A 1153433-nucleotide genomic window follows, 5' to 3' on the forward strand; every position below is an offset into this window, starting at 1 on the left:
TATGAAATAAGATGATGAAACACCTAGATGAATTCATTTCTTCTATGTCTTGTTTGTTCTAATTTTTGATATATTATCACGAGTGCATATTTGTTTCATATTTTGGTCACTAATTCTATCGTTGCTATTTATGAAGTTATCATAAATAGTGAAAGGACTAACCAAATAGAAACACTTTGAGAGTCCTAGTGCAATTTAGTGTTTGACTTTCAAACTGAATTAGGTGTAAGCAGATTGATTCATAGATTCTGCTAATTATATATATATAATTATATATATATATTCATGCATAACATATATATGTTATGCATGAATATATCATGCAATGATGTCTGAATAAACATGCTGCACTATTTTACTTTTAAAAGTTGTCTCAACAACCTGCTTTTGGAGCAAGCAAGCAATCATCAGATGCTGTTTTGTTGGAATTTTGGGGCTTCTTGGACCTTTGTTGCATAGAGAATAAGGTGAAGTATTTATAATGTTTTACTCTTAGATTTAAACTTCAGCCAAAGTCACATGTTGAGAAAAGTATGTGTATACCACGGTATTCTCGTACCTCAGACAGCATCAGATATTACAAAGGATGAGAAGGAAGAGCAGATGATTCTACTGCAAAGAACCCACAATGCACTTGAGAAGTCACGCATCATGACTCTGCATAAGCCTCGAGGCTGCCTACTGTCTCCGAGGGGGAGATTATGGAGCAATATGCATCCATTTCTTCTCCCTTCTCACTAATTTAATTCTTGCTTGTCTTTCAACCCTCTTCATACCGCTGAAGCTCACGGAGATCTTACAAGAATCCTCAAGATACTGTCTACATTCGGAATTCACCAAGCACTCAAAGAGGAGAAAAGGAAGTCCACACCACTGTATTTTAGTTGCTCATCTAACTTTCCAACCAACGCATGTAAATTCCAGTAAAAGCAGAACTAATTGCGCATCCCGAGAGCAGACACCTGGGTCCCCGTCCTTGGCATCCTCTTCCATGTCCCTGTCTGGCCAGCACCTATCATGTTCTGTGAGAAACACAAGTTAGGACTTCTGCTGTGCACAAGACCATTCTCCCTTCTCATGTTTTATTATTTGTGTTTTCCAGTAAAACCCAACAGTTCTTAGGGGCTGAAACGGTGTTTTATTTTCTGTTTCATACCAAAGTGCTGAAGGCAGTTACTGCTTTTCGACTATTTGTTAAGTTAACAACTAGAACACATGTCACACTGTTGAGAAGATTCATTTGCAATGGTTGTCAGGAGAATGCCGATCAACTACTTCCTAGGAGTCTTTGGCTTTCTTCTTTTTCTCATGCTCCATGTTTGAGCTTTCCCAAATCCTCATGGTTCTGCACTTTATCAAGAATCCAGCGTGTTCTTTTTGGTTTGGTAGGTGCTGTGGCCGTTCATTGGTAAAACAAGACAAAGCAACAAGCCTCACTAGTAAGGAAAGGCACTCACGTGAAGGAGACTTCAACCTCAAGCTTGGCTGGAAAACACCTCGCACATCTGTTTGTCGTCCCAGCTGGCCTTATAATAATTCAGGACATGTGATTTATAAAGCCATTTAACATTCAAATTTCTGGTTTTCGTCTCACAAGGTGTCCTTAGAATAGGCATTTCTATGCTTCAAAATGGTTGCAGAAAAAAATTTCAAAAAGTTGATAGATATGCCCAGTGTGACACATAATTAAGTGAATAGAATTGGGAACAGAAACAAGGCCTTGCCACCCCTGGTTCAACACTGATTCCACAATAATTACAAATTTACATATTGCGGTATAATATTAATATCACCAAAACCTTCATGTTCCTAAACAAATTAATACTATTTGGCCAAGCATGTGAATTAGAAATAAGTTAGAGGTTCCAAGAGGTGAGTGAAGTACTTTTCCCCCAAGTAAGCGTGGTGGGGGAGAGATAGAAAATGTGCACACATGCAATATCAGAGTGTGCATGGGCAGAAAACAGGACCTATGAAATAGCCAGGCTTCTCTCTGAAACCAGATGAATATAACAGAAAAATAACCTTACAGGTCATGTAAAATGAGGTCTCAGGTTAGTTTTGTTGTTGAGATCACTTATTTCTCCGAGTTAACACTGTACTATGAAGGTCACTGGTCTTAACCTTATTTATACTGTGACACTATGAACTTCAATGTACATGAAGTATGCAGTGTAAACATTTGATCGGTTTCTATTAGTCTCATATAGGCAAGTGACCTGTTTTCCAAATGGATTTTTTTCTGTCACTCTAATGAAATTACACCGAAGTTTAGTGCACACGAGTGTATGGGGCTGGTAGTGCAGGACTCCTTGCATTCCCAGAGTCGCCGCTCACTTACGTGCCTGGCCCGAGTGCATCCGCTGATGAATTCTGCCCCTGCTTGCAAGCTCCTTGGAGAAAGCTATGAGTCTACTACTCCTTCACCTGCAAACACAGATTTCCCTTAAAGCAACTAAAGTGTGAGGCAGAAGAGGGGCTAATTTTAAAGACAGAAGGTGACACATAGCAGCCCAGCCAGATTTCAAGGTGCTACCAAGTGTCCCAGAGTTGCTCTACGCATCTCTTTCTCTAGAGTTGGGTTGCTTGTTCCTCTGCTTTCCGCTCATCTGCATCACTACTGTCTGCGAATCATTGCTTCCTGCAAGGATTTTGGCTTCTGCTTATACAACTTACCTGACTCTGGCTGCAGTGATCCGTTTGTGACCTCAGCTCTCTGTCTATATTTGTTGGAGAGTGGAAGGGAACAGGGAAACCAACTGCAAAGCCTTACTGGCTCAGTCCTCCAAGAGTGGGTCTCTTTAGTTGCCCTGTACCCTTCATGCATGATTGATGACAAATCTTAGGGAGACGAAAGAGAGATGGAGACTTTCTATCCTCCCACCCTATATATACACAAATAACCCCAATAATAAACTTAAAACAACCTTCATCTGTCTCTTTTTTCTATTTTCAATAGGTTTCACCTTGCCTTAACAAATGTAATTCCATATACTTCCAGTTTCACAGCAATGATGAGGAAAGGCAGACAAGAAGTCTCGCTGTCTTCATAACTGAACTCTGGGAAGCTAGGGGGCAAGTCACCTGTGACATTCATTCGTTCACTGGGTACCACTCAGATCTTCAGTATGGGGTTTCCTCCATGCACATTCTTGTACAGGGTTCGGGGGTGGACATATTAAAGTAGGCATTCAATGATGTGTTACACTTTGCATTGTCTGATAAAGTATTTTGTAGACATGTTTTAAAACCTAAGCTTTTCTTCTCTGGCTGGAGCTTATATTAGGAACTTGTTCTTATGCCATAAAAAACAACCAAATACTGTAAAAGAAATAGTATTTTATCACAACCCTCCTGGAGGAGTCAGCAGAGGGAAAAAAGTTTGAGTTTAAGGAGTAAAACATGAGATGTGAAGGGTAGAGCAGAGCTAGCTCTGAGCTCCAGAGGGTGGAGCAGGAAGCCAGGGATCAGGATGGAGCCTAGGCTCTGGAACTAGGATGCAAAGCTGAGACTAGAGGACAATGTGCAGCAGACTTGGCGACCCAGCCAAAGAGAGAGAGAAGAGAGGCGGCCCAAGCAAAAAGGCTGGCTGGCCGGGGGTGTGGCTCCGTGGTGGGGCGCTCACCTAGCATGGCAGAGGCCCTGGGTTCAATTCCCAGCATCTCACATACAAGCCCAAAAAGACAAAAGGCTGTCTAGCAGGTGCAGGGCTCTCCTGCAAAGCAAACAGATCCTGACCAAGTTTCAGAGCAGTAGGCGACGGGACCCTTGGCAGGAGGCATGGGAAATCCCAGGAGGCAGAGGCACCTGGCAGGATGGGCAGAGCCAGAGGGTAAACACACACCTCTGTGTGAGGAAATCGGACTCCTGCTTGTGTCCTTACGTGTGCTCTGTGGAGACAGCTAAGAGTCAACCCGCTTCCCGACTGCGACAGAATACTGCAAGCAGCACAAACACAGAGCTACCCAGGAGGCCACGGGTACAGCAGTGCCTTTGGGACATAGCTATAGCACTCACTTTGGCAACCATCTGGTGCACTGGAGCTCGGTGGAGCATCCTTTCTTCTTCCTCCTTCGCATATCCAGAGGTTTCACCCTCTTCCTCTCTTAGTAAGGTGCACCTCCTGCCCTCAGCAAGGTTGGAAAATAATTAACTCTCCTGAGTTTAAGGTTAAGCATAATTACTATTACACAGTTTTCATTTGATGGTGAAAATAAATTGAAATTTTCAGTTTGGGAGGAAAATATTCTCTGAAGAAGAGAAGTTGCTAATATTCACATAGCAATTTACTAAAGCATTTCATCAAGTCAAATAAATGTCCATATATTAAATTGTTTGAGCATCATGTTATATAATATGAACTATAACCATCTATATTAATATAAAATATGTTAATATAAATTATAGCAATGATACATCATTTTAAAGTATTCTCAATGCAGTGTTATATTATTGCACTCCTAACAAAGATAGTTTATCAGGCCAAAGCTTCTTGTATTAAAAGAATTAGCTACTTTATGACTATAGTATACATGCATTCTCATTACCAAAAGCCACCAGCCACCTGTTTATATTTTTTTATGTTTAGGACCATTTGGATTTCAAACACTCCAAACACCTTAATGGGTGATAAAATATCTTTGTTTTATAGAAACATGATTAATTTCCTTCCTCCAACTGCTAGATGCTTATAATCATATCTTGCAGTGGAATTTCATTTCATTAAAAAGTTCTAAAGAAAGAGAATCTAGGATGTGGAATAAAAAAATATCACAATACAATATGTTGTTTACTGAATGGCATACATAAAATATGCTATTTTTTTCAGCAGCACACTCCAAGTGAATAAGATTGTTATACAGAACAGATCTGAAAGGAATAAAACCTAAAGGAAGCTCAATCATCGTGCAGGTTATAAAGTTCTTTTCAAACACGGTTGCGTCGAGAATTATACTGTTAGCATTAACTACTCTGCTAAACGCAATTTCAGAGCAGCTTGGCTATGCTGGGACCAATAATGTTTCAGCAGATGTTAACAGTGAGGGAATTTAAAGATTACAGAGTTTCACGGGGGCAGTAAAGCTGCGGTGGGAGTGAAGATACTGCGGGAGCTGTTCTGTTCTCAGCGCACTGTGCTCTCTGACAAGTAGCACCTGAGTGATGAGGGCCTGGGGACGGAACTTTATACTTACTGGTCAGCAGCATATCAGTTCCATAAATTAAACAAAGTTTTACGTGTTCTTCATTTCTGTGCAGACTGAACCTCCTCCGAGGGCCTTTGTTTCACGTTCATTCCATCGTTAAGAGCTCTGTTCACCCCTCGTCTTCTAAGAAATGTGCATTCTGATTGCCGATTTCCTGCCACAAATGCATCCCCATCATTTCTTAATCTTGGAGTGACCTCCATGTGGAGCTTCAGAGAACCTCAATTTTTTTTTTATTATGGGCTCCGCAAGGCTGCCATTCCTGATACAAACCCCATGCTACGCAGCTTCTCTCTCCCCTTAAGACCTAACACGAACAATTCTGTAATCTCTGGAGACGTGAGCAGGAAAAAACTTGGATGACGGAATCGTCCCTTTTATGTATAAACTGGAAGGGAGGCAGTAGCTGAGAAGGGGAGGGTTCACTCTCCCCCAGGAGGTGTTAGTAGACACAGTCAAAGTCCCAGCTTCTTTAGTTCAACAGGACAGACAATCAGTCATGGCGAAAATAAGAAAGTTTGTCATGGACAGAACACACCGTGCCCTGATCTCCCGCAGATCTCAGCACAGAGCCAAAGCTAGAGGATGAGATTCCTCGTTTGTGAAGTTGAGGAAGCAAGGGTAAAGAAACAATTTTAGAGTACTGCCAGGTCCACAATAGCTAAAATAATTTAGATAAATATATGTCTCTCTTTTAGAAATAGTCAACTAGATTGAGATAACAGAGTGACTTTTCCACTTATGCTTTTCTAGGGCTTTGTTGTACTTTGGAGAGAGAGACATGACAGAGACAGAGACAGAGACAGAGACAGAGACAGAGACAGAGACAGAGACAGAGACAGAGAGAAGACAGATAGACAGGACAGAGAGAGAGAGAGAGAGAGAGAGAGAGAGAGAGAGAGAAGCGTCTGTCCTAAATATTAATCCTACCCACCTAGGTGGTGAATAAATTTCAGGAAATCCTGTTTAAAAGGATTTTTAAACTATATGTTAGTATAAACGCACAGTGTAGTTTTCACCCTTCCTGTGCTGAGGACTGATCCCAGGGCTTTCCTGCAGAGCTACATCTGCAGGGCTTTTTATCGTGCCTCATTTTTATTTTGAGACAAGGTCTCGCTGCATTATTTCAGCTGGGTTCCAGTCTATGATCCTTCTGCCTCAGCCTATGGAGTGGTCTGTTGGCATTTCTGTTACCGTAAATACTTCATATTTAAAGACTGTTTTTAGAGCAGTTTCCAGTTCATCGAAACTGGAAACAAGTTTAGCGTTCACTTACCAGGCCCCGTTCACACACGCAGCTTCCTGTGCTATCACCAGCCCCACCTCGGCCGTGTCATCGTCCCAGCTGATGACCTTACATGGACACAGGACAGTTATTCACGTCCATGGCTCACGGGCTCACTCTTCGTTTTGCGCATTCAGTGGATTTGAATGAACGTGTAATGACACATATCCATCACGGGATTTGCAGAGTATCTTCACTGCGCTGAAAAGCTCTGGACTTCTGTTTCTTCCCCGTCCAGCTGTTGGTATCTAGTGATCATTTTACTGTCTCTGTACTTTCACTTCTTCCAGAATGACACACAGCTAGAATCACACGGTGCATAACCTTTTTGCCTGGCTTTTTCATCGAGTAATATGCATTGAAGTTGCTCTCGCATTTTTTCATGACTTGGTAACCCCTTTCTTTTTATTACTGAGTAATAAATTGTCTGGATGGATCACAGTTTATTCACCCATTCATCTGCAGAGAGGTGTTTTGTTGTCCAGGTTTGGTAATTACTGATGAGGCGACTGCAGACACTCACAGATAGGGTTCATGAGAACTTCGCCTTCTCCTCCTTGGGGTAAATGCAGGGCAGCTCCATTGCTGGGCAGCACGACGAAGGTACATTTGGTTTATGAGAAACTGTGGAGTCCCTTCCCCAAGTGGATGCACATTTTGCATTTCCACCAGCAGTAAGTCAGAGTTCCCGATGCTCCGAGTCCCTGTCTGGTATCATCTGGGCTCTGTGTTTTGTCCGTTCTCCTAAGCACGCGGTGGAATCCCAGCATCTCCGGTTGCGAGATCACGAAGACCCAATTTTTCATATGCTTATTTGCTGTTTGCCTTGTTTGATGAGATAGCTGTTAAAATTGTTCATTCTCTAACCTGGTTATTTGTCATAAATATTTCTTAATATTTAAGTAAACTTACAAAGTGAAGAGGTGAAAAGGACATTAATTTGTCACCTTGTCATTGAGTTTGTCTTGGTTCTTCTCAGAAAGGATTTCTTCAATAACTGCCCTTACCTGCTATTAGTATTACATTGCCTTCCTGTTGGTTACAGCCAAAGGTGAACTATGCTCATTTAGACGTGGAGAGTTTGGGCATTAGAGATACACTGTGATTTCAGCTAGGGAAAAGCCTTCTCATTTTAAACATTCAGAGCACTGTATAAGACCACACTGAGGGTGACTGATGAACAACATGTGTAAGCCTTGCTGCTCATGAATTCTGGTAGAAGATATGAGACACCTGGATCAGAAGAAAATACTCTATTACTCACAGCAAAAGGAGAAGCCAGGGAATCAGCATTTGCTGATTCTTCAAGCCCCAGTTCCCACAAGGCACCACAGAGAAGGCCAGGCCGGCCTGCCATACAGTGTCACAGAGAGGGCTTTGGGATTTAAAGCTAGCCTTGCACCCAAGGGAGACTCGTCTTTCTCTCTATGGCCTGTTTCCTGCATATTTAAATGCAAATTTAAAAATCATTACAGTAAAAGACAAATTCCCAGGAACCCCCCTCAAAATTCTTCCTCTAGCTTCAAACAAAGTTCTCGGGCAACTTTCTGAAGCAGTCCTGGAGGTCGCCCTTCTTGGGTTTATCTTCCTCCTTTCATGGGTGCCTGGAGGTCCTGAATCGATTTGAAATGCTTACAGCTATTTCTGTCAAATAAAAATATTACTCTGTATCTTTGCTCACTTTACTCACTAGATCTGGCATTTTGGGACTTCTGGCTTGTCCCCCAAATCAAAATGATCATGAGAGGTAAACATTTTGAATCAGTTCAGAGCATCCAAGCAGGCAGAACAGTATAACTAAGAACACACAAAAGGGGACTTCGGGGCTCCCTGAGAAGGTGGCGAGGGTGGCGGGAGGGGTGTGCATAGGAGAGTCCCGTGAGGGGGAACGAATGGCAGTGCATCTACTACTGCAATGATCTTAAAGAGTTCAACATTTTTCATATATTTTGATCATACTTTGCAGCAAACCAGGGTAAGCTAATGATGGAGCAAGGATAGAAATCCCTGTCTTCAACAGATACCCAGGCATGAAATAGACATGTCAATTGTCCCCAGTGGTGGTGATCTAGAAGTGGGAAGCTGGTAAGGTCTGGGAAGCAAGCGGTGTCCCTGGCATCTCCTTTAGGTCCCGTGAGCAGGAACCCTGCAGTCCTGTTAAGACGGAGCACGGTTGGCTGTGGTAAATCGTTCTTCCATGGTCCCTAAGCCCAATCTTCCTTCAGACAAATCCCATGCCCCTGTAGCTTGTACAGAGGGAAGAAGGCATGCATCATTGAAATATAAGTGAGGAAAGCTGTTTTAATTTTCTTCCTGGTGTTATTATCTTTTAAGTCCTAATAATCTCTCTCATACTCAGGCCAGGCGCCTATAAATCTGTGTAAGTTCAATTAGCAGTGGAGGAGAAGTTTCCCTGAACAGTTCTGGGCACTGACAAAAGCAAACAATGTGGCTCTAGCACGCTGCTTATTAAGCGGGGAGACGCCCACACAGCCCACGGCAGGACTGAAAGCCTTTTTATTTTGATGGTACTATTTCACTGTCTATCATAAACTTAGCGAAGCAGGCTTTCTCTATCCTGCTCTCCTTTTATTGGATATAAATCACCCCCGACAGGAAGTTTTATGCCTAAATCCGTTTACTGCCCTTGTTGGTAGTCTTTAAATTAATATTTATAAGCTGAAAGTGGCCTAAAAGGATGCAGCAGTAAAATAACTAAATGCTCCAGTTGGGCCTGACCAGATTTCCACCTCCTTGACCATTGACATTCTTTAATTACAGCTGACCCAAGTGGCCACTGCCAATGCCATCACTATGCCCACAAATCACAGGCTTTGGTGGAATCGTGATGGACAAATGGGAGTTCAGAAGGCTTTGGCTTGCACGCCACATGTGATGTTTGAAAAGCCTTAGTAGCAAGGAGATAAAGCAAAGCAGAAGCTACGGAGAAACTAAGCAGCAGCAGAAAACCGGGCCTGGGAATTGCTCAAAGCAAAATGGGGGGAAGGTGGATCTTTTAAAATTCCATAACAATACATAAATCCCAAAACTACCTCCAAGTAAGAAATTGAGCTAAATGAATTAGTAGGGTTTAATGTGCAGCATCGGCCTCCCAGCAAGTAGGAGACCAGACGGGTCTAGAACCCCATTCTCCATGGCCCCCTTCTGTTAGCAATGCCTGGTATTTGGCCCCCGGAGACCTTGTAAGGAGTTTAGCACTGACATTCAAAACAAAGCACAGAAGCGAGACTGCGTCTATCTGTTTAGGTTCTCTGAGACCTTATTTTTCCATCCCACAATAAATCTTCTGTGGGCTCCACATCTGGGGATTCAACTGTGGATATCAGCAGCTCAAAAATACTTACTGCATCAGCACTAAGCATGTACAGACTGGTTTCTCATCCTTATCCTCTAAATGCAATATGCAACTACTTACACTAAAGACCAATGTTACACAATATAGCTTCTATTTTATGAGGTGTTATAAGTCATTGAGAGATGACTTAAGCTATACAGGAGGATGTGGGTATGCCATATCATTTTACAGAAGATACGTGAGCGTTTGTGGATTTCGGTTCCAAGGAAAGGTCCTGGAGTCAGTCCCCATGGATGTCAAGAGATGACCACATCCTTGTATACGGTGCATGTCTCTTGGAAGGCTTGCATCTTAGGGTTCTCTGCTTCCTCTGTAATCTTCACAGGATTACATTGGTTCTCTTGAATGTTCTTACCTGTGTTTATGGCTTCCAAGCATGCTGGTCACCTCTGCAATTTGTTATTCTGCAGGTCTCTTTCTCCAGCTATTCCAAGAGTATACAACTTAGGCCTGAAACATAACAGGTATGGGGACGGGAACTTAACGAACTTGTCTTTCTCTATAGAATTCCACTTGCTATTATTTTTCCACCTCTTCTTATGGCAATCATCTTGCGTTTCATACTTGTAGTATGTAGGAATGCTTTCTTCCATCCAGTACCTACTTTTTCCTACCAATTCTTCTTCTAGATGTTTCCTGCTTTGAAAGACACCCTACATTCAGTGGTTTGGGATGAATGTGAGAGTAAAGAAATCTTGTAGTTTTTTGGAAATGAAATCGATTGGTATTTTTTTAGAGTAAATGGGTGACTTGCAAGAAAGAAAGAGGTAAAGCAGCTAACCCAGGCAGAGGAAGTTATTTATCTTTCACCTTGCTGCCCTGTCATAGAAGTAATTGCGCTGACATCTGATTCCACTTTTATCAACTATTCAACAATAAAATTCCAGGAGATAATGTCCCGTTTGTCAACTGAAGTATCATATTCTATCTCCCCTTCCCATTCCAGTGGAGAAATGTAGACTCTGGATGATCTGATTCCATAGATGGAGACACGGTCACTGAACCACCGAGAACACATCTTCCTTGAGAGAACAATGACCATCTCATTGACAAGATGTGCATAAAGAATTGGATGTGCGACAGCTAGATCAACTAATGTTCCTTATTCTGAAATTTTATTTTTCTGTCAGTGTCACCAACACGGCTCTAAGCTAGGTTCCTCCCACTTTGTGCCGTTTGCTGCTGCGTCAGCCGTGGACCTGACCCCTCTGTGTCTATGGAATTGACCACCCTCCACACCCACTTTAATCATCTCCAGCTTCTAAAATTAGAGCATTCATTACCAGGTGTGGTGGTGCACAAATCCAAAAACTAGGGAGGCTGAGCTGGGAGGATTGCCATGAGTTTGAGGCCAGCCTGCGCTACATACTCGAGACCCTGTGTGAAATACAAACAAACAAACAAACAGGTAAATAAATAAAATTAATGGCATCAGATATTGTCTCAAATTTAGAGGATTTTCTGCTCTAGGGCTTTTCTATTTAAACCTGGGCAGTCCATTATGACCTCCCAACTTCTCTTTTTTTATTATTGTCCTTTGACTTCCGGCCCTGACCTGTGCTTCCAGCTCTCTCTAGGCTACCACCAGATGGTACTTTGAACTGACTTTTACCATCATCCTGGAGATTCTCATTTCCCACATGTTTGATTCATTCTCCTATAGACTTTATCCTTTCTTGCTTTAGTCTCTTATTCTTAGAAAGCACCTACTTTAATAGTTTCCTGAAAACATGGTACCTGGGAAATGAATCTTTCAAACCCTGTGTATCTACAGTGGCTACCTTTATTTAAAATCTTCTAGTGATAGTTCAGCTAGGGAGGAAGAAATTCCAGGTTGGAGATCATCCTAGAACTCTGAAGACATCCGCTCCTGTGTTCTAGTTTCTGGTATTACAGTTGAAGAATTGTGACATCTTAACTTCCAGTATTCTGTATTTACCAGTTTTCTGTTTCAGTTGTCTGTTTGCTTTTCTGCAAGGTCTCAAGGTCTCTTTACCCCAAGGGAACTGGAAAGCAGGATGACATTTCTAACGCAGATCTTTCCTTTTCACTCTGTAATGCAGAACAAGCCAACCAGACTCACATCATTATGCTCGGTTCCTAAGCCTTATCTTACTGCTTTATCAGCTGTGTCTCACACTGTTGGCCATGACTCCTCCCCTCGGCTTCTAAGACAGTCTTTGGCCTCCCACACTACTGCTCACTCCTTTGCAATCTTCCCAGAGCTGTGAAATTGGTACGCTCTGTAACTCAGTTTGTGGACCTCTTCCCTACCACTTCATCACTCTCTGGGTGACATCTCTGTGCCACCTGTCTATCTATGGCACTATATGCCCAAGACAAATGTCTTCAGCATCTTCCAAAATGTACCCATTAGGTAGTACACAGACACTTTCAATACTATCTGCGCTTCATCCTCTGGGTTTGCAATCCTAATTTGTTTTTATTTGGTCAATTTGTTTTGTTCCTGTAATATTTAGAAGAGCTCTTTTGCCTTTCTTTTGATATATCCATGTTTTTCTTGTGGTGTCAATATCTTCTTTTATCTCTCAGAGGATATTAAGTAGAGCATTTAAAAAATATTTTAACCTGTCGTAGTTTTATTAATTCCTTGCGTGCTTCTGTTCTTTGTACTTTTGCTACTTGTCTGTGCCTTTTTTAGGAGAAACTGTCCTCACATGTCTGCTGATCCTTAGATGTCTGTTCACCCTACAGAGTGAGCCACTGGAACAATTGTTGGGAACCTTTGTGTATTTCTGTGGGGTTTGTGGACCAATGAGCCTAACCACAGGGCCATGAAAGGTTGACTAGTGAAGACCACATCATTTGCTGGGTTTCTTACTGATTCTTTTACTTTTTTTAAAAAAATCACTTTTTTGGTCTTTTCACTGGGATGTCTCAGTGCTCAGTTCCTTTTCTGGTGCTATTGTAAGCCCTCAATCTAGCCATCAAGCAGAAGGGACCTGAAGTCCTGGCATTCAGGAATCCTTCACTGAAAGGTCTGCTTTTTAGTATAGACTTCCATCCAGGCTGGTGTTCTAGAGTGCAGTCTCTGTGTGTGGGAGTGAGTATCGCTGGCTGTGAGTAGCCCTCACCTGTTCTGCTGGGTTTGGGGAAGGATTGTGGCATGGCTCAGGACAGAGACCTGTGTCCAGTCCTTTTTATGGAACATTTCAAGTGTTCTTTTTTTTTCACATGTGCCCTGCACTCCTGTCTCCCAGGATGGCTTGCTCCCAGGGTGATACCCACCCACTTCTTAGCTTTCCCTATGACAGACTCTGATGTCAGCTTTGGTTTCGGCTCTGCTGAGTCCCCCTCACTTCCCTGTTCATCTCCCAGTTTCCAAAATACTGTTTCTGCACCCTCCCGAGCTTTCTCTCACTTTCTTTGTCTTTGCAGATTTGTGACTTTTTTCCTTTCTTTTCCTTGTCATTTTAGTATAGTTTCAGAAGGATGCTGAAATGCACAGGTGTGTTTATGTAATAGATCTTCTTTTATTACATATTTGACATGGAAAACTTGGAAACCTAAATCTACTAAGTAATATTCATCATCCTTCTGGGTGATGCAGTTTTCTGTCAAACGCAAAGTGTGATGTGGATTCATGAGATTGGCTTTCTGATATGGCTCATAATCTATCTCCAAAGGCAATTAAAAACTATCAAAATGTTTGGAACAGTGTGAGCAGTAGCTGCTAGCTTAGGATAAGTTCCTAACCTCCAAGGGAATGGTATTACAGGAGATAATAGTTCTCAACTGTCTTAGTTAATTTTCTCACTGCTGAGACAAAAATACCTGATGCCCAAAGTTAAGGGAGAAAAGTTTGCTTAGCTCATCATTTGACAAAAGTAGCAAGGAAAAGGGGAGACAAGACTCTTTCTGTCCCTTATACTGTATGCAGGCTGCTGCCCTCGGGTGGGTGTGGCCCTCTCACTCTTGATCCTAGACTGTGCCAAACCAATCAGTGACTGATATATGATCACACACTCTTAATTCCAGCATTGCCCACTGCAGATCCAGCCACCTCTGAAAATGACCTATCACCTATGACCACATGAGGCTTTGGGGGGACATCAACACACAAACCATAACATGAACCCATTTTAATTATGGCTTTCTATAAAAGTTGATAATTTTCTTTGTGAGATGACACTTCAAAATTGCCTTTCCACAGCCTCCCCTGGTTAGTGAAGTTATTAACACCACCAGGGAGCTGCGCTTCTCCGAGAGAGTGGCCTGGGAAATTAGTGAAAGAGCATGTTCCTATTTCCTAACCCAGGCCATGAGAATTGGACTATTTTTAAAGCTGAGGCCTGGAATCAGCTCTTTACCAAGCATCCAGGTAACTTTCATGCATCTTAAAGTCTGAGAACTCTTGTTTTAACTTCTTTATGGGATTTATAATAAGCCACATCCTTTTGTGGCATCTCAACCTGGAGCACAAAGGAAGCTCACATACCACACGTCTAACTACGTAGAGGTCAAACAGTCAACCTAAGCTTTCTTAAGAGCAGTGCATTCCATTCTCCCACCGTCACAGGTCATCCTTCCCATCAGCAACTGAAGGACAGGTTGGACCAGCTTTCTCAGGCTTGGGCTCCTTGGAGATGGGACCACACCTCAGAGGGAGCTGGCCTCGGCCCTGGCCCCTGCCCTGGCCCCTGCCCGCAGCTTGACCTTCTTCCTCCCCCTCACAGCTCTGCTGCTCCCTGTGGCCAAGGGGTTCCTCACACATGGCACTTGCAGCAAGCCTGGGCCCAGAGTGTGAACCTCATGCAACAGTTTGCCTCAGACAATGGGAGCCTAGGAGGAGGCCTGGGTGCATTCTGAAGATGGACTTAGAACAACTGTGGCAGAGATGCTTGGACTTTTAGTCTGAACTGTGGTCTGCAGGGAAAGCCAGGGGTTCCACTTGGCCCTGGAACTCTGTGCCGGGCCAAGGTTCAGCAGTATAAAGGCAGGAGAAATACATCTGCATGCCTGGTGCATACACCTTCGGTGGTACTAAGCATTTCAATGGATATGACAGAAATGAGATAGAGTCTGAGCTGTCTTTGTCTGCTGAATGATTTTTAAAGCACCACTGTTTTGGTCCTTGCTGAGGATGTTTTTATTTGTATCTCTATAGAGTGCAAAGCACCAAAGGACTCAGGCAGGTTCGCAAGAATACTAGCCAGCTTTTATGCCCTTTATTTGATGATGCCAAGACAGCCAGATGCTTGTGGCATGCAGAGAAATGGTACAGATCCAGGTTCCTGGGAAAAGGCCTGCACTTCTCACCCTGTGAACCCCATTAGGGCTCTTGATGGCTGGAGATTGCTTTCAAAACACTCAGCTTCCTTGAGAACTTGGCTGATTTCTTAGACTCCATTCAACTTATTTACATTTCTGCAACCTGAGGAAACATTGAGCAAGTCATGCCTCCTGAGGTTAAAGGAGGATTAGAAAGGTCCATCCTGCCCAGGGATTCTAGCCAGAGGAGGGCTGCATAGCTTCCGAATGACAGATAGATCATATCTGGCCTTGGTGATAGCATGGCCTGGGTGGTGGCATGGAAGTGACCTGTTCCATAGGCTGTGCTGGGGTCTCTGGTTCTTAAAGACTCTCTAGTAAGTAGCACAGCCCAAGATAAAGGAAAAGCCTTCTATTCCTCTCCAAATCCTGGAACGGGATCTGCTCACTGACATCTGCTCACTTCCAATTGCTGTAATCTTACCCCACACATTTCTCCACTAGGGAAAAAATATAAACAAAATTGTTGCATAGCAACGTGGAAGCAGGACAAGGTGGACACCAGCCACTCTCCCCGGCAATCAGCACACTGTGTTCTAACAATCAAGCATTCACCCTAGGGCAAGGGAAAAAAGTTTGGGCTTTAGGATGGATGGAAGCAACACAAGAATACTATTCACTGCTTTGGGTTCTGAGAGACGAGGATTCAAGTCCTGAGCCTTCTCACTAGCTGGTGATTTTGAGAGAAAAAAATATGAATTTACAAAGCTTCCATTTTCTGTTTCCTAAAGTGCCAGGCATAGCCCTATGTGGTAGGTTTGCCAAAAACCAAACAGCATAATAAATTAGCTGCACAGGACAGGGAGCCTTTCTATTGGTTAACTACTTAAATCCAACACCAAGAACAGTAACTGGTACTTGGCAAATGCTCAGCAAATATTTGTTAGGTACCTGAGTATAAAATAGTAACTACTACTCATTGATATGTGAAAGATTTTTTTTCCAAAAATCTTAATTTGAATTTTATTTAAAGCTTTTACCTGCAGAATTATGGGTCTTTGTGTAACCCTCATGGATGAGTACCTTGAAGATTTGAAAAGCTCAGTCATTCTTGTCCATTTAATGATAGGAAGTTTCAAGGTAGTTGGAAGTCCAAGTCAGTTATACAAATCACACAGTTTTCACTTGGACTCTGTCTTAGTTACCTTTCTCTTATCGATGGGACAAAATATCCAACACCCAAAATGAAGGAAGGAATGATTTATTTAGCTCACTGTTTGTGGAGGTTTCAGTCCATAATCAGCTGGCTCCCAGGGAGGGTGGCTTGACACAGGGGCAATACTTTAAGGCAGCAGAAGACAGCAAAAGCAATCAAAGCAAAAGAAGTTGAGAACAAGCCTCTTCTCCTCCCTTATATTGTAATCAGCCCACCACCCCTTGCAGGGTGGACACAGCACTCACAAAATCTCTGTGCCCTCCTCTTGCCCAGGCTGAAGATATTTACAAAGTAAGAACCCTGGCTCCCTGCTCAGTCTCATAGTTAAACTTCTAAACTTCTCAAGTAGACACAATGTATCAACACCAACAGACTGTGATTCCTGTCCACTTAGGTGTCATATATGACTTTTTAAACAGTTTCATCTATATTGCCTCTTACTTGTGATGGTTAATCTTGATTATCAACTTGATTGGCTCAAGATATGCCTAAGTGATTAGGAGAAACCCACTTCCGAGCATGTGTGTATATGGGTCATGGCATAGGACCTTGGGACTTTCGTCTGATCCCTGCCCCTTCCACTCTTGCTCTTTCCCTGGTCTTTTCTTTTGGCTGCTGTGAACTGAACAACTTCCCTCCACCACATGCTTCTGCCATGATGCTTCTTCTGCCTTGTAGACGGATGACCATGGACTTGTACCTCTGAAACCAAGAGCCAAAATAAACATCTCCTTTTAAAGTCATGTGTATCCAGTTTCTTGCCCCAGCAGTGGAAAAGCAGTGTTGACCGATACACTGTGTGTTGAACACGAGACACTGAATCAGATGCTAATTTGCTTCACTGACACAAAGAACATTTGGTTTCTGGTGAGTGGGTCCCACAAGATCAACTCATGCCTCTCTGCAGTTTCAGAACTCTGATTCTTTTTATTTTTAATATATAAAATGGGAATGGCAAGGAGGAAGTATGTGAGCTGTAAACTCACACACTTGCTGCCTGTTCTGCTGGGAGGACCTGCAGCGGGGTGTAGGGTGTATCTTCATGCTCTGCAGTGGAGACATGTCGGGGTTCAGGGAGACCACACAAAAGTCCCTCTTCACAGGGAAGCTTGGCAATGTGTTGATAAGTAGCTTTGGTATACAGCCATTTGGGCCACTATCAAAAAGAGAAGCTGCCCAGAAGCAAAAAGAAAACAGAAAGCAAGTGGGAAGTTTTGGGGACAACTGTATGAGGAGCACAGCCAGTGCTGCGTGGCAGCTGGGATGCCACGGTCATCTCAGTCCCTACACACTGGCCTTATTCAGTCCCTTCTCCACGTCCACAAGGCTGCCTCTCCTCCCCACCTCACTTCCCAAAGCCGTCCTCCAGTACCAGGGTCAGGCACTACGAGTTGCTTCTCCTGGTGCCCCAGGATCACTATCCTTTTTCTTAAGATCCCTGGAACCTGAGGAATACAAAGGATGAATGACAGCTTTCTAAAGGTCACAAGGTTTCTAAATGTTCAAGTTAAATTCAGGCCACTGGACTCTACCACTTCTGCAGGAGCTGAGGAAGGCCTTCCTGCACCCCAGGCACCGGCCAGGTAGAGTGGAGGTCAGTCAGTGTGCATGAAGACGTCTTGGCCTTCTTGCAAGTGTTTTGCACCAGTACTCTGGTCTCTAGCCCCAAGCTGAGCAGGATTAGACCCCTGTTGCCGATCCCACTGCCTTCACCTCTTGGTCTGTCTCACTTGCTGAACTGGAATTTCCCAGTGTCTTAGCAAAAACACCTCGACATTCCTTTATGGTGAGTGTTTTTGAGGAATGTACTCCTTTCCTCTTTCGCACAAATTCATTTCTATTTCTGTTCTTCCTTTCTTTTAAATGACATGGAGCCTACATTACTAAAAACATTTTGTCTACTGGAGTTAATGTGTTTGTCTACTTGGTGAATGTGTTTAATTATCATTTATACCTTATACTTCGAGGGACCAAGGCCAGACTTACAGTAGCCTTTACACTAACACCGGGCAGCCAAGGGAAGCAGTCAATGAATGTCAGTGAGCTATAAAATACATAATGGTGAAACAGTTCTCCAGCTACCTTTATAGACAGAAGCTGGCCACCGAAGATGTATAGGCCTAATAAATCAATGAGAAGGAATTCCAAAATGGATAAATCAATACCCAAGCAGTCAGAGAATCCTACAGGTCTATGACAATGACCCACTGGGGCCTTTAAACCCTGGCCAGTGGGTTTAGTCAAGAGTCTATCGTGATAGATGAACTGAAATGCTAGATATACCCGTGAGGCGGTCCATGTTGTTTGCACTTTTTCTGTTTCCCTGCACACAGCACAGTGCAAACCAACTCTTCACAGGAAAGAGACGTTCTCTAAGGGTCCCCAGTTGTCATCCATACACCTGGGGAGCCACTCCAAGGAATGAGCATTTGCATAAATTGCTTCAGGTGAGACTGGTCCGCATAATTAACAGGCTTACAGTGGCATCCCACAGATGCGTATCTTGCATGCGCTGTTCATACGGATGTGTGTTAGGGACCCTGCCTTCTGAAAGAGAATGGAGCCACATATGCACGAACACTCCTGGCCTTTCCTGCATTATTTTCCTTGTGGGAAGCTAGCCTCAGGAACTACTGTGATGTTGATAAAGATGTTCATTTCAGTGTTATTTAAAATAAGGGTATAGGGGCGGGAGATTTAGCTCAGAGGTGTAAACACCTACCTGGCAAGCGCAAAGTTGTGAGTTTGACCTCTGTTCCAAAAATAAAATAAAATAAAGATATAGAAATAATCATTTAAATGTCCATTGCAGGGAGAAAGTTTAAATACTATCCTCATAAAAAATATAAATATGTATACAGTAAGAGACATTGTCTAGTAGATTTAATGACTTGAGAAAATGCTTGGAATCTAAAGTTAAGCTTCAAATCAGGTTACAATACAATATAATAATAAGTGCTGCATATTTTCAGTAATAAAAGCTAAAGGGAGATATGTAAAATACAAATATCCCTAGGTTGTATTCAATCATATTTTTCCAAATTTTCTATAGAGATAAGAAAAAAATTTAATTGTAAAACCTGGTACTTTAGAAAAATCTTTTTCTAATGATTTTGGGATCTCACTTCAGAGAATCTCTCTAAAATATGATAATAAAATGTGATAATAAAATTGATTATCACATTGTCTGCTAATGTAACAAAATAAAAACTTCCTAAGTGTGTGACATTAAACTAAGCTGACTAAAGGAATTGTAACTTATCTGCATGATAAAATAGTAGAAACTTAAAATCACTATTTTTGTGAACTTCTGGCAATAGGAAAGACGTATACCAACGTTAAGTGAGAAACTGTTTCTGTGGTGTAAATGTCCGTAGCTATAAGGACATGCTTTGAAATGGCTGTGGTTTCATCTTAGGATAAAGCAATCACTCTTCATCTCTTTGGGGTTCCTGCCTTTGTGTGGCTGAGGCCCCAACTTAGGCTCTCCTCTGTATCCCCATCTTTTCATCTCGTCCTTCCTTCTTTCCATGATACATTTCCTCAGGAGGAATTTGCCTCCTTCGTTTTCCTGGTAATCGCTCCCACTTTCTCTTTACTGGCATTTGGTGGGCACACATCCTGATTCCTATACAGCTGCAAGTATCAGTTTTATAGCCCAGCTTTGAGCGGACACAGCTGCCTTTTTCTAAGTGGTCAAAGTCAGACGGAGACCAGCCATGCTCAGTCCCGTGGGAGAGCAGGTCCTGTTCATTTGGTCTCCGAGCCGGGGCACTCATGTCGCAGCCCCTGCAGGATGCTAGGGACACAGAGAACGGACCCTGCACTTTGAAACTGGCCCACACAAGGTGACACCCTGGGCCAAGCCTCAGTCCCTTCCTTCCTTCTCTCCTGGAGTTAGGTGTGTATGTATATTCGAGTCTCTGGGATATTTGGAATTTAAGAATGAATTTAGAGACGCATGAAGGGATGGATGCTTAGCCTCACCAGTCACTAAAGCAATGCAAATTAAAACCCAGTAAGATCCCCCACCGGCCAATGAAGATGATCACAATTGCAGAAAAAGTGTCCGATGATGCAGAGGGCTGGTGAAGCTGTGCCACCGCGGGTCTTCTTCTACCTTGTGCCAGGTGGCACCGCCCTGCAGAAAACGAGGTGGCCGTGTTGATTTTACACTGAGCAAGGCTCGCTCTCCGGATGTAACACTGGGCAATGGCGCACCCAGAGTAGCAGGAAGTCTGCCTGAAAACCCGCATCTCTGCCTCTGCAGTGACTTTATTCTGAGCAGGCGCTGCTGAGTGGATGAACAAACTGTGGGTGTTACGCACTACGGTGGTATTATGTTAGGACAGAAAGAGCTACTTAGAAGGGATTGCCTGTGAATTACACAGGCTAATTACAAGAAGGCTATGCTCAGAGCTAGTAAGTATAATAGTAGTCAGGCATAGGGTATTCTGGGGAAGACAAAACTACAGTATGAGAGATCAGGTTACACAGGGCAAAGACGACTGGGGGGGGCGGTCAGGGAATTGGGGGAGATTATCCCAGTCAGTCTGCACAGCACACATCAGCCCTGCTGCCTCACCTGTGCCTTTGAATACAGTGGCTCTTCATACTCCACTCTGCCGTGTGGAAAGCACACTAGTTTATAATCTGGGTGCCGAGTTAACTTTTAGCCAAGAAGCTACACCTGGTGTGGTACAGTTTTATTCTTTTCTTTAAAGATGAAAAGAGCGGTTTCAGATATTAGAGAATAGCTAAGAAGGTTTTGAATTTGGGAGGCTCTTTGGAGGTCTGGGTCTGATTAGTTAAACATTGACCAAATAGAGACCCCCCAAAAAACCCTAGTTACTAGGAGGCTGGTTGAAAAGCTATAGCTTTATAAAATATTTAATTTTGCCAGGAGGCTTTTAGACAAACTATTTCAGGGTTTGGTGAGTGCTGAGCTACATCCCTTTTGATTTGTAAGCAAGGTTTCACTACCTTGACCAGGCTGGACTGAATTTATGATCCTCTTGCCTCTGCAGTCAGAGTAGCTGGGGCTGTAGACATGCCTGGCCTGGCTACAAATATACTAGACAAAAATTTAACATTTTAAATTAAAAAGTGAATTATGAAGACAATCTTTAAGGATAATTTTATTCTAAAACATTCAAAACCACGAAGCTCAGCTCTCTGTCCCTTTAGTCTCTTTGTGCGAGCTCGGCCCCATGAGCCAGTTACTCTGTGCCATCCCGCCTTAGCCCTGTGCGCTGTCAGCCGTATGATGTGACTGTGGAGTGTGCACTAATACATATGCATGTTTTAACTTTACTCAGATATGTACACTTGTGCCAGCATGCCCTTGTAAGTCTCCAGCTTGTTTAACGTCAATGGTATTGCACTTAAGATTTTGTTACCGACAATTCAGAACCACTGACCGTATGTCGTGGGTACTTTTCCTGTCACTGCCCACAGATTTCTCTCCTTCTTTTAAATTATGTATAGCTTTCTTATAATGTGGATGACACAGTGTGGGTTTTTTGTAGGTTGCTAGTTATATTTTAAAAACTCACGTATAAACACAAGCAAAATGTAACAGGGTGAAACAGCATCCAGTCCAAGTCCAAGTCCTCACTTCAGAGCTCCAGGTGCCCATGTCCGTCTACATCAGCTCCGTGTGTGGAGCTGCAGTGACATTCTGTGACTACACAGTCACATACACACGCATGTTCATGTGTACCTCTACAGACATGTGTGTGCTTTACATGAGTTTTGGTTATAATCCATTTCCTTTCATGATAAAATGACTTCTGGGTATATGTGTGTAAGTGTACCAGCGAAATATAGACATAGACTCTATAATCTTTTTGATAATGAGGAGAGGCAAAATCCCGCTGAACTTCGATTTGTTCATTAAGAATATACCTCTTCCAGATTAGCACATAAGACAGCATCACATGCTTCCACACGGATGCGTATTTTCCCATGATTCACGAACATTTATTCCACAATCTCCCACTGAAAAGACACAAATGATGCTTTCAGTTTTTTTTCTATAGCAGGTGACATTTCAATAAATTTTTGAAATGACAATATTGTATATGTTAGTAAAAATTTCTACAGAGCTGTAATTTATGTACCCATTCTCTATTAACATTGTTATTTCCAATGCCTTAATAAGAACTACACTAAAACAAGATACTTTCATATGTAGTTCTCCGTGTCATAAATAATATTGTCCTAGAGCAAATAAGAAGTAAAAGTGTAGGTTTATTAAAATTTAGTTTTAATAGGTACTGTCAATCTGCCCATTAACTATAGGTAATTTGGACTACACATACCTGTATACATATCATCATGTAAATTTGGGGGACAATTTAATGAGTACAGGAAATATTTCATAATTTAAAAAAATTATTTCTCTCATTTCTGTTGAAGTCACAGCTATTTTCACATGGTTCTATTAGTTTCAATTTTCTGTAAGTTGCTTCTTTCCTTTAAGTTTCATTAAGTTTGTTTTTATATCTTCATAGAAGGTATTTTCATATTTTGAAAATAATTACTCTTTAGCTTGTACTCATTGCAAATGATTTTCCAACTTTGAATTTTTGCCGTAATTTATTTTGACACAGAGGTTAAAAATTGTGAGTTAGGTAACCTTGCCCGTTTTGGCCTTCATAGCTTTTACACTTTAGGTATCAGAAAGCCTTTACACTCTCCCCTCTCACACTTGTTAATACTTTTCTTTTTTCAACTTTTAACTCTCTAATGTGTTACTTTAGGGGATTTTGAGGTAGTGATCTAAGTCTTTATTTTGAAAATGGTTAATCTTCAAACACAGTTTGCTGGTGCATTCTTTCCACACTGACCTAAAATTCTGCCAGGATCTCATAAGAAATACCCACCCCACACAGAAATTCGTTTATGCCTTCTTTCTACTACTTCATTGATCTGTTTTTTCCTAAAGCAAAATCATCATGTTTTCATTACTAAATTCTTTAAAAATATTTTGAAATCTGGTAAGTGAAACTACTGACCTCATCCCCAAAGTAATATACTTCAAGAAATTTTTTTGGCTTTTTTTCATATTTTCTTCCTTTCACATAAATTTTAGACTTGTCAGATGCCATTTTATAAAACCTATTCATATTTCTTGAGATTGCCTTGGCTTTATGAGTGATTTGGAGAGTTCCATGAGCATTTAAATAACAATCACGTAACTATTATTTTTAACAGTATAGATAAATAATTTCCACACTAGTTGAAGAAAATAGGACCAGGATCGATCAAGACTGGATTTTTCAATTTGTACCTAATTTTTGAATAAACTTTTCATCATAGTCCTACAGGCTTGTCACCTAGGATATTCCTTTATGAGGAATTAATTATAACAGAACTTTAGATTCAATTACAAATGAGTCTAGGAAAAGTCATTTTAAACAAAGGCAATGTCAGATCATATTCAGAATTTATCTACTCTTCCTTTTTGCCCTAATAATTAACAAAACATCTGCATTATCAGTTTGCTTAAAGTTAACTTTATAAATATTTGAGCATGCTTGTATGGAGAAAACATATTAATCTAAATTTTTCTTATTTTAGGATTTTGCAGTATTTCAACTTGAGCTGGACTGATGACTCACTGCTGCCCTAGTTAAAGTGAGAAGCTTACTTACCAAATTAATAGTATCAATAGGCAGTGAGCTTCTTTAAGCCCCTTTGAACACTATGTTTAAAGGCTTTCGCAAATTAATTTTATGCAAATGGCATTGCTAATGCAAATGCTACTAATCTGTTCATTAAAGTCAGAGGGAGCAAACTTTATTTTGGCAATTAGTTGAAGATAATATATATATTTTAAAAAGTCACTAAGCTGCGTTTCTCCTCAAGTATTGCACAAACTTAGATGTCTCGCTAATTCAGATTTTCCTGCAGGACACAGTGTAAGACCAGGAGCTTCAATCTTAGCCTTTGGTGGTTGCACAGCTACAGTGATAAAATGTCAGAGGCCCTTGGGCTTCGGGGAAGATGTACCTGGTGAGCTCTCGCCTGGAACTGGGAGAGTGTGTCCTGGGCTAGAGAGGCCTGGCCCCTGTGCCGAGGGACGCGGCACCCTGCACTGGTCCACCTTGCAAAGGCAGATGAGAATGGTCCTTCTCTGCCTGGACAATGATGTGGCCTGATCTGTTATGAAATGTCAGGCCCCTGTGCACTCAGCATCTCCCAGGAATGCCGTGCTGTCTGATAGTGTTCAGAGCGAGAGCTGAAGCAGTTGGCAACTATCGACGTGACCTTTGAGGTTATCTCCTGAACACTGAGTGCATTTAAAGGGATGAGGTTGACGTTTGTGGTTATGATCATTCATAGTCTTGTCATCTGTCCATTGATCTAAGACATTGGTCACATCAACGTCTAGGAGCCTGGTGACAAGTGTGACATCTGACAGATAGGCAAAGGCTCAAGTGAATTTGGCCATTTATTATTATAATTATTTTTGATTCAATTTTTCTTTCCCCAATTATGGGGCAAAAAGGGTGCTGGGCTGTCAGAAGGGAAGAGAGGCTGCCCAATGTCACAGCAGCCTTCGGGAGATACTCAGGGCAGACAAGGGCGCCTTTCGTGCCATGTCTCCTTCACCATTTCCTCCACTAAGTCATTTTTAATATAACGAGAACTATGAGTTTTGAGGGTTGGATTTTTCCAGGTGTTTTATGAGCAGTATTTCTTTTTACTCCCACAAGTTAATTTCTATTGCTGCGTGATTGATCAGCCCCCAATGCAACAGCTTTAAACAGCAATCTTTCTCGTCAGCCAGTTTCTGCAGCCAGGAATCCTGGGGCAGCTTACTGGACATCTCTCTGGCATAGGGCTCCCAAAAGGCAACATCATCAGCACAGAGCTTCTCACAAGGCTGGACTCATGGTGACAGTGGGGCTGCCACCTTCCCAAGGCACAACCATCCCAGGACCCACTCCACACTCACTCACGGGAACATGGCAGCCATCGATGCTGTCCTGTCTGTGCTCTTCCTGCACAGAAAGAACCTCTCACTGCAATGCTGCCAACGCTGCCACCTCATGAGGCTCAGCACAGCCCACCGGCTAAGTCCTGCTCCAAAACGGAAGGGCTCAGGTGCTCAGGGTCGTCCTTTGGGGTCTGAAACAGCTGGCCAACAAACTTGGGCTTTGTCATGAACCAGCTCCGTGATCTTGTCACCTTTTCCAGGGTTTCTGATCTTTACTTCTTGTCAGACTGTAATAAAACTGTCTGCATCACAGGACTCATCTAAGATCAAAACATATTCAGTTAAAGATCCTAATACAGAATGTCAGGTCATAAACACATATGACTGTTTACCTGTTATGTGACATACTACACTGCATGGGTGCAAATGGTACATCACATTATATGACAGCTTAGACAGATGCACAGATAGAGAGAGTCCTACTGTGTGAATGCTGATCAGTTGGTTTCCTTTCTTCCCATATCTCAGAGAATTGGGGGAATTCAGCAGGCAGAAATGTTAGTATCTTCTTAAGCAAAGGAGCTTTGCTTGAGTTTCACAAGTCAGTTTGGCAGCTATCACGGCTCTACATAAGGTCAAGAAGAAATTCCATAGTTCCTTAGTGGGCACTGTGACTTTGTTTGAAACTTTTTCTTGCAAAGAGAGAGAGAGACAGAGACAGAGACAGAGACAGACAAACAGAGAGAGAGAGAGAGAGAGAGAGAGAGAGAGAGAGAGAGAGAGAGAGAATCACATGGCACCAGGAAAGGAGACCATGCTACGGTTAGCAGGGTCCTGCAGGACGGCTCGTGGCCTGAGAGTGAGAAAGTGCCCTGCATGGGAGATGGATCTTGACACAGTTCTTGTCTCCGTCCTCTGTGTCTGCCTCTTAAACAGCATGCATTGAATAAGAGACAGAAACAGATATTTGACCCCATCCCATGCTGTTCCCTATTTACTCCAGTCTCTGGTCACCCTAGATTTGATTCTTCTGATTCTTCCCTAGCCCATAAATCCCACCCTTGGGGGTGTCCTTTTGCTTCCTCAGCTGTCACAAACCATTCCAAAGGCCAGACCCACACACATCCACAGGGGAGGGCCTGTGTGGCTGGAGAGGGCAGTCTCTGCCCCTCCTCTGCAGTTCATGTCAGCCTGGCAGTTGCTTGGAGATACTTCACTGCAGAGAATTCCGAAGCAAACTTAGTGAAACTCTTGGTGAGACGTGTTCTGCAGCTTATCTAAAAATGAGCATGTCGTTGGTGTTGGATGATGTCACACACTGTTAAGATTAAGTTGCAATGTATCCTTGGGCAATTTATGATCATCAATTTTTTTCATAAGTTGGTTTTTTGAGAAAAATATTGCCCAACAGTTTTACAGACAAATGATGCCATATACATTTTAAAATGGGAGTTGAGTTTTTCTGCAGATTGTCAGGAATGTAACATTAAAGAGACTAAACAAACTGATATTTATAAAGTACTATGTGAAAAGCATTGGACTAAATATTTTTTATCTCTAGTATTTCAGTTTATCTCATCTATAAATTATTATCACTGCCATTTTATTAGATTCAGCCTATCAGCTTATGAGGATTAACTGGTTTACTGGAGGGGATATAGATACACTTTTCAGAACCAATAATAGAACTCATTCTCCTCAATCCAAGTAAAGAGTTCTTCCTATTGCTCACCAAACATTGATAGGCGTGTCCAATCATATTTTTAAGTTTGTCACTAATTATAATAGAATACAGATATTTCTGATGACATTGATTCTTCATTCAGATTCGAGGGAAGTACTTTTAAGAGTCTTAAGTGTTTTGCAGGAGGGCAATAGAGACCTCTACTTTAAATTTCAAATGCCCTGCCAATTTCCTTACCCAAATTGCCTTCCATTAGGACCACAAGATTAGCATTCAAGGATGAGGTTTTCTCTAGGATTGAAAGTGGTCCTGGCTGAGAAAAGAGAACATCGCGGACTCTGAGATAAGAGTGGACAGGAATTGCGTGGCTAACTGAAGTCTGTAGGGAATTCTGCGTCTGTGCTCCGGCCAGCCACTTCAAACTTCTCCCCAAATCAGTCTCTTTCTGAGCTTCTCTGAGATACAAAATTCAATACTACAATGTCTAAATTAGGTTCAACAGTGGCACATGATCCCTTCCTAAACATTGGACTGAACACTTAGTTTCCCGTATCAAAAACGTGGATACTGTCAGCTTGAGGAATGGCAGCTGCAAGCCACCACATGCACCTTAATCTCGCTGTGACAATTCAGCGTCCTCAGAGTGTGGCCTTTGTGTTCTAGCCAGTGTAGACAATTTCAAACAGCAGAGTGGAGGGAAGGAACCTGACTTCCTCCTGAAAGTCCCCCGGGACTGCTGCTTGTATTACAGTCAGCAGAATTAATCACTTGGGATGCTGGGAAATGTAGTTTTAAGGGAAGATGCCAACCTGTCTGACTGAGGCTAGAAGTTTTACTAATTTGAGAGAGAAGTTGACACAGTATCTTCTCAAGCAAGGGAGCCTTCACAAGTCAGTTTGGCAGCTATCACGGCTCTACACATGTCACTGGTGGCAATGAGGAATATCTGCCTCAGACTTGCAGCTACTTTCAATTTTTAAGGGTACACAAAAATAGCATCTGATAAAGTTATAAAAAGTTTGTGACTAGAGGGTAGGTCAACGACAAAGTGCATCAATCCTTAGGTAAATAAAATTAGAAACTGTGCATGTTTAATAATGGTTGTTATTGACAAGTGTGGATTTAAATATTTTCACAGAACTAGGACAGTAGCGTGTGACTAGATCCATGTTCAGTAGATTGTGAATGAAGAACTAAGGGATATTGAAAAAGAGAAGGAGCAGTTCTCTGAGAAAAACCTGGGAAGGCCACTTCCCCATCCTGTATAACCTCAGCCCATAGCAATTTTTTGAAGCTAGGTTTGAACCATTCACAATAAAAATGGAGGCCACAGCTAAAAGGAAGCCCAAGGCCGGACACACAGCCATGTAACCAAGACTTACCCCGTCTTGATCCTAAACACAAAACACAATCTCTAATCCTAAACACAAATGTAATCTTCATGGCCTTGTTAGCTGAATTCAGCAAGATGAAACCAATCAGCTAGACAAATCAGCTTAAATGGCCTTAAAAAGGATGAGCACACACGACAGCCAATCGTGAGAAAGGCCAAAGTACTTGCTCCTTTATGCTTCATAAAGTGTGCCGTAAATGCTTGTGATAGTCTACTTTCCCTTACTGTTATGCAATAACTGAGATAATCAGCTTTAAAAAAGGAAAGTTTATTGGGGATCATCATTAAACAAAATAAGCCAGTCTCAAAAAATTAAAATGGCATGTACTCTCTTACAAAAGAAACCTAAATATAAGTACAAAAACAAAGAAGACAAGACAGGAAACTAGAAGGTAGTCTCCAGACTGTTAAGGGAATTGAGGGGGAGGGGATGAGAAAGGCGGTGAAATATTGGGGATGAATATTATCAAAATGTACCAATGTACATTCAACCCATGTACCAACATACTGGCATGACTCTCACTGTTCTGTACCACTAATAGGCACCAGCGTAAACAAATGAAGTGGTATTTTGGCTCACAGTTTTGAAGCTGTCAGTCCATGGTCAGCTGGTCCAGTTCTTTTTTGGTCAGTAGTGAAGTAGCACATCCTGGTGAAAGAGGATGGTGGAAGAAGCTTTACTCACCGTGGCATCAGGAAGCAAAGAGAAACAGGAAGGGCCAGGGTCCAAATATCTGTATCAAGGCCACACCCTAAAAACCTAACTTCCTCCCTCTAGAGCTGAGGCTGTCACCACCTTCCAGGACTGCCACAGCAAGGGACACAGCTTTCAACACAGGGGCCTCTGGAGGACTTGTGAGATCTGAACTGCAGCACTACCATAAACAAAGCCCCTCTCCACTTCATTTGGGGTCTCCCAGGTTGCAATCTGCAGGTTCTAGTAGAGACAGTGAGCACTAATACTAGATCGACCTGGTTTTTCTTTTGATAGGGCCTTTTCAATCTTGCATCTCCATCTTGGTTTAATGAAAACTTTATTACATGCTATGTAAATTCATACTTGTTTCATTTGACAAAATTTATCTCTGCTAAGTTTTCGCAGTGTCTCCTTATGCTACTTTGGGTTTCAGGCTGTGGTCTGTAAGGTTTGGCTCTTCTATTTATTTTGTGAGGAAAAAGTTGTGCAGAGCCCCACCCTGATAGTCTTCATGTTCCTACCTGATCCTTGCATTTTCCGTGAAAAATGAACAAAGTATGTATTTCCTCTATTTTCCCCACCAATTTCTCTGGGATTCTTGAGCAGTTTCTCTCCTGGCCTGGTCACATTTTTTTTTCCCACTGACTGTCCTGACTGCCACAGAAACTAGCAGTAATAGAATAACTGGTTGAACATAAACATTGAAGACTTAACACTTACTAATTTTTCTTGTCTTGGCTCAGCAGTATGTGACATTTTATCTCCCTGGGCTTCAGTTAACTCAATTGTAAAATGAATGAGCTTGAGTTCCACGGTTTCTGAGAGCCCTTCCAGTCCAGAAAAAGTCAATGATCCTGTGACTGTGCGGGCATCTGATCTGATAAAAATGTTTTGGGAAATTCCATTCTTCTCACCACACAGTCCTGGATAGATAGGCCTGTTCCTGAACATGACACGAAGGCTCTGCTGGCCCCTGCTAACGGCAAATGGCAAGCCATTAGTCTTGTCCCCTGGTGGCCCTAAGGGTGCTGTGCTCTCTCTGCTACTCAAGTGGGAAGAGAAACCATCCCATGAATGAACATACGTGGAGCTAGTTCTCACTAGCCAGACCAGGGAGGTGTAATGGCATAGGGAACCACAGATTACAATTCTTTAAAAGCCACCCCATATTTGGTTTTGACTCTGTTACACATCTTATGGAGCCCAGATTTCTGATTATATATTCCTCTACCTAAAAAGTTACATTTCTATCTTATCAGATCATTCTCATTGCAGCCTATTGCCCCGCAGCTCAAACTGGAGGAAACTAGCCAAGAAAGGGTTGTGGGTAACCCACAGGCAAATAAATGAAAATGTAATCTTGTCTCCCATCTTTTGTCCAGAAGTCCTGAAGTCCTTTGCACCACTTTACACACCATGCCATGAAGATTTATCATATTGGGTTAAATCACAATGTCATGCTGGGGCAATTTAAACATTCAATTAGCTGCATTTTTCTTTGGGAAGTTTGCAACTCAATGAGAGAGACTCCTAGTATGCGTACAAGTTTTACAAATAAGGGTAATAACAGCTCCCTGCTGTACCAACATATCACCACAGTTCCTGTGTGAGACCCTGGCAGCAGCTGCCGGAACCCAGTCGCTCTGCAGTGCTGTATAAATACCATCTACGGAGCCAGATTGCTCTTTAACAGCCTTGTTATCCTAATGAAATCACTCTGCTTCCTAATCTTTGCTCCAGACACCCCCAAGGTTGGTCAAAGGAAGCCCCATCTCCCCAAATGACTCTAAACACCAAGTTCTGATGACAGATTAATGATTGGATCTGCCTCCCGGTTAATTTATTTGCAGGAGACACCTGTGCCAATAACCTGGTTAGGGTTCGGAGCTTGTCCCTAGAAAGGTATGCCTCCCTCTCCCCAATCTGCTCCCCATAATTCTTAATTACTTTCTATTGCCTGGTGGGGAACAGGCACATGACACGGAAAATTTTATAGGCTCTAATCATTAACCAACTCCATCCTTGAGTGGAGTTCGAGTATCAGAGAAAATGGTCTACCTCAATCCCCCCAGCGACTTTCACAACCACCGGCCAAAGGAATTTTCCACACACACTCTCTGCCTGAGAGCCATTCTCTCCAAGATAAGAGCCCAAGCTTCCAGAATGCTTGCTTTGTGTCAGGTGCTGCTCAAAACCCTTCACACAGAACCATTTAATCTCCCCGCAGCTCCACGGGGAACGTATTGTTATACTCACTTTACCAATGACAGTGATGCGCAGGGAAGCGTCACAGGATGGGAGAGTGGAGTCCCACATCCAAGCCCGGTCATCTGGTAGCAGAGTTCTGGTACTTCTTCCTTTGGAAAAGAGAACTGGTGAAAGAAGAAAACTGCTTTTGGCCTCAGCCTTCTTTGTTTTGGGTAATTTATCAAAACTGTAGTGAGGTCATGAGGGCTCTGAGCTACCCTTTCAATAATCACAAACTGGTTAAAAGAAGTCAAGGCCATCTGAGCGGGAGAAAGTCTGCTCACGGATTTAGCTCTCACCTTTGTGTCCCATGATTCCCAACCTTAGCTGCATACCGGAATCACCAGGAGACCTTCAAGATGTGCTCACGTCCAGGGGCTCGCAGACTCGCTCTCTGTCCCTCTCTGTCTCTCTGTATCTCTGTCTCTCCCTCCCTCTCTCTCTGCCTGTCTCTCTTTCACCCTTCTCATGGCTCTCTCTCCTTCCATCGTATCTAACTATCTGTCCATCTGTCGTGACATCATATTAGATAATGACAGTTCTGTGAAGAAAATTCAAGACAGGAGCAACAACAGGAGTTGAAAAGAGGTGTTATTTTAAAGAGGCTGTCATCTAAAAAGTAACCTAGGAGGAGAAAGTGAAGGGAGCATGTTAACCTCACCAACATATGAAAGTGTTTCAGGCACACGGAACGGAAAGTGCCAAGGCCCTCCCAGGGCTCACACTTGCTTAGCTTGAAGAGCGCAAGGTGAACAGGCTCTTGGATGCAGCCTTGCTGAGCAGGGAGGAGCTGGATTCTCTTGGGAGATGGTCTGTAGATGAGCTCTGGGAGCTCACTTGTCAAAAGGACAGTAGATGACCTCACATGTACTTTAGAAGGTTCACACTGTATGAGTACGTAAAATGAAGAAAACAAACACACCCTCAAGGGGAGGAGGCAGGAAGGAGGCCCCTGCAGCTGCTCCTAAGGAAGAGATTGTCGAGTTAAATGTTGAGATGAGCCACAGGGAAGGGGAAGGGGTATGAGACTTGTCGATGGAAAACTGACATGAAAGAGAAAATGAAGACCCAGGGTGACTCATAGGCTTTCTATCTGAACACCAGAGGTTCAAAACAGAAAAAAAAAAAAAAAAATGGAGAGTAGAATCATGCAGTGCAATGGGCCGTCATGAGTTCTTTTTGGGTGGAATAAGTTGGATCTGACTTGGACATCCAAGTGGGAAGTTCACTAATCCAATCTGAAAATATGAAAGAAGACTGAGAAATTCTGTATCATCATTTTTATTCTTTTTGTTGATGTTGTTATTGTTTTGTTTTCAAAATTAAAAAAAAAATAGAAAAAAACAAACTCAGCGATATAAACTAGAATCCATCAGTGGACAAATAGGTGTTTTCCGAATGATTCATAAGTTCCCAAGTTACATCTTAAAAATAGTTACTGTTGGTCCATTTTGCCAATGTGTGTTTCTAGGTGCTTTAGTCAAACTTAAATGTGACTAAAACATTATGAGTCCAATGTAGGCACCTGCGTCCTTTTGTTCTGTTACAACTGTAGATTTCTTTCCAGTTCACCTTCTGGTCCATAGTTCTCCATTTGGATCCTGAATGATTTTCCATGTCACCCCTTATCTTCACTGGACCATGTCCACTCTTTTTAAGATCCTTTGGCTTGGGTCAAGCTATACACACCTGGGGTTGGATTGTTCCAGAGTCCTCATGGCAGCTTCTCACCTCTGGGATCCACCTTCCAGCAGGCCATTGGTGAAAGTCCCTCTGAATCACCCTCATCATAACTGCTCATACTACAGAGAGTGCCTCACTCTAACCGATGCTGAGGTGGGGAACAAGTTTCTACTGTTCATGTAGCTGCTTACCCACACTGCTCTCATCAGATTCTCCCTGTCACGTCTTCTACCTTTGAGGACCCATGTGTCACATGGCTTGATTAGGAATAAAGGCTTGGTGACCATTTCTTTTAACATGAGTCCTACAGGTAGAAATTCACCCATCTCCCACAGCATGCAGGCCCCTTTTCTATATCTCTACATGACTACCTGCTCCTCCTCTTCCTCCTTTCTGTTTCTGTATTAGGGATATTGCTAGTTCATCCTTTATTGGTAAAGGGAGCTCAGGCTGACAATCATTCACAATTCAAATTTATGTCTAGCTTACATGTTTTCATATTTGACCCAAGCCTTGGTTAGGAATTAAGATAGATGCTCACTGGAATTAAAATTTACAGGTAGAAAGGTAAGACTGGAAGATCAGTGGCATAAATACAGTGAATGGAGGAAGGAGGTTGAAGGGCCCAAGTCCCATGAGCGTTAATCACCTTGGAAAGCAGCTAAAAGGCCCTCAGAACCAGCTCCCTTGATGGCAGCTCAGTGTCCAGATCGAGGGAGGAAAGTGTCCCGTGGGCCAAACCACATCTACATTTTAAGTGCATGTTGGAAGCACAAACTATGGACAGAGCAGAAGCCATGCAGAGGAAGACACAATAGCAGTGAGGAGCACAGTAAATCACATCCTGCAAGGGGCAGAGGGACCTGCTTGCAGTGGAAGAGTTACCAATCAGGGCAGTAAGAATGATAGTTAGGGTTCTGTTACTGTAACAAATACCTAGGTAATCAACACAACTAATGGACAGAGAGGAAAGGTCTGTCCTCGCTCAACTTTGGATGCTTCAACCCGCGATTGTAGGGGCCACTGATACTTCATGGCATGGTTGCTTGTTGGAACTTAGCTAATTCCCTCATCACTGGAGCATGAGAGAGAGGGAGGATGAGTTCAGGTTCCACAGTGCCTTTCGAGGCAGTGGTGTCACTGTTCCTTCTAGGCTTCTCCTCTTAAAATTTCTACCATCGGGGCTGGGGATTTAGCTCAGCAGCATAAGTGCCTTCTTTGCAAGCAGGCAGTCGTGAGGTCAATCCCCAGTTCCGATAAAAAGGAAAAAGACAAAAAAAAAAAAAAATTCTACCATCTCTCTCCAGTGGATGCACCTTCAAGGTGTGGGCTTTTGAGATATTCCAGATCTGCACTATAGTATGGAAGTTGAGCAAGTTAGAATCTGAGAATTGTCTTTACATACTTGAAAAACAGTTGAATAAAAGAGGAAATTATTGTCTATTTAATATCACTGTAGAGAACAGACGTAGGAACAATGAAAATAAGACATGTGCCAGTGATCCTGAATCCCGCTGCCCCTCAGAATCATCTGTGGTGTTTTTAGGATTAAATATCTTGGGTCCCATTGCTATGGGTTCTGATTCAGTGAGCCTTTGGTGGAGCCTGATAATCTGCAGTTATGAAAATGTTTTATGGAGAGTGGTGCTGAGTGCGATTTGTGGGTCACTGCAAGGAAACCAATGTCACTTTAGAGAAGAACTAATTTTCTGGCAGTGACAACTACCCCAAAACAAAAGATGAAACGAACCAGCTCAGGGGGAGAAATAAGCCCTGCGATGTCCAACTTGGTCACTACTAAATATGGAAGAGAGGATTTGTGCTTTCAAAGCAAATTGTATTTGGTGGCTTTGGAGGTGGTCAGGTACCCTTAGGACCCCTGAGCCCTGTGAGGCTGGGAACAGAATCTGCTTGTTTTCCCCTGTGGCAGAGATTTAGGGACTCAAATATCTGCTAACTCTGACGTGGCTGAATGTCCACACAGGTAACAGGAACGTGGGGGCTGGCACCATCTCCACACCTGTGCCATCTCATGAAAACACTTCACTTCCTCTGCAGCACAGATACCCCCTTCTGCTAACTTTGGTGCCATGGAGAGTCCCAGCCCAATGTCACTGAGAGCCAAGATCAGTTAGGATAGACTACAAATACCAGTATGTGAGGTGTGGGTCAAAAGACAATGTGAACATTCAATTTTTAAAAATGTATTACAGTCAAATTACATTATATTACCTCTAATACCCCTGTAAAGTGTTCTCAATTTTTGTCAAATAAAAATATGACAGCATGTCCTCATCTACTCTATTCACTGCGTGTGGTGCCATGTGACTTTTGGCTCTTTCCTAAGTCAAAATGACCATGAAAGTAAAGGTAAACATTTTGAACCGATTCAGGACAACCAGGTAGCCATGAGGGCATAATGAAAGACACTCATGAAAAGGACTTCCAGAACTGCTTCAGAAAGCAGCAAGCAAGATGGGGTGTTTTCAAAGCCAAGGGGAGGTACCCTGAGGGCGGTTAAAGACAACATGTCCTTTACTGTAACACAATCCTAGGATTTAAACATTTGCTATTTCCAACCACACCACATGCAACATAAAATGCCCTGGCGAGAAAGGAAATAAACCAAAAGAAATATAGTTGGTGTCATTCTGTCACCATACTACAACGCTGTCCCATCCTTGACTCCCAAGCCTCACACAGGTGCTCCCCACCCACCTTCCAAGCACCGGAATAAACCCCAGCTTTAGATTCATCAACTGCCTGCTTTTTGGAGCTACCAGTGTTCCCAAGATTTGCCCCTGTCAAATTATGTAAGGCTTTTAAATCCTTGAACTTCAAAGTTCTTTCAGTCTAACAGGAGGAAATCACAATCCTCTCAGTGTGCTTTTCTATCAAAGTCAGGAAGATGTCTTCACCACCCAGCACACCCACCATCTTCACATTCCTGTTTCTGTTCCCGCCCCTTTCCGCAAACCCAGCTCAACCCAACCTTTAAGGTTCCACTCATAATACCCTTTCCCCATCTCTGGATTACTCCAGAATTTGCTAAACTCACTGTGATCTTTTAACTACAGTGTTTATTTTCCCATCCTACCAAGTTATAGCCCCACCAGCTCCTCTCTTGAAATATTGTCCCACAAACTGAGCTTGAGAGGACACAGAATATAATATTTACTGCTATCTTCCACTGTTTGGATCTGGAATATATACATATTTCATGTAGCATCTTTCTTCAGAAAATGCATGCCTAGGCATTTCATGTAAAATTAAGCGTTGCAATCTAGTTATTTTTGAGAATGCAAGCCACATGGAAATATGTGTGATAAATCCATGTGTAGAGATCCAAAATCCAACTTTCCAGGCTGTGCATAGCCTCCGAAAGCTCTCTAAGCTTGTGTATTTACATGTGTGCTGTGGCTATAGCCAGTCTCTCCTGCCTTCCAGAACATTCCATCCCCGATTCTGCCTCATCTCCATTCTCATCACAGGCCTCTCATTCACCCAAGGCAGCACAGGATGATGAAGTCCAACTTGTCACAGTTAGTTACTTGCTAGCAAAATATCTACACCTTTGACAGAGCTGTCAGATTTTTGTCCCCAAACCAAATGAGCACGCATACTGCGTTTCCCTGCCACCAGCCTGGAGTGCAGTTCTTTAAATTTATACTCAGAAATAGTTCATCAGTGGCTCTGCACCAGCAAAGAGCCAAGGGAGGTTAACTCTTCATCCATAGCTCATCAGACTCCTAACAAAGGCGTCTTCGCATGGTAGAAAACCATTAAACCTCCTTCCCTCTGCAGGGGCTGGTGAAGAGAGCCCAGCTCAGGACCCCTGACCTTGCAGCACCCAGTAATCAGGCCTGTGTTTCCACCACAAACAAGGGTGGAAACACAGGCCTGATGTGGTGCATTTGTGGGTACAGTGAACAATGGCCCTTAAAGGTACATAGAGACCCCCCTCTCCAAGGACAAATGAGAGAATACTAGCAGTAGCTAATAACTGATAAAAGCAACATATACTCCAGCAAAAACAAGAGCCCAAAATGATAAGTAGCAAAAGGTGCATGACATAAGTAGCCCTGAGGTAGAAGGAGCAGGTTCCCAGCACACAGGGGCTCAGATTCAGGCTTCTGCCGCGCTAAGCACCATATAAAGCATGACTTGTGTTCTTACTAATAGGCACGGGGTAAACCAGGGCTGAAAAACCTCACTTGATTTTCCTAGCAAAGAGTTTACACAGGTGACTCTGACAATGCTCGGTGTGACCCCTCCTCATCAGCTCTAGTCCAAAATCACTCCGGACAGTCACGAGTGGGGCAAGAGGAGCTGATGTCCATTTCTCCTGGTCAGTGTTTGTGGTCTGTGGGAGCCATGGAGCACAGGAAGGAGGTGCTGGGCTCTAGCAGGGACCCGGAGGGGTGCTGGCCAGGCAGCCTGAGTGCTACCACCTTCGAGGCACAATGGAGCACATGCATTTCTATGCTGTTTCCTGAAAACAAAACACCCACAAAGGTTCCTTGAATTTTACCTAATAAAATAGGACCTAAGAAGATAGGACCACAGAAGGTTTTCTCTTACCTGGCCCACAGAGCACAGGATACCACTGTCAACACAATATTTGCTATGTTTTGATTTCCCGGTCTTCCTCTCCACCAGCTTCTATTTTGCTGCTTAATTTTTTTGGTTTTATGTTAGTATTGTGGTTTCCCTTGTAAAATACCACTTCTATTTTCAGAATCTTTCTTTAACAGCTATTTCACAAATTGCTAGCTACTCCGTCGCTGCTTGGATCTAGCCATCTAGATTACAGTGTTCAGTGTTGGTTTGCTTTCCCCCACCTTTTGGTGTGGGGTGGGGCAGAAGAGTTCTGTCTTCAGGTTCTGTTCCGATTCTTTGCTAGATGACCCACGGCTTCTTGGGAGTGCTCTGCAAATAGGATTTGTGCCGCTGGAGAGACAGGTGCCCTGGGTCAAGCAGGATGGGCTGCCCGCTGGCTGCTCTGTCATAGACTCGCCAGGTAGGCCACGCTGCTGCATCCACCTGCGTGAAATTGTGAATCAGCTAGATCAACACCGGCCACGAGAGAGAGCTGGGCCTCAGGGACCAAAGGGAAATGCAATTTACTGCATATCCATAGCCAGCGGGAGGGAAAATAAGCAGAACCTGCAACTAGAGCTTTTGGGGGGACCAGGTGACAGCTGGGATGGCTACAAAAAGTATCCCAAAACATAGAAAAAGTATCATCAGAGCATTAAAATGCTTCCTGGAAAAAAAAAATCTTACCAAATTTACATCATTTAGTAGTACCAGGTTCCCTAAAATAGACATAACAAGAGAAGAAAACAGTACAGATGGAGAAGAGACAGTAATTACACACAGAATAGAAGGACAAACAGACACCAGTCGGCAGACGGGAGGTATTCTTGAAGGTCTGGGTAGATTATCATTATCAAGCACAGTTTTAAAGTTCGGTAAAATTCCTGAAATTCAAAAGAAGAGCAAGTTGTAGATATGCTAAGCCTTCTTTTTTTTACTTATTGAGAAAAGTGGAAGAGACTGATAATACAGTTCATGTCAAATTGTCAATTAGTGACGACCATATTCCCACCATGGATGATTTCATTTTCAGTGTCATAACCTGATTTCTACAATTCTGTTCTGTACATGAGTGCAAGGACCTGGAGCTAGGTGACAGGCACTGCACACTTACTGGATGGCAGATCTTGTGCACAGGTCACAACTGTTTTTATTTTTCACTCTTCTCTTACCCTCTCAGTAAGAAAAATTGTCCCCACTTTTGACAAGAGAAAATTAACGTAAAACTAGGGAATGAATTAGTAACTGAGCCGGCATTCCAATCCAACCCTAACTTCAGAGCTTGTGTCATTTACCATGAAGCACTCTAAGTTTACAAAAATAAATAGGTCATGTATCTTTGTCCTTCTGTGCCTGAAGTATGTCTATTTGTCTGCAAGGGAAGCTCATAAGTAGCTCACTTACTCCTCACACCAACCCCAGGAGCGGGAAGCGTCTGTGTTTAGAGATGAGCCCATTCAAGCCCAGAGAGAAGTGAGCTCTCTCAACACATCACAGAGTGTAGACACAAAAGGTACAGTTAAGAAAGTGATTCCTTCCCAGTACCCCCAAAAAACAAAACAGAACAGAACAGAATGGAAGAGAAAGTCATTCCTAAACTCAACTGCACCATTTTATTCCCTCCTGGACCTTGTAAAGTCTTATTATATTTTTGATTGCACATAAAGACTGTGCCTATTTATTTTGGATCCAACATAATGCTTCAATATATGAATATATTATATAATGGTCAACTCAGGGTAATTAACAGCCTGGAACTTTTGTGTTGTAGATTGCTCACTGATTTCTACTTGACACAACCTGTCTGGGGTCTGCACCTCTGGAGAAGTTCTAGAATCATCCCACACTAAAAAGGAACAATTAAGCTGGGGAAGTTATCAATGCCACGCTAGACGTGATAAGCCATCTTTTCCTGCAGACACAGAGGGTTTTTTCGTTGTCGTTAGACTCAATAGAAACATGATTTTTTCCTCTTGTGCAGACAGAAAGAGAGGTTTAAGAGCACCGAGCCACCAAGAAAGATAATGTCCTTTACTATTCAAGTGTAATTCAAATTTCCCTATCCAGCCTCAAGCATGTGCTCAGAGATAATTGACTGTACACGAACCTCGCCCGCTGCCAATTGACATACCTCGGGTCACAGATGTCCTACCCATTTGCATGGTGTGGCCTAATTTTGTTTTTCCTCTCAAGGAAAATAAATACGCTGCAGACAGAGAGAAAGCAAAGGGATTGAAGTGGGTTGTATAACATTTGTGTTTCTAAAGACTTCAGTCTGTGCTGTGGATTACAAGAGTGCAGGCACCCTCCTGTCTATAGGGGCTTTCTCCAGCCTGCCTGACCGACCCCCGTTTCTGGCCCAGCCCCCTCCCTGGATCCAGAATTCTGTTTGTCACCTGGAGTGAAAGCTGACAGCACTGAGCGGGGCAGGGAGCAGCGCGACACGCGCATTGTCATGCATGACTGGCCAGCAGCCATCAACGGCAATTAAACACGGAGAGCACGGGATCTTTTTGGACAGGTTCAAGTTCCCTGGCGCTGCTGTGATTAGATGTTTTGCACGGTTCCCCTGTAGTCAGGATGTGACATATTCCCTTTCCCTTGCTCTTTGCTCATCTCCTTTGTGCTGCTGTCCTGGTGCTGCCTGCTCACCCAGCACAGACTCGGAGATGACTTCATTTCCACAGAGCTGGGAAGAAGCAGATGCCAAAGGAACCAAGTCAGAACCGGCCCCAGTTCAAGAGAAATCATTTTTTAAAATCTCACAGTCTTTTCCAGATGTGTGGATTTTAGCTTAGTAGGTTTGACATGCCAGGGAGGCTTCTTACACCATTTCCTTTCCTTTGTGATAATTTACTGAAGTGTGTGCTTTGCCTTCTTAAGAGAACTGAAATAATAAATACTAAGCTGTGCTTTGGAAGGAGGTGTCACTGGTGCAAATGACAATCATGAAGTTTGAGATCGTTCAGGTTTCTATGATTCTTAAAATGGCTGCTAAGCAAGTCTGCAGAATTACGTTTTTGGAACCAGCCTTGCAGGGGAAAGAAGCTGACTCATGTGAACAGATTCATTAGATACCTAGCTTGAGGGGTGGGTGACAGAAATTGGTGCAACAAAGGTATCGTCTCTAAAGATGAACAAAATAGAGGGAGGAAAAGATCATTGATCTTCTGCCTTTGCGATCTGTTTACAATCAAGATGAACTCCCTTCGGTCTGGTCATATCAATCGTTCCTCCATTAGGGGCTCACAAATATTTAAAGAATGCCTTCTATGTGTGACGGGGTAGTGGGCACACCGGGACACAGAAACATACAATTCAATATGGCAAACACTTGTTAAATCCCTGCATGTGTCAGGGACACAGGCATTGAAAGACTCTGAGGGTTAAGGCCAAGAGCCAGGTAACAAGGATAGGATGTGAACCTGTCCAAACCTAAGCGCGAATCAGGCTCCTGGTGACACTGCTAAACTCACAGAACGAACAAGGCAGTGAGATGTGGAACAGATAGAAGACAAATGCCCCTACGATGCCACAAAGGAAGCTGTTTTTTTTTTTTTTTTTTAATTTAAGAGGAAAAAGAGAAAAACACAAAACAAACCAAAGCGGCGTAAGGGTACACGCAATACAGAACTACAAAACAAAACAAAACAAAACAAAACAAAAAACCATAACAGTAAGAAATTACCTGCTAGTAGATTACACACTATTTTCTTGAAAATAGTTCCTCAAATCACAGTATCAAAGAACACAAGGTGGACATTCAAACAGGGAGACTGCAAACAGCTGTGTTCAATGTTCCAAAAACATTGATAAAGTCAGCTATTTAACACCCCCAAACACACTTGCTGTTATATCCGTTAGAGCTCTTTTTCTTTTTTTTTTTTCCCTCTCTTTTTTACAACAAAATTTACACATCTTGGATTTTATTACTCCTTAGTGCTTATTACTTTCTTTGGGGGGGGAAGAATACAGTCAAATATGGCAAAACAAAGCTGTCAGTCAATACCAAGGATAGACATAGCACATGGTGTAGAACAGAGTACAAGTTTATCAACAATGGTTATCAACGTTGTCCCTTGTTTCCTTAAAAAGAATTGTCTATCTTATTAGATATTATAAAGTTGGACAAAACAGTAGAGAACAAGACCAATAAAACTTAGGCATTGTAAACATTACAGGACTTCCAAAGAAGACAATAGTCAAACCAGAATGGGTATCTTAGTGAATCTTATTGTCTTCAAAGTAGTTGCCTATGTCTTCAAACTTGATACTATCATATAGAATGGAACAGAGTCTAATCAGTCAAAACAAGATCGTGGGAGTACTACAGGTCTTCAAAACAAGTTAATAGGAAATCGAAAAGAGTTACTATTTATATATCCTAATTTTTTTGAATTTTTTCTTTAATTAAGACAAACATAAGAAATGACTAAATAATTTTTTTTGAAACAATAAGGGGGAGATTGAGATAAAACAGGACATAACAATATAACAATAGAGGTCACAGCATGACTGTTTCAATAACCTAGTACTTCACCACCTTATAACCTGACTTAATAGTAGTTACCATAGTGTCTTTTTCCTTGAAATATTTGGGTAAAACTTCATATACTCTAGCTTCAAATATTTTCATATCAAGAAGCCCAGAATAAAGCCTTTCTAATTAATGAGTGAAAACTTTATAAGGCTTCAAGGCCACCTAATGGGGAATCATGATTACCACATATTTTTATATATTTGAATCATTACTTACATTAGGGAAACTATTCGGTATTAACACATGCGAGATTGATTTATTTCACTTATGAGTATGGTCTCAAGCTGCGCCCATTTATTGATAAATATCTCAATGTGATCCTTCTTTATAGCTGAATAATACTCCATTGTATAGAAATACCACAACTTTTTTATCCATTCCTCAGTTGATGGGCACTTGGGTTGTTTCCAAGATCTGGCGATTACAAATTGTGCTGCTATAAACATAGGTGCACATAAATCACTGTGGTATGATGCTTTCAGTTCTTCTGGGAATATGCCTAGAAGTGGAATAGCTGGAATAAATGGGATTTCCAGTCCCAACTTTTTGAGAAATCTCCAGACAGATCTCCACAAAGGCTGTACCAGTCTACACTCCCACCAGCAGTGCAGGAGAGTTCCTTTTTCCCCACAGCCTCTCCAGCATTTGTTGTCGGTTTTCTTGATCCTGGCCATTCTTTCAGGAGTGAGATGGTATCTCAGTGTGGTTTTAATTTGCATTTCTCTAATGACCAATGATGATGAGCATTTTTTCATGTATTTATTTGCCATTTGCATTTCTTCATCTGAGAATTGCATATTCATCTCAGATGCCCATTTTTGGATTGGATCTTTGAATTTCGGAGGTCTGAGTTTCTTTAATTCTTTGTATGTTTTAGACAAGAGGCCCTTGTCTGAGAGAGAGTTCACTAAAATCTTTTCCCAGTTTGTGGGTTTTCTTTTCACTATGCTGGAGATTTCTTTTGACATGCAGAAACTTTTTAATAAGAAGTGGTCCCAGTTATTGATTCTGGGAAGTATTTCCCGTGCGGTTTGAGTCCTGTTCATGAATTCTTTACCTACTCCTATGTCTCCAAGGTTTCTACCTATTTTGTCTTCCAATAGATTTAGTGTTTCTGTTTTAATATTCAGATCTTTGACCCATTTAGATTTTAATTTAGTACATGGTGATAGACATGGGTCTAGCTTTAGTTTTCGGCAAATGGAGAGCCAGTTTTTCCAGCACCATTTATTAAAGAGACTGTCGTTCTTCCAGTGAACCTGCTTGGCTCCTTTATCAAAAATAAGGTGGTTGAGTGTGTTCGTAGTTGTGCTTGTATCTTCTAATCTATTCCACTGATCTTCAGCTCTGTTTTGATTCCAATACCATGTTGATTTTACTACTGTTGCTTTGTAGTATAACTTCAAGTCAGGGATTGTGATGCCTCCTGTTTTGTCTTTGCTGCTTAGAATTGCCTTTGCGATTCTAGGTCTCTTCTGGTTCCAGATGAAATTTAGGAGTGATTTCTCTAGATCTATAAGGTATGTTGATGGTATTTCTATTGGGATTGCATTGAATCTGTATAACAGTTTTGGGAGAATGGCCATTTTCACAATGTTTGTTCTTCCTATCCATGAGCAAGGGATGTCTTTCCATTTTCTGAGATCATCTTCAATTTCCTTTTTCAGTGTATTATAATTTTCACTGTATAAGTCTTTCACTTCTTTCGTAAGAGTAATTCCTAAATATTTCATTTTTTGCTTGCTAATGTGAATAGTCCAGTTTCTCTTATTTCCCTCTCTGTAATTTTGTTGTTCGTGTATAGGAATGCTATTGATTTCTGAGTATTGATTTTGTATCCAGCCACATTACTGAATTTATTTATTGTATCTAAGAGTATTTCAATGGAGTTTAGGGGGTCTTCTATGTAGAGTATCATGTCATCTGCAAACAATGATAATTTAACTTCTTCTTTTCCTATCTTTACCCCTTTTATTTCTCTTTCTTGCCTAATTGCTCTGGCTAGTACTTCCAGTACTATATTAAATAGGAGTGGTGATAAAGGACATCCTTGTCTTGTACCCGACTTTAAAGTAAAGGCTTTCAATTTTTGGCCATTTAGTATGATGCTGGCTGTTGGTTTGTCATAAATGGCCTTTATTATATTGAGGTAAAGACCATTTATTCCAATTTTCTGTAAAGTTCTTATCATGAATAAGTGTTGGACCTTATCGAAGGCTTTTTCTGCATCTATAGAGATGATCATGTGATTCTTACTTTTGGCTTTATTGATATGGTGGATTACATTTATTGATTTGCATATGTTGAACCATCTTTGCATTCCTGGGATGAATCCCACCTGGTCATGGTGTATAATCTTCTTGATGATTTGCTGGATCCTATTTGCCAATATTTTATTGAGGATTTTTGCATCTGTGTTCATTAGGGAGATCGGTCTATAGTTCTCTTTTATAGTTGGGTCTTTCTCAGGTTTCGGTACTAGAGTAATATTTGCTTCCAGGAATGACTTAGGAAGGATTGCTTCCCTTTCAATTTCATTGAATAGTTTGAGGAGTGTCGGCATTAGGTCTTCTTTATATTTCTTGTAGAATTCTGCAGTGAATCCATCTGGGCCTGGGCTCTTCTTGGTGGGCAAGGACCCAATTACATTCTCAATTTCATTAGCAGAGATTGGGTTATTCAACAGTTTTATATCCTCTTGATCTAGCTTTGGTACTTCATATGCTTCTAAGAATCTGTCTATTTCTTCTGTGTTATCAAACTTTTGAGAGTAGAGGTTTTTGAAATAGGTGTTGATGATCCTCTGTATTTCTATTGGGTCTGTAGTGATTTCTCCTTTTTCATTTCTTATTGCATGAATTTGAGCTTTTTCTTTCCTTTTTTTTTAATAAGGTTGGCTAGGGGCTTATCGATTTTATTTATTCTTTCAAAGAACCAACTCTTTGATTCGTTGATTCTTTGGATTGTTTTCTTAGTCTCTATTGCATTGATTTCTGCTCTGATTTTTATAATTTCCTCTCTTCTTTTGGCTTTGGGCTTGACTTGCTCTTCTTTTTCTAGCTGTTTGAGGTGTAGCATCAAGTTATTTATTTGTATTCGTTCTGTTTTCCTGATGTGGGAACTCAGTGCAATAAATTTTCCTCTCAGAACGGCTTTCATTGCATCCCACAGATTCCGGTAAGTTGTATCTGCATTTTCATTTTCTTTTAGGTATTGTTTAATTTCTTCTTTAATTTCTTCTGTGACCCACTGATTACTCAAGAGTGTGTTATTTAGTTTCCATGTGTTTGCGGAATTTTTGCAGTATCCTTTGTCATTAATTTCTAATTTCAGAGCACTATGATCCGATAATATGCAAGGGATGATTTCAACTCTTTTGCATTTGCTTAAATATGTTCTGTGAGCTAATATATGGTCTATTTTAGAAAATGATCCATGTACTGCTGAGAAGAATGTGTATTCTGATGTTGTTGGGTGGAACATTCTGTATATGTCTATCAAACCCTTTTGTTCACAGGTGTGATTCAGTTCTGTTATTTCTTTGCTCATTTTCTGTCTGGTTGATCTGTCCCTTGGTGTCAGTGGTGTATTAAGGTCTCCTGTTACAATTGTGTTACTGATAATTTGAGTTTTCATTTCTGTTAATAATTGTTTTATATAACTGGGTGCTCTGGAGTTTGGTGCGTATATATTTAAGATAGTTATCTCTTCCTCTTGGAGTTTTCCCCTTACGAGTATGTAGTGACCTTCTTTGTCCTTTATGGTCATTGTTGGTTTAAAGTTCACGTTGTCTGCAAACAGAATGGCTACTCCTGCCTTTTTTTGGATTCCTGCTACATGAAGAATTGTTTTCCATCCTTTGACTTTCAGTCTGTGAGTATCTTTCTGGGTTAGATGGGTTTCCTGTAAACAGCATATGGTTGGATTTTGTTTCTTGATCCATTCTGCTAGTCTGTTTCTTTTGATTGGTGCATTGAGACCATTTACATTAATGGTTATTACTGTTAAATGCTGGTTAATTGTAGGAATGTTATCTCTCTGCTGTTGCATCTTCATCTTTCGGTTCTGTTTAATTATTTGCTTTGCTTAGTGGTTTTTTCCTTTGTGTATCTAAACTGTCTTTCAATATTTTTTGCAGGGTTGGTTTGGTGTTCATGAAGTTCTTCAGCTGTTCTTTGTCATGGAAGTATCGTATTGCACCATCTATTTTGAATGATAGTTTTGCAGGATATATCAGTCTTGGTTGGAAATCATTTTGCTTTAGGATCTGGAATACTTCACTCCATGCTCTTCTTGACTATATCGTTTGTGCTGAGAAGTCTGCTGTGATTCTGATAGGTTTTCCTTTATAAGTGATTTGTCTTTTCTCTCTGACAGCTTTTAATAATCTATTCTTGTGTTGGATTTCTGGGATGGTGACTATTATATGTCTGGGTGTAGTTTTATTTTGGTTATGACTGTTTGGAGTTCTATATGCTTCACTGATCCTGATGTCAGTTTCTGATCTCATGCTTGGGAAATTTTCAGCTATTACTTCTCTTAATATCCTCCTGACATCCTTCATGTTGTCTCCCTCTCTTTCATTAATCCCTATCATTCTTATGTTATTCTTCTTTGCATCGTCTTGCAGTTGTTGAATTGTTGTTTCCTGGTTCCTTGTTATTTTCAAAAGATCTTTCCTTTCCTGTTCACTAGCTGCAATCCTGTCTTCAAGGTCTGAAATTCTATCTTCACTTTCATTAAGGCGGTTTTTACAACTTTCAGTGGAGTTTTTTATTTCCTGTATATCTCTGTGCATCTGCATTATGTATTCTGTTTGTTTCTTATATTGCTCGTCTAGGGATTCTATCTTTTTGTTTAGTTCCTCCAATTTTTTATCTGTGTTTTCTTTAGATATATTTAGAATCTCTTTCATTTCTTTTATCATTTCTTCTTTTATCTGGGAGATTATTTCGAGTTTGAATTTCTTTAAAGCTTCCTGGAGTTGCTTGTCAATTTCAGTGGCTATTGTGTCCGATATATGAGGTGAATGGGATATATTTTCTTCTATATACATCGCTCCTAGGGTTTCTTGAGATTGGCTGGAGGTTTGAGGTTGTAATTTGGTCTTTCGTTTTGTCATTTTCCTATATTTCTGTGTTTCAAGTGTTATTTGAAAGCTTCCTCAGGATCTGTTGAAAATCCCCTTCTATGTTTGGAGCTACTGGGACTCTGGTGCCGCGCTACTCCAAGCCATTAGGCCTACAGAACCAGTGGCCCTCCTCTGCCTGCTCAGAACTCCGCAGTTCCAGACAAGCTGGGCCTCAGGGACACTGTGCGCCCACCTGCCCCTTGGAAGCTCCACAGTTCTTCAATCGCAGCCGGGTTAGGGTACTCACCACAGGCCGCAGTGCTTCAGGAACCTGTGGACCCTCCCTGGTTGCAGAGATATCCACAGTCCTCCAGACACGCAGAGAGGCCGGTGAGGGCACCCCAGATCTGCCCAGCTCCTCCTCTGCAGACCTATGGCCAGGCGCGGCAGCTAAACAGGCTGGGCTAGGCTGGTAGTGTGGGCCAGCCCACCTATCAGGAGCTCAGCAGGTCTCCAAATGAAGCCGGGAATGGGGAGGCTGATGTGGAAGCCTCAAACCCACCTCTCTCCTTCACTGCACCTGGAAGCCTGAGGGAACTCCAGCAGTCTGGGCGCAGAAATCCAGAGTCCTCCAGACACGCAGAGAGGCCAGTGAGGGCACCCCAGATCTGCCCAGCTCCTCCTCTGCAGACCTATGGCCAGGCGCGGCAGCTAAACAGGCTGGGCTAGGCTGGTAGTGTGGGCCAGCCCACCTATCGGGAGCTCAGCAGGTCTCCAAATGAAGCCGGGAATGGGGAGGCTGATGTGGAAGCCTCAAACCCACCTCTCTCTTTCACTGCACCTGGAAGCCTGAGGGAACTCCAGCAGTCTGGGCGCAGAAATCCAGAGTCCTCCAGACATGCAGAGAGGCCAGTGAGGGCACCCCAGATCTGCCCAGCTCCTCCTCTGCAGACCTATGGCCAGGCGCGGCAGCTAAACAGGCTGGGCTAGGCTGGTAGTCAGGAAGCTGGTTTTATGAACCTGTAATGGAGGTGGAGGAGAGATGCTAAAAAGTAAGCAGCTGATACGAGATCATCACTTAAATGAAGAGCATAGCGCCCAGTTTACTACTCAACGAGACATGGTGCACACCATTAAGGTAGGTGGGTATGTTGCGGGTTGTTTTCTTATCGAGAATATAAAAATAGGCTGATCATTGCTTGAGCGTTGCCCTCTGTTAACTGTTTTAAGACTGAGGTCTCCTTCATAGGGTTCTGGGGAATGGGAGCCAGGGCTTTGGGGAGGTAGGTACTGCTGTACTCTGTATCGCTCTGAGACAGGGGAAAATGCACTAAGTTTGTGACCTGAAGTTCTCCCCATTGCCTGCTCAAAACTTGAGTCAAAAAGTAAATACTGGGACTAGAGAAGCAATCCAGTAGTAAAACACTGAGCCCAGCAAGTGTGAGGCCATGGGTTCAATCCCCAGCACTTCAAAAATGTGAAACAAAAAGCAGAAATGCTGAGGACCAAGGGAGGCTTTTCTAGGAAGGTACCAAAGAGAAGCACTCAGGCTACTTAAAAATGAGCCAGTTAATGTTGATACGTGAAAGAGTTTCCTTATTGCCAGAGAGCAGTCTCTGGAGGTACCCTCCAGTGTGGGGCTCGTGACCTGTATCCTTAACGTAGGAAACAAAACATGGCTGGCTTGTAGCAGATCCAAAGGAGACAGGAGATAGAAAAATGAGCCCACACAGGCGAGTCCCGGGCTGAATTTCAGTGTGGGTTAGGGCTCGTGTCCTGATTTCTGCAGGCCTTAATTTCCTCTTCTTGTACAGGGAAATTATGCCTATTATTTATGCTTAGAGGTGACTAGAGGTGTTCAGCGTGATTCTCGTGAGAAGTCTCTAACATGATGATCCATAAATATTAAAACAAGCTACTATGATTATTACTCAGTGTACTTTAATGGTTATAGCCTTGAGATGCCCAGGTGTTTTAAAACCATTGGTACCTCTGAGTAGAAGTAAATTAACCCAATTGAACTCCTGCTTTATTAATTGTACACACTCTGCTTAAACTCACACTTATTTATAGTTTCATTGTCCAGCCTTATGCAATTCAGCATGTCCCTAACACCTTAATTCCTTTCTAAACATTTCTGGTGCTACTCCCTTGAACAGTGTCTGAGGAGGATTTATCTCTAATGCATGGGATTGGAAGAATTAAATATGTCGGGTCATCAATACCAGACAAGCTCATGGTATTGATTTTTCCTCCCTGTGAAATGGGGATAAATGCATCATTCACTAGGGAAGGGCATCAAAGTAGCAGCATATAATAAGATGACTGGAAAGCAATGTAAGGCACATAGCAAGTGCACAGGTCAGTGTTTGCTGTGTAACAAAGCGTGCCAAAATTTACTGGATGGAAACAACAATCATTGTTAGCTCACATGGGTTGGCAATTCAGATTGGGCTCATTAAGGCAATTCTTTTGATGGTCTCCTTGGATTTACTCAAGGTCTGTGGTCAGCTGGCAGATTGTTTCCAGGGCCAGGTGGCTTACAATGGACCCACACACACATCTAGCAGTTGGGTGGCATCCAGTTGAAGCACATAGACCTTCTTTTATGTGGCCTTTTCAGGAGATTAACTTTTGCCTCTTTTAAGAGTCCAAGTGCAGCAAGAGAGGGCAAACCCCAATGCCACAAGTACTCTTTGAACCTATGTTTGCATAATGTTTGTTGATGTTACATTGGCCAAAGCAAGTTACATGGCTAAGATTTAATACTACAAATTGAAAAAGTAGACGCAACACCATTATAGGGAAGGGGATTGTAAAATAGTGCTCTTTGTTTTTCAACCTGCCAGTGTAAAATGCCAATGACTAGTCTCTGATTTACCATCTAGGAAGAAAAGGGATATAAAGAACTAAACAACTTACAGAGCAGTCGACCAGGCTAGATTTCATTGGGATTACTCAAGCAAAACTTGAGAAAGATAGGATCATTTGTGCGGGACTTCTGTGGGTGGGGCTGAATGAGGCCATGTGCTTCCTGCATTAGGAATAGCTGAGATTCACTCCTGCTGTGGGTAAGAATGAGCTGTATGCCTTTGACTCAGCTGACTGTAGTGGAGAGCTCAGGATGTCCACTCACGGGGAATTTGGACAGCCAAGCTGGTTAGCAACAAAGGGAAGAGAACCTTTGCCCACTGTGGAGTCAAAAGCTTTAAATTCTGCTACAATTCATTGTTGGGAGCTGCAGCCCCGAGCCCGGTCGCCTCACTTGGCGGACGTGAGGCCTGTAGTAAAGAGTAAAGCCTGAGGTAGATTACCCCTCCCATCGAGCACGTTAGTTTCCTGCTTACCGCGTAAGCAACCCGCTCAACAATATAGTCTGCCTGGCAACTGATGATGTTAGCCAATCAGCTTGCCTTGCTTACTTTAACATGATTGGACACTGTATCCGTATATATACTGGTGCCACCCCTGGGGGGGAAGAAGAAGCCCGGAAGTAGAAGCCCAGAAGGAGCCGCGGGGAGCGGACCAAAGGAGGCTTCGGCTGGGAGCGATCCCAGGGCAGGCTGTACGGAGAAGGAAAATAAAAGAAAAGGTTGTCCACTGCCAGACTTTGTCGTGTGTCCTTCCTGCCGGCCGGGAACGACATCGACATTTGGAGGCCCGCACGGGGACTGATCACCCCCGAGACGTGACAGCGGACAACGCTCCAGTACAGAGCTGCGAGACAGGTGAGTTGGGGATAAGCCTGGGCTCTGGGTGGCGCGCACCTACAGGGCTTTTAGACTCCCCTCAGGCTCACGCGTAAGTGGCGGATTCCTTGGGCCTCACGCGGTGAGTAACATATTAAAAGATGGGAAACATGCTAGGTAGCAACACTAAGAGCGAGGGTGGTTGTGGAGAAAGCTCTCAAGAGCTTACAAAAGTACGCAGGGTATTTGAGCAGGCCCAGTCGGGGAGCTCCCGAGAGGGGCCCGTCAAGGGGAACAAAGATGCTAAGGAGAAGGACGGGGCTCTAGCCTCGGAGTCGTCTGACTCCGAGGACGAGGGAAAGTTGAATGGCAAGGAGGCCAAAGAGACCAGCTGTCAGGAGCCTAAGTCGCTCGATAAGGAGTCGCAGGGTTCTTTCCCAGCGTTGCGCCGTGAATTGCGCTCCGCTCAACTTGGTCTGCGGAGGAGTGGAGAGCTCCTGAGCGCTCCCCGGCGCGAGAGGGAGGCGAAGCCTTCCGCCCCACCTTGGGGGCTGTTCCCGGAGGCAATCCCTCGCCGCGAGGCGGCCGCCCGGGAGCTCCCTTCCCCTTCGCCAGAACAGGAAGTGATGCACGGGCCCCCATTTTCCGCCCAATCACGGCCGCCGTCTTATGCTCCGCCGCCGGCGGGTCGGTATTTTTACAGGCGGCTTTGGCAGGGGGGACGTTTGTCTCATGAGGTACATCCACCACCTGGGATAGATAGTGGCCCCTACGGGATATTTCCTGTACAAGTAGCTATGGGCCAGGGACGTAATGCATGGGAGCCTTTTGAGATAAAGCAGATTAGAGAACTTAAAAATGCAGTTACAACCTTTGGGCCGACTGCGCCTTACACCATTGCCATGCTGGAGAACCTGTCTTCTGGGCCCCTCACCCCCGCGGACTGGATTCAGCTGGCAAAGGCGTGTCTGCCCTCGGGTAGTTACCTGGATTGGCGAGCCTGGTACGCAGAGTTCTCTGCGGAGCAGGCTGAGAGAAACGCCAGTCGGGGAAACCGGGGGTGGAACAAGGAAATGCTTATGGGAGAAGGTCGGCACGCTGATGATCAGACTCAGTTCCCCGGCGCTGTCTATGAACAAATCAATGCCATAGGGCTCCGCGCCTGGAAGCAGGTAAGTGGTGCCGGAACAGCCTCCTTGTGTCTTTCAAAAATAATTCAGGGTACCACAGAGCCATTTGTTGACTTTGTGGCCCGAATGCAAGATGCTGCCGATAAGATATTTTCTGATCCGGGAGTGGCTTGACCGCTGGTAAGGCAGCTGATTTTTGAGCAATGTACAAAGGAGTGCAAGGCAGCAATAGCTCCTCATAAGAACAAGGACCTCAACGCCTGGATTAGGATATGTAGAGAGATAGGGGGGCCGCTCTCCAACTCGGGAGTGGCTGCTCTCCTGGCCGCGGCTGTACAGCAGAGGGGACCTTGCGGGTTAGAAGGGGAATGTAAGGCTAAAGGGTGTTTTGCCTGCGGGGAGCCAGGACACATTAAACGTCATTGCCCAAACAATGCAGATGCTAGGCCTCGCCCTAGGAATGAAGAACCATATGTTTGTGGGCGATGCAAGAGGGGATCACACAAAGCTGAGGAGTGTAAGTCGGTCTTTGATGCTCAGGGCAACCGTATTTGTGGACGAGATGTTAGAGGGCCAAAAAACGGCCAGAGGGGGCCCCCTTCACAGGCGGGCCCCCGCCCCAGAGACAGGACAGCTCAGGATGGCAGCCTTCAACAAGGGCCACCCCTGGGTCAGCAGGTGTGGACCTCAGTGTCGCCTCCAGACTTATATTAGTGCCTGATATGGGTGTTCAAGTGGTTGAAACCACCTTTAAGGGACCGTTACCCGAAAATTCCGTGGGTCTGGTGATCGGGAGATCCTCCACGGCCCTTCGGGGTCTCATAGTAGTCCCGGGGGTCATAGACTCAGACTACACAGGACACATTAAAATTATGGTTCAATCTCTTGTGGGTACTATGGTAATCAATAAAGGAGACAAGATAGCGCAGCTCTTGCTGCTCCCCAGTCTCCACAGGAGATTTCCCTCAAAGCAGAAAATTAGAGAAAGTCAAGGTTTCGGTTCCTCAGGGGAAGTCTTCGAGGGACTCCATATAATACTTGATAAAAGGCCCATGCTCTCACTTGTCACTCAGCACCCTATAATTTTTCCAAAGGTTACTGCCTCTGAGCCATTAGTCCCAGCAACTACAATATACACAGATGGCTCCAAGACGGGGATAGGCGCCTATGTGATCCTAGGCAAGCCCCCGGTTACCATACAATTTGAACCTGATCAGCCTCAGGTGGTGGAACTGCAGATCGTTAAAATGATTCTTGAACGGTTCTCAGAAGCCATTAATATTGTCTCCGATTCTAGGTATGTGGTCAATGCTATGCAAGTGCTTGAGACTGCCGGTTTAATTAGATCCACTTCCACAGTGGCTGGGCTGTTCCTGTCTATCCAGACATTGCTTCAGAACAGACACCATAAGTTCTTCACCACCCACATAAGAACACATACATCCCTGCCAGGGCCTATGGCACAGGGGAATGCGGCTGCTGATACTGCCACTCGCCCGTTATGGATTTTTACCTTACTAACACCAATCGAGCGAGCCCGTGCCTTCCATGATAAGTTTCATGTCAATGCCAGGACACTAGCAAACCATTTCCATGTTTCCAGAGCAGATGCACGAGATATCGTGCGACTATGTGACTCCTGTGCCACATACAAACCTGCCATACCGATGGGAGTAAACCCTCGAGGTTTGATCCCTGGTGATGTTTGGCAGATGGACATCACACATATACAGGAGTTTGGGACTCTTAAATATGTTCATGTTTCCACAGACACCTGTTCTCACATCATATTCGCAACAGCAGAAACAGGTGAAAAAGTGTCTAATGTGATCAATCATTGCCTGGCGGCTTGGGCCGCATGGGGCAAACCAAAAATATTAAAAACTGATAATGGACCAGCCTATATAGGCAAAGCCTTCAATGAGTTCTGCAAAATGATGGAGGTTCAATTAAAACATGGTATCCCATACAATCCCCAAGGTCAAGGAATCATTGAGAGGGCTCATAGAAGCCTCAAAGAAATTTTACAAAAACAAAAAGGGGGAGTAGGCCAAGGCCTGGCCCCAAAGGCACGATTATCCATGGCACTATTCACACACAATTTTTTAAATTTAAATAATGATAATTGCTCCCCAGCCGTGGAGCACTGCAACCCTTCCCCCAACCATAAAGGGTGGGTGAAGTGGAAAGATGTCCTGACAGGACAATGGATGGGCCCGGATCCAGTGGTCAGCTGGAACCGAGGCGCGGTTTGTGTTTTCCCACAGGAATCGGGACGAGAACCACTGTGGGTACCGGAGAGACTGACACGGGCGACAAAGCCCTCGACTGAAGATCAGACCTGCCCTACCGGAGATCCATCACAGACCAACCAACAAGATGAATAGAAATAGCGGTAGCCCGAAATGGACAAGAAGATCCTCAGGCATATGCATGGCTCGCTCGCCTAGCCTACGACCGAGTCTAGGGGTGGTGAGCTTCCCACACTCCTCCTCTAAAAAATTATGACATAGCTGGGTAGGAGAGTCAATGACGGGTAAGAGCGTACTCCCCCGGTGCGACTCAACCTAAGCCAGGCCCTACCCCATCCTGCACGTAAGCCGCTGGACTGTTAGATGCTGCCCAGGTCTAAATTTCTCTCCGAGGGCATTTCTTTACGGAGAGGAAATGAGTGCAAGCTTGTGTGCATCCAGGTTCCGTCCAGTTTGTGCCTGGCCCTAGAAAAAGGACGAGGGCCTCAGGGCCTTGGCAGACCATGGGACGGCCGACCAGGGTCTAAGCCAAGGACCTACGGTGGGCCTACGCATAGGGCATAAGCCTCTGCACCCAGTCCAGAAAGGGCTACGATGCGCACATTCATAAAAAATAAAAAAGGGGGAGATGTTGGGAGCCGCAGCCCCGAGCCCGGTCGCCTCACTTGGCGGACGTGAGGCCTGTAGTAAAGAGTAAAGCCTGAGGTAGATTACCCCTCCTATCGAGCACGTTAGTTTCCTGCTTACCGCGTAAGCAACCCGCTCAACAATATAGTCTGCCTGGCAACTGATGATGTTAGCCAATCAGCTTGCCTTGCTTACTTTAACATGATTGGACACTGTATCCGTATATATACTGGTGCCACCCCTGGGGGGGAAGAAGAAGCCCGGAAGTAGAAGCCCAGAAGGAGCCGCGGGGAGCGGACCAAAGGAGGCTTCGGCTGGGAGCGATCCCAGGGCAGGCTGTACGGAGAAGAAAAATAAAAGAAAAGGTTGTCCACTGCCAGACTTTGTCGTGTGTCCTTCCTGCCGGCCGGGAACGACATCGACAATTCATCACTCACTAAAATAGAGGATTGCTCAAATTATTTTGCTTCCTTTCCTGAAAATTTACCTATAAAGTAGAAGTTGTGGAATAAACAACTTTGTTTCTATTCATGCTGTAAATATTGTCTCACTCTGACTACTCTTTCACTTGATTAATGCAGCTAGACCCTACCTGATTAGAGCTTAGAGAACACTGTAGAAATATACCATTCCTTCCTCCAACACAAACCTATTGTGTGACCGAGCCAGGAGTGAGAGAACAAGATTGACAGGGTCTAACTCAGAGCTGATGGTTAGGATGAGGTGGGGGAGAGATAACACACGGAGAGCAAATCAGCCCACATGATAGTTATCAGTCAAGGCAAGTGTCATGAAAGTAATAAAGAGGCTGACGAGATGTGTGTGTGTGTGTGTGTGTGTGTGTGTGTGTGTGTGTGTGTGTGTGTACTGAGGGCTACTTTAATTATTATAATTATGGAAAGAGTCTCAGACAAGATAACATTTAAGCTGAGAGGGAGGTTTTCATGTGAAGAATAGACATAGAAGAATGTTTCAGCAAAAAGGAATAGAAAATTTAAAAGTAATGAAAACAGCATATCATGGAAGCAAAGGTACTGGGCTTTAATTACCATCACATTCAGTAAATCCAGAGAGGAAAGCCTGCAGCAGAGACTAGGGTCCTCCATAAGCCAAATTCTTAAAGCACCAAATGACCTTTTGAGCAAAGACATGAAATGAAATCTTAAAAGACATTCATGACAATTGTAAGACATTAAAAATAAAATTCTAGCTTAAAAATCAGAAGCAATGTGAATACCAAAAGAAAGGAAAAAGGATAAAAAGGGGGGGCGGAGAGAGAGAGACAGAGAGACAAAGACAATATTGGAGGATAAAGCTAAAGAACCAGGAAACCTGACTATTGAAAGAACATTCTAAGCTCAGATACAAAATTATAACCATGTAAAAAATGACCTAAGAAACTCAACACTGGGTAAGCTCATGCAATTCAAAATAACAATAATAGGGAAACCTATGGACCTGTATTTGGATGCAGAATTGCAGAGATGAAGGCTAGGCACATATTTAGGGGAGATTCTCAGCACTGCTTAGCAGTTGGGTTAGAGGGAGAAACCTGTGTTGTTCAGCCTCCAATTAGCCTCAGACTTTTTTGAGAAGTAAAAATCTTGACATGCAGGGCTAGACAGTGGAAAACACATTGAACTCTGTCCAGGAGACTCATTGGCATCCAGGAGCCCAGTGCAGAGGAAGCTGGGGTGCAGGGATGTGCTGGGGATGCCTGCCCAGCTCCGACTCACTAAACAGATGCCTGTGTGTGTGATGAGCCCAAATTATTGTACTTTGGGCTTTTCTAGAAATCAAGGATAAGTAAGTCTATTTTTATTACTGGTATTTAATAACCCTATTGAATTATTCCTGTTACAATAAATGTTTACATTCTTATGGAAATTCCGTCTTAAGGAACAATCTTTTCATTTTTACTGTCATTTATCACAAAATTTAGCCACTGTCTTTTAAGGCAGACTAAGGTAACTTTGTGTGTATGTGTGTGTGTGTGTGTGTGTGTGTGTGTGTGTGTATATATATATATATATATATATATATATAATTTTTTTTTTTTGGTACTGGGGATCGAATCCATGATCTCGTGCTTGCCAGGCAGGAGCTTACAGACTAAGGTAACTTTGTGTGTGTGTGTATATATATATATATATATATATATATATATATATATAATTTTTTTTTTTTTTTTTTGGTACTGGGGATCGAATTCACGACCTCGTGCTTGCCAGGGAGGAGCTTACAGACTAAGGTAACTTTGTTGAGCTGGTAATTCATCATCACCCTCCTCCTCCTGCTGTCCCCTCCCTCTTCCTTCTGATCCTTCTCCTCCTCCTTCCCCCCTTCCTCCTCCAACATCTCCCCCATCTTCAGTTGCTCTGGGAGGCGCCAGGCGCAGAGGGTGTGGGTGAAACTTCAAGATGACAAAGCTTCAGAGCGGTTGACGCAAAACGGAGTGTGTGCGTCCCATGTTCTGTGCTCTTTACACCTAATCACCTTGTGTTGATTAATTCAAAGGCATCTCCTTCTTTTCCCTCCAAAGTGTGGCATAAATAATTCTCAAGTTTTAGCTTTCAATGTGCCTTTGTGAGCAGAGGTTAGATTCAAATTCCAAAGTAAAGAAGCAAAGATCTTTGTTTTCTTTCTTTTTTCATTTCCTTGCTCCCAGCACTTTTACTCTTCCTCAGGCGAAGCTGTTTCTCAGGTCTGGCTTTGCCTCACCAGAGAGCAGCTCAGTGTATGATTGGGGTCCCATCACGAAGTGCCCCGGGCTAAGCTATGTTTGGCAGGATGCTTTAGCAAGCTCATCTGTGGCTCCTCCCAGGAGCCTTTAAACGCTGCTGAAGAGAAGCATCTTAACAGGACACAATTCTAGGATGCCCTTCCCTACCCGGAGGAACCAGATTCTAGATCATCCTCATCTCGAGAAATTCTACTCTAAAGCACGGTGTTCTAACCTGATGAACTAATCTGTGGGTGGGGTGGGGGGACTTATAATTTAAGAAAGGAAATAAAGGGAGAGCCTGGCATTTCTCCTTAATTTGATAGTTATTTCTTAAACAACTCACAGGCATTTGAAACGAGTTATTCATTTTGCTTCTGAAACCCCTGTCTCAGAACAAAAGCAAATGTACTATTAATTCTCATTTGCAACACTAGTTTGATTTCGATTTCCATCTCAATTTACTTTTATGTCTTGTGGTGGTGTGGGCATGTGTTTAGGGTCTAGAGATGCTGTATAGAAAGATTGGATTGTGCTAAGGCAAATGCTTATCAGGTTTTTTGTTTTTAATTTTACCTGTATTTCAGTAAGTTTCCCCCCAATCTTTAATATCACTAATTTGATGATACCTATCTTTTCAGAAGTGACCCCCTCTTTTTTTTCAGGACCTGTGAGTATTCCATTAACTGCTAGATTGGTTCCACAATGTCTCTGTAATGGCTTTTTGTCTCCTGGGAGATTTCTCTCTATCTTATAACCTTAATTAATAAGTTCTTTACCAATTGCCACACAATAATAGAGTATTCTTTTAAGTTTAGCAGATGCATTGGTGCTTGTTAACTCATTCTAGGTCCCTGGAAAATCTGAGCTGGTGTTGCTGATGGAATTTCTGTGCCAGCCCTAAGTAAAGAGAGTGGCACATCCAGTTCCCTGTCCCCAGTTGAGCTTAGGCAGGGAACCGGATGGGGAAGCTGAATAGCACAGAAGAGCAGTAGCTGCAGGAGAACAGAGGTTAAGAAAATCACCTAGGTTTTCAAGAGTCTAGAGGGAAGATAAAACAAAAGGCGGGGCTTCCAGGCTCCAGTAAGAATGCATCTGACCAAAACTTTGCAATGCGCAGTAAGATAGACTCCAGGGATGTCACCACCTCCCCGCAGCACTTTCTCACCACCCAGTCATTCGTGCTTCTTATATTTCAACAGCTCTTATACTGCAGCCTTGGGTTAACAGTGGTGAGGCAAACGCAATCCTTACGCACAAGAGAAGGGTCTCTGTCAGGTTGCTCTCTTGAGAACCAAATGAATTGGAGAATACAGACCAAGGAAGTTCCCTCTTGAAGTTTCTCCTGATGCAATAGGGCAAGGCCACTCCATCTTGTTCCCTAAGGCCTTGTGGACTGGACCTTAGTAGAACATCGACTCAAATTTTTCAAATAATGAAGGAGGTCCAAGGTAAGAAGGCAAAATGCCACCACACAGAAAGACAGAAGAGGGCTGGGGCCGAGGCTTTGCTCACACGTCAGGTGTTTGATAAATCTGAGAAGATTCTGAAATATTAGAAATGAATGGGGCTGAAGAAATGGCTCAACTATATCAACCTGTAGGTCTAGAAACAGGCAGAAAAGGCTTACAAGTGTTTTTATGCTGTCAACTCCATAGGATTACAACCTTCCCAGGGCCTTATGGGAGCACACTTCCGGGTGTGTCTGGGTGGGTCCTGGAGGTTGAGGTTGGGTAATATATACATTGCCTGGCCCCTTCTCTCTGGTAGTTTTCCTTCTCTGCTTGCTGGCTGCCATGAACTATTCAGTTTTGCCCTGCACACTCTGCTGCCATGATGGTTCTGTCTAGGAGGCTGCTGACCATGGACTGAATCTCCTTAAAATGTGAGTCAATTATACTTCTCTTCTAAATTGTAGGTGCTGGGCATTGCTCATCATTCCCTATTTGCTTAGAATAGTCAAGGGCTGTACTAGGTGTAAGGGATGCATAGTTGACCAAGACCAACATCCTTAATCTCTTCAGGGTTAGGGTAGAGCTTCCAAATGGAAAAATGAAAATAGATTATCTCCATGCCCAAAACATTGATTCTTTCAGTCTTCAAAACAGCCAAAACTAGGGGTGAGGGATAATTTGGCTCAGTGGCTCAAGCGCTTGCCTGGTAAGTGTGAGGTTGTTTATTTGATCCTTCTTCCAAAAATAAAAAACGCAAAAATAATCAAAACAGCCCAATTTGTTCAGTAGTGGCTAAAATCTCTACTTAATTGCTTTGGCTGGCATCCTATTTAAATACTATCATTTTCTTCAGGTACTGTGACCCTGAAAAGGTTAGGAAACACAGTTCTGAAGCTTGTTTAAGTATCTTCCACCTCCTTTGCTGTCTATGGAAACCCTACCTATTTTTTGGGACCAAAATTAAATGCAGAATTCTCTGGGGAGCTGCCCTCACTGCCCCCCTGGATAGTTTTCCTTTCACATACTCATATTTAAATCCAAAGACTCAGTTGACAGTGTTTGTTGGCTGCCCGCTCTCCTTCCGAGGCCTGGATTTAGCTGTTGAGATTACAGCGATGAAGAGGGATACACAATTCCTTCACTGGTCCAAAAGCACACTGAGGACAGCTGCCTTGCCCCGCCATCTTGGTAGCTTGATCTTCTTTAGATTTTTTGAGTACTTGGTCATCCTCTAGATAAATGCCACTACGTGCTGGCTCTGTAAATGGATCACACTAATAATAATGATGACTTTCAGTGCACTCACATATAACCACAGTGTCCCAGGACATGGCCATTTCTATCGTCCTCTATTTATGAGGAGGAGGCTGACTTCTCCAGGGTCTTGTGACTGGAAGATGGCACAGGTTTTTATCAAACCTCTGGAAGGCAGGTGATACTTACAGCATAACTACTGATCCATTTCTGGCTTATTGTAGTAAATTTTGAATCTAAATAATTTTTAAAGTCACTGACATCTCTTAAAGTGAAGCATAGATCTTAACACTTAGCAACTGAACAATGTCACCTATGGGATCCAATGCAATGGGTGAACGGTACGGGAGCAGGAAGGGGCCATGTCAGGAGAAGTGAGAATCGCTTGACAGAGAGGAATAAAAGCAAGGGTCTAACTCCAGAGGGGTACCGCAGCTTAAACCAAGAAGGCAATGAATAGCATAAGTTTAATTATGCACCTACTTCAGGAAGGCGACTGCACATCATAAAGTCTACTCTTCTCCAAGGTCTTGTTTGGGACAAAGTACCCTACCATTCCCACCTTCTATAATTCTCCTGCAGATAATATGTGGGGTCAGAGCCTGCTCCTCCTGCCCCCTCGCTCAAAGGAAAAATCTCAGGAAAATGTGGTGTCAAGAGCAAAATGTCACAAAAACTAGAGACTTTAAGAAAGCACACCACAGGATAAATCTGCTGGGGGATTTGGGTAAGGGAGAATGTAATTACCCAGGCTGGAACTAGGCCAGCAAAGCAGAATTAACACAGAAACAGAAGCTTCTGCCCTGTGGGAGGTTCCAGGCAAGGCTTTGGGACCAGAAGTGATCAAGGCCTGAGGTTTCTGTTTCATGTGGTTTCTGTCATCCGGGAAACACAGTGGCCCCTCGCTGAAACATTAACTCCAAACAGATCTGAAGAACGGCCTCGCTTGTCCAGCATGGTCAAGGGTACTGCACACTCTGGGAAGCAGAAGGAATTTAAGCTTTGGCAAGATTATGCAATGCAGCCCAGCATGTGCCCAGATTGAGGAGAGGGAAGTGCCCTGTGGAGGCCTGGACAGCTGCCCTGCATTTCTCACAGGCTGTGTCCCTCTTGCCTTGGCCTTCTTGATCATCCTTTGAATGTCTTGCTTGGTGAGTTTTGCCCAGATTGTTCCAATGGATCCCTAAACCAGATTGAACTGATCTGGTGGGTTCTATGCTCCAGGTTTGCGGAAGAAACCCAAACCAGATCCCAGGTGTGCAGTGCAGCAAGAATCCCAGGCTGACAGCTGTCCCTGGACAGGAGCACCCCTTCTTGATGGTTCTACTCTGTCAGAGTGGCCCATCTGTCTCTTGCTGCTGCAAAGCACTTGGGACTTCTTGTAGGACAGCCAGAGGAATGCAGTGATCATGAAAATGGGGCTGGGGGGTGGGAACGAGGCCTTACTGCTCAGTACGTCAGAGTTTCAGTTTGGGGTTAAGGAAAATTCTAGAAGTGGATAATGGTGATGGTTGTACAAGATAAGTTCACTGAATGCCACTAAGTGTACACTTAAAAATGACCCAAAGGGTACAGTTATGTTTTGTATATTTTACCACAATTATTAGAAAAACTCATCATGGGTTTGGACAGATTCAAAGGTCTGATTTTTTGTTGTTGTATTCAAACACTGGAGTCACTGAGATGGGATTTCACACTGGAAATGCAAGCAGACTAACTTCAGTGGAGACAGACAGCTTAGGTGCAATCCTTCTGGCTAATCACCCTCCAGCTTCACCGTCTGTGGAGAAGACAAAGACTGAAGTCTGTTCTCTTGCGGAGATGACTCTACCCATCCCTGTTACCAGAGTCCTGGAATCTTCAGCTGCTCCAAGTTGCTGCTGTTCACTCCCCGATTTGTTCCTGCTATTGTTTGAGCCTCCCCATCCATCCCCAACCCTGGGTAGCTTATCCCCGTGTGGCATCATGGGCCAGATCCGTCTCGGCTGTGCTCCTCTGTGCCTGTTGTCTTTGTGACTGTACCAGGCAGTGAATTTTTAGGTCGTTCAGACTGTTTAAACCCTCAGTCACAGGACAGCACCCTACGCAGTAGGTGCTTCACAAATTCCCTCACTCTACCCAGGTCCCCAACTGCCACAAGGACGCCAGAATGACCAAGCTTAGAAACTGACCCACTCACTACAAAGAACTAAATTTCTTGGGCGGAGAGGTCAGTGGAGAAATACGTAGGCAACAGCAAAGGGGCACAGGACAAAAACAAACCCAGATTACAAATACAACTCTGTAAATAAGAACACTCCTCCTGCATGGAGCCCGACATGGGCGTTGTGTTCACTCCTCCCTCCACTGGATGTCGCACTCACTGCCCAGGAGAGCCTGCGTCCAAGGCCTTTAGTCACAGATCTCTGATGTAACAGCTTTGCAGAAGTACCTCTAAGTCAGGCTTGGGGTGCTGGGAGCTCTTTGCCCCAGGATCAAGATCCCCACCTCTGCTCCATTCCTGGCTCTGTGCGCTGCAATCCCCAGCAAGGTGGCTAGTGCCCCTGCGGGACACTGTGACAGCCGGAAAGGGTAGTGTGGGCTGAGGTTTAAAGTCAGGCGTAGACTTTCCTGTTCTCTACAGGGACTGTTTAGCCCTGCTCTGAATTCCTCAGTTGACAGATTGACCAATTTATATTTCCCCTACAAAACAGAAGTCTGCTGTAGGCTAATTGGAAGTTCCAGAAAGCACAAAACTAGGGTTAAAAAACAGCCGAATTGTGACACAAGGTGGAAAATTGGAACGCCCGGTGCTTGCTTGCAAGTTGACCTTAAACAGGTCACTGAACAGAGTTGTCTTTTAAATGCAGTTTTTAAACCAGATAACCTATTTGGGTAATTTTTAGGGTCACAATAATGAAAAATGGTGACAATCTTTCTGGAGAACTTTTGAGGAAAATGCCCAGTGGAAGCCTGACCACTACTATTCTCTGTCCTGAAAGCAGTCCTTGTCATAACTTTGGGAGTCACCACCTCTAACTACATGGAGGCCAAAGTCCCATGTGGCCTGTTCCCCTCCCTGTCTCACCCCACAACCATCTTAGCCAAGTGCTATGTGACTGAGCACAAAGTGCTGAGTGTCCTTAAGCCTGGATATAAACAACTGCTCATGGTACAGCCAGCCCTCCCTCAGGAGCCGAGCTCAGGAGAAAATGCCAGGGGGACAACAGGGCATCCGAGACTCTGCAGACCTGTGAGCTGCTCCTCGCCACTGTGAGTGGGTGCTTTAAATCAGCCCTGTTTTGGGGGGACACGGTCCCCATTTCCTCTGACCCTGCTGCACAACTGTGGCTCTTTCTCTTCCCCAGGTCCCAGGCATGGGCCTTGATCGTTCCTTGCAGCACCTTTCTGAGCAGCCAGGTGTCATGACCTCCATGGGCTCTGAAGGGGCCCCAGGGAAGCACTCTGACAATGTGTGATGACCCAGCAGCTCCCAACATTTTCCTGGGGGCCTGTCCGGGGTGCAGGCCTGATGACATGCAGACAAAGGTCACTCAGAAGGTGTTAAATCCAAAGGACACAGTGTCGCCAACCAAACATAGGAGCTATCAGCTGGGATGCGAAGAAGCCCCAGACAAGCTCAAACGGCAAGAAAAGGAAAGGGCTTTTCCCAAGGGCTTGCTTCCGGCCACTCGCCATTGATGATGTAGTTGGGAATTTTGCAGGTTTTGTGCTGCATGCCACACGGTGGGTGAGTTCCACAAGAGCAGGGACCATGCAGACTCTGTGTCAAGTGAAACCCAGAGCTTAAGGGGGTGGAAATAGTGCAGGCCACAGTGTTTGGGGACAACAACCAAACTCTCCAGAAATTGACTTTACAAAGTCTTAAAGCATTAAAGCTGGCAAAGGAGCTGTATCAGTTTCTTTCTTTAGCTTCCCTCTCCCGCAGATAGAGAAACTCAGTCTACAAGACTCACTGGATCTTACATCATACCGGCAGCCCATGACTTCACCTCTGTGTATGATTCGCATCAATCCTGCCCCCTTCTGTATCCCCGGGACAGATGTGGTTCCAGATAATGGCAGGTGTCAAGATGCAGTTCTGGGACCTGCAGTGCGAGATTAGCAGAGACCTCATATCCTCCACCAAAGCTTTGGGAACTCGCTTTGCCTTCCTCTGCCAGTGCCTTACCCTCAGCCTCTGTTTGGCTTGAACCATTGCAGTAGGAACCCTGCTCTGTGTTCTCATCTTTCTCACCTGGCCTCAAGCTCTTTGAGGAAAGGCATCAAATCCCTCACTGGGGCTCAGTCAGCTGAAAACAGTGCCTAAGAGATCACAGGAGTTCCGTTATGTTGGCGAAAGAGAACAAAGGCCACTATGACCCTTCCCTGTATCTCCTTCAGACATATGTGCCACATAGATGGCTGCTTCCTTCCCCAGTTGTTTTGGATTAAAAATTGTTGGTCACTTTAACACCAGCTGAATTGAATCAACATGGTGCTGGGTGTGGATGGCCCAGCATTGAAAGGAGACATGGAGAGGAAGAGTAGCATTGTGGGTTCTCCTGTGTTGTTTGGAGCTGTTGGCTCTCTCAGAGGAGCTCGTCATGTTGGCTCCCCTTATATGAACTCAGCTGTTGTTATCGGAGGAGCACAGGACCTTGTCACTGAGAGTGGCTGTGGTTCACTTTGGGGAAGCTCTGGTCCTTACTTTGAGCACTGCGTCCTGGCTCCCAAAGGTAAGATGTTGAGCTGTTTAATCTCCAGGAGATGTTTGTCGCGCTGTCTTCCTGATATGAACTTAGCTGTTGTCCTCGTTGTAAGAGCTCAGGACCTCATTGTCACTGAGGATGGTTGTGGTACCTTTCAGGGGCTCCCTGGTCCTTGTTTTGAGCATTGCTTCTTGGCTTCAGTGGAGAACCCTCAACCTATTGACATAGCTCCTTCATGCTGAGGGCATAGGCTTTTTAGCTTCCACTGCTGACCATTGGGCCTTCCCAGTGCAGATCCATGGGGTAGACTTGCATGGGTCATTGTCGTGGACTCTAAGCCTCCAGCTGGACTTGCAGGAGGCATTGTCATGGGCTCTAGGTCTTCCATGGCCTCATACATGGCATTGCTGTGGGATCCAGGCCCTCAGCTGGATTTTCTAGGTCTTTAGGTCTTTAGTGTTGTAGACAGATTTCCTACACTTTTTGGTATTTAGCTCTAGGTGAGCATCATAAAAAAATATTATAAATTCTGTGTCCTACACACCAGTCTTCCAAACTCAGCAGACACCAGAGAAGAGCTAGGAAACCAAACCACCAGCAACATCTGCAGGGGCACTGATTCCATTAGCCCTAATCACACAGGCTCAGGGCAGGGAAGGAACAGAGGAGAAGATGCCAAAGCGACACAGAGAGGGGTGCACAGAGCAGGAGGGAATGAAGATGAACGAGGCTGTTTCCCGGTGTGCAGGGTCTACTCTCTAAATATTACTATTAGAGTCCACTGCATTATCCGACTTTCAAAATGAATAATTTACCGCCCTGCTTCTGCACAGGGTTAAAACGCAGCAGTGCTAACTGGCAGAAAGGCCTGCAGAGTGGTCCTCGGCCATCCTGCTGGTGTTGGTGAGCGCCTTACCTCTGGGAAACCCCTGAGTGAGGCACCGACTCCAGACCCTGGCTTCAAAGAGTCTAGATGCGCATGCGCCTTGAAGCTGCCCCCCCCCCCCCCCCCCCCGCATCAAGTTCATGCTTCTACACTTTCTATGGGAGCACAGCGAGTGTCCCAGCCTGTCTGAGCTCAGCTCCTCTATCTGTCAAGGGCGCTTAAAGTCCTGGATAACCTGAAGATGATGATCTGGGCTGATGTAAAGTGCCCAGAGAGGGCAGGGCTTGGGGTGGCTATTATTATTCCACGAGAACTCCAGTGTGATCAGAGATTTAGATCACGGGCTGAGCGAGTTGTCTTAATAACTTTAATAAAAATTTGGAAGGACCATGCTCATATGATCAAACTGTAATTCAGCAGGGTGAGAACAATGACATCAATATTCAAGGAATACTGCAATATTTTTTGCATTTTGTCAACATGAGAGTAAAAATTGTCACTCAAATGCAAAGTAGTAGGTGAAGATATTATTAATAGCTGTCACTTAATGAAGACCTACTATATGCCAGAAACTCTGCCAAGAGCTGTAAGACAGGAGTCCCATGCCATCCTCCCTGGGACTGCAAGGGGCATACATGGGCAGACATACTCTTTCTGAGAGGAAGGTCTTTGCAGTAGATGCTGTGATAAACTCACAGGGCAGGGACTGGACTCGTGCAGGTGGATGGAGTGGGCCTGAGGGCCAGAAAGGAAAAAGCACCCAGCTATCCAAAAACCACAGACAGTGCCTGGTTCTGACAGCCAGGCCACAGCTGGGAAAGACAAGAGGACTCCCATGATGTGGGTTTGTGGGGGGCCCGCAATCAGCTCTCTAGAAAACACGAAGAGCACCCACTTGTAGTGATTAAGCTACACTTGGGGGACACATGCAGTATAGAATATCTCAAGCAACCGAAACTGACCTCAGCTCAATTATAATTAGTTTATAATTAATCTAATTTTGTTGGTGCGTGTTTGCCACACATGTTTACATCCCTTGTGTGGCACTAATACGTGTGCATAGCACATCTTAATTCCTTTCTTCACCCCTTTCTCTCCCTTCCCTCTCCATCTCTTGATCACTTTCTATTTGAGAAACGGCTTCCTACTTTCTGTTCACTGTCAATTACAATTAATTATAATGTCATTTACATTGTGGTTTTGACTTCTCCCTTACATGGGCTTTGGGCACCATGACAGTTCCTCAGAAGTTCATATAGGGGTAAAACCACCCTCCCCAACAGATAGGGGGAACACACGGTGGAGTGAATTGCCATTACCCTTCCACGACCTCCCTTCTCCTAGAATCCACATGGAGGTCCTGCCACCCAGCTTCTCAGGGCCCGTTTCACAGCCCGCTCCCACCCTGCAAAGCAGATCCTGACTGATACAACTGTGCTTTCACTTCCAGTTCTGTGGCCTGCTCAGTTCTTTGCTCTGGGTACCAAGAACCCAGGACCGTCACAACACCCTTTAGCATTTTGGTCCCAATTGCCAAGAAGAGGTAGTTAAGATTTGGAGACAGGCAGCTCGGTATAAGCCTGGAAATTTACTCGTGGACAAAACCAGCTTGCCTCACAACTTGGAGAAGAGAGGCTGGGCAGAGCCTTACACCGAGAGCAGCCTGACTTTAAAGCCGTGGCCTTTTCAACAACACCAGATGCTCTCCCTATGTATATAATGCAGAAGAGCTCCGCCACCCCCCTAGTAAAAGCCTGAGCTCTATTTTCCCGTCTCCCCAGGCATCACTTATTTTACTGACCAACTTTGAAAACATTTAATAAAAATGGCACTATGTGCAAAATTCTGCACCAGCTGTGGAGGGATTTAATAGCAGGCCAGCCCTGATTTTGTCTTCAAAGCAGTTTACAAATTATGAAATGTATAAAAAGCGATCAAAAGTGGGTACAAAGTTAGACGTGGGCACGGGGCTAAAGTGCTGAGTGAGAACCAAGCAACCTCCAGTTTCCAAATCTGGACATTTTGGCTCTAGGGAGGGTCGATTTTACCTCCTGTCTGAATGCATAGTTCGAGACAGACTTTTACCCAAGTCTGGGGCAGACAGGCGGATGGGATTGCTTCTAAATTCACAAACCTCTTCGTCTGGCCCATCAATCCAGGAAGTTGTTTCTTCCCAAGATATCGCAGACACAGCTATCTTGGCAACTGAGGTGCATATCTGAGTTAGAATCGTAGGTTCAGCTCGACTGCTAACTTCGTGGCAGGCTGGCTCCTCACCTTTCCCCCTCTCTGTCTTTGAAAAATGTCAGCTCTCATCTCAGCTGTGAACTGAGTTGCTTAGGAAGCTCGATCTCTGAACTTTTAGTGCCTCAGAGTTTTCTGATTTCAGGGCTGGGTGGAGGCTGACTGGGGCCGAGTCAGGGTGGACTGGACTGAGTTCCAGATGTTGGTGCTGCCTGCTCAGCAGGCGGAGGCCAAACTCACTGCTTTTACGTTGTTTTCCTAACAGCTGTTGCCAGAAATTACTGTAGCATTGATCACCTTGTGTTTGACTTTTTCTTCATTCAACACTGATTCCAGTTAGAAATAAAGGTGAAATTTCATTTAAGTAAAATGAATGAATACTTTGGTCCCAAACCACCTGGCTAGAAATACTCACAGCTCTTTGGCCCAGAAATGGTGCCCCCTGTACACAAAAGAGTATAAGATTCAACAAACCTATGGGGATAGGAAGTACACAGCTTTCACCATTGTTGAGGAAACCAGGACGCTATCAAGAGGAAATGGCAGTGAATATTTCTGGGGCTGTGGGTGGATCCCACTAAAAGCAAGACTGAAACGGTGAAAGAGAACCACCCACATGACCCGGGAGAGTGGAGTAATGCTTGGGGAAAAAAGGGCTGGAGACAAATTCCTGTTCCACCATTTGCTGAGGCTTAGAGATAATAAAGTCATGACAACTAGCACACCCAATGAGACTAGCAGCTGGAGTAGCTGTGGCTGATTAAAGTGTTCATTCTGGTGCCAAGAACCGCGCTAGGTGCTCTCACCTACTTCTCTCACGACAACTTTGAAGTGTCGGAGTCAATGACATTCCCAGGAAGAGATGAGACTCAGCGAGATGGAATGACTTGTCCAAGGTTGGATTATTAAGTGACAGAAACAAAATTCAAAGCCACATCTTTGTGGTATTAACGTGTTCAAGGGCCCGTCTTCCCTAAACCTCACAAAATGCCTTCCCAGGTGGCAGGGACACAGAAGCTCCTACTCTGTGCTCAACACACTCAACACACAACTTCAAACAGGAAATGCTTAGGCTGCCTTATGGTTCGGGAGGTGTCAGCCCACCCCCAGCTGGCTCCAGCACTGTGCTGGAGGTGCAGTAGATCATGACGGTGGGTGGGCATAGTGGAACCAACCTGCTTGTTTTGCTCTGGCTGAGAAGCAGAGAGCAGAGTAAGAGTTTGGAGAAGAAGGGGCCAGAGATAGAGTTCCGAAGGCCTCACCGTCTTGAGCCACCCACATGCACCCACCAGAAATCTTTTCTCCTCCTCTGGAGGGGTCTCCAGCCAATCAAGGTACGCCATCACAATTTTATTTCACCGAACAAATGAATGTGTAAGTGATACCATTAACCATGTTCCTACCCACGCCTAGGAAACTTAGGACTTGAGGTAGCTTACTTCGTTGGATGCTTAAAGTCATCAGAATCATAAAAATTTTCTTGCCACTGGAACAAAATATTTGACACCAGCAACTTGAAGGAAGCAAGATTTATTTTAACTCATATTTCAGTCCAAAGTTGGCTTAGACTAAGAAAGAAACAGCACGGCAAGGAACACGATGCCGTGTAAGGACTGCCTGAAGCTCTGGATGTTTGGGGGAAGGACAGTGAGAAGGTAAGAGCAAAGAAAAGAGACTAAAGCGGAGTCGGGGGAGCCCTCGCTCTCTTGATGGGAGACACAGAACTGCTGGACTCCAGTTTATTTACTTACTGAGGGCAAGATGTCAGTTTCAACCCTGCTGACGAGCAACTTGCTTGCCTGGTTCACTGGGACCCTTGGCTTCTTGGAGCTTCTTGGAACAGCTTGTTTATGTGGCTTGTTTGGGGCTCCCTGTGTTTTTAGGGCTGGCTTTGTTTTAGCCCCACACATGTGATCAATTGCCAGCTTCAGTGGCTCCGTACAGTGCAGGAAAGCTGCTCACCGCATGGTGGACAGGAACCAGAGTGGGTCAGAAGAGGCGCAGTCACCACAGTGACCAGACCCCAACTCCCAAAGCAAGTGAGCTATAATGCTCTAATAATCTAATCACCATAATCTAAACACCAGAGGCTTGGGGTCTATTTTAGATCTAAATCACAACGTAAACACATTAATAATACTGTCTATGTCTAATATCTTCAGAATCCTTCAGCCCCTTCCTACCACACTCAGGTCTTATTGTTTATAACCATCTTTGGCCCTGAGGCCTCTTGTGTTTTGTGTTAGGTCCCTGATGTGTTTTGTAAATGTTACACTTGTATTTCACTTAGAAAAATGAACTTGAATTCACTATTCAATTATAAACTCCCTTAGCCTACCCAAAATCATCATTTGCAAAAGTCATGTATATAGTACGTGTTTCGTCAACATTTCAATTCAACATTTCTTTTGAAATACTATGTATTAGGCACAAAGCTTGGCACCTTACAGACAGTACTACATAGTACTCATAATTCTCATTATAATTCTGTAAGATAGGTAGTACTTGCTCATCTGATAACTGAAGAAATCAAGGTTAAAGTTGGTTACATAGCCAGCCAAAGCTTGTTTGATTGACAATCAAACCTCACAAAACAGAAAACTGGTAATGAAACCCATAATAAAATCAAAAAGTATAAAATAAGACAGGGACCCTCTGGCCATCTGTCATTTTAACATTCACTTTAAGTCAATCAGATATTTTAATTAACTATGGAAATGGACATCCTTTTTCAGTGTAAGACAGTGATCAAAATGTGATGCCATAGTAATCAATGATCCAGGTCCTGTCTAGACAAGAGACCTTAGTGTAAGCTTATGTACATTCTCAGGCCAAGCCATTGTGACCAGGCCTACGTATTAGCGATGGTCATTAAGTTTATCCTATTTTCAGTTGTATGGTTGCTGTTTCCTTCCCAGTACATCTTAATTGAGATCAGTATTATTCCATGCATATCTGAGGAGGGAGCGTAGGTAAGAGAACATGGTCAAGGTTATAGATCTATCCCCATACTGTTGTTCAGAGCTGGGACATAACTTAGCAGCACAGTACCTGCCTGCAAACACAAGGTTGTGTTTGACTCCAAGTACCAAAAAAAAAAAAAAAAAAAAAAAAAAAAGAAAGAAAGAAAGAAAGAAAGAAACCCATGTTGTGGTTCTAACTTTCAAAGAAGAGCCTACACATAGATACAGCCATAAGCAATTTTCTTACAAATGAATACATTGATCTCAGAGGAGGTTTTGAGGGTCACACTAACATTGGTGCCCCACCATTTTGACTAAGGAAAGTTCTTGGCAACAATTCACTAGTCAGCACTTTTGATTTATACACATGCAAAGGAAATACAAGCAGCCAAGCTTCGTTCATTTTATTTCGTCTATTGTTCTAACCAAAGGTCCCAGCCAGAGCGAAAGAATGAACAGGCAGCACCCTAGGCTTAAAGTGGTTCACGGTCCAGTTGGGAATGACTATTGAGTGTCGGCAAAAAGTGTGAAGTTTGGATCAGCTCCGAGTTGTGACTTTTTAAAATTTAAAAAGTAGCCGGTGTGGATGGAGAGATGTTCACAGTCTTGGGCCCCCTCTGACTCAGAGTCTCTGTGCAGTTCCAGCAGCCTGTTCTAACAAACCGAGAGACTGGAGGCGCTAATGTCTGAGGAGTGTGTCAGCGGTGGACACCAAGGTTGGGAAGGTGTTGGGAAGGTTGAGGTGTTGTGGGCTGGGACAAGGCGAAAGTACTCATGACGTGCGAGGAGGCCAGACAAAGGGATGCCACTGCACAGTCTTCAAAGGAGGGAGCAGCACCCTCTCACTGCACTTCAGAAAAAGCAAGGAGGAAAAACTCAGTGAAACTTTCCTAATTTACAAAAGCAAACAAGTAGAGGCACCTACCTGCAGGTCTGTACAGAAGCGCAGAAAGAGCTTAGTCAAACTGGCGGGCCACATTGGTTCTGCAGGATAACCCACACCCAATGGCGATTTACAGCTTCAGTCTATGGTTGTTTCACTAATTCCGTAGGCTTCTCAGAGTTTTGATCAAGTGGTGACCTGACTGTTTCAATCTGTCTGCAAGATTCTTCTACACACACTGCTTTGTAAGAACTTTTATATATTAAACTTCCCTTTATTACCATCTTTTTAACACAGGGAAACTAAAGTACAGAGATGTTAAATAAATTGTTCAGCCACATAACTGACAAAAGGCAGAGCTGGGCTTTGAATCCAGACCAGAGCCTAACTGGGCATCGCTGTGCCAGGCGTCCTGCTTCTGTTCCCATTGCTAAGGTTGTGAAAATCCCTATATATTTGGGTTAGGAGGTGGGGATAGCAGGAGACATTATTTTTCCTCTGCTAAGTGCATTTCATTTAGACTGGTTTGTTGTTTTGCTGAAGACTACAGGGAGAAGCTGAAGGTAATGATTCAAAGAAACTGTTGCATCACTCCAACATGTCTACCTTCATGGCAATCCCTACCAAACCCATGACAAATCCCCGTGGTAAATGGAAACAGATATGGGTGCCTCACTACAGATGCCACTGAGAACTGAATTCTTCATATCTCTATTTTACCTAAGAAACTGAAGTTAACTGAGTTACCCAAGACACTAACTAACAGGACTAGGATGTGAAACTCAGTCCCTTCTATAATACATTTCTTACGCTTTCCATTTGGACAAATTCTTTCTTTGCCTACCCAGAACATTTCCATCCTCATCCTTGCTGACAGAATTCAGTTTTGTTCAGGGTAGCAAAGATCCAGGTGGTAGAACAGAGCCACCCAGGTCCAGCCTCTGCTGTATTTCCAGCCTCTCTTGCAGCTAGAGTAGGTCAGGTGATGCAATCAAGACTCATCTTGAGGAAGATTTCTGGGTAAGATATTTTTTTTTCCCTACAAAAGGAGACAGAGGTGACTGGCATCAGTTCCTTTCATCCTACCTTTAATGCTGATGAATGGATGGGACTAAAGAAGCTACCTTGGAACAATGAGAGAAAAAATTCAAAGACCCTGTGGAGGCATGAGGCCCAATGCTGGAGTCTACTGAACCCAGCATCACAGAACACTTGCCTCTTAGGTAAGAAAAATAAGTTCCTGTAGCTCAGAATTCCCATACCTGCAGCGAAGCACACTGTAGCACACTGTCTTCTGCCTCCAAGCTTTTGTCTCCTGGTATCCAGCTACATTTCCTGTGAACCACGGTTAGATGTGCTCTCTTCTGACCCACAGCATAAGAATGATTGATGGTGGGTTAAACTGCTGCATTGATGCTGAAGAGGTTTGATCTGATTCTTTCATCCCTAAAGTCTGGCTCTAGAAAGAAATCATTGCCCATTGAAAGGAAGCTTGAGTTTTCTTTCTGAAAATGTGGGTAAACTCTTTTTCTTTTATTGAAAAAATGGAATGAGGGGAAAAAAACAGAATTCTTAAAATTACATGCACATGGTTACTTAAAACTACATGGCACTTATTTCCTTTCTTCTGTATTCAAGATGGAACGGTCCAGATAAGAATGTTACTAGAATGCTCCCACTCTCCATCTTCCAATTTCCTTCTCTCAGAATCAGCCCCGCAGTGTGGTTAACCTTGGATGTGGCAGCCACATGGGCCTCCAGCTGTCCTCTGGTCACATCCTTCTCTGCACCCTTCCCTTCTGCTGCTTCTCTCCCCGTCTCCTCCCAGGAACACAGAGCACTGTCATCCCCAGCAGCTCTTGCATCCAACAGAGAGTGGCAGCTTCCCTGAGACCCTCCATGCATTCCACTGGGGTTGCTGGACACCCTCCTAAGCCTTCTCCTAGGTGTGGCTCTTAGTTCTTTGACACGTCTTTGCTGTTCTACTCACTGCCCTGCGACTTCTGAATATTTTTTATGTGAAGTAATCCGACCTAAACCTGGGGTAAAACTCTCCTGAGAGTGTGAGCACAGTGATCTGTTGCCTTTTCCTGTTTGCATGTTGGGGTTCAACACCCTGTTTTCAGAGCATGAACAAGGCAGCTTCTTCCCCGTGAAAGAGCACACAAGGCCATAGTACTCCTGTCCACTGGGCTGGGTGTGGCCAGGGCAGAACAGGCTCCACAAGTGGGGTTTCTTGGAGAGTTCCTGCAGGGCAGCCAGCAGCACTGACAGCAGCCCTTTCCTGCAAAATGATCTGCTGATGCACTCAGAGACTTGGGCGGTCTCAGGCTTTGAAGAGGAGCCAGGAGGAGATGCCTGGCCCAGGCCTCACAGGGCGAGGCTGTCCACACGACAGCATGCAGACTCCGTGTCCCCAACCATGCTCCTTCTGTCCCCTCCCCAGGGACAAGGCCAGGGCCAAAAGGAAGGACGCTGCGAGCTCCATAGGAAATGGATTCACTCTTGGGTCCCAGAAGGGCTCTTGCTAAGAGAGGGTGGACTAATTTTCTTTGCATCTTATAACACAAGATGAAAGCCTACTGCCTGTTTGTCTGTGAAGAATACTACTTTTTAATTTTATACACTGTAAGTCTGTCTTTCCTCTGTGAGTTTTAGATCACTTTTTGGTTGGATTTTCTCCAAAATAGAGAACATACACTGCACTGTGGTAAAGACCACTGTGGATATACCTCATTTTATTGTCTCTTTTTTCATTTTTCTGGAGCTACCTTATGACAGTATCCATGAGGATCTCCAGAATCTTATTAATATTTAACATTTATTGCTAGTCTGTTGAGCCACACAGAGACATATATTATATATGTGGAAGAGTTAATGTCACCCGTAGTGATTCATATTCTCAATGGTAGGCTTTCTACTTAGGGGAAAAACAAAAAGCAAAACAAAACAAAACCAACCGGCATTCTGGAGCCAGCAGGAGCTGTGCTGTTCGGCAGAAGGAGCACATAACAGACAATGAGGTTGTCTCTAATTTTTCCACCCAGGATCAGAAATTTTTCACAGGAAATTTTGGAATTATTCAACTCATGGCCTGTATTTATATACTATTTTGAAGTTGCTTAAAATATAGACTCTAATTAATTTAAAAACTTCATGGGGCCAAGCATTTAGCCACACAGTCTTATAAGCGAAGTTTGTTGTGCAAGCAAGCATTATAAATAACATTATGGGGTTGATTTACTCACCAATGGGAACAAATTATTTCTGAATATTTTAACAGTGCCTGCCTAATGCAATAATTAATGTGCTAAGTGAAAATGATTCTTATGTATTCAAAAAGGCAACTGGCAGGTCTTGCTTAGAAATATTTTGTTGGCCTCCTCTGAGTAACGTGAACACCAAAGATAGATGCTGATTCAAATATTCTCCAGTGCTGATCTATAGTTGACAGTCGTTAATCACCCCATTAGTGCTATTGGTCCTAGCACTATAGGAAGAACTTAGACTTGTCCTGTAATATATGTAGATCAAACGTCTAGGTATCAGAGACAGAAAGGAGTCATTTCAACACCAGCACCTCGCTTCCTGATATGTGAACAAATGTTTTACCTCCTTCCAAACACTAACTATGATAATACCAAGAATAAGAACTGTACTTAGTCGGGCCACAACTGCAGATTATTTCTGAGGAAGGGAAAGCTCACACTGGAGTCAGGTGATCTTGACCATTGACAAAACCACATTTTTCTCACCACGTGGAGGCTAGAGAGAAAGCTGGATGAGCACTTACAATAACCTGGTGTTGGTGGTAGCCCAGAGTAAGGAAAGCCATACAACTGCTTATTAGAGTTTATTAAGTGCTTTTGAGTATTGGAAATTAAGGCCTAAAAGGAAGAATATCCTGGTCAATTTTTAAATCTATAAATAAATATATCTACATATATATCTATTGATTCAGGTGCATATTTATAGATTTAAATATAAGCTGTGTATGTATATATCTTAAAAGAAAATTATAATCTACATATATTTTTATGACCTGATTTTTAACTTCACATATCTTATAATTTCTCTGCAACACTAGTTTGTCTTCCATAAATAATGCTCAGCATCTGAGTAATATCACATCATGTGTAGATTGTACGTAACATCCTTTGATAAGTAAGTCTCCGCATTATCTACCATTGTCGGACTGCATGGTTGTTTGTAAGGTTTGTCTACATAATCTTGTAACGAGCACCTGCCATATTTTGATAAATCTTTGCATAATTTTATAAAGTAATATTGCAATATTACAAAAATATTTGCAATATTTTATAAAGTAACAACTCTGAAAGTAAACTTTCCACATCACTATGCACTGGCACCTCAGTTAATGAATTTCATTTGTTCACCTAATCTTGGGATTCGACTGTGTCTATCACCTGATATGGAGTTTGTGAAAGGAAGCAAAATTTTTCCAAACCAAATTGTTCTCGAACGGAAGCATTTCTGAACTGAGGCCTCACATTCGTTTTTTGTCTTCCAAAGCATACCGTCAAACTATATTACTGCAACTTTGAGTGGATTAATCCACCCAACTTTTTAACTTACCACCTGTAGAAACCTTTTATAATTACGTGTATCATGTATGGACCATGGACACAATTATTCACTTAAATCATTGCAGAAGAATAACTGAATTAAACAGGACTCTAAAGTTAAAACACAGCTGAGAATATGAATATTATGCTGTGTACAAAGCTATGCTTTTTTCCAACTTTCTAGACTTTGCAGAGGAATTGAGAGTGCTCCTTTGGATAAAATACTCTTATGGGGAAACTCCTTAAGCTCTGAAATACCTTTTTACCTACATCCTGATAGACAGCAAAAATCTGTGGTGTGACAAATGGCATCTGACATCCAGGAAGGTACATATCCTGAAAAATAGATCCATATCTCTCCTCCATCTGTAATTTCAGGGAACAGGCTCTTGTGCGAGATCCTTATCTGCCTCTGCCATCCACAAACATCAGCTCTGAGGTTTTGGCTCTGTAATCAACTTGGCTGAAACACAGCTACCAACCAATTTGAGTTAAACTTTGCTTCCATAAAAAAACCCTGACGTGCTGCTTGTCTCAAATTGATTTCTTATGAGAAAAATAAAGGTAAGTAAGCTGTCATTCAAAAGAAGAGACATTTTGCTGGTTTCAAAAATGTGTTTAAAGAATCCATATTTTTGCATGCATATCTATCTATGTATCAATGTGTTTGGATTACTTAAGAAGAATATTTATAACCCACATTAGCTACTGAAGACCTTTCATACAGAGAGTTGAAAACATAGTGCTGTTAAAAAATGACATACAGAGTCTATCTTTTTTACCAATATTATTGAGTCCTTACTTACGCCAGTTTATATTTGGTTTTACAGACCATAAAATTAGTACTTAAAATCCCATCAAGAAATCTCCTGTATACATGAAAAACTGCTGGCTATTTGTCATAATGAGGAATTTGTTGTTTGTTAGAGAAATCAAATTGAAACCACAATGGTAGGTCACTCCATGGTGACAATAATTAGACTGAGGGACACTAACAAGTGTCACCAAAGCTGTCGCGAAGTCACGAGCATGATGCATTGCTGGTGGTACCCTAACATGGCAGCTCCTTTGAACAGCTGGGAAGCCCCACCATGCTCAACCCAGAGTGACCATAAGGCCGAGCAATTCCATTCCTATGTATCCATGCAAGAGATGAGACCATAAATCCATAATAGCCAGAGAGTGGTGACAAACCCAGTGACGCACCAGTGATGAGTGGAGAAGCGCAGTCCAGTGCATCTGTGCAATGAGAGGTTTTGACCGGAGAAAAAGTGAATGTTATGCTGTTGCATGGGCAGCCTTCAAAGCGTTATACTGAGGAAAATAAGCTGGATCCAAACACCCCTGATGGGGTTCTGTTATCGGTCATGTACAGATAGGCAGCTCGGGTAGCCACAAGGAAATCAGTGGGGACCAGAGGCAGCCACGGAAGAGGAGAGGGAGGTGCGTGACAGTGGGGTGGGTTTCTCTTAGGAAGTAACCAAGGCAGCCTAGAATTAGATTGTGGCAAGCAACTGCATGTCACAAACAGATAGATATCACTGGATCGTACTCTGTAAAAGAGTGAGGTTCACGATACGTGAATTGTATCGCCACCAAGATGTTATTAAGAAAGGAAAGAAAGCTCCAAGGTTATGTGAGTCATTCCACCTGTAATGAGAGCTAAAAAAGAAAGATCCATGAAGGCGCTGGTACCTGCCCTAAATGTATAAAAATGCACAGGCCTGAAGCTTGTGCAGGTGGCAGAAGAGAGCGTCTGGATCCAGGAAACAGCACAGGCACGTAGTAGAAACTGAATAAATACTGCTGAAGCAAGTTAACGGCATTAAAAAGTACTTCACCTGACAATGTCATGGGTGCTCCACCTCTGGTGCCGAGACGATTCCGAACATGCAGAAACGACGTGGGGAAACTGAGCTGGGGACCACTGTGCTTTGGCAAATTTCCTGATGACAAAGCTATGATCTTATGAATTTCCTCAAACTAAAACACCTGTACATTTCTTTCTTTAACTCTCCACCTGATTTCTTGATAAGCTTTTTGATGGAATCCTTTCATTCTAACAATCTACAAAGTACAGACACAGCTTGGTAAAATATTTAACTAGGGCCAGTCATCTCTCGCATCATATAAAAGACTCAATTAAATATTTTCTTTGTAAAATTTCAACACAATTCCTTAGGATAAAGGGCTCTAGAGGCTCGTGTCTATAAATTCAATACACTTTGTAAACTATCAGTGATGTTTATAAAGTTCACAACCAGCATTTTTCCTCCTCTAGATTTCAAGAACATTTAAACAGGCTTAGTGTTCTAAATACATTAAAACTAATCCAAAAGACACATTTGGAAGCTGAAGGCATAACCTAGTGCTAGAGCACTTGCATAGCATGCCTGAGGCTCTGGATCAGTCCCTAGCACCATACACATGTGCACACACACATCACACACACACACACACACATGTACACAAACACACATGCACACACACAAAGCATTTAAAAAAAGAACTCCAACAAGGTTTTAACTATGAAAAGTTTAGTTAAATCAGTGAAGGCAGAAAGTGACAATTAAATGGAGTTTGGTATGGAATAATCCAACTTCAAGAGAAACATAATAAACCTACACATGATTTGGACAATTGATTCTTTTTAATATTAAGATTTGGGGCTAGGACAGTAACAAGAACTGATCTGGATTTAAAAAGAAAACATCTTGCCCAGACAAACTGCCAGGGTTTACAAATACACAGAGAAGAAGAGAGGTATCTGAGAGGTGGGTTAGGATGCAGTGGAATTTTCCCCGCTGTACTAACTTGGACTGCAGAGGGAAAGGCTTTTATGTCATCTCACCTGAGTGACAGCTGCCGATAAGAGCCCAGCAGCGGCCAGGTCAGGATGGGTTCCCCAGGCCTCCCTGCTGCTGCCTCCTGTCATGAGAGCTGTCATTTTCCAATCACTTGCTCATATTCAGTGATTTTACTGCATCAGTACGTAGCAAAAACAGTGGGGTTAGCAATAATTACTTAACGTTTTTCTTTTAATGCATGTGAGACTGGGAAAAGCTCTGAACACTGTTTAAGGCTTTTCACTTTAAAACTAGGTTAATAACCTACAAGTAATTTTTCCCAAAGACTTGGATAATCCAGTCTTATAGTATATTTTATGTTTCCTTTAATGAACATAAAATTACTTCTGCATAAAAGATTTTCATTTACTCTATTGTACATTTTTCATCTGATATGGAGAAAAATCAATTATTTTAAGAGTTAAGTTCTTTCTATGCATTCATTTAAGTAAACCTCACTAAGTTAGATAACCATCAGTATTTTTTTCTTATTTATCAACTCTAAGAAAAGTTCTATAATCTGCAAGAGCAGAATATGATTTGCTCCTGAGGAAATAGCATTGATTTTCCTGCCCATGAAAGACTGCCAGTTGGAAAACAAGAATATGATCACTTCCACTTGACAAAATCTACTTGGTAACAAGTACTTTAGGATCAGAAGAGTAGGGAGTTATTCCTTAGTCTTCCTAACCATCTTATTTATGTTTGATGTATTAAATGCTCAGGTAGGATTAGAAAAAGGGTGTTCAATTTGGAATAGCAACCAAAGTTAAGATCTCTTAACTTATATGTATACACTATTTTGCAATATGTAAAACACTTTTGCATACATGACATAATTCAACTATGACCACATGAATGTGTGTAGTTTGACCCTTGGGTGGTGAAAAGGAATGATAGCTTTAATATCGAAAATTATATTGCATAACATATCAGGTTTTTCCTGCCGTGGATCAAAACACACAATGTATCCGCATCTGTGTACCGTCCTGAAGAACTAATATTTGATTAGGCATCCACAAAGCTGCGAAAATAGATACATTTGTCAGAGGTAAACGGGTATCTGCTTTCTGCTGCTTCTGCATCAATCCAAGTATGAGTGTGACATGATCAGGAGCTACTTTGTGTGCTATTTCTTCCCAAAGATATTAAGTGCTTACAGATGTACTTGGTAGGAGTTTCGGGGTCTCCCAAAGGGCTCCCCTTGTCCCTAGCTAGTCGGAGAACTGAGAGAGGAAGCAGGTGGAGCTCTGGAGGAAGTGGCTCCCGGTGCAGCGGCAGTGGGGCCCCTGACACGCTCTCCAGCGCTGGGATGCCTGCCTCCTTGGGTCCCCTTCTCGGGAACAGAGAAGAAAAGATGACAGCTGTGCGTGAAAAGCAGGGATGATGGGGAACAGCAAGTGGGAAGAGGCAGACCAGCATCAAGCCGGTGTCCTCTACCAGCTCACCAGCCCGGCAGTGTGGAGATGCCAGTGACGTGGTGCGGGGACACATACTCATTGATTGTCCTGTGCATCAAAATCTTCTCCAGATCCTTGACCCTTGCCCCTCTCCTCGTTGCCCCTCACAGCGCTGGGGACAGTGCACTTGCTGATGTCTGTCTGTCTCATTGCTATGCACCCAGTGCCCAGCACAGAACCAGGCAATTGGTAGGGAGCCAGTAAACAACGGCCAGACAAACACAGCCTGCAGTAGTTTCTCATAGCAGCTATGACAAATTCCCCCACATCTGGAGGCCTCAAACAACAGAAAACTATTATCTCAGCTTTCTGAGGACAGATGTGCCAAACTAAGATGTCAGCAGAACCATGTTATCTTGAAGGCTGGAGAGGAGGATTTTCTTGTCTCTGTCTCCTCCTCGAGGGGGCCTGCACATTTCTTGGCCACGGGCAATGTGATTTCAGGGTCTGCCTTTTCTTCTACATGGCCTTCTCTGAAACTGTGTCCCCTCTTTCTATGTCATTGGGTCCATGCTCCATGCTAAGGCAAGAACCATTTCGCTGAGGGCCTTAACTGGTTACATCTCCACATAGCTGAGTTCCCAAAGCCGAGTTGCCTTCTGGGGTTCCTGATGAGTGCCGACTTGGGGTGCTGCTCTTTATCTCACTGTGTCTTCCTCCCAGGCCTCTGGCTGAGCCTCTAGCTCTCCTCCTGCACCCTCATCAGCTGGAGTTCATTAGAAAAGCTGGTTTCATCCTTAACATTTATAGAAGGCTCTTTCTCAGCTGCTCAATTACAGCTTAATTCCCAAGATCAAAATAACACGTCAGGGGGGAAAGTCCTCTGTGATTATTTGTATTGCTGGAACAGGGAACATCTTTAGAAAATAGTGATACTCTGAAGAAGGCAGGGGATTACTGAGCTTTCCAAGGGGCTGGGCCTAAGAGTGATGCATGGTAGTCCTGTGTTATGCAACTTGCTTCCAAATGTGAAGCAAATTTAAATGTAGCATTGACTTCAACTATATGTGTGGATACACAAAAAGGAAATTATGATTTTTGAAATTCATAATCAAGTAATCATCTGTAAATAATGAAGAGGAGAAAACTCTGACTTGGCCCAAAACAAGCATTCACACAACTGACTTCCCACTTTGCAATTGTGTCTTTGGGGACACCAATCCAGGATGCGAGGTTTCTTATCTACAGAGAGATCAGAAACACTCAGAGTGCCCACGTAGTCACTCCAACTCTCTGTCTCCAACTATGCTGAGATGTAGAAGGCAGCGACTCTCGTGACACTCGGCTGTGGGTACATTTTCCAGCGCACTTGGTGGCCCGGTGCTGCTCGGCCTTGCCACCTGGTGAGACACCATCACTCCCTCCGTGGCTCTCGTGGCAACGTGAACCAATGCAAATGAGCTACAAAGGGATTTCTGATACATTCTGCAATATATAAATTTAATAGCTCATGCCTTCCAGATGAAGAGGTTTACACTTACTGAGCATGGCCAGGCCGGGAGAGGAGACATTAGCAAGGAAACCAATGTCCCTGATGGCAAGGAGCTCGAGTTTCACAGGGGAGACAGACATGTAAATAAATAATTAAGACAGAGAGAAAGGTTTAATAATCACACTCTGCTCTTGGTTCAGAAATAAGGCAACCCACTCCTAGCAAAAAAGAACCACAGCAAAAAAGCAGTATGTTTATTTGTGTGCAAAGCAGAGAAAGCTTCCCAGAAGAGGTATCTGGACAGTTTTAAAGGACCAATGGGGATTTTTTTTAGACAGGCAATTTTGAGGAGGGCACTGGGCCAAGGTTGAGGAAGAAGAGGAGCAGTGGTATTGGGAAAGGAAATTAGAGGTCCAGGAGACAGGAACAGCAGGATTGCCTTGGGAACTACAAATTGTCCGACAATACTGGGCCAGGGATAAAGCCAGTCTGATGGCCAGAGAACCAACTGAAGAAGGAGGCAGGGCTGGACATTAAGGCCACATGCACTGTGTCAAGAGCCATGGACTTGGGCCTGTCCTGGCTGGCCATGCATATTCCCCACAGTCTCTGTGTTGAAGGTTTTGCCCGCAGCCCATGATGCTGTGGGAGGAGAGCAAAATCTCTGGGAGGCTATGCCTAGGGAGGGCTTATGGTCATGTGGTTTGTTCTTGAAGGAGACTATGAGGTTTTAGTCTCTTCCTTTTCCTTCCTGGCCATGTGCTGAGCAGATCTGCCCACTTCAGCATCCCACTGTAGACCCCAATAAACAGGGCCAATGGATGAAACACTAAAACCTCCAAAACTGAAAACAAGCCTTTTCCCTGTATACGATGCCTACCTCAGATGTTTGTTATAGTAACAGTAAGCTGACTGACACAACTCTTGAGGATTTATCAGAGATTTAAGTTGAAGGATGGTGGTGGTGGCTGAGAGGAGATATGATCATAGGCCGGTAAATGCTCATTAATCTCAATCCTAGAGTACTGAAGTAATCCTAAAAAGATAAGAATAATTGGAGGCCCCAAAACACAAAGTAGTTTAGTATATTCACATCAAATGAAAGTAATCGTATGTCACACTTAAAGTGTGGTTTATAACCACAGGGATAAGCTATGTAGTCTTAAGTATACCTTAACATAAATAAAATGGGGCATATTTATAAACTGGAAAGTTGTTCTTTTATTCCAATCTTAGATTTTGTATTGAATTTCTAATGGTTATAAAAATTATAGCAAATATAAACTGCTTACTACAATTAAAATAACTAATGTTCATGGGTGACATTTATTACTAGCATTCATTTTGAAAATAAAACATAAAATTCACCTTTTTAAATTGTTGATTTTTACTACATTCTTATGCAACAAAATATATTTGAATTTGTCCCTTGCTGTTTGTACCAAAGAGTGATAATATTCCTCTAAATGGGTGATAAGAACCAGAGAAAATAAGTGGATATAAATCACAGTGTGCTGTTCCTTTCTATTGTGAACTGCTTTGAAATCCGGAAAGGACTCACATGCATTATTAAAGCTCATGTCTTATGCACATGTATTAGTACATGAGTGTACTGCTTATTAAATATGCTTGCTTCTCGCCTGGGTCTTCAGGTGCATCTGGCTATTCAAAAGCAGGATTTAGTGTGTCTGAGTTCAACCATCAAACCGCACAGAAGAACTGAAGCTTCTGGCTTTCCAGCTCTTCTCAGCATCTGAGTCCTCTGGGTAGAGCTAAGGACACATCATACCCTTCCACATGGCTTAGAGGTACCACAGGAAGAGTCGCACACCATAACACGTTCTGGTTTTGAGTAACAGTTCAGGTGGATTGAGTATGGGAAGTCTAACTGAGGTAACTGAGTATCTATAGTTGACAAATCATTCAGTAAGGGTTTACTGGCTGCCTACTTGGGTCTGGTACTGTGTTTAGAGCTAGTGGGGCAGGGATCAAAAAGAAGGTTAGAAATTCTGTAAGTTTATCAAACAATGTTGAGTGCATTAGAATGGGCCACTTTTGTGGTATGTAAATTGTACTTGCTGGAGCTTCCGAGTAAGGAAGAAGAGAGGGAAAAGGAGAAAAGTGTAGAGAGAGGGATGGAGGGAGGGAGGTCACTGTAGGAGTGGATTCCCAAGGGAAGAAGGAAGGACAGAGCGGTCACTCCTCCCAGACTGTAAGCATTCATTGCCAACTTTCCAGTGCTGGTCTCATCAAATGACACAAACATCTTAAGCTATCAAAAGTTTCCCTATTTGGGGGTTATTTTTAAAAATGATAAGCCTTATTTTCTCTTTAAGCTTATTCATCTTTATTTAGATATCTAGATAAATTACTTCGAATAGACAAAAAAAATCATGCTCAGGGATGTCTTTGTCTGCCCCCCAGAAGCTGACAGTGTAGTTAGAGGAGATATGTAAATACTCATCCAGGTAAAACAAATCTTACAGCAAATCAGATTTTATGTTTAAACACTGTGGTCAATGAGCGGAAAACAAACACAGAAATTGTAAGAAAAGTGAGATTAAATCAAATTAAATTTGTAAGGGGAAAAAGTCAAAGAGAAAGTAGGACTTGGCCTCTATAATACAGAATGGATAAGAAGCAGGAGGAAACTATCCAACATCTACCATTTATAATGCCCCCGTCACATGCTCAATTTGCAAACAACAAGCATTTATCATTTTATTTAAATATTAGGCTGGTTATTAAAACAGGCATTACCACCCATAGTTTACAGTGAGTGAATTAGGAACCATGGAAGTTAGTGCACATAACGAAGGTGCCACAGCACATCAGTGCACTAACTAGATTGCAAATCTCTGACACTCTGATGGCAAAGCCAACGTTCCTTCAGAAGGGAAGGGCATTTGAGGTAGGAGAAAATAGTAAAGGCGTGGCACCCTGTGTAAGGCATGTGAGGAGACTGTCCTGATGGGAACAGAAAGTTTTGGGGACATAACTCTCCATCTGTCTCTACAGAATTATGGCGCACTCTGAATAGCATGTTTTTCCACAGGGGAAAAGGGTGTTTACAGTTAGCAGTAACAGGAGACTTGGAGTCCAGAGATTATTGTCAGGCAAGGGAGGATGAAGACCACGTGGCTCTCTTTAGCAGCTCTGTAATCCTTAGCCTAGCTGCATTTTTCTCTCCCTCTACACGGACTGTCTTAAGAATGGTGGCTGTACCAGCCAACTGTGGCTTGAGCAGATGCAACCAGAAAACAGGTGAAAACTCTTTACACACACACACACACACACACACACACACACACACACACACACAGCCATTTGAGAGCATGTAAAATAAGACCAGAACATCGTCTTTTGTTTCTCTGAAGTGAAAATTTGCATAACTTATTGTGTTAGCAAATTAAATTCAGTTCTGCCATCAGGGCCAACCAGTTCTCATTATCCAGTCACCAAGGTAATACAGAGAAACGGATTCTTCTTAGTTTAACTTTTAAATTTTGGATGCAATTTTTAAATTGTTTTTACACTTAGCTTTGAGTTTAAAATGGTACATTCTGCATTACAAAGTTTAAAAGTAGGGGAAAGCGTTAAGAAGAAAATAGTAATCATTCTAAATTTTGTTACTCATAGATAACTACTATGAACTTTTGTGTAACACATCCATTTTCTTAAGGCCAGATTCTGCCAATCTGCAAACAGTGGACCAAAACCTCAGTAGCCCAGATGACCCAGAGCTAGAATGGTTCTTGCATTTTACATAAACAGAGAGGAATCTGCAACACCAACTATTTTGCCCAGTAAAGCCTAGAACATTTACTACCTGGTATGGTGCAGAAAGCTGGCCAATCCCTGATTTAAGATGATTGTAGCCAAGCATTATTTTTTTAAAATTTTATTTAAAAGGAAAAAGAGAAAAACACAAAACAAAACAAAGCGGTGTTCGGGTACAAGTAATACAGAACTAAAAAAAAAAACAGTAAGAAATCACCAGTTAATAGATTACATATTATCATCTTAGAGATAGTTGCTCAAGTCACAGTATCAAAGCATACAAAGTGGACATTCAACCAGTGGGACTGCAAACAGTTGTGTTCAATGATCCAACCAAAAACATTAATATGGTCAGCTATTTAACACCCCTAAACACACTTGCTGTTATATCCTTTAGAACTCTTTTTTTCCCTCCTTTTTTACAACAAAATTTACACATTTCGGGTTTTATTACTCCTTAGTTCTTATTACTTTTTTGGGGGGGGACAGAATAAAGTCAAATATGGCAAAACAAAGCTGTCAGTCAAAACCAAGGATAGACATAGCACATAATGTAAAACAGAGTACAAGGTTATCAACAATGGTTATCAACAATGTCTCGTTTCCTTAAAAAGAATTGTCTATCTCGTTAGATATTATAAAGTTGAACAAAACAGTAGAGAACAAGACCAATAAAACTTAAGCATTGTAAACATTACAGGACTTCCAAAGGAGACAATAGTCAAACCAGAATGGGCATCTTAGTGAATCTTATTGCCTTCAAAGTAGTTGCCTATACCTTCAAACTTGATACTATCATACAGAATGGAACAGAGTCTAATCAGTCAAAACAAGATTGTGGGAGTATTACAGGACTTCAAAACAAGTTAATAGGAAATCAAAAAAAGTTATATATCCTGCTAATTTTTTCCCTTAATTAAAACAAACATAAAAAATAACTAAGTAATTTTTTTAAAGAATAAGGGAGAGATTGAGATAAAACAGGACATAACAATATAACAATACAGGTCAAAGCGTGACTGTTTCAGCAACCTAGTGCTTCACCACCAAATAACCAGACTTAATAGTAGTTACCATAGTGTCTGTCTTTTTCCTTGAAATATTTGAATAAAACTTCATATACTATAGCTTCAAATATTTCCATATCAAGAAGCCCAGAATAAAGCCTTTCCAATTAATAGGTGAAAACTTTATAAGGCTTCAAGGCCACATAATGGGGAATCATGATTACCACATATTTTTATATATTTGAATCATTACTTACATTAGGGAAACTATTCGGTATTCACACATACGAGATTGATTTATTTCAATTATGAATATGGTCTCAAGCTGTGCCCATTTATTGATAAATATCTCAATGTGATCCTTCTTTATAGCTGAATAATACTCCATTGTATAGAAATACCACAACTTTTTTATCCATTCCTCAGTTGATGGACACTTCGGTTGTTTCCAAGATCTGGCGATTACAAATTGTGCTGCTATAAACATAGGTGCACATATATCACTGTGGTAGGATGCTTTCAGTTCTTCTGGGAATATGCCTAGAAGTGGAATAGCTGGAATAAATGGGACTTCCAATCCCAGCTTTTTGAGAAATCTCCAGACTGACCTCCACAAAGGTTGTACCAGTCTACACTCCCACCAACAGTGCAGGAGAGTTCCTTTTTCCCCAAAGCTTCTCCAGCATTTGTTGTTGATGGTTTTCTTGATCCTGGCCATTCTTTCAGGAGTGAGATGGTATCTCAGTGTGGTTTTAATTTGCATTTCTCTAATGACCAATGATGATGAGCATTTTTCATGTATTTATTTTCCATTTGCATTTCTTCATCTGAGAAGTGCGTATTCATCTCAGATGCCTATTTTTGGATTGGATCTTTGAATTTTGGGAGTCTGAGTTTTTTTTAATTATTTATATGTTTTAGACAAGAGTCCCTTGTCTGACAGAGAGTTCACTAAAATCTTTTCCCAGTTTGTGGGTTTTCTTTTCACTATGCTGGAGATGCCAAGCATTATTTTTAAAGAAAATTAAGGCCATTCTGAATATTCCATCCTAATACACTGGAGCTCAAAAAATATATAATCATTTCCCCTGTTTTCTAAAACCACTTTTTACTGGCTACAGAGTTCCTGTATGGGAGTCACTGAGATTTTTTAGCCAGTTCTTCACTATTAATATTTATGTCATGTCTGACTCAGGTGTAATTCTGAGATAAACATTTTTGTACTAAAATAAATCTGCACATCTTTGTTTTTTTTAGGAAAACACCCTGAATATGTAAAGGAAAATGGGAATGAAAAGGGAATGAAATATTTCTAGGTCTTTTCATTCACATTTCAAAATTACTCTGTAGAAATCTTGTGCACCTCAAACTCCACTGAATGATTTTTGAGAGCTCAACACCCACACATCATCACCAACCTGATTCCCCGCAATCTGTGGATAGTGTCGTGAAATTATGCACACACACTTGTTAATTTCTTCTGTTAAAAATGGTATTTCCTTAATTTTACTATAATCCAACTAATATTTTATGTTTGTTGATTATTTTTAATTCTTCTTTGGTCAGGTACTTTAAAAATAATTCTTGAATAATTTCTATTGAGATGCTAGCTGACTTTCTGATCAATTTATAGAAAGCATTTCTTTGTATTACAAATTCTGTCTTATGTGTTGTAAATGTTTCTCTTAATTTTCCTGAGTTCTTTTATACCATGTTTCAAGATTTGGTATGAAATATCAACCTTTTTCCCCTTTGGCATCATCCTGTATTTCCTTACTAGAAATACTCTACAAAACAGATGGTTTCATTATTATTTCTATTATTATTCTATTTTACTAGTGTGAGATAAAGATTCTCTTTCATTATTTTATCCATATAAGTAACCAACTTGCCCAGAGTTATTAAATTAGTTAAAGAATAATTTCCAAATGACTAATATTCAAGTATGTTACTGGAGTTTCTTCTGTGTGTCAGTTCTGTTTATCTTAAGGCCATATGTTTATAAATAGTTAATTTTTATTATCATTAATTTTTTCTGTCACCATTTCAAAAATACACTTTTCTAGAACAACTTTAAAAATTATTAAACAAGTTCTCCCTCTTCCCTCATTATAAAAGCAGAACAACTATGACATTTTTCAATATTCACTCTTCCAAGAATATCTCTTCAGAGTCACAAAATGACACCTTGGTTCACAAACTCAAAGCAAACAAACAAACAAAAACTACCAACTAAGAAAACCCCAGGATCTGATGTGTTAACAAGTAAATTTTATAAGAACTTTAGCGAAGATCTAGCACCAATATGCCTTAAACTTGTTAAGGAATTTGGGAAGAAATCAGTACTTCCAAAATCATTCTCATAATCTAATGTTATCCTGATCCCCAAACCAGACAAGGGTTCAACCAAAAAAGAGAATTCTAGGCCAGTTTCTCTAATGAACATAGATGCAAAAAGTATTTACAAGATATTGGCCAAAAAATGAGATGAATTATCCAAAAGATAATTTATCACAACCAAGTAGGCTTCATCCCAGGAATGCAAAGATGGTTCCGCACATGCAGATCAATACAAGTAATTCATTACATAAACAGAAGCAAGGCCAAAAGTCACATGATCATCTCAGTACATTCACAAAGAGTCTCTGATGGAACCTAACATCCATTCATAATAAAAATGCTAAAGAAAATAGATATAAAAGGACCTTATCTCAACATCATAAAGACATTTATGACCAACCTACTGCCAGCATCATATTAAATGGGGAAAAGCTGAAACTTTTTCCTCTAAAATCAGGAACAAGACACTCCTGTTCAATGTAGTCCTTGAAACATTAGCCAGATCAGGCAAGAGAAGGAAATAAAAGGACTAGATAGCAAAGAATAAAGTCAGAATAACACTATTTACAAATGACACGATCCTTTATGATGACCCCCAAAGCTCCATCAAAGATTCCAAGAACTGATAATCAAATCCAGAAGTATAGCAGGATACAAAATAAAAATCTATAGCATTCCTATATACTAATAAGGAAGTCACAGAAAAAAAATAGGAGAACAATACCACTCATAGTGGCATCGAAAAAATTAAGCACTTAGGTATTAACCTACCTAAGGAAATGAAAGTCAGCTACAATGAATGAAACGCACACCAGACTAAGAAAGGAAAGGAAGGAGGTCATAAAAGGGAAAGCAAAACCTGTACCTGGCGAGGCAAAACCAACATCCTCAAAGTGGCTATACTTCTAAAACAAATGTGCAGATTTAATGCAATCCCAAACAAAATGCCAATGTCATTTCTCAAAGAGCTGGAGAAGACAATCCTAGCATTTATATGAAAGCAGGAGAGGCCCAGAATAGCAAAAGCAATGCTGGGTAATGAAAGCAAAGTTAGAGGCATCCCAATTCCAGAGTTATACTATAAAACTACAATGATTAAAACAGCATGGTACCAACACAAAAATAAGTTTGCAGATCAATGGACAGAATAGAAGTAGAAATAGCCCCCGGCACATATTTGATCTTTGACAAAGAAGCCAAAACATACACTGAAGGAGAGGCAGCCTCTTTAATAAATGCTGCTGGGGAAACTAGATATCCACATGCAGAAGATTGAGTGTAGAACCATGTACCTCACCATCTCCTAAATTAAAATCAAAATGGGTCAAAAACCTAAATGTCAAAATAAAAAGATCACCTTCTGGAAGATAAAACAGGTACAACTTTTGGAGACATAGGCGAAGGCAAGGACTTTCTCAATAGAATCCAAACGGCACAGAAATAATACCAATAATCAATGAAGGGGTGATACCAAATTAAAAATCTCTGCACTGCAAAAGAAGCAACCAATGCAGTGAAGAGATAAGCTAGAAAACAGGAAAAACTCTTGCCAATTATTCCATGGACAGAGAATTGACATCAAGAATATACATATAAGACTCAAGAGAAAAAATAAACCTCCCCAAATAAAGGACCCAGTGAAAAAACTGGGCAACTGAAATGAATAAACCCTTTAGAAGCATAAATGGCCAATAAGTATATGGAAAAATGCTCACCATTGCTGGTCACCAGGTAAATGCAAATTAAAGCTACACTGAGTTGCCATCTAACCCAGAAACAGTATTATGAAAAACGATATGGAGATTGTTCAGAAAAATAAAAGTAGAAATTCCATTGGATTCAGATATTTCCTTTGTAGTTGTTATGGATTAAAAAATGGTGGTCAACTTAACACCAGCTGAATTAAATCAGCAGGATGCTGAGCATAGATGTTCCACCTGAGGAAAGTTGCCAGCATAAATAGAGACGTGGAGAAGGAGAAGTAAGGCACTGAGGCATTGAGGCATTGTGGCTTCTGCTATGACTTGCTCTTTGAGCTGTTGGTTCTCTTGGAGAAGCTCTGGTCCTCACATCGAGCATTGCTTCCTGGCTCCAGAGGGGAAGACATGTGCCGCTTGGTCTCCAGGATGAATGCATCACACTGGCTTCTTGTGCCTATCATCGAAGGAGCTCAGGGCCTCTATGTCACTGAACATGGCTGTGGTGCCTTTCAGGACAGTCCTGGTCTTTGTTTTGAGTGTGACTTCTTGGCTCCAGTGTAGAACCCTCAACCTACCAGCACAGCTCCTTCACCCTGCTGGCATGGAAATTCTGGTTTCCACCACTGACCTTTGGGCCTTCCCAGCACAAATCCATAAAAGAGACTGGCATGAGTCTTTCTTGTGGGCTCTAGACTTCCAGTTGAACTCATGGAGGCATTATCATGAGCTCTGGGTCTTCATCTGGACTCATGCAGGACACTGCTATGAGATTCAGGCCCTTGGCTGAATATTCTCTGTCTTTGGTGTTGTGGACAGATTTCCTGCACTTTGTGTTAACTTTGAGTACCATCATAAAATACTATTATAAATTTCATGTCCTGATTCTAATTGTTCTCCTCACAACCCCTGACTACAACAGTAGTAATCTTCCCAAAAGAGTTAAAATTATCATATTATAGGGATACACTCATACCCATGTATATAGAGGCATAATTTATAGATCTTGGAAGCCATATATATGTGTATATATATATACACATATATCCATCAACAGCTAAATACGTAAGGAAAATGGGGTATTTATACATATGGAGTATAGTGCTACATTGTCATAAAGAAAGATACATTTGAGAAATTCATAGGTAAATGGATGCAAATTGAGAACATAATGTTAAGTGAAGTAAGTCAAACACACAAGTTCAAAAAATAAAGCATGGTTTCTCTTATATGAGAAATTATGCACACACACATATAGCAAAATAGAAAAGAGATAAATAGGGAGAAGGAAAAGTTCAAAGACTTCCAGGAATTACAATTCCATTTCTTTAAAAATATTTTAATATATATGCTAATTGGTTTCATTTATACTACTAGTTTATCTTATTTGGTTGAAATGAAATTCTATGTTATTATCTCTTTATTTCTTTGTCGTAAGAATCTTTTTGGTTTATGTCTTGTATTCTGAGTAACTGGTTTATAGATAATGATGTATAGCAATGCTACAATTGTTATTCTCATTATTAAATGAAATTTTATTTTTTTCATAAAGTAAGAAAAAGAAATATGTACCTGTTATTGTTGAGTCTGAATGTCCCCCCAACGCTTCATGTAGACAGGGAGGCAGGCTTCTAGAGTTTGTGAATGACTCATGGTCCAATGCTGGGATTATGGGTATGCTACACCCAAGTGGGTGTGGCCTGCATACAATATAAGGAACAGTCTTCTCTCTGTGCTCTTTTGCTCTTGTTGCTTTTTGTACTGTTTTCCACCACCATGAACTCTTACCCTCTGCCATGTGCTACCCTGCCTTGGAGTGAACTGATAATGCACTGAAACCTCCACAAAGTGTTATCAAAATAAACTCTTCCTTCCTTCATTTTGGGCATCAGGTATTTTGTCTCAGCAATGAGAGAAAGGAGCCAATGCAATACCTAAGAACGAATTTCACAAGAAATAGACAGGATCTGCATATCTTGCCCTGCACAGACAACATGTAAAACTACATTGAGAGACATGAAAAAACACATTGGTACCTTGGTTCATGAACTTGATTCTTTCCACAATTCTGTCACAAACTGAGTTAGGTGAGAACTGAATCCAATTCAGTGATGAGGTTCATTGTGGACCTTATGGGAGATTTGATTTGGTTCCTATCCAGCTCAGTTTTAGAACAGAATCATAGAGAGTGCAGAATCAACTCTTTGTAGTTCAGGCTGGCCTATTAGCTCAGGTTGGTCTTGAGCTCATGGTTGTCCTCCTGACTCAGTTTCCCAAGTGCTGCCACCATGCCTGACAGTTGGTAGATTTTTATTACAGCTTCAACTTCATTACCTGTTATTGGATTAAGATTTTTAAGTCCTTTTCCTTTGGTTTTGGCAGATTATATGTATCTAGAAATCTGTCCATTTCTACTGAGCTCTCCAATTGTTGGTCATTTATGTCTCTGAAGTAGTTGCTAATAATTTTTCTGGATTTGGGTAGTCTCTGTTGTGATTTCACCTTTTTAGTTTCTGATTGCATTAATTTATGCCTGTTATTTCCTTATTTCTGTGATATTGGCAAAGGATTTGTCTATTTTATTTATTCTTTCAATGAAAGAATCTAAGGTCTAAGTATATGTTCCTAATTAATATTTTGAATGATGACTTTTTGCCTTTTTTCTAAGTATATATATGTGTATATATAATACTAGTAATCATTTAAATTAATTTATCAAGTCTTATTTAGTTCTAATTGTCTGTGGGTTTTCTGATTTTTCTAGAAGATAACTATATGGTCTACAAAAGTTGTTTTTCAGTAGTTTTGCACCTGTTTTTCTTCATTTTCCTTATACTTGCTTATCTTGTATGGATTAAAATTCCACAGACAATGTCAAATAATAGTAATCATGATACATATTCTCATCTTTGTACTAACTTGTGTGGGAAAACCTCAAGTAATAACAATGACTATCCCTTGCTGAGCTCATATTTTTTTCTAGAATAGATTGTGTAATGTGTTACAGTTTCAGTCTACGGTGTCCTCCAAAGGCCATGCTGGGGACTTTGCTTCTCCCTGAAGGGCTTTTGGGAGGTGACCAGGTCAGGAGGGCTCTAGCTACATAAGGGGGTTCCTCCATCCCTGAGTTCACAGCTCACTGGCTTTATAGAGCTGGGACCTGACTGGATGGAACAAGTCATGGTGCCCAGTTTGGAGGGTACATTTTGTTTCTGGTCGCTTTGCATCCTCTTCCTCTGGTTCCTCTTCCTCTCCTCAGCCTCCAGCTTTCAGCTTCCTGGACCTTGTGCAGTAGCTCCTTGCCCCTTGTTCCCTTTGGATGGGACATCTTGTCTCACCATGGGCCCAGAGGCAATGGTGTGAGCAGAGCATCGAGTGAGGTCTCCTAGACCATGAACAATTCACACTTCCTCCTCCCAACTGTCGTTCTTGGGTGTTTTCTCATAGTAGTGGAAAGCCGACTAATAAAGAATGCGCTAACCTAAAGAACGCTTTGAGGTAGGTTCAATCATCATGCTCAGTGCATGGCAGAATAAACCTGGTAAGTTAACTTGCGTGTGATTAAAGAGTTAAAGACACAGGTATTTATTCTGCAGGACACAGACCACAGAGCAGTCTCTCAGCCACATTTCGGGTTTCATCATGAAGCATCACTGGGACTGATGACTTGAAAAAGACAGCCCTGTGTAAGGAAATATCTGTATTTCTAATAGAAGTCACTTTTAAGGATACATTGCCAGTCAATTTTATCAAATCCTTTCACCAGTTATTGAGCCATCTTATGTTATTTATCGAGTCACGCTAGCAGTCCTAGATAAGCCCATCTGGCCACCACGTGTCACGTGTGTAATACACAGAGAAGTGAAGTTGTCTTACTAAGAGTCTACAGTGCCATTCTGCTTTGTGCCTGTACTCTCGATCTTGAGAAAAAATGATGAACCCCTCACTGTAAGGAGAGTCCCTCAGGTTCCCCAGTTTTTATTATATACATTTTAATGCCAGTTTAATAAAAGCATTAACTTTAAAGCTGTTATGTTTCCCTGAGGAGCTGAAGCTTTTATAATTAAGTAGCCAATCCTACATAATACCTCTGTCTCTATTTTGTGGGGCAATGATTTGGGTTTTCAATGATAAATTTGTCCTTCCTTTATTGTTTTGTTATTTACCTTTCCCCTGCTCCTTGTAAACAGTATACAGTAGTTATAGTACATAGGTTAGCAAATAAATTTAGTCTATTTAGATTTACTAAAATAAATCACATGTAGATGCGGAAGAACCTTAGAACACTTGGTTCTGACCGCTTCCTTTTGAGTTACAGCTGTCAGCATCACATTTCAGTTCTGCCTTCACATCACCAGCACAGACCAAACACTGTTGTCATGATACAGGCGATGCTTACCCTACACGGGCACCTCCTGGTTGTTATTCTATGTGCTTGCTGCTTCTCTCTGTACGTCAGGAATCTTTTTAGAAGTCATTGTCGTCCTTCCCAAAGAGGAGTCTTTAAAAGTTCCGTTGGCGTGAGCCCATTAATAGAAAATATAGTCCTCGTAAAGTTAAAGAATAAAATGCTTTTGGTATAAAGTAAAACGACTTTATTTTGTCCTCACTTCTGGCTGGTAGTTTTGCCAGGAACTCAGTCCAAGGCCGGTCATCACTTTCCAGTGATGGAAACTTACTAACCCCCTGGCTCTTGGCTTCTGGCTTCTTTTGTTGCCACCGAAAGTCTGGGTTCGGTGTGGTTTCTGTGTTTTGTGGGTCCTCTTCTTTCCTTCCCTGCTACTTCTAAGGAGCTCACTTTGTCTCCGGGGGCTGCAGTGTCACCTGAACTGTGTAAGCACCGATGACATTTTTACCCCTTCTACTTGAGAAACGTTAAACTTCCTGAGGGTGAGTTTGTACTTTCTTTCATTTATGAAAAATTCTCAACCATTACGACTTGCAGCCTCCTTTTACAGTCTCCTCTCAGGGCTCTTATTACTTGCATATCAGACCCTTTGTTTCTCTTAATTTTCTATTTCACATTCCACAACCTTATTTCTCAGTCATGTTCTTTAGAGACAGATTTATGTATCTCTGTATTCAACCTGCTGCTTCACCTAGTCATTGTAGGCTTTGTACGACTGTTGTATATTCACCCCCCAGAGCTTTATTTTCTCTTGTTCAGATCTACACAGTCATGCTTGAGGGTTAACTTCCTGTTTTCCTGGGGTTCTCGCCTCTCACTCAGTACGTATTTCTTTTTTTTTTTTTTTTTTTTTTTTTAAATTTTTATTTAAGGAGAAAAGAAAAGAAAAAAAAAAAACAGTGAAGGGTACAAGTTATACAGATTTACAGAAGAAAAAAATGCGCAGTAGGAAATCACTAGTTAATAGATTACATATTGCCATCTTAGAAATAATTGTTCAAGTCACAGAATTAAAGTTTGTAGAGTGGACATTCCAGCAATGATACTGCAAACAGTTCTGTTCAATGATCCATTAGAACTCTGTGATATCATTTTCTGTCTTATACATTTAAATATACATGCAGTTATATAGTTTAGAGCATTTTCTTTTCCTCTCTTTTGTACAGTGACTATTACACATTTTGGGTTTCATTGCTCCCACTGTTCTTATTGCTTTTTTGGAAGAGAGTAAAACCAAATGTGACATAACAGAACAGAATCGGTCAAGTCAAAAGGGTGGATATAATAGATAATATAAAAACATAATACAAGGTGATCAACAATGGTTACCCTAATGCCTCCCGCTATTTCTAATAGAATTGCCTATATCATTAGTTGTAATACTATTGAACAAAACCGTAAAGGATAAAACCGACAAAACCAAAATCAGTACGTATTTCATGTGTGACTATGTAATAGCTTATTCACCACGAGTTGAATATGCAAAGCCCAGGGGGTCTAAAGCAGCCTGTCTTCTTTCTTTGTTTCTTTCTTTCTTTGTTGCTTGCTTTTCTTTCTTTCTGTCTTTCTTTTCTTTCATTCTTTCTTCTTTCCTTCCTGCCTGCCTTCTTTCCTTCCTTCCTTCTTTTTCTTCTTTCTTTCTTTTTAAGCTGTTAAACTCTCCCCCAGTAGAAATTGGCTCAGTTTGGAACTTGCTGAACTCCGTGAACTCCAAATTGCTCAATATTTTTTTTTAGAGGAAAAAAAGTGAAATAGAAATAATACAGAATTTCAAAAAAAACAGTGAGAAAGCATTAGTTGATAAATTACTAAATTGCTCAATCCTTATCTGTGGAGATTCTGCAGGAATAAGTTACAGGTGCTTTCCTCAGGCCCAACTTACATTTGCCCCTGCTAGGAGCAGAGGGTGCCTCCAACCTAGGGCCCTTGGCCCATTTCAGGCATTATGTCTTAGTGGGGAAGCTTCCAGATCAGCTCCTGCCCTTGGCCTTCAGCCAAAGTGCAAGCTGAAGGAAGGCTGCTGGCCTGGCCGTCACATGCTGTGGGTCCCTGGCCGGTGCATGCCGTACTGCTGCCCACGGTTCCTCCTGAGGGTTTATCCTCATGGTCGTTCCTAATGTTGTTTGGATTTCAAATGTCATCAGAAGCCCATATGTTGAAAGCTTGGTTTCCGGTGCAATGGTGTTCAGAGGTAGCGCCTCTGGGAGGAGACTGGATCAGGAGGTTTCTGATGTCATGTATGACTTAATCCATTGGTGATTTATGGGCACTTGGGGAATGGGGAAGGTTTGGGTAGGAGGTAAGTTCTACTTAGAGGAAATATGTTACCACAGAAAGTATACGTCCTCCAAAGAGAATTTCTCTCTCTCTCTCTCTCTCTCTCTCTCTCTCTCTCTCTCTCTCTCTCTCTCTTTCTCTCTCACACAATGCACACACCCAGATACAAAGGGCCCAAGTGACTATCTCATGAAAACTGTAGCCAGAATGAACCTTTCCTCTTTTAGCTTGCATTTCTCAGATATCGTGTCACAGCACTAGAAAATGGACTAGCTCACTCCCTCGTGTTTCAGAGTTTAGTGGGCAAAAGCAGGAAGGTTTTCCCTTCTGAAGCCCACAGTGTGCTAACAAGTACATCTGGCACAGCAGGTCACCTGGTTTATCTGGTGGCCAAACCACTGGGAGGGAAGAATCCCTGTGTGATTTCTATCAGGGAAGTTCTATGCACCGAACGTAAGATTTAGAGTAAAATTTCTAGTTGTTATGGTGTGGAATATCATCAGTAAGTTCCAGTTCTGCCAGACATGACATATGCTAAAACACAGTGATTAATAATTTAACTCTGTCTAAAAGACAGCATAAAACTTACCTGACATGACACAGAGGCAGGTCTGTTTAACAATGGCTTAGATTTTGCATGGTTTTCCTGACGCCATTTGCTAGAAAATCTGATGTGACATATTTCAGCTGATTAGGACATAGCAGCTAGGTAGATCTGAGGTTTCACATCTATTTTTTAATGTTTATCTCTTCCAATCATTTCAATGCGATCGTAATTTTTACTCTTCTGTTACAGTGAATTACCTCAAAGATGCAGGAGGCATCCTCTAGAAGTAAAATGCTGATATGAAAGTAAAATGATTTACCAACATTGTTTGCATTGATAACAAGGGTAGTGTTTTCTTGCCCTGGGCAGAGCTGTGTTCAAGCTATCAGGCTCTGTGTGTTGTAGCCTCCATGTTAGACTTTTAAATTGTTCATATATGAATAGATGGGGAAATCGTTAAAATCTAAATACATGGAGAAGTGATAGCTACTGGAGAAGGAAGGCGGGAACAGGGACAGCAGAGTATTAATCAGGGCGTGTACATTCAACATCTAATTGCATGTGGTTGTATGCTACATATCAAACTAGTTAATATACAGGCAAGCTCCCGGAAGCTAAACGGATACAATATAAATGAGAATACATGAATGTGTGAAAGGAGGACAGAGAGCAACATCAAAATCTTAACCCATGCCAGAGAAAGAGACTCACATCACATATACATTAAATGTAGGTATGTTTTCGGGCCAGGAAATAGTCATCGTGGGAAGAGATTAAAGTGAGCTGTTGGTTATTTAAGCCAAACTGAGTTGATGCTAAATTATCGTTAATTTGTACTCTTCTGTCTTAAGAAGGGGATGATTTTCTTACTCTTGACGTTGCATTTATTGTCAGTGACAGACGAAATGCTGCAATTTCCGGTTCTTTCCCATACTCCCAGTCACTGTAGGAACAGCTACTGGTGACACTGCAAGGCTTGATCACCCTCTCCTGTCTGGGACCCGCTGCTCACAGGGAACAGGCCCTCTGCACTGCTCCACCAGGGAAAGCTCTCTCCACCTCATGAGGGTCGGAGATGGAGGGAGGGAGAGATGGGAGCCTGCCATCCTTCAGCCCTGCTGCAGAGTGAGCATGCCGGTCTGCCCGGTTCTTTGACTCAGCTGGTAGGTTGATTTGACTTAAACTACTGCCCATGTTACACTTTCCAATTACCTTTATCAACACTAAAATGATACTCTAGGGATGTCTTACTCCTTCTCTGGATCAAAATTCTTGGGGGCAAAAAGAATGCTATGTGTTATTATTTTGTTTTTCATCAGAAGCAGAATTGCAATTAGCTATAGAACAAGTACGCTGCATAACAGAATCATTGAACTGTTTGCTTTTGATTAGTCTTCCTCTTGTAGAGCTAAAAGCAAAAATTCCACTTGTAAAACACTCTAAGAATGTGCTATGCGAAACATATCCTGTTGGTTGCTTTACATCTACTGAGCCCAATTCCTAGAGTGAAACCAAGTTCCACATTTTGTTCAGGGTGGTAAACACGCACTTCTTAATTCACTTCCCCAGCATCACTGGCAGTCTCGCTTCAGGAAGTCACATTTGATGTCTTTTATTCTTCTGGGGCAGGGTTGAAGTTCATTACTCATATTCAGCTTGTGGAAATACTTCTTGTTGTATAATAGTTGTGATTGCCCTGGAGAATGTGCAGAACAAGGCTCCATTTACCTGTCATATCACCAGTAACCTGAGATAGCTTGATTATTTACTTGCTAAGATAAAGCATAGAGAAGCAAAGAGAAAAAAACATTATTTTTCATAATGAGTAAAGAAAATGATGTTGGTAGTCAGACTAAGGCACATTTAGTTCCCTGCTCTAGGTACTTTGTCCCATGGTGCATCAGCAAAGATCTACTTGCAGTGGCAGGAATATTTTTACCGCTGGCTGAAAATCTCAACTTTATTTTGAAAGACCGTGTGGGTGTTCCTTGAGTCAGTCTTGTGGGATGTTTCCATGCATGAGGATGTCACCTTCAGCTCGTCCTTACTCTCCACGTCCGGTCCTAATGCAATACTATGCTCTGTCAATTATAACTGCTAAGCTCCCTTTGCCTTGTTAACGATCATGAATAGGTTTTAATGACTGCTTTATACAGGATACTGATTCAAGCCAGTTGCTGTTTAAATGCCAGTTGTGAGTGGGATTACAGTTCAGGTGAACCTCTCCGTTCATAGAGATGACCGGGTAACCACTATTACCAATGCTGACACTGGCGCCCGGACCTGCGGTGCGCTGTGAAGTTTGATTAGCCTTCAGGGAGCACTTATTCTGTGCCACGGACAGTGCAGGACCAGGAACCAATGCACATTTCCCTTTTGGTCATGCAAGCAATTAGTTATTTGTAAGTCGATTTGATTTGCTGAGGTTCTAAAAATAATATCATCTTTTTAAGGTTTTGTTTTCTAGCTCATGCAAACTACATGGATTATGGATTTAATTAAACCAAAATCTATTTGAATTGTACATAATTATAAAAATGCAAGTATGGGGGGCCCCCTCGCTACATATCTTTGTAGTAACTCATTGTTTTATTGAAATACACGTTAATTTCCAGCCAACAAATCAAGTCAGACTGGCATTTCCTCTCTACTTCTTGGCAATATCTTGGTTTGAGGATGCGGACTTTAAAATAATGATGGTTCAGAGTGAGGAAGCTGATGTACAAACCACTTCTCCGAAACAGATGGTTTCTTGTAATACCCATGACAGGGTACAGGATGCACTCAGAGCTCTGCTCTGAGACCTAAGAAGGAATCTGGCTGGTGGGCCTATTTATACAGTAAAGCTCTTGATAAAAATGTATCTTGCAGCACATCTGGTTTGATTCAGCAAAGTCCACAGAAACAGTGTATTTGCCTTAGAAGCCGCCTCTCTGGGGGTTTGGGCATACTGAATTATCCATGAATATTATCCAGACATGAATAATACAATGTTCTGCCTTTTATTAGCTCCCTGAATCACTTGTCATGAGTGTTTATTTCTGATGCGTCATGCTTCTTTTCTGATGAGTCATGTCACATTGCCTACTCTTTGGCAGGGAAGAGGCATGTCATTCTGCTAAAATGAGTTGCAGCCGGACATTACAACAACTCATAAAATAAAGTACCAAGTCAGAAAAACCACCCAGTCAATCAATCAATAGGCCTAAAATACTGAGCTGCTACAGGGAAGCTTCAGAATGTTCACCCTGGAACGCAGCGTGCGCGCTCACACACACACACACACACACACACACACACACACACACACACACACAGCGCATGCTCCTCCCTCTGCTGCTCCTCGGGGAGCTGAGAAGGAGCGCCCGAGTTCCAGCTCTGCACAAGCTCTTCCACCAATACGCTCTGTTGTACCCCAAGTCACCTCCCTTTTTGCAAATGCTAAACAGCTTGTTAGACCCAGTGTGGAGTAAGGAACCTGGGCTGAAAGGCTGACAAACCGTGGACTAGTTCTGTGTTTTCCCAGCTTGCGTGTTACCCTGAGTACCGCAAGGGGTGAAGGTTAAGAGGCCGAGAGGGAGCCAGTGAAATGGAGGCCACTTATAGATTTATAAGCAAGTCATCTGTCTCCATCCATTGTACGTATTCCATTCAATCCAGGTTTTATGTCTCTTTTCAGAGTATCAGCCATGAAACAGTGTGAGAGCAGCCCGGGCCATAGCGTGTGAGTCAGAACCACTCATCTCTGCGAGCGGAGCGGCAGTGACTCACCAGGCTCCCCGCATCCCGAATCCTCTGCACTGTGTGGGCCCCGGGATCGTCCTGGAGATTTCCGGTGGCTCTCCTGGGCCAGGGGATTCTGATTCCAACTTCCGGAACAGGCAAAACTGGAGCGAGGAAACTGCAGGTCGCTGGCTACTTTCAGATGTTCTCACAAGCTGGCCAGTGTCCAGATTGTGAGCCAGGCCTGCTTGATGGGAGGGCAGTCGAGTCGGAGAAAAGACTTCGCAGAGAGCAGAAGTGAAGATAGAAACCAGCAGCCCTAGGGAGAGAAATCGTTACCAATTTATAATTTCCTGTCGGTACAGACTCATGGACATGCTGGAAAGGAAGCAGAGTCCTTTTATAGAAGAGTGAAATCATCCCTAATGATGAAAATTGATATGTGCATCAAAAGCTTGATATAAATGATATGAAACACTAAACATTAAGACAAACAAGAGGCCTCTGTTCTTCTCCCATAATAAAAAGCAGTCATCATAGATGCTTGGTAAGCATCGCGGTGGTCTACACTGACAATAATCTGTGACCAGTACACGCACAAAGCCAGAGTGTTTTTATTTTTAAGCTGAAATTTTTCTACCATGTATTTCACAAAACACTTTCAACAATTTCTTTCCTCCCCCTTCTCAGCCCAGTGAGCTGTACAGACAGTGTATTGTTCCGAGGTGGTTTAAACATTCTATTTGTAAACGTAGCATTTTCTATTAGTTTATAAAATCTGTTTACAAAGTGTTATTCTACTTCTACTTTTAATGGATCAAACACTTCTACATATCTAGAATAGATTTTTCATAGAAGAATTTGTCTGCTATCATTTAACACTGACAAATAAAATCACACATATAGCATTGGTTGCAACCTGAGATATCTTCTAAGTGTGATCATTTTGGCCTCTTTGGCTTCTCTCTGCTTCAACTCATTGGACAAGTACAGGCATACATAAAGTTACAGTTGGCTGAATCCAAAATTCCTTTACAGAGGACAAGCTTCTCTGTGTATTTCTACCCAGCGTACAAAATGTGCTACTTTGCCATATACTGGAACTCCTACTTATAGGAACTAGGTGTTGCAAAATTTGAATTTGCCCACTATATACATAACAAAACAAAACCCACAAAACACAGGAAAAAAGACGTCTCAAAATGTCCAAGTAGAAATGCACTAACACAATATGTTTGCAATTGCTTCCCTCTCACCCCCTCCATACTACTGGACAGGTACGGGCAGTATCGTACTGTCCATTCCCAAAAGACAGTGTATCACAGGAACTTTACAAAAAGATATTTACAACGTGATATTTTACCACCTCTACATTTAGCATATGTTGGGCACTTTTAGACATCTAGGTAAGACTAGATATTTCAAAAGAACTCAGTTTGTCCATGGTATATACCCAGCAGTCTTGATTAAACTACACACATGTAACAATAGTTGAAAGTATCTTGAATATATGCATCTATTCCTTTCTCCACTAACCCAGTGGGCTAAAATGCTTTGAGAAGACAATATTTCCTGTGAATTTTAGTACAAAATTTGTCAGTTTAATAACTGTACTTTTATCAAACTGTCAACCTCTTTATCATAGAAGGAGACTACCTGTTGTAAAAGGTTTCCTTTGTCCTTTACATGCCCTACATACACAGCTAAGTAAGACAAAACCCCTGGACCTAGGGGACAGTGGTAGCTTGCCTTGTCATGCGTGCACCTCCTTCTCTTCTAGGAACCGGAGCATGAACCATGTGTACCACTCAAGAGGGGTTTGCCTGCATCTTCCCCACCCTCACACACTCCCCCCCCCACAATTGTACTTTATTTCAGTACTAACAAGAAAATTAAAGAATGTCTTATTTCACTACTAGTTAACAGGCACTCGAGAATATCTCCAATGACCAGATATTTCAATAAAATACTTAGCATTGTCTGACAATGCTGTGTGTGTGTGTGTGTGTGTGTGTGTGTGTGTGTATGCATATGGACTGAAATGCACACACAAAACACTGGTTACAATAGGAACATCCCCACATATGACCAGTCTGGTACTGGTCTTCTCCCCCTGTTTTCTGCTCCATGTCCTCCAACCTACAGAACACCCTTGGAAAGTCATCACCTAGTGTTGCTTCTCCAGATGGTCCAACGAAGTCACTGCTAGAAGGTGTTTCTTTTCTGTCATTTTTTTAAACAAATGAGCATTTCCCGGAGGTGGTTTTCAACCTACCTTATCATATGTCAGCAGCCTCTTTAGATCTGTGTTGTCCACATACAGCAAGTTTTCTTTTAAAAGGCTGAGGGGAATGTTCAGAGCAGGTTTTTCACCTTATAGACACCAGCCGGTAAACCTACTCAAAGGGCAATGGGCATTTTCAGCTAGCCAAATGTTACTTTATCTTTCCCTCTTTGGCAACAGCCCATGGCCTGCCAACCCTTTGGCTCATCCTCAGCCTGGGCTTCCTCACCTCCCAGGGCAGGTGACGCCTTTATTTGTCTTTGTCACCAGAAGGTGTGGTCTCCTCCTCCCATCAGGATGCAGAGGTCAGCCCAAGACACAGATCTGCACAGTTCTGAGGCATAGCTCTCAGTCCTGCCTTCTCGGTGGTCATTCTTCCCCCAACTCTGTGCTGCAGCCCCTGGAAGGTGCCGGGTCCTCAGTGGCTGGTGAGGTTTGGCCTAGGCTTGCAGGGCTGGGCCGGAGACCCTGAAGCCCAAGAGCACAAGGCCACTGCCACCATCAGGTCATCGAGGTGGGGTGAGGGAGAGGCTTCCCTTGCTCCAAAGTCTGGGTCCTACCAGGGGGCAGTCTCAGCGAGGGGTCCAAAGGCCTACAGGGCAGAGGCAGGGCCATCCTCGGACCCCAGATCACCCACGGCCATCTCTGGAAGGGCCGAGGACCCTGGGGAAGCAGATCATACTCCACTCATTGCTGCACTCTCCCAGAGAGGTGGTTTTTATGGTGAAGCATTTCACACAGCCGGTGAACACTGATTTTCACTAGCTAAAGGCATTGTCTTCAATAGAAGTCACATTTCCTAAAGCCCCAGATGATTTAGGTATTAAGAACCGTGAGGGAAAGTGCAGTGCTATTTGAAAGCTGGGTGGGTGGCAGAGCTCAGCCCTGTGTGAAGCCCTGGAGGGCCAGGTCCAGCTTCAGCACTGGAGGCCTGATGACTTGCTAATGGGCACCTATGGGTCTCAGAACCATGCTCTTATTAGCACTCTGGAATTCTGCTTTTATCTATAAAATAAGGGCTGTAAGAGTATCTACACCATCGCTGTGAGGATTAAATAGGATACGGCTTTGCACAAAGTAGCTACTCAGTAAGTACAAGCTGGTGTTAGCGATCAGGATAACATGCTGCCAAGGCACACACAGAGACATCCCAGAGGTCAGCACTGACCAGAGAGCTCATCCACAGGAGCCTAAATCAGATATTCATCCTTGTCAACCATAACAGAGAGCTTTTTTTGGTAGTAGTAAACTAAAGATCTAAAGCCATCTGCTCCTTGGGAAACTTCCATATGACTCTACTATTCAAAAACCAAAACTAGAAATTCCATTTGACCCAATCATTCTCCTGCTAGGTATCTTCCCCCCAAAAGTTAAAAACATACTGCAGTGATACATGCACACCCATGTTGATAGCAGCACGGTTCATAGTAGCTAAGTCTTGGAAGTAGCCTACATGCCCATCAACAGATGAACAGGTAAAGAAAATGTGTTTAACATACAATGGAATACTACTCTGCCATAAAAATAAACTCAAGTCACTCTTAGGAAAACGGATGCACCCTGCAGCCGAATGTTAAGTGAAATAAATCAGGCACACAAGCTTAACTATCATATGATTTCTCTTATATGAGAAACGCAAATTATAAATAAAGAGCAAAATGAAAGACAGATAATAGAAAGTAGGGAAAAAGAGCTTTTTCTAATGAGAAAGGAACAAGAGAAGGAGGAAGGAGAGGAAGAAAAGGGGATGAAAAACAAGATGCGTTATGTACACGTACTGAACGAAATGGAAGCTCTGGTGGTTCTTAAAATTCCTAGATAAGAAAGGAATGGGACACAGGCACATTACAATACTTGGAACTGTCAGAGGAACAATTAACAGGCACCATTGTTGAGGGCCCATTGCCTGGCATGTGATAGAATATTCTGGAAAGAATATTCCTGAATCCAGATCGGGCTTCTGGGGTTTAGAACACACAGCAGAACTGAACCAGAATGAGGGAATCAACTGAAGAAGAAAAGAGATTTTTCTATCTACTCCTGCAACACAAACAAGGAACCAGTTCAGTAAAGAAGTAGACACCCTGCGTGTTACAGGTAGCGCTGCTGATCTGGGGCGGGAAGCATCTCCTCCCATGCATAAACTACCTGGACAGCTCATTCGCCATACAGGATTTGCTTCTGGAGATTCAGGTAGCACTAATACCCTGTTAGGAAATTTCAAGCTTTAGAATATTTGATTAACACTTGCCTTGAGAGTTGCAAACATGTAGGATGTTTGCATCTTGAACAACTAATTAAGAAATCTCATGTCTCTTTGCTGGCAGCAGGGAGAAAGCCCGCATTCACAGTGCGAATCAGGGTTCAGATAGCCGAAATGCAGCCGTGCAGTCTCAGGTGAGTGGACTCGCACGGTGGTGACAGAGAGAGTTACTGAATTTGAATCAACTCAGACTGCGTTTGAAGCAAAGAGAGCTGCTTTTGAAGTTACTTTTTAAAAATTAATTGCCTGTTTCCCTCAGGTGCTAATTTGGTTTCTTTCGACATTCTTTCTTTCCGACTTTCCTTCAGGATTGAACTAGAGATCTGTTTAAGGGCACCCACAAACACTGCATTGTTTTGTTTTCTTAAGTTTGAATATTCCAGGACCACATCCTGTTTCTGCCCCTGGCTGCTCCGGGCATAGCTTGTCCTGGAGAGGAGGAGACAGCTTCCCCACTGTCCTTGCTGAGAGAAGTCAAACCTTCTCCTTCAAAATCTGTAGGGCTTCCCTTTGAACCTGCAAAACACCATCTGCCCTACAAGCTGCCTGGAGGGACCTTGCAGTCGCCGACCTTAACAGCTGCATGCTCTTAAACCCTGGGTGGATTGGATGTTACCTTTCCTAAATTTTAAATCTCCAGACATGTCCTGTCTTTGTGGAGCCTGAGTTGGTGCCTGCTGAAGGAGTTTCTTCACACTCGGTCACTTTCATTATTTTGAAACGATTCAATGGTTTCCTGGGATCAGAGACTGTAAACCAGGGCCTGTTGCTTTCCTGATAAGATCCCACAGCAGAAGAAAAGTTGTTACATGCGTCCCAACCTTGTCTAGATTTCCAGAATTGCTGGAGTTTTCTTACCAGCTGTCTGTAGGTTTCCGCTCACAGCTTCAGAGAAGAGACAGAATTGGCCTCTTGCAAAGAAACTCAGCTCTGACTTCTGAAGTCAAATTTCTTGGAATCCTTAACAGAGATAATGACCTGAAAGCCCAGAGAACTTCAAGTATGGTAAAGGTTATTAGAGAGACACATTTTGCGAGAAGGTAAAATTGTGGCTCGTCCTGATACATCTTGAAAGGAAGGAGGGTCTTTCACCTATAGGTTCCGTGTTTTACAGTGTTTTCTGTTGAAGCCCAGCTCAGTAAAGGGTCTGCGGGATGCCAGTGCAGAGGAGCAGAGGAATGGTTTTCAGCTCCTCTAAGCTCAAAGCAATGGGCTGTAAAGACGGGTGAATGGAAGGCTTTAGAGTGGAGGAATCCAGTGAAGAGGCAGGGGGCGGACAATGAAGATTCCTGCGTCCACTCTGTGGGACTGGACTTGATTCCAAAGTGTGATAAGCACCCAGTGAAAGACGACCAGTGGACTGTAGTATCGGCAGGCTTCCCTTGAGCAGAGCTCCCTGGCAGCAGAGAGGAGAATTTAAGAGAGATGGGTGATGGTTGCGTCTGGCACTAGCTCCCACATACAATAATCCCGAGAAGGCTTTAATAAAGAGCATCCAAACTAAGCCCTGGAGGAGGAAGTGATAAAGAGATTTTTTAAGCGTAAAATATTTTAGAGCCCATAGCTGAAAATGTAGGGAAAGATGCAAAGACAGTTCAGATAAGGGTGCATGCTGCCCTTCTCAAACACTGCTGTGACGTCCATGGAGCTGTAGGACTCAGGCAGAAAAGGAATTGGCAGGCTGGGGAGAGGACTCTTGTGCGTGCTTTGGACATCTTATGTTTGACTGAGCAGACAGGAGTGGAGAATTTAGCAGTGAAAGCAGTGATTTCAAACTCCTGCATGATACTTTTGGCCTGGATACCTTCTCCTACTATGAGTTAATATTCTTTTTTGCTTTTTGTAGGCATGAATGGACCTTAATAGGTTAATGTAGTATAGAATAGCATATATTTGGTAAGGTGAATTTGAATTTTTTCAGGTCACAGGAACCACGTAAATTTGCCCATTATTTTACAAAACAGTTTCACTAGATACATGTATCTGTGATTGGTGGTAAGCACTCCTAAGTTAGGGAAAGTGGAGATGGTATCTTGCAAGCAGGCAATCCATCTTTCTTGGTAAAATTATTAGCATAGAGCTGTCATTTCTCATGTATCAGATTAGCAAAACTTTTCAAGTTATCATTAAACTTGATATCTTACTTTATGTTTTTATGTTGAGGTTTATATATTTCTAAGGTAAGAAATCCTTTGTTCTCAGGGTGTTGAGTATCCAGTTACTTTTTTCCTTGGTGTTTGCACCTTTTTAAATATTGAATGACTGGATTCATTCAGCCAAATTCATTTATAAGATATGTGATCTCCTAAAAGTATTAAACTTGTATTCTCCACATAAAAAATAATCATTATTATACCAAATGAAGATTGGATTAAGCTTGGAACTGGACTCAAGATCCATTCCAGTCTTCTCTCAGGTGAGGAAATTGGGCCTGACCTCAGTGTCTACTTAAAGGTCACCCTCCCTGGAGGCCACGATGTTTGGCTCCTTTCTTCACTAGTATCCTGAGTGGCTATTCCCGCCTCCACGTCTTCCGAATTGCTTACCTTCCACGTGCTTTTCTCCTTCCTCGCCTTCGATACTCCTTCAAGCCTTCTCTGCATGGCTTCCACCCAATGAAAAGTCAGGTGATAAAAACACATGTCGGTAACACTGGATAGCTTCACACTGAAAGCTGTACCCTCTAGGGTGACAATCAGGGAACACCATCCCCACACTTGATACCCTTTGACGTGTACAAAAGGAGCACTTTCTACTCCTTCTTTGATACTGTGTAGCTCCATATATGTGTTCCTTGGCACAGGAAGAGTCCAGTGAGTGTTTTGCTATCTACAAGATGGTGTTGAAGTCGGGCCTCGGTGATGTATGGGGGTACTGATATATTTTTTATGCTTCATGTACTAAATTTTTAAAAAGTTACACCTGCAGATTTTTATCTGTGTTCCATCAGCATAAATGCTCTAGGATCAGCACTTTTCCGTTCGCCCATGAAAAGTGATGAGGTCTTGCAAGGGCTGAGGTCATATGATCTGTCTCAGTGCTGTCTTAAATGGTTGCCAGAAGCTGGGGCATAAAGCGAGTGCTATTTTGGCCACACTTTATGAATCCCCTCTCCAGATGCTCCACATATTTCACAGCGGAATTAGCAATAGCCATCATCGTGGAAGATCATAAACAGCCCAACTCCTTTCTCAACCCCCGCACCAGTCCACAGCTACCAGCGGCTGAAGATGATGACAAGCATGGCCCATGCACCTGACAGTACGAAAATCTCCTGTGCTTGAGGGTGTGGGGGGTCCAGGTGGGCTACGAGGAGGCTTAAGGGGAGCACCATGGGAGTGACGGAGACTTCTCCTTGCTCGACATTCTGCTATTTTATGGGGCCTAACAGGGCAGCCAATAACCCTCAACCATGTTTTGTACCCCAGCCCCAAGCAGGGGTTGTCATTTTTCTTCCAAATTCACAGGATTCACAGGATCCAAAGCCATTTTAGCAGGTAATTTGCATAGCCAAACATTTCTTGAAAATTCTCTCTGGGGTGAGCTTACCTGGGAATCTCCACGGTGTCATCCGAAATAAAGTGACCAGGATTTTAGTTTTCATTTAGAATTGCAATCTAGCTCAGCAGTCCCATCAAAGTAATGTTAATGCATAATAATATTCATAAAAGCCCGTGCCCCATGGGAAGGTATACTTGAAGTTTTTCCTTCCATGCAGCTCTTTAAGGTATGTAGATCACTCTCTTGGTGTGGCATCTCCTCAAATATAGTTAATGACTGTCAGCAAATAAGGGCCCAGTCAAAGTGATCTTTGTTTTTATGCTACGGAGAAGGCGTAAGCATAAATCTGAAACTTGGGACCCTGTAGGGTGCCTCATACTTGGTTCTTTACATGGTCAACATAATCTGACGATAATATTCAGATATATTTCTTAAATAGTTATCTTCCTGACATGAAAACTGAGTTTCATGAAAATTGAGTATATCTACTCTCCATCTTTACAACTTTTAAAAATTTTGTACCTCTAAAACATGACTTATCTTTCTAATATCTGCCTCTGAAGAATTAGAAATGCTAAAAGGTTTGCATATCTGAATCGTACATGAGTTCTATGAAATTGTGCTTTTTTAAATCCTATATCTCTTCATTTTAATTACGAATGTCCCAGTGTTTAGACTTTTGGGAATAATCTGTAATGTTTGGCCATAAAATGTCAGCTATCATAATTATCGAGAGTAACGTATACTGATTTCCCCTGTTTTTATTTGTGAGACCAGCGAATCTTGGGCTTCAATCCTACTGAAAATGATTGCATAAAAAAATCGTTTTGAGAATGTTATACAACCCGTTCAGTTCACTGCATGCTTGATCCAGCCGATTAAACTATTTAAGGTGCTGATAGAACTGAATTGATGGAAGAGAAGCCAATTTGGTGGCTTCAAGCTCATTTGCTGTGTCGCCTTTCATCTTATTTTGGTTTATTTGTTGAAAAGTTTGACTTCGAGTACTTACAGAAGAAACAAGTTCTGCCTCCTTTAAACCTCTGAAAAGTCATACCTTCTTCATCCTGGAAGTCATCTTGACAAATTACCTAGCACACAAAATATCTTAGGTTAAAAAAAAATGTGCCTAGATTCACTCTACATGATTTTATTGTAAACCTCAAGAAAAACTAAAATGTCGCAGGTGCCTCTGATGCCCATTTCACATTCGCTGTTCCACATCCAGGAGGTGGCTTTTGCCCACAGATATGCACGCATGTGCACACTCACACACACGTGCTTACCCACACATGCACCTGCAGGACTGAATTCCACGGCCCACAGCTGCAGGCCATTTCTTGTGGGTTCATCCTGTGCACAAACCTCTTGTACACAACACTGACTGGGCAGCAGCTGTGAACACGACCGGGCTCCTTCCCCAGCTCCCGAGTTTCGAGGGTGTTGGTGGTGAGTGTGGGTGCAGGGAGGTCCCTGTTATCATGCAAGCAATTGCTAACTGTGGACCTCTGACTTTGTAATTTGTTCTTTATGGACTCGCCTGCAGCCAATAAGCAAAATCAATAGTCTTTGCTGAAAAGTAAGCAAGTGCCAGCATGTTGTGTGACAGGTGAAGACACACGTGCTTACCAGAGGTCAGGGGGCCACATCAAATTTCTCTCTGGCTTCTTTTCACAAAGCTCAATCCATTTAGGGCACATTCGTCATTGGAGAACGTTTCAGCGGGGACTGAGAGGCTGCCGCTCTTCTTTTCCCATTTAACAGTGTTTGTTTTCAACAGCCTGTTCAATAATGTCACCGGGAAGAAATTATGTGAGAAGAATAAAGTGCTTTCAGTCCATTTATTCATTCATTCATTCCTTTCTGCAGAGTAGCACTCGCTGTTGCTTTCTTGTGCATATTAATACTGCTGTGGCATCCAAATACTTGTTTGCTCTATTCCTTTCCGAGAAATAGGTAAGTCTCTTTCTGTTGGCCCCAAATTGATTACCTGTACTTTAAGGAAGAAGGGGAGACACACATATCCCTAAGCCAACATTAGAACAGGATGCAAATCTCAATAATTCGGCTTCTGATAAGATGCCAAGGACCTTTTTCTATTTTCTCCTCCTAACCATCAGGCACCAGGCAATTTTGAGAAGAATATAAAATAAAAGGCAATGAGCAGAAGTGGATTCAAAAGACCTAAACTAAAACGGGCTTTTAATCTTTGATGTTATACTGCTGCTGTGGCTCGGTTTGGCTTCTCAAACACCAATTCGTTTTAACCTTCAGCTCAGAAAACAAGATTTTGATCACAAGGAGGGCCTCGTAATGTGATATTCAGTCCAAACAAGTAAGTGAACAGGGGATTTGCCTTTCTTTTTCTTATTCAGGGGATTTTGAGGCACCTGTGAACCCACATCCAGCAGTCACCAGTCAGGGGACACAAAGGAAGATAAATCAGGAAGCAGCCCAGTGGCTGATGCTGGCCATATAGGGGAGCAGGGTTGCATGGGGCATGGAGCTGCCACTTTGACTTGGAAATTGCTCCAAAGGAACAGTTAAATTCAGGAGCTGTTTATGAAATCCACAGCTTGACGTAAATGGTCCCTCTGGTTCCTAGTAGTAAACTTGACTTTTTTTTTTATTGGTTTGTTATCCCCCAACACTAGTATGAATTTTATTTTTCAACTTTTTTTAATTTAAAAAAGAACAAAACAAAACAAAACAAAACAGCAAAACAGATCAGAGTAAAATAATACAAATAACAAGACAACAAGACATCAGTAGTGGCTACCATAATGTCTCTTGTTGTCTTCAAAATAGCTGGCCATACCTTCACATATATTGAAATCAAATAATTTGAAACAGACTAAAACCAATCAAAGCCAAGAATAAAAGCATTATTAGGCTTCAAAACAAAATGATAGGAAATCAGCAATGGCTACCATGATGTCTCATTTTCTTTAATGTAGCTGTTCATACCATCACACATACTAAAATTAATTCTTGTAAACTCTTTAGGTGAAGTTCTAGGCATATATAAGCCTATACACACACGTCTATCCTTTCTGTATTAAAGGGAAAAACAAAACAAAACACAACAAAGCATAAAAAAAATAAAAAGCAAGAGTCAAATAACTATAACAAAGAGCTCAAAACAATAACAATATAGGTCTCATCTGAATTTTTGCACCTGTGTTATCCTGAGGGAAAATATAGCTCCTTTGTTAGGAATCACTACAAAAACTAGGATGACCTCAGACAGAGCTGTTTCAGTAGCACTGTGGCCGCTGTGGGTTTCACTGAGGATTCAGAACTGTGTGGCATCACAGCTGATGCTCAGTAAGATTGAGGGTCGTTTTACTACGTGAACTTTAGATTATAGTGCAGTGAAAATTCCTGGCCACCCAAAGAGTATGTGAGATCAAGTGTATCCCTGTTATTTTTGACATCACAGGATTGCAGCAGAGAAAAGTCATTTGAGCAGTATCTTAGAGCACATGGGGTTCAGGCATTTCTCCCTAACTAGAATCTAAATTCCTCAAGAGCAGGGGCCAGGCCTCACATGACTATATACTCCCCATATTTTGGATACTAATCCTGAGTCTTACTTGAGAAAAATCTGAACCTGAGCTTGAGACTAACATACATACACAATTGTTTCTGGCATGGCTGTATGTCAAATATGTATATGAGATTTATAAATCTATCCCTGATTTTGTGTGTATGTGTGGTTTTTTGGTGTTTTTGTTTTTTTTGTACCGGGGATCAAACTCACAACTGCGTGCTTGCAAGGCAGGTGCTTATGCCACTGAGCTAAGTCCCCAGCCCCTCTATCCCTGTTTTTTAATTAAAGTAAAGTGCACATTAGCACATCAGTGTGTTTCTTTTATATTTGTGTTTTTATATAACTATAACAGCAGAAGATGGGATACAAGTCCCTCCTTCTAGGGAGATCAATACCCATTCCTGTACAGTTTGCTACTACACAGATATGAAGTAATTATCATGGGACAAGTATGCTTCTAATTTATAGACACATAAACTGCTAGAGAGAGCATAAACCTTCTTTGTCTACCCACTACACGTGACTGTGAACACTCGAGGAGTGGCTAGTCAGAATTTTATGTCATGAAACTGTAAAACAAACAACCAAATTTAAAGACTCAATGTGAAAAACACAATGAAAAAGTACTTCATTCATAATTATGACTTTGATTTATTACTGAAATGATTATATTTTATATGTGTTGCATTAAATAAGATATACCATAGATTATTAAATGAATTTTATGTGTTTCTTTTAAGCTCTTGACATATGACTACTAGAAAAATTTATAGTTTTACTCAAGGCCCCCCTTTGTATTTCTGTTGGAAAAGTTGGTAAAAAGTGACATGTCCAGACTAGGACAAGGTGTCAGAACCACACGGACACCTCAGATCTACTCAACGACTTATATCAATGCCACTTGCTTTTCCCATTGGCTATAATATAAGGTTGTCACATTTTTATTCGATTTTCTTTTCAATATAAACAAATAACTTCATTTTCTTTATGCTTCTTATGAAAATGAATTTACGTACAAACCAAAACCATTGTTGGAGCTGATACTCAGTTTACACTAGGGATGTATAATCTTACTTATTGGTTCATAGACAGATGCAGAATTTTCTCAGATTAATGGTGTCTGTTGGCCTGTTCCTCCTCCTCCTCCTCCTCCTCTAGTCTTCACGTTGCTGCTTCCCGCCCATCTCTACCATCTCTACATCCTAACATTCACTCTAAATGTCCTAAATCACAGTTGTGTTTTAAAAACTCTAAAATCTGGTTGCAACTTACAATCAATGACATAATAAGTATCATGGAATGGTTTAATCAACATCTTTCTTTTTTCTTAGTCATAGGAAAAATAATTCTCCCACTATAGTGGATAACACTTTAGATTCGAGGAAATGTGATAAATCATGTTGTCTTGGTCCGCACTCCCATTGCTGGGACAAAATACCTGATAATCACAGTTTAAAGAGAAGTTGATTTAGATCACAGTTTCAGGGAGTTCAGTCCATAGTCAGCTGGTTCCAAGTCAGAAAGGCCAGCAGAAGGGCACGGTAGAGGAACATTGCTCAATCCACGGCCACCAGGAAGCAGAGGGACCAGAAGAGCCAGCGAATAGACAGCTTCCAAATGCCCACCACCAGTGATGTACCCACTCTGCCAGGCCTACCTCCTGACTGCATATTTAACTGTGAACTCATCTGTGGATTAATCTATTGATGAGTGTAGGGCTTCCATGATCCAAACGCTTTCTGAAAACCCCACCTCTGAACACACAAAACTTTTGGGGACACTGTATCTAAACCATAATGCATAGAGAGAACCACATAAAATGCAGCTTTCAGAGCTTCCTTCTGTTTCCAGTGAGCCATAATCTTTGGCCTGCGGTTTGCTCTTTTTGAACAGGGCCTGGGTGATCCTGATCTAGTGCCGAGGCCAACATCTCACACACCACTGGTCCCAGCCTTAGCATCATCAGTATCTTGACCAATAGTGCTAATTCAGTTCATCCAGAAAACAACTGGTTAACCAGCCAACAATTATTACTTATTACTAGCAACTGCTACTCATCAAGAAATGAGTGTAACAGTACTTCATTCCTTTTCCCAAAGAATTGACCATTTTCTACCCTTAAGTTCCAGCACTTTCCTGAAAATCAAATATTACATTCCTTCTCTCTAGACAATCAGAAGGCAAGCATCATTTAGTAAGCTGACTAATCCTTTTGGCAAAGAACAGATTGTATGATGACCACGTTAGAGGCAAAGAGCTGTTTGCTTAGAAGCAAAGGCTACAGGTCAGACCTATGGCAGTGACACAATTTGAAACCCAAATCACAAACCGCACAGGAGGTAATGAGTTCCCAATTTTGACTTAATTAAGACTTTAATGGTTGTAAGGACCAAAGTCTCCCCTTAATTTCATACCAACTAAGGACAGCAACTTCAACCACCTTTATAATGTTCACCTTAAGGTAGACAAAGAAAGGGGAAAACTTCTAAACTAGTTCTATCCAGGTCACTTGATGCCCTGGGCAGGAGAAGATTACCATCCACTGCTTAAGTTATCACCTAGCTCTCATCTGGCTGCGGGATGAGGCCCCGAGGGGTCATTTGAGTGGAAAATAGAAGGAAGAGGAGATGTGAAGCACTTTGAGGATGTGAGCTCCCCATTTCTTTCCCCCCCACCAGGAGGCCCCTCCCTTAGCAGACATTGAAGAGCGTGGAACTGGTACCCCCACTCCCTTTCCAGAAGAGTTTTCTGTGTCCAGTTCCAGGCCATGGAGATTTTGCATTGCAGATGCCTTGGGTTAAAATATTTTTATCTCTACCCAGAAGATGCACTTAGCAGATATGACATACTAAGCTATCACTGGTTACTCACAGCTTGTGGGTGGATACTTAGTAATTCATTTGTCAATTGCTTATTGAGCCATAAGATAGATCCGCCCTATGTGAAGCACTGAGACTGTGAAACCCAAGTAGTTAGAAGCTGTAATCTCATGGAGTTTCCAGTGTAGATGGGGAAATAGATACTGATAGAGTAACATTATAATAAAAGCTTGATCACTGATTGAGGTACACAAAAGAACTTCAGAGCATGTGCTCATTAGTAACTAGTAACAAAACAACATGCAACCAGATGATAGGCCAAGACAAGTAAGTGTCTTTGAGGAAGTGATCCTGAAATAGGAATAAAGATGAATAAGAATTGACCAGATTAAAAAAGAAAACAATTCTTAAGCCTCATGAGGATAAATTTCCCTCTCTTCAGAACAGGTTTTGTTTGATGGGTTTTACTATTGACAAGCCAAGGAGGACGTGATAGATGCTGGAAAATAAGGATATCTTTGATGGGGAGATTATCAGGAGGTTTGGGAAATGAATTTGTATACATTTACTGAATGATAATTGGAAGTAGTGACTAGAATATATTGAAGACGTCAGAGAGTAACCAAAGCCCAGACAACTGAAATCTACAGGAAATAGATTTCTCTAACTCTCTCTCTTTCTCTGTCATCTCTTCATCTCCATCTCACCTATCTATGAAAATATGTTATTTTCTTATCTGGACCAGAGATTATCTATAGCATATGTGGTGGGATAGGGAGGAATTTATCAACGGCTGACTGGATTGGGGATCCACTCTAAGGGTGGGTAGAACACACTTCTGGGTGTGTCTGGGCAGGTCACGTGGGTGTGCTTCTCTGGTCTACTTCTTGTCCCTAACCCCTCTTCTTCCCCTGTCCCCTGCTCTGCTTCCCAGTCACCATGGACCGAGGAGCTTTGCTTCACTGTGCTGTTCCATCATGAGGCTCGTGCTTTGGATCCAGCTGACCCTGGATGGAGGACTCTGAAGCTGTGCGCTAAATTAAATCTCCCTGTGTTTGCACTGTAATGTCAGGCCTTGTGCTCAGGCGATGGAACACACAGAGCATAAAATAATGTGTGTGCACACATACACCTGTTCATGTACTCGCGTGTGTGTTCCATTTCTAGTAAGTGGAATTCCATTCTCCACTAGGTGGAGAGCATGCATTCGCCATGGTGATTGAGAAGTGGTCAGTTTCAGAGAGAAGGGAGAACCCAAGTCCAAGTGGGTGGTAGAGAGCTGTCCACACTCGTCAAGTGGTGGGGGCTAAGGCCCCTGGGTCACAAAGGCTGACACACTTCTTCGTGCAGAGAAGTGTGCAGTGGCACACTGCAATGTTCTTTGACATATGAATGCGATTGATCCAAATCAGATAAAGTCAGTTTTCTCTCACGAGGCAACTCTCCAACAGGGATCCCCCCAGTTAAGAGTGCAGAAGGTAAGATGCGCAAGCCACACCTGGACTGAGCAGCCTAGAGTCCCTAAGTGGTTACAGAAGCCTATCACGGATGAAGGAGTAGCTTTGTCACTCTTTTGCTGTCCCAGCATTAATTACTCTCCTTCATTTGCGATTTTCACATTATTCTCCTTTTCTTTGGTCACCTAGAGCTATTATTCGAAGAGATAAGGAGAAGGAAACCATGGGGGGGGGGTCCTATAATAATTCTCATTAGTACAGAAGCAATATTAGCTCATCAAAAAATTTTTAATGATTTTAGAGAAGAAATAAAATTAGCAAACAAGAAAGGCAATTTCCTGAACATAAAATTGAAAGTTCTAAAGAAATTTGCATTTTCAGTGCTGGGAAATGTCAGGTTGTTTTTACACTCAAATTCCCTTATCTCCCACCAGGGCAGGAAGGGTAATGTTTATAACATCTGAATCTCTGAACCAGTGAATAAAACATATCAGTGTTACTTAGCTGAGACACGAATAAATATTCATAACAATGGCACATGCATAGCTAATTGAATGACTTTTGTTAATATTAAACTAGATATTCATGGACATGTGCCTTTTTCTATAATGAAAATACTGCCTTGGGCTAGTTTTGTTTTTCTTGTCTAGAACAATTTATTTGCTTTCACCGAAATGAATATAAACTCCTATCCTCATGACAAAAGAATTCACCATTAATTTGAATAAAGAATTTCTTTATTCCCTTTGTGATATGCTTTACTGAGAAAGCAAATCCTAAAAGTATCTTGAAATTTTTGTTCGTGCATTATATTTAATTTCAACAACACATTCAATGTCTACAAATAGAGATTCTGGGATTATTAGGACCAGATATATTGTTATCAAATCCATAAGGGATTTTCTTTCGATTAGTTTAAAAAGTAATAAACACAAAGCAAAGCAAAGCAAAGCAAAGTTCCTGTGGAACTGATTGTGTGAAGTTTGAAACTATTACCTTCTTTATTTCCGCAACCTTTTTTCTCCCTTTCTTTCCTTCTCGTCTTCCATTTTCCTTATGTGCACCACGGTGGCTGTTCGTTTTCTTTATTTTTTGCTTAGCATTTCTTCTCTCTTCTTCACAGCACCTGACTGCCTTTCGAAAAAATGAGCTCCTTTTCACCGTGAGTCGTCCTGTCTCCCACAACACGGCCTGGGGGCTGTATCCACCCTCTGCCCTGCATAATCCAGTGGGCTGGCAATGACCCGACCTTGACGGATCACATGGGTGCTCTGAGAACCTGGAGCATGAAGCCAGGCAGGCAGGACCACAGCAGGCTCTTGGAGTCCTCCCGGCCCATTCCTGCTGATGACCGCATGGTTCTGCTTCCTGCTTCCTAGACCTCTGTCCTTCCGTGGGATTTGCACACTGGCTAAATAGTTCTTCTGCCTCCAACTACTTGGTGACTCCCAACACCCTTCTAAAAAAATTCTGTTTGTTATAAAAGAGCCAGAATCACTTGTGAAACATTCACAGTTCAATAACAGATTATTACCATAGTTCCTCTTAGATCCCAGCTTGCCAAAAATTAATTCCGTCAGATTTTAGACCTGGTGGAACATTTCTGAGACCTGAACAATACACTGAGCCCAGGGATGTATGAAGCTCACAGTGTGACGCGGGGTTCCCCAGGTCACCGTCACCCTGGCGTGAAGGTAACTGAACTGAACTTGAAGCTCTTGAAGTAACCAGATGCTTGGTACCAGAGCCCAGCACCTTGCAGGGCTTAGAATCCCAAGGGATGATCTACAACGCACTGAAAACTATGCAGGAATTGGTGGTAGTTAACCTGCTGTTTGGAGCTCACTCACATGGCTTATTTTAGAGAAGAAATCTCCAACGTGGTTGGTAATCAAAGTTCCCCAGGATCAGAAGACACATTAGATTCCCAGACCTTAGCAGTGTCTTTGATAATTAGGTCTTGGTTGGGACCCAAACCACCAAACATGAAAACTAAACAGAGGAGGACTTGGCCAGATGACTCCAAATAAAGCAGTTTCAGAAATGGTGAGGAGATATTTTAGCTCTAAATTAAGGTAGTAACAGTAGACTATGAGCAGGGATAAATGGATTTGAAATATGGAGGTCAAATAAGCTAGATGTGTTTGTGATCTATTTAATGAGGTTCAAATAAATTGGATCAACACATACTTTGAAATTTCAGCTTGTGCAACCAGGTTTCATTGCTGCAGAAGGAAATTTTGGAGGAAGAGAAAATTTAGAAAGAGGTATGTATGGACTTAATGATATAAAAAGCTTTAAGTGATGTCCAAGGAAAATGTGTGGTATGGCCATCTGGTCTAATGACACCAGTGTGATCACTGACAGAATACAAGCAGCAGTTCTAATCCTCCCAGAGATATTCCTCTTCAGGGAATGGGTAGAAAAGTACTAACTCAGAATGAGACCTTAAGGATCACAAACATTCAAGGAACACTGAGAGAAGGGGCTTAAAATCCAATCTGACAGGAAATAATCCAGAAGACAAAGAAGAGACGATTATAAAAGGAAGCTATCACCATCGTCAACGACAGTGGAGACCCATGAAGATAGAGCTGCACAATACAGACGGGGATTATATAAAAGAAAAAAATTACATTTTTGACCTAGACTGTCACGTGAAAATTTTAAAGCTAACTTTTAGATATTGATGAGAAGTAGACTGCACATGTAGAAAATTCTTTTTCAAAAAACGAGAGAGATTTTATTCAGTTTGAATCTCCCATCCCAAGGAAGGCCAATCCTGGGTTCCCAAGTTCCAAGCACCCAAATACTGCGTAATTACACAGCCACAGTCTGCTGCATCTCACCAAGTCAAAGGCAGCCTACTGGCTTACTCAACAGAAACTCACACTCCCCTCTTTGTGGTGTAGGCTCATTTCTGTTTGATAATGGTGTAGCCATGGGCATTTTTAGAAGTGGACCATGGAAGTAGTTTTCACCAATGGAGCAAAAGAAGTCATACTTGGCACCTGAGACTCATAAGAGACAGGAGTCTCCATCTCTTTTTTCTTCATCTTTGGCTACGTGTCTTTTCTATATGAGGAGAGAACACCAAAGCTAGGGTCACAACAATGCACAAGGTGAAAGCACTCTGAGCAGTGACCTCATTGAAGAAGAAAGCCACCAGCCCCCTGGGTTGGCATTTGTTCCACATGCTCCAGAAATGCTGACTTTTATTCTAACAGCTGTAATACAAACCATATCTGAGCACTCTTTGGACTAAAACTTTTAGGTAACTAATTTATGATTTCAAAAAATTTAATACATAAATACACTGACACCCTAGATACAAGAGTTATAATGTTTACTTGAATCATATTTGAGAGAATGTGGCCCAACTCCCAACTCATTGTTTACAAACTTTACTAATTTAAAGTTTAGTGATGCTATTCAGAGGTAACAAGTGATGTTAAACACTAAATTAGCTAATCTATTAATTCAATTCAGAAAGCAAATTAAGATTGGTAAATAAAATACAACTCTTGCCACTGACGATTAAACCTTAATGATCTGGTACTTTTTTTCCTTTAGGGTTACATTAAGATATCTTCAATCCATTATTTCTGCTCAGAAATAGACCATGATTTGATAATAGTCCTACATGCCAAAACAATAAATGACCTTTCTCCTTTCTCATTTGAAAATGTAACATTTGTGTTGGCTTTGGAGCCACAGAGGGTACCTACAGCCCTACCCTCCATAAGGGACAGGACTGAGTGTGTAGGTGGCATTTCAGTGCCTCGGGGTCTTCTCGTAAACAACAGGGCCCCAGCAAGGATGACAAGGACATACAATGGTCTTCAAAGAGGAGGTGGCTTGTTCTAATTTGTCCCATAGCACCATGTGGGCCAGCAATTTGAGGGTTTGTTTCATATAAATAGAGCTCCATATTTATTCTTCGTAGTGTCATGTATTTGATTAAGGGTATACTGAATTAATTTCCAGTGTTTCCTCCAATAGGCAGTACTCCATTAGATATCCTTGTGCACGTGTATGTATTGTCCTGGGATAAATTCCTTGAACCAAGATTACTGCATTCAAGAGCAGACATATACATAATTTTGCTATGTGATGTCAGTTACAACCTGCCATGGTTCATGTTTTAGATGTCCTTCCAGAGCCTCATGTGCTTACAGATGGGGCTTTAGGGAGATGACAGGATCACAAAATGTGATCCTCATCAGTGGATTGGCCCACTAACATACTAATAGCTAAATGTGAGTCAGGAGTCGAAGCCTGGTTAGAGGAGGTGGCTCACTGGGGGCATGGTCTCTATCCTCCTGCAATCTTCCTCGGCATCCCACGACCCTGCCATGGACTGTTTCTCCTCCACATGCTCTTCTGCCTTGCCTCTTTGGCTTAGAGACAGCCGACTAAGAACTGAAACCTCTGCAACCTGTGAGACTAAATAGAACTTTCCTCCTTGGAGTTTTGAGTGCCAAGTATTTTGTCCAAGAAACCAAGAAAGTAACTAAGACACACTCCATAAATATTGGTCAGTTTGTAGCTCACCAGCAATACATGAGAAGTTTACTCTCACCTCTGTCAGCCAGGGTGTATCAGACATTTTCCATCTTTGCTAATTTGATAGGAGAATTGCTCCCTCTAAAGTAGTGTTAGGTTGAGAATGGTGGTTCATGCCTGTAATCCTAGCACTTTGGAGGTCAAAGTAAGTGGATCCCAGGTTCAAGATCAGTCTGGGTAACTTAGCAATTTAGCGAGACCTTGTCTCTCTCTCTCAAAAAAAGTGAGGGAAGCATCTTTTTGCATATTTGCAAGCCACTTGATATCCTCGTTAAAGTGTTGTCTTTTATATTTCTGAGCTTAGTCTTTGCATGTCATATCATTTTTAATCTGTCTTTGTTGATGTCTTTTAATTATGTGTTTATTGTATGTACCATATGGATGAACTTTATATTTTCATACAATCGCAGTCTTTATCTTTTAAAAGGATAGTATGTCACATTTCTTTTGTTTATATGAAATATACCTTTCAATACAGTAATATTACCTGTTATGTCATTTTGGTGCTTTTTAAAATCTTTTACTCTCTGTTTCACATTTTCTTTGCACTTATTTACTTTTTTTTTTTTTTCAGTGCTGAGGTTGAACCCAGGATTTTGTTCACGCTGGGCAAATGCCGTAACACTGCACTACGTTTTCAGCCCAGTTTCACTGTACTTTCTAAATACAGTTTTGTTTTCCTGAAAGTTTATCTATTTCTGTTGCTACTCTTCTAGTGGTATAATTTTAGAAATTACAAATTTTGCACTAGACTTTTTAAAGTATACTGTTTCTTTAGGCAATATCTAGAGTCTTCCCATTTCAAGCAATGGTAAATTGTGTGTATTTTTTCCAATTACTATTCTCTCTAAATTGATCTTATCTAATCATACTGTTGCTATCAGTTTTACTAGAGCTTTCCTGTTTAAGTGTTCTGATATGTACTATTTAATTTGTCAGATTTATATTTTTACTTTGATTTCACAACTTTATTTAATTAGTACATATTTGCAGAGCATGATGTTTACATTAATGTTAGGGTAGGTACATGTACACAATGTATGGTGATTCTTTTTTGTAGAGATCTTATTTTTAATTAGTACGTGTTATCAGGACACAACAATTACATTTATCAGGGGGGGCTGGTCCACGTGTGCAATGCATCTTAACCCTTCTTTTCTTTTCAATTCCCTTCCCTTCCACTCCCTTCTTGTTCCATCCAACTCTTGGCCCCTTCCCATTGGCAAAAGCTCTATTTTCATCATCATTTTTCCCTTCCATTATTTCCCATTCTTTTTTCCTCTCCTTTATCTCCTTTCCTCCATCTCTTGTCCTTCCATCCATTTGAAGATCTTGCTACTTCCTGTTAGCTGCCTTCTGTTTGGCTCCCTGTCTCCCCCCACACACACACAAACACACACACACACACACACACACACACACGCACGCACGCACGCACGCGCACGCAGGAAAACCCCTCCCTACCAAGCTCCTCACTCTGACTTTAAATCCCTTTCCGCATTCACATTATTATTATTTATTTTACTTGGTCTTTGTGACAGATGTTCACGTACCTCTCTGGTATTTGGTACATTTACGTGACACATCTTAAATATTTTTACCTCCCAGTCCTCATCCTACCTCCCCTCGACCTTGGTCTCCTGGACCCTTTACCATTTGAAAAAGCCCATCCCCCTATTTCCTTCCACAACTCTTTATTTTGCTCTTTATTTGTGCATTGCTTTACTCAAATGAGAGATACCACACGGTACTGTGTACGATTTATATTTTCCAGGTGTATTGAAGCCGTTGAAGTTGAAAACACATGCAGGGCTGTGGTGTGGCCCAGGCATGGCTAAACTGAGAAGGAGGAGATATCCCAGGGGGGCAAGACAGGCCACACCTGAGGACACTGGGGGACTTTTTGATATATTTTCCTTAATGAGCATCATCTATTTTTCTGAGGGGTGCTTGAATCCCTCCCAAAGTCCTGCTCAGGTTTCCTCCATTGTCCACTCAGCTCCTTGCTTGTTCTGATTAAATACAGGCTGCCCAGGGTCACTCGGCCAGCCCGCTAGCAAAGTTCTGAAATCTGCCGAAGATATCACTCCCCCTCAGCCCTAAAGACCAAGCCGTGTGTCTCACACCTTTGAGCCTTTGCTGTGCTCGCATTTGGGGATCTAGGGATCTAAGAATAGACCCCAACAGAGGTGCACCTATTTTCTTATAAATATCTCAAGTGTACCCTTCTCTATAACTGTTGACTCACCTTTCCCTGTTCCTCTCCACCAAAATGCAGAAATAGAGCTACATATATCACTTCTCCCTTTCATTCCTTTCATACCTTATTATTATTTATTGTATTCTATCATTTCTATGGGAGTGATGTCAGGAGCAGAGAGGAAAGACACCTTTACTGTGCTGTCTTATAATTGGGCATCTCATCTGTGCTCCACAGCACCAAGTATGATATTCTGCACGTGGTCATTCTTCAGTATGTGTATCTCACACTCAACACTTGCCCTGTGCTTGTCTGAGCTGGCCTAGAAAGCGATTCCATCCATTGGAGCACACCCTCTCCGCTCTAAGGCAGCATTGGATGGTGACAGGCATTCCCCTGCAGAGACGGGATGTTGAACCCAAGCTTAGAATGTAGCCACAAACAGATTCGTGCTATCTGCAGACAGGCAGATCTCAAACATGATCCGCAAAAAAAGATGGAAACTTGCAGTCAGCCCCAGTTCTTCCTCCCAAATCCACAACATAAGTAAGAGGAAATATAGAGAGGCCAGGAGTATTTGGCTAGGTGATCTCTCTCCCGATGGAAGGGAAAGTCAGGAAGGGACTTGCACCTAGTGTCTCCCTGTTTCATCCATTCCCATAACACTTCCTGCAAAAGCCAGGAAGAGCTAAGAGTTAATCATGATGCACACTTGCAGAAGGGAGGTAATTACACGAGGGCACGATGCCATCATCACCCAGCTTTCGGCACCTGGGATTGTGGTACACAGCATAAAGGCTCCCAGTCCTGGACCTGGGAATATAGTGCTACCAACCCAAAAGGTCTAGCCAATGTGATGGAGTCACAGGTGTCTGAAGAGGGAGATAACCCTAGATTGTCTGGTGGACCCTGTCTAATCACCTGCACTTTTCAAGGAGGAAGGCAGAGGTGGCTCTGAGATGCTGCAGCAGTGGAGAAGGCAGCTGAGATGCAGCAGTGTGAGAGGGGCTCGGGAAGCATTGCTGGGGACTGCGGCTGGCACTGCAGAGTACCTTGCTGCTGGGAGGAAGGGCTGTCCCTGCGGGCAGCCGCCAAGGACACAGGACCTATGGCCTCTAGCTACACTGGGCTGAGTTATGTCACAGCTGGCTGGAGCCTGGAAGGGGAGGCTTAGGGATTCAAGAAAGAAGTACAGCCTTTCTATTTCTAACACCCCCTTCTACCTTGTGATTCTCTAAGCAGAGGGTCACCCCTAGACTGGGCACCCACTAAATTCCCAGACAATATAGTTGGTCCTACTTTAAGCCACTTAGCCTGTGGCAGTTTGTTCCAGCAACAGTAGTAAACAAAGACAGGGCTTACTCAGAGGAAAATGATAGCCATTTTGGAATGGGGCAGTCTATACTGGTGGTGCCACACCGGCCATCTACAATGTGCAGTGACTCAGTGGATAGTTGCCTATCCACTGGAGGGTCCCTACTGATATGAGCAGACTCAAAGCCTGGCTACACTAAGTGTTTATAGACAGCATTTGCAAGAGATTAGGTTTAATAAAGGACACATAATTTCTAGGATTATTTTATAACACCCATCCAAGAAGTCAAATGCAGAAGAGTACCAGAGATCTATCTATGTGCTAAAGATCCAAAGAATCCAGCTGAGGGCCTGGATCCCATGGCAGTGTCCTCCACAAGTCCAGCTGAAACCTGGAGTTCATGACAACATCTCATGCAAGTCTATATCACTGATCTGCTCTTGGAAAGTCCAAAGGTCAGTGGCGGAAGCTAGAGAGTCTGCACCAGCAGGATGAAAGATCTGTGCCAGCAGGCTGAGGGATCTTCACAGGACTAGGAAACAACTCTCAAAGTAAAAACCAGAGCTTCCCCAAAGGGAACCACAGCCATCCTCAGTGACAGCGAGGACCCGAGCTCCTCTGACCGTGGGAACAGTTGAGTTCATATCAGGAAAACCAGCTTCCCCAGGAGAATCAACAGCACACCAGCTTCTCCCCCAGTTCTGCTTTTCTGCTGGTGGCAAAAATCCTCGGGCGGGTCTTTGACACCCAGCTCCACACAGACTCAGTCCAGCTGAGTGTGATGCACTGACCATTAACCAAGCACATTAACTTAACCTGTTGCCAACAGGGGACAAAACAAATAAAAGCAATTGATTTCCTCCTTTGAATATCCAAGTCAGTCATATGCTTGGTTTTCCCAGCTTGTGTGTGAAATTTAAATTCAGTCTATAGTTTTTAATCGCCTTTCTCTACCAATGTGGATAACCACGATGGGAAAACTCAGGAGTGAACCATAAATTTTAAGTCTTGGGCTCAGACAAAAAACAACAACAACACAACTAAAGTGCTAGAAAGCACAGACAAGTGACCTTGCTCCTTATTATCAAGAATGATGTCATTGCACACCAGAGCAGTCAAGTGCTCGTCTCTGGAGACACTGATTCCATTTTGTCCGCAGAATTCCCTAGGTGTGGTTACAGGTGACCCTGAAGACACAGACAGGGCAGGTGGCTTGACCAGTGTTACACAGAAAGTTCCTGGGAGAATTCGACTGTACACAGCTGGGTTTTGTTTGTTTGGTTGCTGAATTCCTAACTACTGTTCCCTCACTGTCACGCTTTGAATTTTTCCAAATGAGTAAAACCCTCCTTGTCTCCTTGTCCTCCTGCCCAGTCAGATGGGTGGCCCGGGACCCACCCACGGCCTCTCATTGGGTTCCAGATCTTACAATCCACCATATTGGGAGCACTCATAAACTGTTTTTCTCACCATTTTGAGAAATGAATAAAAGATTTTTTTAATTACAGAGACTTTTTTTCCTTAAACTTGTCACCACTTCCTTCTAGAACTGTGATGGCTTTTGCCAGTTAATATACTGGGAATTAGGTCTCTTTCCCACCCTCTTCTTTTGCATATTATGTTCTTTTGCATAGCTCGATTACTTTCAGTCTGTTTCTCTTTTGCTTAAGAAATGCTACCCTTGTTCTGTGTTCCCATACAGAAAAGAATCAATCCTTCTGAATGAGAAGGCAGAATTACAAGAAGGAATTTTATGCATGTGAAATAAAAGAGGTGGTGATTTTTGTACCATGCAAAATCTGTTCTCAGTGAATTTCTGACATGATAGGAAGGAGATTTTTCACTGTGTACACCTTTTGAAATTCTGCATCACACATGGGATGCCAGTGATGCCCATTCCAAGCAAATCACACTTGAATTCTAAAAAGAAGTCAAAAGTGAGTTGGGATTCATAGAAACAGGACATAACAGAGAAGCGAGAGAGCGGAGAGGAGACAGCTACAGCACATGGCCCCACGCTCTGGCCAGATGTGTAGGTCCCTGTTTCCCTTCTCGAAGCATCTGACCCCACTCTTGCCCTTCTGTGGATGGTGCTTCTTCTGCTTCTCTCTGCAGAACAAGCTCTTGGGCCCCTGGAGCCATGTGGCCCCTGCTGTCCAACGGGATGGAAAGACTAGGAGTTCTGAGCCCACTGGGTGACCACTGTCACAAGAACAGTGACGGTGACACAGCTCTCTCACTTCAGTTTGGGTCAGCTGTGTCAGTCATCCTGCAGGGGTCCCTTTGTAGTCAGGCTGAGCTCTTCCTTCTCAGGGACTTGGCCTGAGACCCCACCTATGATGTTTCTTCTACCCTCCTGACACCTTGTTTTATCGGTCTTCCCAGAATTCCCTGAATTTTTTTCTGAAATTATTTACATGGAAGTCCTGTCTCAGCGGGTGCATCTCCAGAACTCCCCTAACATAGCTTGGGTCAGAGTGGTCCAGGGAAGCAGATGTGGCAGACTGGGTTTCTGGAGTTAATATTTGATGCCCATCCAAAGAAAAGGGCCTGGTACTGGTGCTAAGTGGGCCAGTGATCACCTCCGGAACACACATGATGGCCCTGCCTTAGGGTCTATGAGGCTGGGCTGGGATACATGTGGGATGGAGGTGCTGCCTTGTGTCAAATGGCTTGCATGTGTGGGAAACAGAAGGGGCATAATTACAAGGACAGTGAAGTCATTCTATAGTTGCTGAGGGCCTGGATGTGGCAGCAAAGATAAAAAGACATTTAGAGCATTCATTGCCTACTTAGGGCACAGTAAGAACCCAGTAGGACTTTGAAACCACTGAAAGGCTCTGAGACCCATCTTTCAGGCAGAGGAAAGGAAATGCTAAAGACCAGGCATGGGATAGAATAACGTAATTTTCAGGGAAAAGAAGAACTATGCCGAGTGTCCTAACAAGCAAAGAGGGGACCCAGGGACCCAAGACAGGACATCTGAATGGACCCACCATAGCATCTGGATCCCTGGCCTCCATGGAATACTATTGTTGGTTTGTTTTGTTTTGTTTTCTATCTTAGAATGTGTATTTGCAGTAGGTAATGGTGAGGCTCCTCATGGGGTGCTGGTCCATGGACATCACACAGTTCATTTCTTTCCACTCCCTACTCATGTAGGGGATTCCCCCCTCCATCTCTTGGTCCCCTTCTCCTTTGCAAAACATGTCTCCCTATTTCCTATTATCTATCTTTTACTTGCTGTTTATTTATATTTTATGTGTCTCATATAAGACAAACCATGGGATGGTTAAGCTTGTGTGTCTGATTTAGTTCATTGACATTATTATGGTCTCGGGGGTACTTGAGAGGACTCTGGAATGGCCGGAAGGATGGACAGTGAATACCATCCCTTCAGGACCTGGGGTGGCTGCAGCAGCAGCAGAGAGAATCGCTTGTTGACTAACCCTCCCCTTACAGCCTTTTTCCTGAAATATTGAGCAAATATTGCATTAAAAAACTGAGATGCAAAAGGGATTAATCACAAGAAAGGGTGAACTATAGCAGAAAATGCTAGTTCTTTGCACAGATACTTTCTGGTTTCTTATATGCTCTGTGCATATTCTGCACTGCCCTCCACCACTGACTTCTGTATGTTTTTAACAATGGCTACATCTTGAAACTTCTCAGAATTTCTTCTTGAGGGTCGCCCCTCAAGCTAGGGCAGCTGCTTCCCCATACACCGGAGGACTAACCCTACATGCTTGAGGTTTACCTGTCCAGCAGGATGTTCCTGGGCATATGACTGCTGGGAAGCAGAGTGTTCAAGCCCAGCTCCAGGGGCTCCCAGAGCACTATGCCCTACGGAAGACTCCATTTCACATGGCTTCCTTCCTGGCCCAGTCCTGTGGTTCTTACTTTCTTACTGGTCTTCCCTTGAAGCACTTTTTCTGGACAAATCCCATGCATAAGGGTCCTTATAACAGAACATAATCTTTGACCTCAACTTTTAGGCTTGTGTCTTTTTGTTGAAGTCAATGTTAGTAAATTTTTTGGGTAACACTGTGGCAATATGCCAAGGACGATCAACAATTTTAAGGTTTGTACAACTGCTGAGTGATCCAACATTTTCCATCCCACAAAGAAATGTTTATGCACAGTTAGCTTGAATTCAGTACAGTTTATAACGGCAGTGAAACAGAATGAAAACAATGCACACAGACTGTGATAAGAGATTTTAAAACAGGATACACCCACACATGGAAGATTAGTGAGTGAAAGCGAAATTATTTAAGAAACAAGAAACTGATGGAACATTAAAAATTACTTCCATCTTTCACAGTAGTCTTCACTATCAAACTGTCTCTCCACTGCCTTTCTGGTGGGAAATGAGTTCATTCTTAATTCCTCCAGTGATTTAGAGGGTACTTTTAAATCATGTGATACTTAAGTGAAAACAAAGTTGTGATTGGAACACAAGAATCCCAAGTCTCATTGGAGCTAATCTGTTTGCTACCTAAGGAGACTTAAGCAAATCATTTTATTTCTCTGATCATAAGAAAAATTTGTGTCCTTTCTGTTATGATGGGAAAAATCAAGTAGGGCTAATCAACCAAAGGAGGGGTAAGAGTCACCTCAATAGATGTCAGTAACTAAAAAGAATGATCCAAGGCTGTACAGAGAATGAGTCCCAAAAGTTGGGAACACTGTCCATGGTCTAACCAGAGAATCCACAGGAACATGGAACAGAAACACTGTAAATATTACATATTAGACTTTTGAATCCCCAAGTCCATTTTAGTTTGCAGATGTTGGAAGGCCTGGCTATCATCCTTCGGTACACATTCTTGTATTCTTTGGTAATGATGAAAGCTCTTTAAACAATGACAGTAACCACAGATGTTCTCAGCTCCCTGTGTGGCCATGTGGCTGTGTCCAGCAAAGAGCAAGCAATCAGGGTGGAGCCCTTTGGGAAAGGAGGTCCCTACTTCTTTCTTGCCTTCTTGTCCCAAGGATGTGGACACTGCTGCAAGCCACCTCAGGCCACACCAAAGGTGCTTCTCTAGGGATCCGTTCCTTTGCTGATGTTCAGTGAAGATGGTCTATGTTTAGATGGACAGATTCTGGCAGACAATAACTAATTTTTTTCTATTAGCTTGTTCAAGTTGCTGTAATAAAATAACACAGACTGAGTGACTTAACAGAAAGTTATAGTCTCATGCTGCTGGAAGCTAGAGCTCAGGGTCAGGGTCCCAGTGCATTTAGTTCTTGGTGGGCTGGGGATTTAGATCAGCACCTCAAGTGCTCTCCGGGTAAGCACAAGATCATGTGTTCAATCCCTAGTACCAAACAAAACAAAAAAAATTTAGTTCTATGAGGGCTTTCCCACTGGTTTGCAGGTAGTGCCTGGTAGGTGCCTTCATGTCTCTTTTTTTCTGTGCATGTGTGTGGCGCTGAGGGGCATGAGCTTCATGCCTTCTTCTTCCTCTAAGGCCACCAGGGCCACCAGATTAGAGTTCCTCTCTTACACCTCATTTAACCTGCATCATCTTCTTGAAGACCCATCTCCAAATACAGAGATGCGCTGGTGCTTAGAGCTTCAACACAGGCCTGGGGGAGGAGGAAGACACAACTCAGGTCCCAACAATTTTGTAATCCATCGCCCAGTCTCTTTTATGGAGCTACTTAATGGACAGACACAAAATGAATGAGAATATTCTTGGAAGCATAGCACCTATATTTCCTCAACATGGTCTGTCATTTGCATCTGATATTCAGAAAATCTTGGCCTGGTTACACAATTATAGCTAATGCTTGCAGCACAGGCTATGAACAATTAGATATTAAATAGATTAATCGGTGATTTGTCTACATAGTGGTAAAATTAGAATACTACCATTTTTTTCTGCAAGAATAAAAAGTACTCAAGTTGGCTGCTGGTAGATTTGAAAAATAATGTATTTTTCTTTAGCTTTGGTTAGATTCGAATCCCATAAATATTATGAATACAGGAGCCTAGGTTTTCCTTCTTTACCTGAGCCCATAAACCTTCCAGCAGGCCGTGTGCTAGCTTATGAGCTTCTAATACTGATCTTTCTTACCTCATTCAATACCCAGTATATTGGTTCCAATTTAGAAGCCTCTTTACTAGGCTGAGTATGGGTGGATGACAAGCTGTCTAATGGGAAGTTTCTTCAGATCAGTTGAGAAGACTCTATCTTTAGTGAAAGGAGCTTTTGTAAACAGTATGTATAATTTACAAAATCAATTGTGTATTTTGACCATAAGAATACTGACCAATGATTCTATCTGGGCTCTTTCTCAAAAAGCTAAATGCACACACACAAAAAAGTACATAGCCAAATTATTGATGTTTTTTGCAAGGAATTTCTTTTCCAAGAGATAGTTTGTCTTCTAATGGAACTTTGGTTCAATTTTTAGTCCTTTGTGAACGTGACAGTTCATTTTCAGTAGGAAAGCCCAGAATAATCTAGAAGGCAGGAGCTGGGGACCCGGAAGTACAGACACAGCCGTGGGGCTCATCATGTGAATGGGGAGTCAGTCCCAGGAATCTGGGTGCCGAGCCAACCAATGAGCAGAGCCAGGAAGAGCAGCAAGGTGGGCTGGGCCTGGGACCTCAGTGCCTGAGCTCAGCACTGGCGCGGTCACTGAAGCAGGCGGGGAGTTATTCCCACCCACCGCATCCTCCTCCACAGAAAGCGAAGTATCAACTCTGCGTGCAAAGAAAGAGGCAACCCGAGAAGGTGACGCTCGACTCACAACTGCATGAAGTCTAAGGCCACTCTCTGTTGGATTCAAGCCTCTTCCCTGAAATAAAGCCCACACACATGCACACCCAGGTACACACCCAACACGTTTCCTAGTCGCCAACCTCTGTTTGCAGGGATATCTTTGTCTCCACAGTTGTCAGAGCTCCTTAGTAAGTCTCCCGTACCCTCCTGACTTCTCTGTTTAATTCTAGGAACAGTGATGATTTCATGTAGGACAGTAGACTCTGTAACTCCATTAGAGGGCAAGAACAGTCTCGCCCATTGTTATCATGGCCATTTCTATTTCTACTGCCCATCTTTCTTACGATTAGCTGGGGCATGTTGAACTATGCTGACTTAAGATGGTACAAGTCCCTGAGCCACTCCCATGTGCCAAAAGACAGGCAGATTTTCAATAATTAAGTTTTTAAGAGCCTGATGTCCTCTGGCACCTTATTTTGGGGGACAGAGGGATTGAACTCAAAGCTTTTGCACTGAGCTATGTCCCAGGCCCTTCAAAATGTTTGTTTTCAGACAGGATCTCATTGAGTTGCCCAGGCTGGACGTAACTGACAATTCCCCTGCCTCAGCCTCCCAGGGTGCTGGGATCTTGGCCCACCACATCCAGCTCTGTGGCACTCAGGGAACAACGTGATTGTCACTTTCTCTTATCACCCAGCTCTCGGATTCGCCAAGTGCCTGAGCAGCCAGGAGCAGTTCCTTCCAGGCTGGCTCTGGATTAACCAATTGCTCTGGTGCCCAGGTGAGCCAAGGTCTCCATGGACAGATCTCAGTGTTCCTAGCTTCTGGCCACAGAAGCTGTTTCTGGTGTGACAGGACTGCTTGCCTTTCCAGGGGGGAAAGAAGGCACTGTCTGCCTCTGTTAGGGCTGGGCCTGTGCTTCATTTCTAGTCCTGCCAGGGCCTGCTCAGCTGGACCCATTGTGAGCTTCTAGGCTCCTTACAAAGCAAGCTGCCAACCAGGCCAAACTGTCTGCTGGGGAATTGAGAATAAAGCTCGCTGGGGCTAGTGCAAGGTTGGCAGGTTCTCAGCACACCCTGACATTTAGGGGGACCCTGGGCACACTTAGTTCAGGTCCTCAGCTCCCCCCTGCTGTACTCAATGTGACAATTTCTTCCTCATATGCAGGGTGGAGTTCACTGAACCAAAGTGCATGCTCATGGCCCACATCAGGCCAGGGGACAGATTGCCCCACGCAATCTTTACAGAAGCTGGACCATGGGTCTCTGGGGAACCGAGGTCTTCGGGAGTTCAGATGCCTGCATGTTTGGTGCAAGTGTCTTTGGCTGTTATCAATCCTCTCATCAGAGGAATGCAGGGCATTTTGGAGTCTGACATTAGGTCGAAGCAGCTCCGGCCTCCTGTGTGGCTCGGTGCATATATAACCTGTAGTGAGAACAGTTTAAATGCACCATTAATTCCTGGGTGGTCACGAGTTGTTGCACCCTCCGGGGTTTCGGGGCAGAGCAACCAGCACTACTTTCTCGTGATTTAGCAATGAAACCAGTGATATTTGGCTCTGTACCTTGGGCCTTTTCCACAGTTTTATTCCTGGTTGGATTTGTTAATGTTTTCTTCATGAGGGCTTTCTTCGGCTGCACCCATGTGAAGGCCAGAGCTTGGGCATGGGCGTAAGGACGTTGGCTTCTTTAGCCAACCATGAACCCTTGAACCGAATTATTTTCAAGTTTCCTGAGAGTAAACTGCATTTCTCTCTGTATTATTTCTGTGCTTCAGCAGAATATTAGATACTAATGGTTACTGTTATGATATGATTGTTTTACACACTGTGCTGGCCATTGTGGGAAAGGAAATTTCCTGCACAGGTGTAATGAAAAATACACCGTGTGTTTGAATTTTAAAATTTATTACAGCAAAAGACCAATGGCCATTAATGCACCCTCAATCCCCTGTTTGATCCCAGCACACTCATTTCATTGTTCTTGGCGCTTTCTGAAACAGCCCTCTTTCTTGGGCATCATTAGTGGTGCTAAGAGGCCTTGAGATCCCAAATCAATTCAGAGCGTTTACCACTCTTGTTCACTTTGATTTGGAGACTGAGGACAAAATCACACAGTGCCAAATCCAGTGAACAATGTGGGCGAGGACCCGGCAGTGTTTCTGGAGTCCGCCTTTGTGCTGGAGGGCACTTTGCAGCAGCATAGCAGAACTTTTTACCACACCTTGGAAAGACACTTGTCCCCTTGGAAAGGGGACATCCAGAACCGCTTCAGGAAGGGCCAAGAACAAGGAGACAAGGGTGAAGTAAAGAAGGGCACTCAGGGCAGAGGGGTGACAAGGTGACCTTCCCTGTAGTAACTTAAAACTTTTAAGCATTCACCATATATTTAAATTTCACTTGTACTTTGTTTGGTTTCCCATCGTGGTTGGAACGTTTATGTCCCCTTCCAGATTTGCGATGAATCTGGATCCTCAGTGTGGCAGTATGAGAAGGAGGGGATTTGGGGAGTGACCACCAAGGGCCCCACTCTGGGGAATGGGATTAAGGCCTTGTGCACCCCACCCCTCCCCCATGGGATGACACAGCAGCGAAGAAGCAGAGACTTGGCCCTCACCAGGTGCCCAACCTGACGGTGCCTTGATCCCATACTTCCCAGGCTCCCTCAGTGTGAGAAATAGATTTCTATTGTTTATAAATGGCCCAGGTATATTTTGTTACAGCGGCACAGAGGGTTTGAGACATTGGTCTAGAAATCAAGTCTAAGACTGGCAGTGGGGCCCTCCTGCATGTTGCCAAAGTACAGAGAATATAAATGCTAAACCATGGTACAAAGAGTCAGGTCCCCTGGGGTGGTACTGGGGACACATTTGAGGAGGGACTCAGGCCCCACCCACATTCAGGGGGGAGTCAGGACAGAAGTGGCTCTGGGTGCCTCTGCCCGGCAAGCGTCACACAGAAGGAAGAGACCGGCAGCCCTGCAGGAGGCCCCAGGGAGCATGGTTGGCTGTGAGGTAGCTTCTGCTTCTCAGCCTGACTCTGCCCTGGCTGGAATCACTGAAAGTGAAAGCTTGAAAGATGCAGGAGGTGATGTTTAACCTGGCCCTTTCATTTTGCAAGCAAAGAAAGCGTGACTCAAACACGGGACATGACTTGTCCAAGAGAACACAGCTGGCTGGCGGCAGGACTGTGCTTAGGACACGGATTTCTGAAATTCAAAGTTTAAAAAAGAGCTCTACAATACCTGGGTGAAAACCTGACACACGGACTTCATGATTCCCCCTTCTCTGCCCCCAACCAAAGTCAACTCCAGTCCCCATGCCTGGAATCTGGAAATGGTACCTGCTGTGAATAAGTGCTTATGCAGATGCAGTGATGCGAGGTATGTTGAGATGAGATCTCTGTCTACCCGAGGGGCTCTAAATTCAGTGACCAATGTCCTTATGTGAGGCAGAAAAGGAGGTGATACAGACAGAAAGAGAAACAGCAAACAGAGCACACGGAATATGCAGCCACAGGGGGCTGTGACAAGTTCCAGAAGGTGGAAAAGCCAAAGAAAGGTTCTTCCCCTGAGCCTCCTGCGGACTGCTGGACCCCAAAAGCATCAGAGGGTAGCCTTGTTGCTCTAAGCCACAAAGTTCCTAGTGACACACCATGGTTACCTAGGAAGCTCGCACAGTGGGTACTTTACAAGCCCCAGGATTGAACCCAGAGCCTTCACACTGAGCTAAGCCTCAGCCCTTTTCCTTTTCCTTTTCTTTTTAATTTTGAGACAGTGTTTATAGTAAGTGGCCAGGCTGGGTTGAACCTGTGATCTTTCTGTCTCAGCCTCCCGAGTAAATCCTGCTCTTTAATTCAGCTTCCCACTTCTTGCCTCTTCCTGAATGAGAATGTTCACAGATCACTTGTTATTTTAAGTAAATGGCAGCTAAAGCTTCCAAGACTCCGCTCAGCACCACGGCCTCTCTGGGATCCAGGGTAATGTAGTGAAGAGAGAGATCAGTTTGGCTCATTGAATCTTAGGAAATTTTATTGATCTCGTGATGCCTACTGGCATCTTGGGAGCAGGCAATAAAATATCGCAAGTCTAGTTATTGGGAAGAAATTTTCCTAATGATTTATACAGGTTCTATTTCTACTCATGTTTTATGATTTCCCCGAACTCATTCCACCTGCCAATTACCATAACCACCCATACCCACAATATGCTCCCAGTGATTTACCAGGAGATCTGGAAGAAAGCCTGCAAGTGTGATCTTAGCTTGCGATGGAGAGGAGATGGCAATTTGAGATCCCAAGGGCCTGCCGTGCTGCTGTGGCTGCTTGTGAGTGTGGGGGATAAATATGAAAATCACTCCAACTTGCAAAGGCTGGCATCTCCGGGTGGATCTGGGCACCCCCAAATCTTCACACTTTGTGGCACTTATAACCTCCTCCCAGTGCCCTGCCTCATTAATAGAGATGTTGTCATCTCTATTATACAGAAATATAGAAATTATCTGTGCCAAATAAGGGGGAAAGAAGGTAACCTAGTCCACCCCTGGAAGTCCTAAGACCAGAGGGGAGGCCAACTACCCACAGATAATGTTATGGAAAATGAGGTCCAAATGGTGGAGAACAGTAAAAGCCACATCCAGGGAGCACAAGGTCCGAGGATGGCCCAAGGCAGGTACCACATAGTGCACATCTCGCAGAATGCATCCCTACCCTCACTGACACCCCTGTGCTGGCCAGGGAAAGGACTGCAGAAGGAGCAATGTGCCGAGAAGCCCAGAGAGCGCTGTGAGCAGCGACACACAGCTGCATGCAGGCTCCTGACTCAGACCTGCTCCACGAGCCTCATAGCTGCCATTGCTGTGCAAAACACGGTATTCCAGGACGTGCATGGGGTTTTCTTGGTTTTTCTTGGTGGAATGCAAGTCTCTGTCAAAGGAGCTCTCTGCAAGAACTTCCAATCAACAGTGCCCAGCACCTCAGGCAGACGCTATAGCAGCAATTTCTTCTCATAGTTCTACATTCAGAGCACCAGTGTAACCTCAGTCTCACGGTGGAGTCGCATAAGGGAGTCCCTGGGGCACCCAGATGGCATGAGGGGTAACAACAGCAAGTGATAGGAGGTGGACAGACAGGTGGATGAGTGGATGGATGGATGGATCTAACGTTATTCCTTTTTCTATTGGGCACAAGAGATTTTTCCTTGGACTAAGTACATCTTGAGACGTTCTTAAAGTACAAAGATTCAGCAACTTGCTTGGGAGCAGGATAAGTGTCTCAAATACGTACATGGCTATTTCTTCTCCCCTCAACCTCTCAGGGATAATGTTGGATAGCAGACTCAATTTTGACAGAACCTTTGAATCTTTGGGCCAAGTATTCCTGACACTTCAATTTCACCCTAAATGAAAAAGCTGCCTAATAAATTGGTGCAGTTCATTTTCAGGCTTTCCCTAAAGACTCTTTCATTCCCCTGATGGACTCAGCAAACTGAGGATGTTCATTAAATTAAGATTACTATTTGGCTTTGACAGATAAATGTGTTTCCTGGAGCAATGTTGCTTGTACATTTAGAGTGTTGTATTGCTTTGTTTTAAGACACGAGACTGTTTCTTGGTATATTACCAAGAAAGCAACATCAATCCTGCTGGCCTCAAGTAGGCATGTTTCTTTCATCAAATATAAGAGTAGGATTACATCATTCAGGAATATAGATCTACAAATCTTGCTGCTGTAAATCCAGGCTTTCACAAACGTTTGTACTTTAACCAGTGAGTGACAAAATTCTTTCTAAGATTTTCTGTATCATTCATATATTTTTGTGTTGAATCCTCTCTTGTGTCCAGTAGAAAACGGAGCTATGTTAGATCCATCCATCCATTCATCCACTTGTCTGTCTACCTTTCATCACTTGCTGGTGTTACCCATCATGCCATCTGGGTGCCCCAGAAACAGATACTTATGCAGCTCCACAGTGAGACTGAGGTTACACTGATGCTCTGAACATAGGACAACGAGAAGAAATTGCTGCTGTAGCAATGTCTATTTTTTTCAAAGGCTATTCTTTCCTGCTTTGTGCAAATTGCTTAAAATCATTAATAGTGCTAATATTACTGGCTTCTAGTATTATGATTTGCCTATTTGCCTGTTTGGCTCCTCATTTTTCTTGGAACTGCTTGGTTCTTGACAAATTTCTGGGAACTGCTTGTTCCATATCTAGGAAACAGTTCCATAAACTAGCAGAGGAAGTTGGTGTTTTCCCCTTAGAACACCTCATCTCTGAATGGTTTTCAGAGGGGCATCAGTAAGTATTAGCAAGAGTTGAAATTGTCACCCTCTCATAAGAGACTAATATGAATACTTCCTGTTGGAGTCCACATTGATCTAATGTCAGAGTTACTGATCTTTCAGATGTTTATGGGCTAAAGAGGGAAATTTAGGGAAAAAAAGGACTTTTCTAGCTCTTTCTATTCAAAGATGACAGAGGACAACTGTACCACAGATGCTTCTGACAAAGACAGGATCCCACCATTGACACTGGAAAAGAAAGACTCCTGCTCTTGCCCAAAGACAGCGGATCAGGTCAGGGGACAAACCTGTGCTGTGTGGAACCCCATCTCTGAGGTGGTTCTTGCTTAGACTGCAGGAGCTGGTAACCCAAGTTTTACAGTGAAGGAGTTGGATGTTTTTACAGTTATTAGTTTTAAAAATCAAGAAACCATACTGGAATATCACTTCATGGTGTTAAGCAAGGTTGTTACCAAAAAGATAAAACATAGCAAATGCAAGTGAGGATATGGTGAGCAGAGAGCTCTTGCACACTGCTGGCGGGAACAAGATTAGTACAACCACTATGGAAAACAGCATGGGGGCTCCTCAAATAATTACAAATAGAAGTGCCATATGACCTAGCACTTCCATCCCTGGCTGTATGTCCAAAGATGATAAAATCAGGGGATCTGAGAGACACCTGTGCTCCCGTGGTTACTAGAGCACTGTGCACAGTGGCCAAGACATGCAGTCCACCAAGATGTCCATCAACAGGTGATCAGAGAGGAAGAATGGTACAAATGCAAGTTGGAATACTATTCAGTCATAAAGGATGAAATCCTGCCATCTGTGGCTTGGAAATGAAAAACAGAATTTTACATGATTTAAACCAGACAAAGAAAGACAAATACTGCATGATCTCACTCATTCATGGGAGCTAAAGAAGCAGATCCCGTAGAAGTAGGGCATGGAATGGAAATCTCTAAAGGCCAGGAGGGAGGATAAAGAATGGGTCCCAAAACACAGTGAAGGGGAAGTTAGCTTCTTTGTAAAATAGTACAGAAGAAAAGCTATAGCCTACAAGAAATGAATTATACACTTCCAAATAGCTAGGTTTCCAAATAGTGCATTTCTCAACACATTGAGATAATCAGATTTGACATAGAAATGCTACTTACCCTGATAAGATCATTCCACATTGTACACATGATTGAAGTAAAGTACTACACCTTATAAATAAGTGCAACAGGTACATCCATTAAAAATAAATGCAAAAAAATGAATAAAGTGGATGAATTTGTTGGTTTAAAAAAATTACTTGGAAAACGTAAACTACTGTTGAGAAGACAGCAAAATAAGAACCACAAGCAGGGCAAAAGAATACAATTGATGAAGATGATGTAAAAGGGTTTTGTCAGAGTGAAAAAGCACTGAAGTAAATCAAGCAGACTCATCTTTATCAGAGCGGGGCACCAATGAGGCAACAACGTGGACATCAGTCATTGCTGACACGCGGAATCCGTCCCCTCCTTCCTCACTAAAGTGCTGTGCGGAGTTCTGCGCTTGAATCTCTGTCCTTACTTCACTTAAACCAATCGATATTTATTCATCTCATTGCAACAGAGCTCAAAATACAACACACCACTGCTGAAGCATTAAACTTAAACTCACATGGAATCTCCTAGATGATAGTGATCATGGTGATGGTGATGTGTGTGGAGGTGTGTTTGCACGTTTTGCGCACAAAGTAATGGGACAAGTTGCTATTTTGGCATTTTAATGGGCTGCTTGTTTGGATATCAACATATTCAGCACTTGTAAGGTCATGGGAAAGATTCCAAAACAACACACCTTTCAATGTTTTTCCTTGCCGTGTCAAACCAATACTCATGTTCTGATTAAATTACTTCATCCAAAAATCTCTCTGGCCATTTCAACATGTTCCTCCCTCTTCTGAAATCATGTAAGAGTAAAGAGGTAGGGTGACTTGTCAGCTGGAGATTGGTTTACACAATGTGCATCACAGTGACCAGCCACTGCTAAGGGACAGATGCAATTGGAAGTCGAACAGGAACTGTTACCTGGGCAACTGAGAAGCTGAAGGACACTGGCTGCGGGAGGGGCATTTTCTGCGCATTATCCGTGTGTGTGAGATTTCTCAAGTTGAGCAGACTGCAAGCGACTCCAAAAACTAAGGCTTCAGCTTCACCACCTCCCCTCCGTGGAAGAGCTAGTACACACAGGATCTTTGATTAATTAGGGCTAATTGCTTTGCACATTTAATAAATTATTAAATGAATTAGCACTTAGTAATTTATAAATATTATACCATATTATACTACCGTACTAATATTATATAAAGTTATAATACTATAATATTGTAGTGATCAGTACTATTATGAATGATACAGATTCAAACTGATGATATCTTTGCCCTGGTTGGATCTGTATTCTGCTCATGGAGACAGGGCAATAAACAAACAGTGAAATAAGTCTATAGAACAGTGCTAGACTGTGACCAGGACCATGAAGAAAAGTAAAGCTGGATGAGGAAGTGGAAAGAATTGGGTTATCCTAGTGGAGACCTGGAGGTGATGTCTGAGCTATGATCTGATAGATCCAGTGGGAACTCACAAATATTGAGATCTATGACTTCCAAGTCTGTTAAGTTGGCTTATTTAAGGACCAGCAAAAGCCTCCAGTGTCCAGCGTAAATGAATATGGAATGTTAATGTCAAGTATTAGTTTTGATATCTTTTGGAGAAAAATGCAGAACACTTATTTTCCAAAAATGTTCCTGCTTTATTATGTGAATATTTCCAGGATGCTTTGTTTTTGATATCCTAACCTTCTGGCTTTAGTATTTATCTCCTAAAGTACCCTTATGGCCACACTAACCCTCTCAACTAAAGAAACACCAACAGTCTAGAGTCTCCACATTGGGCCATCTCTCACATATTCAGGTCTGAGTAAGCCTCCATTTTCCTCATTCTTGCCATCAGCGTGGCATTTGGGTAGGAGAGAAAGCCCCCATCAGATCCACGAAGGTTCCCAGTGTCCTGAGGTCCCCAGATGCAGCAAAGATCGGAAACTCATAGAATGCTTGTCTTAGTCTGGGTTTCCTAGTCATTCAGGCTGAAAGAGAGAAGAAGGATTAATGATTTATTCGAAAAGTGATATAAAATGGCAGGGAGAGGAAGCTAAAAGGAAACTGAGGTAGAGAAGAGTAAATAGCAATGCAGTGTAAGGCATTACAGTGGCGGCATGAGGAGATTCAGCCAGTCTTCAGTGCATGTGTCCTTAGGTTCAATAGCACACAGACCTCATTTGACAATGCGCTGGATGGGATGGTGCACGCCTCCAATTCCAGCACTCGGGAGGCTCAGGAAGGAGGGTCACTGCAGGTTCAAGGCCAGCCTGGACTTCATAGCAAGACTCCACCTCAAAAAAAAAAAAAAAAAAAAAAGAGTTCTCTGGAAGATATAGTGTTGGCCAATTTCCACGGGGTAAATACTGGTCCCATTACTGACTTAGATTTACCAGTGCAACATCGGTGGATGCAGGGTTGAGAAGAGATGTACTCCACTGGCTCTCAGAGAACCCCTGGGAGTCAGCTCCGTTGTGCCATTGATAGGCTGGCTGCACAAACTCCCAAAGCTATTAGAATTTCTCACTTTGACTTCTTTTTCCTTCTCCCATTCATTGAATTTCACCCCATATGATTTAAGTGCTTACACTTCTGGACATATCACCAGGCTTTGATGGCTGTTGAGAAGCTGGATCCCTCACTCTGTTGCACAGCCATGGATGGAGGGCAAAGTGATAGCTTAGGCCAAGCCAGGAGCTGAGGTTCCAGGAGATACACAAGGCTGGGAGCATCTGAGGAAATCAGATTAGGCTTAGGGCTACACAGCTACACTCAGCCCCTGTCTGTCTAGGTCCAGTCCCCCTGCTTCAGTGAAGGCTCTCCAGTGTGTGTACGTGGCGGAGGGGCAGCACCTGCAAATAAGAGGCCCTTACGTTTCCTGAGAGGATGGCAGCGATTTGAGTTAGGTGCGTAGGGCTTCAAGTCCGTAACCCATGTCAAACTCCTGAGACCCAAGGCCTGATGGGGCAACTGAGATGCATTTCTCTTCCGCGGTGGGTTGTAATTGCTGTGATTGTCCAGTGGCACCATTATTGGGCCCAGGAATTATAAAAGTGAGTCCCCTGGGATCAAGATCTACTCCTGCTCCTGCAGAGCTCCTCAGAGCAATCAGGGTCAATTGCTCTTCATGACAATCAGCTGCAATTACTCCAGCAACTCTTGCTGGTGAGCTGCCAAGAGAAGCCCAAAGTGGCCAAGTATTAGTCAGAGCTTCCGGTTCAGTGTTTTTACTCTTTGTGGAAAGAAAGTTCCATCTCTGATGACCGCCACTCCATCCTGGTAGCTCTCAGGCTGTAGGAATGTGAGAGTCCTCAATGGCGTGGCAAGAGGGGCCATTCCAACCTCATCCTGTGGCTCACAAATCCACATGTTGTGATTGTGGAGATGCAATTTCATCTATCATGTTTTGGTCCCAGGACTACACTGCCCAACAAGAGAATGCCAGACCCACAAGATGTCCTGCAAATGCACCTTAAATCCAGGCTCCACAGCTGGCTGCTGGAGATTATGGGATGCATAATAAAACTATCGGACCTCAAGGTCATGAGCCCTGATCACCATCTTTGTTTCAAACGTTGTCCTTTAGAATGAGGGAGGCCATGGTGCACAGTTTATCATGTTAACGCTAAGGCTGAGGTGTATTCTGCAAGTCCTTGATTCTTTAAGTGCCTGGATAGCAGAAGACTAAGAGAAAGGAAGAAAATGTAGAGTCCCTATAAATTAATTTGTAGATGATATCAACCTTTGAGAGATAGCAGGTCTCTTGGAACTGACCCAACGCCAGATGGCTGGTTAGTCAGTGGTTCTGTATATCAGAGCTTAGCCCCATGCTCTGCCACTAGCAGGATAGGCACTTACCAGGGCCAGCAGCTGGATCAGCCTTGGTGTGGGAGAGGCCCTGCTGAGCCCAGATTAGTCTCTCCACTTGCCATCATGATCATTCTATTCACTGGCCCACAGCACTGAGGCATCTGTAGAAGGCTATTCCGTCCATCTGGCAGGACAGTGAGCATCTGTACTGGTGTGTGATGCTCTTAGGTGGACGTTAACCTCATACACAGATGCGTTTATGATTGAATCTACTCCAAGGTGTGCAACCTCACACATCTCTAGGCTGCCTTGTCCCTGATCCGGGGTTATTCCTTCCAGACTCCTGGTCAGCCAGACACACCATTTGCTTCTGCCTAGGAAGTGAAGCAGGCGTTTCTCTCCATACAGAGTACATGCCCAAGTGTACCTCTCAAAGCTCTGTCTACTAGGAGGGTTCCACTGCCTAGGACCCCAGGTGGGGCTGGAGTGCACAGCAATCCACATCCTATGAGAACCAGGGTTTTCCCATTTGTCTACGAACTTGGCCTCTGTCCTGTTCTGTTTTGCTGCTTGGTCCCAGGGAAATCGCCACCCCCAGTGTATGTACACACACTTGCCTCCAGTGAAGTTGCGGTACAATCAAGGAAAATGCCATTGAGAAGGGCTCAGATGGGCAGCAGGCAGCAGGGGCAGCTTCTCCATATCACTTGCTTTTGAGATCTGCTTGAGTTTTGCCCTGATTCTAATAAGAAAGAGCGACTGTGTCTACCTGACTGTAACAACCAGGCAAACCCTATGGTGCCGACTGTCTCAGGGGTCACTCATGCTGAAGAATCACTTGGGCCCTATGATGAGATGCTCAGGGTCCATTGTGGTCAGTTAAGGGCTTTTCCACAAATGCGCAATGATGCTCTGCCCTGCACATCTCAGCCTGGGCCCTGTACTCTGATGTGTGCTCAGCCTCTTCCTCAGCTCAGTCTTGTTCGTGTGGAAACTGAACAAGGTTCTGGATGACTTATTGCCCTCCTACTACCTTCACAGTCCCTGCAACTCAGGCACACTGATGGTCAGCCTGGCCTGGGCACTCTTAGGAGAACTGCATGTGGTCTTTGATGATGAATAGGTGCCACGTGGCCTTATTCCTTCGAGGGTCTCACTAACACTTGACATTGGTGGGTTCGGTTTTATGGTGCATGCTGTAAGCACCACCAAACTTGGCCTGCAGAGGGTAGATACAGCTGCAGCTTTCCAAAACACTGCCCTCCACCCTACACGATTAGTACATTCTTTATTCTCTCTCAGAGCATATAGGAGGTAAGGCTGCCAGCCACGCATCACTACCCCACAAACCTTCCTTCCATAAAAGCCAGGGAAGTCCTGGCATCTGCAGTTCGTGTAACACAGGCCAAACATGACTTGAGCACTTGAGGGCTGTCTTGATAGCCATTGCTTTTACTGCCAGTGCCTTCAAAGACTGAACCCTGAAGCACGGTTGGATGCCCCCATGGGAATGAATTCTTTTCCACTGATCCCTACATCCTTCCCTCTCTCTCTCTAGTCTGACACCCTCCAGGTAATTTCCTCCACTTCTCATGAGCATTCCTTCAATTCTCATAATTCCTTTGGTATGAAAACTGCATCTCAGGAAAAGGCCTGGGCTTTCTCACTTGAAGATGCTCAGAAAGGATTGCTTATCTGCCTAGTACAATATGGGTTAATATTGAATGGAACAACCATCATCTTGCAAGGAACTGAGTCTACCTAAGACCACTGTAAGGTCTCCATGAAAGAAGAAGCTGTTTTCTTCCAGCACAAAGGGACAGACCCCTTTTTCTGGTCAGGACGGTTGGTCAGGATGGAATCTGGAGCTTGGGTTTACCAGCCTTGTCTAAATGTTCTCAGGAAGGTCCCAGGTGCATTTTGTCCCTATCAGAGGCACAACTTTGCCACAGATCACTTGCATTTAGTCTTTGACAGTCCTGCAACCTTAGAATTCAAATCAGAGGTCTGATTTTAGCATAGCTGCCCTATAGCTTCATGAGATGGGTCTCTTTTCAATTTTCCATACAAATATCTCTGAGGCTTTTAGGGTGAGCCTTAACTACCTTGAGCTTATTATGCACACACGTAGTTTTTGCAAGTTTCCAGCTCCCGTCAAAATTGTGCCCTTCCAAATCTTTGTGTTCTTATCACTTCCATCTCAATAAGGACTTCAGCCAGTTGACTTTCCAGTACCTTCGCCTCTACACGTAGCTCATCTTAGCCTCAGTTGTGTTCGCTGTGACCTGGTGCTGCCCAAGGATTAATCCTACTCATCACCCCCAGCTGCCACCTACCGCTCTCACGTACATTGGGCACCTCACTCCCAATGCCAGTCTGGTAGGGAAGCTTTTAGAAATCTAGTAGTAGTTACCTGGTTACTTTTGATGTGGTCTCTTATAAAGCAATGACAAAGAGAAATGAGATTTTACTGCTGTGCTGTAGAGGTGACATCCCAGGGCACTGAGCAAGGGAAAGGGACAGGGACGGGGTGGGGGGTAAACCAAATGCAGTAGCAGGTGTCTACAGCCAGCACTGCAGAAGAGCTGCATGGAAACAGCTGGTTTGGTGAAAACCTAAGTGCTCAGCAGGACAGTATTAATAGCTCGTGGTCTAATCCTGCCATCCAGCGAGTTCAGGTCAGGTCAGGTTTTGCTATCAATGAAATTATGGAAAAAAAAATCCTTCCTTTTAGTCTTGGACCTTGAAGATAAAGGACTGTGAGCCTGGTCTGCACTAATGGCACTTCATTTTGTTTTTTAAGCGAGCTATTTTGTATTTTATGTTTTAGACTGTCTTACCCTCCTGTGGCATAGCCACTGTGTTGACATCCCATTGTATCCTCACAATACATCACAGAATCTGAAACAGAATAGATGCTCCATAAATTCTGGGAGAATTAACTGAAAATATTGCTGAACTAACAGTAATGTCACAACATGAGCACTCACTGTGATCATAGTGAAGCATATTGCATGCTCACCGTATGCATGGTATCTATGCTAGTTTTCTGGAGTTGCCATAATAAAATATCATAGACTGTTGGCCCAAGAAACCTAAACTAAGATTTCTCATGGTTCTGGAAGCTGGATATCCACGCCCAAGGTGCCAGCAGTGTTGGGGTCCTCTCTCCTGGGTTATGTGTCCTCACCTGGTCTTCTGGGTGTGCACACATGTGTGTCTGAGTCTCTTCTCCTGGTAAGGGCACTAGTGTTAGATGAGTGCTGATCCTGAACACACCATCTCCAAACACATTCTGAAGGCCTGGGGTTCGGGCTTTGTCTCAGTCCATGCTTACTAGAGTCAGTGGTTTGCAGGAGAGCAGATTTAATGCAGGATACATAAATCCGCAAGAGTATCCCACTGTGTTTGCCCAGGCAGTCAAATGTAGAAGAGCACAAAGGTCTGTCTGTGCACTGTAGACTCAAAGGATCCAGTCAGAGGCTCGGAGTCCATGGCACCGTTCCCGAGAAAGCAGAAGGATCTGTGTCATAAGGCTAAGGGATCTATACTATAGCCGGGAAGCACTACTCAAGCTGGATGTGAAGACCAGAGCTCCTGGAAGAGGATGGCAGCCACTCCTGGTGACAATGAGGATCTGCACCCCTGTAACCAGGACAGCCCCGTTCATTCCAGGAAAACAGATGCAACAAAGCTTCTCCAGGAAAATCCTCCCTTCCTCTTCCCCTTCCATACCTGTGCTGTGGACAGGCCTAAGCTGGGTCTTCCTAGGTCTCGCTGACTGCTTCTCTGGGTGTTCCCACTCGTGTTGACCGCTAATCAACCCAGCCCAGATCTCCACATATGAATCTGAGGGAGGAGGGACACAAATCAGCCCAGAACAATGTCTTAGGTTGTAGTCTACGATCGCATTGCTGTGAAATTCAAGTTAAGAGACAATTCTGAAACGATTTGTTTATTTCGGGGGCAGGCTTCTCCTGCTTCTTTCAAAACAAGCCCCATTCATGAACAGTATAAACGCAGTTCTTAACTGGGCTTACCGTGTCTGGTGTGTGTGCCTAGCTCTTGCTCACAGTCCTGAAATTCTTCAGGCACAGACTTGTTAAAATGCAGCGAGCCTGGGTCAGTGTGTGCAAATGGTTTTGCTAACATCTGAGTACTAGGAGATCATTACTGCAGGATCCCACAAAACCGTGGTCCCCAGGTGTTCCCAAGGCATTGATTCCCCACACAGTTTTCCCAGGAGAGCCAGGTTTCTCTGCTGATGCTCATGCAAGGAAAGCAAAGAGAAGAATTGTGTCGATCACCTGAATAACTATAGCTTACACGGCTCTTCTTTGCTTATCTATTTCAGGAGTATACTTGAGGCGAGGACTTCATATAAGACGACTGGAAAATGCTTCTGTCTTCCGGTCTACTTGGGGTATGGCATGCACTGTCCATGAGCAGTTTTGTTCGCATCCCCACCCCAGGACATGTGGCAGTGTCTGGAGGTATTGCTGACTGTCACAGCTTAGAAGTGTGCTGGCATCCAACACATAGAAGCTTGGAATGCTGCTATCTGCCCACAATGCACAGAGTGAGCTCAACTCCAGCAAAAAGCATTTCCAATCTGCAGTATCAATACAATCAAGGTTAAGAAAGCCGATCCCAGGCTCTCCATATCTACCTCAATGGTATGATTTGTGTGAGAGAATCAGGGCTGATTAATAGGCCTAGTTTTTCTCTTTGATCATGTTTATTGAAATTGCAAAACATAATTAGTGATGCAAAATGAAAACGAGAGGCAATCTTAGAGCGCTGGAGAGCTCAGTAAATCAGAGTGGGATGAGGACTTAGTGTGCTTTAGGAAAGCCTGTGGGAAAATTGCTATCATAGTTTCCTTATAAACGGTTAGTCCACATGTTTGCCACCCCACCAAGAGCGCAGCACTGTAGATATCAGCCCTTTTTGGTCAGACTTTGTCAGGTGTGTTTCTGCCCCACACATTGTGTCGTGATATATATCTGACTTTTAGGTTTCCAAAATCTTAATCTTAAACCAGGCACAATGATCCACATCTGTTTTTGTCGGGTTTTTTTGTTTTGTTGCGTTGTGTTTTTTTGGTACCGGGAATCAAACTTACAACCTTGCACTTGCCAAGCAGGCATTTGTGCGGCTGAACTAAACCCCCGGCCCACTGGTCCACATCTGTGATTCCAGCACTGTGGGAGGCAGGGGCAGGAGGACTGTCCATTTGGTGTCTGGCCTGAGCAATTTAGTGACTGAGAAAGAGACCATCTGAAAATAAGCATCAAAACCAAAGAAGAGCCAGAGATGTGGCTCAGTGTGAAGACTCTAGGTTCAATTCCCAGTCCTAACCATGGGAAAATGTCTTAGTATTGCAAAGAAAATACCTTTTTAAGAAAATCCCACATTGTGCAGAAAAGTAACTTAGGTGAGAGATGCCTTCAAATTGGCAGAGCCAGGTGCAAAATCCACAAGGTTTTCTTGTGTCATTTATTTTTCATCCACAAAACGGGGAAGTGATTGCTTAACTCACGGTCTAGCTCCCCTGCGACGTGAAATGAAGCTGCGTATTCTGGGGGACCTCATAGTGTTCAGACCAGGACCCTGCAGCCTCACAGCAGTCCCCATCATCAAGAATCAAGTGATTCTTGATTTCTGAATTGGGAAGAAGAAAAACAGCAAATAAGATTCTCTGCCCCAGTTTTCCAAATTTCTCAGCATAAATGGATTGTCAGATGTGTTTTTTCAGACCTGATTGTGGGGCAGGTGTCTTTATTTTAAATCAAGTTCTCTAGATTCTTCTGTTGATGTGGGAATGCTGGGAAATGTTACCCTAGATCAGCAATCCACAAACTAGAGCCCATGAGCCAAAATTAGCTTGTTTCAGTAAATAAAATCTACTGGCACAGTCATCTCCATTATTTGACTTATTTATTACCTATTTTGCTCTATGATAGCAAAGCTGAATAGTTACATATGACTACCAAAACCAAAATATGTGTCCTCTCCCCTTCTCTCCCTCCCTGTTTTCCTCCTTCCCTCCCTTCCTCCCTCCACCTCTCAGTCAAACTTTATTGTATCAACTTGATCGAGTTGGGAGTCATTTAGGGAATTTGAAGTTGGCAATAGTTCTGGATGTGTGGGCTACCGAAGTGTGACATGAGGTACTGGATCTTGTGCTGGCCCCTTTCTCTCTTGCACTGTTCCTGCTCTGGCACTGTGCTCTGCTTCTCCATGAACTAAGAACATCCATGCTACTCCAGGCTTTCCACCATGCTGTGCCTGCCTGGGCACCAACTAACCACGTACTGAATCCCTAAACTGTGAGCCAATGTTAAACCTCTCTAAGCTGTAGCTGTCAAGTGTTATGTGTTAGCAACAGAAAAGCTAACTAATGCACTGTTCTTCTGCAGCAAAACAGACTGTTGAGTCCTGTTTTAGGCAGGGGTAAAACTGGATGGTAAACATAAGTAAAACAGATTGCTGGTTACCTAAAACTATAGCCTAGTGCTGGTCCAGAACAAAGAACCATGTGTTTAGTTTCTCTAACGATCAAGCAACTTCAAAGAAATGATTTGCTCCTTCAATTAACTAAGACCTATTGAATCTGAAAATGCATATAGAAATATTTTAAAATATGAAGCCCTGTGTTCTTTGGGAAGAGTGCCAAATATAACGTATGTGAACCAATTGAAGCAAAATGATGTGCTAAATTGTATGTTACTGACTAGAAAATCAGAAATTTGAAAGAGAGATGAGTTCAGAGAGAATTAGTCTTCACGACAGGAGGTAAGAAATGTGCTGAGCTTAGGTGTGAGATTACACTGGATAAGAAAGGCCTCAACATTAACTGCACACTCAATTGAATGAACAATTGAATAAACAATTGATTCAGTAATTTATTGGGCTATCCATGTGCAGAGTTCACACATACTGAATTTATTTTCTATTGCTGAATAACAAATCTCTTCCGGTCTTAGTAGTTCAAAACAACAATTATTTCCTATCTTACATTTTCTGAGGGTCCTAAATATGGGAACAGTTTAGCTGGGTGGTTCCCATTCATGATTTCTCAGAAGGATAAGATTTAAGATTAAGATACAGGCTGAGATCACAATCAAATGAAATACTGATGGAGGCTGGAGGATTTCTTCCAAGATGGTGCAGTCCCATGGCAGGAGGCTGGAGGCCTCAGTCTTTTGCTGGTTATAGGCAAGAGGACTTTTTTCCTTTACACAGAGACCCTGTCCCAGGGCTGCCAAAGTGTCCCTGAGACATTTAGCTTCCTGCAGGGTGAGAGTGAGAGAGAGTAAGGTGGAGATGCCATGCCTTCTATGCCCTAAAACAGATCCCCCATTATTTCTCGCATATTCCATTTGCTGAAAATGAGTCAGGAATCTGGCCAGCCTATTGTCCCGGGAATCGGGCCCTAATATTTAAACACAGGGATTGTGGAATGTAAAAATCATTGATACCAAGAGTAGATGTTAGTGAAAGGAAGACTCTGGGACTCTGAAAAAGACCTGGTGTTTCCTTCAGGCTCAAGCAGACAAATGGTGGGCTCCACTTCCAAGCCTTGAAGACCCCACCCATCGCTGCTCACCTACATTTTCTCTTTCAACTGGCCTGGACACAAACCAACAGAACGGTGTTTTCTCTCGCTTCCCACAGGGTAAAGATAAGAAAGCCTGACAGCCTCCTCTATTTTCACGGCCCTTCTTGGGCAGGGGGTTGAAAGGGAAAAGCATACCTGGTACATTTTCATTCTCAGTATTCCACTGTGTATATTTCTAAACCATTCAGAAAATTCAGAAAATACTATGCAAGAAAATCTAAGGCTCTGGAGTCCTTTGCAACTAGATGTGTGAAATTCTATTTTTCACAGGTATTTAGTAATAGATCTTGTTTGTCAGTAGTCACTTTAGTTTCATTGGTGATCTTTGCTTAGTGTCAAGACAGTCATGTCTTTATTCTTCTCTGTTGTATTTTAAGATTTTATCATTCACTACTGCATGTGTAATGTAGGCTTGTGGTGATGAGTTACGGAACCCATGCATTGCCACATTTTAAGATGTGATTCTAACATCAGCAGTATCTCATTAACTCAATAATTCCCCCCCCACACACACCTGCCTGCAACTCTGGTTTCATCCCGCAGTACTCTCTCGCCACCCTTTTGTAAAACAGGACCTCAGATGTGCATTGAGAGATCAGTGTTGACAGACACCGCAAGTCCTGCCTGGGGTTGACACCCTCCTTCATGTCAGAGCAAGATCTCTGTGGCCAAAAGTCACTCAGCATTCCCTGTCCCGCTGGCCACAGACAGGAAATGACAGGTGATCCTGTTCAGGCCTCCATGCAGGGCGAAGACCTGGGCTTCTTCAACTATTGTGGGGGGAAAATGCTGCACTTCTTTCCTTGGCAGCTAGATAACTTCTTCATAGGGAACAGGGACAAAGTTGCTGTTGGGGGATGAGGAAGGAACAAACTTAGTAAAATCCAAGAGCCTCTGCTCCCAGCACTACCCAAAGCCAGGGTTGTGTTTTCCATCACTTGAAATGCACATATCCTAATCGAGAAACTACTCAGTGTTTAATGGAATTAAGCTGCTGTGCTATTCGTTTTGTCTATTTGCTTGCTCTCAAAATTCTTTTGTACAGACAGACAGGACAAATGATATCACAGCAGTCACTGGAATATTTCTCAAGACTCCGGTTCAACCAACTGTTACCAGAGTTGAGTTGTCTCATTTTTTGCAGGCCTGGGCTGGGAGAGGGTGACTTTTTTTTAAACATTAAGTCTCCCTGGGGGGCATGTCATTTGAAGTTTCTGTTTGTCATGCTTGTGGCCGAGGCAAAAACACTCACTAAATTCAATCTCTGAATTAAGCTGTAACCAAGCTTGTATATTCATTAGAGGAGAAAAATTCCCTTCGAAGAAGTTCAAATTGTTTATTGATTTTCATTTCTGTGTTCAAAGGAAGCCTGAGTAAGTCTGTCTCAGCACCGTCCCCACGGGGCTAAATGGCCACAAGTACATCGTACTGAAACCCAACCGAACAGCTGCCCACCGAAATGGGAGGATTCTCTTAAAATTATATTAATAAATAGTAAGAAGGTGAGATTTCCAGTTCGATAAAGTTGGTTCTTAACAAGGAATAACAAATTTGCCACTGCTGGTGATAAATGGTACCATAGGGGAACAGATGAGAAAAAAATTTAGAATTTTTTTAAAAAGGGACACACAGTGTCCATTGGAGTGCTCACCTTTCGCCCATACCTTCAACTAGAGAAGGAGCTTGTGAAAAACTACTTCTTCCTTAAGGCTGGGAGTTTGTGACGCATATGATCACTCATGTGGAGTCAGCGAGTATGAGTGCCCAATGGTTCATGGACACCAGAACGTGGGCTTCCATTGGTGATGACCATGGATGCCTCCACGAATCCCTTCCAAGAGAGTTCTGAAAAGAGAGGTCCCAGTGTATAAAAAAGATGAGTATATGGATGAATGTTGTATGTGTCCTTCTATGGTCTTCCTTTTTGTTTTTAACAACTTTCATTTTGGAAATAAATTTAGTCATGTTTTATTCTTTGAAGAACAAAAATAAACCTACTTTTGATCTTGATATTAATCCCCTTCTTATTACCCTCCCTTGCTTTGAGTAGACTTACCCACTTTGAGGATACTTATGCCACTTTCTGAAGCAGTCCTGGAGGTTATTTTTCATGAGTATTTTTATAAGATGTGATAAAAAATACAATGGCTATTGCTACCAAGTGCCATCCAACAGACAGGCAGGCTCATAAAAATATTACAGTGTGTCGTTACCCACAGTGTGCACCAGACCTGGCACTGTGTGACTTCCGACTCTTGTCTAAAGTCAAAACGATAAGGAAAGGTAAATGTTTTGAATTTAAGCAGAACAGCAAAGCAGCCACAACAGCATAACTGAAGACACTCGTGAAAGAGACTTCCAGGACTGCTTTAGAAATGGCCAGAATGATGGGGTAAGTGTAGGAGTATTTTGAGGGGCATTAATGGCAATATGTCTTTTACTGCAATAAATATTTTTAAGACCCTTTACTGTATTTTTTGATGACTCCTTATACTTCATCTTGGTGTATGTTTCCTCATCAGTCAGTTGAGGATAAAAGCATTTGTTCTGCCTCAGCCAGAGGTTTGAGGATGAGACAAGATGGTATTGGCAGTAATACTTGTGCAAAAGAATAAGCACATGAAACTAACTGTAAGCTTAATAGCCAGATGGTTATTGTATGTAGGTCACATTGCTAGAAGCACAACAGCTTAGAAGTGATAGGAGTATCATCTGACACAGACGGAGTCAGCTGCTGTAGCCCGTCAGCACCTTCTATGAAAACAACATTCTTAGACGGCAAATCTCAGCTAAGTAGCTGCGCCCCCTTCTAACCACTCGGCAAGCACAGGGAGTTCTGGTAAAGCTGCCGGAGAGGTCTCAGCCAACACAGCTCTCAGAAACTTAGCACTGTGTGGGACCAGAAGGTTAAGTGAAGAGAATATGCAACTACATAACATAAAAATATTTAAAGTGAATAATCAATCATCCAGATGCTCCATCTATACAAACATTACACAAAGGCTTTATCTCCACGCTGGCACTCAATGCCCAGACACTTGCAGTAAGCTGCATGTTTAGTTTGCTTTTAACCAAGATATTTATTAGAGAAGAGTTTGTCCTGGACCAGAGCTCAGTTCTGCACTAAGCAAAATGTCTGTCTTGGTGCATCAAACCTCTATTACTTAGAAAGTAAAAATCTTCAAACTGCATCTAAAATGGAAGTTAGAGTAGACTGGTTCCCAGGACCAGTCACATCATTCAGGGCTGTGGAACAGCTCAGCTTTATGACATTATCGAGAGAAGCCTAGGAAATGCCTGTGCCAAGATGGCTCTTGTTGTTCATCAGCAAGGCTTTGAGAAGCTGCATAACTAATTCTAAGAAGATCAATTTTTTTTTTCAAAAACAGTTTTAGGTGAAATCTAACATGACTAACTTCAAGCAAAAAAACTGTTTTTCATTTTGGTCTGAGATCAAGCTCTGGCTTATTGGTTATAACAGTCACCTTTCCTTTGCTAGAATAAAGTGGCTGATGCACCTGAGGTAAAGGAAAAAATGTTTATTTGGGTTTCTGAGGTTTAGTCCGTGGTTAGCTGGCTCCAAGGCAGAAATGTCATGGCAGAGGAGTGTTGCTGAGGAAAGATGTTCAATTCACTGAACCTGGGAAGCAAGAGAAACAGCCAGAGTAAAGACACCCTCTGTGAGAGCTCCCCACGAGTTACCCACTTCCTCCAACCAGGGCCCACCACCTGTTTAGCTATGAGCCCATCAATGGATTGACCCACTGATAAGGTTTGTGCCTTGGTGATCCTCCCATAGCCCCCCCTCTGAACACATGAGACTTTGGGGGACATGTTAGACCTACTGCATTTCTCTTAGTAACTGGGAAGATTCACCACACAACCAGATAGACTAAAGAGTATGGAGGCCTTCCCCTTGTGCCCTCCATCTGCATATTTGGGGATGTCGTTTCTCTGGAGAACAGAGGCCCCCAAGGAAATCCCAAGGATCTTGAGATTCTCTGCAATCTTGTGCTCTGCACAGAAACCCACAGCAAGTCCTTTGCTTTCAAAGCTGAGCTCTTCCGTGTAACTGTGACCGAAAGCTTCCCAGGTTATCACCTCATGTTCATTGGCCGGCTCGGTAGTCAGCTCTGATTTTTCTCTGTGTTCCCCCTCTTGATGGCATTCTGGGAAATCACAGTGGATGAGCCAGAGAATACACAGGCTGCTGGCTCTGTTGGTTTCAGTGATTTTCATTTCCAGCCCTTTCACACTCTTTGGACACACAGATTCTTCTCCTCCTGTAGAGCAGTGTCACCCCGGATGTCCCAGGCTCAGGCCATCTAGTACTCTCCTTGGACTCTCTCATTGCTTCTTCTGGCACACCCCAGAGAGACTTTTGTTCCCATGAACATTTCCAGTCCATCGAAGCTATTCTGGTTCAGGTCCTTTACCACTCAGCATGGATCCTATTTTTGGTCCCATTTTCTTACCAGGGCCCCATCACCCAGGTGGCCTATGTTGTCCTCAGTGTCTCTCCAGCCTCACGCCCAGGTCCTGCTCACCTCACCTCCTTTGCAGGAGAGCGTCAACTCAGGCTCTGCAAACCTCACACATGCTGCTCTCTGAAGTCTCCTACAGTTGCTTCCCTGACACTTTCCCAAGGCCTCTCCCAGACTGAGCAAAAGGCCTCTGTCCCCGCATACTCTTCCCTCTGGGCCATCATGATACTGACCACAGCCTGCTGACAAAGATCCTCCAACTTCCCTCCTTTTTTCGATGACCGCGAGCTTGCCTGGAAGAAGGACTTTGTTTCTTCAATCCTTGACTCCTGTCAAAGTAGCTGGACTATTAAGATGCTCAATACACAGTTCTTGGAATCAAATACACTCGACACCTGATCCTCTTCCATAATTCCTTAAGTTTTCCAGTATGGAGTAATTAAACAGCCAGGGTTTTTTATTCTAATAACACAGAAAAATCTCACAGCCATTATCCCTCCAGATAGCAGCTACACGAGAACTGGCCATAGCCCAAGCCTCCTGTTTCTACAATAGAGCACATGAATATTTAAATATTTATAGAATTGCCACTCTCTGTATACTGATCCTGGAAGAATACCGAGAATTGAACCCAGAGCCTTCAGTCTGGGCTACATCTCCAGCCCCTTTTAATTTTTGTTTTGAGACAGAATTTCACCGAGTTCCCAAATGGAACTTGGAACTTGTGATCCTCCTGTCTCATCCTCTCCCAGTGCTGGGATTGCTGGTGTGTACCAACTTGCCTGGCTTCCATATTCCATCTAATTGTATACTTCTGCAGTGTTAGGTTGGCTCAAAACACGTTGGCTTTTTTGTCATACTTGAACATAACTTTCCCTTATCTGCATCGGAGATCACTCCCAAACTCTCTCAATTCATGTTCGACCCAGAGTCCCACTTCCTCGCATGAACCAATCTCCCTCCCCAGAGTGCATTAATGGCCCTGTGTCTGCATTAGACACGGCGGATTTTCTCATAACTCAGAAATACAAGCATTTCCATCAACTTAGTTATTGACTAATGCCAGGACTGTAACTTTCAAATAAACATAGCTAGCAAAACTAGGTCTATCAAAAGTTATTTTGCACCATGTTTTATCAAATCATCTTGTAATAATCAATGATCATGGTTAACAATAAGTGATTCAACAGACTTATATGTGAATATTGGATCATATGCCCCATTGTAGAAAAGCCTGTAAGAGAAGAAGCATAAAGATTTTTAATCATTCAGCAGTATACTGCTCTTCTCATATGGATACACAGCAATTTCCATTAGAGCTCGGGCACAGGCAATGCTGGACAGTAGTTCAGCACCATTACATACCTCACAGCCAGTAACCCAGCTAAACATTTTGAGCATGCCTCCTTTCCAGGGAAACATTCAGATACAAGCAGAAAGATTAGATATGCTTTTGATCTTTTACCTACAGGTAGTTTATGTAACTCACAAGTCCACGTGTTTTATAGTTCTCAGAAACTTAATTTTAGTTTATTCCACCCTTCTTACCCAAAGCCCCATGCTTTTAGCTCAACAACCGCTGATCCCATAGAAAAACAGGAAATAAATTCAGATAAACCACTTTGACAAAATCCTCAAGGGATCAGTCACTTTCTCATATTTGGATTTCATTGCACCAAGTATTACTAGAATGGGGGAAAATAAGAGTTTAAAAACCCAAAGTCTGGCTCTAAAGAGAGATTTCGTTGCAACAGAGGTTTTCATGATGCAATTTAACCTGTGCATAAGCTGTAATCAAAAGGCAGAAAACAGCTCATCTGCAAATTAAGAGACAGGACCTAGCAAACTACAGAACCTTTATTTATTGCTTAAAATTGCAGAAGATTTATTTATGACTTTAAAATTCTGCAGCTAATTTTTTAAAATATTGAGTTCAGAAATAATGGGTTTAGAACAGATTAAATTAATATCATTGATTGGAAACTAAATAAAAGCTTTATTTATTGTCATTATTTTTGAACCCACTATATCAGCTCAGGATGTTTGTTAATTAAGTTAATTACTTTTACTGAAGAGAAATAGACTTTTACATTAATGTCATCATTTATTTCAATCCCAGAATCAGATTTCCTGCCATGCTTGGAAGGTATTTTATTGGTTTGTGAACTATTTGTCCCATTTTCGAACAAACTGATTTTGTCACAAGGTCCACTGTAATATACTCAAGGTCTAGAAGACTCTCAGAATAAATGGAAAGACTGGAAAGATCAAATGTAATTTTGGACGACAAATATGCTCTCCATAGACTAGATTATTCCTACCACCACAAGTGAATATTGAGCTTGAAAAGAAAGAAAATCTATCTGGCAACGTTTTTCTAAAAGGACAAATAATGTGAATAAAAGCATAGGAAGAAGAAAGCAAAAAATGACTAGAGAAGATGTTTTGCATGACACACCTTGCATAATGTTTCAGCAAAAAAGCAAATTTTTATTAAGAAAATTTAAGGTTGAAAATCCACATATTTTACATTGTAATCCTTGCAAAAATATCACTTCCTATCAGAAAAATCAACTCAGAGGCCTGGTGGTTGAAACATTTTTATTTCAACATGGATTTATGGATGTTGCTGGAGAAAATATCTCTGCATACATCTGTACACTGTTTGTTCCTTGCTTGATATATAGTGAGAGTTTATTTATTGATAGAAGTCTGAGAATTCACCAGATTTGGGATTGCAACGTCATTTATTTGTAACACAGTGGATAGATTTGGTTTCTGGGCCTCTGTAATCCAAAGCACTAAGGTAAGGAAGATTCACACGGGAGGAGGGTACAGCAGAGTTCCAGGTAACAGATCTGGCCATGCGATCTAAGAAAAGAAAAACAGATTTTGGAGGAGAGCTGTTGGGCTGTATCCCAGTGAATAAGCACATGGTCTCTAAGCACAAAGCTAGTTTTTCCAGGAGGTCACAGTCTAGCTAGGAGATAAACACAGAGACGGATTATAAAACTCTGTAAAGATGTATTCAGTGGGAGAGATGTAGTTTGATAACCATGTAGTACTGGGTCACCAACTGCAGTCTTCCGTGTACAGAACATTATATTTTGGAAAGTGTGATGGAAAAAGTAGTCTGTAAACCAAACAAGTTTACGAATTTTTGTGGACTTGACTTAGTCATCTTGGCCATGATATTTATGGCAATGTTAGGGTATCGTTTTCTATCTGTGGGACAAGTTGGATCTCAGCCAACCCAAAAGTTGATGGTTTAAAACTGACTTGATTTTTAGATGACTAAGAAAATGACTTCATTCCAATTCAATATGCTGTGCTGTTCAGAAACTGTCCACTGCCTTCCTTGGTATGCACACTGGTAACAGATCACTCGCTGCAAAGTAATTTGAACGTAAATTCCATTTGGGTGCAATCTTAGAGCTTATGAGAAAAAGGTTTTCTTGCCAGAGGCGTTATTACAATAGTTCTCACAAAATAAACTCCTGTTGGTCCTTTTTTGGGAGACTTCTAGTGGACCCTGGCCTTTGGAATAGTATCCAGTGTGCTCAGTATGAGCCCCAGGGCGTCCACAAGCCAATAAAACTGAAGCTTCCACTGTCAGCCTTTGCCACATGGGTCTAGGGCATTGCACGATACTCTACAACAGTCACGTTGGAGGGGGATTGTATTCCAAATTCTGAAGGTCCCCACCTAGAATTCTAGCACATTTGTCTGGAGACTTGCTCTTGGGCTCAGTTCCTGCTTAACTCATCTGTCTCAGGAAGTAGATCCAACTTCTTCCTGGGGATCTATTCCAATCTAATGCGAGGTCCTAAAATAATAACTCTGGAGGCACACTCTGTGGAGTGTCCCAATGCCAAACTGTCTGCCACACTGGACCCTAAAAAGGACCTGTGTTTGCACTGGAGATGATGACCGTAGCACTAACCTCCTTACTCTGGGCTCCCCAGCCTGAATCCCCTATCCCCATAATAATGTTCCCTTCCTGTTGACTTACTTTAGTTTTTTGGATACCCTTGGGAAAAGTCTCACAGAAAGCCTTCACACCAAAACTGGAGTCAAATGTTGTAAATATCATTCCTTCATTTCTAAGATTGACACAGAAAACAAGGGTAGGAAAGAAATGTAGTTTAGATGTTCAGCATGGCAAAAGTTGTTCAGACATATTTGATGCCCTCTTACCTTGTAAAAATGGTGCTAGGCAAAAGAACATTAATGATAAACCAGATATAAAAATGCCCATAGAAAAGGTTCATTCTCCTATTTGAGGTCTGGGCAAGTAAACAGCTAGCAAACTTACAACACACAGTGTTCTCTTAGACACGAGATTAGAATGTCATGAAAACCTCTGTAAACCTTATTTATAGATGGATACCAGGCCACTTACAGCTTCTTCCTCAAGCATAAACTATTCGATTCCTTCACCTGCAAGTTAGTCTTGTCTCCAGCTCTCAGGACAGTCTTTTTTTGTTTTGATTTGTTATTTTAAAAACAAAGAAAGAATAAAAATGACACAGAATTTTGAAACAAAATAATAGGAAATTAATGCTAGTTAATGTACTGTATATTGTTATCTTCAAAGCAGTTGTTCAGATTACAAGATTTAGGCCTAAAAATAGATTAGACAATCATCTTAAGGTATCAGTGATCCGTCCCTAAAAGCAGAAATGGGTTCATGGCAGAAATACCTACTGTGTCAAGAACTAAGTGTTATGGAGAAAAATATTTCCAACCTGATGGATGTCAGATATCCTGAAATCAAAGAATGAACTCTAAGGAGCAGTGGAGGTTAAGTGTAGGAAAAATTTCCTGAAGGACAGGAGGGAGCCCAAAAGTGAGTTGCCACAAAGCCCACTGTTCTGAGAATGTTTTAGAGAGCAAAATCATGAGGTAGGTACAATGTGGGTCAAAACTTTGATCAACCGATAAGATTATAAGTGCAGCTCCTCAGATAATATGGATCCAGTAGAGAAGCATGTCATGAAACAGGGATACACAGAATGAGCAAAGACATTTTTTAAGAAAAGATGGGTCCAGATGCTCTGGTCTCCACCTACGTGACTGACATCTATCTGGACTTTATTTGGTCAGGTGGTTCTAATCACACACTTCAAGTTTTTGCTTATGCCACAGGAGGGAAGTAAGCCTGGTCATTCCATCTTTATCTTGAGGTATGAGTGTCAACAAATGTACCTGCAGCCTCAGTGGTGATACATTCTCATACTCTGCACTGACTCCTTCGAGGGCCTCGCCCTGTCTGACCGCCTATAGCATTTCTACCTAATTTAACTCTCTATAATTTAAGGAGAACCGTGTATAACATACGTATGGTGCTGGTCTGCCCTTCTGCACTTCACTCTCCTCTCTCAGACTGGGACTCCCCATTGGCTACCTTTACCCCTTGATCATCTTGAATATGTCTGCCATGATCAGTCCATTGTAAGTCAACTCCCAATATTCCCAATCCAGTCGTAGGAGCTGAAGGAAATTCCTTCATTAGAAATAACAACTGTGGCTTGATATTGCGTATTAATTATAATTTGATGGGTAAAGTAAGAAGGAGCAGAGTAAGAAGGTGAAAGTGTTAGGAGCAGGGAGCAACAAAGAACAATACAAGCAAGAGAGTGGAGAGAAGAGATAACACGTGTCTGGAGAGCTAAACTGCTTCTTGCTCACAGAATTCTAATTGTTAGTAATGTAGATGTATTAAAAACTAGATGTAGGCTTTACAATAAACCTAAAATACCCTCCCTAAACTTCACATTTCCTAACCTTGGTAGAATTGCTCAGAATATTTAAACTATCTGGCAAATGCAGCTAGACATCATTTTTCTTAATTGTCTGCTTATCCTTAGTCCCTTTGATTTCTAGGTCTTTGAATGGAAAGAGGGAAATCCAGAATGAAACACTGTCTGTAAGCATAGCTTGAGTTGTCCCAGCACAATAGCAGCAGACAGTCCTGTGACATAGCCAAGTAATAAATGAGCTAAGGGGGTGGGGCACAGTGGTCAGGGATAGCAGCAGGGTTGGCAGACTGGGAAACACCTTCAACAAAGATTTCAGAACAAGCATCTCACAGAGAATAAAGGTTGACGTTATTATCTTGAGCACTGTATAAGATTATGCATGCAAAATATAGGCCTCTGTGCTCTTTCCAGTTGCTTGATTTTCCACTGTCAAATTCTATGGTTATCTAGAACATTCAAAATCAGTCTCAGGCAAAGTAGTAAAATCTGCTTCTAGGATTTTTTTTTTAATTCACATACAACATTGATGTTAGGTAACCAGTATAATTTGTTCCTTTCTCTTTTTCCTTTACAAAAAATTCTCAGATCTCTCATTCTAAGCAAAGAGCAAAGGCTTGATAATAACAGATCTTTTCTGAGAATTTATGTGTTGGTGGATAAAGGCTTGACTCCAGAATTTCTGAACATCAGTTATCAATTAGGTAAGAAGAATTACAGGTAGGCACTATCTTTGCCTTCAGAATCAGTATGCATCTACACTGCCCTCATTCTATGCCTCTGAGAGAACTTCCCAAATTGTTTCCTTCAGGCAGGAATGCTACTGTGCCTGAAAAGTGTGAATATATATGACAAGCTCTGGTCCTGGAAGTGCAGACAGAGGAAAGAGATCAGGTAGGACTAAGGAAGATCCAGTGGCAGATGGTATTGGGCAGTTTCTAACAACAGATTCTCAGGTACCAGAATGAATCTGATGAGCAGAATTGGAATCAGGAAGAAGACAGACACCTCATGATCTGTGTAGGAATATCAGAGATCTGAACAACAAAACTGACAAAGGAAATCTCAGATACTATCTTTCTTGACCTACAAGCCAGCCAATACATCCATTCACGTATACCCAATAAAGTAATGAGAAAGCAAACACTTCCTGCTCTTCTGTGGTTTGAAGCCCCCATGTCTGTCCCTTGTGTATACACTTGGCTATGATCCTGTCCTGTTTCTCTGCATTTCAATCCCCTGTTCCAGTCTGGGGCTCCTCTTTGACTCTCCTCACTCCTTGATCACTATGGGTTTTCTGCCATGGACATCCTATTGTGAGCCAACCTCCAAGTTCTACAACCCTTTCTGACTTTTCTCCTCTTAGAGAAGGAACACAGATGTCAAGATTGTCTCAAGAGCCAGAGACAGGACTAAGCTACATACAGAGGAATCAAGTATTTCATGCTTGAGGGAAAAGCCATGAAGAGGCTGACAATGCCTTTAAATGCATATCACTTCTCAGGCAACACCTAGCATGGAACACACAGGGGTAACGTTGTGAGTTGACTTCCAAACTTGAATTTATTCTCTTTCTATCACAACAGAAAGGAAGTCCTCACAGCTGTGTTAGCTTGGTAGTGAAAGTGACTGTGATCTTTTATCTTGTGCCCTCTGTGGATATTCGTTTCTCTGGATCATGATACTGCCATCATTTTCTGTCTTACCCTTTCTGAGTTCGTGTTCACTCTTCCTGCCCATACCACTCACTAACACACACACACACACACACACACAACATTCAGGTCTTATTCAGAACAAATTCAATTAAACTGAACTCGGGCACTAACTCAGCAATCTATTGAGATACAAAGCAGCATTTTTTAAAACTTTGATTTTCAAGTTGTTATTTTCCCACTGTATACTAAAGACACTGTAATTTGAATTTTCACTGATTTTTTTCCCCGTAACAGCCAGGAGTGTGCTCCCTGCTGCCTCTGATGATGACACGTTAAATAAGAAGCAATGGACCTGCGAGCAAGGCCTGAAGGAGACCTCATATCTCTTACTCAGGGAGTCCTCCCATTCTTGCATCTCTCCATGAGCAGGAAATATTTCCACCGCCATGATGATTCTTGTCTAAAAGGCTGTTTTTATAGTCTACCATTGACGAGCTGACCTGCTGAAAAACGTTCTAATCAAGAAGGTGGAAAGCGTTCCCTAAATAAGATGTCTGTCATCAGCAGTCTTTTTTCTTGTCCAAGGTGGTAATAAAAAGAACAAATAAAAACACAAAACTGTAATTGTTCTGGTGACTGAGCCATGAAAACACACTGTAGGAAAATGGGAACCTGAAGAAAAGCCGTGGCTGGCATGGTGGCATTCCGAGCAGCTGCATGGATATTCCGAGAAGGCAGCCTTGTGTCTTGTCTCCCTCATTCTGCACATCCAAAAACAGGTTGCTTTGTTGTGAGGGATTTTTTTGTCTTGTTTTCTGTTTTTACGTGGAAAGAATGTCAGCCACACTGTGCGAAGCAATGTGAGATTCGCACTAGGACTTCCTCCCTTCTCCAGCAGAGTGTGGGAAGAGTTCTGAACAGACGCATTGTAGCCAGAACGCAGCTAATCTGATCCTTTGTCCACACGTCAGGAGAATAAAGAAAACTTTAATTACAGATGTCTGAGAATACAATAATTGACATTTTCTTTGCCTTCCCTTCCTCATGAGGTTTTTTGTTTTTACCTAACCCACTATTAAAAGAAATTTATTAATATTTGTATTTTTCTATCTTTTTGAAATTATCAAAAGGCCTACCATGAAAGACAGCACCACTCTGCTATAATTGCAAAAAACCGCCATGCTAGATCATGGTTGCCCTCTGGATTGAGCAAAAGACCAGAATGGCTGGCAAAAAGAAGTAAAATGGATCGATTTTCCAAGACTTAAAAACAAAAAAGAGGTTAAAAATTGATTCATTAAATAACTTATTAATAAACCTTTAAAAAACAGAAAAAAAGGAAAGCAAAAATCCCAGTATCAGAAGCAAAAGAAATTATTTTTCCACAGATCCTACAGATAGTAAAATAATAACAGGGAAATAATTATTATAAATAAATTAGTTATTAGTTATAAATAATTTAGTGCCAATAAATTCTACCATTTAAATGAAATAAGTAAACTTCTGAGACAAAAAAAAAAGCACCTCACAAGAACAACAAATAAACCAACTTTTATCAAGGAAACTTAAGTGATGAGCCCTTATGCAAGGAAAACTTGAAACCCAGTGTACTTCAGTTGTGAATTCTATCAAACTTACAAGGAGAAAATAATATATTCTTATATAACACCTTGAAGAAAATAGCGAAAGGAATACTTTCCAACACATTTTATCTTGTCAGCATCACCTGACCTCAAATTTGGCAAAGTTCTAACAGAATGACAGGCTTGCATCCATCATAACATAGACATAAAAATCCATCAAGTATGCTTAGTTAGTTGAATCTCATAAAAAGTATAGGCAGCATAACCAGTTGGAATTTTGCTATAGTAATGCAAAGCTGGATTAATATTTAAAAACTGATGTAATTTGGTTACATTAACAGGTAATTTGTGATGCATGTGGTCATCTCAATAGGTGCATTAAAGTATGTATTCATGATTTTTAAAAAGCAAAAGCGAAATGAATCTTTAAAGGGAGTTTTTCTGTCCAATAAAAGTCAACTATAAAAGTCTTTTGGCAAAGAATATATCATGATAATATACAGAAATAAAGCAAGAAAAAGCAACACAGAAGCAAAAGGGAAAAAGCAAAACAGCTTTTATCTCCATAAAATATTACCCTTTATGTGAAAGTCCTAATAATCCGCCCTAGATCCCACTTGATTAAACTAATAAGTTCAGAAATGCTTTACATACAAGATTAATAAATAAAAGTCAAATTTTTGAACACTAACAATAAACTAGTTTCTACTTATAATAGCATCAGAAGATATAAAGTACATAGAAGTAAACCACTAAAGGATGTGTAATACTTCTCCAAGTGACGCTACAAAATATAAGGAACAGAAATTAAGGAAGCATTACCTAAAGGATATCAAATTTCTATCATTTAGAAAGGTGATATTGTTATCGCATCATTTCTTTGCAAATTCACCGCAAGACTCAACACAATACCATTCAAAATCGAAGCACAGTTTTTAGTAAAAACAGGTAAGTTGCTTCTTAAAGCTGTATGGTGATTCAAAGGACTTGAAGTGTCCAAAATAATCCTGAGAAAGAACTATTTTAGAAAACTCATTCTACATAACTTCAAAATTTTCTGAAAATAGTAATTAAGGCAGTGTAGAATTATTATAAGTAACAATAAATGCATCATTGGAACACAGTCACTTTCAAAAATATACCCACACGTATTTCAAATGATTTTCAGTAAGCATGTTAGAACTTCCCCGTGTGGAAAGGAAAATGTTTTTCAACATTGGTGATAGAACAATTGTAAAAGAATGAGGAAATAAATGACCCTTATTTACTCCTACCTACTATATGCTGACATTAATTTGCAATGAATTGTGAACCCAAAATTAGAAACTATAGTTGTGAACCTTCGGGGGGGAATAGGAAAAATTTTAATGTTGGACTAGGCAATACTTCTTTGTATTTCATTCTGTGAGAATGAAAATGTATTAACTATAAAAAGTTACCACAGTGTTTTTCATCAACATTAGAAGTTTGACTCATAAAGAAACACCTTGGAAAAAAGAGCAAACCATAGATAGAAAGAAAATATGTACATTACACACATGTCAAAAGTCGTATCTAGAAGATAAAAATCCTACAAATTAGTTAGAAAAACTGGTTATCCAATAAAAATGTATACCAAAATCTTCAACAAATGTGCCACCAAAAGGTTTATTTTGACAGTCAATAAGTACACAAAAAGTTATTAGGGAAATCCAAAGTAAAAACCAAAATGGCCCGATACTTTTCAGTTGCAGAATTAGTTCAAATTAAAAACATTGAAAGCATCATATACCGTATTGGCCAGGATGTGGAAAACCAGAACTACTGGTCTAATTACCTCAGAAAACTTATAATTAAATGTTTGCCCATCTTATTACCCAAAATTTCTACTCATTAATAGATGATAAGGATATATGAAAAGTCCATATAAAGACTTCTATGAGAATGTACTTACTGACTCTCTTGGCAATAGAATAACACTGTAAAAAAAAAAAAACCAAAAGCCTTTTAATAGGAAAATAAATAAATTGTATTATATGTGTATAATGTAATAGTACTGCACTATAAAAATTATGAACTACTGGTAGACTCGTTAGTGTAGATAAATCTCTAAAACATTGAATTTTAAAAACCCAGATGAGAGAAAAGCATTGTTTGATTACATTTACCTGAAGTTCAAGATCAGGCAAAAGTAACCTGTGCTGTAGACATTGAAGCCATGTGTTGGAGGTGGGTAGGAGATTGAAAGGAATCATAAGGGAACTTCTAGAGTTGATAAAAATGCTCTGTATTTTGTTATACAAGTGCACACATTTGTTTTATGTCATTGAGTTAAGATTTTGTATATAAGCAATTTACCTCGATTGTAGAAAAATGTTTTAAAAGATAAGTACATTCATGGATAAATCTTCAACCCAAATCACTTTGGATGTTACTGATAGTTCTAAAAAAAACCATGAACACAGGGTTAGATGGCCAGGTTCAAGGTGTTTTCCAATATATTATAACAGAGAGATTTTAGGCTTAGATGGTGAGGATATGATGGATGATCAAGGAGTAGAGAGAGACCCTTCTACGTTTCCCTGGAAACAGGCCTTCTTAGGAAACGGCAGCACTCACTGGGGCCCAGGACTGACCTCTATCCCTATTTCCCCTCTCCCTTTCTTTGAAGGCAGAAGTGGGTCTTGGTTTCTCTGGCATTCGCCAAGGCTGCCAATAGAAGGCTGAGTAGTCAGATCCTGGCTTTTTGAGACACAAAATGCATACTCAGGTTGTTCCCCAAATGAGGCTGATGATGTTGTTCTGAACATGAATACTTGAAGGGGAATACTCCCAAACCACTTTGTCAGCCGTAACCATGATGGCGATTTTCATTCTCTGACCCCTCCTGCCCAACATCCCAAGTGACTAGTGAGGAACTGTATGCGGTGTGACTGAGGAATGTCCACTATGTGTACTCCTTGCCCCACTCCCTGGCTGCCCCTCTGTAGTCATGGAGGTCTGTGGCAGAGGGAACTGGGGTTGCTGGAGTCATTGTGTTAATACACTTTTCCATTTTCACTCTAAGAATGCAGTAAAAATTTCAACCTCCAATGTCCAATATTACACTAGATTCCAGAGAATCTTAAAGGGTAACTCCCTGACAAACAAGATTCAAAAGTACCTGAATTTTATTTTAATTATGAATCAAGACACATCTGAGCAAAATTGTCTTGTACCGTATAAACAACTGTTCTTGATAGTTGTCAGAAAATACTATTGGCTGTGTCTACATATTAGTCAGCTTACCATTCCTGGGACAAAATGGCTAACACACACACACACACACACACACAATTTAAATGAGAAAAGGTTTTCTTGGTTTACAGTTTCAGAGGGTTTGGTCCATAGTTAGTTGGTTCCAAGACAGAAACATTACGAGAGAAGGATGATGGACAGAAGCTGCTCACCTCATCTCAACCGGGAAGCAGACAGTAGGGTAAGACCCAGGATAAAGAAACCAGGGACCAGATATAGGTCCAAGGTCATATTCCCATGACCCATGCAGATGCCCAGACTCAAGCTTTACTGATGTCCTAGACCTTTCTCAAGCCAATCAAGTGGACCACGGAGATTAACCATCACAATCTACAACCATAATACTTCCAAAAATCCATGATCTGAGCATTCATTTGTCTGAATCTCACAACCTACACTGCTTTTATTAGCTATCCGTTGGAAGATGATCAGTTAAAACTCTGACTGCTAGCAGTAGTTATATTTCAGTGACGTCAATAGGTGGTCAGTGGAGAAATCTTTTGCAAACACTGGTGCATAAAATATTCCATTTTTATTTACTTTGTAAATCTATTTCTTTCTCTTAGTCCATTTCTAATTCCAAAACAAACTATCAAAACCTAGTGTCTGGCTTTTTTTAAAAAGGCTCTATGGTGACAGCTCACTGAAAGGGAATTCCCAAAGGAAGAGCACAAACACATATATACACAAGCACCCAACAAGACCCTCCATCATTTCTTCATGATCCTATAAAAGAGACAAAGGGGAAGACAAACATTTATGGAGAGGGAGATTTTTCTCATAATGGCCCCAATAAATATGTTTGTTGTAGAGAAATAAATGTGCAGGAAAGACATGCAAGCTCGGTGTTGAGGAAAGCCTTGTTCATGCTTAATACATTGGAGAAAATTTCAAGAGCTGTTCACCCATGTTAAAAAATATTACCCCTGTAATGCTGCCAAGGACAGGGAGACCTATGGTAGCCCGCTGAGTAAGTGCTGGCCGCTCAAGTTAAAGTGCCTGGGGGCAGAAATAATTTACGTACCCAATTTTTCCAGCATGTCAACAACTGAAGTTTCAAGGAGGAATACATGTATCATGGGCATGTGGAGTACTTGTTTATATACACACAGGTGCCGCACACACTTAGCAGTGACACAGTGACACAACAGAGAGTCCCTGAACTTTATTTTCAGGAAAAATAATTAGAGGAAAGAAAAATGTGCTGTTCACTTCCATGGACAAAAGCTCTGTCACCTCTCTTATATCCCAGGATTATCTATGGGCATGAAAACAACCTCGGAAACTACCCAAAGATACAGAGCAACTCCTAAACATGGGGTCAAAGAAAGTGGTACGTATCAGTGGTGAACAATAAAAGAAAGTACTTATACGCTATTTCAAAGGTCATCCTCCAGTGTAAATTAGGGCAACTATGAAAGCTGGAAGAAAAGCCAGCACTAAATGCACAACACTATTCTGTTTGTATTTTCAATCAGCTATTAGCAATGCTTTTTTTGAGGAACACATATACTTTGATCATTGTCTTTGGTTTGGGGACAGTGCTTAAGAATTGCTCATGGTAAGCCACAGCTTAAGATGGTGTATTAAGCACATTCTAAATATAAATACAATGTTATGTTACTGGATAGTTGGTAAAAATGTTCATTGTCAAGGTCTCCCCCTCAAAAAATAAACTTTTGACAATTATACATTGGCTGTGGTTCTTTATTCCAAATGAGACTACTCACCAGTAATAAGATAGTTAAAAATTCAGATTTCACAGTGGAATTGGGGTGGTACAAAATCCCTCTCTGCCTGTCACAGAATTTATTGCAGCTCTGAAAGCTCTCTGCCAATCACAATTAGAATCACGAAACTGAACTCATATTGCAGGTCATATAAGCGAGGCTTCAAGGAGAGGATGACAAGATGGATAGGAGTTTAATGGATTTATGGTATTAGACAATGAAGAAAAATACCTGTCTGCACTAATCATAAACTTTTCTTTAGTTGCAATTAACCTCGTGTTGAAATACTGTGTGAAGGCTATGTAACGGACAGCACTTAAGGGAAGCCATGAATGTGTAATTGTCTGGAGCTTTTGTGCAGGGAAAAAGTTCTTGAAAATGAAAATTTCCACCTAGTGATATAACATTGTGCTTATATTTAGAATGTGCTTAAAATACCATTTTAGTGCTTCAGCTTACAATGAGAGATTCTCAAGCATCAGTGCCACAACCAACGACAGCGACTGAAACATTTTGGTTTCCAAAAATATACTGCTAGATAATTAACTGGATGTGTAAATTATAAGAGTGTATTCAAGCAACATATTTGAAATATGAATATAAGAACAGAGTGAAACTTAAGATTAGTGGGGTGGGCTATAAACTGCTTAAGAACAATGATCTTACCCTTTTGTTGTAGGAGTTATTCCCTCCCTGTTTTAAAATCAACCCTTAGCATAGTACCTAAAACATAATAAGTAACCCACTATTTGTTGAAATATATTTAATAGATAAAGTCATTCCACTCCCCATCACTGTCGCTGATAGAAACAGGGTCTGGCCCTGACCCTACATGTCAAAACTTGTCATCTGCAATTGTCTTGCCCAGTAAATATCAGCCCTATAAGCAATCTGGAATTTTCTTCTCCCTAGAGGAGAAGGGAAATAATTGGTAAAATTGAAGACTGTTTTAACTATTAAATTTTACTTGATTTCCATGATATTATACTTTTGATTCCAGCTTCTTCAGCCCATTTCTTATTTCAGCGGTGTGAGACCTTTTCCTGCAGACAGATTTAAAAATGCCATTTCTTACTTATTGATGACCCATAGTTTATGTTCACCTGGGTCCTCTACTTGGACTCCGCTGCTCAGTATTTCTCGACCTTATTAGAGTCCCCAGCTGTCCTTGGAATCCCAGATCATGCCACAGAACTTCTGGTCCCATAACATGCAAGGAACTTGAAACAGAGTCTCCGTTAGTATGTATAATTCATGTATTCCTTGGGTTCAGATATGTTTCTTGGTTATCTTAGTCTGAATTTACAGAAATACTTGTTGGTAAACTCAATTTTTGAATTAACAAAAATCCTAATAATAATTTGTGAATAAATCCACAGAATGGAATATACCAAGCCCAAAGTTGAATCTCAAAAACTGAGTTTTTGCCTACATCCTGGAGTGCAACTTAATAAATTTCTCTCTGTGCACATGCATGTGCATGTGTGTGTGTGTGTGTGTGTGTGTGTGTGTGTGTGTGTGTGGTTCTGTTCTAATTTGGAACATGTGCTACAGGGCATCATAGGATGACTACATAGTGTATTTTCCAAGCAGGAAAACTTTTGAGAGTGGAAGGTGGGTGCTGAATATTTACAGCAGGACAAGGATAAACTCAAAACATTCCAAGATGCCTGGGAGACATGGTCACCCCCAAAGAATGGCTGGGGTGATATCCACAGAGCTGCTGGACACGGAGGGTAGCCTGCATGAAGACCAGCTCTCAGGGACTCTGGTCAGCAGCTGCCCACCCTGGGAAGATGGTGAGAAATTGGTGTGGAAAGCCCTGGATGTGACTTGTGTTCTGTAATCTGTCTCCTAGAAATCTGCCAGGCTCTGTGTTGAACTCATGGACCCTCAGCTATTATCCATTTTGAATCATTTGGAATAGACGCCTCAGAGCACGTATTGCAAGATTTCTATGAAACCAACATAAGGAACAGAATTGCACATATCGATAAAGAGTAGAACAAGGAAGCAAATAGACATTAGAAATAGTGGCAAAGAGGGACAAAATACTGCAGAAGTAGCTGAGGACTTTTTGGATGCAAATATATTAATTAAACTGGATAAATTAAGTGTAAAGATTTTCCTGCTCCTGTCTTGGTGTTTAAATTTTTGGTTATTTTTGAAATTTGTAGTTGAACTAGGTTCTTGGTTACCTGGCTGCCACTAAGACTTTCACCACCTTTAATTTTCTGGCATGAGCCTGCTCCCTCTGAGACACCAGAGCCTTCCTGGGTGCCTTTTCATTCTGGGAACAAGCAGCTCCTCAGCCTGGTGGGACAGTGCTAGATACTGGGGCAGCAGAACTGGAATACGGCCCTAGGATTCCCATTTCTGGTCCTTAAAGTGTGGCTAAGTCCTGTAATGATGACAGGAGATTCAGGCCCTTGACTGGGTACCATTACATAACTCTGAGGGGCTAATCACCCAACAGCGACTTTACTGGAAAAGCTGACAGTGCAAGTGCTGGGAGCTGCTGAAAACTGAACCCACGGGCAGGGCTGCTGCATGGCCAGGGCAAGATAAGATCACAGCTGAGGACACCTGGCTCCAGCTCCAATTAACTAAATAAAGGCCAGCCGCAGGCATTTCACTCCCATAGTGAAATGCAACATGGAGATCTTCTCCTAAGATGCTTCTCCTAACTTAGATGTAATTTGTTACTTGGCAAAGTCCTTGAACCACTCACAAGTTCTGTCCAATTTCCTGCATTTTCCACTCTAACCCCTTCCTTGAATACTAAATAAATATGAGCCTACCAGACCAGAACTGTTCCCTGTCTTAGCCCTCAGGGTCCTGAACTCTGCAGAGGGCTTTGATCCTCCTGGAGCCCTAACATCATACCATCTATCTCATTTGTTTTAAGCCTTCTACATACACTCGTTTGGGAGGTTGGGGATCTAGGCCAGCTCCCCGATATGCAAGGATCAATGGGTTAGGAAGAACCTTTGAAATGAACAAAGGCTGTCAGACAAGCAGAATTTTAGGGTTTTCCTACAGTGAGGGGGGCAGGGAAAGCCTGTGTACTGATCAGGATCACGTGATGGGGACACAGTGATTTCGCTGAGCTTGCTCACCCTCTGCCCCGAGGCCACCTCCACCCTTTCCCCAGGGAGGAATGAAGAACTGGGTATAAGGTTACTCTGGGAGAGATGCCTCTCCATGGAATAAAATGGGGAAAGAGAAAACACTTTTCCCACCCAAAGAGAACTAGCGAATTCCGTCAGCTTTCTCTGTTCCTTCGCCTTGGGACCAACCAGTTTACATATTCATCTGTCACATCTAGTGAAGAAGATACTGTGGAAATACATAAAGAATCTTTCGGGCAACCTGATTTTTAACTGGCCAAGAGATTTGAACAGACAACTCACTAAAGAAGATATAGAACTATTCAATAAGCCGCTAAAATATGCTAACATTGTTAATTATGAGGAATGATTTTCTTAGGCAACTACAGTGAGATTCCAACCCACACTCTCTAGAATGGCCAAAACTTAAAATCTGATAACACTAAATCTCAGCGAAGATATGTAGCAAGTGTCTTATATGTCACTGATAGGATGTAGAGTGGGACAAATATATTGAGAAAAGAGCTTGACAGTTTCTCTCACCTCATCCGGACAAGGGCTGAGCCCATCCAAACCTGAGCTGAGATTCAGTTCCTCCCAAAGCTTCAGTTAGGAAATCCTATCCACAAAGTCCAGGGATCTCAACAAAGTACCAGCCTCTATCACTTTTATAACAGAATGGGGAGGGGATGAGTGTTAGTAATTGCTCTGGTGAGTTAGTCATAAACAAGGTGGGTTGGTGTGGACCTTTTTCTCCTCCAGGTTTCAGCAGTGGCCCATTGCCCGGACCTGGCCAGCGTATCTCATAGCCTTTAGTTACAATATTTCATTCACCAGAAACATCATATGACCCAAGCAGGCCATCGGGAGACACATTCCTTAGAAGTGTCAGGCACGGGGCTGGGGATTTAGCTCAGCGGCATAAGTACCTCCCTTGAAAGCAGGCAGTCGTGAGTTCGATCCCTGGTACCAATAAAAATGAAAAAAAGCCAAAAAACAAAACAAAAAAAAAAGAAGTGTCAGGCACAAAGCTCTAGGACTGAGCTCTTCGTACTTCTCTTTACGTCTCATAGAAAGAGTCTGCCTTGGAACAGACAAAAGCAGAAACTGAGACAAACACAGACAATACTTCCCATGCACTGGATTCCTGCTGTGTGCGGACTTCTCAGGTACCAAAGCCAACAGGTTTAAGCAAGTCTGAGTGGAGTTCCTGTCACAACAGAAACAAAAATGTAGAAGACTTACTCAAAATTATAGACAGTTGAGCACTGAGTACTCAATGGAAATCTAAGTCTTACCCTCAGTATAAATTTACCATTGACACATTTGGTCACTCTGCATGAGTATCTCAGCCTTTCCAGAAGCATCTGTCTTCTATTTGAAATAAGAGGATTGAACTAACCCACTTGAAACTCTCTGATAGCCACAGAGACCTCGTGGCTGGCAGAGTTAGAGCCCTGGAGCTGTGAGTCCTACCAGCCTGTTCCAAGGCTTCCTAGTATATGCTACCCCTCGGCAATAAGCAGAGATCTGATGCCACAACTGGTGGAGGGGTTTCAGGTCGGGTGCAGCAGGAGAGCATGGCAGTGGTGGTGCTGAGAGCTCCCGGTAGGATTTCACAGGCGTGCCTGAGAGAGCAGCCACAGGTAAGAGTAGCGGGTGGGACCTCCTGGGTGTGTGTGGAGCCCCTTCTGACGGGGACTCCCAGGAATAACTGAGATGTGCCTCAACAAGTGTGAGGTGGAGCGGTAGGTATAGCAATCAATTGTGCTGGCTCAGGTATTTAGTAGATGCTCATTAAAAACAACCAAAATACAAAAATGTTCAGTTCTATACATAATAAAATATAAATGTATAAACCCAATTATTTTGGTGAATACAGGAAAAATAACCTTTGGAGAGTGTACCAAAAATAGTAACATTAGTTATGTCCATGGAGAGAACCATGCAACTAGTTAAAAAGCATTGGAGGTCAAATACACTTTTACAAGTTTTGAATTTTGTATTATATTATATGATTTCTTTTTTAAAAAGATTATTCAACAAATTTCAAATCTAAACACCAACACAGAAATTCAGTATTTAATATGGTTTCCACACATACAAGTGGCAAGCCCAAAGACATTATCACAGCAGGACTGTTTTGGGCAGCGTAAAAATGTAGCCAGGAGTACATTCCTGTAACCCTCCTACTCAGGAGACTGAGGCAGGATCATTGCAGGTTTGAGGCCAGCTAGAGTGGCTTAGTGAGATCCTTTCTCAAGGCAAAGCTTTAAGAATCTGAGGATGTAGTCAGTTGCCGAGCATCTGTGGGCTCATTCTCTGGCAACACAAAAAGTGGGGAGAAAACAAAATTCTACTAGGCATATTATGATTAATCAACTACCAAAGAGCCCCACTATGGGCTTCCACAGAAAAGTTTAACAACTAAGACATAGGTATACTAGCACAAAATATTGCCCAAGATATATTATTGAGTTTTAAATTTGCCACTCTGCAAAAGAATTATGACTTTAGTGTTTGCAGTGTCTCTTTCTATGTATATCTGCATATATGGCTATATGTACATCTATATCATACTTGCATGGGAAAGGGTCAGTGGTCTAGGGGCTTCCTTCTCTCTGTGTTCCTTCTCTTCCCACAATGTCTACCTCTGTCTCCAAATGGATACCCTGGCACTCTGACAGTGGCTACTGTGATTGCAGGGGCTTCACCCCTTTCTCCCCACCTCACCCCACCTGGTTGAACTTAATTAAACTTGATGAAAGAGACAGTGACGGCTAAACCAACACTTGGTACTGAGCAGAATATAAAACGGAGATTTGAGGAATGCACTAAATATGAGCCAAGCAACACCACCCCTTCCAGTACCGATACTGCAGTTTCCTTTCCTAAAACTTGCTCTAAACGTCACAACTTTACGTGTGCTATGTAAATCAGTGAAATCTGCCTCCTCAGCTGTCCTTTGCATATTCTAGGGGGAAAAAATTCAAGCCCACTTTCCAGTGAAAGTGACATTGATAAGATGCTATATACTGGCATAAGGAACTCTTCCTGAGTTGAAATGGGAGTGAAAAAACCTACCTTATTTTATGTTTACAGGAGCAGCAGCAAGTTGTCAGTTCCTCACTAATTCACATGAAGACTGGACCTGAATCTTCTACGTGAAATACACAGGCCGCACAGTGGCGGAGAGACCAGTGCTCACAGGGAGCGCGTGTCTGGGGGCGCGGATGGTACACCACTCACCTGGACATGGGGAGATATGGGGGGACACGGAGGGTCCATGGGAACACTACCCACAGCATCGCACCACTCCATATGTTGAGTCGCTACTAAGCCCCAGGCATCACATTCTGAACTGCACACGTGGTCACCCATTAATTCCCTTGTCAGCCCTTTGACAAAGCCTCATCAGCCTGTTCTTCCTGGGAGGAGTCTGAAGGTGAGAAGCTTCAGCATTTTGAGGTCCGCTCTTTCCAGTCCGTAAGGGAGCCTGGATTCCAGGCCACAGCATGCCCTGGCTTTTAGTCGCATCACTGGACCCCCGGGTGAGATGTCAGTGCACCTTGACGGACTGGCACCTGTGCACGACTCCAGGGAGAGGACACATGCAAGAAGCCAGACAAGTGGCTTAACTCAGCTGGAACTCTGGGAGTCAGAGGAAAAGTGTCAGGACCTGCGTCTGAACAAATAGCCATGGTTTGAACCCTAAATGAACAACATACCGATAAAGGAATCTGGAGTGCTTCACAGAGCGCTATTATAAGGAGCCATTGAAGAGTCTGCCCAAGTCGGGGGCTAGTTCCCACAGCACAGCCCACAGGGCATTCTAGGAAACTAAGAGACCAGGGAGGGAAGTGTCAGAGCGCCAACCAAGACATCAAAGGGGCTTGGACCAGCAAGAGTGGAAAGCAGGCCAGTGTGAAATCTGTCCTCTGGGATTACTTGTTGCAGGAAAAATAACAGAATCGCACTGAATGTCTCGTGCTGCTGACATTCGTGTCCCTAACAGGGGGCGAGGCAGTTTACTGTGGTTTCCAATCCAGTTTCAATTCTTGAGGTGTTGACCCCAGGCCACGAACAATTCCCTGGCTAGTGCAGAACTGAGAGTGTCGGTCTTCGTTCTATTTCTACAAATGTTTAAAAGTGAATTTAGAGATCCCTTCTCTACTTCTTTTCTTCCCTGTCCCATTTTTGGCAGTCAAGATTCTGTGCCCCGGATCATCTAACAGTGGTACAGCCAATCCTTCGGAGAGCAAGGGTTACACGAAGTGAAGCAAAAGCTGGGATGAGGTCCTTGGCAGAACGTCAGCCCACAGAAGGAGATCAGAAAGTGACAGGCCAGGTCTCTCCCAAGCCCAGCTACCTTTCCATACTAGTCCACTGCCTTCCTGCAGGAGATTTTTCAGCCGCTTTCTTGGCCTCTTTTGTCTGTTGGGCAGATATAGCTACAGATCATAGCTCTGAATGTGTGTTTGGACACTTTTTAAAGCGTTGCTTCCTGCTGAAGGCATGCCATTAAAAATGTTAACTCACAAAGACCAGAAACACCCCAGTGAGGGTGTAGCGTTTTCCTGTTACATTTAATTAAAAGATCATTTTTATGACAACATCATATGAGGGGTGATAAAAAGATCATAAATTGCTTCAGGAGGTCACCAAGAAAGTTCCAATGCCCCATTAGTTTTCATGGTCCTGTCCCCAGATATCAACACTCACTTTTATCACAAAGTACATAAAACATGTTGACCTTTCTGGCTGCAGCACACAAGCATCCCCCAAAATCATACTGAGCCCCTCTCCCCATCTTAACCCTATCACTGCCAAGGGCAGATGTAAAATGTGACTAATATTTTATGTGCTGTAGGATGATGAAGTTCTAAAAAATTACAGATGTAGGTGCTCCGGTCTCTGAATTGTAGCATGTCATTGGATAACTATCACAATTTCAGCTTTTGGTTTTGACTATAGATTGACAATCTCAAACATGATGATAGATATCTCACTGAAGCATATCAGCTTATTGTTTAGAATCAAAAAGGAAATTATTTTAACTTTGCTATTTACAGAGATATAGGTATGATTCTGCAAATATGCATTTTATCATAGTCATTGGGAAATGGTTTTATCCTGTGTCCAAAAAAAAAAGTCTGAACTATCAGTAATGATTTTACAAAGAAATAACAATTTCTACCCAAGTGCCCGACACTTCTCTCTCTCCCGTTTTGGTTTGGACACCCCTACTTATTATTCAGAAAATCCCAGTGCAGAGGAATTTCCAGGGATCGTGTTCTCCAAACTGTCTTTCCAAAGCACTAATTTCTTAAACCCTCATAAAATGATTTTCCGAAGACCTTCACAGAAACCTTGATGCTTTTAATCACCTGGCTTGCTCCTCTTTCCAAAGGAAGTCACCAGCCAAAACTGTCTGTATGCAACAAAAAGATAAAAATTTCAATAGAGCTCAGTGCTGTCGTGAGCAGACCGCATGAGAAAGCTCGAGATAATCCACATTACATATTGATGTCTATCGGCGCCGAGTCCACGGCTGTGATTCATTCCCGGCTCCTTTTGTAGGTTTGGCAGCTACTGCACCCAATAAAGCCCTAATCATATTAATTTATGCCCCTATCAATTATACATTCAGATTCCTCAGATAGCTTGTCAGTTTTTATTCACTATTTTCCAAAATATACGCCTATTACAGCTACTGTGCAAATAGTAGGACTGTCAGGAACGGAGATTTAAAGAATCTCACTTAAAAGAGGCAGGCTCCCTTCATTTATAAATGTTGTATCATATGTCACACAGGTGCGAGTTTGAAAGTCAGGGGCAGTGGGAGGATGGATGTCAAATGAAGGACCTTCAAGGAAAGGGTAGGGTTTCCCCATGCTTTTGTCACGTTTTAGTGGTTCTTTAAACTACCAGGTAATCTCGGTTCTATCTCTAAGATGTCCTCTGGGACATCTCACCCAAGAAACCTCAGTTAAACAGGACCCTACAGGCTCTCTTCTGCTGCTTTAATTTTACCACGTGGCTGAAGCCTTTGGGGAGCTCATCCCACAGGCCTGTGAATGGAGAATGGTGTCCAAATCCCGTCTCCAGGGAGGCATAAGGTGCACGGCCAGGGGGAAGAATCCTTCTCCGTGAGCACTGGAGCACCAGCACCCCAAGGACCAGGGACTTGGGCAATTCTACCTTCATGGGAAATTCAACAAAAGGACACCGGAGTGAACGTATCTGAGCACAGAGCAGAATGAACAGAGGCTGGCTCGGTGCTCTGGCTTTCTCTTTTGTGGTCCCCAGTCCCTAAGGCAGCTCGTGCGTGTGCTTGCCCCCGAGAACTGGTCCTTCATAACAGAATTCTGAATCAGCTCAAAGCTGAGTCTTTCCAAGAAGAGAGCACAGAAATGAGTACACGAGTAACCCTCGTCACTCTGTGTGAAGCAACGGCTTGGATCTGCTCAGGCCACACTGCACCGGGCTGGCCCATTTGTCAGTCCCTCCATTCACCAGAAACCCAAAGCATTGGAGCCACTGAAACTTGGCCATTGTAGAGATGGAAGCGGATTCACTCAGTGGAGAAAGCCAGCCAGGAGAGGAAGCTCCTGCACAGAGGGTAAGTGGTGCCCAGCAGGGTCTCAGGTCCCGTGCGGTATCTGAGGAATCACACGGAACCAGCTCAGTGCAATCTGCACATCTTCTCCAGCCCGCTCCGTGGACACAAAGGGGAGCCTCCAGGTTGTTGAAGTTTTGTGTTTGCTGTCAAGCAAGCGCTTTAGGCCAAACCCTGGGACAGCAAAACAGCAAGAAGCTGAGGAAATGTTGGACATGGGGGGCAGCCAATGACTTCCTTGCAAGGAAGGGTTTGGGGCACACAGTGAACCACGAGTGGCTGGAACCCAGCTCTGTCTGCAGGGGTGACAGCAACGAGAGCAAAGCTGGCTCCCATCGCCAACCCCACTGACTCTGAAGGCAGGGATGGGAGGAGGAGGCAACACCGAGAGAGACTTCAAAGCCTGTGCGTGGGGCATCTGCTAATCCAAGCACCTCCGTCCAGCCTCAACCACCACAGGGTTTCTCCTGGCCTGGAGAGGAGAGGACTCCCCGATGGGGACCACTGTTTAAAAAGCCACGAGCCACGAGTGACAGTCATCGCTCCTCCTCCCTCCCTCACTCCCTCCCTTTTCTGTCTTGCCTTTGGCGTGTCACTGAGCAGCTCCGGACCTTTCCACTGTTCCCCTCAGGTAGGGCAGGTGGCCCAGCCAGTCTCTAAGGAGGATTTTTCTATACAAATTCACGTGTGTGTTGATGTCTCCAGGCTGCTGTGCTGCACAGAAACACATCCTGAGTCCCACTCAACACTAGAAGGTCACCATTTGGCTGTCACCATTTTGGCTGCCTGAGTCTGAATGGCCGATGCGCAGAGAGTTTTGCTCTTGGGTTGTGTCAAGCTCCTCCCTTTTTTGTTGTCCCCATCGTGGCACCAGAATGAAAGGTGATGGAGATGACTTCCTCAAATTTATCACTGGACAGAACTAACCATATAACCCCATGTAGATGTAAGAGAGACTGAGAGGTGAGTTTCCTATGCTCTGACAGCAAACAAAAACAGGAAGTAAGCAAATAGCATTGTCTCTGCCTGGTGACTGTGGTGCAAGGCTGATTCAGGATTCCAGACTCCCAGGGCTACTACTCTGCACCACCTCTCTCACGCTCCTTCTCTCTGTGAGCTGATCTCTATACGTACATTGGTTTTCAGGAACCAGACTGAAGATACCCAAAGCAGTGCCTGGGTAGTTTCCTGCCTATTACCAAGAGAATGGAATTTCCCTGGGGTGTAAGAGAAGCTAATGAATGTAGAGTAGCTTAGAGAAGGCAGCAGTGTTTTGTTTCAGAACATTCAACAGTGCTGCAGCTGGCAAATGAATCTAATGCAAGAATTAATCAGCACCAGCAAAGCAGAAATCTTGAAAATGAGACCTTGAAGCGGCTGATCCAGAGATGGACTCAATGGGAAAAAGTAGGAGGAGGAAGAGAAGGAGGAGAAGGAGGAGGAGGAGGAGGAGGAAGAGGAGGAGGAGGAGGAGGAGGAGGAGGAGGAAAAGGAGACAAAGGTGCCAGCTGCCATCATAAAGTACCATACACAAGGTAATTGAAGCAAGCAGTCTGTTTCTCAGCTCTGAAAGTCTGAAACTCAGGTGCCATCTCTGTGGGATGCTGGTGGGGACCCTTGTCCTGTGCTGTGGATGCTCAGCTCCTTGCTGTGTCCTCACATGGAAGAGAGCAAGTTCTGGCATTTCCTTCCTTTTGCTGCAAAGGCACTAATCCCATAACCAGGGCTCCACCCTTTAGCCCTGTGTAATCCCAAGCACCCAACCTCTTCTCACTATTGTTGTGGGGTTGGGTCCTCAACACATGTGTCTTGGAGAATGCAGACATTCAACTCATAACAGTGGGTTGCCTGAGAAATGAAATGTATTCACGAATGGCAAACACATCAGAGAAGATAGGAAGTAAACAGGACTGACTTTCCTTTTCCTGATTGAACATTTGACTTCCTGGTTTTACTCAGGAATAAAGAAGTTCAAAATCAGCAGCTCACATGCTCCTAACCCAAAGACCTGGGCACTGTTGGTTACATCTGGGTCAGACTCTCTCCCTCCAGCAAGGAAATCCCTTGAAAAGAAATTTGGATTGTAAATCTCTTTGAAAGACTAATTTTTATCTGGATATGTAAAGCATAAGTTTTCCTATTTTTAAAAAATAGTTTCCAAGTGTTTTATCATCTTTATTTAGTAAGATTCCTGATAAATTTTAACTGGATTGTTAAACTTCATTGGATCATGGCCAACTTTCAAGTTTCTGTAACAGGAACATACTCTTCACCTGGTATTTGAGAGATTTATTTCACAGTTGTTATTTTAATAACCACTGTCTGCAAGGCTCCATCCTAGCAGTGAATAAAATCAAGTTTCAATGCTAGAGGACTTATATTTTTTCAAAAGGAGATCTACACATGGGCAAGAAAATAAAATAGAAAAGGATCGGGTAGTACTGAGTGATATAAAGACTCAACCCGAGAGTACGAAAGTGGTCAGAAGTGGGGAGGACTCTTCCAGAAGAAACTATTTAATATGAGCCCTCTATTAAAGAGAAGTCTGCCATGCCAAGATCAAGGAAGAGCATTCCAGAAAAGGATCTGGGAGCTAGGATACAGCATGGTGGCTACAGTTGATAACACGCTGTACACTGAAATATGCTAAGAGAATAGATTTTCGGTATTGTGAACACACACTCAGACACAGATCTGAGTTGCCGCATGTGTTAATTAGGTTGGTGCAGTAATCATTCACAATATGATTTATACATCAAGTCATGACATGGCATCAGCGTACACCTTAAATGTATGCAAATTTGTCACCTTTACCTCAACAAATCCGGGGGGTGAGGCCTTCCAGATGACAGAGTAGCGGAGTCTTTGAACCAAGAATAAGTTGTTAAATTAAATTACAGAAAGAACATTTTGGTTCAAAAGTTGGGTCTAAAAAAGGGCGTGGTGTTTATAATGTGGGAAGCTATGAGCATGGAAGGAAGACAGAAGGGAAATTTCTGGACCTTCTTTCATTTTCTCTGTGCACTTGAAACTGCTCTAGAAAAATAAAGTCTATTGAAAGGGAAAGAGAAAGAAAGGAGACTAAACCGACATTGAAGAAATAGTTAGCTGGGGCTGGGGATTAAGCTCAGCGGCATAAGCGCCTGCCTTGCAAGCAGGCAGTTGTGAGTTCGATCCCTGGTACCGATGAAAATGAAAAAGACAAAAAAAAAAAAAAGAAAGAAAGAAAGAAAGAAAGAAAGAAAGAAAGAAAGAAAGAAAGAAAGAAAGAAATAGGTAGCTGGCATACTGAAGTCTGAAAGTCTGAAGACTCAGGATTGTCTTTGGGGTATCACTGGAATGCCCCCTCCTCTTTGCAGTAGGCCTCTGGTAGATGCAGTCCACGAAGCACACCCCCGCTATCAGGATCTGGAAACATTAGCATCACCTGGGGTGTGCATGTGGCAGCAGAGTCACCAGGGTCCTCGGCAGCGCCTGTCCCATAGCTGCCATCCCCAGGCATCTGGGATCCAGTCACTCACATAGCTGGTGCTGTTTGCAGTGTTTATATGTACCAGAGATCATTGCCACTTCCCTATTTAAAATGTCCATTTTGACTCTCAAAGCTCCATGAGGGAAGATATTCTCTTGACCTCTGTTTTATGAATGCGGAAAACAAGATACAGAATATTCAGGCAGTTGGGCAAACAGCAGGGGCAGGGCTCCAGCCCAGGCAGCCAGCCTAGCCCCTGGAGTTCCAGCTCCTCGGAGGCCAAGGTCGAAGATCACTGGAGCCCACAGATTCCAGGTCAAACTGGGCAGCACAGCAAGACCCCATCTCAAAATTAAGTAAAACAGCAGTGCTCGCCTGTGATCCCAGCACGCTGCAGGGATAAGAGAGGAAAATTCAAAGTTCAAGCTCAACCCGGGCAACATAGTGACCTAGCAAGAACCTGGCTCACAATAAACAATAAAATGATCTGACGGTATAGCTCAGCACGAAGGTCCTGTGTTCAACCGCTCCATACCACACAAAATAAATAAATAACCCAAGGAGCTTGACTCTGGAGCCGGGGCGCCTAACCTCTGCTCCACGCTCTTCCCCAGAGACAATAAATGCATTTCAACTCGAGTCGATAGAAGTGGAATCGATAGACTTACTAAAAATCTTGAAAAGAAAAATAAAACAAAGAGTGTTCCTGGCTATTTTTCTTGAGCAATTTAGTATGGTGTTGCTAAGCTGTGGGTGTGAGGTTTCTTCTGTCTTTTTCAGGGTTTGAGGAACATTGTTTCAGCCAAGGTAATTTCGAAGAATGTGTTCAACATCTATGAAGTCATAATGCTTCTGAATACCCAGATGATATACCCAGGAAACTGCAGATACAGACTTGGAAATTATTAGCACTGATATTTAAAACTATATACCAGAAAATAATCCATGAAAATAAAGAAGGGAAGGGGAATAGCCATTATTAAAACATAAATTAATAAATTAAGCAAAAAGTTAAAAACAAAATTATCATAAATGCAGCAGCTGCTCTTCTGGGTACGTACCAAAGTGAAATTCCATCTTGAAAGATGTGTCCTATCTTAGTACCGCGTACTATCCACGATAGCCAACAGACGCATACAACATAGGGGTTCAGTGGATAGGTGGGCAAAGAATCTGTGTGAGAGAGAGAGTGGGGGGATGTGATGCAGTATTATTCAGCCTAAAAAAGGGAAATCTTGCCATTTTCACCTATATGGATGAGTATAAAGGACATTATCCTAAGTGAAATATGCCAGATATAGAAAGAAAAGTACTGCGTAATCTCATTGTGGAATCTTGCAGCCCCAAACAAGCCTGGAACACACAGAGATAGTGAGTAGAGCAGCGGCCGGGGGAGGGAGAGAAAGGTGGAAGCCAAAGGTTGCAGAGCTTCGAGGAGGAGTAAGTTCCAGAGCCAATGCACTGCACAAGGACTGCAGGGAACACCAGTGTGTGTGCATCCTGGAAATTGTTTTTAAAAACATAAATTTTAGGCAGTTTTACTGCACAGACAAGAGGTACACTATGCGAGATGGATGGATATTAATCTGCTCAACTGTAGTGAAACTGTAGTTTCACTTGTGCATGTAAATCAGAGCATACCTTAAATATATGCAAAAAATCATAAAATTAAGAAAAGCTTCCTAGAATACAAAAAGGAAGAGGAAGAAGATGAAGGAAGAGGAGAATAGAAAGAGGAGGAGGAAAAGAATAAAAAGAGGAGGAAGAAGTGGAAGAGAAGATGAGGAAGAGGAGGGAGAGGGGAGGAGGAGGAGGAGCGGGAGGAGAGAGAGGTTTTCCACAGCTCAAAGAGTCCTGTGCAGATCTCAAGGGAAAACAAAGCCAGCCCTGTTCCTCTAAGCTTCCCAAAGTGATGATCCTGTAACGGACAGCTTGAAATTTGCCAGAAGCTGACATGGAAGGGGGAGATGAGTGACAAGGAGAGTCTCTTTGCGATGGCAGGTCTGTATTCTGATTATAGTGATGCCTGAGTGCACCAAACTACACCTTGGGTAATATTTCTTAGAGCTATAAACAAAATACAGTTCTCATAAAATCTGATGAATCCCAAAAAACTCCAGGACAGACCACATCTTCTGTGTGGCTTATACTGTAGCAAAGTCAGTTTCAGGCTTTGGACAGCGCATCTTGTCGGGTGCTGTCTATGCAGTTGTGAAGTATGCAAGACCACGCTCTGTAAGTCACATTTTTGTGCCAGACAAAATATCTAGGGCCCATAGTTTAAAGGAAAGATTTATTTTGGATCGCAGTTTCAGAGATCACGCCAAGGCAGGTGCACCATGGTGGACGGGTGTGCTACAGCAGAGACCAGGTCGGAGGGGACGGGCCAAGATGGGACACAGCCCCATGCACCAGGTTCCCCGGCCCCCTGGGTGGCTCCCAAGACAGCCAGGGTGAGACTCAGTTTCCTGTCTCGCTCCCTGGGCCCTCCTGGCATCTTCTTGTGAGTATTCCGTTATTTCATAATAAAAGCTGTTTTAAAATGTATCTGCTGCTTTACTAGCTATACATTTATTTTGATATTTTCAATAGAATTTTATAATTTTCCGCAGCCAAAAACATACAGTCTAAGTTCCTTTTGTGACTACATTGGAATATTTTAATTTAAAAAGTGACTGCAACAAAAGGTAATCTATAATACTGGAAACATTTAATCCTTTCTTTCTTTCTTTCTTTCTTTCTTTCTTTCTTTCTTTCTTTCTTTCTTTCTTTCTTCTTTAGTACTAAGGATGGGACCCAGGGCCTTTGTCCTGAGTTACATTTCCAGCTCTATTTTAAGACAGGGTTTTGCGAGGTCACCAGGTTGCCCAGGATGGGCTTGAACCTGTGACCCTCCTACCCCAGCCTCCCAGCAATTCCTTTCTTTTAGTCAGTCAGTCTGAACACCCAATATGTGTGGTGCCATGTGCTACACGAGAGAGTCCCGCAAGCCCGTAACGCTATGCAGTTCTGGGCTCAGAGAGGTCCGACTCGAGGTTGAAATGAGCAAAGTCCCACAACTCTGTTCCAGTATTACACGGGTGACTTAAAGACCTCACTGTGACTGTCATAGGATGGGAGCTCAGGCAAGGAAAGTGAGTTCTATGGGTTTAAAATTCTATGAATACTCACATATTTTTTTAAAGGCAGAGACATTAACCTTGTATTAGTCTTCAAGGTCTGAGGACAAGATGATTTTGGCTCCAATCTTACCAGACTTCGGCTCCTAATACTATTAAATCGTTTCCTAAGCAAGAAAAATGACTTGGGTCAATAATAATTAGGCCAGCCTTCCACCGCTCAGGCCTCAGAAGTAAATCCGCCTGGAGAGACCTGCCGATGAGAGGCACAGTGAGAGCGGCTGAAATGGACGGGGAGGGATGGTTGCCTCTGGTGACCGGAGCACAGCAGAATTGCAAAAGGATCAAGACCTGATCCCAAGGACGGCTGCTGGGATACTTTTGTGCTTTCCAATGAGACTTAGATCAGTTGCTTCCTCGGCTCCTGCAAGGAGCTTCACCAGGACCCCATAGAGACAAACGATGACCACAAGAAGACCAGCCACCAGGACAGGGTGGCAACCATTGAGAGATCAGGAGGGCAGGGCATTATGGTCCTTTCCAATTTTACCACTTTTGGAAAAGAGAAATGATACTCTTAGCAAGAAATGACCTGCATTTGATGGAGGACATAGCTCAGAGTGTCCACATTTGCATAGTCTTCCACAAATCATTTACAAAGCGAAATAGTAAAGTTTATAATCTAGAAACCTGGCAGACATCCTTGTCAATGATCAGAGTTTCATCGGCAGTGTCACAGCAGACAACGTATGACTCCTGACAGGACACAGTGTCATTCCCAGGGCCCCTACCAGACACGGAGGAGCTCAGACTGATCACAGGGATGCACTTGGCAAACTGCGGCACAGGACGCTGGACAGAATCCATGTCCCTCTCATCCAGGCTGTGAAGGTCGAGGCGTGGAAAGGCAGGTGGGGCTCACAGAGAAAGGGAATCGGAGCGGTTTCATGACTCACAGCAAAGCAAGGTCCAGTCCTGGATTCTGGGCTGAGAGAGAGGAGCAGGGGAGGCTGTGAAGGACATTATTGGCGCAAATAATTTGAAGATGGACTGTGGGCTAGATAATGGTATTACAGCCCACCACATTATTAAATTTCCTGATCTTAGGTGTCACATTCTATTGTACATCCTATCGTATCATCTTGTGTAAGTAGATCAGAGAATACCTGTGTTCTCAGGGAATACACAGTGAAATATTTAGGACAGAAATGATACAATGGCTCCAGCTTTCAAATAACAAAGAGGAAAATGCATGTGTTCATGGCTGCCTTGATGTCTTGAATTGATTTGAAATATTTATGTCAATTTCTGTGAAATAAAATATTGTGGTACCAGATCTGGGACTGGGCAGCTTCTGACTCTGTCCCAAAGCCAAATGACCATGACATGACCATGTCAGTGATTTGCTTTGACTCTGGGCATGGAGGCAACAGCACAGGTAGACACTCACGAAAGAGGCCGTCCAGAACTGCCACAGGAAGAGGCAAGCATGGTGAGATAAGCAAGTTTGAAGTGAGAGGGGGGATTTTGAGGGGAATTAGTGGCACTGTCTCTTTCACTGTGCTACAATTAAAAAATGGGAATATTCCTTATATTTTGGGATCATACCTTATTTGTGTGTGGGGGGGGGGAGACTATCCAGGTGAGAAAAATTATTGGTGAATCTGGAAAAGAGAAACATGAAATTTCCTTGTGGCTTTCTTGTGACTTTTCTTCTAAAATTAAATCCAAATTTAAAATTTAGAAACCAGCAGCTTGGCCTGTAGACCTGTTTGCTCCACTGACTTGTGAAATAGGTGGAAATAAGGTAGCAGGGTTCCTTGGGTAGCCTCTCCGGGTGGCCTCCAGCAGCAGGTGAGGGACCATACAGGATGGTGCAGAGCCTGGGCGGCCAGAGGAGCGACTCCCACCTGGCTGTGCTGACAGCTGAACTCTCCCGGGAGGAGGCTGAGGAGTCCACCAAGCAGCAGCTTCTGGGCAATAGCAGGTTTGCAGAGGTGGGGACTTGCCCCTCTTTTTGCCTGTCATATCGCTGCTGTCTTTCCTGTGGTTGGAGGCTGAGCTTCAGGGTCGCGCCCACCAGCGTCCCTGCCTGCGTCCCCCAAAGGCTCGGCCCATGGGAGCAGGAGTGCAGCCGCAGGCTGGAGCTGATTCTCCTTGTGGTTTGGACAGCGCCCCCATCTGTCCCCTGTCCCCCTGGCACAATTCCATTCTCCAGGCTCTGTGTCACTATTTCCTCCTCTTCTCTCTTCTGCCCTAAGAAACAATGGCCCTGGGGGTCTCTCCAGCCCTCCCTGGCTCCCCAAACTGCTCCCTTTCTCAAAATAATTTCCCCATTAAATTATTTGGAGCTGCACTCTATAAAGACCTAATATACAAGCTGCAGCTGAAGCAGGGACAGTGGGTGCTTGGGACCCCTGAAGGCCAGCTTGGACCGCATCCTGCACCTGCCACGAGCCAGACACAGCAGAGAAACTCCAGCCGGACCCCACTGTGCAACCCTCGGTAAGAGACTTGATCTGCTCGAGCTCTGCTCCCACTTATGAAAACAATGACCTCGCAGGGTGAATGCGAGGGACAGATGGGGCGGGAGCGAGCTCATCTCCCCTCATCCCTGTCCACGCCGCAGCCTACAGCCCAGCTCCAGCACCATGAACTCCGTGGACCTCCCACGACCTGAGGCTGTCCTCCTCTGGGGCTCAGGACAGGCAGGTGTGAGGCCTGGGTTCGGCCCCAAAATAATTTTTTTAATTTAAAAATTAAAAACTAGAATTTATGTTTCCTCACCTGCTGCCTGGCTGGCTGCACACACTTGTTTGCTGTGATTCTTCAGATAAATTTTATTAGGGACCGTGTCATACAGGTCTCTGAATCTCTTAGTGTGGGGCGCTCCTTAGGATTTATACATTGATAAATTGGCAGGAATGATTTTTTAGTATCATAGTATTTCATTTTTTATGTTGTTTAAAACTTTTTCGTTCTTTTTTCAGTATTGGGGATTGAACTTATGACCTTGAAACTGAACTACATCCAGCACTTTACTGATTTTATTTATTTATTTTTTTGAGGCAGGCTCTTGCTGAGAAGCTAAGATTCTCAGCTGGATTCAAAGTTGCTGTCCTCCAGCCTTCAGAACGCAAGAATGGGAGAGCCACAGCTCTTAAGACTATGCACTTACCCCACTTACGCCAAAAATTGCAATTTTTAGAATTTTTGCATGAAATTCATATATGCTACCTAGAAAAATTCAAGGAACAGGAATTTAAAGAGACAATAATTATTGTGTTCCATTGTTCTGTTCATTCCAAAAGCAGAGCACAAGGAAAAGGTGGTGTAATCCTCTCCTGACCTGTCTGCCTCTACATAATATTAATTTAAAATTTGATCCAGTGAAGAGTCTTTCATTTCTTCCTTCTACCCATTCATTCAAGCATATCTTTTAATGCCCCTGGAAGTAAATGTCTGTGGGCATTTTAGATCTGTTTCATTAACTGCAGTCATTTAGAAGTGGGGACTTTGGAGTGGAAATATAGTCCCAAATTTCAGCCAAGGTAAGGTTTTCTAAAAACATGCTGATGAAATGATAAAGAGAAGATGCTACTTCAGATGTGGGGCTAAAGGGGTTTCTATATGATCAGGTACTACATAGTTGCTAAAGTTATTTCCCCATGATTGTTCTGGTTCTTCCCCCTCCAGTTCCTGTTGTAGGACTAGGTCTTTCCATTTAACAAATTTTTCCCTAAAGAGAAACGAGAAGCTTATTCTAAAATAAACAGGATTAGGACCAACAGTACCACAGCACCTGATTATTTTCTCAGATTGTTGCATCTGTGCAGGGGGAGGGCATCTCCGAATACAATGATTGTGAATTTTGAACAAATTAAATACCAAGGAGCAAAGTGATATAACAAAGTTACTGTGGACTCTAGGAGTTCATTCCAAGATTCAGCCAGGTTCTCATGGTTTCTTACACCGCCCTGAATGTTTTCTCCAGTAAAGGAGAAGATGAGAGAACAGCTGGAAAGCTCTAGAGTCAGAGCGCATCCACCTCTTCATTGTGTTCAGGAATCAGCCTGTCAGTGCTCAGGCTGGACAGTGGACAGAAGCCTGTGAGCCGGAGCCCCTGCAAACCTTCGCTGGTTTCCTGGGAGCTTTGAATCCCAGGGATGAGCAGGGCCTCCAGGAATCCATGAAGGTGTGTATGGGGAGGGGAGAAGGGGGTGCAGGGCCAGTCCACAGAGAGGCGTGGAGCCCTGCACTAGCAGGCTGCCCTGGGTGGATGCGGGCCAGTGAAGAAACAGAGGCCAAAGTTTTATTTTAAGAGAAGCAGAAAATCTGGGTCTCTGGGGGAATATACCTTATGATATTACTTATGTTTTGTTAAAAATATTGTCAAAAAATTAAAAATTGAAATTCCATTTGACCCAGCTATTTCCCTTTTTGGAATCTTCTCGAAAGAGTTAGACACATCATATTACAGTGATCCACGGATACTATGCTTACAGCAGAAAAATTCATACCAGCAAAATCTAGAAGCAGCCTACATGTCCATCAGCAGATGAATGGCTAGGGAAAGAGTGGAGTTTACACACAGTGAAGAAGTACTCACCCTCCTCTGCCACACAGCGTAAACTTGAGTCATCCGTAGGAAAACGAATGCATCATAATGAAATAAACCAGACACCCTCTTCTACAAGAAATCCAAAGTATAAATAAAGAGCAAAACAAAAGATAATAGGAAACAGAGTGATAGATCTTTCTTGAATGGTAAAGGGACCCAGAGACGGAGGGGTAAAGGGAGGCAAAGGGGTCCACCATGAACTGAGATGTGCTATGTACAGGAATGCAGTTTTTACACACTGCCAACATACACTAATAAAAAAAATACTTTGCAAAGCAAACACTCCATGAGTAACCTCTCATGGCCACTCTGCAGGCAGCTTTCTCCCCTCATGCATGGAAAGGGGCCTGGTGACAGTCTGCATGATGCAAGTGCAGAGAGAGGATGAGCTCAGGGTCACACAGGGATTCCGGCTGCTCCCGCCCAGAAAGAAGGCGGTGATGTGCGGATGCTCTGGAAGAGGTTAGATTTAAAGGAAGGGGGCCCTGGAGAAGGGTGCTAGTGAAGCAGAATTAAGAGCAGCAGTTCCACAGCAGGCATGGGTTAAACTTACCCACAGCCCAGCGCGTCACTGGAAACTGAAAGTCACGCTCTGGTGGGGCAGGAGTGTTTTGCAGGGATGAGTGATTTCAAAGAGAGGCACGGGGAAGTCTGATTCAGTTCACCACGTTCCTAGTGAGCGCCAAGGCCAGCAAGTGCCCTCCCTGTATCCCGTGGCACCGGAGAGCTGCAGTCCCCGCGGAAAACGTGGCGTGGAGCTTCAGTAACAAAGCCAGAGCCAGCTGAAGCAGTGCAGATCGGTCTGGGTCTGCATTTTACCAGAACTTGACAGAACACTTTCAACAACTGTCCCCTCCTGCCTCTGCCTCCTGTTCTCAGTGATGGGGCACACCCTGGCTGGGTTTACTGTCACAAAGCAGCAATTTCATCAGTGTTTGACCATTTTATATGAGTATTGACTATTGTGGAGAAATTTGCACATTTTTACTATGAAGCTTTCAAACTAACGACACCTTTTTAAACATCCTGTGCTTTGTGAGGCAAACTCAGCTGGCATGTGTGTGTGCACGTGATAGGTGTGATAGGTGGGGAGACCAGTGTCAAATACAGGCAAATATTTCACTTTTGTTACCTTGAAAACCCTATCCAATGAGTGCAAGAGTAGTTCCTATGCAGTTTGGGGGAAACTAGTTCTGTAAAGTTTTGGGGTGGATTTGTCCCCTGGATTTCCTTCAGGACGTATCTTCTGAGACTGCTGAAAACTGGGGCAGAACGACACAATGCACAGAAAAGCTAAGTCATTCAATAAGCAGTGCCACGGAAGTTCAGAGCACATGAACCCCCAGGACCCCCTCAACTCACAGACACCCTCTGTCCACGGAGGGCAGAATTATGAAATGGAAAGGACCAATCAGGCTTATATCCATCCTGCACTTCAGAAGCTGACACATACCAAAGCTATAGATATCCAGAATCTATCATACTTCCATTAGTAAAATTCATGGGAGCATATCAAGAGCTGGTATGTGATTTACAAACATGCTTTGCAAAAACTCCTATCCAGCCTGTAGCATCCTTGAGCTGAGCGTCCATGCCTAATAACTTTCCTAGCAAAAAAAAAGAAAGAAAGAAAGAGTTTCAAATCCTATAAAGAGAAGTTGTCCCTGGCCTCTTAGAAAACGAAATGTTCTCTTGTTCAGAGGGCTCCTAAGTGCTTGCTGTGGAGCCGCTGAGGCTGAAAGGCACATCTAAGCAGGAAGAAGAAGTAAAACCCTGCCGCCCTGGAAAAGACCTCAGTCACTGGCCCCCTCTGCCTATGTTAAAGACTGTGGAAAGAAATCAGGCAAAGTAAGGAATGTTACAGAAAAGAAAGAGCATAACAGCAATTTTTACTGTATTTGCCTGCTCAAAATTCCACAACAAAATGCCCCAGATTGATGACTTCCACATGGTTCTGGAGGCCGCAAGTTCAAGGTCTAGGTTTCTTCTGGGAGTTCCCTTCCTGGCTTGGAGATGGCCACCTCCTGGCCGCGGTGTCCTCCCTAGTCTCTGCTCTGTGCATGCGTGGCAAGAGGGACCTCTGGGGTCTCCTCCCCTCTTACAAGCACACCAGGAGGTCAAGTTAGTGCCCTTCTGGCCTCATTTACATCCCTTACCCCCCAAGGACCCTATTTCATTGGGTGCTGGTCCTTCGCCATGCAAATTTTACAGACTTTGTAGGAGTTACTATGAGAATTTAAATTGCTAAATATTAATTAAAACAATTTTACATAGAAAAATAGTTTCTCTGCCAATCTTTTATATTATATAACTGACTCTTATTTTTCTTCTATGGCAATCCAGTCACCTCCTCTAAAAACTTCTATTGTTAGATTTCATAGATAGATACAGCTATATATGAATGTAATTTATGTAATTTATATAGCTCTGTTTCTGCCTATCTATAGCACATCTCTATATATAAAGTAGAATAAAAACAAATACATGTATTTATATTTATCTATCAAAACTTATCTATCCAAATATGTAATCTGTGTATATTATATGTGACATATACTTATGTATCTACAATACAATGTGTATATCTATCCATCAATAAATAACATAGATATCTATGTAGTTATGTACTTATACACTGAAACTTCAAGTTACCTTTCCTAGTAGTCATCAAATAAAATATAAATGTTTCAGTATATACCTGAAGACTCCCATCTGCAAATGATCCAATTGGAGTCCTTTTCCTGGAACTTAGCTCTGCTATAACCAACCCTCCCGGCTTGCCCTTTGCATGCATTTGCTTCTGGCTGGTGGACCTAACACGCCTCCCCACGAAGTCCCCCAAGCCTTGCCCTTGGGTTCCTGCTGCAGTCTAACCCAAAGGCGCTTCGTGTGAGGGAAAGAGGAAGAGAGGTGAGGAAAGGTGCCCTGGGAAGTCACCTTCCAGTCAGCACCTTGCCAGCACCACTAGTTGCATGTCTTAAAATTTTTCTTTTTGTATGTTTTCAAATATTTATTTGTGCCTCCTCAAAATACAGTATGCAGACTGAAGTTAGAAGATGCACGCGTGCACACTCGCGTGCACACACATACATACACACACACACACATGCTACCTGCTTGACAGAATGGCTTCTCCTTGGCCACGTTGCTTAGGTCTCTAAACACTGCATGCTCTCAATCAAGGGCCACAGAGCCCCTGACTGTGTCATAGGAAACAGGTTTGATGAATGTGAAACTATAGCTCAATGAAAGCATCAACAGGATGATCTGGATCCTCAGGCTTATTTAAAGTCTGTATATAGAATGCTCAGCGGAGTTGGGGGAGAGGATACAGAGATAACAGTTATTGTATTCATTGCACTCCACATATATAGCATCTATTCCACTTGAAAGAAATATTTGGACATTTATATTCCTTCTTTACATGAGATTTTATATTGGCCTTATAAGACAAGTTAGAATTTTTTCTGCACAAAGTACAATATCTTCTATAATAAGTATATCTCTGCTGATATTATTACCAGGGGTTAATTCATATACATAGAACAAAACCTTATATATTCACCCACTGAAAGCAAGCAGATTACAAAAGATAAAGGTACAGTACACATTTGTTATGTGAAAATTTCATCATTGCTCTTTTCTATAATCCCTGAAGAAGGGCCCACTGCCTGTTTTGAATCGTCAGAGTCACGTTTCCCTGATGAGTGCGCAGTTTTGTTCAAAGTGACTGTACCATCCGCTGTAACCAATCAGAACAACTGGTAAACCTTGCCTTCCATTGTGAGAGCTAAAAGGTCAAAGTGACATTCAAGGTGATCCTTGCACCAGTCACCTAGGGCCAGCTGCAAGAGGCAGCAACAAGGGCTCCCAGCTTTAATGATGCTTTTGTTGCAACCATTTGAAGTGGAGATGGATTGAGGGGTGTGTGGCAAAACACCTGTCAGATGAGGAACTCCACACGACCAGGATTCTATGGCCGAAGAAATTGGGAGACATTGACCATCATGTCTTCCTCCAAGGTGTCTTCATGCACCGTCACCTATAACAGGTCCTGTAAAGCCCCAGAGGAAAGCAACATATTTAACTATGTTTCAGGTGGGATTCCTAGACAGGGGCTCTGGGATTGCTTATAATTTAATATCACTGTAGAAAACAGTACATAGACATTCGGTTTCATCTTGGACTGTGAAAACTAATCTAACTTTTCCAGAATAAGAAAATACCTGAGCACTTTGGTTTTCATGGTTAATTAATGTAAGAGAAACCACAATGCTCTTCCAAAATTCCAAGGGAAAAAAAGCAGTTAACCACAGAGAGCCCAGACTAGCCCTTAAGAAAAGAAAGGTGCTGCCAGGTATCTAGCCCGTCTTGTCTTTTTCCTCCCCTGCCACCAAGCTGGGTTCCCAAGAGTTTCAACCCCTGCACTACACAGGTTTGCTCTGGCTTCTTTCCTGTGAGCTACTAGGATAAAGACTGGAGACTTTATTATTTGTAGGCCTGGGTGCTATACTGCAGGGAAAGGCACACTTTACTACAACTAAGCAAGGGCCTTTTGGGAGCTCTTACTCTGTGTCTTTTTAGATTGTACTCCCATCATGCATCTTAGAGATGACATTTTACAGCGAGAACAGGGCATCCATGGGCACGTGAGAGCGTGTGTATAAATCTCTGATTTCCCGTCTGAGACACGTAAGAAAAGCTACTACATCAAACAAACGGTTCTCCCCGTCCTGCATTTCACTGTCCTTTGTTGCATCCAGGAGGAGGGGGCTGAATGAATGCTGGTCCTGTCCTCCACTTTCTTCTAGGTAGTATCCTTTCTTGGCTTTACTGGCATCTTGAGCCTTGTTTTGGAGGGCAGAAGAATGCTTAGGTCATGTTTAGTTTTTACAGCCTCATTTAGTGGAAATGGATCCTTTGGGCCCAGTCTATGCCCACTGCCTAAATTTAAAGTTCCTTTTCTTGCAGGTGGCTTAATTTATATTTGTTGATGGCACAGTGAATGCAAATAACCACACAGGTGACCTTTAGGAGGCTGTAAGAGCCAAAGCACTGATGTGAGTGACTTGAATTCAAAAAGGGATTTGGGCATGCTTTTAGCATTGTGCAGTTTCATTTTCTTGAGTAGGAAAAGTGTTTGATTGCCCTATAGGTGTTTTTAAAGGATATAGACAGCTAATCTGTGAGAAATGGTCAAGTGTTTCAGTACCATAACCCCAGAGGCGTGAGATGGTAAAGGGAATCTGAAAGGAATTGTAGAACCGCTAGAATGAATCAGACTTGGGCCAAATATTTGTTCAGTCCCCTTTATCTGGCTCCTTTCTCTCCTGATGGGTCTGTACCTACACCTCAGGGAAGGGGCTCAAGAGATGGAGAAAGGGGAAAGGGACAAGAAAGGGGTTTACAAAAGGTATGAAAATGTGTTATGTACATCTCCCCAGAAGGAATGCAATCACTACGTACTACACACATACCACACACATATAGCAATAAAATAAAAGACACTTTGGTTGTGGCTAATAATGAGATCAAATAAAGGAAATACCTAATCATTTATCCCAGATAAATTGTCTATATGTTTCTAAACCTCCTACTCTGTGAATAAACAATTTCCTTCCCTGGGAAAAGGGTATTTGTAGAAATGCTAATAATGAAAATATCCCGGGGGCTGGGGATTTAGCTCAGCGGCATAAGCGCCTACCTTGCAAGCAGGCAGTCGTGAGTTCAATGCCCGGTATCGATAAAAAGGAAAAAGACAAAAAAAAAAAAAAAAAGAAAGAAAGAAAGAAATGCTAATAATGAAAATATCCCTTTGCCTGAAAGCAGTTATTCAAGCCTCAAATCTCAGGTCAATTTGCAATAAATCTGATTCCATAAATCTTTATATTTGAAACTCATAAGACTCATTTTAAATATTAATATCTGCATTTAAAATCAGTTTGGAAGACAAGAAAAACATCCCTCTATACTGTCAGGAGGATAAAAACATGAAGAGGACCGACGCTATTTCGTCCCCTGGGATAGTCCTATTGAAATCCTGTAGATCACAGCCCTGGCCTCTTCCTGTATGCTCCAGGCATTAAAAGGAAGTACTCCAGCTCAGAGCCTGGGAATCCATGCTTGACCCGGAAGTGGTCCTCATTGGTGGCCAATTCAGGACTGAAGAGTCACCTTCTGACTTCTCCCACTGTACATGCTCTCTTCAAGAGCACCCTAGTTTTACTTAAGGCTCAAGCAGTGGGTGCTTTGAGATTTTTTGAGAGATTAGAGGCTAAAATTAGATCACAGAAGTGTATCTACTTGTGTCACTATTGACCCATGGACTTCTTGTGCTTTCTGACCTCTGCCAACTTGGAGCTCTGAAAACCCTCTGGTGACACTTTCCCCTATGACTTTACTTACAGCTAACTGTCTAGCTGCATTCTGCAGCAGAGCAAATGGCTCAACCATAGAAACGTTGTAAAAATGATAATACCTTAGCCTTCTTAGAAGATACAGTAACTTCTTTTTTTTACAAAATTACTAAATTCATGGAGATCTTAAAGTCTCTGTTGATTTATTAGGGCCGTTTGTATTTATCAAAAGGATTTTTATTGTGTTTCAGAATTTTGGAAAATAAAGGCAAATTGTTTAAAATTAATACAAAATCAAGACATTGACAGAGTCTCCCTCAGTGACATAACTAGTTGAAACAAGAACAAGGAGGAGAAAAAGAAAGAGAAAAAAACCCTACTGTATAAGAACCATGGTAAATATCCTACAGTGATATTTATAAGAAATAGGTTTGAAATCTATGAGATCAGAAAGTACACATTATATCGGTCCAAAAACATAAACACTAAAACTTAGTGAAGGCTATTAGGAACCTTACTTGTGTAACAAATCTTGAAAAAGAAAGAAAATATATACAGGTTGGAAAGGCAGAAATAAAATAATTTGCAAATGAAAGGATCATATGTGTAAAAAGAACCACAAGAAATATATTTCAAAAATCTAAAACTTAACAGTGAACCTAACAGAGTGACAAGATAAAAAGTTAATGAGCAAAAAAAAGTTAACAAGCAAAAATGATATTTCTATAGTCACAATAAAATTCACTAGAATTCACTAGAAGCTGAAATTCACTAGAAACTGAAATTTAAAATAATATTTACAAAATATTGCACCAAAAATTTGAAGTATCCAAGTATTAATATGATAACCAAAAAACATGAAATAGCGTCTTCTGTCAAAAAAAAACACAAAAAGTTGATTAAATGAGAACCTAAAGAAAATCTGAATGGAAACAATTCCATGTCTACATTCTGGAAGATGCTAATTCCCCCCAAAGTTATCTATTAGTTAAACATAATTCCTATAATAAATATTAGCCAGAATTTTATAGATGTAGATATAAAAATATTATTTCTAAATAATATGGAAGAGGATGACAACAGTATAGCTTAACGCACTTGAAAAATAAGAATAAAGGTTAGCACACATCTCTAATCCCAGCACTCTGGAAGCCCAGGACAAGAGGCTGGAAATTTAACTCTGCCTGGGCGACTTACCAAGACTGTCTCAAAAACATTTATAAGGGACTGAGGAAATGGCTCAGTGTTAAGGCCCTAATTCCACCCCCAATATCTAAAAACAAAAACAAAGATGAATAAACAGCAACAACAACCTCGCAGAAGCACATCGCCTAATTATTACCTGCACCTTGTAACTACAGTCATCAAGAGAGCCGTCTTCTCCCAGAAGGGCAGCTACGCAGATCAACAGAAGAGTGTAGAGAATCCATGTATAGATCCACATAAAGAGAAGCAATTGATTTTTGACAAAGATGCAAACCCAGTTCAATGGCAAAAAAAAAAAAAAAAAAAAAAATTCGTTTCAACAAATTACATTAGAAAAAAATGGACATCTGGAAGGCAGAAAAATGAACCTCAATTTAAATGTCATACATTATACAGACATGAATGTAATCTGCGTCATAGGTATAAATGTAACTGTAATTTTAATGTCTCTGGTGAAAATGTACAGCTACTCTGAAGGATAGTTTTGCAATTTCTTACGAAGTATACACTATTCATACCAGTACTTTAATTCTATTTCTATTATCTACTTTAGAGGAACAAAAACATTTGTACACAAAAGTCTGTACACAAATGATTATAGCATCTCTATCTTTAACTGCGCACACACACGTACTGGAAACAACCCAAGCATCCCTCATTAAGAGAATGAGTACATGAATGCCAGTGTATCCTCACACCACCACCAAAGAGAGCAAGCTATTAACACTGCTGAACCCTGGGTGACTTTCAAAGACACTATGCTGAGTGAAAGAACTAGTCTCCCCAAACCAAAACACCATAAATACCATATGATGCCACTTTAAGTCAGCAAAAAGTAATGCACATTTTTAAAGGCTCCTCTCAAGCGAATGATCAAACCTGAAAATTTAAAAATAGTGCAGTACATGTAAAAAGCTGACCTTTAAGGGGCAAGGAAAAACGGAAGTTGTGAGTTCATAATTTTAATATAAGATTTCAATAGTTCTAGCGCTGAAAATTGAACCCAGGGTCTTACACATGCCAGGGAAGTGCTCTACCACTGACCTACATCTTAGCCCTTCTTATTTGATTGTGAGAAGGGTCTTGCTGAGTTGCCTACGCCAGGCTTGAATGGAATCATGATTCTCCTGTTTCCCAAGAAGCTGGGGCTGTAGGAGTGAACCACCTGGCTATCAGTCTTAATACCCAAAATGAACTCTCTAGGGACGAGGACTGTGATTGTCCGGGAAAGTTGAATGGCCACTCAAGAATTTTTAAAAACCAAACGCACATATAAAGGCTACTTAGGGAAAAAATAAAATATAACATATTACTTTAGCTTAAAAAATGAAAAATTGAAAAATGTTTTCCAGATTCGCTAAGGTAAGAAGTGTTACTAAAGTCTTTTGAATGATTATAGCAAATACAAAAACTATTCTTGGGCCAGGTATGGTAGTGGATACTTGTAATTCCAGTAACCTGGAAGGCTTAGGGAAAAACGGAGAAATTTAGTGACCCTGGTGAGACTCTGTCTCACAACAAAAAATAGAAAAAAGGGTGGAGATATTGCTCAGTGAAAGCCTGGATTCAATGCCAGTGCAAAAACTAATTAAATTAGTTATTAGTTCTTAATTTGTTTATGTTTTTGTATTGAGACAGGGTGGCCTTGACCTCACTATGCAACCCAGTGTAGCCTTGGACTCATGGCAATCCTCCTGCCTCAGCCTCTTAAGAACTGGGGCTACAAGTATGCACACCATACCCAACGTACTGGTTCCTAATGTAACCCACGGTGAGAATGCCTGAAATAACTGTCATCAAGAGCCGGGAAGTGAACCTCAAAGTTCCCCTCAGAAAGACACAAAGTGACACATTAAATAAAAGCAGTTTATTAGCTCACATTTGCAGCTTGTGAGTTTTTCAGGATATTGTTATTACTAAAAGCAAGTTTGTTTTCCAAGCAAAGTTAGCAACACTAGTGATTGTTGGTCCTTAAGGCAAATAAAAATAAATTTCCAATCCCCACATTCTAATAATATATAGTAAATTAGAATAATACCTGACTGGGAGATAGAAGATACCAGCTCGGGTCTTAGCTCCTCCTGAGAAAGGACACTCTTTGTGTCTGATCTGTAATTTTCTCAGATGTAAATGGAAATAATAATCACTGCTTTGCCTGTGTCATGGAATTTTTATGGAGATCAAAGAGATAATAAATAGGAATTTTGAAAACTGTAAATCACTACATACATAAGGTGTTATTATCATATTTAATGGATGCAAATTAAAAACTCTAAAGAAATATTAATTTTATTTGAATATATTTTATCACGTGAAAGACAGGACTTAATTTTGTGTGAACATTAGAAGTATTTGTGCTTTTCATTACCTCTTTCCAATCGAACCAAATAGTAATCATTTATGTGTGTGTGTGTGCTTTAATCTATTTCTCCTCCTGCACTCTCAAACCCTCTATAGCCCGTCTCCAAAAGTAATTAGAACTCCAAGATAAGAATAATTCCTGCAATAATAAAAAGATAATCTCTCCTCCCTAACACCTGGCCTCAATAGTAATTGTGAGTCACTGGATTATGTCCAAGGTGCAAAATCATTTATATTACACATAAATAGATACAATAGGTGAGGGTAGCTTTCAGTGCATTCCGACTTTTTACAATCTTTTCTATATAGAAAGGATTATATATTCTAAACAAACTATAAAACAAGATTCCCCAGGTACCAACATCTAGTAACTTCTTACACATTGTTAGTATACTAGTATGGTGGTTGTGTTTGATTATGTCAACTTGATTGGCTCAGGATCCCACCTACAGAATTAGTAAACCACACTTCTGGGTGTGCCAAGACCCAGTGCTACTCCTAAGGTTCTTGGGGTTAAGGACCATGAGAGGATGAGAAAAATAAAGACAAGACAAAGCTGGGGTCAGGTGGAGCCCTTATCCTCCTGATGGGAGGAAAGGAACTGCTCGACCACTGTAGCACCTTTATTTATACACTCAGGAGGATGATGTCTATTTCAGCCCTCTGCCTAGCAACCCATTGCTTGGCAGGCCTGGACCCTTTGCCTTCTTGGTGCTGGAACAACTTGTTTACATAGCTTGTTTTGGTCTCTCTTGTTTTTTCTGGGCTGGTCTTGCTTTAGTCCTACACATGTGATCAATCTTCAGCTTCAACAGCTCCCTACATGGGTGTGTGTGGATGGGTCATGGAGGTGCAATCACTGGGTCTATATCTGGTTCTGGTCCTCTTTTTTTCTGGCACTGTTCTCCTTGTCTGCTTCCTCGCCATCATGAATTAAGCATCTCTATGGTGCCAGGCTGTTTCTGCAGTGCAGCTAGCCGACCATGAACTGAATCTCCTGAAACCACAAACTATATTAAATCTTCCCTCCATTAAGCTGCCAGTCAGGTATTGTGTCCTGGCAAAATTATCAAAACCCAGGAGTTTCTGGGTGTGGTAGTGCAGACCTGCAGTCAGCTAGCTACTCAGGAGGTGAAGGCTGAAGGATCATTTGAGTCCATGAAGTTGAGACCAGGTAGGGCAATTAGCAAGACCTTGAAACAACACAAAATGAAACAAAACACAATATCTGACTTTGGCACAACTAGCCAGACTACAGTAGTAAAGCTAAAGACTTAAGTCTGAGAAGTGCTGGAGAATTAAAGGGAACTTAGAGAAGAAAGACACAAGAACCCAGGAGGCAGATCCCAGAATACCCTTATTCAAGGGGAAGAAGTGGGGTATGGTTTATTTGAAAAGGCAGAGCTCAAGGTAATAAGACTAATGAAGAAAGGTGTGATGGGGTCCAGAGAAATATGTTTCCTTCCAGTTCCCAGTGGTTAGAGGTTTGCATGAAGAGGGAAGAGAAATTAATATACATGATGTACTTGAGAGTAGTGAACTGAACCGATCTATGTTGAGGTTTTCCTATCTATAACTTACCTAACATTCCCAGAGTGTGTACCCCCACTGGAATGTCTCCAACCAGTGGAATTCTGTGGCTCACTGGACTCTCTGCATCATGAAGGGTGTCCTGGTGGGCTACAAAAGGAGAAAGTGTATGGGAGAGGGGGTGAATATTTTCATACCAAAAGCCTGGCCTTGAGAGGAAACAATCCAAGAGGTGCCAGAGGTAGAAGTAAAGTCTGTGTTCCCAACACAGCCTTTCCTGTTTGCTAATCACCGAGGCCAGTCATGGCTCCTAAGGCAGCCCAGACCAATTCCTTTTAACAAAACACAACCAAGATGAGTGAAAAGCAAAATATTTTCCATCGTCTGATGCAATAGGATGTTGCAAGGAGGGGAGAGGAGAAGGTGAAAGAATTAAAACAATGTTCTATACATGCAACTCCTCAAGATGAATGCAATCATTATGGACTGTAAGCAGGTTCTGACAAAAATTTTAAAATAACATAATTGGAGCTTACTTCTGATATGATTTTCTTTAGACTGAATCACTTACTCAACTGTTAGAAAATTTCAAAAGTCTTCTGGCCTTCTTAGAACCATTCTCCAGCAGAGCCAGCCAAAGGGTCGTAGAAAGACTTAACTCGTGTCTCTGAAACACTTTGTGTGATCTTTACATTTTGACCTTGTGTATGTTTTCAGAAGCCATGTGTGGAACCATGGTGTTAGTCAATAACATAATCCAGGCATCAATAAGATACAAACTTCTTGTTTATTAATACATGATTAAAAATGTATATAATAAAGAGATATCGACTGTAGCCGAGTGTGTGGATGACAAGAACAATTACAGTGCAGACTCCTAATCACTGTGTGAGCCGTGCACCCCAGAAAGTCGATAGTCAGTTTAAAAGGCACAAGGCAGCCTTCTTCTTCTTTTTTTGTTGTCTTCTTCCTTGTTTATTTTTTAATTTAAAGTCAAGCACTGAGACTGGTAACCTTCTATTCTAAATGTGTGTTTAGTCCACTGAAGAAACCTTTACCACACAGCCCCAACCTGGGGCCCATGAGTTTCTGTGACAAGGAGCACAGTTCTGCTGTCACCCAGCGGTGCTGACTGCTTTCCATCTACTCTCCAAACTGGAGCCAAGCAGATCAGAACCTCCCCCTCTGAAGACCAGTCTTCAGGAAGCGGAGCTACAAGGGGAAGCAGCCAGGTGGTTCTAGCTCATCCCCTCTCCTGTCTTCTCCTCTCACAAACACATTTTGCAGAGGTTTTAGAGGTGGGATCTGCTCCATGAGCAGGGTCCTCACATGGCAGTGCCTTTGCAAGAGCTAAGCAGAGAATCCAAGTGGTTGTAACCAAAAAGCACAGTTACCATATGGACCAGGCATAAGAGGAAAATATGAAGCGAGGGAGGGGGAAGTACTTTTAATTTTATGCTAGAAACCATTATTCCCCCTGACTGTGTGACTCCCCACTTTCCAGTCTCTGCTTCTCCCAAAATAGAGACCAAGAATAGGAAAGACTCAAACCTGAACTGTTCCCCAGCAATGAACAGCTCATGAGACCCATTTTGCAGAGGACTTTGAAAGAAAGAATTCTCTTAGGTAAGGCTTTGTGCAAATCTGGATGGCAGCAAGGGCTTAGCTATATGGTTGATACAGATGACGATGAGGTAGGAACCTTGGAGAACTAATGCTATGATTTGAGCCCAGGAGTTCTTTGCAATTATTACTGAAAGTTCTCACACAATTTTGGTGTATCCTGACCTGGAGTCTGTGTGCACAGAAAGAAAGAATGAAACATTATAAAGGCATTTTTCTAAATTCAACCATGGATAAGTTTCACATTTGTGTAATAATTAAGATACGTATGAGGAAGTTAATCCCCTTGCTTTACACCAGGCATAATTACTTGCATTATTTTTTTGTTAATATTAAATCAGTCCTGTGCATGGAATAAATTCATTCATTCCTAAACAATCCTTTTGTAGCCATAAAAAATTCCTGCTTCAGTTTGAATAGGAGCAGAAAGACAGACCAACCTGGCTAGAGGTATTCAAGCCAGTAAAATCCCTGGAGATTTTACTAGGTCTAGAATGGAGTTGTTCCAAAACTTGGTTTCAGTGTTACATCACGAGGATGTCCAGATCCGAGGGTCAGACTCACGTCACCACAGCCCAGGTAAGACCGATGCACAAAACTAGGAGAGTACTTTGCCGCTGGGTGAATCTTGCTCTCCCAGATACCTGGCTGGGTGACCACAGCCTGTTTTTCTTGAGGTTGACCTGGGTTTTATACTATGGGGGACAGAGGTTAGCCAGTGGGAAGGTACGCCTCCTGGGAATCCTGGTTTCCAAAGTGAAATTAGAACAAACTTCTTTTCCCTCCTTCTGCCTGGTGGTAACATGAATGTCTGCAAAGTGATAACTTGCTTTAAAGAACTTCATTTGGAAAATGCAATATAAGACTATATTGTACAATACAAGGTATGTTTCCTAGTCAGAGACTGTTTTGCTGTTCCACGTAATACAATGCTAAAATCCTCCAAAATATTTGTCTTAGAAGCATTTCTCAGAGTTGATGCTCTTGTACGAATTTATGCTATTCATGATGGTGCTTTAACAGACAGTGCTGTACTCACACTTCCTCATCATTAAGCTACAGAAATGAAACATATTCACGGAAAGATTTTGCTAAGCAGCAAGACCGAGAGCTTAAGAGCTTCAAGATGCTACCAAGACCTTTTAACATCATGGCAAATCACTGGCTTTTAGAAATTGTTAATTAACATACTATTTTGTATTGCAGTTTCAAATTCTCAGTAGAAACTGTAGTTCCATATGCCAACACATCCCCACCATCAGCATCCTCCACCCAATTGTCCATGTAGTGTGATCCATGAACCTAAATCAACACATAATCTTACAAAGTCTGCATTCTAGAGTAAGACTCACTCTTGTGTTGTATGCTAGGGTTCGGCATATGTATAATGACGTACACTCACTACCATGGTGTTACACAGGATGCTTCCACTTCCCTGAAAACCATCTCTGTTCGGCCCATCACCTGTCCCTCTCTAACTCCTGACAACCACTGATCATCTGAAAGTAGTCTCCGCTTTCAGAATACCCTACCTTACCTTAAGAGTATGAAAGCCTTTCAGATTGACCTCTTTCACTTAGTAATACACAGTTAAGTCTCCTCCATCCTTTTTCATGGCTTGATAGTTCATTTTTCTTGTAGCACTCTAATAATTTCATTGTCTAGATGTACCATATTTTATTTGTTTACCCACTGAAAGATCTCTTGGTTGCTTCCAGTTGGTGCTAATCAAGAACAAAGCTACTTGGCTATTGTGAATTGCACTGCGATAGACAGGAGGACGCATGTGTCACCAGCATGCAGTTCTTGATCATTTCGTGACCACACTCAGGAGTGGTACAGCTGGGCCAGCTGGTGTCTCAGTGTTTAGCCTTTTGAAAGCTCTCCATGTGGATTTCCACAGGGATTGCATGTGTTCGCCCCATTTGTGGACTTTTCTAGTTTTGGTTTTCTGAGGCATCTCCACAATGATTGTACTAGTTTATACTCCTACCATCAACATAAAGGGTTTACTTCTTCCCACAGCCGCACCAGCATTCGGTGTTATTTGATTTCTCGGTGATCATCATTCTTTCTGGAGTAAAATGGAACCTCAGAGTTGTTTTAATTTGTACATCTCTAATGACGAAGGATGTTGAGCATTTTTTCATGTATTTATTGGCCATTTCAATTGCCCATTTTTTGGACCAAGTCTTTTATTCCGATGGGGATCTAACTTTCTGACTGCTTTGTGCATGCTAGATACTAATGTTCTGTGAGGCAGAATCTCAAGGTCGTTTAATCTGCATTTCTCTGATGACAAAACATGTAGAACATTTTTTCATATATTTTTTGATCACTTGAGCTTCAGCTTCTGGGAAACATCCATTCCATTCATTTGCTCCCTTTACATTGCATTCTTTGTTTTATGGGGTTAATTTTTTAAAGTTCATTACACAATGACACCTTAGTTGGCAAAGTCAGTTCATTCCAAATTCATGTTTAAACACCAAGAGTTTTGAGAAACAAACATATCTTTCCCATAAGAAATAATGGGAAACCAAATAATTAATTCTAAGGCCCAAAATGTACACATAAATGTACTTTTCCAGGACATGATTAACAAATTTCTGTTTTGTTTTGTTTTTTTAACTCTACCCTGATTCTGTTTTCTTCTTAGCTTTACTGCTGGTATCACCAACTCTCTTTGGAGCCATGATGATGATATTTTATGAAAATAAAGTGCAAGAAAACCACAATGACAAGTATTTTAACTCACTATCACAAGCACTGTCTGGGTTAGAGGGGCGTTTAGAATGAAGTGAGGTCCCTTTGTAAACAAGGACACAATGCACAACTCTCTGGACCTGTCCAGATTTGTTAAAGTAGATTTCTGCTTCACCTATTGAGCAGAGTTACAAACACCAAGCAGATGTTTTTCTAACTTTGCTTTTTGTATAGTGGGAAGTTCAAGCAAAGAGCCATTCAACAACTGAGGTATTACTGTGTTCTCTAGATAGTAAACCTCTCTATCTGAAGAGCAGCTAGCAAATATTCTCCGCTGTTTGCCCCGTTTTGTCTTCACTCTGCTTAGATGCCCATCAAGAGATGAATGAAAACAGAAAGTGGAGCCTACAGACATAATAGAATGTCACTTAGACACAGAGAGAAAATCATGTCACTTGCGGGAAACCATCACGTGGATGAAATTAGCCAGATTCAGAATGCTAACTATCAAGTGTTTTCTCACATATGAGAGGCTTAGTCCTTTTCTTCTTGCGGGAACTCACTACCCACACCAACAAATTAAAGAAGGACAAAGTTTATTTTGACTCAAGTTTTAGAAGCTTCCTGAAGGGCTGGCTCCAGGCAGAAGCAGCAGGTAGAAAGGTCCAGTGGAGGAAAGAGCCTCCCCTCACTGCAGCCAGGAAACAGAAAACAACGGGCGGGCGGAGCCAGGGAGAAGATAAACTCTTCAGGCCAGACCCCTCTCCAGACAGGAAGGCAGCTGCAGCACCCGGGTAATGGAACTGCCTTCCACGGATCCCACCAATGAGCGCGTGAGGCTCTGGGGAGACACCCAAATACAAACCTACCCATGAGAAACCTAAAGTATACAAGATTACATACATGCATGCAGCAGGGACAGGAGACCAGGGGGTAGATTTCTGGAGACGGGAAAGGACAGTGAAAGAAGGGGTGAGCTGGGGACTTCCCCAAATGCCCATCAGCATCACATGATACCAACACGCACTAATAAAGAGCTTAAAAAAAGAACAAAGCTACTATAAATACCCATGTGCAGATGCTGATGTGGACATAAATGTTCAGTTTATTTCAGTAAATATCAAAGGCAAGACTGTTGGATTGTTTAGTCAGGGAGAATAATGTGAATTTTGTAAGGAACTCAGATTCTGTCTTCCAAAATAACTGCACGGGATTTCACGTTCACCACCAGTGAATGAGAATTCCTTCTGTTCTCATCTTCACCTGAATTCGCTGTTACCAGTGTTTGGAGTTTGGCCATTCTTATAGCATACCTAAGATAAGTGCCCCTTTTTTTGTGGTATATTTTTATATACTGTTGGATTCTATTTGCTATTTGCTAATATTTTTTTCAAGGATTTTTGCATCTGTGTTCATAAGCTATTGGTCTAATTTTTCATATAGTTCCTTTAATATAGTGTAATGTTAGCTTCATAAAATGAATCAGGAAGTATTCTATTTCTACCTTTTGACAGGGATTTGGATAATTGGTATAAATGTCATTTATATCCTTCCTTAAACCTGTGAACTCATATGGGAATGGTGTTTTCTATTTTGGAAGGTTAATAACTGATTGAATTTCTGTCATAGCTATAAGCATATTCAGATTGTGTATTTCTTTTTGTGTCCTGTCACATTTTGTCACTAAGGAATTGATACATTTAATCTAAGTTATCAGATTTGTTGCAATAGAGTTCCTAATATTCTAATATTTTAATGTACAGGAGCAGTGTTGTGACTGCTCCTTTTTCTTTATCAGAATTAATAATCTGTATCTTTTCTTCTGCTTAGCACACTAGGTGCAATCAACATTATAGACCTTTCCAAAGAACAAGCTTTTGGTTCTGCTGATTTTCTTTATTGATTTTCTATTTTCAATTCTGTTGGTTTCTGCTCTAATGCCTATTATCTTTGTTTGTTTGTTTGTTTGTTTTCTGATTATTTTGAATTTAATTTGTTTTTCATATCCTAGTTTTTAAAATTAGATGCTTAGATCATTGACTTCCGACATCTCTTTTTTTCTTAATATATGCATCGATGCTTTGTTTTCCTCTAATCATGTTTTCACTGCATTCCACAAATATATAGTATTTTTTTATTATTTAGTTCAAAATGTTTTTAAGTATCCTTGACATTTCTCATGACACCCATGTTTAATTTAGAGGTGTGTTATTTTATCTACAAATACTTTTGGGTTTCCAGTTAGCTTTGTTATTGACTGGTAACTCAAATGCAATGCAATCAGAGTTCGGGCATTGTGCAGTCTCTATTCTTTTTAATTTTTGAAACATCTCTGTTTTGCAGAATATTCCAGGGGAAGCTGGAGGAGCAGCCTGTGGATGTCAGTTGTGTCCAGCTGACTGATGTTGCCTTTGGGTTCTGCTGAGTTCTCACTGTTGCTCTGCCTTCTATAGAACCGAGTTCTGCTGTATCAGTGTCGAAATTTCCAAATATAATAGTAGGCTGATAAATTCCTCCTTGCAGTTCTATCCGTTTTTGCTTCAATTATTTTGATACTCTGTTGTTATGTGCGTACACATTGCAGATCGTTGTGCCATTCTTGGATTATTACCTTTTATCATTATGGGATGCTTCTCTTCCTCTGGTATCTTTCCTTGCTTTGAGGTCAGTGCTGTCTGAAGTTTATAGAGCCATTCCCGCTTCCTTTTGATTAGCGTCCACACAATGAGTCTTTTTCTACCTCTCCACTTATTTATCTAGCTGTGCCTTTTATGTAAAGTGAGTTTCAATGTCCATCAACATGCAGTTGGCTCTTGTTTTTTGATTCACTCTGACTCTATCTAAGGGTACATTTACGCCATCAATGTCCTGTTGATTGTTGATATACTTTGACTTGTACCTATTATATTTGTCACAGTTCTCTATTTTGTTCCCTAATCTTTGCTTCTGTCTTTTCCTTCCACTCCATTTTGCCTTTTATAGGTTCATTTGTGTCACTTTATTTTTGCAATGCTGGGGGTCACACTCCAGCCTACTGCATGCTAGGAAAGTGTTCTACCACTGAGCTTACACCCCTAGTCCTTCCTTTTGTGATCTGAGAATATTGAGCAGTATCATTTTCTCTCCTTTTCTAGCATATCTGTTATACTGTTTTTAAAAATTTTAGTAATTGTTCTAGATTTGGCAATATGCATTTACAACTAGTTCAAGCCTACTTCTTTTTTTTTTTTTTTTTTTTTTTTTTTTTTTGTCTTTTTCATTTTTATCGGTACCAGGGATCGAACTCAACGACCGCCTGCTAGCAAGGCAGGTGCTTATGCCCCTGAGCTAAATCCCCAGCCCCAAGCCTACTTCTAAGTAACAACATTTCACACTTAATGTGACTTCTTTATAGCAACAAAATATTCCTAATCCCTGCCTTCTATTCCTAGAATGATTGTTGTCATTCATTCTCACATTCGTAAGTACATAAGAGCATAAGAATATGTATATACACGGTAATCAAATGTTGTTGCTATTATTTGAGCAAAACATTGGCTGGTTAAGAATAAGAAACAAGGTTCCTGAGGCACCTCGGCCTGTGCCCAGCCGCGCCTAGCCATCGGTGTGCAGAGGAGGAGCTGCGCGGATCCGGAGCGCCTGCAGAGGCCCCTTCCTTTGTCTGGAGGAGGAGGGATCCCGGGTTCCTGAGGCACCTCGGCCTGTGCCCAGCTGCGCCTAGCCATCGGTGTGCAGAGGAGGAGCTGCGCGGATCCGGAGTGCCTGCGGAAGCCCCTTCCTTTGTCTGGAGGAGGAGGGATCCCGGGTTCCTGGGGCACCTCGGCCTGTGCCCAGCCGCGCCTAGCCATCGGTGTGCAGAGGAGGAGCTGCGCGGATCCGGAGTGCCTGCGGAAGCCCCTTCCTTTGTCTGGAGGAGGAGGGATCCCAGGTTCCTGAGGCACCTCGGCCTGTGCCCAGCCGCGCATAGCCATCTGCGTGCAGAGGAGGAGCTGGGTGGATCCGGAGTGCCCGCAGGAGGCCCTTCCTTTGTCTGGAGGACTGTGGATATCTCTGCAAGCCGGGAGGGATCACAGGCTCCTGAGGCACTGCGGTCTGTGGTGAGTACCCTAACCCGGCTGCGATCCAAGAGCTGTGGATCTACCAAGGGGCAGGTGGGCGCACAGTGTCCCTGAGGCCCAGCTTGTCTGGAACCGCGGAGTTCTGAACAAGCAGAGAAGGGCCATTGGTTCTGCAGGCCCAATGGCCTGGGGTAGAGTGGTGCCAGAGTCTCAGTAGCTGCAAACATAGAAGGGGATTTTCAACAGATCCTGAGGAGGCTTTCAAATAACACTTGAAACACAGAAATATAGGAAAATGACAAAACGAAAGACCAAATTACAACCTCAAACCTCCAGCCCATCTCAAGAAACCCTAGGAGCGATGTATATAGAAGAAAATATATCCCATTCACCTCATATATCGGACACAATAGCCACTGAAATTGACAAGCAACTCCAGGAAGCTTTAAAGAAATTCAAACTCGAAATAATCTCCCAGATAAAAGAAGAAATGATAAAAGAAATGAAAGAGATTCTAAATATATCTAAAGAAAACACAGATAAAAAATTGGAGGAACTAAACAAAAAGATAGAATCCCTAGACGAGCAATATAAGAAACAAACAGAATACATAATGCAGATGCACAGAGATATACAGGAAATAAAAAACTCCACTGAAAGTTGTAAAAACCGCCTTAATGAAAGTGAAGATAGAATTTCAGACCTTGAAGACAGGATTGCAGCTAGTGAACAGGAAAGGAAAGATCTTTTGAAAATAACAAGGAACCAGGAAACAACAATTCAACAACTGCGAGACGATGCAAAGAAGAATAACATAAGAATGATAGGGATTAATGAAAGAGAGGGAGACAACATGAAGGATGTCAGGAGGATATTTAGAGAAGTAATAGGTGAAAATTTCCCAAGCATGAGATCAGAAACTGACATCAGGATCAGTGAAGCATATAGAACTCCAAACAGTCATAACCAAAATAAAACTACACCCAGACATATAATAGTCACCATCCCAGAAATCCAACACAAGAATAGATTATTAAAAGCTGTCAGAGAGAAAAGACAAATCACTTATAAAGGAAAACCTATCAGAATCACAGCAGACTTCTCAGCACAAACGATATAGTCAAGAAGAGCATGGAGTGAAGTATTCCAGATCCTAAAGCAAAATGATTTCCAACCAAGACTGATATATCCTGCAAAACTATCATTCAAAATAGATGGTGCAATACGATACTTCCATGACAAAGAACAGCTGAAGAACTTCATGAACACCAAGCCAACCCTGCAAAAAATATTGAAAGACAGTTTAGATACACAAAGGAAAAAACCACTAAGCAAAGCAAATAATTAAACAGAACAGAAAGATAAAGATGCAACAGCAGAGAGATAAGAATCCTACAATTAACCAACATTTAACAGTAATAACCATTAATGTAAATGGTCTCAATGCACCAATCAAAAGAAACAGACTAGCAGAATGGATCAAGAAACAAAATCCAACCATATGCTGTTTACAGGAAACCCATCTAACCCAGAAAGATACTCACAGACTGAAAGTCAAAGGATGGAAAACAATGCTTCATGCAGCAGGAATCCAAAAAAAGGCAGGAGTAGCCATTCTGTTTGCAGACAACGTGAACTTTAAACCAACAATGACCATAAAGGATAAAGAAGGTCACTACATACTCGTAAGGGGAAAACTCCAAGAGGAAGAGATAACTATCTTAAATATATACGCACCAAACTCCAGAGCACCCAGTTATATAAAACAATTATTAACAGAAATGAAAACTCAAATTATCAGTAACACAATTGTAACAGGAGACCTTAATACGCCATTGACACCAAGGGACAGATCGACCAGACAGAAAATGAGTAAAGAAATAACAGAACTGAATCATACCTGTGAACAAATGGGTTTGATAGACATATACAGAATGTTCCACCCAACAACATCAGAATACACATTCTTCTCAGCAGTACATGGATCATTTTCTAAAATAGACCATATATTAGCTCATAGAACATATTTAAACAAGTGTAAAAGAGCTGAAATCATCCCTTGCATGTTATCGGATCACAGCGCTCTGAAATTAGAAATTAACGATCAAAGATACTGCAAAAATCCCACAAACACATGGAAACTGAATAACACACTCTTGAGTAATCAGTGGGTCACAGAAGAAATTAAAGAAGAAATCAAACAATACCTAAAAGAAAATGAAAATGCAGATACAACTTACCGGAATCTGTGGGATGCAATGAAAGCCGTCCTGAGAGGAAAATTTATTGCACTGAGTTCCCACATCAGGAAAACAGAACGAATACAAATAAATAACTTGATGCTACACCTCAAACAGCTAGAAAAAGAAGAGCAAGTCAAGCCAAAAGCCAAAGCCAAAAGAAGAGAGGAAATTATAAAAATCAGAGCAGAAATCAATGCAATAGAGACTAAGAAAACAATCCAAAGGATCAACAAATCAAAGAGTTGGTTCTTTGAAAGAATAAATAAAATCGATAAGCCCCTAGCCAACCTTATTTAAAAAAGGGAAGAAAAAGCTCAAATTCATGCAATAAGAAATGAAAAAGGAGAAGTCACTACAGACCCAATAGAAATACAGAAGATCATCAACACCTATTTCGAAAACCTCTACTCTCAAAAGTTTGATAACACAGAAGAAATAGACAGTTTCTTAGAAGCATATGAAGTGCCAAAGCTAGATCAAGAGGATGTAAAATTGTTGAATAACCCAATCTCGGTTACTGAAATTGAAAATGTAATTAAGTCCTTACCCACCAAGAAGAGCCCAGGCCCAGATGGATTCACTGCAGAATTCTACAAGAAATACAAAGAAGACCTAATGCCAACACTCCTCAAACTATTCAATGAAATTGAAAGGGAAGCAATCCTTCCTAAGTCATTCCTGGAAGCAAATATCACTCTAGTACCAAAACCTGAGAAAGACCCAACTAAAAAAGAGAACTATAGACCGATCTCCCTAATGAACACAGATGCAAAAATCCTCAATAAAATATTGGCAAATAGGATCCAGCAAATCATCAAGAAGATTATACACCATGACCAAGTGGGATTCATCCCAGGAATGCAAGGATGGTTCAACATACGCAAATCAATAAATGTAATCCACCATATCAATAAAGCCAAAAATAAGAATCACATAATCATTTCTATAGATGCAGAAAAAGCCTTCGATAAGGTCCAACATTTATTCATGATAAAAACTCTACAGAAAATTGGAATAGATGGTCTTTACCTCAATATAATAAAGGCCATTTATGACAAACCAACAGCCAGCATCATACTAAACGGCCAAAAATTGAAAGCCTTTACTTTAAAATCAGGCACAAGACAAGGATGTCCTTTATCACCACTCCTATTTAATATAGTACTGGAAGTACTAGCCAGAGCAATTAGGCAAGAATGAGAAATAAAAGGGGTAAAGATAGGAAAAGAAGAAGTTAAGTTGTCATTGTTTGCAGATGACATGATACTCTACATAGAAGACCCCCTAAACTCCATTGAAATACTCTTAGATACAATAAATAAATTCAGTAATGTGGCTGGATACAAAATCAATACTCAGAAATCAATAGCATTCCTATACACAAACAGCAAAACCACAGAGAGGGAAATAAGGGAAACTGGACTATTCACATTAGCAAGCAAAAAAATGAAATATTTAGGAATTACTCTTACGAAAGAAGTGAAAGACTTATACAGTGAAAACTATATTACACTGAAAAAGGAAATTGAAGATGATCTCAGAAAATGGAAAGACATCCCTTGCTCATGGATAGGAAGAACAAACATTGTGAAGATGGCCATTCTCCCAAAACTCTTATACAGATTCAATGCAATCCCAATAGAAATACCATCAACATACCTTATAGATCTAGAGAAATCACTCCTAAATTTCATCTGGAACCAGAAGAGACCTAGAATCGCAAAAGCAATTCTAAGCAGCAAAGACAAAGCAGGAGGCATCACAATCCCTGACTTGAAATTATACTACAAAGCAACAGTAGTAAAATCAACATGGTATTGGAATCAAAACAGAGCTGAAGATCAATGGAATAGATTAGAAGATACAAGCACAACTATAAACACACTCAACCACCTTATCTTTGATAAAGGAGCCAAGCAGGTTCACTGGAAGAACGACAGTCTCTTTAATAAATGGTGCTGGAAAAACTGGCTCTCCATTTGCCGAAAACTAAAGCTAGACCCATGTCTATCACCATGTACTAAATTAAAATCTAAATGGGTCAAAGATCTGAATATTAAAACAGAAACGCTAAATCTATTGGAAGACAAATTGGGTAGAAACCTTGGAGACATAGGAGTAGGTAGAGAATTCATGAATAGGACTCAAACTGCACGGGAAATACTTCCCAGAATCAATAACTGGGACCACTTCTTATTAAAAAGTTTTTGCATGTCAAAAGAAATCTCCAGCATAGTGAAAAGAAAACCCACAAACTGGGAAAAGATTTTAGTGAACTCTCTCTCAGACAAGGGACTCTTGCCTAAAACATATAAAGAATTAAAAAAACTCAGACCTCCAAAATTCAAAGATCCAATCCAAAAATGGGCATCTGAGATGAATACGCAATTCTCAGATGAAGAAATGCAAATGGCAAATAAATACATGAAAAAATGCTCATCATCATTGGTCATTAGAGAAATGCAAATTAAAACCACACTGAGATACCATCTCACTCCTGAAAGAATGGCCAGGATCAAGAAAACCAACAACAACAAATGCTGGAGAGGCTGTGGGGAAAAAGGAACTCTCCTGCACTGTTGGTGGGAGTGTAGACTGGTACAGCCTTTGTGGAGGTCTGTCTGGAGGTTTCTCAAAAAGTTGGGATTGGAAATCCCATTTATTCCAGCTATTCCACTTCTAGGCATATTCCCAGAAGAACTGAAAGCATCATACCACAGGGATATATGTGCACCTATGTTTATAGCAGCACAATTTGTAATCGCCAGATCTTGGAAACAACCCATGTCCATCAACTGAGGAATGGATAAAAAAGTTGTGGTATTTCTATACAATGGAGTATTATTCAGCTATAAAGAAGGATCGCGTTGAGATATTTATCAATAAATGGGCGCAGCTTGAGACCATACTCATAAGTGAAATAAATCAATCTCGCATGTATGAATACCGAATAGTTTCCCTAATGTAAGTAATGATTCAAATATATAAAAATATGTGATAATCATGATTCCCCATTATGTGGCCTTGAAGCCTTATAAAATTTTCACTTATTAATTAGAAAGAAGGCTTTATTCTGGGCTTTTTGATATGGAAATATTTGAAGCTATAGCATATGAAGTTTTATCCAAATATTTTAAGGAAAAAGACACTATGGTAACTACTATTCTTTAAAAAAATTATTTAGCTATTTCTTATGTTTATTTTAATTAAGGGAAAAATTTAAAAAATTAGGATATATAGTAGTAACTCTTTTTGATCTCCTATTAACTTGTTTTGAAGTCCTGTAATACTCCCAAGATCTTGTTTTGACTGATTAGACTCTGTTCCATTCTGTGCGATAGTAGCAAGTCTGAAGGTATAGGCAACTAATTTGAAGGCAATAAGATTCACAAAGATGCCCATTCTGGTTTGACTATTGTCTCCTTTGGAAGTCCTGTAATGTTCACAATGCCTAAGTTTTATTGGTCTTGTTCTCCACTGTTTTGTCCGGCTTTATAATATCTAATGAGATGGACAATTCCTTTTAAGGAAACAAGAGACAATGTTGATAACCATTGTTGATGACCTTGTACTCTGTTCTACATCATGTGCTATGTCTATCCTTGGTTTTGACTTACAGCTTTGTTTTGCCATATTTGACTTTATTCTCTCCCCCCCAAAAAAGTAATAAGAACTAAGGAGTAATAAAATCCAAAATGTGTAAATTTTGTTGTAAAAAAGAGAGGGAGGGAAAAAGAAAAGAGCTCTAACGGATATAACAGCAAGTGTGTTTAGGGATGTTAAATAGCTGACTATATTAATGTTTTTGGATCATTGAACACAGCTGTTTGCAGTCTCTGTTTGAATGTCTACTTTGTATTCTTTGATACTGTGATTTGAGCAACTATTTCCAAGATGATAATATGTAATCTATTAACAGGTGATTTCTTACTGTTATTTTTTTTTTTGTAGTTCTGTATTATGTGTAACCTTACACTGTTTTGTTTTGTTTTGTGTTTTTCTCTTTTTCCTCTTAAATAAAAAAAAAAGAATAAGAAACAAAAGGTTTTTATTTTACTCTTATATATTTCTTCTTGGATAGTTTTTCTTCCTTTAGGGAGATCCAAGATTTTTACCTATAGCATATTCCTTCTTTTTGAAGAAGTTTAAAAAACATGTCTTGTGTGACAATTCTGCTGATATTGCATTCCTTCAATTGTTGTCTGCTCGAGAAAACATTTCTCCTTCGTTTTTGGAGGATAATTTTATCGGGTACAGAATTATAGGATGGTGGGTATTTTTCTCTCAACAGTAAATATTTTACCCGCTTTTCTTGCTGCATGGATACTGAGGACGATGGGTGGAATTCTTATCCTTGGTCCACTGTAGCTAAGATTTGTTTCCCCTCCAACTTCTTTCAATATTCTTTTCCGTGCCTTTGATTTTCTTACAGTTTGAACACCAGATACCGAGGCATAGTTTGGTGGGTGTTTATCTTGTTCCTCCAAGCTTCCTGAATCTGTACTTTGGTGTCTGATATAACATGAAAATATTTTCCATCTCTGATTTCCAAATAGGGTTTCTGCTGCTCTTCTTTGTCTCTCCCCCTCCTCCTCCTCCTTCTTTTGTTTCCATAGTGTGTGCTTACAATCCCTGCAGTTATCTCACTGTTCTTGGCTCTTCTGTTTCATACTCTTTCTGGTCTTTTTCTCTTTTCATTTAAACTTCAGAAGGCCCCTCTGAGATACCCTCTAGTTCAGAGAGTATTTCCTTGGCCTGGCCGAGTGTGCTGATGGACTTGTTGAAGGCAGGTCTCCACTCCTGCTGCAGTACTGTTAATCATTAGCATTCCACTTCTTTCTTGCAGTTTTCATGTCTCTATTTGCATCATCATGTCTCTTCTTGCATACTGTCTAATTTTTCCACTGAAGCCCGTAGTGCATTGATCTCATTGGTCTGAGAAGTCCAACATTCCTGGCCTACCTGCCTTTCTGTTTCTGATGTTTGTTCAAACATTTCTGTCTTTTAGTACAGTCTGGAATATTTTATTGAAAGGTAGACAGCATACACTGGGTAAAGGGAATGGAAGCAGATGGACATTTAGTAATTGGTGGTCATGTGGCAGGGGAGGGTGGTGATCTGTGGTCATTTCCTCCCGGCTGGGCTCAGTCTTGGAGAACCTATGTCCCTGGCTGTGAAGAGCACACATGCTTCTCAGTCATATGTCCCCCTTCAGGTGAGACAGGGCAGCTACAGAGGGTTGGAGCTGAGACTTCCCCTCCCTCCTTTAGAAGGCTACAGCATTCAGAGTTGGGGTTTTCCTTTCCTTGGGTAGATTAGGCTCTGATAAAAATCCAATAAGACACAGAAAGCATCATTTCTTCTGAGCATCAGCCTGTGAAGAAAGAATAGAATGCTCTGGCCTGTTTCAAAGCCATGTCTTTCCCCTTCTCCATAAACACTTGGGTTTTGTGGGACACACACTGTGAGAACCTGGTTGAGCTCGTGGAGAAGTAGGCCCAGCCTGTGAGTGGGTTCCCCCTTAGCTAGCCCATACTTGCTGGACATGACTATGAATGAATGGCCGTAGCCTCAAGTACTTGCTTAGCAGAGCTTCTTTCTGGTTTGTTTGTTTGTTTGTTTGTTTTGTTTTGTTTTTTTTGATTCGGAAAAGGAAGCTTTACCCCCTGCGGTAATTCACAGTTTAAGTTTGTTTGCTATTATATTTCAAAGAGCCTATGGTACTGTGACCTATGACAAAGACAGTCTTTGAGGGAGAAACAAAATAATTCTGTAACTATAACAAGAGATAAGTGGATAAGCAAATAAGTAATCTTCTCAGCTTTCCCCCACATCCTCAGTCTATGGATATACCATTAAGACAACCAGAAATGTTCACAACCAAAATGCTATCACAAAGCAAGCAAATTCTTTATCTGAAAGAGAAAGTGGACACATGCTGGAGCTGGAGCGTCCTGGATGGTAGAGCTTAACTGATGCACAAGGTGAGCAAGTCCAGTTCCTCATCGTCCTGAGCTCTCCTGCAGCCTCTACTGATAATTCCTTGCTTCTTGTCCTGCTCTCTGAAAACTCTCGCCAGAGAGGTTTCATTCGGTGGCAGGCATGAGCTGTCTTCCTCTGTCTCTTCTATATTAAATGCTGTAACATATTATACTAAAAACATAAAGATTTTCTTTCATTTGTGTAGTTGTGTCCACACTCTTGGTCCTCCTGTCATTTCTGGTACAAAATCACACCAGCTGGTCAGGGTTTGGGGGATGTCATAACAGTATGAATTCTAGGTCATGTTCCACTCTACACAACTAAGCTAAGCAGCCTTAATAATGGGGGTTTCTGGTTATCATTGATATCATTGAACAGAATATTGAAGCTGGTAAATTTTCCTATTACACAATACCAAGCAACTGTTTTCACTTATCTTTATATTATACTGAGTTGTTATTTTTAAAGCTGAAGGGTTTTTTTTTTTAAAGTCAAATAACTGGCTCAATGGAGGGCAAGAGAAAGTCATTCAATTATGTGATACACACAATGGCTAGGACACTGCTGAATGGCAGAGATCTTAGCAAATTCTTGGTAAGGTCAGATCACTGCACTGGAAGTATTTGCAAACATCTGGAAACAGGACATAAAAATAGATTATACTTTAGACTCATGCATATTTATGTGTCATTGTGCATGTACATTTATACAATAGTGCTTATTAATGCCATACATGTTAGAAAATAGATGGTACCAGTTTACTAATTACTGTCATTTCATTGTTTTCTTAAATAATTCCCTTGTTACCTTAAAAAATGGAAGCAAAAAGCCTAAGATTGTTAGGAGATATCTTCACTGGTCATCATCACAATTTCTAATGAGGATTGTTGCTTTTGCTTTATTTGTGTGTATTTGGTGGATTCACTGTTTCATTCTGAAATTTTGACTCTGTCAAAAGTCTGTGCATAATTCAAATCACCCTCAAATGATTCTATAAAACACTTGACTTTGCCCCAAAATGAGGTGATCTGCAAAAATGCTCTTAGCTTTAGTCTCTCAGCGTGAGGTTCTTACACTTCTCATCACTCCAACATTAAAGCCTGCATGACCAAACAGAATCAGACAAAATAAGAAGCCAGTCTCCTTCTGACTTCAGCGTGACAGTGTAGATTCTTCCCCTGGGACCCAGGGGAGACAGACACCTGAAATGCCCCTGAGTTCAGATTCAGTGCACACAATAGCTTAGGAAATTCGACAGTGGCTCTTGTATGGAGCTGATGGAAAGAAACACCTTGTACCTCTGTTGCTTTGCTCTCAGACACCATCAGTCCTTTAGCTGCTTTAACTCTTAAACTTTTAACTCTTAAACTTTTATCTTATTAAGTAGTAGTAAATGAAGAACAATGCCTTACAGAAAAATCTCTAATGAAATTGTCTCTGAGAACTACTAAGCAAATCAGCACATGGGAACATCTTTTTCCCCGTGTACAGTTGAACCACCAAGGCCCTTTCTCTGGGGAATTATACACTGTTAATTCATTATTTTAATTTTTTAACAGGTAACCAGGGAGGTTAACTACTTCAAATACTCCAAAGTTATCCAAAGAAACAGGCTGTTCCAGGCAGGTGAGGGGCTGAGGACCTGAAGGATGCAGGACCTTTTATGTATCCTTCAATAGATGGTTCCCTCTAAACCACTTACCTACTTCCTCTGAGAAAGACAAAGGGGAAGAAAAGATAAATGCACCCAGGAATTGATGATAGAACACCGTGCAGCTGCTAATGCATATGGATGTGCCATGCAAATGTCCCTAGCAGAAACACGCTCTTTAGTTTAAACCTGCAACCACATTTAGCAATAAAAGAGTTTCCAAATCAAACTGCTGACTCCTTTTTTTCTCCCTTATCAAAACACCCTAGCATACATCTTCCCAGGCAGAGTAAATCAAAGACCAGCAGCTGGAGTTACCAACCCTTGTTTTCCCTGGATATCAGGTGTATGGCTTCAATTCTACAGATCAATTTGTGAGCTGAAATAAGGCGCTGAGGTCCACTAAAACCCCACAGAAAGCTGCCGGGCCAGTGCCCGTGCTGACTTTCCAAAGGCCTTATCTTTCAGAGGGTCATTGTAATTTACTGATGGGTTTCTCCTGGACTAAAGATGTGCTTTGATTACATCTTTTCCTGAATATAAAGAAGACCTCGATCAAAGGAGAGGAATACCACACCAAATAATAGAACTTTGTTTTCTTGTCTTTATCTTTTCTCTTCCTTTAGTTTCAAATTTTCCCGACTTGTTTGTTAAGTGGATAAGAAAGGAGAGAGAGGAGCAATAATTTGGGGATAAATCTTGTCTCCTTAAATTTTGCAAAGCAGCGCCTCAGAGTCTATAGGTGTATAGAAGTGTTGTGGCATGTCCTTCTCGTCGGGACGCCTTTGCGAATTTATTGAAAAGTTCTGTGTTGGAGATGAAAAGTCAAACAAGAAACGTCAGCAGTTACCTGGAGGGGACGTTAAACGGTAACTGGGGAGTGATTCGCTCCGGCGTCTTTATGACTGCGAGAAGGCGCGGCGCGCTGACATTTTTTTATAGGCTTGAAGCACTTACATGAGCAGGTCGGCTGAGATTAGGCTTGGAAAGAGAAAATGAGTGCGTGTCTGGGGATTAACCCGCATTTGTGCTCAACAGGGAGGCAGGCTCGGCACTCGTTTTGAAGGCACCACTCAGGGAAACACCATCAATTCTGAATGGAATTACTTAGGGTGAAATTGCATATCTGCAGGTGGTATCTTCTAAGCTGCGCTCCGGGTTCCTTTCTGCCCCTCAGGGGTTTGACTGGCCTTCGCCTGGAGGGCTCCGCTAAATGGCCTGCACCCCTGGAAAGGGCCTGGCATCCTAAAAATAGCCGCTCATTTCCTTTGCCAAGAGCTGCCTGAGGCCGCGACGAGTGCCAAAAGACGCCTATCCCGCCCTCCCTGGGATCGGCCTTGGGGTGCGTGGCTTGACCCGGGGTGGGAAAGAAGGAAGCTCCAGGATCCCCGAGTTTGCAAATTTTCAAGATCCAGGAACTTGGGCTCCAGAGCTCAGTTCAGGCCCAAATCAGGCTACTTAGCGAGGCTTTTGCGGGTCTTGCCTCTTCCCAGGATCCGAGAAGCCTGCGGCAGGGGCCGGTCCTTTACTCTGTCTTTGTTTTCCAGGAGGTGAGAGGAGGAAATCGCTCCCAGGCCGAGGGGAGCGGTGCAATTAGCACCCTCCGCCCTGGGCACCGGCAGCTCCTCGCGCATCTGCCTGCGCGGGCCCGCTCCGCTCATCTCCGCCTCGCGCTGGGGAGGCTGCGCGTCTGCGGCTCTGCCAGGTCACTGTGTTAATTAAAAGTTGGTCCGAGGTGGTCAGCACGCAGTCCCAGATGTGCGTAACAGCATGCAATTAACACATAAGGCGACGCTTTTTGAAGATCCTTGAATGGAACGCCCCTCCCCAAAAACCTCCACCCCACCGCGCCCTGGGCGCGATATAGCTATGGCAAACGGGGGAAAGTCATTAAAGCCATAATTCAGTGTGGGCTCGCCATTCTGAAAGGGGGTCCGGCCTGGAAAATTTTTTTCCTCAAATCTATATATTTCAAAAATAAATAGCAAATTGATTTTTTTTCCCTCTCTCTCTCTCCAGGACGGACGGGCGCGGAGATGCGCTTCCCCGCGTTCCCACCCCATGTATATTAAGCAGCGGCCGCGCGGCGCGGTGACCTAGCGCGCGCGGGGAGTCCCCGGCCAGGCGCCAGCCACCGCGCAGGGGGCTCTCCCGGGCAGATTGGTTTCCACTGCCAGGCTCATTACCGTGGCTCAGCGGCCCAGCGTCCTTTGCATTTGGAAAAAAAAAAAAAAAAGTGTAGGGGAAGTGAGTGTGGGGGCGGCGAGAGCGAGGTGGTACGCCGACACGATTTTTAGATAAAATATTTGTCCAGGGAAGGCCACCCCCTCAGAGGCTCCCGAGGCTGCGTCATCAGCTGCCCCTTGCCCCCCGGTGCTTGGCCTCAGGCCGCCCTTGAGCTCCGTGACACTTTGCGTCTATCTGCTTTCACTTAAGTGGGTGCCTTTAAGGATGTATTTTTGCCATCTTTTAGAATTAGACAAAGACCCCCGCGCAGGACTCTGAGTCTTCTCTCCGGCGGTCCTGGTCCATAGGCACCCATGCTGCTGCCACTTCCCAGCTTGAAGGAACCGGGTCGGACTTGTACATCTGAGCGCCACCCCGGGCTGCTAGTCTACTTTGGGAGGTGTCCCTGAGGCTCCTGTCCTAACGCGGTTTGGTTTCAGGATGACAAGCAGCGACCTCATCACCAACACCACCCAAAAAGGGGCCAGGGACTGCAGTTCGAAGCAATTAATTCCGTGCGTCCTATCGAAAGGCCGTGCCTTATCCAGGAAACCTAAGGCAGCAAATAATGGACCTGCAGTATCCTCCCATCCATCTGGTCTGTGGAGAGGCCAAAGCGTCGAAAGGAGAAGACAGGAATGGATGGAGAGGGAGAGAAACGGGAGGAAGAAGGAGAGTCACAGGGGATCCGGCTGCAAAACCTTAGAAAAGGACCCGATTTGGCACTTGAAGAAGGCGGCATGGGCCACGATTTGAACGCGGCACCTTTGTTAACTGGTGTCCGACTGCCCCCCTCCCCCCGGCCTGTCGTCTCTCCCTTTCCTAGGATACAGAGGTGAATAATGAAACCATTTTGCTAATAGTTTATGAGCCATGAGATTGGAAATGTATATGGATAGACCGAAGCACCGGACTAAAATCATTTGAAAGAAGCGTGAGGCTCGGCAGAGAGAGACAGAGAAACCCTCGGTGTCCTCGCTCCCTAGCCTGAGCCGCGAGGGGTGCTCAGGTGGCCTCGCGCCTGGCCGGCTTCGCTCCCTCAGAGGGCAGCGGTTCAGTCCGTCCTCCTGCGAGCGCCTCACCCTCCTCGTTGTCCCGAGGGGCTGGAGCAAGAGCGAGATAAATGGGGGTGATGGCAAGATAACTCGAGCAGCAGATAACCCTTATCACCAGAAGTTTTCTCCCAGTGATGGGATCTAAATACATCTATCATGCCAGGCAGCTTCACGCCCTAGGCGTAAAACAATAGACGTGAACCTGGCATGGGAGACAACCGCAGGGACTCTGTGTCCCTCGTCTTTGTCCCTACAGGGTCTGTTCCCCTAGTACAAACACCTAGAAGCTTCTAGATCGCCCACCTGACCTCCAGCTCCCCCTCTAGGAGCCTTGCCCGGCTTGCTTGGTGGAGTTCTATAGTCTCTAAGCTGGGGAATGTGGTCAGATTGTGGCGGACCTTTGGGTACACAGAGGCGGCAGAGGGCACAGGTGAGGCGCTGGCCTGCACCCACAAAGCACCGCGCGGCCTAGGGAAAGTGTGGAGGCTGGCTGGGAGACGCCTGCCCAGGACTAGGGCCTGGAATAAACCGCCTGCTTCCTGGCTGAGCGTCCCCGGCAGTTTGGGGCATGAGGCAGGGCGAGGAGGTGGCAGGGTCCAAAACCAGAGCAGAAGGACAGCTGGGACAGGTCCACAGCTCTCTGCGCGCACCGGACCAGGGTGCTCCGGGATCCCCGGGTTCCATCCACCAAGCCTCAGCTGCTGCGCCCTTACGATCGGCTAAGCCAAGCGGCCACAACGCATTGCCCAGGATCTGGACAAGACTGGCCAGCGTGGCCAGGGCTTCCCGAGCTCGGGTTGGAAGGAAGGCGCCTTACCGCGCCTTACCTCTTTCGTGCTCCTCCCAAACTCGTCTGGGGTCTGGGACAAACACATTCACTTTTGCAGGGATGAAGAGGTGACTGGCGGCCGCACTGGCGTGCCTGGTAGTATTTGCCCTGAGCATGGAGGCCAGGTTGGATCTTGCTGCGTCCATGCGCCTAGCGGAGGTGGCAGGAAAGCGCGAGCCTCTCCCTTCTCTGCTGGAGGCTTCGGCAGCCTCGGGCACGCCTGGCCACTACCCTCAGGCCTGGCAAGCGACCTAGGGTGGGTGCTGCCTGCGGACTCTGGCCTGCCGCTGCTCACAGGCATCAGCCTGTACTGCGGCGCCCTGGTTTTTTAGGCTCCCACCCACCCTACTGGAGGTCCATGCTCCTGCAGACCCTGGGTTTGCTGCGTATTTGGGGGCACATCCACGATAAATACAGCAACACTGCCTCTTCCAGTGGGGACGTTTGGAGCGGACACCAAGTGTCTGTTGTCCTGAGGCAGCTCTACAGAGAAAATGAGACTCAAAACAATCGTTCACCACCCTCGACTCGGCCTGGCCAGGCTCTGCAAGGCAGGTGTAGCACCCGAGCGCGCTGTGCTCCTGGTTCCCCCGGCCGGACCATCGAGACAGAGGGCTCAGGCGCTGCGGCCAGCGGGCGCTGTTGTTGCTCTGAGGAAGGATCCTGCGCTGAGCTCCCTGCTGGGCCTCTCAGCTCCCCTTTTCGCACTTTTCTCCAGATTTCAGCATTACCTAAATTCCTGTCCTCTCACCTCCGGAAAACCCTAGGTCCCCGCAGTATTTCCTTACCCCTATCCCTCCCCAGCCGCCGCAGCGCGGGCTCGGATCCTCCTCCCTCGCCGCCTCCGCGCCAGCCCGCGCGCGTCCCTGGGGGCGGGGAGGGCAGAGCCGGCGGAGGCCCCCGGCTTGCCAAAGTAACAAAACTGGAAATTCTAAGAAAATGAAACACCGCCCTCCTCTCCCCAGCAGGGCGAGTGGCGCGGGAGGGGGCGATGGCACCGGGTCGTCCCCAGCAAGGGAACGATCCCGGGCGATGTGCGCACGCTCCCCGGGTTTGTTAGTTGATTCCGTCGAAAAGTTTGCTATTTATAGGTCACACGCGGCCGCCGGGCGAAGGGAGAGCGGCCTGTCTCAGTGGCGTCCCGTGATCGTTTTGTTTTGTTTCTGCCCTCGCGCGCGAGAAGACAGGGGGAGCCCCGAAACCAGCCCTCGCCGGAGCGGGAAGAGCGCCGCGCGCCGAGACCCCGTGAGTCCGCGCCGGCCGCTGGGAGCGGGGAGGGTCCCCGGTGCTCCCAGGCGCGCTCGCAGGCGCCCCCTTAACGAGCCCCTCTTTCTGGGTTTCAGAGCGTCGTTCCCCTCCCCCCTCTCTGGGGCCCTGCTCTCAACCTCCAGGTGACTTTGTTCCCAGGCAGTGAAAGAGACCCAAGTGGCGGGACGCAGGAGGCGGGGTGGGCTCGCGGCTTTCCCACGGGGAAGCGCGCTGGGCGGGGCGGGGAGCGAGGCTTGCTCGGGGAGGGAACGGAGCGCGTCCGGATGGTGACCCCTGTGTGCCTGGGCTCTGGCGTGGGGTTGAGGAGGCCAGGACCGCTTGCGGTGTGGGGCCTCCGGGCTGCGACAGGAGAGCAGATCTGACCTTAACGTCTCAAAAGCGCGCTAAGCAGGAAAGAGGGAAAGGGGAGGAAGTAGGTGGACACCGACTGGGGCTGGCCGGAAATAGGGTCAGGGCTTTAAGTGCCAGGTGTGGTGGGTGCTATGCTCTCCTTGTTCAGCCGTGGTGCGCAGGACTCGCTGGAGGGCGGAGATGCGAGGGATCGCAGAGGTCAACCTTAAGGCCTTGACCTTGTCCTCTTTTCCTCCAAGCCTGGCACGAAGCTGTGTGTTTTAGAGGTCAAATGGCCCTGCGGAAGGGAGCCCTGGATGAGGGAGAGGTTTCCCAGGTTGGGCAAGGAGCACAGGGGAAGGGGAGGGCTCCTGGCCGGAGCTTTGCTGCGGAGCCGCTGCTGGCTTGATGCCTGCACAGTGCACCAGAGTGCACTTTTCCGGGGTACCACATAGAGGGCAGTGAGGTGGGCAAGGTTGGGCCTAGGAAATAATTCTGGACTGGATCTGTTTAGCCGAAAATAAGAGCTCCTGGAAGGTGAGGAGGAGTCAGGCAGCCGTGAACACGTCACATGTCCAATGTCCTGTCCAGTCACCTGTCCCTGTGCCCTTGCTGGGCGCTGCCTCTGGGTTAATTTCTTAAGTGCTTAAACAACACAGTGGGTATCACAAAATATATGATACACTACCAAGCCTAGCTGCACCTCCAAAAAACTGCCCAGGGGACCTCTGCAGATAGTCTGGAGACCTAGCAGTCTGTGAGGGCACCACATGTTGAGGCCCTCCTCTGTAGGGTGCACCCAGAGTCCCTCCTGGGGGCTGGCATGTGTGAGTTCACACTGCTGGAGCAGGCTGGTCTGGACAGGACTGGGAGCGTCCACACCTGGCCTGAAGGCTTGGATCCGCGCCCAGACTGCCCAGCATAGCTGGCCGTGTACCTGGCATGGTCCAAACCGAGCACAGTCTGCTGCTGCGCTGGGGATTACAGGCAGTGTGACTGATAGGGCCACCTCTGGGTGGTCTAAATGGAGAGCTGAAGGTTGGCAGTTTGGAAGCTTGGCACTGACTGTCACTGTTAGAATTTGGGAACTGGAAGGTTGACTTTGGGAGCTGTGTCTTAAAATATTTGCCAACCCCATTCCCCAGAGTGCAGGCCCTTAAGTCTTCAGAGCAGGGGTTTGTGGAGCTGTGAGTCCTTTTCCTTAGCCCTGAGGGGAAGGCAAGGGATGAAGGAGAGGAGGTCAGAGCAAGAACCAAGAGGGAGAAGGACTAAGGCTTTGTAAGAGAAAGGCCACCGTAAAGGCTAGCTATTTACCTCCTTGTCTCCTTGGAAAGATGCAGGATCTTCGACAGCAGAGAAGTTAGCCCAAGAACAGCCCAGCCCAGCCCAGGTTCCCTGGCCGCAGCTGGCCAGGAGTGGGCCTCCCATTGCCTGGAGCCACCACAGGCATTCAGACACCGTTCTCCAGAGTGGCTTTAGATGGGGTAGACCAGGTGTCCACTCCCAGCTCTCCTGGCCCTACCTCTTTGGTGTGGACTCAGAAGTCAGGGGAAAACTTGTCCGACCTTGCTGAGATCTGAGAAGGGAGAAGTGAAGTTAGTTTGCACAGGATCTGAGCTCTGCCTCAGAGCCCCATGCCTGGTGCCACCCAATCCTGGTTTTCTGGTCTTCTGCAGGATTCCTTTCTGACCTGTCCTTCCACTCTCCTTCCATGAACACCCTCCAGACCTGGGGATTTGGCCACAGGTGTCTGTGCTTTCTCACTGGCAGTAAAGATGGTATTTGTAGCATCAAGACACATGTAGGAAACAAGTGTGTGTGTGTGTGTGTGTGTGTGTGTGTGTGTGTGCATAACGAGAGGCTTGTTTCCAGATCCTTTAGTGAGGGAAGAATGAATTCTATTTTTTCCAAAATAATTGATTTCCAGGGACCCCTGAAAAGCAGCAACAAGGATTGTTCTTTCCCAAATTCTTAGAGGTGACCTTTATGCCCCTAGTAGAGGAAATGTGCCCTGTGACAGCGACAGCCACCTGTGCCCTGGCCTTGCCTTCTGACCCAGCCTTGGATTTGGTTGTAAGAAGTGCCCGCAGGGTCACAAACAGGCAGAGCACAGACACCTGACAGTGCCTAAGTGGTGGTGCTGTTTGTGGCTGATGAATCACTGTGTGTGAGGTGACCAGCTTGACCTGTCCCGGCCCAAGGGAATTTTATGGGCCTAAAATTTCCTGCTGAACAGGCCCTCCTGTCCCCAGCCCCTCAAGTCCTTCAATCTGTACCCCGCCCACCTGCTCTCCCACTGTGGCAGGCTCACCTGGAACTAAAATGGCCTTGGAGCCAACGCTAGCTGCCCCACGCCTGTAACAGAGGAGGATGGTGCTTGAAAGGAGGCCATGAGCACATCTTTCCTCAAAGGCAGAGCAGCATTTTTGCTCTTTCTGCTCTTCCATTCCCACCCCAGCGTCACCCTTCCTGGGATGAGGAACCCCAAGGAGCCAGCGGTGGGGTGATCCTACTCCATGTGATCCTCCTTCCTTCTGGACTTCTGTTCCCCAGAGGAAGGGAGCCCGGAGAGTGGTATCACTAGATCTTTACATGGTCGCAGTGCTGGGCTGGGACCTGAGGCTGGAGGAGGGGACCAGGGACAACCCAGAGCGGGCCTGAGGGGCCCTCTGCTCCACCTCTGACTTCATTCCTCTCCCTCTTGGGCTGTGGGGCTGCTTTAGCTGCACAGCTGTCAGCTCTGTGTCCTGGGGAGGCACTTTTAGAATGCAGCCACCATGCAGTCCTGGGCCATGGGACTCTTCCTGTCCTCCTCCACCGCACTCATTTGGATGGAAAGTGATACTCATTAGTTCATCAAGTCCCCTTCAGCCTCAGCAGGTTGGTTTCGGTTTCTTTATTTCTCAAATTTCCTTACAAAAACAGCCCAAGAACCAGATCTGTTTAGCTTCTCTGGATCTGAATTACTTGTGCCACAATCCTCCGGGTGGTTCCGGCTGAAAGTTCTTCCCTTGGCCTTCCTGAGTTCCACACCCTTGGCATGAAATGGAGGGAGTTTGTTTTTCTTTTCTGTTTAACCTAAATTATTCCAAACCCCTACTTTTTCTTCTGCCTGTTTGGAATATATCTATTAATATCAGCGTTGAAATAGACATGCTTTAAAAGATAAACATGAATTTTTCGTAGCCCTGGGAATTGAACTTGATAATCTACATCCCCAGCCCCTGTATTATTTTATATTTTGAGACAGACGAAGGGTCAGACGAATTTAGTTGCTCAATCCGGGCTCAGACTTATGATCCTCCTGCCTCAGCCTCCCAAAATGCTGGAATTGTAGGTGTCCTGTACCATGGCCAGCTAAGCATAACTTTCTATATAGAAAATTTCTTTGAGGTTATTTGTGAACTACATATGAGGTCTGTAACATAATTTCAGGAAAACACTTTTGAAATTGCTTGACAACAGCTCTGACTGTCAGAACCCCCAGTCTTACTTTTCCACGCTTTTTTATAACTATGTTCTCTGATCCAGCTGAAGCTGCTTTAACAAATAATGCTCTTAAATTTAATTTCTTCCCAGCTTTTTAATCTGTGCAGCTTTTCCACTTGTATGGTCCACTCAACAGAAGTTTGCTATTCAAAAAATTAAATTTGGAGTACATAGTATATTCTGTAGTCTTGATTACTTAAGCAACATCTTATATTCAGCATCCTAATAGTAAAAAAAATTTTTTCTTTTGTTGTTGGGAGAAAAATCGTCTTTTGTAAGCAGCTTGCTGAGCAGTTCGTGTTAACATTCTTTGTTTTTTCCAGGAGATCAGTTGCTTCTGATTTATTTATCTCATGTCAAAGAGTCAGCTTACTGATCTCTGGAAAATCACATCCTTCCTCTTACTGGGGCAACCAACGTGCTGGTATTTTGATTTTACATTTTAATGTAATTTAGAAGGGAGAGGGTTCCACACGTCTGCCTCAGTCAGTGATGACCAAAACAGCTCAGCGATTCAGGGAACCTTTGAGCGTGGAGTGTACTGGAGAAGCCAAAGCTTCCACTGGCAAAAGGGCAAACCAAAAATGCCATAGGAGAGCCCCAGACTGGTGACTGAGGAAAGGAAATAAGTACAGGCCATCAGCTGTGCGGGACATTGTGTATCACTCCTAAAATCCCTCGGGCTGGGGGGAGTGCTTAACCTGGTGCCTGCCTGGTATGTGTGTGTCCCTGACTGTGAACTCTGGTACTAAACACAAACGCACACACATGTGTGTGCACATGCACACAGGAAAGGAGATCGGTTACATGAAAGTATTTTGTACAGGGATGTTTTCACTTCTTTAACTGGAGATTCAAGCCAGTATTACTTTAAACACATAGTAAAACTTACATAATATAAAATTACTATTTCAACCATTTTGAAGCACACAGTCTGGTAGCTTTCACTGTGTTTACAGTGATGTGCAAACATTCTTCTCTAAATCTGAAATATTTATTACCCCCCAGAGAAGCCCGTATTCACTCAACAATCACTCTTCTTTCATCCCCCTCTGCCTTCCTGTCTACCGATTTTCTCATTCTGGATGTTTCATGGGGAGAGAGTGAGACAGTGTGTGGTCTTTCCTCTCTCTGCCTTCTTTCCTCCTCCGTGCAGAGTTTCAAGGTTCCTCCTCCGTGTGACATCTGTCAGCACCTCATTCCTTTTCCGGGCTGAACCATATGCGATGGCATGGATAACCCGGCTCTGTTTGCGCCTGCATTAGCTGACTGACATTATGTTTCTTCGTGCTGACTGTTAGGAGCCAGCTGCCATGGAAATCAGTGCATGGTTTCAGTTCTTCTGTGAGTAACTGTTTAGGGACCACCGTACTCCTTTGCCTAGCAAATGAGCAGCCTACATTCATGCCAGCAGGGTAGGAGGGGTGCAGTTTCTTCGCATCCACTTACACTGACTTCATGTTTTCTGAAAAGCCCTACTATGGAGGATAAGTGATGTCTCACTGTTGCTTTAATCTACATTTACTTAATAACGAAGAATGCTGAGTAGCTTTTCAGGTGCCATTCATATAGTGTCTTTGGAAAAATGTCTATTCAGGACCTTTATTGTCGAATTGTAAGATTTCTTTCTGGATTTTGAATAATAGACCCTTGTAGGATGATTTACAGGTACTTATTATATTTTTCACTTAATGGACTGCTTTTTTTTCTTTCTTGATAATTCCCTGTAATTCATTAATGTTTTTAATAAGTTCCAATTTATCAGTAGTGATTTTTAACAGTAGGCGCATTTCAGATTCACGAGAAGACTCAGACGGGACCCAACACACAAAGAATTTAAAACTCTAAATTTGAAATAAAAGACTTGTTCGCGGCATACAGCTATATCTAATGCAGATGCTCAGAGACTGCATAGAATGACTGCTGTTGCTTAAGAAAAAGAAGAAGCTAGGGCTACACTGACCTTTTTATTTGAAGAAGTCTTGACTTATTCAGCTAAGGTGTCAGCCACAGTGAAGGAGCCCTTTTATCACAAGATGACGGTCGTTGTTTTCTTTTTTAATTATCACGATCAAATTCATCTACCAAGAAATTTCAAATGGTCTCCTCTGTTTAAATAACATTCAGGATCTGCCTTAAACCAACAAGTACCAGGAAAATCACAGTAAAGAGTGACGGGGTGTTTGCGCCTGCAGTTGCTAGGACACAGCTGGGAGTGTCAGGTTAGAAGTTCCCCGGAGAAGGGAGAAAGGTCTCAGAGTCAGAGGGAAGCAAGACCAGAAGAAGTAAATGGTTGCCAAACATCATTAAAACAAGAGTTCATAGAAGAATAAGAATATGGATGAACGTGATTGAACCCAAAGGCTGGATACTGAGCCCAGGCAGTCTGGCCCTGAAATTCATTTCCTAACCTACTATACTGTGCTGCTGGAAATTTCAAATGTGCAAATCTCAGGTGTAAATCTGATTCATCCTTTCTACATTACCTGGCTCAAAAATTACTGAGTATTTACTAAGTACTAGGTTTCTCTTGGACCCTCGAAAGGCCTGGGGGGGGGGTCACTTTCTTTCATTCTCTAGGCACTAATCAGGGAGGGTTTGTCAATGTCGTCTTTTGACAGTCACCCGACTTGGCTTGATTATTCACTTGCTTACCTGTGTAAGTCCTCCAATCAATCACTTTGTTAGTCCTGACCTAGGATGCAGGCAGGGAAAATAGATCGTAATCAAAACACTAAGCAGAAAGGCAATATTAACCAGAAACTAAGCATTGCGGCACAAAGTTAGTTCTGTGAAGTTCGCTGGCTACCGCTCCTAGAATTAACCATAGATCAGTGATAGTTGAGTCTCAGGGCACGCACTGTGTGTTGGAACCATGAGACAAGCACTTCAAATCTAATTGTTTGAGAATCAAAAAAGGGTAAAGAACCAAGACATTATAAATGATTAAGAATTCATGTACAGGAAACATAAGAGAGATTCTACTGCCTGGAATCCCCAATAGTTTCTCTTTGGGGAGAAGTCTTTCAATAGAGTGTGTTTTTCTATTTTATGCGTAAGGATCTGGTCCGAAAGACAGGCTTCAGAATGTGCCACGAAGTTGGAAGACGGTGAATCCAGTCTCAGTGCTATAAAGGTGTCTGTGCCTCATGGTGAGAAGGTACCCCACCATTTACCCAGAGTATTGTAGACCCCAGAAGTGTCTCTTGAACAGAGGGAGAATCAAATATGCAGGGTATCCGACTATCCAAGGTGTGTTCCAGTGCATTCCAATTTTTGAGCCATAGTTAATTATTATTAATGAGGATACTTTATTAGCAAGAAGCTGCCTTTTGTAAATGTGTCAATGTCTGCCTAAGCTTTTGCTCTCACTATTTTCCTACTTAAGGTCAAAGAGTCTGCTTTTGGAAGGTTTGGCGTTAAGCTCTGTATACTGTGGCCAGTATCATGTTGCTCACCAGGATTTGGCCAAAATTGGGTCCGTAAGGACAGCCCTACGTGCTCTGGAATAGGTTGCCGGGTCGACGGACATTGATTTGTATAGCACTTTTGGCCCAGCTCTGCTTTACCTGTGTTTAAATGGCCAGCAGAAACCTTTTTAGCACTGGGATACAGTCCATTGAATAACACAGAATGCTTCCATAACTGCAGATTTACAGATTTATTGAATAGTAGGTGTTTGCTACCTGCCAGGTTTCAAGACAGAATTTTTAAAGCCTGCTTCTAGGAGCCATGAGCCAGGTGGAAGGGGAGCCAGGCAGTCTAAGCAGTTTGTTATGAGTCCTATGGAAAGGAAGGTGGGGCTCAAGGGTGGCTGCCTGTGACCACAGACAGACTGAGGCCACACCCCAGCCTTTGGGAGAGAGTGCAGCCTTTCTACCCTGCTGTCTCTCAAGCATTTTGAAGAGGGCTCTTCCTGAGTGCCCAGGGCAGGGGGCTGCATTATTTGTATGACATGGAGAGTTCTGCTCAGTGCTCTGGAAATGCTGCATCCTCTGAACTCAAAAAGTTTTACCCTTGTCTTCTCCTTCTCCTCCTTTTTCTTTTTTTGTAGTATGGAGGATTAAATCCAGGGCCCTGGCACTGAGCTGTATACCTAACCCTCTGCTTTAGAGACCAGGTCTCAGTAAGTTGCCCAGGCTGGGCTTGACTTGCTAACCTTCTGCATCAGCCTCCCAGAGTGTTAGATCACAGACATGCACCATCATGCCCAGTTTAAAAGCACAGGAGAGCATAAGCATTGAAAGTCTGTCAGGCTACAAAGCATTTTGAAATATTTGGGTGGATTAATTCAGCACTAGAAAAGATACTTTGAGGGCAAAGGAGAAATTTGTGATTACACGTAATAAATACTCATAAATACTCCTGTGTGTTTAGTAGTTATCTCACAAGCTTGTATTAATTCATTGATCTTCCTGCAGTGTGGGGATGGAACCTAGGATCTCACACATGCGAGGCAAGTGCTGTATCATCAAGCTATTGCACAGCCTCAATTTGAAATTTTAATTGAGAGACACATGATCTTCCATCCAGGTAGGTTGCCCTTACGTGAGTTATTCTGTACAAGTGTGATGTTTTTAGTCACATAGTTGTACAAGGTAGTTCTATGGGACTGTACTTCCATAGAACATCAATTTGTCAACTATTTATTAATGTTAGATACTAGGTTAAGAAGTGAGGAACAGCAATGAATGAAACATCTGTGTCCCTGACCTTATGGAACCAACCTACTACTCAGGGAGAAAAGTGCTGATAAGTATTTTGCTCCAAAAGTTCTCCTGTACTGAAATAAGTTTGTAAAATAGTGGGTTTGGCAGAGTTGTTTTTCAGAGGCCGTGACTGGGACTATCAGAGAGGATTGTGGTATGTGGTATTTTCCACACCTAACAGAGCTTCCTTTGTACAAAGAACAACTCCTGGGGCTGGTGGCATCCAGAACCCTGCAGTGAAATCCTGTGAGCCCTGGAAAGCCCGGACCAAGGAACTTGACAGATAGGTAGAGCGCTGTAAACACGGAACCCAGCCTGCTGCCTTCTCCATGGCCGTGATTCCTGGCACTCTTGGGAGTCCTGGCCTCTGGGATGAGTGATTAGCAGACTTTGGCATCCAGGTGTGCAGACCAGCTCCAGGCGGCCTTTGGAGGACCTGGCTTGTGTGAGTTAGATTGTGGGGTGGGTTGCTAGGCGTTCCTTCGGTCTCTCCAGCTGGAGACTGGGTAATGGCAGAAGGGTTTGTGTGCATTCTGCAACCACCTTGGAGCAGCTGGTCTGAAAAAGGAAGAGCTGACTGGCTTTCATCGTGCACCCCTACATAGAAGGCTGTGTCTTATCTGAGGGCCCCCCAACTTCTCTGGGGACACAGAATGAGGTTATCTCAGGAGACTGAGGCATGCTGCCTCTCTGTGTGTTGCCTGCTTTTACCAAGATGACTGGGACAAAAGGAAAATGTAGGGATGGTTAGCATGTTACTTGAAGCCAGCTGCTGCATCTCATTCTTTGTGCTGCTTTTCCTCAGGCAGTGGCTGTACCTAACAGAATAGTGACCTGGCCACTGCTTTGATAACTTGAGTGGTGTGTTTGCCTGCTGGAGAGAGGCACACAGTTTGATTGGTGACATTTATCAGATTGCCAGAGCATCCCACGTCTCCACCTTGACTCATACACGTGGAGAGTTCTTACAAAGCCTCTTCAGAATGGTTGATTTTTAAGATTCATATTTATTTAAACAAAATGTGGCTGATTATCAAAGTATATGCTTTATCTCTAGCCAGGTCTTATCAGCAGTCATCGCCTGGATATTTAAATATTCGACACGAACTACTTACTGTCTCCTTCCAGAGCTGCCCGAAAAAATGTTCAACTCTTCCTTCTTTGTAAGAGATCTCAGATATCCAAGTGTTGGTCTCTAAGCTTGAAGTCTAAGGTCAGTGTGTGTCTTTAGTCATGGTGAACAAAGAGGACTTACAGATCGCTTAGCCAAACTGTTGGGCTCAGCCAGGGTGGAGGGGGACACATTGTTGTGTTACCAGATGGGCATCTGACAACGCTTGGTGAGAGGTTACGTGCACTGGGGTGGTGCTCACAGGAACTTAATCTGCCACGACAAATGAGAAAGTTTCTCCAGGAGGTTACTCTGAGGCTGGTGTTCACACATAGGTAAAGGGGGAGTTGATGAGGCAGAAAGGAAAACGTGTGTAGGATGCTGTATAATCAAGGCAAGAGTGGGAATAAAGACACCGGGGTGGAAAATCCAAGTCTGTCAGGGATACCAACACGTATTTAGGATGGAGGAACATGTGGCACTAATGGGGAAGAAGGTGGGAGTGGACACTGAGGGCCCCCTGGACACTCTACAGTGCTGGGCATATTGACCACCCATCTGCATGTTCACCCTCGCACACGCAGGGTGGATTCTTACGGACAGCTGTGGACTTTAGTCATTGTGTACCCTTCCGCTGGAAGTGGCTGCTAAGAAGGACATTTCCCAGGCTCCTTCACATTCAGCTGATTGTTCTCAGTCGTGGAAGAAGGATGTTGTTTCTAGCTCATGGAGTTAAGAATTGTGTGTCCCGTTCCTACTGTGGACTCTGGATGGTAAATGGCTGTGAATGAAGATCCCAAGGAGGGAAGAGCCACCAAAGGCCAGGTCTTGCTGAGTCGTCACATGGGCTTTATGCGAATGAAAATTAATATTGTTCGTGTTAAGCTACTCAGATGTGGAGATTTGTCTTCTACAGTAGCTAGGGTTACAGGTATTGTATTATGACAGACCTATAAGACAGAAGCTCACGGAGTAACTTTATCACAATTAATAAAAGGTAGAGCTGGGATGTAAATATAGGATTTGTCTTTGGAGTTTTTCCTTTGTTCTCCTGCTATCTCCTGAAGTATTTTCGTTTGTACATAAACCCATCTCCTGGTAGTCTATTAAATCTAGGACAAAGAATTTGCTTTTGAGCAAATAACACAAAGGATGTACTTGTCACCTATGATACTGTCAAAAGTTTAACCATATGGACCCAGCTAGCTGCAAGGGAGGCTGAAAGATGTGGTTACTCCTATGTGGTTTGGGGCTCAGCTGAAAAGACTTCATGAAGAAGAGGGAAAAGGACCTTGGAGAACTGCCATTGTTCTTGCATAAGAATTTCGCTCTTAGATATCAAACTTCAATGGGTTTACAACCATGCTCAGTCACCTACCCCAAATTAATCTTATCTTGTTCTCTGGAACCTGGTTAATGGCCGTACTATTCTACCTGCTGCCCAGAGAACAGGGTGGTGTACCTTGACTTTTTATTTTACCTTATTTATATTTTCATCTCCTTTGAAACGTCTCATCCCACTTAATCCCCAGTCTTCCTAAGCAGTAGGATGGCCTCCTAACTGGTCACCCTGTCCCCACTCTCAGCCTATCAAGGACATCCTTCACACTACCAGGAGAGTGATTTTTCTAAAATGCAAATCTGATCATCGTTTTACTTCCTTTTTATAACCCTTCAGTGATTTCCCATGGCAAACATCCAAATTGCTTCACAGAGCACAAAAGGCCCTCTGTGGTTTAGTCCCTGAATCTCTCCAGCCTTGTTTCTGACACTTTACTGTTCCCCTCCCCAAAATAGATCACACCCACAGCTCCAGCCCTATTGAGAAATGTCAGGCAATTTTCTCCCCATCTCTTCTCATGTGTTTTGTGTGTCTGATAAATGCTTGCATATCCTTCAAGACTCAAACCTGCTGACCCTTTCCTGTGAAGCTAATCCTACTCTCCCCCAGGAAAAACTCACCACTCTTTCCTTGTTATGTGCTATTTATTCTAAAGACTCTAGTGGGTACTTGTCCCTTAAGCATAATGATTATCAGTGTATATAATAGCAGAAATAGATATGGTCCCTGGCCTTAAGGAGCTTACAGAACTCATGGTGTAGGTGGACATGAATTGGATTTTCCCATTGTAAATGTAAAATTGAAACTGTGATAAGCACCTCAATGAAAAGGGCGTCATGATTATCCCCAAAGAGGAGGGTTTGAACTCTGGAGGGGACACAGGGGGCACTTTCACCAAGTGTGCCTGAGATGAAATGGGAAAAGCAAATTGACCACTGTAAGGTAAATGAGTTTCCAGCAGTGTGAAGAGTGTGTGCAAAGCCCTTGTGTTAGGAGATAATTTAGGACACAGAGATTGAATAAAAACTGGATTCTGTAGGTATGTGTGTGTATGTGCAAGAGTGCCTCAGGAGATGGCAGGAGCAGTGGTGCCCTGATATGGTCTTTACACTTCTGGATGGAAGCAAAGCTGGTCATAAAGAAGCCCTGGAAGAAATCTTGTTTAGAGAGAGTTTGTATGTGGAGGGCTGTGTGAGTGGGCTTTCCATCACTGTAGTGAAGTATCTGGGACAATCAACTTAAAAAAAGAAAGGTTTATTTTAGCCACAGTTTTAGAGGTTTCAGTCCCTGTTGCTTCCAGGTTGCGGTGAGGCAGAGCATCATGGTGAGAGTGTTTGGCAGAGGAAGTGGCTCACCTCATGGCTGAGGTTCCATTGTCGCCTTTACCAGGGCACAACCTCAGTGACCTAACCTCCTTCCACAAGGCTCCGCCCCTTAAACTCCCAGTGTACCACAGGCTTTCACCAAGCTACTAACACACAGGCTCTTTGAGATTCGAACTGCAGCAGTTGCCTTGGAGAAATTCAGTAGAAACCATCTTCCTGTACGTTTTGCATGTTTCTATCATTCATATTCTCTGCACTGTAATTACATTCTTATGTGCTTTTTATTAGACTGTGAGCTTCTCAGAGGAATGGAGCACCACTGACTATTACTGTTAATCTTTTTCATTTTTGGATTCCCAGTTCCTAGTCCTGTAACTGTATATACAGTTTTCCCAGGAACTGTTTGTGAATGAATGATCCAGGTGACCCAAAGGCCCAAACAGTTTCAACCAAAGGAGTCCTAGAGAGGAAAAACCCAAGAAGACAAAACTGGAAAGACGAGTTGGGGCTCCATTGTGAAGGGTTTGAAATCCCTGGCTAAGAAGTTACATTATGACATAGAATGTAATGAAACCTCAAGTTTACATTTGCTTTCCAGTCCAACCTTTGTTTCGCATAATGCTTCTGTTATGTTTAAAATCATATAATATTTACCCAAGAGACAGTCTTTCCTAAGTAAACCAAAGCCAGCCAAGCTACAAAAAAACCCCACAGCGATCATGTTATAAAACCCAGCTCTGCTTCTGTGCCCCAGAACCAAATGAAATTAGGATAAATTCACAGGAATATGGTTGACAGGTACAAAAGAAATGTGACTGGGGCTATGTGTTTTTTAGTTCACTGCCTATTTTTCAGCCTATTCTCTTTCTTTCTTTTGTAGTAGAGCTTAGGCTTCAGTCTTGACGGCGGATGGAGAGAAAGACGCAGACATTTACATGGTCGTGGCTGCCTTATTTTCACAGCATGTCTCTGAAGAGATTAACGTTGAAGGGCGACCACTATTTCTTGGAGTCACAGAGATAGAACTGTATTTTGAGTGTGCTGAATTGAGTCATAACCACGCCAACAGCTTCTATCTGTGGGGAAACAAAGCTAAGTCTCTAAATGCCCCGTGAAGTGTTTGGGATTAAGACTGACTTGTGGAAGATCTGGTTTGAACCGTTTGTGTACAATAACGAATAGGACTGTGTTAGTTCCATCTTCCCAGGCTGAGATGAGAATCTCTTCTGTAATCCTGAAATTGGACGCATTGTCTTTTACTGTTTTATTACAAATCTTTTTTAGGGCGCCACACCTATCCCCCACACAAAATATGTAGATGGTCAAGGTCAGAGAGCACATTTCCTCCCTCTGTATGCATTGTTTTGTACAGTTTATTTTGTTCCGTCATAAAGTTGTATTATCCCTATCTGAGCAGAAAGGATGGCGGTTGAATAGAATGACCTGGTAGTTCCTTCTGGTTGATCTTAAAAATGAGAATTAGAGTTGATCATCATGTGGCTTGTAGCTCAGTCATGTTGATTTTAATGACTGTCTGTAAGTAGGACCGCATCCAGCTAGAGACACTAAGGTTAAGTGTAGATCTGACAGTCTTCTAGTACCTGCGGTCCTAAGATAGCTAAGCAGGATACAGGTTTTGCAAGTGCTCATGTTTGTGCAGGAATCAGACTGCTCAGATGCATCTCTTTCCTTAGCTACTTATTCATAGTATAACCCTGGGTGGTTCTGTGGCGTCTGTTTCTCAGTTTGTCCTGATGGAGAGTGGGATTGGTGAATATGTTACTTACTGCATAGGGTTCTTGGAAGTATTAAAATTATTATCAGTAAATGCTTGAAACGTGAGCTGGCGCACAGTACTAAATGATTTCAAGTTACTATTATTAGTTTAGGGAGAGGCTTGAAAGACGGCTTCACAAAGACAAAGATAGATTTGTAGAGACAAGGTCAGTGCAACTTTTGGTCAAATGCAAAGAGTTTTAGACTTTTTAGTGAAGCATTAAATACACATCATCTGCTTGACCTTTAGACCGAATTATTTTAGAAACTGCTTTCTATAAATATTCTCTAAGAGTTTTGAAAGTATCAAAAAAAATCTTAGAGAAGCTGAAGATATAAGTATCATTTAGTACAGATGAGAGACCTCCAATGATGCAATCCAGGGAAAAAGGAAAAACTCACCATGTTGGACTTGAAAATAGGTTTGCTAACATACTGAATAATATCAAGTACTTACTGTTTACATAGCAATGACTTCATTTACCTTCAGTTATTTGATTTTGTGTACCAGATTTTTGTTTGTTTGTTTGGCTTTTTTTGGCACCAGGGATTGAACTCACAAACTTGCTCTTGCAAAGCAGAGCGTCTGCAGCTTGATTTTAAGTAATTCTTTAACACTCAACTTGATGTAGTCTTTTAAAAAAAAAACTCCACTAAATTATCTCCATCTTCTGTATTATTGAACTGTGGCTCAAAAAAGTGATACAGCTGTTCAAGGCACCACTGTTGATACCTGAATTAGTGTTTCAGCCCAGCTGTGATGAACTAGAAAGCCAGCATTTCCAACTACTGTGATATGTTTCCCTCTCTATGCTGTTATTTACATCAATAATCAGCATCAGGATGGCACGTTTGGTTTTATGAAGCACTTAAACAGTCCTACAAATTAAATATTCTTTAAGTTTCAGTTTTATTGATAAGGAAATTGCATTTTCATGGGGCTGCCTGATTTGCTAGGATTATTGTTATTGCCATTCTTAAAGCTCCAAATTTTCTCACGTAGCCTCAGTGCTCTGAGAGTAGAGATTCTCACCAGCTTCATACCTACCGTTAACCTACTGGCCAGTGAACAAAGAGTGGCAGCAGAACTACTGATGGAGAGAAGATTCAAAAGGAAGAATAAGAATCCAGGATGTAGGGGGAATGCAGAGCTCTAACTCTGCACGGTCTGCCCTCACGTGTGGACAGTCTGTCTCAGCTGCTACCATCTCAGGAGCATGACTGAACTGTGTTGTGTTCTTTACCAGTGGTGTCAAAATCATAACAGAAAATACCCAAGTTTGACCTAAGTCAAAACATTGTTTTATTTCAAGTCAGCATCATTACAATCAAAACATTCATTGTTTGGGTAAAACATTGCCCATAAGTCCAAGACATGCTGTGGAAACTCACTCCTTAAAATGTAAGAGGAGACTCATAGGTTGATATTATTTTGGCTTGAATTATTAGCAAATCATTATAGTCTGTCTGGGAAATTGCCAATGAAATGACATCCAGAGTTAGGACCTGCCAGCAATCACTGTTACCCATAGTGATGGCTTTATATATTCCTCTCAAGATAATTAAGATATTTATATCTATAAAATGGAAAAGTGTCTATCTTCATCTATTTTATCTATAATGTCTACACCGAATCCAGACATTTTAACAGGCCAAGTGTGAGATCAGGATCTTGGGAAAAAAAATTGCACATTAATAAATCTTTCAGGCCATCTTCTATCCCTTCTGCATCCACTTACAATAAAAATCACCATTAAGAAATATCTTCAAAACTACTAGTTTATGGATTGGAAGTCAGCCTGCTATAAATTCATTCATTCACCCATTCATTCATCAATTTTATACTGGGCAAGCTCAGTTTCGAGTGTCAGGTAGTAAATGAAACAGAAAAAGCTTGCAGAGTTAGTACATGGAGCTTGTGTTGTATTTGAGTGATAATAAGCACTATGGACAGATCAACATAGAGAATATAAGAAAACAGAAAGGCCCATGGAGAAAAGAAGAGAGGGGTTATAGTTTAGTCTGGTTCTGAGCCTCATGAGCTCATAGGTGGGCTTTGAGGTGTTTGGGTGATGGATGAAGCCACTGATGAGTAGCTAAATGTGATGTGGGAAGGGGGAGGATTATTGGGGCGTGGCCTGGAAAGTCTGCGTCCCTCAACCATGCCCTGAGTGCTTCTCCTCTGCCAGAACAAGGTTCACGCTTCATTCTCTAGAAATGGTGAGTCTTGGTTATTTTCTTCTACCTCGTACCTATTTACAATTTCATACCAAACCTATGGGAAACTTCAATTTTTAGCAATTTTTCCTTATTTCTGAAATAGTGTAAGAAAATACACTTGATCTGTGTCATGAATTTTATAGGGCATGCTCAAAATATATAGTGAATAATTAAGTTCAAAACAAAGCAAAGCAAAAATATGTATGACACTGAGAGGACATTGCCAAGAACAATAGGATGTGCGTGCTGAAAAGAAGGGAAGGGTTTTGAGGAAGGGAAGGGGATTCGTTGCAGTGGATCTTTTACTGTAATCAGTTCTTAAATTTAAACATTCACTGGGGTTTTTCATCAGCCTTCACTGATCAGTTACAGCAATTTCCATCACATGAAAACATTGCAGAACATCCTCATCTACTTTATTCACCAAATTGCCACTTTGGCAATTTCTGGCTCTTTCCCAAAGTCAAAATGACCAGAAATGATAACTTTTCGAACTGATTTAGCACATATTGAGGAGGCCACAACAGCACAGCTGAAGACACCAATGAAAGAGAACTTCCAGAACTGATTCAGAAAGTGGCCAGAGGATGAGATGAGCGTGTTTGATGTGAGGAGGCGGATTTTGAAGGGAATTCGTGACATTGTGTGTCTTACATGTAAATATTCACTGTATATTGTGATCTTGCCTTATTTCTATCATTCTAGAGATGTATTATAGTTTGGGGATGGCATGGGTGGGTTCCTCAGGGGAACAGGTATGGGTGCTTGACCCTCTGACTGCAGGGTGGAGAGTGGATGGACCTTTGAGAGTTGGAGCCTTACGGGGAGGTCAGGAGTGGCTCCGCCCGGTCACTCTGGCTTCCTGTCTGACCATGTGACCTCAACTTTTGCACACTCTCCTGCCCTGGTGAAGTCATCTGCTTCCCATGTGCTTCACCAGCATGTGGCTGAGATAAACCATATGTTTGAGCTCCTACAAGTGTGAGCTACATGAACTTCTCTTCCAGACGTCCCAAGCTCAGGTATTTGGTCACAGAAACCGTACTGAGACAGGGCCTTGCTTCTCTCCAGTTTAAACAGTTGGCAGATACTTGTAACCAGCCAGTTTGTCTTCTGCTAACAAATTATTTATATTCTTCCAAAATGAAAAATATTCCTTCACAAAACAACCAAAGGTTTTTTTCCCTCCCTCATTGTGTCATTTGTTTAAAGTTCAGGGTTTTAGTCTAAATAACACCGGATTGTGGCCAGAGGGCCAGGGGACAGTGCCTTGGAGACAAGTACTCTGCACCATCTGCCCTCCCTCCTAGCCCGCAGGCCTGGTGGAGCAGGGATAACTTCCATCCTGAAGCTCTCCTTCCAGAACCGGAGAAGTGGGGGGAGGCTGGGACAGTGATTCTGAGACCCAGCTGTTCCCCTGTTGCCAGTTCCTTGGGTACAACAGCATCTTACTGCCCTGAAGTGATTCTCTGAGGCTTTTGGGTCTGCTTTCAGCACTGCTGAATCAGTGTTTGTTAAGGAAGAAAAGACTCCACATCTGCCACTGAGTGGCTTTCTCAACCTGGGTCCTTCTTGGAGCAGACTGGGCTCTAAATTGTCGTTTTCACTTCCTATGGCCTCTGTTTCTTTTAGTCCCTTTTGGTAGCTCTTTCAATGCATTCTTTCAATGCAATTCTCTTAAATTTTTTTAAGGGGGATACCAGGAATCGAACTCAGAACCTTATGCTTGCCAGACAGACACTGCATCATTGAGCTAAATCCCTGGCCCCTCTCTAAAATGTTTATGGGTTCCCCATGACTTACTGTAATTTGCTGGCCAAAACCTCACCAACGTATCTCTTACAATCTTCTTTATCTTTAGCCCTGTGAAGACTGTTATAGAAAAACACACTTCAGATACAGAGAATTTCCCTGATTGACTGAGTGCCCAGGAAAGCTGATGAGCTTAGACACTTGGAATTCCTTTTATGCAGCTTAAAGCTCCAGGGGGGCACCCCTCAGATATCTCTGAGGTCTTAACAAAGACTTTGGATTTCAGCTTTCATCTTGAATTAACCATTTTTGTGTTTTTGGAATCTTTTTTGAGAAACTAGAGATAAGAAAATTTACTTTGAAATACATTAAATCTTGGATCCTTCATAATTCCCCTAAATTCTGCTGAAATTTTTGAGCAGTCTTTTATTTCACACCTTTCTTCCTGCAGAGAGCTTTGTCATATGCTTAAAATCATTAGGTACCCTCTCTGTTCTGGTGCCCATGTTACTCTTGGCAAGAGTTTTGCTGTCTTGTAAGAGTTTCATTCAGGTGTCTTTCTTAAGTAGCCCCACATACGAAGTGTGATAACAAAGAAAGAACCTACAGTACAGGTAGAATTTTTCAGGAGAAATTAATGTAAGACACACTGACATTACTTCCCCTCACAATAATGCTTTTCTTTGAGCAACGCGATCCCTTGTTATTGCTGCTTTGTGCAGCAGTTCTGCAAGGTTGCTTTTATGAGGTCTTCAGTTGCGTTCTTGTGGCTGCCTCAGTGCCCTGAACTGATTTGAAATGTTTATCTTTTTTGGCCACTGTGACTTTGGTAAAGAGCCACAAGGCTCGTGGTGCCAGATCCGGTGAGTAAGCTGGATAAGGCTGCAGTCATTGCCATCCTTCTGCTGGACAGCACTGGGCAGCAACGGTCTCCTCATGTTCATCACCACAGTAAAGACACTCAGGAAAGAGGACTCCAGAACTGCTGCAGAAGTGGCAAGAACGGGGGGAAAAGTGCATTCAAAGCAAAGGGGAGAATTTTGAGGAGGATTAATGGTAATGTGTCTTTTTACTGTAATTTAGAAGAGTCCAAGCACACATTGTCCATTGGGATCAGCTCTTGTGTTTTTCACTTCTCCTTTCCTGAGAGCTTTCCCACCATCTCCTAGTGGCCCTAAGAGCTAGTGTCTGCCACTTGGGCTCACAGCCAGTGCCACGTGTCCTAAATGCTCGTGACAAAATCTCCTTCTGTGAACACGTTCTGCCTCATTGTTTGGCCATGGAAAACCATCCACCCACACAATCTCAAAATATGGTGGCTTAAAACAGCCATTTTGTTTTGCTCCTTGTTCTGTAGGGCAGGAATTAGATCAAACTAGAAGAGTTCTTCCTTGGTGTTTCTGCAGTTGGATGCAGATTTAGTGCTGAGGTCCGATGATTTCTATGGGCTGGAAGTCCCCGTGGATCATGTACGCGTTGGGCTGTTTTTGTGGGCTGTGGGCTAAGAATCCAAGCTGGGTTGTTACCCTAGATCCCTGTGGCATAGACTTCTCATACCATGGGGCTGGAATCCAGGCACAATGTCTGGAGAGAGAGTTTCAATTCACTTGAATAGAGTCGCAGAATATCTCAGGAGTTCACATCAGAATTCCTTTGAGTACCCCTTTTACTCAATTCTGATTTGGAAAAACACTGAAAGGAAGGGAAGGAGCAAATAGTTTGCTTTCCACAGTGAGTCTAAGATCCCTCCCAGGTCACCTCACTTTTCCTGGCAAGTTTGGTGACCTTGGAGCCAAAAGGTAAACATTCAGGAGCTGCTGCAGGGGATTCTTTGGTTCCAGGGGAGCAACACGAAGAAATCCAGAGAAATCTTGTAAAAAGATTTTGCTCTGGAATGTTTCTGCAGTTGTGAAACCCTGTGTGCATTTGGAAGACAGTTCTCTTCTTTGGCTCCTTCTTCCTAAGGCTCCTGCGTTTTGAACACCCTGGACTCACCTGTGCGTGAGTTTTGAGACTGCGTGGCTGTCAGAATGATTCGTCTGTTTAGCTCCAGCACTCGGTCCCATGTTCCAACAGGACTTAGTGACCTTTCAGTAGGGGCACAGGGATATCCTGACTTGTTTTGGTGAGCTGGATGCTAAGAGCAGTGGATGGTGACACAGAGTGTCGCACTCCATCAATGTGTGAGTGGCTCTGGATCTGATAGCTCCTGAGCTTACATCAGCTCTGCAGACACAGTGACCCTCAAGCTGTGGGTTGCAAAAAGCAGTAGAAAGAAGGGTGGATTTTAGTCTACTTCTGATGGCGCTGGTCTCCTGGTGTCTGGATTCCAGGCCCCTGCTGGACACCTCCATTCTTAAATGCAGACCTATCTCTAGGATGGTCTCATGACTGTGCACTTGGAACAAACCACAAAAAATGAGGTCTCCCCTCAAACTTCTGGACACTTGGCCTCTGAATCTGAATGGCATTCATGAAAAGAATGGAGTGGACTCTAATCGTGCAAAACAAAGGCCAGGAGTCACTTTAGTGAAGACCTGAGATCAGCAGCCTGCAGTGGCTTAGGAGGTGAGCAATCACAGCAAGAACTCGGTAGCAATCCTCAAGATAGTGAGGTGGGTCTGGAGGATGAGATCTAGGAAAAGGCAGACAGGTGACCTGAAGGCGTTTCCCAGCTTCCGGGATGGTGTCACCGTTTCAGCTCACTCTGGTCAGTTGGGGGTTGGTTTGGAGGGTGCTGAAGAAAATTCTGAGACCGTCAGGTGCATGCAGGAGAGGATCCTGTTCTCGATCACTAGCATCTGTTGTGTATTCCTGGTGGTGCGGGGCTGATGGCCTATGTGACCATGTCATCTCTGGCCACACTGCTGAGGAGAAACCTAGTATATGGACTTCACATGGGACCCTGAGGTGCAGTCTAGTGAGCACAAAGAGAGCTAATGATGTAGCTTCAAGTCAGAAATGACCGCATAGGGTGACTCGCACAGGTTAGGCCCTGCCTGCCACGAAGGGAGGGACAGAGTGGTCCCGGAGTCCAGGTGCTGAAACTCAGAATTCACTAACAGTGAGGCTGGTTGTGAACCGTGTCCATTTCAGCCCTACCCATTTGGCGATTTTGGTTTTTTTCTGAGTTTTTGACTTTGCCAATGTCGCCTGTCTTAGTCCCAGACTTAGTCTTGAATTTCGGATGACTTCTGCTTTCCTTCCATGTGCGGTGCTTGGTTCCCTTAGCTGTGGGAGCCTTTGAGGTTGATGGAGGCAGCCTTGCCCAAGCCCTGACCACCTGGGGCAGGAGTGTTTGGTGATGTATGGTATAAAGTATTTCGCTTTCTCACCAGGAGAATTGTATCTTTTTTTGGTACTGAGGATCCAACTCACAACTTCACGCTTGCCAGGCAGGCCCTTATGGTGCTGAGCTAAATCTCCAGCCTGTGTGTATTTAAGTTAACTTAAGGAGATAATGATATCGGTAAGATGTCCCTCTCCACTGCCATTTTTTTTTTTAATCGGTACCGGGGATTGAACTCATGATCATGTGCTTGCAAGTCAGGCACTTATGCCGCTGAGCTAAATCCCCAGCCCCTCCACTGCCATTTTAAGAGGTGGTCATTTATTTCTCAGGCTCCTTGGACCATCTATGTGGAGCTGCAGGGTGCCTCTTCTATTTGAGTCCAGAATGCAGGCAGACGCACACATCTGAACATACTTAATTATAAGGAGACGAGAGTTTGGCCTGAGCTCTCTTATTAGGCATAAGGTGATCTCTCAGTCTGGATCTGTGACTAGTAAAAAAAAAAAAAAAAAAAAAAAACATGAAACAGTGTAGAGTTTCTAACGTGCAGAATAGTCGATTTCTTTGTTCTTTCTCAGTGCTTCTGTAAGATGGTCTTGTGTATATCTAAATGGAAGCAAACTTCTATTCCCGTTGGATACCATGAACTCCTCCAAGAATCCTCTTTCCAGTGGTTTTCACAGATATATAGTGGAGCACTTCGGTGAAAAAGTCATCTGTTGCTTTCCTCTGGTACCTTTGATGTCCCCAATCTATCATACAGGTAAAGCCTCAGTTTTCTAGATGATCCCACTATGTTTTTGTGCATGGGACATCAGATGTTATGATTTAATATAGCTACTCATGCAACCTTTTGTAAATCTATTATTATAGTGATTTGATCTGATTCAACAGTTATTATTTTTGTAAATCTATTATTGTAGTGATTTGATCTGATCCAACAGTTATTGTTTTTTAATTCGAGAATAACTGTTTCATGCGAGTTTGGGTTAAGTGCTTGAGTCTACGAAAGATCCAGATACATTGCTCCCCTCAAGGATCCCAGCCAGGCATGAGAAGAGAAGACACACAGCAAAGCAAGGTCACGTAGAAGTTCCATGAGCGAGCTGGAAAGCGCTCTGAAAGCCCAGCCTCAGGGAAATGATACTTATAACAGACTTGGAGAATGACCACACAGAGGCCATGCTTAGGAAGATACTTGGATTCTGCCATACGGGAATAGTAGGATCTGAATAAAAACCAAAGCTTTGAACCCAGCAGTAACTACATGAGGTCTCTTTTTACTAGGTTAGGAATCTGGTCAAAAATTAGAAGAAAAGATAGGAAGAAGTTAAAAATAAACCACACCACATAGATTCCAAGACCAGTTTAGGGGATTTGCTTTTAATGTGGTAAATTATGAAGAGAACTGGATTTTTAATACATTGCAGGAGTATCATCAGAGTCAGAACGACATGCTTTAAATAAAGTTCATCTCAAATGGGCCACTCTGTTTATGAAGATTTTTATCTATATATGCACATAAATATGTACATATAAATTTTCACAGCCAAAGGAAAAGGTTGTATGTTATGGCATAAAATTATATTTTTTGGCTCTGACTCAGCAGTCATAAAGTCGAAGTATTTCCAAGCATAAGAAAGATGGAAAACACTCTTTATAACATCTTAAATAATTGTATGGAAGCCAATTCTATGGCCCTTGTGCATAAGTAGCTCAGATTGAATTTTAGGAGAGTTTTTCATACATTTCAGCATTAACTTTGGGCACAGAAAGAGACCATATATCTAACAGGTAACTTCCTTGTGAACTTTCAGTCCCAACTACCGACAATGAAATGTTCATATCTGCATTTAAATGCAACTATTAAGAAGAACTAGAACCTTCACCCATGTCTGTTGCCTAATAAAACAAACTTTCTAAACTCGCCCTGGAGGAGGGGGAGAGTGCAATATGTATATATAAGTTTTAGATTCCAAGCAAGAGGACATAACTAGAAATCACACTGGAGTCTACCAAGGAAGCACTGACATTTGGTTCGTCCATGAATAAATTACGATTGTACTTTGAATGCTGGGTAATGTCACTACTAATAAAAATTAATGTGAGCCAAGCAGAAGGGTAGGTGTCACACAGAATCCAGTGAACATTAGAAAGGAGGATGTTATCAAGCGGTTGAAGGGTGAGAACACATGTTATTTGTTAACCTTTAGTGTTTTGCATATAGCATAGCAGTCAAATTTCACTTGTTTATTTTTTCCTTCCCAGAGTAGAGAGTGACCGGGCTACTACCGTCACTCAAAAGACACTGAGATGAGTCTATTTAAGTTGTACCGTGATGACTCTGCTTAGCTTGAAAAATAAATTAAAATACTGAAAGAGATCAGTCTAATCAGTACATCTAAGTCTATTCTAAGTGTCTTCACCCCAGTTTAAATCTGTTTCTCTGTCATCAAGGAAGTTAGGCGGAAAGGGTGGAAATTAGACCACGTGTTCAGGATGCAGGGATCACATTCTTCTCTGGGATCGGTCAGGGAGGGGAATTGATAAGGGACAGGGATCGGTCAGGGACATCACACAGCGCTCTCTCCTCCCTTTCCTCTTCCTCTGCTCCGCCCCTCCATTTCTTGAAATCCTCTCCATTTGCAGAAGATCTGTCTGTTTCCTATTACCTGTCTTTTATTTTGCTCTTTATTTATAATTTGGGTTTCTCAAACAGGAGAAGCCTTGTGATAGTTAAACCATGTGTCTGATTTATGTATTTACTTATTTTTTAATTTTATGGAAAAAAAAGGTAAAACAAAATTTCATGGCGAGATACTAGGAGAATTATAATTTTAATACATTGCATGTTGTCATCTTTAAAGTAGTTGCTCAGGGCAATAAGACATGGGCATAAAATTTTTTTCAATCGATATCAGCACAAACCCTCCTTTTTAATGAACTAAGAGACACTGATAGTACGACTGCCTTGCAATTTTTTACTGTTCCCTACTGTTCTTTCATCTTTTACCCATCCTGGTTCCTTTTTCCTTTTGTATGATTTCTCCCCATTCACAATATCTGTTGTACATTTTAGAATGTATTTACTCTTTCAGTTTCTCACACCAGGGAACTACTACAGTGTTTCCATATATGAGTCTGATTTATTTGTCAGTATGGTCTCAAGATGCATCCATTTACCTATAAAAGTCTCCAGCTGACCCTTCTTTATGACTGAGTAGTACTCTATTGTAAAAAAGACCACATTTTTTTTATCCATTCCCCAGTTGATGGGCATTTGGTTGTTTGCAAGATCTAGCTATTACAAATTGTGCCACTATAAACATGGGTGCACATATATTGCTGTGGTAGGGTGTTTTTAATTCTTCTGGGAAGATACCCAGAAGGGGAATAGCTGGGTGGAATGGGACCTCTAGTCCTAGCTTTAAGAAATCTCCACACTGATTTCCACAGTGGTTGTAACAATCTACACTTCCACCAACAGTGCAGAAGGGTTCTTTTTTCCCCACAGTCCCTCCAGCATTTGTGATTGGTTGATTTCTTGATGGCCACCATCCTTTCTGGGGTGAGATGGAATCTCAGTGTTGTTATAATTTGCATCTCTCAAATGTGTGTGTCTGGTTTATTTCACTTAATACGATGATCCCAAGGTGCATCTGTGTTCCTACAGATGACTACAATTTTTCCTTATGGCAGAGAAGTACTCCATTGTGTATACCAAAGATAGCGCATCTTTTTTATCCATTCAACTGTTGATGGGCATGTGGGCTGCTCCCAAGATTTAGCTAACACGAACTGTGTGACTATCAGCCTTCCAGTCACTGACACACGTGAAGGCGTTAGTAGAAGCACACGATTAGGCAACCTCTGCACGGCCGTGAAGAATCTGTACAGCGTCGCCCACTGTAGAGCCCGAGCATGGCACGTTTCAGGGTCTCCCAAGAGCTTTGCCAGGTCGTGGGTGGTGAGGCCGCGTTGGTTCCAGGCAGTGAGGGCAAACTCAAGGCGAAGTCACCCCCACTTCAGGCTGCTCAGGCGGCTGGAACAGGAGAGCGGATGTGAGCAGGAGGCTGCGAAGGGGGCTTTTGTTTCTGCAAACCCCTCCTGATCAATGAGATCTTTAAAATTCTGTACAACCCAGAGCTTTGCTTCTGCTTTAATATCCAGTTCCTAAAGTAAATCCATCAAGGTCTTTTACAACCCTGTCATCTCAGTTTGCCCTGAAATAAATAATGGCAGGAATTAGTTATAGGATCACTTTAAAAAAAATACTGAGACAAGTGGTGTGTGTGTGTGTGTGTGTGTGTGTGTGTGTGTGTGTGTGTGTGTGGTGCCGCAAGGACTCCCTGACCTGAGCTCTGCTTAGAGCTGATGTAGGTGTTAAGTTGCCATTGGGTGAGACTCTTCCTTTAATCTGAATTCTTGACTGAGGTTCCAATACCAATATCACACTGATTCTGTAAAGACCAGTGTTCTCTTGTTTAAACACTGTTGGAAATGTTTTGCATTTAAAGGCATTGCTATTTTCAGGATTGCATTATTATCTTTCATTTTTGGAAGAAAGAATATCTTTGGTGTCTTATTCATGGCAAATTTAGTCCATCACCTGGTTGCTAATTTGGGAGTGTCGTGTTGACCTTTAACTTCCCCACCGACAACCGAGTCCATCGGCTCCCTCGGTCCCTCTGACTTAGTCCTTAAAATGCCAGTTACACAGTTTCAAGGTCTATTTTGCTTAACTGGAGGTGTAGCAAGGTGAAAGAACATTTCTTGGTATCAATGTCACGACCTCTAAATTTTCCCCTGAGAGACTCCAAGGTCACACAGCCAATAGCTTGCTGTGCCTGGAAATTGCTGGCTGAAAAAACAGACTTGAAACTAGAGGTGAAATTCAAGGTGGGCTGGGTGCTAGACTGATGGTCCACGTGCATGCCGGAGAAGAGATGCTAAGCAGGACAGCAGGCATGGGGGTCACCATGGAGACAGGCAGGCTCCTCAGGACTCAGCAGCAGCTATCTGGGCAGTGGTAGATAGGGATTATTCTCAGCTGTGGAGTCCAGGTGAGACCAGTTGGCGGTGGCCAGTAGGCTTTAGAGAAGACTCCTGTCCAGGGTCAGCACTCCAGAGCCTGGTTTGAGTATCCAGAGCATTCTGCCTAAGGCTGGGGATTGAGCAGCTCGGTTCAGTGCTGGATGAATGGCCTTGATCAAGCCATTTAATATCCCTGACGCTGGTGTAAAATTGGACCATTCCTACCTCAGTGGGATTATTATGGTGTTCATAAGGCTTAGCACATGCCTGAGCTATGCTTAGTGTGACACGGGATCATCTTTTGTTTTAGTGATTGCTAGGGTTATGTTTAGATCAAGCTCATGATCTGAGTGCAGAAACAGGACTTTAATTACTAGAGTTAGGAGACCTAGTCCCTGGAAGCCTAGGAGAATGATGATGTGACATTGACATTAGCCTTCTTGGCCAGTGGATACCATGCTGGGAATGGAGCTGAATTTGTATGTGGATCTCGTGGGGTCCTCTTGGGATGCAAAGGTCCCAGGGAGCAGAAACTGGGTGGAACATCGCACTGACTCTAATTCTCCAACTGAATTCACACGGAACATGCTTAACTCCTGACTATGCGAAAGCCCTTTCCTGAAGACTAACCCATCCTGTGAAGCCCCTCCAGGATTCTCTGTGCTCCTTGGAAGCCTTATACCTAAGGGAGAATTTTGTGAACTGGAAATCGTAGTTCACAAAATTTGGAAATTGCAAAATTCAAAGTACTAGATCAGAAATACACGATGAAGAGTAAAACTGGTTTCTCGTCACGGTTTTCTTCTGCCTCTCCTTACGTTCAAGTGCAGTGGCCAGTGTTGCCCAGTGCTTGCTGGTCCAGGCCCTTTGAGACTTTGCTGGACCGACAGTCAACTGATGCTAAAGTGGCAGCGTCACTATTTGCAAAGTGCTTCCAACCCTGGACCTCATTCGTCTCCTCCGCTCTTCCTCATCTCTGGGATGAGATCCTGTTCCCTAGGGGGCTGAAAACGTGAGCCCCCTGCAGAGGAATTACCCACGGCCACATACCTGTGGAGAGGCCCAGGCAGCCAGGTTTCCCAGATCCGCTTTTCCATATTGCCCAGAAGCTGCTGGTGGCTCCCATGTGCTGGATCCTGTTTCCTTGGGTTTTAGAGATGGCGGCTGGGTCTTCCCTGCTGATTAAGCACACAGTGGTGCTCACATAATGCAGGAGGCTGTCAGCCGTGAGTGTCCCCACCAGGACACTGCTGCCCCAACATGCCTCAGAACCCTCCGCTGTGTTCCTCTACCCAGCCCACATCACAGCTGGTAGAAATGAGCTGTTTATGCACCATTGTCCCCAAGAGGAAGAGCATCTTGTAGGCTAGGCCATGCCACATTCACCGTGGATATTTGAGAGATGAACTAGGAAAATGCTGCTTGGAGTACAGTTGGAATTTGGTAAATGCATGTTAAATGAATAACAGACTTAGCTTTGGGCAGATTGGTCTGAAATCTGAGTGTGAAACCATAGATGTTTGTAAAATAATTATTTTTTGCACATGGGAAGGGGACACTGGAAGAACAGAAAATTAAGATGCGTTCACACACGTGCCAACTCCACACAGGGAAGGTACAAATGGGACTAATAAAAGTGAAAATGAAAGTGGATCTGAAGAGAAGGTTAGCAGTAGTGTGCTGCCAGGGTACCGGCTCCGCTCCTGACTTACACGTGCAGACTTAACCCTGGCGAGTTTCCTCACCTCTTCCTACTGCAGGGCTTCCATGTTAGGTGGAAATAGCAAGAACACTTGGTCCACATGGTTGTAAGAGTCATGTGAATTCATGCGTGGGTAGTGCTTTAACCCACACACAGAGCAGTGTCTTAATGAATGCCGGCTTACAACACAGACCCAGGAAGGGAGAGAAAAGCAGCTACTGTAGGAGCAACGTGACTATAATTTAATGCCTGGGCTTGGTTTGTGTATTTGCTGGAGATCCAGTAAGGTAGGAGAGAGAGGCTGAGATAATTTGCTTTGGGGCCAGAATGACCCTATAGGTATTGATGTTTCTAACCCAGATGCAAGCAGCTAGGATAATTCGATAATTAGTTAGGTCAGAAGCTAATTCAGTTTTGCTGGGTGTTTTGCATGTTGCAGTTTCGCATGGTGGCACATGCCTGTAATTCCAGCTCCCTGGAGGCTGAGGCAGGAGGACTGTGGTGAGTCTGAAGCCAGCCTGGGCTACGTAAGCAAGTTCAAGGCCAGCCTGGACTACCTAGCAGGACCTGGTTTTAACCTGCCCTGCCCCGACACGGCCACCGAAAGAAACTGATTTAATTTTGTGTCTCGTCAGTTTGAGATACTTCTGGGCGTCTATGTCTGGATTAATGTTAAGTTACCTAATAAGCAAGGAGGTCAGGACTGCAGAGGCAGAGTTATGACTGAAGAATCATTGGCAGAGAGGGCCTGAGTGCTAACAGCGGGGATTACTGAAGCCTCATCAGTCCTGTGCTAGATGTAGCTAGGATAACTTCATCATCTTTGTATTTATCTCCGCCTCCCTAGAGGACAGGAAGGGCACATTTAGATACATTTCACCAATGGGGGAGCAGGGACAACTACCCTATGACAGGGCGCAGACCCCCAACCCTGCCTGGCCGCAGACCACTCCAACCATGATTTGCAGTGAATGCTGGGTGCAGCCCGGCCCTCAGAAACATCCTGGTCCCCTGTCCTGGCCCTGCCGAGTGCACGGGGGTCAGCCAGGTGCAGTGTCTGTCATGAGTCCCCTGGAGAATACTGGGCAGCTGGCGTGTGACCAGCAGCACTGACCACCCACGTTTGTCGGGGATTGAAAACGTGGTATTTCTGTTCTATAAAGCAGGGCCGTAAAAGCATGATAATGGGTTTCTCTATGAGTCCTATACCAGCCATGAAGGTGATTTTAAAAGAAGAATTCCCAAAATGTTTAGAGCAATCTCAGAATCGCTGAAGTCATTACGTGGCCTCCCCGAGTGGCTATTTTGAAGGGAAATGCTAGTTTGGATTTGTAGTTTCTGCTGTATTTAATAAATACCACTTTCATTACTGAAAGAGCTCACTTCATAAATGTGAGGGTTTCGGATAGAAGCGGAGGGTAGAGGAGCAAAGCGCCCATCTGACATCATTACTGTGCATCCTGCACTTCACTGTTACTCCCGAGTTTGGAGTGGAATCGGTCAACTGGGTCATTTTCGGAACTCGATGGCCCATCACGGGCCTCCTTAGATCTGAGTTGTTCCGGCACTCTGACCTTTCCCAAGACAAGCTCTCCGCGGCTCTCAGCATTGTTAGTACATAGCAGAGACCTTGTCAAGTGGCGGGGAGCCTCTCTCACACAGGGCTGAGTCCCCTTAGGGTTCCGGAGAATGTGTTCAGAGTGCGGTCTGACCTATGCAGAATCTGAATCCGGTTGGTGATTAACACTTTTATAGCAGGGATCTATGGAATTTTTATATCTCAGCCTGGTCTGCTTTGGTAGATAGAAAATAGTTCTCAGGGTCTCTGTATAATCTGGCTGTCCCTATTTTGTCAGGGTTTTTTGCCACTGTTGGAAATATCTACTCTCCGTCCTTTCTCTCATAACAATTACACAGGGAGTTAAAAAGATCAGTTCCAATTTAGCAGTCTTTTGCTTCAACGGTTGTTTACTCTGCTACAGATCTGATCACAGTTGTTTTTTTAACCCTCTCTGCAGTACTGGGTATTGAACCCAGGGCCTTTGCACTGATCGATATTCCCAGCCCCTCTCTGTATTTCTTTATTTTGAAAGTGAGAGTCTCACTGACTTGCTAAATTTCCCAGGCTGGTTTCAAACTTGGGATCCTCCTGCCTCAGCTTCCCAGAGTGCCACCACACCAAGGTCAATGCAACCACTTTGATCCTTGCTTTATTTTTGTGTTTACTTTGCTGGATCATTGTGAGGGGTGAGTAGAATGGGAAAGGAAAGAGACTTTAAAGGGACCTTGATTGGAGACAGTAGCTTCATTTAAATTTCTCCCAGGGCGCATTTCTCTGTGGCCAATCATTGCTTCACTCACTGCAGGTTTACTGAGCATCTACTCTATACCAGTTGTTTTTAAAGCTGCTAGAGATGCGCTTGTGAAAAAAATAGGCAGAAAACGTCCTTGCTTCGGAGAAGGCATGGGCTGGGAATCAGCTTATCAAGACAACAGAAAAGGAGGCTGACTGGGAACAGAATGGATGCACTTCCAGCGGAGCAGCCCAGGTTAAGAGTTGGAAAAAGGGAAGAGGAGAACGTGGGAGGTGGGCTGGGCTGCGGACAGGGTGATTTGGTTTCCGGTAGGGTGGTGGGGCGGGGATGTGGGAAGGACCGGAAGTCATGGAGCACAGTGTGGAGCGCTTCTCAAATGGGGTGCCTTGGGATACCAGTCCCGGAAATGCGGGGCTCAAAGGGTTTCGCAATTGGCAAGCAATAAACCTGAGACTCACTAGCACAGCAAAGCATCTGCAAAGGCCACCAGAAGGAGCTCTGTTTAGTCCACGTGCCCGTGACTGTGGCTGGCCCCTCTCCTGTCTTCCATCCTCCCCATCTTGCCTTGCTGTAGGTTGAGCCCAGGCCTAAGTCACCTTCTCCACTGACCTGGGGCTGCCAGGCAGATCAGTCAGGAAGACAGCGTGGTACCAGAGTACTGGCCTCCCTGTGACACTGCACTCTGCCACTTTGTCCCTGAGCAAGGTGAACTTTTATCTTAGGTTTGATCCCCTGTAAATTGGGTGTATTGAGAATGCCAAGTATGCGGCTTGTTGAGTCAAGTAGGTGTTGGAGCATGTTTAAAATTGTAAGTGCTACAAATACATGTGCTTTCTCATTTGCTTCTGGGTACTGGGGTGGAATGGATCCGATGTTCTTACATATCTAGGCATTGGCACTTCCAGCAGAGTGGTGCTGGAGCTAGGATATATCTTCTGGGCCAGGGATGGAACTCCCTGTTCTAGACCAGCCTCCGGGACCTAGGCCATGTCAGTATAGGGGTCCCATCAGCCAAATTACCCAACCCTAGAACTGTTTCTCAGAGGGGTCAGTGGTTCCCAAATTATTCTGCACTTTGGGGTCTCTTGAGGCTTTTTAAAAATTACTGTCATTGGGCTCCTGGCCTCAGACACTCTGATTTCATTGGTATGGGGGTGACTTGAGCATCAGGACTTTTAAAAGCTTCCCAAGTCAGGTTTGGGAACCACTAATAGCAGCCAGTTCCTGTGAGACTCATTTTTAGTTTTTAGGAAGGTGGCTGTGATAGCTTTCTGTTACTGTACAAAACACCTGGGCTCCTCAGCTTATCAAAAGGAAAACTTGATTTTGGCTCATGGTTTGGGGAGGTTCAGTCCATGGTCAGTTGGCTTGCTGGGGCCAGTAAGTGAAGGAGAGACGAGGGGACAGGGACACCACCTTTTCCTCAGAGCACCCTGACCTGGGGAACATGTCTTTGTCTGGGAGCCTTTGGGAGCGTTCAGAATCCAAAAGACCAAAAGAACAGCTTCTAAGCTGGTCATGGATGCAAACTGATGGGCTTGGTCCTCTCCTTTCCTGGGAAGGTAAACACACAAAGGGGAGAGGAAGGAGAGAATTTGCCTTCTGCAGCCACCATCAATGCGTTTTCATTTGAATTCCTAGCGACTTTGATCATTCCCGCAGCAGAGTTTCCATTCAGAAGGTGAAATGTGCTACTGACAGTTTGTGGCAGCCTGAGTCCTTCCCACCACTGGGTGATAGCCTCTAATGCTCCTTTAGGTTACAGCTACCTTTCACCTTCATTTTCCTTGGCTTTTGTGCTAACCTGATATTGAGTGTTTGTGTATCAGCATTGAACAAAGTCAGCGTTGACATTTTTTGGAGGGAGGGATGGTACTTGCATTGAAGCTTAAATATGTTTGGGAAATACAAGACTAACGGTACCCACAGGATAACAATGTGCAGTGTGATAGCAACACACGCATTTTGTGGTGAAGTCCCCTGAGCCCAGGCCTATGTTGGGCTGGCCCCACTCTCCATTTTGTAGCTTGTCTAAAGCATTTTCATAAATAAGGAAGTATGAAGGCAAAGATTCTCCCATGGTAATTGTTTATTCAGTTAGCAATTATAGAGCACTTATTGTGTAACAGATACCCCAAAAGACAAATAAAACATCTGTTACATTAGAGGCAGCAAAGACCTGGAGCAGCAGATAGACGGGAACAATAAAAAGCAGAAGAAGAGATAAGGAGCCGGGTATGATGGTGCTCACCTGTAATCTTAGCCCTTTGGAAGGCTGAGGCAGGAGGATCACAAGTTGGAGCTCAGCCTGGGCAACTTTGAGAACTCAGGGATTTAGCAAAATGCAGTCTCAAGACTGAAAACCAAAACCAACTTTTAAAAATGGGCTGGGAGTGTTACTCAGGTCAGACAAACAAAAACAAGCCCAGACACGGAGGGTGCTGAGAAAGGAGAGACCCGCCACTGGAGGCTTTCCATGGGGAAGAGCTCGGAGCGGAGACAACCTCGGAAGCTCACTAGTGCTCTCCAGAAGCCTCCTGCTCCCAGGACTGTGAGCGGAGATGAGGCAGTTACTGAAGAGGAAACCCAGTTTGGGGGAGGTGAATGAGTTGCCTAAAGTCCCCACAGTAGAAAGGGACAGGCATGCCACTCCCCCTCCACGGTCCTGACTCTAAGTTTAGCCATCTTTCCGTGACGCTGAGTCTCTGCTGCTCCGGCGACTGGCAGGTCCACACAGATGACAACACCATCGGGAGCTTGCGGCATCGGGTGACACCTTGATTATTTTTTCCAGTGGAGCCTGGTTGCCAAGGAAAACTCTGCTCCTGTCTCTACCCAGGCACTAAATGTGCTATCTCAAATGGAAAATTGGGTCCTGACATGAAAGGACTCCAGAAAACCCTCGGTGTAAAATAAACTTCTGAGACCAGTCATTCTTTCGGATATTTATGGTACAAATTACAGGGGTGTCTACACATATTTAAAATGGTCGGCACTGCTGTGCTTTGGGTGCTAGATAATTTCATACAGTGCACATCAGCCCTTGTTCAAGGAAGTGCAGCTTTATTTCTGGCTCTCCTGAAAGCTTTACATTCTTAATTTGTCCCCCTTTATTACCAGTTTAAGGCATTACCAATTCACTGATGATTTCTCTAGCCGCAGACCTTTTTCTAAAACATTTCCTAAGGCCAGTGGAGTTGGGCTATTCCAAAGGACTCTTAACTCAGAGCTTCTCACACCAGTTCATTACCTTCTGCTCTGTGTTATTATTTCCCCATCCTTTGTTTGTAACTCTTTTGCTACCCAACCTTTACTCCAGTTTTGGAAGGGGAACCCTTGGGCCTGTTGATTCCGACACCCCGCCCATGCCTTCCACTGACCTGTCCCTCCCTGCCCTGCTGTGAGCTGGCTTCTGTCCCCTTTTCTTTGCATCCCTTTGCACCAAAGGCTCCTGATAGTCCTGTCTGAAACAATGAGTACTTTCGTCCTATAGCTCACCTTGCTTGGCACAGAGAACTGCCCAGGCAGCTCAAGCAAAAGCAGGAACACTCCACCACCTCCACCACCCAAAGCAATGGAAGAGCCCCAGTCTCCCCCCCGCCCCGTTGCATCTCAGATCTCTGAGCTCTGCTGTCTGCTCTGCAGTGTGTCCTATGTCTACCGCTAACAAAACCTAAACTTGGTTCTAACTCAATATTCAAACCTTTCTAATAGGCTGCTATATTCTCCTATATCCGTTAAGTAAAATACTTTGAAAATAAATTTCTTTGATGATTGAGAGTTGTACTGTGTTTTAAAACCATCTTTTGGAATAGTGGTGATTGCTGAACACGATCCATGTTGTAGGCAGCGTGACGTTTGGCTGAAGGAAATGTGTGTTCATGTTCAATGCTGCAAAGAGCGATCCTTATTTCGGTGGCTCTTCACCTTTCTGGAAACGTGAATGTGAGGAAAGTATGCGTCTTCTCTTGAGAACCAACATGCATGTGTGCGCGCATCCCCCCACCACCTTCCCTACGTCTTCAAGACTTCCAAAGCTCATCCATACACTCCCAGAGCTGTCGTGGACCTTGTCCTTGCAGGAAACTGATTTTGTTTTCATGTTAGGGGCATGGTAGACGCCCCTATTTTAAGTAAACCATCCACTTAATCTATTCCTAGTTGAGATGCGACGAGCCATGTCTTTTTCAAGAGCCTTTACCGCATCTGTTGAAAATGAACTGCAGACAGGGCCAGAGAGAGACTCCAGGAAAGCAAGTGATAACCAGGAAATATGCAAGCAGTCGTCTTCCCATTCTCTCCCAAGATCTCTGTTTTTGCCTGTCATGGTTTAATTCCAGGGATGTGTGTGTTGAAGTCATCGGCACACGGATTGGACCCATCCTTGTGGAATTATGTTTATACGACAAGCAGGTAATGTCAGTGGGGTTAGACAGGGAACAAGTTACAGGAAGGTTGAGGGTGATTAGTATCCAGCTGGCTGATGTGATGGGCTTATTAATAATTTTATCTTACTTAAAAAGCACACTTTTGGGAAATACGCTTGAATATGGTTTTGTATATGGATTCTTCTAAGGTGTACTCAGGAAATAGAGGCACAACCTTGGCTAGCTTCGCCTAAGCTCTTTAACATCTTTTTGCTAATCTCCAAAAACTAGGTCTTGGTATAGACCAATAGTCCTACTCCCTTCTGTTCATCCTGCTGACCAATAAAAGATCCCATGTGAGCTCACTATCTTTGGACCACTGGTCCCTTCTTGTTTTCTTATTCTTTTAGTTAAAAAAAGGTAAATGCCTCTGAGAATGTAAACTGGAGAGGGGAAAGGCTTCCAGCAGCTAAAGAACTATGATTAAAGCTACCATTGCCTTCCAAATGCTATGTTAGAAACCTGCTGGCCCTTCCCACCCTGCGGCCTGTCATGCAGAAGCTGCATGCGTCTCTCTGGTTAAATAATTTCACCCTTGTTGTGACTTGATTGTTTTCTAGGGCTGCAAGAAGCAAGTTGATAACGTCTTCTGTTAAAAGGATCAAGCTTTGGTTACCTGAAACGTTCAGATTCTATCAGATGGAGATGTGGCTCCCCAGCTTTCCCACGGGCGAGTTGGTTAATGAGACCTGCATTGTATCTGGCAGAAAACTGGGAAAGACGGACGAGAAAACACATAAATCTGTCAGAAAGGAATTGGGAGGCAAAGACAAGCTCACAAAACAAACCTAAAGACAAGCAGAGGACGGTTGTGTTCTACGGAGTCATGAACACTGCAGAGCGGCAGAGAAGGCTCGATACTCCCAGGGAAAGGGAGATGTCAACTTGCCCTTAACCAGCGGGTAGAATTGTAAGAACAAATAGAGGTTAGGGAAGGACAGGAGGACGTGGTGTGCTTGGGTGGCGATGTTGGGACAGGAGTGGACAGAGGCTGTGAGGTGAGCAGGGCGTCACCAGCCCTACCAGTCCTGGGCAGAGGCAGGCAGATCGGGTGGGTTTGTAAGAAAGCTCTGTAGGGAAACAGCTTATGCTTTGGGATTTGAATTTAAATCCTGGCTCATCTCCTCCAGGCCTCAGTGGCCTTATGCAAAATGGGAGTGATAATAATAGCCTTCCTCTCCCAGGGTTGGGGAGATTTGGAGATTTATATTTACAAGATTTTTGTTTGTTTGTTTTGATGGTATTGGAGATTGAACCCAGGGCCTTCACATTGAGCTACACTCCCAGTTCTTTTTAAAAATTTTCAGTTTTGAAACAGGGTTGCTAAGTCTCTCTGTTGCCCAGGCTGGGTTCAGTGATAAGATTCTCCTGCTTCAGGCTCCCCCAGTGCTGGGATCACAGGTGTGTGCGCCACGCTGTGCTTAGATTTACAAATCAAAACACAAGGCAAGTTTCAACTATTATGTTCTACGTTTCGTATGCATCCTAGTAAGCACTGATTCTTCTTGTTAGGCTGCAGAGTTAAACTGAGCACCTACAACATTAACTATTATAGTTAGGCTGGAACTAGGAATAAAGACTTGAAATAGGCTGAGGAATTGGAATTTGAAAAAGCAACAGACAGCCATTTTTGGACAGAGTAGGATTTGGAGAGTCTCAGCTCAGAAGGCCTCTCCAAAGCTAGGCATGGTGGCACACACATGTAATCCCAGGCCTCTGGGAGGCTGAGGCAGAAGGATCACAGATCAAAGCCTGGCCGGGCACAGTTTAGTCACTTAGCAAGACTTGGTCTCAAAATAAAACAAGGCTGGGCTGCTGATGGGGCTCAGGGTGCAGGCTCTACATTCAATGCCCAGTAATGAAAGTAAGAAGCAGCAGCTGTGTTTCCTCTCTGCTAGCCAGGGAAGGATGCAGCATGGGGCAGACGGCTGCTTAGGCCCCTGCACTCGCCTGTGGACCTGGGACAAACAGCACAGGAGGCGTTTGTCTGGAAAGAAAAAATAAAATCGAATTTCAGGGCACTAATGTTAGTCAAATTTTTATGGTTCTTTCCCTTTGCCACGGGCCTTTCAGGATCTGGTTCCAAGGTTAATAAGTGAGAAGCTGGATAACGAGATTGAATATTACAGCAGCACCTCTTGGTTTGGTAATGGGACCTTATGATCGCATCTATGGATGTCACCGCTAGGGTTCTCATCAGGCCTTGCCCCATTCCGCGTCCTTGATCCTCGGAAGCTTTGGGCACCGCTTGAATGCACCAGCAAATCCTTCTGCCTTCCAAGGAGGCTGAGGAGCTGGCCCCCTTGTCCAGGGAGGAGCAGACTTGGGACGCAGCCATGGTCAATAGTCCTCTGACCCTCTTAGTCTACTTCAGCCAGGCTCTCCTCCAATTCTGAATGTCTGGCCTTTGCGTAATTACAGTACCTTCCTCCTGGGATTCGCTAGAGGTTCTTCGACTGTGACTCTGAAGGGAAAGACCCAACAAGGCAACCTATGGATCTTGGATGAGTTAAGAGTCTTTCTCTTTGATCTCCTCTGGTTTTCTGATTCAATTCTTCTTGCCACTGATCTATTTTTGCAAGCTCAGCTTGTGCTGTCATTGTAGGAATTTGGAATCAGTGGGGGACAGTGACTTTACCAATACATGAGAGTGGCTGAGCCAAGGGCAAATGTAGTCTTGGGGAAAAATTCCTTAGCCCATTCTGCTACTGCAGATGGGCAATCAGTGATAAAGAAGGGCAAAGAATGGGCCGAAGCTGGGACTGGATACTGCTTCACCAGGAACATCGAAGAATATTCACAGTACTATGATGACCAGCAGTTGCATAAATACACCTGACAATGCACAAATAGCCCAAAGTAAACTGTAGAAAGAAGTTATCTGTGCTTTATCTGTCATGGGGCCATCCCCTCTAAAATAGCTTGTTTGCAGAAACGACCACAAGGATTTGCCTTGAGTTCTTTCCTACAGATCGTGGGCAGCATGGTTATAAGAATGACCAGTACAGTGACTGGTCGCCACTAACAGATTTGTATTTTTAAAAAAAGACAGAAAGTTTTCCTGGATTGTAGAATAAATCAAATAAAGCCGGTGACTCTTTGTGTCCTTCCGAATTTCCCCGGTGGGTCGGGTGCCAGGCCCCCCTCCCCCAATTTAATGGTGTGCCCTTAGAGTCTCGGAAATGGGGCCTGGGACTCTTCTGTTTCACTCTTCTTCCCTGCCCCCTCCCCATTTTTAAAAGGCTTTAAAGAACATCTCCGGGAGACGAAAATAGCTCCGGTGGTGGCAGTGAGGCCTACACACCACCCCGGGTGCAGCCGCCACGCAGGTCAGCACGCACGGCCACGGACACGAGTGTGTGGCGGGCGGAGGCTCCGGCCGGCCGTGTCTGCCCATCGCGGCCTGGGCCTGGTGGGTAGCGGGAAGCGGCGGTGGGTGCGCAGATGGGGCTCGGCTCCTCCGGAGGCATGGAAACCCCAAGCTCCCGGCCCTTCCCCCTACGCTTCACAAATGTGTTTTGCCCAGGCTGGGATTGGCGCCGGTCAAAAGGGAGCAGTTGGCACTGAATGTCACCCTGAAGGTAAAATGAAAGACAAAAGATGAACGCATGCTTGCTTTCCTTTTTGCAGAGGCTGCGGCGGTGGCGGCGGCGGCGGCGGCTGGAGCAGCAGGATTTAAAGGGGAAAAAATTACACACACACACACACATACACGCATACGCACACGCACACACGCACACCCAGAAGCGCCAGCGATGCAAACGCAATCCTAATGCAATCAAAGCATGACAGTGCCGCGAAAAATATATATATATATTAGCAGATATTTATTTATTTATTTATTTAAAAAGACCCACGCATGCAAACATAAAGCTGCACATACCACGTAGCCGCCCGAGGGGAGCCCAGCAGCCGCTCTCCTCCTCCGCGGCCAAGTTGTCATTGAGAAAGCAGACAGCATCGCGGCGCCCCGGTCACCGGGAGCGCGGACGACGCTGCCCGGCGCGCAGGGAGGCGGCGCGGCGCTGGGGCGAGCGGAGCCCGGCCCGGCCCGGCCCGGCCCGGTGAGTGAGTGCAGCGCCCGGCGCCCGCGGGACGACCCCGGCCCGGCCCGGCCCGACCCAGCCCGCCCGCGCCCCGCCCGCCTGCCCGCCGTGCCCTTGCCGCGGGTGGGCGCAGCACCTGCCCGCGAGGTCGGGCGCGGGCTGTGCCATGCTCCTGCGCGGGGGCTCGGTTCGCTTTGCTCGCCAAAGCCACCGGCGTGGGGGAGCTGCTCGCAGACCCCCGACGACTCACCCGATTAACCCGCCGCAGTTGTGACCCTGCCAAGGTAACCTCTGCAGACCCCTCCGCTGCACCTCCGAGACAGGCGTGGGCGTGGGGACGCCCTGCGCCGCAGTCCGGGTGGAGAGCTGCGTGGCGACCCCTTCCCTCCCCCTGCACGCGCTTGGAGTCTGGCGGAGAGGGAGCGAGGGGGGAGGAGGGAGAGCAGAGCCCCTCCCTCTGAGACCCTAACACGACCCCAAGTGCCGCCTGGCGCCCCAGACTTGCCTGACCAGGACTGCGAAACTGGCGTGAGTGCCCCGACACAGAGATCCAAATTGCAATGAGAAGGTCCGCGAGCACCCCTCCCTCCCCTCCCCCTCCCGGCGAGTGCAGACTCCCGCTCGGGAAAGTGGCAAAGTCAGGGCAGAGTTAGGGCGCCGGGACTGCGGGGTGCCGGGTCGCGAGGTGAGGACGGTGCCAGAAGCTGGGGAGTGCTGTGGCCCGCGGAACCCCTCTGGGCATCCCTGGGGCCCTCGGGGTCTCCCTCCAGCCCTCCTAGTCCCTGGCTCCCCGACCCTTTCACCTTCCCGCTGGAGTCCCTGAAGTTGTGCTGAGGTCACCGGGCCACCCTTCAAGTCGGCCTGGCCCTTGCCCCCTGGTGCCCGGTGGCCCTCAGGGCTGTCCTAGAGGCTGCAGGAGACAGTGCCCCCTCCCCCAGGTTTGGAAGGAAGACGGAGAGCATTGCGCCCCTCCTCCTCCTCCCCGCAGCCCCTTCCCCCTCTCAGAGTCTTAGGGAGCAATGCTAGAGGGGTCTGGAGGACCCAGGGGACCCACACCCCATTTCTCAGGGCTGTGGCTTGGCTATGGAATTGCTTCTTTATTGCACTTGCCTTGGTCACTTTTGAGTTGCCACATGGGCGGCTTCAGGGGGACGCCTGTTTGCTTGGCTGTGTTGTGGAGACTGCCTGAACCCCCTGGCCTGCAGTAGGGCAGGCGCCCAGGAAGAGCAGGTGTCGTGTGTTGACACTGGGGAGCCCCCTTCTCCAAAGAAAGGAAAAATTTTTCAGCCTCTGGGTTCAGAGAAGTCCTTAAAGCAGCCTGGGGGACCCTTTACCCCCCACATTAGAAATAAAAAGTGCTCCTGTTAATCCTCCAAGTGGAGATCAAGAGCCGGGATGCTGTGAAGTGTCTAGTGACTTGGTCTAGTTTTGTTTCCCATGCTGCCCAGAGACCAAACAGGGTCATGGGTTTGCAAAACGGCCCAATGGAGAAGCCACAGCAAGAGAAAGAGGGGAAACGTCCCCCAGGAGGAGGAGGAGGCCGCGGCAGGGGACAGCTTGGGGCAGCAGTGTCAGGGTTCTCTCCCAGTCTTCAGGAGACCTGATGTGATCAGCATGAGTTCACCAAGTCATGGTGAGAGTGAGAGGGAAATTTGAACAGTTCCTGAATCAGAGTTGAGAAATGGCCGCGTGAAAATGCTCATGGATGTAACATGACATTGATGGGTTTTTAATTTTTTCCCCCTTCAAATAAGGAAAGAATCAACTATGTAATGAAACAGGCCTAGATGATCATTTAAGCATAGATTTGTCTGCTATGCATGGCTTTATTATTTTTTCCTACAGCCGTGCTTCTAACCCTCAAGCTTGCATTGCTAGAATTAAATGTCTGTCTATTGAGAATGCTATCATATTGTACATCAAAGTGTCCACCGCCGGGGTGATGAATGTAGGTAAGAGATGGTTCCTTTTCTTTAATAAATCAAAACAGCCTTTAAGTCTTCCGAGTACCAAAGCTGCTGGTCTTCTTCAGCAGGGCTTGCCTTGGGGTGCTGGAGGAGTTTGTGGTGGGCCAGAGCGTTAACAAAACATAGCAGATCAACTGATTAGGTTTCCATGTGTGCTGCTCAATTTATTTTTCCAGAAATTAAAAGGTTACCGAGACAGTCCACATTCCCCTCTCCAACTGAGCAGCTCTTATTACTGCAATAGTATTTCAATATTAAGTGATCTTCAGGATATTCCAGCTTTCATTCGGAGCTCTGAATGTGGATCAGCCTGCAGCAGGGTGAGGTCTAACTAAGCAGGCTCCTTGGGGAGCGTCTTTGAGATCTATTGTGGCTGTTCTTGGTAACCTTGTTTACAGGGATGTAGGTCTCAGTGGCAGGTAGAATTTTAGCAAGAGCCAGCCAGAGGTAACAGGCTTAGCTTTGAAATGGATCCTAAGTCTCTTTTGCCTTCTTTCCAGGCATGCTGTGTGCACCTTAGCTGAATATTCAATGCAAAAAAAAAAAAAAAAAAAAAAAAACTTTTCTGATGCCTCTTGACAGATTCTGATACAGACAAGTGCCTGGATCACTGTGTGGCAGGAGAGGAGGGGACTTAGGGGACTGCCCTTTTGATAGCAGATACTGCAGTACAAGTAGCTTTGGTTGTTTTGTTGTGGTTTGTTTGTTTGTTTTAATGTGCTGTGCACATGATTTTGTTACACGCAAAACAAATCATATCCAGACAGGTTAGAGGGTGCCTTGCATATTGACCTGTGAAATCGGTTTCAATTAGACATTGAAGATACTATCAGTGTAGTAAAGGAGATTGGGCAGTAATACAGAAATTTCGTATTTATTTCAAAATTGTTGGAAAACTGTTGGGATAGAAAGATTTTTGAGGAAAATGCCAAAAGCCACATTAATGAAGAAAAACACTGTGGAGATACTTTTGAATAATAGATAGGCTATGTAATGGTCAACCACAAGATAAAATTTTTACACAGTATTTTTATGGCTTTAAATTGGCTGCATTGTAAACTAAGCTTACTACTCTATTAAGTCATTATACTTTTCAATTATTTAACATTTCTGGCCAAGCTCTCTTCTGTGGCCTTTTTTTTTCCTGTACACATCAGAAATGATATGTACAGTCGTAGTAATTGCTTGTTGTTACTGAGAGGACTTTGCCATAGAGCAGGGTTTAATTTGAACTTCTTGGGACAAACATGAGGAATCCACAGAGGAAAAAGAATGTTATGGAAATAACCAGAGCCCTATAAAATGGAGGAGAAGGAAATGTACCTAACACAATTTGAGTTACTCTCACGAAGAAACCTTGACAGTATATGCCTTCTAGGTACTGTGCATTTGGAAATACTATATCTCCATTTAAATGTAGATCTGCGGTTTTCCTCGGGGAGCAGCTGGTGAATTTTTCAATTGAACCTCTGGTAAGAGAAAACCAACTGAAAATTTCTCCATGAACAATAGAATCTGTCGTTTTGAAATAATGATTACCAACTATCATAATATTATGATTTTATATTCATTTAAAATCTCTTTGTAAAGTCAAAATAAGATACAAGGGCTTCTTTGTGCAAACAAAGAAGTTTTCTCCTGTCAGTTGGTTAGAGCTGTGAAGGATATGGCTTCTTCCTTCAGGTTAGCTAACTGCCTAAATGGTCCCTGGGAACCACAGCAGTGAACTATGAATAAATTCTGGTCTTCCACCTTCTCATCTAGCAGACTGGGGGGTGTGACTGAAGGAAGGTACGCGAGTCTTCTTCTAGAACAACCTTCTTTGCATTATTGGTACCTGCTTTATAGTACTAGTTTGCAAAGGCGTTGGTAGTAACAGTGATGGAGAGGGCAGTTAGAAGGAAAGTCAGAATGAGGGCTTTCCTTTGTTCTGGGAATTTAGCTCAGCAGCATAAGCGCCTGCCTTGCAAGTTCACGGTCCTGAGTTCGATCCCTGGTATAAAAAAAAATCACACACTGTTGAAATAAGATGTTGATACCTGCAGCTGCATGCTTCTGGGCCCCTGGATTTGGGCAACAGGAAGAATCCTTGTGAATCTTTACACAAAAATTCCTGATTGTACCTTTCGATAAAGGTTCCTATGGTCACGTCCCTGGTCACCCTGCCTGTGGCATAGATAGTAGAGGAGGAGAGTTTTCCTGCTCTTGGAGATTAGATTCTCTTCCTTTGCTCAACCCTGATGGTTTCCAGTGGGAAAGGCCACCTCCTCCTGGTGCCCTGAGCTGGACAGCGTCTCAGGTTCCCCTTCGCGCAGCTTCACAGAACGCAGACGACCCAGAGAACACTTCCAGTGTTGTGCTATGGAATAGCTGCAGTCCTGGAAAAGTGTCACCCAGGGTTCTGACTCAGGATGCTGTTTCTGTTTCTGTTTTGAAGGCTGCTTGTTCCCTTAAGCCAGGTTGTGATCATAGTTGCCACAAAAAGGGGGGGGGGGGCGGTTGGTTGGATGTGTTTGGAATCCCTGTGATAAAATGCAGGATACCAGAGATGTCAGAGGGATTTCTTTTACTTATATGAACACATCTGGCCCATTCAGATGAGCACATCTGAAAAAAAAAAAAAAAAAAAAAGAGAGAGAGAGAGAGAGAGAAATAAGGAGAAAAAGAAAACCCGGAAAGAATTCTAAGATGTTAATGAATGAGTTCACTTATTTTACTTCCCTTACTTGACATAAATTACTTGACATGAAAAATATGCATACGTGACAATTATTATTTGTTGTTTTGAAGATTCAAATTCAAGAAACTAGTGCTATCTGAAGCAGAGCGGAGCTGTAGGGTTTGTATTCTAATAGGTACTCGCATGGCAGGATAAACAGTATTTCCAAATATCTGTGTTACTAAAGTGACCCATTTAAACTTGGTTTCCCTCGAAGATTTATTAGATTAATAAGACCAATTTTATGACCAATATAATTTATATCCCAAAATACCTATTTTTATTAGCACAGTTACAGATTGTGAAGCACATTTCCATATATGTTAAATACTAACAATGAGAATAACTAACGCTTGTATAGTGAGTTACAGTTTATAACCATACATTATCTATAAGCTGTTTTGGGGAAGAATAATTGTTGTTCTAAGAAAGCAATCACTTTTTACAGAGTAAGTATTGGATGAAAATAGATTCTTCTATTGGAGTTCCCACTCTATTTTCCTCCCTTTCTTCCTTTTATCTTCTTTCTTCTCTTAATGAGAAAAATAACCTAATGACACTTTGGGGGCTTGAGCAAGTGTAATTGTTCATCATCCATATTGAAACAGGAGATGTAACAAGCAACGCTCGTGAGTTTTTGGAATATATCTCTGCTCACCAGTGTTCTTGAGAAAATGTAAGGTTGCAGAAATCATTTCATGCCCTGTATGTTTTCAAACATAAATCAGGGAAATTGTTAGCGAGTTATAGCTCTTCTTAGAGACTGTATCTCTAGTGCTATAGTAAACACAGGCTATATATTTTTCCAAGTTATTATGTGGGGAGAGAAATCCAAAGTTGGCTGTTTAGATGAACACTTTCAATTCAATTATTAGAAATTCATTTACTGTTTAGTAGGAATGTTTATTTTCTGAAGGTTGTAGAATTGGGATGTAAGACCCAATGATCTCTTCTACCAGTCACTATCAGGGCTACAAATCTGCCCTTTACAGCTAATGTGTGTTCCAGCTAACGCTGGTCCTCAGGTAAAGGTCAGTCGTGGTGGCGATGCTGTCTGGGGTGGTATTGTGAGCTGATTACCCACTGCATCTAAGAACAGAAGTACAGCTTTGTGCTCCAGGCCTACAAGGAAGCACGTTGACTAGATGGCCTCTGACTTACTTTGCTCCTGTGATTCTAAGTTAAATGATTGATCAATAATGAATTAACCAATTAATCATAGTCCTCTCTCTTCCCCTCTATAAGCTAATTATTTACTTAACTATGGCCTTATGCCATGACTAGCGATATTAAGATATACAGCAGTAAATGAGCTCAGATTCAGTGGCTCGGAATGAAAACTTCATGAAATCTCGACAGTTGGGTTTGCATTCAAAGTTTTCTTTGTAGATCAATTATCAGATATTTCAAACACACTTAGCGAAACAATCTTAAATGCTGATTGCTTTCCCAAGCTAGAGCATAAAAGCCCATTGTTACTCATTGGAGTGAAATATTGTATTATCAGTGATGAGCGAAATATAGAGGAGGAGGCCAGGAATAGAGCTCAGCTGCACAAGCAGTGCCTGTCAAGCACAGGGTACTGAGTTCAATTCCTGGTGCCTGAAAAATAAAGTAAAATAAAAATGAAAGCACAGTTCTGTTGTGAAATAAGCAATACACGGACTATCAAGCAGTAAAACCAAATGATGGCTCATCACTTGTCTGACCTCTGAGGCTGAGGTGTGAAAGCATGTACATGTAACCTGGAATTGGAAAGGCAGATGGAAACTGGTGAGCACATTATTAGGTGCATGCAAGAGGTTTACAGACTGGGTGCAAAGCATGCGCATTTCTTGCTCTTGAGACAGAGACATTACTGCTAGGTAAAGTTGACCAAATGATGGGATTGGTTTTTGTCACCCAAACGCATGAAAATACAGGGTGACGGGAGACAGGGGTAGACTCAATTCTCTGGCAAAGTCATTGGTCAGGACATGGGAGAATAAAAGCAATTGAAAGTGGGAAAGGGTTGAGTGTGTGCATGCGTGTGAATGCACACGTGTATTGGGGCCTGGTCTGTATTTAACTGAGCCCAGGACTGTAAAGGAAACAGAGGAGAACTAATGTCATGGATTCCCCCTGCAGGGCAGGCATGGTGGGTTACGTGGAAAAGCTTTGGAATTAGGTTTGGAGCTCACATTTCAAAATACCTAGTGGACCGTTGATTGCCTCTGTGGCTTTGGAAAATCGGTTAGTTCTATGAACCTTTCCCGTCTGTAGAAGTGTGAGTAATGAACGCATCTGCCCTTCAAGATGGTTGTGAGTAGAGTGAGGCTGGTGGGTAGGAAGTCTCCGCAAACTGTGGTTACGTAGCTCCACGTGGTGAGCTGTTTCAACCATCTGCCTGTGCTGCCTGACCTCACCATTTACAGGCCAACTGGTCTGGTTCTTCAGTGATCTGCAGTGGGCATGTTTCTTGCCCACAGGGCAATGGGTGCCCTGGAAGGTACTTTTCCTGCCACTGCCTTTAGGGGGTAGCAGGAAGTGGCACGCAGCTGGCAGTTGCACGGGGAAGACATCCCTTTGGCATGGTACTTCTAACACAGGCAATGCTGTTATTCGAAGGGCATTATGTATTTTCCCTTACAGAAGGCACCGCTTGTCCCAATAAACATCGGGTGGCTTTGGAGACAGAACCATGTATTCACATTGTTTCCTTTGTCTCAAGCATTGCCTGTCTCTTGCACTACTGCCACGATTTTGATATTAATCTACATTTCCTGCATTTTCATGAAGACTAAATGGAGCACTGTTTGGGAGTAAATGCTTATAAATAATGATATCAATTTCAAGTAGAGAAAGATGTCCAGGGTAGAATGTTAGAAATAGTGAATGGAAGATATCAGCTGAACTCCAAGTTCTAGATCCCATAAAGAGCTCTTTTAGGAATGTTTTTGTCTATGATTCATTGATAAATAGCTAAGCATTTTCCCCCCATTGGAAATGAACGATGTTTCAAAGCATAACATAGAAGAATATATTGGCAATTAATTAAGAAATCTGGGCTCTTTCTACAGGCAATATTTCAAAAGTAGATTTAAAATTTTGGTGCATGAGACTGATATGTGCTTAGATAATGACTAACAGAAATCTATGCTTTGTGATCTGTTAAACCTAAAAACTAGGTGATCGAGCAATCAGAAGATGTCGTGGGACCAAATTTGAGTTTAAAAGTCAATATTTCATCACTCGTACTAAAAATCACTAAGCCCTCAGTGGACTGCGTTCATGCTAAACAAAATTCAGGTAGTTTCATCATGAGCCGGCCTGAAGGATTCGGGGTAGGATTATTTGGAAGGAGTTCAGCACATTGGTAGTACAGGTGCTAGAATGCCACCAGTAAAGAGCAGCGTTCTAGGGGGTTGATCACAGGTAGCAAAATCAACCCAGCTTGTGTTTTTCTCAATTTGGAGAAATTGATTGAACAGGTAATATGTTGAACGCTGTGCCAGGTCTGTTATTGAATGCAGTATAATTCGGCAGTATGCTCTCTCCTCTTTGGAGAGGCATGCTCCTTGAGGTAACTGTGAAAGGATTAATCGTACAGAGGCCTGGACCTACAGCATGGTGACAGAACATTTGCTGAGCATGCATGAGGCTCTGGGCTCTGTCGCCCTCTCTACGAATTAGACTAAGTCTGATGCACCCTGAGCGATTCCTGCAGCTCCTTGGAAGGGTACTCTGCCAAACAGCGAGTGTGGCTTGCCATTCCAGCTGCAGCTGACTAGCTGTGGGACTTTTTTTCTTTCAGAGGTGGCCCTCCCATTTACACATGGGGTGTAGCTACATCTGTCTCAGGAAACGCAGGCATCAGATGAGACGGAGCACGTTTTCTCTTCCTGTGGTGCTGGAACCCAGAGCCTTGCACCTGCTAGGCAAATGCTCTACCCCTGAGAGACACCCCCTCCTGGAGACAGGTTTTGAATGCATCTTTTTGAGCATGAGAGAGCGTGCCCAGCAGTGGAGGGAAGCAGAGCATAAGTGCCAGCCCTTGTGTCTGGCACTGTGTGTTTTGTGAACGTGTGCATGCTGGGAACTCATTGGTCCTCCACATACTGTGTGTTAAATCTTCACCAGAAGTCCTAGGTGAGTTGGTGATTGAAAAAAAATATATGGTATGTGTAAATTTAAAAAAATATCATTGCAGACTAGGTCTGGTGATATACACCTCTAATCCCAGCATTTGGGAGGCTGAGGCAGGAGGATTGCTGTGAGTTTGAGGTCAATCAGGGCTCCGTAGTGAGTTCAAGGTCAGCCTGACCTGCACAGCAGAACCCTGCCTCAAAAACACACACACACAAAATTATTACAGTAAAAAGCACATTTCCATGTGTTCCCCACAAAATCTACCCCCTCACTTCAAACACACAGATCCCATAGTCGTTCAGCTTTCTTTTCTCTTTTCTTTCTTTCTTTCTTTTTTTTTTTTTTTTTTTTTTGGTACCAGGAATCAAACTCATGACCTCGCACTTGCCAGGCAGGTATTGTGCCACTGAGCGACATCCCTGACCCCATCCCATCCCCTTTTAGAAGCAGTTCTGAAATTCTCTTTCCTGAGTGTCCTGTGCTGTTCTGTCTGCCTTGACGTCCTGAATGGACACAAAACATTCACTTCTCAGAGTCATTTGACTTTGGAGAAGAACCAGAAATTGCACAGGCAGTCCAAATCTGGTGACGGAGGTGGAGGAGGGCGCGCGTCATGTGAAGAGGCTGCCTTTCTGTTGGACGGCACTTGGCGTCAGCGTTCAGTATATTTTTGATCACACTCTGGAAAGACGCTCATGAAAGAGGACTTCCAGAACAGTTTCAGAAAGTGGCAAGAACAAAGGGAGAAGTGTATGTGAAGTGAGGAGGAATATTTTGAAGGGTTTTGGGGGCAATGTGTCATTTACTGCTATGCATTTTTACATTTAAGCAATATTTCTTGATCACTCCTTGTATGATAGATGGTCTCTGTTTCCCAGATGAGGAAACTGAAATTGGGCAATCTTAAACGATTCTCGACCCCGTGTAGTTAGAGTCAGGATGGAAGTTAAATCTGGAGCCAGAGGCCCGGCTTCTCCTGGCACAATATGGGCTCTCTAGTGGAAGGGAATTATCATTATTCCTGAACAATAGCATGGCCAGCTGCTGAGCAAGGGCCGTGGTGCAGACTTTGCAGTCACCTGAAGTCCTCCAGGCCAGCTTCCGGAGGGGCCGGGGACAGATGCCTGATGTGCCCCACACTTTTACCTGGCCTTGCTAAGCCTCAGAAGCTGATTCTACCCTTCAAAGTTAAGTGTGGGCCAATGAGAAAGTGCAGCACCCTCAACCAGCTTGGAGCTCACAGGTGACGAAGGAGGCATCAGGGTTTGTGACCGAGTAGTTGTTTGCCACCAGTACTATTAGGTGCACTCTTCTGTCCATCTTGTTTTTAGTGGCCTGCATTGCCTGATAGTGACTTGCATAGGAATTCAGTTTTGTAGTCGCCCCTGGTTTATAAGGAGCAATAAGAAACAACCCAGAGAGTGCAGTGTTTTAGACCTGCTGTCTCTTCACTGAGAGACATGGTAAGGATCCTGGTGCTGGAGGACCTGAACTTGTATCACTTTCTCCCTGGCTCCCTTTCGAGGAATATCAGAGGAGCCTTAAATGCAAAGGTTTATATGAGACACAGAGGGAAATAGATTTTCAGAGTTCAGATTCATTTGTAAAGTTCTGTTACAGTGGAGTCCCTGGCAGGTCAGGTCAGTGGGGAGGAAAAAGTCCCAGAGTCCCAGGAACACCTCACCTCCAGCCCAGGGCAGAGCTCGGTTTCCGGGGACACACTGGTCCCTGGCAGGTGGCAGGGCACACCGCCCACATCTTCTCGAGCTGACCTGTGACAGGGAGGCTGCCGGCTTGAACCGTGTGAAGTTGTTGGAGGTGGCTCTGTTCTCAGGCACTTGGCTGAAATGTGATGCCATTGGTTCTCAGTCAAGGTTCCTTTCTGCAGGGCTGCGAACACAGATCAGCTGCTACCGGGTGTCCACAACCAGGGAGCTGATCCCCAGCACGCTGTGAGCTGCCTTTTTAACCCTGAGACTTTTCAAAGCTGTGCATGCAGGAAGTTTCCTTCCCGGGTGTCTGCCTGAGCACTGAGCTTTGGTCTTCAGATCCGAGCCCGGCTGCCTGCTGCACACTGGAGCGGCTTCCTCGAGACGTTTGTCCTTGAAACTGCACCAAACTCTTGGAAGAGCCCAGAACGCGTGAGTATGGGTGATCCAGGCAGCATAGTCCAGGGGAGCTGGAACCGACCATATACCAGGTCCAATTAGCAGGGCAGGAGGGGGTTTTCCGACGTTGTGTTACCTTCATTTTCAATTCGTTCCGAGGAAACAAATCAATTCGAGCTTCTGATACAGTGACTTTGCAGTAGATGGGCTTGGAATATGTTAGCTTTAACTGTTTGCTGTTCTCATTTAGCATGCAGACATGGCTCGTGGGACGATGATTGAGGGCATTAGAGTCTAAAACTTCTCAATTTTTATTAGGAATTATAATTGTTGGTCAGGTCCATTTTGAGAAGCAAGTTAGCTTTGGGGAATGTTTTGAAAGAATTAACTACGGCAATTCACAGAGGCTGGAATGAGTCGGTCCCATTCTTGTTCTTCATGCAACATATTAGTTTGCAGTTTTAATTTACTCATAAAGAGCATTCCTCTGAGGTTTGGTCTTAATTGAATCCTGTTCAGTGCTGTCTGTCTGCTGTGTTAGTGGCTTGTACGTATCTGGTTTAAGTTACTCGCCGGGCTTGCAGTGTGGTTAAGCCGTGTTGGGGGTTATTTAGATTCTGAGAACATTCAGGTGAAGGGAATGCCCCCAGAATTTGGGGGGTGAAAGGCTCGGTGGTGGGGTCACCCTTGAAAGCTTTTCAGAGGTGCAACCCGAAGGGCTGTCAGATGGAGACCACTCTCAGAGGCCGGGAGTCAATCTCAGCCTGTTCACTTTGGTAACTTCCACCAGTAAAAGCCCCGTGCCCCTGCCTATCAATTTTTAATATGCAACAATACTTACGCTTCCAAGATTAATTTCTCTCAGATTAGGCTGATTGATAGCTGGATGGCGGTTTCTGAAGAGCTCGCTCCCTGAAACCCACAGCCGAGCTGCATTCCATTTAACTAGTGAATGTAAAAACGGGTAACCATGGATTCAGCCTCCGCTAACTGCCAGGGCAATGACTTGTTGTAAACAATACAAATGAGCCGGGAGAGCAGAGTCAACCAGACATGAAATGATTTTAATAGAAATTACGGTAAAAGGTCATGTGATGTGGTATCCGCTCCTGTGCAGTTTTAAAGGGAAAGTCTTTCTTTTCTGCCCCCCTCCTCCCTACTGCTAAGCAGCCCAAGTGGGTATCTCCCCAAAGTTGGCAGGTGCTGCTCGAGACTTCCCGGAGGAGGGGGGCCGCCGTGGTTCTGGCCCGGTGCGGTGACTCGTAGCTGTTCACCGGTAAGTCCCTTTCTTCGACAAACAGAGAGGAAGGCTGTGCGTTTCAGGGCTGGCTTTGTGGAAGGTCATGCTAATTACACCGCAGAAGTTCTCAACTCCAGACAGAGGAGGATCATAGGGCATTTGCTGCTTTACTTGTAAATGGTACGGCTGCCTGTGCTCCCTGCCTGCGTCTCCAGATTAATGTGTAACCTTGGTCTTTCTGAAAATTGTTACTTGCTTCAGAAACAACTTTTGCAATATGGGATAGGCACGGGTAGAGGCTGTGGGAAGTACTGGGCCTGATCTCAGGGTTTCACCCACTCGGGCCTTTTTCAAGTTCTGCAAGGACCAGGTCTTACAACAGATAATATTTTCACTGCTCTGGGAGGGATGCTGTCTGTATATGAACGTGATTGTATTCATCAGTTTGCTCCCAACCAAAAAGCACCAGCCAGAACCTCATGGTTTGATTCCTGTGCTGTTTTCAGCTATGTTTATTAAAATGAAATGCAAAAGGAAAGTCTGGTTGCCAAAGCTGTGGTCTTGGACAGCACCTAGAAGCACAGCTGTGTGAGTCCAGATGTGGAGGGTAGCTTCCCCAGTGCACAGCTGGCGGGAGTGGACCCTTTTGGTCACTGTCTCAAGCTGGCTCTGGAAGCAGGGAACTCTGGCTAGGCCTATGTATCTGACGGCTCAGCAGACCTGGGTTTTCATGCTGCAGTTCTTCCCACAGGCAGATGGGAAGGTATCAGCCTCGTCTTGGCCAAAAAGATAATGATGTGTTTAATTTTACTTCCTTTTAACATAGAGATTTGCCTGAATAGAGAGCACAGTGCACAGGTAGAGACGTCATACTGCATGAAAGACTGGCAGGTGTGTGTTTTTGTGTTAGGACTTCCTCTGTGATAGAGCCATGGAAAAACATTAAGGAACTCAATAGGATGCAAAAACATCAAAGCCTTTAAATGCACTCAAGATTTTATCGAGCAAACCCTTTGTTTAGACTTGTGTCAGGCATTAGCATAGAACTCATATTTATACGGTTTTTAAAAAATACATCTTTTTGAGCGTGAGGGGGTGTGATTCAGTAAAGCACTTGCCTAGAATTCATGAGACCTTGGATTTGATCCCAGACTCTGCCAAAACAAAACAGAACCTACCAGAACTGGACCCAACAGAATAGAACTTCTTTAAGGTGTCAGGGGACTGAAAAGTTCCTCAGGATGGCAAGGTGAAGCCTATGGTCTCATCATCTCTTTGCTATTCTAATACCAGCTATGTTCCTGAAAAAGAAATGAAACTCTAGAGATTAATGTTGGACAGTAAAGGAGCAATTACAAGCACATGGGAGCGAGCACCAGGCCCTAGAAGCTAAACTATAATACAGATGCAGTTTTAAATGTTTCTTTGCCTTGATTCTCCAAGCAAGTGTCAGCCACAGGGTGGTAAAGGGCACAGTCTTTGCAGTCAGACATGTGTTGCAGTCTTTGCTTTTCACTGAGCTGTGAGATTTTAGGCAGGCTGCGTATGGTGGTACTCACTTGTTACCCAGAGCTCTGGGAAGCTGAGGCAGGAGGATCATAGTTTCAAGTCCAGCCTGGGAAACTTAGCAACTTAGCAATTTAGGGAGACCTTCATCTCAAAATTAAAAAAAAAAAAAAAACAAAAAAAAAACAAAAAAAAAACTGGTGATGTAGCTCAATGGTAGAGCAGCCCCAGGGTTCAATTTTAGGCCAGGTGGTGCCCTGTCTCAGATCCCCACCCTCCTTGTAGACAGAGGTAAAACCTGCCACCAGGAGGGAGGGCACGACGTATGCTAATGTATAGAAATACTTAGCACACACCTGGCACAGTATGTGCTCACTACAGTGCTGCTAGTTCCATGACTCATTTGGACTGAAGCAAGACTGAACCCAAAGAGCAAGGTTCCCGCCCTCATTTAGACCCCACTGCTGTGCACCCCAACGACAAGTTGGCTTGACAGATGCTGGTCCGGTTTACAGCAGAGCATGGTGTTTTATAGAACATTTGCATTTTGTTAAAGGCCCAAAGCAATACTTTATTTTCTATATATATTATTTATTCAAATTATGTAAGAGAACTAATTTTAAAAATTTTACCCCTTTGCACTTAGATTTCTGACTCTGTGGGGTCGCGGATATTTGCACTCTGTCTGCATGATCTTGTTCCTAGGGTTGCGGGCACAATGGTACTCAAAGGTGCAAGATAAACTCCTGACTATGCTAATTGCAAAGGCATCAAGCTTCGTGGCCTCTAGTTAACCGCAGAGATCATCACGCTGAAGAGCAGAGGTCACAGTGAGTTAGGGTGGGTGGTGGCACCGGGAGAGCTCCCTTGGGATGCTGTCCCCACGTTCTCTGCCTGCTGACCCCCTTGACCTCAAACCTACAGGTCTCATTCAGTCAGCCTTCACTCTTTCCCTGCCTCCCTCCCTTTCTCTCTCTCTTCTCTGGCTGTGTTGCATTTTCTTTGTCTTTGTGAATCAGAGGGCTCAGGGAAGGGAAAGAGAGGGACTGGAGACCCACAGTCTTTTGATGCCAGCTCTGGGTTTATAAATGGAAACGTTTAAGAAAAGTCACCAAAAAAAAAAAAAATCCGTTTTTCTTTCTGCTGCTATTGAACTGAGAGCTACATCTGAGGTGGCCCCAGGCCCCAGGGAAGCCTTGCCCAGGAACTATTTGTTGATTCATTGATTAGGCGGCATGGAGGGAAGGGGCATCCAGTGCGGAGATTCCCTCAGTAGTGGAAGCTTTGAACGCTGGGCTGCCGTGTGCGGTGCATGGCTTCGCGGTGACCTTCCAGCCACTAATCTCCTCTAAGAACTGAATCAAAGCAGTTCAGGGATTTTGTCAGATGGGTTCTGTCTACAGTTGGGCTTCTGGCAGTTGCCGGAGAAGGTAATACATTCTTCGCAAGGATGTGAATTTCCCCTTTCTTTCTTTCTTGAAAGGAATGAAGAGAAGGTGCCAGCGGAGATCTCTAGAGAGGGACCCTGTTTATCCACGGTGCTGTGCAGGCAGGGACAGCTGTGAGGGGGAGCGGTTCTCACACTCACCCGTCAGCCCCTCCAGCGCTCTCTTCCCAGGGCGGGAAGGAAGCCTGTGCGTGGAGCTCGTGCCACCCGAATGACAGTGCTGCCCATCGCCTGTCTGGGTGGCGATGGTAGAGTGTGAAAGGCTACGCTGGCTACTCCTTGTCACAATAGGTGAATGAGTTATCCAGAGTCACACCCGCTTGGGACTTGTAAAGTCAGGACTAGAGTTTGGCATGTCTCATTCCCAAGCTAGCACTTTTTTGAGAGCGCCTGGGTTCCAGTGGAATAGACTATAAAACAAAGAGCTTACTTGTATATCATAGAAGGAAGAAAAAATTCCACTTTACCAACTAAGGCTGAGGCAGAAGGATTCCTGGGAGTTCAAGGCCAGCCTGAGCTATGTAGTGAGACCCTGTCTTAAAAAGCCAAACAGAACAAAGAATCCGATTTAGGACACAGTGAGACAATCCCAGAAGGATTGGCAGGATTGTGTAGGTCTGGTATAAATCCTAGAGTATAACAGCGCTGTGAAACCATTCTGGGCTATGGGGTTTTTGGTCATAAAATTGGACAAAAGGATCTATAAAACCTACATTTCAGGTGTGCTGTGTGAATTAAAGAAGATTACGTATGCAAAGGGTCCTGTCCAGTGCATGACCCAAAATGCACAGTAAACACCATCGTCAAGCCTTTTCCTTTTGTAAGATTGGTGGAGGAGTTGTATTCAGTCACATTATCCACAGAAGGCTCCAGGTGTGCCTGCGGAATGGGCTAGCTCATGGTTTTCAGCACCTGCTCTCACAGTGATACATGTGGAAAATGCACACAAAGAATTACTGCTCGCAGTCGGTGGATGGTAGAGGGAGCAGTGGTGATAGCACAAGAGGACCCTGGCTCACTGTAACAGTTCCTGCCAGCGTATCAGCCCATCCAGAAGAGGCCACCCTTCCTGGAGGAAGATGACCTGAGAAGTGTCCCCACACTGCAGCTCTGGACCTGGACTCCAGGCCTGGACTCCTTCCTGTGATGAGGTCGGAGTGGATCTGCTTTGAGACCCCCCTTTGTCACCCTGGGCCAGGGTAACAATGGCAGCCACTCTGGGCTTGCAGTGAGCACTGAGTTAACCCACAGGTGGGTCACTGGGAGAAGCTCGGGTGCGCTGACACCCAGCAGTGACAGAACCAACTCTGTCCCTTCTCACACATAGGCACAGCAGACTTTCTGAAGTCCCCTGTGCTTTTTAACTATAGGTGTAAGTTAGTCTACAGGGAGGAGACTAGGTGTTTGACACCGTGTAATCCTCTTTTTTGATCCACAGCTTGAACTCTACCTAAGTAACTGTTAGAGAACCTTCAGGCACTCAGTGTGCCTTGCTTTCTCTCCAAGGGCACGGATAAGAAAGAGTTGCGCAGTTTCCCAGAAGTCTCTCCTTAGGGTCCTGGTGCGGTGGCCATGTATAGCGGCTCCCAAAGCTGTTGTCTGGATTTTGACCTCCACCCTGCTAAAGATTTCTCTCTTTATTTTAGTGAGTTTTTCTTCTAGTTGATAAGACTGCCAGCATCTAAGATCTGGGGGACACACGGGGAGAAGAGAGCCCTCCTGATCCTCGGTATGGGCCTTGCTTGGGGAGAGACGTGGGATGACCCTCCTCCACTCATCTGCTGTGGCCTTGGAGTCTGGTGACCACCATCCGGTCTTTAGAGGATGATGGAAGGGCTCTGGTTTGCAGCAGGCTTTGCAGCAGATCACACGCTGGGCACTGGAGAGAATCCCAAGCCTCTCTGCCGTGGCCTCCTGGGGCCCAGCAGACGCGATGGCATCTTCCCCAGACAGTCGCCTGCCGCTCCTGTGACATGGCCGGCTGGTGCTCTGTGGTTAAGCAGATGGCACTCTCTCCTGAGAGGCACTTCCTGTGTGCTGGGCTTCTTTTGGAGATGTGGGTTTTGGTGAGTAGAGGGGACCTGGTAAAGAGAAGATGGACCAAACCCGAGTGTGAAAAATGAGATCCAGGACCAGGCAGTATGGAAAGAAGGAAACGGCCAATCTTCCTAATTCTCAAGGTTACCGTCAAGGTCACGCCACCTCCTTAAGTCAGTTTAAACTCGAGTCCTGACAGTGGCCTCCTAGACGAAGATGCCAAGGTCCTTCATGGAGAAAAATCTAGAAGTGGCCCAATTGCCATTTTTCAGTGTTTAAATTCTGGAGGGGAAGAAGAGAGACTTAAAAAGGTGGCTTCTCACCCTCTCCTTTGGGAGCTATGGAGCCGTCCTCAGCTTGAGTCCAGCTGCCTGAGCATATAGCTTGTTTATTAATTGAAGAATGATTTTCGTACAGTTTCCCCTGAACTAACATGCAAAGCAAGTCCCTTCTGTTTTTCTAAATGTATTTCTTCTAATAATACATGATATTTGCATTGTGAAAGTTTATGAAGTCACAAATTATCATTTTCCTTTTTATAGCTGAGTTAACTTAGCAAGATTAAGTGGCTTGTTCAGAGCAACACAGCTTGTTACCAAAAAAAAAAAAAAAAAAAAAAAAAGGAAAGAAAGAAAGAAAGAAAAAATGCAGCAGAGCAGTAGAAATCAAGTCTGCTGCCACTTCCATCCAGTCCCTTTGATCCTGCCTGTCTGGGATGCTGATCTTGGAAGAGGGTTGTTGCAGGGTAGGACTGGAGACGGGACGTGAGGCAAGTTGGGGAAGGGGTCGCAGGCCTGGGTATGTCGGAAGAAGAGACCTGAAGGGTCCATTGGGTATGAATGTGATCTCCATGGTTACAAGATGACACTAAGGCCATCAGATCAGAGCCTGAGGGCTCCCAGGTGGTGGAAGAGACCCCGGCCACACCAAGTCCTCAGCTCCCCTCCCTTTCTGAGGTCACCCGGTAGAATGTAATCTCTGCTTCTCAGAAGACAGAACCGAGAGCGAGGGAGAAGTGACCTTGTGCTTGCAGAAGCTCTGGTCCCACCCTACCCGTGTAACTGGAGAGTAATCCCTGTCGGTAACATCATCTCTGAGACAGAAGAGTGAGATCGCATGCAAGGCCAGATGGTGCAACATTCCTCCACTAAAGCAGCTCGTACCAGTAAGGGGAAAAGCACGTGGCTGACACTCTTTCAGGTATGAGTGCTTCTTCCGCCTGCCTGCGTGAAGTCAGGTGGAGATCAGAAGGTGGGATGAATGCGCATTCTCTCGACCGGGCTTTATTTTATGAGTACCAGGTAAAATAAGATCTGGGATAGCTACCTGTATTGAGGTGAATGTCCTAGCCTCACTTAATTCTAAGACTGTGACCAAGAAATATCTTTTGATAATGGCTCTGAATCTTCAATTTGATCGGGCATAGTCAGCGTCTTGAGTATAGATTCCCAGTAGAAAGACAGGGCACACTATCACTACTGACTCAAAAGTACTGTGTGTCACGTGCAGGCCGAAGGCACCAGTGCCAATAAGTGTCAACTGTATCCCAAGCCATCACATGCCTGCAGGAGCAGCCTCCTGATATTCTCGCAGGACTTTGAGGGTCTCCAGCTCCTGGTTCTCACAGGGACCATGCAAATGTTCAGTGAACAGGTGATGCTTATTAGCAAAAGGGTCCTTGCGCCACCTCGGTGTTGGTACGCTAGAGGTTTTCTCTCTGTTTCCTGTGTCATTTAATAATCAGCTTCATTTCAGTCAAGTTTCACTTTACTACTCCTAGAAATTGGAGGAGAAATATTGCCTCTGTTCACTTGCTGTGTCACACAGACGTAGCACCCAGCAAAGGTAAAAGATAAAGGATCAATTCTTATGGATCTCATAGTTCCAAGCTTTTAAGGCTGTATTACAGAAACTTTGTAATTATTGTGGGTAATCTTGCAGAAAATTAAATGTTGAGTTTGCATATATGAAGAAGTTGGGACCGTTTGCTCCCCACAGCTCCCTAGTGTTGAGCCGCATGCTGTCCCAGCCAGGCAGGAGGTCACGTCTCGCTTTACTGCAGACAAGACGCTGTTTGGGGCGGAAGTGAAAGCCAGGAAGCGGCATGCGGTCTTCTACTGGAGGCGCATTTTCAGAAACATATATCTGTAGTTCACTTACTTATTTGGACCAGTAGTTCTCAGTGAACACCAGGCAACATCTGGACCCACTTGGGAGTGTGCTGATTGGGAAGAGGGTAGTACTGGTGACCAGGGAGCAGAGCCCAGGGGGCTTCTGGCCATGCACAGAAAATACCCCCTGACACCCGGCTGGGAACCATCCCCCACCAAACCTTCCCCAGGTCAAGGTGGAGAAGCCCTGCCTGCCACCTGAAAGCTGATAAGGTAAGAGAGAGCAAGCAGCTTAACTGCTTTCAGACTTTTAAAAGGGCTTCATGGGTTGATTTTTTCCCCCACGGGACATAGACTTGACCAGGAAACTACACACAAGCCACACATTCGCTATAAAAATATTGAAAATGTAGCATCTCCATGGTGGCTAATCAAGCCACCTATAAGGAGCGCCGTCAGTACAGCAGGCTCAGCTACGGCTTTAAGACAGATTACTGAGGGTGCCAGACACTGTTGGAAGCGTCTGTCCCTGTCTCAGCATCCAGAAACCTCCAAGCAGCTTCCATGGCAGGCCCAGGACTGCTCTTCTGGTCCTGGAGCCCGCAGAGACCTGGCCAGGTCTGGGGAGGAAGTGTGAATGCCAGGGCACCAGCCTCAGGTTATCTGGGCCTTATTTCTTTAAATGGCCCTAGCTGCTCCAGGGTTTACTCTGTGGCACCATTATTGCAAAGTGCTTCTCTGGGAAAGCAGGATTGCTCTTGTAAAGCAGGTTTATATTTGCTTCTACGGGGAGGAAGAAAAGAGAAACGATTGTGTAACCACCTGCCTGGCCCCGCGCCTGCTGGGCTGTTCCTCTCCAGGGCCACTCTGGCCTGAACTGGTCTCTGTGTTTTGTGTACATGACAGGGAGTAAGTATCCATAGCAGACAGCTCATAATACCAAGTCACTGTCCTCACTTGTGGCCACCACCATCTGCTTGGACTCATTCTGAATTCACAGAGGGGAGAGGAGGGTTCCTTTTTAAAACAGCGTCTTCTGGGTAGTTTTGACCCTTGATAGCCTCATCTTTGAAAAATAGGTAAAATTCTCATAAGCAAGCCTCAGGAGAGATATTCCAAAATGCATGTAGCCCTGGAATTTTCCCTGAGAATGCCACACGGGAGTCAGAGCCCCAGAGGGGATTTCTGTGGGAACTGGAAAGTTAGCTCCATCTGCTGTTCCCACACCTACTGAGGATCTGGGATCTGGGGAGTCGGGTCCCTCACAGCTATGCATTCTACCTTTGCCAAACTGGTCTTTTGTATTAAACCTAAGCTGCCATCAAAAAACCAGAAAGGATAACATCACAAATCACTAGAAATATATCAGCATTATGAGCAGCAGGATTTATGGGGCACTAATGGATATTCTAGGCTATTTATCTTCTCAGAAGCTGTGAAACACCTCTGCTTTTTTCTTAATATATAAAAGGGCGTCTGGTCGAGGAGGAGAAGGGTCCCAAGCCCAGCACTTGAGTTGGGGCCCACTGGCTTTCTAGGCTTGTTTGCTTGAGGAGCAGTGGGGGTTTGGGGCCCACTGGCTTTCTAGGCTTGTTTGCTTGAGGAGCAGTGGGGGTCAGATGCATTCATGTTCTCTTCTCCCTTTCTGTCTCTTTCTCTTCCCCAGCACAGATTCAGAGTAGAATGTGGTACAGGTATGTTGGGGTTGGGGGACTTTACAGAGTCTGGCAAATGCATTGAGTTGAAATCCAAATGCGTAAGAACTGCCCATGCCTTAGTGAGGGCCTCCTTCAATTTTGTCCACATTAGTGCCATCCTTTTTCAGTCTCCTGGACTCCCTCTGTCTTGTCTGCTATGCTGGAAAGCAGGGGAGTGATTCCCCCAACAGACTGGAGGGACCTTGGCTCCTCCCCAGCGGCTTCTCCCCAGGAGGGTCTTTTAGGCTGGAAGAGACCCAAATTCTGTGCATCAGCCTGGGGGGCTTGGCCCAGGTGATTGCCCATTGTTCGCTTTTCTTGGCTGTAGGATCATTCAGGTTGCCATCTGTGGGATTGGTGTGCCGTGGAGATGAAGCTGCAGTCTGTGGTGGTCTGGGGACCGGGGACCCCTGCTGCAGGCCTGAGAAACATGACTCAGCCCTGCCCTTTCTGCAGAGCAGCAGTTGAGGATGCCACACTTTGCGGATTCTGTTCCTCGGCCCTGGAGCTCTGGAGGATGTCTTGGAAACACCCGCACAGATAGCTGGCACTCTCAATGTTCCCCTCTTGCTCAGGAGAGCTGAATCCGGAGGCTGCAAGCTCCTTCTCTGGAAAGCTCTTCCTGGCCGGTGCAGATCATGCATGGGCCTGGTCACTCCCACCCCGGTTTATAAGGAGTGTTTTATAGTGGGCCCCACAAGGTTGGGTAACCAAAGGGATGTGATAATGAGGACAGACTAAAGGTCACAGGATTGTTGACATGTGTGAGGAGATTGCAGGCTTAGCCTATCAGGTGAGGGAAAGGTTAAGGCACCAACTGTATCCACACTTCAAAGCATGGAGCGGGTTGCTGCGCTAACTTAATTATCTGTGCTATTGATATCTTTGAGGAACATATCTATACCCCAGATACGGTTACCGCGCAGGAGTAGATAGCAGGAGGAGGCTGGTTCAGTTGCCAACTTCCTAAAATGCTTTTTAGAGTCAGCTGGGTTGCTCAGTCCTCTCCTGCTCTCGGATTAAATATAAAAATAACTGTGTAAAGCACACAACCCTCTTTTCCCTGTCTGCTGAAGTGGCAATCTCCTTTTTCTAGAACCCATTAGAGAGGGAGGAGGGAGGGAGGGGTAACAATATCCCCAAACCCCAAAGCCCCAGCCCAGATGTTCTCCCCGCACTGCACCCAGCTCAGCCCAGGAAGAAATAGCTGCTCACAAGGGGACGGCCGCGGCTCCTCTCCGGTTATTTAAGGGTTGACCGGGTAGCATGAACCGTGTCCTTCTCCTTGCTCCTCCTCTCCGTAGCCATGGTAGTGTTATTGACGTCTCCACCAGCACCTTGCAAGGGGAAGAAATACCACCCAAACCAGGTGATGTTTTCGTTTCGAAACCATAAAAGTGTTTGATGTTAAGAGATGCTGGAAACTGTAGACTGGAGGGAGCTGTTTGTCTCTACCTGGTTTTGCTGATCCAAACCAGCCTGGTTCCGGTTTCCACAGAAACAGTGGCACAGTGGCACAACCCTTCCAAAGGAGCCTCCCCCACCCTGCCCCTGACATTTGCCTGCCCTACTAGTCTCCAGGACGGGTTTTCTCTGCCAAGTGCCGCCTCCCTGTTTTAACTCCTTGAAAAGAGGCGTGTGTGTTCCTGCACCTGAGTACCGGGACCCATTTTAGAGCAGGTGATTCCGTGGACCTCCCAGGCAGTGAGATGATTTGAAATGTCAAGAGACAGAATCACCCAGCGCCCTAACAGTGTTGGCGGCCCCAACACTGAACATGGTGCCTTGCTCTTTGACACTGACACGTGGCCCGCTCTTGCAAAGCTGGGACCTTTTGTAAGCTGAGACCAGGGAGAGATCTTCAGCTTTTCCTATTCTCTTGCAGTCTCCCATGCAGTCAGTTTCCCCTCGCCTTCAAAACATGGTCATTTCTATGATAAAAGTATGGTGGAGAGAGTCAGAGGAGCATCACACCAAACCAGCTGCGGTGTCTTGTGTGACATTCCAAATATTAATACAAATAGAATTAATTCGCACGCCAGGGTGGCTCAGGGATCCATCTGAAGTTGGCACTTCACTTTAATTCGAGATTTCTCCGTGACTGCCCATGTTGAAAAATGCTTGCTAAACAAGGCAGTGCTGGGCCGCCCTCCGTCTGTAAATTCACTCCGATTCAGTAACTAGCACTTGATCTCCAGTAGGAGCACATGGAGGTGACAGGCCCATGGCTACTGTATGCCCTTGGTGGGCAGGGAGGTTTCTGGCAGATGTCATAGCTGCTATGTGACTCTGTGATCACCTCATTTGTTTTACTTGGGGGAAAGAGCAAACGTGGTGCATGGGTCCTGCGTGGATTCTTTAAGTGCGCAATTCTCAGTTCCTTAGAAAACGCTGGGCTTTAGCATGCAGCCAGGCTGCAGGCGGACAGTCTCCTTGTAGCCTGCCTTAAATTTAGACTGTGGGCTAGGTGAGACAAAAGGGAGACTTTTGCCTTCTGGTCTGGTCTGCCCCCCCCCCTCCCCCGAGTTTTTCTATTTCTGCTCAGTGAATTTAATAAAGAAACTATCTTGGAGTAATAATTCCTACAAGCCCTGGACATTCCTTTGGGCGAAGAGGACTGACCTTTCCCTGTTTTTAATAAAATCTCTGCGGATTTGGGCTCGAGTCTCCTGGAGTCCAGTGTAACCGGCTCTCTATTCCATATTTAAGGGTGGGGCAAGCACTTCCTGCCTGTCATTTGGAAGGAACCAGACGGTCCTGGCAACAGCAGGTTTGGGGAGGTTTCCTCCTCAGGCTTGTTCTGCTGATGCTCCTGTACATGCATTTAGCTTCTTGGATTCGTATTAGCGCCTGCTTTTTGGAGGGGGTTTGGATTTGGTTATTTATTTTTGTTTTCTAAAAGCACTGAGAGGCATGACTTTTACAACCTGGCGCTGAATTAAGCTCTGGTGATTGGCAGGCTATTTTACCCTAACTGTGACACTGGCAATTTTAAAAGCTTCTTTTTGCCTTTGTCTTGAGCGAGGAGCATTTTACACATTATTAACTCTTGAAAATCTCAGTGGATGGATAATTTGGAATGGAAGAACTTAAGAAACAAAGAACAAACCCTATAGATCCCTTAGGATTGTTCTTTATGGTTACTCAAAGTATTCAGTATACTAAATTTTAAGAGTCCATGTATGAATGTGAGATACATCTTGAAACAGAATAGCAGGTATAATATGAGAATGTCGCAGGACTGTCTTTGTCAAGGTGCAGGAGGATGCCTGTCACTTTGTTCTAGCTGTATGGGCACCAGGCATCCTCAGAGGTCTGTCTGTCTCTCTGGTCTTCAATGTCCTTTTGACTTCTAACTCAAAGTACACTTACCCCTTAGGCCCTAGCATATTCCCTGAGAAATGCAGTAATTTAGAGGCTTGAGGAGATAAACTTAATTAGCAAACATAGTATGGCAAGCGAATTCCTACTGACCCTAACAAACAAGGTTGGGGGCATCTTCCATGGAAAGGGCCCCTCACTCTCCACCTGCTTCCGGTGCGGAGCTCCAGCCAGGGCTTAGCTTCTGTCCTTTCTCCTTAGTTTGCTCAGTTTAATTATACAAATGTGAGAATCCAGTGAATGGTGAAGGTGTAAAGAAGTTCAGAGGAAAGAGGAAAAAAAGTCACTGGACTCATAAAACCCTCTAAGTGAATCCACATTATTTTCCAAATTAAATATAGCTTTGCAAGGACATTTGCCAGCCTTCCGGATACCACTCCAACTGGCATTTGCTAGCATTCTCCTCCACTTCATCTGTGGGCTTTGTTTTGAGTTCTCAGCTGGAGACTGGATGGCAGGGAGCAACTCAGTGGGTTTTTAAAAGAGTTTTAAATTATAAATACAACATAAAGAAAACTATATGAGTAAAATGCATGGCCTGGTATATCGCGTGTCTATTGCACTGTTTTAAATATCAAACGTGTTATGTGCCAGCCGGGATGAGACAGAATTTTGGTGTTCAAACCTCCTTCACTTCCCTACCCAACAACAGCTTTTTGCTCCCCACATAAATAACCACTATCCGGTTGTAGGGATCACTTCCTTTCAACTTAAAAAATATGTTTATTGTCCACTCTGCATTCTCAAACATCATAGTGAGGCCCTGCCCACTTAAAAATTAAACTGCCTTTCACCCCGTAAATTCCTCCTTCCTCCCATTTATTTGTTTGTAACTTCGTGTTGCAGAACCAGGGCCGCCAACCCGTAGGGTTTCTCGGAGCCTGAGTTGGGGACAGCACTCAGGCCAGAGTCGCCCGTGTGCCTGTGTGTTGCAGTAGGCTGGCCCTGGGTAGCGAGGGCTGGTTCCGACTTGGGTTTGTTTAACTGCCCTGGAAAGACTCTTCTTGGTGCTTGGCAAGGTGCAGAAGGGGGCATCATCGAAGCCCAGCTTGTCCCGCAGCAGCCAGCGGGAACCTCAGCGAGTGGCTCCCAGAGTCCTGTTGTTCTCATCACTTTAAAGCCCTCCTGACTGCCGGGCTATCTGGTGATCGAGATGTCCCTGGCGACTTCCTGACCCAGGCCCGGAATCAGCCATTGTTCCAGAGGGCTCTGGTTTTTTTAGGTGAGAAATATGACTTGAAGACTGCAGTCAGGGAGTGCAGGACTGTCCATTGTCTCTCAGTTTTTTGTAGATGACAAGATTGGGAACATACACATGAAATAATGGAGCTTCTCCATTCACAATGATAGCTCAGTTTAAACGTGCAGTTTTATTTAACTTCTTATGCGTTGTGTTTGTGTCGTTTTCTTTCCTCAAGAATCTTGACCCTCAAGGATGCAGGGGAAGATAGACTGTCTCAATATTACTCATTTATTTTATCACATATGCACAATAGTCTTACGAGAATAACCCTAATACCTAATACTAGTTATTGGAAATCTTAATGCTTTTAAAGAACAGATGCCCTCTCCTATGTTTTCCCATTTAAAAATAATTATGCTACCCATGCTCTATCAGAGCACATCGCCCAACATTAGATACTTTGCTCGTTTAGCCCCTTTTCATCTGAAATCTACAGTCTTCATGTATCTAGTATTTGCCCCTAGTCCTTATGGGGACAGTCTCCAGAGCGGTTTGTTCATCTCAATTATACTTCTTGGAAAGAGCTCAGAACAACAGCAGCAGTTCTTATGCATACTGTAACAGTTAGTTTGAACTCTCTCCACTTGCAAGGTAGTTTTGCTGGAAACAAAATCTTTTTCTTCCCTCTATCTGTAGAACAGACTATGCTATCTCTTTCTAGCTGAAAAGATTTGCTTTAGAAAGTCTGCTAATTTAACTTCCTTCCGTTACAAGCCATGCATTTTTCTTGTCTGGAAGCCAGGATCTTACTAGGCTGTCTTACTGTTGGTCTTTTGGGGTCAGTAATCTCAGGTCATGGTGTAATTTTTCAACATGTCATTTCAGAATTTCTTTGTACCTCAGAAAATTTTCTTGAATTTTAGTTCAGTGATTGCTGTGTTCCTTGTTGGGGTTTTTTCATTTCTTCTTCAGCAGTTCCTGTTAGCCTTGTGTTCGGTTTTCTTTGTGTCTATTTGTCTCTTTTTCTCAAATCCTTTTCCTCTCTTTCTTTCTTCTTAATGTTTTCATTTTCTTCCTTTGTGCACTCAAGAGATTGTCTAAGTTAGCTGGCGTTTCTGAATGGATTTTTCTGTTATTGTTAATTACTTTAAAACGACTGTCCCTGCACTGACGAACCTTTGTAATCTTTTATATATTAATTCGTTTCTTGTCTTTGGAAGTGATGGGCTCCAGTCCTGTTTTGTGGGAACATCTTTCCGCTGTGCTCGTGTTGCCTCTAGGGGCGCTGCTCTGCCCCTTCCTCTAGGTTGTAATCATAGAGACTTTGTCTGGCATTTGACCTTGATCTTGACACTTTCCTACGGTTCATTTTTATGTGAGATTAATTTTCCTGACACTTTGAACCACGCAGTGGTAGAGGAAATCTTACTGACTTTATAGGATTTCTCTCTCCCTTTGTTCTTTTTCTCTGTCTCTGTGTTTCTCTTTCAAATCTCTCTCTGTGCATGTGCAGGGTTCCAGAACCTGGTAGATAAGTACGTTTCCTTCCAGGATTCCCTGGCCATTTCCCTTCCTGCTTTGGTCTAGACCTTCTCTTCCTCTCATCATTTGAGTTCCTTGGGGCTTAAACTGGACGCCTCCCCTCAGCAGGCCTGGGCTCACACTGGGAAAGGTGCTGGTGGCTACGGGCTCCTGGGTGCTGCCCGCTGCCCGCTGCAGGTCCTGACTCCTGCCCTTGCACGCTGATGTGGAAGAGAACAAGATCTTCCCTGTTGGAGCCCTGTCTATGCTTAGCCCCTGGACCTCCATCAAGCACTGCTGGCTGTCAGATCTCTCGAGTCCTCAGGTCCTTGGAAGCCACCTCTCTCCTCTGTGTCTCCCCTGTGGACTTCCACATGCTGATCCCCCCGCTCAAGCTCTCTGGCTGTTAATGGTTTGCCCCATGAGCTTGTTTGGGGGCACTTAATGCAGCACTCTGTTTCCAAGCCGTTTTTTTGAACGTTGTGTATAGATACTGAGTTTTGTTACTGAGTTGTTAACTTCCACAAGGAGTGATCAAACTAACTGTTGAATGTTTATGTTAAAAAATCATTGCAGTTAAAGATGCATTGTCATGAATTCCCCCGAGATACTCTTCTCACCTCACGTGCACTTGCCTATTGTCCTTGTCGCTTTCCAAAGTGGTTCTGGAAGTCCTCTTTCATGGGTGTCTTTAAAATGCATGATCAGAAGTGGGACAAAGGCTGCTGCTGAGTTCCAGCCCATGGGAAGCAAGGCTACATCACCCACCTTAGGGGTCTGGGGCTGTGCATCTTCTGGTTCTTCCCCAAAGCCAAAAGGACCATGAAAGGAGAGAACATGCTGAATTAATCTAGGGTATCACAACAGCCCCCACAGCACAACTAAAGACACTCACGAAAGAGCACTTGCAGAACTGCTTCGGAAAGTGACAAAAATGATGGGATCAGTGTTCAAAGCACGGGGTGAGGGGTAGATCTTGAGAATCAAAGGCAGTGGATCTTTTACTGTAATTATCTTTTAAATTTAAGCATTCACCATTAACATAATCATACTGCGGAGCCAGTCAAGTTGGGGGGCGGGGGGACTGTGCTGTTGCTGCCAGCGTCTTTCAGGATTCTCCGCCACCAGAACCTCGTAGGCAGTGCCCTGCACCATGTATGGCACGGTCAGAGCTGCAGGACCCAGAATAGGCAGCAACCTGCGCCTGCAGGAGAGCTTTCTCCTGGCCCCACAAGCACAGTCTCTGAGACGCTGTGTCCTCGACTGCTCCACCAGTCAGGCCAAAAAAAGGGAAAATATCTCATGTCGATTTTTGGTTTCATTTTGCTATAAATTCCCCTTCTTTCCTTTGATAAATGAGTTACTGTTTATACCCAGACGTCTTCCAAAAATAAATATATGGTGGCATAAAAATAACCACAGTAACCAAAGATAACATGTACTTAACTATATCTGGTTGAGTGCATTAGTCCAAGTGGACAGGCCACACACAGTGATGTCCCTAGGTGTTGTCACACCCAGCTGTTCAGGGCTGGTGCCCCATAGGTCGGTGTGTCGGGACTTAGGCTCTCCTCAAGGGCCCTAGTGAGACACTCTGGGGGAGACTATGGAGACTCCCGAGGGACGGGCTAATGATGTAATCCATTTCTGTCCACATACTAGTGCCAGAGTCCAGCCATGCACCCCTGTGACAGTGAGGCTGGCTAAACGTATGTGTCACTGTGTGAAGGCATTAGAGCCCTGGATCTGCTATGATAAGGAAATGGCCCAAAGAAGAGCAGGACTGGTTTCCCAGGTCAGATCAGAGAGGGCTGTGGAGCCCAAAGTGAAGCACATGAAGGCCAAGTGTGGGGGCAAGAGAGTGTTTGCATTTGGAGAGTGGAAGGAGTTTGGGTTTGATCAGAGCTCCTGGGAGGCCGAGGTGGCCTGCTCAAAAGAGCCTGGGTGTGAGGAAGGGTGACACTGCGGGCAGCAAAGCACATAAAAAGTCAGGGGGTAGCTGGCAGCATCAGGGGCGAGACTTGGGAAGGTCATTCTGGCCCTCAGCAAGGACTAGCAATGTCTGCAAAATGTGAGACGTAGCCATTCCAAAGCCTTCCAGATCAGACTTTTTCCCAAAGGGGTGACCTCCCCTCTGCTGGGCCCACCTTGAAGGCACCCCAGATGGGGGCTCCAGGGACATGTGCCATTGCCCGGGGCCACCGTGAGTTCCATAAATTCAGCCTGGAAGTGTAATTTGAGATCTCTCGCAGGGCCTGTGTTGTTCTGTGATGTTATAATCAATGACTGTAGCACCCTTCAAAGCTCGTAACATGACCTTTTTTGACATTGATTTCTTATGTGTCCTCTCCCCCAGCCCTCTGTCACCTTGTGTGTCTCTGTGTTTGCTAAGCCATGGTATTTTAGTGCCAGACACCCTTATAATAACCACAGTTGCCACACATTCAGCCTTATTCAGCTCATGACCACCTGAGTGGACCCTGTTGTGGCAAGAACTAGTCCTGAGACCAGCATGGCAGCCGTCTTGGAGAGGACTGTTTTCTTCCATTAGAGAACACCCACGTGGGCTGTGGAGCATTGTTGGCTTAGCCTAGTGACTAGGGAGGTCACGGTCATTTTGTCCTTCCTTTTGAGTAGATTCCTCTTTGGAGAAAACCTCAGAAAATGATTACAAGCATGGTGCCAAAAGTCATGTGGACATTTCCAAGACTTTCCTTGTGTCTGCATAAAAGGCTGCATGAGGCTAAAAGGGAAGGCAAATGAAATGTGTGTCTTCCATAGAGAACCGTGTGGTTTGTCTGGCATTTATATCTCACCAATATGACCTTTAGAAGAGAATCTGATCGATCGCCTATTGGATCATCTCAAGTCTGGCTGTCAAGGTCCAGGACAGGGGATAGTGAGAGATTTTGATGAAAAGGATTCAAAGTAGCTCTGTCTAAACTTCATAGAAAAACTATGCAATATTTCAGTGATGTCTAGAGGGTTCTAAGTACCTGATGTATAGTGGGCTTTTTTATTTTGAGCGTCTGCTCTCTCTGCTTAACTCAGCGTTGCAGGTGGAGTATTTTTTTTCCTCACAGGTCAAAACTGAACATGTATGCAGTGAGCAGCTGCTCAGCTTTGGGAGCACTGCCCATGCCCACAGCTTCTAGCTGCTGAGGACCAACCCAAGCCAGTCTGGTAGAGCTGTGGCAACTCAAGGGCCTCTGTGCTAGGGCTTCACAAGTCCTGGCTCCTGGAGAGATGTACGCCCCTCCCTGCTGTGTGGCCCAGGATGTGGGGATAATGGCTGAGACCCTAGCTGGCTTTTGAATGACTCTCAAAACAATATGCAGGTACTATTTTTTTTAACAAAACAAAACAGAAGCCTCCATTATTTAGGAACAAGACCAGTGATTTGTTTCCCATGTCCTTGATATGATTTTGGTAACATATAAAAGTGTTGTGGAAATATGTATTCCTGAGTAATATACAGGTGTCTAATGCCTCACACAGGAATCCCACACAGTTTTCTGCAGCACTTAGAGTTCATTGTTGGGAACCATGTTAAGACAGGGAATTTCCTATGATGAAAGAAGAAGGGATGAAGGATGATGAAAGAAAGAAGGCTGCCTCTTGATCTCCACCTTCTTCTTTAGATAGGCTCTGTATTTTAATCAGAGCTCCTGTAATATGTGCAAGCTCTTTTAGTGATAATGGATGTCTAGTCCATGAGCACCAACTGGAAGGCACAAGAGTACTTAGCCAAACACCCCAGGTGGCCACTGAGAAATCATGTTAATTATCACCATGAATCAGATCGTATTCCTCATTAGCTTTCACCCAGTCAGAAGACAGACATAGAGTACTTCAAAAAAATGCCTGTTTGCCCTTTGGTGAGTCTGGAAATGTTCCATCAGGTGCAGGAGTACTATGGTTTGGTTGAAGATTTCTGGGTATTTTGCTAGAGATCCCAGTAATTTCCCGCTTCTGAATATGGAAGTCTCTTTTGCATCATTTTGGAAAGATCAGGAGCAAGACACCGTGCTGCCACTCACAGAGAGTGTAACGCATGATTATTACTCAGGTTGCACCCGATGATTCACCCGGATTGATTTAGACAGGGACAGTCCTTTGATGCTAATGTGCTCAGTCACTGGGGTGCTTGCCCCAGCCATCGCTCCAGGGTTGCCCAAATGTGCCTCTAGATATATGTGGAAATCATTTTTAGAATCAAATCTTGAAGCTGGTCTTCATGGAATCACCCTGATTTATTCTGTAGCACTTCAAAAGTTGCATAAGTGACTTTCTTCATAGTTTTAAATTTTAAACTCAAAACCTGAGAAATACCTGTTTTACATTCTTGGCACAGCTTCCTCTATACCTTAAACCCACCGGGAGCAAGGGCTGTGTTCAGAGTCTTGGCCTGCTCTTCCACCTTCGTTGTCGCGTCTGTTATAAATGAGAAATAGGACCCGAGCTGGGTCGTGTGGTTTGGTGGAAGGCGCCTTGGCTGCGTGAGAGTGGGGTCAACACATAGGCCGGCTGCCGAGTCTCTCGGGTCACCTCTTGTTCCCATGGATCAGCTCAGGTGCAGGGAGAGACCGCCATTGCTCTTAGGTGTGGCAGGACCAGCGAAAACATTGTTGGTGTCCTCCCAGCTTTCGCCTGGAGAAGCCCAGGAACTGGTTTCTTATAATTAGAAGGTGCGTGTGAGTCTGAGCAGCAGCCCAGAGCCAGCCACTGTGAGCATTAACTGATTCACCTTTCAGAAGTGACAAGCGAAGCAGCAGCCTGAGGCTGCCTGGAGCTTTCTTCAGGACAATACCTGAGGGGAAGCCCTTCCCAGTTCAAGCCAGGAATCATCAAATGACCTGGGCTGCCCCAGCCCTCACCCCCATCCCCGCCCTTCCTCCCTCCTCTGGGAGGCACCGAGCACCGGGAACTGCTGACCTCAGCTTCCTGGCCAGTGCAGAGCCTTAGGTCCTGAACACGGACTAAGATGGGCCAAAATGCCCTCACAAAATCTTTCCTCCGGGATTCCCTCTTGCCCTTTGTCAGCTGATGTGCACACCTCTGCCTCGCTGTCTCTTCTGTTTGCTGATTTCTGCCCGCACCTGGCTCGCCCGGATGGCCAAAGCAACGTTCTTTGACCCAGGGGTCTTTGTAAGGGGCGCTGTTTGCACCCTCAAGATGCCTTGAAGGGGCTTCTGTAAAGAAGTGTGAAGCCGTCAAGACCAAGCGGCACATGGGGTTAGGCCATGCCTCTCCACAGATTTCCGGGTTATTCATCTGGTGATTCACTCATTTCTGCAGGAGTCCCTCTGCTGTAACCATTCATAAATAAACACATTGAGGAAAAGGAGGTGACTAATAGGACGGAGGAGGAGGCCGTGCCTAGAGTCCACGTCTCAGTTAGGTATAGATGCCTGGGACACTTCCTTTTCCACTGAGCAGTCTGCTCTTAAGGGCCACGCATTCCTTCCAAGAGCACTGGCCATGGGTCACTGGCATTTCCTCGACATCCATCACCGGCCTCTCTGTGGAGCTGCTTCCAGACAGGGGGAGCTGTGGCTTCTCCACCAGCAGCCTCCCACTGGGGACCACATGTGGGCTCCTCTGCTCTTCCAACCCAAGTTGCCACCCAGGGACCTGAGACCTCAGATGATACAGCTACACAGGAGATGTGGTCCACCCCATCTAATGGGAAATAATGCTGCTTTCCAGAGAAGGGCTGTGTTGTGTCGAGTTCCTTCTCATGCGTAACCTAATTTTTGTTGGACCACATCACTTTTCACTACTTCAGCAACTTCCCTGGGCCAAGGAATCCATTTATTAAACCATGTTGCCAGGAGCTCTTTCTCAGCCCCTGGCTCGGATACTTTGGCACATCGCAGACTTGAAGGTCCAGGTCAGTGTGGATGACATAGGTAAGATTGCCTTCAAATAAGATGCTTTGACATCTCAGTTATCACATTCCTTGAACAAAGTTCAAAGGCATCCAATTTGCCTCACAGTTGCCTTTGTGCGGATAATACCACCCATCCTGTCTTTCACTGTGAAATGTCCTCACGCCTCTGCGCTTCGGTAGAGATGTACTTACTACCCCAGGGGATGTCACCTCCATCCAGGAGTAAGCCCTTTCTGTGCAGTCTTCTCAAGGGGAACACAGAAGACCAGCTTTCGCTTTGTTCCTGCCCCATCTTTTCTTAGAGTCGCTGCTTCTCATGGCTGCCAGGAAAGCTATTGCTGGCTTCCCTAGTGGTCCTGGCTGTCTCCCTGGGTTGAAGAAGATGCTGGAACTCAGGCTGCAGCCCCAACGTGGAGCTGGGTGCAAAGCACTTTCCTGAGTGGAGACTGTGAATGCCCAGCACAGTGAGCTGCAAATACCCCTCACATCTTCAGCTTCCTTTCCTGTTTCTCCTCTGCCTTGTCACCTGCTGCGGAGGGATTCAGCAGTTTCTGTGCAGCATGGAAATAGCATTTCTTCTCTTGTTTTCCATGAAACCTTACTGTTTTTCATTATCAATTAGTCGAGAGAGATGTGGTTCTTCACTCTGTAACTCTCATATCATATGTCAGTGTTTATCCAATGCTTTCTTGAAGATTCCAATTCTGCACGATGGAGAAAAGTACACCCAGATGCTGGGATGGGTGTAAGTGTTCCCCAAAAGCCATGCATTACAGGCTTGGTCCGTAGCCCGTGGGTACTGGTAGAGGGTGGTGGAACTTGTAGGGGGTGGGGCCTAATGGGAGAAATGGAGACCCTTGGGTGAACTGGTGAGAGACACAGGAGGACCCCAGCTCCTTCTGATGTCTGTGTTTGCTTCCCATCTGCCACGAGGTATCATCCTCCACCAAATGCTCCTGCCACATTGCCAAGGACCACAGGCAGCTGCCTATGGGCTGTGACCTCTGAAGCCATGAGTGAAAGAACTGTTTTCTGTTTATAAGTTATCACAGGTATTTTGCTACATAACAGACCAGGTAGATAAGTTTCGGGAACTGTGCCTAGCTCATTAAACTTCTCAGAGATTTGCTATAGGATTGTACTTTGGAGAATTCCTGCAGTCAGGAAATTAATGTGTTTGTGTAACCTAGAATTTCCCAGGGTTGAAGGTCCTAATTGGGAAGCGATTGCCTCAGGAGGACATGGTTAAATTCTGATGGATAGAATCTGGAGTTGGAGAGAACCTTGCAGGTAGCATTGTGGGCTGAGGGAATGCAAGTTCAGAAATCCCTGAGTAGACTGTGGTGGGTGCAGAACTGTGCAGTGAAAAGCTAGAGAAGCTGCACGTGACACCCATATGATATAATTCTATCTGTGTTGTTAAAGAACCACTCTGGTCACCAAATGAAAGCAGTTAAGGGGGTAGGCAGGCGAGGTATGTTGCATGTTTACTCACACTATCCTCAGATGTGTAAGAAAAGTGTAAGCATCTTCATTTTCTCTGGCTAGTTTTTCTTATTAGTTCCGGTCATCACAGGTAGCAGAGAAATATATTATATCCCAGTCTCTTCCAGTCTCTTCCCAAGTCTCCTTTCATTTGAAAGGGCCACTTTCAGGTAACTTGTCTACCTGAGTTATTCATGCAGGGGGCATGGGTACAAGGAGCCTGGCCTGTGCAGGCCAGTGCTTGGGTGGCTCTCGGTCCTCACCGTGCCCTCTGCAGGAAGGCTAACTTGTGGACAGCTTGGCCATGCTTGTGCTCACTCCATTGACTATGAACTCAATAGCTGATGAGCTCAATACCTATTTAGTTATCAGCTTCTTTGGAGCCTGGAGTCCCCTTTGCTGTTTCATTGTCCCTGTCTCCCTGGCATGACATTTCTTTCTGAAGGTGGGCTCTGTGCCTCACCTGGAATATACTCCTACTTCTTACCTCCCACTCCTGCTGAGATCCTTAGTCAGCACCAACAGTGACTGCTTATGTCTCCCCACAAAGCTTGGGGAACCTTGTAGATCCTCCTCTGCCACACTGATGCCAAGGGAGGAACTGAGAAACTAGCCATGGGCTTTTTCTTTGCTTCCCCATGCTTCCCCGACCTTGACTGTGCTAGGTTGGTCCAGTGTAAGAGATGCAACCTTCCAAGCTGATCTCAAGCAGGAAGTAAAGGAAGACTGTCCACGTATCTGTCCGCTCCAGTGAAGAGGGTTCACACATGCGTGTGCTGTGCTGTCCTACCTCTGCCCATCTCCTTCCCTTGACACCCTGCCCTAGAAATGTGGGATAGCTGGTATCTCTTGAAAAACTTCCCTACAACCAAATTCTGTGCTTTTACAGAAAAGCTGAAGCCTATAATTATGGGATTTAGAATTTCTTTTGTCTCTCCAAAGCTGAGCTTCTGAGGCTTCTGTTTAGCTACATAAGACAAGCAAGTCAGCTTTGAGACTCATGGTCATTCCTATCTCCTCTCATGCTGGATCATAATCCTCATGGCTCAGCTGTGGAAATGGACAGCTGTAGGGGAATATGATTTAATGCACCAGTTTATTAATTCTAAAATAGTCTTTCTGCTAACAGTAAGAACAAAGTCCTCTGAGATATTTGTAGCTTGGACTTGGGTGATGACAGTGGAGAGAATTTAATGAATTAGAAGCACACCTGGTTAGTAGGATTCACATTGTTTGGTGCTTGATTTATATGGGATGAAATGAAAAGTTTTTCGGGTTTCTGGTTGGCATGGTTGGATGGCAGTGCCATGTTCAAAGATACAGAACGCTGGATAAAGAACTGACCCAGAGAATTTGTCCACTTTTGGACATGCTAATTTCAAAGTTCCTCTGAGACATCCAAGTAAAACTGTTTATCAATCAGTAATACACATGGGCTTACAGCTCTAAAAGTGGACATTTCTGTGGAAAATTACACCATAATTATAAAAATGGTTGGTGAATATTAAATTAGAGAAGCAATAACTACAAACTCCAGTTGTGATTACTTTGATTCCACAATTTTACTGTAGGCATAGACTTAGCATTGAGACCAGATGATAAGTATTTCTGTCAGCTGGCATTTAATTAATGTGGCATGTGCCATGACTGGCCTATCTGCTGCTGCTTCTCGTGGGCACATCCTTCTTTTACATATATTAATACAGTCACCCAGGTTGCTGCAAATCTTATCCACCAGGGAATAACTCTGTCTCTTTCTGGAGATGTTGTGTACCTTGATTCTTATCCCATATGTTACTCTTAAGGTTTTTTTCTCTCAAGTCAACTTTCTGTTTTTACTGTATTCCTGAAGTATTTGCAAACATATTGGTGAGAGGTAAAACTAGACATGTTGGTAGGAGCTCCTGCCTAATAACTTGAAGATATTTGAATTTGACCTTAAGTTAGGCCTTGGAAAAATCACAGAAGAGTTTGAAGCGAATGAAGTGAGCGTCTTAGTGTCAATGTGCATGGCTTACATAACTTTCCTGATTTCATGCTGAATCATCCATTTATTGAGCATCTTTCTTCAGATAATACTATAGGGATAACATATTAAAAGTTTACAAATTCTCCCGTTGTTATGCTAACATCCATTTGGGGTGTAAGTGGGCAAAACTGCTCTCATTTTAGGCTTTCTTTGTACAGAATCACATATCACAGGATCTCAGTGGTTCTGATGTAATTCCTGTCAGTGGAGAGATGCCTTTATGTGTCCGGTCACAGCCGGCTCTAAGACACTGCCTTTCTCTCCTCTGCTAGAAAAGCCATCCTACTGCTCCGGGGTTTGTCTTGTCATTTAGCAGAATTATTTTACCTTTCTTCAGAAACTGGCAATGTATACACTATTAAATCTAGTTTTCAAATACAAGAACAAAAAACACATGCAAAAACAAAACTAAAGCAATAAATAAGTCAAAGCCTTTTGTGTAATCTAGCAGTGCAGAGCAGTGTACCTTAGGTGCTTCCCTAAGTGGCAAAAGGGGTTTTGTTTTGGTTTTTGCTTCTAGGTGTTGGACTTTACCATCTGCGACCAGTTGGGTAAAAATTGTTTTGAAGATGTATTACATTCCCTGATCAAATGGAAAACGTGGCACCTGCCAACGTAACTAAGAAACACCCGAGTAACATGGCCAGGAGCCACGCACGCTTCCCCACATGGCTCGGCTCGGAATCTTCCAAGGGCCTGCGTTGGTGGCCGGGTCCACCTCGTGCCTTCTCACAGGGCCTGGTCATCTCAAAAGACCAGGGAAAGCTGTGGACATCTGGAAATTCCCAAGTGGAGTTAATGGGTGATTTTTTCTTTCTAATGTTTAACCTAGAAGGTCTACTGCTTTTAGTAACACAGTTAATTCTCTAGATTCTTATACTTTACATATATGAGGGAGGCAGTTTTGTGGGAGCCGGGCTGGTTAGAAATTCCTGTCTGATGTACTTCTGGGGGGAACCAGTGACTTCCTGTGTGTTGAACCTCCTCTGACCTTGTGATACAGATTTTTGTTTGTTTGTTGGCTTTTCCAAATCTTGCAAGAGTTAATTTTCTTTCCTGCTTGTAGGGCTCCATGTGAATCCTCCTACATTAATGTGGTTTTTGAAATGAAAAATCCCTCCGTGCACAGAGTGCCTTGGATAGTTTTGCATTTGCAAATAAAGCCCTAACAAATGCTCATTTAAAAAATTATATTTCCCCAGCTGAGCACATTAAGGCTATATGCCGCATCTTTGTATTCACTTCAATAAACCAGGTGTGCTTCGGGAGATTAGCTATTTTTTATAAAGAATGATTTTGAAATAAATGACAATGGGCTCATTTCTCTTTATGCTGAGGATAACATTAAAGGAAAAGTGCCGTGATTAGTTTTAATAACTCAGATAGCTTAATGAGTACTTACTAAAAATGTGAGTGTGTGTGTGTGAGCCTGCACCACCGAGTGTAGATATATGTGTACACATGTGCCAGCATAATTTCCCAGCATCTTAAGTAATACCTGTCACGGATTTTAATAACCCAGCACCAGGGAATTATTCTGGTGGCTGTTTCTGTGGTGGCTTTCGGTAGGAAGTCCATTTTCCTGTGGAGCTCTTTTTTTTTTTTTTTAAGTGCCAATCAGCAAATACGAAGATAGACTGGGATTTTGTGTGTCCCTGGTAGTGACTGTGCACCTCTTTTTAAATTCTCTGAAGCGTCTTTTGCACCCTATTTCTTGTCTGAAACACAAATTGGGGGTTGGCTGAGAGATTGGGATGTATGGGTTAGGTCTGAGGTAGTTAGTGTTAGGGAACCAATGAGAGACGTGTTAAAGATTTCTAGGAAGGTGCCGCAGTGGTTAATTTGCCATATAATGGCCTTGGTATGGGACAGAATGGTGTCATTCATGAATCTATCCAGGACAGGCCCGTGGAATGTGAACCGAGGTGGCGGTAAGAGCTGCTGGTGGGGAAGACCAAGTGGGCAAGTGAGAAGCATTCGTGAGGTTGACACTCCCGAGGCTCATCGCAGAGGTCACCCAGGGCAGGATTTCTGTGTCAGCGAGACGAGGGTAGCTGGTGACATGGAGATTTCAGAGAGCACTCAGGCTTCTGTACTTCATGGTTGGCTACATAGTCTAGTAAACTGGAGAAGTCATTACTGCTTCATTTAAGAGACGGGGACCTGATGATGGGAGACACATTGTCCTGCGTACAACAGGCAAAGGAGCCAATGGGCTGGGGTTTTTGTCTTTCTGCACTGGCGATTTGACTGCTATTGGTATCTTGTCTAGCATTCGGAAGGAGAAATGTAACGTTAAAATCTAGCAGGTTTTTCTTCGAAGCGCCGGGTAGTGGTTTTCTAAAGGGGTGGGACTGTGGCTAGGGCTAATGTGTGGTAGGTGGAATCTTTTCTGCATTGACTTCTGGCTGTCTATTTGGGATTCTCAGGGTTTTTTCCTTGTATGGGTTCAATCTCTATTAAAGAATTTTAACATTTTGTGTTTAGAAATATGAAATGATTGTGTATAGGCCTTTAAAAGCCAGGAGATGGGTAAAAAAACAAAACATTGTTCTTCTGGGCTTTATTTTTTCTGAGATGCTGGCTTAATATGAGTGTAATGAGAATAAAGTAAAAATGGCCCATCGGGCTAAGGGAATGGTCTTTAATAAAAGGTTTAATAATGCTCTTTAATAATACTGAGGAATGATCTCGTCACAAGTTTCTTTTTAGGCTCATGTCAGTTTACCCAGGGTCAACAAGGATGTCTGCCCTTCTAGAAAGTCGGACTGAGAATTTGGGTTCATTCAAGATAAACTTGAAGTCTGCATTTATTATTGATGGGCTTTGAAAATGACACTTTTGAGTCCAACCTGACCACCTTATTCTGCTTTTGTAGACGGCAGAGAGAAGTTTCCTCCATGTAATCCACCCTGGTTTCCCGCTTTTCTACTTTGAGTGCAGTTCAGCTGCAGGGTTGAGGGTGCGGGCAGCTCCTTCCATGGCTGGTGTGGGGCTGCCACGGGCACCGGCAAGCAATGCATGTATGGAATTTGCCTTCTTTGCTGAGTTTCCTGACGGCTGTCGGAGGTTGAACATCTCTACAGGGTCACTGTGCAGAGGTGTGTGTGTGTATGAGTGTGGCCAAAATACCTCCATGTTTTGTGTTGCATTTGAATTGGAGCTGGGAACTCGAGGAGGAATAGAAACTGACCAGAGAGCTGTAGACACGACATTGAGGCGGGGGCCACAACAGTGGATCCTGGGCTAGAGGAGTGGGGCAGGCACCCCTGAGGGATGGCACTGTGGAGACGGCACCATCGCACCATGACCCTGGGTGCCCATCCTGGCTTTCTGTGCCAGCAACCGGGAAGTGTTGCCCACCGTGCTGTGGGCAAGATGATGACCAGCAGGTGCCTGGCTGTGTCTCCAGAGTCCCTCGCACCTGGCCAGATCAGAGCTTCCTGCTGCTTCCATTCAGATGAGCCCCTTTTTGTTAAATGAACAGATCGGTTTCTATTTTTAGCTCTGACAGCTTATAATTAGAAACACAGGCGAACTTACTTGTTTACAAACACCTGCATCGACGCTGCTTGCTGCTTTAGGGCCGGCCGTGGGGTAAGGCGAAAGGGAGGCGTGTGTTTTGGGGGGCCCTCTGGGTGTTCTGCTGCTGGGTGCCAGGGCACATGCAGGGATGTGGGCTGCATGCGTGTGTGCGTGGTGCATGCAGATGAGCATGTGTGCGTGAATGTGCACATATGTTCTCTCCCTTCCCTCCAAGATCAGTGCCTCAAGTTCACAGAGCAAGTGCTTTCTGCCAAGTCACACTGCAGATCTCTTGCTTGAAAACCAAAGCAATTGGTGGTCAGTTGTTATTTGGGACGGGGTTAGATTTTAAAGGACACCCTGACCAGACATTTTAGTGATTCATTTTAGCAACCCAGGATCTGCATTGGATAAAATGCTTTCTATATGTCCATAATTTCTATATTTATGTATCATTCAGCATAATGTAGAGCTGAGTGATTAAAAAAAAACAAATCAAGAGAGCTATCCATAATATAAACAGTTCCACATTTTATCACACGGAAATACGTACCCGTGGTTGGAGTGAGCCCACCTTGTGAATGGATGGTTCTCTCAATCCCAGGTGGAATCTGTCAGGGAGCACAGGAAGAGGCACGACCAGCCCACCAGCCCTCATGTGTCACCTGGGAGCCAACTGGGTGCCTGCCCTTGAATATGACCTTGATGACTGCTCAAGACAAGCATAGCTGCTCCCTTCAAAAGACGCAAAAAGAGACTGCATGCCATCGCAGGCTTTAGAATAAAAAGTAAAATTAGAACATACACTCACAGGCCGCTGTCTAATTCTGATCAAAGAGGAGATTCTGCAGGAAACCGAGCAGGTGTTGGCTTTAGCTGTGATCCGCAAACCTGCCAGCTGGTAGGGTGACGGTCAGATCCCTGTTTACTCCAACACCCTAGACCACTTAACGTCACGGGGAGAAAATAAAGTGGAAAGAGTAAACAGGCCTGTGTATCCAGGGCCTGTGGCAGAGACTGATTTTCCAGAGAAGTAACGGCTGGAAAATTTACTCCTCAGCCTTAACCTGGCCACAGCAGTGTCACCATGCTGTGTGGAATCAGTTAGATTCCATGATTACTTTAGGACTCCTGGGAGCCTTTGCTGTCATGGGCTGTGTTCTTTGTGGATGAACCCGAGCTGGTGCATGAATGTCGCTGTATGGAATTCTTTCCCCTGCTGAAGCGCACCACCCTTGTGTCAACTTGCGGTGCATGGTTAAAGGATCTAATGCGTTCCCTGTTTCGTATCAGAAGGATGAGGGGGATCAGATGAAGGAATAGGCTTCTGGCGCAGCTTGCGGGCTGTCATTTTCACCAACTGTGGTGTCAGCTATGATCTTTTTACAGTGCTTCTGACTATAGGACCTCTTAGCAAGAGATCCCTGCATCTTTCTGATTTCGTTTTTTTCTTTTTTATATAAAAAAATGAGGATGCTGGTTTTTTTCGTGGTTTTTTCTGAGCACTCTGTAGAGACAAAACTAAACTAAAATCAAGGAGGGGAAGTGCCCAACAGTACATAAACTACACACAGAAGAGATTCTCTCAGTCCTTGAAGTTGCCTGGTGTGGAACGTCCTGTAGGATGATGGGGTGGGTGGCCAGCAACTCCAAGCACAACTCAGAATGCTCCGGGTGGACCACTGGAGCTGGGATGCAGTTGCTTTAAGCTCAGGACATTTCTCAGCCTTCATTTAGGTTAAATGGAGTAGGCCAAAAGTATTCATTGGGTGCCACAGGGCACCCACGATTGGTGCAGGGAATGGCACTTGGAGTCAAATTGGTTTGGTTTGAATTTCAACCCAAACACCTCCTGGCCTGTTATGACCTTGGGCCAACCGGCAGCCTCCCTGATTCGTGGTTTTTGCATGATCAAGACAAACCGCTTCCAACAGTCTTGTTGGAGGATAAATGTGTACCAGCACTCTGAGTACAAATCACAGAAGGGGCAAGAGTAAACTGTTGATAAAGAAATCCTGAAATATCCCAGCACTAATGACTCTCATCAGAAAAAAAGTTTTTGATCCCTGAATCACTGCTATAAAATCTTTCTTAACTAAGGCAAGAGTTTTTCTTATTGAATCCCGAAGAAGCAAACTGAGAAATTGGGGAAGGATTATAAAACTCCAGCTCCAGGGCAATGCCATGGACAGGAAGGAGAGGGGTCATTTCCTGTCTGTGGGAAGCGGGGGCCGTGATGCCAGGCACCCTCACTTCTTTAGTCCTAGGGCCCCCAGAGCGCGTAGGACTGGGGACATGGAGAAGGCATTAGAATGCGACTCAGCAGCTGAGGGACTTTCTACCTTCTGTGACCGACTGCACATCTGTCCTTTGCCACTTATAAAACCCGTTTTCAGTCCCTCAGCCTGAAGCAGAAGATGAAGAACGCAAGAGAGCTGCGTACACTGTGGGCGAGATCCCTGCGCTGCAGCTAAGCTTAGCAAGCCTGGCCTGCCCTTCTCTGCTCTGTTTCTGCTCCTCTGTGGATGTGGGGCATGTGGGGTGTTTATCTGTATTTCCCCCTGTTCCCATGGAGCCAGCCTACAAAGCTTAAGACACAGTGAGTGTAGTTATGTTGATTACTCTGTGACCAGGATAGGGTTAGGAGCTCAAGTTCAGGACGAAAGGACAGAATATAGGAGAACACACCCACGGTGCGTAAAAATAAGCAAAGATAGGTCGGATGAAGCTTGTGTGCATAAGTGCTTTAAAGGGAAACCTAAAGTGGATTTAGTTAAATCAGGAAAAAAATGAGCATATGTAGTCTTTTTTAAAAAGTATGTGTGTGTATGTGTCCCACAAATATCTACCCTATGTGCAACTTGAGGAGAAGGCCAGAAGGGAAAAGGAAAGGTTGGTCACAGGGCAGCCCCAGCTTCCAGACACCTCTTCCAGAACCTTCCATCTCTGCAGACCCCTGAGTTCAGACTTGGGGTCTGGAACCGAGAGCCTAGAAGTAGCACCTTGGTGGTGACAGGTTGGGTTTTTTCTGGTGGTTGGTGTTTGCCAGCTGGATTCAAGGCAGGGCATTGTTCAACTCCATGCCCTGGCATCGCTGCATGCCAGGGAAGGTCCAGCTCTGCCGAACAACCATCATGGGCTGCCCAGCTCCTGACCCGCTGACAGGCCCCATCACGTGGGTGCCCTGATGGCTGGGGACAGATACGGGTAGGACTCAGGCTGTGCAGGAGTCCCAGCTCTCTGTGGAACTCTGCCAAACCTTTCAGGATTCCTTTCAAAGAGCCCTGTCTGTATTCCTGATGATTTTCCCTGGATTGCTTTTTCCCCCAATTCAAATTTTTGATTTGTGGATAAAACCTAAACATCCTGTGGAACATTGCAGGGCACAGGAGATTTTCGCTGTGGTCTTTCCTCTGTGCTCCTCACTTCTGTGGCTGGAATGAGCATTGGGAAGGGGCTGGCATTATGGAGGAGACTGTTTGGGGAGAATACTGGATCAGGGGTAACATGGGTGGAACTGAGAAACAGGGACCTCGCTCACCACCTTTGATCTCAGCTCCTGCGCGGAGCAGGTGACAGCTGCTGTCCGGGCAGCATCTGCACCAGCATATTGCTGGGCCCTTCTTATACCTTGTCCCTGTAATGTCCCCAGCCAACCCAGTGGGGTCACAGTCAGGAATTCCACGTCCAGGGATGGAGCTGAGCCCAGGCCATCACATGGCTGAGCCACTGCTAGGGGAGCTCGGGACCAGCCTGCTGTGTCCTGGGCCCATGCACATGGAGGTCTTGACGTTTCTTTAGGAGACTTCTGAATGGTCAGCATGAGGCAGCCGCCATGTGTCAGCAAGTCACAGAAGAGAGAAGGCTGTGCCTCTCTCGGTGTTTCCCATGCAGCACAGGAAATCTGACTTTGCGCCCTTCTAAGGGGAGGTGCGCCATTCCCTCTGGACATCGCTTGTCCCCTCCACCCCATCCTCCTGCTGTTGAACATACTGTTGTCCCCCCATGCAGTGTGGACCGTCCCCATCCTGTCCCTGGAGAGACGGCCCATGGATGGGGAATGCACAGAATTTCTGGGCCTGAGGTTTCATTTAGATGCTCTTTTCCACGGAAACTGGCTCATCTAGGGTTCTTTTTTTTTTAAATCTCCAGTCCAAGTAATCACAGTGTCGAACAGTTTAAAACACTTTCCAGAATCCGTCCTGAGCTGGGTGTGCTGGTGCAGGCCTTTATAATCCTTGTGCTCTGGGAGGCTGGGGCAGGAGGGTCACAAGTTCTGGGCCAGCCTGGATAACTTAGTGAGACCCTCTCTCAAAATAAGACAAGTGTATTTAAAAAGGTTGGGGCTGTAGATTAGCACGAAGGCCCTAGGTTCAATCCTTAGTGTCACCAGACACTTGCTTGGGATGCATGAGGCTCAAGGTTCCATAGAAAGAAGGAAGGAAGGAAGGAAGGAAAGAAAGAAAGAAAGAAAGAAAGAAAGAAAGAAAGAAAGAAAGAAAGAGGAAGAGAGGAAGGGAGAAAGGCAAAGTAAAGAAGAAAGCAGGCTGCGCCCTGTGACCTCTGTGGTTCAGCCCAGACTCCTGGCTTGAGAATCTCCGCGCCCCACCGCATCCTGCAGGTCTGAGGTTTTGTCCCCCTCCAGGTTACCGAAGTTACCAGGGAGACCTTGACGTTTACACAGTGTGGTTTGTAGGGGAGGGAGAAGCCCAGGAAAGTTTTGGAATCTGATCCAAGACAATAAAATACTAGAACTGAGTGGTCACTGAGGAACTTACTGAAAGTTTAGTTTTCTTTCTTTAAATTTTATTTTAAAGAGAAAAAAATTATGGCAAGGTAATAGAAGAGTAACAATGGGGAGTACATTGCATAGCTTCAAAGTGTAAGACAGAGGCATGAAAAATACATGGAGATTCCTTTAAAACTAGGTTAGAAGTTCCATTTGATCCAGCTGTGCCGCTACTGGGTGTCTTCCCAGAAGAATTAAAAACACTGTGTCACGGTGATACTGGCCACTCATGTTTACAGCAGGATGGTTTGTCTTGGAAACAACCCAAATGCCCATCAACGGGGCAATGGATAAAGATGAGGTGTTTTATACAATGGAGCACTACTCAGTCATGAAGGATAAACTGATAGGCAAAGGGAGACCATACTCATATGTGAAATAAACCACACTCACATGTGCAAATGTCATACTGTCTTCCTAGTGTAAGACGTTAAAGGAGTAAATAAGATCCAGAAAGTACAATAGATATCGTGAAATGGGAAGAGACTATTCAAAAGGAAAGAGAACGTGGGATGGGGGAAAGAGGAAAAGGAGGAAGGGAAGAGGAAAATTATTTGTATGTGTGTCCTCCATCTGGGGCAACGAGGGGGATGTGGAGCTTGTGGGCCATTATCCCCCAGTAGGTTTTCAGGTACCACATTCATGGCTTGGGCTTGCTTACAATCCCAGTGGGCTGAGGCAGGAGGATCACTGAGAGTTCAAGGCCAGCCTGAGCCAGGACAGTGTGAGTTCTGGGCAGCCTGAACTGCAGAGCAAGACCCCATCTCTAAACAAAAACCATAAAGAAAACCTGGGTATTACAGTAGCACCAGAATCCTGACATTGCGTATGGCGATGCATATCTGAAATTCCATCCATCTGGGAAGCTGAGGCAGGAAGATGCAAGTTCAAGCCTAGCCTGGGGAACTTAATGACTCCAATGAGATCTGTCTCAAAATTCAAAATTAAAACGAGTCTGGGTTGCAGCCTGTGTGAAGGCCTTGAACTCGAACCCAAAGCCCTCTGGGAAGGAGAGGGATGAGCACAGTGCCAGCCCTTTTCTCTGAGGACAAGACACCAATCAGTTTAATCTTTGCTCATGATACATAGTTTCTGTGACTGTTTTTTTTTTTTTTTTTCAATATGGGGATTAAAACCAGGGCCTTCCCATGCCAGGCAGGTGCCTACCCAGTGAGCTACAGCCTATTTTAAATTTTGATTTGAGACAAGATCGCATTAAGATGCCAGGGCTGGTCTTGAATCTGCGGTCCTCCTGCCTCAGCCTCCTGAATAGCTGAGTTTGTTGTTGTTTTAAAAATTCGCCTTTGACATTCTAAAGCGATTTTCAGTTATCTGGGTACACAGACGGGTCATGGGCCGGGTTTGAGGTGCCGGCGCCCCTTTGCCACGCTTCCTCTCCCTGGTGGTGGTGAAACTGAGGCCCCCACATCAGTGGTTTTTCTTTGGAATGAAAGATGTTACAAGCGGTTGTTTTCCTGTGAACGTGAACCTCGGTGTTTGGGCTGAGCAGCGATGTTGGCGATCAGCGATAGCTGAGTGGTGTGGGGCTGTGGTTTGGGCGCCCGGTCTCTGAAAGCTTCTCCCTGGTGTTTCTGGGTGTCACCCTGGGGCAGCTGTCTCGCAGGAGCTGCTCCTTAGCTCACAGTGTTCCAGCAGCCATGTTCAAGGTACAAGGGGACAGGTGGCTTTTTCTGCTAGCCTGGCTCAGCCTCATCGGTGCCGCTTCTGAAACTCAGATTAGCTGTAGTCAGGGAGGTCCCTGTGTGGCTGCTGATCCTCGCCCTCCTCCTCTCCAGGCGGGGCCAGAAACCGAGAGTGTAGAGCTGGGAGAGGGAGGGTGTACACCTCCACCTGTGTGATTCTTTACCTCATAAATGACAGTGCTGAGGATCAGAGAGGCTTACCGCTTTATCCAAAGTCACACAGCTAGACGAGCAGCAGACTTCTTAGCCTGCCAGTGGCTTTCCATCCTTCCTCCTCAGCGGTAATGACCTTGGACCCAAGGTCATGGGAGAGTGCTGGCTTTTCGGGTAACCCTGAGTCTCAGCAGCCCCTACTGATCACCGGACAAGCAAGAGGCCTGGGCGGGCGTAGGGGTGCTGTTCGGGCTGCAGGGCAGAGAGTGGGGCCGCCTGGGCTTTTGATCCCTGGCTCTCGGGCAGGCAGATGAGATGTGTGTGCAGTGCGTGCGTGATTGTGTGTGTGTGTGTGTGTTTGTGCATGTGCGTGGCCACTGCTTCTTCATCGTCTCCTTCTCTCTGAACTGGGTGACCGCCTAATGTGCGGCAGTGACCCTGGGTCATGCTGCTTCTCCTATCTTGGTAAGACCCCTGTCCTCCATGGAAGAGAGGGCAGAGCAGCGTCCATGCGAGTCGCACAATCAGGGTGAATCCAAGTGAGTCGCTCCTGCCGGGCTCCTCCTGGGTCTTCGCTTTGCTTCTGGTCAACGTGCATTTTTGTCTTTTGGACCCAACCCCGTTTCTCCCCACTTACAGGCCCAGGGTGTTATGAATAGCCCAGCCCTGTAGTGCATTTAGTTCGGGAAATTGTCCCCCAAAATAGATCGTTTCTGAGTCAAGTGTATAAATACCCTGGCTCTAGACAGTACTCTTTTTCCTTAATGAATTGGTCTGGCGGTAGTTAAAGCCAAGTGTGGTCTCGCAGAGTGCTGCAGGGAGAAAACTGGACGGACTTGAAGCCCAGGGATACTTTTCCACTTTAGGTAACGCGTTTCGCAATTAGAAAATTAACTTTATGACAGCCGGCAGGACCTGTTGTGTCGGGCGGGAAGTGGCTGGGTGTCTTTGCTTCCTGCACCGAGCCTCCCTGCTTGGGGAATTTGAAAAACACAGTCAGCTGCTGCGGGCAGCCCAGCTTCCCGGTGAGAAGTTCAAGTTCATCTTCCCCCTCACAGCCAAGGCTTTTTTCCTTGAACTCCTTTACCAAATTGCTGCTAAGCAATGTTTCTTCTTGTTTTATGCCCTCTGCTTTTAAACTCCCCACCCACCAGCTGGTTAATCATGCAAAAGCCGAACACTCCATTAGCCAGGACATGTTCGCCCATGGGCATTCCTGTAGCGAATTAGTTCTTTCTATTTATGCAGGTAAGTCAGGGCCGAAAGTCTTGAAAGCTGCCAACAGTAAGGGCTGGCATTAATGCTGATTCCTTCTTCGTGTTCTTCTGGAGTTTTGTAGAGAACTCTGAGCTGTCCTGGTGCAGGAGGACTTTTGATTTCAAGATGGAGGGGAGGAGAGACAGTCTTCCGGTGGGGAACATGCCTCTTGGTGAAAACTTGCTTTTCTGAGAGCAGAGGCACCCTTAGGGCTTTTCCAGGGGGAGCCGAGAAAACTGTTGTGAAGAGGTTCATGGGTGCAGAAAGAACCCAGGCTAGGCAGAGTCATCACTAATTCTGCTGGAGAGTTGCTGGCCACGCTCACACCCATGTAATGAGGTATGTGTGTGGGCACAGCTCCGGGACCTGTATGTGTGTATTTGCAGTAGTGCACACTTCCAGGGGTTGGCAAATACTTTTGGCCCATCCAGTTCTGTCTGGCAAAACCATGCGTTTCTTTAGTGACGGTGGACTCTTGAAATTTATTCTTCCTAAATATGCAGCATGCCCCCATCCCACTTCTGTCCCCTGCATCGCAGGATGGGTTACAGGCCAGAGTTCTTCAGGTCTGTGTGTTTGGCCACCGGGCGTAGTGCTGGCCCTGCTGGACTTGGCATCTGACAGTTTGGTGGTGGTTTTCTGAGGGACGCTGGGTGGGCGCAACCACCAGCCCCAGGCCTCCGAGGGTCTGAGTGTGGGTTCCCTCCCAGGGCAGCTTCTTTTTGCTTTCTGTGGAGCCTGAGCAGCAGGTGGGGTCCTGCAGCACAGCCTGCACCCCGTTTCCTGCATGGACCTTTCAGGTCCCTCCCGGTGTGTGGGGTGGAATTGAAGATGGGGCCAGGGGGCCCGACTCCCTCCCCACAGCAGAAGTGGGGTGCTGCTGTGTCAGGTTCCAGTCTCCCCTCAGGGCACCTTGGGAGGAGGTGTGGTGCGGGAGACACTGCAGACTGGGTCCCCACAGACGCCATGGATGGATCTGCTCAACATTTGACTTTCTGAGGCTGTTGTCCCCGTGTCTCGAACATGGGGATAAATATCCGCTTCTCGTGGGGGGGTTTTCTTTCGTGATCCTGAAAATAAAGCATTTAGTTCAGGGAGCCTTGATAGACTTGAAGATTAAAACCAGGCTAAATTGACACCATGATTATGCACAAATGACATTTTTCGGAGACAAGCCTTTTTGGGTTCGTTCAGCCACTAAGGTAAGGCTTCTCTGTGCTGTTATTTGCCTGCTTGATTTTGTCTTTATTATGTTTGCTGTTTTGAGACAGGATCTCACTATGTAGCCAGGCTGACCTTGAATCTGACCCTCCTGCCTCAGCCTCCTGAGGGCTGGAGTGACAGCTGTGAACTACTTACCTCAGCCGTTCCGTTTATGCCTGGGGTTTTCACAAAAATCTCAGTCTCACCGGGAACCCCAGTTTGGCCTCACTTTCTCTGCCTGCCTTCTGAGCTGGGACAGCTTCTCTCTGCATGTGGGCTGATGATTGCTGGAAGTGAAACTTTTTCTTTTCACATTTAGTTCGAATTTAGTGGTGTGGTTTTTGGCTCTTTGCAGTTTCAGTTCCTGTTTAGAAACTAAAATCTATTGTTTGTCTCCATTTCTAGAAAACATAATTGCGTCACTCACTGGCAGAAGCAAGTAAGTGTACAAAGAAGTAAAGTCTCCAAATCCTCAGATTTAACTCCATTTCTGATTCCGAGGAGTCCCTTCTGTGAGGGTGGTTTGCCAGAGCTGAAGAAGGCTTGTTGCAAAGGGGCAGCTTATGAGGGGAGACAATGGACGTGAGTGGGAATTTGGGGATCAGATTGTCTGAAAGGGGTGCTTGTCATCGGGTGAAGATCCATGACTGTTTCTTCTATTTATAAAGCGCGCCAAACTGTGTTTATTCTTTTTTTTTTTTTTTGTGACTGGTGATGGTGAAAAATTATTCTCTATAGTTTTTCCAGACTTTTGATTGTCATTAGGAAGTTGTTCTTGGGAACTGCATGTTTGAACAGGTGGCCTTGGTGACAGGAGCTATGTTTTAAAACTTCCCTAGAACAGGTAAGATTCTTATCTTTACTGACGCATCCTCTGGGCTGATCTTGGGGGAATTACTTGGGCAACAGCTGGACGTAGAAAGAAAAAAGATGTTGCATGGCCTGAGGAAACCTGGCCATTGAGTAAACCACCAATACCCCAGTCTGGCCTCGGGTTTGGGGTGCAGGAGGAGTCTTGGTGGTGACAGGCAGGGAGAGCATCCCTTTTGAGGGAACATTTCCTCCAGCAGCAGGGCTCTGCGTGGGATTTTTGTTGAGCAGGTTACCCTGTGAGGCACTGTGGGCTGCTTGAGTTACAGTAGGTTGCAGGCTTCAAAGTTAATATGGTTAATATTCACCACAACTTTGGGGTTACTGATCCCTTAGGCAGCTGTGTCAGAAAAGCCTGCACATTAATAGCACTCCAAATTAGGCACCCCAAATGGCTATGCATGTGATCAGATGCAAAGGCATCATCGCCCTTCAGCTACTCTCAGGCCAGAGTGACGTGGGATTGCTCAGAGCCTAGCGGGCCCCGTCCGGGCCTCCGAAGGAGGAAGTGAAGTCCTGTGCCCTCTCTAATTAACACTGAGTGGTGTCATTAAAACGCTGGCCATGTGGAGGTTCTTCCCGTATGTGCGGCTGAGTTAGTTCTGGGTCTCTGCTGATTTCATCGAAATAGAGCATTTCTTGGCCCACCTCCCCAAGCCTTAACGGGAGAGATGTTCTGTGCCCCATTTGGCCAATGGGCCAGGGCTGGGAGAGAATCTGGCCACAGCTGGAGTGGCCGCTGTCATGGGTCAAGTTCATTTCATGCCACCAAGTCAGACCGGAATTGAATCAGGAGTTGCAGGAAGTTCTGTGGGATCCCGGGACCCCCGGAGAGGTCCGGAAGCAGAAGGGATGGGGTGAAGTCTTCATGTACCGCCCACCTCAGTGGGGAGCAGCAGACAAAGGTTGGGTCTCTGCGGGGCTGACTGGCTTAGCTTTCTTTGTTCAGTAGCCAGACACAATCTACCTAGGCAAAGCTTCCCTGGGACGTGGGCATGGCCATCTTTCTTTTAAAGACTGTGTTGGTGTAGCAAGCATTTGACCAATATTTTTTCAAGACACTTGACTCTGCCTATGTTCTGATCTTATGTTTCTAGAATGCAGACATGGCCTCTACACAAGAGTTTGGTCAAGGATAAGAGATCAAGTTTGGTTAGACTGGGTTTCACTGATATTCGGTTCAAATAGAATTTTCTCTTACCTGTGGACATGCTTGACTTTCCCTACTGTCCTTGACCAAAAACAGTTAATTTTCTTGTGCATATGCTTTTTGTGTAATCCATATGGATTTACCCCAAATGTTAGAGCCAAAAGCCCTAGACTGATTTTATTTAGATTTTTTAAAAGAGTTTTATTTTTGGCTGCAATTATTTGGAATAGACGTCACCCTACTGAGCTTTTATTTTTAATGACTGAAAACTGGCAAAATCATTCTCTAGGACATATGCTAAATAAGTCTCGCCTTATTTTCATAAAACAAAGGCACTGTTTGGACATGGTTCCCTGTTGTCAAGAGTTTTAAAGAAATCTTTGAACATACACAGACTCCAGAACTGGTGAAGGAGGGCTCTTTGCCCTGTGTTCCTCCTGTCCCTTGGCCTTGTGGCCTTGAGTCTCAAGCAGGACGGTGAGGAAGGTCAGAGACAGTGGACTTAGGCATGTTCCTGAAATGCAGCTCCTCACACTCAGGTTCCTCCTAGGGAAAATGAGGAGGGTGTTTTAAATCCCCTCTCATTTTGCTAATTGACTGGGGCATCTCCAATCAGTCAATTTCTCTATGCCTCAGTTTGTCCACTGATAATAAAGTGGGGCTCATTCTAGTGAAGACTCAATGAGGTGGTGAACATCAAACACGAGAAGAGTTTTGGGCACAGGAAGTACTGTGGCCATGTTTGATGCTGTTATTCCTACAGGTGCTGGGAAGGAAGCCCTCCGGTGTGTCCAAGCTATGGCCTACCATTCCCCGCCTTAATAACAAAAAGTTCAAAAAAGAAGTGTTATTACATATATGTGTGTGTATATATATATATATGTAATATAGTAACTATAAGATATATTTTATATGCAGCCCCAGACAATTCCTCTTGAGTAGCACATATAGTAAAAAAAAAAAAAAAGATGGCGGCCTGTGGGTTGACCTGCCAGCAGGCCTCGTGAGGGAGAAGGAAGGGAAGGTAATGACCCATGTGGGCAAGAAATGGAGAGGAAAAAGGGCAAGATGGGCAGAGAGAGAAACAGGGTAAGAATCAAGAGAAGAACATTCCGTGTGATGGCGTGTGGTTGGATGGCACCCATGTTTCCTCTCTCTGTCTCTCTGTCTCTCTGTCTCTCTGTCTCTGTCTCTCTCTCTCTCTCTCTCTCTTTCCCATGGGGATTGGATTAGGTGTGGGTATTTGGGTAGGCGGTGAGTCAGTCTGAAGGTCCCATGTGACTCTTACCCCTCGTGGTGTCATCTGAAGCCACCATGACTAAGACCACCCACCTGTCCCAGCCTGAAATATATACAATTCCAGCATTTCTTTGGAAACCATATACCATATATCTGACCACTAATTAGAGAACCATTCTTGTTTTCCAAATGCAATGTTAGACCTCTGCCGTCTTTTTGATTTCTTGCTCTATCCTTAGTGTGTCTTTTAATAATTGTCTCACCCTTCCCCACACTTGGGGGCCTTCCCCAAACCAGGCTGGAGCTCTGTTGTCCATCCTCATGGGCAGTCATGGAGAGCTGGTGTTTGACCAGTGCTGACAGCAGTGGTATTCACCACTCTGGATCGCATGGGGCAATATTTCCCTTCCCCTTTTCTATTGGAAATAGATCTTGGCCAAAGCAGAACAACGTAATGGCTTCATAAATGTAAGTGATTTGGCAATTTTCTGTGCCTCCACCATAGCTTTTGGAAATGTGTGCATCTTAGCACACGAGAGGGGATTTGTTTGGAAGACAGAAAACACTGCATGCCCAGATCTCGTGGGCTAGTAGTCTCTCAGCCTTCTCTGCTTCTCCGGTCCTTGCCACACAGCCTGACACTGACTACAGGAGCAGATCTTGCCCTGGACGCTGGAGGAGCCACACTGAATAAGCAGCACACAGTGCTTCCTAAAGCCCTGGAAGGGTCCTTTTAGTGGGTCATGAGACCCTCCAGTCACCAGACGCACCTGGGCAGTGCCAGGCAGCGCAGGGTCAGTGCCCCCATTAGGCCAGCCGGGGACTGCAGTTGCTTCAGCCTGCCAGCCCCAGGGCCCATCAAGAAGAGCTCATTTCATCTGCTGTGAGCTACAATCAGCATTAAAAGAAATGACTGCCAGTAAATTTAGGAAGTCTTCCTTTTAATTCTCTGGCCTCTGTATGCATATGAGTGGCCTGCCATTTGCATATGGGATTCCTGTCCTAACAGTTGCAGGAAGTGGTTTGTTAATAATCAAGTTCTCTGAATGGCCCTAAATCGGTAATTGATGTGGGTCTGGATAAAGCAACTCTTCCACCCTCCCGTTTTGGGAACCTTTTTTTTTTGGCAGAATCAGAGCCAGAATGAAAACTAGCCATCAGAACAAAATTCAGGACAGCTGGGCTGCTTCGCAGCAAAGACTTTTGGCTCCACAGTTCAAATAATCACAATAGCAGCTCAATTTAGCCTTTGGCTGAATGGCTTTGGCAGGGCACAATGAAAAATAATTATTTCATGGCCTGCTTATTTTTCCCTTAACCAATAAACTCTCAGGCCTCTCCAGGCTTATGTAAATCTTCTGCTATGGACAAGGCAAGCGTACCATAATATCCTATTTAGGAAGTGGTTGTATTTCACCCTTGAGGGGCGGAAGTAAAACTTGACAACTTTTTTGTGTTATCTGTTTAGAATGGAGAAAGGAAATAAAGATGGGAGGAAACTGAAGACCGGAAGGAGAGTTCATAGTCGCAGCTGCAGAGGGAGAGGTCCCAGGCCCTCCCTTCCAAGCCAGGACCAAAGGCACAGCCTCACAGCAGTGCAGGGACATATCCCCTTCTGCTGCTTCCTGGCTCTAATGGATCTCAGGCCTCGGGGTAAAATGCTTACCTCAGTTGTCCTCGTGACACTGTATGTGCTATGACCTTCTGTCCCCGTGTCCTGAGTGCTTGCCTTTGCCCTCGGTGATCCGAGTGGGGTCCCCACAGAGGGGCATGGCATAACCTGGACATAGCCACAAACCAGACAGCCACCCCAGGCCGGAAGCCCTGCCAAGTGTGTGCTGAAACCCCACCCATCACCTCTAATCTGTGTCAGGACACTGGCCACCAGTCCTCATTCAAAGGGAGTCCCTGGCTTTGTAGCTCTGGTGGTCAAATCAGAGAGGAAACCAGATCAGCTGTGAGTTTGATCCCCGCAGGAGTCAACTAATGCCATTCTGTTCCGTGAACCCCTGCTGGCTTCTGTGGGGCAGAGGTGGTGTGAGGTGAGAGAAACCACAAAGCATCCCCACTCCCAGGTGCCTGGCTCACAGTGGCTCTGGAGGGTTTGCTCGGATTGGGGTAAGAGGCAGATGGGTCATTAGAAAGAGAGAAACATGCGCCTACCGCTCCCTCCTACCTGCCTTGTGAGTGTGGTAGTGGGGGAGTTCGTCTCTCTCCTGCGAGGAAAGAAAAGGTTTTTCTTCTTCTGAAAAACGTGCACTAGATCAGGCTCACACTATGATCCTCATGATCTGGATTTAATGAGTGGCGTTTCTTCTCAAAGTCTCTTCAAAAAAATCGGCAGTCATGTCATGCGTCAGGATGAATTTCTAAATGTAAATGAGATCCGCGCAGTAATTTATTTACATTTGTTTTCAGCACAACAAATGAGACATCACGTAGCTTCATAATTTTCCATGACCGAGTCACCAGCATGCAGTGTGTAATTTACCACGATTTAGGATGCTTATCTGTAGATTTTTCAACAGTGCCATAGAAGACTCAAACAAGAGAAAGATACCCTCTGACCCACTTCAATTTTTGCCTCTGCTTGTCCTTGCCTGCCCCCAACAAGACTGTTCCGGGGTGCAGCATCATCGTCAGTCTGGCCTGAATGACTGGAGGTTCTTAGGTGGACTGAAAGAGACATCCGTCATCTTTCTATTTCAAGTAGGGCTCTTGAGGCCAACAGAGCTCGGATGCGAAGGGGACAGTCCACATGTTCTTTGGGATAGTGAAAGGCGTGAATCACATGTGCTACTGCTCAGGGCTTGATTTCCGCATTGGGAAATATTGGAGTCGATCATTTCTACTGTCGAGTGAAATCATTCTGGGTCAGCATGGAAGGCCAAGACTATGTCTGATGGATTGGTGGATATAGGCTTCACCCAGAGTTATTGCAAAGCTGTTACAGCTTCCAGAAATTTTATAGCATTTGAAAAAAAATAAAGACACCAAAACATGAGCTTTTCTTGATGGCTAGCACCCAGCTGAAAAACCAGAGAGCAAGGTTCCTGAAAGTTCAGGATGATTTGCATATTGTGCATCACAATTCCTTGGGGTATTTTTGGTGCTTCTTTGTTGATTTGACCAAATCAGTGTGAACACATCCTAGAGCCCTTAGGATTTAGTGGGAAGGAAGAAAAAGAGGTATTATTTATTCTGTGGTCTGGTCTGAACCTCTACCTGCATGTCCATGGTGATAGTAGGGACATTAGAGTTCTGGTCACTTTATCTGGGTCTGTGACCAGGAGTTATCACAGTAACTCCTAGCCTTGCCCTCGTCCACTGGAAGTGGTAGATCTAAAATATTTTCAAGCAGAGCTAAGATGTAGGAAGGTGTTTTTCAAGTGTGTTTTCTAAGTGAATTTCTCTAGTTTATCCAATGCACAAATATTAAGGGATTTCTTTGGGACTGTATTGTGCCAGGTATTGAAAATGAGAAAGACCCAGGCATTCCCACTGGAGCGGAGCCTGCAATGGAAATTTCACTTCAAGAAAGAAAACAAAGTGAGAAAAAGAACCAACATGACAGGCTCAGTGTTAATAGTGCATCTTCTTTAATTATCTCTCCCAAATTTTCTTGGAAGATGCTTCTCAGGAGTTGTCTAAGCACTGTTTGAATACCTATCCCTTGTATGATGGTCCAGGCAGACTGCCCTCATAGGAGTCTCTTTGCATACTGTAAGCACTATTCTACTTGGAATGCTTTTAGCCTTTGCCATGGATATGCTTGTGAAATAGGTGTCAGAGTTTTGCAGGCATTGCCACTGTGTTCTTCAGCCTTCCATTGCTACAGCAAAATACCTGAGATGATCACACTGTAAAAAAAAAGAGGAAAGGTTCATTTCAGCTTACAGTTTTAGAGGTTTCAGTCTGTGGCTGATTTGACTGCATTGTTTCTGTGCCTGTGACAAGTAAGGCATCATGGCAGACAGTGAGTGACAGAGCAAGCTCCTCACTTATGGTGGCCAGGAAGCAAAAGGGACGAAGAAGAAAGAGTGAAGGTCCCAATATTTCCTTGCAGGCCATGCCCCTGATGACCTCACTTCCTCCCACTAGGCCCCGCCTCTTAAAGGTCCCCTGTTCCCCAACAGCCCCTGTCTGGAAATCAAGCCTTTATCATAGGGGCCTCTGGTTAATGCTGGGGACCCAAACTACAGTAGCTCCATACAGCAAATATGATCAAACCATAACATCAGAAGTCTGCTGGCCAGGGGAAGTCATTCATCTGTGGAAAGTTCTCAGGACTTCAGTGCTGCATCCTTGCACGTGCTGGAAACAGGGCTTCGTTTTCCAGCACACATGACGCTGTGTAAATGCTTTGTGTAGTGTAGGGGAAAAGCAGTTTCGTTCCACCCCAGCACTAGACCATTTGGTGTTCTCCATGAGAACCACGGTCAGAGAACAGACCCAGTATTTATCTTAGAAATCAAAGACATCTGAACTTTTCTCTCACTTTCAAGTTAGTGGGTGGTGGCTTTTTATGTTCCTTTAAAAGCTATCGTTTTGATGAAAAGTTTCATGCAGCACTTTCCTTGTGAAGCTGCCATTCGCTCAGCACACGCTTTGTCCAGTGCCCAGGCCAGCGCTGAGCTGGGGCCCTCACTGCGGAGCCACCCAGACCGCTAGACCGGTCCTTACGGTGGGTGAGTCACAGCACTGCCTCGTGGCCGGTAGTGGCATCAGTGGGCACAGAAGAAACGCAGAGGGCCAGGGTGGACTGTGGAGATGGCCTGAGGGTGAGTAGGGTCACTGCAGGAGGGGTTGGGCGCGGGCAAGCAAAAAGAGGTGCAGGAGCCAAAGAGCAGAGGTGAGAAACTGTGCTGGAAGAGCCGGAAGGTGCACTGGGGGGTCAGTGGGTGCGAGCCGGCCGGGGAGGGGGAAGCAGGGGCCAGCTCATCAGGACTCCGCGCTGCATGCTACACAGGTAGATCTCTGTGGAGGAAAGTTCGGAAGGGAGTGAGAGGCTTTATCGGGAGTGTGATGCGGCCGCATTTCATTTGAGAGAAGACCACTGGATTCTGGGTGGTGCTGGATGGGCTGGAGGCGAGAGGGGCAGGTGGGAGGCGACCAGGGACGGCTCCCTGTACATCCTGTCTGCATCTAGTGGGGACCTTTGTCTTCCCAGTGTGCTGCAGAGCTGAGGAGAGCAGAGTCCCTAGAGCGCTTGGAAAGGAGGCTGCGGCCTGCTGAAGGAGTGTGGATGTGGGATCCAGGAGGAAGAGGGCATGAGAAGAATTTAGAGGAGAGGTAGGAAGCCTAGGGAGACATTTAGTAACCGTGACTGCCCGGGTACTCTGTGGCTCATGCATGTTGGTTTGTTACTTCCAAGGAACAATCTGTTCACCACAATTTTGAGATTTAAAAAAAAAAAAAAGTTGTTGGTTTTTGGTTTTAAATTTATTTTGAGTTTGGTCACAGAAGGTGTTTGGCAGCCAAATTTTACCTTAACTGACGTTAGGATAGCTACATTCTCCTGAGAAGTCCACTGTGTGTCTCCCTGCGGAAACTTTTGACGGGTTTGATCATGGGAGGGTTTCGGTAGCAGGGCTGTGGGCCTTTGCTCCTGCTGAGACCTCTGTGAACTGCTCCTGTAGCATTCATACAGTTTCCAGGGTCCTTCTGTTTTTTTATTCCACTGTTACGGTTGATACATTGTGTCAATTTTATGCAGTTTAGAAATTTAACTAAGAAACTCAGCAGGGAGCCAGGATCCTCACTTTGTAAATGTCCTCGCCCTGTGCAAGAGGAAGGCAAGGACACTTTGTGAGTGCTACACCTGCTCTGGAGTGGGGATGGCCTGTGTATAAATAAGGGAAGAGAAGAGGTTTATTTCTCCTGTTTTGCTCTGTTTTTGCTGGCTCCTGCCTTGAAGTGTTTCCCCTCAGCCCTGCCACCCTGCCTTGGAGCCAGCTGATTGTGGACTGAAACCTCCACAAACTGTGAGCTAAATAAACCTCTCCTTCCTTCATTTGGGTGCTGGGTATTTTGTCCCAGCAATGAGAGAGACACCCACTTAATCTTTTCAAGAACCCTATACAGGTGACACTCATACTTCCCTATTGTAAGCGCATTTTTAAAATGTAGGTGTAAAAAAGTTGGGTGAAAATCTAGTGTGGTGGTCCATCACTGCAATCCAAGCTACTCACAAGGCTGAGAACAGAGGATGGTAAATTAGAGGCCAACCTGGGTAACTCGGTGAGATCTTGTCTCAGAATGAAAAACAAAAAAGCTAGGGCTGTGCACATAGTGGGCAGGCCTGGGTTCAGTCTCCAATACTGCAAAAGAAACACCTAGGGTGACCTGCCACCACTGACATAATTAGCAAAGAGTCAGCCTGGAAATTAAGCCCTTATTTCCCCTTTCTCTATAACATCCAAGAAAAGGTTCCTCAGAGTGAACTTTACAAGCAGTGGAATGTCCTCCCCACTTTTTGAGCTCCATAGACTCTTTCCTCCAGAGATCTTGTAAATAAAAAATCAAGACAGATCTGTTGTGTCTGGTGTGACTGGGATGTGATCCTGCCTGGCAGCAGCATGAATAATAACACTTCCATTTATGCTCTCAGTGTGAATGAGGTGAGGAGAGCTGTCTTCCTGATATTAAGTTCTTCTCCATTTGCACTGGGGTAATTTCTACTCTAGTGTATTGGATTTCCCCATCCCCGGGTAGATCTGTCATGGAAAACCTAGCACTGCTTTATCCGATAGGTAGTACAGTGGTAGAGCTTGTCACCGGGTTAGATCACTGATGTCTACATTTCTAAAATAAGAAGCCTTTTACTTGTGCATCGCAGAACACTGTGTCCCGACTTCTGATCTATAGTGTGCTTATTGCTGAAGTCGACATCCTAACGTTACCAAAAAGTAAAACCCTGCATCACTTTATTGATTTGCACTCTGTTAAAGTGACGACAAGCTTTTTGGTTATGTCTCTCGGTAAAAAGAGTTCACTTATTGGATTTTCAGTTTTCCTGTATTATGTAAGAGTAAACTATCTGGACATAGGCTTGTACCTGTCAGCGTCCGGTACAAGGTTGTTAATTACAGTTTACAGATGAATTCTGTAAGTAAGGCTGACTTAACCAGATTATTAATTTAATGACAGTGGCTGCCCTGTGCTCATTTTTCACAAAACTCAACAGAACACTTAGCTTTGGTTCAACTTCAAGTAGAGTCAAAGAGAGGAGATAGAGGGAGAATATCTTTTGTAGCTTCTCCTGGGTCTATAGGGAAACCATTTATGTAAGTGTATACAGTGAAACACAAGCTAGAATAGGATTTCCAGCCTGAAGGTATCCCCCCGCCATGATGGCAGTGAGGATGACAAAGAGACGGAGGAAGGTAATGGGGAGTAGACATTGCAGAATGAGGAAAAAGGAGGAGAGGAAAGGGGAAAACAGTGACTGGGCATTACAAAACACGACTGGAGGCTGCAAGGTAGCCAGGGCGCTGCTTTGAAGATGAGGACAGGAATCTCAGCTGTTCATTGTGTACCCAGGGTTGCATTTTGCAGGACTCAAAGGTCCATAGGGAGTCTCTCACCTGAGGACAGTGTGACACACATGACTTTCTGAAGCCACAGAAGTATTCGCCACCTTCCTATGAAATAGGCTGTGTGTTTTTTTGATGATTTTGCCCAGCTGCAGGGTAGCGGCAATATCCTGAGCATACAAGAGGTAGGCTAGGATAAGCTATAATGCTTATCAGGGTAGGATAGTGAATGCATTTCTGACATATGATGTTCTCGACTCAGAGTGGTTTATTTGAGTATCAGCTGGCCCCAAATCGAGAGCGTCTGTAGTCTGTCCGATGTGCTATGTTTAAACAAACAGGAAGCAATGTCTGTTTTTTTAAATGAAAATAAATAATGTTATACTTCTGATAATTAGTTTGCAGAGGGTCTTTGTCTTATGATGGTTGTTATTTCTGCTTGCTTTACCATTTTCTTAGATTTTTTTTTGCATATTCTAAGATGCTTCTTCCCTATCCTATTTCAGTTTTATTTACTGTTAGATCTGTGTCTAACAGGGTTTAGACTTTTTGCAGAAACACTCGAGGAGCAGGTCTCTCGTCTGGTCTTCTTTCCACTCACCTCTTACAGTACAAGAAGGAGGTCAGATCACCTGAATCATCATCTCAGTAAGAAATTTCTTCCCGTTTTTATTCTAAATCTAGCCAAAAAAGCCAAGGTCCTTGAAATGTCAAATCATGCTTTGCTACACAGAATTAAGATCCTCTTTAATCTTTTGGATCTTTTAGAAATAAGGAAATATGATGAGCCTATTTAATTTGCTAGGTAAATTTTCATACATCAAAATAATATAAACACTTAGAACTCCTGTGGAGTAGGAACAAAATCCTCCTGAAACTCCCTTCAATGAAATGACAAAAGGAATTGTATGAGTTTGAGCTAAGGTTTCAAGAAAATAAATGTTTCTGCTATGTATTTTATATTCTCCATGAATTTCATTTTTATTTAGGTAGCGTAAGTCCGAAGCATTACCAAGGGGAAAATTTGCTTTTGCAGCAGGGGTCTTGGATGAAGGTCCTTAACAAATGCAAAGTTTGACATTCAAATAAAAGGAAGCTAAACAAGATTGATAAAGAGATGGCAGAAATTGACTGCAGCCAGAAAAATACAAAGTAGTGCAAACACTCGTCCCTTGAACTCTGTTCAGAAATCGAGCTGCTGACCTATCCGGGGCTTGTGTGTGCCGGGCTGTGAGGTGGCATCGAGAGTTACTTGTTTTAAAGGAAAGCAATGATTGGATTCAGGTTCATAGGAAGTAGAGTTTAGAGGAGGGTCATTCTTTGTTATTTCAGAGCAGATGATTTCATGGGTTCCTTGGGGCTTCTATTTCTTTTTCCCCGTTTTCAGTGGTTGAGAAGTGTTCAGAATTCAGTGGCTTATAGGGCTGCAGTGAATGTTTGGGGAATGAGAGATGAGAGTTCTGAAAACAAGAAGATTTGGGGATGATGATAGTGATGATGACAATGATGATGAGGTTGATGATTTGGAAGTCCAGTGTCTTGTTTTTCATATGTCTAACTTCCTAAGAGACAATGAAAAGTGGAGAAGAAATAAATGAAACAAAATAAGAATAAGTGAACCCGACTTAGTGTAGGTCCTAGACTCTGTGGTAGCTCATCTGCTCCTCTTTTAACATGAATGCATTTTCTTATCCTGCGAATTTCCTCTTTAAAACCCTAAAATGAAGAAATTGCTCAGTGAGTGCAGGCCAGGGAGAGAGCCGATAGGTTGCCCACATCTATGATTGTACTTGCTAGAACTTTCTTTGGGAAGACTGTTCCCTGTTGTTAATTCCTGCAATCTCCTTACCTGAATGATTTCACAGGGAGAGAGTCTCATGGGGGAACTGTGGGGGGAAATAATGCAGGGAGAGAAACAAAATGAGAAAACATTGGTTTTTAGAGCAAAAAGTTCCAAATACATATGCAGAACAGCACTGAACTGAATACAAACAATTGCAGGTCCTGATAGGAATGTTGGAAACAAGTCACTGGATGGTTCCCTATTAATTCCAGAGCACTTATACTATTTTAAAAATATCCCACAAACCTTGCCTGACAAAAGAAGAGTATGAAATAAAGCTTTAGTCTCTGCAGTGACAGCTATTTCCATAGCAACCTGCCTGTCAATCAACACCTACTTCATGAGCTACAGAAAACACCCCCAGAAATAAATGTCAAAAGTCTTATGTAGGTTCCAAATTTAAATCAAACTTTCAAATAAATTAAAATAAGAACCCAAACACCCACAGCAGTCACAAAAAGTAAATTTTATTTGGGAAGGAGGGGAGGGGAGGTTGGGAAATAAAAAGGCCAAAGGAATTCTTCATACAGATGCAAGAAGGGGTGCACCAGAGGATTGGTGCTGTCCCCCACTCCTTGCATTGGCTGATTGGGCATAGTCCGCCCAGAAGGTCACCCATTTCCACGTGTGCACGTCTTCCTCCACTGCCTTATGGTGGACTCCCATTTTCATAGTCATCACAGGTATACCCTCTGATATGAGTCCCCTCATTTTGGTGGCAGGAGATGAGACACAGTGCTGAGAGCCAGTCAGGAGGAGCCCACACCTGCCCAATCTCTGCAGTGGGCTCTCCAGCACTTAAAATAGTCCCGTGTACTATTTGAGGTCCTTTATGTTGCTGAGGTATGCTCTACGAATTTAGCACTAAACAATTCTCTCTTCTTTTATCTGGAGATAAAAGACATTTAAAGCCTTATATTGCACTTCAGGGATAAGTGATTTGACTTCACTTCTCCCTTCTATGATCCCTAAATTACCAGCAGAGCGGCATTTACTGCAGTTTTTCAGAGATTATGGAATGCTTGTCCTTCAAAAAAGCGAGAGCAGGTTGAGTTAACTGGTTAAGAGGTCTATGGATGTGGAAGCAAAACAAGAAGCATTAGACACTTACATGGCATTCTTTGCCAAATTTAGCATCATTATCACTTGACATTGTGCCAGTTCTTAGCCCTCCTATTTTTTACTATTAATGAAATGCGTTCTTTAACCACTCCTTTGGCATCTGCTTGGTCAGTGCATTTAATAATGAACATCATAGACATAAACTTCTTTTCTCCATGTCTAATAGAGACAGCTTATGATAGTCCTAGTTTCAGGTTGAATTGAGTACCTCCTGCAATATGTTAGAATTCTAATCTCTTGAAACTCAAAAGCTGAGCTTATTTGGATACAGAGTGTTTACAGGGGTAACCAAATTCAAATCAGGTTGTCAGGGTGGGTCCTAACTCAGTAGGGCTGATGTTTGTATAAAATAAACAAATGCAGACAGAGACAGATGTGCAATGGGGGAAGACACTCTAAGGAGGCTCAGAAGAGAACCACCTAGAAGGGACAGTGAGGGACTAGAGAATGAACTTGGCCGAGAGCCTGTGATGATGATGGGGAACCAGCACAGTGAATGTTTTGAATGTGGACTTCTGAGTCCCAGAAGCGAGATGAGAGAATCTGTTTGCTGTCTCAGCCAACCAGTTGGTTACTGCCTCTCTAGCACATTCAGGAATCCTAAGCAGAGAAGGAGGTAGTGCTCGGGGCATTCAGAGGAAGGGAGCTGTGATCTTCATCCACAGGGAGTAAGTGCAATTGGCCTGGGCAGAGCCCAGCCAGTGCAGTTACTGAGCACTATATGGCTCCTATGTGGAATGGTCCCTGAAGCATCCTGTGTTCAGAGGTGGAGCTTTTGGAAAATGCTTGGCAAGTGGTGCTGCTGTCCCCATCAGTGGGTTCATACACTAAGGAGGTGGTAGCTGAACACGCTGTTAGGAAGCCAGGTTTGAGGAAGCTGTGTCCTGGAAGGTGTGGCTCCCTCCCCAGCTCCTCTTTACACTCTCTGCTTCCTGACCACCATGATGTGAGCAGCTTTCTTCCGCCAGGCCCTTGTGTCAGGCTAATTCCATGTTAGAACAAGCTGACCACGGATTGTATCTGTGAGCCAATAGAAACCTTTCCTCCTTTATGGTGTAGGTGTCTCAGGAATGAGAAAGTTACTAAAACACTGAGGGCACAAGGGGGGCCTGGAGTGGGTCTGGAGGGCAGCTTGAAAGTCCTGAGGAAGGAGGAAAAAGATGTCCCCATGCTCTCCTGTCCCTCGAGCCTAAACTTAGCCTTCACTAGACTGTAAGTGTCTCTATCAATTTCTCACCACCAGTAACTCATGCAAGGGTTTTCTAACGCTGACAGGTTAGGAGCTGTTTCCAATGCTTCCAAGCTAAGTGAACACCAGTAACTGTTTCTAAGACTGAAACTGGGTTCATGGGTCCCCTTTTCTTCCAATTCTGTACACAGGAGATTTGGGGCTCTCCGGTTCCTTCCTATCATCACGTTTGTTATTGACTTCAGCACCTATCGATTGTGTGCCTCTTAGGGGCATAAACACTTTCCAGTTTTATTAAATTCTCAAATTCTCAAGGAAAATAAAGTCTTAAGTACCATAGAAATAGGTAGGCTTCTCAGAAGCCTGGCCAAAACCCTTAAAGGCCATCCACCAGAATAACGCACTTCTAGTTGGAGGCAGAATTACTGAGAAGCTGATGAAGTTCAAGCAGCAAGCCACATCTTGTTCATCGGCTCCCTTCAGAGTTTTGTTTATAATTTTGTGCCAGTATTTATATTTATATTTGTTTCCTTTTTCTTAAAGGAAGTCTTTCTGCATCTGCTTGCGTTTCAGACACCTTTGAACCAGAATATTTCCCATGTCCCAGACATGTTGGGCACCTTGGAAGTCAGGGAATCCTACAGACCAGAAAGAGGGCCAGAGGGAGACGAAGCTAGAACAAGACTACAAAGAGAATCTGAGCTGGATCTCTTCGTGACAGAGCACTTGTAACGTGCGAGTGCTGGATCTGATCACAGCACTGCTGTATCAGTCAGCTTTCGCGTTGCTGGCCAGAACTCCTGAATCCTGTCATTTAAGGGAGGAAAAGTTTCTTTTGGCTCACGGTTTCCATGGTTTACGGGCTCCCCGGGAGAAACCTCTCGGTAACAGGGCTTCTGAGCCAAGCCGCTTTTAGGTCATGGTAGCCAGGAAGCAGAGTGGAATTGTGCCAGAGATTAAGGGGTGAGAGACCAGGTGTAGACCTCAAGGGCACTGGTTAACATCTGGCATGGGGTTCATCTCTACCTTCATGATCTACCCAGACATGTGCTCTGCCAATTTCCTAGTTGGCTACCAAGTCAATCAAATTGAAAGTTCACCTTCACCTTCAAGGCTGAAAATAAAAACCAGGACTAAAGATCTAGTCTAGTTAAATGAGTTAAATACCCAGAGACTGGTTGTCACTGAGGAGCCGGGGGATGAAAGCGGGGAAGGAGAAAGGCCACTACAGTCTAGCATGGCCATCAGGGCACAGAGAAGAACGCTGGAGGAACTGTGTGACGCACTAGATGTGCAGCCCTCTGCACGCGTGTGAGGTGTGAATGGCTGAAAACCACTGGGCTCCTTTCCTGGGAAAAAGCCGATCCTAAAGCAAAGAACAGAGAGTGTGGGCGCTCAAGTGAAATGAGGAATGCAAATCTTTGACCCTTTGCAAAGACTCTGCATGTAGCTACTCAGCAAGTTTGCTTCTGAGCAGAAGTGGGACTGTGTGAGGTCTCTGTTGCCTCTAGAACCAGGGCAGTGGTTCAGCTTATTTCGCAGTCTACCAAGTTACCACTAGAGCTCTGAGGAAGCCCAGCCTGCTCTGGCAGCTCCGGAAAGCCAGGGTCTTCAGCATCAGCAGACTCAATGCAGTTGGGTCTTCTTTCAGGCTCAAAGCGAGCCTCAAAGCAGGAGACTCGGGTTCGGAGGCCTGAACTGATACGTGCCTTTTACTTGGCACCCTTCAGTGATCGGCAGCAATGTGTCATTTTCTCTGCTGAGTCTGTAGGCAGCTGGGAAGGAGTTACTTATAATGAGATGCAGCGTAAGCAGATCAGATGGTACTGTGCACTCAAGGCGTCTGGTAGGTAACCTTGGAAGTGTCCGTGTGTCAAATTATTGGCTGTGGCTGGTTGCACGCTGCAGACCTCTGCGCATGTGTATGTGGGTTACTGGTGCTTGTACCTTCTATCCAGGATCAAAGACCAGATCTCATCTATCTGGAGGGAAGGGAAAGGAGGTTAAGGGACTGATAATTTTAGAGAACAGAATTAAACTCCCCAGTCTTCGCTTCCTACCTTCATTTTCCAGTTTCCATAGATCTCACTTAACCTTATTTCCTGTCATTTTCCATACAGGGTCCTTGTTACTCCCATCTCTGGCTATTTTATTTTAAAGTCTCATAGCTTCTTCAGAGGGTCATTCGACGACTTCTTTTCTCGCAGGGTAAAATGTTGCGTGCAGGTCCAGCTCTGCCTTTCTTCCACCCGGAACTTTTGAATGAAAATGTGGCTTTTGCCAAGCTCGGTTCTTTGTGAACATCGTGGCTGGCCTGTTGCCTGACGGGCAGTGTGTGTGTGGGAGGGGGATGCATTTGAGCAGATTTTTCGATGGAAGGATAAACGTAGCCCCAAATCACAGTGGTGATCAGAGCCGGCCGCCTCATTCTTGATGCTTCGCGGGTGGGATCTGCAGCCGGGCGGGACCATGGGACGTGGGGCCCACACTGAGTTGCTTTGCCTGCAGGGTGGCTGCTCTTCACTCCCTTTCTCTTTCCTTCCAGCTGTCTTTGTGCATGTTTTCATCTGTTGCTAAAATATGTTTTTCAAAAATGTGATTAACAGTCATTTTCAGATCCAGATATTGGCTCGCCTTGACCAAAGAGACACAGCGTGGGGGCACAGGCCAACTGCAAAATAGTGCAGAAGGCGATGTCTGCTAATCTCTACATCTGCCCCTCTCTTTGGGCTGGCTGGGATCATCGCTGCTTCTCATTTACCGAAGTTTCTCCTACAGCGAAATTGAACCCCATAAATAAAAAGGTGCCTGTGGTGAGTCTTGTGTTCATGCTCTGAATGTGAGTAATTTAAAATTTGCAAACAGCGCCCCCACAGGACCGTCCATGGGAGGCAGGACTGTGGACATCTAAGAGTAACTCAAGCTCTTTTGGGACCAGAAGCTTTCTTACCAAACACCGCTGACAATAGACAGTGCTCTGAGACCATAGCAGAGCAGAACCAAGCATGGCCCGTGTTAGGTTTGTCCTGTGGCTGTTGTTTTTCAAATCAGATATAATTATGAGCTTTAAGTGTGTATGCTGGGGACCTTTTGGGCCACTGAGAGCTATAAAACCCAAAGCCAATGACTTGATTTCCCCAAAAGAGTCAGGACTGCCGTGGGGACATCTCAAAAAGCTTGCGCTGTCTGCCATCCTAAGATTGGGCCTCAGAAGAATAAACCTGGCTGTGCCAGGCGAGCTGAGGGGGGACAGAGGGTCATCCTAGTCTTCACCATATGGAGTGCAGAGGGGCTGGGTTCTTCTAGTAACAAGGAAACGGGTTGAAATTACAGGGGAGGAAATGAACGCAGCAGAGTGCGATGTAAAATATTTCTCATCGTGACGGGTGAGGGTGTGTTAACGGCTTCCAGATAGATGCCTGGGCATATTTGAGAATAGTCCTCGGTTGGCAGAGGAGCTTGGCCAATGAGGTCTCCCGTGGGCATTAGAAAAGCATCCTTCCTCAGCTCTCTCAGTCCTGCACCACATAGCTGGCTGCCCGTGGGGAGATCAGCACATAGTGGTGGTCCTATTTAAGCAAGTGTCTGTCTCGCTGAAGGAGCTGGAATTTGTTTCAACTAAGCCCTGGTGAAAAACCTTGGAGATGGAGACTTATTTATTTGTCTTTCTCGTTTTTATCAATACCAGGGATCGAACTCACGACCGCACACTTGCAAGGCAGGCACTTATGCCACTGAGCTAAATCCCCAGCCCCGGAGATACAGACTTAATTGCTAAATTGAGAGCCATTGTCCCTGATTAATAAAATAAGATGACCTTTACACTTTCTGGAGGTGGGAGACTGGATGCTGTTTCACATGAGTTCTGGACCTCTGGGGAGCCTTGAGGGCCCTGTTCATTGTGGTCCTGTGTGTCCTCGTCACCTGCCGTCCCCTCCGCAGGTCCTCATGGTCTACATTGTGACACTGTGTGCAGCCTGTCTCGATGTGCCCAGAAACCTGTCCCTGCTCTTTGCCATCAATGCCGCTTGTTGTCGGGCGTGGGGTGTTGGATTCAGTCTCCAGCCTGAATCATTTCTCTGACCATGGAGAAATGATTGAACGTACGGGGAAAGCTCTGCATTTGGAATCAGAAGTCTACTTTCCCGCCCTTCACTCTTGGTTCGGCTTCAGAAACCTCTCGCAGGCCCTCGGCTTTGCAGAGATTCCAGTTCCTTGTGTGTGGAGTGGAGAAAAAAATCCTTGCCCTGTCTCCCCATCTGTGAGCAACAGGGCATGGGGCGTGGAGGAGGTGAGGAGAGGAGTGCAGGTGGCGGGAGGAAGCTTTTGGGGCGCACTGCTCTGGGTTGGGAGTTGCTGTTACTGGAGCTGTGAGTGGTGCCTGGCCCTTCTTGGGGGTCTGTCCCATCAGGGCCCAGCTCTTGGCCACACCGTGGACCATGTGACCTCTGCATGCTTTCCTGCAGGACTTGCACCTGGAGCCCATGTGGGGCCTGGGATTTTCTTTTCTTCCTAGCTGCTGCCTGTTGGTACCTGGAAGGGTGTTGGCGTGTGGCGAATGCCCAGGATTTATACACTAACACGTAGTGAGGCCAAGAGGGAGGGAGGGAGGGGAGTTTGTCAGTCCATGCAAGTGAAAGCTTCTTTGATAGGTTTGGAAAGCGTGGTTTCATCAAAGAAAATAGCCTACGAATGAAAGAGGAAAGAAGTTTTTGCAGACAGAACTGATAAAGATGTTTACAAAGCCCACTTTTTTTTTTTAACTTCCTCACCCTCCAAAAGGAAGTTGTAAATGGCTTCTGGCAACGATCCTCCTAAGTTGTTTCAGGCATTGAGCAGAAGAAAAGAGTGATGTTCCTGAGCTCTCCAGGGCCACTGTCGCTGGGCTCCTGCGCTTGACAGGAACTCATCATTGGCTTGCTGTGTCCTTCCTTCCCTCCTCCTTTTGGAAGGAGAGGTGAAGATGTTGCGTTTGCAGTTACGTGGTAGGATAAGAAAATACCTTGGAAGTTTTTTATTAAAATTGTATGGTGATGGCAGGTTTGGTGCTGTCCTCCTCTCAGCTTCCCTCTGTCTAGGGAAACTGAGGCACGACATTCAGATTCCATATTTCAGGAGATGGGGCGTTCTCCTGCCCCAGACTGTTGTATGTGGGAAGGGGGAACGTTACGTGCCCCTCTGCACTTCTTGTATCTGTGGAATTCACCCTGAATCCTTGCTGAGCGCAGTGTAGTTCTTTGAAGGCGCTGAAGAAAAATCCTGATGGGTGATGTAAAGGATTGCACCACATAGAATTAAAGTTATTATTAAAAACCTTAAACTAGTGATTTTCAAGTACATCTGGGCAGGCTACAGTAAATAAAATGGAACCACAGCTCCAAAAATTACTCTGACGGCAGTTCAGTTTGCTGATTTGTTAAAATCAACCGGTGTTACTAAGCTAGTTCCAAAGAGTACACTCCTGACTGCACACGGCCTGGTGGACTTACTGACATTATCTCTATATTACAGACTTAAAATGAATGAACTGGGAGTAGACAGAAGTGCAGGGGTAGAGCCCACATTTAGCATGAGCCAGGTTTATTCCCCTGCTCCAAACAATCAGTTAATTAATGCCTCATTGGTGTTGTGAATAGAATAAGTTTAATAAATGTATGTAACACATTTATATCAGATACATATCACCAATAGTTAAATACTGTGAGTTTTTTCACTTCCTAGTTCATAATCCTATTAATTCAGTTATGTGTTATTTATCATTTTAAAAGACCTACAGATTCATTCTTGACATGATAAATTATATTGACGATTGATCATATGTGTGTTTCTCTGTAACTTGTTGCAGTACACAAGAAAACGTCTGATCAGCCAGAGGCACTCAGTTGCATGGTTTCAAAGCCATTTCTCGGCAAACTGGGCTCAGCTATGTGAGTTAAACAATAATTTTGGGGTCCTAAGAGTAAAGTGGTTCCACCGCTTAATTATTAGCTACGGCTTCACCGAAACTAAGTTGCAGTGCGGTTGGGACAAGATGTCCATCAGTAACCACCACCTTGGTCTTTGCAGGAGGGAGGCTGGCTGCACTGTTGTCAAGTCACAGTATGGAAGGAGTTCTTTTCCTGTTAGGTTGTGTGGGCTACTTGCCTTAGCCATGCATAGAAAAGAAAAATTTTGACACAGTAGGTTGTGGACTTAGATGCATTAATTTTTCCCCCTCTTGATTAGACCTGTTTAATACCGAACTCTGTGACTACTCTGCAGTCTATTCGTGGAGAATTTACAGTACCATAGGTGTCAGGTTATAAATGGTATAAACACCAGCACTTCCCGTCTGGTCACCGTTTGATATTTGGGGGGGGGGAGAACAAGGCAGAGGCCAGTTCTTCTGTAGGTTGCTCTGTGTGTTTAGCATCGTTGGCAGTGCCCTGAGAGTTTCTGGTTGATTGTGGATGGTTTGTTTCAGAAAGCCAAACAGTTGGGATAGAGATTGTAACTGATGGCCCTGGTTGCTGTCATGTGCAAGCCCACAGTGATTTCAGTGTATGGGGATAAAACTCCAGTCTTGGTTTAATACTTAATTTCCGGTCCTGATCTTGCTACTCTTATACTGTATCCTTGGGTGAGTGATAGGGACTATTCTTATCTGGACCCTCTTTTAATTTTTATTATTATTGTTAGCAGTGCTGGGGATTTGAGCCCTTGTGCATGTAATCCACCTGCCTCAGCCTCCTGAGTAGCTAGAATTATAGACAGGTGGCACTACACCCACCTGGCTGGATTCTTTTTAAAAGGAACTGATTGGATCTTGAATGGTTTCTCATATGGGATCCTTGGAGAAACTAATCTGAAACTGACCCATTTTATAGGATTTGAAAAAAACCTAATGAAAGTAACTTAATAAAAATCTCACAATGTACACAAGTTAACTTGAACATCATGTTGGTTTGGATTGGGGTTAGCATTACACTAACTCCCCTCCCTCTATTGAAGGTGCTAAATTGTCTTAGTCTTCATTTCTAATTCCATCTCCCTTTAGTCTTTCCCAGCCCTGGCCTCAGAGCTACCCCTCCTGCCTGAGAGTGTTTGTGTGGCGGTTTTCCCGCTGCAAATAGTCTCTCATTTCGCAGGAGATAGTCTGTCATTCCCCACCACCATCGAAGTCTTCTGTCATTCAAGTCTTCCCTCAAAGATTACCTTTCCAACTAAGTCCGCACCAACCACCCTATTTACATCACCTGCCGGAACAATGAGCCTGAGACACAGGAAGGGCTTTAAAATTGTCCCCGAGCGAAGGGATTATTAACGAAGGTGCTGCCTCTTCCTGTGCTGGGCTGAGGACTGTTCCTCTGGATTCCTTCGCAGAGCCCTGGTCTACAGAAGGTCTCTAATTAAGTGGGAGTGTGCTTTATTTCTGAGGAGATTGCCTGTCTTTCTGAAACCTGCCTGGGTTTACTTCAGTGTCTCTGGATTTTCGACATTAAGACAGGAGCAGAAGAAAAAGCCCTTTTCCTAAGGTGTGTTATCAGGGACAGGCTGGTATTCCTTACAGAAGGAAATTAATGGAACCGTTTCTGTACACATTAGGCAAATTGTTTCACTCAGAGTTAAAAAGTAGCTTGGGAGCATTAAAGTAGAGGGTGCCTGCCTGCACTTTATGATGGGCTTCGCTTATGATCTTAGATCAGTTTCATTTCTCTATTAAATCAAGATATACCCCCGGAGGCCACATCACATGACATGGAATGGTTCATGAGACCAGGAATGTCCCCAGTTGCCTGGGAAGGGGTATCTCTCTTTCCCATGGACACGCTATGGACGGCTGGGATTCTGAATTCTTCCATGGATGGGAAAGGCCCTGATCATGGACACTGAGGGCTCCCTGGAACCCCTGCTCCTCTGACCTTCCATGGAAGTAGTGTAACAGGAGACTGACATGAACCTAAAAGGTAGATAAAGCAGAGAAATGGATCTTTTGCAGATGGGAAGGCACCAAGACACAGACAGATGTGGCAAGGAAATGAATGTAATCACCATGCACTGCAGACCTGGAGTAATAAAAACGAAAGTTAAAAAGTAAAATAAAGTGACTATACTCAGTAAAAAAAACAAGTAAGTGTTAGGAGTTGACATGTGTCTGTCCAAGAAGCACTAAACTCCTAACACCCACTATCTCCAAGCTTCCTTGCGACTAGGTATTTGTCAATGAAGTTTAGGTCAAGTCTTTAACCCGAACCCTGTATGAGAGGGATCCGTGTGAAAACGGGACCTCTGGGCACAGAGACAGGATGGTGTCACATGAAGGTCGCAGGTGAGCCATCCGGAGCTAGGTGAGTGGCGTGGAATCGGTTCCCACTGGAGCTCTCCCAAGGAGCTCGCCCTGCTGAGATCTGATACGTTAAAATTATAAAGCGTTCACAAAACAATAGAAAATATTCTAAGTGGCTCTATGTTTGCAAAAATAACTTGGTGTCCAGACACAATACTGTCCTTTCAAAACTTACTTTTACACCAATAACCCTCCATAAAATGAGGATGGTGTAACAAAAACACTGCGAATGTAGCTGTCTTATGTTGGCAGGACGACAATATGGGCACAGTGTCGAGAAATCGTGTTGTTAAAATTTGAAAGTTCATTTCTATTTTCTTTCTTTTCTTTGTCCTTTTCTTAGAGTTTTAAGAAGTACAGGATCCAAAACCAATGTTAATTTCTATTGTTTAAGCTAAAACACCTGTTTTACATTTTAGGTATTTTCTTGCCTTTTATTACCAAAAAGAGTTGCTTGAAAACAGAGTTGCTTGTTTTGTAAGAAGTGAGCTGTTTCCACTGGAAATCACAACCCTTCGTGGTAGTAAAATCGGTGCCTGTGGTGTCACCAAGGTAAAGCAGAAGCTGCAGGAAGCAGCCAGCAGCTCCCCGGTCCTCGGGAAACAGAAGTCTGCGTTCCTGAAAGCATCTTTAGAGATGGGATAGAGAGGAGGGGCAAACCTGAGCAGATGAAGGGCAGTGCGTGCTACACTTTCAGGGAAAAGCTAGCCGAACAGCGACCTTTATACTTCTCTCAGGGTGGCCGGGGCCCCACAGTGTCATCAGTTGGGTTTCTTGGCTGTCCTACCAACTTGTATATTCCTTAATTTTTCTAGCACTGCGTGGTGGAGGAGGGTAATGTTGATTATAAAATGTATTTAGATACCTCTGTCCTTATTCTAAAGTCCTTACCATACAGATGCATCAAAAATATGCAACATGTATGATCTCAGAGGTAAAAAGATACATTCTCCCTTCATTCAAATGAAGTGGGCAGCTCCAATCTGCAGCCCCGATGTGAAACTTACCATTTAGCAGGGAGAGTCTGAGGCGTGTGTAACTAGATGTCAGAACTTGGGGGCTCACTCTGATCCTGCTGATCTGTGCACTGCAAGGACCGGTTCTGGGCAGAGGGAATCTGCCACACACTCGGGCAGGAAGGTGGCCCTGGCACCATCCGGGTCAGGGTTACTGACCTTCGCGGTCTGCTGCAGTGGCCTGCTGGGGGCCTTCGGGAGCCCTCGAGAGGCCAAGCATTTGGTGCTAGTGAGAGGGGCCCATTACCCCAAGGGAATCAATTTGGAATGACTTGAATGGGACTGGGAGTCCAGCAGTGGAGCCCTGTGATACAGAGGATTTAAAGTGGCCTGTATTTATTATGCCTTTCTCTCTTTAATTATGTCTGCCTTTAATATTCCGCTGGTGGCTCCTTTAATGTTTTTCTTCTGCACATTGTTGGCATTTTTATGATTTGCAGTTCCATTCTAAATGGGCACATGTCGTAATGTCATGTAATTCTATTGAGGAAGAAAAAAAACCGCCCCCGTTTCCTGTGGCTTTGGGCCAAACTACTATTACTTTTGATTCTGATATTTTTTTCCCCCCGCGGATTATGTAGCCTGTGTGATATGAAGTAAGTGATTGTTTCCAACTTGACAGCGAGATTTAGTGCCGCCTCCTGCGACCTTCTTGAGAGCTTGCTGGTGGCTCTTACAGTCGGACCCTTGACACCTGAGCCCGGCTTAGTGACGGGCTGGAGGAACCAGGGAGGCTGGCGCTTAGGTGAGTGCTCACAGGGTTCTGGCTTCACTGGCTGGGTGGGGAATGGACCTACAATATGGTAGAATGAAAGTATATTCACGTAGGACCGCTTTTGGCTTTTCCTTGATTTTTCACTCGTTCGGGTATCCATTCTGTTATCAGGAAAGCCCCTACCATGTGCAGATTCGTGCCCCATCATCTCTACACAACCCCTCTTGCCTGTTTCTTCGGAGCTCTCTGTTTTATCTCCGCCGGCCTAGGATTCTCATCGAGTTCTCCTCTTACCGCTTACTTTGTCCATTCCTCCTCGGTCTATCCCTTCCTCTCTGTTAGTCCTTACCATTTCTACTTTCAGTCCTCTGCACAGCTATTTCTTACATTCTCTTTTTAAAAACATCACCTCTGTTTCCTCTTCTGTAAAGTCCCATGGAGCAGAGGCTTCCATCACTGTGTAAAAGTCACCCGGTTTCTTCTCCATCACTTCAAATGCGTGTTCAGTTTTCTTTGTAACAATCACACATCTAATCGATTCTGTTGCCATTAGGCCAGATCATGCCAAAGACTCTCCAAGCAGGGAATCGCCTTCCCTTTAAGTTTTATGCTTTAAAATAAAACCTCCGGCAGTGACCAGGGGTTCATTTTCCATAGTAGCCTCGCTTTTGAAGGGCCTTGAACGGAGAATCAGTCCCCTCTGCTCTGTTTGCTCTGCATCGGGGCCTGTGCGAGAAGAAACACAGTAGGTGGCCCTGGGGCACAGAATTGGTGACAGTCGGATGAAATATGCTCGTGAAATAGAGGAAGCACTCTAAGCCATTCTTAAAATTCTGACCTCCCTTAGTCATTCGTATTAGTAGACTCTGGGTGCCATATTGAAGACCAGAGATTTGTGGATGAATACAGCTCAGACTTGGCCTGGAGGAGCTAACATTACCTTGTAGTGTGGCGAACCTCAGTGCCCAGCCTGCACGCAGAAAGGAACCAGGAGTCTCTTGGAGGAAGTGATGCCCAGAGAAGGGCAACACCACCACTACCAGGGAACTTGGGCTGGCAGTTTAGCTCAGTGGCTCAAGCACTGGCCTGGTAAGCCCGAGGTTGTGAGTTCGATCCCTAGTACAAAAAAAAAAAGAAGGTGGCAGAAGGTGGCAGTCCCCATCCCGTCCTGTCCTGTCGCAAGGTGGGAGTGGGTTTGGAATGGGAAGGACAAGCAGGAGCAGGGCAGGAACTTGTCAAAGCCTGCTGGTCACAGAGCTCTTCCTGAAGGTCAGGGGGGCCATGGCGTGGCTTTAAACAGAGACAATTTGGAGAACACTTTGGTAGCATCCCGGAGATGGTTGGAGTAAGAGACCAGAAAGGGAGCCAGTGCAGTGCATCCCCGTGAAGTGACAGTGGCTGGTGGTGGTGACAGTAGGAAAAGGAGTGATGGACTCGGGGACACAGAGGGAAGTGGACAGGCCATGCTGCTGTCCTGCAGCCATGAAAAGAAGGAGGGGCTGGAGTGAGGAACACTGGGTCTCCTGGGTCCTCGGGGAAGGCACTATTTCTGGGGAGTCATCTCGGTTGTCTTTGATCTTTAAGTGCAGGCTGGTGCTTCTAAAAGCTTCCGGATTGACATCCACGAAGACGAATGCCATCTTCAGTCTCATCACAGTGCACAGCAAGCCAGGCTCCCGCAGCTGGAGCAGGGGTGCGGGTGTGGGGGGTCTGGGCTGAACTGAGAGCTATCAGGTGAAAGGTGCAGATGTGATTCTTAGTACCCCTGTGAATGAGTTCGGTCAGAACTACCAGGGTGTGTGCATGTGCATGTGTGCAGTTGTGTGTGCATGTGCATGTGTGTGTGGGTGTGTGTGTGCATGTGTGTCATGTCTCCTCCAGGTGCCCCTTCATGGGGAGGGTCTCCTTTAATGATATGATGGTAGCAGGGTGGACATTTAAGAACTAGGAACTAGAGAAGAGATGGTATCCCATCTTCTACCAACATAAGTTGTAAACTGCTGTCAGTGATGAGTTCTTTCAATTCTCTGAGTCTGGACTAAAGTTGAACTGGTGACTTCACATTCGACTCCATGATCGAATCCCTAGAAACTACTAGAAACTTCTACAGTAGTTAAATAACGTACGGTTTGTGATGCCATTAACCAGCCTAGAAACGTGCTTACATGCAAGAACTGTCAGAAATGCTCTATGCACATCTTAAAAAAAAAAAAAAAAACCTGCAAGGAGTCAAATGCAAATCAAAAAGATGATTCATTTTATTAGAGCAATTAAAACATTGGCCCCTGTTTTCATCCATCATACTCATGAAATGAAAATATATGGAAGAAAAAGCGATATTTACCTGGAGATCAAATTTAAAATAGAAGGCAGATAAAAGTCCATTTTTTTTTTTCTGAAAAAACTGAAGTAACTGAAAATCCGCTGTAGGTTATAATTCAGGCAGAACCTCATCATTATGGACCAGGAGCTGGAGTGAGATCATTGTGGAACCAGAGCCAGAGTGAGCGCACTCTTCTAACCAATATTTTTTGAGGCACAAATGTAGCCAGGAGTGAGTCATTCAACAGGGTACCTCGGCGGTGGAGGGTCTTGGATATAAATGGGCAAGACTGCGGTGCGGGAAAACCCATTACTTTCACCTTGGATCTGCCCTGCGTGCCTGCCGGTGAGTTCAAAGAAATCGACTTCTCTGATTCCGCTCTGTGCCTTAGGCCACATCCATACTGCAGGGATGCTTCAGGTACTCAGAGATGCCGCTTAAATCCGACCATCTCTGCTGCCAACTCCAAGTGATGTCACCTTCCTTCCTTGGGCTGCAGATGAGTTATATAAAAGTAGCATGGGACATGGTCAGCGTCTGTGGACCTCGCTGATCACTGTGAGCCCCTCAGAATGGCTGAGTGAAGGACAGTGCAGTCCAAGGGCCTGCCAGGCGAAGGGCACAGCAGGAAGGAGAGAGGTAAGGGAGGGATGGCTTCCTCTCAGCTTTTTGTTAATTCAGCACCTGTGGGGCAGCGTGGGGTATCCAGAAGCTCCTGGGACTGAGAGAAATATGGGTCCAGTTTCCTGGGGTGAATGGATAGAGTTACTTTAAAGACTTTATCTAAAGCCACCCAGCCATCCACCCATCCATCCATTCATTCATCCATCCCTATTTAATGAGTTTTGCTAACTGCCAAAAACCCAATTGTGAACAATGAGAATGGAGTCCACACTTTCTTGGAACATGCATTCTGGCTGGGGGAGATGGACCTAATAAATAGTTTAATAAATAAATGTTTTAAGTATCAGTGGGTGGTGGTAAGGCAAGGTAAGGGGTAGGAGGGACTGAGTGGAGGCGATTTGCAGGCATGGTGATTGAGACATTCTCTTTTGATGTGAAAGGTGACATTATGTGAATGGAGGGGATGAGCTTGAGGGAGCTTCTAGCATGGTGCCTGCCCTTGGGTGCCCCTAGGTAGGTAGAGACTGCTAATATAATTATTCTCGTCACTAGCCTTGTGCTCTTCGCAAGTTTGTGGATTCTGTGATGGTAGGGAGGCTGGGTCAGAGCACATTTATAATGGAGTTTTTGTTTTCCTGTGTGACTTAGAGGCAGTTAATCATGTTTAAAGGAAAATCAGCAAATGCTGAGTGATTTGTGTAGTTAAATATCTTACGAATTTTTCATTAAGCAAAAACTTTTTGGTTACTGATGGTGATGGGCAGTTCTGCGGGGTGTCAGGGAACAAAACTGTAAAATGGAATCTCTACTCTTGGACAGCTCAGAATCTTTAGCCCTAATAAGTTCGGACTCTTCGACTATTGGTTTTCATAGAATCTGCAAGAGGGATTTATATGCTGACGAGGCTCTGAGAGTTTAGGAAAAAAACCAAGCTGCACTGAGTGTTAACTTTGATGTTTGTTTAGTTTTATAAAATATGTAAGAGGCTTTTCCATTAGTGAATAAGACTTTCAAAAAGCTTTCAGAATCTCATGTCACAAGTAGTTAAATATCACTAAAGGGGGTGGGTCACCGAGACTGACAGCTCGGAAGCTTAAGCACTGAGTGTGGTTTGGGGTGTGTGGCCAAAGCCAATCCCCCTTCCCGACTTAATTGAGGTCATGCAGGCCCGGTGGGTTCACTGGGTCTGGAAAATCCAGACACCCAGTGAATCCAAAAGTCCACTTGGCAGCCTTCCCCTATTCCTTTGGCCTTTGTGAGCAGCGTGTCGCTCCACGTCTGAGGAGGGTTAGGGACAAAAATCACAGTGCCAGCATTTACCAGTGAAGGGATGAGGAGGAACCGAGGCATGGGGATGTGTACTTGGGAGCCACACATGGGTGCTATATGTGACAAATGCAAAGCAGGCCAGGAGATTCCTTCTAAAAGCAGCACCTGTGTGTGAGGGTTCTACCTCTTGGGCTCACATGAAGCCACCGTTTAGTGGCCCACCTTGACTTCTTCTAACGTGGCTGTGATCATTACATTCTTTATTCTGCTTCTGGTTCTTCAGGGTAATGTTCTCTTCCTGTCCGTCCCTCTCCTGCCACTCTGAGTGCTGCTTGGGTTGTACTTGTCCATCAGCTGTCTTCTGCCTTAAGCAGGAGAGCCCCGGAGGGTCTTGTTCACTGTTGACTGCCTAGTACTTGGCCCAAAGCACAGGCCCTGTGAATACTTGCTGAGCTAAATTATTTTACTGATTACAGGAGAAGGCCTGTGATCTGAGAGCAAGCCTGCTCCGCTGGTTCAGATCCCCAAGTGTTTAGTTCTCTGTGGGATCAGAAGAAAGAGACACAGGTTTCGCTACTTCTACTAAACCTTATGGTACACGATTGGTACTATGTGCCAGATGTTAAGAGATCAATATAGGTCTTTGCGTTGATTGTTTTTTAAGTGTTTTTCTTACCTTTCTAGTATGCAGTTGGGACGAGGGGTACCAGTACTTACTTTCATAATGGGATCCGTGGGTCCGAGTTACAAAGCATCTGTGTCTCAGGGTGGGAGTGTGCATTGATTGACATTCATGCTCCCAGAGACATAGTCTTTGCCCTTCTTGCCAATAGGGTTAACACCCTTCGGTGACGCCACTTGCAGAATCTAGATGGTTTGACTAAAAGTAGATCCACGTTGGAAGAAATCTTTGACGGTGCTCCTTTTGAGTTGGATAACTTTAAGAGTTGGGGGATTGTGTGCTGTGATAGAGTTTCTTGCTTTTACTACAGATCCTCGAAACTAGAGCCAGACTGCCTTTCTCAGAAAGCGAATTTCAGGAGACTCTTCCAATGTCCCAGAAATTGGTGGTACCAAAAAACTTTGCAGGAAACCCCTTCCAGTGTGAAATGACTCATGAACTCCTGCTGTGGGGGGCATGATCGGGGCACTCTGCGGGAACACCGTGACATGGGCCTTTGCCAAGCAGCTGAGCATAGGTGTGTACCAAGCACACACTGGCATGGAATCATATGAAGGGAATTTGGGGCTGTGTGGTGACACACACTTGTGCACACCTGCCACCCGAGCCTCAGGTTGAGTCCTGTGATTCCTGGTACCCTAGAAAGCATGTTTTCACCAGAGAATGGAGAAGCATTGATAGATTTCTCCTTTTGAATAATAGATACGCTTATCTGTTGTTTAGTTGTATCTGAGGATCAATGAAGCACCCCCAGTGTTTTGTACAAACAGTAGGCACTCACATGTTTGTGGACCAGAAAGACCACATCTCTGACGTCTGCCGTTAGCCTCTCCTCGTGGTGCAAACAGAAGCTTGTAAGTCTCACGAACCCTCAGTTATCCTTCCCTGGGGAAGGGAAAACTTGGGACTCTTCAGAAATGGGCACGGGCCTCCTCCTTTGACTTTGTGCACATTTCTTTTTCTCTTGTGGTTTGGTTTGAATAACAGCATAGCAGACAGTCTCCTTGAGGAGCTGGTAAATTAGAGGGCTAGAGTAGAAGGCCATCCTGAGTGTGCAGAGGGGCTGAAAAGCACCAGTCACCTCACAAGCATTGAGAGCAGCCCTTGAGGAACCAGAGATGAACCAGAGAAAGGCACGTTGTGAGGTTATCAGGTCCAAAGACTTAGGAAGAGTGCACCTACGTAGGCACTGACTAGTTAAGCCTGCTGTTCCAAAGGAGAGGGGGTTCCAATAGAAGGGCAGAAACAGAGAATAATCCATAGCCCATCCAAGGAAACTGAGGCTGGAGCTCCATGGAGGAAGCGAAAGGAAAGGCAGGAAGTTTGTTGCTGAGTTCCTGTGCCCACCAGCAGAGGTGGACTCTGCCTGCTGAAAGTTACAACAAGGAGAGGAACTGACAAGAGGCAGGCTGGTCACCTGAGAAGGAAAGTGAACGTTCACGTGTGGTCCATGAAAGCCCTGCGATGACCATGAACTTGAACACTGATGCTAACTTCCCCTTCAGATCTCTTCTTCAAGGTCAACAGAAAGCACAAACTCTGGTGGCTTCTGGATTTGATAAGAAAATCCATGGCAATTTCCCAACTCTGGACGAGCCTTTATTTACTTCCAATTGTGTTTTCTCTGTTGAGCTTTAGTATGACAGCACCTTAGTTTGAGTTCCTGTGTTGGCCCATGGAAGCCATTGTGCATTAGCTGGGACTCGGTCTTGCAGGGAATCTCAGTGTGACTCCAGCAATGAATAAAGAAATGGGACACTCACACATTAATTCTGTCACTCATTTCTAGGGCTTTGACAGAGGATGGGGTATTTCCACTGACACACCAACAAGCAGACAAACCATCATGGTACCCAGAAATGCCTCAGACCAGACATTCTAGGTGATGACTCTTTGGCCAGCCCACAGTGAACTGGCGAGGGAGAAAGTTTTGATTGATGTGTTAGTCGCTTTCCTGTCACCCACAACTTGAAGGAAGAACAGTTCATTTGACTCACAGTTTCTGGGGTCCAGTCCTTGGTCACCTGGCTCCTAGCCAGACACAGCATGATGGAAGAGCATATGGAGAGAAGCAGCCATCTCCATGGCAACCAGGAGGCAGAGAGAGGAAAGGGAGGAGCCAAGGAAAAGAGAACGCCCTTCCAGGTCATGCCTCAGTGACCTGTCTCAAGCCAGGGCCCACGCTTGAATACAGGAGACATTGGAGCGCATTTGTTTTAGGGCAAAGCCATAACAGAGAGCACCGGGAGCCTCTGTTCCCTAGGAAGTGCTGGGGTAACTAATAGACCTGGGTTTAAGCTCATGGGGCAGAACTGGTGGATGGGAAATGAGCACCTTCTTCATAGTCTTGACACAGAATCCTCCTAGTCCACGTGGGAAGCTCAGGGGGAATCCCCTGCATTGCTTCCTGGGCTTTTCTGTGCTGAAGTGAGAGTCCCCTTACAGTAGTAAGGATGGAACTGGGGCGCACACACTCTGTGCCACTTGTTCAGCACTGGACACACGCTTCCAAGCAGGCCGGGAGCTGGACCAGGCAATGCCGTGATGGTCCTCTCCATGGAGAGTCCCCAGTGCCAGTGTGGTCTGCTCCTCTGTGGAGTGGCGGATGTTCTTTAAACTGGGTCACACGTGGATACAGGCTCCTTCTCTTAGTTGTGTCAGAGTAACGATACGAAATTAAAAGTGCAAAATTAGATATGAAAGTGAATGTATTTGTTTAGATTGAGAAAGGAAATCACAACTAATTTTAAATTTAGCAAGGTGTACAAATATCAGAAAAATAGCAGCGTTTTAATTAGGTGTCTGGCACTCCTCCAAGGAACATTTTTTCTTTTTTGCTGCATGTTCTTTGCCTCTTTTTAAAATTTTATTTTATTAGAATGTGTCTGCAGTATGTAGAGTTTACGTTCCTCTGAGGGAGTACGTACTTTTATTCAGTCCATCTTGATTCTTTTCTATTTCCCTGCCTTTCCCCACTCACCTCCCTCCATCTCTAGATCCCCTTTCTCATGTTCATTATTTCTGTTTTCCTTTTAGTTATGGTTTGAGTCTGGATGTCCCCTGAAAGCCTCATGCAGTCATGGGGGCGGGCTTGTAGAATCTGTGAATGATTTATGGTTCAGTCCTGGGATTATGGGTGTAAGTGCTGACCCCAAGTGGGTGTGGCCTACATACCATGTAAGGAACAGAGTTTTCTCCCCTCCTCCTCCCCTTTTGCTCTTGTTGCTTTGGGTATCTGCTGCCACATGAACTGTTACCCTTCTGCCACACCATGCTGCCTGGGAGCCAGCTGAGTATGGAGCTAAATAAACCTTTTCTTCCTTCATTTTGAGCATCAAGAATTTTGTCTCAAGGAAGAGAGAAAAGTAACCAATATAGTTTCTGTGTGTGACATATAATGTTTAGAGTCATTATGGTTTTGGACATATCTTCATGAAACAGCGAAATCTTTCTATGGTCCCTTTTTTCCCTTCCCCTCTTCCCTTCCCCTCTGTCCCTTGGACCCCTCCCATTGGCAGAAGATCTATTGCCCTGTTTCCTTTTATTAATAGTTTATTTTGCTCTTTATTCATACTTTGCTTTACTCAAATGAGAGAAACCAGTGTTTAGCTTGTGTGTCTGATTTATTTCACTTAACATTATTAAGATGACAAAGATTTTGTAATCTCATTTTCCATGGGAAGAATAGAAAGCCAATTTAGTCTTTCCTTAGGAAGTTGATTGAAATTTTTCTTGTTTTAAATTATTGATGGCTTTAAATAGCTTCATTCAGTTATATTACTCATCATTGGCAGTGTTATGTAAATTTTTGGAATGGTTGTCAAATTTTTGGAAAATCTCTATCAAGTTTCTTGTATAAATGAGCTGAGAGGTTAGAATTTTCCAGACTAGTGCTGGCCTAGTGCCTTTCAGAGCTCTTTTCTGTCCCTCTATGACATGTGGCCAATGCTGCCGGAGGACTGGTGTGCATTCCGTCCCATCTCCAGTTCTGCCTTCTCACCTCTTACTGGTTTTGGTAGCCTGGGAGGGACATTCCTGCCAGCTGTTCCTGCGTAGGAATGATTGACAATAATTTCGCTAGACTCAAAAGTGATTGTGAGCTACATAAATACACATCTTTAAACACAAATGAAGTGTATTGACAATTTCATAGTCCCTCAATGGGATCCCCAGAATGCCTGTGGCTACTTGGGGGTTACCTCCCCAAGGAGAGGTGTGCAGGGAAATCCAGAGATCCATGTTTGGCTAAACTGTCTTGCTTTAGGAAAAGTCAGCAGAACATACGTCTGTGTGTGCTCAGGACCACAGGAAGAGGCCTCTGGAGTGAAGGAACCTGAAGTTTAGACTTTTGGGTTCAGGTCACTGTATCAGGTCACACCACTGAGTGTGGTGTCAAGAAGCTAACATGGTTTTCACCTGCCTAGGACGTCTGTATTCTGGCTCTCAAGGACCGGGGCACATGTGTGTGTATCTTGCTTCCCCTTAATTTCCTATTATTTACGTCTCTATGGGATGGATGCCATCTAGGCTGGCAGCCCCTGTGTAGTCACCCTGGTTCTTCTGGGTTCAGTGTTTGAAGATGTGCACCCCCATGAGCTTTGTTCGCAGATGTCCTGAGCCCACCATGGATGATAATGCCATGGGAGTTGACAAGTGACAGCAGACAAATGTCTTTTAGATAAGTACATGCCTGCCTTTGCCCTCTACCGTACGGGAGAGACCAGTACGACCCCATGTGACCCTGTGGAGAAGCAGCTTCTTCACTGAAAATGATGATATGAACAATCCAGGAATGAGGAAGGGTAGGCCACTGTCGGAAGGTACAAAGAATTTTCGAGAGTTGAGTCCCTGGGGAGTAACTTTACCTTGAAAACTTGCACCCTCCTGGCCCAAGGGTGACTTTCCAGTGTGTTGCTCTGAATTTTACTCGTCACCTCTCCCAGAATTTGGAGGTTCTTTAGAGGCTCTCATGCCAAAACACCTTCTTGCCAGGGATCCTGCTGGGTAAGGCTGGGAGAGCATGAAGGTGGTATGAGATGCTGTTCAGAAGAACCCACACAACTTCAGGAGACACGGGTAACACGGCAGCTGGCTAGAGGGGCAGCCTCTGATGCCTATCAGAGTTTCAGATCCTTCCCGAGTGATATTTTGCAGGGTAAGTTTTCTAAAAGCAGCCTTGGGAGTCATTCCCACCATAAGGGAGTTCCAGACTGGCAACCCCATTGCCACCCTAAACCAGGGCCTCATTTGCACCATGAAGGAGCTGTCTCAGAAATAAGGAATAATAGTCACATACACTGGTGATTTGTATGGAATTATTCTTGAGTTTATTGTTTAATCAAGAATATTCAGAAATAGGCAAGTAAAAAGTGTCATTGGTGTCACAGATGGAGAAGCCCCAGATCGGTATTAATGGGGCTCATTCGCTGGTTTATGGACTCCAGCTTCTCCAGGGACTCCATGGACATCTCTCCGTTGGACAGGAATGCACATGAGTCACCAGATACTTGTGGTTAGCCCAGGAGCACGCAGGTCCTTCTCTAGTGGGTTCATATGGAATTCTCTTCTGCAGCTCGGAGCCTAGACCGACTTTTAGAGGAGGCAGCCCGAGATTTCCAGCAGTGTTGCTTGGTTATTCTCTTGCTGAGCAGACCTTTTTCTAACACCTGGGCTATTCTGGCTGCACAAAGAATCTTTGCAAACCTTTCTCCTAGTCAGCACTTTGGCGTGGAGAGGGATGGTTAAATGTATCAGATATCACCCCCAGGCAGATGCTGGTTTCTGCCAAAACATTGTAAAAAGCGTCCATATCAGAGGTGCTAGAAGAGCAAACACATGTGACTAAAACACGTCCTCCGACTTGCTAAGACTCTGCCAGATGAAACTTGGATGTTGAAGGAGTTTTTCTGCAGTGACTCTGGGCCCGGTCGTGAGTGTGGGCAGGTGATTCCCTCCGTATCGTGCAGGTGTGGCTTGGGAATTAGAAGATTTTAATGTGATCAGAAAGCTTTGTTTTAAGCTCTTGGTTCTTCAAAAGAAAAAAAAAAACATATATAGAAGAGTGTGTTCCTGCCAGGGGCTCTGAGAAACCCAGACAGAACTCCTGTTCCTTTTGTTTCAGGAAACAAAGTGTGGATGGGCTGGAATCCTCCGCATGGGGATCTCTGGATGCAGCCGTGTTCCTTGGCTATTTATAGCACAGTCACCTCCACCTCCCCTCCCTTCTTATTATCTCCGGTCCCCGCTCCCAGCACCAGGACCCTATATTTAGATCTCGAACGTCACCTTCTGAGACCACAGCGAGGTTGTGAGTTGGAGGAGGCTGGGAGGGTATGGGGTTATTTTGTTAAATGGAAAAGTTATCCATTTGGGACACTTTTACCTTCCAAGAGGCAGACTTTGTGCTCTTTGCAAAACCCAATTAGCAGGCAGGATCATTTTGATATCATCTTATCCAGTTTTATGGTAAGCTGGTACATATTGCAAAAAATCAAAAAACACTGCTATTGCATGTTACTAATTTTTGGGGGCAGATTCTTATAGTTTATAATATAATTTACTTATACATAACTGTTTATAACACATTCTTGTTGCTTACATGTAGTTACTTGATTATATATGTGTATGTAAACAAATGGGGATCAGTGTGTATCTCTATAAGAAAAATCATTTTATTCATAATTTGGTTAAAACAAAATTTTAGTTTATTAACATCAAAATTTTTAACCTAGAAAAAGCTTTGATATTTGAAACAGGAAGTACATTTTAAGACATACCAGAAAATTATCACAGGGAAATAATAGTCAATGTGTACCAGTTAACCACGATCATCAACATGACTGAATTAAGAGAGTGCTGGAGAGGTGAGAGTGTGTGAGGGCACTAACTTGATTGGCTTTCTCCCCTTCCTCCTTTCCATGGTATTCCCTGCCTTGGCACCTCTGAAACCAAGAGCCAGAGGAAGGCTCTCCTTCTTTGAGCTGTGTGTGTCAGGTATTTTGTCTCAGCAATAGGAAAACTAATATACTGTACTACTGTGTTTTATGCTTTTTCTAAGAAAAGCTAAATTTATGCTAAGCATAGGCTGTGAATTACATTGTTGAGCCACCATATTACAGATTATCTGTTTAGTGGCAGTCCACCATGACAGATGAGGACACTGAGGTTAGAGAGCTCTGTAACCTATTTGAAATCACTGTGCCATTTGGTTTCAGTCTCAGATGATCTTTCTCCTGGGCCAGATCTTTTAGCCATGATCCTAATTACTAGTAGAGTCAATGTCCCAATGACTCACAGCTCATGTGTGTAAAGATTACATTGTTGGTGGCCATGACCAAGAATCTGCAGGTGGTTGTGGTGCCACCTTCTGGATCAGCAGAGTCCTTATTACTTATTAAACTCAGATTTAGCACAGAAAGGCTGCCTGTGGTTTCTTACAGGGTTTGTCCTTCCCGGTCTTACGCTACCTGAGCTGTCTACTGCTAATAATGCAATACCTGAGATGAACCACTTGGAAGAGGAAATAATTACTTTGGCCTGTGGTGTCAAAAGGTTCAGTCCATGGTTGCTTGGTTCAGTCCATTGCCTTTGGGCCTATTGCTGGGAGCAAGTGGTGGAGCAACATGGCCCCTCCTGGTGCAGAGGAGACAAGAAGTGAGGAAGAAGCCCAGGGAGCTACTTCCTCCAACCAAGTCCCGCCTCCTACAGTTTCTTCAACTCCCAGTAGCCCGTTCAGCCAATCAGTTCATGAGATCAGAGCCCTGCTGATCCAGTGCTTCCAAAGCCCCATATTTAAACATTACTACACTGGAGATATCCCTACAACCCATAGGCTTCTGGGGGACGTTTCTGGTCTAAATCGTAACACTGCTGAAAGCCAAAGTGCCTTATAACTGAAAAGACTACTTTTGGAAGCCAAAGACCAGTTTCGAGTGAAGCGTTCTACTACCCCCCTTTTGTGCCATTTGAGTAATTTTCCTGACAATGCTTTATGACAGCACAGGGTGACAGTGTCACCTTGTCACCCTGCGGTGCATTCCTGTGTGGGAGCGCAGGGTCTGGACAGGTGGGTGCCCTCCAAGTGGGAGGACTGTCGAGGGTCATATGTGGGCACCGGAGCGCTCTGCTTCTGTGGAAGGAAAAATGCAAAGCTTTCAGATCTGCGGTGCAGACCGGTGTATCGTTGCTCACCTACACTGAATGACTTTGTCATTTCAGTTCCAAAAAAGAAAGAAAAGAGAAAGTTTCATCTTAGAAAATACTCAGCTTATGCCTGTGTGTTTCTATCCAGAGAAAAACAGTACTGTGATATTGGTAACAGGTGGCTTATATTTCCTTATTTTTCTCTTTTTTCTTAAAGCGGCGTTGGGTGCAGCTGAGTGGTTACTGACCTCACTCAAATGGTTGCATTTAAAAACTGCCTATTTTGTAAGGGGAATCAACACATCTCAGCCTTTGGGGGAAAGATTTTCTCTGAAGGAGGGAAAAGAAAAATATGGAGAATAATGAATTCATCAAGCTGAAAATGCATGGAGCAGCGAAGCGCTCAGGCTTCAGTGCCCAGCAAATGGAAAGAGGACCCCCATTACGGTCGAGATGCACAGACACAGCCCTGCTAATCGCTTGGTCATGCTTGGGAGACACTGAGTCATCTGAGGCCATGACATGGTACGAACAGGCTGCCAGGGTTTGTTGTAAGAAAAAATTGTTTATTTAACATCCGTAACCAGCAGCACTCCTTCGACCCTCATCCTCACATGACAAGCCTTGGTCAGGAAAATGCACATGTGTGGTGTGTGTGTGTGTGTGTGTGTGTGTGTGTGTGTGTGTGACTGTTTAGGTTCAACCAGATTGAAAATCATACAGGAGCTACGAATTGTGGAGTATGTGACTATGTGAATCAAGAGATCAGTTTTTCCTTACGGCCATTATCTATCCCTTGCATACATAGATGTGCCGTTTTAAGTGTCAAATAGCAAACGTTGACATGTGTTAAAGTTAGTTCAGGCTAAGTGCTGTTCTGAATTCATTGCATACATGAGCTTATTGACCCCACATCTTTGCCTCATTTCACAGACTGAGACACTGCCTCCAACATCTATGACTAAAAGGATGAGAGGTTTATCATGGTTTATGGTTTTGGAGGTTTTAGTCCATGGGGAGTGAGCTCCAGCTCAGAAACAACATGGCAGAAAGGGCTGGATAAAGAGCGGCTGCTCATCCCATGGCATCTGGGAAGGACAGAGAGGAAGGAAGACCCAGGGAGAGAGAGCCACCCTCCCAGGACGCATGCCCAGTGACCTGCCCCTTCTCACCAGACACAGCTCCTAACAGCACGTCCAGTTGTGAATGCATCACTGATGAATGTGGTGCTCCCTGATCCAGTCACCTTCCACGTGTTCCACATCAGAACACACAAGACTTTGGGAGGACAGCCCAGGTCTAAACCATAACACCCCTCCTAGCAGGACCAGGAAATGGAAGGCAGCTATTATGCCCACATATAGATGGTAAGCAGCTCGCTCGAGATCACAGAGCTCACAAACAGGGGAGCCAATTTGAGAACTCAGATCATCAGATTCTAAAACCTATGTTGTTGACCACTGTGCTTTGTATTAGATTATATGCTTTGAGAAATCCAATAAAATGAGAGAATAAATTAAGTGAAGAGACTTAGATAGTTTGTCATTCTTTCAACATCTATTGTATTATTATGCTTGTGGCTGAGTGGAAAGGCAGGTATGCATGTAACTCCCGTGGAGTCCTGCTCTGCTAGAGTAGAAAGATGCGCTGGGGTTAGGGTGGGGTGCAGGAGAAGACCTCTTCTCCTACGGGGATTAATTTGAAGTGCACTTCTGTATAAACAGTGACTGGTATGGTATCTGGCCTTCATAGTGTTCACTTAATAGAGTACTCAGGAAAGGTCGCAGTGGATAATGTTAGCTGGAGTGTTGTAGACAATACTAGCTTCACTAGAGAGAAAGTAGACAAAAGTATTGTAGGATGAGAGAAAAGCACATGGAAGGGCAGGAGACCCACTGGTATATTTTGGAAACTATTGGTTTTATAAAGTGTTGGTTCTTCTGTGTTGCTGGAGTATGAGACGGCGTGATTGAGTGGAAGCAGGTGAGGGGTCGGGGTGTTTCAGTTAGCAGACAGAAGGCATCATACACTGCATTGTGGGATGTGCACATGGAGGAGTGGGGAGGCAGGTAAGGGCTGGAAGCCCGTGGAGTGGCGCCCCTTAACCTTAGGGAAACAGCGCCTTGGAGGAGAGAGCAAGGGGGTAGGAAGGGACCAGGACCAGAGACGGTGGCCATGAGTGTAAACTAGTCTAGAACCCGTGGGCTGCAGGGGTCCAGGAGACCTGACCACTAGTCAACAGGTGGGCAAGACAAGGCCGACCACTCATTAGATGTAAGGGAAGTGCAGGTAGAAGGAAATGAGGATAGATTTCTGATTTAGGAAAAAACAGGGGATGGGAAATTCTAAGGTGAAAATAGAAAATGGGATAAGGTTCTTCTGGGACACACAGCTAGAGCTGCCTACCTTTGCCAGGTCATAGCACTGTGTTTGACACAGTGGACACGTGGTCCTGGCTCATGAATTTTAGTAACCAAGGTCTTCAGTCTGCCCCTGTGATACTGGGGGAAGCTGTGAGGTCACCATGGCCAGGGGCCACTGGTGGGGTTTCTAATGGGCTTCATGAGGAAGGGTTGTGGGGCTGGGAAGTGAGGGTTTAAGCTGGGTGGAAAGGAAAGACAGGGGTGAGAGCACTTAGCAGGGATGAGTCTTGGGGCTTAGCAGTGTGAAGTTTCAAAAGCTTCCACTGACAGCGTTCACCTCAAAGCCTACTTCATTCTGTTCTGAAAATTTGGGTGCTTTCAGAATCACTTAAAAAACAAAAGCTAGCAAGTCGGTGAAACATGCATACTGTTATTACCATTGCATTTCCTGTTTAGAAGTTGGCCGGCTGACTAGATGTTCAATATGTTGATGACAGTTTTCCAAAATCAAATTTGTTTTCATGCCAATTACTGAACACATATTGTAGTCATTACTTATGGCAGCAGCCCGAGTTTTGAGCACTTCACGTCCATGGACTCCCCTAATTTTCTTGATGCTTCTGTGAGGTAGGGTTTGTGTTGTCTGCAGCGTACGGATGAGAAAACGGGCACAGGCAATCACTGCTTCAGCGACCTATCGAACAGCTGTTGCATAGCAGATTTCCAGGTCTTGAATCCACACATTCTTGTTCCGGTGTCCTTTATTATATTGTCTCTCTGACGTCAGGGATCAAAGACTTCTGTTCATGCTCTTGGACCCTCTCCCCCAGGAATACTGATGAATGAGACAGTAACTGGGGTGTGATGGGCAGGCTAGGGGACGAGGGGGCAGGTGGAGGGGCTGTGGTGTCCCTCTGTTTGATGCCAAATCCCAAAGCCAGTTGTAGTTGGGAAGAATTAGCTTATTGTTCCTTAAGTCCAATCTTGTGTCATGCATTAACATCCTTGAAATGGGGACTGTCATCACATTCTTCCGTGGGGCAAAGGATGGGCAGCAGGACCTAAAGGCAATGCGAGGGAGTGCTAGAGGGGCTTCTCAGCTTCCAGATGAAGCCAGTCTACGCTCCATGTGTGTATCCCAGGCTCGATTCCAGGAGTCAGAAGGAGAAAGAAGGGGACAACTTCTCTCCTTGGTGAACTGAATCCTTGGATGGCCTGAGCAAAGAAGAGAGGCCGATCCCACTGCAGGTGGCCACTGTGACTGTGCAGCCTCTGTCTGTGCGATGTGACTGTCAGCTGGAGGGAAGAGTGTGGAGAGAAGAGCATGGTAAGGAGGAAACCTGGCCTCCTCCTTCAACAAGCTCAAATGAGCCACATTTCTGGCTTTATCACTGGATCCGTGGAACTGTGGCAGACCCACGAAGTCTCTGTGCTGTTGGGGAACACACTGGGGCCCTGGCCCAGAAGTGACCCTCCCTGCTCAGTCTTTGAAGAGCCTTGAGGTTCTTGAGATGGCCTCAGACCCAGCAGTGTGGACACCTCAGATGTCCTTGTGCAGAAGCGAGTCCACAATGTCCAGGAGGTCATCTTGATTCTGCTAGGGTTAGGGTTCACCCATTTGACCGGACTGCATTTATTCCCTACAGGGAAAGAGCATGTGATCTGCTCCCAGCAGTTCTGAAGCCATCTGCGTAGCTTATGCCTGGGACAGGCAGATGTGTTCTGTGAAGGCCAGATCATAAATGCATTCTGCTTTGTTAGTCACACACTGTGTCACGACTGCCCAGTGCGACTGCTGCTGTGCAAAAGCACCCTGTCTCCCTATAAAACTCTAACTTACAGGGCAGGTGGAGCCAGGCCCAGAGATGCACACCTGTAATCCCAGAACTCTGGGAGGTTGGGGCAGGATGATGGTCAGTTTGAGTCTACTAGGGGCATGGTCATGACCTAGTAAGATCATGTCTCAAAAAACAAAACAAAGCAAAATCGTAACAAGGTTGGGGATGTGGCTCAGCCTGAAGCTTGAGCTCAGTCTCCTGTAGGGGTGAGGGGTGGGGAGGCCCCACTGGGCCCCCGCAGTCCTTTGCCATCTTTGTTTTAAGCACTTTGTGCCTCAGTTTCCCTGTTCATCTGGTAGCTGCTTGTTCCTGGCTACCACTCAGGACGCTGCAGCCCCTCCACCTAATAACACATGAAAACAGCTAGAACCAGGGATGCAGCCCAGCTGCACGGTGCCTGCCTGCAAGCATGAGGTCATAGTCCAACTCCTGATTCAAAAAACAACAAACAAAAACCTGACAGAGTTGGATCCCTTGGGTTCCTGAAGGCCCAGCCAGGCACCTAGGGACTGTGGGACGTGGGCTCCAAACTCATTTCCTGTGTTCAGTTTCCATGGGTTTCAGAGGTCATCTGTAAGGACTCCCTAGCTCTCAGACTGTGTGCTGTACAAGCATGAAGGAAAATGAAGATGATAAACGTAGCTATAAAGCTCCCCTAAAATTTTGTCCATCATAGCCGAGATTTTAAAAGTGTGAAAGTCCTCACTGGAAACCATTCGTGTAGATCCTCAGTTCGTGAGGCTTTTCCACCTCAGTATCACCAGGTTGCAGTAGAACCTGCTGCCTGTGACTTTGATAGGTGACCCCCACGCCAGGGCAGAAATGGGCTCCTCTGTCAAAAATTGGTTTAAGCCAACAGTGGTTCAAATCTGTAATTTCGTGCTCCACTAAGAGTCCTAGGACTTCTCAGACAATAAAGGAAACAGAGAGAGACAGAGAGAGAGAGGGAGGGAGGGAGAGGAAAGAAGGAGAAGATGAAGGAAAGTGAAGAGGAAGAGGAAGGAGAAGAAAAAGAAGAGAAAGGAGAGAGGAAGGGGAGGGGAGGGATGAAGGAAGAAGGGGGAAAAAGGAAGTGGGGGAGGAGAAAGGGAGTTTGATTTCACGCCTTTGTGAATATAAACATAGTGATACTGAGCAGACAATAGGAGAAAATGACTGTCTCAACCTGAGAAGCTCCTCCTTCTGGGTTCCACCTTGCCTGAACTAACCGAGAGAGAGGAAAAGCTTTGAATGGACAATTATTCCCCTTCCCATCCGACCTAGGCCAGATTCGGACTAGAGCTCTGTCTCTTCTTCCTTATGAAGGTTGTAAGAACAATAAGGAGGAAAGACAGAGTCATCTGAGAACAATCCATTGTTTACACAGAAACCAGAACACCAACCTAGTGGTAATAAAAGGCTGGAAGGGTAAAAAATGTGAGTCTAACTTGCAGTTAGGTCCCTACACGACCCAAAAGCCAAAAAACGTTGCTACCACTGCTGCCAAAAGTGGTCTCTTTATGAAATGAGGGGTCCAATGGACCTTTGTTCATTAAGGCATAATTAAGAGGTGTTTAACATGAAAGGCGATTACTTGAGAAGAACATCGTTAGACCGAGGGAGACCCTGGACCTGAAGGTGACACCCATGAAGGAAAGCTTCACAAAGCAGCTTGGCGATCCACCCAACCGCTCGAACATTTGCAGCCTTGGGCAAAACACTGTGGTGTAATTCCCACTGACCTGTTTCCGTAGGGTAGAAGAGGGGAGCAGTGCTTTTCATACACGCACATTTGGAAAGATTTCTCTCCTTCCACATGCTGGGTTGTACTTGTGTAGCTGAAAGCAACATAGCTTTGAGCTATGAAACATAGCAACATAGCTTTCAGAGCTATGAAAGTGATTTGTGTGTTTGTCTTTACCCATCTTCAATCGCCAACATATTCTTTCAGATTTGTTGCATTAACAAAGCACCTCGCTGGCAATTTTGTTTTGTGCACCTTTCTGAGAAACTTGGACGAGATATTTTCATAAGATGTTGCATACCCTGTGAAATCTTCTTGAAAGTAGCCATAAGTCCTGGGGGATTTGTGAAGCTAAGAGATGTCCAGCAGATGGTTGCATGTACCATGGGAAGTGATAATTTTTGAGATACTTGCGATGGGTAAAGATAATTGGATGCTGGGGGTAACAATGGAAGGACAGGTCCTGGGGATCCACTCTTTAGCACGGTGTATGTAAGGAAGGCTACCAGGGACTGGTGGGTACAGAGCAAGAGCTGTGGTCCTTTCTCAGCAGCTCAGAGGATGTGCTGGTCAATCAGCCAGATGCAGTCTCTCGGCCTCCGTGGTTAAGGATGGCTCTTGTAATCAAGACCACATCCCTAGTCTGTTTGCCCAAAGCATCTTCCTGGATGACTTAGACAAAGAACTGCAGAATATATAAACTTTGAGAACAGAAATGGAACCTTTTAGAATTCTACGAGTGCCTTTGTACTGGGCACTGTGTATTTCCAGAGCATTTGAGAATCATTTGTCTCTGACTTAGTAGAATCTAGAGTCAGAATACAAGCAGGGAACTCCAAGATCACCTGCCGAACTTGCAAGGCAGCTGCGTCACCGTAGAAGAATGTGTGGCTCCTGTTACCTGAGCGCAATGCTCCCCTCTGCCTTTCTGTACTTTCCTTTTCCTCCTTTGGGTACAGGCTTTACCAACAGTTAAACGGAAGCTGCTTTCTATGTCTTCCCCTCTCTATATCTGTCCTTGATCTGACCAGCTTGTTTCAAATGATTCGTGAGCCATAGGATGGCGGGAGACCGTGAAATGCGGCGATGCTGGTACCTTGGTTGATAAGACAATCTGATCTCATTTCTGCATTCCCGGCTCATGTTTGTTTTTCTTAAAAATGTCTGTCAGGAGGGCTGTTTGGAGCACACCCTCCAGCGTAACAACACTAACTGGCTTTGCTGAGGAACCAGAAACTCTATTGATTAAGAATGACATACGACAAATTTGTTAACTAAAATAGAGTGTCAACAGTTTAAGCAGACATCCTGTGGCATTTGAAGCCTATTTTCTGTTCTTTTGGTGTGTGTGTCAGGTGTGTGTGAGTGTGTACATTAGTTTTAAAAATATGTGTGTAACCTGCTGAGAAAATTCTGGAGGGAACATGGAAAGAGAACTCTGGAAACTGCCGCCCCAGCCTCCCTCCGAGGGGAGAGGAAGACAGGAAAGGAAGGGGGGCCTGGGAGGAGAGACCTGTGTACTTCATCCAGGGAAAGTAATTGAAAATGCTAATTCTGTGCCCACAGACTGAAAGTTTGAAGGACAGGTCCTTGTCATTGGACTCCTCGAAACAGCAGAGCAGAAATAAAAATAGATCATTGACCAAAAATATCCCTTTCCGACTGAGAAGTTTTAAAGTGCTGCGGCCCATTTTTCTGTTTAAAAAATTATAAACCAGGCTTTTTATTTATTTTTTTCCTTGAGAACTTTGCAGACTAATGTGTATGCGGTTTAGGAATAAAAATATTGTGAGTCTTGATTTAAGGAATCTTTCCATGGCTATCTTGTCCCCTCTTTGCAAAACAAATTTCCACAAGAGTCAGAATCAGAGTATTGGGAGATGGAGCATTGCAGGGACTTGAATGACTTTTTGATGAGATTTTTGGAAAGATGAACGTAGTGGAAACCGCTTTTGTTCTTTGAAAAGAGCATTGATGGTAATGGTTCTGATTATGCTAATAACCATCTCTTTCTGCTTTGGTTTTAAGCTGGAAAGTCAGACCATGGTTCGTGGCTGATGGGCAGTGTCCCCGTGTGGGGGCAGGTTGGTTATGGAAACGAGGGTTTAGATGGGGATAGAGCAGAATGGTGTGAGACTGTGGCTGGATCAGGAATTCATTCCTTCGTTCACTCATTCATTCAGCCTGTTACTCTTTCACAAGCCTTAGAGGCCCGCACTGCTGGGGGGTCTTCGGATGATGCTTCGGTGGACGCCTCTGTCTGCCCAGAGCTGGCATCCTGGTAAAAAAGCAAAGATAAAGCAAATTAGTCTGACGACGGGAAAGCAGTGTAAGTGGTGGAGGCTCGGGGAGCAGCTTACGGAGTGCAGTCACTGCAGGGACGGTGACCTTTGCAGAAAGACCTGAAGCAGAGGAGGAGTGGGGCAGTCCCCTGGGTGTCTGGCAGGGTGTTCTCCAGGTGACAGGAACACAGGGGACACTGACTGTGGAAGAGACTTGTCTGGCATGCTGGGAGAGTGAGTCAGTGATGGCAATGGGCCTGGGGTGAGTTACATCCTGCAGGGCATCAAGGAGAGGCCACTCATATCAGGAGGTCAGAGCCGGGAGGCCAGTGTCCTCTGTGGCTTCTACTGGACATGAAATGAAACAGCTTGAAGAAGGGTGGAACTCATGTTGGCTTGTTTGCAATAGCAGGGGTTGAGCCCATATACAGAGCCCTTTTTAAACTCTTTTTGAAACAGGAGCTCAGTAAATTGCTCAATTGCCCAGGCTGGGTTCAAATTTGTGATCTTCTTGCCTCAGCCTCCAGAGAGCTAGGATTACAAGCCTGCATCAACAAACTCATTTCCCCATCCCTTTTTATCTGTTCTAGTTTGAGATAGGGTCTCCCTAAATGCTCTGGCTGGCCTCAAACTGGTGATCCTCCCACGTCACCCTCTCGAATAGCTGGGGTCACAGGTGTGTGCCAGCCTGCTAGCTTTGATCTCATATTTGAAGAGATTATTACAGCAGCTTTTTAGAGACTAGCAGAGGGGTTAGGGCGGCAGGCTTGGGTCATCCTCCAGGGCAGAGAGATGGTGGCTTGGATTTGCGAGGCTCACAGGGAGGTGAGAAGTGGTTGGTGTCTCTGGATCCCCTTTGAAGGTGGTGCCACCAGGGTTTGGTGATGGAATAGAAGTGGGCCAGAGAGATAGAAAATCATGAAATCCCAGGGTCTCACCTTACAGGCCTAAAAATCTCAAGCAAGCTCTCAATTGAATAGCAGCTTGGACAACAAAAGCACATACATGGACTTGTGCCGTGCACCATTAAAGCTTGTATTTGCATTTCTAGGCCAAAGGATAAAGTATTTGCTGCCTCTCCTGTTAAATGGCGGCAGCCTGGTGACGTCATGCCACCTGAAACACAAGTGCATGTGGGTGTCTCCCATGCACAGAGCTAAGGGACGTCCTGCTGACCATGCTGTTGGCATTGCTGGATCTGGTGGCTCGGGTTTAATTCACCCAGGTCTGACTGTTGGACTCTGGTGCAGTTATCTGTGATTTCAGGTTAGGTCCTGAATGACTGAACCAGAGCAAGACTGGTCCAGCGTAGCCTAACCGATGATTAGACATATGATTTGGTCCTTGGACAAGCTGCTGACCAGGTCATGGGCCCAACTCAGCCACCATTTTACATGGGCAACAGCTGGCATGGTTTAGGGTCTTAAGTGCTTTGATGGATTGGGAAGCACTTGGTCCTCATGTTGGTTGGATGGATGGGTTCAAGGCTGAAGAGCAAACAGAGCTATTAATGGAAGGCAACACAAATAGCAAAAAACCTGAAACAAAACCCTCCCAAATTAGTTCATCACACCTAATAATATCTGAACACTTTAACCTCAGCCTCATTGGTCTTAAATATCTCAATCAATATAGATTCTCTCAGAAATCAATTTGCAGCTACAAATATGATTGTTTAATAATTCACAAGTTGTGGGCCCTCAGGCTAGGAAAGATTAGTGTAGCAGACAGAAAGAGGTAATCTTTACCTCAGATAAGATTTCACTGAAAAGGAGAGACTGCGAAACACTGTTTAACGCTAGCTGTTTCTGTCCTTTATGTGAAGAATTTTGAGCTTCCGTGTCTTACTGGAGAGAGATCAGTTTAGTTCAGTTTCATTGTTCGTTTTCAGATCAGAGTTATTTAGCTATGTTCTTGAAGTATCATAAATATTTTATTAAAATAAACCATTGCAAATTTCGGTTTTACTTACTAGATTAAAAACAATAATTTTAAATAGCTAATGACTGGTGCCAAGCCCGGAACATGCTTTTCTGCAGTATCGGAGAGGAAGAATAGACGAACCTGATGAGCCACCCCGGTAACCCTCTCGTGGCTTTTCTGGTTTTCATCAGAGAAAGCAGTGACTACTGTAAATTTTGCCTTTGGAGAGAGATCCTGGTCCAACGCCACTGGTCCGGGCAATGGGATCTTCTAATCTGTGTATCTCTTTGTTATGTGCGACTTTTCTAGTTGGTCTGTTTGCTGTAGAGATGGTTTTGTTAAGCCTGGCTCTGTGAACGCCATCTGTCACAGACAGCCCAGATGTGAATGATACTTCTCCGGCCTCGCTTGGGCTGTCTTCTTGGCAGTCTTTTCTCCGTGGAGTCCCTGGTCCAGGAATCACTTAGAGCTGTGCTGAGGAGAGAACCGTCTTTTCCAAAGCAGCAGTTTCTGCAGCTGCAGACCAGAAAGCTCTTCTGCTTCCTGGTGGAATAAATAGATAACGGCTGGAGCGAGGCTGCCAGGCCACCGCTACACACCCAGGAGAATGTCCGGCTACCTGAGTGACTCGATTTCGTCCCCACCCTGGGCCACACCCCCATGTAGGGCTGGGTGACCTTTTTGTCTATTTGCATAATCTGCCTTCCTTAGATTTATTCTCAGTGTGTGGGTCAAAAACCGGGGCTCATTAATAAACATTTATTGGGCACCAACAGGGTGTTGCAGACTGGATCTCTCCCCTTCCCAGTAGGCTTGAAATCCATAGTTTTGGCTCCCAGCAGTCACCTCTGCCCTGCTTTTGTGAAGAGTGAGTTATCTAAGCAATCGAAAGGACATTCAAATATTTGTGTACTTCAAAGAGACATAGTCCTTCATCTGAAATGTCCTTTTTGATGGCCAAAACTTCTGAATATTCTCCTTGTCTGCTAAGCTATGGTGAACTGTGAGGTTCTTGCATGCAGATAAGCCATGATAAGGTTAAAAATATTAATACCCTTAGATAATAATTAGGTTCTCCAGTTAAAAGCATCTGTGCAGTTAGGTGTGAGGACAGAGAAGAGGGGAAAAAAAGAATCTCATAAAAATGGAAGAACATTGTCAAGGTCATTGGCATATAATTTGAAAAGTCGTTTGGGGTAGGTAGCCATTGTGTTAAAAATTCGATCAGTAGGCAAAGTTGAAAAAGACACTATGTTGTTAGGCTGGGTGAAGCTTTTTACTGAAGCATGATAAATAATTGAAAATGCCTTTAGCAAATTCCTGCTTTAATGGGAAAATACTTTGTCATGCAGTTTTTCAATTAGTATTCACTAATTCAAATTGGTTTATCATTTAGCCAATTGCACATTAGATTTTTAGTGATGCGTTTTCTCATCTTCAGTTTTATTTGTGGATTTTCCAGTTGGTAGTAAAACTTGGGTGGTGTCAATAATGTTTCTCCTAGTAGTTCTCAGCATTTTTCTGCATAGTAGAAAAAATGAAGAATTAACAAAAAACAGAAAGAACCCCACCAACAGTGGCTCAGTTGAAACTGACAGTTGGTGTGTTGGGGAGATTTAACTGTTTGAATGAGACTCTGGATTGGGGAAAGGGAGAGATTCTAATGTGAAATAAAGAAGACGAGGATTCTTTATGTTTCCCAGCCTCTTCCCCTCGGATTCAAGGCTGTGCACACAGATGAGTTTGGAAGGCTATCTCCATCTCAGGTTTAGCATTCTTGATTGCAGGTTTCTGTAGAAGGGTGAACGATCCAAAACCTGGTTCCAAATCAGCGCCCAGTCATTTGAATACTATTTATTAAGTGCTGGAGGGGAAATCATTGAGATTGGATCAAGAGTTTGAATCAGTAGAAAATAAAAGAGACTTTTTTTAAAAAAAAAATTATTATTTAGTGAAAGAAAAGAGTAGTGAAAATAAAGATTCTTGGACACAACCATGACAGAGTATTTCACCATTCATTCAGATTAGGCTGAGTATCTGCACATGGGAGCTACCAAGGAAAGATTTTCTTAGGTTTGTATTTAGTAGCTTCTCACCATTGGAATACAAATTTTTCTGTGAGTGAAGAATTTTCAGCCTCTGTCATATCCTTGTACTTTAGGGTAACAAATGGTACACAGTAGGCATTAAATGTATGCTGAAGAGCATGTATGCATGAGTGCTTATTGCTTTAGAAAAATTCTCCAAAGTGGCAGGAAGTGTGGGAATAAAATGGAGGGAGGAAACCTTGCTGGAGAAACTGTTGGAGACCATGCCACTTATGTTAACACCCCGATGTAAAGTGTTTAGATACAAATATGACAAAATAGACACAACGTCTACAGGAGTAAAATCCCGATGAAAGAAATCAAAGAATTCAATATATGAATCACTTTGTGACCATTCGCAGGAAGACTCAATACTGGCAAGATGTCAGCTTTTTTGAGCTTCACCCATGATGCCAACAGAGAGAGAAGAATGACATGACCTAGAATGGTTGGAAGATGGAGACAGCCCAACTTCGTGACTTAATTAGAAAGCTGCGGTAGTCCAGGCAGTGTGGCAGTATTCGTGGCAAAAGAACAGGCGAATAGACGAGTAGGACACCCCCAGAGAGATCCATGTGCATATATCAGTCCGTCAGAACAAACGGAGGTGATCTCTGGCGTTAGAGGTCGGGGCGCGGGAATGGGTGGAATTTCTGCAGAATTAGCGCCTCGGGCTGCAGGCCACTCTGCCTGGGCCGCCGCTCCAGACAACACCAGTGGCTGCTAATAATGCTCTGTCAGAGCCTCTTCTCCAGCCAGATTCTTTCCTGCAGATGAGCTTTCTGTGGAAATGAGCGAGCCACTCTGATGAACGAGAGATCGCCCTTGCGCTTGCTGAGCTGGGAAAGGAACACAGGTAGAGACCCACACACCTCAGTCATTTAAGAGCTCCAGACCAAGCCAACACACTGTTAAATAAAACGTGCATGTGTGTTTTCCTAGAGAAAATATTTTTGTGGTCTTCCTTACTGTGATCCATGCACTGGCTGTATCGGCTCCACCTCGGAGCCCCCTGGGAAGGCAGTCATGGAGCTCCTGTCCCAGACTGGGGGCATGTTACCCAGATCCCCAGGGACATTTTGAGTATGTGTAGGTTTGAGATGTGCTGTTTAGAATGACCCGAAAGGCCAAGTTGTAGTTTAGAATTCTTAGACTTCTTGGAGAACTGTGCTAGGACAAGGTGACATCATTAGAGCTGTGTCCTGGAGCCCAGCCCTTAGCTTACTCCACTTCTCTCTCTCCTCCTAGCATCTGCCGGCACCCCAGGGGGTCTTGTGCACACCTGCATGCCTGTCTGGTCCTCTACACATAGATTCCCTTTCGCAGAGCACTCCACTAGCCGCAAGGTGGATGGACTCAGGTCTGAAGTAGCTTAGGCTGTTTGGTAGGGAATTCCACTTACGAAGCTACAAGGTAGCTTTAGGTAGGCATGCCACCTTGAACCTGCAGAGTTCATTTTTCTGGGGGTAGGAGCCCAGGGACTGAAGGGCACGGTTCAGATAAGAGTCCTTTTGCCCTGGTCCATGTGTCCCTTGCTTTGGGGACACAAGATAACTGAGATGACACCCAAACTGGTGTGGCTTTTACCAAATTCATAACGAATAGATGGAAAGGCTCCCTGGAAGGTTCATTTACCTGTTGAGAAACACAGGCTACTGAAGGGACCCCGGATCCCAGAATCCTTAGAGGCCCTTGGTTTCCTTTATCTGAGGTGACGTGGAAGAATTCTTCTGGAAGGGACTTAGGACGTTGGACCTTGTCACAAGGAAGCTGAGAGGTGGGGGACAAGTGTGTGTTACCTCCTCGAATGCATGGACTGGGGTTGTCTATAACACACCTGACTCCCGTGTTCCTGGTTAATCAAAACCTGGCTCCTTCACAGATATTTTGTCCTCTTTCAAATCTGACTCTCTATCAAGTGGAATTTCCTTGAAAAAAGAGATGTAATGAAATGTGATTAGTGCAAATGTCTGTGAAATTTATTGTACTATTAAAATCCTATTGGGTCTTTGTTTATGAAATGTATTTTTCTGTATTTGAGGTTTAGGAAGGCTTGATAATGAGGCTGGGAAGATTCATGGCCTCTTTTCTAGGGCTTAATTTAGGCTCTATATCAAATATGTAAAATAACGTCACGTCTTCCCCCACCTCTGAGGGCCATACATTTTGTTATTATTTCGCTGCCATGGTTTTTTTTTTTTTCTTTCTCCTTTTATAAATACAGCACTCCCAGAGTGGGAACATTTTTAATGGGGAGGGCCCCATGTAGGCCAGAGAGAAGAGGCCTCGAAGGATTGTTTCTTCTTCTGGGTCCACCTCTAGGGTTGAACGACTTGTGATGTTTGAGGGGAACCAACCCTCTGTGCCCATCTGGCCCATTGCACTCGTGTGGGACAAGGGAATTGCTAGGCAGAGTTGCCCCTGGGGCGCAGACATTGGGGTGATCAGGCCACACCACCCACAGGAAATGCATTTGTGTCTGAAGGACACATCCGGAGACACCTGATCTGTCTTCCCACCACCTCGGTCGTGACTGTCATTACCTCTTGGGTTAGTCGTGTGATTTACTCATCATTGACATGGGCAGTGCCAGTAATTTTACAGGACCATGAGGGTAAAGACCAAATTCCTAAAAGTGACCTCAAGCCCCTGTCCAGCCCTGCCCACCTCTCACCCCTTCTCTCACCCCTTTTCCCCCAGCCCCTGCCTTCTCTAAATCCTCACATTACTGCACATCTTTAGCCACAGGCTCTTTGCACCTGCTATTGTCTCTATTTAGAAGTCCCAAGGCCTCGTTTGTCTAGTGAACACCTGTTCTCTTCTCCATTGTTTTATCCTCAGGGACCCCTGCCTGACTTCTGGGTGTCGCTCAGGCCTCTTTAATTGTGGTATATTCTCAGGTCACTTGTTTTCATAGTGTGCTTGTGCGTAGTGCCCAGCTCTCCCACTAGACCGAGGCTCCTGCAGGCAAAGACTGTGTCTGCTCATTTTCCCTTTGTCTTCCAGCACTTGCCTTGTGGCCCTGCCTCTGGGACCGATCAGAGGCCCCAGTGTGACTTTCCCCACCCACTACAGCCCCACCTGTGTCAGTGGTGGGAAAAATGCTATCCAGTTAACCTTTCTACCCTGGAATTGGTCTTAGAAGCTTCATTTAGGGAGAAGGTAGGAGAGACCAAGTCTCTATGTGACTTGCCAAGCAGGAGCAAGCCCCAGTTTTGGAATTCCACAGCTCGGTGCCACCATATTCCTTGGGGACTCAGTCTCTCTTTAGGAGACCAAGCTAGTGAATGAATTTCACCGCCTGGGAGCCCAACTCTGGGTGGCAGCGGAGGGTAACACGTGCCCAGTCACCTTTCCTTGAGGGCAAAGTCGTTTAGTTCCCATAAGCAGTGGTGGCGTAAAACCTTCAGAGTCGCCTCAGTCCCCTCCTTTGGCTTCAGTGTTCCCATCACGAAGCTTCGACTGCTGCTGAGTATAAATTCCTCTCGGGATAACTTCATAAACCCATTTCCTTGCCTTCCTTCCTGGGGGAGAATCTGTTTTGATCACTGTCCTTTGAATGGAGGAATCCCAGTTACACAGGGTCTTCTGTTTAACAGAGTGCTTTATGAACCTCGGGCGTTAAATTTCCCAGCGCTGGTGGAGGGTGGAGTTGTCCTCTCTCCTTTTGCACACTGGCTGGGGGAGGTCGCAGCACTGGCTTCAGGTCACACGGCTTGTGTGTGCCACAGGTGGGTCTCAGACCTAGGTGTTTGCCAGGTCACATGAGCGATCGCGTGCCTGCAACACAATTCATGCCACACCTGTGCTCTGCGACCCCCTGGCATCATCATGCGCATGTTTTCCCAGTTGCTGTACCCCACATTTGTGGTTCACTGTGCTTATCTGAGCTCGGCATCTTCCAGGTGTAATATTGCTTAGATGGGCCTGAAATAGAGTGTCTTTAGAAAGCTTTCACCTGATTCACTTGTGACTATCTCTTCTATGAAATGTGTTCTGCTATTTAACTGGGCTTGCTTTTGGGCACTAGGATTTATGTCTCTGATAACAGCGACTTACATAGTTTTGTGTAAATGATAAAGTTTCTACTTACGGACATCTGCTGATGGATGAGGCAACAGAAGTGGAACTGTGGATTAAAAGTGTTGTCTGAGGGGTTCACTCACACCTCTCTCTCCACTGTGCTTTCAAGGGGGACATGTTGTTAAATATTTGCAGACATGGGGTCGTAGGCATTAGCTATGCTGTCTTGAAATGAAGACAAAGAAGAAATCTGGGGAAATCTTTAAGGTTTTGCCAGAGGTGCTGCCCATCCCCGCCCCCGATGGAAACAACTAGGTCACCAGCATTCCGTGGTCCTCGACATGGTCCCCACTGAGGCCACTGTTGTCACCATCTTGCCCCTTTGTAGGAAGGGAACTGGTTCCACACTGGCCCTGCGCCTGCCTCATCTCTCAACTTCCTGTGATTCCTTTGTGTTTATTCCATAATTCAAAGCCAAGCCAAAGCCTCAAACTAAAACTTTTTCTCTTTCAACTGGGGGATAAGAAAGGGAGAAGAACGCAATGAAAAAAAAATCTTTCTTAATTTGGGCTTTATAAGTCATGTCATGCGTGACTCTTGTTTTCTCAGAAAATTTGGGCAAAGCAAGTGAAGCCGTGATCGCATCACGAGAACTATACGAGGTAATCCTGTGAAAATGAAAACTTCGTAGTCAAGATTATGTCACGATTTATTTTATGTGTGTGTGTATGTGTGTGTGTGTTTTTCTCTCTAGCCAAATGGTTTTCAATAGCAATTACTGAAGTGTCAACGACCTTCTCATTCGATTGAATTAAAAAACTTAAATGAAGTTTTACTAGTATCAGTCTTGGCTGTCATACAGGTAATTGGGAACGTGATGGACGCTACAACAATGCCACCTATGGTTAGGAGCCTTTGTTTAAAACACCATAGAATTTCACACAGGCTGCAAGAGCAAACAGCCTAAAGTAAGGGTCTATAACAGCCTATTGGGTACTCTTCCAGCTCTAGGAAGAATTAGGCAAAGAAACAATAAAGTAAGGTCCTCAAATTATGACTTTATGGAAAGATAGGGCTGTAGTTATGTAAAGGAATCCATTGTAATATGTGTTCTCTCTTCTAAGACTTTGTGGCTTCTTTTGCTTTTCTTTTAGCAAGAATTTCTTACATTTATGTAGAAGACATCACTCTTTCTCATGGTTGGCATATTTTTGCATTGTCAAAAATAATTTGGTTTTGCTCGCTGAGAGGTCCTAAGCGTGCTCATTTGTATGGTCTTCAGGTTTTAGAGGTTTGCTTTTCAGTGCTCAATGCAGCTGGGATTTGTTGTGTGTAATGTAAGGTAGAGATCCCTGTAAGGAGGACCAAGTAGCTCGTCACGATGAACTGAAGAGTTCAACCTTCCCCCATGCATCTGTGGTTTGATTTTGTTAGACATGAGGCTACCCTCTGGTGTGGTCCTCTTGTTAAGTTCTCTGTGTAGTTCCGCTGATCACTTGGTTACTCCTGTGTAACTATTGTGTTGTCTTACAGTAGCTTTATAATATAATTTAATGTCTGACGGAAAAAAATCAGCAGAATAATAAACCTGTGATGGTCCCACAGTGGACTCTTGTAGAGCAGTGAAATCAGCCATCCCACGCCTGTAAGCACTGGCATGGGTGCATCTCAGAGGCATAATACTTAATGAAAAGGACAAAAGTCACCTGAGAGAACAGGATGCAGGATGGTGTCACCTTGAAAGATCACATAGGAATAAGCTAAAGAATATATTATTTAGGGGCATATCCTTGCCAAGGGTAGAATCCTTGGCAAAGACCAATAGCCCTGTAGTCCATGGTGGAATTTACTTCCGGTGGAAAAGGAGCTAGGAGTGCAGGTCCACAGATGGCTGCAGAGGTGTAGACAGAGCTCACAGGTTAGGCTGGGCAGCAGCGCTCGGAGGTGGCCTCATTGCTGTGTGCTAACATACATGTGGTACACAGGTATTCTTTGTTTCAACTCCTACGCAAAGAAAGTTAAAACACACAAAAGCACACACCGGGACTAGAATTGTTTTCACTAATTAAGAAGTGCATTCTTTAATGTTCTGTTTCTGATACAAGTTAAACTAATGCACCCATGTGTGTATATGCATGTGATATTTACACAAAATGCTATGAGACAAGGTTTAAATCCTGGTAGCTCTGGGACTGGTAAGCATTCTGAATTTATCAAGAATTTTAGTACTCTGGACCTCCGTTTTCAAATCTGTAAAGTAGAACTAGTCCCTCTCAAAGTTCTTGTGACAGTTAACGGTTCCTGACACTTAGTGCTCAGTAAAAGTTAATTTTTTATTTTATTATTACTCTGCTTAGCAGAGCCTATATACCCATGCATGTTCAGTTTCTAGGGACACATCACATGTATACATGCATGTATGTATGTGTAGGGATGCGTGAATGATCTTTCACTTGTTTCTGAGGGTCTCTGGTTCATCTGTTGGCTAAGTCTTTTTTTAATCTGCATAGATTTTTACTTTAGTGCTTGAAAACATGAATTGGAGCTTTTGTTTCCTTTTAAGTAAATCTGTCTTTACCTTTTTAAAAGGAAATGCAGTTAAGGCTCTGTCATATGTTTACAGACAGATGGTGTTCTCAACAGTGTAGCGGGGTTATGTTTTCATTCCAAGATCTGGGGAGGAGTAATGAGCAGCATGCTTTGGAGTGAATGGTCAGGGTCTCCCCATCCTCAGAGACCTTATAGTTGGGGACAGAAGGATAAAGGAGAAAAGAGAGAGGAGGATGAGCAAAGTAAATGAAGTGTAAGGACCATCACGGCATGTGCCGAGAGTCCGGCTTGGTGGTGGAGCACTCGCCTCACATGTGCAGGGTCCTGGGTTCCACCTCCAGGACTGCAGAATCGTGATTGTCACATCTTCCGTGGTGTTAGGGAAAAAATAGAGCTGGAAAAGGAGCAGAGAATGCTGGGGATGTGGATTCTATTTTATGCAGAACACTCCAGAAGGCACTCAAGGAAGTGAGAGAGCAGGCAGGTGGCTGCCTGGGACCAGGATGAGCCTGGAGAGGCACAGGAGGCTGAGGGGACACAGTGGGCGGCTCAAGGACTCAGGGTGAGGTGTGCAGAGCAGTGGAGACGGGGAAGTCAGTCGGGCAGTGGGCCAGTGGGTGGCGCCGGACTTTAGCAGCTGTGGTACAGACCCTGGATTCCTCACTGGTCTGCCTGCTATTGGACTGTTAAGGGAAGAGGAATATGAAAATCTGACTTATTTCTAAAAGCGGACTCTCAGAATGGGCAAGAGACGTGAATAGACACTTTACAGAGGAAAACCCACAAAAGGTCTATGAGTCTATGAGAACACATCAAAATCAGTAGTTATCAGAAAAAGGGACTTAAAACTCTAATAGTGTATACCACTTGGTGCTCTGTAGGATGGCTAGAGTTAAGCAAACAAGAATCTGCTCCAGTAGTAACCAAATGCTTCCCAGGGTGTAGTACAAGTTGAGCTTGCAAACATTGCTGAGAAGTATGTAAAGTAGTACCAGAAAATAGGAAGGTTTGTGAAATTAAAGACTTCGACCCAATGGCCCAGCACCCCCATTCCCATGCACTTACCAAGAACAGCGAAAGCAGAAATTCACAGAGTGCCTTGTGCAAAGTGTTCGTAGTGTCTTTATTCATAAGTAGCTAAAAACTATGAAACAACCCCAAATGTTCATCAATAAATAATGAGCCCATCAGAATATATTTATGTGGTGGGATGATGTCATTCCTCAAAATGGTGTGAACAGCCTAGGTGAACCTCATGAACGGTTGGCTCTACACAAGGAAACCAGGTGCAGAAACCCAGAAAGAGAATAGTGTGTGTAAAGGCTGAAGGTGAAGTGTTTCCCACAGACCCATGTACTGAGAGTTTGCTCCCCACTGTCACAGTATGCAGAGCTGAGTCCTCCGGAGCTGCTTGGGTCCTGAGGGCTGACTGGGCTTCGTGGGATGGGGCCTGATTGGATGAAGCAGGTCCCTGGGGTGTGTTTCGGAAAGATGCTGCTCCCAGTTCCTTCCTTTCTGGCCTGAGAGCTTTTGCTCTTCTTCCTGGCTGCCATAAGGTGAGCAGTTTTCCTCCGCCACGCCCGTCCACCACGATGTTTGTGCTTTGGAGCCAACCATGAATTGAAACTTCTGAAACTATATGCCAAAGTAAACCTTTCCTTTTTAAAGTTGTGGTCTCTTAGGGTCAGGACTTTGGTCCTGTGATGATAGGCTGGCTAATTCATTTGAATGTCCAAAGCAAGCCAAAGCACGCTTTGATAATAGAAATGATTACTTGGTTCCTGTGTTTGACAAGTCACTGGATGGGATCATAAGGAAAACTTTCCAAGGTGACAGAAATATTCTATAACCTGATTGATGGTTTTAAGAATGTATATACATTGATAAATGTCATCAAATTTTATTGTTTAAATCCATGCATTCTATTGTAGACAATGATTGATGTTTATTAATAACTGAATAGTTTGCTTTTACAAAACAAAGTACTATCACTGTGGCTTCTCTGCAGAGAATAGACTAAGAGACAAGTTGGGAGCAGGGACATGAGCTGGTGGACCATTGCAGTGGTCCAGGAGAGAGGCGAGCTTGGTGTGGGTCAGGGCAATGAGGTGGGACCTGCTCTGCCCTGAACATATTTTGGAGGAAGAGTCAAATGCATTGCGTTGGTGGTGTTAAAGAAAGAAAGGAACTAGGGACAGATCTAAAGATTTGTATCTAAACAACTAGAAGATGGAAAACACCAGGGAAGTTTATGTTTATTTCTTACCCATTAGGAATCACTTATATAGATATTCATTCCCAGACGTGCGTTAGAAATCCAAATGAGGGTGCTGAGGAGGAAGATGGACTAATGAATCTGGAGCTCAGGAGAGGTTTTGTACCTCTCCTGAGGTCTGACGTTGGATCCCCGTGGTGGTCAGGACAATAGAGGTCAGCTGTGGCTACCTGGAGCGTGAATATAGGAAGACAAAGAAGAGGTCCAAGAACTTGGCCTCTGAACATTGACAGAAAGAGGAAAATGAAAAAATGGAAGAAGCAGCCAATGCGGAGGGAAACAGTATCCCCAAAGTTCAGCAAAGGATTCTGCAAATCTAAGCAAGCTTTTCCCACACTTGCGTTCTTTGAAAGCATTCGTGTTTGTCCCTCGGTGAGTACTTTGGATTTCACAGTGGGGTAGTGCTTTTCAGAGCCTACTTTACAACCCAGAGGTCATCATCATCTGTAGGATGGGCAGTGTGATGTGAAGACTGGTGCAGACCACTGTGCTCCTTGGTGCTGTATTTTGTTGAACTGTGTGGTTAAAACTTTTGGCTTTGTTTTTGCGCTGATTGGAGCGACAGAGAGCCTTTGATAGGCAAATGATGGGCCCTTGAGGGGTGCAGGATTCGGTTGGCTTTCAGAATTTTACAATCCCTTGTGAGAGACTTGGCTCTTTCTGTCATCTGTAACTGCATCGGTTGGCATTTGACAGGCTGGCTCTTGTGGCCACAGTGACTTTATTTCCAATGTGGCATCATAGGGCAATCTTTCTTGAAGGCATTTTAAGAGATTCAGATTGAAGTTAAAACCAACTCCATATGCTGTTGCCAATGCGAATAGTACCGATGAGATGACAATCAGATGAACAGCTAAGTTCACACATGCTCAGGCAGGATCACTACTGAGATGTCACAACTTACTTCTCTGGCTGTCAGCTGGCAGGCATCCTGCATGAGGAGAGACAGCACAGAGATTTACACGAGCCATCTCCATTTATATTTGCGAGCTTTGATCTTCGGAGGCATACATTTTGTATACATTCAGATCTCAGCTTGGTAGTCAGAGTATTTCTCCACTGAAGGACCACCCAAGCTGTGATCTTTGGCTCAGTGTGTTAGATCCCATTCTCTTCACATGCTTAGATCATGTAATTAGGAGCTTCTGGGTGCTTTATATTGAAAATTGCAAAATACGTTGTTTTCTTTCCCTAGAAAGGACCTAGATTCATCACGTTAAATTAAGCTGCAAGAAGTAGAAGTGGAGATGGTATTTCCAGAGTGGAGAGTGGATCAAATGTGGGCCGAGAAAGTGTCTTCATAGAATTTTTTGGGAATCACCAAAATGTGTGAATGTTTCTACAGTAGTGGGATGGGGGGAGGTAATACTGAGGTATAGGAATATTTTTACCATACAAAGTGATTATGTAAGCCATTAAAAAGTCATGGATTAAAAACATACTACTAGATTCTTTAACAAGTTTGTTGTCTCATAATTTTTTTTTAAAATGTTGACTTGAAACGTAATGATGCAATGAGATGACAACTAATATTTAGGGATAATTTACCTGCCTTTAACAATTGAAAAATGAGAAGCATGGAGTTTGTAAGAAATCTAAAATATGCTAGTAAAATATACTATCATTTAGCTCATGCCTGGCTCGTTTTTCATTTTACATAGTTATTAAATATTTTCTTTCTTCCTATTTCTGTGAGTTTTTTCATTTTCCCTGAAATTGGTAGGTTATTAATAATGAATCATAGTACCTTTAGTATTTGTAATCATTTCTGTTGAAAAGGGCACTGATTTGTTCATTTCTGCAGAATAAAACATGAAAGATACTTGCACTGTGTTTTACAGAATTTCAAAATACGATTTGGATCCTTTCCGCTTTACACGTGGGCTTTGGGGTTGACGGTGAAACCATATGCTTTTGGAAACAGCATTTGCATGTCACTAGACATGCTGTAGTGAGGTCTGGTAATTCCTGTGGGGCAGTTCTGGGCTGGGAGACCAAGCTTCAGTTCAGAGGAGAGCAAGCAGGGTCCAGGAGGGCGGAATTGAGCAGAAGGGCAAAAACAAAGAGAGGAAAGCAAATCTCTGCATGTGGTCACTGCCAGGAGCAGAAATTTGTCCTCAGAGTTTTATAGTATATTTGGAAAATTTAAAAAAAAGTAATGGGGGGGGCAGCAAGCCTTTAAAACTTTGCTCTATTGTGTTTCCAAGAAGGATTCTGGCAGCAGGGAGGTTACCTCCATGAGAGCAGGTATTCAGCATATGTAAGTGTGGTTGGGAAATCATTGTCTTGCAGAGAATACTCGAAATTGGTCCCTAATGGCCTTGGGTTCTGTCATATGGTCTTGATTATAAGGCTAAAATTGCATTGCCATGCCTTTAGTGTGAACGAGATGGATGGATAATTATTACGTGCGCTGAATACCTTTCTGCATGGTGGAACCAGGACATCCGCTGGTCACTGTCGCTCCCTTGCCCAGTGGCTGCTGTCAGGAGAGCTCTAGGCGGCCACTTAATCCCCATATTTATGTGGAGGAGCATGGCAGTGCCGCTCCAAGGCTGGGTGGACACACTCCCATATCCACATGCAGATTGTAGACAAGCCAGTGGCCCAGGGAAGGGCTAAGGAGGTGAGGAGGCGCTGCCCAGAGAAGCAGTAGCCTCCCTGGCTGCAGTGGGGATGAAAATGGAACTGCGTGCCCTGGGTGCTGTGGGTGGCACATGGTGGCATCCGTGTGCCAGAGCTGGTACCCAGGTAGAGCCAGAGAGGATTGGGGGCTCAGTTACAATGCTGCAGGAAGCTTAGACTGCTTGACAATAGGAATGAGCATGTAAGTGAGATGTGTTTGTGGAACACCAGTGATTTGAGATACGCTAAGCAAACAAGCCTCTCTTTTATAACGATGTACTTTTGGGGATTTGCTGTTGGATATAGCTTTCAGCATCCTCCTAGACCATGCATATAATGACAGTCTCGTGGCCATTCTGTTGTTGCTGCTGTCATCCCTACTACGAAGCCATCCCGGGAGGGTGCCGTGCTTTGTCATATGGGAGTGGGTGTGACTGAGGCCGCATGAGGTCCCCGGCCACGGCCGCACAATTCACTCATTACAGGAGAATTTAGGGTGGATCCGTCCTTGCTGGACTGTGGCTTCTGCTTTGCATGCAACTCTTTGCAAAATATGAGCCATTAGCTCTGAGGATCACTGTCCCTTCTGGGCTGAGCTTTGAACTTCCTGGCTGACACTGAAGGAAGCAGTGAATCACACTGGGCTGTGGAGCACAGAGACAGTCATGAGAACAAGGTTCCAGGCCCAGAATCAGGCTCAGAAAGTATTCTGGGGATGGTATTCAATTTTTCACTCAAAACCCAGTGTGTGTGTGTGGTGTGTGTGTGTTGATCAGCTCTGGCCCATCATCCTGATGCTCTTATGATGCCATTTGGGTTGTTTCAGTGTAGGATATTTATTTAAGATAGGGGAACCAAAAATATTAAGGTGCTAAGGAATTTCTTTATAAATTAAAGAGGAATATAAAAATGCAGACTCTATATATATATATGCATTTCTGTGTATAAATATTTAACAAAAGTCAGAGACTTTATTAACAATTATTTTAATGTGCTTAATGCAAGTTTTTCTTTATATTTGTAGATAAATAAGTAGGTAAATGAATAGATAAATAGATGGATATGTGGATAGGTAGATAGCTAGATGCAAGGGAGAAAAATGGAGACATGTGATTTAATAATAACCATTATTATGCTATATAGTAGTTAAATCTAGGATTCTAGGGTAATAAAACATGAGGGATACACTATTTTGGTGCTGTATTTAGCTTTCATTTCTATTGAAAACCGCTAAATTAGTAGCATTTTATGATTCCCGATTTAGCTCTTTTAATAAGAAGCAGAAACTAAAAACAGCTCAGGCAAGCAGTTGAAGTCTTATCACAAGCCAGTAAGATCAATAAGCTAAAAAAAAGTATGAAAAGTTTTTTGAGTGACAGCTTAAAAATGGAAAATTTAAATATATATCACTGCCTTCTGCTCCATTGTATAACGCGTAAAGCACATTTTGGCAGTGTGTTTTTAAGCAGCCAAGAAAGTGATTTATTAGTATCACCGGATTTGTGTTTATGTTCCGTGCTGTAAACTATGCTTGGAGCCATATATCTGTATTAAGGCATTAATACTAGGAGTGCTACCTAAGCTTAACGCTACTAATATTGTTCAAAGTGTAGTTTATTGGGCTGTAAATAGTGGCCTCAGTATTGACATCCTCTGCATCATCTGAGGCCCTGAATAACTTGCATCTGATGCTAAATGAACATGCCGAGGCTGACAGTATGTAGAACATAAATCGTGGCCACAAGTGGTGCTTCCTGGCTGGCATCTCTCCTCTCCTCTGATCTGCAGAGGTGTTTCCGGCGTGTAGAGACCTCGAGAAATTTTTCCAGCGTCCACTAGAGGGGTATGATTAGCGGAAATGTCATCTTGGTTCTAAATGGTCTCATTGCACGTGACCATTCATTTTGAAATAATTTCATGGTTAACATCTCTAGAAAGTTCTATCTGTGACCTTTCATTGGGTGGAGACTATCTATCTATACATATTTTTTAAAAAGCTCAGAAAAGTATGCTTTTTGCATAAGGCTAAGACCAATAATTAAGAATTTCTGGAAGAGTTTTCTGCTTCCTGAAGTGAACTCTGGCTTTTCCTTATGAGACTCTGTTCTCTTGTGGGCACTGCCTACTTTTCTCAGTTACCAGAAAGCATAGGTCCTGCCTATTTAACAGAATCAGCATCTTTAACAATTGTGTAAAACAGTTCATGTTGCAAAGATGAATAATTAACTCTCGCAGCAGTGGAAGGATAGGTAGCAAGCCAGGAACCGAGTTTCTATTTCATCTTCTGTGTGCGCACTGGGTCCTACCTTGGTGCAGAGCTGCTAGCTGTTTATTAGCTCCTCCAACAATTTTGACTGAGGATGGATTACTGTATGGTGGACATGGCTGCCATGCACAAGTGTATTTTCTAAGCTTGGTTTCTTTTGTTGAAAATCAGGACAGTATTTCAAGTCTGTTTGAATTTCACCAGAGACACTCTCTTTTATTAAAGGCTATAAACAATGAAAAAGCTCTTTCTTAAATGTTTCTTCCAGAGCAGGAGACAAAACAGTCACATAAATCACGAATGTGCTAATTTATCTAGGTGTTCCTAACTGTACATTGTAAAGCCTAATGACACATATTAAATCAAGTGTGGAGAGCAGGAGAATTGGAAGAGAATGGTCATATCTACGAATCCACCCTCCTTCTGAGCAGGGTTCTCTCAGATAGCACCAACTGTGTGAGGGGCGGCCATTGTCCTACTGTCCTGTGTACTTTTCCAAGGATGTGCTGGGCGCTCAGGAGGTGGTGGCGTGTGCTTTAAATGCATTGTGTTCTTCCTGGATCCCCTGCCTTCTCTTGGGGCTGAGCAATGCTCTAGACATGGTCAGGGGACACTGTAGAAAAGGACGCCACTCTCCACCTTCCCAGCACTGTGTCCCTCCGGAAGCTCTAGAATGTGATGTTTCCCGTTGCCCCTGCTTCCTGTACTGAGCTATTTCTACCAGGCACAGCTGCCACCGCTCCGGCCTTCCGGGCATGGATGAAGGGGGAGAGAGCATTGCTGAGTCTCCCACATTCTTTGTTTCCTGCACATTAACCGTTCTGCCACAACCAACCAACGTGCGCAAGGCCGCGGGCTTACTTAGCACAGAGTAAGTGATATAGCAGCAAAGGTTTCTCGAACGAGGAGGAAAGGTTTCACCAAGGCACACAGTTTCATGGCTTAGAGGGTGGCAGAGCAGAGTGGACGCAGGAAGCCCAAGGACCTGTGACAGCCAGTGGCCACTTCCCTTTCTAGTTTTATTTATTCTTCATTGCCCCCTTTCTGAGTTGAAATATTGAAATATTCAGTTTGGGTCTAAAAAGAAGCCAAAAACCTTATGGAGAGAGCTTGTAAACAAACACCCACTCGAACCATCTGGTTTTGTAACACATACAAGTGATTAAGCTGCAGAGCTATGATTGTTAAATTTTTAAAAACACAACAATCCAAAACAGCCCCAAATAGCTGCCTCATGCAAATTTATGGGGGTGGGGGGAGGAGGATGCTTTATATAGTAAATAATCTGGAAAAGTTAAAATGATTTTTGAAATTTTTCCGTCCCCCATTTCTTTCTCTCCTTCCCCCATAAATGTTACAGAAAGATAAAATATATGCTCTAAAATGTGTTTATATGTTGTAGTTGCACTGCTTAGGATGGCTCCTTGTTACTATTTTTGCCCTTGATCGAGACACACGCACACCCGAATGTGTGTGTGTGTGCTCACAAGACGCCGTCTCGATTCCTTCTAGAATACATTAAGCAATCTGGGCTATTTGCAAATAATGAATTCATGCTTTTTGTCCATAATGACTGAAGAAAGTCAGGTCAGGGGGAAATTAAATATGTTAAGAGCTCTCATTTTAATTGTATAATATCGATACTGTCTTTATAGTTAATTTCCTTGACAAGTCGCGGGGCATATGGATTGGATTCTTCATCTGTTTCTAACGTGGAAATGATTCTAAATTGGAACATCTCATTTAGGTGACATCACTGAGAGGAAAAAGAAGAAATGCCCGTTCTGCAGGTTTAGGGAAGGAACAACTTCAGAGCTGATGACTCCAGATGACCATCCCTAGCGGGAGCAGGGCTGACCTTTGAAATCAGCATGCAGTGAGGAAGCGCGGCCACACGGCGGCTGGGTTCTCGGTTCCCGATCTTGAGCGCCTTCACACCTGTATTTATCAGATCCACTATGGAGGAGAGTGTTGTACATCCAAAGAGGACCGTGCATGGTGATGGTGATAGTGACCTGAGTGTCAGACACACATCCTGGAAGGTAGTGAGCCAGATGCAATAGAAGTTAGCCTGTGCTTAAGGAAAGCTCATAAGGAGCTTTTGGATTGGGACAGACTGACCTCTTCCCAGTGGTGCTAGGAAAACGGATCTCAAAGTCTCAGGCTTTTGTGATGTCAGTGTGCAGTGTCCAAGGTTGCTGCCAGGTCCCATGTGGAGTACGGGGACAGCTTTGGGTGCTATGTACAGAGAATTTGTCACCCACAGCCTCCAGCATGGGTCCCCAAGAGCCACGGGCAGTGGGGAAGCAGGCCCAACTCTGTACAGGGAGTGGGGTGTTTGGGGAGCTGCTGGAAAGGAGAAGAAGAAGAGGGGGTTGAGGCGGGGCACCCCGAGGTGTCTAGAAGGAAGCAATGAACCAAAGGCGTTGTCAGGGATGTGCTGGTAAACCGGCTTTCTGACCTCAGGACCAAGCAGCCTCCCCTGGCGCCTGTAGTCTGTGGATCCACTGGTGTGGATACTCATGCTACCGAGCCTGGTTGTCTAGCGCCTAGAGACAGGAGCGTCTGGATGGTGGAGCTGGAATGCAGTGTGGGGACTGAGCTCCTGAAAGCCACAGTGAGTCACCTCACTCCGCCCCCGCCCATCGGTGCGAAGTACTCCTGTCAATCACAGATATGGCTGTGCAGTTCTGAGTCAGAAGAAAGTAGCACAGAAGAAAGAGCCCAGTGCGTCCGGCTGCCCAGCTGCCCAGCTGCCCTAAGTCTCAGACAGTATTTACAATGCCCAGGGCAGCTTTCCGAGGAAAGTCACTTCTGGAAAATGTCTCTGTATTTTTTTCCCCTTGGGATTTAATGTGATTGCTTCTGTCACTGTTTTCCAAGAAGGAGGAGGCACTTGGAGATGGGATGGGTAATGTCGATGCTGAAAAAGTGAGCCAAGCAGTGGCCTTGTTTCTATCTGGAGAATGGGTGGATGGGAGAGCCACTCCCCACGAGAGACCGTAGAAGCAGCATGAGCCGATCTAGGAGACTTGTTTTGTTTTTTTGGTGCTGGGAATTAAACCCAGGGTCTCAAGTGTGCTAAGCACTTGTTCTGTCCCCGAGCTATGTTGCCAGCCCCTGACCTGTATTTTCAGACTGATTAATAAACGAAGGTGGTTTCTCATCACCTGCGGGCTGCACACGTCTCCTTGTGAGATGCTCTGCTGTTGCTTCTCCAGCTTCGCTATCAGGAGCATCGGTGTGATGACCTGGGCCAGAGTGGATGTAGATGCTGGCCCTCTGGGTCACCGCAGCGGTGCAGATGAGGGGTCAGCGTTTGCGAATGCACTGCACTTCCCTTCCTGCTGCTGAGCCTGGATTCCCAGCCTGGCTGTGAAGGCCCTGGGGCCCTGTGTGAGATCCTTATTTGATTTCCTCACGAGGGCTGTGTTGGCACCCTCATGATTCTGGTCTCTGCTCTGTATCCTTGGGGCACAAACTAAGCCAGATCCAATCCTAAGGGTGGCTTCTGCTCAGTTCCTGGTTTCTACTGGGCCAGTTGCTGTTTTTGGAAAGCATTAAAACTGGTAATAAGAGACTTAGGAATGGAGTCCTCTCCAAAAGTTAATTCATTTGCTTAGCTATTATGGCTAATGAGCCATCCAGGGAGCCGGTTCCCTCCTCCCAACTTTTCTGACGTTTCCAATTCCTTGGAAGCAGTGACTTTCCCCATGCTGCCCCATTCGGGTTGAAATTTTCGCTTAACCATGGACTGCCAAAACCTAGAACTAGGCCTTGGCACACCCATTATGATCAGACCAGTCATGGGAATCACAATGTCCTAAGTACAAAGCCCACTAATTGAATTTCATTCACCGAACTAGCAGCCAAAGGCAGAGAACACTGTGGGCTGTTTTTTATGAGATCCAGAGTCTAAAGTCATTTGTAAAGTGTGAAGTGATGCAGTTTCTTCTGTCTTTCATTTAAAATGCTCCTTGGTAAACAGTGTTGCAGATTAGTGTATTTGTAATTTAAATGAAGATAATACATCAAAGCCGAATCCAAAAAGAAAAGAGTTTAGGAAATGGTTCATCCCCTCCCTTTGTATGTGACCTACTGTAGAAAATAAATAAATGAGAAGGAGGGGAAAAGGTTGTGGATTTTCAGAGAAAAAATTGAACTATTTCTGAGCCAGAGTCAATCCCAATAGCTAAATCTTTGTTTTCTTCAAGCGCACTAATAAATTCCGCCTGATTCATTTTTTATTTTCTCTCGGGGTCTGCTTGCAGATTTGCTTCAACAAAGGAAGCATCATGTTACATCCTTTAAATAATTGATGGTTTTCGGTCCAAGCCGGCTTGAAGGAAATTCTGAAAATAGGTCCTGATTGAGCAGTGTCTCTGCAGCCTGCCCTCTTCAGCACCCCCTGCTCGCCTCTCGCTCAGGAAAACTTGCTTCCTCCTCCGGCTTTCCTTGTCTTGCCTCTTTGCTGGAACAAGGTGCCGCTCTTCTTTGGGTTTAGCTTTTGCCTAATACTTGCTCTCCCTCTTGCATTCCGCCCTGTTCCATTTACTTTATTAAAGACAGAGGGAGCTGTTCGTGTAAGTGGGCTGATGTAACGGAGGGCTCTTAATTAATCTGTCCAAACAGTACACCGGGATCACCGTCAGCGATGGTTTCTTGGGCCCAGGCACGACTGGGTGGCGATATTGTTCCTGTTGATGTGCAATGGGCTGTCATCACCCAGGGAGCAGAGTCAGCTGCCACTCTGCCCACTGCCAGCTGCTCCTGCAGGTTCCAGTACTGTGAGGTGATCTGGTTTCCCTCCAAGAGGAGATTTTCCATCTCAGTGCACCATGGGTCTCACTGGCCATCTTCTAAGACTTGAAAAAGCTATTACTGCTTCCGGCTAGCTGTGGTTGGTAGAGTATTCAGCTGGTCTGCCATTGTTTGCGGTGGTCATGACTCTGCGTTGCGATTTCTTCCAGGACCTCTTTTCCTGCTTCATAAAACAAGGGTACTGGGGTGCATCACACCCAAGGTCCCCATCACCAGTGATCTTCCATCTCCCGGGAATGGTGTGAAGGTCTCAGGAAAAGCTGCACCCAGGTGACTTTCGGTGCATTCCCAGTGTTGTGAGTTTGTCTAGATGAAAGCCAAAAGTTTCCTCTTCATCATCATCCCCGTTTCTTTCCATTATTTCTCTTAATCATTCACTTATTTCCTTTGTTTTCTCTACCCCTTTCCTTTCCCTTCCTAAGGGCTAAAGTGGATGGAGAACAATTGGCCAAGTATTAAATTCAAGAATCTCGGTCGACTCAATAAACAAAACACTCATTTTTAGAATGTCCTGTCCTCCCAGAAAGGCTTTCTCTAAGATTCGCTAATTGCAACAGGAAGTAACCAATATTATTGAATTTGGGAAGTGGTGAATATTGGGAGGGCTAAATCTGGAATTCTGACGCTGCGATTCATCACGGACAAAGCTGTGGCTGAACGGGTGGGTTAGTGTAGTCCACTCTCAAAGCTGTCACATGTTCCGACCCGTTCTTCCTTTCCAGGGGCATCATGTAGATTAAGTCACTCTGCTCTTTCCCTAATTAGGTTGAGCTTGGGTGGGAGTGGGACTGAAGCTGTGTTTGTTCCTTGTCTTCCCAGCAACCCAAGGAAGATCATTTGTATAAACTGCTTGCCCAGAATAAGCTTTCCTGATTGCTCTTCTCAAAACCCACAGCCCCCAAAATCTGCAGATCAAACCAATTTAGACCAACACCAAAGGGGTCCAGGCGGGTGAAGGAGTTCTTCTGATTGTCTTTAATGACCTGACTGTATACTAAGGTCATCTTTAGAAAGATCCAAGGAATTATTTTGCTTCTCCTTTTTAAATTTTTATGTTTACTGTCCATTTATTTTTGCAAGTGTTATGCACCGCAGGCTTTTGTATCTGTGCGTAAGGAGACTACGAGTAACTCCTCCCAGTAAAATATACTCCTAAATTTTTGGAATTAAAAATGTGCTTTTCCCCAAGGACAGCTGTGTTGTTTACGATTGAGTTCCAATGAATGCCACTGTGCCTCAGAGAATCATGTGCTAAGTGGCTTCCTTCTATTGGAATGTCCAAACTTACACCAGCTCAAGACTGGAAGGACAGATCTTTCTCCCTCTGGAGGTAGAGAATTCACTCTCCTTTTGAGGTGGTAGTGGTGACAGAGATGGTGTAGGGAATGCGTAAGTCCTGTCGCCTTAGTGTCAGCAACTTTGTGGGTGAAGAGACATTGGAGCTGTCGTCATCTACTGTAAAAATATTCTGTGCAATAAGGAAGGGAATCCAGAGACTTCTTTCCCCACGCATCTTACCTCACAGTCTTCCTGTGCACCCTGTCCCAGTGAGATCTGTGGAGAAGGTGCCTCCTGCATTGTGAAAAGCAAAATCCAGGTGACTGCACCTGGCAGTTCTTACTCCTGGAATTAATAAATGTATTTGTTGTCAGTTTATCTGTCCAAACTCAGTAATTACCTGGGTCTAGGTCCAGGGATGGTGAACCTATGGCATGCATGTTGCTTGTTTTTCTTTTAAGACAAATTCTAATGTATGAGTTGGTTGTTTTTTTTTTTTTTTTTTTTTTTTTTTTTTTTATACACAAGCTAAAACCTCAGCATTCGAGTTTAACTGCAGCATTGGTACTTTGCAATAGTGATGGGAGTTTTGGGCTGCAGTTGGGCGCTCGTGTCTAAAAGATTCACCATCATGGGTCTAGGTAATTTCCTATTTATAAAACAGTCATGACCCTGTCTATATTTTACACTTAGTTTTCAGAATTCAGGATCTTTGTACTCAGGGGAAAGATAGATAAACGGGAGTGAGTTTTCCAGCTTACCCACAAAAACCTTCTAGACTGTACTATGACTGACTCCCCGAGACTGTTTATTGAGCGTCCCCCTCCGCCTTCAGTAAAGGATCCCCAGTGCTGAGTAAGGAATATTCCAGGTGGGTTGGTTGGGGATAAGCCTGGGAAACTGCGTACTGCAGTGTGAGACTAACCCTAACCTCACACCGGCTTCCACTTCTCTAGCGTCTTCTCCCACCTAAGGACCCTAACTCGCCCAAGTTAAACACCTCTGCTCAGAGAGCTGGCATGCATGGTTCCAAATGTCACTATTGCGATTCCTGTGTTATTTTGTATATTCATCAATTTCAGAGCTAGAGTTTGGCGAGTGATATGTTTTCAGTGTTATGTGTACTGCGGTCATGTTAGTCAAGGGCATTGGCTTCATGATCTGACGGTAACATCACTGTGGAAATCCACACCCGCAAGACTTGTGTTGACCTGTGTCCCTCTAGACACCCCAAATCCTAAGCCTTCTTATAAAAATAAATAACAACCTAACTTGTTTTCCCTCGGCCTCTAACCATAGAATACCAAATGAGTGGGTTCTCTCCTGATGCTGCTTTAAACTCATAGAGATTGCGGCTTCTGCCTGACAGTCCTCCTGTGTTCACAACCCTAGGAAGTAAATAAATAGGATTGGGTTCTCTCATCCCACTCACCTGGCCACTCATCCCACTCATTCAGGGGAATTCCGGAAACAACCTCTGTACTTACCTGCAAAACACACTCCTTTCTCTCTCTGATTCTACACCCTATTAAACCCCAGCGGACATTAGAAGCCTCCTCCCTCGTCTCTAGACTCAGCTGGTCTTCACCTCTCATTCAATGGAAGGATTTACTTCAAAACCCTCCCCTTGTTTACTAGGACCTGGATCATTTCTCTTTAGCATTAAAGAAAACGATCAAAACATGATTTCGGTTACTTTTGGTAGCTTTTGGGTGTTAAGAGAAAATTGGATCCAAAACTTTGCTCTTGATGATTTGTCAAGCATTTTGCTTTTAACTCTCCTCTTGGAAGCAGAGAGGGGAAACCACGGCTTGAGGGTGCCCTGGTGAGTAGATTGTAGAGCCCCCCTCCCCATCCAGGCCTGGGTGCCTTTTAGTGACCACACAGGCATCCTTGTTCCCCAAAGCCAGGGCCATACCCGTATCCTCAGGAGTGTGATGGAAAATGGCCTGGTGCGGCCTGGCTAATTCATTCCCCAACATTTTTTAGATAATGAATATCAGCAGATCCTTCACCAAAGGAACTGTAAGGGGCCCTCCAAGGACTGTTATTCCCAGTCCTCCTGAAGCTGCAACTTCAGCATTCAGCTGCCTTAGGGTCCCAGGGTTCCGGGAGCTCACCTGGCTGCTCGCAATGGCCCCTTTAGAGCAGGGTAAAGATTTGGGAAGTATCCCGATAAATTATATAGGATTGCCAGTTTTATAAATCGAAATTGGTAAAATATTGGCAATTTCACGAGACTGATAACAAAATTTTCCTTTTGTAGCAAACACTCTGCCTGAAGGGCGTACATGTGTGGCTAAAACCCACGATGCAGTTGTTTGAAACAGAATCTGAATTATCAAGAAAATGCTTTTCTATCCATTGTCATTTGTCTTTTGTTTTAAGGATTGGAGAAATAGGAAACAAACTTCTCAGTTGGAGGAATGAATATACCTTGAGACTGATGTGAAATAAGCAGAAAGTCCATTGGTCTTGGGATATTTATTTTTCCTCTAGAAGTTATAAATGGGTGTTATAATGGGAAATACTTTGAGAGCATTCGCTATAAATAAGAGAGGAGCGGAAGATTAATAAATCAGATAAAGCTGAGAAGGAAGAAAACTTAAAATAAAAATGAGGACTGTGCCTTCGTCGGTGTGGAAATACCGGCCTGGGTGTATATATAGGAAAATCAAAGACTCACTCAGGTCCTAGCCCACTAAGTTGTAGCTATTAATGTGCGTTTAACTCTATTGCTGGGAGATTTGATTCAATGCACTGGCTGAAAAAATTGACCTCGCATTTTTCTTTTCTTCCTTTTTGGGTTGGATCACATACATGAATAGAGCGGACAACTGACCGGTTCATCAGTGAACAATAGTCAGCTATGAAGATGTAAGGGAAAAGTCCTCGGCTAACATTGTCGCAGCTTGAAAGGTAAGCCCTTCTCCACGTGGTTGGGAAACCCATCTAGCATGATGTCGTGTGATGCCCACTGGACTGTGAAATGTCACTGCTATTCCCTGCCACTGTTACCTTGGCCAGTCTTCCATTAGTAACAAACATGAAGAAGTTCTGATGTGTCCCTCACCCTGTCTTTTAAAAGGGAAAGACGTCATTTCGGTCCTCTAAAGGTTGTGTTTTGTGAGCTATCCTGACAGATTGGGCTTTACGGAGTGTGTGTGGCAGTGACCAGGTGGGTCCTTTGGAAAGGTTTTTGCTTGCTGCTATTGATTTGCTGCGTTGATGATAAACTGTGGCAGTCAGGCCAGACTTTCTTACTTCTGACCTTTTGATGATGGGTCAGATCGCTTTCCTCTCCATCCTGTGCTGTGCCTCCCAGAGAAAACACACTCTCTCATGCTAGCTTCTGCGGACTTTGTACGCGTTCTTGCTGCGTTGTTGGTTAGCAGCTGAATGCCCAGTTCTTTCCAAGAGTCTTTGAAGGCTGAGTCTTCTTGATTCATTTTGGAAGGAGTGTCACGGCAGGTCTCCTTTCCTGGGTTACGATCCGTCCCCAGCTGGTTCTCTAGACCCCAGTCCCCGACTAGGATCAGGTGGGACCTTTGGTGGAGAGTGCAGGACTTTTGATTTAACCACTGTGTCCCGAGCGCCTGCCATGGAGAGGACCCCAGTGGTCCCCACCCTGTGGTTCTCTCCACATGCCCTCTGGGTGAGTCACGTTTCCCAAGAACCATCTGTGGACTTCAGCCTCAGTGTGGCAAATGGCGCATGAGAGGTGAAGCCGTCTTTCTCACAGGACCCACGTTGCTTAATTCAAGGTGGAGAATGAATTGGGCAGAAAGAGCTGAGTTTCCGTGTTTGAAGTAGATCAGAGCACATGCAGTGCTCTCTCTGCTTTTCCAGCTCAAACTGTAGAAAAAACCATGGCGTTCTGGCCCCATATACACAGTTATAATTCTGGTACAGCATTTGTTCTTTTTACTTAGCATCGGTTGGGTTGTAAATATTGGTGGTACTTAAATCTACTGCTTACAAAGGACAGGTGTGCCCTGCTCGTGGAAAACCTGGCTCTGCTTCGAATTCATGCTTAGCAGGCCATTGCAGAGGGGCCAGTTATTTGCGCACTAAAAATAGCTTGGCTTCATCAAATAATTTATCACAAGATTCCTTTAAATAACCGGCTCTCTTGGAGCATTTAAAATATGATTTGATTTGAAAAATCAATGGCTCTCTCACTCAACTTTTCAAGAACACATCTGCTTTGGAAGGAGAGACAGGTGAAGGGAGGGTGCCAGCGGCCAGGCATGGGGGGCTTAAGTGAGCTGAAGAGAAATTAATATTAATTTTGAAATGAATTGACTTTTCTAGAGCTTCCCAGGGAAAACACCTTCACCTCTAGCACCTCTCCGGCATGTAAGGAGGGAAAAAAAAGAAAGCAAGCAGTCCCATTTGAGTTCGGAACAGATAAATCTATTTCTTTGGTGGTTCGCATCCTGCATTATGCATGTGCGTAAAAGTGAGTTTTGCTTTGATCCTGACTATTAAAAGTTTATTTTTAAACTCAGACTGGGCAGGCATCCAGCGATGCTCTTTCCCCTGCAACACATCCTGGGTTTCAGGTCCTCAGCCTGGCAGAATGCGACTGAGCAGCAGGAAGTAGCTGAAAAGTGTGGAGACTTGATGGGTGCGAGGGTTTTTTTTCTCTCTTCCTCCCCTCTATTTTTGAAATTCAAATTGAATGCAATTTTCAGCTCATTTGAGCTAGAATATACTGTTGCTGAGCTTCAATGGCTCTTAAATTCAAACTCTCAGGAGAAAACAGATATCATCTGTCACAGGGGTGGGGGAGAGGAGCCTTGCTCTGCATTTTATTCACGGGAGGCAGAACTCCAGCACCTAATTCAGACCTTCCTGACTAATCGCCTAATCATTCACCAGCAAACCTATCAATGAATCAATGAAACCTCTAAGACACCCATCTTAGGAAGTCTGCAAGTTCTTACCCCCTCTTGCTTTCTAAACAAATTGTTCAAGTCTATTTTTGTATCATTGGTATTTTAATACTCTTTTTTTTTTGCAAACTGAGATGGAATATCTTTTTTCTGCCCTTCCTGACTATTTTTATTGTTCCCATCTTTAATGTCTTTGTCAATGCTGTTTATTTTTGACTGAGAATTAGCAGAAAGCTTAGAGGAGGCCAAGCAGGGCTAAATTTTGTTATTTTATTTTATGCTAAACAAACTGAAAAGCATGCTTCTCTCTCTGCATAAATGTCAGTGGTGCTTAAAAAGTGATGCCCTTCCCCTGCCACCGTGGAAAGTGGCTGGTGGACTAACCCCACGATGAGATTTCAGAGGCCTGGACATTTCTCTTCCTGAATTTCTGTGACTAGGTGTACCCCCAGGGGATGCAGATGGGTTTGAACAGTGATGATCTGAAGTTTCTCGTCTGGTTTCAGAAAGGATGTGATTTAGCAACTGTCATCCTAAAAGGTGGGTTTACAGTCTTTGCTACTAATTCTTGTCCTTCACTGTTTCAGTGGAAGCCAAAGTTTCATGAGAAAGTCAAGGCCATTATGGTCTTGTGCTCTGTTTACCTTTCTTTCCCCCAGTTTTCTTGAGATGCATGAGGGAGAAGTACCTGTGTTGTTTCAAAGTCCTTAGAAGAAAACGAATTTGATCTCGTAATACTGTTGTTTCCGATGGAGATCGCTCATCACACTTAGAGTTTAAAAATGGTCAGCAGGAAATATATGATGTGGTCACACCTATTTATACACACGTGTGTGTGCGTGTGTGTATGTGTGTTTGAACATCCTCAAGGTCTATCCTCAAGGTCTCAAGAATGTGAGGGTAGATGCCTCCAAATACTCATTTTCACTACAACAAATCCATCAGCCTCCTTATCCTCTTAATGGAATGTGTTGTGCATTGCGGCCCTGGTAGAAGAGATTGGTGTCATTTTCTTTAGGAGAAGTGATATCCTGATACGGTCACTTGTTTTTGTTTTTGTTATATGTTAGTATAGCTATTGACGTATACTATAAGAAATCACAAACTGCTCTGGAACAAGAAAAGGAATTGTGATTTTTATAATAAGAAATGTGTATTTGGTCCCTGCTCCCCATTTCTGACACAGAGCTCCCCCATTTCTGACACACAGCTCCTAATCCGTGGGAACTTGCTGTGTGGCAGGGGTGTCTTGTGTTCTCACCAGGGGACTCTTTGGGGCTTGTGGTCACCAGAAAGAGCATTCTGTGATCAGAAGCCTTAATGTGGTCCTTCTGGAAGGGCACAGGACCTGGAGATGGAATTGATAATCAGCCATTCCTACTGGCTGTGGCCTCCATGGAATCCCCGAACTATAAATTCAGGGAGTTTCTGGCTGGTGGGACTTGGGAGGCTGAGGGGAGTGGTGTATGCGGGGGTGTGGGCACTTTGTGTGACTTTGTTCCTCTCCCCGTGTGCCTCTTCCTCTGCGCATCCATCTGTATCCTTTATTAGTCTAATGAACTGGTAAAAGCATTTCCTTGAGTTCTATGAGCCAGTCCATCCAGTTAACTGAGTCACAGGGTGGGGTCATGGAAGCCTCTAGTTTTTAGACAAGGCAAACAAAAAGGCAGGAGGAGCCAGCAAGCTTTGAATGGTGCAGATGTGGGTGGTGGGGCTGGGCGCTGGAGGTGTAGGCTGGGACTCCCTCCAGGTGGATGGTGTCAGTGCTGAGTGAAATTGTGGGATAGCCCGTGGGTGCCTACTGAAGAACTGACGTCTGCAGGGGAGAGGAGCATCCCAGCTCCTCTAAACACAGTAGGGTCTGGGGATGAGTGCAAGGATGTTACTGTCCCCACCTTGACAAAGCGTCTGCATTTCACTAATGACTTAGCTAGCTAATAGGGCTCTGGCTTGGTGTTGTTTGGTTTGAACCACGTCTCTTCAGTGTGTAAGTTCTTAGTGAACACTTACTACAGTGTGGCAGGCACTGTCTTGTGCTGGAATTTGCAGTGTACAAAGCACTGGTCCTCTCAGGGGATGTAGCCGTTGGAGATGAGTGAAGAAGTTTGTCTCACATGTGCACCACACCCCCCTTCCTCAGCTGATTCTCATTGGTAAAAACAAATACAATCTAATGTGGAGATGGAGAATGACATACAGAATAACCAGTGGGGCGGAATACGCACTAAGTATGTGAACTAAACACACACTTCGTGCATATTTGGTGAATTAAATGTGAATGCACATGGGGGCCGGGCACAGCACTGTAGCTCTGTGGCACAGCACTTACCTGTTGTGAGTTCAATTCTGGGCACAAAAAAAATAAGTAAGTAAAATAAAATATGCATGCTGAGGTGCTAAAAGTGTGTGGTGCTCTCCAAACACGCTAGCAGAATGGATGAAGAAGGGGGACGTAGGATACTGTCCCCTGCAAGGAGGCCTGGAGATCAGGTGACCAGGGTGGGTGGGAAAAAGGAAGGTCCAAGAGACCATGTTGGGGGAACAGGAATGGAGAGCTCTTGAGGGAGAAGGGATCACTGGTACCCAAGAGTTTGCTCCGGCCAAGAAAGCAGATGGCTAAATTTCTAGAAGTTATATGAGCTGTGTTCATTAGTATTGAAAATCAAATGATATAAACTCACACTGATCAGTTCTATTAAAAACCAAAGTGATGAATGAATCCATGGTTGGAATGGTTTAGCCATGGGATTGGCCAATATAAAGCGTTGGGCATGTTTCATTCGAGTGCTGATAGTTAAAATTTTCCAGGCAAACATGGGGGTGGACACAGAGGTAGAGAAAGACCTGGGAAGTCCCAGTGGACAGATGTCAGAAGCTGGCAGGACCTTGGAGAAGTGGGTTCCTCTCCACAATGAACAGGGCACTGAGTCGGCAATCGGTTTAGAGATGTTAGAAGTCTCAGGGAGCCGAGGCTTGCCTTGTGGTTCAGCCTGGCCTTGAACTCGCAGCAGTCCTGCTGCTTCATGTCGCAAGTGATAGGATGACAGGCACGGGCCTCCGTGCTCAGCTCTAAACTTTTTTTTTTTTTTAAAATAAAAGAGTACACTGTGAAATAGAGATAAAAATATAATGAATACATAAACCCGTAAAATAGTCCTTTACCACTATTATCAGTTATTATCAGCTGTGTGTGCTGCCTTTTCATAGGACCATCAGTGCGATAGGCTCCCCTCATCACCAAACGCCTAAGTCCTGGCCACCGTCCCTGGGCAGTGGCAGTGCTCAGCACCATCCTAAACTGCCAGGATGCCCGTTGTGTTCACTTCCCATCATTGGCAGGACATCTTTACGTGGCATGTGACGGTTTGTGTTTATTGTAGAAAATCTGGAAAGTAGACCGCTAGCCAACACTTGCACTGTATTTTTTGTGTGTCCCCTGCTTTTTAAGGCCTCTGCACAGACTGAATCAATCCGTGAGCACTGGGAACAGCCCCGTCAGCTGTTTGCTCTGATCCTATTTCAAAGATGTTAAAACTGAGGTTCTTGGTTTAGCGCTTCGGCCAAGCAGGGGAGCTGTGGTTATCCCAGTCGGGACACAGTTAACCAAAGGGGTGCTAGCCAGGTGCTAGCCAGGAAATGTCACTTAGAATGCAGTAGAAAGACTGCTGGCTGTCCTTTGCACTTGAGCGGATGAGTCTGGTAGAGTAAATGCTCATGATCTTGTCTTTAGCGCCATTTCCTGAGCATCTACTATGAGGAGGTTAAGTGCTGAAGATTAAGATGCATATGGTGAGGTTTAAATATATAAAGGCATAAATCTATACTCTGAAGGAGCCGGAAGGGCAGAGAGACTTGGCTGTCTGCAGCCTCTTTGTTCTCTGTCACCTTAGCCATGAGAACCTGGAAGTTGTCACTATTCAGAATCCACCAGTGTTCACTTCTGCAAACTCCCATGTTCACAGAGACAGTCTACGTAACTGGCCAGTTTCGTTTTCACCCAAAAACAATGCATCCACAGCATCTATAGATCAGCAGTTTAGCTGTTAAGCACACATTTTTTAGGTGAGCACCTATTTAGTGTTTCCTCAAAGGGATGTAGGACTTTTGATCATTTCTTTCCTCACAATAACACTTGCTTATCCGATTGACTGATTGATGACTCCAGTAATGCTAGGTAAATTCTTTTATCCTCATGACTGTGTTTGTGAGGGATGCATATATAGAGTATGATTGCTGAGTGAAAATTTACCTACGTTTTTAGATTTATAAGAAATTATCCGTGGATCTTAAGAAATTAGACCTATTTACACTAGCAACTCCTCATTAAGCATGATTCCCTTAGAGTTTAATTTTTTCTGATTTATTACTGGGAAATAATGTCTTATAGTTATTTCAATTTACATCTTAAAAATTATTAATGCAACTGAGGATCTTTTATAATTTTCATTGAACATCTGAATCTTCTTACTGAATTTGCATGCTATATTGTCTTGCCAGTTTTTTCTATTGAAATATACTTGTCATCTGCCTTAGTGGTTGAAACATGCTCCCATTAACTCCCTGTTTAAAAATGTGTTACACAGAGTCTCTCTATTTTATTTTGCTTCAAATTACCTCTCACCACAAAGCTATAGTCAGATGTGTTTATTTTACCTTTCTTGTGGCATTTCATTTTCTTGTCTTGATTAGATTGGCGTCTCCTTGAAAGAAAGAAAAATAGTATTTATTTTAGTCTAAATCTTTTATGGGTTCTTTCAACGTGATTCTTGACCCCACACTTTATGGGGCACGCAGGAAGGTGGCAGTGAAGCCAGGAATCTCTGTCAAGGGAAAACGGTTTTAATATGAAGGGAGAACTGCTTTCTTGGATTTTTCAAATTTTCTGTAAAAAAAAATCAGAGTTATTTTTACAGCCATAGAAAAGGAATTTTAAAGTGAAGGAAAAGGAAATTCTGACCACTAGCTTTACAAAGCTGAGTAAGCCAGTAAGAACCAGAGGCACATCTCCCTGAAATTATTGGGGATGCGACAAAGGGAACAGGACTGTCATTTGAGGACCCAGAGGAATGTGCATGCCACCTTTAATATTCTGTTTCCTAGAAGACAGGAGCTTGATCACGCCAAACATAAAGTCTTGATAAGGAGACAGAGATGCTAAGTACTCTGGCCTGATCATTACGCATTGTGTGCATGTATTGGAATATTACTTTGTATCCTAGAAACGTACACAGATATTACATACTAGCAAAGACGTTTAAAAATGTTTAAGGCGATGCCAGTAGTAAATACTTTATCTGATCATCATACCTTCTCCTCATGGAGCAGGTCATCACACTGTACCCTGTAAATGCACACAGTTAAAATTATAATGACGTCAGCAAATCCATGGGCCTCCTGCAGTTGCCTTGGGACCAGATGGTGACAGATGCTTCCTGACTGAATTTGGCCTTCAGCCTCTCCCACTCCATCCCCAGATTAGCATCACTTTGTACGTCAGTTTCCCCTTAAAAAGCAGGCAGGTCGCCATCATCTGTCCTACTTGTCCAGTGAAACTACCCCACAGCACGATCCATCCCAGGTCTGCTTCCTGCCCTTCACTGTAAGGAGTGACCACTGTGATACCCCTGCATCCACCTCCTAGCTGCCCATCTGCAGTTCCTCCTGCTCAGAACCTTCTCCTGACCCTGTCACCCTGGAGCCGCCTTTCCTACTTTCAAAGCTCCACTTCATTCTCCTTCCTTTGGGCCTTCCTGACCTCTTGGGCCAGAGAAAAGCTGCGTGTGGCTGTGTGTGTTGGTTCCATTCAAGACTTGCACTGAACAGCAAAGCCTTACAGTGACGGGTCCCTTCCTACATGCAGTTTACTCATTTGACATTTCCTGAAGGAGGAGAATTCTGTCTTGCCGTTCCTGAGGGTTCCCAGACCATTAGCAGTGTCTGTAATGAAGACTGGAGGAAGGAGCCCATTCTAGGAACAGCGCTATGATGGCTGAGGCCAGCGAGGGTGATCCAGAAGGGTTAGAATGGAAGGCAGACGGTGGGCTGGAAGGGCCGGGAATGCCCAGCAAGCCTTGGAAGCCTTGGAAGGATGAGGAAGAGAGCCCAGGCTCCGTCTGGGGGTGAGAATGTGGATCACCTGGTGTTCACACTGCCAGGCAGACTTGAATTAGACCAAATGAGCTGGTGATGAGCCAAGTTGGTGTCTTCTGTCCCAGTTGGGGACCAAAGAGTGATATGGATGCAGTCGAGACCTGAAAGTGTGTGAAGCAGGAGGAGAGGGGTCAGAGGAGAGACAAAAGATGCAAGAGCAAAGAAGCCTGGGCGTGGGCAGGGAGAGGGGAGCCAGGGGGCTGAGTGGGGGGGGGGCTCCATGCTGGGCTCTGAAGCCACTTGGTAGCAGTGGTGGATGGGAGGTGAGAGTACCAGGGGTCAGTGGGTGTTGTGTCTTGGCGGGATTGGTCACCGCAGGCTCAGTGAGGACATGGGCAGGACAGTGATGCAGTGGGCAAGGCTGAGCTGCTTGGGAAGGGATCACAGACAGCATCTTTACACTGGGACAGTACTGGGAGGGGGGAACAGGGAGGCAACTCCACTGTGCTCATGTGGCTCACTGTCACTTCCCAGGACTGTACTGTCTACGCTGTGCCTGCTTGCAGGTTGGTCATGCTCTTCTCCACTGCTGGACACTTAGCCCAGCTGCGGGCATCTGGTACCCAAGGCCCCCACCCTTTCTCTCCATCTGGAGTGTCCCTCTGCATGTGGTGTGGTCTGACTCACACAGGTGCAAATTCCAGGTCTCAGCCTAAACAGTTCCACCAAGCACCCGCTGCACACACTCAGGTCAGGTCTCCGAGGCAGGCAGCCGTGCTTAGGCTGGGGTGACACGGCTGTGTCTCCATAGTCCCTTTCCTTTAGATCGTGCCTTCTCCTGTGTCCTGGGTTCTAGGGCTGTGCCTCTCTAGAGCTAATTGACCAGTAAGTATTTCCAGGAGGGAGAGAGAGGAAAGAGGGAGGGAGGGAAAAAAGGAGGGAAACACAGGTGACAAACGTCCTACACCACCACTTGACCGACTCTGGCAGGCTTCGATGAAGCCCTCCTGCCGATTCAGGTGTGACCCGAACATTCATGTGCAGGTTTGCGGCTGGGGGTGATGGTCCTGTTTTTCTCCACTCTTTTCTTTGTGTCGTGGCAGAAGCCTGTCTGCTTTCACCATGTCTAAGTGTGTAGCTGAGCAGAGTTAAGCGCACTTGCATTGCCGTGTGGGCATCTCTGCCCTCTGTCCCTGGGCTTCTCCTCACCTCAGCCTGGAGCTCTACTGCTGCACACAGAGTTCCTGCCTCCCTGTCTGACCCTGGCATCTGCTGTGCTCCTGTCTCTTCCTTTAGGTTTGGCTACTCTACCGGCCCCGTCTAGGAGGAATCAAATACTCTTGGTCCTTTCGTGTGTGGTCTAGCTCACTAGCATAGTGTCCAGGGTTTTTCCATGTGGCATGCGTCAGAATCCTGCTCCTTTGAAAGGCAGGGGATATTGCACTGTGTTTGTGCTTCACACTGGTTTGTGAAGTACAGTCCAATCCATATTGGATTCCGGTTTTAACTCAGGAACTGTTGTTTGAAACACTATGGTTTATGACCCTCCATGAAAGCCAGCAGTCTGAGACATGGCCTCTGGGTCACGGATTCCAGCAGGGGAGAGAGAAGCAGTTTGATGAGTCACCTGCGTGCTTGAAGAAGTCTTCGGAAATGTTTGGGGAGATGGGGACAAGAAGGGCAAGGAAGGGGGGCTGTGGCAGGCTGGAGGTGACACAGGTGATTAAATGGTGGCCGCCTGCTTCATAAAGACTGGGGTGGAGGTGTTTGTTCCTTTTCTCTTTTTAGTTGTGGAAATGGAGAAGTGAGATGGATGGAGGGGAGACCCTGGGGGCTGCAGGGGAAAGAAAGTGGAGAAAGGGACGGTAGTCTGCAGATCACAGGAGTCCCTGGGGCTGGGACATCAAGTGTCATGGAGGAGCCTACCTGATAGCTGAGCCACTCTCTGGACTCCCTGCAGGGGGACACTGAGGCCCCTCGGGAGCTGACAGCGCCCTCCACTGGTGACCACAGGAATGGCGAGGCACAGCCAGCACTGGACACTGGACCCTGCCATTCCTTTCCTCCTCCTTGACTCTTGAGCAGCAGGGAAGAATAACTGAGCCTCACTGGGTGAAAACCCATCCAGCGCCTGAGCTCCCCTGTGTTAAAGGGAACTGGATTAAACTCTTTCCTTAGCAACTTCTTAGCTACGGTTTCCTAAGCACTTAAGGCCCCTTGGAGGATCTGCTGGGCTCCCTGGGCTGGAAGGGGGGCAGAGCACCCCGGTCTCCTGGGATCCCCTTGGAAGGCAGCATTGTCCTTCATGGTCCTGTCAGGCTTCGCCAGCAACCACTGGGCTCTGGGTGAGGCCTGGCCTTGGTGGCGAGGGTCACGGTGCCACAGTTCTAAACACCGGCTCAGCAGCTCACCTGCACAGCCCACAGCTCTGCAAGCCACTTCCAGAGACACTGCGGGCGCCAAGTCTGTGTTAGCTTTCGGGAGAGATTCTTCCTCCCCTTTCTACTTCACAGGCACAGCACGCTGGCCCATTTCAAGTCGCCTCTGATCTTTCACTGCTGCTCTTCAGCCTCTGGAACCTATCCTTGGGGACGTCCTCACTGGTCAGTTTGTAGGGCTCCCTCGGGTCGCCAAAGCCTCCCTCGCTTTGTTTCTACTGAACCTTTGCCCTCCGGGGCTGTGCAGGGCATCTCCTGGCGGCCAGCCTGGTAGTCCGAGATGGCTCACAGGTGATTAGCAGGTGGCTTCTAAGCCAGGAAGGAACATTGCCCCAGGCCTTGCTCCCCCATCTGCGCCTGCCATTTTGCTACAAAGGAGACAAATGGAGCCTTTGAAGAATCTCTATGCACTATTCATGTACTTGGAAAGACAGGAGTGTCTATAAAATTTCAGGAACAGCATTAGATTTTACTCAGCATTAGATTTTATCAGAGAGCGGAACTGTCGGGTTATGTCTTAGATGGCTTTTGGAATTAAAAAAGAAACATTTCCATTTCTAGGGATCTAGGCTTTTAGGGAAAACTTATTTGGAAAATTTTCTGTAGACACTAATCCCCCAACAAGGTGTATCCCGGTGAGGCACAGTTTAAGAAACATAGAAATCGTGGCTGCCCTGAGCTCTGCTTTGTGTGTGCACATGTGTGTGCATTACTAGGGACTGAGCCCTCGTGCTGAGCTGCAGTGTTTCCCAGCCCGTTGTAATTTTAGAGACAGGGCTTACTAAATTTTCCAGGCTGACTCAAAGTCCTCCTGCCTCAGCCTCTCAGAGTACTGCGATCTCAGACTTGCATCCCTGTGCCCAACTTGGGCTCTTCTTACAGGAAAGCTGCCTTGATGCCCACCATCGCTCACTCAGCCGCTCACCTGTCCCAGCAGACTGCCCCAGCTCTGCTGTCTCCTCACCCGCACTGCCACCCTCCAACCCCCAGGGAAGCAATTTATGATCTTCCAACATCTTGAGCCACTGTCCCCAGCTCTGAGTGAAACCTTACAGTTTTTTTCATGTTTCTGTGGCCAACTGCTGCAAATGCAATTTCCTTTCTGAGGAAAAAAAAGGAACCAATACATTTTCCTGTTTTAAATAGTTTTTCTCCTATAATTTTTAGTGGGAAAATAGAAGAAATTAAGAAGCATACTTTCCTCTCCTCTTTGCCAGATAAACACTGCCAAGCCCTTGGGCTTTGGGTGTGCGGGGACTCGTTCCCACCGTGCGCTGCTGTTCCTGCTGATCTGGCGGGCAGCTGGCTGTGTGGTCCCAGGAGAAGCCAGAGAGCAAACCCTCTGCCTCCTGGGTTTTGATTTTGGACTTAATCTTAATGTGGAAGGACCCTGGCAGGGGCCTCTCAAGCTCCCGGCTCACCTGGCGTTTCCCAGTGTGCCCGGAGCCCGGGGACAGAGCTGCCCTGGAGGACTCTGGTCTTGCAAGTCTGGAAAAAACCAGTCCATTCATTCGGGCTTTGTGCTAGCTGTTCAGAAGATCCTGGGTTTCAGGGAGCTGAGACGGGATAGCTATGTGGCTTTTTCCTCCATATTGGATTAAGATTACTGTTCCCCCCACCCGCAGGGATTTCGAACATGGCACAGCAGGCTCAGTTTGCATAATCAGGAAAAGTGGGAGGCTGTTTTAAAATCCCCTGTGCACCCCCAGGAAACCTGAGGGACGGGTTCTCCTTCCCGCAGTTGGACTGTCCTCAGGGACTTGGCTGTGCTCTTACCAGCAACATATTTATGTGACAACAGTCATAAAGGCTATTGCACCCCCACATTAAAGTCCCCATACCAAGTGGATTCTTTGTTTCCCTGAAGGAAAGACATGTGGTCCCTCCTGTGAGCCAAGGGCGCTCAGCAAAGAGCCGGGTTAAGACGCCTTGGAATTTCTTCTGGGGTGCAATCCACTGGAGAGGAGAGATGATGGAGGAGCGATTCAGGGAGCTGTAGGCTTACAGGGGAGCGGGATGTGCATACACACAGGGGAGGTGGGGTGCTTTGTCATCCTTCGAATGAGCAGGTGGGGACCACGGAGTCCCTAGAAACAGTGTCCTGGACACATAATGGACTGTGAGATCTTCTCTCCTCACCTGGTCTGGCTTCCCTGTTTGCTGAAGTCCTATTTCTGCCCTGCTACCCATAAAACCCAAGCGGGGGCCGCAACTATATTAACAATGGCAAAAACAAGTCATGACATTAACCTTGCATATGTTTGCAGTGCTCTTTGGATCACCATGGCAACAATAGTTTTAATTATGGAGAGCCGGAATGATAACTTGTATATCAGATGTGGCTCACCTCTCCCTGTGGACAAAACTCTGATTGGAGGGAAGCTTTGGATGTGGATTTTCCTTCTAGGCTGGATTTTATTATCTGCTCTAGCAGATAGCTATTCTCCTCACGGAATGAAGAAGTTGAATTCCTGGCTGGAGGGGCTGCTGGACAGAGGCCCTGGTGGTCACCAACTGGACCTTTTGTCTCCCGGGCAGCGCGATGTGCTGGGCATGCTGGAGTTCATGAAGCAATTGGGCCGCTGCTCTAATGAGGGCTACTTTGGGCCTCCCCTTTCCACCCAGCGGATCTGCGTGTCAGGGTGGAGACTCGTGAAGAACCATCTGGTAATCATCCTTGACAAGGATCGGGATTATGCTGGGGGGGCAAGCCAGTAATTCCATCGAAGTAGCAGTCACTGAGATACACAAATCACAGTGAGTTTCCAGCAGGGCTCTGGAAAGCAAATAGGGAGAGAGAACAACTTCCTGTCTGTCTCCCTGGCCCTTTATTTCTAGATCTGCTCCGTTCCTCTGTGAATTTGCCCTGCAGGTTTGGAGAAGGACTGTACCATATTGGAATATTTCTGGGCTCCCTCATTTGGAAAGCTCTTGCAAAGCTAAATAATCTTCCCCTCAGGTAAACATAAATCATTGTCCACCTTCGCTGCTCTTTGAGTGGACCTTTTGTTACATTCATTAATAATGACTGCTGTCTGGTAGCCTGGCGCTGACTGACTCACTGCCGTGAGCATCTTTCCCGGACGTCCCATTTCAGACACTGAGCCCTAAAATCCAGTCCCCCGTTAAAGAGGTCTTTCTGCTCAGAGATGGACAGCCAGATGGTGGCCAGTGAAAGAACCAAGCTGGAGAGGTTGCAGCAGTGTGCATGTGTGGGCTGAGAAAGAGGGTGGTGCTGGCACATCCTCACTGCCCTTAAAGCCTGTGGCAGCTGTGTGTCCTCTCGGGTGACCCCTGGAAGTGTATTTTGTGGGATCCACCAGCAGTCTAGTTAATCACTGTCCCAGCTTTGGAAGGCCAGGATGCCAAAGTAGAACGGTGTCATCATCGGCACCGTGGTTCTAATCCTCTCCCTGCACCATTTAGAAAAAGAAAACAAAACAGCACGAAAAAGTCCCTGATTTTGATTTTGGTAAGTCTCGCTTAACTAATGACAGTCTCTGCGTTTGTTTTGTTTCCACACTGAGGAAGCTCTGAGGCTGTGATTTGATTTTGGAGTTTAGGCATGTTAATTAAGCCTTTGTATGGAAGCAGAGGGGTTCTGTTTCTCGTTTGTTAGTTTAATAAGATTTTGTGTTAAGAATGGCGCTGAGGATCTGTCAGAATTAGCTTGGCTGCGTATGTGTGGCTCAGCGCTTGGAGACCCTTGAAATGTCTGTTTTTAGGACACCAGCAGGGGGCTAATGAAAAGGCTTTGTTGATTTTAACGAATTGCAAGCCACTGTAGCCAAAATAAATATAATCTGCTTTTTGGATTAGTTGTCACAGATGATTTTACCTACTAACACTCTGAGTGGACCAGCAACCCTAGCTGCTCTCTGGTGACTCTTGCAAAAATAGCAATAAACAGAAGTAAATAAAGACTTAGGGCATTAGTTATCTTTAATAAACAGTGACACTGGATATACAGTGTGCAGGCGTGAAGGGGTGGGCGGGGGCTCAGGGAAGAGGGCCTGTGTGTCCCAAGGCGGTGTGTCTCTCCCTGCCACAAAGCACCTGATTGTTAGAGGAAGCCGGGGTTGGAACTGTCTCCTCTGGGCCCGGCCACTCTGCAGAGCCGTTGGATTCATTGCCATTCCCTATTCACCCTCCTGTGGACCCAGACCACAGTTGAAATCCTGCAGCTGTAGGATCAGAGTCCGAAAATGAAGGAAGTGTTAATTACTTGTGTAATTATTAACCTTCTTTGCCCAGTGATTCTGCCCAGGAATAAACAAGGGCTCCTTCTGCCTTCTTCCTCTGGGGCTGGGAGAACCATGGTCCTCTGGCTATCCAGAGCCTCGGCCTGTTCCTCTCATTTTCCGCGCAGCTGGGGTCGGAGGAAGGAGAAGCCGCAGCTGAACCCCCTTGGCTGGGCGCGTGGACGCCTGTCCCAAGATGCTTTAGGAGTCAGAAAATTCACCTGGCAGGAGAAGCCACAGTTTCCTCTGTTATTTTTCATCTTATCAAATGTTTTAAATGATATTGTGGATTCTTCATCGCTGATGGAGAAAAAAGTGACAGAGTTTTGTTCCCCTCCCTCCCATTTTTGCACAGATGCTAGAATCGGGGTGCACAGGCCCAGCATGCAGCAGTGGCCTCCACAGTGCCGGTCACAGCATCGTTTATTCAGGTCCCCTCCTGCCAGGCACGGGGTTCCGGATAGCATGGCTTGTGGTACCTTGCAGCATATCTCTGCATTCTGTAAAAATGTCTTTTATCAGCTCTGCAGCCAGACTCTGGCCTTGGGACACAGCAGGGCATAAAATCCAAACAGATTTCTCCATCCTCTTGACGTTCCTGTCCCATGAGAGGAGTTCAGACAAGCAATTTGATGCTTTGAAAAGTAGCCATCACCACTACAGGAGGGGAAGGGCAGGTGACATGGGAGTGGAGCCAGGATTCGAGGTTCCCAGGGATGCAGGTCAGAAGGGGCAGGGAGCTGGTCTGGGAAGAGGCAGTGGTCCTCAGAAAGGGGCACTCATCGGCAGGGGACACTGCAGGAGGCCCCAGGAAGGAGCGTACTGTGGGGCCAGAGGGTGCAAGGTCAGTGGTGGCAACCTGCTGTCCGGACCCCACTCTTGGCTCTTGGGCATGCAGGATTCCCGTGGCAGTGGGGGGCAGAGGCAGGCGTCACTGCCCTCTTCTGTCCAGCACCGTGGGAGGGACTGCAGCACTCCGGCCTTGCAGTCACTGTGCGACAGCGGTGGAGAGGACAGCATCCTGCTCCTCATGGAGTGGCGACCGCATGGAGGGCCAGTGTCTGGGATCTCCTGATGGTTTGCTTACCATTCAATGGGGAAATTCTTGCTATCTTCCATTTTTTAAAAAAAATATTAGTGAATATTAGCAACCCAGCACCTTTGCATTAAGCTAGATCCCTAGCCCCTTTTTATTTTTTTCTGTTTTTGAGACAAAGTCCTGCTGAATTATCCAGGTGGGGTGTGCACTTGTAATCTTCCTGCCTCAGCTTTCCAGAGTGCTGGCGTTACAGGCATTCAGCACCACCCTCTGTACATTTCGCTTTTGAAGTGAATGTTGGGATTCACAGCTGGACCATAAAGGACACTGTCACATTGTCAGATTCGGCTGCCAACAGGGCAGCGGAGTCTAAAACCTGAAGCCTCGGGGTCACCAGAGCAGGCGCATGGGCTCTGGGCTTGGACTGGGTTCCACTGCCACACGGGGTCTGGTATCTTGCTGCTGTTGCCCAGGGTGGACAACTGTAGGCCCTGAGATGCCGTCTATGTGCAGGGGCTGGGCTCCCCACAGTGGTGACCTCTGCACGCACCTCTCTGCTTTAGTCTTTTCTCTGCGTCCTGGAGCAGAGCTGGGGGTTGGAACCCTGTTGCCAGAGAAGGCACCGCATAGTAAGTGCCGAGCTTTGCTTCCAAGTGGTTTCTTGGGGAATGCACTTAGGAGATCTTTGGGGACTTCTTCCCCAGATCCTCTAAATGACCCCAAGGCCTGACTGTCCATCAGTGATGATCTGTTCTGTCCTGCTTCATCCAAGCTGAATGTGCGAGGAAACAGACATTGCCTAATCTTCTCAAGTGCAGTAATTCCCCCAGCCAGCATGAAAGGCGGCGTCCACACAGGCTAGCACAGATGTGTGTGTGCCCGCAGACAGTGTGCACAAACGTGTGTGTGCACACAGGCAGGGATCTGTGTCTCTCAGATCTTCTGACATTTCTGACCCGAGTTGGCTAACCCTGGTCAACTCCAGTTGGAAGATTCCATCAGTACACTGTCTTTTTCAAGGAGCTGGGCCCTGCCTGGGTCAGTACCAAGTTCTAGCCAGGTGTTTTGGAAAGACCCTCCTGGTCAAAATCAGCGCTCAGGGCCAAGAGCAAGGCATTGCCGTTTTCCTTCTCCAAATCACCTTGCATTCCAGCTAGGTATTTTTCTCAGGGGAGCGCTGCTTCTGCAGTGCCTGATGGACAAGTCCAGCTTGCTTCTGCAGAAGCTTCTGCCTCACCTCTTTCTAAAGATCCCCTAGTTCTGCTTTTCCCGAGTTTATTCCAGCATCTGCTACTGTTTTCCAAAATAACATAATGAGGTGCCAGTGATGGTGGATCGCACACTTATTAGAGTAAAATTTAATATGGGTGCTCTCTTCATTTCGCCTGAAAATCTTACCGGGTGTGTGGCATTTTGAAAGAAGAGGAGGTAATTATCTTGTTACACTGCCGTCCACTGACAGGTAGGATGGACCCCAGCAAAAGCTTGGTTTTGCATAAAATTCCAATGAACACGGGGTCAGCTCAGGGGTGGTGTAGAAACCTGATACCCCACCTCCTCTGTGGGAGACTAAATTGGGTGGGGGGTGTGGTTGCACTCCTCTGGTTTCTAGAAAGGGGACCCCCAGCTATGGTGATAACCTGTTTGCTTTTTCCTTGAATTTTTCAAGAGAAGAATAAAAAGAAAATGTTCTGTTTTAGCAAAGCATTAAAGAGGCAAACTGTTTACTGGGAAGCACTGTTAATCTCGCAATGGATTCCTACTGATGAGGGTTCTGATTTCTGACCCAGGCCCCAGCTCAAGCACAGATGTTCCAGCTGTGTGATCTGACTCCTCACTGTGGCCTTGGAAATTCAGTTTCTCAACTTAGACCCCAAAGACTGCTCCTAAAATGACCAGCACTTTGACAAATTGAAGGCAAAGGTATCATTGCCATCTATGTGAATTTTCTCTATGAGAGGGACAAACTAGTATCTATGGCTCAGGGGGTGACTTGGAATTAGCAGATCCTGGAGTCCATGAGAAAAGATGGGAACCAGGACCAATAAATGTGGGGCTCACCTTTGTCACCTTCAAAGTTTGGGAGCACTGACTCCTAGAGTTGCCTTGGTGGCTGACCATAAATTATTTTACTATGAAATCAGGACGTTAGAAAAGACAGTGAATTCACACAGGTTTATATTTGAAACAAGGGTCAGAGTATGTAACAGCTTATACCCATGATTAAGTATTGCCACCAATATCAAGAACATTATGCAGTTCATTTGCTGTAGTTACTAAGCTTGAGACATAGATAGTATAAGCATTATTATCCTCTTTTTACAGATTAATAAAATCTGGTGTCTAATGTGTCCAACATCACAGATCTTACTGATTATCAGATTTTTCTGACTTCAAATACAGGCCTTTAAAACTTACAGAACAATTTACTTTTATAGGTTATTTTTCTTTTAATTAGCAGCTTCCTTTATTATAAATGCTCAATCCAAATTGCAATCTGTTGATCACAGTTGTTTGAGTTACAGAGAGATTCTGTTGGATTGTTGTCATTTTAAGAGAAAGATTTCATGGTGAGAAAGTTAAACAAAAATAGCGACTAGGGAGAGGGCAGGAAGGCGATTTGAAGGAATTTGTCAGGAGACAGCTGAGTCTCTAGTGTGCTATGTAGAGAGACACAATTCCACGGCTGCGGAGAGGAAAATCTATACCCTCGCAGATGGGTAACAAACACCAGGCTCATTTCCTTCCCTGCCAGTGCAGAGTGGGGACGGAAGGAAATACTGGGGATACCAAGGTGTCCCTCCGAAAGAGAGGTCACACACTCCAGCTTTCCAAACTCTGTGGGGACCCATGAATGCCGTGAAAATAAAAAAGAAGTGGGAATTTGGAAACTTAACCTCCAAAGGCTCTCTCTGAAAACAGGAATTTTCTCAGGAGTCAACAAAATGAACCATCCCAGAAACCCATGTTTGGAACCGAATTACAAATGCCTTTGTGGATTTCAAATTTGACAAAATGTGTTCTAACATCGCTTAAAAATAGCAACTTTAAAGGGCTCAATAAGTGAAGGCATAAAAGGCATTTTGACATTTAATACGAAAACAGCATTTTGATGAACTGGGTAAAAATGAATCACAGACATATGGATTACATGTTTCTTATAGTGTGCCTACGTTTTAAAATTGAGGCCGTGGAAATCTGGCAAAATATTTTTGGGGAATTTGCTGTATGTACTATATTTAAACAGAAGTGAGGATGAACCCCAGACTGCCACGATCGCTCATGACACTGAATTTGAGAACTTACATTTTGCATATAGGAGGCGCTTCTGAAATAGCTCAGTCTGTCCACATTGTGTGAGTGAGTAGCTGGAGGCAGTGCACACCAGCTCAGTCCAGCACAAGGTCAGTCGACAAACACCCATCTCGAGGTGCTTGCTGACTGTCAGGTCAGGAGGAGGCACTATCCCTGTCCCTGGCCACACTTCATTTAGAATTATCAGGCTAACAACCGATGCCAATAGGCTCCTGCTCTCCACTGGGGGTTTATAAACCAGACACCATGAGGAGCTGGCACAGGGTGCAGATGTCACACACACACACACACACACACACACACACACACGGATGTGACACATGGTGACGGGACAAATGGTGACCACATCTGAAAGGCGGGCGGGGAGCAGTGGGTCTGCAGGGTACCTCAAGAGCACTGGAAAGGCACAGCTGCCCCAGGCCCATGCTACATGTGTCCTTCTAGCTCAGCTGCTTCTCTGAGACCAGGCTTCGGTGCTGACTGGGGGCCAGGCTGCGAGCTCAGAGGCTCCTGCTGCAGCGGGGTGAAGTGGAGAGGAAGCTGGGTAGACATAAACACACACATGTGCACAGACATACATCACATGCACACAGATGGACACACGCATACACGTTCACACGTGTAATGCATACACACACGCACCTGCTTGTGTACATGTGTGCTGTGCATGCATAGGTGTACATATGCAGACCCACATGCACAGGCATGCACAGACACATGCACTACAGATAAATGCATATATGTGAGCACATGTAAAGCACACATACACACATGCACATACTTGTGTACATGTGTGTCTATGCATGTATGGCTATACACATGTACACAACGTGTACATATGTGTACATACACACACCTGTGTCTGCATGCATGCATATCTGTGCACACGCGTGTTACATGCAGGTACACGCAGTGGCAGGGAGAGAGGGAGCTCCGCTAACTCGGAGTTCTCCAAAGTGCAACCCAGGGCAGTTGCTGGTGTCCCCGCTCATGGCTGGCTCACCTCGTGAATTCCTGCAGCTGGACTGTTGCGCGGCATCCCACAGGCTGCTTTCCGGCTGGCTCCTCTGGAAGCCTGGGGAGCCAGATGCCCGCGGTGCGGCACTTCCGGCGCCCACAGGCATCTCTGCAGCGGCCCAGCCTCTGCAGCAGGAGTCAGGTCTGCGTGGGCCCTGCTGGGACGTGCGAGGCCGTGCGTGTGCGTCCTGGGCAGACGCAGCAGTGGACCTGCCGAGTGCTCAGTGGTTCCCGTCACGGACCCTGCAGACTTCCTGCGGACGCAAGTATGTGTTTCAGTGGGCTTCGTCTTGCTTAGCTTTGGTTGGGCGTTTTCAGTGCTGAGGGTGGAAAGGGCCTTGTGCGTGCTAGGCTGCTGTCACTCGAGACCCTCCCCCCCCCCAACCAGGCACAGGGAAGCAGCTAGGGCGTCCCCCGTGATTACCAGAGGGCCCTCGACCATGCCAGTGACCGATGCTGTTCTCCACTGCGGGCCTCAGACCTATGCTTAGACCTTCGAAGCACGGTCTGGGAAGCAGTGCTGTGCAAGGCCTTCCTGTGGGAGTGAGTCTGGGGCTCCTGCACAGAATGGGGCGGGAAGCACCAGAGAGGGCCTGGGCCACAGCAGCCGGGCTGTCACTCGGGGCCCTCCCACCTGCGGGCAAGCCTCGCATGAAGGCGATTATAGTCAGCCTGCGTGTGAATACAGGAGCCCCGTGGAGGGGGCATCATTCTGTTTCTCAGTAATCTCACCTGACAATGAGACGCCTTTCCATCCGCAAAGCCCTTCTTCGTGCAGAGGTATTTTCACCAGAGTGCTGTTTTTCAAAAGAGCTGAAAGTGTTAGGAAAAGGCTGGGCCGCTAATGGGCTTGACAAATGACCTTTCTGCAACATGTTTAGATTACAGTGGGGAAAGAGCAAGCGTTTTTATCAGTAACGTTTTTATTTTGTTTGCGTAATGAAGCCCATGTAATAATCAATATTAAATATGCAGTAACGCGCGGAGGCCAAGTCACACATATGGGTCTGCTGCTAATACTAATCAAAAACACAGAATTTTCCTCTTCAGGAAACATTACAGATATTTGTTTATTAATCCCCCATGTGAGCTATGGGCCGAACCCGGATTCTCTTTATCCTCTGATCAGAGCAGAGCTTGGGCGCTTGGAAGTGTGGGGGCAGGGGGCAGAGTTTAAAAAAAAAAAAGGAAAAGGAAAAAAGGGGAGTGATAGGGTTTTTAGGAATTTGAAAAAGACTTTTCTGACCAAGTCCTATTGCGCTAAACTTTTATGCACTTTTCATGTTACAATTTCTGTTCCAAATACAGCAAGGTGGTTTGACTGTTGTTAGTTTGGAAATGTAATGTGTTGATCTTTAGTCGTCTCCTGTCCCTGATTGCTTGTGATCTCTGAGTCAGATTGAGCAACTACTATTTTAATTATGATGATAGTTAATTTCCCGGGCATCCAGGGGTTGAGAAGACCAGCAACAGCTTAGGGCATGTGGGTTTTGTGTACTCTACAGGGCTTATTACCTGCACAATACATGAACCGCTCTCATGTAGCCTTTGAGGTAGCGGGGGCCATAGTTCAAGTCCCATTTCGAAACAGAAAACAGACTCAGCCTGCTTCTGGGGGCCAGCGAGGACCCGGGAAAGAGTGACCTTGGGAGATGTTCAAGGTCAGTGTCTGAGTCCAACTTTGCTGACTTCAAAGCCACGATGCACTGATACTGGGGCATGGTGAGGGAACCTGCTTTAAAAGTGCTGAATATTACACAGCTATTATATATGCTTTCCTTTCCCCTGATGTCCCTGGAAAAGCCGGAGGGTGCACGTCTGCAGTGTCTATGCAGTACCCGACGGACACAGGTCATGGTTTGTTAGTAACTGCTCTAGCACCATTGTGGTATAGAACTGAGCATCTAGCAGGTGCTTGTTAAACAGCATGCAACCGTGGATCATTTACCAGTGTGAATGAAATTACAAATGTGTTCAGGCGCAGATAGATGTAAAAGAGCTTGGCTTGGGCAAAGCTATGTGTGTATCCGCCAGATAGTTTAAAAACAAAAGTAGGTGCAGGAAAAGATAGGCTTGGATGTTGAGCAGGTGTGGAGCTGAAATCTGTGTTTGCCACACATGCATGAAGATGAGACTGAGGGAAGTAATGTCCTTTCTGGCCTTCCCTTTGTCCCTCTCTCCCTCCCTCCCTTCCTCGTCTCCTTCCTTCCCTTCTTTCTGGATGCTGTGGATGAAACTACAGGCCTTGCAATGTTAGGCAGCCGCTCTGCTGTGCCACTGAGCTACACCTCACCCCTATTTTCTTTTGGAAACATGCTTTGTTTTTAGAACAGCTTCAGATTTGCCGCAGCCCTGAGTGGAAGCTTCCAGGATTCCCTGCCCGGCCCCTGCACACACCTCCCCCGTCAGCAGCCCTCACGGAGCTGCGAGTTTGCTGCAGCTGATGACGCTGCAGTGACACTGCTGACTGTGACCCGAAGTTTACCGAAGGTTGCTGTGGGGCTCACTGTTGGCGCTGTACATCTTGTGAGTCTGAGCACACTTGTAATGACATTTGTCTGCCTTTGTCACCCAGAGTAGTTTCATGTGAAATAGTTTCATTGCCCTGAAGACCCTCTGTGGGTTCCCTGTTCGTGCTTCCCTTCCCCTCTGGTGGGCACCGATCTTCCTGATGGTCACCTGGTTGGCACTGTCCAGCATGGTAGAATTCCAGGTTGACCTCTGTCACCTAAGGGTGTGCATTTCACTTTCCTCTGTGCTTTTCCTGACCCGATGACTCCTGGTGTTTTAGCACGGCAGTCTGTGTTGTGGATGGATGTACCACAATCTATCCGCTCACTCCTGAAGGTGGCGTTTGAGTTGGGCAGTGCTGAATCAATATCTTCTCACAGGTTTTGTGTGAACATTAATTTTCAGTTTTAATTGACTTACTGTTTCCAAAACTGTACTTTTTATGGGTGCAAAATGATACTTTAAAAAGACCTATTAGAAGAGAGCTATGTATATTGACTAAATCAGCACTGAATAAAGACATCGTACTTAATAAAAATCACCCCATTAACGGTCACAGCGAATGAGCAGAAGCAGCAGGGGTGCAGAGCTGCCCTTCAGGTTGAGGTCTCTGGGTACCTGGCTGAGTATTCTCCACTTGTCTCACAGTGTTCTTCGCGGTGATCTTGGGATTCCTCTCTTTCGGGGTTCCGTTTGCGTCAGGGTGGCAGTTGAGGGCCTAGTGGGGCAGTGGTCCCGTGAGCAGCCATGGGGTCCCCACGCAGCCAGCAGTGTCTAGCACACCTGCCTCAACAGGAAGGCATGGGCTGCCCTACTTGCTGGCGTCAGGAGTATAATGCCTTCCATCAGACTCCGTAGTGTCCTGGTTATTAGAGATGCCTAATTTTCATCCCCTGTCCAGTCCTGGGACTGGAGCTGGCTGAGTGCAAACTGCTTTTGTAAGGTCAAGGTCTTGTTGACAGGGCAGTGAAAGTTCCAAGGAAGGTAGTGATGACGGGTTTTGCTTTAATTCATTGGAGTGCTTGCAGTAAAACTAATGAATGGAAAGGACTGAACATTTTCAATTAGCTGCATATAGTGAAACCCTAAAAATAATTAATTAGTGGCTGAGATGGTATGTCATTATTTTAAAATACTGTTTCTAGTTTGTAAGGATCTTGGTTTAGTTTGCTTTGGAATCAAGCCATGTGTGAGAGAAAAACCTACAGTATGTGTGTGTGTACTTTATAATTTTTTAAATCTCTGATTTGTATTAGTGTATTCCACACAGCACTTTGAGGATAGCACTATTGCGGTGTTCATTGTAATTGTGAAATGGACTGTCTGAGGTCACCTTCCTTCAACTTTATAGACCTCAAAGAAAAGAAAGAAAAAGGGAAACAAAGAAATCCTGGTTGTTATGGGCAGGTCTTGTGATCTTCCGGGTGGTACCATAGTGGTTTTGTGCTTACGTTCATGCATTCTTTGTTGTTTTAGAGTTTCATTTTTTAAAACAAGCCTACAATTAGTGCTCTTAGGGTTAGTCACATTTGTCCTCTGACCTCAGCTCAACAACTAGTTATTCCACTAACACTTTTTGAATGCCTGCTATAGGGGTTCCTGGTGTAGGTATTGTGCTTAGTTCTAGGAAGTCAAAAATAAATAGAGCAAGGACACACGCACACACACACACACACACACACACACACCACACACACACACACACACACACACACACACACACACACACTGTGAGTGTCAGTTCTTTCCTGTCTGGGCCGACCACAGAGAACTGGGTACCGTCCGGGGTGTTATGGTTCGTCGACTCATACAGCAAGTTGGATTCCTTGTGCTGTTGCTTCCTTAGACACGGGAGGCTGCACAGTTATCGGTGAAAGCCGGAACTCTGTGACCATGGTCACCTGTGCTCTTGACTGAGATTTTAGAGCTGTTGCTACTTTGTAGATTGCGATGTTGCTTGTATATCCATTTATCTCCCTGGATCTTCCCTGGCAACAATGAAGTATTTGCTGTGATCCTTATGCTAGAGATGAAGATGTAAGGCGTAACAGAGTCAAGGCACTGGGCCTGGTTTTCCTTTCCTGTGCTGTGATCTCACTGGCCATCTCTCAGCATCCCCACCATGCAGCCCAGAATTACTGGTCTGGGCCACTGCTCTGAGGGCCTGGCCTAGTGTGGCCGGTAGCAACTGAAGCACTCGTTTCTTAGCTAACTGTTTCGTCTCTCATGTGCATGTGAAATATGCATTTTACTCTGTAATGTATATTTTAATGTGAAAATTATCCCTGCAGCCCTATTTGGAATAAGATCTAGGATGCAGGGCCTGTCCATGTTTTCCATGGGGATTTGGACCTAAGATGACTTGGAAACCTCCTGTCTTAATTTTCACTGTTCTATTGTGGAATGGTGGGTTTTGCCCAAGGTTTTATAGTTTTATTTTTCCTTTCTTTTCTTTCCTCTGTAATTTATTATTTGTTAGTCTATCCCAAGGTAATGTGAGAGATCGTCAAGAAGACGTGCCAACACTTCCGAAGGTAAAGATGGGCAGGAGGGCTAGGGCGTCAGAAGCAGGGAGATGAACCTTTGGTAAAAGGGAGAGGCCCAAGAGATGGAGGGGAGGAAAGAGAAAGGGATGAAGGAAGAATTAAGGTGTGTTTGTATCTCTGCACAGTCTTTATGGACTGCAAACGGTACTAATAAAAAATAAAACTGGAGTGAAAAAAAAAGAAGAAGAAGAAGAAGAAGAAGAAGAAGAAGAAGAAGAAGAAGAAAAACTGGATGCCCCAGCAAGATGAAAGAGGGGTTTCTTGGGGAAGGGTAGAGCTCTATATTATAGTTCTGCAAATTTGCTAAAAATAGAGCTGGTCTGGCCTTGAGCTTATCCAAAGCTCAAGTACATTCAACCCAAGTGTGGCTTTGCCTGTGTAACGCAAGTTTGGGAGAAGACAGCTTGTCCTAGCCTGGAGTCTGGGGAAATGTCTCCCTTGGGTCTCTGGAGGGGGACACACTCGTCCTGAGGAGTGCTCCAGGGTGACCGTGGTGAGTTTCTGCCCTGGGTTTCTGCCTGCAAGTCCACCGTGACTTCTGGCGAGGATGGATTGCACACTCTTTTCTTTTCCATCCAAATAGCAGTCTGGATGAAGTTTAGAGAAATGTCTGATACTATTTTCAATGAAGTGTTTTTCTCATTAGGAGAGTACGTGAATAAATTGGAATTTTAATGGTGAACCTTTTTAATAGCATTGCTTATGATTTATTATTGTCCTTGGGATTTTATTCACAGCCTTAAAGTCTTAATAATATATATGGTTTGGGCTTCTCCAAGCTTAACATGAGAGAAGGGACAGTTTGCACAGGGGACTCAGAAAGGCTGAGTTCCATTTCCAGTGCCTTTGTCCCTTCAGCTGTTAATGGGACCCAGCAGGTACAGCAGATGTGGCCCCTGGCTATGTGATTCTGGTCCAGGGCGCCTTTGGCCTGGATTTGCAAGGCCATAGAGCACATGCTCTGTAAAAGGCTCCTTTGCAAAGCCCCGCTAGGTGCGTGCACCCTAATCTGTGTGGAAGCAGGATCCAGGGGCTGGAAGCAGGATCCAGGGGCTGGAAGGAAGGGGCCGTCCTTGGCCATTGGCAAAGTGGAGAGGACACCCCTGCCTCCTACCTGCGCATCGTGGAGAGGCTCACGGACCCCGCCCAGCCCTGCTGCTCCTCCGCTGCTTCCAGGCCTTTGAACACAAGCACAGCCTCTCCCTCCTGATGCGTGCAGCGTGATGAAGCAGTTGCTGGGCCTGAATCCCTAAAGAAATTATTAATTATCTGGTTAATGTGCATCGGGCTGCGGGAGGGTGAGATTAATCACCAGCTGTGGGATGAGTTGCTGAAGTGGATTTTGGTTTTTTGTCTCCTGTCACTCGGTAATGGCTTTTCCTTCCTTCACCATCAGGTGAACAGGTGCAGAGCCGCTGTGTTTTCATTTCCCCAGGCAGGAACAGCCGGTGGCCAGGCAGGGCCTTCTCCTGGTCTGCTGCATGAGCAGTTTCAGTGCAGAGTCTCACGCCGATGCAGCGTGGCTCCAGGGGTGTTGTGGAGGCTCCCGATGTGACGGGGCTGCCTCAACTTTCTGTTTTCCACATGATTGCATAGCTCCATACACATCCCCCCACTTGCACTCCCATGCGCATGCAGATGCACACATGTGCACACAACAGAGGAGCTTGAGGTGCTCTGAGAAAATCCATGCCTAGCCCTGTATCTCCTTCCTTTCTTTAGAAACATGATCCTTATCTCCCACTGTGCAAGGAACCAGAACTGAAAGGAGCGAGATGTGTCTAGCTGCTTGTTCAAGAGAGAGAGAGGAAAGTTCCATGCATCCGTCACTCTGTAGTGGTGACCTAACAGAGGTATCCCAGCGATTTCGGGGTTTTTCTTTGCTTTATCTGTCTCCTGGGCCCTGGGTCCTAGGTCCCAGGCCATAGATGTGCTGTTGACTCAGGCCGATTGCTTGGGTATGACTCACTTCTCTGAGATGAGCATATATTCAGAATACTCATTTTTGGTTCCATGATATTACAGCGTTTTGGGGCTCCTGCTGGGGAGGAAGGTGACGAGCTGGAAGGTGATAGGAGGCTGAGACTCTTTAGATGAATATTCTGCTGCACCACGGTAATGCTAAGGGTAGAAAGCCATCAGCAGCGCTATGATGTTAGTTTATTATATTTACCTTGAGTCTGACAGCTTTTCTCTTTCAATTTGAATAAAGTGCAAGAGATGGCATATAGAACAGAAAGATTTAAAGGAGAGAAACCTCTGAAATATAAAGTTCATCTCCTCATTTCCAAGCACTGCTCCCCACTGTGGGGACTACAGAGGTGACAAGACCTAAACACCTGCTCTGGTGGGTTTGTCCTCAATTCCCTGAGGGATCGGGGTCTGGAAGACAGCCCCGAGGGCATGGGAAAGAATGGGCAGCCTAGGAGCAGGCATGAACTCTGAGAAGGAACCTTTGAGCCAAGTATGACTCTGGGAAACCTTACAGTTCCTTTAAGTCTACTCCCTGTGCTAACCTTCGCATCTTTAATTTGCTTGGCTGATCTTTCTTTCTACAGAGGAGGAAGAAGTGAGTCCCTATTGATTTCATAAGACTTCTGCAGTGACTGAGTTGAATGAAATAAAATGCTAGCAGTGTTGGATGGCATTGAAACGGATGTCACCAGCAGTTATCAACACCAGGCGCTTGATCTCATTTGGGGAGAGGACTTTTCCTAGCGCAGTTTGGAAGAGGGCGGTGTGCTGTGATGTGAATCCTCCCAGAAACTGCGCACAGGCGCAGCCTTCAGGCAGTGAGTGGCTGGGGTTTGCAGTCACACAGAATGCATGAATGTGTGTTGCTGGGTGCTGGACCTGCCTGGTGTGGGGACTCAGTGGGAGTGGCCAGCACATAGCTGTCCCTAGACTTCTCTGAGCTTCTGTCTCTGAGGCTCAGAATGTTCTTTCTAGGGTTTCTTGAACCCACTCTGATATGTAAACCAAGTTTGCTTTGGTGAGTTTAGCAGTTCCCAGCAGTAAAGAGATAAGGAGGAAGAAAAAACTAAGAATCTTTAGGAGAAAAGAAGCCCACCTGTGCATAACAGACGCTAGGTGCGCTTTAGAATGACTTTGCTGAATTTTAGCAATCGTGCGCACATTTGCTAGAATATCGTAAATACCTCTTAAACTTTGACGTTTAACAGAGTTCATTAAACTGCCTGTCCTGGGCAGAACTGTTGGTTTAGGAATGTGAGTTGTAGGTGTGTGGGCTATACGAGGGACTATTGTTTGTATTGTTTAGAGAATTAAGAAATTAAATCTAAATATTTATTGGGAGTTACAGCTGCATTTGCTGTAAACAATGTAACTCAGAGCCCTCTGTTGAATTTTTGTAATTATTGCTGACTGGCTCCTACCCACCTACTTGGAGGCGGGGCATTACTGAAGTCGCCTGTTGTGCTGCTGGAAACCCTCCAGCTGCGTACCATTAGCATGTGCATTTTGCAACTTAGGGAATCTGCACTATCAACAGATTTAGAAATATGCTCCAGTGGAGAGTTGAGTCCAGGCTCTTTGCTACCCGCTTTCCTAGGACCCAGAGTTTGGTGTACCCTCTTTGAAACAAATGCTTAGATACCAAAGCAAGACCACTGTTGCATGATGGATGGAGTTAACTGTTGTCTTTTAAACAAAATAATTTGTTCTGAGCAGCATGCGGCCAGAGCTTCTGAGGGCTGTGGGTACAGATGGCTTATAAACAGCCCAGGACATCCATTGTCTTTATCCTCAGTGCATCCTGGTGCTTCACATTACCCTGGGTACATTTTTCTCTTACATATTGTATTAGTCTTCCCATGATTACGGTAAAATATTCAATGCCTTCAACTTAAAGGAGGAGATGGTCAATTAGACTTATGGTTTGGGGGGTTCAGTACATACTACGCTGGCCCAAGGCAGAGACAGCATGGTGTAAGAAGGGGCAGAAGAAAGCTGCTCAACCTAGGTCAGCCAGGAAGCTGAGAGAGAAGGGAGTAGAAGAGTAATAAACCCCACAAAGGCACACTCCTGGTGACACAGCCTTTTCCACCATGCCATAATCTCCTAGTAGCACATTTAGCTATGAATTTATCAGTGGAGTACAGAAATCCATGACCTAATCGCCTTCTAAAAGTCCCACCTTTTGAACACCTGAGACTTTTGGGTCGCATTTTAGATCTCGACCACGCATCTCTGAGCAGGTGGTTCTCCAAGCGTGGCTCAGTCTGTCCCCTGAGAACACAGGCGACAGGGCAGCAGCTGTGCAGGATTCCACTGCCTGCCTTTTCCTGTGGGAACCGTGCTGTTGCCCTCCACTCCTGGCAGCTGGGCAGCACAGCCTGAGCCATTGGCACAGACCTCAGATCTCATTCTTTCCATTCCTTCTCCATGGTTTCCCTGTGCATGTGCACGCACATACAGTTGTGCACGCACTTGAGTTTATGTAGCCACACATATGCAGACACGTACAGTTACCAACATACAATACAATTCTGGGCAAATATACATGTTAGCTTAAACAGGAGATCAGCCCTCTTGCTAGAAAAATCATGGACCTTTAAAAAACAGGTCACGTCTCTGATGGATGATGTCCACTGCAGACATTTGCATGTCAGGGATCTGCCACAGTGAACATCATATAGCACTGGTTATGTGTGCTATACCACGTGCACCTTGATGCACAGGGGCTAAGATAGAGACCAGGAGTGTGCATACTTCGGGCGTGGGTAAATTTCACATTATTCCAAGCAACGTGAAAGCATACAGACATGCAGACGAATGCCTACCCTTACCATGGATCCCTTACCATTGGACTAGGAAAATAACCCTGGCACCGTGCTTCCCACACCAAGGCTGTTCATAAACACTTGACCAAAAAAAGGCAGCTTCCTTCAGTGTTCACCAGTCGGAATGTGAAGCCAGAATGAGATATAGTCACTTCTGGGAATTGCAAACCAAACGCATCCTAAGCATCACTAAATAGGCTGGCAGATCCAGGGCTACACAAGTAGTTGTGTCATGTTATTGGCCCACTGCATGAGGCAGAGGATCCCCTGGATTGAGCATTGTTTCAAGATTTGTGTTCTTCTCAATGTGGAACCACATACACATTTCAAAAGCCCCCATGGCTTCGTAAGCTGTCTTGGAAGCGATGGGTATCATAAGCTATTCACTGTTGAACTCTAGCAGGTGTTAGGCACAGGGTCAGTGTGTAGGTGTGTGTGGGTGCAAACTCTGCCAGATGGGTAGAGGGGACTCCACGGGTCCTTCTGTCTTTTGCATGGAGACAGGGATGATCACTGATTTCCAAGGTCAGAACCGTCCAAGATCATAATGCAGGACCGAGAGAGATGATGAATAGATTAGAAGTTTGGGAAATCGTGGTTGGGAGCTGAGCCTTGTGAAGATCACGCTGATGGATTTTAGGTATACAAAGTTTTAGCAGAACTGGGCATGGTGGTTCATACTCATCATCCCAGAACTCTGGGAGGCTCCAGTGGATGATCAAAAGTTCAAAGCCAACCTGGGCTACTTAGTGAAACCCTGTCTCTATAATACTGCTATACCGCTAAAGAGAACGCATTTAAATCTTCAAAAGAAGAGTCTAATTTGAGTTATATGCCCAGAAGTGTCTTTTAGAATTAAGGTATACTACCCTATGAGAAGACGAGATTGATAATTTCCTGTCGGTGAACGGAACACTTTCCGTTAGAGACCACACCAGCTCTCCAGGGCTTTTGCAGCTTCTGATTCTCTGATTCTTCTCCCCAGCTGGCACCTACGTACCGCAGGGAGATGGAGGTGCTCGTGGTCGCCCCATCCCTCCTATGGCTGTGCTTTCCCTTCCAGCCCGTTTTCCTGCATTGGCATGGCAACGCTGCAAACCCCAGGAGGTCTGACCGCACTCCCCTGGGATTGCCTCTCAGAGGCCAGCCTTAGTGTTCTCCGGCTTGGCAGCTGCGAGCTAGTTGGTGAGAAGTTTTGGCTTCCTGCTTGAATATTCTAGAAGCTTATTTCACCTGGCAATGTGACACCCTCAGTGCTGTTCTTCTAACTTCAGCTATTTCCCTTCCTCATTGTTATCTGAGATTCACGAGAACTGGAATCGGTTACACGTCCTGCAGTTCTCTCCAGTGTACACTTAGCAATTTAAAGATACAGATACGGTAAATGTATTATGATTGCCTGTGAGGCCTGGGGATAACTAAAGGCGATCATGCTGCCTGGTTTAAAATTTTATTACCTAATCTACCCTTGGTCCACTCCTTAGTGTCAAGGTCCTTGTGAGTTGGGACCACGAGATAAAACGTGAGGCCAGCTCTCTGTGTAAAGGTGTGAGATTAAACAGAGTGCGTGGCTTTGGAAAGAGTTTGTACGTGAAGTTGAGATGCATTCTCTGCGGAGCAGACGGTTTCATGGGCACACGCATACACGGTATGAATGCACACATGCGCACGTTCCATGTGTAGTGTTGGTGAGCTCTCTCACTGCTCCTGCCAGCATCCTTCCACCCCAAAACCTCCCCGTGTCAGCAATGCGAACATGAGTGGAAGACATCTCCCCACCTCCTGCAGAAACAGTGAGTGCTGTCTTAAACCCGCACCTTCAGAGTGCTTTGTCTGTCTTTGGCAAAGCTTCGAGACTCCAGATTTGTGAATCATCAGCTGCAAAGCCCTGGCACAAGTTCTCTCATCTTCTAAGGTCACCTTGACACCTCCTGACCATGGAGGGTGGTGCTTGTGAACAGGGTATCTCATGCCTGACTAGTTAGACCCCTTATAAAAGCGGAGAGAAGCATGTTCTGGATTGAGGGTGCTGACCCAGGAGCTCGGGTCACAGTTCTGTCAGAGACACTGCCAGATCCACCTTCTAGGTGGGTTGTTGCCCTCTGCTGCTACAATTGTTTATTTGTACCCAGCCTTTTGGGGAGCTCAAGCCAGATGTCAGCTCTCTTCTTCTATGAGCACAATAATGTGGGGTCACCTGAGCCTCGATGACAGCTGTCATATGTGCTGTGAGGGGGCTGGGGCTATGCTGTTGTTGCTGTGTGCGCTCGGGGAGCCCAGCTGCACACCCCTTGGGGCATCGAGTCCCCGCATGCCCACACCAGAGAGGACCTGCGGAAGATGCTCTGTGCAGGGGAAATTCCAGAAGCACAGAGCAAGTGTGGGGCGTCCTGAGCAGGGGACTTGTGGCCCCCAAGCCTGATGGGAATGGTCGGCTTCAAGGAAGCCGCAGAAGGAGCAGCCACACGGGAAGCAATGCTGTGAGCTCATTCCCTCTACATAGTTTCCCTGAAGGGTGTGAACCTTCGGGCCCACTCTGCAAAGTTAGCACCGGTGAGCATGCGTGATGATCACCATCCAGACACCAGCAAACCCTGGGAATGAAAGGGCAGCGGACTAACAGAGAAAGGAAAATCCAGGCTTTCACTTGTGTCACTGCTACTTAGACTTGGAACTTTCTGGCCATTGTCTATGAAGTTTTGTTGTTGTTGTTATTTTTTTTTTTTTAATAACTCTTTTTTTAAAAATCCCGATTTTGGGGCTGGCGAGGTAGCTCAGTGGTATAGTACCTAGGGCAAGCATGAGGTCCTGAGTTCCAATTCCGGTACCAAAAAATAAAAAGTCTCAGTTCAGAAAAGGACGTTAACAGCATGTGTCCTGCTGCCCAATCTGTTGTACCCTGCCACTTCTTCTGAGACCCCAAGGAGCCCCCTGGAGCCCTGCCTATGATGCCAGCCCCCTCCAGAGAAGACAGTGCTGTCTCTCTCTGAGGTCCCAGAGTGGATATGACGTACTGAGCTAAAGTGGGGAAAGGGTGGCCTTTCCCACGGCCAGAGGAAGGAGGTTTTCCTTCATCCAAGGACAACCAGTAGTTTTGGGCACAGCAGCCCAGAAATATGGGCTCCACTTCTGACTTGGTTTCCATAAAATCACTGCAAACACTAACGACCATTAAGTCCAGACACTCATGTGGAGGACAGCAGCGGTGACCCCTTCTGTGTGTGGGTGCTGTGTGCGTGGCGCCCTCTTCCTGCGCTCTAGTTCTGGCTCAGAAATAGGAGGGGGACAGGGAGTGTTGCATGTGTGGGGGCCTGGGAAACCACCTGGAGCCCAGTGTGCCACACCCACGTGTGCACACACGGTAAGAGGGTGTGGAAAGGGTCTCATTTTCTGCCAGCAGATCTTGAGGATGCCTCAAAGTAGCTTAACATGAGCATCAGCCCTCCTAAGTGGCGGTGGGAAATGATTGCCCGGGTGGAATCATGCCATTGCTTGCCTGGCTGGCAGACTCCTCTGATTATTTTTGCCTCTGCATTTCTCATCTTCCGGCTCTCTTGTCTCATGTCACCCTGGTGACTTGTGAAGCGGTGGTTTCAGGTGTACCGTGTGGAAATCCGGTTTTGTGTCGGACGAGCGCTCACTGTGCAACGTCCCTGGGCTCTGGGAAAGAGCAAAGCCATGCCCAGGGCTGTGCCGCTACCCCATGCCAGGCAGGGAGTGGGATGACCCAGCTCCCTGTCCCCAGCGAGGGACTGTGTGCCACGTTTTAAAACACTGGGTTCTGCAGAAATCGTGCTCTTTACAAAAGGTGAAAGTGATGACCGGATTTCCTAAAACCGAGCTGAAGCCTGAATTGGAATGGCCATCAGGACAGCACCACTGCCCTTTTTGGACCCATAGGTCGATTCCACGTGGTTGACCCTCCTCCAAGCTGCTGTCTCTTTGCATTCTTGCTACTCATGTTCCCGGAGCCTGGATTATAAGTCGTAAATTTCAGGGAAACCACAGGAATGGGTTGAAGCTGAGTTCGAAGTGGCATCTGTCACTACAAACACATGTGCGTATGTGATCTGAGCATCACAGAGCCTGCTGTGCAAGGTCCAGTCCACATGCAAACTGGTATTGCTAGTGCAGAATGCAGATCCGTCGATCTACTTATTCCGCATCTCAGGTTGCGGGGGGACAGGAAGGCTTCCCATGAATCTCAGGCGCTGAGATGTTTGAGAACTCTTGACCCCAAAAAGGCTGCCTCAGGTGCAGATGGTCTTGGCCCCTCAAGACCCTCCCTCCCGGGAGGGATTCTGTGGTTTTACTCACAAGTACCGCCTTTGTGTAGAGGCAAATCCAGGGGGTTCTCATTTGTGCACCCCCTGCCCCCATTCATTTCATTCCCGAGTTACTTTTTCCCACTTCCGCGCTCTTCACAAGGGCTGATCAATGAACTTACACATAAAAGACGAACTTAAACTCTTCTCATCTCCTTTCATCCCCTCCTTTGCTGGTGCCCTTTCATCTCCGCAGACATTCCAAAATGTGGCAAAAAAAAAAAAAAAAGACGCCTCTGCCACAGAGGCAATCCTTGCTAGGTCTCTAGGTAACATTTTAACCTGTGTCATGTTCATCGCACAGCATCTTAAGTAATATTCCAGGAAATACGCTGCGGCTTGTTAAAAAGGATAGGACCCCAGAGATGCCTTTAAATATGCCCGTAAAGTGAGAGGTGCCAGGAGAAAGATAATATGGCTGATTATAGTTATTTACCTTACATTTTCATTCGCTTTTAACTGGGTGTAATTTAGGGGCATGAAATCTCTTATTGGAAGTGTATTTGCATTAAACATCTCTAAGCAACCATGAAAGCGCAGAGACTGAAAAATTGACAGACTGGGTTCCTAGAATCCCAAAGTAGCATTTTTGTAACAGGCATACAAACAAATCGAATAAACATGTTTTGCTTCAGCGAGTTAAAGAATATGGTCTTTGGAGTAATTTGTCTTTTTAAGCTATCGTTTCTAACCTTTTCATTGCCCGTCTCTACGTGCAGCTCCCCCTAACAGTCTGCGGCAATTTCCTCGCCAGCTGTAGGTGTTCTAGCACTGGGTGCTTGGTTTCTGTTTTCTTCGCCATCAGATTAGTCTGTAAAGGGGATTACCTGAGTGCTGCTGTTGCCCGGGTCTGCATCTAGCAGAGGGTTGGTTTGTTTGTTTTCTGTTTTTGCTTTCTGGCGATGCACACATTTTAGAAAATGTGCTGGGAAAATTGCAGGGGCCCTCGGTTGCAAAATGGCAAAGCTCAGCCGTGTGTTGGAAGATCCTCCTCGGAGCTCAGACTCTTCTTCCTTCCTCCATGCCTGACCAGGGACCTGAGCCTTGCTGTGATTCAAATTTGAACGTGCATTTATGGGTGTGAGTGAAGGTTTGTAGCGACTTTCTTTGGAAGGAGATGTGTATTTCACTGTCTTGACATAATGTAGGAAAAAAAATCCATTTATATTCGCTTTCAGTTTAGACAGGGAAGGATAAACAAAGTCAGTGAGAAGAATGAATGGAAGAAGCTTCTTGTTTTACTTAGGGTTCTGGGTCTCTAGTTAAGGAGAAAGCAAGGAAGCCTTCTATTCAGAACTTTGGAGCAGTTCTGACTTCTGCTTGGACATCTTTGCATATGCTAGTTTTCGCATCTGATGACAGGAAGAAGAGTATTTCCTACTTGTCAAATTAGTTAGTGGAGGAAAAGTGAGACAAAAGCAGAGAGAAGACTTTTCTTTAGTTCCCTTTTTCCTTTTCTTTATGTGACCCCACATTTTAATCCAAATCTTTCTGGTTTGAATGTCACCATTGTTAGGAGGCAAAGTTAACCAAACCTGTCTCCTACATGGTGACTAAGGCTGGCTCCTTTGAGAAGTCCCTTGGGTTCACTGGAATTTGCTCTGCTAGAAGAACTTCTGTATCCTTTAGAGGAAAATTATATCTCCCAACAGAGCCAAAGAAGAAATTCTTAAAGAGAGACTTCCTTTGTTTAAACTGACTCCCTTGTTTATCCAAGATCCTGAAAAAAAAGACAAAAATTTCTAATTGCCCCTCCAATTTTCGCTCCATAGAAATGTCTTGTTATGCTTCCTAAATATTAAAAAAAGACAAAACAAGAATAAAAATAAAACAGAACAAAAACAAGTCAGTAGGTCTTACTACGTTTTATTTAGATCACTAGAGCTTACTTAACAGGCTTTTAAACTTGTTCCTAGATGACAGTCATTTTTTTATAAGTGAGAAACAAACAAAAATATTTTCCCAAGTAATTTCCCTTGCAGCACTTGGAAAGAAACTGAGAGAAGGGTGTTATTTGCTGTTACCAAGGTTTTTTTTTTCCACAGTCCTCTTAAAAAAATTAGACCAGTTTTACATCTCAGATAAAACAATGTTGTTTTGTAAAAGAAAACTGGAATGCATATCTATCTAAGACCCATTTCCAAAAAGCATATTTCTGCAGTGGCTTGGGTGTTTATGCCTCTGTAATTTTTATGGTTTGTCCTGTTTGTGGAAGGAAATAAATATAGGGCATTATAATAGAAATCAGCTGTACCAGGCTTTAAGGAGAAATGTATCTTAGCAAAATAAAATTTTTTTCTTTAAGTTACTGGGGACTTGAGGGGAGGGCGGTCAGGGTAAAATGAACTAAAAATAAACAGCTGTATACTACTTCATTAGGCTGCTCTTGGAGTGATTTTTCATTGATTAGTCTCGGGGCTAATGCTGGCTCGGTCCTCATTTCATTGCTAATTAACATCCGTGCAGTCCTGACTGCTTGACCGCATTCTATGGCGGGTGTATGCTGCTTGGCAAGGAATCGCTCTCTTCTCCTTGTCTTCTGCAGCCCACGCCCAGCCTCCCAGCTTGCTCCTCTTTTCTTCTTGCCGAAAATAAGAAAATAAGTCCCAGCCAGCTAGTGGCTTGGTAAAGACAGCAAACTTAATGAAGAGATTGGACGCGATCAGGAGAGAGAAATGTAGCCCCTCGACCCTAGCGTCTGATTGAGGGGCTCTGCAAACACAGACCGTTTGCCCTGGCTCCCTGGAGAATGCCCGGGCTGCTGTGGTGCATTGTGCATTTGTCTCGTTGATTCAGGCTCTTTGTGAATATTTACAGGGCAAATTACTTGACTCAGGGAGTTATGACCAAAGACCTTTAAGACAGCAATGGAGCACTGCCTCAAGGCATGTGTGCTTGAGGACTGTGTGCCTTCTGTGTCCTGAGTCTGGGAGAGGAGATGCACTCCTAGGTCTGATTTGAGCCATAGGTAGAGCCGCCATAGTCAAGCAGAACAGACTTTACAGTTGGAGAAGGATACTCAATTCGGTGAACAAGGATTAGAGATGGGAAAAATCCACAGGATAAACATAATGAAAATCACTTGCTTATGTTCCAGGTCACAAGGCCAATATTTCCCTAAACCGAAGCCAAGCCACATTTTGGAAAAGCCTTTCCAGAGTCATTGAATAATGTGTTATTTTGACTCAATTCCAAATCGTAGCATCTTTTTTAATTGCATCAAGCATGATGGCGCATTTAGAAAATAACGTCAGATTGCTTTGGACTCTCGCAGCTTGGCGCACTGTGTTCCCCGGGTAGTTGCAAAGCAGCCTTCTTTCTGGGCCACCGTTTAGGGGCCATCACCGGGTGGACAACTTTTGTGTTTCCTCTGCTTTGCAGCATGTTGTTCTGGCCTTCGCTGTGTCTCCATGGGCCCCTGAGGATGTAGTTCTTTCTGTGTGTTGAAGTCCTGTCCTTTCTGTGTCACTGCAGTCTCTTTGAATGCAGGAACCTTGTCCTTTTCTGTTCATAGTTAAACAGCAACACATATTGCTGGCTGCTATGTCCCAAACCCTGTGCCTAGGAGAAGCTGAATTTAATTTCTCCTTATTTCCTTTGCCTTCCATACCACCAGTTTAAACTGGTTCAGGAAGAGTCCAACAGACTCAGCCTGTGTGACCTGAAGTTCAGGCTTCTAGAAAAAGGCCAGGAGGAGCTCACAAGCTTCCTCAGAGCTCATGTACCACGGCAAAGTGGCCCCTAATGTGATCTCGGTTAACAGCGTGGGGGGCAGCTTGCTCTCCTCTGGTAGAGGGAATGTGGAACAAACCTCCAGAGCTCCATGAACAAACCTCTGGAACTCCTTCTCAGTGCACGGCGACACTTACCAGATTAAGTTTGAGGAGCTAAAAATCAGAAAATGTGCTCTGCCTTTGAAAGTGCAGAATAAACCCATTTCCAGTCAGAGAGGTTCCCTGTCGGTCAGAACACCTGATGATGCCTGGCTGTGAAGGAATGGATGTTTACAACTCATATTCTAGCTGTCCGAGTGCCACAAGAGGCTAAAAGTTCTCCAGTGAAGAGTGTTCTCTTTTGTAAATTATCTGGTGACTTCAGGTTGAAATATCTGTTCACAGATATGCCACTGATTCCAGAGTGGGCACAGAACAGAGAAGTTATTTTCCTTAAAAGTCTCTTTTCTTTTCTTTTCTTTTCTTTTTTTTGACACTTTTGTTGCCTCTGCCACCCAAAGAAAAATGCTGTCTCTGCATCAATCGTAAGAGGCTAAGAGGGAACTTTTGCAGAAATTCCTGTTCGAATTGGCCTAAGTTCTGTATTCCTGAGCTGGTGCCTAGTTTCAAGGCAGAAGCCAGAGCCACCAATCCTGTGAGTGTATGAGTGTGTGGGTGTGTGACCTTCACATGTAGGTAAGGTCCCCCTTGTGTGTCTGTATGTGTGAAGAAAAGGATTTTCTTTTTTAAGATTCTGGAGAAAAATAAGTTTCCTTAGTTGAGCATCCAGGAGAGATTCAGCCATAGGGATTGGTTGTCATAATCCTCACCGTTTACTTCAAAAATCCATTTACTTGTTGAGCTATTAAGTGATGAAAAGGATTAAGAAAATGAAAAACTGTAGTGAAGACGATAACCGCGCAGCAGTTTGTGAAATCTGCATGTGAATTTATAGCGTTGTAATCTGCGGGCAGACAGCGCGGCCCGCAGAAGGGAGAATCTGTACCACACGTTCCGGCATAAAAAATGCAGCGGCAGAATTTCCGGCCAGGAATCCTTTTTTCCCATATGGGCATCCATATGCTTTATCTTGAAATCCATATTTTTGGCTTTGATACCCATATGTTAGCTTTTTGCCCAAATAAGATGGTGTAATCATTCTTTATTATTTCTTCTTTCCTAGAAGTTATTCCTCTAAGGTTTGGGGTGGAGGGTGCGAAAAGTTAAGTACCTGTTATGCAGGTGAGAGAAGTGGGGGGTGGGGTGTAGAAAAAAGCCCCGTGGGGGTGATGTGTGCCGGCTTCATGTGTCTGTGTGTATTTTCGGCACAGGGGTTGAATTTGTTTGGCTGAGGCCAGGAACCCGCAGATTGTTTTTACACCCAGGTCATCTGTCGCAGAAAGTACCTCCACATTTCCAGCTGGGCAGCAGCTCAGAGTGGGCTGGGGACGGGGGATCTGGCTGGCTCTCCACAGTGGAATCCACTGCTCGACTTGGGTTTTAATTCCAGTCCAACAGGGGTGTTGCATCTCTGGGTACGTTGCAATTGTTTTGCTATGAGTGAGCCTTTTCCTCTGACCAGAAGTCCTGAAGGTTAAATCAGGGACTGTATTTTATCCACTTTTGCATCCCTGACTCAGAGCCGAGAGTTGCACTTCAATAAGGGATTTTAAATCTAGTAATCTAGAATTTATTCATAAGAGAAAGCTGACCCCAGCTTTATAGCCCCCAGCCCACACCAGCAAGTCCTCAAACAAGCAAACTTTTATTGAAAACATTCAATATGAAGATAAAATAGACTTTATGCGGCTGCCTCTCCTGTAGATTCCAAGCTTTTCAGTCCTAACCTGGTGTAGATGAGCAGCGTCCTTCCCACTTCCCCTCCGCTTTCTGGACACGTTTATGTGATTGTGAAACTTGAATCCTTCCATCAGTCCACCTCGAATGTGCACGTGATTTACTATCAATCCATTTGTCAGGAAAACAAACCTAATGGAGATGTGAGAGGCCCACCCGCTAAGAAATGCTGTTGAAAGAAAATAAATGAAAAGCAATAGGAAAATCAGTTGAACTCCTGCTTTGTGAAACTTTCTGGAGGAAAGCGTGCTTGGTAAAGTTAACTTTCCTGTATATGTTGCATTGCATAATGTCAATTAACATAGCGGCATCCTTTTCATCCCCCGCGCCACCCCTTTCAGCTTGGAAAAGCTCCGTCTCCATTTCCTGTTGCCTGCCTTTTGTTTGGGTTTTTAAGCAGCAATCGGTCCTGTGCTGTGGGCTTCTCTTGTGAGAGGGTTAGGCGATCTTGACGCTGTGTCTGATTCACCTCACTCAGCACTGGTCCCAGCCTCATGGCCTGCCTTCCCGAGATTTCCATGCAGCCATAGGGTGGTGCTCCCTGCAGGAGAAACTCCCTTTAGAAATCACTTCCCTTTTCCTCCCTTGGGGGGATCTGTGCCATCCATCTGTTTCCCATCCTTCTTGTCCTGGTGGCTCGGCAAGCTGGGAAGTGAGTATCTGTTCCCTGGCGGCCTCAGGACCTTTGACCAACAGCCTGCTGCGTTGTGGTCTGCAGTGCAGCCTGCCGCCGGGTGCCTGGCATGTGCAAAGCTCACCATCTCCCAGGTGTTTGGGCTGGAAACTGGAGTCTCAGCAGCCTTCTCAGAGAGTCCAGCCTGAGGGAACGTGGGTCGGGGCCATGACTGCTGGCAAGCTGTAGGTGGGGGTAGGGAGTCAGCATTTTGACCCCCTCCCTCCAAACTGCCAAGATGTCAGCAAGCTTTGCTGATTACATTCCTGAATACACGCTGAGATAACTGGGGCAGGTGTAACCTCCGTGGGTTGCACAGGAGATAAAAGTTTACAGGGCTTTGACGCAGGCTTTAGCTTAGGACCGTCTTTTGAGGGACGTGACGCAGCTGGGAGCTGTGCTGAGCAAGATTCCCGAGCAGAACTGTGCCTTCCAGGGCTATCAGCTCCCTTCCTCTGTGACCTCCCTGGAGAAGCAGGAGCGCTGCCATCACTCTCTGAAGGAGTCCGGTTTCCTCTCCATTCACAGGAGCAGGGATCGAATCTCACAGCCACTTAGGAGCACAGCAAGCTCTATCCTGGGAAGGCTTGGCTTCTCAGTCACAGCCATTGATCTGCAAGGCCCTATTTCCGGGCCCTATTTCTGGAACTCTCTTATGGAGTTCCAGAGGGTTAAGTTGCCGTGCTTGGAATTAGCTAATGAATTTCTTTAGTTCCACAGAAGCATGTTTTAATGCAGGGGTCGATGAGAATTTGTGACTCCCTCGTGCCTGTAAGTCAAACAGAGAAAGGTGAGGTAGGATCAATTCGTCATGCTGGGCTCGTTGAACAAAATGAGCCCTTAAAAATAATAAAAAATTAGTCAGGCATGATGGTGCACACCTGTAATCCCAGTGCTTGGGAGGCTGAGGCAGGAGGATTCCTGTGAGTTCAAACCTTGTCTCAAAAAAAGGACATTTTATCAAGAGAGTCAGTTCATTGAAACTTATAATAAAGACCAAATAAAAAATGCATACATAAATAGAATAAACTAACAAATAGTCTCAGAAAACTTTAGTGATTATTCTTTGACTGAAAGCACTGTCTCTAAAGGACACCAGGGTTTACTTTAAGAGCCAGTGGTTGCTACAACTTTGAGGCAACGCACAAGTGTACCTGTAATAATGAGCTGTTGCCACGAGAAAAGAAAATCCCTCAGTGTGAGTAGAGTGCCTGTCTGGAAAGCCCTTGCAGAAGAAGTAAAATAAGGCAGAAGTTGCTTTGTTGCAGGCTAATTTAATGAAGGGATCCCGATAAATTGTGGTTGCACAGTTAATAAACCCTAGAGCTTTTTTGGGAAGACAAAATTAGTTGTTTAGTGGTTTAAAAAAATAAGTTACAAATAGTGTCTTTTTTAACCTGATCAGATGGGGAAACAAACCCTCTCACAGTGAATACTCAAAGCGAGGAAAGCCTGGTCACACCTGGATGGAACACCTTGCTTAAACAGAAGAACGAAAATGAGCGATTCTAAAACAGATTTTTGCAGGAGGGTTTCCTGTTGTGGTCTGAAAGAGCTGTGGAGAGGCGTGGACAAACTCAGCTGGATCCTTAAATAGGGTCCATGAGGGCGGCTGCCCTGCAATTTGTTCAGAGAAGAAACCTGGCCATTCGGCTGAAGGGCAGGCTTTTCTGTATGTGGAGAAAATTGTAAAACCCTTGCAAAAAGGTCAGTTATGTTAGTGGGTTAACAAACAAACAAACAATCGCAAACCTGGTTTTACATACACAGAACTATGGTCTCTGTAGTCTCAAAACTTAAAACTAAATCGTCACTTTAATAAGACAGTACCACATGCATGTAATATAATATTATGTTTTTATAATAGTGACGGCCTAGTTATTTACCAAGAATAAGTGTTCCCCTTCTCTGGATCAGTGTCAGATGTGTGCTGGTGTGGGAAACCTCACAGTTAAGAGTGTGTGTGACCTGGTGGTTCTGATAGTTGAAGTTTAAGTCAGTTCCTTACAACTATGAAGTGATTTTCCCTCAGTGTAAATGTGATAGATAGCAATTGGACTGTTCCAGGGAAGTTTACTTAACTGACACGTAGGTGGGTGTTCTGTATTAAACTCTGAGTTTGGTGAGTCGGAAGGGCCTGCTGCAAGATTGGGCTTTGGAACTGAGCAGAATCAACTCCTAATCTTTGTCAATTTAGTATCTATGGACCAGTGACATTTATTTCTGCGTGGACGCTGTGCTTGCTAATTTTTTAATAATGGAAATGATGCTGTCTTAAAGGATTGTGGAGCGCTACCCGCAGAAGCACAGTAGTAGTTGACAATCTTTATAGATCCTGGAAATCTACCAATTCAGGACATAGAAAAATAAAACACTACTTTTTCAAATCAAATGATGGTTTTATCAACTAGGACTCTCGAGGAAATGCAGGCTTTTGAGAGAATAGAAAAGTTTTTAAAGGTTTATTTATAACATATTCATGGATTAGGGTGGTGACCAATTTTTGTTAACTTTTTCATACGCAGGCACAAGTTTATTCTTATTCATTTGACTAGAAAATTGTTTTCTCTTGGACTATATCTTCTGTAGCATTTAAAATTGTGGATTGTAGCTGTCTGTGCATACAAATGTTTCCTCACCTTGGCCAAAAAGGTATCCTGGTTATCCAGCCGACCTGAGTGGAAACACGGGGTATCTTAGCTCTGTCCAGCAGTGCACAGGAAGGGAAGATCCTCTCTTCTGGTTTCAGGGGAGCCTGGAGACACCGGACAATGTAGCCTCAAGTGTAGAGTAAAATGGACCTTGTAAGCGCAGGCAGGAAGGATCCCAAGTGTATTTAGGGGAATTGGGATTCTCATACTCAGAGTTTTCCCATGCTTGGCTTTGTCTGGCAATTCAAAGTAAAAGCAAAGGGAACGGTAAGGGGATAAAAGAATTGAAAATCAGGTTAGGCTATATACGTAAGCAATTTTGCAAAACAAACATGATGGCAAATATACACCAAAACAAAAACATAAAAAATTTAAAAAATTTTTAAGTCAATAACAGTGCACACGTGACATTTCCACTCTGACATGAGCTGGGCGTGGTGGTGCCTGCCTGTAATCCAAGCAAAAGAGGACCAAAGGTTTGAGTCTAAATTGGGCCAAATGGGGACTTAGGCCCTGACTCTAAATAAAAACACAGTTTTTTAAAAAGTTGGGAAAATAGCTCAGTGCAAAGGTTCTGGATTCAATTCCTAGTACTATAAGTACATATCTATATCTATATATCTATATCTATGTATACATGTATATACACAAATATGAATTAGAAAACATCAAAAATACCTTAAGAACCCATGATGCTGACTTGAAGGTTGAATAGAGGACGCAGAGTCAGAAGGGGGATGAAGATGTTGCAGGCTGGCGTCTGCAGGCAGGCATTTAGTGGGAACAGGGGATGAGTTCGTCCTTAAGGAACAAGCAGCCATTGCATGGGTGGAAACAGATGGGCTAGAAGGAAGGCATGGCTTATTGTGGGGGACAGATTGGGGCTCCGGCGGGAACCAAGCTCCACGAAGTGAAGGGAGCAGAATCTGTGGACTGTGCATGTTGAGCAGCTATCATTAAAACAATTTATTTAATTTATAGGAACTTACTTGCAGACTAGAATGAAATAGATATAAAGCTCACTCCATGAAGAGCAGAGCCCGAGAGAGAAAGCCACAAAGGTGTCTTCAGGTCTACTCCAAGAGAGCCACTCTGACTGTCTCTGTCTTTAGGTCCTTGACAGAAGGTTCCAGAAGGAAGACGGTGGGGTTGTCCCCAAACTGAGAAAACGGCCCTGTAGTGGAGAGCCTCATGGGGGGGCTTCAGTGCACCTCAAGTGATTGTTCTGCCCCTTGACTCCTAGGGAAACCTGCAGAAAGTTCTGGCAGCCTTGACACCAGGGCAGAGGGTTGGATTTTTAAATTGCCAGTGTCTAAATGCCTGGAACGTAGTAGGCTCTCGATAAATGTTTCATGAATTGAAATGCATTTTTTCCTGGAGTTGTGTGAATGAATTTGATGTTCTTGCTGTTTGAAGATCACACTTGTCCCACTATCTGTGCCCTTTTTGCAAATGCATCTGTAACCCAGCATGACGCCTTCTTGCTTCTTGCTATAAAACAGAAGATTTATGTGCCCATCTAAAAACAGATCCACAAACCCAGCTTCCCTCAGCAGAGCATTCAGTGACCCACTGATGGGATTCGGAGTATTTTTCCTCACAAGCCACAAAGGGATCCAAGCAAAGGAACACTTTAGGACAGCACAGCCCACCGGGGACAAAGTTTGCTAACGCCACTTTATCAAGACACTGTAACTTTCAAACGTGTACTTTCAATCTGAAGGACTTCAGTGGGGATTGTGAATACAACTATTTAATTTTTTAAAATTACATAAATTAAGGGAACAGCCCATTAGCAGAACGCCATCAGGACCACGTGGCCAATTCAGATCAGGTTAAATTATCTTGCTTGCCGGATTTGAATAAGAATGAAGGAATTACTATTCCAAAATGGTGTTGAACATTGATCTTCATTTGCAGTGGAATTCTGCACGGTAACTCCCAGAGCTGACTATGGTCGCAGGCCCAGGCCTGGGTCTATGAGGCTCTGCCCGGAAAGGGTGCACCCGTGGCCGGGGGCAGCTGATGAACTGTTCAGCCTCTGATGAGCTGCATACGGCAGGGACGTGGGGCTGGAGGGGAAGAGAGACGAGTGCCCGTGTAGCTTTTCTTTCTTGTCTATGGGGCCGGCTAAAGGTTGGGTGTCGGGGCCACGTTGGAGCAATCAGCCTCTCTTGTCCTGGTCACTGTGACTCTTTCGGTGCCTGTGTCCCTGGTCTCTCTGTTTGAAACATGTGTCACAGCAGGTGCATGTGACATCCTTGTTGAAGATGTAACACAACTCCAGGGCCACGGTCGCCGACCATGGTGGCAGAGTTCTTGTAGTTTAAATAAGAGAAGAGGTGGATTTCTGTCAGGAGAGACTCAGGTTGTTGGCTGCTTTATTTTTATATGGATGGTGATTTCCAAACTGTGGTGTCTTAAAAAAAAAAATACTGAAAGTATTAATGCTTTTTTCTGTTTGACTCTTCAACAGCTGACAGAATGTATATTTAGATTTCTTACTTCACTTAAAAATTCAAGATAAAACAGACGTATTCTTAATTTTAGTGATCTTTTAAGACTTCTTAAAAAAAAAAAAACTATTTCTAGCCACACGTGGTGGTGCACGCCTATAATCCCAGCACTCAGGAGGCTGAGGTAGGAGGATTGTTATGAGTTCAAGGCCAGCCTGGGCTACATAAGCAAATTTAAGGCCTAAATTGCAAGGTGAGACTGTCTCAAAAAACAAGCAAACAAGCAAAACTATTACTCTGTTTTGCTTCCAGGTTATTTTTGTGTTTAAAGTCACTATACCCACCCATTTTGCATATCATTAAATAAGCCAATTATTTTTGAATATAACCAAAATAATCCTAACCTCTCTGCAAGCCTTTCGTGCCTACTCTAACCATTATGCTTTAGACTGAGTGATTTATATGTATTGAGTACTTATAATACGATGTACTTTGCTGTCCCCATTTTGGTAGTCTTATTGGGACAGAAACCTGTATGTCACTTATTTCAGCATGCATTTTGATCACGTCATGGAGTATATTGTAGGAACTAGGAACTGTTTGGTGTCTTTCCATCAGTAATGCAGCGCATAACCTCTGACGTTCTCCTGCTGAGGACACTCTGTCGGGCTCTGTGAATCCTTAGACCCCTCCCCAGAGGCTCCCACCAGCCCAAGTGCAGGACAGAAAGCCAAAGCAGGAAGCCAGAGCTTGGGGTGCCGATGAAGGCCTAGAGGCAGCCCAAGGCAGGGTGAGACGGAGAATTTATAGCTGCGAGTCCTGACTTGAATAACCCTGGGTGCATCCCCGAGACCCCTTGAGTCCCAGTTACCTCTTCTGGAAAGTGGTGATGAGAATAACAGTGCCCACCTACCTGCTCACGCGGGGTGGAGAAGGCTGAAGGCGGGTACAGTGGGGGGCGAGCTTGCATAACCTCTAGAGTGACACACAGAATTCTATTTGGAGGTCAAAGCTATGCTTTTCCTCTAGGACTTTTAAAATTCTAAGATGCAGCATAACAAACTCGCATCTCTGGAAGACTCATCAGGCAGGTTTGGGGCTTCTGTACTTTGAAAACGTGACACCAGGCGCTAAGGGGGGCTGGGGTGGGGTAGAAGTCTCCTTCCATGTGGTTCACAGCATGTCTTTGCCATTAGATTTCTGCACTAGATCTCCGTTCCCTTGAAACAGTTGTGCGAACGCGTCCATAACTTTTTACCCTCTCTTTGCCTGTTCGTGAAGCACACAGCTGGCTTCCGTGGTGTCAGGTTTGAGTTGCATCCAGATAGTCTCTTGCTTGACCTGCATGGCGAAATCAAACCCTAATTGTTTTGTGGGCAGGAAGCTGAGACACAGCAGGAGAAGGATGTGCGGTGATTATAATGGAAACTCCAAATGCACAGAGAAGTTTTTCGTTATTGATCTTCTTTCTCCTCCTTTGATACAGCTACCACCTGTGTCAGTCCCCCCAACCCCTAATCCCACCTCCTACTCCCGTCTCCCCAACTTCTGTTCAGCAATCGAAGAGGCCAGAGGTAATTGTGCAGCAGTTCATGGGCAGAGGAAGTGGAGTTTACTTCTGTGAATAGCTTTGAAGAAATGGCTTTGTAGTGTGAGTAGTTCCTCCAAACTGTAGGTGAATTCTCCAAATGAGAGCACTGATGGACAAGCTTCTGGGCTTCCTTATTGTTTGAGAATGGCCTTTAGGTGCCTGGAGAGTTCCCTACCGGAGTGAGGAAATCATGGGTGTGTTGAGAAAATTGGGAGCCTTTGTAGCAACTGCCTGAGTTCACATCACTCTTACCAGCATTTTCCTCAATAATATTTGTTCAGATGCATTAACAAGAGATACTTAATATACATAAACGTTTGAAGCATTTGACCTCTGCCAGCTTAATTTATGCATTTACTTTTATGTTGTATTTTAAGGATTTTCTCTGTGGCTTACTGCGAAACAACTCTGCTTCAATTAATATTTTTTTAATCTGTTAAGTCTGATTGTTTTAAGGTAGGAAAAAAATCATATTAAAAAGCAAAAGTTAGCTTACTGTATTTCAGTAATGATGGATCAGCACTGCTTTTTGGCTTTGGAAAATATAGTTTTGTTTTACTGAATATCTCCATATAAATAAGAATGTATTTTGTGAATGCTTTTTGGCTTTGGAAAATAATTACAGTTTTTCTTTTACTGAGTATTTCTGCATTCATAAGAATGTATTTCATGAATTCTACTTCTTATTTCTGGATTTATACCTATTTCTTAATGATTTACTGTCTCACTATTTTTTACTCTCACTTGATTATAAATCAGTAAATCAAACAGCTCACAAGTTAAACTAATTGGAAGAGTAGCTGGTGTTGATGTTACAAATGTAATTACTAAAGATGGGAGCATTTATCTGATTATTGCCAAGTGAAACAGAAATGAGTTTATTAAAAACTTGCGAATGCAGTTCTGGAAGGGCGTTTGCGCCTAGCTCACAGAAACTTGCTTGGCAGACTTCCAGCAGCTGCCTTAAGGGTTACATCAAGCCCCTTCCATTCTCTGAGTTTGGTGTTCCTCATCTGGAAGAGAAGCGCTATCTGAATTCACCTCCCTGGTTTCTTTTGGCACTGATTTATCAATTTTCTAAATAGTAATAGCTGTTCCCAAAGTATTTAATGTGTCCAAAAAATAGTTTGTACTCTTGAAAATAGTTTAATTTTATTTATGGCAATTATAAATAAGTGCATGCATGGCTCATGGATAAATAGGATAGGTCATAAATTCAGAATCGTGACATCCCAATGAGAAATGTTTTCCTTGACATCATCAATGTGCCGCTTAAAATGGGCTGAGAAATGGCACTGCCTGTTGAGAGGGGAAGGCTGCTGCTACCCTCCTACTTTGGAAGGAAGTCATCGTGGAGGGTGACCACTGTCTTGTTCAGAAAATTCCATTCTCTCTCTGCTGATGTCGGTGCTGCAGGAGGAGGGGAAGAGGAGAGGGGAGCCCAGGAGAGAAGCGAGACAGGCACCTGCTTCCACGCTGCTGTGTCTGCATTACACAGCGTCAGCAGCTGCTGTCCTTTAAAACTCTCTCCTTCCTTCCTTCCTTTTTTGTTTTTTCTTTTCTTTTTTCTTATGGCCTTTTGTCCCTCCCTGAAGAGCACAGCAATCAGTTTCACTTTATAAATCTGGACAGCCTAGCAGGGGACACAGATTTCCATGTACCCTCCTCTGGGGCCGATACCCCTGGTGATCGGAGGTGGTCTGCCGATGGCTGAGAGAGATGACCTGGGGTGCACAGGAAGCCAGCCACACGCCATGGTTTGTTCTCTCCTGAGTGAGTTCAGTGCCCCGTGACCATTAACCAAAAACCTGAGCAGGAGCGTAACCCCCTGTAAACTCTTGAACTCCCGGTTATTTAGAGACAAAGACAGATGGCAAAGCAGATTTGCTAAAGAATTACATAAATGGGCCAAATTCCACTGGCTATATGTTCACCTATTTGCCTTTGGAATTAAACTACTTGTGCTGAGGCCAAAATCATTGGTTAACGCCTAGTTTCTCCCACCTCCCATGTGGTCTTTGGCCCCTATGCTTAACTAGCACATTTCCCACACACCCACATAGTTGTAATTTAATTCTTTCTTTAGTCAAAAACGTATCCTATGGACTGTTTTTCCCCACTACTATGCTATGTAATGGGAAATAGAAGACCAGGAGAGATGAGCAATTCTACAATCTGCATGGAAGAATGAAGATCTCTCAGCACACGAGGCATACTTTCACAAGGTTGTAATTTAATCATTTGTTCATTTAACAGCCCGTTTTAAACATTTTGAAGAGATGAGAGGCCCATGACCCAGAATAGAAGCACAGAGAGTTAAATTGCGAAAACTGAATCCAGTCAGGGGCTGCACAGTGACATTTCAGACAGTGACAGACAGCATGTACGGTGGCCCCATAAGATCAAAACAGAGCTAAAAAAATCCCTGTCACCTGGTGGCATCGCGACTGTCAGGACATCTCAGCACAACGCAATACTTGCAGATTTGCTGATGTTAGTGTAACAAACCTGTGTTGCCGGTCGTATAGAAAAGTGTGGGCCGTGCAGTTGTGTGCAGCTCATAGTACTTGCAAGACACAATCAGCAATTGCATCAGTGCTCTGTGCATTTGCTGTGCATGATTTTAATCATGGTTTTAGTGGTGCGCTTTGTACCTGTACAAACAGCCGTGGACTGCGAAACCGTATGCCTCATGTATGTCTTGTGTGTTAGCAGCTGTGTGATCAGAGCACCCATCTCAGTGTGTGTAAGTACACGCTAGGACGGTCGCACAGCACAGCTGCCCAATGACACCTTTCCTCAACATATCCCTGCTGTGGTACACCCTCATACTCTTAGGAGGAAGCACCTGCACATGTCACGTGCATCTCGTGTGCTTCTGGGTAACGAAGTTCAAAGACAGATCCCAATATACTGAGGTTCTGAGAATCAGTACCATGGCAACCTGTGAGGAGGAAGAAGGGCGCTGGTGATTTGGGGCCGTTGAGGACAGTCTGCAATGCTGGCGACGTTTTGTATGTGGACTGGTTGGAGGTAAGAGAAAAAGTGTTTCCTTTGTAGTGAGTCAAACATTACAGATGTGATCTGTGTGCTTCCCAGGATGACGCCTGATGGGAATCGCTTCTTAGGGCCGGGGATACAGCTCAGTGCACCAAACCTGCCCGGCAGGCGTAAGGTCCTGAGTTTAAATCCCATTACCAAAAAGAGAGAGAATACCATTAAAGTGTGAAACCAAAGCCAAACAACATATTTTTCAGGGGTTTATAGACGAGTGGTAAACTGTAAAGAAGTGTGAGCAAATTATCGCCTGTGAGGTCACACTCCTCGTTTTCCATGCCCAGGAAGAAGGAAACTGGTCCAGGAAGGGCTCACGAGGCTGCTGAGGGACTGGTTAGGGCCCCACATGTTAACTCAGACGCAGAAACAGTGATACTTAGTGTACTACTCTTTACATTTTACATGTATGTTTTATATTGTGCACATGACAGGTTCTTTCACAGTTTGAAAGTGTTTATAGGAGTTTGGGTTCAGCGCAAAATGAAATGAGCACAATCCACCCTGTGTCTCCCATCCAAGTCAGCTGTGAAACTTGGAGGAATTCAAGGAGTCGCTGGATGAGGTTCTGGAAGGGAGAAGGCAGAGCACACCCATGGAAATGTCCTGAGGACAATGTGGTGGATTAACAGCATAGGGAAGTGACCCCCGTAAAGGTGTTCCCAAACTCCTGACTCCACCTGCTGGAGTGAGGATCTGATCAGAGCTCTGAGAAGGAAACCGGTACACCACTGCCTGCGTCCATCCTGGCTGCTGGATGGTGCCTCCACGGGACAAATCTGAATGGCACCGGGGAGGCTTTGAGAACCCACCTAACACTGGGGGCATAAACCTCATACACCAGTGTGAGCTTGCAGGTTCCAGCTCACCAGTTTGACTGTTGCTAAAACAAAAGTATCACTTGCTCTACAGGATTTGAACAAGACATGTAGTCTCAGAACATGATGCTTAGACTACCCGAGAGTCCATCTGAAATTGCCTGGCATAGTAAGAACCGGGCGGGTAAATGGAAAAAGTGATAGAATCAGGTGCTGGGAAGATACAGATGCTGGAACTAACAGACTTTTACAGAAGCCATTATAAAAATGCTCCAATGAGCAATCAAAAATGCTCTTGAAGCAAAGTTTAAAAGTGTGAGCAAATAAGTGAGAAATACGAAGAAACATTAAGTGAAAATTTTAGAACCAAAGAACACCCTAACCCTCAATCAGAATGTTAATAGATCAGCTCAGTAGCAGAATGGAAAGGAAAAGGGACATGGACAGATGTGAAAATAGGTCAATAGGGGCTGGGGATTTAGCTCAGTGGCATAAATGCCTGCCTTGCAAGCAGGCAGTCATGAGTTCAATCCCCGGTACTGATAAAAGAAAAAAAGACAAAAAAAAAAAAAAAAAGAAGAAAGAAAATAGGTCAATATAAACTATCCAACCTACTAAGCAGGAGAAAAGGGTTACAGGAAAAACAAATGGAGCCTCAAAGACTTATGAAATAATGGAAAAAACTATACTTGGGTATAGTAACTCTAGAAGGACAGATAAATATTGTGGCATTGAATCAAATTTAAAGAAATTATGGCCCAGAACTTTCTACACTGGTCTGTGGAAAATAATCTATAGATTCAGGAAGTTCAGTGAAAACCAAACAGTATATACCCAAGTAAGTTCCTGTTGGGGCACAGTATATTCAGAATGCCTCAGAATGAAGACGAGATCGTCTAAAAGTGGCTAGAATAAAATCCTGGATTTTCTATAGAGGAGCAACAATGTAGATGAGGATAGATTTCTTATCAGAAGCCATGAAAAGCAGAAAGAAGAAGCACACCACCTCCAGGTGCTACCCAGCGCTGCCGACGCGGGTTGGTAGGTCCAGGAAGAGCAGCACTCAGACTTGGAGGAACCAGGGGCTCCACCGACGGTGGCCACAGCTGGGAGACTGGTCGCCCACAAACACGCTCTGAAAGCATTTCTAAGTGAGGGTCATCAAACAGAAAAGAAATCATAAAGAGGGAAACTGAAAAAGGTAAACTAAAAGTGAATTAAGCAATAGGTATTTATGTATATATATTATTCTCTTCTTAAAGTCTTTAAAATATGTTTGACTGTTGGAGACCAGATTGTAACATCAATGATGGAGTTTTAATGGTTGTGGACGTGAGGCGGTTTCCACCCAGAGGGCCAAAGGGACAGGGGATTATTAGATGGAAGCTTTCTGTGCTCCACACCTTCCCCTAAGAGGGGTAGAAGTAATCCTTTTTTTTTTTTTTTTGTACTGGGGATTGAACTCACGACCTTGTGCTTGCCAGGCAGGCACTTAAGCCACCGAGCTAAATTCCCAGCATGGTAGAAGTAATCCTAAGTAGACTTCGGAGTATCTCTCCACTGAACAACCCGAGAGCAGCCACTAAAACTTGTAGAAGTGGTGAGGAAATAGCTAATTAGTTAAAATAGAAAGCTAGGGCCAGGATGTAACTCAGTGGCTTAAGTGCTTGCCTGGCAAGCAGGAGGTCATGAGTTAGATCTCCGGTACCACAAAAACAAACAAACAAGAAAAAAAACAAAACACGAAGATTAGCAATAAAATAGAAAGCTAAAAATGCTCAAGTAACTATGGAAGGGGCAGGAAGGGACTGAACAACAAAAAGAACAAATAAAAAGACATTATAAGTGGGTCAGTATGAATCCAAGTGCAAGAATAAATAGATGTAAATGCTGTAAATAGAATAATTAAAAGTGGGTATTAGCAGAAATGAGTAAAATAAAATGTGACCTAAGTCTATGTTATCTATAAGAAACTCCTTCCTAATATATGTAAATACATGTTAAAAATATTAAAACTGGTGTTGGATGCAGACAGTAATCAAAACAAGGCTGGGACTGTTATGTCAGTGAGACAAAGTAGACTTGAGAGTGAAAAAAAGAAGTATTAATACCAGGAATAAAACAGAGCATTCGTGGCAGATGTAGCAATTCTAAATATGCATATACTTTACAAATATGAAACAAAAATACAGACTGCAGAGTGGAAATAGACACAATTATGGTGGATTTCCTCCTCCCTTCTGTAGTAGATAAAGCTAATAGAAAAGTATCCAGATTCTAGCAGAGCTGAGTGTTGCCATCAGCCAATTTGTATCTAGCTGACGGTTTTAGAGTATTCAATCCAGTAACAGCAGAGTACAGATGCTGTCCAAGGCGGCACGGAACATTCATCAAAATAGACCGTACACGGGGTCATAAAAGCAATTTTTAAAACTGTGAAAGAATCGAAATAACATAAAAATATGTACCTAGGTCATAAAGAATTGATACATAAATAAATAATAGATATAGGAAAATACCTAAGCTTCAATATTAGACAATACATTTCTAAATAATCTTCAGTTAAGAACCTTTTCAAGGAAAGTCTAGAATATTTTGAACTGAATGAAGGTGAAAACATACATATCAAAATGGTTTAGGTATACCCAAAGCAGTACCTCCAGGCAATTTTACTATGCATGTTTGTATGGTTATATTAGAATAGAAGAGAGATCATCAGCCAATAGTCTTTAGCAAATTAAGCCCAAAGAAACAATGAAGGCATAATAAAAAAGATATATACATATATATCTTTATTATATCAATTACATCAATGAAATTAAAAATAGAAAGACAATATAGAAAAACATTAAAACAAAGCTTGTTCTTTTAAAAATCAATAACATTGATAAACTTCTAGCAAAACTGATACAGAAAAAATATGCAAACTAAAAATATCAGGCATAAATAAGGGATATCACTTCAGACACTATGATCATTAAAAGGCTAATAAGAATATATTATGATCAGTTTGATAAGTAAGTATGTGACAGCCTGGATGCAGGAACACATAGCTCGAAAACCATGAACTTCCAAAAGTCACTCGAGCAGTGTCATAAAGTAGCTATTTCTTATTAAAGAAATTGAGTTCTTATTTTAAAACCTTCTGTAAAAGAACTGTACTCCCAGATAGTTCCACCTGTGTGTTCTACCAATTAGGACAAAAAGGCGTACTGATTCTACAAGCTCTTTTTCAGAAAATACATAAAGATGAAATATTTCCCAACGTGTTTTATGAGGCTGGAAGAGTAACCATGGAGGGGCTGGGGATTTAGCTCAGGGGCATAAGTGCCTGCCTTGCAAGCACGTAGTCGTGAGTTCCATCGTTGGCACCGGTAAAAAAAAAAGAGTAACCATGGTGTCCAAAGAGTAACCCTAATACCCAAAACAGGCAACCGGGGAAAACTAACCAGGGTAAGGGGAAAAAGGAAGAGAGAAAAAGAAAACTAAATAGCCTTCATGACCATCGCGTGAGAGTTCTCAGTAAAATATGTGCATCAAATATCTCGAGGTGTAAAAGGAGTACCAATTGCAAAGTAAGGTTGCAAAACTGTTTCAATATTAGAAATTAATCAGCGTAATCTGCCATATCCCTTGTCTAAAGAATGAAACCATAGATTCATATTCTTCAGTGCAGGAAAAAAATATTTGCCAGAACTAAAGATCTACTCCTGATAAACTTTCCCTCCAAAGTAAAAATAGAAGGAAACTTCCTCAGTCTGATAAAGTCAATATATAAAGGGTCTACAATTAAGATAATTAATAATGTGGGGCTCGGGATTTAGCTCAGCGGCATAAGCGCCTGCCTTGTAAGCAGGCAGTCGTGAGTTCGATCCCCGGTACCGATAAAAAGGAAAAAGACAACAACAACAACAAAAGATAATTAATAATGTAAAACTAAATGCCTTTTCCCTTAAATCAGGAGCAAAATGAGGATGTCCACTTATAAAACTTACTCAACATTGTGCTAAAGGTTCTGGCCAGTAAAATATATTAAGAAAGAAAAAAGGAAAATATAATGGAAATAAAATTAATACTGTTTCTTTATAAATACTTTGTGACTATATGTATAGAAAATTACCAAAATTAGCATCTCTGCAAGGTACAAGATCAACATACAAAAATCTTTATAAATTTTGGTATACTAGCAGTGTATACTTGGAAAGTGAATTTTTAAAAAAGTAAACATTCACCATAGTTACATAAATGAAATAAGAATTCATTAAAAACCCCAAAATGAAACATAAAACTATAAAATGTTTCAAAGAAAACAGAGGAACTCATCATATTCTAGGGTTGGGAAAAGTTTCTAAGACATGACACCAACAGTGTAATCCATAAAATGAAAAGATAAATCGGCTTTCATCAAAATTTAAAATGGTAAGAATTCTCCAAACTGAGCCATCAAGAAACCTAATTTAAAGGTTTAAATAGATCCCTGATCAATGATAATTCATGGAAGGAATATTTACCCACGAAAAGTGTTCAGTAGCGTTAGTTATTAGGGAAAAGCCGGGCAAAGCCTCAGTGCTGTTTATTACATGTCTGCCCAAATGGCCAGTGTTTTGTGTCACAGGAGCAGGTGGTCAGGAGGCTGTGAACGGGCTCCTTTGCTGCTATAAACACAAAAGAACACAAGCAGTTTGACAAAGAACTTGACAATTTTCTACATAATTAAATATGCGCTCACCACATCCCAGCCTAGGATACTTATCCCAGCAAAACTTGTTTAAAACACTTGTGATCACACAAAAACCTATGCATGAACGTTTAGAGCAGCCCTCTTCAAAATCGTCCCAACCTGAAAGTAGAGACTTTGGCACTGTGTAAAAACAAAAAGCATTATTAAAGCACAAGGAAAGTACTTTAGAAAAAATGATCTGAATTAAATTATCCTGGTTCCCTCACCATCAGTAAGTGTGTGCTGTGCAGTCTTTACAGCAGCACGTGATTTGGTCCCGTGCCTCAGTTTACCCGTATGCATAGTGCAAGGATAGTTGTTCTGGCAGCTCCTCGTGTCCTGAGACCCCAGGGCATCCACATGTGTAGCTTAAGTCAAAGACCCTTGAGGAACACTGAGACTGCATAGTTTCATCATTTTATTCCCTGGAGCTAAATGTATCTTTTACTCCGTGTCACCGTTTGTAAACTGGTGAAGAACAAAACAGAAGGTCATAATTAGGGGAATTTTAAATATTCAAGGTTAGAAAAATACCAGTGTAGCAGAAAAACAATAAAGGAAAACAGATTACTTTTATGCATATTCTCTTTTTTTTTTTTTAAGTTTGAAAGCCTCCATCAAAGACTTGAAAGGAAATTTAATCACAGAGGCCAGAATTTGAAGGCTGTAAGAAAGCCACACGGAGGAAGAAATACGGACCTAGCAACAGTTCCTTTAGAAGATAAAGATAACCGTGAACAGAGAGCTTTCGAAGGCGTCGGAGGGCTACTGTGCCTGCATTTACTGCGGCTGTCCGAGGAGTGCTCAGAGCAGAGCTTCTGTAGAGACTGAAATGTGTGCTTATTGATTTCCCCCACGATCATGCGTCTCAGTATTGATAAGGTCGTGCATATTGAAAGAAGAATAAGAGCACCCTTTCAGATGTGCCACTGCATTGTTATCAATGCCTGATATAAAGGGGATGAGGGCAGAGAGTCCTGCTGGGTAGGAGCCCTTGAACTGCGGCCACTTAGGGTTCACTGAAAAGCATTATGTTCATACACAGCTTGTGCGGAGGACCACTTAGTAAATGTGCCTGCTTTTTGATGGTGTGTCTTACAAGATGACTCGTCGTAAACTGGTGGGAATGATATTCCCTGCTGTTAAGCAGCGTGTTCCAAATATTTGCGTTTACTGAGCAAGACCTAGAGGGTAACAGAATTCTGTGTTACAGCAAAGGACCGGGCAGCTCTTTGAAGCATAGTTTATATATTGCAGAGATCATCGGATGATTATAAAATGTTGTGCTTCCTTTTGAGTGCCTTTTCTTACACCTTTTTCTGTTGAGCTTATTATAAGGTGATAGACTCTGGAACTTTCTAAAAGAATATTATGTTAGGTCTAGATACAAAAGATGCTAACACTGTCTGATTCAAGGACTCAGCATGTAACCAATGCAAAGAAACTTTTAGCTCTGATGCCTCTAAAGAAATGGCCCTGAATGAAAAATTTCTCTGCAGCAGAGAACTTAGGATTTTTTCTTTCCTTGTTAACATTATTAGTCAAGTGATAAGAGCAAAACCTTGTAAATTAAATATTCTATTGCATTACATTTTTTGCATGTGGTAGAATTTTGTATTATTCCAGCCGCTAAAGCAATTGCACCGTGTTTGCTTTTTAAGCTTAATCTGATTTTTCTCCCCTCTTAATTGTAACACAAAGTTCTCAAAGACAAAAGTGAACAAAGGCCAGTCCCATACGTGCTGTGAAGCCAGGCAGGAAGCTTAGCTACTTCTCACCACGTCCTACTTTGTAAATGTGTTTCTGAAACCCTTGAGGTAAGACTTTAAAAAAAAAAAATGGACAGTTGTCAAGGATGGTTGATTTTTAAAGCTTAACTACCTGAGCAGTGTTCATTTAAAATAACATATGAGTCTCAATCAGAATGATCTGAGCTAAGCAAACGGCCACTTTGTCCTTCCCTTTCCAGCAAGTTCTGAGATGGTACAAAATCTGTGAGGGGGAAATTTCTTTGGTCCGTGATCTTTATGCTTTCAAAAACTTCAAACCTAGTGGCAACCTTCTTGTATGAAACTCTCCTAATTAGACTGTCCAACTTTTTTCCCCCTCATTCATCAAAATACAGAGCTACTAGGAAAGAGTATAAGGTGAAGTCATGATTTATGTTTGGGCGTCAGATATTTTGGTGAGAAGAAAAAACATCTCCTCAGAGTCATTACTATGAAGCCAAGGGCTTGGGCTCCTCATGTTCTTTAGATGTGACCTCTAACAACCTTGGGCTCTCTGATAGTGGCAGAATCTATGGATCAAGAGCCCATATTTGGGTCATTTGCTTTTCTTGGCCTGGCTTATTTTGTGGGATCCTGCCTTTCAAAATGGCTGACCTTCCCAGAGCATTCTGGGTGTTCTCTTGGCTGGCGGAGCCCTGGGCGGTGATTTTATGACATAGCCTATGGTACTGTGTGATTCAGGCAGTCTGGTCAGTCCCCCTCGATTACAGCCCAACAACGTGAACAGATCACTAGTGGCTGTTCCTTAGAGAAACACCCAGGCATCCCTCACTGTACTTTGCCTTCTTGGCATACTCATGCTTCTGGTTGAAATGAATATTTTCAGAAGTAAGTTTTTTTTCCCCTGTATTTATTCTCTCATTTCCTTAAAGCTTTATTTTGGGCTATTGTGGCAACATTAGCCTAGAGTTTAGAATCATGAAAAAGAGCAGCCAGGATCCTTCAGTGTTATCTGAATCCATCAACAGACATCTTTAAATGGCTCTCATAAATGTTTTAAATTTATTCTAAAACAACACTGACCTCTTCATTGATAATTCTGTTAACAGAACTGGGCTTGGTTTGGTTTTTACTGACTTGTTGATTTAGGGACCAGCTGCCTCCTAGGAAACTGTGAACAACAACTGTAAAAGCAGATCATAAATATGTCAGATGCCTATGTGGAAATTGGGAAAGCTGATTTGTCCTGTGATCCAATCTGGTTTAAAGATTGGTGCCACTTGAAATTACTGTCCTTAAAAAAGTCATTAACATCCTCCAATACAGTTCATATGTGCATGTAAATGTGTGTACATTGTATAATTATTAAGTTTACTCTAAGTCCTTCCCCTTCAAAACTGCATGTTTTTTAAAAAAAATTCTCTCCTCTATCCCTGATTCTCTGTAACTCAGAAAGGACCAGGGTTGCTAGAATGTTCCAATGCTATTGTTTATTTAGGAAGTATGCAGAAATAGCATGGGTATGATAAAATAGTTTGGAAAGATAGGAGTGCAGATCCAGAAGTACTGGATGGAGGAGGGTGTGCAGGAGGGACCAGGAGAGCAAAAGAAGGGGCTTCTAGGCAGCAGGGATGGCGGGGAAGAGGAAGGCATGCAACAGGTGATCTCTGAGCTCAGACTTCAAGGGAAAATTAGGATCCACCAGATACTAAAAAAGGACCAGGTAAGCATAAAAGAGGTCCCTCAGAAAGGTCAGCAAAGAACAAAATCAAAGATTGAGAAAGCGAGATTAAGTATTTTTATGGAAGTCACAATGGTATCTGTTTCTCAGAAGGATACTGGAGGACAGCTGAAGTGTGGGGGAAAGGCTTGGAACACACCGGCTCTTCCCTTGCCTGAGTCTTCTTCTTCCCCACTGCTTTGGTAGCTAGTTGCTGACATATCGACAACTCTTTCTAAGCCACTAGATTCTTCCACTAGAATGAAATCTCCAGAAAGGTGTGAACATTTAAGAGTCTGAAGGGAAGACATTCTTAGGATGCAAGAAAATTTTATTCTCTTGAGTTTTGTTTTATTTCATTGTGACCTTAAATGAAAAATAACATGAAGAGAAAAGCTGTCACTACTTCCTTTTCTACATTTTCCCTTAGTTCTGGATTGTCATATGTAAGATTTGATGGAAAAAGCCAGTGCTTAAAATTTCTAGGTTTTGTTATGGTAAAAGGCACATGGCCGGTAGTAATCCTCAGCCTTCTCCCTGTCGCTTGGAACACACTCATCCCGTGGATCTTGTCACTTTCTGGAGCAGTCCTGGAGGTCCTCTCTCTGGGTGCCTTTGGTTGTGCCGTTATAAGGTCTTGAAGTGATGCACAGTGTTGGCCGTCATGGTCATTGGCATGCTGGGATGGAGCTGGACGTCACACACTGCCAGGTTCTATGGATAAGGTGGATACGGACACACCCTCCTGTCTTTATTTGACAGAAATTGCTGCAGACTTTTAAACCACACCCTTCTCTCCATCTCTTGTTCCTCTTGCGCTTGGCAAAAGCTCTGTCTTACTATTTCCCATGGAGGCTTTTAACGGTATTTCTTCTAATATGTGGGTGGTGGCTTCTCATTGTGGTTTGAAGTTTGTATTCTCCTAATGACACAGGCCATTGGGTGTTTTTCCTGGGTACACTTGTAGCTTCCTTCTTGAAGCATGCGCTCGGGTAATATGCTTGCTGCCACTGGCTTTATGCTTGAGTTCTGGTCATTCTTTCTATGTTCTTCTGTATTTACCTTTATTAGATTTACGATTTACAATAGATTTTACCATTGTTGGCTTATATTTTCTTTAACTGTCTTTCAAAAAGCATATGTTTTTAATTTGTTAATTTGTTCTTTTATGGATTATGCTTTTTTTGCTTTATCTTAAAACATTTTACCTATTCTAGATAAGAAAGATTTTCTTATATGTGTGACTGTCTTCCCTTTTTTTAACAGGAAACATATAGTGAAGCCAAAGCCTTTTTATTTTTCTTAAGTAAACCTTTTTTGTGCAGTCTAACAATCTCTACCTTTTAACCGGGGTATTTAGACCACTTATATTTAATGTGATTATTTGTATAATTAGATTTAAAATTAGAATTTGGCCACTTATTTTCTATTTGTCTCCTGTGTTATTTCTTTCTCCTCTCTCTCCCTCTCTCTCTTTCTCTTTGTTTTCTTTTGGATTAACTGAATAACTCTTATGACTTTATTTTGTCAGCCTTTGCTGCCTCGCTTCACTGTTGTGGTAGTTACTTTGGGATTTATGATGTGTATCTTTACTGATTACAGACCACATTCCATTGATTTGTGTCACTTCTCTTACAGTTTAGAATTTACAATGCTATACTTTGTATTCTGCTACCTCTAAATTTTTGTAGTATTTTGGTCACATGTTTTATTGCAACACATATATTGTAACCGCTGCATTACATTATTATTGTTATTTCTTATTTAGCTCCAGGCATAGTGGTTCCCACCTCTAGTTCCACCTACTTGGGAGGCTGAGGCTGGAGGATCACTTGAGCTTGCAAATTCAAGAGTAGTGAAACCCTATCTCAAACAAGTTTTATTTTTTATTGAAGCAGCAACTGTTCTTTTAACTAGTGCTGTTGTTTTCTTTTTGCAGATCCAGATTTTTCTCTATTTCAAAGATTTTCTTCTAACATTGGTGTAGCATAGATGTGCCCATAATGAATTGTTACAGCCTTTGTACCGCAAAAAGCACATTGCTTTGTCTTTGTTTTTGAAAGGTGTCACCTTCTTGGGTGGCCATTGTGCTCACAGTGGTGTATGTACATTTCTCCAAGGTCTTCCTCTTTGCAATGAGAAATTGCTGTCAGCGTGACCTCAGTGTCTCCCTGTTAGAGTCTCTCCTCTCTGGCTGCTTTTGTCCTTATCAGTGACAGTGCAGTGGTGACAGGCCTTGGCGTGGATTTCTGCCTGTTGGTTGTGTTGAACTTATGGGGCTTCCTCGATCTTGTAAGTCCCCTGTGCTTTGACTTCTAGAGCCCAACAGATGAGTTACTGGCCCATCTGCCGTACTGTGAGGAAGTGCCAGAGGTAGGATAATTTTGAGATGAAAGAGATCCATCTACCTTGCATTTCAGAAGCTAAACACGGTCCTGATGTAGGCTGGAGACCCCCACTGTCACCGCATAGTAGCAGGCAGGCGATACTGGGTGCCTTCAAGAGAGGGGAGCAGTCTCAAGGTCATACATGGAGCCAGAGCCCAGCGAGGGGCCAGGGTACTCTGCACAGCAGCTCTGCTTGGGAAACTTAACTCAGAGCCCATGGGAACCCCCACTGCGTGCTGTCTCCACAGGCAGTGCCCCAGAGACCCAACCAACCTCATCTGGAGTGACTTCTGCTGCTTCTCCAGAGACCCCATGCCTCCCGGCCCCATCACACTGTGACCAGTGTCCCCACCCACAAACCCCTTGGGATGAGGGAAGCCTTGTCTGAGTTGCTGGTCCTGTAGTTACTGCCGTCAAGTCCTGTCTGCTCAGTCTTGTGTCTGGACCAACCGGCTGATCTGTCTCCATGTTTGGGTTTATATATTCCTGTGGTTCCCGGATGTTGAGAATTTTCCTTTCTTGCATGTTGACTGCAGTGCCTTTCTCTTCCTATCCCCGAGCTCTGTTTTGGGCTGCACTGAGGTGATTGGATTTTTCAAGGTCCTACTGTTAAGCCTTGCTGAGGTGGACCGTAGCAGGACTCAGTGCAGAGCCAGTGGTGACCTGCTGATGAGTCCAGACCTTACAGTGTCCCACCCCCCACCCCTGGACCCAGATGCATTTCCCATCAGTGCTGCTCCTCCAGCTCCCTTAGTGGGATAGTTTCCTCCTGAACTCACACTGATGAGCATTCTCCCCGATCTCCTGTCAGGGAGTGAACCACTGTCTGTAGCCTCAGCTGCCCCTCTCTGAGCCCCTCAGCTCTGTCTCCAGCGTCCGCAGAGACCACTGGGCTCTGCTGGCTTCACATCCATCCATTGGCCGGGCCTCTCCCAGGGAAGATGTGTGACAGTCCTGTCTCACCCCAGGGCCACTCATCTCCTAGCAATCATTGCTTCTCTGTTTCCAGCTGTCACCTTACAAAATCATTCTGTAAACTTTGTTTGTGCTTTGAGTATCTCAGGGGTCAGGATGCATCTGTTGGATGAATGCAAAAGTGACTCCCCCTTGTAGAGTGCAGAAGTGATCCTGTTTTATTCTGCTTCAGGAATGCTTTTCATAGTGCTGGAGGGTACTGGTAACACATCTGGGCTTGTTTCTTGGGTCCGCAAGCAGGCTTGGCAGAGAAAAGTCTTTGTGTTACAGATGCAAAAAAAAGCAGGCATAAATGACTGGCCCAGAGTCCCAGCACCAGTCAGTGTGAGAGGCAGGGCATCCCGTGGGCTACCTGCGCCCTAACTAACCTTGCCTCGCTGCCAGAAGTCACCCTGACGATGGTGAGAGCTTGGTACATTGATGAGGGGTCTCCTGAGCAGATCGCTGAATCTGGTGGCTCACAGGAAGTGACCATCCCTCCCCAAGGAGAGCTTGTGAAAACGAAAAGTATTAGATATAAGGAAATTCATGACAGGACCTGGCCTGTGTCCTGAAAACATGCCAAGGATATGAAAACTCTGATGATGCCTAGCTCTCCCTGCCCATCAGAAACTAAAGCTTTCAGGACAGCTCTGCAGAAGAGCTGAAGGGCCTCGTCATTTAAATTTTCATTTAATTGCAGTGCATCATGGTTGGATGTCCTCTCTACCTGCCCGTGTTACCTTTCCGGCTGTAAAGGAGCTATCCCCTCCACCCTTGTTTTACAGATGGAGAAAACTAAACAGGCCTGGGGCTTTGGTTTAAGAGCCCAGGATAGGTGGGCGGCAGAGGCAAGGTTGTTATTTGGACTTTCCATTTATTTTAGTGCTCCTCAGCTTATGGATGCAATGTCAGTCAGATTTTGAAAAACTCTCTGAGAACATCCATGAATTTCTAAGCGGGTCTGTTTGTGCATTGAGTGTTAGAATTCAAGGCCAGATGAGGGGCGTCTCTTTGACCTGGGCTTGCGCTTGGGTGGAGGAGCCCTCAGCTCCCGAGAGTGGGGTGCGGACTCCGGCTGGCGCAGTGCTCACATCTGCCTCCGCTCCGAGTTTCCAGTGCCCTCTGACTGCCGCGATCCCCTGAAGCATGAGATAGGCAGAGGGGCAGAATTAGATTTTTCTCTCGCCTTCTAGACTTCTATATTGTGTGCATGTTAAAGAACACTTTTCCTGTTTATTTTTAAGTGTGATACTATGCGGGTGATATTGGCACAGTTCTTTTTATGTGTCTGGAATTTAAACCTGCGGGCAATCAGACTGTCGAAGTAAAATTGGTCCAAGACAGTTAATAAATTCTAAGCCGGGATGCATAAATCCATCAAGGATATATATATATACATATATATATATTTTTTTTTTAACTTTCACCCCCAGCACCCTCCCTCAAGAGTGGTTAAGGGAGCCTGGGAAAGAAATGTCTTCAGAGAATTGTTTTCTATCAGCTCAGAAAATAGAGGAGAGCACCCGGCAGTGCTCAGCGCTGGTTAGCAGATTGTCATTTTTAGGTTTGATGTTCCAGGCTTTAATTGTCTTTCATGTGAACAATGGCAGGCACTCTCTGGTGTGCTATGCCAGCGTGATAAAAGGGGCCCGTTCTGGCATAGCAATGCCTTTTTTTATTATTAGCGTAAAAAATTAGCAAGCTGGAAGTCGTTAGAAGGAGTTTCACTGGCGTTAATTGTAATGCAGCCTGAATTTGTTTGCAGACCAGTACAGCAAGACAATAGCAGGGAGAGAAAAGAGCAATATTAATAGCCTTCTACTTATTGTATCATTTTAGTGGGCCTTAATAAGGTGTCTGCTGTCAACCGGAATTTATTAAAAAAAAAAAAAGACATAGTAATTGATGTATTGCAGTGAGTATGGATGGGGCCCAACTTGATTAATGTATGAGTTGGCTTTTTAAGGCATTTTAAAAAGGCTTCTTAACTGGGTCTTAAGAGACTGGCACAAGCACACTGCGAACTCCCTCTCTGCATTTGGAAAACAGCCTGACAGCTGCTGATGTCTCCTGTGGGTTTTCCCCTTTTTTTCCTCTTCCTGATCAGAGAAAACTGAAGTAATATACTCCTCGTCAATAATTGCAGTGCTTAAAAATCTTATAAAGGGATTTTGACTCTTCTCTCCAGAGAGAACTTTCCAAAGGTTAAATTAGTTTTACTTGTGTGTGCTTCAAATATCACCACTTGCAATAAGGAGAGATTTGGTTTTTAAATAAGCTGCTATTTTGTGGGCTGTTTGAACCCTGACCCTTTTGGACACAGACTGTTTTGATGTCAGAGATAAGATTTGCTCCAGGGCAGTTTCAGGTCAGGATGTGTTTCCTTCCTGTCCGGTAGATTTGGTTCTTTCCACAGTGTGTAATCGTGTGTGCAAGTGTGTGTGTGTATGTGTGTGCACGCATGCGTGTGTACACAGGTGCATGCATATGGATGGATTCAGCAACCGGTAACGCCCACAGGGGAAAGCAAAGAGCCCGCCCGCCAGGAAATTTTCTGTCAACTTAGGCTCCGTTCATGCGTTTGTCCTTTCACTGCTTGCGCTGTGTAGCACCTGTACTCTGCTTTTATGGAAAGGTTTTGTTTTGTTTTTTGTTTTTAATAAAAGTACCTGAGTTATAATCCCCAGGGAGAGGGGTGCGGGAGGAAATGGAAATACTTTTGTATCTGTGGGCATCAACACGATGCCTCAGGTCCCAGGTGGGCTCTTTTCATACTGAGAAGAAGACATTTGAAGAAATCCAGGCTGACCGAGAGGTTCAGGATGCCAGGCGGTGCTGAACGAAGACTTCGTTATGATCCAGCGTCACTGCCTAGTTGCAGTGGAGGCAGAGAGACAGGGACAGGAGGGGAAGAGGCGCACCCTGTGGGTGATTTCTGAGGTGTGGCTCCCCTCAGGTGGCCTGTCCCGTGTCCCATAGGTACAGCGGGGGTGGCATCTTTGAAGCTGGTGGCTCGGTCTGCTTCCCTGGGCTCTGGACTCCTCCCTGTCCCCCTGGTGCATGGGCAGCTCGGCAGCCCTGGAGTGGATGAAGGGCCCTGACCCTTGTGCAAAGGAGACCATGCCATCCACGTGCCCTGTGGTCAGACTTGTGCCACCGTGACCGTACATTCTTGACACTGAGTTACAAAGCGTTTATTTCCCACTCGGGCTGGTAACAGTCCCTAGGTTACCTTTCAAGTTTGTATGGTTTTCCTCATCTTCCCCACCTTTACTTCTCTCATCTGTAGAAGAGAGGACTGACGTCCCCATGGAGGTTGTTCTAAGAAGTAAACGAGATAATTCGCAGACAGTGTGGCCCCAGGGGCTCAGCCCGGGTAACAGTGTTCACGCGCACCGTGAAGCAGGAAGCAGTTTGCATCGGCTCTCCCACGAGCAGGCCTCCTGTTGGCTGTTCGGCTGGCAGGAGCGTGGCTTTGTCCCTAAGCCTTGTCATCATTTAAGCCAGCTTTAATAAGAGGGCTCCGGGTATTGAGACCAGATATTGTATTAGCCATCCCTATGTCCTAAATAGTTTTGAAAAAAAGAAAAGTTATCTTTTCTCTTTAGGAGGAAAATTCTATACATGACTAATTCTTCCAGAATGCAGCCTTGCGGTGTCCTCTAGGAAAGCCTAACCCAGACTCCAGCCAGAAGCTTCCTGTTGATACCAGGCTTCCTCCAAGAGCAGAGCACTTTGGTGGGACTAGGCCATGCGGCTGGTCAGACATGACCCATCACCATGACCACCGCAGAGCCATGAGTAGCTATGCCATAAAGCCCCTGGGCACTACCCAGAGAGCACGATTGGACCACTGAAGGGCCATGGAGCCACTGAGATTCCCAGCAGGTGCACCACCCCTTTCTGTTTCTCCTGCCTGAGGCGTGAAGTGGGAACGGTGAGCACTCTCGGATTGGACAGTCCACTAAGTTACACTGAGATGGAGTTAGTGGTTTGCATTTGTACACATTTGAGCAGCTGAAGGGTACTCATTCAGTGCTCTGAGATGCACAGAAGCAGATAAGATGACTCCCCAGTCTTCAAGAAGATTATGGCCTGATAAAGAAGACACAGCAAGATCCGAGCAGCCACAGGAAGAGGCAGCTACTGAGCTTGGCTGCCACCCTCTTCCTAAACCCACAGCATCCTGGCTGGATATAGGGTTATCACAGTTTTACAGATTTAATACAAGACTTAAGTATTCTTTTGTATAAACAAACTTTGGTAAGCCATAAATGTTGAAAAATCTATATGCAATGATAAAGAATGTAATCATATAATCAAGAAATTATGGTGAAGTGTTCAAAAAGTAGAAAGATATGAAAGAACAGGGCAAAATCTAGAGCCTGTGGGACCTGGCACTGGGCCCTGGGGCACCGGGGAATCCTCTGAGGAGGGAGAGCCTGTCGGACAGCGCTTTGGAAAAAGGGAGGAGGTGCTGGGCAGATGCTCTGGGAGAGGGGACGCGGGAAAACGGAGCTGTGCCCACAGGCAGGGAGGCAGGTGTTCAGTAAAGGCGAGAAGATGTGAGAGGCAGAAGGGGAACAGCCAGAGTCACTGAGGACAAGCAGTGAAGACCTCAGCCACTTAAACAGACTTAGTCCAGGAAAGGCTGTAAGGCCATTCCCCTAGCTCAGAGCCCTCCCCTCCCCTCCAATGCACTCTTCCCATCCCTCTTGCCTCTGTCTGAAGCAGTTCTGGAAGTCCTCTTTCGTGAGAGTCATTATTCACTGACCCAGTGACCATCTCAGCAGCACTAGGTTTGTCCAGTTGTTTCCTGGTCTCTGCTCTCACTGTCCATCCTCAGGGCCCCGACTCCTTCTTTTTGACTAACTGCTAGCTTGTTCTTTATGTGTCTTTAGTTGGTAATGTCAATATTGGTGCAGCCAAATTCAGGTGATTTGTTGTTTATTTTTTTCCTCTTCTGGATACACATGTGATAGATCTTGTTTGTTTCTGTAATGTTCATGAAAAAAAAAATAAAAGGTGCCTTATCTGGATCAGGGGGAGATGTACACTTCAGCAAGTGGGCAGCAGGGGCAGAGTCAAAGTTTAGAGAGCTGTGACATTGCATGTGTCTGGGGATTTACGAACAACAGAAATGTGTTCCTCTTGGCACTGGAGGCGGGAAGGCCTGAGATCACAGCTGGGCTCTGGGGTGGACTCACTTCCGTGTTGGGAAGCATGGACATCTGGTGTTCTCACATGGCCGGAAGGAGTGCCAGCTCTCTAGCTCTCCCCAGGGCCCAATCCCAGCCATGGGGACGGCACCCTAATGATGGCGTCAGCTCCCTGACAGCACACCTGTGGATACTGTCCCTCTGAGAGGTAGACTCCCAGCATGCGACTGTAAAGGGACATAAGCATTCTGCTCACTAGAGCTCCACTGCATTGCTGTGCAGTTGTTCCTCATTTGCGCCCTAGCTGTTTAATGACCCTTTGGACTTTCCACCTGCCCTCAGAGTTGTGAAACAGGAATATGAGCGGCAGAGCGGCCTGATGGTGGCTCCTCCTGAAGCACAGTACTGTCAGTCTACATACCTGTGATGTGTTGCAGTATAGCCTGTAAGAGTCATGCAAATGAAAGCAAAGTCATGAAGTTGGAGTTTTCTTTGAGTCTGTCTTTGTTCTGAATATTGTAATGTCGATACTAGATCCAATGCGTCATTTAGCGACCAACTCATTTAAGGACCTAGCTCCGGGAGTATCACTCAGTCATTAAACAAGGGTGTCTGTATTCCCAAACTAACTTTGATGCCAAATGGAAAATAAAGAGCCAAATGCATGTCACATTTAAGGTCATGCTGGCTCAGAATGGATGGCTTGCAGTAATCAATGGACACTTGCAAAGTGTCACAATTACTTCTTCACAAGACATTATCTTTCTAATTAGGCGTAGGTCTTTAAACTTTCTTGCTAGTCTTGCCAAGCACTTCATAAAAGATGATTACATCGTGATATCTGCTCATATTGGTGAAGCTTCACATTTTATCGTATTATTTAATCAGCTATTCACGCAAACAACAAATTTCCAAAGGGTCATATCTTGAAGGCAAGATGGCACATTCATTGATCACAGTCAGCATAAGATGCAGTGGTACTATTTCATCACTTTGCTTAACTAAGAGACATTTCCACTTCCCAGAGATCCTTTGAGTCCCTCTCTTTGTTGGTAAGTGCTTCATAATTGACTCAGTGAAACCTACGATCACCATCGTCAATCTCTCTCATTCCCATTTTGGAAAAGAGCAGCGTATTTTATTATGGGTTACAGAAGATTTAATTCTTAGGCAAATGACATATAAAATATATTCATTTCATGTTGAACTTTACTGTTATACACAGTGTAGTGTCATCTAGACGTGTACCACTGAAACAGGGTGCTGTGGTATGTTCCCTGCTTTTTGGGAAGCTGCGGGGGGAGGGAGGAGTCCTTAAGTCTAGAACTTCGAGATCACCCTGGACAACATAGCAAAACCTGCCTCAAAGGTAAAATAGATAAATTTTTAAAATAAAAATAAAGCTGGGTGTGGTGGTGCACACTTGTAATCCCAACACTGAGGGAGGCAGAGCAACAAGACCACAAGTTGTAGTCTTGCCTGGTCAATTTAGAGAAACTCTGTCTGAAATAAAAAAGAGTCAAGGTATGTGGCTCGATGGTAGATCATTGAGAGAGAAGAGGGCAGAGAGAGGGAGACGGAGGGAGAGGGGGGAGAGAGGAAGGAAGGAAGAAAGAAGAAAAAAGGAAGGGAGGAAGGTGAGGGAGGGAGAGAGGGAGGAAGAAGGACTGTCCCTGTGACACTGGTGCGGAGGGGATGGGATGGGATGGGATGGGATGGGATGGGATAGGATGGCAGGGAACACACAAACCTTTGGCTTTGTCTCACTTTTCACTTCTTTTTCAGACCTTGTGCAATTTCTAGCTTTTGGCAATTTCTAGCAATTTCTAGAAGTTTTGGGTTGAAAGTTACACGTAGACTGTTGGACAGTGAGGATATCTCTTGCAAGGATGCACATGTTAAGGAACTTCATGCCTCAACCACCGAAAGTAATTCATTCTTAACATTAAGAATTCCAGCCAGAGCCAGGCATGGTGGTGCACACCTGTAATCTCAGCACTCCAGAAATATGGAGAAAGAGGACCAGAAGTTCGAGCTCAGGGTGCGCAACTTAGTGACCTAGTGAGATCCTTCTTAATAGTGAAAATAAAAATAAAAGGGCTGGAGACAAAATTCAGTGCAGAGTTCCTGGATTCAATCCCCAGGACTAAAAACTTGTTAATTAATTAATTGATTCTGGCCGGGCCCAGAGGTGTAAGCCTCTAATCTCAGCTACCCAAATCCTTATAAAGAGGAAGGCAAGAGGTTTGCTGGAGCCCAGGAGTTCAAGGCCAGCCTGTGCCACACAGTGAGGCCCCACCTCTAATGAAGAAAGCCTAATATTATTGATGAGTTAATATTTTTCTCTGGAAAAGCACCCCCAGCGTGGGCCAGAAGGAGAACCAGCAGTTCCCGTGAGCCTATAGGTGCGTCTGCGGAGAATCAAACACCCCCCAGTAGCTACTGGGGATAGATGTCTCAGCATCTCTTAGGAGGATGACCATATGCAATGTAACAAATACAGGGGATTTCCTTCTGTCTTCTGTTTGACGGCAAAGGTTATTTTCACTGTTTTGTTACGTTTCTTTTGCTTTATTCAGTGTTCAATTGGTTTTATAATATTCTGTTTTTGCTTTGATTTCACTGTACCTAACTGGACGACTGTTGTGAACATAACGAGATACACTATGGTACCTATTACTACCATCCAGTATCCTGCCGTGAAGTTCTGTGCCAATTTCACTGCGTTGTCTCGATTGGCTTTGTTCTGTCTTGTTCTGCTGTATTTTTACTACTGTCAAAGTAAAATTTAAAAAATATTTTTCTCTGGAGAAGAGGAAATAGGAATTTGGGTCCTCAACATAGGTCAAAAGGGAAAACTTAGCTGTCAGTAAACATTTTCACAATTCATTTCTTTTGTTTTTATTTATTTATTTTAAAGAGGGTGAAACAAAACAGAACAAAGCAGATCATAACAGAACAATGCAAGTGACACCGATTTCAAAGCAAAACAACAGGAGATCGTCAGTGGATACAATAACATCTCTTGTTCTCTTCTAAATAGTTGTCTATATCTTCACACAAAGAATTCATACAGGACAAAGTAATATAAAACTAATTTAAGAGGAGTGCTTTGAAAGAAAATACTGGTCTGGAAGGTGCTGACTCTTAGGCCACCTAGAGTTGCACAGTATGTATATATATATTTTTTTTTGATTTGGAGTAGAAATATTTGGCTTATTTTAAACATAATAAAATATAAAAAATCTCATCTTGTATAAAAATGAAAAAGTACATTCATTTTCCCTATCTCCATGTATTTAGAATGAAAATTTGAATTTGAAACTTGCAATTGGAAATATTTGTAATAAACCACCCACCGAAGCAAGAACTTTTATAAAATCTCTGCTGCCAAAGAAGACAGCCATGCATGTGTGCCACTAAGAGTCCTGTCCTATTTTTAACCAGGAGCATGACAGAGGAAAGGCAGGACGTGGACAACTTGGTACTCAGCCGCTGGTATGTGACCTGAGGGAAAGAATGCGGATTCTTCCTCAGCAGACGACACTGAGATTTCAACAGAAACACGGGCACGTGGCACCATTTCACCCCCAGGGACCCTTGTTCTCCTGTGCCTCTGTTTCCTCAGTACTCAGTATGGAAGCAAGTGTTCAGGCAGATTGTTCCGGTAGCCAGCGCTGCAGGGAGCAGGAAGAATCCTTTTGATCTCCCGGGAGTAAACTCTGCTTGCAGATAATACCTCACAAGAGCGTTCCTGTTCCTGTGCTCTTAAATTTAATAGGGACAAGTACAATTTGAGTTCCACAAAAAGATAAACAATAAATAAAAGTCTTACGTTGGCTTTTGAATGCATACCTTTAAATATCGAAAGATAATGATTTGTGTAGCATTTCGATATAATGAATTTCTTGTCTTGTGTGGGGCCCATGTGACGAATTCCAGTTGATAAGCCCAGTCTCTGGAGTCGGTTGTCTGGCTAGTTATTAAGATTAAGATAAGTTCTAAGAAGGAAAGATACAGCACATTGTGCTACCTTCCTGGGCCCGGGCCACCTAGGATTCTGAGTGTAAACAATGAATTTGTTCAGCCTGTCTTTCAGAGCTCTGGAGAACACTGTAAATACTGGGGAGGCGTGATTGAAGGTTATTTTCTAGTAGACAATCATTTTTAAATTACAGAAAAATTCTAAAATCTACCTAAACAAGGCAAGGAGCTGAAAGAAGAGAAATGCACTGACTGATTTTTCTTTTCGGATTGGGATTCAGAAAGAAACAGATTATGGGCTCCAGGTAGTTCATAGCAAAAGGGCATTTTATTTGCATAAAATATGACACAAGGGGAAAGAAATACAAAGCAGTGAAGAGCAGTTAGAAGACTTTACAGGGTGAGAAATATATTAGTAAATATATATATTTCTAATGCATATTTGAAGCGAATGCTGCCTTTAATAGTGCCTATAACACTTAATGCGTTTCTGAGCCATGTTTCAAGGGGAGAGTGCGCTGTTCTCCAAAGCTCACAGATACCGCGGAGGAAGGGACCCTGGGCAGCTTGGTCGGTGACTCACGCTGAATATGGTAAACAGATCTGTGCGGCAGGTGGGCGGGCAGCGCTGCCGGCTGCAGAGCGAGCTGTCTGTGAGACCGCGGGCAGAGTGATGGAGAGAGGTAATTTAGCGAGCATGCCAGAGCGCCGTGCTGCGCGCGCAGAGCACCGGCTGGCTATTAATTTTTGTTAATGAATTTAAAACTAGATGTATGGAAATGGTTGTATGAAATGTATACACTGCTAAACAGTTAACTAGTCCTTGGGGTTTAAGTTTAATTATCTATGTGTAAATCATTTTGAGCAGGGCGACCTAATGAGTCAAAAAAGGAAAAAAAAAAGTCAAGAAACAGATCTAGTTTTTCATGAGTGCTGAGCCCAAGACACAAGTGGAGAAAGCTAGGAATTTCAGGGCCGTATCGTCTTGGGGGCTAAGAAGGCCTGTGTGGCTCGCTGCCTTTCAAGGTTTCTGGACGTGCAGGGCAAACATTTTCCTGTCTTTGGCCTTCAGACCTTTAACTGCCCACTCAGCGACTATTTGGCATTAGGCGGGGACATTTTTGGCTGTCACAAATGGGTGTCCCTGCTGGCACCCACTGGGTAGAAACCAGAGATGTTGTTAAATGTCCTACAATGCATAGGACAGTCCCCAGTGGCAAAGATTATCTGTGCCTGCCGAGGCTGAGAAATAGTACCCTCCTATGCCGGCACTGTGAGAAAGGCTGCATTTTAAAAATACTCTTGCAAAATGGAGGGAAGAATGGCGCATCTCGCTCTGCTCCCTAAGCCTTGGTAGTTTTGGAGTGGGAGAACTCATTGCCACCACTGCGGTGTTTTATTTTTCACACGTGGTGCAGGGGATGGCACCCAGGGTCTGGGTGTGCTAAGTGGATCCTCCGCCCCAGCCCTCAGCCACTGTGTTTCTGGCCAACTGCATGCCACGGTTGGCTGTGGACCTCAATGCATCAGCCTGACAGTCCTTGACCGAGTGGCTGAGGGTAAAGATCCGAGTCATAGGGGTTGAAGAGAGCCTGGGAACAGGAGATCTGCAGATTCAGACAGGTCTGGTTTCCAGAGAGAGAGCATAGGAGCAAGGAGAAGTGTTCCTGGGCTGCAGTGGATCGGGAGGCCTGTCCAGTCCTGTGGGCACTGACTGGGGTCACAAGAGGAACACATCTGTATAGTGAGGAGGGAGACACGGCAGTGGACCAAGGATACATACAGTCCCCAGAAGAAAGTTGCTTCAGGAATTAAAATGCATCCCTCTCCTTCCTGTCCCAGCCAATGTGCACTGCTGTTTTCCTGAGAGTCTTTCTGCAGAGGAGAAAGATAAATGGCAGCTGGGCTGTGTTCCTGTCCACTTACTAAGTAAACCTGAAACTGGGGCATAATGCCACGGACGAGCAGATTTACAGTGAAGATAGGAAACATTTCTGGAAAACTTTGGGTTGAAGATGTTTATATCCCTGCATGTTTTCAAACATTAATGATCTAGAGGTCTCGTGGCAGAAACTGTGGACAGCTGGCCTTGATGTACTTTAACGGGCCCTGTCACTGCCTGGCCTTCATAGCCTGCACAGTCATGGTAATGCAGGATCAGCACCCCTTCTGTCTTCTCATTTTGATATAAAAGAGTAGTGATCACTCTCCTAGAGACTACCATTCCTTACCTGCAGGAATATGGAGTTGTCAGAGCCTCTGGAATTCAAGAATCTCTCTCTCTTTACCTCCCCTCCCCCTCGCTGTCTCTGTCTCCATGTCTCTGTGTCTCTATCTGTCTCTCTGTCTCTCGGTTTGCTGCCTGCACTGTTGTAATCAGTAATCCTGAAAACTTGCTTTCTGTATCTGAGCCAGGCATGAAAAGTCTACCTTGCAGAGAACTCCAGAGGGCAGGTGGCAAAGGGAACGTGAGATCCACTCAGCTGTTTGTGGGCTTCCCTTTTGCTCTCATTTGAAGAGGGTTCCTTGCATCAGGAGTGCAGAGTGCTGAGGTCAGTGCTTTTGTCACTGTGAGAAATCAAGTCAGCAGCCGTGAGTAAGATCAAAGATGACTATAAAGAATCTTTTAAATGCTCATGTTTGTCTCTGGGATGCCACTTGTAGACACACTGAGAAGCTAATCAGACATGCGGACTAGGGCTCTCATCAGCAAGTTGCCACCAAGTCCTTGGGGCCAAGTTCTCACTAACCCTCTTTTTTTTTGGTACCAGGAACCAAAACTCAGGGCCTTGTGCTTGTCAGGCAGGTGTTTATGCGACTGAACTGTCTGACCCTCTTTTTGTGAATTAAATTTCATGGGCACACATTTTCTGCATTGTTTATGGCTGTAGCAAGATTGAATGGTGAAGTTAGAGACCCTGTGGCCGAAAAATACCTGAAATACTGCCTGATGCCTAGGCAAGAAGTGTGAAAGTCCTCTAGGCAAAGACATTCGTTCCTTTCTCTGTTCACAATGTAGTTATTTAAGGATTGTAGGATTATGAGTAATTTAAATGTTCTTTGTAAAATGGGTTCTAAATTTTCTACTGTGCTTTTTAATAACTTGTACTATTAGGAATGAAGCAAGTTAAGCTTTAATTGTGAAAAAGAAAATTGTCTCTAGGACCTCCTGTTGTGTGTTGGTTACCTTTGTACAACAATGACAGAGATACACAATTGAACGGAGGTTGCATTTCTTTGGGTTCACGGTTTCAGAGGGTTCAGTGCATGGTCCCCTGGCCATGTTTGTTTCTGGGGTGTGGTGAAGCAGAGCATCATGGTGGAAAGGGTGACACAGAGGAAAGCGCTCGCCTCATGGAAGCCAGGAAGCAAAGAGAGACAGACAGAGACAGAGAGAGAAAGAAAGAGAGGACTCAAAGAGGAAAGGCTGGGGTCCAGGTAATCCCCAAGGTCATGCCCAATGACCCAGTCCCATCAGTTAGGCTCCACCTCCTGTTTCCATCACCTTCCAGTACTACATCAAACTGCCTTCTGATTGATGGATTAATCTCTTCTGGAAGTGAAGCCACCATCATCGAACCCTTTTCTCAAAGGCCAGCAGCCAGCAGCCAGCAGCCAAGCCTGGAGCCCATTAGCTCTGGGGGCCACTTCGGTCCCACCTGTAACAGGTAGCTCCTCTGCTCCTTGATGCAGAGCAGGAAAGCCTAGGCCCTTCTGCTCAGAGGCGGGCAGAGCAGCACTGGGGTGGAGTGTGCATCTCACCTGGGCATGGGAAGTGGGCGAGGAACTCGAGCCGGGGCTTTCCCACCACAGATCCATCCTGTTGGCTTCCGTATAAGTGCAGCCGTGGGAGAGATGCAGCGCTGCCTGCAGACAGAAGGATGGGCGGGGGGGCATTGCCAAGTTCCAGGATAGGAAGCAGAAACAAGCCAGGTTCTTCCCTGGAGAACTCTGCTGTGGGGGTAGGTAGCAGTGGGGAACCATGCCACATGTGGGCTGGGAAGGGGAGAGGCGAGGGCAGCTCGACAGGTGTCACCTCTGTCCCAGTTCTGCCCTGAGTCAGATGCTGCTTCCCAGTGCTTCTGTGTCCCCTGACCACAGCCCAGGATGACCACCACGCTTGTTTTCCACAGGAGGTATGGTGAGTCCCACCCCACGCACATTATCCTTCTGTCACTTAGGTTTTTTGTGTGTGGCTCTGGAAAAATTAGGTGAAGAAAATCTGTGTCCTCTGTAACGGTTCTGGTAAAGACTCTTTGGGGTCTGACCACTTCTTGATGGAATAGGTTCACTCACACTTAGATTGTTGCTGGATTTCTACATGCCAGCTGCTGATCTGAGAATAAAACCACCACATACAGCAATGCAAACCGGATGGGAACACTGCAGTCTCCTACCCTCATGGACTTGAAATACTAGAGCAGGGAAACAGTGACCCTATATACACGTGTGATCTGTGTGTGCGCATATGGAGTATCTCAGATGCTGATAAGTGATAAGCTGGTGCCATGGGTGGGGGTAGGAAAATGCCCCCTCAGATTAAGAGCCATTTACGGGTCTACAGCAGAGAAAGTGTTGGGCCTGAGACCTCAATAGTTAGGCAGAATCAACTATGCAAAAATTCAGTCCAGTGCAACTAAACAATCACTTACACTGTGCCAGGTACCGTTGTGGCTGCTTGGATCATACCAGTGAGTGAGACGAAGTCCCTGCACATGGAGAGGTGTGGTTATGAGCATATGGGCACGTGCATGGTGAATCGGTGACTCCTTTGCACATGCGTGTGCACACAAGTGCTGTGGAGGAAGGGAAAGCAGAGGGAGCAGAGGGGCTAGAGTGTGATGGGCAGAGGGGCCTGAGGAGGCCACTGTGAAGGCTTTGGGGAAAGTCCAGGGCAGGCGGCCTTCGTGGAGGGCAGCTGGGTGTGTTTCCGTGATGGAAAGAGGCCGTTGCTGGGCACACAGGTCAGGAGCTGTGAGGGGGACAGGAACGGGGATGTGGAGCAGGGGCAGGGAAGAGCATGCAGACCCTTCTGCCCAGAGGGAGGAGTGGGGTCCCAGTCCCCAGCAGTGAGCGCCCTTGGTGGGCCTCAAGCAGGGCGAGGTGCTCTGCAGGTTTCCCCCTGGTGAAGGGGTCACATGGCCGCAAAGTGGGGGAGAAACTGCGAACCCTAAGGCGCAGGTGAACATCTCCAGACAACACCCATCCATTCAGCACCTCGCTAATCACAGCTTTTACTCCAGCCGGCCTGAGAAGGAATGAGATTTCGGAGGATCTCGTGCTTAATTCCCCAGCCTGGTAATGAGTTTCCAGCGCTGTCTTGGATTCATAAAGAGCTTCTCTGTCTGGGAGGAAGGGGAAACCGAAGGGTCCTTCCTCTCCCTCCTTCCCTGTCCCCATGCCCTTCTTTTTTATTAAGAATAGAATTGTATTTTCATCATCTGAGCACATTAAGGTAGCAAGCTGTAAGGAGAAAGCACCCAAACAGTGCAGGAGGTAAAATTAGGACAATAGGTGGGTTCCCGAGGCCTGTAATTAAAGCTATCTGGATTAAAAATAAAAGAGGTATTTCACTTCAGATTTATGTTCTGAGGAAACAAAAAGGGAAGAAAGAATGGGAAAGTGAAATACTGCAAAAAGAACTCTTAATTCCAATGTATTCCGCTCACCCATCAGAAGGAATGGCATTAATTCAGGTACCCAATTACAGTAATGTGGTGCAGAGCACCGCCATAGGTGTTTCAATCTCTAGCCAGGACCAACATTTGTAATCCTTTAAATGCACTTAAGAAATTGATGTTACAGCCCCACAATCTGTTAGCGGCCTTGCTTGCCGGGTGATTGCAGAGTGTCCCCCCATTAATGGGATCATCAGAATGTGATCCGCATGCTGGTCCCTGGATTACGGAGGACTAGCTCTGCTCTGCTGTGTTGAACCAGGAGCTCCTTCTGTGAAAGATTTTGACCCTTAATGTAGATAAGTGGTATTTTTCATCAATCTTAGCTTGCATTAAAAAAAGGGGGAAATGTCAATTCAGTGGGGGACATTTAACGTAATTCAACATCTTTTAATTTAATACCATGGAAAAGTCGGTCTCTCCGACCCGCCTAACACTTCTGCTGATGGAATATTTTGTGAAACCCTGCTGAAGAATGTTGTCTTCCATTTGTTAATAAAATCATAGTTTTGAAACTCCCTACTTGCTATGAAAGGTTGCAAAGCAAAACAAAACAGAAACCTCATAAAACTGGGATCAAATATAACAAAACTACATTTCTTATTGTCTTTCTTTGGGAGAGTGTCAAAGAAGCATAAAAGTTAAAAAAAAAAAAAAAAAACAATGTCTCGGTCTGTTTGTCGGTAATTGGACTATAAAATTAGGTATTCCTTTGGAGTGCTTGGTCATTGTGACTTCAGAATAACATGGAACATTTTCTCCCCTTTAAAGCAAAAAGAATTAATATGGACAGGTATCTGGGCGTGGTTACTATTTTGATGGTGTGTATTTCACAGGCATGGGTCTGGATCCCGGCCTGGTGGGTTTTCAGGAAACCCACCCAACTGCAAGAAGAATCACTTCCCGGTGTCCCTGTGTTTCGTATCTCATCAGGCACATGAGGCACTAAAGTAGGCTTCAGCGATCTTTACCTTCTTCTAAGACCCACACCAGCAAATCCGTGGCACCTCTGCTGCTTTGATTAGCAGCGTGGCTTCCGGCCGGCAAGTGGGAAGACAATGGTGCGCGTCTCCCCAAGGAAACCACTTAAAACTCAGCGCACTAGCCAGGCTGGGCTCTGGCTGGGTTGCTTTGGAGGCGTGTCACATGCTACTTAATTGGAGTCTCGGATGACAGTCTGTTTGGTGCTGCAGGTCCAAGCAGAGTACATCTGTCTCCTGCTTAAGGACACAATGCAGCAGACAGAAATAGAGTCTGTGACAGCATAGGTGTACTGGCTCCTGATGGCTCTGAAGACAAATGGAACCTCAGCCAGTGCTGCCACGGCCCGCATCCTGGGTGCCCTCCCAGTAGCTTTCGGTTCAGGCTTCCCATGCCCTTCCTTGCTAATGGGATCCCTTGGTAGCAAGAGCCACGCATGCACGGGGAGGATGAGACGCCCACAGACCCAGTTGGGACTCCGCTTGACACCCGTGTCCTGAACTGGGAACCAGCTTCTCTGAAGCTGCAGTTGGAGGATTTCAGCTCAGGGTGCACAAAACAGGAAGCAGAGACCCTTACACAGAGCTAGTCACAGGGCATAGGTTTATAAACGTCCTAAGAAAGACCTTCTGCAGTGAAAGTGATCTTTGTTTGTTGCTTATGTTTCCTGGCTGCCACTGCCTGTGTTTATTGTACTCTTTCCAGCCAGTGTGAACAGTGGAGGACAAATAACTTCTGGCCTCCCGTTTTCCAATATGGCAACAAACTTCTAGAGGAATGTTATTTTTCTCTAACAGCCAAAATTTGTTTTATCATTAAAAGATGGCTTTAGTTCTGAAAAATAAAAATGCCTCTAAAAACTGGACATCGTTTTGGAAGACAGTTTTTTATATTTTGGTAATTCCAGGTTGGGTATTTTCTTTAGATGTAAAGGTTACTAAGGAAGTGATGTTCCCCTGATTTGCTGACCCTAGAAAAAGCAGCCTGTGCATTTCCCAAAGGCTTCTTTGTGTCTTTTGTTCCTAACTGCAAGCTCCCCTGGCCCTGCGGCCTTGGGGGAAGCAAGAGGGCGGCTGCTGACCAGGTAACCCTGCTGTTCACTGTCATCTTACTGTTTTGAGGTTTCACCTGGCCGCCCCTGTCTTGGGGAGACATCGCTCTTAACCACTTTCCAAAGTGGCTTGCGCAGTGCTCCTGGATCGTGCCCCTTCACAGTGAACTTCTGCCCTAAACGAAACTGATAGCGGTTTTTGCACAGTGTGTATGCAACTCTACAGATGGAGAATCCCCCAGGACACGGGATGTACAGACCAGCTGACCAGACTGGGAGCCTGTGTCATCCTGAGTGGTCCTACCACAGGACATGGCTGCAGGGAAGGCAGTGCTGGGTGTCTCCCTGAGTCTGTGGGTGCAAGCTCCAGTCTCCCTGTCACTATTTCTCATCCCTTCTCTTACTTTTCCTCTCTGGCGCTCTCTCTCTCTCTCTCTCTCTCTCTCTCACCTGGGGTTGCTACCTTATCAGGGAAGAGAGCATCACAGATTGCAAATCTAAAGGAAAGCGATGTGCAGAAATCCCAGTTTTCCCTGGGATGATCTTGTGCTCAAGACCCCATTTTACAGATCTACAAAGAGACATAACCAATTGCTGTGGCCACATTAGAGCTTTTGGGGTGACCAGAACTAGAGCCAGTTTGCTGGTGGTGACATTGAGAAGCAAGGCCAGGAATAAGCAGAAAATGATCACCTCGTCCTTCCTTCTCAACCCCTGGTCTCAGGTGCCTGGCAAAGTGGTGGGACAGAGGTGTCCACTTGCTGGGAGCCCCTGATCTGAGGCTGGCAGTCCCATGCTCTCAACCTGCGATTGTAGCTATCTGAGGGGATAGGTGAAGAGCCACTGTGGGAACAGAAAAGCTCATTTCGCCACCCCCTGGTTGGTGGAAGAGAGACTCAGTTGACCCTGAGTGTAGGAGAACACACTACCCCAAACCCGCGGTCCAGCTGAGGGAAGAGCTCTGCATCATGAAGCCACCCAGCACTGGCTGATGGAGTCACCCACCATAGACTAGGTCTCTACCCATGATTGCTGGATGAAACTAATTTCTGTTCATTGCAGGAAGGATGGCTCCTGGCTGATGTGCTGGCCATCTTTCCGCACATGGGCAGCCACTGTGCCTGGAATTATGGCTGAGGCCCAGGGCCAGGTCTTGGGGCAGCCTGCAGTTCACCTCCCCACTGCTTTCAAGGTACATCCCTCATCCCCTCCAGCCAACAAGTCAAAGGCACTCACTGACCCAGTGACTCGAGATCTTTAGGTCCCAGGCATAAACCCAGTGGCTTTCCTGGAACTCATCTGTCCGAAGCCAGAGTCCTTTGCTTCTCACCCACAGTCAGGGTTCGGCATCGGTGCATGACTCCTGCCAGAAAGCACAGAGTTAGGTCCTGAAAACAGGAAATGCCTATGGAAAGGGTTGCGCTTTTTAGAACTGCATTACGTCTTTACCTGTGGCTGGCCCAGTGCTCGGTCATTCATCATTTTACCGATATTTTTTCTTATTGCAAGCTGGTTGGGTGCCTCATCCATCCAGAGCTAAGGCTTGGAAACATGTTTTCCTAGATGTGTGTGCGCACGTGTGTGTGTGTGTGTGTGTGTGTGTGTGTGTGTGTGTGTGTATTCCTGTGCATGTGTGCATCTGTGTGTTTTCTCCGTGCAGGCTGTTTCACCATGGGTTTCCATTTTCAGGCTTTCCCCTCTGTTGCCCCTGCCACCCGCACAGATTTCCGCCCTCTCCCAGCTCTCATTTGGAATAATAGCTTCTCCCTCTGCCGCGGACTTGTCATAGCTGATGCTGTTCCGCGAGGGTTTTAAATCAGCTGAAGCGTTCACATGCTGGGCTCCGTCTACCACCCCGACTCGTTCTTCGGCTGCCACTCCACTTGACACTGATGACGCTTCACAGAGGAAGAAGAGATGGCTGGTGGCTGTGGTCAGAGCCATCGATGCTGTGCCTCTTTTCAACAGCAGAGACGGATGCGAAAGCTTTCCTGTGGCCTCACTGGTCATCCCACTGAGCCGCGCTTGGCTCCCACTGAGAGATTACAGTCTTGCGAGGCCTGTAATTGTAGAAATCAAAACAGTGCAAAAGTAAAATAAAACAATAAAAGAAGTGCAGTTAGACTCAATGACTTACCGCTGGGAGGTTTTAACTCACTGGTAGGAGAGAAACCTGATTTTATTTCATTTCATTGTCCCTGGCCTGAGGTCCACTTATTGCAAACTACCAGAAAGGATTCCTGACTGAATAAAACTGCAGTAGAATCACTGAAAGGAAACTTGAGGACCAGAAAGATTATTTTATTGTGGTGGTGGCGGCTAAGATTTGTGCTGTGAATTTAGCTGAGTTGGTTGTCACCATCTCCAAATTCCATCATTTTTCTTCAGTATCAGGTTAACGATAAAAAAAAAATACGTTTCTAAACCATTGCCTCAAGTTTTTGTTGGGGTGGCAGCGGTCTCTGCTTCTGTCACCCTGGATAAGCAGGACGCAGAGCTCCTGAAATAGTCCGCTTGGCTGAGAGGTGGACATGTCAGGAAACTCGTCCTCTTAAACAGACACTGCCTTCCAGACAGCGAGACAGTGTGACTCCATGGAAGCAGCCTCCCGAGATTCCAGAACAATAGGATTAACAAGGAGGCGGAAGCACCAGTAAATCAGTTTTGTTTGCAAGTCATCAAATATCACCTTAGCCAGGTTCCTTCACTGTGTTTGTTGCAAATATCACAGCCTTAGATGCTGCTGGCTGGCTTTGCTGATTCCAGTGACTGCTTTTCCTGGTAGCTTGAAATTCTCTCAAGAGAAGAATATCTTGCCCACTCTTGTTCATGGTCAGTTTGAGCAGAGCATTGGCACCGCTGGCCCCTGGGGCTGATCTCAGCCTTCCTGTCTTCTCCAAGCTTCTGTTCTCTCAGTGTCTCCATCTATTTACACACCGGGTTCCCAGTTCCAAAAGCAAAGCGAACAAACCCGAAGCCTCCCTGTGCTTTGATAACGGCTCGCAGTGCTGCCTCCCTGGCTTGTCTCTCTCTCACTACTGTTTTCTCCTAAAAGTGCTTCATGGAGCTGATGCCCACAACATCAACCCAGACCTCTGAGTGCCACTTTAGACCTGGTCCTTGCTTCGATCTCTGTCCCTGAGGTCGCAGTGAGCATCCCATCTCCAGAGGCGATCAGCTTTTCTCAGTCTCATCTTCTTCTATTGGATTTAGCAATATTTGTCTTACTTTTAAAATATTTCTGTTAAATTTGTTTAACAGAAGTCACACATATATATGGGTCTGCTGTGGTATATGTACATTCGGTGTGAGGTTCAAGTCAGGGTAAGCAGGCCCTCGCCCCCAACATGCAGCGTTCTCTGTGGTGGCCATCCTGAAAACCCTTTCTTCTAGCCTTTTGTGTACAGAGGACCTTACCTTTGCCAGTCACCCAGACTGGGGAACAGCACACCGGCATGCCTTTCTCCCCGCTGATGGGCTTTGTCCCCCCTGTCACCTTTTGATGTTCTTTCTAGCCCTTGGCTTCCACAACCCTCAGAGTTTCATGCCTGAATCTCTCTGGTTCTTTAGACTGTGCTGTGTTCAAACTGCCACCATCTGCTGTCATCCTTCTCTCATGGGTAAAGCACCAGAGCCCGTGTCTGTGCAGAGTGCCTAGGGCATGGCCAGTGCAGGTCTCTCTCTTCGTGTCCAAAACCTCCGAAGGCTGCTGGGCACCACAGCCTGTGGCTCAAGCTCGTGTGCGCTTCTGTCAGAGTCTTCTGCGTCTTCCTTTCCAGGTCCTCACTTCTGACTGTGACTTTGTTAATTGACTGCTTTCATTCCAGTGTCTGCCCTAAAGCATGTCCTGGCCGCCTTTGACGCTACCAGTGCAGCTATAGAGCTTACAAAACAGGAACCGTTCTAGTCTTTTACGTCCTCCTTTAGTGGTGTGTTGGTTGGGCACTGCGCTCTCCATGCGTATTCTGCAGACACTCACAGGGCCACCCCTGCTCTGAGCTCTCTGCCCATGCTACCCACACCATGTCATTGCTGCTGGCTTGTCCTGTGCAGCTGTGCGTGGGCATCCAGTGCTGGCAGGCTGTCCCTGGTAAAGGCTCAAAAGGACACATCAGATGCACAGGACTGTGCAGTGGCCCAGGGGCAGCTGCCCTGGGGAGGGATTTGGTAACTGGCCTCAACACTGTGGCTTCAGACCATCTTTCACCGCCCTAAATTTAGCTTTAAGAGGTGCCTCCTGGCTCCTCCCTAGGAAAAAGAAGCACAGACCTGGGTGTTCACTGGCTACTTTTTTGTGTCATCTTTTTCATGGAAGCAGTTAGTCCAGATTTTGAAGAATGGCCACACTTTCAGGAGCAGCAAGCATCCTCATGGATTGTGGCCGGCACTTGCACACGCGGGAGCCCCGGGATTCTTGAGAACAGACAGGCAGCCTCGGAAACCTTCCTGAGGTCCCCAGCCGCGCATACTGCCTTGGAGCTGCCTTCCCTGTGCTGTGGATCTAAGGTTGTATTCTTGGAACCAAATGGATTTTCTCCCCTTCTGTGTTATTTTTAAATGACAGGTTTTCTATATCCTGTGTAGCCCAATTGTTCTTTCATAAAATTCTAATTGTAGCATTTAGGTGTTCTTTCATTAAAACACACAATTTTCCCTTGCAGAGGGCCAGTCCACAGGCCACATTTTGAGCCCTGACCATGTGCAAGGCCTCACAGGAGAGAAGTGGACTGGCTCTGTACTCTAGTCCTGGGGCCCCAGGCAGAGCTCACTGGCTCTTCCTCTCCCACAAATGTCAGCACTGATCCCCTTTCAGAAGTTCAGGGCTACTGTTGCACCCCCAAGTCTTGCTGGGTACCCCGTTGGGAGAGTGAGATGAAGTTAAATAAATGCGATGGCAGGGAAGGAATTTCAAAATGATACACCCTGACCTTCTCCGGCCTCTGTGTCAACTGCTAGGATGGGGCCAGCTGACGAGCTAAGGTGACCCTTTGGGCTAGCTAGTTCAAGGCTTCTGTGGCCACTGCTGCCCCCGCCAGAGCCCCTCGGGCCATCACTGTTTATATAAAGAGTTATGTAACGGGGGCATTTCAGTAGGGAGCCTGTGCCCCACTCTCAGGATTAGGAGACTAATGCCAGGGCTCCCCTCCCTCCAGAGAAACCTGGCCAACACTAACAGTCACCGAGAGACCCGTGAAGCTTAGCAGCTTCAGCCCACAAAGAGCATAGAGTTCCTGGAGTGGAATCAAAAGTGGCCTTTTGTTCTTACGTTTTATTTTTGATGAAATGGCTCTTTTTCCTGAGTGGAGATGGTGGTGGCCTTAAAAATATGGAGGTGAGAGTGAGGGAGAAAAATCAGCCCAAATATAGGCTGTGATTTATAGGGTGGAGGTCAGGGCAAAGAAAAACGGACCGCAGTCTTTTGATTGTTCCTGTGCGTTTTGCGTGTGCGCGTGTGTGTACATGTGTGTGTACAAATAAGTGCTAGTGAACTGTAAGCTCGTTCCTTACCTTACTTAGGGCTTACTCCACCCTATCTCTGATCTGACCCTGAAGCTCTAGCCCTAAGAAGCCTTAGTGATAATCAGTCCTGTTTGCCCTCGTTTCGCTCCTCAGAAAGCGCTTTGTAGATGATCAAGAATCCGTGAGCTGAATGCATATCATGTTGCACTGGATAAGAATGATCTGAATCTCTTATCTGCTCCTTTGCTTTAAGAAATGTCAAATGTCAAATTTCAATTTACTGTTTCTATTAATATTTGTAATAACGCCTAAGTGTATATTACTGAATGAGAAGCAGAAAAACCGCGCATTCCCCAGAGCTCTGTCTCCTCCGGCTTCATTTGGTAAAAGTGAGTTGAGATTAGATAATTTTAGCTCTTTGTGTGAAGCTATTTTTACATGTAATTTTTGCTAATAATGTAATTAGTTGTGTTTTTTGCATAATTTGCAATAAGGTATTGAAAGTTTAAGAAGCCTCATTTTATTTTAATTAACAGCTGATCAGTAATAATACCCAAGTCTCTGCTAACATCCCCAGTTTTTAACTCTGAGAAAAACCAGGCATCCAACGCGGCCCAAACTCCTCTTCCCCATCTGCTTGTGCTTTGAGATACTTCATAAGAAGACCTTGTGTAAAACAGTCCTGCTGGGGTTGGAGGGTAGGAGCTGCGTCCTAATGTAGATCTCTGCGGAAAATCACCCAGAACTCCATCCTGTGTTCCTGCCCCCCCTTCCTCTGTCCCCTGCTCCTGTCCAGCTCTGCCCTGTGGTCCAGTTGCAGGGGCCAGGGACGTGCCCAGAGCCGAGGGCCTTAGTGACATTTCAGTAATGCTTCCTAACAGTTCCTTCGCACATTCCATTAGCGCATTATTTATAGCTTCATAAAAGGGCCCCACTTTTGCCTTTCTTCACATGACATCCCTGTACCTCTGCTGATAATGCTGACTGAGGACTGAACTGTTATTTTCTTTTAAAAAATCTATTTCATGAGCTGACTCTCCATTGGCCCAGCATCTCTCCTGTCACGCTCAAAAGTCGACCCACAAATCCTCTCAAGAGGCCGGGCTCAGATCTAGCAGGTGGAAAAACAAAACAACAAAACTGAGAGAGGAACTCAGTTTCCAGACTGGCGATGTCTGTTTAAACAAGACTTTCCAGACGCAGTCGCCCGCCACTCCTCATGGGCCACCTCCCGACAAGCACCGGGACCCCGAGGGCAGTATTGCCCTGATCGATTCCTTTCAGAGCCCACTTGTTAGTCAAGCTCTGTGTGCACTAACTACAGAGTGGACCCCGTGTCTTGGGCATAAATTACGCGTCCGTGCCAGTGTCTCTGAGCACCCCAGTTATGGATTACTCCGTTCTCAACTTGACAGGAACATAATTAGAACTGTTGATGAAATCTACCAAATTGTTCCTCGGTGGCCTCAGTGGTCAGGAAATTCGGCTGAGTCGTATTTGTCACCGAGGTGCAGGCTCTAAACACTTCATATTAACTGTGTTATTAATGTGTCCTCTAATCTGCCCAGGAATTGGTAACCCTCAGAGTGAGCCCAGCCCCAGTGGCACCTTGCAGTGGATGCATTGTAGGGCTGTGTTCCACGTTGCAGCAGAGAGATGCTCATAAAATTCCTGCATGTGTGTGCATGTGCGTGCGTGTGTATGTGCGTGTGCGTGTGCGTGTGCGTGTGCGTGTGTGTGTGTGTGTGTGTGTGTGTGCCTGTACTGTGGGCTCGTGGAGACCTCCTTTCAGAACGTGGCCCTCTTATGACCTTTACCTGGGCCTCAGTATGTGTATATTGAGGTTGACTATTTTTGCCGCTGGTTATTCCCCAAATTCCCCCTTTTCGGGTGAGACAACAGGAAGGCTTAGGAATGTGGCCTTTGGAGGGAGGCGGATCTGGATTAAAATCCTTGCTTCTGGGTTTGCTTGCCAATGATTTCTTAAGCATGGTGTTCAACCTTGCTACAGCTCAATTTATCCATCTGGAAAATAGGAATAATGATGCTGACCTGGCAGGGGGGTTCTAAGTGGTTAACACAAAGCTGCTGAGTGGTCGGGATGTCCTGTAGGGATGGCCCACAGAGGCCAGGGTCTCCTGGGGTGTAGTGTGAGCTCTCAGATCTGCTCAGGGGGTGGCAGATCAGGTGTGTGTCCTTCAATAGGCCTCTCAGCCTCGGAGAAAGAGTACACCTTGTAGGCTAAAAAACGAAAAGTGAGTATGCCTTCCTTAGTGGTCACACATGGGCTGCCTCTAACACTGCTGTCCACCCAAGAGACGCTGGGACCTGGTGGCTTCTCCAATGTTCACTGCGGCAATAGCATGGTCAGCAGTGACACACACAGTGTCCACTGAGATGGCAGGCGCTTGCAAAGAGGGTGGTAGGTGAACTTCCGTCAGGTGGGATGTCACGCCCTAGGTCTGGGCTCCAGCATCCCTAAAAACAGTGAAAGGGTTAGGAATGTGGCCTTTGGAGGGAGGCGAATCTGGATTCCACCTCTGAAATTCCACCTCTGCTTGGACTTGAATGAAAACATAGCCTTTTTTTCATGATCAGCTGTCCTTTTCGTTTCAATGTGTGGTGCACTGTACCTGAATGTTCCACTTGTAGAAAATACAAATGCACATATACACAGAGACAGCAAGCAGTCTCTAAGATGTGTGTGTGTGGTCACATGAGTTTGATTGTCTTGCTTTAAACATTTGCGAGGCTCTTCCTGTGACAGGTCCTTCAGTGTCAGCCCTGGAGTTCAGGTGACGCCGGCGTCTCCACCTGGCAGACACAGAAGCTCAGGTGAGCTGGTCCCTTCCCTTGAGCTTCACATCCGCCTTGCAGGAGGAGGTGCTTTTCAAAAAACCCAGCCATCCAAACAAGCAAATAAACATGTAAATAAGTCCACGCATGGAGGCACATTCCAAGTTTTCAGCCTCAGTGAACCATAGAGAAACAGTACTTGCTTTCTTTTCTTAAATGCACACAATGTATGTTTTAAAATCAGCGCTGGCGGAACTACCGTCAAGGGTCCCGAGAATTTATGTCCTTCAGAGCTAAGGGACTGCACAGATGCTGGGCTCTGGACCAGGGCTCCTCCCCTGGGATGGGTCCCGTGGACAGCTTTGGTCCAGTCCCCTGGGTGTGAGAGATGTTTACAACCACTGCTAGTTTTAATTAGAAAGGTGTTAGGATTTAGGATGAGCTGAATAAACCATTCAGCACTGGAAAATAATTGTGTGGGCGTAATGCTAGGAGTTAAGGGGTAAAGGTAATTCAAGTGTTCCTAGTCTTTCTTAATGAGTGTTCCCCATTTCCAGCCTGGCATCTTTTAAGGGTTTAGCTCGAGTGCCACCTCATTCATGGAGTCTTTCTTAGCGTTCACCTCACTACTTGCCAGTTTCCCCTAGTTTCTGGCTTCATCAGGGTTGATTATGTGGTGCTGCTAGGTCTTGTTGACTGTGATGGCCTGGTCAGCTTTATAGTCCCCTTCTCCACACCCTCCCGGATGTTGTGCACAGCACTTGGGTCTGTACCCCCTCAATCACTGGCTCCTTTGCTTTCCTGGTGAGACAGGAAACTTCCCCAAAGAGTCAGCTGAAGAAAGGTTAAATGCCAGATAGCTGAAGGAAACAAAACCTACAGAGGAGTCAAGTGGAAACCGCAGAGGATGAGACAGCTTTAAGAAATTCCTCCTGACTGCATGAGGAGGAGTGTGATGCTTCCCATCTCACAGGGAGGAGATGGAGTGGCCCAATGGCCCCAGGGTGAGGGATGGAGCTGGGCCACTGTCCCAGGCTTCCGCATAGCCACTCGGTGCTGGGCTCAGGCGAGGCAGCAGGGCACAAAGGCTGCAGCAGAATCAGGAGTCTGCCTCGCCGCAGGCAGAGAACATCCTGTAAGCAATACGCCAGATGACTGTGTCTCTATGTTCGCTTTTTTTCAGATTCATTTATTTTATAAATTCCTATAAAGTTAATTAGCCCACATACAGACACATAGCCAGACTAACAGGCCAAAGAACAGTAAAACACGCCCGATGGTTATCCTAACTCAGCATACGCTTTCAGACACACAGCTCACGCGTCATCCTGTTATTTTTAACATAATTTTTGAAGAACCAAATAGTGCCTATTATAAAATGCCTTATTAATATAGAGAAATGTAGAGGAAAAAAGGGAAAACCAACTGTTATTCTTGCAGAAAGCCACTTAAGATGAATATTACATCTTAGTAGTTCTCCTAGGCCTGCACTGTGGCTTCAGTCTGCAGATCTGAGCTACATTTTCCATGCAGTTTTGAAGGAGTGAGTGTGTTGATGTCAGAGATGTCACATGACTGATGTTGTGCTAGTGACGTCACATTATACCATGCCTGCAATGTCACGTCTGCGACGTCACGTCTGTGATGTCACTTCTTGATGCCATGTCTATGATGGGTAGCGGTGATGGATCCCCTCCCACACCTCCTCTGAGCATCCACATGCAGATCTCCCTGTTGCAGATTCTGAAGGTCACCTCTCTGGGCCAAAAGATCACTGAAGAGCTTTCCAAGCCCTTCTAGAACCAAAGTGTGGAGAAATTTGAGGAATAATTTTAGATTCCTCTGTGAGCCAAAAACCAGAAGGAATGATGGTTTCATTCTACCAAAGACTCCTAGAGAGGATCCGAAATTGCAGTTTATGAAATCTGGCCTAAAATTAAAAGAGAAGACTCTGAAAGGTTCAGTCTCTCACCCTCAGTTTCCTGATCTGTAAAATGGGATCAGTGATGTGCACCTGAGAGACTTAGTAGAAGAGATAAACAATGCAGGGAATGTTTATAAAAGAATTTCACAGGCTGCCCAACAGTCTCATCTGAATACAGCGGCATTCCTGTGGCCAGCCTCTGCTTCTCACCTGCAGTGACTTCGAAGTCAGGCTGTAATGTTGGAGGTGGCTGTGGACCCCAGATCTCATGGTAAAGCTGAGAACTCAAGGTTGGGGGAGCACCTTCCCCTGGTGTCAGAACTGCACCCCTGAGCCCGAGCCTGTGTCAGGCCTGCATTTGTTTATAGCCCGGCTAAGTGCATTGTACAATCGCACCTCTCAGCTGTGTTCCGGGCACTGACTGCGCCGTCTGCATGTCTCTGTGTGTATTTTCCAAGAACCGTTTGCTTAAGTCATGATGACTTGAGCACTTTATCACCAGAACTTGCTTTAGGCAGTAGTCAAAGGAACTGTAATTGCCCTGCCTTCCACCTTGGCCCGCGTACTTTCTGGATAAAATTTGCTCCTCCCCTAGTTTCACCAACAAGGAAAACAGGAGCCCCCACAGTGGGGATGCCCACCTGCCCCCGCTGGAGCTGCACGGTCTCCACTCACTGAGCCTGCAGTCGGACGGCAGGGTGGCTCCCTCGAGCGGGAAACTTGTAGCACAGGTTTAGTTTAAATCTGGGAATTAGGATGTGGTGGGGACCTCACTGCCCTGAAACCACGTCCCTTTCAGAGCCGCTGGGAGGAAGATACCCTGTCACTGTGTTTCCGGAAGGATCGCACTGAGGAAGACTCCAGGGACCCAGCATCCTTGGTCCGCAAGGTCGCACAGTATGAACAGCTCCACTGATCCTCAGTAGGGCTGCTGCCCAGCTCCCCACTTTGCACACTTCTGTCGCTGGGTGGGAGGGGCACTGCATCTTTCAGCCTCACACGTTTGTTAATGTCTCGCTCTCCCACTGACGTCACGTTAACTAAACATAACTTAGACACCGCCGCCATCTCGGGTTTCCCAGCTGTCCTTGCTTTCTCTTAGCCTCTGAAATGTTGCTCTCAAGTTCAAAGGTCCAGTTGCTCTTAAAACCACACATTGCATCTGCAGACCTTCCTACAGTGCTCATGTGTCTTCGCTTGCATTTTCCCAGTGGGAGCTGATGACAACCTGGGGTGGGTATTCTTACCTTCTGTTTAAAAAAATCTGATTGCTGTTTACTGTAGGCAGAGTTATTGAGGAGAACATTTAAGCAACATTCAGATGCATAACCAAGAATTGGTAGCGTGGGGTCCCAAACCCCGTCCTTCAGAGGCCCTGAGCCGATGATTGCAGTCCAGAGCTTGTTGTGAAGGGCAGGCCGACTAGCTGCATGCAGCTGGGACCTGGTGGCACTGGTAGCTCTCCTTAGGCACAAGTGGACTGACCAGGTATCAGAGATTGGCCTCCGGGTGCTGAGACACAGTCTGTGGAGTCCCGACCTTGTCCTTAGGATCCTGCTCGTTGTCCAGCAGGACCATCTGTGGCCAGCGAGTGACTCAGTAGTTCTTAAGCTTCACCTTTCGTTAGTGAGTGAGGCAGGGCAGGGAAAAGCAGGCCCTGGTGGGTTCACTTCTCCCATCCTATCTCTCAGGCAGACCAGTGGGTGAGGGGTGCCAGGTCAGTCCTCCGTGGTGAGGGCGGGGCCTCCCTCCATGCTCAGGTCGGAAGGGCTGATTCACCATTACTCACCATGAGGAACAGACTCACCCCTTCAGTCAGAGCTAGCAAGGACTGTTTTCTTTCCTAAACATTTAAGTTACTCAGTCATTGTATGCATTAAAACCCAATTGTAATTCGGAATGTTGGAGAATTTGAAAAGCTGTTCCCCACAGGGTCTGTGCCTAAGACTACATCTTTATCACTGGGTAGTTCCTGCTCTCTTGATGCTTTAGGGGAAAAAAAGACACACACACACACACACACACACACACACACAAAGTCTGCACCTGAATCCACAGCGAGGTGCGTGGTAAGACATCGGCATTGCTTCTTAATGTAACTGTAAGGGATATGGGAGACAGAAAAGAACCACAGAACGGAGGGTCTTGGCCCCAGAATCCTGTGCCCACGTCCTGTGTGTCCAGCCATGTGTTTTTTTTAAAGTGTGCACACAAAGCAGGCTTGTCTTCTGTCATCACAAACATGCATTATTGACCAGTAGCAAAAGATGAGAATCATATTCTACAGCTTCGGCACTACCAGTTATAAAACTTTAGTTAGTAGAAGTCTCAAGTTTGCCAGCGAAATCTCTTAGCAACAAATGTCTGGAGCCCTGCCTGTAGTGAAAGAAACCTTCCTCCAGAGACCTGGGGAATCTACCATGGTGGAGGAGAAGATAGAGCCGGTCCACTGAGAAAATGAGAAATCAGCGTATTGGTCCACTTCGACAGGAAGATAGAACTAAGGTCAAGTGATTTACATTTCTTAAAAAGAGGGTTTTCTTCCATTGTCTTTCTTTCTGGCACTAAATCAAAGCCATCCATGTCCACGCAGTAGTTGCAGTAGCTGAAGAAGATTCTGGAATGCCAAAGGAAGAAGGACAGACATGTCCTTCTGCCCCACTGCAATGCTCACATCTCCAAAAATCATCAAGGAAACATGCAGTTTCTGTCTGAATATAAAACAAAAGCACCCTAATGAAGGAACATTTTCCACTTGGGAACATTTTCTGTAACCTCAGGTGCAATGCTTCTATGGTACTCTTTCTCCAACTACCAGTATCTATTGACCCATTTGAGAAGTGTAAATATATTAAATAGGAGAATGCTTGGTTAGTACTGTTGAAAGGCGGTTTTGCATCCTCGATCAGAGTTGCAGGCTTAAGGAGGGTTTTCAACTTACGCATATTCTTTTAAAGACTGGGGTACTAGACCGAGACCCAGGTATCCTGGGTTCAGCCAAGATTCTTATCACAGAACTTCTTTCTGAAATTCCTGCCCGTGCAGGAGGGAATCAGAAAGCTGGAAGGGTAAGCGGTAAGTCAGACACCTGTTTTCCCTGCTCTCACTGTAAACTCAGCTCCAGTGTCAAAAGCAAAACTGAGAGCAAGCAAGCTGCGAGGTGGCAACCATTATATTTTTGTCCCAAATCAGGACAGGGGCTTCTCTGGGGAGGCTGCCTTAAGATTCTCTGCCGTGTGACTCCTTTGTGAATCTAGATCGCTGTAGTCAAGTTCTGAGCAACAGGAGATCTGCTGGCTGATCTGCTGGCTGACCTGCTTGTCAGTAGCTCCTCTTGCTGAGCGGTCACAGTAGAGGGCTCTGTGTGGCTTCCTGGAGCGCCCCAAGTGGTTCAGCAACCGCTGGCCCTTTTATATGAACGAATGAGAGGACACTGGTAATCCACGGTGCCAGGAAGCAGCCAAGGCCACAGAAGCAGAGCTCTGTGATGAGCCTCCTGCCCCTCTGCCTGGCTCACTCTGCGGCACAGCAGGTGTGTGCCAAGAGGCGCCACTGCTTTCAGAGGTAAGAACTGAGGGACGTATTTCCTCCTTCACACCGTGACTCTGTCTGTAACTGTACTGATCAGTGAGTAGTTTGCTAAGAGCAGGACCTAGGTACCATTGTTCATTCTAGAGATTAGCGCTCTCCTGCTCTTGACTGGTACTTTTACCCTTAACACGATTTTAACTGGGTTAGACAACAGCGGCTTTATCCAAGCGTTTGTTATTATTTGTTTATCATCCATGCAGAACTTTAGAGAGCATCAGTATTTAAGTAAACTCCATTTTCCAACCATGCCTTTCCTGCTTGGGCCTTGTTGTCTATTTACACATGAGCTGGGCAAGTACTTCTGTGCGTCTAGGTTAAAATTTGCTGTCACATCATGTCATCTTTCAAGAACTCTCAGAAGATACAGTTTCGTCTTTGTAGAGAGTTTCCTGGGGCCACTCTGAACCTGTGGGTTTATCATACCAGAGTTTCCCACCGTTTGTGTTGTGATGAAGACCTGATTCCACCCTGCTTGGACAGGTGGTGGAGAGTCATTGATGGACCAAAGTGCAGATGGCAGCTTCCTGGGCTTTGAAACTACAGAGACCCAGTTTTAAAGACTACCTTTTGTCTGTGAGTATCTCGAGGCTACACTGTAATAGTAGATACAGGTAAGACTGTCTGTCATAGCATAGTATTGTAAGGTTCGGTTAAGATCATGCATTAGGCGGAATCCTATGGAATTTTTAACGTATGACTGTTGGTAGCCTCGCAAAAAATAACCGTGACAATTTTAAGTGGTTTGGTTGAATGGGTAAAATATCTAGACTATTTCCTGGCAAATAGAAAACCCTACTAACCACCTACTTTAAAAAAATGGAGAGTGCAGGCTAGAAAGAGGGAGAGCCAGACTTTCTGGGGAGGGTGTAGCACACACTTGTCCCCAGAATGGAGAGCTGTAAGAGAAGTGGGGGACAGTGGCTTGTGGGTTCTCCTGGAAATCTGTGGTGTTTGCAACGCTAGTTAAGCCTTTTTTGTTTAAGACTTCTGTATAATTAACATGCATAGAGCCGAGTCTATAAAACCAAGTCATGCCCTAAAAACTTCATAATGTATTTTATGTCTTAGAAATATTTTTTTAAGCCTTCGATTAGGTATTAACCATCCCACAGCGGCAGGGAAAGCAAAGTACACGGAACCAGAAGGAAAGAGCCGGGAAGCAGAGTCTTCATGGCAAAGTGAGAAAGCTGCTTTCATGAATGGGTTTGGTGCTGGGTCCAGAATTTAAAGGTTACCAACATTTGGCCATCTTCTCTGCCCCTTTATAGGAGACCCTCTCCCCTCGACATGCTGTCAGCAGATGCAAAATCAGGTGATTTATGAGCCCTTACCAGTAAGGTGGCTAATTGCAAAGCAGGGCATTGTTTGGAGGAGGCTTGCTCCAAAGGCCACTCAGCCAAGAATGTCACAGTGGCAGAGCCACCTGCTCTGCAAGAACTTGAGAGCACTCCTGAATTCTTGAATGAGTGCCTAGAGTCAATGGGCTCGCCGGCCTGGGAAACCGAACTGGAAAGAAACCTGACCCGGCAGTTAGGATCTGTGCCTTGGAATCCAAGGCAGGTTGTTTACACTCAAAGCAGAGACGGTGTAAAAAGACGTTAACCTCGGCTTTTCCTGAAATTTATATTGGCTTTGATAAACTTTTTCTCCACTTTTTCTCTTGCTACTCATTACTCCATATTTTGAATATTTTCTCCAAGTTTCTTTTTAAATTGATTTTAATTGACAAGAAAGTGGAGATGTGCAGCTCCATGCTTTAGGATACACGTGTGCTGTGAAATGATTACTACAGAATAATTCAATTCATCATTCCTGCACATGCTTACAGCAATTCTTAATGTCCTCTGCTTTGAAATAATTTAGAGTAGCGTGATCAAGAAACTATGCTTTCGCCTCCATTTCACTTGCTAGAGTATAGCGGACACCTTTTCACCTCGGTGAAGTCATATCGACATCATGATCCGTTAATGATACGATTAGTAACTTCCTTCATCTCCCGTCACCCTCTCTTAAACACCACTCGCTTCTTCCTGTCCTCTTGTCTGTTTTAGATCCCACGTAGAATGGAAAACATGTCTCTGTTACATGGAATGGAAAACATTATCTCTCTGAATCTGGCTTATTACTCATAATGGGTTTTCAGTTCCATCCATTTTCCTATGAATAGCACCATTTAATTTTCCTTTACAGATAAATAATACTCCACTGGGCACATTCTCCTCCCTTTCCCCTACCCATTCATCTGCTGGTGGCACCCAAGTTGGTTTCCTGTCGCGGCTACTGTGAACTGAACTGGGGCTTCCCTATGGTATTTCCCTCGGGTGCTGACCTCAGTCCTTCAGGTGTGTACCAAGGAGTGCTGTAGCTAGGTCTTGCTCCAGCTGTAGTGTTTCGGAGGAACCGCTATGCTGCTTGGATTAATTTCCATGACCAATAGCAGGATACAAGGATTCCTTCTCCTTAAACGCCAGCATTTATTGTTTCTTTTATGTCTGGGGACAGTCATTTTGGCTCAGGGCGTTTTGATTTGCTTTTCTCTAATGGCTAACGATGCTGAACATTTTCTCACACATACTGGCCATTGGTGTCTTCTTTTGAGAAATGTCTGTTCAATACATTTGCTCATTTATTGGTTGGGCTATTTGATTTTTGGTGCTAGGTTTTTGAGCTCTTTATGTATTTTAGAGAGTGTTCCTCTATCAGAAGAGTGGCTCCTATTCTGTAGTCTCTCTTCCCTCTAACGCTTGTTTCCCTGGCTGTGTGGGAACTTCTTAATTTGATGTTGTCCTGTATATTGATTTTCACTATTATTTGATCTATTGAAGTTTTGTTTGGGAAATCTTTGCTTATGCCTATGAATTCTAGTGTTTCCTGTACATTTTTTTTGATAGTTCTAAATTTTCAGGTCCTATATCTATGTTTTTGACTTTTTTTTAATAGATTGTTGGGTGGGGCAAGAGGGGAACTTTTTTTTTTAAACCAGTACCAGGGATCGAACTCATGACTACGCACTTGCAAGCAGGCGCTTATGCTGCTGAGCTAAATCCCCAGCCCCAAGAGGGGAACTTTTAACTAATTGTCTTATGGGTCAAGAGGTATCGAGTTTCAGTCTTGTACATATGGAAAGCCAGTTTTCCCAGCACCCTTTGGTAAGGAGTCTACCTTTCCTCCAAGGTGTGTTTTGGGCCCCTTTGTCAAGAATTATGTGGCTGCAGTTGTGAGTTCATTTCTGTGGCCTCTATTCTATTTCAGGGGTAGTTTTGGGTGAACACTATTTTGTTACTGTGCTTTGTAGTATAATTTTAAATAGGTTTTGTGAGGCCTCCAGCCTTGCTTTTCACATAATTGTGGTTGCTGTAGCTATTCTACAAGGAGGTTTTTCTGTTTCCAAATGAATTTTAAGGTTGTTTTTTCTAGTTCTGTGAAGAATATCATGGAAATTTTCATGGGTATTGCACTGAATCTGTAGCTTGCTTTTGGTAAAATGGTCTTTTAAACATTATTAATTAGACTGATCTATGATCGTGGGAGGTTTTTTCCATCTTCTAGTGTCTTCTTCAGACTTTTTCTTCAGTGTTTTGTAGTTTTTACTATAAAGATCTTTTACTTCCCTGGTTATATTGATTCCTAGATATTTTCTTTATTATTTTTGAAGCTATTGTGAGTGGAATTGTGTTACGGATTTCCTTCTCAGTTCATTATATATATAGAAAAGTTAAGTGTTGATTTTTATCCAGCCTGTTAAATTTCTTAATATCTTTAAAGGGAAATGAAGGAATAAGCTGACAACATTCAGGAAGGAATTGGATTTTAATAGGAAGCGTCTCAGCCCTTCCTGCCTGGAGTTTGTTGCATGACTGAAGAGAAATACTGTTGCATTGCTGCTATGGAAATAACAAAGAAGGCTTGTCAAAGGATTTACAAACTCCACTGTGGAGTATAGGGACGTCCTTAAAGCTTTTCCTTCATGGAAAGTCTTACCAGGATATATACCTTTATACATACTGCATTTGGAGGCAGTGGGTTCTCTCCCCACTGAGAAACTCTTGGTTTCTCTGAGTCAAGAACTGGTTTATCCTCTCCTCCCCCATATGTTCCTTTAATTGGTGGCATGTCTTTCTGTTGCATGGCAGTAACAGAATTTTCCCTTTCTGAAGTCCTGTTGTTTGTGTCTGCTGCATGGCTCCAAATGCTTCCGCTGTTGTGTGGAGCTAACCATTTGCTGTTACGTGAGGCTCAGCGTTTGAGGTAGTAGCACGCGTGGTTCTCTCAGGTTGATTTTCTAAATTGGTGCTATCTTGCTCTGTTTAGGGGTATTCCTGGTGTGACCAGTCCTGTTGGTGCTTGGTAGAAATGATTAGTTTGAATAGCGAGTGTGTTATTCAGCTTCACTTTACTGGGGCAAAACACCCAACATACAGAACTCAAAGAAGGAAGCATTTGTTTTAGCTCATGGATTCAGAGGGTTCAGTCCGTGGTCAGCTGGATTCCAGGACAAACATCGTGATGGAAGGGCAAGTGGTAGTTCGTGTCAAGGTGACAGGGAGAGTGTGCAGGGAAGGCCATGGCGTAAGGAGTGGGGGATGAATTAACCCCTTCAAAACCAAGCCCCAGTGATCTACCTCCTCCCGCTGGGGCCTGCCTGATCACAGCCTGTTCAGCCACGGATTTATGAGTGCATTAACCCATTAATGAGGCTAACACCTTTGTAATCCAGTTGTCTCTTTGAGCCCTCAAACATGAGTTTTTGGGTGACAATTCATATTTAAACCGGAACAGTGAGCTAAAACATAGTGAGAGTAGCAGTCACTGAAACAGTAAAACTGTTTTGATCAATACAATGGCAGTGACAAAACATTTACTAAATACCCATTGGTTTCAAAGAACTATAATAAATACAAAAAAAGAGAAAACGGAAAAGAAGACCCAGTCTTCACCCTGAAGGATATGGTTGTAAGGTCAAAGGCCACACCACAAAGCAGTGTGGGATCTGGCCCAGAGAGGTTTGCCATCAATCCTGCAGATGACAGAGAACAACTTCACTGAGTGAGTGGCAGAGAAAACCTCTTAAAGGAGATATATGGAAAACTGTAAAGAATAGCAAGTATTTTAAGTAATTTTTGTTTGATTGCTTTTTCTGCTCATTATAAGTCAACAAATGCTTATTAAGGAATCCAAGGATGTAAATAAACTGGAAGTGAATAGTTTTAAAACACTTCATGTGTTGGAAGATAGCCACTGCTCCCACTTGGTACCCAGAATATGAGCTATGAAGGTGATGACCATGAGGGGCAGCTGGTTGACCTGGGCATTGGTGATCCTTTCCTCCCTTCCCTAATTCCCGTGTACTCTCCCAGAAGTGCACACCCCAAACCAGGTGGCGATGGCTCATTCCTCAGCCATTCTCTATTCCTCACCACAATATTGAATAATATCTTCTAGGCAGGCTCCTCTTTCTGCAGGGGAAAGTGAACAAGCAGAGGTGAAATGCCAACCTTTAGCTCTTTTTGTCAGGCTTCCAGCACAGTCTTACGTGGCAGCATCAGTCCAGTAATTGGTAATTAGATGCCCAAACAGCACTTCACTTGGCTATCAATGGTGGTGACTTTTCCCTCCTTTCCAGAAAGCTGCTTTGGGTTTTGGTGAGGTGAATAAATGTATTGCCCTTAACACTGGTGTTGTTTAAAAATGCTGTTGTTTCATCTGAGGCGTGAGGAAATGTGCCAACCTTGTCATGGTTGGTGCCGCAGTGAGAAGTGATAACTGTATATATACCCTTTTTAAAATAAAAATAGTGTGGCACAGGAAGAAGAGAGACAACTTATTTAAATCCTGAATACAGTCAGCCCTCATATGCATTGTTAAAAAAAAAAGCCCTAAAGAATTGCATATGGATTAGAGGGATGAATATTCTATTATTTCAGTCTGTTCTGCTGATCTTCTTATTGTGACTTTGTGCTTCAGAAATCTGCTAGGAATTTGGCTTTGCCGTAGTAGGCAGTAATTTTAAATGTGTATCAAGCACTTGATAGTGTATGATTTGCGTGCTGTTGCATTCCTTTTCCCTAAATTTTCCACCAATTTATTACTTTTTTCATACTGTTTTAATATTTCAGGATGATGAATATATACAGCATCATTAAAGGTAAATAAAAAATGCATGAAATTAAAAAATGGAATATTAGATGTTTCTTTGCTATAATCCCTGGCCCAATATGAATGAAATGTCTCTGTTCTGTGGAGTAATCCCTAAACATGATTAGGAATCGGGTAGTGTCCACATAGTCCGCATAATATTTGTATCACCTAAGCCTATTTATGTAAGGTTTGAGTAAAAGTTGTTATTAGAAGACCTATAAACCCGTTTTACAATTTCAAAAGATATGCTTGCCCCTTAATGTTTTCTGCCTTTATTATTTTTGCAAGTGTTGATGACAATGTACTCTTAATTCGTTTTTCAGAATGTTAATACTGCTGTCTTTCTCATAGTTAGGTGATACATCTTTGAATCTATGGAAATGCATTTTAAGACCATGGATTGAGTCCAATAGTTCATTTGCATCTCGAGCCTGTTTTTTCCAAGAAACAAGAAGAGTTCCTTGCCCAGGGTCTCTCTCTACTCCCAATCCTTATTTGATGCTTGTCTGGGATCAGTTTCCCCCGGAGTACTTTTCCTTTCAAGGAAATGTGTTCTATAGTGACCCACAGGGTCCCTGTTTTGTCTTCTCTTTAACAATTTGTACTGTTTGATGCTTTGCTACGAACTTGTTCAAATTTGGAGTTTAAACCAAACAAGATGGTGTTTTTGTAAGGAAAAGATCTGAAAATAAAAAGCCTGAGGAATATTTTCTCTAGCTGCCAGGATAATGAAGCCCTGATAGACGCCCACATTGCCTGAATGGCTTCTCTGGGAAGATTTTTTTTTTTTCATTTTTTCTTAATAGATCCTCAATCCTTGTCCTCTTTGAGAAAGTTTCACTTCAGGGAGAACTTTTGCAAGTATCCTAAAAGTCCTATGAATGGTATCTTCTCTGTTCCCTCTGGTAAGACTTTCGCAGATATTAAGCTTCATTAATCCAGTTTAGTTCTTTTAAAATTAAAAACATTGATTTAGCAATTTCACATATAAACTTGAATTTCAGGAGAGTTAGGTGTGCACCATTTGCAACTCTACTTCAGATATATTGAAGCTGTAGTGTTTTTTTGACGGTGTGGTTCTTGTTGTTTATTGTTTTAATTTTTGGCTTAGGCACCCCAAAGGGCATTATTTTACTATACCCTACTTAAGCAAAGTCATGGAATGTGGAAGATCACTAGATTTTTTTCTTCAGTTAACAAATAAACATTGTGTGTGTGTTTCCCTTACATGCTGTTTTGAAGTACACACGCATGGTGGAAGGGCTCAGTGGAGCTCATCACATGCATTGCCACGTATGTGCCATTTTAAATAGATCTTGTTAAATCTAAAATCTTGACTTGTGTTCTTCTTAAATGACCAGAGTTTCCAGTGAACACCCGGGGTGGGGTGTATTTTAAGACTATTTCTGTATTGAACTGCAAAGATGCTGCACAGGAGACCTTCTAAATCTTTGAGTTCGTTGCAGCAAGTTAGCTGTGAGGGTCTCAGCTGTGAAAGAGGCATGCCTTTAGCATCTGTGCGCCTCAAGTTCAAGATGGCTTTTCCTGCAGACTCCAGGCTAGAGCAGCAGAGTCTCAGCGTCGCTTCTCTAGACTCTGCAAATGCGCCATTTAGTATCCAGGCTGTCAGCAGCCCTGATCAACAGCAGGATCCCTGGGAAGCTTTGCTTTCTGCCTGCTTACTCTCCAGTGTGCAAAGATATGACATCAAACAGCGCACAGCCAGTAGACCCTTGGATGAACTTTGCCACTAGGAAGGCATGCAAGGGCCGAGAGGGAGGAGTTTTAAATAGTCCACACACTCATGCTCCAAGCACGAGCCAGTGACCGCGTGCTCCCGCAGGGGCCTTGGGTCATGCCGTGCCATTGTGCTTGGTTCAGCGGAAATGTGAGCCTCCCGCCACCCGCAGCGCAGCCCCAGCACCTGTCTCGGGGTCACTTGGCAGGGAAAGGCTGCTGTGTTGCAGCTGCAGTGTGTGTGTGGGGCGAGGAGAGCTGCCAGGTGCAGCAGAGCTGGTGGCTCCAGCCCGGAGGTCTTCGTCCCCAGGCAGGTGGCGCAGATCCTGGGGAGAGTAATCGAGCCACCATTGAGGAAATGTTCTGGATTAGGTACACGGTACACGCTGTTCCCGTGCCCTTGCAGGAGACACGGAAGCCAAGAACATAGAGGGCAGCAGGGCCCAGGAGTTAGAGCACAGGCTTTGCACCTGGTCCCCAGCTGTGCAGCCTTGGGCCGCTTCCTTCTATCACTGTGCCTCCCTGGCCCTCAAGGAGGATAAATAACACTGCTACCCACTTCGACAGAGGAAGCACGTGAATCCTTGGAAAGCTCTTAGCTTAGTACCCAGCCCTCCAAGGCAGAGCTGCTGGGACAACGCTCCTGGGTGTACCCAGGGCTTTCTGTTTTCTAATGGAGAAACTGAGGCTGTAAATCACGAGCTCACCTGAGACCACTCGGCAGAGAATATAATCTGTTTCTTAGCTTTCTCTCCTCTGCCGTGGGCCCTTATTCCTATTCCTGATTACAGTGAGGGGAGGATTTAAGAAAATCATGGGCAGAAGCCACCTCAGGGAGATTAACGTAATCTGCCCCATCTCACGGAAGCGGATCATATTTGAAATAAATTTTTAAAAATCTGTTTTTAGTCACTCTTGAATCCTAGCAAAAATTGTTGGGAGTTTTAAAAATCTCAGTTTTATGTTCTTGGTGAAATTGCTAAGTTTAAAAACTATAATTATGTTTGGTGACTCTGCAGGCTCTTGTATATATCTGAAACTATGCACAGACATTTAAACAGCCTCTGGGCCTTGGGCAGAATAAGGTAGAAAAATGTTTACAGTTCAGAGTCGTGAAAGTATCTGCAGTATTTTGCCTTAAGCAATACAGAAACTCCTGGGATAAGCAAAAAGCACATTTTCAAAGTGAAAGACTGCAGAGAAGCAGCAGAAATATTACACAGTAGGGTAAGGTTAAAGCCTGTTTCTAAAGGGGGATAAGACAGCATAGCTATTGTAGAGCCTTTTCTTTAATAATGGGTTGTGTCTACACTGGCATGTTTGTTTGCAGAGTAATATTTGGTATTGCTGGCTAACCAACTGTTATTAATTTTTTTTAAGAAAAGTTGAATTCATCAGCTTCTTGAATGATTCTGACACACAGTTCCCCAGACAAGGGAACAAAACCATTTGTGTATATGGGCATTGTAGAATTCAGCTCTTTCAAGACTGCATTTGATTCTACACACGGAATTCCCTCCCGCCCCAAATAAAATACAAAATCAGCACAGGTCTGCTGCTTGCTTCCACTGCTTAGTGGGCTGCTAATTTGGTTTGATGACTAGATACGGCCCAGTGGTTTGGGGCTTTTCTTTTTAGCAAATGACAACAGTACTGTCGTGGGTCGAGCCGTGACGCTTTCTTTCCCCCCACCATAACCAAGGAGCCAAAGCCTTTTGGGCACATTAATGCTACGTTCAGCAGTGATGCAAAATGAGAAGTAATTGGGTTGAGGGGCTCCTGGGATATTAGTGGTGCTACAGGCAAGAAAGCAGGCATTGGAAAACAAATGACAAATTAGTATGCTTAATCTCTTCATTGTGAATCGGATGCCACGGCAGAGGTTCATCATCTATTAATAAACACCGGTTAATGCAACTGAGAACTGTGTCTCCAATTCACAAGCGTGGTAAGCACGCTTTCCCAAGAAGGTGAGCATATCGAGCAAGTGGCCATCCCCCTGGATAGCCAGGATAGTGTGGGGAAAGCCCAGGGAGCCAGTCAAAACCACAGTGAGTGGACCGCTTCAGCAAAGGGAGCATCGCCACTTTAGTCAACCTGCCAGAGTAACTCTCGGTCCAGGACACCCCTGGGTGCTTCAGAATGTGTATTCTTGCCGCCCTCTCACTCACCTAGGGTGGAATCAAACTCTATTGATTATAATTCTCTCTATATAAATAGCTGTTTGTATCCAGAGTTGTGCTACTAGCTGGCCCCTTGTGAGTAAACTGCAGGACTAGAACTCAGGCCCGTAATCTTGCCAAGCTACTGCTGTCCCAAAGTCTTCCCTTCGTGTCCTTCCTAGCGTAAGAAGTCCCATGACCTTTTATATATAGAAACTGTGCCCCGCTGTGTTCCCAAGTGTGGCTCACCTGCCTTGGCAGGCCGGCTGCTCTGGGGCTGTGACTTTTGGTGGATCGTATCGTGTGTCCAGCAGGCAACAGTATCTGCGCTGTGGGTTTTCTGTCCTCGTGTCTCCAGGGTGTGAGTCAGCCGCTAGCGACTGGGCATCTGTGTGGTCCACGCTTCCAGGCCAGCTCCGGTTACAGGGCTGGCTCGGTCTCCGCCCAGTTAGTTGGCTGCTCTGGTCAGCTGTGCACTCTTCTTTTGTCTTGGCGAACATGATGTTTTGTCATTATTCTGATACTTAGGGTCAGTTGACCACAGGGGCCCTGGCCAAGCATAATCCCTTGTATTCACACAGCTTGGGCAGGGCCACGTGAGCAGCAGGGTGTATGGCCAAGCTCAGGGAAGGAGGGGCAGATGAGAAAACTAGGAATGAGGTTTATGTTGGACCCAGAGTTAGCAAAATTGATCGTTTAAGAGAAGAAGGCAGATTGGCAAGCAGAGGATAAGACATAGTGTACAATTCTCTCCTTTTCTCATGGTGTCCATGAATGCTGAGTCTTTGTGGACAAAAGGGATCACTCCGGTTTGTTTTTTAACAGAATCTCGCTATGTAGTTCAAACTGGCCTTGAACTCACTCTGTAGCCCAGGCTGGCCTCAAACTCGTGGTGATCCTCCTGCCTCAGCCTCCCGAGTGGTGGGACTACAGGCATGCGCCACCATGCCCAGCTCCAAAAAAGATCACTCTTGATTGTATTTGTTTATTTAGTTTTGGTCTTGTATGCAGTCTGCTGTGTAAATCAGCAGAGGTGGTGGTCTGGTAGACTTCCTCCCCAGAATAAGTTAACTAGAAAAATCATCCATTCAGGAATCACGCAGGCCAAAGCTTGTTTTGGGGAAGGAGAATTGTCTGGATTGAGCCCAGAATGCTGCTCGTGCCAAGCATGGGGTGAACTGCTGAGCAACACTTCCAGCTCCTCCGCTCCCATCTCTGGGAGCCTTGTTTTGATTTCTGCAAAAACAATTACATCTATCTCGTTAATGTTGTCAGATAAAAGCAAAACTTGTCCTAACCCTTTCCACCTTTAAAGAAATAGATTAAAAATGGACTCGGTTAAGAAGCTGTGGGTTTAGTTTCTTCATTAATGACTCGAGTGCGTTAGACACTTTGCCAGGACTGTTTTTCTCGGTGTCTTCTCCCAAAGATGGGACCCTGGGGAGGGACAGGGACCTCCCGCCTTGCGGAGGGCACTCTGTCGTCTTTCCTCTAAGGCACCCGCGGAGCCGTCCCGCAGAAACAGTGCCACCTTGTTCTGATGACCCCCTCTGCCCCTGTACGTGACAGAGGCCAGCAGTCAGCGCCTTGGACATGTTTTGTTCTACATTCCTCAGTACGCCCACAAACACTGTTTACGTTTTTTGCTCGAATAGCTTAAACCCCATCTTAGAAGACTTTAGATTGCTTTTGAACATATTTGAAAGCATCTTTAGCCATCACTGGGCTTAAAATGGAAACCCTTTTTTCAGCTTATCTGTATTAAACACCTGTAAAAATCAATGGTACTGTATTTTTTTCCTCATAATGCTCTGTTCCTTTAACTAATGCCAGAAATAATGCACAATGTATTCTAGCGCGTTCTTTTCCCTCTGCCCCATGTTCCTTCGTGGTGAGGGCATCGTGTATAAGCGCTCACTTCTGCTGACTTAATGGCAAAGCTGCTGGGTGGATGTTGAAATCCAACCAATCAGAGCCTAATCCTCAAGAAATTTGCTGTCGTGCCCGCTGATTACCATCCGTCTTGTTCGTAATGAATATGCAGAAACTTTATTTCATATTTTTGCAAGTGCACACACTTACATAAATGACCAATAGGAGAGGGTAGAGTTAACTAGTGATTTTTTTTCCTGAGCATTGTTATTTTCACCTAAAATCAGAAGTCATTACATTTATATTGAAAATATTGAGTGGCTTGTGTGAGCTTTACGCCAAACTAAGATTCGTGTGCTGTAGCCCATTACAAATGTGGAAGATTGACCATTTTTTATGAGTTAGAATAAAAAATATGATAATAATGTCTTCTCATCATCATAAAGAGATGATAACGACTAAATGAAATATTTATATTATCTCATTTTATTTGATAGGTTCCATCTTCTCCCATACCAAACACTTCCTCAAGAGCAACCAGGGCCTTCTGTTTAGAAAAGAAATCTTTGTAGAATTCACGTTTTTCATATTTTGCTAATACATGTGATAAGCCAGTGTTTTACTCATTTTTATTCTATCCAATTGCTGAAATTTGTTTTGACCTCTCTTAGCAGGGTCAGTGCCGTCAAAAACTAATACTATGGTTTTTGGAATTAAGAGCTAATTTTTAAAGAGAAATAATGTGTGTGTGTGTGTGTGTACGTGTGCGTGTTCATTAGTTCTATATCCATGAATTCAAGCAACTGTGGACAGAAAATACCTGAAAAATATTGCATCTGTACTGACTGTGTACATTTTCCCTTTTTTGTTAATTCCCTGTGCAATACAGCATAGCTGTTACTTAGTGTTTGCTTTGTATCAGGTATTCTGAGTAATCTGGAGGTTATTTAAAATATAAGAATATTGCAGGCTTAGCTCCTTCATAGGACGCTTGCCTCTTGTGCATGGGGCCCTGGGTTCCATCCAAGCTCTTCAGAAACGGTGAAGTACGGAGGAGAATATGCACAGGTATATGCAGTGTGATGTCGCTGTGTAAAAAGGATTGAAGCATTCATGGGTTTTGCTATCCACCGGGGACGCCAGGATCAATCCCGAGGGTGCCCGGGAATGACCACGTGTGCACAGCTGACTGTGGTAGCACTTGAGTCTGAGAATGAGCAGGGTGGTGCGGAAGTGTAGTTTAGCTGTAGACCATTTGCTTAGCATGTGGGAGGCCTTGCATTCAGTTCCTGCTGCTAAAGCAGAAGGGAAAAGAGAAGGAGGTGGCGGAGGAGGAGGTAGAAGGAGAGGAGTAGGACGAAGAGGGGGAGGAGGGAGAGGACAAGGGAAGAGAGGAAAGAGAAGAGGTAGAGAGGAGGAGGAGGGGGGAGAGGAGGAGGAAGAAGAACAGAAGGGGTGGGACGTTGGCTCAGGAGGCGGATTCCCCTGTGTGCAGCGCCCCCTGGGCACAGTGTAGTCTGCCCCTGTGTCCCCCAGCACCCTCTCTAGGCCCCTCTGCCTCCTGGACATGGGTGCGGAGGGGTTCCCATCCCCTCTCCCCTGTGCATGCTCTTCCCTCCTTCCTGAACTCTTCCAGCCGTTGGAGACACAGTGCGAGGGCCACAGGGACCACAGCACACCCTGTTGGTGTCCCTGCGCTTCCAAGGACATCCGTACCTGGTGCCACTTGGGCTGGAATGAAGCCCCACTGACCCGACGGTAGGAAAGTGGGGGGCCTCGACCTGCTGCCTCCCTGTTTGCAGGGTCACCATGCACAGAAGTTATGAGAGCTCCCAGGAGCTATAAGGGGCTGTTAGCTGTCACAGGGTTCCCTGAGGACTGGGCTGCCTTCTGTCTGCTCCCCTCTCCCTGTCCCTTCCTCCTACCCTGCACTCCTGGCATTAAAGCCTGAGGAAGCGGGGAGATTGGAGGCTCGGCAGTTTGTCCCCACAGAAAGCATTGTTTCCCTCTGGGAAATGGGGTGGAGGCCAACGAGGGCTTGACTGTGACGCTCCACAGCGTGTCCACCAGACGGATGTCCCAGCCTCCGGGTTCCAACCCTCCCCCTGGTGCACAGCTGGCTGCCTGGCCTCTGGTGGAGCTCTCCTGTTTTGCAGCAGATGTCAAGAGTTTGCTTGAAGCCTGAGGAAAGGGTTTCAGAGGAAGCTGAAAGAGAAACACCCTTCCCATGCTTCCTCTGCTTTGCTTTAAATCTTTCTTAAATTTTGGATTCAGAGTAAAAACATTGGGATCACTCAGCCTTTCTTCTTCTTCTTCTTCTTCTTCTTCTTCTTCTTCTTCTTCTTCTTCTTCTTCTTCTTCTTCTTCTTCTTCTTCTAGACTTCAAATAATGAGTATAACTTATCAGACTACTTTACAGCATGGAGTTATTTTGTTCTGTGGTGTTTGTTTGTTTGTTTGTTTTTTAGTACTTAGATTGAGACCAGGGCGTTCACATAGACTGAAACTCCCCCCGCCCCAGCACTTTTAAATTTTTATACTGAAAATAGCCAGACATAATGGTAACTCCAGCACTCAGGAGGCTGAGACAGAAAAATTGCTGTGAATTTGAGGCCAGTCTGGGCTACATAGTGAATTCAAGGCCAGTCTAGACTACATAATGAAATCCTGTTTCAAATAAACTAAACATTAATCAATTAATTCATTATATTCTGAGACAAGTTCTTGCTAAGTGTCCCAGGCTGGTCTTGAACTTGAGATCCTCTGGAGAAGTTGGGATTATAATTTATGTGCTACTGTACCAGGCATGTGGTTGCGTTTTTAATGAGGATGAGTGTGGGTCTTTTGGATTTCTTTTCTTTTTCACTGTAACCATGCAATCACACCTTGGTTTAAGATTTAAAAACAACCACAAAAGCAAAAATGCCAAACAGCCCTGCTCAGGGCGAGGGAAGACACTTTTAGAATCCAAGTGGGTCCCTGGGCTCTGGCTTAGTTGGTTGCCCTTTCTGAGCCTTCCTGACCTTGTACCATCAGAGACAAAGACGGTCTGGGGAAACGGTCCCTGCTTTGCTGGGAGAGCTTAAAGAGGGAAAGAATAAACCAAGCCCAGCGCCTGGTCTGCACATTTTAAAGGAAAAAAGCCCTGTGGCTGCATTGGGTCACATGAGCTTGGGGTTTTCCATTCTGACTTTGGACCAACGGGTGGCCAGGTGAGGCCCTGGCCGGGGCGAGGGCATGGCCAGCAACCCTGCGCACTTGAATGTCTGGGAAGCCGCTGTCTCGGAGTCCAAGTTAGACTCCTGACGCTGTCTGCTGGGGGCTTGGCGCAGTCTCCAGCCACACAGGACCCTGGTTCTGCCACACTGCTGTGCCTGGACCTCGTCCCATCCTTTGGAAGGCCAGAGCCTGGGGCTTGTGGCTGCCCTGGCTGGGGAGTGAGAGTGAAGGTGACACTGTACGGTGTGACCCTGAGGCTCCCTTGCCTGTGAGAACCTCAGGCTGCATCTCAGCGTCACTGAGTGATGACATTCACAGGACAGGCAGCCTGGCCCTTCCCAAGTCTCCCCTTCCCCACCTGTTACTTTTAGAAACCAGAGTTACAGCAAAATGTGGTGGCACATGCCTGTAATCCCAGCACTCGGGAGGCTGAGGCAGGAGGATCTCAAGTTTAAGACCAGGTTAAGACCAACCTGGGCTACAAAGTGAGCTCAAGGTCAGCCTGAACTGCATAGTGAGACCCTGTCTCAAAATGATGAGGAAGAAGAAGAAGGAGAAGAGGAAGGAGAAGGAGGAGAAGAGAAGAAGGGGAAGTAGTTGTGGAAGAGGAAGAAGAGGAGGAGGAAGAAGAGAAGGAGAAGGAAGAGGAGGAGGAGAAACCAGTCACAAGGGCTCAGGGGCTTCTGAGAAGGAGCAACCTCATAGCTGGATGAAAGGACAGCGATGTTCTCCCCCCTCCACAGTGAGACCTGCTCCTCCCCTCAGAGCCCTGTACCCAAAATTTCTTTACCCTGTGTTCTTTGAAGAGGTCCTCCAGCAGGACAAGCTCTGCAGTCTATCTGTTTAACATTTTTTGTATTTTCAGTATTTTTAGCGATTTCAACAATTTTGCTGGGGAAAAGGAAGCAAAGGTGAGGAAGTTCATCTGCAAACCTGACCTGGGACCCTACCAGGTGCTCGGTGCTGTGAATTCCTCTGAGTCCTGGGTACCCTTTCCAGGGTAAATGAAGGCCACTTCCAAGAGGACAGCACCCTCCTGCTCTTCATCTGCCTCAAGGTGGGAGATGGCCACCGAGGGACACTCAGTGAATGGTGACCAGTGACACTAGGACTTCAGAAACCTCCACCTTGTTGTCCAAGCCCGTTCCTGCATGTGAACACCAGGGATGGTTCAAGGCCACCTCGAACCCAATGGTTACTGGTCACTTCCTGGGGGTAGCACACCCTCCCTCCACATCACAGCTCAGGACCTGCGGATTAGGAAGAAAGGATGGTGTGTCACACACCAGAGGGAGCTGTGGAGGAGGCCTGAGCCCCAGCCTGCAGGGCAAGCAGGTAGCGGACTGCAGTCTGTCCAGCGCAGCCAGACAAAGGCAGAGGCATTGTTTGATAATGGGCTTATTCCCTCCACGTTTCCAGACTGAAACAGAAAAGTCATGTCACACCCTGGGCCAGCATAAGATGCCTGTTTGGGGGCGGAGTATTAATTTGAGTTGTGGAATTTTCTAGTCTTTTGCATTGTCATGCCTCACGTGGGTCAGCTCGAAGAAAGGTAAATAAGAAAGACCTATTTCAAAACCTCCGTGCCCCCTTTTTGTTTTATGACAAAAGACAGTTAATTAACATACTCACCGTAAGCAGCCTTCCCAAACTCGTGCTAATTATGCATTCTGTTGACCGTGGCTGGAGTCATACGGTAATTGGCTTGCAGCAACATGACATTTCAAATCATCTCTTGAAATTACATCAAAAAGCCAGCCTGTTTTGTTTTGATAGGGGAACAATCAATTTGATAAGTGGTAACACAGCTCATTGTTTCACATTAATTAGACTAATTGCTGCATGTTAGCCTCTGAAAGAGACAGAACTTGCAGGAAACAAAAGCTGAGGCCTTTAGCATGCATCGCGGTGCTGGTTCCACTCGCTTGCACACACTGTGGGCAGAAAACAGAGCTGTTAGGAGGCAGCCTTGCGGGAGCTGGGATGTTAACAGCGGTTTGATGTGTTATGCTTAATACACTGGCTTTCAATTATAGGAGCCAGGTGCCCAGGCCCGCAGAGGGCAGAAGGGCGGACCCTGGGGGAGCAGCTTCCCTGCTAACCAGGGCTGGGGTCCAGGCAGTTGGAGCAATCTTGCTGGCCTGGGCTCTCCTTCAAACCCATCCTTGCCTTGCTGAGCAGGTCATGCAAAGTCCCTTCTTTGGAGAAAGGTGGCCACGCCTGCCTTGCAATGCAGACTATAACCAAACAGAGGCAAAGGAAAACCAGGCACCTAAAGGGGAGAAGTGCACTGCCCCCACAGCTGCACTGCTGCCATGCAGAGGCCAGCCAGATGTCTGGGAAAACTGAACCCTTGGCTGTGCACATGGCCTTTTGGTTTGACGGCCCGGACCTCAGTTTGTTCTGTATACTCCACTGATTCGGCCGAGTCTGACAGGGAGATTGCTCTGACGACAGCACGTCAATCTCAATTGGCAGCAGCCAGGAGAATTTTCCTCGTGACCCGCGGGGACTTCTGATGCGGAGGTCTGCAGAGGTCGGCATGATCATGTTACCAGGCCTCTGATGCAATGGAATCGAAGTCCTGTCCAAGCAAGTGGCATCCAGCACTTTAAAACCCAGATGCACAGCTGCAAGGCTCTGACCCTGTCTGGAAACTTACTGGCCAACTGAGCCTCAGTGCAAATTGGGGGACCTGCGTCAGTGTTCTGTTCAGGTCTAGATGGGTTTTACCCGGGAAGTAGAAAATTAGTATCCGAACTCGACCGCCAGACTCATTGGGGTTAGGTGGTAAATCAGCTCCACGGCTTTGGGCTGAATTTGATCTAAGAGACCAAAGTGTCAGACAGCAGACCCTGCTAACTGCCACTTCAGCCCGATGCAAAGCCTAGCGTCCCCAGGTCGCCCTGTGGGAAGGAATCGCCTCCCACTAGTTTCAGCAGCTGCCCCAAGAGCGGTGTTGTCTTTTGAACAGGAAGGACAGCAAAAATAAACATAGGCTTTTGCATAAGATACACACCCCAAAATTGTAAGTATGATGCTTCTCCATTTGTAAATGTTTCTGGGCTTTCATAGAAAATTGCAGAGGGAAATTCAGACCAGGCTTGGAAAATGAATTAGAAACATTTAAGTGAGAGCAATTTGCTTCTGTATATGAAGGTGGTTCGGGGTGGGTAAAGGAACGTGCTTCGGCATTTGTACCAAAGAACCGTTTCAATTCATCTTTTTTTATCAGTCCGTCAAAGGAAGGATCCTTTTGCCGGAACTTCAAAGCACAAATTTGTGTGGCAGGTTTAATTTGGTCATTTAAAAAAAGAAAAATGTGTGGTATAGCAGGAGCAGTCAAGTAAACAATTGCTCCACAGATTAAGAAATCTTCAACGGCCTTCTTGAAAGGTACAGGGATTTGGGACTTAAGTGTGCTAATGTGCTGTTTTTCTCCGAACCCCCCCCCCCCCCATTTATTCAGAGATAGAGGACTGGGGGGAACAAGGGCAGGGGAGCCTTGGACCGAAAGCCCTGACATTCCGCTGCAGGGCTGGTTCCACTTGCCTGAGCACAAGTCGGAAGCAGCTTTGTTAGACTGCAGCGGGCAGGGCCACTGTCACCGTGGGCGGCTTCTGGTGCTGTTGAGCCTTGCTCTGTGCAGAGCAGATCTTTGCTTGTGGTGAGCGTCCATCATGGGTAAGCTTGGCTGCTGGCCGAGCTGCTGGGCTGTCCATGCTACACCTGAGTGAGATATCGACCAGGTATTGTTAGCACGCAGAGCCGAGAGACTGGATAAATAAATAAAATCGTCAAGGTGCTGACAGGACTGTCTGGAAAACTCACCTTCGGTGGGCACGACCAGCACAGCACCAGATCCAGGAAGCATCCCAGTGGCAGGTGCTTTGCGGTCTACCTGGCGGTGCTTTGGGTGCTGTTTCTCCCCTTTTCTGCCTCAGATCCCCGGGTTTGGGCTGGGAGGCCTGGCAGAGAGAGGAGGGCACTGATTTATGATTGACCCGTGTGGAATCTTTTTAGCCAATCCCATGTGTTCTTCTAGCAGGCTCTGTGCTGTTCTGTACTCTACCATAGCTCCCCCCAGACAAAGCACTGGAGTAAAGTTGTCAGGTTTTGGAGGGCGGAGAAAACTCTTACAGTGGGGTCATTTCTGCGCAGGGGAAAAATAAGGATCTGAGAAAAACCAGAAAAGAGTAGAGAAAAGACATACAGTAGGAATACATTTTTAATAGGAACGCTGGGGGTGCCATTCATCACACAGAGCTCCAGGCTAGAGGCTGCCTGAGTCCAGCTAAGGCCAAGGGCCAGAGACACTACAGGGAGCCCAGATATACCGCCAACACCAGGCAAGGTGCTAGAGGGCTGACTTGATCAAATGGACAAAAATATGTGCATGTAGAAGAACCCAGGGAATTTTAGATTCTGTGGTTATTGCTGTTGAACTAATATTCTGCTATGATATTGGCAGCTTTTCCTAAGTGGGAGAAGTGGGTTTTATTGAAGACTGTGGAGTGATGCAACAGGGGAATTTGATGATGGAGTTGGGGGTTCTTGAGCCTGAAACACTTTTGTGATCCTTGGTTTCAAGAAACTGTTGCCAGGTGTGTTGGCACACACCTGTAATCCTAGCACTTGGGAGGCCTCAGCAGGAGTATTGCCATGAGGAGTTTGAGGCCAGCCTGGGCTACATAGTGTTTTCCAGGCCAGCCTGAACTACACAGCAAGACCCTGTCTCAAAAACAAACAAACAAAAAAACCCAAATGATAGGAGGGAAGAAAGAAAGAAAGAAAGAAAGAAAGAAAAGAACAATCAGAAAAGAAACTGTTAATTGGAAGTTTGCAAGGAGAACTGGAAATCCCTGTAGGTTCTGAATATTGAGTAACTTCTTCTAAAATAGAATCGGTACTCTTGTAGCTCGCGTGTGCTATGCAAACGCATCATTTCTCATGGACATCATGTCATGTCTGGGTTGAGTGGCAGCTGTATGAGGGCTCCCTTCTCCTCCTCCTCAGCCCTTGCTCCTCTCAGAGGTGGCAGTGTGACTGGTCCTGTCACTTTCCCCTTCAGGACTGCTTCACCGCTCTTAACTTTGGTTTTATCACCCCACAATGGGGCTAATAAAGCCTACTCCTTAGGGCTGCTGAGACAGGTGAAGCTCCCTGCCCAGCGCCCCCCACAGATCAAGGGCTCCATGGTCGCCATTTTGAAAATGGAGGACCTTTCTCTGTGGAACAAAGGCTAGGCATAAACATTTTCAATTTTCTTTGGCTGTTTTAACAGGACTGAGTTTCTGGACAGGAGATCAGTGTAATCCACACTCAGATTCAGCCTTTCCATGCTTGCTGTAAAGGTCTAATGCTGCCACCTCAACATTCTCTTTTTATTTTTAATCTAACTGTGGTGCTGGGGATGGAATCCAGGCCTTGTGCATGTTATAGAAGCTCTCTGGCTTTGAGCTACCCCCACCTCAGAAATACTTACTTTTTTCTGAACAAAGGTCCTGAATTACCATTATGTATGGAGTGTTACACAGTGATTAGTTATTACTGATCTTGAATATTATATACGTGACCTGGATAGATGCCATTTTGTCTGTGCATTCCTATTTCTTTTCCAATTTAAATTTCTTATTTTATTTATTTATGTATTTATTTTGAGACAGGATCTCACTATGTAGCCCAGGCCGGCCTCCAATTCATGGTACTCCATTCCCTCGGGATGTGGGGCACTGCTGTTTCTTCCTGTCCTGGAAGAACCTTATTTAGTCCCCATGTGCCCTTTGTCCCATGCAGAAGGAAAGGGGCTCCCGGGGTATCTTCATGCCCTCCTGCCCGACACCCACATGAACATTTCCCCAGGAACAAGCATTCTCTTCCAGGGAGGAACCTCCTGCCACTCCGACTCACAGTCAGGGTTTAGGGTTTCCCGACTGAGTAAATGGACAAACCCACTGGGTACCAGCGCTGCCAGGGGCCCAGCTGACGTCATTCTGTCTCACCTTTCTCTATGCATTTCCTTTGCTTTTCTTATGCAGAGTAGTGTTGAGTAGCGGGTTACCACACGGGATTTGGACCCGGTGGACAAATGAGTAGGCGGGGTTGCCTCAGGGTAGAAACCCTGCAGTATTCAGAATTGGTAACTGGGGCTGGGACTGCAGCTTCGCGGCTTGTTGAGCAAACCTGAGGGCTTGAGTTTGATCCGAAGTAATAGAAAAAAATAAGGCAGTTCATGTGACTCATTATCAGAAAGACAAATAACTCGATCTTTAAACATTGGACTTCTTTAAAAAAGAAGACAAGTTAAAGGCATTACCAGCAGAGAGGTGAACCAATGTAAGTAATCATTGAAATGATTGCAAATTGAAATCACAACAACCTATCACTTCCTACTGGTTGGGATGACGATTATCAAAACCATAAAATAAAAAGAAAAAACAACAACCAAAAACCAAAAGAGAAGTGTCAGTGAGGATGTGGAAAGATGTAACCCGTGTACACCGCGGATGGGAGTGTAAGCCGGAGACAGTGGTAAACAGTTTGGCAGTTTTGCCACCTGATCGATCAGAGGGTATTGATCGGAGAGTATCAGAATCAGGACCTCAGGCAGATGTTAGCACCCCTCCCTAGCACCACAGCACTATTTAGGGTGGATTAGGACAGATGTGGACAGGACCTCGGTGTCCAGGAACAGAAGAATGGGGAAGGGAAAGGTGGGGCACGCCTGCGATAGGACCTCCAGACAGAAGGCGGCGCTGCAGCAAGGACACTGTGCACAGACACAGCCTATCACAGAAAGACAGACCGCCAGCACGGCTCCTCAGGGTCAGTAGTCGCCGGAGGTGCGGAGAAGGCGAAATACGAATCAGCTAATCTGAGAGTACCAAGTTCTGCTTCTTCAAAAGCAGTAAGTTTTGGACCTGTTATACAACTCTTTCCGTGCAGTTAGCAGAACTGAGCTGTGCATTTAAAAGTCTGTTAGCTGGGGGTATTGCATAGCGACGCAGTGCCTGCCTGCCAAGCAAGAGGTCCTGAGTTTGATTCCTGGTGCCAAAAAAAAGCAGCATGTTAAAAGGCGTGGGCTGGGAATGTTGTTTAGGGGTACAGGGCTTGCCTAATAGGTGCAAGGTCCAGCACCTCGAATCTCAAAAGAAAAAATCTTTTATGATGATTGCATTTTGGCCACAGAACTAAACAGTAGTACATGAAATGAAACTGATTCCCTATCTGTTTGATGCTCCATCAAGACTGGAATTCTGGTCCCAAGGTCTTAAGGCACTTTTCTTCACCCTAGGGCTTTCGGGTGGGGAGCTCGATGCTGGTAGCCCACGAACTAGGGTGAGCTGGTGAACCCCAGTTGCAGCCCTAAATCTGTGATCACATCCAGTTAGGCACTAGAGTTTCCCGGCTTTCCTCAAAGGAGGTCTAGGCCCCCAGGTCATTAAAGAGCCCAGCCTTGCTATTTCCTTTTGAGAAAAATGGATGTTTCTTTTCCGAGGAACACAGAATGCTGTGTCCTTATTCAAGGATATTCCGTGGCTTTTCACAGCTGCTTTCTGGACGCCCATGTATCTGCTGTGCATTTGGGAAGGGGGCTCCTGAAGTGGTTCAGTTGTTGATTGACACGTTTGCTGCACTCTTCAAAGTTTCCCGCGTGTTTCCTCCTCTTTCTGTCCAGCCTGGGGCCTGGCCGCTTTTGTCATTTCTTCCTGGTGTGGAGGGCTCTGGAAGGGAGGGGCTGCTCCTGGATTTCTGCTTGTTTTTAGAATTCATGTCATTGTTGTGCTTGGGGAGTTGGTGACAACATGCTAATGGTTTCCTGACTGGGCAGACAGCAGTGGTGTTGAGGTGTTAAGTTTTCAGTAAAATCATCTGTTCTATTAGTTCAAATGTACCTGCCTCGCTAGCTCATTTACAACTGAATGTGTGTCTGCTTTTCTCAGCTTTTGCAACTAGTGCATCCTCTATTTGTTTCAGTGTAATTTCATTGAAAAGCACTAAAATTCTTTTTTTCCGCCCCCCTCTCCTGCGCTTCAGGATATTTTTAATGATAAACCTGGGATTCCTCCTTCTCAAAAACATCTGTGGGCTCAATCTCCATGGAGTAAACCAGCTTCAGATTGTGTGTTTAAAAAATTATCTTTGGTATAGATGCTTTTCACATTTTGCTTCCTTAAATAACACAGGATAAAGCTGTATACGTATCATTTACATTGTATTAAGCAGTACAAGTCATCTGGAGGTGTTTTACAGTGTAGAAGAGGATGAACACAGGTCGTGTGCCTACTGCGGTGTTTCTGGCTATTAGGACGTTTGCAGTGCTTAATGATAATGTTCACTAGTGAAGCTGGTACATGCTTGTAACACCTCTTAATTCATTTTCACCTCCTCCCCTCCCACTCCTTCCTCTATCTCTGGATCCCCCTCCCATTTGAAAAAGGTCTATGTCCCTACTTCCTATTATATTTTATTTTGCTCTTTATTTATATTTTGGGTTTCTCGTATAGGAGAAGCCATGTGCTAGTGAAGCTTGTACATTTGATTTATGTCGCTTTACCTTATGGTCTCAAAGTGCATCTATTTTCCTATGGATGCCTCACATTTATCCCTCCTAGCCACTAGAGAAATGCCACACAGCACTGTGATTCCATCTTACTCCAGAAAGAAAGGCAACCATCAAGAAATCACATCATAACAAATGCTGGTGAGGCTGTGAGGAAAGGGAGCCCTTCTGCCTTGTCAATGGTAGTGTAAACTGGTGCAACCACTGTAGAAATCAGTATGGTGGTTCCGCAAAAAACTAAAGCTAGAAATCCCATTTGACCCAGTTAATTCCTTTCTAAGTAGCTTCCCAAAAGAGTTAGAGACATCATATTACAGTGATACATCCACACATAGCAGCACCATTCACAACAGCTAAATCTTGAAAACAGTCTGTCTGCCCATTAACAGATGAATGGATAAGGAAATGTAGTATTCGCACACAATGAAACACTACTCAGCCACAAAGAAGGATAAAATATGCCATTTTACAGGATGAACTTGAGCATCCAAAGACTCTAGGGTCTGAGAGCCAATCCTCCGCAAACACCAAGAGATGGTTGTACGTTGTTACAAGGATTATAAAATATAATCCCAAGTGAAACACAGCATTTGCAGTTACCGTTACTGATAATCTCACCTCACTTAGTAGAAGTGCTTTTGCTGTGTTTTGTTTTGATTTTAGTTCATGTTTTCTTGAGGCTGTAGACTGGGCCAGGGATTGGGAGAAGCACAATGATTTCTCCTGGTGGAAACTTTGAAAAGCTTTTATTGATATTCTGATTCTCAGAGCCATTGCTCTTGGCTCTTTTCTACAGTTTGATACATCTCACTCTAAATTCTCAGAGCCTGTGGTGTTCTTGGACTTTTAAAAGAATACCAGCTATGAAAATAACCATTTAGGGTTTGAGAAAGGTGTGGAAATGGTTCTGCCAGGCCTCTGGATTTCCTTGGGGAATAGATGCTACTGGGAGCCAACTTCTGGCTTCAATGTTTTGCAATGTTAATTTATCGCTTCACAGCTGTACAGAGGACTAGTTACTTGTCACCTTCCTTTCAGAAGAAACTGAGGTTCAGAGAAACCAGGTTGTGTATCCAGCACGACGTACTTCTGTCTCCCCTGTCCACCGCCACTCTTCATCAGCTATTGAGACCCTGGCTGTGAGGGATACGATGAAGGATAAAGAAACAGGCAAATTTAGTAATGCGTGATGAGGGGGTGGGGGGTCAGTGCCTCATGGTAAAAAGACCCAGACCCTCCAAACCAGCCTCTGTTTACTGGGTATGTGCAATGCAGAGGGTGTATACAGTGACAGGCGGGGCTAGTGAAAGATTCCAGGTCTGCAGAAGGTTCAGAGGCTGATGAACTGCGGGCAGTGGATGATCCTGGGATGACTGAAGAGGGCGGAGGTGATCTTATGCTAAGAAGGGTCTTACCCTGGAGTGTTTCTTTTTCACTTTAGTTGGCCCATCCCAAGAGTTAGTGGGAGGCCTCAAAAGGGGATATCATAATCCCAAAGCTCCATTTACCCCTTAGGGAAGGATGCTAAATAGCCACTGTGAATTTGTGTTCCCTTTAATCAGTGCTGCCGTGCCTTAGGCCAAGCTGCTTGGTGTCCTGTCTGGACTCATTCTTACCACCCAGATGGAATTGGCCTTCGGCAACTTTAAGAATCCATTTTAAACTCCAGTCTGTTCTTGACACAGTCCACTACTGGTCACCACACATGGCTTGACGGTTGAACAGGAGGCAGCCTGTTCCTTTCCAGAGGATGCTTTCATCCTCAGCTTTCTGTTCTGTGATACAGTACGTGAGGGATCATCTTGAAGAAGGCAAGGTTTATGTTGGTTCACCGTTCAGAAGTTCCGCTCCATGGTCACCTGACCCCATCACTTTGGGCCTGCGTTGGGGCAGAAGGTCGCGGTGGAGAGAGGTGGTGGGGCAGAGCTGCTCACCTAGTGGCAGACAGGAAGCAGGAGGAGAGGATGCCGGTGTCCCAGTATCCTGGGACAGCACGCCCACTGTGACCTCACTTCCCCACACCAGGTCCCACCTCTTCCAGTCCCTCCAGCTGGGTCCTCACCAGAGCAACGTGAGAGCTTTGGGGACACATCAGATCCAGAGTGTGACCCCCTCTCCCTTGGTCACATACTGCAGCGTTTTCTCCAAGCCCCCTCGTGTATCCGAGTGTTCACACACGGGCTCCTTCTATCTAGAGTGTTCTTCCTTGTGTTCTTTGTCATTCACCTTTACCACCATTGGATGTGACTCAAAACCTTAGCCCTGGGCTAGAGGGTACCTCAATAGTAGGGTGCTTGCCCAGTGTGCCCAAGGCCCTGGGTTTCATCCCAGTACCACACACACACACAGAGCCCTCGTCAGGGACCCCCCTTCCAGACTCTAGTTAAATCAGAGGCCACCCTGCAAACTTTGAGCCCCGAGAATGTGTCTGTTGACATCTTACTGTTGAATTTCCAAAACTGATGCGGTGTCCAGTATACAACAAGTATTTGAGAAAGGAAGGAAGGGAAGGGGACGAAATGGTGACCCAGGAATAATTCAACCCCTCACTGTGTTTAGTTGAAAATCAGTCTTCAGATTGAAGTATGTGATTTGGAACCCAGCAGTACTGTTACTTTTAAGAAAATGAATGAACTAGGACACAAGGCCCAAAGAGGGGTAAAATGTGGTTCTAAGAACCGCAGATAATCCCAGTGTTAGTGTTGCCCTGCAGGAGGAGGGGCTCTCATCCCACAGTCTCCCTGAGCTCTGAACTGAGTGGCGTCCTTCTAGGCAGCTACAGCAAGGAAGAAAGGAGGGACAAGAGGACCTCCGAGTAGAAGCATTTAGCAAACACTGCCTCGCTCAGCTGACCAAGGTTCCTGTCAGCAGGAAAAAGTCATTTTGCTGGTAGGGCTGCTTGGTATCATGCCCTGTAGACAGCACTCTGGTTGCCTGCCTTTAGGAATTAGGTGGTGGGTGGTGCAGGCCCAGCCAGCCCCACCCCTCACCGCTGCTGTGTCCTACCAGCACCCGGTGCCCAAGCCCTCCAGCCTGGGTGGTGGTGGTGGGGCGGGGGAGCCTTGGCTTCCTCTTCACCTGCCTTTTCCCGCCCTCTGGGCTCTGCCTTTCATCAGCAGCTACCCCAAAGGCTGATTTCCTTTTTCATCGAAGAGGGAAGAGAGGTTGATGTTTATTTTTCTGAGTATTTTACAAAGATGATTCTTGAGCAACCGAGGATGGGAAAAATCTTAACGTTCTTAAAAGTCAAAATTTCAAGAGACACCCACGGCCTTTGAACCTCTCCCTAGGTTTTCTTATTTATCTATTTCAGATTTTCAGAATGCGTTTTAAATTGAATGTGTCTCTTACCCCGAATGTTCATTGCGTTAATGAAAATAGCCACATGTGGGTTAGGAATGGAGCTGTCAGTTTATCTTTCCAATGAGTCTGATTAGTTGAAGGTTCAGTCCTTGGAGCATGTTGCTTTATGCCTCCAGGGCCGTTCTCCAATTTTTGAGAAGTAAGCAGCGTGTGTCAAGTGATGCAAGAATCGTGCTGATTTCCCGGAGTGGAAATTAACTGAACCCGAGGCCCTTTCTGGTACCACTGCACTTGGATTTTTCTCTTTTTAATATTTTAGTGAATTTCTTAAATGACAAAAAAATGATTCTGGCTCTTGGCTTCTTGAGCTGTATTTGGTTGTCAGCTAGTTAGGGAGGGGACGAGATTTCAGTTTTTCTTGAGTTTTTTTAATTCTCAACAGAAGGAGAAGGCTGGAGATCACTTAGATTCGTGGTCCCTGAAGATGGAGCTCAGGCAGGCCCGGAAAATTATTTCCTAGGGAAAGGCCATGCTTTCCATTCGTGTGATGGGAACTTTCCTCTGGTGAAACTTCAGCTGCTTCTTTCTACTCAGTGAACCCTTTTCACAAATGCTCCAGAGCAGCAACTCTGCTGACTCTCTCCCAGGAGAGATTGCTGTCTGCAAAAGGGGCTTAGTCAGTGGGGAAAAAAAGAAATGTTTCCCTGTTAGGGAATATCAGCGCAAACAAGCACTTCTCCTAGCGGGTGTGCAAGTAGCTACATCTCGTTTTCTCCACATGGTGATGGTTTACTTGCTGCTTTCTGGGCCTGTGTTTTCCCCATGGGGAAGCATTAGAATTGAGGGGAGGGTGGGTTTGGAGAGGTGGATACACTGTGGAGAATTTTTGGAAGTGACTCCCGGCACTGCAGCCTGTAGCTCCCACCTACGGAAGCTGAGAAGGTGCTTGGTCCTTTATTCTGCAGAAATCACTGTGCTAAGTGCAATAAGCCATGCCCAGAAAGAGAGGAGCTGCACTCTTTCTCTTATACCAGAGAAGCTGGTAGAGGTTGAGAACAGAAAGCTGGGCGGGCAGCAGGGAGGAAGCGGGGAAAGAGGTTGATCCATGGTGCTAAATTACAAGCGGGAGCAGCGAGTTCTGGAAGCTGGCACGTCCTGCTGAGCCTGATTTAAACATTATGTAATGTATACATATGTCTAAAAGTCACAGGCTGCCCCATTAACGGGTCATGTCATTATGCATCACTTAAAAATAAATAATAAAGAGTTGCTCAGCTCTACAGAAGTGTTCCCTAAATGGTCCTGAATAGATCCCCACTGTCCCCTAAACCCAGGACACACAGGAGTTTATTTCTTCCCACTGACGTCAGCCTTGGGTCCTCCCCAGCATGCCGTCATGCCCTCGCTGGTGAGGCCAGGCTTCAGTCTGTAATCATGAATGCTTGTGAGGCAGGAGGCCAAGCCTCTTCCTAAATTGCTCCCTGAGCCTCATTGTAAATTTATGTCCATCTCTTAATGGGGAGAGCATTAAAAAATTGGAGCTCTGAAAGGTGATCTCATTTCAGAATTTTTTTCCCCTTCTGCATTCTCTGAGTTAAACCACATTATGTTTTTTTTAAAAAAAATCCTTAGTTAAGCCAGAAGCCTGGAAGTGTAATTGTCATTGAATTTACTTTAATGATAAAAACAGGAAGGAGATGATCATTCATTCAGAAAGTGGTTATTGGATTTGCCTTGTCCTTAGGCACTCTGCTGATGCTGAAGATGGGTAAGATATGGCTCCTGCCCTTGTCACTACACACCTGAAGAAAAAATAAAAGCCAAAAACCCATAGTGCCTTGTAGGCTGTATTAACCCACATGACAAGTTACCTAAAAACTTGGTGACTTACAATATAAAAAGCCTAGAATCTCACACCGCAGCTGAGTGCTAGAACTTGGAAAGTGACTTGGTTGGCTGATCCTAGTTCAGGGTCTCTCATGCATGGGTGTCCAGGCTTGGGCCATGACTCCTGAAGTCACCACAGTAAAAGAGAATCTATCCTGTCAGCTAAAGGTGTCACCCCCTTTTGCCCCATGGCCCTCCCCACATGGCTGCTTTCCACATGGTGGCTGGCTTCCCCAAAGCAGATGGTTTAAAACAAGAAGCCAAAGCAGAAGTCACGTGTCTTTTGTGACCCACTCTCAGAAGTGACATGCCAGCACTTATGTATTGTCTTGGTCACACAGACTGCTCAGGTACAGTCTTTGAGGGTGTCTTGGTTACTCTCCCATTACTGGGACAAAATAGTCAACACCCAAAATGAAGGAAGGAAAGGTTTATTTGGCTCACAGTTTGTGGAGGTTTCAGTCCATAATCATCTGGCTCCAAGCCAGGGTGGCTCATGGCGCCGGGGCAACACTTCAAGGTAGCAGAAGGCTGCAAAAGCAGCCAGAGCAAAAGGGAGGGACAAGCTTCTTCTCCTTTATATTGTACACAGGCCACACCCTCTTTAAGGCAGGTGTAGCACTCAAAATTTCCTTCCTTGCCCTCCTCTTGCACAGGATCAGGATGTTTATAAGTTAAGAACCCTGGCTCCCTGCTCGAGCTGACACAGTGTATCAACTATAACAGAGGGCACTCTGAAATATGAGCATACCAGGAGTGGGGTGTCCCCGGGGGACCTCTTCACTCCCCAGTCTTCCATCTAAACAGAGACCCATGTGGTTCCCAAGGGAAGCAGTGAGAAGGCATGATCAAAAATGCCCAAGTTTTAGCCAACATAGTGGGAGCAAAAAAAGCAGTAAAATACAGCAGTGAGGGAAGTGGACATGGAAGATACATGTGGGTTGATCAGAATGGACAGCCTACTCATCTATTGCATAGAAATTCTGAACTCTGACATGATTCTGATTTACTGATCACATCAGTTCGAAGCAGTGTAGGTATGATTCTTCTTCACTAAGGAGTCCTGGTCCCTTATGACATCTGAAACAAACAACATGAAGGGCTGTGTTTGAGTCCCTTCTGTGGCTTCTACAATGTCACAGTCAACGAAGCTGGCAGTTTTTCTTTGTGCACCCCCCAGTGGAAGTCAGTTTGTTAGAAGATAATCTAAGTGAAAGAAAAGTTTTGTCCATACCTTTGCCTGAGCATTTCTGATCTGGACTGAAGTGGCCTGCATAGTTCTCTCCTTAGTAACTGAAGGACTTCATGTAGCGTCTTTAAAGTGGCATTTATTCAGCCAGGAGAACTGTACTAAAGCACAATATTTAGAGGATCATGCTTGAGGTTACAGGGACAGGGAAGAATCCTAGCCACCCACTTCTGGTCATTGTGTGTGCACCAAGTTCTTTTGGGTGGCAGTGCCAGTGAAACATTCCACTTCACATTTGATATTTTAGCTGCAGGTGCTTCTGGTAAGACCACTAATTATAGATAACACCAGAAAATCCTGCCCTTTTCTCTTAGAGCTTCAAAACATTTTTTTCATATTTCTTATTCTGAGAACAAAAAGAAAAAGTAGCTGATAGCAATGGGATTATTGGTGATTTAGGAAAAAAAAAGAAAGAAAGGAAGAGAGAAAGAAAAAGAGAAAGAGAGGCTTCTAGGACTGTTAGCAAGGCATTAAATATATATCAAGGCCTGCAATTCCTTATCTGTTATACTATCTGGAATATTTACTTAATTCATCAAGTTTGTCCTGGCTGTAAAACTTCATCAAAAACTTCAGCTGCTGACTTTTTTATGACTGCATCTCCAGTGTTTGCTCATCAGTGGTACAACAAAAAGAATACTGCTTACATAATCTGTGAAAATGATCAGTATCAAAAAAAATTATTTTCTACACAGCGCGCTTCAGTGTTGCGTTTCTAAATAGGATATGGATTGTGGGAGGGCATGGTCTCCGGCTCCAGAGCTTTGATCCCGGAGAGCTGATGTCTGAGAGATCAGGGTGGTGGTGTTGGGAGTCTTCTCAGGGCTCAAGCCTTTCCCTGGTTTTGCTGCTGTCTGTGACTCGGCGCCCACTGCTTGTCCTGTTGACTCTTCAGGTCAAAACTTTCAGTCACAAGTGACACAAAGGGCGATGAGCACTGGGGTAAAAATAAGCATCTCATCTTCCCGTAGACAAGACGTTTGGAGTTTTTCATTCAGCTGTTCCACAACTGAGATTTTAGGCCAGCGTCTTTTGGATTCTGTGGGCTCTTCCACTTTGAACCTGTGACCAACCCAGGTCCAGGCGGGCATCTCTGAAATGCCTTAAATGGGTAACTCTCCCCCTTCGAAGAGCACGGTGAAGAGGAAGAAGTTCCAAGAGCTAAGGTCTGTCACCACTCACTCTTCTGGTGATGCAGTCTCTTCCAGGACAGTCTGGCCCTCAACTTTATCTCGTTTAATCTCCCATGACCCACTGCCAGATTTCTTTACTGTAACCACAATGTCTTCTAATGTCTGAAAAGAGCATTACATATTTTTAACTTTGCACCATGGCTTCTTTCCATCCTTAGGCATGGTCTTTCCCAGTTAAAATCCTGTCCAAGTACTGCTAAGATCCACCGGAAGTCCTTCTCTTTAATTTTCTCTCATCATCGGCTAGAAGGAATAGCTCTTTGCTTTTGATTCCTATCATAGTTTAAAGACATTTTTGGTGTGTGAAAGTATTTTGTGGAATGATTTATATCTGTATTCCATTGGTGTCAAAAAGACAAATAGGATCATGTCAGTTTTACAGATGGAAACAGCAAAGGGATGGGCGCCTTTCCCGAGGCATTGGTGCCCAATGGCAGGTTCAGGGTTCACCCCTGAAGGAATTGGGGGTGATGAGCTCTGGTGACAGACATGGTGTGGAACAAGGAGTAGGAATGCTGGTTGCCTTCTGGTGAAACTGACCCAGCTCAGTCCCTGGAAGGCCAGTTCGCTGTGCTCCTCTAGGCATTGCGGAGAACCACGCCGACTGGGGCCTCCTTGACACAGGGCTTCAAGGTCGTGTTGATCTGATGATTTTAGTCCAGAGGAGGAGGAAGAGCAAAGCGTGGGTTGAGATGCTTGCTCCTGAGTGAGTGAGGAGGGAGGGAATGGAAGCTGCACTTTGCTCTGGGTTTATTCTCAGGCCTTGGTCACGAGGCCCACGTGGTGCAACGCTGGACGCTGGACACCGGCCCTGAGCTTCCGGTCCCATGGGAGGGTGATGTGCAGGTCTCCTGCTCCCACAGTAGGGCCTCGCTGCTGTGGGCCTTGCTGCTCAGCTTTCTCCCGGGTGGCCTGAGGCTGTGAAGGATGCCTGCTGCCGGTGCCTGCCCCTCCTGCCTTCGCAGAGATCTGGAAATGCTGGTCAGTCCGCGCTGCCTCTGCCTGCTGAGGGGGAGGTGTCGGACCCTGGCAGCCTGGCCAAGTCCAGGCTTCTGAGTTCACCCCTCGTGAGTCACCCAGCAGGTCCACGGGAACTACAGAGTGCGTGTAAGACCCTGTGTTCCTCAGCTTTTCCCCACTGTGACAAAATACGTGAGGTGAGTGACCAAGGAGAGGAAAGGGTCCAGAAGTTTCCGGCCACGGTCACATGACCTGATGGCTCTGGGCCCGTGATAGCCCCATCCATCATGGTGGGGAAACTGAAGTGGGGGATCTTGGCACCTGGTGGGGGCTGGGCAGCAGGAGGAAGGAAAAGGCTGGAAACCGCAGGGCCACTCTGGACAGGACATCATGGATTATGGCACCATCTTTCACAGCTCTTTAAGGTTGGGTTTCTGGATTATGTGCGGCTTTATTTATGCTTGCTGTGTTTTCCTGGTTTCTCTTTTTCTGTATATTTGCTCCATGGAAATCACTGTCTTCTCTTCTCTTCTCTTCTCTTCTCTTCTCTTCTCTTCTCTTCTCTTCTCTTCTCTTCTCTCTTCTTTTCACTTTGGTACTACTGGAGGTTGGACTCAAGGCCTTCACATTGAATTATACCTTGAATTATACCTCCAACAGTTTTAGAAGAAATGGTTGCTGTTGTTCCTTTGTTTGTTTTTAATTTTGAGGCAGTCTCCCTAAATCACTAAGCTGCTCAGGCTTGTCATGAGCTTGCAATTCTCCTGCCTCAGCCTCCCAGGGTGCTGGTATTATAGGTATGTACCATCATCCCCAGTTGATTTTTAAATCCTTTCTTTGGTGTTAACCTTACTTCCTAGCCCAGAGCTAAGCACACCATTGGTCACCTGATATACATGTATTAAGTCAAATTATCTGTCATTCTGTGTATTCAATTTGTTCTATATAATTTCAACTTGTTTTTTCTTTTTTCTTTCTGTCTTTCTTTCTTTCTTTCTTTCTTCCTCTTTCTTCCTTTCTTTCTCTTTCTTTCTTTCTTTCTTTCTTCCTCTTTCTTTCTTTCTTTCTTTCTTCCTCTTTCTTCCTTTCTTTCTCTTTCTTTCTTTCTTCCTCTTTCTTTCTTTCTTTTCTTTTCTTTCTTTCTTTCTTTCTTTCTTTCTTTCTTTCTTTCTTTCTTTCTTTCTTTCTTTCTTTCTTTCCTTCTTTCTTTCCTTCTTACAGGGTGCAGCCTGGCCTTGAACTTGCTTGTGTAGCCCAGGCTGGTCTCAAACTCACAATAACCTCCTGCGTCAGCCTCCCAAGTGCTGGAATTACAGGTGTGCAACAAGCCCAGTTTAATTTCACCTTCTAAGATGGTATTCCACTACAGTTAATGTATGTCCGATTTATGTTTTTAATCATTGCACTTTTCTCTGAAAGAACAGACATCTGACAGAGGACTTTACTTACGCAAGGCATGATTTCTCAGTGAGTTTGACAATTGAACCATTCAGGGGAGGGAATCTCTTTGCATCCTGGGTCTTTTCCCAGAAACCCTGAGCCATGGATGATTTCTGTAGACACAGAGCGTGACTTTTGACTTGAGCATGGTGGTACATACCTATAAACTCAGAACTGGGGGGCTGAGGCAGGAGAATCACCCTGACTTGGAGGCCAGCCTTGGTGACATGGTGAGTTTGAGGCCAGCTTGAGCTGCAAAAACCTGTCTCAAAGGGGAAATGAAAAAGCCAAAAAGAAACAAAGAACTACTAATCCTTAGGGAACATCATGCCAGACCCCACTTGGTACCCTGTGCTCGACTCCCCCATTTGGACCTGGGTGTGCTGGGCGCTGTGGCCGCCTCCAGCATACAGTGAGATGTGCAAAATGTTGTGCTCGGTTGCCATGCTGACGGCGTCAACTTGGCTACACTGCCAAACAGATCTGAAATAGAACATGTCGGTTCGTTAGAGTATTTTCCATCTGGGCTTCTTTTTCTTCTTCTTTTTCTTTCCCACATTTAACACCAAACATTTCAAGAATGTCGCCACAAAGATTTAGTTTACCCTGGCAGCCACTTTCATTAATGACTTGCCAAAACTGCTGTGTTAGAAATGAGCAAAACAATAAACAGAGATTTATTTTTATTTATTTATTTTCAAGAAAGGCAGTTCTGGGGTTTGGTTTCTGTTGCGTCGCTGTCTCCTTTTCCTTCTTGCTGTCTTCCTGTGGACGTGGAAGTGGGCTCTCTTTCTCACTGGGAGCAAAGTCCCTCTGACATTCAGAGGGTGGTGGGAGATGCGGGGCAGCGCGACCACGGTGCCCTGCCTGGTGACACCTGGGACGCTGACCAGGCGAACGACGCAGCTCCCATGCTTGAGCCTTGGCTGGATGCCCAAGCTGCCTCACTACACCTGTCCCTGCTTAGATGCGTGCTGTCCCTTCCCCTGTCACTCACAGAACAGAGAAGCCAGCCTTGCCTATTAGTAGCTTTGAATGCCCGCACTGCAGTTAAGTGCCTTAATTGTGTTTTAAATGATGTCTCGGGTCTGTGTATGCTTACAGTCAAAGCATGCGGTGACAGTGTGGGTCTTAAAAGGCCATTCCCCTGATGGTTCAATTTTGCTACCCTTTGTGAGACCACAGATTTTTAAATTCTAAAGAAATTTGATTTAGAAAAAAAGTCGAGCTAATACTCTACTTTTCATTCTGGCCACTGAGGGTATTCCTTGCCATTTCCTCCTCGCGGGTTTAGCTGTAGACGTTTGGACATCAGAACGTGGTCTCGGAGGGAACATTTTTAAGTGTTATCTCCTCGTTCACAGGGACCCAGGGTGGACCTGGTGGGGAATTGTTTAGTGATAGAAACTGAAATAGCAATAAAAAGAGAGATGGCCAAATTATGTAAAATCAGGACGCATGAATAATTCAGCGCTCACTTGAGTGTGATTTTTATTTTTATTGTTAAATAATACTAGCATTTCCATGAACTAATAACAGAGACTAACCAACTGGTAAGCTTTTTGTCCAGTGTTTGGGTACCGGGAAAAGCAAGGAAGAAAGGAGGCAGGGCCTCCAAATTTGGGGGGTGTCCAGGAAAACTTCGGTGCGATCCTGTGGGCTGGACAGATGCTTGTCCCTGAATGTCATATCCGGGACATTCGAGGAAGCCCATAGCAAAGCTTGGCATTCAGATCACCTGGAAAACTGTGATGCTGTGTGAACTCTACCGAGTCTCAGAATTTGCATTTAATTGTATGTACATTTTAGGCTGCTTTCTAGAATAGGTGTGTGTGTTCCTGAGATAAAGTATATAAAGGTCATAGAGAGAAAGTACAGAAAGTGTTCCTTTGCTGTGGTTCAGGAAACGTAACTCAGCTGTGGAGTTCCTGTGACGGAACTGGGACCTCTGCAAAGGACTCATTTTAATCCAAGCAGAAGTTATTCTTAGCTAAAAAAATAGAAAAACCTTGACTCTAGGACCTTACAACATCATCCATGTTTGAAAACATTCAGGAGATGAAGCACCACAAAAGGGAAGATGTTGATGTTTTCCCAAAGCTCTGAGATTGCATTAGGAGGGAAACACCAGCAACTTACAAATACAGCTTTCGGTCGTCTCGTTTAATGGAATAAAACAGTGATTAGGTCAGGAGGAACCGTGCCCACTAAGACATCAGTGAACAAAGCAAATGACATGGTCTAAAACAAGGACACGATCTCCCAGGCAACAGCAGAATTATCCAGAATCTCAGAAGAACGAAAGTCAACGGGGTTTTTGAAACCTCAACTGTATATTCTTTTTTATTGTAATTCTGTGAGAGAGGTAAATGTTTGGGGCCAGCCATAAACCAGAAGTCATGAAAGAGGGCCAAGCGTAGATCTAGCCCTGTGGGGTCCCAGGAAAGGGGATCCCCAGTATGGCCATGCTCTGTACCTTGCAGTGATGTTTAGATCCTAGAAGGTGAGGTCACAGGACCTGAACCTCCTCAGGGATGTGAGATAAACTGAGGCAGGGCTAGATTAATTGGGGCCAGGAAACTGAGGACACAAGCAGTAGCCTTTTAGCATGGGAAGAGATACATAACAGAAGCTCAGGAAGATACAGGAAATGCAATTTTTTGTGAGGCAAAAGAGTCCACGCCAGGCATGGTGAGGTATGATGGCCATCCCAGCACTGTGGGAGGCTGAGGCAGGAAAATCATGAGGTTGAGCATAGGCAGGCAACTCAACGAGACTCTTCCAAAATGTTAAAAAGTGGAATGAAATGAAAAGATAAAGGGCTGGTGATACAGCGTGGTGTAAAGGCCCTGTGTACTGTTTTGAGAATCATCTAAAAAGTAAAATCAGGTTTTTATTTCAGTGGGAAGAGGAGTGGTGAAAACGTTGGGGCTGGAAAGACAGTTGCAAAGGAGCTGGGATAAGGCAGATGCCCACTGCTAGGCGCCTGGACGGCCGTGACCGTGCAGCCCATCCGCACCCAGCCTTTGCCCGCCTCTCCCCCGCACCACATTCCTTGCACAGAATCACTGCACAGATGGTACATGTATTGTTCTAAAGGCGTCAACGTTGCAGCCACACACAGCATCACTGGAACATGTATCCTGCAGGCCAAGGAACTCAGTTACAAATTCTCCCCCCTACCGAAGGTCTACCAGACCCCTGGAAAAGTTAGTGCGCTCATTTGTTTTGGGGGGCGCATTGATAACTGCACCAAGGCCTTTACACTAAGCTCTGTCTCCAGCGCTTTGTGTTCTTTGTTTTGAGACAAGGTTCCTCTAGATCAGCCAGGCTGAACTCAAACTCATGATCCTCCTCCCTCAGGCTCCCAGCCTGCTAGTGTTCTAGGAATGGTACTGGAAGCCTCCGAATGGTCTGAGGGAGATACTATAACGTCAACCTGCTGGGGTTCCGATAGGCTCAGTTTGCATTCCCCAAAATCAAAAAATGAATTGTGAGGAACAGTGGACTTCAGAGTAGGAGCTATTTATTGAGGCAGAGAAAGCTCATGCTTAACAGGGAAAGGGGGGACCGGAAAGGGGGCTGCCCATGAACCCACTTCCCAAAGGGAGCTTTGTAGAGCAAAATCACGAGGTGGGCACAAAGTCGCGAGGTGGGAATAAGGTGATTTTGATGAAACTGTGGGCAACCAGAAAGATTAGACGCACAGCCACTCAGGTAATCAGCGGGGAAGCGAGGCACCTCGTTAAGTGGGCCTGGAAAGAACAAGGACCTTTCCAGGAAGGGACGGGTCAGGGAGGTCTTGGCTCCACCTGGGGGACTGAAGCCTGTTCAGAATATCGGTCATTACTGCGGATCCTCCAATCCGGGAGGCGTGTGGGCGTGGGCATCCCTATCTTTGTCCTGAGGCCTGGCTTTCAACAGATGGGCCGCCAGGCGCTTCTGTGATGTGTTCCCATCTTCTGCCCTGACTCCTCCAAGGGCCTCGCCCTGCCTGACTGCCCGGGTAATATTTCTACTCGGTTTAGCTGTCTATAATGTTAGGGTCAAGGTGGCACCACTATGCGCAGCCTGTACAAAATTGTCAAGCTATGAGGCCCCGCAGACCCTTGCCAACCACGCATGAGATCCTAACATTTCCCAGGAGGAATAAGTTAGGAAGGGATTTGTAGGGATCTGTTAGGATTGGAGTTTTTGGCAAGCACAAAGTCCTGAGTTCAATTCCAGGTACCAAAAAAGAAAAAAGAAAAAATATCAGAGTTTTTCACCTCCCTGATAATCATTCACGAAACTGTCTACAGTGAATAGTAGATCTCCAGGTAGGATTTCTTTAGAGGAGAACATAGCAGGAAAAACATTTCCCCAACTCTCTCACTGGTTCAACATTGAATACCTGTTCCAGCTGACAAAGGATATTTTTTATTTGTGACCATACACTGCCTGTCACCTTCTCTGACATGCTGGTTTTATTTATTTGTAAGGTGGAAAATGATTGCTATAAAGTGAATTTTGCTATGGAGGATGAAAACGGAGATTTTAGTCTCACATTGGGCTCTCTTTAACGATGATCATTAGCTGTGTTCTGAACTATTGACAAAATGTGAGAGAGTTCTTAAGAGCCAAACTTGTGTTCTTTTAAATAAAGGACTGTTAATTAGAGGCTCTTTCTAATGAAAATGACCTGATTTCGTGGCTAAGTGCTAACTTTTTTTTATAAAAAGAAAATTAAAAGTTACTTTGCAAAAAAATGCATATTGATTGACATAAATCAATGTTAGACCATGGTGGAGGCTTGGGTTCCCTTGGTGTCTGTGAAATGCCCTCTACCCTGTGCAGTAGGTGTTCTCCTGCATTCTGATAACCAGCAAGGAAATTAGATATTCATATATACAGGGGAAGACAGAGATGGAGAGAAAGCACCTCGCACCCAGGAAGGCAGGGATCCGGCCATCACTCACGAGTGGCAGTGCCATGAATGACTTACTCAGTCATCACGGAGCAGGGCCACTCCGTCCGGGCCCAGGAGGCGGCAGGACGTAAAGGGCAGGTGGAATGGTCTGATTAGATTTAAGCGCACTTGCGTTCATGCTTGAAAATCAAGGCCTCTGTCACCAGCCACTCAAGGCTTGCAAATAATAGAAAGAAATGTGAATTCTTCTATTTATTTATTTTTTAACCTGGAAGGAAAAAAAGTAATTATTTCGGAAAACGGAGGTCTTGCTTTTGGAAGGCTCATTAGGATTTATTTCCTATAGATTCCATTTGCCAACTGAGGTGACAGCCAGGCAGGTGACTCCCCAGGTGAGACTTACCATGACCTTCAGACTCGCAGTCAGGGGTTTGTCACCTCGAGGTTGCGGGCACCTGCAGCCACGCTGTGGAGTGCAAACCTGGCCAGTTTGGTTCCAACTTTGCTCGAGAATGTTCCTAGGAATGTTCCAGAGCTAGGCTGGAGAGGTAAGCTGGGCCCTCCCTGCTTGGTGACTTCTGTCTGGTTCCATGCATGGCTGTTCCCAGCTGCTAACTGAGGATGCAGGGGCAAAGAGGGCATATCGCAGAGGGTAGGGCACCGGCTAGTGTGTGTGCTGGCGGTCTCCGCTGGATTGCTTAGTCCTCTAAGATAGGAGCTGTTTGGAACTGGGTTGACAGATTTGGTCGAGTGATTGGAATGCAAGGGCCATTAAATAAATGTTGACTGACTAACCGATGGCTCCTTGCTGTATTGGCTCACATGGTCATAGCCACTGCTGGACAGGGAGGAATTAGAAGAATCTGAACACCACGGTTAAGACAATTGTAAATAAGGTATTTATTATGTTATTATAAAGGTATTTATTATGTTATTATGTTACTGCCCTTGACAAAAATTAAACTAAATAAATTTACCTCTATGGTCTTACTCTCCTGCTCTTCTGGGATGAATCCTGGGGACGGAGCACAGTGTCTGTCACACAGAAGGTGCTCAATAAATATTTGCTGACTGGAAGAATGACTGTGTTGCCCAAACAGTGGGGAGGTTACATACGCACCCCTTCTGTACGTTTCCGGCCCCCAGACTGGGAGTGTTTGTTACTCGCTTCAGATAAGACAGTGATATTGCCTGTGATTTCCAATTTGGATTTTCAAATGCACAGCTAACAGTCTTAAACTGTACTGCAAAAACTGTGTATTTTACAAGTTACTGTGTATCTGAATTTAATGCACAAGTGGAAAAGTACGGGCCCCTTTTAGAAAAATGATAAATCATAAAGAGTTGCAGGGTTGGGCTTCCCTGGATGTGCGAAGCTTTGCTTTGCTCCTGTTTGACTATCTCAGGCTGGAGCACAATCCTGAGAGCATGTGAGAGGCAAGAGAAAGGACCTGGGCTGCGGACTCAGTTCTGACTGGCAGAGGGACCCCAGGAGCCCCTGCCTTCTCCCAGCTCTGGTTTGTGTAGAGATCCCTCCTGCTGTGGGTCCCTGATGACACAGAGGTAGCAGAGAGAAGAGCATGATTGGAGTCCGAGGCGCACATCCCAAACCTCCCTCTGCTGCTCTGGCTTCCTCCTGGTGAAACAGAGGCAGTGAGAGTCAGGGACTCGCAGTTTCTGCAACAATTAAAGAAAGAATCTGTGCGTAGCACTGACTTAGCCCTTAGCAAATTTGGACCGTGATTAGCTCTTATCCTGTATCCAAATATTTATGATTCCAAGAGAAATCATCTGAACCTATCAATAACTCGACTTGAAAAGCATCCCGGCACTGGCGGGACCCACGGTGATAACTTCTGCAGGTAGAGAGGAGGGTTGTGGGCTTCTCCATGCCGTATCTGAGGCCCGGCGCCTGCTTTGTTGTTTTTAAAATTCTGTTTGCTGAGGCTTAGAATCAGTCTGGGGAACGATAGGTCCTGGCAGTATTTATAGAAAAATGAAAGCTGCCAAGGTACAGAAAGACTTCACCCCTGGCTGGGGCACAGGAGCCACCCTGAGTCTGCGTGGTCACTTTTGTCCTGTAGATCTTAGCTCCAGAGACACCTGTGTGTTTTTTCTGTAGATTCACATCCTTAACAAATTGCTCAGTTGGTTGGTGAGGAAGATGAGTCGGGAGGACTGAAAGTGACAATGCTCTGTGGCAGGTGCATATATGTGCTCTGGTGGGTGACGGCCACTTGCGGGGGCAGACACTGGATTTCATCTTCGGCACAGCCCAGTGGTGCTGTGTTAGACTATTCCTGTAGACAGAGCTTCTCGGGGAGATAAGGGAATTGTTCTGTTCTTTTATTACATTTTGTTTTGCTTTTTAAAATTTGTTGTTTTTTAGTACCTGTCCACAGTACATACCGCTTGCCTGCCTTGTTGAGAACTGGTGCCTAGACATAGCATGTCTTTTTTCTTTATAAAAAAATTTCGTAACAGTAATGAGAGACTAACAATAGTTAATACACTGTGTATCATTATTATCAAAGTACTTACTCAAAGACCAGAGATAAGGACAAGAAACGATTCTGTCTTCCAAAGAAGAAACAAACAGATACAGTGCCAGCACAAAACTTTCTTTCATTTATGCTGCCAGATTCTGTTAGTTCATCACACATCTTAATTCTTTGTTAATCACGTTTTTCTCCTCTCCTAACCCTCACCTCTCCATCTCTTGTTTCCCTTCCCCTTTGAGAAAGATCTGTCTCTCTACTTTCTATTATCTATCTTTTATTTTGCTTTTTATTTATACTTTGGTTTTTTCTTACAGGAAAAACCATGTGGTATTCAAGCTTATATGTCTGATTTATTTCACTTAACATTATGGTCTCAAGGTGCTTTCATTTTCCTACATGAGACTCTCCTGCATCCTTTTTTATCCTCCATTGTGTGTAAATACCACACTTTCTTTATCCATTCATCTGTTGGTGGATGTACAGGCAGCTTCCAAGGTCAGCTATTTTGAGTAGTGGTGTCTTGGTTACTTTTCTCATTGCTGAGATAAAATACCCTGCATTCAAAATGAAGGAAGGAAAGGTTTATTTAGCTCACAGTTTGTGGAGGTTTCAATCCATAATCAGCTGGCTCCGAGACAGGGTGGCTCATGGCAGATGGCAACAGCTCATGGTCGTGGAAAATAGCAAAAGCAACAAGAGCAAAAGGGGAGGAGCACAGGGAGACCTACTTGGGTGCCACACTCACAGGCATAATCCTAGCATTGGGCCATGAGTCATTCACAAACTAGAATCCCGCCTCCATGACTGCATGAGGCTTTGGGGGGACATCCAGACCCAAACCGTAACAATGGTGGTGCATGGATCACTGTAGAATCATGTCTTCAGCTCTTCCAGGAAGATGCATTGAAGGAGAAACAGGGTCCTTGGGTCAAAGTGAACCTCCAGCTTTAGTTTTTGGGCGACTCAGCATGCTGCTTTCTCCAGGGATTGTACCAGTCTACACTCCCATCAACTGTCTGGAAACTTCCTTTTTGTTGTGTTGGCCAGGACGAATCTTGTCCCTGGTGTGACCCTGAGGAACTTACTAATGAATCTGGTGTTTGACTGCGTTGTCAGGAAGATGCGTTAAATAATCTCACCTCTGTTACGGTTTTAAAAAGTGAGAGCAATGTTCCTTTCTCAGAGTGGCGATGAGCCTGGGTTCTTCGCAGGTCCTTGGCCCAGGACTGGCATGGGATATTTTTTCCTTACAGGTCTGGTCCTAGCCCAGTGACCCTCAGCGCCAAGGGAGGTGCCTTAGTTCTGTCCCTGCAGGGAGAGACAAAAGAGGCCTGCTACCCACTGCAGCCAGCAACCCCACTCCCTTGGGTATCCATGCCCACAGCCTGCTGCTTGGGAACACCGGCCTCTGATCTGCAGGGTAGCTGGGGTCCACAGACCCCAATGCAATACCTCTGCAGTGTGCACCATAGTGGGGAACACAGCTGCCAAAAGTGATGGCTGGGACCCGATGGGCACAGAAGGCCCATCTTGGACACCAGCCACTCTTCCATGTAGTGGTACAAATACCTGCTCCTCTGTCCCAAGAGGGAGCCACTCTGAAATCCTTGGAGCCTGGGGGACCCATCATGAGGCATGGATGGAGCTCGTCTCTCTGCTGACATCTGCTTTCCTCACCCCTCCATCCTTAGCAAGCAGCACTCCTCCAGCCCCTGCTCCCAGCTCTTAGTCGGCGACAGCCTGCAGCCAGCTTCTCTGTTTGCTCAGTTTGGAAATTTTTAGAAGGTGGTGTAATGACACACACGTGTAATCCTAGCACTTGGGAGGCTGAGGCAGGAGGGTGGCTGTGAGTTGAACGCCAGCCTAGGCTCCAGAATAAGTCCAAGGTCAGTCTGAACCATGTAGTGAGACCTTGTCTCAATAAACAGTTCCAACATCAAAAAGGCAAAATGAAAATTTCCACAGGTCTGAGACCAGATACCCAACATGTTTCCTAGCTGCTTATTCGTTCGTTTCAGCACGTTGCTCCCCTTCTGATGATTCATGTGCAGTGCCAGACACCTGGGAGTTTAAAGGTGCCGACAGTGCTGGCCTGGGCTGTCCACAGCATCCTTAGTTCTGTGCATGAGTCAATGTGGGCAGGATCGTGGAGAGAGGGCCCATGTATCACAGCACTGTTTATTGAGACAAGGTCTCACTGTAAGAGATAAGAGTACCATTTTACAGATTAGGAAATTGCATCTGCATGATTATTGAATCAAAACAATTATTCAATGATGGAGTAAATTTCAGACTTAGAATCCATCCCGACATTCTTGTTTTTTGCACGGCATCTTGCTGAGACTTACCAGCTGCTTCCGGTTACCTGTGAACCCCCTGAACCAGATGAAGGGAATGACACTGCGGCCAAACAGGGATGTCCCCTTTGAGGTCATGGACATCTGTGACGACTCCTTCAGCTCCTCAGCCATTCTGCGGGCTGCCCTGCAGAGCAGGGCGAGCAGATTTCAGCTCTTCCCCGAAAGCCGTGCTCCTGGACTGAAACCCCAGGGCCTCGAGTCGGAGGAAGCTGTCTGCTGTGCTTTATATTCTATTACCCCATCACACACGGTGCATTTTATTTATGTCATCTTTTATATGGAACTGTCACAAAATACGTCACTGCTGATGACAGCCCCACGTAGGAAAGCAATACCATGGCTCAGGTCGCGTCTGGCCCACCTGGCTGGGAAAGGAGGAAGAGGAAGAGGAAGAGGAAGAGGAGGAGGAGGAGGAGGAGGAGGAGGAGGAAGAACAGGAACAGGAGGAATGCAAAGCATGACACATAGGCTTCCGAAGGCCGGGGACACCGGGCTGGGGCCAGCCTGTTATCTGCCGACTTTATGAGACCCAGATTCTCTTCTCAGAACTGGCTGCCACCACCTGTCACATGCGCCTATAGATCCTGGATCCCATCTGGCCACACTCTGGGCCTCGCCTTGAATCCTGCACCCATACCTATGCCCATCTCCTTTGGCTCCAGCTGGCCCTGGGAGGCTTGTGATTTTCTGCCCCATCTCTTGGGGTGTCTTTTGTAAAGGTGCAGAACGGTCCCTCAACTGCTGAATGCTGTTGAACCCTCAGTGCCCAAGTAGCTGAAGGGAGTTCCGTCAAAAGATATCTGGGCCACTGTGTTGGCTATTTGACGAGCACTCAGCTTCTAGAAATGTTTCTTCTGGCCTAAGCCACATGGGGAGCTGGGCTAGGGTGCCAGAACCATGACATGGAGCCCTGCACCTCATAGAAGCTGAAGTGCAGGGGCCCACAGGAGCTGTGACCAGGAAGCTGTGACAGTGTGGGGGTAAGGCCTGGGATCTTGGGGAAGCCCAGAAAGCAGAAGAGCCCTGCAGACCTCGGGGAAGGTCAGGGCGAGCTGTGCAGTTGCTGTGCTGTGCGGGGGACCTGGCAGTCACTGGCTTGGGTGTTCCCATTGCTTATTAGTGAGTGGAGCAGGGGAGGAGGGGGGATGGTGCTGAGAGAGGGGTGCGAGCTCCCCTACGATTCACATCAAAGGACAGGAAGTGCCCGCCCTACAGAACTGGTCACTGGGACTCTGTTGGGCAGGATGGAGGTGCGCTTTGGGGCTGGACTCCACTCATAGGGACTGTGCTGTGGGTGTGCAGGGGGTGATGTTACATAAACTTAACCAAGAAGCGCAGTTGTCTTGTACATGAAAGGCTCGGGTGTGGTTTGAGTCCAGTTGGGTTCCACAGCGTGAGGGGCACAGGAGGCACCACTGATTCAGCGGTGGTGACACGGGAAGGTGAGGCTCCCTGAGGCCACTGGTTGTGCAGCTGCAGGGCAGAGAGCAGAGGGAGACAGTGTGGCGGGGTCTCTGCAAAGATGGTGGCTCAGGGCAGCCCCAGAACCCGGGACCTGGCTGCACTGTACAGAGATGAGAAAGGCGTACACAGGACAGTGTTTGCACGCATACCCGGTTTATTATTTCCACAAAGATGAAAGACTTAAAAAGTCAATCTCCCATGATCTTAGTGAATGATTTCCACATTCCCCTTGGATTCTGCTGAAGTGGCTATTGTCACAGGTGTGGACTCTGCAGCGCTCTGCTGGACACTGAGAGCTCTCCCTGCTCCTCCAGGGTCTCTGCATGTGTGTTGGTTACTTTCCTCTTGTTGCTGAGACAAAACACCAGACGCCCAAAATGAAGGAAGGAAAGGTTTATTTAGCTCACAGTTGGTGGAGGTTTCAGTCCATAATCAGCTGGCTCCAAGGCAGGATGGTGTGGCACAGGGGCGCAGTAAAAGGCAGCAGAAGACAGCAAAAGCAGCAGAAGGGAGGAATAAGCCTCTTCTCTTCCCTTACACTGTAAGCAGGCTGCTCTACAGAGTGCCTGTAGAGCTCACACTATCTCAGAAACCTCCTGCAGGGGCTCAGGATGTTTATAAAGGGCCCTGGCTCCCTGCTGAGTCTCTAGTTAAAACTTCTCAGGTTGACAGTGTATCACCATTGCAGCCTGGGAAGCCTTTGGCATGGAAACAGCCCGTGGCCTCTGGGAAGGGGCCTATGCTATGCTCTGTTCTGCTCACCAGCAGAAGTGGGGTGGTACACAAGGCCATGGGCTCATAAAGCCAGAGTAACGTCAAATCAGGGAGCCAGACAGAGGTGAGGGGTAAAGAAGATTAGGGTTTCAGGTGGCATTTGCCTTGGGAGGTCCTGTGTGTCACTGGGGGGGTGGTGGGGGGGGTTCCTGTGAGCTACACCACGACCCAGCCCAGGAGTGTGACATGGGGCAAATCGCCCTCTTCAAAGGGACAGGGTGTCTTCTCAGACTCCCTGCTGAGACAGGGCCCAGGTCCTCAGGGCTTAGTGTCCAGCAGAACCACAGGTCAGCAGGCCCTTGGCTCCAGAGCAAATTTGGGCGGAGCTCTCTAAGCAGACACAGACACCAAGGGTTCTGGTCCAGTGTCAGTGTAGAACCAGTGTCTACGCCAGAGGCCAAGGCAGGAGGATCATGAGTTTAGGCCAGCCCAGGCCTTAGCAAGAACCTGTTCTGATCCTGAGCAAAATCCTCTACATGTGGTCCAAATCTTGGCCCTTCTACTCCTAACCTGCATTATCTTCAAGAGTTTTGTGCCTTTCCCTCCTCGGTGGGCATTGAAACCAAAGCCTTTGCTCTCCGAGTTACATCCCCAACCCTTTTTCATTTTTTTATTCTGGGACAAGATACTGCTAACTTCCAGAGTCACCCAGGCTGGGCTTGACCTTGTGATCCTCCTGCCTCAGCCTTCTAGCATGCCGAGATCAGAGGCCTGCACTACGATGCCTGACTGCACTCATCCCAAAATGGGGCTAAATATTCCTTTTACCTAATTAATAAGAAGGCTACATCAAACAATCTCTAAGCAAGTCAAACTTCAAATGTTGGTTACTGTCCGGTTATTTTTGTTGTTCTCACCATCTGGGACACAGGTCAAGATCCCTGCAGTCCCTGGGCATCTGTGCCTGGAGCGTTACCCAGGGTGAAGCCCCTGCTACTGAAGGCCGGCTCGTTTCCGGAAGTGTGAGATCCTGTGAAATCTTAGTTTTCCAGCCTCAGAACAACCTGGTCCTCTGCTGTGTCTCAGAGGTAGCCACGTCTGCGAGTTTTCCCCTTAATGTAAATGCTAGCTCCTCCTTTTCTCCAGTGGTGGAGATTTGTGAATGTTTTTCTGTCTTTTCCAGTATGCATTAGTTTGGTATTTTTTTGTCTTAGTTTCTGCTCAGGTCTATCCTCCTACCCCTTACACAGACACATTTTCACAGTGGGCCACAATTAACGATTTGTCAGAGTTGGAGAGAGCCCAGTAGGATCCATAGTGCAGAAATAAATTCTCTAAGTAAGATCTCATATCGACATCAAAGCAGAACAGGGTGGAAATAAAACTGGATGTGGCTCACACTGGATCACTGCAATTTAGGGGAGGTTTTAAAGGTAAAACCAAGCTACATCTGTGAGCAAAAAAATGAGTTCCTGGGTGAATCCTTTGTCTGTTTGGTAAGCCCATCTGATTTCCTAATTCCTTTTTCTGAAACAAAAACATTATACAACGACTTTTCACTACAGGTGTTATGGGAAAAAATATGCATTTGAATTCTCAATTGGCTTTATTTGATTCCTTGGCTAATATTTTTTCTTTTATCCTGATTGCTCTGACTTCTGATCCTGAGCAAAAACCCTGGTTGAAACCCTTAGAAATTGTGTTAGCTATTAAAAGCAAGGCCTACCTTTAACCTTCTACTTGGAGGTAATAGAAAATAAAAACAACAGAAAATAAAAATAATATCAAACTATAAGATAGTTTAAGAGATCAATACAGTTTTGATTTTGCCCTTTGGAGATTACTTCACTGTTGTAGAATTTCTTTTTTGGGAATGTCAAATATCATCTCTTTCAAAAAAAAGTATTAATGTCCCTGATGTGCTGCTATCCAAGCATATTTTGTGGCCTCTCTTTGGGTAATTTGACACTGGGTCAGATCACTAACCTATTTGGGAATCTGGTTCCAAAGCCAGAAGATACAGGTAAGCGAAAAAATAACTCACTATGCTGTTCTATTTTATAAAACCGGCTTTCTCTTGGAGGTCACTGGCGAAGAACATAGGCCTTTCAAGCAAGAGCCTGCGAACTTTGAGCAGTTACAGTGACTGTGCTTTGAGGGCTTAAAAAACCAGCTGCTAGAGACAGCTTAGCTGCATCAGTGTTCATGTCTAGGGTAGGATCCGGTTCTGTTTTCCCAGGCTGTGGTGTGGAGACTGGTGCGAGTCATACGTGCATCTTCTCTACGTGCGGCTGGATTCTTCTGAGCTTTAGAGCAGGGGATACAGAGCTCTTCGGGCATCCTGCCACCGTGCACCTGGCATCTGAGGATCTGGCATCTGAGAGTCAGTGCAGGCTGAGGTTGCTGCCCCCAGGGGGACCGCAGATGGGCTTTGTGTCATTGTCTGTTGGCCTGAACTGTGCTTGGTGGTTCCTCAGAGTGTGAATGCTTTTAGATGGGTCCTATTACTCCAGATGGTGCTTAGATGGTGCTTAGCTGACCCCTGGAGGCAATTGAGTTTACGGAAGTGCCCATGTCACCTACACACAGAATGGCCATTGGGTCATGCTGTTACCATCTTCTCTTTATACAAGAGATGGTCTCACCCTCCTGTAATCAAGGCTGAGGCAGGAGCATCACAAGTTTGAGCCCAGTTTGGTTGGGGCCTGGAGATGTAGCTCAGTGTGGAAAGACCTGGGTTTCAATTCCCATTACCACAAAAATACAGGGATGGATGGAGGGATGGACAGATGAACAAGTGGACAGGCAGACGGATGAACACACAATTAAAAAAATAAAGAGATGGTCTCAGCGGCTGTGCAGCTCCGTGTTCACCTGAGGTCATCAGGAACTAAGACCAGAGCTCAGGCCCCTTGACAGCCAAGCAGGGCTGTTCTCATCACACAATTGGAGAGCTGGAATTTAAATTTTTACCTCATTAGCTATGTCTTTCAAGAAAAGAAAAACCTAGGTCTAAAAGTAAATGCTATAAATTGATTTACTGCTTGCATAGCTAATGATATCATAGGAAAAAACCCCAAACATTCAGAGAAAAAGTATCCCACTGAGGATGGCTGTTCGCCATTACTTCCTCACAGTATCCGTGTGCATTGCTAGACCTGCTAATTGTTTTCCTTGCAGTGCCCCCAAAGCCTTGAAATACGGCGTATGAGCATCAGGAAATAAAGACGTATTTTTTTCTAATGGCAGGAATATTTTAGACTCCTCCTTGGACATAGTTATCAGCATCTCCCAGTTACAAAATTTTGACAAATTCTGACTTTGGACGTGTATTTCACACACCATTAGAATATATTAGAATATATTATAAATTCCCTTAGGGCAGGACTCTTCTCCCTTGTTCTACATATTTCACTTATTAGATAACTGTATGCGCATGCTATGGGGAAGATAATAAGGCATTAAATTAGAAATGTGTCTAATTTTAATTTTCCAATTGAATTTCTTTGCATACTGCTATAAGCATATGTGTGTTTATGTTAAAGAATTACCAGGCATCTTCATTAGAAGAGTAAAATTAAGAGAAAAAGCAAGTATCATTTTCTTTTCCTATCTAGTTGGACTTTTTAAAAAACTCATAATTGAAGTATAGCATTTTGGTTCCTTTGGCAAAGAAAATATAAAAATGTAAAATCGGGGGGCCGGGGATATAGCTCAGTGGTACAAGCATTGGCCTGGCAAGCGTAGGGCCCTGAGTTCCGTTCCTGGTACCCCGCCCAAAGTACAATGTAGCAGATTGGAATTGAACACTGAAGGTGATCTTTGTCTCGTCCGGTACCTGACATCGAGCAGGTATATTTAGTGAAGAAAGAAGGGAGGCAGGGAGAGGTGGATGGGTGCACAGATGAATGGGTCATCGTGGCAGGAAATCTACTACCAGTTTTTTTAAATACTGGGAGATATTTGAATAATTTTATAGAAAACGTAATAATCCCCAAATGGAACACGTTTGTCGTTTGAAATGTGGTTTTCGGAGCCCAGACCACTCAGGTCACACAGGGCACCCAAGCTCGCCACATCTGCCTGCTGTTCATGGTCATCACTATGGTGCATCCTTTATTTACTCCTTTCATGCCTTTTCTAAATGTGCGGAGACACGTGTCCACGCGGAAGTGTGGCCAGGGAAAGGTACACGCAGCGCTTCCCCCGTGTCGCGGTTAAGTGGGTGCCAAGAGCACAGCTGCGCCTTGCTGGGGTCCCGTGGCCCTAGCACGTGCACCTGCATGGGGCTGCGGGCAGCTGCAGCACCAAAGGGGTATCGAGGCTGCGGGGGCCGCAAACCCAGGACGGTGCCGCAGGCGCTCAGGCTGCTTCCTCCTCCTCACCCACCTTCAGGTCTTTTCTGTGTTGTTAGAAGTCCCGCCCCTCTGCCCCAGCGCACCAGCCTTCCTCCAGCTGTTCTTGGCCTTCGCCTTGCCCTGCCTCTGCCCATTGAGGGGTGCCAGGTTGTCCTGCTGCCAGCCAGGGGGACCCCTTCGCTCTGTCGTCCCCGCGCCCTGGTTCCTTAGCTTTCCTGGCTTGGTATTTCTGTTCCTTTAGGAGGCTCATCCTCAGTACATATTTCTCTTTTCTATCTCACCCTGTGTTGAATGGTATTACTCACCCCCTGTGTCTACTTAGGAGAGCTCCAAGGTGGTACTTGCCAAGCCAACTCATGACTTATTTGCCCTACTTTTGAGAGTTTTTTGGACCCTCTCCGTGGATGCCCCCTCAGACACGCCCTGCCTGGTATGTGCCATCACGACCCACCCCCTGGAGCTCAGCCCTCAACTTGCGCCTTACGTGGCTTCCTGCTTTTGCCTTTCCTTCCCACATCTGCATTGCTGGTCACCCTGCTTGCCCCGGTCGCAGCCTCCTGTCTGGCTTCCTGGCATTTGGGCCTCTCTTCCAGGCTGCCCTGTGCACAGCTGCTGCCTGTTGACCACTGATGGTCTTCGGGGATCTTTCCCAGAGTCACCTGCCACTGTTTGCCTCCCTACTCCACGTCATTAACCTTGGTGGCCTGATCACTCTTTCCTGTCTCCCCATGGCTCCCACTAACTCCATCCTGTTTGCCTGGAAGGTTCGAGGACCCCCTGCAGGTCTCTGGGCACTTGCTTTGGAGGCTGCCTTTCCTCCTTTTTGCCTCTTTCCCAAAGCATCTACTCCACGCACCTCTTATTAGTGACCTCTGTTGAGCATTTATAGAAGTCTTGTGTGATAAAAGGCAAAAATATGGTTTAGAGTAAGTCGGCTGTGTTTTAAGGCTGAAGACACAGTTTTATCGGGAGTTAGTTCCTGATTCCTATTGTTAGGTAAGTCTGATCATCAACAAAACACTGACCCTCTCAGACTGAGCTTTCTGGTGGACTGAATTTATTTACCTAAAAGTTACTTCACAGGGTAGTAATAGCCTATAAAAAATAATTTCTCCATTCTTCAAAAGGAAAAAGGAAGCTGGGGATTTAGGTCAGTGGCGTAATGCCTGCCTGGTGAGTGCGAGGTTGTGAGTTCAATCTCCAGTATAAAAAAAATAAGCAAAAGGTTTAAAAGAAAGATTGTGTGAGGGTGTTATAGCATGGCTTGTGCTCTTGGATCCAAGCCACACCTTGCTCCACAGGGGGAGGGTATTTGATGGGCAATCACAAGGTGGCATAGCTCAAGGTTGTAGCTTGGACCTGGTGGAAGGACATTCCTGAGCGTGTGGAAGGACATTTCTAAACCTGAGTTAGCTACTCCATCACCAAACAGTTCTGAGCCTTGGTTTCTCATCTGGAAAGGCGTCGGATAATACCTTTCTTATGGGATTTTTGTGAAGATTAAGGGCAACTTTTGTTAGATGTCTACTGTATGTTGGGCCACTTTCAGTAATAAAGCATATGCACACTTTGCTTATAGCTGAAGGCTTTGTGGTCTTTTACCCTGGCTTTACATTTCTGTAGTAGCCAGTTTTCTTAGGTGTAGCTGTCTTTATAAATTTACCATCTTGTCATGGAAGAACTGTTTCATGAACAAAGTCAGCCATAAAACATAGCCTTTTATTAACCTCTTTTTTTGGTAACTGATCACACACTCCTTCCCTGTTGTCACCAAATCATGTCCCAAGATCCAAATTACAAACTTAATTTTATATAACCGCACATAATGAGAAACGTGTCTAAGACAGCCAGCCACGTAAAGGACTCCCCGTGACACGCAGTCCTTCACCTGGTCCTAGGTAGGTGACTCGCATTTCCGATATCAGGTCTGCACCGAACAGTTTAGGTATCTGTTTAAGTAAACTCTGCTCACAGCAATCAAAGGCTTAGAGATTGCTTCTGTTTTTCCATGATGAGATATACTGCAAATCACAGACATCGTGGAGCTACAGCTGACAAACACCCCTAATATCGTGTTATTCAAATACCTTTAACCTCACTGTTACCGTAACCCGTGATAAACATTGCAGGCGATTAGATTGTGGGCAGTCTATCTGGGTGACATTTTAGGCATCAGACTCAAAAACTTTCCTCCCTCTAGAAAGGACGTAGCCTTGACTGTTGGCATCGGGGCTATCTGTACTTATTTTCTACGATAAACACACAGACTCTGTAGTGTTTTTTTCTTTAATCTCCCTTCTTTCCTCATGCCCTTAGTTTTCAGAAATAGTCTTTGAAATTTTGGCCACCGCCTGCTCTTGTGTGTGGGCCTGTCTTTGCCTTTTTTTAGAAGGCAGTGTGACTTTTAAGGGTGAGGAAAGTGGGAAGGAGGGAAATCATGTTGTAGGGAGCTGCTGAGTCAGGGTGAAGAGGAAACTCTCACATATCTGTCCTGGCAGGGTCTCCCCAGGTGACCTTGGCTGTGCCTCCCCCTCCACCATGCCTCAGTTCTCTAGTCCCTTAGAATGAGGGTCCAGGTCCTGTGGATGTGTGTTCCCTCCCAGTTCTTAAGTGCAGTCCTGGTAAGTGACTTGAGCTCCATCATGTCTTATGTCAGGGAAAGAGCGGTTTAGGGTGGAAGAGAGATTATGTAATAACCAGGATTCGAGCTGGAGCACCCACGCTAACTGCCTCACAGCTGGACAATAGTGCTTCGACAGCCAGAGCTGCTGGGTCTGAGCTGCGTCTGACCCTCGAGGCAGAGTTACTCAGATCAGTGAAGGACAAAATCGTAGCTTCTGAAGGAGGCTGTGCAGTGCTGGCAGTCGGTGTGAGCTCTGATCAATGTGAGGGACAAGGTGCTGATGCCTGATGTCCTGGTCATCGGTGTCCCGTCAGATAACAAACTGATTGCTGATCGAATCAGACAGCATTTTCCGAGTGACCTGATGTTTGAGACGGAAGCCTGTTAAAACGTGGCTGGCCAGGCAGTGCCTAGGGCCCTGGGAAAGTGCCGTCAATAAAGGAGCATCTCTCTTTGCACTCCATTCGAGTCATGGTCCTCTGCACTTGCAGAAGGACTGTGAGAAAGTGGGGCGGTGGGAGGTATGTGGCCATCCATAGGCATCCAGGACTAGGAGGGAAAAGTCAGGGTTGGGGTGTGTCTCATCTGCGTCAGGTCCTCCTGACCCTGTCACTCGGGCCATCCATTGGTCTTCTGTGCATAACTGCACCCCAGTGGTACCCCATAGAAAGCGATTTTAAACTCAGACTCCTGGACCAAAAGAAAGGGGCAAGACAGACACGAGACACCTACCCGTGGGAGGGGTCTTCCTCTCTGATTTGCATGGATCGTAACTGAGGACCGTGAGCTCAGTGAAGAGCCGGGAGTCCACAGTGTGCCTGTCTCCAAGATGGGCCGCATAGTGGCTCCTGCCATTCTGTTTTACCTCTGCAGCCTGGAGATGCTTTTCAGTTGGTCTTTCTGTTGCTACTGATACAAAAAGTTGTCTCACCAGCAAGAAATGAAAGGTGAGAAAGAACCAGGGAGCCGGAGTGTTCCATCTGCGAGTGACAGAAAAGCTGTCTCTGAGCTCAGCATGCTGGGTTCAGCTGGAGTCCATGATCAGCTCATTTCGGGCCATGCTGGGAAGGTGTGTGGTGCTTCATGGCATGGTGTGCAGGCTCTCTCTCTCTCTCTCTCACTGGGGTTTGAACCAAGGGACCTCTGCCCCCAGCTACATCCTCAGCTATTGTGTCTGGCTTTCTTTGTTTTTAATTTTGAGGTAGTATCTCCCTTAGTTACTAAGTTATCTAGGCTGCCCTTGAACTTCCAATCCTCTGCCTCAGCCTTCAGGGTGTGGGATGACAGCTGTGTCCCCTATGCCAGGCTTCAGGGTACCTGCTGAGGGAGCCAGAAGCCAGAACTGCATCCTGCTCGCCCAGGGCAGCTGGCCTGAAAGTGCTCTGCTTGCTGTCGACCAGCTGTTCCCTTAGGCAAGGGAGTGCACCTGCCCTTCCCTGCCTCAGCATCCCTGGGGATGCCCTTGTGAGGCTCCCTTGTGAGGCTGGAGAGAAGATCCCAGAACTTTAACCGTGTGCAGTCTTCAGAGTCTGCAAATGTAGGAAAGACCAGAAACACAGCATCATCAGCATCACCACTCGTTTCATCATGCTTAGCCTCCACTGCCACTTGGTTTATGAAGTCCCCACCTTCACTGTCACCCCCCTCTTCTTTCCCAGGCCAGTGGTCCCTCATCTGCTTCTCCAGGAAACCCCAGTTTTCTGGGACATCCCCAGTGACTCTCTGTCCAGAATGGTGCCCCCTGTGGGTTCAATAGGGTTCCTGGGTTCACTGGCTTCTGGCAGGCTCTGGCCCATAAGGCTCAGGAGGTAAAGAGAGAGGAGAAAAGCGAGGGCAGAGCATTGGTAGCCAGACCCATTCCCGCCATGCCCCAGCCTCATGGGGCTCTAGCCTGTAACCCAGAAAGTTCCTCTTTCTGCCTCTGACAGGTCTCACATTTTGGTGAGAATATCTAGGCAGTTTCTCAAAAATGTGGATTTACAGCTCCCCAAATCCAAACCCTGCAGGTTTGATGTAGGATCTGGGAATGTGTGTAATTAAAAAACCTCCAGCAGACTCTGATAGCCATCTGTCTCTGCCGCTTTCTCCATTGCTGGACAAAGTGCCCAACACCTCCAACTTAAGAGGAGAGGTTTATTTTTGTTCATATTTTATGAGTTCCATTCCTGGTGTGGGCAGCTCCATGGAGGGGAGGCACATGGAAGACCCTGAGTGGAGGAAAGCTGCATACCTCATGGGGGGCAGGAAGCAGAGTCCAGGAAGTGAGCCAAATGCTTCCGGGTCATCACCCACTGACCCGTCTCTAACGCATGATCCAGTCACCTTCCAGGCTTCGGCAGCCATCTTGGAACTGAACCATGACCCCACTGAAGTTCTCAGACTTGTAGACATGGCTTTCATCTGAGCTAGCACACGTTTCAGTTGGTCTTGAATATTGCTTTTTTTTCCCCTCCAGATTTTGTCTTCTCTATAAGTCTTTAACCCATTGATTTTTGCTATGTGCCACAGACTGTCATACATCTTTTATTATAGTTGAAAGTCCTGTACTAGAGTGCCAGGCTGCTTCCTGTCTTGCAAGGCAACCGAAGCAAGGATTGTGAACGCTGAGCAGCGTACTCAGGGCTGGTAGCTGCCTGGGGTTAACCTGCTTGTACACCTCCTGGGTCCAGACCATTGTCTCTTCCTGCACATGGCTGCCTGTGCTTTCAAGAACTTGAACAAGTTCTTGGAGTGAATTTAAAGAGGAAAGACAGACTGAACAAAAAAATGGGGGGCAGAGATCTAGCTCAGTGGCACATGCCCCTGCCTGGCAAGTGCGAGGTCATGAGTTCGATCCCCAAAAAGAACTGAAGTTAAAGGCAGCGTTAGGGGAGGAAGTAACTGGCTGTAACTGGAATAGTGTGACTGATGGAATCCTAGAGCTGTGTTAATTCTGCATCAGTTTCCCCTTGATTCCTTGTGTGCTGAGTGTCCTCTCTTCTTCAACTCTAACTCTTTCTTTCTCTCTCTTCCACTCATTTTCCACTGGCCCTTTTCAGGGGTAAATTAAGATGGAATTTTTAAACAAGAAGATGTTTGAAATTAGCATAGCCGCTGCCACTGAAACCCTCCAAAAATTTTGTTTTTTCACATAGTAAAGATTTTGGGGTTTTTTTTGTGTGTGATTTATTGAAATTGTAGTACTTCCTGAAGAGATTTTATGACAACCACTGTGTTATGGCCTGAAAATATTCACACTCTAGACATTTTTAATTAACAATTACATGAAAGTCTCTTCAGCACATTCAGGAAGGAAACCAGATGAAGAATTGAGGGAAGTGAGTTCAGCTCATTTTCTTACCTGAATACTTGTGTAAATGGTATAGTTGTGCATGCCGGACTTTATTCCACCAGTCCATTTTTAAGCTAGTATTTTAGCCTATGTAATGATGAGAACCTATCAGGAAAAACATTTGTTTCCTATGAAAGTTGGTGCCTATAAGAAATGTGTGAACTTAATCCAGAAGACAATTATTACATGTTTGTTTCATATGCTATTGAAAATGTACAACCTGGGCTGTCCCTCAAATAATGCAGGAATTTATTAGTGCAGAATACTTCTGTACTATATTGCTGCTTAATTTGTGCTTTGAGGGGACCACTTGGACTTAAGAATTAAGTGTGTAGACCTAAGAACAGTGGTAAAAATGCCCCCTGGCTGGACACCGGGATGGTAGGCCCTTGAGGAGGTCACCAGAGACCCCAGCTCCGGCCTCACCTCCCTGTGTGAGCAGAGCGGGCTGCTGTCTGACCTAACGCCCAGCCCAGGTTGTTAGTATGAGGGGTGAGGAAGCAGTTTCTCCCACAGTGGCAGCGTGCTGGCCTTACTGTCCTTATTGTTAAAGGCATGCCAGGCACCTCACTACAGCACTTGAGAGACAACAAAGGAGTGCTTGACAGATGCAGGAAACCGATCCCTGGGGCCCTGGACACCACACTGAGAGTTGGATAGCTCCACTTCCTGTCCAGAACCAGGGGGCTAGGAGCACAGAATCTGTACAGGCTTGAATCCCTTTTCCCTTTATCCAAGCGAAGGAGTTTCCATGTGTGCCCATGTGAAGCCTTTATGGAAAGCACAGCGTTTAAAAGGCTTCATCGCGTAGGTGGAAGATGGATTTTCCTTCTTTCCAGAGTATTTTCTGATCGCTGCTCTTGTTTTCCCGAGTTGCGTTCTGAAGTGAGGCAGGAGAATACAGTGAAACTGCGTCGTCCCAGGATGGTATTTGTGACACAAATAATACATTTATTCACTCAGCATATATTTTCTCGAAGTCAACTTGTAAGGTTTTCTCTTGTCTTTTGATTTACTCAAGTTTGCTGCTTTGAACGATTGTATTGGGTGGTGGGAGATCAGGAGACTCTGCATTCATTGTATAAATGAGAAATTAGGCACCACCCATTATGCTCAGAGCTCACCCTGGAAGAGCTAGAGTTTAGAAAAGCGAGATGAGGCTATGCATAGCGAAGAAGGTGGACAAGGTGCTGGCCTCACTCCCACTCTGTTGATCAAGAGAAAACTTTTACGTTCATTTGGTGGTCACATTAGGAAGCAGCTATCACTCTGCAGCTCCCTGCATGGTATGTCCCTTTCCTCGGACCTTACCGCCTCTTCCTGCAGGTGGCCGAGGTGGACCTGGGGTGGGCAGAATGGGCTGGCACTGCCAAGTGGCCTCAGTGGACCCAGCAGACTAAGAGGCGCTTCCGGCCTTCCAAGGAATCCGTGTGTCCTTGCCTTGGTTTCGTGTGGCTCTGCTCACACATTCCTGGACTTGGAATACTTTTATCGCCCCTTGCCACATCCCGAAGCCTCGTCAAGAGTCCAGGGTGGTGACTGTGGATCGAGTTGAATTGATACCTTTAAAATATCAGTTTCCCTGGTCAAAATTGCAAAATTCAGAAAGTGTGCATGGTCTCTGTCTTCTCAGCTCGCTTCTGAAGTCTGCTCTTACCCTCTTAGGCAAGCTTCCAACTCCATCCAAAATGCTTTTTCCTCTCAAATCCCTGACCATAGGTGCCAGTTAACTGCCACTCTTAGAATAGAGGTGTGTATGGCGTGTGTACTCCGCCTCTGTTTTTAAAGTTCAGATAGTTTGATTGGTTAGGAGAGTAAAATAGTTAACATAAAGATAAACATCCATTTATTCACCCAACTATCCACCCCTCCTTCCTTCCATCTATCTTCCTTTCTTCATCTGTCTTTTTTCTTTTCTTTCTTCCATCCATCCCTCCATACCCATCCTTACATCATTCATCCATCCTTCTATTATCCTTCCTTCTATCCATCCATCCATTCATCCTTCCATTTATCCAACCATCCTTCCATCCAGCCATCCTTCCATCCATCCTTCCAGTCAACCGCCCATCCATCTTTCCACCCTTCCATCCAGCCATCCACCCATCCATCAATCCTTTCATCCATCCATCCATCCAGCCATCCTTCCATCATCCATCCACCCACCCATCTATCCATCCACCTATTCATCCATCCATCCTTCCATTCATCCAGCCATCCTTCCACCCAGCCATCCATCCACCCATCCATCCATCCATCCAGCCATCCTTCTATCCAGCCATCATCCATCCATCCATCCATCCATCCATCCACCTACCTATCCGTCCACCCTCCCATCCATCCTTCCATCCAGCCTTCCAGCCATCATCCATCCATCATTTTGTTCATCCAGCCATCATCCATCCCTCCCAGGAGCATCATCACCCCTTAACAGATATTTATTGTCCTTAGTGCTCAGAGGCCACAGTGAGCAAGGGAACCTGTCCCCATTTTGGTGCCTACAGACTTGCAGGAGACACACACAGGGCTCTGCTGTGGAGATCCTGGCTGCTATGGACACCCATCACAGTATCTCAGCCCCTTGGGGTACAGCAGAAAGGGCATGTTCCTGAGGAAGTGGCACTTGCCGTGAGGTCTGGAGACTCAGTAGGAACAGCTGAGGGAGAAAAGAGATGAGAGGTGATGGCAAGGGCCGAAAGAACTACACACACGAATACTCGGGGGGAGAGCTGCTTGCGCCCTCTCAAGAGCTGAGAGACACTGCAGAAGACTCAGTATAACACCGGAGCGTGTGTGAGGAACGAGGGTCTGAGTCCCTTGGACCAATGACCAGGACAGGGAAATACTGGCGTGTCCGGCCACCATTATATCAGGGAGCCGATGCCCATCGCCCTGGTGCCCAGCTCCATGCTGCATGCTGTGGAGGCTTTTCTGGCCGAGCCACTGCTCCACGGTGCAGGATGCCTCCTGCTTGGATTTCTGCCCTTCAGGCCTTTCGCTGCATCCGTTTCGGGGCAGCCTGGGCTCCACAGCAAGACATGGTCTCAAAACAAGCAAGCAAGAGCAGCAACAAAAAATGCGAGGTCTTTCCGGCTGCAGCACTCGAAAGCCTCAGTTGCTTTATCTGAAAATGAGATTAATGTTATCATCTTCTGGATTATTTGGCCAATTCAATGGGAAAACAGTTAATATGCAGAGAGCGCTTAGGAATATCCTGCTGATAGACTGAGTACTAAAACCTGATCACCATTATGTAAAATAATAATAACAAGCTATAGTAAACTGGATGTGGTGGCACAAGTCTGTAACCCCAGCACTGGGGAGGCTGAGGCAGAAGGATTGCAAGTTCGCTGACAGCGTGGGCTCCCTAGTGAGTTCAAGGTTAGCTTGGACTGCATAGCAAGACCACTCTCAAAAAATAAAAACGAAGGTTAATAGGTTAATAACAATTGTGCCTAGTGTACAGGAATAATGAGACTCCTCTGGGTGTCCAGGAACCCCGAGGACTGGGACTTTCCAAGTCTCCATCCTTCTGAGGTCTGTCAATGCGTTTTTGTTCCCAGTTTAGCCTTTTATCAGGTGGATTCCCAAGTTCGCTGATTAGGCTGGCGTTTTGGCGCCACCCTGAAAGAGAAATTGACTTTGTCAGCACTGAGAAAATATTTGTAAAATAGTACAGTCAATAAATAAATGTACTGGAGAGTTCGGGTCACTTTTAAAAAAATGCTCATGGGTAAGAGGAAGAGGAAGAGGAAAGAGAAGGAAAATTAGAAGGAGAAAGAGGAGGAGGAGAAGGAGAAGAAGAAGACAGTGTAGATGCACTATGCTAACTGGGTTTGGTTTGGTGCTTGGACAGAGAAACCCAGCTCTGATTACAGATTTCAGAGTAAATAGGGAGAAGCCCCTTGGGGAAGACTCTGGAGGCTTTGTCCAGGCTCTCGGGAGATCCTGGTGGCCCTGGCAAAGGATAGAAATGGGTGGGACCCAGGGCCCAGCATCGCAGGCCTAGCGGAGAAGGCTGGCTGGCTGGAGGCAGCAGGAACTCCCTGGCTTTTGTGCCTCTGTGCAGGGCTGGTGCCATCATGATTTCATGACAAGTTACCCAAGGAGGATTTTCTTTCTTCCTTCTTCCGTTTGTCAATGCCACTCATTTGTTCATCTTTGTTACCCGTGCAAAGCTCCACTTCGCATCAGCTATATTAAAAAGCACTGTTATTCCATTAGACGTTGACTTGTCAGTATATTTGGCAGCTGATTTGACGCGGGTCGAGTCATTTAAAAGGAGGAGAGAGCGGTGTAGCGGGCTGTGCGCAGCCATCTGGGGCTCGAGGTCTTCATTGTGAATTCAGCCGAGGCCTAGGCAGGCCTGTGTCTCTTTAGACCAAAGGTGTTTACTGATACCTGCGACAGAAAGGTTGGGAGACTCTGCGTTCATTAATTCATGCTTTTGCCTTTGCATGTTTATTGAACTTTACTATTTCAGCTGGAAGCAGCCCCATTGGTACTGGCATTAAGGGTACGTGCGGGTAACATTTCCAATAAACCTCACTTACTTTCTGTATTTCGGTCCGGCTAAAAACTGAAATAGTGTTTGTTTATTATTTATTTATTTTAAAATTGTCAAAGGCCATGTTGCAGCATTAAGCTTTTGTTTTATACACAAAGAAATATATTAATGAAAAGTGTTTTAAGTGCTTATTATCGAGATGGTTTGTTTTGAAACACGGGGCTTTTCCCAGCAGTTTTACACTTCATTGTGTAGCCTGAAAGACAGTGTAAGTAGCGGTTGTCAGTCCCCCATCAGAGGGACAGCATTGCTGGCGAATGGAGCCATTTAGAATGTCACTCAAGCAGGACTAATCTAGAGTAGATATCTTATAAATAACCAGTCACGAAAAAAAACAAATCATCCCTCTCCCCACCGGAGCAGAGAATTGCTGCTTAGCAAAAGGAAATCTTGATAATAAAGATTTACAGTTTGAATTAGTGAATTGTTTGGAGCGAAGCACCACACACAATGGCAATGACAACCTTTAGCCAGGAGTTTGGGGAGCCGCAGAATTGCTGGGTGGGGCGGGGGTTCAGGAGGACACCCCAGTACCTCCACTTCCTCCCCTGGGGTGGAACCCCAGAAACCCACTAGTTACAACAATGGGCTCCTGATCACAAGCTCCAGCCTCGGGTCTGATGCGTGAGCCTCCTCCAGGGCCCCCAGATCTTTTTTTAAGGTGAGTGTTGGTAGCATCTAGACCATTCCTTCTTTAGCCTCATCTCACTCTTTCATTTCTTGAAGTGACCACTGGCCGCTTTAGGTATTTGTGAGCTCTCTAGCTTTGGAAATCTTGCCATATGTCATGCCTCTTCCCTTTGCTTTTTGAAGTTGGTAGAAGGAGCTTGACCCCAAGGGGTCAAGGAGGTTCCACCCAGTCCCGTTCTGAGAGCTGGATCTTGTCCAGGGGGCAGAAAGAAGCTGATTTTCTTGATTTCTGACCCATGTGAATGAAGTCTTCTTGTGGAAGGTTGCTGTTGTGTGGGCTTTTGGTGCCATGCAGGAAAGCCTTGCTAGCTAAAAGAGTAATTTTCCCATTCTCCAGTCATCCTCCCACTCCGGGACCAAGGAACAGTGGGTTGGGCGGTTGTTGGACCTGTCAGATATCTGAGAACACCTAGAAAAGAAGGAACACCCTTCTCCCCCGCCCTGCCATGGCTGTTTGGGTGGAGAGGGGACAGTGGGTTTTGTCCACTGACTCAGCTTTCTGTTCTTTGGGACTTTTCCACACAGGCCTGTGGGTTGGAGCAGGTGCTGCCTACGATTTTCAGATGAGAAAATCAAAGCACACAGGCTGCCTTTAGCACCGCAGCGAGGAATTAGGTTCCCTCAGAGCATGGCAGATGCGCAGGGCTGAGGGACCCTGGTGTTGTGGGTTTGCGGTCTTGTTACCCTTCTCCATAAGCCAGAGCCAGGCAGTGGCTCTGGGCTGCTGCTAGACGGGCCTTGGTGACCAAGGTAAAACCCTGCGAGTTGAATCAGAGGCCTCACAATTAGCAGATGCAACCATGCCTGGCCTAGAAACAGCTTTTTCACACTAGGTAGTAAGGGGGGTAGTAGGTCACAGTAAATCCTGACCACCAAACAGCCCGCCGTGCTTGGCTATCTCTGTCCAGCTGAATGAGTGGGAGGTCTCAGTTCTGGAAACCCCTATTGAGGGCTCTGATCCTGTACCTGAGCACCTGCAGAATAGAAGCTCGGCGTGGGGACGGAAAGCCAGGCAGACTTGAAACTCAGCCTTCTCTGGGACTGGGAACCAAGTGACCTGGATATAAGCACAGTGGGAATTTCCTTTTCAGTGTAATAAAGACTACATATGTAGATAGATAGGTGCTGTTAATAATTCAGGGTGAGAAGTTTTATATAAAGTACACAGAAGACAAGTGGGATATGGTAGAAAATAGCTACAGCTACCTGGGAGGCTGAGGCAGGAGGAGCACTTGAGACTACCATGGGCAGTGTGACCCCCACCAACTCAAAAAATAGAAAGGGTTGTGGTGTGTCTTAATTAATTAATTTATTTATTGTCTTTTTCCTTTTTATCAGTACCGGGGATCGAACTCACGACTGCCTACTTGCAAGGCGGTGTATTTATTTTGACAATGCATTTAGCCATTTATTTAACCAAATGCTCATTTTGCATAAAATCATATGCACTGAGTTGGAGGCCTCTGAAACCTAGTGCTGTGAAAATCATGGTGTAAATCCTTAAACTTAATACTGGTTATGAAGTCAGGCCTTGCCGTGTCTTACTGGTCTGAGAGGAGTAAGATTTTGTGCCGCTCAGGTTGACCTGGAGTTCACTATGGAGCCCAGGCTGCCTCCATCTCATAGTGATCCTCCTGCCTCAGCCTCTTGAGTACTGGGATTAGTCATGTACCACCATGCCTAGTGAGGAGTAAAATTTAATATAAAAATATAAATTGGGAAATTGTAGAGTTCTACATCACAGTTTCACCAAGTTTTAGTTTGGAAGCAAAGTCAAATTTCATTATGGAGGTCTGACAGGCATCCCAAAACAATTGCAGGTAGATAAAGAGCCTCCTGAGGAGGCTGAGTTCAAGGTCAGCCTGGACTACAAAAGGAGTCCCCCTCTCAAAAAAACTCAAACAAAGTGTCCAGCTGCTTCCCAGTAAGCTCCTGTGGAAAGCTCTCATGGCTTGAGAAGGGAAAGCAGCAGTAAAGTCAGTCTGGCTTTTGAGCACAGACCCGTGAGCCACACTGGTGGGGTAACCGGACACCAGGAAGCTGGGGTTCTGTGACCTGGGAGACCCCTGGGGACTGGTCTCACCCCTGCTCTGCAGAAGGGCTAGCACACTCATCTCCTTCCTACTCACTGTGAGGTCGTAGCATCTTGGCTTCTGATGTGAGCTTGTGAACCCCAATCCTCAGCTCTGAGCAACCCCTGCGTCTCCGCAGAGCAGTTAGGGTCTATCCCGGTCACACCTGGACGCTGGCTGCATTGAAGACAATGATACCCCGGGATGTGAAGACACACACACACTGTTTTACACAATTATTGTACAAGAGGCAGAAAACCCAGTGCACCCCTGAGATTACCTTTGTTAAAACTGAACACATTTTATAAGTTTTTACCATACTTTTGTGTCCATTAAAAATAAAAAGATTCTTTTTAAAACAGCACTTACGTGCTTTTAAAAACAGTGTAGACACGATAGGATTCTACCAGTGCTAGAACTCACTTGTTGAAATTCTCCACTGACCTTTTCCTGTAATTCTTCACATTTTTGAGGAGGGTCTCGTGGATAGTGAGGACTTTGAAAATATCCTTACTGGGCTTCTTTTGCCAAAGTGTCACATAAGCACTAACCTTTGACCAGTAAAGAATCCACTATTACGGACGGATGAGGCGAAGTCTATGGATTTTAATTGAAAGCACCCTGAGGGTCTTGTCTTGGCTGTGAAGTGAGTATATCTGTCAGCTCTGCTGTGGCATCTTAAATTTGTAACATACCACTAGAAATAAGTTCACGCGTGCACAGGAACTGAACACTGTCATCCTATGTGCGCGTGAGTGTGTTTTGTGTGTGGTCTTCGGCCTTCAGTCATCCTTTGGCCCTACTGAAGAGTCACATCTGTAGGTGATAAGAACAGGAAATTCAAATTGATTATTTTAATTAGTGAAGCTGAGCATCATCCTGCTTTAGATTTAGGTGCTTCCCAATCTTGCCTTTCTTTTAGCTGGATAAATTTTCATGGAGGAAATAAAGAGACGGTTTAGTGAGACATCGGCAGAGAATTCCTAAGACTTCTCGGTAAGTGTCACTGTGTGCTGCAGTGATTTTGCCCTGAATGGTCCCACGCCCGCTGCAGCCGGGAGGACCCTGGACTCACCCCGCCCGAAGGAGACGGAAGCCCAGCCAGGGCGGGGGACTTGCCGCAGGGTGAGCAGGAAATGGAGAGGGGCCCGGCCCTGCCCTTGATCACTGTGCTGCTCTGCTTGTGGGACAACGTGCAGTAGAAAAGATACATAGAACCAGCCACGGTGGCTCCTTCTGTGAGCCCTCCTAGCTGCTTGGGAGTCTGAGGCAGCTTGGGCAACTTGGTGAAGTCCTTTCTCAAAATAGAAAGGTTGCAGATATAGTGTGATGTAGAGTTTATTACACACACACACATGCACTCACACACGCCCAGACCATACACAGGAAGAAAGGACAGAACATGGAAGGCTAATTAATAATCCCCTCTGCATAAATCTGTATTGGGCTAAATTGTTCTTTGGTTGAGCCAATTGCAGCTGGAATAGCCAGCAGTTTTTTGTAAATAAACAGTGGAGCCAAGGTAGAGCTTGTACCTGGCATGTGCGAAGCTGGTTCGAACCCCAGCACCAGAGGGAACAACAACAAAACCCAGATGTGCTAAGAATGGGATCCCAGTGTACTAAGCTGCTCCCTGGCGGTGACGAGGGCTACGTTTCTCCTTCATGCTACAGGAAAAATGAGTAACACCGAAAAGTAAAAAATAGTTCCCGTCTGGCATTTCACCAACTTCCCTGCAGACTTTTATTTTATTTTCTCCCGGAAGCAGCTGGATGAACCGCTGCCCGGTGCCCAGATGCACAGTGAGAAACCCGCTCTCCCGTCTCTGCCCCCGTAGCTTCCATGGGTGGAACTGTTCGGAAAGTGGAGGTGAAATGTGTGTGACATTTCTAGGATCCTTTCGCTCTTGCTGTTGAAACAGATCAAATTCCCTTTCTTAGTTTTTAAAGAGCATTTAGAAGTCAGGCACTGAGCTCTTGTTTCTCAGTCTCCCTGTCTGTCCTGGGGAGAGAAGAGCCTTTTCCAGAGCCAGATATCACAGAGAGAAGGGTCATGTGAGGGGCTGGGTATCCTCAGTGGTTGCCAGTGTGCTCTATGTGCCAGCAACCCCGGCTCGAGTCTGTGCACGTATACATATGCATGTCTGCTTGTGTACCCCACGCGTGTCCACACATGCACACACAGGTGCATACATGAATCCATCCGCACATATAGGGATGTGCACACACAGACTTGCATCCACACCACGGGAGCCTGGGAGGACAGTGTGTGTGTTTTCCTGCAGCCCTGTGACTCAGGGCCCCTCAGCATCGCCAAGCCCAGCACAGGGACAGTGCCCTTTCTCGTGTCCAGAGTGGACGAGCAGATGGCGGAGCCATGCTCCATAATGACTGTCACTCTGGTGGCTGGTAATTTATGAAGTCGCTCTGATTAGAGGCACTGCTGGCTGCCTGTGAGCTCGGCCACAGAACAGAAACAGCTTCTCCTAAAAGGGAGAAAGAATCCTCAGCCTGACACTGAGCCCTGAACCTGGAGACAGCTTAGAGCTGCAGGGAGATGAGCCTGAAGGGGGGGACATTCGTGTGAGTGACTTCAGGGATTGGTGGGGTCCCACGCATCCGGCAGCCTGGGCAAGGAGGGAAGTGGGGAGAAGAAGAAGGGAGGGTACCAGGGAGACCAGGGGCAGAGGTAAAACAGGCCCAGGACGCTGCTGAGGGTTCGCAGGGCAGAGCTACGGGAACCACCCCAGCCACTGGATGTGGGGTGTCAGCTCCCTTGCCCAGAATCACAGGCACTCGTGGGGTTTCTCAGGTTCCGTAAGTGACATTTAAAGAGGCTGGGAGCCTGGGGAATAGGCAGTACTGATGGTCTTTTCTAATAGCACAACAGCCCTGCTAATCTGGGCACGGCTGGGGTCATAGTTTCCAGAGAAGTTGGCTTGAGACAGAGAGAGAGAGAGAGCGAGAGAGCGCTCCTCGGCCCGCGTTCGCTCCCACGTGTGGGGAGACTAAGAATAACCACCCACAACTTGATGCTGGTACATTTTCAATCTGGCGTGCCAAAATTCCCTGCTCTGGGTGGGGAATCAATCTGTTTCTTTGAATAGCAATGAGAGGATGGGGAAGCATCATGAAAAGGGTAGACAGGCGCAGGCGAGGGCGCTAAGTGGAGTTTTATGTGCTTAGGAGCCATTCAGTGGGAAATGATCGAGTGTTTTCTGATTAGGTGATTTTAGCTTTTATGGTGAGAAAATGGTTAAACACAGAGCACTTTGCCAAGGTATTTCATAGGAGCGCTTTTCTTCTTTACTGAAATCACATCAGGGAAATGGAGGATGCATCTCATTTGATTCCAGTGAAACAGTTTAAATTGTTCCGGCTTTGAGTTTAGAAAAAAAAAAAGCAGGTAGCTGTCTTTAGTAAAAGAACTGTATCATCACACCATGTTCTTCTGCAGCTGGGCACGGTGCCTTGCCACTTGTGACATCTGGTAAACTGTGTCACTAGACAGCGAGGTGCTGGAATATTACATAAATATAGATGGGTAGATGTATGGATAGATAGACTGAAATAAAGAACTCACTGTGTAGCCCAGACGAGTCTTGAACTCACAGTGATCCTCCTGCCTCAGCTTCCCGAGTGCTAGCGTTACAGGCGTGCAGCACCACACCAGAGGAGGGCATAACAGTTTCAAAGGGTTGGGACCTGGGGAAGTTTCATTTTTTAAAGCCTGGGTGCTAGTCAGCGCGGGATCCTGGGGTGACTGCATTGAAGTAAGGCTGAGAGGAAAGGTAACTAGGGAGCGAGGTGGCCACTCAGCATGAGAAAAAACAGAAGAGGCTTAAGGGAGATCTGGAGCTCTGCCTGCCTGCATGGCAGCCTGGAGAAGCGGGGCTTGGGAAGTGGGTGTGGAGTGCTGACACAGAAAAGACAGAGGGCACCTTTTTGGAGCAGGAGAGGGAGGTGGCCCTGGAGGAGGTGAGCCCAAGGGGAGCCCTGTAGACAGTTCCTTCTTCCTCCTCCTCCTCCTCCTCGAAGGTGGTACCGAGAGGCATCGCTGCCCTCTGTTGCCCGCAGCGGAACTGCAGAGGTGCCCAGGAGCCTGGCATTGGGACCTTGGGAACAGACTTCCTCCGGCTGCTGCGGAGAGCCCTGCTCCGTGGGGCTGGAAGGAAGGAGGAAGCCAGCCAGATTGCTTGGTCTTCTCTGTGGTATTGAAGCACCACCGTCTGAGTGTTTGAAAATGAAATCAGTGAGTTAGGTATGTTCTTTCTGGCCAAACTCTTTTGAGTCTGTTAACACAAGAAGAGGTATTCTTAACCAGCTGTGGTGGGGCATCCTCGGAATTCCAGCCCTTGGGAGGCTGAGGCAAGAGGATTGCTGCAAGCTCGAGGTCAGCCTGGGCTATGTAGTGAAACATTGATTTTAAAATAATAAAAAGGAAAAGAAAAGAAGCTGCAGTTTAAGTTTCTTGATGAAGACAAGGCTAAGGATAGAAAAGGTCTCCCCACTATTTTCTTCCTCTGTTCCAGCCTCTAACTAATCTGGGTAGGACAGTGCTCTATTGATCTCTAGTTTCCACCTTGACCCTATTTGTGTGTCTCGGAAGTGATTTCTTTTTCATCTGTCGTCCGTGTGGCAAACACAGGGCTTGGGAACTTTACTGCTAACGCTGCTGAAATAACATTTAAAATCACACGGCTCGACTATGCGTCTTACTGAATTACCGATTCCTGTGGGAATGACAACTTCCTCCAGCCAGATCATCAGTAGTGATATTAGACAGCGGCTGCTAAGCAGCTGGTGACGCGGGGACCTCTCTGGTCACACAGGCCTGGGTGAGGCCAGGGCGCCCCACTGCAGAGGTGTCCAGCCACCCTTGCTGACCATGGGCCTTCCACACTCTATAGGGGCCTCAAACCCTGCTCCTTAGGGAACCCCAGACCTGCGTGCCTGCATCCTGGTGCCCACCTGTTGTGTCCCAGGCTGCATGGTCACCCTCAGCTGTGCATCAGACAGCAGGAGGGAGATGCGTCCGGCAGGGCAGGCGTCAGTAAGAAAGGCTCTGTGGGGACCTGGCCCCATGCTTGGCGCTTGGGGACAGAGTGGGGGAGGGCAGGGGCGACCCAGGCCACTCCCGGGGGTCTGGACAGTACTGAAGGTGTTGTTGGGCTAGTGCCTGGCCTGTGCCTGTGTTTTCCTTGTTCTGCATCTGTTGGATAAAACTCAGGTCCTGGTGGCCGCTCTGGTGTCACGCAGGGTCCACGTTGGTGCCATGTGCAACCCGTGGGGCACATTCACCAGCGAAGGAAGCGCGGTTCCCTGGTGCAGCTGGGTTCACTTTCACTCTCTCCCTTTCTCTGTCTTCTTCCCTTCCTTTGCTTTCTCTTTTTTCTTTCTCTGTTCTCCTTTCTTCCTTCCTCCCTTGCCTGTGCCGAGGACTGAATCCAGGGTTTCCCACAGAGCTACGGAAGCAGTCAGATCGTTTTATTTTTTAATTTCTGAAATAAGCTCTCCTTACAGCCAGCTGAATTGCCCAGTCTGGCCCTGGGCTTGCAGTCCTCCTGCTTGCTCAGCCTCCTGAGCAGCAGCTGGGTCAAGCCCTCCTCTCTCTGGCCTGGGAGGCAGCTGGGTCTCTGGGTCTCATCCATCCAGTTCCCCTGCATTCCTGGGCCAAACATGGGGACATCTATCTAGAGCAGGGAAAGAGGGCGGCCCTGTGGACCTGGGAGGAGCCGGGAAGCTGGGGTGGCCCTGAGGGGTTCCTGGGCTCCGTGGGCAGCGATTGGTGCTTCCACAGGCCTGAGCGAGGGGCTCCTCAGTGAGGGTTCCTCCCTCGCTAAGATTATAACTGATGTGTGCTGCTGATTATTAACTGAAGGCCCTCTGAGTGTTTCAAAGAGAAAAGTTAGTTACACTTGGATTTTGTTTTCTTTTTTAATAATTCTTTTGTTTTTCTCTGCTTTGAGACAGGATCTTGCTATGTTGTTCAGGATAGACTCAGACTCACTGTGTAGCCCACACTGGCCTCAAACTTGAGGCAGTCCTCCTGCCTCAGCCTCCGGAGCGCTGGGCCTACAGGCGGTATCACCATGACAGCTTTAGAGTAGGATGCTTTTCAGGTCTCTGTTTTGGTATGTTTGGCTTTTTTTCCAGGGTAGGAGAATTGATTGGAAATCTGGAGACAAGCCAAGCACTTGGGCTTCCCAGAGGGGTCTGGAGTGGATGACCAGTGGCCTCCTCATCCTGAGCTGCTTACAGTGGACTGGGCAGGAGTAGCAGTGTTCACTGACAGCTGTCGTGAGGACGCTGGAGGTTTAAAACAACTGGTTGGAACTCAGGATTCGAACCCGATTCCTCGGCATGCAGGGTTAAAGGGAACCTGGGATTTCAGAGAGAAGCTGGTTACTTTGCCATTTAAGCCCTCAGAACTCCGGAGCCGAGCAGAAAGGCCCATGCTTGTTTGGCTTTGGCTTTTGTTTTTATTTTGAGACAGGGTCTCCTTTGGTGTCCCCAGCTTGCTTGAACCAGAGAGGCTCCTGCCTCTGCCTCCCGAGAGCCGTGGTTAAGGATAAGCACCACCGTGCCCAGAAATTCTTGTTCTATTCTTAGGCAAGAAAATTTGCTGTGAAAGCTGATAGGGTGTAAGCAAAGTCATTACTGGCTTTGATAATGTCTATGATTTGTAGTTATGGGGCTGCCGTGCCGTTAGGGATGGGAACAGTGCACACGTGAAATCAGTACCTTGCCGAGCAGGGCCTCGTATGCCTGTTGGGACACAGGTTCCATCAGTTCTCTGTTCTTCGCCTTTGGATCAGTCTGGCAGTTTCCGGAGACATTGGGCATGGCAGGCGGGGAGCAGGCAGCCTCCAGCCACCCGTCCCGGGTCCTGCCCTGTGCTGTTGCCTGGGGTCTGCTGGGCCGAGTCCATTTCCTGTCCTCGTATTTCAGCACGGAGAGGGAACGGCTCACACGGTCTCCACTCCGTATGCTGTTACCATGAAACCGGGCCACGTGTGGAAAGACAAGCTCCTTTTCCTGTTATCTCAGCAAACTCATCTGGGGGGATGTGAGAGAGCATCAGGCAGATAGCAGGTGCTCACCCCACTTTTCATGGCCCTCAGACACAGACCCAGAGGCTCCGCTGAGCCCTGTATTAAAAAGGAGAACCACCCGTCTGTACCTGTTTCCTCACAAAGCACAGAGTACCTCTGATGTGCACAAGAAGACTACAGTAGTCCCAGTACTTGGGAGGCTGAGGCAGGAGAACTGCCATGAGTTCGAGGCCAGTCTGGCTTCCACAGCGGGACCCTGTCTAAAACAGAAACAGAAAGGAAGGGAACTCTGAGCCTCTGGGCCGAGCTGTCCCATGGCTCAGCCAGCAGTTTCCTGAGGGGTTCCAAACTCTGTTTTCTTCAGGGACACAGTGGAGACTGAGGTTTTCTAACAGGGAAACAAAACTCACACCTGCTCAGAGGAGTGTGGCAAGCCAGCGGCTCCTGGGCACCCAGCACAGTGACCATGCCAGGGCCCGTGCTGTGATGGTGGCAGGAGAAAATGGGACATCAGGGAGCGAAGACAGCCAACGGGAAACCAAGGCTTCCGCACATCTGAGGCGACTCTGTAAAGGAACCCCATTTCCTCCCTGCTCTTTGGGGTCCAAGACAACTTGTTTCCATTGTGCTTTAGTCACAGCAAAACTCCAGCGGGCCTCAGGATCGGCCTGAGACCCAGAGCTTTGTGTGCGTTAACAAAGGACCTCCTGGATTCCGTGCCCCGTTGGGACAGGTGACCTCGTGCTGAGGTGTTTGTTCAGGGTCCGGGTCAGGATTTCAGGGATCGCTCTGAGGACGGTGCATTGTTGCATTTGGGTCACACTGGATGCTGTCACCGGTGCCTGTGTTGGGACTTCTGCATTCTGCTCAGATCTTTTCTTGCCAGGCGTGGTGGTGCACGTTTGTAAGCCCAGCCCTCGGGAGGCTGAGGCAGGAGGATCACCACCAGCTTGAGGCCAGCCTGGGCTTCCTAGTGAGTTCCGGGCCAGCCTGGGTTACATAGTGAGACTGTCTCAAAAAACAAAAAAGCAGGATCAATGACTTGTCTTAGACAGAGAAAGGGGTAAGTTTTCACTCTGTGCAAAACCTTAAAGCTCGGTTCTGTGTGAGAATCCTGCCGAGCGGTGACGTGGCCCCAGTGTTCTCTGACAGCCTGGGCCTGGCTGGGGACTGGGACCCCCAGGAAGATTGAATCCCCAGTGAGGCAAATGCTCAGGCTCCTTGCCGGGGTATAGAACAGAATCCAGCCGGAAGAGCAGGGGCAGTCAGGCAGGCACTGGCTCACAGTCCTCAGAGAGGCAGCACCCCTGATTCTCTAGGCTAGATCCCTCCAGCTGGGAAGACTGAGAGGTTTTGAATTGTCTGGGAGAGCCTAACACCAGAGGGCGACGTGAATATGACATTTCCGCTGTCTTCAAGCAGTTTATCGGTGCCGTGTTAACACAGTAGGCGTATTTTGTGTTTATTCCTGTTGGCTTTCTCCTGAAGAGCACTGTTTTCAGTGACTGAAACTTCGCTCAGCCCATGTCTGTCTCCGCCTTTGTATTTTGGGAAGGAATGCAAAGGTTAAGAAACCAATTGTTCATGCAAGAGGCATTTATTGAGCCCTTACTATAGGTAAGGGGTCGTAGTAGAGGCTTGGAGGGGGTCAGTGCAAGGAGACGCATTAAAAGATATGTACAACTCTCCTGCTGTGTGCCTGTGTGCAGGGCACTCTGAGATGTCCTGGGGACCATTAAATGGACTTGGGCTTGGTCAGGTGGAAGATACATGTAATGATGACACCAGGACTCCAGAGGCCGAGGCGTGAGGGTCAGAAGAAGCTCAAGGCCAGGCTGGGCTACCTATTGAGACCTTATCACAAAATAAAAATTGAAAAGAGCTGGGATGTGGCTCCACGCATGAGGCCCTGGGTTTGATCTCCAGTATTGGAGGAGGAGGAGGAGGAGGTGGAGGAAGAAGGAGAAGGAGGAGGAGGAGAAGAAGAAGATGATGATAAACTAGACTGGGCCCAGTGGCACATACCAGTCATCTCAGCTACGTAGGAGGCTGAGGCAGGAGGATCACAAGTACAAGCCTGGGCAGGTTAGTGAGCAGTGGTCAAAAAATAAAATAGTCCTTTTATAAAAAATGAACCTGGTAGCTGCTGTCCTTGAGGACCGCTTAGTCCATGGCGGGAAATAGGCTCCTGTCTTTAGCCGTCCTTACCACTGTAGCTTCCTCCCCACACTCAGTTTTCAGAAACTGAGCTCCTCCTTCCCGCCCTGGGTAGCACCGGCCTGCCCCCATTGAAGGCTGAACCCAGCTGTGTGAGACACGTCCAGGCCCTGAAGAGTGGGCCCTGTGGGGTTACTATGTGATGCTTGGGCCCACTGTGGCAGAACTCTGAAAATGGTGCTGTGTTCAGTAGGTCCCAGCACAGGGAGGGAAGCTTTTGTTCTGTTTTTTGAGCCAGGGGCTCACTGTGTAGCCTAGGCTGGCCAGGAACTGGAAGCGATCCTCCTGCCTCAGCTTCCCCGGTGCTGGGGTTACAGGAATGTACCCCTATGCTTGATGAAGCAGGGATTATCACACAGGGTTGTCCACAGCAGACTTGTGAGAAGTAGAAAGAAGCCAGGAAAGAGGCTCTGGACCGGCTGTGAACAGATTTGTGCTTCAGGAGGTGAAAATCGCAATTTGGGGCTGCAGTCCTGAATGGCTGGATCAGAGGGAAATGGGGAAGCGGAAGGAGGGACCGTGTGGCGGCTGGAAGTTCAGAATAAAGAGATGATAAAAGGTCCAAACCACGGGCCCTGGAAGTGGGTGACCTGCAGTCTTAGCCCCGGACAGCGTGGGGCTTTTAAACTGCAGTTGGGTGCTGGGGATGGAAGCCAGGACCTTTGCACTGGGCAGCACCCTGGGCCCTTTGGCACTGATGTCCGTTGGAGACAGGCTGTTCTGGCTTTGTCCAGGGCCTTACGAGGTCGTAGGCGGGGCTCCTGCAGCGGTGGCTGGAGCTGGAGGGGGTGATGCTGGGATTGATTCATGGGGCAGCGCTGGGATCAAGGGTGAGAGCTGCCCGCCCTGAGCAGTCAGATAAAATGAAAAGGTCAGAAAAAAACATGATCAGCCAGGCGTGGTGGCACACTTCTGTAATCCCAGCACTTGGGAGGCTGAGGCAGGAGGGTCGTTGTGAGTGGAGACCAGCCTGGGCTACGAAGTGAGCCCAAGGCCAGCCTGAACTTTTTTGAGGGACCCTGTCTCAAAAAGAACAACATCAACAAAAAAAAAAAAAAAAAAAAAAAAAAAAAAAAGGAAAGAAAGAAAGAAAAGGCTGTGGCCGCCCCTTATCGCTCTGCTGCCTTCTCCCCACCACGAACTGTTGTGTGTGATGCTGCCCTGCCTTGGAGCCACTGGTGATGGACTTTTTAGTGGCCCTGTGGACCCCGTGGAGAGCAGGATCTGTCCACAGCACCGAGGACAGGGAGACTGTTATCTCTCCTCCTCTTCCCTCTCCTCGCTTTCTTTTCTTTCTCCTCTTTCTCTGTCTGCTAAGCATGTTCCTTTTTGGGGCTTAGAACTCTCTGTAGTCCAAAAATGAAAGAAACCTAGGAGTGGAAGCACACACTTGTAACCTTAGCGTGCAGGAGGCTGAGGCAGGAGGGTCACTTCCTGTTTGAGGCTTCATAGTGAGACCCTGTCTCAAATAAGATAAAATAAAGTAACATAAACTAAAACATAAAATCAATCATCAAGTAAAAAGCCGTATCTGTGCCACAGCTGCCTTTATTTCTGCCCTGCGAGCAAGGAGCTCTCCTCTCCCTCGTGGAGCTCAACGCTGTGTGCTGAATGAGTAGTTAAGTGGATTTTGCGCAGACTGCTTCGGCCTCCTCTCTGTGTGCAGCTAACCACACTCGCTGCGCATTGGAGGCAGAGGATTTGGGGTGGCTGATGAAGACAGCTGCACAGGTGGGGGTGACAGAGGTCTCCAGGGTCCACTCTAGGCCAAGTGGGGAGGGATGGAGATCACCTGGAAAAGGACAGCTTTGTCTTTGCACCGTTTCGACCCAGGGCCTCACCCCAGCCTGCCTGCACTCAGCGTGGTTGCACAGTTGTTATTTGTTGTTTGGGGACCAAGTCTTACTGTGGTGCTGAACACCCCGCTGCACTCCAACGTGAGATCCTCCTATTGCAGCCTCCCAGGGTGCTGGGATTGCAGGACTGCATCACGCCTGGCTGTTCTTGGGCCTTTTTGTTGCTGCTGTTGTTGTGTTCTTGTATTCCTGGCATTTTAAGTCTTGTGCTCAAAACCAGGTGTGGTGGCACATACCTGAGATTCCAGCTCTCAGGAGGCCGAGGCAGGAGGAGTCTTGCACAAAATGAAGACCAGCCTGGGCTACATTGTGAAACTTTGCCTCCAAAATAAAAAACAACCATCGTCATCAAGAGGGCCCGCAGTGAGGGTTTTACAGCAGGGTGGCTGTGCTTGGTCCCCAGCCCTGTGCTCATCGGAGCCTGGGGTTCTGGGACACCGAAGTTGGGAAGTGGAGCTTGGAAAGAGGTCCCTGGTGAGACCCACCATTCCCAAGGACAGGAGCACTGGGCAGGGGCCTGCATCTAGGTGTCTGGGCTGGTGTCTGGGAATTAACCGCTCCTAGGGCAAAGTGGGTGTCTCCTAGAGAATCCTGAGCGTCAACTCCCTAGGCCAGGGCTATGGGATTAAACAAGCCTTTCTGGTTTCTTTGTGTTGTTGTTGTTTTATTTCTGAGACAAGGTCTTTTATGTAGCACAAGCTACATAAAAGAGTTTGAACTCACAGAAATCCTCCTGCCTCAGCCTTCCGAGTGCTGGAAGAATCAGAATGTGTTCATTGTTGGATGGTATGGGAGACCACCGAGTCACAGCCCCTGCCCAAATTATTAGCGTTTTCAAAGCTGTTCTTCACTCTGGTCCCCAGCTGAAAGTCAGGAGGACTGAAAGACTACAGAAGATTCTCTTCTTCTTTCCCCTCTTCCTCCTCCCTTCCATTTCCCTTCCTCTTTTTTGCACTGCTGGGGACTCAACTCAAGACCTTCACACTGAGCTCCATCCACAACCCTCCTGTCTTTTTTATTTAGGTTTTTTTTAATTTTTATTTTGAGACAGAGTCTTATTAAATAGCTGTATTGCCAAGGCTGGGTTCAAACTTGGGATCCTCCTGCGTCAACTTCCAGAGTGCCTCACCTGGTTAGGAAACTTCATTAATTTTTACTGGAAAATAAATAGCTCCCCGATTGCGTGACATCTTCCCCAGTGGCTCCAGGAATTCTTGGCTCCTCCCACCACACAACGACACAGTCTTTTTGTTCAATTTAGGCACTTGGAGGTCGTCCACAGCCCATGTCTGTCCATCGCTCAGGGTCAGGGTGCAGGAGTGACATCAGTAGCACCTGGCAGGTGACAGGCGCCCTGATGGCCCTGGGAGAGGGAGGAGCAGAAAGCAGAGACACAGCCTTGGTGGCTGCCAGGGAACACAGTCCTCCCCCAGGCCTGGCATTGGGCTTGCTGTCCCTCTTCCCAGCACTTTCCTTTGCTGAATTACATTCTTTTCTGTTAGAGCAATAGTCCAGTGTTCATGGTAAAATCTTCCAAACCATGCACAAGAATGTAAGATACTCAGTAATGATATTAATAACCTCTGTTATCTTCTTACTTTTTATTTCATCCTGTTTCGTTGTTGTTATTTTGTTTTGTTTGAGGCAGGGTTTCCCTATGTTCACACTGATCTTGAATTCACTGTGCAATCCACCTGGCCTGGAACTCAGAGTGATCCTCCTGCCTCAGCCTCCTGAGTGCTGGGATGTCAGGCGTGCCACTGTGAGCCGGCTGGTTTCCTATCTGCGATGGGCTGGAGAGTGAGGTTTCTGCGGGCAGAGAACCTTTCCTTCCAGTGACATGGCTGGCGCTGTGCTTGGATCTGGGTTCTGTGTGCATTCTCAGAACTCCCTGCAGGACATGGACCTGGTTTTTGGTAACCCTCTTTTCTTTTCCCTTTTGTGAATGCTCCTTCTTAACCATGGTGAAACCAATCCAGAGGAACCCAGATCTGTGCCCCACCTGCAAAGCCCCATCTGCAAATCCCTGTTCTCCTCCAGGCTATCAGGGTTCGAGGACTTCTCATTCAATGCCAGAGGATCCTAATTCATTGACTGATCAGGCCGCCTGGGGCGTGAGATTTCTCCAAGGTTGAAAGCACCCAGTTGCTTTAGTTCCCTTAGCTAAGACGCGGGGCTGGAGTCACACCAGTGTTAAGAAATCCGGAAGCTCAGAGGCCGGGCATGGTGCTGCATACCCCACCTTCCAGCACTCAGAGGAGGCTGAGGCAGGAGGATGGCTGTGAGTTTCAGGCCTGCCGAGGCAGCATAGCAAGACCTTGCCTCAAAGAAAAGAAAAGAGTGAGAAATAAGGGAACCAGGCCTCAGGTGAGTCTCCTCCCTGGCTCTGCAGTCCCTGGGCTCAGAACCACACTGGGAAGTCCTGGCTCTGCTGGCCGCAATCTGGAGGTGCTCAGGATTTTATGCCTTTTTTTTTTTTTTTTTAACTCTGCTTCAAATTTTGAAAAAATGTACAGTAGTGCGGAGCAGTTGAGCCCAGGCTAAGGAAAGAAACGGTCCGCTCCGTGGATTGGTAGGGTATGCATGTCTTGATTTCTGTGTTCTTCATTTTGGGATCACAGCCTCCAGCGTTGAACTTGGAGTTTAGCTGGTGGGGGTTGGGACGGGAATCAAGGGGTGGAGTCCAAGCTCTTTGCTCTGTCGTAACCGTGCTCCTGCTTTGATTTATTCTATTCTTGCTGCCAGGGATGGAACCCAGAGCTTTACACTATATTCCACCCCCAGCCCTTTCTCTTTCATTTTACTTATTTTTTATTTTGAGACAGAGTCTCATTAAAGGACCACGGGATCTGGCTGGATTGGTTTGTTTTTTGTTTGTTTTCAAGATAGGATCTCACTGTGTAGCCCAGGCTGACCTTGAATTTTCCTGCCTCAGCCTCAGAGTGCTGGGATTACAGGCATGCACCACCACGCCCCAGGTATTCAGTCTAATTGAAAGTGTTCTAAATAGCTAACTTCCTGCCCCCACTTTATTTTAAAAATATAAACTTTTAAAGTCTCCCTGGGTTGAACTTCACTTCTTTGTGTAGAATTCTAATTTATCCAAGGGTGAATTAAGTTTTTACTCTCCTGACTGATGAAAACTGTTTTTATTTCCTGTCTTAATTCGGTGACTGAACCGGGGTAGGGGTGTCTTTAGTTTGTTTTTCTGCAGCACAGACTGACTAGGAGTGCTGTGGCACACATCGTAATGCTGACACTCTGGAGGCTGAGGCAGAAGGTTCCCTACAAATTTGAGGACACCCTAGGCTGCTGGGGAGTTCAAGACCAATCTGAACTACACAGAAAACAAACAAAATCATTAAAGGAAATGGAAGTCAAGATGTGCATATAAAAGGCCACCTGATTACCTAGAGAGGAGAGAGTTAATGCCTCTCAACTAGTTCATCCTCATTTATTTCCGGTCTTCCTGGGTCCTTTGTCCTCCATGGGGGTTCAGGCCTGGGTGCAGGCTCGGAGGGCTGTAGGAGAGTGCCTCTTCCAACCTGCTTAGGTGTGGCCTGGCTGAAGCTCCGCCCTCCTCAGCCCAGGGTTCCCCACAAGGGAGGCTCCTGCTGGACCCGGTCCCAGTCCCTGCGTTGGCGCCCCTGGGGGGAACACTGTCCCCTGACCTCTGCATTCAGGGCACCTGGAGCCCTGCGGAGACAGTGAGCTCTCAGGAGATCTGGTGTGAGGAACCCTCTGGACACTGGAGATAAATGCAGCCACGCTGCTACCAGAGCCGTGGGGTGAGGGCGGAGTAGGCAGGGCTTTGAAGGATGAAGGACAGAAAGGCCTGGGGGCGGCTGCTGTCTCCTTCTTTCCCCAAGCAACTGAATTCCTTGCTGAGTCTTTTTTTCCATACTGGAGATTGAACCCAGGGTCTTTGCACTGCTATATCCATGGTAGTTTTTTAGTTTTTATTTTGAGATAGGATCTCACTAGACTAGTAAATTGCCTCGGCTAGACTTGAAATTGCAGGCTTGGAGATCCTCCTGCCTCAGCCTTTCAGGGGTACTGGCATATAGGCTTGCACCACTGCACCCAGCTCTGGATTTTCCCTGAAGTGTACTTGTACTCATTTTCTTCTGCCTTTACTCCCTTGATAGACACAGAGCCCATCTGAAGTAAAATAGCATTCTCTTCCACCTCTTCCTTTATTAGAGGCTAAAAATAATAGAGCTGCATTTATGACATTGATGGTACGGATCACCTTTGTTATCCACACTGCTGAGAGCATAAAGGGAGTCTGAACATCCCCAGGTCCTTTTAAAAATGTTTTTCTCTTTAAAATATTTTTATTTTAAGTCAGTATCTTACTGAGTTGCTAAATTACCCAGGCTGGGCAGTATCCTCCAGCCTCCATTTCCCAGAGTGCTAGAATTACAAATGTGCACCTCCATATCTGTCCAGAAACGCCTCAGTTTTAATGTTAAAAAGAAAATGTCTCCGGGAATTTAGCTCAGTGGCATAAGTGCCTCCCTTGCAAGCGTGAGATTGCGAGTTCAATCCCTGATACCAAAAAGAAAAAAGTAATGACCTCTTTAAACCTGTTTATGTGGATACCAGCGTTAACATTGTGCATGCTTTTCTTTCCGCAGATAGTTCTTTGAAAATGTGAGGAAAAGAGTAAATGTCAAAACAGAGCTACAAAATGTATCGAACATTCTTGTGCATTCAGGAAAGATGCTTGGTGCCTCTTTATACTGTTTCACGCAGGCCTGCACACCCACATGCGCGCTCACGGCACGCCGTCACCCTCTGCACACCCCCCCTGTCGCCCAGAGTCTGCCCGTTCCGAGCCCTCCCTGGTTACCCAGCTCCTTTATTTTGGACAAGGCTGTCTCGCACATGATTGAGTCAACGGTGGATAGCTTTTAAAAATAGAGATTTTGTCCTTTCTCAGGTTTATTGTTTATCGTAATCATCTTTCAAGTGAAAAGGCTAATTTACGCTTTCTATAGGAATATTTGCAGCTTGATTATTATAATATGATAGCTGCCTGGAAAGGTCTAAACTGGGACATTGACCTTGGATGTTTTCTGCATTTAGCTCTCCGTGCTTAACATTCAGGAAAAAGAAGATAGCTGCACCTCATTTACTAGTGTGGACTGTCTCGGCCGCACACCTCTCAGAAAGCTGCGGGGCCCAGGTGCGTCTCCGTGTCACCAAGGCAGCTACTTGGGGCACCCACCGAGCTGACACCCGGCCCCAGCTGGGCTGCTGTGGTTTATCATGTAATTTCCCTGGCATTGGATACTGTATATGATGCACGCGACCAGACGAAAGTGGAATAATCCTGAGTTCATTAATCAGAAACCAAACTGCCTCTTTCAGTGTCTCTGTCTAACTCGGATTCTCTCTTTTTTTTTCTTTTTTGGTGAATTTCCCATTCTTCCCCCAACATTTGGGTTTGGTGCGATCTGGAGTTAACGTAGTTGATATCCAGGAATGGGCGTTTTTCGTATAGACCGTGTCATTCGGGATGGGCAGATTTATAGGACCAGAGGGTTGTCAGAAGGAAAAGTTTTTAGTGCTGCTCTGCGCAAGCAATGATTGCTTTTAGCAGAAATGATCGCTTCTTCTTGCCAATGGAGAAAACAATTTAAATATCAAAGCCCGTACCCTAGAAACAGAAGGCTGCAGAGAATGGGGTGTGATGAGTTGAGACAGTACCATGGTGTCACCCGCCAGTGAGAGAAGTGTTGGGGCTTCCGTGGGAGAGGGGGGTGTATGGGTCTGTGCCCTGTACCGCAGAAATCGCCACGGTGGAGCTGGGGACAGAGAAGTGTTGACCTGCCCAGGGCCACTCAGGTCACATATCACAGAGGGGTGGCAGGGAGGCCTCTTCTAGGTTGCCTTGATTGTAACTTAGGATTCTTCTCCCAGAAATGTTCTTGTGGTTTTTTTTTTTTTTTTGGATTTAAGGCTAGTTGGTGGCTGGGTGCGGTGCCACCTGTAATCCTACCACTGGAAGACTGAGGCAGGCGGGTCTCCACAATTTGGAGGCCAGTTTATCTATGTGTAGTGAGTTTAAGGCCAGCCTGAACTATGTAAGGAGACCTTCCCTGACTCAAAACAACACTGGCAACAATAAAAAGATAGCAGTGCGTAACTGTCTCAGGTGGCTTTTTGGTAGCATGCTATGTGACATCATACATACATTAGATAGCAGAGAGAGCAGGGAAAGTGGTTCAAATACTAAACAGCTTTTCAAGGGTTTATGATCTTGAGGAAGAATCTATAAAGGCAGATTAAAAGGCAATTTGGAAATCGAAACCTGTGATGCCTTGTTTAGTTTTAAATATTTAACCAGTGATACATGTGCAGTAAAATCTGCTTTCACAGTGACAGTGATGGATTTTAAATATTTAAGTGTAGATTCATCCTCTTAATTTTCAGAAAAGAGGTGACAGGAGCTAAAAATAGCTCTTAATACTCAAGAATAGCGACACCGTGTTTCTCACTGCCTTTTGCCAACAGAACTCAGGGTGAGGATATTTTGGGAAATGATTCTAAAGAGGGTGTGTGGTTGCTGGTGTGTGCAACTCCCAGGAACCTACCTCTGTTGACATACGGGTTTCGCGGCTGCTGCAGCCTCTGCTCCTTCTCGGTGGCCCTGAATCCACACTCCTGGCTGGTGCCTGTGTGTTGGTGCAGATGGAGTTGTCCGGCTGTTTGAGGCCGGACTGTTGAAGGAGTAAAATGGGAAGCCCCGTCCGTCCGTGTGCATCAGGGCCAGCTCTTAGCACACTGAGGTTAACTAATTTTATTTACGTTCTCCGTGCGGTCCAGTTTTCCTGATTTGGGTAGACTCCTGGTGGTAAGATTGTGAAGTGTACGGATGGGCTGATTCACAGTGTGTTTTTGTGCTGCGCTGTTTATTTTGTTTCTCCCAGATACTCTAGCTGGGATGCTTGAAGGTTTAAACTCCCGATTATTCGTGGCTTGTGTATTTCCTGTGACTGTCACCCTCTTCCAAAGTGAGGAAGGCTCTTGAGATGGCTTAAGCTTCGTGTTTATCAGATACCCCTGGGAGCTGTCTGGAAAGTGTAGTGAAGTGGCTGTTTGGCATTTTACACTGCTTAAACTGGACTGGGGATAGTGAATGGAACTGTGGGTGCCTGACGTGAGCCAGTGACCTTTGACTTCACAGGGACGTGGCCAAGGTGGGCACCCAGGTCCTTCACAGAGAGGCCAGCTGGGGGGTGCTGAGGCACTCTTGGAGGAGACACAGCTCAGGAGAGGAGATGGGGGGTACAGGGGGGATCACTTGGGCACAGAAGCCAGATAGATGTGTGCCCAGGGGTACAGACCTTTCTGAAGCTGTCAGATGGCTCCTAAGGAGGGCAGAGAGATACCCAAAGGGTGAGAAAATTCTGGGAAATGCGACATCACTTCTGGGCAGTGTGCTGACTTCGAATCCAGTGGTAAATAAGGGACTGTAAATCTTGTCGCCAAAAAGCCATTTCCAAGGTGGCCAGGCAGATGCTAAGGAGCAGAGTGCAGGAATTCAAAGGAACTGAGCAGGACCAGGCAGCACTGGCCAGGACAGCGAGAGGCACTGGGACTCACTGTCATTTCTATCTTTTTTTTTTTTTTTTTTAAGAAGATGTGCTTCTGGATAAAAATAAGACAAACTTTTTGGAGGTGGGGGGAATATATCTTTGAAAACTATGTACAATCAAATCTGTCAATTACCTTAAGAATTTTTGTTTATTCAGAAATCAAGGTCCTAATCATATGAACCAAAGATTTTTTTAAAAAATCTACTTCATGCAGCATTAGCTTCCATATTTCTTTGATTGTATTTTAGAAAGAAAAACATGTTTCTTTGGCAAATGTCTTTTTTAAAAAAAATTACAAACTGATTACATGTCTCACTTTAGATTGAACAGTCAAATTTTTCTCTTCTTTTTTTTGGATGTCTGCAGAATGCTTGGATTTTCAACATCTCAGAGCTCTTTTAATTCCCTGCTCACAACCAAATTTACATCTCAATTGCAGAGTTCACATTTAACAATATAGACAGCATAATGCTGCTGGTAATTACACTTTTACTACCTGCTTTTATACACTGTATTCTCAGGCTCAGATTTTTTGCTCTGTGAGTTCTGATCTAGAAACTTGTGTGCATAGAGATCATAAATAAAAAGGGCCAGGTTCACAGCTTAGATTTAGCTAAATACAGGGGCAGAGAAATTGCTTTTTTTTTTTTTTTAATTTTTCTTGTAGGGGGAACCAAATCATGTCTGTCATCTTTATATTCTGAATTTTAATGTGTGCCCATTTCCGTGTTTTGTTTTGTTTTTTGTTAAAGGCCTAGAGAATTTGAGAAGGTTGAGGGAGAGATCCAAGTTAGTTTTGATTCCATGAATTTAACACCCTGAATATCGGAACTGATTTATTTTTGCCTTCCAGATTATACTATTTCTGCCATGTCAAGACTTAAAATGCAAAAGGTTGGTAAGTGACAGAGCTGGATTACATCAAAATTGTGGTTCTCCACTTCCCATAAGGTAGCAGTTATCTCTCTGCCATAAATAGCTGCTATCTCCTCCCATGTACATTTGCTAGTATATAAAAAAATTCACACCATTTAAAATAGAAGCTAAACATAACTGTGTTACACAGAAATTGAAAACACTCTGTATACTAAGGGGAAGAACACTTTTATTTTTTTTTTCCGCATTTCTGATTGAGAATGCCTAGTTCTGCCAGGACTGTCTGTTTGCACCCAGTCCTGACAGTGACCAGGCTGTGTTTATCACAGGCTTCCTGGCTGACTTTCCGGAGCATGAAATGCAGACTGTACAGAAACAAACCCTTACCTGCGTTTTACTGGAAGGCTGAAGGTTTAGGGTAAAATCACATAAATCAGTGGATGTTTCCTAATTTTGGAGTTTGTGCTGACAGGAGTGTCTGATGGAAACACCTCCAGCGCACTGTCCAGTAAAGCGCTCCCTCCAAAGCCCACCCACGGGCTGTATTCTGTTCAAATGCACTGAAACAGACCCACAGGCACCCACCAGCCGGCCTGGCCTTCCTCCCTGGAACGGGAAGCCGGCTTGCCCTGCACCTCTGCTGGGAAAGGCAGCGAGCGCACGGGCGGAGACACAGGCTCGGACGGCGGGGAGACGCTTGCACACACACGGCCTGCACGCGCGTTCCTCCGGGCGGTGGGACACTGGTCCTCCTGCATAGTTGTGTCAAACTGCATCTGCGTCTCAGAGAGGAGGACGAAGGACCCAGGCATCCAGAGGCCAGGTCTTTTGTTGTTATTAGTTTTAAATAATGCCCAAGCTACATCAGGACAGCAGGAAAAGGCCGAGAGAGAAAGAGGTGGCGGAGAGACAGCCAGAGAGCCAGAGCTAGCGCGACAGGCACTCAGAGGCGCAGAGGCAGCTCTGGGGCGCGCAGGCCGGGCTATACCTTCTGCAGCGTCCCTGCCCCGCGCGGCGCCTGCGTGTGGTCGCGCCTCCTCCTCTTCCTCTTCCAACCCGGGCGGCGCGGATCTGAGCTTGGCAGCCCATACGGTGGCCCCTCCAGGGCTGGGGACTTAAGTTAGGTTTCTTTTGTACTTCCCAGAAAAAAAAAAAGAAAGAAAGAAAAAAAAAGGATCCGCAGCTCGGCGGGGCACAAGCAAGACCGCTCGCACGCCTGCACGCTTGCTGGCACGCCCGTGCACACCCGCCAGCTCAGAAGCCCGCACGCCCGCCCACTTGCACCGCCACCTGCCTCGTGCGCTGCAGCCCGGCCGGCCCGCGTGCACCACGGCCGCCCGCGCCAGCTCCGCCCCAGCCGCTACCTGCCCGCCGCGCCCGCAGCGCGTCGCCTCCTTCCTGATTGGGCGGCCGCCCCCCAATCGGTGGCGCGCCTGGGTTGGGGGGGGTGCGTATGCAAAGGCATGCTGCATATTCATGAGCTCCAATCGGGGCTTTAAGTCCTTGATTAGGAGCATGCGAGAGCTCGGTCCCCACTGGCCGCGCCTCTGCGCCCGCTCGTCGCCGGCAGAAGCTCGCCACTAATTGCACGCCGCTCTGTCAAGGAAACTTTGATTTATAGCTGGGGTGCACAAATAATGGTTGCCGGTCGCACATGGATTCGGTAGAACTTTGCCTTCCGGAGTCTTTTTCCCTGCACTACGAGGAAGAGTAGGTACCTTTTCTTTGCTCCTGCAACTCGCGTGGGGGTGCGCGCGTGGGTGCGCGGCGGGTCTGCACCCGGGGCAGAGCGTGCATGCTGGGGCGCCCGCGTGCACCCGCGCCCGTGGGTGTCCGCCTGGCTCCTTTGTGCACGGGCCGATCTCCTAATTCGCTAAGTGGAGAATTGTTCTCTGACTACAGTGTTACCTTAGAGGCGCAGCTCAGCTCGGTGACTGCCACTAAAACAGCTGTGTGACAGTCACTTCTTATTCAGGTGCTAAGAATAGGCATTGGCTTGCGATGCCTAGTGAACTGTTAAAAATTCATCTTTAACCAAGGACCCATTTTCATGCCAAGGAGAGAGGCTTTAAAGTATAATATTCAAAATGATTTATACTATGGAGTGCCTCTTCTGTATTCGCAGTTTGACAGATATTTTTGGCTCCCTGTCGTTTCTGACCGTGCAGAGTTAAGAGACAGAAATGCACATTTACTAATTCTCCTTCGGAGAACAATTTAAAAAAAAAAAAGCCAGCCCTGAGCAGTTCAGGGCTAGAGTAATGTTATTTGCATGGCGAGCCTTAACTGAGCACTTAACTGACAAATAAGTCCATTAAGTAACATGAGCTTTTCACACATTATAAATATTTAAGGGGGGGGGGGTTTAAGCAGAAACAGTATTACTGTTAAAATCTCCCCTTCAGTGCACCGCGCTGAGATTCGGGTTGTGTGTGCAGTGTCTAGAGATTATGGAAAAGTACTTTTGTTCTCCTATGCAGTTAATTCCTGTTGATGAGTATCTTGGTGCTCGTGGAAATAGATTTAGAGGATGAGGGAGAAAGACGGAGCAGGAGGCCAGCAGAGGATAGGGGAAGTGAACCTAGGCATGCTTGTGTAAGGAGTGGGTCGTAAACTTAATTTCAACCCACTGTTCAGATAAAATGCGAGTGGGTCACGGGACCTGTCACACGGGTTTATCTCTCTCTGTCGCGTCAGTTGCCTGGCTTGGCTTTCTCAGTACAGTAGCAGCAACTGTTAGGATTCTGGAGAGCGAGCGTGCTGTTGGTCAGCACTTCCCTCTGTGGCTTGTGAGGCGAACATGACGTTCTCGCGTGGGAGACGAGGTCCTGCGTTAGAGGTGGATGTCCACTAGCTGTCCTTACTGCCCGCTCCTTTGTAATTAAGGGAGGCACGGAAAGTCGCTGGCTGGCTCAGTGGCTGCCAGTCTGCGTGTGTGTGTGTGTGTGTGTGTGTGTGTGTGTGTGTGTGTGTGTGTGAGTTAAGTGCTTGCACACACACGCGCACATGCATACACAGCCGCGCACACAGCCAGGGTGTTAGCCGAGGCATGGATTTAGAAAGCACCAACAGATCCTGAGGCTGTATTTGGATCAGTTTGAAATACTCCAGGGAAGAAAGGACCTTAAAATGCGTGGAAGGAAAAAATGAAAAATAAACCAAGGTAGGAGTGCCGGCCTGCTGGAGGAGGTTAGTACACCTGGGCGTCTGGAATTGGGGAATTTAAAATGTCTCCCTGCTAGGAGAAATGGCTTGTGGACTCACCGGGATTCTGAACTTTTTTTTGTAAATAAATAAACCAACTGAACTTTAAAAATCTCACCGCCCCCCCCCATTCTTTTTAAAGTAGTTTCCTTGAATTTAACTTATGTCTAATTTGAATAATTAGTTTAGATAAGCCTCTTAAAGGAGATACATTTAAATGAAATCAGGACACAGGTCCTTTTGGTGTTGGCGCAAGATTCAAACTCGCTTTCTGTTTTGGGCTGAATTAAAAGTCCTCTTTTAAAAATACAGATTTATTGTCCGGTTGCAATTTTGATGGTTACGTGGTTCACTGGACAGACAGAAAGATCCAACGCCAGGCAACACATCTGCCTCTCTGTCTCAATTAATAACCCACAGAATTTATACATGCTATTAATATTCATAGTAATTGTGCCGGATTAAACCCCATTACGTGTGTGTATACATAGAAATGAAACCTGACTTGTGTAGTTTCCGAGAAAAATATTGTACCATTTCTGCTTTGGAAGCTGTGAAAAAGACTCACGCAATTTATTGACCACCATTCAGAGAGCTTAAGACGTTTAACCTCTAACTGTATTTTTTTGTTTTAGGAAATGTACCAGCACATTAAAGAATACAATGCTGAGAGCTTGTTTTACATTTAGCAGCGGTAGTAGCTGATAGCATAAATAGATGAAAATAATATATCTGCTCATTTTGACATATGTGTCAGTCTAATCATTGTAAATGAGTGTGCTGATCACAGGAATCCCTTTCAACCTCTGATTAAAATGTAACATTGACTACAGGATTATAGAGAGGACTTAATTTTACTGACTGTTTTAACAGTTGTCACAGCTGTTGGAAGAAGGAAAGGCAATTGAAACACTCCAAAACAGACAGGGCGGGGAGGAGGGTGCAGTTTACTAAATTTCAGTATGATCATTGCGATCCAGACACTGAACATTTGTGAATAGTTTTGTGTCTTAAGATCCTTGCATGGAGCTATGCAAGTTTTATTTTGTATGACCCACTCTTTCTGTGTCAAGGTTTTGATTTTTTTCCCTTTTCTCTTGTCTCTTCTTCTGAAGACCTCAACTGAATTGAAATGTAACTAAAGTGGCAAGATAATGTCAGAATATGGGGGCTAGAATTAGCCAGGCAGGGAAAATATAGGGAGGGAAGGAAAAGCCTCTATCAGAGTAGACTCTGGCTACTGAGGAAAGGTAGGAGCCTGCCCACATCACTTTGATGTGATGTTATTTGCGAAGTAGGAGCAGGCATTTAAGTTTATTTTTGTAAGAAAGAATACTGGAATCTCCAGACTTGAGGCGCGGATGACTTTTCTTCCCGGTCCTTCTGTGTAAATCTGTTGACAACACCTGCAGCCTTAAAGGTGGGTGATGGAGGTGGCGTTTGCAGATAATTTCTCTGTAAATTACTGGAAGTGACAAGCAGCAGCCTTTGGGGGTGAGCGTCTTCAGCGGGAGCGTCTGGCCAGCTCACCCGTCACACCGCTAGTCAAACAGGGTAATTCTATTTTTCCAAGGATCCCATAACCAGGATGCATATCCCAAACCATAGCTGGTTAAGACAGCCAGGCGATGGGTATTATGTAACATAGGATATTTTTGTTTGGAATAAACATAGAGGAAGAAGAAGAAGGAGAAAAGGATAAAAAGTGGTCCTGAGTTAGTGGAATAAATGTGGGAAGGGAGTGGTGGTGACGGTCACCTGCGTTTCTGAAGCCCTTTGTGTTACTCTGTGCACCATTGGGGGGAACTTTTAAAATCCTCCTTTTGCAGGCAGACCTAGAAACCTGCTTTGCATTTTCTGGGAGGAGGCAAGGGCGATGATGCTGGCTGGTTCTTACAGGGATGGTTTCTCAGCTTCGTGTGTTTATAGCACTGCTGCTTTATTTACTGAGCCTAGTGTGTTGCAGCGGTAATTAACCCATGTTATTAGCAAAGCCCTTGTGGATAGCCATTAATTCTCTTGCATGGATGATCATTTTTCTGCTGTTTTCCCTCCAATAAGGTATCATTGTTCATATATACACACACATGTATTGTGTATATAAATTGACAGCTTTGGATTTGTTTTTGTGATTGCATCTGTTTCTCTATGTTGACCATCTCCTGAAGAATGGGACTGTAGCTCAGTTTTTAAAAATTCTACTAGGAGAAAATCAATTTTCGCAAAGTAAAAAAGACAAGAAATCAAAGGTTAAAAAAAGGAAATATTGCAGAAATCAGTTTTAACTCCAGATTTCCCAGATTTTAAAATTCACGATCATTTGTATCTTTGAGGTCTTTTTATTTAGTTAATAACACTTTGGGCATTCTTATAAAATATTGAGCCAGCAGAAAAATACCTGTGCTTCTTGTGCTGAGAAAAGATAAAGACCATCTCATTAGCCAGGCCATACTTTCGCAATTAATTTTAGATACCTGGTGCTATTCATCAAAAAGGGCAAGCTAACTTCTCTCTGATTGTATTTAACAACACTTTCACAGTACCTCACTCCTGCCAGAATTACAGACAAAGAAGACAGGGTTCTTTTGGAAGGGAGACATTATATTCCATCTCGAGGCTTAGCCACTTGGGAAAAATTCCTCAATATTTGTTTTAGAACAGTGACTAAACAAAATATTTCTTTGTGTTGCTTTAAGGTGATGTTTAACCTCAAAGATTTTCCTGTGTCTTCTTTAAAAAACAAAAACTGAAATACATGTGCATAGTTGATTGCTGATACTCCAGTGGCAAATAATAGCAGTGATTTTTGTTAAGCCAATTACTGCCAGATAAACTTTCCCGAAGCACCTATCAGTATTTAGGAGAGGGAGAGGCATTGGAGGTATCACAGTGAAACTTTAAAGTCGTGGCAGTGTTTAAGCTGTGCTCTGAATTCTGCTCCCTGGCAAATTGAGAGCAGGCAGAAACAATGCAGTATTGATGCGTTCTAAGTACCCAGGAGCCCCGGCCTTGCCAGCTCTCGGGAGAAAATCTTTGATTACGTTGGCCCAGTTTGTACAGTTTTTATCTCTTTTACATCCTCTGGCATTGTGTTAAATTGTCATTGTCCTAAAGCGTGTGAGATAGGAATGAATTGTCATCCTTTCGGTGGTCTGACAGTGAAATATTTAGCTTCCCTTTCCCCAGTCGTACTTCTGGGTGTATTTGATAGTGCCGAGAGGGCGTCACACAGCTCTGCGGCTTGACATTTGGACTGGGTTTTGTGTGTTTTGCCATTGATTATTATTCCCATAGCCATGGGTACTGCTATACACTGTCTATACCCTTATCAATCAATGAATGGACACCTAATGCTTTCAAATCGAAAGCTGTCGATGAGATGAGATGCTCACAGGAGTATGTTTGTATGCACATGTAGCATGCATGGGAAATACCTGGCTACACAGGAGAGGGAGAGGTGTAGTGCACAGGTATGCCGGTCAGGTTGTATGTGGACATTTCCAGCTCCGGTGTGACTCTGATCAGTCAGCTGCCAGTTAAACAGCCAGGGATGATTTTCACCTGGAGCTAATATTTCAGGAATTTGCCAGATCAGATTGAAAACCCAATTGACTTCAGAGCTACATATTAGACAGACCACGGATAACCTAATAAGTTCATTTGCTTCTGATTTTTTTTAACATTTAAATGATTGTCATTCATGTATTCAATAGCTAGTGATCATAAATAATTTGTGAAATAGGAAATAGACTATTGATATTAAATGCATAATTGAATGGGTTGGGCCTATATCCAAGGAATTAAATTTAAAATAGCTCTTGGCTACACTGTTTCTTATCTAGTTGGGCCTGATAAATATATCTAAATGCAAAATATGGTACCTTTCGAAAACATCCAAAATGAGGGCTTCTTTACTTGTACTGCATAAATATGCCATTTTATTATTATTTTTTTGCTAAAGTAAGTCTATTAAATTAAGTATTATATTTTCATAAAATGCATCAGATTTCCACATTGTTTAATTTAACTCTAGGATGTAAGTTTAGAGAGGTCCTTGATTTTACTTCAGTAAATCTGGGTATGGAAAGAAAACATTTGCACAACTGTTCTCCTGTTCTTATAATTTTTGTCCTAATTCATATCCTCTTTCGATTCCCTAGATTCATTTCCTACTTTTATTTATTTGTGTAGCATTCTCTCACATTAACTTTCACTGTGTATTTTTTTAAATCCTGCTAAGTGCTTTTTCATACCATCCCATCAGATCCAAGTTAGCTGTCTTATTTCTGAGGTTGGTAGGTGACAGTTTTCTGCCTTTTGAAGGTTTCACCTGGTCTTTTTATTCTTGGTTCACATTCTTATTAGACTTACACTTCCTAAGGTCTGCTAATAAACAGTAATTTCCACTCAGAGTTGTAGGAAACACGTCTTTCCTTACTATTTTTTTTCTCCAGAAGTACCAGATATTTTTCTCTGATTTGAACAATATTTCTCAATATTTTTTGAATGTATTTCATAATCAAGGCTCTCAAAGAAGATTTGGATCTTTTGTGTCTTATATACATTACTCCTTTTTATGGTTTTTGAAAATAGTTTTTAATTGCTTGGGGAAAGCTTGCTGTTTGTGGTTTCATTTCTTCAGATGTTATGTCACTTTAATTTATGGCTGAGCACATATATATGTATATATACATACATACATATATTTGGAACTCACTAAAAGCAAAACAATGAAAGAGAACATACAAGGTTTTTAAAAAATTAGCTGCACACTGGTCAATTAAAGTCCATTTCAATCTGCTGGCATAGTTGTGTGTGTCTTTGACTATGGCTAGAAAACACAGGACTCTAGCTGTTAGAAATGCTACCTAAGGCTACCTGGAATTCTCTTCTATAAAATAGTAAATGAAAAATCCTGACTTTTGGCATTTAAACTCTGTTAAAAACTCACAGGAGGAGGGGTCTACTTAGATTCTAAGCAAACAGTATGAAAGTGCATTGATCACTTTAATTTTAAAAAGCAGTTTTTGTCACATGCAGTCTCCTTTGCCTTCTCCGCTTCTTTTGAATGAAACGGAATTGCGTATATACTCTCATCATTGTGCTCGGAACTGCACCTCTGTGTAATATGCGTTGGCACCACTTACCTAGCCAAAGAAAACAAATTAACATTGGACGGACCAGGGCTGTCAGGCACCCCACAGATGCGTCAGTTTAACTTTGCCCCACCGTGCACCTTCGCTGCAGACAGTTGCTTACGATGGTGCTGAATAGAGGCAAAGCTACCAATAAATTCTCAGTTCTATCAGAGACTGATGGATGGTAGAAAGCCAGCTTGCTTGCTGACTTACCTCTAAACACTATCTATAGGAATATAGATAGCATAGATAATAATGAGTTTCACAGAACTGAAGCTCATTCGAATATTTCTACACCCTTGCATGCAAAGTGAGGTATTCAGACCACGTCTCTGGAGTGGGCAGCTCTTACCTGGGAAGCAAAAACTCAAAGAAGTGGAGAATCAGAAAGGGCCACGCAATCGACCCATTGTTAACAGGAGGTATCTCTCTTTGATGCACCTTACATACATTTTTCGGGGAAAAACACTTATGCATGCTTATTCAACATGTAAAAAAATAAGTAAATCAAGAATTTGTGCACAGAACAGAGGCATAAATTCCTTTCTTTTCTCCACGATCAGAAGGACAGCTTGGGCCATGAGAACTCCTTTTCCATCTTCTCTAGAAACATTTTACTTTTTATGACTGTTGAGAAATTATCCAAAGGCTTATAACACAAATACATCCCCTTTCCTTTTAATACTCACAGTGTGAGTTAAACATTTTAGAACCTATCCTTTACAAGGCAGTTGGTATGGGACAATAGTGTAAGAATTTGCTTTGAAAGGATGATAAAAATGTAATATTCAAATAGTAAATATTATCTGCTGAGTTAGCAAAAACAGATTGTTTGCCACACTGCAGACCGGGCTGAGATACTTAGTTTAAAAAATTGCACATGTAAAGGTCTTCTTTTGTTGACTGCCCTGTGCCACTATTAATTCCAAATTATTGAAGTAGCAATTTAGCTTCTCCCCACGTGGAAGATGGCCACATTAAATTGTATTCATTTTCCCACCCACGGGCAGCATTCCTGTAGTATTTTCTCTCCAGTCAGGAATCTGCCAACACAGATGACGTGGGGGTGCAGGGGAGAACAACACACCTGTAGCCCACTGTCCGTGATGAGAGAAAGGGAGGAGTGGACGCCTGATGGGGAGCAAGGCTTTCCTCTGCAAAGTGACCGTATACAGTTGGCGCCAGGTCCTGTGAGATGACAGAAGGGTCCCTTTCACCCGCCTCATCAGTCATGGGAAGGAACCGGCAGCTGAATTGTACTGAGCCCCACACGTGGCCCATCTGTCTTGCTGTCCACTAGCTCGGGGGAGGGGGCTGGCAGGCTGGGAGTGTTGGGCTCAGGGCAAGCGCAGGCCATCTTCTCTCCTCGCCTCGCTTTTCCCTCTGCAGAGCAAGTCGAGGAGCAGGCGGGCACTGGATGCCCCCAGCTCTGCTGCAGATACTCCTCTCCAGGACCTGGGCTAGGTTGGCACCCAGTTACTCAGGTGGATTTCCGGTTTCTCTTTGGTCCGGGGAATGTCACTGTTGATGTTCATGCCTGAACCTGACCTAGCCATGGGGTGGGCCTCCCCAGCGCCCAGGGACCAGGAACTGGACTCAGCAGGTTTCTGTCCACAAATGTAGAGGACAGGCCACGTGTTTAGGTTAATGGGTGGGAGGAATGTTTTTCATATTTCCTATGGAGCTGTTCAGTTAGGTCGAGAGAGTAAGAACAAGAGGTTACATTCTCAATGGAATCTTTATTTCTTGATCTTCTGGTGAACCAAACTGTAAAGAGGCGCTACGGGGCTTCATGGTTGGAAAATCTGTGGTGAGAAGGCACTGCATGTGACAGGCAGCCTTGCTGTCTCTGGGGGGACACTGGGGGACACTGTCTGTGGGCTTACCTGGCTTGCATCCTGAAGCCTCCCCCACAAGACATGGCGCTGCCCTCAGCTCTGAGATGGTCCCTGCACTCCTTCCTGTCTGTTCGGAAGGCCGGAAGGGTTGTTGTCTTTGGTAGAGAGGGAAGTGCCTGGTGGCCTCCTCTGCATCCTCGTTGGCTGTGAATTCCAGAGAGGTGGCTTTCAAGGCCCCCTATTTGTTTTCTTTTGGCTTCTGTTTGTGGTGCATTCTAGTCCAGTGCTTTTATAGTGTTTTTTTGATTGTTGTCAGTTTGGGATACTCTCCGTTGGCATTTTTGTGAAGTTAATGTCACAGCAGTCAAACCCTTGGCGAGCTGGAATCCGGCTGCAGTGCACTGAGGAGAGGACTTCTATTTGATTGTGTGTAAATACAGTTAGTTAGCTGGGCGTTTATCAGATGGCTTGGCAGAGAGAGAGAGGAGCTGTAGAGACTGTTTTCGGTCGGAGTGCTGTTCATGCACCTGATAAGATTGAGAGAGCTTTTCGCAATGCTGATAGGCTTTGAAAAAGAAAAGAGTAATCACTTCTACTGGCACCAGCTTATCGAGAATGCAGTAAAATGCCAACACTCTTACATTAGCGAAAGTAAATGTTTTAGACAATCTGAGCCCTTTTTTTCCTTCAAGTTAAACAAGAGGGGTGCTTTTCAGCTTGCCAGAGTGAATGGAAGGATTTGTTGCCTTGACTGAATTACAGGTGAATTTGTAAATAAAGAACCTTCGGGTCAGCAGTGGCGTCTTCCGTAAGCAGGTCCGTCCGCGCCGTCCCCTCTCTGGAGAAATTAAGCTTTGCTCTTAGCCACTCTGGTTCTATTAAACATCATTTCGGATGTCAGGAAATGCAGTTCTGTCCTTTGTCACTTGAATCTCCTTGTTTTTCCAGCAGATAGCGAATCAGACCTGAGGAAGCTTGGTGTGCCGTGGGCATATGCATGTCCGGGCATCAGTGAGTTTACACTGGCTTGTACAAAATCTGCGCTTTGCAGAAAGCAGTGAGATGAATTATAAATTCTGGGTGCTTTATGGAGAAGATAAATGTATTTGTCCCAGTGAGTCCATCTTAAAGTGCCTCCCCGGAGAGAGAGAATACGAGAGAGAGAGGTGGACAGAGGGATAGAAGGAGAATATTGGCTTTGCTCTTCCCATATAAACCATTCACTTTCTCAGTGCTGCCATTTTCTCTTCTTTGTAATTTGACGCCTACAAATAATTTGGCGTATTCAGATTTGATAAATGATAGTGCAAGAGCGGATTGATTGATTTTGGATTACTATTGATTACTCTCAATGAGATCACTGTGACACACTCGAATCAATAGTATTCGATTAAGCAAGGCACCAGCAGTCTATACCCTCGGCAGCAGGAGGGAATTTGGGAACAGAATGTTCACGAGCTGATAAATTGACAAAGCATTCAGCTTTAAATAGTCCTTTGTTCAGCCCTAGTTCCTTAAAATATATTTTACTGGAAAGTTTGTCTTTTTTGCAACTTGGGGCCTTTCTGTGGAAGAAAGGTCATCATTTTAAGGTTTATTAAATTTTAACTAAAAACAACTGGGCTCCGTTTAGGTGTGAAATAATTTAAGTACTCACTGCAGGCAAAGCTTCATGCTTTTGAGCTGTCGCTCAAAGGTTCCATTCCTCTATGAAGATGTCAATTGTAAACATAAAAATGCATCACTGGGAATGGAATGGTTTAAGATTCAAACTGAAATAAAAATTCCTGCCTGGGGAAAGCACTATAATCAAAATAAGGTGGTCTTAAGTTTCTTCTCCAGGTGGGCATGCTCGGGAGCTGGGCCGGAGGCGCCTGCGGATGCTGCACCTTGATCGAGCACAGCTAGGAGGATTTTTCTCTCCTTATCTCCTTGTGCGCATCACGCCGCCCATGCTACGTGCAAAACCCTAAATATCATTTGATCTGAACAGTGGTGCCGCTGCTCAGGCCCTGCAATCTTCCTGTCATGAGCAAACTTACAAAGTTGTTAAGGAGAAAACATCATTTATCTTGCATTGCACGGCGTGGTGGAGTTTGCTCTCCCCCCAGAGGCAGCATTATCCTGTCACTGCACCAAATATCTGAGCGTTCGTACTTGCAAAACCTAGTGTCAAGGGACATTTTACCCCTAGGATCTGTGTCCTCAAGGCCCTGAGGGGCGGAAGTCCTTTTTATTTATTTTTATTTGTGCTAGGCTGTGCTAGCACCCCGGAGCACGATAGGTAATGCTCTACCACTGAGCTACACCCCCAGTCAAGCTCAAATCTTAAATTTTATTTTCTGGCAACCAGGACCTTTGCACTAAACTACATCCCCAGTCCTTTTTAATTTTTTTTTTTAATTTTGAGATAGGGCTATGTTGTGAAGCTGCCCAGGGAATTTCAAACTCCTGACCCTCCTGCCTCAGTCTCCCTGAATGCTGGGATTACAGGCATGTATTGCCCTGCTCAGCTGATTAATATATACTTAGATGAATTCTCTTCCTGTAATATTTTTTCAGAAGAGCCCAAAAAACTAGAGGTGGCTTTCTGAGCGAAAATCAATATAAAAATCAAGTTTGGAATCATGAAATTACCTGTCAAAAAAACATCAAGCTTTTTTGCATGAAAGTAAGGTAATGTGATTCTAATTACATTAGGTCGAACTGTATAAAGTTGCCATTTTTGGAAGTCAAAAAAATGGTCAAATATCAGCAGTTTCTTCTGATTCAACCCAATAATTGAATTTGTTTCTATACTGTTGATATTCTGTAATCAAATTGGAAGTGACAGCTAGTTTTTGTTTTATGCTGGGCTGTGTCAGGTTAGGGAGGCACATGGATCTGGCCACTGTTAAGGCAGGTGCGTGGTGAGACCATGTGAACACCGGAGAGCTGACCAGAGCTGTGTCCGGTGCATGCTGAACTCTGTGTGTGTGTGTGTGTGTGTGTGTGTGTGTGTGTGTGAGTGTGCCCATATGTGTGCACATGTATGTGTAAGTGGACTGCTTCTGGGAGGGGTGTGCACTGTCACCTGCTGGGGGAACCTCACAGAGTTACACAGTGGCCGTGCTCTATCAGGGAACAGTTCTGAGCCCTGCAAAAGGCCACAGTGCCCAGGGTCATTGCTAAGGGAACCGGGGACAGATGCCAGCGCCCCAAACCCTGGATCCTCTCCAGCATTCCCTGAAGGGCTGCATGTGCTCTGTGCTGACCCTGCGCCTGCTAGGGTGTGCGAAGGGGACCCTACCTTACCCACTGCAGGGCCTGGTGCTTCAGCAGCTGTTGCCACTTTCAGCGGGGCTCAGGGAGCTGCAGGGAAGAGACCCAGGGCCTAGGGGACCCCAGTGTATGGGCGGCTGGTAGGAGCCCTCTGTGCATCCTGGAGGGTTCAGGCACAGCCCGGCTGCCAGGTGTCGAGGAAACTGGGTGCCCAAGGGTGCACGAGAGGGGTTGTGATGCCACCCAGGAGAGTACACGGGCACAAGGTGTGTCCTGACTGGGGTCACGAGAAGACTGGGTGAGTCCTGCTGGCCTCGGGAAAGCTCGCAACAGCTTACATCTCCTTTGGGTGAGGGCTGAGAGGAGGGAGAGGGTGGGGAGGAGGGAGAGGAGGACAAGGAGGAGGGGGAGAAGAGAGATGACGGCGAGGAGGGGAAGGAGGAGGAGGAAGGAAGAGGAGAAGGGAGAAAGGGGAGGGGGAGGAGGAAGGAGGAAGGGAAGGAGGGGAAGAGAAGGGACTAGGGGGAAGGGGGCTTGATTGTTGAGCTCCTTGAGGAAGATGCAGAGTGGTCCCACTGCTAGCCTGTGAATCTTCCCTTTTGCCACCTGTCTGTGGCCTGAGTCTGATTTATTGCTGGTCCTAAGACCAAATAAGAAATCCTTCCTTTTGATGTCTGCTGCCAGGCAGACGCGGGCACCAGGCATGGCGGGAGGACAGTGCGGTGGCCGGGACATCACTGCCCTGACCGCACTGTGGCCCAGAATGGCAAACTGCATGTTCTCTGTTCATTTGGACAGATACAAAGGGAGGTCAGCTGTGTTTGGGTAAGAATATAAACTAACAGCTTGCGTTTTATACCTGGTTAGAATTCCTGCCTTTCTCTCCTCTCCTCTTCCCCTCCTCTCCCTCTCTCTCTCTCCCCTCCTCTCGTTGCTTCTCCTTTCTCTCTCTCTCTCTCTCTCTCTCTCTCTCTCTCTCTCTCTCTCTCTCTAGCTGTATCTGCGTCAGCTTTACCAAACACAGCACTCAGGAATATAAGCAGCCCGACCACAGTGTTTTGTGGGTGAGCTACCTGGGCCCTGGGAAGCTTACTTACCAAAGAGAAGTGGGATTTGGGGTCTTTGGGGTCTGCCTGCTGGCTGCCCCCTCTGTAGCCCTTGCAGGAGGAGCCTTTGTCACATTTTGCAGGGAGTTGGGTTTGGAGTCAGGAGCCCAGCCCATCGCAGGCTGCCAGTCAGCAGCAGGTGTGAACAACATAAAACAGGATTAACACAGAGCCCACGTGTGCACTGCAAACAGAGGTTGCCTGGCTGTCCAGCAGGCCAGGGCTGGGGACAGAAGTCCCTGGGGCCTGTGCTCCCCTTGTTCCCTAAATAGTGGGTGCTGGGCCTTGGCCCGGCTGTGTTTAGGCAGGCAGGCCTCGGAAGGGAACATACTCCCTTCTCTTTCTCTGCTGTAAACTGTAGACACAAAACCGAGGGGAAAAAATCCTTCTAGAACTTTAGAGGTGAGGTAGGCATGGGGGTGGAATAAAAATTGGAGACCTAATTCCTAAACTAGGGTTACGGGTTAGTGGTGCACAGATGTCTCTGCTGGGTGCAGGTTAACACTGACAGCCATTTGTTTGGTGTGATATCTGAAATACGTAACACCACTGTACATCAGAGGCACGTTACTGGTTGGCTTCCTCCCAGATTTATCTGCCTCATTCATATGGCTTAATTCATATTTTCACCTAAATGGGCAAGCCCAAATAAAATAATTTTATTAAAGGTTTACATCCTCCCCTTGACTGAGTTTTTAAAAATCATTCCTACTAATTATGAACAAGAAAGCTTGCAGAAAGTTATAGTGTGTGTATCAAATGAGACACTGCATTGAATTTCTGGTACTTGAATTACTGTGTATTTTGATATGAAAGATAAAGAATATTCTTTTTGGGGGGGAGGACTGGGGATCAAACTTAGGACCTTTTACTTGCCAAGCAGGTGCTTATGCCTCTGAGCTAAATCCCCAGCCCAGAAAGAATATTCTTAAATATCTCTCTCTTTGAACATACTAAATCTAGTTTGTACTATATGTTAGATTCAACTTTGGATATCTTGTCTCTTGTTAGGTTTAGAATGAGTCATGTCTTGAAATTTTATAATGTGGTCATATCCAATAGAGATCTGAAATAAGGAATAACCATTCATTCAGGTAGAGAAATTGTATTTTGTATACACACAGGCACACACTCATGCATACACACATGCACATACATGCTTTCAGCACGTGTGAATGAAGTTTTTCACATGTGTGTATTTCGCTGATTTTTAATACTCTAAAAGTATGTCCAAGTGGACATTTATCTAAGATGAATCTGTTAAAAAAATCACACATTTATAAAAAATAGTTTTGAAATGTCCTAAATCAAAATTTTAATTGTCATTGTTTTAGCAGTGTCTTGGTAATATGTACTATCTTTATTAGCTTTTCTGTCCAAGACTAAAATTGTAATTACTCATTTCTTTAGCCTTTCCTGATGCTTACTTTTTATTTTTATTTTTAATGTTTGTGTGCGTGTGTGATTCTGTTCCTAATTTTATTTCAGAATTACTGTTGTTCAGAATTATCATTATTGGCACCTTAACTGTGGGAGTTTTAACACACCAAGTATATCCAGGTCACTAGGGACTATACAAATCCTAAAACGTATATTTTAATTTCACAGTCACTGTCTTTAAAGTTAATTTCGTGCTGCTTGCCTGCTAGTGTCTCTCCCCCTAAGAAATGCCCATTGCTTTCTGTTTGGTATTTTTAAGCACCTCTGTCACATGCATTAATTAGCTTGTAGGCTCAAAGCTTAGTGACAGCTAACGAAATCAGGTTTAGGAGACACCAGTTTGACAGTGATGTTTAGAGTATGTTTACACCTGACTCTCTTGTCACATGGATTGCTTACAGTGACTTCTCACCTTGCCTCAGAAAGTTACATACCTTCCTTCACAGTTTCTTAATCAGTGAAGCCTCCCTTTCATGTTTTTTTTTTTTTGTTTGTTTGTTTTGGTTTGTATTTTTGAGACAGGGTTTCAGGAGCTGGGGATTTAGCTCAGCGGCATAAGCACCTGCCTTGCAAGCAGGCAGTCGTGAGTTCGATCCCTGGTACCAATTAAAAAAAAAAAAAAGAAAAAGAAAACAAGACAGGGTTTCACTATGCAGTTCAGGCTGGCCTAGAGCTCTCTTTGTAGCCCAGGCTGATCTCCAACTTGCAGTGATCCTCCTGCCTCAGCCTCCTGAGTGCTGGGATTACAGGCATGTGCCACCACACCCAGCTTGCCTCTTTCATATACCCGGCTTTCCTCTTTCATGTTTTAACCTATGTTTTCCTAATCATTCATGCAAAAATATCTGAGTGTCTGTAGGTACCATGGTAGGTACTGAGATTCTGAAATAAATGATAAAAATGTCAAATGAACACAGAACACGTTTGATTTTTAGGTAGTGCTATTTTTAGCCAAAACATTATTTTTAGTTTCTCCCTTTTTTTTTTTTTTTTTTAAACTAGTGTGTGGCTTGCAACATGAAACGGTGACACTTGTCCTGGGGGATCAGTAGCTAGAAACCCGAGCAAGCCACAGTTCCCGTTCCAGGGCCCGGCCCTGGCTGTGCAGACCTGGGGGGCCAGCAGCCTCCTGAAGGTATGTGGGCAGCTGGGGTGTCCTGGGTATCCCAGGATGGATCAGGGCCCTGGTGCTCAGGGCAGCTGTGGTCTCGTGGAGTGCACTGTCTCCTTCTCTAGGGATTTCAGGGTTTGAAGACCTGGTCATCAGAATTGCCACTAATTCTTAAAATGCTCCAAATTCTTTGTGCCAGTGTCGGTTTGTTTTCCTTTTTTTAAACTGGTGAAAACAGAGTTAAAGTGAAAACAGAAAATTCCTTAAAAGATCTTGGAAGAAAACACATTGCTGAAGTTTCAGGAAAAGCAAAGGAGATTCAGTTGAACTTGAAAAGGTGTGCGTTACTTAAATTTGGGGGAAAGGTTTGATTGAGTAAACTTATTTTAATCGAAGTAACAGACTACTAAAGGCAGTTGTTTTTTTGTTTTCTTTTGTCTTGTTTTTGAGATAAGGTTTCACTATGTTGTTCAAGCTCGCCATGAGCTCATTCTATAGCCCCAGCTGGCTTTTAACTTGTGGCAGTCCTCCTGCCTCAGCCTCCTGCAGGTTAGGGTTATAGGTGTGTGCCACCACCCCTGGCTGAAGGTAGTTTTCATAAGCAAATATCTCCCTTAAATTTGAGATGATCCCACAGCTATTGTCTATGCCCAGCCTTCCTGCAAAATGCCAGGTAGAGTTCCCCAAAACCTGGACTTTGAATTTCCCCCAGGACTTGGAGAACTGAATTCCAAAGCAGCTCACCCTCTCTTTGCAGCCCCTCTGAGGTGGATGCATTGGATTTAGGTGTTTTATGTATTTGTTTCTTGAAGACACAGATTGCTTTGCTCCAGGTCATTAAAACGACTGCCTTTCACGTTGGAGATGTTTATAGATAGGGACCAGTGAAGTGAGGTGGTCAGCTTTATATTGGCCTCAGTTAAGTTGATAGAAGGATTAAACTCACAGGGTCTCGGTCCTGTTGGCAAGCGGCGTATGCCAGGAATATCTCGGGAGAGTTGTCAGGTGTTATGCTCAGTTAAAATTTTTGCTGCATGTGGCTGTCTCCTGGCGGCTCGGCCTCCGGTACTTTGGGTTCTCACTGTGGCTGATACATGGCGCTAGTTCCTGTGTGTTCCAGTGCTGGAGGTTGCCAGGCTTCGGAAGGGAAGTGCCACACTTTTCAGAATGGCAGTAGGAAAATGAGACGCAGAATATTCCAGCTTGGGCCCAGCCGGTATTTTCCGAAGCACCAGAAGACCATACAGGTTTGCGTTTGTGCCCCTCCCTCCCTGGAGCAGAGGGCTCTAAGCACTCCCACAGCCGTGGGGAGAGACCTGCCCTGTTTGTGCAGTTTGCAGAATATTTAAAATAAACCCTTATTTTACCCGTTCTGTGGGCTGGAATTCACCCCTCGGGCTCCCCGGGACCCATGTGCTCCTCTGAGCCGAGGTAGAAGGCTCTAAATAGAGGCATCCACCTCTATGCACAATGCCCGAGTGCTTTGCAAAGCCTCCCCCAGGTCTCATACAAGCAAAACCCCACTCCAAGGTGATCGCTGAAACCATGGGCTGAGCGCTGGGGGCTGGGCAGGGGCCAGGGCGGACAGGGCAGCTGGTCACCGATGAGCCCCCCAGAACCGCTCACTGAGGGCTTGGCAGAGCCCGCTTCCCTTCACCCCCACACGCACGGCCCGGCACACGGCACTAGGGTGATGCTAATGTACCTGGAAGGGAAGGCAGCGTCTGCCCAGGCAGGAGCCTGAGACGGGCGCCTCGCCATCTGCCCCACCTGCTGCATTCTCAGTCCATCTGGTGACTGCAGTGGCTCATCCTGGGCCTCTCCTGCGCAGCGCGCGGGCTGGAGCAGCAGTGTGAATTATTCAGGTGGTTGGGATGAATAAAGAGGGAGAGGGGTGGGGGGCAGGCGGAAGGAGGGGTGAGAGGAGCCCAGCCCTGCCTGGGTCCTGGCTGCTCTGGCATGGGAGGCGCAGTGGCACCTTGGCTTCTGGGTGGGAGGCGTGGATCCCCGCGCAGGTTCAGCGGCAATGGGTTTGTACAAAGGGGTCGCCAGCTTCTGGTGGGGCTTCTTCTGGACTTTGAACATCAGTGAAACTGATGCAATGTAGGATTTTTATAGGGATTGATTTGGCAGAAGTAAAGCAACTGTGTGTCCTTCTGGAAGGAGGCGTGGCCTGTTTGACGAGTGAATTACAAGGTAGATCAATTTTGGGCTTCCTCGCCAAGCTAAAAAAAAAAAATGAGAAAAATTTCTAAGTTAATTGGGTTTATGTGGCCAGCTCAGATATTTTAGTTAGTTACCGAATGCAGTACTGACCCAGCATACGTGTTACTGTGTATCAAATAGTGACCGGGAGACAGCAAAGGGTGGAAATCTGTACACCTTTGTGGCTTTACATCCAGATAAATCACACAGACAGGTACCAGTGTCCCCAGAATCATGTGATGAATACAAAAAAAAAAAAATACTTAAAGTAAGCTGGAGTCCAAAAGTCATTTCTTTTAAAATATCTTTATTGAAATAGGAAAATTTAAACCAAATGGCTTTTGAATACTTTGTACCAGCATTGTTTTGGATCTAACAAAATAGTTTTGTGAGGCTGTAATTGCCAGGAAGTCCAGCAAGAGCTAGTTTGTATAAAAATGATGGTAAACTGTAAATGGAAGTTGGAAATGATGGATGAAATGGGGAGGGACCAGACGTTAGACAAACTGTTCCTATTTTCTTTCCTTGGAAGTGGAGGATGGTTTTATTTTCAGGTGACAGTGGAGGCTTCATAATTAAATTAATTTATGATTTTTAGTTACTCCTTTCAGTGATATCCTAGACTAATACATGCATTTAAGTAATGTTACGTATTATACCCAGCATGTTTCTTTTTTAATCTATGATAAAGTCATGAAAAAGAGTGAGTTTATTACTATTTCCTCTCTTGCATACCTTTGGCATACCACATGATGTTCTGCGTTCTAGAGGGAGCTATATGTTCTCATGGTGAGTTCACTCCATTCTCAATTCAGATGCAAAGTAAATTTAATTGATTTTCTTTTTTGAGCTTTCCTTTAAATAAGCAACCTTTATTTATATCTGGAGTTAAATATAAATGAAAACAAACACATTGCTAATTCTAAGGGTAACCAGTAGCCTTCTTCTTATTATTTCCAAATAAAATGCTTTTTCTTTCTGTAAAATTTATTTAAGAATTGCTCCAAGTGTTTGAGATGACTTTTTTCTTTATATATACTGAGAATCAAACTCAGGACCTTGGGCTTGCCAAGAGGGTGTTGTGCCACTGAGCCGTTCATCTCTGGCCCTTTTGTCTTTTTGAGGCAGGGTCTCACTATGCAGTTCAGGCTGGCCTTGAGCTTACTTTGTAGCCTAGGCTGGTCTCCAACTCACAGCAATCCTCCTGCCTCTGCCTCGAGTGCTGGGATTACAGGTGTGAGCCACCATGCCTGGTTTGAGATGATTTCTTTTCGTTGCATTTAAAACTGTTTTCTAGCATCAAAAGGTACACTTCTTTAAACCAGGTACTAGGTGCAATGCCAGGATGGTCATAAACTTAGGTGATTCTTTTGCTTCTCTCCTTCCTCCGTGGCCCAGTGAGTCCTCCTGGGACAGTCGGGCCCTGGGTTATAGGCTGCTGACCTGAGTGAGCCCTGGTAGACAGTAAAGCCCACAGTGTATCCAGAATGAGGCCCACACCCGTCCTTTCGGGTTCTTCCTCTAGGCAGTGGTCTTCCTCCCATGTTCACTGGGTGACGTACGTGTGCCAGTCTAACCATCCAGAAGATGCAGCGGCAGAGCAGGCATCTCTGGAAGGAGCCTGTCCCGGGCAGTCAGGAGATGCTCCAGGCCTGTGAGATACACAAGGACATCTTGTAGACAAACGGCCGCCATGCCTCCCTCCCTGGGTAACCCCACCTGTTTACCTTTGCCCGGAGCTGTTGTGTGTTCAGCCCACTCCCTCTGCTGATTGTGTAATATTCACTTTAAGAGTTGCAGTGCTCCATCTGTGTTCTGATGTCGGGGTGTCAGAGAGGCTCTGAGCTCAGCTGCCTGGGGTCACTATCATTCACACACACATGACATTGTCTGGCTACACAGCTGTGTCCACTTTGTATCCCGGGGTCCTACCACCCGACGGTCCGCAGCATCCAGCGATCACTCCGGTGGAGTGTGGCCCTTCCTACCCAGTGACAGCAGAGTCTCAGCACCATCCTGTCCCAGCGCGCTGTCTTAACCCTGTCTACTTCAAATTTTATGATGTCTTCACTTGCTCGTCTTGGACCAGAGAATCTGCAGTCTAGTTGTTCCTCTTTTATCTGATCGACATTTTCAGGACGGTGTTCTTTGAAGGCACACACAGCCCCCATCAGAAAAAAAATAGCAAGGAACTCCATGCCTAAACATTGTTAGGAATATTTAAAAGAGGAATTTTATAATTTGTCCAGGAGAATCCCAGGAGGAAATTAATCAGCATTGCTCCGTGCTTTTAAGAATGCTGACTTTATAATTATCTGCCAAATTGCTAAGTCTAAGGATTTCATTAGAGCTAAAAAAATAAATAAGGTGACTGTTCATAAGAAGCCTCTGTGGAACACATTACACATCTTGCAAGTAAAGTCTGCTTTTGAGGGCTCTTAAAGTTTGCTGTCGAAGGCTATGAGCTATCATGGTGAGCCAGCTACTTTAAATCCTGCCTGCTAATGGCAGTTCTGGAGTTATTAATTATGTGGGATCATAGCAAATAGTAGCATCCATGTTGCTTCTTAATAGCCACCGTAAAGAACCTCCTTATCCCTTTGGTAGGACAAAAAGAATGTGGTAGTGAATCACAGATGTTTTTAACGGCTTCTTTCTTAAGTGTGGAGGTTTGGTGATTGAGCTGGATTTCCCCAAAGTAAGGCTAATAACAGAGCAACGTCCCCTTACATTTGAAGACAGATGTCCCAAGGACGATGCCCAATTTTGTATTTTCTTAAAAACGTACAGATAAATCCTAGCCGGTGTGTGTTTAAAGGGACCCAGTGGTGCTGAGCCAGGTCCGCTGATGAGAGTCCACAGGACAGAGCGGAGAGGGAAATCTGTCACGGCCTCTTGGCAGGTGTTTGTGGTCGGGGTCTCCCGGGTGTCTCACCCACCTCAGGGTCCTCCTGGGTTGAGTGTCATGTTGGGTACAAGCATGGAAAATAATGCTCCTTGTCTTGGGAAGCATGACACTGTGGTCCAGGGTGTGGGTTTGAAAGCCAGAGAAATGGACGCAGCTGTGTGGAGTATGCTGAAGTGCTTGCTGAGAGCAGAAACTCAGCAAATACTGCACACCTTCCCCAGCTCCTAATAACGGGGTTGTCAGTGGTGCTGGGGGAAGGAACAGAACGGTGACTTCATGTCTCAAAGCCAAATGAGGCTTCAGCCTCAGCGGCAAATTCTGGAGCGCAGTGAGTCACCAAGAGGTTCGTCAGGGAAGCCTGGACGCGGTTCCTTCTCCATGCGAGCATCCTTATCACGCTCCAAGTGCTCCTAATTGCTGGATTCTTTTTCTGGAATTAGCACCGGGGAAAAGCAAAGTCAAGATAGAAACTGAGCCTCTCACTGGTTTCTTCCCTGCCTGGGAGGCTGCAGTAAGAATAGAAGCATCAAAATGTAGCATTTAATTATTATCATTAAAGAAGACGCAGAAGTAAATGTGGCCGGGCCTTCTAAGGGGACTGAATTGAAAGTCTAGGTTTGAACCCACGTCCTTAGCCCTATTATAAGAGAAGGTCTTGCTAAGTTGCCCAGGCTGGGCTGGATCTTGAGATCCTCCTGCCTCAGCCTCCCAAGTGCTGGGATTACAGGTATGTAAATAGCCACCATGCTCACCTGTTTGCCTGTTTTTTTACAAAGTGTCCACACACACCTGTCTCCTACACCGACCCTGTAAGCAGCACTGTCCAGCTGTGACTCTGTGAGACCTCTTCCAAGCCCTGCCACCCACATTCCAAGAACCCGGCTCACAGTTTTGGGTGTGCAAGTGTGTGCCTGGAATTGAGGCGCTCTTCTGTTGCTCATTGTCACAGGAGAGCAGGGAGACCTTCATAGGCTTGCTGCACCGATGGGGCCTCTGGTGTGATCTTCAATTCCTTGAAATGCTGGGGAAGTGATTCGATCGTCAGAGGAACATCTTGTCACCGGAAAGTTGCTGGTGTGGAGTTAGATCGCCACGGTGCGGATGGGGAAAGGGGGATTTTCAACACCCGAAGTAGCCGAGTAGGGTGGCAAATGCCAGCTGCCTCTCTGGACCTGGACCAACCACGACTGATGCATCATCCAGTATCAGCCTGGGTGGTGTGCTGAGTGGATTTATATACATTAAAAAATACAGGTCATGTACCTTTCCTGATAAATAGAAATAGGAATTCCTTGAAGCTGTAGTTAACAGACAAATGTTACACTGCCCCACCCCGGCATGGCCAGCAGGGCTAACTCACAGAGTATTGGGGATTTTGCAGCTTTTGCTGCCATTTGCACGAGAGCTTTCTAGACAGGAAGGGGCAGAAATCATCTCTTCCCCCTGTGTAACAAGTGAAAACGGCATTAGTTAAGGAACAATGACTTTTATTCACGCCACTTCCCCGGGTGCTGTGTCCATTTGTCCATCGGAATGAGCCACTTATCATCCCTCCGGATTCTCCCTCTCTCAACATCAAGAGTTATGAAAGGAGAATTTCATTTTTCCCCCGGCCCTCTGTGACAGGCAGACGGAAGATTGTGGTCATTTGGATTAAAAACCTATCCATCACCTCCTGCCGCCAGGTTATTATGACGTCTCCTTTGAATATATGAATTTCACACACTGCATGCTGGGACCCTAAGAATGCCGACTTTCCCGATAAATAATCCTCCCGTTGGTGATGGACAGCGTGGTGTTGCCATATTTTCTCACCTTTACACCATTCTTGCCCTCACCGCCTACCCTATAAATCTTTCGATTTCCTATTTAATGAAACTACCAGAGTAACAACACCCGCGCCCAGCATAGTTAACCAATCACCCGTCAGCTTGTGCCTATAATTGTTTCCTTGCTACAGATACTTTAGGTCCTCTGGTTCCAATTGGATACTGCAGGGTGGATAATAAGCCCATGACTTTATTCCTGTGCTGCTGTGACCTCCCCTGGCGGGTGGCGGGGACGCTGGCCCACCGTCCCGGCTTCCTGGGCTCCATGGGGAGAAAGGCACGGATGGAGGAAGTCTCCAGCTTCAGTCAGGGCTGCTGCCTGTGACCTGATCCAGCACTGAACTTTGGAGAGAGGCAGAAATATTTGCTGGTGGGAGAAGACTCAGGCAGGCGTGGCCAGGTCTCAAGAGAGTCATATATATATGTAAACTTCAGTTTCCCGAATCTCAAAACCTTAATTCCCGTGGCGGGGGGTTTTGGAAGTGCCAAGGCAGACTGATCACCCTTTTCTTTCCCTGATCCCCTGAAACTGGCTTGGCCCCCACCAAGCTTTGATGCTGTTGAGGCCTTGGACCCCTAATGCAGAGGGTCTCCCTGGTAGGCGTGCCAAAGGATGGTCCCAGCTTCCCCTTCCACGTCCCTCCCTTGTCCTGGGTTGGAGTGAGGAATCTCCCTGCCCACTCTGTTCTCCTCCTGGAGAGTGGACAGGTGGTCTAGAGGGGACCCTGCAGTGTGCAGCTGAGAATTCCTGCCCCGGTAAGGTCACCCCTCAGGGGACTCAGGTGCTTCTCATGAGGCACCCCTCGCTCTGTTCGAGGGTCCACATGTTTCGGTAGCTGGTGATGGATGCTGGCACGCGGGATCCCGGTGCATCATCCATGTGGCTAGCGCCTGCCAGGCTACAGTGGAGAGGAGCTGGTGCAGTAGCTGGCTCTGGCTGCATTTTTGCCCAGCTTTATGTTAAATTAATTATTATCCACATGGAATCTGATCAAGGTCTCTAACCTCATTAGTTTCTTGCATAACTTCCACACAACCTTAATTCTTAGCGTGGCTGTTTTGACCTAACCTGAAACCCACAGCATTTCCTTCTGGGGAAAAAAAAACCCTCATTCCTCTTCCTCTTCCCGCCTAGCTCCCAGACACCAGGAGACGTGTGAATTGGCTGCATTAAAGCTGTGGATAACAGTTAGCATAACAGCTTCATCGCAGGTACGGAGCAGGTGAGGAAAGTTTTGTGTCATTCTGTGAGCTGGTGTTGGTAAAAGGCGGAAAGTCAGCTACACTCGGACCCAGTGCTTAAACAAACATACATCACCACAGATCTCACAAGTCAAATAATTCAGTTTGTAAGTACTCTCGGCTCATATGCATTTCTGTTTCAAACTAGTTGCTCATTTATGTTCCCATTTGTTTATCCTCCAGTTTAAAAATGACTTATATGTGTGGTAACGGCTTTGTGTAATGTTTACCCTTTCCAAAGAATTTTTGTAACTGTTCATTTTCAGTATTAAATACTTGTGCGTGAGATAGGATAGGCATTAGTGTCTCATTCTGTATTTGTTTGTTTTGTTTTGTGAGAACGAGAGATTGCTATGTAGCTCGTACTGGCCTTGAACTCACAGTGTTGCCCAGGCTGACTGGCCTTGAATTCATGGAGAGTCTCCTGCCTCAGCCTCCTGAGTACTGGGAATATGGTATTTCTATTTTAAGAGCCAGATAGTTGAGGTACACTGATATACAGTACCTATTGATACTGTTAATTAAGGACAATAAAAAGTGGCCAGGAAGTTCTACCTAATATTAAGCAACTGCAAAATATGTCTATTTCTCCTGCTCGGGAAATGCTAATCTCGTGCCAAGTCAGCAGTGATCTTGCTAAAGAGTCATGAAGAACTCTGAAGCTGCCTTCTCTTTGTGGTCTAAGTCATCCTGATCTCTAAACTACTTGGTAATTTTGACTTTTCAACACTATTAGCCTTTGTTCTTGGGCATTTAAAATAACTAAGGTTTTTTTCTTTCACCTGTATGTTTTTGTATTATTTTAGTTCACCTATTGGTCTGTGTGAATTCAAACAGTCAAGCACACTGGGCCACTTACCGAGCCTATACTTGTTTAAGAAAACCAGGCCATTGCAAAATGAGTTTCTGGGATTTCGCAGTGTTGGGTCTGTGTTTGACGCTGCATCTGTGGCTGGCTATGCTGAGATACTGTCATTGAACACTCATGCTGTAGTGTCTTGTACTCCAAAGTGAAGGATCTAAGTGTGGAAAACCCGAGTTCCAATTCTGGCTGCATTGCAGTCTTCCTCTGTGAAATGTAAACCAAGTTTTTCCACACGGTTGTTGATAACTAGGATAGGAATATAAAATTTTCTTCTGCCAACACAGAAGAAAAGGGGGGAAAATACTTTCCAGAATCTCTTGGAGACATAAAACATTGTACCAGTATTTCTTCTTTTTGTTTATTTCGTGTTTTTTGAGAGAAGATCTCCCCTGCGAGTTCAGGCTGGCGTTATGCTCACTGTGTAGCCCAGGGTGGCTTCAAATAAGCTCACAGTGCTTCTTCTGCCTCAGCCTCCCAAGTGCCGGGGTTGCAGGCATGCACCCCCACATCCCGCTCAGTGTCTGTTAAGACCATTCGCCATCCCGTCTGAGAAGGAACAGAAGCAGTGTCCTCTGACCTTGACCTTCTGCTCCATGTCCTTGATCTTCTGACATCTAGAGTCAGAGACAGGCATTAAAAGTGAGGTCCTCATCCTACAGAAACCAGGCACAAAACCTCATGAAGCAGGGCTATTCTGGAGTTTCTGGGGCTTGGTCCTAACTGTGGGTGCAGTACCTTGAGGGCCCTTGGTGAACTGATTGGGTAACAGGTGTCTGTCGGGTCAGCTCTGCCTCATAACTAACAGGACTTCACCTCACCGAAGTGCCAGGCTATGTGTCAGGCAGGATACAACTTCCCCTTTCAGAGAAAACGTTGATTCAAAAGCCGTTGAGATAGAGGTAGCCTCAGAGGCACACGTGTGAGAGAGGACATGCGTGTGGGAGAGGACACGGATGCACGCCTGGGCTTCTTTCCCCGTGCCCTCGGTGCAATGCCAGCAGCTCACATGGCTGTTGGGAGTGATCAGCCCAGGCTCACTCTGAGAGTCCGTGGATCCGCCCTTGTGTGTGCACACACGTGTGTACGTGTGCATGTGTTCATGCAGCCTGGGTCCACACAGCGCTGTCACGGGAAGGTACTCGTGACCATGAACACATGCCAAGAGGAAGAGCAGCTGCATCCCAGGGCGCGACTTTGCTTTTGCAGCCTGCTTTGGTGACAGCCTGCACCCCTTCAGAGCAGTGTCACCCAGCTGGACCACAGGAGGGTGGGCCGTCCTGGGTGGTCTTGGGGCATCCATCTCCTTCCTTCCTTCCCTCTTGCATGGTGGTGCTGGGGACGCAGCCTGGGCTTTCTGCACCTCTGTCTTGTCTAGGATTCCTTGGTGCTGGCCATCACGGGCTTCAGGTGCAACTTTCCACCCTGTGAGTTCAAAGACAGCCAGGCAGTGTGGCACAGACCTGTAATCTCAGCACTTGGGAGGCTGAGGCAGGAGGATCACTGTGAGTTCAAGGCTAGTCTGGCCTCCATGTGACCTCATGGCCAGCCTGAATCACACAGTGAGACAAGGCCCAGCTCATTCAGGGAAAGGCCTGGAACAGAATGGCGAAGGGCGGAAGGGTGGGTGGATGGTGGGGACAGAGGCCAGGCCACATTGAGAAAAAGCTTGATTTTAGTTCGGTCTTTCTTCTCCTTTGTCCCTGTCCCTGGCTGCCTGTTCTGCAGGACCTCAGCTGTGTGACACTCTGTGACAGTCCGACGCCCCAACCTGAGTTCCCGGCATCCTCCGCGTGCCTCACAGTCCCCCAAGCCTTCCCTGCACCCTCATATTCCGGGTCTGCCTTGGTGCTTCCCAGAGCGGGCTGTTTTGTGTGGTCTCATTGAAAGCCCACCTCTTAGCAGGCTCACTGGGCTCAGGAGGCTTGTCACATCACTTTCCCGTGCCTGATCTTTCATCTCAGGGAGTCCTGGGGTCTTGTGTTATCTCACAGGCTGAATGAACGATACTTCCTTTTAGGGTAGTTTTTTGCCCCAGTATTTGATGTCCACATATATGAATGCCTGGTTGGCCCACTTCGAGGGTGGAACTTTAGTAATATGACATGGCCGGTCCTACTTCCCACACCGAGGGATGGAGACAGGGACACATGTTAGCCGGCGGTTTAAGTGTGGTGGTAGCAACAGCTTCACAGTGGTACATAGCACAGAGGAGGAGGAAGATCAGGGGGACCTGCCGGAGAAACTGTTCTGTGTTGGGCTTTTATGGGTGAATAGGAGCTTGCAGGATGCATTACAGAGAGGGGGCAGTACACTCCACCAAGCATCGTTGTGAGCCATGCCTTGCGGGAGAAGGATGCTGGCCCCAAGTGCGAGGTGGCTCTGGCAGAGCCCTCGGAGGCTGTGAAAGGCACCTTGGTTCCCTCTGAAGCTCTCTCTGGGACAGACAGGGCTTAGCTTCTCTTTCCAGGAAAACCTGCAGAGCCTCGATCTCATGTGGACACCACACCCTGTGCCACATGGCTGTCTCAGCCAGGCGGGTGGGAGGAAGGGAGGTTAGCCCAGGACGCTGACCCTGGTGCTGCAGCTGAGAATCCGCGGCAGATTGGTGAGGAGAAACCCATCCCGCTGCTGTGAGTTACTGTGCAAAATCCTCCATCCCGGTGGCTTCCTCGGAACTGCCTTTTTTGAAATGCATCCATTACCCACCCTGTTCTTGCGTTACACGTCCTGCTCTGGCACTTTCACCTTGTACGCGAACACCCTTAGGGCGGAGCCATCTGCCCAGCAGTCCTGTGCCTCTCTTCTCTTTCTTACTCCAGCTCCCCAAAGCTGCTTGCTGGTTGTGGGGGTGACTAGGCGTCGAACCTAAAGCCTCGCACTCCGCCGCTGCACTCCGTCCTGTGCCCACCTTCAATTTTGGTTTGTGAGACAGAGTCTCATGAAGTTGCCAAGCTACCTGCCAACTGCTTACTCTCCTGCCTCAGCCTCCCAGGTAGCTGGGATTATAGTCACATCTCCTGCTGTCCGTATTTCCGCTTATTCTAATTTCAATGGCATCTACTCCCTCACTGCAAAAACAAGTCCAAGGCAGCATGTATGCATGCATGTATTTAGGCTTTTTAAATATAATTCGGGCTGGCCTTGAACTTGCAGTGATCCTCCCAACCCACGTGATGGGATCCGGAGTGCACCCCGAATCCAGCTTGGGAAGCAATGATTAAAAGCCCCCTAGAGTTAGGCCCCTGGACCTAATGCACGCTCACATGCTGCATGTTTGGGAAAGCTGGTTTATCTTACACCATGTTTGGGGCAGGGGTGAGGAATGGTGTTGGAGGAGCGGTCGTTACTTCCACGTACGCCTAGGAAAGTTTGGGATTGTTTCATATTGACAGGCACCTTACCCTTTAATCTGCAGAATATTACTTATCTTGGACCTGAGCTGGAAAATATCTGACCTGGGAGATGGGACTCTGCTTCTGTTCTGGGCACCTTTGAAGGAGTCGCCCCCACTTCCCTCTGCCATGGGAGCTGGGTGTGGATGGAGCACTGCCTGGATCTGGTTATTTAAAATCTGGAAACTTGGTGGGTGGGGCGATGCACACCTGGAATCCCAGCACTTGGGAGGCTGAGGCAGGAGGATCTCTGTGAGTTTCAGGCCAGCCTGCGCTACCCAGGGAGTTCCGTTGGCCTGGAGTAGCGAGACCCTGCCTCAAAAAACAGAAACAAAATAAGGTCTGGAGGCTGCTGGTAACACTCAGTCGCTGTTTAACCTATTTTACAAAATTTTTGTTTAGATTAACTTTACTGAGATGAAGTTTGTGTGCAGCCAATCATCTCTCTTCAGTGCACGATGAGCTGTGACAGCATAGCCAGGACATGCACAGCCCTGCCCCTTGGGCCTGTGCGTCATCCCACAGAGAACCTGGTGATTGTGGCAGGAGAGATTAGTTTCCATTGTTGGGGAATTCAAAGATGGCTTTTAATGGCCCATATCCTCCTTTTTACTGTTGTTTTGAGTCAGGGCCTCACTCTGTAGCCCAGGCTGGGCTCAAACTTGCAGCAACCTTCCTGCCTCAGCCTCCTGAGTGCCAGGATGACAGGTGTGTGCCACCCGGCTGACATGGATGGGTTTTTTTGCCCTCCAGTTGCTTTGCCTGCAAGGTCTGTGAGATGCACCCATGTTATACTGAGCGCTGTTCATTGCCTTTTAGGGGTGACTGGGACCCCTCTGTGTGAGTGGTGTGTGCGTGTGGGTGGGCATCTGGGACAATGTGTCACAGTTTGTCAGGACTGCTGTGAATAAAGCTCTGACACGTGCGTGTGTGTGAAGATGCACACCGGAAGTGCATCTATACCCTCAGCCGCTGGGAGCCCCGCTGTCGCTGTGGGGCCCAGGGCTGCTCCAGGTCCCGAGAAACCTCCAGGCTTCCTTCTCCCGAAGAAGTGGGGCATGTCACTCTGAATTCGAGTTAGGGTGTGCTGCTTTGTGGATTGAAGCCCCTGCCCTGGAGAGAAGGACGCTAGGTCTCCTGGATCAGGCTGCACCCTGCGTGGCTTAAGGATCTCAGGGAGTAAGCGGGGTCCTCACAGCCTCGTCCTGTTCTGTCATTTTCGCTGCCTGTGGGCACTGATTTATGATGAACCTTGCGGGTCTCGCGTGGGACTGGCAGGTGGGGTGATCGAGTATGTTTTTGTGTGTGGGCAGAGTTTTTCTGCTCATTTATTTCAGCCTTATAATGCCTATTCCCTTCTTTCATAATCTATTGCTCTTACAAATTGAGCTTTCCTTGTGCTCATTGGTGACAATATGTGAGTTCACAAGACTCCAGTAAATTGGAAATTTAGGTCCCTAAAATGTGCATCTTATGTACAGATTTGAGATTTTTTTTAAGTTGGCCATTAAGATACTACCAGTTCAGTGATTGACTTTATTTGAAATCTCTACAAAAGTGTATTTATAGGTAATAATTAGATCTTTAAGAAATGCAAGCATATATATGTATGTATGTATGTATTGGTTTTATTGAGGCAAGGTCTCCCATTGTAGTGTAGGCAGGCCTTGAACTCACTTATGTAGCCCAGGCTGGCCTTGAATTCATGGTGATCCTCCTGCCTCAGCCTCCCCAGACTGGAATTGCAGGTGTGCACCACCACAGCCACCCGTACAAGTCTTTGTCACACTCTCTCCATTTACTTATTGAGACTGAGGAACCGATGCCAATAATCCAGCTGGCATCCTGTAATGCCGGGTTATGGGACAGAAACTAATTCCTGTGATGTTCCCTGGAGAATCAGGTCGAGAGCCCCTGATGAGAAGCAGCATCGGAACTCACACCCGGTGCCCAGAGCATAGCCCACCCCCACCTCACTGGGTGATGACCCCTGCAGACCTGTACTGTTGCCTTTAGGGAAAACAAAGTTTCACAGACTTAGAAGGCAATAAAATACAGTTAACCCTCAGCCTTCCCAAGCCTGCCATGCAGAAGGCTCTTTATAACTGTAACTCCTCAGACACAGAGGCTGCTGCCTGAAGAGCGGGCTGTGGGTCTCCCCGGCTTCTCTCTGGGTACAGTGTCTGGGGTGACTCTCTCCTCCTGCCTTTCCAGTCCTTCCTGCCCTCCCCTCCCCTCCCTTCCCCTCTCTTCTCCTCTCCTCTATACTCTCCCTCCCTATATACACATCACCCCCTCGAATTTCCTTAACAAAAACACAATTTCAGGCTCGCTGTCCCGGAGAGCCATGACAAAGTGATTTCATAGGCAGTTCTGAAGATGGCTAAACTCTACGACAATTGTGTCTTATGACAACCCCCGCTTTGATGTCTCGGCCTACTTTTAAATCATCTTTTTTTTTTTTTAACCCGGAATATGAACAGTTTCATATCTCTGTCCTGGCTGGACACAAATCCCTTCACCAGGAATACATTTCCACGGAGGGACACAGCTGTCCCTGAAGTCACCAAAGCCTGAACACCTTTAACTCTGTAATGTTCTATGTCTCACTCGCCAAAAGAACCAAAAAGCCTTTTTTCCGTTCTCGTGGCTGTGGTCAGAAGGGTGGGGGAAGAATTAGTGTTATGGAACTAAACCAGATTAAGGCGAACGTGAATTAGATTTGGTAACAGATGGTGCCTTGGAAATTAAAAGCCGTTGGCTTCCATGGCAGCCGGGACAACCTGCCTCCCGTCCCCACGTCCCGGCTCGCGGCTTGACGGACGGGGATAAATCACGGCAATCCTGCCTTGACAGCCAATTTCGAGCGTTTGATCTGGTTAAAGACGTGGCTTTCCTCCTCCCGCCCTCCAACGCCCCTGGTCGGGGAGACGGAGGCTCACCTGCCTCCCCGGGATGAAATTTTGCTTAATTACAGTTTTAGCTCACTGGTGTTAATTACTCTTCCATTCAGAAGGAATTTTCCTGGGATCTCAGAGGGATTTTCCCCTCTCCTTTCCCGCTGCCCTCCTTACTCCTGCGTGATTTTCTGTTTCCATCTTCAGAAGCCACGGCTCATGACCTGCACCCTGGCTACTCAGCAAACCAGTATTTGTAGACTTTTGTGGGCCTGTAGGGAAGTTACCAGCTTAGGGGGGAAATAATTAAAGATGTCAAAAATAACCATCCCTGAAATAGCCAAAATAGCATTGTTGTTATGAAAAGGTTGAGAGTCAGGGCAGCGGGACTGTCCACTCCCAGAGCAGTGGCCTCCAGTGGGCAGTGCCAGGTTCCCTGTGGCCCTGGGCTGGGCCTGGAGGGAGAGCTGAGCTGTGTCTCTGGACCCCAGGAGGCCGGGGGCAGAGGGGGCCCAGCCTCGGCCTGGCCCTGTCTGATGCGGGCTCAGGTCTCCACTTCCGCCTCCATCTGTGCGGCCCCGGGCTCAAGGCATCGCCAGGCCCAGCAGCCAGAGAGAGGGTCAGTGTCTGCAGCCCAAGAGCAGCTTCTCCTGGAGCAGGAGTGGCTGGTACAAGTGGGGCTTCCCACTGGCAGTCAAATCAAATGTGGTAACAACTGCGCAGCCCCCCGCGGCTCCCCGCAGCCTTGCGGCTGAGGAGGTACAAACATTCACTTAACGCTGATTGCAGGGAATTGCCCTTGTCTCAGACGCAGCCCCCAAAAGGGAATGTGCTAAGAAGCGACAGTTTCTAGTAGGAAGATGAGAGGCCGCTGGGCTGCCCAGGACCTCTGCACGCCACCCTAGGGGCTGGGGAAGGTCTGCACCCAGGATGGGCACGCTTGGTGGCTGCAGTGGCTCCGCTGGCCCTGTAGCAAGTCAGTTGTCTGCATGACTGCTCCTTCAGAGGCTCGTGTGCACCCTGCTGTGGCCCTAAGGTGACAGACTGTGCCCCCGTGCGGTTGCCCTTGTCTGAAGGATCTATTCTGAGTTACATGCCTATAGGGGTTTGAGTAAAATATTTTTATTTTTAATTTTTGAGAGAATCTGTATGTATCATTCAGCTGGCCTCAAACTCACGGCCATCCTCCTGCTTCAGCCTCCTTGAGTGCTGGGGTTACAGGCACGTGCCCCTGCCCCCAGCCAAACATATGCGTTTATCTTTAAATGGTAGAAACGCTCAGGGGAGCAGCTTGGTAAACCCAGGGTTGGGGTGGCCGAGGCTGATTTGGAGCCCACAGCCTCTGTAGTGCCCAGGCCGGATCTGGCAGGGCTGTGGCTAAGGAGCAGAAGAGGGGCGGGCATGGGAACTGCTGTCAACTGCGCAGTGGTCCTGGGGCTAGAGAATGAGATGGGGAAATCCCCCTCTGTATGCTTGTTTCTGGGCCCTCTCAGGTGACAGCTAAGAGGTCCCTCTGCCTGAGTTTCTGCTCTTTGATGGCCTTTTCTGGCATCCCAGATGCCTGGTCATCCCCTTTTACCGCAGGACAAATCCCTGGTCCCTCCATGGCTTCAGTTAGGTCCATGCATGGCTCTGTGCTCCTCTTCCTGGCCGGTGAGACAGGGCTCATCGGTGCCTCCATGGCCTTGCCTCAATGGCCGGCTCACTGAAGGGTTGGAGGAAGAAATCTCGGAATTAATAATCAGCGGGTCCCCACCTCTCCATCCCCCCTCCAGCTCTGACTTCAGCTGGACAGCACCTGACACCTGCCACGGGACCCACAGCCCCTGTGTCCTCACTGGCTTGGCCCAGCTGCGTGGGCTTGCAGGTGCTGGCTGCTGCAGACTCAGCACTTAAGCGAGCAGCATAAACAGGGCCTCCCGCCCGCCCCGCAGGTGCACTCTGTTACCACGGTTGTCCTGCAAATCTCTCTCATGCAGACGTTTTTATCGGTGATCGAAGCCACCTCTTTTGCAGCAGCCATTGCTCCTCACCCTCGAAAGTCTTCTTTTATCTTCTCTTCAACCAGTGGCAGTCAAGTTCCGGTGCCACCCCACGCCTGGCCTCCCTCCCACCCAGAGCGGCCGGTGTAGGTGGCTTCGGTGGCTTCTGTAAAACATTTTCTTAGCGGGTGAAGGGTGACATCAATACTGGGAGCTCTGCATCCCACCCCGGCCCCTGGCTTCCTGCTGGAGAGTCACAGAGGCAGCAGGGAAGGAGTCCGGGCGGCGGAGCCTTCATTGACCCGGAGTTGATTTGTGGAGTCGGTGGCTGCGCTGCGTGTAAAGCGTCTCTATGGTGCTGTCATTGGTAAAGATCGGTGCGTGGACTTCCCAGGAGTCAGCAGCATCTGCTGGCCTCTCCACGGAGCTGTTGGTGCCCGTGGCACCAGCGTCTCTTCCAAAGGGCGAAACAGTCTGAACACAAGCAAACCTGATGGGTCCAGATTTCCATTTGAAAGACCAGCAGCTGGGAGAAGTGGGTGACTGTGTCTTTTCTCTGGACAGCTCTCCGCCCAGGAGGCGGGCAACGAGGTCTGTCCATGGCACAGTGAATCTCCACGACCCAATAAATGTTACCTCCCGCGTGCAGGGTGAGCGTCCTTTGGGTGATTTATCTCGGGTTAGTTTTTACCCTCTGACAACCTGTGGGGATGGTCCACACCTGCACCTGGGCCCCTTTGCTCCATCCTGGGGCTGGTGACCTTTGCTGGGTCCGCGGTCAGTCACACTGTCCCAAGGCCCTGCTGGCCATGCGGTCTCTGGGCGGCAACTTGCATGAAGTGCTGAGAGTGCACGGGTGGAGGTGTAGCGCTGCTTTTCCCGTCTGTCATCTGGCCGAGTTTCCGCGTTTGTCGTTGTGGAGATTTTCTCGTAAGAGGCAGAGGTGTCTTGGTAGTGGGGGTCAGTGCAGGCATGCAGTTAATTAAGCCGCATTAGGACAAATGTACACACTGGTTAAAACACTTAATTTGCCTCAATAGTATCGATTACATGGCAGAAGTTTGCTTGAATGACACAGTGTCCCCCCTGCCGTCCCATCCTGGGGTGCAATCTGTATAACAACTGATAGCCCCCACAGTTAGATATCATGTTCATTATGGAGCAGTGTCATAAGAACTGATTTGGGTTGGGCAGCAGAAGAGGTGCCCCGGCTTCCACGCCACAGTAGATGATTAGTAGAGTTGTGTGCAGGACCATGGTCCCTATAAACTGTGTGTTTTCTAGACTTTGAGCTACTCTCTGCTACATGAGTGCTCATTATATAAAGGAAAGCTGAGACAGTTAATTATGCAAAAAGTCATGTATGCCATTACCTAGCATTATCGTGTACTTCAAAGTTTTATTGATTTGCCAGTAGCTCACTTCCTGTAGGGACAGCTAGAAACAGGAAATGTGTACCCCCAGATGGAGTGGGCCCCAGAAAACTATCGAAGGGTGACTCATATGAACCCTTAAACTCAGCGACCGTCAAGGATTGTGATGAGCAGTGTGGGAACATCACAGGGCCAGTTTTTTCCCCGTGAGTAAAGCTTATCAGCCGGGAGGAAAAAGAAGTTTGTGGGCACAATTGGAGGAACCCCAGGTTTGCATGGGGGGCCAGTCAGGGTGGTCAGCGCTGGCTTCCGGCACCTACACAGAAGAAACCACTGTCCTCAGGGCCCTTCCCAGCATTCTCCTCTGGTATTTGGGGCGTAACAGCAAGAACGGCTGTCTAGGCTTCTCTCCCTGTCTCTGTGTCCAAATGGGACCGTCCACCATCTGGGATGCTCCAGGGCTCGGGATGTGGGGTTTCAGGGCTGGAACCAGGAGCTCCCTGATGAACCTAATCTCAGATCAGAGTAGAGTAAGAAAAGGCTGTTAAACTACAGGATCCTAAAAACACAGAAGCTTCCAGAAGGTCTTTCCTAATAAGGGAGAGAGATTTTCTCCAGGAGAGGCACAAGTGAGGGGTTCAAGGGGTGGAGATGCAGGGTGACCGGGTGACAGAATCCTGGGACCCAGAAATACACCCTAGCCCACAGGCCCAGTGAGAGACCTCAAACTTACACCTCTGCACTGTGCCCACGAGCTTCTGTCTTTCTGAACATCCCGGCCGGATTTACAATTCTTCCTCTACGATTAAACGCTCCCTTCCATGAGGTTAACCAGGCAGCCTCGAAGATATTTCTTATTAAAAGAAGAAAAGCAGCCCTCCTTCCTCCCCTTCCCCATGAAGCCCGTGCACCTTAATGCAATGATGACACGTTGGAGCCGGCGGCTGTCACAGCAGCGGATTACCCTGACGCCGTAATGACACCCTGTCTGTGCCGAGCACGCCTGTTTGCCCGAATCACACGTGTACCGCGGATTCCTAACGTGACACTCCATCCTCCCGTTCCTGAGCCACCTCGGCATCGCCCTGCCGACCACGGCAGCTGCTGCCCGTTCTGTTCCCGAGAAGGAACTCACATTGGGGAAGTCAGGGGAAGCCAGGGTGGGAGGGGCAGGTCATCAGGTCTTTGGGGTGGGCCCCTGGAGCTCCAGCGCCAGCCCTGGGTTCTCCTCCCAGATCATCATCCATTACGGGCCTCGTGAAAACAGAACTAAGCCCCACCTGGGGACAACACAGGATAGAAAAGTAACCGGTCCCGCTTTGGATAGGTAGCAGGTTTAGGAAGCTCCCCCTTTGCCACCTGAAATCTCTGTCCCTGTTACAGGTGGTCATAGGAGCTTATATGTAATTCCAGCCCTCAGGAAGCTGAGGCAGGAGGATCCCTGTGAGTTCAAGGCCAGCCTGAACTGTATGGTGAGACTTTGTCTCTAAAAATCGATCAAACAATGCATTTCAGAAACTCTCTTAGTATAATAATCCAGAGGGTCTGTGATGACCTTCTGGTATGTGTTGTAGGAGAATGTTCTGCTCCGCTTTTTTTAGTAGAAAAAGGAAGTAGCCAGGAAGTACAACTTTTGGGTGTGCTTGACTTGATGGAACGCAGTTGTGTTCCACATGCTAGTGGCATCTGTGATGGACAAAGCAATGGCCACCGAGGTTGCTGTAGCGCTGAGGTCTGCGGCCTGTGCGTTAGGCCTTTGAGCGGGTGCAGCCCGGCTCTCACCTTTACCCGAACCTAGGCAGGATCCCCGGCACTGATGAGCTCTGGTTGCATTGTGAACAATGTTACACTCAGTTTCCTGGGGTAGCAGCTTGGAGAGACTCTAGCCTTTCTCTCTGCACCTGTGTGGTCGTGGGTGGGCTGTCGCTAAGGGATGGGATTTGGACCCCTTCTACCTAAGGCCACAGATGTATTTACCCTCACGGCCTTGGCAGGGCCAGGAAGCCAGGGCCTGTGTGGGAGCGTGATATGGAGGCTTGCTGGAGACTGTGTCCTAAGCCCTATCAGAAAAGCTTCTTTCTTTTCATTTCTTTTGAGACAGGACCTCCCTGCAGTACAGGTTTGTCTTACACTTACTATGTAGCCTCGTTGGCCTTCAACTCAGGGCGATCCTCCTGCCTCAGCCTCCTTAGTGCCAGGAAGGTAGGTGTATGCCACATGCTCAGCCAGAAATGCTTTTCAAGGCTCTAGAATTTTAGGAAGGATGTTAAATTCCTCAAATTTAGTTCTCATATAGGAACTCATTTTTTGGTTTTGTTGTGTTGTGTTTTTGTTAGGCTGGTGGTGGGTTTTGAACCTGGTACATCACTCCTGCTAGGCAGGTGTGACCTGCTGGGTGACGGCCCGGCCTCTGAGCCCTGTTCTTGGTGTCATTTATTCCCAAGGCCTGGGTTTTTGCAGAGCAGTTTACGTTGCTTTCCTGTTCTTATCCTTTCTCTTAAGATAATAAAATGAAAGGGACCTGGCTGAAGGCTTTAAAATAAATATTTCCCACATATTTTGACACATGTTATTTCTATTCATAATTCTTAACTAAATTTAGATTTTTATTAATCCAGTGTGACCTAAGATTCTGCATTAACAGCACAATGTGGAATTGGGCTTATTCTCTTTGGCTACAGATAAAGCCATCACGTCGAAAATGGCTGTTTCTGACAAAAAGGTGTTCCTTTGAAATAAAGTCCTATTCACTGCATTCCTCTTAGAGTTAATGTGAATTTTAGTGCCTCTAATTTTAGATTGAAGTGAAGTCTGGAATAAAACCCACCAGCTGACAATTGAATTTATAGATAGTTGTGAATATTTCAGGCTTGAATAATAGAGCTGTAGAATTTCAGAGACGGAGAGCCAGAGAATTAAGACTCGCTGGTGTTTTAGGTTATAATGTGATAGGCTGCAGGGAGGCTGGCGCTGGGGGCCCAGGAGTCCTTAGGGGACCCCCATGTCTCGTCGATTTCTGTGTCAGTGGTGCTTCAGGCCCGGGACCAGGAGTTGCCATGGGGCTGATCTGCACCTGTGTGATGAGCTTGTTCTCCCCTTCCCAGGCAGAACTGCTGAGAAATAAATACTGTAGATCTCTGGGTGTGCTACCCCATCTCTGTTGGCTCAGCTGTTTGTTTTGTTTTGAGCAAACACCATAAGCTGGGCTTGGTGTTGCATACTGGTAATCTCAGCTCTTGGGAGGCTGAGGCAGGAGGATCTCCAGCCCAGCCCTGGCTATATAGTAAATTCAATACCAGCCTGAACTTTGCAGAGAGGTCCAGCCCTAATCCCCACTCCCCATGAGTAAACACCATTAAATCTCTGTTAGCCTCCAATCATTTTTGTTCTGGGCTTAGGACTCAGATAGGGGTTCGGACCCTGTCTCTACCATTCCTGTGGGTGCCTCAGCCCAGTAAACTCAGAACAGTTCACTTTCCTAAAGCTGAAGGCCAGCTCCCAGGGATGTCGTGGATTGCTTTGTGTTACTCTCTTTTATTTCTGATGGCAGTGGAGGTTGAGCCAGAGGCCTCACGCTCGCTGGCTAAGTGTCCGCTGCTGAGTGCCCAGCCTGGTACCTGGGGAAATTTCATTTTCTTTTAGTCCTAGGGGTTAAACCCAAGGCCTGTGGCATGCTACTGTGCCTCCCCCAGTCCTCCAGGCCTTTCTACTTACTTTCTGTGAGAGGCTCTCACTAAATTGCTCACGCTGGCCTGCACTCCTGATCCTCCTGCCTCAGCCTCATGAGCAGGTGGGAGTCCCCCGTGTGCACCACCTCATCCTGCAAGGTGCCTTGGCTTCGGAATGAGCTCAGCGGGAGACAGAGGTGCTGGGCTCAGGGCGGACCCCTTAGGGTCTGCAGTGCTCAGAGGAACCCAGGACCACCCGCAGCTCACACATCGCCCCTCCCCTGTGTCCCTGGGAGGTGGCTGGGCCTCGATCAGTGGCCAGGGTTTCAGGGCCTCCCAGGCTCATGTGCTGTCTCCAGGTTACTGAAACATTTCGGCCTGGGGTTTTGGAGGGGCTGCTGGTTGGAGGCTTCATATCTGGGGACCTGAACACCATGCCAGTGACAGACATTTGGTGACTTGGCAAATAACTGCTGCATTTGTGGGAGGGTCGCTGCTGGCCTTGTCCTTCAAGTCAGGAGTTTGGCAACCGCTTCCCTTCCCTTCTTTCTTCTTGTCTTGTCTTTTCTTTTGAGACAATGTCTCGCCATGTAATCCAGGCCCGCCTTAAACTCACTATGGAGCCCAGCTCAAACTTGCTATGACCCTCCTGCCTCAGCCTCCCAGGTGCAGAGATGACAGGCAAGCACCACTGCCCCTGGCTTTTCTGCAGATTTTAGAGATCCTTGAGGAAATGCCGGAAAATTAGGGTGGTCGCGAGCCGTGGAGCCATCGAAAGGGACAGGGAGCGAATGGGAAGGAAACAAGCCCCAGCTTGGGTGATATTCTGTCACCAAGCAGTTCACGGCAAGGAAATATAATATAATAACAATCACAGCAAGGAAATATAATATAATAACAATCATAAAACCCAGAAAGGCGGTGGACAGAGAGTGGGAGAGTTCATTGCCACCCCCAAGATGCTCAGGCCGGGGAGGACAGGGGGCCAGCTGCGTCAGCAGCCTACAGCTCCCAGCTGCAGTGCTGAGGTGCAAGGGCCATGGTGAAGCTAACTTACCAGGGAAGGGGACGGGAATAGGGCCAGCTGGGAGCCCAGTAGCCCTGCCCCATGAGGAGGGCTCGGTAGCCGGAGGGGCCTCTCCTCCCACCTGCTTCAAGGCTGGCACTCTAGTGTGGCTGGGGCTTCCTCCTGGACATCACGCAGTCCCAGCAGTCGCTTCCCGTTGCAGGTTGCTCTCCCGGCTGCCCCTCTCGGGGCCTCACTGCACAGGGGTCCCCAGAGGCTCCCAGCATGCACTGAGCACCTCCCGGAGGTTCAGCCGCTCCAGGGTGTAGCAGAGAGACCACTGCCCCGCCGGACTAGTGAGAGAACATGTCATCAGCCTAGATACGTCAGTGTATTTCATTTCAAGAGGCACCTGTTTGTCATCACAGCCAACGGGGGCTGAGGTGGGAGGATCATAAGTTCAGGTCCAGTCTGGGCAGTTCACTGAGACCCTGTCTCAAAATAAAAAGACAGAGAGGCTAGAGATGTAGTTCAGTGTGAAGGCCCTGGGTTCAACTCCAGGATAGGGAGAGAGAGACAGACAGGCAGGCAGGCAGAGAGAGAAAGGAATGTAAAGGTCAAGGAAAGGGATCATTAGAAATACTAGTTTTTCAGCACAAAATCTGTCACATTCCTATAGCACTGAGCAGGAAGTGCGGTCACACATGGAGTACCTGGCTGCTCTGTGTGCTTTGCTTTGAGATAGGCTCTTTTTAGTTCAGGGGATCTCTCGGTGATCTTCCTGCCTCAGCCTCCTGAATACGGGGATTGCAGGTGGTGGCCAGTATGCCTGGCTTCTGCTCCTTGGACACATTGGGCTGTCTCTCAGCACCATCCGATGTGAAACGTTCTCCCTGTGCTCCTTGGGTTGCGTGGCCCGTGGTGTCACTGCAGGGACCTCAGCTTTTGGGCCCCTGTCCTTTCCAGTGCTGCTCCCACCCTTGGGACCAACTCACAAGACCGCGAGGTCCCCAGTGGTCAGATGCGTGAGCTCACAGGGCTTCTGCTCATTCAGGGCTCAGAGCAACCCAGCTGCAGGGGGGCACACGCGGAACACGTGCAGGGCACACTTGGGGTGCACTGCACACACCCACCCACACTAATTGCTCGGAGCATGGGGCAGTGCAGCTGGGGTACTAAGGACACAGCTGGACCCCAATGCGACAGCTCCTCGGCAGGGAAGAGGGTTTTAGGAAGGAGTGGGTTACGCTGTCACTGCCTCTTGCAGGCGGGCCTGGCACAGGGCACTGGTGTCTGTGCTGACCCTGGTTCCCAGCAGAGGGGCAGAGGCCCGGCCATTGGGCCTCCCCGTGCAGCCCTGTGGGGCCCTGTATGGGACAGGGCCAGTGACTGCAGAAAGAATGCCCTGCAGTCCTAACCTCTAGGAAGCGCTCTCTGGGAGCAGTGCTTTTAACAGAAGTTACTGAGGCCAGCGAGGCAGCACACGCCTGTCATGCCTGCACTCAGGAGGCTGAGGCAGGAGGGTCACTGTGAGCTCAGGCCACCCCGGGCTGCAGTCTCGGAGGAGAAAAGGTTCCCCGCCCCTTATCTCGTCTCCCCAGCCCTGTCCCCCGCTCCACCTCCCGGTGACCCCCTAACCCCGTATCTGACCTATCCCTCTCTCTGCCACCCTCACTGCAGGCTTCTCTGCAGAATGTCCAACAAAGACCGGCACATTGACTCCAGCTGCTCGTCCTTCATCAAGACGGAACCCTCCAGCCCGGCCTCCCTGACGGACAGTGTCAACCACCACAGCCCGGGCGGCTCCTCGGACGCCAGCGGGAGCTACAGCTCCACCATGAACGGCCACCAGAACGGGCTGGACTCGCCGCCCCTCTACCCGGCCGCACCGCTGCTGGGTGGCAGCGGGCCAGTGCGGAAGCTCTATGACGACTGCTCGAGCACCATCGTGGAGGACCCGCAGACCAAGTGCGAGTACATGCTCAACTCCATGCCCAAGCGGCTGTGCCTGGTGTGCGGGGACATCGCGTCCGGCTACCACTACGGCGTGGCCTCCTGCGAGGCCTGCAAGGCCTTCTTCAAGAGGACGATCCAAGGTGAGTGTCTCGGGCTGGCCGCAGCCCCCTGTGTCGCCTGCCGGGAGTCTGGCCTTCGCTGGGGGTCAGGGTCCACAGGGCGGGGGAGTGGTGGGGGTTAGTGGGGCTTCTCGTCCAAGCTGGCCTCCAAGTCAGGATGACGCCTGCCTCAGCCTTCCGAGTGCTGGCATTACAGGCGTGTGCCCCCTTGCCTGGCTCTTTTCTAAGTCTTTTGAATGAGCTTATACATAAAGAGTTCTAGGTGTTACTGATGAAATAGCTTTTGTTTATTTATTTTTAGGGGTTTTTTTTTGAGACAGGGTCTCACTGTGTAGTCCAGGCTGGCCCCCAAGATGTGGAGATCTCCCTGCCTCAGCCTCCTTAGTTCTGGCTGGGAGGACAAGTGTGTGCACCCCCATGCCCGATTTAGCTTTTATTTATGTATTTTTAAAGAGCTTCATGATGATAAAAAATCCTTCCAACGTACACAAACCTCTCTACATTTTCAGATTTATAAATAACGTCATTTCTCACCAAAAATGTCGAAAATTAGATGGGAATTTATACGTCCCCTTTAAAGCAGCAGCCCACAAAGAGAGACTCAGCACATTTTAAGAGCCAGGGGACAGACATTCTGGCAGAATACCCGAGTTTACGTTTTTAATCTTGTGGGATACCCTTGAGGAAAGAAAGCCAGTGGGATTGCTGAGATGGCCCGCGTGCCCAGGCCTCGCAAAGCGCTTCCAGTCTTCCGCCTCTGCCTCCTCTGTCTTGCCCTCCTGTCCCTTGTCACTGGCACTGTCTGGGGTCCCCTGTCCCTGTCCGCGGCCACCTGAAGAAGAGCACGTTCTGCCGACTCTCAGACCTGCCCCGCCCCCCACGTTACTACTAGTACTGCAGCTCCCAGAGCGTAGTTCCTTCCTAGGCATAGTGGCACACACCTGTGACCCCGGCACTGTGGAGGCTGAGGCAGGAGAGTCACCTCCAGTTCAGGCCAGCCTGGGCCACCTGTGGAGTTCAAGGTCGGCCTGAACTACGTAGTGAGACAAAGTTTTCAAAAATCCCAATTTTTCAAGTTGTCATATCTTGTACCTAGCAGTGGATGTTTAACTTTTTCACAGCCTTTTAGAGTTTTAAGTGAAAAACACAAAGCTGGGTTGGAATGGGGTGTAGTGACCCAGGCCTGCCATCCCAGCACTTGGGAGGGTGAGGCAGGAGGATCACCTTGAGTGTGAGGCCTGCCTAGGCTACAGAGTGAGTTCAAGGCCAGTCTGAGCTGCACAGCAAAGCCCTGTCTCCAAAACATAACAAAACAGAACAAAAGTGCAGTTAGTACCGAGTATGGGTGGGTTCAACTACTTGAGCGGCTGTGTTTTCCTACTCTCTGGCTCATGACCTTATCACCATCCTCTTCCAAAGACCCTGTGTGCCCTGGACCTCTCCTCTGTCCTCTTCTGTCCATCGAGACTGACCTGCATCTCTTGCAGTGAGAGAGGGTGAAGGCTGTGAGGCATAGGGCCCAGCTCCCGCTTCAGCACCGTGGAGAATAAATACACACAGTTGTTGCAAATCACAGCAAAGGCAGCGAGCTGAAATGTCGGGAAGCTCTCTGAGCATTTGAACACCCATCTCTTCCGGTGATTGCCTCGCTTTGCAAACCTGGGACTTGAACACACTGCTTGAGAATTTATCTGGGGTTTTTTGTTTTCTCTGAGCACAGGTTGGCCTCAGACTCAGGGATCTTCCTGCCTCAGCCACCTGAGAGCTGGGATGGCATGTGTGCACCACAGCTCCCAGCTCAAGCCTAAACATTTAATTTCTTGGTAACCAGAGTGTGTGTGTGCTTGGTAACCAGAGTGTGTGTGTGTCTGGGTGAGACTCCACTGCGAAAAGCTTATATTCTGCCGGAAATCAGCAGGTGCCAAGCGTGGGCACAAACAGGGGTCCTGTTTGTGCCACTTGCATGCCCTGCTGACACCCGGGCGGATTCCCCTGCAGGCCTCCCCGACCTCGTGGAGAGAGTGGATTCCTAGGGTGCAGAGATTCGAGTCTCCGGGTGCTTCTGTAGTGAGAGAGCCCTGGTGTCTTTGCTGGTGTGAAGCAGGGTTAGCCCGAATTAGGATGAGTTTTATCTTGTGGGCAGCATCGTAATCCCAGGGGGAGAGGGAGGACGGGAAGCGAGGAGTCCGCAGGAGAGGAGGCAGGTCAGGAAAAAACCCAGACAGATTAGCCGGGTGTGCTGCACGGACCCAACCCCACACTCTGGAAGCTGAGGCAGGAGGATCTCCAGGAGTCCAGGACCAGCTTGAACAGCATATTGAGACCCTGTGCAAAACAAAACTAAACAGAGGTCGAGGTGTGTTCACGGGCATAGACCAAGGTACAGAAACGGAGACATTGTTTTGGCTTTGCATTATTAAAACAAGCAGCTGAGTGAGAAAAGTCCCAACAGTTGTTCTCCACACCCCGCTGCCTGCAGCCCCTGTTTCCTAAGCAGTGTTGAGGTGTGCGGGGTTGAACGTGACCCATTCTCCTCCAGACAGTGAACTGCGGGGCATTGGGGTGGCTCGAGTGGGCTGTATCCCAGGGCCCTGTCTGCGCAGGGGACCCTGGTGTCCCCAGGCCTCAGGTGTTGTAAAAGCCAGAGCCATCTCCCGTCCTTGCCCCTAAACTCTCAGGAGCAGCGCCCCCCCCCACCCCCGCCACGTGGCACAGCCTGGGCTGATTGGTACTAGGGCGGCTTCCATCCCCCTAGCCTTCTGTCTCCTGGACTTAACCCAGGCTCCCCAAGGCTTCCCAGAAGGTTCTTGGGTCCCCCCAACATCCTTTTCACTGTGACAATTGGTTTTGGGAACTTTTTACCCACTGTATAATAAATATAAGTCCAAAAAGCTGGCTTGGGAGGCTGAAGCAGGAGGATCCCTGTACCTGTGCTACACAGAGAGTTCAAAACCAGAAAACATGTTCACATCCAAAAAAGATTAGTACAGCTGGGCGTGGTAGTATACAACTCCAGTCCCAGTGCTTGGGAGGCTGAGGTCAGAGGATTGCTGTGAGTTCAAGGCCAGCTAAAACTAAATAGTGAGACCCTGTCTCAGAAAAAGGAAATCAGTAGATATTTCAGTATTTCATACCCAAAGTGTTACCCTGCTGAAGTTCCTTCTGTGTAAGAATTAGGAAGGCCAGGCCTGGTGGTGGTGCTGATAATCCCAGTCCTTGGGAGATTGAGGCAGGGGGATCACAAGTTCAAGGCCGACCTGGGCAATGTAGCGAGATGGAATCTCAGAGTAAAAGGGCTGAGAGGGCGGCTCAGTGGTGTGGTACTGCCAGGCTCAGCCCGCCGCACTGCCAAAACGCTTTACTGAATTATCACACTCGAAGCTTCATATGCAGGACTGAGAACTGAAGGATGGCAGGTGTAGGAGTGGAGGTTGCAGCTGGGGAGTCTGAGGGACCCAGGGCAGGAGTGCAGTGGATGCTGTGCGTCCAGTACGTAGATGTGCTTAAAATATGTTAAGGTCAGCTCTCAGGGAGCAAACTGTAACACAGCACCATCCACACGCTGGGCAGGTGGCCTTGCAAGGCCAGAGGGATTGCCACCACCGCTGCTGCTCCTTCCTCTCCTCGTCCTCTTTTGGTTTTCTGAGACAAAGTCTCACCATGGAGCTTGAGCTGACCTTGAACTCACTATGTATCCCAAACTGGCCTGGAAGTCACGGTGATCCCCCTGCCTCAGCCTTCTGAGTGCTGGAATTATAGGTGTGAACCACTACGCCAGGCTCTATTTCATTTTTAGAAAAGAATGTTTCCATCAAAGAAGGAAAAAAGAACTCACAGATTGAGTTCTTCTGTACACCATATGAACCTTCCGAAGGAAGTCATAAAATATTGTCTACTTAAATAGTGTTTGGAGAAAATAATTATACCAATTTGTAGTAAATGTCAGCTTTGAAACTCTAATGTGTTCTAAAATTAAAATCTAAAATAATGTGGAAATATCTAAATTGACTTGATGAATCTCAGTGATTACCAGCATTAGTGCAGTGTTAAATTAAAGACAGACATAATATTTCCAGAAGAAAACTTGTCTGGGCTTCATTTTAACTCAGAGCTTGCTTTCGTGGTAAGTTTAATTGGCCTTCGTGCTTTTTCTTGCATTTGATGCTAACTTTGTCTGAACTTTTCAACAGTCCTAATATGGCCAAGGACCAATGAAAATGTCAGCACGCATCTGCTGATTTCCCTGTGCTTCAGGTTGTCTGTGTTAGTGGGCGACTGGGAATGTGGTGTCATCAGACAGAATAACTGACAGTCTTTCTTGTATAGGACAAGGTAGTAACAAATTAGAGGCCTTAAGTATCTTGAGGCATTTAAAACTTTAGGATCTGAGGGCCATGGGTCTTTGCTGTTTCATTTTATTTGTTTTATTGTATTTTTAGCTTTTGATACGGAGTCTTGATGTGTAGCCCAGCTGGGTTTAAACTCGAGGCTATCCTGCCTCAGCCTCCTAGTGTTGGAATGACTGGCGTACTCCTTAAAGATTGGAATTTCAGCTGGGGATTTAGCTCAGCGGCTTAAGCACCTGCCTAGCAAACAGGCGGTCGTGAGTTCGATCCCTGGTACCGATAAAAAAATAAAATTAAATTAAAATAAAAGATTGGAAGAAAAGCGCCCAGGGCTGCCCGCAGCTGGGCTGACTGCTCTCTTCCATCGGCTGCGTTGAGTAGTAATTAGTTTCACCATGAGGGATTTTCTGGGCAGCTCTGCACGTGTGTGGTGTATTTACACCAAAACCCGGTTCTCTGTCATGATTTCTTTTTCTGTGTGTCGTCTCTGTTTTCAGGGGCATTTTACCTTTTCTGGGATCAGCACTTTATGGTCTCTTTTTACTGTTTGCATATTAGAAACTTGTTTGAATTACACCCTCTGCCATCACTGTGGCCCACACAGTGTGTATTTGTGTGTGCACACGAGTGTGTGTGTGTATGTGTTGGCTAACAATATAAAACAGATTCAATTAAAATAAAGCAACTGGATGTTGATTTTAAAAGGTTGGATTTTCTTGATTACAGAGCATCAAGGTGGTCATCTTTATTTTGATTAATTTATGTATAGGCTGGATCCAGCTCTCAAATAAGACTTTTTTTTGAGCTAGGGTCTCACTCCATAATCCAGGCAGACTTCAGACTCATGGCGATCCTCCTGCCTCAGCCTTCTGAGTGCTGGGATTCCAGGCCTGTGCTGTCAGGCTCGGCCTTAGAATTGGGTGTGAAGAATGGGGTGATATTGTGTGGGGTGCACTTCCCCTTTGTCTGGCCGTTTAGGTGGGTTCTCCCTGGGGTGGGCCGGGTGTGTTCCTGTGTGGTTCTCAGGTGACCAGGTCTGCAGTTGTGTGGTAAGCGGCGGTCACTTCTGAGGACTCCGCACCTCTCACAGCCACAGAGCACAGCAGAGGCTCACGCGTCTCTCTCTCCCCTTCCCTGGGATGACGACAAACTCTCCTGCTCTCTTCTTCTCCCGTTACTGTTGCTGTCCTCGATACTGTTATCTGTGGTGCTGGCATTCTGTGCCAGGCCCTGAGCTACACAGAGCCCCATGGTCCTTTTAGGCGGTGGCCGTCAGGTGTGGGGTTTGCACACCTGTGGGGGTCGGTGTCCACGCCCAGGTCCTCAGTGCCAGTCACTTCCCTCCCTGCGCTCACCTGTGGGAGGTGACGATGCTGATGGTGACCAAGGTGCTCCCAGCAGACTCCTGTGGACCCAAGATAAAGACCTGTGCGCCTTCCCCACTGTTACAAGCGCCCGCCCGTGTGTTTACCACGGGCCTTTGTCTTTGTCTCCAAATCCTCTTCCCACTTCCCAGACCCTCACTTCCCCAGAGCCTTCAGACTACTCTTTGTTTTGTGTTTTTGGAGCCAGGCTGGCCTAGAACTCACAGCGATCCTCCTGCCTCAGCCTCCCAGAGTCTGGATTTACCAGTGAAGGTCACCAAGCCTGGTGATAGCAGTGACTTCACACAGACCTTGGAGTGCTTCTGTGGGTGACTCTGGCCATGGCGAGAGGTCAGGTGTGGATTTTCCTATACATGACATTGTGTCAAAAGCTAATTTGGGAACATTTTGTATTTCTGGATGAGAGAGATTGAGGCTCATTTATTTTATTTATTTGAGACAGGCCTCCTTCTCCTTGTGCAGCACAGGCTGGCCCAAACTCTCAGTGATCCTCCTGCCTCGGCCTCCTGAGTGCTGGGATTATAAGTTTGTACTACCCTCTACCCCAGCTGCAGAGATTTTTAGGGGACCCAATATTTGCTGAACTTGATTTTAAAGGAAGATGAGTGGCAGGGGACTGGCACGTCCCGTGACTCTCAGAGTCATCTCAGTCTTGCACAAGTCATGCTCCTGTGTTTGGTCGGCCGCTGGTGCCATGCTGGGTGGTGCCCTGCACTACCCCACGGCCACGCAGCCCACTCCACTCTGTGCCCCTGTCTCTATTAAATATCCCAGTTCCCACTTGTCCTCTTCTAAGTGCTCCTTAGACTTAATTCACACTGTTTGCTCTTTTACCAAGAATGGGTGTGTGCATGAGTGTGTGTGGGTGTGTCAAAGGACAGGCAGATGCGTTTATTTAAGATTTGTGTCTAGAGCAGGAACCTGTAAAATTGGATGGCACAGGCCAGCAGTGGAGATGCCTGAAAGAGCGCTTTGCCTCCACGTGTGGGCCCTGGGTTTGATCCCCAGCTCCATGGAAATAAAAACTCATGCCTTAGAGTTAGGGTTAGGGTTAATTCAGGTAAAACAGGGCCTCTGTGTCCTCTGCTCGGATGTCCTGTGCACACCGGTGGTGTGTGCCGTCTACACTGTGGAAGCAGAAATCCTATCAAGGTAAAAATGCTGCCTTTCTGTGAACCTTGGAGCGGAGCAGAGTGGAAAAATGTTTCTCCTCCGTTCTGTGGACAGGACTCTATTTTTCTTACACATGTCTCACTTCCTTGCGATTGTGGGTTACCTTTTTTTTTCCTGCCAGGGACAATGGCATTATTTTGGGATCGTTAAACCCTTGTGGTGAAGCCAACAGCTGTCCCTCTGGCAACAGGGTCTGTTTGGTTTGTGTAGAATTAAACCGCCCCTGATCCATAGTGGTCCGGAGATGAGTGGAGCAGTTTCTTTCTGTGGTGTTCAAAGGTTCCCTTCTCCCAGAGCAAATCTACAACACCCCACAGCTGCCTGGGGGCTGCGAGTCCCACAGCAGCAGAGTGGATGCCAGGGTCCACCCCCAGCGCAGAATTCCTTCCTCCGCCAGCAACGGTAGCCACAACAGCGCTACACAGAGAGCCTTGGCAAGAGTTGGGTTTTCTCTTTGTCTATTCTTAACAACCTTCAGTGATGACTTTGGAAAGATTAGGGTTAGGCAGGGTGACTTCATTGTTAAGAGCCCAGACTTTGAGTGCAGGGTTCTGGGTTCAAATCCTGGCAGTGACAGTCCTTAGCTGTGTGGCCAGGGTTGTGTCACCCGTTCACTGTGCTATAATTGCTCACAGGCGGGGCATGGGATCCCACACCTGCGGCACACTGAAGCCTGGCTGGCACTCTGGGCGCTTGCTTTAGGTCCTTTGGCATCGGTGGCTAACTTTTCATGAGATCATTTGAAAGCATTGGCCTGGGTGTCAAACTAACATGTAAGGAAGGCTGAATAATCCGAGAGACATCAGCACGTCTCAGTCTAATATCCTGTGACTCGGTTTCCCTTTATGTCGTGTGATAGTGATTGGCGGGTTGCCATAGGTTTTATACCATTTTTTGATGAGATGGGAGAAGGAAGAACAGGATCTCTGAGAGTGGAGGTGACCAGTGGGAATCCTTCCCGTGGGCCACGGGCTGGACCACAGACGTGGGGAGTCGCAAAGGGCAGAGGCATCCGCCTGGGAGGAAGTATGGTTGGGACAGGAGGGGCTGAATCCGTGGACTTGGGGAGGTGGACTCAAAAGCACAGCGGGGCTCACGCTTCGAGCCCGTGTGTCCCAGGGAGGACACGTTGCCTCCGTGTCCCTCAGAGTCTCCCTCTCGCTGGAGCAGGCTCGGCCCGTGGTTCTCGCCTTAGTTTCTGAAGCAGCTCTGCGATGCTCTTTGCTAATTTTTTTTTTTTTAAAGGAAAAACAGGAAAAAAAGGATAGAAGTGATACAGATTTCAAAACAAAAGCAGGGAATGAACACTAGGTAATGTAATGCATATTGTTGACTTAGAAGTTGTTCAGGTGGCAAAGCCCAGGCAGAAACGTGATCCCGCGGTGGCAGCTCATGCTGATGAGCCGACAGAGGTCGGTACTACAGCTGTCTATGTAGCACACGCACGTGCACACACACACACACGCAATCATACGTGTTTGCACCACACAGTCTGCCCCCTTCTCCCTCTTCTCCTTCCCCCTGTCCTAGCAGTTCCGTCCTTTCCAGCCCTTCCTTCCCCTTCGGTTATTACAATATCAATGTTGTATATTTAGGATCTTGTTTCTCCTTCAGATTTTTACTTTTTGTGATTTTTTTTTTATACTATGGAGACAATGTGGCGTTTACAAATGGGAGTTTGATTTATTTCCCTTACCAGCGGGGTCTCCAGTCACCTCCCTTCACCTGCAGAGGCCCCCAGTCACCCTTCTTACAGCTGAGCTGCAGCCTCTTCCCGGAGGGTCTCGAGGTGCCGTCCAGACCGCCTTGACGTCATGAGTTCATCCACAGCGCCCCCCTTGTCCTGTATTTTGTCTTTGGGGACCGTCCAGAAGCTGAGCACCACCAGGTCCGGTGGCCGAGGTGGCCGAGGACCCAGTGTCCTGTTCTTGGGAGCCCACCTTCCTCCCGATGGAGCTGGACAGCCCTCAGGAGAGAGGCCTCCAGCCCTGCTTCAGAGAGCAGCGGGCATGGGGGAGAGGCGCCTTAAGAGCAAGGGGTGGTGGCTTTAGGGCTTCTAACAGTGATGTGTTTTTACTGGAATAATTTGTTTCCCATTTAAACGTGCACTGTGTATTCACATCACAGCCCCTGGGACAAAACATGTGTGTGATGTCAGGGGTCACCTGAAGTTAGGGTGACTGCCTGAGACCCCGAGGGCTCTGCTAAGTGTGCCCAGGCCAAGGACTGGTGAGAAGGGGGTGCTGCTTCCCTGAAAGCCCGTGTCACGGAGGGTGGGGTTGGGGTGGGGGCCGGGCAGACATTGATCTGGGACTGAGCCAGGTACAGCTGAGGATTCTGCAGCTTCTCTGCTGGGGTCTGATCATGCCAGGCGATAGACAGGGGATGGCTACAAACTGACCTCGCAGCTGGGCTGCAGCTTTAGCCCTTCCCCGGAGCTCTGTGGTCTCCTGGGCTGTCGGCGGGCACTGCCATGTCCTCGCAGCCTCTCTGAGCCAGTGCCAGCCTCATTTTGTGCCCTGCCTGGGTCCGAGAAAGCCTGTGCCCCGATGTCCCCACCAAGCCTCATGTGGTCACAGCGGGGCTTCCCGGTGGTGGCTGACTCACCACAACGGTGCGGTGCTAGGGTTACCAGGATGGGTGTGCGCCCTGGCTCCCTGGGGAAAGGTAACTAAGCCAGGCTGTTGTATTATGGACTATGAGTTAGTTCATTCATTTTGCAGCCTGGGGACTGACCCAGGGCCTTCCCACCCAGCTGCATCTCCAGCCCTTTCATTTATTAATGTGAGACAGGACCTTACCAAGTCAGTAAACTGCCCGGGCTGCACTGGAATGTGAGTCCTCCTGCCTCAGCCTCCCAGAGTGCTAGGATTACAGGACCACACCACCACACCTGGCTAAGGTTGTTTTTAAATTGTTTTCAGATGTAAATCAAATCAAGTTATGTTGTAATCAGCCGAATTTAAATGTTTCTCTCTCCTTAGAAGAGAGGGAACGAAGGAAGTCGGGTGATTTTAGTGTCTTGGTTTCCTGTAAGGCTTGCACAGCTGCTGAGCAGATACGATCACCCGGTTTTGTGCTAAGCTATGGAATTCAGTTCTTATGGGCAGTGAAACACAGAGCTGGGTCTGAACTCTGCTGTTTCCTGTCTTTCTTTTCTTTCTCCCCCTTTTCTCGTTTCCTCCCTCACTTATTCCCCCACTATAAAAGCAGAGACATGCACTTGGCATGTGAGAAATTTTCCCTCCTCAGGATAAATGATGAATAGTGGTGTTGATAGTCCTCAGCCTGGTGCCTGGTGTGGTGGCCATACCTGTAATCCCGGCAGTGGGGAGGCTGAGGCAGGAGGATTGCTGCTGTGAGTTCAAGGCTATAGTGCGATACATTGACAAAAAACCCAAACAAACCAGAAAACACCCAGACCAATTCAAGAATGATCACATTTACAAATTTAGGGGAAGCTGAGGCAAGAAGTATCTTGTTTCAACTAGAAAAAAAAAATGAAAGCTCAGTCATCCACCCTTGTTTCACGTTCCCAGTTCTCCTTTGCGGCGTCATGCCCACGGTGGGGAGCAGCTTGCTTGCTGCCCTCCCTCACCCCCTCCACTGTGGTCAGGCTGAGCTGTGGCTGGGGTCGGCGTGGGCAGCCCCCTGCTCTCGGTGCCCACCCAGCTCCTTCCTCCACGGCTGGGCTCTGTCTGTGCCACCAATGCACTCTGGGGGCGCTTGTTGTTTTTTTCAATGTTCATGATGTGTGTGGTTTTTTCCTTTTGTTTTATGAAAAAAATAAAATAACTTCTTAAAGAATACAAGGATAATGATAGTTACTATGCACTGCATATGGTTATCTTCAACTTAGAGTAGGAGACATAAACCAGAAAGATTCTTACAAAGAAGAAACAAATGTCCTCACTGTCTTGGTTACTGTTTTCCTTACTGCTGAGACAAAATACCTGACACTCATGATGAAGGCAGGAAGGTTGATTTAGCTCACAGCATGTGGAGGTTTCAGTCCAAGTCAGCTGGCTCCAAGGCAGAGGAAGAGCACAGAGCAAAGGCTCCTTCTGTCCCTCATTGTATGCAGGATACACCCAGATGGGTGTAACACACTCAAAATCCCAGCATGGGACCTTGAGGCAGTCACAAGCTCTAGAAGCCTGCCCTGTGGCTGCGTGAGGCTTTGGGGGATGTCCAGACTCAACCATAACAGTCACACAGATCTTTCTTTTCAACAAACAAAGTTGTATCAATGAACTAGTTAGCATATCTGTCAGAATAGCTTGAAGGCAACAGAAGTTGTGATCCAGGAAGCACAGGAGGGTCTCGCTGTGGTCTGCGTATCTGGCCTCTGCCTTGCTTTTTCTTTGGGTTCCTCATGTAGGAGGAACTACATGGTATTCCAGCTCATGTGTCCGCCCTGTTCCACCCCTCGCTGGGCCGCAGGTGCTTCTGTTTACCTGTGATGCCCTCGGAGTATCTCTCCTTATAGCAGGGGTGCTCCTCACACTTTGTGTTACTCTACTGCGTTTTAAAGAGTCCACTATCAAAGCATCTTCCTTTTTTCTTTGTGTCTTCAAGACCGAGTCTCACTACATAGCTCACCATGGCCTTGAACCCAGAATCCTCCTGCTTCAGCTTCCCTGCTCCTGGCTAGACACCCTGTTCACACCTGCCTGTCCCGCCTCATTCTTGGGGTCAGAGGGATGGGACAGGGACAGAGCCGGTAGCCTTGGTTGTGGTGCAGGGTGGGAGGGCGCGGCAGCCCCGTCCCCTGAGGGGACCCCTACCTGGTTGGAGGTCATGGCCTGGGTCCTTCCACACTGCCACTCCCTGCAGTGTTTTTCAAGATCCTCTTAGTTGAGAGCTCAAAAGCTACTCTCATGCGGCTGGGAGATGCAGACCTTTGACCCTTGAGAGGAGATGTAAAAAAGCAAAGGCATCTGGATTTCAGGGAGGAGGCTGGGAAAGTCTTTCCATGAAATCCAGGCGTAATTAGTGCCTCAGTTTACAGTTTGTGAAGTGACTTGGTGACCTACGGAAGCATCTGTGGTGTTTGGCATCCTCCTTCGGGTGCAGGTCTCATGTTTCCCTGTACCTTAACTTTAAGTCTAGCTTGGGTGTGTCTCTGGAGACACATGTGCGCCAGTGTAATTGTGACATTTAGAAGTGGTCCCAGGACGCCCGTGTTTGCAGCAGCACTGACCGTGGCAGCTGGATCCTGCAGTGCTTTATATGCCACAGACAGGTGAACGGGTAAAGAAAATGTAGCACTTATACATGGTGATCACTCCTCTGCCATGAAAAGGGTACACCTGAGCCGTCTGTAGGTAAAGGTACGCACCTCGAGACTATAGTGTTAAATCAGACTCAAGAGCTTAACCATCACTGCTTTTCTCTTATGTGAGAAGCCCAAAGTTTAAAGAGCAAAATGAAAGATAGACATCAGGAAGGAGGGGAAGGACGCCAGGAGATGGGGGCAGAAGAAGGGAGGGGAGGGAAGAGGGTGAGGAAAGGTTAAAGATGTGTCCATGCACAAGCCTGCCCCACACCGGGCGGGAGAGGGTGAGTGCTGCACACCGCAGTGGCCACACACCTGGCAGGAGTGAGCCGCCCGCGTTACCGAACCCCAGCTACGGGACGAGGATCGTGGAGTGACCAGAGCGGTCACCAGGAAAGCAGCCAACAAACAAACACCCCTTCAATCCAGAAAGAAAGGAAAGGAAAGAAAGAAAAGTCCTATCAGTCTAAGAAAGGAAAAGCCATTAACAGTGAACAAGAGAATAAGAGAGATTCTTTTGCTTTTCTTTTTTCTTTCTTCCTTTTTTTTTTTTTTTTTAATGTCTCAGGGCATTTGAAACAAAAACACTACCGATGATTTCCTGCACGTTTCTGATGCCCTGCAACTGTGTACCAAGGCAAATCCCATTATTCTTAAATCACTTAATGTTGAAAAACAGTTGGATGAACCTCACTGAGGGTGCCCCGTGGGTCCTTGCCAGCCATTTGGCTCTGTTAATAAAATTAAAACAGTTAGGGGACACAGACAGACGCCTTCCTGTTGGCATTACGATTGCGATGGTCCATGCGGACGGAGAGCCTGATGCTCCCGGAAGGGCGGGAATCCGGAGGTCCTGCCGGCCCAGTCCTGCGGTCAGCAGCTGAGATCTGACGCACACTTTTAGTTCTCGATGCCACAGTGACTCCCGTCACTCAGCCTTTCCCCTGCCAAATTGTAGAAGCCCATTAAGGGAGAGAAAGGAATACACAAGCTATCCGTGGGCAGTGCAGGCTGGGGTTTCAGTCCTCCCTGTTATTCTACCGCCAGCTAGCTCTGAGCGATTCTGTTAAGGCGTAAGTGAGGAAATTAGTGCCTGCAAACTAGTTGGACAAAAGACTGGAGTAAGTCATCAGAGCCCCGACTCTGAGAAGCTGCCAGGAGAGAGTGTGAGTTGCAGCCTAGTTGCAAAGCTGCGAGCTCTGGGTGTGTTTGGTCCTTGCAGTGGTGCAGGGCTTATCCCCAGCTGCAAGGGACACCTGGGGAATCCAGAGTCTCCTCAGCAGTACAGGGTTTGGACCCTCGTTGGTGCCACCTAACAAACATGTCCTAGAAAATAGCAAGCTGCAGCCTGAGGCCCGCACAGCCCAGGAGAGAATCCTGGGTGAGCTGTCCCTGCCGCTCTTTGCTGATGGGGTCTGTCTCTGTCCCCTGCTCGCTGGAGGTGACACAGGGAAAATAGGTGCCCAAACCGATGTCATGGTCCTGTGGGACTCACATCTTTGAACCGTTACCAAAACAGAGGTCGAGGTGTCACCCAGATGTTGGGGAACTCGTGGGCCTTGTGTGTTAGGACCCTGTCTGTGGATTTCCATTCAACTGGAGTGTTGAGGATCCACTTTGGGCCACCACTCTTCTCCCCATCACAGGGAATTTTTAATTAAGATGTCATTGGGGTCCCTGTGGCTCTGGGAAGCCCCTTTTCTACCTCAGTACAGCAGAATGCAAGTGCATGTGGCCCCAAATGTCACCCGTCTGTTCTCCTACTGCGTCCTGCCCTGAACACCTGTGCTGAGCTGGTGTGGACGTGTCCTGTCGTCCCGGTCACTGCCGATGCCTACCCTGCCCCAACCCAATGCCGAGTTCCAGGCTCGCTCATAAGTGCTGTGAGTTCTGAATACAACAATGTTCCCCTATCAAGGATTCATGTGGTTGATTTATTTTTGGTATCGGAATAGAACTCAGGACCTTGCGCCTGTCAGGCAGGCACTGTGCTGCTGAGCTACATCCCCAGCCACAAGGATCCATTTGAAAGCAAAACTCTCCTGCCTCTGTGTCCTCTTTGCCTTGGAGAAAAGCAAGTGTGTGACAGAAAATCTGCATTGTGGTGACCAAGGGCTCCCCATGGGCAGCTCGGCAATTTCCCCTGGGCTTTTTGGAGAAACCTTAAAACCTTTATCCAGTGATTTGTGCACCAGTGGATCCAGTTGCCATCATTACCGAATCACTCCTGAGTATCTTCCCCAGCGTGGTCCAACTCGGAGGGCAACACTTTTGTCCATAACCACGAGGATGAACAAGAAGAGAAGTCACACGGCTCTCAGTGCCATCCACAGTGTTGCCTACATGTTCATAGATCATTCTCCTCTTATTCTGTTCGTATTAGAATAAGATTTTCTTTAAAACCTCTTACAGATTTGCTTTAATAATTTTTCTTTCTCTTTTCATATTTTACTCTGCAGTTTTTATGTGTATTATGGTATTTTATGTATAATACATATATTTATCACTAATGCTTCCTTTTTTGCCTTTGCTATGCATTTATTTTTTAATTTTTAATTTTTTTTATTTTTTTGAGTTTTGGGCAGAGTCTCGCTATGTAATTCCGGCTGGCCTTGAACTCACTATGTAACCCAGACTAGCCTTGAACACATTGTGATCTTCCTGCCTCGGCCTCCCAGGTGTTGAGATTATCGGCATGTACCACCGCACCTGGAGCATTTGTTTTTCCCAAAATACCTTGCTTGCAAGGTTTTGAAAAAGTAGCTAGGTTTTCTTCCCCATCCATTATTACTTGTGGAATTGTTTTCTTAGTACTGCTTCTGCAGAGAGCGTTCAGCTCGCTGGGTATGGGGGCTGTCACTGCTTTACAGGACTGAGCTGATGTCATGATTACAATGACCCTGGGCAAAGAGCGTCCCATGCGACATGGGTTTATTGTTACTTATGTGCGGCTTTTCCATGCTGCGGAGAGATGGTCCTGGGTGTCACCATCTAACCAGGGTGTGCGCCTGCGCTCAGACCAAAGCACTTGCAAAGCTGTGAGAACCAAGAAATCCTTTTCTGCTGCTGAGTTCTGGGAAGTTTCCCTAAGAGATCTGCGTGGAGGTGGAGTCAAACATGGAGTCTAGAAAATCATTTTAAGAAAAAAAGTCAGGCAGAGATAGGGAGATAGGCCATTGGCAGAGAGAGGGCAGCCTTGAAGGAGGCGCAGCAGTGGCAGCGGCAGCAGGTGGCTGGAGGAGGAGATTCCGGAGGGCGGAGCAGGGCGAGCTCTGGAGGAGGCCTGGCTCGCTGGCCTCACACTTTGTCCTTCAGGGCACAGGGCTGCAGACTAGGAAGCAAAGCTGAGACTTGGGTGTGCGGGATACATACATAGGAGCCGGGGAGGAGGAGGAGGAGAAAGAGGAGGAAGAGCAGCAGGATCTGGAGGAAGGAAGGTCAGAGTGCTGCTGGGGCCACTGGGTCACCTGGACATTTCCAGCCCTGGTAACAGTGCTCAGCCCACAGTCCAGGAGGGGGTCAGGGGCACCCAACTGCTGCTTTTAGGCACCACTAGGAAAGAAATGGGCTTAATATTGTTTTCCTGGCCCCTCTAAGCACTTACTGTCTCGTCACTCCTAAGAAGGCAAAAGCTTGGGTTTCATTTATTTTAGTTTAGTTTATTATTATTTAGTGTGTTGAGGCCAGTTCTTGCTCCATAGTTCAGGCTGGTCTCCAATTCATGGCGGTCTTCCTGCCTCAGCCTTCCCAGTGCTGGTGTTACTGCTGTGCACCAGAGAAAGTCATTTAGAATGGAAGGGATTCAGTGGGGGAACACGCATGCTTAGGACATGGCTAGCAGTACTCTTGAAGGAAAAATAAATTCCCCGAGATGGATGGAGAAACTGCAGTGAAGTGTGGTTCCTTTAATCTTCAGAGTCCAAACCTTCCGTGTCTCAGCCTGGGCCCAGCCTTTCTGCTTGTCCTGCCTTCTTGGTTTTCTCTGAGTACAGCATCATTAACGTTTCTGAGGAAGGTGATTGTAGGTATCATTGATACACTTGGTATTGTTCTTATTATTTAACCACATATTAGAAGGAGCTGCTTTTATACTTCTGAGTGCCTCTATATAGTTAGAAAGATGACATGGGGGTCAGGAGGGGAGCTCGGGTTAGGAGGCCCTACACCGCGTATACGCAAGCAGTTCTGCAAGTCCCGCTGCTGGAACCTGCTTGCTGCTGCATAGGCAGCTGCTGAGAAATGGAGTTTGGTTCCCTCCTGCCCTCCACTAATGCGACGTTTAATGAGGAGACTTCAGTCTGCAGAAAGATAGTCAATAGGAATCAGTGTTCACGGAGCGTGATTAACTCTGAAATGTCTCATCCGTGCTGTGGTGTGGGCAGCCCCCGTGCTAATGACCGTGGGACCTGCCTGGGTTCCAGGGGCTGGGATGGACCCTGGGCATCTCAGCCTCAGAGCAGAGGCATTGCAATTAGGCTCTCTGGTCTCTGGCGATGGTGTATGCAGTTGATGTGCTGACCTCCCGTCCCCGGAGGGCAATCAGCAGAATTCAGATTCTTTAAGATACTAATGCACTTAATCACCAGGGTGAGGCAGGCGGTGAGTGCGAGAGTGGCCAGGGCCATAGGGGAGAGAGAGACAGGGTGGGCTCCACAGTCGCCCCGGAGTGCACCCACAGCCTCAGGCTCCCTCCGGATGAAAGGTGTTGGAAGTCCCAGTCTTCTTCCAGGTTATATACTTAGCATATCTTGAGTGTTCCCATAGCTGAGTTAAAGTCTGATATTAAGAATATAACTTCATGGCAATTTATTATTCCTAACGTTTCCGTGGGGCGTGAGTGTTTGGAGTTAGGGTTAGGGTTAGGTCACTGATGTAAGACTGCAATTGTATCGGGAAGCCTTTACCAAGCCCGAGGTCCTGCTTCAGGTTCTGGAAATTCTTGCAGCTAGGACAGTGGCATTTCTGTGCCTGCCCACCGGCAGCCTCAAGGTCCCTGCTGATCATTCTGCACTGTGGGCTTTAGGATGCTCTGTGGGAGGAAAACCAAATCCTTATGTGCAAAGGGTTTGGTCACCAGAAGGAAAAATCCAGGAGGGAGCAGCAGTGCAAGAATGGAGTCTGGTGTTTTGTTTGCTTTATTATTATTATTATTATTATTATTATTATTTAAAGAGAAACAAAAAACACATGGAGAAAAAGAAGGTAGAAATAATACAGAACTACAGAAAAATAAACAGTAAGAAATCACTAGTTGATAAGTTACATATTGTCATCTTAGAAATAGTTGTTCAGGTTACAACATTAAAGCATGCAAAGTGACATTCAAATAGTGACACTGCCAACAGTTCTTATCAATGATCCAACAAAAACTTAGTAATATGGTTGCTTTTTGAGCAGGCTCTCCATATGTAGTTCAGGCTCCCTTGAATCACTATGGAGCCCAAAATGACCTTAAATTGGGGGCTAGGGATTTAGCTCAGCAGCATAAGCACCTGCCTTGCAAGCAGGCAGTCGTGAGTTCGATCCCTGGTACCCATAAAAATGAAAAAGAAAAAAAAATGACCTTGAATTTGTGGTGATCCTACTGCCTCAGCCTCCTGAGTGCTGGGATTACAGGAAAGTACCACTGCACCCCATGTTTGTTTTTGGGAACATAGTATACTTCAAAATGCTTTTTAGATCCAAAGAGAAATTAGTCTACCATGCAAAGTAGCAGCTTTCTAAAATCTGAAATTCCAGAAGAAAGTTCAAAGTAGTCATGAGCATGAGGGATTTTTATTTATTTGTTTAGGAGACAGGGTCTCAACATGTAGTTCAGGCTGGCCCTGGGCCTGGCCGTGGATTCCCTATCTTCCTTTCTCAGCCTTCCTGTTGATGGGATTACAGCCTTATCCACCATGCCTGATTATAACAAAGACCTAAGTTTATTTTTGTTGTGGTTTTGTTTTATTTTGTTTGGGGACAGGGTTTCAGCCTGTAGCCCAGGCTGACCTTGAACTTGCAGGGATCCTCCTGCCTCAGCCTCCTATGTGCTGGGCTCAGAGGCAGGCACACGCCGCTCAGGCTCAGCCAGGGCGGTGGTGGCTCTGCAGCTTCCTGACCTTTCTTGTACCCCCCACGCAGCTCCTGGAACTTCTCTGGGCAGGAGGCAGGGGCAGCGGACCTTACATTTTCTCGACTTCCGAGTCTAACGCATTCCCTTCTTCCAACTCTGTGTCCTAGGTAACATAGAATACAGCTGCCCGGCCACAAACGAGTGCGAAATCACGAAGCGCAGACGTAAATCCTGCCAGGCTTGCCGCTTCATGAAGTGTCTGAAAGTGGGTATGCTGAAGGAAGGTAAGGGTCCGCTCGGTCCCTGCATGGCAGGTTTGGGGCCTGGGGTCGCGGGTCGCGGGTCGCTGGAACGGCACGGATGCTGGGCGTTTGGGGATAGAGGGGGTGCCCTGTGCTTGGCCGCCCTGGTGATGGCGGGGAGGAGGGAGAGGATCTGCTGTGAGCGGCCCCTGGGGCGGGGGCGGATGGATCCTCTGGTCTGCACCGCTTACAGAAACAAACAGCAAAGACCCAGGCGTGGCTGCTGCTACGGTTGGTTGTTTTTCTCATTCTGAGCTTCAGAGCGAGCTCGTGCTCCCGAGCGTTACCCTCTCCTTTAAGGCCACGTCTCTCCCTTTTCCTCCCTTATCCTTTGCATCTCTTTCCTGCCATAGCATCCTACGTGTGATGTTCTTTCTCTCTGCTGTCTGCCTCGGAATAAAAAGCCCAAAGGCAGAGCAGGCACGGGGGTGCACAGTGTGTGCCAGACCTAAGAGGGGAGCCAGGAACCAAACCCCAGACTCTGGAGGCAACTCAGAGACACCACTCATTAAGGTCCTGAGGTTTTGTCCTTTGAGGCTCACATTGCAGCTTGGAGAAAGCAGAGAAACGTCCTCTGCTTTGGGGGGCAGGTTCCGGCCCCCACAGTTTGCGCATGGTCCCCAGATGTACAGGCCAGAGCTGCATGCAGACTTCTGTTTCTTCAGAAAGTTCCTCCGAGTTTATAGTCAGTGTCATTTCCGGAAGCAGCAAAGTGAAAATGCGGTCAATAAGCCTGAGGGAAGCCTGGGGTCGCAGCCCTTGGAGCTGCAATATGGGGACTTAGCCAGACTCTGCCTCAAAATACAAATAAACGAAAGGCCTGGAAATGTAGCTCAGTGTGAAAGCACAGGGTTCGATCCCTAGCATTGGGAGAAAAAAATAGGAAGAAAATTAGGTTCATTAAATATTTAAATGTATAGCTTTTGTTAGACCAAAGAAAGACGCTTTGTTCCTAAGTTCATACACTTTATTGTTACTGAGAGCGTTTCTTTAACCTTCTAACTCCAAGTAGACCCCAGTGTGAGTTGGCCGTGTGGGACAGAGCTTCCAGAGCCAGTGATGTCTCCAGGTCTCCTAACTGTACCGAGTTTCCCTTGCTCCAGAGTTTCTGCCCCGCAGTGACCCGTGGTGTAGCCAGATACGCAGATGAGAGTTAATCTTCAGTTTGGTGCATTCCCTTGAAAAAGAGCCACCAACAAATTTACACTTAAAACACAAAGAGATGCCAACCAAGAGGCACTGTCTGGCAGAACACCGACGGGCCATGCGGGTTTGGGTCAGATTGTGTCTCCATGGGGGAGGGAGAGAGCCTCAAGCCGTGTGGGGCTGGTGGCCGGGCCCTGGCAGTACAGGCGCCTGCTCAGAAAGAGTGAGGCCTGAGCTCTACCTGCAACCCTGACAACACTGATGCTGACGATAAAGAATAGAAGAAAAAGAGCGTGGATAGTCGCTTTTACTCTCCAGATGTGGCACTCTGGATTTCTTAGTTAACATGCTGTAAACTCACTGTTTCTTTGGGAATGCTGAGGGTCGGACAGCTGGCTTTTTCTTTATGTTGTTATAGACAAAGTCTCACTATTGTTGCCTAAGCTGGCTGCGAATTCCTGGTTCCCGAGCAACTCTCCTGCCTCAGCCTCCTCAAGTGCATGGCACTGTGCGTGGCACCTGTGCTGAGTGTTTCAGGGCTTGTCGTCAGCCAGGCATGTTCTGGGCTCCAGCAATCAGAAAATGAAAGAAAGGTTAGATGCTGTTTTGGTAGTGGAGACTGACCAGGGAAATGTTCCATCTTTACATTGTACTGAAACAGTGCGTAGATATTTTTAAAGTGTTGAGTTTCCTTATGACGTTTTCACCATGCTTGTAACATATTTTGGTCATGTCCCTCCTTGACTGTTTATTCCCCCAACCCGTTCTACATGTCTAGTAGTCTCCCCAAAACAAGCACTTTTCACAGATGCAAACTCGACAAGCACCCCCTACCCCACGGGATGAAAGAAGGGTTCTTTTTCGATGCAGTGGTGGGGATTTGTTGCTTTTTTGGGTGCTAAACTTTGTCCTGGCCTCTGCCTTCAGTCTGGCAGCAGAATAACCAATGAGACCAGAATGGGGGTTGCACCCCATCACATGAACAAAACACACAGGAAGTGAGATTCCGAGTGCGCTGTGTGACAGGTGGTCTACTTTCTGTGTTGAATGCGTGGATGTTTCTGTTAAGGTTGGAGTCTAGAGATTCAGACCAAATTCAGGCTCATTCTCAGGAACCGAATGAAGAGTGACCTCCAGCTTGCACACTGAGAACCTCGTAAAAAAGCGAGTAGCTTTGTCAGTGTCTCACAAGTGAGCTGTTAAGGAGCACTTTCTGTGTGTCCCAGATTTGGACTTTGATTTTCTAAAAAATAAAGCACCTAGACAGCCTTTGTTTCTAAGGCGATAGAAGTTTTGATTAATTTGATTTTACTGCTGTAATTTGTTGAACTGATTGTCTTTAGAGGCTTAAGGAGGGAGGAGGAAAGAAACATTTCCCCCTTGATCATTTTTCCCGCTAACAGGAGGATACTGAGGAAGGACAGAGGTGTGAACCGCATCTAACTCAGCATCCTCGGTGGGAAATGGGATCCGCGCATCTCTGGTTCACACCTCTGCGGTCACACTCACGCAGCGGCTGCTCGTGAGGCAGCAGTTCCTGTGGCTGACAGGCCCAAGTAACAGTTTATCTCCCTTTCCTTCCTCCCGTCCACTTGGCAAAACGTCTGTTCCGTGAGCCCTTATCCTCCTCCCTTGCCCCAAATAGAGAGGACGGGCTCTTTCTAGTACTTAAGAGACTCTCATGTCTTTTGTGCCTAAAAACATGCAGTGAAATATTGACTCCAGCCTGCATATAAATGCATGATTATGTATGGCTGTCTCCTCAACCCAGGCCTGGCTTTCTGAGCCCAGAGAGAATGGTACCGTCTTAAATGGGCCTCTGTGGATGCAGAGGGGTATCAGATTGGGGTGCAGTAAATCTATTCAGATGTGAACCTGTTCGGTTCAATAATAAAATTTGCTGCTATGACCCATGCTTTGACCACAGTAGCAGCAAGTGGACCAGCAAAAATCTGTTTAGACAAAGAGCAGCATTAGTTCAGAATCTGAAATGAAATCAGATTACAGCAGCGTGGATGGGCGCCTTCTTCCCTGAACAGGTATTTTGATTCAGCTCGCCAAGTGCGCCACAGATGCAGCTCTGCCTGGGCGAAGGAGGGAGGTTGTGGAAAATGGGGGTTCATGGAAAATGGGGGCTCATGGAAAAACATGACCTTTGCAGTCTGAAAGCTGGTGCTTCCTGGTTGTATTGGCTGGCGCTTTGAGAAGTCGGTGGGGAGGTTGGAGGCTGTGTCTTCCCATGGGTTCAGTAATGCACAGTTGCGTTCTTATAAATCATTTCTTCACAGTATCTGAATGGAGTGTGCTTCCTTATTTTTTACCAAGAGAAATGTTGAGTCAAAAAATAGTTTCCAGTTGAAGAGGGGGAAAAACATACACAATGGTATTGCATAAACCAACCACAAAATGCTACACTATACAGACCGAATGCTACACTGTACCAACAGAATGTTACACCATAACAACAGAATGTTACACTGTAACAAAACTCTGAGCAGCACAATTCAGCAAATGACTGTTCAGATGCAGGCAGCATCCCCAAACTCCCCTTGGTCTCCCTCCCTATGGGACTTCCAATCGTCAGTTCAGGTCCCTGCTTCGGAGAAACCCACCTGTCACATGGTACCAGCACCCGGCAGCCCCTTTCCGTTTTTTGGGAGGTGTTGCTTATTTGAAAGGAAAAAAAAAAAAAAAAAAAAAAAAACCAAGAACTAATCAGAGTCTTCCTATGAATCTGCCCAAGATTTGTTTTCTTTTGATCTCTCCCTCAGGTTATTTAAAGGCTGCCCGTTGGACAGCCTAGTTCAGGCTGCTCCCTGTTAGCGGCAAACACAGCCGTTTTGTGAAAGCAGTAATTATTTTATGCATGTGTAGAATCCATAGACCTTGGCGCTTCAGGGCATCTTGATATTTCTTGACACGGTGGCCCTCAGCTGTTTTCTTTTCTCTTGGTCTTGCAGGTGAGCCAAAGGTGCACATTTACAGATGAGAGTATATTCCCTAGCCCTGCCCTGGAGAGGCAGAGCGGTGAGAACACACAGTCCCAGGTTACTGTGTGACAAGAGAGTGTGCTGTTTACTTCAGCAAAACCATTACTCAGCCTTTCTGATCTTTGGTTTCATCATCTGGAAAATGATCACAGCACCCAAGCACCATGCTGCACACACTTGTAAACCCAGCACTAGGGGAGGCTGAGGCAGGAGGATCTCTGTGAGTTCGAGGCCAGCTTAGGCTACATAGGGAGATCCCAGCTTAAAAAAAAATCTGTGAATATCCTTAAGATTTTCAGGGAGCTGGGGCTGCTGCTTGGCGGTACAGTGCTTGCCTAGCATGCATGAGGTAGCTCCTGTTGTGAGAGCCATTCAGAGTCACCCTTCAGGGCTCTAGGGCTCAAATGCAGGACCCTGGAGCCTCAGGTGGCCTGGTGGGTGCCTGGTTATTGGGAGAGAAGGAGGGGGTTCTGGGTGTCCTGTGTGGGTCTCACCCAGGCTCCAGTCAGCTGTGTGGACCTTCAGCAAGAGCAGTGAATTTGCAGGCGCTCCTCGGTGCTTCAGAGAAGCTTTTTGACAAGGGAGCAGTTTGGTCAGAGATTTCATGAGGAAATTCAGTTTTTTGGTATCTGACCGAAAGGCAAATGTGGAGAAACAGCCACACAGAAAGGGAGAAAGACTCAACCCAAGTAGAGGTTTCCAGTCCCAGCAGAGTAGGCACAGAGGCTTTTAATGACTGGTTTCCCGCAGGCAGGCCAGGCAGCAGAAGTGGGGAGGGGAGGGGAGGACAGGGGAGAGGAAGGGAGGCAGAGCAGGACGCACCCAGAGGACTGGAGTGAGGTCTTGTAAATCTCAACAGTTACGTAGAACAAACTTCTCCATGTGCCTGACAAGACACTGTGCTCCTTCCTAGCTTAGAATTCCAAGTTTTCCTCTGCTTCACAATGAGAATTCAGGCAAGTCCATTTCATTCCAAGTCCCTGTTCCCGTAGATGTGGACCAGAAATCCTGCAGGTCTTATTTCAGAGGCATAGTGCCTGCAGAAACACTGTACCAGGATGAGGACCTCCCTGGTGGCTCAGGTGTGGCCGGTTTGATAGACATGCAGAGTGATTTGTGCTGTTCGGTTTTCTTGTGATGCTGGGGATTAAACCCAGGGCCTTCACACGGCCCTGCCTCTCCAGCGCATTGATGGTGGATCGGCCGACTGATGGATCTGTGGATGGAGTTGGTGTCTTGCTGAATTGTTGAGATTTCTAGGTTAGGTTTAAAGGTGAGATCCTCCTGCCTCAGCCTCACCAGAGTGTTGGGGCTGCAGACATGCGTCGTCACACCCCGTGTGTCATTTTGTGTGAACTGCACACTTTGAATCCTTTTTAGTTTTCTAGGCAAGCAAGAACTAGGTTATTTTTTAATCTAAGTCAGCAAAAGTGCGCAGTGAAGGAGGAGTGGGGCAGTTAATTGGCAGCTGTGCACTTGGGGACGGAAGTTGATTGTCTACCTGTGTCTGAAAAACTTCTCTGCCCCTCCGCACACTTCCTAATCCCCATTCTCCGCAGAGACACCTCCTCTGCCTGTGTGTTGAGATGCAGTCTGTGCAGTCTTATTTCCATGGGCTGCTAGGTGGCTCGGGTTGCTACCAGGCACCTTTTATTTGAAGTATTACTGTTACATTTTCAAAATACAAACATTGACAACAGACAGGAGAAGCCCAAGCTTATATTTAATTTTAAATGTTCTTCTAAGTACTTCATAATTATTATGGATTTTATTGACACCTCTATTTGATTTCTTACTCGATTTGGTCTCGGTGATCAATATTATTTGTGCATGTTTTCCCTTATCCTTCCTCCTCCCTCCTTTTCCTTTTTTTCCTCCCTTTCTTCCTTTCATTTTTTGAGGTAATTTCTCACCATGTAGCCCTGGCTGGCCTCAAGCCTGTAGCAGTCCTCCTGCCTCAGCCTCCGATTGTGGGGTTACAGGCGTGCGCCACCACGCCTGGCATTTCCCTGACTCTTAGGCATCTAGGACTACAGGAGCACGGGGCCTGTAGGAAGCCGTGTAGACAGCAGAGTGGATCTGTGACTCTTCTTGCTGAGGCTGAGGTACCAGCAGAGGCTGGGATCCTGCAGTGGGGTAAAGTTGCTGCTCACTGTGGGAAGGGCAGGGGCTTTACTGTGTACCACCATCACGTTAAAATGCCACTAGTGCCGGTTGCGGTGTGCACCTCTCTACCCCCAGCCCCCGGGAGGCTGAGGCTGGAGAATCAGCGAGTTCAAGGCCAGCCTGAACAATGTAGTGCGATCCTGACTCAAAAAAAAGAAAAAAAAAAGAAAAAGCCCTCTATTTGTGATGGAAGCGTGGGGCCCAAGGTGTTGGCTCCTGAGAGTCCTGATGTCTGCTATGTCTCCCTGCAGCGGAGAGGGTTGATGACAATCATGAGGCGGTTGCATATGTACCCCAGGCCACCGTGGGGCTCTAGCAGGGAGCCTGGCTCCTTCACACCCTGTTTCTCTTGGAGTCTCAGGGCCCCAAGGCATGCACATGGGGCTGGCTCACGTGGCAGAGGACCTCAGCAGGCGCCAATGTCACCAGTGGGCACAGGGTCTCAGGAGCTGGGAGCGCAGAACACAGGAGCAGAGATGGTGTTCTGTGGCTTTCTTTTGTTTCTGTCTTTGTTTTGAGGTTCTAGGCATGGGACCTGGGCCTGGCACATGCTAGGCAAGCCCTTTTCCACCAGACTGCACTCCCAGACTGATTTCAGATGTTTAAGACAGAGTCTAAATTGCCTGTGCTGGCCTTGAAGTTGTGATCCTCCCTCACCCTCCCATGTAGGTGAAATCGTAGATACACATCAGGGTGCCCACTAGCACTGTGTCTTCAGAGGCTCATCTGTGCCGCTTGAAATCATTCGGTGTGACACATCCTAGACCTCGAGATCTGTTACTGTAGCAGAAGGCTCCCAACTTTTTCTCGGCCTTGCAGGTTAACAGGGTTGACATAAGGTCTGAGAACTCTTCAAGTAGAAGCAGAAGTAGGAGGAGCCCCCATAGGCAGGAGTGACGCCCCTTCTGGCGGATTTAGGGAATTGCGAGCTTCGAGGCCCTGGCTGTTAGAAGCAGCACCACTGCAATGGTTAGGTCCCATTTCCAACCTCTTAGAGAAGGCTGTGTGCATGTGTGTGCACGCAGGTATTCGAGAGAGCGCGAATCCTACATTCATTCATTCGCCAATCAGTGGTCCTGAGCCCCCAACAAAGAGAAAAATGGTCCTGAAGTCTCCTGCCACAGCTGGCTTGGTGACTTACACACTGCTGTGAGGACTCCCCGGGGGGTCCAGGGCTCTACCTTCTTCTCAGCAGGAGCCCAGCAGAGTGACTTCTTTGTCTAATTACCCTGCTGCTTCACGCTTCACTTTTTAAGAGGGCTACCTAAAGTGGGTAGCGTTTTCTAGGTACTCTCTCTTTAAAAAATTAAAAATTTAAAAAAAAAAAAAACTCTAAAGCTCCTCTGGTCAGTTAGGAGCTGCAGAATTGCTTATGCTTAGCTAAACAGCCTGCTTCAAGATTCGCCGGAACAAACTCTTTTGGGTGAAAACCTCTGAAGAAGGCATTGTGGGCTGATTCTGTTCCCCTGCTGCTGCAGCCGAACATCCCAGTTCTGCTGAGTGGAACACAGAAGTCACAGGGAAGGAGGCTTGGGTTCCTGCCACCTTCTAGATGTAGAACAAAGAGAAGGAGAAAGCTTTAATGGTAATCAGGGGACATATTTCTGTGTTAGATGACAGCTCCCAGTGCCGCCTTGACCCCGCCAGTGTTTCTAGCCCTCTGTTGTAACATCACCCTGAGCCGTTCCCTCATTAATGCAGGGTGTTCCCAGAACGCCCCGGTTCTGAGAGGAGCCGCAATGGGGAGCATGCTTTAGGGGCTTCATCCTGACACCAAGCTACCTGGGGATGTGTTTAAGGAGCCGCAGAAAGTGGCTCCGTGGACAGGTTCTGCCTTCCTGGGTGGCAGCTTCCTTTGGGTTTGTTGGGACCAAATTGGAACAGTGAGTGAATAACCAAGACTTCAAAGACTAGGAAGACACCTGAGAGCTTCATGGGTGCCAGGTCGTCTACCGGGCACCTGGGCTACATTTTATTTCCCCGTCAGGCCCTAGTCCTCGAGGGCTCTGCCTGGGGCGAGAGAGGGAGAACAGATTCTGTAACCTGTGCTACCATTTCCTCGCCTGTCCCCTGCCAGGAACTGCCCATGGGTTCACAGCTTGGAGGTCCTGGGCCTGGGCATATCATGGGCCCAGACACGGTTTCTTTAGACCACCGTGCTTTTCCTTAAGTTGGAACCGAGTTCTGTGCCTGGAGCTCTTCACTTAGGTTCCTGAGCCCGTTGCAGTGTTGGAGCTGTATGCGTCCCAGCCCGCAAGAGGCTTCAGGGAGGGAACTCACATGCATTGTGAGGATGGGCTGGAATCCCCACCAGAGACTGCAGACCCCAACCCAAACTGGACAGTAACTGTGGTGGGCGGTGCCGTGGCTGCACCCCTGGCTCTGGTGTGTGCTAGGTGGGCACTGCATCCCTGAGCCACACTACAGCCGGGGCTGGGAAAGCTGAGGGGCTGTGAGCCTCAGGCGTGGGTTGTCGTTCGCTTTCTGTGAACCCTGTTGCAGGGGCCCACGACCCTGTCCCACAGGGTGTGGCATTCTGTTTAGGTTTAAATTGGAGCCTGGAGGAAATGTTTCCTGATGACACAGTCTGCTTCTCTGGGAGTTTCTAGGAGATGCCCCTGCTGAGAGCGGGGTGATCGATCGCCACATGCCGATGTGAGAACCATCCGCATGAGTAGTTTGAGAATACGGCCACCGTTGACCACTGGGATGGTGTAACCTACCCATGTATTCATGGGGAGGATGAAGTACTCCTGTTTCAGTGGCTTTGTGTGTAATCCATGTGGGTCTTAGAAGATCATCACTTCTGCTTGCTCCCTGATCCCCCCAAAATTTTATATTTGCTGTCTATTTTTTCAATTTTTGCTTTATTGTTCATATTTTTGAGCTCATTATAATTTTTTTCAGCTTTTTTTAGTAGTACATATTTGTATGACACCGTGATGTTGCTTGTGGGGAGTTGGTACATGTGCAAACTTCAATCTAATATTACTATATATATGAAGTTTATCAGTTATATGTATGAATATGTATATTCTAAGTCACAGCCCTCCTGAAATGAGGTGACAGACGTGTCACATACCCTGAACAAATGCAGCCCCAAGACTTCTTCAGCGAGATCGCCCTACGACATCCTGTTACAGAGCCCGGGAATGGGCCTTCAAGCTCCCTCCAGGTTTAACTGGATTACTGGTAAACTGTAACCATTTATTTCTGTGCCCATTTCTCATTTCCCTTTGTGAACTTAAAATAAGGGACCAGCACTTATCTAATGTTACAGATTTTCTCTCCTTTTGAGCTGTTCAGGAACCCCCATGGACTGAGCCCCGAGGGGTGACCTGCTTTGGCATTTGGTGGGGCCAGGGACATCGCAGGGAGAAGGCAGCCAGGGGACGAGAGGGCTCTGGACAGCGTCTTCACACTGGGCTGCAGACGACAGATTTCTGTCCTTTGTCACCAAGGCATGCCTATCTGTGCCTGTGGCCTGGATGCTTCCAACCCTGTGCTGAAATTCAGTGCAGAGGAAGCCCTGGTGCACCGCTGAACGAGGCCTCCTTGGTGAAGTGTCTCTTTCTCTTAGGGCCCCAGGCTCGTCGCCTTTCTGGGTAAGCCTGTGGTGAGCCCTCTGTCCGCAGTGCGCCTCAGCCCCATCCCCAGAGCCCCTCTCCCTCTCTCCCCGCTTCTTGCTTAGTAGGTTGAGAGCCACGGAGCAGTTCCCCCAAGGCAAGCTGTCTGCGCAGGAACAAGCCAGCTGGCCCGGCCAAGGTTGATCAATGATGAGAGACAGGCCAGGTTCCAGGTTCCCAGAGCCACTCAGGGAGAGTAGGTCAGCGGCTTCCCCAAAGCCAATTAGCTGGCAGCAGCCCGAGAGCCCGGTGCTCGCCAAATTCCCGGGCCTGGTGGCACGGTGGGAGTGCATCCTTGGACTTCCTGGTACACCAGGCCGGACTGAACGGCAGATTGCGCCGTTTGAGAGCCAGCACAGCTTTATGGTGACTGCAGCAGATCTCAGGGACCTGCCACTCCTCCTCAGCATCACTGTCAGTGGGCTGGGCACAGTGAGTGAGTCTCGGGTGTGAGGGGCTTGGGCGATGGGGCAGCAGGGTGTGTTCTCACCTGCCCGCCCTTCCTTCCTTCCTTCCTTCCTTCCTTCCTTCCTTCCTTCCTTCCTTCTTTCCTTCCTTCCTTCCACTGAGGTGCTTGGAAGCAGGATATGTCACCATGGAGACCATGGATGGCCCATTTCAAAGTCCCCGTGATGTTATCTGAGGGGGGAGTGGCCCAGCCCGAGGGAGGGTTCTCAGCAAACCCCTCCGCCTATTCTCTGAGGGTCTTACTCGGGATCACAGTCCCTTCCCTACTCCTCAAGCGTCGCGTTTGCATCTGCTAAGTCTTTTTCTCCGTAGGCTGCTTAGCAGTAATTCTGGGCCCCTGGACACTTGAGGACCAGAACGTCTAAGGAACCTTGGGGAAATGTGAGGAAATTGAGAATTAGAATACGTAGAGCCAAGGTGAGGCACATGGCCGGCTTTGCTCTGTGCACGGTTTGCTTTAGATCGGGTTTCTGTTCTGGTATCCAAGGTGGCAGCTCTCTACCAGAAGGTTCACCTCGGGAGGACATGCAGCCTGTTTTGCGTGGGCTGCCCTGAGGGCCTCGGCAGTAATAAGTCCTCCCCTGAGGCCAGCAGAACACAGCTGGGATGCCTCCTCCCTGGGCTGTGCAGTTAACAGCCACCAGCCCAGCTGGTCCTGCCAGGGAGCACACACAGCTTCCTCCTGGACCTGTATCCCAACCCTCTTCCCTTAGCTGTTTGGTTCCACCCATTTCCTCTGAAGGGCGGAGGAAAGGTCCTGCCAGGCCTCCCGAGTTTCCCTGGGTGACTCCAAGCCTGAAGAGCTCCTTCATCTGTCTCCAGACCACGGCCACGGCTGCCTTTCCGCACACTGCACTGTGACGGTGTCTCCCGGCCTCTTCAGCCGCCTCCTCATGGACACGAGCGTAAGCATCAGTAAATTTGAGGCTGATTAAAAGGCGGTCATGCCCACCCCAGCCCTCAGCTTATGTACAACTTGGTAATAATGAAATGGAAGGAAACTCGAGGTTCTTGCCTCATAGTTCGATCGGTGTAACTGTTTCTATCCTCTGCCCTAGAAATGTGCTCTGTTCTTCGTATGGCCGGGGTGGGGGAGAGTATTTCTCCCAGGAGCTGTTTGCCGTCTTCCTGACAATCTGAGTAGTAATGCAGGAGTAAGTTCATCTCCTATTGTTCATTCTTTACTCGTCCATTCAACAAGCGTGCTTAGAGGGCTGGCTTCGCACCCCTGACTCCATTCAGTGCTAGGGACTGAAAGCTGAAATGGAGCAGCCGGCTTGGGGGCACATGTCCGAGTTCCAGGTAGCTTGGGAGGCTGAGGCAGGAGGGTTACTTGAACTCAAGAGTTCTAGATCAACCTGGGCAGCAGACTGACTTTCCCCCTAGAAAGAGAAAGAAAGAAAGAGGGGAAGAGAGGAGGAGAAGAAAGAAAGAGAAGGGAAAGAAGGAAAAGAAAGGCAGGCTGGCTGTGATGAGTGAGTTATGATCTTCCATAACACAGTGACTCAGACCGCGCAGATCTTCCCATCCTGAGAGCTGAGCGTTTATACTCCACTTTGTCTGGCTGAGCGCTCAACTTCCTTTTCCCCGAGTGGGAAGCAGAGAGGCAGATAAATAGCAAGGTCTCCGGGGACCAGGGGGCCTGTGACTATGGACGAAGCCCTTGAGACATGTCCAACCCAAGACGTCAGCTTTTAACTTCCACTTCATTGTAATCAATTAAATAGCTCCCGGGTCTTGGGGCCGCCGTCCTGGACGATGCCAAGGGACCTGACTGCTGGCTATGGTAGCTGCAGTGTCTCAAGCTGCCTGCTCCTCCTGTGAAGTGGGAGTGGCACTCACCTACCTGTGAATCCTAGATGTGTCACAGTCAAAGGCACTGCCACCAGTCCCCACAACCGTCCCCTGAGTCCCACCCAGCCTGCGTGCTCTCCGCTTAATAAAGCAGTGCTGGAAGTCCTCTGTCCTGAGTGTTTGGGGCAGATGTGGCCAAAGCCATGAGGGGTGGCACAGCCAGGCACCAGCCCACAGAAAGGTGGGCTTACACATGGGGCGGTATCTGGGCAGCCACTTGCTCTCGGGGTATGGCCCTGCACGGTTTCCATGAAAGGGGAACATTTGCCATTGGGTCAGACATTGAGGCAGCCAGGTAGTGCAAGCAAAGACATCCAGGAAGAGGACTTCCGGAAAGTGGCAAGAGCATTGGGATAACGGCTTGCGCAGGGGGGGTTGGGGGAAGACTGGTAGCAATGGACTCTTACTACAATCATTTTTAAAATGTAAACATCAGTGGCGTAACAGGCCGCTGTACTGTGCGGCTGTAAGAGAGGATGATGAGAAATTAATATTACTCATATTTTTACACATCATGTACATATATTGTAGGAGTTTTTGGATGCTTAAATGGGGTAGTGTGTGAAACACGCTTGGTATAGAACCTATTATAAAATAGCACTGCTCTTTAAGCAGGTCCACTTGCTGTGTGACTCGCTTCCCCATTTGTCCCTGATTTCTTCAATTTTACCTGAGCAATTAATCTTATTGGTTGACTTTATTTCTGTCCCACCTCTTGCCTGCCTGCCTTGCCAGTTCCTATGGTTTCCCCACCTTAGACCAGCCTCACCTCATGGTTTTGCTCTATAAAAGTCCCTAGAAAAGACAGAGTCTTTGGCAACCCACTCAGACCCCTTCTATCTCTCAGACGAAAGCTTCCTTTTTCTCAATAAATAAAAAATAAAAAAATAAAATAGTACTCAAATGCTAGGTAATGTTATTGATTTTTAGTATCCTGTTCTTAATGTGATTCGTGGGAGAAGCACAAAGAACCAGAAAATATTTTATTTTCATCCTTCATGCCCTTTATGATAGTTACATAGCAGGTGCTCAATAAAACCTCACTGATTCTTTTTTCTCCTTCCTTTTTTATGAAGACCACTTTGGAATACTTCAAAGTTACATTTCTATAATGAGTATGAGAATCATTTTTTTTTGTAACTAATGGATCTAAGAAAATAATTACATACAAATTAAGAGCACGTTTCCACGTGCATGACCATGGGGAAATCGTATTTTGGAAGTCAGGTTTTATCGAATTCACACTGACTTCTCTCACTATGTAGGAACTGGTGTTAAAAAAAAACATGAAGCCTCAAGGAATGACACTGTTTCTCTTCTAAGTCCCCTGTAGACATTTGCTGAGATCTTGGTATAAACGGGAGGCCGTAGATCTGTTTCCGATCACCAGTACGCGTCCCTGTCCCAAGATCAGGCCTCCAGTGAGAGTTAAAGCCAGGGTCTGCCCAGCGCCTGTGGACCTGAACCCCTCGCCATGCGACGACGTCACTGCTTCTCTCACAGTCTGACCAGTGTCAAAGGTGAGAGATGACAGAGATCACACGGAGGCTGCTGCCGCCGCCCCGAAACCCCAACTTCCAGCAATGGCTTTGGTGGCAGGTCTGTCCCCACTGCCAGGACCACTCTGCTTTTAGACCACTGCGGGCTCAGTCCAGTCCACCAAGAGTGCTGGCCGCAGAGCCTAAGCATTACTTCTCCAAGTCCCCGGGAGCCTGTCTTCCCTGTCTTAGGATCGGTTTGGTAGGATGTGAGCTCCCATATTTCTGAACAGCAGCCCTGCCGTGTAGACAGTCACCCCTACTGCTGAGGGCAGGGCTTTTTCAGGGCCCAGCGTTTGTCCCTGAGAGGCCCTGGGGGTCGTTTCCTGATGATTTCATTTTCGGCCTGAAGCATCCCTTTTATCCTTTGCAGTCGGTCCACGGGTCCAAATCTGTAGTCCGTGGACAGATGGATTTCTCCACAGTCGTGTGTCTCTGTGGTCCCCACAGATGCCATCCATTAGGGTCTGGAGGGGGCAGTGTGGAAAAACAACGCTTCCCTAATGGAGACAGAGTCAAAGGAATAGAAATTCAATTCTGACGTCGTGTGCGCCTAAGAAATGTCAGAGAATCTCCCAGTTATCTCACAAATCTTTACCTATTTGGTTATGTGCTCCAGCAGACAGAAATCTATCAAAAGTTTTGTTAAGGTAGGGAAGAACAAAATCCCCTAGCTTCTGCAAGTAATTCTATTTCTATTTTAATGCCACTCGGGAGCTGGCCTCTTGGAAGGTTCCCGAGCTTATAAAGCTCCGCATTGGTTCCTCCCTCTCTTTTCTTACTTAACTTGCACTTACAGAATCTCACTAGCAGCCGCAGTGAAGACATCGATTTTCACTGGGAACCCCAGAGGAGCTGAGCTTCACCCCGGTCAGCTGGACTCTTAAATCGTCCTGGGAGACCAGAGTCATTTACACATCGGAAAACAGCCAGTGGGCCCAGGAGCCGGGCCTTGGGACTGGGACCTTGGCTGGCTCTTCTCTATCACAGAGAGAGAATGAACTCTTGGGTAAAATGCCTTCCAAAGTGAAGCCCTGTAGCGCGTGGGCCTTATTTTTTCCCCTTGGTTTGGCTTTCTTAGGGTTGGTATTAGGAGACCCCAGACTGAGTAAGACGGAGGGCAAAGCCATGATCCTTCATTTCCTCTCAGGTTGCAGAATTCCAAGCAGGGAGTGTAAGGTCTTACCAAGCCACAGCTTTTTGATATGGTTGAAAAGCGAAGGTAGTGTATTTGGAATGGTGTTTGAGACCTGTCCTGCTGTATAGCAGGTTATTAAGATCGTAGAATCTGCTAGCAATCTAGTCATTACATTGCCGATTATTAACAAGTTTCTTCAGGCTCAGGTTCTCCTTCTGTAAGTGATGTTAGTAATCATGGCTAGTCCACAGAGTTTGCTCTGAAGATTTTATAAAATGATGCATTTAAAATGCTTAGGCAGGCACAGCAGCACACAACTGTAATCCCAGCACTCCAGAGCTGAGGCAGGAGGATTGCCTTGAGCGGGAGGCTGGCCTGGACCACACAGTGAGACCCTGTCTCAAAACACGCAAAGTGAAATAAAAGTTTTTTAAGTGCTTAGCACAAGGTCTGACAAAGGAAGTTCCCAGAGATGCTGTTGTTACCATTTTTCTTGCATTGCTGTCCCGGTGTTTTACCTGCCTGTGCCTCAGACAGATGAGACCTGCTTCACCTCAGATATCTCCCTGGGTTTTCCCTCCAGAATGACTGAGCGCTGGTTCACAGCAGACTGCTGTCTTCCCAGTGCTTGTTCTCCTTGACTCGCGGGGATCAGAGGTCCCCGGCAAAGCTCTGTGTGACTCCAGCCTCCGACCCTGTCCGGTGTGCGGGAGATCTGAAGGTGACAGGCAGGGTCAGCAGAAGCTGCCAGGGGTTACAGGGACCCCTTGGTGAATCGTAAGGGACCGCAGGCAAGCCTGTCACTGACCAGAAGCAAAGGATTGCATGTGCTCGGGGTCACTTATCACCTGGCATTGCTGACTTTGCCCAAGCTGCTGTCAGTGACATCTACTGTGCCTTCGCACTTGTAACGTGTTCATCTGGGTCTAGAGGGAGGAAGAACACAGGCCTCATTGTGAAGAAAGGGCTTCTCCTGAGCCAGGGCCTCTTCTGGCTGGGTGCTCCTACGAAATGTCTCGCTGCCATCGTGGGCCATCTCTGAACACCTGGTCTATAAGGCTGCAGGTGACTTGGGACCTGAAAAGAGGCTGGGTGACTCATGCAGCCTTGCAGCCCGCACCCTCTGACCTCTCGCTGGACCCCAACTACCCACGAGTAATGCCAGATCATCAGATTGGGGTTGGCACCTCAGCCTCCCTGTGTCACCTGGCTGCTCCTGGACCAGCCCCGTGGCCATTGGGGAAGAGGTGGGCAGGAAGCAGAAACCAAAAGGGAAAATGGGCTCACACAGTGCCGGTGACAAGGTCCTCCGAGGCCCTTGAGACCAGTCTGCTGCCTCTCACGCACTTTCCACGTGTGCCCTGGGGCCAGTGGAACCTCTGCAGCCCCAGCCCGCACCCCGCTTCCTTTTGGGAGGAGGAGGACCTGTGCTGCTGCCTCATTTGTCCCTTGGCCGTGGGCTCTGTCAGTCGGAGCCTGTCCCCCACTCCAGGCCTCCGTGGATGCTGCCAGCATGAGCTCGTCTCTAATTAAAAGTACTTGCTAGGAATGATTTTTAAGTCCTGGGCTTAATGAAGTCAGAGAAGGGAATCAGACGTGGTTTGTGAAGACTCAGATTGCTTGTGTTGTCCTCCGGGGAGCGCCGTGAAGTCTGGAGGCGATTGTGGTGACTTACAACCCGGTCCATTTTGTTCATTTCAAAAATCCCCTTTCAGAGGTGGAACCACGGAGAGCAAAGCCAGCCGCCCACCTGTCCCCGCAGCAGGCCGAGAAGGCTGCTTCTGCGGAGCAGCTTCTTGGGAATTCACAAGGCTTTGAGTGCCGTTCTCTGATTAAAGAGTGGCGTGTCTGTGATTCTCCTCCAAAGCTCTCTGCTGGCCTCATCCTGGAGTTGGAAGGGAAGCTGCTCTCTTCCCAGACAGCTCAAAGCATCCTGTTTGGATGCTTCTGCCCTTCACGGTGCCCCCAGCAAGTCCTGTGCCTTCTAGGTTCTGGGCCAGAGCAGTAAAATTACGACCTGGGTAGCTCTGTGCAGATCTCTGAAGTGAATTTCTGCTCTCAGCAAACTGCTGGCTAATCCTTTCCGTTAGAGATCGGAGTAGCAGTAATTTGTCGTCAATAGTCGTAATTAGGTTTATCTACCCTTTTAACCAACACCATAATCTTTACCAGATTGTTATTGTTTGAGCCATGGGGAGGAATTCTGGAAAACTAGTTTAAAGATTGATTCCAAAGCCATTCAGCCCACTGGGGATTCTCCCTTTTACCCACCCCTTTTTCATTTCCCTCTCACATATTCAAATGCTTCCTCCGAATCAAATGTCGTGAAAGCATGTCATGTATCTGAAAAATAATTAATATAATTGACGGGACTGTCTGTTTTCTGCTGAGGTATGTTTCTCCTAATCCCACAGCGCAGTCTTTACCATCGATCTGATTGTTAGGAAGGCCTGTCACCCTCCCCTCCCCGTACCTGGGCTCCTAGAACACAGGCTCCTAGAACACAGGTTCCTGGCTCCTAGAACTGCAGAACATTTACATCTGCATCATCATCATCATCATCATCATCATCACCATCACCATTACCATTACCATCATCACCGAGGTTTCCTTGCACTTCTGTGCTGGGGGACTGTGCCAGTGTGAGGGTGTGTGCAGCGTGCCCGGCATGCCTGCCCGGATCTAAGCTTGATTCATTGTGTGAGTCACACAGAATCTCACACCGCACAGGCGCGTTCAGGCCTTGGATCCAGGCAGTGGGAGTTCAGCACTTAAAGTGCCCAGGTTGCACCTGAGCTGGCTGGAGCCTGCCAGCCCGGCAAGCCCACTGAGAGCATCTGTCTCCCCACCGCCCTGCTCCTGCTGTCCCGCTGCAGGCCCTCCGATTCTTCTGGCGATGAGCATAAATCATCCACCTGTCAGGAGCGCACTGTCTGGATTATGCAATGTGCCTGCCTTCATTTGGAGGTGGTGTGAGCAGGGGATTGCTGCAAATGGCTTGCATTCATTTGAATGCCATCCCAGTGTTTCTTCGGCTTTAATGAGGGGATTATGGCGGTGACAATGACTTTTGGAGACAATGAAAGTCTTCAGGATTCTGGAATTTGCTTTGTATGTTGCTGAGAGTTTGGTTTGAGATCTCATTTTTTTCCCGTCAAATCCCAAGTAAACCAGTGGTTTAAACAATTAGGAGAAAGGGCAGAACAGGGTACCATGCCAGCTGTCCACAGCTCTATTTATAACAGGTTCCTCCAAACAGAGAAATGAGAAGCAGTCCAGCCGATGGCAGGTCCTCGGCCACTTCCACGTTGTCCTTGGGAGCAGAGTGCACACATATTGGGGAGTCCCTCCTCTTCTTTATTCTTTGCTGCTCTTTCTTCCTCTGGCATGAGAACGAACAATACACATTACAGAACAAACAATAACATTACAGAAACTGTTCTGTAATGTTAGCTTCTTTATCTTTTGACTAGTAAGACTGACTCCAACTTCTGAAGAATCTCTTTCATGTTACAAATTTAACACTCTTTATTTAGGCTAACACATATAGCAAAGATTGAGATGCCATTTCCTCCGGGTATTAATTTTTAATTAAGAAAAATCTCTAGTTGCGTCAACTTTATACATGTAGGATACATTTGAAAATGCAGAATTATTTTCTTTAATTGGCTGGCCCATGTGATTGGCCCATTTTGCACATTCAAATAGCTCCAAGGAGAAGCAGCCAGGGTTGTATTTTCTTAAATTTGTGTGCTGTTCCTGCTCAGGGCTCTGGGGTGCCAGCGCCACACACAGACTTGAAAGTTGCGCTCATCAGAGCACTGAAAGGAAGATTGCTCTAAAAATGAGACTTGGATTCATGAGCCACCAGCTACAGCCAAGACTATGAGACACCACATTGTGTGTTATGACACCTTCGTTACAATAGTTGGGCAGAGCGTGGCACGGGTGTAGGCGGGATTAGGTCTCATATTAGTGGTATGCAGGACAGCATCTTTGCATTTTCCAAGCTGTAAGGTCCTGGTGCTGTCACAGAGCTGGAAGTAAAAGCAGGTGCTGGATTTCTGCTTCTGCTACTGAAATCTTCAGGACCGTGCTGCATGCCGTTTATTTGCTTCAGAAGCCCTGTGGATGCGAGGATGCAGGTTCTCTCCTGGGACCCTGTCCTGTGTCCTGGTCGCATCCCTCTTCCTATCTGTTCCACTACCGAAGCCAGAGAGCTGCTCACTTTTCCTTGGGTCCAAGTGGGTGGATTTCATTAAAAGCTGAGCCACCAACTTTCCCGAAGACCAGAAACATTCTTTGCACTGCGTGTGCATAGACATAGATAAATCGTGTACGTGTACACATATACCTATGCAAATGTACTTTTATGTAATCTTCATACATATATTAATATACATATCAAATATACACTATGCATATGCACTTTATAAATAATTATGTATGTACATGCATCCATCTTTGGGCAAATGGCTACCTTAGGTTTTATATTAATGCAGGACCCACTGAGATCTGGTCTCCTGTAGAGGGGTAAACGAAGGGAGAGAGAGAATTAAGCCGTTGCTGTAGAAAAGCTGGGCTTTTCTAACAAAATTCTTGATAACTAAAGACAGTGATTTTTTCCCCTTCATAATAGTACTTGGAAACATCTTAATTACACACAGAAGGCTTCGGTGAGTTGAAAGGTGACCAGCACACTTCCCCAGTGTTCTCCACCCAGGCCCTGTGCTGAGGTCAGAAGCAGCCCTGGGTTCCTGAGGATGCAGCTCCTCTGAGGAGCCACTGATGTGGTCACAGTGCTTCCTGTGCCCAGAGGAAGTGAGTTGGTGGAGACAGGGTTTGGAGGAAGCCACTTCCTGGGAGCATGTTCTGGGTCCTGTTGCCCCTGGGGAAGGAACCTGAGTCCCACAATGGGAGCTCACTGGACAGCTGGGAGCAAATTAGCCTCTCACTCTAGAAAGTGTGAGGGCTGTTCTCCCCCCCCCCCACTCCTCCCCCTCTTCCCCTCCCCTCCCCCTGCCCCTCCCCTTCCCTCACACCCCCCTGCCCTGCCCCGCCCTCTCTCCCCCTTCCCCTCCCCCCTCCCCCCTCTCTTCCTGTCTGGTGACCAAATGTCCCCAACTTTCTAGTGCACAAAATGTGTTTCATCATCATTTTTCTCCATGTCGCTGACAGATCTAAATTTATAGGATTTTGTTTTGTTTTGTTTTTTGATTTTTTTTTAAAGCAAACAGGAACATTTGAAGAGATAAATGCAATACAACACTGACAAAATCTGATGAAAAATCTCCCTCTTTTATCTATAGAGAAATTAGGTTTATCATCAGGAAAGTATTCTCTTTTCATTTTCTGAAAGGTGCTTTTTGACAGACCCTTTGCAGTGGACGTCACACTCACAAAACACGCTGTCACAGGGCTATTTGAATATGGTGACAGGCTCATTATCATGTTGAAGACTCCTGACAGCCCTGCAGAGGGGAAATGGACAGGCCTGCCAATCAGCTGTTGAAAAGACTCCGGTTGAAATAGGGTTTTTTGTTCCAAGAACAGTAGTACAAATTGACTACATTAATTCTTTTTATTATAGCCGAGCACACTGTAGTTAAGGACTCCGGGCCGGGCCCCATTATCAGCCCTGTTTTCAGCAGGTTTATTAGCTGGCCATAAAAGTGTGTTCCCAGCTGAAATCCGGCAGAGGTCGAGGCCTTTTGCTATAACATTCAGTTATGTGTGTGTGTTAGTTTTACTAACAGTTAAAGAAATATAAGTGCCGGAGTGAAGTTTGATGGACAGGGAGAGGAGATCCCCAAAGTGTTGATGTATTCGGTGGTGCTTGTACTTTGGAAGTGACAAGTGACCCAGGCTGATGCCCTGTGGTCCTGACAGAGGGCACTGAGGTCTTGCTGATCAGAGGACCAAAGATGCCATGTGTTACCAGGATTCACAGAAGCAGATGCCACGACTTTGTGGTCGAAAGGGCAGTGTTTGTAGTGGCTTTGCCTCTGTGGTTCCTCTTGGTGGTGCAGGAGTTTTCATTTTCATGTCTACTGGGGAAGCTGTCAGCCTCCAACATTGTGTGTGTGGTCTTTTATTTTGCTAAAATTTTTACAAGGATTAACTCACTCTTAGAGTATGCACAACCATGAGAACTGTAAACTGCTGGTTTGTAATTTTTAGGGTTCTGTGTGTGTGTGGGCCCCATGATGGTGGGGAGACTTGGTAGTTTCCTCGAGCCTCCATCCCGGGGTGTCTAACATACGATCATCAAGTGTAACCTTCACATGCAGCCAGGAGCCTGTGTGCATGAGCTTTGCATAACTGTTTCTAATGATCCTTGCTCTTCCCAGTGGAAAGACCCTTCGGGAACCCACAAGAGGAACATTAATTTTCCTCTGCCATTTGGTGTATTGCAGCATTTACACACTTGATTAGACTCTGCTCTGGTGAAAAAAGTGAGCATTCTATGTCTGTCAGAGCCAGATTCTCCCCCAGGAGTAAGGTAGATATTGGAGCTAATAAGCTCAGCTGGGAAATTCTTCTCTTCTAGTGTTAGTCCACTCTGCTTGGGCCCGGATGCTGTGCTTTTGGTTTGGCCCACACAGGGTATCTTCTTTCCATCTACCCGAAAAGCACCATTACGTAGCATCTAAACTTTTTTCTTAGGACCAGAGTTGAACCCAGAGCCTCTGTCCTGAGCTGCAACTCCAGCCCTGTTTGATCCCTGCTGAATTTCTGGACTTCCCAGACTGGGCTACAGTCATTGAATTTTTGTCACTGAGGAGGCTGACAGTGGGTCCCACCCTGCTGGGGACTACAGGGGAGCGGGGCCATGAACAAGTTGGTGACCAGTGCTGTGCGTGGAAGGGGACTTGGTAACCAAGCATCCTGCAGCCCAGGGAAGGGCTGGGGACTAGACTGTCCTCCAGGCAATGAGGAGTTACTGCAAGTTTCGTTTTCTCTTCTTTCTGACTCAGTTTGATTCTGGAATGGATGAAAGAGCAAGGGTGAGAGATATGGAACCTGCTGTGGCTTCCGGGATGAATTTCATTCCTTCCCTTCCGAGCCTCTCTCTGCACTTGCAGCCCCTGATTTTGTGCGACCACAGGGCTTTTTATTCCGAGGACGACGGTGATAATCAGGGCTGGGTTCACTCATGCGCATCGGGACTCCAGAAGTGAGTCTCGAAGGCCATCCACCCCAGCTGGCTCTCAGTCTGCAGTCCTGGCACTGTGTTTCAGATTTCACTGTCTGTTCCCAGAGTGTTCAGGATGAGGACAGAGCAGGCCGGCATTGGCATCAGCCTTTGTGCTGTGGACTCACATCTCCAGCCCTAAATCCATTGTTCTAATCAGGAGGATTCACACTCAGACTAATCAGAGCATATCTGAAGACGGCTCGGAGCCAGCCTCTGGGTTTTTTCTACAATGCTTATCCTACACACAGTTGTGGTGTAGCTTTCCCCCAGAGGAATTCACAGCAAGTCTTCCAGACAGCCATCCTCACGCCCTGGAGATGCTGCATGGTTCCACGCACACCCCTCTCTGTAAATGAAAAGCAGAAAATATAGGAAGGCCTTCAGTTTCCTGATAGTGTAAGCCTTTATCACCTGACAGAAGGAAGGAAGTCCATTCTAAATCATTCCTCGTGTGTACTTCATAATGATCAAATGCTAATTCATATTAGGAGATGCTCATAAGCATACATCATAGAGAAAGTTGCTATTTGCCTTTTGTTTCTTGACAGAGTGGCCCTCTTGCCCCTCAAGCTGGTGTTGTTACTAGATTGGTCATATTTTTATTTGGTTTGAGTAGACTCTCAGGATTCTGGGTTTCTGTCCTGATATATGAGAAGTAGGATTTATTTATAAAGCAGAAGTTTTTATGCCTGCATGTAAATTTTGCTCCCCATGTTTATTTCTTTTTAGAATGTATTTAGTTATGTCTTTACTATTTTATTTTATTTAGTTAGTCTTGAGTCGAGATCTTGCTATGTTGGCGAGTCTGGCCTCCAACTTGCTGCAATCCTGCGTCAGCCTCCCGCGTGCTGGGATTACAGGCGTGCACCACCCACGTGTATTTCCTGATCCCGCAGGGCAGAGTGTTACTTTTTCTCTTCAAGCTGGCACTACACTGTGAGACCCAGCATTCCGCTACATGGGGCTGGGCAGAAGTGGAACCCTGCAGGAGGAGATTCAGTGAGCAGAAGATTGAGAGCCAGGAGCGCTGTGCCCAGAAGGAGAAGCAAGGAGTTTGGGGTGCAGTGTTGAGTGGCAGGGGAGGCACTGAGAGAGAAAGGGCTGGGGAGGAACAGAAAACTTGGACAATTTTTAAAATGGCACCTTTTACACAGATGAAATTTAAAAAGTGATAGCACACCGGTTACCCTTGAGGTGGAATGGGGAGTCCTGTTTATTCCTGACCCCTGATGGGCATGGATCTCCTGTGGAAACCCCACACCCAAGGCTGTCTGGACCATGCGATTCAGCTTTGGAAACCAGAGTGCTGAAAATGGGTTAGAAATCTGTTGTAGAGGCTCCTGCTCTTCTGTAGATACCAGTGACCCCAAACCTCCACATGGCTTTTTCTTGTGTGTTAAGTTTCTGGGGCCGCGGCAGGGCGCTATGACACCACAAACTCCCACTGTCAGAGCGTGGTGATGCGCTCCTGTAACCCCAGCCCCCTGGAGGCAGAGGCGAGAGGACTGCAGATTTGAGACCCAGCTGCCCATCAGCATGACTCTGCCTCAAAATAAAAAATGGAAAATGGGCTGCATGTATCCTGGGGTTCAGTCCCCACTACTGGGGTGGGGTGGGGGGCTTAGTTCATGGAATAAACTTAGGGAACAGGGCTGCTTCATCTTCTGTTTTTTATTACTTGTATTTCTCTGCACCAGTGTACGAGGTGGCTGGAAACAGCAGCTGCCCAGTTGTTATCATCTCCAGTCTTCCCGTAAAGCAACCCACCAGCCTCTCACGTTTTAATTAGCACCCGTTTTTGTGTAAAGCATCATTCTCAGCCGTGTGCAAAATCACGCTGCCTTAGGGCCCTCATTGTTGCCACCCAGTCTTTTTGCTCCTTTTAATATGAGAAGAACTCTTCCTTTACGGCTCAGGAGGGTCCAGCCCCTAGATGTGTTTTCATGAATACCTAATGAGCTGCTATCCAGTTAGATTCTTTCTCCTCCCTTCCCTGACTGTCTTCTCGGTGTGATCTTGAGTTTTACACTTAGCCTATGGTATTTAGAGACATCTTCCTGCTCCTGTCTAAATGGTACACATTTTCCAGGGTGGGATATCATCCTTACATGTGATACATTCCCCTTCTTGGTCTTTGAGTTCTCGTCACCAATGCTGAGCAGGACCCACCATGGAAATTTCTGACCAACCTCTGGCTCCTCCTTCCCTGCAGATTTATTAATTTTAATATGAATTTATTAAGTCACATCATTTGAGAGCCATAGCGTAGCAGCCTGTGAGCTCAGTGAGGTCTCCTGTCATTCAACCTCTGGTTCTTCTGACTTTATTCATGACCGCTCCACATGTTTCTGAACTGAGTCTCTTCTAGAATTCTGTGAGAGTCACACGTGGGACCCACGCTTTACAAAATCCTCTTTTCCCTCTAGACACAATCTCCTGTGGCTGTTGATCCCTCTTTCCTCTCTCTCTCCTCTCTCTCTGTCTCTGTCTTTCTTTTCTTTCTTTCTCCTTTCTTTTTCTTTCTCTTTGTTTCTTTCTGTCTTTCATTTCTCTCTTCTTTCTTTTTTTCTTTGCTTCTTTGTTTCTTTCTTTTTAAAAAAATTTTTGGTCTTTTTGAGACAGGATATCACTCTGCAGTTCAGGCTGACCTTGAACTCGCTCACTTTGTAGCTGAGACTGGTCACAAACTCACCACAGTCATCCTGCTTCCCTCTCTCCCTTCCTTCCTTTTTTCTCTTTCTCTTTTTCTTTCTTTGCCTCTCTGTCTGTCTGTCTCTCCGTCTGTCTCCCCAGCACTAAGGATTGGCCTTCACACAAAGCCACATCCCCAGCCCCTTTTTTATTTTATATTTTGAGACAGAGTCATGTGCTGTCAACAGGTTGCCTACCCTAGGCTCGAACTTACCATCCTGCAGCCTCAGCCTCCAGAGCACTAGGATTCTAGGTTCCTTAAGATTAAGGGAAACACTTCTTTAATTTCTTAGGCCCGTTATCCTAGCAGTCTGGGTGAATGTTCCCTGAGACTAGTAATTAGAGTTTTAATACTTGGTGGTTTATTTGGATTCATGCTGCCCTGTGATGGAGGAGAACGGTAGCAGCAGAGCCTGGACCGTTGCCGGACACCTGTTCCATCACGTGCGATCAGCAGCTGGGCTCGTGGCTGTCACAGGTGGCTGCATTAGTGGACATAAGTGAGCATTACAGACCCGGGCAGTAGCCTGGCAGCTCCGCAGGCAGCGGGGTACAGAGAGCACACTGGGGTGGGCAGGGGAGCCAGGAAGCACAGGGCGGCCAGCCCACCCTGAGGGCCTGGCTGTGGCTGCAGGCGTGTGCCTAGCTGTACTGTCAGGCTTCCTGGGTGCCCCAAATGTACTCAGTGGCCTTCTCATGGCCACTGACAGGGGCAGAGCCTCGAGTCGCTTGGTGGCCAGTCCGATGGGTTAGGTGCACGGGGACACAGCACGAAGCCTGCCTTTCCGTTGGGTGGTGGCAGCAGCAGCTTTCACCATGGTTTTGATCACACCTCAAGAAGACACTCATGAAGGAGACTCCCTGAGCTGCTTCAGAAAGTGGGGAGAACTACAGGATGGGTGTGCTCGAAACTAGGGAGAGGTTTTGGAGGAGGATTCATGGCAGCGGGTCTTACCATAGTAAGGTTTTGAACTTCTAATAGTCACTTTTATTTTGATCTTGTACTAGATATAGCCATTTTTCCCAAGGGTGGGGAGGACAAAAAAAGAAAACGAGATAGTTACGGCAGATTGGAAGTTATATCGTTTCTAAACTGTGGCTAATTTGGGGGTGTGCTTAGCATTAATCAGTTCTTTCCTTCTTTTGGGATCTTTTTATTCACTTTGTTCTCATTCATTCATTTCGCTTGTTTTTTGCAATCTGGGAGTTGCAGCGTAGAGAGCTTTTAGGGGACTCCAAAGGCCTCAGGGTTGACCTTGTGGCATTCGTGATGCTGGGCCCTGGGTAAACCCTTCTGCCTCTCTGAGGTAGAAAACCTTCTCCTGAAAAGGACAGGATGACCTTCCATGCTTTGGAAAGTGGTCATGAAGCTGACCATCAGCTACTTTAAAGGACCTGGTCTACAGCAGCTGTTCAATAAATGGTCCCACTAGGGCTCCCTTAGCCATTTTGGATTCTGAAAATACTACATCCTTTGAAAGACTTCATTCCTTTGAAAGACTTTTAGCAACTTTTAAAATGTACTTCGATGTGTGAAAACTGATTTCCCCATTGGCATCATGCTCCTTTTTAAAATTTTTAAAATTTTTTCCATTTAGAGAGCAAATTTTAGCAAATCTCATTAATCTTTTTGTTTCCTGATTGTTTTAGGCACACATACAATGCACACTTGCAGTCAGAGAGTACAAATTATTTCTTACATGGACTTTGGTGTTTTTTAAATGCTGTGCTATTAAAATGAATGCCATAGTTCACTTACTTGTTTGATTCCTATGAACATTTATTATTTTCTGGATTTAACATTAAAATGAGATTATGTTGTATGTTTGTAGCATAACCTCTTCTGATAATTTTCTTATGATACATTCATAAGGATAGGAGAACTGAACCAATCCATGTGGTTATAGTTCTTGATACAGTTCTGTATAAACATGGCTGAGCATTTTCAGGCCCACCTTTATTAGGAGCGTACATGCCAACAGTTCTTTCTTACTGGACAGAGTGGCCCTCTGGATTCCTCCAGTCTTCTCTCTTTCTCTTTGGACATCACATTGTCATGGAAGTTGGTCATGTGTTTAAACTTTTTTGTAAAGAGCCCATTATGCATTGAGAACCATAGTTAGGGCTTGGTGGTGCTGTACCTCACAGCCTTAGGAACCCAAGACAAGGAGGAGCAGGTTTGGAGCAGAGAGGGACAGGCACATTTAGCTGTGACACCAAGTTGAGGTGGACTGGGTGAGCATGGAGGTCCCTGTCCAGACATCCATATTTGGGGGTCCATGTCCGGCAGGCAGAGTGCATGCTGGGAAAAAAACCCATGGCACTGCCCCTGAATGGATGGTAATGGAACCCTTGTGGGGGACATTTGTTCAATCACAAGATGAGGAACGAGTCCGACAGTACAGGAAGTAGAATCTAAAAGTAAGAAAGAAGTAGATCAAGAAAGTCAAAGATGGAGAAGAAAACCCAGGGAATGTGAGGCAGAGAGACCCCAGAAGGCAGGGTGGAAGGAGGTGATTGAAACAGTCGGAGGATGTGGGAGGGTCTGTTGAAAGAGCTGGGAAGGGTCCTTGAGCTTAGTGACAGGAGGGCAGAAGCAGGTCTTGAGAATTTCTCAGGCAAAAACATCGGTGATACTGAACAGCACGCAGGGTCCTGAAGGGAAGGACACCAGGGAGCCCTGCCACCATCTTGATTTGGAGGAACAGGGAGGATAGTGAGAGGAAGGGGCAGAGGACAGGGAAAGAGCAGCTGAAGAAGTGTTAAGAGCTGAAGGAATTGTTCCTCTTGCCGTGTACTCTTCTGAGCATTTCACATGTGTGTATGCGTACGGAAGTTCATTTGGCTCACTCTTTCTGTCTCTCCTTCCTTCCTTCCTTCCTTCCTTCCTTCCTTCCTTCCTCCCTCCCTCCCTCCCTCCCTCCCTCCTTCTTTCCTTCCTTCCTTCCTTCCTTCCTTCCTTCCTTCCTTCCTCAGTACTGGGTATCAAACCCAAGGCCTTCACACCAAGCTGCCGCACTGCCTTTTCTTGTGTCTTGAGACAGGTCTCCTTAAGTTGCTCAGGCTGAACTCGAACTTGCAATCCTCTTGCCCCAACCTCCCGAGTGCTGTGATTACAACAACCACGTGAGGTGAATATTAGTAACTTCATCAAGCCAGGCATGGTGGTGCATGCCTGTAATCTGAGCACTCCGGAGGCTGAGGCAGGCAGATCGCCAGGAGTTCAAAGCCATCCTTGACTACCTAGTGAGTTCAAGGCCAGTCTGGACTACTTAGTGAGACCCTGTCACTAAACAACCCCTGTCCCCAATTGCTATCTTTTTTGTATATATGAAGATAAAGAAGCACAGAAGTTAAAAGGCTTCCCTGAGATTACATGATTTTTAGGGCCTGGAGCTGGGATTTAAACCCATGAAGCCAGGCATGGTGGTGTATGCCTGTAATTCCAACACTACTGAGGCTGAGTCAGGAGGATCGCCATGAGTTTGAGGCCAGCCTGAGCTACATAGAAAAACCTTGTGTCAAAACTAAAAGCAAAACACGTGGCTGCAATCTTGGTAAGAATGTTAGCTGTGGAGACACTAATTTGAGGGCCATAGCACAGAGCTAAGAGGCGGTTCTGTGTTAATTCGTGAGTAGCTTAGCTGAAAAGGGAACTGTTTTTTCTTGTGTCTGTGCAGATCTCCTCATGGCACTGAAGGCAGGTATGCTGAATATTCATTTCAGATTCTGTTATCTGCAGCAGATAAGGACACTTTCCCAGAGTGACACCGGGATCTCAGGGTCACGGCCACAGCTTTCCGTAGGTCACTGTTCTTGTGCCTCTGGGAAACTTTGACAGATTTCTTAGAGGTCTGGTGTTATTTCTGCTTTGAACGGTCTGCTATTATTAGACACCGTTAAGTATCTGGGCACTTTTTTAGCCTTATACTGATAAGCGAACGCAGTGCCAGAGACTCTTGGTCCTGGGAGTGTTTTCCTCTTCAGTGTTCTGGTACCGCCACACTCTGCTGCTGAGCGTTTATGGGGAAAGTAACCAGTGTGCCAGCGTTTGGTGGTCATCTGCAGAGCTCCTGAGTCTCCTGGGCATTTTTCTCCAGCATAGCAGAAATGATGTTGTCAGTGTACCTTAGAGAAAAGGAAAGTGTTCAGATCTTTTCCGAATATGCTTGGTTCCAGGCCGGGAACTTGCAGGAGAAGGAGCCATCAATAATGATCCTTCTGCCAGGTGTAGGGGTGCATGCTGTAATCCTGGAACTTGAGAGGCTGAGGCGGGAGGATTGCTGTGTGTTCAGGTTGGCCTCTGACTCTTGGCAATACTGCTTCAGCCTCCGAGAGCTGCAAGACTGCAGGCGTGTGTTTGGCACTTTAATGACTTTGACCGATGCTATGTTTAGTAGTTTCACTGAACAGTGACCGTAGAAGTAAATATTTTCAGTTTCTAGACCAAAAGAAGGAGGGATATTTTTTAAATGATATCCTCTGTTGTGAGTATTTAGATTATCTCCCTGTTTCCATGTCTTTAAAAAGTATTTTTTCCACCTAAAAAACTGGGACATTTTTTTCAGAATATACAAGTAATATATTTGATGTTTCAGAAAGCTCAGATCAACATAGAGGATTATGAAAAAGAAATCTGTGACCAGAGACTGATAGACATCTAAATTCTAGGAAAATTCTGAGCTTCTGAATTAAGTTCATAAGAAACAAAACACTGTGAACGATGTGACATAACAGTAAAATAATTATGTGCAATAACTTATGAAAATGATCGTGCATATAATGTATAATTTTCTTTGTTATTCTGTGGAGCGGTTTAATAAAGAGTGGAAGCATAGTTGCCTGGACCCCAAGCATCCCGGGTATGGACTCTACCCCTGAGCTGTATCTCCTGCTCTGCCTTTTTCTTAATTCTTGTTATAGACAGGGTTTGCAAGAGAACAGATTCAATACAGGACACATAGTACAGGATTATTTTATAACATTCACCCAGAAAGTCAAGTGCAGAGGTGTATAAGAGATCTGTCCATGCACTGGAGACCTAGAGACTCCAGCCAAGGGCCTGGATCCCATGGCAGTGTCCTCCACGAGTCCAGCTGGAGGCCTAGGACCAAAGACAATGACATGTAAGTCTGTTTCACAGGTCTGTATTGGGAAGGCCCACAGGTCAGCAGTGGAAGCTAGAAAGTCTGCCCAACGGGGTGAAGGAGCTGTGTCAGCAGGCTGAGAGATCTACCCTAGGGCCAGGAAGTGATGCAGAGTTGAGGACCAGGGCTCTTTCTAGAAGAACCACAACCATCCTCATTGACAGCAAGGACCTGAGCTTGCATCCGGAAAACCAGTGAGACAGGCTTCTCCAGGAGGATCAACAGTACCTCCTTCCCCTCTGGTTCTGCTTTTATGTTATCAGCAACAACCCTCAGGGGACTGTCCACACCCAGCACCACACTGATTCAGTTCAGCTGGCTGTTACACGTTGCCATTACTTAACCCACCAGAGTACCACAGTGAAGAAGTTTTCTATGACTGTATGCATGGGCCACTCTGGTCTGCACAGGAAATTTCAGGTGTGGAGCCTGTGCTCCTAAAGGGAAGGGGTCCATTTGGGAAGGATCTAAGAACACCTGGGAGACAATTTAACATTTCACAGTGCGGGGAGGGGTCCATATGAATCCAGCAGATACCAGCTGTCAGAGGTGAGCTCCTGGGCTTATTAGAGATGGGCAGAGTCCTTGCAGAAGTCCTCCAGGAGTGGCGCTCCTGCTCTGTGAAGATGAGCTTGTAGAGTCCGAGCAGTGAGGAGGAAGGGCTCTCACAGAGGGCACTGTGGTCCCTAGCTCTCCCAGGTGTGACCACATGCCTATTTCGGGGGACAATCAGACAGAGTCAGACTGGAGCAAGTTTTCCTAAAAGATGAGACTTAGAGATAGAGATGGAAGCCATTGCCTGAATTCCAGGCCAGGAAGTTGTCCTCCTGTGTCCTGCAGGCCGTGGTCACCCAGGGGGCACCCGGAAGCTGCTGGAGCATGCCTGTCTGGGGTTAGCCTCCAGGCACATGTGTACAGTGCAGGTGTTTCCCATGCAACCAGTGACAGTGGGACCAGGGAGGAAGAGGTGGGCTGGAGGGCCACTCCCAAGACAGCATTCCCCATGGTCCAGAGCCTGCCTGGGTTCGGAATATTGTTGGAAGGAGCAATAATCACTTCATCAGGAAAATCAGCGGAGCCATCTGTTGCTGTAGATTAATCCCCATATGCCAATAGTCTGCAGTTCTGAGCAGCAAAGTCAAGAGGACTCTGGAGAGGAAATTCTATCTCCTGTAGCTGTGACCCGTCCCAAATGCCGTGGTCAACTATGAGGGAAAGACTGTGGACAGAGGCACCTTGGCCAGCAGTGGGGCATCGCTGAAGGAGCCTTCTTTCAGAGGACAATGGCTTTACCAATACCCCGTGAGCTGTGTATACGAGCCTCCTCCACCTCCTGCCTATCACCTAGCAACAAAACACAAGGCTGGGACCAGTAGCTGGCTTTGGTGAGACGCATGGAACTGGGGACAGTAATTACCGTGCCTGACCTGTGATATATGTACCTCTTTGTCAAGAGCTCTTTAAGCACATACCAGGGGGAGATTTCTTTGAGCAGTGTTATGAGCCAGACAGGGATAATTTTCCAATAAAACATAAAGAAAAGCAAATTCTTTAAATGGGATAATAAATTGGACTTTTGTCCATCTGGGTAGGATAGGTCAAGGTTAGTACTTTTGAGTGCGTTAGCGCAGAGTCACTTAGCAAAATTTATACATAAATATCACTTATGTGCCACTTACATTAAGTTTCTGCTGTGGACACACATCCGGGCTGCTGCTAGGGTCTTATCCATATTCATGGCTGGTGTAAAAGCCAGATGGGATGGGACTCTTCTCAAAAAACACCCCGTGTCTTGACGTCTGGTAGCCAAATACGACGTTAATATCGATGTTACCTCAAAGCTCAGCAGCCTTCGGATCCGTTCCCTTTTCCACATGACTCAAACTCCTGCTCCATCTCCAGCGAGTTCCTTAAACATGGAAAATATTTAACCAGAAGGGATGTTCCAGGTGGTTTTGATAAATACAAGTCAAAGCTCAGGACACGAAAATATATCACCATTCAGAAATCTATAGTCTTCTAAATACATCCCCTTTTCCTTTCTGGCTTAAGTAAAATACAAATCAAACATTTTCACCCACTGTGTGCACATGAAAGATGGGTGGATTAGAGGAGAAGGGAGGGGCAGTTAAGTAATGAACCGAACATTCACAGCTATTGTCAAGATCGACCTTCTGGGTTCTTTTTATTGGCTTGTGAGTCCTTCTCTGGGCTCTTCTCAGAAAATGGACAATCAGATGAACGAGTGAATAAATGGGGTATCTGAGTACAGTGCAGCATTTGAACCAGTAGATAGGCTCTGAGTGTGGCGGGACGGATGGAGAATATATTCCATGATAACAATGGCTCCCATTAGGGCTCAGCCTGTGCTCTGAGTGCTTCCTGCATGTTAGGTTACTTCATGCTCAACACAGCACCCCAAATTATTATTACTTTTAACACTTTTTGTGGCTGAGAAGTTTGGGAACAGAGGTATCTGATGATTTGTTCGGATTCATGCAGCAGAGGACGCACAGAGCTGGCCGTGAAGCCCTCAGCAGCGTGGGCTCTGAGTCCAGCCCTGAGCAGCTCTGCAGCAGTGCTTGCTGGGATAAGGCCAGCTCCCCGTGGGGATGGAACCAGCCTCCTCCCCAGGGGTCTGAGGCCGGGACAGGGCCTTCTTCCTGCTTTCTGAATTGTTGGAAGGAAGTAGATGAAGTCACTGTGGGCTTTGGATCCTAGGATGTTTGTAGATCATGCTGAATGAGCCTTGCAATCTGAATACCTTGAAGTATTCTGTCAGCCAGGTCCGTGCGGCCACATGGGAACTGGGGGTCCCCTGGGGACCTGTCAGTTCTCAGGGTATTTCCCTAGCATCTGTCAGCTCTCCAGCTACACAAACCAGGCTTGATGATGAAACAGGGAATGCGATTTTACTCTTAACCTCCAAACTACAATGGGAAAAGTAAACCTGTTTCAGAGGAGGACCCATGATATGTAGCAAAAATGTTCTGTGGCCTTTTGTTGTGGTCCAGGTATTTGAGGGTGTAGCAGAACCTACAGCTCTGTATCAGCTGCAGTTTCTCAGCTGTCGGAAGTGTAGGGCTCCCGTGCTGCCCTGTGCATTTTGCCATGGACCCGTCATGGCTTGAACCTTACTTCCTGTTTCTTTAAAGGGGGGTGGGGTGGCTGGAACATGGGAATAAAAGGCTTCTTGGAGAACTTTTATCCACAGTGGGATTAAAGGGGGCCTCAGGGGTTTATGATGGTGCTTTCTTCCTGGAAACTGGCATTTGTTTTACATTTAATATCTTTATAGATTTCTGATTATATCCTCTCCCCCATGTACCCCTAGCCAGACATACATGTACTTCCCATGGGGAAGTTTGCCACTTCGGTTTATTTTTGTAAGCAAGGAAAGTAGGTAAAGACTCATGTATTAGACACCAGTTGTTTTGTTTCCTGTGAGATTTTATGGATCTGAATGCCAAATTAATTTGCTACTCCTGAGCTTTCAATTCTGACAGCCCCCAGGGTTCCATGTGTTTGCCAATAAATCACACATCCCCGAGAAACCAAAGAGACCAAGTCAGCAGCATGGCTGCTCTCAGGAAGTTGGGTTGTTGACCTCTGGGCCACCCATCTTTCCTGAGTGCTTACATATATCTCTTTTTGAGAAATTCAACCAGCCAACTGATCCCTCGAGCCCGCTGAATTTACAGCAGTCTCTCCTGACCTGAATCTGTGTGGTCAAGAAAACAAACTCCACCACTCCTGGGAAGAACACGTTCTACCTTGTGTTGTGCACATTTTGAGAACCCTGATTTTGAAAGTTATTTCCTGAAGCGTTCTAAAATGCTGTGAAAAGTCAACTAAGTGTCCTAAACACCGAAATCCTTAAGGACTAGAGCTTACAATACTGCTATAAATTTTAAATATGAAAGTGAGCCTCCTGCTATGTGCATACATGCTACAGGTTTCGGAGCAGTTAGACACCTATCACTTATCGCTGGTTTATGCATAGGTAGGACTAGGCGCATATTTAGGTGCTATTTGGCTGAGGGAGTGAAATAGGCTATTGTACCTATCAAGAAAGGCTAGAATGGCCGATCAGTTTCTGGATAGCCTGCCCGTGTATCCTGTTCTTTATCCGTCGGTTGAACCCATACCTCTCAGGCAGAGGTTGGACAATCTGTTAGTTCTCCCACAAAAGCAGAGTTGATGAGTCCGTGCACCTCACCCCACTGCTGGGAAACCAAGCAGGGCTATCAGAGCAGATCCATAATGTGCCCGCTCTTTCGAGGGCAAGTTTAATTTTACTCTCAAATTCAATGTGATTTCGATATTACTGTGGAAGTCTTGTTAAAATATGTAAATAGGGCATTTGCTAAACTGTCTTTATTTAGTGTTCTTTTAAGTGATCATAAAATTTTAATGACTATTATTACTGATACTCTAATAAGTACTTCCATGAATTTTTTTGATGGTTAAATATAATTTGTATGTGACTCTAGAATCTCAATATGCGGATTTTAATATTGAAGCATTATGGTGAAATATTCATGCCATCAGCCCTCCATATTGCTATACCATAGAATAAATGCATGTTGATTTGAACTTAAATCTTTCTGACAGCCAATGGGTTTGGCTATCACAAAATCTTGTAATACATTAGCCATTCAGCAGAGGGAAAGGAGCTTGCATTCTGAGAGTATTTCCAAGTAGATGTTAAAAACCATTTTTATTTGTCGCCAAACCAGTCCTTGCTTTGCAGCCAAACTTTAGACATAAATGTGGGATACCTGGATAGGCAGGTAGCATTCATCTTCCAGGGACAGCGCATCTGGGCAGGGTGGAGGCCAGGCTTTCGCTATTGCTGGACTCTAGGGCCACAGTCTAGGGCCCTTGCTGAATCTTAAAATGATTCTTTTGAACTCTGCTTTCTGATACTCAGAAGGGCCCCACTCCAGTGATTTACATTAAAGGAAGACCAGGAGTTAGTGGAAAGCTTTCCTCTCCCTGTGCCAGGGAAGAGCATCAGTGTAAACACCAAACAAAGCCACTCGGCAAGCTGCTGTTATGTAGACTGTGAGCTGGGGCAGGTTTCCAGCAGTGCGACCGCTCTGGCTTTGTGTAACACGTCTCAAGGCATTGTTTTTGCTTGGTGAATGGCGACACCACCGGCTTGTCACCTCCAGCCACCATCCTCCTAGCTCACATTCAAGGGGCCATGGGCTTGGGTAGCATCAGCCCCTGCTGACCTGACCTGCCTCTGCAGGCGGGACAGGAATAGGGCAGCCCTGGCTGGCCAGTCTGCTGGTATTTCCAGAAAATTCCTAGGGTGTAAGTGAGGTGAGGAAGGAGTTGACATCCTGTACCTAACGCTGGGCGTGTGGCAAAGAAACAGGTCGGCCGAGCTTTAGAGTATGAAAATGTCATCTGGCAGACACAGGAGAGCAGTTTCGTTGGAAAGATCTTTGCCTAGACTGAGAGTCTTAGATTCCATTAAAAGCAGAAAAAGAAGAAAAAAACCCGAAGTGACAGGAGAGTCCTGTGGGGAAGAACTGTCTCTGCCTATCTCAGGGAATCTTGGGGGAACATTTATTCTCATCTTGGAGGCAGAGGGATGACTTTAAAGTTAATAATATTTCTGCTACTGCACTCCGCTGCCCTTGTGCTTAGAGGCAGAGGTTGCACACTGCCTTGTGTCCCCTGTGTCTCTTAGAGAACCCACATCCTGCAGGAGTGCTATCAGAGGTCAGGGGGGTGGTGGTGGAGATCAGCTCTGTAGTGCGCTGGAAATCGGGAAGGCCTGGGCCTGTCCAGGGGTCACAGGGTGAATCAGAAGTCACCAAAGGCCAGGAGACAGTGGGCCTGGGGCAGCACTTTCCAGAACATTTGTATTGATAAGAATTTAGAGAAATAGACTAAAGGAAATGAGAGGCAATCAGCCTTTCTTTTTTTTTTTTTTAGTGTTCCTGAGATGAAAATTGTTAAGTCATAATATCTTCATTTAAAAGTTAATTATTTTTTTCCAGTACCAAAGATCGAGCTCATACGCTTGTGCTTGCCAGATCAGCACTTGTGCCACTGAGCTAACCCCCAGCCCAATCAGCCTTTCTAATGTTTTTTTATTTTCTTATTTGTTTTTGTTTGGGACATGGGCTCCCTATGCTCTGCAGTTCTGGCCAGCTTTGAACTCACTGTAGCCCATACTGACTCACAGGATCCTCTTGCCTCAGCCTCGGGAGTGCTGGGATCACAGTCCTGGGCCAGCCACCCCACCTGGCTGACGTCCGATGCTTTTGGACTTGGGAAGGATTGCTGTGAAGGGAGCTTAGCTTCTTTCTCACGTCTGTGATCAGGGCCCAAAGCTCTGCTTATAGTTCCCAGCCGAAGGTCTGCTGTCACTGGTGCCCCATCTTCCCAAGGGAGAGCTTCTGTGCTAGCCAGCCCTTCCCCCACTGCACCGGTACAGGTACACAGAGGTCCCTATCTTGTGGCTGTGCCCTGAAGCACCCATCTGGACGAGTTGCTGCAGAGTGTCTGGGCGCAGGTCCTGGAGCCATCATCAGGGCAGGTAGAGCCCCCACTTTAGTGGGCAGGGTCCAAAGCTCCTCCCACCTGCTGGCACCAGCAGGGGCTGTGATATTAAGGGGTATTGGTCACCACCATGTGTCAAACAGAGTGACCTCCACCTGCTGAGTTCTGTGAGGTGCTATGAGCTGGGCTCTGCTCTGCACAGGGTAGGATGGCGACTTCAGAGACAGCGCAAGGGGAGGGAAGGGAACCAGGTGCGCGGTGGCACCGAGCGAGCTCTTAGCGCATCACAGGAGGAGCTCAAAGCAAGACGCGTCTCATCCCCAGCACCGTGACACAGGGCCCTCCATCTTTGAAAAGAGAGGACTCAAAGAGCCAGATGGACTTTTATTCTTAGTAAACAAAGTTATTTCACAGTGCTTTCCCCAAAGGTTGCTGCAGACTGCAGAAGGTTTATGGTCAACAGAAGTCCTTGGGGGAAAGATCTTTAGCGACTTTGAAGTGGGAAGTCAGTACCTGATCTGAAACATGACAGGCTTGTCACCCCACAGAGGTCTGGGTGGAGGCAGGGACCCCAGCTCCCTGCAGATCCCATAGCTCTGTTCTCTGTCGGTCTCCAGAGTTGTGTTTCCTTCTCATAGATGTAGACCACCCAGGGCCAGCAGATCCCACAGTGAACATACACAGATGTCTCATCACGCATTCCTCAGTTGTTTCCCAGAGTCAGTGGTTATTTTATTGTTGTTGTTGTTTTGTTTTGTTTAAAGCTGGCTATGATGTCAACATCCATATGTTAAGATGCTCTGCTCCCTGCCCCATTTATGCGCCTGCACCTTATTAAATCCACGTGCTAAACAGAAAGCGCAGTATACATGTTTCGTGAGTCATTTAAGGATTCAGCGAAGAGACATTACAGTTCACTCCTGAGTCCATTTTTAGAACCAACTCTTTCAAGACTTCTCTGCAGGAACGCTTCCCCCTGCGCCAGGACTGACAAGGCTGTGTCCATTACTTTATTTTGATACTGACATTTAAACAATAAAATAAAGCCATTTAAAACAAATAGTAGTGCTTTAAGTGTCTGGGCTGTCAAGATATCAAATTATATAACTTGGAAAAAATCAGAATTCATTGTTAATGGTATGCACTTAACACAAAGGGTCGCAGGAGTACTCAGTGAATATATATTCAGCCTCCCCGGTGGAGCTAACAGGCTGTGTCCCCTAGATAGAACTGACTGTGTTCACTTAAATGGACTTGACTCTGCTACAATCACAGTATTCAAATGTCAGAAAAAAGAGAGAGAGAGAGAGAGAGAGAGAAAGAGGATGTCACAGAGGGTCACAAATGATGTTGGATTTTGACAGATTGTAGCCTTGCTTTACAAGAGCAGTAACATCTCATTTGTCACCGTTTGATCTGTGAGTGCGTGAACGGAGCGCAGGCCCCCGTCTCCACCGCAGTTTAACTGCGCAGCGGCCCACGATGGTGTGGGAGCCACCTGCCTGTGCCCCGCACTCTGCTGATCTGTTTTAATTTAATCGTCTGTCAGCTGGATGAAAGCATAAATCATTTCTCTTTGATCTGCAAATGGTGTGTTTTTGTAAAACAGGGCGTGGGCTTCCGGGAGAAGGGGCCGGAGTCTAGCCCAGCATGGACCGTAAGGGCCCTGCGAAGGCACCCAGAGTCGCACATCCAGAGAAGAAGACCTCCTCTTGAAACCCAGGAATCGGGATTCACAGTGGGAAACTCATTTGTACTGAAAGCTTAGCAGTGAGACAAAAGCTTTGGGCTTCACGAGGTCCTGCTCTCCGGAAATCCCAGCCAGCCCCTCTGTTGATGTTCCCTGTCTCCCAGGTACCTGTGCGACCTTGACTACACCCAGCAACCGTAAGCTTTCCTCATGATCCTCAGGAGTGGTCACTGGTGCAGCCTGATGTCTTCCTGGGAGGACGTGAACAGTCAGATGGGTTGTTGTTAGAAATGCAGTAAGCAGCGTAGGAGAAGGAGCCCAGGGAGTGAGCATCCACCGCTAGAGTTTCTCTGGGCCTTTATTCCACCTCAGAGAGAAATGGCATCAGGTGTTTTCCACATCTTCTTGTATATGTTTCCCAGAATTACATATAAAGTATTTTTATAAATAAAAAGGGAAAATGTCATTGTACCTATGCCAAAAAACAAAAAACAACCACAGCAAAAATTGGGTCATGAAGATTTGTCAAAAATGAAGTCTGTGATGTGTGGTGTCTTTTTTTACTGTATATGTATGTGTGTGTGTGTGGTATCTTAAATAATGGCTTTTCTACAGAAATAAAGTCAGTAAAGCATGATTTCAGCACAATTAGTGGCAGTGTCGTCACCTTTATAGATGCTGCCACCTACTATAACATTTTTTATGTGTTCGATAAACAGAAAATTGGGGGCATGCTATGAATGTTGATGCCGAAATTTTCCAGTCTCTCTCTTTTTTTTAATTAATGACCAAAAGATTTCTAAGGAAGAATCCATGTCAGGGAAAAAAGTCCCCAACAGAAGTCCAGAGATTTCCAAATGACTTCCTAGTCCACAGGGAATCATTCTACAAACCAGAGAAAAATTTCCCCTGAAATTCCTCCAAGATACCACAGAAAGCAGAAACAATTTACAGTTCAATTCAAAAAGCTAAAAATGTCTTCCCTGGTAATGATTCTAATAAAATTACCAGCAGAGGAGGCCCCTGAAGGCCAGTTGAGTCATCCGGCTTATTCTGGCCCATGTGTTTAGTTGGCTTTGCCTTCCATAATTCGCACTAATGGCTTTTCAAAGCAGAATTTGCATAGGAAAGATAAAGGTGTCTCCACCACATCCGTTTTCTTAAGCACGGTGCTGCTGTAGACTCAGGGGTAAATACTGCTGCACTTCTGGGTTAAATAAGTCCATAAACCAGTTTTGGAAGAACTTGAGTCTTTACGTGGGATTTTGAGGGGCATCAGGCAAATGATAGCTGTGGCACCAGTGTAACTGTGGGTCAAATGAGAGAGCAAGAATGGGCAGGCTCAACCCTCCTGTGGGGGTGGGCTGCGTGTCGGGACTGGAACAGACCCAAGAGGGACGAGGGACCCCAGAAGGGGGGGTTGTCCAGCGTGTGACAGGGATGTGTGTTTCTGGAAGTGAGGAATGGTGACTGAAGACCACCTGCATGTACCCCTCACTGTCCCCCAAATCTATCTGCTTCCTTTCCTTTTCTCCTTCCTTCCTTCCTTCCTTCCTTCCTTCCTTCCTTCCTTCCTTCCTTCCTTCCTTCTTTCCTTCCCTAGGTGTGTAGTTCAGGTTGATCTGGACCTCACAGCGATCCTCCTGCCTCAGCCTCCCAAGTGCTGGGATTACAGGTGTGTGCCTCCATTTTCAATTTTCCTCCTCCATGTCTTGGCACCCTGGGGTGGAAATAATTGTTTCCCTCTGTTTCTGCCTTTTTTCTTCTCTCTCTCCCTCCCTTCTTTCCTTCCCTCATTTTGGCCTTCTCTCCTTCTCTCCTTTTCTTCCTCCTCTTACAAACGCGAGGGTCTGGAGCGCCATCACCAGTCACTCGGGGAGCTCAGCCTTGTCTTCAGCCTTCTTCCAAGGCTGAGATGCCGCCCACGGAGCAGCCTCCCCCCGGCCCTCTCTCTGTCTTCCGCCCCTTTGCCGCTGCGCTAAGCAGGTGGCTTCTCTTGTGGGCCAGGCCACCCCCGAATGTGCAGTATCTATCCTCAGCTTCCTTTGACCCCTGCCACCTTCATCTTTTGCCCGGGGAGCCTTAGTCTCCCCAGAAGACATCACTTCTGCTTGGTGAGCCCTTGAACTTTCCACCCGCTCTGTCCCAGTGGGATTTCCTCCTTACCTTTAGAAGAGCATGAAATACATTTGTGCAAGTGCTGGGAACAGTCCCCATTGGATCTGAGGCCACGAGGACCAGCAGGGGTTTATTCTCTCATCTCTCGTGCTCTCAACCTGTACGCGGCAGTTTGGGGGCCACTCTGGGCCTCAGGCTCTGGTTTTCCAAGCCCAGAGGCCAAGTCCAGTGGGGAAAATGCTCCTGTGTCCTTACATGCCTGCACATCCATGAGTTGCATCAACTTAACTTGCCACAGAGAAGTAGGAATTAGGCCAGGCTGCCCTTGGTTGCTGGAGAAATCATAAGCTGATGTTTTTCTAAACTCAGTGTTATCTTGCCAACAGTAGGAATCCTGGTTGGGGGAATAGTAGCATCTTTAGGATCGCTTTGGAACTGGAAGCAAAAGAAAATATGAATCCTGAAGTTTTTTATAGCTACGTAGACTTCACTTTAAGGGCACCTTAGGTTATTAAACATTACAACTCAATTTTAATAAGTTCCATTTCTGCTGCTAACTGTGTGACCTCTAGATGGGAGGCGCCCCTGATAGCCTGCACTCCGCTCTGTACCAAATACTCCGCAGGGAAATAAATGAGGGCCTGGCCCTCCCGTGACAGTGAACTTCACATTTGTGGAGACCGATCACTCCTGAGAGGTGATAAATGCCAGGGGAAAGTACAGGAAGCCATCATATATTAACTATGGAGAAGTAGTTTTAAATAATACTGAAACGGGCCCAATGCAAGGTGACAGCCACCACCACATAGATTGGAGGCCAAGGATTTGCTTGACAGGATCAACTCCTCATGAGGAGTCTGAGCACGACGAGTGCCAGCATATGCAATGTGTCGGTCCCCTGGAGTGTGGTGCTGTTTGGGCCTCTTGTGTCTTTGTCCCCGCAGATTACTTCAAGGGAAAAGAGGCCACTTCCTCCTAAGGTAGACCTGAGCTAAGATTATTTCATGAATCACAAAGTATTCCATTTCACCGAATCTGGTTTAAATAGTTAGAGAGTGTTCTGCATTTACTCATAAAACAGCTGTTGCCAAGACTACAGAGGCTTGGTGCCTGTTCCTGGCACGTCTAGAAAGCAGAAGGGAGGCAGAAGCAGGAGATGTGTGCAGAGGGTCCAGGGCATCACCACCACAGGGGCAGGGCGGGCTCTGCAGTGCAGATAAAGGTGAGACCAGAGACACCAGTCCAGTCAGCTCAGGGACACGAGCAAGACACATGTGACGGTGACAGATTAGCAAACACTTAATGCCTGAGCTAAGTTCTGACAGACAGGTTCCAAAGAGGCAGCTTTCACGGTGATGCCTAGTACCAGAGAAAAGGCGGAAGGAAGTTCAAGGCAGACAGCTAGAGAGGTGCAGGGTGCACGCGTCCGTTTATTTGTGAATCATGGAGACAGGGCTCCTCCCCGCCTCCTCCTTGGATCATTCTCAGCACTCTCATCTTGGAGGTGTTTTCTGGACTGGAGGAAATGGTTAGACTGTTTTTCTAACAAGATGCAGTATGATCGCTTCATTGGGTTTTAAGAATATGCTTGGTGACTTCTGCCTGTTCAAAACAAGCTCAGATCCCTGAGAACCATTTGACTTCGAAGCTGTGTAACTGCGCCCTTGGGTGCAGGGCCAGCTTAAGCCCATCAGCAATCGAGCCAGAAATAGAACACAGGCTTTGGAGTGCAGTGCCGGGCCCCGGAACTCCCACACATTCCAGCACTGGGGCCCCACTGTGTCGCCCAGCCCTGTCGTTTCTGGGACTTCGATACTGGGAGCTCCGGGGAGGATTAGGTTATGATTTGGTGAATCTGTGATACTCTAAGAAGGTCTTAGGATGTCTAAAAATATCTTCTTTTTCTCTCTTGACACTTAGAGGAAAGCTATTTTGCAATCGCCTCAGAAAAGAGACCAAAATGAATTTATGATCTGAATGCCCACGTTAAATATTTGCCCTCAAAGCAGTGAGACCAGGGCCACTCTGCATGGATGAAATACACATTCTTCCAGGAGAATGTTTTCAGGGGAAAGGAGGGTAATATTTAAGTTGATAAAAGATGCAAACATGGCTTTATTGGGTTTCTGAATTCAAATTAAAAGAATAAATATTTCATCAGCGATACTAATTAAAGATTGGTCAAAGATTTGTCTGTGTCTCATATAGCAAATACCAATCAGAACTGATTAAGAGAAGTAACATTTATTGGACTGCTGGGTTATAGGAAGGAGGATGGCACCACTCTCCGTGTTCCTGAGTGGTGGTTGTTGGATACGAACGTAATGTTCGAGGATGTTAGTACTCCTTGATACCCTGTCACTCTATTCCTTGAGGAGAATAAAGTCTGGATTGGGCTGGGGTGGGGATAATACTTTGAGGTGTTTAATTATATAACCTGATTTTGAGTGGCTTTTTGTGCTTCTATGTGTTTTCCAAGTGTTTATTGTTGCTATCCTTGTTCTTAAAGAAAACTCTTAAAGTACCATCCGATCATGATGGTCATTCGTCTCTGTGTAATTGTAAGTGTTCATGTTTCTCATAAGATGCGAAGTCCTGCTGTGATACCTGCCTACTCGATGAGCACAGTCCCCAAGGAAAGGGAGAAGAGACACACAAAGGCTATGTGTGGTAAGGCTGTGGACATGGAGCAGGCTGGCCGTGGCCTGCTGGGCTGCCCAGGTTCAGGGCCGAGCCCCAGGCTTCAGAGCCAGGAGGGCATCCTTGCTCCCGCGGCTCCTGCCAGACTGGTCTGCTGTCTGCTTGCGTCCCGCAGGAGTCTGAGGTGTGATCTGCCACTCGGTCCCCCTGCTCAATTTCGCTTCCTTTTTTATAAGTCGGGCTGGTGTTAGACCAGCCTCACTTGTCTCCATAGCACATGCAAACAGGTGACACAGGGGCCATCGTGGTCAAGCCTGGACGGACAGCAGCCCCAGTGGCCAGCTCTGTCGACATCTGACTGCATCTGCTTTCCTTGGGACTGTGGTCAGGCCCGGGCTGGGGGTTGTGGCCCATCTTTAACTCTGTCCAGCGCTGCCTGAGATTTCAGCAGCAGGCCAGTGAGCTCCTTGATGCCTTCCAAGTGGCTTGCAGCTGTGGCCTTAGACTTTCTTTGCATTTTCCCAAGGACGACAAAACTATCATGGACTCGGTTACTGCTGCATCACAAGCGAGTTCTCTGTGAAGAACCCCCTCAGAATAATCACCCTAGAAGACCCGCAGATATGTCTGTGGATTTATCTAAGACCGGACACTTCCTCCGTTAAGCAGAGAAAAAGTCCCAGCAATGGGGCTTGTCTGCCCCTCCCACCCTGGTAGCTGGAGGGTGCCCTGCATAGACTCCTCTCTGCTTGGAGGTCAGCCCTGTACCAAATTCGCAAACTGGTGAAGAGTTAAAGGAATTCTCCACCTGACTGTGCAGGCAGCTCCTGCCCTGTCTTCTTTTGTATGTGCCTGTTACATACCAGGTACATTAAAATTCACATTTAAATTTCAAATGAGTTAAATACACCATTGCTTTCAAATAAGGGACTGATTTTTGTTCCTCTCATTGTGTATTAATATTAATATCGTGGAATCTCCTGTAGCCTCGCCTTCCTCACTCTCTGATAATTAGGTTGGGGGCAGAGTCTGGGAGGGCGGGTCATCTTGTCCTGTTTCTCTCCACAAGAGAAAGAGGGGCCAGTAAACGGGCAGAGCGACTGTAAAATGGTCACCGAAAAAATTGAAAAGAAGATTTAATCTCTGGCCCATTTGAAACATATCCCAGCGAATCCATAGAGAAAAAGATAAAGTGGGCCGATGAGTAAGTTAACTAAACACATTACTGGGGAGGGAAAATGGAGTTAGACCATTGTACATGTTTAATTTCCTATTAGTCTCTGGCGTTTACCACCACATCTGAGTTGGGGCCTCTGTAAATTCAGTTAAACACAGCACATTGTCTAAAGGTATCAGGGCTCCAATCAGTCACCCCGGTGGCTGATAAGAAGCCTATGGATTATTGGATGTACAGAGGGGCAGCTCTGCAGCCTCCAAGATAAGGGGCTGGGTTTCACTTTTAAGTGTGGGGTGGGGAGTGAAAGGGACCTGGCCCCTGCCCCTGCGGTTAACTCCAGCTGATTCACTTCATGCGAGGGGTGCAGTTTTGGTTTGGAGTGCATTACGTGTTAGTTTCACTGGAAACACTGGCTCCCAGAGAGAGCTGGCAGGACAGGCGAGTGCTGCAGACAAACAAAAATGAGCCTCCCTGTTATTTTGAAGATCGAGGCACATTCTTTGGAAGAAGGTTCTTTAATTTTTTCTCTTTTTTTCTTCCTTTCCTCCTTTCTTTCTTTTATTAATTTAAGCTCTCCTTATTGATTTCTGTTTTTCTTCTAGGCTGGGCACACATTGGGATGAAACCTGGTCTTTAAATCTCTTTCAGACTTTCTCTTTTCGTTTCATGGAAGTTTGTGTTAAGAATCCTTTTACTGATTGATCCTCCAAAAGCAAAGCATTTTAGCACTAATGACTTGAAAGCAGGTGTGCAAAGCGTCACATCACGTAACAAATGTCTTCCCCAAGTCCCATGCAGCCTTTCTCTTTTTTTTTTGCTATTATTTATTTAATCTCACACAATTATACTGCTCATTCTGTTGTTGGTAACTATAAATAGATGCATATTGGCTTTTCGAGCTGTAAGTGCTCTTTTATATTTAAAATATTTCCTTTTGCCAGGAGGATGTTAGCCAGGCTCACTCCTGTGTAACATTTGCATATCATTTCCTAAAATGTTATTCAGATCCCAGTTAATAGGTTGTGTTGTGGAAGGTCATCATGGCACCTATTTCGCACTTTGTTTCTTAATAGAATGATTGATAATCTTTTGCAAACGGTTCCATATGTCTGGTGTTCGTGTGTTTGTGGAGGTGCAGATCACGTTGCTTTCCCTGGGTTTTATGAGTTTATATTTCCTCTTTCCCAAACAGATGTTTTACTGCAGCTGCTGTTTGTTTAGTAAATCGGTTCACACGCCATACTTCTGTTTTCACATAACAGAGTAGATTTGACCAACAACATTGATGAAGAAGAAGAAAATAGAAAAAGGAAAATGCATCATGCAGTTGCTGCTTAAGAGCCCTTCTCTTGCCTTCTCTTCTGCTTTTTATTCTCTGTCTCTGTGTCTCTCTCCTTCTGTCTTTCTCTATCTCTGTTTCTGTCTGCATCTCTCTGTCTCTGTCTCTCTCTGCCCTCTTTGTACTAGGGATGGCTCCCAGAGCCTTCTACGTGACATCTGCCTCTGAGTGACACCTCCCCCTTTCTGGTTGATTTTGCTTGTCTTAGTTTTGTCTTTTACAACCCCAAGTGCATGACACACAGAATCAGCCCACCTCACAGGAGCACCCCTGCCCCACCTGCGCATCCAGTGAGGAGCCCAAGAGCCCTTAGTGCAGATGGGGCAAAGCCTAGCAAAGGCGAGTTCTTCCCACAGGAACACGCTGCCATGTACTTGGGGACCATGACAGTACAGTTTGCCCTGTAGAGGCTCAAAAGTCAAGAAGTGTTCAGATTGTGTAACAGCATATAAATATTTTAGACGCTAAAAGCTAAGGCAAAGAAAGTAAATGTAGTGGTTGGGGGGGAAGGCTAAGTAGGAAATACATATATATTTTTAAATTAATTAGTTAATTTTGCCTTTTTTGGCTACAAGGTCTTATGCAGTTCAGGCTGGTATTGAGCTCATTTTGTAGCCCAGGTTGGTCTCGAATTTACAGTGATCCTCCTGCCTCAGTCCCCCAAATGGCTTGATTTTAGCAATAGATGATGGGTTTTTTACAGTTCTTGGCTACTGCTACAGGATGTACCTTCAGAGAGGCTTTTAGGCGTGACAGCATCCAGGAAGAAAGCCCTCTTTGGCCTGTGTGGCCCTGTGACACAGTTGGCAGGGGAAAAGGACTGTAAAGCTCAGAGCCCAAACGCATGTTTACCCTGGGAGCCCAGGACACATACCCTACGAGGGAAGGGCTTGCTGATAGACCATCTCCGTTCTGTGTTTGCAGTTCTCCCTGTTGAAATGTATGCTGTGGTTTTCTTTTGCTGTCTGGACTCTCTGAAAAACAGAGCAACAGTCTCCTAATTTCTTATACATTGCTTTCCTTGATGTCACTGTCTCCTGTCCGGGACATTGCGTGTGTCTCTCTGTGTGTATGTGTGCATGTGTGGGAATCCTGAAGTTTTAGAGAACAGTTTGAAATTTTCTGAGATTAAGGAATGAAGGCATTGTTTTGGTTATGCCCCCAGTGTAGCTCGGTTTGCAGCGAATGATCTTTCATGAAATAATCAGCATCCTTAGCATGCTAGCATGTCGTTTTTCTAGTGAAAAGTAGGAATCTGTCCTCATCCATTTAAATCCAAGGCAAGTAAGTAAATTCATCGCAAATATTTGCAAACTAGTTCAGGGATGATTAGAGTCCGTTCATGGATTGAGTCGGTCCTTTGGGGAATAGGTGAGAAAGACGAGTTTTGAAAAACTGCAGGATATAAGCTTTGACTCACATTTTCAGAGGAGAGCAAAGGAGTTGAGTGGTGAAAATGAACAAGAGAATTAATAAAAGGCAAATGATAGTTCAAAAATTATCATTAATTAGAACTGTTGATTCATTTTCTTTAAAATGTCACATCAGCACTTTTAATGATTAAAATGAAGTTTTAAGGAATATCAAACATGAAATCAAGAAAATTAATGCAAGTATCCTGATCTATGTAGGTAAAAGCCACTTTCAGTGATTCAAGAAAAATAATGCTTTGGCGTCTCTGGATCAGCTTTTGCTGTCTATATCAATGTGTTGAGCCCGGTGAGCTCCACATATATTATTGTTTTGCTGTTGTGCAGCTCTGGGGTAATATTCAGCTGTGACCCAGCTGAAAAATTATTTTGCCTTCATTTTCTTCATATAGCCAATGAAAACGATGTCAGGTTATTGATCGGGTGTTAATTTAAAGACTAACTTAATTTACAACAAGTTTACATTTGTATTCTGAACCTTGACATGGTCAAAAATCATCCCAGTGTTCTGTAAAGATGTTTCTTTCCTAGGCAATTTGTTGAATTGTAATTATGAAAACCTAGTGTGTGAATATGCATGTCAGAGAAGTTCTCAGGAGGTTTTCAAATAATCCCTCCTGATCTATGCATTGTTCTGAGTCACCAACCCACTAGGGAGCAGTTAACCTGCAATGGCAAATCCAGAGAAGCCCAGTATTAAAATGGCACGAGTATCTGGGTGTGGTGGTACATGTCTACAATGCAAGCACTCTGGAGGCTGAGGTAGGAGAATCACTGTAAGTTTAATGCCAACCTGGGCTGCATGGTCAGTTGAAGGCAATTTCAAGTCCGTACTAGTGATATCCTGTTTCAAAATAATACAATTAAAAATAAAAATTAAATGATCAGGATGTTTTAGGTCAGTCCAGGGATTATAGGGATGCAATGATTCCTGGGAAAATTTCTTGGACACTTGTACTGTTTGGCCCTAAGTCTGGTTTTCTTATCTCCATTTTATTGTCTAAAAAGTGCAGAGAAATGGATGCCACTTGGTATAGAGGTAGGTGGCTTTCACAAGACAACAGCTGGGAATGTTTTGCATTTCACAGCACAAGCTTGTGTGTACCTAGAACAGTCATAGTCCTCAAGCTCAGGACAAGCTGGGGTCTGTGGTGTTTGACCCCCGGGAGGAAGAAGAGGATTCACATTGGCAGCAGGGCCAGTGATGGCATTGTCCCCGCCCATCCAAGTGCTGAGCTGCTGTCAGGATGACACTGTCTTCGCTGTCATGCACAGCGCTGTTGATTGCACACAAAGCTGTCCCCAGGGTATGTGAAAGCCCGAGGACCGGAAGCAGGAAGCCCAGGGCCCGCCCAGCTCTGCCCTTCTCATCTGTGTTTCTCGCTGCATATTTGCTCGCGTGTGGTTTTGGGCAAGCCAGTCCACCATTTGGAGCCTGGCATGTTGTTGTTGTAGTTGAGGGCCTGTTAACAATGCGCCCTAAGGCTCCTTCTAGTTTGGATCAATCTCATTTTCTAAAGCTGCATATGTAGGGTGTTGTGCACCAAGTTACAGCATTTTATAAACTGGGCTGTAGAAAACCTGGCAGATAATTCATCATAGTTCAGGAGCCATGGAGCATGGGAATTTTGTTTTCCAGTCTACATGTGAGCCTCTTCTTGCAACTCTTTTCCTCTTATACACTTCCTCTAGTGCTTGCTGAGTAGTTCAGGCTGGCTTTGAACTCACTATGTGGCCCAGGCTGGCCTCAAATTCATGCCAATCTTCTGCCACAGCTTCCTGGATGCTGGGATCACAGACGTGCGTCACCAGGCCTGACTTACTTTCCCATCCTTCATTTGGCTAAAGTGCCCAGACTGGCCTCAAACGTGATCCTCCTGCTTCAGTCTCCATGTGTCAGGATTATAGGCAGGAGCCATCCCACCCAGCCACTGAATGTTTCTCTTCTGAGTGTGGCTGCCTGTCACAGCCTGGTTCGCTGCCTCTGCTGGTTCTGTCCTGATTCTGACCATGCCCTGGGCCTCAGAGGGTCTCTGAAGTCTACAGCGTCCTTCTGGGGCATCCCCGCCCTGCTGGCACCCTGTCACCCATGGAGCCTGGCCCAGGTAGGTGGTCAGAAGTCTGAGACCCCCGCCCCAGCTGTCACAGGGCTGCTTCACACCCCGAGTGCAAAGCCACATCCAGGAGAGTGGGCCAGGCCTGTAGAGTGGCTCCTGATAGCTTTCAATGCACCTCTTAAAAATGGGATTAAATCAGGAAACCTACCTGAAAACTAGGCAATTCACAATTCTAAAGTTCATTCACAGGATGTAGGGTACATGAAGGAACCCTCTAGACTGCTAAACTGAATTTCCTCACTTATTTATTATAATCCTGTCCTTTTTTGGGGTCCTTTTGAGATAAGGTCTCTCTATGCAGTTCAGGCTGGCCTTGAGCTCAGTTTGTAGCTCAGGCTGGTCTCAAACTCACAACCATTCTCCAGCCTCAGCCTCCCGAGTACTGGGATTACAGGCATGCACCACCATACCTGGCTCATTTATTTTGATTTTGTAAGACAGGGTTTCACTGTGTATTCCAGCGTGGTCTTAAACTCACTACATAGCCCAGACTGGCTTTGAATTTGTGGCGTTCCTCCAGCCTCAGCCTCCAGAGTGCTAAAATTACAGCTCTGATCCCGTCCTTTTTGAAAGACAGATTTAATTTTTCAGAGTGGTTTCAGATCCACAGTAACTTGAACAGAACCCATGGAGTCCACAGAGTCCCTCTCACCCCCCCTCACACAGCTTTGTGGGGTGAGCAGTGTGCCCCTCTCCAAGCCCGCATCTGTGACAGCCCATGAGGTCCCCATGACCCCTCCTTGGTGCCCGAGTCTGTGGCTTACACCGGGGTTTGCTCTGGGTCTTGTGCATTTCCTGGGGTGGAGGAGTGGAGCTATGCATGCGAGGGTCCCCCAGCTCATGCGGTGCCCTGCCCTGGAGGAAGTTTCTGCCCAGCCTGCTCAACCCTCCCAGGGCACGTCCCCTGGCCAGCGGTAGATTCTTCAAAATAACCTATCAGAGCGGAAGTTGTTCCCTAATTAGTTGTTTGTCCTCCTCAGGGACCACTTGAGGCTCACAGAGAACACAGGGTAGTGGGCAGCGTCCTCCTGTCCTGCAGCTCTGCGCCAGGCTGCTTCTTGCTGACTCCTAATCCGCTGCCCGGCTCCACCAGCTCCTCCTCATCCTGGAGCAGGGAAGGACTGGGCTTATCGGGCCCTGATTGCGGCCAGGGCCAAATGCAAGTGGGCTTGGGATCCCCAGGGCTTTCTGTGCTAACAATGCCTAGGGACCTCTTCCTGTTCTTCCTCTTTCTTTTTTTCTTTCTTTCCCCCCCTGCTAATTCTCCTCCTCCACGAACTCCAGATAAGCAGCAGGCCCAGCCAGATTTCATTACTGTCACGAACTCTTCATGGTCATCTTTTAATATTTGAAAGGATCATTTGTTAACTGGGAATGGTCAATTTTTTTTTCCTTTGGCTTTTGAAATATAATTTTCAATTTTTAATTTGATTCATTTAGATGAAATCATTAATCAGGGTTGAAACTGAGTTAATTTTCTGGAAAATAAATGAGGTTGTTAGAGTGAACATTATTAAGTGGGCCCTTTGTAAGAAAGGCATAATAGCTGAAAAATACGGAATTCTTCGGAGAACCAAGGCAGTGGGGCAAAAATCGAAGGGCTTTTTATTTTTTTTCCTCTTGTTAAGTGGAATAATTCATTTTTAAAATTAGTTAGATTGGAGGCTTTTCACCATTAAGCATTATAAACACCTCATTAATTATTTCGGAAATGGTAAATAGCAAATTTCAAGAAATTCTAAGACGAGTATACTGCAGTCTCTCCCCAACCCCATGGGAGGACCAATTCCAGCTTTATTCCACTTTCTCTCTCATGTCTCTTTTCAAATTTTCAAAATCTTTCATTGTTGCTTTGTTAGAAAGTAAGAAAGAATTCAGATTAATATCCAAACCTACATTTTTAATTTTCCCAGTGCTTCTTGTATGGCTTGATTTAAACTGGCCTCTTTCACTTTGTCTTTCTTTCCTAACCCAGTGTCCAATATTAATCATTTTATTATAGCTCTCCAAGTCCCTGGAGCACTCAAGGATTCAGCTTATTTGTTGCTAAATGCAGTTTTAAAAATTGTTGCCCCAGGACTTGGTGACTCCTCCCTTTAATCCCAGCGTTCCAGGAGGCTGAGGCAGAGAGGTCCCAAATTTCAGCCAGCCCAGGCAATGCAGGGAGACCCTGTCCCAAAGTTAAACAATAAAAAGCAGAGGACTGAGGATGTATCTAAGAGCTAAGAGCTCTGGTTCTTCCCCAGTATTGAAGAAAACAATTGTCATGTTTTTTTGTTTCTGTGTGCTGTGTCTTTTGTACCAGGTTTTACAAGTGCTAAAGAATTGGGGGGTTTTCTGTCTTCTCGCATAGGGGAGGCAGCAGCTGACTCTGCTGGATCTGGATCCCTGTGAGAATTATGGGAAAGCGGTGGAGGTTTTGGTAACTGGCAGGGGTTTTAGGCGCTAGACTGCCAACCCCGCAGGACCTCTTCTAGTTTGTTTATTGTTTTTAAAATCTGAACTCCTATCCAGTGTTGGCCACTAAAGAAGGACGCGTGTCTCATGACTTGCCATGGGGCCCGGTATGTCTTTTGGTGACCCTGATGGTAAGCAGTGGCCGCCTGCAACAAGCCGAGACCTGGCTGGAGGTCCAGCCACGAGGGTTCATCATGTCCCTGAGACCCAGATCATTGGGGAATTCAGGGCTCCACTTGTTCCTTCCATTCCTTCAGGCTCTACAAAGTGAACAGTGTCCTGCAGGGCTTCTAGAAGCTACCAGGAGTGCGGTGGGAGAGCCTTTTACTGACATTGCCATAGACATATGCTGTTTGCAGAGTCCTACAGTATTCAGTCACTTGAGCCCAAGACCCAAGGCCACGTGCTCAAGGCGTAGTTGGCAGATGAGCCTCCCCTTGCCTCAGCCTCTCCCTGTGTTTTGCTATTCCCCGTTATTTATTTCTTGTGCTCCAAAACAATACACAGGAAGGAAGAAACTGAAACCTCACCCTGTGGAAGTAGGGTGACTCTTCAGAGCATCGTTTTAGGCCTTGATCATAATGCATACCATTTGGGGCAGCACTTGAGCATTCAGTAAGCGTAAGCTGTCCATGTCATTACTCAGGGACACACAGAGGAGGAGAAGCCAGCACAGCCATGCATGGAGGAGGTAGGAAACAGCCATGTGGCTGGGGTCGCTTTCCCCTACCACCTTCTCACTGTCGGGTAGAGGAAGCTCTTTCTAAAGCTCAGATCTGCTCTGTTACCTAAATTCCCTGGTGTCTCTCAAAAGGCTCTGGGCCCTGGCTCGGTTTCCCAGCGTCTATAGGACTAAGTTCCTTCCTGCATGTCCCGCCCAGTAGCTTGTTACTTCTCTGTCACCTAAATCCCTGAATCAGCGCTGTCTGGTGGGCCTTTTTCCAACCATGGAGATGTCCCCAGCTGATCCAACATGGAACCACCTCCATTTAAGACAGCAGAGCATCTGAACTACAGTGTCACCGAGAAACAGCCTCCTCACTTGATTTCTGTCCACTTCTGTTATTACGTCCCCTGGCAGCTCAGGTCCTGGTGCTGTGTCTGTTGCATCTCTGGTCCAGGGCCTGAAATGCCCGTGGCCCCTTCCTGTGCCTTAGCACAGCTTCTGTGCATGTGCCAGGTACCTTGGTGTCCCCAGGTTTTTCTGCTTTGTCTTGTGCTCAAGGCCCGGCTTGGGATTTTACTAAAAAGTAAGCACTGCAGACCTGCATCTCCTTCCCGTGTGCCTGCCTCATAGAGGAGGGCACTGGAAGGGCCACGCTGGCACTGAAGCCTAGCGCAGTACCAGGTGTGCACTCAACACCTGAGACACATGGGAATTGGTTGAAGGCAAAAGACAGAGACGGTTTCAGATGTGACAATTTAGCGCACGCTCCATCTAGAAACACCACTGCTTCTCCTGCTATCATAGTACCAAATGGAGACATTTTAAACGTCTGAGAACTCTAACCAAGAAAATCTTCCAGCTGGTCAGCCACTCTCACCTTGATTACAAACAAAGTCGGCGTCCAAGTTTCCTGAAATGCCAGTGCCACTCCGTAATGAGCTCACCTGTCCCCTTTCCAGTATTTACAATAAATTTAACACTAGGAATTGTACAGCTTTGGTACTCAGGATGCCACAGCCAGATCGGATTTGGCCCAAGTCGTATTGTAGACAGATGCAAACATATGCCGCTGATTGCAAAAAAATTAAATTTTGTTACTGTTTGGACCGAGCCTCGATTCACTTATTTCAGAATTGACTGTGTTGTGATGGTCGGGCCATCTGTCCCTCAGGCGAAGCCGCCCGCTCCTGTATACTTGGAGCGTTGATATTGGCCAGCGGTGTTGGCTGAAGCAAGCGAGAGTGTTTAATGTTCGCACACGGAAATCGGTTTCGGGATCACTGGTCTGTTCTCCTCTCCCTCCTCCTGCCCCACTCCCGAGTCTTCAGGTGTTGTCAAATGAAAGCGAGGCTGGTGGAGGAGTTTAAGGGCTCCACTTCGACTTCCTTCTCCAAAGGAGCTGCCCCGGTCACTTTCAATGCCTTTTGAACACCAGCCTCTGACTTTGAAGCCAGAGTGTCACCCATCACCACCAGCTCTGAAGCCCGGCTGTGGCTCTTTTTGTTTTTGCACGCACGGAAAAATAAAGTGTCCACATGAGCTCGTTTACGGAGAGTGGAGCTGGCAGTCTTATCAGGCAGAGAGAAAGGACCCCTGAAGATGAAAAGCTCTCGCTGTGACAGAAGTCTTTATTACCCTGGGCAGTAATGCAAGGCAGTGTCCACAGGGCGAGTGGCAGCTACCTGCAGCACTCTGGGAAAGACTAGAGCAGCAATTGAGTTTGTGTTATTCCTTGTCTGACTTCCTCGGGGAGCCAATTGACCCCAGTGATGGGACTTGTGGAGGTTAGAAGCAACATAGGTTATTGCATAAAGAAAGTGGGGTGCGGGTGATCTCCCCCGATTGCTCTGAATTGGCAGGAGAGCACCATGCCTGCACCAAAAGCATGCGTGGGAAACAACCAGGACCCTGGCCGCTGCTCCTTCCCCACTCCGAGTGCTCAAATTTTGCTGCTTTTTATTGTTAAAGGACCTGTCATCTTCCACCTCGAGCACGCGCAGGGAAAAGCGCCATCGGTGTTGTGTATAATTGTTTTCATAGTCCAGCACTGTGGAGAATAAAATTGGCACTTGATCTCAAGGGCTTTGCGGCAGTTGAAGCATAAATTCAGCCTTGGAAGGAATCAGAAGTTGAGGAGAAACAGCCAGGAAAGCCCTCAGCTTTTGCACTGAGTTGTACTTGAACAGACAGCTCATTAGGCGCTCTCAAAATTTATTTATCTCCAGAAATAGAGAGAAAGTGCCGAACGCATGATAGCAACGAAATCTAACCCTGCACCCCTTTCTAGAAAGTTGGCATTTTATGCATTTGACATTTGATACCGGCAGTTTATTTTTAAGATTGTTTGAAATTTAGTTATCTGGGATCAGTTAGACAGGCTCTTACTGTCTGTGCTTCCCAGAGACTCCCCACAGTATATGTGAAGTGAGAAAATAAGTGAACCCAGTGATACTGAGAAGAGAGAATCCCACACTTGTGCCTGGTCAGACTTCTCCGGCTCCAAGGCACTGTGGCCCTGGCCTGGGCTTGCCTGAGCTTTCAAAGAGAAAAAAAAAAAAAAACTGAACAGTTTTGAGAATGTGCTAAATATTGCTTAATTTTGTTTTTTATTCCTGTTTTTTTGAGGCAGGGTTTCACGATGCAGTTTAGGCTGGCCTTGAACTCTCTTTGTAGAGCTAAGTACCCTTGAATTCCTGGCGATCCTCCTGCCTTGGCCTCCCCAAGGGCTGGAATTATAAGAGTGTGCTACCGTACCTGGCTTTACTTAGTTTTAATCACCCTAGTTTTCCAACCCTGTCTTTCAAGCCTTCACCTGGGAAGCAGTGTCCCTGTCCTCCTTCTGAGAAGCAGAGGAGATAGATCCCTCACACAGTCCTGGCGAAGTTTTCCCTGGAGGGTTTCAGGGAAACAGCACTGTCAGCCGTCACCTGCGGTCTGTGCAGTGGATTGAGTGGCTGCCTCGTGTGATGTGACTGACAGATGTTAGAGACACACTAACCCTGAAATACCTTTTCCAAGTGTGTTGCTGCCTTCCAGAGTCCAGCGGTCAGCAGGACTTACTGGGCATGGCAGTCGCTCGTTCCCTCTGGAGGGGTGGCCCTCTGGGAGGACTTGGGGGAGGCCACAGGGAATTAACATTAACCAAAAGTAGGAGTGCAGGGAAGGCTGGGGTGACAGAAGACGGCTGGCTGATCCCCGCCAGATTGTATCATTGCTGGCCATGGGACTGGGCCCATGGACCGTTCGGCAGATGATGTTCCTGGGCCATCGTGGTAAGATCAGAGCAGTCCAGCTCGAGATAACGAGATATCCTTCATATGTACTCGTTAAGCCTAAGAGCTAGGAAAGTGCACCAGGACCACAAATGTAGGTGCCGTCATAGCTACAGCATCCGGAGACGCAGGCTGCCATGTATCCATCCTGGACGTCTTGCTCATTGATTCCCTTTGATAAATGAGCGTCTGCAGGCCCAAGGGGTAAAGACCACGCATTGGAGGAGCAGAAGAGGGGGATTTGACCCCCAGATTCATTAACCCAGAGTCATGCTGCCAGCCATTGTGTCTTTATACTGGTTGGAAGAGGTTTCTCTTGTGATTCGGGATCTATGTTATTATTAAGATCCAGCCTGTGGGAGTGAAGAAATCCTAGAATCATGCACCAAGAATGTGTTCAGATTTATTTATAGTTCCTCTCTGTGTCATGCTTGCCAGCTCTATCCGATGACTTCCAGCTAGATAGCTCTCCCCACTCCGAAAGTGTTCAAGGCTGTGGACTTGTAATGAGCAGCGTTTTTAGGAGTACTTAGGGTGCAGGTAGTTGTGTACAGTGGGCTGTTATCAGAATCTAATCTTCTAGACCACAGTCAGCCTGGTTGTTGCAGATGAGCTGCTTTACAAAGATGGGCTGAGGGTGTCTGTGGGGGCGCAGTCAGGGTTTGAATTGTCTTTTTAATGTCCTCTAAACAATGAACCTATATTTTCATTTAATTAAAACAGTAAAGTTGTGCTTCAAATATATGGAATTGGCCACCAACTCCAATTGATTTGGTTCATTTTCTTTTTTGTTCTTTTCACTTCTTAAAAAGAAACGTCACAGTTAACAATAAAGGACTGTCCCTTTTGGTTTAAAAAGCAAAGCCTGGTTGAAAAACAAGATAGATTACCTTGGCCTCGCATGCGTTAATTGAGATGGCATGGGAACGGCTATTCATCCACATTTACCCCCCCAAACAATACCAGCTTATTTCAGGGGCAGCTCTTGGTCTAATTGATTTCTTCTTTTTGGATAATGCAGAAATGCAGACAGCGCCTGTATCTGAGAACGACAGCCGTATGGTTCTGATATACTGGAAGGGTTCTCTGTAGACCGCGGGCCTTGTAGAGGGTTGAATTGGCTTCAGTGTCTTCCCAGGTAAAAGGGGCAGGGTGGCAATGCCTGCGTTAGAGTGGCGCTCTGACCTCCCCTCTTAACGTGCATCCAGGGCAGACAGTGAAGGAGACCTGCCTCTCCACTGACAGCCTTTCCCTAGATGGTAGCGTCATCCTGAGGCAGTAACTCTAGTCCATGCAAACGCACCTAAAACACAGGTTCGGGGTACAGGAAAAGAAAATCAAGAAGCACTATCAGAGGCCTACTAGGCATTTTAGTATTGCGGCTTCCAGGGAGGGCTCACTCTGGAGTCTGGAAGAAAAGAAAGATGTGGAGAAAGGAGAGAATGAAAGGCAGAAGAAGAGCGTAAGCTAAGAAAAGGAAGAAAGGAAAAATTAAAAAAAAAATTCAAAAGATTACTGTCAATTTGAAGGCCAATATATTGCCATTGAGGCAAAATACAACTTTCCAGTTAAATTTGCATTCTTCCATTGATCGTCACAGTGGTGATCTGGAAGGCTGCAAACCAGTGATTTGTGGAGAGTCTTCCAGTTTGGATTCTGAGGCTGTTTCCTCAGCATGAGACTCAGGAACACCCCAGAACTGCTTCAGTGACCTCTTCATCACCTGCCAGCACGCACAGTCGCCCTTTGTGCTTTTCTGGGGCCATCGATTCCCTCACTTGACTGGGTGCCTGCCGGGCGTTTCCACTGTTAAGTTGCTCTTTTCTTCTTTGAGAGTAATGAACATTTTGTGCTGAGTTTATTTGAGACCGTGTAATTATTCCATCTCCCCATCGGTTTATTCATCTGTTTGTTTCCTCTTTTATCCCGTGAGTTCTCATCCATTGCTGCCATGCAAGTGGCACCCAGATTGTCCCAGTTGTACCCAGTGCAAGACCCTGGAAGCTGGACCGTTGTGACATCTTGACTTGACTCTTTCATTCTTGTTTTACCTTTTTGCTTTTCTGGCTCCAAAAGATGTTCCAGGTTCCCTGCCAGAGCCAGGGCCAGGCGTTTCTCCAGACTTCTTTGTGGTATCAAGTGATATTGAGAAGCGAAGATCTAGATTCAGTTCTTGCTGGCTTTTGTCATTCTGGGCTGTTTACCAATCTCAGCAGCCAGTTCACTCATTGTCCAGACGTCAAATAAGCATTCAGTAATTCTGCTCAATTCTGACCATCCACCTGGTCTTAGCATGGATCCCTCCAGGGTTGCTGGGCACAGAGCTTACATGTATCAGCCACCAGACTCTGCAAACCCCCAGCCAGGGGCAGCGGGTTACAGAGGTCTCAGCACAGAGACCTCATGGATTGATCAGGAGCCATGAGACATGGATGTCGCTTTTAGCCCTACCTCTTGCCTGGGACCTTGGAGGAGCGGGGCTGCGAGCTCCGCACTGCTGAGCAAGGCTTCCTGACAAGCAGCCTTCGTGCTGAAGCCAAGAGACTGGGGCACCTTCCTGCAAAGCAGCAGTTATTTCATGGTCCATGTCGGTGAAGCATCACCTTATCACGGGGCGGGGGGTCATCATGAGGTTCTGGAAAGTCACGTGTCAGTGGCCTGTAAGCTTTTGGAGGCAGAAGCAGTGGGGTCACACATCCTTCACTGCTGAGTTTGAGAGACCCCGTCCTGTGCCTTCTCCTGTCCTGTGTACAGCAGCTTGGTAGTCCTGGGGGTTCCCTTCCCTGCCTCCGGGGGCCCATCAGTCAGTGACGCAGGTATTTAAAAACCTGCGAGCACAGAGGAACATTCAGCATGTAGGGTTTTCACCACGGAAACCAATCCTGCTGCCTTTCTTGTGTCCTTTCCTCCATGGTCCTGGCACTAAATCTTGCTCCTGGGAGACACAGTCACCTTCTCCGTGAGGCAAGCACAGTTGTACTGAGTGTGAGATTACAGCGGCCGCTTCCCCATGCCCCACACAGAGGGGGAACTGACCCCTCTGAGCCCCTTTCTGTGTGATCACTGCCTTCTTTGGCTTTTCTTGACATACATAACGTCTCTGTTTATGAATCAGTGTGGGATTGTACAGATGGGCTGACCTGATAGCTCAGATGAGAAGATGGTTCTTTTTGGAATTTAACCACCACAATGAGGAATCAGAAGTGTTCAGATGAGTCCGGGCGCATACCACGGGTCTTAGCATCGTGGGTAACATGAAACCTTGCTTTCTTTTCTGGAAGATACCAGGATGCTAAAAATATCTACCATTTAATTGTGTACTGGAAAATACTCCTTTGACTTTGAGCTACTGCGGGTTTTTTTTTCCCAATGTGTTGAAGAAAATACCAGACGTATATTATAGTGCAAAACCTACAGACCACCTTTAAACTCAGGCCAGAATAGAGAGGACAGATTAATTTCCCTACTGAAATGAGGCACTATTATCTGTCATACTATTAATATTCATTACTATAAAATAGTTTTGATTTAGATAAAGTGATAGTATATTTTAAGGATGATTTTAAAATTCTTGAACACATTTGTTATGTTTTTGAGATACTTGAATTTAAGCATCCTTTATATAATTTTAACGTAGTTTTTTTACATGGCTATTATATTTTTCCTCAATTTTTTTCTTCCGGTTCCTTTAGCTGAGTTCTCACAGCTCCCTTCTTCACAGGTTCTGTCCCGCGGTTTGGATCGTTCTCCTTCCCCACCTGAGAGCTCTTTCCTTGCCCCCTCGGCTCCCCTGCCCTTACTGCTGCTGCCTGCTAAGCATTACCGTGATGTTCCAGCCCAGCTGCTTGTGCTCTCCGCAGCCTGCACGCGAGGCCCCGGCAGGGCGCTGGGTGCCTGGGCTCTCGAGGGTTCTCTGCAGCCCTGTCCAGCTGGAGCAGTCTAAGGCTCTGCTGCTGGTGTTTCTCCAGAAACTGGCTCCCTGCTGCTCTCTAACTTGGTCCAGAGCACCGTTTTCTTTGCTCTGGTCCCTGCCTACAGCATGGTCCCAAGTTCAAGGAAGTGCAGCGTGGCCCTTGGCCTGGGCTCTGCCGGCTGGGCAATCCCAGGAAAGGCGATCCCCCAGTGAGTTTATTGGGGGAGGGAGAATCAAGGAACGAGTCACCTGCTTTCCTTTTCCTATCACCTTCCTTTTGTTTCTAATGATTGAAAACAAATGCAGTCCTAGGAAACAGGCATCCATATGTCATCTAAAGAGAAGGCGGAGCTCAGGGTGGCTGCAGGATCCTGGCCCTGCAGGAGGCTGAGCTGAGAGGATGTAAGCCAGGGACTGGGGACTTAGCTCAGCGGCATAAGCACCTGCCTTGCAAGCAGGCGGTCATGAGTTCGATCCCTGGTACCGATAAAAATGAAAAATGAAAAAGAGAGGATGTAAGCCAGTGCTGTGCACTCAGTAACAAATCACATGGGTGTTACACCTGGTGAGATTCCGGTCGTAAGCAGAAATGATGCATATATTTAAAGTATCTGGAACAGAAAAGTTTACAGTTATATCTATCTGTCTGTCTACCTGTTTACCTACCTACCTGTTTGTTTTGCATTTTTTGAGACAGGGTCTGCCTGTGCAGGTCTTGCTGGTCTTGAACTCACTGTGTAGCCTGTGCTGGGCTGGAACTTACAGTGACCCTCCTGCCTCAGCCTCCTACAAGCTGAGGTTACAGTCATATGCCACAACACCTGCCTTATTACAGTTATCTATTTCTATTTTATAATTGTCAGTGCTATAGTTAATGAATGGTAATACATTTATCAATAGAAATGGTCCAAATTGCTTTGCCTTTGTCCTTGTTGTTCTGTTTAAGGTACCAGTTTCACACTCCTGAGTCTTTAGGTATTAAAAATGCTAGAGCAGCTGGTGATGTACAATAGCAGAGTGCCTGCTGCACACACACACACACACACACACACACACGCTTACACACACATGCTCACAAGGCTATAGAAGGAACAGTAGCCCAAGGGAAAAGAGAGAGAATAGCATAATTTGCAAGTTTGCTAAACTCAAACACTGCTAATTTCCTATGCTAGAATCCCTACTGATCAGTAGATATCAATCAGATTAAGCAATTAGATCAAAAATAAAGGTGAAATCACAGGTGTGCTTCACTTCTTTGTGGACACTGGCTCACACAGTTGTGATAAAGCGTTGGCCAGCTTTTGGGGGACCCTATGTTAAATTTCTGTGCCCACAAACGTACAGGGACAGCTGTACATCTGTGATGCATTTCCTGGTTATTCTGTTGCTGCTTAAAATAAGATCTCACACAGTCCAGAGCTCGCACGGCTTCAGGAGTGTTTGTAAAACTGGGGGTGATGGTCCTGCTGGGCCGATTTCAGTGAAGAGTCCAGGTTAGGAAATACCCATTCCTCCGCTTGCTGGCTTGAACACTAATTTCCCTGTGTCACGTTCATATCAAGCACTATATTTAGGTGCGGTGATCCCAGATTTCCAAAGCGACATTGCCAAGGAGGGAATCATGCGTGTTTCTTGGTTCTTAATGGTTTCTTCGCAGGTTTCTTTCCTTTTGTTCCCTTGCAGATGCTTCTATTTTAAAAGGTGGATTTTTGAAACCCATGCAACATAAAGCTTTTGTAACAGGAGGACTGGAAGGAAGCCTTCATTTGTGACAATTATTGTCCTTATTTTTTTTTATTTATTCATTTTTGGGTTAATTTAGTCTGGTTAAAATTACATACATATTCATGTTTCTTAATAAGAACCAAGCGCTAGAGTTGGTTGTTTTCCATAAATTTGTCCTCATAAGCAATTTGATAGACATCTACTTTAACTATTAGGATGAAAGTTCATAGCTAATCTGTGAAACCTAGTGTTAGATCTATGATTCATTAACTCTTTCCCCCAAGGTTTCAATGCACCTATAAATTGACCACAATAAAATTGCCACAGCTTTTTTCTTTAAGTTCAGAGTGGGCGCATACTACAATTCAGGCATAGATTGTTAGACTGTTGGTAAGTGCACTAGTGTTTTTCAGCGTAATTCTGTCTTGTTTCAAAGCGTCACATTGAAACAATGTTATGAATTGTGGAATAAATTACACTGGCTTCCAATGTATCTCATCAGAATGCTATGGAACATATGTCTAAATGTCTAAATGTTTTACAACAAGAATACGTTTGATTGCATTGTCAGCTTATGGTGGATATATGTGAGATTTATAATAATTTATATGGAAGGGTCAATAACGTGATTGTTATTAAACTCTCACTCAGCATACAGGGATTGGTTGGTCAGTAGATGTAAAAGATGTGAGTAGGATAAAATGTATTGTTTTGTTTTTGCATGTGTGTTTTGTTTTGTTTTGCTTTGCTTTTTGAGGAAGGATCTCGCTATGCAGTTCAGGATGCTTGAACTTAGTAGTCCAGACTGATTTTGAATTCACATCCATCCTCCTGCCTCGGCCTTCCAAGTGCTGGGATTACATATGTGCCCCACCTCGCCTGGATAAATTGTTATTTTCTTTTAAAAAATGTAATTTTAATGTGAGGGTGGTACTAATAAAAATGTTTTGAGAATCCCAGAGTTACTAAGGCAGTCAGCTTCCTTGTGCAAGTAGAAGTTGCCATATGGTTCTCTGTAATTTTGCTTAATACTTTTATAATTAATTATATATTCCTGCAATAATTATCAAATCCACCTAATAGCCAAAGTTAATGTACTTTTTAACTTTGCCATTAATTTGAGCATGATTGGAAAGAAAATGTTAACTGTTGTTTTTCAATACGCTATTGCTTCAGCTAAGGCAAAAATTAGATGTGTTTAATTTTAACTGTGTTTTGTTTTGTGGTCCTGGGGATTTTTGAGACAGGCTCCTCTAAATTGCCTATGTTGGCCTCGAACTTGCGATTCTCCTGCTGGGATCATAGACTTGTATCACCATACCTACTTTATTTTCAAATATTTGAAGTACTTTTTATTCCACAGTCCTGAATCCAGAGGAGCTTTAGGAAACAGGCTCATCACCGGGGCACAGCCATGCACACCTGTAAATCAGTTGTGGAAGACTGAGGCAGGGAGGTTGCAAATTTGAGCCCGACTTGGGAAATTTAGCATCTTAGTAGGAGCTGTATAAAAATAAAAAATAGGAAAGTATTGGGGATGTAGCTTATTTTAAAGGCCCTTGATTCAATCCTCAGTACCACAAGAAGGGAAGGAAGCAAGATAGGAATAGATTCATGCCTTACATGAGTAGAAAAACCACAGGGATGTGATTGATTTTGTTCATCACAATACTGGGTATTGAACCCAGGGACCCATGCATGCCAGGCCAGTGGTCCTCCACCAAGCTGAGAGGAATTACGATTCTGGTTTTAAGTTATTTGTACATAACCTCATTTCACAGAACAAGAAGTGAAATATGTTGCTTGCAGAGATTTCCTTAAAAGAAAAAGATAACTTCTTAGACATAAATATTAGCTTTACTTTTATGTCCTTTATTGAATTAGTTTTTTGAATTGATGAAATTATAGAATTGGTTCCATATTTCATTTTGTGTGGTATTATTCAATAGATGTGTGCCGAGAATTTTTTTTGAACTTATTCACAATTGTTCATAAATGTCTATTTGAAATAGCATCCTGTTTTGAAAGCATTTTTTTCCTCAAAGGTTTGGATTAGATCTCCTCCCCCATTTATGTGTTCAGTGAGTATATTCGGATTTATTTACTTCCTTACTCTGTACTTGACTCCTTAGTTTTAAGAGAAATTTTGCAGTTGAACTCATATCTGTGTACCTTGTTCTCTGTTAAGTAAGCGAGGATGATTCAAGTTTAGAAAATACTGGATATTGTGTAGCATAATTTCGTGTTTAAAATTTTTACATGAAAGTTCAGAATATACTGGCAGTTAGCAAATGTAGCTTACTATAAATTTATGTAGTTAAGGCTGGGTTCTTTATTTTCTCATATTTAATTTAAATCCATGTTATCCTTGAAAAACAAAATCTATAATAAGCACCCAGCAAACATGAGAAATACTAAGCAGTGAGTCCTGTAAGTGATTTTTGTACCCCCTTGCCTGCCTCCTGCCATATCTTACTTGTTTAAACTTATTTCAATTTTAGACTGAACTTACATATCTTAATAGCTGCTTGAATTCTCACCTTGTTGAATGAATGATGAAAATTGTCTTAATTACTGTCCTCCTGCTGACACAGGCTGGCAGACAACCCCAACTGTAAGGAGAAAAGTTTTATTCACAGTTTGTAGAGGTTTCAGTCTGTATTCTCAGTTGGCTCCAAGGTGGTGTGGCATGGCAGGAGAGTACTACATAAAGGAGAATCAGTGCATGGCATGGTGGCAGGAAGCAGAGATCAAGGGAGGAGGAGGGAGACAGACGCTGCCAAGGTGCACCCCAGGGACCTCCTCTTCCAACCAGACTTTGCCTCCCAGCATCACAGCTATAAGCTCCTCAGTGGGTGAGTCTACCCAGGAGCACCCCACCCCCATGACCCGGTCACCTCAAAACAGGCCCCACCTATGAGCGCATGGACATCTAGATGTAGACCATAAGGTAAAGGTAATTTCAGGTATTTTTATTTACATCCTTTGTAGCAGCAGGTTTTCACTGAGTATTTTGATACCATGGGTCCCAGAAACATTACAGCACTTAGAAGTACTTAGCATGCAGCGGGTGCAAACCCTTCTGTCACTTGTTACCCTCAGTGATGGTGAAGAATTACATCATTCTGTGGGAGGGAGAGGGATTTGTAGGGCTGAGCTGTCTTGCTCACCCAAAACTGTATTAATAGTGTGCCAACAGTGTTTTTTGTGTTTCCCTGAATTTTTTTTTAAGAATAAAATAAAATAAAATACATGTAGAGGCCGGGGATTTAGCTCAGCAGTATAAGCACCTGCCTTGCAAGTATATGGTTGTGAGTTCGATCCCCGGTACACACAACAACAACAACAAAAAAAAATACATGTAGAAGCGATGACAAAAGTTTCAGTGCATATGAGAAAGATTTTAAATCATTTATTGAAAATTATTTGAAATCTGAAATAACTTGAGTAATTTAAAGAGTTTTTATTGTTTTTTTAAACACATATATAGGCTTGTTTTTGTGTTTTGTGTTTTTACGACAGGATCTTGCTGTGTAGTTCAGGCTGCTCTTGAACTCTCTGTGTAACCCAGGCTAGCCTTAATCTTAATTTAAAAACATTATTATGGTGAGGATACATGGCCTGTGATGTCCAGCAAGCGCCCTCCCTGGCTTCAGACATTTACCCCGTTATTGTCACTTTGTGAAGCAGTTCTGGGACGTGGTCTTTCCCTGGGGTCTCTGAGCTGTGATCAGGGAGAAGGTGAAAGCTCCTGAAGCCATGGTGCTGCGTCCTTGTCCACCTTAGTCACTAGGTCTGGCGCCACAGAGCTGCTGGGTCTTCCCCAAAGTCCAAACGACCGTGACAGACAAACACCTTGAATGGATGCAGGACATTGAGGCAGTCACAATGGCACAACTGAACGCACTTACGGCAAGAACAGGGGAGTAAGTGTGTTCAAAGCGGGGTACGGGAGGGCTTTGAGGGGCATTAATGTCAGTGTGTCTTTTACTGTAATAACTTTAAACAATAAGCATTCACTGTAGCTTCAGTAACACCTCCTCTGTGCATAAGTGAGTCAGACCCATACAGAAGCACGGGCAGTAGAGGGAGAACTGCATTGCCAGCCCTCGTCTCCAGCATGCAGTCTGCTGCCCAGGCTGGCCTCTGTGGACGTGGTGGCCTGCAGGAGTAAACCAGCACACAGGACTTGAAATCTAAGTATTGCGCCTCTCCAGCCTTACCTGTGATGGAGGTGCTACTGTGAAGCGATGCTCCCGTCTGGCTGGTGCTTTCTTGACCATCCAGGGGTGTCTAGGGTCCGTTGCCTGTCCTTTCATTCCCTTGGCCAATGAGGACACGGGGTTGTGACCCAGCTGTGACACCCTTCTTCCTCTTTTTCCGGGATGAAGTCCTTCTCTCGCAGGTGGTTCAGCAAGTTGGGGGAGAGAGAGGACAGTCTGACAGCTGAGCCCCAGCCACGACTGATCTGCGTAATCTTAGTGACAGTGGAAATGAACCTGGGGTCCTTCAATGCCGGTTCCTGAAAAGCTGGAAGCATTCAGTAGGCAGAATAGGAGAATTTAAAGAGCGCCTCTGCTGTGTCACTGTTGGAGTCAGTGCAGCCAGCGCTGGGTCCCTGAGCCTTTCAAAGGGGCATTTGGCCCTAACAGGCCTGGGTTTGGGTATGAATGATTAAATTTACACTTTTGTTTGAAAAGACAGCTAATCAAAGCCCATATATTTTATACAGCAATGTTATCCCTAAAACCCTACTCAATAGGACTTGAATATTTGCATTGCAAGAGTTAGATTCTAGAACTCCTTAGTAGTTAGGCAATGTAATTTATGCTTATAGAGGGAGAGTATAAGTAAAATGCAAAGTAATCCCTAAACAACTATCAGTGTGCTCTGTGTGACCAGTGTACCTAGCCAGCTGTCTACCTGGCTTCCATCAGGAGCTGTTTTTGCCTGCTGACTCCTCCTAAGTTATAACCAAAAGTTATAACCTGGCAACCAAAGGGACACATTATTAGGTGGAAAATTGCATGAACAGTTGAATATTGATGGGTTTAAGAGATAGGATTGAAAAATATGGTGTGCATTTAATTTTAAAAATTACAACTCATTACACTGAAAGACATGGTGACGTTAATCCCACCCAAAACTGCCCCCCTCGCTCCGAGCATGCTGATTCCCTGTGTCGTGCTGCTGTCTGCAGCAGCTCTGAAGCCCTCTTTCGTGAGTGTCTTTAGTTGCTCTGCTGTGGTTGCCTCTATGGCCTGCGTCTACCTTCAGGGTCGTTTTGACTTTGGGGAAGAAGCCGAAGTTGTGTGGCACCACGTCTGGTGACAGCAGTGGGCACATGGTAACGGTTGCTAAAAACCTGCCCTGCCTTTGGATGGCACATGGCAGCTGCGGTCACTGTCTTGATGATCACGTCTCATAAAGACCAGGAAGAGGACTGCAGAGCTGCTTCATAAGCAGCAATAATGAGGATGAGCATTCAAAACAAGGCTGGTATGCTGAGGGGCCTAACAGCAAAGAGTCTTTTACTGTAGTAGAGGGCTTTCTGTTCGTGTTTTGTTTTGTTTTGTTTTGTTTGAGATAGGGTCTTGCTGTGTAGCCCAGGCTGGCCTCAGACTCACCGCAGTCCTCCTGCCTCAGCTTCTGAAGTGCTGCGAGTACAGGCGTGCGCCACTCCTATGCCCAGCTGGAGTAAAATTTCAAGTTTAATCATTCACCGTATGCTGTGGTCCCCCCTGGCATGTTAAGATCCAGATTGCTGGCTTCTTCTGGAAATGGTGTCTGTTGTAACAGTGTGCATGTGCTCACGTTTCCTGTCTCACCCTCATGAAGCAGACTCACAAGAGTGTGAGTGGTGTTGGGTATTTTTGCAGGCAAATGTACTTCTTTCCATAGTCTGCACTTGACATGCTAATTTTTATCTCTCATTTGTTTTTTTTGTTTTTTGTTTTTTTTTTTTTGTTTTGTTTTGAGCGGGGATCTTACTATGCAGTTCAGGCAGGTCTTGAACTCATTATATAACCTCAGTAAGATCCTCCTGCCTCAGCCTCCTTAGTGCTGGAGTCATCACCAGGCCCAGCTTACTGCTCACTTTTCACATTGCCTATTTCGTGCATTCACTTTATGTAAGAAGCTTTGTAGTTGTTTGACTTTTTAATTCCTAATGTCCAATGTTGTGTAAACTCCTGTGACATGGCTTCTCTCCAGAAGGCGATACTGTGCAAATAAAAAATTCTCAGAATTCGTTGATCACATCAAACAGTTATCAAGGAAGTGAAGAGACTGAATAATGTCTCAGCCCCGAGCTCTTTGTGGATGCATCTGTGTGCATATAGCAGTGGGCCTCTTACCTGTAAACATATATTCTGCAGTACCAACACTCAAATACGGCCTGAAAATACTAAGTAAAAAATTACAGAAATAATTCTGAAATTGTTCTCCATGCTTCATGGTCTAGTGACACCTTGGGTTGTACCACTCCTCTGCCCAGGGCATGGACCCTGGCTTTTCCCAGCGCACTCAGGCCATGTTTGCCACTGACCCGCGGTCACCATCGCTATCCGTGGTCACCCAGCTGCTGTCACCAGGTCTCGCTGCTTGTGTGAGAGACCTGTGCTTAGTGAATCCTAGTCCCAGAGCCCACGAGCAGCAGTGCTGACCTTCTGCGTGTGTGGGGTTTGGTGAACATTCTTGGCTGACTAAGAAAAATGCTGCATGGGCTCACTCTGTGCTAAGAAGGAATCTTCTACCCAGGCATCTCCACAAAAGGAGAAGAAATCCACTCTCCCTTTGCTGTCACACCTCAACCTGCAGAGATTGCAGCCTTGGCACATTGTTGGTGCTCAGCCTGGGAGGAAAAGGCCTTCAGTCTGTGTACCATGCATAGAAAAGCACATCTCACTTCTTTAATGGCACACGGCCTCGTTTTGCTCAAAGCCTTTTTATCTTAAAGAGGAGAAGTGAAATTTGGTTAAGCCGCAGACTGGCCACCTGTTGGGATGATTCTCTTCTGGCGTCCATCCCTCACCTGCTCTGTCCTCCTCCGCCCTGCCCTGTCCCTGCCTTGTCCTGCGCCCCACATGCAGCCCAAGCTGAGGTGTGCAATTCCCACTCTTGGGCTCCATGGCCACACACAGGGGACCCTGATCATCTCCAAAGGTACCCAGAAGCAAAAAGTGTTTCTCCAAAGCAGGCACATGATTTGCTTTGTTACTCTCAAGTGCAAAAGGAGATGTGCCTGGCTGAGGTCAGTGTGGGCAGCACTGAGCCAGGGCTGGACACCTTCTGCTTGAAGGCACACATTTGGCTCAGGTCTGCCCTGACTTAAGAGAGGAAGCGTGTGGTCTTGCCCACTGCTAAAGCTGTTGTCACACTCTAAATCTGTGGGTCAGTTCCGTCTTCTGAAGCACCTTATTGCACTTGTAGACTTTCAGAGCCAGAAGAGCTCTTAGCAATGGCATCAGACTCATTCACCTGCTTCTGGGCAGGGGAGTGAATGGTTTTCCTGAGTGCAGAGACCTGCAGTCTCCCTTTCTCAAGACTCTCTATCTAAATACAGTTCCCGTCGGTTAGCTCCTCCTAATATCTGAGATTTTGCTCAGCACATCAAGTACTGCAATACTGGATGCATATTGCAAAATTAAATCTTGAGCTTCTTTCACCTTTCAGCCAGCTCCTTTTGATCTCAGTGCCTTACTTCATTTTGTTGTCTTCAAGATTTCTGTGCATTTCTAAAATTATAGTATGTCAGCACATTAAGAAAAAAAAGCCAAATGAAAATTATGGAATGAATTAAATTGCTAAGAGACTCCCATGTCTTGGTTTGTTTGTTTTGTTTTAGTTTTAGTTTTGGTTTTTGTTTTTGAGACAGTCTAACTGCCGGATTGCCAGGACTTGAACTTTCTGTGTAGCCCAGGCTGGCCTCGAACTCGTGGTGATGCTGTTTCCGCAGCTTCCTGAGTTCTCGGGTCATAGGTGTTCACCTCCAGGCCAGGCCCAGATTCCCATTCTTTTGTGTGTATAGTTAGGGTTAAAAGTATCAAAAGAAAACCAAGCAAAACTGACCTGAGGAGTCCATGGCTATACGGCAAGTTGCAAACTTACTTTCTGTTCAGTTCCGGAGTATTACTGAGTCGGTGGGGTAGACACACAATACATACTGCACATTCATTGCTGATCCGTGCACGATTTAAACATGTACCAAAATCACTCAGCTGTGTTTTGGTTCTTTGAAGCTTTTTCAATTAGTGGGACATTTGTCACCATGTCTTCAACTTTTTGAGGAGTTAACTGAATAGAACACATTGAAATTTAAGTGTAGCTCGGGTTGTGTTTCTGATACATACAGAGGCAATGGACTCTTAAGAAGTACTAAAAAAGTCTGGTTTGGAAAACTCCAGGGAGATTCTGCTGGGAAATTCTGGTGCCCTGGACATCGGGTGGTGATAGTTGGAGTTTCTGTTCCACCTCTAGTCTTGAGCTGTCCTCTGACTAGAATGGGGAGGTTTAATTTTTCTTGACTGCAGTAGCATTTAAGATTTTCCCTGTGGACAGTGGAGCAGCTCCGGCCCTTACCTGGGTGTATCCTGGTGTACGGGCAGCGAGCAGTGAATTCTTCACTTGGAACAAATACACCCCATCTGCTTGGCGTCAGGAAATATCCTTGGTATTTTCTGTATTCTCTCATATACTCTTCCCTCTTGCTAATTTAAGAATTCAAATACCAGGCTGTGATCTACCCAGCAAGAATACTTTAGCAGTTTCTGATGGCCTTTAGAATAAGCACTCAGCCATTGGTAATTTCCTTCACAGAAAAATTTAGATTTCCTTGTGTGTAACTTTCCACAAAGTTAATATCATATGTCACTCAGGCATGAGTCTTTAATTGATCGTTATTAAGCTTTCACTATGCAGGGTAGTAACAGTATCACTGCATTTACCTTAAAGAGCAGAAGTAAAAATAGTGCTTTTAATATATGTATGGCTTTATGAGCACAAACTGAATGTATCATCATTTTGCTGACATCTACTAGACTGCAGAGTCTGAAAATAAGCAAGAGATCAGAGGGTGGCAAACAGAGACTGATTGTACTGGGACGATGATCTTTTTATATTTGTCATTAATTGTAGTGAACATGAGGTGGAATGAAAAATACAATGAATGTTTACATTTTAAAAAATGTGTTACAGTAAAATTGCATTACCAGGGTTCCCCTCTGAATACTTCCCTTTGCATGGGACACACTTGTCCCATCCTTCTCGCCATTTTCTGGAACAGTTCTGGAGTCCTCGTTCCTGAGTGTCGTCCGTGTTCCTTCCTGTTGACTGAAATGCCGGCTCTGGCTAACACTCAGAAGTTTGGAAACCAGATTGTTTAACTTCATATTTAGTGCTTTTTAAATAAGGCTTTAACTCTAATGTGTGTTTACATGGAGCACCCCAGGAGTATAATCTGCCATCATTGTGCTAAATTTAATATCGCCAGTGCCATAGGATGTCAGACACAAGTCACAACAGAACAAGCAGTCTCTTCCATGCCAGAGACTTGGGCTGGTGTATATTAATATTTCCAGTCTACTGAATCGGATTTTCTCCACATATTTTATGTTAGGTAGAATTCCTTTTGCACAGGATGTCACAATGTATACTGTGTTCTTTGTGTTAGATTCACTTTATTTTGAACCTCAACTTTGCCAAATTATGCCTAGCAGATAAATACTATTAGATGTCATGTATCTCTTTGGTATCTTATGATTGATTCTCTGAATTTCTGCTCAAAACTGGCCAACATCGAGTATACCTATGATCCCAGCGTTCTGGGAGACTGAACCAGGGAGGTGAAAAGTTCAAACCCAGCCTGGGCTGCTTTGCAGTTTAGTGAAGGCCTCTATCAACATTTGGAAAACATTTGCAAAGACAGAATGCTGCTTAGTGCCAAGGGTCCAAGTTTAATCCCCAGAACTGCCAAAGAAACCAAAAAAGCAAAAACAAAACAAAAATACAACAGCAACATTCTACTTGATCTGGTAGTATACTTGGTCTTTGATAAACTGGCTCTTTTGGAATTTCAGTCAGTTTCTTTTGAGGCCTCATGAGATCTTTCTAGAGTGCTCATATGATCTCAGGTCACTGACTCTGAAACCATGCGGCCTCCAGATTCACCCCGTCTTTGTTTGCCTTATTTATTTTTATTCTTACCTATATTTTCTTGGGAATCCATGTCTCTTTTTGGATGTTTTTGTTTTGTTTTGTTTTTGGTGTGTTTTTTTTTTATTAGATTCTACTATATTTCTTCCCATCAAAGGAAATAAATTGTCAGTGGCTCTCAACCCAGCAACTTGTAAACCAGCTTGGTTGATTTTACGTTTAATTCATTTTTATAGGGCAGTGAATTTTGCATAAATGATATTTGTGCTTCTGTTCATCCAGAAACATTCCCAGGGGCTTCTGTGCACTGCTGTGACTGTTATTACTGTGTTTAAAGTTACTGATGCTGCATCCATTTCCTTGTTCACGAGGAGGATCGCTTTTCTGGATGTTGATGTACAACTCTGTTTTGAGTCTTTATCTACTCATTCATTACTTTATCCACATGAGAGAGACAGCACTTTCAAAAGGAGTCATCAGGGTTAGTGGTGAGACAAGATACCGCTGAAGTAGGCATGCACCTGGGTGACATCTTTTTCCATAGTTTATGAAATTTTGAACAGAAATAAAGGAGGAAAGGCAAGATGTTCTTCCTTTAAAGATCGCCTCTGTGTTTCGCATCAGCAGTGTAATGTGTGTGAGCACCTTGTCTGTGTCTCCCTCTGCCTCTGACCCGAGTGGAGTGAGCCCTAAGGCCTCCGGAATGGGAGACTTCCTCGCATTACGTTGGGGAGGCCCTAATGGGAGCAACTGCATGTTTAATGCTTGCATGTGCCTTTTTCTCTTTTTCTCTTTACAGCAACCCAATCTTGAGCAGAAATAAAAGGTTCAAGGCTTGTCAGCATCAGTTTATAGATAGCTGTTTAAAAATAATGAGATATCGGGTATTGTAGGGCTCAGGGCTGTCTTGCCAGACTCGTTTATTTCCATTCACCTTTTGTCAGAACTGCAGACAGAAGACATTCAATTAAAACCTGTCACCTGTTGCAGATGACCTAATTTGTGCTCGTGTGTGTCATAGATTAGGGCCCTGAGCTTTTGGAGGGTGCAACTTTACCTCTGCCTGGAAAACAAACATTGCCCCAGACGTGCATTTCTTCGCGGTTATTTCAGCCTCCTGGCCACTGCACTTCCGGCTCCAGTTCAGATGATAAATTTACTGCAGGGGCTCGGGCAGCAGTGCGAGGTGGCCAGGTACCCCTCGGTGGGGAAGGAGAATCCTTGGGGTTCCGTCCTGCGGACAGAAATACACCCCACGTGTATTTTGCATGCAGCAGAGAGGAGCCTTTGTGATTTCCTCTGCAAGCCTTCCGCGTGCGGTTGTCCAGATAGCTATCAGGAGGCCAAAACGAAAGACTCCCCTTGCTAATTGTTAATTCATCTGTAGAGCAAGGAAGCTTTAATGTGAGTCGTGGCTTTTATCCCTTTTTGTGACTGAAGACTAGATTTTTACAAAAAAAGGGGGGTGAATAAAACCCGCCTAATGGATATGCATTTTCTCTTCCCGTGTGATTTTTGTCTTTTCTACACACAGACATCAGAGAATTCCCACACGCAAACACATGATTGCTGAGGTTCCTGAGTTGGGGTCCTGATGTTCACACCAGCCTGTTGGCTAGGGCTGTCCCTAGCTGTGCGGAGTCCCCAACACACGTCCCCGGCTGCCACCGCAGCCGGCAGCAGGGACATGGCTCTGCCCCGCAGCGCTGACCCTCCGTTCCTCTGACTTCTGGTGGTACTGAGAGGAGGGTCCGCGGCTCTGCAGCTCCGGAGCTTCCCATCTCTGGGTCCTTGGAAAAGCAGTGGAACTGAATCCCTTTTTGTCACTTTGGGTTTCTGCATGGTCTCCTGGGTAGGAGCTTCCTTCGGAGGTCAGGTCCCCTTCCTGCCAGCAAAGCGCCTATGTTTTTGTTTGTTCACCTGCTTTTGACTCCTGGGTTACTTTTATTTGCTTCCGTCAGCAGACAGTGCATAATGTTTGCTCCCGGTGTGCAGTTGGTACCCGTGCATAGCGCATACGCATCTCTTTCCCAATCCTTTTCCTCTGCTCCCTTGTCAGATGCAGGATTCACAGGGCAGCCTCCAGCCTCAGGAAGTTCCTCTCTGTTACTATGAGGGTTGTTTCCTTCAATGCTTTTATCTTCCTGTGTCTCTGCTTTGGGAGGTCTACCAGATGCTCTTTTCCAAAGGTAGATTTGGCTGTCTGTGGCTGTGGTCCATTCCTAAATCTAAGCACTTGGGAGGCTGAGGCAGGGAGATCGCTGTCAGTTCAAAGCCTCCCATATCTACATCATCTATTATATAAATCAGACACACAAGCTTGCTTATCATATGGTTTCTCTTCTAAGAAACCCAAAGCGTAAAAACAGAGCAATGTGAAAGGGCAGTTAGGTAACAGGAAGTAGGGAAGTGGACCTTTCTCAGAGGAGGAGGATCAGAGACAAGGTACCAGCTCTGCACCAGGAGTAAACATTATATACTGTCTGCTGATAGAAACAAAATTAACCCGTGAATCAAAAGCAGACACACAAACAGAACCATTGGTAGACTTTGTTGGCAGAGACATAGTGGAAAGATTGACATGCAGAGGCACCCTGATGCCCCTTCCCTCCAGCTCCCCTGGAAGCTCTGCCCCTTGTTCCTTCTGGTTTCCTGACCTGGGGACTGATAATAAAACTCAAAGGGTGAAGTGTGTTCATGTGTGCGGAGCAAATAACCCCGTGCCTAGTACGCAGCACAGCAAGCTGTCCATCCCCGCTGTCGGGCAGTGGAGGTTTGGTTTATTCCAAGTCGCTGATGCCTGGTGCAGAGATCCACTGTGAAGGTGTCCCTTGGTGGAGGCGGCAGGCTGGCGGGGGAAGCTAGGGAAAGCCTGTTGAAATGGGAAGAAAAGGGCTTAGCCGGGGAGCCAGTGCTAGCCCTGTGCTACTTTGAGAAAGGGAAGCAGTGTGTAGGAAGACTACCTAGAGGTGGGGTTGCTTCACCGTCTTCTATGAGCCTCGAGAGTTGGTATGCTCATGTGTGAATATACAAGTCATTTCACTCACGTGCTCCCTGGAAGCCTGTGCATATGGGCAGGTGCTCTAAATACTGTCCCCAAGGCGGACCATGCCCAGCTGCATGAAGATGCCCACTGCCAGGTTTGCTGCTGCCCCTCTTCCCTGCCAGCCTCTAAGGGTTTTCTCCATCCCCTGCTCAGGATGGGTCCCTCCTGGTTGCACAGCTGGGTCCAGGGGTGTCCTTAGCTGGGTCACTTCATCCTTAGTGGCAGTCCCTACTTCTTGACACCTTACACAGCATGCGTGTACCATCTCTCCTAAATCACTGTTCTAATGTGACCATAAGCACCTTTCTCAAGCATTCTGTGCTATATTATGCATATTTTTCCCTCTTTCTTCTGCTCCTCACCCCTCCCCTTCCCCTCCTCACCCCTCCCCTTTCCCTTCCCCCTCCTCCTCTTTCTCCCCTTCCCCTCCCTTCTTCTTTTTCATAAAGTAAACTTTTGTTTGGGAACCACGTAAATGTGTTTAAATTAAGAAAGTAGGGTAGAGCATCCTTGTGTAATTCTCTAAAGGGCATTTTTTTTCATTATTATCCTGTGAAATGCCTATGACTTTGGGCTATTAAAAGTGTGAAAAATACTTTTGACTTTGGACTATTTAATATGGTAAAAATTTGCATTTGGGCATAAAACATGGCCTTAAAATCTGCTGACCTAAGGTGACCTTGGGATGAACTTCCTCCTCGCGGTGTTACTGGCCTGGCCGCATTTTCCCCTCTTCCTTTCTCAATTTTGTAAATTCTGACAATGCCTAAGATTTGTATTTCCCTGGTGGCCCTAGAAGGCCTCGCGGTGTTTGAAGAAGCAGCAGGAGGAAGCATTCTGTTCCATGGGTAATGCCTATTAAAATTTCTTATTTAAAAAAAAGATATTGTCAGTCTCTGCATCACTCGGAAACCCGGTTGCCTTAATTAACTTCAGACCTGTCAAGCATTCTACACTGTGAGATCTTAGTTCTTGAAGTAGGGGGTGAGCATGTCATTTTTAAACTTTTTCAACAGCAATCTGTGCATGAAGTCTAAGTGGAAGTTGTTTGTGTTTAACATTATAAAGGTGTAAAGAGAGAGTCTTCCTCGCCTTTGGCAGAAATATTTGAATTTGGTTGATTTCTTTTTTTTTTTTTTTTTTTGTCTGTAACTCACCTGCAGTTCCCAGATCCTTATCATAAGTAGCACTGCTATTTGTTTCTGTGTAAGCAGTTAGTTGGAGCTGTTTAAATGTACTAGGTTAATTGGATATTTATAAACAATTATGAACTTACAGTAGCTCTGAGTAAACATCTTTTGTTTTAAAAACTTTTTGATTGATTGTCTTCTAAAATACATACCTAACTGATGTTAATGGTGATAAGAGCAATGAAGTAGTTATCAGCTATTTGTCTAATGCAGTCAGACACCAAACAGTGTCAATATTTGACTAGTACTCTTTGAATTACCTAACCAGCCCATCCTATTTGAAATCCGTCTACCTGCAGAACTGAGATCAGCGTGCATAGGCAAAAATGTATTTCAATAAAGTACTATGCCAGTAATTCAACAAACTAATGATGTGATGATGACTCCCTTATTGTTGCTTGTCATTGAAAATTTATAAGCAATGTTATATTCATTTCCTTAATATTCATGGTGTCATTTTGTTGGATCATTACAGCAAAGCATCATGGAGCCCCACCTTATATTTGGAAAAGTTAGGGACTCACCAGAGTCTGTAGAGCTAGTTATGCTAAAGTCAGAAAGAGGCCAAAACCATTCTGATGGGTAAACTGTGATTCCCCTGGCATTCTTCACATAATTTTTAAGAACGTAATATTATATTACTATAGTTGAACACATTAAAAAGGGGAAAAAGACTTCAGAAAATCATGACTGTAGATGATAGACCAAACTCATGGTGATGACTTGTAATTATTTATCCTGCATTTTGATATAACAAAATTAAAAACTTTAGGCCAAATATTTCTTACAAATTCATTGCAGTGTAAGTAGTTACTTAAGTATTACTGGGCGATTTTTACTTTTCCCTGTTTCACTGACAACGTCCTCATTTTTTAATGCATGTATATTTTTCTTGCTGAATATGATGTTGTATGTATTCCTGCTAATGACAAATCATGGATTAAACAAGGGGCCCGACAACTGTACAGATACACAATCTTCAGGCAGTAGACTGTGGTCTATGGTATTTTAACTTAAATGGCAGTAGACTTATTTTTGGCTAAATATTTCTATCCTTTGCAGTCTACTTTTTGTTTTTGTGGAATTTACCTTCTAACAGGAAAATATATTATCTCATTTATACAGAATTTATTTCTCTTTGAGTTAAAATCATGAGAAATGTTTTTCCCAATCTGGTGTTTTATTTCCTCATTTATGACTTAGTATTTTAATTATATTCCTGTCTTTAGTTTTTTAAATTTGATTTTCTGGAGAAATTTGTAAGTAGAATTATGTTGCAAATTTAGATATACCTTAATGATACCTGTTCAATATTGCTTTTTATCAGATCACTTGAAATATTAAAATGTGTTTATATTAGCATGGCTCACATGAATAAACTTTTTTCAATAATTTTCCAAAATGAGAGACAGAAGAAAAGTAAAAGCAGCTGTGTCCATATGTTTTGGGGTGATTTAACTTTTGGAGATTGATAATATCGCCCCCCACACATGTAATGAATGAAATAAGTCAACAAACAGTTTTAGTTTGACGGAGAAATAAACGTTACTATGTGTGATTGCAATTTGGGGTCACACATTTCAGAAAGTATAAAGTAAGTCAAAGCAAATAATGATGGTTATCATAGTAATAATTTCATGAGAGGATGCATAAAAGGCAGCTGTTGAAGTTACATAATAGTATGAATCAGTTTGAAGGTTTTTTTTTTTTTTTTTTTTTTTTTTTTGTCTTTTTCCTTTTTATCGGTACTGGGGATCGAACTCACGACTGCCTGCTTGCAAGGCAGGCACTTATGCCGCTGAGCTAAATCCCCAGCCCCTTGTTTTGTTTTTGAGACCAGATCTCACTCTATAGCTCTGGCTGACCTCGGATTCACAGGGATCCTCCTGCATCAGCCTCCTGAATTACAAGTGTTCACCACCACACCCAGATGGTTTGAAGTCTTTAAAATCATTGCTATTTCCTGCTTTTGATAGGGAATGAAATGCCCGTGTGTATATGATTGTGACCTTTAAAAATGTATTGAGTGTAAAAACTTTTGCTGTTAGTTGTTTACTCTTAGCAAGAACACTTTTCTATGTATCGATTCTCTCTAGTTCTACTACATAGTTATTAATCTGATTTTTTTCTAATCATTTTTTTTTTTACTGAAGTTCATATAAATAAAGTTACAAGTCATGAAAGGCTGATTTGTCTGAATGACTTTTACTTGAGGATCTAAGGTATGAAGTCAGGTGTATATGAGAAGTCCCTGAATGATTAGACATTGGTGGATGTGGGGAGGGAGCGGACGGGTAGATGGGGGGACCGAGGCTGAGATGGGTGAGTGAAGAATGGCGGGTGGTTGCTGATCTGCCCACATGGGAAGGCGTGGAGACAGGGGACCCAGGAGACTGCACCTTCAGATTTGGTTGAAGCATAGAGAAACTTGTATGAATGTCAGCCCTGGTGGTGAACACCCTCTGAGGAGCCACAAAAGCGACTCAGCAGCCCACAAACCAAAGAAGGGTCATTCTATCAGCTTTCTCTCTCTTAATGATGTCAGAGGCGTCCAAACTCATTCCTGCCCTCGCTAGATTTTGTCTGTCGCTTCCTGTCTTTCTGTCTGTCCTCCCTGCCTTCTCTAACAGACTCTCATAATACCAGATCAAGTGTCTTCCTTGGGTTGGGATCGGATGACAAACACATGAGGACATAACTAATGTCGTATGCTTTTTATATTCTAATAGGATTCTGCATTCTTAAACCATGACATGAAATGGGTGTGAATATCTCCCAACTGATAAGATAAAACCAGACCACTTTAGATAAACCCAAAACATATCTCAGAGACAATAAATGGAGAAACAATAAATGGAGAAAGAAGTGGGAGGTGTTGTACTTCCGTAAATGTAGATGTGGTAAAAATAAGAATTGAGGGATCAGAGGGATTAAAGGGATTCTACCGTGGGCTCGAAATTCTTCAAAAGACAGGGCTTCCTTGTGCCCCTGGTGTCTGGCAACTTCTGGTGAATGTGCACTTTCACTTTCAGTCAATATATAAAAACTGCACCTAATGTCTTTGGTTTCTGATATTTGTGTGACTTACCTAATTTCTCTTGAAGTGATCTGATTTGTTTATATTCTGCTGTACCTGTGCAGTCCCTCAGCTAAAGCTTTATCCAGAACTAATCATGTGTTTGTGTGTTCCACCAAAAGATAATCAAATCTTAAAGTAATGGTAGTAGTAGGGCTGTATGAGAAATTGTTTTCTTTTGTCTCTGGAATCCCTAATAATCCTTAACATTTGAGTAATGTATTCACCTTGGGTATTTACATAGAAATGCACTGGCCTTCACCGAACTCCTTCCTGTAACTCAGATAACCCGCAACTCACTCAGTCCACACGACATTAATAAATATTCTGAAAAAGAGCATTCCTTGGTTTGGAAAACATTGCATATGCTATATATCTCCTTTGTAGAGTTTTACGGAGTATATTTGCATATTAACGGCTCTGAGAGGCCTTACGGTAAAATAATAATACTGATGATGTCGTTAAACCGAATCTGTTTTCTAAACAGTTTGAGAAATGCCAAAATATGTATAATGCATTATGTGGTTGAATTTATTAAAGATGATGTTACCCAGTTCTATCAGTTAAGGTACAAAGCAGTCCCACAACAAGAGTCCCTCTTTGTTCCTGTTCCCTTTATTTAAGAAAGGGACATTTGGTCTTGTTCTGCAGCTATAGACCAGAAACCTGATTGATTATTAGTAAATTCTTTCCTTATCATCCCTCCACATAAATGAAACTGTTCTGTATTTTAATTGCCTCCTTTCTGGCTTCCCCCTTTACCTCTCGCATTCACAAACACCCGTCTTCCAAACCCCTGGCTTTCTGAATTCTTTCTTAGGAAGGTCCTCAGGTATCCTGTTCAACATTTCCCACTCAGGACAGCAAACACAAATGTGTGCCACGTTCCCATTCTGAGGCATGTCAGCATTTCATTGTGGAGTGGGCTTCCATTGCATGGGACTCAGTCTCATGCCCTGTTCCTTCCACCAGGCTCTCCATCCTCCTTCCAGACCGAGTGTTCTGTGGATGTGGGGGCCAGGGAGCTCTCTATCTCCTGGTCCCCTGACTCCTACACTCTGAGCTTTCAGGGGCGTCTGAGAAGGAGAATGCCAAATGCCCGTGTCTTTGGAGAAACTACACTAGGATCAGGAGAGTGTCTTCTGGGCAGGAATCGATGTTAAAAGTGGTCTTTTTGGAATGCAAATGATGACTTTGGTGGATTCCTGTACAGTAGTGGCTTATGTCTGTTACCTGCTGGTGGAAGTGGTTTCCAATCTGGGGCAATCATGCTAGTTTAGCCAGTACTCGGCTTGTCCTCCAGTGCCCTGGACCCCTCTGCATCCTCCTGTGTGTCTGCAGAGTGTAGCTGAGTTCCACCATCCATGTGCTTGATGGGTTTCAATGATTGCTGCCGAAACAGTAAGCTGGTACCTCTCTTTGCCCACAGGGGTGCGTCTGGACAGAGTCCGTGGCGGTCGGCAGAAGTACAAGCGCAGAATAGATGCAGAGAACAGCCCGTACCTGAACCCCCAGCTGGTCCAGCCAGCCAAAAAGCCATGTGAGTACAGCAGACGCTCCTGCTTCCTCGCAAGCCCCCACCACTGTTGGCACCTCATCCCGGAGCGCCAGCCCCTGCAGACTCCAAGGAGACCCCCCTTTGTTGGAGCCAGTGGCTCCCTTCCCTGGGATTGTCTGCAAGAAACCAGAGCAACATAGCTGTCATCCTTTTCCCTTCAAATGTACTTGTTTTCTTTCTCTCTCACTGTTTTGCACCTCGTCACTCTGGAAGCAGAGGCACATGGATGCATAGCTTATCCGAGGTGCATTGCACATTTACTGGTTGTCTTTATTTCCAGAGGTACATAAAACGGATCATACTGTGATCATTAGTTCATTGGAGCTGTGCGTTTCAGATTTCACAAGAAAGTGATTTTTGTAGTTTTTGCTAACTAAATGAGTCTGGCTGCTCAGCCTCCCAATGAAAATACATTAGGGGCCTCATTAATTTGGAGCGATAGAAGGTTAACACACTAGCTAGCGATAGATTAAAACTGGAATGGGCCCCACTAATAACAAGCATAGGTTGGTGGTTCCATCTCGGAGGCGCTGATGGGCATCGGGAATTATTTTCAAAGAGCCCCTGATTTGAGGGTGCCAGGTGGCACCTTGAAAGTTGACGGGTGCATTGTTAAAATGCAAGCCCGTTCTTTCTGTCATTAAAAAAGCTCTGTAATATAGACCAAGGCAGTGATTGGATACTGTTTCCAAAAACAGTCTGAATTGTGTCATGCCAGGGAGAGGTAATTCACAGTGTTTCTGCAGGTTGTTCACTCCGGGCACAGGGAAGTGCTTTGGTGCACAGATTTCTCACACTGAGCTCTCCTTGTTGTCACAGAAGGCCGGCCGTGCAAGCTCTCCAGGGGAAGTTGGTTTCACAGCCTTTCTAGAAGAGGCTCAGGAATGTTTGCTCTGCTTTCCCACTTCTCCTTGAGATCCACCAGGAGGGGGCGCTGCTGCGCACCTTACTTGAGAGCATATGGGAATCTATTAAACAAATAAAACAGCCCCTGAACTGTAAACCAAAGGACATTTCGGCTATGTCAAAGGAAAAACAACCCGTTTTACATAAAATTAAAGCTTAAGTGAACATATGGCATAGTTTTCCTTTTGCCTTTCCAAAAAACATTATGTTGATTATACCTTCAATTGTCCAATCTGGCATCGACTCCTCAGCCTGCCTCCTCTGCTTGGCGGGCTGCAAGATACAATCTAGGACTGCGCTGAGCAGATTTTGCACATTATAATAAAAAACTTCCCAATAATGCAATAAAATGCAGTGAACACCAATGCTTAATTTCATTAGAGGGTTAGTTTTCCTTGATTCGATAATATACACATGGCCCATTTCTGATTTATTTTATGTGAATGTGCACCAAAACCATTGATAGCACCTTCTGTAGCAAGAGAAATACACGGGGCCCATTTGTAAGTCAACACGATGAAGGAACATCTATCGTTTTTTGTGTAAACCTGAGGAATCAGGAAGTGGCTTGTCAAGTACCTTTAAGAAGATTACAGCAATTTCAGTGAGCTCCATTTGTCTGAGATAAAGAGGACTCCTAATAAATCATTACTCATTATCTAAGGGCCTCTGTGTTAATTTTCCTTAGTCCATCCAATTAGCGTGTTTTTGTAACAAACATTTATAAAACTTAATTTTCAGATGCTGTCAGATAAGTGTCAGGAGCCGGCCTGGGCTTTGCAGAGGAAGCGGCTGGGGAGGTTTCTGCACCCTGACTGATTGTATACTACAAAGCCCCTGCAATGGAAATTGGGTTCTATTGATTCTAATTAGGGAAACATTAAATAAGATTTACCTAGAAACAGGGCTGCCGGCTATTCCATTTTCTGAATGATGGAAATTTTTAAACTTCAGCCGAATTTCTCTGACCTCTCCAGTCAAATACCCATTGACTTAGGTGAAGCAGATTCCTTTTACCTTGCCCTGAAAAACATCTGGAATCCTGATCTCCTCTGGTTATGTTTGTGTACCTTTACGGTTGCATTTTCTTCTAACTCTGGGCATCTGGTGATTCTTGCCAGGCTTTGGTACATTGTCAGTGCAATGGAAGTTTAAACTTCTCTGAGAATAACTAACTAGGGTGTTTTTCACATAGCATAGGCAAGAAACAAATGTCCTTCTTTGTAGATCCTGTGCATTGAAAAAGTATCTGTTTGCTTTTTAAACTTTTTCCCTAAGAGATGTGATATTTGGGAATGTGTCCGCCCTGCTCTGGTGTTCAATTTAATGATCATGGGATATTACTGCCAATGATTAGTTAGCTGGTGAATATTTAAAATAAATTTAATCCAGTGGCCGTATTAATAAATTTTTAAAGAGGGGCTGGGGGTTTAGCTCAGCGGCATAAGTACCTGCCTTGCAAGCGCATGGTCATGAGTTTGATTCCCCGGTACCGATAAAAAAAAATCAAAAATAAATTTTAAAGTATCATGTCTGGAAAAGTACTAATTATAAGTCTTCTTATTTCATGGCAGGCCACCAAAAGAATGCTATGTTTAATTCTAAATCATAGGAGACCTTAAAGATGGATAGCAAATGCTGAACTGATAAACAGTGAATTACTCTACTTTGGCTTTTGTCTACAGTTGGCTTCCTCAGTGCCCTGGGTTTCCAGAATAACTGCACATAGAACCCATGAATGTGTGTATTTATTCTGACCCATTTGGATCTCCACACTTAAAAAAAAAATAGAAGATGCAAGCTATGTGCCAAAATTGAAAATCGGACCAACGAGAAAAACCATTCCCGTCACCCCGCTTTACAGCCATCGGCTGTCACATGCGCCTGAGCGATGGACCAGGCACTTTGATGCTTCCTATTCGTCTTTAGTGCTTATTGTATGGAGGATTTTTAAAACATACATCACCAGTTTCAGATAGATAAACCTGAAGCAGAGAATGAACTCAGGACAACAGATGAAAATAGAGGATAAAGGCATTGGGCACAGAAGAGAGAATGTGGAGCGTTTAAGTAGGAGCATTTTTATGGAAACTGATACCAGCTGTATATGGAAGGCTGACAGGGCCCATGGGAAGGAGAAAAGGAAAGAAATTCCTCCTTAATGCCTCCCACGGTGATAGAGTTATATAGTCAGTAACTCACCCAGGCAGAAGAGTTCTGACCTTTGCTCTTCTTTAAAGAAATTAAGACAACTAGTGACCTTCTTGCCTGTGGTTACGGTGGGCATCAGAAGTTCTTGGCTTCCATATCCTAGCCTATATTTTACTGGTTTACCATGGACTTTTATTTTAAAGCTGTTGTAGACTGTTTAATCGGTTTCCCCAAACCCATTTAAAAGTCAGAGAGCAAACCCAGAAAGCAGCTAACATCTCTTATATGTTTGCTGCTAAAAATGTTCAGTCTGGACAGATGGTTCATCCCAGCAAGAAACAGGTAAAGCACCGAAGACTATCCATTCCGTGATGAGCGCTGTGGCTTGTTTCTTGCTGTGAGCTTTCCTGCACGAGGTTGAACTCAAGTGTGCAGTGTATGGGCTATAGTGGGGTTCACCGGGGGTCTGTGGGTGACTTTTCAGCATGGGGTCGGGGGGCTCCCCATGAGGGATGCTGCTTTCCCAGTGACGCTGTAGCTCTCTGGTCTGACTCTACAGATAACAAGATTGTCTCCCATTTGTTGGTGGCCGAACCTGAGAAGATCTATGCCATGCCTGATCCTACTGTCCCAGACAGCGATATCAAAGCCCTCACCACACTGTGTGACTTGGCCGACCGGGAACTGGTGGTCATCATAGGATGGGCGAAGCATATCCCAGGTACGGGGTCGGAAAGGAGAGGGGAGAGGGCTCACAGTGGGTTCTCTGGGCGATGGACGCAGATGTGAGAAAGTTCAGAACCCCCTCAGGAGCTTTTTTAACCTTCAAAAAAATGTGATTTTTTTTTTTTAAAAAATCACATTTAATTCAGTTTTGCTGAATTTAATAGAATCATAAACCTTTATGTATTTGTACCCCCTTGAGCCATGAGAGTCATCTAATGTACCTTTCTTCCTTTTAGGAATCACCCATTCCGTTGCTTTATGGTGGCTATTTATATTGATCTGCTCTTCCTATCTATATGTCTTTCTTTAACTTACAGTTAGAGATTTGCCATGATTTTATAGACAAATTATAAAAATACATATTAAATGGACATGATTTCCTAATATGATGATTTATAGTTATTTACAATTTGTATTTACTTTTCTCTTTTGACCCATCCTAAAATATCAGGACCCATAGACCTGCTCATAAGTGTTCAGGATTTCTGTGCTCTGTTTGAATTATTTTTTTTTTAAATCTGTTGGGGCTCTGAATAGTTTGCAATCAAATTTTTGAATGTTGAACAATATTTTTCTGGTACAGTTAACTTCTGTCTCCTTAAACTAGTTTGTCTTTATGCTTTGAACGCTACAGTAATTTCTTTAATCAAATTGATGGAAGTCCCTTTCCCAGCCCACACTGAAACCAATTTATTGGTCATGATACGCCAGCAATGTTGCTAACAGTCGTAACGAACTGTCAGGCTGTATCGCACTGAAGCTAATTTGAAGTCATTAGGTGTGCGGTGTTTGGCGACGATTTGTTACAGTGGTTGGGAACACAGCTGACATTTCTGAATGGCTTTGTTCGGCGTACTTCTAGATGAGGCCAAGCAAATTGTAAACTAATTTAAACATCACTCTGGATTATACCAGCTACTTTGTCTTACACTGGTTGCTAATAAAGCACCCCAAATTAAGTCAAAACTAGTTAAACAGGTGAGTTTGAGCATGTTCTTTAGAAAATACCTTCACAAAGAATACTCCAGTTAAACAGGAAGGAGAGGATTTGGATCATGTGCGTAGTGGATGCTGCCTGTGATTGTAACTCCATCTACATAAGGTCTACAGAAAGTGAGAAAGGAAATATTATAGGATGTCAAGACGCTGGAGAGCTTTGGCAGAATTTGCTTGAAAAGAGCAAAGAAGCCTTATTTGAAAGGAACATAGTACAGAAGAGCTAGAGTAGAAGTAAATAAAAATGTTTGTTGAAGTATTTATCGGCCTTTTTAGCTACTAAAAATAGATTATTTATAAAAGTGTAGTATGTCATTATCACATATGTGTGTATATGTATATCCATATTCATATTTTAAATGCCATTATTCTGACCCAGGGTTTCTCATCCTGGCAACTCCCTGATTGGGGACTAGATAACTCTCTCTTATGAAGGTCCTGTTTATTACAGGGTGGGTAGTGGTAGCCTCCACCCATGGGTGCCACTGGCACCCTCAGCAAATCCGAGTCTCCAGACTTCGCCATCTGTCCCCAAGGCAGGCAGAGTCCACAGCCTGCTCCCCACCCTGTCCCAGTAAAGGAGATCCGTGGTCCCAGCCTGGAGCTCTGGCCTTGATATCCTCAACTCACAGAGGGGCTGGAGGTGGGTGGTGGGAGGGAGGGGTGCAGGAGTTCACAGACGTGTCCAGCCCCGTCCAAACATGTCCCCAGCATGGCTTCTGGGAATAGAATCAGAACTCTTTCATCTCCCAGTTGACTGCATTTCAAAGAACTGTTTCAAAATAGCGATGATGATGGCAGTGTTATCGCCCTGAAAGACAGCAGCAGTGTGCAGGGCTATCGTGGGTGCTTTGCAGGCTTTCTGTTATTTACCCAGCTCTCCTCAGGTCTGCCGGAATGAGGCGATTTACTAAGCTGGTATTTCGGTATAGCCCAGACGTACCGCAGTAAAGACCAGTGAAAGTCAAAACTCTTTCCGTGCCTCTGGTTAAGGAAAAGGCAGAGATAAAATGGGCCGGTCTGGTTGTGTGTCTGAGTAGCAGTGTCAGCTCACAAAGGAGCCTGTCATAGGACCTGTGCCACACCAGGGCTGTGACTTTTGCAGAGACGGTAACTTTAAATAACTCTGAGTAACACTGTTTCCAGCGGTGGAAACAATTACTCTGTGATTATGTGCTCAGCCATAAGCCCAGGCTTAGCATTCGTGGGGGCTGACGTGAGTGATTCTCTATCCCTGGCAAATGCCAGAGCAGGTCACTGTGCAGTGATGATTCACCGCCCTGGCTTTCCTCATACCCCAAGGGTATTTTCAGAGATTTCCAGGAGTATCTTGGCTTTTCAGAAAGGAATCAGCAAAACAAGAATGAACAGAAATTCCTTTTGATTTTGTTTTGGTTTGGTTTTTGGTGACAGGGTCTCTTGCTATACTTCAGGATGGGCCTGAACTCTGTTGTAGCCCAGGCTGACCTCAAACTTGCCACTATCCTCCTGCCTCAGCCTCCTGAGTGCTGGGATTACAGGCATGTACCACCACGCCTGACTCCTCTTAATTGTGTAACATCAATATGCCGTTCAACATTTTGAGCAGGAGGATAGGATACTTTCATCTCCAAGCAAGCTGGCTCTCTCTGGGTTCCTAGCCATCAGGGAAGCCACAGAGTTATGCAGAGTGTGGGGCAGACAAGGGAAGGCAAAGAGAATGGATGGCTACAGCCACCTTTCCGCCCTGATCAAAATAAAATTACATTCTTGATACAGGAGCCCATTTTTATATGGGATCAGAGCCTGAATTAAAACCAAACCAGAGTTGGGAATGCTCATCTCAGCCCAAGTTCTTTCTTGCTGTAAGGTTATATTAAAGGGAAACAAACTTTTTTTTAACATAGTAACATTCCCGGCTTTGCTGTCTTGTGCAGCCCCAGTTTCTGCAGCTCTGCACACTCTTGACTCTCGCAAAGGTGTGTATTAGGTAAAGGGTGACACCCAGGAGCACAGCAGTCCCCCTCCCGCCTGCTGGGAGTGTGCTTTCGGATACTAGTTTGTGCTGCATCCAGAGTGGAGAATCGCGCCAAAGAAAATACAGCAGAAGAACACAGACAGGGCGGATTTTTCTTTTTATCAGTAAACAGAATTAGTTGACGTCCATTAGCGCATCACACAGATGAGAAAACGCGCGATTCTGAAACATGACTGCACTTTATCTGCGGGAGAGGAGAGATCACAGGGCCTTTGGAAAATGCCCTCCTTGGGTCGCAGGAGCGTGGGGGCGGCAGGACGGATGACGGTGCCCTAATAGCCCTTCTTAAGAATGACAGGGCCCTGCCATTAGCATCCTTTTATATCCTTGGAAATTGCCAGCGCCTCGCTCTTCTGCTTCCTATCTGCCTGGCTCTTTTTTATTTCTCTTTCAATTTCGTCCGCGCTCGGATAAGCGCATGCTAACACAATATGATTGAGCTGTAAAATGGAACGCTGTCGCCTCTAATCTCTTTTATATAGATACAGAGGTTCTCCTGGCCGCCACTCCATGCCGTCCCCATGGTGGGCCCCGCTTAGAGCTGTCTGCCCGGGGATGGAGCTGTGTCCATTACCAGCGTGCTGAGGTTTCACTGGCTGCTGTATTCGATGGCCAGCCCAGCGGTCAGCTCTCTCCCTGTTCTTTATGGTTGATTAAAATATTATTATGTACCAGAACTTTGTTAGCAAGATGCAGAATGTGCTTAGTCAGCTGCTGCTTAAAAAAGCATGGCCCATATTAGCTGACCTATATAAGTGGCTTTAATATATTTATGGGTCTTGCCAGGCGGCTGACTTCAGGAGAACAGAAAGGTATTTGGACAATTAAGTAAATGGGATATTTTAGGAAAAAAAATTGTTTTCCTTTTCCAATATGGCAGCTTTTTAGGTTGGCTTATTGTAACGTGATGTAATAGACAGTTGCCTGTTAAGGGAGAAGGGCCCGGCTGGATCTGGAGACTTCTTAGTCACATTTTTAAGATGATGTCTATTAATAATGGCAGCTGCTGGGAACAAAAGCCCAGGTGCCTGTAATCCTGGCACTTGGGAGGCTGAGGCAGGAGGACTATGAGATTGAGGCCATCCTATGCTCCAGAGTAAGTCCAAGCTCAAGGCCAGCATGAACTACATAGACTCAGTAACTAAATAATAACTAAATAAATAACCTAGAATTTTTCTACATAATGAGTGGAAGCAGGAAATAATAATAAACCTTAAGAGAAAGCCACACTGGGAAGATAACATGGTAACACATCATTAAATATATTTATCCATACAAGAAGCAGAAATCTGAACAAAAGAAACTAGTATTTTCCACTTAGCCGGAGACATTTTTGTAAAACTATTTAGTTAAGGAAATGTATTAAAGAGTGCTCACTGACTTGGCTTTTGGTAGTTCCCTTCAGGAGTGTTTAGACTTTAATGAAAAAATCTATAAAGAACATGGATTTTTAAAAGTTTTTGTGTTAGGACGTAAGTTTTGCAAAGGAATACCTTTTTGCAAACTTATTGTTAATGGCACTATTTGGAGATAAGGCTAGCACGGGGACCACTGTTTTCAGAAGAGACCAGTTTTTAAGATGACATTCTCTCGCATGTGAAGTTGTAGAGGTTTTCTCTTACAATCCTGCTCACTCGGTGTTGGTGGATGAAATACCCGCCTTATACCTGTAATACTATTAAGTGATTGGCTACGTGCAGAAGCCCAGAATGTGTGGCACCATCACTCCCATCAGGGTATGCAGTGTGCGTGGGTAGGGTTGGAAGTGTTAGAAGCAGGCACCCCGACTGACTGAGGTTGGGGTCTGCCGTGTGTGAGCAGCACCTGAGAGTTTATTCTGAGTCTGTGTCACTGGGACTTGATGGACACATATTGATTAGTACATTTGTCATATGCATGGCCCGGGTCCTCAGTGGGACAGCCCCTGAGGTTCCATCCTCCCCCCACGCCGTCCCTTAACTATTTCTGTGTAGGGTTGTGGCTACTGCTTTGCTCTGAAGAAATTAAATCAGTTGCAGCCTTTTTCTTAGGGTCACTGTATTTTTTTAAGTGTAGCTCAGTATTTCAGAGCGATGTAGTTGAATTTTTAAGTGGACAAAAGTTCAGTGTAACACCCTTAGCCATGGCAATGAAGAAGACTTGAAATTACAGCGTTTCAATTTTTAAATATTTGGAGATTGTACTTCATATACCTGCTCGTTATACGTCTGTGTACCTGTAGGATAGGATGATGATGAAGGCTAAAATAAGAAATCTGAGCTGCCATTGAACCATTTTTATAATTTATTTAATTTCTCTAGTTATATTGTAAAAATGAGTTATTGTAGAAATTAAATGAAGGGAAAATGCATGCAAATTTATACCAATGTCTAAGGACTTTGCAAATTCTAGAGCATGATGGAAATGGATGGCATCCCATGTTCCTGTTTTGTTTTCCCGGTATAGTGCTACACATAGTCTTCTTATTGTGATTAAAAGTGATCCAACGTGTTCATATTTACAAAAGTCTTTCTAATATGTATCTTAAAAAGCCATTTTTAATAGAGAGGAAAAGCTTATTTGAGTAGGAAGATCATTGTATGGAGAGTGTTTTTGTGTCCTGAATGAGCAGGACATTGTGATCTAAATAATCCAGTCCAAGTCCTTGGCTAAGCCTACAATAACTGAAAGTTTACCAGTTTCTGAAGTCACATCTGTGATATCAGTAGTTTAGGAAACACACTGCAAATAATAACAACAACAACAACAACAATAATAATAATAACTGGAAGCGTCGCCCCAAAACTCCTTTGCTGTCTCTAGCTGACCTTACTGGAAATAAAAACACAGACCAAGAAAGCAGCAGTGAGGGTCCCTCGCAGTGGTCCCGGCCACGTGAGCTGTGGAGGAGGCTGGCAGAGCCTGCCTGCTGCCCTTTGCCTCTCTGGCATCAGTACCCCACACTTCCTGTGCTCAGGGGCTCCCCCCAGCAGGACCTCTGCAGGTTCTAGATGTCCCCAGTGTATTTCCCATCCACTTCCGCCCATGCCACTTGTGACCTGAAAGGGGCCCGGGTTTCACAGTGACCCCTGAATACAGTCCGAGTTCTCTGTGTGCCATTCACAGCCCTCGGCACGGTGGGAAATGTAAGAGATGTATGTGACTTGTGACACCTGCTCTGGGTCGCCCGTGTCTGTCTGTCTATATGTATCGACACATGTGCGTATGTGTGGCATCCTCTCTGTGGTTTACACGTTTATTAGCTCCAGACCTCAATTATCCTGCTTTATTCTTTTCCATACGATTAAACTGTAAGTATGGAAGCAGCTAGGTCTGTACAGTTGTTTATTGTGTGCAAAGCACTTCCACAGACTTCTCCTCAGTGAGTGTGAGGAGCTTCGACGCACAGTGTTAGAAGTTACCTGCAGCCCTGATGCGCTGAGCCTGCAGGAGCTTTCACTGCGGTTCACTCTCCAGTGATTGTTTTTCCAGTAGCTTCCCCGCACCTCTCCACCCGTCCCATGGCCCTTGTCACCCGTTCCCGATACCTGCTTGCTGCTCGTAGCATATTGAGCATCTCTCTAAATTCCATTTTTACCTTTCTAAAATGAAAGCTTATAGGAACAAAACTGAGTAGAAAAAGAAACGGATGACATATCTTTACCTTAGTAAAAAATCAAGAAGTTTGATTGTTAGGTGGATTCCCTGAATCACCAATTTAATGAAATAAGTGGATCACTGTTCAGTTACCCATGTGCTGGCTTGGAGAAGTCTGGGAATGGTTAGTTGCTCTGGTTGCCACCTCTACACACACACACGCTCGTGTCCAGATTCCCTAGGTATTGTTTGATTGACACAGGGAGACTGGAAGCAGCCTTGCCTACATCTACAGTGTGGGCTCTACAGGTAGCATCCAGTCAGTGACTCGGGTCAGGCCTGGGTGCTGTGAGTACCCAGGGACGCAGCACAAGTTCTGCCTCCAAGACCCCCACAGTATGCTGGGTGCCGGGGGGCAGGGGCACACTTGTGCTGTTCCAGGAAGCTGCATTGGAAACAGTAGGTGTGACTGCAGTCTGGAGACCCAGACAAAGAGCCCGGAGCTGAGAAACCTTCACTTCCTGCTGAGAATGGGTTCCTTTGGGAGGAAGGCAATTTTCACTGAGGTGGTCTCGCTCTGACCTTCATTCCCAAAGGTCAGAGTCGGAACCTGTGAGTGGACCTTCATGGGATGAGGTGGCCCACTCCTTCCGGCAATAACAAGGCTGTGTGTGTGTGGAGCTGGTGCTGCGGATCTCTATGTACACTGGGTTCCAAAACATATCATCCTCTCTCCCGGACATGCCCATGGCCAGCGCTAAGCTCCTTAGAACAATGAAGTGCTAAGACAATCTTGGTTGTTCAGATCGAGATGATGCCATCTTTCAGAAGCCAGAAATCTGCCTGAGATTATCAAAGTACTGGCCTCCAGGGTCTGGCCCAGCTCAGCTTTTCCTTCCAGTTCTCCCTTTTGAATTAATGGAGCAGCGACCCCGACTCTTCAAACCATCTAAGAAAAACTGCTTGAATTGAAGAGAAACTGGTTGTTTCTAGAGGGAAAAGCACGACAGCGAGGCTGGCACGATTATGTAGCTTATGTAACCCACATCCGGCACCCAGAGCCTGGTTCCAGCAGTATTCTCTGGGAGGAAAGCTGGGCGGCCTGACGAAGGGACGCCTGGAAGCGTCTGGTTTGTACCTTTGCTCCTCGCTGACCCCCGTCCTACCCCGTGTCCACTGCCCTGAGTGGTTGCCGTGCTTTTCCCCTGTGTCCCTGTATCTGCCTCCGCCAATCTCCAAATGAATGCGTGTCTATCCCGGCCTTGGCTTTGACACTCTGGATATATTGATTAATAGTTGCCCTAAGCTCCTTTTAGCAAATCAAATTTTCACTTTTAGCAAGGATTTCGCCTCTGATTTATTCAGCAAAGTGAAATGCACTAAATTGACTTTGACATTCAGGGAAAATGGCCCAAAAACAAAGAACAGAGGAAAAGAGAGAAATCACATGGCAGCTGCAGACCCCAAGCCTCAAAGAAGCAGCCTCTGTAGGGTAGAGTCCTTCTTCTCGGTGTTTTTAAACACCGAGAAGTGAATTCTTCATATATATTTTTTAACTGCTGAATTTTCTTTCCGAAAGGCAGTGAGCCCCGAACGTTGTGTTTTGCAGAGAACAGTAACTGCAAAGTCTGGGTTTGTACATTTCAAAATTGGCTTATGGAAGCAAGCTGGTAAGCAGTTGGATTGCTTGGGATGAGAAATATTCAAGTCATCTTACAGAAAAGAGAACAGTTAGGTTGAAATTACTAGTGCCTTCTAGCAGTAGTGCGGAACTAGCAATCTTGTGTGTGTGTGTGTGTGTGTGTGTGTGTGTGTGTGTGTGTGTGTGAAGAATGGAATTTTTCATTGCTATTAGGCGAATGGGAATTAATTTTGGGCCCGAGCCTCAGGGTAGAGAAGTCGTGTCACCCTGCTGTGTGTGCCCCCTCCTCAGCTGTGTTCTTCTGTGAGCCAGTCCACCCCCTTCTTGTTAGACCAAGGTTCAGCAAATAGGTCACCACCAGGTGCAAGACAGAGTGGTTCCGAGGTGTCAGGCCTCAGAGAGCCAGTGTGCACCAGGCTGAACGGAGCTCAGCGTGGCCCTCAGGGAGGAGCAGAGGCATGAGGAGGACCAGGGAGACTTTCTGATGCTGAGATCTCAGGGTGGCATCAGCTCGGGGGAGATTTTATCTGAGTGGCCAAAGGATAGCGGGAGGAGAAAAGACAGCTGGAATGCACTGCGGCTTCTCCTGTCTCCTCTCTCGTGTCCGACCTGAGTTCCTTCATTGAGCAGTGAAGGTCTGTCTATAGGTGAGTGCATATACCCAAACACATCTGAACACACCCAAACACACTTGAACACACCCAAGCACACCTGAACACACCCAAACACCATCACACAGGCTCATGGCACTCATTTGCTTTTTAACTGCATATTTTATTATCTCTTTACTTTTCAAATCTAATAGGAAAGCTTTACGAAGCTTCAGAAGGTGCCCCATCTATTCCTATCAGTGGGGCTTTTTACAAGTCAATTTCCTTCCCTGCCCTGCCCTGCCCTTCTTATTTTATTTCTTTCCTTTTTTGCAGCCCTGGAGATTAAACTCGGGGCCTTTGCACTGAGCTACATCGCAGCCCCTTCTCCTCCTCTTTAAGTCTCTAAGACAGGGCCTCCCTAAGTTGCAGAGTTACCCGCCTGGTCTCAGGCTGGCCACCTCCAGCGACACCTTCACCCTGCAGGAGACTCACGCACCCTGCCCTCCCAGGCTCCCTGAAGTCATGCAGCCTTCTGCCAGGTTCTGGCTGGCAGAAATGACCTCACTTAGAATTCAATAAAGAACATGCTGAACCTTTCAAACTCACATTACAAAACTTTACAAGGAGCGTCTTCTGTGTGGTAAGTGGAGATAACACTTCCATTTGCTTAAAGTACCTTGTTGTTTTTCTTAAGAAAAATGGGGGGCTGGGGATTTAGCTCAGCGCATAAGCACCTGCCTTGTAAGCAGGCAGTCGTGAGTTCTATCCCCGGTACCGATAAAAAGGAAAAAGACAAAAAAAAAAAAATGTTCATCTGAGAATGAAGCACGCATATACACACACACACTGATTTGTCTCTAAAGAAGCATTTCAAAACTTTTGCTTTGGCCAAGTTATTTTTATTTTTCTCCAAAAAAGAAAAAGGAATGATACTTCATTGTTTGTAAACTATAAGTAAGGTTTCTGTTTTGTCTTCTGTTGTAGATCTTTTAGGATACAGCTGAGTATTGTTGTTGTTATTATTATTAGCAATACTGGACTTTCAACTACATCTCCAGCCTATTGATTAATTGAAACAAGTTATCACTAAATTAGCTGCTCAGTTGCTCAGGCTGGGCTCAGATCCTCCTGCCTCAGCCTCCTGGAGTGCTGGAATTAGAGGCGTTTACCACTACTCTCAGCTTTCAGTGTTAATTTTACATGAATTCAAAAAGCACTAGTGCATGCAGTTTTGTTAGAGAAAATACCATAGTGATAAAGCACATCCCTTGATAATTCTTAGGGCCAGTGTCAGCTCAATTTAGTTGATCCTGAAATTTTACCAGTCTCTGCTAACCGCGTAACTTTGCTTTAATAAGGAAATTGTATTTTCATTGCCAGATGCGCTCGAAGTCCTAAGCATGAGGTATTACTGCTGTAAAGTGAAGGCAGGGAAAGGACCAGTTTCCTAACCTGGGCTGAGATTCAGCACGGAATGCGCGGGTCAGCACCAGACCGGGCCCAGACCCAGAGCGTCATCTGAGCCCAATTAAACACCAAGGCTCTGGGGGTCTCGGAAGAGGAAAAAGGCTCCCTTCCGGCCCAGACAGCGGCTTCCCACCTGCTTAACCTGCATTAGGGAAGGATTAATTACCTGCATCTCGGCCCCTGCACCAGTCAGCACATGGTGGCCAGGCTGCAGGGGGAGGCCGGGAGGAGGAGCAGCTGCAGCCAGAGCCAGACGTACGCCCTGGCCTGCTCAGCACTTTGGGAAGGGAAGAGCCAAGCTGCTCTCCTCCGGAGACACCTGGCTCAGAGCACAGCCCGGTGGCCGAGTCCCTTCAGCCCAGCTTTGTACACTCTGAAGACCGATGCACACTTGTGCCGACTCTGAAGTTTTGTAGAACACTTAACTGTTTGTGAAAAGCAAAGCGAGGAATCATGACTTCACGGGTTTCGCTTATTTCTGGGAGTTACAGTTAGTTACAAGTAAAGAGCTTTAGGATAGCCTTTCCCAGAGCTTTTTGGGGTCTGCCTATTTAATCACAATGGACCTAGAAGGAGACTCAAGGTGCTCTCATTAATTTGTGGAATCGAATCAAAGCAAGATCCTTTATGCTCCACAAATTCATTCTGGGGTGAGAGCAGGAACAGACTTTGGAGACCATGCACCGCAACTTTGCGTTTTAAGAGGGGGTCTCTACTATGGTGGGCAGTAAGTGTACTGCTTTGGGGCCCAAGACTTTGGTTGACCTCCCTGTCTTGCACCAGGCCCAGAGCTTAGTTTGCACATGTAATGAGGTGGTCATGATGCCTGCCTCATGGGTTGCTAGGACAGTTCTGTGAGCTTATGTAGGCAAAGTGCCAATCCAATCTTGGACTGAGAATTTTAAATGTTCCACACGTATTAGATGCTTGTACTGGCACACTCAGTTTCAGATAAAGACACTGGAGACCTGTGAAGTCGAATAAATCAGGTACAGCACAGGCTAATGAGAAACAGAGCTGACACTAAACTTCAGGTCTTGTAGCTCCTGGTTCTGCACTATTGCTGTTTGCATGAGGTGATCAAAAAATACAGTGAATTCTTAAAAATTGTTGCAGAAAAGACACACTGCCAGCAGTCCCCTCTCAATACTCTTCCTAGTCGGACTCCCTTACTTGGCATCTTTACCCTCTCCGGATCCACCAGTCCTCTTTCATGAGTCTTTTCAAGGTCTGATCAAAAATACAGTGGAAGTACCTGCCAAGTGCCACCCAACGGAAAAACGGGGTCATACAGACAGCGCCATATGGCCCCAGCCACCTCACTCACTGGGTCTGGCACCGTGAGACTTCTGCCTCCTCCCCAAAGTCAGAGTGACCGTGAAGGGAAAGCATTTCACACAGATTCAGGCTATCGCGGCAGCTCTGAAAAGTCGCTCGTGAAAGAGGACTTGCAGAACTGCTTCACAAAATGGCAAGAGCACCAAATAAGTGTGTTTGAAGTCCAGGGAGTGTTTTGAGGGTGGTGATGGCGTCTTTTTCAAGTTTAACATTCACCGTACTTCCACATGACACCTCATATGCTTATCACTAACGGATTTTCAGAAAGGTCCTGTGTATCCTTATGCACAGTATTAGGTACTGAATTACCATCCTAACTTTATATTATGCCACACTGTATTACATATACACATACATTTGTATGGATACTGTAGCTCTTGGATGTAGACTAGCAGTGAAAATGTTATAGAAAAGTTTTTTGTATCTTTTAAAAGTTATATTTCACAAAATTATAAATGATGTTATTCTTTCATGTAGCCTGGGTGTAACTGTCTGGCTGGACCAGATGGAAGCCCTTTCTGAAGGATGAGCAGTCTGTGCGGAAGGGTCCAAACTCTAGTGCAGGCTAGATACTAGAGCTGTATCCTGTTTGAGGTTTGAGATTGGAAAGCGTGGCCAGCACCCAAAGGGCCAGGGTCTTGACTTGGAACTCAGTAATACAGAACACGGAAAGATGGCATGGCATGAACTCATGAGTTATCTGTCCCAATATACTCTCTCTCTCTGTCCTGAAACTCCAGCTCCAACTGCCAAGACAGTGTGACACAGTCAGGACAGAATGGTTGATTTTTTTTTTTTTCACTTGAGTCTGTTGCTGTTTTGGTTGAGTAATTTGGGGCTGGGTGCTGGAATCGAATCCCAGAGCCTTGGGTGTACTAAGCATGTGCTCTTCTGACCGCTGAGCCACACCTGCTGTCTCGGAGTGGATTTTACAGAATGGGTAGACCAGTTATCTCTACCACATCCACAAGGTCACTGTGAGAGCTGTATGAATGTGAGAATGAGAAGTGCAGCTTGGCATTTTCTAACTCTGCAACAGTCAGTCCCCAAACCAGATACCATATGGGGTCTATTTTTGTAGCAAGCTGATGCCTGTTCATTCATGCACCCAATGGAAGGCTGTTGGGAACCTGCCTCTTGACAGGCTGGTTTTGCTCACGTGCCTCTTCTTGGGTGAGCATCCTAGTTTGGGGACTAGGACACATAGTTCCTGTATGATCACAATGCTGCTTTGCAGTTTGTGTGAGATTCTGTCCCCTGTGTTCTTGATGAAACTTTCAGAGAGCAATCCAAGTCAGATGCCATCCCAGGCCTCTCGCCACTCGAGTGTCCTGAAGATCAGTGAGCTCCTGTGAACTAAATCAAGGCCAGCATCTTCCTGGAAGGGTTTTGATGCTGTTTTTAAACCTGTGTATATAGGTGTATGCATGTGTTTGCTCTGGGTACATTTGTTTGTGTGTGTTACTGGGAAATGAACCCAGGGCCTTTGCACTGAGCTACATCAGTAGCTCAGTTATTTATTTATTTTTTAAATTTTAAGACAGTGTCTCACTGAGTTGCTAAGTTTCTCAGGCCGAACTCAAATTTGGGTTTCTGCTTCAGCCCCCAGAAGACTGGAATTATGGGTGCACACTGCCGTGCCCAACTGTCATTTGGATTTTAAATGGTTAACTCATCCCAGAAATGGAAGCCATTCATGAACAGAGAGCTATTTACTCCTTTAGGGAAGACGCTGATATTTTTCAGAAAAGCCTCTTCACTGGCAGCAAGTCAATAGAGGAACAGCAAGTTGGTCATTGATCGCAGCCGTGGGTGTCGCCAGGTCGTCCTGGGATATCGCTTACTTTAGACTTTTGTTCCCCGGCAGGGGCTTGGTTCAGAGGAGTGGGCTCCGTGAGGTTGGTCCATGGCTTGTTAGCCTCTTATCAAGCTCTCAGCATCCTTTGTTTATCTGAGGCGACAGGAAGACAGTGCGAAGGCTGCTTAGTCAGGGATATCAGCCTTGTTGGCAGGGAAGTGATTGCCAGTTGAAAAACAAGGCATTATTGCTCATTTTTTCCCTCTTATTAGTTTGATTACATTTGCAAATCAAATCAATCCATCAGACATGATCAGGCCTCGTCCGCATTTTAAGGAATAGTAATCTCCGTCTAATAAGATGCAAATGTGTCACATCGGTAAGTAACCAATAAATCATCGTCTTGTCTTTGGCAATCATTAAATATCAGAACCAACAGTCAATTTTTAGTATTTTCAATTTGCGGTATGCCGCTGGAATATAAAGATAGATGGACGTAATTACACAAACCAAACACTATTTCAGCTCATTCCAGACAGCAAATTTAGTGGAAGGTATAGCTGGCTGTCATCACACTACATTATTCCTAGCGGTTCATGCAAAGTTCACAGACACGCTTCAAATGGACATTGCTTTTTTTCAACTTCTAACAACGTCCCCAAAATAGCAAGCAAACTTTGATGTAAGGACTTACCCTGTCTTCCGTGCGGCTGTCGGAGTCAGATGCCAGCGTGACAGGAAACATATGTCCTGTCCTGTCAGAGACGGCTGGTGGTGCCAGCTCCTCTTCTGTATTTGTTTGCTAAGGGGAAAAAAATGTGTTGGGGGCACTCGCCAACGTGACAACAAAGAAAAACAAAATCAACCAACAGCTCTTGGGATGATTTATACTTGTCTTGTCTATTTGATGGACTGGTTTCCCTCAGGGAGGAAAAGTGAACAGAAACTTTATCTTTCTGTTGCTCACGTTGCAGTTTCTCTGTATTGGCAGTATTCTTTTGCCTGTATGCAGGGCCCCAAGATAGCCCGGGAAGAAAGAATGTGTTGCTTGTTGGCACTTGCTGAAATCTTGGTAGAAAATGTTATAACTCAAAGGGTAAGATGTGTAATTATTTGGATCCCAGTATCTATTCTCTAATTATGCATGCTTGGAAACTCTGTATCTGCTGATTAACTGCAGCACTGCCCGTTCATTCACTATTTGCAAGAATTGTCCTGTCGCCAATGGAGGGGCCTCCCCTGATCTTTCGGGTCTCTTTGATAGTCTCAATATAATCAGTGTTCATACTGTTCCTTCCTTTTCTAGTATTTTCTCTTGTCTATTTCCCTTTTCTGAATTCTATAGAGATCTTCTAAATCCCTGATCCAACGTTTTAAATTTGCTTCCCTCTCTCTGATTTTTCTTTCACCTTGGCCTCATCTGCTTATCCTGACATACTTACGGTCTTTCTTCTCTGCACAAGTTATTTGCCTTTTCTATGCTAACTTGCTACACAGAATGTGAGTAACATATTTAAAGGACCTTGGTGCACCTGCTGTTTATTTTGGTGGCTCTTCAAACAGTCACCCAGTGGTTCCAGTTTGCCTTGTCAGGTTTGTCATACCCGATCTAGTTAAAATGTAGAATTTCACATTTTGGTGGCACCAATCCTCTGGTCTCCTAAGTCTCTGATTCGAAGCCAGACAAGCAAGCTGTTTGGAATATTGCTTCATAAAGACTCTCATTGAAAGTCAAGAGTTTTAAATTTTTCTCTGTACCACTTACTTACTTGAGAGGTGTTGAGTCCCTATATGCAAATCACTGCTGGGCAGTGAAATGCAGATCCGAACTGGGTGGGTGTGTCAGAGTATTCAAAGCTTAGCTAGTTAGCGGAAATGCACACACCACAGAGCAAGAACACAGGGCAGCCTTCGGAAGGCACACTTTGGGAGCACCCTGGTGGACACGCTCAGCCCTGCACTCAGCAGGTTGTGAACACTGTGCCCAGATACATTGATAGGGCAGTATCGAGCAGGAGGGCTAAGTGTCAGCATCCTTGTTTAACAAAACCTGGAGTACAAGAGGGTCATGGTCATTGCCTCTGCCCCATTTATTAGCTTGAACCGAAGGACACCACTGACTGAAGAATAAGGAATATTCTAGCTAGCATTCTTTTCCTTTCTGCAAAATGGCTGTGAGCATTTAAAATATAGGCCTGGCCTTTGCTGGCATGCTGTGCCAGCAGCCTGCATTCCACAAGGAACCCCGTCTCCGGTAGCCATTGCCAGGAGCCCCTATGAGTCACGGTTGATGCGAGCCAGATACTCACGCCTTCGAAGCCTTGCACTAGAACCTTATGCTCTCTCTAACCGATTTACATACCACCATGGTATGTTTAATTTGCTTTTTCATCAAATCAATAATGGGTCTAATTGAAAAAATTGGCAGTGCTTACGTGCAAGCCAACTCCTGATCGCAATGTTTGCCGGCGAAGGAGAACGTGGCAGCGCTGGTGTCAGACACCTGTGTTATGGTGTGCTCCCGCGACTACTGCACACCAAAACAAACATTAATACAGGTGGAGCATCTGCACCGATTGATCGCCGCGCTATGAGAATTAATCACCTGCCTTTCAGCCTGGAGAATAAAATTTACATCTCTAATGCACGCGATGTATCAACTCATGCTTACACCATCCGCGTGGCATGACGTCAGCAGCCAGCCAGGCACAGCTCCGTGGAGAGGTTCTCCCGTGGCCCGTGAAAGCTGCCTGGGACAGCTGAGAGCTTCCCTGGTAGTATTTGGGGACCTCTCATCTGAGACTTTTTTGTTATTGTTAAAAGCTATTAGGGAAAAGTTGGACAGTAATTCAGCCAAAGGGACTAAGGTTCGGACTCTGGACATCTGTCTTCAGAAACCATGGGGTGAGGGTCTTGAGGCCGAATTTTATTTTATCTCCAGGCATGATGTTGGCAATACTGTCATCATCACCACCAGAATCAAGCTGGACTCCCTGAGCTACTACTGGGTGGCAGACCTGGTACTGTTTTCTATTTTTTATCTCGATTAATCTTAAAAATGGGCCTATAGTTAAGGATTGCCTGTGAATGTCACTTTATAATTGAGAAAATTGAGGCTTAGAGATGCTAAACAACCACATGTGTAAGAGCCCGAAGCTAGTGAGAGAGTACAGGTGGGACTTACATTCAGTTTTCTTGGATTTTAAATCCAAGAATGGTGATGGTAACTCAGATTGTGTGTATAAAGTAGTCTTCTCTTTCTTTCTTTTCCTTCCTTCCTTCCTTCCTTCCTTCCTTCCTTCCTTCCTTCCTTCCTTCAGTTAGTTATGAGCGCTGTTAGCAGGACATAGAGTTCATGGATGGATCCAATAGTGTTGATTTGATAATTGATTGCAGGACTGGCTAAATTATCAGCAAGGCCCAGTGCAACATGAACATGATCCCTTGTTAAAAGTTAAAAGCTTCAAAATAAGTGTGGCTTCCCTCACAGTTTGGATGACCACGAAGTCAGGCTGGTGCTACTGTGCAGGATAGACTTTGCTGGAGTACCAGGCCGGCAGATAGAGGAGCCCTCCTGACCAGGTTCATGCATGGCTGGACCTGGGGAAAAGCTATGTGGTCCAAGACGGGCTGGTTCTAATGCTATTTTTCTCAACAACTAATAACTCATTAGGAAAGGAAAGATGTTTCCCATCATCCCGAACCAGTTGTTCCTGACAGGGGCAGTTTGGCCTCCCAGGGAGGAGTCGGCAATGTCTAGAGTCTCCATGTGGGAGCAGGAGGGAGGAGGGACATCCAGCGATGCTCAGTAGCCTACAGGACCTGGGTGGCACCCTGACCCCTCCTCCCGGTGAAGTTAGGTCCACTATGTGAAAGTGGAGAATTTTTAGCCATCAAACTCCTTGGGCTTTTGAGTTTAGTATTCAGCTTTGCAAATCTTCTATGTTAATATGTAAATAAACATGATAGTTTTGTTTCCATCCCTATGGCTTCTCTCAACAAACCACCTTCATCCGCAAGATCAATACATATTCATTGGGCTCCTGGAACTTATTTACACCAGCACTTTGTGGCTGAGCAGTATGTCATCTTCGGTACTTATTTTTTTAATTTTTTTAATTTTTAATCAGCACATGTTGGCTGTACCTCATGATTATCTTCACCATGGAATGCTGAGCCTGTACATAATATATATGGTGTTTAAAAATAAAACAGAAAGAATAGTGAACTCTAAAAAGTGGCCGTGGCACATTTGAAATAGGAGTTTTTGTTCTGGAAATTTCCTAGGAGTCATTTATTATGGGGCTAATCACATATTCACAAATAATGTGCAGGAGCAGCACATTGAACAAGCAATGTGCATTTCAACAAATACATAAATATGCATTTACTCATCAAACAGAAACATTTCCTTATTATTTGGATGTAAATAGTATCGACAAAAATTTATAAACAAGTGATAAATATTCTCCATGCTCAGATAAATGCTGTGTATATTTTAAAATACTGAATTTTTGACAGGGGAATCTTTTCTAGGAGCTTAAACAAGTAACAGCAGAATAGCTCGAAACATTAATATTAATCCAGGCTTCTCTGAGTTCATGGCTCGGAGTGAGCATGTCCCAAGCTTGACAATAGATGGTGTAAGGTTATGTAGTGGTTGTATATCATGTACTGTTACAGTGAAAAAACACCTTGCAATTTACTTGTAAACCTGTAGGAGGATATATTGTTTGTTTGCTTGTTTTCCTGGCATTTTCTGATCAGTTTAAAAAAAAACAGTCCCATAACCATATCTTTACACAGAAATTTCCATTTCAACCATATCACTGTAAAATTTTGGAAATCTTGTTAGAAAGAACATTTTTTTTTAAGTGACATGAGAGAGTATTCCACTTGCTAAAGTTTGGGTATCAAAGTCCCAGCGGCCCGTGCATGAAAGGCTATGTTCCCAGGCTGGTCCTAGTGGAAGGGCTGGGGGAGATGTGGAGCCTACGATGGGTCCTTGGTGCATGACATGAGTAGATTTCCCAAATCCAAAGCAAGGAATGCAAGTGACTAGAAAAACTGGACCCTCCCACAGTGTCCCCAGACTGATTTCATCCTCTCGGGTGTTTTGTTACAGTGATAGGAAGCTGACTGGCCCATTACCCTGCACTGCTAGGCTGTTTGAACTGTTTCCTGTGCCATTTGAAGCAGCTTAACTCTTCAGCATGGACAGCAAGGCTGAGAGGAGTCCCTGGGGGAGCAACAGAAGTAAGAGAAAGTGCAGGTCAGGTTCTGGAAAGCTGGCACCCCGAGGCTTGGATCTCGGGGTGTTTCCAATATGGTGCTGATTCGGTGTTGTCAGAAATGAAATGTATATTTAACAGGCATAGTTTAGGAAGATTAAGAAGTGTATAATGATTTTTCATTGATTTCACTGTTGATCTCTAACCAAGATCACTCGATACTTTTACATGTTTTGGAGTTTTAGATAATGAATTCATCTATGAGAAGTGTATCATTCCTTGCCAGTCCTGAATTACTATTACTATAAATCAGAGAATAACAGTGACAGTGTTGGCTGTTTGCACAGTGATGTTCAGATTCCAAAGCCATTTCACATGAACAGGATGCTTCCTAGCGTTTCAATCGTACAGCATCCCAGTGAGTAGCCATAGGCGTGCTTCGTGCTTCTAGTTTCTTTAGAGAGGGGAGAGCGGGACCCAGCGTCCCAGTGATTTTCTCCACATGCACGCCATTGGCTTTGTGTGTACTCTTGTCTCCTTCTTATCGCTCAGGTGGTTGCTATTTGTGTTCTTTTACGCCAAGGTGAATCCAAATTACCAAATGTTTCTCTATTATTTCAATATTTGAAACACTTCTGGGATTCTTTTTAAACATATATCGAACATCAACCAAAAAAGATAAGGTTGCGTAATTTTCCCCTTTTTGTTGTTGTTGTTTTTGTTTTGTTTGGGTGGGGATGGGGAGGCTGGTCTATCTCCTGAGAAGATATGTGGGTAACTTCACTTGTGACCATGATGTTCAGTACAGATAGGACCTTGACAGGCTCCTGGCACTGAGGACTCAGCTGGTCACTGGTACGGCCTCCTCTTCCTACTCAGGAGACTGAGACCACACCCTGTGTCATCACTGTTGATCATGACTCATCAGAAGTTTATGGAACAATGATAATGACACCGACTGAAAGCCATGTGTTCCTAATCCAAAGTCTTAGTGGTGCACCTCTAAGGGTCAACACATAGATGTGAATTTTGAGATAATAAAACAAGATTAGAAGCTTACTGGAAGCTGAATGGGGCGTGAACCTGTGTTGCCAAGATAATGCTAAATTTGAAGTTCAAGGCAGTTAGTTCTTTACTCTTTTGGAGCTGTTTGGGATTAGGAGAAGTGTAGGAAAAATCTCTTGGATGCTAAAGCAAATAGATTTAATACTGCTAGAGAACATCAAAAAATTCTGGATAAAAGAATATGTAATACTATTCTAGAAGGCAAATTTGGAAGCGGTGTTACTATCTAGGAGGTCTGAGAGCCTCCTACCATGGGAAGTCCCCAAGCACACAGAATCCTGTCGGAGGTTTGGAGGTGACCTGCTGGCACCATGCCTTCGTTTCCAGTTTTATTTCTCCAGTGTTTCCTACCGGATGCTGTTGCCATCTGAGTTGGAAATTCTTGCCTTGCTAAACATTGACTATTCTTCGGTTTGACCACTGAAAGTTCTAGTTGAAAATTTCCCTTGTATTCCATTCCAAATGCCGTCTGCCACGGGGAGAAGGAGGCTGCAAGGATCACCCTTAATTGTGAGCCATTTTAGTACAGATAGAGACTAAAGTAAAGCCAGGGCACGTGGGAAAGGGGTGTGTGTGTGTGTGTGTGTTTGTCACATGCAAGAGTAAATTTTCCATACCTGGGCCTAGAGTTATATTAGTAAGTGAATAAACAGGTAGAAAAATAGAAGAAAAATTTAATCCCATAGTATTAATGGTATTTTTATATGGAATAAATTATTTTAAAAAGTCCCAGTAGGAAATTGTATAAATCCATTCAATAAAAGGGTACAAAAAATTGAAAAACACAAGGCTCTAAAGAACTAAGTTCTTGTAACATAGAGTGGGGAAGCAGGAGAAGTGTTACTGAGGCGGAGGTTCCTGGGGGGCAGAGGTTCCTGGGGGGGCGGAGGTTCCTGGGGGGCAGAGGTTCCTGGGGGGCAGAGGTTCCTGGGGGGTGGAGGTTCCTGGGGGGCAGAGGTTCCTGGGGGGCAGAGGTTCCTGGGGGGCGGAGGTTCCTGTGGGCTCCTTCTCTTCACTTGCCTTGCTTGGTTGAAAGTGGCTGGGAACTCCGGTGTTCTGTACAACTGCATAACTCAAGCTTTCTGCTCTCTGTGTATTGAAAACCATAGAAATTTTGAAATTTCTAAGGAATTCAAAAGAGATGCATAGTTTTAGTCCTCCAAGAGAGAAAACTTTGACTCCTACTTAATTGATGAAATCCAAAGTCCCACATCTGGAAAGCAGATAGAAAATAGTGCCATAGAGAAACAGATGGAGTCCGACAGGTTGGACAGGTGTTAGCAGGGCAGACCTTTTGGAAGCCACGGGGGAGGCTAGGATCAATCAGGATTCATAGAATCAGAAACCTTAGCCGTCTCTTCCCCACAGACTCCACATACCCACAGGATGTAGGGCATCCACCTCATGAAAATTCACCTCCCCAAATACGTCGTAGGTCAGTTTGTTACCTAGGAATTGTCATGAATTAGGCTTCCGAAGTATGTTCAGGATGAGAATCCCAAAGGTTTAGCATTCCGGTGAAAATCTCAACCTCAATCTCTCTCTCTCTCTCTCTCTCTCTCTCTCTCTGTCTCTCTCTGTCTCTGTCTTTCTCTCTGTCACACACAGACAGACACACACACACACACACACACACACACACACACACACACACAGGAGCTGGTGTGATCATTAGTACTCAGGGATATATAAGAAGGTGAGTGTGTAGGGGGTTGTAGCCGAGAGGTCCATGGACTGCGTGAGATGAACTAGAGCTTTGGTTGAGAAAAATTCTGACAGAGTTTTGGTCTCTAATGATTAGAGACACTGAACAAAAGAAAAGTTAAAAATCGTATTTGAAACTCACATCCTGGCTTTTTTTCAGAGTTAGACTTCAGGCATTAGAACTTTTCTTCAGTCTCTCTCTGGTGCAGGGATATAGAACAGTCGATCACAGAAATAATACACACAGTTACAGAACTATCCAAGCAAGCCCTTTTTTTAAAACTTAAATATCGTTATTTTCCAAACTTACTGTTAAATGGAGATTCACACTCTCTAATGTCTAACAACACATGGGAGATGATAACACCATTGGCCAGGAGATAACATTTAGCTTTCCATCCTTCTGTGATCCTATTGAATTTGCCTGTTAAATTCTCGGTGTAATTAAAGCAGATAGAAGCACTCATACATTTTGTTGCAAATTGATATGATCTCTTTGTCTGTGATCTAAGTGAGATTGCCCCGTAGTTTTTAATTTAGCAGGTTAAGAAGCACAATTAAAATATCATGAAAAAGATCATAATCAGAAACTGTCTTTTGGGTTGTCCCTGCCAAGTAGATAAAGGGATCGGTGTATTTAATAATTGCCTTCTTTGCTGTACATTTGTTCTATTTGTAGGCTGAAGTGTTAATAAATACCTTGCACCTTTCCGGTGGGAAAGACTTCCCACCTAATTAATAAAACCTGAAAGAATCTGTAGGACACTGAACTCTGTCTTCCCTGAGCACCGCCCAAGTCAAAAGAGAACCTCTCCCGCCAGTGCATGAGGAAACATCTTCCTGGGCTATAAAAAAACATCCAGAAACTGCTGGTTTTGTTCAGGAATAAAAACGCAAATTCTTTGCTTTTTTTAAAAAGAAATAATTCTGCTGTTGGATTTAAGTATGAAACATCCTAACAAGGTCAACAGGAATTATTCTAAGGAATATGCAGGATGATAAAGAAAGATTCGTGTAGGATGTGACTGGTTTTGAATTGGTCTTTATTTCTAGCTGCTGTTTCTCTTGTATTTCAGTTGCATAAGTACTTTCCAGTCAACACTTACATTTTAGAAGAAAAAAAAAATAAGTACTTTCCAGGTCCAGGTCTTACAGAGCTGTGACAGGTTACTATGTAGCAATTACACTTGTACCTTTAGTTATAAGTTCCTAAAATATAGTTTATTTACATTAAAGTTGATTTTAGCAGTGAAATTTGGGAAACACATCTTTATTTCTAACAAAGGAGTTGCTCTTATGAATTTTTGGGCTGAATGAATATCTGGGCACCTGCTTTTCAATGTACAACAGAGAACAATCAGTTAATTAAAGTCCTCTGTCTCTGGCCTCCTGCTTTTCAGAGGTTTAAATCACATCCTTCCTCTAATTTAAAATGTGTAATAAAAATGTGTTTGACAAATAATCTATAAAATCATTTTCTGAATTGAAGGTAGAAGTTTATTTACATCTGCTTCATTTTATATGAATTACTGATTGATTATTGATTATGTTTGTTGACTGCTTCAGAATATGAAAATAGCAATGCCTGAATTCCTGGGAAATATTAGAGGAAGACTCATACATTTACCTTGATCTGAGGTTTGCTATGCTGTGAAAATCTTAAAATACATAAATTCTGTCTGTACTGTGACCCGGTAGAAAGATTTAGAATAAGAAAATATGGTCCAATGCAAATTCTTTGTTAAATTATGATTTTTCTCTGTTTCTAACTTTACTTAAATATTCATGCAATCAAATTGGATTTTAAATTACCATCTATAGACTTATCCTTGAAGTAGAATGAAGAAATATTTTAGAAGCATATTATATGTGTTTCTTATATCACACAGTGAGGTAACCAACCTTTTTTTGCATGAAAGATAGAGTAAGAAACTAATATATTTTGAACATCTTCTGTTAAGAACATACTACATTCACAATACGATGCTAGTACTGGGCACAGCATCCCCATCCTGTCATTTATTTTTTCAAATATTTTAGATTGCTCACTCGTTTTGATACGGCAAGCAACAAGAGGGAAAGCTTCCTGCCCTCTAGAGGTTAAGCCCTGTGGGAGGGGGTGACAGATGTGCAAAGGCCCTGGGTGGAAATGTGCTTGGCTTTGCCAGAACGCTGAGGAGGCCCAGGGAGCATGAGCGGAGGCTGCAGGTGGGGAGGAGGGGCTGACTGTCCCTCTGCCACCAGGCCTGGCACCTCATTTTAGCACCTGTGTGTTGGTATCCTTAATAACCGACCTAGCCAAAATTTTGTTCTTTCAAGCTCTGTTAGGGGTGTTCTGTGCTTGCTAGAAGCTAACTTATGTGCAATTCCTGCAAATTCATTCAACAGCTTATCCACCCACACTGTAACCAGTCTCACTTGTGGCTTGGTATAAATACCCACACTGGCTTTATTCTTCCTTGTAGTGAAGCGTGATCCCTGCGGCAGGGTGAAGTTAGGCTCTGTTTGGCGGCCAGGATGGTTACCCTGGCTTCCCAGACTGCTTGGAGAATGAGGCTGTGACATCAGAGTCAGCTCGCTGTCTTGTGACAGCGAGTGTCTGAGTCCTACAATGGTTACTCTGTGCAGTAGCCCGTGCCTCTGTTCAGTGGAGTTGGGAGAACTTCTGGTGTCGCTTAGGGAGCTCTTTGCATGCATCTCTGAGGCGCTCTTTTCGTAAACATGAGTGACTCCTCCAGGCTGGCTTGCTGATCAACCCAGGAGGGCAGCATAGTCTGCTGGGGAACCCACAGGGCTCAGCGGCCGCTGATGAGGCCCCAGCCTGTCCTTGCTGGGGTAAGGAATGTGCTTGTGGTTTTTATCCTCTCTCAAACTTCTTGGGGTTCTTTAGCTTCTTCTGTACCACCCTTGAGCCTGCCTGGGTCACCTGTAGCCATGCAGGAGTGGGGACTCATGAATAGGGTCTCAAAAGGCAGGTGAGAGCAGGGCAGGAAGCTCCCTGTGTGCTGCTTCCATTACAGACTGGATTCTGTGACCAATGCTGGGTCCCTAACTGGGACCACTGAGCCCTCCTGATTCCGTATTGAATTGCTTTGTGCCCCAGCATGGGTTAAGACGATTTAGATCGCCGAAATCCTGCATGGCTTAGGCCTCTGCACATCCATATTCCTGCATGCGTGCTATATCCGCACGAGAGCTGATGAATGATTCGATTAAAGAAGTGCCTTTTGGAGGATACAAAGGTGAATCCGGAGTGTGGTAACCGTAGCAGGGGCACTGACATTGTTAGTGTCAGTGCCATGTGACCTAGAAACAGGCCCACCCGGCAGGGCAGGAAGCAGGAGAAGGGAGCACCCCGAGTTCCCCGAAGACATGTTTATAGGAGATCGTTTTAGGGTCGAGGTGTAACTCTGCTCACACACACGAGGCCCTGGGTTCATTGCCAGCACCAATCTTCAGCTAGCGGAAGAGGTTTTTGAGAGTTCAGGCATATGTGGATGTTTGAAGCAGCACTGGCCTTGCGTAGGGAAGGGAGTTTCAGGCGAAGGAGAAGCAGCCTGAGAGCAGACAGGGTCGGAGCAGTGTGTCTCCCGGGGCCCAGCTCTAGGTGCTGGCCTCGCACCCAAGGGTGAAGAGCATGTCAGATCCTGGGGTAACCTTGGGTGCACTTGCACCTCAGTTTCTTGCATATAAATTGGGGGTAGGGGGTATCTCACCTGTGCTCTGTGTGGGTCTGGTGAGAACTGAATGTTCGACATTGCCTCTGCGTCTCTCAAGCCCAGTCGGTTCCAAAAGTGAGTCCAACCCTGCCTTCTGTTTGCTCAGAGCCCCAGCCCTCTCTCCTGGCTGGAGGGAGAAGTTGTCACAGGCTGGGTGACCCACTGGCCTTGCCAGCTGCCCGGAGCTCTGTGCAGGTCTCCTTCCAACCCAGCCAGTGGCGAGGGTCTTTGGTGTCCTCCCAGCTCTCAGTACACGGGGCCATGAAACCCCAAGTGGCCAGGGACAGGGGAGTCCATTCTCCTGCTTCTACCCTGCTCAGGGTGCTGCCCGCATCTGCAGCTCCCTGCGCCAGGCTCTTTCCCTCTGTCCTAGAGTCACCCCACTCACCAAGGCTCCCAGGCCCCACCTCCCTGGCCACCCTCTTGGGGCTTGGTGACTCAGCATGTGAATTTGGGGGACAGTCTGCATCCCCAGAGGGACGTGGCACTGCCCTCCTAGCTCAGAAGTCAGTGAGTGGTGAGGCTTGGCACCACCCCCTGCTTCCAGTGGCAGCAGCTCCCCACTCCCAGCTTTGGGGACCACTTCCTCCCTTAGTTTTGTGGCCTTTTGCTCTGCTCTGCTCCTCTCTCACGGCCTGTTGTATACTTATTCCCCTTCCCCGTGATGTACACCCCCAGAGGGCCTGGACTTTGCCTTTTGTTATATTCCTAAAGCTTGGCTAACATGAGGCACTGGATAAATTCATAGGGGTGCCACATGGTGGTGGCAGGTACCATGTGGCCCCTGTATGAATTTGGTAAGTTTTTATCACCATCGTCATCATCACAGTCATCATCATTGTTGTCGTTGTCAACAAGAAGCGAAGAGAGGAAGGTCAGTTGGGCCCCACCTAGAGGAGTGGGGGAGTCCTCGGCGCCTTGAGAAGGGTCAGGGACGCGTGGGGTCCAGGGCTCACTGACGCAGCTCAGGTGGACACACCAGCAGCTCCTTAAGCAGTGTGAGTGGAAGTAAAAGAAATTGCACAGTGTAGATTGGACCTTAGAGAAGAGTAAAAGGTGGCTCTCATTTTTAAAATTCTGCCTATTCCATATCTTTGTTGATTTGTAATTGATTTTTTTCAGTCATTGTCGATGTTTGGAATTTGATGCTCTGAGAGAGTATTTTTAGAATAGGTTTGGAGCGGGAAACTCCCTTTTAGACATGGTGAGACACCTGTGGACACGTCAATAGGAACAGCTTGAGGGAGCCAGTTGGGTAAATCTTCCTCTTCTAGGAAAAGTGTGTGCTGGCTGGTGGAAGAGTTTTCTTACAGGCACAGGTGGAGGAAATGAAGGAGCTGAGGAAAGATTGGTACAAGCAGAGAAGGAAAGACCAGGAAAAAGGCACGTTTCAAGAGCCAAGAGAGGTGTTTGAGCAGGAATGGAGGGGCCAGAGTAGAGCAAACCCCAGACCTGGGGAGGTCACCAGGACCCAAGGAGGCTGGGCATGGGTCTGGCATCGCTGATCCTTAGTGACCAGGGCATGGCAGAGTGAGTGACAGAATGGGCATGATAGTCCTTAGACTTGCTGGAGAAATTTTTCCTCCATTTTGCCAGGGATTTTGATGGCGAAGGGTTGTGAGGAGCAGAGAGACGGGCACTGGTGCGGAAGGAAAGGGTTCTGGAAGAGGGGGATGAATGTGTGGCTTCTGAGGAGGACGCAGAGGAGGAGAGGTGCATAGCAGATGTGCCTGGAGACACGGCAAGGCCCTCCTCGGGAAGGAGGCGTGGTCTCATTCCTTAGGGATGCATGGGAGGTCAGGGGTGAGTCCTGGTGCAGGTAGCTGGAAGCAGCTCAAGGACACGTAGAGCTGATATCTTCCATTTATCTGAAATATAGGAAGTGAGATCAAGCTGGCAACCTAACCTACAGTCAGCTTGGGAGGGTGGAGGCAGCGAGACTGTCCAGTCATGGAGGGAAGGGCTTCAGCCTTCCCCTGCATCTGTCAAAGCTTGCTGAGGAGTAAAGGAGTCCAGTCTGGAGCGCGGTAGACCTGAGGACCCAGCGCTTAGACTCCCCTGACAGCTAAGAAAATTGAGCATTTCAGTGAGTAGTGCAAGGTTCCAGAGCTGGGCAGTAGCTGAGATTGCACCACAGCCAGCTCTCCTCACTCTCAACCCCTAGGTTCTCGGCCCATCTTGGCTCTGCTTCCCGGAGACTCCATCCACTTAGCCCAGATTACTTATTTCTTCATGTGCCCCGGTCTCCACTCGCCCACACCTTCTCTGGGCTGCCCTGTATGTCCACTGTTTCAGCTCGCAGGCTGAACAGCCTCGACCCCCAGATGAGCTTTTGTCTCCGGGATAAACCAGGTTGCAGACTGCCTATCCGCTGGTGTTCATGAAAGGAGCCAGCATGAGGCTGTGTAGTGGCTGTCCCTGCCCAGGCAGAGCTGAGCTGGATACTCCCAGAGTGGAGCACTTACACTTGGCCAGTGGCCCTCTTCCCACTAACCTTGTGGTAAAAGGACCTTTGGAGACGCTTAATTCACCAGAGGGGTTGTGCCGGAAACACGTGAAGCACGGTTCTTAGGCCACACGAGTTCTTCCTTTCCAGAGTCCGCCATCAGTTGCAGTGTGGACCTTTCAGTTCTGAGTGTCATGTTCTTTTCTGTGTGTTTCAGCCTGGGTTTTTGTCATTCTTGAATTCCTGCTTTAAAAATGTTAATATCTGTGACGAGATACTCAGAAGCTGTAAGCGAATGTGTCACACAGCCCCTGTTTTGGATGGCCGTGTTACTGCCCGGAGAGGAGGGTAAAATGCTGTGTATCTACCCTTTCATTTCTTTCGCGCCACTGAAATAGATGTGAGGGTACCCCAGTAGTCTCTGCGCTTTAAATAATGCACTAAATGCAGTGCCCATGGGCACCCCATCCTTCTCTCATGTAATTTCAAGTTACAGAGAATAAATGAGACATCCACTCAGGTCTCCCTGGCTTTTATGAAAGCCAAGCCGTGCTGGAGCGCAGGAGGCCACCTTCCCAAGAGCAGCTACCTCCCCCGAGTGTCCGAGTGTCCCGTCGGCTCTCCTCTGTCATCCCCGGCAGTGTGCCTGCATTTGTGTGTGTAGATTTATAGTTTATCTTTATCTATGGCTTCATCTGTAGGTAGCTATTATAGCCGCCTCGCCTGGATATTGTTTGGGCCTGATAGATCTGTCTGTAGTTCATCAAAAGGAAGCCGGGTGCCTGAAAGCCATCCGGGCCAGCTGAGGATGAAATACGAGCCATCAGCCTCGGTAATGGCTGTAAAATTTCATAATTACACGGCCTTTATTACATTGCATAATGATCCTGAAGCAGTATGGAACAATTAATTAAGATTTTCAACCATGGCTCTTTCAGAAATTAAAAGGTGCTGGTCGCTGAGAAATGGGGCTCTGTCTTGTCCTAAAAGCATTAGGGATGCTTCAGAAATACTTCTCTGCACACTTCTATTTTTCGCAAAGAAGAATATCTCCTTGCGAGGGAGCGTGCCTTAGTATCCCTCGCCTGTGACCGGGTTTTCATTTCCACTTCAGAATGGATATTTCCAGGGAATGGGAGGGAAAGAGCGCTGAGGGCCTGTATAACTCCCCAACTTCCCTTTTCTCCTCTTTGAAAAATTCTATTCTGCCTCCTGCGGTAGCCATTTATCACGTTTATGGTTCTTCATCTCTATACATTAAATAAATGCGGGCTTTGCGATGGGGGGTCAGTCAACTGCCTCTGATAGTGTACTGACCGAGGAGTTTTTCTTGCACTCTCTCATATCCTGAGGCATTAAAATTCTTCCAGGATCTCTACAGTTTTGACAGTCATCCCCAAAGGAAGACTTTGCTGTTTTCATTTATTATCCTGTGAATGCAGCATGTCACATCTAATATATACCTTTTATTTTTTTTTATAATCTCATCTTCACACCCTATAAAGAGTAATTAAATTTGGCGAGGGCTTGGAAGAGCCACCAGGGGTTTGCTGTATTTAAAAAAGCACGAACGCTAAAGATAAAACGCCATGTACATACACATGCATGTACTTACACCAATTATGACCCCGTCTTGACTCCAGCGTCTGTGTCAGTGGGATGGTGATCGAGATGGCGGGGTACAATAAACACTAATGGAAAGAGAGTGAAACCAAGCTAATGTTTTTAGAAGGCTGCTGCCGAGCCGTCCCCACGCTTGTCTCCTAACCCCGCAAGAAACAGGCTGGCTTGGCAGCAGAGCATCAATGGGACCGTCAGTTTCAATGAGGGAAAATAAAAAGAGAAACCTCCTAACCTTGCCGTGATTTGCACAGAACTCCTGGATATTTGTTCGCATCAAGTATTATTGTTTTTAAATTGACAATCATCATATGGCGTTTTACGGATCTAAATATTTCATCGGAGACTGAAACTTCCCCCTGGGTCTCCCCCATAATAAACTTTCAGCCGGAAATTTGGGAAGGATTATGGGCTTCCGGGAGGAGCGGCTGTTCCATGTAAATTCTCTCGCAGAGACGCTTAGTCCCTTAATAGGAGTTTTCTGATCTGCCGTCACTCTTGTTCACACACCGAGTGTCACCACCTCTAAAACACTTGTCATCCTTTAATGGAAACAAAATAGTCATTGCCACCACCGCCGCAATGTCATTCCCTACCCCTTGCTGCGTCGGCAATAGTGGAAATGACAGAGCGGCTCTCAGTAGGGGTAATTAAAATGTAAATATTGATATTTTATTATTTGAAATTACTTTCCAGTGCGGCATTTAATATCTCTCCATCTGTGCGCCTCTGTTTAGCGGTCACTTTAGTGCAGCTCTGGGAGACCGAGCAGCGGCTTGAGCCCCGTTATGTCAAAATGCTTGTTGCTGCTTAATTTTGATATCTAATTAAGTGGAAAAGTACAGTCCACACTGTAATCCATGGCATCTTAACCAGCTGCTTGGGTATATTTAGAATTAATCTCCACTATGGAATCATCCTAATGTATGCAATTAAGAGTCTGCCGATGGCTAATTAGGTGTATTAGGCTCGGGCAGCGTTTCTCCCCTTCGCCCCTTTCCCCCTCGTGTTTCATGTGGGGAAGACGTGAGTCTTGGGTTCCAGGGGTGTCTCCTGCTGGAATGGAGTTAGGAAACAGTGCCACTTCCGACTGGATTTGTCTGTGGACGGTAACCCCTGGCCTCTGCTTATTTCCTCGAGTCACCCTTACACAGGAATTTTTTTTTTAGGATTGCCTGAGCTTATAAGCAGGGTCTCAATCAGAGAGAGAGGTAGGGTGCAGGGGTTTAAATGCACTTCCCAGCAGATCAAAGCAGGAGGCGGCCACGCATCGCTGTTCATTTAGAGAGGCGAGGAATCAACAGCTAAGGGCTTCTGACCCCAGCCTCCTGGGCGGCCACTGTCTTGTCTTTCCACTCTTGAATGGAAGAATTTCTCCCAGAGAATTACCGTACAGAGAGGAAAAGGTTTGATTTGTCTGTGGATCCCCATAAATTCGACAGGCGGGCTTTTACTCCTGCTAAACAACTCTGTGTTTTCTGTGCTTCGGGAATTCCTGGAGCTGTGTGTGGTGCACAGTTGCTGTTTTTGTTTCGTCTTAACTCGGCCAGTTATCCAATCTGGGGACGGCATTAGCAGGAGAGGCCGGGTGGGTGGGCAGGAGTGGAATGGAAGGGGCCGCCTCTGTTGTCAATGAGCGGCTGAGTGCCAGCCTCCCCTCCCCGGGGAGCCCGTGCCAGGCTGCAGTGACTTAGCCCAGGCCGTGCCAGCAAACACCAGCCACAGACCTGGGAATCGGCGTTCATAAACAGGACAAAAAACGGTGGGAGCCTGAGCTCAGCTCCACTGTGAGAGCTGAACATTCAGAGAGGCTATCTTCCCAGGCTGTCCCCGCAGACCATGCCCAGGTCTTGAATCACTGAGGGTGTGTGGTTCTGATTTCCTCTGCTTGTGGAGTTTCAGGGTCAGCGCCCAGTAATTTCAGATCTGTGACACACATCCCATAGATACCGTATTTCTTCTGAATACTTTCATGAATGCATAGGACATTTTGTTTTTAATGGCCTATGCTATAAATCCTTTCACTTGCATTTATGCAGAAGACCTCCTGAATTTTTTTTCAAATCTATTTCATTAATAGATAAAAAGAAACAAAAAAGAATAAAGAAAACTACAACAAAATTTTAAAGTACATCAGTCAGGGGGCAACAATGGTACCTACATTGCACACTGTCATCCCCAAATCATTCACCCAGAGCACAAGACACCTGCCTTCAATTGTCCAAACAATACCAGCACAAATCCTTCTCCTCAGCAAACTCAGAGAAATCAGTAATATGCCCATCTTAACTATTTTTAATATATATACACATATACATATGTTTTTTCTTTAGCTTCTCACACTAATGAAACAATATGATGTTTATACATCTGTGTCTTATTTATTTCACTCATAAGTGTGTTCTCAAGGTATATCCATTTACCTAGAGAAGTGTCTAGTTTATCATTATTTATCGTTGAGTAATACTCCGTTGTATAAAAATACACATCTTTTTTACCCATTCCTCAGTCAATGGGCATTTATGTTGTTTCCAAGATCTGGCTTTTACAAACTGCTGTTATCAACACAAGCACACATATATCACTGTGGTATGATGCTGTTAATTTTCCTGAATTCTTTTTTCCTGCCTTTCCTAGGGCAGATGGTATAGATTCTGAATTATAGTATCTTCCTGTCTTAGGAAAATTGAGAGAATACACCTGGATGGTTTCTTTCTTTCGTTTGCTCTTACTTTACTTGTAGTAATCCCAGCACTTAGGAAGATGAGGCAGGAGGATCACCATGCATTTGAAGCCAGTGAATATAGTGAATATACTGAATGTAAGCCAGCCTAAACTATATGAGGCCCTGCTTCAAAAAAGGGTGGAGGAATTAGTGCTAGCCCCACAAACACCATGTCTAATAATTGATGTTCTTGTGGAATTTATATTTCTATGTCAAGGGGCCAAACAGTTAAGTTTAAAGAGATTTGAAGATATATTGTTAAAAATTAACATGAAAATTACACATGACTTTCTCCTATGGGTTGGAGCTAGAACGATCCTTGGTCACATGAGTGAAAATACTCGTTACAGCTCTGCTTGGGGCTGTTGCCTGCAATCCAGCTTCCAGCTTTCCATGAATTTCTTGTGAAATTTCCCAGGCTCTCTGTGTGGTGAGCATGGTTCTGTGCCTTGGCCTGTGTTTCAGTGTGGCTTTTAACACGGGCAAACTGCAACAAAAAGACTCCCGGGACAGGACCTGCGAGCCTGAAAGCCAGCAGTCCTGCCTTCCGTAAGTGCAGCAGGTGTTTCAGAAGAGGTGACCTCTCAGCTTCTTGCGTAGGCAATGTTTAATTCAGCATCAGAGTGGCATGCTTTGAGAAATTTGGTTTTTCCTTCTAGGTTTCTCATTTGCCATACCTCAGTACATGACTAGACAAGTCTGTCTCTCCCAGTGTAGCTTTCCCTGGCTGAGCCAGTGAGCAGGATGTGGAACATGCGCTGGGGTCTTTGTAGCATTGGGTGACACCTGGCACCACCCAAGATAGAGCTGAGGGCATGGCTGAGCCGCTTCTGACAGAGGTCTTTACAGTGTTGACCCGTCCCAAGAAAAGCAGTTCAGCCTAAGGAAAATGATTATTAGGCTTGATGTGTAAGAAAGTAAATCTCATAAAATTAATTTTTTATGTTGAGTATACTTTTGGGCTAGAAATACAGTGAAGAGTCATGTACTGGAGAGTACAAAAAAAGGTAAAACATGCCAATAATTTGTTGTTGTTTTTGAAGATTCAGCCTACAGTGGAGTAAGTGAGGCCTCTCCAGTGGTTCTGATGAGTTCTAGAGGCCCAGCAGCTGTTGACAAAGTCTGACAAATGACATGCTTTATCAGTGACTTATTGGCTCATTTATTAAGACTTCGGATGATTTAAAAAGTATGTTTTTTCTGATGCTGCAAATTGAACCCATAGCTCAGCTCATGCTGGGCCAATGTGAAAAAGCATATTTTTGATTCTAAAATTTACTTTAGCAAAATGATTCTTCTTGTAATTTTTCCATATATCTGTTTTAAATGAAAACCTATGGTTGATGTCTATTGTGTGTCATTTATGTCCTTAAAATCCAAACTTCACATTAAGAATAAATGAAAACAAAACGAAACCAAACAAAGTTTACACCAGTTCATGCGAACCCATTTCTTATTTATTAAAGATGTTTTTGGCCACACAGTTCATTTTCTAAATGAGCAGACCTGAGCAGATCCCGCTATGTTGTGTAGAATATCTGTGCAGGGCCGTTTCTATAGCATGCTGGTTTCTCCAACAGCTGGAACTGATTCTAATTCAAAATTCCTTTGAATGAATTCGTGCACAAAATCGTATGATAAGTCTGGTGCCTTTAAATTACTTAGCATTGAGGTGCAGTGAGAGGTCATGGTGAGAAGGTCTGTCTTGGCTGTATCTGTCCAGTTTGCTGTATACCATGGGCAGGCACCACAACCCTGTGGACTGGTCCAAGATGGTCCCATATAGCAAATTCTGTGATGATGAGTGAAATCCCATGGTTTTAAAAGGCACCGAGGTGCCAAGGCCATGTTGGGTACATTTTTATTGCTATCCTCTTTTTTGCTGTTTTTGCTTCTGGAAGGAAAAAAAAATCCCATAATGATGAAAACCCATAGATACTATCCCATCTTTCAAGTGTGGATAGTGTTCTCTTGAGCCATTTTTACCTTTAGCTTTTCAACAGTTAAATTCAGACTTTCCTAAGGTTTTATGAAAGGAATGCAGACCTGCTGTGTTCCATGCCTGCAACTGGAAAGGGACGGAGAGCATTTGTTCTCAGAACACAAGTGCACACCTTGTTGGAGTAAACCACGAGGAGAAAGGTGATTTGCTTCCTTGTGAGATCTTTTGTGAATGGGCAATGCATACATGTGTATGAGAAGTACTTAGCTCAGAGGATTACAGTGTGCTGTAAGGAATAGGTAAAGCAGAAGCCACAGAGGTTACGGAATCATGCAGGACATGACCAGAGTCCAAGTGGCTGTGCATAAGTCCTGCGAAGAACACTTGACAAAGCGCACTTTGGTAAATACTCACTGCATTAGTGAGAAGCCCTTGGCACCCTTTCTGCCATGTGTTTATGTGTATTTTGAAGGAGTCAGGACCGACTTCTGAAATGGTTTCTTTACTCTTCACCTCCGACAAGACAGAAAGTCATTGTCCATTTATTCATGTAACACACACGTTTGCCCCGCACCTGCTGGGGACCTGGCAGGGATCAAAGCAGAGTCCTGTTCACTCTGCAGAACTCAGGAGACATTGCAAAGCACTGTGAGGTTGCAGGTGACCCTAAGCCCACAACTTGCACGGCCGTTACCTTTGGTGCTCAGTTTTGTGTTTTACAGATGCCACGGAGTAACGGTGGTAACAGCTGAATGGGTAGGAGTCCGTGTGCATGCCTGGGAATGGTGTTAGAGACCGGACGGGACACACCTGTCATCCGTGAACAGCGGAGGGTGGAGCTGGGCTGCGGCTCTGTGGGTCTGGGAAATGAGCTCAGCTTTCGCCGTGCTAGGGCATCTGCAGAGGAGATACCAGGGGACGATCCTCTCAGAAATGTGACAGCAAGTAAACTTGGATCGATATTTACAGTGTTTATTTCCCTAATTAGAGCCTAACCTATTTTTACCGCACTGTAAAATGGTAAAAAGCAAAGATCCTATTGGACTCTGTAAATTCTCCTGGTGCTGAATAGAGCACGCCACGTACGAAGATGCCCTTGATATCCATTGACTTGAATCTCGCTACAGTCAAACCAGGAGAATGCTAAACATTGAGGGCTGGAACAAATCTTCAGAAACGTCTCTCCCACATTCACATTTCACGGGTAAGGAGGCAGGAGGCAAAGAGGCTGAGTCATTCCCCAGAGTCTTGCAGGGAGTAGGAGGCAGACGGGGCACCCCTCCCCCCCATAGCAGCTCGGGGACCTGTAACCGAGGTGACAGCTTTGAACTTCATGAAGTTTTGCTGTGAATTCGGACTAGTTCGGGCTGGAAGATTCCTGGCTTGCATATGTAGTCCACACCCCGTGCTTCACGGATAATGAGATCAAGTGTGGGTCTGTATTAGTGTCCCAGGGCAGCTGGGACAAAGAACCACAAACTAGGAAGTTTCAGACACTTGGATACATTATCCCGTGGCTCTGGGAGCTGGAGGGCCATGGTCAAAGTGTCACAGATCTCAAGCACAAAAGCCCAAACCTGTCCCTCCACCATTGCTGACTTAGGCGGCTTTGAGTGTCCCCCCACTTGTGGATGACAGTGATCCTGTGTCTTCACGTCACCTCTCCCTGCTCCTGTCCATCTCAGTGTCCAAATTTAGCCAAAGATGAAGATGTCCGTGGGGATGAGGGCCTCCTCTCAGGGCCTCCTCCTGGCTCGGTGGTCTGTAGAGACCCCATTTCTGAACAAGGTTATGTTCGCCTGAGCTGGGGTGAGGGTTCCATCAGCAGCAGAAAGGGGGCCCAGTCCCACTCCTGAGAAGGGTCAAGGTCACATCACTGCTTGTAGATGGATCCCTAGACATCAAGGTCACGCCTTTCACCAGCTTCTTCATTCATTCCATGGCAGCAAACCCAGTGCCTTCCACAGACTCCTTAACACCCCCTGGCAGTGCCTGTCGGCCCTATAGATCTTCAGAGTTGAAGGTTGGGCCCATGGGGTGAAGGGTAGAGCACACGCTTAGCATGCACAGGCCCAGGGTTCCACCCCAGGGTCCCCAGCAGCTCACCCCCAGAGGAAGGTAATCCATCCGTGTGTGCTGTAGACAGGGTTTTTAAATCCAGTGTTGGACCATTGTGGTGGGGACTAGTTGGGCCCAAGCAGGGCTGGCTTTCCTTGGATCACTGATTAATGCTCTGTGACACCACATGGTATTTCTTGACCTGCTCAATTCAAGCATATATATTTTTTTCTTTTTTGTCTTTTGAATCAGAAATGTGGCTCCTTTTCCCCTATTCAGTATCCATCTTATCCCAAAATGATACCAATAATGTATTTCACAGACTTCTAAAAACTCTGTAAATTGTATGGTGCTTTTGTTTTTTTTCTCAGTGGTCACACAGAGCACAGAAGAGCTTTCCTAAGAACTTTCTTATTTTTAGCTAAAAAATGATTAAGTTTGTAGGACAAGAAGGCCTTAGATTTCCACCTCTCAGCAGCTCAGCCTGTGTCTGCCTGCATCACCCCCAACAATTTGTCTTTCATCCTGCCAGAGGTGAAAGACAGAGAAAGTAACACTGAGTCCAAGTAAGGAGTTTGGGGAAAGCTAAGAGAACGCTTTCAGATCTCTGTAGTCATTCAGAAATGGTGGGGAAGAGGAGAAGAAACGGCTGTGGAGGAGACGCCTTGTGTGTGTCAGAGGTGTCCTGCGTGTTCTTGTCTGTCTGTCCGTCACGTTCTTTTCTCAAGATGGGTCACAGTTATCAGAATCCACCCACTCAGAGGAAAACAAGCGAACAAGCGAAAATCCTGCATGACGCTGATGGTGTCCTGTGTTGCTATGTGGAATAGTGTTCTTTAATCTCACATGATACAGTTTTTCTAGCAAGGTGTACTGGAAAACAAGGGAAATTACTTAAAGCCTTTACCCCATGCTGGCTTAGGCGGCATGATTTCCATGTTTCTGCCTCGGCATGGCTGACAGTTCATTCAGCTGTCTCCCAAGCCTTACAGTGGTCAGCGGTCACTCAGGAACACAGTTGACAGTGTCAGCTCTGCTGTGGGTAGGTAGCTGTTACCTTTAGTTCTGTGTCCCCTTCTTTTAGTTGCTCACAACTACCCCAATTTTACTGAAGGTGGTTCATTCTGACACACACACACACACATACACATACATAATATTTAAATCTGAGCTCTCCCTTTCAAACTTGGCCTGTGAAATTGCTTTTCTTTAACACAATGACTCCGTAAATACCGATGTGAAACCCCCTTGAAAGTATGAAAACCTAGCTACAGAAACACACTTCTTAGGGAATCCACAAATGTCCACTTGATCAAATTAAGCAGGAAGGGAAATATTTCCCATTTTGGTTAACTTTTCTGGCATTTCAGCCATGCCGATTCTGAGTTTATTTAAGTCACTGTAGCCTGAAGGACAGAGTTTCAAAGAGTAGTACTGTAGACCTTGTAGACATCTCATGCTTAAGTACTGCATAACAGTGTGGTTAAAAAAAGAGAAAGAACTCTGAGTGATGTCGAAAGTCTCACTATTGTCCCTTTTAAAGAAAATTGTTAATAAAATGCTTCTGATGACATCATGTAGATATTCCAGCTTTTGGGGAATTAGCCATCTGTAGGTGCTGATTATATTCTCAGAGCTACAGTTTGTAAAATACACAGCATAAATGCACATACGTGCACATAACACATGCCTGCTGGTGTAAAACACCCAATAAGAATCAGGCTTATGTGTTTGCAGAGTCGTGGACCAAGTGATCCATCTGACCATCAGTGAAGAGCGAGTAGCTTAGAAAGGCAGCCTGAAGTTCTCCGTAACAAGGGCTGTGCACCTTGCTGTGTGGTAGTAGGTAATCCCAGAGCTCAGTGCCATCGTCACAGTTTTCCTCCGGGTTCTTGTAAATGTTAGGTGCACCGTATGGGAGAGAAAGACTCTCGCTTATGCTGTGCCACTGTTACCTTCGCCAGCCAAATGTCACATGCAGTGCTCGCTGTCCCAGTGAGTCAGTTCCAGTCCCCGTGTGGTGCGCTATTTATTGGAAAGCATCGGATTTTTTTTTTTTTTTTTTTTTTGAGGAACACAGAGTACAGTGCAAAAACTGTGAGCAGGCACATCAGTGCCCTGAGTAGCTGATACTATGAGACACCCAGAAGATTTAGAGTGCTTGCTCTGTGTTTCAAGAAAGCAGCCGAGGAGAAAATGCCTAGCAGGGGTTAAACCCAAGTGCCCGCGCTGCAGCCTATTTCTGTCAACACTCTATTCAGGAAATAAACATTTATGCTTTCTGAAATGAAAGTGTATTCTTGAAGACTAGCCGTCAGATATTTTTTGCCCTTCACACTTTTAAATGCTTAGCCTTTTTTGTAAGTTGACTGCAAAGTGCATCGGTTTACCAGGCTGGGGGAAAAATATGCTTGACTAGTGCTCCTGGTGCTAGTGTGAGCCTCCCAGGTTGTGGCTGGAGAGAGCAGAGGGGGTCACAAAGCCCACTTTCAAGCCGGTCACCTCCGGGGTACCTGCCTTTCGAGAGAAGGTTTTCAGCCATTCCAAATGATGCTTCTCCTCAGTGTTAGGCAGTTTGTTTGGAACACACTGCAGTGCAGATAAACACGTGGTTTAACTCCGGGTCACGGCACAGTCAGTCTGCGTTGCCAAATGTCTGGGATACATTAAATAGCAGAGTCTCAGGGACACAGATGAAGAGCGGCCGGAGTTGTCAGGAATACACATCAAACAGGCTGTTGCTAGTGAGGGGAAAAAAAACTTGTACCATGGAATCAGTGCATTTTAAAGTTCTGTAGTACAGCTGAACATTTAAAACCGTAACCCATCACCCGCCAAAGACTAAGATCCCAGGACATATAAAACATGGAGTTCAAATGGCACAACTGCACAGCATATTCTGTTTCACTCCGGAAAGAGGTTTCTCTCCAAAGGGAGCTTAGCGTCCCAGGCGCTGAGGCCCTAACATGTAGCCTGCTGGCTTCGAAAAACAAAAACACCCGATGCCTGGTGAAGGCACAAACAAGTGATTATTATGTGGCTACAAGTCGGTGTGACCAATGGACAAATCATGCTTTTAGAAAAATGGCTCAACCTGGTTTACAAGAGCATGCATTTTTCTTTAAAAACCTGGGTCATTCAGGGGTTTATATTTTGCCCAGGTCTGCTGATAAGGATATTATTTTATCCATGTGTCTTTCTGGACATATAACATAGTTAGCAATTCTAATGGGCAGTAGATTAATTCTATGGAATGAAACTAAAATCTCCATATTTTTATGCATACACATTTGCAGTGCGTAGTAATTACCTGTGTCCCGGGGAGTTGGTCCTTACACAGAACACAACTTAATACCTTTGAGTCCCCCTCTCCTCCCCTCCCGCTCTGTTCCTTCCAACTCGGATAACTCTCATTTGCAAAAGCTCTGTTTCCATTTTTTTCTTCTGCTATTTTATCCCATTTCATCCCCTTCCACTCCCCTCCCCTTTCACCTCTTGTTTCCCTTCCCATTTCAAAAAGATCTGCCTCCTTCTTATCATTGACCTTTTATTTTGCTCTTAATGTATGTTTTGTGTGTCTCATACAAGAGAAAGCAAAGCATCTGTCGGACCCTGCCGCGCAAAACAAGGTTAAGTGCACTCAGGCATTGGGGCCGGAATGTGCTTTGTACCTGCTGTAGCTTGCAGGGCAGGGTGCTAAAGGGTTAATTGCAACACAGCTATTTCTAGACCGAGAAGAGACAGAAACTCAGACTTTTGTTTCATTTTGTAGAGCGTAGACTGGCTTTCTTTCCTAAAAATTATGCTTCCTTCACTCAGCTCCAAAGAGCCCTCACATAAAGCCAACAAGCTCACTAGAGCTTCTCTCCTACCACCAGTCTCCAGCTTCCTGATCAAAACCACAAAAAAAGGACCTTTTTCTTGCCTTTTATTCCCTGTCTTTATTTCAAGGAGAAATGAAAGGAAAAATTAGGTTTCTAGAAAGGATAAAACACACAAATACAAATTGCGGGAGCAGCCTTTTTAAAAAAAATGGAATTTTATTGCTTTTTGCTTAATTAAACCCCAAAGAGATGTGTGAAACATTGTTGTGGCTGCAAAAATTGTTAATTTCTAAATCACAGGGACAAAGGGGCCCCGGTGCAACTTTAAAGTTTCCGTGCACGTAAATGTCGATAGTGCGCCTTCTCCATCATCGGCTCTAAATTCACATTGATGCCTCTTTTCTTCTCCGTATTGATCCTTCCATGAGAACGTAGATTTGTATCTGTTAATTAATGCGTCCTGAAACAGCGTTTGTATTAATCAGGCAGATAAGAAAAATTGGATGCCTGCACCCCCTGACAACCGTAAAAGTGCTGGCCCTGATAAAATCGTGGATGGACCTCAATAAAAAAGTTCCTCCTTCCACTCAATAAACTAATCATCCTGCTTTTAATTATTCGGCAGAAAGATTTGTGGAGATTGGAGAATGTGTAAATCTATTTACTAACAGCGGTGTGCGGGAGGGAGGATGGGGCTGTCACCAAGCCCTGCAGGCTAGGGCTCCGTCCATCTGTGGCGGCGGAGAGGCTGCTGCTGGTAACGTGGAAGGGAAGGCAGAAGCTGGGCCAACTCAGGTCTGCTCTGCTGGCTCCAAACCTACCGGACAGTTGCTCGTGTTTTCACTGTACTTCACGGAAGAAATCCTTGCTCTGTTTTCTCAAGGTGGATATTTGGGGTTTGCGCTACATCTTTTCTTGTGGAGGGGTGCTCTTAGGAGGAGCAGGATAGGAAAGATCGGTGTGGTTCTGTCTTTTGTTGCTGTTGAGTATGGCCCTCCCCTCAGCCCCACCCCAGGCAAAAACACTTGAACCCAAGCTCTTTCTTATGTCTTCCCATTTCTCTTTGAATCCCATTCAAAATGCTATCAATTATTCAGCTCCAGTTTAAGAGGCTATTTATTAATTGAAATTCAGATTGCAGTGACAAAAAGAACAAGAAGAAAATTAAGGATACGGCCAGACCAAAAGAACCCCTGTCAAATGCACATAAGCACCGTGACCAGGAAGGGAAGGTCTTACACTCAGGCCAGGAAGGGCGTCACCAAAGCCAGAGCGAGCCCTTTGAGTTTATTAAGCACTTACATGCAGGGGTACCAAGTGGGTAAGCACTGATCTGCACCGCTATGCCAGGAAATCGTTTCGTTTTTTGTGCTGCAGTTTCTAATATAATGTAGGATGTGGACAATTTGATATGAATAAGAATGCCACTGACCATGGACAGAAACTTAACAAGGCTGGGTGTCCGTGGATAGCAATGCTTTGCGGGGTGCGGGTAAAAATAGGTTCCTTAAACTGCGTTTTCACCCTGAATCTTGGTACCGTTGCTTTCACGAGCCATGGAGGTAGGTGGTCATTCTTGGAATTTCGAGTCATCCCTTTCCTTAGCAGTAAAATACTTCTTCTTTACAATTCTTGAAAGAAGCACCTGACCCTCAGGTGTCTCCTTGGAGACTTTCATTTAGAATACAAATGTAGACCTTCTGGGATAAGAACATAGAGCTTTGCTCTTGAGCAGTTGAGCCGCACTGCTTTGTCTTCCCTCGTAGACAACATCTCTATGAAAGTTTTATTGTTTGCATGTGTTTTCTCAGGTGTAGAAGGGACTGTAAATGCACGTGTGTGAATGTCACCAGCCAGCTGTTGTAGCTAAAGAATAATCTGTAGTATGGTAAAACTTTTGACTGTCTATTATAAACTAGTATTTAAGTGAACATTAAACTGTGAAGATTAATGTATAAGTTAATTGATCTGCTCAAGGTGACCTAGGCAGTATCTAAATACTCGCTTCTCGTATTCACCCCACTACACCCAATTATTTTTATTATCTAACATTTTAACTAAATTGGACTTTAGTAATATAAATAAATTGGGGCCATTCTGTTTGGTGAGGAGGCCAGGCTGCTAAGGATTCTGATTGTTTTCATACCAGTGCTTATTATTTTAAAAAGGAATTCCTATTAAATATTAGTGAGAACAAAATATTCAATCCATTATCATTGGACTAGACTGGACTGTGTGTTTTCCCTTGTGGATTGTTGTTTTGCTTTGTTTTGGTTTATGTGTATTGTGTTCACCAACACTGGTTTTTCAAACTTAGGTAAGTTGAAAATCTGACTTCATGAAACACATTCATAAAACTTCAGCCAGACATCTAGTAGCAGGATTATATGATATTTGCTTTGCAAGTGAAAGAAAGAACACTGTGCTTCTCTAGTTCCCTCAGCTGTGCCTATAAAAACTACAGGGGCTGGGGATTTAGCTCAGCAGCATAAGCACCTGCCTTACAAGTGTGTGGTCGTGAGTTCGATCTCCAGTATCGATAAAAAAGGAAAAAGATAAAAAAAACCCAAAACTATAAAAATACCACCAAGTTGAAGCTGGGGTGTGACTTTTGCTTTCCTGTCCACAACGTGATCAGGGGGATGGGAAATATGCAGGGGGCTTCCAGTCAGAGCTCAGGGTCCTTTTGAGCTGGGATGCAGAAGCTGAGTACGTAGGAAACTGATGTTGCGTTATGAAATAAGGCTGGAAAGTAACCTGATCTGCCCATCTCCCCATGCAGGCTTCTCCACGCTGTCTCTGGCCGACCAGATGAGCCTCCTGCAAAGTGCTTGGATGGAAATTTTGATCCTTGGCGTCGTATACCGATCGCTTTCGTTTGAGGATGAACTTGTCTATGCAGACGATTATATAATGGACGAAGACCAGTCCAAATTAGCAGGGCTTCTTGACCTAAATAATGCTATCCTGCAGCTGGTAAAGAAATACAAGAGCATGAAGCTGGAGAAAGAAGAATTTGTCACCCTCAAAGCGATAGCTCTCGCTAATTCAGGTTGGCACACGGGCATGGTGGTGGGTGCATTGCTTTAATGTCTGTCTTTCCCTTTCTCTTAACTTCTTTAGGAATTGGCGGGACCTAGTTTGCAAATTCTGTGTCAGTCAGCAAAAGTATCATCAGTGTAGCTTTCTAGTGAAAGTTAGATAGGAGAAAAATACTCTGGAAGAAAATGAAGTTCATTTTACTCAGTCATTGAAAGAAAGCTGTGAAACATTTATTCGCTCTTCCTGGGCCGTCACAAGCCACAAGCTCTTGCGGGAGTGGCATGAGGGGACACCACTGGGACAGAATTCGCCCCATGCTTTCTAAGCACAAGTCCACATCAAGTGAGATGTGGATCTGCCCAAACCACTTCCTCCTCAGAAATACCAATTTTGCAGTGGGGAAAATGCATTTAATGTTGCTTTTCATTTTGGTTCTCAAAGTCTACCCTCTCTCTTCCCTTCTGGAATGCTCCAGAAACCAAATTCTGCAGAAGGAGTGTTCACTGGCCAGCTCCCGCCTACACAGTAGGGGTTAAGAACATGGGATAAATGTTCTTTCCCTTCAAACTTGAGAGTGAGAAAATAGCAACCTCTGATAAGTAAAAAATCGTTGTTGCTTTGTTGTCCTCCCCTTTGTGCCCCTCAAATGCCTCATTGTGATCTGAAGTCTCTCCCATCATTTGCATAAGTTCAGGATAGATCCCTCCTTAATGACGTGCCGATCATTAGATACCTGCGTGTCAATAACGCGCTCTGATGCCGGGGCCATTGAGAGGCACACCGTGCCCCTCCATCTGCTTTTGTTTTGACCCTATCTTTGAACTTTATCTTGGTTGCTGGCCAGTAGTTTTCCCTTTAATTACAAGAAGGAAACTGTCAATAAAATCTGTTAAATGGGATGCAATGAGTGGCTTGAATGGGCGGGCGGCTATTTGTTCAAATTCTGCAGCATTCAAGGTATTGACAGTTTGTTTTCTGGGGCCATATGTGACGATCAATCTCAGGCTGGGCTCAGCCGCGCTGAAAAATGAAAAACCAGATTGCTTTTGCTTACTTGGGGATGACGACTTTGTGATTTGGTGCGGTCCTAGTGAGACGAGACCTTCTGCCCAAATTGCCCCCGAGAGAGCTGGGGACGCGTGACTGTTTTTAGAAATAATTTTTAATTGATTTTGTAATTAACAGTTCATCTACAATATTGATGCATGAATCTTCGGACTGATAGGAGGGAAATTGTTTTCAACAATAAAGCTGTGCGTTTCTATTTGTCTTCATAATGGAGTTTAGCATCTCACAGGTTTAATTGTGGATGGAACCCTTTTCCTTACCTTACCCTGAGCTCTCTCCCCTCGCTGTGTTGTGAAACCATAACATATGATTCTTTATGACAAATGGCATTGTTGTTATAAAACCCTCAAGAAGCCCTTACCTTGCCTGCTGGAAGATCAAATTCAGAGAAGCAATAGAGATTTTCGGAGGATTTATGATTCTGTGTGGCTTTACATTAGAGCATCATTCATAATTACATGGGAGACTCTACAGTAATGGTTTGGGAAAGAGTTCTTACTTAGTAATCATCAAACAAGTCTAACTCAAAACCTTTCCTTGGCCAAGTAGAATAAGCATGTTTTATATCTTTTACATTTCAAATTCCTTTTTAAGTTATTAGCTGATCGTGCATGCTAAACAATGCCAAAACTTTGTCATTAAAATGACAAAAGTGTATCATTTCCATGTTAGCCATGTACTTCATGGCTGAGTGCTATAATTTGGAGAACCTTAGTTGCAGCTTTTCTGTGTCTGTTGCTTAGAAGTATAAACATTAATATTATTGATCTACCAATGCTCTAATCCCACACAGTCTGCTATTCAGGAAGTGACCTATTTTATAGTAGTGACTGGTGATTAGTAAGTATTTATTTAAAGGACTTGTTAGTTTATTTTTCCTGCATTAAGCCAGAAATAGTTAACAACTGCTGCTTTCCTCCTGTTCTGGTAGGTAAGGATAGCCCTGCTTCGCCGGCACAAATTTTTCTGACAGATGATTGTAACAGCTTTTAACCCCTCAATACCAAGAATGAACTGAATTGGACTCTGTACAATAGAAACAGTGCCCAAGTGTTGTAAAGACCACTTCAGTTCTTAAATTGTGCCACCTTCCCAATGCTGTAAACTCTCTCATCCGCTCAGCCCACAGGCCCCAGCTTTTCAGCATGGGGCAAGGCACTTGGGAAGCTCCTTCTTTCTTCCTGTCGATAGAAGGCAGTTTTATTCCACTTTGATCACCGCTTGGAGGGTAGCCGTCAAATTAGAGATTCAATCTTGCTTAAATCCAGTGTGAGCGCTTTTAAACTGCTCATGAACATACCATTGTGAAAGTGTTTTACCACTTTTCTTAAATCCCATAGAAAACTCCTGGATTTTCCTGTAGAACTTAGAAATTTTAGATTAACCAAAATGACTTTTTGGGGCAAAAAAAAAAAAATCTCTTTTGATGATAGTTATGTAGATATCTTTGCTTTCTCTGTGTGGCTGTAGGTACTTTAACAACCAGATGTTCTATTATCCAAATTCCATCTGATTTTAAACATCTGTCTTTATTCAAAAGTTGTAAATGCTCTGCTTACGTTTGGGAAATCGGCCCTTGGCTGTCATTTTTTGTGCCCCTGTCTCTGTCACCTGAGAATTCAGGAACACTTTGAACAGCAAACCACCACAGAGAGCAACTCCCTGTCTTCAGGGCCCTGACCGAAACTACAGTAGATCGTGAACTAATATTGCAGTTCTCACGTTCAAATATTTGAAAAACCTAAGGGCTAGTCCTGGTGACTTTTGAGGGTAAGACATTTTCAGGCTTCCTTACCATGCATGTTCTCTTATTTCTGAGCAATTGTGACACAGCTCCATGAGATCAGACTTAAAAAGGAAAATCTAGGTCACTCTGTGTGTGTGTGTGTGTGTGTGTGTGTGTGTGTGTGTGTGTGTGTGTGTGTGAGTGTGTGTGATTCCCCATGCGCACACGAAGAAGCTAAAGCGATATGTAGAATTCTTTCCATCTTGGGAATTCCATGATTACTTTTACTTCCGTATTAGAACACACAGCGAAATGTTGCCCTGAGTATTTTGGGTGAGGTTATGTGATTGGATTTCAGTAGCTTGGCTGGGTTCTGTGGATTCTTAAAATTTGTTGAAGCCGTCATCACCGGTCTCAAGGTAGGGTAGCTGCTGTTACCGGCTGGGAGATGGAAAGCAGTTTAGGATTCCCAGGCCCTTGAGTCTCACCGCCCGCTTTGGTCCATGTCACGGGCTCTCCGGGCTGCCGAATGCCCACTCCCACCCAGCTGTTGTCACTGTCACTGCCTTCACCCAGAGCCCCTTCTGTTCCAGAACAAATGTGTCTGAAGTCAAGTTTTCTTTTACCTCTCTGCAGAATTTCCAGAAAAACAACTCCCACTGCTACAGGCAGTGTTTGGGCTATCAACTTAAATTCCAAGTCGTGAGTATTCTGTTTTTCTTGACAGAGAACGGGATGCACGCAGGATTGCGTGATTTCAGTCTCCTACAGTGATCACTATGAGAGTATGCCCAGGTCCTGTGTAAAAAGGACATTTGGACCCTCATTCAAAGCTGGTCCAGCCTTTCGCAATCTTTTTTCAGTGTCATTCCCTTAGGAGAGACTTTTTTATTTCTTCATGTTTTGCTTTTCAGAGGCAGGGTCTCATTCTGTAGCCCAGGCTGGCCTCAAACTCATGCTGATCCTCCTGCCTCCGCCTCTCAAGTGCTGGGTTTACATGTGTGCACCATCACACCTGGTTATGAGATACTACCTAGAAAAAAGTATTTCCTAAGTACTCACACAGTGAAATCTCATTGCCACAAGTTTACTAATATGTTTCTATACTATACACTTATACATCTTACCCAAGAAAAATATTTTTCCTAACATCCAATTCCAAATTTCATCTCATTGAAAATACATGGTAGACTCATATAAGGGTTTTATTATCTGTAAAGTAAGGCAGGGAAATTAAATCATGTCTAACATTCCCTCAGTGGCCTAAAATTTTTCAGTTGGTTATTTTTAAGTAAAAGGATTGAATTTGTTTATCTCTCTATTGAGAGAAACAATTTGTAATATAGAACAGTAACATTTCCATGGATCTAAATAAAAGTGAAAAAGAAACTTTTTCATGTCACAGCCAATTTTAAATTTTCCTTGAACTCCTGGAAATAGTTTTAGCTGCTGCCCTAAAGATTATCCTTTTTCTGAATCTTTTCATAGAAATTTCTTTTTAGATTTCTGCCGGAGAATCTCATTCTATTCCTACACTGTAACCACGTGGTAGACACATCTAGTACCATTTGATAGATTTCAGAAGCGAGGTCGTAAAGGTTGTCATCGCTATAAAGCCAGAGGACTGGACCCTCTGTCCCTTCTTGTCAATAAGCTAGAAGTTGGTCCGACACTGAGGTACCATGTCATTCAAAGCTGTTGCAATTTTGTATCCTTGGACCTCGACAACTGTTCAGGATGTAGCATCTGCTTTTCTTCTTTGCTGTCTCCTTATACACCACGGCAGTTGTCTCTGTGACTGTTCCAGGACCCACTCACCCACCCATGCCCATGAAAACCTGCAGAAATCCAAGTGCCTCCTATAAAAAGATGTGGAATTGGCACTTCCTCCACGCATTTGCTTGTGTACTCTCCACATCCTCAGGTGGTGCGTGTACTTAACGTAACTGGAACGCTAGGTAACTGCTGGTTCCATTACCTGGGTAATAGCTAGTGACAACAGAAAGCCCGTACATGTTCAGTTCAGGTGCAGTTTGGCTCTTTGCAAATATTTTCTATCTGAGGTTGGTTAATGCCATGGATCTGTCACCCTTGGATAGGAGGATGACCACTGTGAAACTACCCAGGAAACTGACTGAAGTGTTCACCAGGCACTGTGAGTGTATGTGCACGTGCACGCTTTGAGAGTTACCCTGACAAAACCATAGATAATCCTAACAGATACATAAAAAGAGATCATAACTGTATAATTTCGATCTCTTGGTCTACTTTCCTTTGATTTTTGTTAACTGAAGTCTATCACCATTTCTCAGATTATTTTAATTTTATTTCAGAAACTGGGAAGTAAGTTTGTATCATTTAGTGCAACCATTAAATTTCATTATTTTATATATATATATTTATATATTATATATATAAATTTCATTATTTATATATATATATTTATATATTATATATATAAATTTCATTATTTATATATATATATATGTATTCTCCCATTTCTTATATATGTAATATTTAAAGGTTGCATTGTATATATCTGTACTGCAGATTTTTAGGCGAAATGCACACTGGTTCTGTTATCATGCACAGCGATCAGTACGCTCAGTCAGGTCAGGAAATAAGTGTTGCAAGTATCTCTGCACTCCCAACCTGGGCAATAAGCGCACAAAACACTCTCCAGTGGCTCTGCCTCCAGGGAGAGGTACCAGCATCACTGTCATTCACAGGTCTTAAGGTAATGAGCAGCAGCCTGTCCCCAAAGGTCATCAGCAGGTGCAAACGGTCCACGGGGTTGTGGCAGGTCATGATATTCAGCACGCAAGTGGGCACCAAGCTTCACTTATCGACTCTAATTATCTCTGCCACTCCTAGTAAATGGAGAGAGAAAACCCCTGCAGAAGTATAAGATTCGGGGGCAGAGACAAGGCCTTGAACAGCGGAGGGGAAATAGAAAAGATCTGGCAGAGGAATTCCATTCTGCAAGGTAAAGCTAACAATGAAGACAGAGTGTCACGCTTTTGAAGGTGGCCGGAGCAGAGGCGCCCCTGCCACAGGGTCTCTGGCCTGCTGTTCACATAGAGACAGTGGGGGTGATCTCTGTGGTCCATGCAAAGGCAGTGGAAACTGGCTTCGTCGCTGGAGCCAGAAGAGAGGGAAAGAGATCGTAGGGGTGGGAAGGTGTTTTAATGGACAGCTGCGAACCTGGGAGTTCTGATCTCTCCCCATGGTTGAGCACAAACTCTGAATTCTTAGTATTGTTTTTGATGTTAGAATTATAACTTCTCTAGGTTAGGGAAAAAAAACAACTAAAAGTTGTCTTTCTATGCAGCTTCCTAGTTGGTATGTGGACAGCTTCCTTAGCATCTCTGTCACTCTTTGCTCTTTATTGGGGTCCCCTGGCTGCTCCACCTTCTCCTCCACCTGGCTGTTAATATGCATCTGTGATGCATAATACATGCACCCCAAGCCTTCCATTTCTCCTCCTCCTCTCCCTCCCAGCTGCCCTCTCCTGTCTTCCTGTTTCTCATCTTTCACCTTTTCTTTTGCTCCTTAAATTACTTACGTCTTACGATTTTCACGCAGGAGAAACTGTGCAATATTTAACCTTCTGACTCTGACTTGTTTCCGACGCACCCCTTTTTTTGAAGAGATCCTCCCACTGCCTCTCTGTCCTTCACTCTCCTCATTTAAATGAGAAAGAAAGTACAGGACTGCATGGCTGCGTATGTTTACTAGCTTCCTCCACGGCCTCTGAAACTCACTCCCAGTCCATGGCCTCCGATGGCAGTGTCACACTGCCGCAGGCCAGTCTGCAGTGGGTTTCCCTGGGTGTGTGGCAAGGCGTGAGCAGGGCCGGGCGGGCCCCGTGAACCTGTTTCCTGCCTTCTCTGGGTCTAGATCATGTCCTCTGCGTGCCTCAGCTTGTGCACCTTCTGCCATCTTCACAGCCCATGGGGAGCACTTTGCCTTACTGGTGACATCACTTTCTTCTTCCCTCCTCTGAGCTCAGAGTTTCTACCTGGATAATCTAGATCAATCTCCTGTTCTGCCACATAAGCTATAATGAGCCTTTTCTAGAGATGAGGACCTGGGTATCTTTGGGACCATTTTTCAGCCTACCACACAGAGTATGTGAGGAAAGCCAATCAGTAATACTTTTGCAGTGTACCTCAGAAATCACACCTGAAGATTGCCGTTCCCCTCATTGAGTCCCTTTCCGCTTTGCACAAAGTGGTGCTTGGATCCAAAGATCAGACTCAGGTCCTGTCCCCACGACACCTGTAGGGGGCGTGCTAACCCTTGGGGACGTGTCCTCCCTGGCTGGGTCTCTCTGTGGAGAGTCAGTCCTTCCATAAATTCAGGGCTCATTGAGATTACAAAATGGTGATTTGTAATTTTGTGTCTCTTTTAGATCAGTACATGATTTAAAACATTTAAATAAAGTATTATTGAAGTATTTAAATAATACTTTGTCGTATTTGTTATTTGGTTACCAGTGATATAATATACATAGGAAAAGCAGTATGAAAGCTCAATCCCCTCTCTGTATTTACCACTTTTCAGAATAGAATTAGTGCCCTTTATAGAATTATTATTACAAAGACTCATATTCAAACATGTTTAATGGATTTCAGTCAATTGCAATTGAATCCTTTTTGAAGTTTTAAAGTTGCTGTCTAGTTTCCCTGTTGTTTCTCGTTAGGTGTGCAGGTGTGCAGAGAGCTAACACCACCACTGCATTCTTCTCTGTCAGAAAGGAGACCTGCGCTCCCTTCTCCTTCCCTTCACCCATCCTGTGGTGACGGTCACAGTGGCCCAACTCTGGCTGCTTCACAGCACAGGTAGCTCTGTGTGTGGGTGTCTGCTGTACAGACCCACTCCAAAGACACACTGGGTATTCAGACACTCCATCCCATCCTAAAAGATTTGCTACCATCAAGAAAGTATTGCCAAGAATGAGCTACAAGTGCCCAAGACAGTTTCCTAACAGGACTTGGGCATTCTGGAGTACCCATACCCATGCCCGAAATAATTAATGTTTTCATTCTGGAGAAAGGCAGTGTTTGATTCCAGGTGCAAAAGGTGGAAAAGTATCTTCTTTCTACTGGTTCTAAGCCTCATTGAATTTGGAACTGTACGTGGAAAGGATCTTAGCTTTCTTCCCAGAGTGAACACATTCTTAGCCATTATCCAAACTTAGGATTCTGTTCGTTAGATTGAAATACTGAGAGTTATAAGGGCTGTGTTTTAGCATTAGGTGTTGAAGTTCATAGGTGGACGCCAGCATATGTGACATTTGCCCTCTGCTTATCTTTTGAAATCTTGTGTCATTTTTTAAAATAGCTTTAATTTGTGTCATTATCCAGTTTAGTAGCTCTCAGGCTTGGCTTGACAGAATTGCCTTGATACTGTAAAAATACTAGTGTCCTGGATCCAGCCCCAGAATTTTGATTTAATAGGTCTGGGTATGGGCCCAGGTCTCCAGATTCTTCATCAGCCTTGCCAGGGTCTGTGGTCTGTGGCTGATCCCTGTCTAGTGAGCTCCCAAACCGATGATCTCTATTATGGAGCATAGCTGGACTCTACCAGCACAAATATTGCTAGTTTCCTTTGAAGCACAGTTAAAAAGAAACCAACATTAACAACCGAAGCTAAATAATTACATGAACTAACACCAGTTTTGTTGAACTTGGCATCAACATGTAAATATAGCCCAAAGAACAAAACGTGTGGAAGCCATAGAGCCCGAACTTGAACTGGATCCCTAATGGAGATTAATATTTTCTTCAGCAGTCTGCCAGCTGAATCGTGGTCTAATTAAATAGTTCAGATTTAGTGAGTTTGCATTTAAAGTATGAGCAGACCCGAGGATGAGTAAAGCTAAAATGAGTAGACTCTTTTCTGTAAATGGGAAGTTAAATTATCATAGTAATTTGATTAAATCATTTTTAAATCTCTCCAGCTAAATCACAGCCTTTAAAGAATAGTTTGAAGTCTTAATTGCTGTTTGTGAGCCTCTCTCTCTGCTATTTGTTCTCGCCTCATTTCCTGTGACATCGTCTAATAGTCTAATATATCTCCTGCCGGGCGGCTCCGGGCCAGGCCTGGCGCGCCTCTAGCTCACTTCCGAGGGATGGAAGGTGCACCAGATGGAGAAAGGCCGCGTGTCCTCGGTTGTTCCCAGGACTGCAGGATGGAATTTGGAGACAGACAAGGGAACGGTGACGAAGATATTTCTAACAGTTTAGTTCTGTCCCTCGAGAGGACGACCACTATGCACACCTGGAAATGTCCTCGGTAGGAGCCCTGTAGCGAGCTTCGCCACAGAGATGGACACTTGGGTGAAGGGAACACAGAGGTGCACCCTCATCTTATTCTTTACAGAGAGCAAACACTGCTCTCTGTTCCACAGTCCCCCAACCCAACTGAAGCCAAAAAAAGCCATCTTAAACCTGACTACTATACTTAACTACAGTGCCACCAACCTGGCAGGGCCTTTGGGAGGGAAAAGAAACTAAATTTTCCAAAGTGGACACTCAGCGGATGACACATTTATCATTTTTATTCTTTCTCTGGGTGTAGCTGGAAAATACCTTGTTTGACTTGCGTTTTGTCTGTAGAAAAGCACATAGGCTGGGTCCCAAGATAAGCTAGGTGAGTCTCCGAATCTCCCCTCCGTTGTTCAAGGCCCGAGGACCAGCGTCCGCGGACCCCAGACTGAGACACAAAAACGCATCGAGGCACGTGCCCATCGCATCCTCGGTGGCTTCCCCACCAGCCTGAGGCACACTGGGGCCCCTGCCGAAAACACGTGCTCTTGTCTCTAAGACCAGACCCTGGAGGAGACAGGATCGAGACGGGGAGAGTTGGTCAGGAGCAGTTCCCGCGGAAGCTCCCGGTGTGCCCAGATGCTGCCCTGACACCTGCTCAGACTCCGCCTCCACTCGGAGGAGCTCCGTGTCTCAGCTTTGCTGAGCAGAAAGTGAGTTTTGAGCAGTGAGGACTTATAAGCCTTGTATTTATTCCACGTGACTCCAGATTATCTTTAAGGAATGTTTTAAAAGAAAAAGCGATGAAATACACAGGTGTTTCAAAACAGGCCACTGGTTATACCCAACTATCTTTAAAGCCCTTGGCGCATTTCACATATCTGTATCTATCTATCTATATAGTTAGCCACTCAATTTTAAACTACTTTTTCCCATTTTGTTCATTTTGAGATTCGTATTTGAGTTATAGGAAAACTGGGGCTCACTCCATATATCTTAGCGCTCAGCAATCTCAGAGAACTAGAATTATTAAACACGAAGAATCCCCCAAAGACTCCATTATGTGTAATTAACAGATAAACTGTCATCAGAATCAATAAAACGTGCTAAATGATTCAAACTTGTATATAATTAAGTGTCTGTTTTAGCGCTAGAGCTGTAACTTTTATTTTTTTCCCCCACATCTCACATTTCTCGCAGAATAATTGCGGCAACCTTGTTAACCCTTTCCTTGCTCTATTGAATTTGATTTTCAAATTAGTTTTTCAGGGACAAAGTTCACCTTCATGAATGTGAAAAAGTGTTTCCCAAGTCGGTAATCTAAGGACACTTTGCTTTTATGGGGGAAGGTTGAGTATACAGGGAAGCGTTAATGAACTGTTACTATTACCTTAAAATTCTAAGAGGGTAAAGAATTTATTGTGTTTCCATATAGCGCTAAATTCAGTGTATGCATGTGGAGTTGTTAATTAAGATCTTAATTATCAACATTTTCCCCCTTTGGGATTTAGGGGCATTTTGCCGGTAAGACCAGGGTCTTAAACTTAGCTGGGATGGTGCCCAGACTAATCCTTGTAATCGAGGGCCCCTGGAACTCTCCTTGAGTGAGAGAATCCCTCAGTAAAGGCAGTGAACAAGACAGCCACGATTCGAATCTGCTGAAAGCAACTGTTCTCTTCCTCACTCTGAGGAGGAAACTAGAGCTTTCCTAAAAATTCTCATGTTCAAACCTAGAATAAGAAATGACTTAGTGAAGTTTAGAAAGAAAGAAACAGAGGTTTGAGAAATTGGCGTCTCTGAACAAATTGCAGCTTTGAGCTGCAGGAAGCTCAACAGCACGATTCGTGGGACTCGGACCAGAAGGTCTGCCTGTGTCCTTCTTGGGGGGTACTGAGTCACGGTTTTCCTTTCCTGCTGACCCTTGTCCGGCTGGGTTATCTGCATAGCGTCCCGAGGTGGGGGAGGAGGCGTGCTCTTCCTAAGGTGACGGCGCGTGTGTTTTGCTTTGTCACACAGACTCCATGCACATAGAGGACGTGGAGGCCGTGCAGAAGCTGCAGGACGTGCTACATGAGGCACTGCAGGATTACGAGGCGGGCCAGCACATGGAAGACCCGCGCCGGGCCGGCAAGATGCTCATGACGCTGCCGCTGCTCAGGCAGACCTCCACCAAGGCCGTGCAGCACTTCTATAACATCAAACTGGAAGGCAAGGTCCCCATGCACAAACTGTTTCTGGAAATGCTGGAGGCCAAGGTCTGACTAACAGCTTCCTGGGCCCGCTCCCCACTGTGCACGCTGAAAAAGGGAAAACAAACCAAGAGTGATGGCGAAGAAACTTAGAATTTAGTTACGAACATCGACTGTCAACCAAGACTGCACTGATTCTTTAGCAGCAGCGAGACTGCGAAGCAGCTTTCGGATCCCTTTGTGTTCCTGATGAATTTCTGTCTGCTTTATCACTCCTCTCCCTTCCTGCTTTCCTTCTGATTCCCTGTCTTGTATTTCAGTTTTGTTTTCTTTCTTTCCTCTCTTGTCCCCCTTCCTCATTGGTTGGCTTCCTTAATACTGGCTTCTGGTTGTCTCATTTCCTTTCTTCCTTTTTGTTCACTTCTTCCCTTTCCTCCCCTTTTACTCTAAAATTTAAGTAACTCTAAATTGTAAGAAAATTTCCTCCCTTCCACCTCTCCTCTCCCTGTCTTCCCTTCCATTCTTTTTTTCTCTGTTTCCTTTCCCTTTCCTCTTTCGATTTCTTTCTCTTTTTCCCTTTCCTTTCCTTTCCCTTCCCTTCTGTCCTTTCTTCTGCTGCGGAACTTTTAAAAGAGGTCTCTAAGTGAAGCGATGTGGAAGCCAGCCCTGCCAAAGGATAGAGATCCACAGTATGGATACCAGTGAACTTACTGCGAACCCTACCGTCCCCAGTGACTGAGGAATCAAAGAGAGAAGCGACGTACCTACAAGTACAGAGCGACACAAGCGAATTGACTGAGTGCAGTATTAGGTTTCATGGGAGCAGCCTCTAATTAGACAACTTAAGCAACGTTGATCGGCTGTTTCTTATCTATCATTGCTTTTCCATCTAGATCAGTTACAGCCATTTGATTCCTTGTTTTTTCAAGTCTTCCAGGTATTTGTTAGTTTAGCTACTATGTAACTTTTTCAGGGAATAGTTTAAGCTTTATTCATTCATGCAATACTAAAGAAAAATAAGAATACTGCAATTTTGTGCTGGCTTTGAACAATTATGAACAATAATGAAGGACAAATGAATCCTGAAGGAAGATTTTTAAAAAAAAATGTTTTGTTTCTTCTTACAAATGGAGATTTTTTTGTACCAGCTTTACCACTTTTCAGCCATTTATTAATACGAGAATTTAACTTACTCAAGCAATAGTTGAAGGGAAGGTGCATATTATAACGGATGCAATTTATGTTGTGTGCCAGTCTGGTCCTAAACATCGATTTCTTAACATGAGCTCCAGTTTACGTACATCACTGACACCGAGGATTAGATTACACCTGCAGTGGCTCGGGGCGGTCGCCGACCTCTGCCCTGCAGGAGGGGTGCCAAGTAGTGGTCCAGCGTGCACCTCTGCCCGAGGGGCGGCCACCCTATGCCTTCTAGCTGCCCTGGTGGTAGGAAGGAGACGCTGCCCGTCCGCAGGGCTCCGGACCTTGTCTCAGAAGGAGCTGTGAGCCAGTATTCATTAAGAGGCAATAAGGCAAATGCCAGAAATTACACAAAAAAAAAATCATGAAAGACAGCAGATGCCTGACCAAATTCTAAAACCTGATCCGTAGGCGTTCATTCATTTAGGAATGTTTGTTTCAATTAATCCGCAGTTTTTACCAAGAGCTAAGCCACCATGTGCGCTTTTCCAAGCAGTATTGTCACAGCATGAGAGTCAGTCAGGGTCCAGACTGTTAGAGGTGTAATCTAATGGAGAAATCAGTTAGATACCCCCGAAATCTACAGTCGCCAAATAACCAATAAACAGTAACCTCCATCCAACGCTATACCAATGGACCAGTGTTAGTAGCTGCTCCCTGTACTGTGTGAACAGTCGTTATTTCTATGTACACAGATGTAATTAAAATTGTAATCCTAACAAACAAAAGAAATGTAGTTCAGCTCTTCAATGTTTCATGTTTGCTGTGCTTTTCTGAAGTTTATGTTGCATTCAAAGACTGTCGTCTTGTTCTTGTGGTGTTTGGATTCTTGTGGTGTGTGCTTTTAGACACAGGGTAGAATTAGAGACAATATTGGATGTACAATTCCTCAGGAGACTACAGTAGTGTATTCTATTCCTTACCGGTAATAAGGTTCTTCCTAATAATAATTAAGACATTGAGACTCATTATGAACAGATACACATCAAAGTCATAATAATATTTTCAAAACAAGGAATAATTTCTTTAATGGTTTATTATAGAATACCAATGTATAGCTTAGAAATAAAATTTTGAATATTTCAAGAATATAGATAAGTCTAATTTTTAAATGCTGTACATACGGCTTTCACTCAGTCATCTCTCAGATGTTGTTATTAACTCGCTCTGTGTTGTTGCAAAACTTTTTGGTGCGGACTCTGTTTCCAAAACTATTGCTACTTTGTGTGCTTTAAACAAAATACCTTGGGCTGGAGTTTCAGCCCAGTGCTAGGAATACTGTGTATCTATCATTAGCTAAATGGGACTATATTGTAGATTGTGGTTTCTCAGTAGGGAAGTGACTGTAGTGTGATTCTAGATAAATCATCATTAGCAATTCATTCAGATGGTCAATAACTTGAAATTTATAGCTGTGATAGGAGTTCAGAAATTGGCACATCCCTTTAAAAATAACAACCGAAAATACAACTCCTGGGAAAAAATAAAAGGTGCTGATTCTATAAGATTATTTATATATGTAAGTGTTTAAAAAAGGTTATTTTCCAGAAAGTTTGTGCAGGGTTTAAGTTGCTACTATTCAGCTACACTATATATAAGCAAAATATCTACACTGTATACATCATCTTCACTGTATCACATTAAAGTATGTGGTACTTTAAGCACTAAGAGGGAAACAACCACAAACGCCAGATGGAGACCTGTTAAAAGAATGAGATGCAAAACTTTTAGTTTTCAGTTTAAGCGATGTCAACATTGCAAAGGAACAAGTATCTTACAAATAGGAAAGGAAAAAAATAAGCTTAAAAGGTAGATCTAACGGAACTGCACAGGCTTCAGGGTAAATACCCATCTTAAACCTCATCCGAGGCAAGTTTTTTTCAGGTTTCAAGCAAGACCATTGACTTAAATGTGAAGTTTTGGACACTGATAACGATGTATGTGGTAACCATATGATTTCTTTTTATTTTGCTTCTTTTAGGTTCTTATTTAAAGCAGTATGATTGTGTGACCCCTCGTAGTTACACCTGTGTTTCAATCAGATCAGATTGTTGTATTTATTCCACTATTTTGCATTTAAATGATAACATAAAAGATATAAAAAATTTAAAACTGCTATTTTTCTTATAGAAGAGGAAATGGGTGTTAGTGATTGTATTTTAATTATTTAAGCATCTCTGTTTACCTGCCTAGGAAAACATTTTATGGCAGTCTTATGTGCAAAGATCGTAAAAGGACAAAAAAAAAAAAATTTAAACTGCTTATAATCCAGGAGTTGCATTATAGCCAGTAGTAAAAAATAATAACAATAATATTAATAATAATAATGATAAAACCATGTCTATAGCTGTAGATGGCTTCACATCTGTAAAGCAATCAATTGTATATTTTTGTGATGTGTACCATACTGTGTGTTCCAGCAAACGTCTGTTTGTGTAAATGTATTTATTTTATATTGTATATATTGTTAAATGCAAAAGGAGATATGATTCTGTAACTCCAATTGGTTCAGATGTGTAACTCAAATTATTCTGCCTTTCAGGGTGATGGTCGAGCAATATTAAACGAGCTTCCACTTTTGCCCGCTCTTTGGTAGTGTGTTGCTTCTCCTGCCCCCAGCAGAGAATCCATCCACAAATGTTGCCCTTTGTTACTTCGCATCAAAGAGTCGCTGTTCCCTAAAAATAAAGTAGGAGTTTAAACAAGAGCTATATAAAGGCTTGTCAGAATGAATTCTAATGTGCCACGAAACACTTTGCATACTCTTAAATATGCAAAATGTCTTCTGGCGCCCTAGAATTCATTCTGACAAGCCTTTATATAGCTCTTATTTAATCTCAAAGCGTCTCCATATCATCCTGCATTACTGGAAATCATCGCCTCTGTGTCAATGTCATAACAGAAAACTTTCCCCTATTTTAGGATCGTATTAAAACCTGCTAGAGAGACCCATTATTTCCCTCTATCGACAATTAAACACTGCGCAGCCTGGCTGTCTGCATGCTGCAGAGGCAGCCGAGCAGGGGGAGCTGTCCAGGGATCCCCGAGGGTTCCGAGCGCTGCTGACAGCAAATGGCTTGTCCTTGCCTGCGCACACGGCGAGGTCGCAGCCCTCGCTGCTTGGGGTCACGCTGCAGCCTCCCCTGGACCCGGCGGAGCCATCAGCGCAGAGCTCAGCCGAGCCTCGCCTGGCTGCTCCGCCCGGCGGGCTGCGCTTTGTCATTGGGTTCACCCTGCGTTTCTCACCTTTCAGAGCTGGCCGCTTCTCTTCTGGGGAGGAAGCCAGGCCACGGAGCCTCTGAGCCCAATGGGCTCCGGAGCCCTAGTCCCCCAACCACTTGCAGGTGCCAGCTTCTGTTTTAATGTCCTTCGAGTGGCAAGAGCTCAGAGCAGGCTGACCCGCTTTATTTAACTCGGATTATTTTCAGAGCCCTTGTGTGGAACAGAAACAATGCAAGTCACAAAAACCTAGAAAGAAAAAGCACCCCTGGGGCCCTCGCACGGGGCTTCATTCAACCTTTTTAAACACAGGCTGGCCGGTGACATGTATCTTCTTAAATGTTTATTTTTTTTTTAAAGACCTAATTGGCCTTTTTAGCAATTCATGAGTCAGGTGGCACATACCTAAGCCTTATCTACGTGTGCCACTGGCCTGGCAGAAGAGTTCAGTGTTCTTTGTATTTTTGAAAGTTTTTCTTTAAAGTTTTTTAAAAGGTTTTTGTTTGTTCTTTGCATGTTTGCAATACCTAATAGCACTCAGCCTGGGGAGCGGGTACACAGATGGCCCCTTCACATGCTCCAGGCTTTTGCGGAGATGACAGCTCTGGAGACAGGGACACACACATACTTTTAAGAGCTCAAGCATCTGAATGCCGGGCACCTTTTTATAATTCTGGATTCTTCCAGAAGGAACTTCCTGTTACTGACACTTTTCCTACGTGTGTCACATACAAATGAAACGCAGCCGTGGGATTGTGACGGTTGGCACACTATTTTTTAGTTGTCAGGTGGGTCTGTCCGACCAGGTTACGTTTTTGTTTAAGAAATCATTTTTGGTTTCACTGGTTGTTTATGAGCGATTTGTTTTTCTCAGGACAGTGGATCCCAAACGCTGCCTGCTGGCATCTCCTGGGGAGTGTCAGCTGGCCCGCTGGCCCCACCAAGAAGACCTGGGCTCCCTGGCGGAGGTGCAGCCTGGCTTTGGAGTCTTTAGGACACGTGTCGGGATTTTGATGGAAGCCCGAGAGACAGAGACACTACTACGCCACGTTTTTGTACTTTTCTCAAGCCACAAATGTCCTTAAAACCAAAGAAACTTTTTTTAAAGACAAAAACCTTACCTTTTTTCTTTTTAAATCACAAAAATGCAATGAAATCCGCTTTGTTTTGACCTTCTATTCCCCAAACACCACCTCTCCCCTTTCCATCCACGAAAGACACTTGGATGACTTTCAAAGCCTGTCTCTGACTACATATCCAGATATAAATGAAAATACTCAAAAATACTTGCAGGAAACTGATACTTTTTTTACCTGCACTTTTGGCCTTCAAATGTGCTTTAAAATTAATTTCCATGTGGTTCAAAATACCTATTTTTCTCTGCTCCAGAATAAAAAAGCAAGAAAATCCAAGTTCTGATTTCCTGAAGTAAACGCTCACCTGTATTTTCTGAGCTGTTTGTTTAGGTGAGAGGTAGAAATGACATAAGACTGAGATAAAATAGTTCATCCTTGGGACTCTGCAAAAACTTCAGGTATATTTTGATTATTTAGAAATTTAACTTGTGGTTAATGTGTGAGTTTCCTCCACCATGACAGTTCATGGATAATTCCACAGTGTACTCAACAGGGAAGAGTTTACGGCTGTCTGTGATCATCCACATCTCTAAGTCCAGCTTGTCATGCCCCGTGATAGCATGGAAAAAACCCTAAAATGAAACAAGTAGCAATAGATGGATTGTCTATTGCATCTTATTATGAAACAAAATAGAAAAGAAAAGAATTTCAGAAATATAATCCTCCATTTCCAGGAGTATTTGTCTTGTTCTCCATGAAGCTAAAGGTCTGAAATAATGCGCCCATCAGGGGCTCAATGTAGCATGTCCATGCCAGTTGGTCCAAGGGCTTGTTATGATGGTAATGACCTCCCGAAACGTGGACCTGGATTGCAACAGTACAATTGCTACCAGCTCACCCGCTGGGAGAAATATTTTATTATTGTCAACTACCCTCCATGGAGATTTGTTTTGCCTGTTTCTGTTTAAATTAAATTCAGAACAGAACTGCATTACTATTTCTCTGGAGTATATTTCAGATCAACGAGTCTCAAAATTTAGGATTCCTGGCTAGTTCACATTTGTTTATTAGCAGAAAAATTGCAATAGGTGTTACGAACTGTGGGGAGATTATGACTGCAGTTGTGATCTAAAAGTCAGAACCCCGTTTTTCATTACAGATGCCAGTGGATTAATTGTCTCATCGATTGTATAACCTTTTTTTAAAAGCAAAGAGGTACAGTATGCTGATGAATTGCTATACCATGTCACAAGAATTGTTTAACAATGAGAAACTTTGTTCCAAGTAAGAAATGCTTTAAACTTAAGATCCTAAACAAAATGTGTTTGTATTAATTTGTTTCAACAGTGTGTGTGTGTTGGACACAACCAAAAAAGCCCTAAGCATGAATGCAAATGCCTCGTGAATATAAAATATCTTTTCTAACGTATTTTTTAAAAATGAGTAAGAATATCTTGGAAAATATATGAGATGATTTGGATAATTTTGCCACAGGCCCCATATTGAATCTTTGCTTAAGAATTTAAAACAGTAAATTCTTCCATCAACACAAGTTTTATTGAATGTAGTTAAATTAGAACTAGAGCTTATTCTACAAAAAGAACAAAGTCTGTTACCTTTGCAAGAATAACAGTGGGCAGCGTGCTTCTCAATGGACTCAACTGCAACAAAAGTGAGGTTAGAATTTGGAATCAAATGGTGAAGGGAGCAGCTCACTAAAAAGCCTAACAGAGAACATTCCAGATGCGGGGCATTGCACCTCTCAGTTTGCACTGCGGTTCAATCTGCCGTGCTCAGTAGAGTTTCACAGTTTTGTTGGGAAATGAAGAACTCTCTGCTATTTAAAAAAAATAAAAGCACAGAGAGCAAAACATAAGAGCAATTTACAAAATTTGGTAACTATGTAACAGTTTGCTTTTCCCCTAATATCTGTGAGTTCCCATGCCTGCAGGGGTAAAGCCCTGAAAGTTAGTGGGACAGTTTATCTCACGGCTGCTTCTGAAATATTCTCGCTGAGAGCTTTCCCTCTGCATGGCTCTGATTTGCCTTCATGCTCTTTTTGTGAACAAAATGAGTAGACCAGTCTTAATGCATCAAGTGTATTCGAGTTTAGAAATCAAAAGAAGATAGACGGCCTATGTAGAGTTTAAGTGTGTATAAGAAACAAACATCTCTTCCGCTACAGAAATAAACATCCAGTTGACAGTAATTTCTGGTACAGATAATAAGGCTGATGCTTAGCTGTCCGGATATTTTTACACATAGAGAGTTTATGAAACATGATTTGTTTTGATTGAGTTAAGATTTGGGAGCGCTCAGACAGACAGGGACTAAAGAGAAAGAGCACACCACACTCTCAATCTGTATCTTTTCACCCTGAATTCAGACCCCAGCTCTGCCACTAACCAGCCATCAACATGCTACTAGTTAAGTCCACTCATTTGAGTTAATGGGGATGAATATACTCACGTAAAGATTGTTACCAGGATTAAAGTAGATAAACTTGTAGCTAATTTTTTTTAAAGTTCAGTCATTTGAAAGTTTAATTTTCTTCTTTTCTTGCCCAATAGAAGCTCAAGAAGAGTCCAAGCTAACCTAATTGGACTGGGACAAAACCCTGAGAGGGGTAAGGTAGTAGTTTGGAGCCCGAGGCGGGAGGTTGCGCTGTGGGTTCTTCCCGCGTGGCCTGTACTGAGGTGCTGCAGGATTGGCCTTGCAGACTGGGGGTCGGGGGGGGGGCACAAACCAGCCGTGGCCTAACTGGGTCCTGGGCACTATGCTAATGACTATAAATGACTATAAAAATGTAATATTCCCGACAGCTTGGAGTAAATGCTATTCATATTTCCATCTTACAGAGGAAGAAAACCCGGCTTAGCGAACTAATTTGACCAAGAAATATGTCCTTAGTGTACAACTCTGCCAAATACGGATTCAGTTCATCTAAATCCTGAGCCTGAAATTTTAAGCCACTAGCCCTGCACTGAGCAACTTTCCTGAACTTGAATACTAAAAGGCTTATCATTTATATTTTTCTTACTTTGCATTCGTGGAAGACAGCAGTAAGTAAATTGCACTGATGGGATCCAGGAAGACGTTCGTGGCTGGCCTCTTCCTGTCTCATTCTCCTCTGTAAGTTCTTAAAATGTGTGTTTTGTTAACTTACGTGCGTAAGAGGTTTAATATTCAGAGATGGTGCTGGGTTCTCCCTGCCTCCGTTTTCTCTCTCTTTCTAATTAAAACCCGTTTCTGGCACATTCTAGGCAAATGCTCCTCAGTCCCTTAATTCTGTCTCGTCTCCCCTTCTGCATTACATTTTTAGGATGTTGCCACCTTTTAGGGAGAAATCCTCCCCACACCAACCCAGGGAAAGCAAGCATCACATTGTTATCTATTCTCCTTGCAAGGAGAAAGATTTCCTGATACAGTGTCACTGCTGAGAGCTTCTCTGGGTACTTTTCTTTGGGAGCTAACATAACGATTACTTGGAATATATGTCCAGGAGAGAGGGTGTCGGGTTAATGACAGTGTATATGTTTATTTCCACTACACTCAGTATCCTGTACGATTAGGTGAGTGTGAGCTCCTGGAGCAGTGCATTCAGGTTTTGTTTTTCCTCTGTAGCGTATCATTTTATCTTGCTCCTAACTTTTTCCAATTTGACTGTTTTAAAAATAGCATGATATTGTTTTCATTTGCAGTTCTCCCAGTGTCTGTTTTTGGCTCTTGTGTTTCCCTTGCTGTCCTTTCTGTGAAATGTTTATTTGTAACCATTGCTCTCATTCTCCATTGGGTTTCTTGTTCGTTTGTGGGAGTTCTCTGTGTGTTCTAGGTATTGATCCCTGTCACTTTCAGTTTTTGCAACTGTCTTCTCCTTGTCTGTGTTGCATCTAGTAATGTGACCTTTGTCCTTATTGACTGGAAATTATTAACTTTGATAAAATCGAATTAATCAATTTTGCCCTATGGTTTCAGAGTTTAAGATCTATTCTTCCAAGTTGCTACAATTATTTTTATAGTTTGAATTTCACATATAGGTCTTCTTGAATACAGCCTGAATATTTTAATGTGTATAAGATTCAACTGATTTCTCAACCTCTTCCTTTTCCATCAGTTTATAATGTTACTTGTGTATCATATCGAATTACCACATATAAGGAAGTCTGTTCTTGACTCTGTGATCTGTTCTTTGGAAAACTGATGTATTACTGCCATCGTGCATTGGTTTACTGCTATGGTTTGTAGCCTGTCCTGATACAGTGTGTCCTTTGTTCTTGCCAACACACTTTATTTTTGCATTCTTAGTAGTGAAATTTTATTATTCCTCATAAATTTCAAAATCTTTGTTTTAAGCTCTCAAAAACTGATCCTTGTATGAACTTTATAAGCTTAATGTACAAATTAATTTGGAGACAACATTTTTACAAGTCAAATTTAATGTACTATATTTCTTTATTCTTACTTTGTGCTATTTCTGTAATACAGGTATTTTTAGTTTATCGACATACAGCCTCCTGCTTTGAGTCGGTTCCTAAACATTTTATTAATATGTCGCTCTGGGAAATTGTACCTTATTTTCTATTTTATTGGTGTGTTGTTTTTATTCTTTTATTGTCTTTTTTGAGCAGAGGAATGCTATTTAATTTTGTATATTGACCTTGTGCTTGAGGGCTCTGTTCTACTTCCTTATTAGTTCTGAGCACTGATTTATTATCCTGAACCCTCTACATATATTAATCTAAATTCAAATTCAAAACTGATCAGTTTATTTCTCAGTAAACCTCTTTCCCCTTATTGTAAGTCCATCTCTTTTTTTAAAGCATAGATAGTTCAATAAGTTTTGATACAAACCATCTTTCCCCAGTTGCTTATATTTGTTAGAGTATGGATTTTATTTTCTTCCAAGTTACTGAAAGCAAAAATATTACAAGGGAGTTGCCATGATTTGTTAGAAATGGTCATTCTGCCAGTCTTTAAGAACATGTTTTCCCAGCTTTCTATAAAAATTTCCCCACTACCTTTGTCCCCAAATCACCTGTGTATGCCTGTTTTAGGATTGTGTTATGGCAGAAACTCTTATTTTCTACATACTTATTTTTGTATATCTGTCAGTGTTTGCCGTGTAACAAGCAAACCAATGAAAACCAGAGGTTGGGCAGAGAGGCTGTACTGGGGCTGAAGGTTACCTGCCTCTCTCTGGGGCCCAGGGCCAGGCTCAATAACTGCTCAGAAGACGGCAGAGGCCAGAGAAGCAAGTACCACACCACAGATATCCCACTTCTGCCTCTCTCATGTCTATTTAGCTCCCATTGGCCCAAAAAAAGCCACGTAGCCAAATCCAAAGTTAGAGAACAGGGCAGCCTCCTGTGGAGTTTTGTAACGTAACTGCACATCTACATGATAGCAAGACCAGAGAAATAAGGAGACAGGGCTACCAGCTCAATATACCACACCTGCTGTGATAATCATTGGACTTTTAATTTTAGTAAGTGCATTAAAAATCACCATCACCAGTGCTGTGCTCTCCTTTCATTCTGAGTATGCCACTGTTTGCTTTATATTTTCTTTAATCCTGTAATGGTTTTTCAATGTGGTTATACCAATAATGTACACTTTCCCACTGACGGTGTAAAAAAGAGTTTCTAAATGTTTTAATGTTACTGCGTCTTTAACGTTTTTATTATTCTGATGACTACAGAGTGATATTTCATAATGGTTTTCATTTTCATTCCCCTGAAGACTAATAATATTGAACACCTTCCCATGCTTTTATTAGCCATTTAGATATCTTTTTTATGAAGTTTCTGTGCAAGTCAATTGCCCTTTCACACTTCCGGTGGTCTGAATTTATTGATTAATAGATATCATTAATATATTCTGGGTGGGATCCAGTTACAAGCGAAGAGCATCTCAACCTCTGTAGCTTAGATTCTCATCCTCCTAATGGTCTCTTGTAATGAAGAAGTTCTTAATGTTAGTGCGATCCGAGGTACCACTCTGTAAAGTGCTTTTAATTCCTTGTCTCAAAAAAAAAAAAAACTGTCCCTCCTTTGAGGTTATAAAAATGCTTTCAGAAATTATTTTCTAAAAGTTTTACTGGTATCTTTTTGTTTTAGGTGTTTGAATGACCTGGAATTGATTTTTGTGTATGGCACAAAGTGAAGGTCAAGTTTTCTAACTTTTCTGTTTCCCTCTGTGGACATTCAATCGTCTGCAAACTGTTTGTTGGATAAAAAGACTGACCCATCTTAAAGCTTTACAGTGGCATCCTTGCCAGGTGTAGGTTACTTTGTACTCAGTCCCATTTCTGTCCTGTCGATTCATTGGTCGCTGTGCTAATCTTACACATTCTGTTTTCTGAAATACTTAAGGTAAGGCGAGGTGTCCAGCAGAGCGATGTTCCTCAGTGTTTTTTCCCCTACAGGTCTTGGCTTCAGTGTTTCCATTTAAAATATAGCATCATTTTGTCCCTTTCCACACACACCTGCATGTTAATATTTTAAGTGGGATGCCATTGAGTCTACAGATTAATCTGTAGAAAATTCACATCTCTACGAGATTAAAACTTTCTACTTTGGAGTGTAATGTATCTTTTAATTCCCTGTAAGTATTTTTAAAATGTTTTGACACTTTTACAAAAGGGAATATATTAAGGCTTTTTGGAAGCAGACCTGGGAATTGAACCCAGACCTCCAAGCTGAGTGGCAGACTATATCCCTGTCACTTTGTAAATTGTATTTCGGCACAAGGTCTCACTAATCCTGCCTCAGCCTCCCTAGCAGCTGGGATTATGCTGTGCCCCACTGAGCCTGGGTTATCACTAGTTTTTTTTTTTAAAGTTCTGTCATTTGCTATTTTGCATCCACTCAGCTGGATAAACTCACAGTTTATTAATTCTAGTAATGTGTTTGCAGGTTCCCCTTCCCACTTTTTCTCTTTCTCTTACTGCCTGGGGAAACCTTCAGCCCGTGCTGAGCAAAGCCATGACTGGGAGAGTGAGAGGGTTCCCTTCACCTGCTGCTCCCCATCCAAGCCAGGCTGTCAGCTTTCCCTGGTGAGTTGATATAAGCTCCTGAAGGTACCACTGGGTAGATTAAGGAAGTTTCCTATTTACCACTGGCTGCCAAGGTTGTTTTGTGGTACCTCGGCTTCACGTTTTATGCAATAGTATTTGTGTGTGTGCATGTGTGCGTGTGTGCATGCATGCATGTGTGTGTATGTGTGTGTGTGTGTGTCTATTGAGCTATTTAACTGATTTTAATTCTGGAGAGCAGCAACTTACTGTGTTACCTTAATGTAAAATTAAATTTGCATTCTGATATCAAATAGATGGCCAAATTTGGTTTGCTTTTGTTTTATTTAAAAATTGTTCCATTGCTTCTGTTAACAAATTTTTTAAATCTTATAATTTTCTCTGTTTTTGTAATGTGGTTGTCAAAATTTTGATACAGTGGTCATCACAAAAAGTCTGGCAGAATGGGACCTGTGATTTTATTTCTCTGGAAGAATTTTTTTACGATGGATGGTACTACTTTGGTAACTTCATGAGAAAACGTGCCTTGGAAATGGTATAGTCCCAATATTCTGTCTGTGCAGGTATTTACTGAAATTTATGTTTTGGAAACTCATACATCCTCAATCAAAGGCATTTATCTCTTTTCAGTCAAGCTAATTAACATGCCCACTACCTGATATACATATATTTTTGTGGTGTGGTGAAAACACTCAAAATATATGCTCTTAGCAATTTTGAAGAACACAATGCGTTGTTACTAACTGTAATCACCATGAGTTAATTCTTCCTCATTCATTAATTGAAATTTTGTGGCTCTTAACCAATCTCTCCTCCCTCATTTGAGGCCCTGACAAACACTGTGCTATTCTCTACGTCTGAGTCCAGCATGTGTCAGTCCACATGTAAGTGTGACCCTGGGGTGTCTGTCCTTCTATGCCTAGCTTTTGACACCTAACATGCTGTCTTCCAGGTGGACCTGTATTTTCCCAAGTGGCAGGACTTGCTTCATTTTGACGGCTGAATTATTTTCCAATGTACATGTAGACTACGTATTCATTAGGGTTATTGTGAATATGGTGGCAATCACTATCAGAATGTAATGTCTCTCTAATGTACAGATTTAGTGTCTTTTGCATTTCTACCCTGTAATGGGACTGCTGGATCATATGGTATGGCTATTTGTAATTTTTTGAGGAATCTCTACAACACTGTTTTTTCTGTACTGTTTTATAATCCTATTGCTAGTATACAAGACTCCTTTTCCTTCACACCTTCAATATCACTAATCTTTTTCTTTTTCACAATAGCCATTCTAAGAGGTGTGAGGTAATACACCTGTGATTATTAATTTACATTTTTCTACTGAGTATTGGTATCAAGAATTTTTCATATGCCATAACCTATTTTGTGTTTTCTTTTAAGAAATGTCTAATCACATTCCCAGTTTTTAAATTGGGTTGTTTTCTTGCTATTGAGTTTGTTTTCTTTCTATATTTTGGATATTAACTCTTAATAAGATATATAGTTTGCAAATGTTTTCATTCATTCTGTAAGGTTTTTTCTGTTAATTGTTTTCCCTCCTATAAAAAAGATTTTTGCTTGATGCAATTCTATGTTCTATTTTTCTTTTTTTGCCTCCCTTCTGTATTTATATCGAAAAAGTCTTTGCCCATGCCCATATCATGGAACTTTCCATTTGAGTTCTTCTAGTAATTTTCCACTTAAATATTTAATCTTATTTTGGTTGAATTTTTTCATATTGTATAAAGTAAGAACCTAATTTCATCTGTATGTTGATATCCAGTCATTCAAACATAATTTATTGAAGAGAAAGTTTGTTTTCTATGATATTTTTCTTCTATGATGAACTTTTTATGTTCTTGTGACCTTGTCAAAAGTCAGTTGACTTTAACGGCATGGTTTTGCTTCTGGCCTCTTAACTGGTTCCATTGGTCCTCATGATGGCTTTAGTATAGATATCATGCTGTTTTTATTACTGCAGCTTTGTAGTATATTTTGTGTTCCAGTGGTGTAAGTACTCCAGCTTTGCTCTATTTGTTCAATTGCTTTGATAATTGAGGGTTGTTTCTGCTTCTCCTCCCTCCTCTTCCCCCTCCTCTCCTCCTCCTCCTCCTCTTCTTTTTCTTCTTCTTCTTCTTTCTTTTCCTTCTCCTGGTAGTTCTCTACATATTCTATGGTTTTTTTTCTATTTCTGTAAAAAATATCTTTGCAAAATTGAATTGCATTCAATCTGAAGATTGCTTTGGATAGTACAAATATTTTCAAAACACTAATTCTTCCGATCCATGACCCTGGGCTATCTTTTCATTTGTTTGTGTCTTCTTCAGTTTCTTTCTTTTATAGTATTTAGTGAACAAATCTTTACTTCTTTGGTTAATTTGTTTTTATGTTTCCTCTAGGGGTGTGCAACTATTATAAGTCAGATTATTTTCTTGATCTCTTTTATAATTTGTTACTAGTGCACAGTGCATTTTTTGTTCATTCTGGTAGTGTTCATTTTCGCAAGCTGGTTTGATTCATTCTAATATCTTTGGTGGAGCCTTATGTTTAACATATTCTTATCTGCAAACAGGGAAATTTTAGCCTCTTCCTTTCTGATTTGGATGCCTTTATTTCTTATCTTGACTAATTACTCTGAAAAGTGCTTCGAATGTTATCTTAACTAGAAATGGAAGGAGTGGCACCCTTGATCTCAGAAGAAAAGATTTCAATTTTTCACCACTGAATATATTAACTCTTTTCGTCATATATAGCTTTTAATGTGTTGAGGTACATTCCTTTCATAGCTAATTTGCTTTAGAATTTTAATTAAAAAAGGATTTTCCATTTTTGTCAAGTGTTTTAATACTTTATGTTAAGATGATCACACAATTTTTTTGTTCATTCTGGGAATGTTCACACAAAGATGATCAGAATGTATGATGAATGACTAAATTTCAAAAATTATTACAGTAAGAGACACATCACCATTAATCACCCCTCAAAACACTCTTCCTTGCTTTGAATATACCTGTCTCACTGTTTTCATCATTTATGAATCAGTCCTGGAAGTCCTGTTTTATGACTATGTTTATGAGGTTTGATAAAACAGACGGTGAGTTCTATTGTCCTGCACCGTCCACTGCAAAAGCAGGCCTGTGAAACCCTGTGCTGCCTCCTACTCTGCCTCCTGACCCCACCTGGCACTACGTGATTTCTTCTTCTTCGCCAAGGTAAAAATGACCACGAGAGAATCAGTTTTTCCAATCAGTTTTGTTCATCGAAAAAGCCCAACTGTGTAACTAAAGATATTCATGACAGAGGATTTCCAGAGCTCCTCTAGAGGTGATAGAAGAATGATAGAAGAAGTATTTTCAAAGTGAGGAAAGAGTATTTTGGGGAAGATTAGTAGCAGTGTGCATTTTAACTAAGTATGCAGTGTATTTTTAAAATTTTTTTGTTATTGGTACCAGGGATCGAACTCACGACTGCCTGCTTGCAAGGCAGGCGCTTATGCCGCTGAGCTAAATCTCCAGCCCCCTACGCAGCGTATTTTTTAATCACAATTTATATTCCTATGTTTGTGTATGTTCAATCCTTGCATCTTTGGGATAAGCTCCACCTGATCATGGAACGACATTTTTAATGTGTTCTTAAATTCTGTTTACTATCATTCTGCTCAGGGTTTGTGCATCTGTATTTATTAGAGATGTTGCTCGGTAATTTCCTGTTTGGGTGTTGTTCTTGTTTGGTTCCAGCTTAGGTTTTTCTTTTCTCATGTTTGTGGTAACCTGTCCATTCTACCCATGCTTCAAATTTATTGGTATAACTCCACTCACAGTTTTCTCTGATTAATTTTTTAGCGTCTCCAGGGTCCCTAGTAGAGTGGTTGGGTTAATTTCTTGTGTATGCTGCCACAAATGACTTCAGATCTCACAGCTTAAAAAACTCCTGCAGACCTCCTCGCTGGAGTGGGAGAGACATTAAGTGACTTAGTTCAGAGTGGCTTCAGTAAAGTCATGCACAGTGTACCAAGTGGCGTGGCCAATGGGTTGGGCTATTTTTCACATCAAATTTATACTTCTATGACCTTCATCAAAAAGAGATAGGGCAAAAATTTAATCTCAAGAGGGGGATGGAGTCTACAATAATGGAAATTAATGTAAGAGGAAAAGGAAATAGTTTTTCCCTTAACCTCACGATCATTGTGATATCTGTGCTGTTACCTCCACTTTTGGGTTAAGAAAGAGAGAAAATGGGCATCGTCATGCAGAACACAAGCAGAGCCCTAGCTCTGGGTTGCCTCTGAGGGTGAATGAACGGTGAACAAGAGGATACAGAAAGCAGGGGAACTGGAGGAAAAAGGGAGGACGGCTTGGTTCCTTCCCTGAGGGCTTTCATGCAGTAATGGCCTTGTGCTTATGGGCCTTTGGATATGACGGTGTCCTCTGGGAGCTTGAGTTTGGAGCTAGTAGTTTATATCTGAGTATAATATTGCCCATTTCTGGAAGGTATTTTAGATAATTATAAAGATGAAATTATAATGTCACTAGAATCCTCTTTTAGCAAAATAATGTCCTCGAATGTTTATGTACATTGCATGTCAGTACACTCCCAAAAATGCTGGGTGTGACAAAACCAGCAAGAGAGACCATCGGCAAAGGAACAGCCAGGAAGACAGCCAGTGGAGGAGGAATCAGAGGCTAAATCCCCAGCTTCTGATTCCACTTTGATAAGTGAGAAGCATCGTCCAATGAGCTCCTGGTCAGCTCTTGTGTTTTAGTAAGTGACTTTGCGGTTATTTCTCAGAGATTGGTTGGGTGCTGAGTATATGGAACTTTGTGTGCTTGGCCTTCCAGGGACTTAGGGAAGAGATCAGATAGGCTCAGTTATGAGCCTTGGGAGCCTTGGGAACTCTGAGAGGTCCAAGGAGATGAAAAATCAGTAACAGAAATCCTCAAGAAGATCTTTGGAGGTGACACCACCATACAAGAAAATCGAGGAGCAATTCTTCAGTCACCCTTGTCTATACTGAGACCCCAAGTACGGAAATACCTTTAATTCCCATCTCCAAGTAGTAAGAAGGGTCAGAGAGCATGGAAAGTGCAAAGCAAGTATCACTAGCCCAGCAGGGTGACTTAAAATCATGGAAAGAAACCCTATCTGTGGCCAGTGGCCATGGCCAGGGAGGATGAGAAGGACTTCACATTCATGAGCTTTGCCAACACAGACTATTGGATGGAGACAGAATATCTGTAATTCATTGGTTATTACATCTGTGGTTTTGCCCAGGTCATGTCACCTTTTGAACACTTGGTTCCATCATCTATAAAACAGAGACATTAAACTATACACAAGGTCTGTCCTGGCTGTAAAATCACGGAATCCCTAGGAAGGGAAGGGCAGACAAGAGAGGCGATGAGAATCTGTGCTCAGTATTCAAAGAAGATGGCCAGGAAAAGCAGTGGGTTTCAATGAAAGGAAAGTAAAGTGTACCGTGAAGCACGCGTTCTTCTCCTTAGATTTTCACTGGGCTTCCTTGGATGTTAAAAACTATGACGTGTGAACATTCTAAGTGGGGCCTCCACTTAGTGGGGGATATTGGGATTGGACCTCAGCCTGCACTGCTGGGAGTCCTTGTTATCAACTGCCTCAACTTTCTCCTGTCTTAGACCAGTGTCGGGCCAGTCAGTCTGTGAGACCCCTTCCTTGGGTTTGTCATCATGGAATGAATGACTGACAAAATTTTGAGTACCACTTTTTTCCTCAATTTTTTGGATGTTCTCGATTAAGGAGCAAATATCTAGTATTTACAGAAATAAAAGTTCTATTACATTTCCTCATGTCAGATATATACAGAGGGTTTATGTGCTTCTCTGGGAAGAAAAGGAAATACAGCTGTTTTGCAGGTAATAACAGTTTATTTTATGTCCTATTTTCTCGAACAGTGATTGCTCTTACTTAGAAACTCTCCTGGCATTTTGTAGGCAATAAAAATGTAAGAAGAATGCTTTCTGCAGAGAATTTCACAAGCCCGGCCCCAGTTTGTAATCTGCAGCAGAGAGCATCTATAATGGGATTCCAGGGTGGCTGGTTGATCCCTCTGACTGAAGCTCGGGACCTGGGTCACCATCCTGGCAGGCCTGGGTCCGCCCATCTGCCCGGAGCCTCCAAGCCACTGTGAGGAGAAAGATCCATGCCAATTTGAGACAAAGCCAAGGAAAATCTTTTTTGTGAGGCAGATACAAATGAAAACATGTAAGGTAAAAGAAATTGTAACTTGATGTTAACATTTCAGAGCTCTTTGATTAAAGATCTTGTTCTGAAAAGAACAATCAAAGAATATTCCAGAAGCCTGCGTGAGGCCTTTTTCCTTGCTGTCTCCTACGGGTCCTGCTTGGGACCAGTCTTGCTCTCCGAACCCTCTTGCTTCCACTTTGGATCTCACTAGGCTTTTTTGCTACTGAAGAATCAGAATTTATGGGTATGAGCACCATTAAGTTATTTACCTTAATTTTCACTTGGGAAAAAGGAAGTGCCTATTTGAAAACTCACTCCTCCGTAACTGAGCACCATATTGGGTGCTTTTTCTTCCCTATCTTGCATTGTCTCCCTACAAAGCTTCAGTCACGGTCCTTGGAGACCTTGCTAAAGCAGTTGGTCGCCTTGGCTTTGGACAGATCCACTCCACGTGTGAGGATGAGAAGGAGGATGGCAGCCTCTGCATCCATCTCACAGAGCTCTTGGGAGGCTCTGGTCTCAACTGTATAAAGCGCCCAGGAAAGGAAGAGCTTCTCTCTTCAGCTGAACAAACCCCAAATTTCTTCCTTCACGATTGTTTGCTCGCTGCCTACAACAACAAACAGCACAGTAATAGTCATGATGGTAATTTCCCATTTTACCATTTTGTAATACGATTGCACTATGCCAAATGTGTTAAATACAGTCAAATATTTAGGTTTAAAAATTTGATTACAGTAAAGGACACTTTGCTATTAATCGCTTCAGAATACTCCCCCTTGCTTCAGATACGTTTATTCCACCATTCTCGCCTCTTTTTTGTAACAATTCTGGAAGTCCTCTTTCATGAGTGTCATTAGTTGTGCTGTCCTGGCTGCTTCAATGTCCAGGGTTGATTGAAAACATTTCCTTTTCATGGTCACTTTAGCTCTGAGGAAGAGCCGGAAGTTGCACCATGCCAGATCTGGGCTCTCCGGTGGCGGAACACACATCTGTGTGTATTTAGAAGGCCCCTTTCAGCTGAATTGGATTCTGCAGCACCTCCTAAGCCACTCACAAATAAGAGACATTCAGGACTGATTTAGAGAGCGCCAAGAACAGTGAGATGAACAGGTTGAAAGGGAGGGGAGTATTTGGAAAAATATTGCCACCAATATATCTTTTACCATAAGTGTTTAAAATGTAAAGAGTCACCAATATGTTTTGATCAACTCATGTACTGTTTCAGCCAGCCCAGCAATGAGATCTTAGTGCCATTAATCTACCCTGCTCCCCTAAATTGCTATTTGAGAGCTGGGAGAAGTAGCTACACCTTCACTGGGACAAACACAGTGGAAACTAAAGTAATTTTGTATTATTATTTTTATCTCATTGCCAGGAACCTTGGGGAAAATTTTTATGAGTGTTGGTGGTTGATGTCTGATTTTTTTTAAATGGCAATGGCTGTTCAGGAAGTAGAGGAAGAAAATCTCTTGACCTCTTATAATTTATTGCTGTCGAGGTCAGCATATCTCAGAGAACTAGGTGAGCAAGGTTGTCATGAGTCTTGATTAAAGCAATGACCGTGGGGATAGTGGCGGCTCAGGGTTCTGAGAACGGGGCCTTTTAAGTGAGAGGGAGATGCGTGTGTATTTCAGTGTTTTAAAGAGAAATCTGCAGATTGGCCTGGAACGCCACCAGTCCCCAGCATCTGCAAGGGGCGTGGACTGCAGTGTCTGTTCACCAAGATACCCAGGAGGAAGGCGCACAGGGGTCGGAGGCCAGGCCTGGACTGGAGTGGGCTTAGGTGCTGGTGTGCAAGCCAAGGGCAGGCTTCAGGAACGTTTGCCAAGTATGTGCGGTCAGGAGACAGATACAGTAGGGTTTACACATTTGTAGCCTATGACAGACTGCTAGAAGCAAACTGACCTTTCTTTAAATCTACTTTTGCACAAGTGAAAAAAGAATGGAAGGACAATGAGATTTAAAAATATGGGCAGTGCCGTAGCAAGTGAGGAACTGAACATCTCACACGAGAACTTGGAAGTGGGGCAGATTTCTTATTCTTAGGAAATGAGGAATGTTAGTATTGTTTGCAGCCTGCACAAGGGATCCTCACCCCCTTGCTTGGATATTTGGTGCTAAAGAACATTTTGTATTTTCTCACAAGAGAGCATCATTTGTATGATTAAGGAGTGATTTTAAGAAGTTAAATAGCCCATCCTTTAAAAAGGATCTCAGAAATCCCACCAGTGTTACTAGAGGTGTGAAGGGTAGCAGCTTCTTTCATAGCTTCCACAGCATCTATTGGTTCACTTAGGGGTCACATAGGAACGTTAGAGTACAGGATGGGGAAAGGTAGCTGCTGCTTACTAAGCAAGCATCTGCTCTTAGACTTTGGAAACTTACTCATCATATTATGGTGACTCAGTGATAATCCCCACGCTACAAATATGCTGAAATTGAGAAGAACAGTACCGCCAAGGCCATGCAGCTTGCACACAGAAAGATCAAGGACTGAAAGCATGCACTGCTCCAAATCCAACATTTCTGCATTGTACCTCATTCCCACCACCCATCCTCGGTCTCCACTCCACTGCAATGCATCAAACAATATTTGATAGTGCATTTCAAATATTCTTTCTTGGTCTACTGTGCATGTTTTTACCAAGTGTGTAGGCAACAGTGAAGATCAGAGACAGCCTAGAAGTATAGAATGACTCTGTAATTATTATCTATTTGAGACATAAAACATAGGAACTGCAAAGGACCTTACATGCCTCCGCCTCCATTCCACATATGCTGAAACCAAGCAGCACGGTGACTCAGCTCGTTCTAATTCATTAACCAGTCACTTATCAAATGGAGCAGCAGAGAAGTTCACTGCCACATCATCCAGGCAGGAATTTGCAGGAAGAGATCTGTAACTTGTCATTTAGATTTCTGGCACTGTGTTAAAAGTCATGTTTGCTAAAATAAGTATGTGTCTTTGGAACAAATGAGTTTCGGCTATGTGCCTGCCTGGGATTATGTGTTGCCTAACTGTTGGGTGGAATCACACCATAAGAATAAAAATACCTTGAAGGAACTAATCTTTGCAGATTAATTTGGTTCTTCCAACCCAGTTTATGAGGCAGCCATCTCGCCATGCTTATTGATTATCAGACAAGACTACTAATCCCCTTAAAGTCATTAAGTGTACTTAATTAAAGAGCAGTTAGCACGCTTCTCTTTACTAAAGTAATGTGGCTGTTAAAAGTGATTTGTGCTTTACCAATAGGCTAGCTATTAATCTGAAGGTCAATTTGTCATTTATATTTTCCCAAACAAATGTATTTGGTAGGTCAAGGGAGCGAAGGTGTTTATCATGAACCTTCCTGATGCATCCTGTTTATAATTGCCAATCAAGAAAGAGAGTTCAATTTCCCTGTCTCTGTGATGTGGGAGGGATCACCTCAGATTATCATTTGCTTAAATAATCTTTTTCCACTGTTGCCAATGGCAGTGTTGAGCATTCTGTTGATTGAAAAATAGAGCTATTTGTTCATGACCTGCAGTATTCTAAAACGAATTTGAACAAGAATAAAGGAAACAGAGCAACTTACAAGAAGTTCCTGAGTTTGATGAGACAATAGAAACTGAGTTGACAAAATTCATTCTTGGAGGTCGCAGGCTGCTGAATTTACTGTACATGATCATCTCCCGCTGCCGGTGGAGGAATACACAGATGAAGGTGGTTCACTCCTCGGCTGGCCTCCGACGTTGTTCTCTGTTGGTCTTACACTATTTCAGTACCTCTGTCTCCAGACTGTGCCTGCAGTATAGTAATGCTCAGTGATAATGCAGTAGGCATTCGTGTGAAGGATCTGACATCAAGAAGTTTCTGGAAGAAAGGAAGTTATCACCTAACACAGGGCTGGCTTTCATAACATCGCAGGGGCCTCCAGCTGGGTGACATGATAGGAACAATCAGAATCTTACAGAAAGGACTTTGGTGCTCCCAAAAGGGATGGCAATCCTGGATATTAGAAACGGATTACCTTTTAGACCATCTCACTTGCTTCTCTTTCTTCTAGGCTTCCTTTCCTCTCAATCAGAGGATGTATTTATGAAGGTGGCCATCTCATTCAAGAACACGTAAGAAAACATTCAGCTTCCTGGAGAAAAGAAAGCACAATGAAACAGTAAAGCTTTATTACCAGAGGTGATTTTCAGTCTGTTTCTTCAAATGTAAGTTCCAAAGATCAGACTAGGTTAAATGGAGAGAGAAAGTACTTGGTGTGATTTTGCAAAGTCAGGAGCAGAGGAACATACGTGTAAGCACTGAGTCCTTGAAGGCAGGTAGGGAGGTCTTTGGTTCTTTTCCCCTGCAGATTCCTTGGCAACCACAGTGGTCTCTTCCCAGTGACACAGCCCCAGATTCCAACCAAAGAGGCAAAGCATAACAACACAGTCATCGTCAACATCAACTGTTACCAACAACTGCACTCCACTCGTGTCTCCCTTGGGGCTCTCAGGTACCAGAGTCATGGCTCTGAAATTGTCTAATGATTCCAGTTTCACAGTGGGGATGGAGACAGACGTTGTGGGTTAGTTGTTTGGTCTCCAGCCATAATAGCTGAAGCATGCATATTTAAGTAATACAGTAATACAGTAATTTAGTAATACAGTACCGAGGTGGCAATCTGACAAATCAGGGCCCGTGTTACGGTGTTCCCAAATGGGTATCAGTAAAGACTTGAACCTTAGAGCTGGATCAGGTTGGTAAACCCTGGATACTGGATGGGGGCTTGAAGACTATAACAGCAAATAACACTTATGGAACTTGTTCCTGCTACCAGGCATGTGGTAGCGACCCTCTTGAGAGGTGATACACAGATTTACAAGTGACCCAGATTTATAAGTGACAGCACTGAATCATGAAACATGCCACCATATAAGCTGACACCAGGGAGAATGCTTCTCCACTACACAAATCAAATATTTAATGACCAAGGACAACCATTTATTAGTGATTATGATTCTTCCTATCAGGGTGAAGTGAGGAAAGAAGACTGGTGGCAGCAAGCACGCGTGCTTCAGAAGGTTTCTCAGCTTTGCCTGGTCTGGTGCAAGAGCCTATTCCTGAGGAAACGTTAACCCAGTTCAAGAGGAAAGCATCTGGCCAGGTTTAGAGTGCCAGGATGACACGATTAGGTATTGAGAGCATCCTGTGTTAGTCAACATTTTATTGTTCTGAGGATGAATCCATCTAGAATGGCAGAAAACACAACTGAACCAATCCAGCTCCCAGCTTTCACCCTGGTTTGTTTTTCTAGCTGTTTTCTTTAACTTTCTTATTCGTGCTCTTGCCTGCCAATGTCATAGCTATATCCAGGACATCTCTTTAATATTCCTTCAGTGACTATTAAATTTGATTTAAAAATACATTAATTTAGATATGTTCAAGCTGCTTACCAGTTAACAGTATTTTTAATGTCCTATTTATCTAATACAGTTGCTTGTGCTGTTTTTATAATCAGATAAGGGTCATTAAACCATTTTTGAGATTAAATAGCACAAAAACATTTTTTTTTCTGTTTATGTGCCTCATTAATACTGGAGCTTATGCTTACTATGGCTTAATGTTCCCATTTTAAAATATCATTCATGTTAATATGGAAAGACTCTATTATCTAATTGTGAGGATTATTCCCATTACCTTCCAGCAGGATCTCTGCAAATATTGGCCTCCATATTTCTTTGAGCTGATGGATTTTTAACCTTGGACATCACTTAGGACACTGTACAGAATACTATTGTTCACTGTTCCTAACAAGTAAGAGATGTTTACAGCTGGCATTTTGTTTTCTTCCGATGTAATAGGTTGCTAGTTGCAAATGCTCAGATTCTTGTGTCATGGCATAGAAGTCAGTCAGTCTATTTTGCTATTTTAAGGCTTCATGAAACAAGACAGAATCAAGGAGACTGACAGAGAGATAGAGGTAGAGAGAGAGACAGAGATAGAGAAAGTGAGCAGAAGTGAGTGGTGGAACATTTTAGGATTTGTACCACTTAAATAGTCTTCCTTTAGATTTGCAGTCAGATTGCACCGCTACAAACCAGGGAAAAAGTCAACAGGCACGTGGGGATCTGAATTGCGCACGCCACAGTGACCCAAAGCCCTCCCAGGACTGCACATCTTAAGGCTTCCTAAAAGCTCCTCTTTCAAACATTCCCTCCACTGCTGAAGTCAACACATCTCTGTGTCACCTAAGTTCCAGTTATTAGCTGAAACACAAAGTCATCACAGATTGCATCCCACATCCTTCAGAGTGAGCGTGGAGGGCTTGCCAGGCCAGGGCTCTCAAAGATCTCTGTTTGCCTTGCCGTCAGCAGAGGCCTCTTCCCTCTGACATGGCCTCTGGAGGCCGCTCTGCCTCCCGGATGGACCAGCTGTGCAGCTGGACGCGTCCTCAGTGACCAGGGCACCTGCTGCCTCCCCCTGCGTACCTTGTCCCTGGCCACTTCTGGCCCCAGCACTCTCTGTGGCTCAGATGCCTCAGCACCGGCACCTTTGGCCACAGGGTATTGGCCGTGTCTCCCTGAAATAGCGGCATCACACCAAACGTCACACAGGACAAAAGCTCCAGCTTTGGATCCAGGGGCTCTGCTTCAAATCTGTGCCCTCCCATTTGTTACCGAGGTCACTTTTAATCTCATCAGAGCTGAGTATGATTTGTGAAGGATGGTGATCAACACCACCTACAGCCTGGTGCTATTATGAAGATTAAATCTCCATCTGATAAGTGTGCGTAGATGCAGCTTTTAAAATGCCATATTTTGTATGAAGTCAGATAGAGCAGAATTTCCAGCAGTAACACCATAGGTAAATGCAAACATCTTAGTAGTATCAACCAGGAGCTGGACCCGGTCCCAAGTGCTTTACTACAGCATACTTCATTTAATCATCTGAATCTCCACCTGGTGAGTGCTGTGAATACCCCTGCTTTGTCCGTAGGGGAAGGACATGGTTAAGCAACTTGCTGTAGAATCACAGTGTTGACAAATGTTTTAGCAGGGGCTTGAGCTCAGAGACTGTATTCATAACGACTACCCAGTGCGTAAAAAGATAACAAACTGATGCTAATTATTACATCAAAACCAGGTAGAGATTTGCTTTACGGATCAGGAAGATGGAGTTTCCTCTGATTATCCTTCTCTCCTCCATCGCTGACCCTGCTCCTGGACGGATGGATATATTTGGTAAAGTAACGAGATGACCCAGAGCATGGAAATTTAAAATACAGCTCTTCGTACAGTAGGTCAACAATCTTATTTCATCTCCAGGTGACCCTGTTGTTCATAACAGTGAAATTTAAATGGTAATATAATATTTTCTTTGGATTATGAAATATTAATGATTGTAAACTCTATTTTCAAAGAAATTATTGGTTGTGTTTGTGTCTACAGTGTATTATGCTACCTCCTTTATTTTAGCTGTCCTCAGTTTAGATAAAAATGCATTAAACTTGTATTTATCTCTCCTCAGGTATTCAGGACCCTGGAAAGCCTAGTTACACTTGCATCCGTCATGTCCCACAGCTGTTTGCTACTTGGAGTTATAAAGCACCCTGATAGATACAGCTCTTTCCTTAGACTTGGGTGCAGTGCCACCAATCTCTTTAACGAGTCCTCTTTTCTCCCAAGGAAGAATGTGTTTTAGGCAGTGAGGAAGACTCACCTGTTTTCATTTTGTTTAATTCTGAGATTCCCTTTCCTTTATTCTGCCCTAGGGAGGAGGAAGAGCCTCCGTCTCACCCAGCTGCACCCTGCCATGGAGGAGCCTGCCATGACTGGGCTGCCAAGGTGGCTTCCATTTGGCCTGGGCTCCGGTCTCAGTCACGGTGGGTCCCTTCTTCCACTGACCAAGTCTCGACTCTGGTGTAATGTTTTGGGGACATAAATCTTTTGGGGGAAATGCCTTGTGTCTTCTGAGCTCCTGGAGATATGCAGGGTGGTGGAGGACACGGTATCCTACCTTCTCTCTTGTACGTGTCCCTGTGTGTACCCCAACTTCTACTGGGCTGGTTGCATTTCCATTCTCTCCGCATCTGCTCTGGCATCACCCAGGCTACCTGGGAATTCTCTAGCACCTTTCAGCTGTGCATCCTCTCTTCTCCTCGGCAGAGGAGTGCATTTTTCCTGGGTTGGGTTTGGAGACCGGAGGAGTACAAAGAACACAAAACTGGTTCTGTCTGGCTGCACATTCTTACACAATTTTCTTGTAGGAAGGATGTTTTCACCGGGCCAAGCCTTTTTAAGGCAATCATCACAGTGGTGACCGAGTGACCCAGTGACCCAGTATACATGTACCCTAGCCCTAGGTGCTCTGGAAATGAGGGGCCAAGGCGAAAGATGCTGTGAGGCTGTAGCTTGCGTGTGGCCTGCTGGGTAGCTCTCCTGGTCTGCTGAGTTGAACTCCTTTCTTTTCTTTTCCTTTTATGCTGAGTGTTGGAGCTATGGCCCAGCACAGTTGCTGCTGTTTTTCACTCAAAGTCCTGCTTTGAGGACACTGGGTGCTTAGTGAAGGACATTCAGTCTCTCTGTCGTCTCTGTCTCTATCATCTCTGTCTCTGTCCCTGTGTCTTTACCGTGCTCATCATACAGTTGACCACTTTGTTTTTAGTGTATTTATTTTTCATATAGTGTTATACAATGTTACCTCCATTGTCAAATTCAGTTTGTTCCAAATTTGTGTTCAACCCCCAAAACATTTGAGAACTGAACATATTTTTCCCATAAGAAGTAAAGGAAAACCAAATCATTCGTTCTGAGGCCCAAAACATAGAAATTTATTTTTCCAGGCCAACTTTGTAGTGATTTCTCCAGCTCTAATCTGGCTCTCAGTGTTCCTCTTGGCCTTTCTGCTGGTATCACGAACTGTCCTCGGAGCTGGGGTTCCCGTATTTTAGGCAAAGCACGAGAACGAATGTCAGAGGGCTAAAGCAAGCACTGCATCTCATCCGAGTGACAGCAGCGTGCTAGACCGAGGTGTCGCCCCTTTGTGTTGTGGCAAGATGTGATGCATGACTCCCAGCCTGGACAGGCTTTTAACTCTGGAGCACAGTTATGATCGTTCAGCAGACATTTTGAACTCCGCTGTTCAGGTAGTGGAACGTTCCCATCTGGAGCCATTGGACAACCAAGGTCTCGCTGATGCTCCAGGGGGCGCTTCAGGCCTTTGTTGTTCAGGGCAGGGAAGCACACAGGGAGAGAGGCAGGTAGGAGGTGGTTGGCTGTCTCAGAAGATGAGGCTTAGATGCCAGTCATGAAAGATGGGAGCGCTACAAAGCTGAGTAAAGGAGTGGACTGTACGGTTGGCCACTTTGCCGTGTGGGGTAAAACAGAAGGAAAGTCCTCTTATGTGCTCAGGCCAAATGAACATTGCTCCCCTGTCTCAAGCTCTGTCCCTCAGAAGGACTGAGGTGGGGGTTTAAAGTGGATCGAACAGGCCATAAAGTAGCATGGCTGTGGCTGAGATTTAGGTGCCCCCAATACCCTCACTCTCTCAGAGGAAGGGCTTTGGAAAGTGACAGAAGCACAAGGGTGCTGTTGTGGCTGAGAGTTTCTTAGGAGCCAGGGGCCTGGTCAGAAGAGGCAGGCAGGGAGGGCCTGGCCTGGGCGGGTTTTCCTCCCTTCCTAGCTCCTCCTTCCTCTCTCTGCTTGCTGCGCCCATGAATTGAGCACTCTGCTCCATCAAACCTTCCCCTGTGCCTTCCTGCCTTGGAGCCCAGGGACCAAAGCCATGAGCCAGCTCCTGTAAGCAGGGGTGATAGGTATTACACCCCAGCAATGAGAAAGCCACTCTGACAACAACAGCCACATAGATTTGTTGCTTCCTGGGTCATTGAAGAGATGATCACTGACTAAGGAAAGCATATGGTAAAAATAGTTTCTTTTATCATATAAGGAGCCATAAAATATATGTTAATATACTGCTCTATCAATTTATTTCAACACTAAGTATATAGGAATAGAGCATGACACTGATGAGTCTGACAGAAGCATTCTAGAATGACATCTAATATATTCATCTGCAAAAATAGTCTTGACTGCAGTAGAATCTGATTTTAAAAGTAAGCCAGGATGGAAATATGACTCACTTACAATCAGCTGAAAGTGTTTGGTGCAGGAGGCGGGTGGAGGTTAGAAAAATGGCACCAACACACCAAAAGGAAATATTTAAGAAACAAGTATATGCAGAATATTTTACAATGACTTTTGTACCATACTTGCAAAACAATTGCCAGAACTCTGTTTGGCTTTGTACCAGGTAGCCAGAAATGAGATTCTACTCCTTGGGAGTCTGGTCCCAAACTGTATTTGTGTTTATAACATTTGCTTATTTTCACCTCCAGGACTGTCTGAAAGATTGTTTTCTCCAGAATCACGCCTGTGATATGTAATCCTTGTTCTACAAACAATGCCCACCCAGGGTCTAGGCAGGTGGATATACAGTTTGTAGGCTGCCGATTAAAAGCGAAGTCTGCATGTACATAAGGATGTCTGGTTACATTTGAAAAGGGAATCACAAATCCTGACAGGATATCTTGCTCCTTTTTATATGATCTAACAGCTTGAGAGCTTGGATATCAGGCAGCTCCATCCTGGGTCCTTTGAACAAAGAACAAACCTACGGAAGAAAAGCAGCCGGGCAGACTTGGGCTCCATGGCTGTCCTGAAACGAGTGCCCCAGGAGGCCTCTTTCACTCCACACTCTGCTTCGGAATCCCTTGCCTTTGGAGTTCAGGTGATGGAGCACAGGCACTTGTAGGATTTCCCCTGGCACCAAGGAGAAGCCTGCTTTGGGATCACAATATCCCAGCCAGTGGTAAAGGGCGCCAATGTGACCGGTCCCTCTCTGCACTTGTGCACTGGAAAGGGACAGGGGCAGGGGTAGGGTGCAGGGGGGAGACTGATGAGGAGAAGGTGTATGCTCAGGCCTCCTGAGTTCCGCTGGGTGGCCCTGGACGTGTTCTTCAGCACGAGGGTGACAACTCTGTGAAGAGTTAATGTCCCTTCAAGACGTGGCAGGGTGGGGATTGGATAGCTCCTGATGCTACTGGTCAAAGAGGCCACTGCGCATATTTACGTCTTACAGTGTAGTTACAGAGGTGCCTGTGTGTAAGTTACCCTAAAGCTCCAGGCCCAGCTGCACCTGTGAGAGAGTAGGTGCCTCCCGTCCTGAAGGGGATACCCATGCCAGGTCCTCTGGGGGCGGTGTATTCAGCTCCTTGCTGAGTTCCCACAGTAACAGTCCTCCACACAGTGGAACAACAGAGCCTCTGCCCTGCCCAGAAGAGATCAGATGAAGCTTCATTTCACATTCCTTTATCTTATGTCTGGCATCACAGTTAGAAAATTCTTTTGACCAAACTACTTTTTATATCCATGAGATGGGACTGGAAAAAAATTGATTAGCATAGATTTGATGCCTAGTGGTGATTGTAGGAGGTGCTGTGAATTTTAAAAAAAGATTAAATAAGTAGGAAACTCCCACCCATCACCTATCACCTAGGTTTTGCCTGGAAGCACTGGACAGTAGTCTATTAGTTGAAGGATGTCTATCGCAGGAGCAAAGCTCTACTGGTGACTCTGAAGAACTATTTTGTCTTTGGCATGCTTCTCTGAGAGGCTGGCTTCTAGCTTTGGTCAGTAAGTATGAGGAAGAATTTGTAATTCAGGGGAAAGAGGAAAAGGTCATCCTAGGATAGAGAAGGATAGGAGACATGCGGTACAAAATTCAGGGCGTACTTAAGAAACTCCGGGAAGCCTGGTGTAAGCACAGGGTGCAGGAGGGCAGGGGGAGTGGGTGGGAGGGGTCAGAGCCTATGAGTGGGGGAGGGCCCGGCAGAGAGGAGCAAGGACTCACCTGACTCCCTACCACCCACTGGAGACCAGCAGTGCCTGTTCTTCAGCAGGGGTGGACATCTGTTGAGTAGATGATTGGACAGATTGATGGACAGATGGAATGACAGCGGTGAGGCTGTGAGTCTGGTGTACACAGGCAGAGGTGGGTGAGTCTCTGGTGTAGACAGGGAGAGGTGGGTGGAGACTTTCAGCAGGATGATGATGTCAGATCCGGGAGAGACCCGCATAGGTTTCGACATCGGTGTCCAGCGGTGTAGGGTATTTGGTACATGGGGCTGGAAGTCCCGGTAATGGTGGGAGTTTAGGTATTGATGTTGGGCATCCTACAGTGACAGATGGCATGTGGGGAAAAAAAACGTGGGGGTGACATTTGAGGATCAGTAAATATACAGGGAGATCCAAAGAGAAGCTAAGAACACACTGAGAAAGAAATTACCAGGCTAGAGAGAAGCAGGAATGGTTGTTGACTGCTCATCAAGACCTTTGAACAATGTGTTCTGGACTTGTGGAAGAGAAATAAATCTTCAGGTAGTTTGGAAATTTCAGTTTCCATAATGCCCAAACATTTCCCACTGGTTGCTAATTTAAGGTGAATGGTACCATTTAAATTGGCTTCATGAATATTTAAGATATTTCAATAGTTATCAGAAAGCTGCTTCATGATTCTTCAATGCCAAGGTTGTCTCTATATTTACTAATATCAAGTGAATGCTTTGCCCTGCAGTCTGATTTTCAAAGTAACAGTATTGACACAGGCGTTCTGTTAAAACCAGGCACTGACCTAGAAAAATTGGAATGGACTTGGGTGAGTACATAAGCTTATTTTCCAAAAAGAAGACTTATGAAGGAGGAAGAGGAGGAGGAGAAAGAGGAAGACTTATGAAGGAGGAGGAGGAGGAGAAAGAGGAAGACTTATGAAGGAGGAGGAGGTGGAGGGTGTTAGGTTGGAAGGTTAGAGAGCTTCAGTTTCCTTTCCCTTTGGAAGACTGTTTCTCCACTGGGATTGCTCATCTGTGAAGTAAGAAGTCAGGAGAGTCCGGGTCCAGCGCTGCATGTCCTGGTCCCCACCTGGGATGCACGATGGCCAGCTTGCAGCTGCCTTGGTGACAGATCACTGAGTGGAATTCCCGCAGTTCCCAACTCTGAGTCAGCACTCAGCAAAGCCACCACCATCACGGCTGCTCTGTCCCCAGGACCCGAGAGCTGCTGGTGCCCCTTGGAGAGAATCAGGGACAGCAGGTGGCACAAAAGGGAAACTGATTTCTTTCACAAATAATAACAGTTACTAACAAGGTAGATGAGATCGTGGGAACAAATTAAGAAGTGCATCCTACCCCCACTACCCCCACCACATCTGCTGGCTTTTATAATTAGCACATTAATGTATGTATAAATCTGGTTGCTGCTTATACCATTAATTTATTATCCTCCCCGAGACAAATGATAGGTATTTAGATTCTGTTAAAAGGATTAGTTGAATTTTGAGCCTCTATGAAATGAGGACTAAACGTCCAAGTTCCAGTGAGCTACGCTAGTTTGCATCCATTCTTTACTTTCTGAGACTGATGGAAAAGATGACCTGACCTTTATCGCTGAGATGTGATTATTGCCCTAGCCATACACTGACAGCTACTGAAATACAGAGGAAAAATCATCGCAGGTCAGGGTATGGAGTTACATTCCAGCTCCATTTTTGGTGGGACCCTGTGAAAGTCTAGTGTACCTTGAATTAACCTACATATAAAGAACACAAAATGTCATCGTTTTTACATAAAACTTGAGGTTTTTTTCTTTTTCTAAAATTTGAGCAGGTTCTCGACTGGCCAAAGCAGAAGAATACATATCCAATGAGAAATATGCTCTTCTCCTAAACAGGTATTTAAATAATTGTAATATTCCATTAAATAATCATGGCACACTGTCTGAGCTGAGGGAGCTGGAAGATGGACCAGAACCGCAATAGTCATATGACTGGACCTCGAAGAGGCTCGGGGTTCTGGGCCACAGTTGAGGATGGAGACAACGCAGAACAGCTATGACACATTTAATTATTTCATGTCTGAGCAATTATTTCATGTCTGAGCAATTATTTCATGTCTGAGCAATAGAAAAGTTGAATGTTAATTCACTGATTAACTTATTTACACTCAGAATGTTACACAGATCCAGAGCATGAGTACATACAAGGTAAAGGTAGCAACCTAGGAGAATTAAAAAGAAATAAACTAAGGGTAGTTCAAGCAGAAACAAATGGTGCAGACATAAACCCATGTCCTTTACCTCTGTGCACAGAAAGGTATGTTATGGGGGCTGGGGCACATACTTGCAGTTCCTGGGGTCGTTCTGATAGAGTGCTCTGCCAGCTTCCTGCAGGAAGGGGAAGAGCATCAGTGTCATTTCAGGAGCAAATGCCTAGCCAAAAACTCCTACTTCAACGATGCCATCTGTAGGCACTGTTTCTCAGACACTTACACCTCTCAGCTGAGTCATCTGGCAACCGTAGCACACTCGGAAGGACTTGTCAAGGGTCCCAGTGTAGTCCACGTGGAGGGATTGTTGGGGTTGGGACCTGACCTACTCCCCCCCTCCACCGGCCCCAGGGCTCAGGCTCAGTGTCACAAGGTCTGTGGGAGAAACCAGGCGGATCCCAGGAAGGGGACGTCTTCAAGACATTTCCAAACTTCCATGGAAGCGCAGGGCTGGGAAGTGGTTCTGCCTGTACAAGCGAGAGGAGGCAGGGAACTTACAGAACTATTGGCATGCGTGCACTGAAACATGAAGCATGCTGCTGGAAAGCCCCTTTCCCATCATTCCAATTTCTTTCTGATTGTTTTCTTACAGACAAGTGATTCCACCATCACAGATATCATACTCTTTTTCTTTGGTCCCTCTCTAAATCTTTAAGGATTCCGGAATATATAATATTAGTTAGAGACTGGCTTACGAATCGTCTGTAATGCTCAGAACATACTCAGCCACTAAGCTGATTACTGGTATGGCTCGTCCTATTGACTTCATTGGTGATCCACAGGTACCTGTGATATAGTCCCATTTATGAACGTTTTTCGTGCAAACCATGTAAAGTATGACATTACTTACCCCGGAAGACTGCAGGCCTGGCTCAGGCCAGACACCGTGAAAACCCCAAGCCATGCTGCTTTTTGCCTGCGGTGCAGGGTGATCCAGAAAGCTCAGAGTCCCACAGTTGGCCACTCTGCTGTGCCAGTCCCAGTGCCCGCAGGAGATGTGCGCTGGGCACTCTCTGACTAGGAGCCTCTGCTCTGGTCTGGTCTGGAGGCTTAATTGAATCACAGTGGGGAACTCAGCCTATGGAGCTGAGCTGGCCAGCAAGACAGTGACAAGGTCAGGAGACAGCCGCAGAGGAAGCCACGTTTAACTCACAGCGCAGTGGAAGATGGATTTGAAGGGTTCTTGGGATACTGGGCAGGTGCTCGCTGTTTTGTAGACAGAGGAGGCATGAGGCCAAAGCCTGGAACCCTGGTGATCACTGCGGCTCACAGTCCAGCCCTAAGCATTTATGTCAGGGCTCTTTATATCCATCCCAGGGGTTTCTAGTTCATAAATTATACTGGTGTCTATGCAGTAGTAACTAATTCTAATGACCGCCTTCTATGCGCAAACATTGCACGCTGTCACACGGGTTAACTCACTATGAATATGCAGTTGGCTCAATTGTTCCACTTCTGCACGTGCAGGACAGTGTGGTGACCTTCCTCAAGGTCATACAGCTTCTTGCTGCTCCAGATAGTTTGAACCTGATGCTTAGCTGCCAAGATCAGGTGGGAGAGCCAGGGAGCCAAACAGCCCATTGGACTTGCTGCCGTCTCTGCCTCATTCTGCAGCCCACGAAAAACATGCCAGGCATTGGCAGGAGGAGTGATTGAGAGCAGCCATGCCTGGACCCAGCCCTGGCTCTGCTTGGTAAACACAGCCTGCTTCTTGACATCTCTTTTTCAGCTGGAGCATAGAGGTAATAATCATACCTATGTCAGGTGCATTTTGAGGTGTAAATAAGATCAGCAGGTCTACATCTTAGCTGGTAAAGGCTGGACACTGAGTCGAATACCTGTTGCTGTTCTCGGAATGCATTTTACTAATAAAAGTCTTATTCTGGTAAGTGTGTACCGGTACTCAGGACTGGGAAAACACTTGTGAATTAGTAGCAATTATTTAGCAAATGTCAGCGCAATGGAAGGGCTGGCTTCCTATAGCATCAAAGGGGTGTGTGGGACACAGTGGTTGGCTCAAGGAATCTCGCCTGCAGGGCTGGGGATGCAGCTGTGCGGCAGGGTGGCTGTGGGTTCTGTCCCCACAGCTGTGACAAGAGAAAAAAAAATCTGCTTTTGACACCAAGGAGAGACTGATACTACTCACAGAAGGCATGAGTGTGGGTGGCAGTGGAATGGGAGGTGGCCCAGCAGGGAAAGAAGGGTGTGTTTTCTTTTAGAGTTGATCCTCTCGGGGTGGCTATGACCGTAAGTGGAGAGGCTGCCCAGGCAGGGCAGGTAGCCTTCTGGAGAAAGCAGTGGATGCAGGGTCCTAAGTAAAGTTTCCTAAGATGGGATGGAAGCACACGGAGGGTTGAACATCTCCCTCTGGGAATCATCTGGGGCTCCTGTGGAAACGCAGACTCCTGACCTCACCGAACAAAACACCTGGCTTGCGGGGCCTCAGAATTTGCATGCTAAGTGTCCTTTCTGGGTGAGCAGGTGCTCCTCAGGGTCCCTGGCTTCCGGGACTGTCTTAGGAACTTCTGAAAAATACTTCCCACGTAGGAGCTTCTGCTTTATTTGGTTGGAGCGAAGGCCTCACCTGAATGAAGACCATCAGAGCTGCTGGCAGCCATGCCGTTCTGTGGGTGACAGTGATCTGCAGATGTCACAGGGTAGCAGGACAGTGGATGGGACAGGGGGTGAAGGTATCTAGATTCTTCACGAACTCGGGTAGGAGTCAGGAGTGGTGGGACAGTGACAATGTCTGAGCAGTGGCCCGGGTCTAGGCCCCTCGCAGGAGGAAGACTGCTGGGCTGGATCCTGATGGTGCCGTGAACCAGGTGGGGAGCACTGCGACACGTTTCGGTAACACTCAGCCTTCTCATTTATAAGATGGTGGTTGTCTCCCTGAGGGTTTTAACTATTGACATTTTAAGATGACACACATACACACACACACAGACAGTGGTGAGCACAGGGTCTGGCACCTGTGACTGCTCCTGAAAAAGGAGTTCCCTAATCCCCTCATCCCTTATTTTTGTGCCAAGCAGTGTGACAAGCCACTGGGAGGGAGTCTATGAGGACCTGGGTGCTGGCAAACACCGTCACTGAGGCATGCAAGAAACATTCTCCTGTCATGCTTAACTCGATTTATTTTCAGCTCACAGACGCTGTCCCCCAAACTGTGGCCAGGCCCTGACCCTGCACGGCCAGGCTCAGTTTCCCCCTGGCACCTGCCTATGGCTATGGGAACATTGCCTGCTGGCCGTGGTCTGGAGCTGTGGGAAGTGGCCTTGCAGAGTCTCAGTGTCCTTGCAGATGTCCTGACCCTGCACTGCCTAAGCTTGGTCCAAGCTACAGGTGTCACCTTCCCATCCCTCCCTGGGCTGTGTCCAGTGTGGCCCAGGCTGCAGCACCCTGAACCCCACCTTCACTCCTGGAGCCCAGCCTGCAGCACCCTGGCCCTGACCCTCCCGGGGTTCCTTATTCCCTGGAAGACTTGAGGCTTTTTAAACTGCAGTCGTGAAGAGAGCCTGGCCCCCTTTCTGCCCTAGAAAATAGAAACACAAATTAGCCACTTGGGAAAGAAGGGAAGTGAGGGAAGAGGGGTTTGGTGGGAAGGTAACTGATTCACAGGGGTCACCATCCATTGCCAAAGTTCTTCTGGAGTCTGCACCCCAAGGTCGCCCGTCTGAGCCCCAGGCCGGAGAACACTAAGAGAATGAGGACCTTCACAAATATGGTCCATGGGTCTGTCAGCATTTGGGGGCCCAGATTAGAACTGTACAATGACGGGGGCCCGTCACAAGCCCCGCTAAGCTGAAGGGATTGTGTCCACCGCCCGTGGAGCTCACGTCAGTGGTGTGTGATTGTTGGAGCTGGGTGTGGCTTTCCTTTGATCTACATTTTTTTTTAGCTCTGATTATATTCGTATCATTTTACTAGTCTGCTCTGAAACAATTCCATAATTGTGAACTTTGGTTTTTCAGGGATACAGTCTGGGTTTCAAAAAGCACTACCAGCCATGCACCACTGATTCCTAAAATCCTTTTTTTTCACTTGATAAGTGGAGTGTTTTAAAGACAGTGCTAATCCTAGCATAACTAGTGACTATTGACAGATGGTAATCATTGATAGTTTTAATTGCTTGAGTAATATGAACAATAGTAAATAAAAAAGGCAACAACTGCATATGTGATGACAGGGAAACCTCAGCAAAGCAGGAGGAAAAATTATCAGGGTTAAAAAACATAGAATATAAACAATAATGTCATAAATCTAAAAATTAATGTTTAAAATGCATTTCTGTCAAATCTAACATAGGAAGTAAACCAACTAATAATAGGTAGGGCTGACATGGTTATGAGAACACTTTCCTAATTTCATTGTTAATAGATTTGAGACTTTGATAGCCTGCATAATTTTCTAGAAAAATGTCTATGTAATATCTCTGAGAAAATAAATCAGTAATACCAGGAAGTTTGATTATGTAGTAATTTAGCTCTAAAGGAATGAAACCACTAATGCCAATTGACTTTTTTTCTTAATTCTTCCAAATTTTCCTGCTGTGGACTTTTCTTCCACAACAGAGCCAATGAAGGGAAATGTGTCAAATTATTTCAGAAAAACCACAGGATCCTAAGATAATTATTTACAAAAATTATCATCTAATGCCATGATGAGACATGTGAACCCTTTAGATAAAATCCTAGCACATGTAATCTGCTATTTGTCAAAATAAAACTTCACCACAGCCGAGTACTTTTTTCTTCCACAAATGTATGAATATGTTACATTATTATACCCAAGAAAAAAACACGGTCTGTTCAAAATATTTAATTAGAATTGCAAAGGCAATATGAGTACCACCCAAGAAACACACAAAAATATTGTTGACATTTTAAATCAAGAATTAAATTTTTCTGTTAAACTCAAGATGTGATGGCCTTATAGTTTCCCAAGTACGTGAGAAGCGTTTGCATTATATTAAACATATGCTAAGGCCTGTTGTAACTTAGTTTCCCAAGTACGTGAGAAGCGTTTGCATTATATTAAACATATGCTAAGGCCTGTTGTAACTCTCAATGTTAAATTTTACTTCAGATATTTCAATAAATCTGATACTGTACAAAAGTATTAGTAATGACTCAGAAAATAAATAATATCAACTTTGCAATTAAAAATTTGCAATTAAGACAACAAAATTTGGAGTGTGGTGATATGATTCAATAAGGTGGCCAGATACATAGATGTACAAAAAAATCAGTAATTTTTTCATGCATGCAATAATTATTTTAAATATAATGAAAATTAATTATGACATGTAATAGTAATAAAAATATTTATTGTACAAAAATAATAAGAAATACATTTCCTGGGAATGTGAATGAGGTTTAGAGTAAACTAAAAGATATATTACTTAGGCTGAGAGTAGTGCCTCATATCTGTAACCGCAGCACTTGGGAGGCTGAGGCAGGAGGATCACTATGAGTTTGAGGCCAGCCTAGGCTACATACTTGAGTTCAAGGCCAGCCTGAACTTCACAGTGAAACCCTGTCTCTAAAAAAAACCAAATAAACAAGCAAACAAAAAAAAAAACACCAAAAAAAAAGGGAGATACACTACATTTCTGGGAAAAAATTAGATTTTTTAAAGAAACATTCATGCTACATATCAAAATCTAGCGTTAACTCCTGATTGTCCTGCCTCAGCCTCACAAGTGCTGGGATTACACACATACACCCTGCTAGAGTTTAGCCTGTGTTACATGTTTCATTAGAGATTACTTTATAGGTTTCATATCATCTCAAAGATACCTCCCAAGATTTCTGTGTTCAATTTTGATTCTTAAAGAATAAATGTGTGAGAAGCCCAAGGAATTTTTCAAGTAACAGGGAAATATATGGGTAACTTGTCAGTTGTAATTAACAATATAACATCAATAGTTAATACAGACAATAAAAGGTTCAATAAAAGCTAGGAGGAAAGTTCAGAAACATTTCTTAAATATATAAGGATTTTTAAACCTGAGAAATGTGCCCTTGTTACACTGGTAGTAGAAATGCAATATCCTTAATAAATGATGCCCTGTTAATCACTTAGGTTTAAAACTACTTCAGTTAAAAATAATGCCACAGGACACTGGGGATGTGACGCAGTGGTGAGCTCTCATCTTGGTCCTCAGTTTGATTCCCAGTACCACAAAATAATAATAATAATAATAATAATAATAATACCATAAATAATGCATGGAACATGCCAATGAATTTCTGGCAGGTCACATAACAATTTACATTGGTTCAATTGCAAAGTCATCTTCACAAAACATGAAAAATTTGGATAATCCATATTTTAACATCAAAAATTATTTGTGGTAATGTATAGGCAGCCACATTCTGGGCACATGAAAAGATAACAAACAGCTCTGATCACCAGGGAAATGCAGGTAGAAGCCACAGTGAGAAGGCACTTCACACCCACTCTGCAGACAGCCGGGGCAGGGGTGGGGCACCAGCTTGAGGCTTGAGTTCCCTGAGCTGCTGGTGGGACCTCAACATGGTGCCCTGTGTGTGCAAACAGTTCAGCCGTTTGGTAAACAGAGAATTACATGGGGTCAGCAATTTGGCTCTTGAGTAGCAGCTAAAGGAACTGAAGACATCTGTACTCCACGGTCATGGGAGCCTGGTCAGACAGCCAAGATAGAATCTAAGTGTGTTTTCCACTTCCCTTTCCAAGTGAAACAAACCAGCCATGTGATGACAAATGCTGTGTAATTCTGCTGACATGACACTGCTCACAGTGGCTCCAAAAACTATGCGTTTAAGCGTGGTTAGAAGAGTAAATTTTATTTATTTGTATTTTTTTCTTTGGTCTTTTTGAGCCAGTCTCACTATGCGGTTCAGGTTAGCCTTGAGCTTGCTTTTAGCCCAGGCTGGTCTTGAACTTGCAAGTCTTCCTGCCTCAGCCTCCCGAGGGGTGGGATTACACGCATGCACCACAACACCCAGCTTGAAGAGTAAATTTTATGTTACGTATATTTTACCACAGTAAGGAAATTTAATACAGATACTTCTTGAAAAATTAAAATATATGCCACAAACTAGGGAAAATCGTTTCTGCAGGTATGCCAAATTATTAATGTGCTTAATGTATAATGTATACTCACCCTGTTTCTGAAAAATTATCCTTTAGTTAAAAAACAAACAAAGAATATGGACTGATGATACAGAGATGGGAAATGGTCATGAAATATCCAAGCTCACCAGCAGGTAAACAACAATGCTAAGGAAGAATTACATTTTATCGTCCTCTTTCAGGTTAGTGAAGATTAGCAATTTGCAAACTTCACTCTTGGTGTTGGTGTAACCTGAACACTTTCCTACACTGGGGAAGAATCTCAACTGTTTACAGTTTTTCTCAAAAGCAATTAGGGTACTTCAGTTGAGGGAGGTAAGGGGGAGGGCAAATAAAAAGGATCGAAGTGTGATGTACTTATGTACTAATACCCCACGATGAGTGTTTTTGTTATGTATTGCAAACATACACTAAAGAAAAGGAAAAATAACACAGTAACAAAAGAAAACATAAAAGTGCATCTGCTGGCATTAATAATGAAAAGTGATGGTAAATAGAAAAAATATAATTCATGAACTCAATTTTGTTAAAAATATAGAGACCAAAAATGGACAAACATCCTGTACAGGAGTATATGGTGGTATTCCTGGTACTTGACTGATGGGTGAATCTTTTTTTGCAAGTTTTCTGTTTGAAAAAGGGAAGCCAGGGGCTGGGGATTTAGCTCAGTGGCATACGCGCCTGTGTTGCAAGCGCAAGGTTGTGAGTTTGATCACTGTACCAAAAAGAAAAAAGGAAGCTAGTTAAAGTTATGAAATGACTTTCATAATTTGTTACCCAGAATTCTTGTTAAATACAAACATAGTTTGGTTTGTTCTTACCCCCCTTCAGCTCTCCCCAGGCTTGTTAAGCCGGGGTCTATAACTCAGGGCACAGCCAGGAGAGGGAAGGGCCTCTCAGGATAAGAGCATGGTGAGTTTGTAGCAGCAGTGGAGGAGGAGGAGATACACAGTGGCTGCTGACCATGTCACTCACTCTTTACTCTCAGAACTAGACTATTTCTAGATTTTTTCCCTGACACAAACAAGTTGAACCAGCATGCTATCAGTGATGCCACTGTGGTTTATATCCAGATGCTCCCCAACGTCTTGAGCCGGGGGATGCCATAGCTGTCTTGCTGTTAGGAAGTGGGGTCTGGTCCGAGGAAGTGGGTCCAGGGGGCGGGACCCTGAAGGGCATCCCCTAGTACTCCCCTTCACTGTCTGCTTCCTGACCATGGTGACCCGAGCACAGGCCCTTCCACCATGCCAGCGGCCACACGAGGACTGAAACTCATGTGACTTGAGCCTCAACAAACTGCGCCTCCTTTACAATGCAGGTGCCGGGTATTTTGTCCCAGTGATGAGGAAAGTGACCCAGACAGATCATTAGCATGCTGGCTTGGTGAAAAGGTCATTTTGCACTGAGTTTATTTGAGATCCTTTTATTTTTCCCGCCTGCTCCATTGGCTTCTCTTTTTCCTGTAGCTGCAGGCACAATCCTTTCTGCCCTACACTGGAGGTTTTGGGAGTTGTTGGAGCTGGTGGGTGCTGTCTTAGCTCTTTGTTTTTTTTTGTTTTTTTTTAAACTTTTTATCGGTACCAGGGATCTAACTCACAACCGCCTGCTTGCAAGGCAGGTGATTATGCCGCTGAGCTAAATCCCCAACCCCATGTCTTAGCTCTTTGCCTTGCATGTTTCTCTGAAGCTAACAGCTGACCATAGGGTATGGCTCTGCAGAGCACCAGGGACTCACGTCTGTGAGCACTGTTACAGGTTCGGTCATCCATTCACTTTAATTACTAGCCGTGTGTTGGCTGTTGACAGGGCGTGGTGGCAACTTCCACAGTGGCTCATTCTTTGAGAAAGTGGCTGAGGACAGAATGAGATTCACCACTTCCGGTCACATGATTCCTTCTGGCAGTCTGTCTTCTTCTCGGTTCTGTGTCCTTTGGCCTTTTCCTGTGCTCCTTCCTATTCCCAACTGTACCCTGCTTTAGATGGGCCATCTGTGAGCTCCGCTCCCCCATCCTGCCACTGTCTACAAAGGACTCCTTTCCTGGGGTCTGAGTGTCTTCTTGTTCTATTATATTCTCACTGCAAGCTGCAGTTCAAATAGAGAGTATTCATCCAAGTAGAAAGAATTTTACAGCCCCTGTAGTGGCACTTTAGGTTAAAATTATAGTCGATTCATTTGCCCCTGCATAAAGTGATTCCCTCATCACCAATAACTCCAATCTTACCACGTGCGCGTTCAGAGCTCTGCTTTACTCCTGCTTCTTTCCATTCTCCTGGCCTCTTCTCAGAGGATCCTCCTGCCCGAGTCCTGTTAATATTTTTCTAGAACGGAGAATTGGAGATGTCTGAACTCGCTGAAGTCCAAACTCTTCTGTGTTCCTTCCAAATAAAATCTTTAAAGTCAAAGTCCATTTCTTAATTTCAAGTTTTCTTTTCTTTTCTTTGCCCATTCACCAGTGATTAAGCATCTGTGGTATACCAAGCACCGTGTTACACCACAATGATGTTTGTAAAATACATTTGGAATGTACCTAGAAAACATCTACTACTAGAATATTCCCTGAGATTATTGCTTTTTAAAGACAGTCTGCTATTGTGTAAAACTTTAGGTGTAGCTTGATATGAATCTTGTTTTTCTTCCTGTGTATTAATTTTTGAACTTGTGTACATTACTTACTATGGTTGTCTCAGCAGCCTCATACTTAACGACATTATTAATTATTGCTGTAGGTTTTTATGTAGGTTGGCTGAGATAGTATTTCAGATATGGTGCTTGGCGTGTGGTATGTTCTCAGCTCCTGTTAGTGTTAGTATTTCTACTAGCTCAGAATTGCTTGCATATTTATGTTCTTCAATTCTTTTCTTCATGAATATTCTGGTATAGGATAATTAAATATGTCCAAGGCTGTGGAGTGAGGTGGGAATCAGGCTAGCGAGACCATCAAGGGACATGGGATTTTGGTAAAGCAATAACAGTAATTAGTCCCCTCAGAGCTCTGTACCATGTCACCTCTCTCATGTATAAATTCTCTTTTAGTAAATATCAAAGTCTGTGCCTTACTGACACAGATAATGACAATTAATGTTTGTATATGCTTTAGAAAGTATACTATAAATGTATTTTAGTCCGCTTTTACAGTTTAGCTCTTTTTCTAATTTTGGCCCTTCTCTTCTTTTTTTTTTTTTTTTTTTGTCTTTTTTGTTTTTATCGGTACCAGGGATCGAACTCACGACTGCCTGCTTGCAAGGCAGGCACTTATGCCGCTGAGCTAAATCCCCAGCCCCTTGGCCCTTCTCTTCTTTGACGCTTTTGTCTTGAGAAACTAAAAGTCATCTTATAAGCTTGAATATCCCTGCTCTGAAATGCGTGGGCCAGAATTGTTTCAGGTTTTGGAATTTGCAGATTGTGGAATACTTGCGTACACGAGACGGGATATCCTGGGGACAGGACCCAAGTATAAACGTGAGATTTACTTGTGTTTCCTGAATATCCTGTCCATGTGGCCTGAACGTGACTTTCTAGAATCCTAGTGCACCTGTGCTTTGGCTTTGACCCATCAGTTGAGCTTTCGTGTTGGCACTAGGAAAGTTTCTGATTTGATGGTATTCCAGATTTTTGGATTAGGGATGCTTAACTGTATTAAGTCAGATAAGTATATCACATGGAAAGAGTTACAGGGCCCTTTCTCAAGGGTGTACTAAGACAGCACATGTCACGTCCTGGTTCAGATCACCCCACCCACGTCATCCTGTGCTCATCAGCCGGGCTCTGGAACTGATTCAGTCTTCGGGTGATAGTCTTCCTATAGGAGGTGGTCCCTGGGGTGTGACCTGGAAGCTGGATCACTTTCCCTGGCTCCGTCCTTTGCTCTCTGCCTCCTGGTCACCATGACGTAAGCCACTGTCCTCTGCCTGCCCATTCTGCCTAGGAACTGGCCAGCCAGGGACTGCATCCTTGAGCCAAAGTAAACCACTGCCCGTTTAACTTGTGGGCCCGAGTATTTTGTTCCAGGGCTGAGAAACAGGTCTAAGGCAGGTACATGATTTTTCCCTCGATAAAAACTAAAAACACTTCTGCGAGCCCCTGCTCCGCGTTCCTCAGCGGGGCCGTTTCTGAGACGAAGCCGCCAAGCTCGCCTTGCCCACTGTGCCTGCTGCTGTTTCCTGCTTTTCGTCTCGCAGTGAAAAGGTACGTCTGGAAAGCAGCCCTGAGCTTCAGGTGACCCAGTGCCTCCTCATTTTGTTCAGGGTGCACCATTCCCCAGAGCACTGTCTCTGCAGGACCTGGACCCTTCAGCGGGGCTGATTGCCTGCTGTGGTGCTTGGTCTTGGCCGCGCCTGCCTTCTGTCCTTCTTGGAAGCGACATTTTCATTTGTGGCTCCATACCCCCCTATTTGTGCTGCTGCCGCCTATTACCTGGCCTGCCGCTCTCTGTCCCCACACTGCTCCGCAGCTGTTCCCCGGCTGCCTGCCTCAGACCTAGAGAACCGGTCTTGATTTCACCTGCCAGCCTCAGTCTGGGCCCTTGCCCGGGCCAGGGACAGAGAGCAGACAGGAGTTAGATGGCCTGCCACATGCTATCTAGGGTATCATGTTCTCCCTGCTTCCCTGGCCAACCTGAAACATCAGCGTGGAGCTTTGCTGCCTCGAACAGATACGATCTGTGATCACCTGAGAGCGTGCATAATTCAGCAGGTAAAGAATGTGTGCTCAGAAATGTTGAGCAGAGTAACAGAATAAAAAATGCCAGGACCTAGGCACCGAATAAAGAGTGAAGCCCTCTAGAAACCCCACAATACACCTGTCGATGCTTTGGAAATGTTCAGGCAAATTCTACATGAGAGGCTGTGATTTCACTTCCTAATTCTACAGGATTCAGTGTCTTGTAGATGTAAGACATCATTTTTCCACACTCATTGTCTTCACTTCTATTGTGAGAATCCTCACTGTTCTCTTCTATAAAAACCCTCAACTTTTAAGGTAAATTTCAGCACTTGATCACTTTCCTGACACCTTGATTGGGTCAGTTTTCACGCCATTTGCTTAGGCTGGAACTAAAGAGCACTGGGGAAAGTCCAGATGACACAGACTATGGTCCAGGCTTTGTCCTTATCCATCAAGTGACTTTGTGTGAGCCACCTACATCCTCTCTTCATGTGTATATGGGGGAAGATTTTGTCTCCATCTAGTTTTGTCTCCATCTAGTTTAAAGATCAAATGAGGTAGCCTGTCACAATGTCTGGTAAATTATGATGACGTAAATATGTGTGGTAGGATTTTCTCCAAATATGCTTATCCCTTTACTGTTGGATATAAATTATGGAAAAATTGAGTAGGTACTGGACAAAAGTACAACAGGACGTAAGAGTGAAAACAGTCCTTTTTCTACATTGTCTACATTTGCTCCTGCAAGGACTGCAGGAGTAATACCACTTTACTGATGAGAAAGTTGAGGCAAAAAGAGGTTGACTGATCTATCCAAAAGCACCTGGCTAATTGCTGCCAGTGGAGCTAATACAAGCCTGGCTGCTTCTGCAGCTTGTGTTGTTCACTACTGTTTGGTCTTAGCTCTCTATGTTCAGGTTTTTAGGGGTGTGTTGGGCTCCAAACCATCTCAACAAGCTAGCATCCCCCTCCCCTGCATGAATGTGGGACTGCTGTGTAGAAGGCTGCTCCCCCGAGATTGAGAACCCACCCGCAGGTCCTAGATGGGAGACACAGTTCTGCTCAGCCCAGTGCATAGTCAGGGCCTTGATCAAGCCAGGAACCCCCTCATTAGAGAGGATGCTTGATTGTAGGACAGTTTCCCAAATCGCCTCTGCCAGCATCTCCAGTTGTTTTCTGCAAGTTGGCCAGCAACCCCTCACATAGGCTTTGATTCTTTTGTTCCCTCTGTACAAAGGCCTGCCACTTGCTTTGCACAGGTCCTTAGGGTTAGGGTTGGGTTAGGGTTGGGTTAGGGTTAGGTTTAGGGTTAGGTTTAGGGTTAGGGGTAGGGTTGTTAGGTTGGTGGGGAGTACTTTCCCAGAGAGCTTTGCTCCCTAGAATGAGTAATCTCCGTAATAGCACCCCTCTGGGAAGACTGTGGCTGGTTCTGTTGTTACTGCTGTGTTGTTTTGTGTTGGCGTGCGCCGTCCTCCTGGGCCTGTCATTTCTAAGGAACCAGCAGCCTCTTTTGGGTCCAGCAATTGCTGCTTCCCAGATCTAACTGAAGAGAAGGGATAGCAGCTCCCTTGCAGGCCCTGCTTCCTGTCCCCAGCCCTGCCATCCAATGGAATGCAGTGTCCTTTCATGGATGCAGATGAGGGATTGATGTCCACAGAGGGTAGCACACCTCATTCCTGAGGACACCTGATGTCAACCATCTTCCTGCTGCAGATTCAGCTACCAGGGGAAACACAGCAGGTCCTGTATGTGGAGTTGGGTCACAAAGGCCATCATCAGAGAGGACCTTTGATTCTCAGTGGCTTCACATGAACACGGCCTTGTTTCTCACCCAGGCCAGGTCTCTTTCCTCATACAGAGGGTTCTGTCTGTCCTGGGTGTTGTCCACCTCCATGTGATCAGCCCACTGGGAGGGAAAGGCCGCTGTAGCACTGGCTACTCACATCTTCCCTTGGAAGTCACACATGAGGTTTGCTCACAGTCTGTTTCCTAGGCTTATTCATGGCTACCGTCAGGATTGACACTCATCAGAGGCAAGAATTCGGAAGCACAGTTACATGCTGTTCAACAAGAAAATCAGATGACTTGCTATCAAATAAAAGCACTGCTAAGAATTGTGTTTGTTAGAGAACAGGAAAACAAAATAGGTGAGTTTTGGTAATAGAATTTGGTTAAAATTTTTTAGAACATCGAGTCTTTTTTGTGTAATGCATTTATAGTTCTTTTTTACAGAAAAAGGCAGAATATTTGAATAGCAGCGGTATATTGGGTGGATGATAAGAAGAACTGGACAAAGCCTTGAGTTTTGAGTGTATCTTGCTGGAGAAAAATCTTTTTAGCAGCACGCACATACTTCTTATATGAATTTAAAAGAGAAATGAAATGCATGGGTTGGGGGGGGGAGAAGAAACGTTGTTTCCCCTGCTCATTCAGATTCTTGACATGGCTGCCCCTCTGTTTTAGTTAGTGAGCCAGGAAATATAGTCAATGGCATGCTGGTGGCCATAGCTTTACTCTCCTGAGGTATCTTTCATGCTCATGTTTCATTGGCTAAAGCAAGTCACATGGCCACCCCAACTGTTATTACTGGTCAAATAGTACTTACCTTAAAACAAAACAAAACACAAATGAAAACAAAGCTGAGCTAGTAAGGAAGATGGAGAACTTCATTAATCATTTTTGTGTCTTCATTCCAGACACCTAGGCCAAATGTTTTTCTTTATATTGTGTTATTCAAAGCAATATATAATGTCCAATAGTTACCTCTTGATATTTATTTTCTTTATTTTAATTCACTGGCTGTCAAAATATTACATAGAATAATAATAGTGAGTACCCTGCTGTACTCCTGATTTTAACAAAAATGCTAATTATGAAGACTGCTATTTAAAAGACAAGTTTTTCTCTTGTTTTTAATAAATAACCTATGTCAAGTGGCTGGTTTAATTATATTTTTGGTGTTTATCAAGTGCGTTGCCCCTAAATGAATGTTTTAGTCCTAAATAAATACTCGATTTAGGACTTATGGCTTAAGCAAATCATGTGAAAATTTTCCTTTGATGTATTTTATGGTGAATTACATTAATGCATTATATAATTTAAGTCAAGTTTGCAATCTGGAACAAACCCAACTTGGCCAGAGACTTAATGTTCTTATATATTCTTGGATTCAGTTTGCTTATATTACTTTTTTTAAGCATTTATGGAATGAGCACAATTGGCTTATTTTTTTCTCAACTTAAATATGAATATGTAATGTATAAATATATAATTAGTACATAAAAATTATTACATAAAAAAAGTACATCATAGTCTTGTAAAATGGGAAATTCTCTCTCGTAAGTCACTGCAGGGAGGGTTTTTTGAAAACCGTGTTTATCTTTTCCCAGAATGTGTGCTTCAACTCTCTGGAACCATAGTTTTCCTTAGGGAAGAAATTTAGATTTAACTGTGGACTATTTAATAATCAACATTATCCATAGTTAGACTTTGTTTCTGCCTCTGCTTTTTTCTCTTCCTTTTCTTCCCTTCCTTTTTCTTCCCTTCTCTTCCCTTTGTCTTTCTTTTTCTTTTTTCTATCTCTTGCTCTCTCTCTCTTTCTGCATAGTCCACAGTAGCAGTGAACTCTCTGTGTAGCCCAGGCTGGCTTTGAACCTGTGGTGATCCTCCTGCCTCAGCCTTTCCGGATGCTAGTATTACAGGCGTGCAACATCACACCAGGCTACTGTTTCTCCTTTGAATTTTTTATTGTGATATAATTTGTGTGAAGTGCACTGTCCTTTATGTAACTTCATCAGATTTTCAGCTATGTCTCTCTATGTAGAAACCCCCCACTCCAGGGTACACCAGAGTCCCACAGGCTCCTGTGGGTTCTAAGACCCATCTCTTTGGGCCTGTGCAGTGAGGAGCGCGGCCATCTGACATCTGTCCCTGGAGATTCCCATGACCCCGGGGTGTAACTCTGCGCATCTGCTGCCTGTGCTGGCCACCGTCTCTATGACATCGTCCCTGTTATTGTTTACCGCAGCCGCTCGTTTGGCTTTGAGCACGTTAGCTGTGCCGCTGTGGGAATGTGCCTCGGTGATTTCCTGCATCCTGCCACTGATGGATGCTTGGAGGGTCTCCAATGCCTTTTTCTCAAATCAGCTAAGTTTGGAAATGATTTTAGGAATTTTTCCGATTTGTCTTGGCATTTACCTAAATTATCATTAAATTATGCACAACACTTTCTTCCCTTTGTAAGTACGGTGCATCTGTACTTTTGCATCTCAACTTTTGTGCCTAATATTACTTATTATACCGCTGCTGATTCTTTCTTTTCTCTTGATCAGGTGATGCAAAAGTTATTTGCTTTTAACAGTAAATCTCTGGTTCCCCTGAATCCTAAGGGCGGAGGATATGTTTTGATTTTGTCCGTGAACAGGATACTAGTGGACCCTCCAGCACTTGGAACTCAAGCTGCTCACGTCTCGCTGTAGTGAGATTTTCAAAATAATGAGGGGACTTTGCTCATCATTGTCTAACTGAAATACCATTTCCTTTACTGAATCAAAACAAATTCTCATTCAGTGTGCTGTAGCGTCTGTCCATCAAGGAAAAGACCGTCTGAGTGGCTCTGCACAATGGTCACAATTCTTCACAGTGTCGTTTCGTGCATCATTTTGCTCTGTGAGCTCACCTGTCCTTCTTAGAGAAGGGGAGTCTGTTTTGTGGCCTGGAACCTGGGCTGGGTACCCCCCAAGTGTGACCAGCAAAGCGTGGACAGACAGGATGCAGGCAGAGGTGTGGAAGGGGGTGCACACTGTGGCCCCCCATCCTACATTCCACACGTTTTTCTGCTGCTATGAGCACAGGGTAGACTCTGTGGCTGTCGACCCTCCAACAGCAAGTCGTCTGCCGGCTGGTGAGGCCAAGTCAGACCATCCAGCTCTGCCCGGCCACTCCAGGGCAGAAGTGCTACCCTCGAATCCACTGGAACACGAGTGGGAAGCAATAGCAGGTGGACACACAAGTAGAGTACTTTTCACTAGGTAGACTACTTTCCCTTCTTCCCTTCCCCTCCTCCTGCTCCTCTTCTCCTCCTCCTCCTTTTCCTCCCCCTCCTTTTCCTCCTTCTCCTTTTCCTCCTTCTCTTCCTCCTCCTCCTCCTCCTCCTTCTCCTTCTCCTTTTCCTCCTCCTCATCTTTCTCCTCCTCCTTCTCCTCCTTCTCTTCCTCCTCCTCCTCCTCCTTCTTGGACTTCTTAGGTACTTGTAGAGGTGGCAGGACTCAAGTGTGTATCAGGAGCGATAGGACTGACTGTCGAAGCTGAGGGACTTTTGCAGGTTACAGGCAGTTTCTAATTGGGATGCAGAATTGGCTGTGTTCAATTGTCCATGTGAGTCCTGACTTCCTGCAGCCTAAAGCAAGGGGCTGCCATGATGGAAGAATTCCTATTCTGAAATGGTGACCAAAATGACAGAATGAAGCACCACAAATAAAAACAAAATCAACTTCTTGGATTCACAAGGTTTAAACAGAAGCCATTGTTTGAAAATGAAGGCTGATTGCATTTTGCAGCAGGGTGGAATGATCTACTCATTTTGGTCACCATGTTGCACCTGTTAATTTTTAGGTATCTTTCCCCAAATTTCTAGGTGTCTTTCTGTGTTATCTTCTTTTCCACTAATTTCCTTCTGTGTTGCTTGGGAATTGAACCCAGGAGCTCATGCATGCTATACAAGTGAGGCCCTAAACTTGTTTTTAGTGTTTTTTAAAATTATTTTTATTAGTATATATTTGCAGAACATGTCTGGATCCTTTTGTTTCATTTTTTTTAAAAAAATGCCCTTGCAACAAAGTGATAATTAACAAGGGAACTGGACATTTGGCAACAGGTGACAAAGTATAAGACTAGAATATTCTCATAGCAAAGCCATTAAAGGAAGACATGTGTCTGTCATTGGCTGTCTCACAAGAATCACCATAGAAGCAGCTCTCTTATTTCTAAACATTTCTAGAAATGCAATGATTCATAGAGAGCAAACATATAATTAACAAACTGTTTCCTGGACAAGTTTTCCATTTTTAAGACCAATGGCAGACTAGAAATATTGGTTGGATTAGCGTATTTCTACGGAGGGTGAGACAGCCTGGGAGAGAGAAATGGGAACTTCAGATGACATTAAAGTACCTGGTGTCGACGGCAAAGCTGCAGTCATAGGAACCCACGTATGTGTCTGCAATCAGACAGCCCAAATGCCAGCAATCCTTTTGCTTCTGTGGTTTAATTAAAATACCTATTTTGCAAATCCAGCATTTTGTGGTGATATCAAAGTCCCTAATAATCTAGAAAAGCACACATGTTTAGGAGAGGGTAACCTAGGCTGAAAGGTTCAGAGATAGCTTCATAGGTCAAGAGACCCTGGCCTGAGCACAGAACATTTTAGGGCACACTTAGAACCTTTGGAATCTCATTCTGAATCACCCCTTCTCCCCTAGAAAGCATTGGAAATCATTCTCTGTGCTGTTGCCTGGCGGTGATGGGCCACTTTAATGAAAGAATTAAAAGGCTGAGGCGCAGGGAAGCAGAGGGAGGGTCATGGAGGGAGGTGTGCACGCTGCTGCTTTAAAATTATGCATGCAGGGCCCATCCGCCCCTCCCACTGCTGGACGTTGGTGCTGGAACCCTGGGGAACTCATTTCCGAGGTGCCACCCAGCTGACAGCGCCAAGTCTCAGGTAACCAGGTGTCCACTGGGCGCATGCTTTCCTGGGCACTCTATCTTCCAGCATTCCCGGGGCAGTGGTCTCTTTGCTGAGTACCTTGGGGGGTGGGGGTGGGTGGATACGGAAATGTTGCCAGGCGTCAAGGGGTGCAGAGGCCCCGTGGAAGGGCTGTTTGTTAATCTGCGTACATAGGGACATAGGTTGAAATGCAGCAGGGCAAGGGTAGCCCAGCTGATTGACCAGTGCAATCACCCACTCAGAATTAGGAGTCCATATGTAGCCTACAATTACTCAGGCCTGGGAGGAAACACTAACACAAATGTCTGCTAAATCCTGAGGCCTAGGATGGACAGATGGTGTTGAGTTTCTAATCAGCTTTGCCACGAGCTTAAAGTTGCTGCCCGGGCTGGGATGAGGGGAGAGGCCCTGAGTGGGTGGCCGCTTTCTGCTGGGCATTTGCAAGTTAGCACTGGGTTGCAGCCTGGAGAAAATGTGTGTGACCCTCTGCCTTGTTCAGCAGAGTGGACAAGCTAACATCCCGGGGCAGTCACAGTCTGCACTTGCTGGATGGTGACGTATGTTACTAGGATGTTTGTTACTAAGTAAGAAAGACATTGGTGGCCCGTGGACTTTTGAAGAGCTTAGTTTGCCCAATATAATCAAGATGTTTATTAAATGAGTATTTTACGTAAGCAATGTGCTTCAAAATAGTTTTTTGTCTGCGAAGTTCAGTGTTGCTCCTTTAGACGCAGAGTGAACTTGAGTTTTAGAGACTCAATGGCTTCCTTCCCCTTGACCTGCTGTGTTTCTGATTCCCAGGCACGGCTCAGGCTGGGGTGCACGTCTCTGCTGAGAACATCTTCGTGGCTACCTGGGTGTGAAAAGCGTCTACATCTGCCCTGTGCAGGGGTCTCGCCATGGTGCTTGAAGCAGCTGGCTTCCCAGAGTGGCTAACAGCCCGATTATTTATTTAGGAAGGCTTTCTCCGGAGGAGGATGTTCTTTTGTAAACATGGACTGCCTGGCTCTTCCACCCGGCTCCGGCTTCTTGTTTCGGGTCATTGAAACATTGATCTTCGCCTGTGTTGCTTCGGTATCGGTGGCTGCCTCCCAGGGTCTCTTCCCCAGGCTGGAGAATGTGGGTGCTTTCAAGGGTGTTTCCATCGTGCCAACCCAAGCAGTGTGCGGCCTCCCAGACCCCAGCACGTTTTGTGACAGCTCCGTGGCTGCCGGAAGCACCCAGTTCTGCACCCAGCGGCTTTGTGTTCAGGACTGTCCCTACCGGTCCTCCTCTCCACCCTACACTGCCCTGTTTTCTGCTGGTGGCAGCACCTGTGTCACCCCAGACAAGAGTGATCTGTGCCCTCAATCCTCTAGCAATTCTACGAGTTTTATTTTTGGAAAACACACGGACTGCTTCCCTTCTCCTCCCTCTCCGAGGCTGGGTGAAGCTCTGACCTTAGCCGTGTGGCTGAAACTTGAACAAGCAGGTGAAATGTAAGTAGGAGTCTGCCGTTCAGCTTTCCTAGGAGGCTCACAGTAAGGAGCCGGGAGATTACTGGTGAGATTGCTGCGAGCTGGCGTCCACACTGGAAGCGAAGGCTTAGCCGCGGGAGCTCAGGCAGTGAAGACTGGCTACCACGTTCGTCTTTCTTGTTCCAAGTTTACAATCTGAGAAGCTGTTCTCCCAAATGTTTTCTCTTCTCTGTGCATGAAGTGGAGCATGAAGAAGAATGTGTTAAAATAGTTTCGTTGCACGCTGACATGTTCACACCTGAGTCACCCTCCACCTTTGGGCTTAGCCTCTGGGTGCTAAAAAGCTTAGTGAGACAAGGCATGGGCACAGGAATACGAATTATTGATATTTTTAAAGCCTCATTCCAGGCTTATTAGACAAACAAAGAATTCATCCCTACTAGGGAATAAAATATTTATTTAGCAGATACTTCTCTTGAGGGTTTAAAATTGTGTTTTATTTATCCCTATTTTCCCAAAAAGAGATGTTTCTTTGACTCATGGGAGAGGTTCAGTATCAGGAGTTGGATGAATAAGACTCCATCTCTGAAAGGAGATAGCTTTTGGCTTTCACTTTGTGGTGTTTTCGTCTCCTAATTAGATAGAAAATATAGAGGTGAGCTAGAGAAATTCTCAAAACCTTTCATACACTCGTTCCTAGCAGAAATGACATCAAAATGAGTTTGGAATGAGGCTTGCTCCCCAGAATTATTATATTTAATCACCTATTTTTTATTAAAGCCTTTTCTCAAACCGGTCTCTAATATATTTCCCTCAAGTACGATAAAGCCGATCTAGAAATTTAATAAACAGGGTTGTTTTGAAGCTTTTAAAAAAATTTGTTTTAGTCTTCCTAGAGGACTTGTGGCCCTTTCCCAGTGATGTTTCCAGAATGTGAAATGTTGACTGAATATGAAAAACATTTATGAAACAAACCAGCAAAGTTTTATCACCCCATAAGCAAATGTGACTGAAATATCTTCAGTGCTTAGTTTCAGTTTTCAAGTGCAAGTTCGCATATTTTTATTTTATTTTACATTTAGAGAGAGAATAATCACAAACCGTTGTCTTTATTTTTAGGGCTCCACTAAATGACAAACTTGCTTTCTTACTGTCAGAAATTCCAGTAAATTTAAGCTACCTGTTTATGCAATTAGCACCAAAAAGTCTGAAAACATTGCCTCTTGACAAATAGGGCTAGAATAAAGCATTTTTTCCTAAACTTCCAGGAACATCTCTGTACCGAATTAATCTTCAATTGGCATTGTTTTATATAAACAGTGACAGGAATATTTATAGAAGAGGTGGCACAGAGTTTATGGTTTTGAGAGTTCCTTGCTTGTATCAAGGTCGTTTTCATTCTCAAAACTAAAATACCTAGGGGAATTGGGGGAATTTCGGGGTGTTTGCACTAGATAAGTAAAACAAACAAAACATGGATTATCCAATTATTGTTTATTCAGGAGCAGAATAAATCCAGTTCCTAAATATTTTGCTACCTGCCGTCCTCCACATTTATTATCTACCAAAGCTAGTATGTTTACAAGCAAACAAAATAGCAAGGAAGATAATCAATAACATATTAAGAAATGCGTTTTCAGTAAGCTTGGGGAAATAAGTCTGCATTTGGTAAATTCATTCTTGTGTAATGATCGAATTCTCACTAGGAGATTTAAACTCAAGAAAAATGAACAGAGACAAACTCTCCTTAGATTATTTAAGACCTGGAGGCAGAGGATAAAGAGAAATGCTTTCATTCCACTAAATTAGAAATACCCAAATCTGATGGGTTAAAAAAAAGAATTGGCAGCAGGATTAATATAAAACTTTCATGTTCATTAAATTTATTTGCGTACATTAAAAATATATTTCGTTCTATATCTTTATTACTAAAGCCATGTGCGAGATATGGTAACAAAGTGACTACTGGTACTCGCCAATCTTACTCTGACTTCCTGACTCGGGAAAAATAGATGCGAGTAGGAAGAAATGATTTATAAAATGTGTATCCCTCCAGGGAAGCTTTAAACATCTCTTTAGCAATATTTCTTGTTTGGCCCAAATTTCCTTTCACCTTTTGGATGCTGCTTCACTGACTCTGATCACTTTTGATGCCACCTGTCTGCCCAGGGTCCCAAAGGTGTGTCACTGTGGTAGCTGCAGAAGTGGTTTCTGAGATTCATTTCGATAACTGGCCTCATCCAACACCTAGACATTTTCTAAAACAAAAAAAGCTTTTCAAAATGCTGTGTTCTTACAAGATGGAATGACCTTTCACCCAGGGTGGGGAGTTCTCTTTCAGGGCCTCAGCTGTGCTCTGTGGTCATGGGGCGGTAGCTTGTCAGCTTTCCGGTGGGGATGGGGTAAGTGGAGACCCTAGCTGTCCACTCTCCATTTCATCATGGGAATTAAATAGAGCAATTCTGACTTCAGGGCTAACAATTTAGCGGCTTCCATGGACACTAAATCTCTTAGCATTAAAAAAAGAAAGATTTGCACCGGTGACTCGGTTCCCAAGTGGGACGCAGTGTGTGGTACCACGTCCTATAAAAGAAATGGCAAAGAAACTAATGAGCCAACAGGCTAAACGTTAGTTTTACAGAATGATTCAACCACTGTAGTCTCGATCATGAATCTCTAATAAAGGGTGTTGAGGCTCTGGGGAATATACTGTAAATAAGAAATCTATTTTTTATTGAAATAAAATGACTTCTTCATTGGAATAGAGTGCACTTTGGGTATAATGTGACCCAGGCTGTCACTCATAGAGCACTATTTTGAGTGGGGTTTGGGGGTTGCACTGGCACCATCGTGTCTGTGCAATGCGTTTGCACGCGTGCTTGCTGGGAAGCTGACCTTTTCTCTCTGCTCTGCTTGCTTCCTTAGGTGCATTATAGAAAAGATGGTGGATGGGCAGACTGTGTTCAAACTTACAATATCTGAGAAAGAGACCACATTTTATTATCGTACAGTAAATGGTTTGCAGCCTCCAATAAAAGTAATGACACTGGGGAGAATTCTTGTGAGGAAATGGATTCATCTTAGTGTGCAGGTGAGTAAAATAAAAAATATTTAACATTTGGTTAAACACAAGAATCTATCTTCCTTGCTCTCCTTTAAATGGCATCTATCCGCAAAATCTGAAGCCGTGTCCTATAGATTTCTGGAATGTGTAAAAGACAACTAAGAAAAACTATTTCAATGACCTCACGGTATCTCTCTGATACACCAGTGGTCACCACTCTCCAAAACTGCTGTAAAACCTCCCCCAGAGCTTAAGGACAATGCTCTTTGTAGAAAGAGCATATTCATTTATTTTATTGTGTTTGTTTGGTGTGTCTTGTTTTTGTTTAAAATGTGTAAAATGTCTTTTGGGGTCTAGTGATAATTTCCCTGGTCACAGCAGACTGGAAGCCATCGCCTGAGTTTTTACAGCTGTCTTTCTCCGATAACATCTGATGATGTGAATAAAATTTGGCTGTCGCATTAAGTGGTGACCTTAGAACTAATGAACTTTACACTTGAGCACTTGGAAGGTGTTATGTCATTATTTTAGTTGTCAACCACAGCTTGCATGAGCCTTAGAAGCTGTGAAAGGCAGAGATGGCTGTGAGATGTCTGGTTTTTGCAGCTCCTAAAGCAGAGACATAGTGTACACTTTTGTTTCTGCAAGGCGTTGCAATGGGTCGGTGTCACATTTGACTCTCCGACCACAGTGCCCAGTTTGTATTTTCCCGAGGGGGAGACCCACAGCCGACAACCCGACTGGCATGTGAAGACATTTGTACCCTTATTTTCATTTGTGCATTTTAAGACAGTCACCTCTCACTTCTCCTGTGGTGTGTTTTGTTTTGTTTTGTGGCTTGGAGGCAGGATTGACTGGAGAGTCTTGTGAATAGTGTTTGGCTTTTGAGTGTTTCACCCGGGTACCATTCTGGACGCAGTACATTTTGTGCTTGTCTGGGTTGTGTCAGCTTAGAACTATGACATTCTGCCATGGATTGGCATAGGGGTACATGAACTACTCTTGGGAGAAAATGCAAAATAAAAATGCAGAAAAGAAGCCAGGATTGGGTTTTAGAAGGCATTGGCCATGTATTCCTCAGTCAGCTGGTCTGCCCTGTGCTCTAGGATGTGGGTTTAGTGAGTGTGCTTAGTAACATTTCTGTGCCGGTAGGCTTGAAAGGACACACAAAGTGTGGGTCCAGTCACGCCAGCCCTGTCTGTGCCCCCGATCCGGTCCTTTCAGTGTGTCAGTACCGACTCCCTTTAGTCAGTTTGCTAACAGATAAGAGACCCATGTCATATCTGGTACTGGTTCACTCTGCCCACCACCCAGCAGGAACATTGAGGTGTCACGTTCAAACTGTAGGACGGAAACCCTGTAGAAAATGCCAGAGACTATGACTTTCTATCAACTATGACTTTTTGAAAACATTTTTACTTGCTTGATTCTGCAAAACTGTGCTCAGTTTTGGCAGGCAGTAGTAAATTAAAAGCTTACAAAGAAAATTTAAAATCTAAATGCAAAGAAATACTGTGCTGAATTACTCCCCTGGGAGTAAAATGCTCTTGGAGTGCCTATTGAAATCAGCATTATCATTTCAGTATGTGTCAAATATGAGTCATTGCCTAGTTTAGGCAAAAATTCTTTATAAATCTTTAAATCTTCCCCTCAGAAAAGGCTAAAGTACTTAAGATTAAATGACACTGATTTATTTCGTAACATTTTACTCTCCAGAGAAAACTTATCCTTTTCAATTTGTACATTTCTTTTATTTTTAATTTTTGCATACATTTTAAACTGTTCTCTATTATGTATACAAAACTATGGGCCGAAGGAGTCATAAAACATCAGGAAAACCATTCAGATCAGCCACTTACCGGGGGTGATCAAAAAAGACAGTGGATATTTACACACACTTATTACCATAATACATCAGCATTAGTCAAAATATGCAAAATACTCCAGTTTGCTTGAAACACATTTCTCCCATCATTCTTGCCACTTGCTGAGGCAGTTTTTGAAGTCCTCTTTCACGAGTATCTTTACGAGGTGTGATCAAAAATACGGTGAGAACTGCTGGCCACCGTCAGTCGGTGGAAAGTGGGCTCCTAAGAACACGACCGTGTCCCCGCCCCCTTCTTCACCCGATCTGGCACGGTGCAGCGTTCAGCTCTTCTGCACGGTCAAAATGACCATCAAGTGTAAAGGGTGAAACTGACTCAGGACCCTGAGGCGGCCAGGACAGTGCAACAAAGACACTCACGGCCAAGGACACCGCTTCAGAAAGTGGCCCGCAGGATGGAGCAGGTGTGCCCGCGGGAGGAGGGTATTGGGCCATAATCCATGGCTGTGTCTTTTTGACTGTAATGAGTTTCTCAAAATGTAAACAACCAAACGTTTTTAGGTTTTAAAAGTTTAAAGTTGATTTTTCTCATTCCTCCTAGCCACTGCAGACTTACTGAATGTTACAGGGGTACCCCACATTAAGGAGGTTCGGCATTGCTTCAGATGAAAATGAGAGAATATTTCTTTACTCCAAATTGAAGAAGTACATAGGGCTCCCTGAGATCGGGCACCCGTCTGAATGTATTTGACCAATGAAATTTGTACGTTTCAGGTATTTAGTAAGGAGCATGCTCCTTTTATAAAAGTGGGCCTGAGGAGTGCAGGGGAGGACAGAGATTAGGAGTTGCAAAATCTTGAGTGGGCTCATGGGGCAGTGCTTTGTCATCTTAAGGTCTTCACTGGGCTTGGTTTCCCCATGTATTTCACAAGAGAATTCAATTCTGTAAACAAAATGAAGCCCAGTGAATCTGCAGCAAGGGCACTGGGAGAGGCAGGAAGTGCAGCTGATGAAGCGGAGCTGTCCTCAGCACGCCAGGGCCCACGGAGCCAGGGCAACAGCCGCCAAGGAGCTGCTGGCCAGGCTCAGGCTGTTTTGCTCTGCTCTGAGGTCTCGGATTTACACCAAACATATTCTGATACCATTTGTGATCAGGATGCAGACAAATGTGATTTGTTCCTCTTTCATTATATAACTGCAAAGAGCATTTGCAGAGAAAAATGTCATTTGCATTATCTGTTATTGCTGTGTTGTCATAGTGTCCAAACTCTGAGTCTGGCATTAGGGACTTTCTGCCACGCAGGAGCTAGACTAGAACTTGTGGCAATCAACGATTGACTTTGGTTGAGTTTCCAATTTTTACCCGTCTCCCTCCACAAGTCAGTGAATTTATGCAGCATGTTTTTGTGTGTGTTTAAAAAGAAAACACGTGTACTTGTGCAATCATTCAGAAATCTGGATTTATCTCCAAAAGACTTGGATGACATAAAACTAATTAACAAATCTAACCTTATGCCTTACCTCAAATAACTCACATTATTTGAGCTTTCTGTCAATAAAGCTGAAATTCTCATCTCCCAAATCAGAACAGAAGACATGATTTTTAAATAATAAAATCCTTGGGCAGAAAAGATCTTAGGAAGAATAATGAACATCAGAGATCTAATTTTCTAAACAAAAAATGTCCAATAGCTTTGTAGTTATGGATCTAACAGCGTTTATTCCAAAGCTAGCATTTTCAAGTTGAAACCAGCTGGAAAATGATTAATTTTTAAATTAATATTCATTCAGAGACTTGAATCTGACATGATTCCCAATTTCAACTTCAGTTTGATGTTTAATACTTTGACTATTTCAAATTATATAAAGCTGAAGTTTGTTATGTCATAGTTTTCACTAAAACTGGAAAAATCAATTCAACTTTTTATTGTCAACTAGGGGAATACTGATATTATTAGCAGATTTTTAAAAGCTTAGATTTCGTGTCGGATTAGCACCTATTTTAGTTATTAAAATCTGATTTTTTAAGCTCTGAGATATGTACAGTAATTTTATTTTAGCATTTTCTTATGGATTGGTAGGTTAAACAACTTGGAAATATATGCATTTAGTTGACAACAAAGCCTCAGAGTTTCTTGTGGAATACATGGACAACTTGTGAGCCACAGAATTCTGGCTGCGGTAGTCTGAAAAACAGAGCAGCCTTAGCCTGACACAATGAATAGAAAAACCATGAGTAAGTGATGTTTTGGGAATCGATAGACAAGGGATACAGGTTTCATAATGATGCTTCGTTCAGGAAGTATGTTTTGATTTATGTATTCGATCTGAAAAAAGGCAGGCTATTGATAGTTCTGAGAAAAATAAAATGCACTTTAAAACAGCATTGGTTAGCAGAGATAGATCGAGTCTTGCAGTGAGTCTCTGGGACACGTGCCCCCGTGCACGCTCGATAAGGGAACCTCCGTTTCTCTGATGACTGTGGTGATATAGAACACCCAGCGCAGGGTGATTCCTCAGTCTGTTCAGAAAGCTCAGGGTCGTGGGATTCTCCTAGGATTATTTTTCCAGTCCTCACGCCCACTTCAAGAGCATTTCAGCCCTAGTGTTCATGTAATACATTCATTGCCTTTGTTTATAACTATATGTGTAAAATGTAAATAAGCACATGAGTGTGTATTCCACATTGGTTGTGCAAAACTCCTATTTCACCATCTGAGTATCCCTTAACTTAATTAGTGTTGGGTGATTCAGAACTAACTTAACAACAACAGGTTAATGAGGTTTTTCAGAATTATCAATTATAAATTAGAATAGCTGCTTTTGTGGAAGTCTTTGTGTTAGACATTTGACATACCTACTTTTCAAATGCTAATGACAATCTTCTGGCATTGACTTATATTATCCCCATTACTGAGAGGAGCAAAATGAGAATTTAGGAATTTAAATTACCTGCCTAAATCAGTGGTATTAAAGTTCTCTGATCTTTAAGTAAAAATAATAAAGTGTTATATACCTAGGTCACTGTGAAGACCTAAAGAGTCTTTTGCAAAGTTCTCTGAACAATAGCAGAACCCAAAATAGGCCCATAAGAATTAAAAAGACTTATTTGTAGTGCAGACCTGATTTTCAGAATCATATGTGTTTTGTACATATTTATAATGTAAATATTTTGATGCTTTACATATGTTGCGTAGAGTTAATTAGTCAATGTATTTGCAACTATATCTCTTTTTTTTTTTTTTTTTTTTTAGAGGGGATTTGATTTTTTGAGACAGGAGCCTCACTAGGGAATTCAGGCTTGCCTCAAACTCACTATGCAGCCAGGCTGGTCTTGAACTTTAAGTAATCTTCCTGCCTTAGCCTCCCAAGTGCTAAAAATTATAGATGTACCAGCTTGCCTCATTGCTCCAAAGGGTACATGACAGAGTGTAGTTTTGTGTAAGTTCTGTTCAATATTTCTCTGATTTGTGGCAGTGAGACTACCATGACTTAAAGAAAGGAAGGATAGTCCCTGTAAGCGACGCTACTCACCTGCAAGAGGCAACACAGAGGTTATGGAGAAAGATAAAGCCATTCAAGGATTCTCTGCACATTTTATTTTATTTCATAGTACAATGTTTAGTCACAAGGCAAGGTTTTAGTTTTTGACACTTTAGTTATATGTCATGCAATCCAGGAAAAAACTATACGACTCCTTGACCTGTTAGGCTATGTATTACAGATTGGAAACCAACATAAATCTGACTTGGGCGTGTTCCACCGTATACATGAACGTATGGAGACCACCTGTGATGAGGAAAGGACTTCAGGGCCCAGAGTCCTACAGGGTAGGGGGTTATAGTCTGCTGGGAGGAACGCATGATCAATAACCTGATCAGTAATCATAACCACAAAAGCCAGTGTAGAACTGTGGTAACTGCCATGGGCTCACAAAGAGTCACTTGATCAGGCCACTCAGGTCAAAGGGTTTCCTTGAAGAAATTGTATGAAAGGCATTCGTTCATTTTCTAGGCCTGCACTACCAGCTTCCTGCAAGCTCTGGGGCTTGAAGCACTTTGCTGTCTCTCCGACCTGGAAGCGGAAGTCTGAGGTCAGGGGCTGGCATGGCGGTGCTATCTCTCCTTGCTGTGGGGCACTTCTGGCATGTGGCAGCTGCCCTGGGCCTTGCTCAGTGAGTGGAAGGCCCACTCCAACGCTGGCTCTGTGGTTGCATGGCTGTCTGCTTCTCAGCAGTGTCCGTGTCTTCTTGTCCTGTGCAGACACCAGTCCTACTGGGTTAGGGTCCATCCTAATTCTCGTGGATGCTGGGTAGAGACAGTGGACCAGAGTTCCCTACCAATCACGTGATCGCAAGGCTGAACCACTAACATTTTACAGTGTGCAGAGCTGCTTAGCTATAATGTTTGGTAGTTAATTAGTTATTTTTGTCTTACAGCATTTTCAGCTTCTTGTGGGCTAATGGGGAGAGAATTCAACTGTAAGTCTAGGGGCTTCTATCTTCCTGAATAAGGTCATAATTCACAGGATGCAATTCAGCTGGCAGCAGTGTATCCAAAAGGATGTACTGGATTCGACTGGACAATTGATGGGGTAGAGAACACTCCACATGGGCTGACCAGTAGTGCAACTCCTTTTTAAAAGCAGGAGTGCAGCATGTGAGCGATGAAAAGGCCCGTGGGCCGGGCAGAGCCAGGCCTGGTTGAAAATGAGGGGAGACCGTTGGAAGAAGCCCTGTTTCCATGGTGCATCATTGGATATGTTAAGATCTCTCAGATGAGACTCTGCTGAAATGCGATGCAGGGAGTGAGGAGAAGGGGACAGTGCGTGGTGAGGTAGGTGATGGTCTGCTAAAGACCCCTGCGGCTGCCACGAAGGGAGGTTTGTGAGGTCTCTTGTGCTACAGTGTGGATTATAAAGGAAATCATGACCAGGCTGCAACTGGCCTGCTCTGATGGCAGTTTTGGAGTTAAGATGAAAGGGGTTGCTAGAGGAAGAAGCTTACCTTTCTGGCTTACACAATTGCAGGGGCAGTGCCCAATAGGGACGGTGAAAGAAAGGCAAACTGTCCTCCCTGGGGTGATGACCTGGACCTCAGTCCACGGGCAAAATTTTCAACTATAGGAATCATTAGCATTATTAATAAATGGCAAAAGATATTCTATGCCCACACCCTAGCAAGCCTTCACTGGGCTGTGACGGGGGCTGTGCATTACTGCATCGTACTTTCTTACCTCAATGGACTGAGAAGTAAGAGCAAAAAAACCCAGCATTTGGGAGAGGACATCATTGATTTCAGTGTTGGGGAAAATGAAAGAGGAAGGAGTGATGTTAACTGACTCTTAAAAATAAATAGGCTTTTAGTTGGCAAGAAGAGGTTGAAGAATGGAATCCTACACAGGAGGAGTAGACAGGTGATACACAGCAAATGAAAAGCAACTTAGAAATACATATATTGGGCTAAGACAAAAGGGGAGGAAAAATCTAGCAGAGAAGTTTACATAAAACTGTAACCTTTCTGTTTTTTTTTTTTCTTAACAGATTACTCATTTTTAATTACCTGCATTGATCAAATCTATTTAGGAACGGTTATTAAACTGGGTAGCCAGGAATTATCAGTAATATATATACAATATGCAGTAGATACTAAAAAGTTTTGTTCAGCTAATGTGCACAGAGAATATTATGTCATGCTATGCTATTTATCTTTCACAAGTCTGAATGGTGTCAGTCTCGTCTTTTACAGTAAAAATTAAGTTCAATAAAAACTTTCCTGTAGTAATATATCCAATAATGACATGTAGCAAGTCATAAATAAATTAACATTTAGACCTAACAACTGGTATTTGAAAACAAATTTAGTAATTACTTATTTCTGCTAGAGAATGAATTTTCATCCAATAGTTAAAAAATCTACAGTACATATAAAAAAAGTGTATACAAATATGATAGCAACTATTAAAATTAAAAATTACTGCAAAAGAAAGAGTATTTTCCAATGACCAGTCAGTTTTTCAGAATCTCTAGTTTTGAAAATGTTACCGTGGTAATTCTGTCAAATATGTAATGGTTAAAATCGGATGGTCATGTTTTTAAAAGCGATATTATCTAATGGAATTGTCACATTGTATCATTTTCACCTACAAGCCTTAACTATCGTAAGTCTTAGATTATTTTTGCTTTTTTTGTGGGTATCATTTTGTGCCCAAAGGGCTAACTGATGCCTTCAGTTATACATGAACAATTCGCACTAAAGTCAGAAAGAATGGCGGGTGTGTAACCTGAGGGGAATTTGGCCTATAGGATGTATCGCTTGGTAATGGAATGGAGAATATGACTATTTAAACGTGGACTTGACTGGTTTTATTTTCCCATACTGTCTCCCGGTATTTCTCTAAAATGCAACATTCACATATTCCCTGTAGCTTTGCTGTCCTGGGTGCATGGTAAGGGCACACATTCTTACACACTTCTGTAACGCAAAGGGAGACTATTTGAAATTAGAAAAAAATTCTAATTATAGAAAAATTTCCACCAGCTCACTAATTTTCCAAAGATCTAACAGACATTTATCCTTATGAATTACATCTAATAATCTCTTATAACAATTTCGTTCTTCTAAGGATGACATAACTATCAGAAAGTTGAACTGCATTCTAGGAGTAGAAACACGATTAGCTTTTGTTTATGCTTAGTGTTAATTGCTTGTAGCCTGGAAAGGGAGGAGAGAAGGACAGATGGAGGAATGGAGGTCAGCAAACCTGAGGGTCGTGGGACCAAGCCTGGAAACCTGAGGAAGAGGCTCAGCACACGCTGAGTTCCCCGGGGCCAAGGTGACTGAGGACCTCAAAATTGTGGGACTATGAAATATAAATTAAGGCGTTTCATTTTCTGTGCTATTGTAGTTATTTGGCCAAAATGTTGCATGTAATCATTTTCTTGGATTGTCACTTTGGGAATTTATAGAAGGTGGTTAGGTTCAACATTTGCATAGAGAATGAGGAAGCTGAAAAGGACTCAGAAGAATCAGCTGTAGGGAGATGAAATCTGAGACCCCACACATCAGGACTAACAGTGATCATCTTCATTAAATCCTCTAAATACCTCTGGCGGTCTTAGAGCATCATATGTGGGAGGCTTTTATAATTATTAAAGAGATTCAAGACCATAGAAGCTTTGAAAAAGTAGGGGCACTGCCTTTTGGAAAGTTCTAGCATAGATAGAGTTTCTTTGACTATTTTTATTAATCAGTATTACTTTAATTATACGTATATATGGGGAAATAATGTAATTTGATGCATGTATATAATGTAAATCAGCGCAGTTAGTATTTCCATAGCCTTAATCATTTAAAAACAAGGCATAGTAATTGCACATATTTATGAGGTATAGTGTGCTATTTCAATGTATGTATACAGTATGCACTGATCAAATCAGGGTCATTACCAATGCCATCTCCTTATTATCTCATGTTTGGAGACTATGAGCTCCTCTCTTCCAGCTATTCATAAATGTGTGGTAGGTTGTGTGAAGTAGAATCACTCCACTGTGATGTAATACACTAGAACTTTCTATGTCTATCTATTGTGCTTCAGTAGCCAGTTATTCACCCTCTTCAATCTTCCTCCTCCCACACATCTGCCCCAAATCCTAGTAATCACGATTCGACATTTGCACTGACTTTTTAAAAATACACACATGGGAGAACCACCGTGACCCTTTTCTTTTCAGTTCCTCATTCATGTCACTGAACATAATGTCTTCCAGTCTCATCCACTGTGATGCTAATGATAGGATGCCACTGTTTATGACTGGATGATATTTTTAAATTTTATTTTAAGGAGCATGAAACCTAATAGAATAAAGCCAATCAAAACAAACAATGAAAGTGATACAGCTCTTCAAAACAAGATAATAGGAAGTTAATAATGGCTACATGCCTCTAGTTATCTTCAAAATAGCTGTCCAGACCATCAGACACAGGCATGTAAAACTGACCAATCAGCTCAAGACCTAAGTTGCTTCTTTACTTCAGTTGTTATCTTTTCAGAAATTTCAGGTGTGTGACTTCTAATTTCCACTACGTCTGTGTCTCCTGGACTTGTTCTTTGTGGGGTGGAGGTCTGAGCTTGTATTTTGCTCCTTCCTCTTGACATTTTTCTGTGTTCCTCTGAATCAGATGGCTGAATAATATTTTATGGTGTATAAATATTACACCTTCTTTACCATTTATCTATTGATGGGAATTTAGCTTGATTATGTGTTTTGGCTAATGTATTAATACGGCAATAAACATAGATGTACGCGTATCTTTTTGATATTAAGATTTCATTTTGCTCTTTTCCCTCTTGGCTGTCCTAATTTACATTTCCACTAACAGGGAATGAGAGTTCTCTTTTCTCTACATCCTCACCAATGTTTGTAATATATTAATTTATATTTTTTGTTAGTAGCCATTAGAACTGGGATGGAGTGATCTCATAATGATTCTGATTCATATTTACTAATAATGTTGAACATTTTGATTTTCATAAATTTGTTGCCCATTTGAATTTATTCAAGTATTATCTCTTTCTATCACTTGTACACCTTGCTGCTATTTACTGAGTTACTGAGTTTTTTAGTTTCTTATCTGTTCTTGGAAATTAATCCTTTGATAGAAGAATAATTTGTGAAATATGTTTTCTTCCCATTCTGTGGCTTGGCCCTTCATTCTGTGAATTGTTTCTTTTGCTGTACAGAAGTTTTTAGATTCCACCAAGAGGCAAACAAATTCAATACAGTTGCAGGGCACAAAAATAAAAATACAAAAAAAGTTCCATTTTTATATAACAATGAATCATATTGATGAGAAATAAATTGTGAAAGTAATTACACTTACAATTATTACAAAAACCTAAAATCCAATCAGGGATATAAAAGACTACTACAATGAAAATTACAAAATTCTGATGAAAGAAGTTGAAGAGAACACAAAACTTTGTAAAGATCCCCTATGTTAATGGATTGAAACAATTAACTTTGTCAAAATATCCATGCTTCTCAAAGCAAATTACAGATTCAATCACATTACCTACCTGTATAATATACTAGAAAGCTAAAGTAATCAAAACAGCAAGGCATTGGCATAAAAACACACAGAAACCAATGTAACAAGAAAATATCCACAAAGAACCACATGCATTTACAGGAAACTGATTTTTAGCAAAGAAATAATAGCATACATTACAGAAAGAACATCCTCTTCAATAAGTGGGCTGGCAAGAGTGAATATTCACATGCTGTTTATCTCTCATCCTACACAATGATCCTCACAGAATGGACCAAAAACCTAATGTAAGACCTCAAAACTATGCTAAAAGTTTTATCATAGTTTGATTTTCTACCAAAAGATAATATAGGGAAAATATTTCCAGACACCAATAAATGAAAGGCTTTTCTAGATAAATCCTAAAACTGTAAGCAACAAGTGCATGAGATTAGTGCATACTGCTTTTGAGGTATGGTAGAAAATCAAAAATCTGTTCATGGTGAATGCATAAATCTTGATGAATTCAAAGATACACATATATCCACAAAGTGGCCACCCTAATCTATGCCATTGATAACTCCATCTCTTTATTTTTAAACTTTTTGTAAAAGAATTGTATGTTTACAGGTGCTTATGAGAAATAATAGTTTTTAGGTACTCTTTTTGCTCATTTTTCCCTCATTGGTAACATTTTGCAAAACCATGGTGCAGTAATACAACTGGGATAGGAATACTGACATGATCCATCCTTACACAGATTTTGCTGTTTGTGTGTGTGTGTGTGTGTGTGTGTGTGTGTGTGTGTGTGTGTGCATGCACATACCTCTCTGTTCAGTTCCACACAGTTTTATCCTATTTTTATCCAGCACAGTTTCACCCATCATTTCCTCCCAGTCCACCTCCCAGGCTTCCACCTGTGATAACACTCTTCTGTACGCCACACCACATGGAATATTTCATAATTGCTGTGCCATGGAGAGCCATCCAAGTCGTTAGGAATGCCAGCTGTTACCGCACTGCCGAACAGCATCCTGTGGGGTGGTTGTGGGATCACAGTCCACACTCACCCATGGAGGGACACTGGGATTGCTTGTGATGAAGCTGAAAACCTTGTGCTTACCATTACCTGTTAGCACAGTCTGCTTCATTTCTCTGGAGGGCTTCCTCAATGGTGTAATTTTGGGATTGTATTATATTTGCATGGTTGCACTTTTCTGGTGTAGTTGTACTGAGCAATTTGGACAAAACACAAGTGTTTTTTGTTTCTCATGCACTCAGTACAGTCATGCAAATTGTACTGCATTGCTGACTTCTTGATCTGTGTTGATTCTCTTTGCAGTAGTTCAGGTGCTGAGATCTGGGGGTGGAGGTCCCATGATTTTTGTACCTTCCTGTCCGTTGCTCCTTTGTGTGGAGCTTCTGTTGTTTGGTGCACACACATTAAGATCATGCTGTCTCCAGGCTAAGGGGTGCTTTTATCTTTCACTCTATGCATGTGGTTTGTTTTAAAGCCTACGTTCTCTGATATTAACATAACCACTCCCTCTTTACTTTAATGAATGCATATCTATTTCTCAAGTTATAATTTCACCCTCTTTATGTTGTTCCCTGTGATGTGGATTTCTTATAGATAACATATTTTTGAATCTGTTTTTATATTTTAATTTCTATTCTATCTGCTCTGTCGATCTCTGGCATTACTCGGCATAGTTCTGTCCTTTAACTCTCACCTGCTTGTTGGTATCTTAGCCTCTGGTCTGCCATCATGTTTGCTGTTTCTTTAGTTTCGGTTTGAAGATTTCTCCTTTCTCAACTTGTTGTGGATGACTTGAATACATTTAAGGATTCTATCTTGAATTTTTAATAGCATTTTGAGTCTATATTTTTAAACAATGTTTGTGGAAGGTTTAGGTGTTTAAGTATAAACAATTAACTTATCACATTCTGCTGACATGGATATTTATCACTTCCACTGAAGTGTGGAACCTCCGCTTTCTGTTCCCCTGAATCAGTCTCCTGCTCATCACTCTTTTCAAGGATAATTTTCTGGAATATTTCCTCTTGGTTCCATAAACCTTATATTTATGTGCTAGAATTTTGGCTTGAAGCATCAAATATTATTTGATAAAATCGGAATAAGTATAGTCTATAATATTTACTCCTACTTTTATTCAGTCTAATGTTCTGTCTTTCTGAAGTGTTAAACCTTCTGTGATTGTTTTCTGTTTAAAATATGCTTTTTCTTCATTCTTTCAGAATGAATTGGATAAAAAGAAATACTATTAATTTCCATTCCTCTGAGAATGTCAGACTTTTTCCTTTCATTTTTAAAGGATATTTTTGATGGTCTTAAATTTCATTTCTTTAATTGCTTGACTATATATATATCTGACCTTCCTGTTTTCTAGGGTCCAGCTGACAAGTCTGTCAGTTGAGTTGATACTTCCTTCCAAGTTCTACGTCATTTCACTGGCTGCTTTCAAGGTTTTCTCTTGGTTTTGTCTTGTTTTCAGAAGTTTATTGTTGAGTGAGCTGCGTGAACATTTCTTTGGTTTTATCCTGTAATCTGAGAGTTTTCTCAGCCTTGTATCTGTATGCTGGGATCTTTTGTTGTGTTTGTGATAGTTTCAGACTTTCTTTGGAAACATTTTTCAGTGCTATTGTCTCCTCCTGCTCTAGGACTTGGCTCTTTTTGTGTCATGATTACCATCGCCATAGTTTATATCTGGCTTGGTTTGTGAGTGGGAGATGGGAGAGCTGGTGTGGTGTAAAAGTGGTGGCTGTTATTGCTTGTAAGTCTCATGACCAGGAAGGTTTATTTAGGGGGTACTCTGTGGAGTCTGGTGTTCATTTGTATCCTGTGTCTCTGCTGCATGTAGTGATTAAAATTATAAGCAATGCTTGATCATGGCTAAAATAAGTACCAAGGATAAAGTCTTCTATTAATTAGTAAAAGCTTATCCAAATTAGCATCTTTAATTATGAGCTGTTGTTCATTTTTCTTGCAACTTATTAGATACACTGTCTTCAATGATTAACACCAGTGCAGCCGAGCATTAACTATAGGTGATTCGCTTTTTAAATGTACAGTGGAAATTCCTGTGGGGAGAGAATACTTAAAAATATACATGTTAGATAATGCTGACAAAATTAGAAAATTCTTGTGGTTTTAGACTTCCTGAAAATAAAATATATTCCATTTGCTGGTTGAGCCAAGCATCAGACATCATTTTTAAAATTTTATTTTAAAGAGAATAAACAAAACAAAACAAAACAAAGCAGATTGGAACAAAACAATGCAAGCAACACAGCCATTCATGACAAGACAACCGGATATCAACAGCTACTGTAATGTCTCTTTTCTTTGCAATAGTTGAGCATACCTTCACGCACGATAGTATCACAGCACACATAAAGTAGTATAAAACCATTCAAGAGAATGAAAGTATTACAGGGCATTGAAAACCAAATAACTGATAACGAATAATGGCTACTAAAATATCTCATTTTCAGACATTATTTCTTTAAAAATATTTTCACTGACAAAATCCAGAAACCTTTCCCTAGGAAGAAAAACTTTGATTCAAGATTTCCTTAGACTCAGACTCATTTTGGTCTGTGTATTAATCAGTTTTCAGGCATGGTAATGACACTCACAACTTAAAGGAGGAAAAGTTTGATGTAGCTCAGGGCCTGGGGAAATTCAGCCCATAGTCAGCCAGCCGGCTTCCACATCCTGGCAGAGGGGAATGGCAGAGGGATGAGCTCAATATATAGTGATTGGGAAGTAAAGCAAGAAAGATAGCAGAAAGTAATGGGCCATGGACTACACCCAAGACCTCGGACTGCACCTCCGTGAACCTCCAGACACCTCAGGAACATGCTGCACCCATCTGCTAGGGGAGTTTTAATCTAAAGTGGTTGACATATGAGGATTAACAGTCACAGCATTGTTTTCTGTCTCCTTAAGTCACGGTATGTGACATTTGTTTCTATTACGGACTTTTGATGTGTTTCATAAACTGGTCTACTCCTGTTTCTTTAATAACAGCAGAGAGGGGAGCAGTATTGCTGCTCCACGATATTGAAAAGGTTGTTATATATACTAGGAAATTACATATTTATGTATATGGGAGTAAATTAAATACCTAGAAATTTTCCTGAGTTTTGATTTGATGTTGTTTATTGGTATATAGCCATCCCTTCTTGTCCACAGGGAATGCATGGGAAGAATTTCAGTGCTTGCCTACAACCCAGGAGAGTACAAAACACTATGTATACTGTGTTTCCCCCTATTTATACATACATACTTATTACTAGGATAAAACATTATACATAAGTTAGTATAGTTAAAAGTATAACAGCAGTAATTGGATTAAGTAGTTAAGTAGAACAAAGCTAAAAGTACTGTGTAAAATTGTCAATATCACCACTCTTGTATTTTAGAATGATTATTAAGAAAAACAAGTTATTTGAACACAGATACTAATGATTTGAGTGTTGATCTGATAACCAAAATGGTTTCTGAGTGACTAACAGAAGTGTAGCATATACAGTGTGCATCCGCTGAGCAAAGGGCTGACACCAGATATCATCTTGCTGCTCAGAAGAGCACACAATATAAACTTGTAAGTGACTTATTCTGGAACTTCCCATTTAATGTCTTTTTACCATGGTTGAAGGCAGGTAACTGAAATCAGACAAAGTAAAATTGTGAACTGGAGGGAACCCTTTACCAGACTGCTCTGGTTCAGGGCTTCTCAGTCTTGGTACTATTGACATTTGGGGCTACATAGTTTTTTGGTTTGGGGATTCTTTTCTATATATTGTAGAATATTCAGTAGGGTTGGTAGGATCCCTGCTTTTATCAAAATGCCAGCAGTGAACTCCTTGGTTTCCTTTCTACCTTGAGCCTTTTCCATCATAGTTCAATATATTATCAACATTTTCCAGTGTTTGTTGGGAAACACCAGCCTCAGTCTAAACAACCTGTTTTGGAGTGTCATTCTTCAATATTTTCTTTTCTTTTAATTTTTAATTATTTAAAATATTCTAAAATGACTGTTTTAATGACAAGATGAACATTACACAGTGAATGCATTGTATTAAAGCATCACATTGTACCACATCCATGTGTACATTTTTATGTATCAAATAAAAGGACGTAAGAAGAAAAGAGAATCCTGAGTTGGTGGCGTATATTTTTAAGGAGGATACAGTCTTAAAACAGTTTCAAAGACAAAATGCATACTTGAGTTTGAACACTGAAATTAGTATGTGACTTAACGTAAGCATTTGGATTCAAAATAGCACAGAAGTTAAAATAACTAAAAGTAGATTGATAAGAATTTCTGTTTGAAGAAAAAGCATAGAACCGTCAGCGACATAGCTTGTATGTAAGAGAACTACATAGATTCCGTTGTATGACAATAAAAGTACTTTAGTAAATTGTTGATTTGAAAGAGGAATGGTCTCACAGTTTCAGTCTGGGGAGCTGCATGTTGTCAGGCGACTGGGATTACATGTGTGTTTTACTCTGCATTAGGGCCTCAGCATGAGGTGAGCGTGATTTGTGTGCTGGAAGCTGGGTCTCCATGGGGCCCGTTGGGAAGTGGTGTGGAATCTTGCAGTGTGGACCTTCATGAGTCATCAGGTCACTGAAGGAGTTGCTCTTGGAAGGAGCTGAGGCAGTTCTCCTGGGACCCTGGTCAGGTCTCACCAGAGGATTGCTCCACACTAGCGAGCATGGTGCCTCCCCCATCTCACTGCAGCTTCCTGGAAGCCTGCTCTGAACCTCTCCCTCTCCTGCCTATCTTGTGCTGTTCACTTGAACTCCTCACCACAGCAAGGTGGATATTGGAATCATGCTCTAGAGCCTGCAGAACATGAGCTAACACACCTCTTTTCTGTATGTGTAGCTCTAGCTCAGGTATTTTGTGGTAGTAACATGAAACTGACTAATACATGCCTTAAATTGATATAAACTGTCTGCCGATTTGATGATTGAGAGACATTTATGGAGGAAGTGTCTATGGAAAATATGTTAATTGTTCACACTTGAAAATATCTTTAAAGAGAAAATATAATCCTAATCACATATTTATGTGATGATTTTTGTCTTTTATAAAGGTTTTATTCATTAAAAATTATTCCCTCATTTTTGAAATTCTGTTTTAGTTTTCTTATTCCTTTTTCTTGAAGAAAAATGCACTTGAAAAGAATTATTACAGAAAGAAAAATAATACTTTTGGGGTATGGTTCTATTAAATTTTTCAAATGCACATTGTTGTGTAACCACAATCCAACCAACTTCTAGAAATAGTCTGTGATCTCCGAGTAGTTCCTTGAACTTTTAGTCATTTCTGCCTTCTGTCTCCTGTGCCCTACCAAGCTCTGATTCGTTTTCTGAGTAAGAATTTAGGAGAAAAATTTCCAGATCATCTGGTAGATATGTTTAACTTTATCAGAAGTTGCTCAACTTTGCTTCCAAAGTGGCTACACTATTTTGCATTGTCATCAACAAAAGGTGACAGTTGCTTTGCCTCCTCGCCACCTCTTGATCTGGTTGGCGACTTACTTATTTAGCTATTCTTCAGAGAGGTGTTTAGTCGTGTCTCACTGTGGTTTTCATTTTCGTTGCTCTGATGATAGCTGGCACTGAAAATCTTCTCAGCTGCTTACTGGCATTCTCTGCTGCTTATTTCAGTGAAGCGTTTGTTCAGGTGTTCCTACTGAAAAAATTATGTTCATTTTTTTTATTATGGAGTTTCAAGGCTTTTTGCGTAGTCTGCATACAAGTTGTTTGTCAGACTGCTGTTTCCAAATACTCTCCCAATCAGTGGCTTACCTTCTCATTCTCTCAGCAGCATTTTACAAATCAGAAGTTTTCAGCTCTCCAGGTGTGGGCTGTCCACATTTTATCTGCCTTGGTTCGCTTTGCAGAGTCCCCAGGTAGTTGCCATTGGTGTTTTCTTCCCAGAGATTTTAGCTGTGATGTGCAGGGAGAGACAGGCCGTAGTGGACTGAAGTGGAGAAAAGCATCTGGAGACTATACATCTTGCCTTTTCCCTTTCAGTGTTTACAAACTGACTTTTGATTCATTACTAATATTAGTGACGGCCATTTGCCATAAGAGAAACACAAGCATTAAGAGCTGTATGCGTTTTTAAAGTCCATAAACAATGAAACACCACCTAGGAAATAGCCTGTGATCTCAAACACCGGTAACAGGGAAGATCTCGAGGTGGTAAATTCTGCTTAATGTATTCTGACTCCAGGTCCTACAATTGCGTCATTTTGCTTTTGTGCCTTATTTATTCTGGAGGTCTTGGGAACCTCTTTGATTTTTTGATTCAAATATTTGATGGGAAATAATAAGTTCAAAAGCTGTGTTAATAAGGCTGCTAAAGAACTTTACTTTTCCCACTGAGGAAGGGTCGCTTTTCTTTGGTTGTCTTTGATGACACAACATGACATGGTGACGTGACAGTGGTGGACGTGAGTGCTTCTGTGGGTGGATGTCACGGCTTGTAAAGACCCTCTGTGGCACCTTCCCAGCAGACAAGTCCAGTCCAAGCATTTTACTTTGATTATGTAAAAGGCCATAAATTTCTACTGTGTCTGTACACATTTTCAAAGAAATCTCCAGGTTATAAATGATACTGAATGTGTGGTGTTACATGTATTCAAGAATTTATACATGGGAGAAAAACAAATGCTTGGTGGCCATTTTTGGAAAGTAATTTTTGAGTAAAATAAGATTTTACCCCCAAAAAATGCCACTGAAGTTCTGAAACCAGGCCTGGGGTTTGCACACCTGTAATCCCAGAAGTCTGCCCAGCCTTAACAATTTAGTGACTTTGTAAGGTTAAGAAAAGCTTGGAGACATAGCTCAGTGCAAAGGCACTGGTTTCATTTCTTGGTGTCAGGCCTCCCCACCCCCAATTTTTTTGAGTGAGTATTTTCAAATATTTAGAAAATAAAAGGTGAAAAAGGAAAATACAAAGTCAGCAAACTCCCTCTGATAATTTTGCTCTAATACTTTTATAACTCCCTGGAAGTTTTTATTTGTATATTTAATATAATTCTAACAATAATGTATTCTTAGTGCATGTATAATTTTGTATAGAACTTGTCACTAGGGAAGGCACTGGTATGAGACTTCAGAACATCGCAGTACCTTGGACTGCTTTTCTTTCTTTTTTCCTTCCAATAATGTAGAAAGTTACATACTTGTCTTCACATACTGTAATGATTTGTCCTGAACTATGCAGTTTGTCTTGGACTATAAGAAACAACAGTATTTATGAAACATTTATATGCAAATTATCAGTCTACGCATCTAAGTCGATTGGTCTGGCCTGAGGCAAGGGTTTTACACGTGTGAGTTTGTGAACTGCTCCATGAAGAAAGTTCAGATAGGACTACTGAGGCACCGAGGGCCTGAGAGAGTTAACCGTGCCGAGCAGAGCATCTCAGCAGTTTGGAACTCAGCATGTTTTCCTTGGTTGAACATACACAGGGACAGAGGAAAGATAGAAAATTGGTTCCATGTAGGATTAAGATCTGGGCACAGGCAGAGTCTGCTCCTGAGGTCACAGTGCCCAGGGGGAAGCGACTCTAAGCGCGTCACTTAACCTGACTCACCTTACCTCTCTTATTGGTAAAATGCCGCACTTATGCAAACTCAGTACATGTCAAAAGGTATCTGCAAGGCATTGTTTAAGAGTGACCCTCTGGATTTCTTCATGCATGCCTGGTTATTATTTATCAAGATGTACTTGAGGCAATCTCCAGTGAAAAGAAAAAATAAAAGGCAGATCTGCAAAGTGAAGAAGGAAGGTGAAGCCCAATGCAACAGAAACCCTTCACAAATCCAGGAGGACTGTCCTGTCAATCAAACCTATATTCATTATTTTCTTCCCAGATCACTAATAGTTTGTTAACCGAGCAAGCTGGCAGATGTGAGAGCAGAGCAGTGAGATTTGAGGGCATCTATGACCAGGTGTTGACTGACTGACCAATTTCAAAAGATGCCGTGAGAATCATGAAGTTGAGTTCCGTGTGTATTTGGATGATAGTTGCATCTATATTTAAAGCCTTCTGTCACTGGAAGCACTCTTGGTGTTGTCAGACTGTCTATCGGACTGGATGAGCTGCATCTTCTTGCAATTGAATGTCAATAAGACCAAAGCAATTTTGGTTGATTCATAGCACCAGCTTAAGCATATTCACTCGCACAGATTACATTTGACAGATAGTTACCTTCAGCTGAACTCCGTGGTTAGAGGCTTGGGCGTGCTCCTGACAGCGAGCTTAGAGTTGATGCCTAATGTTTATTTCATATCCTGTTTTTACCTTCCCTGATATTGCATGTCTAAATCTGTATTTAAATATATTCCCAGCTGATGTTCTCCTGCGTCCACTTGTTATTTCTGGACAGGGTGCTGCGATGATTTAATTTCATTAGTTTAATTAAAAAAACTTGCTATCTCCAATTTTAATTTCATGAAGTCCAATGAGTAATGATTAATTTTATAAGGATCTCCTTCATGTACAATTGTGCCATTATTATGCAAGAAAATGTATCTGTGGTAAAGTTAAACATCTTCAAAACTTTTTACATGATTCTGAGTAGTAAGGAAATAAATTCACATTTGTTTGCCATATCATTATTCCTTAATCTTTTTTTTTGTTTGTTTTGGATTATGTAGGTCCATCAGTTTTTCCAAAAATCTAAGTATAGAGTTACCCATTGCAAAACTATTTAGTCTTTTAAGATGATTACAATATTAACTAGTATGTTCTAGAATGTTTTATTAAACTACTGAATTCACATAATTCAATACATGATATTATTTTTGAAAAGAACTACTTTTCAAAATTCAGACTACTTCTGAATTAACCATGCTATTTCCAAATAGCAATGCTATTATCTGGATTAGGAAAACAAGACTTTAGGTTTTATGTTCAGAAAGAGGAGCAATTATGGTGTAAACTCATTCATCATTGTTGGCTCATACCCCCAACTTTTCAGCTCTGTTAAATTCATTAAGACACTGGTTGGGGAGTTTAAGGGCTCTAGAGATCTAATAATCGGAGCCTAAGAGTACTGCTTGGTATAAATAACACTGCAAAGCCTGGGAAACCCTGTATTTGGTGAGGGGAGGGGCAGTTCTGCTCACCTCAGCCTCGTTCCAATTTTGACATCATGATTTTAAAACAAACACATTTTACTCATGCATTTCCATCTTTCCTAGAATCTATGATTTTAAGACATCAAACAATTCAAATGATGCAGTTATACATTTCACAGGGGTGAAAAACTCACGCTGAAGTAGGGAAATATTTTTCAAAATTATTTTCTCTACATTTACTGGCATTCTTCCTCTTCCTTACTTTTAAAACTGACAGTCAATTTTTACATTTTCTTCTTTTCCTGACAGCTAGTAAATGTACTGACAGTTGAGAAGCGAGATGTAAATGTAAGTCACTATTATTTCGTCCACCGGATACCTGGGCATTAGTAGAAGTGCTTTGCTCTATCTTAAAATAAAAACTAAATTATTTCCTGTGGCGCTGAAGGCAGGATGTATAGGAAAAGTATTCACTGTAAATACAAACACATTGGCGCCATGATAGCAATGCATTTAGAAATATCATGCTTCACCCGTTAGGATGTGATTGGGATTTATACTGAAGAAAATAGGCCATCTAAGGAGTTTTTCACTTTGTGTTCCATTAGTTATAAATCTTTTGAGCATGTGCATTTCTTTTCCAAATTAATGGAAAGTGTGCAAGTAGAGGACAGAAAGCAGGTTAAGAAGTCAGTAAAAATCAGGCTAAGAATTTGCATCTTTTGAAATGTAAGATTTAAAATTATTTTATTATAATTAGAAAAAACCTTATTAGGTAAATTTTCCTTGAGAAAATCCCATATGAGTGGTATAGTGTGGAGAATTATATTCTACTCATAAGAGTATACTTGCTAAACTAGACGACAGTTTTATTGAAGTTGAACTAAGTCTTTACTTTTTATGTAGAGTGATTTTTAATGTCTTTGCATTGTAGATAACAGTAACATTTCAAAACACCAAGAGATAAGTAAATAGAAGTGTTTACTGATCAGATAGTGATCTGAGGATTTCATTTCATGAATAAGAGGGGCATTTTCGGTGCTGATATTGCTGCAGAGTACGTAAGAACCACTAGAATGGGAAGACTTGGCATTCATAGGTTTTTCTATTGAAGCATGCAGTTATAAGCTAATCAATTCCATCCAAGAATGTTTTTCTCTTTTTCCTTATAATAAGTATTCATGAAGTAGGCTCAGTTGTACCTTGGAATTGTCTTATTTGGATTATACCACTCTTGTTAATATTCTTACATTGCCATTGTATCTGAAACTATGGAATTTGTCGTGTGAGATTAGAATTGATTTGCCTTTAAGTAAGGTCTTTTCCATGTCTCTGAGCTGTTTGAAGAGTCCCTGCTGAAGCCAGGGAAGACCCCAAGGGTCCATGACAAGGCTGGGGTTTCCCTGCACGTGCTCCTAGCCAGCGGCTCTGGCCAGGGGTGAGCACACAGATGGAGCGAGCCTTCTCTGACGTTCATCTCTGCCTTTTCTCTGTTAGCGAGGCAAGGCATTTGCGTGTTAGTCTGAGAACAAGGCTCTGTTCAAATGCCCCATGGCATGTAGAAAGCTGCTTTTTAGGTCAGAGTGATACATCCTTTTGTTCACTATGTTTACAATAAAAACTGGTCTTTGGAGACTTAAGTCATTTGGAATTCTATTCTATATTTTCAATTTCAAATTTATAATAATAGTATACAAAAACCCTTTACCAAACAACAAGTTAGTTGGTTACTAACAGAACAACCAAAAGGCAGCACCCACTATAAATAATTAGCATGTTCCCAGCAAGAGGAAAAATGCACAAGAAGACTTCCAGTGAGCTCTTAAGAAAGGGAAATGAAAATAATCTTAATTTATTGAAACGATTTATTTATTGTATGATTCCTTGCCATATATTTGTGTTACTGCCTTCTCATTTTGGAAATGCTCACCTTACATAAAAATTAGGCTCATGTAGGAAACAATACTAGTTATGATGAAACTTACCCAGTTAAATTTATTATTAGTCAGAGGGAAATGAGGACTTAAATACATCTGCCATGAACCAGTTACTTCGCCATTTAAAGTCAAAAGTAAAGACTTCTATAAATTTAGCTCCTGTGACACATTTTGGACATGTTGCTATAAAATGGGTTTTAGCATCTGAGAATCTGGGAAGGGTATTACTGAATACTGGGAAGAATATTACTTAATAGATTCTTTGTTTGCCTACTGAAGTCACTTTGGTGCCGGTATCTATCTCATTAATTTAAAAAGCGCTTCAGCCTACCTGGAGACTGTGGACTTCAGAAAAGTCTGTGTTCACACTTTCATGTCTAATAATTACAGAATGTTCAGCATCTGAAGACAGTGGTCTAAATGCAATAATATTGGTCTTGGATGGCTTCACTTGTGTGCAACAACCCATGCAAAGATCATTGTTCTTTATTGAAGATGTTTTCTTCCGGCTGACTACATCATACTCAATTGTGAAAATGGAAAATGGAAGTTATAGTCTAAAGAATGGATTTGCAGTTTGTTTTTATTGTCACAGTGTCATTGGGATTGAAGTCTGTGACTGCTACAAAAACCAAATTTAGATATTGTGAAAATCTCTAGTAATTTTTCTTGAAACCAGCATTCTCTCAGGTGGATATTACTTTTGCAAATATTTTTGGTGTTCGTGTTTGTCTTATTTTTTCCTTTTCCAAATTACTCCTTTTTTAAATTTCTCTTAGATTTCTGGAGGTGTCAGATCTGCTCATTTTACATTTTTCACATTTTGGACTGTTTGCCTCTTTGTACAAAGTAATTAGACCACATTTTAAAAAGTTAGTCCTCTTATCTTATGTGCAAACCCTATTGTGGTCAGTCAGAACTTTAAGTTTTGTGATAAATCTTCTAGGGTTTGGAAGGTTTTAGGTGGTAGAGTGAATGTTTAGGCTCCTTCTAGAAATTTGAACCATCACACAGTCGGGAGTTAATTTTTAATGATTTCTAATCACTATTTCTGTGTCATTCATAATTACTGTACAGTTTAGATTATTCGATTAAACATGTTTATGACACTGTGGAGAGGTTTTAGATGTGACAAAACTAGTTAAACAGAATCTTAGTTTAAATCATAAAGTGAGGGGGTTGGGAAGGACTGTGGGTCAAATTGGTCTTGAGCAGGTGTATGCAAGGAACAGCCAGACAAATACTTAGAGTTAGTATCAGACAGTAGGACCTCAAATCAACTTGACAGTATTATTCAATAATCAAAGAGAAATTTGAGCATAGAAGTTGTGCTCAAAGAAGGGCATCTATTTTAGTCAGCTTTTCTGATTCTGGAACCAATCACCTGACAGCCACAACCTGGAGCAAGAGAGATTTAATTTGACTCCTGGGATCCAGGGATTCAGCCCATGGCCAGCTGACCACAAGGCAGAAACTTCATAGGAAGGATGCGGTGGAGCAAAACTACTTAGTTGATGGTGGACGGGAAGCTGGGCAGGGGGCAGTGCCTAAGAGGAAGGGAGGAAGAACTAGTCCTAAACCCGAGCTCACATCTCCATCACCCATCCAAACACAACCGGAAGCATGCTCTGCTGGTCCCTTAGGTGGCTCCCAAGCCAAGCAAACTCACCAGCCCCCTTAACTATCACAGAAGCTGGTTGACAGAGCTGATTTTTATTAAATTGTAAAGTTAATGGTGGTCTGAGTATCTGGGACAGCAGAGCCCGTCCCTTTTCCCTAGAGTTCCTGTGGGAGTGGCCTTTCTTATAACCCGCTATCTTTTGGCACCCGCACCTAGGTTCTTTCAACTCTGTCTTCTTCCCTGTTTTTAGGATGTTCGCTTTCTCTCCCTCATGTCTTCACTTTCGTTTTGCATACTGGGGTGACCTTTTTATTCTGCAGAAGTTTGTAGGTTGGCCACCTCCACTGCATTTCAGCCACTTTGTCAAACATCCTTCAGGCTCTGGATTCAACCGAATGTTGATTCTTCCCTGATGCACCTCTGTCCTCTCCCTTCCTACAGGAGGTTGCATGTGTGTCTCCCCCTCCTTACTCACTTCCTGCTGAAGCTGGTGGAGAGGGAGAGACAGCATTCCTCACTTCCTTTTAGCTTGTGCTAAAAAGAACATGTTTGAAGCCCATGTCTGTAGACTCATACCTTTCTACAATGTGTACCTTATTTTTTGCAACTTCTGGCATTTTGGACACCCCCCTCACACACATGCACGCGTGCACACACACACACACACACACACACACACATGCACACACACTGCTGCTTCCCAGATAGAGTGAAACTTTCAACTCTTACTTGTAGTGGCTTTCTATTGTCCCCATCTTGTGGTCAGTGACCAAAGAGTCTTACTTCCTTTCCTTTTCCCCATTCTACTCACTGAGCTGCACTAAAACATTCTTTCAAAAGATGACATACTTGCCCCAAATAATAACTTCTGGCTGTACCACACCAGTGTTTGGGCACTTGTGTTACCTATAGGTCCCTTCTCGTGTCCTAACCTAGGTCACAAAGAACACGTTCTTCAAACCATTTTCCTTTATTTAATTTAGTTTTTACCTACTGACAGAGCACGCACTCTCCAAGCGTTCCCTTGACTGCCTTCTGATTCCTACGTATGTGGTGCCACATACTACTGAAGAGCCCCAGTACACTCGGAGATTTCCCCGGACTGGGACCCCAGGACAGCCCGGGGGTAAGCTGCAGGCATCCTGTTGTCTGCCCTTGGTGCATACTGATAAATGGCCTTCAGGAAATGTCTGACAAATGCAGACTCCTACTGGAAGTGGGGCTGAGTAAATTCCTCTCAATTCAAGGAATCACTACACAAAATAATTAATTTGATACTTCTTATCCTATCTTATGCATATCTTTTATTATTTAGGCTTACTAACCAATCCCATATATGTTTTCTCTTTAGAGTAAGCCTGTGTTTCTTTCTTTCTTTTTGTTTTGGGTTTACTTATACTACTGAGTATTTTAAATCTGTATGTTAGATAATTTAAGCCTACATTTCTCAATTTGTAAATTTTAGACATGAAATTTTGTTGACTCCTATAGGAAAGTAAGGGAGATGTTACACCATTGCTCCTGCATTTTTTTGGGGCAACATTCCAGTTTTTATTGGAACAAATAGGATTCTTCTCCCACTGTTTTATAATAAAATCCTTATACTAAAGTGGTTTTGTTTCTATTTTACAAATAATACCCTTTTATAATGGTTATGTTTAAATGGATTTAGTACTGGTCAAGCATTCTTTTCTGAAATACCCATCTAATTTCCTGTTTTGTTTTGACATATTTCATGAATATTTAGTCCACTGAGTATTTCCATGTTCTGGAGATGAGCATGGCTGATAATGTTCCTTCTGAATCCTCCCATAATTGTGAGTGTTGTTGTGCTGCTGGGAGAGTGACTTGGATTTACTATGAAATTCTTTTCATTTTTCCTTTCACATGTGAATGTTTGATATACTTTACTGTGTTTCTGAAGAGAAACCTAAGTGAAATCTGAGAATTGCTTTTCACTGTAATCTTTTCATAGGATTCTTATCAATTTCTCTCTTTATCCTTAAGATTCCAGGACTTTAAGTATATATCTTGATGTTCATTAATATTTATTTATATTTTGGGAATATAGCTAACTGCTTTCCTGAATATTTAGGTGATCATTTTATCACTAAATGATGTTTTGTCTTTGATATTTTAGTTAATCATCTGTTGGCAGCAGGCTCCCCTCCTTTGAGATTAGTAGCCAGTATAATTTTTTCCTTTTATATCCAAGATACATAGAACATCTTTTTTCAAAGATTTTTCTTGAGATACCTGGAAAACAACAACTTGGAGGAAAAAAAGTAGATCTCCAGGAACTGGGAGAGAATTGACAGGAAATCTGGAGATGGCAGAGGGGCTGGGACAGGGGCACAGCTGAGCACAGCCTCACGGGAAGTAAACAAGAATCGATCAATGGGATCACATCGAATTGAAAAGCTCCTGCACCACAAAGGAAACAACCAACAGAATGAAGAGATGGGCTGCAGGATGGGAAAGGTTTTCCCGGCTACTTCTCAGACACAGGACTAATTTCTAGAACATAGAAAGAACTCAAAAATGTTCCCCAAAATAAAAGACTTAATCCAAAAATGGGCAGCTGAACTGGACAGACAAATTTTAGAAAAGAAAGTACAAATGGCTAAAAAAAAAAACCTGAAAAATTGTTCAAATTTGTGGCCATTAAGGAGTTGCAAATTTTAAAAAACACTGAGATTCCATCTTATTCCAGAAAGAATATCCATCATCAAGAAACCAAATAATAAGAACTGCTGATGAGGATCTGAGGAACACAGAACCTTGCTGGTAGAAATGTAAACTAGTACAACCACTATGGAGAACAGTATGGAGACACCTCAAAAAACTAAAAGTAGAAATTCCATTTGACCCCACTGTTCCTCATTTAGATTTCTTCCCAAAGGTTTAAATACATCACATTACAGTGACTCTGCATACCCATGTCTATAGCAGCACAACTCATAATAGCTAAATCTTGGAAGCACTCTGTATGTTCATCAGTAGAAGAATGGGTAAGAAAATTTATGTACAATGGAGTACTTCTCTGCTCTAAACAAGGCGGAAATGAGAGTCAACTGTAGGTAAATGGGTGCAGCTTGAGACCATAATGTTTAGTGAAACAAATCAGATGCACAAGCTTCAGTGATTCATGATTTCTGTCATATAAGAAACCCAAAGTATAAATAAAGGGAAAGTAAAAGGAAGATAAGAGCAAATGAGAAGTTTTGCAGATGTGAAGGAGATAAATAGATGGGGGAGGGGGAAAGGAGAGGACAAGTGGGATGTAAAAATAATAAAAGTATTCTACGCACAGGTACCAAGGCCCTGGGGGGAATTTTATTACATGCCGGAAGCATGTACTAATAAAAATAAAAATTAGAAGAATGAAAAGTAAAGATGTTTCTTTTCGTGTCTGCTTGGGTGACCTGATACACTTTTTCTACACATTCTCCCTGGGAAGACGCACTCACCACTGTGACTTCTAGAGCTGTTTAGAGTGACAGTGGCAGAATCAGTCTCCTAAATTTACACTGCCGCAGTGCTGTCAGTGAGCTTTCGGAATTCAACTCGGCATCATCAGTCTAAGTGTTAAGACTCCTTAGCCTGGAGGGAAGACACAGGGACTCAGCCCTGGCCATGGCACAGCTGCGGGTGCTGGGAGGACTCGGATGTTCTGGGCTCCGAATGCAGCTGCTCCTCTGGTCTTAATTCAGCATAGAGTTTTTTAGGAAGTCTTTTAGAAATCTCCAAATCTAAACTGAGGTGCATTCGGTCCTTTCTAGTGAAACCATTGCCATGAGTTTGATGGTCTTTGTTGGGTGCCCTACTAAACTCCAGGCTTTCAGGTCAAGGAGTTTACCTTGTGTACCGTTCGTTCCCTTCAGGGCTTGAGATTCATGTCTGACTGTGGCCCATTCTTAGTGGTTTTGGGATAGATGTATGAATGAGAGAGTGAATAAGTGACATTTCCAGTAATGGAACTGACCAGGAGATAACTCAGGCTATTGGAAGCTCCCGTAAGAATATAGAGAAGTATTACTGGGTCGCGGATGGAGCAGTGAAAGCTGGTGGAAAGTCAAGTGTGTAAGGTAATTTAATGGGAAAACTGAACGCTTACAACAATGGGGGCACTAGTGTAGCAGTAAAGACCTCCTAAGCCTTTGGGAAAACTTCTTTAGGATGTGCCTGACAACTTGTAGTTAGGAAGACAAGTCTCGCTTACCTTCTGCTTTGTGTCTTGCAATATATTTCCAAGTGTTTTCTTCCCACTTTCTCCTGGCAGTCTTTTTGCCTACTTTTGGCTTTAGAACACACTCGGTAGTGAAAACTCTTTTGTTTCTAAAAATCTAAACATGCTTGTAGCTCTTCTTTTCATAAAAATCTCATGCGTGTACTCGAGAGAATGCATTTTCCTTCCCTCAGCAGGGTGTTGGAGACTTGGCGAAATGGGCCAGCCCGGCCCTCTGTGTCTCACTCTCCTCCTCTGGTCCTGAACTGTCACCGAGTGGCTTCTGAGTCTTCATCCGCGTACTTCACAGCTGACTCCATCCAGAGTCTTCTGCCTTCAGCATTTTTCTCTCTTCCTCCCCGTTGCTTTTTCGTTCAGTGACCAGCACAAAAACAACTTCCTTCCTAAAGACCACTAACCCGCACTTACTTCCTATTGATTGTATGACATTTTTTACAAACAGATTTTCTTACATGTCAATAGATAGAATTTGCATTATATAGATTGTTGAATTTATGGATGGCACATACTTTAATTTCTATCTGTATGCTTAGAATATAGAAAGCTATCTATTGCATAGTGGGTATATTATATAAGTAAATATATAAACCCATAAAAGGGTGAGTGAATTTTGTAAAAGGCAATGACAGTGACATGGAGGGACACTCGATGGGATGAGTAGCTCACGATATTTTCTGAATAATGGATGAACATTCACACCTTTGCTAGACTCCATATTAGGGAGTTGTCTTTTCCGTCAGAGATTAGTTGTAGTTTCTTCCTGTAATGCTGGTTGTTTAGCTGAATGTCTCTTATTTCTCTAGTTTTTCTTTAAAGGTGTGGTTCAACAATGACTCTGTTTTTCCCTCTCATGTGTCTGTGTCTCACTGAATTCAATGGCATTCTGTTCTTTACAGAGATACAATCACAGTTGCTTTTCTCTGAGTTTTATTATATCCCAGGAGAGAACTGGGATTTCTTTCAGGATGGTCACATTTTAAGTTTCCATATCAAATAAAAAGCACCTAAACATTACCTCCTTTTACATTTTTTCCCCTTTTTCTGTTGTTAGCATTTCTGCTTGCTTGGATTTGTCCTGATTCTGACTCTGTGTTCTGCCTGGTGTTAGGAGATCGCTGTTTTCTGGTATAGGGGGTGATGATAGTGATATTCATAAACAATTTCAGTTACTTAGAGAGAGATGCTATTTAAATGTGAGTTCTGAATGCGTTTCCATGAACTAGACTGAATCTCCCTGCTAATCCTCCGCACAGCTTGTTTTTTACTTTCTTTTCAGTGACTTTTGCAGTACCTATTAACTTACTTCTTCTCTAGATTTCAGTAGCTGACTTAACTCCTGCTTGCTAATCATTCGTGAAAACCTGAAATAAAACTAATATTGCTTACCCACTCTCAGTGTTCCATGCATTGCTTGAGTTCATACCCATATAAAATACTATATCAAATCAATTTGGATATTTGCACGTGTATCGTTACTGGCTTCAATTGCTTTATTTATTTTGCCTTCAATTCCTTGGCAATATGCTGTGCTGAGCTTGTCCAGTGGGATCCATCTTCCTTCTAAGATCTAAGAGCGTAACGGGGTGGCTCTGGGAAGTAAAGGCAATTCATCTGGTCATTTTATTTTCCTTAGAGAACTAGACACTTTCCAGCTTTCAGGTCAGCTGGCGCCATGGTTGGGCTCAGATGGAATGACACTTTCTCCTTGTGAGTGTTGGGTTCCTCAGAGGAATTCCTGGGAAATCTGTTGACAACTTGCTGTCATCTGGCTGCCTTGCTGGTCTAAGTGACTTAGGCACTGATTCCTGATCATGTGGAAACCTAATAGTAAAGTGAAAGTTTGAGATGCTCTTTAGTGTGTGAGATGATCTCTAGTACTTAAATGATAACTATAGGCATTTACTAGTGTGTGTTGATTGATTAGATCCCTGTGTTTCTTCTGGGTAATCAGCTTTGCCCTGATCAGACACTAGCAGCTGATCCAAAACATTGCTACTCAGAGGTGCAGAACAGAATACGATTTTAGTGACTTTTTAAACAAATGCAATGAGGCTGGCTGCAAGCATAGCCCAGGCAGAGGGCGTGTGGGGTGACTGCTTGGGACACGGATTGCATAGGATGCTCCAAGCTGTGACCTCCATCAGCTTCTCATGCTGACCCCCATCATCAGGCATCAGGCAGTGCAGACATCTGACCTCAGTTTGGGGCCTGCAATGCAAGTCCTGAAGCCATGAAAATGTCAGTGGGTGGAAGCGAGATGCAGCAAGGCCCTGGCCATGGACGTGAGTTGTGCTGTGTTTCTATTCCTGCCCACAGTGAATGGATCTAGTTCATTAGCAGAGGGACACATTCACAGAGGCACAATCTACTTCGCAGGAGACTCCTAAGATGTAAGCCCGGAGTGTATAAAAAGTCATATGAAGCTTGTTGAAGAAATCCATCTTTGAATTAAAATGGCTTTGCTCTAGACATTAGGACTAGTGCCATTACATAGTTTTAAAAATGGATTGGAAGGGCTGGGGATTTAGCTCAGTGGCATAAGCACCTGCCTGGCAAGCAGGCAGTCATGAGTTTGATCCCCAGTACCGATAAAAAGTTAAAAAAAAATAGACAGCAAAAAAATGGATTGGAAAAAATATGTAAGAATTGGAATGAATATGTATAAAGTATGACAAGAAAAAATATTACTTTTAAGAACACCATTAAAACTTGGTAGTCTAGGTGGCAGTTCTTCATATGAGAATAAAAACACTTATTAGAGCCAGTGTTATTGTCTGTTTGTCTGTCTGAAGGTAATTGTGAACAGATAAAAGAGGCAAAGAAAACAGAAAGCTGGAACAAACAAGAAATATATTGAGGGAGAGAGTGAGCATCCAAATATTAAGATAAAAGTCATTATGTAATAACAGACCTCTGTGGGTATTAAAGGGAACCATGAGATGATAATCATTAAGCTAAGATCTGAATGAAAACGCCACTAATCCTATGTCTCTTAATCCATACATCCTGTACTTAAAAAAAAAAAAAGGTCTCAGAACTCCTGAAATCTCAACTTCAAAGAGCACTTTAAAACTCTAATTCAAAGGTGAATTCCTGCAAGGTAAAGTTAAGCTGTGACCTAATTGTATTTACAGGAGTGGGAAGTTCTACTAATTTACCAACATCCATTGTTGGAAGCATTGGGAGACACAAGCTCTGGGGAAATATGCTGAGCAGTTGGCATCTGGAGAGACAATGGATATTATGCTGATTTGTTGTATTAGCTGTTACAACCATGTTCATTCTCACCCTTACTTTTAATTGTTTCACCCTTTAATACCCACCTCCGTTCCTTATTTGTTCCTTTTAACAATGTTCTGAAAGCAGCTATAAGCTCATTAGTTTTTCTTTTTAATGAGTAAAATCAACACACAAATGAGTCTCATACTAAATATTTTTATCTGGACCTCACACTTCTGAGGTCTGTAACCTTTTTGGAAGTGTAATCCAGGGTTTACAAAGAGAAAAGAACTATTCAAAAATCACAGCCTCCCCAAATTTTGAGGTTTTTTTTTTTTTTTGTTTTTTGATACTTCTATTTACCTGAAAAAAAAATGGATTGGGAAAAAATATGTAAGAATTGGAATGAATATATATATAAAGCATGAAAAGAAAAAAATATTACTTTCAAGAACACCAGTAAAACTTGGTAGTCTAGTTGGCAGTTCTTCATATGGTAATAAAAACACTTATTTTGTCCAAATTGATGATATCATCTATTTTTTTTTTTTACTATTTGTGAAGGGGAGTAAAAGGTGTGATGTTGGTGAATATTCTGCATTTGATCCATAAATAACTACATTTGTACTTAAGGCTCATGTACACTTGCTTTCAAAGAAAGCATTCTCTGGGTCTGTTTTTCTTCTCTTTTCCTTTCCTCTTGTGTTCCTTTTCATTTCTTGCCCAAACTTGACTAAATGTATGTGTTTCTCATTTACCAAGTGAGCTATTTAGATAGTATTTCACCATCTGTAGGACGGAGTCCCTTTAAAAAGGCCACTGTGAAGACCTTGTCTTCAGTTCTGGAATGGCTGGAAAGCAGTATGCATCAGAATTCACCGTCTACTTCCCTGAAAGGGATTTAAGAGGCTCATATTTTCTCCTTTGATTCTTTTCAGTCTTTTGGTGAGCCATGATTTTAGTAAATTTTGCTCAGCACTTGCCTTGTAGCTAAAAAAAATATAAGAACACAAAATGATGAGAAGGTCAGTACTTATGGAAAAGCATGTATTTTAAGAAAATACATCTATTTATTATTTAGTGGGTTGTTCCCTACTAACTTGAGATTTTAGCAGGTACAACTCATGTCCAGCTTCACTGGGTTTACCTCTAATTTGTTTGTGGAGTTGACTGTTGTAACTTACAAATTGTTGTCCAGAATGTTTGAGCCCTTGAGGAATAAGGCTCAGTTTAGTGTTTGGACCATTTGATGCCATGACCTGATTTTCTCTGTAGCTTCAGGATGAGAGCTGACTTTGGATTTGTAGTGTATTCACTTCTCTAGGCAGAATTTTAGTTTATTCCCCGAAAGTGTGAACAGAAATCAGTTTTTCTGACCTAATGTTAAGCAATCAAGTACTGCCTGATTCTAGATTGAAACTAAAGCTTATCAAAAGCTTTAAAGACACCAAAGAGAACAAATGAAGCCTGAAGTTCCCAACGTTAGTTGAAAGTGGGAGTCTAAATTACTTTTTCTCTCATCACTGAGAGCAAATACCTGACACCCAAAATGAAGGAAGGAAAGGTTTATTTAGCTCATAGTATGTGGAGGTTTCAGTCCACAATCAGCTGGCTCCAAGGCAGAGTGGCTCATGGCGGAGGACAACAGTTCGTGGCGGTGGAAAATAGCACAAGCACCAAGAGCAAAGGGAAAGAGCACAGAGAAGACCTTTTCCATCTCTTACATTGTATGAGGACCACACCCACTTGGGTGCAGCACTCACACCCATAGTCCCAGCACTAGACCATGAATTAATAACAAATTCTATAAGCCCATCTCCATGACTGCATGAGACTTTGGGGGACGTCCAGACTCAAACTGTAACAGTGGGAGGAACTTCACTTCTCATTTTCTTGCTGTTTTCTATTGTCCTCAATGTACCTATTCCCTGGAGGTACCGCCCTCAGTGACATTGTTCTCAGCGTACTTTCTGCCTCCTTATGCTTGGTCTACTCCTGTTAGCTTAGATGAAGCCTCATTCATTTGATGAACAGTAAACGAGTGGGAAGAATAGCATGATTAAAAAAAAAAAGGACTTGCTCTCATGGAGTTTACAGTTTAGCCAGAAGAGGAAAGAGAAACTAGGTGGAAAATATATACACAACTCTGAGGAATATCTACCTCTGCTGTGGGAAAGGGAGACATAGGGAAGAATTTGGAAATGAAGCACTCTGAAGTAATTTCAGTTTCTTCTCTTTGCTCCTAACCACTTTATTCAGAATTACTTTATTGCATTTTACACCTTGCATTGGAAATCATTTTATATGCCCATTTCCATTACAGATTGTAAATGAGTTGAAGAAAGGTTTGTATTTTACATATGCCTTCTGTGTACTGTCACACTTAGCATATCATAATGTGCTCATTAAATATTCAAACAACAGAGCCGCTTTCCAAATAGCTATTAGTCTTCAGTAAAAAAAAAAAAAAATATATATATATATATATATGATGAGCAGTTTTCTCCAAAAACATTGAAGGCAACACAAGTTGTTAATTTACTCCTAACAACAGGAAATTGTAGTTATAGCAAATAACTTCTATTGGGGGCATAGATGATGGAAAAACTTTAACTCAGGTATTTTACAGTTAATTTGTGATCATTTGGAAATCATCTGTTCTCTGTGCATACGACTGAAAAAGGCATCAGGGATGGATGGAGATAATGAAAGGTGGAGAATATTATCATCGCCTATGTGTCAGAAGCATTCTGCAGAGTGAAACTGTCCAAGAAAGATTGGTAGGCAGGATGTACAGACAAAGGGCTGGATTCCTTCCTACACTGGAGGGGAAATCAGCAGTGAGTCCGACCGTCAGGACATTTTCAGCCACATGGGAAAATTATTAGCCTTTATTGTAGGAGAGAACAATTTAACATTCAGGAAACAAGGATGCGGAAGCTTCACACCTTCTAGACTGGATGAAAAGTGCTTGAGGTCCTATGTGCATTTTTGGGAGACTAATTCTTGGGAGGTTTGCTATGCAGGAGACAGCAAGGGGAGAACAGGAAATCCAAAGCATCACACGCAGAAGTGGGTGTGTGCATAGCTGGGGGTCCAGGGAGAGAAAAGGACACAGAGGGAGCAAATGTTGGGGGGGGGACCCTGTATATTCATAGGAAATGCAAAATATAAATAAATACAAGAAAAAACACTAAGATACCTGCCCAGCAGTGACATTAGCAGTTACTCAGTGAAACACATTAGTAGTGCGCACACATGCACGTTCCAAATTAGTTTTGGTAAACCCACAATTTTCCTTGAATATTATCCCTACTCCTTATTTTGTATTGTTTGTACAACTTAGCAAAGAATGTTAGTAGGCTAGAACATTTATTTGTAGTTATATAAAAACCCACATTTACAAGCAAGGCCACACTGACAAGTAGGCTAAGAATCCTACTATGATACATTTTATCCTCCAAGGAATGGTGTCTTTTCTTTATAGCTTAGAGATGTAAATTATTAGTGCTGGTGGTTTTATTTTGAGGTATCAATTACTCAATCAATCAGTATTTATTGAGTTTCTGCCTAGCGTGTAAGACATGCTCATCAAATTTGCAAATGACATACATCTTGGATGAATAGTAAACACATTTGATGACAGACCCAGTATCCAAAAAAGATTCTGACAGCCTAGAGCAATGGGCTGGGTCTAACAAGATGAACTATAACACGGATAAATAGAAATTCTTGCCCTGAAGTTCACAAAACCAGCCGCACAGGTGCACAGTGGAGCAGATGTTATTTAGAAGGGGTGTAGGTAAAACAAACAAACAAAAAAATAAGATGCAGTATTTTAGTGAACAGTCACCTTACTTACTTTATCAGTCTTAACCACATGGTACCAAGAATCCAGCCAGTAATTTTGAATCATATTGAGCTACTAATTGTGTACCTCAATCCAGTTTGAAAGATCAGAGACAATCCAGAAATTGTAGCATTTCTGGTGTCATAAGAAGAGAGAGACTAAAACATATGCCACACTTAGACCATCATAGAAACTGAACACGTCTATCCTGAAAAAAGACCTAAAGAGGGCTGAGATCTTGTGTGTCACAGGGGACCGGGTTTGCCTAGTGTGTTCTCAGTAGTTAGATCTGGGTCCTAGGAAGTTACCCAGGGATACCCTGTTCCATCATTTGCAACAGCAAAAGCTGTTCAAAGACGGAAGGATCCTCAAAGTCTGCAGAGGCGAATCATTCCAACAGTAAAGCCTGGGTAGCCTCAGCTGTGGGGAATCGGGGAGCCCCGGGTGAGGGAAGAGGCGAGTGAGACGGTGTTAGGGGGATGCCAGCACCTTGCAGGCACGAGACAGGTGACTGCAGTCCGCGAGGGTATTATCCTGCCATCCTGAACGGTGCTGACACGGAGCCCGAGTTCAGCGCATGGGTCCGATAAATTACATGGCTCCTGCTCCCACGCGCTAACTGGATTTAATTGGCTAATTAAACCCGGCTGTTTCAAAGTGGCTCCGGAACCAATCAACCTTCTCCCTGACCTTGAATAATTTCTGTTTCCGCTTCTCCGTGATTCAGTTTATCTTTAAAATGGTGATGGTAGCAAAACTGCCTTCGTTTGGTGTGGCAAGAAAAAATGAATACATATAAAAATTTTACAACAATGCCCGGCATACTAATTTTTCAGTTACATGTTAACTACTTTTACAGTTCGGAGGTAGGTGTCAGAGGATGACTGGGGGGTACAGAACTTGAGAGGCATGTTTAAAAATTCTAAAACTTTAGGTAAATACCCGACTGGCAGTGGCTTGAATAAATCATGTTGAGAGTGTTCAATATTGTGTAAGACCAGGCAGCTGGAGACTTCAAGAAGGCCAGCGTTTGAGGTTAGAAATGAAACTGAATGAGGTGAGTGGGGAAACCTTAGGCTCAGGGAGGCAAGCCCAGAGGGTGAGATTCCACGTTCTCCAGCAGGATTAGCCAGCATGCATGTGCTGCTTTGAAATAACCTTATGTGGTTTTAGGATAAGTTGTCTGATGCTTCAAAATTACAGCTACAATGGCAGAAACTTTTCTGCAAACCTTCTTTCACACAGAAATAGAAATTTCTATTTCGAGGCAATTTCTATTTCAGAAAGTAGGCAACATTTCTTTGCCATAAAAGCTTCCCTTTTGATCCATATCACAGTGGTTTGCTTTTTGCTTGAATTCCTTAACATCCAAAGTGATGCTGTATTTGTTATCTTCCATCACCCTCTTTTGAGAGTAAATTTAAGATACATTGCCAAAGCTTTGTATGTTGTATATATTTAGTCAGAGTGTTTAAAGTGCTTTTATTTTAAAATGATAACCTATCAAATCGACAAAACTGGTGTTCTTGGGAGGCTTGCGAATAGGTTCTGAGTAAACATGTCATAAAGAAGTCTAAAAATAAGTTATGCACCACACATGCTAAAAGATTAAAACAGCTTCTATACAAAACTTCTTTAAAAACCACAATGCTTCATTGGATACATTCAGATTCAGTACTTACATTTAAAATAACCATTATCCCTTATAATGATTAAGATACTATCAAGGATATTAAAATTATTCTGTTATCACACATACAATCTCCTGGAGAAGAACTATCATGACTAACTTTTCGTGGTCTGATCTATATAGCCACGGTGAGTACTAGGCTGATGCTTCACTGAATTCAATTGGAATTAGAAGGATCTCTGTAAGGAGAAACCTATTTTTCCACGGAGGAAGCTACTCCCAGTTTCTCTGCCTATTTGCTTCCCAGCCAAAGTAACCAGCTTCTTTGGGTTGATAATGGCCAGCAGGAGGGAATAGAATAGAAACAAAGGTCTGGATCTCAAGGGAGCAGGTGATTGTGGACAATTACTATCCTCTAGGTGAGCTGGATTATGTTTTCTCTTTGGTGACTGCTTAGCTGCTGGGGGACTTCCTTGTCTTTTGAATTAGACTCCCCACTAATCATGCTGGAGAATTACAGGGTAAGCTTACGAATTCTACCTTTTGAAAGAAACATAATACACTCTTGCGTTCAAATGGACAAGTAACACATCTCCCAGGGACACAAATTCAACCAAGAAGGTGATTAAAATAGAAGGAGAAGCTCCCAGAGAACAAAGGCTGGAGAGCAACTCACTCATGGACATCGACTTTCTAAAGTGTTTTTGGATCTGCTATGCGGGGGATTTAAAGACTTTTCTAAAACTCCTGCTGGCTTTGCCAGTTTACCCATCTCAGGGACATCAATAAACATGCACGAGCTGTTCCTGTCCTCCAAGGGCTAGGGAATGAGATCGGTGGGAAGCTCACTTTAGCAGAAGACTTTCTCTTCACAAATCAGAAATTCCATCAAATATATTCCTATTCCCCTCAAGAACTGGCAGGGGGATAATCCAAATGAGCTATTGCAGAAAGGCACTGGAGTCTTCACAATTTCTGTGTGATGCTGTCCCAGATCAGAATTGTAAAACAGTCTGGAGAATCTTGGAACGTAAAACACGGTGCACAAAACCAAAGATGATTCCGTCTTATTTATAGAAAGGTGGTTGGTAAGGGAGGGGATGGCGGGGGAGAGCGGCCAGGGATCATCATTAATCACTTTTTAAGTGCCAACCAAATGAAAACATGCCCTGAAATTCACTGCAAGTGACACCGAATTCTTCTACTAAGCAAATAAGCGATGAGTTGATAAAAAAAAAAGAGAAGGTCCCGAACTCTCGACTACAGATATAATACAGTGAACACAGAAAATCAAAAGCATACTTCCTATCTGACTCAGAATAAAGGTGCACTTCAACTTGTAAAAGACAACATTTTTATTTGAATGATATGACAGACCTGTCACAGGAGTGTTACCTGCTATAAAGAAAACCTAAGAATTATTACCTTTATTAGACCAGTGACACTGAGCTTTAGCCATACATTTCTAACTTCTGTCCCTCTGCAGAGACAATTTTCTTTTCTTAAATAAACTGTCATGCTAGTGTTAATATATTGTGGGCTCTCTCATGCTCTGAGAATACTGCTGATATAAAACATGTATATGTTAGATTGGTAATAGTATCTTTAGTGTAGCTGACTAGAACAAATGTGTTTCCCTCATGGCTGTGCTAATGTGATAAAGGAAAATTGGCTGTTCATCAGCTTTTGGCTGGGTAAAGACAGTAGAGATGGAACCACATTCTTTTTTATGCATTAATACCACCGAGAACTTTTCACTAGTTATATTTCATGTGCCTGCGTGTTGCCCAAAGATGTTGTAAAACATGAGATAATGCTACAAATAACAAAGTAGAAAAGCCTGTATCTTTTATAATGATAACAGTCAAACACCAAATGACAGTAACAGGCTGTAAAAAAATGGATGCAAAACAAAAAACGCAGCAGAGAGGGATAGGTTTAGGCCGGTGAAGACCTGGTGTGTGATTTTAGTCTGTGAAAGCTTTGTTTTAAAATTAAATCAAACCCAATCCTGGGTGAGTGAATTTAAGAAAGAATATGTCCACATGGAAGGAGGTTGCTTACAATGGAGGAAAATTATATTGAAGAACTTTTTGAAGCATCAGTTGTTAACAAATAATTATGACCTTAGCTTCCAGGTTTTCTTTTGTTTAGTTGTATTTTTGATTGGGAATTTTCAGAAGGATTTAAGGTAATAATTCATATAATAATGTAAAGATGTCTGAGAATAAATGTTATCTTCATTAGTTATTTGATTTTTTTAATGGAAGAACATTTAAAATATAATTTAATAAAAAACTGTTCATAAGCTTACAGCAAAGTTGAGTGGATGGCACATTTCCCATACCCATCCTGCCTTTTCGTACCTTCCCACCATCAAAATCCTGCACCACAGAGGCACACCTGTCCCACTGATGCACCCGAGTCGACTCACATTTATCACTGGAGCTCTGCAGTGGAATAGCATGTTGAGTGCCGCGGTGTCTATAGTTTTAACTGGAGCCTTAGCCCCCAGCCACAGCAGCGGTCATGAAATCTGTGTCTCTTCCTCCCCAGCCCTTTGCTTCAGGGAGTCTTTTGTTTGCCCTTTGAATGGCTTTCCTCACTGGAGTGCTGAAGATTGCTTTCGCATTTAAGTTAAAAGCACTTGAACAGAAGCACTATTTGTAGAGACGAAATTTGATATCAAAACAGCTGACCACTTTAGTGAGGATTACATGCAGTTATCAAAGATTTTGTGTAAATATGAACTTTGATGGGCTTTGCATAAAAGTTTGAATTGCTTATTCAGGGACCATACCCCCCAAACAAACCTTTGGTACATTTTTATGATGTAATTCAGGATTGAACTACAACCAGTGGTGCATAGCTGGCTGGCTGCTTGTTTTCGAAAGACAGTTTTATTGGAAGACAGGCATATTTGCTTACGTATTTTGTATTGTAGCCTTCCATTACAATCTCAGTGCTGAGCAGTGGTAAACTGGCGCCATTTGGCCCATAACACTAAATGATTTGACATTCAAAGAAAAAAAATATCTTCTGACCATTTATAGAAAAAGATTGGTAACCTGCAAAGCGATTGGGCATTGTTAGGCTGCTTGATTGATTAGCTTAGACTAAAACCAGAAAATTTCTATGGTAGTCTGAATTGGGAAAATATATCTGAAAATTACCAAACATATACTAATATTTAAAAGAATAAATATGTATTAGAAGTGTTTTGTTTTAGTGACAAAGTGAATTATATCCACATGTAGTGAATTGTTTATATTTCTGGTTTTGAATATCTCTTTTGTATTAATTTCTTTATTTTCAAGTACAATCATAACAGATTTAATGAGCATTAAACAAAAACATATATTTAGAATGCATGAAAGCATGAGAATCAGAACTATCACATATCTAGGGCAATTATGCATACCTGTGAGTTTGCAGGGATTATCACAGCACAGCAGTATGTTGGTTTATGTCTAGACTTGCAAGCAGATTTCATTGTGCTGTTAAATTGCAGCCCTTTCAAATGAAGAAAGTGGATGAGCAGTAAAATAACTTGAGAAAACTGTTGATATGTGGTTATGGTCAAATAAATGTTTATGCGTTTAAAATAATAGAGATAATGTCTTGCAGGTGCATCGGACAAAAATCAACTTCTTTATCAATGGCGTGGAGGAGGATAACACGGCTTTCCACACAGGAACTCTAAGTGGGTCCCTTTCCGATTTTGCTTCCGGTACTCTACAAATAGGACAGAGTTTAAATGGTAAGGTACTAACTTCAGAATGCATTTCTCTTATCCACTCACATTGTTCCTAAAATGCTTCAAAGAAATAATATTTTAGTTTGTTTTGGTTCGTTTCCTGGGGCCACAGTAACAAACTACTATCACCTGGGTGGCGGATTAATGTCATAGACATGCATTCTCTCTGTTGTGGAAGCCACAAATCTGAAGTCAAGGACTGGGCTCTCTTGGGTCTCCCAGAGAGGACCCTGCCGTGTGTCTCTTCTTCCGCTGGTGGAGGCAAGACTTTTCACTGTGTGACTCACAGCGGGGCAGAGTCAGAAGCTTTGCTCACAGGGTCTCCTGCTCTGTCTCTTCATACCTGGTGGATGTCCCCGCTCATCTGGCATGAGCTCAGCTCCTGACTGAGCTACACTGTAGAAGACCCTCTTTCCGCATGGGGTGTCAGTGGCAGATTCTAGACAGGCGTCTCCTTTAGGAGCCACTGTTCAACGTGCTTTAAAATTAGAACTTCTCTACTCGGATTAAATTTAAAAGAAAGAACCATATGCAATAATCCATGCTTCCTTTTCTCTCTCTGTTTTTTTGGCTTGGATTTTAGTACAGAGCACTGTTAATACAAGACTCTGGAATATGAGAAACTAAGAAATGTTATCAACTTGTAATAAATTGGATCTATGATCTTCTTATTTTCCAATGCTAAAAATAGGCTGTGTAATTTAAGAAGATAATACACCCTACAGACAGAAAAGAAGTTTAAAACTAGAAAAGTTGAAAGGAGAATTATCTAGAAATATCTAGCAAATGGTCTTTAAAATATCTACCTTTAAATGGAGATACTATACAGTATTTAGCATCTGCCCATTATAAAAAAAGCTAAACCAGGTGGAGCTAGAGATATGGTGGTATATATAATATTTTTCTAAGTAGGTAATTATAACACAAATACTTTCTCTCGGCCCTTAGAGAGAAGGGCCGAGGTTAGTAAATATACCACCTTAGGTTAGTAAATATACCACCTTAGGTTAGTAAATATACCACCCCCCAATGTGATGGCTCCCACTCAGGGTAGTATAGCTGCTCATTTCCCAAAATGGCATCTCTGTCTGCAATTACTTACCTGTAATACATTTTTAAAACAAGCTCCTACAGGAAAATCATCAACAGTTACAGTATCTGGTGGAAAACCCTGCGCTCACGTATCTTATCTGCCGTCACCTCACTGCATTTCTGCACATCTACCATGCTCCTACACTCCGGTGTGTCTCTGCCGGAGTTCATCCCGCAGCTCCTTGATTTCCACCTATATGGCCTGGATAAACTTACTTCGGTCTCTAAACCACAGTCATTCCAACTTTAAGATGATCATGATACAGAGCCACTGTGATCATTAAATGAGGCGACATCACATTAACGCATTGCTGTTTTACAAGCACCTGGCAGGATTTATTTGTCGAATGAATAAAGGCAATGCCTATAGCACAGTGCCTTGCATATACTCAATGATGTTGGTAAACAATACTATGATTAATGTTGTCCTAATTTCCCTAGGAGAAATCCATAGGAATTGAATGGCTGTGTTGAAGTACATGATCATTTTCTATTTTAATACATAGTACAAAGATTACTCTAATGCATAGCAACAGACTATTTCCTCCTAGCAAGGTGGTAACATTTATAACCTTATTGAAAAACATAGTCAAGTTCTTATTTCCCTAAATCCTAACCTTTTCAATTCATTTTTTCATCACTTTTGCCAGTCCTTTAAGGGAAAAATTGCTGGCTGCCAGCTATCAAAGTTTGAATAGCTCTCCATCACTTGCATTTCCTTTGCAAATTTTTTATTCGTGTGATGAACCCATATTCATTCTCTGTAAGTCATTTCTTGATTAAATCTCACTAATGTTAAGAATTGTGTGTTTTTTCCAGTTTTGTAGATGACCCGCTTACTTTTTGTTGATTTGAAAATATTTGCAATGTTTAATCCAGGCAAAGCATGCATTCAAGGTGCTACATAGATACTAAGGGTTTAGCCTGAAGAGGTGCTGATAGTTACACACACTTGTGTAACTCATCAGGAAAAATTTACAGAGCATTGTCAATATCTCTAAGAGCTTTCCCTATTCAGGATGGACGTCTACACAGAATAGTATCAGTGGAGACCTTTACATACTTTAATTAAATTATGCCATTTTCAAACTATCATGCCAATAAAATCACACAGTGGGTTCTCCTGTGTTCTTTTGAACTCAGCACTGTGCCCATGACATTTCCCCATATTCTATGTATTGTCTTGTATCCATATTGCACGCATATACAGTGGGTATTGTGCATATCTTCTGCTTTAGAAATACTTCTGAATACTTTTCCATGGCAACCAGCTGTATTTGAAAGTTCTGCCTGCTTGAACATCCTCACCGGTGCTTAGATCGGCCAAGTGTTATTGTTGTTTGCCGTCCTGGTGGATGTGTGGTACATTTACTTATGATTAATGACACTCAGAGCCCTTTCATGTGCTTATTTGCTACGAAATGCACTTTTTTATAAAGTACCTATTCAGGTTGATTTGCCAATTTTTAATTGGGTAGTTTGTCTTTTTCTTATTAATTTGTAGGAGGTCTTTAATATTTTGAGTATGAGTTATTTGGCAGCACATAAGGGCAAACCTGGCCTTCTAGCCTTTGGCTTATAATTTAATTCTTATAATTGTATGCTTCAATAAAGAAAACTGCCTTGTTGTAATGCAATCCAAGTTACTAATTTTTCTCCTACATGTAGTATGTTTGTGTCCTGTTAGAAAATTGATGTCATAAGATATTCTCTCCATTATTCTGTAAAGTTCTTTATTTTGTTTTGCTTTCTCTCTCAAATTTAGGTCTGTTTTCTCTGCAGGACAGATATTTAGATATAATACAAGCTAGGAGTCAAGTTTATCTCATCTGAATAATCTAAAAAATTAAGAAGAAATAATTCCCACCAAAATAAAAAAGGATTATTCTAATATGATCATTTCTATTTCCTGGCTGTGGTAACTTTGCCCCAAACCAGATATCTGCTTATAAAAATGGATTTGTTTCTGAATTCTCTCTTCATTTTGATGATTTGTCTATGCACAGGTCAAAAAATTTAGTATTAATTACTATGGCTTCATAAATGTCTTGATATCTATCATTGTTACTCCCAATTTTTTTTCTTTCAAGATGATCTTGGGTTTTATTTGAACTTTGGAAGCAGTCATTCAATCTTCACAAAAAGGTCTTCTGAGATTTAAGTCAGTTAATTCGGGTGGAGAATGTACATAAAAACACTAATCTTCCAACCCATAAACATAAAGTTAATGTTTGCAATGTTTTTACTTCTTTATATGAAAGTCTTACATTTTTTAGACTTAGTTCTATGTATTTGTTGGCTGTTTTTTTTTAAAATGGGTTTAATTTTTTTTTAAAGCAAGTTTAGATTCATAGCAAAACTGAAAAACACAGAGTTCAGGTGTACTCTGCTCCTCTACTCCACTGCTCCCAGTTATCAATATCTCCTACCTGAAGGAGGCCCATTTGGTAAATCTACAGTGGACAATCAGTCTGTAGTTTATACTGTAGCTCACACTTGTCTTTGAAAGACACATGGGCACCCTTATAATTTCATGCAGGGAGTGAAGATGGTTTCACTGTCTTAAAAGTCTTCCGTGTTCCACTGGTCCTTCCTCCTCCACCCTAGTTCCGACCTCTCCTGTCTTCATAGCTTTTCCTCTTCTAGGTTAATACCCTGTTGGAATCAGCCCATGTGCAGCCTTCTCAGCTGGCTTCTTTCACCCAGTAATATGCAGCTAAATTTCCTCTGCGCCTTTTCACGTTGGACAGCTCAGTTTTGCTTAATGTAGCACAGTTTAGGTGTCCACTCACTTCCTGGGGTCATCGTCCTTGCCTCCAAGGTTTGACAATGATGAATTAAGTTGTTATAAACATCTGTGGACAGAAATTTCACCTTCTATGTCAAAAGAAGTGCACGATGCAATTGTTGGATCATAATCACATAAGAGATGCTCAATTTTCTTTCAATATGACTGAAACATTTCAAAATGTTTAGTATTTTACCAATACATAAAAACATAAAAGTTGTCCATATTCATGGGGTGCCATGTAGTGTTTAACCTAGGTATTCAGTATGTAACATTTAAATCCGGTTAAAGACATTTACTTCTTTAAGCATTTATTGTTTCTTTATAGTGAAAGCTTTGAAAATACTTTCTCCTGGCTATCCACACATACAATGCATTCTAGTTATTGAGGGTGTGCTGGCTGCTATCACCCTACTCTGCAGTGGAGTCAGGAGCTCTGATTCCTGCCCAGCTGTAACCTTGTCACCTCTCATCATGGATGCCCAACTGTCCCCTGCATGCTACTCCCCTGGGCCTTTGCTCCCACCATTTTACTCTCAAATTCTCTGAGATTGGCTCCTCTAGATTCCAGGTGTGGGTCATTGACTTCACGCAGACCAGCGATGTCTGCTTGCGTTTGTCTTCCTGTGAGTGACAGGGTTTCATTTTTAGGCCATGTGGCCTTCTGTTTGTAGACACCACATTTTCATCTCCATTCCATCGCTTCCTTTCCCTGACCATGCGATCAGCACTGCAGCTGAGCACAGGACACAGCCCTGTGCTTCATCACCTTTGGGTGCATGCACAGGAGTGAGACTGCTGGATCAGATGGTAGCTGCGTCTTTAGCTTCCATTCCCATAATGACTGTACTAATTTATAATCCCATCAACAGTGCCTCCAGGTTCCTTTTAATCCACATCTTATGCCACTTGTTATCTTTAGTCTTTATGATAATAGCCATTTTGGGGGTGCAGTGATGTCTCACCATGGTTTTGATTTGAATTTCCCTGAATTTAGTAATGCTGAGTATTTTTTCCTTATATTTGTTGCCCATTCATAAGGTTTCTTTTGAGAAGTATTTATTTAGATCCCTTGCCCTGTTGGTAATTGGGTTATTTGTTTTGTTTGTTTGTTTTCCATAATGATGGTACTAATTTTGTTTTGCTGTTGGGATTTTGCAGCTTACAAACTCTATATATCAACCCCATGTCAAATGCATAGTTTGAAAACGTTTTCTCTCACTTTGCAGGCTGTTTCTGCCCTCTGGTGATTATTTCTTTCCTGTTGAGGTGGTTATTCATTTAAGATAGCCCCAATTGTCTATTTTCTTTTTATTTCCCATGCTTTGGGGATCTTGTCAAAAAATCTTTGTCTCTTCCAACTGAAGTCTTTTCTCACATTTTCTTCTGGTAGTTTCATAGTTTCACACTTTTCTATCGATTCTTTATTCCTCTTTGAGTTGACTTTTGAAATTGATGTTTGAAAAGGACCTAGATCCTGCCTTCTGCTCGGTGATATTCAATCTTCACATACAGTTAATTGAAGATTATTCTTTCTCTGGTGAATGTTCGTGGCTCGCTTACAAGAAAACCAATGGCTATGAATTCATGGGTTTGTTTCTAGGCTCTCTTCTGTTCCATTGGTCTATGTTTCTGTTTTTGTGCCAATATCAAGATATTTTTATTATATGACTTTGTAGTTATATTCCAGTGGTAGTATAAAAGCTTCCTTCCATGTTCTCTTTGCTTGAGATGACTTTGGCATCTTTTTTTTGTAGTTTTGTATAAACTTCAAAATAGAGTTTTTTTCCTAGTTCTGCAAAAACAACATCAATATTTTGATAAGATGGCATTGAATTAGTAAATCACTTTGGTTAGCATGGACCTTATAAAAAAGTGATTCTTCCAATTCTTGAACAAGGAATGTCACCTCTCCAATTTGCTTTCTATCCTTTCCAAATACTTTCACCAATATTTACAACTTTCATTGTATAATTCCTTTACCTCCTTGATAAATTTATTTCTAAGTTTTTTGCAGCTATTTTAATGAGACTGCTTTCTTGATTTTTATTTCAGATCATTCATCATTGGCGCTTAATAACACTACTGAGTGTTGTGTGTTGGTTTCATTTTCTGCAACAGTGCAGAGATCATCTATTGATTCTAAGAGCTTTGTTTGTGTAGTTTTGGGGAATTCCTATGTGTAAGACCATGTCATCTACAAATAGGGGCAGTATGACTTCCTTTCTAGTTTAGAAGCTCTTTCTTTTCTTCTTTTGCCTAATTTCTCAGCTGGAACTTATAACACTATGTTGAATAAAAGTGGTGCAGGTGGACATCCTTTTTTATTCTAGAACTAGGAGAGAATATGTTCAGCTTTGCTTCATTCAGTGTAATAGAATAGAAATAGTTTACTAACAAATGACTTTTATTTCATTGGGGTACATTCCATGTGTAGCTAATTTGTTCAGTGTTTTTTATTATGAAGTCATGATCATGGGGCTTTTGTCATTCATTTTCTTGATAATGGTATATTGTATTTATTGGTTTCCATATATTGAACCATTCTTCATCCTTGAGATGAATCCTGATTGTTGTTGATTATTGCAAAGAATGTGCTGTTGGATTCAGCTTTTTGGAAGAGTCTTGCATGTGTCTCATTGAGGGTGTCCTTAAGTCTGTGGGGTGTGTGTGTGTGTGTGTGTGTGTGTGTGTGTGTGTGTGTGTTCTTGTTTCATTTGGGAAACAGGGTTAAGATGACCTCTTGAATGTGTTTTGAATAATTTCTTTTCTAGTTTTTGGAATAACTTGAGAATTGATGTTAATGTTTCCTTAGATTTCTAGAATTCAACCATAAAATCACCTGGTATTGGGTTTTCTTTGATGGGACCCTTTTGTTTTATTGATTAAGTGATGTTAACTTGCTATTGGTCCTTTCCAATTTTCTGTTTCTCTGTGATTCAGTCTTGGTAAGGAGTATGAATCTAGTAATTTATCATTTCAAATTTGTTTATTGCTTATCAAATTTGTTAGCATATAATTCATAATAATCTCTAATGATCTCTTACATTTTTGTGTTGTGAATTATAATGTCTCCTGTTATCCTAATTTTATTTGAATCTTCTCTCTTTTCTTAATTTGGCTGAGAGTTAGCCTATTGAAAAGCAAATGAAGTATTTTCTTTCCTTCCGTCAGCTATGAATGAGAGTTCTTGTTGATACACACAGTAGCATCTGATGCTCCGTTTTCTTCATTTTACCCTATTGGTTATTTTTCTCATGCAATTGTACTTCGTGTTGTTTTCGAATATTGCTTTTTAATTTTGCTTCTATTATGGAAAAATGCAATAAATGACTTTGCAAACTTCATTTAATAGTTACACAATTCTGTCATTTTTATATAATAGGAATTCAAATCTTTTTCCATGTTTGCAATAAATGAATAAAACAGACAGGGTCTAGAGATGGCTTATAAAAATTTATATATGATGTCATTGTTAATTGAAATAATGGATCTTGTCAGCTTTGTTTTCCTCTATGCCAGTTATTTATGTTAATTTTAGTTTAAAGAAATAAAGTATATATTTTCAGTATTTAAAATACATTGATAATGCAGTGGTTACATTCTAAGCTCTGAGCTGTGGGTGGTGGCCTGTAATTGCAGCCCTTGAAAGGCTGAGGCAAAAGGTTTCCTGAAAGTCCAAGGCCAGCCCGAGCTGCCTAGCGAGTTCAAGGCCAACCTGGGGTACAACAAGATCTTGTCTCAAAATTAAAACAAAAATTTTTTTTACAAATTCTAGTGTGAAACTAACCTGAGGCTGGTTCTGATTCAGTTGTGTTCCTTTGATCAAAAGCATTTACTCCATTTAAGTCTCTGGTGTTCAACCTATGATGTTTTAATACATAATGTAGGCGACTCCTAAGAACTATGTGAGATAACAGATGTCTGGAACATATTACTTGTCATATAATAAATATGCATTAAGTGGCCACTATTATTAACCTCTTTGAACATCTATTTTCTTATTGCAGCGCAGTAATAGAAGGATAATCTTTCCATATGATTATCATAGGGACCAGAAGTGAAAGCATTTATAAAAGACTCAATTTGTTTATGTTCTTACATCAAACAACTCATATGAATGAGCAATGATTTAAGGCATCTATCTATTTAGAAACTAGGTTTCAGTAATTAGTATGTTGAGGAAATGTAGGAAGGATTCTGCATGCAGAATTTTTTAATAACACATTAAATCTTATGAGTCTTATTTCAATATTTAATCCCCATTAGTACTTTGAAAAGTGTTTTATTACCCTGAATGTTGCTCATGCTAGTGTGTGATACATGAGAGTGCTGTAAATTAGTTCACTTTTCACTGCTGGGGTAAAATGACTTGTTTCTATTCTACTTCAATCCACTAAAGACTGAATTAATGCATCCTAAAGACATACTGGACTGGAGACAATATTTATTCTTAAACTGTATAAAAATAAATTTCATTCTTGAATAAAATATATAACTGGAAAAGAGTTTATTTCAAATATTTCATTTTTATTATAATTTTCTCCTTTACGTTCCGAGTATCTAAGAGCCATGGGAGGAAAAGGATATTTTAAAACAAATTTTTGTCTTTATCAACTTACGGGTATGGTTGCACCTGCCGTATCTCTTCTCTAATTAGAGGTGGCGGGTGGACTGGCTCATTACCTCTGCCTAATGAGCCAGCTTCCAAGCCACTTCTCTAATCAGAAAAGAGGTAGGTACAGAATGTTCCAATGGGCTTATTATTAATCATTTTCTCTCTTTCCCTTGCTCTTTTTTCAATCAAAAAATTAAGTCACTGTCCTCCCTTGTTCTGTCCATATCTGAGATGGTTTCATTCAGAAGGGGTAATTGTGCAGGAGACCGCCGGGAACAAAAGCAAAGGCGTTCTCAGTGCCACGTCTCTGCCACAGGAGTTGATGCTGCTTCCAACAGGGGCACAGGAGCGAGGCAGAGGGCAGATCCGGGTGTGGCTTCGCGTCTCCCTATTTGCATGCGGTTCTCTTTCTGCACATGGAAAGTAATGGCTTTCCACATATGATTTGGCACCTACAGATGTTTTCTTTGAGTCCTCTCTTTCACTAGCATAACTTTCTAGAGCAGAGGATGCCACCAACACTTTCTATTCCTGCACGGCTTGTCTTTGCTTCCTTCAGGAAATTACTCAACAGATGAAAAGGGTGACTTTTCACTGGATCTGTCCATGTTAATGAGATAATCTGATTTGGTCAGACTGACTTTAAAATATAAAAACAGAAATACTTTATACCACCTATATCAACCAATGAACATCAGCAACTTGTTTCGGTGGCTCCGTTTGGGTCAGGTACCTCATGGCGTTATGGTGGGTGACATGCTGTTATGAAGGGTCGCTCATGTCACTGTGGTCACAAGCTATAACAGCCCACCAAACTGCCGGTTACGTTATAGAACCCTGTCACCTGAAACTCTTCAGAACTATCTGTGAACTCATTTATCAGAGCCCTACTGCCCATTAAAGGCAAGAGCTTCTATTTGTGCTTCACCGTATGTAGCACTTTCTAAAGGAGGTCATTGATCACGGGGAACCAAAAAAACCATCTGTCGATATAAAAGCAAATATCAAGAGAAGCAAAAGGTGACCACATGAAACCCACACTACCTTGCTCTCCCTTCTGGGTTTGCTATTTTCTGTGCATCTTCTCTTATCTGGCAGTTCTTGTTTTCCAGGCTGTTCTGCTCCTGTTTCTGTGGTGCTGGAGATGAAACCCAAGTCCTTTGGGGTAGGATGCAGCTTTTCTCCTCTGAGCTACCTCTGAGCCCCTGCGACACAACTTTTCTTTTCTACCAGCATCTCCTGGGCCCACATTTGTAATCTCAGGCGGCTGTAGAAGGTCCCTGTTCTTTCCCTTTTCATTCACTTCAGCTAAGATTAGGCTAAAAATTTTCTGCGAGAAAAAAATTCTTTTTGGGATCAGGTGAAAAGAAAAGAAATAGAAAAGCACAAAAATTGATGAAATAGGACAGGTAAATGTAAGTTGTAGAGCACTTGGTTAACATCCAAGGGCCTGTGTGTTTAATCCTGAGCGTTAGAAAAATAGGTGAATGAAATGGAGGAAGAATTATTTTAGTAATAAGGTATGCAGTGCTATATAAAGGGTCTGAGTTAAAGATAAAATTGGTTTCACATCTGCTTATGCTTGATACATTGTGTCAACTTGAGAAGTTAGAAGGTTAAGTGGCTCAGCTGGGGGCCAGGGTGCTCACTTTGTAACCATCCTCAGCCTGTGCAAATCGGAGGGCATGGAGATCCTGTGAGCACTGTACCCACCCTAGGGCAGGTAGCCTGCATACACTATAAGGAAAGAAAACAGACCTTGTTCCCCACCCCACACCTTTCTGTTCTTTTGCTTTACTGTCTTCTGCCACCTTGAAGTGTTGCTCTGTGCTATGCCACCCTGCCTTGGAGCCAGATGATTACAAACATCTACAAACTGTAAGCTAAAAAAACCTTTTCTTCCTTAGTTTTGGTCATTGGGAAAATGAGAGAAAAGTAACCAAGACAAGATCATAGCATCAGGGCTATTTAGCAATACCGTCATGTCAATTGATTATGTTATTAAAAAGAGAGTTGCTAAGTGTACATCCCAGAAACATACTAAATAAAAACAAATTCTGATGAGTTAAAGTTTGAATGTAAAATACATAAGCATGAGGCGGTAGAGGAAAATAAAGGTCAATTTATTATAAACTTGGCACATTGAAGGCATTTATCAGCATAACATTATTTCTGGAAACAAGAAAGAAAAATATTGAAACATACGTCTAATAAGCTGAGGAAATTTAAAGAATGCTTATTATTTTATACTTAGTTTAGCAAGAAATGAAGAAAGATACAATACTAGTGTTGGAAAGACTTCAGGGCAACTTGGCAAACTATCAAACTAAAACATGTAAAAAGTGCTTAATCTAAGAATTCCAGGCTATTATCTTAATAATATAATTAGACATGGGCTTAACAGATACTCAGAAGTGTTCACCATAGAATTATTTAAAGTAGCAAATAACTGGAATCCATTAAAAACAATAAAAGGGAATTGATTAAATAAATTATAATTCACATTGACAATGGACTAGAAAGAAAAGCAATCTGTCTCTCGGTAGTGACACAGCAATTGAATCACATATTCTATTGTATGAAAAAAGCAAGAGTGTGCGGAGTAATTTCTAAATTTAATGTGTGTCATTATAAACATGCATATTATTTTAAAGACTATGCCAAAATGTTATTCAGGACATATTAAATGTTACCCTCTATGAACAGAATTGCAAATTTCTTGTGGTATTGATTAGAATTATTTTAACAAATGATATTTTACAACAAAAACTTAAAATATTTTCTAATTTTACATAAAGCAAAAACTGGAATTGTCTCACAGGGTAAACTTATTCTGTCAGTAGATCTCAAGTTCAGCCAAACAAGCCTAATCTATATTGTGTATGTCATTGTCTATATTGTACATGTATCATTTTGCATGCTTGAATTCTGTACTGGCATATAGTATGAGGAAACCCAAATCTGTATTGAGTGTTTAACTCATTGTACGTACAAATTATTATTGACATAATAATTAGTTCATGAGAAGTAGGCATGCAATTTAAAAATCAAACCGATTTGGGGTTATTGGATCTCAGTGCTACTCCTTAAGAGACACATGACTTTGGCAAACAATTTAACTTCTCCATTCAATTTCCTAATTTGTTTCTTGTAGAATGTATTGCATATACATATTTTGCATAGTGACTTCAAAACTTATAAATGATGGATGCCTAGTTCATGTTATGTACTTCAGTAGATTTTTTGCTTAAACATTATTGTTTCAGATAGTCATCTTATTGAGTTTGTGAAACTTAAATATTTTCAAATACTGTAATAGTTGTAAATTGTATCTGATTTTTTGACTCAAAATCCAAATTTACCTAGATAAAGGAAAAACTATTTAACTTATGGAAATGGTGGTAGCTGCTTGAAAATGCTATGAAAATCATCAAGGTTAGCTCCCAGAAATGATTTCTTCCTCTTTGAAGATTAGCCCTTTCTGCTACTCCTCACCACTGTGTGTCCAGCATCCTACCTGCTGGGATTTCTTTTCAGCCTGAAGTACCTCCTTTTTTCCTTGCTTATAGTTTAGTGTGCTAAAATCTCTTTGCTTTTATGCAGGCCAGTCTGCTACATATATCAGACTACTCCAAATCTCTATTTGGTTGTTTCATTTACATCTCAAATTTAAAGTCAAATTTGTTCTGAAACTGAATTTTTAGAGCTCTCGCTTTGACCCACAGGCCATGTCTTCTATGTTCTTCTCTATCTCAAGTGTGGGTGATTTCAGTTTTGCGCCGCTTCAGACAACACCCTCATGACTCATGCTTGGAAATTCTCTTTCTCTACGTCGAACACATTATGTATCAGAAAGTCCAGTTGACATCTTCAAAATACATCCAGAGTACATTGCTTCTTGCTACCTCCTCTGGACACTTGAGGACCAAGCTGTGGGCCTGCTCTGACCTGACCAGTGAGAGTCACTTAACTGCTCCCAACTTGACTATTTTGTTCTTAGCAAGCAACCACAGCTGTTTATGAAGTATGAATCAAACGGTATTTCTCTGCTCAAAATGCTCTACCAGTTCACCTTCTCCCTGGAGTGGAAGCCAGTGACCCATACGACCTGTGTGATCTGATTGCAGTTTCTCCTGTGGCTGGTGTTCCCCGCCCCCCATTTCCTTTGCTCCCTTTGCATTGCTCAAGCTGGTATTCCTGGCCTTGAATATAGGAGGTTCACATCCACTTTAGGGTCCTCACGTTATTGGCTGTGCCTTGAGCATAGATGTTTTTACCACCTGCAATGTGGGAAACAGCTGGTGTTTCCTGCATCAGGTGTCTGCTCAAATAGCTCTTCTTACAGAGGTCTCTCTTCCCTCCTTCTTTAAAATTGCAATTACCAACTCTCCACCTTTGGTCTTCTTCATGCTGCTGGTTTCCCCCCTTATGGTAAGATATCTCTTATCTTACCTTTACATATTGTTGTTGTGCATATCTGTTTTCCCTTTTGAACATAGGTTTTGCTAAGGGAATTATTTGATCCATTAATTGTTCTCTGATTATTCCAGGAGCCAGAAGATTGGCTACAACCTGGTAGCTAAATATTTGCTGAATAAATGAATGTGTGGATCTGATGGGCATAGAACAGTGGCTACAAATCTTTCCAGCTTAAATCTGCTTGTCAGCCTTACCTCTGTGACAGTAGGGCAGACGTGATCTCTACTGAATGAGGCTGGTGAGACTGGAGATTGTGTAAATAATTGATCACACATTGTGATTAAAGGAGAACAGGGAGTCAAATGTATTTCTTGCGTGGACCGAAATGAGAAAGAAAGAAGCGTGTGTGCGTGTTTGCAGGCAGAAGAGGAGAGAAAGAAGGGAGAGGAGAGTAAGTGTAGAGAAATGAATATTAGATCTTTATTTGCAGTGGTATAAAAGATCTAAGTAGAGAAAGCAAAAGGTCATTTGGAACAAGAAATCTGTATTGGTGATTGCTAGAAGACCTAATTATATGGTGATGAGAATATCTCCAGGGAAGCTGGTTTTCAGTCTCTGGGTGCAGGTGAAATATTGGAGGAGACACTGCAGGAGAAAGGAGTGGAGAGCCACGGGTAGAAGCTTGGGAAATGCGGGCGTGGAAGAGAGGCAGCTAAGGGAATTCCCGTGTGATGTGCAAGGATCAAGATTTTCAAAGCCAACTTGAAAAACCTGGAAGCTCTCCCAGGAGCTGGCAGTGGACATCAAGGAGGAAGAGGAGCTGTAAAATGGGAATCACACACAGGCTGGCCATCAGACATGGGCTCGCGGCATAGCGGTGGTGTAGGAAAGGGGCTGCACAAGATGAAGTGAGGTTAAGAGAAAACACGTGGGGGGTTTGGGGGTGACAAGGTTGAAAAGGCTCTGAAGACGAGAAGGGAACTGGATGCAATAAGCAGAGGAGGAAGTTATTTTCCCTGATGGCTATGGTTAGTTTTGAATTTCTGTACCACATGGTAATACTTAAGAAAAATACTCTTCATTGATCTCAAGTGTTGACTCTGGATTTTAAAGTTTTCTCGATTAAAGGTATTTTAATAGTGTGTATATATATATATACACACACACTATGTACTAGGTATATATATCAATATCATAATTGTCATAATCGTAGGCTATATTGAATATAATTTTTTGTTTATAATAATAATTTCATTTGGACATTTTTTTCCTTTTTATGATTCAATGGAAGCCAGAAAATATATTTAACTTTTGCTATTGATATTTGAAAACAATAACAATAGAACTGGAAAAATGATATTTTTGCCATGAAGCATATAATTAAAATCATTAGGAAATAAATAGGTAAATTTCATGGGTGCTCCATCCTGAGGTTTCTTTTTTTTGGAGACAGGGTCTCGCCATGTAATTTACACTTGAGCTCACTATGTAGCCCAGGCTGGCCTCAAACTCATGGTGGTTCCCCTGCCTCAGCCTCCCAAGTGCTGGGATTACAGGCGTGCACTGCCATGTCTGATCTTATTTGTTTTTAAATCACCACCAGAGTTAGTAATGATCAAATAATTAACCTGATCCTATCATGTACAATTTTAATTTCAATTTGAATTCTTGATAAGACAGATGAAAGGCTATTTCCCAAGTCTGCGCTGAATGGAAACAAATTTGTTTCTTACTGTACAATACTGACAATTTGTTTCTTAGATATATACACATATTGATTTTTTTGTAAAAATGCTCATTCTTTTAATTTTTATTATTTTCAATCAGAAAGGTTCTGCTTTAACTCATGATTGACAGTTTTAGAAAAAATTAACTTAAATTATCTTTAGTTCTTTATAACATGTGGATGAATATCTCTATTTAAAAATTTCGATGTCAAATACTTCTACTTTTACTAATTTTTTTAGTCCATAAGGAAAAAACTAATTTTAACTTGTTTTCAGTTTAATATTTATGGTTATACCTTTTATTTTCCTCAAATCAGTGATTCTTCCAAGTAATGGACATTTATGGCTTTGAAATTTCAGAAAGTATTTAAACAATTTCTAAAGATTTGTAAAGATCATTTCTGTTTGTTATTCTAGTATGTTTTCCCTATTTCTATTTTTAGGTTGAATCATATGAAATTGTGCTTTGTACATTAAAAATGGTAAAATATTAGCCATTACGTATGACTTGAACTAATGTGTGTCTCCAAGTACTATATATTTGGTGACCATATTTATACATATGATCCTAATGAATTTTCAACTTTGCTTTCTCATAAAAATTGTTTTTGAGAATTTTTGATTTTAAGATATAGTTGATTCATTTAAACTTGCCTTTTAATGCTCTGTTTTATGAAACAATATAAACGATTTGTTCCTGCATTAAGGGTTTAGGTTTTCTGATATAGTGATTTACAAAATTCTGCAGTTAGTACTTCCCAAGTGTGTCCTTGTGTGCGGCTGTGTGCATTTCAGTAGTGAAGCCACGTGACAGACTGCTGCACTGTGAACCTTGTCTCTAAAGTGATTAATCCAACCATTTCTGCCACCAAGACAGGGAGACTCACACCTGTCCTCACCCGCTTACTTTTTTGCTTTTCAGACATTAATTTTGGCCGGAATAGTGAATAGAAGATGCTCTTTGTTTTATTTTCATTAGTGACTAGTAAGATTTTGAAAGCTACTTATTTGGCTTTCATATTTTCTTTCCTGTATGAATTGCTTCAGTCTATGCCCTGTTAAATTTTCCATTGCACTGTTTTTATTTGTAGGAGCCGTATTTATAATTTGACCTTTAACCAGTTATGTGGATCACAAAAATATTGCCATGTGTCTTTACTTCCTTGTGCGTGTATTCTGTCATATAGGAGTTTTGATTTTTAATACTTGTAAATACATCAACTACTTCTTTTTGGATCAGGTACTACATATTTAATTTAAGATGTGATTTCTTATCCTGGAAAATATGGTATCCTATTTTTTCCTTGAAATTAATTTTTATAAAATGTGTGAGGTAGAGATTGATTCTTATCTTTATTAGTACATCTCTCTTACATTGGCTTTTATTGAATAGCCACAATTTTCTAAGTAATTTTTAAAGCCATCTTGACCATATCTAAAGTCCAATTTTATGATAGTGTGATTAAAATTTTGCTTCTGAGGTCTTGGGAAGTGATAGCATTTGGATGAGTTTTAATATCTTGGAGTGTGGATTATTTTTTACTAGTCTTTCCCCGCATGACTATAATTAGATAGTCCGGATGAATTTGAGGATCAACTCTCAGGGAATGATTACTTGGGTTTTAAAAGTTAGAATTTAATTTGAAGAGGGGAAGATAATGAAACAATTAAGTTGTTTTATGTACATGTATTGACTCCACACAATAAATATAATCATTATATATTACATATATGTCTTAATAAAAATTTAAAACAAAACTAAAATAGTGAATTTCAACTATGTAACAAGTTTGGGAAAACATTACATCATTATGCTGACTGTTCTCATCTATGGTGATGGTATAACATTCTATTGATTTATGTCTTCTTTTATATCTTTTAATGAATTCCTGAATAAAAGATTCTCATACATTTTTCTGTATTCCTAGATATCTCAAGATTTTGGTGTTATTACAAATACTTTCGGTCCTTCTCAGGTCTTTTTGGAGAATGTGCACATACCTGGGAAGGCACATAGATCTTTGCATGTATGCAACTTCCTAGATTTCCATCTATATAAAAGATCTCTGCAATGTTCCCTATAGACTTCTTGTTCTCCAGATTCTTTTTTTAAGGTTTTTAGTTTATTTGTTGTTTTCCCTAGTTGTTAATTCCACCTTAGGCAACTTCAAAGTTAAACAGTTGCTGCTAATTATTTTTAACAAAAATCCCTAGGAACTTCTCACCTGAGTGGACTCTGAGTCAGTTCAGGTTTGGTCACTCAGTCCTTTTAGTGGATCAAATAATGATGATTGTTTAATGATGGGTGATGGGCTCTGCAACGATTTTAATCTGCAACTGATCCTTCTGATGGCTTCAAGGCTGCCAATTGTCACTCTTCCTGTAGACTATTTCTAAAGTGACTGTTAAAGGAAAGTTTAAATATGACAGACATATTGTTTTTACTAATATCTGATCATTTAAAAATATATACTCTGCACATTAGTTTAACTTCCAGAATTCTGAAAATGTCAACTTGATGCTATTTGCTAGCCTAAGAATTGGTTTGATGCCAGAGAAAATGTTTACTCCTCAAGTCCTAATTATTTTTTTTTCATCGTCAATGAACACTATCGTGTTTCATTAGATTTATAAACAATGCACCATGTTTTGGTTGCTAATGTGAATTCTACCTAACACTTTAAATTCCCACTGGTTTATCATTGATGGATAGATATGGAACTGATTTTTACATATTGAACTTTTATGCTAAATGTATTATTTCTAGAAGTTTTTGTGTAAATTTTCTGTACTTTTCTAAGTAGGTAATCATGCCACGTGAGAATTGGAGAACATCATTCCTTTCCATTCCATTTGGTGTGGCACCTTTTATGTAGCTTACTATAAACTTGTTACATAGATTATTTACTCAGTTCTTATTTAACTCACCTTGGTGGGCTGCCTTGTAATGTAGGGCTGCTTCTCTTCTCTCATTACTTGTTTTGTGTCCTGAGTAGACAATTATGAGGTGTTTCTTGTATGAGTCATGTCTATTTCCTTGATCAATTGATATAACTGAGTCCTATCTTTGCCATATAAATATTTTTCAAAGAGGAATCTCCTTATAGAATGTTCATTCCAGTGAGTGCTGTTTAAAATTTGGCAAATAGCAAAAGAATAAGTAAATCACATCCCCATGACTGTGCCCTTGAAATATTTTATAGCACTCTCCTCATACCCCAAATCATAATTTTCTTGTTTGGGATGGATGATTCACATTAGCTGTAGGTCTTTGGAAAACTTCCTCTAATTGTTAAAAAAGAAATTCCTTCAAATATGAATTCTGTAGCAGCAGTAATGATCGTCCAATCACAGACTCCCAAATTTAAAACTGAAATGGTTTTTAAAGGTTATAAAACCCAGCCCTTTTATTTTATAGGTGATAAAATAGATTTCATTATCCCTCTGCAGCAGAGCTTCCCTTTAGCTATTATTAAAATATAGGAAGTGAATTCTAAATTATCCGCATTGAAAGGTTCACCTCCACTTCTAATGCGCTGGTCTGACTGCCATCATTTCTCACTTGAAGGACTCCAATAGCCTTCGAACTCTCCTCTCTTCTTCCTCCCTCATCCTTCTGTGTTCTTACCTCAGCACTTTTCAGACAACCTGTGATTGTGTTTCTCTTCTACCCACAGTTCTCCAGTGACATCTCATTTTACTCACAGTGACAACCAAAACCCTATCCATGGGCCTGTAAGGCTTATAGGAACTTGTAGTTCCATGCCCACATGCCAGGTGCCTGTCTGAAGTGCTCTCTCAGGGGCACCCCCATCTCTACTCTGCACCCGGAAACTGGCTGTTTGCTTCTCTAACACACCAAGCCCACTGTCAGAGGGGTTTGTGTGCTCAGTGCTGCCCCTGGAACACTGCTCCTGGACACTACCTTGAGTCATCTCCCACGTCCATGCTGAGTTCTCAATGAGTTGCTTTTTTGATATGCCTTCCCAGTAACATCCACCCGCTCTCTCTAACCTATGCTAATTTCTTTCACTCATAGTTGTGATATCACTTATTTGTTCTAATGCATTATATAAGTTCCTTATGTACTATGATTATCTCTCTGCTTCAATTTAAACTTCATAAATGCAAGGATGTTCTTTCATTAACTGATATATCTTTGGCAGCCACGAAAGTGTCTGGCACGTAACAGACTCCCAATAAATATTTGTGAGTGCATAAACACAGAAAGAATGAAGTCACCCTGACGTTTAAAGCTGTGGTCGAGCTTTGACAGAATTACAGTGTTCATCATCTTTGCTGTTTTGCAGTGATAGTAGCCCTTCCAAAATCATGAGTGATTACCTTGTAATTGTTATGATCTTGTGCCTTAAGACAAAAAATATTTCCTGGAGATTCATATATAAAACATTTTCAACAATATTTTATACTCAGAAAATAAGTTGGATAACATGGACTACATGTTATAAAAATGTATCTTATCTATTTGATAATTTTTATGCAACAAAAATAGGAAATGATGATCATATAGTTTTTCTTGGCTACCATATCAAAATGGGTGGCATAAAACAATGGACAGTTATTGTCTTATAGCTCCAGAACCTGGAAGTCCAATATTAGAGTGGCTTCTGGGCCAGGATTAGTTTGAAAACTATGGAGGGGAATCCTTTTTTGTTTCTCATTAGCTTTTTGGTGTTCTTGGCTTCTAGCTCAATCACTTTGATTCCTCTTATCTGTGTGTCTTTGTTTTTCAGTGGCGATTTCCTCTTAAATATACAGAAAACAGTCTTATTGGATGTGGGCCCTTCTTAATAACCTCATCCTTGTTCCTTTTCATCATCTAACGTTTGTTTGTGAATTAAGCTGTGTTCACAAGCATTGGTGTCTTAGTCACTATCCTCATCCTGGAGACCAGGAAACCCAGAGAAAGGAGGCGCCAAGAGGGAGTCACACCTCCCCAGGCCATGCCCCAGTGATCCTCCTCTAACCAGGCATACTTCTAATGGCACACTCAGCTACTGAGTACAGCACCCCACCATGACCCAGTCAACTTTCAATGACTCTACCTCTGAGCCCAGGAATTCTGGGGACATTTTACACCACAACTACAACCACTGGGAGTTGAAATGTCATAATTCAGTCCAGAGCAATAAATTTCTTTGTGGACAAACAGGCTTCAAGTGTGGTGGGAACTTGTTTTTGCTTCATTTATCAGTGCAGCTCAAAGGAACTTAGTTACTGATCGTCTTTTGTGAGTCCCCTTCACCAACAGTGAAGTAGCTACTATGCATATTGCTTCCTCACTGTCTATAACACTCTCCTCTGACTTCCCTGGGATAATCAGCTCTTGTCTCCTTCTTCTCCTGGTTGGTTACTCATCATCTGGTTACTCTTTCCTGGACCTTTAAAACTTATTGGTACAGCTCTTTTCTTCTGAAACACTACTCTTAGATTCCCCTTGTTTTGATCCACTGTGTATGAAAATCCTCAGCCCTGGAAACCTCCCCTCATGTGATAATTCTGTTGGGTTCCCAGCATGTACAGGGAAATCATCTAATTTACAGACTTGCATCAGTACGATTTTGCCATGTCTTATTTCAGGTGGCCCTCGAAGCACCCCTGGAGGAGCTCTGTATTTTGCCCCATCAACCTTTCACAAATTTTCTATAGACGCTATCTCAGATCTTTGTCACTTTGTAAAAGTGCATTTTACAATTACTTCTCTTCCTGCTTCCCTTGTCCCCTGTCCCCTCATCATAAAATATCTATTGAACAGTTTATCACAAGCCAAGTCCTTGGCTATGAGCTTGAGTGAATAAGGCCAATTACCGCTTTGTGTATCTTGCCAGAGAAGCTTAATATGCTTTCATGTTTCATTAAGTAAGGCAGAGCAACAAATACGTATTTGCAAAAAAGAACAGGGCACAACACAATGCTCCAAGAAGACATGGGGCTGTGGTGGGCTTCAGACATTGCCTACAAGGCACCCTTGAAAGCTGAGATTTGGAATAGAGGCAAAATCAAGAAGGAAACCTTAGCCTTGAGACACATGGCTGATGTGGTACAATAAAAGTGTGGCCTGCTGAGCCACCGTATGGAGTGTGAGGGATGCTGGGAGGAGGAGGAGGACTGGGGTGTACATGGAAATGAAGATGCATCAGAGGCGAATCCAGCTTCTTTCATTCCTGACAGATAGCATTTACCTTACAAGGCAAACTCATACTGTGAAGAGTGATTTTCTTGTTTGTCTTCCCTACTCATCACCAAGCAAAAACCACAGAAGGCCCATTGTAGCCGCGTGTATATGCCTTCTTTTGTCTCTCTCTTTGTGTCTAAGAGCAGCCTTCCCTTTCCCATATCCCATGTCCACTTTGCTTGGCTTTCAATCCTGGTTCCAGATGAATGTGCTAAACAGCCAGCTGCTCACTCATGGTGTGAACAGTTTACAATGTTTCTTTTAGTCCTCTGAGATAATTATAAATTTTGAAATAATTGGTATTGGAAATCATTGGGAGATTTTTACAGTGTTTCAGTAGATTTTTTTGTTTTGTCCTCACATGATTTGAAGAGGCAATTCACGTGTACCAGTCCCGGTTGTCTGCTTTGGGACAGCTAGAACAGGGAGCCTCTGGCTGCAGGAGGACACTGCAGGAGGCTGCGGAGGACACTGTCCTCCTGTGATCCGTGCGTCGCAGGGTTTGTGGAAGACCAGGACCAAGAGGCAGTGAAAGTGGGCTTCACCTCCGCCTTCAGTGTCCCTCTTCAAGCAGACACGTACTCTCTGTGCCTGCGAGCCTCCCTGCTTCTTTCCTTTTTGACCCCTCTTGTATTAACATCTAGACTGTTCTATATACTAACTCTGCTCTCCATCTATTAGTCATCAGTCTAACCATTTGCCTGGTTTCCTCTAGGTCATTATGAAGAATCAGCAACAATGGTAAACATTCTTCTAAAACTGTTAGCAAGATAGTGTGACCATAGAATAGCTTGGGAAAAACATAATTGGGGAAATGACCATTTGATGAGTTGAGCATTACTCTGTCATTTAAAAATGCTTAATTATTGAGTTAGCATGATACCTGGGGACCCATCACCTTTTGTGTTCCCATTATCAAAATTCTTATTAGAATTTTTTACTTTTTCCCAAGTTTTTCTCATTATTAAGTGCATGGAAAAATTAGAGGTGATAATTTTCTGCTTTTACTCTCTTGGGCTTATCTGTCTGAGCAAATCTGAAATAAATATTTATAAAACAAGTTAATAAAATAATACCATGTCATTTAAAGTTAATATCTATCTGTGTTTTAAAAGGTCATCTAATTCAATGTAGATGAATTTCTCTCTGAACCTGATTGTCTTTGAAGAAGTCTCAAGAGGTGATGAAGTTTCAGAATTGAATTGGAATGCTATTGAGATATTTAACCCAGAACCCACAAGTAGATTTTGACTTATCTTCATTTTTTGGAGATTTTCTAGTCAATGCACTAACCTGAGTTCCTAGAGGATCCAAATAGATATTCTGGAGTTTTGAATTAGGGTGGGTGGGGTGTGAAGGTGGGCAGTGCCCATTTGGGCAGGGAGAATGATCTGGAGATGGCAATTGGGAGCAGATGACAATCAAATTAAGGCCCAGTGAGATGAGAGAGAGGTTTATAAACTAGGGAGAAATTTGATTTGGGAAGAAAAGCCCTGGATTAGGTCAATAAATAAGCTGGTCAAAGTGTTCCCCTTAACTTTAGCGTTGCACTGTCTGTAAGGGTAAATATGATTATTATTGTTACTCATGTGAATTTAGAAAATAGGTATTGATCTTTAAGAATTTGAAAGGGCAATGATATAAACATGGCTTAGAGCTTTGTAACTTTAAAGGGACATCGCCTGAATAATTCTCAGCCATTTCTTGGTAAACTGATGCTTCTCATATTTTACATATATATATGTATATATTTTGGCAGGTTTGGAGAAATTTGTTGGAAGAATGCAAGATTTTCGATTATACCAAGTAGCACTTACAAACAGGTAAATAGAAGTGGCCTTGCAAACTTCATGAAGTGTAAGGATACATTCTGTATTCACTTAAATCATGATTATTTACATTGATGACTACAGTGATGATTACTGCATTTTCACTTTACAGTATTTGGTAAACATCACTTAATTAACAGAGTGTTAGTGTTGGCTTATGCTATGGTTGTTACCAGTACTCCTTATAATATGAAATTAATCAAATTCTTTATGATACATTTTCTCTAAAAAAAATTTGACTTGTGACTCTATTACAGAATTTGGGATACATTTGTTTAAACATTGTATATGAAGTAGTTTTTAATACTGAAATTTCTGCTTTGGTATGTGCCTTTTACAATTGCCTGTTGAGTTTTTAACTACTAGAGAATGAAGTACAATGAAAATGATTACTTTGATATATGAGATCACTCCAAGAGACTGAGCTCTTAGACTTGGAAACAAAAATAATGAACCTTTGATGTATTGTTATCTTTTTTCCTATTTTCAGTCAACAAATAATCTTATAGACTTGTGCTAGCTTTCATGAAAACTTTCTTCATCTTGGGCATAGGCGATACCTTTTTAGGACTTCTGAAACACACACAGCTTTCTCTTCTGCTCGGGGATGTTGAGGTGAAATTCTGGTGAACACAGCCCTTGAAAGTCTTCCTCAGCTTAACATCCTATAGGATGCTCTGGTGTTGTATGGATGAGCCGATCTCATTCAATTCTATTGAAGGTGACCAAGAAGAATGTTCAACTTCTTCAAGGGAGGTACAGATCAGAATGGTGAATTTCCAGATGACAGCACTAGTGCCTGCAGGTGTGGGAAAAGTGGCTGTTGAACTGGCGCTGCGGGCTGTGAGACACCGTCACCTGGAACCTTGCAATTTTTCAGTTGATGTAGTTGAGGGATAACTGAGGAGAGGGCACTGTAACACAGGAGCACTCTTGGGAGGAGTCTGTGTGCCCTCTGCCTTAGTCTCTTTTAGACCACTTTTGGCTAAAGTGTGCGGAAGACCAGTATGGCGATTGTTCTTTGGGAAGGATCAAAGACTGCACATTGGACAGTGACTTTGGGTCTCATTCAAGAGCTGGCATCAATTGAAAAAACATCTATGGGATTTAAAGATGCTGCTCACGTGGCTTGGTGAATGGACCGGCTCCTGAGCCCCTCCATTCCCCTCCTGGGGTTGTCTTTCTAGATGGACCCGAGTTGCTGACGTTGGTCTCCTAAAATGTGTGGCAAGGTAACTCAGATGAATCGACTATAAATAGAATGATTGATCCTGATCTAGAATGGGTACATCACCCGTAATGGAAATATTAAATGTATCTGCCTGGGACTGCTTTCTTCTTTGACTGCTGGCAGGTCCTCTATGATCCAAAGTCACTGAATCATTTCAGGAGGCCAGCAGCTCTGTGGATGAGTCACAGGAAGCCACTGACATGGCCTTGGCTCCAGTCCCTCCTCCTGAGACAGACGTGGAGGAAGTGCTGTGTGATCTCATCTTCTTTCCCACCGGAAACCCTGACTATAAGGCTCACCGGCCCCTCAGTGATAAGTCAGTTTGACCACTGAAGTAAAAGATATGAGCTTCTTCTGAATAATCGCAAAGAGGCACAGTGCATTATTGTATTTAAATAAACACCTTGATAATCCGACAAGGGGTTATGCAAGCTTTTTGACATGAAAAGTTAATACCAAATTGTACTGCTTTTCAGATGCATTTGTATGAGAAAAATGCTTCCTTGGCCAAGAATGAGTTTTATTTTATTTTCTGTTTAGAAAATTATGAAAGATAAATGGTTACTCATCGAAGCATGAGAAGAGCACTGTTCCTCGGTAACAATATTTTGAAACTCTAACTTTTAAGTGATTTGACCTGAGCGTCTCCCTCTTGTCTCTTACAGAGAGATTCTAGAAGTTTTCTCTGGAGATCTGCCCCGCTTGCACATTCAGTCGCACTGTCGGTGCCCCAGCAGTCACCCCCGCATCCACCCTCTGCTACAGCAGTACTGCGTGCCCAACGCAGTCGGAGACACAACCAGGCACAGAATGCTGCGGCTGGACCCTGACGCCCACCCACTTTCTTTCATCAATGATAACAACACTGGTACCTCGTGGATTTCACATGTGTTTACCAACATCACCGAGCTTGATGCAGGAGTGACTATTTCAGTGGACTTGGAAAACGGACAGTACCAGGTAGGCAGGAACAGCAGGCTTACCTCAAATTACTACAGACCTCGTGTTCTAAAGTAACACAGGCAGTTTTTACATAGTTCTGAATATCAGAAATGCAAAATCACCAGGCATGGTAGTGCATGCCTGTCATCCCAGCACTCACGAGGCTGAGGTAGGAGGACTGCCTGGATTCCAAAGTGAGTTCAAAGCAAGCCTGAACTGTATAGCAAGACCCTGTCTCAAAAAGAAAAAAAAGAAAATGCAGCATCAGGGTGCTGATAGCCCTAGACTGCCTCCCGCGTCCTCAAGAAGGGTCTTTGCTTACCTCTTCTTGTATCATTTAGAGTGTGACTTCACCAGGAGGCCGGTGTCTCCATTTTCTCAGGGCCTCTTTCCTTGTGTGGATGTATGTGTGTGTGTGTGTCAGTCTTCTTCTTTTTCTTTTTGTAAACACCTACCCTGTGTGCTTAGCATGTGGAAAGCCTTGGGTTGGATCCCCATTGGTGCAGACAAAGCAAAGCAAAACACCCACAAAAGTGCATTGTCACAGAGCAGAAAAACACCAAAAAATCCCTTTTCTTCATTATTAACATGTATCGGTCAAAAATTCAATATTTGGATTTAGTTTTCTTTTTTATTATATTGATGCCAATTTACCATTTTAGTTTTAAATCTATATTAATTCTGTTAAGTTGTCTTATTCTGCTGTTTTCACAAATTTATACTTTGATTTATAAAATCCTTGAAAAGAGAGATTACTACACAACTAAGAAATGCGGTGCTTGTACGGTAGACCTGTGAAGTTTCCGGATGTTCGTGAATATTTGAGAATTGTAATGACGAGGAAGTGCACCATTATATTGAAATCTAACAGTCATACGCATTGACTATTCTGATGCCTTGTATTTAAGCTTCACTGATGACAATTTTCTGCCCATTTCAGGTGTTTTATGTTGTCATTCAGTTCTCCAGTCCACAACCAACAGCAATAAAGATTCAAAGGAAGAAGGAAGACAGCTTGGATTGGGAGGACTGGCAGTATTTTGCTAGAAATTGTAGCACCTTTGGAATGGAAAACAATGGAGATCTGGAAACGTCTGATTCCGTCAACTGTCTCCAGCTTTCCAGGTATGAACATTTTAAGAACAAACAATATGAACGAACTGATGAAACAGTAGTGAACTATATATTAGACATCTCACTAAGCTGGTAGAGAGCTCTCTCTGTCACCAGCATCCTTGAGGGAGATTTTACAATATCTCTTCTCTAAATTGACTTGTAAACTATGTTTAAAGTTCTAAATATTATTTAGCATATACCTTTAGTTACAGTATTACTGGTGTTTTACAGTTGTACTTTGAGATTCTTTAGCAAGTACGCTCCATTGTAGAAGATTCTTTGTGTTTTCAAGAAAATGATTAGTATGGATGGCTTCCTGTGATGGTCCTGCATTACTTGTCCACATGTGAGATGGGACATATTTATTTTCTCAGAAGAAAGAATCAAAGCTTTGGCTAGTATTGCAATAATGCCTTACTAGGAAATGTGTCCCCAGTCAGGATCAAAAATTTGTGAACTAGAAATTTATAAAGTTGTGATTTTTATTTTGTCAAAAATATCAATAGAGTTTTTTGATATCAAATTGCTTTCATCCATAGGTTTTCCCCATATTCCCGTGGTAATGTCACATTTAGCATCCTGAATCCTGAGCCAAAATGTCGTCCTGGATGCAGTGACTTCTATAATAACCCAGCCCTTCAAGAATTTGTAAAAGCCACGCAAATAAGGCTTCATTTCCACGGGCAGTACCATACCACGGATGCAGGCGTCAACCTTGGACACAGATACTACGCAATAGACGAGATCACCATTGGCGGGAGGTAGAGTTCATTACCGAGATTGAGACTGGAGAATTCTTCACTATAAGTTTTGTTTTTAATGAGATTTCGTCATACTTAAAATGCTGTAAATCTTTAGAGCAAAGTAGAATCTATGCTTTATATTTTTAAATGATTATGTGTACTAATATCTTTTAGGGAGAAGTACATGTAAGTCTTTTCTTCATATTCTATAGCTTTGTTATAGGTGTTCAAAAACTATTTGGTTTCAAGGTTATGACTCCCTGAGGGTTTAAGGGTGTAGCTCGGGGGTAGAGGTGTTGCCTAGAATGTGCAAGATCTTGGGTTCCATCTTTGGCAAACCCTTCATAAAAGTTATGAAACATTACATTTGACTTAGATATAATTTGTCACCTATTGTATACATTTACTTGGATTTTAATGGAATAGAAGGAGCTTGATTTAGAGTTCCAATGAACATACCAGGTATTTTATAGACCAGAGATAAGGCTTGGTCTTCCCAAGTTCCCAGTTCCACAGGGCACACATGTTGTTCTTTGCGCTGTGCCTTTTGTAGTTTACAAACTTTTGATCCTGACTGGGAACAAAGCTCAGGGGTGTAAACCTAGGCAGCAGCTACTGTGGAAATATGCATGCGGAGTGTGGCTGAAGTGAGCTGTGGGTAGAGAACGGTGCACTTGTAAATCTTTATTTTTTTCTCCAAATCCACTTTATTTCAAGTAGAAAAAGAAAGAAGAAGAAAAACACTAAAACAAAATTTCAGAACATGTCAATAGAACATACATTGCACATTGTCATCCCCAAATCATTCACCCAGAGGCACAAGACATGTGCCTTCAATTGTCCAAACAGTATCAGCACAGATCTTTCTCTTCAGTGGCCTCAGAGAAATCAGTACTATGCCTGTCTTAGCTATTTTATGTACACACACATACACATATACATATGTTGTTTCTTTCAGCTTCTCACACTAATGAGACAATGTGATGTTTACATGTGTGTCTTATTTAATTCACTAATGAGTATGGTCTTAATTTTTGTGAATCTTTAAAAACAGACCTGAATACCCTTGGTTTGTTAAGTTATGGCACAGTGATAAAGTAGTACTATCCAAGAATCACCATCTGATTTTGGGGGAAATGAATGAGAGACTGAAATTGGGCTCGGCGTAGCTTTAGTGAGCCCAGTCCCTGGACAACTCAGCCACACCGCTGGGATTGGTGTGCATACGTGCGACTCCCTTCCCAAGGTGGCTTGAAGCTGCCATCACAACCCAGGGTTGTTTAGATGCTGGTAACAGTTCTTCCAGTGCTTCGTGGCTGATCAGATATGTCTGTGAACAAGCCCATGACCCTAGAGAAGCCGACTGTCACGCTGATTACACGTGTTTGTCTCCCTTGCTGGAGCTGCAGGGTGCATATTTTCACAGGGGAGGAAGCAGGTCCATGGTTGACTTGGTGACATTGATGTTCACAGGTGTCAGTGCCATGGTCATGCCAACAGATGTGACACAAGGAGCCAGCCCTACCGGTGCCTCTGTGCCCAGGAAAGCTTCACCCACGGGCTTCATGTGAGTGCTGTTTTATATACGGAAATCTGAAAATCAATCCATTGGTCCATCAGACAGCTTGTATGGATTCAGTGAACTAAACTTTGGTTTCACTCCTGGGTATACATAAAAATAAATGTAAAAGGTCAGTTATTGCAACAAAAAGTTTTGGTAGTGAAAAATGAATGCTACTAATGGAGTAAAAAATAGTGTTTTTAGAAATAATCATAGTCAAAAATGATAGTAGAAATGAAACTCAATAGTTTCTTTTCTCCCTCTTTCTTGGTTTTATAAGCATGATTGTATTTCATAAAACAATATTTAAGTTGTTTGGATAGCCTGATGCTAAATTATAAAAATATTATCTAGTTCCTATATCTAAAAGGTATTGACCTGGCCAGGAACATAGCTCACAGCTCAGCAGCACAGCATCTGCCTGGCAAGCACAAGGTTGCGAGTTCAATTCCTGGTACAAAAAAGAAAAAAAAAAAAAAAAAAAAAAAAAAATATATATATATATATATATATATATATATATAAGGGTTTTTGAATGCAGGGCAAGCTTTATGTTTTTGAGACAACCAAGGTTAACTTATTGCTAAATTCAAGAATTTTATATAATTAATGTGAAAATCTGCAGTAAGATGACTTAAGAGTTATTTTACTTTGATTTGTCTTTAACTGTCTAGGGAAATCTCAGCGTTTAGATGGACACTGTGTGTGTCCATAGGAGTAGCAGGAAAGTGAAAAAACAGTGTGAACCTGACAGACACTGACTGATAGACGTGTTCAGCATAAAGGTCAACACTAGCCATGTCAAAGAGTGTTCAGTGGCGGTAACAGTCGTACAGAGAGTGGACATAGGCAATAAGCAATCTTTAGTTACAGAAGCCCGTGGCAATTGGCTGCTATTTTTTAAGGAAATAGAAGTAAATCCCTATCACCTGGCATGTACAAAAATTAATATGACAGTGGAATAGAAAAGTAATAGTTTATTAAAGATGAGAAAAATATTTTTAAATCCGATGTGAAAGCCTTCAGAAGCCAGACAATGAAATGCAAACAAAGAGAAATATATCAGTAGCAAAGAAGGCTATGGGGGCATTTTGTCGTATGGACATCTAAAATTCTGGATGCCATAAGGCCTAATGTAACCACCACGCGGTGACCAGTGATGGATTGATATTTGTATCATAATAAAAAATAAAGGGTTAGTACCCCCAATACATGAATACATTAGGAAAAAATACAACAATCCAATAAAAAGAGTAAACATGTGAATAAATGATTTTGAAAGGAAAAAAGATAATATTCAAATAACACCTGAAATCCAGCCTAGGTTTTAATAAGAAAAGTAAAAATTGTAATAAAATATTATTTTAAATCTCTTAAATTAGCAAAATGTTTAACAATTGATCACATTAGTAGGACTTGCAAGAATGTAACATTGTGTTTATCATAGATGGCCTGCCAGTTGTCGTGGTATTTTTGGAGCATAAATCAATCAGGTCTGTTAAAATCTGAGTCACAAACACAGGGATCTACATTACGCAATTGCTGCCACTCAACAAAGCAGTTCTCCAGTGATAAGTGTATAGAACAGTTATGTTTATGTTCTTTTGGTTACATGAATATGAGCTTACATGAAATGTGATGAGAAATGACAAATGTTTAAATTTCATCACCCTCCGTCTTGCTTCAAGCGCACTCACCCACCATCCTTGCTGCTTTCTGAAGCAGTCCGGGAAGGTGCCGTTAGTGCTCTTAGTTGCACTGTCTGGCTGCTTTGCTCTCCGGAGTCCACTTCAAACGTTACTTTTCGTGGTCACTTAGACTCCGGGGAGGAGTCAGAAGACCTGTGGTATCAGATTCATGCATAAGATGGGTGAGAATGCAATGTGATGCTTTTATTTGATCTAAATTTCCATAAGTGGCAATGAGAAAATAGGGCAAATGTTTCATTTTTAAAATGTGTTACAGCAACAGGCACATTCTGCAGTAATCAAAAAATCCCGAGATGCTGGCCTCAATTCAAATACATTGACCCCGCCATTGTCGTGTGTGTGTGTGTGTGTGTGTGTGTGTGTGTGTGGTGCTGGGCAGCAAACCCAGGGCCTCGCGTATGCACAGTAAGAGCTCTACCACTGAGCTACTTCCCTAGCGCTTTGGCAATGTGTCTTTTATTGTCATAATCTTAAAAATAACAGGAAAAAAGAATAAAAAGATGATACAGCATTTCAAAACAAAATTATAGGAGATTAATAATGGTTAATATATTGCATATTGTTATCTTCAAAGTAGTTGCTGATTGCAAGATATAAGCATGAAAAATGATCAGATAATGAAAGAACCAACTGTTCTTTTTACTAGTGACTAGTAGTGTAATTATCTATCTTGACTACTTATGAAATCCTTTCCCTTTCTTTTCTCTTTTTCCCCATCCCAGGTGTTCTTTCCTTTGGAATAGTTTCTTCCCCTTTCACTTTCACAGTATCTGTTGTAATTTGGGATCCTATTTACTCTTTCAGTGTCTTATACAAGGGAGACAATAAGATGTTTACACATTCAAGTCTGCTTTATTTCATTTATGAGTATGGTCTCAAATTGCATCCATTTACCGATAAAAGCCTCAAGTTAGAGCTGTAGTATTCCACTGTACAAAATACTACATCTTTAGTTTTTTTTTTAAAAAACTATCCTGCAGTTGATAGGCATTTGGGTTGGTGGGAGTGTAGATTGGTACAACCACCATAGAAATCAGTGTGGAGATTCCCCCAAAAAACTAGGATTGGAGATCTCATTTAACCCAGCTATTCCCCTTATGGGTATTTTCTCAGAAAAATTGAATACATCATACCACAGTGATGTATGTGCCCCCGTGGTTATAGCATTACAGTTTATAATAGCTAAACTCATCCTAAGCTTTTTAATATTTAAATATTCATTGTATCTTTTGATCATTCCTTGTACATAAATGTACTTTAATTTTAGCTTTTCAACAGCAGCACTGTATCATAGTCACTTGTAAGACTTGTGACCTTTTGTACCTACAAGAACTTGTCCTATGCTTATATTTCATTTATTTATTTTTATTTTAAAGAGAAAAAAACACAGAAAAGAAAAACAAGAAGCAAAAGAAACAAACAATAACAACAACAAACCCAAAACAATAACAATATAGGCTTTCAAAACAAGATGGTAGGAATTTCACAATGGTTGTTATATTGCATATTGTTATCTGCAAAAGAATTACTTAGGTTACCAGACATAGACATGCAAAATTGATCTAATCATGTGAATATTAATTGTTCTTTCCTAAGAACTAATAGAATTAGTAGTATTATCATCTTAGCTGTTTGATCTTTCTTTCTAGCTGAGTAGTGCTCCATTGTATTAAAATACCACATCTTTTTTACCCATGCCTCAGTTGATGGGCATTTGGGTCATTTCCATGATTTATCTATTACAAATCATGCTGCTATAAACATAGGTGCACATATTGTGTTTGTGTTTTAACAGATCAATTCATTTCTTTGGGCAGTTTGTTTTGGAATATTACAGAAAAAATCATCTGTTGCTTTTTTGGCAAACTGCGCTTCCGTCCTCTGAGGTCCTTCCCTGATTGGACTTGCTGTTGACTGTAACATGAAAACGTGTGCAGTGTAACAGCAGAACGTGCTCTGAAGTGCAGACTTCTGCTCACACATTCCTGAGGAGGTGTGGCCCCGTTTTCGACTCTACATCACTGATTTGTTTAGGGCTTTCTTTCTTCTCACATGTGCAAACCGAAGCTTTCTCATTCTTTGCTAGCTGTGCAGCTGAATGCATTTTGCTTATCCTGATGTTCATTTTATTTTACTTACACATTTGGTCTCGACTGCGAGTCAATAATTGCTTTTAAAGAAGAAATGTTTTATGTTGTTTTGGATTTCAAATGTCTGATGTCCAACTTAATTTGATGAATATGTCATGAGAAAAACCTTTCAGGAAGACCAGTTTTGCGGTTCACTCTCTTTTTTTGGTTACTGGGACTCAAACTCATGACGTTGCTTTTGCCTGGCAGGCGCTGTGCCACTGAGCTGTATCCATAGCCCACTAGAAGACCAATTTTAATAATTTTGATTATATTGGGACTATATTGCTACAAAAAGGAAATTAATAGAATCAACTCAACCAATTGACTCTTGAGCCATAATTATGCATTTGCATTTTTACCAGTGTGACTGGATCTCCATTTGAAAGTGACATTTACTGTTTTTCCAAGTGTTTTTGGATGGTCCCTTCAGAGGGACTCTTGTTGCCTGACTTGGTAATCAATGATTTCCTTCATTAACTTTGCCCTTCTTTTCCAAACCAGCTAACCACCTAACTAAAAAATGGGATGAATGGGCTGAACTCAAGTGTGTTAGAACAAGCAAGCTACGGTCTAGTGCTTCTGTCTTCTTCTTATGATTTGACCCCTGCTGCTTTCCGGCCGCCAGTCCATCCCAGGCCCCCTTTTCCTCCTGGCCTTCTCTCTCTCCCTCTCGATGTCCTATCTGCTTTGCTTCTTTGTCTCTATTGCTCTCAATGAAGTGTCGGATATTTTATGATTCTTCGGTGATTTCATGCTTCCCCTTAAAAATAGAGGCACTCAGCAAATGGATTGGTTTCTCAAGTCCACTCGGACTTTTTAGACTTGGCCTCAGTGGTGACTGCTGGATTATGAATGGTGAGCTCATTAACTACAGTTGAGGTGGAGAATATATTTTAATGGTTCTTATTTAGACATTAAGTATCTCTGGAAAACAGAAATGAATAAGCAAACATTAGTTATTTAACTCCTTGTCATATTTTGTTAAGTCATGACTTTAGCCATCGATAAAAAAGCAACAGATGCAATTAGCAAAGTTGGGCAAATATGGCAGGAAAAGTCAAAAGATTATTAAGTTGAGTGATGTGTCACTCCCACAATATTTTCAAATGTGTTAAAAATGAAAAATGATCATATAATGGTATTCATAATCATGACAGTCTCATTTTGCTGTTGTTCAAATATATATTGTGACTTTTAATATATATTGTGACTTCTGTGTCTGAGAAAAATTTTTTAGGATCATCTGAAAATATATTTATTCAAGTACTTTTCTTGTTATTCTACTTTGCCAAAGATAATACACTTTAAGATAAGCCATTCATTTTCTATGGTAAATGGTGTTCTTTTAAAAGACCTGGATACAGTCCCAAAAGAATGTCTTCAATTCACAGTACTATGCTCACCATTAATAATATTACTCAATAAACAGGCTTTGTGAATTAAGTTACAGCCATTTGGCAGACAGAGGGAAACGTAAGCCTTGAGACCATGCCAGTCCTTGGCAACTGTCTTTTCTGTGAGAAATAGCTTTTGGAGGAAGTGAATGGGAATGGATGGGATGAATGGAGCGGAGAGAAAGGGATAGAAAGGTGAATTCAAGAGCAAGGTGCCACTGTAATAAGTTTTCAGTGGGAATTTTTCTTCAGTTGTTGTAACTTTATGTCATAGTTTGGTGGGGCAGTGTTTATGTAATCTTGATATTTGTTTTCCAGTGAGTGTTTTCCACTGAAAAACCCATTGGCTCTCTAAATCCCAGGATTTTCCAACACCATGTGTCACACTTTGGTCCCCTACCACACTACCTATAGCCTTGTGTATGAGTGGCTTTCCTCAGGCTAACATCTGATTTCGGAAGTCTTTTCAGCTTGGGAAACATAAACCAAAGCTGATGGAATTAGGCATTCAATATTTTTAATATTGCTCGATTAGCTAGCAATTGCCAGAGTTCTGCCCACTGCTAACCTGTATTTATTTTTTCTTTCATAGAAATAAAAACTAACATGCAGCAGCTCAAAAAAAAAAATCTATACGTGAAGAGCCTGCTGTTTCTCCCTGAAGTGCACCTAATATAGTGCTTATTTTTCTAAATTATTTTATTACTTTATTAAACTTAAAATTTTTGCCTTGGGAAGGGTCAGTGACTGTCCTCCATAATATTTACCTAGAAACTATGACCCATTTTGGTATAATATTGGCAATTTAAGGCTTTGATTTTAATGTATGATACATATAATAAAAAATAATGGCATATTTTATCAACAGCAAATACTTGTAGAGTACTTTTATATTTCTTCCCAAGAATGACTGAAGCAGCGAGTGATTAATTTACTGGGTCTGTTTTTCGATTGATCTAGGGCAAAACAAATCCACAAGACTAGATACTATTCATTAACTTTCAAGCAGAGTTAAAGATTCCAAAGTAGAATTCAAGAAAACATGCCATTGAACTTGCATGAATCATTAGCTAGATCACAAATAAACACACATAGTTTCTTCAATGATTAATTTGATTTTAGCAAAGAATAATCTTGTTGCTTGCACAAGTTTTAGGTGCTTTAAAAAGGAAGCCATTTATTTTGAGGTAGTTGTATTTTCAGATGCAGTTATAAGAAATGGTATAGCTATTTTGTGTACTTTTTACTCAAGATGCTAACATCTTATGAGAGTAGTGCATTTTCTTTTTAAATCAACATTCCTCATAAGTGATATGCGTGCTCTCTCCTTCCACTTCTATGGGTGTCTTCAGAGCATCCTCTTACTGCTTGTGTTATCAGTTTATTGGCGTGAAACACCTCCGGTCCTCTTGGTAGGCAAGTCCACTGCATGTGTGAAAATGTGGATGCAGTAGCTCAGGGGGGCAGAGGGCAGCCTCAGAGGTGGAAGCTTGGGCTTGTATGTTACACACCTCTGGTGCGATAGTGTAGCTGTGATAACTCTCCTCTTGGCTCCTTTTCTTACTTAGAACTTTGCGTGTTTTAGGGGTTAAGGCGCTGACGGAGCAGAGCTTTCAGAAAACTTCCCGCAGACGAACCTTGCCTTCACTGCATTTTCGTTTAAAGGCAGCATTCACCTTTCAGGAGTTCTGGCCAAGAGTGACGCGATGATCAGCGTCTGGGCCAGGCAGCGACGTTTTGTTGGCTACTTAGCTATTCTTCCTTCACCCGGTTACATCATCACCTGCAAGCCTGGCCAAGCTGGCACTGAGCAATTTATTAGTGACTGAATGCTTCCCTGAGTTTTTGGCTCTAACTTCTGACCCTCTTATAACATTAATAATGGATCTGATGAATTAACCACAATCAAACTATCAGTATACATTTTGTTAATTTTATACATAGCTGAGCCAGCTTGAAACACTTTTTATCATAAGCCTTCTTTCTCTTCGATAATTTGGTGCCAACATCACAGGTTGCCGTGCTTCTTATATAAATGAATATTTCCGGTTAACCTAGAGAATATATTGCTTTGAACTCCTGAGGCATGAAAGTATGATTCATCACTACTAATTTTCATCATATTTTTCTTATATATCACGCTTTACCACTATGTGTTATTTCTCTGCTCAAAGAAAGATTTTATTCAAAATGCTCTCCATTTTGTAGAAAATTTTAGGTTTTGTAATCCTAGTGACTTTATTTTATGTAACCAGCCTTTAGATAGTTCATAGTGTGAATTATGTTTGATGAACATGTAGTGAGCAAAGGCCAGGAATTTAATTTCCTCTCTGACACAGGTTGATACTATTAATCTGTGAAAAACATTTGCCTTAGTTCTTTTCCTGATCCGGATATGTGCATAAATGTATTTAAATGTAAGTTGAAAAGATGAAATGCGGTTTTGAGTATGGGGATAAATTAACATAGCCTTATAGGAGATAGAAGTAAAGGTGCTAAAAATATTTTAAAAGAAAGATAATATTTGAAGGGGTAAGACTAAAAAAAATCCTAAATTTTAAGGATGACGTGATGGTTCAGGGTCCAAAGTACGCTGGGAAAAAGGAATCCATACATAGGTGTAATGTAATGCATCTGGTGAGCACCAAAGACTAAGAGTAGATGCTAAAGCAGCCAGAGAGAAAAACACAACCGTGAGATGTGTGTTTGTAAGAACCTGGTGGAATCATTGCATATCAACTGCCATGATCAGTGATGGAAGGGAGGGAACAGCGTCTCCAAGGTGTGGAAGGGAAGCAACCACCGATGTAGATTTGGACTCTACTGAAAAATCAAGAAGTAAAACTACTTTTCAGTCAGATAGGTATTTGTCAGTAGTACCACCTGTAGATTCTGCAAAGAAGAGCCTTTAAAGAAAAAACTTCAAGAATAAATATAATATTCCCTCAAAGGCCTGATATACAAGAAGGATTGTGAGCTCATAGATCAGACAATCTGTAGACAAAGACAGCTAATCTTGGACTACAGGGAGGAGTGGAGAACTAGGGAGATACCCCTAAATGACCATCAGGAATAGCATTTAAAGGATGAGCCCAATTTGGGCTGCATCTAACCATGTAACTCTCACATTGGCAATGGGGGTGTTTACTGAGAAGTGGCTGGAATATTACACCCTATAGAAGCAGAATCATTAAAAACTGAATTGCGGGGCTCTAGAATGTGTCCCCTCCCCATACACTTATCACTGTATACCCCATGTACAACTTTATTAAAAGGCAAAATAAATACAGTTTCAAAGGGCAGAACAAGCATAAGACCCAGATTCAGATATGCAGAATTATCAGAATAACCTGCTCAGGAATTTAGAATAATAAGACTTAGATAAGGACTTAGCGGATAATATTTAAGAACACATAGGAAAAATAGGTGAAAATTTTGCAAAGGAAACCATAAGAAATTGGAGGTGGATAAGCTACGTGTGTCACTGTGATTGGACTGGGAACTTGTTTTTTCTAAACTAAAACTTCAGTATTTAGATTTCAGTGCAGTGTTGGCACTTTGTGACAGGAGACAGTCTGGGCGCTCGGTCTCTAAAAGGTTCATCATCACTGGACTAAGTGATTAGTTCACCACACTTCTGGCTGTGTCACAGTGGCTCATGGAGGTGTGGCTTTGGGAATTGTATACAGTCCCTGTCCTCCTCCTCTATGGTGCTGTTTCCATGTTCTGTCTCTCAGCTTCCTTGAGCTAAGCATCTTTGGTCTGCCATGATGCCCCTGCCTTAGAGCTAGCTGACCATGGACTGGATGCCCTGAGACCATGAGCCATAATAACGCTCTGTTGTGGGTGTTGAGTATTTGGTCCAAGTGACAGGAAAACTGAGTAATATGAAAATGCTGTTGATCAATGACAGTTTAATAGAAATGAAGGATGCCTTTGACTTTTCCATTAGCAGAACGTACATGACTTGAGGACTGGACACTCCAGGAACTACCAAAATAGAAAGGCACAGGGAAAAAGTATTTTTTTTTAAAAGAAGCAGAATACTTAAGAAATATAGGCAACTACAGAAGATGTAAGCATGTATCATGGGATTAGCAAGAAAAAGAAATAGTAAAAAGAACAGAAGAACTGTTTGAAACTATGTGACCGAGAATTTCTCTGCATTAATATCAGATACAAAACCACACACTAAGGATGTGCAGAGAACCCTAAGTAGCACAGATATCACGAAGTAAGCTCAACTGGACAAAGTCAGTTCAAAGCCCAGAAAATCATGGATGCAGGAAAAGAGTCTTAAAAAAAATAAAATCACTGGGGAGTGATACCTAACTTCATCAAAGAGCAAATATAAAATTAAGTCCTAGCTCCTTGCTGAAAGCCTGTAAACAAGACTGAAGTTAAATACTCCACGTGTGAAGCGGAAAAAGCACTCACCTTCAAAACAGAAGGAGAAATAAAATTGCCTCCTGTAATTAGAAACACAAAATAAGGAAATTTGTTGACTGTAGATGTGCTTTGCAAAAATGTTAAAAGAAGTTTCTTGGGAGAGTGAGAAATTGATGTAGGTCAGCTCTACATGAAGAAAGGAGCAGAAGGATAGAAGAGAAATAAATAAAGATAAACTTCAAGTTTTCTTATTCTTAATTGACAGCAGTTTGTTCCCAATGACAGCATCCCCGTGTTTAGTGTAGCCTGTGCACGAGTGGAATGAATGACAGCAACGATACAGGGGAAAGGGGGCTAGGCACACTGTTGTGGCACGGTACTGTGCCACCTTGCAGGGGTGCAGTTATTTTACAGTGGACTTGGGTAATTGTCATGTACGAGATCTAGGATGACCCCCTAGAGTACGAATCATGAATAATTAACATGCTAAGGAGAGAGTGTAAACTAAATCATATAGAAACAACCACCATAAAGCACAAAAGACAGGAGATGAGCAGAAGACAAAAATAAACAACAGTGGCAATGAACAGCAAAGAATGACAAACAGCAGAAATTAATACAACAGTACAGGTAAGCTGATTGGAACATCAGGGGTGTAAACACACTAATTAAAAGACAGATGGTCAGAATGAATTAAAAAGATCCAAACCATTCTATGGTGTGGTCATTACCTTACTATTAAAACAAGGACATTACAAGGAAACTAAATATGAGTATCTTACATGAACACAGATACAAATTTTTTCTCAGTAGAGAAAAATAGCAAATTTAATCCAGTAATTATGCAAATATTATACCATATACTGCCACCAAATGGGATTTATCTCAGGCATGCGACCCTGGCATGAACTGAACAAGGAACTGACATAACTTACTGCAGCCACCGCTAAGGAAGAAGACAGATCTTGGATCAATTTTCTTTTGTAACAGAATACCTGAGGCTGGGTCATTTATAAAGAAAAGAGGATTCTGTTCATTCATTGGTCTAGAAATCAAGGAGCATATGTGGAGCAGGAAGACATAAAGTGAGCTCAATGTTTTATAACAATGCACTCTCCTGGGAATGAATCCATCCCTGTGAGAATTAATATAGTCTCATGCAAAAGACATTAACCTCTCTTTCCAACACAACTGCATTAACAGCCAGTTTCAAAATCAATTCTAGTGCACATAAAGCACATTTAAATCGTAGCATGTGATCATCTATAAATGAAGAAAAAATTTGAAAAAACTGCAGCACCTATTCATAACATAAACTCTCAGCAGTCTAGGAGCACAGCAGAAGTATGTAGACTTGATGCAGAGTATATACACAACCTGCAAGGAATATCACATGATGATGAGAAATTACAGTATTTGTTGCTAAGATCAGGAGAAAGATATGAAAATTTCCTCTTACCAATTCCTTCCTGGTTACACAATAAGAAAAAATAAATGAAAAGCACACAGACTTGGAAAAAGAAACTGGGTTTGCTTGCAGATGACATCATCACCTGTGTAGAAAATCTGACAAAATAAAAAAAAAAACCTCATGGAAATATTAAGTGTTAATAGCAAGACTGCATGATTCAGGTGATTCGGGTTCACTGTAAGCTTTCCTATACACAATGAACAAGTAGAATTTGAAATTAGAAACACAACACCATTATATTAACACTTACCAAAGGAAAAATATATATGACAAATGAGTTCAAGGTTTACTTAAAGAAAACTACAAAATCTAGCTGAAAGAAATCAAAGGACTAAATGGAGATAGTTTTATATTTACAGATAGACTCACTGCTGTTAAAGATGTCATTGCTACCGACTCTATAAATTTGATGTATTCTCAATCAAAATCTCAAAAAATTAGGCTGGGGATGTGGTTCAGTGGTGGAGCTCCTTCCTTGCATGCGCAAGGTCCTGGCACCACACACACACACACACACACACACACACACACACACACACACGTGTGCATACATCTACAATCCCAAGAAATTATCTTATGGACACCAACAAGCTGATTCTTTTAGAGAAGAACCTGGATTAGTCAAAACAATATTGCAGAACAAGGTTGGAAGCCTGACAACACTCGGCTTTAATACTTATTCTAAGGCTATCAAGACTTTATGACTCTCTTTGCTCAGCGTACATGAACAGATCAGTCGGACAGCAAGAGCACAGAAATAGACCCACATAAACACAGTCAATGATCTTCCACAAAACAGCCAGTGCAGTATGGTGGAAAACACAATATTTTCATCAACTGGTGTTGGATAACTAGATATTCCAGTCAAAAATATCAACCTAGACAAATTCACAAAAATTAACTCAGGATGAATTGAACAGCTTAGTGCAAAACTGTAGCATTTTAAAGTGATGACATAAAGGAAATTCCAAATGACCTTGTGTATAATAAAACTTTTTAGACACAGAATACAGAGGTATGATCCATGAAAAAGGTAATTGATATGTTGGACCTCATTAAATTTACCCTCTATTTAGAGCTGCTGATGGCGCTTAGGGAAAGAGTACTTGTCTTGAATGTGCAGTCATTGGTTTTGACCCCTACAACCAAAAGGAAATAATTCAAATATTTTTGTTTTGCAAAAGGCAGGGTTGAGAGAATGAGAAGACAAGTCAAGACTTGGAGAAAACATTCCCAAGAGATATGTTTAATAAATGTATCCAATATGCAAAAAAGGTAAAACTCAAAAGACAGAAAATGAATAGTCTGATTTAAAAATAGGCAAAATATCTGAGCAGTCCCCTTGCAAAGGAGCTATATCCATGACAAATCAAATATGAAAAGATGCTAACAATCATATATCATCAGGAATTACAAATTTAAAAAAAGAGATATCACAATCATGATTATTCTAAGGCTAAATCCAAAATACTGTACTGATACCAGCGAACACTAGGGAAGAGGTGAAGCCAAAGAAACTCTTGTTCATCACTGGCAGGAGAACCAAGGGTACCCCCACTTTGGAAGGCAACCCAGCAATTTCTTGCAAGCTAAACATGCTCTTACCATATCACCCACCAGTCATGCTGATTGATAATTGCCCATGTGAGTTGAAAATTTCTCTTCACACAAAGCCCAACACACTAATATTTATGGAACCTTTATTCAAAATTGCCCAGCTTGGAAACAACTAAGCTGTCCTTTGGTAAGGAAATGAATCAACTCTGAAACATTCCTACAGTGGGATGTTTTTCAGCACCACTGAGAAGAGATGTGTTATCAAGCTATAAAAAGACAGTGAAGAAACTTCAATGCATGGTATTCAGGGAAAGAAGCTAACTGTGGCTTCCATTCCATGATAACGTCTTCAAAGGCAAAATTATGGAAACCGGAAAAGTCAATCATGTGAAGAGGCTGGCGAGAGGGAGAGACGGGTAGGAATTTCCCAGACTTCTCCTGCAGACCATTTTCAGGGTGTTGAAGCCATTCCATGCAATACAGCTGTTTATGAAAATCCACTGACCGTACCACACCAAGAGTGAGCACTAATACAGTGTTAGTCTTGAGTGTATATAGAACTTTCTCACTCCCAAATAAGGCAGAAAAAAAAAAAAGAAAAAGTAAAAGTGAATGCAATTAAAATAAAGCCTCCAAAGAAATCAGCAAGCATAACATATAAACGTAGTGAACTTAGCTAGAGTTAAGGGATCCTCTGAATGAAAGAGGAAGCAAAACCCAGCTGCCTTAGGCTGACTGAGAAGAGAATGGGGCGGGGAGAGGTGGGTACCTTGGCCACGAGCCAAAACAAGTATCAATCAAGATGCATAATATTGTTTCTAGTGTGTTTAAAAAAGTCTCAATCCGTGATCAAAATTTTGAGTAAACACAGGGTTGTATGTCATTTTGCTGTGACAGTTGTTGGTGCTCAGTCTACTATACCTGACAACTAGTATAATAATGGTATCCCCTCCCTGTCTCCTATAAAGGAACAAATGGGAGCTCCTGGGGCATTGTGCTAGTTTTTCTTTTATGATAAAGGTTATTAACATTTTTCTACCTGATTTCAAATATGGAGCACTTGTATAAATGTGCGTCAGAATACCCATTTTTCCCCCTTTGGTGTCACTTTTTCATACGGCCAGGTGGGCCAGATGGTGAGACTGAGACACACCTAGGACACACTCACACATGACGTTTGGAAACTTAAGAAAGCTGACTTACCCTATGTAAATGTTAGGCAACATAAACTTAACGTTTTCCAAGGGGACAAAGCACACATTTCGTAGTGATGAAGTGTACAATTCTAAACGTAGAGGTGTCTAATCACACTTTCAAAATGATAAAGAAAAATTTGACGGAAGTGGAAGGACAAGTCCACCATCCATGTAGAAGCTGCTGCTGTGTCTCATTCAGTTACTGATCAAATTATCAAAAGCCAGTCCAGAACAAGCCCAAGAATTGAGGGCTGAAGAATTTTGAGGCTTAAGCTAATAGATGGTCTGTATGCAAGAATGAGAAAATCTATCAAGATGACATGGGAAATTTAAGATCATCTGTCATGAAATAATGCAGGAAGCTGGTCTGAACAAATTATATATAACTTTTAATGACAACACACTGTAGACATTAAATATTTGTGAGTACACGAATGTGTTAGGTCACTCTAGTATTATGCAAACCAGTCAAGAAAAATAAAGAGGAAAATCCCCAACTAATTTTATGAACCTTTTATTAATCTAATAAAATTTTATGGAGTACTCATCTGCTAAACGCCAGATTTCTATCTATGAGGAATGTACAATTAGCCCTGTTCTGAGGGAGATTTCATTCTCTCAGATTGATGCCGGGGCTAAGTAATGCAGGAGAAGCAAAATAAACACCAAATAGAGAGTATGTGGACATCTCATCTGAGAGCGTACCTTGTTATTCTAAATTTGCCAGTGGCGAAACACAGTGGTAACATGTAAGCATCTAGAAGAATATTTTCAGCACCCATTCTGAAGTTGGAGACATCCTTGACCTAATAAGGTACAATGATAGAAGATTCTGAAGGTCCCTGGTGCTGGTACCGGGGCTCACGCAGCACTGATGGAAACTGCAGACCTTGTGACAACCCCTTCGCCTCTGTCCCAAAGGCAGGTGCCACGGTGGGCACGGATGAACAGAACTTCCATGGTGATAGGACCAGCTTCTCAAGCAGCCATCATGCACACCAGGGCACACTCTGTGCCACTTGTGGACTTGTTTATTTTTGTAACCCCAGTGTTTACTGGTCTATGTTTGAAATATATAATCTGTAAATGCCTCCATCAAGGGAATCAGCATATGCAAATATCTCATCTGCATCCCTTTTCTTCCTTGCCCCGTCTCCTTCCATCTGTAAATCCCCTTCCCACCTCCCTAAAACCTGTCTCCTTGTTTCTTATATTTTACTCTTTAAATTATTTATAATTTTGGGTAAAAACATGCAAAACAATGCCATGTTAGGAAGCGATGCATAAACATAAAGTGTAAGTAGCAAGAAATGTTTGTGCATGAATATTGCTAAATCCAAGCATTCGTGCTAGAAGGGGACATGTATGGTAATCTCCTTTTTAAAAGAACACAATTGTATTCTTCTATGTTGCATGTAAATGCATTTATGTCAAAGACTGCAGTATTTCTAAGATATGATAATGTGATTGACTATTCTATCAGGGATAGTTAATGAATGACAAGTATTTATATTAGTGCTAACGATATAGTAGAGTGATTTTACTGCAATGTTCAGTGTGGAATAACCACTCTTAAACTCATGATTTCCATATACACTTATAGTTTTACTGTGAAGACTGATCATTCAGTAGCTTTATTCATTTAACAAATATTTATTAAATGCCTCCTATGTGTAGGACATTATGCTAGAGAACAGACGTTATGCCTTGATTACAGATGCAAGTATTTGAAAATACTGAAGGACTTTCATTTGTGAAATTCAAAAAAAGATTCCCCAGCAGACACTAATTATTATAATGAGTAGATATGACTTTAGTGCAAACAAACGATTCCAACTGACAATTAGTAATTAACGAATAATTTAAATATCATAGATATTTTAAAGTGTAAAGCAAAAATTTAAATAAAAGGATTTTTACTTACTGATGTTGTACTCAAGTCTAATAGTAGAAAGGCATTTCCAATATAAAATGTCTTTTTGTCCAAATGGCAAGTATGATGCCTTTTATGTCAGTTGACTAAATTAGAGATTATTAAAAATTAAAGGACAGAATCATTATACTTTCGAATATATGAATCCATATTGGTATGACTTGTACGATCTTTATGCATTGCAAGCACAGAGCATGTTAATGTAATGCGTACATTTCTCCTCCTTAAATTCTGTTGTAAGACAGTGTAGGTGATGCAACACAACATAATCTCTGTCCCAGACTTTATTTCCCACACTATCACCACGTTAGAGTATTGTGGTTGCAATAAAATGGGAGTATTTGGACCCAATCTCTGTTTGCAGACTTGAATGTACCTTAAGGTCCTTCCAGACTCTTAGGGAACCTTGTGTACCCACAGTGTCTCTTCTCTTTAGAGTCCAGAACAAGTTTCATTTGTCAGAAGCAAAGAGAAGTACACAAAGGCAACCTGGCCGAAGGAGAAAGCAGATACCATAAACTGCATAGACTCCAACATTCTCGAATAAGGGGCTGCGGTGTCTCATCAAATGGTTCTCAGCAGCAGTCAGATGCTCACAGGTCTCCAAGCACAAGGTGTAGTCATCAGTCTGGGTTTCAAGGACAGAGAACAGGACTTGTACTTACAGATAAACCACACGCAGACTGAAGGAGAAACCGAGTAATTCTGCTCAGTCTCTTTTTTCCACAGGTAGATTTGGTTTCATGTATTAAAATTTGTTCAGCTGGATGATTTTCCAGGTTAGCAATGGTTTGGATTAGCGAGCTTCTAAAAGTAGCTACCGCATACTACCAGTGGTAGTGCCAGATGGGCTATGCATGTGATCAATCACCGCATTGTCACCTGTGTCCGGTCACTGTTGGTAGTTACTTAATTTATGCAATAATTTTGGTACCCAAGGAATAGGTAAATACCCTGTATCTATGGCCATTTCATAAGAATTTCCATCCAGAAGTAAGATAATTCTTGACAGAAATATCATTGAAAGATAAGTATTTTTATCTTCACAATGACAAAGAATGATATTTTTTTTGCATTTGCTAATTGAAATTGTATAATAATCCATAAGCAAAAAATAGGCATTACTGCATTTACCTTTAAATCTTTAATGTTATTGTTTAATTAAGTGCTTGAATGTTATGGTTTAATTAAATGCTAAAAGACACAGTCCTAGTAGAAAAGACTCTAAATGTACCTGAAGGTCCTTCTGGATTCTTAGAGGAAACCCTGCATACCCACAAGTATCTCTGTTTTCACCATAAGTGAATGAAAATTTGTGATGGATACAATTGGCCTGATTTAAGCATAATACAATGTATGCATGTATCAAAACATCACTTGGTACCCCATTAATATGAAGAACTTTTATTTGTATGCATCTGTTAAAAACTAAACTTAAAAAGATCCTGTCCCATCATGTCAAAAACTCAGTCAATTAAGTCATTCACTGATGCAGTTGTCATATTAAATTTTTTTAATTATATAAATTTGTAAAGTACCATTTGATAATTCAACACATCTATCTGGATTATAATGTTTCCATCCCCTTGAACATATTTAATATTTGATTCATATAAAATAGTTGTACACCTTTACAGAGCATATTGTGTTATATCAACATATAGATATAATATATATAGGCAAAACCATGGGCATTAACTTCTCCATCTCTCTATCATTATTTGGAGTCTGCAGCCGTTACTGCTTTCATGAACTTTATGGACTATAGCTGCCCAATTGCTGAACACTACAACTTAGTACCCTTTAATCCCCCACTGCCTCCCTTTCTCCTTTATCGTTCTAGACTGTTGCTAATCACTATTAGATGTGCCAGTCAGCTTTTTAAAAACATCTGTATTTAACAATTGCCTTTTTGCATCTGACATTTCTTTCACAACAATATATGGAGACAGACAGATAGATAGAAAGATAGACAGATAGACAAGACAAGACAGAAAAAAAGAATTTCCTACTATATGCAAAGCCCTGAGCCATTTTCTATGTATCGAGGAGCTCTGTCCACGCCCTTCCCCAACAAAACCAATCACTGATGGTGGGTTAACAAGTTTACCTTACATCACATTTACTACCAGTACTTTAGAGCTACCTGGGGAAATGTCTGTTGGAGCAAAGTTACCTGATTACACCAAAGTTTCTGTTTTATAACGATGATTGCCCCATCTAACAGACCAGAGAAATTACAGGGGAACTGCATCACTGGATCACAATCTCAGCACCACATCCAGAAGGAAGAGACCATGAATGGAGCCTCAGGACAATTACTATTATTAGAGCGTTAGGCGCCTGTAATTTCCAGCACGTGCAGCTGCCTTCTACTGAGGAGAAAAGAATTTCTAGATGTTCAGAGGGCCCCCAATTCATTTCGGCCACTTGGGAACAGTTTAACAAATTACCTCCTTTAGTGCAGAAATTGGCGTTGCGCTGACCTCTAAGCGGGGGAAGTTTCGTCACCTCTCAGGTCTGTGCCGTTTGCCCCTTTGCACACCCGCAGGCCCTGCAGGCCTGTCACTTTTCCGGCCAGGAGTAGGAAGTTCTGGCCCAGGGTTTCCAGGCTCTGCCCTCAGCTGCAGATTGAGCAGAAATCAAGAATGGGCTGAGCTGCAGCTAATCCTTCATTTTCATTAAGTCTCTGTAGCATAGAAGGCTTCCACCCCAGGAGCCAGGGGAGGAGCAGGGGCTCAGAAGCGGGAAACCTGGATGAAAACCCTGAGTGTCTGGGTGAGCCAGTGCCTCTGGTGGCTTTGGGAATGTCGCAATGAGTGGACCATCGCAAACCCCACTGTCCTCACATGGGTCCACGTGGAGGCCCACATTGCAGTGGGTGACTTGGGAAATGAGCTCGTCTCTTCCCATTCCTTGTCTGTAGGATGGAGGTGATAGCAACTTCTAGCTGTAGGAAGGATTTGGTCAGCTAGGAATAAAACACTAGGCCTGACAGTGTAAGTCTTTGTGAAGACTTTGTGAAGCCCATACAGGTATTGCCTATGGATGGATACTTGTACGTATTTTAAAAACAATTTTGTGTCTCACAGTCAGCTCTGTGCTCAGTCATCAACACATCCACTTACTCATTCCTTCCCTTCTTCCTCAGTATCAAGGGAGCAACTGCGAATTTCCAGGCATCACACTGGGATTCATAGGATCAAAAAAATCCAGTTCTTGCTTCATGAAGCTCAGAGCGTGAGGGAAGCTGCTAAGTAATGAACTATTAACAATGTTCTATGGTAATTCCTGTGACTTTAAAAGTGTAGACAAAATTCTGTTCTCTCTACCAAAAATTAGTAAGATAAGGCACACTCTCTGTTCTCCTTGTGCCCCTAAAATTTTAGCTCGTGAGGCGTGTATTAGACTTGGATTATTTCATTTGCTCACCATGATTGGGAAATTATCTTAAAATTTCCAGATGTGACTTTTGCATAGAAACCTTTTAAACATATTTTAATCCAGTCCTTGAAATCATAAAAAACAGATCCTTTACGCCTCTTTTCTCTTAATTTGTAAACACTGAAGACAAGTGAAGTTGTTTTTGGTGATCTGTGGTCATCATTACAAACTTCAGCTTTAACAAGGTCCCAATCTTCTGATCCCAAAGAGCTCTCCGGTGACATTGGCAGGGATCCCTCTCCCTCCGTCTGCCACCTGTCCCACAACCTTCCTGTCTATGACCAAGAGGGCGGTTTCTTCCCGCTTTTATCCAAGATGTACAATATGCATTTTTGATTGCTGAATGTGATTGAATATTTGAGTTGCTCCCACTTAAATTATTCTACATTTCCCTTTGTCTAAGTTTGTGCTTGAAGGTACAGTATTATGAAATAAGTGACCAACTTTGAGATTGACGGGTGTAGAACTGATAAAGAAGGCTGAGTGGGTTTTCTTTGAGATGTTATCTTTTCTAGTCTCTAATGATGACAGAAGAACACTGGTTTCCACTCTAATGATCCAGAAGAAGGAAACATTAGTGAGTATTATTAGGCTATAGTCTAATAAAATAAATTCCATCAGTGTCTTCAAGATTCAATGATTATTCAATGATTTCCCTATGTGAACATGATAGTTTTTGGCTGCATCTCAGGGGAGTTGATTATTATTAAGAAATGATGAAAGCAGTTAAATAAACCAGTCAGTGATGAAGGTCCTGGGCCCTGGTACAGTCATTGGTCAGTTTTATAATCTGAGCTTCTGGGGACCTATCAGGAGAAATCTGTTTGTTATATAAGAAACTGAAGCATAATTAAAAGTGGCAGATGGTCAGCAGGAGATCAGGAGAACAGTGACTAGAGAGCCATTTGCTTCAGCAGCTGCTAAGATCCACACATATTTCTGTATTTTAAATAAAACTTTAGAATCATTGATTCAAAAGATAGGTGAAAATTCTAAGATGTGTTCATCATGTGTTTAGCAATTATTATTTCTTCCATGTTGTTATAGATGTGCATTGTCTGAAAGGGGTTGTAAAGAAAAACAGTTCTGAGACCAAAGCCTAGCAGTTTTATGAAACTTTACAACCAAAGAATAGAACAAAGTGTCTCTTCTTACTTACCTGCCTCTGTGAGCAACATAAAATGGTAATAGCAAAGCATTGTCCAAGGTCAAAAATAGACATCAGGGAGGCATTCAGTTGTGTATGTTTTAAATCTGATTTTAAATCAGAAGTTTAGGCAGTCATTGTTCAAAGATCTTTGTTTCATTGCTTTGAAAAAGTTACATCATTTAAAATTTAGAATCTTTTTACTGATAATTGACTAACTCTACACTGTACTTGACAAGAGAATACTTTTCCATAGTTTCTCCATATCTGTAATTTAAAACTGAAATGCTGCCATTTTCCTAGCTTTTCTTAGTGAAATGTTACACACAAGTGTTGCATAATTTTTGTAAGAATCCATGCAGTTGTATTTTGTTTGTCCTCCATTTTAAAAATATATTTATAATATGCACGGTGTAAAAAAACATTATAAAATGGAGCAATCATGTGTAATTCTACCAAACATAGATAACTGTGATAAATATTCTTAGTTTATATAATTGTGGACCTATGTTACTCTAACTGCAGATAAATCAAAATTATCTGTTTCTATCTTCTTAAAGTTGTGTCTCTATATCTATAGATGAATCTGCCTTTATATAGAATTATACTTGAGGTTATTTTAAGTTGGTTTCAAAATTTGCACTATGTTATGAGTGTATTTTTCTTTACTATCTTTATTTTGCGGATATTTTAACTATAGTTCTTTAAAGATATTTGGGGTGTGATCAAAAACATGGTGAATATTTAAATTAAAGAGGATATTTCACAAAAGGTCATATGAACGTTCATCATTCCGGAATACTTTACCTCACGCTGAGTATGCTTGTCCTGTTCTTCTTGTTGCTTTCTGAAGCAGCTCTTTTGTACCTTTAGACTCACTATCTTGGCTGCCTCTGTGACCTGTATCAATTCAAAATGTGGAGCTTTCATGGACTTTTTGCTTTGGGGAGAGGCAGAAGAGACACAGTGACAGACCCAGTGAGTGGGGCGGATGAGGACACAGCTTTGACGAACCTGCCTTTCTGCAGGATGGCAGCTGGCAGTGGCATTCCATGTACTTTTGATGGCACCTCCTAGTGACACTCACTGGACTAGAACCTTCTAGAACTGCTTTAGAAAGGGGTAAAAACAATGGAACAGGGAGGTTCTCACCAAAGGGGAGATTTCAGGGTGATTCATAGTAATGTGTCTCTTATTATTGTAATAAAAATTTTACTACACCCCTTATATGATTTTTTGAAAAAAACATTTCCTTATTTTGAGCTATTTGTTCCCTTTTTTTCCCACAAGCCATTATAAAACATCTTTCTGGAGTAGGCTTTAAACTTACTTTCCTGAACTCCAGTGGAATTCTGGGGCCCAACGGAATTCTGGGGCCCAATGGAATTCTGGGGCCCAGGGGAATTCTGGGGCCCAATGGAATTCTGGGGCCCAGTGGAATTCTGGGCCCAGTGGAATGCGTACACACAGTGCTCCAAGTAGAAGCAGATAAACTGTCTTGCTAGGAAACTTGTCCACGGTGATCCTTTTTACAAGTCTTGTTACCCAAAAAGACACATTGCTTTTAGATCCCCCACTCCCTCTGATATTATAATAATTTTAAAAAAGTCAGCCTGCAAGTTGTAAAATAATAACATTGCTTGTTTCTTCAGGAAAGTATTATGTGATACCTATATGCCTCAAGTTTTAATTCTTTACCAAAGGGAGGTCATCCATTTTCTGTTGCAAGTAGTTAACAGGACCGGGTCCACTTCATTAAGTTTAGGCAAAATTCCTCTTTGATTTTAAGCATTAAGGAGGCTGCGGTCGTGGCTTCAGAGGACTGAGGTACTATTTACTTTTACAGGAATCTTTCTGCTAGTATCTTTTTAGCTCTCACATGAACCATTTTAAAATCATAATCAACAAGTAAAAAGATGTTTTCACAAAAAGATCAAAATCACGCTTTAGCTGGAATGGCTCCACCAATTCATGTAGGCAACAACCGAGACTCGGAGGGCCAGGAACTTTCTAGAAGACAAACTGCGCGGTAACCGGCATAACAGCCCCGCAGGGCCGGGCCCCTCGCTCCTACACACTGCTATTCCGGAAAACACAACCTGAAAGAGAAACATCAGCAGGAAATTAGACTCTTCAGTAATAATATTGTAAAGTAAAATACAGAACAAACAAACAAACGCTGGCCTAGGCCATGGTCTTGCACTAACATTTTGTCTTTTGCCAGAGATTTACAATGGAATAGAGTTTTTTTTAAATATTGGGAATGAGGATAATTGCATGGCTAATTGACCTGGGGAAGAGAATTTAATGAACTCATTTCTCTCCTTCAAACCCATGGAGTCAGAAAGTGAGTTTTCATCCAGTCTCACATTTACCTGCTTAGATCACATCTTCTCTACACCTAGGGCCACTAGGAGCAGTCCTGTTACACCCTCCTAGCACCCGATAGCTCCTTAGGAAGTACGCAGAGATAAGCCCCCCTCTGTGGAGATAAAATTAATCAGAAACAAACCTTGGCCATAAATTACTGCTCATTCACTCTGAGGGTCACTTCCTCCAAAGCAGATCACAGAGCAGTGTGTTTTTGGTCACACAGTCGCCTCCTAATGGTTACAGGCAATGCATTGTAAAGAAACTGTCTACACTGCTGGTTCTACTCGAGCTTGAGATCAGTGCTGCCGAAGGATTCGAACTCCTTTCCTCATCCCTCTTCTCCTTCTCCTTCTGCTCGCAACTCTAGATTGAATGAGAAATACCTACCAGGCTTTTTGGGAGGCATTATTTATATATTATGCTTGTAAGATGATTTGGAATCACTGATAAATACAATAGTATGTGATCTTTCTTTTAGAGATGAAGAATCTTTCTTTTAGAGATTCATAGTGGGATAGTGGAATTAAGGACTGAGAATACTGTTCATGTTATCTAATTTAGGCTTAAAAGGAGATAGACAACTTTAACAAGAATATGGGGCTAACGAGTCACGACACAGAAACAAGATGTGGGGTACACTGTGATCTAAGGCCTAGATGATTCAGTTATCTAAAATAATGTTTTATTTGTTTAAAATAGTTTTATGAATACCTACTAAGGGTACATATTGATCGTTATTCTAATACGTAGATACAATGTACAATGATCAGATTGAGATAATTGATCTTTATGATTTCTCGTGGGGGAGGACATTTAAAATCTTAACCATCACATATTTGAATTCCACAGTTGATGGTTTTTGACCACATTTACCTTATGTGACATAGAACGTTAGACGCTCTTCTTCCTGTCAGGCCGTGCCCGTGTCTATTATCCCCTCTGTGTTTCTCCTTCCCCGTCCTCTGGTTCCTGCTGCTCTTTTCCCTGCTCCTGTGAGATGCCAGTGTTCACCTATGTGTTAGTCGTCTTCCTGTTGTGACAGAACACCTGGGAATAACCGCTGACTGGAGGGAAGGCTGTCTGGGCCTGCGGGGAAGCAGAGCATCATGGCGGACTGACATGGCTGCAGGAAGCTGCTCTCCTCTGGCAGCCAAGAGGCAAAGACGGAAGGAGGCAGACAGCCTGCTCCTCTGCTTCCTGCGCCTCCTGACATCTTCCCTGGCTGGGCCTCTGTGCTATCGGACGGTGCCACCCAAGCCCGGGGGACATCAGCCCCTGCCCTGAGTTTGCTGTCCCTCATGCCCATCATCTGCAGCAACCTCCTCACAGACACCCTAAGAAGCGTGCTTCACTAATTTCCCAAGGGTTTCTCAACCGGTATGACTCACAACTCAGGATGTGTGGCACTTATCTCTTTGCGCCTGATGTCTTCCACTTAATGTGTACTAGTTCCTCGCGCATTACTGCAAACGCTGGGGTTTCATTCTTTTATTGCTGGATAGAATTCATTGTTTATATACCCCATGGTTACTTTATCCCTCCACCTGCTGGTGGAAAAAACTCACTTGAAATGCTTACTATGGCGCCTAGTGCATTGAGACTTTCCACGGGGGCTCTCTTACAGTTAGTGTGACACAAACACCAGTGGTGGAATTATGCCATCTGACTTCTAGCCAACTGCCAACTCTTAACTTTTGGTTCTGTGAAATAAATTTGATTTACACACGCTTATTGCTAGGCAGGAAAGATTAAAGAGGCCTGTTCCCCTACTTCAAAATATTTTTGGCCAAAGTCTTATAGTTGATAATATTCTAATAGTCGTTGATTTACTGCAAATCATCTCATTACAGGCAATTACATAGACTATAAATGAATATTACACTATGAGTTTTGTCCTCTGTGTGTTGTCCAAATTCTTTCAAAAACACGTGTTTCTAGATACCTAGTGATATAACTAGTAGTAACTTCTCAGTCTGTAGCTGGTAGCTGTCTCTCCTGTTGTGCTGCTCGGATGACACAGATGGTGCAACTTATAGTTTGTGGAAGAGAAATGTAAGTAAACCATCATTTCGGTGTGAAGGGATAGGAGAAAGACCAAAGCATTAATAGAGAGGAGAGGGATGGCTGCCCCAAAGAAATGCGTGAGGGAAAAAGAATCTCCATTGTTGTAGATAAATTTTAAATTGAAGAAAAACGAGTGCATTCTTTAGCAACTATTAGAATGCAGCATTGACCAACGTGAAAATTACGACCTAAAGTTTATGTTATTTGTATTTTCTTTTCTGTTTTCCTTTTTCTTCTCATGTAAGAGGAAAAAATTACTTTTTTTAAGCTAAAATTTTTAGGATATCATTAAACAATAGCACACTGGGCAATTAAATTCATTTTTTTCCTTTCTGTTTTAAAAAATTCTGAAAGGAGAAATTGCTCAACTATAAACCAGTGGAGATAAGTAGAGACTGGCCAAAAAATACTTCTAACTAGAGTTTGTTCCAAAAATGATCATGAAACATGTCAAGCTGTTCTAAATTTTAAAACATTTACTACAGAATGTAGAACAGGAAAATGACCTTTGCTGTCCCAATATCAAAACAGTTGAATACTGTTAAAAAGGAAAGCAAAACGCTACATGGAAACAGTATTTTACACGGCTTGACTCTCCTATTGATAATTAAATATGTGATCCTGGCAAGCACTGCGTACTTGGGAAGGTCACATTAGATACTTCACAGCATGTGAAGTGTGAGAAAAATAATTTTCAAAAGTCCTGATATGGCCAGGCATGGTGGGTCACGCCTGTAATCCCAGCACTCAGGAGGCTGAGTCAGGAGGATCGTTGCGAGTTTGAGACCAGCCTGGGCTACAAAGTGAGCTCAACTGCATAGAGGGACACTGTCTCCAAAAAAAAAAATAAAAAATCCTGTATGTCTTTTATATTTAAATTTTTAATCTTTTCTTGAATCAATTATACTTTACATGAGATAAAGTTCAACAAAACATAGTTTTTATCTGTACAAAGTGAGAATTTTGTGATCATTCAGATACTAAAATTCTTTATTTCTTAAAGTTAATATGTGTACAAATGCACAAGTGCTAAAGTCAACAACTTTTGTCCAACGTGAACATGTATGCAAATATATACTAATTACCGATTAGCAATTTAAAATTTGCTTATTTTAATAAATCAATAAAAAGAAAAGATTATGTGTATATATTCATATATACATATATACACAAGATAGGTAACTATACTACTAATCTCTGTTAGTTTATCAAAAAGAATGGTTTGTGCTTTCATTCAATTGTTTGACATTTTTTCATGCTTATATCTTATAATATGAACAACTACTTTGAAGATAACAATATGCAATACATTAACCAGTGTTAATCTCCTATTATTTTGTTTTGAAATTCTGTGTCATCATTTTTACTCATTTTTTTTTGTTTTTAAAATTAAAAAAATCATAATAAAGTCATGGAGGAGTTATGGAGTAATCTCATGGAATGTGAATGGCAAAACTCCTAACTGAGTTTTTAAACTTTGTGTTATTTACTATTAATGATGTTGAGTTTATCCTGAGGGTGCAAACACCGTTTCTCTATTGACCTAATACTATGATTTGTCAGTCCAATCAGAACAGTCAATAATATTTAAAATGTATTTCTTATTTTTCAAGTGCATCTTGTTTGTTTTACAATAGACATTTCTCCTTTAAGTTAATAAGGATTGTCTACCTGAAATTAACAGTCAACATTATTTTAAAAGTTATAGTACTAAAAATATTACCGGTAAAGTCAGAAAAAATACAAATATGTTTCCATCACCACGGTACTACAACAATGAATTTCTGGGCAGAAATTCTGTCCAGTGAAGTAGAAGGGGACATCCAGCAATATGATCAGAAAATACATAGTAAAAAGTATGGATCAAAAGTTGTTCTACAAGTATGAAAAAAACCTTTATATCTTGAAAGTCAATCTTTATATCTTTAAAGGACATTGAATGTGAATGATAAAATGAACAATTTTCCCCAAGAATAACTATATATAACCTGGAAATAGGTGAAAAATATTTGGCTCTACTAATAATCAAAGACACACATAATAAAATCATGATTAATCTATTTTCTAAAATCAAAATAGTGAAGAGCTAGCAATCATAGCTTTAAGTATGGGGAGAACATTACAAGACAGACATTCTCAGATATTGTTGGTGGAGATATAATTGAGTTTAATTTTTCTAGAAGGAATTTGACCTTTTTAAAAAGAAGAATCCTTTAAAATGTTTATAAGATTTAATACTATGATTTTATCTCATAATTTTCTTAATGCAATACTTACGTACATAACCACTCCCCCAAGAAAATAAAAGTATAGGAAATCTAAATGCACAATCATAACCACATGTTGGACTAACTTCTTTTATGAAAAGTATAAGAGATAATGCAGTCAAGCACATGACATTTAATAATCCAGAATGTGTAGTAAGATGGGATACATACACATTCTCAATTTTGAAAAGAAAAAGGTACATACACACATTTTAGAAGACATTGCTGTATATGAATATTCTTGCTGTTTACCATCAGATCATCCTCTATGAGTCTTGTATTATGTAAACAAGCATAGTTACTGGCTCTGCAGCATACCAACTAGCATGTGAGTTACAGATGCCAGTCATGATCCGTGACCAATCCCCGTGCCCTCTATGAAAGCCCATTGGTGATTGGTCATTGCGCATCCCTGTTGTACTTATTCATAGGCTCTGAAATGCGTGGTTGTATTTCCTACTGGCCAGTGACAAATGACACTTTACAGACACGGACACTCAGGGAAAGAGAACTGGCACACAAAGCTGAAAGTCCCATGCAGAAAACAATAGAAGTGAAATCCAAGTAGAACATAAATGCAGAAAAAAAAAAAAACAAAAAAAACCAACCCACAAAACAAGTAGTTAGGGGCTGCTGCCCTGTGAAAGGCTAGGGATGAGCCCCAGCTTCTTAGGGAAGACAGACTTACAGCAAGTGAGGAACATGGGTGCCATCTGAGGATGAGGGGAAGACACCCCAGAGCAGGTGCTGCTAGCCAAAACGTCAGGGTGGAGGAATCCTCAAGGGTGTTGTACCACAGGAAACACAAAGGTCCCGAAGTAGAAGCTGAGCCAGATTTAGGAATGAGCCTGCCGATTCTCCCGGGCAGAGAAACATGCTCAGCTAGTGTGAGCCGGTTAGGGTGCCTGCAAGGTGAGCTCAGCTCCAAGCACGGTGCAGGAGATTTCTGCAGAGAAATAAAGGCAATCCCGTTCTCCAAGTCTGCGGTGTTTTAGGGTATAGAGTGCTAAACTAACATTTTGCTATTTTCATTTCCTTTACTGTGATGAGAGAATAGGGAGTTTTTAGTGTTTCATCAAGGTTTTAAAGGTCATGGAGCACTCATGCCAATATAATGTCTTTTTTTTTCTCTGATGTATAAAGCCTTTTTTTTTCAAAATAAAAGGATCACTGGATTTTAATTCATGAGTATCAACTTTAGTGAAGTAAATGGCTTACGAATTTTAAAAAGCCACAGCTTGATATTGTTCTGACATCACCTTATCGCCCTAGTGTGATCGATGCTTGCCTCTGTACAACGACAAGCCTTTCCGAGCAGGGGATGAAGCTCACGCGTTCGCCTGTAAACCTTGTCAGTGCCATGGCCACGCCACAAGCTGCCACTACAACGCCTCGCTGGACCCATTTCCCCTGGAGCATGGCCGAGGGGGCGGAGGGGTGTGCGACGCCTGCCAGCACCACACCGCAGGTGAGGGGCAGAGGGCTGCTGCCGGCCTCCACCTCTGAGGCACCTCGGTCAGCTCCATCGTACTCAAATACATGTTTCAAACCACTGCTTTCTAACACCAAAGCTGGTACAGCTGAATCTTCCCAATGACATGTCTTTATGTAGGTTTTAGGGAAGCATTGTAGTCCTCAAGAGTATCTTTTCAGGAAGAGATTTCTTCTGAAGGTTTACACTGTCTGACCAAACCACAAAGGAATACTTCGTGTGTGTGTGTGTGTGTGTGTGTGTGTGTGTGTGTGTGTGTGTTACAAAGGAATACTTAGTGTGTGTATGCATGCATCTGTGTGTGTATATGGATGTATTTGTGTGTATATGCATACACTTTGTGTGTGTATATCCATCCATGTGTGTGTATGGATGTACTCGTGTGTACATGTGGATGCATCTGTGTGTGTATATGGATGTATTCGTGTGTTATATGGATGTACTCATGTGTGTACGTGGATGCATCTGTGTGTGTATGTATGCATCTATGTGTGTACACGCGTCCTCTTAAAACGAGTTTCCTCAGTGTCTACTTATAGCTGCTTCCTTGCACAGGTGTGTTTATGTTTTCATTCAGATTCAGTGTGGAAACTGATAATCTGGGTTTGCTCTCTGAAAACACTAGTTAAAGGCAGAAAATGAGAAAGTCCTTTTCTAAAGCTACAGAGCATTGTAACTAGTATTTAAAATCATTATTGTCTGAAGGGCAGTATGTTGAAAGCAGAATCAAACAACATGTGAAGTAATATTGAGATACTGTTAAATAAGACAAATTACCCAAGAGTGATTTAGGATGGAAGCATGAGCGTTTTGGTCCACAGGATGTAGGAAGGGGATGCGGGGTCCGTGGTGTAGGAAGACACTAGTGCCAGCCGTTGGGGTCAGAGACGAGGATGAGGGGCGGTGCTGCTTTACACACGCCCCAGTGTGCTTCTGAGAGGCAGGACAGAGCTCTCTGGTGACACTTGGTGACGTTCTGAAACTCAGCCACCCTGGGGATGCCTTTCATGAAAGCCTCTACCATGCTAGGAATGCCTCTCACCACCCACATGCCTTGGGGACACCTTTTGATTGTTATAGTTCACAGGTGTTCACTTATTCCTAGCATCATTTGATGAAGGTTTGTGGTAGCCAAAGACTGAAGGAGGCTCTGGGGAAAACACACAATGAGCACTGTGTTTTCTTGCTGTGATACTCCTTAGCAGTTAGCATAGTGCTTGGGATTTAGCGATATTTTACTAAATATGAAGTTGAATGATAAAGAGTTTCTAGGTTGGAGATACAAATTTGAGGGTTGTCAACACATATAAATAGAATCATTTTACAAATATAGCTTCCTGTAGATGTTTATTAACACATAACCATCAGAGTTTAATTTTCACTTGTTTCTAGTCTTTTCTTCTTCTCAGATAAGTAGTATTACCTTATTTCCATTCTCAAAATTTCCCTTCCAAAAAACTGCTTGGTTTTAACATACATTTGCATGAACATAATTTTTGTGTGACTTTAGCAGGAGCCTCTCCTCATGTTTAAAATAATTTTTGAACTTTCTTTACATGCTTACTTTTTTAGTTTAGTAGTACAGATGTGAAGTACTTAATGTTTAAATTCCTTGGGGGAAGTTGGTAGCATATTTTGTCAATTTGAGCAGAAAGCATAATGTTTAAAGGGAAGGCTGATAGCTTATATCAGGGATCTCATATATTCCTCACATTGCTATAGAAACTCCTTGTGTGTGGGTTTTGTTCTTACATAAGAAGGGAACAAGAAATTCCAATAATTGTACTGATAGGAATTCCCCAACATGTCTAATAAGTCAGGCTATTCTAATATTTAATATGAAAATTACTTGAATAAAGAACTTCTGCTTTGATATTTGAAATAAAAAATAATGGTCCCTAACAGAAGCATTTGCTTCTAATCACGTTGAATATAGAGGAATCCATTGTACTAAGCGCATCCTCTGATTTTTACAAGATTTAGTTTTGGAATATTTCTAATACTACTAGGTTATTAGTTTTGTAAGTATCATCTATGACCTGTGTAGAAATTTCTCATATTTGATTTATGTGAAGAACTTGGCCCTTAAATAAGGTTTTAAGTTAAGATACATTTAAAAAATGTATGGGCCCCTCCAAAGCGTAGCGTCTGAGTGGAGTGGTACTCCATAGCAGATGGGAGTTTAATGAAGTAAAGCGCGGTTTGTGACAGGTTCATTGTTTCATATGCTCTGGATCACTAAATTGGCAGGTAGAGATGAAAGGTGCATTAAAACGGACGTCCCGAAAATTATGGAATTTCCTCAAAGGAATATAGTCTTTAATTCTGAATTATGCGGCTGATTTTAATGAATTGGAAGTCATAATGCATAACCTTTCCCCGACACAGGAAGGAACTGTGAGCTGTGTGAGGATTACTTTTTTCGACAAGTTGGTGCAGACCCTTCAGCCGTGGACATTTGCAAACCCTGCCATTGCGATGGAGCTGGCACCAGGAACGGCAGCCTCCTCTGTGACCAGGTTGGTTCTCGCAGTGAGAGTAAGTAACTCCGCTCTTGGCCAGGAGCAAGCTTGAGGGTGCTTGGCATGTGCTCTTGAAGCCTGCGTTTTCCAGGTCTGTTGTGTGTTTGCGCTGCAGTGAGATGGCCTCTTCCCAGGGAGTCCTGCCCAGTGTTTATGATGAGCGTGGCTATAATACCACAGAGGTCATCCCCACCACTCAGCCAGGGGAATTCTAGGTCAGTGATTCCAAGTGTGAAAAGAAGCCAGAGGATGGGGCTTCCCAGTAAACTGTAAAGCTAACTGAGTATAAATCTTAGGATTATTGGTGAAGTTAATATTAATAAATAAGGACAGTTTGAAACACAAGTTCCATAAAGATGGCATAGCAAAAGTCAGCTCTGAGAAGATCCAAATGCAAATAATTTGACAAATGTTTTTAAATTTCTTTTTCCAGCTTGTCTTTCAACTCACAAATACAATGCATTCTTTATATAGATTTTAAATATTTTGATCCCTGCACCATAAGTATTCTGACCTAGATGAATGTAGATTCTAGCTAATCTTGGCCCATCTATCTCACTGTATCTCTTCCTCCCAAAATCTCTCCTTTCCTCTCTCCTCTTTCTCATTCATTTCTTTCCTTCCTTCTTCAGATTTGAAGATATACGGAAAGACATTTCATTTTAAAAATACTTATTGGTGCTTATTAATTTTTTAAAGTATTGAGCTTCAATGTAATGTTTTCATATATACCTATAATGTATTTTGATTGTATCCATCCCTGTGACCCCCACTTACCCCCCATTCCTGGATACCCTTCTTCTTGTTTAATAACACTGCACTAATCTCTCTTCTACTTTCACGTTAGTTTTAGTTACAAATTTTAGGGAATGCACAAGATGCTTGATTTTATGAGTTTGGCCGATTTTGCTTATAATCTCCAATTCCATCCATTTTCCTGAGAAGTGTGTAATTTTTGCTCTTTGTGGCTGATCCATACTGCATTATGGATATATATCCCACTTTCTTTATCCATTCACCCATTATTTGACATCTAAGCCGGTTCGTATCTTTGCAATGGCGAACTGTGTTACAATGAACATGAGTGTTAGGTATCCCTGCAGTAAGTATACTGACCTGCCTTCCTTTGGGTATGCTGGAGGGGTGGCATACCTGGGTCACATGAATTCCTTTGTGGTTTCTTGAGGGACCTCCACCCTGGTTCCCATAGGAGCTGGTCCTAATGTGCATTCCACCCAGTGGCGTACAAGGACCATTTTCCCCCAGAATTCTTACAAGCTTTACGTGGTTGTTGTGATCTTTATGACATAGAATCTCAATGTAGTTTTAATGTTCATTTCCTCTGTGGCCAAAGATGTTGAACACTTTTTCATGTTCTTACTGGCCACTGGTACTTCTTTTGAGCAGTGCCTGTTCTCATTTGCCCTTTTATTGATTGGAGATTTGATTTTTGATTTTTCCTCTATTCTTGACATATTCTAGTATTTCTGTCATCGAGTAGCTGGCAAAGATTTTCTCCCATTCCATTGGCTGTCTCTTCACTCGGCTGGTTATTTGCTGTGCAGAGGCTTTTTAAGTTGGTGTTGTTTCATTCATTGATCAGAAGCTTCATTTTTAAAATAGGTTTTCATTAATGGAAGCTCCAATCTGTTCTGAGTTAAAATTATGAGAATGGACAAAGGAAAAATGTATGTCAAACAACCAAACCAAGGACTCTGTTAATGTTAAACAGTTGCCTGTTCTGTTATAAATAATCAAAAGAACAGTCACTGTGAGCATAAACCACAATCTAAGGCATAGAACATGTCTTAAAAGGTTCAGGGTCAATATTATAAACTTAAGATAAAATGCTTGTCATGTGGCTTTTGTGTAATAAAATTGTAATGTAACACACAGCTGTAAACTAGGACAAAGTACAGATTTAAAGGTCTTCAAAATCACCATGGTATGTTGGCAAGAAAGTATCATATGTTTTATTGAGGAGTTGAAGGGTAAAAGAAAAATTAACAGAGACAGTTCCTACTATTTTCACAGTATGATACTTAGGGCCTATTTTCTCAGAAAGTCTTAGTAAATTTTCTGTCTTAGTGAAGCCTGACACCTTTATAGGTCTCATGTTTACACATCTCTTGTGAATTGTCAGTGCAATCAGTCTTTGCTTGTCACGAAGCCTCAACTCAAATACTGATAAATATTTTGACAAAATCTTCACTGACTTCCCCACCACAAAACATGCTCCAGTCAATACCTTTACCTTTCCCCACTGTCATTTTTATTACGGTCTTTATGCAATTAATTTGCTTGTTTAGTTCTTTTCTTTCTCTCCATCCAGCACACATAGAGGGGGTTCAGGCATATAACGGCTCCCAATAAATATTTGTTAAAAAATGTTCAATAAATGGAGATTCTATCTGAGCACTGATCTCGTAGGTTACTTTTGAAGTTGGTTTTTGTTGAGACATAGTATATGTGTATCTGTAGGGATACAGCATAGTAATCTGACATGTGTACAATTGCTATAATCAAACTGGAGTAAGAAGCATCTCCATCTCTTTTAATATAATGTTGCTTTTCTAGTCATATTACATAATTAACTGTATTGCTCAGGAGTTACCCTGTTGTTCTCTAGAAAAATAAGAACTAGCTCTTCCTCTCTGTGTTCTGTGCCCTATGACGCTACTAACCCCTTCCTGCTCTTTGGGGACCACTATTCTAGGTCATTCTTCTGAGACGCATTTTTCAGTCTCTACAGAAGAGGAAGAGCATGTGCTTCATGTCTTTCCATGCCTGGCTTATCTCACTTAACATCACGTTTAGTTTCTTCCATGCTGGTGCAAATGAGAGGCTTCTGTCTTCGTTGTAAGGAGTCCTCCACTGTGTATACAACACAGCTTCTGCACGTGTCACTGATGGACATCTGGTTGATTCCATATTTTAGCTGTTGTGTTGTTTTCTTTTCAGTGCTGTGGATGGAGCCCAGTCCTTGGCACATATTAGCATTTTCTCTACCATTGAGCTACAGCCTCGGACTTGCATATTTTGGCTGTTATGAACAGTGCTGCAGGAAGCATAGGTGTACACACACACCTTCAATGTGCTGATTCATTTCTTTCTGATGTATACACAGGAGTGAGAGAGCTGGAATGCATGGTAGTTTTATTTTTAATATTTTGTAGAACCTCTCTTCTGTTTTTTATGACTACTAATTTACAGTCCTGTCAGCATTATGTGAGTTCATTCCTCATTGCTTAGTTATCTACTGTTACACTTTTTATAGTTATTTAACCTTTCTAGTTGGGATGAAATAGGATCTTATTATAGTTTTGATTTGCATTTCTCTGATAAGGTGATAACAAACATGTTTTCACAAAACAGTTGACCGTTTGTGTGTCTTCTTTTGAGACATGTCTATTTAGCTATGTATGCTGTTTTAAGTTAGATTATATTTTTGGTGTTCAGCTTTTGGAGTTTCTCAAATATTCTTGAGATAAAATAATCTGCAAATATTTTTGCCATTTTTCCTTTAATTCTGTTATTTCTGTTGCTGTACAGAAACGTATCAGGTTGATAAAATGCCAGTTGTCTATCTTTAGGATTTTTTTGGCCTCTGTTTTTGGATTCCTACCTAAAAAAATTATTGGTTGTGCTCATATATGGTTTACCTTACCTTTTGTTCTAGCAGTTTCAGAATGTTAAGTGTTATTTTTAGGTGACTGATCCATGTTGCATTGATTTTTGTGTCCAGTAAGAGGATCCAGTTTTGTTTTTCTGTATCTGTATATCTAATTTCACCAGTATTATTTATTGAAAGCCTGTGCTTCTGTTGAAAATCAGTTGACTGTATGACTGTGGATGAATTTCCAGGCTCTCTATTGTGTTCACTTGGTCTGTTTTTCTCTTTGTATGTCTGTCTCATGCCGCAGTCTTTACTACAGTTTTGAAGTCAGTTGTGATGGCTCCAGCTTTATTGTTTTTGCTCAGGATTGATGTGGCTATTATTGATATTTTGTAGCCCCCACATCAATTTCAGTATTTTTAAAACTGTGTGAAGAAAGTTATTGGTATTTTGGTTTAGTGGGAATTACACTGAAACTTTGAAATCTTTTTGTAGATCATTTTAACAATATTAATTTTTCTATTTCCTGAACTTAAGATATTGATCTGTGTGTGTGTGTGTGTGTGTGTGTGTGTGTGTGTGTATTCTATTGTTTCTTTCATTAGTGTTTTATGATTTTCATTGTAAAGATCTTTCCCTTTCTTGGGTAACATTATTCCTGAATATTTTAATTTTCATAGCTATTATGAATTGGATTGCTTTATAAGTTTGGTTTTAACTTTGTTATTAAAGTACTATTATTTTTTATATTGGTTTTATTCCTGCAATTTTACTTTGTTTTTCAGTTCTAGTAGTTTTGTCAATCGGTAATTTAGTAGCAGGTTTTTTTTTTCTTTCAGTGATTTGAATGTATCATCTCATTTTCTTCAGGCCTGTAAAGTTGCTGCTGAGAAATCTGCTATTAGCTTTATGAGTACTCCCTTGTAGGTGAATTACTGTTTTTCTTGTGCTGTTTTTAGAATTTTCTCTTTGTCATGTACAACTGACATTTTCACTTTAATAAGACGTGGCAAACAGTTGGGTTTTTTGAGTTTGCTGCACACGAATATCCATATTTCAGTCAAAACTGGGAAATTTTAGCTATTATTTCATGAAATAGGTTTTCAATGATTTTTCATATTTTCTTTAGCTTCTAAGTTTACCATATTTCTTTACTTGATAGTGACACATACAGTTCATAGGTTATCTTCATTCCTTTTTTTCCTTTTTCCTTTTCATCTGAGTTAATTCAAAGATCACTTCTCAAGTTCATAAATACATTATACTACTTATTATATTGTAGAACTTTTTTATTGTATTTTTATATGACTGCTCTAATTTTTAGTCCTAAGATTATTGATTAATTTTTTGATGGCATCTCTATTTGGTAAGTTTTTCACTCATATCCTGATTTTTTTCATTTTTGTATTATTTGTGCTGCATCACATCTTCTAGGATCATTATTTTGAATTCTTTTTCAGGCATGAGACAGATTTCTTTTAAATTGGGATATATTTCTGGAGAATTATTGTCTTTGGAGTTGTCATGGTCTCTTCATGCTTCTGTGTCCTTATGTTGATGTATATACATTGGATATAACGATCAAATAATTTAAATTTTATGGTACAACTATTGGCAGGAATTTTTTGTTTAAATTGAGTATGGGGTTTCAGCTAGATATGTGCTTTGGTTTTGGTTACAGTAAAGCTTAGAGGTATAGTTTCTATATGATTTATTCATTGATGCCATGTCTATGGTCACCCTAAACTACAGTCACTACTCCCAGGGACTGTAGCACTCCCTAAACTTTGTTGTACAACTTGGTAGTGCACAGAGGCTTCCTTAGGTGTGTCCCCACACTCCACACAGGCAGCAACTGCTGGTACTAGACTTACATTGACATAGGATGTAGAGAGGACTGTATCCAGATTCCCAGGGCAAACCCAGGTTTGCCCAAGGTTCTGGTATGGCTAGCTATGTTCCTGGGTGAGCATCAAGATAAAGTAGATCATTTATTGGTGACAGGGAGTCTAAGTGATAAGGTCACTCTGGAAAAAATAGAAATAAAAGTTTTGCAAATGGCAAGGGAACCAAAAGACGAGGAGAGCAGGGAAGGCTTGGAGGAGCACGGGATGAAAAGTGAGTTAAGATGTGTTATACGCATCCCCAACTTAGCCCAATAAGTGGAATCAGTCAGAATGTACTGAAAACATGGACTAACACTTTAAAAATTTAATAATGCATATTTCTCAGATGGAAGGAAAAACTGAGAAATTGATTTGGTGTATCTTAGTTTTCCTGTCACTGGAAGAGACTGTTCAACACTTACAGCTTTAAAAAGAGGTGGTATATTTTGCTCACCATCCAATGATTTCCATCCACAACTGGCTAACTCCAAGGAAGAAAGGGCATGGCAAAAGGCCTGGTAGAAGGTAGCTGCTCACTTCATGGCAGAGAGGAAGCAGAAATAGATAGAAGGAGGAGCCGAATATAAGAACATGGCCTTCCAGATCATCCTTCCAGTGACTACCTCCAACTAGGCTCCATTTCCTGAAAACACTTAACTATTGAACTCATATGTGGATGACTTCACTGATGAGAATGTCACCACCATGATCCAGTCACCTTCCAAACATGAGACTTTTGGAGGACAATTTATTTCTAAACCCTCACAGAAATTAAAAAAATAAAATAAATATACACTTATTAGCAAAAACTCCAATTGATACCTTGAGCTTTTAACCCCAAGAAATGAAATCAGTTTCATTTACAACAGTCCACTATAGGACATAGAAATAAGGTTTCTTTATAACTGAATAATTACAATTCAATGCAAATCTCTGTTTTTTTTATTATACTATTGTATGTAAGAAGTAAAAATTTAGAGATTGAGCGAAATGTATATGGTAGACCTCTATCCTTACTCTACAACTTCCATTGAATTTGTCATCATTTCAAAATAAAAAAACTAACTTGTACACAGAGAAAGAGAAATGAGTCTTAATGACATCACCAGAAATTAGCATTTCAGCAGATAATTCAAAATTGACATAAAAATCTCAGGGAAAGGCATTTTAAAAAAATTAAGACCCAATTCTAACCAAATTGGTGCTCAAGTACCTGGCTAAGACTCTTTGTAAAACTGGTGTTTTATGTAAAAATGAAAAAGGAGTATGAGACAGGAAACAGCATTAAAACCAAGAAACAGTGAATAATTATGATCCCAAGGAGTACATATGAGGCAAACTATATTTGAAAAGGATCCGCTGGGCCTTACTATATTTGAAAGAAAAATTTTTAAATAGCAGTTTAATGATTAGATTTCATTCTTTTAAGGTCAAAGAAAAATAACTTTTTGTTTCAATTAGTCATAATATTACCGCAATGATGTCTGCTTTGTCTATATTGTGTATAAAGTTCAGCTCATTAAAAGTGAAAGGTAAGGGCCGGGGATTTCGCTCAGCAGCCCAAGTGCCTGCTTGGCAAGCGTGAGGTCCTGAGTTCTACCCCTGGTAATGTTTTAATACACACACACACACACACACACACACACACACACACAGAGTGAAGGGTATAATGCCTACACAATGAAAGATAAGTACTGTCAATTTGAGCATCAATAAATTGTTAGTTATAAATTTGGAGTTGATGAAGAAAAGGCAAAATAGAACAAATAAAATTGTTCAATGTCTAACTTAAAAATAAAGATCAGTAGATATTTTTAGAGCCATAAAACCAGCAAAAAAGTATATATATATATATATATATATATATATATATATATATTGTAGAATATAATTGTGTTACATTATAATTAGTGTTCAGATTATAACAAGCAGGTCATATATTATATATGGTGAAAACATACTATATCTGTCAGTTCTTCCTGGAGAAACAGATTTAATGCATGACATATAAATATGTGTATAGGTGGGCTTACAGTGACCACCCACAGAGACAGGAGTGGGAGAGACCACGAGGTTTCTGTGTGCACTGGGATCCGAAGGGTCCAGTCCGGACTGGGACTCACAGTCATGTCCCTTGCAAGTCCATGTCCAGAAGCCAAAGGTCCTGCAATGGGAGGCGCAGGAGGCAGGAGAGGACTCCCAAGGGAAGGTGAAGCCTGGAGCTCCTGCGAAGGACACAATAGAGCCACCTTCTTCATTTCCCTTTATACCATCCTGGCAAGAAGTCTTACGGCGTGGGCCTTCCACACCCGCGACTGTGTCCATCCAGTTTAGTGAGGCATTTCTTATTCAAGATTCAGTCAGTTAACTGCCACACATGCATATGATAAAAGACACAGGTAATATACAATTATACACTATATGATATATATGTGTGCCCGAAAATATGCAATAATACATACATACATAACCTGTTATACCCATGTTGGGTAATAGATTATCTTCTATATAAAATCAAATGTTTAGTGACCAACCAGATCATTCTTTCCTAAGATTGGGAGGAAAACAATATTCCCTGTTTATTTTCTATTCAGTCTTTTATTCCAAGTTCTGGACAGATAATTAGGCAAGAAAATAAAATTATTCTGATAGGAAAAGGAAAAATAAAACTATTTGCGTATGACATTAATTTGTATATCAAAAAATCCACAGGAATCCATTAAAATCTTATTAAACTGATAAATGTATTTTATGAATTTGCAGACTATAAGATCAATGTACAAAAATCAATTGTATTTCTACATGCCTGAAATTAACCATCTAAAAATAAAATTACAAAAACAACTTCATTTAAAATAGCATCAAAGGAATAAAATATTTTAGAATAAATTTAAGCCATGTTTGGTGGCACAGATCTGAAATCCCAGCAATGTGGGTGGCAGAGGCAGGAGGATTGTGAGTTTCAGCTCAGTCTGGGCAACTTACTGATTTAGCAAAACCCTGTCTCAAAAATAAAAATTTGTCATCATTTCAAAATAAAAAGACTGAAGATGTAGGCCAGCGTGAATACCCTGGGTTCAATCTGCAGTACAAAACAAATGAATGTAAGCAATTTATTAAAGGTGCAAAAATTCTATACTGAAAACTGCAAATGTTACACTACAGAAAATCTAAGTAAATAGACATCAGTGTTCTGTGTCAGCAGACATAATATTGATGACATGGAATCATTCTCCAAGCTGACTGCAGTTTCAGGGCAACCCTTGTTAAAAGTCCAGATGACTTCTTTTCAGACATTGATGATATGATGAACTTTAAGGGGCTCAGGTATGTTTGTAATCTGAGCAGTTGGGAGGCTGAGGCAGGAGAACTGCAGGTGCATGCTCAGCCTGGGCAGTTTAGTGACTCAGCAGAACCTTGTCTCACTTAGAAATAAAAAAAGGTGAGGAAGGAGATCAGTGCAAGACCCTGGATTTAATCCCCCATAACACACACACACACACACACACACACACACACACACACACGAAGCTCAACACTTACCACCATCTACAAAGCTTGCCTCAAAAGACTGACTGCAAGAGGTAAAGTAATAAAACTCTTGGGAGAATAGAGCTTCTTAGGTTTGGCCCTCAAACACAAGTGACAGAAGAAAAAAATGGATAAATTAGACTTGGTAAAGTTAAACACATGTGTGCTGTAAAGTGTACTGCTAAGAAAATGAAGGAACAGCCCAAAGAATGAGACACTGTATCTAAGGGAGATGAGAAGATACTTGTGTCCAGGGTCTATTAAGTATCTTTACAACTGAATAACCCCACGGCAGTCTAGCTAGAAAAGAAGGCAGAATCTGAACAGATATTTCTCAGGCAAAGATGCTCCCCAGCATGGAAAGTGGCTGACATCCTTGGTCCTTGGGGAAACGCAGTGCAGACACGGGGGGCCATGTTGGTCCACTGTGGCAGCTGTGCTGTGAGGACAGACGGGAAGGAGCAGTGCGTGTGGGGATGCAGGAGCTCCCACAAACTCCGATGGAGAATTGGGAAATAAAGCACTGAACACAGAGTTACCGTGTGACCCAGAAGTCCCACTCCTCGGTGTACAGCCAAGCAAAATAAAAACATCGCTCATCACAAGATATTATCCTGGAATATCATAGCTATGTTATGACTAGGACTCAAACTATGGAAACAGTCTGAATGTCGATTGACTGTTGAATGGATCAATACAATGGGGCATGATACGGCCCAGAATACAGTGCAGCAATAACAGAGAAAGCCACAGGTGTACTCATCCTGATTTTGTAGAAATGAGGGTGGAGGAAGGATGGGAGGCAACAAAGGTTTTTCACCAGTGCTTCTGTTTCGTTTCTCCATGTGCAAATACCTAGTTTATATGTGTGAAAGACAAGGCTTTAGAAATGTTCATCTTGCTGCTTTGAAAGTAAAATTTTCTTTGTCTTAAAATTATTTTATCTTCCAAAATCTACCATTGACAATTTCTATAGTCAGAAAGAAAGAACCTTCATCACATTTCATAGGTTGTTGGAGCTAAAAATGAATAGGAATGTAAATAAAAATGAATTTCAAAGCTTTGCATCATCTGCATCTAGACCATATTCATATTTGGCCTTAATTTTTATTTTCTCATGTTCTAAGTTCAAAGTATGTGGATTACTGGTGCTTGTGGAAATACTGTGTCAAATATATATTGCCTAAATAATGTTATAAAAGACTCCTCAAATGTTTACTGTAATTTTTAATGGGGTAACAGGATACACACTAAAAAAGTTGTCAACAGTGTCAGAATTATAAACTATAAAATTGAACTCAAGGACATTTTTTAAAATTCATGCACTTGCCATCCTTAATAATATTAGGGAGCTACAAGGAAATTAGGCAGTAGTTCAAGTCTCATTTTGTTATAATAACTTAGGAATCGAGCCAGCCTGAAATGGCCTGAGTTACTGTGCTGTGTGCTCTGTGTTCTGGAAGGGAAATTTCCCTTTGGCACTTGTCACTGGAAACTCAATCCAATCTCATAAGATATGGCGTGTTTGCCTTATTCTTCCGTAAGAAATATTGTAATGCTTCCTCATGTGGATGCCAAGATTTTCAGAATGGCATGAAGTAATGCTCTGAGTCACTGGATCCTAAAAATACTCATGCCAAAGTCAAGACAGAGAGAACAGCTAAAGCACAATAACAATATTAATATTGATAGGGGAGTGGAAAATGACGAGTAATCGGTATTGGCGAGGTGTTCCTAATATAGTGCTTGGGTCCCAGGCTGCCGTGTGAATCAGGGCTTCAGTGTGCCCCCTTCCGTGGTATGCAGGAGTGCTTCCATGTGTTTATGCATTTCCCCCTAGCTTTCTCTCCCCTTATTTTGTGTCTGTATGTAGTTTTAGTACTTTCGTGACATCCGTAAGGGATGCGTGAGCCAAAATGGACGGCAATGGGCTGCCCTGTGGACCGGGAGTCCGTATCTCTGCAGTCAGGCTCAGTTACTAATACGGGTTGTAAGGTGACATCCAGGATGCTACCTGCATCCTTCTTGCTCCCTTGAACTCAGTGCATGAGTTACTTGTGCTGCATCCCAGGCTGGAGGTTCACTATCTTTTCTCTTTTCCTCATCTACCGTGACCCATGTCCTCATGAGTCAGACAGAGCCCCAGACCAGGGGACTGTCCTTCCTGTGCCTCACGGTATCTGCAGAAGGACCTGTGAAGCCCACCTCAAGTTGCATACATCTAGAGTTCCCTCTCTGCTCCTAACCCAAGGGGAAGCAAACTGTCTGGCTCCAGTCCGCCCTTCTGGCGTGCCTGCCTCTCCCATGCTGTGGCCCCTGGCTGTCTACTCTACCAGCCCCTTGGACAATGCTGGTGAGTTCCTCTGGAGTCCTAAGCACATGTCCTGATATATATAGAAAGTACTCAAGAAATATCCTGTTAGCACTTTTTCCTGCTGGGAATTTCCCCCTCCCTGCGCCCTTTTTCTGACTTTGCTGTGTTCCTATATCTCGGCGAGGAAATTGACAGATTTCAGGCCTACCAGTGAGGATGCAGAACCTCAGCTGGCACAGGGCTTCTCAAACTTTTCACACGCCTGTGAGGATGATAGGTCGGTTGTCAGTGGGCAGATTCTGATTCAGAAAGTCAGAGGTAAGGATTAAGCTTCCAACATTTGACAACCTTCTCAGCATGATGGCGCTGCTGGTGGTGGATAGGCCACTCTGATGACCAAGGAGCAAGATGTTATTAAAGATGCATAGATGAGAGATGCTGGATGCAGGAGCACCATGGGAGGAGATGTAAGTCTCCACACACACACATGTGGAGCATGTGCACTTACACACATGTATATGCTTGGCCGCATCTGGGTTCGCATGGTCCCATTGACTGGGTCATCTTAAAAAAAAACCATGTCTTGCACACTACCAAGCCACTATGACATGTAGATAAAATTGTAGCCTGAGCTGCAGCCTCAATGTTAGAGCGTCTAACCTAAGCAAATTTTAAAAAATGAAAATAGAAAACAGTAAAGCAGGGAATATAAAAGGTGGCTGAAAAGTGAAAACCTAGGTGTAAGTATATAAAAAGAGAGAAGAAAGGTTGGCTGTAGGGCTCAATAAGGCATCGTGCATGCTACAAAAGCACCAGAACAGAGAGAAATGATTAAGGGACATTAAAAACAGATGAGGAAGGCAGGAGCCTGGTCAGATGGAATGCGAAGGCCTTGCTGAAGGAAGCAGGATCTACAGGGACCCTGCCCAGGAAAATGGGTTATTCTTCCAGGTGATAATTTTCAAGAAAATCCATGAAATGTTTGAGCAGAGTGTACTTCCTCTACATTACGTATCATTTCTCCAGTCCATCAGTGCCTTCTCACCAGCTCAGAACTAGGCATTTATTACCATAACATGTCCAAATGTCTCCGTCTGAGTTTTCCAGACATGTGTGACCTTGCACTTTGGTAACTGAAAGTGTTAGAGTGCACAAGCAAAAGAGAAAGGAGGAAATGTGTGAGCTTTCTTCACCTGTGAGGAGCTTGGCCATGAATGGTGTGCGGATTCTAGCTCGGTGATTTAGAAGCGCGAATGACAGGGACAGGGGGAGTTTGTCAGGAGCTTAGGCAGAGGCCGGGAGGCCTGGATGCAGCCAGTGGTCTCTCTTTTGGAGAATTAGCTGGGCAATAACTGAATAGCCTGAGAGTGCTGAGGGCCAGGTGCACAAGAATAGCTACCAAGGTCTTAGGGTGTGAGGGACAAGGAAGGCAAAAGTGATCTGAACTGGACAGAAAGACTAATGTCCAGGGAGCTGTATAAATCAAGGCTATGGCACACCCCTGGAGATAAAATCATCCATACTGTCATGCAGTCGAAGGATGAAATCATAGACAGAAAGGAGGCTGTTAATTGGGAGGCATTTATTAGATATTCAGGAAGAAAGAAAGCTATTGGTAGGTAGTCAGGACAGGGTCCCCCAAAGTGGGGTGCTGTCTGATCTTTTTGTTGAGGTCTTAGATGCATAAGCAGGTCGTGAGAATTTGGTGGCTGCCTACTGTGGCTCCAGGGGTGTAAAGTGACTAAACTTGACTCGGGCTTTCTGATGTGGAGTTGAAAGGAGAACCAGTTACTCACCATTTTTAAATTCCTTCAACACTGGCCTGGCCATAGTGAGGGGTAGTTTACCCCATGCATTCCCTTCAGTAAGGAACTGCTTCTGAGTCAAAGTCCTAATGCCTGTGACCTTCCTATGTTTGGTTTTGTGTTCCTGGGTCTAGCAATCTAGACAGTTTGACTTAACTCTCAACCCAGTGTATGTGTATCTGCTTTGTAAAGCTGAATGGTGGATTCTGTCTTAGAACCTGTGTCTTACTAGCTGCATATTTAGAAGCTATTTAGCCACCTGCCTCCTCATGGGAGGTAGACACAGATAGGTACTGAGCTAGGTGTGGAGTTAAGTAGTTACAGACAGGTCTAATATTGTTTTGAAAAGATTCATCAGTCCGTCACAGGTAGACAGGGGACCTTTGTAGATGTTTTTTGGTGAGATTGATGTGTTCAAGAGGAGAACATCATCAATGGGCCCGAGGCAGGTGCCCTCTCGACCTGAAAGGAGCCCTGGTGGTGGGGGAGGGGGCCTCCATTGTTTCGGTGTCCTGTATGCAAGGGCCACCATGTCTGAGACTGGTTGGCTCGCTGGGGAAGACTCATGAAGGCGGAAACCAGTGTGTCTGATCCTCAGCTGTTGTGTTTGCTTTGTTCTGGCCACGTGTGGAGAATCACACACTGGTTAGTCCATTCTCCCAGTCCTTAGCAAAGCTGAAGTCGAGTTTTATCCACTGTGTTAATTTCCGCTTTAAGGACACAGGGCCCCGGGGAAATGATGTCATTCCTTCTAAGGTGATATGAGAAAGAACGAAATAGAGAAAATAAGGAACTAGATGGTTGCCTTCCAAGGCCAGGATTCTAGAGGGTTCAGAGACACAAGGGTCAGACCTAAAGATGCTATCACAACTCTGCGCAATGGGATTTGCACTTAAGCAGGGCCATGGCACAAGGTCAAACAATATCTACTTACACTCCCCAGAGGTAGAAAGGAAATACATCCTTTTGCTATTGCATGTACCAAATCTTGTTAATCATACCGAGACATACTAAATTCATATGAAATATTTAAAAATTCTAAATATTTTGGACACGGCACTGTGGGTGAAGTTGAATAGTACACCTGAGCAACCACTGTTTGCGTGGAGGTTTGGGTGATTCTGAAGACCATGTGAGTGAGTGTCTGTAGCTATGACAAAGCACCCAGCAGCTTAGCTCAGGCAGAGGAGAGTGTTACTATGGCTCAGCTTCCGAGGGTTCAGTCCCCCATCTCTTGGAGTCCTTGTCTGTGGTGCTGTGTCGAGACAGGATGCCACAGTGGGTACTACCTGGTGAGCAAAGCTCAGTCTCACAGTGACCAGAGAGGAGAGGAAGAGGTTTGGAGGGGGAGGGAGAGGAGAGAGACAGACACAGACAGACAGACACCTGGGACCCAATATCTCCTTCAAAGCCATGCCCTCAGCTGGTGTGGTGGTGCATGCCTGTAATTGCAGCACTCAGGAGGCTGAAACAGGAAAATTGCTGTGAGATCAAGGCAAGCCTAGGCCACACAGTGATTTCAAGTTCAAGAATGAACTGCACAGTGAAACCCTGTCTCAAAAAACCAAAGCCATTCCCTCGATGACGTACTTTCTCCAACTAAGGCCTACCATCCAGACGCTCCACCACTTTCCAATATTCCAGAAAGTTCTGAATCCACCTGTGAGACCAGAGCCTTCAGGACCTAACCACTCCAAGACATCCCACCCGTGAACACTGCACAGGCACCAGGCTTTTATCTTATGACTTTAGGGGTGCAGGGAGGGAGTTAAGGTCCATCCCTTAGTGCTTCATGCTTAATGCATACCAAGAACATGTAACCCAAGAAACTGGAGTACTCTGTAAAGGCATTTTTAGAAAATATGGATCGCTTTCTTTATTATGGCAGGTAAACCACTTCGTCTCCTAATATATGTGAAATTTGCATTGTGATTTAACTAACAAACATTGCAGTGAACAAGCATTGTTCCATGTCGGTTCATAGCATTGTCACCTCCTTTGCTGAAACGAAAAAACAAACAAACAAAAAAAATTGCTAAGCCAAACAAGTTAATGTTCCTCAAAGTGTATAGACAGAAACGGTACACTTATTCATGCTAGAACAGCTGCTCCTGCACAATCCTTCACTTTAATAAAGTCAAAACACCACCTCGTTAATAACCCCTATATTAATTTGGAAGCAAATTACAATAGGAGCACATTGTATAGTTGTGCCATTCAGATGACATTTAAGAAATGCTCTAATTTAACACGGTGACATATATTACATGTATCTTTTACAAGTTATGGCTTAAAAATCTTTAAGCTAGATAGACATGCAAGAGAGAGAGAGAGAGATAGAGAAAGAGAGAGAGAGACAAAGAGAGAGAGAGAGAAAGAGAGAGAGACAGAGAGAGAGAATATGAAATTATCCCCGCTCCAAGAACTAGAAAGACTGTAATTATATTACTTCTTAAAACATTCAAGTATGTAAACATTGCTGGGAACAGAAGTATGTGGGAATCCCTTCACATTCTCTCTGGCTTGAACACTCGAAAAATTAAGAGCAAAATGCCTGTGATTTATTTGAACAAGCTTCAGAATTTTGCCGTCTTGCACACTCCTTGGAGATTACAGAGCGGAAGTTAGGAAGGCTGCTTCTCAGAAATGCTTTCCAGAGGGGAAGGGAGCTAGAAAAACACAGTAGCCTGACAAATGACAGGCACTGTACAAAGGAAAAGAAAAGCCCTCCTGGTTTCACACCAATGTAGACTCTTTTCTTCTCAAATGAATATTTTCGACAGCTGAGCAAGATGACAAACAGCAGTATCACAAAACACTTAAATGGAAACAAGTATTATGATGCCCATTATTCACCTGGCATTCTCCAATTCGTGGCATTTATATGTGGCAGAACCTACTGTGGATTCATCTATTTATTTCTGGAGTACAATGAGCACCTTAGGAAGGTAGCCCGGGTTATGTGAATGTGGACTTCTCTACCGGGACAGTGCAGGAGAGAAGCAGTGCCCTCTCCACTGGATATGTGTAGCAATGCTCAGGGTCCACATTGAAGACCACACAAACCCTCAGCAGGGAGGAAATACTGTAAAACATGGACAATTGAGTGGAAGGATTTTTCCCTACGATCTTCTGCAGTGTTGCGAATGATACTCATTGGCGCTCTCTTGGAGAAGACATTGCCGAAACCCATCTATTGGTCACGTTTATACTCAGGTTCACAGTGGTTGTAAATATTTCAAAACTGGCTCAGTTTATGAAGACTTTGCTTCTTTGGTGCTCAGCGATGAGCCCGGCAGTAATGCGATGGGGTGGGTGGAGGAAGAGGGAAGAAAGCCAGGCTGAACAGCTAGGGATTGAGTGTGGCGGTGGAGTAAGTAACTCACACCTGAAGCAATAGTTCTCAATGTTAGTGCCCCTGAAAACCCTCTGAGAGCCCCCCACACTTGATGCTTCCATTCTTCAGGTCCGGGGTACCTGGCTGTGTACAATCAAAGCACTCAACTTCAACAGTAAACCTGTCAAATGTAGACATCTGTATTCAAAACTGTTTTCAGTATTTAAAATGTCACCTATGCTTCATTGACACCGATCTTTCAGAACTTTTCTTACTTGCCTGGAGATCAACTTGGGCTAAGTATTTTGTAAAGGCAGTTCTGGGATTCCTAGCTCACCAAAACTGAATAGGATTGGGAGTTTTATAACTGCTGTGATACTTGAGAATATCTCCCCAGCATGTGTCAGTGATGTAACTGTTATGTTTAAGTAATGCATGCAGGCATTTAACAAATGTTAGGGAGTTGCTACAATGTCCCAGGCACTGTTCTAGACAAGGTGAATGGAAAGCAAATAAAAGAAACCATCAGGCGCCATCAGGTCCAACCTTCCTGAAATCTATTGCCTACTATTGATTAAAAGTAGATAAGCTGTCTGAGGATTTAATTTTCTGTCAGTATGTGTTAGCAGTACGTAATGATCTTATGCATCATGGGGAATTTGCCCGCATACATAGCAGGTCTTAATATTTTTCTCCTCCTCTCCTCCTCTGTCTCTCCCCTTTCAGTTCTTGGTGTCATTCTCATTTGCCTATTTACATATTTTCTATAGCCATGTGTTCTGTGCGCCCACCCTGAGTGGCTCACACTGAGTGGGATTGTCCTGGCAGTCATGAGAGTGCCCCAATCTATTTAACTCCTGCTACAGAACCCTTCAGTCGCTTGCTCCTGGACCAGCACCAGCACACCTCTCCTGGCTTCAGTGCCTGGCCTCAAGTTGGCACATGGTACTGCGGATCCCCAGTGTGGAGGTCTGCAGTGCATCCTCCTTGACTTCTGTCTGCTTCCTCCCACAGGGGCTCTGGCACCATGGAGGGACTGTTGGTGGTTTGCTTTCCCTGGCTTTTCTCTTGCTCCTAGCAATAGCTGCTTATCTTGCTCTGCTCTAATCTTTACTCGTGATGTTTACTGGGGGTACTGTTTAGTTCTGTGTTTGGATGTTGGGATTCAGGGATTCCAGTGAACTCAGTGGTGATATCCATGTGTATTGTGGTTTGAATAGGGTTTCACTGACTTGGCCAAAGAGTCCCATGTTGGTCCCAATGAGGCAGTGCTAAGAGTGATGCCCCTTTAAGAGCTAGAGCCCAGCAGAAGGTCATTACTGGTCCCTCTCCTTGCTCTGTCCTTCTGCCTGGCCATGTGATCACTTCTGCTGGCATACACTTGGCTGTCACCATGCAATCTGCCCTAACTAGAGCCAAACCATGCTGCACTGTGTCCCTGATCCTTGTCTTAGTTGTATTTCTCATTGCTAAGACAAAATACCCGACACCCAAAGTTAAAGAAGGAAAGGTTTATTTAGCTCATAGTTGGTAGAAGTTTCAGTCCATAATTGTTTGGCTCAAGGCGGGGTGGCACATGGCAGAGGGGCAACAGTTCAAAGTGGTGGCAACAAGGGACCCTTTTGCCTTTTTATACTCTATCTATGCTACTAGGATTCAGGTAGTACCAAATCAATAAGTGGATTTATTTCACAATCACTCACCCTTAATCTCAGCATCTCACACTCTAGACTCAGCCACTCTGAAAAAGTCCCACCAAATGGCTCCATGAGGCTTTGGGGGGCATTTAGACACAAACCATAACAGTCCTCTATTTTTTGTAGTGGGATTCAAACTCAGGATCTTATGTTTTCCAGGCAGGCATTTATGTCTCTGAGCTTTATCTCTAGCCCAACAACCCTCTAAATGGTAAGGAAAATAAAACTTCTTCCACCTTTAAGTTTCAAGCATCAGGTATATTTATTATGTAACAGAAAATTGACTAATACAGCATGGTCTGATTCTTCTGGAATCTCTCGCAACTTTTCCTCCCTAACAGAAACCAAAACTGGCATCTATAATACATGGAAAAAATGGCAAAACCAAGCACTTTGGTCTTCCAATGTTATATCTTCTGCTTCTTGCTTTCCAGTCAAATTCACATGCATCATCCATCCTTTCCTTCTCTCTTCACCTGTCCACTACACATTTGGCTACGCTGACATCGCATGTCCTACATCTGGCTCCTGAGAGTTTAAGTCTGTTGCAGATTTGGGGGAAATGTTAAAGAGGAAGGGAATGAATAGGAAAATGAGTACCACAGCCGCTGGGCTCGGGAGACACTGCTTTCTGATAGAAAAACAGAGCAAACTGAATGCACAATAAGTAGAAAAAAGGAGATGATTAAAATTTAATAAAAAAGGAACTGGACCAACAGGACTGAAAATGAAGACATGCAATAGTTAATTCATTTTTGTATATATTAAAGAGAATCAAAAAAACAAACATGATATAGAATTTCAAGACAAGATGATAGAAAATTAACAATGACTATTATATTGCACATTGTCTTCAAAATAGTTGCTCAGATTACCAGATATAGGAATGCAAAATTGATCAAACAATAGAAGCATTAAGTGTCCCTTTCAATGAACTAGTACAATGAATACCAATTATCTTAGATACCATATATATATATATATATATATATATATATATATATATATGAATGATATATATTGGGTCTGTGAATTTGGGGAGACCTGAAACAGTCATCCAATAACATATATATATTACCTTGTATTTTCCCCGTTCTTTATTTTCTCCTTTCCCCCATTTTAGTTTTTCTTTCTTTTTGAGGAATTTCTTTTCTTTTCATAATATCCATTGTACCTTTTGGATCTTATTTACTCTTTTAGTTTCTTACTTTAGGGAGATGATACAATGTTTACATATGCAAGTCTGATTTATTTCACTTATGAGTATGGTCTTTAGTTGCCTCCATTTACCTATTAAAGCCTCAAGTGTATTCTTCTTTATATCTGAGCAGTACTCCATTGCATAAAAAATATCACATCTTTTTTAAACATTACTTGGTTGATGGGCATTTGGGTTGTTGCCAAGATTTAGCTATTACTAATTGTGCTGCTACGGCTATACATATATTGCTGTGTTATGATGTTTTCAATTCTTCTGGAAAAATATCAAGAAGGGGAGTAACTGAGTTGAATGGGACTTCCAAACCAAGTTTTTTGAGGAATCTCCACACTAATTTCCACAGGAGCTGCACCAGTCTACACTTCCATCAACAGTGGAGAAGGATTCCTTTTTTCCCAAAGCCCTTCAGCACTTGTTATTGCATGATTGTTTCAAGTCCCCCAAATTCAAAGACCCAATCCAAAAAGGGACATCTAAGGTGAATACTCACTTCTCAGATGAAGAAATACAAAAGGCAAATAAACATATGAAAAATGTTCAACATCTTTGGTCATTTAAGAAATGAAAATCAATGTTGATTCTTTGAAAGGATTAATAAAATTGATGAACTGGTTAATAAAAAGAAGAGAATACACAAATTACCAACATCAGAATTTTTGAAAGGATTGTCATTGACCATACACAAAACAAAGGATACAAATAGAACACTAATACAAGAAGAAATAAAAAGTCCAAATAGCTCCATATGGGTTAAAGACTCAGATTTATAAACAAGAACATACCAATAAGGAAAGCCTCAAATTGAGGGGTAGATTCCCCCAGAACACATGAATACATCCTGTCAGTCTGACATAAAATCTACCTAAAAACCAGAAGAGAAGAAGTCAATTTCATGGGTTTTTTCTGTAAGGTCCCTAACTTCCACCCTGGTATGGTTTGTGTTCGGATGCCCCACCCCAACCAAACCTTATGCAGTCATGGAGGCACCTGAATCCAGCATTTGTGATTGGTTCGTTGTCTAGCACTGGGAGTGGTGGTGTGAGTGCTACACCTGCCCAAAGGAGGAGCCAGCATACAATATACGGAAGGGAAGGAGCCAGGCTTTTCCTCTTTTGCCTGTTTGCTCTGGCTGTTTGTGGCCATCAAGAACAGCTACTTCTGTGCCATGCCACCCTTCCTTGGAGCCAGCTGAGCTGAAGTCTCCAAAACTGTAAGAAACAAACCTTCCCTTGCTTCACATTGGGCATCAGGTATTTTGTCTCAACAATGAGAGAAAACTAACCAAGACACATCCCAAACCCAGCAAAGCTTTAATAGAAAAGCTGTGGAAATTCTGTCTGACCATAGCTGTAACATATCTCACAGCAGTGAGCAGAAAGATCTTCAGTGTGTAGCAGGGCACAGCGTATTTATCAGGGCACTGATTGGCATTTATCTTTCAAATACAAAGTTACTTCCCTATTTGAAAATCAATCCAAAGTCAATCCATGGAATAAAGCCACATTCACAGGATTAAAGGGACATCCTATGTCATCCTCTTGATAGATGCCAAAAAGCTTTGGACAACATTCCAAATACCTTCTTGACAAATACCCCTGGTAAGTACAAGAAACAGAAGAGAAATTCCCCAAACTGAAATGAACATTTGCAAAGAATGCAGAATTCTCTCAGCTTACTTCATCATCAAACCTTAAACAGTTCCCCCCTCGGATCAAGAACAAAGGCAGGGTTTTTACTCAAAATTGTCAGATGTAGAGGAAAATGAGAGTAAAAAGTCAGAAGTTTGGAAGGAGAGGTAAAGCTATGATTATGTGTAAAAAACATGCTTCTGCAGGACTTAGGTCCTTGTTCTGTGTTACTATGCTTCTCCAGCTGTAGCCCTCCCCAAGACCATGCAGAACTGTGTCACTAGCTTTATAATAGCAGTATGTCTGCTGTAGAGTTGCAGCTGCAGGATCATCCCAGAGCAGAGTTTAACCAGCCAGATTTCTGGTTAAACCAACCCTCTGTACAGAAACTGCGGGGCCAGCACTGACGGAGATGGGTGGTCACATGGCGAGGAGGGGGGGGGCTGCACATTGTGGTTTGGGAGTTGCGAGCTATTGACTGTCTTTGAGCAGGGGGAAAGTAGTGGAGCGGCCCACTGAGGAGCACAGGGTAAGGCACCCCAATGTTATATAGCAGTTTGACACACGGTGGTCACACAAACAAGTTTTACTGCCCTTGTGCAATTGACTTTATTTTATTTTTATAGGAAGCACAGCCTCTTTTCAGTCTCAACACTGCTCTTGTGGAATATCCCACAAGTATCACTCCTGGAATCAGAGGGGATGCTCCAGATTCTGTGGGCAGCATCTGGAGGGGTTCTGGGAGAGGAGCAGATGTGTTTAGTTTCTGGGAGAGGGGTGACCAGCAGAAGCTGGGAGACTTGATGCTGCCTGACACCTTAGAAACTTCACAGACCAGGGTGGTGGCCAGACATCGGCTGAGTGTCCGGTGAATGGAAGAGCTGAAGACAAAGAGTTGAAGAATTCCTGAAAGAAGACTGTGACCTTCTCTATAAAGCAGGAGCCCACTGTGAAGCATGTACTCTTCGGTTACAGTTTCTTTCTCTGCCCTCCTTGGTACTTCTTTTCTGTTCAGACAAAATCCTCTTGATCCAATTTCACTTCCAGGGCAGACTTCCTATTCTTAAATATTTGAGCTTTCTTTTCAAGCTCCTAGCGTGTCTGGCAACATCAGTGTTACCTCGTTGGCTTTTAGTGAGTTCTGTAAGAAGGCGTCATCCAGAGAATGTTAGATTTTCTCTACTACCAGCCAAATGAGTGCTTGTATTTATGTAGTGTTAAAGGATCACTTCAAATCACTTAAAAAAACATGGCAGTGTGGTAAAGGAAGGGGCCAGGTATCAAATAGAGTGATCCATCTGCACACACCCAGCCTGCAAATTCTGTTCTGTTGTCCCCTGAAAACACACCCTTGGCTGGCACTGCAGCTCCTTTTCGTGGGCAGGTCTGCAGGGATTTCTGTCCTCCCAAACCCTCATTTTCTCTGCCACATCAGCAACATGGGACCTCGCCATCATCCTCTTTTCACTTGGGCTCCAGCATGCCTTTGCTGCTGGTTTCCTGTCAGATCCCCAGACATCCCTCTGTGTCTTCTGCTTCCCGCTCCCCACCTTAGCCCCTAATTGCTGGGGTGCTTCCGAAGTCCATTTGTGGGACTCTCCTCTATCCATACACGTATGACTGCTGATATTACTTCAAATAATCTCTGTTCAGTGACAAGATGCAAATTAATTCATGCTGATCGTTCCAATGAACTATTTGACATTTAGCAAATATCTCAAATTAACTATGTTCTGAAATGTTCTGATTTTCCCCGCAAATCTACTTTGTCTAATTAATACCTTTTTCACTCTAGCTTATGACAGCTCTGTCCTTCCAGTTGCTGGGGCCAAGGCCTTGGGTAACATCTTTGAGTTCTTTCTCTCAGTATCCCTGTATACTCAGCATAGCATGCTGAGTCTATCTTTAGGAACTACCCGTCACCTTTCATGTCTTCTAGATTTAATATTAACTTATTTCTGTTTTGTTTTCCAGTTATTGTAAACTCCCCCTCTACATGCTGACATGTCTACCATATGTGTATCTATAAGTAATACATATGAGTATGCGCCGTAGGTACCTCTGTACCCACACACAGCTAGCCCATCTGTGTGCCCTGGGACTGTTCTATTTTTTGACTAGTGTGAACCCCTAGTTCTGGGAGCCACCTGCTCAGCTATCCTAGGATTCTTTCTCTTGTGAATCTTTATGTCCTGGGTCCGACTCTTTCCATATATGTTGCTCTTTAATGAAGCTGGATTATGCAGTAGCTCCTGGAAACAAGATGTTAAATTTTTCAAAACCTTACAAATCTGGAAAAATGTATTTTTTATTCACAGATAATGTACAGTTTGACTTAGTACAGAATATGGAACTGGAAATAATTTCACTCATAATTTGGAAGGTATTTTGAGTTGAGGATACGGCAGTTTTACTGAGCCTGTCAGTCATGTTCTGTAACCAGGCGTCTGTGGCCTATTTTATTGGTCTCTAGACATTTTTGTGCCTTCTTTTTATTTTTGGAAATTAAACGCTTCATGATGCATCATTGACACCTTCGTGTTTAACGTTGCTCCTGTAATTGGCTAACCCACAGCAAACATTTCCACAGTATGCTTTGATGTCTGAAAAATGTACACTTTTATTAACTTTTCAGTAATTTCTTAATATTTTTCTAGTTCTGAAAACCCTATACTGGTAATTTCTATTTTTTAGCCTTTGGTAATTATCTTGCCTATTACATGTTAATACTTAAGAGTTCTTTCTTGCACAGATTGTTTCTTTCTTAAGCTTTTTTTTTGTATTCTAAAATGAGTGCAACTTTTCATTTCTGGGGATTATAATAACAAATGCCTTATTTAATTGTTAGTAGTTGATTCCTGCTATTTCTGTCGCTTGCGTTGTTTTTTTTTTCCCCTCTCAAAACTTCTCCTTTTGTCCCTGTCTTTGATTTTCACATTTTGCACATATGTCTGATAAGTCCTTGCTGTGTGTCCTATAATGAAATTATGAAACGTGTCTATTTTGGGTTTTACTCTCGTGTTTATCAGCAGCGGGGACCGGAGGCCCCACTAGCAGGGCTGGAGGTCTTCAGTCTGCAGCCTTTCTCTGCCAGTTGACTCTTTAGGAAAATGGATCTGGTTGCTGCTTTTCCAGAGCAGGGTGGGCGATGGAGATGGTGAGCTTGGGAGAAGTCATGTTTGTAAACTCTGCTTAATCCTGCCATTTCTGCCCATGAGCTCGTGATGACCTAATAGACTCAAGCTGGGTGATTTTGATTTTTCTTGTCAATAGCTTGATGCCACTGTGAAGCTGAGGTGTTTTGCCTGGTATGAGGTTCCTCTTTCAGAATGAATATTTCTAAGCAGTGATGCTCAGCCTCTGTGGATGCTGGAGGTTGGGTATGAGCATCTCTTGCCTGTACCCATAAGATGCCCCAGAATTTCTCGCCAATGATGACAGCTGGGAAGTCTCCAGCCCACATCCTCTGGAGGCAGGATTACCCGCCATTGCGAGCCACTGTCTTGACTTCAGCCTGGGTCCTCTCTTTGTCCAGTGTTTCATCCTCTTCAAATCTTAAAGCTCTCAGAGGTTCTGCATGGAAAACTCAGGCTACTTATTTTAAGATTTGGTCTCATCTGGTGCCTAGAGTGATTAGTTGAAGAATTTCTCAATATTTGTTTCTTTCATTTTCTTGCCTTTGGAATTTTTGCTGAACTCTAATTCTTCTGTATTGTTTTCTTTATTTGTTACATTAAGCTTTTAGGTTAAACTTAAAACTAAGTTCTATTATCTTAGTGAGATATTGGAGAAAAAGAACTTGTCATGTGCTTTATCTGAATTTTACTGCAAATCTTATTTTTGAACATACATATTTAAATCTCTATATTTTAAGTTATGGGCAAACTTAGTGCCACATCTTTTTCCTTGGGCAAAGGAGTAACTTTGTTGTAATTTTTATTCTTTCTGTCCTACTTTTCCTCATGGATAAATTTTGTCTTTTATTAATCTCTGAGCGAACCATTTCTAACAAGGTCAGTTCTTTGTCAGAAAGCAGAATGCACTGACATGTTTAGCCCTTGTTTCTGTCTTTCTGGGCTCTATCTCCATCCCATTAACTCCACAATGAGCTTGAGTATAGCTATATTCACTGTATTTAGCCATAATATTTCAGGTAACCTAGACTGAGGCAGAATCTTATTCTAATTGACAGTTGTTGAATGAAGAAGCCACACATTGAAATTAACATTTAAGAAATTAGCACCTGAAAACTGATCTTTCTCTTCCCTTCCTTTGTGTGGAACCTCATTCATAGCTACTGGTATGTTCCCGAATTCTACTCCCATTCATAGGTGATTTTTAGGCTTCTAGACATCTTGGAGTGCCTTGCACTTCTGATAAACTCTCTCCAGGTTCTGCCATATTTCCGAGTTTATCTTTAAGAAACTGTTGTGCTGATGGGATGATTGAAAGGTTAGAGCTCCAATTTTGGCTACTTAGAAAGATAATCTGCCAACAGCTGAGGATGGCAGGAGGTTTTAACTCCAGCAGTTTCTTTCTCCTAGAATAATAAGCAGAGGCATCTCTGCCAGACTTCTTTGGCATTCTATCTTATTTGGGTTCAGAGCTTGAAGTTTATGTTAAACGGCCAAATACATTTTTTCCAGTGCATGTATGATGTGGCTAATGAATTTTCCCTGGATTTTGCTATCTAGTCTTCTCTTAAATTTAGTTTTGAGCAGGTTATAAAATCTTTTTAAGACTTACTATTCGCACTAAACAGACTTATGTAAACTGGATTTATCTTCCTACTTTAGACACCAAAACGTGAACACAATATATTAAACAATTTTTAGCAAGACCTTGGGCACCAAGGAGTGATAAAAGTGTCTTCTGAGAGGTAGAAAATAGATCTGTAAGTCTTACAGTTTCCCCAGATTACACACAGCAAGAGACTTAAGAGAATTTCTGGGCTATGCTACAGGGGTGGAGAATTCCAGTGAAATCAGAAGGTTTTTTAAATTGAAGACATAGAGCTGAGAGTTTTAAGAATCCAAAGTAACTAGAATTTTCAGAGAGGAGTAGGGGGTGGAGAGAAACAATTTCAGAGCTCTGCAGAGAGTATTTCTTAAATATTCATTTACATACCGAGTGTTGCTTGTAGATGAAGCCAGAAAGAACACAACTTGAAAAGATTAAAAATAAATATACTTAGAGCTTATAAGAAGCAGAAGATAGGGCCTACTTTCCCCAGCCAAACTGGAGAAAACTTGTGACCCACAGGAGATTGGATCTTGTTCAGTGGTGAATACCCTCAACTAATAACATGCTAATTACCTAATAAGTCTTAAGAATGAGACCCAAAAGGGACTATTTCCAAATAATTTAACTGCATACTAGAACAAAGCTCAGGCATATTTATAAAAGTATTATAAAATCCTTAACACCAAGCAAGAAAAAATACATAATACCTGAAACCTAATCAAATATTACCAGGCATACCAAAAAAAAAAAAAAAAAAAAAAAAAAAAAAAAAAAAAAAAAGGAAAATGAGATGCATAATCAAGATTAAAATCAATGAAAACCAATCCAGAAACAGATGTTGCAATTATCAGGCAAGTATATTATAAAGATATTATAATTCTGATTATTGGAAAAGTCATGTAGAGACATAGGAGTACAAAAGCCCCCGCAAATCAGAGTCCAGAGAAAAAATCTATAGTGTCTGAAGTGAGTAGCCACTGTCTGGAGTTAACAGATTATCCACTGAAGAAAAGGTAAATGAACTTGAAGTCATCCCAGTAAAAACTAGCCAAAGTGAAATATAAAGAAAAGCAATAATGTAGAAAAATGAAAATAGCTTCTGCAAGCTTTGGGACAACTTCAAAAGGCTGAATATATTTTTTCTTGGAGTTTCTGAAGAAGTAGGGTGATACAGGAACAGGAAAAAAATTCAAAAAAATGAAGGGAACTCCCAAGAGTTAATTATGAAAACTATGCAGTCACAAACCTAAGAAGCTCAAGAGAACAATGAATGTGAAATATGAGGAATCAGAAATCGGTATGTTATAACTGAAGAGCTCAAGCTGTAATTAATTTGCCCTAATGATAATGACGTAACATTATAGCAGCAAAAGGAACAACACACAGTTCATACCAAAGAAAAACCAAAAGAGTAATACCAGATTTCCCTCCAAGACTATAGAGCAGCATCCGCAACATACAGAACACAAATGTACGGTACATCTCTAAGTCTGTATCTACTGAAAATGTCCTCCTAAAATGAAGGTGAAATACAATTTTTAATACATAAAATAAGAGTTTGTCACAGATATGCACTATAAGAAGTGTTTAAAATAGTATTTATCAAAACGTAAAATGATTCCAGGTGGCAATGTGGATTTACTCAAGAGCTCCAAAGACAGTAATGAACTGATAAATGCTTAAGATTTTTTTCTGATTATTTAATCCCCTTTAAAAAATAAGCTTACAGTTTTAAGGAAAAAACCCACGTAGTAAATTTTTTTTAACCACATAGGTGTATGATCATGACTGTAGAATACTAATGGGGAGAGAAAAGGAAATATGTATTATACTGCAGATGAAGTGGTTTCACTCTGTAAGGTAGCCTAACACTATATATAGAAGCCCCTAAAATGGTAATAATACAAAGAGTTCTATCCAATAAACAAATAAGCAGCTAAAATGGAATCATTAAAATGTATGACAAAATCTAAAAGCAGACAAAAACAATCTAAAATGTTAATACAGCTAGAAAATTGTGAGATGATAGATTTAAGACTAATCATATCAATTATCATGTTAAAGATACTTGTTCTAAAAACTTTCCTTAAAACTCAAAGTGTGGAGGAGCAGATTTAAAACATGACCTTACAAACTGACCATATGCTATAGGAAATGCAGTGAAAATATAAGACAAAGGCTAAAAGAATGGAAAAAGATGCACTATTCAAATGCTAATCATAGAAAAACTGGCTTCACTTTATTAATATCATAAAATATAAATTTTAGCCCCTGCATAGTGGTACATGCCTGTAATCCTGACAGTACACAGAGCTGGGGCAGGAGGATCACACCCTTAGATACACAGCAAGTTTGAACTCATCCTGGAACTCTGTGAGACCCTGATTCAGAAAACCAAACCAAACAACCAAACAAGCTAGCAATATTATTAAGATCACGAAGGCAATTTTGCACTTCAAAAGGTGTCTAAGGTGTCATTTCGTCCATAGAACTCCTGCGTACCAATTCTTAGCAAACAACAGAGCTGCAAAACATACAAAGCAAACTTTGTTACAAGGAAAATGAGAAAAAATACACAAATATAGATGAAAAGTACCAATGATCATCTCTGAGTCATTAAATCCATTTTTCATTAATTTTTGCCACTTGTTTGTGGTGCATGGAGGTCACATTACTATAGGGAGTGATCCACACACATGCATGTCTGTATTGCTGTGTAGCAAGAGCTCCTCTTCCTGGATTTGAGCCACCGCCCAAGCTGATGCCAGCAGGGCTCTCGGGAGGCAGGGATTCCAGAGTGGAAGAAGCCGAGTCCAGGCTTAGGTTGGCAGTTGGGTTATTTATCCATGTCACCACTTCATCAATGTAAGGAGCACTTTTGTCCTTCAGCAGAGTTAGTGTGAGTTAGTGTGAAAGCCAGTTCTGCCCAGCTTTCGAAGGACAAGGAAGCCCCAGCTTACACAGGTAATAAACTAAAAGAAGAGTTGAGTAAATATGGAAAATTAAGGCAATGTTTTGGCACCACATGTGTGTATTTCTCTGTCCTGCTGCCTGCCCTCGTCTTGCTCTTGCTCTGTGAGACTGTGCTCTTTGCCTGCGGAGAACATTTGGTGAGCGTGAAGTGTGGCGAGTGTGTGATCAGAGGTCCCCCAGCACATGCCGTGTGCTCTTACCTGGACAGTGAAGCAGCGATCTGGTTCTGGCAGGTGGGTGAGGTCGTGCTGGGAAAGCCAAGCCAAGGAGGCCTCAGCAAGTGCCTGCGAGGGCTGCTCAGCTGCCTGCATCCGCAGAGTCTTGGATGTTGAGGGTCACTGTCTGTCTGTGCATCTGATGCATTTAAAATTCTTTATTTTCAGGTCTTTGATATTTTCACATCTGTTGCCTTATGATATCCTTAGGAAAGGACCCTCCTGAGCGCCTATTTCTCAGATGAGGGAAAATGAGGTAGCAATAGGGTTTTCTAAAAGGTTTTCATTTGAAAGTTCTTCCCCAGATAGCTGTAACCAAATGTTAACCTCCTGTGATTTTTTAATACCTTGAAATGAAATGTAAATCCCATCACGTCTTCCCATGCATAGGCTGTGTCTATTTAAGATAATTTTGCCACTGAGGGAGGAGCTGGGTTTTGTCCCAGGGAAAGGAAATCAGGAAATAAAAGGGAGTCGCTGTGCAGAGATTTGAGGTTTGCATCCACATGTCTGCATTAGAAGCCTGAGATGATGGGATTTCTCATGTTTCCACATTTCCTGTGCACATGACCTCGTACACAGAGTTTGATATCTTCATCTAAACACTGTAGTGCTATCCATGTACCCCACAGACCAGCCCTGGGTATTTGCTGTATTTTCATTCTTCTCAAAACAGCACTTTAAAAGAAAAAATACTGAATGTTTTAGAGATTTTTCTTTAAAAGAAAAAATGCTCTGAGACAATGACTGTTCATATTTACTATAATATAAATCAGCTAAGTAGACTTAATGTGAAACAATGGTATCAATGAGAACTATTCTAAAATAGTCCTAAACCCGTAGTTGCATAAAACACACACCAAGGGCAGTATCACTTGGCATACATAAATGCTGGTACAGATGACTTTGCCTACGATTAAGACCTGGATGGGACCTCATGATTATAAAACGTGTATGAAGCAGGTTTGGAACAAGACGGTAAATGAGAGAGATAGGACAGAGAGGTGATGTTGTAAAGACTAAATTAACTGCAGACTCTTCTATTTTCAGATCCTACGTGTCTACATTTTGATTTCTTTATTTAGTACTTAATTCCCTGTTTCCCTTTTATTCATATGCTTCTGACTTCCCTGGGTTTATTTCCATTCAGTTCTATATTTTCCTTCTGCCAAAGCTTCCCATGTTTTGTGTCAAGGGGGGGGGGAAGAAGGCCTTTTTAGCTTCTTGTCTGTTTAACATTTCAAGTTATTTTTTCTTCCCTCCCTCCTTGTCTTGTAACTAATGAGCAAATGATCTAAAAATAGATCCGTTCATCCTTCTACAAAATGTTGTATCTTTCCCAGATTGGAGGCCGCTGTAATTGTAAGAGACATGTGTCTGGCAGACAGTGCAATCAGTGCCACGCTGGATTCTACAGCCTGCAAGAGTTGGATCCTGATGGCTGCCGCCCCTGCAGCTGCAATACCTCGGGGACGGCAGATGGAGATATTACCTGTCACCCAAATTCAGGACAGTGCAAGTGCAAGGCAAACGTTATTGGTATGTGTAATGCAGGAGGGTGCAGTCACATCTCTATTAACATCTGGAAAAGAATTCTCCATTTGATTTCTTAACAGAAGAGTAAAGCAAATTTCTTTGCTTGACACAGGCAGGGAAAGGGAAAAAAATAACAATTTAGATGGCATTAACTGTCTAAAAATGATTAAATGAATAATTCTATCCAGCTACAGTTTGAAGCTTAGTTTAATCAACCCTTAGAAGTTTCTCTATTCTGTAGATGCATTCTTTCACATGGCCCCACACTAATAAGTCATAGAAAAATATAATTTTCTTGCTGCATAGATGTTTCTTTTAGAAAATTAGCACTTTTTCAAAATGTTTTACACTTAATGAGTTCTAAGCAAATCATTTCCATGTTAGTTTCTTTAATAGACCAAAATAAATGGAGTTAAAAAAATATTCTGTGCTATGGGCTCCTTTGTGATAAATCTTTCCATTTTTTCTATTATATTTCTTTGAACTATTCCTATGAAATGCAAAATAAGTCAACATAATTCTACAGATCACGTATATTGCTAGGGTTAGTTATACAAGGGCACATAATTTTAATTTTGTAATTCAGTACCAAGCTGATTATAATAAACACCTACCTTTGGTGTTATTTATCATTTTTTTTATACGAGACGTGCTTTTTTGTTTGTTACTCCCACAGGTATTTTTCAGAAATTAGATTTGATTATAGCAATTTATTACATCCAACATTTTTGAGGGGAACCTCCGCCACATAAGGACAAAATTTATCAAGTGCCCAAAACACACTATGTATGTAATGCACTTTGAAACTTTGATATATGAGAATATTATGGGAGGCAAGTTTCCTGATGGAGTGAGCCCTATATTGTAACTGAACACGACTTGGCTCATACAGGAAGTTTAAAAAGGACCTTTGCCTTGCTATTGTCATTCAAGACACCAAGTCATCCTGGCTTTTTCTTACATTGACCTGACCTTATAATAATAAAAAATGCCCGGCAGTGATCCTCCCTCCCCCTCCCCCTCTCTCTCAACATGGGTGCATAATACCATATACATATGCATGCACATATCATTCTAAATGATATTTTTATTTTTGCACTATACGTCAGTCTATTTACCTTTTGTCTATTGTAGATATACACAGGTCATACTATGTGAGTCAGATAGATGAGTATTTTGACTTGATTTGAGGGAAAAGAAACCAATATGGACAGGCCTAATGCTTCTACTCAAACTCTGTAGTAATAAAGGTTTGCACTAAAATGTACATCATTTGCCCTTGGGCAGCTTGAGCGTGCAAGCACTGGCTTTTCAGAAAGAGGAATAAATAATGTGTAAGGAGAAGCAAATCTTTGATTTAAAATTATACAGTATCTTTTGTCCTTTAATGTGATATATGCACATATATAAATATATATATAATATGTAAATTATATATTTAATATATATAATTAAAGGTGTGGAAAGAGAAGTTAAAGGTCAGTATATGCTCAATGGTTAGATTGCAGAGTTTGAGAAAAAAATCAAAATTTACCTAGATTTATTGTGACCATCCTGCCCATTAGCATTTTATTTTGTTGCAGATAGTTTTCTCGAGGAAAACCTAATATATATATTTTATGAAAACTAAATCATCATTTAAATATTATGCTATTATTTCTAGAGTTATTTTGTACCTGAAGTATTTGTAGTAGAGATACAAACTTGACATATGTACATATGTATATATATTTTTTTTCTAGTAGAATTAGCAAATAACTTTATCCAGTATTACCATGTTAATATTAAAAAAATTAGCTCTAAACCAGGAAAACACAAGGGCATGTTGTATATGCTTCAGAAAGCAAACTGTTAGAGTTAACAAAACTGTTAAATCTCACTAATGATTCCATCACCAGTAAAATACATTAGCACCAATAATTTTATTAAAGTAGGTCATTCATCTAGAATAAAAAGGGGGAAGAATGTGAATTAAATGCCAAGTATGCTAAGTCGCCTGTGCTAACTTGTTAGCACCGAATGCGATGCCCTGTAGGCCTCCCTGAGTATCGTTAGGAATAGATTACCTGTCAGGAATATGTATGGCATATTCAAATAAGCACTGCGCATATTTTTAAAACTGATATGATATGAATCCATGTAGACCAATTTTAATAGTTCAAAATGAGTCATAATTCTTGTTAACAATACAGTTATTTTTAAAATTTGCAGCAATAGTGGCCCTTTTTTATTTTCCTTATTGAAATTAAATGATATGCCTTAGGTGGCTCATTCATCACTGATAAGGAACTTGCCTTCCACTGGAGTTCTTGAATTTTTATCCACATATACACACCCGTCATATGCATTCCCTCCCAGCTTGGGAATGCTTTTTCTACATACGAGTTCCTGAGTGTGCTTTTGACTCTTATTTTAGACCTAATTTTTATTGCTATTGCAGTTTGAAATAAATGCTTTTATTGATTCAATGCTCCAAGTTACTTAAATCCATGGCTATCTAAAGACCGACTGTTTGCATCTAGGCCTTCACTCTCAGTTGTTTCCAGTTCCTTTGCCTTGTTGATCCCCTTTTTGAGATGAACCTAACTTGTCAGAGATTTAACTTCAAACATTTTTCTTTTTGTAAAATCTGCATATACTTTTTAAACACAGAAGTGACATAAATAGCAGAATTGACTTGGTGTTTAAAGAGGTATGTTCTGAATCACATAATTTGACAAGCAATGTGATTGCTTTATGAGCCAAGGAGAACATAATTTATTTTAATCAAAAATGATAAAATATAGGAGCGTACAAAAGGATTAAAATAAAAATTTCTCTGGATCTGTTTTATTTATATCAATTATTTCAATGTGGAACATATACAAGTAATTGTATATAGTCTTGCTACAAAAATAGTTATCACTTTAATGTTTTATTTTATTCATTCTCCCCAGCTTTATTAAGATACAGTTAATAAATAAATATAGCTAAATATAAATAAAATTGTATATTTTTACAGTGTGCAAGATAATGTATGTATGTATATGTATAAATATATGACCCTGATCCTAATGAAAGATAATTGTCATATTGTTCATCTCACACTCTCATTTTTAAAGATAAAATCTTATCAGTTTTCAAGAATACAATGCATTACTTTCACCTGTAGCCTACCTGATGTAGCAGACTGGATCTCCGGAACTTATTTATTCTACCTAACTGAAACTTTGTAACCAGCCTAACATCTTATTCAATACTTTTAAGAAACTGTGATTTCTAGGAAAATAATAACCTGCAATTCTGCACATTTAAATGACCATATGTTGTTAAAATGGTTTTAATATTTATGAAAAGGGAAAAGAGCCACTGGACGCATAACAGGAACAACATCTATGTTAACACTTTTTTGGTGAGAAGTAACAAATAGCAGTCTAGTAAAGCACACTGCCCAGAAGGCTGGGAAAGAAACCTCAGCTGAGGATCGCCCTGGAGAATGGAGCAGGTGATCCTCGCTCTGTAGGGTCGCGTATGAGAAAAGACCTGATATTTTGTGTCTGTGCTGAATGTCTGCAGTGTCACCGTTTATGCCACAGCTATTTGGAAGGGCAATATTTTTTTCCCATTCTCATCTTTCTAAACATCCTTTATTTTTAGGGCTTAGATGTGACCACTGCAACTTTGGGTTCAAATTCCTCCAAAGTTCAAACAACGAAGGATGTGAGCCCTGCGAGTGTAACCTCCATGGCTCCGTGAGCCAGATCTGCCATCCTGTTTCTGGCCAGTGTGAGTGTAAGAGAGACGTCCGAGGACTGCGATGTGACAGATGTGGGGAGCACTTCTACGGGCTGGATGCCACCGGCTGCAAGGCCTGCAAGTGCCACGTGGCTGGCTCCATCTCTGGGACCATCTGTGACGCTGAGACAGGACAGTGCCGCTGCAAGCCCAACGTGGGAGGCAGACAGTGCGGGGAGTGCGTGGAGGGCTATTTTTCCCGATGGCAGAATGACTCTTTCCGCTGTCTGCCCTGCCACTGTGATAAATCTGGGACAGTAAATGGCTCTCTGCTGTGTGACAAAGTGACAGGGCAGTGTCCCTGCCGATCAGGGGTGACAGGTCTGCTCTGCGACCAGTGTGAGCCCCACAGGTACAATCTGACCACCGAAGGCCACTTTCAGAGCTGCGCAATGTGTGAGTGTGACTCTCTGGGGACACTACCTGGGACCACGTGTGACCGGATCAGTGGTCAGTGTGTGTGTCTGCCTCGTCGTCAAGGAAGAAGGTGTGATCGGTGTCAGGCAGGTAAGACACAGCTTATTATCTTCAGGTCTGAGATTTCCTTTTGTTACCTTACAACAGGTGATGCTTTCTGGTTTGCTATTCCTCTGTTTCTGAGCTTCCAAGATTCATCTGCAGCATCGCTACTGGGTTTATGCATCACCCAACATAGATAAAATTATCTCACTTATTCAAAATTTGTGTTGCAGTTTTGGCAGGAGGCAGGCACTGTGGAGGACCCTCAGCCATCAGATTTATACTTGTGAATTTCTCAACTTGAAGTAGATCTTCTTTTAGCATGTGAAAAATTTTGATTAAGAAATCAGGACCAAATGTTATTTTCCAGGGAAAGAACAACACGAGTTGATTACCTAACTCTGCATGGCTAGGATACAGCGTACAAGATTTGACCTGTAGCTTCCATTTGAAATTGGTCAGTGTGACAAGTGAGTCTAAAGAGACAGGAAGGAATTGAGAAATTGTTCATCCTTTGCTTGAGATATAAGCTTCAGAAACCAACAGAACTAGTGTGGACTCTGATGTGGAATGTATTATACATGATGGCCCATAAAGTGAAGACTAGGGAGCAGTGCTGACCATGAGGACTTAGGAAGCTGCTATTGCTACATGGCCATGACGTGGTCTCCATTTCACTCCCTTTCTCTCTGCAGAAGGGCACTGTCCTTCCCTGTCCCTCTACTCACAGTAATGTGACCGCTTTATAACCTGATACTGCTTATGATGCTACTTGCAGCTACACACAGAGGTTTAATGCTGCCTCTGGGTTACACTTCCAAGAGGGAAATCCTAACTGACTTAGCTGTCTTTGAGTGGCTGCCTCTGAGCCAGAAATATCAGGTCCATCAAATGGATCTGGCTTCTAGGAAGCACACCTCTGAGGTAGGAGCAAGGTGGTAAATATCTCAGCAAAAGGGAAGGTTATCGGGATTGGGCAGGCGGTACCTGGGACAGCTTCTGCACACTGTGACCTTTTAATTTCAGATTTACCCTTCCAAATTTGCAACCAGTTCATGGTTTTTGATGTACTGAGGAAACAATTTTAAAAAGCATTTTACTTTTCTGATTAGCTCTACTTTTAGAAACAAGGTACCCAGTGTTTTACAAAATCTTGTTACTGTAATGTAGATATCTTTCCTAAGAAAACTGGTCAGTCTCATAGGTTACATGTTATATCCTTTGGAGTAATTTCCTTCTGTTAAAAGGTTTTATTCTGATATGATTGTGCATAGAACACAGGTCACATTGTAAGCAACTTTTACAAATTAGGCTAACACTCTGAGATCAGTACAGCAAAACAGCAGTCCCCTTTGGTCCTTTCAGAGGAAGCCTTGGTGCATCATGCCAGATAGTTTGTCTTTCCAGTGTGCTTAGATGATGGACTGAAATTCCTCATCATCCTTACTGTGGTTTTTAAAATTTGTCTTTGTGTTACATAGGTGAGTTAATCAAGTACTGGCTAAATGAAAAAGCAGGTGTTTCTTTATCTCTATTATGTGAAAGCCTGTCCAAGCTGGGTCTTCACTGATTTCATTGCTCTTTCCCTTCGTCTGGTGGTCTTCTGGTGGTCCTCTCTATTCCCTTATCTGAGCTCTCTTCTCCCACCCGTGTCTCTTTTCCATGTCTTTCAGTGGTGTGGGTACAGTGATTCCCTGGAGCTCTCTTATTTTGTCTTTCTCCCATAGAGTTCTTTCACTTTTCACTCAATTCCAATCTGGTCCAACCTTCAGGAGTTTCGGTCTGGACCCACTCTGTGCATCTAGCTTGATAATAATAGTTTAGTAATGCTTGACTCATTCTCCTTTGTTGGCCACTGCAGATAGCCTGCGTGCTATCTAGTTTGCCTGTAGAGCTGATTTCTACCTGAAAGCTTAGGTTTGTTCCTCTTTTGCTCATTTCATTGCCAGCAAATTTTTGTGAGTACCAGGCATTCTTGCTATAGCCAATTGCTATAAAGTATCGATTTCTTTCTTACGGAACAGGAAGGAATGGAATGCTGGATAGCCATCATTTTTAGTGTTTGGTGCTCTCTGAAAGTTTTCTCTATTCAAAATTCTGCCTGTAATTCTCCATCAATAACTCAATGAAGTGAAATTTTCAGTTAATATTGAGCATCCATGTTTTAAAAGGTGGCTTTGTTTACATCCATAGAATATAATGAACTTTTGAAAATGCTCCCAGGCTTGCATTTTCCTCATGTGCTATTTATAGTTTTTCTTTAAAGAGAAGGCCATGTTTAAGATATGCTCGTAGATATCTCATGGTAAGTAGTTGTGCATGCGTCTTTCTTTCTTCTGTGGGTGCTATGCCATGGTATGGGCCATGCCATGGATCCACTTAGCTGCAAGAGAGGCGGGCATTTAGGTTCCCAATCTGGACATCCATGTATCCAATGAAAACTTTATGCCTCTGTTAGTACAAGTGATAAGAAAGTGATTGACACTTGACAGCAGTCGTGGCTGTGGTAAGAACATCCTGTGTTTATAAAGGTGGCTCAAGAAACTCCTGAATATGCTTCTAGGACAGTGTGTTTGGTAATTTTTGGATAACTTCGATTACTAGTAATTTTTTTAAAAAATGGCTAAAATAACTGCATGCAACAAAATATAATAATCTCATTCTAGCTTTTAATACATCTATGCCTAGGTTAATGCCTAGGCTTTTGCTGGGCAGGGGCACGTAGGAGGCGAACAGGGGCCCAGTCAGCCCAAGCATGGAAGAAGCAGAGCGAATGGGAAGAAGCCGTGCCTGTGTAGCTCCTCAGATATTCACAGGGCTTGGTACTCTTTTTAAACAAGAGGCTAATTATCTTTCCTTTACTCTAATCAAAGAATGTTTTATTTGCAACATTGAGCTTCAATTCTGATGTAGAAACTGGCAATAACTACACTTAACAAATACAGAAGGGGAATAAATCAAACCCACAGTGAGCAAAATGCCTTATTATTATCTGATGAGTGTGAGTGCCCATTCTTTATGTTCCTGATTGAGTTATTTGATTGGTTGATTGATTACTTCTTTGAGGATTGAATCCAGCGCCTCTGCACAGGGCTACATCCCCAATCCATTTTCTGTTTTCTGTTATGAGATGAGATCTCCCTAAGTCTCCTACTTGTGCAGCCTTGTAATCTTCCTGCCCCAGCCTCCCAGAGTGGTTGAATCAGAGGCATGAACCGTGCACACTGTGCTCTGTGTGTGCTGTGATTTCTTTTCTTTTCTTTCTTTCTTTCTTTCTTTCTTTTTTTTTTTTTTTGGTCCCGGGGATTGAACTCGCAACCTTGTGCTTACAAAGCAGGCACTTACCCTGCTGAGCTAAACCCACAGCCCCTGTGATTTCCTTTAAAGAAGTGGACAAATACTTTTGCCAAAGGCCTTTGGAAGGAGTTTTGTGGTACCTATTGTTAGAAAAATGAAACTAAAAAATTATTCTAAAAAACACAATCTGTATTAGGTAAACCCCAGATGGAAAGGGCCGGGAGGGGATAGGAGAACAGAAATAGGGAGAGGTGAAGGGAAGATTGAGATTAATTTTTCAGTTCTTTCCACTTTTGGATTTAACTTGTATTATTTTTATCAAAATTTAACGAGTGTAATTTTAAAAACCAAATAAATAGGAAGGCTCATGATACAAAACAGCAGTCCTAACTGAAACTGTCTTCTGAAATTCTTCTTGTTCAGAGCAACTACATTTAAATTCTTTCTGGCTTTGATTCCTATATTTTTAAATAACAGGGATATATAGTTCAATGCTAATTTTTAAGATGTAGGAATTGTCTAGTGTCTTTCTACCACAGAAGACAACATATTTGTTCCTGTTCAACGATTTCTCTGTTGGTTACCCTGAAATTCAGGGATTATTATGTAAAATGCTATAAATCCACTTCAGAGCTATGACATTCACTTTGATTATATTCCCTTTCTTGAAAATATCTGCCTTTGTATAGTTTTCTGGAAATCCCCTAGGTATTTCTAAAAAACAAAACTCTCCAAGAGATGGACCCACGGGGGTCCATCTCTCGGTTTCCACGCAGGACTGCTAGGTTTCCAGGAAGGTGGGGTTCCTGGGCCCCGCTCCTGCCCGGGTGACCCCTCCTCCCTCATGTGCTCCTCCTGGAGGTCTCCTGTTAGCATCTGTCCAGGAGCTTTTCTTCACCCAGCTTCTGTATTAAACCCTCTATTTCCAGAGTCATAAATGCTCTTTTCCTGTGTGTGTGTGTGTGTGTGTGTGTGTGTGTGTGTGTGTTATTTTGGGAATTCAGAATATCTGAAATTGTCTTCAGTGTCTGAAAGTGTTTGGAATTTACTGCTATGTGGAATCATTTTCACTCAAAAATCTAAATAATTGTACCATTATCTTGTAGTAGTGCTCACCATAGTCTAGTCTAACTTTCCCTTCCTTCCCTCTTTCCTTACCTCCTTTATATATCTTTCTTACTTTCTTTCTTCTCTCTCTTTTCTCTCCTCCTCTCTTCCTCTTTCTTTTTTCCCTTCTAGAAGTTTTTACCACTTCCTATATCCATGGCTTCAGAAGAGTTCATGATGTACTTTTTGTTGAATAATTGTTCTAGTCATTTGTCAGACCATTTTGTTTATAGAGTCATGTTCTTATGTTCTAGAAAAATCTACAAATCTCTTTCCCAGCAACACCTATGCCAGTGTTTGATCCATCAGATGACTAGACCATGTGGCAAAATCAACCCCAAGTGAAGCACCCGTGCACCCTTTCGTTTACCCTCTGTCATTCCCGTCCTTGAAGATCAATGATAACTCACATCTGATTTCAGAAATCACTAAAGTTTTCATTTCCAAACTATTTCTTTCCTTGACTTCAGAAGTCAGATCAATGTGTTTATTGCTGGACTGCCTACTGTGAATCTTTAGCTTTTTCTTCTAGAGATCTGTAACGGGCTGCCATTTTCTTTCCCATTGTTCAAAAAAAATTCACTTTGGGTGACTTCAGGATAGAGGAGGAATGGTTGACTACCATGTTTAGCCATGAATGTCACCTGATGTTCCTGTTTGTGTTTCCAGCTCTGGCCACTGCAAGCCTCCAGGACTCCTCTATCTCCCACAGCCTGTCCTATTGCTGACAATGAATCCTGTTGAGTGCACCTTCAAATATCAACAATTTAACCACTTCTTACCATGCTCACATGGACATACCATGTACCTTTAGTGAATGATGGAATCCAGAGTTTGCTTTACAGTGTCACTCTCCTTCTGCTAGGGGTAGGTGCAGTGAAGGCCCATAGATATCCTTTTAACTATGTCTCAGGAGAAGGGAGTGTTCAACCCTAACAAGGAAAGAAAATAGCCTGAGTACTCACTGAATTTTAGGCAACAGAAGACCTAGTACACGCATATGCACGCCATGGGAAATACAGTACACACATGTGCAAACCCCATGCCGGGAGGCAGCTGAATCTGGGTTTTAGTGTTTAGTTTCCTGGTCACTTATGGTGGGATTCACACTGAGAGACAAATGGTCTGCTAAAGTACCTTGACCCTAATCAGATGTGCAGTCGCCAGCCCTGCAGCCTGCACAGCATCTTGCATGCTGTTACCCGAAGGGCCCCTTCCACCCTCAGCTACATTTCCGGCCCCCGTGCCATGTGCTGCGGGGTACAGACCCCACACAGGTGTGAGAGAAGTGGGGTGCAGACAGGTTAAGAGGGCAAGAATCTGGGAGCCCAAGGACTTCTGCTGGCTTCTTCCTGGGGCGCTAAATATTTCCAGCCCATGCTACCCTGTTGCACATCGATTCTTGTCCCACTTTCTTACACAACATTATTTAGGAAGGTGCATATAATGAAATCTCATGTATTATTAACCTAACCTTACTACAAACGTACAAGGAATAGGCTTAATTCAACGAAAATTTATAGGCAATTTGTTAAGGCAGCAGTGCACATTAGCAGGTACATTAGAGCCACATTGGTTTTAATATGCCATTCAATAACTTGAGCAGAGGTTAAAAATGCTGCTTAACCTCCATTAAGCATTTTAAAAATGCTTTAATTTAGAATTATTTGGAGTGTGTGTACATATATGAGTGTACACATACCCACACTAATAAATATGGCACTAAATATGTTTTCCTGGTTGCTTTTCTGCAGCGCTCTATGACCTCGTAATGTTCAGCAGCTGCACCTAATCAGGGGCCAGGCCCAGGAAGGCAGAGAGAGATGTCAAGGCATCCTGCGCCACTGACCCTCTCTTGTCCTTGAGAACTCGCAGCGCACAGGGTTTATGGAGGGCTCTGCAGCTCTGGAATAAAATAAAGGCTAATTTATAAAGAAAACAGCTTGCCGTGACATGTTTTGTGCTAATAGGACGATGCCTCATGCTTCCTTTGGTACTCCCTTTGGCTTGTATAACTCACACAGACCATTAGGATGTACAGCAAAGTGTCCTGTTTCATTAAGAAGCACAGCCTGGTTGTTAAGTAATAAGTTCATAAAGCAGACCTGTGTGAAGACCGGCAGTGGAAGTGGACTCGGAGGGCGGGTGCTCCAGTAAAAATCAGCACGTCCCAGTTGGGATCTGATAGGTGGCAGGTCCTGTGTTGGGTGAAGCAGCCTCCATGGTTGATTTAGTAGAGAAAGCTGTCTCAGAATAGCAGCCTCTTTGATGAATCTTTGGGTGGGGATCTTGCCACTGGAAATGTGGAGCACAATCTTAGGTACATCTAAGGGAGAAAAAGAAATGTTACAAGTTGTTATTCTAAGTGTAACTTAGAAAAGTCTCACTTTCAAAGAATCTAGCAATGATTATAAGGATGATAGTACATAATATTTACAGGGGCTACAGCATGGGTCAATGGCAGAACATATGCTTAGCATGTAGGGACCCTGGTTTTAATTCTAGCAGCAAACAAATATGTTTAATTCCAAATACTTACAATCCCTAAGCACCTAGGGGGCTGAGGTAGGAGGACTGCTTGTGTAGGAGTTTAGATCAGTCTTGGCAACACAGCGAGATCTCTCCTCTCCTCTCCTCTCCTCTCCTCTCCTCTCCTCTCCTCTCCTCTCCTCTCCTCTCCTCTCCTCTCCTCTCCTCTCCTCCTCTCCTCTCTCCTCTTCTCTCCTCTCTTCCCCTCCCCTCCCCTCCCCTCCCCTCCCCTCCCCTCCCCTCTCCTCTCCTCTCCTCTCCTCCTCCTCGTCCTTCTCTCTCTCTCTCTCTGTTTCTCTCATTAGGAAAATGGGCTGGGGATACAGTTTAATGTAAGAGTGTGGGTTTGGTGTGCACAAGTCCCTGAGTTCAATACCCAGCACCTCACCACCACCCCAAAATATTTACTAAATGTCTACTGTGTGTTCAGACTGTATTGGGGGTGTTACCTGCCAAATCTCACTCAATAGTCCCCATAGTTCTGTAATGGAAAGATCATTATTTTTCCCATGGAACCTCATTTCAAAGTGCATTGAATGTGGGAGAAACATTTCTAAGTCTAGGTTTATGTTACCCTAGAATCCATACTCAAAAATAATAGAACTTTCCTGAATAGCTCAATGGTTTGTTTTACACAGCCATTCAATAATTATTTGAGGGTATGTACCAGGAAAGACTAAAGTAAAAGCTCTAGGAATGGCTTTAGCTCCATGAATTAAGCTGGGTGAATTTGGGGGATGGTTGGGGAGAGAGGCTTAGAACACACATTTGATAAATAGTACAGCTAAAGAATATGAACACAGAATATGAAAATTTTGCTGTGGCTTATGCATACACATGTGTATGTATTTGTTATGGTCTCCTGGATGTCACCAGAGTCACCTATATTTGCAGTCCTTTTTATGACCAGATCTGATCCTTCCAAGGGATTACTATGAGACCTTTCATAGAGTCACATAAACAGGAGAAGTAGATATTCTCTAAAACAGAAATCTGATATGTTGCTTGTACCTATTTTCCCTCTATGAGAAGGTAAAGTTTTAGTGCCATGTTTTCTCTCTCAGGCTCTGTTCCACATGTTTATCTGACAAAATCTGTGTCTTAAACTTGTGTCTGATTCTTAAACATTCCTTGCTCTACTCCTGGTAGGTGAAGCCACTCTGATCAGTCATTCTCATGACTCAGAGATTTATGTTTACACTTTTACCTTTCAGTATTAAAGAGATCATCTCATATTCTAAGTGGCAACAGGTATTTATTTGATCTTTCTTCTAGTCTTCTATTTCGTTCCTATATTCATTTTTCAGCCAATGTATATATTGAATACATGGGCATTCACCTTAGGTTGCCTTGGTCTAAAATACATAGTCACAAATATATTCAGGCATTGGAGTTCAGTAGGAAAAACTGGCTTTTGTGACACAATGCAGTGGGGGCAGTTCGAGCAGTGCACAATACTGAGAAGCAGGAACAATGGAGGATGTGGAGAATTCAATAGAGAAAATGATATCCTGACCCGAGCTTTAGGAGTAGGTATGAATCGCAAGAGAAACAGCGGTCCGGAGTAAGGCAGAGGGTGGAGTCTGTAAAGCATAGCTAATCTAATTAGAGAAAAGTTAATTTTTAAAAAAGGAGGCGAAACTTTACTTTGAGATGAACAGTATTTATTATATATGGACATTTGGTCAACTCTGAAGAGTAACTTCATGTAAGCATTATTCTTTTATAATAAAAAACACCAAATGGAGGAAAATCTCACTGCTTTGATTTGAAAATTGCCTTGGTGGACTCCACTCTGCTGTGACAATATTGCCATGTAAAACCTTAATCGTATGTCCCTGTTCCTGCTCGAGGTGAGAGTGGTGTCTTCTAAATAGCACGTAATTAGTGCTCAAGCTCAGCGCTGCCCTCCTTTTCTGAATAAGGCCCGGAGGTTAAACTTGTGTTCCTCCTCCCATGTGAAGATGTTGGCAGTGCCTAACTGTTCATGGTCCTCAGGGGGACATTGCTATGAAATGGGCCTTCCTTTATGCCAGGACAGGTGCCGTGCTGAGCAAACAGCTGCAACAGGAGACTACAGGGCCACCTTGCTGGCCACTGAACTCCGGACTCTGGCTCCTGCTTAGCAGGATGGCATGGCATCTTCTGCTTGGACTTGCCTCATTGGGGACCAGGAGTTCGCTGACATAAAACGCAAAAATGATAAACTTCGGTGGGCTGATGTGTTCTATTTCCAAATTCAGCCTTGCCGTCATGCAAAATAGTGACTTTGCTCTGATTACCGTGTTTAGTTAGAGCACAAAGCCATTCATAGGAAGAAATCTACAAAGGACCCGCTGAAGCTAGGCAGCCACAAAGCCGGAACGTGCAGCAGAGCTCACAGAGTGGAGCGGCCGGTGTGGGGTTTAAGAAGAAATTAAGGTCAGTCTCTCTCAGCCACACTGAGGAGTAGAAGCTTAAGCAGGAGGGAAGGGAAAGGTGCTGTTTCCTGTAGTTGGAATCATAAAAGGAGAGGTAATGGTCTAGAATTAGGCACATTCAGGTGAGGCAAAGAGTAATCGCGGAGCAGGAAGCTACCTGAGTCAACCCTAATTAGGACTGCTTAAAAATAGGACAACTACAATGCTGGTGGGATTAACCTTCCTAATCAGGCTCTCCTCTCCGAAGAGGAGGGCAGTAACCCCAGCAGACTCTGACTGCCTTTCCCCAAAAGTGCTGCCTCTGTTTTGACTCTGTTTGATTCTCGAGACTTCGCTTACATTTTCGATTTTTCTATGGCATGCTTTATTCTGACTAATCTTCAGCACCCCAAAATGCCCTCTTGTATTTACAGATTTATCTAATAAATCATTTCCTGTAAAAATTATTCTTAATTGGTCCAGATTTCTCTGCAGCCTGAAGCTATCCGCAGTAAGTCCAAATTAATTCTACTTCTAAGTATCTATGCTAATGAGTAATTTATCCAAATTGGAGAGCTGTTAGTACATTCAGGATGCCATCACCATGGACTTAAGGAGCCAGGCATGCTCCCAGGAAGTAAATGCAAGTGCTATAACAAAGTGGTCTTGAATTCAAAGAAACTTTCTTAGCAGTTGTGGTGATCACATGGTGAATCAGGAGGAGGATATACATTCGTTGGCATGGCTGTGCTCTATTTCTCGCAAAGATTTTGATGAATTGCTGTCAAGGAACGCTAAGAAATAAATACAGTGGTACCCAGCTCATAAACTTAATTCTTTTCATGGTTCTGGTCAAAAATCAAACTGGACAAGAACTGGATCCAATTTCCCCACCAGCTCAACACTGAATCAACCATTAAGTTTGATTTGGTTCTTGTCCAATTTGGTTTATGACCAGAATTGTGAAAGGAATTTAGTTCATGAACTGAGGCATCCCTGAAGCGTAATCAGGCTATAAATTACTATAAAAATGATCATCTTAATCAGTTCCAGCCCAAAGGCACAGGTTGAGCGGCTTCCCTCCTCTTACTGAGCATGATGTCTTCTGCTGCTCTTGAGGTGAAGGGAGAACACACAAAGCCTGTGAGAAGGAAATCAAAGAAATTGCTAGGAAATATGATAGAAAGGTTTGTTTTCGTCTATAACCGACTCACGACTCACTTTGGTTCTCAGATTGGAGAGTTTTCCTGTTTACTCTGTTTTTCCCTGTGTAGTAGCTGACGCAGAAAGGATTCACTTTCCTGTCTTTTGTCCTCCATGTGACCTACATTTTGCACATCTTAAATTAATGATTGTGATAACCATAGAGTTCATTTTTTACTTGCTGCAATTCTGCTCCTTAGAATCCTTCCATGATCTTTCTCACACTTTTAAAATAAAATTCTACCTAGCATTCTATATGTTTGTGTGTGTACCTGTGTATGTGTGCACCTGTGTGTAAATTTACACACTGACACACTGACACACATCACACAACACTAAGGAGCCTTCCTCCCTCATGAGCCTACTCCATCATAACTGTAGCTGATGACTTTTTCACTTTGTAACTTGTGAGGTCCACGTTCTGTGTAGAAGACATTGTAAGGAACTTGGATATGTACATGAATCCTTCATTTTGATTTCTTTCTTTTTCCTATAAGAAAAAATATGGGTTTTGGAAATAACCAGACTCTAAATTGGGGGTGTGAAGTGTAGTGGCTGTGGGACTCACTGCCTTCTGCATAATTGACTGATTTCTATCGGTTCTTTGCTGCTTATGGGGTACACATGATGTACACACAAATGTACCGGATGCTAGGGACACAGATACAGGTGACTTCTGCAGACGAGTTCCTGTCCTGATAGAGGTTACAGTCTGGTATAAATGAGATTGGCTGTAACTTCAAAAGCATTTGAGGAAATGAATTGGAGTCCCTGAACTGTTGCAGGCACTAAACTGGCCCAAGTTGAGGATGTCACAAGACCTGGCTTCTGTAGGAGTGAGGGAGGTGGCAGAGGGAGGTGGAGACCACTGCAGGGAGAGAACAGCTCAGTGAAAGGCCCTGATGTGTGGGGAATAGAAAGGAATCTGCCTGCCACCACCCGGTGGCGGAGAGATCGGAGACACAGCAGTGTGTGGGATCTGATTTAGGGTTGCAGGCTGTGCTGGGTATTTGGATTTGTTTTCCTAAAGGGAACTGGAAGTCATCAGATAGTTTTAAATACAGGAACCAAACATTCAATCTCCCTTTTGGAGAAGGTTGCTCCAGCGACACTGAAAAGAATACAGAGGGACCTGTTGGATGACCAGCCCTGGGAGTGAGCTAGTTTGAACCTGGGGTCTGCTAATTTTTATTTTTCATACTAGGGATTAATTCACAGCCTTGTACTTGTCAGGCAGCTGCTTACGCCACTGAGCTGAATCCCCAACTTGGCTCTGCTATTCTTTTTTTTTTTTTTAAGGAGAAAAAGAAAAAAAAAAAAAACAGAAAAAGGGTACAAGTTATACAGAATTTCAAAAAAAATAAAAAGTAGGAAATCACTAGTTAATAGATTACATATTATCATCTTAGAAATAGTTGTTCAAGTTACAAAATTAAAGCATATAAAGTGGACATTCAAACAGTGAGACTGCAAACAGTTCTGTTCAATGATCCAACAAAAACTCAGTAATATGGTTATGCATCTTATACACTTAAATATACATGCAGTTATATCCTTTAGAGCACTTTTTCTTTCTTTTTTACAATGACAATTACATATTTCGGGTTTTATTACTCCCATAGTTCTTATTACTTTTTTTTGAAGAGAATAAAACCAAATGTGACATAACAAAACAGTCAAATCAAAAGGATGGACATAATACATGATGTAAAAACAGAATACAAGGTGATCAACAATGGTTACCATAATGCCTCTTGCTATCTTAAAAAGAATTGCCTGTATCATCAGTTATAATGAAATTGAACAAAACAGTAAAGAACAAAACCAATAAAACCAAAACACTGGAGACATTACAGGACTTCAAAAGAAGATAATAGTCAAACCAGAATGGGCATCTTAGTGAATCTTATTGTCTTCACAGCTGATGCCTATATTCTCAAACTTGGTACTATCAAGCAAAACAGAATAGAGTAAAATCAGTCAAAACAAGATGGTCATGGAGCTGGGGATTTAGCTCAGCGGCATAAGCGCTTGCCTTGTAAGCAGGCAGTCGTGAGTTCAATCCCCGGTACCGATAAAAAAAGAAAAAAGACAAAAAAACAAAACAAAACAAAACTAAGATGGTGAGAGCAATACAGGGTTTCAAATCAAGTTAATAGGAAATCAAAGTTGGTTATTATAATATGTCCTGCTATTTTTATTTTTCCCTTAATTAAAAAGATAAAAATAAATAATAAAAAAGGAGATTGAGATAAAAGAGGACATAACAACAAAACAGCACATGTCAGAACATAACCATTTAACCAAAATAGTGTTTCACCACAAGATATCCCAAGATAAAAGTAGTTACCATAGTGTGTCTTTCCTTGAAATCTTTGAGTATGACTTCGTATACTGTAGCATCAAGCATATCAAGATAATGTAAGACCATTCAAGAGAATGACAGTATTACAGGGTATTTAGAACCAGCTAACAGAAAATGAACAATGATTTCTGTATTATCTCCTTGTGTATAAAAATTTTTGTTTATATTATCACATATAATAAAATCCAATAAGATACAACCTGTTAAGACTGATGGAGACAGAAGAACAAAAGCTTGATGGGACTTCAAAACCAGGTGATATTAAATCAGCATTAGCTATTATGATGTCTTGTTTTCTCCAAAATAGTTGTTCATACCATCCAAACTTCTCTGCCTCATTTCTGTTGAGCTCTTTTTCTGTCATTAGTTGTCAGTTTGTCCTCTTCATTTCACTTTCTGCTTCATTTATTGTGACCTCTCTGCCACTGTTTCTTGGTATTTTTCTCTTTTAGAATGTCCTGCAGTATTCTCTGTAGTGTTGAATAGGTGGTTGCAAATTCCCCTAGTTCCTCTTTATCCTGGAAGCACCTTGTTTCTCCCTTAATTTCTAGGGATAATTGTGCAGGATATATCAATCTTGGCTGGAGGTTATTGTCTTTCAAAGCTTGAATTATTTCATCCCATGTTCTTCATGATTTGATGGTTTGTGCCGAGAAGTCCGCTGTAATTCTGATGGGTGTCCCCTTGTAAGTGTTTCTTGTTTCTGACAGCTTTTAATATTCTATTCTTATATTGGATTTCTGGAATTTTGATTATTATATGCCTGGGTGCAGTTCTGTTTGGGTTGTAGGTGGCTGGGTCCTGTATGCCTCATAGATCTTAGTATCTTTACCTTTTACCATATTAGGGAAGTTCTCCTTGATTATTTCTGTGAATAGGCCTTGCAGTTCCTTTGTTTGTATCCCTGCTTCTTCCTTTACATTCTTAAGTTATAGATCCTCTTATCATCTTCTAGCCTTTGTATTGTTACTGCTTGTTTTCTTGTTATTTTTAAGAAGTTTTTCCTTTCATGCTTCCACATTACAAATCTGTCTTCTAGTTCAGATAATCTATCCTTAGTTTCTTTCAATGAATGTTATGCCAGCTTTCAATAGAATTTTTAGTTTCCTGGTAATCTCTTTGAACCTGCTTCACGTATTCTACATTTTCTCTACTTTCTCCATCAAACAGTTCTCCCCTTTTTTTCTGTTCTTCCATTTCATCATCTGTTTTTTTCTTGGTAGGTGCTTAGCATTTGTTTAACCACTCTACTTATATCTTGCTTTACTTGGTTAAATACTTCACTTTTGAACTCGTCTATGAGGTCCTAGAGGTATCGCTTTATGTCTATTGGTGCCATGCCTGATATTGCATGTTTTCTGTCATCATTCTCCTTTGTATTTACGTTTCCTGGATCATGTTCTCAGGATTGGGGACTGAGGACCCTTTCTTGTTGCTCCCTCTTCCCATACTTTTTGTTCCTTCCATACAAGTGTATACAGGAGGCCCAGTTTCTTTCTTTGTTGGTTACAGTTTGTTTGAATCGCACTGGCTAGGCGTTCCCACCTACTGCAGTGTACTAGGTAGACACAGACCTGGGCAGCTTATGCTGGGCCCGCCCCTCCAGTTCAGTCAACCTGCTGAAGGCTTCACTGCATTAGGGTGCACTGCCAGGCACAGGTACCTGATTTGGGCTAGCATCCTGGGTCTTAGTCCATGGCATCACCCAGGCCAAGTGCTCCCCACCAATCCTGCTTGAGAGGGGAATATGTGACTGAAGTCACTGCAGCATCCTGTTCTGGCTAGTCTGCCCAGTCCCAGAATGTCCTCTGTTGGAGCCTCCTACTCTATGGAAGGGTCCCCGTCCTTTTCACTCATCACAGGTCGATGCAGGGCTCCCCGCCAGCTCTGCTCTCAATTTGGTTTGCCGATTCCCACTCTCAGAACTTTTGCGTCTCTATCCCTGCTGTGCCAATTCAGATGCAGCATCGGTGGCAAGAAATTCAAGTTGCAGTTTCCAAAGGCATGGGTTCCAGCTTTGGCACTGAGACTTTAGCTGTTCAGTCGTAGCACCGGGATTGCATTTCCAGTTGGTTTCTCTCAGCTTAGTTTGTTCCTGGGTCAGCAGGGTATATCTCCCCTTGCTTAGGACTCTCCACACAGCACCATTCCTGGAGTCTAAGCTGGCTATCTCAGAGAGCCTCCGTAGCTGCTGTTATCTATCCGCCATGTTCTCCCAGAAGTCCCAGAAGCTCTGCTATTCTTGAACTCTGTCATTTTTGGAAAGTTCATTAACTCCCTAACCTTCAACTTCCTATTATACAAGGAAACAAGAATGATATTAATAATAATAGTGAATAATGCCTGCATTATTTGCATGGTTTTGAGAACTAAGTGGGAAAAGAAAAGTCCCTAGGCTAGTGCTGACACACGGTGGCGTTAGTTGTGAGAAAGTCTGTGGGGACATTAACTAGGGAGGTGGTTGTGGAGGTGGAGAGGAGCAGGCCTGGAATTCTCAGGACACACTACCCTCAGAAACTGGTCAAATGGAGAGCGAAGGATGCAGAGGAGTCCAGCATTGCAAGTTTTAACAAATACAGGACGTTTGGTTAAATTTGAATTTCAGGTGGCCATCATTTGATATTGTAAAAACACCATTGCAGGACAGATATATTTTTATGAAAACCATCCTCTTAAATTCACACATGACTTGGAAGTCAGAGGCAGGAGGATCGCTGGGAGTTGGAGACCAGGCTGGACTATGAAGTGAATTCAAGACCAGCTTGAGCTGCATAGTGAAATCCTGTGTAAGCACCCTGGGTTTCTGCTGACTTCCATATCACAACTTCTCTGGATAAGCAGCTGAGGAGACCACAGTGCCATTCATAAAGACAGAGATAGCCAGAGGGGAGCCAGTGAAAGGGCAGTGTGAATTAGTCCTGGTTTTAACTTGGTGCTAACTGACATCTCCCTCAGAGCACATAGAACCTTAATTTTTCTGGGACTGAGCTAGTGTAATGTAGTATGTTTCATTTTTCCACGGAAGCAGGCTATCATGTTATGAGAAGACTGGGCAGAACATGTGCAGACACCTTTCATTTCTCTATTTCCAGGTTTTTACATTGCTCCCGGCAATGCCACGGGTTGCCTGCCGTGCTCCTGCCACACTTCTGGAGCAGCAGGTCGTGTCTGCGATGGCCTAACTGGACAGTGCCTCTGCCAGGACACCTCCGTTACTGGGCACCGCTGTGACCGATGCAGTGACCACCATTTTGGATTTGATCCCCAGACTGGAAGGTAAATCCTCATAAGAAGAGATGATTAAATAGTTCCCATAGCTGTATTTGCAGAAACTTCCTCTTTACCATCCACATGCGTTTGGCAGTGCAGAAGCAGCATCTTTTACCAGGGGCGTTCTTTTTATCAACCTGGTTTTGATTCTTCACTGTTTGTCTATTAAACTCAATGGCAACCTTTGCTATGTCAGAATGGGTTGTTGTATATTGATAGATCCCTGAACTAGGATCTAAGAATACTTCCTGAGATAATATCCTTTTTACCTCAACAAATGACTTACAATCTGGATGCAGAAAAAGACACATGAACAGATGCCTGTGGAAGAAAAATATGTATATATGTACACTACATATACATGTCCCAGCTATTCTAGTCTGCGTGCATGTGCTTGCATGTGTACATGTTAACATACATGTGTGATATGTTGTCATTCTTGCCTTCCTAATTTAGGTTTAAGGATCTGCTGGTGAGAAACCTGCCTTCATTTCATGATAACTTGATGTGGTTTTGTTTTCAGTCTATAAAGCAGTCTGAACATAAATTAATCACTTTCAAAGTTGCACTGTCTTTGCCATTCTGTTTCTGATTTCCACCGTGTCTGTGGACATGTGCTATCACTTATCTGTGTTTACTCCTTTGCTTTGGTAGAGGCTGCAGTGTCTGCTCAGTGTGCGGGCATGCATCTGAGCATGTGTGTGCACATATGTATGTGTGCACATCTGATGAGATTGTGAGCTTGCTTAAAGTTCAGACCGTTATTTGTCACTTCTTTAGTGTTCCTGGCTCCAAGCTGCTAATGTGTACTGAATTCAGAATAGAACTTCAGCCCAATCTATTTCTCAAAAAATACTCGTTCAGAAAACATCATCATGGCTGGTTATTCAAAAGGTTGAGATTATCAGGGCTCTCTTATTTATTTCTGTGTCTTTTGATGCTTGTGATCAGACCCAGGGAGGCACACACGCTAGGCCAGCTTTATATCCAGGAGCCACCCAGGTTTGTCTATGAGCTCACTCCTAGGCACTTCCATTCCCACATAGATGGGGTGATGAGGTAATTGTGGCAGGTAACTCAAGCTGGTTCATTTTGTGTTGCTTTTGAAATTCAATTTGATTTTGAAAAAAAGAAACTTTGGGAAGGTTTTTGAAAACATTTGTTAAAACAACTTGGACACAAATATGGAAAGCCACAGGGCTCTGGGTTTAATTACTGGAGAAGTACAACCTGGGGTCTGGGAGCTCTTCTCTTTTCTGGAAAGATGGTAGCAGCCTGAACAGCTTCAGAACACCTGAGAGGGTTTCAGTAACACAGTTACTACGTACTCCACCTCCTTCCTATGGAGATCTCTGCCTGGTTGCCAACTTAGCCATCTTGGGTTGGTTGGTTTCATTCCTGGTCAGTTGTATCTTTAAATTTCCTGTCTTCTCCTTAGTTCTGAGCACACTTAGCTCCCCAGAAATATGCTCAGGTTGGCCGGCTGCTGTTCCAGTAAGCACACCCATCCCTCTTGCCATTTGTGATCCTCTCTGACCTCGTTCTGCTCTGTGATGCCCCTGGTTTCCTCCCAGTTATCACCAAAACCTCTGTTCCATGCCCGACGCTCACTGAGTTGATTCATAGAGTTTCACGTAACTCTTTAAGTGAAACCTAATTCCCTTCATTGAACTACTTTGCCTGTCAATTTTTTTAAGACTTTTTTTAGTTGTAAGGGAAGGGCTTGCTAAATTGCCAAAGCTGGACTTGAACTTGCGATCTTCCTGCCTCAGCCTCCCCCAGAGTATTGGGATTAAATCCACCTTTCAGTGTTCTTCCATTCAAGGCTGCCCATTCTCCTTGCTGTGTTTTTCTCCTACTTATCTTCCCCAGCACAAGGCACTGTTTATGGAGCCATGTTCTCTGACCTTTCAGTCTGCAGCCAATGCTGGAGTGCTTCCCTGGCTCACAGGGTGGACAGAAAAGTGACCCCCAAGCCAGTGAGGCAATCTAAGGTCCAAGGCTATGTCCACAGCTGGGTGCTGCTGGGAGGGAGCAGAGGCTTGGACGGCGGGGCCTCCCAAGGTAGAGGGGGCGCCCTTCAGGGCCCTGGGGCTGCAATGCTGCCCCCACTGTGTTTTCTACTTCCTGGCCCTGGGCAGAGGGAAGTGGTTTTGCTCCAGCACAAGCTCTGCCATCCTGGGCCATGTGGGCAGCAGACTGCAATCTGAGGAATGGAGCAAAAGACGCCTCTTCTCTGTGTGAACTGGCTAAGTCAGGGGTTTGTCATGGTGAGGAAGAAGGACTTGCGGGCTTTTTCATCTCCTCTCTGCCTGTTGTCAGCATGGCGAGATATCTCCCTCCTGCTGACGCACTTCCCTGCCCTTGTCCATTTAATTCTCACTCAGGATCATCCTCAGTTCTCTGCCTCTCAGCTTTCCTAGGCCTGGAAATGCTGCTCTGGAAACACATATGACCTCCAGTTCTCCGGTCCCGTGACTGTCACCAAGCCTGCTTCCTGACTTTTTTGAGTTTCTGTCCCATCTCCCTACCTGGTCTTTTTCACTGAATCATCCCCCGCTGTCTCCTCCCAAGCTGGGCGAAACCACTTTCATCCTGACTGGAGCAGACAGGTTGGCGTCACGGTCTCCCCTGATATGTGAGCTCCAGGACAGTCCATGCTGGGGTTTGGAGCCTGGGGACACTAGGGGAAGACCCCACACTGGGGCCTCCTGACGCCTGGCTGAGAAGGCTCCCTCTCCTTGCTTCCTCTCAGCAGCCCCTCATTTTCTTTTCTTGTTTTGATCTTTTTGAGACAGTGTCTTGCTCTGCAGTTCAGCCTGGCCCTCAGTTCACTGTGTAGCCCAGGCTGGCCTGAATTTGCAGCAATCCTTCTACCTCAGCCTCCCGAGTGCTGGGATTACAGGCGTGCACCACCACGCCTCACTTCTCAGCCCCTTTAAGGTCACTTCAGTTTTCCTTCCCTGCCCTTGGCCTCATGAACAAAACAGAACCCGAGATGAAGACCTCTAGGTTATCTCCTCTCTGCCTCCAACATTTCCATACATTCCTGGCTGTTTATCTTGTCTTCAGAAACCAGCACAGAGTTTATTTTCTAAAAATAGCCTGTTGCTAGCTTCCTTGGGTTTCCCTCCTGTTTCTGTCTCCTGTTCATCGCCTCTTCCCTTCTTCCCGACTTTCCTCCATCAGCTCCTCCCTTTATTTTTATTCCGTCTCTCTTCTTTCATGGTGACTGTCTATAAACCTGGTCTTCACCACTACCCCAGCCCTTTCCTTGTCCGCCTCCTCTTGGAGACCTGCGGGTAATGCGTCTCTCACTCTTCATCCTCACTGATGTTTAGAAGGAGTGGATTTGTTTCTGTTTGTGTGCTTTCTTTTCATTTCACTTTCTGCCCATCATCAGTAAGCCCACACAGGAGTTAATGCGTATCTACTGAACCTGCTAAGTGGAGACAGCCAAGAACTAGTTAGATGGGTCTCACAGCTTGCATCCAAATCAAGGACAGGGCTATGAAGATATGAGATGGATAGAAATGAGTGAGGGGGATGAGACCAGAGGACAGGCTTCCCCTGGAGAGGTCTTGGGGACCCTTGAAGGATGATGCAGTCCCCCCTATGGCTGGTAAGGCTCAGATGTCCATCTGCATGAGAAGAGACAGTCCGGCAGGACCAGGACCGGGCAGATTGGACAGAAGAGAATGCTCTGTGTACCCCAACTCCCGAAGCTCATCAGGGAAAGGGCCCCCCAGGGTACACAGGAGAGGGAGACATAGGCGGTGGTCTCAGTTGCTAGCAGAGTGTAGCCTGGAGGCTCGGTGGGCTGGGTAGAGAAGAACCCAGAATGCTACAGGCTGCAAGTTCTATAAGCAGCTTATTAGCAGACTACAGGGGAGAGATATTTTGTGTTGGGATAGAAACCAGGGGAATGCTCACAAGGTAACTCCCTCTGCAATGAAAAGCTGGCTTTAAACACACACAGGGCAAGTGACTGCAGACCACCCTGGTTGTGTAAGCCAGGGAGGGCCAAGCCCTCGCAGATGGTGAACAAGTGAAGAGGCAGGCAAGGAAAGGAGCAGGGACCACCAGGCACCCTGCTCTGCCCGGGCAACTTCCCCAGGTCCTCACTGGGAAGGAGAGAAGTCTGTTCTTTAACATGTCTGTCCCTTAAGGAAAGATCGGATGGCTGACTTGGCTCAGTTAAGACTAGGCATGAGATTTTCTGAGTTGAATCCGTGGTTTGCAGTTTAAGGTAAGTCTAGAACTCTCTGTTGCTACAGAAAGACCAGAGGTACTGTGACCGACTTACTTCATCTCTCGGTGGAAGATGGAGACATTAACCCATGCAATGCGACCTTCAATGGGCCAGGGAGAGACCAAAGCAAATTTGTCTTGAGATTCCTGGTCATGACCCCCAGCTGCTCAGTGTGCCAGTTAGTTCACTGTCCTTGGTGTCTCTTAAAATCTTCCTTTTCTCTGGTTTCACCTCGTTTTGCTTCCTTTTCTGCTGAGCACACCTGTTTACCATGCCTCATTCAACAGACACATCCATGGTTCACCACTTTAAGGAGGAAATATTTATTTTTGCCTCAGAGTTTGTAGGGTTTTAGTCCTGAGTCACCTGGCTCCCAGGCAGGGTGATGTGGCAGAGGGGTGTGGCAGAGGAGAAACAGCTCTGAGCAGGGCAGGCAGGAAGCAGAGAGCAATCAAGGGAGGAAGAAGGAAAACTGACCTTCCACGCTCTGCCCCAGCGACCACTTCCTGAAACCAGGCTTCACCTCCCGATGTCTACTCGGCTATAAATTCATCAGTGAATAAACAGTCAGCTCCCCAAAACCCCACCAAAGGACACATGATACTTGGGGAAATATCTAGTTGTAAACCACGGCATCTATACCCACAATTTCAAAAATTATATACATATTAATAAACTTAGTCCCTACTCTGGCCAATCAATGATTCTCAATCTGAATTTCTGTATCTGTCATGTATTCTGTTCTTAATGTATCCAACAATTCATATTTAGATTACTGTTTTCATTTTCCCTTATAATAAAAATAAATGTCTCAGGCCACGTCACACCACCAACGTCTTGACATAAAGGTGGTAAATCATCCAATAGCCATTCTAGTTTGAACCACTCATGCTGGAGTGGGGCTGCAAATCCTCCCAGTTTGGGCAGCATTGGTTTTGCAACTAAGTAGAAAGTAATCCACAGGCTGCTGCTGGAGGGAACTGTGGAAACCCAGAGCCATCATGTGTAATATAAAACCCTCTGCAAAGAATAGAAAGAATAAAGCTTCCCATGGCCATTTGGGGTCCAAGTTACTCAGGAAGATTTGTCTCTTACTAACATGGTGCTATGGGATGCTTGTGCTTTGAGCTGACCCTTGTCCTCCACTGATGAATTTTGCTGTCTGTTTTCACTTTACCATTGGTAAGCATTAGACAGAAAATCCTCCCGCCCGGAAGGTCATAGAGGAAAAATACTTCAGAGTGTGACAGTGAGAATTGCTTGAGTTCATACATTGACTCTTCATTGAGAAGGGATAAAAATGGGATTTCTCCTTTTTATGTTTTCTGGTTTTTGAATGATAGTGTTCTTTACTGTCGTTGCTGACTGCTGGTTGTTATTGTATTTATATACTAACGTTTGCTATTTTGAAAATGGGTTCAAAGATGGCAAAAATATATGGGACCTCATCTTGCTGAAGAAATTTTTGATACTTAGTGGGAAAAGTTCACTCGTGGTCTAAATGAGTCTGCACACACTGTATAGGAAAATAATTATGCTCTGATGTTAAGAATCTTAAAGGGACAGAAAAATCATTTAAAAACAATTAAATCTCCCTTGAATATAGATACTGAGGTAGCTGCTTAGAAATACAAATTCATTTTCTACAGTTCAAAAGTCTACAGTTCAAAAGTCTACAGTTCAAAAGTGTGTTTTGTGGTTGTGCCAGGCAAAGGTAAAACTATTTGAATCTTATCCCTACACGAAGTTCACACAGAGCCCTTTCAATCCCAGGCTCTCTTTATTGACCAGAACGTTGTTTGCTCTGTTCTTTTCTTGCTTTGTTTCTACAGTTTTCTTGTACTTTCAGGGAGACAATATAAAACAACAACCAAACTGGTCAGCAGAGCTTTGGCTTCTCGCGGCCAGTCTGGGAAGGGGTTTACCTGTTTTATCCAAGTGGTTCATTCTTCAAAAGTCAGCAATCAGTAAAAGGGGATCAGCTTTTAAAAAGCTGATCCAAATGCAGGTATTATTCCTCCTGCATCTGACACACAAAGGAAACATGCTTTAATCGGTATTGAAAATGATGAAGCAAATAATTCTGCCTCCTGAAAAAAATCAATAAAGCCAATTACATATGTGTGTATAAATGTGTATATTGTACTTGTCTAACCCCAAAACAGTGCATCAAAAGTGGGCCACAGGGGGCTGGGGATTTAGCTCAGCGGCATAAGCGCCTGCCTTGCAAGCAGGCAGTCATGAGTTCGATCCCCGGTACCGATAAAAAGGAAAAAAGACAAAAAAAAAAAAAAAAAAAAAAAAAAACCCAAAAGTGGGCCACATTGAATTTGTCTCAGACCCATGCATGACTCCACTTGACTTCCTGGTGCCAATATCTAGCTGGTGATGACCATGAATCCACCTTCCCAAGACCGATTCCAGTCCTGGGGGAGCCCTATTTTTCATACGTAATATCCACAACCCACAACTCCCCGGGACTCTGCTCTGGGATGAGTTCTCTACACTCATGAAACTTTTTGAGCCAGGACTATGGCCACTCGTCCTATTTACCAGCAGATACCCATGGAACTGTAACACAGGGTGCGAGGTCAGCCAGGGGTCTAACGCCTCAGACTTCTGAACCACTAGGAAAATTCTCTGTTATGTGATGGTTTTGGTTTTACCACAAACCTTCCATATTTGAATCCATGCTTTAGATTTGATCTGCTCATTTTTCACATGCTTGTTAGCAGCTAAGCTCAACTGGCCTTTTCTCTGACACTAGATCAATGACTTCAAAGTAAGGCAGGCAACTTTCTGGCTACTGGTTTCCTTTTTCAATGTGATAAGGAAACTTCCAGGAGTGTACTTCTTTGATTCTTGCTTCTCTGTAGCTCTCTGAGAGAAAGCTAGCTGTCATCTGGGTGCCTCAAGCCTCTCCTCATCTGTACATCTAGCCTGGGCGAATTCACAAGGTAGAGAGAGAGATTCAGGAAGGGGCAGAAGCATGCAAAGCTACTCGGAAGACTACTCTCACAAGCCATGCACACTAGCTTTTGTTTCACTCTATGTATAATAGCAAATCACAAGACCAGCTCCAACTAGGAGTGGAGAGGAGACTGCATTTTGGGAAAGCAGTTATACAGGTTGCTGTAGAAGCAGACCTAGAGGGGAAGGTTGGGACATTTTTGCAATGTCCCACAGCTACATAGCCGTATATTCTCCCTTGCTACAGATTGTAGATGATCCAGCCAGAAATGTCTCTTTTCATCTGAGAGAAGCACGTGGCCAGTCTGAGGTGAGAGCAAGCAGGCAGTGTTGGACACGAGGATATCTAGGGTCCAGCTTGGTTTTCTTACTGGACCAGGTATATTAGCTTCCAATTGCTGATGTAATAAATTGCCACAAATGTAATATCTTAATACCCCAAGAATTTATTGTCTTATGATTCTGGAAGTCAGAGGTCCTAAATTAGTGTTGCTGGGCTAAAACCAAGGGCTCAGCAGGCCTCTTGTTTCTTCTATACCCTCCAGGAGAAAATATATTTCCTTCATTTTCCCAGCTTTCAGAGGCCACCACGTCCTGTAAGTCAGGGACCCTTCCTCTGTCTCCAGAGCCACCTGAGTATGTTTCCTCTCCTCTCTGACTTGCACGTACATCCTTACGTTCTTCCTCTCAGACTCTTAACTTCCTACCTTCTTGTGTAATATCCCTGGTAATTACAGTGGGTGTTCTTACATCATCTAATATAACCTCCCTGTCTGGAAATCCTTAATCATATCTGCAAAGTTCTTCAGCCATGTAAGTCACACAGTCACAAGTTTTAGACATGAAGACTTGGATATTGTTTGGGGCCATGATTCAGCCTCCTATACCTGTGTTCTATCATTCATGGCCTGGGGATTGAGGTTGGCTTGCCACCTGTGTTTAAATAAAGTTTTATTGGAGAACAGAAATGTTTGTACAGTATATATTGCCCATAGCTGTTCTCTGACTGCAGTAGATTCAGCACAGTGTTGCAGTAGACCTAGGGTGACCCTCAAAACCCTGAAGTACTTATACTGTCTGCTCCTTTGTAGATAAAGATTGCAGACCCTGTAACTAGATTTTCTGTGCCTTTGGGCTATTTATTTAATCTCACTAAGCATCATAGAATCTTATCTCTATAGATTTGGAAAGAGCCTTAAAAGTAATTCTTGTTATATGCTGCATACATCAACTTTCAGAGTAACTGGTAAATGGTTACTTAACTACTCTTCCAAAAAGATGTGAATCAAAAATCCTATGGTCTCATGAAACAGTACAGACTTATTTGCAATAATTATAATTTTAAAACAGATAAAAATGCGTTCTCCAGGTTGAGCAAAACGTTTCTGCCCCTGTGACTTTTGTGCCTAGTCTGATGGCTGCCTCTGGGGCCATGGAGAATAAATATAATCTCTCTTCTACTTGAAAGCACTTTAAGAATTTGACCATGCTGTCATATCTCAGAGTGATTTTTGTGATTATGCGTAGTGTCAGCAATGACGGAGGTGAAGAACTCAGATATAAACCTTGCAAAGTAAGCTCTTCTCCAGAAGGCAGAATTGTCACCTTCCTTGATATGGTTGTCACCGTTGCATGAGGGGATGGGAGTCACTGCTTAGGTCAAGTTTTTATGAGCTCCCACATGCATGCCTGGGAAAGCGTCCCAAGAGGGAGATGTTTGGGTATGCTAACTTCTCCCTTCCTTCTAGGTGGGATGGCCCACCTCCCACTTCCTCTTCAATGAGCCCTGTGAGTCTTTTGATGCGTGCAAAATTGACAACAAAGCCCTAAAAGCTGCTAGAGTTTGTTTCTCAGCTCCAAGAGACTGCAGATGCTGTTAGCAGGCTGTGAGGTCCCAGAACTCAGCCCAGTGAGACCATCCATACCTCTTCTACAGAGGTAACATGCTCTTAGCCAGGGGAAAGCCAAGCTCCTGCACAGTGGCCCTGCTCCCGCCTAAAGCCTGAGCATGGGGTTGGACCAGAAGGCTCTGTTCTCAGAGAGTGTGAGCAGCGGGAAGCCTGTGAGAAGTTCTGTCTCTTCCTTGGAGGTGACCATAGTCAGGGCACAGTCATGCCAATGGAAAACACTCAAATGAGCTAAACTGTCACTGAAACTACAAGTCCCATTTAGATTTGTATCTGATGTCCCCTCCTAAATATGAAGATTTTATAGTGCTTTATTCACAATAATTGCATTTATTCCAGTTCAAGGAGTGGTAGCTTATGAGCTGGGACCTGATGAGAAGAAATTCTTTGTCTCAATTTCTCCAAGGTGCCTGAAAGCTTTTTCTTGTTTATCCTCTAATGATCCTTAGCTAAAATCCCTCTGTAAGTTGGGGTCTCTGCCTCCTTCATTTTTTGATATCAGCCAACTAGAAAGCCAGGAATATCTCCACACCCATGTTCCCTTCTGCTTTCAATTTGTCACCCCCTATTATCAGTCCTATCAATTTCTGAAGTCTAGCTCCTTCTCCCTCTGGTCCATACCACTGCCTAGGGTAGCAATGTCTCACTTCTTACCTTTCCAGCTTTTACTGCCATCACTTCCCATTCCGAGTTAATATCTGACACTTCTGAACGGTTTATAATTTCACACCCTCTCCTGTATTATCTGTTCCACTTCCTTCCCTTCCTGATTTGTTTGTCTTATTCCTATCCAGCTATTAAAATTTATCCCAAGTATCTCTTACAACATTTCTTTTGAAATAAGCTGAATATTATCCCTTATCTGAAATATCTGGGACCAGAGTGTTTTGGATCTTGAAATGTTTGGACTTTGAAGTATTTGCGTATACAGTATGTAAAGAGATGGCTTGAAAATAGGACCTCTGTCAAAACGTAGGTTTCTTTATATTTGTAGACAGACAGACTGTCTGACAAACGAGCTTTTACAGGGTTTATTAGAGTGCCTGTGTTCTGACCCTGAGACATCACAGCAGGCCAGGTGTGGAATGTTCCATTCCTGACATCATAGCGATGTTTGAAAGTTTTGAATCTTGAGCATCTTCAATTTTGGATTTTCCAGTTGGTGATGCTCCACTGGCCCTCCTTTCCCTCTGCTCCCCTGGCCCCCAGCTTCAGTCATTGCCCTTCTATATGCCCCGAGAGAGTGGACGTCTTCATCAATGAGTGGAGCACTTCCTGCTTCACGGTGGGCTGTGGTCTCCCTCGCAGCAGGAGCCGCTCTCTGGTGTTCATCCCAGTTTCCCAGGGATTTGTTTCAGTCCTGATATGACTGGGCCTTAGCGAATGCTGTTTATGTCCATCAATGTTAAAATCAACTTGAGGGTGGCCGTGACTTGAGGTCCCCCACCCAAGAGCAGCATGCAAAGAGAAACATCGAGAGAATGCTCCATCTGGTGGAACATCGCCCCGAACCCCTGTAGCAATTCTCCCTCAGAAGAAGTTTTTATAGCAACACGCGTTATTGGAAACCATTCCCTCCGTGAATCTTTAACAACGATTAGGATAGTTTTCTCATTTCTGATTTTTACAACCGAAAAACAGACTCTCAGGAAACTGTATGAATTTTGAGATTTCAGAGACAGGGGCAAATCATCTACTTTCCCATTGTATCTAGTAAATTCTGTGTCACATCAGGGCCCCCGCGGAGCCCTCTCGGCCCTGCATTGGCAAAGGAGTGGTGCTTTACTTCTGCTTTGTTTATCGTAATGAACTGGTCAATAAACATCACAAATTATTTATCTATATAAATCTTGACAGATTATGCTTTATGAAATCCATTTAGCAAGTGAGGTTTTCCCATAAGGATGAAAAATGAAGATTTTAAACAGATTGCCGGAGAAGCTCTGACTGTACCAAGAGAGTCGGTGTAATAAAGGTTTCTTTATATTAATATTACAAAAACCATTTATCCTGGCAAAATCAATATCACAATTCATCTTAGTTTGGTGTTTCTCTTTCTAAGCTTAAAATGTCTTTTCCTTTATTACGTATAATTTTGTTTTAATAAACGTGAAATATATTTCATTTAGGAGGCACTCTGGAGGAGGGATAACTTATAAACTGACATCAAGCTTGTACCTCATTTGCTAAAGAGGCTTGGAAATATTTGAAATTACATTTGAGTGGCTGAGAAATTTAAAGGAATCATTTTACTTAAACCTTAATTACAAAATCAGCCCTTGTGTCCTTTGGGCTAGAAACAAGCTAAGATATTCAGAAAAGTCTCCTCCAAAGAACTGTGCCTGGGGAAAACACTCTTACTGATATTAAGCAATTATAACAAGTCAGATACGTCCAATATCACAATGGCTGGAAGAAGAGACTATAAAATCAGGAATAGACACATTTAATTACTCAAACAGTGTATGCTTTCCTATGGAGTGATATATTCATTCCATTTGGATTCGGAACTTAATATGCCACAGATATTGACATAGCTGACTCCGAGTTATGTGTGTAGCCGTTGGCTGGAGGAAAACAGAACTACATCAAGCAAAGGGATGGCGATACAGCAGGAACCTATTACTCTAAATGCACTGTATGCAAAATACGTGTGATTGTCTCATGAGTGAACGATAATAAAAATCAAAATACTCAAGAGACGTTTATTTAGGAGTGGTGTACTGATTTATAAATACATATACACACATATACACATGCTGAGAGTGGCTTTCTTCTTATCGTTTATGCTCACCAATATTACATTAAATGCCTACAAACAATATAGTCTTGTAGCATATAATGAAATTAAGAACCGAGTCTTTCACTGCTGTTATAATTTCATTTTAATTTCAATGCCCAATTTCCTTCAGCTCTAGTCCTTCCCCGCAACAAAACATCTATTTGAAGTGGAATTCTGATAGAATGTGTACAGATAAAAGACCTAATATAGTTGTTTGTAGGGGGAAAAATGTCTTTTCATCACGACAATAAAAAGGGCTAGCAACAGTCCGCTGGTTTTCAGGAGAAACTGTACTTTATTTATTCTCGAGGGGACATTAGTCCATAAAACAAATTTGAAGCTTATTTGGCAGCCTTGGCTTTTATCAGCCTTTGGAAGGATGCGGAATGATTACCCGGGAGAGCACACTGTAAAAGTTGCAGTGGGGGAAAGTCACTCTTCCATCAGCGTCTCTGTTAGGACCTCTGGGCGGCTCCCGTGGGGCTGTCTCAGTGTGTCAGGAGAGGAGTCCCTGCTTCAGTGTCTCTCTCTTCTTGTCTTTGTCTCTCTCATACTTTCATGGCACCCAAATTGCTGATCCTAACCTACCCTAAGCTATGGGCTTAGGGTAAATGCATGGTCAATCCACTCTAAGGAAATAGATTGCAATATCTGCCATCAGAAGTGTCTCTGGTCTTACTTGTACAAATGGCTTTAGTCCCAAGAAACCTAAGCTGCAGTGACTTCAACTCATTCCTTTAATATCATTACCATCTTTGCCCACATAAATAATACTCTCATTTCCAGCTGCTCTGAATTAATGCCCAAGTATTCTGGATAGTAATATATGAAATACAAAAATAAAATACAATACCTGTTACAGCATCAACCATACTAGAGCCTGTCTTCCTAAAGTGTTTAACAAAATTTAGTCTCTATAAAACCAGTACAGAACTTAAAGTTTCTTAGGAAGAGTAATGAGGATTCTTCCCCGCTTTCTGCTTTGCAACTGGAGAGTTACTTGAAAAGATAATTACACGGGTGATGTAACTTCAGTGTTTAGCTGACAAAGGAGCTGCTGTTAGGAGATAGTAAGATCTGCAGAATTATTAATTGAACAACTGGTATTCAAACTGCCCCAGAAAGCGTATAAAGACATATAAAGAATACTTTGGAGGAACCCTCAGCTGGCTTTCAAAGGGAAGGCTTCGTGCGGTTTTTATCATGAGCAGCATTTGATAAATAGCCGTTTGGTGTTGTTTTATTTCACTCCAGCATCTCTTTCAGTCTGCTGGCTGCGACCGAGCCTTCTACCGCACAATGCTGTTGATAGGTGTAACATACACTGTGCATTATTAATCAAAATGCTACGCTCTTTGATGGTTTGTTTGTCTTGTTTTCAGATGTCAGCCTTGTAATTGTCATCTCTCAGGAGCCTTGAATGAAACCTGTCACTTGGTCACGGGCCAGTGTTTCTGCAAACAGTTTGTCACAGGGACAAAGTGTGAGGCCTGCGTTCCCGGCGCGAGCCACTTGGACGTCCACAACCCGTGGGGTTGCAGCAAAAGTAAGTGGAGTCTGTGCACCGCTGGCATGGGGGGCCCTGGCCCAGGTGGGATTTCCTGCTCCAGTTAGGATCCCTGTACAGACTGGGTGCCATGTAGGGAATTTGGTTTAAAATTTTAAAAATTATACTACATGAAATGTCTGTGCCTTTCTTTGATTAATTCATTGGAAATGGTGAAATTATTATGTTTGTAACAGGCACTTTATAATGGTTTGTTGGGCTTACATTACCAGAGTAGTGATCAAATCCCAGTTTTCTCCAGACTGATGGATTTCTCAGGACATGAGGCTTTCAAGGGCAAAACCAGGGCGGCACTGGTTACATTAAATGGTTAGCCACTGTACCATGCAAAGCCACTCATTTCTAGGTAACTTTCTGTAACAAGGAGAGGTCATCTTCTTACTATAAGTTTATATTCTTTATTTCCCCAGAATTTTATGCACACTATCTCATTATTAATTGCTTACAGATATTGCAGTAATTGTCCTTGTCTATTTCTTTCTTCTCTGTGTAAGCATCTCTCCTATTTACAGTTTTAATTCCTTGAAGCAAAACATTGCACTGCTTCTCTTTTGGCTTCTCGATGCTATTTTCCAGTGTCTTCCATTGACCTCTCAAGGTCACCTGCTGTCTGCCAGGTGACTTCATGACATATGATGGTTTCTCTGTGTTTACTTCAAGATCAGATGTCCTTACCTTTCCCAGCATTCCTAAGGAATTCCTGCTGGGAACATGTGGTAAGGAGCCTTCTATGACATACTGTGCAACTCACTTCCTCCTTGGGGTTCCCGAGACTGTCAGGAGTCACAGCGCCCTGCAGCGCCAAGCGTCCTGACAGGTCCCGCCGGCCAGCACACCCCGGCATGCTGCACACATCTGAGGGCGAGAGGGAGAAGCAGCAGAATACTGGCCTCCGAAGCAGGAAAGGCAGGGAGGAGTAGCACAGAATCAGCGGATATCATCTGCTTTTGTTCCTGGGCAGCTGCTTTTCAGTGTCCTATGTTGTATCTGGATCTTAGTCTAAAATCCTCTGAGTTTCAGTAGAGGCCATTTCTATTTCCTGTGAGGAAGGAGTATCGTACCCAGCTCTGTGTGCAAATGCAGTCAAAACACAAATCTGGATTCTAGTCATCGCTAGTCCTTCGTGCATGCTGTGTTTGATTCCTTGGCAAGCCGTGTAAATCCCAGTGCACTCCTTTTGGCTGTGAGTTGTAGCTCTTCGTTTATACAGAGTGCTGGTGGTCTTGCTTAAACCATACATAAAGAGTGATCTGGGGCTGATTCTGCCACTGATTTTGTGTGGAAATATTGGAGCCTATGTCCCTTCTTGGTGCATCCTCTCATGTCACCTGGGAGGTGATGTCTGGGACACGGAAGCCTGACCTCCATTTCTTGGTTCCAGGAGATGCTTATATGTTAAGTCTTTCCTTCTCTGCAAGGAACATTCTTGATCATTCCAAGTGTTTGGATTTGTTATAATTCTAAAACCGTTTGCATTCATAATTTTCCATCTCTGCATAGATTATTTGTGATTTTTCTGTCTCTAAAATTGTGTTCCTTGGGCTGGGGACGTAGCTCAGTGGCATAGCACCTGCCTGGCAAGTGTGAGGTTGTGAGTTCAATTCCAGTACCAAAATCAATAAACAAATACATAAATAAATAAAAATAAAATAAAATTGTGATCTTTGGCATTGAATTCATCTCCTCAATTTGTGTGGCTGTCACCACTACTGCGTTAGCTTTGTCATTTAGCAAAACTGACTGAACAGTGTAAAGACAAGCTCCACAGCAGAGGGGACTCACCAAAGGACCATGCGACAGCGTTCTACCCTCAGGGGTGGTCCAAGCGAGACCCAGGCTGTAGAAGGGGAGCAGGGGGCACTAGATGTGGATGGAACATGAGGGGCCTTCTTCCTTGCCATTCACCTTGATCGACACGCAGCAGCAGCAGGGATGAGGGTGGGACAGGCATAGCACTCCCTGTCCTTGGTCTGTGAACCACCTCAGGCTGGCCCTGGTCTTTGTCCACCAGCTGTCACCTATGTACTTTCCTTGAACATTGAAAAGCCTCTCGGCGCCCCTCGTCATAGGCTGGGACCTGGGAGATTATGGCTATTGCTGTATTTTCTTTTTCTTTAGGAGCCATCTGTGACTCCCCCCCCCCCACCTTTTTTATTGGTGGGAAATCAGAGTGGAATGTAGAATATAATTTCCAAAGTGCAGAAGAATTGCATTTAAATAAAATAGCTAGAATCTCTCTGACCATATGCTTCCCTATGGGGTGGATCATTTCTTTCCTACCAGTGTTAGTTTCATGCTTCCTGAATGATAGCTGTTTTCCTTGAAGGGAGAGAGAGCAGCAAGCTGGTGTCGAATAGTTCTATCTTTGCATACTTTCCTAGTGAGTGATTTTCCAGTTTGTCCTAAGCTTTCCTCTATGACCTCTGTTGATGTGCGTGTGCGTGTAAATCCATGTGGACACAAACAACCACATACATCTTTGCTGCCATGCATAACACCCTTTTTAGTCTCCTAGACACTTTTCTCACATTTATGCTTTTCTTTAGTTTATGGTCAGCTTTTTTGCATGGTTTTTCCCCTTTATCCTGCTTCTCAGAGGGCCTCTGGTGGTTCTAATAACAGCTTTATGGAAGGCTAATTTATGCAAGTTTGATTATGTTACATGTAGTTTGATGAATCTTAGTAATTTTGTAATTGTGCAAAAGGATTTTAACACAGTCGTGGAGCACTTCTGTCACTCAAAAACTGTTCCTTGTGCTTTTTGTCAGCCAATCTCTTCTTCTAGCCCTGAGTAACAAGATCTATGGTTTTGATCTAGTAATTTTTCTTTCTCTGGAAACTTTGTACAAGCAAAAGTGTATAATGTTTAGGCTTTTTGCAAGACTTAGGCTTTTGTAAGTAGCTTCTTTTTCTTAGTAAAATGTTTCTGAGTTTCATGCATGTGGCCGCATATCTCAGGAGTTTGTTCTTCCTGTTGCTGAATAAGGTAGCACTTTATGGGTAGACACTGGCCTTTTGTCCATTAGTGAATTAATATGTGGATTCTTCCTGGTGCTTCTTGCAAATAGTCCTTCCATGGACATGAGGTTACAGATGTCTCTATGGACACAGGTTTTCCTTCCCTTCCTTTCTTCCTGTCTTATTATCTATCTATCTACTTACCTATCATCTATTTATATATCATCTACCTATCTTCTATCATCTACCTATCATGTATCATGTATCATCTATCTATCTATCATCTGTCATCTATCTGCCTATCTATGTGGCACTGAGAATGAACACTGGACCTTTACATTCCATATCCTCAGCTCTAATTTTTTACAAGAACTTTTATCTTGAGTCCTGCTAAGACACTAAATTGTCCACACTGGGATCAAACTTGCAATCCTCCTGCCTCAGCCTCCAGAGAGCTGGGAGTGCATTATGTGCCACTACACCTGGCTTAGACTCACATATTTTAAACTTGGGGATACACCTGAAAGTAAAGAGTTGTTTGTTGGTTGGTTTTGTAAAGAAACTTCCCATTGTGGCTGTGCCACTTTACATTTGCAGCTGTAAGCTGTGGGCCCACAGTTTCCCTGTCCCTCAGCACTTCCCACTCGTGCTGTCCCTCACGTCAGTTCACGAGCGGAGTCGCCATGGCTCTGACGTGCACTGCCCGGGGTCCGTGCTGCTGAGGAGTTTTCATGTGAACTTTTTGCCATTTGAACATTTCCTTGGTCAAGGTATGTTTCCAAACCATGGCCCGCATTCTGTGAGCTGTGTGTCTTCTTGTTGATTTAACGGATTCTTGAGATAAAACTTATGTTCATTCTTTTTTCATTTATTTCATGATATGCTTTGAAGAATAAAAATAATTTTAATTTGTATGAACTCTAATTTACCAAGATTTTCCTATTATACATCATTTAAAATTTTTTTGTTTGACCCATGTAACAAAGATTTTTCTCACTCTTTTCCCCTTAAAGTTTTGCATTTTTAACTTTTGTATCTGGATTTGTAAAACAATTTGAATTAATTTTATACACCTAGAAGATGAAGTCAGCATCTAGTTATTTTATTTTTATTTTGGGGAATGTGAGTATCCAATTGTTGCTATAATATTTGTTAAACTGACTATTGTTTTACTACTGAATTGTCTGAGCATTTATGCAAAAAAAAAAAAAAATTAACCCTGCACTGATACCTTATTCAGTGGTAAAAAGCTGGAAGTTTTCCCCTCAGGTCGGGCATAATGCAAACCTGTTCTCTTCTGCAACTGCCATTCAGCATAGTAATGCTTCTGGGAGGCAGGGCAAATTGGACAAGAAAAAGAGGTAAAAGGCACCCAACTTGAAAGAAAGCTATCTCTATTTGCCGATGATATGATCACACTCACAGAAAATGCAAAAGAATCTATAAGAAAGCTTTTAGAATTAATAAATTCAGCAGAGCAGTATCTTGAAGATCAATATGCAACATGATCGTGTTTCTATAAACAAGCAATGAATAATCTGAAAAGGAAATATAAAAAGCAATTCCCCTTACAGTGTTTGAAAAAATTAACCACAGATGAAAGACTCATACCGAAGACTACAAAATACCCCTAAAACATTCAGGAAGATAAAATTAATGGAAAGACACTACATGTTTGTGAATTTGAAGGCTTCATATCACTAAGGTAACAATACTCTCCATAGCAATCTGCAGACTCAGTTCAATTCCTGTCAGAATCCCATCCAAAACTCACTCAGAATCTTCAAAATTCCCAGATGCTAAAACAATCTCCTGGCTTCAGAAATAACTGTAAAGCTCCACTAAGCAAAACAATGTTGTACTCCATAGACAAACAGATCAGTGAAACATAGATTACATCTAAATAAGACCAGTGAAACAGAGATTCCATAAATTGGGGCATACAAAGAATGATCAGAAAATATGGTAAATGTTTGAATTTTTAAAAAACTCATTACAATAAAGGACACATTGCCATGAAAGATGACTTAAGTGCGTTCCAAATGAGAGTGTTTTTGAGGGGATTATTTCCAATGTGTCTTTGGTTGTCATAAAGTTCTTAAATTTACATAATCATCTGAATTTTTGATCACCTTGGCCAAAACTTTATGGAAATGTCCAATAAAACATTATGTTGAATTCTCATCTACCATATTCCCTGGGTCTGGTACCTTACATTCTTGGGTTCTTTGCCAAAGTAAAAAGGACTGTGAAAAGTAAACTTTGGGATCAATTCAGGTCACTGAGGCCACCACACGAACAGTTAAAGACCCTGCAGAAAGAAGACTTGCAGAACTGCTTCAGAAAGTAGCAAGAACCATGGAATATGTGTGCTCCATGCAAAGGAGAGTGTTTTGGGGGAATTGATGATGTATCTTTCACTGTAATACACTTAAAAAATTAAACAGCATTTTTATCAGTTGATTTAAACATGGGCATCAAAGTCATTTAATGTGATAATATTTTAAATATTGTTCTTTATTTTTACTCTGAGTTTCTCAAAAAATATATATAATCACATATTGAATATGAAACCTGTACCCAGAATAAAGAACTTCTACAGTTCAAAAAATAGAAATAATCCAATAAAAATGGGCAAAGGAGCTGAATAAGCATTTCTCTAAAGATGAGTCCAATATAGCTGATGAGTACATGAAATTGCTTGATATTGTTATTTAGAAATTAAAATTGAAACCATGAGATACACATTCATATTTATTTTTTTGGATAGTGTGAACAAGCAGAAAATAACAAGTGACCTTTGCAGAGTGTATGTGGATAAATTGGAACCCTGCAGCAGTGTAAGGTGGTATAGTTACTGTAGAATATTAGTGTATTGATTTCCCACATGTAAACATCAGATTACCATGTAAACCACCAGTTCTGTTTCTAGGACAGAGGCAGCAAACCTATGGCATGCGTGTTGCAGTGGGATGTTTGTATTACTGAAACCTCTATAAGGTTTGCCATCTCTGTGCTAGAATATAAACCAAAGAATTGAAAGCAAGGACTCAAATAGATATTTATGCTTCAGTGTTCATAGAAGCACTATTCCCAATAGCCAATATGTAGTAAAAACCCAAATGTCCATCAAAAGATTAATGGATAAAGCAAAGGTGGTAATACACAGCACGGTGGAATCACTCACCCATAAAAATGAATGCAATGCTGACGCGTGCTCTAACCCGCATCCGCGCTGACAGCCTTCTGCGATGTGAAATGAAGGCAGGCACAAAAGGAAAAACAGAACGCAGGTCCGTTTAAATACGGAGGCCAGCAGAGACACAGAGAGTGGAACCGCCGTTGTCAGAGGTTGTGAGAAGTGTGGGCAGCTCGGGGCTGCAGAGCTTCTGTCTGAGACGGTAACAGAGTTCTGACATGTGGTGACGGTCTCAGCAATGTGAGTGTGTTCAAGGCTGTTGATTTGTGCAGGTAAAATGGTTGCAATGGTAATTATGTAGATGTTGTCATCATAAAAATGCACACAGGTTCAATCTTTCATTCCACCGATTCTTGTGTCTATTTTATAACAATACTAAACCACTGATTACTCATGTAACACAGCACTGCACAAAGAAAGCATTGCAGATCATTCAATGTTCATTTTGTTTTTTCCTACAATGCTTTTTGCTTCTTCATGTCTTTTACCTGCTCTGTAGATCTCGGTATCACCAACAGTTTCTCCAGCAACTCTTCTGAGATTTGGGCTGAGGTTGGGTGGCGTCTAAGGCTTAATTCACTTAAATAACGTAGATGCCCAATTGTTACTGGGGTGGTAATGAGTCTTCCATCCCATGAAAACTGTGTCTCTCATCTTACATAGACCTGCTCTAATCTTGTTGCAGAGTTTCACAATTTGCGTTCTACTGGTCTTCAACTTTTCTTTTATTAAATGCATTTCTATGTGTTTTTACATTAATTTCATTGGCACGTTTCAGATATACACACCTATCACATTCATTGCCGGGAATGCCTGCCTGCCCATGGTCTATCTTTACTCTCCTTTTTTCCCATTCCCCTCCCCTCCCTTCAACCCCTCTTCCCCTCCTTATTTACAAAAGCTTTGTTTCCATTTATTTCTTCTTTTCTCTTTATTTTTCTTCTTCCTTCCTTCCTTTCCCCTTCCACACCTCCCTAGTTCCCCTTCCCATTTTTACATTTTCTTCCTGTTTCACAATATGATTTATAGCTTTTGGTCCTTATTAACATACCAAGGAATTCATGCTATATTGGAAGATGTGGGTCAGATTTATTTCCCTTAAGAGTATGATCACTGTGGGAACGAGATGGAAGCGCACTCAAGGTCACCGCCCCTTCTCAGTTCCCCTTGGTCTTACTGTTCCTGGACTGCTTGGCTTCTCCCACATATCTGTGCTTTCCCAGCGAGCCCGGGATGGGGAGCGGGGAGCAGCCTGAGCCTCTCAGTGGCTTTCATCTCAGGGTCACCTGGGCAGCTTCTTGGTTACTCACCGCTTTAGGCAGCCAGGAGCAAGGCTGTGCATTTTCCTCTTCCGTCCTAGCTGAGTCTCCATTGCAGCTGGAGTCGCCACCTACCCATGCACAATCCCTCCGGGAAGCAGAGTTTTTGCAGTTTGCAGTGAGGGCCACCAAACCAGGACAAAGGGGGTAGCTCCGGATTTCTTCCTCACTCAGATCTGTGCTTCTTTTTGGGCTCCCAGAAATGCTTATAATTTTGTTCAGATGACTCAAAAACTGCTGAAATAACCAGAAAACCTGAATCTCTTCTCTCTTACAGTTGCTTATAATTTTCTAGTAGATGTTTTCATTTCTTTTCATCTGTGAAAGACATGTTTACCTTTTGTCTGGGTCATTGCTGTCTGCTTGTCCATCCTTGGAACTCAGGGCTGGGACCACAGTTGTGGCTTTTTGCATGGTCATTCCTTGCCACTGATTTGCTGCCCAAAGTGAATGGAGGCCCAAAGGCAGTGAGTCGGGCTCCTTGGATGAGTCCTTGTGGACCCAAGACTCATCCTCTATTCAAGGTCCCCTACCTGGAAGCTCGAGAGACCAAAGCAAAGCAGTGGAGGAAGCTGAGCCCCTGCCTTCTCAGGGCAGCGCCTTGGCCAGCAGAGGGAAGAAAGTTTCAGCTAATCTTCCCGGCTCTTCTGTGCTTCCAGTGAACACTTTTGGAGCAGAACTGGGTCTAGATCAGTAGTCTCTTGTGCTGTCCTTTGCTCTCCTATCTTATTACTAATAATACGGTTCATAAATCCACCATGTTTTTCCTTTAGCCAATGAGCCACCACCTAAGAATTTAAATATTTGGAGCAGCTGCTGGTCATCACTGCTACCTTGTCATCAGACTTGGAATCTGAATAAAGAAACTTTATGTCCTCTGTGTATTAGGCGGCCTGTAGTATCCTTGTACAAAGTTGTTTCTCTTCTGCATTTCTTCGATGCCTATTCTTATGCTCTCTCGTGTTTCTCTGGCATCTGACTCATGAATTCCAAAGATGTCTGTATGATCAGTTTTGCATCAGGATGTTAAGATGGAAGATAATTTTTCCTTTAGTAAATATCATTTATGTGTGCCTATTGCTGGAGAAGCCTTGAGATGTAATAAACAAGGTACCTTGTTACATACATAGAGGGTGGCAGAAACAAAGGTGATGTTTACTAACGCATGATCCTTTTGGGGGTAAGAGAACAGGAAGTCACCTAGAAGCAAGTCCTCCTGCGAATCGGTGCCATGTACCGCTTGGGCCGCTGCGGGGACAGCCAGAACGAGCCCCTTCCAATGCAATTTAGTTCTTGTAGTCCTTAGTGTTTCACTGACTTTGAAGGTCTAGGGCTGGTAGTCTGATCATCTATTCAGAGAATGGAAATACACAATGTAGCATCTATGGGGGAAATCTCCTTTGGAAGGTGGTGGCCATTGTTAATTCCCTATCATCTTGTTTTGAAGTCCTGCATCATTTTGTTGGGTTGGATTTTATTTGATTTGATTATATCCGATGGCATGGGCAGCTATTTCAAAGATAACAAGATATATTATGGTAGCCATTTTGGATTTACTGTTCTCTTGTTTTGAAGTCCTTTGTTGCATTCATTATTTTGTTTTCATTGGTTCTATTCTGTTCTGTTTTGTTTCATTTCTATTATGTCTGAAGGTCTCTGCAGCTATTTTGAAGATAACAAGAGGCATTATGGTAATCATTGTTGATTTCCTGTTGTTTTAAAGACCTGTGTCACTTACACTGGTTTGTTTTGATTGGCTTTATTCTGTTATATTTTCCTTGGTTTTATTCTCTTTTTTAAAAATGATCATTTACATAGTTTATGTGTATGTATACACACACACACACACACTCACATGTATAGACCTTCACAAAGTCATGCACACACTTGGTTTTCAAAATGACCCTGAGAAGTAGACATTATCATGCTCTTACTATAAATGAGGAAAGATTCAGAAAGCCTCATTTATATGTGACTGAAATCATGCAACTACCAAAGTTCTCCAGCTGGGATTCAAGCTCCTGACTCCCAAACAGATGGATCTCGTCACAATGTTATAACATCGCTCCTTAAAATACAATCTGGCCTCTGCGCAGACCATTCTTGGCAATGTTGGTGAATAAATGTGTGAACGTTCTCTTAGAATTCTACTTTGAGCCCATAAAGGGGAGATCAGCATTATCTTATGCCCAGGATTTTATATTATTTATTTTTAAACTGATGTCAAACCCATCTAAACCTTCAGGTCTATGAAAATTCTTATTTAAATTCCAAGTCATACTATCTATTTATACTATGAAGCCAAACAAGATTGTGATTATAGATGTTTGCAGCAACGATGCAACTTAAATGTTTGAGCAGAGCCTATGTGTATGAAGAAGGTCTCTTGCATGTTTTGTGTACTATGTTCTATGACCTTTGGTGTGGGACTGAAATATCCCTTTCAGTCACCCGCTAAGTTCTATCTGCCTTGGAAAATAATCTAAAGTTTGGTTTTGATTGTTGTACCTTTACAATCTTTTGAGTTCCAGTAGAATACAGAGTTTTTAAGTAAAATTACTAATATTCATTAAATATATAAATTTCAGTGGATTACAAAATTCTTTTGAAATGCTAAAAGTGAGGCAGTTTATGAATCTGTGATTTCACCAAGAACAACAGGAAAGCCAGCAACAGGGTTAAATGCACTTTCAGTGCCCAAGCAGTGACCACATCAAATAATGACAAATTCCTGAATTAAAAAATGTAAGGTAAAATTCAAATACAATTCTATTTTCTTCCACATATCCCTTTGAGAGCATTACTCTTCCTGTCCTTGACCTAAATAAGTATGTGGAAAGTTGCGATTTAATACCACAATGTGATTCCCAGGGAAGAGAAAGGCAGACTGGGAACAATGCTGGTACATCTAGAGTATCTAACATAGTTAATGAATATGTTTCTTTAAAAATATGAGTCAAAATATTAACTTCCCTGATAGCTGGTGAATTGTCTTGGGAACCCTGTGCGGTATATATGTAATTTTGTATGTTTCATATTCAGTGCTCTTGGAATATGGCCTCAGAACGTTACTGTATTATATAATGTCTTCAAAATGAGTGACTCACTCCTGGGTGCTGATGGGGCAGCAGTAGCCTCTAGCTAAGTCTGCCTGGTGTGCAAGAGAGCCTGTCCTTGTTTTCCATCTGTCACCCTGCGCTGTCCTCTAGGTCTCAGTGGCCTGCACCCACAGGCTTCCTTGTGCTCTGAATTCTCGATAGTTAACAGAGGTTTTCAGGAGGAACCCACCAGCCATGGCCGGGGGAGGTAAAAAAGTCAGAATGTGAAAACCCAGCTCAGTGTCCTGATGCAAGAGAAGATGCGAGCAGTCTGTGTCCCTCTGTGCTGGTCACAGGTCCTGTGAACGATGCTGTTTATGTGGTCCTTTCTGTCCCTGAGCTCTGTCCCCTTCCAGGTTAGGCAAAAGACACAGAGAAGAGTCTGCATCTTCAGAAAGACCTGTGTGCAAGGTTGCCCGGACTGATGTCTCAGTATCCTGGGTGACCAGCCTACCCAGACCTGGTGATGAGGGAGGACTGGGACATATAAATAAAAACAGATATCCTATGTGTAATGCCTGCTTTCCTTCTGGGAGGGAAATTCTGATACACTGCAGAGGTTGCCAGCATAAACAGTACCCAGTAAAAACCCTGAGCTCTGAGATTCTATTGAGCTTCCCTGGTCCGGGACACCTCATGGACTTTCGCAATGCATTCTGGGAGATGAAGTTGGGGAAAGACTCTGGGCAGCTTGTGCCTGGGCCCCTGGATATCACTCATGTGTCCTCCACCTTGGCTGCTGGCTCCTGTAGTCCCAGCCATGACACAGGGCGTGTCCTGAGTCTTCCTAGGGACTCACTTGACCCAGGGTTCTGGGGTCTTTGGGACACTGACAAATATAGTCAAAGAACTCTCCTGATGCGTTACCCTGAATTACGGTGTTATTTTTACCCACCTTCCTGAAGAGTCAGTTTATGAAGTTCTGTGCAAAGGACTTAATTTAAGCCTCATTTCTCTTTCCTTTGAGACCCTGAATGAGTCATCCAGTGACTGCAGATATTTCACAGAAAATGTTGATAAATATTTGATGCATTTATTCTTTCACATGATTTGTAAACATTTCTTAACAAACAAATCTGATGGTTTAAAAAACAACATGACACCTTTCTCAGTGAGGGAATCTGTATGCTTCTTTAACTGGATGACAGTTTTCTGTCTTGGTGGTTGATTGTCCTTAAAAATAGATGCTATTTCCTTCTTTGTGTATTCTAGGGGAAAAAAAGAAAGACACTTGCTCTTACAAATCAGAGTCTTCTTAGGGAGACAAGGAAATTTATGGTGGCAGAAAACGATGTTTTAATGGTACAGATTTATATAATACAAATTATCACAAAAATAGAAAAATGTTCTTGTACACACATAGTACTTCATTCTAAAAGTACTTCTTCTGGGTGTTATTATATTTGCATTGTACATTTAAAGAGTTAATTGGTAACATTTAGATTATTTAACATGGATAGCTATGTATATCTCCAAATATTATCCTTTACACGGTGCTCTGTGAAGCAAAAGATGGTATTGTGCTTAATGGAATGGAAAATTTCTTTTAAAAACCCAAGAAGCATGCTACATAAATTTCAACTTTCAATGGAATTTATGTCACATTTTAAATTAAGTAAAAAAAAATGTTACCCATACTTTGATAGTTTCTCCAAAAAAAGATTTAAAAATATGGCCAAGGAAGAAATGCATAATATAAATTATTTTATGTCCTCCCTCACCGTGCTCATGTCAGCTGCTTTGATCTCATATTTGTTTTATGCTTATAGATAAAAAGCATTGTTTTGGAGAAATCGTGATGCATACTATTGGTTTATTAATGTCCTGGTAAACCACATGTCTTCTTTATATGGTGATCCTGAGTTAGAGACCTTTTGGCCGGATATCTTACTTCAGTTTACTTCTCTGTTTATTGATTCTGTTTGCTAATAAATGCTCTCTCCATTGTAATTTAGCTCCATCCCAGCAACCTCCTCCCAGAGGACAAGTTCAAAGTTCTTCTGCAATCAGTCTCTCCTGGAGCCCACCTGACTCCCCAAATGCCCACTGGCTTACCTACCGTTTATTCAGGGATGGATCTGAAGTCCACACGACTGAAGACCAGTACCCATACAGTGAGTGGTGTAAGGCTTGGGCGGTAGAAAGACATGATGTTTGAGGGCTGATGCATTTCTAAAGTTCTCTGACACTGAGGATAAATGTTGTGGTTTCCTTCCTTTAACACAGAGCATTTCAAGTAGGGAGGATGGGAGGGAGAGAGGGGATAGAGGGGGAGAGAGAGAGAGATAGGAAGGGAGAGAGACAGAGAGGGAGGGAGGGAGAATTTGCATATCTTACTTGGAATCAAATAAATGCAATAAAAATGAAATGTTATATTTTGATAAACAGTTAATGCTTATCAAATTATTGAGGCTGAAAAAAGCCCCTCTCAGTACCAGTGAGGATGTGGAGAAGCTGGAGCATTCCTGAGCCTTGGGGAGAGGGGAGTCCTCTGGGCTCAGCAGCACCACTTTACATGCACGATAAATTGCTAAAATATACAAAGGTCCTTCCTATCAGGTATCATTCAGTTCATCCAACCTGCATGAGGGGACTAATACCAAACTAGTAGTTGCAAATGAACCCAGCATCCTGAAGTGTCTGTGCCTCTACTATTTGTTAAATCTGAATATTGCAAACCATTCCAACATCTGAAAATCTTTTGCAGTTGTGCTATACAGCAGAACAGACTCAATCCTGATACACGGTCAAATAAATTGTAGGCTACGATAACCTGTAAAATGGTATCTGAGTTTAAAAACTAAAGAGTGAAAATGTTCATAGTGTATCATTTAATGTAATAAAGATTCTTTTAAAAATGTGTGGATTAAATTTTATTTAAAAATACTGAGAAATTTACCACAAATGCATCTATACTTTCCTTGGGTGCAAATGCTACATAAAATTTATTAAATTTTCTATTCTAAAGAATTTTACTTTTTTAAATTCTCAGATTAAAAAGGGCTTTTAAAAAATCTGAAATCATGATACTAACATTCAAACAAATAATGTAATCTTATGCATGTGTTGCTTCTCCCAGAGAGAAATAACATGAAATTAGTTTGAGATGGGGATGACCTGAACAAGGCAGGGTAGCTATATTTCTACTTTTGTAAGACTTTAAATAAACTCACAGAATCCAAAATTTGAGAAATTATTGTATTTAAATATCTTCTGATGTTTCAGATAAAACTTCAAGGCAGAGTGAAAATAGTTTTTAAATCCTTTCCCGTGTGTTTTCTCTGATTTTTCTCCCCGTCCTATTTAGCTACAAGACAGTTTATGAAGCCTTAAACAATAATTCTAATTCAATTTTCTATTCTATTCTCTTAAAAACTCAACTTATCAAATTTTAGTATAATGTGTATGTACAGTTATGTCAAAACCTTGATTGCACAGCATGTCTTAAAATAGAACAGTCTAATTTTAAAATATTAATTCACTTAAAAACCCTTACACAGCATAGTTGTACTTTTATGTTCTGTAGTAGGTTACATTTTGTAACTAATGTCACATGCCTCACACCTAGTTTAGCGTGTCCATCACTTTCTCCTAACTAAATATCTCTTGGTGCTCTAAGTGTTCTTTGCAGTTAATGGAGACTCTGAACTTCATGCCGCAGATTGCAAAGGGAAGTGAACATCTGTCTGCATCTGCCACATTGGCAAAGCCTCCTAAAACCTGCTACTAAAATGTTTATTTTCTTCCAAATATCAGCATGATCCAGGTGTCCTGAAACTTAAACTTTTGTGACAGAGGAAGAGAAGAGCTATAAAAATATTGAAAATGATTTTGAAGATGACAGCACCACTGGTTGAGTTATTTCTGAAGTTGCCAGTTAGGGTCACCCTGTTTTCCACACAGGTTAATTCAGTAGCAGAATAAAATGTAAAGCTATCCATGTTTTTCATAGTAATGTATTATGGCTTATTTTATATGACACCCTTCCTCTTTTCATGATTGCACTAATATAGAGTCCAAATAGCAATTTCTTATGTAATAAATGTGCATGCAGTCCCAATCAGACATTTATGTAATCCTATTAAACAAGGTATTATTTCCTAAAACCTTATTTTTCATTTAAAAAAATGCAATGCCCACTTCTGGCATTTCCTAACAATCTCTGTAATTAATGATGTGAAAAATATCTGCATAATGGCATTTGAGCAATAAGAAGACGTAGTTAACACTGTCAGAACTCTGTGTAAGCCTGAAAATACTTCGTGTTTATTACTCTATTTCCCAGGCATCTCCGGCTTGTGTAATATGAAAAGGAAACACTACTTACATGCAGCCCAGTGAACACAAATCTTTGGGTTAAATAAAGGCATCCAGAATTATAGGTAGAGAATCACTGAACTTTTCAGAGAAAATTAATAGTGTTGCCTTCCAAGCAAGTTGGATCACTTGGTTGAGACTATTACAGAATTCTTGGCTAGAACAGAAACTTTTCTCTTCCGGTCCTGGTGCATCATGGGATTCTCCTGCACAGTAATTTCCATCCTAGGCTCATAATGCACATTATTAAAACTCCACATGATTTGTTATTCATAGCAGCTCACTCCTGCTAGAATAATTTGAAAGTATCTCAATCATTAGCAATAAGCTATATTTAGGGGTTTCTGTAAATAAAATTTAATTGATTTGTATCCTCTAGGCTTTTAGATGTGGAAAAGTGTAGAGGTTAAATTAGCACTTTGGAACTGAACATGACCAGTTCTAATGCTGTCTCTGCTGTGGCCCTGATCTGGCCTGGTCATGGGATTTTTATGTCTTCTAACTGTGAGGATGGAAGTAGTTATGTGGGGAAGACACAGATCTTTGGCTCCTCTTCTGCTGTGAGTGTCACGTGGTCTTGTAAGTTGTTCCTCATGTGGGATAACATGAGTGGGAGATGTCAGCCGAAGGAAGTCTCTTCTCATGGAAGCTAGAAGGTGGTTATTTCTGCATAGGACAGTTATTGTTACCACCTGGAGAACAGATGCATTTCCATGTAGAGCTTTAGACAATAACATATCTGAGTCAACTCTGGAATTTCATTTATACTCTTAGTGTTCATTTCTGTCTTTGATATCACTGCTATTTATCCTTAGTACTAGAGCTCAAGGCAACAAGTGAGGTGATTCGGTTAGCTCTGAGAGAAAAAACCAACAGATACAGGGGAGATGGAGACAGAAAACAGGAGAGAAAACAAGCAACTGTTCTTATAGAGTTCTCCCTACTATGAATTCACAGTATTCTCTTTCTTCCTGAGATAAGAGTTAGATATATATGGAAAGGTGATTGATTTGTTCAGTAAAATTTTATTTAGGGCTTAGCCCAAACCAGGAGCCTCTAACTATGAAGCTGGAAGTAAAAGTTTCCTTTACCGAGCGGAGATGGAGAAGGCAGTGTCTTAAATGTTCAAGCAGCATCCGCTCAGAGTATTAGGAGAGCCCCAGGTAGTGTAAAATGGCCACTGAGAAAGCTTCACAGTAAGGCTGTGATGGGAGCAGAATTAGCCAGCCATCAGAGTAGAGGAAGAGTAATTCTCATGGAAGAAATTACGCATTGAAAGGCATAGTGGTATATGAAGAGAGGTCCTTCAGGATTCATGAGCGAGTACCAAGTAGCTGTGGGGGTGGTACTCAGAGGAGGACCTGCAAATCTGGGGAGCACCGATAAAGATTGCAAATTGACGCCAGGCAACATGCAGGTTGCCTCAAAATACTGACCTTTAAGGTGAAACATCAGACACTCACCAGTTTGAATCTTATACAGTTTCTACCAGCCAAATGAGGAAAGGCACCGGCCAAGGCACTGGCCAGGTGAGATGCTCAGCCCTTGTAATGTGCTGACCCCTGGTCCGCTGTGGTAGCAGTTCCAGCGAGAGCACAGGGATTTCTGTCTCAGAGATGAGAACTTAGCCTTCTATGCAAAGGTCACATTAAGAGGAGAACAAGAATTAAACTAAACTTCTAAATATTCTACTGGAAATGACACTTTGCTTCCACTGTAGTGAACAGTAAAAGTAACCAGTATTTGCTCTGATTCACTTTTAAAAGTAGGCAGGTATTGTTATTCAAAGGAGTGGTTGGGGATTTAGCTCAATGGCACAAGTGCCTGGGCATGCACAAGGTCCTGAGTTCAATCCCTGGTACCAAAAAAAGAACTTACATGATTACATAATTTAGTGGGAGGGCAGCTAGAAATAATCTTTACTGATTTATGGAGTGCAATTTCTTGCCCCTTTTCCTTTCCATTTCAGGTACCCAGTGCTTCTTAGACACTGCCCTGTCACCATATACGACATATTCCTATCACATTGAGACCACCAACGTGCATGGCTCCACACGGAGTGCAGGTGTCATGTACACAACAAAGCCAGGGCTGCCACAGGGACACCTGAACCTAAGCTACGTCATTCCTGTCAGCTCTGACTCTGTGACACTCACTTGGAACGCACTCTCAAACCATTCTGGTCCCATAGAGAAGTACATTTTGTCCTGTGTTCCTCTGGACAACCTCACCTCGTGCATTCCCTATGAAGGTCACGAGACCTCAGCCACCATCTGGGGTTTGATTCCATTCACCAAGTACCAGTTTTCGGTCCAGGCATGCACTAGTGGGGGCTGTGTCCAGGGGTCACCTGTCACAGTGACCACAGCACAGGCACCGCCGCAAAGACTGAGTCCACCCAAGATCCGGAGAGTCAGTTCCAGCGAACTTCATGCAGAATGGGCTCCACCGGCAGAACCGAATGGTAAGCCCACAAGATCACCTTCCCTTTCTAGCAGAGAGAATGTCCCGACATCAGGAATTGTGTGATAAGCTTATGGACACTGTATTCATCTATATAATTCTGTTATCACTGAGAAAAAAATAATTCCTAAAAATATAGAATACTATTTCTCCTAGTGAGTTAAACAAGTGTATTCCTTCTAATCTAATAACAAATTCCATTCAATTAAATTGCCCTTAAAAGGCTAATATTATCTTTGCTCTTAATGACATCTGCCATCACACAAATGATGTTTATAATTGGAAGCTCACTTATGAAATGCATTATATTTGACTGTGTCACAAGTTAGGGCACCCATAAGCAGTAAATTTTATCTTTTAAGCAGAAAAAGGATATAAAATAATATGAAAAATATGTATATAGGCTAGCTGACTCCATTAAGTTAATTTTTGTGTTCATACAATTGAACCCTTGGTTATATAGGCCAGCCTCGTATTCATAGATTTTTAATAATTTATATCATATATCTATTATGGCCAAACCTTTCCTCAGCTATTTTAAATTTCTTGGTAAAAATGCATAAAAACTAACCATAACGTTTGTACAAGCAGGACTTATATAAAACAGGTAATTAAATTAAAATCCTCAAATTTGAAAATACACAAATGGGAGGTACAGTTTTGGGGTTTTATAAATGAGCTCGCCATCTATGGTAGAACCTGAGAAGGACTGATTTACCCCTGATAAAGTATAGCTATTTTGTACTTATACACTATCTCTTTTGGTTTGTTTTTCCATGAATATGTATTTAATAGTCTTTATATTCATCTAACCCAACATTCTGTTGTCTTTTGTAAGTACCTGTCATCTAGATGCCTAAATTGCAACATCTAGTTTACTAACGAAATTGACGGGTGATGGAGTTAGACTAATGAAAAGCCAGCATCCTGGCTGTATTCATTTATATAATGAATATATACCTACCTACCTCTCCCCAAGCCACCCCCAAAACAGCTCCTTGGTCTCGGTCCCCTTACCCATTGTTTAACTTTGGTAGGAATTGTTACAAAATACGAGTTATACATGCAAAGATCGGGGTCCACTGAGGAACGCAGAGTCTTCCAGAGCAGCAGCTGGCTGGGTCCTCAGCCTTCTGCAGAACCAGCTGATGGAACTGCACAAAGACCTCTCCAGACAGCTGCTACCATCACTGGCCTGGAGCCCTACACAGAGTATGCATTTAAGGTCTCAGCTGAGAATGTGGTTGGTAGCGTGTCTTCCGTCTGGATCTCAGAGAGGACGGGAGAATCAGGTAAAGTTCAAACCTTTCAGCTCCGCCGTCTAACCCTTCAATAAAACTGTTGCCTGACATTCAAGGGAACAGTGACAGATTTGTCTTTTGAAAAGCACGTGTTAAAAACTTACATAACCCAAGAAAAACTTCATATATGGGTTGACTTCATTAATAACCCATTATATAGTATTTGCAGTAAGTTTTAAGGAAAAAAGTAAATGCTTTATCTTTGAAGTCACAAAGGGAGCAGAGGTGACTTGCCTGTACTTACAGTGTTTGGGGAATGCATCTCAAAATACCAGTTGGTTTCCAGTCTAGAGGAGGTTGGCTACTTCTCTCGTCTTGTTCCACATTCAGCCCAGTGGAACAGATAACTGCTACCAACTCCACAGTTCTGTTTTCCTTTTTGATTTTCTCTCTCCAAATCAAATAGGATGGCTACTAGGTTATCCAGAGTGCTCAACACCTGGGTACCAAAATCTGTAAGTCAACGGTGTGTCTATAAGCACTTGGCACTACGGTAAGGAAGGGAAACATTCTAAGTTTCTAAGGTATCTTCATTAAGGCACACAAACTACTGCTTTAACCTTTCACGTTATGTTTGCAGTCAGCACCCTTCAAGTTTGATGAGCATTTGTGAAAGCAATGTCACCTTTGCTCCACTTTGACTCCATGGGGAATCAGAGAAACCAACTGCTGATCTTGATATTGGTACTGTGGAGGATCGGGGTAGCTTTGGGTCCATGCCCAGGGCAATCATTTCATGCATAAAATGCACATTGTGCTGGAGGCTCTCTTAATGACCACAAGCAGTCTTGGACAAATAATAGTACCGCGATTGCACAAGAGATGAGCCATGGCCTTGGGAAGGGGAAAATCAAGGTCAGGAATGAAAAGTAATGGATGAAAGCGCAGTACTGGACCCTCATAATCTTATGGGTCACTGGCTAATGAAAGTATGATGAGGTCCTCTGATAATGCACCTTTGCAGAGCACACTTAAGAGCCTTTCTAAGGGCTCGAGGAGGGCAGGAGGAAGATGCGCTCTGTACACTCACCCTGAACATCTCTACTTGGAAGCTTTCTTTGGGGTTACTTAGCGTTATTTTAGATGCACCTCTTTCCCAATTGCGTTGGTTTGGCATGGCAAAATATTTCTTTACATGAGAAACCCAGTACATAATCATGTGTCATTCTGAACTTTGTGGATAAGACATATTCTATTTCTGTGATTTCTTTCAAATAGTCATAATTCCTAAGGTTTTCAACTCAGTTACCCACTAGCTATCTTTATAGACATCTGTGAATTCCTAGAAGGTATTTTATAAACACAAGCTAGCTCGTAATACGAAGATGGAGAATGCTCTCACAGATGACCTTTTAACGAGTGTATATCATACACATATATATATATCAGTATATTATTCAATTTTTTCAAATCATATCAGTATATTATTCAATTTTTTCAAATCAGAATATTTTATAAGGAATAAGCCATTTGAGAAACTGTAATAAATTTGAAAATGTGTGGGGATGGTGTGCATGGCTTTGATGTGTTACTTTTGTCTCGATAGCGCCTGTGCTCATGGGGACCCCTTCTGTCTCTCCACTCTCCTCTCACTCTCTCAATGTCTCCTGGGAGAAGCCACCAGAAAATGTTACCAGAGGAAGAGTCATGGGGTACAGCATCAGTCTGGTTTCTGAACAGTCACCTCAACAGTCTTCTCCAGTGGTGTTGCAACAGGTACCCTTGTTTTTAAACATTTCTTTTCACAATTGAATTGTGGCTTCCTTTTACCAATTTCTGAATCTGTAGAATTCTGAAACAGAATTCTTCCTATGCATCTATTAAATGGGACATTTTATTTTTTGGACTTGTGAATTTTTTACATTATTTATTTTTTTCTAATATAAGCATACACTGAGGCAAAGTTGGCATAATTTTAATTCCTAAGACCTGCTTTTTTCCACCCATCCTTAACTACTTGGTGAGAAGTGAGCTTTCAGTAGCTATTTCTATTGTATCATGTAGACACACAGTAGTCTACTTACACAATCCACAATCAGTTGATAGTTGTGTTAATTCTTTTGGAGAATTAAATATTTAATTAAATCTTTATTTCTAGTTCTTTAGGGAAAATCCTGAAGAATAGTGCTATTACAGCAGAAGTTATAAACGTGTTCAAGGTTCTGGATATGTGCTCCATCCTGCCTTCCATCCTGCCTTCCATTCCATCCAGCAGAAATGAAACGCACTGTGATAGCTCACAGTGACTGAGGGTTTACTTTGCCCTGAATGAGGGCATCCACCATGCAGGACAGTCCCGGGAGAGGACAGGTTCCTGTACATCGTGGCTGATGTATAGTGTCTTCCTAGCCCATCCTGCCAGTGTGGGAGTGGGCTAAGGCGGAGGCTGCTGAGGTCCCCGAGCAGGCCAGTCTGTGTCCTTGTCTGCCCAGCGCCTCCTCTGAGGGACCTACTCTTTTCCTTGGCAGACACTCATGTGAGATCAGATCTTACTCTTCATTCCCACAATTCTCCCCACCAGGATTCCTCTTCCTGATTTTCCAGACTCCTTTTTACCCCATGGTTAATGTACCAGCTGCCGCTGCTGAGAATCCACGTACACCCAAACTCTAGACACTTCCTTTTCCAGTAAAATAGACAGCAGACTCACTGCCTTGAATTCTGCCTCTTGAGAAGATATTTTTAGCCATTCTTTAGTACCTTCTCGGGGGGCTGCAGAGCTGAACCCATCCTTTTCTGACTTGTGGTAGCCACCAACACACCAAAACATCTGTGAATTCAACTCAGTGTTTCCCCTTTCAGGTCCTGAGGGAACCCCCTGGGTTCGTGGCTGGGCTTGACCCAATCCCAGGCGTTTCCTTTGATCTTAGGGTGGATTCCTATTGAGTGCCCTGACTCTAAGACTTTCCATGTCTGAAAACACAGCTCATGAAAGTAGCTCTGACTGCAGTGTCATTTGGGTCCCCTGGTGACCTGCTCTGCTTTAACCAAAGCCCACTGACGTGGGAGGGGTGTCTATAAAGTGGCACACAGGGCTTCCATCACACAGTATAGCCTTCCTTTGGGCCTTGGGGTCCTATTTTTTACATTTTTATTTTATTTTAAAGAGAATAAAACAAAACAAAACAATATAACAAAGAAAATTGAAACAGAACAATGCAAACAACACAGGGCTTCAAAACAAGACAATAGGAAATCAACAATGGCTACCATAATGTCTCTTGTTTTCTTCAACGTAGCTGTCCATACATGTCACACATAATAAGATCAAACAAAACAAAACATCACCTATTTTATGTCTCTTTTTGGGACGACTTTTCCCCATCACCACTGCCTGTAAGGCAATAGGCTCTGTAAGGTTTTGCGTCCCGAAGGGCACACCTGCCTGTACCTCTGTGTTATCTGGGCAGAGTCCTTTCCTGATCTGGGAGCCCCTCAGTGTGGCAGTGTTCTCTGTCTCTTGATCACGTGCATGGGGAAGTCCCTGGGTGTGCAGTGTGCCCCCTGTGTCTTAGGAGAGGTGCCCGACATCCTACTTCCTACTTAGTGGTGGCAGGAAGATACCGTAGTCTTCTTTTACTTTGGAGTGGAGGTCCTAGTGTGTCTCTGACAACTCGAACTCCTAAAACCTTCGCTGATGCAGCACATTCCTGAACTGTTAGAAAGCCAAGCTGTCACTCAGTGGGGCCCTGTTTTACCAGACCTGTATGTAGCTGCTTTTTCTTGGTTAGCTGATCTGTTTCATGTGATGTTATTGATAAGGAGCCTTTTACAGTTGGTCTACAATTGGGAGTTAATTATCTTCAGATTGTCTGCTTCTTTCTTCAATGTGTTGATAACAGTCAGCAAAAGCGCCCTGATTCTGTTGTCCTTATAATGCCAAGTTTCCTCCAAAGAATTCTTTGTAGGTTGGAGTCTGACACCAACGAGGGTTTCAGAGTCACAGCAGTAGACCTCTGCTGTGGCCCCTGTGCTCTGGTTTCTTCCTGTACTGAGGTCTGAGGCAGCCAACCAGGGCCTCTCCATCCTGGGTTCACCCCTGACCTTGGTGCCGAATGTCAGGTCGCCAGCAGATGTGCTCTGTGCTCCTCCATTCAGCTCTCTCGGAGGTGCTCTGAGAAGCACCTTGCACAGAGCAGTGAGAAGAGCAGGGCTGAGCAGAATCAGGAGTGGAGCCATCAGGCAACTGTAACTGTGGCCTCAGTGGACGCTGTGGGCAGTGCGGGGGCCAAAATGACCTCGGAGGTTTTCCCAAATTGACTCCAGAGGTTAGATCTTGGTCCCTCTCTGGTATTTATTTCCTAAATTTTAGTAAGTGCAGTGGCTTAAAACAACAATACTGTGTTCTCAGAGCTCTGGAGGCTGGAGTTCTGAGGGGAAGGGGTGGACTTTCTGCAGCCTCCAGGGGAGCACCCTGTCTCGCCCCTGCTGGCTTCCAGTGGCTGCTGGTACTGCTGGATTTCTGGAGACAGAGTTTCAGCCTCTGCCTCTGTCGTCACAGGACCTTTATCTGCCTTCCCTGGGTATCCTTCTCATTTCTCCGATGAAGGCATTGGCTAACTGGATTCATGGCTTGCCCTGCATACAAGATGATCTTGCTGACTACCTGAGCAAAATCCCTGCTTCCATGGGGTCTTGGGTCTTGGGTAGACAGGAAAATTTGGGAGACACACTTCATCCACTAGTAATAGGTTTGCCATGTTTTCCTGTGACTTTAGTGGGCAGAGCATATGTATAACACTAAATTTTGTTCTTTATACTAGACAAAGCAAAAGTCAGTAACTAATTTATGATCTCTTGTACATTTCTTTCAGTCTAGGTATGTGCTGGCTGCCTGTAGTTATCTAATGGTAAGGACATAATTAGTGCAATAGGTACGATTTAGTCTATCCATCTGCTTTATTAAGATATTTAAGGTAAATTTACAATTATAATTTGTTTGGTCTTTATTTGGTATACTCTGTCCTGTGTGTATCACTGAGTGTTTTGTGTTATTATTGCTTTTACTGTTCTCTGTTGTCTTTGTAAGTTGCAAAGTTGTAGTTTAAATATCTGGGCAAATATTCCATGTGATGTTTTTTCTTAATTCTTAGTGACATTTTGTCCTAATGTCACTAAACTTTATGATTATCAGCATTTAGGTTTATTTATGGAAGATCGCTGTATATAGATGTGCAGTCCCACATCGCTTACTGATAGGCATGTTCTGAGAGACATACTAGTAGGAGATTTCACTGCACAGATACCACGAAGTGACCCTACACAAATTCAGAAGGTGTAAATCCGCTACTCCATGTGATCTTTTGATGCAGTGAGACACATGGTAAACCTGAGATGAGTGAGGGCCGCTTATAGTGTGCTAGTTTTTTAAAATAATGACATCATTTACTGGAGTCTTCCCCTTGGACTAGGTGTTTTATCACTATGATACATGTACATTTCCATATAATCTGACTTTATTGTAGTTTTTCAGTGTGGAAAATTGAATCCAGGGCTTTATTCGTGCTAGGCAAATGCTCTGCCATTAAGCTCTAATTCCCTTAACTAGTTTTCCTTTTTTAGCATAGAGCACTCTTAAGCCAATGACAGCTATACAGTAAATATATTTTAATGATTAAGTGTATAGTGCAGTAAATACATAAGCTGGTGATGTCACTTATCACTATTCTCAAGTATTAAGTGTGATTCATAATTATGGCCTGTGCTCTTATACCACTGGCAGCCTAGCGGGTTTGTTTGTTTGTTTGAGACAGAGTCTCGCTATGTAGTACGGGCTGGCCTTGAATTCACTGAGTAGCCCAGGCTGGTCTTGAACTCCCAGTGATCCTCCCGCCTCAGCTGGGATTATAGTCCTACTCAACCACACCTGGCATGTTTCTTTATGCTAAAATCACCATAAATGTGTAATTCATTATGCTATGCCATTGCAGTAGTGTATGTAAGAATCCATCAATAGCCTTACATAAAATAGCTTTGTATTCATAGTCGGTGTTTTACACTTTAATGACTTTTTTAGCTAAATACAGTTTGTATCCACAGCCTAAGAAAATTTCCATGACTCCTTTGATCAACCGTAGTTATGATGATGGGATTGATTCTCAGTGCTGATCATGTAATTACTCGTTTATGGGCTATGGAGATCCTCATGGGCTTCTTTGCTCAAGTCTGCTATTTTCAGTTGAAAGTGCTTGATGGAGACAATATTTCAAAAACTGTAACTATTTGATCTGATCCGCCTCTGCTAATTTGTGTAGCAAAGATAATTGAGAGCCGACCTCATGCGGATGCTTGTTAATGGTTCATTTTCATTTCCCTTCTACTTCTGTGGCTTTTTGTAAAAAAAATTAAATGATGGGATTGATGTGAACAGCGACACCCTTCTCTTCTCCTGCCATCGAATAGCATGTGGCATTCCTACTTTGGCTTCCTGTTGGACAAGTTCCATGGTTTTGTCTGGACTTTTACACAGTAACAATGACAATGTCACCACCATCTTTATCTCTACCATTGGTGACAATAACCATCCCACCATGCTGCTTTATGAGGCAATAACTTGGTTTTCTCATTTATCTACTCAGGAACTGGATTATTACCTCATAAAACAGTGTGATTGTACAATTATCAATTAAATCCTGGCTTGTTGAGACTTTTTTTTAAGTCCCTTTCCTAATAGTAGCTGGCGATAATTCCCTCTTTTTGAATCCATGGAACTTTGACTGCCAAGATCTTGCTTTTTTCCCCGATTGTCTGTCACCTGACCATGCTTACTCTTTCTTGCCTTGAAGCTGCTGCACACGGCACAATCCCAGGAGCTCTCTTACATCGTCACAGGACTGAAGCCTTACAGGATGTATGCGTTCACCGTTTCCCTCTGCAATTCGATTGGTTGTGTAACAAGTGCTGCTGGAGTGGGGCAGACTTTAGCTGCAGGTAAGCATGCTTTAATGGACATGAAAGATACCTTCTATGTTCATAAACAAATGCCTATAGAGGTTCTCTACTTTGGATGTAACGTTTGTCTTCTCTGTTCTTGGCTACTTCCTCACTAAGCCTGATTGATGAATACCTTGATATTTCCAAACAAACAAACAAAAAATTAAGTATGAGAGGTGCCCAGGAACCCTGCATTGCAGTCATTCCATAAGAAATGCAGAGGGATCCAGGGCTTGGGCACCAACCTGGGTCCTAGCTGCATTGCAACAGCTATAGGAAGTGTTTGGAAAGCTTCTTTGGATGGGTTTACGATACTACCCACTCCTATCTCATGGACACATCCACGGATTATAGGATGGCCCTGGGGTTTTAATTTGCCTTTATTGAGGCAGTTGCTTATATTTCATTTATAATTAATAAAAAGCCCCTACATTTATAAACTTTCAATGAAACTTGTTATCATGGTCCGAGTAGAAAATGGTTTGTGTCATTTTGGTTTGTTTTACTGAGAGTCAGCTAGATTTATGCCAACCTGATTGCAGGTAGTACTAACACCTATTTAATCCAATACCTTAGTATTGGCTGTATTTTTAAATTAAGGTATTTCTGCAAGCAATCCAATAAGGTTTAATTTGTTTGTCTTTGAGAAGTAATGAAAAGAGATTCAGAGAGGTGATTGAGAAATAAGGTGAATGTTTAATTCTAAAAATTTTTGCAGTAAATGATACATTGCCATTAACCCCTTTAGGGTACTTGGTCTCACCTCACAGCCCCATTGTTCTTGCCACTCTCTGGAGCAGTTCTGAAAGTTGTCTTCATGAGTGTCTTCACGAGGTGTGATAAAAAACAGTGAGTGCTGCCATCCGCTGGAAAGGCAGGCTGTAAAACCCCATGGTGTCTCCTCATCTGCCTCATTCCCTGGGTCGGGTACCAAGAGCCTTCTAGCTCCTTCTAAACGTCTGATAGGTCTAAGTCTATTAAATTTTCTTCCTAGTTATGGAATAACATTTTTGGCACAAATTATTTCACTCAAGTAGTGTTGTTTGTTCCAGTTTTCCACTAATGAGAATGACTAACAAATTCTATGAAATGATGGTTATTTTTTGACTAAGCTTTTTATATAACTATATATTTAATCTGTATGGATTTCAGATGTGTGAATACACTTGTGGAGCTCCCGGCTTGTGCAGTCACTGATGGTGTGCCTAGATTTCCAATAAGACTTCTTACAATCTGTGTGATTTGGGCGAAAATGGCACGATGTTGGATGAAATTTAAAAGTGGAAACCATCTTGCAGGCTGAGAAAGGGAAAACAGTGACATAGCACAAGCTGAAGATGTGGGAGGTGTAGGGTGAGGAGCCCAAACCATGAGAAGGAACAGGACCAGAAGTCACTTGGTGTGACTAGATACCACTGTTAAGATTCTGTTGTAACCTTCCTCCCAGTGCTGGGAGAACCGGTGCCTAATGCCACTGGTGGTACTGGGCTACACTTGTCAGGGTACTGAGCATTAGTGAGCTTGTGGCTAACTGTGCTGATAGATGCTGAGGCCCAGTGGGATGTGCCTTTGGAGGGTGCATCTCCTGCTCCACTCCTCCTTTCTTCCTCCCCCTTCTGACTGCCATGAGAAGCTTTCTTCTACCATGCCCTTCCAGCATGCTGTTCCTGCTTTGTAGCTGATCAACCACGGACTGAATCCTCTGAAAACCGTGAGCCTGAATAAGCTCTTTTTCCTTTAAGTTGGAGCACGCTGTAGTAATGTTGTAGGAGGGTGAAGAGAAACCGCCTGGTCTAGAACTAACAGGACCCTGGAGATAGAAAGAGAAAAGGAAGAGAAATGTCTGCAGGGCAGATGATCCCTGCCCCTGGCTTGAGTGATAACCCTTGTCTACATCACCCTCCTTGAGAGCAGCAGTGAATTCCTCAGGGCTCTGTGCAGCTTTCTTCAGCTACTGGCGAGAAGGATTCAGGCCACCCCTGACCACAAGAAGGACAGACCTGAGCTTCTGAATTGTCTGTCTTTCCTTTGACCTTGGAAAAGAGGGTGTGGCCACATCTCATATCCTCTGAAAGTTGTCAGACATGAACGTCAGTTAGCTTTGGAAAACAAGAATTCATGTGCATAAATTTTGTAGAATGACAAGTAATCTTGCTTTTCCCTGTGCTTTGTTTATATTTTAAATATATGTAAGGAGAAAATGATAAATAAGCCAGAATGAAAATGTTTGAATTTGGACTCTGCCATTTGCTTTTACGCTGTTTAGCTGTGTGACCTCAAGTGAGTGTCTGTTGCTTAAGTGTTCAGATTTATAAACAATAGTAATATATTGTGTAAGGTTTTATGAGGATTAAAACAAGTTAAGGCAGATAAAATATTTGAAGTGGTGCTCATCAAGAATAAATTCTCAATGAAATTTGCTATTATCATGACTATTACAATATAACATTTTATTATTCAGTGAGAATTATAGAATTTTTAGTATGACCAAATTGAGATATTTATTGTACAGCTGTAGTTTTCTAACATTAGTAGAAATAGAGAGCCCCAAAATTAGGTTTATTATAGCATAAACTTTAGAAGAACTTAAAGTCTGAAAGCAGATTTCTATTCTGTAAGTATGTCATTCAGAATTGTGATGTCCATTTCATGTGTCTCGCAACGACAAGTATCAAGTTTGCTGTTTGCAATCTAAATAATGTGCCCTAAAAACATCGTCGGTACCTTTTCTCGTGTGGAGGTTCACTTCAGTAAGCATCTATTGAAAGTCGCCATCAGAAGCGCTTTGGAGGAGGCAAAGATAACCATGCAGTGTTTGCTAAAGGAGGTGACCTCTAACAGTGGGACAAATACCATGAGGCTCTAGGCTCAGGGCTGTGGGAGAGGTTAAAAGAAGGGGCTGGAAGAGAAAAGGAGATTGGTGTCTTCGATTTGCAAGACTGGGAAATTATCTCATGAGATGACATGGCAGATGGAGTGGAAAAGATTGGCAAAGACATCCCTGGGTATTTCCTGAGTATGTACCATGTGCTGGTCACTCTTAGAGGATGGCCATTTTTGGTGCTGCTGGGATTTGTAAAGACTTCTCGGCCAGGAGACAGCAGAAGAGATCAGAAGAGAGATCTGGAGTCATTGTCATTTTCTTAGAGGTGACAGGGAGTCAATCAGAGAAGCAGAAGTGGAGACAGAAAGAAGAGAAGGCAGTCATTCATAGAGGAGAGCAGAAATCCACAGGGGCAGAGGAGGAAGGGTTGAAGATGATGCTAATGAGTACAAACCACGGTGCTGCCTCGGAATAAAATGGGAAGAAATGGAGGACGATTGTACAGGGAACTAAGCCTGGGAGTTTGTGTGATCATCTGAAACATAGCTGGACACAAGAAGCAAATTTGGAACTTAGAAATGATACACGTTGAGTAATCATCTTTATATGCATGGGCGACACAGCTACGCAGGATGATAAGTTAATGAAGGCAGAGAAAACACAAAACAGGAGTTCAAAGAGTTGATCAAAGAGTCTCAGTGAAGCCCACATTTCTGAATGAAGAGGGAAGGGTGAGTGAAGGGACACAGAGAAATGGCCAGAGTAGGGACAGGAAAGGGGCCATTGCCTCTAAACACACAGAAGAGAGAATTCTAGCAGGGGAGGAGTCTGCAGTGCCACATGCTGCAGGGAAGGCAGAAGAAATTCTGGTAAAGGGACGTGGCTCCCGGGGACCCGGGTGGGAAGTGGGGCACAGGGGCTAGAGCTGCAGGCGGAGAAAATGAGGAATTTCAGAGCTGTGGATCTTCAGGACTTGGTCAAACTCTCTATCACAGAGCTCCTGCTTTTAAAAAATCGCATGTACTTCTGTTCCCATTGAAAACCCTGGTTTTCAAAAGGAAAAATGATTTTAGTGGTTTGTAAAGGGGAAAAAATTTCCGTCTTGAGTACTGATATATTGAGTGAGAATTATCTGATTCTGCATTTGCTAAGCAGAAAATACAGTCATTTACATTGAAATAGTGGGGAAATAATTTTTGCTTGGAATTGAATTTATTATAAAGTGAGCACTCAGATAGGTTCAGATCAGTGAAAAGAAACTCACTTTGTTTTATTTGAATGCAAGAAAAAAACCCACTCTTTATTGATTTGATATCCTTTTGAATCCTCTATTTTCTGGACATGAATAGTTTCTCCCCCCTAAAACTTTCCCAGATTAAACGTCTCCCTGAGACTTAGAGAAACCAAGTCAAGGCAATAAGCATTGAGAAGGCCGATGCTATGAAACAGTGCTGGGAACGCAGCCGTGGGACCCCTCCTGCTCTCCTGTTTCTAGTGACAGCTTTGCCATTTTGGAAGGGAGCCGTGACTCCAGGGAATGGCGATGGATCCGCAGGAAACTGAAGTCTAATGCAGTGTGATGAGCTTGCTGTCGGGAATAGAAGAGGCCGACGGCCATTCAAACATTCTGAAGAAAAGCACCATAACTTGAAAATGGCCTTTTAGAAGCCTTAAATCCTATACAATGTGGTGCCTCCTTAAATCTCAGCTGTACAAACAAAAAGAGATATTGTAAACTTTCATCTGGCTGTCTCCTCAGTAATCTTGAGAATTATGATTGTATTTTTTTTTTAAACTATGATTTTGATCCTTTGATTTTGGACCCTGCATCAGGCCTGAAATCTGATTTTGGGGAGGTATTCTCCCGGAGAGAGCTGCCCATCTCCTAACCAAATCTGGAATCAGGGTTATTGGTGGCTTTTGGTGATTCTGGTTGGATGCCAGTACTGAGCAGATGAACTGGGCCTTTTAAAATCCTTCTCATTTTTTTTTTAAAAGATTGCCCTTTTAACTTAGGAAATTTGCACGTTTCTCCCTTTTGCACATTGAGCCCAACTGAAATCTTTTCTTTCAGCCATACTGTTTGGAGAGTCATTCTGGAAGGAACAATGTGATATTTCTTCTGTCTATCATAGAGTGACCTCCACGCGACAAGCTTAGCGTCCCCCACCCCCATTAAGCGAGTCATTAGCTGTACATTCCTTTTCCCTTGGAATCCGGAGTGAACTGCACAGTCTGTTTGCTACTGGTTGAAAACACATTGTTTTGCATGCAGGTACATAAGACTTCATTGTGGGTAGGACCCAGAGTGATTAAACCAGCACTCTTAATATGTTAATTTATAATTTTAATTACAACAATCTTGTATATATAGTCATTAGTGAATACTAATATAAATATTTTTCTACGTTTTTATTCATAATGCATAAACCAATCATCCCACTACTTCTCCGAGCTTGCCTGTGTTCGTCTCATAATACAATCTTTGTTCTTAGTTATGAATGCATTTTGTTCTTCCTGTCTTGAATAATCCCTCATTAAGCTAGTCACTTTCTGCTCCATGCTAAAAAGGAAAAATTATCATGCAAATGTGGCACGCCATATTAAAAAGCACATTACAAACACTTTTGTTGCTGTCCTTCAATTAGTTTCCCTTCTTTGAATTTAATTCCATTTGTTGTTAAACTACTGACTTGATGTATGGACTCATGAATCTGAGGCTGCTGCCAAGAAAGTGGGGAAAAAAAAAATCAAAGCCTTTTCGAAGAGCTGCCTAGGCGAGCTGAAATGAATTTGCTTCACCTTTGACAAGAACACTTGAACGGCACTGGAATCCTCTGATGATTCAACTTGGCTAATTATCCAATTATTTATTTCAAGAATAAAGGCACCATTTTACAATTAGAGGAGTGGAAGGCAGCCTGAGAAAGCCAGTAATGACAGAGGATTTAAGTAACTCATAAGATAAACTGTAGCTGTGTAAAAACTGCTCTCACCTGGTATTTTCAGGCAGTGCTTGGGGTCCTGGTTGATATCAGCAAAATTCTGAGTCTACGAAAGGGTTTTTGTTTGTTTGTTTGTTTTGCTTTTTCCACAAAAATCATTTTACACTTCTAACCACCATGTCAAATTTCCATGGCTCTTAAGCAGTGTTTAAGTTGTATTTCTCTTGATTAAAAGCTTTTGGTTCAAAGCAATACTTTTTAATTGCCTAATGATATAAGTCAGTTCTTAGGAAAGAACCGCACATTTAGGAGTTCATTTGCAATATAACTGAAAAATTCATTGCATGGCAGTAAAACAATTTACTGTTAATTACAAGGAGAAGAATTTGCTGTAGCGTGCTCACAGATTGCCATGAATCATGTAGCACTCCTAGAGATTTATAACAGATGTGTAAGTGGGATGAATTAGCAGGGTTTAATAACAGAGACACAAATCATGCAGACTTCAAGGAGCTTTAATTGATATACTAGAATGTGACGGGCATGAATCACTCAGCCATTCAACACCACTGTAACATATGGTCAGCTCAATATGCTGCATCTGAAATCGGTCGGTGAGTCGTTGGTCGTCCCATATGGTGGGAGCAATATATTTTTCATGATTAAAAAAATACATCCATTTTTTAAAGAAATATGATTGCAAAGCGTGTTTGTTATTGAACAATCACCTGAATGCCAAGCGGTGTTTTTTTAAATGATTTTTTTAAAACATGGCAGCTTCCCCGAATAAATAGGGGTTAGTCCTTGTAACACCAGATCGCTGGAGGCATCTTAAGAACCAGGTCTGTGCCCACTGGCTTTCCTGATCCCCAGCAAGCCTAGAGAAACACAGCTAATGGTAGCTGTGCTTGTCAGGGAAATCCTTCAAACCGGGGCAGGACAAACAAGATGACGAAAAGAAGTCAATTTCAGAGAAGTTTAGGAATGTCTGGTGTGGCAAGCAGAATTCAGGGCATCGTATGGGTGATCTGTACTTAGCAGGGCAACAAAGGGGTCGTGATGATGCCGTGGCCCTGACGGTAACAATTGGATGCACTGTTTTATATGGGTTTCTTAATTAAATGTTTGGTCCTTCAGGAGCATTGGAAAAAAACCCACAGGCAGGTCATTACACAGGCAGGGGCACCAGTCCTGTGTCATTCGTGAAGAATTATGTCAGTGTGTGAAAACAGCTACCCTGGTGGAAGGCCGTAACTGGGATATGCAAACGTGTTTTTTATTGGAACTGGAATCCGGCAGCTTTGGGACAAGCTTGTGCAGTACTCACAGATCTGGAAGACTTGACAGACTTGAAAAAGGAATATTGCAGCCTTAGAACTGTGGCTGCCAGGATTTAATGTCAACAATTAAAATTTATTTTGATCCTTACCTAGTGTTTATTACTGTTTGTATACACAACAGACCTTACTAATACAGAGATGCACTATTAGATAGAATTACCATCTGTTCGGAGTGAAATGCTGGCATCTGTCTTGGACGCTAAAACTAAAATGATATTATTTCTAACAAAACAAAATTAACTGCCTTTGACTCACCAACTTCAATTCTGAGGGTGTGAGTGTTCCTCGGGAAATGGCACATTTGTGAAATATGGAATGACCTCAGTCGTTAGAGCCGCTTTGAGCTACATGACTTTCTCAGGGTCCCCAACGACCTTTTTGGCATGTGGAAATAGCATGCAGAAATCATGTTTTTAAAAATAATACAATCTTAGCTTTCCAGTGTGCTTGCTATGTGTGTCTTATACTGAGGCATTAATGCAATACAACTAAAATATGCAAAAAAAATCGACTGATTTGCAGAGGCTGTAGTATAGAAAATATTTTGACAGATGTGTCCTAAATAGATGCAAGGAAAGAAATTAAACAGACAAAAATTCATCGGACCCAAGTTGCTTTAGGTCCCACAATGGCACCTTTAGAAAAGCATAAACTGTATCTTTTCTGGTAGGCAATTTAAAATTTTCTTCCACACTGACATATATAAAATATTTATGTTGAACACCCTTCCTTTTTTTCTTTTAAGCCTAAGTATCCTATTAAAAAGGTTTTTGAAGTTAGAGAATTTGGAGGCTCAAGGGCACGAGTAGTTCCCATCCTGGCGCTGGAACATTGATGCTACTCTCTGAGAAGCCAGGCTTCAGTGCTGAATATCACACAATAATAAATTGTGTCACACAAGCGTTTAATGCATGTACACAGTGCATTAACTGTAACTGTAGTACATTTATTTGTGCTGGAGGAGACTTGAAAATGATTAAAAAATCAATACTTCGCTGTCAGAGAAGCAAGTGTTACGATACATTTAAGTAGTTAATTGCATAAGTCCCATAAAAGCTTCAAGTTTGGGGAGCAAGAATGTCATAATTACAGTCCGAGCAGCTACCTTTTATTAATGGTGGACTTCAGTGCTGTCATCATTGCTGCTGTGTGTGCAGATACAAAGGGTCCTCTTCGCTGCAGGATCCTAGCGATGTACAAATTATCGTCACCACCAGAACCCTAACTAAGACCATGTTTACTCACCAAGTTAGGTACAAATTATTATCACCAGGATGGTAACTAGTTAAGGTGATGTTCGTTCACCAAATTCACTTAAGTTCTCTACACACAGTAAATTTTGACCTTTCTTTCTGTCAAGAAACACAGAAGAAAGCCAGAACGCTTGTATGCCCACTGGAGTCAAAAGCAGTGGGTCTCTTGCTTTCTCTTGGGCTAAACAAGTGAGTATGGCTCTCATCTCCTCATGGCTTGCTAGTTGAGAAGTATGGCTTTCAAATTACCAATCACAGAATTTTAAACCTTGGGAGATCCTGGACATAACCAACCACGTCTCATTTTCCTTCCTGTGATACTGGGGATTGAACCCACTAAGCTACATCCCCATCCTTTTTATTTATTTATTTTTTAATTGAGATAGGGTCTCCTTGAGTTGCTCCATTGCTCAGGGCTGGACCTGACTTGCGCTTCTCCTGTTTCAGCCTTCCAGAGTGCTGAGATTCCCAGTGTACACCAACTGTATTACTCTTAAACAAATGCGGCAGTGGAAGAACAGAGGAGCTAAATAATGGATTAACCAATGTTTGTTCCATAAGCAGGGTCTTAGAGCCGGTGTAGAAGCTCAGTCAGTTCTGCTCTGCACGTCTTCCCACAAGGAGACCAGGAAACAAGGCCAGAAGTGGCGGAATGTGTTTTGTTCTCTTTTCTCACATCTTAAAGGGATGGTCAACAAGGCAGCCCTAAGGGATCTCTGAGTGTGTTGGGAACCCTTCCTCTGCAGTGTGCTTATGGGCACAAAGTCACAGCAGGGATGGTGCCAGCTGGGAAATCTTGGCTCTGCCATCTAAATTTTTTCTCTGTGACCTGAGCCCAGGGCCTCTAAACAAGTGTTCTCGTTGTTAAGTTGCACTGTCTGGCACCGCGTGAGGTCCTACCGAGGAAGTCGGAGTTACTTTCCACTGACAGAGTGCCCAATGTGTCTTGTGTTCCTCTGCTCCCTGCGTGCCCTGGACCCACCCAGGGCTTGGTTGTTCCTGGATTCCCATTTCCAGAAGAGGAAGACGGTGTTGCATGGAACACATTCAACATCTCTGCCATGTAGCCTTTGCCAACAACTGATTCTTCCTTGAAAACAAAGAATAATTCGATTAAAATGGCCTGTACATCAACAAAGGTATCTGCATGGCTCCTGTGTTACGGTGCTCAAAATTCCACACCATAGACATTTCGGAAGTATAATATATCCATTATGATATGTTGTTAATCAGATTATAAAGTAATAAATGCTGTGTAAAGAAAACTGTAGATCAGCCGAGCATTTTATGCAGAATTCATATAAAGAGAAGAAAGACTGGAACCTCGATTACAGTGTTGTTAAAAAATACAAAACCATTATAATTTAATCCCAAGTGAAAAAATAAATCAGATGCTGTTCTTTGAGATGATGGAATTGAAGATTCCTTTTCTACTCTACATGTACAAGGGGATTTCTGAGCAGGTGCAAATAGATCTTGAATGTGGTGAAGTGTTTTTACAATACACAGTTTGAAAGATGTGTAAGTGACGAGTTATAATAGCGTCCTCCTTTGTCCAAACTTGTTTTGCAAAACTGAAAGTAATTAATTATGTATTTTTGTGGCTACAGCAGTTACTGTTAAAATATTTAACTGAAAATTTATCCTCATAGTGTAAGAGGGAAGAACCAAGGCACATATAATACCATTTTAAATGATTTTTCTCTAAAGTATGTGTAGCAATTGGAAATTAAAAAGTGAAATATACTCTCTAAGCCTGTAGGGTCCTTTTCATTATTTAATACTACCTCCTCATTACTATTTTGTAATTCAGAACTGTTTGAAGACCACATTTTTTTGTATCTATAAACTCTTTGGTCTCCAAATCTAACAGCTAACCATCATGCTTCCTCTTGGTGGAACCATCTCTTGGTGGCTCTCTGAGTGTGTGACCTGTATCATTTAATCAATTGACAACTTCACGTAATTCATCCTTCTGTTCTGAGGACAACTCTTGAAAGAATGTTGAGTAGGGTGTACAACTTTCCACATACACTTGCTCAGTTCCTCTATGTGAACCTGTATGATACACTAGCTGGAGAGGGCTTTTCTTTTTTTAAATCAGAGGGATAAAAAATATACTATACTTCAATGCATTCTCCAGAGTTGACATCTTAAGAACAGTGTAATGGCTTGGTGTGATAGTTCTCTTGCAACGCAAAGGCAGTGCCCTACAGCTTGGTGGGGTCTGAGTGGTGTTATAGTTAAGCTACAAGTCCCCAAAAGCCTTGTGTGACCATAGGTGGGACCTTTGGAAGGTGAGTGGATCATAGGGACTGTTATGATGCCTTACTGTTAGGAATGGGGCCTGGTTGGGACAGACAGGTCATGGTGGGTGTGATCCGGAAGTTGGTATCTCCCTTCCTGGCCCCTCCCTTAATCTCCATCTTCCATCTGTCCACCATGCTGTGAGCAGCATCTCCTCTGTCACACCCCTCTGCCATTCCCTCCTGGCTGCAAACCAGCTGCCTGTGGACTAAAACAGTGAGTGAAAATAAACCTTTCTTCCTACAAGTTGTGGGTATCAGGTACCAGGTCTCAGTGCCCTAAAAAGCAACTAAGAGAAAGGGTCAATATTAACTTTTGTGCCCTTGTTGGCAACACCCTTTTGCCAGCATAAAAACAGTATGTGCCCTCACTGTAGAGATACTGGGATTCCTTTTGTGGGATTCCTTTTAACTCTCAATTTATAGTTTTAATCTGAAAATGCTTGTGAGTGGGCTGCTGAGCAGGAAATGATTCTAAGACTCTGGTGGCCCACTTTATCTTTGCCCCCATTTGGGGCTGGTGGCAGTGAAAGAGAGGTTTGTGTTCTGTCAAACACCCAAGGCCTCCATGAAGCAAGGAGAAGAACATTGTGCTTATCACAGGGCTAGATTTAAAATACTTCAAAATAAAATGTTCAAGTGCCTGTGTCTCAGGACACTCGGGAATCTTAAGTGAAATACAGAGAATGTATGGGAAGAATTCAAAATGCCATTTTTATGTTTCTAATAAAATTAGGCAATGGAAGCTGGGTATTGTGGCACATGCCTATAATCCCAGCACTTGTGAGGCTGAGGCAGGAGGATCACCACGAGTTCAAGCCCAGCTTGGGCTACAAAGTGAGTTCAAGGCCAGCCTGAACTACACAGAGACTCCATCTCACTCTCCTAAAAAAATTCGTCAGTGGAAAATGATGTAATGATTCCTTTGCTTGCATCCATGAGCCCAGGACTGAGGAAGGTTAGGCAGGCTCTTTCCTCTGCTAAACTCATAATCAAGTAGCCTGCTGGGATTTTAACACAAGGATGAACCTCCAAACTCTGAAGACCAGTTCATGGGAGAGGGATTTTCAGGATCACTTATTCTTTTATTTTCCTTTTGGATTATTTTAAGTGGAATCACAGGTCATAGGACCAAAATCCTTAATAACCCATTATTTAGCTGAACGTTGGCAGCCAGTGCTAAAAGACATCATATATGTCATTTAAAGATTCATATACCTATAAAAATACAGTTGTCACAAGGGTTTCAGTGGCCGAAGATGAGAGAAATTGTTAATTATCTTTGGAAGCCAATGAGCTTTGTGCTCAGTGCCTTTTCATTTTTTATCAAAAGATCAAGAAGAATTACAACTAATGGTTTCATTTGGAAAATTGGCCAAATTCTAAAAGGTAACAAATAGTCATTTTTCTAAGATGTTTGATGGGTTATTTAAGGAAACTTTTCATGGGTTATTCAAGGAAAAAAAAGTGAAACCAAAACTTTGCTATCATGCTTAGTTACCCATCTCGAGCCACCATTAACCACCAGTTTCAACTGGTCGTTGTTGTTACGCTCATCATCCTTTCCTGTGGGTCACACAGAAGATCTTAATTTCTCTTACCTGTGGAATCTCCTAGCAACTCCAAAGAATCCCCACTGTCCCAGGAGCTCACTGCTTGCCCAGTCCCCCTGTCCCAAGATCCTAGGGCACCTGTTGCTCAGGTGAGAGGCTACTGCTGGTGGGCTGGTGACTTTAGGGATCCTGGCTTCCTTTGGGCTACAAAGCTGCCCAGCATCTTCTGAGCTTGAACAGAGGCTGTAAACTGCTGAGCCATGGGGACAGGGTGGTTTTGATGGGTTGTTTCTATGTGCATCAGTTCTAAGCCTGAAAAAATTCAGACAACTACACGGAGAATGGCTTTTTGACCAAAGAAGACCAAGAAACGGTACACAAGTACATGAAAATAAGCTTCACATTATACATAAGGGGGAAAGTACAAATAAAAGCAAGGCACCACTGCACCTTCCTTAGCACTGTCAAAAGTGAGAGCACTGACAATGCCAGATGCTGATGAGGATTTGGAGCAACAGGAATGCTCACTGGTCACTGGTGAGAATGCAAAGAGCACAGTCGCGCTGGAGGACTGCCATGGCCAACAGGATCCTGAGAGGGGGCACAGGAGATTGAGAAAAGACAAGACACACCAGAAGAGGAAAGCTGGCACCTGGCAGGACGCAGCCTCTGATGGAGTGGTGGCAGCACCATGCAGCCCCAGCGTCTTCCTTTATAGACAGTAAAAAGGGGTTAAGTACAAGTCTCAGTGTTTTGCTGAGAACACGGAAAGAGGGACATTCTCAGCACAATATGATCTGTGATTAATGACGACGGGGAACACAGAGGGGCCGGAAGCCTGCTGATATGCTGCTGAGCTGGAGGTCAACTTATTTACACACTTTGCCTCTAGCATCTCATGTTCCTGGAACTGGCTTTGCTCTGGTCCAAAGGGGTTCGCTGCCCTACAGAGGATGGTGGGCAGCTTCTCACACAGCTGTTTGATGCTCTTCCCATAGGACCCAGACATGGTGGTGAGTCCCCCTACCAAGGAAGTTGGAAAATTCCATTCACACCAAAAAGTGCACATAAAGAAAGTTTACAGCAGCTTTATTAATTGCCCAAACTTGGACTCAACCAAGATTCTTCAGTAGGTGAATGGTTGAAAAAGTGGCATACATGCAATGGAATATTATTTAGCACTAAAGTGAAATGGACTCTGAAACCAAGAGGGACCTTACACACATATTACGAAGTATAAAGAGCTACTCTGAAAAGGCTGCCTGCTGCACGATCCCAACTGTGATTCCCATAGAGTGTGCGATGCAGGAGTGAACTGTAGGGTGCATTGCAGACTGTGGGTGAAAAGGACACGTCTGTGTAGGCTCATCAATTGTAACAAGCTGCTGGTGAGTGATAGTAACAATGAGAGAGATCACGAATATGTAGGGACATGGGCATACTATCAAATCTATACCTTCTTTTCCATTTTACTCTGAATCTAAATCTGCTCCAAAGATACTAAAGCTCTAAAAATAACTTTTTGACTCTTTTTAAAAGAGATTTGACATGATAGGATCATTGTTCCCAATTACCCATCAGTTGGCACGCCTTGGTAACAATGCATCCCTACCCAGAGCTTCTCAAATCTTACATCTGATTTCCCCAGCAGCTCATTTCAACCATCCCCATCACCTGCACAGACCCTGTGATTGAAAGCACCACACTGAAGTCATGTTTAGAAGAGGGGCTCCGTACTTGGCAATCAATGTTGACTTTTGACTGCAGGCTGGGCTCTTGGTGAGGCAATTTCCCCTCAGCCAAGGAGCTACATTGAGAGAGTGGACAGCTAGTGAGCCATTAGAGGCCAACGGGCAGGAGTTGGGGCATTGGTGTACCTGCTTGTGAGGAGACTCTGGGTGGAGCACCGACAGTAGCTATAATAATACAGGAAACCAGTTAACTAGCAAGAAAAAAAACCAAGAAATTATTTTGAAGAAAACATTTCATTGTGAAAGGTTTGAATTAGGTAGTTGTTAAGCATTCAAATTTTATATAGTCGTATTTGAGATCGATAGGGTTTCTGTTCTTAGAATCATAGAAATCCTCGTGATCTCCATTGACCTGATTTTGACTGTGTTGTGTGGTGCACAAGTGCCTGTGTGAATGTGTGGAGAGCGAAGCCAGATTCTGGAATGTCACCGGTGTTTTCTAACATTTAGCACCTGCCCAGCTGAGGCCTCCTCAGATTAAAGGACTCAACAGCACCACAATCCATCTTACGTGGTTTCCACCTGAAGAAGTAAATGGACCCTCGCCTCTGTACCAGCTGGAAAGGAGAGAGTCGTCTCTACCAGCCCTGGCGGCCACTGTGATGAAAGGAACTCGTTTCACAGGAAATGGATATTATAAATTTCCCAGCACCACTCACCCCGTTGGTACTGACTTTACCGGTAAGTGTGTTTGGCAGTTTCATTTAGGAGCTGCTGAGCTCCAAGATGTTCTGTTATTTTAATATTCCTTTAAATTTTTTACTACTGTCTTCCTATTTATAGAAATACGAACTCAGTCCTTTTATAACTGTAGCCTGATTGTGTCAACATGTCCATCTTTTTAGAGTTCTGGAGGGGAAAACTGGGATGAGTAAGGTAAAGGCAAAGGGCGTGGCGAGGCAGGCTGATTGAATCAAAGTACAGCCAGCTCTCAGGCATTCGGTAGGAGAACGTGTTTCTCAGAACAATACTCGCCAGGTCCTGCGGTCAGAGGAGTTCGAGGGATTTCCAGTGCTTTCTCAGTGCATGAGGTTTTGGAAGCTAAGCATTATAAGAAAGCTACACAACTATATTAGATTGCACGTTCCTAATAGGTATCTGATGCATTGCTTCCTTTTCTCTTTCTCTCTCTTTCTTTTCTTCGTGCCAAAACTACCAATACCCCATAGTTCATAGAAAGCATTACGGGGAAAACTTAATTTCAGGGAAAACAAAGTTCTCTGAGTCAGGACTGTGCAAGGAAGACTTTTGCCCCAAGCATAAAATTTAAAGCCACTAAAAATCTCAGGATTGGTGCAAGTAGTATTTTAATGCAATATTTAAAGAAATGGAAATCTATGCAAAAAAAAAAAAAAAAAAAGAACAGAAAACTATCACAGTTCTAAATAAGGGGGAATTGGCCCATGAATGTACAGGCGCCTGCATCCTCACCTTATCCTGTAGCCTTCCTGGTATCCTTCAAGTCCTGTGGTCTCTGGGGGTTACAGTTGCTAATAGCACTGTCCAGAATGGCTCTGCACAACTGTAGCTCTTCAGGGCCCAGAGTTCATTTCTGTCATTTAAAGCAGTTACTAAGTATAAGGAGACCCACACACATTTGGATTGCAGAAGATCAATGCTAGATTTTCTTTGGCAGAAGACCAGTTAACGTGTCCCATATGATAGACTTCTAGGGTGTGAGGAGATAGCGAACCAAAGGCAAAGATCCTGATTCGATAAAACTTTGTGTCACATACAAAGGAAAGAGAAAAGATATACATTAGTCTACAAACTCAGAAAGATGTTCATTTAATTCGTGGGAAAGTCATTTTGGAGCAAATGCCTCATCCTTAAAATATTATGTAACTGATGATGATGAAATGGAATCTGAGCTCTAAAATGGAGTTTAAATATCATGGCTTAATTGTTACCTAAAACGGTAAGTAGCCTGCTCTTCAGCGAGGCTGTCCATTTGTTTTTTGCTTTTGGGTTATCATTCAGGCTGATGTCCATGTGTATTCGATTATAATTTAGCTGAATCTATTGAGATAAATGTATGTTGACCTGTTTTCCTAGTGTGTCAAAATCATTAACTGTTAGAAATTGAACATTAAACTCCCTTAAAGTGCTCCATTTCTATTAATAGTCTTAAAGATGAGAGAAAGGAATGCACAGATAACAGTATTTTTTTCCTCAAATGGAGTAGAAGCTACCTGCCTGGTCTGACATTTGGTCTGTGTACTTTCTTCAAGGAAGCAGCATTTGTTTCTGCTCACCGGGCCTGGCTGCTAAGCGGAAGCAGGCTTGGGCTCTGCTGGCTGTCAGACAGGTTTTGGCTGGGCTCACCTACTGTTGCTGCAGAGAAAGACAGAGTGGCCCGTCCACCACTAATAAATTTACTCCTGCTCGCTGTCTCCCTGGCCAGCCTTACACTCCAAGATGCAAGGGCTGGGGCAGATGTAATGTCTGGAAGTTTTCCAAATTCCTATTTCAAAAAGCTAGGCCATAAGCAGCGGCCTCGGAAGCAGGCTCCTTCTGTCTCTAGCAAAGCCTTCAGCTGCACAGAAAACGTGCTGGGAGCATGCGTCATTTGAAGGACGAGGCAGGGAGGTACATGGGGGTGGGAATGATTCCCAGGGGCTGCGATGCTTCCCGGAAGGTCAGTCCCCCTGTGTTCAGGCACGTGCTGGGACTCTGCTGAGTCCCTTTCGATTGGGTCCTTGCATTGCTTTTAAGATTGCTTTTAATTTTTAAAACAACCAGATGCATATCAGGTTCTGCATGGACCCTTTGGTTTACTTGCCAGAGTAGGTTAAATAACTGTCTAGATCATGGCTTCATTAAATTCACTCCATAAATGGACTTTGACAGATTTTTAAAACTAGCTGAACTGCTTTCTGGAAAGACACATTTCTTCTGAAATAGAGAACCAAGTGTCTAACTAGCCTCTGACGTCTTTCTTTGGGTACACATTCTTTCCGCCCTGCTACCTGTACTCAGCAAGTATTTTCACCCTGATAGCTGGAAGGATAAGTGGCCCCAGTAGGTGGCTTGGCCTAGAGCCACAGCTCTGAATTTCAGGGCTTGATCATGAGTGAGAGCCTGAGCTCTGTCACAGAGAAGGAGGGGAGCTAGTGACAGTTCTTTGGAAGTTTCTGAATGATAACACAAAAGCTAAAACGATGGACGGCAGTGAGATGACTACTGCTAAAGAGCACACACCCAGCTCTGCTAGCTCTGGGCGCCTGGCCTTCCTTTCATTGATAGGTAACACGCGCGAGCGGTGTTAGCACTATTTATTTACTTTGCATAGAATTTCCTTTTATTTGTACCCCTAAAGACATTTGGGGCTAGGCTTTTTTCCCCTATAGCAATTAATTCCCGAATACTTCTAGAAGCTAGATGCCTCTGTGTGAGGCTATAGCTTCTAGTCACCTTTCTTGTATATTCTGTAAAATGGTTCTATTCTGAGACAAATTTAACAAGCCAGTCCTTAATAAGAAACCTCCAGCACGATGAAGTGCGTATTGAAAATTAATAATCTTAAGAATAACCAGTTCCTTATTTTGAAGGATTAATTTACATCTCAAGCATTAGCTAAAATGACTCCGAAAGTAGGAATGGAAATCAGTTAACACCCAAAGACAAATCTATGGTAATGTGCATTTTTATATAAGAAAAATAACTCAGATTTTACACATGGGTGATAGGATTTGTAAATGCATTCACAACACATTCCATGCTCATGAGCAAGGTGTTGAAAGTCTAGCATAAAATATCTCATTGTTGCAATATACGAATCTCTTATATAACCTCCTCCTCTTTTCACATTTTCTCTAAATATTTTTACTTTGAACAATATAAGAACAATCCAGGCATGCAAATATATGTCCTAAGGTTGTAATTAAAATTAGTATTGTAGATGGATTCTGTAAATTTCTTCTTTGAGCAGCATATTGAAGCAGATAAAGCTTTTTGTGGAGGTGTCTGTGCCTTTTTTTCTTCTGACACAAATGTTCTTTCAAAAATCTATCTCCAGGTAGTCTATTACAGTATCAGTCATTTGCATCATAGTGTAAATTTAAGACCATGTATCTACTCCTCTGCTTCTGTACAATGTGGGAGGAATTGGGGAGTGGCCGCCCACTGAATGATGAATTTTCCGCTCTGTCTGTTCCTCGGATTGCTTGGTACCCATGAACCTTTAGCTACCAGCTGCTTTCCATGTAAGACATAGTTTTGAGCTCCTGCTATAGGATAAGCAGCATTGCTTCTTCCAAGGTAGCAACAGCAGACAGAGTATCACTGGTTTTATGCAGCTGGATGGGAGTTTGGCTGTGTCGAGAGAAAGAGAGAGAGAGAGAGAGAGAGAGAGAGAGAGAGAGAGAGAGAACATGCATATTCTTTCAGGAGCGCAGAGTAAATCCACTTGATGTACACAGAGCTTAGTTCTTCCCATGTAGTGCTTGGTTCCGAGTGGAACCTGATAAAAACAGTGACTAAAGTCTGCTCCGATTGGCATTCCAAAGGTGTCCCTTTCTCTCCTTGTCACTTTTTTCCTATTAGCAGAAAAGGGTCCATGATCATTGGAGGAAGGTTTGCGTATTGTAGTGTGGTGTTCAGATGCCAATCACAGCAGCCTTGAAAGCTCCCTTCACTGGTGACCCTGCCGGGAAATCAGGAACTGCCGTGGGGAGATCTTTGTAGAAGCCACGGGGGAGATGTGCACACGTGTGCACCTGGATGCAATTCCCTTTTATTTGTCTTCAGGAGAAATGTGATTACTGAAGTCGAGTATCTTGCAGATGAGAATTCTGTACCGTTTCTCCATAATAATGCCGTTCAAGGACACCAAACGACTGTCATTCATTTTTGTCTTGTAGTAGTCACCTTCCCCCAAATATCTCAGCCACAAAATGCTTTAGGATGCAACCCATGATTAATTATCAAGGTATGAGAAAAGAAATGCAATCCTTCCAAATCAATATTCTTTAAAAGCGTATGTTTTATTTCTGTGACTGTCTACTATATTCCTGCTTTATTATTATTTTTGTTATTTTTAGTGAATTGGGACACTTCAGCACTTCATTAAAAGAAAGCTGATTATAAGCAGTTATAGAGAAGATGCAAGCGGGTAAACTTCTTGAGCTAGACTAATTAGTAAAAGCATATTAATTCTGACCTTCGACGCCCTTGCTGTCCCAGTATTTGTTTTTCTCACAACGAGATCAAATAATTCTGCCAGGAAGTGACTTTTTTTTTTTTAAGGAAAGAACAAAACAACTAAGCAAAACCCCAAATCTTTCCCAGCTAGATTTAAATCATAAATTTGGTTAACATTCGATACTAGATTTTGGGTATAATTACTAAAAAACAAATATGCAAATTGGCTGTGTGGCCTTGCAGTTTAGAGACCAGGCAATAATGACCCAGAGAAATAAACACAAAGTAAGAACACGGGTGTGACAGCCCGGTGAGAAGAATGCCTTTCGGAGCACCGGGGCAGGAGATGTCTGTGCTTTCACATTGTCACAGAAGTGGGAGGTTCTAGCATGCTTGGTCGAATTCATTGTTTTGTTAGAAGAATGGAAGTCAGACTAATTCATGGTGACCATGGGGCGACATTAAAGCCACCTTGCCACTGTGTCACGTTTATGGTGTTTAGAAGGAGAAGCAGGTACATGCTTAGGAAATGCCTTGGGAGGGATGGTGGTGTTGATAGATGGGGGGGACCACTTCTGCTCCTTCACCAAATTCATCATCCAGCCTGTTTATGAATGCCTGTATTTTATACCTTGCATCCCGCGGTTCCTTTGAAGTATATTTTTATAATATTGCCTTTTGTCTGAAATATTAATTGTAGGTGTTCAGTAAGCCAAGCTGTCACAGACTTTGCCAATACAATAGAGAAATATTTTCACTGACGCAAACCATCGGTAGCTGTCAATGTTCCTACTTGACTTAAACATTTGCTTTTCCATCTCTTCATTTTTACTAAACAGAGACAGATTGTCACCTGTTGGACAAAAGGCATGCGTCCTCACATACACTCAGGTCGTGTTGGTAAACAAATACTGTCTGTCACATTCTTTTTTTTTCTGTGCTGTCTGGATTTGGCTACTTGACATTTGTAGTTTCTTTTCTCCTCATCTGTTGGCATCAAAATCTTCTTAGAGACGTCACTGCTATTAAAAATGTCATGTTGTAATGATATTCTGCATTCAGATGACAGAGACTATTTTTAGCAGGCATTCCCTCTAATTTCAGTGGGTGCAGGAGGAGGAGCTTAGAGCAGAAAAAGAATCCAAGGGCTCGGAATGTCGGCGAGCATGGGTAACGAAACCAGCATCGCTGAAGGTATTCATTTTTGATATTACAAAGAAGAATATCTTGTCTATATTTCCTCCAAACATTAATTTAATTTATCTGCAAAAGTACAGCCATCATGGGGGTTAAAATCAGTAGAATACCCATGCAAGAGTATAGTTTGCCACCTCTCTTAGACCTCTCTTCAGTTCTAGGGCCCCTGCCAGGGCTAGATTTGTATCATGGCCCCCTCTGCCAACCGTCTCACTCTTCTCTGTGATGTCTGCTGAGCTGATCATCTTTCTCGTCTCTTTTCAGCAGTTTCCTGATGACGCTTTGCACAAACTTTTTCTTCTTACCTGCTTACCTTTCAGTTCTGCTCCTCCCCACATTCACCTCCGGGGTACAGTCGGATGCTGAGATCACCCCAGCTGCTGCGGTGTGTGACATTCTCAGAGGTGCCCAGATCTTTGGGCACATCGATGTTCTGTGCTGTCACGCCATCCCTAACTCGCAAGTCTTTTCACCTGCCTAATTATTCCACATGGCTAGTGTTAGTTTAGCTTTTCCTGTAATGAACCTCCTGACAACCCTCATGCCTTCCCATGCCAAATCTCAGTTGGGGATCCCTCTTGTGTTCCACCATAGATACTGAGAGTTTCTCTATTTTAGAGAAAATACACATTATTGAAATTGGTGGTTCATGACTGTCTTCCTGACAATGATAACATTTGTGATGCCTCCTACTGCCTAAGCTACATACCAGATGTTTGATACATGTTTGTTAAATAACGTATCACGAGGTATGTGATAGACAAGAAGAGTTCATAAGAAACATGGCTTAGCTCAGGTTTTTACCCACTAGTGAAATTTATAGGGGGTTAGAGTATAACGTACATTTTTGAAAGCTACCGTTTTAGAAGTATTGACAGCCTACAATGTGGTAGTTCAATTTGTTTGGTCTCCATTGGCCTCATATGCAGAAGAGGATATATTTTAAGCTGTGTAGCACCACAGACACAAAGAGATTCTGACTAATGATCCTTAGTTGATGAAGTTGCTTCTGTGCTGATCGTTACAGCAAGAGGGTGAGATCAGGACTCCTTTTCCATTCCACCAAAGCCATCACACTGTACAGTCGGGAACCAGGCTGCACATCTCTTAGACACAAAATCTCCTTAGGCTTATTAAATTTCGAGGTTAATGAATATTTTGACACTTTTACCTATACATATCATTAGGGCTTATTGCAATAGGTTTCAGATGACGGTCATAATAAACATATACAGTACAATAAAAAGCACTTTTAATCTTGAAAGTGCTTTATAAACAACAGCGATCAATGCCATGGATGGATTAACAGCATCGTACTGATTGAATTCTATTTCCAGGGCAATGGAGATATTGATGCTGACCGTCTAGTTCAGAAGGCAGCTGGGCTGCTGGTGAGGGTGCAGGTTCTGAAGTTAGAATCCCCATGTTTAAACTCTCCTTTCCCAGCATGCTGGTGTGCAGCTGTATACAAATCCACCCCGCCTGGTCTTTCGGTCTGGAGCTCAGTCTTCCTCTGTGAAATGGACTGGGTAAGTTCTCAGTGGGGAGTCACTCGGAAGCACTGCCAAACTGTGCCTTAGTGATCATTACGGTATCGCTTTTGTGGCAGGCATCCTGTAGTTCAGGTGCTCAGTTTTGAGCTGTGCCATTTCATACATACGTTTACTGTGCCTTACACATGTCAGTCTTGATGACACATTTTTATGATCTTTCTCCACTACGTAGCCCTGGTCATTCATTTCATTTTACACAATCTTTGAGCTTCTGACCATTTTTTTTTCTTTCCTGAGGGCTTACATCTTTATGCTTCACTCCTGTCCCCCTGGTGACTCCATTTAAATCTTAACATGAATCTGTAAACCTATTTATTTGCTTATATTCACAATCAGTCTTTTGGAAACTAGCAAACTCTTCACAGTGTGCCCTTTTTCTCATCTGCCAGACACACTGTAATCTACTGTCATGTGGGGGTTTCCTCCTACTTTTTAATTTTGCTTTCCTCAAGATTAGGAATTATTTTTAGAACACTGAGCTTCTAAAATTTTTTCTCTTAAATGCCAAAATACTCTTAGTATACTCTTAGTATAACTGAGAGTAAAAAATAAATATATTTTATCAGATTTCTTCCTCTATTTTATGCAAACTGTGTTTCAAAACAGTCTTTGTTTTTCCATATTCACCTTTAACTGGAGAATTTAGTCCTTTGTTCAGTTCATAGATAGCTGTTTCCCAAGTTCTCCTCATTAGCCATATACTGTGAATAATTGCATAAAAAACATTGAGCTAAACAAGAGCAGTTCCTAAACTTAGGGATCATGGAAAACACAAGGGCTCTTTTAACTGAGCCCCCAGCATTCCATGCTTCAGTTCCATGCAGTAGGAGGAAAGTCCACCTTTTAGCATTATGGACAAATTCTTAGCTGGTGCCCATTAATGAAGCCTAAGACCAAGCTTCAGAACAAAAAGTAATGAGGGAAATTTACTGCCTGGCAAAACAGAACTTTGTATTCTTTAGTAGAATATAGAACAATCCAGAACCCTTGCTGAATATTTTGCTCCAATATGTTGTGCACGGACCAAGTCCATCCAGCCTGCGTCCACCTTCGCCCAACCCCTGAACTTCCCTGGTCCTTAGAAAGGTCTTTTATTTTGAAGTCGTATTTTCTTTCCTTTTGTGTCTTCTTCTTCCCTCCGTACTAATTTTCATGGATGAGAGACGAAGGGTCATTTGTCTTTCTTATGTCTCGCTTATTGAGTTTCACATGGTATTTTTCTGCTCAATCCATTTTCCTGCAAATGAGAGAATTTCATTCTTATTTATGCCTGAACAATATTCCACTGTCTACATGTGTATTACACACACACACACACACACACACACACACACACACATGTGTTTTCTTTGACCCACTCATCTATTAATGGGCTCCTAGACTGAGTCCAGATTTTGTTACTTTGAACAGTGCCACAGTAAACACAGGCATGAGGGTATCATTTTGTAGAATGATTTCATTTCCATTGGAAGCATACCCAGCAACGAGAAAGGTGGCATATATGGTAGTTCTCTAGCTTGACCTTTTTGAGCAAACATCACACTGTTTTTCCATAATGACTGCACTAACTTATGTTCCCACCAGGAGTATCCAAGGGTCCTTTCTCTCTACTTCTCACCAGATTTGCTATAGTTCTTTGCTTTGCTTTGTTTTTGATAATGCCCACTGTCTAAGTTACTTGTTACTCATTGCTGAAACAAAATATCTGATGACCAAAGTTGGGAAAGGAAAGGTTTATTTCTTACAGTTTTTGAAAGTTTCAGTCCATACTCAGTTGACTCCAAGGCAGGGTGGCATGGCGGGGCCGCAGTTCATGGCAGCTGAAAACAGCAAGGCAGAAACTGGCAAGAGAGCAAGACAAGCCTTCTTCCTACCATTACATCATATCCTGGCTCCACCCCTAGGTGGTTGTAGCACTGACACCATCAATCCAAGCTCTAGACAATGAACCAATCACAAATGCACAATGCAAACGCATGAGGCCTGGGGCCACTGACATAAAACATGGCACCCACTCTACCCCATGCAGCATGGAATCTCTTTACTGTGTCATACATAGAACTGTCTCCACCACTTCCTCGTGCAGACCCCAAGGCCACCCACACTGATTCTTCCCTGATGGCCACAGTGGCCCAGCCCATGAGTCACAGAATAAGACAGGCAGTGGAGACAAAAGATATGGGAAGAAATAATGCTGAAGTTTTCTCAAGTTTGATGAAAACTGTAAATCATAATAAATCTTTGAACAAACCTCAGGCTGAAGGAAACCAAATTACTGAAACAAACAAAAAAAATCATGATTAAAAGAAAAAAAAATTGCATAATCATCCAGAAAAACAAAGTGTCTTGGGTCAATTAGCTGGTGACTCTTGGGTTGCTTGGGTTGGCATAGGATCAGAGACTGCTGATCTGGAGATGACGTGAAATAAAAAGCGGAAGGGAGAAAGAAGTGGTGATGATGTAGGAGGATGCTGTAGAAATGGAGTTTATTTTGTTTGTTCTTTGTGTGAGAAAGACAAGCAAATTTATAAGCTGAGCATAATAACCAATACAATAACTGATAATGATAAGCAAAAAGTTAGCCTGAGTGAATGATTTTTAAAAAATCAAAACTGAATCCTACCACAAATCTATTGAATCGTAATCTCTGGGTAAATAGCTAAAAATGTACATTTTGATATCCCCTGATCTACTGTGTTAAACATTTATCTACCCAACTATTCCTCTGTTGTGGGAAGGAGGTGCCTAAGAAGTTGAAAGAATTTGTCTGCACAAAAGTCCCACACATAAATATTCATAGCACCTGTTTTCACAACAGCCAAATCTGGGACAGCGTGAATCTCCATTGGCAGGTGAATGACTGAGTAAATTTACTGTAACCATAGAGCATGCTATTAATAAGCAATACAAAAGAATACACTGATATGAACAATGTAGATAGAGTTCAATTTGTATGCTATCTACATAAGCAGAAGAATGATTATTGGATAATTCTACTTATACAAAATTCTTAAAATCCAGACAATCTGTAGTAACAAAAATGAGGTCACTGTTGGCCTGGACCTGAGAAGGAGATAGTGATATGTCTCTTGTGTAATAACCCTGATGGTTTTACAGGTGTGCAGATCTGTTGAAAACCACATAACTGGCCTCTTTTCACGCATGCAGTTTCTCATACACAATTACATCTCAATAAAGTTAATAAAACAAAAAGTCTCCACGTTATTCCAACAATATTCAGGGCTGAGTGTAATTGATCTGCACTGTGATAAATAAATTGTTTTAACTCCACTTAGAGGAGAACCAACCCATTTTTATATTATTTAATTTACTTGTCCTGAGATCCCTGAGAATTTTGAGCAGTGAATGAACTTTATATTAGGCTCAGCACTTCAAATTTTATAGGAAATAAATTGCTACCCAGTGTATGTTATAAAGCTTAGGAAAATGAGTTTCATTATGTTGTGCTGACAGCAAGGATCTTATACAATTAAATAAAAATAGCACATTTTTTTCCTTCACGTAATAGAATTTCTTTTGATCTCACATTCAGACAGAAAATTTTACATGTAAAGGACCATGGTTGGCCTGGTTTTTTTTTCCAGGTATTTTATCGGAAGGCAATTTAATCAGTGTAAATATGAAATACACATTTTAATATGCAGTTGACCAGTTGTTGCTTTGATGCAATTGAGCCTCTGTGATGTGTTTTTCATAGCTCATATAATTGGTGTTAATATGCTATGTTATTAAGTTTAACTGTGAGAAAAATAGTTTGGTGAAAACCGATTTCTTCTGCATACTTACAAGTTCAGTAGTCGGAAAAAATGAGAGAAATATAATTAAGGATTGCAAAATCAATTTGACACTCCCTCAAAATGTGTTGAGTGTGGGCAGTGAACAGCAGCCTACATCTGAGGCACTGCTTTCCTTGTTTACCTCATAAAATTGTGCAAATTAGAGCTCTAATTTCCAGAGCTGTTACTGCCTTCCTGAAAACTTTCAACAAATATTCTATTTTTAGCTATTTTCTTATATCTAGTATGCAACATTTATCTTTGGGATACAGACATCCATAAGAAAATGCATTTAGGAATATTGATCTATTCTGTATATGTGAAATGAAAACTTAAGTTTTCCATCTCAAGAAAGGAAATTAACAGTGTTTGTGATTTTCTGTGGTCAATTTCTCCATTTACTTTGTTCCCGCCCTTCTGGCTACTGCTGGTGTCCACCCTGCACTGGACACCCTTCTGGATCATAAGCATGGAGCTGGAGTCCAGTAGACTTGCTCACAGCTCTTACAGGCTTTAGGGAACAGAATCCCTAGCTGTTTGATTGCTCTTAACTATTTTAATATGCTGCTGTTTCTCTTGTTGGCAGCATACTACAGCCAAAACCAAGCAGTCACCAAAAATAATTTTCAAAATCCTCCCATATTGGATTAGGACTTAATCTTTAAAAAGAAAAAATCTGAGTTGTAGATATCAACGTCAGACATGCTTGATCCACTTCTTGATCAAGAATAGGACTGTGGCTTCTTCTCACACTGTCCCTGCTTCTGCCCAAGGACATGTGACTACCCACTTTGTACCTTATCCTTTGCTCTACGGATCACTTAAGGAAAGCATGAGTACAGATTTCCTCCAATGGAACTTTGGAATTAGAATTCATATCTAACCAGTCAGTCTATTAAATCCTGGGTATAGCAAGTCATTGAAAAGGGAGGAAGAGTCCACCGTACTTGTGCTGCAGGCATGGCTGAAATGAGAGAGAACTTGAGGGAGAAAATACAGGAGCAGATGACCAGAAAACAGCAGAGAAACGAAGACTGTAGTGATGACTTCCCCACTCCCTGTGAGATGGTCTTGCACAGCTGGACTGTGTTACTGAGTTCCACAACATACCATTATGTCTGTGTAATAAATTTATTTTTTCCTTTCCTTTCCTTTTCCTTGTCCTCAGGGGAGCTTGGCCTGAATATACAACCAGAGAATCTTAACTTTAAAAGAAACCATCATCATATGAATGAAAGCTGAAGCCATGGGAATAGATTCAGTAGCGCAGGGTCAGGGAAGGACCTCAGAGAGATGGAATGTATCAGGGACAGGTAGTCCAAAAACCACAATGAAGGAGTAGCCACTTGCATAGGCAAAGACTAAATGAGTGCCAAGACAAGACCCAGGAATTGTCTAATGGCTTCTGCACATTGTTATGAAAGGAGCTGGTGGATCAAAAGCTGAACAGAGCAGTTGAATTTCACTATGTTGATATCTCTTTGCCCTGCTGACTAAGCTGGTTTTTCTTAAATATGTATTTTATGGTTTTTAGATCCATCCTAAAATTCCTGTTATGCTGTACATTTCTAACATATATCTGATCAATGGTTCATTTTCAAAAGATATGCATTATTTTACCTAGTGAAATTTTTAAAACTTTGCCTAAAAGCTTCGTTGATTTGGCTCTTTATGACAATTATACTAAAGATGTGTTTTCCAGGGGTGGAAAACTATAGGCAGTCTAGAATGTATAATTTGGACCGGGATAGTTAAAGTCCTGAGAGACCCCTTGCACTTGCCTTGATTCCTTCCTTCTGCAAAAGCGCTGCATTTGAGCTACGGGTCATTTCTCATCTGATTGTCTGGGGAAGATTAGCTGCACTCTTCCTGATGCACTTAATAGTTTCTTGCTGTGTAAAGTTGCAGCAACAGATTTGTAGCCAATCAGATAAAAGATTCATAATACTTGGAGGATAAAAAGTATCATCGTTACTTCAGATCCCTTTAAACCCAATCTCCTGATCTGCATGAGATTGTATTTTTTGCTCTCATTGGCTGCTGTTTCCAAAGGACATCCCTGTAGGGTTACTGAGTTCCTGGCTTGGGCTTTGACAGTTTAAAGAGCGTGTTGAATTTTTCTTGCTTAGCAAATACAGTAGATCAAGACTCCTGCACTGAAGTCACTGACCTTGCCAAATTATTTCATACTTTCCCTCCGTTTGGCCATGGAAAACCAAATAGTAAATTTGACAGTCCAGCTAAATCCCATAATGTCAACTATCAAGTTATATTCAGTAATTGATTTGAACTTAATAGTTCATTCATTTTGTGGCTCATGTTTCTTGCTTTTTGGTAGAGCTTCCCAAAACGTTCCTTTTAAATGAGGACCTATGTCACATAAACAAAATCTAATAAAACCACCCTTTCTTTCCAATTACTTGCTTTAAAAAGCTAGTTTTATTGCTTTCTTCAGCCATAAAAATCAGAAATGGATTTTAACTGTTGGGTATATTCCAATCATAAGCAGATCATGTATACTTTTGCTATATTAAAAGAATTTAAAAATTAGCAATTGTAGGAACATGAGTTCAGTATGTACTTATCAAATGTCAGATGTTTATGAAACACTGCCCTAAGCTCAAGTAATTACCTTACTGTAAGACAAGTAAGGTAATTATGGTCATTCATGTCCCAAAGAGCTTTAATTTATGTGAGTTAACAGCCGAGAAAAAGTCAAAAGTGTGATGCTGTTAAAAGAGAAGAAGAAAAAGAAAGGCAAGTGCTATGCCGTGTTGGACTAGCAGAATTGTCAAGCATAAAATAAGTACGATGATTATTAGACTCCACTTGGCAATCCTCAGCCCTTGACGAGAGCACTGTGTTCCTTCCGGGAACGCACACTTTTCAAAACATAGCTGAATTTGGCAGTTGCATCAAAAGAGAGCAACAAAAAATGATGAAGCGCCTTGGAAATGGGACCTGGAAGAAAAGGCTGAGCAGCCTGAGGATGTTCAATCTTGAAGAAGAACACAGAGGAGACACATGATAACTGTTTACGGATGCATAAAGAGGTGTTGCAGAGAGAAGAGGGACCTATTTTTCTCATTAGTCAACAAAGACACTTCAAGAAATAATGGGTTTAAAACACATGGGAGGAAATTCAGGTTAAGTATTAGATTAAATTAGGTAAAATTTAAATATTTAAAATTTTATGATTCCAACCATAACTATACCAGGGAGACTAAGTCAAGCTAGAATTGACCCAGGAATGCAAAGTGAAAATAAATCAGATTTGAACACAGGAAGTTAATAATTAAAAGAGCTTACATTTGCATAAAGTCCTAACATATTTCAAAATACTTTTGCCTACTTTTACTGATCTCTAGACATCCTTAGAAAATAGTCACGAGGAGGAAATGGAATTTCAGAGAGGTTAAATATTGTTGCTTTCTTTTCACCCCAAACTAGATTAAAGTAGTAAGTGGATTATGACCAGAGGGGCAGGATAATAAGCCCATTCTTCAACTTTTCTGTCAATGTGTCTTGCTATGCTTCCATTTGTAGTAAGAGTTTCATCATGGATAACTATTGTTTCATTAGCTTCATTGTATTGTGTGGCTTTTAAGTGCCAAACTGATCTGCAGGTTTCTTTTATTTCCCCACATTAATTACCTAAAAGTGAGAACTGGATGGTGCATACTCTACATCCATTTTATCTATAGTTATTGCTTACCTTCTGCTCTTTATAACTGGAAAAAACTCAAAACTTTTGGTATTAAGCTTTGACAAATCTCTGCCTAACCAAATACAGCCTCCAGGTTTGGTATGGTATGGCGAGACTTTCTGTTTCTCAACTACTGAGACATTTCCCTTGTATGAAACATTCCATTGCTTCCACATTTCTCACCAGTAGGAAAAAATTCATTATGTTTTCTGGATTCTTCTAGCATTATAATAAGCAACCAATAAGAAATCCCATGTAAGAGTACCTTGACTTAGTCTAAGAAATAAACTGTAAATGATAACTTAGTGTTAGCCTTGAGGAAAATTTTGCATTATTTTTGGCATGTCATTTTATTTTGATCATTTCTTTCTTCTTTCATTTTCAACCCCATCTCCTTTTCTCTCCTCATTTCATATTCCAGAGGTCGAGGACAAAGTCTTTGTCCTCTCAATGAAAATTTACTAGCCTAATGTAGGCATTCAGATATTGTTCAGTGAGTGAGTGAGAGTAAATAAATGATAAACACTTTCAGCTGGATACTGCCACAGTTAGAATGTTGAACGTCACTTAATGGTCCATGCGTTTAAGTTGAGGCTTGGTTTCCAGCATGGTACTGTTGGGAAGTGGCAGGACCTTTAAAAGGCGGAGCCTAGTGTGAGGTTTTTAGGTACCTGGGGGTATGCACCTGAAAGGGATTATGGGACGGCAGGGGTGAGCAAATTTTGCTCTGCTATTGCTCCCACCATGATGTAATGCCTCACCACAAGCCAACAGGGCTCAAACTTGGAGCCAAAATAAACTTACTCTCTTTATACATTGACCATCACAGATATATATAGCCTCACAGTAATGAAAAGCTGACTAATGCTGATACTGTGTCTGAGATGGTAAAAGCATTGTATCTTGATGTATTCCTTCTCATAATGATGTATGTATTTAAGGATGTGACACTTGCAGGTCAGATTATCAGTTAGAGTCTGCAAACACAAGGAAATCAAAATCAGGCAGGGAATTTATAGACCCTACTTTGAGAACTCTTTTCCTAACAAAGGCAAGAAAATCTCATGAAGGAAAGGCCACTGGCTCAGCTGCTGGGACCCTGGGGAGTCCGAGCGGATGTGTTAGACTGGCTGCACCCTGTACACACAGCTAGAGGAGAGCTCTCCGGGGGCTGAGCTTGCTCGGGAGTGGAGGAGGGTTGGGGTAATGTCAGCCTCTGCAGGCTCCCGCATGCTCAGCAGGGCACCACCCCCTGCACGGAGCCTTGTCCCATGGAGTCCCCAAAGGAGGAGTGTGGCAGGGCGACCCACTGGGAGAATGCAGAGGCGCTTAATGGCCCCCTGTGCACAGTGCCAAAAGAGCCTCTCATTTTTGTTTTCTTCTGAGATTATATTGCAGGTTCAAAACGGTAGCAATCTTAATTAGTCTCAGGAAGTTGCATAATACACTCCAAGCTTTGCTTTTGCAGAATACCAAGTAACAGAAGCTATTTGCCAGATCACAAGGGCTGCTGGAGAATGAAAATTGTAATTTGAGTAAATGGGATCTCTGCCCCCAACTCCTGCCCCTATTTTTTTAAAAGTTAGTTACAAAGTTTAAACTACAGAGAAGTAAATCTCCCGAGGGAGCAGTTCTATTTCACCCGGGGAGGAGAAGCAGATGCTGTTACTGATGAAGCCTCTGCTATGGAGCATAGCCAACCCCAGTAAGAGTTGCAGGAGGCGCTGTGCCTTTGGCATCGCCATGACCCCTGCTCCCAGGCCACCCTGTCTGCCATGGCCCTGGTGACTCTTGGAGCTTTTCCCAGAGGCCCACTCCATCTGATGACTTTGGGGCAGCTGCCTGCCTCTCTTAAGCAAAAATGTACCTGTCTTGCTCCCTGTCCCTTCAGGCCCCTGATGTGGACAATAGACCAATATGACAGGTGACACTTTGCTAGTAGGTCAATTGTAGCAATACTTCTCTTGGCTTCTCCGGAGCCAGATATTCACTTCCTCAGAGGTTTCCCAGAGATAATTTCAGGGCTCAGGACATGAGGTCACCATGTTGTTTTGTGGGAGAGAGGATTCTGGACTTCTCTTCCTGATTATGGCTACACTCGTAACTCCAGCTGCAGGGGAGTGTGTCATTCTGTTCTTTTGTAAATAAACGTTATTGAAGAATAATGAAAGGCCAAGTGCTGTGCTAAACTTAATAATGCTGTGCTTTAGAACTGCAGTGCCTCCTATAAGTCTCCTGTGCTCAGTGGAAGGCGGATTGATCACGGGACTCGGATTCATCCACTGAGTTCCCAGCTGAAGGTGCTATTAGCTGGTGGGGCTCTGTCCAAAGAGCAGGAGCAGGCAGCAGTCTGGAAGGGTGGATTCTTGAGTCATTCTCCTTACTTACTTTGTCTGCTTCCTGGCCACTGGCGCTTGAATAGCTTTTCTCCATTTTGTCCTTTCACTGTGATGTTTCTACCTACGAATTAGACAACCATGTATGGGGGACCCTGGCCTAGATCTCCAATCTCCCAAATGGTGAAGGCATTACTAAATGAGATAAGTGATATGATTTTAGGGTTCCAGGAGGATCAAAACCCTCTGCAGAGTTCAAGACTCTGAGGGCTAAGACAGGGAATGTCTCTAGGCAGCCCATATTTATTTATTTTTTCAAACAACGCAGGACACTGAACAGACTTTGGGAGTGGTTCAAGGGCTTTGCCAAGTAATGAATTACGTTTAATTTGAAGAAGTATCTTTGGAGAAGATCTCCATGTTGCATTTCACTACAGGAGTTAAATGCCTGCAGCTACAGTCTTTAGTTAGTTAATTGAATTTGGAGCCAGATATCCTCAGGTGTGTCCTTATGTTGCCCTTTGAGGCATCTCTTTGTTCTTGAGTCAGCTGGGCCATGCCCGGGCTATGCCACAGCCTTCCACATGTGTTCAATTTCCAGTTTCAATGGCTCCCAACAACCATGAACTGAAGCCACTGAAACTCTGAGCACAAAAATTCATCTCTTTTCCTTGAAATTATGTGTGTGTGTGTCAGATACATTGTTCCAACAATGAAATAGTGGCTAATATAGATGCCTAAACAAAAAGCACAGTCCATCATCATAAGAGTTGTCATATTGCATGGAAACAAATAGTCTTTACTCACAAATATTTATCAAGCATCTCCTACAGGTAGGAACATCTCCTACAGAGCACAGAAATAGCCTAACTGGGCAAATATCTCTGTCTATGGGAACTGTTGTCCAATGGGACCCCACAGGCAAGCAGGAATCATTGTTAATTATCCTTCAGCTTGAATGAAAATGTTATTTTCCTAAAAAATATTTGAAAAGTATTTATCTTCAGATGTCTTAAAAAACTCATCTTGTCTTTGAGCACATCAAAGAAGGATTAGAAATAACCATAGTCTTTTATTTTAAATGCAGTTGGGCAGCCCTTGTTTGAAGAAGTCTTGTGTTGCATTTTTCATGGAGTTAATTACATTCTAATTAATTGTGTGTGTGTGTTGTGTTTACTTAAAGGAAGGTTTTCATGCTGAATTTGCTGCTCAACAAAAGGAAAATTATCCTCATGAATGCTTGGAAGGATCCTAAGTTAGAATGGAGGTGGTGACCGTGCAGGGTCAGTGAGGAAATGAGACCATCTCCTGGAGCTGAAAGAGTAGAGAGATGGCATGGTATGGCAGGGCTTCTTTAGGTGAAGCATGAGATTGGAAGATCAATGCTTATGCAAATTAGAACTTGGGAAAAGTGCCGAACAGCAGGATCATATTATCAAAAATCTGGCTGATAGTTTCTGAACTCACTGAACTGAATCTGTTTAAAAGTACATTTTAGAAAAACTACATAAACATCAACACTAGAGTCTATTCTAATTCAGGATCTTACTTTATCTATTTTCCAGGTGATAAAGCACTGATGGTTATTAGTGTTATCATCAAGCATATTGAGCAGTCGATCTGGAAGATAGTAGTAATACACAGCCACATAGCCCTAGAACTAAAAAAATAAAAATCTTTTTATATTTCTGTAGAGGGGGAAAAAAATTCAACACCTTGAGTGAGTTGTGACTCAAGGGTCCATTATGACTTCAAGATTTTTAACAGCCTGTGCCTGGGGCATGGGAGATAAATTTTGGTCTGAGTGGTGACACAGGCAAATGTAAACCCATGGGAGTGATCCTAAGCAAAAGTGGACCGAATGTGGAGGCTGGAATTCCCACACTTGCTCCTGACCTTGGCTGATGCTCCGGAGCAGCTAGTAATTAAAGGAAATACATAGAGAAGCCAAGAAGTTCAAGGAATAAAGGGGGTGAGGATATCAGAAATGAGGGAACATAGAGACCATACGATGGGGCAGAAATAGGATCGGTGTCCATAAATCGTGGGCAGTGGGGGGCGGTATGTGGAAGCTGTAGGTTTGGGTCAGCAAAAAAAAAGTTTATGTATATATGATTTTATAGATAGAGAGATGGTTATATTAAATCATAAGTTCATCAGGACAGTTCATCAGCTGTGTAGTTTAAGTTTTGCTTTATCCTTTACCATTCCAGCTTTGAGTTGATTTTCTAAAATCTTTCTGGGCCATGACTACATGACATACAGTTATTCCTTTCATTAAAGAGAGGTTTTCTGCCCTGAGTCAGAAGCAGGGAGAAAATAAGTGATCTAACATCTACATGTTATTGCTAGAACAAAATCAAATAAAAATTAAAAGTCCATCCAGTGATGAGGCAGAAGTCAATAAAAGGGTCAATAAAAAGCCAAGATGAGTCCAAGAGAGGACTTGCTATGCTGCAAAATGCCAGGAAAAATAGACAGAAGAAACATCAAGGTAGCAAGGTCTTTTGTGCCTGTGGCCTCAGGGAAGTGCAGGAGGAAATTAATTGAAGCTCATCGCCCATGAAAAGGGCTCCGGTCTGAGCAAGAGCAGCTCTTATAACAGTGGTGCTTTAAATTAAGACAAAGGATAACAGACTTTGGGCTTTACCTTTGCAAGCTTTTTAACATACTGAACCAAAACTTGCTTTGCTGTCTATATTTGCTTTTATTCCCCTGAGTGCTCCGTCTGAGCAACACAAAGTACGATCTGGTTCCTCTCGATGATTGTTCGTTAAGAGGTCAGTTATGTGCCAATCACACTCCTAAATATCACACAAAGTTTAGTAGAGTGTCCTAGGTGCTCTCAAAAGCCTTATAATCTGGCGGCAACACAAGATCAATTTTTACAAACAGTTTATATATAATAATTGGATTCGGATGCAATCATCTTTTCCCTATAGCTCATGAAAAAGATGTTTTGGAAAATTCAATGAAGCTAGAATTACCACATACATGTTTCCCAAAGAGTATATTAGTAGATTGGGCTCCACATCTATATGAAAGTATTTGTCTTACCCATTATAAAATTTAAATTATGTCCTTTGTAAAATATAGACTTCTTAGGTAATATAAGCTGGTCATATGAGCCAAATCTGCCCACATTGAAAACTTAGTTGGATCAATACAGATCACTCTAGTAAATGATCTAGTATAATTTGATTCTAAAAATGTGTAATTTCTTACCTTCGTTGAATTGCTGTACATAAATGAATACAGAAAAATAATCACTTATTATTTCAGTTTGAATTAGTGGTCTGACCCTGTCATATCTCCAAATGGTCATAATTTACCAGTTCAAAGGAACATATTTCACATGTCAACCAAGACTCTTGAAAGAATCAGGTCAACAAATGTAAGTCGAAGTGCTGAGTTCTGAGGCACGCCTGTGGTCAGTGCTTCTCATTATAGTTCTTGAGTCTGTTTCTGTTCCCTCCAGTGGGGATCCATTCAGCCTATGAGCACTGGACTACTGAGCAAAATAAATCATATGATAATTTCTCTGTGGCATGGCCCTGCTTTGAATAACAGCATAGTTTTCAGATTTCATACTGCATGTATTTGCCATATGATCTGCATGTATGTATACAATGTATGACCTACATATAATCAGCACGTATCTTTCAAAATTTTAAACATTTTATTGAAAAGTAAATGTATTTTACAAAACTGTGTTGCTGATGGGAATATGCACACATTTGGTGTTAATTTTTAAGATTATTAAAATCTTAGGTTACTAGAGTTGCTATAACAAAGCACCACAAGCTGGAAGGCTTGGACAGTGTGTACCTGTTGTGTCACAGTTTTAGAGATGAGCAGTCCAGGTCAAGCGCCCTGCCATGTTGGTTCCTTCCCAGGACTGAGGGGCAGAATCGGGCCAGGCCTGGCCCCAGCCCCCGGGCTCAGCCTTCTCTGACTCCTGCTCCTTTGCTCTCGCCTTTTCCTGTGTCTTTGCATCATATTTTCCCTATGTGAGTGACTGTCTCTTCCCATGGTGTGTTTTTAAGAATATGCCAGCCACGTAGCATGAGGGGGTGCACCCTGCATGCCACACTTTCAAGTAACTGATTACATCTGAGAAGAGCCTGTTTATAAACAAGATTCTATTCAGAATAAGAACTTGGGGTGGGGAGCCCAGTCCAATCTATAACAATCATTCTGCATAGGCGATGAGAGAGTATGGAATTGATTCAGCACAGGAAAAGATAACCTAATCAAGAAGAAGAATAAAACAGCCTCGAGTAACTGCTTACATTTAATTTATTTAATAGAAATTTATGATTTTGCAAACACAGCATTTCACAGTATGGTAACTGAAGTGATTGGATGACATGTCAAAAGCTCTAATAACTAGTATTTAATCAAAGATGCTGTGTGTTTTTATCTGAAATTCACCCTGGAAATGTAATATAACTAATTGGACAATTTATTTTTGCAGGAGATCTTTCATATTGTAGGGATAGCACAATAATCTTGCTTTAAGCTTCCCTCGTAATGTAAACTTGGGTGCAGGCATTAATAGCATGGAAACAATAGTTTCATTATTAACTCCTGCTGATTTTACTATATTTACAGTAGCAAGCACTGTTCAGCAACGGGAGCTACTGTTTATCATTCCTTTATGTGACTTTTAAGACTTAGCATTCAATAGAGTTTGCAGATATTAATCAGTTATCTTTTCAGCTATTACAACATGATAATCTTACAAATACATGGAATCATGGACTTCATGTGTATTTTTTTCATGAATGTACTAGAGACAATGGAAATGTATTCCAATATATGAGAAAATCAATTTGAACTATACATGCATGATCACAAGAAGTAAAAATTCTAATACTTTTCCTATTTTTTATATTAATGGTTGTTTCCATTGATAAGGTGTCGCCTAGTAAGATGCATGTATGCTTTACTCTTCCTGAAAGACAGAAGAATATATCATTGAGTCTGTGCCAATCTTGCATGTCCATTTCTATGTGCGTGCCCAGTAGAGAGAATTAATTCATTGACAGCAGTCATTTTCTCATTTGGTCAGTTTTCTCCACTACAAAATATGGGAGTTATAGTAAATAATCATACAGATCTCCCTTAGGTCTAGCATCTATGAGGTTTTTGCTGATTATGAGCTTGATGAAATACAGACTGGAAATCACAGTGAGGATGAGATTGAATGTGAACAGAGAAAAGAGTTGAACTAATATGGCAGATTGCCCTGAACATGAATTACAGTTTTTCTTAACCATTGAAGATTTATACTAAATACAATACCTTAGTATCTGGACAATGGACTAGTTGCCCACTTGGAATATCTCATTTAGTCCTCCTTTCTAATGCAGGAGATAGTTTTGGTGTTGCTAAGTAAATTGCTAAATGTCATCCAGGTGGTCAATTTTAGAGGTGGAATTCAAGCAGATACATAACCATCTCTGGCCTCAGGGCATATATTCATGATACCTCTGTTATGTAACTATGCAGGTCTCTATTGCTACTACTCAGTATTTCCAGTACTTTAAGTCTTTGTATACGTGCCCTCGAAGCAAGCACCAGTACTTTAAGTGTTTGAATCATTTATGTCTATCTCAATGGCTAGATTGGAACTGACGAGGTTGTTACAGAGCCTCCCAGGAGCCTGGGCAGGGAATCACAACTATTGTTTTTGAACAAACTGAGATAAAGTTGCATGCCTGTGTGCTACTTGGCTGTAGACTTCAAACTTGTACTCACTGTAGTAGAGTGGTTTACATGCCAGGTGTTCTTGACACCCTGCTTTAGAATTCTTACAGCTGCCATGTCTGTTTAATTACAATAAAGTCGAGAAGTGATTTGTGGACAAGAGTGCGCAGGTGAAAATGTTTTCCCTTGGACATAAATGCTGAAAAGTACTTGCACTCTCCTATGACAAAAGAAGTGACACATGCTTGACAATTTTTACTCAGATTTCCATCTCTTCTTTGCAGATACATTTTAAGTTGTTTGACAAAACTGGTTTCATATGAGTCCAGATACACCCCATCGTCTTTAGTGATTGCCATGAAATCCTTTATCAAACTAACTCGTACAGTTGACTCAGCTAGAATTCTAAACTTTTTAATTTTTGTTTTGTTTTTAAAATAGAATCTTTGCCATATGCTGCTTGCTGGGACATTTATATTATTTTTAGTTTCATTTCTTGCTATTTCATATATTTATCTTAACTTCCCCATTGTTCTTGATCCTGTCTGTTGGATACATTGTCAAAGGATTTTTATGAAAACTCACTCCTGCATCAAACTACATATATTCCTTCAGTTTTGTTAAATAAAGGACTACAGAATATGGACTAAAGAATAAAGGACTAAAGAAATGTTCACAGTTTTGTGTTCTACATGCTTGTCTTTGGTTTGGAGATTAATCATTGAATTTATTTAGGTCTTAGATCCAGTATTATAATTTGAGAATCTTGAGTTATTTTTACAAAGCACAGGAAGCTGTCTTTGTGTTTTTCTTGGTATTTCTGTCACAACACTTACGCGTTAGTGTTCAGTGGCAGCTGAGAAACACAGAACATGCAGCAAATACCCTATCAGCAACACGATAGATCCAATCATCAGACTCATTATGATACAAATATTGTAATCAATCATAATATCCAGTGTTCCATAAATCCGCAATTCTGTGAAAGGGATAAGGAAAAGGGAATTAAGCTATCAGTGAGTTTACTATAAAAGGAAAAGGGATTTCCTGATTATCATCATTCAGAATTAGTCAGATATATACATGGTAATCATTCATATTTTAAGCAATAAAATGAAAATCAACACCAAGGCCTGATAAGAGTAGTCTTTTGTTTTTATTTTGTCTAAAACATTAAAAAAAAAACCTGCTAAACCTAGGTGCTAATTTAATTCCATTCCAACTAATGGCATAATGAACTTCCAGAGCATTAAATTAGGAAAAATATGGCCCTATATTTTCCACGCCTGAGCTCGGCGCTTTGTTGTCCCTCTGCAGAGGAAGGCGATCAGCTGCCCGCTCTCAGTGAGGGAGCCACAGGCTTCCCCTCTGCTTTCCTGAGCCTGGAGGGGTGCTGATCGCAGCGTCTCCATTTGAGGTTCCATGATGAACCCCACTCTAATGGCTGCCACCTGTGTCATTTTGGCTACGTTAAGCACTTCAGCCCTTTCGGTAGGAGACAGAATCAGAGTCTTCTCTGCAGGGAATGACTTGAGAAGGTCCCAGAACTAACCCATCTACTTGACACAAACCAGCCCCTTGAGGGTGTGTGGCTTTCTCAACCTCTGTTCCATGGACCCACATGCAGAATATATTTAGGATCCTCAAGTCAATTTTGAAATACTGTTTTAAGTTCACCAGATTTTTGTTGCTTTTGTTGTCATTTTGTTAATGTTGCATGCTTTCTAGGATATTTAATACTGAAATAGGTAGTCATTATGGATTTCAGAAACATGGTTTGGGCAGGATGTATTTTCTCAACTTCTTTGACCTTGGGACTCTTTTTTTTTTAAATCTTTCTCCGCCCCACTCTGCACTCAGAACTTCACATATCAACATTTTGGGAATTCAAGGATGAAGATGTGTGTTTCCTATTAAAAATGAATTCTTATCCCGCCGGGAGAGAAAACGCATTAAGCTTTTATCAGTCTTTAACATTTTAACATGGATTAGCCATTCTGCTCTTTCTGGATTATAAGCACTGCGAGCTTTTACTGTCTGTGGAAGAGGAAAAGATCTTCCAAGGGGCTACGCATCCCACAGAGGCAGTCTGCAAGTGGAGCCACAAGAACTCCGTATCATTGCAGGTCCTGGTCTTCAGTCAGTTTATAATATGAAAGAATTTAACAGAATGAATAATTGTAAGCGAGGGACCTATTCTAAGTATGACACTGGGTGAAAAGTCTGTTTGTTTCTTTGAAATGTCAGGTTTCTGAGCTCTAGGGGCTAGAATAAGACAGTGCCTCTCCTCTCAAGTTTAGGAGAAGAGAAAAAAGTGCTATATAAAAGCAAGACACATGTCTTATATGCATTCAAAGGAGCAGGCATGGCACATCCAGAGCTTGCAGACCTGGACTCCAGAGCAGCCCACCACATGTCTGCGTTTGTCTCTCTGGCCTCAAACCTCATCTCCTCCGCTTCACTAGGTCTGGGATGAATCCTCAGTCCTTCTCCTCTCTGAGCTTCATTCTGACACGTGTGAAGGGTGGTGGTGATCACCACACCATCTGCTGGAATTATTGTGAGAGTCGAAGGAATGAATATGTGTAGGATGCCTGGTGTGTTGTAGCACACAAAAGAGTGCGTTATGATCCATAATAAGTTATATCCAAGGGGTATTAGTGCAGGGGATGTGGACGGAAGGTGGCAATGAGATGGTGAGGCCTGGGTGTGTTTTTTAAAGGTACCAACAAATCGAGTGTGATGGTCTGAAAGGAGGGTGGTCCTGGATAGAGGAGCAGAGGGCAGGTTTGAGCAATGACGAACAGATCAGTTTGTGGACAGCACCAGTCCTTTATTAATTATCTTGACCGCTTTGAGGGAAAATAGTAGCAGACAACTTGGGAAGGTTTATAGTTCCGAAACATAGAGGAGATGTTTCCCTCGGATCCTGGTTTCTTGGGAGGCTTATGTGGAAAGCATTGTGATGTATAAGGGTAACTTCAAAATAGTGCATTCATTTATTAAATAGGCAGTGGGCTTGTAGGAAAAAAATAAGTGCTGGATTTGGATGGAAAGATATGGATTCAAATCCATCCTTTATACCTTTAGAATGAAACACTATAAACCCCAGCATGTTAATATCTGAAGTAAGAAATGCACTTCTAGATCACGCGATTATTTTCATTAGTAAATACATGGATGAAAAAGAGCCTAAGGTAATGTTGAGCATATGTAGATGCTGAAACAGCCTTTAACCTACATTATTGTCTTGCTAAGAGAAAAGTAATATTGGTCGTCCGTATTGCAATGGTCAGGCACCAGTCCCCGCCCTAATAAAAATTGTCCCCATTTTTCCACGAGAGTCAGTTCATCTGACTTGGTTTAGTGCGTTGCTCAAATTCTTGGTTCCACAGTTATTAGCATGCAGCCTCCCATCTCATTTCTAGGTTACAGTGAAGATCTCGAAAGTTCCCAGAGTCCCCGAGGTTATACATCCCAGGCTGCATCTTCTGATTTGACAACTACAGAAAGTTTAAAAATACACTGACTTCTGAATCAGCATCTTTTTCTGAGCATAGAGAGAGCAAATGTGGTTGGCAGATATTTTCCAATCATCCTTCTGCCTCGTGGAGGCTCTGTAATGGGTCCACGGCAAGGAGCAGGATCCGCTATACAAATAAAAGCAAAATTAATAAAGGAGGGCAGGATAATTGACAGTTTTGCTACTCCAGCATTTTGTTGGGATTTCTTGATACTCTTCACTCATTGATTTTTATACTCACCAACTCTTTGTCTGAGCCACACTCTTACTTTTGGGTTAGGAGATGGTGTATCATTTGGGTAGTTTCCCAGCATCACCTTTTATTATTTTGTAAGTGGCGCGCAGCACAGATGGATATTAGCAAGGTCTCTGTATAAATGCCAGCAATAGAGGTGGCAACATTGTCCTGAGAGTTTTCTCATGAAGCAAATCAGATAAAGGAAGGACAGGAGTGCCAGAGCTGGCCACGACAGATGAAGTGGGTCCAATAATAGACATCTCGATGGATGTGTATGCATGATCTGATATTGTGTGACCTTTCCTTTCAAACTAACTTTCAGGAGATACATCCCATAGAGGTGTAGCAGAGATGGCTCTTTAGCTCCTTCTTACTTCCCAGTAAGGAAAACTTGTTCTGCATAAGACCATCCAATAAACACTTCACGACAGTAGCTTACCCAGTGTTAGAAAAAGAGAATTTTAATCTTACCACCATTAAATAGAGTTCCAGCATAGCCTAAGATTCCCCTCCCCCCATTACTGCTTTGATATATGCTATTAGCACGAAGCTATGACGTCCAATGCTTCTCAGAAAGTGCACAGCAACTATTTGGACTGTCAGGAGACCCAGGCATGTGAAATGTTCCTTAATGCTGCTCACAGTTAAGAGAATCATCTCTGAAATCTGTTGCCTTTACTTCTTCCCAGTGCCATTTGTAAACACTGACATGGGAAAAGCTATAAACTTTTATGGAATCATCTTTATCAAACATACATTATAGAATTAGAACTTATTCCAGCCAATTGCATTATCATGAATTGCATTTTTCTATATGCCTTGGATTATTATAGTAGAAACAACATTACTAAATAATAACTATCCCCACATACTGGGCCAGTGAATTACCGACTACACTGAAGTCCTTAACTGTAAGTAAAATTATTTAAACAAATTCAGTGAGGTAATCATGGATCGCATACTGTATTAATATCAAATGCTACTTTTTTCTTCCGAAATAGAGGACCCTGTTTCTGTGGGCTTATTAAAACCAATAACTTTATTTCAATTATCTGTGCTCTATCTTGGCCTTGAGTTCATTTTGTAATAAGTGAAGATGACGTAGTTACTGTGAAGATTACTGATCACAGGTACAAGGTGTGATCAAAAATACAGTAAATATTTAAATTGCAAACAGCAATGAGATTGTGTTCAAAGTAAAGGGTAATATTTTGGGATGTTTTGAAAGGGTTGCATGGATTTTTTACTGCGGTAATTTTTAGTTTATACATTAACTTTATTTTCGATCATTCCTTTATACATGCCACTGTATAAAGTCTGATACAAAGTTAATTGCAGCCAAAGGCATATCCTTAAGCATCAGCAAGACTACTAAAGAAAGTCTTCTAAAACACACACACACAGGCACATGCATGTGTGCCACACACACATCCACATAATCTTTAGATTGCATTTCTATTTCAACTAGGGAAGAAGGCATCAAAACACACTTTTGAAATGTAAATTTGCAAAGTTGCAGACATTAACCTAACATATCATGTGCTCTTTGAATCAGTTAAATTGGCAGCTGTCTTGTCGTGATGAAAGAGCTCGGCCATTCTTAGAGGATGTCTACATGATGCCAAGCAGCTAATTGAATTAAGCCCTTGCTGAAGAGGTCAGCTGGGCCCACTCCTCATTCCCCAGAGGAGCAAATGGAGGCCAAGAAATGTGGAGTGATTTATTCCCATCAAGAACAGAGCCTCTGTTGGTAGTCAGAACCTCCAGCTCAATAACTTTTCTATCACAGCTCTTTGTCCTGAAATTTGGATTTTCATGGTGACAGAATTTGAAGTAGAATCACTAAAAAAGAACAACTGATAGGATGACAATGTCTTTATCCAGAGCTGACTTTTCCTGCAACTCAGGCTATTTGGAAAATAGTAGAGAACAATGGTGCTGAACAAAACACCATCATGTTGTCAAATTAAATATTCAGAATTCACCTACTCAAATGTGTGTACCACCCAGAGTGGTGTTTTTCTCACTTTATGCTTTAGAGGTTTTCTGATGATCTCTATGTATGGTCCAAGTTTCCTCTGAATTTATAGAAAATTCTAACATTTCGTTTCCAGAACATGGTAGATTGGAAACTTATAACAACAAGGGGAACCAGAAGGGTGAGGAGCCAGTACGGATTTTGTTGCTGATTAGGGGTAGAGACGCATCCTCTGGAGGGTGAGACGCTATTCAATCTGCTTGGAGATTAGACATTTAATGACATGTCTTCCTAACAGAATCTACGAGGGGTTTGTTGTTGTTGTTGTTGTTGTTGTTGTTGTTGTTTTGTTTAAATAAAAGCTGATTCTCGATAACCGTGGAAGGTGCAAGTATCCTGACAAACATAGATATTGTAATTTTACATCTCTAGAGCCATTTTGAAATAAAGGTTCAAGATCTTCTGTAAATGCCATTCTCATTGGAGACAGGTTGAGAATTGTCAGTTACATATGAGCATAATGAATCACGAAAAGCTTAACACATAGTCATCATAGTCAAGGAAACAAGTACCTGTGTAAAAACAGTTTTGAAATTTTTCTTTCGGTTGTCAAAACAGTATTGTTTGTACAGAATACACCGCTGCTAACCGGAAACCCACCATGTGGAATGCATGGCTACCTTGCATTGCAAGATAAATAAGCTGTTGTTAGCCATAGTCCTCCAGTTGAGACATGAAAAACCCTTCCCTCCTCTGGTTGCCCTTAATTACACGGAGTTTTTGGTGTGTCCCTTCGGGAGAAGGTCACCATGTCAACAATAATTAAGGAAAATGGCACCATGGACATTACTGGGTGAGAGGTGGTATATTTCTTACGTTCAATTATTTCCCCCTCGTTTGAATCATTAGCATCGGGCAGATTTGTTGCTGAGTTTGTTGTTCTGAGTTAAAACTTGGTGTGAGGGTGACCGTGTTCTTATCTTGATCTTATATTTCTACCCTGACTTACATGTCTTGCTGAGTTTTGGACTCAAATGGCTGTGTTTTTCTAATTTATTTTTTATTTCTATTTATTTTTTGAGCTGTTCCTTTGTCTTGTGTTTTTCTCTAAAGGTATTTCTTCTCTCCTTTTTTGGTTATATTTCCACTTTGGCCTTTTGTATTTTGCTGGCCTATTCAATAGCTGTTTTAGTTTTTTTAAAATCTCTTATGCTCCTGTGCAGTGTATGCAATACATAATCAATAGTCTATTTGCTTGCTGCCGGATTTCCAACTTGCTGTGTTTGCCGTCAGCTTTGGGATTGCTGAGAGGAGTTCCTGTGCTCTGGCTAATGTGCTGTTGTCTAAATTTGCAGTGTCTCAGCTCATTACACTGACTTTAATTTTGATGTATTTGTATTTTATCCAGTTCAAGTCATGTTTCTTTCCTCTATCAATTTAATTACTTTCTGGCTGGGTGACATTGTGTTTGTACAGTTGCTGTTAAAGTCCCATTTTTCCACTGAAATTCCCATCGAGAACTTCAGCTGTGGAGCCAGAAAGACTCTCAGAATGTCTCTGATTGATGTCTCCCTCTGTGTGGTGAAGGCAATCTCGGATGCTGAGATCTCCTTTATGGGACTTCATCAGACCTGCTTTATAGCTGTGGAGTCATTATCATAGGAGATGCGTGTGGGGTTAGGAGGTCACTGGAACTGTGTCTCAGTAAGAAAAAAAATATATATGACCAATCTCTCTTTAGTACAATCCATGCCCTTAAAGCAGGAAAAAAATTACCTTTCTTAGATTTCAACTTAAATTCAATGTGGTTCCCCAAACTTTAGCTCTCACCTCTCTGTATGTAAATATATACAGTGTTGGGTTTGAATCTTTCTAATGTCTTTACATTTTGATTTCTAAGTCGGCAACACTGGTTGAATTTCTGTTGTGCACTCTGCACTGTCACAGCTGATCTAAAAAGTGATGTGGGGAGCACAGGAACTGCACTTGGTTTCAAAGACTCCCAATAATGCGATAAAAAGGAAAAGTACCTGAGTAATAACAGTGATCGTGGATCAGTGAAGACACTCCCCTAAGGCCATAGCTGGATCTTGGCAGTGTTTAAACTTGCTCATCTCCTGTAGGAGTAACAACTGCAACAGATCTTAGAAGCCGGGAGCCCGGCTCCCCGGTTCCCGGAGCACCCACTAGCTGTGAATATGGTCTTTACATGCTTCAACCGTCCATTTATTCTTGCAGGACTCTGTGCATTAAAATAAGAACTTCCTGTTTCCTTGTTCTATCTGTGTCCTTCAACAAACAGTTGCTGCACACTAGTGTGCAACTGTGCTGTTGGAGGGGAAAGAGGGAAGCTATACTTTTAAAAGTTCTCTTTTTTCTAAGCATACCTTCCTTAATATCTGGTTCTCTTTCTGAGCTTCAGTGTTGTCACCTGGATGATGGGATCACAGGAAAGCTGAGCAATGGATCAAGTGGTGTTTATGACATTTTCAGCTCATGTATGGCATATTGTGTCTTAAGTGTGTCTTGGTTTTACCTTCTTGCTGTGAGAGAACTCTAAATGTCCAGCTTTTGTTCCACATGTACAGTTGTTATGACTCACTGCATGAGTCCATTTGACCTGACAGAAGGGGATTTCTACAGTTTTACTGCATCGGAGAAGGCTAGCAAATTCTCTGGTTTCTACCTGAGAGCCCGCCTCTTTCCCAGGCCAGGTAACATTTTTTGTGTGTGTCTATACTACCCCGTCTCCTCGGCATGGTGCTGAATTTATCTAGAAGATCTAGTCTCTTGCTTTAAGACTCTCAAAAAGCCAATCTTTCTGAAGACAGGCCTTGAGGCTGTGGGTCTTTTGACCGAGGCCTCTGGCCTGCCCTATGGCCACACCCACCTCCCCCATTTGCTCTCCTTCTTGGTTCTGGTATCTGAGTGTCTTCATGTTCTGGCCCCCGCCCACTCCCATATAGCTTCTGTTGCTGCTTATTCCTCTCCAGCCTGTGCTCCCAGACTAAGAGCTATCTCTGTGCTCACATCTGCCGCACCTGTGAGCTGCACACCGGTTGCACTAGCCTTCCTGAGTTTCTGCTATTGCTATGTTTGTCCTTCAGTCCTCACTTGACTCATCAGACTTGCCCCTCTTCCTTTTCTGTGTCCCCAGGTGACACGGAATGGTTCTCTCTCCCTGAGCCTGCAGTGGGGTCCATTTCATTTGCCCACTCAAGTAAAAATGTCTAGATCCAAGTCTGCTTTTCATGTCAGACCTGATCTGCTAGCCTAGGCTACTTCGCTCCATGGTATGATACAAACTCCAAGTAGGCTAATAGGGTGTTATGATTGTGTTCTTGTGAAAACTCTACATCTTCATTGTGATTTTTGTTTCTGAGGTCCTCTTTATGAGAACTCCTTTTAGATGAAAATACTTCCAAACAAAGTCCTTTTAATAATGTGGAACCCCATTACCACGGATGCAGCATAAACTTGCCTCAGTCCAAACAATGAACAACCTAAGCCAGGAGACAGGTAAGGGCTATAGAATGTTTATGAAATACAAATGGTGTACCCTGCTGTAACAAAGCAGCTACATGGAGCTATATAACATGCGAGTTTCTTTTTCCTCAAATAGTCTAATTGATTGTTCATTGGGCTCACTCAGCCAAAAGTAGAGAGAAACTTTGTACAGACATCATTAGTTTTTCTCCATTTAGAGATTAATCATGAAGAGCTCTGGCTCTTTAATTCTGTAATTTGTATATTTAATGGGCTGCTGCAGAATCTATGACAGTAATTAGCATAGCCTGAAAACTCATTAATACGCAACAACATGATTAATGCAGCATTAATGCAAACATGACTGAAGTTATTTGGGTTATGTAGTAAGAAGATTAAAGCTAAAATGTCCTGTTTGTTTTACCAGTGGTGAGTATAATAGGGTAGCGAAAAAATAATAATAAAATAAAAACAGATACCAAATTGGTGTGCTTTAGAAAAAGAAGAAAAAAAGACAGAGCAAAATTTAAATCAAGGTGATTTCATTTTCCACTTAGCCCTAAATCTTAAAGCAGATGATAATATATTCTCTACTTACAAAACTAACTCACTTATTTATAAATTTAGCATTAGTAAAGGGGAGTTAATTCCCTTTTTTAGTTTAGCCTCGTTAACCTATTTGAAACTTTCACATACTATTATTACTCTTGCATTGCAAACATCTTTAAAACATACTAATCTTTAACTAATACATTACATATTTATGTTTTGAAACTAATGTACATCATTGACTTGGCCAAATAATTAAAAGATCTATTGCTTATTATGTTAGTTACATAGTATATCTTCCCTCTGTGTTCACCTAATATTCATATACTGATACTGCAGTACACTCATACATTTTAATAAAACTACCTGAGTGGCCCGCAGCCACCTGTGCTCTTCCTCTCAAACTGAAAGTTCAGGCAGAGATTTCCATCCCATGAGGAAGCCTTGGCACACTGCTCTGAGACTGGTAGGGCCCTGCCCAGTGACCCCAGTGGCTGGGAGCCACCTGGTAAGGTCTGTCTAAGGACCTCTACTTAACTGGGGAAACTCCCAGCAGTAGGGATAGATAGTCTCCACCCAAGAAACAACTGAGACCTTTCCATCAGCTTCCCTAAGGGAATATAGGAAAATGACAAAATGAATATAGGAAAATGTAAAATGCAAAATGCAACCTCAAGTCTCCATCCCATCCCAAGCAAGCCTAGGGCACATGGACATAGAAGAAAATATAATCCATATACTTGAAACTCCTGAAACAATAGCAACTGAAGTAAAGAAGCAACTCTGGGAAGCTATAAAAGAACTCCGACCAGAAATAATCCCCAGGTAAAAGAAGAAATGATAAATGTAATGAAAGAAATGCTGAACAGCATATCTAAAGAAAACGTAGTTAAAAACTTAAAGGAGCAATGCAAAATGATGGAAACCTTGAATGAACAATGTAAGAAACAAACGATGCATGAAACAGATTCAAAGAGATATTCAGGAAATCAAAAATTCCATGGAAAGTTGGTAAAACCACCTTGATGAAAGCGAAGATAGACTTACAGACCTCGAAGACAAGATTGCAGCTAGTGAACAGAAAAGGAAAGATCTTTTAAAAATAACAAGGAATTGGAAAATAAGAATTCCACAGCTGCAAGATGATGCAAAGAAAAACAACATAAAGTTAATAGTCATAAACAAAAAAGAAGATGACAACACAAATGATATCAAGAGGCTATTTATAGAAATAATAGCTGAAAATTTTCCAAATGAGAATGCAAACTGGATAAAGACAAATGAAGCATATAGAACTCCAATAACCATAACCAAAATAAAACTATACCCAGACATATAATAATCAACATCCCAGAAATCCAACATAAGAACAGACTATTAAAAGCTGTTACAGAAATGAGACAGATTACCTATAAAGGAAAGCCTATGAGAATCACAGCAGACTTCTTAACACAAACAAAAAGTCAAGAAGAGCATGGAGTGAAGTATTTCAGATCCTGAAGAAAACTACTTCCAATCCAGATTGATGTAACCTGAAAAGCTGTCCTTCAAAATCAATGGAGAAATAAGACACTTCCATGGCAAAGAACAGCTGAAGAACTTCATGACCACCAAACCAACCCTGCAGAGAATACTGAAAGACATTCTAGACAGACATAGGAAAAAACCACTAAGCAAGGCAAATAAACAGAGGGGAAAGGTAAAAGTCTACCCAATACTACATATAAAAAAGTAAATATTCAATGATGTTCTAGGACATAAGAGAATACAAGTTTTACTTATTTCCTGGCCCTCTAGTATGGTCACATTAGGGTCTTTTCTTTCCCTATTTACTACAGCGCTTTATAAGTAGTTATTTTCCTCTTGAAATGACTTCTCATCCTTATAGTCAAATGTCTAATCATAATGTCTGAAGCACAATGTCAACCTTCCATTCACATGATCTTGAAAGACTGAAAAATGTGTATATCTGCTTTCTTGCTTGTTTTATTCTAAATCTATATTAGGAACATGTTGATGGCTTTACTTTTTTCCCATAAAAATCAGATGAGTATGACTAGATATGTGGTTCTTGGCTGTCTTGAGGAAGAGAAGTAAATCTATCATAGTATTTTCACTTGGACATAACCCCTTGGGTTTAAAAAAGCTCCTTCCAACCTAAGGATTTCCAGGAACAAGCTGTACCTTAGCCCAAAAAAGTATCACCCTTAGCTGCTACCAACAGATGGCACTGTTACAGGTTTCTTTCTGCCTCTAGGGCCAAGGGATTTGCTTACAGACATTCAGGGCTACGGTGGGAAGGGCCTTAGTTAATGCAGGAGAATGGGAAGCTTGCTCAGCTTTGTTTAACTAGGCGTCTTGTCAAAATCTCTGTAAAGTTTTTGTAACAATCTGAAGTAGTGTGTTTCACTTCATTCAGGTACCTCCTCCTTTGACTAATGTGAAATCATAGTAGAAATTGAAAGCAGTACATTTAGAAATGTCAGGGCTTTGCACAGCATCCTTGTATCACCTACTATTCTTGTATTAGATGAGCTATCCTGTATTTGCAGAGCTAAAAACTACATTCGACTGACGTATACCAACTCTCAACTTACTTTGAAAAGGAAATACCTAGAAACAGAGAAAAATGCACTACTGGGGAAAATCATTCGATTCTAATGTTCTATTATTGCACTGGGTTTTTAGTGTGCTAAAAAACTATTTAATTACAACATTACCAAATTGAATACACTGCTACTTAATGATTACTGGACTATTTAGTGATGGGGTTTTGTAGAGTTTCTTCTTAAATAAGCTTTTTTGTTTCCTTTTTTATGATTTTATTTCTTTTTATGATTTTTTTGTTTCCTTTTTTATTTCTTTCCTTACTCTTCCTCCTCCTCTATCTCTTACTCCTCCTCCTCTTCCTCTTCCTCCTCTTCTTCTTCTGAATAGTCCACATACGAGCATCCTGATAAATGAAATGGAACTGACTCTGTTTGCTGCATGAAATCTCAGCCTTCCCTCTCTTTCTATATACTGGGGAAGCGACCTGATTTTTTAGAAGGTGGCAGGATGGCTTACAGGGTGGTCGAAAGGATGAATGGGGTCATTCAGTCTCAAAAGGTGGAGGTGTAGCAAGGGGATTTCCCAGCAGTGAGTAGGGATCAGAAATTTTTTCTGCCCTGGATCCTGAGAAAAGAGGAAGGAACGTATTTAGTAAGGATGTAAGCCAACCACAGACTTGACCTCTAAATCCAGTCTTGCCTTCTTTTCCATTATCATCTCCCCCGTGATGAGCTCTGTCTGTAGGAGACAATCAATGTCCACTTCATTGAATAAGGAGCCTATGGTCAGCTGGGGCAGAAGGAAGGCTCCAGGGAATGGACGACTCTGGCCACCAAAAGCTAAACTATGTGACGAGTTGCAAGCTCTTTCTTGTTCTCACGGTAAAGTCTGGAGTTCTTCATGTTATGTAGGTGTTCAAAGAGTATATATTCAGAAGCTGTAGGTTTTTTAATGAACAAAACCAGAGCCATGATAGAGCCTTTGGTTATTTATATCAAACTGAGAGCTTCAGAGAGCGGCTTGATGGGCTAGCTAATACTTATATAGGGCCAAATGGTTCTAACTGCTTCTCACACATTAACTCATGTAATTAACTCATTTTGGGCCGATTACTCCCAGAAGACTTATGAAGGAAGAAACCATTATTATCCCACTTAGAGAGAAGGAAATTAGGTACAGAAAGGCTAAATGATTTGCCTAAAATCATACATAAATTAAGTACAGGAGTTAGTATTTGGTCACATTTATTTTGTTTTTTAACTACAGTTTTACTTTTACCAAAAGAATATCTTAGCAAAATAGTATTCCATTTGAACTCTCTGTGCTGTGATTGGAGGTCCTAATTTGGGTCGGGCAGAACATCCTGTTTGGCTTGTTGAGAGGGACCAACGTGACATCTGCCGTATGTACATGGTTGGGACTGTCCATTGCAACCTGATGTCTTCCCAATTATTTCCCCAAAGGTGATCAATGTGTTTAGGTGGTTTAATTGACAGATGTAATTATGTTTGTTAAAACAGTAAAATTCACAATAGGTTTGTCTGTTGGCAAAGGTAAACATTTCTCTGATTTTCAGAAACACATTTGACCTATTTTCACTGAACTGAATTTACCTAATATCTGGTGTCCTGATGATTGTAGTATCAGAAATGAGTCAATCACCAAATGTAAATCCAAATCTATACATCACCACCATGCAGCTCTCTTGTCCTCAAGTCCCATAGAAGTGTGACCTGAGAAAAATAAAATGTGCTCAGTTCCACATAAAGACTCACTTCTGGATGACAAGAATGATGGGTATGAGCTTCTAAAACCATTATGAACTACAGACTTTCATTTGCTTAGTCTATTCAAATCTTAGTATTTTCAAAATATATCTTTGTAGATAAATATGGCATTGTAACCAAATGTATTTATTGCTTAGGTATTTCTTGATCTAGAATAAGGAGATTGGTATATTTTACTAAAGTATCTTTTCTCTGAGGGGTCTCCCAAAGTGACATTTTGGGTGAATAGTTGAATTTTACTAATCCATAGTTAATTAGCAGGAGATTACCAGACACGAGATCGCAAGAAGCCAACAGATTTCTTATCCTAGAACTTTTTCTGACAAGCACAGTACAGTCGGGGTGTGATTGTTACTGAATAGAGTGTTTTGTGGGATTCTTTCCAGGTTCTTCGTGTCCTGAAGAAACTGGACAGAAAAGGCAGTAGAAATGCATGCTTTAAAGGTAGAAAAGAGGTCAACATTAAAGGGTCAGGGCAGCTAGTGAGCAGACTCAGAGAGATCCAATAAGGGGAAGAGGTCTTTTGATTGGGAATTTCCAGACTGGCTTCCCAAGACGGTTATCCTATCAAATGTTCGGCTGGCCCAGCACCAGATGTAAACTGCCCTGTGGAAAGACTCACTCAGCCTCCTTTCAATTGTCAATGAAAGATTCAAAATAGCATCTTCGAATCGGTCCTGCAAACAACGCTGGTGTCAAGTGAGCGGTTGGAAATCTCATTTTCTGATTGATTCAGAGAACAATCAGAACAGTGCCCAGGAGCCATGGAATCATTTCAGGTCCTCTGTTCTGTGTGTGTCCTCTGGGGTTTTATGACTGTGGACAGGTTCTGCCTAGCTGTTTATTCTTTTTTCCCTAGCTCTAATCTCCTGCCTCAGAATGGCTCTGCATCTTGGTTCTTTTCTGGATAAATGGAATGAGCTTCCAGGGACCCACAGGAACATCTCCATCCTTAATCTTTTCTGTTCAGATAGACTAGACTATGATACAGTTATTGCACTGTAGTCAAAGTCAGATGTGACCAATCGTGGGAAGTCCCTATGAGTTCACGGTATTTGCTTCTTTGCTGATTTTTCTGTGTCACGATGTTTATATTTTAGCCAGCACCTCCACTGGGTAGCTCAGAGTAGGATCTTCTGCAGGAACTCTGACATGATCTTACAACACTGGCCTCTGAATAGAAAGTCAGAATCAGAAGTCAACATTGTCAGCTCATTGTAAGATTCTAGGGTATCATGTGAAAGTACAGTAAGAATAACTGGGTTTTAAAGTCCACTTCTGGAGCCCCCATTTCTTCCACAGAGACAGAAATTAGTTTCATACTTGTTCAATTGCTTGAGATTCACTGAGACCGAGCTTTGTGGGTCAAACTCTTAATGTAGGTTTCTTTAATGCTGTTTTGTTGTTATTGTTATTGAATGTTTTCAACCTTTAAATTTGCCATAGACACCACTGAAATCATTCCAAGGTCAAAATCACTCAGAAATTGTACTAATTCACCAACTTAGTGGAATTTCATTTTTTTCATGATTGTTTTACAAACTAAAACGTAGAGTATATTAGTACATTTAGTACCTTTAAAAATAATGTTTGAAATGTCATTTATTTGATATGAATCAATATTTACCAAGTTCTATGAAATATGTATGTTTACATATGTAAACGTGGAACTGTATACAATATATGAATTATATATGTGTATTCATGTACATATTCTGTACCTAGATTCTCCTGAAGATATGAAACATGAAATTAGAACTGAAAGTTTTATAAATATAAGTCAGAAAGCTCATAGAAGCAAAAGGTAAAATAGTGACAAAAGTTCCATGTGATTTACAAATATTTTCATAATTAAAAGTTTTCTTTAAGCTTAAAAGCTTCATTTACTGAAGTCACTTGTTAAAACGCCAACCATTTTATAAAACAACTGGCAAAAGAGATAGCTCAGGAAACCAAAATGCAACACTAAATTCTCTATCTTTTCCTCTATAAAGTAAGCAAGCTTTTATACAGATCATAATTTATAGCTTTATTAAATTGTGGCAAAATTAAATGGTGTGCGATTTACAGTTTAGACTATCACAACTTCAGTCAAAGACACCAGAGCTCTGTGAAATAAGCTCAAAGTGAAGTACATTTATGTAATAGATGAAATATTTATAGCGCTTAAGGTGATTGAAATTGTATACATAAAAGGAGGGATGAAGCTTACAATTATTAGATATTGCTTGACGCATTCTGATTAAAATAGTGTCTTTTAAAATAATGTATTCCAAGATGTTCCTGTGGAATCTTGATTTTATATTAATGATTGCATAAATGTCTTGGTGTGCAAGGGCAATTTGGGGGAATAATCTGAAGAGCAAGATGCATAGCTACCTGCATATAGGTGTATTTTTCTCAAAACATACATTCAAGTACAAACACAGGTAGGTAAATATCTATCTATGAGTACATATGTGTCTATGTAGAAAGGGATGTATACATATCTTTATTCATTTAGATAAGTTTATACCTAATCCTTCATGCATATATGAGCCAGTAGCTCATCTTTCGTAGGTAAGGTCACACTGTCTGTCTTATCACTCACCTGAAGAGTCTCTTCTGCAAACACCCCCTGGCTTCTCCCTCTCCATCTTTTTGCTTAAAGTTTTCAAGCATTTCAAATGTGTTCCAGTCTCATTCAGACACACCTGCCTTTCCTGGAGCAGCAGCTCCAGAGACATAAAGGGCAGAAAGGAGTAGGTGTGTGAATGGTGCACCCATGCACACTTACCCTGCAACTGTCAGATCTGGGCAGACGATGGCTAACATTCTAGTCAATGATCTTAAAACTGTCCATTCTTACCTAGTCAGGAGCAACAAACAGTGCTTTCATCTCCACAGTTATTTAATGTGATTCTGGATACCAGAGCACATGTTGCAAAATGAAAATAAGAGTTACCATTACAAAGGAGTAGACATCATAGTCTTCCAGATTATAAAAATGTACCAAAAAGGAACCACAGAATTTATTCTAAGCAATAAAATTACAGTCAGATGGTTATAAATGACTGTGCTAAACATCATTATGATGCAGCAATAATGAATTTGAAAATCATATGATTTATAATGGCAATAAAATATATAGTCTCTAGATTGTTAAAATATATTAAAGATCTATTTAAGTGAAAATTTTATAATAATTATTTTCATATCAAAATTGAATGAGTTGATAATTAAAACACAAAAGAATAATACTAAGGGGAAGGATAAGTTGTCAGATATCAAGAAATATTATGAAGTAAAATGATATTCTCCCGTACCAAAAATACATCAGTAGGTGTGTCTGATGGTATGGGCAGCTCTTCAGGAGATAACAGGGTTATTATGGCAACCATTGTTGATTTCCTATTATTTTGTTTCAAAGTCCTATAATGCTTTCATTCTTTTTTTTGATCAGTTTTATTCTATTTTGTTTTGTTTGATTTTATTATGGGTGATGGTATACACAGCTATTTGGAAGACAATGAGAGACATTATGGTAGCCATTGTTAATTTCCTATTGTCTTGTATTGAAGTCCTGTGTTGTTTGCATTGTTCTGTTCTGATTTGCTTGATTCTGTTTTGTATGGCTTAGTTCTATTCTCTTTAAAATAAAATAAACTAATAAAATAAATTTTAGAAATATATCAGTGGTATAAAATAGAAAGGACAGAGACTGACTCATGAGCCATTTAATATTCTAAACATTGGATTCCAGTCATTAAACATTTTTTTCAGCAAATATTGGGGGGGCTCTTTTATATTCCAGTTGTTGTTCAGGTACTAGAAATGCAGAAGTAAATAAAACACAGTGATGCTTTTGATCTAAAAGGTCCCCCAGCTGTCTCCCCAACTCAGAGGTGGGGCTTTTCCATGGAGACGGGGTCAATGGCCCATCAATGAGTTCATAGCTGAATGACTGCTAAGAGATGGTCAGAAGAGGTGGATTTTAGTGGTGTGAGGGGTCAGGATGTACTCTGGGATCTAGTTTCTGCTTTTTTTTCCCTCTGCTTCCTGGCTGCTATGGGTTAGCAGTTTTCCTTGCCAAGCCCTTTTTGACCTTGGAGCCCACCAGTGGTGGACTGAACCCTCTAGATCTGTGAACCAAATAAATGTTTTCTTGTGGCAGGTGGCACGTACCTGTGACCCCAGTCCTCTAGAAGGCTGGGGCAGGTGTATCACAAGTTTGAGCCTAGGCTGGGTAACTTAGTGACTTAGGGTGATCCTTAAAAATAAGACAGCACCTCAAAAAATTTATTTAAAAATCGACGTTAGGGTCTATTTTTTAGACCCTAAAAAATAAAGAGGCAGGGGATGTAACTCAGTGTGAAGACTCAGGATCCCCAATATCAATCAATAAGTAAATGATTAAACAAACCTTCCCTTTTTACTTTCAGAGATCAGGTATTTTGTTCAGCAACAGGAAAACTAACAGACTATTAAATGGATATATGTGATAGATGATGAAATACTACCCTTAGTACGAAGAAGCACTTATGAATTAGTAACAGCGTGTGTCTGTAATCCTAACACTCATGAGATTGGGGAAGAAAGATCTGGAGTTTGAGACCAGCCTCAGCTGGATAGTAAGACACTGTCTCAAAAGCCTCAAACAAACAAATAAACCAAAGGATGAAAATCGCAACTATAAAAATTTGTTAATAAACATCTAAATGAAAAACTGTATGGAAAAACAGTTCAAATTCCGTATTCCTTGTGGAATAGAAGTTATAAAGCTAGCGTCAGCTGTCTGTGTTAAATCTAGCTAATGATGGTAGTTCTTCTTCGCAAAGTCCTGCTCAAATTTTCCAGTGCTGGAAATTTTTAGCCTGACAATGGGTCATAAAACTGCTCATAAACATGGTGTGGAAGTAAAGCAACTTGAGAGTTCTCTTGCAGTACACGCAGAAATGGAAAGGTAAATGAAAATTCAGTTTCATTAATTTATACATTCACATGCTGTTACATAGATACCCAATTCAGCACCTCTCCGTAGGGCTAGATTGCTGCACCTGCTCTGGTCTGGGGTAGGAATTTAGCGGATATCCGGTAGTTACTGCTTCCGGTCTGGTTGTCTTTTGGAGGCTGTGAAGCGTGGTCAGCCTTTATCATGTTCTCTTTAGTTACTCCCAGCTTTCATTGGTTCCTAGGAGGAAACAGGATTAATTTAAAAGATGAAGGAGAGCATTCTTTGTTTTATTGAGCCTAAGATTCAAATTTCTCTCATTTCCTAAATATTAAAACTCCTCATTATTATTTTTCTACTTTTTACCCTAAGTTGTCCCACTTTTTATCCTGACCACCCTTTCCATCTGATTTTTTAGAATGCTGATCCAATGTTGCCAACTTTATTTAGTAGCTAGCAGCTGCAAAGCAATCTAATTTCTTAAAAATTAAGACGTCATCTACATTTAAATAAATAAGACAACAAAACTTGAAGGTTCTAATAAAGAGTTAGTCACTTGGGAATTAAACACAAGCCATTCATACTTCTAGACTATTTTCGATGGTTATCTTGTCAAGTATAATCAGTGAAGATTTTCTTATTCATGTATTTATGGGGCTGGTTAGCCATACATATTTTATGAATGGAGACATTTCTAGCACCATCTAATGGCAGGAAAGTAAAAAGTAAAAGCTTTTCCAATATGGAAACTAATTTCCATAAATCAAATTAAGCTGTGGAGGCAGAGTTGCTGCTGTGTGAACTGCCTGTAGGTGTGAGAATAAGAAAATACTTGGGTCATAGGATATGGAAGATTTATGTGAGGATCATCTTGTTAAATTCTGAAGGGTTTTTTGCACTGAGGTTGCATCCTGTACACCCCAGCTAATTTCCTAAAAATAGAACTGGTCTGTAGTGTTGGCATATTGTATTTGGGTTTTCAGCAGCTGTTTAAACATCTTTGACCAGTTCACCCACTAGTCTACTAAAGCATCTTTTATCACTAATGTTTTTTTTAAAAAAATGGAACCATATCTTTGTGATTTTGGTATTGAAATTTTCTTTTGATTATAAACCAGTGAGATGTGAAACTGTTACCTAACTTTATCTACTTAGTTCATGTTTCTGAGCAGAATTTGGAAAACATATCTTTGGTCATCTTTTCAGCGTTAAGATCGGTGGCTTTGCTTCATGAGCCCGAGGAAGGGGTTAGTGGTAGCACCAGGTTCTGACCTCAGTTTCTTCTCTTCTCACGCTTTGGTTTGACTTCCTTGTACGGAATGAGGAGAGGCGGTAGGCAGCTCCAGGTAGGTCTGAAAACCAACAAGGAAGAAAAGCAGTGTGGTGGGAGCATTAGGGAGGGAGCCTGGGGGAAGCACCTGCTCTTGTGTGAAGGTTTCTCTCTTTCCACGGCTGTGGCTCCTGCACCTGTCCTGTGACGCCCCTCACTCCATTGACTACCAAGTGGGGGTTCATCCTTCATGAAGTGAATCGGTCACCACAGCCTCCAGGGACGTCCTAGTGCTCTGCTCTCATCTGAGCAGTATTAGTCACTGGATTTTACTCTGTTACACCTGGAAATGACCTCTCCCTCTTGTTCAGCATCTTTATAGCACTTTGTACTCCATGCCTGGCTCTTCTAGTATGGGACAGAGCACCTGAGACTGGGTTTCCTGTTTGTATCTGAGAAAAATAGGATATGCTGATGAAAGCAATCTGATCATTCAAATTACTGCCCAATGCTTAATTTTTTTCTGTTTGTATTTTAATATGGTTGATGTTTTCATATTTCATTCCTGCAAAAAGTTGACTCATTGTTGATTTGTTTAAGCTCATACAATGTTTGATTAACTTTTATCCAGCCATGAATAAATATCAATTTATAAAAAAAAGATTTAAACTTTGTTATAGAAACCTAAAAGATGTGACTCACTGTCTTACTTTAAAAGAGTATTCAAAATTTCTGAAGGATTCTTATGGGATAGTACACATCTAAATAATATACACAGGTGTATTTTTAAACAATGAAAATTCAGGTTTTTTGTCAAGAAAAACTATTGAACATGAAGTTAAAGAATTGAAGTAAATGGAATATAAATCTTTAGAAAAATACAGAAACCATAAAAGGACAAGGATCTATCTTTGCTGTTGCTTATCAGTGTTAGTGTCATGGTTTATGTCTGTGTCCCCCAGGCCTCATGAGTTTGCATTGTTCATTTGTGATGGTTCATTGTATAGTGCTTGGATTGATGGTGTCAGTGCTCTACCCACATAGGGGTGGAGTCAGGATGTGATGTAATGGCAGGAAGAAGGTGTGTCTTTCTCTTTGCTGATTCGAGTTTGCTGTTGGCGGCTGCCATGAATTGCAGCCCTGCCATGCCACCCTGCCTTGGAGCCAACTGAGTATGGACTGAAACTTCCAAAAACTGTAAGAAGTAAACCTTTCCTTTCCCAACTTTGGGCTTCAGGTATTTTGTCTCAGTGACTAGCATAAACTAACCAAGACAGTTAGTTACCTATGTAATAAGAGGAACTTAAAAAACTTGGACATAAATTGATCAGGTAGCAATTTTCTACTAATACTGTCATAAATTCTAAGACAATCCATTGAAAATATGGAACCATAGAACAGAACACATGTTAACTGGGAAGACAGGATCAAAGGATATCACAAATGTATGAAAATACCAAAGTGAAATCTATTACTCTGTATAATGATAATGCAATGATAATAAAGAACAAATGTGTGTGTATGTTTGAATAAAGACACACATACAGTTGTTTACTTTTTCTCACAAAAGCACTCAAAAAATAAATAGGAACTTCTGCTTCTAATTTAAATGTAGAAGAGTAAGAAAAACTTCCCATGATAACAAGACAAAACAAGACTATAGGTTGTCATTTTCTATCACCTTGTGAAATAGCTGAAATTCTGAAAACCATAGATGAACTGAATTTGAGGAGGTGTTTAAGGAAAAATAGGATATGCTGGTGGAAGCAATATGATCATTCAAATTGCTACCCAAATTACTCTATTTTAACATGGTTGATGTTTTTGTATTTCCTTTCTGCAAAAAGTTGTCTAATATTCACTGCTGATTTTTTTTAAAACTCATATAATGCTTGATTGACATTTCTCCAGCCATGAGTCAACATCATTTCTGAGAGGACGCCAGGGCTGCAGCAGGTTCGTATCTATGGCTGCAGCATTGGCTCAAGGACTGGGTAGGGGATGCTGGTTCAGGTGGGAAGATTGTCAGGGTCCAGAAGGAATCCTTAGAGCCTCCGACAGCAGTGTAACCTAGTGAGAGGAAACAAGATCTAGAAAAGGTCCAAAAGGGAGGAAAGAGAGCGAGGGAGAGAGAGAGAGAGAGAGAAAGAGAGAGAGAGAGAGAGAGAGAGAAAGAGAGAGAGAGAGAGAGCTCAGCTCTTAAATCTTATCATCTTCCATAGTTGAATTTGAGTTTTGCTGAGACCTTATTCGATTAAAAAAAGACCTGGAGATGGAATTCTATAAATTTGTATAGTAATTAGACTTCAGAATTATGAAAAAATAGTATTCTAAATACAGACTAAGCAGTGTGTAATCCCAGTCCAACTCCTGGTAGCTTGGATGCTGAAATGTGGAAACAGTTGTCTCTTCATTGTTGGGCGTTGGGCTGACACCACAGGACTCACTGTGGTTGAAGCCCAATTTCAGGTCAGCAGGGTCCATAGAGGTGACTGGATTATTGTAATTAGACTGTGAAGAATTAAAAGCTATTTCTAGAAGCATTCTGAAGAACTGAGTAGAGAAATGCATGCAGTGAGTAACGAGATGGAATATTTTAAGAGAGCAATGGTGGTTTTAAAATGTAATGAAATGGAAATTCTAGCCCTGAAAGGTTTGTGTGTACAATGCAGACATTATTGGATTGGCGTAAACTAGATTAAATGGGGCAGGATGGAAGATTAATCAATCTGAATGTGTATGTTATGCAATAACCAAAAACAAAAATGTAAAATGTTGAATACACAAACAAGAGACTAGTAAATAAGGGATTCTAGATTTATCAGGAGTGGTGGTAAGATTCAAGGAACAGAGAGAAAAGAGAAAAATAAATTTTCAAATCTGAAGGTGAAGCACTAACCAAAGAATTCAAGAAGCTCAATAATTCTGAGCAGAGTAAACACAATGATAGTCACACAATAGGTGCTCGTAGTCAAATACTGAAAACAAAAGGCTGAGGAAGGCCAACTTCAGATAGCTAGAGGAAGAGTAGCCATTAGACACAGGAGAACAAATGAAAGACAGCCCACACTGCATCAGAAGTAATGGCCAGAAATTACGTTGAAGGCACTTTCAGTTTAAAGAATTTAGATACTATACCATGAAAATCATGTACTAGTAGAGACTAAAAAAAAAAAGAAACTCAGATCAGAAAAAATAAAAAATGAAGATAAAGATATATGAATAAATAGAAAAATGTTTCAGATATTCTTTCAACATGTTTGTCAGTATAAACAAAATTATAAATATATTTTGCAGCTATAATGCAATTAATGAAGAAATAGCACAAAGGATTAGAGAATGGTAAATGGAAGTATGCCACTATCAACATCTTGTTTGCTTTGTCAAATGACTGTTTTGGACCTGCCTTTCTTGGGATGTTTTGCTCTTCCTAAGCTGTAGGATTTCTGTATATATTCACACTGCAGATTTTGGATTTCTGATGGAGGATGTACAGCGATACTCTTTAGCATGTTCTCATTGGTGCTGGGGAGTTGCTTTGTGTTTTCTTCTCTGCTTTGATTTTGGAGATCAAAGATTTGCGCCACCAGACAAGTTTTGTTGTTTTCTTTTTGCTCTCCCTGTAGTTTGCTGTGGCTATCAACTGATACTTTCTAATCATTTTGAGATGTTTTATGTTATTTTGCATCTTCAATAAGAAGGGCGCAATAAGAAAGAAGACACTTTCTGTTGCTTCCCCGAAAGGTAATTTTGCTTAGTGTTAGTGACATCTGTGGCTGGAGATGAAAGTGTTTTTTCCTGACCTTATATCTCTTTTTGTTTCTGCTTAAACTTCATTTCTTAACTTTTGAATACTTTTTCCTTACTCTAAGAAACATTGCCCTCTCCCCTAAAAGCAATGTTTTCTGTGAACTGTGCTTTCCTTCCAGTGCTCCTCATCTCTCTCCTAGAAGTGCCAGTAGCCAGGGTTCTAATCCAGTGGGTGTCCTTCCTGTCCTTAGCATCGTTTCATTCTAAGAGGGACAGACTTTCAGAGAATGATCTTGAGGACTTCTCAGACAGCTGCCCTTTCTCTCTTTCTGATCATTTTCTGCTTTAGCCCACACTCCTGAGTGAGCTGTGGTTCTGGCTGTACTGGTTTAGGATTTTAATTCTTCTCTTTCTGTATTGTAGAATTTTTTTATCACCTCTCTGCAATTGACTCTGTAGGCTTAAGTTGGCATGACTTTAATTTTCTCAGTCACATGGCTTTTAGAGGAATTATGTCAAGGTGTACACTAAGCTACTCTCTTTATCCTTTGAAGAGGTGAAATATCTGGACCAAAATTTTAAATGTAAAAAATTAAGTCATGAATATACTAGAAGAAAATCTTGAAGAGTGCTTTTCTTTTTTTGTGAGTTGGGGAATATACTTTATGATCCACACAGATTCCCAAAATAATGAAGAAAAATATTTTAAAATGTTGAACCTTTTTGTTTTAGCCTATAGGGCTGCGAAAACTGCTAGCAACATGTTAAAAAAGAATACTGGTAATTAGGAGAAAAGTTTGAAACATCAATATGGACAAAGGGTCAGTATTTAGTTATTCCACAAATAATGAGAAGATATTTAAAATGAAGGAGACAGTGTTCAAGGGTCACATTTTTAGGGGCTGGAAATAGGAATAAATTAAATACATGGGGAAAGTGTAGCATCTGCTGGAGTTGATGATGGTATGGACAGAGAAAAGCAGAGGGCTGGTTAGAAGAGACCTTGAAGGGTGAGAAAGACACAGAAGCCTAGGAAAGGTGTTACAGGCAGTGTGAAGAACAAGTACAAAGGTTCCAGAATAGATAGAAGGGAGAAAGAGAAAAGAAGCATGGCAGGGAATGAGCCATAGAGTGGAGGCTGGGTCATCTGCAGACTGTGTAACCATGGCTGTCACTCAGAGTAAACAGGAAGTCTCTGGTGAGTATCAAAGAAGAGGAAGAATATGACTGGCAGTGTCTTTCAGCAAGATTATTGTTTTAGAATAGACCAGTGCGCATGTGTGTGTGCATGCATGTGTGTGTGTGTGTGTGTGTGTGTGTGTGTGTGTGTGTGTGTCGGGCAGCAGGCAGTGTAGAAAAAGAAGGAAAGCAGTTGAGGGAAATAATTGCCATAACCCAAGGCAGAGGGAATGATGCTTCACAACACACAGTAACCCACAGCATGCAAAGAGCTCTTGTAAGCAGTGCAGAAACGGACGGGTAGACATTGTGCAAATGGGCAAAGGTAGGCATGCACGACTTCCGGGAAAAGGGATACTAACGAGTATATCTGAAAATGTTACCATCACCAATAATAGAGAGACTGCTTTAAAACGTTTGTCAGTGGAGTGCAGGAGGGGAAAAAGGGACATTAAAAAGGCCTAAGGTGTGTCATGTACGTATACCAGAATCTCTTCATGTTGTAAACCCAAATTAATAACTGATATGATAAGGATAATAATAATAATGATATGATGATAATACTAATAATGGGAAAAGGGACTCTAGAGGAGGGAGGGAGGTGGTAAAGGGGAGGAAGGGGAATCAAAGAATTGAGATGTGTTTGGTACAGGTTCCCATTCCCTAAAATAAATGTAGATATCATGTACCCCAAACATTCATGGCTAAAAAATAAAAAATAAGGACAAAATAAAAAGCAAAACTGTAAGTCAGGACTGAATTCCCAAGCTTTGCTTGGGAATTTTGAGATGTCTATTCTTAACCACAGTCTGGGAAAAGAGATATTCACATATTGTGAATATAAAAGCAGGTACATTAATTCTTAGTTTTCAAAAGTTAATATGGAAATATCTATGAAAATTTTAAATAGCTACCCTAATTAAAATATTATCTTGGAGCCAAAGATGTATATGCATGAATATTTTGATTATTCCTTTTAACAGAAAAAAATGAAACCAACTTAATGTTAACTATGGTAAAATAATACTGCAAGTGCATTTAGTCAGTAGAGAAAATTGTGTATCTTTGTAAGCTGATAGGGACAGAAATACTACCAAGGGACTAGAACTTGCAGAGTAGTAAATGTGATGTCTAGTTGCAGTATAGAAGCAAACATGTGTGTGTGTTTACCACATTTTTGGCAGTAGTTTCCTCAGTAGGTGGCAGGTTAAATTGTGGAGAACATTCATTGCCTGCTTTTAAACTTCCCAGGGGTTTCAATGTATGTAACTATTACTTATTTAGGTCACATTTTCTGTTGAGCTGTAACATTACAGGAGAGCACAAAAATCAGAATACAGGTGTGCTGATATCACAAACTGCACAGCCCCTAAAACCAGCACCCAAATTCCTCAGCAGAACACTGCTGGGGCTCCGGAATCCCTGCCTGGAATCCTGTAAAGTAATCCCAGCCAGGAACTCCCCAGCCTGTCTCCCAAAACTGCGCATGTGTGTTTTGATATAAATAGGACAATGTTGTGTGTATTTCCTTGTGTCTATGATATTTTGCACACTATCATGTGAAACTCATGCGGGTAGTTGAGTACAGGTCTAGTCCAGTGTATTCATACTCATCTATATATTTATCCTTTCTACATTGATGGACATGTATGTTCCAATTTGATAGTAAAATAAAAAGTTCTGGTATAAGCATATTTGTGCATCTTTTGAACCGTGTCTATCAGGGAGATATATACCTAGAAATGAAATGGGTAAATAAGAGGACTCCATATGTTGAGGAGATATATAGATAACTTGGTAAAAAATACATAGTTGTTCAAAGCATTTGTTGTAATGAATAGGCTAAATAGTTGTTTATAATGAGTACATATATAATCTTTTATAAACTTTATCATATATAAATTTAATTTTTTTAGTTACTTAGCTTATACATTATATGTGTGTGTGTGTGTGTATATATATATGTAGCATAGTTTCTGCATGTATTTGGTTATCATTTATATTTTCTCTTTATTTTTAGTCGTTCTTCAGGCTGATTAGCGGTATTATTTTCATTTCTGTGATGAGGCCTGATGTTAAGTACCATTTTATGTGTCGAATCCGGCTTTGGATCTTGTGACAGCTGATACTTTCTCCCACCTGGTTGTCTTTCTAGTCTGCTATTCACGCCTTTGTTAACTTGAAAACAGTCTGATTTCTCGGGTTTTCCCTTTGTATTAAAACTTTTCCTTTATTAAGAGTTCTTTGCCTATCCTGGCACCTCTAAGTGTTGATATTTTTAAAGTTTCCAATGCACTTACATGAAAGTTAAATATTTCCATGTAGAATCTGGATCATCCTATTTTTGGATGCTAGGCGACGATCACGCATCTGTTTTATCCCTCTGCGTGTCCCGCTGGTCTACAATGGAGGCTGCACAAGCCGTACTGTCTTAACCATGTCTTGAGTGAATGAATAAATACAGTGATAGAAGAAATGCTCTGCTGTTTGTGTAAACTCAGAGAATAAAACGTTGAACTCAGACCATTTCCTCTCTCTGTTTTTAAAAATCAAAATCTGAATGTTAACACATGAGAAAGGTGTGCTTTTCACTCTTCTGCCTGTTTTAGTGAGCGTCACTGCTTGACATAACCAACTGAAAATGCAGAATACTTTGATCCTGTGTGGCCCAGGTGGACAGGCCTGTTATTCCTGGACCCACTCTTGGGATGGGGCAGGAGTCAGGGGAGATGAAGGACAACCCCACGACTCCACACCAAGGTCCTCATGCTGTCCCTTGGGGTAACTGCCTGTCCTTCCTTTGGCCACCGCAAGTCACATGCCTGAGTCTGGATCAGGACACAGGGATCCACAAACATAATGTCATTTTGGGAAAAAAGGATGTTGATAATACTCAGCAATTATGTACTTTAATGTTCTGGCCTATGGGACATTTAATAAAGTTTTCCTTAAAGTAATTCATGAAAAGATTATTGTATATTTAAACACATTTATTTGTATATGTAGTTCATTTAAAAATCACTTACATAATTGAAGCATGTGGCTCAAAAGATAGGTATTATCTATGCCTATAGGAATAATTAACCGTCAGGAACATGTTTCAGTAGACATGTGTATTTTAATTTTCTCATATAGTCTGTGTCAAAGCACAGACTGAGAAATCTGAGAAATAAATGTTTGTTATTTAAATCTCCCAGCCTGTTATTGAACACATTACATTTTGTTTTTATTAGGGTTGAGGTTTGAATGATTGGTAGTGAACTTGAACAATTCTTTATTTGTAAGAAGATCACTGGGTGCGGCCCAGCTAGGCCCACATAACACGCAGAGCCCAGTCTAGTGTGGCTGGAAGCTGGGTGGGTCCTAAACCGCTGGGAGGGATGATCTTAAACTCTCCCAGGCCTGAGCTGGTGTGCTGGAGCTCACCTCCAGCAGCCACAGTTCCCCAGATTCAAGTCTTTATTTGTAAACTAGTCATTGAGTTCTCCTTCAGTGTGTTTGCATGCATCGCTTACGTAATAATTATCCCTCTTGGCCCTAGTTTTGCAGACTCCTTGCTGTTTAGTCTTTGTTGGCTATATTTTTAACTTTTATTTAATATTAGCTCTTATGACATCAAGCTGTTGATCTTTACATGTTCATTTCTGCCACTGTTTTAAAATATTTTTAACTGGAAATAAAAAAAAAGAGTCATTTGTTATTTGTTTTATTAGTGTAAAGAAAAAATGGCCAGATTGAATTACTTGAAAGAGCCGAGAAAATTCTACCAAGCAAAACCAAATCAAACTGCCCTCCTCCGTGCTGCGCCTTCCCTGCTCACAGGAGTATCCACTGACCTGTGTAGCTTCACATATTACTTTTGCTAACTGTTCATTTGTAGAACTCAGGAATTAACTGTATTTCTGGAAAACATCCCCTTGAATATGTCGTGAAAAGCATAGAATCGTCACTTTGAAGTGCACCTTGGCTGAAAACGCGTCATTCTTACTCTGATTCCGCGTCACTCCCCAGCTGTCCCCAGAATTAAGAAGACCAAATGTGTTCCCCGACTGCCCAATTACTGCTACTTTCTCTTTCTCCAAAGTCTGCTCCTTCTCTCTCCCCTTTACTGAGTCACCTCCCAACATACTGGGAGCGGCCAGCTGTCCTTGTGTCCTGAATAATAGCTGGGTTAATAGCATATGATGCTAAGTATAAAATAAAAACTTCTCTCAAAGAAGTTTGTCTATGTCGTGTTTCTCTACCCGATTTTCCTAACATGTGCTCTCCACCCCTTCCCTCCTGATGGTCCGTTTCTCCATCCTTATCCCCCAGCACGTAGAACTAAGTGTCCTGCACTGAGAGCCACTGTCATTGCCCCCAGTACAAGCTCCTCTTCATTCTAACATGTGTGGCCACCTGGGGAGTCTTTACGCAGTGACCTCAGCTTGATTTTGTAATGTTCTTTCCCATATAGGCTTCTGATCTGCAATATTGTCTTTATTACTCTAACTCTTCTCTTTCTTCTTGTAGGGAGACACTCAGAGACACTCTGCCTGTCTCCCTACAAGGCTGATTTCCTTCTCTGTATTCTCTCTCTCTGAGAAGTGTATGATAGCAGGCAATTGTTAATCTATCTAGTCCCGTCTTCTCTTCTAAGATTTAGTTTCTCATTGCCAGGTGACAGTGTTCCCTATCATTACTGACCCTGCTGTGCTCACAAAACTGATCTTAGAGCCTCACTTCGGGAGTTCCTTCCTTAGTCGACCTTCCTGCTAGTAGTAATCCTGTCTTTGTTTCAATAGCTGGTGAAAAGATTGCCCCACATGTCACCTCATAGGTCTTGAGTCTCTTCTGAAATATAGAATCTATCTTTGAGTCTATTTAGTTATTTGTTCTTCTTTAATCAAAATCCGTATCATCACATCCCCAAAGCACTGTGACTTCCTCACTTCTTCCTCTCTGGAGAAATTACATATGTGCTCTCAGTAGTCCACCATGATCTTCCACGTATCCCACTGTTGGCTTGGTTGCCTTGATCCTGACTTGGAGCATCCTGCTTCTGGCCTCCATCTGAGTTTTCACATCGTCCTGTTACTTACCGATAGGATAAATTTCATACTGATGGCTCAACCATCTTAGTTTACTTATCGGAAGAGATGAGAGAGATAAAGCTAGCTGTGGGAATCCAGGTGGGCTCGGCTGCAGCATAGCGATTGGTGGGGCAAGCAGGGTTTCTTCTATGGACTGAAAGCGGTGCCAAGAAGAACCAGCACTAAGTCAAGAAGGTAGCGCTCAGGCTGGTGCGTGGGAGAGTACAGGAATGTGCAGAAATGACATGGAGGACGATGAAGACAAGTACATTGAAAGACCAAAATCTAGAAGTCAAAGATGAGATGCTAAGAAGACCTGGACAAATTGGAGTTGCATCTCGGGAAAGCCAAGCTTGCATTTTAAGCTTGTTGTGCATGTTCCTGTTTAGTTTCCCTTTATCCTTTGACTCGGTCTATATCTTGCATATGTCTCTCTGTTATGACATCTCACTATAGTTTGCTTTTTAACTCTTGCCTTTTGTCTAAAGTACAGTTTAATACTGAGCATTCTCTTCCAAAAAAAAAAGTAATAAGAACTAAGGAGTAATAAAACCCAAAATGTGTAAATTTTGGTGTAAAAAAGAGAGGGAAAAAAAAGTGCTTTAAAGGATACAACTGCAAGTGTGTTTAGGGGTGTTAAATAGCTGAGCATATTAATGTTTTTGGTTGGATCATTGAACACAACTGTTTGCAGTCTCTCTGTTTGAATGTTCACTTTGTATACTTTGATACTGTGACTTGAGCAACTATCTCTAAGATGATAATGTGTAATCTATTAACTGGTGACTTCTTACTGGTTTTTTTTTTTTTTGTAGTTCTGTATTACTTGTACCCTTACACCACTTTGTTTTGTTTTGTTTTTTCCTCTTTTTCCTTTTAAATAAAATTTTAAAAAAAATACTGGGCATGGACTGATTAACGTCCTCCTTCACGTGTAGCAAAGTCTTTAGACAGTGTTAATCTCCCCTAGATGCCTATCTGAAAAATAACCCCCCAGAGAAACAAAACCCAACAATATGCTATGTGCAAGAAACACACTTGAGTCAAAAGGAAATTCACAGACTAGAAAACATAACCCTCACACTTTTATTTCACATTCCTGCCTCCAAACATTTGCCGAAACTTCCCCCTCACCTCAAGTGGACCTCTGACCTCTTTCCCTTGATCTGAAGGCTCAGGTATTGACTGCTGGCATCTGAGCACTGTGTGATATGCTGGGGCAGAGGGAGAGAGGGCTCAGACTCTAAGGGATTTGTCGTCCACTGAAGCCACACACAGTCCCTTCTCCCGTATGACCCCTACCATCCATTTCTCTCTTTCTGTCTCTGTCTCCGTCTTTCTCTCTCTTTGTCTCTGTCTCTTTCTCTCTCGCATTATCCTCACTGACTGAATAACTAGTCAGATCAGAACCATTCATGATCGAACCCTGTGTTCTTGAGCTGTTACTTGCTTTTCATGTGTGAGTTTGGACTCTTAACTGATTCTCCCAGTATGATTTATGTGTTCATGTTCTCTTTCCAGTGAAGCTGGAGACTCTTGGAGATCTGAGACTGTTCCCTTAGATTTTGTTGCTGGTTCAGAGCTCTGTGGGGTGTGCGGGGATACTTGGGGACTGCAGGTGGGCTCCCTTGGTAGCAGGGAGAAGGCCATTTGTGGGACCATCGCAAGTGGCCCCTGCTTCTGACCTGGAAATTCTTGTGCAACAAGAGACTGTAAGTCGCCTGCAGTGCTGGTGCAGGTGCCTGGATACAGTAAAGACCCTGAATTCCCAAAGTCTGACAAGCTTTTGAACGGTGTTGCAGGAAACAAGCTCTCACAGCCCACGCATGGCAAGTCTTCCCGGTTTTATCTTGTTACAGCACTAAAATTGTGAACCTCACGAGTATTTAACACAAGGTCCCCATTATATCTCTAACTTATGTCAAAAACCACTCATTCTCATGACTTGCTGATAGTGTTTTCACACCGATACTCAATTTGGGGTTGACAATGTGTCTTTCTAGGTTGATAAGTTTTGCATACATTTAAACTTAACTTCATTATATATCAATTAGCAGGAGGGCACACAAATTTGCAGGTGATGCTTGGCATTTAAAATGAGTTGCATTGGAAAGCAAATCCTTAGGGCCACCCCAATCCATTGCTGTGTATAATTTCCCAACTGTGCTCTTTATGTTATAAATAACAATGGAAGGAAATGCAAGTTTATTAGAAAAAATCAATAAAAAGTAGCTCTGATTCGCTGTTTTTGTCTCAACAGGCCTTAAAGCCAGCTTTCGAACACGGGTATCGGAGGGTTTGATCCTCTTTGCAGCATCGCCTGGTGATCAGGAGGAGTATTTTGCACTTCAGTTGAAGGAAGGCCGTCCTTATTTTCTTTTTGATCCTCAGGTAAATTATTAATCCTGACCGTTGATAAGTTGAGGGTAGATACTTAGTCCTAAGGTCACTGTTTACATTTCCATGTTGAATCCACATTGAAAAACTTAAAAAGTAATAAACAGATATAAGTGCTGCTATTTCCCCCATTTTACCCAGGAAGAAAATGAAAATCACAAAAATAGTGTGACCTGTCCATAGCTAAAAGAGCGGGGCTAAATTTCAAACCCTCACGGCCTAAATGTCTACATGCTTAACAGCCTCATCATGAAATTTAAAAGTTCTGGGTAGGTAAATTTGAATAGATCTATTGTTAGTTTCTTGGAGAGCAAAGCATGCCTTTCTTTTCTTTCTTTCCTCACTGTTCTCCCTCGGTCTTCACCTCTCCATTATTTCTCCAGTGCCCATTGACGTGGCCCTGGAGGATGAGTGGTTTGAACCGCAGACTCTGTGGTTTCAAATACAATTGCACCCCTATGCCCCTCTGCAGCAGATACAGCCAAATTGATAATACTTATGTTACAGTTATGATACATTTCATTCATAATATTTATGAACGGTGCCAAGAAGCAGCTTGGGAAGGGATGGGTCACGGAAACGTGAGATGAAGTTGCTTTTCTCTGAGAAGCCAGTGGTCTCTGAAATGCGATGTTTACCCAAGATATGCAACAGCGAGGAAGAGCTGGTCAGGACATGAGCCAGGCATGGGAAGTGCTCATGAGTGGCTGGGGCAGTTTTAGGAACAGAGAGTGCAGGAGGAGAGGGGACAGGGCACGCTCACTATCCTGCAATGAATCGAAATGGCTTGAGCCTAGGAAACAGGCAAAAGTTCCTACAGTATTGTAGGAAACTCAAGGACAAGGACTATGGAGCCTTCTAAAGGAGAGTGAGGATCTGAGCTTTTCCTAAGGGCCATGGGAAGTCACTGAGCAAGTTGTCTTCACTTTGTTAAACAAATATTAACAAGCATTTAATGTCAGGCACTGCACTGGGACCATGCAGAATTGACAAACCAATGACTCAGTAAAAAGCTTGATTTCCGTTTCCTCAAGTCTTCAATTTAAACCATCCTAAGTCATAAATTATGCTTGCTGAATAAATGATTTTTGTGTTATGTTTGTAAAACTGGCATATTTTTATCTCTATCCAAATCTCATCTCGGACAAGGAGTAAGAGTTATTCGTAGGGACCTGCCCCCTGCAGACCCAGTGACTTCGAAGATGAAGTCAGGTCCCACTGGGTCAAATTTGTGAGGTCCTTGGGCCTGGCTCAAGGGGCAGGTGGAGTCCTTCATGTTTAAGGAAGGTGCCAGCTATCACAGGATGACTAGGGCAGAAAGCCCTTGGCATCTTGGCATCTTGGCTCCCTGGAGAGGGTGGTGATGGTCTTTTCCACAAGGACTTCCAGTGTCCCCTGGCAGTGCAGCTTTGTAAACAATGTTAATGCAGGGACAGCAAATAATACAAAGAGACGTCACATCCCACTTAAACAAACCCAGCTGAAAAGACAGGGAGAGGGACGGTCACCAGAGAATGCAAGACAGGTGCAATTGAAAACAAAACATAGAGACACTCAAGTGTATGCAGTTACAGAACTGAGAATATTCTTCATCTGAAAACTTTCAGAACACTAGAAGAGACACTGTAAGCCCACATTAGTACGCTGAAGATAAAGTTGAAGAACTTTCTTGAAGTGTATAATAAAAACATGAAAAAATAAAGATACTATCAATATGACTGAGAAGAGATTCAAAAGGGGAACAAAAATACACACACAAGAAAAAGGGTAAGAGAAAAATAATAGAACAAAAAACAGGAAGTGTCCAACTTAGGAAAGAAGTGTTTATAAATGTATTGAAAGAAGTTAGCAAGTTCTTATCAAGGATAAGCAAATGCTTCTGTAAGGTCACTTTATGCTCCAGGCATTATTCGAAATGTTGTCATTAAGCACAAACACACTCTCACACATGCACACACACACACACACACACACGTGCTCACAGGCACATACATCCTTTTGAACCTGATGAAGCAGCTACTCTTTTTATGCCCTCATATTACAAGTGAGGGATTTTGAGCCAGAAATAAATTACTTTTCTCAAAGTTGCCCATTAGTGAGTGAGAGATGTTAAACCCAGGCAGTCTGGCTCCAAAGACCATTATGGTTTTAGCAATCATGCTATGCTGTTTTTCAGTACAAAAGAACACCTGATTCATAACCAAAGATTCAGAGAAAATGCTGTCCACTCCGCATTTTCATGGAGATACTTCAGTGAGACATCTATACAAAATGGAAAAAATAAGTGGAGGACAAAATATGAAACAGGAGGAGCCGTGGTAAATAATCAGCCTAGGAATATTAAGTTAAACCTGAATCTTTGAATTCAGGTTGACTAGAATTTGTGAAATGGAAATATGGTAAGGGCAAAAAAAAAAATCAAATCTGTAAACTGCTGCTAAAAATTGGTGAGTTAAAGGAGAGGGAAATATGAATGAATTAAAAACTAATTAAAGGTATCAGCGTAGTTGGAGAGGCTTAGTTACCTAGCTTTAAAGAGCACACCGTGGGGTCACTCTGAGGCCGCTCCCTTCCTCAGTCAGTCCCAGACAGGGCAGTATCATTCGCTAGAGAGGAAATGGCCTGACTAGTGGTTTAGTGACAGAACTGGCACTGAGTTCCATTTGTTTCGTTCCATGGCACTTTTTATGGAATTGATTGCTGACGGGTATGGTACCTGCTCAGGCCCTGGGCACACAGAGGTGACAAATAAGCCACCAGCCAGTTGTAACATAGTGACGGGCTGTTCATCACTGATTTTGAGTATTTAACAAACATGCACACACTACACACGTATGGGGCAGCCCTTGGAGAAGGAATACAAATACATTATCAGCGGATCCAGGATGTGCTGGCCACCTTTTCCCATACGAGTGTTGTTCCACATTCCAAAGGATGTGATGAGTTTTAAGACTAAAGAGTAGGCAGGGGCAGAGGGTTAAAGAGCACTTTGATTTATGCAGCCATGTTGTTCTGATCTGGCTTCCAGTAAACTCACGGTGTCTTATCGTGTCCAGGACTTTGGTTTCCTGGTAATCTCTTTGAACCTGCTTCATGTATTCTATGTTTTCTCTATTTTCTCCATCAAACAATTCTCCCCTTTTTTTTCTGTTCTTCCACCATCTGTTTTTTCTTGGGTGGTGCTTAGCATTTCTCTAACTATTCTGCTTATGTCTTGCTTCAGGTCATTAATAACTGCATTCCTGAACTCATCTATGAGGCTCTGGAGATAGCGCTTTATGTCTATTGGTGCCATGTTTGCTATTGCCTGTTTCTCAGGATTGGGGGCCGAGGACCCTTTCTTGTTGCTCCCTCTTCCCATATTCTTTGTTCCTTATATACAAGCATATATAGGAGGCCCAGCTTCCTTCCCTGTCAGCCACAGTCTATTTGAATTGCGCCGGCTAGGTGTTCCCGCCCACCGCAGTGCACCAGGGAGTTAGCGACCGGGCAGCCTATGCAGGGTCCACCCCTCCAGGTCAACCTACTGAAGGCTTTACCGCTAGGGTGCACCTCCAGGCACTCGGACCTGGGTTGTGCTAGCTTACTGGGTCTCAGCCAGCAGTGTCACATAGGCTAGGCACTGCTCACCAATCCCACTTGAGAGGGGGATGCGTGACTGAAGTCACTACAGCGCCCTGTTCCCGCAAGTCTGTCTGGTCCCAGAATGTCCTCTGTTGGAGCCTCCTAGACCGTGGAAGAGTCCCAGTTTCCCTCACTCACCACAGGTCGATGCACGGCTCCCCACCTGTCCCGCTCTCAACTCCATTCACCAATTCCCATTCTCAGAGCTTTCGTGCGTCTCTCTCCCTGCTGAGCCGATTCAGATGCTGCTATGGCTTCCAATGGCACGGGCTCCAGCTTCCACGCTGAGGCTTTATCTGTTCCTGTTATAGCACAAGGATTGCATTCCCAGTTGGTTTCTCTCAGCCCAGTTCGTTCTTGGGTCAGCAAGGTATGTCTCCTCTTTGTTAGGATTCCTCACTCCGCACCATTCCTGGATTCTAAGCTGGGTCTTTCAGAGGGCCTCCATAGCTGCTGCTATCTGTCCACCATGTTCTCCTGGAAGTCCCAGGACTTTGGATCAGAGCATGCAAAGCATGGTCACAAAGTTCATGGGACGTTCACAGGGCACTAATCGTCATTTCCTCTACTTCTCCCTCACGCAGAGAGACATGTTATGTTCAGTGACAGGGGCAGAGGATCCAGGTGCCGTTCTGTCTATGGTGAGAAGGAAGGTGTGAAGTGAAAGCTTTCAGGCAATTCTGCAGTGCATCCATTCAATGCGTCTCATTCTAGTCTCCCTGAACTCAGTTGCAGGTTTTATTGAATACTGTGAGGGTCATTACTCCTCCTGTTTTATATGTTTGTCCCTTCTACTTCTCTCCCATGGAGTTCCCCGTCAACGTCCCCAGCCTCTCTGTCCCTACCCCAGGTGGCCGAACCCTCCCCTATCAGTGTGGCCAGTAGGTACAGCCCAGCACTAATAAAATGGTCATGGACACAGACTGGTAGCCAAGGGAAGCAGACTCCTGAGAATACAGCAGGCACTTAATAAATGAGTGTCCTTTGATGGAGAAGCTGGCTAACTAATTGGAGAACTATTGACAAAACACTCTTGTCATAATTAAAGATAATTACCAATTTTAGGGGTGAAAATGTCTAGCTTTGATGATTATGTGATAATTTAGTATCTACTTGTTTTTTTTTTCTTTGTTAGGTTATAAAGTTTGAATTGTAAATAGAGTTTTTCAGCACAATAAAGGAGAAGAATATAAGAAAAAGTAAAAGTTGCCTTGTATTCAAAGGACATGGAGAGAAGCCCACAGCCAGCAGTGGACTGGGTTTTCCTCTGTCTGGATATGGGGTTATGGGGTATATGTAACCTTTGACTGGGGGTGGCGTAGGGCGGGCATTGATGACGTGCAAGGAGCTGAGTGAAAGTTTCTTTGCATTTACTGGGAAAGGGAAAAGGAAGTTGTAATAGGAGGGAGGAAGTGACCTCAGGGTAAACATCCCTGACACGGCCTTCCACCATGTTGAACTATCGCTATAATGTTCTGTAATTTATTCTACAGCAAAACTCTTTCAGTGAAGAAAATATCTTTAGGGAATCTTAAAAGTTACTCTTTCATATGGAGTTTATACTGTGCTTTTTAAAAAAATACCTTAAAACTCAGGTAATAAACTGTTTATGTAACTGTAAGCCTAACCTTGTGGCTGTGTATATAAAGACTTCTTGTTTTCATCACCAGCTTTCTAGTGTACTATGTTGAATAAATGCTTAGAAAAAAAGGATGAAATTCTTTATAATGTTTAAAATTGGTAATATATGTGATGTTCTGATGAGTCTTGGAACCCTTATTAAGGTATCCAGAGAAAAGAAAAAGTTCACTGCAGCATTACTTACTGTAAGTCTCAACAGTTGGCTAGAATCTGCTCATACTTCATTTGATTTTGATTTTGTGTGTACTTGATCAGATATTTTATTAACTGATAACAATCTAGGCTTATCACATAAGTGTTCTATGTTCAGTGACATTCTCAGAGGATCCGTAAAGCATTCTGTTTATAGTTACAAGGAAGCTTTGAAAGTAAATTTCAAACAATGCTGCATAGCATCTACTGACTGCATCTGCTATTTTCCAGATGGAATAAATAATGAATTGCATAATACCATACCAGAACTTATTATTATTTTTATATTGGGGATGAGGGAGGGGAGAGGAAGAATCTTAAAACTATTGCCCAGAAATACTATTTTCGTTTCCTCTAAGTATAAAAGTGAGCTTGGCACACTATGACTGTAGGTTATGCACTTGAAATTGTGTCTATTAAAGGTGATTTCTGATCTAGAGAACTATTAACACTTCAGATTGTTGCCAAACAAAATATGAAGAGCCACTTAGACACCTGATCTTTGGAATGCAACATCGTTTGTAACCATTTTAACGCTAAGTACACTTTGATGAGACAGCATTTAATAAAATGCTCATTAATTTCATCATTAGCAAGGGTACGCTAAGAAGTAAGCCAGTTTCTTATGTCACGCCCAATTAGCATCCCATGCTAGTAATCCCATTAGTATTGTTGAATTCACTAATGGAAAAACTAATGGGCATGCTACCAGGGCACATTAATTGGGCACGACACCAGTTCTGCTTTTAATTATTAAACCACGATAATGAAATGTGTGTTTGTAAAATACTAAAATGTTGAAATAGTGTTGGAAAAATAAAAGGGGCGCAGAACAAAACAGATACACAAAGAGTCATGCTGCACAACATTCAAGGACCAGCAGTGGTCCAGATGGTCCTGCTTCTGGCTCATGGAGCTGGCTGTGAAAGTTGGGGTTTTGACCCTGTGAGAAGCAACCCACTCAGACTCTCGGGAAATTAAAAGATGTTTTGGTTTCTGCTTGGGATCATGAAAATTTTTGTGTGTCACATATATTGTCAATTATGTCATGAGGTGTGACGGGAGCCAATGAAATGTGTAGCATGGACCCACAATATCACTGCAGCTACTTGAGGGAACTACAAACAAATGCTTCCCTTACCCTGTGTGATTAACACAGTTTTCACGTCAGTCTCCAAGTCTGTTACATCAGAAAATGATCGGTTTCCTCTAAGAAACACAGTATAGCAACATTCTTAGAGTTTGGTGCAATATCACAGGTAATTAAAACATTTACAGTACTTTACGCAACCTAACGTGGTTTAAAATATTGACTAGAAGGAAGTTTATTTTTCTAAGTAAACCAACTTTATTCAGTATGAGAGAAACTAATGTTCGTTTCATTTTAGTTTTCTTTTTTTTTTAACAAAGTAAATGAAGTCGATGATGAAGTTGGAATTTATTTTATTCAGTCTCATTTGTGTATTAAGACTAAAAATATTTCCCTTGCATTAATGATAACTTTCTGAAACAGTACTTGCTTAGTTCTATGGTACCATGACAAAAGTTTTCCGTCTAGTTCTCTTTCTTTCCTAACCCTCAAGATTTTTTATTAATCTCTCTCTCTCTCTCTCTCTCTCTCTCTCTCTCTCTCTCTCTCCATCTTCCATTTCGTAGGGTCTTACACTTAGGAACACAGTTTTAACTGTGACACCGTTACACTGGCCAGAGTATGCATGTTAGATTTGATGTGACACAGCTCCATGCAAAAAGTTTGCCCCACACTTAAGCTCAGGATGTTTACTGCACATGACATTTTTTTTTTTTTTTGAGACCAGCTCTCACCACATTGCAATCCTCCTGCCTTAGCCTCCTTTCATACTGGGATTTCAAGCCTGCATAACCACACCTGGTTAACTTCTGACTAGTTTTAGTGTTGATCTCATTCCTTTTTATTAGTAGTTCAGTGAGAGGAAGAGAAAGTGCCCGCCAGGCATGTCCCTGTCTTTGGAAGGAAGGCTCAGTGTTATTCTATTAACTTCCTCCCTACTTTTACACAGTTCTGCCATGAAAATCAAAAGCCTAAAGTTTTGGAATATTCATTACTTTTCTCCGGAACACAGATAATCAAAATGCAAGTGACTTGGGAGTGATGCTTACTTCACAGAGAAGGCGCTTTTAGGGGCAGGTCCTGGGCATTCAGAACCACCCCAACGGAAACAGCCTTTAATTTCCAGTTTGCTGTGAAAGCTTTGGCTGTTGGCACTGTGAGCACAGAGAGGAAATGTGTAAATCGGTCTCTAGCACACGCACCGGTGTCTGTGTGTCTGATTGTTCTCAAGTTCTCATCCATGCATTCATTCATTCTCTGAAGGGGTCCCCAGTGGTAGTCACCACGACTGATGATGACAGTAAACAGTACAGCGATGGCCAGTGGCATGAGATAACTGCCATCAGGCATCAGGCTTTCGGCCGAATCACTCTGGATGGGCAGTACTCAGGTGAGCAGCCCTCTGGCCCAGATGCAGCTCGGTTGCTAAGCTGATGTTGGCATATCATGGGGCCCTTAGTGTGGCATGCCAAGGACCGACAAGTAGGCCAGTGGGGAAGGGGGTGTGATAGGACTCATGACAGGACATGAGGTCAGTGATCCGAGACGAGATCGCTTTATTCTCTGAAGGAGGGACGTAACTGGAGAACTCGGAGAGAGACAGGAGCAACAAGACACTTGATTCACAGAATCATTCTGGCTGCTCTGTTGAGAATAAATTTTGAGAGAATGACGGTGGAAGCACGGACACAAGTGAATGGACTTCTGCCCTTCCTCTGTCATGATTCAGACAGCCACTAATGGTGACGCCAACCAGGAGGTCCACTGTGGACACCATGAGAAGTGGTCAGATTCTGGGGGTGTCACAGATGTCAGATGAACAGGCTTTGATGACGTGACTGGAGGGCAGCAGGGGTGGGTAAATAGGCACTGGTGAGCCCATGCCAGCTCACATCTGTTCTGATAGCTGGAGTTTTCTTGGAACTCAATTCTGCCTGCTCATTGGTGCACTATGTATGCCTGCTAGAGGCTGGTAGTACCCAGAGCTACGGCCTGCCTGATGGCGGCTGCTGGCCTTGCTTGTCAATAATTTCTGGGACAGGGACCTCGACAGGTAGGTGGAGGAATGTAGCTCTCAACATTAAGCTGTTCAGGATGCTGGCAGGAGATGTAGAGAGACATTCAGAGCCGAGCTCTGAGCCAGTTAAGTCTTAGATGCCTGGATACGTGGGTAGGCGTATCAGGCAGCCTGAGGATGTAGCCTACTGACAGTACTGGGTGCCGGGAAGGCATCTAGACTGAAAATTGAGATTTTCCAGCAAAGGTACCAGAGGTAAGTTGAGCTGACTAGATTATGCAGAGCTCTGAAAAATAATTTTAAAAAACAATAAAATTTATCTTTCTTCCCAAAGAAGGGGAGAGCTAGATAGAAACTTCATGGAGAATTTGCATCGTTATGGAATACCCAGGTATCCAGGCTTCTCTTCTTGGCTTGGGCCCTGGTAATCTGCCCAGAGGCCAAGCTCACTGTTCATCTCTTAGGAGGACCCTGAGCAGGAGGTCAGTCACTCCAACATCATGGTGTGGGGACAAGAAGGAAACCAGTGATGCACAGAGCTCAGAGGGGCAGCGGGACAGAGTGGTGTCGAAGAGCTCAGAGAATGGCTTTGTCCCCTGATAACTCAGCAGCTTGTGACTGTCTTGCTGAAGCTGGACTTCCATCTCTTCTTCCGTAGGCTCTGGGGCCGCCCCGAATGGGAGCACCATCATTGGGGACAATGCAGGACTCTTTGTGGGCGGTTTGCCCCAGGGTCACGCCATCCTGCGGAAGGAGGCTGGTGAGCTCGTTTACAAATTGCCCGCAAACTTAAAGTCAGCTTCCATTATTTTAAAGTATGACTAAGTGTTGTGTTTTTTATAGACATGCATCAAAATTTCCCTTAGGGCTCCTCTTTATTAAAGGAACCATGTAGTATTTGTATTTATCTTGCTATTTCCCCGTTCTTCATACAGAAAGGAAATTTAGTGAGCATTTGCTGAAATGAATTGTACTAATTTCAGTCACAGGTATATTATTTGGGTACTTATGCATATCTTTTAGGGTTTTAAATTTAGTGTAAATAATCCAGAAATAGAAAAAAGTGAGCCTAACTTAACTCTAAACAGGATGAGGACGACTCCCTGAGTACTAAACTGTCACCAAACCAATCCCTACATATTCATATATGATGAAGATGTGGTCTTTGTCACAATGGAGAGAACAGATATATAAACAGACAATTCTAGCCCAGTGCTATAATTGAGGTTTGTAAATAATTCCCACATTTTTAGGACAAGGGAACAAAAGCACATCCTAGAACTAATAAAAATTAACATGAAGAAAATCATCACAGGCAGAAAATAACCATCTTTCAAAAACATTGCTAAGCATCTTACAGTTTTTCCCAAATTCTCATTTTTAAATTTCTCCTAGAAAATTACAGTGTATCTATACAATGTTACACAGGAGCTAAGACTCAGAGGAGTATACTCATTCTACAAGTAGTGGTGTTCATGGAATCACTATGAAAAACATCAAAAGAAATAAAACATTTTTAGTAAAGTCATAAGGGATACTTTGAATTTTCAAAATCAGTAATGGTTACTGCCTCAGAGATGTTTCTAGAGGAGAGAGAGTTTTCATTCATTTGTCTAATTTAGGATGATCTACAAACACTTCTAACACACCACACACACACCCCTTTGGTCTACTTCTTTGCCCTTTAGCGCACTGGGAGTTCCAAGTGCCAGCAGGAATGAATATTCTGGTGCCGGGTGCTTCTCTCAGAGCCCGTCTCCTTTAGAAAGGAGTGAGTTGGCCTGTTACATTGGCCTTCAGATCTCTGCTGGTGGACATGAGCCCGGGAATCCAGTGAGACCTCATTCAAACATGAGGTCATGCTCCACCCCCACCGGGAAGGACACAGCCACACAACATGTTCTCCTCTCTCAATATTGTTCTTGCTTTCTTCATCACTCTCTCATATCGTTTATATAAGATTTGCCATATTTATGTATACTACCTTGCCTCTACCGACTCTGGAGAATTCCAAATTTAAAATCAGCATCACACAAAATCTCCAATGAGAAATCAAATTCTGGAATTCATTTGGATACTGGGTTGGCTCATCCTGATGAAGGCACTGTACTGTACGTACAGCTTGAGTAGAAGGATTTCCTTCAACCCTGCTTTGAAAGTTATCATAGCTCTTCAGCATTGAGGCTCATAAGTGAATCTCCTGTTGGTGCAAAAGGCAATACACTTGCTAGCACTGTAAAGCCAAGGTTTGTGCACAAAGATCTGTCTCTGGAGTATGACACAGCTCACATGTAATTACTACCATTTATTATAGCGGTGGTGTGGTGTTGACATGAATTATTAGAGGTTTTTGGTAGGTAGGTGGTAAGACTATGGCTTATTTCTTTGTTTTTAATGGGATATAAAGTTAATTGCTTGAAAAGAATCCTTCAGAACACATCATGTACATGTCTTGACATCTGTCAATCCCTGCAGAGATTATCCAGAAAGGTTTTGTGGGCTGTCTCAAGGATGTGCATTTTATGAAGAGTTACAATCCCTCTGCTATTTGGGAACCTCTGGATTGGCAGAGCTCTGAAGAGCAAATCAATGTCTATGACAGCTGGGAAGGATGCCCTGCTTCATTGAACGAGGGAGTCCAGTTCCTCGGAGCAGGTAATATCTACAATAGACTTTGGGGTGGTTTATCATGTGTATTCAACAGCTGTCCGGCACGGTACCAAAGCACCTGAGATAATCAACTTATAAAGAGAAGGGGTTTCCTTAGGCTGACAGTTTTAGTGGTTCCGATCCAGTATCATTTGTGCCTGTGGCTATGAGCCTGTGTTTTTGAGGCAGCATGTTAGGGTAGGAATTATGGGTGGAGCAGAACTACTCGCCTTGTTTCTGGGAAGTAAGAGAATGCAGAGAAGCCAGGGGACCACAGTCACCTCCAAATCCCTGAAGCCAGGGACCTAAAGATCTCCCAGTAAATCCCACCTGTTAAAGGTTCCACTACCTTCTGATTGCGCCCCCTTGTGGAAAAAGCCTTTTAACACATGGGCCACTGGAGCACGTTCACGATCCGCTCTGCTGAGCACATAAATATATTTTAAAGCCTAAAAAGATAATAAGATTTACAAGTATCTGTTTGCATGTAGCCCTTCTCAGGACCCACACCCTTGATGGTTTACCTATGTTAGTGTCACAGCTTTCTCTTGGCTATATTGGCTTTTTTTTTTTTTTTTTGTCTTTTTCCTTTTTTTATCGGTACCAGGGATCGAACTCACGACTGCCTGCTTGCAAGGCAGGTGCTTATGCCACTGAGCTAAATCCCCAGCCCCACGATGTTGGCTGTTTATGAAGTGGCTTAATCTACCTTCAGAAGAGAGAAGCAGCTGATGCTAATGACATTATGATCTGTGTACTTTTCCATTGCTCTTTTCCTCATCAGCCTCGTACTGGGTTTTCCTTGGGGTGACTACTTGTAGCTGATACGTACGTGAAATAATCTTGTATCATGCAGGATTTTATATGACTTAGGAAGCAAATCACATCCCCTTAAGAGGCATATGAAGTTCAGCCAGGTGGGTGCAGTTACGAGGGGATTTCATAGCACTCACTGGCCTGCTTTTTGTGAGACACTTCAGGTCCTAGAAACTTACAGCACCTTCATGGTGCTGGACTGCATTGCGAGCCTAACGTGTACCTGTTCTTGTTCCTGAAGGATTCCTGCAGCTTCATCCGGGTGTGTTTCGTGGTGGAATGGATTTTGAGATTTCTCTGAAGTTCAGAACTGACCAAGTAAATGGATTGCTTCTTTTCATTTACAACAAAGATGGACCTGATTTTCTTGCTGTATGTTAATTTAATTATATTTACCTCCCAATGTCAGGCTCAGTTTTAAAAGAATGTTATACTGAATTGTGGCTTTGCTACTAATTCACTTTCATAACTTTTCCCTAAACATTTTTTTAGTTTTAGAGTCCTGTCAAATGTTCTATCATCCAGGGTTAAAATAATCATTCTGTAAAATTGCAGTTTTAACAAAATAGTCTAACTAGAAAGAATTAAGTTTCCCAGTATGTGAAAAATATAACTTCCTTCTTTAATTTTGATATATTTTAACAGAATACATTTGACAAATATTTTCCATTACTTACAGTAAAGTATAATAACAGAATGAAAATTCTTAGGCACATCATGCAACCCAAGAGCTAAATCATCATGATGTTTTATTTGGTACAAGGTATCTCCTGTTCTATTATCTGTGTCTCCCAGAGATAATACATAATCAGAATTTGGTGATTATTATTACTTGCATCTTATAGTTAGAAGATCATATATGAACACCAAAACACTTGCCTTTGAAACTTGTAAAAGTGCTATTATTCCAGAGTGGTGTCACACACTGGTAATCTTAGCATTCTGGCAGGCTGAGGCAGGAGGACTGCAAGTTTAAGGTCTGCTGGGGAAGTTTAGCAACTTATCCTGTGTCAAAGTAAAGCAAAATGAAACAAAACTGGATTTATCCTCTGTCTTCGAACAATTTCCGCTAGTTCTCAGCATCATCTCTGGATCACTTGTATTTCACGTTGGTATTTGTTTCCCCTGGCTCTGTCATGTCCTTCTGTTTTGGTTGTTTCATGTTTGTTACAGTGCATAAGACTGCTGAGAACATTTACAGGTGTTTCCCTCAATGCAATGGGCAAAAACTGCTTTTTAGTTCATCTAGCCATTCAATGACATACTACTGTCAAAAACAATTATATTATTAAAAGGTGCATTTTATAAAAATTCTTTAAAAATCTCACCTAGACTCAATAGAAAATGTTGGACCTCTTACCCTCAGATGCTTGATCTCTAGCAAATAGGAAGTGAAATATGCATGTTGGTGATTTTAGATATTTAGACTCTAAGATATATTCAGTTCAGGGTTGTTTGCATCTTAGTTTATACACTGTCAATTTTTCTGACAAGGGAATTGGAAACTTAACCCTTGAGGAGTGTAGTGAGCCTTAGGTTTCCAGTATGTGCTTGCCTCCTGCTTATTGCTAGCTTCCTTCCAGTCATGTGTCTCTTGGAGCAAAGGGGTCCTGGCTGTCTCTACACTGTGCCCTCCCTGTCTAACCGCTGCCCTTAGGCATGCATAGGAGATAGTGCTGGATGTGTATATGTGATGGGGGAATCTTGGGGAGTTCATCTTTGGGTGACTCACCAAGCCTGGTGGAGCTGTCTCTCCCTGCACGGCCATGGAGGAGATGGAGCTGTTCGCTGCTCGGCCTCACACTTCCTCTTCAGCCACATCTTCGGTCTCCATCCTGCTCCTTGCATGGCCTTTGAAAATACAGTGCATCCCCACCATATTAAATGACAGCGTTCACTTTACGCTGGCTTTGAAAGTGAATGTTAGGCTACTATGCAGAGAGTGTTGTGGTCTCTTTTACCACTGCGTGTGCAAGTGTGGAGAAGCAGACCTTTGCACAACTGAGATTCCAGTCTCCTCCACCTGCTGACTTCGACTGCTTCTCGGACCCTCCCTGTGGTCCTAAGTCACTTCAGTACACATTTCTCACCTCCAGGCTGGACAGAACATTTCCACTACTAAAATCTTTAACCTCAGAATATAACTTTCCTCCTCTCTCATTCCCACAGCGATCTTAAGACCACTGGCTAGGAGTCCGCTCTCCATTTATTTTCTCCATACCTTAGCTATCCAAGCACCAGTATCCTCAAATCCTCATCTCCTCAACCCCATTTCCATCCACACAGCCACCTTCTTTGCAGTTCCAGCATCCACAAGGCTGAACTTTCATCTGTTCTCTCATCGGAGAACAGGTGTGAGGGTTAGTCATGCTCTGAGGTCGGCAGATTCCCGTGGGTTTATTCCATTATATTTATTGTCTGTCCCCCACCCCCATAAGTCCACACCTTCCCTCTCTTGGCCCTCTGGCTTCTCCTGAAGTGTCCACCTCCTGCACTGTATTCTCTTTCTCTCTACAGTCGGGTGCATGGAAACTGATTACTCTTGTCATCTCCACTTTCCTCCCTGAAGTGGGTCCCCAAAACTGCTGTGCAGAGGGCTCCCCGCTCTGCCCTACCCACTGCAGAGTCGCGGCTGTGAGGTTTCCAGTGGCCGCACATTTGCAGCCTAACGGGTCGTCACTTAACTTACTTGGTCCTTCTCATCCTCTTGCTTAGCAAAAAAAGAAAATTCTCCCCGAGCGACTTTCTAAGATACTAGTTCCTCTTGCTTTTCAGCCAATCCTTCTGGTTTCTTCTGTGAAATCCTCTTCACCCTAAAGATCCACTTCTAGACAATTAATAGGAAGTTAATTCGTATCCCCATACCCCTAAATGAAAGCTATTTCTTTTGTTCCTCTCCTAAAACACTGCCCTTCCTGAAGAGTTTAAATTTTTTCCCCTTTCCCCCCTTTTTATGTCAAATGGATGATTTTACTTTTTAAATTTTTTACTTTTTTATTTTGTCCTGAGTTTCCACTATTTTATTGGCTCATCATATTTACATATCTTTATGTTCAATTTTCTCCCAAAAGAGTACCCTCTGGGTGTTTGGTGCCCATTTCAAGCTCCCTGTGTCCATGGTGAACGAGCCCTTCTTCCCACCAAAACCAGCTGCTGCCCCAAAGGCTTTTCACGTGGTGATGAAGACATAAAACGTTCCCCTAGTTACCTCAAAAAAGATCGTGGGTGTCCTTAACTTCCACATGCATCTAACGCATTTGTTTACAGGTCTTGTGGAACTGCTATTCAGAAATACTTAGCTTGTGTCTTCCCTGTCACCCTTGGTATTGTCCTTAATTTAGTGGCTCTCTGTTTTTTTTTTTTATTTCCATAATTTTACTGACTTCCTAACTTCTAATATGAGATTCCTATGTCCTGGGAGGATGACCTTGGGACGGTGTGCGGGCATCGCCGTCAGATGAGAGAAAAGCTGGCCGCTACCTGTCCCTCAGAGTCCTCGCTGTCTGGTTTCCACGCACTTGACAGGACTTTCTGCCTGGATTGCGCCGTGCCCTGTATGCTATCCGCCGCCTTTCTTTAATGCTAAGGGCCCTATGCCACTGTGTATGTTAATGCCTTCCTCAAAGGGCCTTCTGTGACTGTTTTTTACTTCTAAAAACCTTAATTTAAATTTTTCATAATTCCAAGAGAACAAAAAACATGTGTTCTCTGCCTCCACAGCACCCTGTTCTTATCTTGGTCTTAGCTTTGACCCCATCTCTGTGTTTGCTTCTCTGATTAAGGTGATTCTTGGAAGATATTGCAGCAGTGTGTGAGCCTAGTTTTGAACTCAACATTTGTGGACTGCAAAGCCATTCAGTGAGTGTCAGCTTACCTAGTGTACTTCCTCAAGATGATATTTACACACAAAAAACATAATTCTGTCTGGTATGATTTTGTTTTGACAAAATCGATGTCAAAGTTTCAACTATGTTATGGTTGCTGGTTTGACTTTTAATACAATAAAAATATTCTTGGTAAAATAATTATGTAACATTTTGAAAGAAAACATAAGAATATGTTTCCTTTTCTATGAAGATTTAGATAAAATTTGTTCACATTAGAAAATGGCACACTAATCTAAAAGAATACACGCAGAAGCAATTACGTTAGAGATTTGGAACAAAGCTGAAATATTGAATCAAAATATATCTTACAAATTTGAAATTGAGTTCACTAACCAGTTAAAATAAACTTCATCAAGCTTGACATTTCATTTTCTTATTGTCTTGTCATATTTTCCCCCAAATTAAATTGATATATGAAGCAGCATTTTCTCATTTTCTAAAAACCAAAAAGACAGAGTCATAGTTCAAACTGTTCTGTTCTCAGCAGCTGTTCAGTTACTTGTACTAGGATTTAATCTCTTAACTACCTTTTTTTAAAAGCTTAGGGTTATCTAACACCTCATCACGTAGCATAATCACGCCTGCGTATGAGTTGTTTGACTCAGTACAACAACCCTCATGTCAATTGTAGCCTGCAAAGCGTTTCATTATCTGTTACTCTTGTTCTGCTGAGGATAAAATGGAGCCTTTTTATAGAGCGCTTTCAGGAAAATTTCTTGCTTTTCTTCAAGAAATTGACCTTCTGCTCTCTCCCAAACTGTAATTCTGCAGGCTTTTCACACACACCTATTTCTTTTTTAATATGCAATACAGGTAGAGCTGAAGAGTGGGGTATTGAGCTTCCGGTCAAATGCCAGTCTTACCTTTGCGCAAGTGGACCTCTGGCTGGGCCTGTCCTACTGTGATGGGCAGTGGAACGACGTGGTGATTGAGAAGCACGGCCCCCGCCTAGCAGCAGGCGTGAACGCGCAGACCCAGCGCTACTCCGCGTCTGCAGCGCGTGCCTTGGTGGTGAACTCGCCCGTGTATGTCGGGGGGATCCCACAGGAGCTGCGGGGTGCTTTTGGGCACTTGAGTCTGGAACAAGGTGAGTCCCCTCCAGAGAAACACAATGATCAGTCAGCCCTTATTCCATCAGGTTTCATGATGCTTGGTTTCAAAATAGCGTAGTGAACCCAGACTGGTAATAATGCCCACTCACACCTTCTCCCTGTCGTTAGATAATTTTAAGCGCTAAATAACACTCACTGAATACGTCTTCAAATAGTTACCTACATTACCCTCAAGAGAACACCACTGTCTCAGTTATAATCAGCATATTTATCCTGTCACATCTGCAGCAAATGTATTTTTATACATAATTGTATACATATAATGTGTAGTATATATTGTATTAGTACACTGCATAATATACACAATAGTGTGTAGTATGTATTTAATGTATATATTACATGTAATATGTAGATAATCATGCAAGTGATAAGCATATAATACATATAAAATTAGATATTATATATAATAAAGGTAAATCTCCCTTTTGTGTTTTCCTTGAAAATCTGCATGGTGCCTGGTGTTGATTCATATCCCTGTTTCATAGTTGACCAAGCTGAAAGGCAGGGAAACCTGCCTGAGGTCACATGGCTGGCGAGCACGTGGCCAGAGTGAGTGTGCCCCGGGCACCCCAGGGGCTCAGGCCAGCATCCCCTCTGTGCACACTGCCCAGGATGGCTTCTCTGCAGCATAGAGAAACCCAAGAGCTCCCCGCAGGAGCCCTCTATGTATCTTAAAACCTATGCCCATGAATGGTTAAAATTTCCAGGAAGCGGCCTTTGCCTATTTGGTAAGTACATAAAGATTTAAATGCCTCTGAATGGAAAATATATGGCAAGCTCTAAGGAGACTTTTAGCAGGATAGTAGTAAGGAGTTAATGAATAACAGGGGTGGAAGACAGTAATGACATTCTCAAGGCATTTAAGATGTAGCAGCAGCTAAAAATATTACACGCATAGAAGATCTTCTCCAGGGTTTCAGGCTTTTGAGTAGAAAAGGCTTGAAAACTCTTTGTATGAGTGAGACTATTTGAACCTGTTTATAACTAAGGAAAAAAACATAAACCTGCCTTCACAGCCTTATGCTCCTGAATTACACCTAAGTCATAACTATTGGAGTCCTGGAGACATGGCTAAAATGAAATTTCAGATGATAAAGATAGAGGTTTAAGACATCCACAGAGACCTAGGGGGAATAATTTTACCCATTCCAGGATTACGTCTCTGATACTGAAGGATATTTTATTTATGGGTAATACTAAATTTTTATCATTGCAACATCATTCGTACCAGTGGCCCTCAAACTGCTGGTGAGATATTTCATGTGTAGTAGCTAAAATGTGGTAAGAAATCAGAATTAGCTGGTACTGTTACCATGTACACGGGGATCAGAGAGAAGGGCTACTAAAAATGCAGATCCTTCAGTCCCCCCATTCTTTGAGATCCCAGCTTCATGCTTTGAGAGATGGTGGTTTGTGTGAGGTGCTGATGTTTTTACACAGCGCCCAGGGAGAATGCTCGCTGGGCGGCTGTATACAAATTCAGCGTGCAGGTAGTCAGTTGAGATTAAAATGAACCATGCTCACTTAACATATTTCTTTCCCTCCCGTGTCCATAGTCTTAAAACGCTTTCTTCTTTCTTTCCTGTCCTCCTGAATTACATTGTTGTCACAGTCTTTATTTTGTGGTCCTATCAGCTGTTTTTCTTACCCATTAATCTTGTATTCCTATCAAATGTGAAATTAATTTCCCCTTCATTTTTTCTTTTGTCTTCTTTGGGAAGAGGAAGCATAATTTTCTAGAATACCTGGGATCATGGCAATCATCTTCTGAGTAGTGTCCCTAGGGCAGGTCACTTCCATCTACCTGGATGTAGCACCTGGTGTCATGTATGCTGCACAGGGCCCAGAGGACAGGGCAGGACATGCTGGTGCAGGACCACAGTACAGAGAAAGGACGAGTGCATTTGCCATTTGCCAGCCCGGAGCTCTGGGCCACCTTTTGGTAGTTAGACATGTGGGCAGGGGTGGCGCATGTCTAGAGAGATCTAAGGAAGGTGGTGTCCTTTTTGATTTTCACGGAAGCAGGGAACAAGAGAAGCAGCGGCCACCCTGACAAACACATCCTTTCTATCTTGCCCCTCTTCTTGTCCTCATGTTTCATTTGATTTGTGAAGTCAGGTGGGAAGTGCTTTTGGGGTACGGAGGCAAAGCTGCTGCTGTGGTCCCCACAGGAGGGTACACAGTGGAGACCCTGCGGTCATCTTCAGCAGCCTGAATTCCTGCTCTCGAAGCTGGAGGGCTACTTCTTTAGAAGGATGGATACTTTGGGCCTCATTTTACAACTGTGTGAATGTTTTCTCTCTCTAACGACTACGATCTCTGTGTAAAGATTTTTATTAGTGCATATTTGTAGTACATAGTGTTTATATTTCCCGTGGGGAGTTGGTAACCATGCATAACACATCCTTTTTGTCCTTTCTTTTCTCCTCCTCTTCCCCCCTTTCTCCTTCACTTCTTCTTCCATCTCTTGACCCCCTTTTTTCTTTGAGGAAGATCTATCTCCCTACTTTCTATTACCCATCTTTTCATTTGCGCTTTATTATATTTGAGTCACACATGTGCTCTGCAATATTTATGCTGTGTGTCTGATTCATTTCACTTTGCATTGTGGTCTCCAAGTGTGTTCGCTCTCCTACAAATGACTCAAGTTTGTCTTTCTTTCTGGCAGAGTGGTACCGCACGGGGTGTAAACACCACTGTCTCTATCCTTTCATCTCTTGATGGACATACAGGCTGCTTCCAAGGTTTGGCTATCGTGAGTGTACTGCTAGCAGTGTGGGTACACATGGATCATGGTGATATCACACTTTTTAACTCCATGCGGGAGATATCTGGAAGGGGAAGAGCTGACTCATGGTGTTCCTAATTTTTGTCTTTTGTGGAATCTCCATTGCGATTGCCATGGAGGCCATGCTCCTTTACATTCTCAGCAACAGTGTAGAAGAGTTCTTTTTTTCCCAGCGGCCTCTCCAGCATGTTTTGCCTTCTCCAATTTTAAAAACTCCGTCTTGTGAGTTAATTCCTTTTCTCATTTTTTATTGGTGTGGGTTTGCCGTGCCCAGTGGCTTCTTCATCATGGGAAGCTGATCTACGTACGTAACATATCATGGTTCTCTTTTCCTCCCCTGTTTTCCCTCTCCCTCCATCTCTTGGTCCCCTTTCTCTTTGGCAAAAGATCTATTTTTCTATTCCCATAAGTTATTTTATTTTTGTTAAATTTAAAACTTTTTAAATTGTATTAAAATGCAAAAACAAACCCATAAAACTCACCCTTTTAGCCTTGTGTAAGGGCACAGTTCGGTGACATTAGGTGGACACACATTGTTGTGTGGCGATCACCACTGTCTGTCCTGAGGACTGTTTTCATCTAGTCAAACGGAACCTGCACCATAATGTGAAATTTCTTGACGTGACTCCTCTATGTTTGCCAAAGCTGCATGACGGCCAAAGCATTTTGAAGGTCTGGTTTGGTTGCAAGGAGTATTCAAGTACAGAGAAGCTGGGAACTCAATTGTGCGTTTTCAGAAAATTGCTGCTAGTAGAAAGCTGGAATTCCTGGCTTTTGAGTTCTCCAGTGATTGCTTTTCTGTGGAGCCCACTGCTTTCAATTAAACTCAGCCACATTGCCAAGTGTCTACTGTGTTTAAGGCAGACTCAGGTATGGACCAGTGGGGCCTAAAGCAATGTGAATGATAGCAAAAGGCCAAAGCATTTAAAAAAGAAGTCGGCTGCTACTTCACAGGTCAGAGGACATCGTATAAATGCTGACGAGAACAATAGCATCATTCTAATGTGGAGAGGAGCTAAGCCTAAGTTTGAGGCCTTTCAAACTTGATGTTTGTGCAGAGAGAGTGTGCATGCTGTCACAGGCTCCTCCGTGGTCCTCTTGGTCCTGGTTTTGTGCAGATTTCTGAATAGAGTTCTGCCAGACGTCACCAAGCTTCTCTCTCTCCACACAATCTGGCACGTGATTCAGCGCGATTGCTCTTCCTTTGGCAGTGGAAACGCCAAACCCATTTCATGCACATTCTGTGTTAAACTTCTCAGAAGGGTACTGCACAGGGATTTTTCTAAGGCACCTCTGTAGGATACGCACGTAGGGAAGCTCAGGACACTAAGATTCCCAGAGCTGAATGTTGGACTTGCATACATAAATCTGGGGTGTAAGGCCAAGCATGGTGGCTCGCGCCTGTCATTCCAGCACTCAGGAGGCTGAAGCAGGAGGATCACTGCAAGTTTAAGCCCAGCCTAGCTACAGTTCAAGTCTAGCCTGAACTGTAGAGTGAAACCCTCTCTCAAAAAGTCAAAAAAAATATTTGAAAACCAAGCTGGGTTGTACTCAAGGTGTATACTGCATACTCCAGGTGCGTATTCCAGTCTTGTATATTCAGGAACAGTGAACCTGAGTGAACTGGGTAGGTCCCAGCATTATCTCATTTCTAGCACAGTTTAAGTGGATCCAGACCTCTGAAGTGATCACCATGAAACTTGGGCAAAGTCTTAGGGTTCTTTCATATTTTGAAGCAATCGTCTCTCTCCTGTTGCCCTGCATAAAATCCTCAAAGAGTGTTTTTTTCTCCATGTTACGCAATCACACTAATTCATGCATTTTTTTGGTACTCAATGAGCACTGATTGTATAAAGATTCAGTTTTCTAGAATTCAGGGCCATGAGAATCCTGCCCTACTGAAAGTCATAATTGCCTGTATTTTATTTGCTGACAAGAAACAGAATTTAGAAAATGTGGGTCTAAACAGGTAAAATAAATGCTTTTGTTTTCAAAAGTCAGATTATAATTATGTACATGTAGATTTTCACAGTAACGTAAATACCAGTATGTCTCTGTGACAGTTAACTTGTCTCAAAGGAGAATGTCTGAGAGATTTTCCAAAGGAGATATGGAGGCCGCCCCATGGTCCGGAGCCAGCCCCTTCTGGCAGGATGGGGCTGCTCAGCGCACAGCCAGGGTGGCTAATCAGATGGCTCAGCCTTTGGGTGCATAAGTGCCTTTCTCTCTGCTAGGTTTCGGCGGCTGCGTGAAGGAGGTTGCCTTTGCACATGGGGCTGTCGTTAACTTGGCATCTGTGTCCAGCCTTGCTGTCAGAGTCAATCTGGATGGATGCCTATCACCTGCCAGTGCCGCTAACTGCAGGGGAAATGACTCCATCATGGTGTTCCGGGGACACCAGCACAGTGCTCATGACAGTGGGCTTCAGCCCTTCACAGGTAATGGGGGTCCTGTCCCTGTGTACTAACTGTTCCCTGTCGGCCAGCCAGCCGTGAGCCTCCATGGGGAATATTTTAACCTTTCTGCTTCTTATTTCTATTGAAGAATACCTGTATCGAGTGAGAGCCTCGCATGAAGGAGGCTCAGTGTACAGTGACTGGACTCGGGGTCGGACAATGCCAACAGGTAAATACCTTGTATCCAAAACGCTTACCTGTGTGTGCAGAAATGCAGGGCCGTCGCCCTGCAGCAGGGTCCCCTTGTGATCTGACAGAGCATGGCTCAGTTTGAAAACCTCAGAGGCTAAAACACTCACCAGATCAGGGCTTTTCACTTTTTTAAGAATTTACTATTTGCTAAGCCTCGATTCTCTTCTATTTGGATTCACAAATGGAAATGGAGGTGTCGCCAGGATTTCATAAGCACTGCCTACCATATTTCCCAAGAATGGGAAGCCTTGTAGCTTACAGATCCAAGGAAGCTGAGTTCAAAGGCTAGGGTTGCCTTTAGCTGGGCGGCAGTCACTTGATGGTCACACAGATAGCACATGAATGACCAGGATGTGGTCCAGAGCAGCTGTGTTGATAGAGGGTCACTGCAGATGTTTGCCATGGCATGGACTGGTAGGCTCTTTAAATGACTGCCATTGGAAGGAAATTGCTGATCAGGTTAATTTTTTTTAACTTGAAAAAGTAACAACTGAGAGATAAAATATGTTAGCCCTAGTGTCAGACAACTTAGAAGTGATTTGTATTTCTAACAGTGGCAACAAAATCTCACTGCATCATAGTATCCCAGGAAGGTGCTCATCACAGACTTTTATGTAAATTATCAACATTGTCCCATATGGGACAAGCATTTGTCAGAAAGGCAAACACATCTGCATACAGTAGCACTTGTGTGTCTGGGAGAAAGTTTATCAAGTCCCAGTTTGTCTAAGGATAGTTTTTCAGGAGGATGCTCTAGTATTCTGATCAGTAGCAATGAGTTATTACCCCAGGGGTCCTTTGAGGAATCTTCTTAATCTCAGAGATAATTAAAAAGGGAGCCGGGCTACTATCAATAATGCTCAAGGTGCTTTGCTTCCTGGCTTTCCAAAAGGGGAAAACTTGACACTTTGCTCAGATGGTTTAAATTATCATCTACTTATAGACAAGACCAGGACCTGAATGATCTCTTAAAATCTATTCAACTTCAGAGCTGGGAGAAAGCTCTCGGGTGTACTGTTCATTTGTTACCATTGTGTTTTCTGCCCCTGCTTCATATGCCTGTGCTTTCTTAACAAAATCCTGTAGAGCCTGCTTCAGCTATGCTGGTGATGTAAATGTCAGCAGTTTAAAACACCCGGATATGTCGCTTTAGTACCCACTGAGAAAGTATGCAAACAGCCCTAAATTTATAGCCACGACCTGACCACACAGTCTTATGCCATAAATTCATATTTATAGTCTGACCACAACATCAAGCAACTACATGCTCCCAAGGGTTGGAGAATAATTGCACTATTTAATTATTTTTGAGTCAGTTTTGCTCTGTCCCTTATGAGAAGACCATCTGTTAGACAGTACGGATTCTGCCCTGTACCACATTTCAGAACTAATAAAATCAGCGCCTCGTCCCTTTGTCTCCCTACTTGCAGCTTGATTGTGTGGGCTGTGTTTGCTGGAGGTGCACAGAGAGTTCCCCTCCTCTGCGTTTCCTCCTCTTGCCTCCTTTCTGTTCCGTGTGTCTCCCTGAAAGCTGTCCGATTTTAGTGGGCTGAGCAGGACAGTGGGAGGAGGAGGAGGATATTCGATGTGGTGAAAGCACAGTGATCATCCATCGATGGGGCTCAGGAGCCCACGAGCTGCCCGCACCGGCCTCATCCATCATCCTGCCACCGAGCTCCTCGGGCTCTTTCTGGTGTCTCCCATGTAGTCAGCTGAGAAGCTGTTGTTACTGATCAGGGCCACAGCAATATTTAATAAATAGTTAAAGGTGATGGAGTTTTGAAATTAGGAGGCTCAGCTTGCGAGTGAGGTTCTGCAGCTCTTTGTAACTCTCCCATTCTGTGTTATTGTTTTTGAGGTACTCCAAAGAGAATTATCTCTGAAAACAATTTGGGAAGCTCTCAAGGGCACTGGATTCTTTACCCCACCCCGCCAATCCATGCAATTAAAAATATATCGGGTCCATCATAGCTGGTAGAACTTTGCTTCTTTAAGATAACTTGAGAAACAACTGAATTTGGAAAAGGAATCTGGCATTCATGTACAGTACAATCACATATGTGATTTTTTTTGGCTATTATGGAAGATATCGAAGTGTCAAACACTATGTATAATAACAGTCTAATTATCTTGCTTCCAAAGGGTACTTCGTTATACAGCTTGAACTTGTTCCCTGCCTACCATACCCTCCTGCTTTATGAGTGATGTTTAAACATTTCGGATACATTAAATGTTTTTGGAAAACCTGGACTAGGCTTGGAAGAGCGTTATGTCGATGGAGTTTTGATGGTTTTGAAATATCGCTTAAACTGAATGGCTCAAGATGTGCAGTCATATTAAATCAATGCTGAAAAGTTACAACTCTAATAAATTGTATTTATGCTAATGGTTGAATCTGATTTACTGCAGCCATTAAAAGTGAAGAACAGGCCAGGCATCTTTCCAGAGCTGCCGTTTTCTGTATCTTCTCTTGGATTCTTTCACAGCCCCGCAAAGTGTGCCGGCCCCCTCCAGCATCCGCAGTATCGATGGGTACAGTGTTGAGGTGACCTGGGATGAACCTGCTGGGGTTACAGGTGTCATCGAGAAGTATGTGCTGAGAGCTTACAGTGGGGATGACCCCTCCGTACCCCGAACACCCTCTGCCAGCACTGAATGTGTGGATACCAGTACCTTCACAGGTAAAGGGAGTCCCTAAAGGATTTGAATTTTAACTTAATGTTTCTGAAAGTGCATTTAATAAACACATATTTTTGCCGTCTTGAAAACACACATTATCATCTTGCATGGTGGAAGCCAATTATCTTCCTCCCCAGCATGGAGAGGATAACTCTGAGGTAGACGTGAGTTTCCTGGGGAATTTCTTTCCAAGGAGATTCTCTCCATCCCCTGTAGACTAGGGCAGAGGTGGCCCTGGTCCTTGTCACTCTACAGACCTTTTCTGAGGATCTTGCATAGCCACGGTACCAGCTTATCCTACTTTACCATGCAGGACATCACTCTTTGGGATTAGCCTGAGTTCACACCAGCGGTATTTATTGTAAAATTGCTGATTAGTCCTAATTAGCTCAAGGTGGAGGAGCCTTAGAGCCCCAGTGGTCTGACTGGCAACCTGGTGAATGGATTTCCCACAGTGCCACCTGCCATGAAGCACGATTACAGTGAAATGCACCCCACACGCCACCTCTGTCTCCCACAGCCAAGCCCAGTGGAGGTAGACAGTATTTTTCAGCCTTAGGAAATATTAAACATATTTCAATGGAAAGCCAAATTTAAGTCTCTGACCAAAAACAAACAAAAAAAAAAAAAACAAAAAAAAACCAAACCAAAACAAAACAAAAAAAAAGCACAATACATTGAATTTGATAGAAGAAAATTTTCCTCCATGAAAAAAATGTATAAATTTAGTTTTTGTATACACGGGCATTAGAGTAGACTTACATGGCCCTCCTCCCAGCATCTCTATTGCTCAGCCTCCTCAGGTCTTTCCTTTCTCCTTTAGATTTTCAAGAAACTATACCTAAATACCCGTGTAAATCAATTTTCCAAACAAACAAAAAACAGAAAACCCATATACCTTCTACTTTCTTCCTCTGGCCCTATACAATGCCATCCTAAATCACTCTACAGTTTACCTTTTTTCTATGTTACACATGGTAGCTCAGCAGACTGGATAATACCAAACAGTCTATCATAGACCTTCTCACACCCTGATTTTAAATGGGCCCCAGTAATGACACCCATCCTTTATTATCTAAAACAAACCCCTCCTTTCAATCTCCCATTTCAATCTTTTTTTAAATTTTTGTTTCAAGAGAAAAAGAAAAAAAAAATAGAAAAAAGGGTAGAAGTAATACAAAATTTCAAAAAAATAAACAGTAAGAAATCACTAGTTATTAGGTTACATATTGTCATCTTAAAAACAGTTGTTCAAGTTATCATATTAAAGCATACAAAGTGGACATTCAAACAGTGATACTGAAAACAGTTCTGTTCAATGATCCAACAAAAGCTCAGTAATATGGTTATCTATCTTATACACTTAAATATACATGCAGTTGTATCCTTTAGAACACTTCCTTTTCTTCTGTTTTTTAAAATAACAATTACACATTTGGGGTTTTATTACTACCCCAGTTCTTATTACTTTTTTGAAGAGAATAAAACTAAATGTGACAAAACAAAACAGAGTCAGTCAAATCAAAAGGATGGACATAGTACATGATGTAAAAACAGAATACAAGGTATCTTGTTTACTTTTTGAAATCACCCAGAGCTTAGCTTCCTTGGTCATCCTACTCCTCTGATGCGTTTCTATTTTGTCTCAAATTAGACACCAGAAATGAAACCAGGATCTATTATACATGAGTTTTGTTATTTTCTTACTTCAAAATTTATGGACTGGTTGCATCTTTCTATTTGGTAAGGCTTGTATGAGGAGTTAAATAGATTAATTTGCTAAAGCACTGGAAGCCATTTCCGGCACAGAGTAGGTAGCTGGAATCCTTTTAATTTTCTTATTTTAAAAAGCGTTTCTCTCTTTTACCCAACCTGATTGTACGGAGCTTCCCTTACCCCAGCAAACAGGAAACCTCCACAGACCCTCTCGAGCATAGCCCTTCCCGCTATCTCAGGGATGTCACTCGTAACCTACCTTCTGTAAATGACAACCTCTGTCTCCTGCTTTGATGTGACCGCAGAGCCATCTAAGCGGCTTCATCCCAGGACTTGTTATGAATGCAGATTCGGTGACCTTCTTCACACCTGCTGGAGCAGAGGCCTTCGGAGTAGCCAGTCCTCTGCTGAGTCCGAGGCTCGCCAAAGCCTGAGAGTCTCTGTTCTTGTGTCTTCGCCCCAGGATCATTCAAATTCTGTCTGTTATCTCTGATTGTTAAAAACAAACTCACCCACATAGTTCAGAGATCCATTCATCCGAAATCCCCTTCCGGCCCCTCTCTCCTCTTCCCAGACTTGCCCTTAGTGGAGGAACTAGGTACAGACTCCCCACTTCTTCGCTGCGTCTGGCTTCTACTCATTTCTGTGGTCGAGCTCTCATGTGCCAAACAGTGTTGAAAGACTTGTCCTTCAGCAGCACTGCACTGTAGATTCACAATGTTTATGACACTTGCTGTCGAATGAAAACATGACAGTGTGTCTTCATCCACCTTTATCTCCAGCTCTGGCACCATGCAAGTTCTGGCTCTGTCCCAAAGTTCAGATGACCACGAACGTGTAGTTCTGAATTGATCTAGCACATCACGGCTGCCACGACAGCACCCCCAGAGACGCTCATGAAAGATGACTTAGAATTCCCTCAGAAAGTGGCAGGAATGATGGGATGAATGCCTCAGTGAGAGGGGGCATCTTGAGGGGGATTCATGGCAATGTGTCTTTTACTGTAAAAATTTAAAAATTCCAGAGTCTACTTGTCTCATAGAGCAACCAAGAAGCGAGTGTGACTGCACGTATGGGTACAGCACATGGCACAGGGAGGGACACGTGGACAGCATGGCACAAAGGAGAACGGTCAGAGGTCTGTAATGTGCCAAGCACAGTGCTGAACTGATGGTGGTGTTTCCTCAACCAAAGAGTAGTACTTTTCTGGCAGAATTATTTGAAAGTTTGCACAAATTATACCTTCACAGTCAGGCAGACTACAGGACTATGCAATTCATTTTATCCTAGCCAATACCAAATTTTGTAGTCTTATTGATGGTTTATACTTCTGTGACACCTCTACATGGGTTAATTATTAATTTTTCTATTCTTTGATTTGCATTTTTCACTGAGTCAAAATGTCTCTCTTCATATGAAGAATATATGAGTACTCTTGTGAATTTTGTCTTTGATTTGCATTTTATGCACATTCTTAAAAAATATTTTAGAACATTAATGTAACATTTTAAAAGTCTTTTTGTGTTAATTTTCCCTGAGTGATTGGAAAAAAATCCATATTTTTCATTCATGTGGACTATTATTTGTATGAGATACACTACATTGATAGTATATACTGAGTTTTTTGAGATATTCTAAATTTAAGGTAAGATCAAATCAGAAGCTGGGTGCAAAGAAGCATGCCAAATTAAATCAGCCTCTTGCAAAATTTTGAAAGCTGTCTGCCTGGAGGAGGAGCCTCACCAGCCTGACAGTCAATACTGTGTATTATAGGGTGTGCGGAGCAGATAAGTGGTCTGCAGAGAGAAGAAAATTACAGGATCACTGATGAGTTGATATTCATTTTATTTACTTTTATATGCCAAACCTGATAAAAATTAGGGAAAAATTATCAACTATTAATGTGATCATGTCCATTTCACCTTAAGATGCTAAATTTTTGTTTGCACTTTTCTTGTTCTTATTATTTTATGGTCATCATGTATATTTTAAGCTTCAAGTCATGCTGTATTAGATATCTCTCTCTGTTTTCATGGAGTTGCATATTCACTTGAAGTTCTTTGTGTTTTAATAGGGATGTTTTACCATTCACATTTATTTTTATGATCCATCTAACTGCTCTTATTTCTGCCATGGTGACTTAGCTATCTGGTTTTGTCATTGTTTTTTAATGATTATCAGATTTTCTATTCCTGTCAGTACGGACTAGAAATTCTGTAATTTTTCCCCACTAAACTCTATGCAGCCTACAGCTATAACACATGGGCCAGCGCAGACATGCACAGCAGGGCATCTTCAAGACAGAATGACTCTTCCCTGGCCAGGAGAACTCTCCAGTTTGCAGCCTCTGAATAATGAGGGATATGTGAATTTGAGTACCATCAAACCCAGCTTGGGTAGCAGCCAAACCCAGGAATTTCATGGTATGAAAATGAATACTAGAAAATAAGGGAAAGAAGTAGAGAGTGAGAAAGCAGATTTGGAGGTGTACTAGATGTCTTTCTGTTGCTGTGTCAAATACCTGAGAGAAAATAGCTTAAAGGAGGTGGGATTTATTATGGCTCATCGTTTCAGAGGGGTTGGCCCATGGCTGATTGGCCCGTTACTGTTAGGCCTACGCTGAGTCAGAAAGTCATGGTGGAAGCTTGAGATGGAGGAAGCTGCTTCTTGAAATGCGAGAGTGGTTCTCCTTATACTTTCTAAAAGAGTGAGAAATGATGGGCCAGGACCCCAAAGTCTCCTCCAATGGTAGCTCCCAGTGATCCATTTCCGCCACTACCAAAAAAAGTAGGTAACATGGATAAAAGCACAGTTTGCTCTTTATCTTGAAATTAATTCCCCTTTGGCACTTCTAAGGTTACTTTTGCTTAGATCTTAATATTTTAATTAATTTGCTTGAGAGAGTCATATTTATTTGAGTAAAGTAATGCAGCTGCTGGGTGTACAGGCAATTTAGATTTATTGTCTGATAGAGGATTCTTTACCAATTAAGTTAAAAAATGCTACCTGAAAATGTATTGGTTTCTTTTCATTAATTTTTTTCTGTTATTAATGAGCTCTTTTATTCTTCAAATCTAGGTCTTTCTTCAACTTGGAAAGTCTTCTCTTGTACATACATAGTCATTAGTTCAAGTGAGAAGCTGCAGCTTTGGATTTTATATATGTTTTCCCAGATTATTCCCCTTATTTTAATATCTTATAGGTCTCCAGAACATATAATATTTTTATGCTATTAATGTATTTACAACCTCATTTGGTTTTATTTTTAGAGCACACCTTGTATAGTTAAATCATTCTAGGTTCAAAATCCAACTAGTTGCTGCATGATCTCAGGTAAGTTTAGAATGTACCCCTGCACCAGACCCTCCTCACACAGCAACCAAGGATGAAAACCTCCTTTGTATTTTGAAAATTGTTGTGAAGATAAAAATAAATTACTTACATAATATTTTGGTCAGGAATGGGCACCCCAGGAGTGTCCAGTGAGTCAGTTTCCCTTGTCCTTCTGAGTCACAGGCTCTGAATTCTGGGCGGCCGTCTCACCCCGGCTTCCTTTTCATTCCCTGAGTTTTGTGCTGCTGTTTCTGCCTGCTGACCCTCCTCAATGAGCTCTGATTTTTCTGTCTCAGTTTTCACGTGAGTTGCCTTTGTTTCTCAGCACATCTCTTACTATTTGCTGCCTCCGTCTTCCCAAGTTTCATCTTTATCTCTGTTGGTTCCCGTTGACTCTCTGACCCTTTGTTTCATGGACTCCAAGTTCTTCAGATTTATTGATGTCATATGATTCTATGTATTCGACTTCCCAAATCAGATTCTCCCCAGAACATGGTATTCTTCTGTAATCCGAAGACTGCATTTTTATCTTCCTTTTGGGTCGTGATGTCCCCATCTTCTCCTCCAAAGGAAGATCCAGCGAGGTCCCCTTGAACCTATCTTCAGCCTGGGAATTTGCGCAGCAGATTAAAAACCCTTCCAGAAGGATGTCAGAGTTCGTCAAGTGATAACTTCTGGTAGCCTCGCAGGAGGCCTGCAGCCTAAGTTCCTTTCTTCCCAGTGTTTGGTGAGAGTGGAAAGCACATGGCACCCAGTTAGAAATTTGGGGTGCCTGGGATTCTCTTTCCAGTATTCCACTTGTCTTTGCCTGGCACCTTCCATGTATTTATAAACCTCTGGTCATTCCACTGGGATTCTGATGAGATCATAGTTCACAGCCATAGGTGCCGACTCAGGGGGGAAGCCTTAAAGAGCACAGATGCCCATGTGCTCGATGTTAAATGTGCACAGAGCATTTGAGTTAGTTTGTCTGGCATTCAGCCTGAGCATCAGTCTTCTATAAAGACCTTGGGTAATTTTGTTTGGTCAGCATTGGGAAATGCTGGTAAAAGGGAGAATTGATACCAATAGTTAAGTTTCAATTTTCTCTAGAAAATCTTATGACAGCTTCTATCTCCCCAGAAAAACAAAAGTGTGGGTGGTAGGAGGTAAATGTGTATCTTTGCATCTAATATATAGGTGTAAACAATAAGATAATAAAGCTAAGTAGAAATAGTAACAAAAGAATATCATAGGGAAACACAAATTAAGTGTACTGATTGTTGGCAAGAAGTGGAAATTACGGTCAGACTTAGGAAACACGCGGAAGCACCAGAAAGCAGATGATTAAAAATGAATGTAACTAAGAGAAGTACAAGAACAGAATAATGAAACAGTATTTGCCATTCATGAATTTGGTTACCCGTGGATTAAGTGAGATAAATCCCAGTAGTGGTGGAGAGTCCAAAGGTTAACAGTCCCGCTTAGGAGAAAATGGGCCCCTTTGGGCCATGGGGTCTGGATTCTGTGCCCACAAGGCCAGAGTTCAGAGCTTGGAGTTCTTGAAAGTTCATTTCCTACGCCGGAGCTTGGGGTGGAAAGCCCCATGGTGATCGCTCCTCTGTACCCGTAGACTCGTTGCAAAGGGCACCAATTAACTCCACTCAGGCCACCTTGATTTTCCCTACGGTGCAGTTAACACTCAGAGCTGCTGCCCGGAGAGGCCACGTTCCCCTCAAATGGCGGGCTGTGCCAACAGCTGCTTCCCAATCTGATTTGAAATTCCATCAGGAGTGACAGGATTCAAGAACTGGCCATCACATCATTGCTTTTTCCTTAGTATGTTTAACTGTAAACTGAATTATCAGTACAGTGATAACCTGGCACAGTGCTGGGGCCACAGTTGGTACAGGAAATGTTTTCTCAATTTTATTCTTGCAATTCATTGAACAAAAAACCTAAGAATTATATTTATTTGACAAGTAGATAAATAATAAAGTTTATGATTTGCTATTGTGAATTATTATAATATTCACTAATATTATATTTCCCTTAATATTTTTAGAGCATGAACCAATCATGTATAAGCTCGACTGTGATGCAAACCAACCTACATTTCTATAGCAATACAAAAAGCCTTACAATTGATAACTTGTATCACTGAAAACAGTCCAGACTTTATACACAGTAGGCTTGAATCTTTTGTCTGAAAAAGGTAGTTTACAGACTGGAAATCTGTCTAATTTTTCCATAGCTACTACTAATAATTAGGGACTCCATTCTGTTGATTATAAGGTGGTCCTCAGAATGCCTCCTACAGCATGGTGCTGGCCTTAGAAGTCTGTGATCATTTCTCCAGCTGGTTCTTTGCAGAAGGTTTTGTGGACCGTGCAGTGGAAGATTGTCATGTTGAGAGGTATGAGGTGAGAAGGGCATTTGAACCCACGGCCCAGGCTTGAAGTCCTCCTGCTGGCTTCCTTCCCCTGCTCTGAATTGCAACTGGCCTAATTGCCAGAAAGAGGCTGGGGCCAGCGGCTTAGCAGAGCAGTGTAAGTGGGGGCTCTGACCTTCGGGTCAGAACCCGAAGACAGCCCAGTGGAACAGAGGTGATAATTATGTGGGGTCTCAGGAAAGGGACACGCTGGCTCATTAGGTCTGGAGATCCTGGGGAAAGGGGTGAGAACCTGTATTTCCAACCCACCACCCCTTTCTGCACTACCCACTACACAGCCAAGGAACTCACTGCTTTTATGGGAAATGGAAACAAAATCACATCTAAATCACAGGATGCTCATAGAGTTCAGAGAGAGAGAGACATGGGACTCGCTGCAGGGAGTGTGACCAGTGTCTTGGAGGGGGCTCTCCGCCTATATTTAAGTTCATAGTCACTTAGCTATCCACCTTGGAAGTAAAGAAAGGCAAAAATGATAAAACCTGAAAAGATAGCACAGAGGCGGGGCGCTGTCCAGCCCTGACACTGCAGGTACCTGGCAGCCGGAAGGATGGGATGGCTGGGTTTCCCCAGCAGCTGACAGGGAGGCGAAACTCGTGGTTGGGTTCCCTTCAAACTCGTGGTTGGGTTCCCTTCAAACTCGTGGTTGGGTTCCCTTCAAACTCGTGGTTGGGTTCCCTTCAAAGAGCACAAAGGCACAGGTGCCTGAAAAGTCTTTGAGGCAGACACAAAGCCAAGTGTCCTGCATGGGCTGGGGAGGAGTTGGGCAGGGGATCTTGAATCACGAGTTATTCTGGTCTCAGCCAGCTATGCTTTTAGGTCCAGGCATGAGTGTATCAATCAGATGCTGGTGTGCACATGTGCGTACGTGTGTACACATGCACAGAATTTCACTTTGAGTATTTAAGTTACATGTATCATTATACCTACCTGAGCAGACTACAAAGGCAAAGTAAGAGAAAGCAACTGTAACTCACTGCTGTGCAGATTTTTGGGCAATGTTGAGAATTCTTATTGTGCACTTGTGAATATGGCCCCAGGCTGTTTGTGTTTCCGTTTATTTCTTTAGACCATGATTTCCTGGAGAACAGGAATTAGGTATTATAGTAAATCTTGCTTGGATATTTCTCAAAGATGGAGACCAGTGCAATTTCTTAAAAAATAAAGGAATGAATAAATATATGAATTTAGTTTTCTGCTGCCAACCCCTGAGTAGTACAATATTACTACCGTTTTATCACACTGATTTGGATTGAGGATTTAACCACTGGTCCTTACTAAAGTCTCGCTGGTACTACAGTTCTCTCAAGTTTTTCATTAAATGATGTATAGAACAATAATGTATTGCTCATAGATTGGGAATCTAACCTATTTGCCCTATGGAAAATATATTGGGACAATGAATAGAATCTTAAGATTTATTCCAAAATTTAAACTTCTTAATTGAGCCTGTGCACTGTATAATTATAGTATAAAATAATAGAAGCCAATACCATTACAAGGCTGGTAAATATACAAACAGAAAATATTTTAACATTAACCTTTATGTTCTAGGTTGCTGTTAGATTCTACACTTGCAATTTACTCTTCTACAGCTTGTTTGTTTGTACCAAGAATCAAACTTAGGACCTCACATTTGCCTGGCAGGTATTGTACCACTGAGCTGTATCTCCAGCCCTGCAATATGTTTTTATACAGTTCCAAAATATAGACCAAGCACTCTCTCTGAAGTGCGCTATTATATAGAGATGGCATTTATTATGTCTAATTCATTTCACTTGAGATAAAGGGAATCCCAAATAACAATGATTTAACAAGGTGAAGTTTTTGCTTCTCTGGCAAGAGATGGCCACTATTAGTCAAAGTGGAAGCAGAATGTACATTGAGCTAGGGACCCTTCCACTTTAGCTTTTTATGGGAGTATCTTGGGGACAGGTCTTTTACCTCATGAGTCAATAAAGCTGCATGAGCTCCAGCCCTCCAAACTGATTTCCATGTGGAAGACAGGAAAATGTTTAAAGATATGTGCATTCACTTTAATTACTTATTTAGAATGTGCTTCTATACCTCTAATTAGCTTCTATGGGAAAAATTTAGTCATATGGCTGTATCTAGTTGCTGGTAGCATTGGGAAAAAAATGACCGCTAAAAAATACCTTTCCACTTTACTGAGGAAGAGGAATGGCACACAGAATGAAAGGCAATTAGTGGTCTTCACCACCATCAGCAAATACTAAAAGAAGTGACAAAATGTTCTTAAGTAATGGTGGTGTTAAGAAATGAATTTTGAAGAAATTTTTGCCAACTTTTTGCTACTCCATAAATTAATATTTTCAAGCTATTCCAAATACTTCTTTAAATGTAAAGCTTAAAAGATATTAGTTCAAAATCTTCACAGCACAAAACTGTGGCCTCTGACTTAAATAGAACTTATGTAATGTCCCCGCCTAGCTCATGGGAGGGACCTCGTTAGGTTCTGCGGCGCTGATGCACTAATGGCTCGTCTAGCACTAGAATGCACAATGCACCTCGGTGACTTGGACACTGTGAAAAGGTTTTAACTTTTTAAAACAAGTTGTCCATTTTGTTTCATGAAGGACTCGTACAAGATTTGAATTTTTTAGTGTCCCTGTGCCACGTTTGAGAGTGGTTAATATGTGAGTTCTGAGGCACCGTGGTGATGTCATCAGTGTGTGTGACAATCAATGCAAATGCCTCAAAGTCACCAGGGGGGATTTGACAGTCCCCTCAGCTATTGGTGTCCACCTTTTAAAACCACCTTGTTTACCTTTAAGAAAAATTTAGACTTGTAATATACTTAAGACAAATCAAAATCTCCAACATAGTCATCAAGAGTGACACACGCACATGTGCACACACACATGCACACACCCCCCCCCCCGCAGGCATTCACAGAGATTCCTTGTGCATCAGTGGCTTTCGCAGAGGAACACTACTGGCGTACACACTTGCTGCTTGAGGGAACAAGTGACTACCTCTTCTTTACAGAAGGTAGCTGTTAGCAGTGAACTTGGACCTCCACACACATTTGAAGGAGCATTTTAGATAAAATTTTTGCTATTTTCTTCCTGTGTCTCTTTCTGCTTGTACAGCTGGGGCTTAGACAGGACAGGAGTAACAGTGGTCTGGAGAGGGAAGGGACAGACTCATCCAGAGCCTCTGCAATGGGCCAATGCTACCAAAGGCGCTTACCAGGGCACTGTCCTTGACGGGGGACTGCGGCTTCCTTTTCTGCTGGCTCCTCACTGGCCTCCCTGTGTGGTCAGCTCCAGTATTTCCCTGGCGAGCTCCCTGGATTCCCAGGTCAGCCCTGTGTGTGAGGAGAACTTGGCAAGCATGTGGCTTCCTATTGACATCGACAGAGACTCTGGTTCTTACCGCAAAGGCACTGGCTGGACCTATGAGGTCAGGTGTAAGTGTGCTAGGAGACTCTCGACCAGAAAATGCTTTGAGAGCATAAAGATCACTGTGTAAGCCACGCTGTAAGACCAGGATTAGGCCTCACATTATAAGGGAGGGAACCAAAAGTATCTTTTTTCTTATTTGTAAGCATCCAAATCTGCATAGTCTTTGATCCAAGGCACAAGATCTTCTGTGGCTCCTGCTAGAAGTTTGAAACAAGGTCAGCAAACTGCTCAGAAGGAAATTAAAAGCGAGACAAATCACGGTGAGGTTTGCAGAAGGTCTCGCAGGGCCAGCCTCAGCGGGGTTGCCCCTTTCTTTCTTGGGTGAAATGGAAGTGGACTTTTTTTAAATGAAAACTAGAGATTCTTCTTTTTACAAATGCCCCCTTCCTTGTCTACTAAGAACCCCATGAGAGGCATCCTGAGTCAGTTTCCAGATCCCTCCTGGTGCATTCCTTCACCTGTGTTTGACAGGTGTCCTGATTCAGCCTCGTGGTGTCGCTGTGCTCAAATGTGTGTAAGGACCTCAGTTTCCAGCAGTGCCTTCCAGCTGGCAGAAAACTCGCACCTTGGGCTGGTTATTCTCTGTACTCTAGCCACGGGGCCGGTTAAGACCTTAAAGAGTGGCATCTCTCATCCCCACCCGGGATCGGGGGCCTGTGAAGTCGCTTTCTCCTTGGCCTGTCCCCGGCGAGTTCCTGCCGAAAAGGTGGCCTCTTGCCGTTGTCTCTCCAGGTGTGGTGGCTGCTCTGGCTGTGGGGTCCCTCACCAGATGGCCTTCTTAATAAATGCCTTGCCCACCTGCACTTTCTTGCTCCAAACGTGAGACGCCAGCCAATAAGTGAGAGAACTGCAAGTCTGCTGATTTCTCCGGAGGTGGGGGCAGCCCCGGGAGGGGAGCAGAAGCCGCTCCTGTGTTTTCTGTGACTGCTCCTAATTAGGGACCAGGAGGTAGATGACGAGAAGACACCCCTTAGAAACAGCAGGACTGTTGAGGGGTGGGGGGAACGCGTCCTCGGTGCTGGAGTCCGTCTGAAGTATCATGCGTGATCTTTGCAAAGGCACCGCTGACTCTGGACTCAGGGTAGACGCCTGGTGTCTGCACGTTTCACCGCCAGCCTCAGAGTGCAAGGGAAATGAGTGGGTAATGAGAGCAGAACAGCCAGTTCTTTAATTGAATTAAAAGCTGGGTGACATCAATGCAGACACCTGTCCAATTACAGACAGGCCAAGGTGTTTACCATTGCTGTACAAGCGATTCGAAGATGACAGGAATCTTTCCGCCCACAGATTAGCATAATGAAGGAGAACAGATTACAGTGGATGGCGGCCAAGCACCTAGGCTGGCAGCGAGGGTGGGCCAGGAGGGAGGCCACGGCAAAGGATGGAAACAGAAACCGGGTCCTTTTGATGGTCCAAATGGGCTTGGCTTTCAACTAACGGAATGCCGTTTCGCTGCGGGTCTCAGGCTCGGGTTCCACGCAGAGCATTTGTCCTTGGCTGCCTGGAGTCCCAGGAGTCAGAGAGGCTCAGCCTCAAAGCCCGCTCCACACCGCCTGTTAGGGCTCATACAGCTGTTTCACCCCCATGGTGATTTTCTCTTCCACAGTCAGGCTGCCTGCGATTATTAATATTTCTCTTTGACTCCTTTTGAAACTTGAGGTTAGAGCGAAGGAAAGTGTGGTGATGTTAATTAATCAGGCAGAAGATACCATGGCTGTGACTGTGGGGAGGTGAGGGGGGCTCTCCCAGGAGGAGGGCAGCTGGGTGGGGCTCGGGATGGAGTCTGCATTTTCAGTCAAACACCCACCGAGTGCCCATTTTTTATAAAGCACGATCATAGTATGAGCTGCAGGAAAATGCCACATGTAGGAGATGTGGCCAGGAGGTGCAGTGCATGTTAAGTTTTTTAGAGAGATTATTACAGTGAAAGACACATCATTATTAAGCTGCCTAGAAGGGCTCCCTCTCACTTTGCAAGCCCCTGTCCTGTCCCTCCTGCCGCAGCTCTGTAGCAGCTCTGCAAGTCTTCTTTCCTGAGAGTCTTTGCTTGCGCCGTCACAGCTGCCTCCAAGTCTGGAACTGACTCAAAACATTTCTCCTTCATGGTCATTGTGACTTTGGGGAAGAGCAGAAAGTCACAAGGCACCAGCCCCAGAGAGTAAAGCACGTCACAGTGACTTTATGAGCCCGCCTTTCTGCTGCATGGCACCAGGCTGCAGCATTCGGTGTTTTTAATCACAGCTCCTTAAGACAGGACAGGAAACTTCAGAGCCACTTCAGAGTACAAGGCAGGGACAAGGGGGTGAGTGTGTCTGGAGCCAGGGGTAGGATTCTGGAGGGAGTTATCACCAATGCGTGTTTTACCGTGGTAAGATTTTTAATTTGGCATTCTCCACATATTTTGTTCACACTGTAATGTGAAAGGGTGCCCTGCATCCCTGGAAAGGAAGGACTCACGCATGGCAGGCTTCCTCCAGGCTAGGGGACCTTCTCAGAGCGCTGTTTGGAGCCCTCTCTGAGACAACTGTTAAATTCCTGCCAGGGTCAGTTTCTCCTTCTGAAAGGAATCCCCGGCCTGCTCTGGAGCTGAGGCTTTCTGCACCCAAGGTGGCCGTCAGCACGCAGGTCAAAGGAGAGGGCTGACCGGACGTGTGACTCCCTTGGCGTGGTGTGGCATGCCTTCACCACGGGAGGCATTAATGCAAAATGTGCAAAATGCATTATCACTGCACACCCAGGGCCTGCTGGCAGGGAGGATTTTAAACCAGATACCAGCGATGTGCCTGTGTTTCCGGGGACCCTCACACTTTTAAGGCATCAATACTGCTTATATTATGCTTCTGGGCTGTTTCTCCAGCCTGCTTTCTTCCTTTATGGAAAGAGAGCGGCAGGCTGCCAGGCCTGGCCCAGACCGTTTTCTGGTCCCACAGAGTTCCATGGCTGGGAGGGAGTTTGAGAGGTCGCCTGCCCGCCTAGCCGCGATGGGCTCAGTCAGAAGAGACAAGGAAATTTCCGGTGTTCTGCTCAAGGGAGGTCATCCATAGCCAAGCACTCTCCAAGTCCCCACTGCACAGAACTGTTGACTGTGGACACCCCAAGTGTCATAATGCGGGGCTACGCTGCGTTCTCTTTTTTCTGCTGTTTTTTAATTAATTAAGTTTTTGGTACATTTTAGCTATACATAATGATCACATTCATCCTAGGGAATCTGTACCTGGCTTATCTGGATTCTTTTCTCCCAATTTCTCTCCTCTTCCTCACCCTCTCTTCCTTTCTTTATTAACAAAAGCTTTGTTTCCATTTTCCTTCTTCTCTCATTTTTCCCCTCTTCCCTTCCTTTCCCCATCCCCCCTCCCTCCTTCCCCTTCTCATTTGAACATTTGTTTCCTGTTTCACCCTATCTAACTGTAACATTTTGGTCCTTATTTACACTTTTGGATTTTCACACTGGAGCAGCAATGCGATACTTACAGTGTGTCTGATTTAGTTGTGGACATGTTGTCCTATCCAGGGTCCCTTTGAAAATATATCACACTGGATATTTCCTGGTATTCCTTTAAGGAGAATCATGACACAGGCTTGAGGTTACCATCTTTTTTAGATTCATCTTTCATTAACTGCAAGCCTCTTACTGCCTTACACTGGGCAGTCTGGATTGAGAAGAACCCCTTTGCACGTGTGCAGAGATTCTGCTTTCTCTGTGACTATGTGTATCATTACAATCCCTCTAGCAGTAACATTTTCTTATATTAAAAGCCTTGTAAAAATCAATTGTCTTCTAGTGCACCTTCCCTAGAGGCACACGGAAGAACAATTGATAAATGCTTTCTTAGGATGATATATTGTCACAGTGGCACTATTCCTTTCTGCAGAGTATGTAGTCTAGGAATGACTTGGACCCATAAAGCCAGACACTTGTGACAACTATTCAGGGATCTCATGAGATATATCCAAGACAACCTTACTTAGTCTTGGAGAGAATGTGCTCTTTCCTCCTCCTTTGGTAGAGTACAACTTTCTATAAATATCGTCCTTGATCCATCCTGGTAAACTCTCCATTCTGAGAATCAAAGAAAGACAAACTGTGGGTTCTGGACAGTAGTTTGGCTTTGTCATTGTTCCCCTTTACTGAGGATATCCAGGGGAACCAGACCATCTTCCTGCCCTAAACCTTAACTGTCACCTGACTGGAGGAGGGAAAATGCTATTATCATCCCACTCTTCTTTATTCAAGGGGACGATACCAATTTGTCTACAGAGAGCATTAGTCCCGTGGCTTAATAAACTTGGTCTTAGAGATGCAACAGGCAGGACAAGGCCCCTGCTCTCACCCTGGGAGGAAGCCAGAAATACCACAGCAGCCTCTTTGTTTTCAAAATGAGATTTATAAACTATACACATCTTCTCTTTGGGAACTGGAGCGGCCAACTTGTCTGGTTTCTTCTCCTTTGTCCTGTCCTGTTCCACAGCTCACAGTTTCCAGTGTTTATTATCATTTTTCCTGCTGAAATGGGAAATGTGAGCACATTGGTAAACGATTGAAACGATGGTCTCATTTTTTCCCAGAAATTTTCTTTTAAGAAGCTTAAGCTTCTTCTATGGAATGTAATAGTGTTCAATAAACTTCTCCACCAAAGGACAGAGCTGGAGGAAGCAAGTTTGCTGAGAGGGACATTCCTCAATGATTATCCTTCTAACAACTTTCTTTAATTAAATATAGTTCTCCTGTCATCTTGAACCAGAAGTTCTGATCTCCTTAAGGTAAAGATTAGTAATGGAGTTCATCACATATACGCACACATGCACACACACACATATGCAGAAAGAGAGAGAGAGAGAGTGTGACACTTCTTCACACTATGGATTTCAGTTCAGCGTGTGTATAACTACTGTGTGTCTTTGTACAGTATTTCATGTTTCAACCAAATCACCCCATCCGGGTACACACTATTTTTTTTCATCTTCCAAATAAGTGACATTTTGAACAAAAGAAACTAACTTCATAGCACAACTTGCGTTTCTTACATTGGCGTTAAAAATTCTAATACCACACAAACAAGAAGCAACTCAGCCTTTAGACAATAGAATTTTTAACCATAACACTTGGAGTTGAGCTCTCGCGGCCCAGGCAAAAGCTCTCTGAAGGCAAGTGGTCCAGCATTCTTGCCTCATAGCTGAGGCTTGTGAGGCGAGTCCTTCAGGATATGGTCTCTCATTTTCTGTGCACAGATGAAGAAATCAAGGCACAGATGTCTGAACAACTTGCCCGCATTTCTGCCTACTAGGCGCAGAACTGGCCTCTGTGTCCCAGTATTCCACTCAGTGTATCCAGTCCCTTTGCAACTTTGCAGCAGTGTCAGTGGCCATGCAGCAATAGTAACTTGCTTTAAGACATCCACTGGACAGGTGAGAACTTCCTAAGAGAGAGGGAGCTCAGGGTACGGGTTATGGTTGGGGGGACTCCAGAGGAAATGACACCCTAGCAGAAATGAGGTGAAGCAGAAGGTTGACACGGGGGTGGAGAACTTAGAGCTGAGCCTGGCCAGAGATGGTCGGGTGTCCGTGCAGATGAGCTCACTGGCTTGCTGTCTTCTCTGGCCATGAGTTGCATTGTCCATGCAGATGGGTGGATATTTCCATCCAGAAGCAAGGCACGGGGGTCATGGGGTACCAGGGGTGCAAGGTGGGGGGCCTGGGGAGCTGTGGAGGGGAGAGCTGATGCAGCACCTGAGGTGGAAGGCAAGTTGGAGGGATCAAAGCAAACCACTTAGAACATTTGCTTCATTCCAGCCCTTGGCCCTTGTACGTTTTACAATTTTCTGTTGGGAAAGGCGACTACAAAAACATATCCCATTAAAATCTGTGTTTGACGGATGCAAGCTGTCACCAGAATTGGCAGTCTGTAGCAATAACGTATTCTCTAGGCTATTGAAGGTTTAATCAATAAAGAGATATCGGGAATGGGACTCTTTTTTATAAGAATAATAATAATCCATATTTAAGATTAAATATTACTCTTAGAATGTTCCTTAAGAAGAAAAAAAAAATAAAAGTGGTGAGCAAACACCCAGATCACAATTTTGATAATCTTTAATTCATAGGATTAACTAAATCAGGAATGCCTGTCCTGATTTTAAATATCAGTAAAGAAAAATGTGTTTTCCTTTGCACAGGTACTTTTAAGTGCTGAAGAAATCTGGCCTATCCACCACCAAGCTAGGTTAATTCAATACTTTCTCTTAAGACAGGTGTCTCAATTAAATAAACTAATAATTCTGCAAGTAGAAGTACAAAAGCATGATTATCTAATTTGCTAATTGTCCCACTAAGTTAATTTGCATATTTGTTAGCTGCAACATAAACAAATAGTTTGTATATGTGTTTCCTACTGGTAAAATAATGAAGCCACTCTTGGGAGTAACGGCTCCTGAAGCTTGTTAACAGTTCTGCACTCAGAAAAGACTCCTTTGTTACATGCGATTGAAAAATGCCAGGTTCAAGAAAATGAAATGGTTTTGTTTCTGTGGGCGGTCTGGGCACCGGTGTGAGACGCTACCTGTTTTAACTGTTGGGTATCTTGTACTCTGTTTCACGTAATCTATGTGGGTCCCCGTACCCCTAGCCCTGACTGGGTGAAATATGAAATACCTGTTTCATAGCTGCCTTGACAATAAGTGAGTTTCATAATGTTTTTCTCATGAGTTGGCTCACTGTGTGATCAGGACAGTGGATCAAAGAAGGGTATGTTTCTGTTTCTCTTTGTCTTTGTGTCTGTCTTTGAATCTTTCTCTCTCTGTCTCCTCTCTCTCTCTTTTACACACATGCACGCATGCGCACGCTCCTCTTAATAGATGCTCATGGTAAACATGCGAACCCTGTTTGTCCCCCTGTCATCACAGCCACCCTGACAGGCCTGCTCCCCTTCAGAAACTACGCGGTAACCCTAACTGCTTGCACTCTGGCTGGCTGTACCGAGAGCTCCCAGGCAGTGAACATCTCTACTCCACAAGAAGGTAAAGTAATTTCAAAGGTCTTGACTTCCACATTTCAGTCATGAATAATAAAATAGGAGAAGAGCTAAACGCTGCCAGGCCATTTGCTGGAAAACCCCAACCTAATTTGATGACAAAGTGCATTGCCAGGCCATAATTGCTCCATTTTTTGGGGGGTGCGAAAATGAATCAAACTCCATACCCTTTAATGACATGCATCTTTAATAGCTGTAATGCAGATTAATGGGCTTTTTAATTGCTGTTACATTGTTCATGCAAGAGCCTTGTCATTAATATGAAGCATCTGAAAGATTAATGAAAGCTTCCTCATTTTACTATGGCTCTGAAGTAAATCTAGAGACAGTCTGACTAAAAAGAATTGATTGTATGGCGCGGTATGAAATTGAGAATCAAACGGTTGATTTCCATGGTGTCTTTTAACTGCTAAACACCAGCACAGGCAACAATTATTTCAGTATGCTGGAACCTCCAAATGCCAATCGAGGCAATATTAATCACTGCTCAGCTCCTTCTGACTTAAGCCTCACTTTTGTTGTACTTGGAACTTGCAAACCATTGGCATAAATTAACGTTTTTGAGAGCATCCGCTCAGAGACAGTGGAGAAGAGAAAGTATTTTAGCACTCCAAAGGGAAAGCTTCTTTCCCGCACAGGAATGCATCCCTGCAAGAAATAACAGCTCTCAAAACACAGGCGCATCGTGACATCCTACTTCTGTCTCCTGGAGGAGAGGAATGGCTGTTTCTTCTGCTGTCTAGTTGTTAAGTTATTAGAAGATTTAAAAGCTCGATATTTAGGGAGAAAAAAGTCCACCATTTGTCTCTCATTCCTGTGTTCATCTCCTCAACTTTCTGAGTTCCCTTCTCCCCTCTTTTAAACCGTTTAGCAAGCATGGTTTCACCCGGAAGGTGTATCTAAGATATAGTTCCATACAAGGAAGCAGTGGCAAAGAAAAAGAATTTTGTAAAATTTTTATGGTGGCCCACTATTCTCTGCATTGTGTTTCTGACCTAACCAGACTCCCCTCGCCTGCTCACACATCCTCAAGCATTTCCCCCAAATCTTCCCATCTTTCTGGTCTACTGAAAATCGCAGCTTTTCCAACATGTCACTGCATCAGCAGGGTCACGGCTTTCATCTCTTCTTCTGTTTGCCATCGCTGACCCTCACATGGGACAGGTGTTCTCAGGGCTCTTTATTACCTTTATGTCCACAAAATTCTCTGTAGATTTTGGCTATACTATTCACACCTATTTCACAGTGATGTCTCAGAGAAATACATACTCTTCCCATTTATATTTCCTTACTTTTTAGGGAATTCCTAAACTTCTAACTTTTCTAAGAATTTAGTCCCAAAATATGGAGCAGTGTTCACGTCTAAGGGTCAAGTTTTCACAATACTTAGTGCCCGTGCCTCAAATTGACCACTGGGTAAAATGAAGAATTTTCTTAAAGTGCACACGACATAGACATGGAATGAATTGATTCTCCATTTTGCTGGCTATTTTAATAGCTCATGAACCACTGTCATCAGAGTGGGGCATCTCAGGTCCCAAGCTCCTGGAGGCCAGGGAACTCTATCAGCCTAATTGCTTTCCTGTCCCGCCCCATGTAGTCACCCTGGGTTATTATACTTTTGATGAAGTAACGCAGACTTCAGTCAAGTGAACTAGCGTAAGTACGCCCCATCCATCACCGATGCAGATTCCCATAAATTCAGGACAGTTATTTAGCGCTTTCCTGAAGCAATTACTGACAGGCTGCCCAGGAATCAGGAACATACTCATGCATGGGATTTCAGGCTTATTCCATGATTTATTGGTTTAGGTCTGAAAAGTTTGAGTTAGAAAAGTAAACTAAAATTAGACTCTATAAATCTTTTTCCTTTTTTTTCCTTCCCTCACAGCCCCAAAAGAGGTTCAGTCTCCAGTAGCCAAATCCTTTCCCACATCCCTGTTACTCTCCTGGAATCCACCCAAACAGGCAAATGGGATTATCACCGGATACTCTCTCTACATGGATGGGAAGCTCATCTACTCAGGAAGTGAGGAGAACTACACGGTCACAGGTAAGAGCTCCATCCTTGTTGGTGAGTAAGACATATAAATGCACATGTACCCGCCAGACACACACTGCACGCTGTATAGTTATGTGGAAAATGTGATATTATTTTTTTTGTCTTTTGAGTCAGTGTCTCGCTATGCAGTTCAGGCTGGCCTTGAGCTCACTTTGTAGTCCAGCCTGGTCTCAAATTCGCAATGATCCCTCTGCCTCAGCATCCTGAGTGCTGGGATTACAGGCGTGAGCCACTACACCTGGCGGAAATGTGATTTTTGAAAGTGCATTGTTTAGTTTTGTCTCTGGTCCCATGATCTTTATGGTCATTTTAGTCTTACAGTGAAATGGGAGTGGACGTTGGGAAGGTCCCAGCCCCAGATGATGAGCTGAACCTGCTCCAGATCACATAGAACATAGCACTAAAGTGGGGTCCAATGTGGTGTCCCCACACCACACTCCCAGGCCCAGGTGATGGCCAAGGTGGCTTTCAACTTCCGTGGTCCTATGGCTACTGCCCTTACCCCCACCCCCATGAATGTAGAGTAACCTTCAGAAGCAGAAGTGCGGTTCACCATGGTCTGAATTTTAAACCATTTATGAAGAAGCATAATCTACAGGCCAAGATCCATCCTGACGTGTTCTATAAGTTTGTTGTTAGAAAACTTTCTAAATGCAAGATGCCTACGTCAGCTTTGTTGTCTGGGTCTGTACCATGTTTGTATTTGTAACATGCATGGGGTCGTTATATATTTTATATTATTTGGCACATTATATTTGACTCTCAGGTGAGATATTATTAATCAACTGTTGATTGATTTAAAAACTGAAGCCTAGAGATAATAAGTTCTCTGTAAAGGTCACAACAAGTTAGAATCAGAGGTAGAATGAATTATTTATGCGTTCACTCATTCACATTAATGCCAGGGAGAAAGGTTGGAACTGGGCATCTCTTGAGGGACCATGCACTGTCCATCCTCACTAGGGACCCATGGATTCCTGGGGACACATTCAAACCCGGGGTGGCATGTTTTCACTTACCTCTTTTTGTCTCTTCTTTTAATCTAAGAACCTTAATGGGACAAGATGTATTTTTTAATATTTTATTCATCAGGATCAGATAAAATTGTATATTTAGTCTTCAAGATAGACATTGTTATTCTCTGCATTTTGTAAGGGAAGAAGCTCAGGCCCAGGAAGGTCAGGCTGGCAGTCACACAAGCTTTAATATCAAGGCAAATGTTCTGGGTACATTAGAGGGTGTATGATCTTGAAACAAGTTCATTATCTAAGACTTAATTTCTGAATCTGGAAATGTAAAGTGCTTCTGTATCTTGAAGAAATTAGGCTATCTGTGAAATACATAGCATGCTGTTAGCACCTGGTGCAGAGGGGCTAAAAATATTATTCTCTGCAGAGGACAGGCTTTGTAGTAAAAATTTTAAAAATTGATTACTTTTTACCTTGACAATGTTGGACCACAATATGGAAGCTGATGGCATTGTTTTAATTAAAAATTATTTGAGAAATAATAATTATTAAAATATACCATGGAATTAACTTTACATATATATTAATAACTAATACACAAGGAGCTGCGTTATGCATAATAGGTTGGCATAATTTTTAGGACCCGAATGGGCATTTCCAGGGAGAATCCTTTTCTGACTTCCAGGAAAGACCTGGGCATATCCCTAATGCTCACTGATCACTGTCGCAGCTCCATGAATTTCCAGTTTTGTTGTCTTTGATGAGCCTGCTTGTTTGCCTGGTCATGTGTCCTACTGAACCCTAAGCATCCCAAGAATGTAACCATGACTGTTTTCCTCAGTGGGTAGAGGAATGGGAGCAAAGAAGGAAGCGAGCTAGGGGAGACTGATGGAGGGTGGGAATGAGATGTGCAATAAAAAATGAAATGACAGAGGAAGAAACTGTGGGTCCTGAGCACTTCCCCAGTGTGGAGGATAACATGAGGTCATGCAGCTTAAAGGCCGGGCACAGTGAAAGATGGGAGGCAGGAATTCACACCAGTTTCCTAAAAAATGATGCTGTACTCTGTATTTTCTTTGTGTGTGACTCTGCAGTCTGCAGTGAAAGATCGTGGCATTTGTCACCATAGTGGACCAGCGCAGTGGATGTCTGGGTGTAATATAACATGAAGGGAGTGGAATATTATCTTACACATGTCCATGCCCATGTTCTCTAGCTACATGGTCACAGGCAGTGATTTTTGTTCTTTGTGTTGCATGTGAAAGCCTTCTGTCTTCAGTATCCCCATAGCATTTTTTTCTATAGCTTTCTTATAAACACTTATATTCCACATTGCTCTTGTCTTTAAGTGGCTTAAAGTATGGATCATGCTCGAACTTCAGTATTGGTCGTAAGGAGAAGAACTAATCCTAAAAGGCTAAGATGGGTTTGAAAGATACAATGGGTTTGAAAGATGGGTTTGAAATGATTGTTCTCATCTTAAAACTAGAAAGAATGAAGTGCAGGTAGGTTAACAAATTTTAACTCATAATTAATGTCACCAATTCGAATATAGAAGTAGCTGGTCCCAATGTCCATGCTTTTACTATCTACATATTCTTCTGCTAAATATGTTTTATTTTTCCCTCCATAACTCTGAGGAAAAGACAGGAGCCTCATTACCCACCACAGAGCACCTGTATCAGCCTGGGAACACCACAGCTTGGGGGCTGATGCACACAACTGAAACGAGTCTCTCACTCTGCAGAGCGGTGGTGGGAACTCACAGCACATGTGCCACAGTGAGCTGTTGGTGTCTTGAGAGCTCTAAAAGTTTCACTGTCACTGTTCTAGAGAATAGAAACATAAGATAACGGTGTCATCAAGGTTATTTTCTCCTGCAATCTCTGTCTTTGGCTTGCAATGGCCACTCTCATGATAAGCTTAGTTATGTCAACTTGATTGGCTTGGGATCCACCCGCGGGGTGATTGAAGCACATTTCTGTGTGTGCCTGGGTGGGTGACAGAGGTGTAACTCGGGGAGTCTATGTCTTGTCCATTGCTCTTCCTCCCAGCACTGGTCTGCTATCACAAGCTAAGCATTTTTGTTCTGCCACGCCTTTCTGCCACGTTGTTTCTTTCTGTCGTGGAGTCAGACGACTAGGGACTGAACCCCCTGAGAATGAGCCATATGGAGCCTCTGCTCCTTGAAGGTGTGGGTGTCAGGTATTGTGACCCAGGACAGGATAGGCATCTTTTCTTTGTGGCCCAGTGTGGCCTTTTCTCTGTGCGAGCACACCCTTGGGGTCTTTTCCTGTAAGGACGCCAGTCTTGCTGGATTAGGGCCCAACTCGTACTGCCTCATTTGCTTCAGCTGCCTTTGAAAAGCACCGTCTCCTAGTACAGTCACACTGGAGGTAAGGGTTTCACCATGTGAGTTTTAAGAGGACATGATTCACGATTCACCCATAAGAGGGTGCTGAACTCGGTGTCTTTCCTCCTGTTAGCGTAGGATCAATGCCTTTTTTTTTGCAGAGATTCTTAAATCGCCTGAGAATTTAATAAAATGGATTTTAAGATCCCTTTCAAGTCTCATAATTCATATGTAATTGCAATGTGAACTAGATTTAGGTCACTTATATCTCCCAAGTCTGTCTGTCCACCGGGACTCACAGAGAAGCGGAAATGGGCAAGGGAGGAGGACTGAAGCTAGCCTGGATGAAGACTGAGAGGGAGTGTCCAGCCTTTGAGAAGCGCTTTGTTCTTTCCCTGCACTTCATGGCCATACCTCATGTCATCGTGATAGTTGTCCAGGATGCTACTAGCCCCCTTCTCTCTTTGTACTGGGGCACTTGGGACCTAAGGTCCTTTGTATGTGTAGTGGAACCAATTGTAAGAGCTGGTGCTGTCCAAAATCCTAGCACATCAGGACCCCAACATGGATCTGTCAGTTCCCATACTAAAATATTTCCCCATAGAAAGGCCAAAAAATAGAACATTTAGGGGAATAATTCACAGCAGTTTTAAACTGTAGCAGCTATATATGCTTATTCAAGATAATTTAAAAGGTATATAATTTCTGATAATCACAACACACAAAGAGAAGCTCTTCATATTTTATATAATTCCCTTTAGTACTTTACTGTTTTAGCAAAATTGAGCTAGAAACTATGTGTAATTGTGTAGCATTTCCTATTCTCTTATCTATAACCATATCCCCATATCGTTAAACATTTTCTAAAAATACTTTAAAACATTTTCATAACATCATACTTCATATAATGAATGCAGATTAATGCTTTTAGCTGTTTGAACTTTTAGTTTAAATATTTTGCATGATAAATATTATTGCACATAAATCTTTGCCTGCTAAATTTTTAGAAAAAGATCATTTAAATCAAAGGTAGTTAACTTTTACAGACTATTAGATGGACATTTCATATTATTTTTAAGAAAAAAATTTATCTCCATTGAATATTTTTTAAATCTTTGACTATCATAAAAAACTCTCATTTTATTTCAGTTTTTAATTACTGATTATACTGAATACTTTCCTGAATGATTATAAAGAATTTATATTTTGTTTTGTTTCTTGTGATTGCACATTTGGTGAGCAAAATTTAATACGGTTAAGGAATAATTTTGACTTTTTTAAAATCAAGAGCTGTGTGTCATATTGTGCTTTTCCCAGTTCCCATCACCAGGAGTACTTAATATTCTTTACCTTCTACACTATCAAAAACTTCCTTAATAACTTGCATAATATCCCCTCTAAATATTCAAAATGTCAAGTATTTTTCCTCACTCCTGCTCCATTTATCTGTGACCTCTATTTATTTATTTAAACTATTTTTCACAGTTTTACATAGAACTTTACATAGAATCAATGTCTTCCCACCTGGATTAGCAAATGGATCTTTGCTGGCATGGTGGGTACCAGTGAGTGTGCGTACATTTCAATCCACAAACCACGTAGCATCTAGGTGCTTTGAATTTTTTCGTCTTTCTCTTAAATATGAAGCATTAAAAGTCAAAGGCATTGCCGCACCTTGAGTTAGTACAAAATATATTTAAAAATGCATACAGTTCAAGTTTTTGCCTTGCATAGACCATAAGCTAGTAGTATGCTGGGTCACTTTTGACACTGAAAAATGAAACCAGTTAGAGAACCTCCCAAAGGCTGTTGATGTTTGCTATAATAAATAGCACACTCTTCAAGTCAAACTTTTTCATTCTGTATTCAAAGGTAATGGATTTTTCGTAACCATAGTAACCTTCATGTATTTCTGGATAAATACATGAGGTATATACATTCTAGTTTTATTTTTGAATATAAACTACCACATTATGTATTACTAATAATATGAAAAATAGGATGTAGCTTAGTATAATGACAGCTTAAACTAGTATGCATTTTTCTTCTGCAAAAAATAAATATTTATCAAAAGTATAGGTTCAATTAATTTTTCCCCCAGTTTTGTGATCTTGTGGTGGTGCCATTTATCTTTTTTTGCAAGATCTCCATTAATCTATTTCTGTCTCATAACAGATTTTTAAGAATTTTGAGGTTAAAAACAATTGTGCTTTTAAGCTTATGATTAAAAACATTATTGAAAGATTGACGAACCCATATTGATATTATTAGCTGAGTAATTGTGGACCAATGAACTATGTGCATAAGTATGTTCATAAATAGGTAGGTAAAGGTAACCCTTTGTGAGATTGTTCAACATAACGGGATTGTTTCAAAGTTCAGGCCAGGTAGTATTCTGATTGATGATGACTATCCAATCTGTAGCCAACCAGATCATTCTCATTTTAGAGGAGCACCCTACCAGAAAGTGGCATTCTTTAAAGAGCTTGTGAGACATTTTAGGGAAATCTGCAAAGTTTTTAGAAAGAATAGCAAGGTGATGGTTTTCAGGCGAGATACACACCCAACGTAGCCAGCAGGTCGAGGTGAAGTCATGGCACCTGATCGACAAAGAGCAGCGCCTCAGAACAGTTCTGCTTTTCTACATAAATTGTTTTTGGTTACCTCTAACGTAAACCATTATTGTTGGTAATTTGAGAAATCTTGGAGGCAGAAAGGCAAGCAGGGGCTCTGTGGGAAAGAAAAACACATGGGCAACATCAAACCATCCTGCGTGTGCATGCCCACGTATCTCAGCCAGTTATCTATGCCTGTCTTGGGGCTGGACATGAATGGTCAGGTTTTAGAGCCCTAGATGGCATCTTTCCACTGCTGTTCACCAAGCATCTATGTTTCTACCAGCAAGACCAAGGGAGTAAGACACAGACAACATCAGTGTAAGAAATCTATGTGTGTGTGTGTGTGTGTGTGTGTGTGTGTGTGTGTGTGTGTGCTTAAGAGAAAAGACAGAGAAAAGAAGTGAGTGCCAAGAAGGAAAAAATGGAGGGGAAAGAGAATTGAAAAAAGCAGGGAAAGAAAGAAGAAAAGCAGATGAAATTCTGGTAAAGTTGGAGAGGCAAGAAGTATTTATGTCTTTGACCAACTACAAGTGCTTAAAGTTTTTTTTTTTGTCTTATTTTTCAAGGTCAAAAGAACCATGTTAAAACAGCAAAACAGATATGTTCACCTTAAACCTTCCAAACACTTAAGTCTTACGATAAGAAATTTATTGAAGAAGAAACTATATTGCTTATGGCACAATAAAAAGCATTTAAAGGTTAGTGGCTTTAAGCCAAGCATGGTGAGGAACCCTATCAACACTCTCCAAATTTAAGCTAAATTATATTCATTCATACTGATGGTTTAAAAGCCAAATCAAACTTTAACCTACTGTTTTAATTTTTCTGTTTTGCATAACACAAGACAGTGCATGGAAAACATTTCCCTTTCATAATATTAGCAAGGGGAATCTTATTAAAATGCTTGTGCTTTAAACTGTAAGCCAAAGTGTTAATAAGATAGAGTACGTGAAGGTTTTTAGGCAAGCCATGATCTCATTCATGAGTCACCATGTTCCCTTTTGATGTAATAAACCTACAGCAGTTAATCATAAAATGTCTAAGAAACCTTGAGAAAACAAGGGGACAATTTTAGTCAATGAAAACCTGCAATCTCCAGAGGCCAAGTTTTTAAGCTACTGACTCAATAAACAAGACTTCAAGACATTTAAAGTTTAGGAGATTGCTCATGGCTTAGATAGATACCTTGAGCTAACACACAGTGGGCACTTCACTCTCAAGGGTCACATTTGTTTAGCAGCAAAGGGTCAAAAGAAATAACTTGCACAGAATGCTACCATTTATGCTTAACTGTAAGCACTACCACTCACGCGTCATTCCTTCACAATGTACCTTTCCAATGCATCAATAAAATATATGACATTTTCAGATCTGTGCCCAAATACATTGTCGATCTGAGAGCCAAACTGAGGACTATTATATTGTCACCTGCTGCAGAAACACTCTTTTATCTGAAGGTGTTTCATTTAGAAAACCACTGGATTTGAATGCAGAAAAAGGTGATGGAATGTGTCCTAAGAGCTTGTCCCATAAACACTCCTTATTGCTTTAATTTGGTTTTAAAACTCTCAAATTATAACTTCGTACAGAAAAGTGCAATATCTAAGGGTATGGCTTGACGAATTTATACAGCTAAACATGGCTTAGGTGACAGCATCTAAATCAAGCAGCAGTGTTATCCGCACTCTAGAAGCTCCAAGTTGTACTTCAGGTCTTGGCTGCGACAGCAGAGATTGGTTACGCAGTTCTTGTACTTAATGTGTGTGGGGTTGAACTGTGTGTGTCTTATTTTTTTTTTTTTTTGGAGATGATGGAAAGCAGAGTGATTCAGAGGAATGGTATGTGCCCTGAACTCCCTAATCCCCAGATGGCTGCTAACACAACTTCCCTTGCTAAATTTCTATCTTCCAGAAGGTCACTAAAGATTTGTAAAGGGTCACATGCCTCTTTTCCAAGTCCTCTCTGGAAACTAATTATAGAAACATTTCATCGTGTACTTAGGATTCCACAATTAAATACATGCAAAATTCTAAACTATTCTGAAAGCCCAACAATGGAATATTGTATGGCCATATAGCATACGATGCTGTAGAGGAATAAATAATGTGGAAGAATGTTAAACTCAAGGTTTTAACAGACATAATGCAGTATGTGTTTATATTGGTAAAATATGTATATACATATCCTCATATACATATACATATACATATATGAATATGTGTACATGTATACACTTCTATTGGCAGGGATACACAGTATAGTGTACAGAGTAATTATCTCCAAATATTGAAATTCTAGCCCTTTCTTCCTTGCAGACTTGTTTTCATTTTTTAAACTCTACATTTTAGACATTGGAAATTATTTCCTTTTTGTATTTTTTGTATTTGTGTTTTTTGTATTTTCCCTACTTCTAATGTGTTCAATAAAATTGGTATAAATAGAGGGCATTCTGGGAATCTGATTTCGCTTACCTGTTGATACTTACCCTCTAGTCTTCCCTGCTTGTGGCTTTGACATTTAATTAGTTGGTCACTTCACTCCTTGCCTTTATACAGTCTCTCTTGTGGTCTTTTACCTCTGGCTGTTTCCACACCATCAAAATGGGTGATGGCCTATCTCAGTTCCTACACCTCCATTGATTCCCCAAACTCTCCATATAATTTTCTGCCTATTTAACAGTTGAACATACACTTGCTTATTTTGAAGATGATAAGTCATAAGGCATAGTAAGAACACAGGGGAGAAGAACGAACACACCATCATCATGCTATCATTCCTTTCCATCATAGCAATCATGAAAGAGTAAGAATGCAGCTCCGTCTCACAGACTTTGAATGAATTAAATCAAAGTGAACTAAATTGAAAAAACCACGAAAAATCAGTAAATTAATATTTTTGAGTAAATAACAAACACTGATGCATAATTCAGATGTAATTAATATGCTAAACTTAGTAAACAGTTCTAATGAAGTAGGCTGTTCCTGTAGCTTCCTAGAAATTTTCACTTAATCACCCAACGTGTAGCAGAACACATTTTTGAATTGCTTGCACTTGTTTCCTGGGGCTTCCATAAGAGCATCACCAGCTAGGTGACCTGAACCCTGAGAATAAGTCATCTAGCGGGTCTGGAGGTGAAACTGTCCCAGATCAAGCTATTAGCAACATTTGTTCTCTCTAAGGGCTGTGAGTGAGAATTCCGCATCCCTGATCTGAATTCTGGTGATTTACAGCAAGCTTTGGGGCTCATGGGGTCTTTGTCTCAGTGAGAAATGGTTTGAGGTCTCACACGCTCTGTGTGATATTTGGAAGTCAAGATTAAGGCCAGCATACTTGACTTCATTTCCACCATGCACCATTCCAGAGTGTTCCTTTTCTACCTGTCTTTAACACTCACCATCTAATGACATGAAGTCCTCCTCTCAGCTTTACTCCTCTTCCTGCTCCCTGTCTCAGCAAAGATTTGAGTACCCACATTTTCCCCACGCTCCTCTGCTCCTGGTTCTTGTAACAAACTGTGTGGTTTCAACTTTCATATGAGCAATGTGGTAGACAGCTCAGTGTCTTGTATCTTTTTACACTCTCATCTATGGGAAATGCAACTACACTTTTAAGTCAGTTTCTTTCATTTAATGTCTAAGACCTTACTGTCATCTGTAAATGTCCCATATCTAAATGCTCCATAACTAAAATGCTTTGAATCTAAAACCATTCAGTTCAAATATCCTGTTACCTAACAACAGCCACCCAATGGTCTAGCTCTTTCACTCATCACTTGTGCTAAAAGCATTAGTGTTTTTCTTTGAAACTCTCAAAGTCAGAGGCTGGGCATTTAGCTCAGCGGCATAAGCACCTGCCTTGCAAACAGGCGGTTGTAAGTTCGATCCCCAGTACTGATAAAAAAAGAGAAACTCTCAAAGTCCTTATTCCTCTATGTCTACCCATCTATTAGATCCTCTCTTTCCTTTCCTTAAGCTAGCCCTAATGAACAGAACTTAAAGTGTTTAATATTTATTGTCTCAAATCCCTTGCGCTGTATTACCGTATTTGTTGTGGTTTATGTCTAGATGTCCCCCCAAAGCTTCATGTGGTCATGGTGGGGCAGGTCTTTTGAAGGCAGCTGAATTTAGAATTTGTGATTCCTTCATTGTCTAGTGCTTGGATTGGCAGTGCCAGTGCTGGCATACAATGTAAGGGAGGGGAAGAGACTGGCTCCTCCCTTGTTGCTTTTATTGTCTTCTGGCCACCATGAACTATTGCCCTCTGCCATGAGCCTGCCTTGGAGTCAGTAGATTATGGACTGAAACCTCCACAAACTATGAGCTAAATACATCTTTTCTTACTTCATGTTGGGTGTTGGATATTTTGTCTCAGCCACTAGAGAAATTTAACCAACACAATATTCAAATGAAAACTCATTAAATGTATACTGGTTATGTGTTTTTTATGCCTAAATCTGTAGTCCTAAGATCTGCTGAAGTAAATTTAATAGGCCTGTGGCATGGTGGCATTCTGAGGCCTAGTGTCTAATCTCCGTAGGCTTTGGACTCTGACTCTTAATCTTCTGCGATCTGCTTTGTCTCCCATTCACAATGATCATATCTGCAGTCACTGTGCACACTTCTTCACAGTGACCTTGTGACTCTTAGCAGATGAATTTGCTGAACACTCAGCTTCAGCACCCAGGTGGGAACCCTCAGCTTTCTCTCAGGGAAACTATGAGCTTCCACACCCAGAGTGAGCTCTTCTGTGTTTCCCTGAGGAAGCAAAACAGTGTCCACTTCTTTTCAAGGTCAAGCCCTTGGGATTCCTTCTTCTCCTACTCTGGTGAGGACTTTCTGTCTTGGGTAGCTTTATCTCTCATCTTAGCTCCCTCCACCAGAGTCTGGAAATGCTGCGATCTCTTCCTGTGATTAGAGTATGGAGACAAACAGAAGAAAAATATGTCTTCTCCAAATCCCACCTCCCACTCAGGAGCCCAGCCTGTCTTTCACATCTTCATCATCACATTCCTCTCATGCAGTGAATTATTTTCCTTGCTTATAGGGATCCTTAGTTTCCCAGTGTTGGTATAATGGGATATTTGAAATTAGTGTATGAGTTGCTTTTCTTGTTGCTGAGACAAGATATTCAACACCCAAAGTCAAAGGAGGACAAGTTTATTTCATCATACAGTTTCTAGAAGTTTCAGTTCATAGTTGGCTGGCTCCAAGGCAGGATGGCATAGCAGCAAGCAAGTGATGAAAGATAACAGAGACCCTCTTCCCATCCCTTATGTCTTTTCTAGGCTATCAACCCTTAGGGAGGGCAGCACACCCATGCTTAATCCTAATATCTCTATGAGTCAACCCTAGCATCACATTCTTGATCCTAGTAGAGCTATGCCAAACAAATCCATGGACTAACTTAGTAATGGCACACTCTAAATCCAATCACTTCTGATAAAGACCCTCCTATGAGTGCATGAGACTTGGAGGGGGACATCTAGACACAAGTATAACAACTAGACATTTTAATACTATAGAAAGATGTGTTCTCAAAATTTTGGGGTCTAGAAGCTTAAGTCAAAGTCTTGGGGGAGCCATCCTCCCTCTAAGCACTGTAGGGAAGAATCCTGCCTGGCTTCCTCTGGTCATTACTGGTAATGTACAGTAACCCCTGGCTTGCCTTTGCCTTGCTCTGATCTCTGTTTCAGTCATTATATGGTGTTCTCCTGGTGTGCAAATTTCTCTCTCCCTGTAAGAACAAACATTGGACTTACAGTCCACCCTAATGTAATCTGATCTCAACTAAACCTGAATACATCTTTAAAGACCTTTTTTCTATATAAGGTCATATTCACCTGATCAAGGCTGCAGAGCTTGCTTATATCTTAGTGGGTAACAAAATTCAATCCTGACACCTGCACTAGCTCCATGACTACTTCACCACTCAATTGCAACTGTTCTAATCCAGGTTTCCCAACTGCTTTTTCATATTCTCAATTCAAAGATAATGTGGAAGCCATAATCACCCTCCGTGGGTTCTAGAACATCCTTCCCGTGGCATTGAGACCCCCTAGACCCTCTCATACTGTCCGCTATTTCTCAGGCTCTGATGTGGTCTCCTCACTTTTTCTTTCTCCTGTCCTCATAGATGTTGGTTTGCCCCATGGTTCTTAGGTCACTGCCAGAATATCCCTGCCGTGACCAATAATTCTTAACTCGGCTCACACATTTCTTTCTAAGCCATGAACACTTCTCTAAGTGCATACTAGACACTTCCGTGATGGGCATTTTACTTCAACTCCCTAAAACTGAATTTATTTTATATGCCTCCCCACCAATTTGCTCTTTTTCTGAGTTTCTCATCCTAGGAAACACTGACATTATTCATTCTTTTGCCTGAAACAAAAACCTGGATTTAATTTTGGATCATTTTTCCTTTTCCCCTCACACCTAATCTTAAACAGAAACCCAAGCTCTTTATGTGGGTCTAAAACATTTATCTGGTTTTTACCTACTTTTTTGGCCTTATGTCATTCTGCCCATTCCCATTTGTTTCTGTAATACTACACTGGTTTTCCTTCTGTTTGCGTTTATTTTTCAGATAGGATGTGACCTTTCCCATTTCTGAGCCTTTGACCTTTATGTTTCCTCTGACGGAAGTCATGTTTCCTGGTCCTTTAGAATGGATCATCATCTTGCTTTAGTCCTCAGATCTCATAAAACTTTCTCTGTGTTATTCCATGCAAACATGTGTGGGCATGCACACACACACACACACATGCACACACATACATGTGCACACACTAATTACTAAGTGCAGAAACACAACAAAAATTTCTTTTTGCCCCCTTTTAGCATGAGCACAGGAAAAACTCGATTGGTAGAGTTTCCTTTCTCCACAAGGTCATTCAAGGACACAGACAGATGCAGCTTCAGCCATGTTTTACACGTGACTTCCGGGATTCCCTGGAGTTCCCTCCACTGACCAGAGGATGTGGGAAGAAGATGAAGGAGAAATGTTGGAAAAACCCCAGGAGTGGGAATGTCATTCCTGCTCATATTTCAGGGGCTAAAGCTGAGGAGATTGAGTGGTTAGCTGAGCAATACCCATGTGCCAGCTCACAGTGCTGTGGAATAAAAACTGGTGGTCAACTTAACACCAGTTAAATCATTAAATCAGCAATGGTGCTAAGTATAGACAGCCCACCTGAGGGAAGCTGCCAACATTAAAAGTGACATGGAGAGGAACAGTGGGGCTGTTGTGGGTTCCCCTAACCATTGTTGTTTGGAGCTGTTGATTCTCCTGAAGGAGTTTCCTCCCTGATGTGAATTCAGCCATTATTCCCAGAGGAGCTCTGGACCTTGTTGAGAGTGGCCGCGGTTCACTTTGGGCGAGCCCTGATCCTTACACTGAGCATCGCTCCCTGGCTCGGGAGGGGAAGATGTGTGCTATTTAGCTTCCAAGAGAAGCTGTCATGCTGGGTTCCTGGCATGTACTAGACTGTTCTCATTGTCAGAGGAGCTCGGGACCTCACTGTCACTGAAGATGGCTGTCGTACTTTTCAGGGCAGCCCTGGTCCTTATTTTGAGTGTGACTTCTTGGCTTCAGTATAGAACTCCCAACCAACTGGCACAGATCCTTCACCCACCCTGCTGGAATAGATTTTGTAGCTGGAATAGATCTTTGAGCTTTTCTAGCACACATCCATAAAACAGACTTGCATGAGTCATTATCGTGGACTCTAGGCCTCCAGTTGGACTTATGGGAGGCACTGTCATGGAGTCTAGGTCTTCAGCTGGACTCATGGAGGACATGGCTTTGGGATCCAGGCTCTCAGCTGAATTTTCTAGGTCTTTTAGTGTTGTGGACAGATTTCCTGCACTTTCTTGTATTTAACTCTGGGTGACCATCATAAAATAATATTATAAATTTGGTGTCCTGTAAAATAATTACTCTCCTTGTATCCACAGACTACAATACATAGTTCTGTAAGTCAGAAGTCTGTATGGGTTTAGTTGGATTCCTGATTTGGGTCCTCCAAAGCCACCATAAAGGGATTGGAGAGTTTAGACTTTCATCTGAAGGCCATGGGAAAGAATTTACTTCTTCTCATGTAAGTGCTGGAGGAGCTCAGCCGCTTGCTATTGTAGGCCTAATACCCATGTGTCCCTGTTTGCTGTCACCTAGGCACTGAGCTCAGCTTCTAGAGGCTACCCTGTCACAGGTCCCCTTCATCTCTGCAAGAGAGATTGTGCCACTTTGATGCTAAAGTTGGGCATATGATCTAAGATAGACCAATCAGAATATTTCCTAATTATGTAAATATTTTCAATCTGGTGCCATTGGGCTAGTCACCAGCCACCAGGGTGTGAATTCAAAGCTTCTGCTGAGTACACCTCCCAATCTGTAGAGCCAATGTATTGCCTTAGAGAACAGACCTCCGTTCTAACTAAATCCACCTGCTCGTGCTCAAAATGTCCCTGCCTCACACCTTCAGCTGGAGAAAGCTGCACACGTGCTCCTAATCCAGAGTGCCCTGCCCTTGGTTTCAGTTACACCTGGCCCACTGCAGGGTGATTATATTAGATGGAAAATTCCCTAAATAAAATTCATAAATTGTGAGTAATTTTATATTGTGGTGTTATATTTATTTTATGTCGCTCTATTTTGTTGGTATTGTTAATCTCTTGCTGTGTCTAATTTTTAAACTTTGCCATAAATATGCATGTGCACAGGAAGAAACTTATATGTACTTTTTGCTGCTGTCCATGGTTTCAGGAATCCACAAGGCCTTTACAGTGCGCCCCCTGTGGTTAGAGGAGAGCACTGCATCTGCACCTGTAGAATTCATAATCATCTGAGCCCCTCCAAGGGCATCCTGTTTCCCTGTACAGGGCGGATGTGTGCGAGAATCCCAGGAAATTAACCGCTTCCAGCCTCATCCCAAAGGATGAGAGTCGATGAGATTCAGTCTTCAGCAGGGTTCTGAGGTAGCATCGTTCAAGCGTGGCTCTTACTATCTGTGACATAGCTAAACCCTGGTTTTTGGGCAGAAGGGTTATGACAGCTACTGCCTTGGGAACTTAGTGAAATAGAGAGAAAAATGATCAGCTTAGTGTTTGTAACTATGTTTTGAATACATTAAATGGTCAACACCTACACAGTTGTTGCATAAATAATAACACTACTTTTGTATCATAATACTCCTAATGCAAAGAAAACTTCTTAGAAATAATAAAACTATTGCTATGGATAGCAAAAATTTTTAATGCAAAATATCTTCTTTAGGCATATATGGAAACTACAAATACTCTAGTGTACTCTAGGAAGAATTTGTGGAGCACCTATGGACCCTAGAGTTTAGATATTCCACTTGTGACTAAGATCATGCTATTCTCCCTCAAACCATTCCCAGTTCAGATGCTTAGACACAGCTACCTGAAACCAAATGGGGTGCTTTTCAGCTTGAGCTAAGGTTTCTAACAGAAATGCTAACAAAAAGGAGATGTACAAACCAGGGACATACAATGTCACAGCAGGTATAAACTTTTGCAGGATTTGGAGTCTCAGAACTGAGGTCAACCGCAGCACAGGGCAGAAGGGTTAGCAAGGGAGTGTTAGGTACTTCCCAAGAAAGAAGTGAGGCAAATTTCAAGGTTTTAAGCATCCTGTGAAGTGGGCCACAGTATGAAGCAGGGAAAGAGTTGGATAACCAAAGGTGCCAGGGTATGTTATCAAGACATCTGAATATTGCTCTGAGACAATGAAAAACTATTAAAGGATTTTTGGCAATGAAATAGCAGGAGCTAAGCAATGTTTCAGATATAAATAGTTGAAACATAGGATTATTCCCAAACAGTCAATCGCTCTCTGGTCCATTCAATAAGCAAAGGGGCAAGTGGGTTAGAACTTTAAATACAAAACCCTAATTGGATTTAACAATACAGATGGCCGAGGGATGAGGAGGAGAAGAGAGAAAAGCATTATGTTTATTTGTTAACAGCTCTATTGTATTATATTTCTGTGCATTAGTCAGTGTAAAATAAAATCTGGTTATTTTAAATCCTTTTAAATAGTGTTTAAATATTTCCTGATAGCACAATCTGCTAAAGTATTTACCCTTGATGCAGATTTCCATTAACCTTGTTGCAGATTCTAAGCTTAAAACTGTATTTTTTAGGGGCCTCAATTACTGAGAAAAGCCTAGTGACATCATTATAAAGCCACATCTGGATAAGCTTAGAGTCTTTGTCTTTCTATCCGATTTAGGGAATTCAGTGAACTATAGAATACCACTGTTAACGGATCCTGCATTTCAGATTATTAGGGTACCCTTTCTCTAACAATCCTGGCAGAGATGGATTAAAACCTCCAAGGCTGTAAGTGATATAGAAAAATACCCAGGGCACACATACCAGGCATCTTAGCAGAGAATTCTTGGATGTACAAGAACAAAGGGCAGAAATTAAATTGAAAGTATTTTTTCCTCGGGTTTGTTGTCAATATTTTTCGTTGTTTTGAGAGATTCTATGTGAATTTTTTGTTGCTCCACAGGATAAAATTCTCAAAACTTTATAATTTTCATTTAAAAATATCTCTACACTGTTGTTTAAAAAATTAATGCCCAGTGTCTTGGTTACTTTTCTCTCATTGCTGAGACAAAATACTCAACACTCAAAGTGAAGGAAGGAAAGGTTTTGTTTAGCTCACTGTTTGTGGAGGTTTCGGTCCATAATCAGCTGGCTCCAAGGCAGAGTGGCATGGCACAGGGGCAACAATTCAAGGCAAGAGCCAGCAAAAGCAGTGAAAGAAAAAGGGGGGAAAGGCCTCTTCTCCTCCTTTACAGTGTATGCATGCTACCCCTCACCCCCAGGGCAGATGCAGCACTCACAAAATCTCTGTTTCCTCCTGTTGCACAGGGTGAGGGTATTTACAAAGTAAGGATTCTGATTCCTTGCTGAATCCCTTAGTTAAACCTAAACTTCTCAAGTGTATACAGTATATCAACCATAACACCCCGGAAAACATTACTTCTTTTAAGCAAGTTAATGATGAAACTGATTAGAAAGCATTTTTTAATTCACTCAATTACTTGATTTCTATCTTAAATTGGAGCTAATTTTTACAATATATTTGGTCTCGTTCATGGAAAAGTTTCAGTGCCCCCAACACAGTGATTGTTCTTCCATCTAATTTTTACAAAGTAAATTTATTTACTTATTTCTTAGTCCTAAATCCTGCTCTCCCAGTGGTGAGGGAGATAGGAATCCAACTACGTCACCTGTACCTCCCTCAATATTCTGTTCTCTAAGTAACGCATTGGCTCTGTGGATTGGAATACGTGGTAAGCGGCAGCTTTGAATTCATACAACGATGGCTGGAAAACAGCCTAATGGTTCTGGATTGAAAATACTTACATAATTAGGAAATAGCCCGACTGGTCTACCTTCGATCACATGCCACACTTTAGCACCAAAGTGGCACAAGTCGGTTACTAAGAGAGCAAAGAAATATCCTTGAGAAATTTACACTGACCTTGCACCGCATTCCAGATGTTGACTCTTACAATTCTAAAACTTGGCTCCTTTGTTATATTTGCAAAAATTAGAATTCTGCTGCCAATGAAGTGTAGCCTTATTACCTATTTGTAACTTTTTTGAGCATAAATTTGGTTGACAAATATGTCTCCTTTGGTATCATCCAACTTGGTGTTCATTCTTTTGAGAATTTCTCTTATTTTTTGTCATCTTTGAAATTTTCAAATCAGTTGGTACATGGCTTCTTTCTCAAAATAATAAATCATTTTTTTTGTCTTTTTGAGACAGATTTCGCTATGCCATTCAAGCTGGCTTTGGGTTCACTTTGAGCCCAGGGTGGTCTCAAACTTGCAACGATCCTCCCAAGTGCTGGGATTACAAAATTGCACTGGCTATAAATCAGTTTTTAGATTCTTTGTCTAATTCATCCTGAAGAAGGGCCTTCCTTGCTTCTCATTTTTATCTTTAGCACCAAGACATTATCTCAAAATCCTTCTTACATGAGCAATTCACCAAGCTCTATTGTCTACATTGTCCCCAAACTCTAAATAGATTAAGTAATTTTTATTTATTTATGCATATTGACCATGTATATTTAAGTCTATCATGTAGTATTTTTCTAGCACTGATAAAATTGCTGAATATACAGGGTTAAATTTCATGGAACCTATAATTACTGAGTTGTAAATTGTTTACTTTTTGTTTTGACCAATTTTAATCTTACAACTAACACTAATAAAATAAAATAAAATAAAATAAAACATAATAAAATAAAATAAAATGTAGTAATAAGTAGTATTTTGAACATTGACTCTAGATTCTATGACTTTTTTATTTTAGTGTGTTTGAGGTTCCTCCAGTTATTTTTCTAGCCATAAACAGAGATATAGCATAATGAAATAGTATAACACAACAATGAAACATAATTAAAAACTAGTGAACGCTAATATACTATTTAGATCACATTAGCTAATATCTGGTATGCACACTGGAATATTATATTGTTATTAATAGAGTAAGACAATCTTCACCCTTAGGAGAGCATCTTTTAATTATATTGTAAAGCACACTGTATGGAAGTATATTTGATGAGCTGCTAAACTTGTATAGTTAACTGTATATGTGCAAAATACCTTTAGAGGTACACACAAGATTTTAAAAATTGATAAGCTACTGAAAGAAAACTGGGTACTTCAGTACCACGCATAGAGGGAAATTTAATTTTCATGTAAGTTCTATTGTACTTTTAGAGATTGTACCATCCAGTTATGGTTTGTGTCTAGATGTCCCCCAAAGTCCTAATGATGTCATAAGTGGGGCTTTTTCAGAGGTGACTAAATCCAGAGTGTGTGATTGATTCTTGGTGTAATGCTGGGGTTAAGGGTGTGTGATTGCAAAGTAGTGCACTGATTGGTTTGGCACCATCTTGATCCCTGCAGTGTGGATACAGTGGAAGGGACAGAGAAGCTTAGCTTGTACCTTGCTTGCTTGATTGCTTTGTTACCTACCACCCTGCGTTGGAGCCAGCAGATTATGGACTAAAACCTCTACAAACTGTGAATTAAATAAATTTTCCTCCCTTAACGTGTGGGTGTCAAGTAATACATGTCATCCATTTAAAATTAAGGGCAATTTATAAATATGACTGTCATCCTCCTTTGTTGTGTATAGTCCAAAATCTCTCTGGTAGGGCTCTGAAACCATGGGTGTACAATCCATACTTAACATTGTGTGTTGTCCCACACATGCATACCTATGACAGAGTTTAATTTATAAATTAGGTGCAGTAAGATATTTGCAACATAATAATAAACTAAAATAACTAGGACAATGTGAAAGTTATTTAAAATTTCTTATCTCTGAATTTTGTCACTTAAGTTTTGGATTATGGTTGACTATAACTAAGATTCTTGGAAGTGACACAGTGGATAGTGGCACCACTGCATTACAAAGAGGTAAATTAAAAATATTAAAGAAACCTGGAAAAATATAAATAATAAAAATTGCCCACAATTCTGCCTACTAGAGACAATTACTAATTATATTTTGGCTTGTGCAGTTAAAGTCTTCTATGGTTTTTTTACTGCATAGTGACAATGCACATATAATTAGAATCAGACAGTTTCAAATTTTACCACCTTATAGTAATGTGAGCTTGTTACCAAATATAGAATTATTTTCTGAACCATACTTTGAATGGCTATATCATATTACAAAAGATGTTTCGTAATACATTAAAGCAAGTTGTTGAACTATTTTAGTTATTTCTAATAACTCTATATTATGAACATTGTAATTTCAACATTGTTTTATATGAATCTGTATGTGTACATATGAGTTTCTTAACATTAATTCCCTGAGTTTTTGTGTTATGGTTGTATTCACCTTCCTGTATTTAAAATATTCTTAACACGCGTTATGATGCTAATTGTTTTCACAAATCTGTATTACATTTTTTTTTATTGTTTACATTTTACTTTGCTCATGTTGGTTTCTTAAGACATTTTTGCTTAATAATACAGCTTAGAAATTGTTTTCATCATGTTTTCCTTAGAAAAAGTTATTTTTCTTAACCTCAAGAATAAATGTTTCATTGTTTTCCTTGATAATTTATACCTTAAAAATATTTTAACATGTGCCAGTTTTTAAATTACCCAGCGATATATAAAAGTTTACAAAGTATTTCTATTTTGTTGATGAAGAATAAAGATTATAAAAGACTTAATTGATTTGTCTAAAATCATAAAGATAGTTAATAGCATAACTAAGACCAGAATTGGAACTCTGATAATATTCTGACTCTCAAATTTGAACCAGATACTTAAAGTATAAGAATGACAGAATGTGCCATTAAATTATTAGTAATATTTAGTGGTGTCAAAATATTAATACAAAACTAATAAGATCTTCACATTATCAATGCACTCTTAAAGACAACATGTCAATTACAATGTCTCTTATTCAAATGTTAGGCATCAGTTTTTAGAGCTTAAAGCAAGCTACTGAAAACATGCACTCATCAATCGAAGGGGGAGGTAAGTGTAGAAAATATACTTGTGTGCAGAGTGGGACTCTGGTGGGGGAAAGGACCAGGTTTTCAGTGCAGTGATGCAGCCTAAACTGGAATTTTTATGACTCTGTTGCTGCATGAGTTCACATATCCCTGATGCAATTAACTGACACACACAAATGGTAGGAATCAGTTACCCAGTGCTGCTATGACAAAACACTACAAGCTGGGGACTTAAACAACAGGGTTTTATCTCACGGCTGTGCATACCAGGAGCCAAGATCACAGTGACAGAAGATTTGTTTTCTTTTGAGGTCCTGGCCTTGATTTGCAGGCAGTTGCTTTCCTCGGCACCCCTTCATGGTCTTTCCTCTGTGATTTGGAGCATCCAGGTTTCCTCCTCTTCTATGTAAAATAGAATTAAGACTCATCTTCCTGCCTTTGTGCTAATGTAACTCACCCTATATTTCCTAGTCCCCCACCATTATACTCTGAAATACAGGGAATTCCAGTTTCTACACATGAATTTTGGAGGCACAAAATTCAACCCATTTGGAATGACTGGGCACAACTGCGGCTCCCTCGTCTCACCTTCTGTGCTCTGCTAGAATTGTGGATTGACTGACTTAGTTGTCTTCCTCACGGAACCCTGGGCAGGAACTGTCTTGCACATTCACTCCATCCTGAACATGTATATAGCAGGAGAATGTGCTAGTCAGCTTTCCAGAACTGCAACAAATACTCAAAGTAATCCACTTAGACAGATAGTTTATTTTGGCTCATGGTTTTGGTGGTTTCAGCTCACGGTTGTTGTGCCCATTGGTTTTGGGCCTGCCAGGCAGTGCACGATGGTGGGGAGGTCATGGTGAAGGGCAGTCACTGATTTCATGGCAGCAAGGTAAAAGAGAGAGGTAGGAAGAGACTGGAGGCCCACAGACTCCTTCCAGGGCATGTTTCCAGTGATCTAGCATGCCCTGTGACCCCAGGTCTTCAAGATTTTACTACCTCTGAGGAACAAACCTTCACCACGTGGACTTTTGTGGTCAATTGTCCATAGCTGAGAACTATAAACATTATTTCAAAAATGAAAGAATGTATTTTTAAGAATTCATATGAAGACTGCCTGTCATTATGTGAAAACTGTGCTGGGATATAGAATGCCTGCCTGGTAGAGATGCTGAGAGACAGAGCAGACTGTGGGAGGCTGCCCTCAGTGGGCTGGCATCAGAGAAGTGATGTGGTTACCAGAGGATGGGTGCAGGGGAGTGATTTCCAGGCTCCTGGTGTCCAAAGAATCAGAGGAGACACACGGAGAGGGTAGCCGTGAGGTGCATTTAGCAGTGAGGTGAAGGTGGACAAGGAGAACCCTCTGCAGAGTGAGACAGCAGTGTACAGACACACAGCAGCTTGGAGGATAAGCGCAGTGGTCTTCCATGTCTAGAATTCCTGGGCTGACTTTTCCTTCCTGCAAGCAAGGAATTGGTACAGTGACCTATCAGAACTCACATGGACTGGTGCCAGGTTTAAACTGTCCTGTGGAAGGCTCATTTGGTTTTGCAACAGATGTAAAAGAAAAGTTTAAAGTACCTGCTTTTCTTAGGTCCTTGGTACAGGGTTCAGAGTCCACAGAGTCATCCTGGATCCTGGATCAGGGGCTCCCATGTCTGTGTGACTTTGACAGACTACCCTGGTGTTTGATCAATTTTGCCCTAATTCTAGCCTCCTGCTCCAAGATGTCCTCATGGTTGACGTATTTCTTGGGCTGGTGTTTTCTTCCTCTTTCTCTGGGCTGTAGGGTAACATGAACTACTACAAAATTCATAAGCACACAATTTGTGCAAAAGCCACTATGCAAAAGCCCTCTCCTAGCTAAAACTGACACATTCGATTAAAATCAACCACAAACTTGGTCAATTTTTTGAAGTATCAAAGAAATGATGTGCATAACTTTGATATAATTCAACAAAAAAATTGGTGCCTTGGAAACATTTTTGTGTACATTTTATTTTTTACACTACTGAGATGGGAACTTGCTATGTGGCCAACACTGTCCTAGAACTCCAGGTCTTGAGTAACCGCCCTGCATTGGCCTCCTAAGGGTTTGCAGATTCATAGGTGGGCCCGGATGTGTGGCAGATTGGTACAAATTTCAAAAGCAAAGGGCCTGTTCTTTTCTGAATGAGAAACTTAGAGGGCTTGTTGGAGCATGACTCAAGGTATCGGCGAAGTGCTCCTGCCTCTGTCTTAAAATAACAGCACTTCAGTTCCTGTGTTGCCTGTTTGCATATCACCTCAGAATGAGAAAGAGTTTGAGTAAAAAAATCATTCCATTAGAATTTTAAAAATTTCGTTTCATACACCCCACCTTTCCGAAGGCTGTCTTGCAGCTATGATATTGTTGTGTTGGCCTGTTTGTGTTTTTCTTTCCTATTGCAGAATTATATATAAGCCCAGAACTCCTCGGAATATGTTACCCAATTTGCAAATTTTTGATATCAATTTCATGTGGGAAGATTGGAAAGTCTCTTTCTGCCACTTATGTACCTTATTATGCAAAACTATCCAGAGAATGCTGGCCATGTATTCTGTTGCGTTGGAACTCTGGGTATCGAAAAGACAACATAGATGATTTTAACAGGTTCACTTCTGCCAAATGATAGCTGTAAAGTTAAGCTTCGTTTTAAATATATAAATCAAATAAGTAGTTTGCCATGTACCTTTAGTGTAAACTGAACTCCAGCTTTTGAATAGATATTTTTCAAATACAGTCTCTGTGGAAAACTTGCTTTGTTCGAAAAAAAAAGTTATAAAAATTGAAGTTTGGCTTTCATATTTTATGTTATTTCATTTTACTGGTAGCCTCATCTATTCTATCACTATAAATACACTATCTTAAAAGACATGCTATAAATAAAATTAGCTTGTAAGTATTAAAATTAACTTTTAATCACACAATTAAAGAACAGTATCTGTATATAATTCAGAAAATAAAAGTCGTATAGAACTGTACCATGAAAGATTTTTTTAAAAATCCATCATAATGTTGGTGATGTGTGAAATATAATTCAGAGAAAGATATTAGCTCTGGGGCAAATAAATGGGTGCATATTAACTTATTTTCTCTCTTTGCCTGATGACCGTAGTATCACAGCTGAGTTTATATGTTACTAATGCTCTTATAATCTATTTTATATGTACTTTAGTTTGTTACATGATTTTTAAAATATCCTGAAAAATGAAAAACTTGGGGCAATAATAAGATATGCTTAGTTTGATCTGGAATTTTATTTCTGTGTTTTGATGCCAATAGCCTGATTGTAATTTATTGTTAATCAGTGAATTTTAATTCTTCTTTAAATCATTTTTTAATAATTCAGTATCTTTTACAGGAGACCCATAGTTATTTGTAATTTGACACAAATATTCTTCTCCAAACATTTGCTGCCTTATCTTATAATTTACTGAAACAGTATGAAACAATTTAGAACACTGGGTATGTGTGTGTATGTGTGTGTCTATAAGAGAGAGATTACTTGAGTAAAAATCGGTTATTTTTCTCTCTTCAAGGTCAATGACTATGCGTGTCTATTTTTTTCTCCTTTGTTGTTTTGGTTTGTCTTGGTTTGTTTGTCTTGAAGAGTCTCTGGGGGGAAAACAGGAAAGTTCGTGTTTAGAGTACACAAAAGGGAAAAGTGACAGTGACAGTGTTCTGCCTTTTTACCACCTATAAGCTACCACTGCCTTCCTGGAATACACATCTTTCAAGGCACTGTCAGTCTAGGAGATGTACATGTGAACACATACTTGTACACAGAAACCCAGTACATGTGATTTGAGGTGACTTCAAATGGAAAGAGACAATTTATCTCAACATTTCCCCAGTCCCATTACTCTGAATGTGCAAATGAGCATAATTGGTCCTTTATAAATTTTTAGTAGTACACATTTGCAGTGCGTGGTGATTCTCGCGGGGAGTTCCAGCGCCTTACCCCTTTCTGTGGGTGTCTGCAAGCTCCCTTCCCACCCATCCTCCCTCCAACTCTGGCTTCCCTTCGCATTTGCATAGGCTTACCAATTTTTCCTCAATTCTCTCTTTTTTAAAAAAGAAATCCCTTTTGCCTTCTTTCCCTCTCCTCTTTCTCCCTCTCCTATTCATCTTCTAGTTTGATAAAAGATCTCTCTGCTTTCTATGATCTATCTTTCATTGTGCTCTTTATTAATACTTGAGTTTCCTGTATAAGAGAAACCATGTGATATTTCAGCTCATGTGTCTGATTTATTTCACATAACATTATGGTCTCCCTACAAATGACCCTTCTTTATGGCAGGCTAGTCTTTCACTTTTTCATTGTCCTCAGTCTGTCTATTGCAAACTAAATGTCTGTCTTTCTGGGAGTTTGTAGGGTTTTCTAACTTGAACGGATCACCAAGCCCAACACCAGTTGACCAGATGCTCACCCAGCATCTCCCGGGCTCACTCTGGATAAACACCATCATCTCCAGCACTGGGAATCAACCCTCCTGCTCCTTTACTGCTGTTCCCCCAGGCACCTAAACCTGTCCCATGCCTGTCCTGGTGGTAGAGTATTCAGCAGGGGCCACCTGAGACCACCCTGGCCAGCCAGATGCCTAGGGCTTCCCTGCCAAGGAAAGTTGTGTAGGTCAGGTCCCGTACACGTCTGCCTCCAGGCACAGCTCGTGTGCAGCCTGGTGCGACCCCAGTGAGAAGGCCATGTCAGGAACGGCAGCAGGGGAATGGCCTCCTCCCTATACGACTCTTTCTTTGCTGAGTCCTGGCACAACAGTGACCACATTTGAGTTTCTTAATACCTGCTGAAGAAAACAGATATTTTTATTTTTACTAAATACATGAGTCTGAGTAAACACACACAGGCATCTTCTTAGGACAATCTGCATCTTCTGAGATCACAGACATCATGCCCAGCTCTTGCTCTCAAGACGAATTCTTCAAAATGATTTTCCATGCTCACTGTAAGTAGCCTTTTCCTGGGGCACCTCATGAGCTGTCCTGTGACACTCAGACATACTTGGATCAATACTGTACCCAGCTTTGTTCCTCCCTCCACCACCACTCCATACGCAAACCGCTCTGTGCCAACCCCAATACTGAGGATGCTACTTCCAGTTTTAGTGCAGGTATGCATCCATTAGGTGCTCTTATTTCATGATGCACCAAAGAAAAGAAAAGATAGATTAGGGTTTTCTAGAATGCAACCTGAAGGGAGAGGGAAGGAGGGGTGGGAGAGAGAAACAGAGACAGAGACAGAGAGATAGAGAAACAGAGAAACAGAGAGAGAGACAGAGACAGAGACAGAGAGACAAAGAAGAGGAGGAGGAGGAAAAGAAAAGCAGGAAAACAGGAAGAGGAGGAAGGGCAGAAGAAAAAAAGAAGAAGGCTGAGGGAGGGAGGGAGGCAGAGGTCCACCCTTGCCTTGGAAATTCCATTTTTAAGAGTTTATGTTAAAGAATTAATGAGAAACTGTTATGATTTATGTCGATGGCCCCCAGGCCTCATGAGTTTGCATTGTGCATTTGTGATTGGTTCATTGTCTAGCACTTGGATTGATGGTGTCAGTGCTACACCCATCTAGGGGTGGAGCCAGGATGTGATGTAATGGCAGGAAGAAGGTGTGTCTTGCTCTTTTGCCAGTTTGTGCCTTGCTGTTTGCAGCCACCATGAATGGCAGCCCCGCCATGCAACCCTGCTTTGGAGCCAACTGAATATGGACTGAAACCTCCAAAAACTGTAAGAAATAAACCTTTCCTTTCCCAACTTTGGGCATCAGGTATTTTGTTTCAATGACAAGTAAAAAGTAACTAAGACAGGAACATATTTACTGATAGACTAAGTCTACATCAAGGGTCATGGCAGGAGTAAAAGCAATACCATGTCAGCAGGAAGAGGGATCATTCAAACAGAGGACTTTGAGAAGCCTTCCTGTGGCACTTGGCATGTGATGTGCATGTGAGGGTGTCCTGAGACTTTGCTGAAAAGGAAATGTGTGGTTCCCACCACTCCAGAGGAGGTGGCTCTGGATGGCAGAGACTCTTTCCTTTCTCAAGCTGCACTGCCGAGTGCGGGGCTAGGCTGGAGTACGTGTTAAGTTAATACTAAAGAATGATTGTGGGCTGCATGGAAAACCATTCTAGGTGATACTTAACAAAGCCGCTGCCTACGTAATGGTGCTTATGAATAGTGGTGGCCAGCGTCACAGCTGTTATGGTCACTGACTCCACAGCATCTTCCCTTCATCATATTTGATTGAGAAGCTGGTTCATTCATTTATTCTTTTCTTGCTGTGGATAGCCAGACACTTATTACTCTGTCAGTTTCCTTATTAACTTCTGCTGCTTCGTAACATGTCATGGGAGTGTTATCCTGCCACATGTCATCTGACACCAAAGTTTCTTAACAAATATGACGGTCATGGATATCTGAAAGGAAATGCTTAGCCAAGTGCTGTAACTAACAGTTGAGTGGCAACCCTGGAGAGTTATGTTTGGGGGTACCACAAGCCAGCTCCTGGCCCCTCCCTTCTGAGTCTCTTCCTGTTTAAGGCCACTTGGTGGAGTGCAGCAGTGTGTGAGGATGGCTTTGTGTGTGTGTGTGTGTGTGTGTGTGTGTGTGTGTGTGTGTGTATGTGTCTGTGCATGCGCATGGGTGATAGGTTTACAGTATTAAAAAATCAGAAAACAGAATATTAGAGATACTCAGAGCCTGGAAAAGAGCTGTCTAAGACTACTGTCAGCCAAAAAGAAAAGAGGGAAATGTGTCATCCCTCATGGTCACTCTGCTAGTAGTGCTTGCCTTTTTCCCTCACATTACTGACCAATGACCCCCAGAAGGCAGGGCTATGCATCTCGCGTCTCCTGCTGCAATCATGATGGACGGGCTGGAGCCATCCTTCCTTCCTCCCTTCCTCCCTCCCTCCCTTCTTTCTTCCTTCCTTCCCTTTGGCTTTGTTACTGCATCAAATGCTCTAGTACTATTGGACTGCTGAGTGTGGCCAAAGCATTCGGAGTCATAGCAGATTGCCATTAAAAGATTTATCTTTGTTCTGAAGAAGCTTGTAACATCTTGGATCAATAGAGTTAGTATAAAGAAGCTCACAAGGGAGATTTATTAAAAGGGCAGATTACATGGAGGAGAATCAGGAGATGCTCCATGGGTAATATTAATGATGAGCAGGAACTTGATAAAAGGGAGAGATGCAAATTTCTCCGATGAGGGTGAAAATATAATCATGAGTAGAAGAATGTGTCAGGCTTTGTAACGTAATTTCTGTAGGCTTCAGATAGGAGTCCTTGTGGAGCCAAAGTGAGTCCAGCTCTGCCGGTTAGTTTAATAGCACCAGACTGATCTTGATGAAGACCACTTGCTCACACTAAAGACCTAGAAAATCCAGCTGAGGGCCTGGATCCCACAGCAGTGTCCTGCAGGAGTCTAGCTAGACCTAGAAGACCCAGATCCTCCCACAATGCCTCCCACAAGTCTAACTGGCTGCCTGGAGCCCATGACAATGGCTCATGAAAGTCTGTTTTATAAATTTGAACTGTGAAGGCCCAAAGGTCAGCAGTGGAAGCTAGACATTCTATACCAGTGGGATAAAGGATCTGTGCCAGCAGGCTGAGGTTTCTACTGAGTATGGACTGAAACGTCCAAAAACTGTAAGAAATAAGCCTTTCCTTTCCTAACTTTGGGCATTAGGTATTTTGTTTCAGTGACAGGTAAGTAACCAAGACAGGAACATATTTACTGATAGACTAAGTCTACATCAAGGGTCATGGCAGGAGTAAAAGCAATGCCATGTCAGCAGGAAGAGGGATTCAAGAAGTAACGCTCAAAAAAGGACCAGAGCTCCCCTGAAAAATACCACAACCATCCTCAGTGACAAGGTCCTGAGCTCCTCCAATGACAACAGCCCAGTTCATATCAGGAAAGCCAGCATGACAAGTTCCTCCAGGAGAACCAGCAACTGCAAACCACACAGGAGAACCCACAACAAAATACTTCTCATCCTCATGTTTCCTGTATGCCAGCAGCTTTCCTCAGGTGGCTATCTATGCGCAGCACCATGCTGATTTAATTCACCTGGTGTTAAGTGGGCCACCAGTTTTTAATCCATAACAAATATCAAGTGACAGAAGATGTGGGCAGCCAGTATCTAGAGTGTTCCCGAAGTTTTGAACACCCAAGTGATTATGTATGGGAAAGATGCAAAAGAGAAAAGAAAATTAACAGCAGAAAAGCAGTGCATTTCACTTTTGAACCACTATAAATCTTACCGGAAACAGAGCCAGCTAACATCAGTTACATCATCAAAAAGCAAGACCAACTGCTTTTACATTTTTTAATAGGAGAAAGAGACAAGAAGATATAAATTCCTCAGTTTACACCAGGAGTTCAAAGAAAATCATTGCCTAGTTATTGGTTCATTTTGTAAATTGAGATCAATGGAATTCTCTGAAGAAGAGCATGAAATCAATCTTAAAATACCATCTAATTCATGGCCAGTACTGTAAATTATAGTTTGCTTGGCAGTAATTGGCCAGGTTTCCGTGCACAGGGAGGAACTTCCTTGTAAGGTGTCTGAGGTCACTGCCTGAGCATCCATTTCCAATGCGTATTTCAGGGTCTGCTTTTCCCTGTCCACTGCTCCCTGTGTTTCATCTTATGCAAATGATGCAATCAAGCAAATGGAAAACAAGATGTTGTTGCTAAGGGGCTCTGTCAAACAGTGGCCTTCCGTTTCGCGGGCTCCCCACCCTCCATTGACTGGACTCAGATGTGTGTACACACCTGCAGTTGTTTGAATCTATTGATCCATTGCATTGCCCTTGAAGAGCCTAATCGCATCTGGAGAGACACAGTACCAAATCAGCTGCCCTTACACCAGGGGCAGTGAGCTGCCATTGGATTTCCTCTTTGCTTT

The 1153433-nt window shown here is 43.6% G+C and overlaps 2 protein-coding genes and 2 long non-coding RNA genes across 24 annotated transcripts in view; 2 read left to right on the plus strand and 2 right to left on the minus strand.

Moving 5' to 3' along the window:
• Nucleotides 1-96353: 96353 nt before the first annotated feature.
• Nucleotides 96354-119317, minus strand: LOC106028602 (uncharacterized). The gene is made up of 4 exons (XR_010043291.1): nucleotides 118946-119317; nucleotides 111750-111901; nucleotides 111133-111211; nucleotides 96354-102391 (listed from the first exon to the last, which is right to left on the minus strand). It is a non-coding gene; the product is annotated as an uncharacterized LOC106028602 (long non-coding RNA).
• Nucleotides 119318-225923: 106606 nt separating this feature from the next.
• Nucleotides 225924-766030, plus strand: Esrrg (estrogen related receptor gamma). 18 transcript variants are annotated; one of them, XM_013157679.3, is made up of 10 exons: nucleotides 225924-226109; nucleotides 275706-275958; nucleotides 387013-387103; nucleotides 588455-588542; nucleotides 605425-605840; nucleotides 624224-624340; nucleotides 704281-704391; nucleotides 708026-708187; nucleotides 750736-751005; nucleotides 762078-766030. In XM_013157679.3, the coding sequence occupies exons 5-10, from the start codon at nucleotides 605438-605440 to the stop codon at nucleotides 762320-762322; spliced, it is 1308 nt and encodes a 435-aa protein (XP_013013133.1). In that variant the 5' UTR covers nucleotides 225924-226109; nucleotides 275706-275958; nucleotides 387013-387103; nucleotides 588455-588542; nucleotides 605425-605437; the 3' UTR covers nucleotides 762323-766030. The 18 variants fall into 18 exon arrangements, with proteins under 18 accessions (XP_013013133.1, XP_013013134.1, XP_063092770.1 ...); XM_013157680.3 differs by having other exon boundaries at nucleotides 588455-588531; XM_063236700.1 differs by lacking the exon at nucleotides 275706-275958.
• Nucleotides 258602-264261, minus strand: LOC134473183 (uncharacterized). The gene is made up of 2 exons (XR_010043292.1): nucleotides 263093-264261; nucleotides 258602-261668 (listed from the first exon to the last, which is right to left on the minus strand). It is a non-coding gene; the product is annotated as an uncharacterized LOC134473183 (long non-coding RNA).
• Nucleotides 766031-813561: 47531 nt separating the features above from the next.
• Ush2a (usherin) overlaps nucleotides 813562-1153433 on the plus strand; it is a 658323-nt gene continuing 318451 nt past the window's right edge. For 2 of the 4 annotated variants that reach the window (XM_063236705.1, XM_063236706.1), the window contains exons 1-33: nucleotides 813562-813641; nucleotides 814449-815125; nucleotides 818030-818195; nucleotides 859294-859426; nucleotides 882023-882086; nucleotides 883989-884283; nucleotides 885206-885390; nucleotides 885921-886142; nucleotides 887598-887691; nucleotides 916034-916229; nucleotides 918642-918772; nucleotides 949083-949278; nucleotides 952912-953556; nucleotides 969501-969684; nucleotides 982972-983135; nucleotides 995686-995844; nucleotides 1000017-1000511; nucleotides 1001548-1001802; nucleotides 1003358-1003527; nucleotides 1006626-1006661; nucleotides 1008597-1008741; nucleotides 1023167-1023397; nucleotides 1078732-1078862; nucleotides 1086679-1086805; nucleotides 1088091-1088192; nucleotides 1089908-1090087; nucleotides 1091139-1091269; nucleotides 1095598-1095871; nucleotides 1100919-1101122; nucleotides 1101229-1101309; nucleotides 1103819-1104013; nucleotides 1121819-1121932; nucleotides 1123838-1123999. In XM_063236705.1, the coding sequence (XP_063092775.1) occupies nucleotides 814641-815125; nucleotides 818030-818195; nucleotides 859294-859426; nucleotides 882023-882086; nucleotides 883989-884283; nucleotides 885206-885390; nucleotides 885921-886142; nucleotides 887598-887691; nucleotides 916034-916229; nucleotides 918642-918772; nucleotides 949083-949278; nucleotides 952912-953556; nucleotides 969501-969684; nucleotides 982972-983135; nucleotides 995686-995844; nucleotides 1000017-1000511; nucleotides 1001548-1001802; nucleotides 1003358-1003527; nucleotides 1006626-1006661; nucleotides 1008597-1008741; nucleotides 1023167-1023397; nucleotides 1078732-1078862; nucleotides 1086679-1086805; nucleotides 1088091-1088192; nucleotides 1089908-1090087; nucleotides 1091139-1091269; nucleotides 1095598-1095871; nucleotides 1100919-1101122; nucleotides 1101229-1101309; nucleotides 1103819-1104013; nucleotides 1121819-1121932; nucleotides 1123838-1123999 (6352 nt within the window). In that variant the 5' untranslated portion in view covers nucleotides 813562-813641; nucleotides 814449-814640. The remainder of the gene's footprint in view (nucleotides 813642-814448; nucleotides 815126-818029; nucleotides 818196-859293; nucleotides 859427-882022; nucleotides 882087-883988; nucleotides 884284-885205; nucleotides 885391-885920; nucleotides 886143-887597; nucleotides 887692-916033; nucleotides 916230-918641; nucleotides 918773-949082; nucleotides 949279-952911; nucleotides 953557-969500; nucleotides 969685-982971; nucleotides 983136-995685; nucleotides 995845-1000016; nucleotides 1000512-1001547; nucleotides 1001803-1003357; nucleotides 1003528-1006625; nucleotides 1006662-1008596; nucleotides 1008742-1023166; nucleotides 1023398-1078731; nucleotides 1078863-1086678; nucleotides 1086806-1088090; nucleotides 1088193-1089907; nucleotides 1090088-1091138; nucleotides 1091270-1095597; nucleotides 1095872-1100918; nucleotides 1101123-1101228; nucleotides 1101310-1103818; nucleotides 1104014-1121818; nucleotides 1121933-1123837; nucleotides 1124000-1153433) is intronic. The other 2 variants (XM_063236707.1, XM_003474238.3) reach the window with 2 other exon arrangements.

The sequence above is a fragment of the Cavia porcellus genome, unplaced genomic scaffold (genome assembly GCF_034190915.1).
Source record: "Cavia porcellus strain 051 isolate PalLab524CR breed Dunkin Hartley unplaced genomic scaffold, mCavPor4.1 scaffold_26, whole genome shotgun sequence".
Taxonomy (NCBI): Eukaryota; Metazoa; Chordata; class Mammalia; order Rodentia; family Caviidae; genus Cavia; species Cavia porcellus.

Coding starts and splice junctions, on each gene's coding strand:
- Esrrg (XM_005005595.4), top strand. CDS start 564,934: ATGGATTCGGTAGAACTTTGCCTTCCGGAGTCTTTTTCCCTGCACTAC. Junction 564,990..605,424: donor TCCCTGCACTACGAGGAAGA/GTAGGTACCTTT, acceptor CCCTCACTGCAG/GCTTCTCTGCAGAATGTCCA. Junction 704,392..708,025: donor CCAGCCAGCCAAAAAGCCAT/GTGAGTACAGCA, acceptor CTGACTCTACAG/ATAACAAGATTGTCTCCCAT.